The 872,730-nt window shown below is 38.0% G+C and overlaps 33 protein-coding genes, 4 long non-coding RNA genes and 1 other non-coding gene across 115 annotated transcripts; 20 read left to right on the top strand and 18 right to left on the bottom strand.

The window, feature by feature from the left end:
• Window positions 1-13,950: 13,950 nt before the first annotated feature.
• Window positions 13,951-41,239, top strand: Iswi (nucleosome-remodeling ATPase imitation SWI). 6 transcript variants are annotated; one of them, XM_087355392.1, is made up of 27 exons: window positions 13,951-14,039; window positions 16,035-16,169; window positions 20,873-20,935; window positions 21,578-21,741; window positions 22,472-22,604; window positions 22,697-22,803; window positions 23,390-23,531; window positions 24,000-24,287; window positions 24,866-24,934; window positions 25,374-25,483; window positions 25,607-25,772; window positions 25,941-26,081; window positions 26,516-26,710; window positions 27,066-27,198; window positions 27,795-27,943; window positions 28,051-28,163; window positions 28,750-28,876; window positions 29,272-29,385; window positions 29,696-29,821; window positions 30,167-30,418; window positions 30,730-30,890; window positions 31,510-35,289; window positions 35,740-35,864; window positions 36,106-36,209; window positions 37,310-37,467; window positions 37,860-37,996; window positions 40,791-41,239. In XM_087355392.1, exons 2-22 carry the CDS (start codon window positions 16,092-16,094, stop codon window positions 31,805-31,807), a joined length of 3,129 nt encoding a protein of 1,042 aa, XP_087211518.1. In that variant the 5' UTR covers window positions 13,951-14,039; window positions 16,035-16,091; the 3' UTR covers window positions 31,808-35,289; window positions 35,740-35,864; window positions 36,106-36,209; window positions 37,310-37,467; window positions 37,860-37,996; window positions 40,791-41,239. The 6 variants fall into 6 exon arrangements, with proteins under 6 accessions (XP_087211518.1, XP_087211521.1, XP_087211522.1 ...); XM_087355395.1 differs by lacking the exon at window positions 13,951-14,039 and having other exon boundaries at window positions 15,986-16,169; window positions 31,510-35,318; window positions 35,776-35,864; XM_087355396.1 differs by lacking the exon at window positions 13,951-14,039 and having other exon boundaries at window positions 15,986-16,169; window positions 31,510-35,318; window positions 35,796-35,864.
• Window positions 14,501-19,403, bottom strand: LOC110837584 (uncharacterized). Of its 2 annotated transcripts, none has more exons than XM_022079869.2 (6): window positions 19,266-19,403; window positions 18,898-18,966; window positions 18,164-18,346; window positions 17,494-17,575; window positions 17,036-17,139; window positions 14,501-15,987 (listed from the first exon to the last, which is right to left on the bottom strand). In XM_022079869.2, the coding sequence occupies exons 2-6, from the start codon at window positions 18,898-18,900 to the stop codon at window positions 15,898-15,900; spliced, it is 462 nt and encodes a 153-aa protein (XP_021935561.1). In that variant the 5' UTR covers window positions 18,901-18,966; window positions 19,266-19,403; the 3' UTR covers window positions 14,501-15,897. The 2 variants fall into 2 exon arrangements, with proteins under 2 accessions (XP_021935561.1, XP_021935560.1); XM_022079868.2 differs by having other exon boundaries at window positions 17,036-17,220.
• Window positions 41,240-56,662: 15,423 nt separating the features above from the next.
• LOC110829575 (sensory neuron membrane protein 2) lies at window positions 56,663-68,892 on the top strand. Of its 2 annotated transcripts, XM_087355582.1 has the most exons (9): window positions 56,663-56,873; window positions 59,506-59,663; window positions 62,376-62,520; window positions 63,516-63,779; window positions 64,875-65,086; window positions 65,514-65,701; window positions 66,133-66,251; window positions 67,235-67,360; window positions 67,660-68,892. In XM_087355582.1, the coding sequence occupies exons 1-9, from the start codon at window positions 56,754-56,756 to the stop codon at window positions 68,089-68,091; spliced, it is 1,764 nt and encodes a 587-aa protein (XP_087211708.1). In that variant the 5' UTR covers window positions 56,663-56,753; the 3' UTR covers window positions 68,092-68,892. The 2 variants fall into 2 exon arrangements, with proteins under 2 accessions (XP_087211708.1, XP_087211709.1); XM_087355583.1 differs by lacking the exons at window positions 56,663-56,873; window positions 59,506-59,663 and adding an exon at window positions 60,824-61,174.
• LOC147872824 (uncharacterized) lies at window positions 64,751-67,271 on the bottom strand. Its single transcript, XR_015537020.1, has 2 exons — window positions 67,145-67,271; window positions 64,751-65,175 (listed from the first exon to the last, which is right to left on the bottom strand). It is a non-coding gene; the product is annotated as an uncharacterized LOC147872824 (long non-coding RNA).
• Window positions 68,440-88,703, bottom strand: LOC110829585 (proton-coupled amino acid transporter-like protein acs). 3 transcript variants are annotated; one of them, XM_087355585.1, is made up of 10 exons: window positions 88,445-88,703; window positions 82,127-82,226; window positions 81,422-81,502; window positions 80,247-80,397; window positions 77,646-77,767; window positions 76,477-76,561; window positions 72,657-72,938; window positions 71,762-71,940; window positions 71,237-71,406; window positions 68,440-70,552 (listed from the first exon to the last, which is right to left on the bottom strand). In XM_087355585.1, the coding sequence occupies exons 2-10, from the start codon at window positions 82,198-82,200 to the stop codon at window positions 70,311-70,313; spliced, it is 1,386 nt and encodes a 461-aa protein (XP_087211711.1). In that variant the 5' UTR covers window positions 82,201-82,226; window positions 88,445-88,703; the 3' UTR covers window positions 68,440-70,310. The 3 variants fall into 3 exon arrangements, with proteins under 3 accessions (XP_087211711.1, XP_021919142.1, XP_021919141.1); XM_022063450.2 differs by lacking the exon at window positions 88,445-88,703 and adding an exon at window positions 87,073-88,378; XM_022063449.2 differs by lacking the exon at window positions 88,445-88,703 and adding an exon at window positions 86,089-88,378.
• On the bottom strand, window positions 88,277-88,356 carry TRNAL-UAG (transfer RNA leucine (anticodon UAG)). Its single transcript has one exon. It is a non-coding gene; the product is annotated as a tRNA-Leu (tRNA).
• A 1,792-nt stretch (window positions 88,704-90,495) lies between the features above and the next one.
• Window positions 90,496-119,577, top strand: ZnT49B (solute carrier family 30 member 9). 5 transcript variants are annotated; one of them, XM_087354973.1, is made up of 14 exons: window positions 90,496-90,514; window positions 92,385-92,504; window positions 93,524-93,904; window positions 94,432-94,621; window positions 94,782-94,864; window positions 96,089-96,112; window positions 97,020-97,143; window positions 97,326-97,464; window positions 97,799-97,954; window positions 98,061-98,172; window positions 98,286-98,496; window positions 98,860-99,052; window positions 100,432-100,545; window positions 101,279-104,816. In XM_087354973.1, the coding sequence occupies exons 2-14, from the start codon at window positions 92,411-92,413 to the stop codon at window positions 101,321-101,323; spliced, it is 1,866 nt and encodes a 621-aa protein (XP_087211099.1). In that variant the 5' UTR covers window positions 90,496-90,514; window positions 92,385-92,410; the 3' UTR covers window positions 101,324-104,816. The 5 variants fall into 5 exon arrangements, with proteins under 5 accessions (XP_087211099.1, XP_087211098.1, XP_087211095.1 ...); XM_087354972.1 differs by lacking the exon at window positions 90,496-90,514 and adding an exon at window positions 90,604-90,843; XM_087354969.1 differs by lacking the exon at window positions 90,496-90,514 and adding an exon at window positions 119,448-119,577 and having other exon boundaries at window positions 101,279-101,343.
• On the top strand, window positions 112,138-125,631 carry LOC110829583 (arylsulfatase B). Of its 2 annotated transcripts, none has more exons than XM_022063442.2 (10): window positions 112,138-112,388; window positions 119,448-119,579; window positions 119,799-119,958; window positions 120,368-120,594; window positions 121,091-121,340; window positions 122,039-122,196; window positions 122,779-122,927; window positions 123,296-123,438; window positions 123,794-124,085; window positions 125,463-125,631. In XM_022063442.2, the coding sequence occupies exons 1-10, from the start codon at window positions 112,371-112,373 to the stop codon at window positions 125,629-125,631; spliced, it is 1,698 nt and encodes a 565-aa protein (XP_021919134.2). In that variant the 5' UTR covers window positions 112,138-112,370. The 2 variants fall into 2 exon arrangements, with proteins under 2 accessions (XP_021919134.2, XP_021919137.2); XM_022063445.2 differs by lacking the exon at window positions 112,138-112,388 and adding an exon at window positions 117,708-118,111.
• A 3,728-nt stretch (window positions 125,632-129,359) lies between these two features.
• LOC147872825 (uncharacterized) lies at window positions 129,360-133,771 on the top strand. The gene has a single exon (XM_087354968.1). It carries the CDS (start codon window positions 129,360-129,362, stop codon window positions 132,936-132,938), a length of 3,579 nt encoding a protein of 1,192 aa, XP_087211094.1. The 3' UTR covers window positions 132,939-133,771.
• A 1,287-nt stretch (window positions 133,772-135,058) lies between these two features.
• Window positions 135,059-152,779, top strand: LOC110829584 (arylsulfatase B). 3 transcript variants are annotated; one of them, XM_087354975.1, is made up of 13 exons: window positions 135,059-135,149; window positions 138,586-138,687; window positions 139,028-139,187; window positions 139,556-139,779; window positions 140,066-140,327; window positions 141,136-141,299; window positions 142,089-142,371; window positions 142,643-144,695; window positions 145,141-145,606; window positions 146,443-146,638; window positions 147,005-147,154; window positions 150,362-150,478; window positions 152,349-152,779. In XM_087354975.1, exons 2-8 carry the CDS (start codon window positions 138,586-138,588, stop codon window positions 143,077-143,079), a joined length of 1,632 nt encoding a protein of 543 aa, XP_087211101.1. In that variant the 5' UTR covers window positions 135,059-135,149; the 3' UTR covers window positions 143,080-144,695; window positions 145,141-145,606; window positions 146,443-146,638; window positions 147,005-147,154; window positions 150,362-150,478; window positions 152,349-152,779. The 3 variants fall into 3 exon arrangements, with proteins under 3 accessions (XP_087211101.1, XP_021919139.2, XP_087211100.1); XM_022063447.2 differs by lacking the exon at window positions 135,059-135,149 and adding an exon at window positions 135,177-136,272; XM_087354974.1 differs by lacking the exon at window positions 135,059-135,149 and adding an exon at window positions 136,197-136,272 and having other exon boundaries at window positions 146,443-146,544.
• Window positions 150,822-179,924, bottom strand: LOC110829578 (glutamate receptor ionotropic, delta-2). Of its 23 annotated transcripts, none has more exons than XM_087354987.1 (13): window positions 179,763-179,923; window positions 173,305-173,630; window positions 172,798-173,014; window positions 171,880-172,094; window positions 171,021-171,166; window positions 168,429-168,546; window positions 167,705-167,854; window positions 165,731-165,757; window positions 164,258-164,381; window positions 163,216-163,312; window positions 152,887-153,009; window positions 152,360-152,481; window positions 150,822-151,266 (listed from the first exon to the last, which is right to left on the bottom strand). In XM_087354987.1, the coding sequence occupies exons 2-6, from the start codon at window positions 173,549-173,551 to the stop codon at window positions 168,505-168,507; spliced, it is 867 nt and encodes a 288-aa protein (XP_087211113.1). In that variant the 5' UTR covers window positions 173,552-173,630; window positions 179,763-179,923; the 3' UTR covers window positions 150,822-151,266; window positions 152,360-152,481; window positions 152,887-153,009; window positions 163,216-163,312; window positions 164,258-164,381; window positions 165,731-165,757; window positions 167,705-167,854; window positions 168,429-168,504. The 23 variants fall into 23 exon arrangements, 16 of the variants coding, with proteins under 16 accessions (XP_087211113.1, XP_087211115.1, XP_087211106.1 ...); XM_087354989.1 differs by having other exon boundaries at window positions 168,429-168,543; window positions 179,763-179,922; XM_087354980.1 differs by lacking the exon at window positions 168,429-168,546 and having other exon boundaries at window positions 164,258-164,378; window positions 179,763-179,922.
• A 2,976-nt stretch (window positions 179,925-182,900) lies between these two features.
• nej (CREB binding protein nejire) lies at window positions 182,901-232,927 on the bottom strand. 4 transcript variants are annotated; one of them, XM_022063453.2, is made up of 34 exons: window positions 232,377-232,927; window positions 231,422-231,541; window positions 220,103-220,413; window positions 218,924-219,178; window positions 216,942-217,343; window positions 216,043-216,244; window positions 215,260-215,555; window positions 214,471-214,666; window positions 212,959-213,195; window positions 212,116-212,321; window positions 211,594-211,736; window positions 211,097-211,214; window positions 210,960-211,014; window positions 210,148-210,375; window positions 209,781-209,992; window positions 209,083-209,322; window positions 208,122-208,664; window positions 207,543-207,774; window positions 206,835-206,978; window positions 206,223-206,512; window positions 203,635-203,792; window positions 200,564-200,644; window positions 199,652-199,786; window positions 199,329-199,544; window positions 198,529-198,789; window positions 196,380-196,545; window positions 195,868-196,041; window positions 194,029-194,262; window positions 193,109-193,339; window positions 191,613-191,732; window positions 190,630-190,836; window positions 189,711-190,043; window positions 189,091-189,269; window positions 182,901-187,274 (listed from the first exon to the last, which is right to left on the bottom strand). In XM_022063453.2, exons 1-34 carry the CDS (start codon window positions 232,456-232,458, stop codon window positions 185,912-185,914), a joined length of 8,370 nt encoding a protein of 2,789 aa, XP_021919145.1. In that variant the 5' UTR covers window positions 232,459-232,927; the 3' UTR covers window positions 182,901-185,911. The 4 variants fall into 4 exon arrangements, with proteins under 4 accessions (XP_021919145.1, XP_021919146.1, XP_021919144.1 ...); XM_022063454.2 differs by having other exon boundaries at window positions 189,798-190,043; window positions 200,564-200,674; XM_022063452.2 differs by having other exon boundaries at window positions 200,564-200,674.
• Window positions 232,928-234,664: 1,737 nt separating this feature from the next.
• Window positions 234,665-242,611, bottom strand: MSBP (membrane steroid binding protein). The gene is made up of 3 exons (XM_087354990.1): window positions 242,278-242,611; window positions 241,896-242,045; window positions 234,665-240,238 (listed from the first exon to the last, which is right to left on the bottom strand). The coding sequence occupies exons 1-3, from the start codon at window positions 242,582-242,584 to the stop codon at window positions 240,123-240,125; spliced, it is 573 nt and encodes a 190-aa protein (XP_087211116.1). The 5' UTR covers window positions 242,585-242,611; the 3' UTR covers window positions 234,665-240,122.
• A 1,851-nt stretch (window positions 242,612-244,462) lies between these two features.
• On the bottom strand, window positions 244,463-417,516 carry LOC110829565 (uncharacterized). Of its 5 annotated transcripts, XM_022063404.2 has the most exons (10): window positions 417,292-417,516; window positions 392,661-392,732; window positions 285,924-286,039; window positions 271,509-271,613; window positions 268,322-268,546; window positions 260,324-260,459; window positions 259,532-259,698; window positions 258,529-258,705; window positions 248,947-249,129; window positions 244,463-247,365 (listed from the first exon to the last, which is right to left on the bottom strand). In XM_022063404.2, the coding sequence occupies exons 3-10, from the start codon at window positions 286,029-286,031 to the stop codon at window positions 247,300-247,302; spliced, it is 1,167 nt and encodes a 388-aa protein (XP_021919096.1). In that variant the 5' UTR covers window positions 286,032-286,039; window positions 392,661-392,732; window positions 417,292-417,516; the 3' UTR covers window positions 244,463-247,299. The 5 variants fall into 5 exon arrangements, with proteins under 5 accessions (XP_021919096.1, XP_087211354.1, XP_021919095.1 ...); XM_087355228.1 differs by lacking the exons at window positions 392,661-392,732; window positions 417,292-417,516 and adding an exon at window positions 366,559-366,840; XM_022063403.2 differs by lacking the exons at window positions 392,661-392,732; window positions 417,292-417,516 and adding an exon at window positions 292,725-292,886.
• Window positions 309,382-351,857, top strand: LOC110829566 (uncharacterized). 4 transcript variants are annotated; one of them, XM_087354737.1, is made up of 14 exons: window positions 309,382-309,634; window positions 318,062-318,261; window positions 326,559-326,789; window positions 329,470-329,559; window positions 331,157-331,258; window positions 337,784-337,870; window positions 343,352-343,429; window positions 343,525-343,593; window positions 343,689-343,757; window positions 345,140-345,232; window positions 345,915-346,007; window positions 346,368-346,439; window positions 348,582-348,647; window positions 349,568-351,857. In XM_087354737.1, the coding sequence occupies exons 2-14, from the start codon at window positions 318,088-318,090 to the stop codon at window positions 349,643-349,645; spliced, it is 1,302 nt and encodes a 433-aa protein (XP_087210863.1). In that variant the 5' UTR covers window positions 309,382-309,634; window positions 318,062-318,087; the 3' UTR covers window positions 349,646-351,857. The 4 variants fall into 4 exon arrangements, with proteins under 4 accessions (XP_087210863.1, XP_087210864.1, XP_087210865.1 ...); XM_087354738.1 differs by lacking the exons at window positions 309,382-309,634; window positions 337,784-337,870 and adding an exon at window positions 311,095-311,187; XM_087354739.1 differs by lacking the exons at window positions 309,382-309,634; window positions 337,784-337,870; window positions 343,525-343,593; window positions 343,689-343,757 and adding exons at window positions 311,095-311,187; window positions 343,849-343,917.
• Window positions 337,909-341,922, top strand: LOC147872826 (uncharacterized). Of its 2 annotated transcripts, XR_015536756.1 has the most exons (4): window positions 337,909-338,098; window positions 338,233-339,752; window positions 339,862-339,948; window positions 340,058-341,922. It is a non-coding gene; the product is annotated as an uncharacterized LOC147872826 (long non-coding RNA). The 2 variants fall into 2 exon arrangements; XR_015536755.1 differs by having other exon boundaries at window positions 337,909-339,752.
• LOC110829568 (uncharacterized) lies at window positions 357,690-378,582 on the top strand. Of its 2 annotated transcripts, XM_087355229.1 has the most exons (7): window positions 357,690-357,857; window positions 357,987-358,071; window positions 367,769-367,902; window positions 369,955-370,089; window positions 370,366-370,491; window positions 376,595-376,738; window positions 377,229-378,582. In XM_087355229.1, the coding sequence occupies exons 3-7, from the start codon at window positions 367,783-367,785 to the stop codon at window positions 377,472-377,474; spliced, it is 771 nt and encodes a 256-aa protein (XP_087211355.1). In that variant the 5' UTR covers window positions 357,690-357,857; window positions 357,987-358,071; window positions 367,769-367,782; the 3' UTR covers window positions 377,475-378,582. The 2 variants fall into 2 exon arrangements, with proteins under 2 accessions (XP_087211355.1, XP_021919106.2); XM_022063414.2 differs by lacking the exons at window positions 357,690-357,857; window positions 357,987-358,071 and adding an exon at window positions 365,771-365,995.
• Window positions 378,824-390,066, top strand: LOC110829570 (uncharacterized). 2 transcript variants are annotated; one of them, XM_022063417.2, is made up of 7 exons: window positions 378,825-378,986; window positions 386,755-386,885; window positions 388,082-388,212; window positions 388,291-388,392; window positions 388,696-388,770; window positions 389,075-389,245; window positions 389,523-390,066. In XM_022063417.2, exons 2-7 carry the CDS (start codon window positions 386,831-386,833, stop codon window positions 389,604-389,606), a joined length of 618 nt encoding a protein of 205 aa, XP_021919109.1. In that variant the 5' UTR covers window positions 378,825-378,986; window positions 386,755-386,830; the 3' UTR covers window positions 389,607-390,066. The 2 variants fall into 2 exon arrangements, with proteins under 2 accessions (XP_087211356.1, XP_021919109.1); XM_087355230.1 differs by lacking the exon at window positions 386,755-386,885 and having other exon boundaries at window positions 378,824-378,986.
• On the top strand, window positions 390,204-399,028 carry LOC147872827 (uncharacterized). Its single transcript, XM_087355231.1, has 4 exons — window positions 390,204-392,006; window positions 394,324-394,424; window positions 395,547-395,642; window positions 398,220-399,028. The coding sequence occupies exons 1-4, from the start codon at window positions 391,832-391,834 to the stop codon at window positions 398,433-398,435; spliced, it is 588 nt and encodes a 195-aa protein (XP_087211357.1). The 5' UTR covers window positions 390,204-391,831; the 3' UTR covers window positions 398,436-399,028.
• Window positions 401,073-406,764, top strand: LOC110829569 (uncharacterized). The gene is made up of 5 exons (XM_087355234.1): window positions 401,073-401,255; window positions 401,392-401,709; window positions 404,077-404,116; window positions 404,997-405,142; window positions 406,425-406,764. The coding sequence occupies exons 1-5, from the start codon at window positions 401,172-401,174 to the stop codon at window positions 406,533-406,535; spliced, it is 699 nt and encodes a 232-aa protein (XP_087211360.1). The 5' UTR covers window positions 401,073-401,171; the 3' UTR covers window positions 406,536-406,764.
• LOC110829572 (uncharacterized) lies at window positions 406,911-412,476 on the top strand. 3 transcript variants are annotated; one of them, XM_022063420.2, is made up of 5 exons: window positions 406,911-407,718; window positions 408,819-408,951; window positions 410,241-410,373; window positions 410,647-410,787; window positions 411,893-412,476. In XM_022063420.2, exons 3-5 carry the CDS (start codon window positions 410,254-410,256, stop codon window positions 411,971-411,973), a joined length of 342 nt encoding a protein of 113 aa, XP_021919112.1. In that variant the 5' UTR covers window positions 406,911-407,718; window positions 408,819-408,951; window positions 410,241-410,253; the 3' UTR covers window positions 411,974-412,476. The 3 variants fall into 3 exon arrangements, with proteins under 3 accessions (XP_021919112.1, XP_021919115.1, XP_087211359.1); XM_022063423.2 differs by lacking the exon at window positions 408,819-408,951; XM_087355233.1 differs by lacking the exons at window positions 406,911-407,718; window positions 408,819-408,951 and adding an exon at window positions 409,173-409,994.
• LOC110829571 (uncharacterized) lies at window positions 413,587-418,678 on the top strand. Its single transcript, XM_022063418.2, has 5 exons — window positions 413,587-413,996; window positions 414,350-414,591; window positions 415,078-415,200; window positions 415,946-416,077; window positions 417,898-418,678. The coding sequence occupies exons 2-5, from the start codon at window positions 414,367-414,369 to the stop codon at window positions 417,979-417,981; spliced, it is 564 nt and encodes a 187-aa protein (XP_021919110.2). The 5' UTR covers window positions 413,587-413,996; window positions 414,350-414,366; the 3' UTR covers window positions 417,982-418,678.
• Window positions 418,679-419,018: 340 nt separating this feature from the next.
• Window positions 419,019-438,304, bottom strand: Tsp5D (Tetraspanin 5D). The gene is made up of 7 exons (XM_022063413.2): window positions 438,018-438,304; window positions 424,075-424,163; window positions 423,763-423,954; window positions 422,984-423,163; window positions 422,619-422,730; window positions 421,928-422,052; window positions 419,019-421,601 (listed from the first exon to the last, which is right to left on the bottom strand). The coding sequence occupies exons 2-7, from the start codon at window positions 424,135-424,137 to the stop codon at window positions 421,509-421,511; spliced, it is 765 nt and encodes a 254-aa protein (XP_021919105.1). The 5' UTR covers window positions 424,138-424,163; window positions 438,018-438,304; the 3' UTR covers window positions 419,019-421,508.
• A 915-nt stretch (window positions 438,305-439,219) lies between these two features.
• On the bottom strand, window positions 439,220-441,860 carry LOC110829581 (protein THEM6). The gene is made up of 3 exons (XM_022063439.2): window positions 441,655-441,860; window positions 440,512-440,726; window positions 439,220-440,178 (listed from the first exon to the last, which is right to left on the bottom strand). Exons 1-3 carry the CDS (start codon window positions 441,809-441,811, stop codon window positions 439,945-439,947), a joined length of 606 nt encoding a protein of 201 aa, XP_021919131.1. The 5' UTR covers window positions 441,812-441,860; the 3' UTR covers window positions 439,220-439,944.
• Window positions 441,861-445,826: 3,966 nt separating this feature from the next.
• Window positions 445,827-460,214, bottom strand: LOC110829576 (protein THEM6). The gene is made up of 3 exons (XM_022063425.2): window positions 460,055-460,214; window positions 452,512-452,726; window positions 445,827-450,500 (listed from the first exon to the last, which is right to left on the bottom strand). Exons 1-3 carry the CDS (start codon window positions 460,212-460,214, stop codon window positions 450,261-450,263), a joined length of 615 nt encoding a protein of 204 aa, XP_021919117.1. The 3' UTR covers window positions 445,827-450,260.
• A 123-nt stretch (window positions 460,215-460,337) lies between these two features.
• Window positions 460,338-480,739, bottom strand: gkt (tyrosyl-DNA phosphodiesterase glaikit). 3 transcript variants are annotated; one of them, XM_022063437.2, is made up of 11 exons: window positions 480,523-480,739; window positions 480,195-480,302; window positions 479,224-479,665; window positions 478,532-478,651; window positions 477,813-477,908; window positions 477,108-477,278; window positions 476,263-476,539; window positions 475,371-475,486; window positions 474,959-475,178; window positions 474,244-474,466; window positions 460,338-460,871 (listed from the first exon to the last, which is right to left on the bottom strand). In XM_022063437.2, exons 1-10 carry the CDS (start codon window positions 480,560-480,562, stop codon window positions 474,332-474,334), a joined length of 1,725 nt encoding a protein of 574 aa, XP_021919129.1. In that variant the 5' UTR covers window positions 480,563-480,739; the 3' UTR covers window positions 460,338-460,871; window positions 474,244-474,331. The 3 variants fall into 3 exon arrangements, with proteins under 3 accessions (XP_021919129.1, XP_021919130.1, XP_021919128.1); XM_022063438.2 differs by lacking the exon at window positions 460,338-460,871 and adding an exon at window positions 472,376-473,710 and having other exon boundaries at window positions 479,224-479,611; XM_022063436.2 differs by lacking the exon at window positions 460,338-460,871 and adding an exon at window positions 472,376-473,710.
• A 258-nt stretch (window positions 480,740-480,997) lies between these two features.
• Window positions 480,998-669,749, top strand: LOC110829563 (Transient receptor potential cation channel gamma). Of its 4 annotated transcripts, none has more exons than XM_087355596.1 (20): window positions 480,998-481,098; window positions 482,073-482,206; window positions 583,358-583,400; window positions 620,646-620,842; window positions 628,711-628,841; window positions 638,544-638,781; window positions 643,568-643,710; window positions 649,693-649,894; window positions 650,304-650,474; window positions 650,911-651,145; window positions 652,204-652,362; window positions 652,615-652,754; window positions 652,986-653,101; window positions 653,695-653,828; window positions 655,805-655,931; window positions 656,203-656,407; window positions 657,899-658,093; window positions 659,358-659,399; window positions 659,921-660,104; window positions 660,578-669,749. In XM_087355596.1, the coding sequence occupies exons 4-20, from the start codon at window positions 620,741-620,743 to the stop codon at window positions 661,684-661,686; spliced, it is 3,633 nt and encodes a 1,210-aa protein (XP_087211722.1). In that variant the 5' UTR covers window positions 480,998-481,098; window positions 482,073-482,206; window positions 583,358-583,400; window positions 620,646-620,740; the 3' UTR covers window positions 661,687-669,749. The 4 variants fall into 4 exon arrangements, with proteins under 4 accessions (XP_087211722.1, XP_021919086.1, XP_087211723.1 ...); XM_022063394.2 differs by having other exon boundaries at window positions 656,203-656,398; XM_087355597.1 differs by lacking the exons at window positions 480,998-481,098; window positions 482,073-482,206 and adding an exon at window positions 484,971-485,487.
• LOC147872828 (neuropeptide CCHamide-2 receptor-like) lies at window positions 509,050-515,837 on the bottom strand. Of its 2 annotated transcripts, none has more exons than XM_087354879.1 (2): window positions 515,705-515,837; window positions 509,050-511,420 (listed from the first exon to the last, which is right to left on the bottom strand). In XM_087354879.1, the coding sequence occupies exon 2, from the start codon at window positions 511,217-511,219 to the stop codon at window positions 509,906-509,908; it is 1,314 nt and encodes a 437-aa protein (XP_087211005.1). In that variant the 5' UTR covers window positions 511,220-511,420; window positions 515,705-515,837; the 3' UTR covers window positions 509,050-509,905. The 2 variants fall into 2 exon arrangements, with proteins under 2 accessions (XP_087211005.1, XP_021919093.2); XM_022063401.2 differs by lacking the exon at window positions 515,705-515,837 and adding an exon at window positions 512,285-514,253.
• On the bottom strand, window positions 514,393-517,636 carry LOC110829564 (uncharacterized). The gene is made up of 2 exons (XM_022063400.2): window positions 517,423-517,636; window positions 514,393-516,450 (listed from the first exon to the last, which is right to left on the bottom strand). Exons 1-2 carry the CDS (start codon window positions 517,456-517,458, stop codon window positions 514,771-514,773), a joined length of 1,716 nt encoding a protein of 571 aa, XP_021919092.2. The 5' UTR covers window positions 517,459-517,636; the 3' UTR covers window positions 514,393-514,770.
• Window positions 545,082-551,806, top strand: LOC147872829 (uncharacterized). Its single transcript, XR_015537021.1, has 3 exons — window positions 545,082-545,154; window positions 546,711-546,747; window positions 551,394-551,806. It is a non-coding gene; the product is annotated as an uncharacterized LOC147872829 (long non-coding RNA).
• Window positions 669,750-671,169: 1,420 nt separating the features above from the next.
• Window positions 671,170-677,437, top strand: LOC147872830 (uncharacterized). 4 transcript variants are annotated; one of them, XM_087355226.1, is made up of 5 exons: window positions 671,170-671,188; window positions 671,939-672,045; window positions 673,393-673,521; window positions 674,244-674,355; window positions 676,995-677,437. In XM_087355226.1, the coding sequence occupies exons 3-5, from the start codon at window positions 673,449-673,451 to the stop codon at window positions 677,116-677,118; spliced, it is 309 nt and encodes a 102-aa protein (XP_087211352.1). In that variant the 5' UTR covers window positions 671,170-671,188; window positions 671,939-672,045; window positions 673,393-673,448; the 3' UTR covers window positions 677,119-677,437. The 4 variants fall into 4 exon arrangements, with proteins under 4 accessions (XP_087211352.1, XP_087211353.1, XP_087211351.1 ...); XM_087355225.1 differs by lacking the exon at window positions 671,170-671,188 and adding an exon at window positions 671,279-671,436 and having other exon boundaries at window positions 671,898-672,045; XM_087355224.1 differs by lacking the exon at window positions 671,170-671,188 and adding an exon at window positions 671,279-671,436.
• Window positions 674,498-702,195, bottom strand: LOC110838101 (uncharacterized). Of its 3 annotated transcripts, none has more exons than XR_015536919.1 (6): window positions 701,931-702,187; window positions 688,859-688,982; window positions 687,911-688,007; window positions 686,911-686,981; window positions 677,545-677,667; window positions 674,498-674,942 (listed from the first exon to the last, which is right to left on the bottom strand). It is a non-coding gene; the product is annotated as an uncharacterized LOC110838101 (long non-coding RNA). The 3 variants fall into 3 exon arrangements; XR_015536918.1 differs by lacking the exon at window positions 674,498-674,942 and adding an exon at window positions 675,581-676,741 and having other exon boundaries at window positions 701,931-702,195; XR_015536917.1 differs by lacking the exon at window positions 674,498-674,942 and adding an exon at window positions 677,004-677,127 and having other exon boundaries at window positions 701,931-702,195.
• A 709-nt stretch (window positions 702,196-702,904) lies between these two features.
• LOC110838100 (uncharacterized) lies at window positions 702,905-767,701 on the bottom strand. 2 transcript variants are annotated; one of them, XM_087355223.1, is made up of 5 exons: window positions 767,410-767,701; window positions 760,569-760,947; window positions 712,515-712,617; window positions 706,793-707,122; window positions 702,905-705,330 (listed from the first exon to the last, which is right to left on the bottom strand). In XM_087355223.1, exons 2-5 carry the CDS (start codon window positions 760,681-760,683, stop codon window positions 705,057-705,059), a joined length of 822 nt encoding a protein of 273 aa, XP_087211349.1. In that variant the 5' UTR covers window positions 760,684-760,947; window positions 767,410-767,701; the 3' UTR covers window positions 702,905-705,056. The 2 variants fall into 2 exon arrangements, with proteins under 2 accessions (XP_087211349.1, XP_021936655.1); XM_022080963.2 differs by lacking the exon at window positions 767,410-767,701 and adding an exon at window positions 764,675-764,750.
• A 155-nt stretch (window positions 767,702-767,856) lies between these two features.
• On the top strand, window positions 767,857-779,499 carry KdelR (ER lumen protein-retaining receptor). Of its 3 annotated transcripts, none has more exons than XM_022080970.2 (6): window positions 767,857-768,037; window positions 768,396-768,585; window positions 769,222-769,291; window positions 770,371-770,623; window positions 772,082-772,162; window positions 777,715-779,499. In XM_022080970.2, the coding sequence occupies exons 1-5, from the start codon at window positions 767,947-767,949 to the stop codon at window positions 772,114-772,116; spliced, it is 639 nt and encodes a 212-aa protein (XP_021936662.1). In that variant the 5' UTR covers window positions 767,857-767,946; the 3' UTR covers window positions 772,117-772,162; window positions 777,715-779,499. The 3 variants fall into 3 exon arrangements, with proteins under 3 accessions (XP_021936662.1, XP_021936663.1, XP_021936661.1); XM_022080971.2 differs by lacking the exon at window positions 777,715-779,499 and adding an exon at window positions 772,341-776,197; XM_022080969.2 differs by lacking the exon at window positions 777,715-779,499 and having other exon boundaries at window positions 772,082-776,197.
• Window positions 775,874-779,407, bottom strand: PolG2 (DNA polymerase subunit gamma-2, mitochondrial). Its single transcript, XM_087355222.1, has 6 exons — window positions 779,176-779,407; window positions 778,278-778,513; window positions 777,635-777,808; window positions 776,998-777,184; window positions 776,655-776,878; window positions 775,874-776,312 (listed from the first exon to the last, which is right to left on the bottom strand). The coding sequence occupies exons 1-6, from the start codon at window positions 779,405-779,407 to the stop codon at window positions 776,253-776,255; spliced, it is 1,113 nt and encodes a 370-aa protein (XP_087211348.1). The 3' UTR covers window positions 775,874-776,252.
• GatC (glutamyl-tRNA(Gln) amidotransferase subunit C, mitochondrial) lies at window positions 779,315-781,629 on the bottom strand. Of its 5 annotated transcripts, none has more exons than XM_022080976.2 (3): window positions 781,485-781,629; window positions 780,129-780,452; window positions 779,315-779,665 (listed from the first exon to the last, which is right to left on the bottom strand). In XM_022080976.2, the coding sequence occupies exons 2-3, from the start codon at window positions 780,428-780,430 to the stop codon at window positions 779,497-779,499; spliced, it is 471 nt and encodes a 156-aa protein (XP_021936668.1). In that variant the 5' UTR covers window positions 780,431-780,452; window positions 781,485-781,629; the 3' UTR covers window positions 779,315-779,496. The 5 variants fall into 5 exon arrangements, with proteins under 5 accessions (XP_021936668.1, XP_021936665.1, XP_021936666.1 ...); XM_022080973.2 differs by lacking the exon at window positions 781,485-781,629 and adding an exon at window positions 781,258-781,335; XM_022080974.2 differs by lacking the exon at window positions 781,485-781,629 and adding an exon at window positions 781,186-781,262.
• Window positions 781,328-792,819, top strand: PGAP1 (GPI inositol-deacylase). Of its 2 annotated transcripts, none has more exons than XM_022080967.2 (15): window positions 781,328-781,508; window positions 781,852-782,005; window positions 782,087-782,310; window positions 782,522-782,806; window positions 783,640-783,813; window positions 784,549-784,808; window positions 785,002-785,146; window positions 786,059-786,324; window positions 786,756-786,875; window positions 787,812-788,030; window positions 788,453-788,650; window positions 788,987-789,149; window positions 789,827-790,332; window positions 790,860-790,961; window positions 791,142-792,819. In XM_022080967.2, the coding sequence occupies exons 1-15, from the start codon at window positions 781,371-781,373 to the stop codon at window positions 791,362-791,364; spliced, it is 3,177 nt and encodes a 1,058-aa protein (XP_021936659.2). In that variant the 5' UTR covers window positions 781,328-781,370; the 3' UTR covers window positions 791,365-792,819. The 2 variants fall into 2 exon arrangements, with proteins under 2 accessions (XP_021936659.2, XP_021936660.2); XM_022080968.2 differs by having other exon boundaries at window positions 781,366-781,501.
• Window positions 792,820-793,807: 988 nt separating this feature from the next.
• On the top strand, window positions 793,808-861,147 carry LOC110838099 (uncharacterized). Of its 6 annotated transcripts, none has more exons than XM_087355007.1 (22): window positions 793,808-794,225; window positions 811,673-811,791; window positions 824,332-824,355; window positions 825,049-825,322; window positions 825,881-825,954; window positions 826,151-826,366; window positions 827,546-827,679; window positions 828,128-828,212; window positions 829,149-829,244; window positions 830,168-830,340; window positions 830,946-839,796; window positions 841,866-841,928; window positions 843,261-843,455; window positions 844,212-844,229; window positions 844,773-844,947; window positions 845,069-845,209; window positions 845,904-853,869; window positions 854,223-854,376; window positions 854,605-854,826; window positions 857,520-857,660; window positions 858,397-858,508; window positions 860,699-861,147. In XM_087355007.1, the coding sequence occupies exons 1-17, from the start codon at window positions 794,135-794,137 to the stop codon at window positions 846,782-846,784; spliced, it is 11,610 nt and encodes a 3,869-aa protein (XP_087211133.1). In that variant the 5' UTR covers window positions 793,808-794,134; the 3' UTR covers window positions 846,785-853,869; window positions 854,223-854,376; window positions 854,605-854,826; window positions 857,520-857,660; window positions 858,397-858,508; window positions 860,699-861,147. The 6 variants fall into 6 exon arrangements, with proteins under 6 accessions (XP_087211133.1, XP_087211134.1, XP_087211135.1 ...); XM_087355008.1 differs by having other exon boundaries at window positions 845,904-853,857; XM_087355009.1 differs by lacking the exon at window positions 844,212-844,229.
• The last annotated feature ends 11,583 nt before the right edge of the window (window positions 861,148-872,730 follow it).

The raw sequence follows: 872,730 nt of genomic DNA on the forward strand, positions 1-872,730 counted from the left end.
CGATGGTTCTTGACGGCTATGGGAAAAGTGTGAGAATATGATAAAAGAAGTAAAATCATTCAATCAACCTTAGCCTGCCTCGCCTCTACCGTTGGAAAAATTCTCCATGTGAAAAAGACACATAGCACAGTTTCTTTTGCATTTCAACATAGACGTATGATACTAAACATTTTGTGCTCGCTAAGAAAGTCTTAAGTCCAACGAAATTCCTATTGATTCCAGCCCATTTTAGGGTTCATTAAATAAATAATGAATTTACACTAAAGTTATATTATGTATATGACTAGCTAGCTAAAGCTCCATCCCGCTCTTTCGCTTGTTTTTTATTAAAGAAACTATACTCAAATAAAGTAAGGGCTAGAAAATTAGGAGCATTTATGATAGGATGACTATTGTATCTCTTTTTCTCGTTTTTTGTGTGCATTGGGCACATATCTTTAAAATGCCTTCAGTTACACCTTCAGGCCCGAAGTTTTATATGTTGTATTTTTTTTATCGCAAGGAATTGGAAATTTTGAGCAATAAATTTTTCGTTACAGATTTTATAACGTTAGATTAGTCACACGGCACTGGTGTTTGTGCAGAAAGAGAGCTCTTACTCACTTTCTTCTTTGACTCCGATTGTAACATCGACTGAAAAAGAAGTTGCGTGGACTTGGTTGGTTGTTGCTCTGAGAATTCCCGAATGACTGTGACACTCCATGGAAATCTTTCGCCAGGTGCGCTTTGTGTTTTGAGAACGCTTTTAAATTGTTGTCAGGAGCTTTGCAGTTCGCTTTTATTGTGAAGTGGAGAAGCATGTTGGGATAGTCTTGTCATTCACAGACAACCAATAAGCAAAAGCAGCGAATAACACAGTCTCCTGCTGCGTGATTCGTATACAGTGATTCTGTACCATAAGAACCTCGAAGATTATAATTGAAATAACTGGCCTTTAGAGTCGGGATATGAAACACGGTCTCCTGATAAAAACCTAAACTCACAGGTAATTTTTTTAGGGATTTCTTGCACGAAGTAAATAAAATTAATGTATAGTAATGAGATCCTGGTTATTTAGCCACAATACTATTAAAAGGTTTCGATTACAATTTGGTTTTGATTGTTCTGCACTGAAAGTTGTGAATTATATTTAATGTTTAGGGCGATGAAGACGTCGCTTTCATTATGGAGGTAGCAATAATCTCTGAAACGCCGGTAAACTTCTACCAGACTGAACGTTATAACAGCTCAGAAGAAAGCCATCTTCGTATTTGCCGCCATGAGAATCTCAGATTTGTTGTTCATATTAATATAATATATCGCATTGCATGAAAGTCGAATTTTTTTTTCTGGGACGTTGCTGTGTACAATATAATAATTTTTTAACTGTTTGTTGATAGAATATTAGTACGTGACCTAAAATTCAGAGTTCATCAATATTTTTTTTATTTGTGGTATTTTTTGACATAAATAACATTTTAGGAAATACTGGGGCAAATCATCTCTGGCTATGTATCTGCAGTATACTCCGCTTTGCAACCATAATTTATACTGGTAATAAATGAGCATCAAGGCTAATCAGGTAAAATGTAAAATCGCAAATACTGAATTTATAAAGTGCGTGCAGGCTTCAAAATTGTTTCTTGTCATCAAGAACAAGATATAACTCCTTCTTCGTAATTTTCTTAGGAAGTTAGTGTGTCTATCCGCAATATAAACTAGAAAGAAGCTTACATTTAAAAATGTACGTCACACTTGACCGAGAAATTTAGCTTAGTTGTTTACTAACAAAGTTTATTGCATTCGTATTTGGACTGTTTTGTATTTAGAACAAATTTGAAATTTTAAAATTTAACTTTATTAATGCAATTTTAAAACAGAACTTTTAGAAACAAATTAATATTTAGTAAAACCTTTCTAAAATAGAACCAGACTTAAGGGAAAGATGTATTTATCGGAAGCATTTTCTGGTTCCATGAATACAGAGTGAAAATCTAATAAAGAGAAAGTGTTTAATGCGGAAACTGAAGAGGGGGACGTGATTCAACGCATAAAAGTCTATTCGACTATTTATTATTTTCCATTCATGAAAGTCTCTTCCGAATGGTTGTTCGTGGAATTTATTACGGAAGAAACACTTCTGCCATAGAAGGTAAACGACTGAGCTGAGCGCGTCGACATAACACGGTAACACTTTAACAGAATACACAGACGGTAAAATAGATCGGAATAAAAAGAGGAAAGATAACAAAGGATGGAGGAAGAAAGAAACAAAAGACAGAGGATGGGAAGAAATAAAAGTAAATGTATTCAAACAATGTTCACTATAGAGTAACGCTGTTGTGTGCGTATGTGGCACATTCTCTTAATTGTGATTTGAACTACGAAACAAAATTCAATTCACAGTCAGTTTATTCGTCTGTACAAAAGATAAATGATGACTGTGGAGAACGAAATGAGCATAAAAATTATAAAATTTAAAAAAAAAAAAAATTAGAAATTTTTGTGGTGTCTGACACCGGAAAAATATTAGGAAGTTGCTACTCATATAATTCTTTTAAGTACTACAGAATTCGGAATAAATGCCAAATTTCAGTCTTTTAACTCTTATATCACAAGAAAGAAAGTGTTCGATGTATATCTCCTGCGTTTCAGTTGTGTAAGTCTATGGTAAACGCGCTATATCCCCAGACATAAATAAAATTTGTGGCACGTATACCGTTCTTCACAAAAAATAAAAATCTAAACAGTATATTTGCCTCGAATTATAAATATATTGTGTCCCCGGTGAACATAATAACAGCGAACAAATGGACAGGACTGGATTCCAATGACAATACCATATAATCCAGCAGAGAGTACACTCAACTGCTCAGCCATATTTCTGTCCCATTTCTCGATTATTCTCGTTCCAGTGAGTCTCTTTGGCTGCAAATTGCACGCTTCACGTCCACTCGTACTAATAAGCTTACAAAAAGGACATGGCTTTCTTGGGAACAGCCTGACCAAAGTGGAGACCACGGGTCTATGAAAAATTACAATCCTCTGACTCTGTTTATTTGTACGTATGACATTTTTGAGGCACCGAAGACTGTAAGCAGTACTACAATTAATTATTATTAATAATTAGTCACTGTATTCTAATAATGGCGAAGTGGTAATCGTGATGTTTTATTTCTGGTCCCCTGACCTAAAACCCCATCTGTTAGCGTTTCTGAAAAACTCTGGTTTGTTACAGCTTGGAAGAGCTGCAAATCTCACTCCAGCAATCATTCTTCACCACATGAAAATCTTTTAGAGAAAATCCCAGCTTCCCCGAACAAAAGTCTTCATGTTCTTTAATGAACTTTCTTCTTGAAATTGTGTTCTATGTTATTGGTGTCTCTTACATTTTCCCTTCTACCTTTCTCCTTTCCCATCCCTAGCAGCTCAGTTTCAACAGATTGGACCCTAGGGATTGAGCTGAAATATCGACATTCACTATAAGACGGGGGTTGTTTTAACTACGGCATTTTGGGGTCTGAGGAAGAGACGGAAGACAGAAGACTGGGATAAATGAACTGGCACAGCAAAAGATCATACCGATACTAGGAGGCTCGGGTTGAGCCTGCCCTAGCAAACACTGTTTCCTCTAGCACGAAGTGAAGACCGCGATGCGAGTGAAGATTTCTCTCTTCTAAACCATTGCGCTGTGCAGCCTGGTGGATAATGACCAATGTTTAAGAAGTGCCCTATTCACTTTCATCATGGAGGCAGAAAGGTCATCTGAAACGTCGGTCAATATGTACGAGACTATTCCAGAAGACAGCTGGCTTCATGCTCGTCGCTGTAAGAACCTGGAATCTCACAAGGTATATTTTCGTTTTATCTTGGTACGACTGTAGAATTTTCAACTGTGACATCTTAATATGATTGTTAAAGAGAAAGATATCGTAAAACTGGTAGTTCCGTGGTGTCTGCCAGTAGCGTATATTTTTATAACAAATATTACGTCTCAATCTCAGATCGCTGCCCTCGCTTTAAGTTCTTAGTTAGTTAGTTGTACTTCAATGCATCGTGAAGCAAGAGACCGACATAGTCCATTCTTACACAAAATCTTTCATTTTCTATTCGTGAATCGAATAGCGAAACAGGTAGATTTCGTAATAACCTGACGTGAAAATCCACCCGGTCTTCGATTGGGCTCACAAAACACTTACACTGTATACGCTGTTTCCTTAGCAGTTTTGTACATAGCGGGAGCATTGTGCCTGCCGTAAAATGTGAATATCCTTTTAGAAGTTTGCCATCTGCCTTTATCGTTACACTTTCTCCATCAGAAACACGAAGGGCAGGAGAGGAGAGAGCAGGGCCAAGTTGTCCTTAAATGCAGGCCTGAAGTTACAGAAATGGTACTGAAACTTTTACCAGTGTTTCCCAAAACCTACAGACACCTTGAAGGATGCCATACGCTGACGTACAAATCGAAAAAATATTTTGTGAAACCTTATTTCACTGTTAAAAATAAAGCTTAGGAAACATTATGTCGGGCTGACAGAACGTCTTCTTGTGTTCAAGGACTATGAATCTCAGTTTCTGCGGCAGTCTTAGAATATAAATGTCTTGCAATTGCATTATCTTTTCAGCCAGGTCTGCCCAACTCTTCGTGAAAGTAATCTTATGTTTCCCGCATATTTCAGTATTTTTATCTAACTATTTAAGGGTCTCTAAATTTCTCATTTTTGCTTCTTTTCTTCTTCTTCTTCTTCTTCTTCTTCGTATGCTGCTGTGTTTCCTCAACTCATTATCGAATGTTACGCCTGGTTTCAATTTTCTTCTAGATACCTTTTGTACTGAAGTGTCTGTAATGCATATGTTCCCATCTTGTAATGAATGTTTGCCTCTTCCTATCCAAATATCCCTTCCCCCCTTCGGTCTTAATAGAATCTTAGATGCTTCGATTCAAGTACTTAAATGTTTAACAAATATAATGTGTTTTAAAAGTGAGTCATGCAATCGAATTGTCGTAATCTCGTGATAAAATACATAGGCCCCATTTATAAATAGTTGACAGCAGTAAAAGATAAAGTTTATTTATATTATTATTACTATTACACAAAATGATATTTCTTAAGTAGTAAGCAGATGAAACAGCATCTTTCTTAATCAATCTATAACGTGGATATCAGAGTATAAAGACTAAGGTAGACGATTAAGGGTCTTCGTGATGGAGATTGCCCACTCCTGCCCGCTTATCTAACTTCCAGTCACATGATCGTCACTTAGTTATTACGGAGAACAAACATGTCCTCAGTGAGGAGTTTCATTGGAGAGGATGGTTTTTTTTTTTTTTGGTGTCTGTGTGGAGGTCTGGTCACGGCGGAATTTATATAACTGCAGTTGGTATTATGAAGGATTCTATTTGTCACCGTCCCATCTTGAAGCACCTGTTCGTGTGTTCTGTAGAACGCGTTACACTGACATCACGTAAAGCCGCAGTTTTTATATAACTCGCCAATATGTAAAAAAAAAAAAAAAATTCTGGTACTAAACAACATCGTATTCTCCTGGGTAAAGTGGCCGAAGCGTGAGACTGAACTTTCATCCATATTACACAGAGGTTCCTTAAGGAAATTAGAACATGGTGATTAGCACAGGGATCATTTTTCCTCGCCCAATTTTCACAACTCCAAGGAGTAAACTCATTCTTACTAAACTGATATTCATAAGATAGTGTAGTTGCGTCATATTGTGACTTATTAAATTAAAATTAAATTATTTGGTTATTCCGTCAAATCACAATGTATTTAAAATAAGATAATTAAAATAATTATTATATTTATGATATTTTAATTATTTTAATTATCTTATTTTAAATACATTGTGATTTGACGGAATAACCAAATAATTTAATTTTAAACTGATATTCACTGAACTGTCCGATATTGGGCGCTGTTTTAAGTCTGTGAATCCTATCCACATCCTCCCACCATATTTATCGAACATCCAGTTTAATGTTATCTTCCTATCTGCGATTACGTGGCCTCTGCCCATAAGATTTTCTGACTAAATGTTTGTATGCATTTCTTATCTTCCCCATGCGTGCTGCATACCCAGCACATCTCATCCTTCCTTATCTGACTTTACCGCTACTTTATCTGATAGGAAATAAATCTGTCTGAGGTCCTACACAGTGAAACTAAGGCACGTTTCTGGCGTGCGAGTGTTGTCTCTGTTGATGGCTTTGATTAGGCAGCAAAAACGTTGCGGACGTGTGAGAGTCCAGGGTGGTGTGGAAAAATAAGGAAGGGGTTGAAGGCGATGCTAAGGGATTGAGACGTCTTATAGTGTAGTTTCGAGGTTGCAAACATTCAATGGCGGGGTTGTGATGTGTCGAATACTGCATCCGATCGTCCGAACACTGTGAGACTTTGCGTTATTTCTTTATACGATCACCGTGCAACTCATTTGGATGAGTTCCGAGACAAAAGTCACGACTTCAAGACCTGCTACTACTAAATTGCTCAGTTTATACTCGGTTTTTTCTCCCAGTAAATGTAAAAGAGCTTTAGTACGGATATTTGCATGTATTTCTTCACTGGATGTTGTAATGTTGAACTTTCGTTGCACACAGATTCTTCTTAAAATAATCTGTCGGGGCTGACGTAATTAATTTACTCATTTATTATGATAATCTTACGACTCTGTATTCCCACGAATGTACATTTCGCCCATAGCGCTGTATAGCGATCGCTTCATGCATTAAACGATTGCCAAGTATTGAAACAATGTAAGACATAGATCGCTTTTGAAGCACACTTTTCGGTTTTGATAATTTCCTAAAAAAAAGTAAATTTGTGCTAATATCGGTATAGCAAATATGGACTGAAAAAATAGCAAAAAAGAGCAAAATGACAAATATTTAATTGTCATTATTCCTTCATGAAGAAAATTTCCGGCATTCAATCGTACGCTTATCGATCTCTCGATCATTCTCGAACCTAAGTCGCAAGAGCATTCTTATGCAAACGAGAGCAATGCATTCATGACAAAGCATCAATCAGACGCCAACTGAGCCAATTGAATTACTAGCCCACTGACTGCATTAAAGGAGAGTGGGTCCTTGACAGTGCATGTGGACGATACATGACCCGTGGTACAGAACATCCACTGAAATGTGGCCTACTTTGTATTAGCACACGGTCAAACTAAAAACTCTGAACTGGATGGTATCATACCGCACATAAAAGCATACTGAACGCATTTCAAAAGAAGTGTACTCCACGAGGAGTAAGGCTGTTACAGCTTTCCACTTGTTAAATTCACCGCATCGAACGACAGAGAAGGACTCGTATAGCTCCACCCAGTTGGACAGTCCTGGATTAGTATATCAGCATTGCCAATCTTATTGGAAAGTTTCCTTTCGCCTCTGATGCTGAAATTCGGGGAACGGAGTGTGGTTCGTGGATGTTTGAGGATCAGTTTGGTTGCTGGCAAAGTTACTAGAACAGTCTGGCAGACGGCTTAAATAGAGGTTGGAAATACATGGGAACGAAAAACCATAAATCTGCGAACTTTCAATAAAGACTCGATGAGATGTAACCTTCTGTGTCAACAGTGTGTCGACAATATTCAAGCTAAAACTTTCCTCAGAAGGATATAAAGTGTCACAAAACAGAAAAATCATAAAGGAGAAAAGAAAATACAAAACAAAGCACAAAGTGTGGGAAAGAGGAGGGTGATAACGTTATGAGAACATGTGTGGAACACTGAAGGAAGTAAAAAAATTGAAATTAAACAAACGAAATGAAGAAATAAGAATTTAAAGATAAGAAAATATAAAGGAAAATTTTATTCTGCCAATAAACAAAGTAGACAGTGAATAAAGACAAAAATTAATTTGAAATAATAATTTATTTATTTATTATTGTGTAGTCTATTTAACGACGACATTAACACTTTAACCATCTCGTTTTAATATTTCCCGTTACTTCTCACGTTATTACACAATGCATGTATTTCCTAATTTGTGTAAAAAAAGGTTTGAGAATAATTTTTCTGAGGTTATACCCGTTACTTCGCCGACAGCTATAAGCTGAGATTTTGCGATTAGGCAGTTTGTTGAACATGGACCTCTGCCATTGTGACATGAGGCTGGCGGTTGCTCCTGGTTCCACAGGCAGAAATGGAGTTAAGGAATGCATTTAAATTGAGGTTTAACAGACATCACACTATCCATCAAGCTCCACCCCTCCGTCCCGTTCGTATCTGCATCGAGTTGCTCCCGAGAGAGAGAAGAGGTAAGGCGAGGAGTAAAAAGTTTTTCTTCCCAGGTCAACTAGAACAAGCCAGTGACGTTTCTTTCCTCCTTTTCTTGAAAGATGGCCCCAGAGATCAAAGAGAGAAAAAAGGGCGAGGAAATTGTGCAGAAACTTCGGAGCAGGTAAATGAGTAAGGGGTCGGACTCCTGCAACAAATTTGACCCTTTCTATGCTAAGTTTTCGGTGATAAAATATTTCCCTTGGTTTGTCTCGAAGCCAACGTAAAATGCCCACTGTTGAAAAGTCGCAAATTTGCTTTTAATTGTCTAGAGTCGGCATGGATCTCGCCAAAGACCAAAGAAATTTATATCAGGATGGCCAGTGCTTTTAAGCGAGATATCTCGTACGTGGCATGGAAAGGGTTAAGCGTTTAGTCTTCTGACTGTACAGATCGTGCATTTATGTGCATTATGCCTGCAATGTTCCGACTGTCTGAGGAACAAAGCGAATATTTACGTTCCTATAAAATGCGTAAGTCAAAGACGTCATTTACTCGAAATAAATGCTAAATGTTTGGGTTACTTTCCTGAACGAATATTTTAATAGTGGACTATGGCAGCTTCTGTTCAGGTCATTTAAGTATGACATGTAATATGACAGAAAAGAAGTTGGAGCATATAAATATGGCATTAAGTAACGAATTAATTGTATTTAAAACGTTTTTAAATATTGTAGATAATCAATAAAATATAAGGGAATAGTTTCAGGTTTATGCAAAGTAATATTTGTGGTCTGATTAGATTTGCAGCAATATCTGTAATAGCATGGCATCAATAGTAATGAGATAGCTGCTCGAAATCGCAAAATACGCATTTAAAAAATACGTGTACTCGATTTTAGATCATCGTTCAATTTTACATTATTTTAATGGCAAGTTTCAAGAACGTATCCAGACACTTTTGAAGGGAATCACAGAACCTGTAAGGTGAAATCAACTGTGATGTGTGTGTGTGTGTGGCCCACAAAGTCTAGTTTTTAGGACTCTGGTCCTCGTTTCTAACAACACACGAGTGGGCTACTCCGGCATTACAAACTAATTCTCTCTGTGGGACTTACACCTGAATTATGTTCCAAAGAATACTCCCTGCACGCGAAATAGTTAAGTCCGTTGTCAGGCCAGCCTGATATAACTTCTGCTTACAGTCACAACACTTTGTGAGCACGTGACACAAAAATACACGCAAGGCAGGGAAAACCTCCCCACAAAACCCTTTAAAAACCTTTATTTTTTCCCCCAAGCTACCGACAATCTGTTCTTATTCTTTGCAAGCTATACCCCTCTCACCCCTTCTGCCGTCCTGTCCCTTCTTTAACACGCCCCTCCACCCCAAGACTATATATACCTTTAACTTATCGTAGCTCCATACGGTACCCCTTTCCAACTCCCCCTCCCCCCACGAGGGAGAAGTCAAAGCACAGCGGTCTGCAGAAAATACATCAAGGAGACAGAACACACACAATCTAACCCCTTCTCCCCCATAAAACACCCCAGGGCTTTCCACTGCTAGGCGTGACACGTCACAAATAATCCCCTATGTGACTCTGTTAGGGGTGTATCTAGCCTAAGATAAAACTATTTTACGTGATACGAAATTTTGAGTTACTTACGTAGCGCTGCGGTTTAGAGACGAGACGGACTGCACGATGCAATCTGTGACGTGTTTCGTTTCCACGGACGGCACAGCACTTACGCGACCCGCCTCTCATCTGACCGCTCTATTTCAACCCAAAGGCCACTAACACACAGAAACCGCCGAATGACAGCTTCTGTAAATATCGTGCAAATGCAAAAGACGAAAGTTTGACACCCCTGATTTGCATTAGCAACGTCGCAAGTTCAATTACCAGCTCGGACGCCGGCTACACTGAGTCAGTGTTCGTGGTTTTTCTCAGTACCTCAATTCAAACTATGTGATCCTTATACTTCGTTCAAACATCGTCATCTACAGTCACAGTATTATGTCGATAGGCCTGTTTCTCGTGTGTTTTAATATGAAACAATACGAATTACGTATAACGCGGGTACTGAAGCTGTCCCCCGAAACCCGCGTTATATCGAGGTTCCACTGAAGTTTGAAACAATTCGCCCTACGGCCTTTCCTTTTCAGTTCTGATTTATAATACTTTATAGGGATCTCCAATAACGTCGCGAGAGATTGGAACTGAAAGCAGTGATCTACATCAGCTTCTGGTCTGCACTGACGATGGTAATTTATTAAGCGAAAGCAGAAACCATAGAAATTACGTTGTAAGGTGGTAACGAGATTGTCCTGGAAATAAAAGCAATAGAAACCTAATATTGTAAGAAGGCTGTCTGTCTCCTAGCTTCTTGCGCCGTGTAGTCTAGTAGAAGTTAGCCGACGTTTCAGAGGTCTATTGGATCTGAAGAAAAATACCGTATTACTTATAAGACGCGTATTTTTACCCCCTGGTAATGGATAAAAATTATGTGAAGGCGCAAGATTGATTCAGCTGGCATTGGATAGAGCTGGATAGTGAGTAGGATTTTGTGAGCATGATTATGAATATTTGGCTCCATTAAAGCAGGGAATTTCTTGATAAAAGTTATTTTTAGATACACCCTTTACCGTTGGGGTATTATTATTTCTATTACTATTAATGCTGTGGATGTATTAGACCTGGTGTTATTAGTGAAATTCATTATTTAATTGAATTTCACGTTCTTGATTAGGCAGTGTGAGAACTCACGGAGGATAGCAGTGATTCAGACAGTCAACCGAAGAAGCCGAAAATCCTCTCTACTCCTTGAGCCATGTCAGGACCGTTTCATATAACTAATCTAATAACTGCGTCTCGATCATCCAGCAGGGGGCGGCATGTAAGGCCTGGGACATCTTTTAGAATGCGTCAAACGTTTCTTAGAGTATCCCTGGAGTCACTCGCACGATTTATATACTGTGGGTTCAAAAGAAGTGTATGTACATATTTTCTGCGGTAGAGAAGAGGCATGATCCAAAGTTTCTATCAACTGCAAGGTTTGACCTTATGAAGCGACCAGCATTTTAAGTCAGCTCTTTTCACTGTAAAAATGGCATAAGTTAATTTAAAATCACAAGTATTACAGTTTTTCTCCTCAGATAATCGAACTAAAACCTTTTATCTAAATCTATAGAATAAAACAAAATACAAAAGCAAATATTGTACTATTTTTCTGTTTACTGAATAGATTGTTTTGATGATAACACAAATCTAGGTTTAAACACGGAAAGTACTGGGTTTGAATCTTGGCGGTCGGTTTCCGAGGCGGAAATATCATTCAAAACGTTGTGGCTTCATTAGTACCTAGACAACGGATTAAAGCCTAAAAACAATTAAATACGATTTGTCTGATCAAGTAATTGTCCATGAGTTTTAATGAACGCTTTGTGTTGCGAAATATATGTTTAATTTTTAAAGGCGAAGTTTTGTTTGAATAGCGTATAAAATGTGTTATGTCGGACAAGTACGAACCATAATTCTGACGATGAGACGCGTGGAAGGATAGACACTTCAGCCAATTGTGCTTTCGTTCATACAAAGAATGCGTAATATACGGGCGAAACGTTAAGCACGCTTCAGTGTTTATTTCTAAATTTTTTCCCCGCTTCATCACCGAGGCCAGTAGTCGGATTTGTTAACTTTGGAAACGAATAAGTACGTACGAACGAAAGGAATCCAATGTCTGGTAGATTCTCCTCCAGCTTAAGCAGCACATAGCAATGCAGATGTGAGCAGGGAAATGTCTTCCGAATGTGTCTCGCCGGAATAATATCCTGCTTAAAAGATAATTTATAGATAGAATAGTGAGCTGAGATTTCGAGCGTCTGTCTCTAGTCCTGGATTGCCGTTTTCGTCTCGTTCCTGACTTTATGCCTTGTATGTCCGCTGAAGATTACGTCTGGAAACAATGCTTCACATTCTTGCATTATAAACAGCAGAAATCTTGACATATTTTACAAATGAAAGATTCTCACTCTGCTTTGGGCGATATATTTATTATGCTAAGAAAAAAACCCGTTAGTTACTTGAGATTACCGATGCGATGTTGCGTATTTTATTCGACTTAATACTAGTTCATTATAGGTAGAAGTACATTGTTTCAGGTGTAAACCCATTGTTTTAAAGGTTTACATTATATAATAGTGCACAGAACAGCCATTCTCAGCGTGTGACAGACATATATTTATACGCAACAAATTTTTAAAAATGTATCGCGAGCATTTCCGAAATAAAATTTATTTTCCTCGTATAATTTTTATCTACCTGTCGCCAGGCTACAAGTGTCGGAATTTTAAAAAGATTCAGAACCCCTGGAATAATCAGATATATTTTTTGTCTCAATATTTCTATTAATATTCATCACACTAAACGAAAGTTTCATTATCTCAGTGGTCGCTGTATATTACGACTTGTTCCAGTCTTGTGTGATGAATAAATTAGTAACGTGTGATTTGAGCTTCATGCAATTTTATGCTGGCCCTCACGAGGCAGTTTCTGGACAGAGTAAATATAAAACTCGGTTTTGGGAATAATGTTCCGCAACTCACGTGGAAGCCTATACTATCTGTTATAGAATGTTCTCTTAAATCCATTTTATGGTGTTGATGGAACAAAATTGATCTCCACAGGAACGCAGCAGACTATCATAAAGTTTCCTTTGTCGGCTTTCCAGAACATCCCGCTGCAGGAAAATCAAACATGATGGCAACTTTGTATCTTTTCGCCCAGAAGAGGATATGTTGGATGCTGTAGCGTCATATATCTCTGTAGCGGCTTTTGAGCAGAAGGGAGCAATATGTCTCCACTCAGGTGTGTCACTAAATGTTACTTTCTTTCAAATAAATAGTTGCTGCTTCACTGCTTTTATTGCCTGACATTCCTAGTTGATTGAAGAATGCCTTACAATACCTCGGCGGGCTTAACCTTCTTCTACCACAGGCAACATACCGTAAGATGTCCAGATGCCTTAAACACGCATTTTGCAGGGTACCTATAGGGTGGAAGACTGTATGAAAAAGAAACTTAAACCAGCAACTTCCATCCTGCAATTGTTGTTCGTTTCCAAGTGTGAAATGTCGACCTTCCAGCGAACACACGTCCCCCGGAATTTCGAAATTGTTTCGTACAGGTCTCCTCTGCAAATTTTTAAAGAAATTCTTGGTTAAAAAACAGTTCCAAGGCCTCAGCTATTTCCTGAATTTACTGTGCTGTACCTTGATGTCTAAATCCGCCCCTAAATTGTCCTCTCTGCCCTTCGTAATTTGACATATCTTCCCAGACAAATCTATAGTCAAAGTCGCCTTTTCTTCATCATTTACTAATATATCAATCAACGGAATGATCACTATCTACGACATTCTTTCATTACGAAATGTTATCTTTTCGTGATACAAACAGTGGCCGTAAAGCAGCACCAACACAAACAATAGTCACTGTGGAAAAAATTTATAAAATACGTGATGGCAGCACGAACAAAGCCATATAATCATATATGTCAACATTTGACTGTTTTTCTATCGATCGTGTATGAATGAGAGAATATATCGATTCCTGAAGTCTTTGTATGATCTAAGTTCAAGAATATGTTAGTAGATGGAACCACATATTGATCGTATTGCAACGCTCTTGGCGGAGGGAAAGGAAACTTCAACTTTTATTTCCAGTGTTGTGGTAGTGTTTTACAGAATGGTACATATGCCTGTTATGAAGTTTATAATAAATTGTTTGTTGTTACAAGAAAAGTATCATTGGAATCAGAATGTAAGTATAATAAAAAGAAAATTGAAATTTTTTAGCAAATTAATCATTTTGTATGTCAGAATTGCATAGGCATGATAGTGACATACAAGAGCAATATTCTTGATAAATGAATTCAGAAAATGATTGTTAATCAATTTAGTGTCCTTTCTGCAACATTACGATAGTGTAATAATTATTCTGCCCATTATTTTTTATGGCTGCAAAATATAGTCTCCTAGTCCAAGGAACATCATCTTCATACAGTGCACCAGTTTCCACAACATGGCTCTGGAAAACAAGTCATGTTAATGTAACCATTACACCTATCGTGGAGAAAATGTCATTACTTTACCTTCTGGCAAAACAGCCATTGAGACATTGGAGTATAATAATCTCGAAAGTATTTTACAACTTCCTTTTTGACAGCCATATAACATGATTAGTGTCCCCTACAAAGAATACTGAAATAAGTCAAAATTACAAAAATTTTGCAATGTTTATTTACTTCATTCTGGTGACATCTGCATATATAATCAGGGAAAGCAATAATTACATTACAATTTCTTTCATTTTGAAACATACAGTGAAACTGACTAGAATTACAAATATTACATATTCAAATAAAAACATCATTTTACTCCAACTTGATGTTTTCAGTTCATGATCTGTGTGGAAAGAAAATCATTAAAAAGTTTTATAGGTAACTGACTGACAAACTTGTCACAAGGTTTCACAGCTTTTTGTCAAATTCGTCGTATATTAGTGAAGATGATCTGAAAGTGCTGTACTATAGAAAAGTGATCCAATGCGACACTTCTGAGGAACCATGGCATAAGAAATACATGTCATATGAAGAAAGAGTTTCATTTCATGATTTGTGTTAGGCCATGTTTATTTATAAGGCAAATATTTGATACAAACTGCTGCATAACTGAATATTTTTACATTTCAGTGTGGAGTATTAGCCTCATATACAAAGAAACGTGCATAGTCTTGACCCACTTTAGTATTGTAATGCTTTTTTATATATTTTTTTTAATTTTCAAGGCTGAGAAAACCTACAGACAATGCCATGAACAAATCCCATTATCGATACTTGTTCAGTACAGCAACAACGGAATTTGTTTCTCGATATGTATGCCTTTGTTGAGATATTTCTGCAAAAACAAATTTTTGTACATGCATGATGAAATGGGGCCACCATACACTTACATAACCACAATAACATCGAAGGAAATTTTTTCAAGTGCAAAAGGGGCATACAGGACTTCATAATTCTCAGAAGGTTCATAACAACGAATAATTCATTATAGGAAAAACTAAGTTGGACATCACCCATTGATGGTCTAGTGGTTAGTATAATAGTCTAGGACTCAAAATATCCTTGTCTGATCTTGATCATAGTCACTAATAACAAAAAAGAAAGGGGCACAGCCAACACCAAAAATTCCATGTGCATCAAGTATCTCAGACAATGGATAATGGTCAAATGGTATTCATACATAAAATGTTAATAGTACTTTCTTATTGATGAGAAGCAGAAACATGGAAGTTTATGTAAAAGTCTATAATATAGACAAATTTGTTATGATATAAACAAGCTATGATTACATTAGACCAGAAACTAAAGTTTTATGTACTGTAAATATTGTAGCAATATGTGCATACAAACATTTGAATATGGCACTGTGTGTAACAAAAATATATTCATTCTTCACTTCCACTTCAGCACAATAACTATGTTTTACATATTGAGACAAACCTGGTGTTTCTAGAAACAGCAATCTGAGGACTATTTAACCTATCTTGACAGACATGTCGGTATCCAACACATTTAAATAAATATGACAATGCAACACAAAAACACGGAATGATTAACTCAATATAGGCTTGTTTTCTTCATGATTCGAAGGAATTCTTCTTGGCTTATCTCACCATCTCCATCCCTGTCAGCTTCGTCAATCATTTCCTGGCAAAGAAAACTTGTTTGAGTATGCTTTGGTGCTTTCACTTCAGCACCACTGTATTACGAAAACCATCTGACAAGATATAAAGCTTGGTAGCATCACTCTGATGATGGAGTGGAACAAACAGCAACTACAGGAGAGAAGCAACTGGAGGTACAGGCATGGAGAAAGGAACGGACTAACAGTGAGTAGAAATTAATGTGCCTTCATTCCTTTTGCCCTGCTGCAAGATCACAAAAATTTTGAAGGTCATGTCTTGTCAGACATTCTACAGAGGAAGTTCCATCTTGTTTCAGAACCAGACTTAATATGTATGTAACTGTGTTCCTGAGTAGAAGTTGAGGTTGGTGAACATAAAGTCTGGTATAAGTTTACTTGGTAAACTTCTACCAGACTATATGAGTCCTGTCTACCAAGACATTAATTTTAACCCATATTCAAATTATACTCCTGATTCATATTTGAGAGGTCTCATGTTTGCGTCTTGGATGGAGACTGCCTATCCTGACAGATCTTTACATTTTTTCTCACACCCTGTAGACAAATGTGCAAAAAGTACTTTTTAATAGGCAATGACATCCTTCTTCTATATCCTCTCCAATTCATCACTTACAGTCACCCTAACACTATACAACTCAAAAACAAGTCCATCGCGTAGAAGTTTAATAGTTTCGATAATTCCCATACATGCTATGGAAAACAGAACAAGAGTGTAATCTAAGCAGAAACAATGGGAAATTAACCTTCGTATAACTAAAATTATATATGTAATACATGTTTAAAAAATTTGCGTCTTTTGTTAAGGTAATATTCTGTATAATGTAAAACATGCCAGCCTAATCATCATGTAGGTTTCAGTTCGGTAGCAATAACAAATGAAACACAGTAGCTAAGGGTGAAATGTTGTATGTAAGATTACAAACATTCTTACAAATTACATGTAAAATAATGTTTATAATTCAACAATTACAAACGTAATCACCATGTGAAACCAAGTGGTTACAGCCAACAAATTTAATGGAAAGCAGGACAGAAACATGACATACACACCTGCAGCTCTTCATCGGTTAGGGTCTCGCCCAACTCCTTTGCAACACGCTTCAGATTCTTGAAAGAGATCTTTCCTGTTTCATCATCATCAAATAATCTGAAAGCTTTAAGGATTTCTTCTTTACAGTCTTTCTCTGCCATTTTTACAGTCATTAGACCAAGAAATTCATCATAAGACAAAATACCTGAAAGCCGCATGTATGATTAAATAAACACAAAATGATTTGATACTATTCTCCCTTTTATACTCTTGAGGTTTCCCAAACAAAATTTTGTCAAGTATGCATGATACATGTGATCCATCTCATCTTGTCCATCTTAATGTATTTGCCCCATAAATATTAGGGTAAAAATATAAATTATGAAGCTCTTCAGAATGAAATGTTTTCCATCCTACTGTTATGTTGTCCTTCTTAGGTACAGCCACATTTAGAAGATATAACTTTATCCTTACTTACCTGTTCCTTCCCTGTCGACATCAGTAATTATCTTCTTAATCTCCTCCTTTCTTGGTTCAAATCCTAAAGCTCTCATCGCTACCTACAAGTATGAGAAAAATTCAATTACAGCTGATGAAATTCATACTAAAATAATCCAAACACTGGGAAACTATAAAGTTTAGTAACTTCATTCAGTAATCAGCTGTATGAAAAACTGCAAAATTTTCTGTATCACTCTACAAATTAGAAGAAGATTAATTTTTAAGCCATGTCACCCTTCTTTTTTTTTAGATCAATGGTGTAAACTGTTGGATAAATAAAGTATCACAAAAATGATAAGCAACACAGATATGACTCCACATACTGTGGGGGCACATTCATAATGAGTATGGCCAAAATGGATGTGATAACAGGTTGTGCCATACAACACAGAAAATGTATACAGCTCAATTATCCAGGGTCCTTCATGAGAAGCCTGGATCACTGTGTATACGTTGGACCAACACAAACCAAAATTAAATAAATTTTACCATGTCTGGTATAGACCCTAGTACCAAATTTTATTGCAATATGTTTAGCTGTTTAAGACATGAAACTTGTGGAATGATAGACAAACTCTGAAACAGAGTACAAACTGCCTAAACCCATATCTGAAATGATTTACACTGTTGATCTACTATTTCAATACCTTTAGTTCTTTTGTTTCTATTTTTCCAGTTCCTTCAGCATCAAACAAGTCAAATGCTTCCTTTATATCAGCTTTCTGTTCTTCTGTTAATTCAAACTTAGGACCAGATGATTTCTTCCTTGCTCCAGTCACTGCTGCAGCAGCCATAGTATTACCTGCAGTCTGTGTCCTGCACTGTGATGCCTGTGTAATATAAATAAGCATACTTCACATGTAATCCTAATCTTTAAGTCACATTATACCAACAATTCTATTTTCTCAATACAGTTGCTCAGAAGTAATCAGGTTTAAATAATTAACACGCTTTGTTCTAATTTCATTTGTTTTACCAAACAGAGAACAAATTTATGTTTCACACCTCAAAAATATAATTCTTTTCTAAGACTTTTAGAATTAAGGATACCTAAAGCAAGAACTATTTGCTAATGATAAGCCTCATCATATTCTAGTTTATTTTAGAAAAGTACATTACAGAGAACACAAATAATCCAATTTTATATCTGGATAACATCATTTTTAATTCATACAGCTCAGGCAATCCATTCAATTATAATTTCATTTTTTAAGCTTGTCTTAGTCCTTCAAATTGGGCTGTCATGTCGAACTACAAAGATTGCCTCCTCAAACTGAAACATGTCATGCAAATGGTATGCCTACTGAACAAAACTGCACACGTATAACAAAAGTATTTAAGTAAAAGATCAACACAACTGATAGCAAACTCTTGATCATACCATCGTCTACTAACAGATCCAGAATACGTAATGCTCAAGACTAATCTTCACCAGCACAAGGCACTAAACCTGAAATGAAAAGTAAAACTTTCCACACTCATACATAAATACATACACATTTTATTACATTCTATGGACCAATAAGTAATGATAAGTTACAAACAGATCTACCCATTACACATAGAAGATAAGTTATCACTTATTTGTAAACAACATAAATTCATTGACAGAGTAAAAGGAGTGTGTAAGTAAGCATCTTTTTAATGCTACATAAAACATAAATACTGAATTTAACTTCTGCAATTATTTTAACAAAAGTCACTCATATGTAATACTTCAGAACAGCAAATATAATTGATGTTCAGTACCTGCTTAATATTATTTAAAGGAACTTCCCTTCATGTCAAAATAAACAAATAAACAATTGGCAGTCGAAACTTGCTACTTTCATTTGTTTAGGTCCGTGTTCGTAGCCTTCAGAATTGCTCCATTGAACCAGATGCTACTGTGAGTATTTGTCATTGATTGTTGTTTATTGTCTCTGACAATAATGAAAAATTTTAGCCATCTGTTGGTGTGCAATAGAATTAATGCAATTTCTTGACCCGCCATATTTTGCGTGTATCGTTTTGTGTTGGGGAATAGGTTCGGGAGAGAATATTTTAAATTTGAAACGTGAACGAATTGTTTTGGAAGAAGATTTGTATTACGTTCTGGTATGTTAAAACCAGAAGACAGCATGGATACAGGTGACACAGGAGAAAATTCGGTAAGATTTAATGTAATTTGGAATAATGAATGTTGCTGGGTTAGAAAGCGTTTGCGGCACTACATTTCCAAGAACTGTCAGGAGTAACGATTGGGAAAGAATTCAAAGTATAAAGTATGTACTCTTGATTTTGGCATGATCGGAACTTTTTCGAAATGTAATTGTATGAAATCAAACCAACGAGTCGATCAGTAATCTAGAAAGAGGTACATTGTGATAGAAATGTTGCATGTTGGAGAGCTGCCTTTTATGTTTCATTTTGGTAATTTGTTGCATGTCATCATGAATCCCAAAATTATGTACCTTACGTAGGCAAGCCTAATTTAGATTTCGAATACAACGCAGAAAGTATGAGGAAACAAATTCCAGACATAGTCATTTTAAACCTAGTGCTTTCTTGCAGTTTGCAAGGTAGTGATAAACATCTTTTTGACATCATAAATTAATATTTTATATGAAACAATGAAGCTGTTTGAAGATGATTGTCTTCTGGGGTGTTGTACTGTGCAGTCTTGAAAGTCAGTTTCTTTGAGACTGCATAGCATCACATCTCAGAAGACAGTCATCTTCATACTGGCCACCATGAGAATCTGTAATTTCAGATCTACTTGTTTTGGTTGCGACTTTTACTGAACATTCTGTGTTTCATTGAGGCTGCTGAAAGAAGCCTCAAAGCTGGTGGGAATCACAGCACTTGGAAATTATGTCAACCAGCCCAGAACACTTATTGTTAGATAAGCTTACAGCAGAATGGCTAGACAAATGGAACAGGTCAACCTGTATAGTATCTTTCCATGACCTCAGTATAGTTAAAAATATTTTGCTATTGCATTTTTCCAAATAATAAATTCTGCTGTTTTTAATTTTTAGGTATGTTTGTGACTATCAAAACATTTTAGATGCTAGGATAAAAGTTTTACTTGGTTTGGTGTTCAGATCCCTGGAGATTTTTCATTACATTATGTATTGACATGTTTCTCTTATTAAGAGACTTAATTATACCACATTTTACTGTTATAGGTGCAGAAAAGTATTAGCATTGCCATATTTTTCTCACCTAAGATCATTTACTCTGTTGGAATTCTTTGTGCTTTATGAAGGTGCTTATTATTCAGCACAACATAAAATGACTTAGTAGACATTTTATTCCAAATAGAATTTTACCCTGTAATTTGTGTATTTTTTTTTTGTGGTTTTGTTTTCCAGAATGCTTCCTCAGCTGATACACTTTCATCCAGAGGCAAAACTGAAGACTATGAAACAAAAGTTGTGAGTAAAATAGTACTTTAAGGTTGGCTATTTATAAACCAGTTTAAATCTGTTATATGTTAGGCCAGCTCAGGTGGTCACCCATAAAGTACATGTATTCATATATTATCAAACAATGGGTACCTTTCTTGTAGAAATTATTTGCTGCTGTTTTAACTAATCATAGATGGTCTTTTCATATCAGTTTCTGACTGATATTGGCATCCCATGAGTGCATTTTCTTATGAACAATTAATTTTTGAAATTATAGGGGAAATACAGAAATTTGAGATGCAGTGCCTGTCTTCATATTCCATAACTGTACACGTTTGTATAGCAGCATGCACCTTTGCATCACTTTTGTGTTTTTTATTCTATGGAGGGAGGGGGTGCATGTAGTCTCTTTCTGCTCTTCTCTACAGTACTGCTGTTTCTTTTATTTATTAATTTGAGTTACAGGTAGTAAAACTGGGATTTGGAAAATTGTTAAAATCTGTTGGATCTTGACACAAATGATTTTAAATTAAATTCTTGAAATATATAGTCATGTTTGTTTTGGATAGGTGATTTTTGAAGAAGTATATAAGATTATATTGTTTTGTTTCTTGTTCTGAAATGGATTTTGAAAAAATGAAAATTTTGGTGTGCATTGATTTTGTACAGGAAACAGACCGCAGTAAGCGGTTTGATTACCTTCTTAAACAGACAGAAATCTTCACACATTTTATGTCCAATAATCAGCGAGACAAACCACCAACAAGTCCTCTAAAGGTGAAACCAGGCAGACCAAGGAAGAATCCAGACCAACCAAGAGGAGACCCTGGAGAGTAAGTGATATGGTCTGAAAATGAAACATCTTTTTTTTACATGAGATTTTTAGATCTCATAGTAGCGACAATGTTTATGTTGGTCAGCTGGGTTGTAACACTGAGTGAATTTTTAGGTAGTTCCCAACATTTCAGAGAAACACAATGTCTTCTTCTACAGGGCTTCATTGAGAACAATTATTGCAGTGTTTTTTGTTTTTGTTTTTATCAGTTAGTGTATATTATTGTCTGATATATATTGTTGCAGAATTTCTCAAAGTTAATTTTCCTTCTTCTCCTTTGAACTGTCTTTCAATTTTATCAATACTGTCAGTGCTAAACCATCTTATCAGTAACGTAACATTGTTAAATAACTAGTTTCGTATTAGTCTGAAAGTTTTGATGTAGGTGTGGAATTAAACTGATGCATAACGGATATTTTTATTTATCTGTAATTTGAAGAGAAACACATTATTTCAGAAACTGGCTCTGCTTTTATCATCAGGTAAAGACTGTAAGACCTAATCAGTTTGGTCCATTGAAAGAAACTGATGTAGGTATTGAGATTAGCTTTTCCCAATGGATTCACCTGATTAAGTCTTACAGTTTTACCTGATGATAGAAGTAAAGCCAGCTACCAAAACTTAGGTTTATCAGAATTTTTAGATAATATATGCCCATTATGCATCAATTTAGTTTGATGTTGTTTTCATTTCTATTTGAAACAACAGTATGGATTATTCTCTTGCAGTCATCGTCATCGAAAGACAGAACAGGAAGAAGATGAGGAATTGTTGGCAGAAACAAATTCTAGTAGAAGAACTATCATCAGCTTTGATCAGTCTCCACATTATGTAAAAAATGGTGAAATGAGAGATTACCAGGTAAGTGTGTGAAAGGTTTCTGTCTTATGTACAAGTAAGTCCCAAAATAATATTTGAAACTCAGTGTTTTATAATCCTTTCTTCTTTCTTAGGTACGGGGTCTCAACTGGATGATTTCATTATATGAAAATGGCATCAATGGAATTCTCGCTGATGAGATGGGTCTTGGTAAAACTCTGCAGACAATATCACTGCTTGGGTAAGATTCAAAACTTTATTGTGTTCCATTGTACTTTGTAACAGCAGTTATATCTTTCGGCATATATATATGTACTGATCAAAATTATTTACGCCAATTAATTATCTTTATTACAGAAACACTGGTCAGATTGAAATGTTTTCTTTGATCGAGTGTTGTCTTTATTTTTCTCAAAGGATATCAAATGTCAGCCAGATAGTGGTTCAATCCACTCTCATTCATACATCTTTGTGGTCAAATTATTTTGGTTTCTTATTATTAAAGCAAAACTTCAAACGTTTCATCCAAATGAGTTAAATTGATTTTCATTGCCATTTTATTGGAGAAACATCACATTACAGCCCATGGTGAGGAAGCAAATGGAGAATTTTACTTCTAGAATTAAAATTGATAAGATAACATATTCTGTTTTTAATGTTACATGCACTCGCTTCTGGATGGCCACTAAATTTAATGCATGGAGAACTTGGTTGTTGCTGTCAAGCAGTAAAATATAATAATTAATAAAATAACTACCAAAATTGTAAATGATTTTGAACCACGTAGAATATGTAGTGGGCTTCACCAAGTGACATTTCATCCGCAGGTATATGAAACATTACCGGAACATTCCAGGACCTCATATTGTGATTGTTCCAAAGTCCACACTTGCCAACTGGATGAATGAGTTCATGAAATGGGTTCCTTCTTTACGTGCAGTGTGCCTTATTGGTGACCAAGAGGCTAGGGTGAGAATATTTTGTTGAAAAAATCTTACAAAATGTAGGTTAAGTATTTCTGAAAAGATTGTATTATTTTTAAGTATGCAAAATATGTATCATAAAATGTATGTAAGTTATATATTTTTTTCTTTATTTTGTGTTGTGTGAACCAATATTAAAGTTAACCCACTTTTCTGTAGTTTAAGAGTTTACGTACAAACATATTTTTCTCTCCTGAGGTTTATTTGTTGTACAGTGCTCACCAATTGGCTTTTTGAAAATATTGTAAGAGGATTCTGTGCCCCATGCAAATGTTCCTATAAATTAATTACTGACTAACTGCAGACTTGGGTGGGATGTGTTAACCAATCTCAGTATGATACATCTGGTTATATTTTCATCATCTTCACTTTGGCAAATGTTAGTATTTTACAAGAGAAATTATACTGATATCTCGAAGTGTGGAACTTGAAGTGCTTTTATTCTCTTCACCAGAATATTTTCATAAGGGAAACACTCATGCCTGGTGAATGGGATGTGTGCGTGACTTCGTATGAAATGGTGATCAAGGAGAAAGGAGTGTTTAAGAAGTTTAACTGGCGTTATATGGTCATCGATGAGGCCCACCGTATCAAGAATGAGAAGTCAAAACTCTCTGAGATTGTTCGTGAGTTCAAAACAACAAACCGCCTTCTCCTGACAGGAACTCCTCTGCAGAATAACCTACATGAACTTTGGTCTCTCCTCAACTTTCTTTTGCCTGAGGTCTTCACCTCATCAGATGTGAGTATTTATAGACTGTAACCTTGCACCGTAGAAAGGAAGATGTTTTGAAACTTCGATCAAAGCCTTGGACAGACGGACCTAACAGAGGACTGAATGTAAGAGGAGAATTGAGGAGGCCACGGACCGAATACGGACCGGAGAGCCATAGAAGAAGAACCATATTTAGGTGTTAATGTATATCAGTTCTTTTGCTTCATACACTTTCCTGACAGCTGTGCTGTATTATAATTATAAATAAAACATTTGTTGATTAGGAGTAATTTGAATAGAAATTTTTTATTTATCGTGAATGAAGTTAAGTTGGTAGTAATGTGGGAATAAATGTGGTTGAGTGACTTTATTATTAACTTACCTTGTATTGCATACATGTTTCACTTTTTTAAGTGTTTACGCGATATATTAGTAGTAAGAATAAAGTTAAAGTAAAGATTTCATTTGAATATCACTGAATATTTGTGTACCTCATTACAATTCATAATGATGATTGTATGATATTTATATCATAAGATTTCTTTATTTGTACATTTTTACACATTTGTATGTTCAATTTCTTATTGATGTTATTGTTTTAACAGGATTTTGATGCATGGTTCAACACTAATAATTTCCTTGGTGATGCTACGTTAGTTGAAAGACTTCATGCTGTAAGTAACATTAAGAGTAATGTTGAAAGCTTGTTTGGGCTGGCAACTGTATTTTGATGACAGTATTGGTGATATTTTGTTTAATATATTTAAACAAGTACATGTGTGTATTACTCCAGGTGTTTTTCAGACCTCATCATAATGAGCAAAAACTCCTTTACTACACAATTAATACTTCATATGAATGAGAAATGACATACATACCTCAGATATTTCAGTCACATTAGAAGTTTCCATTTTAAATCAGATGATATCTGAGGCTAAAAAATTGTAGGTTTCTTGTTTCTATTAATTACATTTTTTCTGGCTTAAAATCGGTTTTGTATTGTATTTAATAGTAATGTATTTTGTGGTCTATCTACAAGAAACTACCTGAAATGAAGCTGAAATAAATACATTTGTTATAGATAGGAATGCTAATTGTTTCTGGTTTCTTTAGGTTTTACGCCCATTCTTGCTGCGTCGATTAAAATCTGAAGTTGAAAAAAGGTTAAAACCAAAGAAAGAACTGAAGATTTATGTTGGCCTTAGTAAAATGCAAAGAGAATGGTGAGTAGATCTTGTTATTATTTCCCGTTTTAGGATACGTGTGTATTTATGTGTGCTTGCATTCAAGGGATGAGTTAATGAATATATGAATGTTAAAATTTGAAGGGCTGTTTTCATGTGAAGGTATACGAAGGTCCTGATGAAGGATATTGATATTGTGAATGGCGCTGGAAAGATTGAGAAAATGCGACTGCAGAACATTCTCATGCAGCTTCGAAAGTGCTCCAATCACCCTTATCTCTTTGACGGTGCCGAGCCCGGTCCTCCGTACACTACAGATGAACATCTTGTGAGTAAAAAGTTTTAATTTTAAGTTAACATCTTCTTTTATGTAATGTTGAACAGGAATGTTACAACTTATTGCATGTGTGGAATGTGGACTAAAATTATTTCCCGAATATGACAGAGATTCATAGACTGTCAGCCTGACATAGGCGGTTATTAATGTATTTTCTAGGTGTACAACTGTGGGAAAATGGTTATACTGGATAAACTGCTCCCACGATTACAAGAACAGGATTCAAGAGTGCTCATCTTCAGCCAGATGACAAGGATGCTTGATATTCTGGAGGATTACTGCCATTGGAGATTATACAGTGTGAGTGCAGCATTCCGACATTTTGTGTTTCACAATTGAATTCTAGGATGCACCAGCTAAGATCAAGTGAAATTGCACAACGGCATACTTACTTGGCTGCATCGTGGCACAAGAAACAAGCAGTTTGAAACACACTCATAGTCACATTAAACCAAAGTTGTTTAGCTGAATTATTTAGGAAATGGTTGCTTCATTTTCTGTGTGTTGACATATAACTTGCACGTATTTTTGGCCAACAGTCAGGTTTCTGTACATGGACCTAGTACTCCGGTTTTGTGTCTGCGTGCATTTGTTATTACGTGATCAGTTCTTATGTTGTATTTATGTTACCTTCTTCATTTGGAAGCAAACATGATTTTTTACTGGCTTCATAAAATATTCAAGATGTTGAACATATCTTTAGCACTACTAATTAACTGATTAACATTCTTCAGTATTGTCGACTGGATGGACAGACACCTCATGAGGACCGTCAGAGACAGATCAATGAATTCAATGCGCCAGGCAGTGAGAAATTCATCTTTATGCTGTCGACGAGAGCTGGTGGTCTTGGTATTAACCTTGCCACAGCAGATGTTGTCATCATATATGACTCTGATTGGAATCCACAGATGGATCTGCAGGCTATGGTATGTAATGCCCATTTCACTGGCTGTCATCATAATCATAGTAAATGTTTTGGGAGATGTTTGTACTCTCATCAGGGTTTTTCTTTCTTTTTTATTATTATTATTTTATATATGATTAGCCCCCAGACTCCTTCGAATCCTAAATTTGTATGCCAACCAGTAGATTACTGAGATGGCTTTGTACTCATATTTTATGGCTTTTATCTTGTGGTTAGCAGGTAAGTTTTCAGCACTGCCACAAAATATTTTGCCTGCCTGATAGTATTCATGTGGTGGTCGTGGTGGTGCTGAGGGAGCCAGTAAGTAAGCAAACCCGTTGTTCTGTAGAAATGCCATTTTGACTTCACTGTAACAGGATCGAGCTCATCGTATTGGACAGCAGAAGCAGGTGAAGGTCTTTCGTCTGATCACAGAGAACACTGTTGAAGAAAAGATTGTTGAAAGAGCAGAGGTGAAACTGAGACTAGACAAGCTTGTGATCCAGCAAGGTACTGAATTTTTGGGATCTTTTTACACGCATGTTCTCTTACATTTTGATGTATTTCTAAGGAAAATTACTTGCCATGGAAAATTTTACTGTCTGCTTGATCTATATGTGTGTTTAACACTTTCTCAAAAATCCTGTATACACATTATACTGGGTTAATTTATAAAAAAAGTTAGTATTTAATTTTCATTTAAATACTAATAAACTTTAGTTCTTTGCATGCTGTAACAGATTTTTAACAAACCCTAAAATTGCAATTTTTTGGCAAAGTAAAACATCAGTCATTACATCCAAGTCCTTTAATCCCACTTATAATTTTTTTATTATTCTTGTGTTTGTTTGTTTATATGTTCTTATAGTGCAGCACAGTGTCTTGTCTTTGTCTACAACAAATGTAATGGGAAATGAATTGTACAGTGAAACACATTTTTACTTGTGTTGTTTATGATATAATGCAACTTCATGTTGAATATGTTTTCTTTATGGCCTCACAGTTTTGTAAGATTGTAGGAAGTTCCTCTTTGAACTTTGCTGGCTGCCTTCACAGTTGTTAATGCAATAAACAACATACAAACTCAAAAGAATCTGTTTGTACAGGTCGTCTTGTGGACAACAAGCAGAATCAACTGAATAAGGATGAGATGCTGAACATGATACGATATGGAGCAAACCAAGTGTTTGCTTCTAAAGATTCAGCCATAACTGATGAAGACATTGATACCATCCTCCAGAAAGGAGAATCAAAAGTAAGAGTGCTGTTATTACATGATAAATTCAGGATTAGTATGGTGTACTGTCTGCGGAAATACGTGTGATGTTTGATTGTAACAGGATGTTTTGTTTTACTCTGTAGACAGAGGAAATGAGACAGAAGTTGGCAACTATGGGAGAATCTACACTCAGAAATTTTACACTGGATGCACCAGGCACGGACTCCGTATACCAGTTTGAAGGAGAAGATTATCGGTAAGGTATTTGCTGTAAGATTAGGCACGGTCACTGTGCAGTATTTTGATTTGTGTCAGGCTGTCTGCGGGAAGAGTGAGTCAGGGACTGCAGGTTGCATCATGACATTGGACTGAATATTATGTTTAAGAGGTTAGCACTCTTTTTCCATATTTGAGGAGACTGGGTTTTGATTCTCTGCCCTTAAGGTGACTATCCTGACTGATGGTTTTAATTATCTCCTTCATTCCCTATTTTATCACTCACACTCATCTTATCATTTGATGCTGTCTAACATTTGCAGTTGAGAAAGCATGATTAACTAGACGAAGATAAGAACCACAGATTCTGAACTAATATATGGGTCGCCAGACTCGTGAGTTGACGTCCCTGTTTGGTCATCATGAGATATTTAATTTGGGAGGTATTTCCCTTAGTGTACTGAGACTGCTGAATTGTATTTTGGCCTTGAGACATGTCATGAATTGTACAGAAACAATTCATAAACTGTTCTGGTCAGATGAAAAAGTGTGGTGTACCATGGAAGTAGAGTTTTATGAATTCCATGTGATTTTATATATTTATTTTCCATGCTTAATGTTTTCAGAGAGAAGCAGAAAGTACTTGGTATTGGCAGCTGGATTGAGCCTCCCAAACGAGAACGGAAAGCCAACTATGCTGTGGATGCTTATTTCCGTGAGGCTCTGCGGGTTTCAGAACCAAAAGCACCAAAGGTAACTGTGAGAACTTTTCCTGTGTTCGTTAAGTGGAGATGACTATGTTAAGCTGGTACGTGTTTACTATTTAAATTCCATGGTTACCAAGCTTTCAGCAGTGTTCTTCAGTATTTCATCTGACAAAAGTCAGGTCATGGTGAAAGTACCATAAATGTAATACTATATATGCATTTACTAATTTGTTGACTTTTAAATCTGAGTATTTTTTCCCCCCTTTTGTGTGTGGTTTTATCCTGCAGTACATTGATGTATGTAGTTCTCTTCTGAGATTTTTACAATCACATTGTGCAGTAGTTGTAGTAGTTTATTTCATGATCATTATTAATTTGTTTGTATCTTCTGAGGTATTTGTATTGATTTGTTTAATCAGAGGTGTTATTTCTATTTTTTAGGCTCCTCGACCACCCAAGCAACCAATCGTTCAAGATTTTCAGTTCTTCCCACCCCGGCTATTTGAGCTGTTGGATCAGGAAATCTACTACTTTCGGAAAACAGTCGGTTATAAGGTTTGTGTGTTTTTCTTTTAGTACGGTGAATAGTGCGTTAGAGAAGAAGGAATTGCAAACTGCCCATATTCCAATTATTTATGTGTTTCACTGAATGATGGCTTGGATTTTGATTTATTTTGTATTTAATAAAATAATAATTCCTAGCATAATGCAATGTGATGTCAGTAGCGTGATTAGCTTTGCAGAAATTAATTTGTATCTGCAATAAATTAACATTGAGTACAATGAGGTATATGAAGTTGCTAAGAACATATTTTGAAAATATTTGTACTGCATTGGAGTATTTAATGGAATTCACTTTCTTCAGGTTCCTAAGAATCCAGAGCTTGGTTCTGATGCATCAAGAATTCAGAAGGAAGAACAGCGCAAAATAGACGATGCCCAGCCGCTCACAGAAGATGAAGTGGTGGAGAAAGAAAAGTTGCTTACACAGGTAAAAGTGTTTTAAGTGAGTTAATTTTAATGACCTGCAGATCAGCTTGACTTCGCAGTTTACATCCAGGCAAAAGCATAAATGTTACCTCCTGTACCATTGGATAGGCTTCAGAGTCTGCCCCTTCTGGAGATCAAACTCTAGTCATCCAGCCTGTAGTCAGACATTATACTGATTGGGCTATCCTGGCTCTAGTACTCACACATGGATTATTGAATACCTGCAGACTGCTGCTGTATTAAATTTTATTGTAATAAAATTTCTGACTTTTGTTTTGTTTTTATTTTATTTCTTGGAGAAGACTTAATATGTCTGTTTTCCTCCATCTCCTGTTTGTTTTACTAGGGTTTCACAAACTGGACGAAGCGTGATTTCAATCAGTTCATCAAAGCCAATGAGAAGTATGGAAGAGACGACATTGACAACATTGCTAAGGATGTGGAAGGAAAGACACCAGATGAAGTCATGCAGTACAGTTCTGTGTTCTGGGAACGGTGTCATGAACTGCAAGACATTGACCGCATCATGGCACAGATAGACAGAGGAGAGACCAAGATTCAGCGACGAGCCAGTATCAAAAAGGCACTGGATGCCAAGGTAAGGAAAATGCTCCTGTTACTTATTTAAGTCCCTTCTAACGTTCTCCCAATCTGAAAATTATGCCATTTGAGATATCTTCCAGTTTAGAACTTCTAAAACTTCCTGTCATCAACATTAACATGTTTGCATTACAAATCTTTTAAACCATGAAACTGATTCTCATGAGATAGTGACAGATTGTTCTGACACTTCTATTATAAAACTAAATTGTGTGATAAGTGCACTATACTTTATCTTGTGAGGACTAAAGTTTTTCTTTCTTAACTTTGAGCCATAGAGGTCTTATTGCACTTGTTATTGGCTTGCAGATGGCACGGTATCGTGCCCCATTTCACCAGCTACGAATAGCATATGGCACAAACAAAGGCAAGAATTATACAGAGGAAGAGGACAGGTTCCTTGTTTGTATGTTACATAAATTGGGATTTGATAAAGAAAATGTTTATGAAGAGCTGCGTGCTGCAGTGAGGTAAGACTTAATAATCGTGTTATTTTGGCAATGATATTGATAAAGTAGGTCTCCGTTAACAGTGACCATAGAAGTAGAAAGAGATCTAAGTTTTCTTTTAATTAACACATTCTTATGAATAGTTTCTTCATTCTGTAGCCAACAGGAAAGTATCACATGCTTGCTATGCACTGTGCAGATTTTAAACATTTTAGTTTATTAATTTCTTGGTAGATGTCTTTTTCTGACAGATCTTTTGATAGCTGACATTTCAGGATGCTTCAACAAGGAAATAAATATCTCACCAATTTGAACAGGAATGTTTAAAGAGATGACATTTTCTTTACCTTTTTGAACATTACATGACTAAGGGCAGGTTTCTGGTTGTAAAGAAGAGTGGCTTACAAGATAAAGGTCTCTTCAAGTGCTATTAGATGAATTGCAAGATGTGCACTGAACATTTGAACAAAGTCTACCAGATAGATTGCTTAATGCAGGCTGCAACAAAGAGTAATTTAGCAGTGTTAGAACCTTCAAAGTAGGAAAATTGTACATTCCTGGTTCAAAGAATTCTAGATGTATGTTTTAAGGCCATAAAGTTGATACTGTTTCCTTATATAGCTATTTATGTACACTACAGGAATGCTCCTCAGTTCCGTTTTGATTGGTTTATTAAGTCACGGACGGCAATGGAGCTACAGCGTCGGTGCAATACACTTATCACACTTATAGAGCGAGAAAACCAAGAACTCGAGGAGAAGGAAAGAGCCGAGAAAAAGAAACGTGGCCCCAGAGGAAGTAGTGGGGCAGGGGGAATTCCTAATGTGGGTTCAGGGACTGGAGGTGGCAGTAAAGGCTCACAAAAACGCAAAAATGAAAACATTCCAACACCCGATACCAAGGCCGCCAGAAAAAAGAAAAAGACAAATGAGAAGTGAAGTGATCAAAGTGGCTGGGCCACAAGACTGTGGGGTATGTGGGCCCTACAGGAGTACAAGAACTGCAGCTTGCAGGATTTTATAATGTGTCTGTTCAGTGGAAAGAATGCATCTCTCAATGATTTGTCTAGTGTGTGCAGTTGTCCATATTTATATTCAGACTCTTGTGTAATTTCTTCTGACAGTTTAGTGCTTCTGATTTTTATTTACTGTTCATTGGCATCAGTAGATCTGTATCACATTGAAACACAAGTGAAATGTCTGTGAGCAGATATACTAGTAATCCTTCACTTGATAAAACACAAGTGATTGTTTATAAATTTATATTGTTAAGACATGACATTCAGAATGAAATTTCTGCAGAACATTTTGAAATGTTAATTTTTATGTTGTCTTCTTAGTGTCTAGTAATATGGGTAATTCATAAATGTAATGATTTTTGTTGTAAATTAGAATTCAAAATTTGTCATGTAATTCCTGATGTTATATGTTTTTGAGTATTATTGATTGTCTTGAAAAGAACACACAAATTATTGTTGTATGAAAATTTATACATTGTACAGTGTACTTCAATCATAGAATGAGCAGCACAATAACTTCTCAGTTTTTCTGTCATAAAAATTTTATATTATCTCTTGAAAGGTGTTCTTGTACTTTGAGCTGTTTTAAATGTCAGCATATTCTGTGACTTATGACTGTGAGGGTTTCTGAATTATTTTAAAAATGGTGTTTTGCATTTCTGATGATCACTTTTTCAGCAAATCTTGATGACAGGAATTATCTAGACATAGCCATTATGAAAACTAATGCTTTGCTGCTTTGTATAGGCACAGACATAAGAAGCAATTAGAAATGATTTGGATGTAAAAAATATTTCCCTTTTTGTAAAATCATATCAGAAATTTACTAATTTTTATATTTTGGAACTCTGGCATCGAATCCAAAATGTGTACCCTATTCTAATAGTAGAGAGTCTACTGATCTTCCTCATTTATGCCTCAGTAGAACAGTATTATAATGTTGTTTCTTAATGTAAAACTTTGTCATTTCAGGATAAGCAGCATTGAATGTTGAAGGTTTTCTGTTTCCCTGAAGGTTTTGTGTATGATAGGTTTCCTCCAAAATTTTGGTAACCATGTATGAGACTTCTTTTGCATAATAACCCAGATGACCTCCAAGACGCCTCCAATTTCATGCATTTGTAGATTGGCCCATGCTACACATGGTTTTGGATGTTTGTACAACTCAAAAGAACAGTAGTTCAAAATAATTGTATGAAAAGCTTTGAAGTAGGTTATTATGCTGTAACACTGTTATTCTTTGAGACTTACAGTTTTAAGAAATGAGAGTTTAGTTGTACAGCTTCTTCTGTACTAAGCATCAGTGTGGAATTTCTTTTGTGTACCATGTTTTGTTAAACAAGAAGTCACGCATTTGAGAACCCTGTACTTCACTGTTCTATTTAAGTTATATTCTTTGCATTTACTGAATATATTTAATGTACTGTACTAGAAAACTCTTCTTAGTTGACAATAGCTATGTTAGGAATGGGATGTATGTATGTGGTATTGTGTAGAGAACAAATTTTTCTAGCTACTTAATAATATTATAAAGACATTCACATTGGTGTGAGAATTTTATTGTGCTGTTTGTCTTGTGATTCTCTATAGCAGTGGTATTCAAACTTTTTTTGTTTGCGTACCCCCAGATATAATTTCTCTTCTACTTTGTACCCCCAAAGTTGTTGGTGTATAATTCAAGTTATACATAGTATATAATCTACACCTAAAATACATTAAATAAATTACATTTCTGATTATTCAGTGTTCATCATAAAATAATATATATATATATATTTAAAAAAAAATTCACATACCCCAGGTTGAATACCACTGCTCTAGAGGTTTGTAACACTGGTTGATTTCTTGCATCACAGTTATGTTGGACATTGTCTGAGGTATATTATATAATCCAAATGCCATGTGCACTTTCTCCTGAAGTTTTTGCATAAAAACTGGGTGCAGTCACATTCAGGACTTTGATTTGGGTAGCACAAAGTGCTGCTTATAATATGATATCATGTTTGGGTGATTTCATTTGATCTCTGAATGTTATTTTCACTTTTCTGTTAAAAGCAAAAATGAAGTGTTCATGTTATTTGGATGTTGTTTTTCTGGGTTGTAATGCTTTGTGGACTGTAGATAGATACCAGTGTTGTAGGAACATACAGCCTTCACCTTCAGTCAGAGTATGGAAGCCTCATATTCCTCTAAAACATTGGTCATTTTTCAAAACCTACAAATCCGCATGGCATAACAGTCCAAAAGAACAAAATTTTTACTGCTTTGGGAACCTCAACTCTTATTCAGATATATGATATGTTTCAGGAGTTGGCTTTAAGTGGTGATGTGTTCTTGTGTTAGTTTTCATTTTCAGCATGTGGTAATGATTGGGATTTAACCCACACCCTTCTGACTACTAAATTTATATGCTTAATATTAGACAGCTGTTCCAGGTTCAGTCAAGACAGTGTGTTAAAAATAAAATCAATGTATGATTATAATATCCAAACACCTGAAGATAGTAGTGGAGCAAACTCCGGAAATGGCATGTGTATGAATGTAGATGTATCCTGGTTTTTAAAAAGTTTAAACAAAACATATATGTGTAATAAGTCACTAATATACGTATTGAGATTTAGTTACTACAGTATCCCATTTCTTCTTATAGACAGTGGAGGTGCAGATTGAGTTTGGTTTTGATTTATTTGGTATTTTTTGCAATAAGTGCATGAAATTAACACTTAATGAGAAAGGGGTGTTTAACTATCCCCTTAACTACTAAAAACAATTTGGTTTAAATATTGTATAGGGGATTGACATGTGATTTTAGTTTTCTTTCATTTTTGTGTAAAAGTGTTTGCAAGAAGTTAATATCAAATTTTAGAATGGTTCTAGTAATTTGAATACAAGTTCGCAGTTTCAAAATGGCGCTCGCATTGGGGAAGCAACCCAAAAATGGTAACTAATGAACATTCCTGTGGAAATGTAAATTAAACTTAGCGCCGTGCATATTGTACTGTCACATGAATTTGTAAACAACGACGACAAGTTGTGTAATTAATAGCTCAGTCATTAAGAAGGATAATTACTCTTCAACCGTAAGAAATCGCCCCTACAACATGGCTCTCAACATTGTAAACATTGCCTATGCCATGAATAACTTTTAAGTCCTTACTCCGAGTAAAATTGCGTTTGTGTATAACAATTTCTATTACACGTTTGTCCATCAGATGGTAATCCAGCGACAAGAGAGCTTCCTCAAAATATTACCTAAGCATTTCATCCCGGACTCTCGCAGAAATTACTGGACGGGATGTTGGCTATAATGACGTCAGGACCATAACGCAAGAGTAATACGTGCACAGGAAGTGGGTACTGTTCAGTACTGTAAGGAAGTCTGCTACATGTGGCTGGAATCTGGTAAGTTGACCGTCGAGATTAAATTCTAGGTACGATTTGCTTCATCTTTTACAAATTATTTATCGTGTGATAAATTATTGGTATAATAAGACCACAAAAACTAATAACATTCGTATCCTATTCGTGGCCAATGCACGATACTGCGTAGTTTAGTAGTTCGAGATTTCTTTCCTCAAACAGTAGTAGTCTAATTATAGTGATGTACATACGAGTTTAGCCAGTAAAGTATTATCTTTATGTTTCTCAAGAAATTGTAGTTACCATAAAGCATAGTGTTCCGGTGAACTTCGAATTCACAGAACAGATGGATTATAAATAGCAGCACGTAACAAATTCAAAATGGAGGTGGTGTAGATGTATAAAATTACAATAGAAAAATTAATGTTGCTAGTTACCATTGTGCTTTATGAGCAAAAGTTGTGAAAATATTTTACTTATTGTGCACACTAGATTGTGTAGAGCTTCATCCTCTCTTCCCTTATGCAGCTCCATGGTCATGTTCACAGAGGGTTTCGTGGGTGTGCAGTTCTGCCCCTTTCAGAAAAGGAGAGGTTGCAGTGTCTGAAAACAAACAGGTAACTAAGTATTAAATAAATACAATTTTGTTTTGTTTGAAGTAAAAAATGTAGAATTTTACTTTATGGTAACAGTTAAGCCTGTGGCTTATTAAATTGATACAGAATACCTTATATTCTAAATTTGTTGGAGACTCCCCCTTCTTCCTTCACAATGTACTTATATGAAAACATTATCGAGGCAAAAGTATCTTAATAAGATGTACGGACCTCATTGGAGTTACCTATTTTCATTTTTCAGGACCTTAGTACTCTTTCACAGGTGGATGACACTGATGCCATGGATCCAGAAGAGCCAGCTGAACTTGAGAAGAAATGAAGCCGTTTGATTCCAGAACAGGGAAAGTAAGTTTTGCCTGACTTTATTAACACTGACATTGTTTTCAGAACACAATGAAAATATGTTTGTGGTAGATGTTAGTGTTGTACATCTTCCTACATATTTGTGTGCTTGTGTCATTTCATGACTGCTGCCAGCACATCCTGATATTTTATTTTTCCATGACAACAATAAAAGTAAAATTTAGATTATAAGAGGTATAAAATGCTATTACTGTACACACGTGCACTCTGTCTAGTTAAGCACGTTGAGGTTGGTCCTTATACTGGAATGATTGAGGCCAAGTGCTGTCAGTAAATATTGCGGAAATTATTTGACAGAATTCAACTTTTAACTTCCTTTGTCACAATTCAAACTACAATAGGCATTCACAAATGTACTGTTACGTCAGGTACGTGGGGTCTCACTTGGACAGGATGCATTTTTTTAAAACTTTGTACTTACTGAAAAGAAAATTGTTGAAATAGGGGCAAAGATAAAACATTCTCCATGGCATTTACTGAGATGTCTCACAATGCTCTTTCATACCAGGTAATTAATGATTTATCAGGCACATAATCATTTACAGTAGGCATCAAGGGCTGATGTTCACAGGCCTTGTAGCAACCAACCGTATCACTCCTGCTGCCTTCCCCCTCACAGACACTTGCCAAATGCCAAGCTCCCAGATTTGTGCCAGTAGCCATGTACAGGAGACGCCAATTTCAAAATCTTCAACAGCAAAAGTAACGAGACTGCCAAAATATAAGCGATATAAGTGTAAATTTTCTTACATTCTAAGGTTGGTGCCTTTATTGTTGCTCTTGCAGAGCAATTCTAGGCTCATGTGTGGATTGATTTATTGCTGAGCTCAGAGGTGGGCAGTTCACTGGGTGGCAGTCACTGTAGTTCCTTCATAAAAAAACTTCCCTTGGGATTTGAAATCAATTGATTCCAAGTAAAAGTTAATTAGCATAATTATTTGAGACTGATCATTATATACCACAGTCCTTACCATATCTGCACATCTCCATCTTACATTTTTGAACTGCTGTTAGCTATTTAAATATCTTTGTTTTCCTGTTATGATATTGCTCCTAATCTTGTTTTCCCATTTACTTTTCAGGGCGAACAGGAGTGTAGTTGGGAAATACATCACATGGGATGAGTTTCATGGTGTTTGGTTCCTTGGTGTCAAAATAGCAGTTCTGTTCGCTATGCAGATCAGAGTGGAAGAGAGGCTGGATGGAGTGACAGATCATATGATGACACAACATGAAGAAGGTAGGATGATGATGGGAATTGCTGGAGAAACTTCAGCATTTCACAGTAACTCATCATAACAGTTGCTTGTCATTTTAATATGAAGTTAAAGAAAGATGGAATTTCACTGCACTTAAAAGTATGTTATTAAAACGATATAAGAATCACATCAGGGAATTGCCATTTCAATAAAATTATATACAAATTAACCAGTTGAAAGAGCATGTCATTCCCTCCCAAGTAGGCTTAAATCAGGTCTTGCAACTTTCATGGAACCAAAGATTTGGTAATTTTGAAGTAGACTGTCATGCAGATTTTTTGGTGAATTACATTATTACAAAAAACAGGTGAACTTGTTTGGTTCTGTAACAGTTTATTAAGTACAATGGAATCTGATACACATTTGTCTGCAGGCCCTAGGATCACTGGTTCGTCTGTAAGCAGTGGACGTGTTATTGAAGCCGAGTGCAGACCCTGCTCTTTGCCATCTGGAGACAGGAGATTTGTGTCAGCTGTGCACTTTTGTACTGCTGCTGAGGATCTTACCAAGGTAACTAGACTTCTAACGTCATATCTACGAGGTCTGTCCAAAAAGTATCCGACCTTGGGCCAGGAAAACAAAGTTCTGTATCTGGGGGGTTACAATACCTAATCCCCTTCAAAGTAGGCCCCTTATGACTCCACACACTTAGCCCAGCGGTCCTTCCATCGCTGGAAGCAATTCTGGAAGGCTTGTTTTGGAATGGTGTGCAGCTGCGCTGTCGCGTTCTGTATGATGTCCTCACGGCGGTCAAAACGGGAGCCTTTTAGCGGTGTCTTCATTCTCGGGAACAGCCAGAAATCACAAGGAGCCATGTCAGGAGAGTAGGGAGCCTGGCGAACCTGCGGAATGCCGTGCTTGGCCAGGAAACCCTGGATCAGGTGTGATGAATGAGCTGGAGCGTTGTCATGATTCAGCTGCCAGTTGCGTGCGTCCCACAGCTCTGGTCTCTTGCGCCGAACTGCATCTCACAAAGATGACGGCAGGACTTCTTGGTAGTACTCTTGATTGACAGTTTGGCCTAGTGGTGCATACTCATGATGCACAACACCCCGGTAATCGAAAAAAACAGTCAGTATCCCCTTCACATTGCTCCAAACCTGTCGTGCTTTTTTGGGCCTCAGGGATGTTGGATGCTTCCATTGTGACGACTGGACCTTGGTTTCCGGGTCATATCCATACACCCACGACTCGTCACCAGTGATCACAGTCTTCAGGAACTTAGGATCCCTGTCGGTGCACTCCAGCATGCCCTGCGCGACTTCAAGGCGGAGTTGTTGCTGCTCCGGCGAAAGCAGCTTGGGCACAAATTTTGCCGCCACTCTTTGCATGCCCAAATCCTCAGTTAAAATCGTGTTTATGGAACCTCTGCTGATCCCAACCTCATCAGCAATTTCCCGGATGGTCCTCTATGATCAATGTCCGCACTCTGTCAATGACATCAGCATTTCGGTTCGTTGACGGTCTCCCGGAACGCTGGTCGCTGTCCGCCAACATGCGGTCGTCTGTAAAGCAGTTGAACCACTCTTTAATTTGAGTGACCCCCATTGCATCATCTCCGAAATCCTGCTGAATTTTGTGGATTGTTTCTGCTTGGGTATCCCCAAGTTTCTGACAAAACTTGATGCAGTATCGCTGCTCCAAGCGTTCCGTCATCTTGAGCTAAACGTGAATGCGACGAATACGTGTTGCACCACTTCGCTATCTGGCAAGGACAGACGCATCCGGTGGTGCTACGAGGAAGCAAAAAATCACGCATGCACATGAAAGTCCCTTCTACCACTACGCTCAGTTTCCCCACCCTTTCGCCATTACTTACTGCAGAAAAAAATAAGGTCGGATACTTTTTGGACAGACGTAAAAGCTCTTTAAAGTCAGGTAAGGTTATGATTTTTTTATGTGGGCTACAAGCCTCAGGATCTACATATTATTTGCTAAAAAAAAAGAAGTCAGTGTGCCACCATTGAAGTACATAATAAACTCTTCTAATATCTATAAGCAGTGACAAGATGTGCACAATTATGTCATACAAAATAGCATTTGGATGTAAAACAACAAATGAGCTGTACATTGACTTTCTGTTTCTGATTTGGCTTCTTCTGTGTCTTTGTTTTGGACCACTCATCAACAGCTTTTGCAGGATAAAATTGCGTCATTGCCTTTCATTATCTCAGCATTTTGATACAAATTAGGCCAATGGGAAAGAAGACGCACAAATCTTAAAACTGCATGCCGCATTAATTTCCTTGAGCCCTTTGTCTTTGAATGTTCCCTTCTATGTCTGCAACTTCTGTTCGCCACAAAAAGCAAACCTTGATCCATCTGTCACTTATTCCATGGAGCTAGGTCCTTGAGAAGCCACCAATAGTCGGTCACTCGGCAACTCCAAAAATTCCCAACATTTCACAGAACCAAAAGATTTATTACCGTGTAGGATTTGACATTTTCATGCTGGTGAGTCTGAAGATGGCTGTCTTCTGGGTTGTTGGTAGAAGTGTACCAACGATTCAGAGGTCCTTGCTGCATCTGTCATCAGGGTGATGAGTAAGGCACACGTTTGGAAGTCAATGAAGAGCCTTGGCACAACCAGTGCTGACTGGAGTCAGAAATGTGAGGGCCTGGGAACTAACAGGAGCAGGGCATGCCACACCTTGGCCAGCAGGAAGGAAAGGGGCACGAGAGGGAGAGGTCTGAGAAAGCAGCACCAGCGCCACATCCGGCTGGACCAGCTGGATAAATCCGCTGTGGCCGAAACATCCCATACAGCATTGCCAGTCTTGCCCAGGCCAATAAGCCACTACCCTGCCCTTTTCAGGGCACATCACATCGACTCACCTCTCATATGTCAGTTCATCCTATGGCAGGAACCTGAGGAGCCCTTATGACAGCCCCCCATGTCCCTCACATTTCTTGTGGACAAGGTGTCGCATGTCCCCAGCTCCTATTCCTTCCCAATCCCCACTGCCAGTCTCCTATAACTAAGTTTTTCCATTACACTGACGATGGAGAGGACCTCTGAAGCATTGGCAAACTTCAACCAGACTACAGGAGCTACAACGCAGAAGACAGCCATCTTCAGACTCACCACAGTGAAAACCACAAATTGTACTTGGTGCACACTTGGCTACCCTGCTAGCGCTACTCGATATATATAAAAATGTTTATCTATTACTCTCTACCCTAAGTCATCCACGTGTTCATTCCTACTACAATAGTAATATTTCCATCAGAAGTACAACCACAGCCCGCTACAGACTGTACTGCATCGAAGATGAAAATGCTATTTATATATTTCTTTTTCTAGGACTGCCATAACTGATACTGGAGAAGAAACTCTGTGTCATCTGTGCAGGGAGAAGTTCTGCGTTACGCACTACACGGACGGTCTCAAGTTCTGACCAACAACTCCATCACTCGGGCTGCATTAGCGAGTTTCTCTGAAGCCAACATTAGCATCATCGTCAAGTGGAAACATCCAGAACACTTAATACATGCTGTATAATTATGTTAATGTTGGTACCATTGTCTGTAATCCATTGTATTACTTGCTCTCGAGTACAGTGTTTTTGAATGTTCTCCCCTTTTACCTGGTGACGGAAATAGTTTCCAAAACGTCTTGTTCGAGAGAAACAATAATAATAATAATGTCTGTTGTAATACCAGTCATATACATTGAGACTGCAGTGATGGAAACATGATGCCTTGTAGTTGTATGCTTACGAAATAATAAAGAATATATACAATGATACAGAATATGAAGTGTTGTTGATGAACCACCTGAAGTACTTCCTTCATCCCTCTGAAGTATAGCTGTGGCAAGTAGAGTAGGACTAGTAGCTGGGGGAGAGGACGATACTCACAATTCATCAGGAAGTTCCGAATGTTTACTACCAGTTGTGGCCTCAGTAGCCAAGAGAGCTAAGGCATGGACTGCTGAGAGCTGAAGTTCAGGGCTTCTATCAGGAAGATCGGCAGTTCAAAACCTATGGGATCCAAGAAAAATTTTAAAGTCCAAGAACAACTTCGCAATATATCAGGAAGTTCCGAAATTATATCTCTTAAGAAACAGCGGCGGCCTAGGGGATAAGACAGCGGACTACAAGACAGCAGACTACTACCATCCTGAAGATCAGCAGTTCAAAACCAACCTCTACCACAATTGAAAAAAAAATATTTTTTTGCTGCCACACCCATGATTTTTACTAGCACACCCACAATTTTCATTCTCCACCAGGTATTTTTACTAGCCTGCTAATAATTTTAATATAAAATATTTTATTAGCACAGCAGGAATTTTATTTATAAAATTTTTATTAGCGCAGCAAGAAATATTAGTTCCCAGAACTGCCACCAGATGGCACTATTTTTATTAGCGAGCTAATAATTTATTTATAAAATTTTTATTAGCACAGCAGCAATTTCTAGTTCCTGAAACCACCACCAGATGGCAATACTATCCATAAATATATTAGCAACTCCAAATAGTTCCAATGGTTGCCGCTAGATGGTAATATCATTTATAAGGCACTAGGTATACAAAACAACAAAGTTTATAAAAATAATTTTAATAGCAGAGCCAGAATTTTCAGTACACAGAAACTCCACCAGATGGCAACACTACTTACAATCACGAACTCATAGTAGTTCTAACAGTTGCTGCTAGATGGTACTAAAAACAGCAGTTGTCTTAGCACAGGAATTTAGTTCCAAGGGACGCCGCCAGTTGGCAATACTATTCACAAGACGGGGATACTTTTAGTAGTTCAGATTGGCAAGATTGAGATGGAAACAGTTACATTAACATGAACTCGTAACAAATTATGACAACTTAATAGTTCCGAAAAACACCGCAATACAGCGTTACTAGCAAAACAGGACCGCCTAATTCCCAATACCCCGAACGTATGGAAATACTAATAATGAATCAAGAAATTAATTTAACCTAGAAACAAGAGATTGAAACAATTACTCCCAGACATTAAAGCAGATATTCAAAGAAATACGACTAACTATTGTTATTAAGTTAAATTCGAAACGTATTACTGGACAAACAATTGTTCCCACAAACTCAAAGTAAATATTTTTTGTAGAAAAATACTATTCTGATACTTGGAATTTTGGCATCTGTAGCAATATTCACTTTAACAAGAAACCAATACTGCTTGCAAAATATTTACATTTGGGGGGATGAAAAGAAAATATACACCCTGAAGACTGTGGAAGTTGGGTGAGGATGTGGGTTGGATTTATAAGTTTTATTGACAGCTGTGTATATAGACCTGAATGTGGTATTCTTACAGCAGCGTACACTGGCCTCCAAATAAGAATTTCACATACCACAATAGTGATTTTTACATCTCTAATACTACAAAGACAATTACCATCATTAATTACACAACAGCAACACAATGTGGAAATACAATTGGCTGTTTTCTGTAACTTTTGTAGCCACTTCGCAAATATTGGAACATTCTTATTTTCTTTTTGTTAGCATTCCTGTTATTTGATGTAGCACCTCAAACACATTTAAAATCTTGAGGCCGGATGGCAACTGCATTACCCACGTGCTTCAACAGCCAGTAACTCATTATATATTTCATTTTCATACAATTCTTACTTTTAACAGGGATGACTACTTATTAAACTGCATTAACAAGCTAATCTTTGTACTGGTGAAGACTGGTTTTTTCTCCACAGTTTTGAATTCTGAAATACTATTTAGACAATTTTCATCTTCAATGGGTTAATGTCCTAAAATTTGTCCCTTTATTTCCATGTTGGGAAATGTTTTGGTACAATTATACCATCCTCAGGCCAACCTTTACGTGTTATTCAAAACAGAAGTCAAAAGAGAATTAATTAAAAGGTACCCAGGGTTATTACTGAAATAGATGTTACACAGTGGTATAATTACAAGTAATGTAAGTTTAAAATAAAGTCAAATGGGACCTGTTACATGGAATTCCTACAATCATGAGAGATATGTTTAGGTTACATAGCGCAGGTTGAGATCATTTATATACATATTTCACATAAAATGCCCTAGTTAATTACTATCCAGTACACATTAAAATACACCGTATGTAAATTATTAACCAGTTCGTTTTTTCTTCAAATAATTTGGTAAGAACAGAAAGAGACCCAATTTTCTGAGCACTATGAAAATGTGAAACATTAAATGTCATTGCACTGTAACCTATATCTTGTAGTTTAGTGTATGTTACATGCTTTTTACCAAATTAAAAATAAGATTTAATGCTGATGCATACTTCCACTAATTATGATGAAAACTTTGAAAGGGGCGAGGCAATAACTGCACAAATTACAAAACTTTATAAGTCGCTCCTCTTAAAACTTAAGAATTGTCAGTCAGAACCTTGACATTCCAAGCCCACAACCACCCATACACAGTGCAACATTCCAGAAGGCAGCCATCATGCCATTCACAGAACCCAGAACTCAAAAAGGACCACCTTTGCACAGGTGGATATAGGGGTTTATCTTCCACAAGTTCCAAACACATACAATAGCCAACCATATTCAATAAACAAATTCTAATGTTCAACAGACAAAATACCTCACAATAAGCCCCATTTCAGTTAACAGTAATACAGGTGAAGTTGTTGTGAGTCATTAATTAAGCAGAACAAGCGTTATATCTGAAAGTGTCTTCACACGTTCTTAACCTTGGCACAAGATGGAGGTGAGTACCTTCAAGCCCTGTAGCTTTACACCAGAGGAAAAAAACCTAGAATCCACTGAAAAGGTTGGTTTGCCTCACAGCCACTTTTGAGGTTGCTGAGAAGAGAGAAATCCTGTCCCCCTGGGACTCAAATAGCAGTCAGCATCAGTACCCTAGTCACTATAATGGCTGAGCTATCCTGGATCATGCCAGATCATCTTCAAAACCAGAATAAAATTTATTCTTGCATCATACAATGAAACTTGTCTGTGAAGTATCTGCCTGTTAGGACAATTCTAAGTTAATATTTGGCAGGGGCACAAAATAAATTAAATAAAGAAACTGAACCAGCAAGACACCGTGAAGGCAGTTTTCCTAAATGGAATTCAACACTTTTTACACATCTGTAGCAGATGGGGTGAGATACTCTCCACAAACAAGTGAGCAAGATCTCTTAAAAGTTCACTCAAGAAGAACTTTAAGTTGGTACTGTAGAATTTTGATCATGATGAAGTTTGCAGGAGGAAGAACTCCAGGCTGAGTTAATTATCGCTCCAGATCCAAAATCAAAACCTATTTAACGATTCACCTGAACATCTCACACTGCACAAATCCTTTCCATGTACTGCCTCCATTTGGTTTGATATTCTTGTGGCTTCTTACATAAACTCTGAATCAATTTCCTGTGACATATTATGAAATTCAAAACATCTGCTGTATATCCACTCAGAAACTACAATCACCATAATTCTTAAGTTACTTTTCCTCTGTCAAGAATCTGCATCATTACTGGAGTCCACCACTCTACATAACCCTTGTCTGACCAAAGATTCCTTCTACGCATCAATTTCCTCGCATATATACCTCTTGAAGTCCATTCCGTTTCTTGTTTCCCTTTCTTCTTTGTCATGGCACTTTTCAATCGGAGTGCTCCTGCTTCTGTACCTTCAGCTCCCAGCGTGTCCTCACTGTTCAGAATATATTGCAGCACATCCTCTTCAGTAAATCTACTCCGACAGGGAACACATCTGAATCTCTTAATCAGCTTCATCAGCCTATAGGAATTTCATATGGACAATCTTTCGTAAGCCGTGTCCGGCATTAGCACACCTACAGGAAAATATGCAGAAAACAACTTTCTCGCATCTCAAAATTCCATCTTTTCCCCATTTGTTTTAATCACGCTGTTTCCTTCTTATTCCTTCCAACTCTTATCAATCAGATCATCTGAAATTTTATCCCAATCAATTTTGCAACATGAACAGACGATGTTACCTTTCATATTAGGTGTATATATGGTTTCCAACACACACTTCACATTGCACATTAATCACACCATACATGATTTCTCCAAGTCCCATCAGTTTCTCACAAACATCCACCAATCGATCTATCCTTATCCAATTACTTCCCAAATACGTTACTTTTACTTAGTTGGTTTCTCAACTCTACACAAACTGTACTTCAATTGGATCTGCCGTCTTCATTCATTTCACTCTACACAGGACAGAATTTGTCAGCGCAGCTTGCAAGTTCCTCTTCATACTTTCTATCCACACCTCTCCCCACTTCCTTCAGATTAACACGACGCTACAACACAAAAGGCAGCCATCTTCCTATCTCAAATGTTTCACTTCTTTTCTTAAATTTCAATCATGCCTTCTGAGACTTTTCTTAATCTTAATTTTCATCAATTCACTGCTTCCTTCACTGAACCGCTTTCTTACAGCTTCAAACATTTTTATTCTTTACTTCTACAATTATGCTGTTACAAACATTAAGCTTTCACACAATTTATGATTTGAACCAACTTGCAGCCACTGTTCCTTTGTTACACATGCAACAGCCTTCCTCAAGCCACTCACAATTTCAGACACTCAGGTATGAACACATTACAGACCACTTTACACTAAAACAAACTGTACCTGCACTAAATAAATTTAAAACCACTTTGTTCCTCCCTTCTTTACCTGAAGCATCATGAACACATGACAACAAAGAGAACTGCAAGGTACTTTGCAGATGATTAATAATACAAATCATATTTTGTTATTGCAGAACAACACATCAGTATTTCTTGTCCACTCACAATTATTTTTAAGGAAAATGTGCATGATGTGCATCAGCTACTACAGTGAATATATTGCCATAACATGAAAGACATGTTTTTCTGAAAAGTTTGCATTATTTAGACCTACTGCCACACCGAGCAGATCCTTCTGTATCTTATAATGTGGCAACCATCAGTGACCTTCCCAAAACTCAACCTGTGGCAGCTTCCCCAGCAAGTCCAGATTAACTCAGAATACTACCACGTCTTTCTCCAAGGGCAACCACTCACCTCCACCTAATGTTCATGTTAAGAACATGCCAAGTTTTACCTTTTGCCCCCAAATTCAGTTCTGCAATTGGATCAGCATGAGGCAGTAAACTGTGTAAGAACACCACATACCAAATGTCACAATGTAAACTTAACATTATCTCCATCCTTCATGTGCGCTGATATCACTCCTTGATATCTTCTTCACAGAGCTTCCATCCTACCTTTCGATGTTTTAACAAATTCAGTTCCAGTTGTACACGGCGAACTGCTGGCTCTTCTAAGCTGCTATAAAGTACTATTTCTAAACACTACTACTTTGTTCCTTTCAAAAATAGTTACTAATTCTTGAATTGCCAGGACTCAAGAGCAAACTGTTAATAAAGCAGCAAATTTTATGATACTAGAGACCTTACACCTTATACTGCTAAATAAAACAAAATTTGACTCTAAGCATCAGAAAAAGACGGACTTTAGCGTTTTGGTTATTCACCTGGGAAGACCTGTTCTGGAGAGGCAAATTACAATTCAAGGCATGAGGAAGAGCATGACACATTTCTGACAACAGAATGCAAGACTGCAGTAGCAACTACTTTCCATTTCTAATTATTATTTTTCTTAATTAAGCTTAAGGTTGCTTTCGTAACTTCTATACGACTTCTGTTTTGGTGCAACATCTTGACAGATGTGTAACTTTCAAGTGCAATGGTAATTTTAATTAATGTAAAATATATGAGCATTGAACTAGTTTAAATAAACACACGAAACAGTAAAACTTCAATTTTACATTCACTCACTGGTCTTCATCATATGGTAATGATTCCAGAATAATGATGTTTAATTTCTAGTAATTTCCTGAATTCTCAGTCACATTCAGATTTTCTTACTAAGTGATCGATTTTTTGATTTAAAACTGTCACTGCCACTATGTATGTTCAGTGAGTACTGTATTGTAGGGGTGGAGAAACACAGTGGTGGAACTCTTGGCTCAAGCAAATAAGAGCAAGTCCATCAAGCAGTAGCTTCACATGCCACGCACAAAAATAAACTGTTAAGTGGCAGAATCCTTAAACTTTTTTCTTTTTCCAAGCAAGCATCCATCACCTCAGCAATTATGAGAAATGAAAATCATCGAGCTGGTTTTCAGCTGTAGTTGTTATAACTGGTTACTCCAAGTGTTTCATGTAACAGTATGTCAGAGCCAGTAAGACAGCCCATAGCAAAGAGATACATTTGGTCATAAAATGTACCACTGTAGAAAAATGTATGTGAATATGAGGATGTCAGAACAGGTCTATTAGCCTCTTTCAATTTTGTGTTTCACAAGTTGTGATGTCTCCTTCAGCAGAACCTTCATGAACACAGGCATTGATTGTGTTGTGACACAATCGCTGATCACAAAGTCAATTCTTGGATCCATTTCACAACAATGCAGCTGCAATTACAATTGATTACTTTTCTTTACAGCACCACTGAAAATATCTGTCCTTTCAGCTTTCCATTTCTATCTTTGAGCTTATCTCTCCGTCACACACAATCACTATGCAGCATTGAACATGCTACTGTGTGCCTGCTGTGCCGCACCACTAATAGGAACACAAGGATTCTGTCTCTTGCAGTCTACAGTATTCCACTGCTTCTACTGGCTTGGAACCAGTTTCGCTAACACAACAACACTCCCTCACCACTACTTCAACGCACTGTCCACTCTGACACTCTTAACTCTTCTTATCATGTACTACACCAATCCTCACTGGATCACGATCACACCAAGACAACACTATATCACGCTACCAAACCAACACTGCTCCTCGTTGCATAAAGGAAGCAGAACGCACTATATCCTTCAAGAAGGAAACGTTTCAGAACCAACCATTCTTACTAGAAAGTATGAGCAATTACATGCATGCCCGACTGTTCAGCCATAGCATAAACATGAGCACAGAATGTGGGAGGCAGTGAGAGGTATGGGTGACAATATAATTGACAGCGACTTCACAACTATCCCTGATGACAGACTGTGAGATTGCCCCCACAATATTGGAATTTTATTTAAAATAAAATGTATTGTCTACTCAGATATCCAAAATGGTTACTTGTGACATGACAATTGGACACCTTGGCCATTCTCTATGTTCTTATAAATTTGTTATTGGATCACAAAATAAATTTCAGTACCTTTTATTATTTAATCCCAGCAACAACAAAAATCCAGTCTAAGATATAAGGTCTCTTTTACCGACTTCAAACATATATGCCAAAATTTGCTGCTTTGTTTGGAACCTAAGTTCATCTGTTAAGACATAAACAAAAGCAAAACTGAGTTCATGTGTTTGTGCCAGCCAAAAACAAAATAGTCACTGAACACTTACCCCCCACACCCTGTTCCCTATGACTTCTCATTTTCAAAGGCCAAAAAAATATTCAAAAGATTCAGCAAAATGTGCAGGAGGTTCATAACAACATTACAAACCAGAAGCTTCAGACATGCTTCCAAGGATGAGAAATCACTGGACCCATTGCATTAACTCCCAAGGGAAAGAACTTTGAAGTTAACACGAAACAAATTTTTACCATTCACATAAATTTTTGTTTTAAATACATTCTCCTAACTCTTTGATACCATCTCATACATTTGATTATGTTCAAATTCCTAATTTTTACTTTCTGTATATGTAAGAAAACTTTGTTCTGGCTAAATAGTTTTAACATACTTTAATGTTGTTGGCACACACTAACATGAAAGAAAGAAATCAACCAGATTCTTACTGGAATATTTTTGCTACAATTTAACATAAAACTCAAATATGAACCAAGAACCTAAATATAACTAAGAATATTTAATTCATACACATCAAAATATATTGCAAAAACAAAGCAAATAGATTTTTCTGTAGCAAAAGCAAACTGCAATACACATTCATAAACCCAGCCATTTTATGTACATTGTGCACTGACTCCTAGACAATTCTGACAGGCAATAAAATCATCACAACTGATTCTACTCATATTCATGCAAAAAATTCTGGGAATTTTAAGGTCAATGATTGAACAGCAGAATTTGGAAATTTTAACCTCTTCAGAACACGATCCCAATACATAATTAAAGTATGTCATGGATAGGACACTGCTCAAGTATGACCTGTTTGTGGTAGACCATCTCAAGCCTAACTTTTGTCTCCTATGAACTTGATGTTGGATATTCACATACTCATCTTATTGCACACAGATGCAACATATCCCAGAAGTCTTATAATCCAACATTGCACTGTTTTCATTAAAATAATAACAGTCAAATTCAAAGGGGCAAAGAGCTTCCTGACATTACTAAGAAATTTCTGATAGTTTACCAACCTAGTGTTCCATGTGGTTCTCGAAAAAAATTCTCTACGCAGTTCTTGTCTCATCTACTTTTATAAAGTTAAGCATAAAATGTATCACACTTTGAAAATTCAAGGTAATCTGCTTTTGTCCATGATGGTGAGTTATCTAACTGCAAAGGTTACAAAAGGTGAGAACCCACTGCTTCTGCTTAAAGAAGGAATTACAATAATAAATATACAATGAAATCCAAAACTCCATGGTCAGAGCCCCTCTTCAATAGCTGAAAGTTATTCACATGATAAAAGTTTTTGTTATGGAATCTTAAGATTAATTATCATGATCACAAAGATGTATTAAATTCCACATGCCTAGTCCTGCAAGTGGACCATCCCAAAGTTTTGTATCCAAAATGCACTATGTATCTCTTGCCTGCCCAAGCATGGACCATATCCCAGCCGTCTTCCATCTTCAGTTAATAAATGTGTAACTTTTTAACTAATACAACATTATTCAGATCAGACACTGAACCTTGAGAAAATAAAGTTAACAAAATAAATTAGGCTCCAAAAAGCTGTTCAGCTTGTAAAATAACCAACATAATTCCAATTGGCATATTTATGTAAAATGTGTATTGCAGATGTGAAATTTGCCAGGAGTTTTCAATTACTTTTAGCCGATATTCACACAAAGTATCAGAATTTCATTTTTTACAGAGGCAACATAATGAGGCGGATATAATAGAACGTTGCCTTAAATAAACAATATGGGGAATTGGAAATGGACACTGATACTAGTAATAATTATAGAGAAGTAAAAAGAATTCTCAATGGAAAACTTACCCACACAGAAATATAACTTACTTTTGCACATGTACCTTAAAATCACTGTGCTTACAGAAAACTGCATGACTAAGCTAACAAGGAGTCAATCTTCCTAACAAGTGAATCACATTCACAATGAGTTAATAGTATTGTGCTCAATACAGGGTCCATCTTTACTTTTCCTTTAAGAATTGAACTATGTTAAGTTATTAAAATATGCACGAACAAAACAACTCTCTTCTTTCTTACATAATCAGAACCATAGAGAACTGAAGAGAACAGAAACCATATTTAAAGCCAGCGAAAGTACTTACTTGTCTCAGAACACAACACAGCAGTTGACGTGACCAACTGGTATTTCAACAAAATCTGGTAACTGCTACATCTGACAAAGTAACAATTATGAAGTGTTCTTCCTATTTTAATTTTGAACATGATACATTTGAAAAATTTAAATGTTTAAATTGTCCCTGGCTCTGAACAACTAAAATGTTTTTAATTTTAACCCGGTGTGTTAACTATATATTTTTTTAGACTGTTGCTTTTTCACGCTTTATTATTGGTTGTATTAATACTGAACAGCAGGTTTTGGCTAAAATTACTCATCTTCAGGTTTTATTAATAGCACATAGGACACTGCATATTTTAAAAGCAATTAAGAACTAATTTAAGATAAGCCAATAAAGTTTTTAAACTGTTATTGGCAAAGTAATATTCAATGGCAAATTTTTTTAGAACCAAATGCAAACGCAAACATAAAATATGCCGAAAAGTTCCCATGAAATCATCCTACTAGATCATGCAAGGAAACTGCAAAATGCCGATTTAGAGAAGTGTCAGCATTTAAATATCTGGAGGAATCACACAGACAACTTACATGAAGGAAAATTAATTGAAAACTGTAATTTTGTCCACTCAGGTTATGTACCTAATACAACAAATACAGTAAATCGCAAGAATCCTTATATTTCTGAATCACTGTTCTTATTGAGGGGAAACGCGCAAACTGAAAGAATTTACAGAAGATTGGATCCCAAATAAGTGAAAATTGAAGAAATTATGACAATGAAATTTTCTCCAGCCATCATGGCAGTTTCTTCAAGGGGAGTAGCATAAGGTCAAACATGTAACCTGGATGGGTAAGAAAACAAAGAAACATGAATAATTTTTGCAGGGAAACCTTTTTAAAAGCACTCACTTCAGAGGCAACAGATATGAATGACGTACGTACATGATGTGACGTGGCTAATAAGTTGTTAATGTTAGCACCGTTAAACCTAGTTAGCTGACTTATGTGGTAGGTTTCAGTTCTCAAGCTTACCTCCTAAATGCTGTGGTGTTGAAAAGTAAGTTCTTCAAATGATCATGGTGTAGCTTGGAAATTGACTGGTGCATCTAGCTCAGCATAGTTGCAGATCCTGTAAATAATTGCAGCACCGACTTATGACAATATGGCATGACACTTTTTTGTTGGTATAATAAATGGACCTAATTCTCTGGTTTCCTACTTTTACTGTTAACAAAAGCTAAGCCCTTGAAGAGATGTTTCTATTGTATGTGATGCTGATGTCTGTACAGTCCAAACATAATGAGAGGTTTCTGAAATGTACCCATTCCTGCATGTTGTACCAACACCATACTAAACTAATGTTAAGATTTTTATATATCAAAGAAATAACTCAAAATATATAAAAGCAAGCTACTTTACTGAAACTGAATTTTAGCATGATACATCACATTTAAATTTTGGCTACTTGCCATCTGCCTATGTGTCCCTTAACAAACTTGATAGTAATGCCATGCTAGTAGCAACAAGTATTTTATTTCCTTACCTTCTGCAACTGAATTGCAGTAAACCAGAAGCACCTGAGAACATTTCTATGTTTTTCCAATGGAGTGCACATATTTTACAAATGTGTTAACATTACACATACTTCAAAGATCTATACCACACATTACAGCCAAATTCAATGTTGCAATGCTAAGTGCATTACAGATAAAAGTTTCCAGAAACACTCTCCTGCAATGTTATTCACCACACTAGAAACCTTTGTCATATATGGATCATGGTTCTTAATAATTTTAATTTGTCACATCTAAAATTCCGGGCAATAAACTGTTTCTAAACATCTATACAGTTTACTTATGATGATGTAAAGTAAGCTTTATATTAGAATGATATGAACCAAAACTGACATCCCCAACAACCTACAATACAGAACCCCTGTACAGAATTTCACAGAAAACTGTGTATTTTCAGATATGAAACACAAAGATGGACATAAGCAGCCTTACCATCATGCAATATTTTGTTCACTTTGTATGAAGAACATATGAACTAGATAGTACTGAACATCACATAATTCAGCAAACAAACTACATACCTGAAAATGCTCAGTGATTCATTTTGTAGCCATGCTGATGTGTTCACTCGTATTCAAACCACTGTGTACTGCTGCTGTATTTGTGCTGAAAAGCACTTCAGGCCAAGATATGTTCTGCTGCAATTCAACAAATTACAGTATTCTAACACAATTGAAAATGCAGCTTCCATGCAGTACTTCTGTACAGTTGCTGGCTATTATGGACTGGTATTTGACGTCTGCAGAGCAACACTACGAAGCATAAAAGTATGAATGCGAAGTTTGTAGAAAATAAAGGAATGTTTTGACATAAAATTTCTGTGAATAACAACTTCAAAATTGTCTTTATGCACACCTACTTTGATTACTTATAAAAACAAATATATCTCAATTCCACCATTATCCACAACTACTGACTACTGGCACATTAACCATACGTATATTTGATTCAACAGATCTGATCCTCAGGCAGGAACCTCAAGCATATTTTCCTGTGATTCATATTAAGACACAATGAGCTGTGCCCTCCCATACCTTACAGCCATGATTTCATTATGGTCTTCTATGAAGAAGTGATCAATCTCCCTAGATAAACTGAGCAGTTTTTATATATCAATAGGACTTGAAACCTCAAATTCCACTTCTCTTTAAAATCAACACAAGTTTACAAATAAATATTTTTGTCACAACCATAATTCATTATGTTATTAATATTTTTACATGCAATACTTTTTAAATGTTTTTTAGGTTCAGATTGTTACATATTTACCCACCATTTCACACTCAAAACAAAAATGGAAATACACAAAACTTGTTGGATATTCAAGTTAAAGAAAAAAATTAACTGCTATAAAGTAAACTAAGCCAAGTTAAAGGAATATCATGGGCAGGATCACAGAATAACCTGGTCATTAATTTTAGAACACCTTATTATGGAAATCTACCACAAACAATATCATACCATGGTTGTTGGCAAATGGGATTAAAATTATCAGTTATACTAACATTTTTGGTCTTCAGAACACCATCTATAAAAAAAAAGCATGTTTGTTTCATGTGATGGTGAGGATGACATTAAGGCAGTTGGTTTTGTAACAGCTACAATACATATTATTCAGACACGTTTTATAATCTGAGCCCCATATAAACAACATATTTAAAATAGTTATGTTTAGGCTTTAAATGCTTGTCACCTACAGGCAACAAAATATATAATTAATTCTTCCCTTTTCTCTTCCCCTTATATGCAGTAATACAAAACCTCCTTTAACCTATATTTTTTGTCTCCTACAGCACAACATGTTTCTGTACAAGTACTAAACATACTTTCAACAAACCAACATAAACCTAGAAGCCTCTTAATTGCAAACACTTATGGGCTAATTTCTCTAAAGTTCTCCTGGAAATGGTTTCATTATTTTTCTTATAAAGGTAAAATATTGTTGGGCACTAGCTGAAATGCCAGGAAGTTGTGTAGAAGGCTGGTATTTTAGGTGTCACTGTGGACCTTACCAATTCTGAACACATCACCATCCAAGATCTCTCTTTTCATCCAATTTGCACAAACTGAAAGGAACTTTTGGCACCCACAATGCAAAATTGGATTTTATAATTATAACATAAGCTTTGACCACTGTAATACAGATATGGTGAAGAAAATTCAATGTTAGACTCACTAGGCATTCATATCCATTCATTGCAGTCTGAAGGTAACAAGATGTCACATATATTTGTTCTTAAATTTCATGCCTATTTTTCACGGTTTATTTAATGGCACTGTACATACCTCAGGCTGAAACGTCAAATTATAGCATGATAAATAAATTGTAAAGAATATGGAAGGTTGCAGTCACGGCCTAATTTACGATAATATCCTGCCGCCTGTCTTACAATATGAAACCAGCCATGTATTTACAGCTTGACATGTGGTGATCTCGTTATCAGTCAACATCGGTTGAACAAGTTGTCTCGAGTAGATGAATAGTAATTTTCAAGTAAAAATTAAACACCACAAGCCTAATTAAACATTTTCAGGCACAACGGTTATTTAAATAACACAAGATTATTCAATGACAAATCACACATTCAGCAACGTGGTCAATCAACATAATCTAATGAAGAAAATTTTCTAAGGCCAAAAGTAGTTGCTAATAATACCTGTTTATGGACATCAACCTTTTCCAATAATATTCTATACGTTGTATAGTTACTGATAGAAAAAACACCAAAAAACACAATAACTTCTCCATCCCCGTACTGACGGCAACCTGCTACGCCATGACAATTACCAGATTCCACAGATAAAATTCATAGGTAATCTTCCTGCCTGTCAGCGGAATCTCTTTTAATCTGTGATCCACACCCTCAGCCAAAGGTAAACAACATGGAAGAGAAATATTAACCATTGAAAGAAATCGATTTTATACTAAGTTCGATTCGGTACGTATGAGAAAACTGACGTTCAAAATAGTATGTGCATACCTCCTCAGCTTTGATAATATCCGGATATAAGGTCGCCATTTTCAGGTGTCGTTACAATGGCGACGGTGCTGGTAATAAATAACATTTATGGCGAATGATGTAACATAATAATCAATTTTTCTGCTAAATTGGATGGGGAAACAAAAACAAATTTAGATGAGGATTGATTGACAGAAAATAATTCGATCTGCTGTTAAATAAAAACAAAAGTTTGCTTTTGAATTCAATGAGAAACAACACTATTTTTATTTATAATAAATGATTGTCTTAACGGCTGAATCAAATTCATGTTAGGTTCAATCTCGTAAAATGATAAAATTTATCCAAAATAACATGTTATAACATGCACACATCCTCAGCATTTCTGTGCACTTTACGATGGCAACTATGTTCGGTTAAAATTTTATTTGAAGATTATGGTGATGATTTGCTATCAAAAATAATTAGCATTTTCTTCAGAATTGCCATTACAAAAGGAAACTAGTGGGCTGATCTCTTCAGGTGCACTCTCGCTAGGAGCACAGTTTTCTCGGGACAAATTTGGTAGAAATATTGTCTCATTAACACTCCCACCATAGCAAATTTTATGTTAAATAGATTCTTAGCGTTTATTCCACTCGCATGTCTGTGAAACTTCTACAGTTTAGAAGACCACATTTTCCTTTCGTAATTTATTAAAGCTTTATTTGCACAGAGCGCTTAAAGGATGCCGTGTCTCAGCGTCGATATTTAGAACTGTCATTAATTATAACTGTAGCAATTTACTTGTCATCGTATCTATTCAACACAACCGTCACTTTGCACGCAACTGCACTAGGCCACATGGAATAATATTGACCTTATGTAGCATCTCAAATTTCCACGGCGAGCTGCGTGTTGATCTGTGTTATGCCGTGAAGTATTTTGGCTTGTGTGCCAACGTTTCAGAGAACCCTACTACCTCCATTATCGGGGCTGAGCATTGATCTTCCGGTCGTGTATTGAGATAACTTACTTTGTGGCAATATTCATGAATTTTAAATGAGCATCGACACCACGTGATTCCGGAAGTTGATATTGATGATCCATGATAACTAAATAGCTGGTCTGCATTCATTTTGTTGACTGTTCGTGCCAGAAAGGAAGTTCTTTAAAAAAAAAAGTATAATTCGCCAGCAAAAACTTCGTTGTAGCAACCACGAGGCGTCGTCACGGAAACGTCTGTTCTGCTGGCGCAGAGCGCGGTTCTTTTGATGGCAGTTGTTGAGTGGCACAGTCAGAGGACGGTTCAAGCAGAATGAAGCACAATATCAACGTAATAGTCGGTACGGGGCTCTCGGGATTTATAGTACTCGCAGCAGCCATTGCTCTCGGGTGGTACGGATTCCCTGCATTAATCGCACATGAGATAAAACACGTGAGTATAAACCTGGAAACAAAAAAAGATCTGGGAAGAATTTGATTCCATCGTCCCTGCAAATTTTCTCTGACTCCACGGAGCACAGTCCTTCTTGGAAAGCTAATTAGTACGTTCAGGTAGTTAATAACCCCCCCCCGCCCCGCCCCTGCCCCCCCCCCCCGCCACTCCTTTCGTGAATGAAGAATTTTTATGCCCATACAAAACAACAGGTTAAATTATGGTTTAGACGTTATATTTCAATCTTCGTGTTTTTAAATCGCAGTTAGAAACACGAAATATACCCGAGACGGTAAGCACTACAGAAATTTAATCTACTCTTAATTTTCTCTTTAATACAATCCTAACTTGTTACTGTGTTGAGGCTAGCAGAAACTATAAATTAATGGCTATAAAATTTATGGATAATTTAAAACTCTTAGGCACTAGAGATTTCCATCACGTTAAATTTGTTTATGTAAGTTTACAACGCGCTCCCATAAAAAGATTTTACATGCTCGACTCCATTGCATCGTTAGTTAACGTTATCATACTGAAAGATAAATATTATATATTCTGGATTTCTGGAGATCGTTATATTTTTATTTTACATAATTTAAAAATTTCAAAGACAACAAGGCCAATAACGACCATGTACTTCGTGCACGAGTAGTTCAGAGTAAAATCCACGTATTTTTGGAAGTATTTTAGAAAACCACAAAAAATCTTAAACAAACTGTATGTGCTCCAGATCGTATACGGAATGTGTTCTCACCAATGTAAAAGACACATTATCTCTGAAATAACCTGCTCAGTGACTTGCTCAAAATATGATGTTGATTGGAACGTGGACGGAAGACTACAGGTCTAATCCATTGCAAAGCACGTGGCCTATTTTCCAAAATCGTTCTTTATTTTGAATATCTCATTGGTTCCGATATCCATTTATTGCAGTTTTATTATAGCGTAGGTAACAGCGCTACAGATGTTTCACTGCACAATCAGAAAACATTCTCCATCATATTTTGCTTAATACTCGACTACATTGAAAAGATTTTCATATAATCTAAAAAAAAAATTCAATCTTGTTACACGTGCCTAATTTTAGTACGATAAAGAGTTTTTGAGGAAATTCGATAGTAAAGTATGAGTCATACTGAAATGTTATAAATCAAAATTAAAATTTCCCAAACATCTTTTAACTCAGACCCCCATAATACATAATTTAATTTAAATCCAATAAGAGATCAGAGAGATATGATCTCCCACCTTGCGTTTATTTAATTGAATTCGTGCTAAAAGACAGTAAAAATTGCATGATGAGACTGCAGTGAGAAGCTAGTCACCGAGCACGAAAGATATTTGTGCACAAACAAAGGATGAGATGACATGTGAACTGATAGCATTAATCTTTTTACCGACACAAAATATAGAACAATGTGTTTGTTATACGGATATCACATGTCATATCGTGGCCGGAACTTGACATAAATACGTATCAGATCGTTCATAAATTGTTCGTTTCTTTTTTACTATTACGTGACTTTTAGAAGGACAGAGAGTAAAAATAATTTTGCAGTGTAACTTCAAGGTTGGGCTAAGCATGTTGAGCGCATGACACAGGGGCAGTCAGTACAGTGACTAGGGCATGGCACAACGCCCCTAACGGGTGCCAGGGGACTGTTTTCTAGGGGTTATGGCGGGCAAAGAGTGAAGCTCACAATCCATGTCAAGATTGAGATGTGATATGTTCCTCCTCCCTCCATGCGTATTGCTGGCACGCCGCTTAATAAGTACGATGGATAATTTTATGTCTATTAAAATATTTTTTATTTTTTTTATTACTGACAGTCATCGGTATTGAACCATAAGTCCTCATAATACGACATTTGTAAGCTAATAACCACATCGACCCTCGACATCTGCCACACACATCAAAGACAATACAGACAGTAAACAGGTCAGTGTCATGACAACCGATCCACTACAGACGGACGTAGGGACATTTAATGACACGTATGAGATCTGAAGTTTTCCCGGACTGTAACACCGTGTGAACTTGTAGGTAGATACCAACGTTTGGGAAGATCATTCTGCCTTAATCTTCGGACTTCAAACTTGAATACGGAGACAATATGTTTCTCCGAGTCGTTGGTATCGACTTCATCGACTAGAAAAACAAAGTGTATATTAAATGTACGTCAGACGGAAGGCCAACTCTAAAATAATAACATTTTAACCACGTCCGAAAACAAGCTAAATGCAGCACCGCCGAGCTTGTATTTGATCAATAGCTTATGGAGTGGTATATGCCAAGAGGTTAAAGGTTTCTACTCATAACAATTACTGTTAAGCGTAGGCGTAGGATAAATGTATTGTCTCATCACATACTGAACACTGTTTCTCAATAGAACTGTTTACCGGACAAAAGCCACGCCGAACTTACGTATGCAATCAAGAAATTTCTTTCATTTACTCAGAAGGTTTGTCATCTCAATGGATAATCACATCGTAACAAATGAAACGTACATTTGTTTTCGTGACTGTCTCTAAATTTGGTACCCCGTCCTCCACTCGTATATCAGTCTGTCCTTTCGCAGTTGAATTTGAAGAATATCGACGATGTTCGTAATAATTGCCTGATTTCCTGCAGGGCGTGCTTTTGGTAAATGGCACAGAAGCTTATGAAAGATGGCGGAAGTTTCCCCTGGCGATACAGTTCAAGGTGTACGTATTCAATGTGACAAATCCTGAGGAAGTGCAGAACGGAGCCAACCCAGTCGTCCAGGAGGTCGGACCCTACGTGTATGAGTATGTAGACCTAGCAAGGTTCATTTAAAGAAGAAGAAGAAGAATGGGCAAGACCTCTATTCTTTCTTTTACGCACGGCGTCTGTCTGCTGTCTAGATATATGAAAATAAAAAAAACTAGATGACAGAACGATAGAAGGAGAAGGGGCTTTGACAACCCTTTCGATGGCTCATGTTTAATATGAATTATGATTTTACTGGTGCCAATCTGAAAGAAAGACTGCGCAACTGATTAGACGAGAGTATGGCAGCGCTAATGAATCGGTCTCATTGTTTTTTTCTGGGTATTTCACCTTTACATGGTCTCTAGAAAAATTAATATCAAGTTTGGTGCAAATTAGTATACCAGTTCTGGAGCTCTAAGCGAAGAAACACACGAACTTACAATTTTAACTTAATGTGTGAAGTTATGTAGGCGAATTTCAGCTTTAAAGGGCTAATTTCGAAAGCTACAAAAGTTTAATATGTTTTAATGTGTTGCATAGAAGTGGATGTTCATATCAGATCATGCACGAGTGATCAAATACATCCACAAACATTATCCCATAAGGCACAGAATCCCCTAATACCAAATGATCACTAACAAACAAACCAAGCTACCACCAGTTGCTTGTTATGAAGACAAAAATTAGTCTGTAAGACTTGAGGTTCTCACAGCGGTGAGTATGAAGATATCCGTCTTCTGGGTTATTGCGCTGTGTAGTCTGGTCGATGTTAACCAACGTTCCAGAGGTCATACTGCCTCCGTCATCAGGGCGATGAATTCATCGCCCTGATGACGGAGGCAGTATGACCTCTGAAACGTTGGTTAACATCGACCAGACTACACAGCGCAATAACCCAAAAGACGGATATCTTCAAAAATTAGTCTATTTGTGCTCATAGCCTATTCGAACTAAGAACCACAGGAAGTTATAGAGCACCAGGTTTGTTCTGTCTCTTTGTGTTACCTGCAGAGAAATACTCAGATTTACAGTAACACAGCAAATACTAACCTTCAATCATAATGAGTGCAGGAAATTCATTGTAATCATGACAAAGGTAAACTAGAATGAAACCCACCCCATTGTGAATGCCCCAGTTGCTAATTTAAAAATCCATGCGGAAAATAAATTTTATTACAAAAAAAAATAAAGCTTTAGATGTCTATCTATCAGCAGTTGCAGTGTATTTTTCTTTTAATTATAGTCAATTCTTAAATGCGTTGAATGAAAACGTCCATATACTAATTACGTAAAATAGTTACTCTCTAACGCAGTGGTCTAACCAACCAATTAACAAAGCCAAATTTTCTTTTCTCTGGACAAATAAGATTTGGACACCAAATAATACGCAAAACAACACGACGTTTAATGATACAAGAAACCACGCGATCAAAAATACGTACTTTTATAAGTACAATTATTATTACTCAAGTGCGATGTTTGACACTGCATTTCATCGACCAGTTTTTCAAATTTGGGAGTGTAGGATGATGTTGCTGCTCGCAAACAATCGTCAAGATGGACATTAGTAAGTATAGATCTGTGTTTTGATTTTATAATGTTCATGGTTGAACGGCCTTCATTATTCAGTATAACCTCTTTCCGTATCAACGCGGGCACCCAAAAAAAGCCTTGGCGGGCGTCATGGCGCCCGCCAAGTGTCACATTAGATTCTTTCGTGTTTTTAGTCTAATTTACTTACCTCAGAATTTGCACGTGTAATTCTCCTTTAACAACATTTTTAAAAAATTAAAAATATAAAAATATACTCGATTTTCAATTTTCCTTTTTATTTATTTATTTTCTGTTGTCGCAGCTTGAGCACGAATCGATTCAGAATTAATTCTGACACAACATACGCCTTAACACTCAACACAGTTTCTAGATTCTACATGGAAATAATAAGTTACCATTTAAATAAAAAAACTAATTCCTGTCCGTTATCTACCCAGCATTCTTAATCACATTCCAATCAAATTCTGCTATTTATATGTGACGTTATTAAATGATACTGGACCCAAGTAAGTGTTATCAGATATTTGGTTAGGTTCAGCTTTGCTGTTTGACGTTAGCGTCAGTCGCTAAAGCCTGTTGCCTCAATCAATAGAACAAATTTTGTATGTTTATATTCTGTCCTCTTCGTAGATTCGTGAGCACTAGGGATTTACACGTGGTCACGACACACAATTATTGACGTTTTCTTCACAACAGCGTGCACAAATTATATCACGTAACGGTACCAAACAAATTCAAGATATGGACGGAATCGAACACAAAAAATAAAACTGATTCCATGTTTTATGCTTGATGAATTCATTGTTACTCACTGCCTTATTTTACTGCCCCTCCCCTCCAGCAACCACCCACTTAGAGAAATTTGCCGTATTTTACTGACTTTAGTAATAGTTACCTTGATTACAAAATTAAATTAACTGTAAGCCTAGCGGTTATTTCAAACTTTTCATAATTTGAAACAAGTTCTCTCGAAATAAGTGCACTAGAGAATACATACTTTAAAAATTATTTGCTTTCCAATTTGCGTTTTTCTGTGGTGTTTCGTTTATTGATGACGGAAAATTAAAATTATTGTCTTGTTCTCTTCTTTAAGTAGGACTGAGGAAGATAAATATTCTAAACTGAATGGTAGCAAGCATTTTCCAAATTTAATATCATCCTTAAATATTGAAAAATGTAGGCTGATAAATTAATATTTTATTTTAATATTTCAGTCAGTACCGAGAGAAGTTCAACATTACGGACGAAGGTGACTATACTTTATCGTACGTGCAAAACTCGACATTTTATTTCAACAAGGACAAGTCGGGAAATCTCTCAGAAGATGACGTAGTTACTGTACTGAACACAATGATTATGGTAAGCTGCAAATATTAGATTATTCCTCAGGCGAGAAACATTATTAGAAAAATAAATTAATATTTACATTTTATATCTGATGCTACGTGTTAACCATCTAATAAAATTTACTGAAGAGATATTTAGAATATTATGATAATATTTCGTCTGAATTATTTGTATTCTGACAAACACTTCACTGATCACATCTCACTCTCCTCCGTTACTGGTTGAGTGGTCGATTGACTGATTGACAAATGGGGTAAAAGAAAACTCCACTAAACATCTTACACGTGACCGTCAGCAAATGCAAATACACTGCATAAAATTAGAGTTTATTTAATTAAGTATTTGACTGTTTAATTAATTGACAAATTAATAAGAAACTTCTGAGGTACAGAGCATTTATTTAGCTTTCTGAGGCAGACTGGTACCTGTATGTACCATCTAATTTAACATTCAACAACTTTGCATTTTGTTTTTATGGTGCAATCATGGATTCCATATGATTCTCAAAATAAACAGCAGTTATTTCCCTAAATAGCTTTAGCCAATCAATCTTTGCAATGGGGGCACGACCAATTTGTTTGGTCTAAAAAGGGAATGTTTAAATATTATTTATATGAGCTTCATAATTCAGAAGGGTCGAATGTTAATACTGAGTTACTCAGACTGTCAAGAAATTCAACGCATATTTTTTAAGATACTTGATTTTGTTCAACACTTTATAAATATTTATTGAAGTACTTGTTTCGGTCGCATGCGGTCATCTTCAGGTTCGATGTGTCTACGTGGTCTTTAAACGTCTTTGCAATTATTTTTCTGCTGTAATTTATAGACTTTTTGTCTAATTGCCCATTTATGGTTTCATTTGCTGGAATTGGATTTGTGTTCCTCGTCAGATTTAGTCTAACACAATTTATAAAACCAAACAAAATTAATTGAATTTTGCAAATTGTCATATGTTACATGGGATTTGAGAAGAAAAATGTTTTCAGACGTTTTTTATCTTTTAGGGGACGGCGCTGAATGTGAGAAGAAATTTTGGTCCCGACCTTTCAATGGATCCTTTCCTGAAAGAAATATCTCCTGTGTCAGAGAGTATATTTCTGACAGCCACTGTGAGGAAACTGTTTTGGGACGGCGTGACTGTCATAAACTGTACAGGAGATAAGCTTTCATCTGATGCAGAAATGATCTGCGGTGTCCTGACGCCCCATCTGCCGGTTGTGGTGTCAGAGCACGAACCCGGAATCTTCAAGATGGCATATTTTAGACATGTGAGTTTAGTATAACTTAATTTCAACAGCAAATAGAAATACGAGTGAAATAACAGCTTTTATACAAAACTACTTAACATATAACTGATTGGAACAATTTCAGAAACAACCTGATTCATCGTCTCCATAACTGGTTCTATGAAATTGTTATTCTTGGAAAGTTGATAGTAGATTAGACGATCAATAAATTTCCCGTATTTTATAGGATTAGAAAATTTATTACTGTTGGTTTGCATAACCCAGTCACTGAACTTTATCCTGAAACATATAAATCCTGGCCACATCCTTATACTCTTTATATTTCCGATCCGATTTAATATTATGCCCCCACCTACCCCCAGTTCTTCAAAATTCTGTGTTTGGTAAGGTTTACCAACTTAAATTGTGTATATTTGTTACAGTAACTACCTTGCATTCTACATTCCCAACCCATATCATCCCTTTTCATTTGATCGCCCTAATAATAATTGGTGAACAGTGCTGAAGCTCCTCATTACGAAATTTTCTCTATCTTTGTAACTTAAACTTTCTTAGTTACAAATATTCTTGTCAGATCCCTGTTCTCAAATTCCCTTCGTCCGTGTTCTTCCTTTAGGGCGAGAGACCAAGTTTCACACCCAAACAAGACAACGGATAAAATTATAGTCCTGTATGTTTTCACTTGTAGATTCCTAGACAGAATTCTAAAAGACAAAATATTCTGAACTGACTGGTAACGAGTGTTCCCAGAAGTTAATCTGCTTATAAAATACTTTGTTTGTGAATGAAATTTTGATTTGTTGCCTTAGTTCCTAAACATTTAACATTCTTCAGCATTTTGAGTTATTTTTTATGTCTGTAGAGGTTACTGTGCTTATTAAGACTTCGTTCTACGATCTGGCTACGAGACTTGAACGTAGCAAGAGTCTAAGAGTAGAGATTTTGTGTTCTCTCATTTAGGAAGTTTCACCCATTTCAACGATTTCTTGGTGTACTATTAAATCGTGAAATTTTAAAATACGAGGTTAATTTAATTTAGAGATATTGGTATAAGCAAGAAATAACCTAAGACATTTATTTTAACAATGTTTGTGTTTGTTGGTCGTCGATTTGCAGAAGAACGCCTCGAGCAATGGTAGGATCCGAGTCAACACCGGAATTTCAGACAGCAGAGCCCTGGCCAGGATAGAAGAATGGAATGGACAGCCTAATTTGATGACTTGGTCTGGCGAGTACTGCAATTCTATCAACGGAACTGATTCAACCATATTCCCTCCCTTCTGGTCACCCAAGGACACGGTTGCCATCTTTGAGGTTGAATTATGCAGGTATACTGTGTCACTCTTGAACTAAAACTGCTAGGACGACCTGATCAAGAAGGATGAGATGGTTATAACAAACAGCACACATCTGAATTCTGAAAAAATAAATATAAAATTTTAGAGACAAAATCTGAAGTTAGAAGGGACAGTTTTAAGTGAAAGAAATAATAATATAAAAATGGATCGTGGTGAGGTTTGGTTTAAATTAGATTGATTTGACTAAAATGATTAGATATTTGACAAAATACAGTACTTTTCAAATGCCAGATTTAATATAATTCAATCTGGGATATGAATAATACTTAACGAGAGACCTGATGTTGGCACTGTGCGTCCAATTCAAGCTTTTCTTATATAGAACGTATAAAAAGTCCTAAAAACTGTCGTTCTGTTGTACACCCGTTACATATTTGAGAATTTGTTTTATCTTTAGGTCTCTGTATGCCGAATTTGACTCCGAACTGACATGGAAGGGTGTACCAGTTTTTCGCTACATAGGAATTTTACACAACTTTGAAGACGCACAAGATTTTCCGCCAAACATTTGTTTCTGCGAACAAACTAACGACGAACCACCCATCTGTCTTAAGTCGGGAGTTCTTGACCTCTACAGCTGTCTAGGTAAGGTGTGTGTGCGCGCGTGTAGTTGTAGACTTGCATGTGATGTAGTTTTTCTTTGACGAAATGTTTTTTTTATAAATGTCTGTTGAATTAGATTTCATCTTCATGCAACTAAAGTGCGTTCTTCGTAAATCTGTAACAAACCTTTGACTTCATAAAATGCGAATAATTTATTGTCTGGATGAGCTACTATTATCTTCTCAAGAACCTCTCCGCCTTATATTAAAGTGTATATTATAATATATTGGACAGATATATACAAAAATTAAATTTGCCGAATAATTTTTAGTACAGACACAAATACTAAATTCCTTCCAAATCTATCCAATAATTTCTGGAAGATGGATAGAACTATGAACTCTCCACTGCTCAGTCACTTTGTTTACTTCATGAAATGAACACTGAGTGACACTAAACCACTCTGACCCTAGGTGTGTCCATGATTATGTCGTTGCCTCATTTTTACAACGCTTCCCCGGACTACCACATGTACGTCCAGGGTTTGAATCCAGACAAGAAGAAACACGAGACCGTAATCGATATTGAACCAGTAAGTACAGCTACATTAATCTTTTGAAACTGGAGCTCGTTTAAATAATATTTAAGTACTCAGTTTTACCACAAAGAAAACATAACACTACCATTGCAGAAATCAGCTGGTTATCGCTGTATAAATAAAAAATCTCTGTATACAGCGAGAATCGTATGATATACATAGATACAAAATGAAAAGCTTAATGTTAAAGCAGGTGGTACATGTAGTTACCATTTTGGTACATAAGGATAAAGCAGTCCGGGCTGTCTTATGCAATGATGCAGAACGCCTGCCAATCTCATTTGCGTGTTTGAAAATTTGCAGAATAAGCAAGGCTCTAGAAATCATATGACAGCTTGCATAGAAACACTTTTTTGTGCATGAGTGAGTCCATTAGACAAATGAGTTCTGTTTATCGATTAGTCCAGACAATGCAGTTGTTCCCAGTGGGGTCAGTTAAAGGGTTTCAGGCTATGAATAGGTATCATTAGCGATTTTTTCCTGTCGAGAATTATAATTAATTTTGAAACTATATTTTATGTAGGAAAAGGTAGATCCTCTTAAGTGAGAGATCGGCCCATCACAACAAATTTAAGAACATAGAATAAAACGAAGGCGTATAACCGAATCTCGAAGGAAAAGTAAATTTGTTGGTAGTTGGCTACTGGGCTGTGACGTCATAGTGGGCACCAACGCTTCGGATAAGTATTTTGCCTTTACCTTCAGGGCTACAGAGAGAACATCAAATCTAGTATGGGAAATAAATTGTCATTAAAGTTACAAACCTGAAAACTGATTGTAATCTGCTTTAAAACCCAGGGAATTTACCCCACTTTTAACCATTTGACAGAAGACTGGATATGACCCAGACCGGAGATGGATGTAGTAGAGACGAGAAAAATACATACCTTTTCTGGATATAGAATCAGTATCATCAAACTGCATTTTCCGATGAGTAGAATTCTATTATCCTGCTGATGCTACCTTACAATCTTCAGGAAACCGGAATTCCTCTCCGAGGCTTCAAGAGGCTACAAATGAACATGTTTCTTACGAGAATGGATAGTCTAAAAGCGCTTAATAACGTGTCCGAGGGACTCTTCCCCGTGTTATGGATCGAGGAGGTAAGTTAGCCGTCTGAAGAACGAAAGTCATGCAGAGAAAGGCATGAAGGATAGCAAGAGAGTAAAAGCAAAGAGAAAACTGTGGTGGAGAAATGAGAGACATTTTATCATCTTACCTCAAAATACACATGTACCCGCATATCATTCAAAATTCCGTGGAATACATTTCTAACCTGTCAACCAAATACTATTCTGATCACTAACAAATATCGTACTCCTATTTACGTAATAATATTTTTAGACCTGAACCTTATACGTGAAATATAATAAACACTAACCTAACTTTGTTTCCCATTCAGGGAGCTGAACTCGATGACAGGAATTTAGCAAAAGTTCAGAGACTCTACACAGTAATTCGCATCTTCGCAGTCCTCAAGTGGCTCCTTATTGCTGCTGGAGTTCTGCTGTTATGTGTTTCCGTTTATTTTTATGTATTCAAAAGAAACAGTGACACCAAAATAACGCACATGGGAGATAAAAATGAGGTTGTGTTCGCTTATGACAATAAGACTTACGTGCACGAACCTGAAGTTAAAAATGACGCATTGTCAATGACAGCTATAAGTGACATAATCCGTAATGAACAAATTAGCATAAAAAAGAGGAAAAGTGACAGATTTCCTGGGAGATTAAACTCAGGGCCTGAACCTAATAAAACAAATGAAAATGTTGGTCTTGGTGTATCCAGAGACGTAAACAGCAGATTGACACTCAGTAATGTGTTCATGTGACTTCGTTGTACTTCATCGCATTTCAGGAAACTTCTGGAATTCTCGGTCTCAGAAACGACGCATTGTCAGTGCTATTGCTAACTTAATTTGTTTGTCGGAATGTCTTCAAGATAGCAGCATTGTGCAGTCAAAACACTGAAATTTCAAGAGCCACTTGTTGTGAATGATTTCGTATTAAATCTCCTCGGACACACAAACGCTGTCAGCTGTGTTTGCCCTCAGATTATGTCGTCAATATTTTTTAAAACGTCCGGAGTTGTTTACAGACTTTTTAACAAGGTCGATATTGATTTTAACTTTCTTCCTGTATCTGTATTTTAGAGGTAATAAGAAAGTAAAAAGTAAATATTTGCGTAATTATTGGAATATTTATTGTAAACTATAACTTTCCAAAATTATTATCTATAAATCATTTAAATAATTTAACAGATATTTATAATTTTGCGTGAATAACAGTCAATTGTAACACACACGTGGTACACATTTTTAAATTTTACGAAACGCTTGCTTCTTTCTTATTTTATTTCATGCATAATATATATATATATATATATATATATATATATATATATACGTGTTGATCTCTAGATCGTAACATTTAATAAAATACTTAACAAAGTCTAAATGTATATTTTAATAATATGTATTGAAAAATCCCGTATAAAATTATCAACTATTTTACATGTTTAATACAAGTACTATAACAACATATATACAATCGATATGTCTTAGAGCAACTAATATATATGTATAAATAAAATGTAAGCAAAATAAATACAATTGTGGTGCCTCCAAAATTAAGACACTAGGATTATTTAGTAAAATATTATAAAAACATAAAATTTGCAGTGATATGAGGCCTAATATTTAAAATTAATTGGAAACTTCAGCCAACTTCCATAAATAGTAGGCCTTATTTCATACGCATGCGTGTAATGGAACTAAAATTAAGGCAAATTTTTACTGTAAACCCGTTTTAATTTTCTCCATAATCATCGTCCTGATTGTGAAGGCAGTAAGTACTTCTGCGACTTCGATCAATTTGTACCAAATACACTGCGCAAAATCCTAGAAGACAGCTGTCCTTTTCTTCGGATTACTTGGAAGTATTAATGGAATTTAATTCCACTGTTCATTACAGTCACAACGATCAGTTCTTTTAAGTACTTCGCTAGACGTTTTCACTGAAAACTTGCTTAAATATAAAGGGCAGTTAATTTTTTGGAAGCCATCTGTAGGGAAGATCTCGTACTTATATTTACAGAAATAGTATAAGGTTTCAAAAGTTGAGGTTATGTAATGTGCTTAAAAGTATTCCACTTTTACACTAAACACAAATTTCTAACAGTGTTTGACTTATTACATAAACAAATCCAAAGTGTATAATAATGATAAAATATAAAGTTACACTATTCATGGACGCTCATTTTATGGGAATAATTAGTATTATGGAATTTTCTTAAGCCAAATTTGTGATAATATAAACGTACTTACCTACACCTATTCAGATAACTTCAAAATGACTAGATAAACCTACATGCTACATAGTAAGGAAACCAGGGAAGTTAATATCGAATTTAGAGTGACGTGTTTCGTTAGCTGCGTTGAAATTGTTACAATACAATCTGTATATGGTAAAATCTTGGGCGCTAAGTACTTCGTCATCTGACTCCAAATCGTTTACACACATGTATTAAATCTGAAAGATTCTGTCCGGATTGTAGATAGTACAACTTTAAATATTTTAAATATTATTTTTTCCTGTTAATATAAGGCTTACCCTAAAAATGTACTTCGAGAAAAATTATACAGTAAATTGATTTCGGTTTATAATATCGAAGGAATTAATGCTGTCATTTGTTCCAGTATAAAATTAAATTAGGTATATATTTTAGAAGTGAAAACAATTATCTGAAGTCCATATGAAAATTAGGAAAAGCAGGCCGACTCATAGTGTATTAATTGGTGCGTAATTCATATAATATAAAATAGGCTTTTATAATTTGTCTTTTCGAACTAATTATGCACCAGAATCACAGCTTCAGCGATTACTAAACCATCCCAAACCGGAATGTTTTTGATGAAACCCTGACATAATAAAATACGACATATTGGAATTCCTTTCATTAACATGTCATTCGACTATTACAAATTATAGCCAATCATACTCAGCTACAAGTTTTAAACTTTAGCAGAAATCAGCTAAAATAATAGCGATATCATTCGCTCTTAGAATACTCGTGTATTATTTCCAGGATGCTTGCATAACTACCAGTAATTAGGGCCAACATTGCGAACACTATGATAATAAGGTTTTTCCAAAGACGCCAGCCCAGCCCCGTCTCCCAGTAGGTTACCGTTTCTATGACTGCAGGACAGAAGAGTCCCAGGGTAGAAAAACAAATTGCCCCGACCAAAGAGATGATGGGCCCCAAGTTTGGTACTGCAACTGCGATAGCAACTGAAATCAAGCAAGACTTGGTGTCAACACACTCAACAAATTCATCATGGGTGGTCTAAACACATGTTATCGTAATTTTAAAGTTAAAAATAATTAAGTATATACATTAATATGGTGGGTACAGTTTTCGTACTTAAGAGAGGGATTTACAGATTAGTTGAGAAAATTGAACGAGAGACTTTATAATTTACACTCCTCACCTACCGTGATGAAATCAGTGAGCATAGAAAAATGCTTTCAAGATTTTGGTCTTAAAATACAGGATACTACCTAGGATAAATAGTCATAGATGAGAGAAAAATACAGAGATAAAATATATCTTTAAAGCAGGATGTGAAATTGTGGACAGAATTCATTTGCCTCGGTAAAGGGCCTAAATCTGAGCTTCGGTAAATGGTGTTGGATTTTCAGGTTCTACAAAATAAATTAAATTCTTGATCAGTTAAGTTAATATCAGGTTTTTAAAGGAAAATGTAGTTTATTATGATTCAAAGTTCTTTATCATTCTTCACTCTAAATCAGTATTTTCGCTAGGTCCACGCAATGTCTTGTGGGCTAAACCCTCAAAATTCCAGAAAGACCAAATGTTCTCTCTCTTTCACTACAATGTGCGAACGTGAAACTCAGAACAAGTACTGAAACGAGTACTAAGAATGCTGTAATCAATATTTATATGGTTCTTACCCGTACATATTATAGTACCAATACGAAAAGCAGTCTGTGCAATATTTTCGTATCCTTTGGGAATCCTTTGCTCAATGTCTGGCCATGCAATGGATGTGGGTATGTAAAACTGGAGTCCGTAGGAAAACAAGATGGCTACGGCGTAGAGTACCTTCACCACCTGAGCTGGACTGCAACATACATTTTTTACAAACGTTTAAGAATGAGCCTACAATCTGAATATGTATATATATATATATATATATATATATTCGATTTTGGGGTTCTGGGCTGTAACGCCTCGTGGACCTATAGACAGATCTTAAACCCCGAAGATTAATTCAGTACGTTTCTCCTAAATGTTGGTACCTATATACAATTCCACACGATGTTACAGACCAGAGACATTTTCATCGCCGTAATATCCTAAAACCTCTAAATTCTTTTCACCGAAGACCTATAAAACCAGTGTCTCTATTTTAATTCATGTTCCCTTGTACATAGGCTTTATCGCTCTTTCCCTTCACTGCATTATTATCCACTCACATATCTGAATCCGGCAAGTTCAGAGTGATGCTTCCTTCCACAGCGTCTCCGTATTTGAGGTACCCGAACAAGCCGATAACACCATACAGCAGTACCACGATGAACATGGCGATATTGAGAATTCCTACCTTGCCGATAAAATGTCTAGGATTCTTCATGGAATTCTCCAGGGGCATTACCTGTAACAAGCAATGTGTATGCCTGTTTGTTGTGTTTCCTTCATGAGTTGCTTCGTAGGACATTTAGTGTCGATATTTCAACTAATAACATTATAAAGTATTAAATATACAGAACAAATGGTTTTCAATGGTGAGATGGAAAAGATGAAGACAGTAGTGGCCAATTTCAAGGTAATATTTCGGTAGCACCTGGGGTAAACGAGGGAAGGAAAGAAAATCATTAGTCAGCACAGCCGGTAACCTATCACGGATTCGAACCGGCTGCCTCCCGAATGCATGCCTAGAACATCACCATCCTGAACCATGTCGTATAGACACATCACATTTCGTAACGAAATCTGCTAAACTCTCTCTAGTTCATTTACGACAGTAAAAAATATGCCAAATCATTATCATCATCTGATAATTGTTAAAATTTAAGCCGGATTAGTGACTTAGAGACCAAAAATTATTTTCACAACTGCCTTACTTCTCGACGTATCCTACAGGACTATTTATTATTTTTATCTATCCATCCAATCACACCTGTTTATCGATTCATCTTTTCATTTTCTGTCTATAGATCGATTTATCCATAATTCTATCTATGGACCTGTATATACACAAACCAGCTGCATGATCTCACGTGTCTCAGGTTTCTATAATTATCTACGAAATCTTAAAATCTTAAATTCCAGAATTTGGCTCAGCGCACTGAAATTCTTCCGAGCACTCACCACCCCGATGCCCTCCATGGCGAAGATGACAGTAGCGAAGAACAGAGGCAACTGTTCTGCACGGGCAATGTAATTTTTGTCTTCGACGTCCAACGTGCCGTTGAAAACGTAGTAGAGCGTGATGCTGAAGCTGACGAGTATGAAAACATTCGCAATTGCTGAAAACGGAACCAAGTACTTGAGGTCCCTGATCAGGCCGAGGGGAATCAGGAACACGAGGAGCATGGGGATGTACACTCGAACATCCAGCGGGTCCTTGTAGTCCATATAGTAGTCACCCACCTGCTCGGACGTAGAAACACTAATTCACCAAACGTGTACAGTGCAGGATTTTATAATCAAAAGTAAAAGTACAATTGTATCCCGTAAGAGTTCTTTGCTGTGTTAAATAACCTACTGACCTCAATTTTCACACCACATATATCCCTTTGGGTACGAAATGTCACCCTTTTTATTTTGTTCACAATATCCCGAACACAATTTGTAGATCAAAATAAATGATATATTTTATTTCATGTAACATGCAGTCTAATGAATGAATCAGAGACAACCTCCAAAACTCTGAATTATTAAGTCTGCGCTAAACACAACTGATGGCCGAGGAAGACTTCATTGTATTCAGTCATCTTGAAAGCTTGAAAACCTAAAACCTTTTTTTTTTGAAAATAGATAACGTTTTATTCCAGGTTCAATTGAAGAAAGAATTGAATTAAATTAGTTCTACGTCTCTTGTTGACTTCGTATTTGTAAAGAAGTTTCGGGGATAAAAAGTGCGGATAGACAGACAGACAGACAGACAAGAATCATCAATTTAATTCCACGTACATTTTGCGAAAAACGAATGAAAATTCTATGAAACACGAGGTAAGAAAGCAAAGCTACTGACAGCATTATAACTTTTCCTGTCAGGAAAGAATTCCTTTCCTGGCATTCTCTTTTATTTCCTTTACACCTTCATTGCTAATCCATGAAAAATTTTATTCAGTCTCAAGAAACGTCTCATTACGTATTCAATACTGACTTCCCAGGCGCCATGCCATTGAGCTACTATAATACATTCAGATTGTTATTCCCACGTATTTCATATAATAGGCAGAAAATTGATAGATGTTTTAGAACAAAACCGCCTTCTACCACAAAGGCCTGTTCTGGACAAATGGGAGAGAGGCCATTTTGTGTTTACACCTGGCACTTGTCGATACAGCGGTTTATAATGTATCAGTGGCGAATAACGCAATTACCTTATGACGTAAGAGGATTATTTAGGGGTTTTAAAACTAGGAACACAATAATTTATTTAGTTGGCTGAAGAAACTATGCAGTTGAATAAGAACGAGCAGTTGTTTCCATGTACCTGTTCAATGTCTCGGACTTTATAAGTGAAAGTTCAAAAAGTTTAATGACCTTTTCTTGGGTTATTGTCTTGATCTTCAATAAAACCCCAATTTTTCGAAAGATAACACTAAGGCATCTTCTCGAGAACTATTTTAGTGAGCTGTATAAGTGTTCGTGTGGCCCTTAAATGATTTAGTTGCAAAATTCAAAATATTTAGGCAGTAACTGACCGAGATGTCAAACTCAATACCGGCATCACGCCGCTGAATATCTCCCATCCTCGTTCTTCTTAACTTTTTATGCTAACGATAAGAACACAGCTCTCGTACGAACTTATGAGGTGGTAACAATACCAGAAATATTTAATGTAGGATGTGAAGTTTAGTATGGGAACGGGAAATTTTTGAAAGTGTTCTTTTAGGGAATTACTCTAAGAAAAATTCAAAATAACATAAAAGATGTTTTATGCGAGAATATAATTTAAGAACCGTTTAAACTTCACCATTTAAATGTTTGCTATTACTCGTTGCAACCATCTACTAATCTCAAGAGTGGCGTTGAAGCATCTTTTGGGGCCTTAAAATTATCTGTAATAAAAACAAGCCATTCTAATAAGATAAAATTCTCCCTGGTGCTTAATTAAGCACACGCCATGAAGACGCATTCTTAACCGTGGTATTGGAAGTGAGCGGTCAGCTTCACGGCCTGGCCGCTTTAGCCCACAAGTTTCTATTCATGCGTTATTTTCAAAATTATTAATAAACTACGTACTATTTGCTGAAAGTTGGAGCGACTGAAACAATGTGAACAGTTTTACAAGTACTAACTGGTACTAATGGTTTTATTGTCATTTCTTAACTGTGAAGCCCATTGTTCGCTCATTATGGATCCAGACTTACGTCATAATTCGTCGTTTTCGAATAGAGTTCAACGCATCGCCGACCATGAAGTTAAGAAAGAATCTTCTGGGCATTAACAATATATTATGGAAGGAAATTTTATTTGCAGACCAATAGCCTATTTACTGTCATTTATTTCAAAATAGGTTATTCTGTTTCCCCGTATTGTACCCAAAAACTGAGAGTCACACAAACTAATTTTGTACACTTTTGTATGGGTGTAAAACTTGGTAACATATTCTGACGGAATAACGTAGATCGATGGTGATTGCCAACAAGGTGCTCGCGATATTATTCAGACAAAACGACAGAATACGTAAGAAATTGTAAAAAAAATATGTAATGGATGTCTTCGTAATTTGTATTTTTTACCAGATATTTTTTCGGACAAAGCAAAGATGGGATATTAAAAGGGGTCCTATTTAAAGGAAGCTACGAGGATGTGGACTCCATTATCTGGCTCTGGTCCAGTGAATACGGTAGTAATGAACCTTTGTGTTCCATAAATTATAGGAGTCGCGCCCTCGATGAATTGCGTCACGTGTTTCAGATTATACCGCAAGAGGACGAAGGTAAAAACGCCGACAATTGCAGGTGGGCAACAACTGAAGAGGAATCCTTGTTTGGGTCAGGGTCAACCTTGTAGTCACTCGGTCAAGGTGAGCCTCGTGTGAGGTGGATCTTCACGAGTTATCGTGCTCCGATATGGAGGAATGTTTATCGCGTGCAGAAGGTTCTGTACTCCAGTTTGGAATTTACTAGTGGCTTCAATTTCAGAACACATATTTTTTATGCCCTGTGGATATCGGTTTAATTATTTAATTTTCTTTCTTACAGACAAACCCCGTTCTGTTATACTTCCGTATTAATTTTTACTGTTGAAAATCCGAAGCTTTAAACGAGACTAAACCATATAAATGCTATATTTGTCGCATATATTCTAAAAAAAATAATATTAAAAAATGAAATTTCCCAATAAACATATCTGTAAAACATTATTTCCAACAGCAGGTTAGCACGTTATATTTTTCAAAAAGCTAAACATAACCCATATAGATAAAATTTAGTATTTAAGGTCAACATTAACAGCTCTTAAGTGTAATTTTGATTCTTATAGGTTTAATACTCCACACACTATGACATTAGTGGTAATATGTCTAAAAAAAATATTCGGCTATTGTTAAGGTAACGTAGGATATAAAATAAAAACATGGCGGCAGTGCACAGCACATATCGATATTGAATTTTGAGATCAATGTTGATAGATAATGAACAACTGGAATCAGGTATATGAAATTGGGTACATCAATAGATCATAGACATGTCTAACAGGTCTACGTAAAATATTTTCATCATCCATTATTAACACGTTCAAAACGATAAACTTTGCGGTTGTATGTGTCAAATTTAACTTACTATGAACACGTAAAAATAGGATTTATGCACGGATATGGATCACTAAATTTATATTTTTTAAAACATTTACAGTGGATATTTTTTGTACATAAAAGAATTTTAAGGCAAATTTGCTGTTGAAATTAATCCATAAAACCTGGAAAATCTTTTTCTTAACAGACGTAGCTCACCTGTTTAATAGAGGATGCTACGAACACGACGTATACACAGAGGGCGCTGTAGTACGTCGCTAATAGAGCCCCGTTCACGAACTTCCTAAAAGACAAACAATTAACATACACACTTGCATTCTGATACCTGTTCCTGACAAACTACACAAAAATTCTATAAAGATAGTTTGTACGTAATAAATAAACAACCTTTATTTTTGTTATCTGCGTTATATAAAACCCAATTTTCTCGTGTCTGAAGGATAATTAGGAATGATAGCAAGGGAGTATATCAGTTCTTATAGGAAGGTATTTAAGTTGGTCGGACCTTGCAGAGAACGTTGATATTCCTAAGCGTTTTTCTGCTGTAACTGCATGTTTTGAGCGACATTTTAACCTATAAATAGGATGTCCCTCACACAGTAGATAATGGCTAACAAAATTGCAGTGTAATACATTTCAGTTCTTAAAATTTATAACATTCCCCCATTCACTCAGTTATCCCCTCGAATTTCAGATCCAATGGACTGAATATAATGCCAATGTCAATAGGCTACTTCTAAGGAAAGGAAAAACGTTCTAATAAGTTCATAATCGTATGCCAGTATTTAATTATGGTCATCTATTTGCGAGTATCAAGTGGAAGGTAAAATTTTGACTTGAAAATAATATCACTCAGAATTATGTGTTTAATCATATTTCTCTGTATTCCTGCCGGTACACTGTATTTATAATTTTAAATTTCAGTCCTTTACGCGTAGAATTTGACATTTGACGTAACAATATCAAAGCACTGAAACACGATTAAGAAGTAAAGGAATAACATCGTATATCCTGTATTTTTCCACGGTATCTGCACGCGTTCCATTTCAGTTGAAGCAGATAACATTGCAGCTAATATAGCAGGGAACCACGCTTCAGCGCTTGTCCTACTTATTGCCTAGACCTTGGTAATTCCATTAAAAATTGCCACCTATAGGGAGGGGGGGGGGGGGGTCTGTTCACAGCTTAATTTCCGGTTCGGATGTAATTTTTCATGGTTTCTGTCTCATATTTAGGAAATAGCTGTTATTGCCTCACTAAATCGGACTAATAGCTTTGGGGTGTGTTCTTCCGTGGGATTCGATAATATTCTTGAGGACCTGGGCCGTACACGTGTAAAGCTAAGTGTTACAAGGAGAAGTGTTTACCTTCCAGCTGTACTGAACTTCTGTAATCCTGGAGGACCACTCATGAAGGCTGCCTCTGCTGTTTCTGAGAATCCCAAAGATGGAACTTTTTGTCTCCTGCACAAATCCTGTGACGACTGAACCTTTAACGTGCAAATCAGAAAGAAAAACATTCAATTTCACGCCATTTTAAACTCTGTTATTTCTGTTGTAAGCACAGGAATGTTTATGTTCATGGACACTTCATGTAAGCTTCTAGAGGGAAATGACGTAATGGGCTATTCTTGTAACTGATATGCATGTTTCCTTTTTGCACATCGGCGTAATGCGGAAATGTATGTAACGGAACACATTTATCAAACGGTTCAGTATTAAAAACTGTTTTCGTGTCTGGGCCTATATATTTCAGAAGTAAATTTAGTGATTTTTTTAGTCTTCTCTAAGACGAAACTACTTATGTATCAGGGAATGAAAAATTAAGTGATTTTTGAAGATGGCTGTCTACTGGGTTGTTTCACCGTGCAAACTGATAGAAGTTTACGGACGTTGCAGAGCACCTTGCTGCCTACATCTTCGCTCTGATGATGGAAGTAGCGAGGACCTCTGAAACGTCGATAAACTTCTACCAGTCTACACGGCTCAACAAACCAGAAGACAGCCTTCTTCAAACTCACAGCCGCGAGAACCTTAAATCCTATTAAGTGATTTTATTCTTCCATAGCAACTCTAGGGAGCTCTTGTTAAAAATCACTGTTTCTTGGTTTGTACGAACGTAACAAGTACATTTATGGATTTCGTATGATTCTCAGGGTAAATAGCTATTATTTGATCTTTGTAAGAGACAATTTCTTTTTGTGGTATGGACCGAATTATTTAATATTATTTAGACGAGCTTTGTTCTAAATTACGCATTTTACAGGACATTAATAATAAAATAAAATTCGTGCTTCAGAGGAATAAGGCAGTGATTTTTGATATTGCGGCTATTGGTGGGCTAAAATTAAAATCATAATATTTTTCTACACTTATGTTAGGCTGTTTAAATTTGTATCAATCAGTTCGGAAGCATATGTAAAAATAAACCTTGAATACTGGAAATAGTTCTTGTCTGGGCGGTTTATGTACGTTTTAAAACATGTTTACTATAGGCTACTAAACATTCTCCAGTCTCCGTCGACAACTTGCAAATGATCTTTGAACATCAAGCGATTCCGTAAATCTTTTCAACAGACTATCAAATATTCGTGGCACTAAAACTTACCAAACAAAAAAATACAGAATGAAAAATAAGGAGACAGGAAGGAAAAATATGTAAATAAGGAATGGGGAAAAGATCACAAAGTCTCAAGTGTGTGGTTCAATAAGCAGTTCGTGCAGAGAATTTGTAAACAATTTCAATGTCCTAACGTCCTCGCAGGGTACTGAATTAGCTGGTTATCAGCGCCTAATTCACACATTTATATTCATCAGGATCTCCCGTTGGTACGTGCTCCAGTCGTTGTCACATCCACAACGAGTTCCTGCAGGCGGTACGTCCGCCTGACGGCCATTCAGACTATGACCTGTACTTTGCGTATTCTGGTAGAGTAATCTGATGATGGAGGCAGTACGATCTTCTGAAACGTCGGCTAATATCTAACAGACCACAGCCTCGTCGCCGTGAAAACCCGAAATTTTATCTTTCCTCTTTGCGTCTCGAAGTGAAACTTCTGAGAATTTCAAACTTTATTTTCTACTATCGTCCAAAGGTGAGATCAGTCTGAATGGCCATGTATTCCCATCGATTGATATTGTTTTATTTGAATAATTGCAAACAAAGAATTTTAATTACTGGAAATCATTACTTCTGTGGGTTTACCGGCAATTTGTAACATCTGTTCAGTCGTCCTCAACGGCGGGCCACCCTGATCGGGCAACATAAATTTCTGTTCTCGCACTCAGCAGATTGAGAACCGATTTCGAGACGTGCTGGCTGGACAAACACGGATTATGCAGACTATGGAAATTCTAAATTGTGAATCCAGTAACGTGAATCAAATCCTATTATAATTCTCAGTTGTCGGGAAAAAATAATATATTTACGTAAATTCCAAGAACTCAGTTGACTATACTGGCAAAGCTAAGCGTAAAAAGCGTAAGGTTTATTAACAAGGAAACACATCAAGTCAATTTGTTAATATGAAGATTCATATAAATCTTAATATTTCCAATTTTAACACTCAGCTTGTTCCCTTCCAAGTGACCTTTTCCTAAGGGAAAATCCATTTCGTTTCCCTACATCGAATCTATAGTCGTTCTATAGAAGCTAACAGTCGCTTAGCCAATAAAAATATTCCCCATTTTTCTGGAACCCGACACTGATCGTTTACTGAGGCAGATAAATCCAGTACACACTCTTCCAGCCTATTTATTGACAAACTGCATAAATATTTTCACATATTATTTATATAATAATATATTCGTTACTTACAATCATTAAGTTTAAACACAAATTTATATAGGAGGAGATGTTTCTGACTTCCGTGAAACATTTAATGGACCTAATATTTATGGGTTAGATACATTAAGCGAGTTATCTTGTACGTAGCACGGAGAGGGTTAGCTCCAAGATGAGCTACTTACCAGAATGTACACGCAGTGGGTACAGATGAGTCCAACTATTGCGGTCCCCAAGGATCCGAAAATCACTCCACCGTTTTTGAAGGCCAATGGCATAGCCAAGACACCCGTTCCTAAACTACTCTTGAGCAAATGAACCATGGTCCCCATGTCCCTGTAACAGTAGCGACAAGGAGTTTAAGAAAAAATAGTCACTCATACATTTGTTATAATTTTATTGTCGTATTCTCCCACAGACATAATGCTCACTTAATTTCTCTCTAAATATACACGAAAGAATTTACGTTTATTATAATGGAACATACAGCTCTTTTATCCAACTTTAATAAGCTGATAGTTATTCAGTAGTTATATGAAATTTTGAACATATTTTGTATGTGTAATGTGTAAAATGTGTTATTCTTAAAGTAATGTTTCATAACACATGAAGACTAGTGCATAGTTAACTTGCACGAAGAGATAAAACATTGTTTGTTCTTTGTTAGATATATGTCTAAGAAGCGATTAATAAGGGAACTTGTACTTTAATCATTTGAAGCTCACATTATGAGGCAAAGAGTTAGAATAGTAGGAAAAGTACGTTCAAAGATAAAATCATGGAGGTAAAGTGAAACTTTATTTAGGCTTAAGAAAGAAGAAGGTACCCAGGCTTTTCTCGCTTGTCCTCCTGATGGGGTAGTATCAAAGCAAAGATATTATTGGGGTGATGAGTGGTAGCCTTGGTCAGATCGAGTTTACTTTCTTTTAAATCAAGAAGAGGGAATTACGTAAAAGTGCGGAAGAAAAGAGAACACTATTAAAAATGAATAAGATGCACATTATTTCTGGAGATGAAACGGGCATTTTATTGTTAGAAGTTCCCAGGCTATTCCCGATTTTATTATATGTTTAGATTTAGTGCGAAGTTGTCATGTTAAGTAGTAGAAGTTTGAGACAGAGACATATGAATTATTATCTTTTATAAATAAATTTTAAAAATACAATTTAGAAATTTAAGTAATTTAGTTTCCTTCACAACAAATGCTTTAATATAGTTTAGGCGATGCGTAATGTGTAATGCAACTGCGGTTTAATCGAGTCTTTGTTTTAAATACGCAATTAAACTGAAAAGCGTAATATAAAATTCTGTATGGGAGGCAAATGTATATGAATCCGTGATTATGGAAAATTTTACTTACGAAGTGGGATGTTCAACATTGCGATGTTCGAATGGATTGTATTCATCGCCATTAACACTTTTCTTATCTGTCAGTTGAGCTCTGAAATATAAAAATCTAAATTGTAATATAACATCCAAGTAAGTCTTATGTTTTATTTTGTATTTATTATAACAAAATTTAGAGACTATTTAATTACTGGTTTCGATAAAATGAGCTACTGTGCAATAATTTAATTTATTTTTAAATGCCATAAAATTTGTGCGAAAATTATATTAAATGTTCATTAAAACCTTTAAATACTATTTAGGAATTAATTTGTCTGGTGTGCTTACAATTGTCATTGTTCAAAATCACTGGAAATTTATTCGTGTTCCAGAATATGTTAATATGAATTTCCAGCGGAATACGGTGTATATATTTATGAGTTAATTTGTTACGCAAACCTACATTCACATGCCAAAATTTGTAGTAAATTTGTTTAATTGGTTAGTAAAAAATTTTATTTGGTTTGTAAATAAATCTATACAAAATATATGTATAGAAGTAATGAAGAAACCAAAATCATAGCTAACAAATATTTCCATAATGTGTCAAATTTGAAAAGTCCGATAAGATGTTACTTGATGCGCGTTACAAAATCAAAAGAATTATTACAGAACAATTATGTGCAGATATTTGTTTTTAATATTTAGGATCAGTTTTCTATAATAACATTATACTCACGTGGAAGACATGTTAAGGGTCTCCATGTTTATCACAGACAGACTTTCTTTTGATGAGGCCATCTTGGTGTTCATGATGACAGATTTCTATCTTAATTTATCTGAAAATACAAAAAAGTATTGACACGTACAAACACAATTGTGCCGCATTCATGCTGAAAATTATTTATTGTTGAGGTGTTGATATACACTGTTATACATGATGTTTCGAATTATTTGCTAACATTAAGCTCACAAGTCAGCCGGTGGTTAAAAATGTGCAATATTTTATTTATATATCAGTCTGTGACATAGGTTACGCTTAAACAGATACTTCTGCATATTGAGGGCGGTTATAAAAGTGTTACATATGATAACATTTAACAGGTTTTCGTTCTTTCATAAGCATCTATAAGTAAAAGTACTCAATCACGGCTTGTTAGAACCAAGGTGCTTATCAGTCATAGAGGGAGCTTCTGTAACACTTTGCTTCTAACATGGACCGTAATTGAATTCTTCTGCGTGTACTTACACACTCGCTTGTGTACTTAGAAGAAATGAAAGTCTGTTCAGTGTCATCATGTATAATACTCTGATAAAGAACAATGAACACCCAGATTTAACTGGTTAAGAGTACCCTTCGCCATAGCCTAAAATATACATAAAACAATGCGTGTTTTTAACCACTGATTAAAAATAATACGTATTCAGTCTTTGCTACTCCCATCTTGGTCCCATAAAAATTCCTGAGACCTGCAATAAAAATTTTAGGCTTCAGGAATTTTATGCCTATATAGTATTCGGGCTTGGTACATAGTTTACAGAGCCCTAACCCAGACAATGGATGATGTTGAACAAAACTATAGTCTAACCACTGGCACAAACCTTAAGAAATTTAATCCAACATAACTTTTTATGTGCTTTCTTTCAGTACTTTCACTTCACTGAATATTATCATTATCTTTGACCATTTGAATCATGATAATCGTCTAAATAATTTTTCAGAATTCAGTCCTTACATCAGCACAAACAGAACACTTCACCATTACAAAGATCAACTGATTAACGCTATTTAATGAAGTAATCGTTTTTTTTTTCTAAAAAAATTATAAGAAACCCATGAACATGAGTTGTGGGAAAAATAAAGTAATCAGATGTTAAAGATGTGACCACTGATGACGTCTAAATGAAAGTGTTAAAGGTCGACCTGTTCTGTTTAATCGTCAACATGGCTTTCCTAATAATTGTTACTTTTGGTGCCGGAAATGCTTCCAAAATCGTTAATAGGCGATACAGAGGAGCAGAGTCTTTAGTGGCCAATTCAAAGCACTTACCTGCAATCCGTGCGTAGATACTACAAAAACCACGAAAAGTCAGAATTTCAAATAGCCCATTTGAGAATCGAAATAGTTACCCCCCCCCCCCCCCCAAATATAAAGCTACGACCCAAAATACAGTTTTCTTTGTACTTACCGCCGTGAAAGAAGTTTTAAAGATACTGATTTGAAATAAAGAGAGACGAATTTCTCTCACATGAGTATTCAAACAAAGGGAATTTCTATTGTCACAATATCTGAAACACGTAGTTTGCTTGCATTTGAAGTAAATCAGGTCAAGTGGAACGTATTTTGAACGGAATAGACTTTCACAACGAAGAAATATACCGTGGTTACCCGATAACCCTATTGTTTAATAACTATTTTATCTGTGTTTACACTTGTTTGTTCAAAGAAATCGATCACGGACTCAGATTATCGCAATGACCGGGAGAGGCAACATCTCTTGTATCCAGTTAATCAAAGTGCAATACTCATCTCCAGAGATTACGAATTGTGGTCATTATCATATATATATTCATTCTTATACTTTTCTGTGCAGGTGGTATTAATATTATCAGGGGCTAGGCCTAACCTCTTCAGTTCTTATCATTTACGAGGAAAATTGTTAAACGATAAAATAAACTTAAATGATTCAGGCTGTGATTTACTTAAAGCAAAGTTCAGCAAAAGACGTTTGAATCTGGTTTATTGTTATCCCGTCTGGCTCTTTCCACCTCAAAACTATACGACATTCGTAATATATACAATTGAGTTAAAACCTTTAAATCTTAGTGGTAACAAAATGTGCTTGAATTTCGGTTTCATGTAACTCCCAGAAGAAACAGCGATTAGACCTAATTAACCACTTGATCTTATTATAAATAGAGACGTATTACGCCTTGTAAGATTTCAATTTCTCATGGCGGCAAGTATGAAAATTATAATCTTCTGGAATATTGCACTGATAGCGCTCATCGCCCTGATGATGTAGGCAGCAAGGACCTTCACAATATTTAAAAATTCATACATTAACTAAAATAACACACAACCCATATCATTACAAAGATAAATCAGTTTTTGCCGTTTAGAGAAATAATAGATGTTTACTTCGAGACTCAAGAAAATACAAATAAATTTTGTAGGACAAACGCAAAATTATTTATTGCTGGAGCAGTTGTTTCATATAATTCTTTTCAGACTTTAAAAGTTTGATGCAACATAGAATTGTTAATTATTACATCACAAATAAACACGTAATTAATAACATATAATTGATTACATTTTTAAACTATTGTCTATACAGAACATTGTGAGGTAGGTGGAGTTCCGGCCCTCTGAAGCTCTTCAGAAAATTTTAAGAACCACGAGTCTTAGATGTGCTCAGTAATTCTGGGCTCGAAGTCAGAGTTTCATTGATTCAGGAATGAAATGAGACGATGAGTAAATGTCAGTGCAGACAAATGAATGGCCTTATTGCGTACTCGCGAAGAACAAAAGCCAATCGAGTGCACGGGACCTACTTGACAAAACAAAAGCGTATTGTTTCCACTAGGTAAGTAAATACATTTAACACAAGCCGATTTTCATATAATTTCCATTGTTTTTCGACATGGGAAATTACTTTGATTCACACAACAGAAATTACTTCAAATACCCTTATCCGAATTCTATACCAGTGCATCAGAATTCGAAGGACGCAAAAGATGACTACATAGAATTGATTGATTCCTATTATTTAACGACGCTATTTCAGCTAAAAATGTTGAATGTAGAATATTAGATTATCATGCTCTGAGTATATACGTAAATTATGTTGTCATATGGAAATAACATTTATAACGAAAATTCAAAGTGCTTGTGAATTTAACCTACGTGTTCGATATCTTATCTGTTACGAGTAGAACCATACTACAGTAGCCACATCCGAGTCATTTTTAGTGAAGCATGCCATTAGAATTTCAAATAAGGAAGGAAATACCAAACCTTAAATGCTGCTGTTATTCGTATATTTATGGCAACGATTGCTTGAACAGGATATTCCTGTTATATCGTGTTTACGTGTATTTTCATGCCCCGTCGAGTTCCTGTTTCCTAAACATTTATTACGAAGTAATTTGTGCACAGTCAAGTTAAGAATTAGAAATGCTGCACAACCAGAAATATTTAAAAAAACAACAGCGGTCCTAAGTTCGAAGCTCATATAAATAATTTAGATACTTAGTTCCTATCTGAAAGACGACACAACACTTCACCACTACAAAGATCAGATTCTTAATGCTGTTTAAAAAAAATTATTGCTCTTTATTCCACAAATTATCGAAACCATTGCATAAATACTGTAGAACTATGAATTCGTAGAAACATGCTGTCTCCTTCTTCAGGGCGTTACATCGTCATTCTTACCGCCGTGAGAACTTCAGATGTCATGTATCTCATATGGGAAAGAATTAAATGTAACCAACATTTTTAAGAGGACTTCTGGAGATTAAATGAAAACTTAAAATCTGCTGTACAAAGTTAAATAAAGTAGTGGAAAACAAACAAAAATATAACTTTTTTGGTTTTTGTGGTTAATTTTAGCGACTCTGTTATTACGTCAGACTGTATGGCATCGACATGGCTTTTCCCTTTGAACTTTGTTAATAACTTTGTATTTTACGCTTACCTGTAATTTTGCAGGATAAGATTTTAAGAGGAATGTATATGCAAAACCACTGATGAAAATCACTTCTCTTATATTTTCAACTTGAACTGTTTCATAAACACCGCACCACTGCCGCCTGCTCCGACTTTGAGGCACGACCGACTTTTAATCTGACCAAATCTACACTCGCTTTGCTATTGTTCCATGACAGAGATATTCAAGGTACAACGTTTGGTGCCGTTCGGTGGGGGATTCGCACTCCGGGAAATACGTGGGGGGAGGGGGGGGGCTAACCTCTAACCGGATTCACAGTCGACATTGGTCATAAAACCTCACGTCCGTGCACCTTTATCGGAAGCCCTTGCCCTCACTCATTCCTGTCAGTTAATTGATAAGCAAAACGAGGTTTCAAACATAATTTGTCACTGCTTACGAACTAAGGTGAGTCACAAAATGTAGGGGATTCGTTCTAGAAGATTTTTGTGGTGATAGCCTGTTAGGTTTACAACACTTTATAACTGTGGTATTCATTTTGGACTAATGGTTGATTATAGGTTATAGATTATATTTTATATTGTTACTAAAAGGTTAACGTCATCTCCACCTTAAAATCGAAAAAGGGTATCCACTCAGAGAACCTCTTATTTAGCCTAGCGTTAGGGATACTTGTATAAACTAAACATAATTCTTCTCCATGAGCCTGAAAAAGGAAAATGTTGGCAGAGTCTTTTAGGTTTCACTAGAGAATATTTTTACTTAGGGTAGAGACGATTTAACATTCCACATATTCCTCGCTGCTGCATGAGTCCTGCTTAATTCTAGTTCTCTTGCGTGTTACATAAACTTTACGTATGTAAAATTTACATTTTCTATTTTTTTAATACAATTTCCTTGTTCTACGAGTAAACAAATACTATCGTATTGTTGTCATGTCCCTGTGTGTGCATATGTGGGTCTGTTCCTTATAACTTACAACACTTGTCATATAAATCACCTTACGCGTACCTTTGTATTCTCCACGTGTTAACATGGCTGCCATTTACAATAGATCTGTGACTGTTTTTCAGTTTAATCTGTATGATGATATTCTGTAGCTTTCTCGGTTTTTCCAGATTAATCATGGTTTCTTTTCTGAACTCTGGACAATGCACAGAATCTCGCATTGGGGCCCAGTAGATTATAAAACAAATTTTGCAGCAGATGTTTAAAAGAGTATATTTTATTGTGAATAGAAATTTGTCGTGAGTGGAAAACACTATATGATTTTCATAACTTTGATTTCCTGGGCAAAACAGTGGAGTATTTCTTAAATATGATAAATTTTCCTAACATCAAGACGAAGTGAATCTGTACAGCTGTGTTGTTGTTTTAAATTTTATAAAAAAATATCTTAACGAAAAATATATAACTTAATTTTCAGACCCGTGTTACTACGGAAAATTTTGTGACCCCACATCAACTAACTGTAGTGTCGCTCTCACCCCAAAAGCTCTCACGGCCGTCATATTGGTAACTTATCGATGATGAAAGGAAATTAAAGTATAAATTTGGGTGACCTCTGTGACCTCATGATACTAATTCATTGGACAAACAAATCTTCTTTTGTTAATAACAGAAATGGATAAATATGCTAATGATTTAAATTCATTGCTATCCTCACAGTACACGTTACACGGAAGAACTTTGAGAAACGTAATGGAAAAAATTCTTGCCATAGTCTTGTTTACTAAAACACATAACAAACAAATTCAATAAATATTTTGCATCCTTATTGTGTAATGCTACCGACGTTTTAGAATTAGGGCATCTAAGTCAATCCCTACATATATAACGGAAGATTAGGAAATATTTAGATGTAGATGAATATTAGTTTCACGCTACGGATGACTTTACCTCTTTCCTTTCGTTAAAGAAGACAGCTCTAAAATTCGACATGCGCACCTCAGTGCGGCCGACGGGATAAACGCCATTACTGAAAATTATTTCTTCCTTTAAATAAACATTTAACTAAATTTTGTCTCATCTATGCCAATCTGTTTAAATAGAGCTACAAAAGTAACTCGAACTAACATTTGCTTTACAAGCTTCTTGTCGCATTTTACAAATTAAGTTTTAAATGTCTATAATTCTCAGAAAAAATATTGTAAATTAAATTTAACTTAATCGGTCACTTACATAAGAAGCATAATTATTTGATGTAAAAAGAAAGTGGCAGCGGTGGGATTCGAACCCACGCCCTTTCGGACTGGTGCCTAAAACCAGCGCCTTAGACCGCTCGGCCACGCTACCGGTGGAAGATTCGGTTTGTTTTAGGATATTGTTAACGAACAATTACCTTTGTAAATATATACGTATATATTGATCGGAGTGCACTTACCTTTCACGTGTGTTTTTATCATCACTTTTGTAAATTTGTAGCAGATACAAATACATAGTTTTAAAGCTTAATTTATATTTCCGTTTTAACAAAACATATATTTCAAATGCAGTCTTCGTAATCATTCATACTTCACTGACCTTAATGTCTTTTTCAGTTGATACCTGTTACATTTTATTGTTATTCAGCAATAATAAATTTAATCTAAATCCGTTATTTAGATTCGACTATAAATTTCACGAACTAATCGAAAAGATGTCATCATTTTCAATTCGTTTTTTTTTTTATAATCACGCAAATAAGAACGGTTACAACATTCAACTGACCGATGCACCTGGACAGTCTATCATATCTAGTAATAATACTTACCAGTTTATTGGTAGGGACTGAAATGTTAGGTTTATATCTCATTTGATGTTTCTCAGTAATTAATCTTGAAGTTCCTCATAAGATTGATTACATTTAATATATCGTTATCTCTGGTGCCATTATTTTTTGTAAACACGTGAAATCGACGGTGTACATGGAGGCAGTTACCTGTCTCCCACCTCCCTAGCCCGTTACAATTTTATTCGTTTTAGAGTGGCAATAATGATTGATTTGTAACTTTATTGTTTATGTAACACATATTGTTATCAGGGTTGCGTTTCCAAAAAAATAAAAGAACTGGGGAAATTTGTCACGCTGTATAGTGTTGAAAGCAATGAGCACGAGTACTGATACGAAGCCCTTCTCTTTATGACATTCAATCTTTAGAGTAAGAAATACCTCACGATATGACGGTTATGCAACAAATACAGAGGTTACTTGAACTTTAAATACAGATTGGAGAATAGTTCTAACCTGATAACGTTTCACAGCAAATATTTAGTTACTGCTGTGAAGTTAATCAGACACGTGTTTAAATTTTAGTGACCGGGAATTACCAGGAAATTGTTACTCAAATTTAGATTCGCCCCTTTTTCACACAAAAAAACAATAATATGATGCGAATGTATTAATTATATTGAACTCGCCCAGAACAAAAATTAGTGGTTTCTTTTGCATACACGGAATTATTACAACAAAATAGCTGGTACAAATTTATTTGAATATGATACAATTACACCGGAGCACTGTTGCAGTTTTTAAGAAGACAATTATTGTAGATACAAGTTAAATTACACTACAGCGCAATGGCTTCGAAGTTCGAAAAACAGCGCTTGAACTTTGGCTAACGTCTCCTTTTTTGACGTAAATACGTCTATACGGAAGGGTCATTCGGCAAAAACAGCGTTACGAAGATGTGTAAGATCCATAGCAACAATGTGTAAATATGCTCAAATTTAATATATACTCCTGCGTGCATAACAATGCAAGAAAAGAAGGATTCGAATTTCTAACACACGCCTGCAACATTATTGGCTGAGCATGCCGTAAAGCTATTTTCTCATTTACTATGCATGCTGTATAATTGCCTGAATAAACCGTATTGCAATCCACTCCTTTGCCTAAGAAACTAATTGTTATGTCATCTGTTTATTCGGCATTGTTATGTTTCATTAACACCGTCAACAATCCACTTTCGTTACTGCGGAAAGAGCTGAGCTGTGAATCGCTTGTAGAAGAAGTGTGTCTTAGAGTAGATAATATTGTGCTGTTAAAAACGTTTTAGAATATCACAAGTACTTATCTTATATAAGAATAATTAAGAAATCTGTGATACTGCCCTCCACTCTCTCCATTTTAGTTTTGATTAAATTTATCATTGCCGGTGGACATCGTAGTCTCTCACTATTGAACAAAGTTTGAGGTAAGAGATAAAGGCACATCGCACTTCACGCTACTGCTGCGTCAGATTCACCGGAAGCGTGGTTCCACTGTCAATTTTTTTTATTGCAGACATTTTAATTTTTGCCGGCAGATGACACAACATGGTTATGTGGATTATGCCATCTGTGGTATGTTACTGTTACTATTTTGCACGGGATATTGTAGAGTGAAGTGAAATTTTGGAGATTGTGTATATTATCGGTTTTTTGAAATTCTGTTATTATAGTTGACAAGTGAAGTGTTATTGAACGCAATCAGGTAGGTGAATTTTCTCAATTTTTTTATTGTGGTCATTTTAATTTCTGCCGACAGATGACACAACATGGTTATATGGATTATGCCATCTATGGTATGTTACTGTTACTATTTAGCACGGGATGGTGTAGAGTGTGGTGAAAATTTGGATATTATGTTTATTGTCATTTCTTCAATGTTCTGATATTACATTCGACAATTGAAGTGTTATTGAACTCAATAAGATAGGCGGATTTATGATTTTTAAGTATTACGATCATGACTTGAAATGTCATAGCTGTTTCTAGATTTCAACAGCTACCCACAACGTTCTTATTAATTTTAATTAAAGAGTAAGTATTTGTTATAAAAGCTATTGTGAGTGTATTAATTTTATAAAAAAATATTAACAATATGTTACATTTTTCACATGATTATTTGTTACTGAAGATATACAAATGCAGGTGCACAATGGTTAACAGAATAAGTTCAGTGGTTAAGTTACATAATGTTCCTAATTTGTATGTAATGACTGGGTGATTAGTGTAGTTGTATTCACCATATTATTTTTTACACATTTGGGACTGGTTCACAGGCACTGAAGTTGAGCAGGCAGATGTGTTTGATACATATTCAAGAATTCTTAAGTCTTGTAAATATTTATGATTGCTCTGTATAATATAGTACTCTTGCAAGAAATGTGTAGGTGGCAGTTACAACTATGTTTTTTATTCGTTTTTGTATTCATTATTGTATTTGTATTGTGTCATGTCCCACATCCTTGTCTTTGTGCTATTTAGGGTCTGTATAATGTAAAATGTTTTATTTGATCAGTTATACAGCCTTCAGTTGATCTTGCTACAAATAGTATTAAATCTTAGAATTCTCTGATTTTGATTCAGACTGAGAAAACTACATGACAGATTACATTATTTCAGTCTATTGTGTGCTTAATGTTTACAAGCCATATAACACTTCATCTGCTTGAAATTATATGGTTGAAACCAAATTATCAAAAAGCCTTAGTTTCTGTCTCTTTTTATCTTCAAGGATATTACATTCATTTTGTATATCATATAGGTTTTTAATTTTAATATTTTACAATGTTGTATTTACTGTTGAGGTTATGTTGCACTGAATCAGATATGTTAATATTATTATGTCAGTCTGATTGTTGAATCAGGAAGGACATATGAGGAAACTGCTGTGGCTTACCTTATAATACTACCCAGATATATTGTTTGGATGATATGAGAAAAACATGCCAATTGTATAGATTACAAGTTTCAAATCAGAGAAAACAGAATGGTTATAAATTATGAATGGGAAAATATGTGGAAGAAAATAGCTTTGATTTAAACTAAATATTACCCTTGCATTTGACTGTCAGGAACACAAGGCTTGTGAGTATAGCACCAGTAGTATGTTCATGATTCAAAGTTAATAAGGGTCACCCACATAAAATTTAGACAGAATACTACAAGGAAATATGAACAGATAGCCAATCATGCATGTGAACCAGACAGATACAGTGTGATCTATAGGACATTTTTAATTTTGTCTATCTGTGTAAGAGAATGTTTAGTTTTAGATGTGAACAAAGGCAGCATATCAGCGCCATTGTATGCTTACAGCTGTTTGGACTCAAATAGTTGGAAATTATAACTTTGGGCTCGGCATTGGTACATGTCTTATCGGAAAAGTAGATGGCTTTAAAATACAGGAAGATACTGTATTTTTCATTTTATAGGACATGCTTTATTTTTCTTTAAAGTTGCCCTGAAGGTCTTTCTTATAGGTTTGTTTCCTAAACTGTTATTTGTCTTACAGACTGGAAAATATGGTAATTATTTGAATGAATAACTAAACTATAATAGAGTTTTCTTCACTATAGGTCAGTTCCCTCAGCCCTGTGCTGTGATGTTGCCTAGGTCATACATGCTGATCAAGTTACTGTACCAGAATGCAGCTAAACAGTCCATGTCTCACATATGTGTTATTCGAGTGGGATCTGGTCAGTATGATTAAGAAATCCAAATTGCTAACATATGTGGTTACTACTGCCTTAAAGGCTGTTAAGGTCTGGAGATTTTCCTATGATTCTTCTGTAGTATGGAAATTTTACATGCATAAATTTTATTTAAATATAACCAGGTCTTCAGAGATTTCCTTTAAATTTAGGAGTCACCTCCAAAAACTAGGAGCCACAATATATATGTATATAATATGCAGAAAATTCAGGAGCTATAATGAAAATTTTGGGCACCATGATGACATGATACTTTGGGATTTGTTTAGGACTAGGTATAACCGCAAACATTTTCTTTACTTTACTTTACTTTGGTATTATATTGTCTGGTAGGAACATAAATATGGACATAAATTATTAACACATTGGCTGGAAAAGATGTTATGTAATTGGCTCCAGACTTTCTAAAATCTTTGCTTTGTACAAGAAACAAAAGAAGTTGTATGATAGACTGTGGAAAATAAGGATTATAAAACCTTCTTCTGAGAGCTAAATAATTTTAATATAATGCAGTGATTTTACCACGGGAGGTTATTATGGCTGGAGTGCCGCTTTGAAGACCAAAACTGAGATGTAGATATAATGTTAAAATTTATCTTAGGGAATTGGGGAATTGATTATAATGATGTAGATTGTACTCATCTTATTTGGAATATGGCCAACATTGATCCCTTGTACTACCAGTTTTGGACCTTTGGGTTGTAGTGAAAATGACTTTGTTTGGTTCATATAGGTTACATTTAGTCCAAGATTCTTAGGATTCATTTCATGGCAGAAATATTGGAAATGCTCTCACAACTTTATTGTTTGGAGCCCTTTACAAGATTAAAAGACATATCTATATATAGTATGGACTTAATTTTTAAGAAAATTCTTGGACTTACATAGACCACTAACAAAATAAATTGCATTACAAGACAGATTAGGCTTACTGGAAAAATGTTTTTTATTATTTTGTTCCATTTGGACAGTTTTTTTATATTACTGTCACTGTTCTATTACAGGGTGTTCAAAACGACAGCTATGTGGTTTAGTACGACACATCAATGAAAGCAGTTTGATGGTTGAAAGACATGATGGCCTATGTTATGACCATCAGTCCTACCTGCGGGCAAAGATTGTCATGTGGTCACGATTACTTAGCACAGATAATATTAAACCACCAGCTGATAAAGTGGCACAGATTGTGGAAGATGAGAAAAGTGAAAGAAAATGGATAGAAAAGAAGTCTTTAGATGTTGGAACTGAAGTGTCTTCTGTGGAAAAGAAACCAGTAACTGATAAGGAATCAGCACAAGTTGTAGTCATTGAGAAGAAAAGCCTCATGACACCGGCAGAGCAGCAAAGTGCAAAAACCAACATGCTGAAGGAAGTAGTCAGTAAAGGTACCATTATACCAGTATAGACAAGTGAGATAGAACTAACCAATTACTAAAGATTTAGTGGCCACTGTCATTGAAAGTTTAGTTGCCATTAAAATTTTTTTTAGGTGCCATAAGTTATTAACCAAAACCTGCTACACTTGGCAGTACAGCAAGCTGATTCATTCTCATCTTGTTTGTGAATTTATGATGGCTGCCTAAATTATGAAATCTTTCACACTACAACAACAAAAAATGTATATTGTTGAATTTTGCTATGTGCAGTTGGCATTTAAATGCTACTGTCTTTAGGGCAGAAGTCCTGAAGGTGGAGATGTTACTGTCCATCCAAAATGGTGGTATCTACCTAACATAGTCATTTTTATTGCCATGAGAACCTCAAATTTCTAGGCACTGTTTGAAGATAAAGTTTGGATGCAAAATATTTGATATCCTCATATTCTTTGTAATAATTTTATCACTGATATTCTAGATTATGTGATATCTGAATGCATCATTGTTTTTCTTTCACGATCTTTTCATAATGCCAGGCAAGAAGCGTGTTCGAGTGGACCTTACTGCTTCTTCAATGGAACGCAATTTCATCACACCTCTCAGGGCAATGACAGACTTTCTCCTGAAACCCAGCGACCTAGAAGGACTTCGTAAAACTAAAAGACGATCGCCCTATGAGAATGAGCCACCTATAACAGTGTATTGGAGGAAAGATGTTGAATCGAAGTAAGTAATTCTACAGTTAATTATAAAAAGTCTTTATAACTAACAAAACAGCCAGTAATCAGCTGATTGAACAATAAGACAAAACTGCTCTTGTATTAATTTAAGTTTTGAAGGTAAATATTTTGTTGCTGAAAAGTACTACCTCTGCATTTGTTCTCAGGGCTATAGAGGTGTGGGGATCTCATGAAAAGTTGCTGAATGAACTCCACATCAGTGATGCCAGGAGGAAAACTTACCAACAAAGTGAGTGATTAATTACTCCCCTGTATTGAAACTTTGCATTATATGATTTGAAGTTTTTGTGGCGACATAACTCGATAAAATCTTCTCAGGTGATCAGCTGCATCAAATGGTTAAAAGACGAAACCGACGTTCCAGGGACCATCTCTGTCCCCATCTGAAACGTCACTTTCGTCTTTTACCATTTGACGTGGCTGATCGCCCAATAAGGTTTTATTAAACTTTGCTCTGTTCTATCAGAATTTTAAGTAGTTTGCAAGAGTTTTTAGGATATTTGAATATAAAATATGTCCGTAAGGATCTGAAAATAAATTTGATCGCAACTTGTTTGTCTAATTATATATGTTTAGAAGTAATTTATGAACATTTATTCTAGTTAATTACATACTTCTTTCTGCCATTACATGGGACATGTGAGTGAGCCTTTCGAGGTGTTCTTTGTACTCAGCTGTAAGAAACATGCTGCCATTTTGTTGCCATATAATAACTCAAGAATGGCTTTTCATATCTTCGTGACATTTGGTATGGCAGTTATGCCAATAGAGACTAGTTTAAACATATTCTTAAATTTCCTATAATTTTGATTGTACATGGAATATTTTTTTGCCAGTAAATTTTATTTGTTTTGCAATTTTTTTATATTTTTTTCAGTTGAGTTGCTGATTTGTGTTTTCTTGTGTTTCATATTTTTGTGTTATATGTGTATTTCACACTTTCCAATATTGTAAATAATATGAGAATGTTTCAATCTATTTATGTATCTGTGAACAACAATAACAAGCAGAAATGAACTTTATGATGAAAGTAGAAGGATGTGTTCTGGAAATTTCTGTTATAATTCAGTTCATAAACTTTTCTTTTTCTTAACTGCTTTCCAAAAAAATGTAAGATCAGAATATCAACATCATCAACTACTACTATTGACCTTTATTAGTCTTGAAGAGTGCATTTAAGTAGTGAGTGACAAGCCCACTGCCTCTGCATAATTTCTTGTCAATCCAGATCACCTAATGTTAGGACAGTAAAATCCAGAAGTCTGTGATGGGCTGGACCTTTAGCTTGGATGGGGGAGACAATGAATTCACACAGAATTTTGATTGTGGATATATTATTTTATTATTTGAATAGTAAGATACTCTATATTACACCATCTGTATTTACCAGCATCCACTTTGCTGTAGTGGGTTGTATAGTATTTCTTTTTTTTTCTCTCTCTTGTGTCCACAGTTGAACCAGGAAATAAGGAGAATGGTATGTTGTTTCTTAGTCCATTTAATGATCCTTTATGAAATGCATAGGTTATTATAATGGGTGAATCATTGTGAATGCTGAAGTAGAATGCTAATGAAGGAAAGTCATTGCCTATTTTAAGATACTATCCATGAATTTTCATGCATTGACTGAGTAAAACCACAGACAACCCAAGCCAAATATGAAACAGGAGTGCTAACAACTCAGTCACAACTTAATTTGGCTTGAGTCATGAGATATTTGGCACCACTGCATTGCTTTCACATTCGTATAATAATGCTTCTGTTGTAATTGATTTGAGAGATTGATTTCAAGATAATGTCTTAATCGTACATGAGAATTTTTGATATTTTTGTAATAATAATAATAATAGTAATAACCATAATAAATGTGACATGAGTGCATATAAATAAAGTTTTATTATTTTCTGGCAATGTTGAGTCAAGATGTAATTAGGACAATTTGATTTGATTTGTCATTGTAGTCATCTTCATTTCTTTTCCATGTCGTTGACCTCTAAGGGGGCTAAGCTCATATGTGCACACTATTTCTGTCATGCCTCAATGGAGTGTTCTGCCATCTAGCAAAATGTTTTTCAACTCAGTAGCCCTGCTCTAAATCGCAGTGTGAGCGGATTTGGATGGCGGGGAGAAATAGCTCCCTATGGATGAAGTGGCCAGAACATGAAACTCCATTGTTATCCATCAAGTGCCAAGTTCTACAATGCATCGAGTCTTACCTTCTGTATTCCTTGTTCATAGCATAAATTATGTTAAATCACGTTTTATGCATTTAAAAATATGTACAAGGAATTTTTTTGTTCTGTACCTTCACTTTATTTAGAAGAACAAGGCATTGTGTCATGTTAATTATCGATCTAATATTGATATTTTTTTCCACAAAACAGATGTATTTACAGTGAAGAGACGGTTGAGAGATTTTAGACGAGAGCAAGGGTACAGAGCAGATCTCTCAGCAGAGTCTGGTCTTCTGGGAGCATCAGGAAGAGTTGTGCTGACTGCCATTGCAATGTAAATTCATGCTTTTTAGAATGACTATATTAATTTTGTTTTAAATTGTAAACCCTGTGAAAAACTTCTCTGCATATATTGAATCAAAATTACTCCAGTTTTTCACATTTATTAATAGAGATTAAGGATGCTTTTAAATACTTGTTTGTTTATGTATAAAGTTTGATTTGTGTTATTTGCAGTAATGGAAGCAATTTCCTGTTCAAGCTATTTGCCTGGTTGTATACAGGATCACACAGTATGTTTGCTGAGAGTATACATTCACTTGCTGACACCATAAATCAACTGATTCTAGCGTATGGCATACATAAATCTGTTCAGGTAAGTTATTATTTAATAATATGTAAAGTTTATAAAAGAAAATGCGCAGTATTATTAGAGCAGAATATCAGTACCACTAAATATTAGTTTTGATATTTGGTATGGTATTTTGACTTTCAGTGAAGAGGTACTTGGTTCAAACATGGCCTGGTTATTGGCTATCCTGCCTGATAGTTTTCTACATGAACATCTTGAAATAGTCCATGATCAGCTCTTTTCAGATCATTACCTGTATACCATTCATGATTGAAACTGCCATTATTTTGAGATTGTATTTATGTATTCTTTCAAATTTCCTTGTTTAAAGTTTATTTTCTGTTATGTATAATTGCAGCAAGCTGACCCGGACCATCCATATGGCTACAGTAACATGAAGTACGTGGCATCCCTTATTTCAGGTGTAGGGATTTTCTGTGTTGGAACTGGGCTGTCTATCTACCATGGTGTGACAGGTCTTCTCAGTCCCATGCCAACAGAATCATTTTACTGGGTAATACTTCTGGGTGCAGAGTTTCATAGCACTGATCTGATGATTTGCTGAAATCTATTAGGATTAGAATGAAATGTCATAGTGTGTAAAATATGTCTCATTTCAGGCATTCTTTATTTTGGGAGGATCATTGGTTTCTGAAGGAGCAACTCTCCTGGTGGCTGTGAACTCAATCCGGAAAGGAGCACGGCAAAACAAGATGACTTTCACAGAATATGGTATATTGCTAGAAGTAGTATATCTCTGTATGAGTCTTTGTAAAATATATAAGCTACAAATAAGAATTCATCTTTGGCTCGTGTTGAGTCATTACGGTTTTTCCTGGTTTCAGTTCTACGAGGCCAGGACCCTAGTGTGAATGTAGTGCTGATGGAAGACCTGGCTGCAGTGATAGGTGTTGGCGTGGCAGGAGTTTGTATGGGCCTAACAGTGCATTATGGAAGTGCGATTCCTGATGCAATAGGTTCAGTGTTGGTGGGAGGCATTCTGGGTGGTGTTGCCTCTTTTCTAATTTATACAAATGTTGCAGCTCTTGTTGGCAGGTGAGATGGATATTAGAGTATGAGTTTGAATGTTTTGAAGGTCTTTAATAACTAGGCAGCTGACCCATAGGTTTCTGGTAAAACACTGCATTCTGTTTTCAAGTATTACAGACAACTTTTGGTTCACTATATGTAGCTGATAGATGGTTCTGTTTTCGGTGCATTTTTGTGTGTATAGTAGGAGTGGTGCAGGAAATTTTTTAAACATGTGTACATAGTAGTTGAGCTGTACCCAGGAGAGCATCCATGCTTCACACACAAATAATGTAATCTTGCATGTGAAAAGGTTAAATATACATCAGATAGTGCATGGTGTCAAACATAACTGCAGTGTAGTATATGGCTTTATGCTTTACTGTGCAGGTCCATTCCACAAGAGAGGCTTGATAACATCAACTCACAGCTAGAATCTGATGTGATGATTCGAGCAATCCACGATGTTAAGGGTATTGACATGGGGAACTCACTTGTGCGGTATAAAGCTGAACTGGACTTTGATGGTCGAGAACTCAGCAGAAGCTACCTTGATAAGCAGGATTTGAATATACTTCTGGAGGTAGGAACTCATGTTTCTTGATGTGTGATGTTTGAACTACTTCATCATATTTAAATCTTATACCTACTGTTCAGTCCTGTACTGTACCTAATGCAATAGAATATTGTGGAATTAAATGTGTACTGCCATGCTTAACGCCTTGAAGCTGAAGCTTATCGGAATAACATTTAAAATTCAAGTTCTTACCACAAAGAAAACTGCACTTCACCATTACAAAGATCTTCTTTAATGTCACTGTTTATTGTGTGAATCATACAGAACTCTTATATACACTGTGGGTAAAATCTGTAGTTGCCAATTAAAGCAAGTGGTTTATTTAATTACCATTGGGCTTTAAAGGGTCGATATAGTAAGATTTAGTGTACAAAGGAAATTAAAATTAACAGGTCAGGGTGCAGTGAATTTAAATTATATTGTAAAGGGTTAAAATATGCAAGTTACATAGACAGAATTTCAGTGCAAGAATTCTTTGAAATACTGATTACCATTTTTCATGCTAGTTTTTATGTAAGTTATATTTCTGTAGTAATGTATATCTTTGTTTTCAAAAAGTTGTGAGTAATGAGTTTTAAATGTTGACATGTTGTAGGACGTGTTTTTTTTCACCGGTCTTCTCAAAATCAATGAGGTCTGGACCTTAAGGGGTAAATTATCTCATATGGAAAAATGTAAAAGTCTTATTGGTATGAATAATGAAGTTTAAATAACCTTCATTTCTCTTCGCAACTTGAAGAGTTCAGGTTTACGAGGGTCACTCCAAAAGTAATGCTCCGCATTTTAATAAAAACTTTTTACTCCACAGCTTTGAATTTTTTTCAAAGTTTATAGGGTTATGTTCTTCCCGCTTCTTTTCGTGTTTAGTTCAATCACTTCCCGCTAGTGGCGGTTATACCATACATTCAAAATGGCGGCTGTACTTGAAATCAGTTAGAAGTAACGTGCTGAAATTGAATTCTTGGTTTGTGAGAACGAGAAAGTGGGAAACTTCCAAAAGCGATTACAGAAGGTGTATGGGGATGATGCTGTCGATCGCAGCACAGTTGGTCGTTGGGCTAAGCGATTGTCTGGTAAAAGTGGACATCCCGATATCCAAGACTTACTGTGCAGTGCTTGGGGAATGCAGGCCCTGTGTTTTACAAGGCGGGTATACAAGCTCTTTTTCGGAGGTGGAAAAAAACAGTTGATAGTGGAGGTAATTGTGTGGAAAAATAGGATTTATCTCCTAAAGGATGTACCTATAAAATGTATAAATAGCAATGCTGTAGAATAAATGTTGATTTCTTACAAAAATGTGGGGCATTGCTTTTGGAGTGACTCATATGTAATTTTTACTGCCATGAAAATCTCATGTTTTATGTGGCGCGTCTTATATATTACAGGAAGTACAGAAAATGAAAAACATTGATGAATTGGAGGCCTTCATGTTGAAACATGGGGAGAACATTGTGGACATGATGGGAGCAGAGATTGACAGGATTGAAATGAAGCTTCGAGTAAGTAAACTAATTCCCAGGGGAACCCAAACATTTATCATAACATTACTGAAGCTAGCATTGACTCTTATCTTTATTTTTGCTTTCCTGTTTGCATTACAGCAAGCTTTATATATTAGTGGGATTTTATATTGTTCTCTCATGTCTGTGGTGTTATGCATTGTGATACCATCTAGTCTTATGTAGGGTTGGACATTTAAGATTGAGATTATACATTTATCTGAAACGTTGATAACCACCTTCAAGACCACAATAATCGATGTCTTTGCTGCCATGACAAACTCAAATCTCAGACATATTTTTCTCCTGTGTTTGCTTTTGCTTTTCAAATGACTTGTTTTTACAAAATTTATTTTCTGATATTTTGTAATAATTTCTTATTTTCTCCATATCCATCTCACCTTAACATCTTTGGTTTATTTGTCATAACAGTGCTACATGAAATGTATAGATATATACGTTTCTCATAATATTTTTTGTTTTCCAAGTAGTTAATTTCTCTTGAACATAACAGCTTTTCCTATTTTCTGTTTTAAATATTTTTTTTCTTCGCCCACAGTTCATGCTTATGTGGGGTCTAGTAATTTTGTACTACATTTTCATTGGTTGACTTGTACAAATGATAAATAGTGTAGTGGACTGAATGTTGAAAATCATTGCTATAGAGTCACAAATTGTTAATCTTTTGTGCATATATCACATTATATGATGTTTTTTATTTGTTACATTGCAGAAAAATCACCCAGAAATCCGTCATTGTGACTTAGAAATCTTGTAACAAAAGCTGTGGCGGTCATTGTAAGTACATGGAGCAGTTTATATTTTTGTTACTTATATATATTATTTATTATTTTCAATACATTTATTCCATAGATTGTAATATTTATGTAACTGCTGCCATTTTTATGCCAGGGTTGTCAACCTGTATAACTAGTACATGTGACAGTTTGTCAAACTCTTTATAATTTCTGCATTTTCTGCAGCTATGAATATAAGTAATAATGCAACAGTATTCTGTGTATTAAATTTGTGTCAGTCAGGTAGAGGGGGGCTTAGATCAAAGAGTAGACAAATTCTCTAGTACTTTCTCATATAGCAGAAACTCAAGCACTTTTAAAGCTGAAATATAAGGAAACTAAGGTCATTACATTATTAAAATACAGGGATATATGAATAGTTTAAATATCAAACTGTTCATGAACATTTATAAGTTTGTTTTAAGTTTAAAGTCTAAAGGAAAAATATGTTCCTGGTCTACAGACACACATGAAAATCTTTTCTCTGGCCAAATACATGTTAATGAATGTTAATAACAAATATCCTGTTCCAGTTTAGTCAGCTTTGGCCACCACATTATTAGATTTAGGTAAAACTTGTTTGAATCATGTTCAGTCACATCGAATGATTTGCACTTCTTCCTCTAAATATTTGTCGTCTCTGTTGTGGCAGGGTTATGTGGCACACACTTGAAGACTATAAAAATTCTATTGCTTCTAAAAAGTGCAGAAGTATATTAATGTAACTATGGTCTGATTTATATACCATTTGCAAATCATAGAGTCAACGTTTTAACTTCCATAATTTATAGAACAGCATTTTTCTACCTTTTTTTTCTACCCATATGTTCATATGTTATACAGTAACCTTTCTTGTAAACCTTAGCTACTTACTCTATGGAGCAGAATCCTCCTTGTGAAGCTGACAGTCACTCAGCTGGTCAAGAAGTATCCTGATTATTATGGAATCTGAAGGTTTGTTACCATTCAGATTATGGTCTTGTGGGTTGTGACCATGTAATGTAAGTGTTACCAGTGTTCATTGCCAGACACTTTCCTGAGCCAGTTAATTCCAACCCACATCCACTTTAATATTGTCCTCTCATCTTTGTCTCCAAAGTGGTATTTTTCTCTTCTCTTCAGGTTTTCCATCGAAACATTCTATACATTTTTCATCTTCCCATGTATTCTACATGTCCCACCAATGTAATTTCCGTATAATTCACAAAAGTAAAGTTAATTAGAAATGTGGTAACAGTTACTAATGTTTCAGAAGAACTTACTGTTTCTTCCTTTAGGGTTGAAGTCACAGAAAGGTAGTGCAGAGGATTTGTGTAGGAATGTAACAGATTTTCATGAATTTTGATTGGTCTAGAACAGAGGTTCTAAGATCTTGGTACATGTTGTGTTGCTTACATGCTTTTCTGTAAAATTGGTAAAGAATAGGTACCTGAAAAGATGTCTTGTTTATGTCAGCATTTGGCAGACTGTTGTTCAGCTTAGTGAAGAACAATCAAGGACACTCGAGCAAAATTAGTGTCGGATATCTCTTACTTTGTTAAACGGAATTATTGAGTAATATATGAACTTATTTTTCTAGTAAGTTAGTTGCATATTAATAAATTGCCATTTCTCTTCACTTACCGTATAACCAAGGAGTCAGTAAGAAATGTTGAATGTGGCTGGAATAGGTTGAGAACTCTTGGTCAGGAATAAAAGAGTTTTTACCATTTCAGTATGTTGTGATATGCAGAATGCTCCCAAAGGCATAAAAATCTGTTGCTAAAATAATTAAGAAATTTACAGTAGCAGCATTAATACATGAAGTTCAGCATTACCTTTTCCCACATTTTCATGGTTATTTAAAAAATCTTAAAACATACTGTTTGCTCACTCCTTGCCATGACCACATATTGACATCTACCTTTCTTGGAAGATAACATTGGTTCTATACCTGTTGTAGTCTTGAATTGGTAGTGTGAAAGGAAGGGCATCAGAAGACTGTCTTTTATTTAACTTAGAATTTGAGCCTGTCATAAATAGTGACTTGGAAGACCTGGTTGGGCATGATATGTGTAGTGCCTGGTATAGTATTTTATTCTGTGGTGCTGAAAATGGAGGCTGAAATTATCAGTTGATAAGCAGTATTGAGAAACCACAAGGTTTGCAGATTAAGAAACAGGGGAAACAGAAATGTGGAATACTGGACAATGTCACTGTGATTTCTTTTTATCTCCCATAAAAGCACTGGACTATTGTTTCTCATAAAGTTCTAATATGTTTCTAGACTTTTAACAATAGTCATAATGTTATCTTGTTCTGCATTGTTTTGTTATCTCATCAGTCTGTGCTGTTCATTTATTAAACTGTTGTTTCCTCTGTATTTTTATATTTATTTTTGTTATAAACTGATTTTTTGAAATATTAATCTTTTATCTTAATATTTTATTAGTGTTTCATTCTGTCATCTGTTACTATTCTGTAAAATGTTGTTAATCTGTTAAATTATTCCATGAGCTGAAGAACATAACAAAACATGAAGAACAAATGTGAACATAGTTTATGCACACATAAATACAATACAAACTTTGTATTTATCCTTGACATTTTTGGTGTTCTGTTTGATCAGTCATATGCAAGGAACAACATATGAGTCTATTCTGTTTTTATGTCTGTCTGTTACATTTTACATCTGAAATTGTGCTGCCATCTATTAGTGGTCCTACAAATTACGTGTTCTACCAGAAAATAACTTGGGAAGGACTGATCAGATATTCATAAAATTTGGTATGGGGGTTATGCCATTAGAGATAAGTCCAGGCTTCTGTTTCTTAAGCACCATTTTGCTTGGTGTTGTTCCTCTTATAATCATGAACAAGTTTGTCACCAGTAGTAGAAAGCATTTGGTGGTTTTAGCTGCAGATGGTGGTGCTGTTTAGAGCTGTCTTGGTTTATGTTTTCTGTTTGTGACAACATTACAGTGAAACAAAAGCAAGGGGAAAGTGAGTGCTGATTGATTTACAAAAGTATTCTGGTCCCATTTGTCGCTATTAGAAGTAGGCAGTTTGTATTTTACTTCAGAACAATATTTAGTGAAAGAAAAAATTCTGACTTATCATTCAAACTAATAAATTTTATTTTCTGTGAATTTAAGACTTATGAGGAGGAATTGTCTTGAGTAAATCCAGTGATATATATCAAAATTGTTTACATGATCTACTTCACATTTTGAATGGCATATTTGTCTAAATGTTGTCTTGTGGTTTACGTTTTTAACTTTCATATGTTTATAAAATTGCTAAAGTAAAAAAATATGCAAGAGACTGATCTTCACAACATGTTGTAGTATTGTTGGTTTCTGTGTTTACTGTGTAATGTTCATTTTGTATAGCAAATTGTTGACAGAACAAAGATTCTTATCCCTTTAGACCTTTCCAATAATCCAGACGTCTTATTATTATTCTAAATTAAAGTATAAAATATTTTATTTTCTCATCATGTGACTTCCTTAAAGTCCCTTTGTACCCGTGTTGTCAAAGAGAATTTCACTTCTGCAGCCCTTCCTCTTGGCTCCTTACTCATTTTGTGTGATGAAACTGTCTCCATTAAGTGATAAAAATTAATTTGTTATAACTGCAGTAAGTCAAACTATTACAATAATAAATCAATTTGTTATGGTTTTTGGCAGCTGAAGATAACAAATCAGCAAATATTTAATTCATGTTGAAGGTCATTTACAAAGACATTTACTGATCTGAAGATCATGGTCATGAATATGTGCATAAGTTTGAAAACTGTTTACAGAATTTGGCAAGGCCAAGCATGCCGTGTCATCACTCCTTATAGGAATGGAAACAAAAGTGCCTGGTTGTGTAATATAACCATATAACTTTGGTTAACCTGCAGTTGAGTGTATTGTGGCCACTATATCTTGTAATTAGCACAAGCGACGACCTATAAATTATTTACGTTGTGTTTAATTTTAAAGAAGTATATGCAAAATTTTCCACAAAACCTGAATTAAAGATATCACTAGGGAGTCCTAGAAGTAGCTGGGAGGATAATATTAAATTGGCTTTTAAGAAATAATCTGTGAAGGTGTGGACTGCTTTTAACTGGCTCAGGATGGGTTGAGTAGTGGATTTTGTGTACACAATAATGAACACTGGGGAAGATGTAATGTCTTAACAGCTCAGTGATTATCAGCTTACAGAGAAGAGATGTTTCATGGAGTTTGTAAGTATTACATTTTTCATCTACTAAGATTAAAATATTTCAGCACAAGAATGTTTCATGCAATTACTGTAGTTGTATTATAGGATCACTGCTGCGAGTGGCCAGTATGAATATAACTGAAATGCTATTATGATTTCTGGCAAGGGTAGAATTTTTCTCTTTTGCCACTGCATTCCGCTGGCACCCAAAGTGCACAATATAGATTGTATAACCGGACAAGCAGATCCTTGTATTTCTTCCCGAAGTGACTAATCTTACCAATAATCTACGCATATCAAAATATATGAACACTGATAGCACAATTCTAAAGGGTTCTGACGACGGTAGTTCACATTTACAATTATTTATTGTCAGGACTTTTTCCACCGTCTGTTTTTAAAAATTCACGACGTTTCGGAGGCTGGTTCTGGTCGTGAATTTTTAAAAACACGATGGATAAAGACCTGACAATAAATAATTATAACTGATAGCACAGAATATAAAATAAGCAAACTATTAACACTATAAAAAAGACACTAGTGCTATACACGTGTTTCAACCTCAAGAGGTCATCAGTGGCATGACCTCTTAAGGTTGAAACGCGTATGGCACTAGCGTCTTTTTTATAGTGTTAATAGTTTGCTTATTTTATATTACACTTTGACCAATGTATAGAAGGGTCACGGGTCCCCACATCCGGTCTGCAGACAGAAGGTGAGGGAAGAATCCATTGCCCCCGTTGGGGTTCGAACCTCTATCGTCCAGTCGGCGTATTCAGTTTACGTTGAGCAACATTTGATCGACTCGTATTAAAGTTACTTATTTCGGACATTGACAATTTTTAAATTTATGTGATTCTTAGCTAATTTTGGATGATTTTACGAAAATTTTTGAATAATTTTTTTAATTTTGCATGAGTTATGCGGATTTTGGAAATTTTTTAAGTATATGAAACCCGTTAATCATTTTGTAGGAGGGTCGCGATTCTCGAGAGAAAGCTGAAAATATTTTGATTTTTTTTAATCAATAAAATTTTGGTTTCTCGTTGCTTTTCGACGGGCATTGCTGTTTAAATATTATACAGATGGGTTTCATGTTTGAAAAGGCTAATTAAGAAATAATTATTCAGCTGAAGAGCAGCGAGGCATGGGTATGTTTTGGTTCCTGCCAGAAAAACTAGCTACCGGGACGAAGTGAAGTTGCACATTGCCAGTATCGGCTGGCCTGACAGGTGACATTTTAACATTGCTTCTGCCCTGCCCTGATCCACCAGTTTGCTCGCTGCATGTCGCATTCTTGCACATTGCGCTGTGTTTTACACGCCGGAATCCGGCAAGACTGTGTGTGGTCATTGACATAAATTGCTTGGACGTCATACATAGTTTTAAACAAAATAAATAAAAGATAACAATTCTGAAGAGGACCCAGAGTAACTGGAACTCTTCTCTGATGTTACGGTATTGGCATTCCATCATTCATGTCACAGACATCGGACCGAAAACGTTCACGGGTTTAAGAAACGTACTAATTAATTTATCCTTTCCTTGCTGGAGTGCGCCAGTCACAGTTGCCGAGAGGTCTGAGGCCTGGGCCTCGTGCACCTGGACACTGGGACCGTGGTTTCGAATCCCATTTAGGGCATCTGCGATAGGGTTTGTCTGCATCTTTCCGTGTCGTCCTGTCCTGTGTACAGGTAGAAGCCTTGCAACAGGCTGATAACTCGTCCAAGGAGGCCACCACCTCCAAAAGAGGCCCCTATACTCCACGTAGGAGCAAGAAGGGTGTAAAGAAGAAGAATAATGCTGATTTTTTTTCATGAAGTACGCGGAGTAGATACATAATTGAGATGTCGTATTTATCCGTGTATCGGAATGTTTAATAATCTAAAATACTGAAAGGATTTTGATCAGGCCCTAAATTTGGTTTTGTTGTAGAACGTATGATAGAGCTGAGAAATGCTGCCCCTATAAAGTTTTAGTATTCATCTCGGTCCAGTGGTGGGCTTATGTGACAATTTTATAAACTTATAGTTTCCGTAAAATGTGTGTAATTTTTTAAACAATTAAGAGACTTACCTTCAGGAAAAAGGTTTTGCACCTGTGAGTTGTAATTAGTTTGTGTTTGGGGGAGGGGGGGAGGTCTGCAATAAATGAATCGGGTATATTTAGTTATGATTTGTATCTGCCCAATTACTTGAAGAACCTTTCATTGTAAAAACGATAAATGGCGTAATATATTGACACCACCAGAATAAACACATTTGTTTTAAACATTAAGTATGGTGGATGTATAACGATATCCGTGAACAAATAATTTATAATTATGTAGTGTGACTTTCTTTTAAAAAAATATATTATTAAAATAGAAATTAAAGTTGTCCATGGTGCGTGATTAAGCATCACAACAAGTATTGTGGAGTGGAAATATTTCCACACATTCTTATCGTCCGCACTAGATGAAGCTGTTTACCTTTAGGTCTCAGTCGCTCAACTCCGAAGAAGGATCCCGGTACCTGTTGGATAGGAGGCTGTGTGGGTTAAAGCGGATATTGTACCAAAATGCAAGGCCGACGAGTTATGCACAATAACGAACAACATATTTGTAAGATATGTGGACTTTATGGTAGCATTTCTTTCTGATCTCGTGTTGACATACGAACTTGAGCCTCGTTTTTGCCATATTATTATTAAGTGTTCTGTCTTACGACAGGTCCATTGCTCTGCCCAAAAAGAGCTCTCCAGTTGTCCCTATTCTCGGCTTCTCGCTTTAATTCCTGGAACGTCATCTTCTTTCCTTGTTTAAGGTCGTCGGTTAGCTGTATCAGTCTTCTTCCCAGTCCTCGCTTTCCTTCAACCTGGCCTTCGATGATATCACTCAGTAACCCATTCCTTCTCATAATATGTCCCAGCCAGTTAGCTTTCCTTCATGTAATCGCCTGCAGAATGCTTCTTTGCTCGTTGACTCTCCTCAATACTTCTTCGTTGGTCACTCGATCCGTCCACCTGATCTTCTCTATTCTTCTCCAACACCACATTTCAAAACTCTCCAGGTATTTCTGTTCCTTCTTCCTGAGTGTCCAAGTCTCTGCTCCATACGTAACACTTCACTAGTTTCTTCTTCATCTCCAAGCCCAACTTGCTAGTGAGAAGTATCCTCTTCTTGGTTTTTGCCATATACTGCTATTTTCGTTATTCTCGAACTTTCTCTCCTTAAGTTTGTGTTCATAAGTGAAAGTCAGTCTACAATGGTAGGGCAGGTACAAAATGAGATACACGTAGAATTTACATATTTCCTGTTCGTTTCCTCCTCCGCCCGTCTTGTGTCCGCCGTACTGGAAGCTGGGTGGGCTCCAGAGCTGATCTGGACGTGACGAGAAAACACTCTTCCCTCTGAACGCAACTGAAACAACCAACCAAATTCCCTGATAGCAATTTAGCACTGCATTCTTTTTATTATGTGCATACGTGCTTGAGTCATAAGCAGTGCACAGGTCTTGTTTCGTCTATCTCTTGACGTTGTACAATCAGTCTGCCGGATCTCTAATACTTGTTTTCACTTCAAATTGATACATAACTGCACCGTCAATCAATCAACATTGACACGCCATGTTGTCCCTAGGTCAGTGGTTACTTACGTCGCGGAAACTATCCGAGTAATCCCGTTTTGGCTATCTTCGATGTACTGTCTTGACGTATACTAAATATCATTAATTATAATGGACTATCCACATAATAGAATAATTAATTCTTGTACAGTTTAATAAGTAGGCTCATTGCTTTCTTAGACTGACGAGAAACCGCCATTTTTAATGCTTTAATTAAAACAAAATAAAAAATTATAAGTGAGCTGACATTATCGTATGTTAATGATATATATATTTACCTAAATTAATTATTTTGTACCTTGGCTTATTATGTTTTACAGTGCTTATTTAAATGACCCTAGAAGATTAAAATAAACATATTATTATTGACGTCCATGTCTTGGTTTTATTCAGACACAACGTTTCAGAAACTACTATATCTATCTTCAGGTGAGGTGAGGGGGAGAGAGGATTTATACTCAGCTGGGCTCCTTTAAAGGAGCTTTTATATACCTGAAGACGGAAACAGATTCAATTTCCGAAACGTGTCCGAATAAATCCAAGACGATGGATAATGCACATAGTAACATATCGTCTTCGGAAAGCTTTAGATTTAGGAAATAGTTTAGAGTTAATTACGTTTACCACTGACATGTGTTCAAGAATATAAACCCCATTTTGGCATTGATTCTGTGGAGAAAACATTTTGATTACGGGGTATTTTCTAGGAACGTACCTACCGCGAGTAAGTCATGGTACAGCTGTAGGCTACGTTCACACAGACAAGCCCTTTCTGAACGGTATTTCATCTTTCTTTGCGTACGTACTTGCATAGATTCACGTTTTGGACATATAAATCTTCAAAAGGAAACGTTATTTGATGAGAGTAATTACGTCTAATTGGCTGTTTTAATTACTTGTAATTGCAGTGAAATGCTTGCTACATCGCATTTTTTGAAGTCCATTACATTTGTTCGTACGGGCAGCAATTAATCCGTAGCAAATAAAATAAAAATGTATTTACCTGTCACGAACCTCTCCCTAGTTTTTAGTGATAATGTATTATACATTCACAGTTTCCATTTGTCCTTTTGTTTAACTTAAACTACGATATTCAGATTCGGATGAGTACAACGGTACTGCAAAGTAATTTGTTTTTCAATATTGATCAATATTTAACGGTCGAACAGATACGACCAGCACATTTTAGGTAAATTTAATGAATATATTAAATTATCCTATAGTTTGTTTCTATTTTATATTAGAAATGAGAACGAATTACAAATTAAATTAGTCTACACGTAATACACAGTGTTGTGAACACGATAATTTATGCAGAATGCTTATAATTGAAGTAACTCTGAGTTTTAATGACGCAACCATAAATAATAGTAGGTTGCGACCCGCATGTTGCAAAACAAGGGTCGGCGGTCTCTGTGGTGTAGTTTCAGTTTGGACTATTTAGCCTACTTTTCGATGTAAGGAAGACGTAGAAATGTAGCTTAATCTTTCATTGATTTCCGACAACATTATTACGTGGTAATGAGGGGTTACTTCTCTTTTTCATTCGTTTATCTCTGTTTCGGAAAATTTCTCTCTTGTTGTGAGGTCTCTGTAGATGACATTAGACATTGTATTTAAGTAGCACGCCATGAAGACGTATGGGGATTTAAGGTAGGCTGTCCATGTGTGACTTTTCCCGCGGCAGTGAAGATTTGGTATTCTTGGTTTTGACGCCGTGTAGTCTCGTAGAGGTCCTTGCATCGTTCTGATGATGGAGGTAGCAATGACCTCTGAAACATCGATAAACGTCTATGAGTCTACACGGTGCTAGAACCCAGAAGGAAGCTGTCGTCGTATTGTTTGTGGTTGTGCTGAAAATGCAGATTGGGCGATGATAAGATTGGAATATTTATTTATATATATTTATTTAGTGTTCTGTCTGACGACAGGTCCATATGAACAGGATCCTTCCATCCTTTTCTCGGACTGGGACCTGTTCATATACGTTCTTGGCAGATGATCCAGAAGTGGTTTGCCATTGTCTTCTTCTGTGTGTGAATGGAGTAATTGTTGGGATGCCACGGAGAAACCGGGGAATCCCCCGGAGGAAAACTCCGTGTTGCCTAGACCACGGCCTTGCCCAACACAAGTTATAAATTCGGGCATAGAGGAGTAAAACGAATTAAATAAGGCTGTAGAAGTTGGAACCCGTTTTCTTGTTTCATATAGTCTACACGACGTTTAGGTAGTTGTCTCTGTTCCCGTTTTTCTCATGACTGATTAGTATTATAGACCGTACTGATACGTAACCACTTCCTTCAACATATTTAGCTTTCGAGAACACGCAACTTTAATAATACGCCACAAATTTATTTTTAAATGAGACAAGTCATTTGTAACGTCCTTTCTTTTTTTGGCATGTGAACACAAATTTGGGGTGTGTACGGAGCGACTCGGTAACCTTTCCGTCATATTGTGCCTTACTGCTGTCCCAAATTGGTGAGTAGTCTTGCCAGGTTATGTTACGTTTATATTTTACGACGAGAGTAGAAAGCTGAACGCACTGGAGTACAAGTATTTCCCAAATGCATGCTTTGCGATTTTGCACACTTAATTTACAGCAAAGTTTGTTGCTAAATTTACTACACTGCAATACGCTAGAAATGTTTTTTTTTATTTTATTTCATCAAGTACGCACTGTAAAGCTTTCTTCATTTTATTATTTCGGTTTTATCGAACATCATTGGCCAAGTGTTATGGTTCCTTTGCGGTACGGACTGAATGTTTAAATATTATTTAGACGATCTTTGGCTTCCGAGGTGAAATGTCATGCGAATCATAATTTTTGAATGCTCGTAAATACTTTAATTCTTCAGTAGAATGATGTAGCAGTTTCTGCAGTGGAATTAATCAAAGATGCGGACGTTTCTGCAGTGGAGCAGTATGTTCGTTTCGGTATCGCACGTCCCCTCCCTAGTGACAGATAGGAGAGTGCAGATATATATATATGCATTTGTATCAGAGGAGAGTCGGACTCAGTTCGGCATTGAAGCCTGTCCTGACTCTTAAGTGTGTCATAGTCATTCACTTTCATAAGCCAGTGTTTACAATCGGCTTCCTAGTCACTGGTGCTGGAGAACTTCGAATGCTTGTACACAATTTTCTGAACACGCTATAATATTTATTTTGTTTTAACCTTTTTTATTTCGGAAGTAGTATTCGGCACATGTTATATTCTGAGTGTCTAGATGTCTCCTACGCTACAGGTAAGTTGCTGATAAAGAAACGTTTCTCCTTGTTTCGATTTGTGTTAGTTTTAACTTTATTTGGAAAACTCAAGACAAACTCTTTATGATTTGTATACTTATTCACAGTATCTAGAATTTGACAGATGATCCAAATTAATTATTTCAGTTTTAAAGACACTTGATAATGAACGGAATAAAAATCCCAGGCCAGCTCAATTTTCATAATAGTTTACTACTGCAACCTGATCTATAATGCGTGTTCCAAAACGTTATTAGAATCTTTAGGACTTTATTTTCATCAATAAATCCGACCTGGATCACAGGTTGTCAAATTAGGGTAATTTATACCTGTTTCTGAGACAATCGGCAACTCTTCATTATGTATTTATGGGTTTCGTATTATTTTGACTGTAAACAGCGTTAACCATTAGATCCTTGTAATGGTGAAGCGTTGTTTTTCTTTGCGGTACGGACTGAATTATTATTCTTCCCCAAGTATTCTCATCTCTTGAAGTGGTATACCGACTAAAGTTTACATGCAATTCACATCTCTCCGTGTACGGATTATGAAACTGTTCATTATGTAATTTTCCTTCCATATTTTCGTTACTTCTCGTGTAATAAGTTCAAAGTTATTTATTTTTTACGTAACTCATAACGATATTTCTGATTAATATTGTTTCAGTGAAGTGGAAGAGTGATAAACAATAGCTCTAAATTGTTAATAAATACAGTCTCAGCACAGAGTTTCGATATTCCCCGCTTGACAATTTAGCTGCAGCAGGAATTCAGTTGTCTTGGAGCGCTTGCCATTTGCATGATACAGCACTTCAGCGCATTCCTGAAAAACTGCCTGTGTCGCCTGTAACCTGGTTCTATAAACGTTAATTGTTTGACACAATTACAGCGCCCAGCCAGTCTGAATATGTTACGATACTTCAACGGCTCAGGTATATAAAATGATTTTGCTGACTTTTTTGTCAAACTTCATCACGTTTGGTCACGCATTGTAAATCGTCACGTTTCGACACTTATGGTCATCCATTGTCACGACCTCAAAGCAGATCACGCCTTCACACGCTAGGGCACGCTCGGTCACGTAAGGCTCAGTTTATTTTTCCTAATTTGGAATATGTTAGATGAAGTTACGAAGGGTTAGGTTAGGTCAGGATAGGCAGGGTTATGATATATTGGGATAGGTTGGGTTAGGTTAGGGTAGGTTGGGTTAATTTGTTAGGTCAGGTAACGTTTTGAAAATCATTGCGACGTCTCGACACTTATGGCCCCATCTCGTCATGCTATGTCACGCATGATCACGCTTTGTAAATCTTCGTCACGTTTCGACACTTATGGTCATCAATCTCACGACCTCATAGCAGATCACACCTAGTCACGCTTTATCACGTTTGGTCACGCTTTGTAAATCTTCGTCACTTTTCGAGAAATATGGTGATCATTTGTAAAAGCAGGTCACGCTTTGTCACGCTTGAGCACGCGTTGTAAATATTCGTCACGTTTCGACACTTCTGGCCTCATCTTGTCACGCCGTTACATTACCTCACGCTTTGACACACTTCAAATCTTCTTTTGTATTTTAGCACTTATGGTGACCTCTCGTCACGTCTCGTATAGCAGGTCACGCCTAGTCACGCTTGGTCACGAAGACTAATCACAGCCAATTAACAGCTGTGTAGAAGAAGAATATTAGCCTTACCTCCAGAGGAGGACCGAATAGCGAAAGTTTTCGTCGGCAGTTCTATCCAGTGCAGCGAGACTTATTTGTATTTGCACTTGGCCTTGTTCCTGTCGACTCTTGACACAGATTGCTTATGAAACTGTCGATTTGACCTCCGCTCATGGAGAGAAGTCGACAAGACTTGATCAATCTGTGTCAACACTTAGATATCGTATCATGGTTGCAGTCACTTCGGTGGGCTTTTAAGAATGTACAAATGATTAGCCCCGCCTATCTGTGGCTACCGCGTAAGGTTTACGTAAAATCGAATTGCTTGTACAGCATTATTACTGAATATGGGACATCCTGAACACTCTTAGGTTAAATAAAATACGTATAATCAATATCTGTTTAAACTTCTTGTATATTATTAAATATGATCTTAGGTAAGCTCAGGATACGGTTTAATGGCGAGATTTTGTGGACACGGTAATGAACCTTCTGATTTGCATGTAATTGGGATTTTCTTGACAAGCTACGTCACTATGAGCTTCTCAAGACGGATTCTTCTCCATGTAATTCTTATTATATTTATGAATTTTTCTTGCGAGTCGCTTGTTTTCAAAATCAGTTCTGTTTAATGACAGTTTTCATGAACGTGTTAGTCGGTCTTGTTCATATGGTTTTCAGCCATGGATTGTTATAATATAATGAATGAGACATGATGTTCTGCAATTATACAGTACCTTACAGGCTATATTACGCACATGTTTCGAGGTTAAAAGGTTTTAAATACGTCTTCCAGCTTTCTTCCTGCGTCTTTAAACTGCAGCTGTTTTCGTCTCCTGCACTGAGTTATTCGCTGGTAACAATCTTGGTTTAGGGATCTGGACTTCGATCTCGCTACGAAGTTATTTCTATTGTGATTTTCATGAGATCATCTTCCGAAAATAGACAAAATGAACTAAAGGAATTTGTTACTTCAAGGCCAGATGCTTAAATTACAAGAATACTGCGGTTCTTTGTTGGCTTGCTTGATGAAATCGTACGGCCATTCGTTTCCGTGAAAATTCTGAACATTCTGAAAAAAATAAAATGGTTTGGGACGAATTGGAGAATAATACTTCTGGAAAAAAAAAATACTCCAACTGTTCATTATTTGCAAAGCTGATCACACTACAGATATCCGGCCATCGTGACTGAAGTTTTCGTATTTTTTTCTCAGACCCTTGAGGCAAATGCTTGGATAGTACCTCAAGTTAGGCCACGACCACTTCCTTCCATATCCTTTCCAATTCATTAGTCAATAATGATCCTGCTATGTGAGGTCATATTGGCTGTGCAAAAGACAAACCATGAACAGACGATTGATATTACACTGCATTTTCTTGATTATGGCTTCTCGGCGCGTTGGAGCAGTTCCCAGGCTGTATTACGTTCTGCAGTGGTCACAAAACCAACATTGAGAGAGGCACGTGTTTAATTATGAGCTAGTGTAAGATAAGGCACTGCAGAACGTACTCATAAAATGTGCGCCTTGTTTAAGGACGCCCGTGTCAACCTTCATATAACATCAGGATATTGTGAACTGAGGAGAATGTTACTCGTTATCGGTGCCACACTTAATCCGTTGAACGATAAAAACTCTTCGCATTTCGCGAGCATATCTCATGAGAGAATCTGGAATTCAGAATTTCCAACATTCTTCGCAGTTGGCGTCGATTGCACCGGAACTCTTTGTTCGTCCGTCTGTCCAATGTTCCTGGGGGACGCGTGCGTGTCCGTCGGGAGCCTAATTGATTTCCTGAGCCACAACTTACAAAATCTTCCTGGTCGGTTCTTCAGCTCTCTCTCTCTCTCTCAATTCGTTGTCGTTCGCGACATAAATTGGTTATGACCGAATCATTTGGAAATGTCTCTTGGAACATGGCTGACTTCTCTCTCGTTCCCTTTATTAAAGATTAATTACGTCACCGCCCGGTTCACAGAGCCAAGGATGTTTCTAGCGAGTCCACTTGGTCTTCACACGTGCAAGTGTGTGTCTGCGGGGGTGAGGCACGGATTTCAGCGCCTTAAGTCTGGGGTCACGGACAGACAGGGTCCTAAAAAGAGCAATAAGGAAATGGCATACCAGCAGACGGGTGCACAGACGTTGACCTTTGGCAACAAACAAACGAATACCGGAAAACGTGAATTAAGTCACGCGTATGTTTTTCCTTGTCTCACTTCCTGTATTTTCTCTTTTTCTCTCTCTCCCTCCCTCTCTCGTTTGTCCTTTAAAGTGACGGATTACGGGTTAGGCTACCAGGGCTCGATTCCCGGAAGGAAGCCTCCGCGTCCAGCCCGGCTCTAGGGCCCAGCCTCTTGTCCAAACGGCATCGAGGGTCCTGTACCTGGATGTAAACCGACCGAGACGCGAGACTCATCCCTCACCTCCATCTAATGCCGAGGTCAAGAAGGAGAGGACCAGTGCCTCCACTACCGCGTGCGTCTACATGGCTTGCTGTCAATGCAACGTTTACCATTCTTGCGCCTTTGAGGAGAGATGACCTTCGCGAATTTCCGTGCTGCCAGTCTGCATAGGAAACGGGCTCCTCCTTGACTCTGAACAGCCTCTCGGTCCATTCAGTTCCTGCTCCCGCACTCACCCGAATACAGCCGCGGACTGAAAAGTCTGTCTGGAAGATCAAAACCCGTGGAAGGAACAATTTCATTACTGATGCCTCGTTGTGAGATCATTATATATTCTTAACAGAGTGCAAGAAGTGAACGCATAATTGGGAGGTGCTGTATCAGAGTGTCCGCAAATCACTTTATGGCGAATATAATTTTGGTTTGTAGGTATCGATCTGATGTAAGATTACGTATTTTACATAAAAGCCAAAGTATGAATTTTTATGATTGGCTTATTCCTTTATGACGACAATTCAGAATCGTAATGGTTAAACACATAGAAATTGGCGTAGTAAAAAGTTATAAATATGTATATAAAGTTTACACCAAGCTTTATCGTGTGTTGTAAATGCCCCGCATACTTCACTCATTTTCCCGATGATGAAGGCAGCAAGCACCTCTGAAACGTCAGCCATTATTTACCAGACTACAGGGCGCAAAACTTACGAATTCTCTGTGAAAGAATGAAGATGGTCGTCTTATAGCATGTTACACTTTGTAATACTGAAAGATTACCCTTGAAGATGGAGGCATTAAGCTCCTCTGAAACGTTGGTCAGTAACGAACAGACTATATGATGTTGTGTCCAAGAAGACAGTCATGTTCAGACTAGTCGCCGTGAGAACCTGAAAACGAACTCTGTTTGGAAAAGGTACTTTCAACGTTCACATTTGAAAAAATACCAATAGCGTTTTTATACGGCGAATTTACGCAGCGATAATCAATTCCAGAGGAAATTAAAGAAATGTCTCACCAAATTGTATAATTTTAGCCTTAAGATATAAATTGAAGCATATGAGAAAAATTATGCCATATGTTCTGATTGATTGATCATTTGTGCACAGTTGTTAGGAAGCTGTACTGTAAGGAATTGGCCAGTTTTTTGTTCTTATTCTTATTCTTCCCAGTCCACAGTCCACTGCAGTACCGACTCTGCGTATTTATTTCTTATAGACCGGATTTAAAAGTGACATCATGATTGAAATAAGTGAAGGTCGGAATCAGACGTGAAGATGGTCTCTGCACAGGATGCAACAGAAGCTTCGTCTTGTACTTTTGTAAACTGTTAATGTACTCGGAGCAAATATTTTATGTGTTGTGCTTCCGCTATACGGACTGAATGTTCCGGCAACAAAATGTCAGTGAGAGTATTTGGGCCTGAGAGCGTGGAAGCAACTGGAGCATGGAAAGATTTACAAAAGCAGAACATTCCATAATTTGTAATCTTCCCTTAATTTTGTTCGGGTGATGAAACATGATGAGATGGACGGGACATGTGGCGTGCTTAAGTTAAACGAGAAATACGTGCCTATTTTGTTTGAGAAATAGGGTGTGAAAGTGTTGATTCGTTACGTCTGTCTCTGGAATCAAACTGTGGACTTTTGTGAAGATGGTAATGAACCTGTGAGTTTTGTAACAAGGAATTAATATTTACTTTTCCAGAAAATTCTGTTCCACGGAGTTAGTTAATTGGATAGTTAGTGAATAAGTTAATAGATGTTTTAACAGCATGTTTATATTTTTAAACATTTGGTTCGAAAAATTACAGGATAATTCCGACTGGCCAAATTAGCATCTAAGGTATAATTTTTTCGTCGTGTATTTTACTCCAGTGTGGAAGTAAAAATGCGATGGGTAAAGACTTAAAGTACTAGCAATAATGCATAAAAATTAACAGAGTAGAATATTTTTATGTTGAACAACTTGCGGACCACCTGTTGATAAACACGTATGAGACGTTTCGACTCACCGTAGAGGTTAATTAATTCTTCTCTTGGAAATTAATCGGAACTCCAGATGTCCTTGACAGTTTGAACATGTGACGTGCTTGAAGTGATACCGCTTTCAATCAATCAGGTCTGTCAATCACTGCCTTAATCTAAATTTGCTGCTAATGGCATTATTAATATGTTGAACAATACACTTAAGATACTAGGAATGATAAAATAAAATTTGACTTGCCACATATTTGAACTGGCAGACTGTACACAGAGTGGGCCATAAGTTCTTAAAAGTTTTATTTAAAAATTGCAGTGAATGGCAAAAATATGTTACTGCTAGTTTTTATTTTTAGATAAACGTAACGTTTGCCATACTGAGACTAGATTTCTATAGCGCAAGCATTTAGAGCGTCACGTGACAAGAATTTAAAATTATGTTTATTTTGTTGCAGGAGTTTTGGCCTGTCTGTTGTAAACATTGTGTAGGCCTGTATAATGTACATCCTTTATATTTTATAAAGAAAGAAAAATGGCTATCCTGACAGACTTTTCATATCTTCTCAGCATTTATGGCCATTGACCCACTCTATTTAAAGTCTTAAATTGAAAAGTGTTGCTAAATATCGTATAAATATGTCTAACCCCGCTAAGCCCTTAAAGCTTACAAATGACATGTGCCATGTTCTTTAACATTCAGCAATTCTGCATTTTTACCTATTCTTTAAAGTTCATTGCAATCCTCCGATAAGAAAATTCGCTGTTTAAGGCGTATATAGGTTCAAATTTCGCTCAGCAAATGAACGAGAAGTAAGAAAAACAAATTTTGTTAAGGAAACCCGACGGGAAGATACCATATGTGAGATCTAGACGTAGCTGATGGGAAATATCAAAGATGGAAGTAGAATAATGGTAATGAAACGTATGTTACGGTTATTAATTTTAAGGCGTCTTGGTAGGTCTCGGTGTTGACGTTTGAACCTATCTAAATGCACGTTCTTTGTATTACAGCTACTGAAGATGGAGTTCTGGCTGGCAGTGACTGTGGTGTTCATCATTGAAGGTTGGCAGCAGTGTAATGGTTTCAGGTCAACTCACCAACACCATCGGCCACACATTGTGTTCATCATGGCAGATGACTTGGTAATGTACCAAAATTCAAAGGTTTTTTGTTCAGGGAAAACTTATTTATGGTAATATTATCTTTTGATTTTCTTACTTAGTTCGTGTACCACTCAACATTGGCTCGCGTACCATCAGTGGTACGAGTACCATAGGTTGATAAACGCCGCTCTATAAGGGTTGTACATCATGGCGTTACTTGGCAAGTTTTATGTTAATTCCTACTAATTGTGTCATCAGGGTTGGAATGATATTGGATTCCACGGATCAAACCAGATTCCGACACCAAATATCGATGCCTTGGCATACAGTGGTATAATTTTGAACCAGTATTACGTGACGGCCATATGCACACCATCACGCAGTGCACTTATGACTGGAAAACATCCTGTACACACTGGTATGGAAGCATTGTATTTCAGAATGGAAACACTCTGCAGAATCCATTAGTAATGAAAATGGTTCATAGATTTTAACCTAATAAATAATAATAAAATACTGTAAATAGATTATTCCTTTTAGAAAGTTAAGCAACAGAAGTCAGTTTATTACAGAATTAACAAATCTTAAGGAAACTTTCATAAAATATTTTTATTCCTTGTGTTTTATGGTAAAAGGTGTCAGTATGCAAACTGTTGCATAATGCCCTAAAAATAATTGATTATAATTGTTGTTGCTGCTTTATTGTTTATAGAATCTGCATTTAATGCAGTTCCCTGCAGTGCTTAATGTAAGGATTAAAAGAATCAATCAAATACAGAGACTCATAAACAAAGAAGGACCCGTAACAAAGTCGTTCGATGTTATAGGTATGCAACACACAGTGCTGTTTGGGGCAGAACCTCGTGGACTTCCGTTGACGGAGAAGCTTCTACCAGAGTACTTAAAGGAGCTGGGGTACGCAACACACATTGTTGGCAAGTGGCACCTTGGTTCTTATCGCAAGGAATTTACACCAACTTACAGAGGTTTTGATTCCCACCTCGGATACTGGACTGGCCACCATGACTATAATGACCACACAGCGGTTGAATCAGTGAGTTCATGAGAGCAGGTTACCTCTGTTGCATTACCTCAACCTTTATCAGCCATATGTGCCTGCTTAATGTGGTCCAACTGTCAATGTGTCACATTAGCAAACCATTAAACCATTAACGCCAAAGTTGATGTCTGGCCAGCAATAAATCCCCTGTTTAATTCATAACATGATCTTACCCATGGTTATTCATAGGTTGTTTGTAAAACAGCCTGACTTATGCCAGTTTCATCCCATTAACATCGCACTCCCTTTTATCTCGATATCTTTGAAGTAGAAATACTTATTTTAAATTACTTCTTTTGTTTCATAAATTTTACAGTTCACTTAATATTGTTAGGATAATTAAATCAAGGGAGATAAAATGGCTGGGACATGTAACTTCAATATGGATATGAGAAACCTATACAAAATTTTAGTTACAATGCTGAAAGTAAAGAGACTGCTTGGGAGACATAAGTGTAGATGGTATCTACAGCATCAATTTTTCTTTCAGCCTTACTGGGGTCTGGATATGAGGCGAGGATTGGAGCCTGCGTGGGATCTGCATGGACAGTACTCAACCGACATCTTCACTAAGGAAGCTGTGAGGCTAATCAGAACACACAATACATCAAAACCTCTTTTCCTGTACCTGGCTCATGCGGCAGTGCATTCGGGGAACCCGTACAACCCACTACCTGCACCCGATGAAGTTGTGGCAAAGTTCAGTGCAATTACAGACTATAATCGACGAAGATTTGCAGGTATTATTAACGTGAAAAAAAACTACGTTAACCCTGGGACTATGCAATGTTCTCCAGCCTTATGTTACTTCCTGACCTTCTAGTTTATCAATTTTTTCCTAAACTTTGGTCTCAAACAACTTTAATCTCTGAAGATGGCTGTTTTCTGGGTTGTAACACTGTGTAGTCTGGTAGAAATTTATCAATGTTTCAGAATTTCTTGCTTCCTCTGAGACATTCATAAAAATCTACCTGATTACACAGTTTTACAACCCAGAAGACAGCCATCTTCAGAATCACTGCCACGAAAATGTCAAATCTAACCTCAATCTCTGGTATTTTCTTAGAGTGAGAGACAAGATTTTATATCCATGTGAAATAGCAGGTAAAGTTCTAGTTTTCTATGTGTTAGTCTCTAGGTTTTTAGATAATATATCATTAGTCTGTTATTGTTGCCATTTGTCTTTAAAAATTGTACATTAACTTATTTTCTTCAGAACATTAATTTCTTCCATGCCATCATGGTTGTGAAAAGAAAGAGAAATGTACATTCTTAGTTTGCACTGTTACAAGTTAAATTGTCACAAAACTTTAATTACAGTGTAATTCTTAAGGGGATGAAATCATGTTTAATTTATTCTAACCTATAATGCAAGCGTACATACCAAATAATTTAGTCTGTGCATGGAACCCACTTTCTGCTCTCACTTGGCTTGCAGGTGTGTTACACAAGCTCGATGAATCCGTGGGAAAAGTAGTGGGCGCTCTGCACGAAGCTGGCATGTTACAAAACTGCGTTATAGTCTTCACAACTGACAATGGTGGACCAGCAGCTGGGTTCAACATTAATGCAGCATCAAACTGGCCACTGCGTGGTGTAAGTTCCTGCAAGAATTAAAACAAATTTGTCCCTGCTCTGCTTTATTCTGTTGAAACAGCCGTCAGTACCGATTGAAGAGGAGGATGAATAGCCCTTAGAAGTAGTCTCAAGTCTGTGGCAAAAATAAAACTTCCTTCCCCTTCCAAGAATTATTCAGCCCATAGAAAATCACTGGCACAGCTCTTATTGCAAGAAATGATAATATTAAAATTACATCATGCATAAAATGTGTATCGTGAGGCTGTAGGGTATCTGTTTGGGATCTTTAACTTTTTAGACAAACAGAGGTCTGTATTAGTATTTTGGAGGTACCTGGTTTGAATCTTGGTGGCTAATTCATTTAAGTTCTGTGCATTTTCTCATTACGATAATTTCCAGAAAGAGACGATGACTAATCTTTCAGTTTTTTTTAAATCTTTCTGTATTTACATCATTTGTCTCATTAATTATTTTTAAAAGAAAGCCAGGCAGTAAAACTAATATTAACGTGGGGCCTTCCAAATTCAAGCTGATGATTGCTGTTACATGAGTAGCAAATATGAGACGAGGCATGAAGCATTTATGTCTGTGTGCTGCCAGGTAAAAAACACCTTGTGGGAAGGAGGTGTACGAGGCGCTGGACTGCTGTGGAGCCCTCTGATAGCTCGCCCTGGACGGGTCTCCACCCAGCTGTTTCATATCACAGACTGGCTGCCCACACTGTACGCTGCTGCTGGCGGAGATGTTGGGTAAATCGCATACCGCCGTGTGTTAACATTATCAGTTTATGAGAAAGGGCACTAGTATGACGTACTGTCGCAGATACCAGGCAAATGCCCTGGTCACGTCGAACCATCAGCAGTGGTATTTTCAACTTTTCCCTTTGTCACTGTATTCAAAGTGGCATAAGAGTCATTCATATACGTCGGCTTCTAGCAAGTTGACGTCTCATGGTAAACCGTGACAGATAGAGATGGAATGGGGCAGTTATACAAGAGAGAACAGTGATTTAGCAGACACATACTTTGATAGGATACAGAAGATTGGCTGGGCTTTGTCATAAGATGATCCATCATAGAGGGAGTAACACCTTATTATTTTATATCTACTTTTTCAGATACCTTGGAGAAATAGATGGCATAAATGCGTGGAGAGCTCTGTCAGAAGACTTGCCTTCAAATAGAACTTCAGTGTTGCACAATATTGATGACATTTATGGCAACGCAGCACTCACAATGGGAGACTGGAAGATTGTTAAAGGTGTGTGACATATTATGAAAGCGTTTGATGAAAACACAGTGAACGCTTGTGAAGTTATCTGTGTGTGTGTTATACACCAGCACATGTTTTATATGTTGCTCTTTTTCTAGAATATTATTACTAGTATGTAGATATAACAAAGGACGATTTTAAATCTTCTAACGAAACATGCAAATTTTATATATCAGAGCAACGTACAACTAATTTTCTTTTTTAGAATCTGATAGTTTTTACCATCAGAAACAACATATGCTGGTTACAAAATCTAATGACAAAAATCCATGTAATAACAAATAAATTCATGTTTGAACAAGTTTCATAAGAGATTTTTAATTATGTTTGTGTATGATGACAGGGTCAACATACAGTGGAGCGTGGGATGGATGGTACGGTCCATCAGGCCGAGGAGAGTCACTGGTATATGAACCGTACCAGGTGATGATCAGTCAAGCTGGTCGAGCTCTGGCCAGGGCTGGGACAACGCTTACGCCATCCATCATTCAAACCCTGCGAAATCAGGCTGAAGTGATCTGTGATTCTGCGTCTCTGTACACACATGCAGGAAGAAATGGATGCAAGCCCCTGACAGCGCCATGCCTCTTTAACATCAGGAATGATCCATGTGAACAGACTAATCTGGCTGACGTGTAAGTAAAGCGGTTCTTAGTCAGTCAGCAGCATAATATCATCATCATCATCATCCTTTCCCGTATTAGGCCACGAGGCCTGTTACAGTCTTGTATTTTCCATCCATCTCTTCTGAGGTTGGCCGAGAGTTCTTTTCCCAGCAGGGTGGTATTTCAAAATTGCCTTTGGGAATCTGCTTTTGGTCATTCTATTCACATGATTTGTCCAATTTTGTCGATATCGCCAAACGTAGTTCATTACAGGTTCCATCTGAAGTTCTGTCATAATGTCCTCATTTCTCACGTGGTCAAGTTTGGTGCATCCCGCAGTTCTTCTCACGAATCTCGTTTCGCAAGCTGTTATTCTGCTAATATCCTGTTTTTTTATAAAGTCCAAGCTTCGCTTCCATATGAGAGGACAGGTCTCGCGAGAATGTCGTAGAGGCGTAAGCAGGTATGTTTCTGGACATGTGAGGGCTCGAAGACATTATTGATAATACCCATTGTTTTCGTGTATTTATTAATTTTTTGTGAAATATCCCTTTCGTCACAGCGTAATATATTTCTTACAAAAACCCGTAACATATAAAGCATCTTCACTAACAGATCAGTTGGTGATGAAGGACTTGTGTGGCCATGTTTTATCTGTGTGGGTGTTCACTCTTACTGGTTCAGTCCCTCTGACGTCACGTACTTCGGTTATTGATGCTGATTAACATTGTATTGAAATATTGTTACTAAAGATTCTTTATAAACATTTCTTCTTTCATTATAATTATATTTCCAAAGGGACGTGTTCTTTTTTACGGTTCTGAAACAAGGTTATCTGGCCCTATGGGAAGAACGTGCATTGAGGGTGCCGGGTGTTGGGGACAGTATTTCAACAACAGAGATGATGGAGAAAATTACACAGTGAGGAGCTTCGGCGAGGATAATAAAGTTGAGAAATTTAGCATCAGTTGGGAAATAAGTAATGCATACATAATTTTGGTTTGAAAATTTTAAGACAAGGTGCTATTTTATAAGCTAATGTAACCTACCCCTGACTAAAAGATGCTTTCTGATGGTGGGTTTTTGTGAACATAGTAATGATGATTTTATTTCAGGATTGCAGGGAATTTCCGTGCCAGTTGAACAGCTGTTGACTTTCCAAGGAAGACCGTTTGCGGTGTAATTATTTTGTTAAAGGAACGGTGACTCTGTGTCCTTCATTTTTGTAAGGAGATGTTTCTGAGCTCTTATTTAGATGTGGCACCTGTTAATTATGGCGAAACTGAGTGGTCGTCGTCGTATCTCAGCTGCTTCGCCTCAGTGAAAAATTCCTCAATTTCTAATATGGATTTAATTACTTTCTGCGCGCAGATGCTTTCTAACCGATCCCTATTACATTCCGTTCAGGTATCCAGAAATCCTCCAGCTCCTGGAAATGTCAATAAACGAGATCAACGCTACAGTTGTCCCTCCAAGTAACCTCGCGTGGGATCCACGCGCTGATCCACGCTTCTGGGACCACACGTGGACGAATTTTGGTGATTACAGCATTTTGAATAATGCTGTAAGTCGGTGATCAGCATCCTCAAGCCTACGTCCAGTTCCTGGTACGTATACATAATGTAGACTGGCGTTAACATTTGTGTGCCTGCGAATAGAGCCAGATGATCGCTATGACAAAAGTTGGTCATTAAATTTTATTAATCCTTTCCTCTACCATTCTTCCTTGGTCTGCAAGGTCACTTAATTTAATTTGTGACATTGACCTCATTAGCGACGGTGGACGCTATCTGAGATTACGACACTTTACTGTATCGAGTGCAGTAAAGGATAGCAGATCTGGAATGTGTTTACGTCAACACAAGATGAGGCGTTTATCGAAAACGAATTGCCTTTTCTTTCCAGAATGGAGAGGTCAGTTGGGTAATGCAATTTGGTTAATTTTGTTTTTCAGCAAGTGAGGTCTCTGTTGAATCATTTCATAGGCGCTTTTACTTTCGCTCGTCAAATCTGGCAACTGTGATCCTGTTTGTTGGTTAGTTTTGCCATTTTCATGCTGGTCTTTATTTGAAGGCCTTCGGTGGTGACATAAAATTTCTGTTGCTCGAAAGCTGAAACGCTGAAAGATTTTCCTTGCACTACGTCTACTTTGGCCAGTTCATGACGGAGGTATCTCGTGTGGTATGGAAAGGGGGAACAGCGCTCCTCAGTGATGTATGAATGGTCAGAATTCGGAGGAATGTACGAAACTGTTTTCACAAGAAATAAGTAAGATTAGAGAAATGTATTTTCTTACTTCTACTTTCAGATGTGAAAGTTGTAGATTCTTTGTACAGTGAGGTTTTTCTATGAAAATTGTTAACATTTTATTTTAATCTAGCGTAAAGTATTGGTTATTTTGAACTGATAACGCCTCAAATCAAATTATCTTGACATATAAGATTCTAGTGAATGTTCTGTGTACATTCATCAGTCGGAATCTGAAGACTTTCCGAGTAACATGCCTTGGAGACGAAGCTTCATTCTCCAGTTGCTTTATGCTCAGTGAGAGAGCCTCGTACTGGAAACTGGTTAGACCTGAGCCAGTATGAATCTTGAACCAAAGATGAAAGTTTATTCCCCTGCCCAGAATTTATCTCCATTTCTCCATCCTCTAGCCAATTGTTCTACTGGGAGAAGAGCCTCGTTTAAGAATATCAAAGGCGATCAAATATCGTGTTTAACAGTCATGCTACTTATTCGGAAGGTCCCGAGTTTGAATCTCAGCCCAGACACGGGTTACTGTGACAGTTTTTCGTGGTCTTCCTCAGTACTGCCAACACCTCGAATTGTGTTCAGCATCCTTTCCAATCCATTATTAATTGATCATCGTTAACCGTTGTTAATTAAAGTATAAATAAAAACGTCACGTGGTTTATCCTGCCGGTTATCCATCAAGGTCTGACCAGGCCAAGTGTTGCTTAACTTTCGTGATTGGGCACGGATGATATCGACGTCATCTCATGATTATTCATTATTTGCTGTGTTTTATTAGTATAAGAGGGGACGTGACAGAGCAGCTCTAAGAATCAACGCAAATCATCAATTAGTGTGTACTTTATTAGGTACAAACAGGACACATCCCGCTCCAAAATGCCGCTGCACTGCAGTTCAATTCATTTCAAGAGTGAAGCCATTTTATTCACCGAGTGATTTAGTTTCATGATTGAGCCTTGCAATATTTAACAATGTTCTTTCAGCTACACGACATAAGTAACATATGATGAGTCGTTAGATTGAAGTAGGCGTTCTTGACCTAACTGCTAATTCGCTATTCGACGCAGACTGAGGAAAACAACGAAACTTCTCAGTCAAGACAGACTCTACAGTAATATAGCCGGGATGCAAACCGGTGCCTCCTGAATACAAGTCTGTTGTGTGTTACAGATGCACCGATGTGCACTGTAATAGCCTACAAGCGACTCTCGTTATACGCGATGGTTGCATTCCTGCGAATCGCCGCGTGTATCGAAAACATTCCCTTGGATTTTCTTTCGTGTGATGCACCATTAGACGCCCAAATTTGTAGTACCCGGTGACAGTCATAGTCTTGCAGAATTATTGGTTAATATTTATAATTCTGCTTTCATAACATGTATAAATTAGCTGATAAAAATAAACAATCGATATATCGATACTCGTACTGTGTACTTATCGTAAATGGATATGGCAACCTCGTAGAATTGTATGCGACAATTTCTCGATTGCGAGCGGAAGTGGCGTTCGAACTTCCGGGCGTGCTATATCCTTGTTCTGTTGCTGTTGCACTAAATCGTGTAGAAACGTCTGGGAATGAGCCAGCACCGCTCATTATAATCGCAGTAGGTAACGTTCTGTGAATTTTCGCACTGGGATATGTCTGCGAAGAAATCGTTTCTGTTAAATTTCTCATAACGGTGAGTACCAGCAGGACATTGTTACCCGCTTTTTAAATTTGGTTACAGATTGTGGACTTTTGGGTTGTGACAGCGTGTAGTCTTGTACACCCTATAATCTAAACATGGGGGCAGTAGGTTCCTCCGAAAAGTTGGTAATCACGTGTAAATACAATATTGTATCACAACCCTGAAGACCACGATCTGAACTCTTACCTCCGTGGAACTCCCGAAACTCATTCATGTCGCAAATATTTTTTTTTTTTGCCGTCATTTCAAAATGAGTAAATTGCGAAACTTCCAGATATTTTTGACGTTATTTCGAAATGAACGCATCATCTGAGTGTACACTTTGTGTTATTAACCTTGAGCGGTAAATTCACTGACATTTTGCCCCGAAGTTAAAACGAGTTAAACGTGAAGCCGGCTATTAACGTCAGTCAGGTTGGTGACGTTAGGAATGGGTGGAGGTTTACCTACACCCTCCGTAAGAATTTCCATGACATTGCTTGCTTTAAGAGGTGACGTTATCTTCCACTTTAACTCACTAACTAAATGTCTAACGGTTTAAATCTATTTGGTCAGGACTCTTCTGAAATCGTGAGGTCCATCACCACGTTGAGGGCTCGCCTTTTGAATCCTGTTTCCATATTTATACTCGGCGGTAAATACTGTTAACGGTAAAATGTTTACCAATTCTAAACTTAAAGCTGTACAATTTTTGTGCTATTATTTCGAAGGAATGTATTGGCGAAGTATATAATTATATCGTGTATTATTTATATTTGAGAGACACAGGATACATCCTTTATGGGACACCAGTTGTATTGTATGGGGTTCAGAATTGATGTGACCGGAATTTTAACCTCTGCATTCACTGTCGCTGCGAAAATGAGTTTTTATGTGGGAGTGCCAGGCTTAAAAACCCCTTAAGTATCTATTTATAAATAGTTGTTGCTTTCGTTTAAGTGCATAAGGTGGAAACAGAGAATATTACAGACAGTTGCATTCGCCTATACTTAAAACTTCATAGATAGACGCATTTCCATACTGACCGCACCAGAACGACAGGTTTCTTAAACCACGTTGCGTTTTTACAAGAAAGAAGATATGGCGAGCGTATGACGCCATATTTTCATACAATGCTACATGTTGAGGCTAGGATACACAATTCAGTGATGCATTTCTGTGCATAATTTTCTCTAATTTAAATTCATACTTCGTTAAATTTGAACAATTTAAATATTAGAGCAATGCGCTCCTTTCGAAGCACTTTCTCTTTTTGTGCTGTAGTTATTTTAAAAAAACAGGCTTCTTAACACAAATCTTACTTGATGTCTTTAGACAGCTTGTATCTGTTGTATTCTGTTTGCCAGACGATAAACTCATCATGGTCCCCCCATCAAAACACGTGAGAATATCCATAAACGACGCACCTCATTCTGAACAAGATGACAGTAGCGTTAAACGAATAAGTCTCCTGTCAAATTCATCGCGGAAAAGGAAGGATGGCCCCTGCACACCGGAGGCAGTGCCCCTGTCTGTGTTCGCTGAAGATCCTCTGCTGTGGCCAGATGCTGAGACAAGGAGTGAGGCATCGTTCGGATGCACATCTCTGCATATAGCGGCAACTGAAGGAAACGATGACACCGTCAAAGCTCTGCTAATGAGTGCCAGGACTGACGTCAATGCTGTTGATGGTGATGGCTGGGCGAGTCTGCACATGGCTGTAAGATGTGGACATTTACACGTTGTCCGAACGCTCATAGCTGATCTCAGGGTGAATGTCAACGCTGGAGGCGGATACATAGGATGTACACCTTTACATCTGGCAGCAATGGGAGGTCATCACGAGGTCCTCAAGATTCTTCTGGCACACAGCAGGATCAATGTTAATACAATGGATAAAAATGGAAGTACGGCTTTGCATATTTTAACAAAGGAATCCTGTAAACGACATGGAGTTGATAAAAGGTACCTGCATTGTATAATATCACTGATGGAGAAGTCGGACCTGAAAGTGAACAAACCTGATATGTATGGACACACAGCTCTTAGCCACGCCGTAAAAAACGGCAGTAAAGAAACAGTTCGGACCATCTTGCAGCATCATGGGAGACATCGTTTGAATCTGGATACATCAGGTGCTGATGAGATGAAAACTGTTCGTGAAACCATCTCCGCGCTTTTCCCAGAGTTTAAGACAATTCTGCCTCCACCTTTACTGGAAGACCTAAACTCGCCAAATCCTCAGACTCGGCTACTTGCGGCAATCCAGCATGGCTGTCTGGATATTTTTCATGATATCTTGCAAAAGACCTCAGTGAACATAGAATATTGGTACGATGAGCCATACTATTGCACTTGTTTGGAACTTGCCTGCACTCTAGAGGGAAGACATAGGTTTGTTCAGATCTTGGTCGATGCTGGTGCCAATGTGAACACAGTGAATCCGGTCTCAGACGTACCGCTACTCCATATGGCCGCCAAAAGAGGTAATATGGAACAATTGAACGTGCTGTTGAATACAGAGCGTATGGATCTGAATATCAAAGACTGTTGCCAGAGGACAGTACTACACTGCCTTGCACGTCTCAACGTTCCGAATCAAGAGGAAGTTCAGGGACTTCAGCAGACCTTGATGCTGATGTTAGAGGGCGATTTTTCAACCTGCAGGATGATCGATTTGGATGCGATGGACGAATGGGGCAACACGGCTCTGCACGTGGCGGCGCGGTACGGAAGCAGCGATGTGGTGGACATTTTGTTGAGGAACGGTGCGGATATCAATGTAATGGATGGTTCTGGGGAAACAGCACTGCACATTGCGGCCAGAGATGGGAATCAAGACACGGTAGTCGTGCTAATGAAACACGGAGCCGACTTGATGTTTACGAAGTTCAGAAACCCACCGTTGTCACAGATCGATAGGGTCACATTGAGAAGATTCTTTGACGAGTGTTTGGAGACAAATGACAAAACCCCGCAGCACCAGGACTTCAGACTGACTTTTAATTACAATTTTCTGGCACCGAAAAACAACTGTAGGGACAAGAAACAGGACGTTGAGATGCCTTTACTGTTGTATATGAGCCAAGATAAACGGTTACGCCACATGTTGAAGCACCCTGTGATCACCAGCTTTCTGTACCTCAAGTGGAATTATGCGCGTTCTTTCTTCTACATAAATCTTTTGTTCTACATTATTTTCCTGTGTTTCCTAACGACGCACGTAATTTTAACTGACTACTCTGAACGAAAAAGCTGTGATAAAAAAGAGAGTACATGTAAAGACAATCAGACGGCAGATGTTACGTATAATCTCTCTCGGAGCAATGTGATCCCTTGTACAGAGATCTGTACCAGTGTCTCAGAGTGCGTTAACAAAACAAGACCGAACGAACTAGAAAATGATCAAGTAAATTGGAATCCAGCAACAGAAATAGGAATCTTCGAGAATGCCACTGTCTATCCTGGCATAAATGGCGAAGAAAATGATACAACGCCAAGCAACGCATCAGCGATTGATAACTCCACCGACAACTCAGTGGGAACGGAATCTGCAGACAAAACAGGAGGACGTCTTCGGCCTCAGCCCGGAACTGGAACACAGTCAAAGAATGTTGAGGAAACAACTTTGGAACTGGGGATCAGATTGGGACTTACGGTTTTGGTTACCATTTTTGCACTGCGAGAGCTCATGCAATTTCTGTCTGTCACAAAGCAATACCTGCGGAGAACCAGTACCCTGTTACGCGTCGCTATTATCATTCTGACCGTCGTACTGTGCGTGAGGCAGTTTGACAGAGTGGTGAAACATCACTGTGCCTCAATCGCGGTTCTGCTCTCCTGGTTTGAGTTCCTCTTACGGATCGGTTGCATTCCCGACTGCTCCGTCCTGATGCAGATGCTGCAGACCGTGTCCCTCACGTTCGTCAAGTTCATGTCGTTTTACTCGCCTCTGATCATTGCGTTCAGCCTCTGCGTGTACACAATGTTGCGCAGATCGTGCGCCCAACTTTTCTATCAGAATGTTTGGATGACAATCATGAAATCAATGCTGATGTTGAACGGTGAATACGAAGCGTCCGCCATGGAATTTGATTTGCTTCCAGTGACAAGCCACGTGATCCTGGTACTCTTCATATTGCTGATAGGTGTTATTTTGCTGAACTTGTTGAGCGGACTGGCCGTAAGCGATACGCAGGCCATCAAGAACGACGCTGAAACACTGAGTCTGATTGCAAGGGTGCGTCTGATCTCCAACATCGAGAATCTGGTGTGTGGAGCTTTTCACAGCAAGTGGATATTTCCTAGATTTATCACAATTTTAACACCGAATTTGTGTTCGGTCTTCAGGTGTTTTCCAGATAAACAAGTACACGTCTTTCCGAACAGAACAAAGGGTAATATCTATTTGGACGAAAATGAACCAAGGATGAACACTGCCATGCCCAGGAACATCGTGAACGGTGCACTGAAGCAGATCTCCAAAAGAAATGCATCGCCGTCTAGGGGAAATGAAAATGTTCAAGGAACAGTTCTTCGAGGCTGGGGTGGTGAGAATGGGTTTCTGGTTTCGAAGATAATGAAGGATCTGTATGAACAGCAAGAAATGTTAACAGCCAAAGTAAGAGAACTGAAGGAATTGTACGATTATAAGATGGCCCGAGTGGAAAAGGAATTTAATATCGCTGTGGCTGGAGTCGTCAGCGAGGTCGGAGTGAAGTTCGACTTGCTAAGTGCAAGTCAGGAAAAGATTGGGAAGGAACTCGCTGACGAAAGGGCATATGCGCGCGGACTTCTGTGTGGGAGTCAGAACATCGTGCAGGAGGAAATGCTGAAACAGTCCAACCAGATACTTCAACTGGAACGAAAGTTCTCACTTTTGGAAGAAACAGTAAAACACACCGGGGACACCGTGGATCAGATATTTTCATTTTTAGTCTCACAGCAAAGGAAAACGTGAATTGTCTCTCGGCGATGTAACTAAGGCATTAATTTGACATCTAGGTGTTACTGTTGTGTCTAGTGATTATAATTAAGCATATTTTTGACCTTTTGTTTCAAATATATAGATGGTCAGGTCAAAACTTCGATTACGTGAACCCAAATAATTTTGAACGTGAAACTGATATCCTCCATCTAGTGACGAGCTTTAGAACTTGCGGAAATGTACCTGCACGACTCTATACGCCCTCAGGACCCATTTTTTAACGCAGGGACATACGTATTTACCTTTATATTTTACTTTCCCGTGATATTCACTTGCTATCTCTCAAAGTTTAACAAATTGTTATATTTTCATTCGTTGCCGGTACATTGTTGTACTTGAATACACATTTTTGTGATTTTAATTATCGACTGACAAATTCTAAATGCCGTGTTCTTTCAAGTATGCATATGTGTGCAGACAATATTACGAAAGATCTAATCAGGGACGGGGAGTTCATGAAAACAGCGTTAGCCGTGTTAGCCGTGCTAACATTTCGAAAACGTAAAATTAAAAAAGTTTTCTGTCTTACTTCGGTGGTTCAGTGGCACTCCATAGCACTGGAACACAGTAGAACCGATCAGACAATGTAGTAAAACTACGTAGGTCTGTGTTATGAAGGTACGCAACAATTGCAATGTATAATTTTGACATTATTGCAAAATATTGTATGTAATCAGAATATAAACCTACTCATAGAAAGTGTACAAACAAATGCACATACCTGTTAAAAGAATACATTTCATGCAACATTGTAAGTTTGTACACTGACATGGTTTGTAAATTAAATAATTAACTTCACAGTGTAAGGTCTTCCGCGAATGCTCAACCGATCTGTCTATATTTATGGAACCTTTATTTTCCGAAAACTCCGCTGGACCCTATCCTAAGCCACTTGAATCTCATCCACGCTTTCACACCCCATTTCTATCAGATTCATTTTAATATTATGCTCCCTTCCAAGTGGCCATTTCTCTTGAAGTGTTTCAACCAAACTTTTGTATACATTAATAAGTCACCATGCGTGCTACATGTCTCACCCATTCGTCGAAACGTCGAACGCACGTGGTGTTTAATTTTTTGAAACGCGGAAATACGTTACCTATGCAGCGTAGTAATTTTTATAATCTTTTTAGTTTAACCGGAATTCTTGTACAGGAAGGTAAAAAAGTCACTCTCTGCGTCCAACATCTTTTTTACCACTGTGTAGTTATTGTGTTAGAGGAATATAACTTTTATAAAGAACGTATGCAGCTGTTCAGCAAATAGTGCTGGGCCACATTTGTGTACACAACTGTTCATCAGGGTTGGAGTTAATGACGGTCTCGTTGCTAGGCTCATATAATCTTACGTGTGATGTAATTTGTGAAAGCCATTTTAAGCAAAAATTGATCTATCAAGGGGAGAACTTTGTTATTGAGAAGCTGAAATTAAATAGTACGTTGCGCCGTGTAATCTGATAGTTTCCCCACATTTCAGAGCTGTCATGATAATGGAGACAGTAAGCGCCTCTGAAACGTCGGTCATCTTCGTCATGAGAACCTTATGAAGTAGAATTTTGTTGGCCAGTGCCGGGCGTACAATGGACTAAATGTGAAAAACGCAAATGTTTTGTAAACTGTGGTTTCGTTCGTTATACAGCGTTAAATAATCATTATCGTAACTGCGTGGTGGTTAGAGCCTGATGGTCCCTTTTCTGTGTTAACACCCACCGTTAAATCAAATTGTTTGTCTGTTGTAACCAAGTGGCATGTATGTAAAGCAGAGTACAGTCATTGTCGTTTTCTGTTGGAAAATGCTTTCAAATGTCTCGCCTCCTTTTAAGTCTGGTAACAAGTTCCCTAACAAATAACTCATTTCTTTCAGGAAAACCATATATTCTTAGCAGAAATATTTATGAAACTGAGGTTATGATGCGCTGGGTAGACTAACCTTTGATTTATAACGTAGAACAATTTACATTGCTAACAGTTACATAATTTTGTCCGTATCTGTATCTCCCAACCCAGCCCCTAATTTTGCATGGCAGCTGATGGTCAGGGCTTCCTATATTTTGCTTTCATGGGTCATCCGCGTAATTGTATCACTCCTTGCAGAATGTGGCTTCACTGTAAACTGCATGTGTCAGTGTGGCCTGGCAAAGAGCGTGAGATGCACTGCACTCCATCCGGACACTGATGACGCAAGGTAATACTGATTTTCTTTTGAGTGGGTTATGTCGTAGCGGGAGTCTTGTGGATGGTTTCGGATGTTAATGTCGCCTCTATATTCAGGGATAAAATAAAAATTAGGCGTCGCCTCTGAACAGAGATTAGGCAAGATGTCCGAAATGTGTGGTACTCACTGTGATGAGGTTATGGTATTCTAGGCAGTGACGGCGTGTAATGTAGTAGGTGGCTGCCAACATTTGAATGTTTGACTTTTTCAATCATGTACCGCCATATGCGCTAGTTAGATGTCCCAAATATTAAAATTCACTTATTAATACACTCGGTAGATTATGTAGCACAGTGATTCTATTTTGGTTATTAGACGTGAAAGCAGAATTGTCTAACCCATTTTCCACTTACATCTGTTCGCCTTGGTCGTGCCAAAGAGTCCGACCGTTTCCGAGGCTTGGTATAATTTTTCGTAACAAGACAGTTTCTTACCCAAGCTGGAGGGCCACCCCTCGTCGGCTGTCCGCGACTGCTTATTCGATATATTCGCAGCTAACCTGGATAAGTGGAGGCTGTTCCTCCATCCGCAACCTGAGGACGCTCCTTGCCGTGGTGACAGAAACCCACCAAACATGGTTTGCGTGCACTTTATTAGAATTATACTCTGCCTTCTTCAGTAGCATTAGAAACGAGGTTCCTGGTTTTATTCAGTAAACAGTAGGTTCAAGGTTTCTTTATTTAAGAACCTCCTTCATATCTACCATTTTCCAAATCACCAAAGATCAATGTATACGGTTCGTGAAACAATATTTTTGCAAGTTGTTGTGTGTGGGTGTGCACTAGGGTAGAAGGCTGTAACTTGTTCTTTTTGGTTTTGATGCCGAGAAGGGAGGCGCCAAGGTTTCGAAGCAAAGCAGCATTGATCACCCTCGCAGGTTGCAACATAAGCGGTCCCAATACTTTCTGGCCTCGCAGACAGCGTTTTTCCTTGATACTGTTAGTTCTGGGGGCGTGTCTAACAAATCAGCTGTTGAGTGTGTCAGATCAGCAGATAACGCTCTTTTTTTTAGAGCAGACGTGGAGCTGTGCGATTTTATAGGCTACCACGCTGTAGTGATTATCTACGGATGCTGTGCGAAGGGAAGTTGAAGGTAACTAATGTTCTTTTATTGCTTGCTTGGTCGTGGTTTTCTTCTCCCAAATGGCGCAGAAGTGTTTCAAAGAGATCTCTCTACTTTCTTTCTTTCTTCCAGCGTGTTCTGAATGCCCTTTTCACAAGTTTCCATCTGCATGCGATGTTTGCATAGACTTAATCAAATTCACTAATTGAGGGATGTCTTACCCGTACCATATGTCATTTTCCGAGCCTTTTGAATCAGATAAATCTATATACGGGGGTCTACACTGGCAGTTTTACCTCAGGAAATACATAAATTGTACTGCGTCCCTCGTGAGTATTGAAGTACATAGATACAGCATTCCTAGCATGAGTGCCTAAATAAAAACACGGACACCGCATTCCAAGTAAAAATGGCACGAGAAACACAACATTCCTAGTCAGAGTGATTCGATAAGCTGCATTTCTTATTATTCAGTCTCTGCATAAACGCATATACACGCCACACATCATAGCTTAGTGCCCCGAGAAAAATGTGAAGGAAAACGTTTTTAGTTAGTTGTGTGTCTCCGGTTTAATAGTGATTCTACATTCTTTCCCACAAAATCAAGACACTACGAAGTAGTAACGGTCTGTGACAAAAACGAAATACATACACATGCAGAACGTACGTGTGTGTATGTATTTCTTCTAAATATAAGATGGCTGGCTACCTTCTGGGCTGTTGCGCCGTGTGACAATACAGAAAATGGCGATTTTGTATCCAGGTATTAGGACAGTGGAGGAGGTTTAAACCGTACTAGAATGCACCAATGTAGAGTATTAATGTAGTAACCGTGGATTGCATAGTGCTGTACTCTGATGGTAGAAGCTAGACGAGCAGCAGCTATTGTAGTAACCATGGACTGTTCAGTACTGCACTCTAATGACGTTCTCATGAACTGTTAAACTTTTGGTGGCTAATCAATAAAATCTCCAGCTTATGTAATGCAACTTCCGGTTGCTGGACTGCGGCTATGAAAAATTTGATGTTCAAAATGAAATTACTTTTACGCACATACGTCCTCCACATTACTAGTATCCGGATACAAGGGAGCCTTGTTCCGATCCAACATGATGGCGAACTTATGGAAGTGTTCTATATAAATAGCAGGAATAAAAAAACGAGTAATTAATTTTTGGATGACTTACTTAATGGAATACAAATAAATTGAAAGAAAGCATTTTTCGACATATTTATTACAAGAAGAATGATTCATTGAAAATGACAGGTCAACGAATTTCTCGTTTTTTTCCTCGAAATATTTGCACTAGGAATGTGATGTCTAAATATGGTGGTGGCACTCGTCGTGTGTTTTTAAATGTGGTATCATTAAAATAGGTTATGGTTGTAGTAACTGGTTCAAGATAATTTCCCAGTTTCGTGGTTATCAGAGAGGATTCATCTTGTTGAAACTATCGTATTCTATAATCGGATGTAATAAAATTCATATGATACGCATTTCCTTGACCCTAAATCCCAAATCTTGTTTTATGCTCGTCATGCTCTGAAAACCGAAGGGGAAATAAAAGTTAGAAAAACAACATTATAAATTTGTCGTCCCGTTGTTGCATATTTCATTTCCTAAACAGGATTTTTATTAAGTTTGATATTCTGAGATTTATGGTAAAAGTTGTTGAGAACATATATCGTTGATTTTCTCAAGAAAGGCTCGCCGTATTAGATATCTCATTGAGATCTACAACTTTTATTTGAAACATTTTATATGTGATACGTATATATTTAACGAAATACAAAGGAAGTTAATTTCTTGTGCGTGTGAGTTGTTTGTAGTGAGATTGGCCTTGTGGCTGTGGGTTTGTGTTTCAGTGACACCAAGGCCAGTTAGTCTAGGTATGCGAGGTCACATGCGAGTCTAAAAAATGAGTGTCCAAAGTAGAACACATTTTCATTCTTATTATTATCAGTAATGGTAAGGGACATTTTATACGTAGGTATATCTCAAGATATTCGACGCGCAAAACTAAAGGAGTATATAGGTCCTAATATATTTTGCATTAGCGGAAATAAATGTACATTCTCTTCATCATGACTTTGCGCCAATAGTACGTATATCATAATTTAATTAAGAGCAGATAATTATTTCTGATATCTGCATCACGCACGCAGAAAATATTCTCTTATCAGTGTGAAGACACGTGATTCAATTGGACTGTTTACTCGTGTAGCGAAAATGACCCAGTTGAAATTGTTGGAATACTCCCCAGTATCTGGTTGACAGGCAGGAGTTGTAGCCTACAGCTCGTGAACTCAATATTTGCTTGATTTCTCATTTCTGATCCGCAGATGGGCAAGAATGTGTTCATGACTATTTTAAGGGTTGTTTTCGTGTTGCCGGTTGTCAACGCTGCCAGACCACACATCATTTTCATTCTCGCTGACGATATGGTGAGTTCTGCTTTCATTAGTAAATGACCGTGGCTTCGTTTTGACGGATCTATCTGAAATATTTGCGTAGGATAACTGACGTTTAGTAGAGTGTTTCAGAATCACACGAATTTCAAAGTACGATCCAGACTCGTATTAATTGTAAAATTCACCAGTGCCTTGGAAGATGTCAATGTAGAATATTTACTTCTATTCTCTCTCTCTCTCTCTCTTTCTGTGTGTTTATTTGCCTGTTTCTCCATTTCTTCATTTCCTTTTCTCATTTCTTATCGCTCTCTTCCTTTTTTTCGTACTTCCTGGACGACGTGATCTCGCTTTCAACTTTAAATTCCCTGTCCAGGGCTGGAACGACTTTAGTTTCCACGGTTCAGACGAGATCCAGACGCCAAACATCGACGCACTGGCTTACAGCGGCGTCATCCTGAACCAGCACTACACGCAGCCCATCTGCACCCCAACCAGATCCGCGCTGATGACCGGCAGATATCCGTCCAATATTGGTATACAGTGCAAACCTGCCCTGTGATATTCAGGTTTAAAGTGAACGAATTCGCCCCAGGATCTCGTCTCGTGGCGAATAAACTGTAGTGAACTAATTGGCTTTATGAAAAGGTCCAAATATTTCCCTTCGACATGACTCGTTTTCTTTTCACAAAATAAACAGTTCTTAGGAACGAACGGATATGACGTCACACAGATTTCAATTATTTAGCGCAGAATAGTAATCGCTTCATGCATTAAACGGTGGCGAAGCAATGAATTAGCGATTGGCAAAGATGGTTTTGTACTATAAAACCTGTTATCGTCGCCTAGCTGTCAGGTCAGGATTTTTTAACTTGTCGTCTCCAGGAAGACGCTTCTGTTCCAGGGATGCAGGGCTCGCCGTTGAGTGCAGGCGAACCCCGGGCTCTGCCTCGGGGCAAAATCCTACCTCAGTACTTCAAAGACCTGGGCTACACGACTCGGATAGTCGGCAAGTGGCACCTTGGTTACTACAAGAAGGAGTTCACGCCCACACATCGTGGGTTCGACTCCTTTCTCGGGTATTTAAACGGATTTACAAGCTACTATGATCACATCAACCAAGAAAGTGTGAGTAAAATTCCCCCATTTTCTAATATGCAGTACTTATGTTAACGAGACTGAAAAATAATCATAATTCGAAGTAGGTTTCAACACGGAATTTTGCGGATGTGATTGTGAACAGGAAATTGGTCCATCCCGTCGGAAGCAGCGTTCTTGATCAGCAACGTTCTGTTACACACTTTAAAACGTGGTCGGGATGCGAATATTAAAATGTAAGCCATGAGAAACAGCTCTTGAAGATGTCGTCGTCACTTTGAAGAGATAAACGAAGTGATCAGGTTATTTTCTCTAGGCTCCTGGCGTCGTAATGGAGGGTCTGGATTTCCGCCGGAACTCGTCAGCAGCGTGGGATCTCTCTGGCCGGTACGCCACAGACATATTCACGGAAGAGGCGGCACGGATTATCCGGGAGCACAACCCCTCCATCCCCCTGTTCCTGTACTTGGCCCACCTTGCGAGCCACGCAGGCAACGCAGGGAAGTTGCTGGAGGCACCCCAGGAATCCGTTGACATGTTCAGCCACATCGTGGAACCGAACCGGAGGACATACGCCGGTGGGTGTAAAATAAGACCTGCTTATGACGGAATTCCAAGCGACATGAACATGTTCCCGGCTTAACACGGGTACTTCTAAATGAAGGAAGCTCGGAAAGTGCAATTCGTACCGGAATTCACAGGGATTCCCCTCCAATCACTTCCGCACGTAGATCTTCATCTTGCTGCTGTCCTGTCTTCGACAGAAACTGAATTTGAGGACGAATTTTAAGAAAACTCGCCCATTACCAAATTTAAAGAAAAGTCGTTTAGCTGTTCTCAACTTGTCACGCGCGGAAAGACGGACAGACAGACATGACGAAGCTAACAGGAACACTTTGTAACTTTCGGCTGTGAAACAGTCTAAAAGTTTTCGCTGTGAATATTCCTGTGCGTCTTGGTCGAAATCTGAACTAATGTTTCAGAATGTTTTATAATTTTTCTATCTTTATTCTTTTCTTTTTTTATTTCTTTCTTTCTATTTTACCTTTTCCTTCCCTTCCCTCTTTCTTCCTTCTTCTGTCAGTCACTTTATTTCTCTCTTTCACTTTGGGGTCTTGTGTATTACGCACTTACGATACAATTCGATGAAATGTGCCTCGGACCCAGTGTTCGGCGCAACACAAAAGTTGCCTCACCAAAAAGTTCGTACGAAACCGAACATGGCCATAAATATACATCGTACATCGACATAAGAATGCAGTAACCATGTGAAAAACTGTAGATGATGAAAAATGAGAGTTTAATTTTCGTAACTTCTGGTGGGAACACGCAGTTTCGCGGCACGTCCGAAAAATTCCCATAGCCTCCGTCTTCGGTGTTTTTCAGCGATGGTTTCGAAGCTCGACGAGTCAGTGGGCAGAATTGTGGGGGCGCTGTGGACCAAAGGGATGCTGGAGAATTCCATTATAGTCTTCACGTCAGACAACGGAGCGCCGTCGGTGGATGTGGTCGGGTACCAGAACTGGGGGTCGAATTACCCTCTGAGAGGGGTGAGTGTGCCTCGTATTGGCCCCATTATTCTTCATGTTATACCGCCCACTGAAATTATAGGGCAGTACCGCGTAGTGGATTTAAATAGAAATCTCCATCTGCTTTCTTTTCAAGCCATTCGTCTGTTTCTGACTTTTTCTATTTAATTCGTCCTTCAATTTACTTTGTCTGTTTTTCTTTCTTCCTTCCTTCGTTCTCTCTCCCTCTTTCTTGCCCTCTTTTATTATTTCGTCTTTTCCAGCTTTCACCTTTTGTATTGCTCCCTGTTTCTCCTGGATTTTCCACTATAATTTTTGATTTACCTTGCAACTAAATGTCCTGCTTGTTATTAGATTGATTTGTCATTTTTTTTGGCGGTAATTATTTTCCATACAAAAACGTACATCTGCTGTCCGCGATTTTAAATCCTCGCAAAAATTAAGATTACCTGCAGCTTTATCTCTGCTTCTCTTATAGGCTTATACGGGGTGTTTGAAACGCTTATATGCAGTAAGAAACAAAAGATTTTCATTCCCTTTTCGTGTTCCTTTTCACACAACTCCGCTTTGCATAAAACGTCATGTCAACAGTAAATAGACATATTTCCCTACTACCAACCTAGACAACAAAATAAGTGCGTCGCGTATTATCTGCGTGTTGTAGACATTCAAGTGCGTGTCGGATACAGATTCTTTGAACACTCTGTATGGCGTGGGTTTAGACACAGGGACAACTTTAGCTTTTATTCCCTTATATAGCCCTGTTAATGTAACGAAACAGAACGATTCATAAATCCTTTCTAATCGCAGCTGAAGACGACTCAGTGGGAGGGCGGCATTAGAACCCCGGCCGTGGTCTGGAGCCCCGTCTTGGGGCGCCGAGTGTCTGATCAGCTGATGCACGTCACTGACTGGTTGCCCACGCTCATCTCAGCAGCCGGGGGGACTCTGCAAGGCGTTCCTCTAGATGGAGTGGACCAGTGGAGCGCCCTGTTAGAAGATACGGTTTCGCCGAGAACTGAGGTGCTTCTTCAGTACGACGAGGTGAAGGGCTTGTACGCGGCGAGGAGGGAAGACTGGAAGATAACAAATGGTATGACGTAGTTCACATGTTGGCAAACAAGAAGGGTTCCGAAGAGCCCGGTTCCACTTCAGTTCCCTCCCTTGTTTCAGTAATCTTTCAGCTAATATTCTTCGCGTTTATTATCAGTAAAATTGTGCTGTATGCCAACGTTTCGGGGTGACGTACTGCCTCCATCATCAAGGCCGAAGGCAGATAATGTAGTTTTAACAAAGCCTTTCTTATGAACCCCGTTTTGAAATCTGTATTAATTGCATTCTAGCGATAAAACTTCGTTTACCAGGTTCGAACTATGGTGGTGAAGCAGATGATTACTATGGCCACAGCGGGACAGACTTCGCTAATCCACCCTACAACCTAACAGCTGTGGCGCACAGCGTTGCCGGGGAAGCAATAGCTAGCCTCCTACCCTCTGCCATCCCCGACGAGGAAGAAATGCTGCTAATGAGGGCTGAATCTACCGTGACCTGCGCACTACAAGCCGATCGAACGCCTTGTAAGCCGTCGACAACCCCGAACCCTTGCCTCTTTGACGTGGCTGTGGACCCTTGTGAGACGAATAATTTAGCTCTTAGACACCCGGAAGTGCTGCAGGAGATGCTGGATTTGGTGTCTAAATATAAAGCTACTTTGATTCATCAACTGAACAAGCCTGTAGATGTGAACGGTTCAGACCCGAGGAAATTCAACAATACGTGGAGTCCGTGGGTTGATTCATAAGACTCCAACATTTGAATTAAGTTTCCTTCAGCCTGTAACCACTTGCCAGGTAATGATATGACTTGGGACCTGAAAACAATACATTCTTTGTAATTTAATAAAATATTCGTTAATTCTGTTGAATATCTGTGACGGTTATGTTTGAAACTTTGGCATGAGAATCTTTTTCCTCTCCAGTTCTGTCTGAAACACAGGACAGACACGACTCGTCATTATATGCACTTCCTGCGAAGGCCACCTCAGACAACGGTCCAGAATAACCGCGAAGTCAAGTGATTGATTGTCTCGGAAGAAACAGTTAAGCGATTTACGTAAATGTGTTCCGCCACCTACAAGCGTTGCGTTCTGCACAAACAATTTATTTGTGTATGCCTGGAATACGTCTGTATGAATTTCCGTGTTCGTAGGAAATAAAAATCGTTCGCAAAGTACACACGACTGGAGGCCGCCAGCCAAATGACCTCTACGCTCAACATTGCTAATTAAAAAGAATTACAAGGCAAATGAGACCATGGGATAGCATTCCTAACTCTGGGCTCAGTGTGCAGTTCGGCATTAAAGTGTTTAATAAAATTAGTGAAACCATTAACGACAGATTGTCAAGTTCATTAGGACATCTTGGGCGCTGAGCCGTGACTATGTACGAACTGCCCTACGTAATTTCGTTGTCCTGTCGACCAATAACCATCAAGGATTTCACCGTTTTGTGCTAGTATCAAGAGTTAACTCCAAAATCCAGAAGAAAGGTGAAGTTACAAATCAATAATGGGTCAATCACAGAATTTCTAACCGCATATTTAAATTGTGAAACAATGTTGAACGGATGGGGAAGAATCTCCTCGGAAAGAGAGTTATGCATTCTCAGGAGATTACAAGATTGGAAAGGTGTTCTCTTTGAAACTTTCTGACATTTAAAAGGTGTTTTCTCACTCAGAATTACATACGTCATAATTGAATTATGTGATTTCAGGTTAGTGGCGCGTAAACATTTATTCTCGCACTCATGTGAAGCCAAGTCATTGTTGCTCAAGAACTGATTTTCATTTACAATTACTCAGCAAGCATAAATGTTTTCTCGAGTTGCATCGCGGACGGCATTGTTTTAGCCCCAAAAATAATTTAATAAATTTGACTCAACTGTACAAAGGTTGGGCTACTCGGTAAAATTAACGAGCCATCTGAGTACTCCCACACAGGCCAAGACTTCAGAGATTAGATCTAGATAAATTATTGGCCGCTGTAACATTTGTATTGATGAAGTTTGGAGGCCTTCGGCAATCAAAAGACTAAATTGCTAAATATCTCTCGTGGTGAGTTGAGGAAATGAAGTTTCTGTCTTTTCTATCTGTTGTTGTGTGTTCCATTTTGAAAATGTGGACTAGTATCCAGTTATTATATGCACCGAGGAGGTATGAACGTTGATAAATAGTCTTGGAACATAATTTTCTCATACATTTGGAATCGATTAGCCGGAAACCAAGCCAGCCAATCACAGTGCAGCACTACTGACGTCGACAATTGAATGCCAAAACTACCGTTAGAGGGCAGTGACGTCGTGTAGGTTGGCTGAAACGCAGTTTTACTTTTACTAGACAATATGGCATTGCAACCACGAGGTGAGTCGTCGTTATCATGTAATTTTGTATGGACGGGTAACTTATAAGTAACAGCACTTTAGGTATTGCATTGCAAGTTGAAAAAAATTTCTCTAGAAATATTAAGTGATGATGGAAATACGTAATTAGAATTTCAATATGGTGGCCATTCTGGTACTTTGGGTATTCTAATAAAATTTCAAAAAGAATGAAATATAAGTAATTTAGAAACAAAGTTATAATACGAACATTGCTTTTGTTTAAGGTTACCTGTATCGGCAGGCTGTTTTGGATCAAACTCGATACATTATTAAATTAACTTGCGTATAACTACGACAAAATTTGTAACCGTGGAGATAAGATGCCAGTATAGGATTATACCTGTGTAACGAAATACATTTTTAATGCTAATATCTAATGGACTATAATGATGTTTGTGTTAATTTGTATTTATTGTGTCCACTAGATTGTATGGAGCATCACCTACACTTCTCCTGTACATCTCCATCATCATGTTCCCAGAGGCAGTACTTGGGAGAAACGTTGGTTTCATGGGTGCGGAGTTTTGCCTCTGCCCCACATGAAATAAGGAACTGAAGTAACAAAGTATTGGACAAATACTTAACCCTTCGCAGTCTCTGTCGGACTGAGTCCGACATTTAAATATCTGAGTTCTGGTCCGATGTGGGACTGAGTCCACCACGTATTTTACGAATTCTTTACGTGGTATGGAGTCAAACAGTGTCAGCATATCACTCAAGCCTTCTTCTTTGCACTAGTTCTATCCTAGTTTTCCTGGTAAGACTATGTACCTTATAACAGTGAATGGCGGCAGGAGAAAAAAGTCATTTTATTCTGACACATGTCCAAAGAAGCCAGGACTCCACATCAGTTGTTTTGCCATACATCATATAGTGAAGGAATACCATCGGGTGTGTAGCTGTCATATTTACTTAGAATAGAAGTATTTTATATCTGATAAAGTTATAAAACAAATATCTCATCTTCCTAAGAGGAAATTATATTTGTTTAATTATTTTTGACGCATAGAGAAATCCACCACTGATGTGCATATTATTTCGTCTTATCAAGCATTCTTTGTGTGTAGTGATTTTATCATTTACACTTCGCGTTCTGTTTCACTTTCCTGGTGTTGATCTTTGTCTTGAATTTTCGAACACAATCAGCGCGAAAGGAAGCACAGCTCTGAGAATATGAAATCCAATGCTTATACATCGTATATCTGCATGCAATGAGAGATGTTTAGACATCGCCCAAATCATATCTACCGACTTGGACTCACTGCATTCTCTACCGAAAGACAGGAAGCAGAAAGGCACCACTTATTAAACATTTTACTAGCGACAGTAGTACAGTCCATGAAAAATATTTCACATGGTCATTATTCAAACAAGAGGAACTGAGATCCTCTCAGTACATATTTTTACCATATTTATTAAAGTGTCTTCTGTTTTATGCAAGTTAAAAAGAAAATCAAAACAGTAGTTGAATGTGTACAGCTTGGTGGCATTTAAATGGACTAGCAGAGAGCCGTAGTGGTATTTAAGATGGACTGCAAAGGGTTTAGTTCGATAATATTTTACTTTGAAGAAAACTATTTTAAACAATTTTGATCCCTTTTGACCATTCTCATGGAACAAGTTTACTGTATGGTAATTAGGAGCATTTGCCTTTTTTTCATGCATCCACTTGATCTCGTGTACTAAAAATATAACAAACCTATTGTATTGCTTTAATTTCACTTCAGGACCTGGGTTATAATTTGGAGGTGCATGGACTTAAAAAGAAGAAATGTAGCTGTTCAAATAGAGAACATCCTAATGATGGAGGCAGCAGTGGCCTCTGAAATGTTAGTAAACTTGTACCAGGCTACAAATTGCACATCACTACAACCCAGAAACCAGCCATCTTTCTACTCACTACCATGAGAACAAATTGTGAATGTAAGTTTTGGGTGCCCTTTTAGTACTATGGCATTGTTCCTCTTGCAGAGCAATTATAGGCTCATGTCTGGATTAATTGCTGAGCTCAAAGATAGGCAGAAATTCTGAAGTGTGCAAGTCTGTAGGAAGATGCTATAGTTCTTATATTAGAAAAAAACACCTCAGCATTTGAAATTAATATATTTCAAGTAAAAGTTAACATATTTCTGTGAGACTTAGCACTGAATACCACAGTCCTTACCATATCTGCACATCTCCATCTTACATTTTTGAACTTTTCTATTTTAATTTCTATATTTTCCTGTGCTAATTTTACTTATTTTCAGTTTGCAATTTCCTAATCTCGTTTTCCCATTTGCTCTTCAGGACAAACGGATGCAATTGGGAAATACGTCATGTGGGACGAGTTTCGTGGTATTTGGTTTCTCGGCATCAAAGTAGCAGTTCTGTTGGCTATGCAGATCAAAGTGGAGGAAAAGATGGAAGGAATGATAGATCATATGACACATGAAGAAGGTAGGATGATGATGGGAATTGCTGGAGAAATAAAACTTCAGCATTTGCATTTCAGGAAATGTGACATTTATATCTTGAAGCATAACCAAAGCTGGATATTGTCAAGATAGCCATCTAATGGCAACATTATCCAACACAAGGATAAAGTTTGAAATATGAGGGTCGCTCATTAAATAATGCCCCACATTTTTTTTCTCAGCCAATAATGAAGATAGAAAAGTGTACTTTTACATGCTTGAGATTTGATGTTTCCCACGTTCGTGTACGGAGTTTCAAATTATTCCAACCGATGGCGGAGCTGTAGTGAACTTAAAATGGCGTCTGTGAACGACTCTCGTTACAAGCAACGAGTTGTAATTGAATTCTTTGTTGCTGAAAAAGAAACTGTGGTGAACATTCATAAACGTTTGTGTGCTGTGTATGGAAGCTGTGCAGTCGATAGGAGCACCATTGGTCGCTGCGCTAAGAGAGTTAAAGCTTCAGGAAGTGAAGAAACCGAGCTCCGTGATCTGCTGCGCTCTGGACGTCCTGCCACAGCCACCACTCCAGACATGTTGAACCGCGCGGATGCCATTATTCGTGAGGATCGGCGCATCACAACTCGACAATTGGCCCAACAGCTTTTAGTCAGCATTGGAAGTGTGATTGCAATTATCCGGGCTCTCGCATATTCGAAGGTGTGCGCAAGATGGGTTCCACGAAGTCTCACAGCAGACCACAGGATTCAAAGGAAAACAGTTTCTTCTGAATTGTTGGAGCATTTTGATGCTGAGGGAGAGGTCTTTCTGTCCCGGATCATTACAAGTCACAAAACCTGGAAACACCTCTTTGAGCCAGAGACAAAAAGGCAGTCAATGGAGTGGCATCATCCTCAATCACCGAGAAAGAAGAAATTCAAGACAACTCCCTCTGCCGGAAAAGTCATGATGACTGTCTTTTGGGACAGTGATGGGGTCATTCTTGTGGATGTGATGCCAAGAGGTGCGACCATCAATTCAGACGCGTACATCAGGACCCTGAAAACCCTCCAGAAGCGTTTCCGACGAGTTCGGCCTCACAAGCATCCTGCAGAAATTTTGCTCCTGCATGACAATGCACGCCCTCACACAAGTCTGAGAACCCAGGAAGAAATCACCAAATTGGGTTGGACGGTGCTGCCCCATCGACCCTCCGACTTCCATCCCTTTGGGCCACTGAAAGATGCTATCCGCGGAACAAGGTTTGAAATAACGAGAGCGTGATTCAAGCAGTGAGGACATGGCTATGTGCACAGGACAAGAGCTGGTACCGGCAAGGCATGCACTTTTTCCACGCTGGCGTAAAACCGTACAAGTTGATGGGGACTATGTGGAAAAATAGTATGTGTAAAGGAAACATTGATTTATATTGTCACTAAATTTGAGCCATCTTGAATAAATATATTCTGAGGAAAAAATTTGGGGCATTATTTAATGAGTGACCCTCGTAAAATATACAGGAAACAAATTTAGGGCACTTGTGGAACATCTAGTGGGTTAGGTTAGGTCAAAGTTAAAATGCATACTTCTGATGATGATTCCTTAACATTATCCATGCCACCTAGCAAATACCAAGAATCACTAGTTAATATTGACATAGATGGTTAGTATCTGCACCCCACAGAACCCATGAAATGGAGTAGGACAACTCGCACAACAGTTCATCATACCAGTTGCAGAACATTTCCCAAGAATGGAATAAATCACATTGTTAACAATTGCTTGTCAGTTTTACATGAAGTTAAAGTTTGCTGCAATTTCAGCGCACTCAAAAATTTGTTACTAAAACGATACAAGTATCATATTAGGTAATTACCATATGAGCAAAATTACATGCACTTATATTGCAGCCAGACATAAATACACAGAATTTACAGATACATAGTTACATTCGATATTTCTAAAGAAAAGGCCTTAGCAAGATAGAATTTTCCTGCTGCGTAACTTGTTATTGAGTGAAGTCTGTATCTGACTTATTTAGTGGTTAGGTCTCTTCTTTAGAAGGCTGTTCAATAACCAAAATAACATTACAGGTAGCCCTTGATTTACGCTGGGGATGTGTTCCTGGACGAACCGGCGTAAATTGAAACTCTTTTTATAATGTAAATCAATGGGAAGTCAATGACATGCGTTCCCAGCACCCAAACTTTGACGAGTAATATTATGGCATTACATTTAAAGCCCTGAAATAATGTAAATAAAATAAAGGGAATTTAAAAAATATATTTTATACACTTAACAATCGGCAATTCGTTGGTCCCCGCCATTGACTGCGATTCTTTCATGTGATTGATGTGTAGTCATCTCTGCCGTTATGCGATAGTTGCATTCATGTAAGACGCCGACCTATAGAAAATCGCGTAGTAAAAATAACCCCGGTACCTCCTCAGAGATTAAATTAATCCTTTGAAAGTTGCTGGTATTATAATATCATGCATGTTACAACTGTGAAGTGCAAGAACTCAACTGAAATGAGATATTCTTTTAAAAGACCTTGTACTTTTCCAATGATCACATAATGTACTGTATTACATTTTTTGGAATAATGTTTTTAAAGGAAAAATTATTTAATTTTGAAGGTAACTCCATTATACAGTTTAAAGTGTGATATGGTAATTTTGAAGTAGACTTGTCATACAGATTTTTTGGTAAATTTCATTACAAAACATGGATCATAATTTTTTCAGGTGAACTTGTCTGGTTCTCTGGAAATTTGGCCCTGGTGGTCAAATTGTATACAGTAGGGCCCCGCTTTTCAATTGCGTGCATATGCCCCACGCGCTCAATAGCTGAGTCAGAAGTGTGTCCGGAGCCATTTTCTCGTCGCTCATTCAGTCTGTTTACAGCTACTACTGATATTCATTTTACTTTCATATCGTTCTTTAGGCCTTTTGTGCACTTACTATATTATAGTATAAACATCTTATTAGGCTTTGATATGCAATTGCAATTGAAAAAAGGAAGAAGAAAAAAACGCTTTTCGGTGGGGGTCTGGTCCTTAACGTGCCGTATATGCGGTGCCCTACTGTACTGTATTCAGTGGGCAAGGAATAACCCATCTCCTCAGCACTCTCCCCTTTTATTTGGGAGATACATCATAAATATACTTATCACATGTTGTAGCTGTATCTGATGAAGTATAACGGTGTATTAAGTGGTACATTGGAATCTGATATGCTTTTGTCTGCAGGCCCTAAGATTGCTGGTTCCTCTGTAAGCAGTAGACGTGTTATTGAGGTGCAGACCCTCCAGTGAAGGATCTGTGGGAGGTCTGCAGTTGCCTACTACTACTGAGGATCTTACCAAGGTAAATCCAAAAGCTCCAAAAGAAAGGTAACAGGTCACTGCAGGTTCTGATTTTTTTTATGTGGGCTACAAGCGTCAGGATGAAGATTTCTGTCTTCTGGGTTGTTGCACTGTGTAGTCTGGTCGATGTTAACCAACATTTCAGAGGTATACTGCCTCCGTCATCAGGGCGATGAATCATCACAGTATGACCTCTGAAATGTTGGTTAACATCGACCAGACTACACAGTGCAACAACCCAGAAGACAGAAATCTTCATACTCACCGCTGTGAAAACCTCAAATCTTACAAGCCTTAGGATCTACGTGTTAATTGCTAACAAAAAGAATTCAATGTACCACCAATGAAGTAGATAAATTAACTCTTTTAATTAGCTATAAGCAGTGACAAGACATGTGCACAATTATGTCATACAAAATAACATTCAGATGTAAAACAACAAATGAGCTATACATTGACTTCCTGTTTCTGATTTGGCTTCTTCTGTGTCTTGTAGTTTTGGACCACTCACCAACAGCTTTTGTAGGATAAAATTGCGTCATTGCCTTTCATTATCTCAGCATTTTGATCCAAAATAGGCCATTGGGAAAGGAGAGACATTCATCTCACAAGTGCATGCCAAGTAAATTTCCTTGGGCCCTTTGTCTCTTAATTTCCTCTTCTGTGCCAGTTAGGGCTAGCCTATTGAGAAGACTTCTGCCACTAATCTGTACCAAATATTTGTATTCCTTCTTTCTAATGCAGTTGTACAGAAATCTGCTTCATCTCCCAGCTGTTGACACATTAAAACTGCAAGAAAGAAAAACATTTGTTATAGGTGATAAATGCGTGTGTGAATCATTTGTCAAGTCTGCATCTTCTGTTTGCCACACAAAGCAAACCTTGATCCATCTGTCACTTATTCCATGGAGCTAGGTCCTTGAGAAGCCACCAATAGTCGGTCACTCAGCAACTCCAAAAATTTCCAACATTTCACAGAACCCAAAGATTTATTACCGTGTAGGATTTGACATTTTCATGCTGGTGAGTCTGAAGATGGCTGTCTTCTGGGTTGTTAGTAGAATTGTACTAACGTTCAGAGGTCCCTGCTGCCCTTGTCATCAGAGTGATGAGTAAGGCACACATTTGGAAGTCAATGAAGAGCCTTGGCATAACCAGTGCTGACTGGAGACAGAAATGTGAGGGCCTGGGAACTAACAGGAGCAGGGCATGCCACACCTTGGCCAGCAGGAAGGAAAGGGGCACGAGACGGAGAGGTCTGAGAAAGCGGCACCAGCGCCACATCCGGCTGGACCAGCTGGATAAATCCGCTGTGGCCGAAACATCCCATACAGCATTGCCAGTCTTGCCCAGGCCAATAAGCCACTACCCTGCCCTTTTCAGGGCACATCACATCGACTCACCTCTCATATGTCAGTTGATCCTATGGCAGGAACCTGAGGAGCCCCTTATGAGAGCCCCACGTCCCTCACCTTTCTTGTGGACAAGGTGTCGCATGTCCCCAGCTCCTATTCGTTCCCAATCCCCACTGCCAGTCTCCTATAACTAAGTTTTTCCATTACCCTGACGATGGAGAGGATTTCTGAAGCATTGGCAAACTTCAACCAGACTACAGGAGCTACAACGCAGAAGAGAGCTATCTTCAGACTCACCACAGTGAAAACCACAAATTGTACTTGGTGCACACTTGGCTACCCTGCTAGCGCTACTCGATATATATAAAAATGTTTATCTATTACCCTCTACCCTAAGTCATCCACGTGTTCATTCCTACTACAATAGTAATATTTCCATCAGAAGTACAACCACAGCCCGCTACAGACTGTACTGCATCGAAGATGAAAATGCTATTTATATATTTCTTTTTCTAGGACTGCCATACCTGATACTGGAGAAGAAACTCGGTGTCATCTGTGCAGGGAGAAGTTCTGCGTTACGCACTACACGGACGGTCTCGAGTTCCGACCACCATCTCCATCACTCGGGCTGCATTAGCGAGTTTCTCTGAAGCCAACATTAGCATCATCGTCAAGTGGAAACCTCCAGAACACTTATTACATGCTGTATAATTATGTTAATGTTGGTACCATTGTCTGTAATCCATTGTATTAGTTGCTCGCGAGTACAGTGTTTTTGAATGTTCTCCCCTTTTACCTGGCGACGGAAATAGTTTCCAAAACAATAATAATAATAATGTCTGTTGTAATACCAGTCATATACATTGAGAGTGCAGTGATGGAAACATGATGCCTTGTAGTTGTATGCTTACGAAATAATAAAGAATATATAGAATGATACAGAATATGAAGTGTTGTTGATGAACCACCTGAAGTACTTCCTTCATCCCTCTGAAGTATAGCTGTGGCAAGTAGAGTAGGACTAGTAGCTGGGGGAGAGGACGATACTCACAATTCATCAGGAAGTTCCGAATGTTTACTACCAGTTGTGGCCTCAGTAGCCAAGAGAGCTAAGGCATGGACTGCTGAGAGCTGAAGCTCAGGGCTTCTATCGGGAAGATCGGCAGTTCAAAACCTATGGGATCCAAGAAAAATTTTAAAGTCCAAGAACAACTTTGCAATATATCAGGAAGTTCCGAAATTATATCTCTTAAGAAACAGCGGCGGCCTAGGGGATAAGACAGCAGACTACAAGACAGCAGACTACTACCATCCTGAAGATCAGCAGTTCAAAACCAACCTCTACCACAACAATTGAAAAAAAATATTTTTTTTGCTGCCACACCCATGATTTTTACTAGCACACCCACAATTTTCATTCTCCACCAGGTATTTTTACTAGCCTGCTAATAATTTTAATATAAAATATTTTATTAGCACAGCAGGAATTTTATTTACAAAATTTTTATTAGCACAGCAAGAAATATTAGTTCCCAGAACTGCCACCAGGTGGCACTATTTTTATTAGCGAGCTATTATTTTATTTATAAAATTTTTATTAGCACAGCAGCAATTTCTAGTTCCTGAAACCACCACCAGATGGCAATACTATCCATAAATATATTAGTAACACCAAATAGTTCCAATGGTTGCCGCTAGATGGTAAAACGCATCTCAAGAACAGCAATTCTCAATTCGCTGAACTGCTATCAGATGGCGGTATCATTTATAAGGCACTAGGTATACAAAACAACAAATTTTATAAAAAAGAATTTTATTAGCACAGCCGGAACTTTCAGTCCACAGAAACTCCACCAGATGGCAACACTACTTACAATCACGAACTCATAGAAGTTCTAACAGTTGCTGCTGCTAGATGGTACTAAAAACAGCATTTTCCTAGCACAGGAATTTACAGTTCCCAGGGACGCCGCCAGTTGGCAATACTATTCACAAGACCGGGATACTTTTTAACTAGTTCCTATTGGCAATATTGAGATGGAAACAAATACATTAACATGAACTCGTAACAAATTATGACAACTTAATAGTTCCGAAAAACACCGCAATACAGCGTTACTAGCAAAACAGGACCGCCTAATTCCCAATACCCCGAAATGTGGGAATACTACATAATGAATCAAAAAATTAATTTAACCTAGAAACAAAAGATGGAGAGAATTACTCCCCGACATTAAAGCAGATATTCAAAGAAATACGACTAACCATTGTTATTAAGTTAAATTCGAAACGCATTACTGGACAAACAATTGTTCCCACAAACTCAAAGTAAATATTTTTTTGTAGAAAAATACTATTCTGATACTTGGAATTTTGGCATCTGTAGCAATATTCATTTTAACAAGAAACCAATACAGCTTGCAAAATATTTACATTTGGGGGATGAAAAGAAAATATACACCCTGAAGACTGTGGAAGTTGGGTGAGGATGTGGGTTGGATTTATAACTTTTATTGAGAGCTGTGTATATAGAACAATGTGGTATTCTTACAGCAGCGTACACTGGCCTCCAAATAAGAATTTCACATACCACAATAGTGATTTTTACATCTCTAATACTACAAAGACAATTACCATCATTAATTACACAACAGCAACACAATGTGGAAATACAAAACAATTAAGCGACGACTTAGTTGGCTGTTTTCTGTAACTTTTGTAGCCACTTCGCAAATATTGGAACATTCTTATTTTCTTTTTGTTAGCATTCCTGTTATTTGATGTAGCACCTCAAACACATTTAAAATCTTGAGGCCGGATGGCAACTGCATTACCCACGTGCTTCAACAGCCAGTAACTCATCATATATTTCATTGTCATACAATTCTTACTTTTAACAGGGATAACTACTTTATTAAACTGCATTAACAAGCTAAACTTTGTACTGGTGAAGACTTGTTTTTTTCTCCACAGTTTTGAATTCTGAAATAGTATTTAGACAATTTTTATCTTCAATGGGTTAATGTCCTAAAATTTGTCCCTTTATTTCCATGTTGGCAAATGTTTTGGTACAATTATACCATCCTCAGGCCAACCTTTACGTGTTATTCAAAACAGAAGTCAAAAGAGAATTAATTAAGAGGTACCTAGGGTTATTACTGAAATAGATGTTACACAGTGGTATAATTACAAGTAATGTAAGTTTAAAATAAAGTCAAATGGGACCTGTTACATGGAATTCCTACAATCACGAGAAATGTGTTTCGGTTACATAGCGTAGGTTGAGATCATTTATATGCATATTTCACATAAAATGCCCTAGTTAATTAATATTCAGTGCACATTAAAATACACTGTATGTAAATTTTTAGCCAGTTCGTTTTTTCTTCAAATAATTTGGTAAGAACAGAAAGAGACCCAATTTTCTGAGCACTATGAAAATCTGAAACATTAAATGTCATTGCACTGTAACCTATATCTTCTAGTTTAGTGTATGTTACATACTTTTTACCAAATTAAAAATAAGATTTAATGCTGTTGCATACTTCCACTAATTATGATGAAAACTTTGAAAGGGGCAAGGCAATAACTGCACAAATTATAAAACTTTGTAAGTCGCTTCTCTTAAAACTTATGAATTGTCAGTCAGAACCTTGACATTCCAAGCCCACAACCACCCATACACAGTGCAACATTCCAGAAGGCAGCCATCATGCCATTCACAGAACCCAGAAATCAAAAAGGACCACCTTTGCACAGGTGGATATAGGGGTTTTATCTTCCACAAGTTCCTTACACATACAATAGCCAACCATATTCAATAAACAAATTCTAATGTTCAACAGACAAAATACCTCACAATAAGCCCCATTTCAGTTAACAGTAATACAGGTGAAGTTGTTGTGGGTCATTAATTAAGCAGAGCAAGCGTTGTGTCTGAAAGTGTCTTCACACGTTCTTAACCTTGGCACAAGATGGAGGTGAGTACCTTCAAGCCCTGTAGCTTTACACCAGAGGAAAAAACCCTAGAATCCACTGAAAATGTTGGTTTGCCTCACAGCCACTTATGATGTTGCAGAGAAGAGAGAAATCCTGTCCCCCTGGGACTCAAATAGCAGTCAGCGTCAGTACCCTAGTCACTATAATGGCTGAGCTATCCTGGATCATGCAGATAATCTTCAAAACCAAAATAAAATTTATTCTTGCATCATACAATGAAACTTGTCTGTGAAGTATCTGCCTGTTAGGATAATTCTAAGTTCACTCAAGAAGAACTTTAAGTTGGTACTGTAGAATTTTGATCATGATAAGGTTTGCAGGAGGAAGAACTCCAGGCTGAGTTAATTATTGCCCCAGATCCAAAATCAAAACCTATCTAACGATTCACCTGAACACCTCACACTGCACAAATCCTTTCCATGTACTCCCTCCATTTGGTTTGGTATTCTTGTGGCTCCTTACATCAACTCTGAATCAATTTCCTGTGACATATTATGAAATTCAAAACATCTGCTGTATATCCACTCGGAAACTACAATCACCATAGTTCTTAAGTTACTTTTCCTCTGTCAAGAATCTGCATCATTACTGGAGTCCACCACTCTACATAACCCTTGTCTGACCAGAGACTCCTACGAATCAATTTCCTCGCATATATACCTCTTGAAGTCCATTCCGTTTTCTCGTTTCCCTTTCTTCTTTGTCATGGCACTTTTCAATCGGAGTGCTCCTGCTTCTGTACCTTCAGCTCCCAGTGTGTCCTCACTGTTCAGAATATATTGCAGCAGATCCTCTTCAGTAAATCTACTCCGACAGAGAACACATCTGAATCTCTTAATCCGCTTCATCAGCCTATAGGAATTTCATATGGACAATCTTTCGTAAGCCGTGTCCGGCATTAGCACACCTACAGGAAAATATGCAGAAAACAACTTTCTCGCATCTCAAAATTCCATCTTTTCCCCATTTGTTTTAATCACGCTGTTTCCTTCCTAATACTTCCAACTCTTATCAATCTTCTCAACTCTACACAAACTGTACTTCAATTGGATCTGCTGTCTTCATTCATTTCACTCTACACAGGACAGAATTTGTCAGCGCAGCTTTCAAGTTCCTCTTCATACTTTCTATCCACACCTCTCCCCACTTCCTTCAGATTAACACGACGCTACAACACAAAAGGCAGCCATCTTCCTATCTCAAATGTTTCACTTCTTTTCTTAAATTTCAATCATGCCTTCTGAGACTTTTCTTAATCTTGATATTCATCAATTCACTGCTTCCTTCACTGAACCGCTTTCTTACAGCTTCAAACATTTTTATTCTTTATTTCTACAATTATGCTGTTACAAACATTAAGCTTTCACACAATTTATGATTTGAACCAACTTGCAGCCACTGTTCCTTTGTTACACATGCAACAGCCTTCCTCAAGCCACTCACAATTTCAGACTCAGGTATGAACACATCACAGACCACTTTACACTAAAACAAACTGTACCTGCACTAAATAAATTTAAAACCAGTTTGTTCCTCCCTTCTTTACCTGAAGCATCATGAACACATGACAACAAAGAGAGCTGCAAGGTACTTTGCAGATGATTAATAATACAAATCATATTTTGTTATTGCGGAACAACACATCTGTATTTCTTGTCCACTCACAATTATTTTTAAGGAAAATGTGCACGATGTGCATCAGCTACTACAGTCACTATATTGCCATAACATGAAAGACATGTTCTTCTGAAAAGTTTGCATTATTTAGACCTACTGCCACACTGAGCAGATCCTTCTGTATCTTATAATGTGGCAACCATCAGTGACCCTTCCCAAAACTCAACCAAAATTCAGCCTGTGGCAGCTTCCCCAGCAAGTCCAGATTAACTCACAATACTACCGCCTCTTTCTCCAAGGGCAACCACTCACCTCCATCTAATGTTCATGTTAAGAATGTGCAAAGTTTTACCTTTTGCCCCCAAATTCAGTTCTGCAATTGGATCAGCATAAGGCAGTAAACTGGGTAAGAACACCACATACCAAATGTTACAATGTAAACTTAACATTATCTCCATCCTTCATGTGCGCTGATATCACTCCTTGACATCTTCTTCACAGAGCTTCCATCTTACCTTTCGATGTTTTAACAACAGTTCCAGTTGTACACGGTGAAGTGCTGGCTCTTCTAAGCTGCTATAAAGTACTATTTCTAAACACTACTACTTTGTTCCTTTCAAAAATAGTTACTAATTCTTGAATTGCCAGGACACAAGTGCAAACTGTTAAAAAAACAGCAAATTTTATGATACTAGAGACCTTACACCTCATACTGCTAAATAAAACAAAATTTGACTCAAAGCATCAGAAAATGTCGGACTTTAGCGTTTTGGTTATTCACCTGGGAAGACCTGTTCTGGAGAGGCAATTTACAATTCAAGGCATGAGGAAGAGCATGACACATTTCTGACAACAGAATGCAAGACTGCACTAGCAACAACTTTCCATTTCTAATTATTTTTCTTAATTATGCTTAAGGTTGCTTTCGTAACTTCTATACGACTTCTGTTTTGGTGCAACATCTTGACAGATGTGTATCCTTCAAGTCCAATGGTAATTTTAATTAATGTAAAATATGTGAGTATTGAACTAATTTAAACACATAAAACAGTAAAACTTCAATTTTACAATCACTCACTTGTCTCCATCATACGGCAAAATTTCCACAATGGAGTTTAATTTGTAGTCATTTCCTGAATTCTCAGCCGTACACTGAAGATTTTCATACTAAGTGATTGACTTTTTGGTTAAAAACTCTCACTGCCACTATGTACGTATGTTCAGTGAGTGCAGTACGGTGGTGGAACTCTTGGCTCAAGCAAATAAGAGCAAGTCCATCAAGCAGTAGCTTCACATGCCACGCACAAAAATAAAACTGTTTCAGTGGCAGAATCCTCAAACTTCTTTCTTTTTCCAACAAGCATCCATCACCTCAACAATTATGAGAAGTGGAAACCATCGAGCTGGTTTTCAGCTGTAGTTGTATTAGAACCGGTCACTCCAAGTGTTTCATGTAAGAGTATGTCACAGCCAGTAAGAGAACCCATGGCGAAGAGATACATTTGGTCATAAAATGTACCACTGTAGAAAAATGTATGTGAATATGAGGATGTCAGAACAGGTCTATTAGCCTCTTTCAATCTTGTGTTTCACAAGTTGTGATGTCTCCTTCAGCAGAACCTTCACAAACACAGGAATTGTGTTGTGACACAATCGCTGATCACAAAGTGGGTTCTTGGATCCATTTCACAACAATGCAGCTGCAATTACAATCAATTACTTTTCTTTACAGCACCACTGAAAATATCTATCCTTTCAGCTTTCCATTTCTATCTTTGAGCTTATCTCTCCGTCACACACAATCACTATGCAGCATTGAACACGCTACTGTGTGCCTGCTGTGCCGCACCACTCATAGGAACACAAGGATTCTTCTGTCTCTTGCCGTCTACAGTATTCCACCACTTACCCACTGATTCTACTGGCTTGAAAACAGTTTCACTACCTCACGAACACTGCCTCCCCACTACTTTAACGCACTGTCCACTCTGACACTCCTAACTCTTCTTATCATGTACTACACCAATCCTCACTGGATCACAATCACACCAAGACAACACTATATCACGCTACCAAACCAACATTGCTCCTCGTTGCATAAAGGAAGCAGAACGCACTATATCCTTCAAGAAGGAAACGTTCCAGAACCAACCATTCTTACTAGAAAGTATGAGCAATTACATGCATGCCCAACCGTTCAGCCATAGTGTAAACATAAGAATGGAATGTGAGAGACAGTGAGAGGTATGGGTGACAATATAATTGACAGCGACTTCACAACTATCCCTGATGACAGACTGTGAGATTGACCCCACAATATTGGAATTTTATTTAAAATAAAATGTATTGTCTACTCAGATATCCAAAATGGTTACTTGTGACATGACAATTGGACACCTTGGCCATTCTCTATGTTCTTATAAATTTGTTATTGGATCACAAAATAAATTTCAGTACCTTTTATTATTTAATCCCAGCAACAACAAAAATCCAGTCTAAGATATAAGGTCTCTTTTACGGACTTCAAACATATATGCCAAAATTTGCTGCTTTGTTTGGAACCTAAGTTCATCTGTTAAGACATAAACAAAAGCAAAACTGAGTTCATGTGTTTGTGCCAGCCAACAACAAAACAGTCAGTCACTGAACACTTACCCCCCACACCCTGTTCCCTATGACTTCTCATTTTCAAAGGCCAAAAAAATATTCAAAAGATTCAGCAAAATGTGCAGGAGGTTCATAACAACATTACAAACCAGAAGCTTCAGACATGCTTCCAAGGATGACAAATCACTGGACCCATTACATTAACTCCCAAGGGAAAGAACTTTGAAGTTAACACGAAACAAATTTTTACCATTCACATAAATTTTTGTTTTAAATACATTCTCCTAACTCCTTGATACCATCTCATACATTTGATTATGTTCAAATTCCTAATTTTTACTTTCTGTATATGTAAGAAAACTTTGTTCTGGCTAAATAGTTTTAACATACTTTAATGTTGTTGGCACACACTAACATGAAAGAAAGAAAGAAATCAACCAGATTCTTACTGGAATATTTTTGCTACAATTTAACATAAAACTCAAATATGAACCAAGAACCTAAATATAACTAAGAATATTTAATTCATACACATCAAAATATATTGCAAAAACAAAGCAAATAGATTTTTCTGTAGCAAAAGCAAACTGCAATACACATTCATAAACCCAGCCATTTTATGTACATTGTGCACTGACTCCTAGACAATTCTGACAGGCAATAAAATCATCACAACTGATTCTACTCATATTCATGCAAACAATTCTGGGAATTTTAAGGTCAATGATTCAACAGCAGAATGTGGAAATTTTAACCTCTTCAGAACACGATCCCAATACATAATTAAAGTATGTCATGGATAGGACACTGCTCAAGTATGACCTGTTTGTGGTAGACCATCTCAAGCCTAACTTTTGTCTCCTATGAACTTGATGTTGGATATTCACATACTCATCTTACTGCACACAGATGCAACATAACCCAGAAGTCTTATAATCCAACATGGAACTGTTTTCATTAAAATAATAACAGTCAAATTCAAAGGGGCAAAGAGCTTCCTGACATTACTAAGAAATTTCTGATAGTTTACCAACCTAGTGTTCCAAGTGGTTCTCCAAACAAAATTCTCTACGCAGTTCTTGTCTCATCTACTTTTATAAAGTTAAGCATAAAATGTATCACACTTTGAAAATTCAAGGTAATCTGCTTTTGTCCATGATGGTCAGTTATCTAACTGCAAAGGTTACAAAAGGTGAGAACCCACTGCTTCTGCTTAAAGAAGGAATTACAATAATAAATATACAATGAAATCCAAAACTCCATGGTCAGAGCCCCTCTTCAATAGCTGAAAGTTATTCACATGATAAAAGTTTTTGTTATAGAATCTTAAGATTAATTATCATGATCACAAAGATGTATTAAATTCCACATGCCTAGTCCTGCAAGTGGCCCATCCCAAAGTTTTGTATCCAAAATGCACTATGTATCTCTTGCCTGCCCAAGCATGGACCATATCCCAGCCGTCTTCCATCTTCAGTTAATAAATGTGTAACTTTTTAATTTATACAACATTATTCAGATCAGACACTGAACCTTGAGAAATTAAAGTTAACAAAATAAATTAGGCTCCAAAAAGCTGTTCAGCTTGTAAAATAACCAACATAATTCCAATTGGCATATTTATGTAAAATGTGTATTGCAGATGTGAAATTTGCCAGGAGTTTTCAATTACTTTTAGCCGATATTCACACAAAGTATCAGAATTTCATTTTTTACAGAGACAACATAATGAGGCTGATATAATAGAACGTTGCCTTAAATAAACAATATGGGGAATGGGAAATGGACACTGATACTAGTAATAATTATAGAGAAGTAAAAAGAATTCTCAATGGAAAACTTACCCACACAGAAATATAACTTACTTTTGCACATGTACCTTAAAATCACTGTGCTTACAGAAAACTGCATGACTAAGCCAACAAGGAGTCAATCTTCCTAACAAGTGAATCACATTCACAACAATGAGTTAATAGTATTGTGCTCAATACAGGGTCCATCTTTACTTTTCCTTTAAGAATTGAACTATGTTAAGTTATTAAAATATGCACGAACAAAACAACTCTCAGAGTTTCTTACATAATCAGAACCATAGAGAACTGAACAGAACAGAAAAAATATTTAAAGCCAGCGAAAGTACTTACTTGTCTCAGAACACAACACAGCAGTTGACGTGACCAACTGGTATTTCAACAAAATCTGGTAACTGCTACATCTGATAAAGTAACAATTATGAAGTGTTCTTCCTATTTTAATTTTGAACATGATACATTTGAAAAATTGAAATGTTTAAATTGTCCCTGGCTCTGAACAACTAAAATGTTTTTAATTTTAACCTGGTGTGTTAACTATATATTTTTTTGGACTGTTGCTTTTTCACGCTTTATTATTGGTTGTATTAATACTGAACAGCAGGTTTTGGCTAAAATTACTCATCTTCAGGTTTTATTAATAGCACATAGGACACTGCATATTTTAAAAGCAATTAAGAAGTAATTTAAGATAAGCCAATAAAGTTTTTAAACTGTTATTGGCAGACAAACTAATATTCAATGGCAAATTTTTTTAGAACCAAATGCAAACGCAAACATAAAATTTGCCGAAAAGTTCCCATGAAATCATCCTACTAGATCTTGCAAGGAAACTGCAAAATGCCAATTTAGAGAAGTGTCAGAATTTAAATATCTGGAGGAATCACACAGACAACTTACATGAAGGAAAATTAATTGAAAACTGTAATTTTGTCCACTCAGGTTATGTACCTAATACAACAAATACAGTAAATCGCAAGAATCCTTATATTTCTGAATCACTGTTCTTATTGAGAGGAAAGGTGCAAACTGAAAGAATTTACGGAAGATTGGATCCCAAATAAGTGAAAATTGAAGAAATTATGACAATGAAATTTTCTCCAGCCGCCATGGCAGTTTCTTCAAGGGTAGTATTATAAGGTCAAACATGTAACCTGGATGGGTAAGAAAACAAAGAAACATGAATAATTTTTGCAGGGAAACCTTTTTAAAAGCACTCACTTCAGAGGCAACAGATATGAATGATGTACATACATGATGTGACATGGCTAATAAGGTTTTAAACTGTTAGCACTGTTAAACCTAGTTAGCTGACTTATGTGGTAGGTTTCAGTTCTCAAGCTTACCTCCTAAATGCAGTGGTGTTGAAAAGTAAGTTCTTCAAATGATCATGGTGTAGCTTGCAAATTGACTGGTGCATCTAGCTCAGCATAGTTGCAGATCCTGTAAATAATTGCAGCACCGACTTATGACAATATGGCATGACACTTTTTTGTTGGTATAATAAATGGACCTAATTCTCTGGTTTCCTACTTTTACTGTTAACAAAAGCTAAGCCCTTGAAGAGATGTTTCTATTATATGTGATGCTGATGTCTGTACAGTCCAAACATAATGAGAGGTTTCTGAAATGTACCCATTCCTGCATGTTGTACCAACACCATACTAAACTAATGTTAAGATGTTTATATATCAAAGAAATAACTCAAAATATATAAAAGCAAGATAAGTCAATGCAAGGCCCTGCCTTCTGCTACTTTACTGAAACTGAATTTTAGCATGATACATCACATTTAAATTTTGGCTACTTGCCAGCTGCCTATGTGTCCCTTAACAAACTTGATAGTAATGCCATGCTAGTAGCAACAAGTATTTTATTTCCTTACCTTCTGCAACTGAATTGCAGTAAACCAGAAGCACCTGAGAACATTTCTATGTTTTTCCAATGGAGTGCACATATTTTACAAATGTGTCAACATTACACACACCTCAAAGATCTATACCACACATTACAGCCAAATTCAATGTTGCATTACAGATAAAAGTTTCCAGAAACACTCTCCTGCATTGTTATTCACCACACTAGAAACATGCATCATATATGGATCATGGTTCTTAATAATTTTAATTTGTCACATCTAAAATTCCGGCCAATAAACTGTTTCTAAACATCTATACAGTTTACTTATGATGATGTAAAGTAAGCTTTATATTAGAATGATATGAACCAAAACTGACATCCCCAACAACCTTCAATACAGAACCCTAGTACTGAATGTCATGGAAATTTGAGTGATTTTAAACACAAAACATACAGACTGATAAATGCAGCATCACCATCATGCACGTATTTTGTTCGCTTTGAATGAGAAGCGTCAAAAATACATACCTCCATTCAAAAAGCTTTTTGATTATGTAATGCTGCCATTTCGTTTATTCTCTCATGTATTCCAACCACTGTGTATTGCTGCTGCCATCATGCCAAAGACCACTTCAGGAGAAGATATGTTCTGCTGCAATTCAACAAATTACAGTACTCTAACACAATTCAAAATGAGGCCTTCATGCATTACATCTGTGCAGCTGCTGGCTATTATGGACTGGTATTTGATGTCTGCAGAGCAACATTCTGAAGCATCTAAGCACAGACAATGTTTAGCTTTTATACATCTTGGTATGATTTAAAACTTTGAATTCCACTTCTTTCAGCTCATTACATATTCACCCACAAGGTTAAACTAGAGACAAAATGGAAACAATAAAAACTTTTTAGATATCCAAGAATAGTTAAAAAGTAAAATGAATATAACAGCAAGATTAACCAAGTAAACTATAATCTAGCATTCCTCATTATGGAAATTTATCTTACGAAGTATCATGCCATGGATGTTGGTTAATGCAATAAAAGTATTGGTTATACCACAATTTTTTGGCCTTGTAAGCACCAATGAAAAAAACATGTATCCTGTGAAAGTGAAGATGACATGGGGATAGGAGGTTCTGCAACAGCAACAAATCACATTATATATATATATATATATACACACATTTTTATTAATGTCAGCCCCACATAAACAACAAGCATATTTAAAATGGTAGTGTCTAGACTTCATATACTTGCTGTGTCATGTCAACTCTCCTGTATTTCAAAAACTCTTCCTTCCTCTGTATTCTTGTGCTTTAAAAGATCATATTCCCCTTGCATGCAATAATACAAATTCTGAAGATTTCTGTCTTCTAGGTTGTTGCGCTGTGTAGTCTGGTCGATGCTAACCAACATTTCAGAGGTCATACTGCCTCAACACCCTGATGACAGAGGCAGTATGACCTCTGAAACGTTGGTTAACATGACCAGACTACACAGCGCAACAACCCAGAAGACAGAAATCTTCATACTCACCGCTGTGAAAACCTCAAATCTTACAATACAAATCCTCTTTTAACCCGTCTCATCTCCACCAGCATGGCACGCTACCATAAAATTAAACACATTCTCAACGATCAACACGAACTTGGAAGCCTCTAACGATAAACTCATTTGGTTGAATCGCTTGCCTGTCCTGATAAAGGTGAATTGTTGCTAGCCACAATCACATAATGTAGGCTGATAAAGTAGGAGAGTAGGTGGATAGTATTTTAAATGTCAATCAGTACCTCATGCAACTATTTCTCAACACACCACCACCTGAAATTCTCCCTCACACCAAGCACATTCAATGCATATACTGAAAGGAATGTTTAGTATCTACCGATGTAAAATTGGATTTTAATAATTATAAAATTAGCTTTAAACACTTTGTATCGGGATTTTTACTGCATCTAATACACAGATACTGTCAAGAAGATTCATCATTAAACTCACCGAAAAACCCATTTCCATTCAATGTAGCTTGAAGGCAAATGCAAGATACCATATTTAGATATTTTTGAACAAAACATATTGTTAACTCAATAAGACAGAACATTAGTACTATCATTCCCGAGTCACAATTGCCTTACCTAATATACGTGATCGAGCAGAATGTCTTGAAATGCTACACATCAGACTAGTTCACTTAAGCTAACTTTAGTCACGCGGGCACAGCCACTCTCACTACTAAATGTTTCAAATTATTTATTCATGGCTTTATTCATGACACTGTCCGTACCTGACTAAATCAGCAAATTATATAGTAATTAATAAACTGGAAAGGATATGGCAGGAAGACGTAATGGCAAACATCCATGCATTTGCCTGGCGGAGCAAACGAAACCATCTTGTCCAAGAGCTCGAAAACTGGTGGCCTTGTATCAGCTAACATCGTTTGAACAACATGTTATCTCTAGTTAATAAATAATAATTTCACTTAAATAGCATAACACTAATTAATAATTTTCACGAAATAGAGCAATTTACACAGCAGAAACTTATTCAATGAACAATCGCACATTAAGCAACGTGACCTTGCAACACACGACGCAGGCAATTCTTGAAGGTCTAAACTAACTACTTAAAATACTATTTTTGGACACCAATCATTCCCAAACAATAAAGACTTGAATTACATATTTACCGATTGAAAAGCACGAAGAAAATATCAATTGATTACGTCCAATACTTCGTCAATCGGCGACTCCATACTCCTCAACCACTTAGCACAAACCACCTGACGACAACGTCATTCACAAGCACAGAGAATCACGTCGTAAGCCTAATACGTTACTCTGTACTCCGTGCCATCTGCCACTTGTATAAAATCCACAGATTATAGAGAGGTGACGTAACAGGAGTACACGTTACACGACGTTACGAACAACCAACCCTAAATACCTAACACCATAGATATGACTAATGAAACAAATACATTCTATACAAATTTTAAATAGTTGTTTAATAAATGTAATATTCTCCCACTAACCGGCGAATTATTGTTTTCATTACTAGCGTAGATGTCCGTCTTCTGGGTTGTTGCGACCTGCAGTCTGGTAGAAGTTTACCGACAATTTTGAGGAAAGCAGACAAGCAATGTTTACTAGAATTTAAAGCAAAAAGGCATTTCAAGCGGGGGGACTGGTTGAAAAGAATATAGCCAAAGGTTGGGCTGAATAAGAATTGGCCAATTTCCTTGCGTAATTGCCAAATGGGAGCATAAAATTCAGTCCCATCCCATATTTTGAGGACAACTGCTGCCAAATTGCCATACCCTCGACTGAAAGATTATAACTTTGGCCTCTGATGTGCACTTGAAAAATCATTTAAGGTCACTCAGGCAAAGATAGAGTGTGTGTGTGTGTGTGTGGGGGGGGGGGGTTGTTTACCATTTTTAAATACCTAAAAATTGGGCATCAAGCACTAAATTCATGCACATTTAGGTCATTGTTTACATTTCCTTCTGTAACTTCAAATTGTGCATTAAGCTCTAAAATGATACAACTCACTCGACTCCACCCCTTGTTACTGACTGACCAACACAGAAACTATGTAAACCTCTGAAGTTTTTAGAGAGAGAGAGAGAGAGAGAGAGAGAGAGAGAAAGAATGAAACCAGATTTTGCACAACCTACTCATTTTCAAACTTAACAAGAAAGCACCCAGCACTATTGTTGTGGCCCATCTGGTTATAAATACAAACAGTAAGACCTGTACTACTTTGGAATATATTTCTAAAAGCTTTATATATGTAAGTGCAGATCACTTCCACAAAAGCTCCAATTCTCAACGACATCCAACAGATTGTAGGTCTATATAATTCTTCATGTTTTACTGAAAGATTTATAATGAACAATAACTCTTTAGAAACACCTTATCCAGGATTAACAACTGATTTTAGGTCTTGCTAAGCTAAGTTAGATCATACCTCTGTTTCGATGTCCAAGGTCTAGTAATCCTGCATACAGATGTGATGTCAATACCAGGCCCTCTGAGTGTCCTGCTTCTGACGCTGTAACCCCTTTGTTCAGTGAATAGCCTCTTTCTTGATTCTTGGATAAGACTTGAGTATCAACCTCTGGACACAAAATATTCTTTTATTAAACTTTTAATATGCAATTCATAAAATGTTTATGACTATAATTAAACTTGGTCTTATAGAAAATAATTAACCAATTAACTTTAGTATGTGAGTCAAGGGTTCTGTACTCTTATGCTGCATGCAAACCTGCTGATATGTGCTATGAGGCCAGTGCACATCTTTTGTAATTCTGTCATCTTGTATGACTACCAAGTTAGGTCAATGGTATCAGAAAACACACACTGTTAATGCCTTAAGTATTTGTCAGTACTTATGGCTGAGAACAATTTTTCAGTTTAATGAAGAAAAATCAAGAAATACGATACATCTTACTTATGAACACTTGGCAGAATGCATTCATATCACAACAGAAATTCAACCTGATAGCTACTGAAAGCCTAACTATTTTGAATATTGTAAATGAACCTATTCAAACGGTATACTTTTTATGTGTATGAAGAGTCTGGACTTGAGTAAGTACCGTGTCACTACACACTGTGTGTCAATAAAACATCAGTGTATAAATTCAGAATCAAAGCCAAAGAAAAAGTACCCTTACAAATGTAATTACCTATTGACTTTCCCAAGTCACTGCAATAGCATTCCTCATTTTGTACCATTCTGCCAGACCAAGTGCCATCGCTTCCTCATACACATGAAGGATATTTGGTGCCTCTACTGGAAGGCTGCTATGAATGATTACAGCATCAGTTATTGCAGTTTCTCAGTTTCATGTCATATGGTCTGATAAAAGGGTGACTCATATCAATAGTATATGCAAAATATTAACCTCACTACATATCAGAAGGGTACATACAGAGGCATCCAGTTATTCAACAGGTTTGTAACAGCCACTGTAATTTCTTATAAAAACATAAAAGCCAACTTAGTAGAATAATTTACCTTAACTGAAAATTCTGAATTATAGTATATATCTATGAAGATGACAGTTCCTTGATATAATTACCTTGCTCTATAACTTAATGTCCATATCCAAATATAACAACCAATTATGTATTTGAATTATTTTTTGTGTTATGTATACAAGACATTCTTTTATTTGTTCTCCACCCTAGTCTTATGTTGAACAAAGAATCTATGTGATGTAAATGAACTGTAACTATAATCCTTTCCTGAAAGTTACTGACAAGTAAAACCCCTTAAAAATTGGCTGACTTGGGACATGTGTTATCTGCAAATTTTTTATACGGTGGATTCTGGGACACATCAGGACTAGAACACTTTGGCCCAATTACGCGAAGTTCCACGCAAAGAGTTAAAAAGGTTTGTTCTTTCAGATTTGTCCCAAATAAAAGATTGCCCCGATTAACCAGTGGCCCAATTAACCAGAATCAACTGTACTAGTGGAAAACGCATATTAAAATTCAATAGGGGATGTTTTATTTCATATTTTCATCCCTTACTCCCTTCCAGCCCTTGATCCCTTTCTTACCTTCATGTACTTTAGATATGCTTCTGAAAAGTTGTCTAATGGTAGTAACACTTATAAAATAGAACACTCTACAATCTAGCATCATTACCAAGAGCATGGCCAGTCATAAACAGTAACCTATTTATTATTTCACAGATTCTGTAAGTGAGAATTAAACAGAGTATGGTAATTTCACATCACACAAGAAACACATTAATAAATATTATTATACTATTGAAATCATAGTTCTTACTTTAACACCCATTATCTACGTAAATATTATTTTAACATGTTTGGGGGGGGGGGGGGGAAAGATGAAAGAACATGTCTCCTAACCTTCCTAGTCTACCTACTAAACCACAACAATCTTCTGAAGAATAAATTAGGATGGGGCGAGGGTGTTGATTTTGCTTCAACACAGGAACTTGATAAAGTTTCCTTTGTTCGGGTTTCATCAGAAGAATCATCAATTGTCTTGTAGATCTACTACATTAGCACTTGTTGCATATTTATGAGAGGTTATAAGTGAAGCTTCAGACATTTTCTAGTACAGACTAACACAAAGATCAAAAGATGGTAATCCATGAGACAGCTTCTCCACTAAACAGTTGGAAAACCTGAAGAGAACAGAAAACTTTGGAGATGTAGGAATAAATGGAAGAACAAAATTAACTTACTCCGTGAATCAGAGGTCTTCTTGGAGAGCTACACCTTTTATGTAATCAGAAGATTTATTATTATGTTTCTGAAAGCCTACCACGAGTTACTATCCTGAGCCTGATAAATAATATCTAAGTTCCATTTCAGTATTATCTCCCATGTATGCGTTTCTCCCAAGCGGTCTCTTGCATGCAAGACATACATTGACCACCTTTGTATGCAGTATTCCTGTAACATGTCAGGCCTTACCAATCATTTCTTCGGGAAACCTACAAATTTTTAAACTAGAGACACTTTCTCAGGACCAACTTCGATCAGAGGTAGCATAAAATGGAACTCAGTTTTATTATGTGTTCTGTACACTAAATACATGAAGCAGGAAAACGGGGAGGCGAGTTCATGAACCAAACCTCCTAACAGACTCACAGCTTTACTTACTACCGAGGTCTAGAAAGCATATGAGAGTAATTCTTTTAGACAGTGTCAACTGTCGGGGAGGGGGGTCTTATTTTTTCCAGAGGCTGGGTAAATCTCAGTCTTCAGGTGGTGAAAAGAGTATGTACTCTGTGTGGCCTGTTACATAAAGCAAAGTCATATGATAAATATTTAGTGACATGCATGGCTAAAAAAATATCTTCGGACACTCTGCAATATGAGATCTGTAGTGTGATAAGCTCTTTGCAACAACACATTTGATTCCACAACAAATAAACATTAAGACTTGCAAAATACCAAAAAATTACTTTTGAGAATATGTGAATTAATTTAAATACTATTAAGCTACAGTTGTTTCATTTAACTCGTTCTTACACTCTGCACACAAGCATTTATTCTGCTCAGAAGCTATTAATTTTTGCCATAAGTAAATTCAGCAACGAACGCTATGAATCCCAAAACTTCTCCTAGAACCAGCAAGAAAAATACTCCCTGGAGTTGATCAAGATTTAGTTTTGTGGGGCCTAAATTTCCAACTGGGATTCGACTTGTAGATATCTGCAGCTGTAATCTCTCAGACATGTAGCGACGGATTACATCACCCTCCCAGTAAAGTGGCAATCCTGCATCACGTACCCGGGATACCAGAGTCCTAAAGTGGCGCATATATGGTGAGCCCTTTCGCAGCAAGATGTACAGGTGGCTCCAGTACAGAGTCCCTCGCATGATGCGGCGATGCTTCACTGTGCCCCCATTTATATGTGGCTCTGTTGTGAAATGACCTGTAATCCAGTTCAAAGATGTGTTAATACAATACAGTCCGGTTAAAAAACAACATAGAATCACATTCTAATAATATCTTTATAGCAAAAGAAATAACTTTTAATTTTAATAATAAGCTTAGAAAAGTGTACTCTGGAGTACAATGACATTTAAAAGATGTTCATCACATGCCATTGTTGCACTAATGTTCTCCAAGGTCACTGTTGGGCAACAGTGTGTCCAAATAATTACCTTAGATAATTCTTGAACTAATGATGCAACCAAAATAGTGAACATACAGGGGTGTCTAAGGCAAGGGAGAAGTGGTCTGTGGGGTAAAGCCCCTGGAGCAACAATACTTGGGAGCCAGGTCCCAATAAAGCTAGCATCTTGGAAAAGGGCCTGGGTAGTAATCCTGGTTGGAGAAGGCATTGGGGGTATTACCTGGCAGTGCCTTTTTGAGGGCTTAGTTCCCAAAAGTGGTCTAGCCTCAATGTGTAGCAAACCTCCTCCTATAGGGGCAGTTCAGATAATCCTTGGGACTTGGAAGTTCTGACATGGAAAGGTAGAGGCAAAGGGATGTTAAAAACGATGAAAGCAAAGCAAAGCCAAGGAGGAATGCCACTGATGGCAAAACATCAAAGTAACTCATCCTGGAGGGGAAAAAGACCCACAAGGACAAGTAGAGGTCCAACTCATGCACAAATTCACAGCCTCCTCCCAGATACTTCACCTCCTTGCAGTCTCTCTATTCCAAATGCCAAATCTCCACTCCTCTGGCCAATCTCATTCATCTGCTCATTTGTCAAACAACGGAAATTCTCAGTGATTGTCTGCAGGTTTGGATTATCATCTTCTTCAATGGACCAAATCCAAGCAACGTGGTTTCCAGCCCAGATAACATCTCGGTTGGCAAGGTCTTCTATCGTTTCAATTGGAGGTTCATATCTGCAGAATAAGAGATTCATGCAAGCAATGTATCATGATTTTAGGCTTTTCTACGCATACTGGTTTAGATATGCTTCCAGTAAAAGTGATAAAAATTCGGCAAGAAGGAAGTTCAGAACGTCCTTTCTCCTAAGTTACTGAACATCACAGCTGAGTGGTTAACACTCCTGCTTCGTATTCAGGGGGTCTCCGGTTCAAATTTCAACCTGGTGACTGGCTGGTTGAAATTTGGTCAGTTAATGCAGGAATCGAATAATCAAGGATCGGTCAACAGAGATTTTACTGTACAAATAAAAAATAATTAATTCTCCCCAGTTAATGCAGTACAATCAGTAAAACCACTGATTTAAAAGAAGCTCAAAACATGCTTTAAAGTTTTCTCAAGTGACAGCTCAATGTACCAAAATGCTTCTATGTAACATAGGTCTCATTACAATATTCAACTTTTACTTGAAATATGTTTGAAATGGTGTATATTTTTAACCAAATAAAAAAATAGATATCTGTAATGCCTATAGTGTGACTGGCTTAGAAACAACAGATTTTTACACCAACAAGTCCACAACAAAACCAATGAGGTAAGCAAAATCACAAAAAACACACTTAGAAAACCTAATGTATTGTCCCAAAGTGACAACAGGCTTTAAACTGCATAATAAAAGCAAATAGAGTTGAGAATCCCAGTTACAAAACAGGCCTATACCTCGGTGATGACAACACAGATGCAAGACCTGCATTGTAGGTGTCAGAGATAACCTCCCCCAGAAACTGGAACCAAGCAACAAAATGTCGAGCCGGAACATGTCGAGGAACGTTGGAATTCCATGAGAATGTGGGAGCCTGGTTCACTAACATGGCATAGGTGCGTAGTGCAGTGTAGTCCATCTTGGAGAATGGGTTCACTTTGTCTTGTGAATTGCCTGAAACATATATTAAGCAGAAGTTAAAACATTAGGTACTGAAAGTGAATGAGCTGTAACAAGCTGAACTAGGAAGTTTTACTGACCCCTTGAAGGTATGTGGTATGAAAACATCAGTTTGATAATGCAATTTATCCTTTCCACAAAATAACAGAAAGCAGTAGTGCAGCTATAACTAAAAAAAATGTAATGGTATCTATTAGGTCCCAGTAAATACACACATGTAAAATGTGCCATAAGAGGACACCCCACCTTTCGCTACATCTAATTTCCTATTGCAGGTAACTCACCAAGATACTTGTCAACAAATCTCTGTAGATTATACAGAATGTATGTGGACCCCACAAGACATGCGCCGACTGCTCCCCACATTGTACTAGAAAAGGGCGCCAGGGGCACCATCCAACCAGGCAGTAATTTAGGTTGTGGTGTCACCATGGTCACAGAACTGCGCATGTGCGATGCAGGAAAGTCCACCACTTTGAAACTACTGGGCCATGCATAGAAAGCTGAGAAGCCAATATCTGCCTGGTCCATCGCAACGAAGCCTAGCACTCCATTTCCAGTACCATTGTCAAAGGCATCACCCCAGTAGTTTTCAGGATCTGACGTTACCCTAAAACCAGACACGTTACTTTGTTTTCTGTAGGTAATGTAGTTTAGAGGTTAGAATGTTTTAGCAGTTTCCTTTACCACCTCCAGGTGTGTGGTTGTCATTGTACCAACATACTTATCTGATATTAACAGCAGCAGAAATGGATCTTAGAACAATGATGCAAAAATGTGGACAAACTCCTTTCGTTGGCTTTGTGAACAAAGTAATGAACCTTTGTGGTCTATAAAAGCAGACTATATAGTGATTGTGTTCGCAAAAGTCTTTTACAAAGATCATGTACTATTTACTGAACCTGTTGAATACCAAACTTGTTAACTACTATTCGCCCATCGAAATAACATCGTTGAAAAAATTACTACATTTGCGAAGAGATTGAAATACAGATGGCACATGATAACACAAGATCATATCTCTCCAACGCAACGGGCGAAACTGGAAAATTTTCAAAGAGACACCTCTATCGAATTGGCTAAATTTTAAATGCAGAAAAATCTCGATATCTCGACTTGCCTGAATGTTGAGTTGATGTATCGCAAAAACTCTCGAACAACTCGAAACTCGATGCCGTCGTACAGTGGCGGATTTGCATACAAATCTAAAATTACAAACGGTGGGTAATACCACGTAACCAGGGTCAGCTCCTTTCCCTTCACGTCCCTTGTTTTATCAGGGAACAGATCTAAAGATCTCAAGAACTTCCCAGTGCATTCGCCACTATTTGGTAACCACACATCAATAAGTACGTTCTTTGAAGTTTCGGAACCTACGAATCTGTGTGTTCGAAGTTCAATCTTAAATTTAGAAGTAACGGTTCCTACAATTATCGAGGAATTACTTTCCGTGCATTCTCTTTGAGTTGAATTATTTCTGCCTTCAAGATTATATTTTTTAATACCAATATTCTTAAAACTTTTAAACCGGTGATTGGTGTTAATTCCATCTCGTTTGTTTTTATTCTGTAGTACAATTCTGGCAACAACTAGATCTGGCATGTAATTCATCTCTTTCATTGTGAAAATATCGTCTGCATTCATGTCTGGAATGTCATAAATAGTAGATCCTTGTAGAATTGGCAGGTATAAATACTGTCTATTTGCCCTGAACATCGCTCTACGCGATGCTCTTGCAAAGCAATGAATGACAGGTTTTGGGTTAGAGACTTGAATTACATACGCTGGACAACCTGCATTTAAAGATTCTATTAGAAGTCTCTCAAATGCCAACGTCCCATCACTCAGGGAGGCATAATCCAAAGTGTCACTTTCTTCCAATTTTAAAATCGAATCATTTCTTCCAATTTGAATATGAAATCTGAGCAATGACTTTGGGATATAATCTATAACATCCGAATTTATCTCTGTGATTACTCCAACGCATGCAGCACCGCCGAAATTATTTAATATTATATTGTGTGTCATTTCTCCAACTGAGCTGATTAAAACGTCCTGATGAATTCCAGGTTCGGACGTTACAGCCAGCCATTGCAAGGAGATAGAAATAATTCTCACTAGCTCCCAAAACATTCTGACCCAAGAGTGTGCCATATTTCTGACTGACAAGGGAAGCGACTGCTAAAAACAGAGCAGGCCTAAAGCAAGGTTGAACCATGCTATTAGGCCTTTATAAATATTAATATCAATATTTATTCTGTTTAAACTTGAGGTAAGAGATGCATGATCAAAGACGTATTCTCTTTCATAATTTAACATTTCGTCTTACACAAGTATAGTCAGGTTAAAATTTCAGATGGAAGAGCTTGCATTGAATTTGGAGGCATTTGGTTCGGTTCTTACCCAAGTGGCCAGCTATCCCGACTGGGTTCTTTGCATAGCTTTCCCAAAAAAAATACGACAGTATTTTCACAGGGCTCTTTACAGTAATAAGTATGTAAACTATCCTGTTCATGATGACCGTTCAAAATTACGAACGATATAATGCTGTAGTTTAACTCTGCCAAAGTAAGAAGAATTAGGAAAGATAATTTGTGATTGCCAACTGAAAGAAATTTCAACCCCAACATCCCCCCCCCTCCCACCCCGGAGATACGCTGGACAGAAACAGAATGTACGTTTAGAATGAGAATAAGCAATTATTTTTATTCGGATAAGACTATTTCCGAACAACTTCAGGCCAAAGAATCGCTTGAAAAAACGTTCTATAGCTGAATAAAATTGTGAATAAGCTACCAGTTATACACAGTAACCAATTATATTTCTTCAACAGAATATCAGAATATATAAAATTTAATTAACAATAATTGGGATATGATGGGGGCCTGTCCTAAAATCTGACTGGTACAGACCTGTTGAAGTCGTTATGAGGCTCGTTAAATCAAATCTGGTTTACTTAAAACCTTTCACTTCTATCAAAATCTCGATTATCTTTCGTGGATTCAATACTTTATGCTACAAGAAAATAATAGAAAATTTGACAAAGAGCTACATAATATTGTGACATCGTTGCGGGCAGAATACTTTTCGCGGTCCGTAAAATGCCCACCTCTGAAATAGCCGAAGTCACCACGGTCCTAACATTTATTGGGAACCTCTCTTTAATTAATAAATTACATGCCTTTTAATGTCTGTAGGAAGATATTTCTTCCCGGTCAATACCGAAACGCTTCTTAATCAATAATGAATACTGTGCATGGCCTTTTGTTTCATTTTGTGTCCACATTAAGCACATCAACTGTTTAATGTTGACAAGAGGATTATAATGACGTAAACTTTCGTGTAACAATGCGATGACAAAGGGCAGAATAAACAAATACAATATTCATTACTCAACCGTACTGAATTACAAAAGTTCAACATACATAAGAGTGCTTAAATCACCAAATTTATAAGTAAGAGATCATGTTCTCACGGCGGCTAGTATGAAAATGGATTTCTGCAGAGATGTACCGTACAGTCTGGAATAAGTCTACCGACGTTTCACAGGTGCTGCACCTCTGAAATGCCGGTGAACTCCGCCAGACTGACCACACGGCACAATAACGCAGATGATAGATTGAAGGTTGTGGTGGTAATTTGTTGCACTCTCCGACCGCCTTTGCCCCGTTGCCGATTAGGTACGAAGCTGGGTGTATATCAAAGTCTATCTGAAGTTGATGGCAAAAAGAAAAAAGCCAAAAACCGAACCTCGACCGCAGAACGTTCAATCTAAGGGGGAGAGGGAAAAGTAGTTTGTGCATGTATAATACGAGTATCATCTTACGAAATTTTGCATTTTTAATCGATCCAAAAAATCCAATAGAGACGTCACTCTAACATGCACCCCAAGTCACGAAATTCACCGTGAAGTACAGCGGCGCATAATAAATGCTACTACTTCCTTAGGAATGCAAATTGATCATTTGTTTAACTTTCCTGTTGTAGGATTAAGTACATAGGAAACCACAGGTGGACATAAACCTAGAGGAAGGACATCATTATTATACGTGCCGAATCAACTACAAATTTAGGATCAATAACGCTGACGATTTAACCCTCTGCAGAACGACATTCATCGTGCTTAAAATGTGTGTTCCTACTCCAGAGAAAACATGACGAAGAACAACTGGTTAATACAGTTTATGGAGATGATAGGTGTTTATTATGAGAGTCATACTAAACCCATAAATACACTCTGTGGGTTTATTGCAGGCCAGGCAGCAAGCACCTCTGAAACGTCGGTATACTTCAATTAGACTACACGGCGCTACAATTATCTTTATTTGTGTACATCTCATTCGCCCATACCGAGTCTATCTTTATCCTTCCAGTAGTTTCCATTACTGGGGTAGTTTCGGAGATAAAACATGTGTATACCCAGATACTTTGAAATCAGACACACACTTTATTCTTTTTGGGCAAAGTAGGAATCATATCTGGTGGTAACTTGTTCCGGATATAGATTATATTTGCAACCAATTCTCGATTCTGCCACTCAGTCGATTGAAGCGCGATTATTCTGTTTCGTCGTGTATCCGGCATCAGTGAAATATCGTGAGAGTAGGCCTATAACCTAACAAAGTTATTGTACATACATCAGTGTGAACATAATAAAATTACTGCCTAACAGTGCTTTGTTTAGAATTTTAATATGTTTCGCATTCAGGCACAGCCGGATAGAATTGACCCTGCTGAAGAGAGAAAGAAAGCGAGGGATAATGTATTAGCAAATGTAGCCACATTTGCACTACTCATTGCACTTATTAGATCAGGTATGTAATCAGTTCACATATACATTCGTACATTACAAGTCTGAAAACTATACATTTGAAAAACCAGCCACTTTTCTATTGCCAATGTTCCTTGAAGATGAACATATTTAACGTTCCTAGTTTTTGGACGAAATGTTTGGCTTGTGGGATCGAGGTTTTCAGGTTATGGTGGAACTCTGATGCAGTTTTCCGTTTCTTTGTTTCAGTTCCCTATGCACTGCGGCAGTTCCAGTAATGAAACAGTTCATGCTTTTGTTAAAAGCAATCAGCAACTACATGCAGCAGAATCCTTGAAAACTTCATATTTTATTGTGAATGACTATAAATAGCATCTTATACATGTAACAAAATATTGTAATGCCACACCAAATAAAATAGTTGTGGAAAAACTCCTCTTATTTCTATATGTTCTTAGTGGAAACTTGTACCCAATTTGTAGTACCTATTTTTGCCAAATACAATTCAGCATACTTCCCTGGTTTGGGCACATATATTGCAATATCTGTTAGCCCATTCACATTACATGTTTCACCACCATAGTCACAAATATGTTATGTAAGATTGAAAACTTTAAAACAGAAATTAACTAATATTCTGTCATCTGAGGAAAAATAATTGCCCATCTTCAACCAATGTATGTTATATTTTTGTCCAACTCATCTCTGGGAATGAGGAGGTTGAAATTCCCTCCAGGTATAAACTAGAAATTAACATGTCTAATTCTTACAAAAACAGTTACATTACGGCATTACATTGTGCTGTACTGAATGACCACAAGAGAGGATATATATGGGTAATTTTTCTGGAAAAGTTCTTCAGCAACCAGGTTTTTGTATGTTGAGACTAGGCTATTTATGAGAAACTTTATAGTTAAATCTGAGCTTCAAATCAAGTTGCTTTAGTGAAAAGATACAGACCAAAATTAAATTCACTACTGTAGATGCTGAATACCAAATTTAATTAAAATCTGTGAAGTACATTCAGAGATGAGAGAAAAATAATGGATAGGCACAACTTCCTGTGTATATACAATTGTGGTGGAGAAAATCTCTTAAACTGCAGCCACATGGAAGATTAAGAACAAGCTGGCAGGTTAGTATTAACACATGTTATGGAAATAGATTGTAATGTTAGGAGGCAGGAGCTAGCTCAGGATTGTGTCTAATGAGCTTTGATGTCAGTGGTGATGAACATTCAGGTTCTGATAACAGTGGATATCTTTTATAAGCTCAAGTCCTAGTTTAGCCAGAAACCAAGAAAGGGGTTAATTGCTGAAAACAGAGGGAACAACAGAAACAAGACACTGAAATTTGATAAAAAAATTATAACCTTTATACAGAGGCCTACAAGAGTTTCCAGAGATATATATATATATATAAACACGTAGTGAGTAGATCAAAAAAGGTGTTTTAGACAAAAATCTGTCTGTATAATGAATATTTACGTTCTCTTTTGATATATTTAAATATTATTCTCACAGCTTTGCCCTAGCCTTGCGGCCACTTTCCACGTTTGGAAACCAAAATTCTAAATTAATTTTCCGATACACACTGGTGTACCACATGCCCTGATAACTGAAGATTTTTAAGAAAATGACTAAGAGTAACAGTATGAACCACAAAGTTCCTCAATATGAATTTCCTCCTTCACATTCATCAGTTTTGAGAATTGTTTTCAAATGTTATTTGCAATTTTTTCTTCCTTTGAAGCAATATAATATATATTGCAACCACACAAGTGATGGGGAAACAATTACTATATCTTAATGTTTTGGAAAAGGCAACGAACTGATTAATAATAATTCCCTAAATTTATCAAGAACTACATATTTGTTGTTATCATTCCCATGCATTCGATTCTGACATGTAGCATTTACAAAAGTAATCTTTTAGCATGTTAAAGAATTTTCTCATTCTTATTATACTCACCTTTTGAGTTAAATTGATATCACTAACACATATATCTCATTTCAATGGTACTTTTATAATACCCGTAACGAACCGAAAATACAAACATCTTGCAATATATGTCTGAACAATACTACAAATCCGCTGTTCACAGAATCGCCAACATAAACGCGACACAAGTTAACAAATCGATTACTTTTCTTCTTTCTAAGGGAATTAAATTGATTACAAAGCACAGATGTTTAATCCATGACAATCTTCACGATATCCAAAAACAACTTGAAATGAGGCCTTTTACGCTTTAGCGTGAAAAGATATCCAAATCACCGTAAATGTGTCAATTCTTAACTTAAAATTCGGTATAAAGGGCTGTAAAACAAACATGGAAGTTACCAATCACTTAGAAAAGTACATTTACCCATATATGTTTAACCGAGAACCATTAAATCTTAAGTGATCTGACATAATGCAGATCTGTATATATATATATATATATATATATATATATATATAACTATAACGAACAATTTATTTCCTCCAAATACAAAATCCAATCTGTTTCACCTCCTGCTGAAAAAAAAAGTATAAATTAATATTTCAAACAACTGAACTCCAACACACACTAACATTATCACTAGGTATCATTTTACTGCATTTCACATCAACAAAATAATAAATCCACTTTAAAGTGCTTCCCTCTCTTCATCTCATAGCAATTGGCTAAACCATGCATGTTCTTGTTTTAAGCCTTATATACCCTTCTTGGTATCAGATGTACATATGAGGATACCGATAAAACCATTTTTTAAATGCAAGAGTCTTTATCTAGAATAAAAACTTTTCAATAATTTAAAAAAAACCATGGAGATGGGTCTAACTTATTTCAAATTTTAGGCATTTCAAATGAAAACCTGCACTGAAAACCACCTATATCAGTTTCATGTTTTCTGCAACAGCAGCAGAACATCCTAAGTTATCGGTATAGGGCACATATACCAAATTTTATTCTGCAAATTGTTTACTATGGCATGTTTCAAGGGCCACTTTACTTAGTAAATCTTCCAAGATTTTAATAAAACTTGTTATATTGCATACAACAGTGTATATGAAAAGTCACAGTAATGTATGACCTGAAACTTGCACTGGGATGACATAGCAGACAATACTGGCAGATAGTGGTTAACTCCAGTGACTTTTGGAATGCTATGTATTATATTAACATTACCATTTGTAAATTGCATTCTCTTTGATTAATTTAAAGGGTCACAATACTTAAAGGAACAAAATGTTGTAGCAGCATTGCTGTTGCAGGAATACTGTGAAGCCTGAACTAAAAACAGCGACTATGATGGATGACTTTAGCTGAATATGGAGCATTCCCAGAATGATGACTGGTTGAGGTAAAACAAAGCACATGAAGGAAAACCTCATCAGTGATATTTTGTTGTTCGCAAATTTCACACTGGCTGCCCTGGAATCAAACCTTGGCCTAGACAGCAACAAACAACCTACAGTAGAGTCTCTACATACTATACATAACATCATTTAAAACTCACGAAATTTGCAGCATGTGTGTCAGGAGCGTGTCCTTTAATCTTTCATGGCAGGCCCAAGTAATGGTTAATATATCCACTTGAGATTCCTACATATCACTAATGCAACATTAGAAATGTACACCTCTTACAATCAAATGGAAATCATGCTTGTGCCTCTCAAATACAGAACAGATGTGATGCCAAACTCTTTCCAGATTTTGCCTGCAGGAACAGGAATGCCAATTCCACCTATGTACTCTTTAGAGAGACTGCGAAACTGTACGTGTGACTGTTAATGTGTGAACTATATTTAATATAAAATCTGTAGGTACATTTATCATCCATCTCCATACAGAACACATGCCTAACTCTAATGGTCCCTTAGTTATCGCCATCAAACTGAGAGCTAAATTTAGATCTCACATGATTGGCATCATGTTACCATATATGAAGAGTGTGAGACAGTCTTTACATATGGTACATACAAATTACAATTTATTTAAAATCTATAACCACACAAATATAAAAACCCTACTTTAAGTACCACTAGTGTCACTCCCACCTCTTTAGTTAGTATAGCTGCAATGTTGGTATTACAGATGACAGGAAATTTAACATAAACAAAGGTGGTGTGGCCTCTAGTGACATTATGTTCATACCAGATTTTGCAAAAATTTGTTAACTGACACAAGCCAATATTTTTTGAAGGTTAAGGGCAGGGAAGGGGGGAAAAAAGCAGTAATTATGAAATTTATGTTTAAAACATAAGAGGACGTAGACAGACACTCTGATTTTTAAGTAATGTTACTTTCTTCCTGTTTACACTTCCAGGTTGCAATTTTCTCTTCCTTCCCATTATCCCATTTAGAATATGAGCTCTACCTCCTCTCCAAGAGATAGAAGTTTGGTGGCTGAATGATTAGACAAGTCACAAGTTGGATGGACTCACATAAACAAGTACTTGAATATTTACCTAAAGTTTCATCAGATGCAGTTTTCATAACTACCAAGGTTAACATTCCACTTTTATGCATTTTTGCACAAAGTGCATACAACTAATCCATGGTGGGGACTGTCTATTCACATGTTTCAGCTCTAAAACTACTTGATGGATTTCAATGAAATTTGGTTAACATCTATATTACACATTAATCAAACAGAACTTAAGGGCATACAATTTGGGATACTTTTAACATGTTTATGTGAATATTTAATTAAATACAAGCAAAAATAATGTCAGCTTTTTGTTGCGTGTTATTACTGTGATTTAGAACAGTGGTTTTGTATTTATAAAAACTTGTTTTGCAGTGAATGAACACCAGGCAACAAGACACACAAAATTAAAAAGAATGGGTTAAATCTTTCCACTCTTGTTACCTCTAACAGTACCAATAGTTTACAGAGATAGTGGACAACAGATTACTAACAGAAAGCAATGGTCACAGACTATGTGCAGGAACTATCCTTGAAACATGGACAGGGCCACCTGAATGCTTGTGCATTGATATTAACCTTATCAACTTTCTTGGCTGTGGGTGTTTAGGGTTGGGTTTCAGGTACAGGTATCAGCTATTTTCAAACCATTAGGAAGAATTATTCTCACTCAAAAGAGGTTGCACACTCCTAATAACAAAACGTATTTAATGATGGACTTCTGTTACAGTCACTCACCTGGAACATAAGAATGAGATTTTCAACAAGAATTCTCAAAATCAACTACGAGGTATCTTATTTCTTGAAGATTTATTATAAAATCATCAAATGCTCTTTGACCGTAAACCTACAGAAGACAGCAATCATATATGTAAATTATTTGCAATTTATGTTTTTACAATTTGGACTTGTCCACTTTGCCACAGATTTGTTAAATTAATACCATGTTCAAGATGTAGCAGAGTGACCTAGCCCAACTCACATGGACTCCCCCTTTGTCCTTTAAAAAATCTGAAAATGTGTGCAATCATTTCTTTAAATGATCTTTCACTTAAGATACATTTTATCTTTCTGCAATTATGTACAAACTGAAGTTTGGTGTGCTGAATTTTTGTTGTTTTTTCTTTTTGTTTGGTCAACACTTTACAACTGTACATTGAGCGCTTCAAATAATGGCTTAGTAATATTATACTCCATTAATACTAAAACACTAATCATGCTAACTTTTATGGTTTCATAATAAATAAAAGAAACATACTTTTACTGTAGGTATTGCACAGGTGGGTCAAAGACATTGGGAATTAAAAAAAAATTAAATAATATAAAACAAAAATACTCCTTATTTTGCATGTACACATATGGCACTTTCAAAACTAAAATAGGGGCAGATTTTGACAAGAGGTGGAATGTAAATGCTCATTTTGTTATTTAAATATATATAAAAATGAAATGGAGGGTACTGGGGACAAAATATAACAAAATCTGCCACCTGTTTTAATTTTACACCCAACTGTTTCATTCATAATGAGTAAAACACCAACAAATAACTATTAGCATTTTATAGTTCTGTTAGTGCCCAATGCAACTGCTAAGAGCTGGTACAGTGTAACTTGGGGCGCAAAGGAACATCACTCCCTACACAGCACCCGGTTGCTCTTTAATAAATAATGAGGTTTATTAATACAAACATAAAAAATATTACTCATCACAGTTGTCACAAACATTTAACAATTCAATGTACACAACCGTAACTAATTATTTGCACATTTACATGGTTCAAACCATGATAATTTTCACGTCTGCATTCCAAGTTACACCTTACAAGTGACACAGTGCACTCAACGGCAACAGTATGGGTGCCAGTGTGTTTGGTTCATGCACGGTGCTCGCTGGTTGTCATTTGAATGAAACATCTGCTTCATTTCCAGAATGCACATTTTTCCAATTGAAAACGTCAAAATGATCTTTTGTCCCAATAAAACCACCTGCCATACATCACAACCTTGCCCCACTGAGAAAACAAAAGAGTATGAAAAGAGTAATATTCATCTCATCAGCTTCATAAAAAAGTTTACAAGTACTTGAGATCTTTCTTATATAATATTGATTAATTAGGTTATATTAATTTATACAAGAAACCAGAAAGTGCTAGGCAGATTATTTCAATTTTATGATGCTGAAAAACCATCACTGATTATTTTGTTTGTATACATATTTTCTTCATTTTCTAGTGGCTTGTGTCATTTACTCATAGAAAAGGGAGAAAACTTATTTCTAAATCATCATGATTACAGTACATTGCCAAACTTGACGTTCCTTTCAGCACTTGCTAACACATTCTTATTACATGGGAAAGATGATGGAGAGGGAAGAAAAGGTTTGATTAAAAATTTAATCGTGGGCTGAATCAATGTCACTGGTGGTCATTTAAAAAAATCGCTGAAGTTACCTACATGTGATCATTTACGTCACTCACATGAGTATGGGTTGTCAGCCTTGGTAAAATTAAAAACAAGTTTATAATACCATGGATAAGGGGGCTGGGAGGAGGGGAAAAGTCTATATCCTACAATACAAGTTTGAACTTCCAAAGCTATTTATCAACTAACTATACAAATGTTTGTGTTTCTTCTTCAAATTACGATAAATGTAAACAAGGTGTACCTTTAAAGAAAAGAGCACACTGAGTTTATAAGAAATATTTTCATGTTGCATTTCATTAAGTTTGTAATGCTAACAATGATTGGTTCTATCATCTGTTAAGCAATGAATATTACTTCATTTGAAGATATTTATTTAAATGTTTTCCACTGAACGAACGTTCATTTCGCTTAGTCTCGTCTGGAGTAGCATTTTGTAAAATAAAATTAACAAATATTATGTCAACTGATGCACCACTAATATTTCTTGGTTTCCATATGAACATATTTTGCTTTATTTTTAGTTTAGTTCATTTTAAATTAAAGATGTTCACCACTACTTTGCACAAAGTCTGCACAAAAAACACAGCCTTGCTAAGCCAAATACTTGGATTGTTGTTGAACAGCTTGTCTTCCCTTAATACTACACTCTTGTCAGTTCTCCCCTGTCCCACCCTTCCCAGAAGTGGCACTTTTTACATGTTAAGTGGTACTGGCATCATTTGCACATTTATTTACACAAAACAGGTAGTGACACAGTAGCAGTAATACAAGTAACATTAGCAGTTGTCATCGTAACGGTGAGAGTAATAACAGAAAAATGTGAGTGATAGCAGTGGTAGTGGCGGTGATGTGGATAATGGTGACAAAGATGGTATGCCACTGTCACAACAGAAGAAGAGAAGAAAAGATTTCGGCAGTGTAAGTCCTCTCAATCAACATGGTTATCTACTCAACCACAAACCTGTCTCCTCCACACCACTTCAAATATATCAACATTCAACACACGAGATAAAGAGATCCAGGAGGGAAATTTTCATAAATGGATAAGAAATGAAGTCAACTTTACAATTTTCCTTGAACACAATATTTAGAAGTATGTTTCTATACCACACACAATTTGTACAGAGACTTCCCCTCTCTCCATCTCTTAATACTTTCATATTCAATGACATGCCTCAATTTCCATCACTGCACAAAACTGCAATGAGGAAACTAGGTACAGCATTATTCACATAAAAATCCCCATAATTTAAGTACTTAGATACACACACTTCCACTACTACAATTGTTCCACAAATTTTGAAAGCTTGTCCTGAGGAGTCATTGGGGGCAAATCATTGGGATCATTTCCCCCCTGTGTGGGTCCTTGACCACTTGATCCTGCTGAGCCCGGAGGGGCACCTGCAGGGGAGGGGTGGTGAGGCATACCTGCCCCTGCCCCATGTTGCTGTCCAGCACCAGCCCCTGACAACTGAGAGAGCATCATCTCACTGCTACCTCCCAGATCAGGTGGATGGTGTGCAGGTGAATGTGTAGGGGTCACATGTGGGGGGGGAGGATGGTGGTGTGGGGACGGAACGGGTCCTGCACCACCACGCGGGGAAGGTACGGGTTGGTTGCGTGGCGAGGGAACGGGCCGGGGCGACGGATTGGGCTGAGGTGACCGAATTGGAGGGGGGGATCTCACAGCCTGCATTAACTGCTGTTGCTGCTGAACAGAAATGCCAGTGGCTGAGCCTGTTCCAGGTGGTGGGCCCATCATCATTGTTCCTGCACCTGTCCCCTGCGGTGATGGGACAGGTGGTGGCGTGGGTTTTAGTCCAGGTTGCTGCTGCTGCAACACTTGCTGTGCTACCACTGTACCCGGTTGTTGCACATACTGCGTAGGCTCAAAACTAACATTTGGGTAACTGACAAGATGCCCTTGCTGCTGCTGCCTGCTTGTTGGAAGCCTCTGCTGCTGAACATACGGTGGAGCGGGCGGCTGTTGGAATGGACCTGCCTGTTGTTGCTGTTGTTGTTGTTGCTGCTGCTGCTGCCGCTGCTGCATGCTAAGAAGCTGCTGCTTGTACCATTGTTGATGTGGCATCATCTGCTGGCCCTGTTGTGGCAGCACAGTACCCTGCTGCTGCTGCTGACTCAGCATGGCCTGCATCTGCATGCGACCTTGCTGCTGCTGCTGCTGTTGCAGCTGTTGTTGCTGAGGGGACATCATGTGCTGCAGTTGCTGCTGATGTCCACTACCAGCCTGGCCTTGCTGCTGACCAGCCTGCTGTTGCTGGTTCTGGTACACCTGACGTTGCTTGATAAATGCAGCCATGAGCTGAGGATTGCTTTTCAGAATTTGAAGAATCTGCTGCTGTTGTTCAGGTGAATTGGGGGATTTGAGCGTCTGCAGGAGTTGCTGAAGTGCCTGTTTGTGCAGGGCAGGTCCCGCAGTACCAGGCATGCTGCCACCACTGGTTGGAGGTGGGCGAATACTGATGGGAGGGATCGGTCCACTGATGTGACTACCTGTTAACATACTTGACTGGGTGGGCTGAAGGTGTGGCGGTTGTGGCGGCTGCTGAGGTTGCTGCTGCACTGCTTGGGGTGTGGTCTGACGCAAGCCTGGGTTCTGTAGTGTCGCATTTGGAACATACCTACAGCCAAGACAGTGTCTCTTTGAATCTTGCAAATTCAATACAAACTCCTTTTTCACCCAAATGGTAACACACTGAACACATTCTAGAATTTGTTTTATATATTAGACCCCTGAACCAAAATTCAAGTCTCTCTCAGATTAAAAATACCCTATCATTGTATGGACCATATTGAGATGCAATTATGGCGGCAGATTCATCCATCTTGTGTATCCTTTTAAAATACGAGTTGAAAGATTACACCAACATACTGCTTATCTACCTTTGTCCTGATAGACCAGATATGTAACAGCAAGATCATGTGGTGGGACATATAGTTCTGAATGTGAGTAAAACAATGTAATTACATGCATGCACACCTTAATTTAGTTGTCTGACCCTAGAAATGACAAGTGTGGCTAATTATTCTGAAAATGCAACTGCCAATTTTGTGAAGTTCAGTAAGACAATTTATTTCTGAGAGGATACCGTTGTTATAAATGACAGATGGCCTCACACAAAAACATTAATTAAGTATAAATATGCAACAACTGGCAGATTTATAAAAATATTTCAGCTGTCACACTCAAATAAAATGTAAGGAACTTTGAACTGGTTGTGAAATTGTTTACATATCTTGAATGTGTTTATAACTTCAATGCAGACAGGCACTGTTATATTAGTTCTAGAGACAGAAGAAATTATTTTCCAGGTTATACTGTACAATTTCCTAACCAATACCTTATAGTTTGTGCAAAGGTTATGCATCGAGACTAAAAAATACACAAATATATTTTACAAAATAAAAACACTTGCCATTATAGGATATCAGATTAGTGTTCTCAGTAATGTAAGCAAAATTATTAATTAACTTAGTACCAGGGCTGTGGAGTCAGTACTAAAATCTCTGACTCCGGCTCCTTCATAAAAGCTCAATATGTACTGATAATGGTAAACCTACTACAATGGTACCATACGACATTTCATCACCACCACATGAATCATCAGGCTACTTTTTAGACTTATAACCTATATTTAAATATAAGTCTAATGGTTATTGCAGAAATCGGTTGGTTTGTAGACAGTTTATATTCTTAAGGTACCGGAGCCAAAGTTACAAAGCATTATTCGCACACCATGTGGCTCAACGTGTCATTGAATCTCCCTAAGCTTGAGGCTGACATGGTAGCGAAAGCATTAAAATAGTATTTTCTTAAGATTCTATATCGAGGTCAGAGTCGGTACATTTTTACCGACTCCAACTCCACTTAAAATTGCTTCTGACTCCGCAGCCCTGCTCAGTACTGGATATTTTCTCCAAGAGAGTCAATGTCTCAATTTTAGAAAAGACTGTATATACTCAACATGCCATCAACTCTACCAAAAAAAGTAATACCAATGATATACATATCTACATAAATTACACAAATTGACAAGACTTAAGAATATCATGACCCATACTCAGTATGTAAAATTAAATCTTGATATTTATTTCTGAAAACTAAATTTCTAAAAACCTCAGAATTATGACAGAATCTAATATATATCTCCTTCTTGGTCTTCTGGGTAGAATGTCCCTAAGAGCTTTCATCACCAAAGTTGTGTCAGCATTTCCTTTCTCTTCAGATTTACATATCTGGTACACTGCAACCTTCTCAATTCCACTATCCTAATAGCAGTATGCAATCTGAATACATAAGAAAATTTATTGTTATACACTATCCTAAATAGCTTACTTACCTTTCTTGGGCCTGAATAGTTTTTGAAAGTATTTTGAAAATCAAGGTCAGGAGATAATGTTATTACAAAAACACACTTCTACATAAAATGCACATACCTCCATTGGTCGATGGTGGGAATTAAATGTGCATTTGATGGGCCAATGGGACCTATTGGTGGTCGCTGCATCTGTGGGGGTGGCATCACCTGAGGCTGTCCTCCAATTGCACCCAGAGGAGTCACCTTGCCAGGATAACCAGTGTGAGGAGCTTGCTGACGGGCTGCTTCCTCCTGTACCTGTTAAGTAATGAAAACACCAGTTAGCATTAACACAAAATGTGTAAGAAGCTTTAATTGAATGACTTCCAGAAAGAAACCACAGACTTGATGTCATAATCTGCACAAGTCACAAAAAGGAAATAAATACAAAAGGAGAAATGGAAAACATTATGTAATCAACATTCAGCAAGATGCCAGAAGCTTAGTCCTCAGCACAGCAAAGCAAAAGCAAAGGTAAAACTTCATGTATGTTTGCACTCTATAGGACACAGAAAGTGGAACATGTACTGTTATGTTCATACTCCATTTACTACCCTGGTGTTGAATGCACTGATACATTCATACTTGTCACAGGGGTAATAAAACAGCTTTCAAAATGAAAAATGAGTCCAGAAATTAAAAATGGATAAAAAATCCTTGCCACCAAGTTTAATTCTGTGACAAGTACTCTTAACTAACCTGCTTAACAACTTGCAGCACGTTGGCAGGTGGTGTCTGTGTGCCAGGCTTGCTGCCGGCAGGTTGGTGGGGGGTCTGGAGACTCACCATGTTGCCTGCACCTGGTTGACCACTCATTACACCAGTCTGGCCCACTGCCCCGCCTGCCAAGACACTTCCTGGTCCTCCTGTACTCGAGTTGCCTGGCAGAGCACCAGATGGCACAGTGGACCGGGTGTTCATTACTGCCATGCGGCGCCTTAACAGCTGAGCCTGCTGTAACCTCTGCTGCAGTTGCTGCTGTTTCAGTTTATGTTTGATGTTCAAGCAGAATGGCACAGGACATTTTGTTTCCTGCAGTCACACAAAATCAAATTCGTAAATTTGAGACACCTTTTCATTAGTGAAATGGAGTATGTTGTAAAACATCCAAACCTTCTTTTATCATTTTTATGAACAATTTCTCTACAAGTCAAGTTATTATGATTAATTGTTAATGTAGACTTTAAATCACTAGAATAATTTTTGCATTGTTCATGGGATATAGGAAAAGCAGAAATTATTTGAACGATTTTGGTTTCAAAAACTGTCAACATCTCATTTTGTGTACATGGCATGAGATATAAGGTTCAAATAGCAGCGATGTCAGCGGTGCAACACTATGTGGAATTTAGGTAAATACCAACATTTTGGAGGAACATACTGCAGTATCTTTGGTAAATTCCTTTGAAAATTTGTATCTGTCTACAAGCCCACATAGCGTTACAACCGAGAAGATCAATATCATCATTTCATATTATCTGTGATTTAAATTTGATTTGTAGTAGAGGTATACTGATTAGTCTGTTTGACACTATTAGTCACCTGGGAAAGAGTAAAGATTGAAATGTAAAAGACAGTGGGGTCTTTTTGTTGGTTTTCTCAAAATCTAAACACTTACCTGGCAATGCTTCGCATGGTAACAACATAGGGCTATGAGTTGTTTGCAGATTGGGCAACCTCCATTAGTTTTCCGTTTGCAGATCTTAGTATGTTGAACCACACGTTTCATTTTCTGGCAACTTGGTAAGCGACAATTAGCATCACGACACTGACAAGCATGCACCAGGGACTGTATACAACGCTGAATTGACAGCTTTCTTGCTTCCTACAAACCCAAAATTAAAATCTATTAATACATTTTGAACCACTTAATCCTCCTACAGAAAAAAAAAGCAGTTTAGATGAAGTGTTACACAACTAAGTGAAGAAATTAATTATAAAATTAAGGTAAAATGCTACAAAGATATATAAAATAATGTCTCACAACAGTTATTTACAGAGTAACAGGAAACCACTTTGAAAGAAACAAAGGCAAAAACTAGAACACAACTATAATGAATATAAGATTGAATAAAACAGAATCCCAACCAACACCACAGAAGTAACAAATAATCATTTTGGGAGATGAAAACCTGATGGAAAGCGGAAGTGGAACATGAAGTCACCAACATACTAATGGAACATGCTACTAAACAGCGACAAGTGTGACTTTTCTGTATAAACCACAATTAAATGTAAATTGTAAATGTTAAAGAGTTGGTGGTGGTGGTGGTGATCAGAACTTACAAATGTGGTGAACTAAACTGATTACTTAAAATTATTCACTAACTAGACTTTTTCCATTGTCCTTCTTTAAAAGGACAAATCATGTTTCGGAAACTGGCTTTATTTCCGTCTTCAGGTGGGAGGTACCTACTCAGTTGGGTCCATCACTGGATGATGAAAAAAATCCAGATAGTGAATAATTTTAAGTGCAATCCACCATCATCAGAACCCTTTAGAATTGAATAAACTGGTTACTTTCTATAAATACATTTTCAATCATAATAATACTTTAAAGCACTCCTAAAAATGCTGTCATAAAGACTGAATGATACAAACCTGAGGATTAGCCTGTTTCTGATCTGATGGTGATGAACCATCATCCAAATCCAGTCCCAGTTTCTCCATTTTATGTGGATGACCATCCTTTTCATAGCATTGTACACAGAGATCAAAGTCCTGTAAAAAACAGAGATATACATATATACTGGAACACCTCTGATGAAAATCTCTAACCCTGCAAGTTCTAAAATGCATTTCAACTTAGAACTAGGATAAGAAAAACTGAATAAAAATAACTGCTAAGGGAAACACAACAATAATCCATTTTGGAACATATTTAAACATTAGACCTCTTGGTCAAATACTTCCATATTCAAAGTAGTATGAAAACGATTACAATCCTTTCTTTTCTGTTTCTGTTTCTGTAGGGGTTGGGGTGATGATGGGGGGTGGGAGTGGCAGGAACTACTGAAGATTGGAAACTATTACAGACTTCAACTACTGTACAATTTAAATTCAACATTTCCTTTCAAATTATATGATTTGTTTCTAGTTTACTTCATGACACTCCAATATCTGCTGATGTTAAAATGTGCAAAATGGGGGAATCATTGTAAATGTGGGAAGTAATGATAATGAGGTCTTCACGAAAGTACTATCCTAGCATGTGTTTGGACTGAGGTAAACCATGAACACCTGTTAGGATAACTAACCACAGAGCCAAGAACCGGACCCTCTCTCTTCCAACTTGCAATGCTGTGTGGGCTTTAGGCAACACACACACACTTAAAAGGTTTCCAAGAGTACGACATTCAAAATTACCTGGCCCCAAAAGTTTACCACATGGCTAATGAATGCTTAACGTTTCCCACGTAAAAAGATTTCCCACACAAGAACCCCATTTTAATTTTATAGAACATTTCACACAATATCTTTTGCAACTTCCCCTTCCAGATGATAACTTGGTAACCCATTTATTAGACTTTCCAGTGACTGGCACTCAGGCACACCTTAAAAACAACAAAACCTAAGGAGTTATCCATCCATCTTTAATTCTGATAAAGGCCTTTTCCATTTTGGTAATTTCTGTTCTATTAAGATATTTTTCCACAAAAGAAGTTTGAATTGCTTGGTCTCCTGATAATCTTGAAAACAATTCCACTGTACAAGTATGGGCACAGTCCAGTCAGTGACAGTATTCAATACATATGATATGAGAATCATAACTAATAAATAACAATTTACTAAGACTGTGAAAACATTCATGTTGTCTTCCTTCCTCCTAGACAAACCTGTTGCAGAGCCAACTTCTTCACATACCAGTAAATTGCAGTATTACCTTTAAGGGTATTTAAAATTTAAAGATTCATCTTGGTGCATTCAACTCAGTCCACTGTGTTCATCTTTGTTCCTCATTTTCAAAACATAAATGAAACTTTCACATATTCAAACAACAGTCATTATTAATTAAACAATGAAACAAATATGTGCATATAGATTAGTAATGAATGGTAAACTGGTGTAAGTTTTAAACAATTTACACAAATACTTACATCACAGACTGTGCAGTGGTACCGTGTCTCCACATGACCCTTACAGTTGTTACAGGTGTAGACGAACCTGTCCTGCCCTTGGTTATGGAGTTCATACAGCATTGACATGGACGAAAATTTGGCTCTTCTCAGTGACGAGAATTCATAGTGACGTTCACGTGCCATGGTTAAGAATGCATCACGTCCATCCATCAGATCACAATTGATGAATGGATCTGGATCCTGAATTGGCTGGGGGGAAAAACATAATCCACAAAACTGTGACATACACAAACTTCAATGTCTTTCATGTTTGATCATAATTTCATGTGTTACTTCAGATGAGATACTATCAGATTATGCTTTTCTCTTTTATACATTTTTAAATCTAAAAGTAAAAGTGTATTGTCCCTAATAGTAAGTTTGAAAATCTGCAAGTAAAACAAAATTGTTAATACTTTTGAGACAAAGCAACCCAACTTATGTTATGCCTATAAGAACTTCTGATAGTAATATAGAAAGAAAAGAAAAAAAGCCGTATTATGGAAACTTCTTGTACGAAGTTATTTGAATTAGAAAGCACCTATTGGCCTTCTTATTGTGGTCATATGCTGTACACATACACAATTCAGATAGAAGACCAAGCTTTTCTTTCAAATTTTCATTTTTTATTTCAATGTGGCAGATTGGGGGGGGGGATATCCTATGTTCACAAACAGTCAAAAAGATGGAAAATTAAACTGAACAGTTTCTGGGAAAACATCTGGCAAAATCTGATATACAAGACTCACACATCCATAGGGTTTCATATCAATATCAAAATAGTATTTCAAAAGTCTAATTGCATAAATTTCACTGTCAAATATTTTCACAAATTTTTGGGACTGTTAAGTGGTATCAATATCAAAATATTTCTGTGTGCCCAAGAATATGGTACTCACCGCTAAGCTGGCTGCCGACTGTGCCGAGTGTAGCCTTATTACAAAAAATACTTCTTTGTGCTTCTCCATTGTGGCAAAAATCTTTGCCGAGAGATCATTGCCTGTCTGAGGGGTGTTGGACTTTTTACTATTTTTTCGCTGATTGGCTTTTGACTTGTTGGACTTTTTTGCTTTTTTCTGGCCCTTCTTTTTACCATCAGGTCCTGATTCACTTTCTTCTTGAAGTGAGAAGATCTGGGGAGAAAAAAATCAATTTTATCAGTTTAAAATTAATATACAATTAAAATCTCCTGATGTTTGGCGACAGCCAATGACATAAGTTAACACAGTGTTGCCAGCACATGCATGCTCAAAGCAGCAATCAAAGATAATATTTGGAGAGACAGAGACACACACACATGTCTGCATCCTAACAGAGAAACATAATGAACAAGCATAAAGCAGATTAATCAAACATACTTTTACTATACCTGAAGCCTAACATTTCAGTATTCTTAGTGCAGAAGAAACCAAGCCCTAATATTAAATTTTTTCTGACTAAAAAAGTCTTGTTTCTTTCATAGTTTTTAAATTCACCTGTCATAAAATTGAAACATGGTTCAACATACATCTTTCTCAAAATAATCTAGACTGGTTGCTCTCTTTGAAATGCGATGATCTTTCTCAGTGCCATGAAAACAACAGGACTGTTCAACATCTTTGCCTCCCTGCATGTTCAAGAAGCACTCGTACTCACTCCACAAGCTTCAGCTGTTAGGTCTTGACACTTTTGTTTGTTATTCAGACATATTTTTTTAAAGAAATTATATACAATGAATACCATTTTATCAGCCTGGCTACAGATAACACTGTACATGTCACCATCAGCACCACCAGTGCTTCCACCTGGCTTAATGAAAGATGCCTCAATTAAATAAACTAAAACCTTCACACAAATACCACCGTGCATTTCTCAAACTACTGGAATATGACACTGCTTTTAATCTGTAATGTAGATACATCATGTGGTAAGTTATGAAACACATAATTATCTTAAAAAAGAATTTAAATACAGTGAAACTAACTGATGCAAACACAAACTGCTTGGGCCAGGAAACAAGGGAGTTGCACCTGCAAATTCAGAAAGCCTCTATGCATTTGCCTGACACCAATGTTTTATTTGAATCACTGATGTTCTGTCTGAGCATATGTGATATTTACATCTGCAATTCACAGTGGCCAGCCAGACATCTCTTAACTGAGCAACACTGCACAAATTTGAATGGCCAGCTCACTAAAACTGAACGTCCCTCAAATGTCAGGGGATTTGAATCCCATAATAATGGTCCATTATGAGAAAATATCTCTTCTTTCCCCAAAATTTAGGATGTTCAGCAGTTTGTTCTCACAGGTGTCCTTCTGGAACTGGGAAGAATGGGATCACCATTGAAAGTGGCCAGAGTTTTGTCTATTATTGAAAATAAAATTCACAGAATTACTAATGGTGGATTTAACAAATTTATCAGTATAATTTATAACCATCTCCTACTTTAATAATTTAAACACATCCTTACAATGGTGTTCCTCTGATATATAACATACAATATTCTGCACTATTCTACAAGTATATGCAATGTTCTGCACGTCACTCACACTTATGCCTAGTTAATAACTAATACTAACAGGTCTCCTAATTATACAACCAGTCACTTTTACTTGCCTTCACACAAAGGACTACCATATTGCCAAATATAATGCACACTTTCCTTCCTCCAAATACCTCCTATATAAATAACCTGACCTAACATAACTACAACAACTAGTGATACCAAGAGGATAGTGAAAAGATGCTGAACTCACATTGGCTGCAGCAGCTGCTGCCTCAGCTGCCTCTGCCTGTTTCCTCTTTTCTTCTTCCTCCTGGTCCAATTCCTTGATGCTTTCTTCAAGAACATTGGGCCAAAAGTCTCCTTCAAAATATGGAAGTTCTGCTGCAGAGCTTAGCTTATCCTCCACTGCTTGTTTGAGGATATCCTGACAACCAATACACGATCACTTCAATGTTGTATTTCATTAAAATACACCAATTTACATGCTTATAAAAATATGTAATTCAGAGTTGTATAATAATTTACTTTTTTTAAGAATGCAACACAAATTTTGATGTTTATGGCATCTTTGCCTAAAGTGTACAAAATGAAGGAATTAATGGAAAGTTCACGTTTGTCTATATGCTCCATCTCCATATCTAGTCGGATGAATTTAATTTTGACTTGTGCCCGTCCAGTATAACCTTAACACAACACAAAAATACAAAAAACTGAACAAATGTGCCAGCAATATAACTGTAAAAAGATCTTGTGATTTCATACCTTATAGTCAAGAACTATCCTCTCAATGATGCCTTTGTCCAGCATCTTTTTGTACCATTCCTGTAACCGTTTAGGCTTAGGAATCTTCTGCTCGGCAGGGTGACAGTGGAAGATATAGTCATCTCCTTCTGAGGGGGGACACGCCCAGATGTGTGCCATCGTATACCTGCAGTTAAGAGAACAAACAATCATACATACAGGTCTGTTGAAAATGTATCGGACCTTAATTTTTCTTCCCCGCCCGCAGAGAGCGTCAGTCGCTGGCAGTCAGCCTGTGAGTGAGTGTAGTGAACGCCCGTCGGATTTTCATTTACCGCGAAATGATGGAATGACTTCAGCAGCGGTATTGCATCAAATTTTGCCAAAAGCTTGGCGATACCCAAGTGGTGAAAACCATTCAGAAGATTCAGCAGGCTTTCGGCGACGATGCCATGAGCATCACACGAATTAAGGAGAGGTATAACCGCTTCAAAGATGGCCGCACGTTGGTGGAGAGCGAACCACGTTCTGGTAGGCCCTCAACAAGCTGAAATGATGAGGTCATTGACCAAGTGCAGACTTTGGTCATGCAGGACCGTCGTGTCACCGTCCGAGAACTTGCGGACAAGGTGGGGATAAGCATTGGTTCGGTACATTCCATTTTGAGCGAGGATTTGGACATGTGGAGAGTGTCCGCAAAATTCGTGCCGAAGCTGCTAACGATGGAGCAGAAGCAACTCCATCTGGAAGTCTCGCAGGACATGCTGGACTGCGCAAACGGCGACCCCGAGTTTCTAAACACCGTGATCACCGGTGATGAGTCATGGGTTTACAGGTACGACCCGGAAACCAAGGTGCAGTCGTCACAGTGGAGACATTCATCATCCCCGAGGCCAAAAAAAGCATGGCTGGTGTGCAGCAACGTCAAAGTCATGTTCACCGTTTTCTTTGTCTCCTGTGGACTGGTGCATCACGAGTATGCACCACAAGGCCAAAACATTACCAAAGAGTACTACCTGGAGGTCATCTGTCGCCTTCGTGATGCTGTGAGGCGCAAACAACTGGACCTGTGGGCAGCTCCATCACGACAACGCACCCACCCATTCTTCGCATCTGATTCAGGCTTTCTTGGCCAAACACAACATTCCTCTGGTTCGTCAGGCTCCCTACTCTCCCGACATGGCTCCTTGTGATTTTTGGCTGTTCCCCAAGCTGAAAACGCCGCTGAAAGGGACCCGATTTGAGTCACGAGAAGACATTATGCGGAACGCGACGGCCCAGCTGTACTCCATTCCCAACGAGGCCTTTCAGAAATGCTTCCAACAATGGCAGGACTGCTGGGAGAAGTGTGTGCAGTCCCAAGGAGAGTACTTTGAAGGGGATTAGTGTTTCAGACCTCCAGGTGAGTAATTGTATTTTTCCCGGCCAAAGGTCCGATACTTTTTGAACAGACCTCGTACATTAACCTATTAATAGTGCAGGCAAATTAGGTGAACAAGGCAGAAAGCTTGGTTGAATGAGAAAGACTAAAAAAAAAGTTTTTGAAACAAATCCCCAAATCAATTCACAATGCAGTACAATATGAATGGGGGTTAATTTCTAGTAAGAGTGAAAAATTGTCTCTTTGTCATCATTCTTGTGGCTTACTCATTCCTCTATGTAATGGGCAATAGAGGAGGACCTTCCCACAGCTTACATAATTGGAACATGAAGCTGACTAATCACCTTCATCTTGTACTGAGATCTAGAATGCATACAACTTTATCACCACATCCTATATTTGCCCTAAAAGCATTAGACATTATTACATTTACTTACCAATATGTGACTACCTAGTTCTTTGTCAATAAAACTGACTATAATTCTACTGTCATCAATTTATTACACACAGGGTGAATACACGTAAAAGAAAATTAATTTCATGGTGCCAAGGTCTTGACAAGCTCACAGTAGCTCACTCATCTTATCTGCTTTACGAGAAATCTGCAGGTTAATTATTTTGTTCACATGAGCATGTTGGTGGACCATATTCTGATAAAAATATAAATTCTGTATAGAAACAACAACAATAATAATGTGTCTCAATTATTCGGAACTTCACTATTTACACCTGAATCAAGACTTTCAAATAAGCCAAAGTAGAAAGGGAACCAAAATGAATGACACTTACCCTAGCTGTTTAACATAGTCAAGATAACCCAGAAGAATCTCATGGTAGACAGCAGTACGAAACTGTCGAGGGCGGAAGAAGTGCACCGAGTCCAGATAGGCTATATACACGCGGCGAGTGTTTGGACAAGGACACTCTGACCCATATTCTTGAACATGCATGCCAAAAAAACACACATCTGTGCCATCAACCTCCTCAAATGCGAAGAGTGCCTTTGCTCGATACGGAAACTGCTCTGGCAGATCACCAGGCTCCACAAACCTAGCAAAAGAACATGAAACAATTTAACAACACAATTTTACAGTCCCACAGACACTGTATATGTATATTATAGAGTACAGCCCAACATGAATTATCATAAAAGATGACAGAGTACACATGTACTATCTCTAAATTTCTGATAAAAGTACATGCAATCTGTATCCAAATAAGGATATATTGGCCATCAAAATCGCATGTCAAATTATTAATTTAAAGGCACATGGAAAACTTCCACCTGGGTTGTTTTTGAGATCCATTTAAACTAATATTCTAGCATAATGAAAAATGTTGTTGGCAGCTATTAGGTTTATTTTCAAACAATTTTAAAAGGAAGTAATATGCTGATAAATTCATTTAAAACATATTAATTTGCTGGTACAGTAAACTTTATTGAAAATACCCAAGACTGTTATAACATTGAAATTCACATGAGAACATGCTGAAATAAAGAAAAAAGGGAGTGGGGGAATTCTTTCCTGCACTTCAATTCCAATTAACATACTGGTTTAGAAATGTTTCCAAGCCCCATACTCTCCTACCTGTTTCTCATACCAGGCTTCACCTCAACAATCTTGTCAGAGCTGGCAACAACTCGAATTGCCACCTCACCAGCACCTGCCTCTTTTTTCTTGAGAAAATTATTGACTCGTGTTTCAATGTATGTCCCAAGTTTTGTTATAGGCAACCGTTTTGCATTGAATTTGTTCTCTTTTCTCTTCGCACCTCTCTTCTTTAAGCAGTTATCACACACAAATCTGTGACGAAACAATTACAACCAATTAAAAAATTAAAGAATAACTATTTTTCAGAAAAATACAAGGAATAATATAATGACTTCACCCATCTTGGTTTCTTTACTCACCCCTGAGGCCAGATAGATTCCATGTGAAGAACACATATCTGATGAAGTTTCCTTCCACAATCTTGACACTCCACAAATGGTTCCAATTCAAGATGATCATTTTTCATCTCCTTAAACTGGTCCTTCTTTATTGCTCTGTATGATTGAATCCAGAACATACATTAACACAAATTGACCAGCAGAGATAAAAAATCAAGGAGGGTGAAAAGGGCAGGACTTATATTGAAAATAAAAAATTAATTTTAAATTTTTGTCTGGAAATCTCAAGGGAAGATGTAATGTGTGAGATTTAGGCAGGCATGGATAGCTGAATTTCAAAATATCTTCAAAATACATGGCTGAAGGTAGATTTAACTAACAAAGGGTATGTTCCATCCACCTCCTATCTCATAAATTTTCCCTTAGATCCATTTTCTTATCCACTTATATATAACAGAACATGTTAATTAGGATTTTATGCCACATTACTCTAGCACATCTCATGTTCTTTATCTGTAGAGTAATTACTTTTAAATTATAGACTTGTGTCAGCAAAAAATGAATGTCCTGGCTCCTAAAGCATGCAAAACAAAACAAGAAAATATTTCCAAAATCTGTGTACTCCATTGGGGTACAACTTACTTTTGATGGATGCAAGCAAACTCTTAAGCAAATGCTAACAAAAAGAGACACACACTCCTTAACTTCTTTGCCACTCTTTCTGATCACTTATTTTAATACAAAACTGGCTGCTTTTGTATTGTGAACCAATGGGAACATAATGTGTGTCCAAGGAAACTGAATCAAATGGAAGTAGATTCTGACCTGGCATCCCTATAAAGTCACCGCTTTCCATTCACATACAAAACCTTTTCTGCTGGGCAGCACACAATACCAACAATACTGCCAGTATTTCTTAATAAAGATACTTACGTCTGTGGCTGTGTGGGATCATCCCCAAGTGTGACCGTGTCCCCTGGGATGTCATTGAAGCATTTCTGACAGAAGGTATATCTGTCGGAGAGAAGGCCCAGTATCTTTAGGCTGCAATTATCGGCATTTCCAATCCCCAAATCACCAGGAAGCCAAGGTTTGAGGGGCAGCCACAATCACAAAACACAACCAGTGCACCAGGCAAGCACAGGGGAGGAAACGAGTGCAGCAGAAAATGTGTAAAAACAAAAACAAGAGACAGAAAAATGAAAAGGTGAGAGGGATGGAAAGAAATTACAAAAGCAATGTAAATCAAGCAAGCAAGCAAACATGAACAATTTGTTTACAGGAATAAATTAGTACCAGGTGGTTATCATAGTTAAAACATGTATCAGTGCTGCTAACAGTCTCTTTTGAAACAACTTTCCATCATATAATAAATTCTTTTTGGGCTACCATCTGTGTCTGGTGGTTGAAAGGCGGAAAAACCAATGTTTCAAGAAACGTCTTCATCCTCATCCTCAGTGTCATTTTGGTACACTGGGGACGAGGGCAAAGATGGTTCTTGAAAAGTTCATTTTTTGCTTTTCAATCACCAGACGTGGCTTGACAGCCTGAGAAGAATTTATTATACTTAGATGCTCTGAAAGCTCCAGGTCATACAACTTTCCATCAACCCTTCCTATGCTACAAATAAGACTTTAATTTACAAATAGGTCTGCCTTTTGTTCATACATGACAACTAAGCTGTTACATTAAAATCACACAAGTTGGCAGGTAACATGCGACACTGCACCGACTGGCACAAGTAACAACTGGACCAATCAGCGCCTACCAAACTTGGCTATTTGGTATACTTTGCTTCACCCCCCCCCCCTCCCCAACTAAGAAGCAAAGCCACAGTGCTGAAAAGAATGGCCAGCAAGGAGGAAAACTAACACAAATAAACAATGATAGAAATAATAGAAATTATGACTGACACAATCATAAATAGACTGCACAATAATTTTAAAATTACTCTGCATAATATTGAAAGAAGGCATCCTTGTAACACTGTAATTTATCTACATGATAAGTGTCACCTACCGTCTTGTTTCAAACCAACCTCCATGGTCTTTTATCAACAATTACATTTTAGATATTGTGATTACATACACAGACATTTCTGCTAAATAAAATTCAGCATGAAAAGGGTTAACAGAACAGCAGCCAATTAAATAGTCAGTACTCCAGCTCAATTTATCAAAAGCAAATTGGAAAACAAAATTTTAGCACACTGACAAAATACACAGAAAAGCATTTATATGAGTCATCATATTTTCATTTAAAGAATGAAAAAACATATGTACATGAACTGTGTACTTTTCAAAACACATACCAAAGGACAGTGTGTAAATAGTCACATACATGACAAATTCACAAAAAACAGGCTGTCTTTACTGCTCAAAACTTTTTCAAGCAATTCTCCTACTGCCAGCAAACAAAATTGGTAGGAGGGAACAATTTTACAGAACAGAAAATGAAGGTAAAGACAATGGTAGTTCTGGTCACTTTAGGTGTAAAGATAAAGTTAATCTAGAAGACTAATACAATAAATAACATGGTAAATATATATCTGAGAATCTTTAGTGACCATGCAACTCAATTTACAATAAAACACTCATTTAAAGACTGAGATGTACAGCGAATTACAACAGACATTAAACATATGTTGGATTCAAGCAGTAGTAGCATCTTGTAATCAGAAGTTTGGAATTCTCCACCCAATTAGGCACAATACTTTCATGTCTTTATCACTTATCTCCCCCTGTCCCCCAAAAATTCTTTTTGACTTATAGAAATAATTTGAAGAGAGACTATCAACTGCTGCAGTTCTGACTACTTTACTGACCCTATATTAGATCAGTGTAACATCTGCTATTACACAGGAATTGGCTAGCAGGTGTACAAGCAGTTAAAACTACCAGACTGCTGGAAAAGAGAAAGTCCTAACATGCATGTGTGAAAGGACAGGAAAACTGCCCAGTGTTTCCACCAGTCAAAAAATATAAGGCTATTATTCTGATAACAAAACTAGGAATCTTATTTTCCAGACACAAGTGGTTAAACATGATAATGTATAAGGAATGCAAAGTTTATGCATGGAAAAATAAAGTGTTATGCTGGGTTATAAAGCAGGTTCAGAAACATCAGTAATTTAAACTATGTAAATAAAAGCAGTCCTGCAAACTTCTAAGGAATGACATAATTATATTTATAACAAATTTAAAGCAATTAACATATCATGTTGACATTCAAATTCAAATTACTGCCTATATTAACTTTTATCATCCATTGCAATACAGGCAAGTCTCGGTTTACGAACAAGTTTTGTTCCAAGACGTTTGTTATACATTTTTGTTCGCTATGTGTATTTTGCATTCCTGAGGTTTTACGATAAGTATCGTATATGTTAGCAGCCATTTTAAAGCATTAAAACCATGTACTAAACATCGAATGGTCTATACAATACGTTTTATTATAATGTATGTATGCGTTATGCGAGAAAACATTCTACGTAGCATGCAAACCAAAACTTTTTTACTGGCTAGATTAGTTTTATTAACCAAGAACAGTTTAGTATAATTATCATACAATAATTTTCTGATAATTATTGTAATAAATACATTTTTTAAAGTTTATTTATTTAAATCTTACAATTATGTTCACTACATGTTTGGCATTTCATTTTATATGGAACTCTATTTATAGGCGCCTTTAAGAAATTTTTAATGAATTGTGACGTTCGTTATAGCGAATGTTTGTAAATCGAACGTTCGTAAACTGAGAGTTGCCTGTATATCAAATGCATGACTAAATTGGCCATGCTGAACTTAAAGTCTGGGCAGCAGCCCCATAATACAGGGATTTAAATCCCCTATTCATGTACAATAAAAGATTAATGTTTTAACAATCACATGAATGTAGTGATTTACAAAGATTTTGATGTTTTATAATGTGTGTGTGTGTCATAACAAGTAAAAGAAGACAACTAAACCTAAGTCCATGCCTAACCTAGAAACAAGACTAACCTGTTCTGGAAACTGTAGTACTTGGCATCTCGTGGAATGGTGCACAACTGTTTCCCATAGCAACACAACACCTGAGGATTGAATGTGTACTTGCGGCCACAACAATAGCCTAATGACTGCATCACTGGGTCAATCTCCTGCTCAAAGACTTCTGACAGCTATCCATGTAAAGAAAATGGTAACACATTACAAAATAGCAACACAAACAACACTGTATTTTCCTGCCTATGACAGTATGGCAACTACAAAATAGTATTTTATAAACAAACAATATGCCCCAACTCAATTTATTAGAATGAACCTACTCCCAACTCACTTTGCTAACCAACCTCCTGCAAAAACATTTCTGAACACATCTTGATATTTATTTTTACAAGGTTCTCAAATCATTTTCTGCCATTCTGTACTTTGTATACCAACTGCAACAAGACCAAACCATCACACATAAACGAATGCAAGCATATAACAGAGAAAGATTCTGTGTAGTTCTACAATGTAAACGATATGAGGAACTCCATGGTGTAGAAACATTCAGACCATTATAATTTTGTTCTACGACAGAAATGGGGGTATTGCAAGACATAAAACTGTTGAAGCTTCCTGTCACTACAGAGTAAGAGCACTTTTCAAGATGAAGATAATGCCATTGGTGACCTACAGACTAGAGCTTACATGGTAGCACCTAACAGAAAGAAATGTGGCCACCCAAGACGCAGTCAAGACAAAATATTTAAAGAAAACATTGCAGACATTCAGGATCATACTCTCAAGAGTGGTGTATGTATTAGTACAGGCACCATTCTTTACAGAAGATCTACAGTACTAACTCTGCTGCTGTCCACTGCTGCCTTGGAGAAATTATACCAGTGCAGAATAAAATAAGTCATATAGAGTGCATTATATGTAATGAATGTGATAATAAACAGAACACTACTAATTGCAACATGTAGTGACCCATTTGGCTGTACACAAATTCCATCATAAAACCTGTAGATAGAATAAGTTCCATACACCAAGAAGAACCTGTGTTTGCGAGATATAAGGGAAAAGTTGCAATCAATATTACATTGCGTAGTATCATTTATATTCAAAATTGATTTGATCAAGGATTCCTCAAAAGTAGCCTGCCATATAAAAAATTACAAAATGTCTGTCAAGACATATAACTTCTGCCTGGAAATATTTTGCATGTAGTATATATTTAAGAAGTCGGTCTCGGTGGACTAGTGGTTAGCGTGTAACCACTAAACCCAAGGATCGCGGGTTCAAACCTGACAGAGGTCAATGGATTTTTAAGGGTGATAAAAATTGGTATCACAACTTCCTTCGGAGAGGAAGTAAAGCTGGCGGTCCCATGTCGTAGATCTACGGCATGTAAAGGAACCTTAAGAGCATGATAACAAGATGTTTCATAAGCAAAATTCAGCGGCCATTTCTCACCCAAGTCTCTCCTGATTCACTGCTAGATGGCTCTGGCAGTTAAATCAGGATTGAGTAGAAAATGTGCAGAGTCAGTGGGCTGGTCACGCACTACTCACAAACACACACTTCAAAGACTAGGAAACCTCCGAATAGGAAGCGGCGGAAAACCAACAAACGTACTGTAGAGCCAAGGAACAACAACAACAACAACAATATATTTAAGAAGACAGACATGAAGTCAAAATATCACCAAATTTACTATTGATGCATTTCCCATACAAAAGCCCATTAGATTAAAGAAAAATGATGTGCTTGTGAAACTATAATTTTTCACTTTTTGTACAGGATGTTATTTCATACGAAAAGCTTTTACTGAACAGTTTATAAGTATTCAAGGTGATGTAGCTTTTAAGGGCAGACACGTGAAGAAATACAACGTTTAATACCTACAAAATCAAAATCCATGATAATGTCACTCATTGTATGTTCAAATAGAAACTGGATGCAATTAAAATGTAAATCTGAAAACAGTAGTGAATAAAATATTTGTAATGCCTCCAGGAAATATGAGACCGAAATAAACATGTTATATAAATTTGAACACACAAAAGTGTTATGAACTGTGCATATTGGTTGAATAAATAATTTTCCAAGATAAAAATATAACATCATATTTAACTAAAAGGTTAAAATTAAAATAATCATATACAATTTCATTCCCACTGAAAATGCACTTGCCACATTTTTTGTAATTTTAAATTCACTGTCACCACTGTTTACAGACAATTACCTGCTGAGGAATAGGTCATTTCTTTGTTGAATCACACAGTGAATTTAGGTACTTCCCTCTCCTGAAAGCACATTCAATGGGTTTGATGCCTTCACGCAGTATAACCATACCTCAACAAATATTATCCTAAAAATGCAGACATGAAATCAAGAACTGTAGGTAATTGTATAGAAACACCACAGACTGTGTATATATTTTCTATTCCTACAGGTTAACACTGATAAATTCATTTAAATATTTCAAACATCATCTGTAAGGGAAGGTGACATATGTTACTAGTTACTGAAGAATACAAAGCTGGAATTTTATATGGATAAATAAAAAGCACAAAGGCAACTTTCATAATATCTTATAATAAAACACCTGCTTAACTTACCTTGGTACAGTATCTATACACTCGTGAGGTTTTGCGGTTGTACAGCCAAGCATTATCGAACATAAGCCAAACATCATCAACATACTCCCACGGATCTGAATACTGGCCTGTATCCAGTTTCCGCTTCACAGTTGAAAGATCCATTGCTTTTTTCACAATGTCAAAATAATCTGGAATACCAAGTGCCTGTGGATCAACAGGCTGTCGAAAAGGAAGAGACTCTGGATCCTGACGATATAATTTTTCTAGCGTTGGCATCAAAGCTTGCCGCAGCTCATCTGGTTTGAACACTGTCAACAATCAGAGAAAGTCCACAGCTCATTTCGTACAAGGTAACAGGAATTATGTTCTGTACTGCATTCTAAAATATGAAGCACACTTCAATGCTCTCCCCAGTACCTCTGGCAACAAAGTCAGAGTACACACAGATTAATCTCTTAACAAGATTGTCAGAATTTTTTCATGCCGAGTACATGTATTCTAACAGAATTTCTGAGTCAATTTTTGAATACTTATATGAAAACTGCATACAACATAGTTTAAATTTTCATACTCCTTGACTCTGTTTACTGTTGATACTGTTCTGAGACTACTTCACTATACGAAACTTACAGCACTTTTTCTTTTTATCACCACCTGCAGCAGATTGAATAGGTTCAGGAATTGGAGGTTTTATGTCTGCACTAGTACTGACACCTTCACCTATACTAGACGTTGACATAGGTGTCATAGGCTCTTCCTTTATGGCTGTTTCCTCTGCAAGAGACGAAGTGTATATTTAAGATCAATTAAAATTTTATACAAAAATAGTAATAAAAATATCACTTTGAGCAAAAGTGAAAGTGATGATAAGTACAGTTCACTTTTATAATCAATTACAAACTCCTTTCTATGATAATGCTCAGTGGTAAATAAGTTGTCATACGAGATGAACATGATTTTGTTTACACCAGATAACGTGTTAAATTTAAAATGCTACAAAGATTAGTTAATAAGCTTTATACATTTACTAAATTATCAAAATATTGGTGCAATGTCACTAAAATCCCTTTTAGTTTACATAAAAAAGACAATGAACATTTTGAAGTTGGTAATAATAAAAAATGTGGGAATAATGGAGGGAAGTAGTACACACACAGTTTATTGAGTTACAATTTCTTCAGCATTTTTATGCACGGTAAAATTTTGTCATAATATTGGCTATAACAAGAGGCTTGTTGTTAAAACAGCTTTTTAAATGCATGAACTTTTTACTTTCCTTATTTTTTGTGGTCTGTCAACACAGCATTCCTGTTTGTGAAGAGATATCTGGAAACTCACCCTTTATTGTGGCCGAGTTCTCGGAGGTGGTGCTGCCCTCATCCATGGGCTCAGTCTTAGGTTCTGTCTTGATTGAGTCAGAGGCATTCATGCCCTTCCCACCACTTTCACGATGATTCATCTCCAGACTGCAGTCACTATGCTGTGCTTTCATTTCCATCTTTATGCTGTCTTCTGGTTCAACCTTTATATCTAATTTACCCTTCGTCGAAGGTGGTGGACTATCGTCATCCTAAAAATCAAAAGAGGCTTTCAGGAAAGGTCACATCATCTTCAATCAATTGTCTCTAATAACTTAAGCAGCCAGAATTACACACACACACAAAAATAAAATAAAAAAAACACATTGAACAAAAACCCCAGACCCCTACAGCAAGCAGGCTTTGGTATAAAAAAGTAAGAGTTTGAATTCTCATGGCAGCAAAGACATAGATACTGATCATTTGGATTGAAACACCACATGGACTTGTAGGAAGAAACCAATGTTTTGGATGAACATACTACTTCCAACTTCAGGGCACCAACTCAAATTTCACTATTTTTCTTTCACACTGAGACGACTAAGCGGAAACAACATGCCTGATTACGAGCTGCTGCATTGATGGCTGCCATCTGGCTCGACATGCTGGACGAGTTACTCCTCACCAGACTGGCTCGTTCTGCACTGGACATGCCCTTGCCCAAACTTGCGAGATGTTGATGATTCATGGTGGCAGCTACTACTGTTGAGGTTGAATTGGATGCTGCTGACACCAGATTGCTCTGCATAGATGACTGCTGCTGCGTTGCAACAGTTGTCCCAGGTACTGAAGCTGCTGGTTTTTGTAGTAAACTTGAAGGAACTAGTGTTGGTGTTGTAACAGATATTGTGGCAGAATTGGGTTGAGGGAGGCTACCATTTGTTACATTTGTTGAAGGAGAAGGTCCACATGTTGTTGATACAGAGACAGATGTTGGAACTTGGGAAGAGAGTGATGAGTTAATTTGCACGTCAGAAGTAGACGTAGCACAGGAAGTGGGTGTGGATGCTGGGGGAGGAAGAGGAACTCTATTACCGGCAACTGTTGCTGAAGCTGAAGTAGGAGGAAACTGATTCTGAAGACCAAATGGTGATGCAGCAGACTGAGACAAACAGAAGAGAAAAACAATGTTGGCATCATACTTTAATGAGAATTCACTTGCTGCCTCCAGACAGAATTTAGAACAGCACTAGTGATTAAAACCTCTAAATAAAATCAAAACACAATTTGCTTCCTTCTGCCATTACAAAAATGGATGATTATATCTCTACAGTACAGGGAGGTCCATCAGTAATTGTACAAAAAGTTCTTTAATTAAAAATATCATTCATCCGCCATTCTACCACTGTTCCCTAATCACTCATGTATCACCCATGGGACGGGACAATGAACCCATCAGCTGCCACAGTTCAAAAGAGTCATAATTTTGTCCCTTTGTAACACAAACAATAAATGCAATTTTAATTCAAAAGCTTTATTTATGAAGCCAACACATTTACCCCTTGGCAGATGGCACATACCTGTGTCTGTACAGCATTTGAGTTAGCAGCTGCCGCAGCAACCGCAAGGCGAGCTTTGATCACATCCGGGAACTGGTGCTGCTGCTGCTGACTAGGAGCGGCCGGACTGCTTGGGACCCCACCAGCACTAGCGCCACCAGATCCTGCAGTGCCTACACCATTGTTGGCTGCATACTGACTAGCAGCTGCCACATTAGTTGCAGCCGTGGCAGATGCCATCGTCATGTTCGGTGGTGGACCCTGAGGATCAACCATGCTCATTATGAAGCATCAACAAATTCCCATTTCATGTCCATGCCAAATGGTTTCAGAATAAAGAAATGCTAAAGAAATAATTCACAGATCAATAGTAATCCTTAGCACCTTTCCCAATATTTTCTCCTTTTGTTACCTTCAATTTCTGTGTTTACTTTAATGTAGATGGTACGCCATATTTACCCAATTATAAGAGATCAATACACAACTTAAAGGCAAAATAATCCAATTATTTGCATACATAAAATTCTTAGATGTAGTTATTCAACTAATAATTTCCTTTACATCCCACATCTACATCATGATTTCTTTAGGACCACAGAATGCTTTTCTAGTGATAATAATTAAAAAAAAAAACTAAAGCGAACAATGTTGAGAAGTTTGATAATCAGAAATAAACTGCATATACACAACAAGGTTAGCTTTCTCAAAACTACACGTACTTGAGACAGTGGCTGACCAAAAGCTGACAGTCCTGGACCAGACACTGTCACCATGCTACCTGGAGGGCCTTGAGTTGTACCAGAGGTACTGTTTGGACTGGGCCCAGGTGGACCCACCACTAAATGCTGCTGTTGTGGCTGCTGCTGACCCGGTTGAGAAAACTGCATGCGATTTTGCTGTGGACCGAGGCCAGGAAGCACATGGCTCATACCTGAGAAGAATATTAGAACTTCAAATACCTTTCATATTTATGTTTTGTTTTATAAGTGTCATACTTTTAGGAAGTACATGGCACAAATTTAGGCTTTTTTAGGTAAATTCACCAATTACATTAAGTTTTATTATTTGAATAACAATTTCACTGACCTGGTGAGTGGCCAGGAAGGCCTGATTGAGGTGTTGCCTGCATATTTGGTGGCACTGTCCCAACAGTGCGAGTGGGAACAGAACCAGGAACACCAGATCGCATCTGCGGTGGCTGCTGCTGAACTTGCTGCTGCTGCTGCTGTAGTTGTTGCTGTTGTTGCTGTTGCTGTTGTTGTTGTTGTTGTTGCTGCTGCTGCTGCTGTTCTTTGCGCTTCTGCCTTTTTTCCTCTACAAGCAAAATAAAATCTTGTTTTAATTCACAAGGTACATTTCTTGCAAAGAAACTTCAACTTTAATGAATATGGAAACATGGAATTCATTATCAGCACCTGTATCCACAGTGTAATATTGATGTAATATGGTTACATGATATACTGAAAACTGTGGATGAGGTGTAAATACTGGAAACAAAGATCCCAAAACACAAGATTTGTAAGTTAAGATATGTAAATCACTTGCAGCAAGAAACGGCAGCATTTGTTTCTATAATTATTATAACACTGCCATTCATGATACAATTCTGCATGTGTGGATGTTATGATGAATGGTTCCTGGTGAGCACACTATGACTTTTATCTAACCATTAAGCCTGGAAGCATACTGTGCACCACACACACACCATTTTGAGAACACATTGCTTTTAGTTACAGAAAAATATTTAAAAATCACATCACATGTTTCAGAACTTCCTTCTTTCTGAGGTTATAAGAAACTACTGGAATAAAGCACAAAACTTTATGACTTCAAAATTATGGGTGCATCAAAGTTAGACATAGTTTAGAGGCAGAGAACACACAAATTCTTAAACTTACCCAGTTCTTTCTGGATTTTGTAAATCTTCTCTGCTAGTAAGTGGTAGTATTCAGACTGAAAAATAAGCAGGAATCAGATGAGTACCAATAAATAATAAGAAACATTAGTGAAGTAAAAGACAGAAACATGAACATACCCTTGAATTTGCCATTTCATACATATCCCCTTCCACTTTGCGAGCATACGCAACAAGATTGTGCATTCTCTTGTCGAGCATTGCTTGTGGATCTGGTGTTGGGAAGATTGCCTGAACCCTGAAAACAGAAAGTATTATGTCAGATACCCGCTGAAAAACAATGTCCAAACTACAGTATGTAAGTCACACACACACTTTTTTTGTTGTGAAATGAACAGAAAAATAAACCAAATTAAAGTATATTTCACATGTCTGAAAATTGACACTCATGAAATATCTTGTCACCAAAATTGACAGACACAATAACTAGAGACAAAATACAAATGTCTGAAGCAAATGGCAGAATTCTGCTTGTAAAAAGCCCGTACACAGCACCTAACATTTACAAATATTGCAGAAAAGACATAATCTGAAAAGCACTGCAACTTAAGCTGAAATATTATCAAGAATTAAGCACCTTGTTATGCACAAAGAGTTTAATCAGACCGTTAACTTACAGCTTATGTACAAGATGATTACGAAGGTCTGGAGTAACAGACTGGTGCCATTCCTTTGTTCCCTGAACTGGGGTGGCTGTGACCTGGCCAGGTTGTAGTCCTCCCGGAAGCTGCAGACTAGTCAACCGGTTATCCATACCTAACTAAATATGTACAAAGACAGATACACAAAAAATTATAACTTCAATCATGGTCTTATTTCTCACATCTAAATTTAAATTAAACCTGCAGAAATGTGAAAAACAACAGGAATAAATTTCCATTAATACTGAGAACTGTCATGTAAGCCTAGTTCCAGCAGGTATGCTAAAAGTGTACACCATATATTTTATTTTACTTTATTATTTGTGCTGCAGTGTCATGGAAAGCAGATACTTATTTTATTTAATTGATATTCTGATTTAAAGGTTCCATGCTTAAATCTGACTAGACTTTACTTGCAAATATATACTTTGGAAGAGTAGAAAGTTAAATGTTCTTTGAGGGTTTTAAAACTGGGATTGTACTGCAGCAACTACTCACACTGCCACCCTGTGGGTCACTTGACAGGCCGAATATTTGGGAAACTGTTTGCTGGATGTTAGCAGCTGCTTGCGCTGCAGATGATGCTGGTCCCTGCTGTCCTGGGGGTTGACTGGGATTTGCTCCAGGATCACTCCCGAGGGGTAAAGACACATTGGGGGGCACCTGCTGCTGTGAGCCTGCTGGAACCTGTGTCTGAGGCTGACCTGTTAACAGCCAGCAATTGACTGTGAGTAAAGAATACAATAAAGCCACTCTTTAATGGGGATATTAATATTGTTTGCGCACAAGAAACTTGTGGCAAACAAAAGCAGCAGATTTATTCATCTCTTTTCTCAGATAATTTTAAATGGTGTGTTTTAATAGTAATGTCACATTTGTATGATCCAAGGAGATATTTAGTTTGGAAACAGTGGTCATACAAAGGGTCAAAAAAGAAAGCATGGCAGTTAAAAGGCAAATTCAGTCATTTATTACAGTTCTTCATAAATGAGGATCTAGGCTGAGTAGAATCTACATTTTATGTTGTACTTCTGTAACAGTTAAGCTTATTTTCATCACATATTTTACTTTCACATTGAAGTAGAAAGCACAATGAAAATACTATACCATCCATTCAAATTTTAATCTACAATCTACTGAATAAAAATGTAGAACATTTTAGGAGGGGGTCAAGAAACTCTGATCTATAACACATGCCTACTCACCTGTACTGCCAGCTGCAGTACAAAACCACATCTGAATATATATATTAGATGCAGCTTATGAAACAGGTTTTTAGGGTAACAGTTGAAGTGTGAAATTTCATCAGGAGTGGAGTGAGGACTATATGTCTGTGCCTACCTTGTGGGTGCGGAGGTGGAAGAACTCTCACACTACCTCCTGGACCCGCAGTCGAGTTCGGGGGGAGTGGACCAACAGCTATTCCTGTCAAGCGATGAGGGCGACTAACCCCACCACTTGCTGGGGGCAACAGTCCTGGGGCCCCTGGGTTAGGAGATGGAATTCCAAGGGCTTCATATGCTCGCCTCATGTCTGAGGGAGAAGGATTCGGTTGGCTGTTTGGTGCTTGACTTGGCACTGTAATGACACCACAGACAAAGTCCCAGCTACAGAAAACAGTACCAGATATGAATGCATGCATCTGGTGCTTTTAACTATTCCAGATTTAGTAACTTACATTTATTCAATTAATTCAATCACATCAATCATACACCCTCCTTTCGTAGTGAAATAAAGCAAAATTGTAATTATTCTAGTCATTTTTATTAAACTGAATTATTATTCTTGAGTGCAGTTTGTCATATATGTATCACAGCCTTGTAACAGATGCCGACTTGATATCAGTTATAAATTCTTCTCTTCTTCATGCCTGCACATACACACAACACAATGCTACATAACCAGGCCCATACACAACTAGATTCTCAAAGTATTAAGCTTCTGCACAGCAACTAGTCTTTTACAGGTCCTGTAGCTATTTGAAAGAGCCCCCTCCTGAGTCTAGCTGAGTTTGTTTAGGTCCATGCTGGGGCCATTCTAGAAATGAGTGCATGGCACGTGGTGATGCCCTGAGCACTGCACACACCTCCACATTCCAATTGCTGCAGAGGTAGGAATCACATGGCTCACTAGGCTGCTGCAGCTACCTCATTGTGACACTACATATTTTTAATAGCTAATGCACATATTCAGTAATTTTACATTTAGTGAATTTTACTGCAACAAACTGTTAAGTTCTTATGTCGTTTCTAAACATGTTACACAATATAGCTGCTTTATAGGTGGTATCAAACAAAATTAGTTCACTGCTATGCTGCATTTTCTCAAGCATGTTTCAAAGAAGGCATGGAAAGTAGACAAACAAACTGGAAGCTTCTGCACCATCCACAACACTGGACACTCATTGGTCACTAACATCCTCAGAATTTCTGGAAGGTTAGCAAATCCAAAATTTGCGTAAGTGTAGAAGATAAAAACAATTACCAAAAAGTAATCAACAGGCTTGTCACGCGCCATAGTTGCGCGGTCTGAGGCATCATACTTCAGACCGGCAATACGGAATGCGCGCTGGTTCGAGTCTCGGGGGAGAAGAAATTTTCTCGTGAGCTTTCGACCGGTGCCAACCCAGCATCGTGAGGAAATTGGGGAGCTACAATAAGTAGCGTAATCTGGTCAGGAAAGCTAGCAATGGCTGGGGGTTCGTCGTGCTGACCACACGTCACACTATACCTGGTTGGATGATCGTTCACCTGTGCTTAGGCTTGTGAACGTGAGACCAGCAGTCAAGCTAGTCGGCTTTGGCTCTCTAGAGCTGTTACGCCAAGGATTTAATTTTTTAATCAACAGGCTTACCATTGGGGTTATTACGGTTCTTGTCAGCTTGCTTGAGTGGCAGACAAACAGGACAGTCTGTTCGTGTGCAGTGTTTCCAATGTGAGATGATCTGTCGAGACGAGGAACAGTGTGGAACTGAGCATGACTTGCCTGCTTGACATGTTGTCATATGGTTTAAAACATTTTTCATTGTTTTACAATGTGGCAGTGTACACTGAAACAAGAATAAAAGGCAATAGTAAAACCCTGTGCATCGACACCATTAAGAATTACATACTGTGCTGCAACACAAAGAAAGTTGACCAGAAATTTAAGATCTAGATTAAATTTTCTTAGTTACTGTTGGAAAGAGGGAAAGACCATTCCCCGTGGAACTACAGCCACTTAATGACCCACCTTGTCACACTGCTCAAATAGAGGGAGGATTTATTTATATTCACCTTACCTGCATCTATACATTTTTCTTAGCATTAGCCTTGTATTTCTCGGATTTTTAGAAAAATGCACTGAGAATAAAGTATTTCCTTGCTCCTGATCAATAAGAACTCAAAATCTGTCAAATATTTTCCCACAAATGATTAGGTACAAATTTCAAATTATTTTTAATTAACTCATGTACATTCATGGATATTCAAAATTCAATCAAGATATCATACACATCACATGTATTTTTTAAACAAACTTTTGTACATCTTACATAAGTAATTAATTAATGATGACCCATCACAAATACAAACTACAGCTAAGTTCTCGCTATAAAAGCGTTTGAAGGTTGCATGGTGAAAATTTACACACAATTATACACACCTGCCATACTTCTCCATTGGACTGACTTTCCCTGCGCTGACACTTATGTGCATGCAGAAGAAGAACCAGTTGCTGCTGGATCAGCTTCCGCTTTTCAGGGTCTGCAGTTGATGTGGCAGTTGTAGGAGCCCCACCCTGTGCTCCTCCTGGGGTTCCCCCTTGAGTTGCTGCCTGGGGGCCAGGCTGACCACCACTTGGTGCACCTGACTGTGGCTGAGCAGGGGAAGGTGCTGGAGGGGTGGCTTGTTGAGCCATCCCACCCTCATTTCCACCCACTCCAACAACTGATGAGCCTCCTAACATAACAGGAATGCCACAGTGCAATCAAACAGTAACAAAAGTGGCATCTTTTAACCTATTCTCCTTAAGTTGAAATAAGAAATGAGATCACAGTGCAAATTCAGTGTAACGAATCTATCTAGCAACTTTATAACCAATTATTCAATTTTCATGTAACTTCATATGTATGTTACTTGAGATTTAACAAACCTCTATACTTTTGACGGAAGGGTCATTCAACAAAAAAGTGAAAGGAAAACGTGGAACGAAAATGTGTAAGATCCGTATCAACAAATCGACAACTCAAAACCATAATCACTACTTATCCCCTAAACAATTCCAGGATTACATCTTCTATGAGTTCACAACTTGATTGCTGTAATTATTTCTCCTCAACTAACACATACCTATATAGATTCACATCTGAGAAATTTTCAGCTATTATATTAATCACAAGTAAGTTCCATTTAGTTTAACTGTAAAATTATTAACATTCATACTTACCTAAAGTTCCTGCAGCAGCACCAAACCTCGTTTGCTGTAAAGAAGCCATACTTCCAACTCCTCTTTGCTGTGGAGCAACCACTGCTGCCCCAACATTAACCCCCTGCGGTCCACCTGAGCCTCCACCAGGAGGCACGCAGCTATATGGACTGCCAGCACTCATGGTTTGACCCATTTGGCTTACAGATGTCATGTTAGGTGCCTGAAGGGATGATTTACTTTCATTAAGACAGTTAACAAACAAAATTGTAGGGTGGGATATTATGTTTGCAGACAGATCAGATCAGATCAGGAATTACATGCATTATCTGGCCACAACAAAGACCACTCATATTGTACAAGTTTGAAATATTAAACTAATCATATAGGTGGTTCTCAATTTGTGAAGCACAGAGAGTTGCAAGAGAAGTATAAATACAGCAATTAACTGCTACCAAAATTAAACTAACTGTTCCAGAAAATATCACTACACATGAATCACTTCAGTCACATTAGCATAGTACACAAGGTTTACACTTTTTCCTCTTTAAGTGAAGAAAATTTCATGATAACTCTTGACAACATTTACTGTATGCTTAAATGAAGCAAAATCTAAAAATGAGAAATGTTAATTGGTAATTCCACTCACTGTAAGTACAAATTATGTACTAACATATCATCCAGTTTTCACATCTGAAAATGTAAACTATGAAAACAAAAATTCTTTAGAGATAGAACTTCCACATGCAGCATGTCATTATGATGTCATAAACCAATGAGTCAATGAAGTTCCTGGAACTTATCAACCATAATTTAGTTTCACTACATTTCAAAAGTAATTTAACTGCAAATGTTAACATTCATACAACACACCATTATTTACCCATCTCTGCCAGGTTAACAGCATAATGTTTACGCACCTGCATGCGCTGTCCCACATTGATGCCCACAGTATGAACTTGATGCGGTAACTGGCCCCGGGCAACCAGATGTCCTTGCTGCTGCTGCTGCTGTTGCTGAAGTGCCACGGCTGCGACAACCGCTGCACGAGTTGCCAAGGGTCCATTTGGCATACCTTGTTGTGCCACACTATGCTGCACTGAATGATGCATGCCACCACCTCCACCCGGAGCATTTCCCCCCAATAAATTTGGAACTGATGTGAGGGGTTGCTTGTTAACTAGGCTACCTCCTCCTACCATACCCCCACCACCTCCAATTTGATTCATGGGGCTACTCGTCATGACCATCCCTCCATTGCTTGCTAGGCTGCTCATGGCCACTGTTGAATTACTAATACTAGCCATACTCACTGTGCTAACCTGTAAGCAAAAACAAACTGTGTTTCAGATTAACTCTCAGAGTATATGTTAGGATTCATGTACACCAATTCATTTAACACACTACACATGAAGGTTGCTCATCAACAGGTAATTTGTTGAAGATTTTGGTCTTCTGGGTTGTTGCGCTGTGTATTCATCACCCTGATGACGGAGGCAGTATGACCTCTGAAACATTGGTTAACATCGAACAGACTACACAGGCGCAACAACCCAGAAGACAGATATCTTCAGACTCACCGCTGTGAAAACCTCAAATCTTACAGGTAATTTGTTAACAAAAACGAATTTCCTGTCAATTTAATCCAATAAAGAGTTACTTGAGAAAATACAAGTAAACCTCGATTTACACCGGGGATGCGTTCCTGGATGAACAAGCGTAAATTGAAACTATTTTTATAATGTGAAGTCAATGACATGCATTTCCGGCACCCAAACATTGACGACTTAAGTTCCTAAAAAATTGACTTTGCCTTATCCGTGATAGCAATTTCAGTCAAGGGAATGTTTTTTCAATACATATCATCCACCCACAGCAACAGTAATTTTTCTATTTTTTCTAAAAGTTTACTTCTGCTATTACTCACTTGCGTTGCACTTACTCTCGTAGCCTGTTGCATTGACTGTTTTATTTTATATTAATTTTTCATTATGGTAGTCACAGTGGAAGGAGGCAACTTCATACTTCTGCACACATTACGACGGGTATCACCACCATCTATTTTACGAATTATGTCCATCTTATCAATCTTATCTTATCTTATCAATAGACCTACGCAACTCTTTAGAAATACATTCACTTCTCTTACCAGACATGGTGGCTCTTCTACAATTTATAAATATAAAACAGTTGGTACTGCAGAATAGCGGTCAAACAACACAAACACGTTTAGCACACAGTTTTCAGCACATTCAATGTGTCAACAAGAAGCAAACTGAACGCATTTTTCCTTACAGACTTATCAGGCTGAACGCAAATGACTCAACGTGAAGAGTGACCAATGCTCTCGTGACTGTTGTGCAATGTTGGCGGATTTTTAGGAGATTATCTCGCAACTACTTATCAATGAGTGCAGAGGTGACTATTTATAATCTGTATTCAAAATCAGCAATATAAGAATTACGATTTAGTATATGAATCAGTACGAGAAACATTGTTAAATGTTATAAACAATAGTAATTTTTTTCTTTCCACTTTTAGACTTGCTGGTTTCAAAAGCGGTGTTATTCTGAATCGGCGCAAATAAGGGAGTGCAAATTTGTAGTATAGATATAGTAATTAGAACAAAAGGATAATTACTAATTCAGACAGACACACAGTACAAAGAACACAACAAATGAAAATGAATTATTAAGAACAAGATATCAGGAGATAAAACAATGACTAATACTCTGAATACAGTTCAGTAACACAGAGAGCAATTACCCACATTTTGATAACACTGCTATTATGTGGAAATGATACTGCCTTGTGATGGTGTTCAGAGGCAAATACATATCCCATTTTTAACGTCAACTCTCAAAGTGAGTGAAATAAATAATACTACTACTAAAAGTCTTACCATAGATGACTGCAATCCAACTCCCTGGACACTGTTGGGAATTGATGACATGGTCATGGTACCACTGGCAACAGCTGGATTATTGGCTAAAGAGCTTGCAATACTACTTGGAAGAAGGTTCCCAACCAGTGAATCACCCACAACAACCCCACTTTTGCTCACAGAAACATTTGGTGGCGACTGCAAACTTGGACTTTTGTTTCCTAACCCTCCAGCTGCCAATACCAAAGAATTTGTAACCAGATTCTTATTTCCCTGCAAACAAAGCATACACAAATTAATTATTCCTGAAAAAATAAAAGGTAAGCTAAACCATTAATTATAACACACGATACCACACTACATGTGCTTTATTTGGGCTTTCTAAAACAGCCTACCATCGCTTCCAGAATCATTCTTACATTGACTGTCTTACCTTCAAAGAGGCATCAGTTCAAGTTGGCATTTTCCAAAATTCACCATTTTATCAATTAATTATCTCAACTTTTAAGAGGATTCAGAAGTCGCACACATCCATATCTTTAAGTATATGTAATAATGTATGTTATAGCAATTTTCCATCCAATAAGAGGCTGAGAATGAAGACAATTATGACAAAAAGAGAGGGCCCAGAGTATAATGTGGGATCTAAACCATGTGACAGAGGCATCAGCAGCCAGAACATGTTGCAAGTTCACAAGGAATGGATTTGTATAGCCAAGATTGTGAATTAAATTACAACATTCACATATAATTCAGAATTGATTTTTTGTATGCAAATACATTTAACAAAACAGTATGTTCTACAATGCTGCATATGGTGCTACTGTATGTTCTGTTTCCCTGCTAAAACACAGTATGTCATAGGCACATGTCCCAGCTGCCAATTCTAGTTAAAAACATTATAATGGCCGATACAGCTCAGACGAACATTGCTGCCAAGTCTACCACTGTGTCTTGTATAATCCTACATACAGCGCCTAGCATTACTCAAATTGAATTCTCCAATATGACACACATTTGGTTTGTTACAAATAGAACAGAAACCTCCTCCCCTGCTGTCCAACATTCAAGGGCCAGTTTGGAAAATATACCTGAATACAGTTTACAATGATGGACAATGTCCAAAATATTATAATCATCTTTATAATAACATCCTATCGTCAAAAGCATTCAGGACAGAAGCTAAATGCACATTACCTGCTGCTGCATGAGATGGTGTGATAGCTGCTGCTGCGTTACATGCTGTTGCTGCTGCTGTCGCTGTTGATCAGGTTGCTGCGACTGCTGTTGGTCCACGGCTCCATTTTGAAGACCCGGTCCTCCCGCACCAGGCTGTTGTTGTTGCTGACTTTGCGGTGGCTGCCCTGGACCCGGCCCAGGTCCCGGTCCCGTTGCAGGTGGCTTGCTACTCGCTGTCGGTTCCACGGCACTCCCCCACGACCCCGATGTCATCAGTTCATCCGGAAGATCATTCTCCAAGTCAAACATGTCCATATTGGTAAACTGGTCTGAATCAACAAAAACACATGCAATTATCAACATGAAAAGAATTTAATTTTCATATGTTACCTCAAACAAACTCAAACACACAAAAAATGACACAAATAATGCTTAACCAGCCATGGTAAGTGTATTTCGGAAGCAATGAACACAACAGACATATAAGAACCTACAAATGCTAGATCTATGTAATACTTCTGATTACAAGAACATTTAATACTTGGAACTCCTAATAAAAAATCTTGCCTAACCCAACTTAAATAAGTGAAAAACAACCCAAAAATATGATCTAAGAATGAGCATCTAACAAAAATTTCAATTCAATTAGAAAACAATTTTGAAAATACCAAATTACTGAAACAATACAACAGTTTTGAATAATTACAATGTTTTTTTAAATGACAAAAAACTATTTTCTTGAGCAGAGATAAAATGTGGCAACTTCACTCACCATGGAACTCAACCCCTCCCTCTGAAATTCTCAGAAATGAACTACACAACCGATTTCAACAATTCAAATGTAATTTTAAAACTTGCATTCATATGATATTTCACGATACATCAAATACCAATGGCCAAACCTCAACATTGGCACCAGAAATTATCAAATTCTGTTTGGAAACAAAGTCAAGTAGGATGAAGTACAATTACACTTCTATATACTGCTCACACATCTGGTAACATTCACTCAATGCTTATACATTTCCCATTCATTTCAATAAATTTTTATTTTTATTAAAATTTTCTACCAATGAAGATGGTCACGTTATGACGACCGTAATCAAGCACAACAGTTGCCCACAGGCTGGTTTTCTATTCTGCCTAATTCATATACATTAATAAACTGATGCTCAAACTTTTCTTTTGTTTGTAGCACATGTAACTTTCATATTTTGATTCTTCTCATGAATTATTCTAGCATACAACAGACTGAGAACGCAGAGATGTCAATAAGTTTTACCTTCCACCCTCAAAACGACAAGTGGTAGCGAACACACTGGTGATGTTCCTTTCTAATTATACTTTTTAACATGCATGCTGCTGTCTGTTAAATAAGAAATATGGGAATGTCCAATGACTACTTATCCTTCAATGAAAATATTAAGCTCACACTTCACACTGAAGTAACTTCTTACAGATGATAAAGATCTCTGAACAGATACCGACACACACGAAAAGGTTACTTTTACACAAGTAAAATAGTATAATTTGAATGACTTCATTCCACTGATTAACATACTTACAAAGTGTAAAATTAACCCAAATTTTGTCAAATTCTCACAGCATACTGGGCATCGCTGTATATTAATTTATTGTACAATTCATACAAGACATTAGTTTTTCAGCACTTTTGCTTGTTACTTAATTTTTAAAAAACAAACCAAATATTCTTTCATAACCAGTAGCCAAAAGGAATACAGAAAATCTACCAGAACATATATCAGTATCACGCCTACTGTTAACTACAAAGGACATTCTGGTTTTTATTAATATCAGAAGCATGCAATTTTTTTACAATTCCTGTTGAATCCTATGGCATCCCACCTTTTTACACAAATAATGGGACACCAGGTGCATGCACTCTTTTAAACTGAATGCCTTCTCATTATTTTTATTACAAATACAGCCCATGGTATTCATGCAATGTTTTCAAACTCTCTGCTAGTTGAACAGACTTATCATAATTGTGACATAACAAAACAGCCTTCCTTCCTTAGCTGAGGCTAGAACTATTCTCCAAATAAAATAAAGAATATACATATAAATAAAAAACAGATAAGCATCCAAAGTCAAAAAACTAGCTTGATATCATATGATGTTTATATGAATCTCCACCAACATGTCTGTAAACACATAAAGTGGAACAGAAACAACTTTGCCAACAATGGCATGAAAGTATAGGATCTGAGTGGCAAGGACAAAAGCGCAAATGGAATAGCTATAGATAGTGGAACAATCAATAGCATAGTAATCCCCACCATAGCATCAAAAGTCACTGTCTAGTATTGTAGGTAAAACACAAGCCCCCAAAGCACGGGGCTTTATAATCCTCTATTCTCATATCGTAATGGTTAACGTAACAGCTAGTATATTAACTGCAGTTGCTGGATCCATGATCAGACTTCCGAAGTGTTTGGGGTATTTAGGTATCAGATTTTTGGACATAATTTTGTCTCCATCCTCCCTTTGTGGACAAACCTCCATCATAATAGTGTCATAATTAGGTTAGAAATAAATTAATTTGGAACTATCCATAGCAAAATTATCAGAGTTCAACAAATAAAACTGAGTTCTACACATGCACATGCCAAATAACAAAAAGTAAAGGATGAATCTTGAAAAAGACAAGTGTGGCATGACTTTTAGCAAACTTCCAATATACAGTAAAAAGTTACCTAACAAGTTCTATGACTCCAAAAATGATCCATCACTGCAGTTGCTAACTGGTTCCCTGGCCCAAACACATGAAATATTGCACTCCCAAATGCAATCACCTCCCCATAACCAATAAAAAAAGTTCTAATACAATTTTATGCTCAGGACTAAAAATGTGAGTCTTTGAATTTTGAACAGCCAATCAAAATCATGAATATATATCTTAGGAATGAATTTACCAGATTACTATAAAACATAACTGTCATAATGAATTTCAAGAGATTATTACTCCAAGACAGCACTAACGTAAATCAAGCCCACACAGTGATCTTGTTTTAATGTAATACTTCAAAATAAAATGTTCCTTTATATTTACCCCCTGCTTCAACCATAACAGCCACCCAACAAAAACCTTTCTAACTTTCCTGCGAGTACTTTCATATATATAAATCACATACTTGCGGCTCATCTTCTTAGTTTGGAATAATAAAACTGTGTGCTGGCGCACCTAATTCACAATGAGAACACACATTCTTGCTACACAGCACAAATCAAAGCTGATTCACAATACCACAATCATTGGAATTCAAAGTTTTTACCTTGTTATTGTGCACATTTCTTGAACCCTCCACACAGAAAAGACATCTTATACTACACAATTTGCAGATCCTCTATGGTTTCCTGCTTCTAATTGGTACTTGGCTTTGACTAACCAATTATGAGACATGGACAGCATGACTTTAGACATCTCTTCTTGTTCTGCATTTCTTACTTCAATATCACTTTAAAAGCACTCTAGCTATGATCATCTTCTTGCACTATTTACCACTACTCACTATTTCAAATGCATCATCATCATCACCACATTATCCCTCCAATCTTCTCAATTCATCAGTCCTTATAACACCACAGATTCTTCCAACCCCTCTTCAATGCTAAAATTCCTCTTCTGTTCTTCTGGTACTCTTGTTCTAGCCACTTTTCAATATTCAATTTGCATGTTCTCTTTGTATAAGCTGCATATAGGGAAAGTTATATCCACCTGTCCACACATTTTCCCTGTAAAAACTTTCAATGGATTCTGATGAAATTTGATACTGAGTGTCTGAACTACAAGTTGTCAGATATTTTTATGTTAGTCCAGTCTAATATAAAACCTAATTTACATGAAGCTGGAAATAAACTTTCTGTTTTTATCAATAGTAGTTCCTTTGATCTCATTAGACTCACAACTACTCAATTATTTATCAATATAGAGAATAGTCAACAAAACACGAAAAAAGTTTCGACTATATGCAAGATGGTATTACTAAGTAGGATTTCAGGTTTTCGTGAGAGTCTGAAGACGGCCGTTTCATCACCCTGATTATGGAGGCATCAAGGACCTCTGAAACGTCAGTAAACTTCTACCAGACTATATGGCGTAACAATCCAGAAGATAGCCATCTTCTGGTACTACTAAATTAGTATCTGCAGTAAAGAGGTATCAAGGTAAATGAGGAATGAGAAATCACATAAATTCAATTGGAAAATATGTGTACACAAGAGCAACAATTCTTTCCATCTGCAATCTACCCTGATTGAATCTCAATTCTACCCAATTATTTATTAAGGTTAACACTTCATCTGGTTGGCAGCCACAATGATATGCTGTAAGTTTAGTAGTATTTCTCTTGGGGCTTACATTGGTAAGGAACTACTGAACAGAATCACTTCGTAACACACAAAATTGTCACTAGTGTCACGATCATAATGAAATCTGCAGAACCATTAATGACATGTTAAATTATGAAGCATATTTTAAGAAACACTACCATAAGAAAACAAGTATGTTAGGTGGTCTAGTGTAACTCAACTGTATGTAGTAGCCAAAAGTGAATGTAACTAAGCCACTATCTCATAAGCCAAAATACAAGTAGTGCCATTCTGTCAGAACACAACAATAAATTCAGGGACTGATAACGCCTTACATTATGAGTTCCGGAAAAAAATCAGAACTGGCTCACCACAGCATTTGCTACCATGATGTCACTGTGTGTAAAGAAATAAATAAAATTTCTGTGTAAGATTTGAGGTTTTCACAGCGGTGAGTATGGAGATTTCTGTCTTCTGGGTTGTTGCACTGTGTAGTCTGGTCGATGTCAACCAACGTTTCAGAGGTCATACTGCCTCCGTCATCGCCCAATGATGGAGGCAGCATGGCCTCTGAAATGTTGGTTAACATCGACCAGACTACACAGCGCAACAACCCAGAAGAGAGAAATCTTCAAATAAAATTTCTACTTACAGGAAGTCATAAAAGATGACTAAGAAATGCATACAACATTTTGGTTAGATTTATGAATTAATGGCACATAAGATCATCAGGGCATGGATGGAACCACCACAATTATATTCAACAATACAAATCCAGCAAATATTTCTGAAGTAAACAGAACTCTAGTGTTTTCTTATATGAGGTTAACATTTTTCATGATAAAAGAACTTCTGGATTGTATTACACCATAATCAAAACCCTTATCTATTTTTGTCCATAATGGAAAACACATGCATGGCACTGTAGAATTAACATTTACTTTCCAGTCTGATTTTTTTTGAATCAGTCAATAAGCACATGAAATTTAGTGTACTGAAGAGTATGAAGCATACATAAACAAATTATGTATCAACATTTCTGTGTCCTAAACAGCACAAACCACCATTTTCTTCTTACGTATGTCATTTTTCCACTTACGGACTAACTTGCATTGTCCATTGTCAAAATTATAAGTAATATTTGCAGATTACAAAACTTATTCATTTCTTGACTGTTAAGAAGTCTAAAGAAATAAAGCTTAAACCTATTTATTCATTTAAAATTCACCCAAGCATTAATACAGTATTCCTGATACAAATATTCTTATATGTTCCACTGGTATTTACTACCATTATGCGAGATGTGCAAGAATACTTTTTGTGCACCTCATTGCTAGAATCATTCTATCCCAAATTAAAAAACTGTAAGATATATAAACAAGAGAACCAAGGCAAAACAGACCAACAGGCTGTATTATGCGGTTAGAGATTCTCTTCTGAAAGAGTACTTGCCCAAGGCATGAAGCGACAAATTTGCCTCATAATTCTGGTATTATATTTAACAAAGCCATGTTAAGGTTAACAATTGCACTCATTATTCGATAGCATCCTCACTCTAATCAACTTCCTTGTTGATGGATTCCAAAATAAAAATGTGAAATTTACATTACACACAAAGTAAGTCCCACAAAAATACATTTTACAACAGACACTTTTCATAAGATTAAAAATGTTTACAATGTGACAAATGAGCCAATTCAGTACATGGCCTGCCTGCCTTCCTTGAATTCTGAAGGATGAGATGGAAACATCAGACCACCTTTTCTTATGCCCATTTTCTGCTTCAGTTGAATGTGAAACCCAAGGCTTTTCTGTTAAAACATCATCAATTTACAGGAATTACTGAATGTTATGACTGGTTTAACCAGTGAATGAACACAGGCAATCTGCAATGTTTTACAGGTTTGTGATGGGGTATTACTGCAAACCCCTTCCTCCAAATATGTGCTGAATTATGTTTTATAAAAATAATCAAAACATGCTAAATTTTATTACACGTGTCATATTATAATAGCCGTCTCAGTGGCCGCACAGTCTGAGGCGTGGGCCATGTGCCACTTGGTCACTGGGTTCGAATCCCACTCAAGGCATGGATGGTCATCCGCGTTTTTCTGTGTTGTGCTGTCCTGTGTACAGGTAGAGGCCTTGCAAATGGGCTGATCCCTCATCCAAGGAGTCCTACCAAATGTCTATAGATCAAAGCCAACGAAAAAGTTGGGACCTGCAGTGCTCAGGCACTTGAAGAACAGGTCGTCAAAGTATCAAAAGTAAGTATCATATTCTAATATATAATACTGGACATGCAATATGTCTTCAAAGATATCTTTTGCTACAGTGCGTAATTTCTTTGAGCCCAATGTGCTTTATAACTGCAAGATTGCTAATTATTCAAATGTGATACCAAGTTTTTACAGCTGTGAAGTACAACTGTTATTGTGAATATAAGGTTACTGAACACTATTATGTAGAAAGAAAGATTATAGGCATATTAAAATTAACCCCATGGATACAGTACATGACATTGTGGACTGGACTAAACATAATATACTTTTAACATTCCTTTTTTTTTAAATTCTACACTTGCTCCCAATATTTGGAGGTAGCACCATATGTTAAAAACTGCCAGGCAGAAATAATTTTCTCTCGAAACAAGTACATCTCACTGCACTGTCAGCATACCAAACAACAATTTGGTATCTTGCACATCACTGAATGAATTAAGTTTTTTCAAACTCATTATGCTGGGGGTTCACATGACAATATTATACCAATCTTCAATAGTGAAAAAAATGTAGGTAAAATCAAGATCACCCTCTTGCACTGCTTGGAGAAACCAGCTGATGAGACGTCATCTTCTTGGTGTTCATGTACCACTTCTGCACTAAAGGGACATTACTGCAGTCACTTTGCTGCTCTGTATGTTGATGAAATTCAGAAGTACACCTACTGAGGAAGAAATTTCATATATAAAGTTGGTAAAGTATGCAAACCTGTCCTAATTTTGTTTAATCTCTGCTCCCAAGAAACCTTAAAACCACTTTATGCTTGAGAGAGAATTTCCAGGCCAAACCTTTTGAAAAATTAATACCCTACGAGCTATAAAGGTACTTACACACCATAATAATTTTACACTTATAATTGACTCAGTGCAATATACCAAATTCGCACAACATTCTTCATGTTCCACACATATAAGAACCTTAACACAATAAGGCACATCATTAGACACATAATGGCTCATCTTGTAAACTGTCAGAGGTTGTGCAATCATGAGCCCAACTGTAACCAGGGGCTATAGTTAAAAAAGTGACATTTGTAACAAATGACATTCACACATTCATCGGTTACTGCACTGCCATCATCAATGTTAAAATATCACTTCACCCACAGGAATAACACAGAAGTAGTATGTAATTTAAAAAAACACTGAATTCATCTGGTGGGGAAAAAATAAAACTTATGTATGTCACTCGCAACATCACACATTCAGATCATCTTGATAACTTGCAAAACTGGGTCCCTAAATTCACTTTCCATTAGGTGCAGATATGAAGGAAGCGTGGTCCATGACCTGAATTCAATTATGTACAACAAATCCATGTGATATGCATGGAAGTAGACTGTCTTCTCTTGCAGAACGTAGGTCTTCATAAAACACATTCAGTAATACGTATGGAGTTGAATAAAACACAACCACTAAAAAAGTTCAATAATGTCAGTCACCACAGATGCAAATAAACTGACCACATAAAATGCTGAAAAGCAATCCTTTAATGATCCCCACCAATCTAAATGTATTTGCATGAAAAAAAAACTGGTTTCATTTCAAACCGCATAAAAGTATGATTTATCTGTAAAAAGAAAAATCCCTTATGCATTCATCATCAATTGAATATCTGGTGTTCCAAGACTAACTTCATACATAACTACACAGTTTGTCTAATCATATACAACATGTAGGAATACAGCAACGAGTAATATATTTCACAAATATCAATAACTGCAGGGTGTTAAAAAAACCACAGCAAACCTAAACATAACATTACAATGCAAGCAACAAGAAAAGGCATGGAATGGAATATAATTTTCAAAGAGAATATGGTTTTTTCTGCATTGTATTATATATGAGAGAAAAGGCTTATGCTACAGTATTCTGTGATACGTGCAGCAACTTACCAGATACTCCAATAAAGAACTGTAAATATTGTTTGAATGGCATATTATCAACAAAAGTAACACTGAACTCCAACAAAATAGTGATGACACGAAACACAGTATTACTTTTCAACTACATACAATTAAATTTACGTTACAAGTAGGAAAAATCACAACACTTCTTGTGTGTGTGTGCGCACGCATGTGTATCAGTAAACTAACATGGAAGGTTTGGAGGCTTGTTATAGTAAATAAATATGTATGATTTATGCAGTTATTTAGATACTGTAACAACTACTAAGTTCTTCACTGCTTATATTTGTAATAAAAATGGTCCTGAATCTGCAATGTTTAATGGTGAAGTTCTGAAATCAATATTAAGTGTTCCCAATCTCTAATTTAACCAAAATATTCGAACTTATTGTCATTACTCAAATCAATAATATATGCCAATTACAAATATAGACGGTACAAACCACAAAAAGGAGAATGTTTTACCACAACATACTCAGACAGGCAAGATTTTGGTGAAGTATCCAATATAAACAACAAACACAAAGAGCAGTAGTGCACATATTCAAAAATCTGATGAATTCTGTATTAACAATTTAAGAATTCACAATTATTAATGCTGATCATCAAATGCCAACAACCACACTGTATGATGTATAAAGTGAAGCAGACTGAAGTTGATGAAAGACTCTCAGGTTACGAGATGCGTCAGGTGGCTAAATGGTGGCGCGGCTCGTAACCCAAGTCTCTTTCATCAACCACACTGTATGATTACATAATAATGTTGTCATCAAAGTTCTGCAGTACTCAAATGCAAACTAACAAAACTTATAATTATTACATGAAAATCATATGTAACCAGCATCATATGCAGGATTTGAACCTGACAGAAAATAAACACACAGAATATAAACCAGCTTGTCACAACTGTCTAATTTATGATGAAAAAACACAATTACATTTTGAGTATCCATATCATGGCAAATAAAGTAAACACTGAGCATTTTCAAAACAGAAATGGATATAACATAACCTCACAATATTAATTCATATTATATTTAATTACACATATCATATTAAATTAGTTGAATAAGAAATTTATGGAGGATTGGTATCACACAACTGTGCCATTTGTCAAATTCAAAGCGTACATTATGAAGTAAAAATACATAACATGCCTCCCCAGGTAATATTCTTCTAGTACATGGACACAGCAACAAATGAAGCTGGCAGTACCAAAAACCTGCCAGCAGCTGTCAACCATACTTTTCCATATTAACTTTAAGTAGTCTACCATAGCTGGCCTAACCTGAAGGTAGTTATACTATTGTCCAGTTGCATGCTACCATTTTCAGGACAACTTTTAGGTGCTGCGAATACCACTTTCATTTCTATACCTCTGTATATAAGAATTTAACCTCCCACCCTGTGGCTTTGTAAAATTAGAAGTGTCCATTACCAAATTAAAATAAACAGTAACCCTTCCCAACACCAAAATTATTAAAAAATCTGAAGTATTCCATTACTATTAGTGTTAGAGAAGTACTTTTTTATTTTGATACTAATATGGATCGGCAACAAGTGCTCTGTCAAAAATGTCAAAATATTGTCTTTATAAATACAAGTATAATGTAAGCAGCAAAAAGAATGAACACTTTATACATACCCAAACTAACAAAAACTATATTCTGAGACAATCAATAAATTAAAAATACAAAATCTGGGCACATAACACTACTAGACCTTACTGATAATTATAACCATGTTGGTATCATAAAGGCAAGAATATTTCAGTTACTCAATAATAAATCAGATTTTATAGTTCCAGGGCCAAATTTTACTTGAATCAGCAAACCAAAAATTGAGAAAACTCTCATCAAATTAAAGATCCTACAGGAGGAAACCAAAACATTAATGTCATTATATAAACTATGTATGAGTCTGAAATTAACTGTCAATACAACTGCCATTTAAAAAACTAAAATGAAGGCCCTGTTAATGTGTCAGAAATAAGAAAAAAAGCCTAACTTTGTTTAAAGAGCCACAAAGCAGGAAATGCAATAATAAAACATTAAATTATGAACATTAATTATAAACCAAAATACTATTTATATAAAATAAGCAGAAATATATACCGTGCTCATCTAACTGAAGCCATCAGACCAGCGTAAATAGTACAAAAATTAAAATGCACTCGAAAACTGAGCATGCTGTACTATTCTATGTGCCAAGAAAATGTTCAAATAACAAATGAATGAATCAGTTATTATGTAGCCTCTCTCTCTCAGAATTTGTTGAATAAAAACTGGATAGGTTATGTTAAGATGCAACAATCTGTTTTAATGTACAGTATGCATAAGGAATCATCTACGAAGCTAACAGCAGTGTATCAACAGTAAAGATGATCTCTTGACAACTGGTTCTAACCATTTGTAATGTTGCCCAATTGCAAAAAAAATCATGAATTTGAAATTATCAATTACATCCTAATGGATAATACTAAAATATTAAAAATAAACACTGATGCTAAGAAAACTAGACAACATGCAAGTGTCAAAGAAGATCATCCTGCCTGGTTGCTAACAGAGTTAGCAATGTTTGTTTCTGTTATGTTACTTCAATATTGTTTCCAGTCCCTTAAAATTCCAACCAATATACACCAACCTTAAGCAAACCTTCCCTTTCTAACAAACAGCAACTTATTGTCAGTTTTCTATATAAATTATGTTACAAAAACTAAAGTCAACCCAATTTTAAAGAACCGGCAACAATATCAAATAACAGCCCAATGGATTTTAGGAGTACAGGGAATGGTGTTGGGGAATAAATCAGATTTACTTCTCTTCTGTGGGTTCCATTGTTGTTGGAGTTGGAGTAGTTGTTGCTGTTTGCCCCCTCCACCATTGTTCCCCAGAGTTGGAGCCAAGTCGAAGTGCATCATTAAAGGCGCCATCGGCACTGTGGAGTGGATGGTAGGTCACAGAATATTATGAGAAAACAGCAAAAAGAAACAAAATGTACTATCCACTGTCTGGCTGATCTGACATATTCTTAAATTAACCTCCCTTAAAATCATTAACAAACAACCTCAAGTAATTGGGAGGTTTAATCACCTGTTGATTAAATGGGATGAATCACAGATGTTTTGGTCAGGTGGGCAATAAAGATGCAAGTCTTTCGAACAATCTTTAACTCAAAATACAGACTACTGAGAAGGCGGTGTAGCACAAACCACCAATTGAAGTTCAAAAGCACTGTAATAAGGGCCAGTTAAAGCAATTCATGCAAGGTTCATGCTAAAGTGCAACAGCCACTCTAACTTTGCTTTTATAAAACACGAAATGGTAAATAAACACACTTTTAACAGCAAGGTTAAGAGTGGCCATGCTTACAATACCCTCATGCTATTACAAAGTTATTCATGGAGTGAATCTATGTGTGAAAACATGCCAAAAGAAACACACACTGTTAAGCAACCATATCAATCACTACAAGTAACCATTGAAACAAAAATTAACTAATTCTAATCAACATGCTAGTCCAATTATCTTACAACCTTCTTAATATAAATTTGACACAAACTCCTTTTCTACTGGACTTTTGTAATGACTTTTAGCATTACAAGATGAAACACTTTATTTACAAAACAACTTGCTAGTCGTTTTAAATGCACTTGGCCATAATGTCAAATATTACAAGGAACGCCTTCCTTTGTACCTATATCGGCTGATAAATTCGTGCAAGGTATATTTTTTACGCACAGTGCTCTAAGTAAAATGCTAAACTAACATACCTGAGGAATCCGAGGTTCCTTGGAATGGATCAGTCATTTTCTGCCGCTTGCTTGGCGGCCCATCGACGAGATGATCGGCCATATCTCCCTGTTTACCAAGCCGTGCCTACTAGCCTACTCAGTATCGTATTTAACAGAATTCGAAACGGCCACACATGGCTCATTAAAAACTTGACCACATAATGGATCCTTGATTATTACTGTGCCAATAGTTCGATGTTTAATCCATCCTTCAAGGCACATATTAATTATCCACAGTCAACGACGGGGCTTAATGAAGCCACAAACTGGCGGATGAGCCTACACAGTACCTCTCTCCATCTTCCGACGGAACTCACACAATGATCCAAAAGTAAATCACCCACAATTTTTCATTTTAAGACGTTTCTTCAACACACTTTGACCAAGCGGGATTACACAAAACACATGAAGTCACTAATAAGACGAAAAAGTGCCCATTAGCTGAAATAAAATAACGGTAATTTCAAGAATAAATTCCAAATTTCCCCACAGTCTCTGTTAGTCAAAATGGCGGCTGTTGATGAAAAGTTTTTCTACGCTTGTCAGAAAATTTCCGACTATTAATGAGCATTCGAAGCTTCTATTGGATAAGGAGTATCACGTGATAGCATAAATGTCTGTTATTGGTTAAACCGATTCACGACGACTATTCGTGACGTCATATCTATAACCGAAGATAGCCGAAGTATAATTGCTCTTTGCGGAGGGGTAGTGAGAATATCGGGAATGTAATGCATACATAACACAAAGCATCCCGAGTGTGAAGCAGAACATTTAACACAAAGTGAAGGAAACCTGCGAGTATCTTGAACGTTTTTAGTTTAGTCCGTAATTATGACGGTATGCGTGACTTTCTGACACGCGTTCTTCTCTCAATGCTGCATAAAGTACTTGGAAGACAAAATGAAGATATATCATAGACATCTCAAACAGTGATACAGGTCACACTTGTCACCAGAAGTCAACATACACATACATACCTAACACACCCTATTCGTAGTTCGTTTCCGATTGTGTTATCTCAAATGTATCGTGATTGTGGTCGATTTTGTGCTCATGTGAAAAGTGGAATCGAATTAAACCATTAGTCTTTCTTGTATAAGTATACCCATTCATGAGTGTCATAACCGACACTCGCTACTCAAATATGATGGTATAAACACATGCAAGACATCGGAGAGAGTTGGGTAGCTTATGGGGAAAACAGGTGCACTATATACCAAGTTGCTGTCTTGAACTATCAGAATCAAAACATAGCATTGTGTAATGTGACGTATAGATTGTTTATGTTATTCCTGCTGAAAAGGCGGGAGAGCATTGGCCGTAAACGACTGACAACACTGTCGCATCGTGCACTGATATCACGTGGTTCCACCAGTCTGGTTGCGCGCGAAGTGTGAGCAAGGTCAGGGACGATAGTCGGCGTTCCAGGCAGACGTGAAACGATATCTCTGGTAGCGTTGATCTGCTTCCGTTCGCACGCACAACCCAACAGCTATCGGGGTTGTATCAATGTAAACAAAATGGTGGCAATGATTTAAAGGAGCGCAGTGATCGATGCACTTCCGCTCCGCGTTATATAATCGTAGGTTATCTATAATCACGGAAGAGTAGCAGAGAATGTAACATCGGAAGACATGCAGATATTGAATGACCTTGAGGACCCCCCCCCCCCAACAATTTTAAATTACTTCTTCGCTTAATTCTTAAGCATTTTTTAAACGTTAATGAAGCGAATTACGATGGTTAATTAGTCAATGTCAGTATTGACACTGCCTCTTTATAAATAACTCGCGCACTCGTGAGACAAACATGATCAGTCATTAAATGTCTTTTCATGAAAAATTGTTTCCTACTGTATTGGTAATATAATCGCCTAAAGACACCAGTATAGAATTTGCAGTTGTTTTACCTATTAATACAGTTACATTTTTGTGATTTCCAATAATTATGTCATGGCATTTTATCTTGGTCCCTGGCCTTTAAACTGCACCTTTATAATAGTCCTTAAGATTCATCCAAAAAGAATGGTCATTTATGGATGTAAAGGAGCTAAAAATATTTTAATTATCCATCTGCTTTAAACTGCTGTCAATTCAAACCAATCCACATCCTCAAAACCTATTTTTCAAATATCCATTGTACTGTTATCCTCTTACACCCATCTCTAACAAAAACTGGCCAGGCCAGTGATAATCGTGTCCAAAGTTTCCATCAGTCTTCGAGTCAATGCTAGGGCAGAAGCTCGAAATAGAAACATCATTAAATAAAAGTGAAGCAAGAACAACCTTGTATTTCAAGCAGTCGCAAACAACCACATGACAATCAAAACTTGTCAATGTTTTCCCCATCATATTCCCTGCAGTTACTTTTGTACAAAACACTGTGGGGTTACTTCACCTTCCAAATATTTGTTGTGGTATAAGGATAAAAGTTAAACTTTTAACACAGATTCAAACAATCACTATACTATTGTTTTACTGTTTGCAAAAAAAATCCAACACCAAATAAAATGGTTATATAATGATAATATATAATTATAATCAGAATAAGTGCCATGATAAGTAAACAGGCTACTTGTTAATGTGATAATATGAATCACAACTCCCACACATAAATGTCTTCAAAACTTAAGCTTGTTATTTTCACATATACATATTAAAAGAAGTTGACCTCATGCACATACACAAAAACTCTATATCTTCATTGGTCCAGATATGTGATACAACTTCACATAAAAATACACTCTTAAATTGGAGTGTAAATTCAGTCTTAAACACTGAATGCAGCTGCAAACATGCTGTCACAATTATATCCAACTTTACAATCACCAGTCTTACTCAGTTGTCCACCAAACACACAAAATAATCAATTGTAACATTAAAATATTCAACAGATAAGTACATACACTGCTATTAAACAGAATCCTACAAATTAAAATGTAAGCAGTTACAATTTCCAGGTTTAAAAAATGTATGTTACTGAATAGAAGTAGCATACTAACATGCTTGACGTGTAAGATACAAAGCAAAGATATCAAAGTGCTAAGTATATGCAGGTAAAGGAATCCAGTTCGGTATGACCTACATCTCTATAATTAAGAGGTGCTGTCTTCAGAGCATGTTGTGTTGCTACATATAACACCCAGAAAAGTCCTACAGTTAATCTTTATCATACCAAAATTTGGGAATTGAAACCCCTACACTATGGGGCTCAAAGCCAGACTTAAACTCCAGGGATGATTGTTTAGTGGTATGCTTGTACAATGCAGGCCAGCTGGATTGTGCGTATGCTGTGGACACATGGCTGATAAAGGTTGATGGTACAAGAACGAGAAACTTAACTGGCGACTTCTTACATTCTTAACACTTCAATTTATATACACACCATTAGCACTTACTACACGAATCAGTTCTCATATCACAACATACAAAAATGTTACTGTAGTACTTATATATATATATATAAAGCAATGTTAGGGGCCAAATACCTTACAGATGGCAGTAAAACTTAACACAAACAGTGGCACTATATGGAGACAAGTGAGGAGCTCTTATACCCATTGAAAGAATGTTGTACATACTACAGAGAATGTTGAATATGGCTGTCATCTGGGTTGTTGTGTCGTGTAGTCTGGTAGAAGTTTACCGACATTTCAGAGGTCCTTGCTGCCTCCACGATCAAGTACTCATCGCCCTGATGATAGAGGCAGCAAAGACCTCTGAAATGTCGGTAAACTTCTTCCAGACTACACAGCGCAATAACCCAGAAGACAGCCATCTTCAGACATACCACCGTGAAAACCTCAAATCTTACACAGTGCTGAATGTTATGAAGAGAACTTCCAATTCACTGCCCACTTTAGTAACTGAGGTGTCAAGGCTCAGTGCATTCAGGAAGTGTTTGTTATACAATGTGCACTTTATCACACAATCAAGACTTACACCTCCACTGTTAAAGAATGAGGTAAAATTTCATAGAGGTAAACTTCACACATTTTAGACCTCAGCAGTAGATTGAGCGTAAGCAATCAGCATCATATTCTGATATTCTGGCCACATTTTTATCAACAAAACCACTCAGTATCCACTGGATTAGAGAAATGGTAAGGTCCAAACCATGTCTAAAAATTTCTTTACCTGGAATCCAACCCTGACCTTCCAGTTCCATATATACAGTCACTTTACTGACAGAACTAACCTGGCCCATTAAAATACCAAAAGTGGTACATAATTTATGAACAAAGAGACGTGATTTACAGGGATACTCATTCAATTGTGTGAGAACAGAATACCTATTGAGACTTTCAGGTTGAATGCTAAACTGAAAATTGGGTTTCAAAGTAAAGGCCAGAATATGCAGATTATACACACTTCTTCAACATCCACAGTGAAGACATGACGAGCGTCAAGAAAATACTAAAAAATAGGTCATATAGTCTGATACTGAACTGGATACTTCCCTTCTTATTTGTGAAAATTGGATTAAAATGTTAAATAAGGAAACCATATTTGCATGGACAAAGGGTAATTTTGATTGATTAACATACACTTTTCATACACAGTTTCTCCTGTACTTTCATTTCAGTTCAGATGGCCTTATACCAATTTGCATCATTACTAACAATTCCTGGCCCAAATGGAATGTAAAAGTTGAAGTCATTCAATGTTTAATCTATCATCAGAGAGACAAACAATAAACTCAAATTTTTTGACAAACCGTTATATAATATGGTATAGAGGTAAACCAGCCATTTATGAATGCATCTGTATGTTTGTCACTTTGTTCTCACATCTTTATGCCAACTTTACAAACTTCTTTCTGAGAAGTACGACAACAGAATCAAATATTATTCCTTATATACTGATCAGCAGTCACTATATGGAGACAGCTACTAATTACAAATCTCAGTGTATTAAAGTGACCTGTTTTATTAGAAGATATTTAGAAGTCAGAGATCTTCATGCATCTTAACAAACAAAAAAATGTGTTTTACTGAAGGTGAAGTGCTGTGGTCTCCTTAAAGCTCCTCCAAGAACATCAGCCACAGCCACAGCCACATTCAGTACACCTAATATTAGGGATGTGTTACTTTTAACAGACTACAAACAAATGACACAAACATGTGTCCTAAAACATACTGGGTTCTAATAAATAAAAAAAAAATGTTTTAACAATGGATAACAACTGTTGGATCAACTGAGCTCTTGCAGATACCACACAGTGTACCATGCAGATGGAATGTAAAGGCAAAAATACTGAAGTTAAAGTGCCAGGGAAGAAGACTGAAAAATGATTGGTGGCAGACTGAATTACTTGCAGACAGTGATTCTTTTACAGATGTAATAACTGCGATAATAATGAGAGTGAATCACAAGCTAATAGTATTAGAGAGAATGCTTTAGTTAGTAGCAAATGATCTCCTGTTTATAAACCATCTAGTTACATTTTAGTAACATTAATAACAAACTGGTGATTGTGTAAGCTTAAATAGTTAAAAATTGTCCCTAAATATTTTTACACCCATCTTTAAATCATTCAGGTATGTGGAATTTGTTTAAGACTATTTTTTTTCAGTAAAGAGATTTTCATCTTAAAGTGTTAGAAGATACATGAAGATTATTAGCATACATTCATAGACAGAATTTAAATATACACCTCTTACCCTTCAGATTCAAGAATTTCAATGGCAGTTTTATGCTTCCTGCCATGTACATGGACAGCTATAAGAATTTTCCATAGCCAGAAAAATTATTTGTAACTCATTATTGTAATTATTTGGTTAAAGGTGGCAAGTACACTGCAGTACAGCTGTTGTGAAAGAATGTCATCTCTTTTAGCTCAATGAACATATACCACCTATGGTCTGGTAGTTTTGGTTCATAGCAGATTTTTGTATGTGATTTACATCAGCACCATTAACATCTACTGTTCGTCATTACAAAATAATCAATTTTTAATAATTTTTCTTGTTTTACTTCATTGCAATTCTGTATATGAAGAAAATTAAGAGGGACAGTAAAGAAGAAAGTCTTACAAAGCCATAGAAAAGGTGAGGAAATAAAATGTATGTGTACAGTACAACTGAAGTTTACCGGGTATAAGAAATACTCGAGATAATTTTCTCTTACATCCACACAAAGCAGTCCTTTTACTGCTGTAATATCTTTACCAGACATGCAATATTTTAACGCATTTTCCTGAGACATTTAAAGAGTACCATAAATTTAGGTTGGAGTTTTCAGATATAGTAATACTCTATAAAACAATCCTGTATGTGAAAAGACTCACTAGATCTAAGTTTCTCAGAGTCTACAGAAGAAAGCTCTGGGATTTTAAGAGCTCAATGAACCAATTCCAAGCATATACTACAAAATCTGTAAAGTCATACAGCTGACATAAAGCAGAAAAATCAAGTAATTTACTGATCCAGAAAACCAGCTACCCAGACTGAAAGGATAATATGATCTTAATTTTTCACCACAACAGACTGATTCATCTCAATACTATGTACAGTTCACAATATCCTCAAACAATAAGGCATTTCCATGCAAATCATGATTATGTTAGAAGGCTTTATTTAACAAATCTAGGTATTTTGCCAAAAGTATCACAGTATACTGATAGCGTCATATAATATATATCTGGGGTTCTGAGTTACTCAAGACATTTTATATGGATCAACTTCACGCCTGAAATATACAAAATGGTGAAAATATGAATGATAAACAGAATGCTGTATCAGCCATGTCCTAATCTGAATTCGAACTTGGAACACAATAACTATGTAGGCTTTCGTGACAGATTTTTACACCTTTGTTTTTGGAAGGTGTTATTTCATTGTATATTGATATTTCTGTGCAGTGTAAACAGAACAAAATTTGTATAAGAAACCTATTGCTCTCTCTCCCTACACCATTTCCCCCATGAAAGAAAAGTCACTCAAGTTATGCAACAACCATGTCAACAAATGTGTACTTTCAACAAATATCTTACAACTTAAACATTTTAAGCTTAATTTTACTGAAAATTTCAGAGTTCAGTATGTTTTCTGTCCATATCACTTGTATCATACAAATTCTTAAATGCAGTATACATATGATTCATACACAACAATATCTTGAAACAACAGATGTAACCAGATTAACATTTTAACTCAATTTCAAAACACATTATATGGAGGATAAATGAAACTACAATAAGTGAAGCTGGAACATAATTTCTACAAATCAGACTATTCTACCAAAAAGATCTAGAGGTCCTCCCCCCTTGCAAAAATATTAAAAACTGATTGTAATGTACTGAACATTTTCCTTAGATTTTTCTCCTCTGCTACAATGATAATACATGTATTTCATTTAGAAAGTAGGAGATATATTTAATATTTTGAACAAAATGTTATGGGCTGCAAACCTGTACAAAACCATATTGTTGTCATTATTATTGTATGTATGCTTAAAAAATTACAACTAGCCCTTGCCTTTTAAACCTGATAGCAGATTTCAGTAGTTGTCAGCATAAAGTGAAGAGTCCCACAGACAATAAAAATAGTGACATCACAATACCACACACAGAATTGGTTTTATACCAATATAAGAGACAATTAAGGGCCCATGACTTATAGCTTTAGATGATCTGGCAAAACAAATAACTGCTGCCAAATCAACAAGGTATAGTGAAGCCCCTCCCTTTCTGCTCGGTGACTGGTCTTGTGGCCTACAAATTTCACTCATTTTTGGACTTTTCTGCAGATTCCTGCTGACTCCCTTCTTCTTCCTCATCAGAGTAGTTAGTCGGTTCTTCGCCAGGTTTCAGAAGCCGGCCAACATAATCATATCTCTCTGGAAAAAAAAAACACGAACTGTTGAAGCTGAGGCACGTTCAAAAGGGGAGGTTGGAATCGGCCTCATACTGTTATTTCTACAGCTACAGCTCTAAATGCTATTACATAACTGAAGACATAAAAAAATTATATTTATTGATTTTCAGTTTCCTTTAAACATGTGCGAGAAACAATCTGTGACTGTGCAGTCTGTTGTTGTGCCTATGTGATATTGCAATATCTCCAATAATTAATCTCTTCTACTATTATAAGTCATTATCTTTTAACACACAATAAGTTTTAAGAAACTTAAAGAATCGCATGAATCCGTTTTGTCCTGCTTTCAAACAATATATGACATGGGCCTCAGTCTGGTTCTATTATTTAGGATATTGCAATATTAGTGCTTGTCTATATGTGTAGCAAGTGTGAAGGCCAAATGTTGATAATTAAATTGGCATGTGTGATTTAAGCTTGTGTGTGTCATGGGTTATTAAAAGACATCATGAGTTATAGGTTACTTAACAACACTACATTGAACACAGCAACTATCTACCTAGTGTTGAATGAGATTAGGAAAGATTATGTATGAAACACCTACAAATTCTGCTGTATAGGTAAAATGCAAAACTCTAAGTAAATGTGTTCAACATAAAACACTGGAGGAGAAGATCATGCCTCTCCTTTCCCTTCTGATGGCTTTGCCAGTAAGAGAAGTTCTAATCATATTGGCACAACTGGAACAGATTGCTGCAAGGATAAACCATTCTGACCTATGAACACAACCAACTAAATCTGTTTTAATTTGAGGTTACAGGACATAAAAAGAGTTTTGGATAAATATCATAAAATACATTGACTTTATAATACAGCAACATAATTCAATTTAGCATATGTTTTAAATTGCTGAGTCAATCATGTGATCAAATCCTACTTAGGTTAGAATGTTTTACTAATTGCACTTGTAGATTTTACAATTATTATTACTGACAATATTCATATTGATGGTACTAACATTTTCTTCTTCAGAAGAACATATTACCTAAGTTCACATTCTATGTATATTAACTATATTGGCCATAAACTCAAGTCTCTCAGTGTTGTTACCTTTGTTACTACTAAGGCTCAATACATAATTTATAAGAATGCTTATGACTGATCTGTATATCATATTTCAGGTACCCAGCTGCTAAGGTTCATTGGCTGACATCACACCAAATAAAAACATGAATTTCATAATTTTGTTATTTTAGATTCTTAACAGAAATTGCCTATTTTTCAAAGATGCTTTATCACATATGATTTGAGTATTCTACATTAAATGAAGCTAGTGTAGCTCCCACCTTACAAGTCTAACTTTATACTAATTAGTTTCTAATAATTGTAAAATATTAAGAAGTATGAGGTTAGGGTAGCCTCTAATGGCATGTTGCTCCAATAACACTTAGATTATTAAAATTTAACTATGTATTAAATAATAACACTTATTTTACATTAGCTATAAAACACAAGCAGACTTCAATCCAACACCTGAAAGGGTATCCATTGTACTGTAATCATACTACCTACATACTTTCATAAACCTTGTATCTTACCCATATCATAACTTAAAAGTAGCTAGTCATGACAAACAAAACATAAAAACATGACATCCATAAAGGTTTTCTGTCCTTCACCTTTGAACTGCATTTCCCATTCCCGAACTGAGTCCATTTCCATAGTATTCAGATCACTCAAATCATCGTACTCATCCTTTGAACTCATAACTGAAAATGTCGCCAAACCGCGTGATGCGTCATGTCCACCAAATGCTGAGTATGGGCCCCCTGAATTTTAAAAGAACAAAAATAAAATAATGCACTTGATAATTTATAAACATCTAAATATAACATGTTATGCTTCTGAACCCTAGCGACAGCATGAAAACCGAAACATCCAAATTCACAACTGGCAGAGATGTTTTCCCTTGTAAATATATTAAAAAAAATTAATATCAGAATAAATTAAATCAAAATCAGAGTACACTATCTGTTAAATGTTTTCTCCACTTTATAATACCTGGACCATAATATCGTTTCCCTTTCGTAACATCGAAAACATTCCCATTGACAGCAACAAGAATTCTGCCGTCCGGTCCAGTACCATCGTATTTTCTCAGTTCTTCCACAGTAAAATCCTTCCTCAACTTTGGAAGTGCCGGTTCTGCTGGCACAGGCTCAGGCACCTTCTGTCGACTCTTCACAATCTTATATACCAATAATGTAATTACGCCGACAAGTGCAATATTAACAGGACTTCTGATTATTTCCAAAATTAAGTTTGAAAACAAACCACTACTTTCAGACGGCAAACCACTATCAGCCATCTTGATAACTTTTACGTCGTCATGCTCTCAGACCTGTGGAACTCTGGGTAGATAAATTATAGATGGCGCTGAAACCAATAAAAAAAATATGGTCTAAATATAAATGACCATGAGAAATGCGGAGGACTTTCGATTAACATAGATTTTGAGGTTATCGTTCCCACCCAAAACCTTTTAGCAATGAATGCATTGAAAATTGTTATTTCAACTAGTTTTGTTCCTAGTAACGAATAGGCATTACTTTTCTAGACACTCTGCTTACTTTCATGCCCCATGTCCCTTTGCTCATTGCTATGAATCATAAAACTTGTTATTGACTATCCTGTGATGCATAATTATAGTCTTCTGTTAAATTCAGTGTAATTAAATAATTAACAACATTTGTAGGTTATTTCTGACTTATTCTATCCCTTTGAATTTTTAAATTTTTTATAGGTAATGGATAGCTGGCCCATTGACTCAACATCCATTAGGAACCAGACCATTCTGCATTCGGTTTCCAGATCACAGGATCCATGAAGTCCTTAACAAATATTGCACCCCATTAAGTAATCCCCTAATTCCCAGCTTCCGAATACTATTGACTTGTTCCATACTTTTGTATCCTAGCAATCATAGTGTATGTGCTTGAATCTGAGCAACTAGCATAGAAAAGTGCCAACATGCAAAAGTATTATAGGTGTTTCATAAGCAGGATAAATTGTTCCCCTTTCACCTTTATGCACATGGGTCTTATACTGATTTTACGTCTGTTGCTGCAAAAACCCACGACTGTACATTACTGTTATTATAAATGGTATGGTACATTTTTTGCTTCACTATAAACTGTTGCTGTTTGTTAAGGGATGTAAAAGTAATTTCATTACAAAATACCATACACATCTTTTAGGACCTTTATCACTGGTTTGTCTCATGAGCTGTAGTTATTCTACTTATAAGTTGAGATTAATTTCTTAATTTGTTACTGCTTTCACATTTAATTCTGTAAAATAGATTTCTTATTAATTATCTCTTCAACCAAACTAGATTTTAGGAACAAGCCGATGAAAGTAATATCTAACACAATTGTGATTTATTAATTAAGTTTAGGCCTACATGGTAATATTATTTGTTTCTAATTTTACACACTGACAACAAGAATCCTTCAGAAGATTTCTGTCTTCTGGGTTGTTGCGCTGTTTAGACTGGTTGATGTTAACCAACATTTCAGATGTCATACTGCCTCCGTCATCAGGGCGATGAATGCCCTGATGACGGAGGCAGTTGGTTAACATCGACCAGTCTACACAGCGCAACAACCCAGATGACAGAAATCTTCATAATCACCGCTGTGAAAACCTCAAATCTTACAAGGATCCTTCAATCTTCAATTTCAATTTATATTTTCAAAAAAATTGCCTATTGTGGAAATAAAGATACAATTCCATTGTCATCAAGTAAAATGCAGAATTTCTGCTAATTTAACTATGTACTTTATAAGACATAACTCCTTAATACAAAAATCCACCACTATAGCTTACAGAAGTCTACATAGTGCTGGAAACTTTGTTACACAGTGTACAAACTACTAGGAAACCAAAGTGCTACATTTACTTAAATCTAAAATCTATCTATTTTTTCAATCATTTTAGTCATAAAATTTAAGTCATCTTTGAATTTCTATAATTATCTACCTTATTCAAGAGAAAATATGGTTGTGTTACAGAAACAGTTTTGTACTAAGTAAAAACCGTACTAACTAAAAGCTACCTGGTGTTATTCTTCATCATAAAAAGATTCTATATCATGATTCAGTTACAAAAGATTTGTGATTAAGAGAAGGTGTTTTAAATTACTTTAAAAGGAATAGAAATGAATATGGAAAGATAGAAACTGTACAATATTTTACACATTTATTCAATTTTAAAATGCAGTTTTACAATACAGCGGATATTAATCTTAACTGTTAGAAAGCACTACTACATAAGATGCATCATAAAATGGAATAAAAAGTGTAGATCTGTGTGTTATTAACATAGATGTGAACATGGTGATAGATATACAAATTACTTATGTATAAAGTGAAAATATCACGGCGACTGAAGTTGATGAAAGACTCTCAGGTTACGAGCCACATCAGGTGGCTGAATGGTAAATAAACCATATCTTCTCCCAGTTTCGAGAGTAATCTCTGCTCTCATCGTCAGGGCTGCTGCATAATAAATCTGGTCCTTTGTAGCGTGCTTGCGATGGGAACTGTTCTTAACCGAAGAGTCTTTCATAATTCAAATTACTTGTTTACTAATGTAATAATTTTAGGTGGTACTTAAAGTTTACATCAAAGCTACATCTAACCCATAAAAATAGTTAGGAAAAATGAGTTATAAATACAGATGTAATTCATGATGTACTTGGACAACAGATTGCATATAACAAAACCTGATTAATTAATCACAAATTTTGTGGAATATGTAATGAAAGAATTTTTACATGCTTAGTGTGGATTAATGTAGTCACAGATTGCATTGTTCTCTTCAACAGAATTATATTTTCATATCAATTTTTTGTGCTTCTATGGTTCTTCACTAATATCATGTCACTTTGAAGAAGAATGTTGCAAATTTTTCTTACAAGGTTAATAACCTAAAGAGGAGAGAAAAGCTTGTGAGACTTGGGCATAGATAGAATAATTAAAAATAGATCTCAGATAAGTAGGATGAGAAAGAATGGACTGGACTTAACTTGCTCAAAATAGGGTCCATGGTGAATTTTTCTGTAACCATGATAACAAATATTTGGGTTTCTTAAAAGGTGAGAATTTCTTGATCAGGTAGAAAAATTAATAATCTTCAGTAATGACAACAGACATAAAGTACATCTGTATTTGTATTTGTTGGTTTTTTTATTAAAATTAAAGCCTTTTTGAAGAGCATTACAGCATAACAGAGTTCACAGTAATAATGGATATGCAATTGTGTTTTAATTGTAATATTCTTCTGTCTATATATAACAACTTCCATGCTAAATATTACATTTATAAAAGACCTACACTCAGCTTAATGGAAGGAAAACTGGTTTTCTTTCTTTAGGATCTGAACTAAATTTTGATACTACATGCTATACACATATACCAGTGGTAAAAAGAAAATCACTGTCATTTCTACATAAAAAAATTTGTAGCTTCTCAATGGTATAAGTCATATTTTAATGTAGGAATATACTAACAGAAAAAATTCAACATGGCAAGCTTTAAATATATTTTACTTTGCATTTATAATGAGTCTTCATGAAGACAGTAAATATTAGAATTTTCTCTTTTTAAAATGTTCACAACTATGATAATTCTAGAAGAATATGAAAGAGAACTGGCTACAGGATGTTATAAATACCCTGTTTTGTCAGCCACACATCAATATGAAGGATCATCACTCATTCTATTGTTTGCAACATGTTCAAACTGCAATAACAACATGAAGGTAATGGATGGACTTTTGAAAGATAATTATAAAAATACTCTCAGAATTTGAAATAATTAATGTTGCTCTATCTTTAGCAACAAGTAATAAAATTCTAGAGATTGCTATAAAATGATAATGAGAGAATGATACAATATGGTATCTTACTTTTGAATATATGTTTATCAAGATAAACCAATTTAATGCCTGCTATGTGCAGTGTATGAAATGTAGACATTATAGTAACAATAATAAATTTTTATGTTTTAATATCTGAATAAATGTTTGTTATATGAGGATGATAATCCAGTGGCAGACATTTTATTCCTGACTTTACCATGAACAAAATAAGTGTCAAAAAAGTTTGAGCAAATGTTCTCATTGAATGGTTTAAAACACCATTTATCTTACACCCATCATTGTAAATCTAACACATGATATTATATCAAAAAATGTTTGCCTAGTATAAGTAAAACAGATCTGTCCCAATTTCTTTGGATCTCTGACCTATTATTGCTTAAGTACATTCAAACATGTTGCTGTGTAAGAAACATTCAAAAAGTTCCTGGGCCATCACTACTAAGTCTCCATCTTCAAGCATCAATGAAATTCATGTATGTATTCTAAATAGAAATATTCATGCTGAGAAGCCAATAATAATATAAACAGTTACATAAATGTCATGGAAGGATTTTATACTATCACATAAGGAACTTTTTGAACTCTTACACAATTTGAGTTATTAATTAATTCATTTACAGCACATTTACATTTATAAACAATTTTTTTCAGAATTAATTCTTCTTTTATTAAAAGTTCCAATTCACAATTCTGTTTATGAAAACAAATTCGGAGATTTCCTAGTTATGAAATTTTTTCAAAGCTACAAAGGACTAGCAGCTTTATCCATATGGGAGCACTGGTAAAATATGGTTTATTTTATAACCTATTCCAGCATTTGCAGTCTAGGATATATAAGCCCTACAATATTGCACACATTCAAGACATTACATATTCTGTTTTATATCTTTGTTAAGACATATTTTCCATACTGAACAGACCTTTAAATTAAAGGAATGCAGTGTGAACAGTTACACTAACTATTAATACAAATATGTAACTTTTACACATTGCATCAATGCGATGAGTTCCAGTTAAATATTTACAATATAGTAATGGCCACATTTTTTTAATTGTGAAAAATTAATCATCAGAATATTTATTTTGTCACAACAAAGGAATGGCTACGTGTGATGTGTGGAATTGCACTTTCAACCAGCATTAGATGATAGCTGTGATGAGCCTGGCTTTAAAGTTGACTATCCTTTCACTGGTCTGAGCCAGGCGCTGAAATACAAAGAACATTTGTCTAATTGTTTAATAGTTTTCTTACCTGGAATGCAGTATAATTTAACTCTGTGTAATCCTGTCTGAAAAGAATGCAGTACAAATATTTTAACTTCGCCAGGAGACACAAAGATTATGACCTTAACATCTTCAAAGTCAAAAGTCATTTATGATTTTAGTAATTATTTGTAGATCTCTGGCAATTATTAATTCATTACATTGCAGTTGTGTTTGGATACTGTCTATTGTCTCAGATATATTTAATGTGCATGATGTTTCTGTTCTTGGTTCTACTCCCGTCTTAAGGTGAGTTGTGATTATACTGACAATTTTTTATTGTTAGTATGTTTCTTGTCAAAGTCAATGAAAAGTTGGGACCCGCAGTGCTCAGGCACTTCAAGAACAGGTCGTCAAAGTATCGAAGTAAGTTTCACCAGTAATAGATGAAAATGAGAATAGAGCCAACTCCCAAAATTCATTGCATACTACACACTGAATACTATCTAACTCAGTATACATTTCACTTGACAGTATGGCTATGACCTTAAAATGATTAAATAGCATATAAATACTCTATATTAAAGAATGTTTAAAATTCTGTTACAGAGTTTTGAAAACAAAACTCTTTAATCATTTGAAAGTTTTTGTGTCCTTTATACTATATTGCCCTGCTCAGGAGGATGAGATTCAGCTGTTTTACCATAAACATCCTTAAGAGTAATAACCAATTTGAAATTTCACATAAATTCATTATTGACACTTAATCTCCTTTTGGGTGCTGGCACCACAGAAGTTTACTTGTTGCTGATGTTTCAATGGACTGTACTGCCTGTATCATCAGGGCTGAAATGAGGAGGGTTGGGAAACAGCTGGTTTATATCAGAATAAGGTCACAGGAATTGGCCAGTCAGAACCAGGATGACAATTAGAGAGTGGAGCTGCATCTGGGCCAATGGGAAAGAGCCCTTTCTATGGGTTAAGGAAGGCTGAGACAGGAGATGTCACCCTCTGTGGACTAACAGTTAGGATGCTTTTCACTGGACCCAAGGTTTGCAGGTTCAAACCTGGCCGAGGTTGATAGATTTTTAAGGGTGATAAAAATCAGTAGCACAACTTGCTTTGGAGAAGAAGTAAAGCCGGCAGTCCCATGTCGATTTACGTCATGTAAAAGAACCTTACTATCAGGAACGAGATGTTTTGTAAGAAAAATTCAGCAGCCATTTCTCACCCAAGTCTCTCCTGATTCACTACTAGATGGCTTGAGTAGAAATTTTGCAGAGGCAGTGGGCTTGTCACTCACTACTCATAAATGCACACTTCAAAAACAAAGAAACCTTCCACATGGGAGAAGGCCAAGGCTCAGCTTCAAGCTGTTGCGTCATAGAGCCAGTCAGTCAGAGAGAAGAGAGAAAAACAGTACATACTAGCCCTTTTAGGGAACCAACAGGAAGGTATGGACAATTGGTATGGTATGTGTTGAGACTCACGTGGTTGGGGATTTGTAAAGATGAGAAGGAAGGACAGACAAGTTATGTAGTTTAAGCAGCTGTCAGATGTAAAGGTTGAGTTCTCAGCACTCACCAAGATTAGGTCCTGCACCAAATTAGCAATGCCTCTGTTGGCAATAATGAACAACCTGGTGATAGGACCTGGGATTCCTGCCTGGTAACCATCATCCTTCTCTACTTGTCCTCCTCCACCTGCTGACACTTCAGCTGGCTTGCCATCATTACTTGAGTCAGTGTTGCCGCTTCCAGCTACCAACTGCATCACAACAAGGAAATGTATAAAATGTACATAAACCCAGAGTTTTTTATACAGTGAGATTTTTTCCAAGCACCCCAGAACAGCTACCATAAATATTTATGCCTGAAAACTTTTTATGGAGGTGCCTAGAATGCGTGCTGTAGTTAGGGCAACTTTAATTTAATGCATTTAGGCTGAAAGTTTGCTGGTTCAGACAGCAGTCTGAATCTCTATGGTCCATGTGATGGGGTACCTTAAAGGTTCAAGAATTAACAAGGATGCTAAAAAATAATCTCACTGTACCTACTTGAGACACACAACATAGTTCTGGTTATGGATGTATCTCACACTCATTACAGAATTCCGTCATTAATAAATCTAGTTATGAACTGTAGCTTCAGTTTTATCCTCCTTGGTAGGGATAATCTTATTTGCATAAAGTGCATAAAACGTGTGCATGATGGGTAAGTTGTGTGTCTAACTGTCAGCACATTTGGAATGGAGATTTAGATTGAATTTAGTATTAGGAGGATATACACCAAATGCCTTCAGATGAATATGGTTTTGGACAAACCTGAAGCTTAATTCACACAAAGCTAAAAACAAACTTTATAATTTTTCTCAAAAATGGTTGATTATGTGAGAAATTGGTAGGTGATATGAAATATAGAGCTCATTAACATCTACATCTCTTATTTAAAAGATTTTTTTAGACAATATATATTTAATGAAATGCAATGAAAAATGTATCCATCCCTCACTACTACACAGTAATTTCTAAATCTTACATAACTTGCACACATCTTTCTTGTGTTTTGTGAAGAAAGTACCTAAACTTTGATATGTATAATATGCTAAAAATTAAGTTTCTATTCTGAAGTACTGAAGAGAGAAATCAGGTATCCTCAAGTATCTAATATTCATCAAGTTACAGTATTTCCTTTTCTCAGCCAGACTCAATTATGACATACAGACACTCTTTAGCTTACCAGGTCTCCATAAATGTCATTTAGTTAAAATAAATTAGCAAAGACAAGATGCTTACAAAATATAACTTGCAGAAATAACAATAAATTTGTTTCCTGAATGTTTTGGTGATCACAACATAAATGTTTGTTGTATTAAATTTTGCATTAAAGCCTGGAAGAGAAAGAGTTTCATGGATCATGGATACAGAATCCTTCAAAATAATACAAGTAATTTTATTTGCTTGTAAATACAATTTATTTCCTAATTTTTTGAATGTGTCATGTGTAATAAATCAGGTACCTTATCTTGATATGCCCTTTTAGCTGCTAATGTTTTAAACAATTTGTTTTTAGTTACACCTTCTCTCCCCTCAAATGCCTGAATGGCATGTAGTGGGACAGCTTTACTTTATTAAAATATGTTATAAAAACATCTCTGCAAAATAAGGAATGAACTGGTCATTGAGACTCTACTATTTCATATCTCACTCAGGCATGTTAAGGAAATATTCTCATGCATGTACTACAGTGAATTAAATATACTATTTCTACAGTTACAAATGACTGTTCTTTTGTGCATACTGTTGCACTTTCAGTGTTTATTTTCACTGTAATAAACAAGGTTAAAAACTTCCAAAATTAAGTATGCTGGGCCAGTACTTCTACTAATTCTATCTACAAACTCCAAATTTTCATTATGATAGCTAGCACCATGCAGTTTGGTAGATACTGACTGGTGTTATAGACAAGTCAGAGCCATGGCTGAACCAAGGGTAGAAGGGAGAACCTGAGTGAGGAGAACCAATGGGAGGAAAGGGAGACCTCAGTAAGACTGTATGGAAGAATTAAAGACAATCTCATCTGGAACAGTCAATATCTACCAGACTCTATAGTGTTGCATTCCTGAATACAGCTATCATCATACATGTTGCTGCTAAAACCTCAGATCTCCAATTTATATGTTATTAATTTGGAAGTTAGTATTTTCCTTGGTACAGTTATATGAAAGACTATAAATGAAACATTTGAACGCTGAATACAATAGTAGTCAAACCAGTGGATGGTTATCAGACTTTACTAAGATTCATAGCTGTAACTCAGTTCCTTTTTAAAATTTAATTCCATGCAAGAACTATTACACTACAGACAAATGTTATCAGACACAAGTTGTGTCATCCATCCTGCATCTTTAAATACAGAAATTATTACATCTACATTGCCTTTGTGTACTTCTCATTGCTCTTACAATTTACACTTCATTACATAAAACACTACTTGTCAATTGATACAGGATATAAAGTGCCTTGGTTATTTTCCGTGCTAGTTTTGTTTCAGTTCAGCAATCAGATGAGATTATTACAACAATCAATGTAATTAGTATAGTGCATGGAACACTCAGTGAGCATCGCCTCCATTCTTTCTGTATGAATTGGATTGTTTGTAACTCTATCAACAGGTATTGATATCAGCTTATTTAAGACTGACATGGTTTATCACCTGAAAATACTTCACTTTAAATAAATGTTTCCTTACCTGTTTACTGAACAGCTCTGTCTCAGTATAACCTGGGTTATTGTTCTTAATAATTTATAGTTTAATAAGTGTAAAAAATGTATTTCACTATTTTGTCACTACATGGTGGTAATATAACAACAAAGTTCTTCTATGAACCGGTTACGCATGCAACTGCTAATCAGATGTTATAAGAAATGTGTTTAAAAGCAGTTTAAAAATAATGTAAACTATAGGAAATAGTAATTTTTAGATGATGACTGTCTTTTGCGATATTGTTCTGTGCAGTCTCATAGATGTTTATTGACATTTCAGAGATGCTTGCTGCCTCTATCATTACGGTTATGTGTTACATACTAGTGCAATAGTATGTTTTAGGAAATTCAAACCCTTTTCCTAACCATCTGTATCAATTGACAATGTAATACAAAGATATATTTTTTTTTCTGCCACCCATATGTAATAGCTTTGAAGCAGTTCAAATCATCATACAATGCTTATAAAATGGAGATAAAGATATAAAAATTTATTATAATAAACCATTACCAATGACTTCCAAAGCAAACACATACCTTTCTTTCTGCATACTCAGGCATATTCTAGAGATTAGATACAAAACAAGCAAAACATTTATGACAAGTTTTCTTTAGGCCTTGTGTATTTGTTGAGCTAGAACATGAGATGTAAAAAGAAATTTTAAACATAGTTATACATTTCTGGACAGTGACAATTTATTGTCATTATAGTTTTCAGTATTACCAATGAAAGCCTTGTCTTTGTATCCATATATCTGCTCTGACTGCTGCTGCTGAAGCCTCTGCTTAGGCCTACACTGGGTTTGTTTATTGTTTAAATAATCTCAGTCTTAGGAGTGAAAATTTTCATGACATTAAACTTTTGAGTGGTAAGATATGAGAACTAAATCATATTCCATGTAATCTTGTAATGCTAATAGTAATAACTTCCACATCAGTAACTAGATTTTCTAATTGCACAAATACCTATTTTGCTTAAAGGGACCTCACATACACCTAGGAGTTACAGAATCTGTGTAAGTGTTAACATTTAAATTTATAGGACAGGATTCTTCTACTAAAAACATTGCATAAGATTTGTTGGGGGGGGGGAGGTGGGAGATAAAGACAGACCTAACCACAAACTCACTGTAGACCTCTCTGAAAAACCACAGTGATGGAATACAGTGTTATATTACTATGCTTTCAATATAAGATTTTATATATGCAAAGAAACAGTAGTTCCATTAAAAATGTCAGTAAAATGCAATAATAAAACTTCTAAATATAAAGAATAATCACTTCATAGTCCAGTTAAAACCTACACATTCTTGAATTTCCTGAAGAAATGAGTAATTTATCACAAAATAAGCAGCTTTATAGTGCAAAATGGCAGTACATTGTAAATGTTTTAATATTCTACTAAATTATATCTTAATAAAAATATTTGATATAGACTTTTATCGCACATATACATTTATATCTTTCTAAGATTTATAAAAAGAATAACTGTTGCCTTGCTTAATATTTAAAATGATAAATCTGTAATGAAGCTGTTTGTTTTATAATTCAGACATATCTACAAACAGAATAAATATTTATTTGTTAGATAATGTTCTACTAGCATTAAATAAAAAAAATTATATTATTTCAAGGTGACAACAAGCAAGACTCATCAGTATTTAAAGTTATTGAAAGTTAAACAACTACCATATCTAATTTAAGTGTTTAATTGAAATTTTTTTACACCACAGAGATTTGCATTCAAAATTCCTGGAGTTAATACTTGTATGTGAATATGACATTCTAACATTAATGTATTATAGTAGAACATATTTTATTATTTATGAGGGAAAAATTTATGAAATGTACATAGTTAAGTCACCATAAATCATTTCAGTCTCATACGTAAGTTGGTTTCCTGAATCAGAAAATCTGAATGGCAACAGTATGTTCAATATGAATCAGCTCAGAGCAATGAGTTTGATTGCAATGTGTACTTTTATACCACATATACATTACTAAGATTGATCATGGTGTCAATCAGTTGTCCTAACTGAGATAATTTATTGTGTATCTACATTATAAGATGAGCAAATATAGCTAAGGCGATTGGCTATGGGTTGAATAACCAGAGTTCAGTTTCTGGTAAGTGCAGGGCCTTTCTCTTCACCACTTCATATGGAACAGCTCTTGAGCCTACTAAGCTTCCTAACCAGTGAAAGAGTAACAACGGCTATTTCCTTGGGGAGGAAAGACCATGCACTCCAAACTTCAGCACTAATAGAAAGTTAGTGGTAATCTTCATACTCCACTTGCTTTAACCCTGGAGAGAAAGCTGGCTGTACTCATTAGAGAGAAGATCTGACGAGCCTCAGGGCCAGTTTGAATACAGAGAAAAAATTCCTGCTTTTCTTGAAAACTGAACCCCAAATATTCAGCTTCTAGCCAATCACTTTACTGACTAAGATCATCTAGCTAATGAATGAGCAATGTACTGGTATATTTTTGGGTTATCATTAAGAGGACAAGAAACTATATAAAAATTAATGTTGCTCTTAAATAATTTTAAAAGTAATTATCTGAAAGCTTCTGTACATATCATCTCACAAATTAATTGCAGTATTTAGAGTGGTTTAGTTTCTGTTAGCTTTCTTTAATGCTTATACAACATACAAGCATTTTGACTTACTTTTGCTTGCTAAAATCAAATTTAGAAAGAGTATACAGTCATATGTTACAGTTCAGAGTATATAAGCGTGGAGTACCTCAGTCCGTACATCTCATTTTAAACTACTGTAGTGTTCAAAACATACCAAACAGATAAAAGAACCACTTCAACAAGTAATAAATATGTTACAGCTGCTTTAGAAGTAATTTAAAGTATGTGGTAAAATATGCTTTAAAGGTCCACAGACATACAAGTTAAGATTTGTAATGAACATGTTATTCATACATATAACTCTAGTCAAAATGAGAATACAAGTTTTTTCAAACATACTTTCTAACAATTTGAGCATGACTGCAATCCTCAGAACTCGAATTTTAAGACAAACTGGAACTTGAGAACAAGATGACCAATTTGCATTTATAAAAAAGAAAAGTGTCACAAGTAGAGAATACTTATCAGTCATATCACATGGCAGAAATATTTCAACATATCAACAGTATCTTATATATTTGTGTCTTCTCTTGGCCTATGTCACAGAAGTGTATGTCTGAAAGATGTCGGGGAAAATCTTATTGAGAGTCATAGATTTAGAGATTTGTTAGATTTAGGAACAGATAAATCAAAGCAGCTGTATTTTATCAAGGAAATGCAATGCAATACAATCAAATTTATTCAGAAACTGTAATATAATGTATTTTGTGAAATGCTGACTATCGAATTCCAATGCATTGCTTTCAAAATAAAAACAGCTTTTGAATAAATGAAAAATTAAGTTCAAGAAAGAAATGAAAGCAGACAGTTAACAGTTTATAGTGCATTGTATTGAAGGCATGAGAAATATTTTATTTTATTAAAACTATAGAGCATGCAGACACTTAAATTTTCAGTAAATAGTGATACAGGCAACTGATTACCTATACAGTATTAATGTTCTGGGATTATATAATGATCAGTTATGTATTTATGGGATTTTTATGAATTAAGCATTATAATAGAAATTAGTATGTCAAATTACAGACCATCATGCAATTTCTACCATTACATCATGCATAAAAATTCAAATTCCTTCTTCCATCAGCCTTTCTCAGGCTGTCAAGCTCCTATGTTACTGTTTCCAATGCAAAGTTAAATTAATAAGTATTCCAACAAAGCAACAGAAACAGATAAGTATTTCTGCATTTAATGTTTCTAAATGTTATGGGATTTATTATTACAGTCAATGAGGTTTCCTGAAGTATATTTACATCTACAGAGAGGATTTTGGTTGATATAACCTGAAATCACTCTGTAATCAGAAACTTAACCAGGATGGAAGTGTAATCTGGGCAATTGTACACCTAGATGATGGGATAACTGCTACTGGCAGCCATTACAGAAGTCTATAAAATTTTGACTATGGTAATTTAGGGACTAGAAATATGAAGTAATTAACAAGTTAAACAGGGTTTTCAAATTTCTTACATCTGTGAGGAAGTGTTTTAGTCTCTCTAATGCATATCCTGTAAACTATTATATATAAAACTACATCTCTCTCTTATCTGGCTGTAAATCACATTCAGATGATAATGGACAGAAAGGGCTAACAAGAAATTATTATACTGTAAAAAACAGGCAAACTAACTCCATGGAGCAAAGTCCTTCTTGAGAAGCTACTATTACACTCATCTAGTTAATAAGTTATCCACATTTCATGAATCCTGAAGGTTTATTACTGTGTCCAAAAGAGCCCACTCTACCCTGAGCCAGATGAATCCAGTCCATACACCCAAACCTGATTTTACTATGATCAATTTTAATTATTATCCTCCCATCTATGTCAAAGTCTTCAGAGTGGTCTCCTTCTTCAGGCTGTCCAACTAAAATTTTGTACATATGCCTTGAGGTCTCCTGGAGCGGATATTCAAAGGAAGAACAAATTCACAACTAAAAACATTAATGCTAGTAACAGCTGTCATACAACTAAATAAGTGCCATCAAAATAGAAATCAAACCTGCTGCAGAAGGATATATGAGCTGATAAAGTGTTTATCTCCAAATGAATTATTTGCTTCTTCAGATGAAGTGTCAAGCATTTGAAGTTAGACTTAATAAGAAAATGATAATGTTAAGGGTAATAATGGATCATGAATTGGTGTTGATGATCTATATCTTACCCAGAAGAACTTGGGATAACCATAAAATAGTACAGAAGATAAATTATCATTACAGACAAGTTCAAAATAGAAGTAGAAACCATTGTTTTGTTATTTGCTGAAATTAAAGATGAAGAAAGAAGCAAATATGAAAACAGATAAAATTAAAAGCTCTGTATGGAGACAGATGGGAAGATGTGGAACATTTTCTGCTTTCACATAATGTCTTTATGTGCACCATGAATATTCTTTTTTAGGCACTATAGAGATTTCCACTTTATTGGAATTCTGCTTGTTTTCATTTTAATGAGATAATGTTTGAGTTATTTAGTATGTTTATAGCGTGTTAAATTCGGCTCAGAGAATGTGTATAGAAAATTAATTGCTTCTTATAAGTTAGACAGACTGAATATTCAATATATTCTGAATACAAACCAAACAATATGTAATTAGCTATTCTAAGATCTCATGCATTTACTATAATTTTGATTTATTTATACCAATTTCAATTGGGAGTTTTGTAATAAATACCTTTAATCCTTTATGCCATAAATTAAGGAACTACTGTTTTCATTTTCAAAGCTGGAAATAGGTCAAAATAAATCTCATTGTTATATAACAGTATATAAATATTATCAGGCTACACAGAAGCAGTGCATGTTATGAGTGGTGAATCTAAGTACTATTAAAATATAAAGGTAGATAATGAGTAAAATAGGAATATCTGTATGACTGTCCTTATCTGACTTCATATTCTTGCTAAAGAGAAATGCTTAATGTTTATTTGTTTTATTGTTAAATAAAATACATTTTCATTGGTTAGGTACTGAACTTGCTAGTACATCCTATACATCCAAATTGTGTGTTTGTATATTAAAATACTTTCATTAATAATTTGCATGAATGACACTTATTTTCCTTCTTATTTGTTCCATTTGTTATTTGCCATATATATCTTGATCAAAATGTACACTTTTATAGAATTTTCATTGTACAATCTTAGATACGTATATATGATGATGCATTAAGAGACAGCCAGTCTGAGAGAGATGATTAATCTAGTAGCTACATGTACAAGTGGAAACACAGGATATGCAAGTTAAGGTTAATTTAAGAAAATAGCTATGGAGCAGAAGTCAGATCATGCACCTTCCCTCAAGCAAGCATGTTACAATTCTGGAAGAAATGGGTATGCAACAATCTATATTTGGGATTATGTTCAGAATAATAGAATAATAATTCACAGCCAGCTTGTCTGTCTCATATAAAAAGATCTGTACTCATTATTTCTAACCATATGTCTGTCTTCTGGGATGTTGCACTGTGTAGTCTGGTAGACCAATGTCTTAGAGGTGTTTACTATGTCCATCATCAAGGCAATGAGTAAATCATGCATGGAGAAATTGGGTTAGGTATAGGAGCAGTTTTAACAAGCCAGAAGCTTAGTCAGGCCAATTAATGAGGGGGAGAACAGGAAGAGGAGGAGGATTGGAGTTAAGACAGAGCAATGGAGCTAGTGGGAGAAGGGAAAGAAAGGGGACCAGCCTGGCCAAAGTGGGGAGAGAGCTAAAAATATGGAAGAAGACAGAAATACAATATGTGGAATGAGGATACAAAATAAATAAACCTTCTACAACAATTGACTGTCCCTGGAATAAATTAATTTGGAGGTCTGTGAGATATGTAAAATATCTACAAACAAATTTGGAAGAAAAAAAATCACAAATTTGATTATAGCTTTCCATGCCTTTTAATTAATTTTCAAAAGCATTTGCTTGGAGTCTTAAGAATTTAATTTACATGATAAGTGACTGAAGTGGAAATCAAAAGTGTGGAAGAAGGTATCTTTTCCCTTTGCTTTAATACTGGCTGAAGATTATTTGTTAATTTGAGTCAGTATATATGAAAGTAAGGTGGAAGACCCCTGAATGTGGAAATAAATGCACATTGCTAAGCCTTGTGTACAGGTTCAGAAGATACTTTACCAGTTAAATTGCTGAAGGTAATAAAAGGCAGTACAGAGTTAATTTCACTGCTCCCAGGATGCATGCACAGAAGCAGAGTAAAGTTACAAGTTATAGACTAGCAGTTGGGCTGAGGCCTGTGAGTGTGGTTATTACCGCACGGGTTGTCCCATTGCCTTTGTTGGTAGTCATTGTAGTAGTCTGATTGGTTGATGTCCTGGTTGTCGATTTTCTTGTAGATACACCTAGGCCAAGCCCTAGATCCAGGCTTTCTGTGCCCGCCACAACTCGGTATACTGTGCCTGCTGTACGAGCCACCCTGTTTGCTGTTTGCTAAGCGAGTCACAATCATCAGAATAATCAGTGTCTGCAGTGTCCTTCATTGCTACACCCAAATGGGAAGTCGAAATAAATATGCAGATCGTCATATCCAAGTGAGGAACTCATAACTTAAAATGCTAGATATAACCAGTATTTAGTACAAGATTAATTATTTCATCAATATTAAACCATCTACTGATGAATAATGCAATTCTCATAGAAGCATAATCAAACTTTGGAGGAAGAATTTACACACATAAATGTAGGAAAAAATATGTTTCAAAAGTCTATAGCTGGCTGTTCAAAAGATCTGTGATCTTTTCTTGTGGACAAGGAGAGTAACAGTAATATATATGGCATTACCTTTGTACCTTCATGTATGTTCTTATGACACAGGATATCTATGTAATTCTGTGCTGTGTTCATTACCCACAACAAATAGCATACTATCTGACTCTGTGTACATGAAATATTTGTGCAAGTTTAATTCAGAGAAGTTCACATACATTTTCAAGTGTACTGTATTATTTAATAAATTAACTGTTTTACCTTTCTTCCAGTGATGTTTCAGTCATCAGAGTAGCAAAAGATCACTTGAACAGTCAGACTTTCCACAGCTGTCAAACTATATCAAAGGGATAAATGTAAAAACTGTTTCCAGACTCCAATTTATGTAGTGAAGATCTTGCAGAACTTTTTACAGATCCATTGGTTAGACTTGTTAAGTGATATTTATAAAAATATCAGTGTTAAGACATGCTGAGAAATCACTGTGAAGACCAATAAATTATAAGGCCACACCTAAGTGTAAGTTAGTTTTTCTTAATCAGATACTCACCCTAATAATGTCAAAAAGGAAGTTTCCTGAGCCACCACCAGAACCACTGTCACTACTGCTACTGCTGCTGCTGCTTGAGTCAGCACCAAAGCCAAAATTCAGAAACCTCTTGTTGCGTTGATCTTCCTCTGTTCCTTCATCTGCTACATCTGCAGGATTGCCATTTCCTAGGACAGGAGTAAACACTTGATCATTTAACAATGCTTTTGTAACTGCATTGGTTATTCAATATCTAACAGTAGCATAATGCTGAATTCTGAACCTTAAAATATTATTCCATTGTCTGCCTGAAGGTACTAAGGAAAACAAGGATGATGGAAAAAGTCCAGATAGTGAATAATTTTAAGTGTAATCCACCATTGTCAGAACCCTTCTCTAATTATTTTGTAAAATTTCCTACTCTAGAGATTTGCTTTGTAATTCAATCTTCGATTTTTTCATTTGATGAAACATTGTCATTCAAACAGGAACAAGTTTTTAGCATTCTTTAAAAAGTAATTATTACACTTAATATCTTGCACATCTGTTTTAATATGACTACACTTTCATACTAATTGCTTTATAAATGTCAGTTTTCTAAATCTGTACACAAAGCAGAGTATGCATCTTTATTTTAGATTGCGGTCTTATGTGTTGTTATGCTATTCAGAATCATTTTTGAATACCAGCATTTTGAAGAAACAGGCTGCCTCCAAAGTGCTGGTCTATAACGAGGGGACTTCAAGGAGTAACAACCCAGAGGATCACAATCTAAAGTTATAGAATAATAAACACCTTAAATACTATAATTACCTCCACTTGCTGCGTCCTCTTGGTCATTGTAGACCTGCTCTGCTGGTTGCATTGGATCTGCATATTGCACTCGGACTTCATTCAGCTGTGACTCAGCTCCTGTGACCTGGTTTTCTGTCTCAGGATTCACTTCTGACTATTTGACGCAGAACATGCAAAAATTCATATTAGTCACTGAACACATATGAACAAACAGAAAAATATTATTTGAAAATATTACAAATTTTTTTAAAAAAAATGCAAACAAATGAGATATGAAGTTTTCATGGGAGTTAGTATTCAGATTGGTGTCTTCTGGATGTAGACTTGTAGCTGTTTGTCACTGTTTCAGGTAAACATACTGCCTGATGATAAAGTCAGTATATTACTCTAAAACAACTGTAACCATATACAAGACTATGTGGTATCAATCCAGAAGACCACAGTTTGGAAATATATTAAGGCAACTGTTTCAATATTGTTGGAATACTCACCATGTATATTAAATTACTTAATATATGGAAATATAAACCAGACATATTTTAATATACTACTTCATAAACTTAAATACAAATACAAAATGTTGTGACGTAATGGATGGCAGGTTCAGATCTTTGTTCAGTGATCAGCTGCCCCAACAGAAATTTTGTATGTTTCTTCAGGTCCTTCAGCCAAATGTCTGAGTAGTTTCTTAAAACTGGTCATAAATGTCTCACCCCATGTTTTTTCCAATTATTCATTAGTGTCCTTTTATAGGCAATTATAAAAACCAAGATGCAAACATGATCACCAGTTTATCACTGGATTACAGGACATACATGATACATATTTATCTGTAAATCATCATAAGTAATGCTTGACAAATAACAAAACTCAGCATTAACATGATACATTATATAAACATGTTTTACAACTGGTAGCAACTCATTTTTCATAATAATTATCAATACAGTTATGATTAACATGTTTCTTTTAATTTTGCCATATGTGTCATCATGAAACTACAATTTACGATTTCTTTTATAGTAGCAAGAAAAGGTAACTTGTGTACATCTACAGTGGCAGATCCAGACATTTAACACACTCAGGATAGCAATGAATAACAAATTAAAAAAAAACATGGGATGAGGAATTTCTGACCAGTCTTAAAGTACTATCCCAAGATTTACCCGAAGAACCCAAAGAAATATATACAATATTTGTCAGAGCAGGTAGCCTCAGGATAAATATTTGAATCTAGGAACGCATGAATTCAAATTATTATTCTTGTTTGGGGACACCAGCCACTTCTGCTCTGAAAACCTGGTATTTAACAGAATTGGTAAGAGACTGCTTTATGTATATTAATTTTTCCTTGAGGTTTTAATTTATATTTTAATGTGTGTATGGGTGTGTAACAATTTTGTCATTCAAGGATCCAGAATCATTAGTTACAGTTATATTTTTGAATAAGTAGTGTCCAAAAGAACAGAAGGATATATTTGCCTCTGTATCCATTTAGTGAAGTCCTCAAGTTTATGGCATTATCATATTTCTTTATTTGCTTTTACTTGGAAGTGGTCATCTGTCTCACCTTGTCTGAAAATCTATTATGATTTCTTTCATACTATACACCCTCTTAAGTTATCGAGATTTTTGTTTACCAGTTAAGTGTTGATGCAACAATTAAAAAAATAATTAGCAACTGGTGTTTCAATGACTAACATTATTTTATAACTATTTAAATAAAAGTTAATTGGAACAATACAAGGCAAGTACAAAGTTTACCTGGTTTACAAAAATCTTGATGACTTGTACTTAACTGAAGATAATAAATATTCACATGTTACTTTATGAAACTATTGCCTTATACTTAATTTTAAAATAAGGAGTCAACATTGAAGACAATATTGTCATATAAACACAAATACAGCATGTGAATAATATTAATAATAATTTTGTTTGAAATTTTTTGACATGGTGAATATTTAGGAATGTCACAAGAAGAAATTATGCAGCCATTAAATTATTAAAATATTTACACAGAAACAATTTTGTTTGTTGCATTAAATGTTACTGTAATTATTTGAATGATGTTTATTATGTGTTATGAACAAAACTTGCAAGAACTGAAAAGTAAAATTCTTAGGTTGGTTTGTTTATATTGTCAGTAGTTCAAGTTGTGACTTCCAGGCAATATTATTTATAATGGGTTGCCTAATTAAGGACTTGGGTTCATCGCTGAAATCATACTATTCTCTCTGCTGAAAAATTAAAGTTATCTTTTTAATATGTGTGTATATTATAAACCCATATATTGGCTGTACTTCTTTGTACCTGATTTCTGCATAACATTACTTCACTAGTTTTTCCCCTTCTTTTAAAAATGTTACTGACATTTATAATGCATAGTTAGGAATTTCATAATTTGTACTGTTCACCAAATATTGTTAGGATGATAAAGTCAAGGAGGATTAGATGGGTGGGGCATGCAGTGCATATGGGGGGGGGGGGGGGGGAGAAAGAAATGCACTTTTTTTGGAATTCCAGAAAGGAAGAGACCATTTGGCATTTGAAAGAACTAGGCATAGATGGGAGGATAATATTTAAATGGATCTTAGAGAAATACAGTTTGCAGGCGTGGGTTAGACTTATCTGCCTCAAGAAAGGGATCAGTGGTGGGATGTTGGGAACATGTAATGAACCTTCATGTTCAATGAGAAACAAGGGAATTATAAGAGTAGATGAGTGTACTATTAGCTCCTGAAGAAGACTTTGCTCCATGGAGTTAGTTTAGCATTCCAGGGTAAATGCAAAAGTAATTCATTCAACTGAAATACTTTATCAAATTCTATTTGCTATAACTATAGTAATTATCCAAATCATATCTAAATCTGTTAAAGCATAGTAATGTAAAGTTCATGCTTAATTCTCAAAAATGGTTGCCCATATAACAATGCAGATAATATTACAAAATCAAAAAGATTAGTCAAGACAAACAGAACACAAGGCACCCACAACTACTTTTCTCAGTCTTTAGAAACAGCATATTCAGGTCTTTAAGAAGAGAAGATTTGTTTTCATCCAACAGGTAGAGAAAGAAAAACAACAAAGCACGCATAACTGATGACTTACAATACAAACAGGAAGAGGAATTTTCCATAACTGTCACTTGTATGGAATAACATCAATGTGGAAGAAATTAATAATCAAGCAGATGAATGATGACTGAGTAACTGCTTCCCATATCTGTCAATCATATGGGATGAAATTAATGTAGGTATCTCTGTATGAGTTCAGGGCCATGATAACAATAATCCATGCTTTTCTTTCTTGCAGCGACAAAGAGATGTAAATGGTACAAGCATTAGAGATGACTTCTTACATGTCAATGCATTTCAAGTGCCTGTAGTTAATACAGGATTTGTTTATTTTTTGTGTGTAAAATGTAAATGTGGATAATAATGTATGGATGTTGACTATTATTAATGATATGGAAAATACCCAGAGTTTATTAGTTTTCAAATTTACCATTACCAAATATTTTGCATGCTGATAAGAAGAATGAATGCAGACTTATAAATTACATTAATGTAATATGTATGGTGCATGGCAAATATTCATTATTTTGGTAAGCATGTACATTAATTTCAGCATGCAACTGAAGATGCATATTTTACAAATGATTGGATGAATGGAAAGCACCAAAAAATGTAATTTCAAGGAAGCTATGGCCACACTGCACAATTCTGTGCTGTGTGAATTTGAAGACTTCTGAAAAAATAAGGTAAATTTCAGTATCATATACAATACCTTATTTTGGAGAGTGTTATAAAATTGTGTAAATAAATTAACTGGAATAACTTCTCTGTTCAGAGAACATGTTCACTGGTAATACACGTACAATGTGATCATAGCTTTAAAGTTAGTTTCTGTGCTTCAGGATTATACAAAATACTGAAGTACTGTAAATCATTATATCCTAAATGCTAGTTTATGAACGACTGAAAGGTTGCTGCCTAATTTGTGCTGGGACAAAAATTCTAATTGGTGCTACATTTATATCACCAATTCTGGAAAAATTACCATTCTGCAATCTAAAAATTATTTTTTATTTCCTTTCAGCAGTAAAACAGTGAGGGTTGGACACAATCGTCCATCTGCACAGAGGTTTCATTATATAAGTAAACTAAAATTGTCTATCAAAATTTATGCCCTCACTCACAATTTTTAATCGTTAACTGCGTTCTTTTTGATTTTAAAACTACCATACAGATATTATTATATTTTAAATACACATGTTTACATTTACTAATAACAAGAACAACAACACATATTAAAAACAAAATGTATTCCGGAAATAGCTGCTGCACTATGTACCTCAGGCGCAAGGTTTGTCTCGGGTACATAGAAGTAAATACCCTATAAAATGGTGAATTGATGGAATAATAACAAAATTTGTATGTGATTATTTTTACTGCACAATGCAAGACAAAAACTACTTTTGTTTTATCAGTCCATAAATCAGAACATTTTGGAAACCATTGATAAGTGAAGCCCTTGTTAAATGTACATAAATATGCACCACTCCAAGAAACAGAATATTATGCCTTAAGAAAAATTATGGTGTGCTATGATAACAGAGTGCACATTTTGTACTAAATTCTAATTTTATATATTTTACACTAATTACACATGAGTATGCTGACAAAAGATCAGTAACTAGTTTTGTTAATCTACAAAATACAATGAACATCACATCAGGAAGGAACTGAAAGCAATAACACTTTTTATAAATTGTAGAATGAGAGCATTGTACCATATAAGTACAGTTTTAATAATTTTTTATTAAGGCTTAATCTTTCTAGCTGAAAAACTAACCACAAAATGTTGTGCTACAATTTATTGTGACACTGACCAAATTAAATTGAACAAATTATTTTTAAAAACTCTTCATCGAAACAGGTTAAATACACTTTATGACCTTACAGTTCTCAATGGACAATTGATTCTTGGTTTATATAATATGCTTTTTCAATTTTTTTGGTTATGGAGTGATAATTGCAGATTGATTTATAAAGATGAATTGGAAAGAATGTGGAAGTAAACAGATGTGGCTTGTTATGCAGTCAACTTCAAAGTTTAATAAAACCAAAGGACCTAAAATGCAAATTCTACTTTTTTAAATAAATTCTTCAGCTAATTCCTGACTCCCCAAAAATTACACATCATCTTTATACAGTTCCACTTGAAAACCAAAGCACCAAGAGGAGATACAGAACACATAATTTACAAGGGATAAAGGATCATACAGAATGCTGGGAAACAAGATACACTGAAGCCATTTAAACCATTTCCTAACAGAGAGCTATACAATTTAAAAGTACTATATTTTAACAACACTATTTATACCTCTAACAATACCACCAAAAGATGAGTCAGAACCCACAGGGAAGGTTTCAGCTAGTCTTTGTATTTGCCTTGTTTTTCCAATTTAAATATAGAAATGCCACAGTATATTCCATGAAGCGTATACACAAAAGCCTCCCTCTTTACAAAATAATGTCAGTACCAGGACTAGGATTTTTTCAATCTAAGAGAAGGTGCTTAATTTGTAAATCTAATAATTATTTTCTACCACGTTACCAATCAGAAATCTTTTTGAACTGGAAACTGAAAAACATATGGCTAAGTTCAAAATTTGAATAAAAAAAGAGAGTTAAAAATTTAGCTTTTAAATTGACTAATTCATTAATAAAAACCAATAAAAATTTAGGAGTAACATGCCATGATTTTTAGGTCTTAATAGGCAACCCTTTTTGAACTGCACATTATATTTTCTTTTTCAGAAAATTAGATTGTATTCACCTTTATGAAAATCAAATATCTGTGATCTAAATATATGTTATCTTCAACAAATTGAAATTCTAAACAGAGTTAATGTAAATTAATAATTTCTGACCGAATAAAAAATAAAATTAAACACAAATATCATTAAGCATCTCACTTCCCATGCTTTGCCCTTGTCCTGACTCTGAGTAAGATAGATTCTAAATATTTCAGCCATTTACAAAAAGGCACTAAATAAGAGGAACTACACTAACATGCATCTACCTTAATGACCATCTTAATATTATAAGGATATTAATAATGTTTGTATGTGTGAGTTGTTCATTAAAATAGTCCATTTGTGGCTTGGTAGACTCTGAAATATCTCACAAGCAGAGGAAACTTATGTCAAGTATTCAAGTCAGTGAAATTTGAGGTTCTCACAGTGAGTATGAAGATTCCTGTCTTTTCAGTCATTGTGCTGTGTAGTCTGAAAGGAGTTTACTGACATTTCAGAGGCGGCAGCACCTATGAAATGTCAATAAACTTCTACCAGGCTACATGGCGTGACCCAGAAGACAGCCATCTTTTTTGACTCAGGTTTGCACATATAAGTAATAACTGAATTATCAGATATGTTAATACGCTGTCTTTTATTTTGCATTGAAATCGCAGTGCATGATGCGAGTATTAAAGTTATTCCCCAGTGCAATAAAAACCACAATCTGTAAATATCCCAACATTAAATACTGATAATAGACAATCATCTGGATGTGTGTGTAACGTGTTGCAACCTTTTTTTACTGCACTGTACTTTGGTACTAGATGGTCAGTTCACATAGATGTCTTTATAATTTTATATTTCATTTTATTAAGTGTAGTAATATCCATTTGAATTTGCTTCTTTATAGTGCACTTGGTATGGATAAGAATTAACTTAAGTACTTAAGGCAAAATAAAAATCATAAAGTGAAAGCCCATCACATGGATAATGACAGTAAATGGTTCTTGCAACATATTCTTATGACTCGAGAGATGTTGAAGTTTATTTAAAGTATTATGAGAAACATTATATAATGGTAACTTAAAACTAATATGTAAAGAATTCCAAGCCACAAATGTTACAAATGCAGAATGATTCAACCAAAATGTCTAGAAATAATACTGTAAGAAAAATATTGCTCTATAGGTATGTTAATTTTATTTAATTTGTTTATCCTGTAAATCCAAAAATGAAAATAAGTAATATTTTACATTCAAGATACAATATTCTCGTTTGCACGTCATTTGAAAAGACTTTCAAGTCATATTCTCTAATAAACAGAGATAGAGCACCTGTAGGAAATCTTAAAATGAGAATTCTTTTTTTGTATTAGGCATTATGTTTAATGTAATTTTTATCTTGAGTTTCTTATATTAAGAATATTCAGAGTTGATGTTGATGTTTCATTTGTCACTGTAATTCACTTAATTACATGAGAAATATGTTGTTGAATCAGTCTGCTGAGTGTTCATCAACTATCAGTTGTGAATGTTGGTACATTATGTTCATGAGTTGTGTGTGTGCATGCACATATACACACACATGCACATGAATAAGCAAATTTCTGTAGAATGTTGAGAAGAAAGTTGATCAGAGAAAGGAAGCAAGAACCAGTTGTTTAGAATGACTTTTCATTTTGAAAGCTAAATTTGAGGTTTTGCTTTAGAATTTCAGAACAATAAATTTTGATATTTCATGGAGAAAATTTGACACTGAGACAGTTATGCTGGGACCACAGTTACAATAGTAAATGGGGATTTAATTATATTAAAACACCGAAAGAACTCTATAATTCAATTTATCAAAACTATATTTCAATTACTGATTGCATAAAAACAGTATTTATGGTCCAAGATCATATTTTCTTACATAATGCAGTGTAGTAACATCTTTTCTAGTGCGATCTTTGGCAATAAGATTTATAATTTCAAATTATGTAATTACACTACAAACAGATTTTTAATTTGTCCCCATTTCTCATCAGAAAGGGCTGCCAGACAATAAGATTTTACAATAAAATTTCTTTGCAACAACATGTACCCAGCACTGGCAGATGAGAATACAATCTGTTTTTACAAAATTCTTCCTCAGTATTCTAAGACTGCTTCAGAATGTTTATGAGTGAGTGTGTGTCCTTCAGATGAATATTTAATATTTGTATCTTTTACCGCAGCCATCTCAGTGTTATCTTCCTCTTCCTCATCGTCTGGACTTGGAGGAAATGTTGGCAGTACGACGCTTACACTTGGGCCGCTGCCTCCACCGGAGGAAGAGGAGGAGTCACCACCCCCTCCTCCTCCTCCCCCACCTCCAAGGAGCCCACCTTGGAGCACCAGACGTCCAATTACACGGAACAAGAACCTTGTGATATTTTGTACTATATCATCAACTGTCTAGAAGAAACAGGTGGTCCACATAGCTTGTTAGAACATTAAATAATGTTTCTGTTAACAAGGATGACTGGAAAATAACAACTGACAAGAAGACAAAAATCAACCGAATTTATTACTGACTAATTAAAATGTCACATTATCTGTGATGAACACAAATCAAATTAAAGGATTATTGAATATTTGGAAGACTTTTTCATATTAAAACCTATTATGGTTTTCACACCTTGTCAATATTATTAACAATTCATTACCAGAACTGACACCACAGAGATATTAGGCCATTATGCAATAAATAAAGCTGGTACAGCTCAGAAAAGGAACTGACTGGCTACGTGCTGTAAGACTGAGGTTCACTTTCTGGTAGGAGCAGTACCTCACTTTGATATTCAGATTGTCTGTAATTATAATTCAGTGAATACTGGGTAATACTTCTTTGGAGGTAAGTAGCCGGAGCATAACGCTGACCACTCATTTCCATTTAGTGCTGAGGTCTAGAATGCATGGAGTTTTACCTCCACACTCCCTATTCTTCATTATACAGTAAAGTTTTGGCACAAATGTAATTTAACCTTTTTTAACTGGTAAGCATCTTCAATAAATTGCTATTCAGGTTAAAGTAAGAAAGCAGCGAATGTTACTACATGAATTTTGCTTCATATACCAGCAAACTGAGTAAAATACCGCAAGCTGGGAGGGGTGGAGAAAAAAAGATTTGTCAAATTATTGAAAAGAGCAGCTGCTGTTCATCTTTAGAAACATTTTTACTGGATGGATGTATCATTTTTATTATGATAAAGATGAGGCACAATTTAAAATAAAAATATTATTTTGTATTATGCATATAATTTATTGATATTTATTACTAGAAAGTTTAGATCATGAGAACTTCATTTTATTTCTGTGAGTTGGACGAAATCTGTGTGGTTTGTTATGCTACCAACAATTTTTTTCTCTTTTCTGCGATGTCTTATTATTTTTAATCTAGTTTGTCTTTTATGCTACTTTATAGACACTGGTTTTCAGATGAAAGACTGTGAATGCAAATCAACTTACTACAGATAAAGGAACACACATGGTTGAGAAAGCTCAGCCAGATTTTAGCAACATGTCTACTGAGAATAGTTATTAAACAGAAGAAACTAGGTTAAAAAGTACATGTTAGCATCGCTTCATACAAATTGCTATGAGAGACATCTACTGTTACGTGGTGTTTAGACGATGAGCTATGGAATTATTTTCAGCTTACAATTTGGGAAGGCGTAAAGCCTTATGATGAAATGGAGGCTGTTGAACAAGAGAAATTACAAGAAACTGAAAGGAAAACATGAATCTTGACTCTCTTGAAGCTGAAGATCCTAATACTGGAAGAATAAATAAAACACACTTAAACATCACAATAATTCTGATAACAATGCCAGATCTGTTGGCATAATAATATTTAATTGAACTCATAAATTATAGCAAATAGAGGATTAAATGCTGTTAATATAGACGTAGGCTTCTAGAGCCAATATTCAAGATAATGTGCTCATTTTGCTACAATAATAAATAGACAGACTATGCTGACACACTGACAAAACTACGCTAGTGGCCTGTCTAAAATAATCCAGTTTTTCTATATTTCTCAGTGAACTGAAGTACATAAAGTAGTTTGGTGCCTATTATATTGCAACTTCTGGGAAGTTTATGGCATTCTTAAAGTATGAAATGCGGATCATGTAGTTGCAAAAGCATTTTTAAACGAGCTATTTATTGTTAAGTATGTCCTGCAGTTTCTTATTGCTTTCAGATATCTGTTTTAGGGGTTTTGTTTTATAAGTGGGGCACTTTTTGCCTCTTTTCTTCACAGACACAACTTTCACCGTTCTATATGCCTGAAGCACTGAGAAATAATTGACAACTTAATATTGCATAAGAGACTATCCAGTTAAGTACATAACTTGAACTAGCTAAAACTAATTTCTACCAACTGCTCAGTAGATGTGTAATGCAGGATCTAAGCTAGTCAAAAAATTCCCTGCTCTCATAAGACACAAAGATTGAAAATAATGATCACCAAATTTGTCATTCATTAAAAACATTTTTTTTCTGAAGTCCACTTTCAAATTTTCTGTTGCCTGTTCTGCAAATGATCATAAACTTTAAACTAAATTAATATATTAATTTCATCCCATACTTCATTCTAATTCATTACTGGGTACAGACGCTGTTATAAGTGAAACTGCTCTTTTCTTTTCCAGTCTCTGAACTTCAAAACTGCTGTATGTCTGTCTCTCTCTGAAGGCAAAACTTTTGTGGCAGCTTAATGTGAAAATACTTACATATTTTACATAGCATTTTATTTTTCGTTCAAGTTTAAGTATGTCACACATCTACAGATCTGCTGGTGCAATATAATGTGAAAATGCTAGTAACTGTTAAGATTCTATTTTATTAACTAATGATGTGAATATATTGTTACAAATTCCGGAAAAATATTATGTTAAGAAATACTTATACTAATTTCAAAATATGCTCATCTGAAAGTAATACTGTATATTTAGCAGAACAGTTTGAAAAAAAAAATTAAAGTCTTAGTAATTAACCCATAGTTGCATTACCTAATTTACTGCGTCCTAATGCTATGAGACAAGTCCATTTCAAATCCCTTTTTACACTACATTTTAGAATATTAGTCATGGCAAGAGAGATTTAATGTTTTTACCATCTACTACTAGAAGTGATGTGTGTAATATAAAGCTTACTAAAGGTTAAATTGTTATTCCAAAATGAAATGTTGCTCTAAAGTTGTCAAATTCTTATAAAATGTAAAATGTTTTTATTTAAATAGGTGAAGGGGCAGTATGAGAATGTTAATTTATATCTGGTTTAACTGAAGATTATGTATTGACTGCCAATCTAAATAAGCATTACTTTCTTAATGAAGCACGCTTCGGTATATAAGTGATCTGGATGCACTAACCTTAGATAACGTAGGGAAGAGTTGCCTCAGGAAACCAATTGTTCTCTTGTCTCTTGCACTAGTATCATGCCTAGGATTTCCTAGATCTAGCGTCACTAGTGTCTCCTGAAACAAATACATCCCAGAATAGTATTTGAAAATATTTTAATAAAGTCTTCAGAGCAAAATGCTGAATGAATTTTTCATGTTCAGACCACTGCAACATTTTGTTTTATTTCGTTCAAAAATCCTGTTTCTATAAAATCATTACAAAACTGTACAAAAGTTTTATCAACACGTTGTAATATTTCTTTTCTTTTCTTTCTTTCTTTCTTTCTTTCTTTCTTTCTTTCTTCTTTTTTTTTTTTAATATTTGTAGTGCTCGATTCTTTTACAGGTTTGTCCCGTCTCACTAAGTTATTAGCTTTTACTTCCGGCGCAGTGAAAGGTGGAGTCATCTAACCAGAATCTAAGCGACAAAAAGAGACAAATTCTAACAACAAATAACATTCATTGCCCATTTGTACTTGTGAAACTAAAGACGACACAGGCAGCTTTTCGTGGTTTTTATCTGTTCCAGAACATTTTTGAGACAGATTCTTAACCCTTTCAATGCTGAAATTTTAGTCAGAAATGCATTATTTTTGTTTTATATGTACAAAACTAAGAAATTTAATGGTTGTCCTGATATTTAAATGGGCTTCCTCTGAATCTCCAGCGAATTCTTCCAAATCCTCATCTACTCACTGTTATCGTCTCCCATTTCATTTTATGACAAGCTGAAGCAGTGTCTTAAAATAAAGGAAGAATCAATGCAGGGCCATAGTTAAATTACTTTACACGTTACTGAATTATGATATAAATAACCGTGTTATTGAGATAAAGTTCGTTCCATCTTCGCAAAAGGGCAGTTTTACATTTCTGGTTCTAATGCATGTGGAATTTGATGAAACAAGTAAACAATTTATTATAAAAAGGGACGAAGAAATACAAAGTCTGTGCGTATTTGTTAGCATGACGAAACTCGTTTGATCATGATGGATCAAAAAACAACTTCGATTCGTGTTTTTGCCTGTGTTTGAATGAGTGCATATAATTACTCGATGTCTTTATAGTTACAAGAAGTAAGATGTTATTTCGATTCTTATTTAATGAACACATTTGCCTTAAATCACCGATTCGTGCTTTAAAATGTCAGCCACTCACGTGGCTTCGAAATACTTAATAAAAAAGGAAAACCTAGCATCTGGATATCCACTGAGTGTACCAGGTGATATTGAAGAATTATGAAAATTATTTATTTTCAGTGTAATTTATACTGATTACTATGAATATTTATATTCCTAATAAGAGACATTACACTTTATTTATTGGGTTTGAAAACGGACTTACAGTCACACTATTAGCATGTGCATTATGTGACATATAAACCACTTTCTCTTTCACCTTCTACTTTCACTACGTTACGTCTTTGCGGGAAAGAAATGATAACTCGGGTTATATATTGTGACAAATAACTGATCGCGTCCAGAAATTAAGATTCACGCAGAACTACAATTCTATAAGCCAAACGCTTTTAAGCTAATGATGTTGCGTCTACTGGGACCTTTCTATCTGTAAGATCAATTACGACTGCAGTTTTGGTTTAACTAGGAATTATTTTAAGATTTAGCATTAAAGTATCGATACAGGAAAACTGCGGGGGTGGATTGGTTAGCGAAGTTTAATAAATATAAATAAGGCTTAAATTCATATATCGTATTTTAAACTTGTTCCACCTATCCTCTTGGGTTACTTTAATGCAGTTACAATTTAAAATGTATTACTATTATGTCGTAATAGGACGCTACCATTTCTTTTAACATTCTTCCTAATTTATCATTAACATCCTCGCAAGCGAAAATGTATCCGTAAATATACAGGAAAATAAATAATTTATAATTAACGATTCCTTGGGGACGTAAGACGCACGACAAGTCTATCTAATTATCTTCTGAATTAATGTCAGCTTGCACTTCCCAAGGTGAACCTGTTTGTACAAAGGGAACTGTGGTGATATAATTACGGACAGAAACACTCGCTTTGTCTTCTGCTGTAAGGCAGATATCACTACACTTATGTTATTCCAGTCTTTTTATATACATAATGTAAATTTGAGTTCGATTTAAATTATTTAATTTGTCTGTAGGTGCAAATAACCACTTCAGTGATAACCAGTTAACGTTTAGGCAGGCGGGGACTGAGACCATGTCATCAAGTTAACACTCTAAGAGAATGGTCTGTGCGGTCTACATTGAGTAGGACAATGGAAGGCACCTATCCGAAGGAACAGAACTTAAAATAGCAATTAGAGTGAAAATTTTAAATTCTTTAATTAATTTAATAAGTACAATGACGCGTGGGCCTTGTGCCGCTTGGACACTGGGACCGTGGGTTCGAATCCCATTTAGGGCATCTGCGACAGGGTTTGTCTGCGTCTTTCTGTGTTGTGCTGTCCTGTGTACAGGTAGAGGCCTTGCGACGGGCCGATCCCTCGTCCAAGGAGTCCTACCAAAAATGTCTATAGATCACGCAAACCTCCAAAAAAAGAAAAGAGAGGAAAAAGTAGGCCCCACCAAAGCGGGAAAAGTCTAAAGAATAATAAGAATAAGCGTAAGTACAATGGCATCAACAGTTTCTATGACGATCGTGGTGATAACTCCAACGGGCAGACCTGAAGATCGGCTACAATGTACATAAAAGCAGTCATCTTGAGCAGTAACTCAATTACAGTAGTACCAATACAACTGACAGTCGAGGATGTGCACACGGAAGACTTTCACCTCCGTTATTGTTATTATTATTATTATTATTATCGTAATTTGGCCAAGACAATAACTCGGTTTGCAGAATTACGTGAACAATATTGCGTCCATAGTAACAGGACAGTGCTCTGGCTTCGCTGCGAAACAGAAACTAAGGACAGTGACAGAGAAAAAAATTTGAAGTACCGGAACTCACTATTTCGGGGAAAAAATTGTGTGCGTTCTTTGCACAAAGAATAAGCACGTAGGAAATATCTTGTATATTCCTCTATATCTGTCAACATGTTTCTTCTTCCAAACCGACGGATTTTGATTAAATTTGGGATAGGTAGTCTATACTAAAAGTTACAGGGTAAAATCAATGTTAATCCTTATCCTTGGGTTTTCGCTACTGGAATTCAATGCAAGTCTTCGTCACTTGGGAATGAGGCAAAGTTGTACATTGAAATTCATTTTCGTTCGATTAAATCGGCTCAGTAGGCTGAGACCACAACATCAATGCTGGAAACGAAGTTCTTATATTACATAAAAGTTACTGATATTGCAGAAAACTGATCTATGTAACTCTTTACGTTACACAATTTTCATTTGAAGACATCCATCGCGAAAATTTGAGTTCTGTATTAGCTGCGTGATTAGTTTTTTGTACCCGCAATAAATGAAAATCAAAGCCAATGAATAATTCAGTTCAGCGAATAACGCATTTGGATGCAAGTCACAGAATACGCCTTTTTTTTTTTAAAGAACTCACTTATAATATTGATGTTTGTAGTTGAGTCATAGGGCTGATAGACACTCAGCTCGGTAAGTGGCTTCGAGTACTGACTGTTGTTGCGTTTTAACAACAGAGATTACAAATAACCACGGAAATGTACAAACGCAAGACGATTTCTTTAAACAAAAAGCAGAATGGGAAGGTTAAGATTGACCTTCATGACTGCAGTTAAAGCAATGATTAAATATGAAATTGTTGCGACGATTATAAAAAAATCTTTATATTCTTTCGTCATTTAAATTTCTCTCATTCTACATAAGAAATGGCTTCCACTCAAGTTGAACGACCTTTAGTTTGAACATGGAAGCAATGTAAATGCTTTTACACGGTAATTAATGAAAAAAAAACTTCCTTCACCAGTGAAAGCCTCAATGAAGAGTACGCTGTTTTAACCAACTACAGAATTAGTGTCTTTTCGGTTAAAAACTGCCATTGCAACAGCAAATTCTCTTGCGTGAACGCACGACGGTTACAACAGTTTGTTCAGAACGGGAGCATTCAGAAAGCGTCCCAAACCATGCAAGAGTATTTTCATTTTCCATTTTTATACCGGCTTCCGGCTTCTCTTTTTCGTTTCTGTACAACAGTGAACGTGCAGACGATTTATATTTCGTGTAAGATTTACTTAAGTTCATTGAGTAATCGTAATTGTTTGCAGAAATTATCTCAGATCGGCAAAGCTTGTGGTCTGATTTCGATGGTCCACACTTAACACGCGTTGTTATTTTACTAGGGATTTCCTCAGAATCAGTGAGCTTTATTTACATATTATATAAGACACAATGTGTCTATAATGTTTAATAAAAGATAATTTTTTGCCATATAAAGTAGCCCAAGAATTGTATTTAGCCCTAAGATAAACTGAAATAAATTAAAACTAGTTTCTTGTAATCAGTATTTTATTTTTATTTGTAGTGTTCTGTCTGAGGACAGGTCCATATGAACAGGATCCTTCCATCCTTTTCTCGGACTGGGACCTGTTCATATACGTTCTTGGCAGATGATCCAGAAGTGGTTTGCCATTGCCTTCTTCTGTGTGTGAATGGAGTAATTGTTGGGATGCCACGGAGAAACCGGGTAAGTAGCCCCCGGAGGAAAACTCCGTGTTGCCTAGACCACGGCCTTGCCCAACACAAGTTATAAATTCGGGCACCGCCGGGAATCGAACCCGAGACCCCAGGATTACAAGGCCAGCGTTCTAACCGCTAGACCACCGTGGCGGTATGTAATCAGTAAGCAGTACATAATTTTATAAAACATCAAAAATAGCAAATAAAGCTCAGCATAGAAATAGATATGTACAAAATTAGATTTACAAATTACTGAATTATATGTGGATACGGAGAATAGATGTAATTTTTGTACTGTTCCTGAGTACGGAGCCAAGACCCGCTCCTTTAAACGATAATTGAATAACATTCTAAGCTAAACTAAACAAGGTCATGGAAATCCGATCATGTACCACTTTCCATTCACAGATCGTTATCCTAGCGCATTGCACGGGGCACGAACTTCTTTGAAAATCTGACAGGTTTCACAGAAAGAAATCCCAGTATTTTTAGAATCTGAACGTTCATTACCGTGTTCAAAAATACTCGTCACTGCATTCTATCTTGATCCCTTCAGGCTTTGAGACTAAAATTTTGCAGTTATTTTTCATATCTCCATGCTACATACACCGACCATCTTATCCTACTCGATTTCATGACACTAATAACAATGGCTGACAAGTACAAATTGCGAGGCTTCTCATTATGTTGTTCTTAACATTCAAATATTACTCCCCGTTTCTTAATTCCTCGAACAATCAATCTTCCATGTAATTTTTCTTTGCACAAACTGTACTAGGTAAACACGTGTCGTATATGTACGTATCTTTTATCCTCGAAAATTTGTAATGGATTATGATTAAACTTGGTACTGGGCTCTTACTTTAAAAGTGGCGTGTAGAGTGTATTTTTTCTTTGTGCCGGAACAATATAACCCCTACTTTACATAAAGGAGAAACAAACACAGATTTTTTTAAAAATTGGTTCATCATACAATGGACATATTCACAACATTCATCTGAATCATTTTGAAATGGGTAACGCATAATGAAACAGAACATCAGCGTGTTTAGCTTTGCAGTAATAGATTTCAATCAGCTAAACATTAAAATCAAGAATATATACTTTAAAAATAATCCAACTTTCCTGAAGTACAATTCTTTTCACCTACATTATTTTAGACGTATTTCAAGTTTCACTTTGCTGTTCTTACAATTCCCATAAACGCTGTCTATTCTCAGCGACCCTTGGAGACACACGAAATTCCTTGATTCGACAGGTAATTGTTCGCTTGTGGTCAGTGAAAGTGCGTGTTTGTTGTTTTCTGAAGTCTACGTGAGCTATATTTAATACACTTAAAAGAATTGTTTTGCCAAGGTATGTTCGTTCGGCTAATACTTTCATATTGAAATGTTTACCAAGATTTTGTAACTTAAGAAGGGGCTTCTACACATATTCTTTGATTATCGGCGAAGAATAAAGTATTTGGGGATTATTTTCTATTCAACTTCATGATTTTCATGATACAAACAATCTGCTTTAGGCAAGAGCTATTTAAGAATATCAAAAGAAAGTTAATTCCAATTGTTTGTAATTGTTGCTTCGAAAGAATGGAAGTTACCATGGACACCATACAGAAAAGAAAAGGATTTTTTCCTAACAAAACTCGACATATATTAATTATTAAATGCAGGCTTATCTGCAGGTTCAACTTCTTTCACATTTCCGGAAACATTGCGCGTTTGTGTTAACCATTCCACCAGACAGAATTTCACGTATTGGCGAGTGTTAACTTGTGTGCGTGGACCCACTGACTAACTCCGAGATGTGGTCAAATGTGGCCTAGATTTCACTTCTTTTATACGACTACAGTCTGGATTCAATCAGATAGAAAACAACATCATAATTCTTCGGAACACGAATTCTTTGCTCTCGTGAATGAAACCGCGCCCAGCATGCATTTCGGTCTGAGTTTCGTTTAACTCTCTCGACGTTTCAACATTGTTGAAAGCAAACATCGCCTCTGGACGAAATCCGGAAACACTACAGTCCAGTTTACTCTGTCACAACCGCGTGTATTTAAGAACACTGGATTTGCGAAACATCATCTTAAAATGGACAGAGAATATTACGTAACAAAGTTCTTAATGATTTGTACCTTTCGCCAAATATTATTAGGGTCATTAAATAAAAGGGAAATGTGATGAACGGGATATGGAAAAACTTCAAGGGAAGAGATATTTAATTAATTATCTATGTTGAAAAATATAGAAATTATCAGATTTCAGAATGGGTTTTTCTGTGTTTTACCTATAAGTTTGTGTATATATTATGGATCTATTCTAGTCATAAAGGAATAAAACCCCATCTAGTAGCTGAGGAATCATAAATTATTTGCAATAACAAAAACCTACATTTCAAATACTGCATGTAGTTTGGCACAAAAATAAGAAAATTTCAAATACGAAAGGTAATAAAAGTTAAAACCTCAGACTTCTAAAAAAAAAAAAGTATGTATGCAACGTAGGATGTTAACGAAAGTTAAATATTTCATCTGATACGCCAAATCGAAAGGCACTGGACATTCGCACAGGTTTAATTAACAGATCACAAACTTGGTTTAGAGCCAAGTGAAGTGAATTACGCTTACTTACGTACATTGTGACTTCACAAGAGAAGTTAAGAGAGAAAGCCAATTGAAGATCAGCATTTATTTACTTTAACCAACGTGTGTGTTGCACTTAGCATCTATTATCATAATGAGAGATGACTTAATTTAACTCATTATTGTAGTCTTCCTTGAAAGTTAATAGTTGCTCACGCGGTAAGAAATTGTCCGTTTTTCGAAACCCAACCTTCAACAACGCGCCCAAAGGAGCCAGCCGTTGGACACTAACCTGCGATACTTAAATCCAATCGAAAACCCCAGCCTCCAGTTATGTAAAATCAGTTTCAATATTATCTTTCCATCTATGACTAGGTCTCACGAGATGCACCTTTCTTTCAGATTTCCCAAAATGATTTTGTACGTATTTCTCACTTATACTACGAGTGCTACCCGTCCTTCTAACCACATTATTCATAATTTAATCATCTTAATAATATTTCAGGTAGGACGACATTATTAAAATGGATCTTTGAGAAATAGGACGTAAAAATATGGGCAGGATTCATATGGTTCAGGATAGGGTGCTCTTGTTAACACGGTATTGAACTTTAGAATTGTATAACACGCGTGGGATTTTTTATTAGATAAGCTTTTTGTTAGCTTCTGTTAGGATTCTGCTCCATGCAGTTAATAAGTGAGGAGTACAACATATGAAGGTCTTTAATATGTGCTTCTCTCACCCTCCACCCCCCAGCTACATTTTATGGGGCCAAATATTCGTTCCGAATAAGAACAACTGCTGTGAGAAATTTTTTGTACAGTGACACCTACAAGATGAACGATCGAAACAATAGATTAATATCTGCAATAACCTAACACCAAGGCGAACTAGATACGAAAAATCGCAAAAAAAAGAACGCCCTTGAAAATTACGCGGACTGGCCTTCTGACTGCCATTCTGGAAATAAGAAAACTGAAGATGGCTGACTGTCTTCTAGGTTGTAGCGCCGTGCAGACTGGTAGAAATTTACCGAAGTTTCAGACGTGCATACTTTATCTATCATCACGCCAATTACCCCGGCGATGGAGGCACTAAGATCCTCTGAAGCGTCGGTAAACGTCTAGCAGTCTGCAAAGCACATCTCAGAAGACAGCAATCTACACTTTTATCGCCGTGGAAACCATAAATCTCACTATGAAAACTGAAATTAAACCAAGTAACACTGGAGTCACCCCTGATATGCAGAACTGCCACTCACTGGTTCATTAAGTTGCCTCCATCTCTGTTCTAAACTCTGAAAAATAGGACGACAATTACGTTCATCTGGCTCAACTACGTAGCCTAGTAACATATCAAAATCTAACCTGCATTTAAGATTACGGTAAATCAATTATTTTTTGCTGGGGATTCTCTTAAAATAAAGTGCACTAAAATAAATAAACTTCTTATTTATCACGATAATCTTACGAATATACGAAAATATCACCAATGACAAATTTTCTATTTTTTTTACTCCCGTGACGCGGAACGGTGACCGCTTTTTTATACATTTAACAGTTGCCAGGCAACGAAACGAAGGTGTACATAGACCGCTTTTGCAGGGAAACAGGTCATGGTCTCTAAGTAACCAGACCAGATGAAACGGAGGGGAAAACAGATAACATTTTACGAAAGGATTTGTAAGTGATGCACGTACGCTTTGAGGTAAAACTGACCTCAAATCTTAATTAACATTTTGGTAGCGAAGTGAACGTTTCCAAAATAATAATATGCTCAGAACATGAATTTCTAAAATGTCTACTGTCATGACTCCACCAATAAATTTTAATATAGAGATCAAAGTCTCAACTATCTTAAATATTAAATTACATAATATCGCATGTGTCAGTACTGAGATAACCAATCAACGCGTATTTCACACACAGTTCTCTGGAGAGTTAAGGGACTATATTTCTGGAGCCCGACAACAAATAAATATTAAATTACGAGTATTTTAGTGAGTCTTTGGGCTGTTCGTTAATGTGCTCGTGTCGATGACAACTAACAGCAAGACTGTCTTCTATTGTCTTTGAGGCTGAGGAAGTACAGTGCAATGAACACCGCGTGCAGTGAGTGTAAATTTTGCTACTCTGTAAGCGATTGAATTTAATTTATATTCAGATCATTTTCACAGTTCAGTTGAATTGTCAATGCCCTTGACATTGAAAGCAAGACCCGGTTTTGTTCTGGAAAGAGATAAACTGGACGCTCATCCAACCCTGTCAGTTGCTATCCGGTCTGTTAGCCTTGGCACTGTGGCATGAAGATTTGATTTAACGAATCAAATCAGTTTGGTCTGTCTGTTCTCTGAATCTTGTATTTACCTTCAGAAACAATTTGGAATAAAATGCTGTAAGATTTTTCACACCCACACACAGGACGTCATTCAGCTGGGGATATTCAGCCATTTAAAGCCCACTTGGTCACTGCGACCGTGGGTTCGAATCCCATTCAAGCCACGGATGTTTGTCCGCGTTTTTCTGTGTTGTGCTGTCCTGTGTACAGGTAGAGGCCTTGCGAAGGGCCGATCCCTCGTCCAAGGAGTCCTACCAAAAATGTCTATAGATCAAAGCCAACGAAAAGTTGGGACCCGCAGTGCTCAGGCACTTGAAGAACGGGTCGTTTCAGTATTCAGTAATACTGGAACAGAGAGCGCAGTGCTTCATTAAAAGAAAAGATAAATTTATTGCAAAAGACTTAACCTAACTGTTTTGTAATAGAGCGATCCCAATTTCGATGCAGTTCATGAACAGTCGTCAAACAAACCTAAACCAAGTGTCAAAAAGTTATCAGTTCTAATGGCCTTAAAGACAGATCCTGTTTGAGCACAGGGCATGCCAATTCCAAGCTCAGATTCTCAGAATTAAGTTAATTATAAGACTTTATTTTTTCTGTTTTCTCCTCCTTATTCTTGTACATTTCTTCCCTCTCACCATCCCAATTCTTTACTTTATCCTCCTATATCCACACTTTTTTCATCTTCTGCTCCTTTTAGCGTGATAACATTTAAAGTAACTTCGTTGCGTTCAGTCCCTCGGGTCCCATCGTGGGATGAGATTTCTTGATTGTCAGTTCTCAAGGAGAACTCTACAATGTTTAGTTAATTAGTCATAAATCTGCATGTTTGAACGCAAATGAAATCACGTCATACTCATTTCATGATGGGAGACGCACAATGTCATGGCTAGCTGATTGTATGTTTAAGGTCTGAGAGGGTTAATACTGCAAAGTAGACACTTGACAATAACACGAAACCAACATATTTGCACAGGTGAGGAGTTCTAGCAGGACACTGATAATCGATTCCGGCAAAGGAGACGAAGGTCTACTAAAAATGATTTATGCTTTTTCATACATCTTACGACACATCCATACCGTGAGGTAATAAAAATTTCCTTACTCGAGAAGCTTTAAATTTACTGGGATCCTGTTCATATGGACCTGTCGTCAGACAGAACACTAAATAAATAATAAAAAATATCTTTTTGTATGGACATGTGTGTACAATAATAATAATAAGCATTAGTAACTGGTAAAAGAACACGTTAATGTAATAAATCACTGGCGAAAGTAATAGAATTTTAAAAACTCAAGTGCATTCCACGCCTGAGCTACATGACCAGCCCATCTTTTCCTCGTACATTACACAACCCTACAGCATTACAATACATAATCTGGAAAAAATTCTGATTAAAGTAATATGTAATCTGCTCCTATTAAACACTCTAAATATTAAAATATATCAGTCTAAGAAAATTTCTGTCTTGCGCAGTAGCTGTTCTATTAGAATCTTAAAAAAAAGACAGAAGCGTCTTATTAAAATGAGATTTGAGCTTACGTCGGCTCTGAAGATGGATACGACATGTTCCTCCGAAACAGTACCTACATAGAATTCTACACAGCGTTATTACCCAGAAGACCAAAGTCGCCATTTTAGTCATTTGCGCTTAGAGATTCTGATCTACAATTCAGACTTTATTTAGAGTTTGTCTGCAGTTCGACTCCAGGACCGGCCATGTGAACAGAGCATGAAATTGCGGTGACAGGGACGAGCGGGTCTGCCTACCGCGACAGTAATACCGTCACCCTTTGTGGGTGCAATCTATTTTGCAACGTGTAATTAACCGCACAAGCATGAAGTGTTTTTGTACCTTCAGTTTCTGATCTTTTTAGAGACAAATACAAAACATTCACCATTGGTGCGTTATGCCTCATTGCAGGGGTTTTCAACCCGCAGTCCGCGAACGCCATGCAACTCTCTTGTGTGTATGTGTGGGCTGCTTACATTATCGTGATACTGCGACACTCTGTATGATAAAATACTGCGGTAACCTCTTTAATATCATTTTTTTGTTTTAGTCAAGAACGTTACATATTTGTTGCCTTGGCAAAACACTAAGGAGGCCTGTCTTGCAGTGCATTCGAGGGAGGCCGGAGCCGCTGATAGTGGCAAACAATATCTTCGCCACCAAACAGGTAAGTGAAATTATATTAGAATGTATCCCTTCTGCGTGTTTCTATCCGTTCTGTGTATCTGGTCACTACTAGGAGACGACGAGCCTATAAGACACACGAAGAAGTTCGCTGTGAAAATGGGACGCGGATGCAATCAAGCTCTGAATCGTGTCCAGTGGCCGGCTCTGGAGGTAACCATGTTGAACTTCGGCTATTGCTTTACACGAAGTTAAAATTCTTCTCATATCGACAAAACGCTGCAATCTCTTACAACACGAAGCTAATCTGAATAATGTTCGACAATTTAGTCTACGACAAAGAAAACAAACCCGTCACCATTATGAAGGTCAGATAGTTAATATCGTTTAAGGAAATAATCTCTGTTTATTCTGACAATAATACCAAACTCTTAGGTACACTGTGTGGGTAACATGCAAAGCTATCGAATGTTAGAGTAGTGGTACTTATAGTTACCACTGTGCCTCACAGAGTTGAGATCTGTTAACGAACAGGTCGGTGTTGTAATAACGGTCTAGACATGTTTTCATCAGGTAACGGCTTCAAACCTCGGCTAGGTTATCGACTATAATACCTGAGCATCTTCGTGGTTTTCCTTAGTCTGTCCAGCCTAGTGCAGAGATACTGCGCTAAAAATTAAACACGATAGACGCCTTACACATTCTTATCTACTCGCCATAAGAGAACTCCCATATTTAATCAAAATTCTTTCAGTAGTGTCGGAGATACAAAATATACTGACAGGAAGATACGAAATCATTTATTTTATACATTTCTGTCGAAGGGCGCTTAAAAGTGTATGCGGTCACTAACTCAAGACAGATGTTCATCTCACAACGCTCAATAACGAAAGAAAGGGAAAGAGGAGTCTTTCAGATTGCAACTTTCACGAGTTCATCGGACAGGCAGAAGTGTCTTCAGAAGCAGGCCGTGTTCCTCTCTCGGAAACTGCTGAGGAAGCATCTCACTACAGCAACAATCTGCAAGAATTATTTGTTGAACAATATCTGACAATGAAATAAACAGTTCATTCAGTTTTGTCACACCCATTTGTTACCTTCGCGTTTTCTTCAAGAGCTTGCGTTGGTGTGCGTAGATCTTGCACGGCAAAAGAACACGACATCTTTGTCAGGAATTCCTACGAACTTAGTCTTTCTTGTTACAGGGTTTCTACAAGTGCACCCGATCTGGTAAAGGTTACATATTTCCCCAGCTAAATTTATTCACATCGGCACATACAAAGTGCTTTTCTTTACTTTTATGAAAAAACTAATTCTACATAAGATTTAAAGTTTTCACGGCTGTGAGTCTGAAGATGGGGATTTTCTGGCTTGTTCCGCCGTGTCGTCTGATAGATGCTTCCGACGTTTCAGAGGTGCTTGCTACCTCCAGCATCTGGGCGATCGATACCGAAACGACCTTTCCTCCTACACTGCGCTCATAACCGCACATCAAATACACGCATTTTAATATTATTATTATAGGGATCAGTTACGAGTCGTAGTGCAATGAGCAAAACGCCACTGTTCTCACACACCATAGGCTTCGTAATGCACCCTGGTGCTAATAGCACGATGATGTGGAACTTTGGTGTGCTGAGAGGGAAAGGCAAGTCGATATACTGGCTGAAGAAAGTTGCAAAGCTTAGTGGCTCAGTGAAAGTCGCCTCTCAAATCCTGTGATTCCACTGACCGTGTGCTAAAGATTGTAGAAACAATAAAGATGTATGTTTTGTTAAATGTTGGTGCTAAAGTCTGAACCGTATCTTGATTCCTACAAAGAAATGTACGATTCCCCTGTCACGAAGCCCGGGTTTTCTTTATTTTTCTAATCTCGTCTTAGTTCCTGTAAGAAAATTCTGTGTAATATCTTAAAAGTAAAGGTCGCTACTAATATTATCATGACCCGTACACCTTCTTTATTCATGCCGCAACAAGCCTGCAGCAAAACGATAGGTAACACTTTTAATTACTTCCGGTTTTAAAAATTGTTCTCTTCGTTTTGATGCACTGAAACTCGTAAATATTTTATTCTTAATTGAATAAAAATTTACTTGGATATTATCCATCGTCTAGTAATGAAACGTAAAAAACGTAAAACGACGTTTCGGAGCTAATCCCTATCTCCGGAGATAGGGATTAGCTCTATCTAGTGGGCCCAACTGAGTAGGAACCTGAAGACGGAGATAGAGCCTCATCTCCGAAACGTCGTTTTACGTTTTTTACGTTTCATTACTAGACGATGGATAATATCCAAGTAAATTTTTATTCAATTGACTCTTCACCATCGTCAAGAAGTTTTAGATTTGATTTTATTCTTAATTTAGCAAAGATACAGTAACAGCAATTATTTTGTGAGATCAAATGCGATGCGAAGTAGTTTCATAAAAATTAATCAAGTGGGAATGAGGGATTAATTTCCTCCAGAAAATCGAATTTTGGACTTTCTATAATTGTGAAACCAAACCGCGATTATTTCCTTAAAAGACGTTAACCAGTTGATATTTGTAATGGTTATGCGTTGTTTTTTCTTTGCGGTACGGACCGAATTTTTAAACACTACTAAGGTGAAATGAGGTGCTTCATAATTGGTCATCGTCTTCAAATATTAAGGAAGATGCCCCTACATTGCTCACGGCTGGAGCTACGCCCGCATTCGAACCGATAACCACACCAAAGCTGTCCTACCTGTTCTTCTTGGGGCTGCTGATCTTGCAAGGCTGCTGATGGCTCCAACGGCAGAGATGCTGCGAGATGCGTCGCTATACACAGGACACACAAGAACGAGGTCCGCATCTTAAGGGCTGAAACAAAACAACCAGTTGTTAGAGAGGCAGGATTCAATTCACTGCAAACAAAATATCGCGTTCCCAGATGAGAATTCTGGTTCTCATGGCGATACGCACAAAGTTGGCTTACTGCTTCTATCATCAGGATAAGCTGATGTTGGAGGCAGTAGGCTCCTCTAAAAAACATCGGTCGGTATCAGCTAGACTACACGGCCGAACGTACCAAAAGACAGCTGTATTAATACATTCCCAGACGCTTGTGTTTTTAACCGAAACTACGGTAATACTGGGCTTGATCAAAAATGTGCTGTTGAAAAACTAATCGCACTACATTCATCATATTGCACCGAGTCATAAATTACTTTTCCTTGTATTTCGTTAAACATTTTCTATATCGAAAATTATTTAAGTTAAATCCCGTAGATCTTAATTAGTTCTGTATTTCATATGACGTATCATTTGTTAGTAGCAATGGGCGACTTTTCATAAATCAGGTAATTAATAGTTTTCTTTAGAATTACAAATGGTTACCTAGTTTGTGTAATACATTATAACAGAACTCAATTACCTTACTCCATATTTCTAACAAGTCGCCTTTCATGATTACTTCACCATTTGTTATTTATGCTGATGACACATCGTAGTTTAATAAACTAGAATATGCTTTGCACTATTTTTAAAACGAATATCTGCATGTGCGATTACACAAATGCCCGAGCTTTCCAAAGTGCAGTCCTTATAAATCACGTATGTTTGCAAAACGGAGAATGAACCTCACTTATTAAATGCAACCATCACGAACGTTGAGATATTTTAGCGAAGTTCCCATCGGGTGAGATAACACTGCACAAACTGCTTCAAGTCTGGAGATAATTTTCACAGATCACGCATGGAATTGCACCCTGAGCACAATCTCATAATATCCCCACAGCACTAGTAATGTAAAAAGAGGAATGACAGAGAGGGTGGGCTTGGCAGCTGCCCCGGGCGTAGAAAGGGAAGGAGGTGCACAGATAACAGCCACAAAATGTCCTGAAGGAAGACTGACCGAGTTTTAAACTACGTACTGCAGAGAGTGGTTTGCGAACCCCAAGTGGCCCGTGAGCTTTCCTTAGTGCTCCACAGAACAATACGTTTTTAATTGAGAAGATACCTAGAAAGTAGTACGGACATGTCAAAATACGTACGGAATTAAGAAAAATTTTCATATTTAGAATACATAAAATACCGAAGTGGTCTGCCAAGAACCCTCAGAAAATTTCAAATGGTCCAGGAAGTGAAGTTTGGAAACCACGCCAACTTCTCGGTGCAAATTTACCTTTGGAACTGGGAACTGGAGTGAAGCTGGGTTTTTCCAGATGCGGACCAAGGTAATAAATATCACCCACAGTAAGAACTACGTTGTCTGATGAAGTAGCTTTGACTGAGTGACCAGCACTTGAGCCTGCCAGACGTGGGTTGCATAATCCCAGCCAGTGTTGTACAACTGATCCGGCGTGGAAGGAATTACCAAATATCAATAAGCTTTCCTTTGCTATTCCTGTCTGTTGTTATCTTCATGAAGCCACTGTTGTCGATCACAGAATATCGGAAACAGCTGACTCTGAAGACGCCAGGAAAACACTTGGAAGGTCACAAAGTTTGCTAAAGGGGATAACTTTTAACATTGGTTGATTTTAATTAAGTCTGGGAATAGGAAAGAGGTTTATACCAAAACCACGAGGGTGGCAAGAATAAATTCAGAAAATGATTCTATTATCCAGTCCAAAAACATATAACCTCATATTAGGTGATAGGATGTGGGCTGGATTCATGTGGCTGAGAATGCGGTAGTAAGCCTCCTAGTTCCGTCAAAGGCGGGAAATATCTTTACGAGGTTAGCGACTATGAAGGTCGCATATCCTTCCATGTGTGTGCCGCCACTGAAAACTTAACAGTCGCATTAATGAAAGTATTATTGGAAGTTTAGAATCACTGGAGCATAACTGTTGCGAAAACAGAGTAGTTTTCTGTATAAAATCAGTGGGCTCGGATTGAGAGAGGGAGAAAGTTAGTCAGTGACACCATATGAAAGGCACCTATCCAAACACTCTCGGCAACTACAACCAATAACAAACGATTTGCGAAGTGATTGCAACTTTCTCAGTTCGTATTCTTGAAGAACTGCATTTTATCATCTTCACGACCTGCAAATGGAGACGGTAGGTAGGCTACGTAAAACTTAGAAAATTACCAAATTAGAAGCGACTACAATTGCTGTAAGCAAATGGCACGGCGACTCAAACCCAGCCGTGACATTTGCAACGGATTACAAAACGGACAGTTCAGAAGACACAGGGACTCGATTCGGGATTCGGACACGACCTTTCTCTTCAATACAACGTCCAGATCGGCTCTGGTCCATTCGTATTTTACGACGGTTATGAAATTAATGTTTTGTACAGTATGAAGTATTCCTACGTATTGTTTGATCAAAAAGCCCCGAAAACTATTTATATTACACGAAAAGACGCCTGTCTCATTTTACTTATCTTTCTCACTAACTGGACTCACGAGACCTGTTAAATATTTTGGCTCGAAAACCTGAAAGAAAAGAGCCACTTTGCAGACCTAGACGTTGATGGATCTTAAACATGGAGATGAAGCTGGGAATATATTTACCGGATGAGGGACTATCGACTTTACAAAAAGAGTGCTCCATGGAGTTATTGTTTCTCTTTGTATTCGGTTAAGAACGCAGTCTCTTGCAGGCACAGTACGAACTTTTGGATCACATAAAAGACGAAAAATTTCTTTACCAGCTGAAATCGATGTCAGCTTCGCAAAAAGGAATCTGGTCAGTGCAGCTGGTTAGCTTGGGTAAAAACAAAGGATTCAACAGGCTTCTTCACCTTGGTCACGGAAAGTCAACTAACCATGGTTTTTGCGATAGTCAAAACCGGTTTAATAATCCTTGACGCAAAAAGAAAGGTTTTACAATTTTATGACGCTGTTGTGACTAAACGTTTTCTATTTTGTTGCTTTTGTACGTATTAGGCCCTTTCGAAATAAATGCTAAGGTTCAAGGCTTGATTACTCCAGCATGTAACAACCACTTGGTACTCGGAACAGGCCCGGGTGAGAGCTTTTGCATTCTGATGGCGAATCTCAACAAAGTTACTTAATCTCAGTCCATTGTGATGCTACGACATCGTTGCAGCTGACGTGTTGACACCGTTTTGCTGCTTTTTGCTATCATGCTTTACGACACGAATGTCGATAAAATTTTATGTTTAAAACAAGTACCAAAATTCTTAATAATTCCCTAAGCACAAAGCCTGAACCCTTTGAAAGACGATCATTAATGTACTACACTGCAATTAACTTCGTACATTGTCTATTGTTCGGAAGATAAAATCAAAGAAAGTGAGATGAGCGGAACATGTAGCATGCAATTAGATACGAGAAATGTATTACAAACTTTCGGTTGGAAATCCTTAAAGGAAGAGTCACTTGGAAGTCCCAGGAGTAGGTGAGATATTAAAATGAATCTTAGTAGAATAGGGTTTGGATCGTGGATTGGATTGATCTGGCTCAGGATTTGGACTAGTGGCAGGTTTTCTGTGACCACTGTAATGAACCTTCGGGTTCCATAAAAGACGAGGGATTTTTTGACTGAATGAGCGTACTGTTAGCTTCTCAAGAGCTCTGTTCCATGGACCATGGAGTTAGTTGATTGTATGTAAACTACAATATGTGTAATATAAATGGTATTTTGGGGATTGGATCTTCAAGTATTTTCTTCTAATTAAATAGATGTTTTGCCAATGAAGGTCAATCATTCGATGTAAAAGTTTTCCTATTAATTTGAAGAGACAAAATCTATGAAGCTCGGGAAAATTTAAGTGAAACTGTTATAAATTTCGTCTTCATGTAATTTAATATGTAAGAATAGTATACTTTTTTTAAAAAAGGAGTGTCTGTCCGGTTGATTTCCCAACGCCCAACTACTTAAGTGGGTCACAAACTTTAGAACAAATTATAGCCGTCTGATTCAAAACAATATTTTACCAACTGAATTACTCACAACAACCTGTAATTACTCGATGATTTTTAGTTGACTTTACTGTAAATAATTGTGTAAAGAAACCACGTAATCGTGTACATCACCGGTACCGCAATATTTTGTTTGTATTCAGACTGATTTTCCAAACAAAAGTGTCGCAGGAAGCGCATGAGTGCCTAACCTTTCCTTCAGTAAAAGTTGAACCAATAAACCAGTAGGTTGACGTATCAATATCGATTTATTCGTAAGTAGCCGAATTCGAGTATCGACCGCTTTAGCAGATGCCGATCAATAGGTTTACTCAACCAATCTAGTACTTTAAAATATGCTACGTTCATCTTCCTCCAAAACCCTATTTTTACAACATTCAGGATCATCTTATTTTGCACCAATTTTAAAACTTACATTCACTTACAGAAATTTACTACGTAACTTCTAAATAATTTGTGTCGCAGTTGAAAGTAATAAGACAGAAACATGAAATTTAGACCTAAATTTAGAATTACGACAAAGTACGTGATCTTCCAGCACGACACTTTGTTGAAACGTTATCAATTATCAGATCAAATTTCCTGCTTTTAAGAAACCAGGAGGTTCATTGACGTGTTCACAACAGCCTGTCATCGGACGCTGTCCTCTGTCGGTTAAATCCAGTACCCATCTTACAAACTGTTCTTTAAATACATATTTTATATCACAATATATTACACACACGTCTCACAAGCGAAGGCCTCCAGACCAAAATTTTACACGCAGTTCTCATTTCCCCCAATAAAAACTACGTGCCCCGCTTATCTCTTAATTTAGACTAATAGATGTTATGAAATAACAGACATTGCCCTTACGTAATGTCGGGGCCCCTATCCTCAGTTATGTCTAAAAATTCTGTGAAAATATTTTAAAAATATCTTCGTGAGTAACTGGTCTAAAGCCGCACCTTTATAAAAACCGGCGAGGCGCACATGCTTTAATCCTTTATAGCAATTTGGTAACTATATTTACCACCAGTATTAACATACGTCAATTTTGCTGTTTGCTCAAAGAGTGTGTTTATGGGTTTCGTACGATTATCAGAAAAACAGTTGTTATTTCCTCAAGCTGCATGATGTAGTTGATCAGAGAAGCGTTGTGCTTTTGCTGAGGTCGAGACTGAATTTTTAGATATTATTCTCAAGAGCTTCATGCCTCAAAGTGTTTACCACTCAAAATAAGAGGTGATAACATTAATTCACAAAATACACGCACTGGGCTTCCTCGTTTTTACTGGTCAGGTGTCGAACGAGGGGTACACTGCAGCGTGCTAAACTGGTCAGTAAATCACAATACCTTCGACTAACGTATCATAGGAATGCTTTTAAGTATCGTCAGATGCAACAGACATGCATTGTGAAACGTATTCGCCTTTTACTTAAATTATGACCCAGGTAGGCAAGTAGTCTTCGTGTGATTCGAAAAATTCGTAATAAACGCATGATAGGCAGTCGTGTCTGCCTAAATGTTTAGTCCATGAAAATTTATTTAACCGCGGAAAATGGTGCAATGGCATCTTCACAGCCATGAGAATCTCATGCAGTGTCCATTAGCTTTCAAAGAATTGGTTTTTGCCATCAACAAGAATTTGATATTTGCAACACCAAGGACAACGAATTAAGAAAAATGTAGAGATGCATTTGGAAGCAGCGTGTTCTAAAGAACTTGTTTGTTGTGGGGTCATCGTGGAAACAGATATAAATATCTTGGTGAAACAACAGACTCCAAACGAGTTGTCCAAACTCTCTGCAACTGATCATATGTACGTTATATCCTGCACACTACCGCATATAAAAACATGAAATTAGCCATAAAACATCATACATTCATGAGTCGTAGGATCGAACATTGATTCTAGCAAGCTACATTATGTAGCACACGTTACTGAGTGCTTATAGCTCTGGATATTAAAACTGGTACCCGCTGCTCCTCGGAAAACAAGAATGCCAGTTTCTCCGGCAGCAAAATCAATTAGAACCGTTCACTTCCAGTTACAACCACTCCATCAACATGGAGCCAGTACTAGCTCTTAAGTGCAACAACGAAACGTCCACAGACATTTCCCCGAGCTGTAGTGGTTGGTACTCCTGCCTTATATTCGGGAAGACTCTTGTTCGAGTCTCGAGTCCAGAAAGTGCCTAGTCTGAATAATACTTATCGTGGTTTTCTCAGTTTCTCAAGACAAACTTTGGGTCATTAAATTAAAAAGAGACCACAACTGCATCCTTGAAGGTCCTTAGATACTCACTATTCATTATCACTATTCCATCGAAGTTATATATAGCCTGTGCTGTTGAAAAATCATTAGATAATTGAACATCTGATAATGAGTCCTGCTGTCAATCAGTAAATCTGTTTGTTAGTTACTGGGAAGCACTGACAGAATCCTAATAGGATCATTTTTTTATGTTCACTCATTGAATCCAGGTAATGAGAGCGTAATCAAACAGATCGTGGCCGTCTCCTTTCAGAGTCCTAAATTTCAAAGCGTGTAATCGCAATTACCACCGCCATTTGGCGACATTGAACAATGTCATTTCAAGAAGTTATCACTCTTGGTCGTCCACGACACGCGCCACTGGATGATATCGCCGTACATTTCGCAAGAGACAAGTTTGTACTTACAAGTAGGAGCGGCAGCGGAACTGTTGCGATTGGCACACGATCACGAATGAGGCGCGGAATGTAATGAAGAAGTCGGCAGAGTCGAACAAGGCTTTTAACTGAAAGGGGAACCGCAGTAAAAACACTTGCAACGCCGATGTAGCATACCGTGTAAGTGAGAGACCAAGACGGTGAGAGTGACACCGGGGCAGGGGCCGGGTAGGGGAATGGTAATAGGGGAGGGAGAAGTGAGAGTGAAAGGATGAAATTGAGGAAAGTGCCGGAGAGAAATGATAACACTCGCTGTCTCTTAATATGGGACATCGACTGCTCCGGAATGGATCTGGCTGCTGTGATGAATTTCTGTTTGCCAGAGTGTAAAGTTCACGGTTTCTTATAACTCTGGAAAAAAATAAATAAATAAAAAAATTCCGATCATTATTACCAATCGAAATTGATACTCCAATTAAAGAACTTAAGATTTCATATCGCTACTGCCAATCTAACTTACCTCACTTATTAAATACCTAAGCGAATTTAAATTTCTGTCTCTTTAGATATTCCCAAAATCGGAAAAGAATAATACAGATTATAGTTAAGGACATTACACGCTTAAATACATGCAGATTGTTGAGGAAACAACAAGACATTTCAGACAACTTTATTTATTTATTGAATAAAAATTTACTTGGATATTATCCATCGTCTAGTAATAAAACGTAAAACGACCTGAAGACGGAGATAGAGCCTCATCTCCGAAACGTCGTTTTACGTTTTATTACTAGACGATGGATAATATCCAAGTAAATTTTTATTCAATTGACTCTTCACCATCGTCAAGAAGTTTTAGATTTGATTTATTTATTTATACTTTATTTAAAGACGCTTTTTCAGTAGGTCGGACTATACAGTGTCGAATGAGAGGTTGATAGTGTATAATCAATTTGAAAGGACGTGGAAGATTACTATACCGGAATTTGCCCGGAGGGACTGACGTAAAACACGAAGAACCTCAGTCAGGATAGCCGGTCTCTGGTCCGAGATTTGACCCCGGGCCTCCCGAATACAAAGCAACGTTGTAGGAACAAGAGAACCAACATCGTGGCTAAGTATCAACTCATAGGCTTATTCACAAATTATTTTCACCGCCATCACAATAATCGAAATTTTAATTTTCTTCTCTTGTTGTAATTTGCTGTTGTTCTCCTGTGTCTCATCCTCATTCTTATTGTTACTCTTCCATGCCTCCTTCTCCCCCTCCCATCTATTTTCTCCTCATCCTCTGTCATATTCCTCTTCCTTGTACGTTCTCATGCTCCTAGTAACTGTGTTAAAAGAGGAAGGATGGGAGGATAAAAAAGAATGAAGGAAAGAATAAGGGGTAGAGCAAGAAGGGAGAAGAGTGGAGAGGAAGTAGGAGAAAAATCTGTAAACTAACATTTATAACGCACAAACTGCTCCTTCGATCGAGGACGACTGAAGAAGAGGCAACGAGCAAGGAAATATCTGACATTCTTCAGGAGACAAGAGGAGGTCCACGCTTGACTTCTTTTTCGGAGATTTCCTAATTCCTGACCTTCAAATTCCGAGGTAGTTCCTTGAAATAGGCCAAAACAGCATCCTCATAAAAAGCCTGCGAACTCATGACCTCAGAGAATTGAAACACGAGAAATATCTGGTCAATTGGAGCAGGGCAAGTTCTTGATCTCAAGTCTAATGCTGAGTAGTGAATATTACACAACTACTAGGTAATTCATAATTTTTTAATGGTAATAAATGTTTTAAGCGCTCTCATGTCACTGGCATATTGCTATAACATTCCTGGCGACCTCGAAAGACTAGGTCATCAGACAACCACTACGAACAGAGAACTACAGAACAAAAATGAAGAATCCCGTAGACGTTCAAAACAGTCGAATTACTTGTGCGTAAAAGTTGTGCTGACTGTTTGCGTTGCACTTCATGATAGATCATAAAAAGTGGTCGATTTTATTTTTCTTTCAGCCCAAAAGATTCACACAATATTAAGTTTGAAATGTTGTGTTAGTTACACGAATTGTTTGCACTATTTAAATTTTAATAACAACTTCGTCTTCTATTCCGGCATTCAAGTCCTCAAATGACTAACACCATTTCAATTATGAACACAGATCTGGTAGTAGCAAAGATTAAACAATTACAACCAGCGAACCATCACTTTAATTTCCAGACAAATGTTCTTTATTAACATAAGGGTTAATTAAAACGAAATTAATTAAAATCTACCAAGGAATCTAAATCGTCGAAATAATAAACTTCAAGCATCAGAACAAAATCGAGGCTTCCATGACACTGAACAACTCGTTACAAATAAACAAACAAACAAACAATTTGAGCGTTTTCCGGATTCCGTAACAAAAGGAATCTGAAGTGCAACTGAAAACTCTATTGTAAACTAAAATGCAATTACATAATTATATCCTGGGACATTAATTCCACTCTGAATACCACAGAATGAGATGAACTTGTTGAAGTGGAAGAACTGCGAGGTCACGGAGAAAAGGGACGTCTATAAAAGACAGAAGAGGAGAGCAGAGAAAGGAGACAGGAGAGGGGAGAGGAGAGGCCTGGTTCAGAGGTGGGGCGTTGCAATTAAACAATTTTATGTTACACTAGCTATGGTTAAGATGAAAAGAAATATGGAGATGCCTGTTTTCTGGGTTGTAGCGCCGTTTAGACAATGGGAATTTACCGACGAAATATTTACCCGTGACAATAATCGAGTATTTCATTGCCAGCATCAATGATGTAAACACTGGAACGTAGGTTGTATCCGGGAAGTCGAGACAAGAGGCTGAGGAGAAAAGCGAAGTGAAACAGACGCCGAGAAGAACAAGAATTGTGGTGGGTAAATGAAAAATAAAGTAACACTTCGAATATAACTTGCATGAAGTCTCATTGTAGCACCACTGCCACTGGGTATAAACGCATTTGTAGTTAATAATAAATAATAATATTTTACGGTAAATTCGGATACCAAGCAACAATAAAAATACCTAACTTCACGAAAAAAAGTTCTTCTTAAAGAAAAATTTGCTCAGGTATTCCGTCCCTTTATCAAACTCCAAGCCTCGTTAAAGTGTTTGCAAGATCCTACCATTGGTTCGTCATCCTGAGCCAGATGAATCCAGGCCACACTTGCTTTATTAAAAACCCGTCTTAATAAAACTCTCCCGTCTTCTAGACGTTCCCTTCCCATCACATTTTCTAAATAAAATGCTATATGCATTTCTCGGCTCTCCCATTCGCACCTGGGATAGTTTTACCCTTGTCTCCACCGAAATACTTAGAGAGACAGAGGTGTACAATTAAAATCCTCAGGAGTGTCAGTACGTGGGATTAGACGAGACAAATTCCGAATCTCAAGAATACGAAATCCAGGTGCTAGCTCCTGTATCGAGACAGTTTTTACTTCAACAGCAAATAACATATCATAATTTTTAGGAGGCGCTTTGGAAGCATTTATTATGTCAATGAACTGACAATTACTACTGGCATACATGAGGCTGAAGATCTAATTGATTAGCTCAGAGGTGTGAGAAAAGAAAGTACGAAGCAGAGAACAGCATCAGTTACTGCAGACACAGGGATACCTCGATTTACGCGGTAACTGCGTCCCTGTGAAACTTCACTTAATTCGAATTTCTGTTTCACATTTAGTATTAAAACAGAATGGGGAGTAACTGGCTGTTAGTTTGTTTGTCTATGAATTTGTTGGCTAGTTTGTTAGTAAATATGTTTACTACATTGTTCCTTAGTGGGGGTTGTTAATTATTTTCTGCTTAATTTATAGTTAGTTTGTTGATTACGTTTTAGCTTTTGGTTGCTAGTTAGTTACTGACTTAGTTTAGATTCGGGTAGGTTAGGTTTTATTAGGTTAGGTTTGGTTTGAATTGGTTTGGTTACATTTTGTTGTGTTTTTTATATTTGGTTTGGTTAATTAAGTTTAAATTAGGTTTGTTTGTGTCTGTAGTTATGGTTTCATGTACATGTTAAGAGTTGTTTTGCATGGCTTTGAAATGTCACTCATTGTGAGGACAGGCTCGGCATGCGTTGTAACAACCTGCAAACGATGTGCTCTAAGAAACATCTGACTGTAGATGAAATATTTAACAAATAGTGAGGTCACGATGTGCTGACATTCCTGACATAGCTGAGTTGAGACAGAAAATACGCAGAGAATTTTGTTAGGAAATGCTACTAGCATACTAACACTTTCAAGGCCAATAATATTACGGTGGATCATCATTTGGTTTGTATTTGAAGTGTTTGAGTATTTTGTATTATCGCAGGCTTTCATGGGAACGGTTTTAAATCTTCGAGTTATGTTTTTTTACAAATCTCTCACCTGTTACGAGGATGATATTTGAAATTTTATTCTATAAAACAACATCAGTGTCATCACTGCTTCATGATGAAAATATTTAAAATTTCACCTGGCCCGTTGACTGACTTCATTGCATGTCAACTATGTAAGCAGAGTACCTGTAATTTAAAATTTTCTGTCCTACTCTCATCTGGACAAGTTTCTGGGTCTTATGACAAGAATCTGCTTCAGGGTAGCATGAGTAACATTTCCTGTATCGCATTACTATCATCTTTTTGATGCGCGATGGCAGAGTCTTTTGTCTGCTGAATTTCACGCACTGCAGTTCATAACAATGAGAGGAAATAGACTGACATGGAAACCACTCCTCCAAATGTCCATCGGGATACCCCAGTTATGAAAGTGAATGGTTGCATGAACAGACCTCATTTTTGCCTAAGAATATGGGATTGAAAATAATCGAAGCACATAATTGTTGCTTAACAGAAGTACATCGTAAGAAGCGTCAAGGTGTTCGGGTTCGCTCTTAAACACGTGTTTTGTGTATGACCAAACGCTATAATTGCAAAACAGTGTAGAATGAAGTAACAGAATCGGCTCTGAGGTTTGTGATTATAAACGGTCTGATGAAACTAAAATCCGCGTGAGTATTTGCCGTTAGTAATTCTGTATTTATCAAGGATAATCGAAACATAATTTAACTTTTATGGCCCATCACGATCAAAACCGAAATGTTGACCAGCCCTTCGCGTCTATGCGGTTAAAGTAACTGTCTGTCTGTCAATAATTTACTACTATTTAAGGGCCATCTGTTCTGATTCATTGTATCTGCATGGCCTTCTCTCATTTTGAAACTGAATTACAGACCATACGCCGTCTGCGCCAAAATATTCAAGCCCATGTTTTACTCTCATAAACCACAAGTAAATTTAAATATGTAAGACTTGAGGTTCTCACAGCAGTGAGTATGAAGATATCCGTCTTCTGGGTTATTGCGCTGTGTAGTCTGGTCGATGTTAACCAACGTTTCAGAGGTCATACTGCCTCCGTCATCGCCCTGATGACAGAGGCAGTATGACCTCTGAAACGTTGGTTAACATCGACCAGACTACACAGCGCAACAACCCAGAAGACAGAAATCTTCATACTCTGATGACGGAGGCAGTATGACTTCTGAAACGTTGGTTAACGTCGACCAGACTACACAGCGCAACAACCCAGAAGACAGAAATCTTCATACTCTGATGACGGAGGCAGTATGACTTCTGAAACGTTGGTTAACGTCGACCAGACTACACAGCGCAACAACCCAGAAGACAGAAATCTTCATACTCTGATGACGGAGGCAGTATGACTTCTGAAACGTTGGTTAACATCGACCAGACTACACAGCGCAACAACCCAGAAGACGGAAATCTTCAAGTTTAAATATGTCCCGGAAATTATTTTACTCCATCATTCTGCAAAACACATTCATAAATGCCTTTATTTTATTTTATTAATTAAACTTCATGGCAAAACAAGTATAACATTTGGGAAAATGTGTTTATATTCTGTATTCTGCAATATTCATTTCCGAAGTTGTTTCTATACTGACGCATTAAACTTGGGCGTGTTCGTCGAACGAATGTATATGATCATGGGTTTTCCAGCCAATAGGTTCTTCAACATTGTTTACCACCAAATTTCCGTGTATCTAAAGACAATACGAATTGAAACAACAAGTATGAATACAATTCCTGGAACTGTTATAATCAGTAAAATGTTAATGTAAGTGGAATCGTTGGTGGCATCACAGTGGTGTTCGCAAAAAAACACAAACATAGCTGAATGCATCGCCCTATTCCGAAGGCCATATCATTCAGATTAAATTGTAATCAACTGTCTGATCTATATATTTGTGAAAGCGTGATCATACAACATTTGTAAGCATGTCATGGAAACCTTACTTTGTGTCAAGAGCACTTTTATAAAGCTCTTAATTTAGCAAAATAAAGAAAATCTCCAGCGTAATTACGAGGAATGGCGATAAATGATGTCGTTTGTCTAGCAGTGTTGTGACGTAAACTTTCAAGTCTGCAAGGTGAAGCACAAACAGAGAAATGTAACAAACGATAACCGAGGGACAGTAAAAGAAACTTTGAGGAAACTATAAATTTACCTCAGACTTGATGGTAACACTGAAATTTTATAAACTTGGTTTTGCGTGGTTGTGAAATGTGGTCTCTTTCCTTGGTAGAAGGATATAAATTCATATAAATTAGAATCAAGGTGTCTGTAATTATTTAAACCTAATGAGGGTGAAATATAGCAGGGATTTTGCAACACTACACAACACAGGTCGCTTGGTATTCTTTTGACAGGAATTGGCTAGACATGTAGTTTGAATAACATACCAGACACTAATAAGAAGTCTACTAAGGTGAAATCTTTGAAAATTATCACTTTGAAGGCTAACAAAGAGATAAATATTTACATTAAGATGGAACTTCACGAAATAGGTTGTGAAGATGGGAGTTTGATAAAACTGGCTAATGTCGCGTAAAGTGGCTCGATTTGGAATTGTAACTTGTATCTGTGGGTTCTACTGGCGAAACGCTACTCCCGTACTAATTTTCCACGCTAAAAATCATCGTGGATTTAAGAAAACAAAATACTGTAGGCAAAGTACAAGAATGATAGTAAATTTGATAACGAAAATCCACTTGTCTACAGAAGATGATTCAGTAAAAAGTATGAATGTGGCGCAAACTTATCAGACTTTGTATCATTGAACGTACACGTACAAAGAAAACGTCAAAAAAGAAATCAACCCGGAAATCCTGAGTCGTGTGTTACTCCATGTTGACCCACCCTGCAGCAAAACGTCACATAGCCAATGTCGTTTGTTTTATTGCTAGGGCGGAATCTACTTTCTGGACCGACGGCAATAAGCCAGCTGGTCATTGACGTGATCGGAAAATAAGATAAAATGAATCGATTGCTCTGTCATCAGCATTATTTTTGATGCAAATAGTTTCGACGGAACAGTTGCCAGCTTAACGAGGAGGTTATTTTTGAATGTTCAAAGTCTTCTTTAATGCACAAAACTACTACTCGGACCTCTGTGAAATTCTTATATGGGTCCATACCAAAATAAGTTGAGAAATATACTTCAAATCCATGTTGGCATCGAGTTCTCAGACTCCTAGTGTTCCCAAGAACGGCTCACAGCACGAACATTTAGCACGCGGCACAAAATAAGACCTTTTTTCATAATTGATGGAACGAAGAACAATGCGGACATTAAAATTCCTACGTCACTGATTTGCTTCATCAGCGTAGGAGTTGTACACTAATCTACGTTAAGAACATTTAGAGCTCAATTGAATAAAAATTTACTTGGATATTATCCATCGTCTAGTAAATATAAAACGTAAAACGACGTTTCGGAGATGGGACTCTATCTCCGTCTTCAGGTTCCTACACAGTTGGGCCCACTAGATAGAGCTAATCCCTATCTCCGGAGATAAAGTCCCATCTCCGAAACGTCGTTTTACGTTTTATATTTACTAGACGATGGAAAATATCCAAGTAAATTTTTATTCAATTGACTCTTCACCATCGTCAAGAAGTTTTAGATTTGATTTAGAGCTCAAGTTGAATCACATGAAATAAATTTATCTGCATCAGAAAGAGTCATGAAACAATTAACCCGAGATAAAATGTTTAAGGTAAGAGATGTGCGCAATGCTTTTTAAAAAGGAAAAAGACTAAATTTGGTTGTTCGTGTCCTACGACTATGCAAACGTGTAGGTAGATAACAACGTTTCGGAGGTCGTATCAGACCTGAAGATGGAGGCATTGTGTTCTTCCGAAACGTTGGTGTCTAACAACAAGTCCACACTGAGTAACAACCCAGAATACAAACATCGACAACTTCACAGCTATTAAAGCCTCAAATTTAATAAAAATGCTGAATGTTTAAAAATATTCAAATACGTAAATGAAGAAATTAAGCGATGCAGATATTAGTCAGACACAAAAAGAGGAAGAAGTGGCAGGTTAAAGATTAGGAAGGCTAGAAAGAAGAGAAATGAACAGGAAATAGAAGAGAAAGAAAGAAAAAAAGAAAGAAAAATATGTCAGGAAAGAGCAAAGGAAATCAGTGACGTAACGATGCTTCTGCTTCACCCGGAAGCTTCAACCGAAACGTCTGAGGAGTTGTGTGTATTGTTTTCATCGAAGCAGATGATAAGAAGACGAGCGGCTTTCGAGGTAAGGCGATCATCAGATCGGAACGCATTAGAGCGAACTGTCGTCATTTGAATGAGTATCTTCCAAATCTCCACGTTATGTGACGCAACGTTTCTGCTCGTTCAATTGGTGCCGCCTACTTTCGGTTTCAATACGGTCACAGATCAATTCCAGTCCCACACAAACAGAGGCAGCGTGACTTTGAGTTTCCACGCCGATAATTCCCGAAAGCACTAGGTTCGAATGTCGACCGATTTACGCACTGTTTCAACCGAGTCCTTTCGTACTTTAATTTTCGCCATGCATCAAGGACAAATTCGGAATGGTAAGCTACAATCATCCATGACCACCTCCTTCAAAATCCTTGCCCACTCACCACTCATAACTGTCTGTCTTATCTTCACGTCTGAAACAGCAATTGGTCATCAGTAAAGTTATTTCTCGTAATGTTGGAAATAATTCTTGGTGCAACTGATTTATGTGATTTTAAATACATTGTCACATCCCTAAGAATGCTAAAAACTATCAATATCGTTTTTGGACCATATTGCAATGCTCTGAAAATTCTTAATATTTGGGAGTGCCAATGAAAGAAAGCCAAAATTTCTCAAATTATGAATACTGGGAAATTTTAAAACTTTTGTGTTTTTTGAGAATAGCAAAGCAACCGTTGAAATGTGCCAACTTTAAAGAGGCCCCTAAAGTTCTCGTAAGACGATCGGCAAAATTCGTTTCAGCAGCCTAAATGTGAATGTGCTCGTCTCTCTTTGCTCCACAACAGATTATGTACATACGAGAACTTTCTACAGCAGAACGGAGGATGCTGTCTTTTGTGGAGTACCTACCTGCAGTTGATGACAATTTAATAAGTACCACACGACAAATAACTCCGCCTTATTTTCTCTAAGATGACTGACAAGCAAGAAGCCAGAAGTACAAATTTCCTTTCTCTTATTTTTATTTTACGTTTATATTAATACCCCTCTTGATTTAATCACGGAAGTAAACGAATTCCCCTTCCGACGAAACTGGTCCACTTCTACAAAGCAGGGTTAAGAAAGTGAAGTTGTCTTGCTACAAATAATGTCTCTCTAGCGTGATAGATCATCAAACCTGCTCATGACTTTTAAATAATTTAAGTGACTGACTGACTGACTGACTATCTAGCTGGCTGTCTGCCTGCCCGACTGACTGACTGGCTAGCTTCGTGGTGCATAGTATTCATTTAAAAAAAAAATGTATCAGGCTGGTATAAAAATCTATTTTAAGGTACCCAAATTATCGTTAAATTGTCCCGCCAATAGACTCTCTATCCCGAGCCAGCTGAATCCATTACGCACCCCCACACTCTATACCTCGAAGTCTCGTTTCTACATGATCTGCCAATCTGGTGGAGTCTGTCTCCCGAACAGGCTCTTCGCTTGTGCTTTTCTGATAAAAGCACAAGCGAGCTTTTATACAATTCGCCCGTGTTACTTTCTTAACAAAGTTTTGATAAATAGTAAAAACAACAGCGATGTTACTCAGGACAACATGAACAGGGAATTGACTCAGGGACATTTAAGAGTAAATTATTACTTCTCTCACCATAAAATATTAATAAATTGTAACTTTCAGTGAGAATATTATCATGTTAGCATCCCCAAATAATTGTTGCAGACTCCTACACGTGTTGGAGAAGTCTCCTCTCTCTTAGGGCGTTGGAAATGCTATTAAATAATGTAGCTTCGAAAATGTGTTCAAATCAGAAATTGGTGGACAGAAGACGCATTTGGGGATCAATAACAATATTATGAAAATCGTCCTCCTGAACACTAATAAATGGAAAATTACGAATACCCACGTGACCAGGGATTAAAGTTAATCAACAAGATAATTAAAAGTGCGTATCAGATTAATACACGGTGTATCACGATGAAATAAATTCTTAAATATATATACATCGAGAGAATCTGCCGATGAGAAACGCATTGCAGAGCTACCAAGGCCGACTCCGTCTGTTTCGAGTTGCGGTTTGGAACTTGCTTAACAGATGTCAGAACTTCACATAGCCTGTAGCTTCTTCCTCTGTTACTCAATATAGGCTTAATTACAAAAATGCATAGTTTCAAAAACGTATCGCATTTTGGGGTCATATTTATTGCAATAAAGATGGCGAAGTCACGGTTGCATTTAAATGGAAAAAAACTATTTTCAGTCAGTTACGACAGCCTTGTCGCCGTCTCATTCAAGAGTGGGTCAAACCCGCATGCTTTTTTTATCTGTGCATAATTAAGTGTACAAGTAAGTTGATAAACGTGAAAGTTGTGGATAATTGGCTGCGATAGATAAGTAGATAATCAGACGGGTGGATAAATTCTAATGAAAAACGACGGACACTTAGTTATATGGACAGACCGACACGCGGGTGGATGAGTGGCCATGTTAGTAGTTGATTGGGTGGCCGGGGCAGGTACATAAGACAGGTGCATTGGCCAGTTGATACATTTATTTTCATTTCGCGACGCTGTTTCAACTGGACAGACAATTTGTTTTAAGGTATTTTCTCAGAATTTGAAATGTAGGGACTGAAAATCACGAAGATCCTCAGTCAATATACCTGTTCTCTGAATCGAGAGTCGAGCCTCGTATCTCTGGACTACGAACCAGATAGGTAGACATTTGAATGTGAGATAATATAATACCTGAACGAACAAAAATACTAAATCCATGAAGATCAGCTAGTCAAGTAGAAATCCCCACCTTTTATGGGAGCCGAATATTTATTATCGACTTCACAACAGCCCACCACTGGTCACTAGGCAGATAAATTAATTGACTTGAACCTAATATCTGGAAAAGAGTACACTATGTGGAGCTCCCCATTATGCTGGGGTACAAATATTCGGATAAAGCTACTTAAACCCATCAACATATTTTTACATACAGGTGGATATTCATGTTAACACAATGTTACTTAACGTACATGTAACACCTTGAACAAATAAAACGTAAGATCACTTAGCACGCAAATGCCTCTGCTCGCACGCATGTCTGTGTTGTAACACTGCTGTTGGGCAAGAAAGGTCAAGACGCCGCCCTTCTCTTCGGCTACACTTCTCCTGCCTTGACGCACAGCCGTAGGTCAGTTCCTGCAATTATTACTCACACGCGATTGCCAACAGTCAGCGGAAATATAATGGAAACTTAGCAAGCAACAATCACCTGCTCTTTCCGTGCTACTCACGAGATATCTCGAACAGAAACAACGGTCTGCATTTATTTGGTGCCTGAGGAAAAGAGCGAGAATTAAGGGCTAATCCAGCGTTGAACAAGTTGAAGTGAACTGTGGTTTCAGAGGTACTTGCTGATTCTGGCCCTGATTAAGGGACAACAATCATCTCTGAAACGTCGGTAAACTTGTACCAGACTACGCGGCACAACAACCCAGAGGACAGCCATCTTCTTGGTTATTTCAGTTTGTCGTGGTTTCCTCTTACGTAGTAACAAAAGAACTACACATTAACTTATAGCTTTTTGAGTGTTTGAAACCCCTTCACAAACCACGCAGCTGTGAGACGACATGAGACATTTCGACACATCTGTCGTCTCTGTTTACTAAACGCACTTAAAATTGGGAAATGCATTATATCGAGTAAAACTGTTGTAACAGTTGCTACAAGTGTACTCCATCGTTTAACTACGTGCTTGTAACGAGAGCCCTGTAACCGATCGCTGGGTAGAATGAGCAGTGGTCCAAATGACCTTACCACTTTCAAAAACTTTTTCCATTATCTGACGCTAACGGTCATCTTTAACTTTGGATGTATTACGCAGCTGAGTAAACACACGAATTCTGGACTCTTCCCTTAAAACTAAATTTATGCAGACAGTGATGAATGTGTTTGTGAATGTTCAGATTTTATAACGTCACCGTCTTATTCCAACCTCCAGTCACCATTCTTCTCTGTCCATCCACTGTCCTTCCTCCACTCGTCTCTCTACCATTGCATCCTGGATTCCCTACATCCATCTAACTATTGGTATTCCTATTTCCCGGTGACATTTACTCAATCAATGTGGTTGGTCCGTCTGTTGTCTTCCATTTCTTGAAAAGTGTCCATAGTCGACTATATTAATTATTTTGTTTTTATGTCATCAAAAATAGAATTCCGAAAAAAAATGTATTTCCGTTATCAGTTTTGCAATTGTTTTATTTTTTAAATTGCATAATTCTGAACCGAATAATATGCCTTTTTTATTATTTACTTGTAAATATTTAGTTTTCCTTACAGCTATTTTATTCCTTACTTATGACCATTTATTGTCGAAATTGCGTATCGTCCCAAATTGATTGACTTTAATTCCTGAATCATATTTTTAGCTTATTAAATACCAATATTTTATGGTCTTGGGCACGTATTTTGGGCTGAAGAACATCCACTTAAGGGAAAATACCAGGAAGTTAAGGATTAATGTGGCTATTAAAGAAATAGGATACTGGGGTGGGGATCGGATTTAACTGGTTTCAAACAGAATCCAGAAACGGATTTCTGTGAGGATATAAATTAAACTTGGGGCTCCATAAAGACGCGAAATTTATTGACCAACTCAGCGATTATCAGCTTCTCAAGGAGGACTCTGCTCGATTAAGTTAGTTAAGCGGTGTGATATGCGTAACGCAATTGAGCTTGCAATAAACAAACGTTAAGGCCAGTGAGATACTGAAAGTCACTAAGAGCGCAGTTAGATTAGGAGGTTCATATTCTTAAGCTAGCTGTGCTATTACTTTAATAATAAAATAGTGTAAAACTGGATGTAATCATAAAGTACAGCAGAAACTCTGGTCTTCTTGAGAGTTAATATTAGATCACAGTGTAAATTAGATTAATGTTATATTATGTAGTGTAAAAGGACATAAGTGAAGCAATCAGATTATTCAAATCGTTACGACATTTTAATGCTGGAACTGACTTTAATCGTACAAAAACATTCATCCACCAACCTTTTAAACTAGTCTAAATGGATAAACTACTATTACACGAAACCACTCGCAGATGGAGCAAAAGTTTAAATAAATAATGTCAATTGGTAGTTGGTACATTGCTAAACAATCCTCTCTAATTACACAATGTAGAAAAGCTCAAGGGTCCTGGCGTCATTAATTATTTGAGTACTGTAATTGACATAGTTCTGAAATATAATAAATGAGGCTAAGGTAATGAGCCCAAATTTTACAAACCACATCATTCACCAGATGTGGTGCAACATACCTTCGAAATGACGTACAAGATAAATTAAAAGCGTTTTGATTTTCTGTCATAAACTACGTATTCAGTATATTATTTACAAATACACAAACCCTCTGATATATTAGAACACGAAGACCCGATGTCATCATTGTCAAAGCCAGCCATTGGACAAGATTCTGAAAAAGTTCCATCCGCCTTATAAAATCACAATCTTATATCCACTTTAATGCCTTTCTATCACCTTCCTAATCTTTCAAGTGGTCGCTTTCTAACATATTTTCTTAAGTTTTCTTTTTATTATGCATTTTTTGGTCATCCTCGTGTTAACTACATGTCCAGCCCATCCAACTTGCATAATTTTTATGCCAAGTTGACATCAAGCCCCATAGATAAGCGTCGAAATTCCTAGTCATGTACCCTCATAAGCTGCATGTTTTATATCCAAATGCATGGCCAATCAGAAAATAAGCTAAATTTTAAATTGAATATACTTTTATAAACCTAACTTTTTAAAAAGCCTCGTGGAAACTGTATGTTCCAGTTGCTTTAACGATGACTATGTGTATCACGAGTACATAAGAAATTCTAAAGATAGAATAAATTTGGTGTTAATTACTACAGTAGACTTGAGACCACGTTTATTCTAATATAGCAACGTGAAACGTATTCCGTATATGGCATCTGGGGTTTTCCCTGGCTGTAAGCACGAAGATGGATATCTCCTGGGTGTGATCGCTCCAATGATTGATACAGCAAGGACCTCTGAAACGTTGGTAAAATTCTATCAGACTACACGGCGCTTCAACCCGGACGACAGGCATCTCTATTCAGTATCAGAACTACGGTCATTCAAGACCATGTGCAGTCGACGTTGAACCTTGTCAGCTGCTCTGCTTAGAGTGTCAGCAGTGATTATGACAAAAACAGACGTAGTTCCAGTTTATTAACGTCATGTGGATTTTTACTGCAAAATGTAATCCGTATTTCTTATAACTCGTAAGTAAAAGCAGTAGGTGACGTCGGAAGGATATAGTGGCCAAGACCATCCGCAGCCAATTTGGTGTATTTATTTATAACCCAGTACAATTAAACATACCTGCTATCATTACGTTGCTTGACAGCCTTTCATCAGGAAATTTATTTGGTAACATATAAACAAGGTGGTCTTCTAGGGTGTGCCAAAAAATAACACCCACAGTTAAAACAACATCGTAAAATAGCTCAAGATTTGATAGGCACGTGCAGAAGTCGAATCTAATAGCTGAAGTATAGAAGGACAGACAGACAGCTCAAACACCAATTAAAAATAAACTGTTATGAGAATGATAAAAAGCAGCCCTTGGGGAGAATTCGAAGGGGCGACTAGCCTTCGCGCCAGGAGGTTGGGTTGTAACACCGATCTGACACTCGTTGCTTAACGTCTCGGTGTGGAAATCTGCATTAAACGTGCCATGAACTGGCAGTTGTTAGCACCGACCACGAGGCCCTTTTGACGACATAGAACATTCACTTACGCAACCCGCAGTTCATGAAACTGCCAGCCTGTATGCTTGTCCGCTCTGTCCCACGGAAACAAACGCAAAGACGGAATTTCAGAACCCAAAGTTATAGGACGATATAATATTGACATTTAAACCTGTTTCCGTATACAACTTCAGCCAGGACAACTTGTTCTATGGCCGGAATTAAAACAGTTGACCTGAACATTAAATCACGAGAGAATAACTGAATATAAAGCGGATTGTGTTCGTTGTTCTGAAGGCCCGGAATGAGGGACCAGAGTAAAACCTGGGATTTGCAAACTGTACGATCATCTGATTTTCCATTGTAAATATATGGAACGGAATTGTTATTCAGAAGCTGATATTCTCTAAGCTGGTCAGTAAGTTTATTTCAGTTTATAGAACTCGAAGGTCGATTGCTGTCTCCACAGAGGAAAACCATTGGTCTCTATCCTGAACCACCAAAATTAAGCCACAGACATCAGATTTGGAATTTAGGAATCGGAAGACAACAGTGACCTCAATAAACCCATACATACGTTACATACATCAATATTTTATACGATGTGCCATTCATGACAAAATCGATAACGTTCGATATAATTTTCGGATAAGGCGGGAGCGATACTGGACCAACATATATAAAAATTTTAATTAAAAAAAAAACTTTTAGTGCGGATACCATCTGAATACCACGGTGGTCTGGCGGTTAGAACGCTGGCCTTGTAATCCTGGGGTTTTGGGTTCGATTCCCGGCGGTGCCCGAATTTATAACTTGTGTTGGGCAAGGCCGTGGTCTAGGCAACACGGAGTTTTCCTCCGTGGCATCCCAACAATTACTCCATTCACACACAGAAGAAGGCAATGGCAAACCACTTCTGGATCATCTGCCAAGAACGTATATGAACAGGTCCCAGTCCGAGAAAAGGATGGAATGATCCTGTTCATATGGACCTGTCGTCAGACACAACACTACAAATAAAAAAAAATAACCATCTGAATCCTTTCACTAACTTAGGAGATGAAGAAACGCAGGAAAGTTCCCGCGTGTTCTGGGTTACTTCTGCGCACTTAATAATGCTAGTCACGTCGAGATCATACTCTTTAATTACACTTACTGGTTTCAGATCATGGTGACATGCAAATATTTTACAAGGTGCTATACCAACGGCTTTACTTGATGATGATCGGTTTAGTGGCAGGAAGCAAGATGTACGCAACCTGTCACTGCATTAATACTACGCAATTACCCATAATTCACAAGCAAAAGTGTTTCTTACAGACCTTCAGAATAATATAAAGTCACACACTCGCAAAAATTATGTTTCAGTAAATAAGTCGTGAGTGAGTAGAGTGTTCATATCTGTCAAGTCGTTTCATTTGTCTTCCTCCAAAGCGATTCAGTGCGTGTATATCCTACTCGATCTTGGCACTACGGTTCGGTTGAAGCCTTGGTTTCATCTATTGATACTGTACATGTTTCATAAATCCTCATTACTGTAAAGGGCACGCAGAAACATCTCTTGAAGGCTACTCCAACCTGTACGTTGTCCGGACCCTGTTCACAGGGTCTAAAAGAAGACTCAGCAATAGCAGGTACATACAGTACTTGTCCTCTTTGCATTGTAGCCTTTTCGAGGGCGAGGAGCGGCGACTGGCAGGAAGCATTCTCAAAATCGAATACGACATCAACTTCGTGAATAAAATTTCGAATCTTTCCCTACCGTTACCAAATAATTTGAACGTTGCCACAAAGTCGAATAATCTACGTTACTGAATAAAAATTTACTTGGATATTATCCATCGTCTAACGTTTTATTACTAGATGATGGATAATATCCAAGGAAATTTTTATTCAATTGACTCTTCACCATCGTCAAGAAGTTTTAGATTTGATAATCTACGTTACGATGATTGCACAGAACCAGAAGCTTGGGTATCATGCGGGCAACGAGATTTCAAGTTCTCACGGCGACGACTTTGAAGATGTCTAAACCAAGGTTATTTCTTTTCACATTGTCTCGAGCGAATGTCGTTCTGTGAAACTATCCCCGTCTTGACTTTAATTAATCAGCCAATTATCTTTGCTTCCATCAGCTAAGTCAGTGGACGATAAAAAGATAAGATTTTAATTTCTCCAAGTAATTATTATCATAATTATCGTCATCAAATATACTCGCATCTTTTCCAACTGACCTCTTCCAATCAGGTTTCCCGACTACACTTTTATGCGTATTTCTCAGTTCCCACACGCATGTTACGGGTCATTCTCTTGTCATCGTCTTCTATTTTAATCATAATAGCAAAATATGGTAATTGTTACCTAATTATAAATCCTCTAATTTTGTTACTTTAATTACCCTGGTTCTTCTTATTCCCTTGGTTCGAAGTTTCGACCATGTAGGACTACAGACAGTCTGACCTACTGACGACGTAGATAAATTAACCATAAACAAATATGTAGTTTAAATGCGTCATGTTTGTGCTTAATTCAGTAGTATATTTATTTATTTCCGTCAGTACACATACTTAGTTGTTAAAATTGGTGTTATTAAAGCTAAAACTTTAAAATTTGGCGCTTATCATCGCTATTACGATGTTACAATTTTAGCGCACATTATTTTATTTCACAACATGTTGAAGATGATGTAGTTTGCATTGAAACATGTTGTGAAATAAAATAATGTGCGCTAAAATTGTAACATCGTAATAGCGATGATAAGCTCCAAATTTTAAAGTTTTAGCTTTAATAACACCAATTTTAACAACTAAGTTTGTGTACTGACGACGTAGATAAATTAACCATAAACAAATAGTTCCAAATTCTTTTCAGAATTTTTTTCTGACATCCCAGTCAATGTCAAGCAATTTAAGTGGGCTAAAAATAAATGTAAAATATAAGAAAAAAATAAATTTTGACAGAAACGGAGATCGATATTGATCACGCCAGGTTACCTCAGGTACCGTGATTCCCCACTTTGGTGGTCCAGTCCCCCCCCCCCCCCCCATTTCCCAGTCACTCTCACTGCAACTTATTGGCCATGCTGTGGAGTGGACAGGTTTCATACAGTCGCTGTCTATCTCGCTCGTGGCACTGTGCGAACTCTCTGCCAGAATTCCAGTGAGACATCACAGCAGCTTAAACTGAGGTACGAGAAAATATCACAATCAACTTGCAGCTGGGTGACAGATACATTGAGATTATGAGTGTTCACACTAGCTCAGAAAAGGAACGTCGTCGAAATAGTATTTGATTTCGTTTATCATTCAACAAATTTGCACTAAGAGTTAGTACTGTTGTAACTACCTGATTGCTCAAAAAGTAACATTATAATTTTAATTACCTTGTTGAATTTGTTTAATTTAAAATTATTCAACCAATTTAATTCGTAGTGTGAGTATATGGCGCAAACGTAACAGTGGTTAAAAGGTGTAACTTAGTCATAAACCCAGCTGTTAAAACAAATCAAATATAACTTTACTTTTAGAGAACATATTTTTGGGCCAAAAAATGGTCAAGACAGTCATTTGTAATGTTAATTCTCTTAAGACAGCTAATAATGCAATGGTTTATGTTCGTGACTGCTTTTTCAACAAATATTTTGTATACATTTCTGGGCATGCATGTAAGAAATGAGGAAAAATACAATTTTTATCGGAAAACCTCCAACAAAAGAGCACTTGAGAGAACATGACACAGATGGAAAGATAATGTTAGAACACATCTTGATGAAAGAAGATGTATAAATGTAGAACACCTATATGAGACCTTATTTTGGTCTTCTCTGTCGTATCACCATGTAGCCTTGAAGGTGCTTACCGACGTTTCGGAGGAATATGCTTTATCCGTATTCTACCATGAGGATAAAGACATAAGTTACTTCGAAATGTCGGTGACAACCTGCGTGAATACACGACGCCACGATCCATAAGATGAAAATGTAAATTCACACTGCCTTAAAGAGCTCAAATCTACGATACATTGAAGTGTTTCCAGATATGGCTCAATGGCGGATTTTTTGTCAATGTGACGAAACTTCAGATTTTATAAATGAAACGAGTTTTTTAACCGGCTGCTATGTGTCAGCTTTCCAAGTAATATCCTGTATTACTGGGGCAGTTAACAAATATATTCGGCTTATATTTCAATGAAAATGAACTATACTGCTCTGTGTTTGCTTGCCAATGTTTGTTTGTAGGTACGAGATATGTAAATGAAATGCACGTTCAACTCCGAATTTAAATTTTTTCGTGAATTGTATTATAGCCATAACATGTCCTAAACGGTGTGTAAAATTTGGTAAATACGGCGATGAATGTCTTCTGGGTTGTAATGCCGTGCATTCTGAGTTAAGTTTACTGACGTTTCAGAGGAGTTTGCTGTTTCCATAAACAGAGCCATACGTCTGAAACGTCGGTTAGCATCTGCCAGAATACACGGCTCTATATCCCAGAAGATAGCCGTATTCATACTCGCTGCAGCTAAAACCTGAAACCTTAAAAGGTAAATTTTATTTTAGATAGAAGACTGTCGATCAAATTAATAAAATTTTTCATGTTTTATGTTATTATTTATCTGTCAAACTCAACTCTTCCGGATAAAAATATCAGTAGTGAATATTCTACATTAAAGTTAGCATTTAATTTCCGTCATACGTTCCCTGTAAGGGTCAGAAATTGTGTCAATGCGAGATTAAGTAGCGGGTGGAACAAGTTACGTCGAAACAAGTGGCTGTCTTAACAATCGAAAGATCATTCATGTAAAGTTTATATTCGTTACCCTCCAAAAAATAATCATTGTCATAATTTCGATAATCATGTGCGACAAATGACTTCTTAAATTTTAACTAAAATCTGTTCAACTGGACTTCCAAATAAGACCAATTCACGTGTGCCATACTGCACTTCAAGAAATCAGTAATTGGTCCTTATTTTATCTCGCTGTTTGTAAATTTATTTATTTTCCAAGCATTTCTTGTGTAGCTCAGTATCCTAGTATAAATCCGGAGACAGAGACTTTCTTGCTGCGAGAGAGAGGCTTTTATCGATTTCACTGCCAATTGAGAGTGTAAAACTATGCAAAAAGAATGCTTACAAAACGACGGTTCGCGTAACGACGCTTTCTCAACTGCATAGATTTACAGTAAACAACATAAGGACGACTATTATTATATTATTTAGTGTTCTGTCTGACGACAGGTCCATTTGAACAGGATCCTTCCATCCTTTTCTCGGACTGGGACCTGTTCATATACGTTCTTAGCAGATGATCCAGAAGTGGTTTGCCATTGCCTTCTTCTGTGTGTGAATGGAGTAATTGTTGGGATGCCACGGAGGAAAACTCCGTGTTACCTAGCGGGCGAAGATGTCGACGTTTGTCTTCTGCGTTGAAACGGCGTGCTAAGTACCAATATTTCTGAGGAACACGATGCCACCATCTTCTGGGCAGCGTGTTCCTCTAAAACGTTAATATCTACCTGTAAATCTACACAGAGTTACAACAACACTGAAAACCAACAACCATAAAAAAGTATGAATTCATATTGCTGAAGGGTTTTAAGAACCCTGGACGTTACAACACCTTCATTGGGGAATCTCTTAGTTAATACATGCATTAAGTCATCCTTACAGTGATCAAACAAATTATACGCCAGGAGCTATTTGTTTGCGTCGATGATTTCCAACGGAGAATGTTGAAACTTGTTTGGACACACTAGTAAGATAGTCAGAGTAGGTCGACTGCTTTTTGTTACACATCTAAATGGATCCAGCACGATACTTTGCCCGAGGCAGCTAATATTGTATTTTGTAATATCAAGAATTAAAATTAAAATTTATTCGTATGGAATTGGACACCATACGCCAAAACACTGCTTATATTTTAAAAATGTACACACACAATCAAATTATAATATATTTATAAAGATAATTTAGGAAATTCTCGGCAGCAGTAAATATATTTCTCTGCACCACGACGTCATGACTGGTTCTGGGGCCCACCCGTTCTGCTACCGCGAGCTCTTTTCCGCTCGATCGAAGCGGTTGACTGTCTGAGAGACCACAATTTAATGAAGTGCCCGCCACAAATCTACACACTACACCCGATAACAACGCATTAAATATCACTGTAATCGAATATTCTAATATCCGCGTCTGTTTTACTTTTGAAGTATCAAGAGTTCTTTGGTGTTACCCAGATAATCATCATTTATCACAGACGATGGGGTGTGCGATAGACCTGACAAAGCAGCACATTACCACACACTTAAACCCCGCGCGAACGAGCGGTTTGGGCCGCAGCGGTTTTTCTGCCGCATTGATGAAACGCACTGTTTCAGTAGGAAGCGAGTGCACGTGCGGTAGTTTTACCGCTGCGGTTTTTCTGCCGCAACATGCTTCACTTTCGATGCGGTGCCGTGGCCGCACAGCGGCTGGCGGCTGCAATGGAACGGAAGGAACCCTACGTATGGACAGAAGTCTCTGAAGCTCTACTGTCGAACTCGAGCAAACTTGACAAAAAAATAAAAGTATCTGAATAATTTCTTCGGAAACATAGGCAGGTCCTCATATAACTTTTAAACTTTGGCGTTCAACAATCTTACAAGTGGACGGAACCAAATTTTATTTCTACGCCTTAGCAAAAACCGCACGCAGCGACAGTCTCAACAAAATCCATAACTCGAGTTATCGGCCTAGAGCACAGGCCAATTATCTCAATAAAACCCAGCTCACAACTGGAAAGAAAACGCAGACAATGCGTTTATTTCACCGTTCGTGTGCACAGGCAACAATATTCTTCATTTTCCTAAGATCGCGATGGCGTTTATCTCTTAAGGGCACGAGGCTCTCCGTCCGAGCACGAAATTCCAGTGAACTTTATCAGGGGTGGCCAAATGAGTGCCACAATTCGTTACTGTTTTATCTAACGGACCTTGCACAAGTCATTCCATTAGTCGATCAGGTGGCCATTCGGTCGGGTAGGCAGGTTATCAGTAACTGAAGAAAGCAAATCTGTGAGTCACAAAATCACTGAGAAAACAGATTGTCAGCTGTTCGGTCGGCCATTTTATTAAACAAAGGGACAACACCGCAGTCACACGCGTATGCCTTACTTTATTAATGCAGCCGACCCAAATGCCAGCTTAGTTCGATCGTAACATATCTCTCTTCTGTTTAAAAATAAAATTCATCTGGAAAACGGTCTAATGTCTGTATGTTTCCGTTTCCACCTTTACCTCCAAGAAAACAGTTTCCATGTGTAAGAATGTAAGTCAAGAACTACACACTGATGGAATTCTGCTTCTGAATCGATAATACAAATTAGCTCTTGAAAGCGTTATCATAGCAACGGTTATAATAATTTAAGTAAAACATATACATGTATTCATAAACACTTTCCCACAAGCTCTTAAATCCCTTCAATTTGTTACCATTACGACTAGTAAAATAATATGTACTTAAAAGATATACGGCCACAATCAGTCTTCTATTAATATAATAATTCTGACACACAATTATCCACTCAAGGCTCGGTAGGTTTATGTAAATTTAATCATAAGAAAAGCCTAAGTTTACCTTAAGCTGCACGCAGAATGTAAATGTTGGATATCCCTGAGGATCAGAGAAAGTTCAGTGGACCTCTGCATCTGCTAACGGTAATGAAAGTTGCTCCGACATGGTCATAAATAAATACACTTCTCTTTCGTTGTGCTAACACCCGGCGCCAAATTCTTAAAGAAAGGGTAAGCTAATCTGCCTCAAGCTGTACTCGATGGTAAGAAAAGACCAGCATGCCGTATTACAGCGGCCTACCCATTGTAGTGTTCATGTAAAATGCAGTGTATTAGAGGCACACACAAATCCACGTTTCAGTTAGCTAGGACACGAAGACAAGAGCTAATCTGTATATTAAATCTTCAAAAATATTCTACAATTTCAGCCAAATTTGGTGTCGATACCTACAATAAAACTGCCAGGTGAAATTAATTTAGGCTTTATATCGGTCGTGTAAAGTTAGTAGCCACGAGCTGATGCAAATAGAGAATAGTGCTTGCAGCTCGTATTTATGGATTTCTTGTGCGTCTTAGTGTAAACAGTGATTTTTTGTTAAACAGCGTTAACCAGTTGATTTTGTAATGGTGAAGAGTTGTATTTTATTTGCGGTACGGACTGAATTCTTAAACATTATTTAGACGAGCTTTCGATTCAAAGGGTTAGATATAATTCAAGAAGTAGGTTGATAATACAAAATGTTTTCGATACACGAAATGCAAATACGTACTACGATTCCAAATACTGATAGCTTTGTAGTGATTAGATTTTCAATAATGAACAATAATTAATTAACATCAAAGTTAGCATCAAAAAGAGTACGCCTGAAAAAAGGTATTTGTTCGAGTCTCCTCTGTTCTTAATTATATGACAATATAAGAAGCATTTCACGCTTCCTAACGTTGAATCCGGCTTTGTTAGTTAACAACGGGGACATTTTTTATTCAGCAAAAACAACGGAGATCAGACACGTAAGTTTAAAATCCAAGCCGTCGAATTTAGTCCAGACTGTTCACTAATATTCAAGGGTGTAATTTACAGTTTTTCGTGAAACACATCTTTACTGGACAAAGCAGGCCACATCATTCACATACATTACAAGATTTATGGCTAATGAATTCAGCATTATTTAACATCAACTGTACTTATCCCTTTCTCGACGTTAAACAAACTAAAAAAACAATTAACACTTAAGTGGCGTTTTCGATTGTGACACAAACACACATGCAATAATATATAAGTAATAAAACAAAAAGTATCTGATGGTAAACAAAAGCCTCTATGTAAAACCTACTAGCTGTAAAGATGAAGGTATTTTACAACTTTCTTACGACACTAATTGTGAGTAATGACGAAATACTGACAATTTTCAGGCCATATTGAGCAGATATCAAATTAATGCAGGAGGGTACTGGGTGTGCGATTTTTATGGTCGTAATATAAATTAACAACTCTTTTCTAAAACCAGTCTTAAACATTTATGATCTCAAAACTTTCCTTGATCAGACAAATTTACTTCCAATAAACTATTTCCAAAACCTCCATTTTCATACCATCCTCATTTCTGTGCTTTGATATCCCAAGAGGCGTACTGACGCGAGATGTTCATAAACCCTTCCTCGAGTTTCTCACCAGTCCTTATTTCTGTCCGTCCGCATGTTTTCCCCGAAACTATCAAATTACTGCACAGTGCGGCCGACGTTGTTTTAAATAAGAAAACAGCATGAAATGTGCCTTAAATCTGATCTTTTACTCAGCGAGGACGAAGACATCAGAAATGCAAGCCACATCGAAAGTGATGAAATAAATGCGTGAAATTAAGGCAGAAATACCAAACTCCGGGCCCCATAAAGATCGAAAATTTAATTTAATGAAAGACTAATGGCTTCTCGAGCTCTCTACTCCATTCAGTTAGAGAATGCAGTCAAGATTTTTATGAATTTCGTGGAACACAAATTTCTGAAACCGAAATCTGAAAATTCCTGGAGTTTTACCACTTCTACTAATATTACTACTACTACAATAAGAACAGTAACACATATTAAAAACAAAATGTATTTAAGAGATAGCTCCTGCACTGTGTACCTCAGGGGCAAGGTTTGTGTTGGGTACACAGAAGTAAATACCCTATGAAGTGGTGAATAGTTGAAATAGTAATAACAAAAACAACGTGACGAAACTTAAAAATTCAAATTCTGTAAAATTACCAAAAGGAGCTGATAATACAAGAATTACGTTACGAATAATATGAAGACAATATCGTGTATATATCCGACCCCACATTAGAAAAGCCTTAAATCCTTTGCGTCTCAGAAGTGTTGCGACGATAGTCACTAAGGGGACAGATGTCTGGTGGGGTGGGGTGGGGTGGGGTGGGGTGGGGTGGGGTGGGGAGTGTGGGTGCGTCCCACTTCCTGGCGACCCAGCCTGAAGGTCGCGCGCCCGTGCTAACGCGCTGGTCTCTGCCTGTAGGTAGTGCGGTCAAGACTCTCAATACAATGAGGCTTCTGACTACTGCACTTGTCGCCTCCCTCATGGCGTGCGCCGCGAGCCTTCCCGTGCCTCGCCAGGAGCAGCTGGTGACACGGGTGGAGCCTCAGGGACCAGTACCATCCTTGGAGACCACCGCTGTCAGGGGCTTACCACCCAAAGTTAAACAAGTCTTCGTCAAGGTAAGCACAACCCCGAAATAAGGATTTCTCTGTCAGACCTCTTTTTGTCTTAGCATACCTAACTTAATGTAGCACAATTATTTAGAAGCTGATAGTCGCGGCGACAGTCAAGAAACTACCCGCCTTTTAAGATACACAATGATTCGTTACCATGGCTACAACTGGCCGCCACTGGATTCCACCCTAAGCCAGGTGAATCCCTCATAACTTATTTCCTTATGATCCAAATTAATATTATCTTATCTACAACTTGATTGCCCAAGCAGTCTCTTATTTTCAGGTAATCAGTTTAAAATTATGTAATTATTTCTCATCTCGCCGCGTGTGCTATATGCCCAGGTCACCTACCCCTTTTTCGATTCAGTCTTCCTAACAATAGTTGAAAAGCACAAATTATGAGGTGCCTCATTCTGCATATTTTTTCAACCTGTTACTTTCTCTCTGTTAAGCCCAAACTTTATCCTCCAAATTCTGTCCTCAAACTGCCTCATCTATGCTTAGTTCAACTGACCAATTTTCACGCCCTTAAGAACTACATTTTAAATTATAATTTTGTGTGTCAGCAGAAATGACTTTGCTGCTGACACATAAAAAATATTCTGACTTTTCGATTAGTTTATGGCAGGCAATTGAGATAATAAATTTTCTAATGGCATCCATAACAAGGCGGTACTTTTTATTTGGCTGGACAAAGAGGGCTACATGCATAAGCAGGTTGAAACTTGAAAAAATTCTCAGAATTCTGCTTGAAGAGACTGAAGAAAACGAATAAAAACGTTTGTAGCTTCGAAACTGACGACGAATTGTCATCCCTCTGCGTATGATGCATCACGCGGTGCAAAGTGAAAGTCCGCACATAATGTAGGAGTCCGGCCGTTAATCGTCTCTTGCACCTCTAGATGGTCATTGGAAGGGGAGCGATATAATTCTCAGGAATTCGCTTTCTCTCCTTCATTTGTCGTGCAGCCCTGTCAAATCACGTAACGAAAAGCGCGTTTACATTCAACTACACATTACCCCATTAGCGCCTTAGTTCGGTTACTGAAGAAAGCTACGTAATGCGAAAACGCGTCAACAAGAGACTGCTGCTCCTTAGAGGAAAACACAGATGAATTAATCAAATTTCCCTTCAGACTGTTTCGGATTCAATAGTAGTATGAAACAATTCCTTCGTACACTTTGTACTAGCCTACTGTTTGGATAGACGTACATCCCGCGACAAGGCCGCAAACAGGCTTTATTAACTGTTTTTATTCCACGGAAGGATTAAACCAATTCCGATTACCGGAAACATTAGTCGTTGAACTTCATCACCATTTGAGTAAGGAGCAGTTGCGTCACATCTTGTCCTGTTGGCGTATAGTGCATATACATCCTTAACTCAGAGGCGTCTTCGAGATGCCACCAAGGTCAACAGGCGACAGTTAACCTACTGGGTTATGAGCACAATGGTTAAAGGTAGTAATCGGTTTGCATTACGACGCTGTATCAATTGAAATTTTAAGTAAATTATATACGGTTTGGTGATTATGAATACTAAATAGATCAGATATGAAAGACAACAAAGAATAACTTATCAGTTTGAAGCGGAAGCTAGTCTGAATAGTATTTAAGAATTCAGACCGTACCGCAAAGAAAACTCCTATCAGACAACACGGCACTACGATCCAGAAGACAGCCATCTTCTTCAAAGTACTTAGCCACTCTCCGCCCACAAGTCATTCAATAGTTTCACACATACAAATAGGAATTTCCTGACCAGAAGATCATAAAAACCGAATAATAATTGCAAACGTCATAGAAGGCCCTGCAATGAATTGCAAAGTATTAGAATGTGCAGCTGACGCTATGAATCACCAGGAGGTCGTGCACAGTGTTAACAAAATACGGTCTTTTTTTAGAAACCGCTGTTCTTCCGACGTCCTCACGTGTGATGTGTTTCCTGGTCTGACCGTAGTTGGCGCTTCTGAGTCTGTAATTTCACCTTTACTACATGAATACAAACTTCAAGTAGTGCAACAGCTAATAAATGGCCTCTTCTATTGAAACAAAGCTCACTTCGGATCAATATTTTATACAGAATGGTCCAGAATACCAAAATCGTAAAAAAAAAATACAAAGCATCTCCTGAAGGACCACAAAAATACGATATTAACACACGATTCCAAAACTCAGGATCACACGTGGTTGTATTATTGACTTTAGGCGGAGAAAAATTAACTAATTTTCAGCAATTAATATTCATGTCACAGGTAGGAAAGACACCCATCTTTAAGAAATTATGGTTCATTGCCGCGTTTACAAGAACTTGCCATTGAAATTTTAACTTGAGCTATTTGAATCCAGTTCACATCCTCCGTCCCTTGTCGATCCTTCGTTTTATTTTTTTTTTTGCTATTGTTACTGAGCGACTGCTCAATAATTATACTTTAACATAACATAACATACACAACTTAATAAAATGCGATGTTAATTTTAGTGTTTAAAACCTATTGTTTTAAGGGCTGAAAATAAAGGTTAAACATAATTATAAATACGAGAGCGCAATTTCTTTCATACAAAAACGCTGTTTTTAGTGAGTGTAAGTACCAGTAATACGAAACATTCGAACGACAGCAAAGAAACTGTCACGAGGTCGAGCGGTGACGACAGATGAGCTGGGAGATGCGTGTCCTCCGGGTATCGAGAACCTTCCCAGGATTTTCACATGCTGAATGACGGCGTTCTACTACCGTGCCGGTTGGATTAACACGGACTATGTCAGCATCGCCATATTAATGCGATATCTGACCGTGAAATGTTGCGAAAACTCCAGATGGTGACATTGATATAACTGAAATTACCCAACACTTTGCGATATACTGAGCTTAAAAAATATGGATTTTGAAATTAAGTGAAAGTAATAATCTCGTAGGCACCGGACGCTCATGTAATTAACCCTGATCTGTAACCATTTCATGCCATAGGCTTGATGCAAAGAATTTACACTATGAGGCGTGGTCTTCGTGTATCGCAGACGAATCCATCGAAATAAGACACTACCATTCGATCACGTATGGATCTTACATTGTATATTCAGTGGCATAAGAATGATAGCACACAGCGTATAAAATGAACGCAAAATAGTTGTAAATAATAGTCCGTCAAAGTGCTTCATCTCCAAAACGACAAACGTTTTTCCATTGAAACTTGTTTCTTGAGTTTTGCTCTAGAAGAAGTGACGCAAATTACATATCTCGATTCATAATTGATCGATGTTAAGTCTCATATCCCACTTGTCTGCATTAACTACTTCCTCCTCCGTACCAAATTGAAATCATACTTCGGTATAATCTGACAGAGGCAAAGTATCTGTGAATGGTACAAAGATTTAAATAATAAAATTACATTTATTCGCGAAAAATTATTCCATTTTTAAGTAAATTAAACGTAAAGAATTTGATTACGTTAATTTCTTGCATGAAATACAAACGTTGCCTTCAAAGTGACCAATGAGTACAATACTGACGGAGTACATCTGGACTATCAAGTCATACATCAGTTCTGCTTTCACCACTCAGATGGCATGCGGCCTTCAGACTGTTGTATTTTGCCCTCCATAAACATTCCGCTCAACTTTCCATAAAATAGGTGAGCACCTACGTGCCCGAATAACTTTAAGAAAACCATTCCTTTATATTATACTTGAACCAGGAATTATTCATGTCAAATGCTTTGTAAATTCATGATAAATATATAACTGCAAACTATAATAATGTATATGATGTAAAGCTTTCACGGCGGCTTTAATTAGTAAAGTCTTCTCGGGCTATCAGCCGTGTTAGTTGGTAATTACCACGGCTGATAGCCCGAGAAGACTTTATTAATATAATAATGTATTTAACAGATTGGTATCGCAGTAACGCCATTGTCTTCTGGAGGCTTATAACGTCATTTTGCGTGCCTTGGCTAAGTGTTAGTAGCATTGATTGGCTTTGCGTGACTTCTGATGCCTCTATCTGTGTCTTATGACGGACAGTCCAGAAGAAAACTTCATATATGAACTCTCTACTTACGCGATTCTTTGCCTATGATAGCTTTCTTCTCTTCGTAATGACATTATTTTATACGTACTATGTAACACCTGCTACTGATACAGCGTCTTTGAACGGCCCAATAACCAACACACTTTTTAGAAAGCAAAGGTAAAAAACTCAAAAAGCAAGAGCGTTGTCATTTAGTAGACTGAAAGATGAAACGCCTGGCTTTGGCGGCAACTTCTCCGGCTTCTGTGTGTTGCGTGTAGCATCGTTGGAGCTGTTAGGTGCAAATAAATCTAAAATCATAACAACAGTATTAAGGAATGTCGCATTTTAAAAATATTTGTGATCGACGTTGTCATTATCTATTTATTGAATGTAAAATATAAACTAATAACTTCATGAAAATGAACCTTGTTTTGTTTATTTAATGATGTTTTTCGTGAACCGACACGACCAAGAGGCTGGTTCCTATGAGCACTAACGAATTCTCATTTTCTGTGAAGATGGAAAGCAACTGAAACTGATTATCATAAAACACCTGCACCCAGGGAGTTATTTACCTGCCTATATATATATATATATATATATATATATATATGGATTTAATTGTGACTCACATATGGCTCCACTATCTATTTTAATGTACATTTTATTTATTCTGAATCAAGATAGTTCAGTCATGAAAAGTGACTAGGTGCGGAGTATGTGATTTGATTCCCGGGACGGACAGAAATCTGTCTCCTCAAACGCTACAATCCAGCCCTGACACTCACGTCACGAGGTCTGGGTTTTCTTTTTGCTCGGGTCAAAGAGGCCGAAATATAAAGTTGATCACTCCCATAATCTAGCGCCGATATGTAGAATGCATGAGACATTTTCGTGGTACTTGCCACAAGGGCAGCATTTTACTTCTCTTTACCTTTGTCTATGGGCTCTTGACCGAAAATACAGTTTTTAAACTCTGCTTGAATTATAACCTTGGACTTGTGTACTGAAGTGAATTTCCACAACAGTCAGTTCTAAGTTTTTCGTTCTTTCCACTAACGTCATTAAGGGTTATGGCGTCCGGTGTCATCAACTCATCTGTTACTTCATCGACAAGGCTGTGGTATAAATGACATTTTAAATTAGAGGTAATGAAACAAGAAAGGCACTGAACATGTGGAGTTGAGAAAGCGAAAGTGGGCGGGATTGTGTGTTTGTGTGTCAGAACGAGTTACACAAGGCGAGTGGGACGGTCGCTGCACCGCAAAACCACTGACGATGCTCCTGACAACACGGCATCCGTCTTTGAGACGCTTATGCATTCACTCCTGCTACGTATTCGGAAGGTGCTCAGTTCGAGTCTCGGTTATCAGATTTGCAGTCTTTACGTATTCGTATCCAACACTGAACACAGAGGACGGGCCAGCGTTCACACGTGAAAAGTCTATTAACCTTATCCTGGTTGGTCAGTTTTCTTCCTAAGTCCCATCAGGAAAACGCAGAGATAGTATCTTAAGCTAGGACACTACTGATCCCTTCCCAGAGTTTGATACAGTTACAGAAAAGTGGTCGATTTTAAGGCTATTTAACGGCGTTTATTCAGCTGCGCAGATTGTAAAAAGTTCAGTGAGTGGGTAATTATATATGTTCGAAGGGCGTGGACTTGTTTAAAATACGTCACGACCGTTCACTCTGTCATTCATTCGTCACTCATAATCATTGTCATTGAACCGTATTTAACATATGCATTGTTTACAGCGTCTTTAAATTACCTATCAGTTATGAATCGTTCGTATTGTCGAGAAATCCCCTCTGTGAGACGATCATATTTTTCCGCATTAATGGGATTTTCAGGGCGATACAATGGAATGCCAAGCAGGTTGAGGCAGGTGTGCTGACAACGCTCTGAAGTTAATTCGGTAGATACCAGGTTTGAATCTCAGTCGGGCTACCGCGGAGGCCTGTAACGCATTGCCACACAGAAAACAATGCAGAGAGAAAACTAGTAAAAGTTGTACTATGTACTTTTTATTGATTCATAGAAATCTTACTTCTGACTGAATGACGGCATAAAAAGTTCGATGATACTCGGCCGGCGTAAAAGCACGGTACCGACGGCAATTTGCAACGCAGACATTTTCTCTTACGTTCTTTGTTTCTTTTTAACTTAGCACAAATTTTACTCGTCGTAAATGAAAGTGACCAAACAGCAGTCATTCTATAGACCACGGGTTCCTAAACCTTGGGTCGCGACCCGAAATTAGGTTGCAAGGACTTTCTGATGGGTCGCGAAAGTTAAAGCACATACAGCATTGTTAATTTAGTCAAGCATATATTGCCGATAAATTTTTCAGTTTATTTTTGTATTTGTAAATGTACCTCACCGCCACGGTGGTGTAGCGGTTAGAACGCTGGCCTTGTAATCCTGGGGTCTCGGGTTCGACTCCCGGCGGTGCCCGAATTTATAACTTGTGTTGGGCAAGGCCGTGGTCTAGGCAACACGGAGTTTTCCTCCAGGGGCTTCCCCGGTTTCTCCGTGGCATCCCAACAATTACTCCATTCACACACAGAAGAAGGCAATGGCAAACCACTTCTGGATCATCTGCCAAGAACGTATATGAACAGGTCCCAGTCCGAGAAAAGGATGGAAGGATCCTGTTCATATGGACCTGTCGTCAGACAGAACACTAAATAATAATAATAAATGTACCTCTATTCAAACAGAAATTAATTAAATACAATATCAGTGAATTAAAAAAAATTCAAAATGTATAATTTGACCCTAATTGGGTCATCAGGAGGAATAATGCTGGGTCGCGAACAAAAAAGTTTTGGATTAAATCCTCCAGTTCCAGAGTCAGTGATGACGGTTCCATAACACAGATGCCAAAAGCGGAAGCTCAAGGAACCGTGTTCTGCATGCTTAACAGTTTAAAGCCTGGTGGCAAAGTTCCACAACAATAAGTAAGTCTGCATGTTTTATTCATGTGCCTGGTTGACTCTCGGTGTAAACAGCGATTACGTCCTTAAACAGCGTTAAGAAATTGATCTTCATAATGATAAAGAGTTGTGTTTTCTTCGCGGTACGGACTGAATTCTTAAATATAATTTAGGTGATCTTCGACTTCAAAGAGTTAATAACTTGTGCAGGAAATATATCTATTAGCCCAGTGTTCAGGCCGACATGTTTTGACAAGTCACGGTCGCGTGTTTTATGTTTATAACTTTGTTTTACATAACAGCATTCACTGTGAATGAATGAATTAATGACCTGTCACTTTGCCGTCTGTAAAGATGTCTGTCGTTGGCCGTGAATTACGAAAAGGTAGGAGTGAAACACACTGGCTGTTCAGTAATGTGACAGCAGAAACCATAAAAGATTTCAGAATTAAAAACTGACATCAGCGACGTAATAACTATATTTAAAGCTACTTTATATCGTAATTCATATTTAAGTACTTTATTTTTTGTTCGATTATCGTCCCACCTACTTCGCAAACAGACTTACAATTCGTTTCTACAGGTGTAAAATGTGGTCCATTGCTTCGACATAATATAAATTGCAAGTGTTTTAAAACAAAGTGTTCTGGACATTATTAAACAATTAATATATTACGCGGTGATTTCTACAGATTATTGTTAGATCAAACCCCCTCTCTGCCGTGCAACAGGCCGATCCCTCATCTAAGAAAACCTACGAAATTTCAGAAAGGAATAACAACTTCAGAAGCTAATTGGAACAGGCCATAACGCCTAATTCGTAAACAACTGAAAAAGATCTTAGCTCTGCCTTCCACGTCTATTACCCTGACTCGCCTAAAAATTACAATTACGTTTTCACTTTGTCGTCTTATGATTGTTTCCTGATGACGGGAGTGGAAAGGTCTTCAGAAATACAGATTACCACCTACAAGCATTGCAGGTGTCACAAACCGCAAGACCATTTACTGAATTATCGCTGTCCAGAAAATCTTAAATATTCCGTAATTTTGGTTTAAAACATCTCTGTAACACACAATTCCATGTTCGTGGATGGAGACGATATCCAAGAAAGGGGAAAAAAAAGCGAACATATTTAACAAGGAATCGCTGACAACCGAAAAAGGGTGGTCTCCGCATCTTCGAAGTTGAACGGGAACCAGTAAACCTCCACAGCAAAGAGTAGCTTGTTACCCAATCTTCGTGGGCACTTCTGAACACGGTTATAAATAGGCTTTCGGTTTCCGTACAAGGCGGAATTTTGACCAGCTAAGTGACTATGAGGGTTCCTACGAAGGTCATTTGTTTCAGCAACTGGAGGCGGACATGGAGCGCGCCGCCCGGGTGGGAGCAGAAGCGCAGGCTATCCGACTGGAGCAGAAGTTTGAGGACGAGATCCTTACGAGGACGGTGAAGAAGCTGTCGTCTCACCGCGGAGACAGGGCGAAACAGACGGAGGACCTACGAGAGCTGCAGGACATGATGCGCCGAGATAAGAGAGCCGTCGAGGTCCTGAGTAGCTTGCTGAGCAGCAGCAGTGGGGTGAGTAACCCGGGTCATCGGCCGAACTCAGTTTGCGACTGAATCACACCGCCGCGACGGAATAGCTTACGACGCCAGCTTTCATCCAGATGCGTCTTTCTATACGATAAAGCTAATTCTTAATTACACAATTCAGTTTAACATTTCTGTACATAATTTCCATTAGCAATGGTCCGAGCCACGTTAATTTTTCCAGATGTCAACAGCTGTAAGTTTCGCATCCCTGCCATGTCTGTAACTGATAACATTTTTAATATTTCGCGCTGACGCCATGTTGTTCTATATAGTGGAAACAACCTTAACAATAGTTTAAATTTTCTTTAAGTCTATCTACGCCAAAATTGAGGTCTGTGTATAAAGAGGTTCTATTGCCTTATACGATCGGTGGATATCATCATCGAAGCTGTTGGGTCATTAAATTACCTTTTCCGATCTTAATCTTCTCAAATAATATTTAAAGGCCTTCTCGGGCTCTTAATCCACGTGGTTGGTAAATTTCTAATACTCTGAGAAGTCAAGCGGTCAACACGTTAAAACAATTTGGTAGGAAAACTTGAAAGAAACAGAATACTTGGGAGACTTAGTGGTAGAAGAGAGGATAATGTTGAGCAAGATCTTTTGAAAATATGATGCGAGGATTTTAAGTGAACTGAGCTGAGTATCAAGGATGTGGCTGGTTCTTGCAAACAAGGTAAAAAATATTCGGACGTCATAAACGATCCAAGAGTCGTTGAATATATGACCCTCTATTGAAAAGGAAAACACTACTGACGGATAAGCAATAGCTGCTCAAGAAACCTCTTCAGATAGGCCAGACTTTGTACATATTTGAACAAGACTGGGTCCGGTTGCATCAGTCTGCCTCAAGTGTGCAATTAACTTGAGACTCAGTCACGGAGTTGGTTTCAAACGCTGCAAGGGATCAAAGTTTCGGATACAGTTACCAAGGCAACAAAGTTCAGGGACAATGTCTCTTCACGCTCAAGTGCTTCGGAATGACAAAGCTGTAAGTTATGAAGATGCACCGAGTTTCACAAACGTCACTAATGACACGTTCACTGCTGAAGATAACTTTTATCCGGTGTTATAAGCAGCCGACGTTAAACAAGCGCGCTAGAAAATGTCGGTTCTAAATAAGATTCTGATATCGACACTCGTTAAATAATTGAGGCTAGTGACGTAACATAGTCCAGTGCAGATACATTTATACACTGTACAGTTTTAGAAATATTTCTTGGGCGATGGTTTATACAGAAGTAACATTTACTTACTTATTTATTATTAAAAAATATATATTAAAATTAGCCGTCAATCACAATATAATATGATTAAAAGTTTAAAATATCATTTTACGTTCCCTATAAGAAAAAATGAAAACCTAAAAAACATTAATAAATCAGTAAAAAATCAGTAATCCAGTGAATAGTTTATATACATAACACCTGATAATGGCTATATATAGCCGAAACATGTCGTGTATGTTCCACATGTAAATCGAGTACTCGATAGGGAACGTAAAATGATATTTTAAACTTTTAATCATATTATATTGTGATTGACGGCTAATTTTAATATATATTTTTTAATACTATTTAAATCACAATATGACGCATCTACAATATCTTATTTATATTTATATTTATATTACTTTCGTTTTATCATATTTAAATATTAGCCTATTTATTTTTTGAAGAAAGAGAATTTCATGTTACAAGAAAAAATGCATTTTCAGAGACAGAACAGAATTTGATTCAACCTGTTACCTCGATTAATATAGGTAAGGCATTTGCACATGAGGGTAAGATCGAACCAGTGCACACAACACGGCCTATATTTCTTACTACAGTGCGAACTGGTGAGAACCGAATTGAAGACAATATAAAGCAAACTGATTCGTGTTGGTGTAAAATAGGAAGTACATTTGTATTCTGGCTGTCTGACCTAATGTAGTGTGTATATGATTGCAGAGTTTCACCGTGGCCTATAATAGTAAAAAAAACTGTGGTGATGTAATCGCATGGCACTCACCACAATCACCGCTCACTTGCACAGTAGTTAGCTATCCGTGCATTTAGTGACGAATGCGCTTAAATGCACGGTAATGGAGCTTTGAATCTGAGCTTCCTGCATAATTATTACCAGAATATTCACTTGCCACTTGTACATATTTTTCACAACACTTTGGTAATTTGTACATAGTAGATAGTCAAAAACAAATAACGTTGTCTAGCTTACTGTTGCTAACTTGAATAAGACTATCTTGTGTTAAGCTCCAAATTGAAGAAATACGTTTTGTTTTTGAGTTTAGTTCCATCTTTGACAAAAATCCCTTTTTATAATTAGTGACCTTCAAAAAATTCTCTCTCCGTAATTATACAAAACATTTCCGCACTGAACATTATAAATCACTTTATCATGTATTATATTAAAAGACTAGGAAAATTAAATGTTCATGTAAATGTTATTTTGATTGTACATAAGTATTCAATTACATTTTATCCCATAATTAAATAAATATAAATTTTCTAATGCGGAATGCGATTTCAATACATTAATTTAGATAAAAACTGGACGCTTAATGCAAAGTAATTCAGGGTAGAAACACGCAATTGAGAAGTAATCTGTGGCAATAAGGGAAGCAAGGACTGAAGGGCTCAGCTGTGGTGCTGGTATTATTTAGGGAGACAATGGTAGTGGAGACGGTGAGGACGGCGGTGGCGGTTCCAACGTCCTCGGACTGGTCTCCGGACTCCTGGGATCTTCGAGTGGCGTGAGTAATTTTTCGCAAAGTGACTGACTCACCATCATTCATCCAAAGCCTGAGATTGTATTAAACTCTGATTTTGCCACAGTTTCCACATTTGAAAGAAATGATGTTCCTATGGTCATGTCAAATTACACGCAAGACGTCTTTAACTGCTATACACGAAAAATCCCTATATAAATTAGCAAACTTGCATGACTTGAAATAAATTAAATGTTAAGAACAAAGAGAAAATTCACACATAATTGACTGAATACGTCAAATAACCATAGTGGAAGTTAATCTAAATAATAACCAAACCCAGACAAACACAGGGCGTGTATGTACTATAATAAGTAAAAAAATAATCAGTATCTATTCTGAGTAAGAAACAAAACTCATCTTGGGCAAAATTACGAGCTATTAAAAGTCAAAGGAGGCGGTTCATATGTTCATCGCTACCCTGGGAAAAGTAAACGCCATTAGTTAATTATTTTTTCCGATTGAATTACGAAAAAAAATATTAAATTTGAGATGCATTTGTCCCTGGCTTAATGAAAATGATTTGATGTTCACGCTTGACTCAGTCCTATTGACCTGAAAGCAAGAGAGTTTTTCCATAACTATTATTATCATTACCGTCAAGACCCGATAATGTTTATTAAAACACGTCTGTGCATTGAAAGATCGTTAATGCAGTCTCCAGGCTACTGATTAACACAGCTCCATTTCCATTCTAAAGTTAATGTACAATAAGTAACATTCTAAAAAAGTTTGTTTTGTTAGAATTGAGAACCATATACGTGATTTACATCGCCAATGTAAGAAACCGCCCCTGGGTACGAACAGGAGTCCGTTCAATCTTCATGTTACCTTCTTGGTCTTCTAGCAGGTTTCCCCACTCAAATTCTTTACGTATTTCTTTCCCATACTAACTGTTATACGTGTCCAGCGCATCCTGACGCAGCATCAAATGCAACAAATTTGTAAGTACAGTCTCGCACAAACCTTCCCTTGAGTGCTTCTGGCAATGGGACTATATTTATTAACTTTTTGGATTTCAGCCATCGTCTATTTAAAAATTTTAAATTGCTTTAAAATCACAACGTTTCGGAGAGTAGATCTTCCTTCTTCGTCATCCAAATATTCCGAAACTGTGAACCTCGATCTACGGGATCCCACAGGGTATATGGCTGTTTTTGAGGATGATGACGAAGGAAGACTCATCCCTCAGAAAGTTTTGATTTTAACAGGAGACAGAAGTCCAAAATAAATAAATCAGTAATGTTCATATACGTCTACTTTGTCCTGACCATTTAGACAGGTTTCGAATCCTGCACTTTATGCTTTAAAAACATTTATTTTGACTTACATTTGGAGTTCTCACGGCAGGGAAAACGAAGATGGCTGTCTTTTGGGTTGTTGTGCCGCGTGCAATGGTAGTTTACTGACGTTTCAGAGGTGTTCTCCGCCTCCATCATCAGGGTGAACAACCCACAAGACAGCCATCTTTGTGTTCCCTGCCGCCAGAGCCTCAAATCCTGTGTGAATTTAGCATTTGCTTTCCAAGCTGCCCTTTCTTATGTTGCTCTGTTCAGTCAGCATTTTAATATTATGATAACAGGGCGGCAGCGGCGGGGACGACACGAGCGGGAGTGGAGGAGGGGGTGGCGGTTCCAATGTGGTTAGTCTCATCGGATCGCTAGTAGGTGGCAGCAGCAATGGGGTGAGTACGAGTCCGCAAGCTACAAACTCTCTCGTCCTTTGCTTCATAATTCCCCTCAGACCCAGGTCATCAGGTAGATCAAAGTAGTGCAGTCATCACTGTATGAACAATGCAATAGTAATGGAGGAGACACCCTCCTATCCAATGGGTAAAGTGGTCCTTTTCCGGGGGTAAAGAGCGGCCGGGGCGTGATGCTGACCACCCACTCTCATCCAGTGCCAAGGTCAAGAATGAATAGGAGCTATACGTCCTCTCCCCTAAGCGCCTACATGGCGTGTAATGGTACAGTTTTATTTATTTAGATGGCTGTCTTCTGAGTTGTAGCGCCGTTTAGTCAGGTAGAAGCTTACCGACGTTTCAGAGATCCTTGCTGCCTCCATCATCAGGGCGCTACAACCCAGAAGACAGCCAGCCATCTTCGGACTCACCGCCGCGAGTACCTCAAATCCTACTCCCTTCCCCTTCCTACACCTCTTCATTTTCCTTCTCCTCCGATCCGTTATTTTTATTACATTTTCTTTTTCCGTTCATCTTCTTCATTATTCTCTCCCTTCCTCTTTCTTACCCGAACAACTGTGTTGCTTTAAGTTAAAGACATTTGTCTGTGTGTGCATGTTTTCAGTGCAATGATATTTTTATCTACGCAGAATTGCATTTTTATTGAATATTATGTCGATATTTCAAATGAAACTCGATAATAAATCCGAAGTCCGTGGATCAAGCACGCTCAGATAGAGGAAATCAACTGGATCGGCTACGCGCAGCTTACGGTTGCCATCGTGTCACATCAGCGTATGCGGGGACACTGGAACAAGCGACGTGTTACCTGCTAGGTCGCAGAACAAATGAAAGAACGACGCATTTATTTGCAACCTTGCGAGCTGCGGCTTACACAATTAAAACTAAATGAAAGCTGCTTATCACAGTCACTTAAATAAACAACGCCCTACGAAACTGCGGTGCTCAACTCCTAGAAGAGATCGTGCAGATTAGTGACATGGTAAGAAAACTGGTCTGTCGAGGAAAAGTGGAGAGAAAAATACAGACTGTTTCATCTGTTGCCTCTTCAGGCGCCTCTACGTGAATGTGATAACCCTGCTAGCATAAATACCATATAACCCTTTGCTACGATTATGTAAGGAGAAAAATCACGAGAAAATTTCCGGACATCACGAGTATACATTTACATAAAGAGTTGATATCAACTGAATGCAACCAAATATTCTTAGGCGACTGGGCCTGTGACAACGCGATTAATATCCGACTTTTATGAACTGTATTTGCTCCACCGTCAGAATTGATATTAAGTCCAATTTTATACGACCGGTCACCTGAAAAGACTTAATTGAATTATGAATATATTTCATAAATCGTGTATTTTAGTATCCTAATGATGATACTACAAATAATCGCGTTGGAGTTGGATGATTTTCACATTTCAGAACATTATCACTGCCTGCCATGTAAATGTACAGATATTTGGTATAAATACTGCTACAACTAACAAGTTATCTTATGAACATTTAGCACTGGTTACATTACCAGGTCTTTATTAACATCTGTTTCTGGCATGATAATATTTCATCTACGAGACACTAACCCCGGACTTTGGGCATTTAGGGTAGTGGTGGCGGCGGGGGTGGAAGTGGTGGATCCGATATACTCAGTCTGCTGGGACCCCTTTCAGGAAGTCTTAGTGGGGTGAGTTGATTTCTTAAATACTTATGTCAACATATGTATTTGTCTACAACGTTAAGTTACGCGCAGTATTTTCTACTAACACTGTAAATACTGGAACTCAGGGCGGCGGCGGAGGGGGTGGATCCGATATCCTCAGTCTACTTGGTCCCCTTTCAGCAACCCTCAGCGGGGTAAGTACCAGAACTGTCCAGAGTGAGGGAGCTATCATCTCCCTCATATTTAAAGCAATTAACACTTCTGGAATATTAATATTAAATACGATGTGTCAATTTCCACAAAAGCAGTAACAACTTCCTTCTTACACATTAAAGCACTTAGAACATTTTTAGCCGATTAACGACAAAAATAATCCAGGCAGTAAAAATCTAACGAAGAAAAAGCAGCTCACAACGAGTTTATGACAGAAAAGAGGTAAACTAGTTTAACACATCTACTGCCACATTTGGTAAAACATTTCAAATTATTTAAATGTATAAATTCGTATGTGAAATGTTTGATCTTGTCGGTGTTGATCTTCTGGGTTGTAACATCGCGTGGACTTGTAGGCAGAGGGACTAATGTTTCGGAGGAACACCTTGCCTGTGGAGACTTCAGCCCTGAAGATGAAGGCAGTGTGTTCCGCCTAAATGTTAGTATCTACCCAGAAGATCAGCACCAACGTCGTCACCGCAGCGAGAATGCAACATTATTTTTTTTAAAAAAAAATATATCTGAAGAATGCACTTTTAGTCTACTAGCTTTTAAAACAAGAGATTAGCGCATTTTTGTTACGATGTATTAACCATTTTAAGTTGATAGATCTTATACTAACACTGGAACTTTAGGGTGGAGGCGGTGGAGGTGGGTCCAATATCTTCAATCTGATTGGTCCTCTTCTGGGAAGTCTTAGCGGGGTAAGTTATGCGTTACCCTTCTCATTCCTTTATCTGTCGTAGAAATAACAGACAATTCTATTGTACTAACATCTATAAATGTGAAACTTTAGGGTGGAGGAGGGGGTTCCGACATTATCAGCCTTCTTGGACCCCTTTCTGGAAGTCTCAGTGGGGTAAGTTTGTATTTTTACGCATCGACTTTTTTATCATAAGGTTTACTTTAATTGGGCGTATTATAGGTGCCTGAGAAGTACAACAAATTTCCAGAGGTCATGATAATGCTCACGGGAGAACACCAACTAGTTGCTTTGTTACGCGATCTTAGTTCGAAGTGAATGCATCACGGCGAGTCCGTGATTGTCCGTGGATTTGTCTGTTCATTCTCCGAAACTACTGAACAGAATTTCGAGACGTTTCATAATGGTGACCTACGTTAAAAATATTTGCTCGAAATTCATTAAACTACATTTCCATCCAATATATCTCTTATCAGATATAAAGTTCATATCTCAGAAACAGCTTAACTCTCACATAACGAATTATACTTATTATTAAGATCTGCAACTTCTGTCTTAAATATTTTTCAGCACTATATTTATTGGCTCACGCGGAAATACACTTTCTAGCTTTGAAATGCGATGTGTATAAAGCGGTTAACTTTATTTTAAGATAATTAAATTTGTAAGAAATTAACATAAGAGCTAATCGTTTCACTTCTAAAAAATCCATCTTCATGTTATCCTCCGTTGTCTTTCCGGTTTCCCGCTTTCCAAACGGTTTCCCCATCAGAATTCTATAAGCACTTTACGTCTCCTGTTCGAAATTCCTGGCACTAACAAAAAACTCATAGCACTGAATGTGTTGAAAAACTTGTTGGTAATACTAACTTGTGGGGCTGCAGGGTGGTGGAGGAGGGGGTGGTTCCGATATACTCAGCCTCTTGGGACCCCTTTCTGGAGCGTTAAGTGGGGTAAGTGTAACGTATCTGTAAGGACTTGTTTGAGAGATGATTAATGGCTAGACTATAACGAAAGATAAACTCTGAACTTATACCAACTCTGCAGGGCGGTGGAGGGGGTGGATCTGATATTCTTAGCCTACTTGGACCACTCTCAGGAAGTCTTAGTGGGGTGAGTACTTAGGTTTTAAAATTTCTCGCAATACTAATAATATTCTTTAAAATGAAATTAATAACATTTTTCATACAAAATGCAGGGCGGTGGAGGGGGTGGATCTGATATTCTTAGCCTACTTGGACCACTCTCAGGAAGTCTTAGTGGGGTGAGTACTTAGATTTTCAAATTTCTCGCAATACTAATAATATTCTTTAAAATGAAATTAATAACATTTTTCATACAAAATGCAGGGCGGTGGAGGGGGTGGATCTGACATTCTTAGCCTACTTGGACCACTCTCGAGAAGTCTTAGTGGGGTAAGAAAATATTATATATTTGTATGAAATACTAAGGTTAACTTTGTTAAGGTCAGCCAACTAAATTTATATATACAAAACTTGTAGGGTGGTGGTGAAGGGGGCGGATCTGATATTCTCAGCCTCCTTGGACCACTCTCAGGAGGCCTCAGCGGGGTAAGTTCCTAACTCATATGAGCTACTGTGTTAGAACTGCATTTTGTGTAAGAAATTTCCCTGATATTCAGAGTTACTACAAATCAAGTAGTCTATTTGGAATGGAAATTATATGGCAACATCCTATAAAATTGATTTAAATATGGTACAATATAAATGACTACGTTAAATAATATTATTAATACTTATGTTCTATGCCACTTAAATTGAGAAGGGTGGAGACTGGATTGCGTAGAGCCGCTAACGAACACGATTTCCTCTCATTCATGGACGACGAAAGCTAACTATTTTCTAAAGACGGTAAAGTCAATATTTGTTCTTATAATTTGCCAGCTCCCTGCTACCTCTCTGGGCCTTTGAAATCGAGCTGTTTTCCTGTACAATCGCTATACGTACATGCAAACGTTCGTAAGAACGAAACTTGCGTAATACTAAAACGCCTAATTTGGGGTATAATGTACAAACACATCTACTAATATGCGCATCAGAGCCATATTATCCGAATAGTCACAGTTGGTTCTGTGCCTAGGGCCCACGAAGAAAATTATTCACCTTATTTTGTGTGTGATAAAACCTGTAACAAAGATTGCTATCCGAAAAAATTTACTCAAGAAAATGTTGATAACCAGTCTACCCATAAAAATCTCTACACCCATAAGGATGCAACCACCAAAGGGCCTGCGGAACAAGAACCTTAATCCATCCCTAATGTCCATAATCTGTATCTTATGTTTAAATGCCACAGTAGCTTCAAATGTTATAACTTTTTTCTCTTAATTCATCTTTATAAACCTTAATACGGACTTCTCTGCTTCACATTTGGCATGAACTAACAGTTTCTGTTTGTTACTAACTACCGTGTCTGCAGGGTGGAGGAGAAGGTGGAGGCTCAGACATTGGGGCCCTTTTGGGAAATTTGGGCCCTCTTATTGGCGGTCTCAGCGGGGTAAGTTCTCTCTCATTAAATTATTGTGGTTGTTGACTATGTAAGAAATAAAGTTTCAATACAGCTTACGTGTGTGAAGGTGTTGCTACGTTACACAAAAACCTCTTTCGAATTCAACTCGATATACCGGCTATCCTCTTCATTGTGTTCAGGTCAATGTCAGGAAGAATACTCAAATAGGCCACGACCCCCTAATTCTATATTTTTGAGTAATTAAACATTAGATCTCATTGGACGATGGGATCTCAATGCCTGTCTGCATAGAAATGCTATATATATATATATATATATATATAAACATATGCATGAACATCTACGTACACATTCCCTGTACACATAAACACAAGAACATACGATACGTAGTGTAACAAATGGAGTGATTTCGTGTCTTTCATCGAATTGGTGGTCATTCACTGGGCACTGGCTTTCAGCCTTCACTGGCTGCTCCGCACGAGTTAATCGGAAATTTTGCAGTGAATGCAGTGTCTTAAAGTAGGCCACTGCAACTTTCAATATCTCATTTACACGCTGGCTTCCGTATTGTTAAGAGACCAAACAATGAATCGAATTACGTAATGAGGAGCTTGTGTACAATACGTGGCGCTTAACAAACACAAAAACAAAGTTTTCCTGAGCAGTTTCTTGGAAGGGCAACTTTTGAAAAACAGACGCGCAGACGCAATGATAATATTGAAACAACTCTTAGGGAGATTACCTAGTACTCTTAGAAACGTGAAATCTGAGAGGCTGCTATAGGCTGGAAATTACGCTAACATCGGTGGAGACAATAAATATGTACAGAATATTAATAAGGAAATTGTTGGGAAAAATAAACTTGGAGGACACAGAAGGATACCGAGGGATGGAGTGGGCATGCGATTTAAGATTGGGTGTGACGATGCGAAATGAACGTGACAGGCTGAATCCGGTATCAGCGTTAAAAGAAAACTGTGACGGTTCTCAATTGGTGGCTTCACAACAAGGAACATTTTGAATACTAGAATATTGTAACGAATACTCGGGAAAGATCGCACAGGCGTAGGAATTTCAGCATTAGAACCCAGTCACTTATAAACCCACGCAGATACAAAACAAAAACAGAATTAAGAATGAATTCTTCCTTCCCGCGGTACCGACATTTCCGATTTCCTACTAACCACTCGTCGTCTTAGGGAGGTGGTGAAGATGGTGAGGGTGGCGGATCCGACCTGGGGGCGCTTTTGGGAAATCTGGGGCCTCTTATTGGAAGTCTCAGTGGGGTAAGTAGTTATACGCAAAATATTTCTTGATATCACTACTAGGGAACTCGGCTTTGTTTCAAATATAAATTATGCTTAACAACCCTAGTAGGTGCGAATTAATTTTCAATCGAATACATAACTCAACGAACCTGTATCACCACTGTATGTACGTAGGGCGGCGATGATGATGGTGAAGGCGGTGGATCAGATATTGGAGCCCTCTTGGGTAATATTGGCCCCCTGCTTGGAGGTCTCAGTGGGGTAAGTATCCTTTACAAATTTCGCCGCATGAATGTATTTAGCTTTTATTGTATTCTGCAAATGAAACATCCGCGGTAATAAATTCGACTTCTGTTTCATTAAGTAACCATTGCTACTGCTGCTATTAACATTATCTTTATTTAGGGTGATGATGATGGTGAGGGTGGCGGTTCTGATATAGGGGCCCTTTTGGGCAATCTGGGCCCACTTATTGGAGGCCTCAGCGGGGTAAGTAATTTTATCTAAATAATATTTTTGTCACACTGCGTCAAATTTAACCGCCAATACTAACACAGTAAATTTAGGTATTTCTGTGCATAAACTGATGTAACTGTCTTGTTAATGACGCTGTGGCTATACAGGGTGGTGATGATGAAGACGGTGAGGGTGGAGGGTCAGACATAGGAGCCCTTCTGGGCAATTTGGGCCCACTTATCGGGGGCCTCAGTGGGGTAAGTTACTTACTCGTATATTATATATACCCTTAGAGTCAGTGTTCACTTGCAAATAAACCAACATTTTATATGACCTTCGTTTAAAAAAGGCACGACTCCACGTTAATAAACTAACGCGCTGTGGCTATACAGGGTGGTGATGATGAAGACGGTGAAGGTGGGGGATCGGACATTGGAGCCCTTTTGGGCAATCTGGGCCCTCTTATTGGCGGTCTCAGTGGGGTAAGTGTTTCTCAAAATTAAATAGGCGTGTGTTGTGTAAAATACAAATAAATTTTACTGGTTTACAACGCAGTAAATTTAAAAATTCCCTATTTTCGTTTCTCCATTCTACCCTGAGTGACATTCTGTGTGCATAGTCTGTTAATTATAAATTATTTTACGATTTTTTAAAAACATTTCATAGAAAACCATAATATACTACAGAATTAATAACAAAATAATAATGTGGATTATTAGAGTCAGTTTATCTCAAATGTATCAACATATCAACTAACTTCTAAAAAATAGTCCCATTTTGTTATTATTGTTATTATTATTTATTCCATTTTTCTAATATTCCTCTTCGTTGTCAGAATTAATGAATAGTCAGTCCGTTGGTTTCAATGACAGTTATTTACCTATTGTCTGCATGTTGTACTAACCACTGTGGCCATGTAGGGCGATGGTGAAGACGGTGAGGGGGGTGGATCCGACATAGGAGCCCTTCTGGGCAATTTGGGCCCTCTTATTGGCGGTCTCAGTGGGGTAAGTAGTGAATGTCTAAGCATAACATAATCGATATTCTTGGAAAGACTGTACACAATACACACTAACAGGACTCTTTTCAAATTAACACTGTATGAATACAGGGCGGTGATGATGAAGACGGTGAAGGTGGGGGATCGGACATTGGAGCCCTTTTGGGCAATCTGGGCCCACTTATTGGCGGTCTCAGTGGGGTAAGTAAGCTGTAAGACCATTCATAAAAATGTTACTGGATTTTAACGTAAAACAAACTGATGCGTAGTTATAATGAATTCTTTGTAAATTATTTTCCAGGATTTAATGTGCCCTCGAATTTAAGCACTTTACTGCACTGGCATGAATTTGTTTCATCTTGTCCTGAGAAAATACATTCAATGACTTTAACCTTTTTCCCGTAACACCACAGATTTTGATCATGCGAAAGTATAATGTGCAAGAACTTTCGTATAGTGAGGTACCTAGAGAAGACAATTCGCATTATATTGGGGTAAATTCTAAATAAACTAACTGCTATGTTAAATTATATTAACAAATTACGAGTCAGCTATAAAACTAACAGCTTCTTCCTGCTACTGACTCTTTCGAATGCTTAGGGTGGCGATGAAGATGGTGAAGGTGGTGGATCTGACATTGGGGCCCTTTTGGGTAACTTGGGTCCTCTTATCGGTAGTCTTAGTGGGGTAAGTCTAAACTAATTTTATTCGTAACAATGTAAATACAAAATTAAATGAAATGTTATGCACACAAATTAAGAGAATTTTTCTATAACTAACAAATTCGGCTATACAGGGTGGTGATGAAGATGGCGAAGGTGGTGGATCTGACATTGGGGCCCTTTTGGGTAACTTGGGTCCTCTTATCGGTAGTCTCAGTGGGGTAAGTCTAAAATAATTTTATTCGTAACAATGTAAATACAAAATTGAATGAAATGTTATGCACACAAATTAAGAGAATTTTTCTATAACTAACAAATTCGGCTATACAGGGTGGTGATGAAGATGGCGAAGGTGGTGGATCTGACATTGGGGCCCTTTTGGGTAACTTGGGTCCTCTTATCGGTAGTCTTAGTGGGGTAAGTCTAAACTAATTTTATTCGTAACAATGTAAATACAAAATTGAATGAAATGTTATGCACACAAATTAAGAGAATTTTTCTATAACTAACAAATTCGGCTATACAGGGTGGTGATGAAGATGGCGAAGGTGGTGGATCTGACATTGGGGCCCTTTTGGGTAACTTGGGTCCTCTTATCGGTAGTCTCAGTGGAGTAAGTCTAAACTAATTTTATTCGTAACAATGTAAATACAAAATTGAATGAAATGTTATGCACACAAATTAAGAGAATTTTTCTATAACTAACAAATTCGGCTATACAGGGTGGTGATGAAGATGGCGAAGGTGGTGGATCTGACATTGGGGCCCTTTTGGGTAACTTGGGTCCTCTTATCGGTAGTCTTAGTGGGGTAAGTCTAAACTAATTTTATTCGTAACAATGTAAATACAAAATTGAATAAAATGTTATGCACACAAATTAAGAGAATTTTTCTATAACTAACAAATTCGGCTATACAGGGTGGTGATGAAGACGGCGAAGGTGGTGGATCTGACATTGGGGCCCTTTTGAGTAATCTAGGCCCCCTTATTGGGAGCCTCAGTGGGGTAAGTGTATATTATAGGGATCAGTCTTAAATTTAAGACAGTTCATAAATAAATTACAGGAAAAAATACACTGGCATTTATGAAGTAATTTTCCTGTTTAGAATTTACATAAGAAAGACAATACACAATAAAATTATTCATATCATTAATACACAATGTCTTAATTAAAAATATCCTTGCCGGTTACCTTATATAAATATACTCATTAGTCTATCACTTTATCAAATTACATCACCATTTATATGCCGTTTTTGGGACAAGTTCTTCGAATAACAATTTCTATGTGCATTATTGTTCGTTCACACTGATGATGGAGTGGACGTAAACTCATGCAGCACTGGTTCATATTTGCCACTAGGCGGCGAAGTTTGTAACAAGAGCAAGCCGCTATGTTCCTGTGCTCATATCAGAATAACAGGCTGGCAAGAAATCAGTAAAGGAATATATCACTAAAATTTCCACTTTGCTGCAACATCGTCTCATTATGAACTAGGTTTCAACGTGTTGTAACCATGACTTAAACTTCTTCATATACATTTCACAGTCTAAGTGAACGAATTATGAAATCCACATTTGTTAACCGTCATATTCGCCTGCAGCTTATATTGACTTGTGTGGCGTATGGTGGTACAATTGATTACCTTAACCCTATTTCATAAGCTAAACTGCTTTTAATGTACGGCTGAACGAGTCTGTTATAAGTGGAGGCTTTTATATCTTTACGGATTTTTGAACAAAAATAATAAAAGAGAGCATATGAAGGTGACTATCTTCTAAGTGTTACACCGTGTAGTCTTGTAAATGTTACCAAAATTTCAGAGGTGTTTGCTACCTCCATCCCCAGGGCGAGCATGAGAAAGAACCTCTAAACGTCTATTAGACTACACGTAATAACATAACAGAAGACCGTCATACAAGATCGTATTAATTTCTTATATGTGACTAACACTGAAAACATTTATGTCAGTGACCTTCTTCCAAAGGGCGGTAGTTCCCTGAAGTTTAAAGAGCGTTTTTTTTTAAAAAAAGTTTGCCGTTTTTAAGTGTCTTAATACTCCACATGTAATGGGCGCTGCATGATAATCTAACATCTGACCATACTAACAACAACACAGGGTGGTGGAGATGGCGGATCCGACATAGGGGCCCTTTTGAGCAACCTTGGACCTCTCATTGGCAGTCTCAGTGGGGTAAGTTCAAAACCATCAGCGAGAAATTAACAAAACGCGGGCGTTTGGAATAATATTTTCCTTCTGTGTACACTAGGCGAGAGACTTTCTTTTCAGACAAGTAACAGACCTCACAACCTATTCGCTGTCCAAGATGTAAGTATGAGATCTAAGATTTTGGCAGTGGTGAAGGTGTTGATGTTCTTCCGGTGGCGAGGCCGCGTGGTTTTGTAGGCGGCTGACAAAGTTCCTCCGAAATAATGTAAACACCTACAGGACCATCATCGACAAGAACTAAGTATTGTTGGAAACAGTACAAAGAGATACAAAAATGAAGATATCCGTCTTCTGGGTTATTGCGCTGTGTAGTCTGGTCGATGTTAACCAACGTTTCAGAGGTCATACTGCCTCCATCATCAGGGCGATGACGGAGGCTGTATGACCTCTGAAACGTTGGTTAACATCGACCAGACTACACAGCGCAATAACCCATAAGACGGATATCTTCATACTCACCGCTGTGAGAACCTCAAGTCTTACAGATACAAAAATATTTAGCAGTATCCGCAACGCTTTGCTAAAGAGATTAGCTGAACCTTCTGCGTAGTTCCGATAAACACTTCCGTATACCTCGTAAACTCGCATTGGTAGTGACAGACGTATAACAAGAGATGTCGCTACAAACACTTTCCTTTCCTCTTCGATGTTTTACCGTCACATTCGCTGTCATGTCTGAAGAAAAGAAATCTTCATGGTAAACGTTGTACTGGTTGTATTATGACGAAGAGGTAATGTTCTAGACTTGTATTTGAAAAGTTTGTACTTCGAATGTGTAACGAGGTACCCCGGATGTTGACTGAAGGTCTAAGCGTCTTGAAGCGAATTTCAGGACACCATGTTGAATCTGACCAAGACCATTCACAATCATCTGCCCATGTCATTCGAAGTTTTAAATAAGGTCATAGAATAAGCTACGAATCTGCCCACGGGAACAATTTTACGTAACCCATGCAGTGACCTGCTTTTATCCGAGAGATCCTGAGGTCGAATCCCAAACCGATTACCGCATATCCTGACTTTCAGTCAGTTCTCTCCTCATCTCTATGAAAATGGCTGAATATCTTTACACGCAATATAGATGTAATATAACCTATGTAGATAAACCATCATCGTTAAACCTAAAATGAATTACGACTCTTAATTTGTTTTAGAAGTTAACGGAACACGGCGTTAAACCCGATTACTCATTGTCTGAGAGATATATATGTACAATTTTATTAACCTTCTTCCAATTCTGGAGCTTGCATCGTGCGAATGCATATTTTACTTCACACTAGAGGAAGTACCCGTTCTTCGCCCGAGATTACCCTAAAATTATCTGCGCCAATTACAAAATCCCGACACCTGGGCCACTTACACTTGCGCCACTAACAGCGCTGTTTACCCACAGGGTGGCGGAGACGGCGAAGGGGGCGGAGGCTCGAACATTCTTAGTCTGCTTGGACCGCTGTCAGGAAGCCTCAGTGGGGTAAGTGTCACTTCCTCTTTTATATTAACAACAGCTTCATAATTCACTGGCGACTCAGCTAACACTAACACTAACACTCTTCATACTAACCACAGGGTGGTGGAGAAGGCGGTGGATCTGATATTCTTAGTCTGCTTGGACCCCTCTCAGCAAGCCTCAGTGGGGTAAGTGTCACTTCCTCATTTATATTAACAATAGTTTCATAATTCACTGGCGACTCAGTTAACACTAACACTAACACTCTTCATACTAACCACAGGGTGGTGGAGAAGGCGGTGGATCTGATATTCTTAGTCTGCTTGGACCCCTCTCAGCAAGCCTCAGTGGGGTAAGCTGCGCCTTGATTGTCAAACGCCAATTGCTTTCTTGGTCTGTGTACTGCAGTTAAACACTAATTTACTTGCACAAAAAATCTACAGGGTGGCGGTGGCGAAGGTGGATCCGATATTCTCAGTCTCATTGGGCCGCTCTCAGGAAGTCTCAGTGGGGTGAGTTTACTTTAAGCGGAACAGCTCATTTGAAAATTTTGTAACAGGTGTAGAGTTATGTAAAACACTTTGCATGATTTACCCTTCAAAAGGTTATCACACTGATGAGAAATACTGTTTACTCCACGATTAAGAGCACTGACCTATTAAAGCACCGAGTCCCTATACAGGCCTCTAAGTCCCGGTAAACATTAAGCAAATTTGTCCCTGCGCCTAAGCACCACACTTGGAGGAATGGTGATAATGTTCCAATCATTCTTAATAAGGAAAAAAATGGAGACGATGGAGCACATACACTGAACATTATAATCTAAGGCTTCTTTAATAACACTTAATTTCCTTAAAATTACTAACTAACTTGCTATCTAATAAGTAAGAGCCTCATCATACACCCACTAATATGGAGCAGGGAGGCGGTGGTGGCCAAGGGGGTGGAGGATCGGATATCCTGAGCCTGTTGGGGCCCCTCTCAGCAAGCCTCAGCGGGGTAAGTCCAACCGTGAACAATCTGCATCTAATTAGCTGCTACAAAAATACGTTGTGTTTAAAATGTAACTAACATTGCATGGATGTCAATCATAACAATGTGGGCAGGGTGGCGGTGGAGGAACTGGTCCAGCTGGAGGCGGATTTCCAGGGGGAAAGCCCGATTTTCTGAGGCTCTTCTTAGGACCCCTGTCAGCGTGTCTTAGTCCAGTAAGTATTAACATTCGGAAACAAATGCCCAGAAAATCAAAATAAAAAATAAAAAATTACTACAAACTTAATTGAAACTGAAGCTGTGGATGAAATTGTCATTCACGTCTTTTGAGATAATTATTATATTGCTATTTGCCTGTTTTTATTTTAATATTATTTGTGTATCAATGTTATGACGACGTTTACGCCACCAAATAAATGGAAATTTTGATATTCCACTTGAACCCTCAGTATTAATCACGTACTTCATATGCCAGTTTATTCCTGCAATCCAAACAAAACGTTACGCCGTCGTGTTAGATGTGAGGCTTTTGTTGTCGTGGAACTGAACTTATGGAGTAGATCCTACAGTTCTCATCAGGCTTTGAATGGCTTTGAATTTTCCGCCAGTTCGGTTCGCTTGCAGTTAATGCAAGTCGGACTGAAAGGAACTCCAATGTCCCAATTCCACCCTGTTCGTGTCATGATTCAAGAATCACATAGCAGCTTAATAACAAGTAATGTTGTTTGGGGGGCTCCACAGGGAATCAGTGGCGGTGGAGGTGACAGTCAAGACGGCGGCGGTGGATCCAACATCCTTAGCCTCGTATCCGGATTGCTTGGGAGCAGCAGTGGGGTAAGTGCAAACACGTGCCGAGGGGAAAAATGTCGTCGCTATTTGATCTCTGCGCTTTTCTCCTTTCTTTTGTCTTCACTAATTTATATCTAATACCTCTACCGGCCTAAAAACCCTGTCCGTCGTGTTTCCATACTTTTTCCATTGTTCTGTAGGTTTAAACCAGGGGTGGCCAACCCGCGGGCCGCATGTGGCCCGCCTTGAACATTTTTCCGGCCCGCGAGATTCATCACACTTTTACAAAATATATTTATTTTATAATGAATAATAGTAAACACAATAATAATAACTCATTATGTTTCAATTTTTCACTTCAAAAAATGTCTATAATTTTATATGTGGCCCGCGGAGTTATGATGCATTTCCAAAGTGGCCCGAAAGATCATTTGGGTTGGCCACCCCTGGTTTAAACTGTAACTGGGTCGTGTTGTCTTCGTCATCCGTCTTAATGATCTTTCTAATTATTCTTACATTTATAAACAATTATTTTGATACTTAAGATGACAGCCTTTATTGTAGTCTTGTAGAAGTGGTCCAACGATTCGGAGGTGCGTACCGCCTTCATTATCAGTTCGATGATGATGGAAGCAGTTTGAACCTATGAAAGTTGGTCAACTTCTATGAGAGTACACGGCGTCGCCTTGAGAACCTGAAACCTCACCACCGCAATAATGTGCCACAGAGCAGCAGCGGCGGTGACAGTCAAGATGGCGGCGGCGGTGGTGGATCCAACGTCCTTAGCCTGGTATCCGGATTGCTTGGGAGCAGCAGTGGGGTAAGTGACAGAGTTCAGTCTGAAGGGCTGAGCTAGTCTAAACATTATTTAAAATTCCATTCTAAGATTCCGATCTGCTGCTGGAATCTTTTAAGGTACAGTGGTAACTAAATGTACCATATGACTTAACAATAAATAATAATTTGTATGAATCTCAGGTTTAACAGCGGTTACGGCCCTAAATCGACTGATCTTTGTAATGAAGGCGCGAAGTGTTTTCTTTGCGGTACGGACTGAAATTTCAAATCTTAGCTAGATGTGCTTCGGGCTTGAAAGGGTTAATTAAAGGGGGTTTACTGCTCCTGTGGTTCACAAGATGAAACATCCGAGTGAACACACAACAATCTGTCACATTTCCAGGGTGCAGGTAACGCTGCTGGTGGCGGGGGAGGTGGTACGGGAGGCAGCAAGGATCCTCTGCAAGGTGGAACGGTGAGTACGAGAACTGGTACAACGTCCTTTGTCAGACCACCATTAAGACTGAGTTAAAACTGAACTGTGTGAAGAAGCTGAGAGTCGCTCATCTATTCAAAAATAGTAATGAATAAGGCGGCAAATTCCATCAGCAAAAATCTAAGAAAATTATCCCAAAATGCATTTCATTCTAAGACACGAAAATTCGAAAAATATAAGCTAGGGTGTAGAACAACCTAGCCGAGAGTCAAATCAGGTACCTCTCAGGTACAAGCCTTCAGTTTTACCGCAACAATCTACCTGTCAGGAATATGTGATCGGCTTAAAACTCTAATAACTTTTTTCCTGGTGGGACGTCAAAGAAAAACTCAAACAATCACTTTCACATGGCTGACAACATTCCGACGAACAATACATGAGCTGTGACTGGCCGAGTACAGTTAAACGTGTAGGCAATTTACCGGTTGCTTACATGGAAATCGAAAGTGAGTTTCTAGTGTTACTGAACAAACTCGTTCGACTGAGTGTGCCCACTGACTGTGACAGAAGGTAAGAACATGTTTACAACGACTCGAAAGCAGTAAATATTTTTTCACAAAAACTTTCCTTGTAATTTTGTGTATCTCAATGGCCAGTACGTGCCCTGACTGCAGATAAAGTTCGAACTTCACGGAGCAGAGACCTTCTCGAGTCACTCAGCTGATCAAATCATTTTTGCTGCTTATGGGATCTTGAATTTAATTATCACGTTAACGACGAACCGCCGCCGAAACGTCGACGCCCTTAGCCAAATAAATCCAATCCTCATCCTCAAACGCCCCCTTTCTTTAAAATTCACATTCACTGGGTACTTTCGCCCCCTTAAAGCCAAGGTCAATGAAGCGGGCTGTTCCGTTCAGTTTTCTAATCAAAATTTCATGTGGATCTGTCATCTGCCCACGCACTCTGCATGCTCCTCAAATGTAATTTATCGCGACCTGACCTGGTTAAGAGCACAGGTTACGAAGCTCGTCAAGCAGGTGTCTACATCCCCCTGTCCATTCCGTTGCCTTAGCTTCACAAATTAATCCTCGGCAATTTGTATTCAAACTTCTTCGACATGTTTTATAACATCTCATCACATCAGATGTCACAGAATGGAATCTGAATTTACTTTCCCCTACATTTTGTAAAATTGTCATTCAACTGATGATTTTTTCACGTAAAATTAACTTAACAAGATCTTGAGTTCTCGGGGACAAAGCAGCAGGGAAGTAAATCTGAGGTTAAGAATGTGTGGAGCTATACCTCCACTCCCCAAAATGTCTGCGTGGCGTGATGCTTGGTTAAACAGCTGGGTGAAATTTACTGTTATTAGTGCGTTGTATGATTAACTATTTTTGAGAACTCTGACGAAGTTAAAATTTGACTTAATGTAAATTCAGTGTTATGACTGGCCGGTAACGGACGAAATGTAATTCGTCGAAAATAATTTTAGTGGTGATAGCGTAGGAGGAATCTAAATTGGAGTAAGCGCGTATTTAAGGAGACAAACACTCAGAAAAAAACGACTGAACCAACCCAGCACGAAATCTCGCAATTGTGTGTTCAAATAATGCGTATTACACGCACCACATGCTGCATGCATCACGAAATCTGAAGACGAAAGGCGTTGGTTGACTGAACCTGCTTTCCAGCGGACAAATTGCGATTGTCAACAGTTACGTCACTAGTGTGGGTACAAATTTATAACTGAACTACAGTGCACCAGCAATACCTGCACCTGAGAAGGGTAGGCCTATATCGTGAAGGCAAAGTCGCCTCTATACACCACGAGATGCAGGCGTATAAGGGTGCGTGGAGATTATCTCCACGCATTCCCGAACTCGATTTTTTGTTGAGGTGCATGAACTGCTTCACAGAGAGGAGAAACAGATTAAGTAGGACTTGAGGCTGACTGGACCAGACGTTGAGGAGGGCGGGATCTTGCCAATGTAAGAAATCGGACTTCGATTGTCAATTGAATAGAAAACCATTTGACTGAATGAACTGATCCAGCTCAAATATGAATTGCATTTTTTTGAAGATGAAATTTGCAGTATATTAGAAAGGTAATGGCACGAAGCCGGACAGCAAACCATAGGGATAATATTAAAGTGACTACGTATTGTCTTATTTCAGTATGACGATCTCATTGGAAAAGGCCCATTCAGCTCCGTCACCAACGGTTTGTCCAGGCTACTAATGGTAAGATCAGAGGTTTTTACGTCTGACGAAAATCTTATGTTCTTCTGGGTTATGACGCAAGGACGGTGGCTAATTTCGAAAACTCTGCAATGTTGACTGGTGATGTAAGCTAAACAGTACTGCACATGCAGTCTCTCCCCTACCATTTCTTCTCCCCTTTTCAATCATAGTACATCGTAAACTTTCACGAGCGTCCTCCGACGATATCTGAAATCCCTTGTCAGATAGGATATACAAACATTCCGGTGGAACATACCGCCTCCATTTTCCCACTTGAAGATGGAGGCGACATGTTCCTCGAAAACATTGATTACTACCTACAAGACATGACATCGTAAATCAGAAAATAATAACCCAAAACTTATGGTAATTTATTCACTCTAATAAATAGATACGCTTGTCGGATCTCTGATGTGTTATTAATTAAAGTTAATGCTACTAAGTCGTATATAAACCGACAAACAATACATAGCAAAAATTTCTTAAACATATTTTGGCTATCAGCCTTACCAATTCAAACAAAGTTTGAAATTCCATCCGTCCATTTGTTTTGTGTTCAGTGACAAAAAATGTCTTTGCACGCTAGCATAAGCACATTTCTTGTTGGCTTTTGTTGAATAAGAACCTTCTTTTGCTAACACTGTTCATTTGCATTCTCTTCGCTTTTGGCAACGTTCATTAAAAGGCGTTTATAAGAAGGTATCTCCCTGGATACGAATAGAACCAAACATCTGCCCAACAAACGATTCTGTCACTTAATATATTCCAACTTCCGCCTCATAAAAATATTTTCATTGCTTCCTAAATTTAAAATCTGAACACATAACGTACACTTAGTTTAATATGAATATTACATCGGATGCATAAACATTAAATTTTGTACTGTTTTATTGTAATAAATTCTGTCTTTTCTTTTCTAGTTCAAATTCACCATATTCAGAACTGTATTCTCACTTTTAACTTCAATTCTCACGTCATCTTCGTCAACTGGCTCCTAACATCCGGACGAAACTTAACACCGCACCTCAAGAAGTATTCCGAATTAGCTGCCATTAAGCGGAGTTTTTTCAAGAATGTTGGAGCTAAACACCAGTACTTGACGGAAGGATTTGAAACACCGCAGGATAGATTATCTGAATTACAACTCTGTAGTGGATTCGAGAAGTGGTTACAATTGCTATGGCAATGACAAGCTAAACTGTAGCTTTAAAGTAGTGTCTGTGAGTAATAAATATTTGTACTTCAAAGTAAACGTATAAAATAAGAGGTTTTAAAATACTTAATTCAAAATATTAATATTACAATTTCTTAATTATACGACTGTCACTTTCAAATATAGTTAATTTATACAAAAATACACTAAACATAAATTCCAGAATATAACATACAAAAAATATGTTAGTTCATGTAAATACACGCTAAATATAAAAGTAATGGAAATGCATTTGTTAAATGCTAAAAATGTTATTTGAACTGTGTCAATCACAAACAGGATTACATACCAATTATTTATTTTTAATCCGTCTGATCACAATATAATTTTATTTAAAATTTCTTATAATTAAGATAATAAAATATCATTCATGTTCCTTATCGATTGATCGATTTACATTTCGGAACATTTACATTTACATTTGTAAATAAAAATTTAAATTTAAATTTAACATTTAAATAAAATTATATTGTGATCAGACGGATTAAAAATAAATAATTGATATAATATTCACAATATGACGCAATTACACTATCTTAGGATTACATACGTTAAACCCATAATATTATGGAACAAATCATAAACTAATTTTACGTTAAAGGAGACAACTTAGCGATAGAAGAAAACATTATTAGAGGCGCATTGCCTGGCTCAAAAGAAATTTGTGCAAATTGAATTTTAAAGTGATTTCAGTACTATTACATCACAATGTGAACAACACAATCAATTCACAATTTACATCCGGCACTTCAAACATATTTTGGTCACCAACAGAGAATTAGAAATCTGCAGTCTCTTTTTATGACTCACTAGAAGATTAGTATCAGCCCAATTATCAACTCGAAACCAGTCCCATAATTTAAACGATTAATATTAACATTTCTATAAAGCTAATATAATGGTTATTTATCTTATGAGTTCTGACGCAATAGCAGTTGCACATTCTGTATTACTTCTCACAGACACTTCAAATAATCGTTTCCTGCCACGCCACCAAACCGTCAAGCTGATCAATGCGAATTGTCACCAACAAATTTTTATTTCCTGAAAATTACGAAAGCGTAACCATGACACCGAATTTAATTCTGCATTTATATGAATATAAATTACTGCACATGTTAATAAACAGAAAATTTAAGCGAACATTGCGGAAAATTAAAGACTTCCTCTTTACCTAGATGTGGTACCGACAGATATAATTTATACGCTTTCTCTATATGACATACTTCATAATGTAAGATACATGTAACACCACTCTCTACTTAATAAATATCAAATACAATTAAAATCCATGTGATTGATCTGACGATTGAACTGTGAAGATGAGCGAATATTTCCGATCGGAAGTCGTTTATCACAGTTCTAAGTTCACACACTTCGCTGCAACATCGGTATTTAAGGGTATGCTACGAAATTATGTTGCTAAAACTTTCCCTTTTGATAAGACGGGCGCACACTGTAACAAACTTTTAGTCGACACTAAAGATTTTACTGCACATAATTTAGTAAATGGTTGATTTGAAAGTGTAATTTTTATAAAGATGGATGTGTTCTGGGATTTTGCACAGCGTAGTGTGATAAATACTAATCCTGATAATGACGGCGGTATGTTTCTCTGAAACGTCCGCCAAAATCTACCAAACCACACTGCACAACATCCCAAAACACAACCATATTTATATTTGTCGTCGTGAAAACCAAAAAATTTCACAACATTATTTAAACTTTAATATTGCTACTGAATAATATTATTGTACCGAAATTCTGTTCACATTTGTCGTGTTCAATTATAGGGAACGTACATTTTATATCTTTTATAAAATAATTTTGCTGTTCTATGCATACAATTAGTGCTGGAAATAGACAAGAGAATATAATGTAATTTTTTTCCGGTGGTCATTTACTGTATTGCTCAATAAAATTAATATTTTATAAATACTGTATATTTCGAAAAAAGTTACTGTAAATAAAATACAGACTTATTCTTGTAGAAAAAAGGTGTTTTTCTTTCAGCCTTACGTACGATTTCTGCCTTACCGGAACAATAAAAGACTTCGTAGCATTTTCCATTAACTAACTAACTAACTAGATGGCTTACTGAACACGAAGGTTCATCACCGAATTAACCAAAGCCATCCAACGGTCCCTGTCCTGGGCCACCAACATCCAATCTCCTTCAACCCCTATCTCCCATAGATCCCGCCTGAGATTATCCTCCCATCTACGTCTAGGTCTCCCCAGCGGTCTCTTCCCTTCAGGTTTCCCAACCAGTACCCGGTGCACACCTCTTGTCCCATCCATGCTCGCTACATGTCCCGCCCATCTCACTCTTCTCGACTTAATCACCCTCACAATACTGGGGGAGCAGTACAGATTTTTAAGCTCGTCATTGTGCAGTTTTCTCCACGCCCCATCGTCTTCCCTCTTAGGCCCAAATATCCTCCTCAACACCCGATTCTCAAACACCTGCAATCTGTGTTCCTCCCTCTGAGTGAGAGACCATTTTCCATTAGAGCATTAAAAAGGCCAAGTCATATATTTTGTTTGTAAGTATCCATAATAACTCATAATTTCATTATCAACCCACTCCGAGGCTCTCATTAGCAGTACAGTTTAGATACGATTTGAAGTTTTCAGAACTGCTGTCGTTAATAAAATCCTCTCGGGCTATCAGATTAGAATAGTACCTATTAGTAAAAAAAATAACTTAGATATGCAGAAGTGGGAAGGCGAGACAGAATAAAAGAGAAATGAAGACAACAGAACAGAAGAGAGTAGAAGGAAAGATAGGAGAAAAAGAAAGAGGGTAGGAAAAGAGAAAATATCAGAAGAGTTGAAAGGAAAAGATAGTACAGAGAAGGGTAGAGAGTGGAAAGACGAAGAGAGGTGAAGAGAATACAAGCGAAGAGGAGGATAAGGAAATGAGCAGTGAAGGAATTAGAAGAATAAAAGAGAAGGGGAAGAAAAGAAAGACGAGAAAAGAGAAGTAGAGAGAGAAGAAAAGAAGAGAGTACATGAGAGAAAATTAACGAGATGATAATATAAAAGACAAGAGGATAAGAGAGAGGGAAAGTGAAAAATGAAGAACAGAGATACCAAAAGAGGATAGGACAGGTGAAAAGAAGTGAACAGAGGAAAAGAGAGGTACCCATTTGTGATTATTGCCTCTCCAGATCGCGTAATGCGATTGGCGCGGCGACGCTCTTCATCCGTTTAGCGACGTCGTCCGGGCCTTCCGGAGGGTCGCCAGTACTTAATTTGGTCTGGTCGGACGTCGTCGCGACGAATGGATTCGCATCAATCGGCGTCGGAAGTCGCTTGTCTCATGGATGGAACCTGGAGCTCACTTCCGGAAAAATACGTTATCCCGTGAAAGCGTCCAGATGGACGCATCGCGACAATCGGCAACCTTTTCCCTATTTCGCCAGCATTGACGCCCCTTCCCGCAACTGCGCATAAACTGTCTTGTACCGGCGTTGGTGCGGGCCTTTCACGCGTTTCGTGAACTGCGCCTAGACGCGCAGCGTCTCTCTTTCAGCTGCGCATTAAATTTCTTGGCGACGATCATCGGTTTTGTACGGCGTCTCTTCGAAACATAGCTACGAAAAGCGTCGCGACGGTTTGCCAGCATACGGCATTGAAACGTCACAGAAAATATATATCCCTACTATAAAACAGATCAATCGGGTAAAATACTTTAGTGTAATCGTTTCACTTATCAGTATCAGAACTTCACCGCTGAAGTGTGAGCCATCTCAAGCGTTCATGAAAGTGGATGCAATATGTTGTTTCGAAACGTTGGTAAATATCTACAAGACAACACTTTATTTTATTAAAATATGGATATTCTACTATTCTTCTTGAAAATTATTGTTCATTTTGCTTTGTAATTATTAACTTTTCACATTTTTCATACAGTGTAACTTCTGCATAGTAGAGCTTAAATGAGAAAGATTAAAATGATATTAAAATTCATATTGTAACACATGACATTTAAATATATAAACTTCCGTATGAAAAAAAATTATAACACGCTTATAAGTTCCGTAAGATGAAACACTATATGCTGTCTTTAAGCATGAAATCAAGAAATCGTTATATGTCGCCATATTTAGATAACACACTGTACATAAGATTGCCCTGTGTTGAAAGTAAATATTTTAAAATAGCAGGAAGCCTTTTCGTCACTTTGTTGTTGTTGTTGTGTCCAGACTTTTTCATGGCGCTGGAACGCACATCTCACTTTCAACTCTCAATTACGCAATGTGTAAATATCAGCACCAACTCGTCCCCAATAATTTATGGTTCAACTCAACGTTACTTACTTACGCATGTGCTTATATAAGATCGTTCCCTCCATAAAAGAACCTTTTTAAATGTCAGACAAAATGCATACTGGCAGAGAAAAAGATAATTCTTATAACAGTAAATTCCAGCATCAATATTAATTAAATAAAACAACGCCTTTAAACCATAGTGATAACTAATATAAGTGTCAAAGTACTTTACAAGCTGTTAAGCGATGCCGTCCGTCTTTCCGGGATTACAAGCAGAATTTAATACATCGAAATTTGCACTAATTTTACACCTTTAACATAATTAATTTTTCGATACTAAGAACAAAGTTTGATGTTTCAAAACGTTAATGAAAATCCTGTTTTTCTTCCTTTCCTCTACTAGCATTTGCGGCGTGTCACCAACTGAAATCATTTGTCATGGATACCACACACTCAAAATATGTTCTTAAACAAAATACAGTAGCGAAACAATTAAAAACGCGCCATGCTGCCGATTTAGACTTAACACAGGGCAGAGGAAAATAATTTCACCTGCACAGGCCAACCTGTCAAAAACGATAAACCACACCCTAAAATAAACAAAGCAATAAATCTGAAATGTTTTTGGTCCCAAAAAGAGTAATAATGTGAGTAAAATGTTATGCGTATTCTACAACAATTCCTATTTTAAAAAAAACAACGGCTTAAACCTGTCGACGTGATAATATTTTTCATTTGCTGATTTTATGCGGAAAGACTTGAGGACAGATGGAAGAATATATTCACAGATAGAGCCAGATAGGTCTATTGCAGACAGACAGACGGACATACAGATGGATGGATTAGACAGGCATATGCAAAAGAAAGTGCAATATACATGCTTACGTTGTTGTGAAAACCCGAGTTCCCTTAATACGATGACAAACCAGGAGAAAAAAATTGAGTACCGCTAACAATCACCAACTACTTTGCCTGTTTTCTCTGACGCCAGTTTTTTTTGTTCTATGTGAATAATTACCAGTCTTCGCGGCAACCACCTCTTGCGTCATCAGTTGGTCTAAACACAGGTGATGCTTCTTGTGTATAATTGCACAATGCACAGTACAACAATCTGCCAATTGCTTATTACATGCGAAATTGATTTCACTAAATTTATGCACAGATAATTGTTAAGCAGTGTTTTTATCTGTGCGTCTAACTGGGACACGACACAATACACCAGGTTTTTCATATGTTAGATCATGTAATCTTGTATTCAAGATACTCTTGCGCAAAACTGGTAATCTTTTATTCATAAACTGTCCCAAAATTATGTGAATAAGACTGTAGGTTAACAACCCTAATTGAGGCACCACGTACAAAATAACGGAACAAAATGCTATACATCTATGTCCTGTTCATCTCACATTCGTTCATAAGACTGAAATTTTCTGAACTAAATGATAAAATCTAAGTCCTCCGCTTTTGCGTAAAGAATGCAGTAATATATTAAGTCTCTCCTCTATAAAACGCTCGTTGTGCATTCTATCTTAAAATTTTAAAAAATTTCCTTAAGAGTCAGGCAGGGCAGGATACCGGCCTCCGGGTCGATATTCAATAATAGCTTCCCAAATACAAAGCTGGAGAATTATCGACGTTCAGTAAGAATAGAAAGTTCAAAATGCGATGCTTCAAAGAGAATTTTGGGGTCGGCACAGGCAGTTAACTGCATAATTCGTAAAGTCAACACGTCCGTGTTGGTGTAACAGTTTGTTCACCCCTAGTACAGACGGAGAAAGTGAACGGAGAGATGAGCTAGGAGCTAGTGGAGTGGGCAAACCCTCAGAAAGGTAAGGGCCCTTCATCGGTAGACTTCCCGCGCGCTCAATGTCCTCTGCGCGTTCGGGATAACCGACCGACGGACGCTAATCGCACTGACCGGGTATCTACGGTGTAGCATGATTGAAAGCTCGATCAAGTTCTTGCTCTCTTCCAGTTACAATTATTAAACAGCACTGTGGTAATTATACATACCAGGTGTTTTAATATTAAATATCTCCGTATTTCACGCACAGAGTGTGTATACAGGGGTTTCGTATGATTCTCAGAATAAAAAGCGATTTCTCTCTTGTGTTAACCAATTGATCTTTGTAATGGTGAAGAGCTTTGAATTCTCTTTGAGGTACGGACTAAACTTATAAACATTATTTAAACCCACTGACGTTTGAAGCACAATGCTTTGAGATTCAAATGTTTAAGGTATTTCGTCTTGTTGGCGAACACCGCTGGTGGTTTGTATCTTAGGTTTCGTCTCTGCGATTCGGTTTTATATCTCGACAGTAGAAGGATCGCGTATCAAATGACGCAATGGGATACACCGCTTCTGACTTATTTGTTCTCTTTGCCTGTGATTGTGATTTTCAACATGCAACGGCACATGGCGCAACGATTCGCCCACGGAGCCATTCGCTTCTTTCAAAACAGGAAGAGTGAGTGACCCACGTGATATTCTTTACGTCTGTACGCACACGCACGGCTATTCTCCTATACCCCCGGTACAAAATGTTACCAGAATCCGTTAAGTAATATCGGCGATCACAAATATGGGAAGACGCGACATTATGCTTTCGAAATTACCAAGAAGGCTAAAAACATTAAGGAAAAACATTACATACTTCCTAAGAGCAACTAAGAAGATATTTACCAGCTCATAAACATTTAGTTGGACATTCTTGATTAACTGAACGCCATAGCAGTGACAAATTCTGTCTTACTCTTCATACGAGGCGCGTCCACAAAGTAAGTTTCCCACTCGTCCCACAGCTAGCAAACCTTATATTGCGCGAAGCGACTGTGCTTACGTGATAGAGCAATGACGTAGCATGGCGCATGCACTAACGGTACTTCCCGCGTTCTCACAGTAGCATCGTTGCAGCTGTTGAAGATGGAGGTTCTTATTCCAGCTCCCGCCGACTGTGAAGTGCGGTCAGTGATAACGCTAGGCCGCACACGGCTCGACGGACAGCAGGTCTCCTGCAGGAGTTCAGCTGGGAGGTGTTTAATCATTCACCCTACAGCCCGGACCTCGCTCCCAGTGATTTCCATCTTTTCCTACACCTCAAGAAATTCCTGTCCGGTCAGCGTCAGCGTTTTGAGAATGACAGAGAGGCGGAGATGGTTGTCACACAGTGGTTCCAATCCCAGGCGGCAGACTTCTACGACACAGGTATTCAAAAGTTGGTCCCACGGTATGACCAATGTCTCAATTCCGGTGGCGAATATGTTGAAAAATAGCTGGACACTTGCTGTATCTGTTGCAATAAATATTTCCATGAAATTGTGTTTTGTTTCTGTAAACGGCCCCAGGGAAACTTACTTTGTGGACGAGCCTCGTATTTCCGACGGGCGAAGCTTTCATGTTGAGGAACGGAGAAGCGATTTCGTAATCGCTCGAGGAAACCTCCAATAACAATAAAAAGTATGAGTACCACATTATGGTTCTTGGAGAGAGAGTGAGTGACTGAGTTCAGTCAGATGGTGGGAAGGTTTGGAAGAAGTGGGAGAAATTTAGTGGGAGACAGTTGGATAAGAGAAGTGGGAGACCGCAAAGTAGTAAGTTCACCTTGGCAACATAAAGAAATGGCCGATATACAGCGACAATGTCGAAAGAACGGCATATTTCATTTGTTTACTTGAGATTACCACTTCAGAACGTCTAATTTAGCTTCTCATCACTCTTAGGTACGACAGTGCTTAACTTTCGCGCCGCGAGATACAAAGCGCTTGAAAACGCCATCCACTTGCTGCTGAACTATATCCTTCATACACGATACTAATTCATCGGTATTTTTGTTTTACGGGTGCTTTCAGCGAAAGCCGTGTGCGTCTGTGAATAAAGTGTTCTTGTGTGTTAGTCCAGTGACGTCAGTAAAAGTTGAAGTGACGAAGTGAAAATGTAAGTACTCATTGCTTAGTATAGTTATAATGCTTCTATTAACTCAGTTAAAATTACGTTCTAATATGCCTTTTTATATGCCAAATTAATGTGCATGAAATGTGTCCAGTTACGAAATCACATGACAAATATATTAGGACAATTTAACTTTGATATCTGCAATAGGCTAATATATTTACCAGGATAATGTCTTATCTATTCTCTGAGCTACATGTTGCATAACATCATATTACGATAAATCTAACACGTGGAAAGCTTCAGTTAAAACAGTCTACAGTAGTGTGTATAACTACACGTGTAGACAGTCATAGACACATGTTAACTCTCGACATACATTACCTACTTAATTTCGAAGTGTTACTACAGTAAGGAAATTCTAAAGGTTTGCAAGTCCCTTCAACTCCTTCTATTTAAAAATATGAGCTCATAAAACAGAAACTGTACATGACTTAACTTAAAACACAAGTTCATGAATTAACAGTATTTCTCACAAAGTAACTTACTTCAAGGTTAACATGACAGACGTAAAATCTGTGAGAAAATTAACCACATTTGTATACGGTTTTCTGTAATATTTAACAGTGTAAATAGAAGGAAATAATTACTGTTGTATGTTTATGGCTTGAAACAGCTAATTAAATTAAATAAATTTTAAACAAACGCGACGTTAAGACGAGAAAAATGACTGAATCAGCATCAGAGGTAGGCGAAAACATGTCTATGGTCACGAATTAAATACTCGTGCGTCATTGCCTCTCCACCTTGAGCACACAACGAGAGGAAAGTTGTCTGGGAAAGTGATAATTAGCTGGGATGTTTATAGGGATAAAGTGATTACAAGAGATGGTAAAATCACATGCAATTCTCCGCAGCGAAATAAAATAGCCGGATCTGAAGTTATCACACTGACTGCTGTTGAAGAAGGGACAGGTCTTTCGTACCTTTCAGAATTAATCAACTGTTAACCCCCCCACCCCCACCCCACCCCACCCCGACATTCAACAGAACGAAAATGTATAACAAATTTTATTCCTATTTTTAAAAAAGCTTTTGAAAAAAGTCCGAGTATAAATCTACCCTTGCACAATCAGTAAAAATCCTGAAACAATCCTTTTTACACGAGCTCGGTCATTTAACATGGTTCAATTAACAATTAAGCAAAGCAAATATTGTTTTTAAATCGGGAAGTAATTCGTCACACGCAAATAACATTATTAAAAGGCTATTTCCACTGTTTGAAAAGATGTCATCTCTGCTATAACGCACTGACTGCATCGTTCAACCTTGCAGTAGCACGCACCGGAGATTATTTCTTCATATTTCAAGACATAACAGGAGCAAACCCCCCGGCCCCAAGTGTTAACTGTAAACGGCGACGTTAAGGCCTTATAAGGGAAATTTCCAAATGACCCAACCTAATCATGTGTTCATTTACTTGAGGGGAATTCGACCTTGTACATAATGAAACCAGAGTAATAAACCTAGGTACTTATAATAATTATAAGACCTACTTCATGTACCAAGGCATAAGAGAGAAAAAATTACATTTTTTTCGAATTTGTTCTACATATTACTTATCTGCCTTGACACTTGCAAATTCTGCCAGACATTTTCACAACCAATTTGTGACAAGAGCAGCCGAGATTTAAAAGATACCACGGCCGACTCCTCTCAAATCAACTAATTAACTTATTGCACAGAGCAAAGTCCTTCTTGAAAAACTAACAGTCACTCAGCTTGTTAAGAAATCCTCCACTCTTCATGGATCCCGAAATTTCATTACTGTGTTTAAAAGAGCCCACACCACATATCCTTAATCTGAGTTCTACAAATCCAGTCCACACTATTTCCTTAATATTACTTTAATATCATATTTCCATCTACGCCTAGGTCTTCTAAGTGGTCTCTTCCCTTCAAAATGTAAAATCCCTCGTTTCCTGCATTACCATGAACAGAACGCCAATTAAGTGCCTACAGGAAAAATGTTTCTTTGTGCCACTGACAGTCACCTGTCACTCTCAGCCTGTGATTCTGAAGTGTACCGTAGAGAAATCACGTGAAAGTGCAGTTGCGATCGGGCGTGACATGGCTGCGACGTTCTTGAGAACCCTACCAGCGCACCTTGATTTCCTGATCAACATTATAATGTGTATTATTAACATAATCATCTTCCACGTCACGAGGGAAAGAAAGAGTACGCGACACACACGTATTTTGCAGATATGTTCGTTGACATCTGGACACCAATACTGACGGTCTGCATTGGATTTATCTGAACCAGGGTACGGACCTATGGAGGGTTCTTTTGAGAGGGGTAATAAGACTTCGAGTTCACGAAATATGGGAAATTCTTTGACAAGCTGAGCGACTTTCGGCTTCTACAAGGACTTTGCACTATGGATAATTTTAAACCTGACTGTTAAATACAATCTCTGATTTCGCACCCTAATTCTTTAATATTTAGAAAAAAAGATATACAACATTTCTAGTCATTAATAACATGGCTACATATTACCAAACAGATCTACTGAAATGTTACCAATTATTAGACAGCGTAGTAAATGTAACGGTAGACCTTGTACATTCGCTCGAAGCATTTTTGTTTCCGTTCAGACTGAGAGCTTTACAGACATTGCCTCTGTTAAGTTCCATCACGAAACAAAGCGTCTACAAACTTTACTTTCGCTTTCACAAACATAAATCAAAGGGACGCTTCTCTGGAGGCGAAGTGTTAGAAGCAGTTCTGTCGCCTGACCTTGAAAGAGATTTCTCCGTGCAGACGATCAGGAGAAAGGCGAACAATAACCATCCAACCAACTTTTAGTTGCGAACGGGTTTAAAATTCAGGACCATTGTCAACAGATACTGAAAGTTAAGGCTTCACATGCTAACACATGCCAGCTGATACTAAAGAGTATATTCAAAAACAATTATGTCTGAGTTAGTCTCGTTAAGAATGGTGATTTATGTTTGATTTTTCTTGTTTCTGATGACATTTCGAGAGAGCGGAGGCTGCAGATGAAACGAAACCAGAGCTGTACGGAAGAAGTGCAACACATTTGTTTATTTGAGAGAAATCTCCAGCTGTAATTGTAACAACAGTTGGTGTTACTTCTGATTTGAACATTCTCACTTGAGCATATTTAAAAAGATTTAAGGCAGACGTTTACACACGTCGTACGATATAAAGGCGTATGTACAGTGGAGGTCAATCTCCACACATTCTTTAGCATTAAACTGAGATATTAGCTGCACAGTCCAGTCACTTTCCAGTACCAATTGTAATAATAATATGACAAAGTAAGGAGGGAAGTGGTCGTGGTCTACCTCAACATTTCAAGGAAACAACGTGAAAATATCCTCAGGTAGAGTAGTCGGCTTCCGGGCCGAATACTGAACCCGGGATATCCCGATAAGAAGCAGGCGTGCCAAACGCTCAACTTCAAAATTTTGGTTCGAAGATCTGAAATTACTGGGCGTCATCGCTTCGAAGTTAACTTTTTATCTGCGGAAGTACGTCAAGTCGAATGTGCGTTTCTATTTGCTCATCCCAAACAAGACACGCCAGAGTTGGTTAACGGAATTGAGGTGGAAATGCGACAAGGTACTTCATTAGACAACACTTTGTTTTGCTAATTGAATCTGTTAGCGAGGAGAGCTTCCGTCCTCTGAGTTACATAACGCTTGTGTTACGGATGAAGGTAACCTAACTGGAAACCAAGGAAACTTACCTTGCTCGTAGGAGGTACTAGAGCGTGGGAATTGTTCTCAGGTGGCCATGACAGACGTTTGTTGATAAATATTTGTATATAAACAAATTTTGAGGGGTGTAGGTACACGCAGTTTAATTTGGAGTTTTTATCTGCAGTAAATGAATTTTAAGACTGATAAGAGAGCCGAATAGTGAGGGAGTAATTTGAAAATCTGTGTTAATAAAACTGAAACCATAGCCTCCTAACAAGAATTACCAAGATATAGCAATCAGTTAAAATGTTAGATAAACCAATAGAATTACAAAAAATTACAGAACATTTAATTTAAGAAGGCGAAGGACCTGATTCGTAAACTGTCAGGTTTTTTGACTGACATTGCGTAAGCTGATTACCTTGTTCTTCCTGTCTTAAGCCCAGGATCATTGAGCACTGAAAAAGCATCCTAAAAATTAAGACCTGGCACACGTTGTCGTATTTTTGTGCTGAAATATTTACCGCTGAGGGCAGTGTTGTTCTAGCTCCGTTTGTCATGGATGGAAAAATTAATTTCCACTTACTTGTCCGGAAAATTCACTGTACACGGCAATCGCTTATTCGGAGTAAAAATAAAACACTACCGGACGTGTTTCAAGGCTGACACCCTTAGTAATTTTATATGTAAATTTAATCAGAGATTGTCCAAGTTCATTAAAAGAGGTTTCTACATGAAGCGGATGGGTTTAAATCTTAAGTAATAAGGTTATTAATGTACCTATTAATTCGTACGTAAAACATTGATTGGGTAGTTTATAGTATCAATATTCATGAAAAATTAAACTTTAAAATACATCTGAATTTTATCTTACTGACATAATATAACTCTACGAGAAATTTAAATACGTGAATGCATAATATAATGACCTATTTTGTTAAGTACAATATAGAAAATAACACAAAGTAAAACTTAATAATTTTCACTCTAAACTTAGTGTTGTTAAGGTGGATAAATAAAGGATATTAAGATTGATGGGACATGTAGCACGGAGGGTGGAAACAGTTACACAGCAGTAAAGCTAAGATAGCGGTAATTGCTTCACCTCTTCATAAACGACAAATGTAATTCCCTTCCTGACTAATTCCACGTTTCATGCGTGGCGTCTGAGCACCTGCTGTCTTCCATCATCCAGTTACTCTGTCATCACAAGTGGTTTAAAGTGGACAGGAAGCAACGAACAGATTCGTTCAGGTCGTGAGTTTGACATAAGACTTACGTAACATTTGCGTTAACTGTCACAGAATTGTAACAGCACATGCAACAATAACTGATGACTCTCGTCTGTTCTACGACGGCACATGATGTAACTCATCTCGTCACAACTAAAACGTTGCTAGGTTCTGTCTTCAGCAAACTTCGCCAACTTTTCAAGAATCATCTTCGTCCTCGTCCTCGTGGTACTCAAGATGGTTCTCGAAACGTCGGCGTTTTCTTTACTAAACCACCTGACATGACTAGTAACACGAGAAGAATTAATTATATTAGTTTAGAATAATCACCTATGGCGTAAAGTCCAGCCCCAATTTTATTTAAATCCTTACAGATATCAAGTTAATAAATGCGGACAAATGGACGTTACAACTCGTGAGTTACCGGTTGTGAGAAATCGAAATGCGATATTTTGTATTAATTCTAAGAAATTAAGGTATACGCTTTTAATAGCGCAACGTTCTCAATATATTTCAAGAAAGTCCGTCCAGCCATTCCCCGAGCTATGAGATGTCTACCGACGGACTTACCAGTAAAGATATTGGGCCAGGTAAGTGATGCTCAGAAAAACATGGCTAATGGCGTTCCCTATGTAACACCTCATAACGTGTTCTTCGCCTACGTGAAGCGTAAGGAAAGATCTAACATCTGAGAAAAATAACAAGAATTTTGCACGCCCTAATTATCGGAGATTAGTCTGAAACGACCCCGGTACCCACTGCATAGGCGGCTAGGTGGGCCCCCAAAGCCTGTCTGGAAGCAGCGGCTAGAGGGAAAGTCCTCTGACCCTGTCGGCGACTCTAAGTTATGTTAATTAATCATGTATCACGAACAACATTTCGATCCAAAATGTATTCACAATTTGATGTTTGTTTCTGTGTAACAGAATGTGGGCGTTAATATAAAAGTGCTAAGTTGAAAATTCGAAAAAGTCACGGCGATAAATTTCAAAATTTACTGATTTCAAATAACCCATGACAGAGACCAAGTTTATTACATTTCAAGAAATAAAATAATTTCATTTTCTGGATGATTACACTAGAAGCAAACTGAAATATACATTTTCTACAGATTTAGATTAATTTAAAGGCACGTTTCATAATTAAACAATACAGCCAGAAGGTTTGTACAAAAAATTCAGCAATTTTAATTATATACATATTTATTACGATTAATTACCCTAACTCAGAAAAGTTTACGTGGAAATACGATAAAATATGACCTGCAGTTGAAATATTCTACAGTGCTAAATGACCATAATATTCCCTTAATTTATGCCTTTCCGTGAGAAATAGGAGAAAATTCACTTTCATTGTAGAATCATGCTTTATACAAAGGAAAAGGATTTTTTATTTTCTATACATTCTCAGTTTTTTCTGGTGAACCCAAATCGACCTACATGAATTTGGAACTTTGTTAAAAAGACGTAGAACTATTAGCTTATTTGGAACCATTTAGCGTTATTGCATTACAGCTGGAGACAATAACAGGCGAACTTATGAAATTGTGAGGTAGAAACAAAGCTGTTGCTACTTAATACTGTTTCCTAAAGTGAGGTACAGTAATATATCATCAGAAAATACGCATCCTTGATCGTTAAATGTTTTAGAACGTGAAATAACAACATATCGGCTGCAGAAATCAATATTTAGGTTAACTATTGAAGTTAGGTATGTGTAACTTCGTGCCTACAAATTCTGTTCATTAGGTTATGCCGTCAAACTGAACGCTAAGAAGATTTTCATGCTGTCTTCATGATATGTTACGTTCTACAACTTAACACAGGTTGCATAATTTATAGTCAATGAACTATTACCATACATCATTTTTGAGCCCTGCATATTAGATGGTTCTTGCACCTCAAAATGCCCTCGCGTCCATCTGTTGCCTGTGTATCGTACTTGTAAATTTGGAAATATTCCGGCATGTGACATTCTGGAAATGGTTTATGTTGTGAAATTGTAGAAAGGAGCCATGCCAAAGCGGGTGTTCCGTTAGGATATCTGAGTTGAAGAGAAAGGCACATGTCGTAACTGTGTCTTTCGGAGCTTCAATCTTTGCCACACGACCACATGTAACGCCCTTAAGAGACTCCCAGCTACTCCTCGTGCTTGTTTTTTATCCTGCAAGTACGTACCAGATTCGTTCATATGAAAGTTTGTGACAATGGTAAATTAATGTCACCACCGTCCTACAGGTGATTAACCTGAAGGTTTGGTGGGCCTAGTCGAAAGGTTCTGTATTCAATCTGACTAATGTCGAAAATCGAATCACTACGAAAGCATAACTCAGAATTTCAACACCGCTAATACCAAATATCAAAATTTAATTTGACAGAACCTTGAGCCAGCTTCGTCCACCGCCGACGTTCACAACCTATCTACCTAATAAATATTTCTGTGTTATTCTCCCATGTCGTCAGATTTACATGCAAGTTGTATGTCACTGTAGTTACAATCGATAGAAATGCAACTTATTCTTGCATAACAATCATGTTGCGGTGCAAAAAGTGTACAAGTGAAACAAACAGAAATTATTGGATAATTTTACAATATAACACGCATATACCTGTTTAACAAGTTTCACCACTTATGTCAGTCCCTCTTTATTATCGTCCGTCAAGTTCCCTTTCTCCGCTGTGCTACTCTTCGCCGTTCATCAACCCCTCTACCACTGTCTCTCCCTTCCAACCACTATATGCGTGAGTAACCGGTAGACGCTTGCTTTTGAATCTCCTTGACCCATTACAGCATCATTCGTTAGTAAAGTCGCAGTCAGATACGAATTACAAAAACAATTGCTATCTACCGAACTAACGAAAAGCTCGGTTCATATTAAGTGCTGTGGTGCTAGGAGGAACAACCGCGCGTATGTGTGACCTACATAAGAACTTGTTCAAATAAGAGCTGAGCCAGTTGAAGTCAGAACCGGCGAAGTGACGGAAGGGAGAACCATATTGTCTTCATAGGTCTGCATTTTTATTTCTGAGGTTTTGTTAAGAAAAAACTGTATACATATTAACGATATCACATAAATCTCGTTTTGTGTACCTGAAGACTTTTATAGTACCAAGTGTGAAAAAAAAGATATCAGGTTACAGACCGTGTATTAAAAGATACTACAAATATCCATCTTACACGAATAATGTGCAGTGTTTTAATTGAGAACCTAAATGTTCACAAATACTTTATTGACATTTAAGTCAATTTTGTAACAATTAATATAAATTAATCAAGGCAAGGCGTTTAACGTCTACACAAAAGTGCACGTATTTGAAATCAATAATTTATTAACCCCAGAAAGTGTTCTATAGTTAATTATGTTCTAACACATCAGGCTTAACATAATTAAAATTTTAAATTTTATGCGCGTTTTTAATCATCTGGTGTCTTAGTATTCGGGCGTTAACATTATTTTATAACTTTTCTACTTATTGTAATATGTATTAACTGTAAAACAAGTGTTAAACTACAATTAGTTAATTTTTTACAAAAAAGTGGAAGTACTTTAACTTGTATATTACATACTTACTTATTACTTATGAGTGTGTAAATTGTGGCACTATTCTTAATACACAGTAAGCCTGTACTAAAATCGAAAGTTTCCGCAATTTGGAAGTACTTTGTTCCGTTAGGATTTGAGGTTCTCGCGGCAGTGAATACGAAGATGGCTGTCTTCTGGGTTGTAGCGCCGCGTAGTCTGGTAGAAGTTCACCGATGGAGATTCATCGTCCTGATAATGGAGGTAGTAAGTACCCCAGAAACATTGGTAAAATTCTAAAAGACTAGACAGTGTTACAACCCAGAAGACAGCTATCTCCAAACTCACAATTCGTTCAACTTGTGTCTGAATCACAACTTCACCTTGGTTCTCCTAAACCGGAAATGCGAAACTTACAGAAAGTTGTCAGTATGTTCTGAAGGTGAAACGTAATGCGCATAAGTCTGATCATAAAACACATGAGGTCGCGTGGATGAGTCGTTTAAAACGCGTCTGTTGTTTCCTGCACTTAAGTCACGGTTACTTAACAGGCTCACAAACATTTGCTGTAATCCAAATCTACTTAGTTTCAGTCTTTACTGGCTTATTATTTTTTGTACGTAGCTTTAGCTGCTATTTCTGAAGTACTAACTTACTTTTTAAGCGGCATATTCATTTGTTTTTGTAAACATTCTAATCACTGCTTTCATATTTATCATAATCCAGATATAATTAAAATAAAAAGTTTAATTTTTACATTCTGAACATCAACTGTAATTAATCTTGTAAATACAAGTTTCATACGATCCTCTCAACAAACAAAACGCTTCCTAAATACACTACGTAGATACTTTCTCCATCTCAACTCAGCCATCAGCGATCATTCGGCCATATTACTGCAATGATCACTAGAAGGCTTACTGGAATTGACTCTGTCGTACAACTAAATGTCTTCTGGCAAGAGTGAAAGGAAATTAACGCGAACATTGCATAATAAAATTGGAACAATTACTTATTTGTCATAAATAAAGACACGATGGAGATGTAATCCCTGCAGGTCCTCTGATTCGCATATATAATAGTTGAACGTTTCAACGGATATCGATGAAATTTGGTATTAAGCGTCTGATCGTATATGGAAGATGTGCGAGGGCAGCGCTACTCCAAAGCGGAGTACACACAGCTTACAACTCCGGATTAAACGTTGCTTCGCCGTGTTTCTGTACGAATGAATAAATATCATGCGTTTCCTTTGTTTCAGAGGCTGACTTAACAATGCAACTTATTACTCTGTGCTTTTGCGCGGCGATTAGCGCCCTCTTCGCTCTGACATCTTTGGCGGATGCTCAGCAAATAGTTCTTGTATCAGATGCTGATATCAATGCAGTTCAACAGGTAAGCGTGGCATAACTAGAGCAGGCTGGCTGGGACAGATGATAAGGACCAATCAAATAACGTCAGATTTCATCGTTACATTAAAAATGAAGTTCACACAATCCTGACAGTTTAAAGCGAACCTCGGACTCAACAAGAAGGCTAACCCTTTTCCCTACCCAAATTAGATCAACTGTTCCAGCGACTGACTGCTACTTTCATTGGGGGGCCTTGGACCCTTGAAAAATGGCGTCGAAAAGAAGTGGGGAGGGGAGGAAGGGCCCTGAAGGGATCTTTAAATTGGCTCCAGATTTAGAAATATGTAATTACGCCTGTCATTCTAATATAATTTAAGGTAAATAAAGGTAAGTGTAAAATTAGAATAATATGACTGAGAGTGTGTAATTATCTGTATTTATTCGTTCTTTTAAAATGCACTTAATAGAGTCAGGAGTAACAACAACAACAAAATTATCATTTGTCGTTGCTGCTGTGGGCTTATGTTATTTTGAAAAATTATGCAGACTAATTAAAATCAAAACAGTTTTGCAACCTACATAAAATTACTTGATAATTTAAAGTTTGGAAAAGTGACCATAAAATTAAGGGAATCTTTTAACGTATCCTACACTCTCATTTAGTGTATTACTCCGAGTTACCAGAACTGAAATTTTGTGAGAAGCTGAAAAACAGAATTAGTTTCGGAAGATATTTATCGAATAAGCTAAATTATTAAAAATACAGTCCCTTGTTCTTATATAAGGATGTTAACTGAAACTACTTGAAAACAATATGAAAAGAAACAGATTTCAACTTCAGAGAGTTGAGATAACGTTTTCAATTGGAAAAAGAACTACGTAATAATAAATTTTGTAGTTTATGTTCCTATAGTACTTATTGCAATTAATTTGGGGAGGTTACGTTAGGATCTTCACGCATCTCATTTGATGCAAAGAAGAAACGGTTTGCACAAAAAATGTTTTGTGAACTTAATGGCTATTTGAATTCCATAAAATCAGGGTTTGTTACGTTTGTTAACTAACAGAGAATGCACATGTCAGGAAACACCTTACGCCGTTAAATGGGGTGGTTAGTTAACAACGGATGGCCAAGTCCAGTGATTGATTTGTCCTAATTCTAAGGTGAAACCAGCTGCTTTCAGTTTCCCTTTCTAAACCTAATCAGATAACCGTTATTTTTACTCGACTCTTATGTAATGGTATCTTCAGGCTACAGAACGAAAGCACGTAATGAAGTAACGTTATGGCGGAATATTACAGACAACCCATCAGACAGCATGTGACTCGTGTATCCGGATATTCCAGTTTCGATTTCAACAAAGTACGCTCCGCCTGCTTTTTGTTCCATGCTCGTTTCATGTATGTAAATCACATCTACACTTCAGGTTTTAGACTATGTTAAATTCTGTTCATGTCATGCCTGCTACGTGCCCTCCCCATCTCATCCTCCTTAATTTAATAATCCTGACAATAACAGATGGAGTACCGACACATACAGGTTGTCCCAAAAAAAAAAGATGGATATACACACACACACACATTCAACGAATAAAATACAGACATTTTAATAAACTAAACCATTACATACGTAAGCACTGGCACTTAATGAATTAGCGAATCCAAAGTGCGTGCTCAGAATGACCAGATGACAGCTGTGCGCAACTGACTGACAAGTTTAATATTACTTATTACGATGAGATTAAGTCTTTTTGGGACAACCTGTACTATGATGCTCATCGTTATGAAAGCATAATTTTCTTAGTCCTTTTGTGTCTTACCATTTCGTATGCAAAAATTGTATAACGAAATTTGTTACATAAACAAGGACGGAATAATAAAAATTTAAAGATGATACAAGGAAATTGAGCAAACGCAAGGAGATAGAGAAAAAATTACAAGCGGTGCATAAAATGAGTTATGAGTGGAAGAAAAAGTAATTTTTATCAGACGAGAGGACAAGAAGCCAGAAATTAATGGAAGTAAAATTACATCTTAATAAGGGTTTCACAGTCGTGGGCCATTTTAAGTGGCCATCACAGCGAATTTGTTTTAGGGTGCGCTGAGCTCCAGTGAAGTTTTCGGGCCGGTTCTGAAGGGAAGAGCTGAGCGCCAGAAGAGGAAGATTCTGGAGCCCATCGTGGAGGCCAGCTTCGGAGTTAAGTCCGTACTCCTCAACATCATCTTCGGGGTAACGTTAATACTATTAAGTCTGACGATACAACACGCGGGCCACACAGTACAAGAGTCTATATTATAGTGAATTTCACAATTCATTGCAGGTATAAATGTGCTGTCCTGAGCCACGCAGGCGCGTGTAGTGTTCATTTCGCTGCAAGATCCATTTGTATACTGACAGAGATCTTATTAAATGAACGTGATTTTATTCGAATTGAAGAACCGAAATGCCAAATACGTTACAAAGAAAGGTATCTTGAAAGATTTCGCTACTTGTATTTTTGTACAGAAAGTGAATCAGCTGATCGACTACAAGACGAGACTGGTCGATCAACTCGACAGGAAGAACATCGAGCTGAACAAGGCCGTCGGACTTTATGGAGAGAAACCCTGTGATACACCAAGCCAAACAACGGTAAGGTTCTCTTCATCATCAAAGGCGGGTCAGGCCTCACGTGATACCCATTGCACGAATTGTCTGTTTATCAGCATGGTTGAGCTCGGAAAATATTAGACGTATTTCGATCAAATTCAGTAACGGTGGGTTTTCTGCCAGAATGTCCGCTTAAACTCGCAATTCATTACCCTCTGCGTTTATCGAAGTGACTTATCCTAAGAAACCATCAACCTCCTTACGTGCATTTTTATATTATTTATGGATCTGAAATGTTTTAACTGATGTATCTGAACTAATGGTTCATGTAGCAATTTAAAAATTACTTTTCGGTGGATATGGTTTGATATTATTTTTTTTACATTTCTAGGCCTCGGGCGCATTCCAAGGCTATGTGTATTGAAGAGTATCACAAGAAACGTCTTCCGGTTGCAATGTTTCAGTATTAACAAAATTACGAGGAAAGTCGTTTTAATAAGTTATCGATTACATTACAAAGATTAACGAATTTGAAAATGTTACGCTATTGCACATTGGTTTACTTGATACAAAGTCGTACGTTATATGCATATCCAATTGTCCAAACAAAGCACAGAATAATCTTAACAAATCGGTTTTGACAGCAACAGAAATTTAAAAAACGGGAATTAATATTTATGTACTCAAAAAATACAAACATTATTACTTATTTGTCCGAACACAATATCCAATTTTCTCCAAATGCCTCCCAGAAACGTGAAATACGCTCAAGCACACTCAAATTGACGTGTAAAATAACCAATGAAACATTTCCAAAACACAGTCATATTTAATACGTTGAAAATTGATGGAATATTGTGCTTGTGTCAAAGACCGAATTACAACAGCTCTGTTAACACTTTAGACTTTTGATATGTATGTGAACAAATGAGGAGTGCCGGGAGAAGAAAGAAAATTATAATAACAGAGTGACAGAACCCCAATCATCTTTTTATAAAAGTTATTTCGAATTAAGAAACGTGTGTGCCATTTATGAGCCCAACTTGCAGCCACAAAAACTCGATGACACTTGAGAACACAAAAAAGAATGGCAAACTGAAATATACTGGAACGAAATTCTTGAATTTAATTAGTTCTCGTATTTTGTGGTTCAAGCGTTACTTCACCATTCCCAACACCAACTAAGTCAGAAGCCCTTGGTGACCAGGGAAGTGAACCTAGACAGCTTATCCATCTATTATAAAAATAAAAAACTTTATAACATTTTACATGGTAAACCAAAATGTTGCCTCATTATTCCCTGATGATAAAGATGGAAGTTTCCGGACAGTCGGACTGTGTCGAAGTGGCTAATCGTCCGAGAAATTTCGATTATATTTCGTCGCCGTGAACACTGCAGATGATATATGAACTATTGCACGTAACTCTACTGCAATATTCTACTTTGTACCACTCTCTTTTCAGGGGCTAAACTATCGATTCTAGTACTAGAATGTGCTGTCCATTATGCCATGCTGGATGCATCCCATCAACATCATCATTATTATTATCATCGTCTATCTAAACTCACACTCATCAATAATTATGTAGCGTTCTTGCACTCATCTGAACCCTAAGCCACTGCATGCGACTTTTAATCCAGTGCCTTATTGACATCTTTGCCGGGAGAACAGGCTCAACATGTTCTCAGAGAAGCAGATGTGGTAATAGTTGCCACACTGGATTACTTTCTGGTTTCAGCAATACCAATTATAAACAGAGCTTATACAAGTTAGCGGACGAATGAAGGGCGTGTAATTATTTATTTGTAACATATATATGATATATTTACGTATACACTCCGTGACCACATGTAAAGGAAATTTGAATGTTGTGAGACTTTTGTAGAATATATTTTTCTTTTCATATTGTGATCTTATGGAAAGTATTATAGCATCGTGCAGTCCTAAAGGTGGTTACCAACGTTTGAGGAACACACTGCCTCCAGTTTCAATGTAGAAGTTCCTCCGAACGGTACTCACTTATAGAACTACAAAATGTCACAAAGTAAATCAGAACCTGAACTCTCATTAGAGGCAAAACTTCGAAAGTCGTGTACATAGTTTCTCCCTTTGAAGAACGCAACGTTTCAGAAATTAACGTAAGTTTCTAAATATTAATTCGACCATATTAGTTCTGTAGTATACATAATTTTCTCAGTTTCATTAACTGAAAAACTATATTATTTGTCATAGTATGTGTACAATCACTATGTTTGTATGAATTCAAATAATGCAGGATATTACTTAAAATGTTTTAATGTATTCATTGAACTGAATTGTAGGTGTCATGTATAGACTGATTATAAATTAATGTAAATATAAACTATAGTACATATCTATCCAATACATGTAACTTAACCACACTCAATTTGTAATATCTCTTAACATCCTCAAGCATACTTAAATGAGTGATAAAATTTTAATACTAATACTAATAAACATTTCTAGAACAGATGTTGTTATCGTTATTTAAGTGGCATATACCGATTTACTATCGGGCACATATAAGAATATTTACAGACTGTGTGTAACATTAAAAAATAGAGAAAAAAGACTTAATTCCAGTGTGATAAAGTAAAGTAAAGTTTGTCCCACTATACGCCATGTAGGCGTTTGGGGTGAGTGGAGGTACAGCTCCTCTCTTCCTTGACCTCGGCACTAGATGGGAGTGAGTGGTCAGCATCACTCCCCGGCCGGCTTTACCCCCGGGAAAAGATCCCGGTACCCATTGGATAGGAGGCTGGGTGGGCCCCAGAGCCGATCTGGACGCAGAGGCTAGAGGAAAAATCCTCTGCCCCCGTCGGGGATCGAACCCCGGTCGTCCAGCCCGTAGCCAGTCACTATACCGACTAAGCTATTGTGATAGGGAATCAAATAAAATAACGAATTACATTAATTAAATTTAAAACTTTTCGTTTCGAACAGAGAAATATTGGCGTGATGGTCGATGAATGAATAAATAAGCAAATACTAGAAATTAATACAAAATTTTTGATAACATAAGATAGTTACTGTTACTCTAAAGTGAAAGAATTTTATAAATACAGAACCACGAAAGAACTGAATTTAAATGTTCAGTATTAAAATATTTAAAAATTACCGTCAATCACAATAAAATTAAAAATTAAAAGATTAAAATATCATATTATGTTCCCTTTACATATGGAACTTACACAACATGTTTCGGCTATATATAGCCATCATCTGGTGTTTTGTATATAAACTTTTCACTGAATTACTTTTAAGGATTTTCCTTATGATGTTTTGTCCTTTATGTTGATTCACCATTCGTTGTAGTACCAGTTATTGTAGTATTCCAGGTCACTAATTTTGTATTTCTTATTGATGTCGAAGTTCAGTATATGGACTGTAAAATAAATATAAGGATTACGATATTACTTCTTTGGTAAGTTCATATAATTTATTTCAACTAATTATTTTGTTTTCTATATTCATTTTTCATTAATATATGAATATTTATTTCACAGTCCATATACTAAACTTCGACATCAATAAGAAATACAAAATTAGTGACCTGGAATACTACAATAACTGGTACTACAACGAATGGTGAATCAACATAAAGGACAAAACATCATAAGGAAAATCCTTAAAAGTAATTCAGTGAAAAGTTTATATACAAAACACCAGATGATGGCTATATATAGCCGAAACATGTTGTGTAATTTCCATATGTAAAGGGAACATAATATGATATTTTAATCTTTTAATTTTTAATTTTATTGTGATTGACGGTAATTTTTAAATATTTTAATACTATTAATTCACAATATGACGCATCTACAATACCTTTTAAATGTTCAGATTAACAAACTCCGTACATGCTTCACACAAAGAAACCATTAATTAAAGACAAGATGAACAGGATTAAATCCGAACATTTAATTTCCTTCAATTTTCTTCCTTTCGTGTGAAAGAAACAATTCAGTCAGGAATTTTTGCTGAATTATCAACTCTGCAGTAAGAACTGTATGTCTTGCACTTCCTATATTGATCACTGTAATAACAAACGCATAAGATAACTAACAAGGTTTTTTCGTAGTTAAGGGATGTGACAATATATAGCGTGGTAGGTTTATGACTGAGAAATCAGAACGAGTGAAGCAAGAAGATGTCCTGACATATCTTAAGTTTCTGTCTACTCGTTTACCTGGACGGACTGAGAATCAGCCGGAAAGACCTGTAAGAAAAACCGGTTGTCACCCGGGATTCAAAATCAGTATCTATACCACGAGTTTTAGAGGTCACACAACTTTGAAAAACATACTAGCCGAGTATCTATGATAATTAGTTCACTTAGTATTTAAATTAATTCGTGCGTTATGTGATTAAAATACTCCAGACTGGCCACCTGTTCTGGTTATCTGCCAAACTCAAAAATTAGAATTTTCTTCAGAAGCTAAAAGCATCTCAGATGTTCAAGAAATGTACTGTCCGAAGTTTCATTACTGCCTTTGTTACAGTCAGCCACTGGACCCTGCCTTGAGCCAGTTAAATGCAGTCCCCATTCTCCAACCCTGTTTCTTTATAATTAATCTCAATATTATTGTTCCATCTACTCCTAAGTCTTCCAAGTTGTTTGTACAACACATATTGGTTTATGACCATTGGCCAAAAAAGATTCTGCAACGACAATTCGTTTAAAAATGTAATAAAAGAAGCCAATGACAGAGACCCTCAAAACATGTCATTTACATTCTCATTGTGAGATCTGCAAAATTTTATACAGAAAAAAAAATTTCTTTGCCACAACTGCATCTCCACCGATTCTAGTCTCCTATTTTACCCGCGCCGGGAGTAATTTAGCCTGAATGAGAACCTGGTCACACACACACACACACACCCCCCCCCCCCCCATCCAGCACAGAAGTCAAGAATGTGTTTTCGTGTTTCACTTCAGTTCAACCATCCCCCGCTCCTCACGGTGTGTTGCAAACACAAAGGGGCAACTCCAGTTTATACCATTACGGATCCTTTAAAATCGTAAAAGGCCTCAGTAATTGTAAAACTGTGTCACGTCTTTGGAGCGTGGGTCTGGTGAAACCTCAGTGGGCGAGGTTGCGCGTTACGCAAAGAATACAAGTTTTATATCATGTTGGCATACATGTCCTCATGACACATGCAAACTGATGCAAGTTACATATATTTGAAATAACTACAAACACAAATCATTTCGCCATTTGCCATGAAGTAATCCCATCAAGTGTCTCAGATACGAAAGTTTCAAAGTGTTTCAAAACGAATCTATGTCTCAAAGCTGTTTAGAATGTGATTCGACTTAAGTCTGAAAATCAGGATAGCTGAAAAGTTGGGCAGTTCTTCATTAATTAACTATTAATTAACTACATTGAGCAGGGTCATATTTGAGAAGCTGACGGGTCTTCAGTCATCAAATTCACGGCCCCTTACGGAACCCTTACGTTCATTACGATTGCAAAGACAGACATGACATCAGCACCAACAAATATACGTTGTTATTATTGCTTTAAGATTATATGAACTGTATCAAAGAATCCTATGATATATTTCATTTTAATATCGTTTTATCTGTTGAATATTTTAGTACCGTTTATATAAGGTTACAGGCATAGAGTTCAATTTTATCTATACAAACAATAGCGCCCCTTGAAGATGGGCCGATTATGGACCGAAAATTGTAGTGGAACACGAATGAAAATAAATAGAATGACTGAAAAAAAGGTTTGTGTATGGATCCAAGTTATTGTTTTATTACCGCGTTCATTAAGACTAAGCCAATGAATTCCATCCCACAAAAAGGCACTGGCTTCTTCATGATCTCCTTTAACAACATCTTCACATTTGCGCGTTGAATCCCAGAATTAATTTCTTCCTTTCAGATTTTTTGCGTATGTCTTTCGCATTCCTGCCAGGAGTTACTGGTTCGAATCCATTTTGTAGATATTGCGATGGAGCAAATAGGCCTGTCTAAGAGACCAAAGAAAATTTCACACCAGCTGACCCCTAAATCCAGCCCAAAACTTCATAAGGCTGTCATATTCCTCTGTACTCCATTTTGTAACAGCCTCAGTCTATAGTGTTATAACAATTACGTTTGTTATCAGGTAAAGCCGGCCGGATCCACGACGACGGAGGAAATTGCGGATGTTGGCAACAGACGCGTGAATCTGGAACTGCCCAACGAGCTTATCGGTTCTTCCTTCTCACTTGTTACCAGAATATCAAAAATCATCAGTGACGTCATCCTAGTAAGTACAAAACATACTGACATAAAAACATACTGCCCAGTGGAACGCTCTAAGTGTTCAGTTAATGGTAAGAGGTGGTTTAAACTGAGATTCACGCCTGTAGGCAAACAAGTGTTACTTCTGATGAAGATGTTTATCTCAAATAGAAGATGAAAGTGCACTGACGGCGAATTTGTTTCTCGACAAATGCAAATTCGTGCCATCACAAAATCTGAAATTATCATTCATACCAATTATAATAAAGTTTGACCAGAACACGCGACACCTGACCAACAAGGAGTAAAATTCCAAGGCTGGTCATACTGTCTTAAGAAACATTGGCCTGAGTCATTCTTCGGATCGGTGGCCTCTCGACTCCAACCACCAATTTCCCTCTGGCTAATTCTAACTGCCCTTACAAAATTTCAGTCATTAATTTTTTATAAAACTAAAGGCACTGTTGAGAGACTCCTTTAGGAGTTATTTAATGGCATTGTCCGTCCCGTTCCAGAACACGGCAGCAAGAACGCAGAGGCTTGTCGAGGCAGTGAAACCGACCTTTGGGAAAGTACTGGGCATTAAGACATCGACGAGGAAGCCACCGACAGGAGCCAAAAGTAGTGCCATCAGCAGCAGCTACAGCAGCAGTAGTAGCAGTAGTAGTAGTACAAGAAACGGTAGAGGCAATGCACATGTGACGTACTTGGCGAATTCACATCCTTCGGTATCACAGAATTTAATCGAATTGGGAAGCTAACACGAGAAAGAACAATCCGTATTGTGTTAGTCTCCATAGTTATGGATTTATATAGTTCCTTACTCTGAATTTTGTGCCGTAACTGTGTTTCAGTTCATACCTAAAACACAACGTTATCATATACACCGTAATGTTCACCCAGTCCAACACAGTAACACAATGGTAAAAATGTAAGAAATTATAAATGAGTCTGGATGTCGCAAGCAGAAGTGTTTTGTAAATTTGAACGCCTTACGAGTGGTGATGAAATTATTTCAGTTTAAGAACTGTAACACAAGCTTAAACTGGTACAGAAATACAAGCACCACATTATCCAAAATTTAATCTTAATCCAAATTTTTTTTAAGTATTAAATGAAAAATTTTACTGGGTATTTTCTAAAATAAACCATATAACTGCCTACTTACATTAAAACTTTCTGTGATGCATTTTTACTACATCATAAATTTAAACCAAACAAATTATAATCAATTTCTTTTAAAAAACAACTGAAAATTTAAAGACATATTCTTGCGGATTGTAACGCCGTGTGGTTTTTGAAGGTACGTATCAACGTTACTAAGGGACGTACTGCCTCAACTCTTAGGACTGAAGCTGAAGGCAGTAATATTACTCTAAAATTTGGTATTGACCTACAAATCTACACGGCGTTAATACTCAGAGATCCAGTAACACCATTTTCCCCACTGTGAGAACTCAAAATTTGATAGTTTCCAACAGACAACAAGAATAAGTTGATAGTTTACAGTTTTGATGCGTCATTTTTGTGTTTATAATTCACTGGAATACGATCTATAGTTCAATTATGGTAAATATGAATACACTTGTAAATACATATGGTGCTCGTAAGAAAAGCATAAGGTACGTATTAAGAATTGTGTTTAAGTTCTTATTACACACCACTTACATAACTGATTACAAGGACCATTCTTTTTTTTAATTTCAAACAAATGTACAGAATCGGGTGCTCAGAAATACTAATGGTTAAAAACAATTGAGCTTACAACTACACTGCAAAATAAAAAAAGGTGTGTCAAAGATCAATCTGTGGGCTGTAACTTTGTATCTATACCGTATTTATAACATAAAGTGAAATATGTGCCATATATACATTTAGTGTTCTGTTCTCACTACATTTCCTTACATATCAGTTCCGTGATTACGTTCATACTCTGCAATTCAAGTTGTGTTTTTTAACTGTGCAAATCAAAATTACAACCATTGTAAACATCTATTACATATGCCATGCAAAATGATCAACCAATCACAGGAAGGAAAGGCTTAATTGCATCACATGAGCGTGATTACAGCGGCCTGACGTCACGGCGCTGAGTCTCAGTCAAGTGTATCACCAAGGCGATCACCAGAAGTGATGTTAGTTTCGCTAAAGTCGCACATATGACAGAAGAGAGATACATTCTGCATGGGTAACTTTTTATGTATTCTTGTCGTGTGGTTATTTTGAGTCACCGGGTGCAGGGGTGTTATTCAGTCATGACTGGAAATGTCAAGGTAAGTTTTGATTCTGAAATACATTATTTCAGTTGAATTTCAGAAACCAAAAGTTTTAAGGTATGAAACTTTTATCTTGCAGATCCACGCCAAACACATTTTAAAAAATAAAATATAAAACACTATATGATAATAATGATCATTTTGACCTGGGTCTGACGCCATGTGGACTCGTAGGCAGGTCCCAACGATTTAGACAAGCACTGGTATTTAAAAAAGAGCCCACACGACGTTACAACTCAGAATAAGAAATTCATCAAATTATATGAATTTTGGAGGCAGCATGGAGACAGATTACAAGATGGCAGAACCCCTAAAATTAAACGTACAAACGCTCTCAGAAAAAAATAAAACAAGAAACGGAGAGTCAAACTTTACAAATCTAGCTTGAAAGAATCCGGTATTTATGAAGAAATACGAAGAAATAGTTTTTGACTACAATAATTATTTTCGTAAAATATCCTTGTATTTGTGGGGTTGGGCCCATCTGAACTTTTTATTCCTTCTAACATTTTACCAATTTTCTGTACGACGTAATACGTCAGGAACAAACATTTATTCAATCTGCAATACAAATACACGCGCGCTGTTTGACTTTCAGTCGTGCAAAGCGAGCTGGGATATTATTTGGATTTTATATACTGAAGAATCTTGAGAGCAAACAAACATTAAGTGAAAGGCAAACGTTAAAAACAAAAATCCATGTCAGGGTGGTCAAACCTTCCAGTGGGCTGTTCGAACCGGAGAACGTATCCTTCCCAACCCCTCCACTTGCAATTATAATAATAAAACATTAAACATCATTTAAAATTAAGTAAGAATTAATTATCCAATGACAGTCTACAGCCATCTTGCGGCAGGAGAATTAATTTTTCATGATCAATATCGATACGGCAATATATTAAATAAAAAAAGAGTTGGGACATGTAGCACGCACACAGACTTCACAGAGATCACCCCGAAGACCTAGGAAATCAGCTTCTATGTCCGATAAAACACATGGAACTCATTGACCCCAAAGACCTTGCAGCATTCAGACGCAGAAGGACGCGCTGTCTGCTAGAAGCGTCCACGGACATCTCTAGCAAAATAACTCGCCATGAAGAGGGAACAAGTGTTATGTGTCTCTATAAGCTGTGTTGAGCCTCGGATTAGCCTGATGACAGGTTAAATTATAGTGTTTGGAGTTAATCGCATATTCCGCTAACATGTTGTCTTCCTGAGTCACTCAATGTGATTGACGGTCAAATTCAGAATATATGAAGGCAAGAGTGGCACTTCGAACGACTTTCAAAGTTGGAGGATTCGGCTGTACTAATTCGAGACCTCACTATTGGTTAACACGCGGTAACACGACGTACACCAGATTCAAAGGTGATTTGCACACCAATCTATTATTAATATCGGCAATAGAAGAATGTTTAAAGTGTCTTGTGCTCCCATTATTAAAGAAAGCGAAAAACCAATGTTTTTATTCTTCAGAAGGCCCCTCCCCCCCCCACACACACACACACACTCGATGTTTCAGGTAAGGCAACTGTAAGAAAATTGGTCCAAATATAACTGAGAGCAAAACCGAACTTGACAAAGCTCCCTGCGTTATCAAACCTGAGCGGCCTCTGAAAGATCTGTACTTTGGGTGCGTCAACTCTCCCGAGTCCGCGCACTGTAGTTCAGGAAGGAGTCGGAAGGAAGCAAAGTGAAAGTGATCAGCAAGAGGGAGAGTAATTGCGCGTACCTGGGGGTTCCCAACTTGCCGGCGCTTACGTCATCCAAGTATCCCAACGTCTCAAGAATGTCCGATTTACATTTGTCATCAGCATCCGGTTCAGAAATAAGCAGGGTCACCGGCTTTAATCTCTGATTGGTTTCGATATTTTCCTAAAACTTGGTCTTTCGCGTTAAAGATAAGACAGACTGAGGGTGCACGCGCAGAGGATGCTGGGGAGAGTATTTGGACCAAAGACAGATGACGCGACAGGAACTTGGATTGCCATATTCCCCACCAAATATAAGGGGGTCTAATCATGTAGCAACCTTGGGGGGAGACGAAAAATACTTACAGAATTTTGAATGGAAAACCTTACAACAGGAAGAACTACGCGTAGAATAGAAGGCAGTATTACAACGAACTGGATTCATGCGGCTAAGGATAGGGTCAATTGGCGGGATTTTGTGAACAGGGTAATGAACCTTTTAGTTCTACAAGAAGAACGGAGTTTATTGACTAGGTGAGAGGCTGTTACAAGCTTCTGAGAAAGGATTATACTCCATGGAGTTAGACAATCGTGTTTGGTTTACGAAACCATCAGTTAACACTTAGTTTCGTCCTCCTTCTTACTAGGATCAGAAGGATTTATGATGGTATTTCGATTGAGCAGCTGCTGGCAGCTTCAGTAGAAACTGGGCTGAGAAATTTGGTTCACAGTTTTCTCTCCGTGCGGTATCGATCACGAACTCCGACATTAAAATTCAGGAAGCAGATCACAGCGAAAATACAATCCTGAATACAAATCGGACGCATAACTTTGAGTAAAGAGAAAGAGCTACAGACTACGTGGATTTGATTTCGTGTCCAATTTTCGTAAAAGAACAGAGGCACAATATTGCCGGGGCCTGTCTCTTCAAGCGGGCAATACTTTTTTTTGTAGTTTTTAGAACATATGTTTTGGATACCCCTGTTTTCGTTTTTATTTTCTCATGGAGGAAAACTCAATTTTCCGAATGTATCCTCTCCGGGGGAAATACCTTTTTGTGTTTCCCCTGTCACTACGCTGCGACGTTGTCCAAAATTTTTGGTGCATTGTAACAGGCATTCCCCTTATTTATGAATATGCATTACGTCGCTTATAAACTTAATATTAAGGCAGGAGGAGAGCAACTGATCGCGATGAAGAAATACACTGCAATTTTTCCTTTAATTTTGTGGCACTCGTTGCCATTTGTAATTCAGGAGTGCACCGCGTATAAGCGGGGAAACTACGCGTACGTACGATCATTCCTAATAAAGGGCGCGTAAGAACGACGCACGTCACGTGGTGAAATTCTTGGATTGGACGTGTTAGACGGTAGAGGAAAGCTGCTTTAGAACTGGCTTTGTCGGTCGCAAGCCTCACACGAATGAATGGGTCAAGAACCCGGATTCTCTTATATTGTGCGTGTATGATCACTTAGGTCTCAGAAAACACCCCAGGCAGAGCAAAGAACAGGTTCATTACACGTTAAGAGTAATTTTAAATCAGTAAACTTATCAGCCCCATTTCTTTATTGGCTGAAATTCCTACAACCTTGTAACCTCTACGAACTCCACTTTCTCAGTTTGTCAAGAATTTTTTTAAATTAAAATTAATTTTAATTTAATAAGTCACAATATGACGCAACTACACTATCTTAAGAATTTTTTTATTAAACATGAATTTTTATGGCCATGCGAGGTTTCAAGTTCCTACGACGGCGAATATGAATATGGCTGTCTTGTGGGAAGTTGCGCGGTACAGTCTAGTAGTAATTTTCTATGGCGCAACATCCCAAGTCAGTATTTTATACCAGTAAAATTCTATCCACGCCTTAACATCCTATATTTCCTAGGTCAATTTTAATATTATCAGCCCATCTATATCCACGACCCCAGATGATCTGTTTCCTTAATCTTTTAGTACAAAAATTCGGCATTCGTCTCCTATTTGCCTTATGTCCCGATCTGTTACCCTTCTTTATTTAAACACATCCCTCCACATCTTAGATTTCTAATCACTGTAATGTAACAGTGGAAACATTTAATGTTAGTTCAAGGATTGGGCGTGAAAGTTTACGGTGGTTTCCTCGAGGTGTCTCTACAGTCGACAGTTGTATAACAATCTTGCTGTCCAATCGGAAGCTTTTTACATCCGAGTTCATAGCAGACGACATATCGTTAATGAAACAAATCAAAGCGGAAGGAAACTTGTCTTCAGAAGTGCTCAATATACAAGGATTAACTAGTTCGTTATCGGTTTGCGTGAACTGAGCGTAAAATTAATGGGATTTTTGGACATGTTTGTTAGGTAAATGGTCTGTTAGTGATTCTGACAAAGTGTGACGTGTTAAAAGTAAAACTGAGGAAGACGGAAAACCAAGTTATATTAGATAAATGAAGTGAAGCTTGTAGCAGGAAGAATCTGCAGCAAAATGAACTGAACATCAGTGGAGTGATAATGAAGCGAGATGCGTGGCGCAGTGACTCACGACAAGCGTGACAAGCAGTTCGCGAGGGGCGAAACATTGACCTAGCCGGCAGATGAATGTGAGTAGGAACAATACGAAGTATTTTATCGCAACAACGGCATCTTAAGCGGTACGCAGTGTTACGTCATAATGGATCCCTTATTTCATAGAGCAAATGCATGTAGGGATAAATGTGGTCCAAAAATAGGGACTGGATTTAAATGGATCTCCATAGGGTGCAAAGACAAGAAATTCTGATTGTTTGGGTCTCAGTCTCTCCATAGCGCACGCATCTTCGACCCTCAATCGGAGATCAGCTCTGCGGTTCTGAGCCACATTGCCTTTTATGACTTTCGCTCTGAAATTCTACTTTCATAAAAGCTTAAACCGCATGTCAACCTACTTTGAGTCCAAGCTTGGCGGTAAACATTCCTGTTTTCGTATTCGGCAGAACGTGTGTTTGATTCTCGATCAATACCCCGGTTATCCTGACGTTTTCCCTTGAAGCAAATTACGCAATGGAGCATGAAAATAGGCCACGGTCGATTTCTCCCACATCCTTCCCACTTCACTATTTGTAACTAGGCGAAATTTCATGCCCTCAAGGCGGCGAGTTTCAAGATTACTTTTCTGGGATGAGGCGCCACGCAGTCTCATAAAAATTTACCGACGTTTCAGAAGTGCATACTACGTCCAACATCAGAGTTCTGACGTTATGATTAGTCGCTATAAGATGAGCAGCTACGAAAAAGTCATCAAATAAACCAATAAACAAAATAAAGCCCCCCCCCCCCCCCCGTTTTGAGTCAGAGGACCTAGATTCTTTGAACGAGAGTTTTCTGTCTAAGGCGTGACGCTTATGTAACCGACCAGTGAAAGTGTTTCCAGTTACCAGGAATTTGTAACTCCAACAAGAAGAAGCAAACAGTTCGGCCGGACATTCTTTGGCTCCAAACAAGTGAACCTAAAGACCCATTACGGTTACCCCTGACCCACTTTTACCCAATCACGTCACTTCATTAGAAAGGCCTCTCGTACCACCACTGTTTTTGTCGATATCATGTGATAGTAAAGTTAATTGGTACTTTGCTTGCATTAACTTAGTTTCAAATTCCTCCGCTGAGGTGTGTTCATGCGCTAATAGTCATCGACACTTAGAAAGGGTAGAATTGCATTTCCAAAAACATTAAAAACGCTTTTTGAGTAATTCATTGCGCCAAATGACCTTGCCATTCTGGACCGAGTGGCATTGTGGCAGACGACAATAGGAAGTACCAACCGTAGTGCAATTAGAAGAGGATTGGGTGTGGAGGAAACTGCATAATGATGAGCTTAAAAATCTGTACTCCTCGCCCAGTATTGTCAGGTCGAGAAGAATGAGATGGGCGGGACATGTGGCACGCATGGATAGGACAAGAGTTGTGCACCGGTGATTGGTCGGGAAACCTGAAGGGAAGAGACTGCTGGGGAGACCTAGACGTAGATGGGAGGATAATATCAGGCAAGATCTGTACGAGATAGGAGTTGAAGACGATTTGATATTGCTGGCCCAGGACAGGGGCCGGTGGAGGGCTTTGGTTAGTTCGGTGATGAACCTTCGGGTTCCCCAAGCCATCAAGTTAGTTAGTCAGTTCAGTTTGTACGTGGTTATGCAATATTTTCGTTGCCTTTAGAGTTAGAAATCCTCAGTCACTAGATAGAACGCCTGATTCTGCATGATAATGTAAGTGGAGTTTCAATACCCGATATTTGCTATGCTTTAATGACATCTTTTGTCCTCAACGATGCAGGGAAATGTCAACATTCACTAACATAAAGACGACACTAAACATAAAACTGCGGTTCTAAACCAATGGTGCGCAAACTGCACGACCTTGTGAAAGGAACCACATTTGTAAGCCTTTATCACGAAAAGAAAAAAATGATACGAGGTTTCTCCAATAGCCTGACGCTTTACCATTTAGTAGACTTATTGAAACGCAACCAACTTAACACCCAGAGAGTGTTTTCTGTGTCTGAGTAAAAATCATTGTTTTCAAATTGAAAACATATGAAGCCTCTGTTGAAGTGACGGCTGATAAGAAACATTCGTTTATCCCTTTAAGACTCATCTAATCAGAGACAAGAATATTTTATTCAGACATGGCTTTGAGAACAATAGATTTTACAACGATATTATTAAAAAACTTCTCCTGTTCTCCGTAACACATCGTAACATTCTTTTTTCTTGTTCCTCTCATTATCTTCTTCTTATACTGTTTCGTCTGCTCCTTTCTCTCATTCTCAATTTCTGTTTCCCCTTATTTCTCCTTTTCTCTTCTTCCTATAAATTCTAAATTTTTTCTTATTCTTCCTTCTCTGTCTCTTTCCTCTTTCCTCTCGCTCGCTGTTTTCTTCCCATATCTGCGGTAAACCCAACACTAACACTTACCACGTGACTAGACGTTAAGACACGCATACAGGCTGCAGTGTCAAGACGAACGCAGCACGTATCTGCTTGCATTTTATCCCCACTTTCTAGAAATTACCCCAGACTGTGAGTATATGCGCTTTGTTCCTTCCTTGTTCAAACACTTAGTAACAAAACGCCTCTGCCACCATATTTCTTCATTGCGAGTGTCAACAGTCGCCTATTAGAGATAGTGGCAGATTGTTTGCTTGGCCTGGTTGCGTGTAATACCACTTGGGATGTTGACGCAAGTCGCTTGAAGATGGCACCAATGAAAGCTGCAAGGAACTGACACCTCCTTCAGTTTCTCCGGCTCACATCACATTCTCACGTACAGACTGTTTATTACCTGGTAATTGATGACGTATTTTTTATATCATCTAAAGGTTGAACGCATGTGACATTTTGCAAAATGACAGCTTTCATAAGACGCATGTTCCTACCTTTTCTTGTCTACGTCCATGAGATGGAAATTAATCTGGGCGGTGCCCAGATAAGTTACCTTTTACCCGGACCTGTGACAACCATAGTGCAAGTATTACCTCTGTTACGTGCTTTTAAATGTCTCTGTACAACATAATGCATTCGGGCAATTCTTTCAAGTAAGAGTTCTTACACTTTCATTGGATCCCAGTTTCCTTAACTTCCTTCAAATCCCTTCATTCTATAATTTACTACTTTCAAATCATCGCTATCCAGTAAATTGGTGGTTTAGCTGTTCATATTCCCCAATCCCGTTTATACACCAAACTAGTAGGAAAATATGGCACGACCGTTTCCTTCCACACCACTTCCAGTCATTCGCAAATTGCCCAAACATTCGACGTAATATATTTCTAGCTCTTGCCAAAATAGTTACGAGTATTTAAACCATACTGAAACGAAGTTTATGATGATGAATATTTATCCAATAACAGCGTATTCACTGTCTACTCGGCAACCTTATAATTCGAGTAGATTTCCGTCTGATGGTGATTCCTAAGTTCTAAGCCGGATGACCTGTTTAAACAACTTAAATTTATGAACGACAGTCGATAATCTGTCACACTTAGAGTCTTAAGTAACTCACTGTCCTTAAGACGAAAGATGAAAACCTTCAGTTTTTTACGTACTCAGCGTTGCGGCACAGTGCAACTAACATCCAGCAGAGGCCGAGGTTCACTGCAATAGATACACGGACCAGTGAAGGTACATGTGCGTGCGTGCGGTGTCAAAGGAGTGGAAGATATCACCATTCAGACTGAGAGGCAAGTAACTTCCATTTTAGATAATCGAATCTGAACCGAGCAGAGAGAAGAGTTTTGGTGTACCTACGACACGTGGAAATAATATTTTATTTACACTTTACGTTACATATTGCATCGATTACAAAGGTTATTTAGCCTTTAATAAGAATAGCGAAGGTTGCTGAAGCGAAAAGAGAGACCACAGTCAAATTATTATTCCGGCATTCCACTGCACAGACTGCGGAAAACCACGGTCAGTAATACCAGTAAAATTGGTGGCATATATTAAATAAAGCGTTACCTTTGTAAGAACCGGCTTAATAATTTCGGTGTATCCGGCAAGTCAGGAGAATGGGAGTGAAGAAACATTCGTTAATTAGCGAGCATTACGTTCACATCTCTTGGGCCTACTTGTTTTGCATTGACAAACAACACAAGGCTTCATAAACTACAGTCAGACTTCTGCAGTGCCTCCGAATATTTAAACCTCACAAGAACAAGGAAGCCTCAGCTGGGAAGGGTAATTGCTTGGCAGTGGTCTGCATTTAGTTCTGTCCTGCACTAACATTAGTGTTGTGATCGGTCACAGTGAGGGACGTTGATACACGAATTGAGGGTGAAAGCAAGAAGTAAAAGTGAAGTTTTTTCCTTTGTAATTAACTAAGCACTGGGCCTAGCAGACGTAGGGCGAAATGGAGGTATAGATGCACACACTCTTAGTCACGTCTGAGAAAAAGTGATGAGGATAACGAAATTCGGGACTAAAGAAGAAAAGTAGGAGGACAAGGAACTTTAAAAAGTGCACTCTTCAATATAATAAGATTAGGCTCACAAAATAAAGTATGACTAAATTCGTAGGACACAAAACACGCATGAGGAGTTAATAAATGCATACAAAATTCTATTCGGAAAACAGGAAGTAGAAACAGAACTTGGTAGACATAGGTGTTGATGGGAAGATAATATTACAACGTATCTTAAAGAATTATGGTATAAGGTTGTGGACTGAATTTATGTGGTTCATGGCAGGGTGCGGTAACAGGCTGTCGTGAACGCGGTCATAAAACTTCGCGTCTCATAAAGGCGCGTAATTTCTAGGCCAGCAGAGCTACTATCATTTTCTCAAGCATTGCGAAGCTGCTGATTAATCTTTTTAGCCATAAACAAAGCGAGGTACATTTGCAACACATCAGCTGTAGCTCCAGAACATTTTTTAGGTGGACCTGAGGATCAGATGAAGCCAGATCGGAACTTTACTCTCAACTCAGTTGCTGCCGTGGCGACGCTATTCTGTTTAATGACGTCTCCAGTAGAAGTCACTGCTATCTCATCAGACAACTCACAGACGGTTTGTATATGAAGCCACTGTGTTTATTCCTCTGCTACCCCAATTCAGGGTTTCATTACTGTTTTTATTGTATTTCAGACACTGAAAATGCATGACCAGAAGCCGACGTTCAGATTTCGACGGCAGACAAGTCACAAAAATCGCGGATTTGTTTCGCTACTTTCAGATTATATCTCGGAGGTAAATATTGACACCCCTGTCCAAAAAAGACACTTATACACAATAATATTCATTACTTTGAAGTAATTTAATTACTTTATATACATATTTTGCTACCTTTTTCCTTATTTTATATGAGCCTCATTGACGCTGTAAATATTTCGTATATTTAATGTTACAAAACTCTCTTTAAACTGAGGATAATTGCACACATGCTGTTTCTTTCGTAAGTACTAAACCTCCTTCCATATACACAGCGATACTAATTTCTTAAGAAAACGTTTTAATTTCAAGCCCATGATTATGAATTTGTTTGTGTTTCAGACACGGAACGAAACGACGAGAGCTTTCAACGAAATCTCAGACCTCGTCTCAAAACAGATATTACCAGTGCAGCAGGTATAGTAAAACGAGAGGCACAAGGTCCAGGTACCTGTCCTAAAATTTGTCCTGTGCCTATTTTCAAATGATATTTCTAGTAATCCCGATATTTTAAATTATTGTATAGTGAGGAATTTTAAAATTTCGAACAGGATCTTAAAATGAGAACCAGCAGATCCAAAGCCGATCGACTAATGTAACAATTTTTTCATAAAGTGTGCCTCAAAATATATCATTTTTAATAAACTTTTGGTTTCAGATGCATGCCAAAAAATTACTTCTGTACTCAAATATCCCCAGACTAAACCTGTGTGTTTCACAGGGCATTCAACTGAACTACACCGTACCGGAATCCAGCAGAGAGCTTCTTGAAAATGCCACGACCACGAAAGTGCCGTTCGTCCTGACACAGCAAGAGTTCCTACGAATCTTGAGACGCAACCTGCGAGGGTTGGCGCGGCTCTTCAACATGGAGTCGCGCAGGGCCATAGAGGTGAGGCTGATTCTTATGTAAATTCGAATTTGCTTCGTTTGCAAGTCTTACAACGTCGATACAGACAGGAAGGTGATATTTTAAGTTTCTCGGAGCGATGATAATAAAGATTACTGTTTTCTGTGATGCTGTGCCGTGTACTCTGATATAATTTTACCGACAATTCAAAGGTGCTTAGTGCCTCCATCATCAGGAAGGATCATCTGCCAATAATACGGTTGAAAGTGTACCGCAGACACGTATATGCATTTCTTACTGTACCTCAATATGATTCCAGGACTCCAACAACAACGTCCGTGTTCTACGGAAAGAGATAGTGGATGCGGTAAGGCCGTACGTGGTAACCAACTCTACAACATAAACAGCCTGGGACATGAGCTTCTCTGCACGACTGCACCGTTGAAGCAGTTGCCTACGTCGCAGGGAACGCGTAAACGATAAATAAAAATGGTGAACCTAAGAGGAACACATGTTACGTTTAACACAACTGTATTTAGGGTAGTTCTTAACTCTAGTAATCTAGTGAAGTGTTGGTACATGAAGTACGAACTTGTCTTTGACTCGCAATGACGGAAGTTCAACCGGCATTACAGAGAAGAACTACGATACCACTCTAGGAGATCATATTTGAAACTACAAAGCAGAGGCTGACATAAAACTACGACGGATATGTTACTATACCTGTTCATTATATCACGATTACAACAAAGTTCTGACTATTCTAAAAAGCTCAAGTTATTACACGTCAAATTGTCAGTCAACACTAATGTATTAATTATAATATTAACGGAACATCCATTAAATTCACAAATTTGAATTAATTTATTGTCCACTGCATATAATATTTTATCTATCCTGAAAAAAAACAAATGATTGTGTGATATTCATAATAATAGTGCCACCCAGCAGATGTAATAACAGGAATAATTACAGATTAGACCATTCTTACACGCACAATACGCTTGGGCTGTACCACCGAGGTTCGCTTTCTGGCATGGTCAATTTTATCTTCGACTACCATGCCCAGACCGGTTCTCTGACTCATACGCCTATCTAACGAGTAAGAAAGCAATTTTTCTAGTGAAATAGTGACCCAAGTTTTGGGAAATCTGTCCTGAGATTCCGATGTAAGTGTTTTTAACTTGTGTCAAATATGAGGTTCGCCCGGTGGTAGAGTTTTCTATTTTAACCTTATGGGTTGCGACGTGGTCTTGCAGCATTTCGGAGGAACACATCGCCTTCATCTTTAAGGTTTAAGTAACTTCTACCCTGAAGTTCCAGTAGTCACGACCCTTAATACTATGTGAGAAAGTTTTTAGTCAGGATTACCCCAAAATCAGGCGTATAACCAGGAATTAACATCTGGATTCAGTGCTGTGAAGGCTTGTAATGGAACTAATTTGGTCTCACAAAGTTACTATCTGTTTCAGGTATAGAGCAGGAAAATAACACGCGACTCCAGACATTATGCGACCCACACAGCATTCAGCTTAAAGAACGCAATAAGGCGTAAGAAGGTTCGAGCTTGGCTAAAGTGAAAGTGTACGCAAGCGAGCAGAGTTTGTGTATACAGAAGTGAAATTTAAATTGTAACTTATTCCCGTTCTGGGTAAACGCACTGAGCTAGGTGGGAGAACCTGAAATTAGTTTTCTATCTTCACAACAAAACAAAAGCTAAATCAATATTCTAGTTGAAAAAGTAGTAATATTTCTTATATATTAGGTAAGTACTAAGTTCAAGTCTCGGACAAGAAACCAGCTAATCTTAGATTTATCACGGTTTTACACAGTCATTCCAGCGAATTTCGGGAGGATATTCTAAAATAGGCGACGACAACTTCCCACTAAAATTTTTCCAGTTCACCATTCATAATATTAAAATTCATTATATGCTGCATGAATTTGAAAATTATGTAGCGTCGTTAAATAACCTATTCATAGATAATGAAAGACACCATAAATAATGATAATAACTTGTAGATATCTTTATTTTTCTTCTGTATATCTTAAAGATATTCAAAATGATTCTTTCTTATGACGAGTTTTAAATTTCGTCTAAATCTATTGCACGAAAACCTTTCTACACTCCATTTCCCTTTCTTCCTGACTAACTGTTGCTAGGAGACCACAAATGATTCAGGGATAAAGCGACCTATATCCACTTCTGTTCTGTTGCTAAGGCAACCATAGATGTTTCATACAGAAAATGGCCTATCTGGTACCAACGAGGTGTTGCGCGGTAAATAAAAAACATATGCGCTTCTATATCCTTTGGCTTATAGAACCTGAATTTGATGACAAAATCAGTTCAATATTGTTTTGAAATCTCACTGGCTTTTTTTTTCTTCAAAAATACACATAGAAACTTAATTTAACACACACAAATAGAGCAGAAATTAATTTTCTTTCTCGCAGGCGATGTGCACATGATTTACTGTCACAAATACATTATTACAGCAACAAAACAGTTTAATATTCAGTTTAACCAGAGATTAAAATCGAAAATCATATTGCGTTCATTTTATCAAATATCATATAAAGTGACTGTACTTTGATGGAGAAAGGAGTTGCTGATTGGTGGGCGTCATGACTACGTCACGCGTGTCAAACAATACAGTGGGAGGTTCAAATGATACTTCCTCGAAGGAATCGGGCGATATATTCAACTCAAGTGGGTTCAGTTTAAATACGATCGAAGAGAAGAAAAGAGCTTTCTTCTTGTTGGAGATATATCCGAGATACATCTTCATTGCAACAACAGGTAGGCCTCGCATGGGGAGACTTTAGATCCAAGTGTGACAACGTCTCAAATCTTAATAAGTAATTATTATAAATTACGCAATTTACAGCATATTACAATCTAACTATAACAGAAAAATTTCGAACTTATGCAAAATATATTTATATCGATTCCATGACTGTAATAATAAAAGATCAATCTAATTAATTTAACACAATTTATTTTAAATACAACTCGGGTGACACAACCTTTCGCTAGATGTCTTTAAAATCACTTAATAAAGCTTCACTGTAATACATTGTTTACATTTAGCCCGATTTATGAATTTACGCAAAGGAGCAATCAATTGTATACGTCATTGCATTTGCGCATACGTAATTATTACTATCCAACTCGTGTTCAAAAAACGTAGATATTGACTAAATTACCTTTTAACGTTTTATACTCTGAAAATGATTAATAAAAACAATTATATCCTACGATGCAAAACCGGACCTGTGCATTTTAGGTTAAGTTTGATTCCACTAATAACATGAAATTCCCAATAAACATTATATACAGTTGCGATATTTGACGTTATGTTACGTATAAGAACGCCAGCAATAATTGTCCTTAACTACACATTTATCTTAGCATCTCCTGCAAGAGGTCTACAGAGATTAATTCTGTACTTACATTAAAGATGTTAGGTGACAAACTGTCATTGAAATCATCTGCCTTTGAAGACGTCCTGTCGAAGTAGACATCCTGCAAAGAAGGAAAATATTTTCAACAAACAGTGGATTTGACACTTACTACTAGTTTCATAATTTAGCTCTTAGGCGTTCTTGGATTCTTGTCTTGTGAATAACGAATTGGAAAGCATGTGAAAGGAAACTGTCGTGGCCTAATTTAAGTTTCTGTCCTTGCATTTACCTAAAGTAACTGAGAAAAATCCCAGAACATCTTAGTCAGGATAACTGAAATCCATAACCTAGCAGAGATTTGAATCTGAGACCACCAGAATACTAGTCAGGAGTGCTAACAACTCGATAGCCACATCTAGGCCCATATATGTAGGTTAAAAATATAAGTCTCTCACAATGCGTGGTCTTAAGTACAAAAACTATTACTGTGTCAGAATTGGCAGTCGCAGGCTTTCTGAGCGTCAAGCAACTGAAAAGTCGGGCACTAATTTCGTTTCTGTTACTGGTAAAATATTACATATAAGTAATAAGTTCTTGTTAGACGTGATAAATGCACTTACTGTATAAAATATTTTTGCCATCGCTTGTTATTCTGATACGTTGAATGACACGTACTTTTCACTAAAATACGCCATGACATTCCTATTCAAAATCCTTCATAATTGTTAATGGTCGTATTAGTACATGTCGACCTCCTCAGTTAAATCGCAGTCGAAATCTCATATTCAATTCAAGGGCTTAACGTCTTTGCCTCACGTCTCCTGTATTTTAATGCGGTTCTACTAGAAACGTTGACAGTAAGTCACGAGATGAAATGGCAAGAACCGCGTCTTGAGATTGACTCAGCAAAGTAATTTAAGATCACATAAAACAAAGCGAACACAAGTTTCGCCATAATTAATTACTTTTAAGGATTATGCAATCCACAAAATGTTTGTAACTGTCCGTGTTTCAAAATGTCGTTTCTGTCTCTTACGTAACAACTTTCTTACTTGATATGGTCGCGAAAAACAAGTTACCCGTACCAGCCCTAAGAACCGGTCCTCCAGAAAACAGGTATAATCCATAGGCCTAAGAGAACGTCTGCTTTGTTGGTCCTGTAACTTCTAGTTTTAACCTTTCTTCAAGTTTCACTCGTACGTTGAACAGATTATAGCTAAAATCCCTCACGCACCTTCACATGCCTTAACTACCTTTCGAAGTCGGCTCTTCGAAAAGTCATTCACCTCGTTTGAACCCCCGTCTAAAACACTTGAAATTTGTAACATCCGAATATTCCTTGTCTGGGGGATCTTCCAAGGAGAGCTAATAAAAACGGGCGAACCCCCATCGGAATCAAATTCAGATTCATTCCAAATTCGAGTTAAGACGCCGGATGACAGAGCCGACAACATGACGCCTGATTGCGGCTGTGAGACAAACCCGCCAAGCCAGCGTGTCGAAAAAGTTGCCTGAAGCACAAGGCTGAGTGTAATACACCTAGTACCTTGTTTTAATTCGCGCCCTCACCCACGGCACTATTTTTTTTTTTTGAACTCCAACTAACGTTGGAGAGAAAAGGGCAGTTGTTAAATGACCTACAGCTGAACTATCAACAAATTTCATAAAATTATATCGAATAGGCAAAGCAGTTTTTATGATCGTGGTTACAGATATGGAGAAACTTTTTGCGGTGCTGTCCATGTACACGGTACTTGGAGCCGTGATGTGTGCTCCGCTACCTGGGATCGAACCAAGTCCGTCAGTGGGAGAGGTGAGTGAACGGATATTTGTACATTTTATGCTGCTGTACAGTTACATAACGCGTTCAAGAATATCAAGGAAACGGTAATATAGCTCCGCCTAATCACCGAGACACGACGCACTTACACGAAGCATCGAGATACGGCGCATTAACTCAAAAATTGGTATTGAAGTTCAACGTTCCTATACATAACATTAATTAGAAATGTCGACTGGCAAAGTCTTTTAAAAAATCGCTGTTTATTTCGATAATCATAAGAAATACATAATATACATTCTATGAGGCAAATACAGAAGAAGGTTGTAAGTAAAGTTACTATTGGGCCTTAAATGCTTAACCGCTGGCATCATATTTCTCGAAAAATCCCACGAAACCCACTGGATAAGAGGTAGAGTGGACCCTAAAACCGTTCTTAATAATTTTAGCATTTGTTACTGTTACTACAATAAATCAATTTACGAGCGCTAAGATCAACTTAACTTAATTCAATAGCAGCACAAAAAAGACTACAGTGAGTCAGATGGCAAACGTTTAGAAGAAAACGTGGAAGTGTTATATTAGAAGTAAATGGAGATTCCTAGCTTATTCGTGGATGTTATCGATATATATTATCAGCGGCGTATAGCAGGACCACGCGGAAATGATTCTAAAAGATGAGTAGCTCAGGATTTGGAAGGAAACAATCATGAACTGTTTACAACAAATAACCCGACATTCGTCAAGACAGACTCGGAAAAACTACGAAAGGTTTTAATGAAAGATGATAACCTGTTGGAAACCTAGCCTGGCACTTTCATTTTAGTGATACCTATATCCAAACTTGCCCTCGCTTAAATGACGATTTCTCAACTTCATGGGTTTCAGAATCAAGATTGTGTAATAAATGTAAGTAATGACTCGAAAAAACATATTCTAGCATTTGCCTGGAGTGGCTAAGGAAACTAACAAACGTCTCAATCTATGTAGCCCTTTGCTGGACTGTGATTCTACCCTGGGATCTCCCAAATGCTGAAGAGATAATTAGTCGTTTCTCCAAAAGATGTCCGGAGAAATCACTGTACTTATTTAAAATTATAAAAAAAAATTCCATTTACGGCCATCTCTGTATAACCATCATCCTGTGATCTCTAGTTACAGTCGATTTTGCCTGTTCTTGACCGTATTTTGCATCGGTCAGCTCGGCAACTCAACCCTAACAGACAGCAAGTGATCGACAACGTCTTCCAGGTAAGTTTCTGGTCTTTTAGACATGATGTAAAACCCTGCATTTTAGTGTTATAAATTCTCAGCTAAAGACATTCAAGGAAATGCACGGGTTTTTTTAAAATAGAAATTCGAGCGAAAGGATCAGTGCTCAGTATTAGCAACAGGTAAGATAATAATTTTAAATTTAATTTTGAGAAGCAGTATGTGAATGTATTAAACTTGCTCACGACAGTGTTCTGTGGATAAATTATTTCGTGAATATATAGTGATGTACATTCGAGTTTATAAAGGAACTGAATTTCTTGAAGGACTCTGCTCCATAGATCTGTCAGTAGGGAAGACTTGAGACGGAGCCATTTTAATTTATTTCAAATGACGCCTCTGGGTTAATGTAACTACGCACAGTGTCACCTCTCTAGCCTGATTGGTATCAAACATCTCCTCAGTTTGCCACTTCACTCCACATATAAATAATAAAGTAATCTGGAACTGTAAACATGGCCGAACCGGGTCAATAACCTCGGACAAGATCCCAAGCTCTTCAGGAAGTGCCCACCAGACCAAGAGACAAAAATACACACGAGTGACTCTCGTTCGATGTGTGTCAAGGTGAGAGGCGTGTTTATAAATAGGCCTATGTTTTGTTGACCTAGATTTTAAAAGTACAGATAAAGAGTTGTTAAACTTTTAGGACCTGATACCGAGTTTAATATTCCTTGTCGACTCACGGACCACCGGTTTATAAATTAGATACATTAAAACTTAGCGGAAATACATTAAATATTATTATTAATTCAGACGGATTATTATATTACTCAACGATATTTAAAAAAATTGTGGTTTGTTATTCTCATTTTTGACTTTAGTACGGGTAATTATATTTAAGCGAAAAATATTTTCTTTATGGAGAATGATACAATCGTGTGGGTAGATCGTGGGTTTACTCAGGCTATCCCAACCAACTGCTGAACTAAGTCGTACAGATCTGTGAACCTTAACAATATTTTCTCTCGCTTATGTTTAAGTTTTACTGTGTTATAATTACATAAGGTCTGTTGACAGTTAATTATGGACCCGAGCAGAACCTCAAGAGAAAAGAGATCACCGGGACCTGCAATATGGAAACTGCTTGGCCTCAGACGTCCTCGGCCTGTCGACAGAACCGTGGAAGCTTTGATTTTGAGTGTCCTAAAATTTATTATATCGCCATACGCCTCAATATGGCAGACACTCTTCCAAATCGCCAACGAAGTGCTGAATTCCGTAGGAGGTTATCCAAACACTTATCGCCCAATTACAAATCCATTCATACTCAACCAACAACCAACTGCAAGTTTCCTCGGTAGCTACCAGACTTACCCCGCGAATAACTACCTCGATGCAATAAGTTTTGGACTGAAATTGCATCAGAACGTATTGTAATTGTAGTCGCAGCGTGTTTTAAGTTTGCGAAGCTAACACTTTAGGGCGATATTCAGTTCAGCGGATATTTAATCAGTGGACAACAAAGGAAATGCATATACTCGTAGGTATGACTGGACGCAGATACTGTATGAGAAAAAGTGACGTATCAAAGAATGGATTATTCTCAGTGGTGCAATGAAACGGGTATAATTAGTTCGAACGATATTAAATTTGACACATATAAATTCAGACGTTTCACCAATGGATACTACTAAGAAAGTTACAATTTTTGGACTATTTTGTTCATGAGCTCAGCGATGGAGGATATTTTGTCTCTGGCATTCAATAACTTGAGGATCTCAGAGTTCACACTGAGGTACGTTAACATTAACATGATACAAGATACAATACCTCAAAGATTAAGGTTTATGAAGTCTACCTTCATGGAGTGGTGAACTTTCTAAGTCCTAAGCATGCTTTTAGTACTACTTCTTTTGTTTCATATGTACCACTTCTTCGGCTGTGCGGGAAGGTTATGCACACACGCCAGTCCTCCTCTGTCTTTCAGCACAAACAGCACCTCTTCCTATTTCTGTCATGTAAATATTATCCGTCAAACAACTGCCACGTCTCTGTCACGAACAATTTGCTCGGTCCAGTAAAGTTTCATGCACGATTCCAAAAAAAGATTAATGTGCTCACATCGACAACAGGAACTGAAATTGTTGCGCTTACATTATCGTGTATTGTGTACAAAATACGCATGCATTCATCGACTTAATTTTTATTACGACTTGATACAGCCTCATTTCGCAAAACATTGATCAGGAAATGGAAATTCCGTTGTTGTCGTTTCAGAGTTCCACGCACTTTATTCTTATTCTATCCTTACCGGAAGGACGAGCCGGCAAACTCCGGGAACCTAACCTAACAAAATGATACCTATTCTCCCCCCAAATTCCTCTTAATTCTCCCCAAGTATTCTCTTTGTTCTGTTGCCCTTCCTTACTCGCTCACTCACAGGCAGACAACAACCCAGATCATCGTCACCTTCTCAACCTTGAGAACCTCAGATAGAATAAAAACAGGAAATGTCTACGCAATTAACGCCTATACGGAACCTTCAGATCACATACCAGATACGCACAATGCCAATTTTGTACTGCCACCTGTTCGCTTGGTCTTTTGTTACAGATTCCAATTGCAACACTCACGGCAGTCAGTAGCCTGTTGCAGAGCACAAGGCCAATCTTCCCGAGTGCCACAAACAACCAAGGGCAGACGGCTGCCCCTGCCACTGCCCCTGCCTCAGTGTTTGCCGGACACGGGGCATTTCACAGACGACAAACCCTTGCCGCAAGAGTGGCACAAGTTAATCCAGCAGCCGACGGATCAAGTTTCAAGATCTGAAACCTTGTAGATGTTTCAAAATGTAAATGACGTTCGAGTCTGTGAAATGTTTGTTCTGGTATTTAGCTAATTAGCAAATCCCTGCGAACACAGAAAGAGTTTTATATTCTACTTCAATTGCCAATTATGGTAACGTGTTACAAGTTTTAGCCTTAGGACTGTCAAATATTGCAATGAATCATTTTATTCGCTGTTCGTGCTAATTTTCTCGACCTTCGGAACAACCAATAATTCTAGTTCTGTACTGAATTTCCATACTGATACCAAAAAATTCGGAATTGTGCGTCAACTTTAGCTTCTAATGTGGATTTAAAATTAAAACCTGATATAACTGACAGAATTCTCGTAAAGTGTTGAGAGGAAGGGAGTCGAATTGTTAAAAAAAAAATGTAGTGATATGAAAAACTGACAGCAAGGAAATTGTGGAACAGTCCAAGTGTACTTAAGACCTCTTTTATTACAACTTCAATTGTAAAGGAAAGCAATTGCTCGTGATGCGACGCAGTGTGACTAAACACAACGTCAGATTCAGATACGGGTTTTGGTGATAAAGTCTGTTAAACCCTGGGGAATAATAATAAACTTTTATTAACTGAATTTGTTTGCGATTTATTACATAAACCTTTCGGTTTCTTTGCACGGCAGCATATATTCGTGAAACATAAGAAAAGATACATTCTCCAAAAAAAATTATAAAACATATGTAGGGGTTGGCGCATATGTCCAATGTAATTTAATGTCCAAAGTCCAGCAAACTAAAACACCAAAAGAATGAAAAATTATAAAAACTGGAAAAAAAAACAGGAGTTAACAGGAATCCAAATACGAGATATATCAAGACTAGACTGGCTGATGGGATTGGCTAGTAAAGCCATATATGCAGAAACCTTGTATTTTGTGTAGATGATATTGGGTTCAGTTAGTATGACCCTGGCTCCACTCCAACAGACATGATGATTTTCCTCGTGCGCATGTTGGGCCAATCTGGATTTTTCCAGCAGGCCCTGTCTAAGGTTATACTTAAGTTCCTTGATGCGCGCCTCCAGATGTCTGCTTGTTTCGCCAATGTACCATTTACCACATTCACAAGGGATCCCGTACACACACTGCCTTATCTGTTTCTCGTCTCTGCCAGGTCTCGTTGACATCAACATACCACGAAGTGTGCGAGGAGTTTTGAAACTGGTACTGATATTGCAGTGGTTCACAATTCTCCGAAATCTTTCAGATATTCCTCTGCCGTAGGGCATAACCACTGTACCTTGAGATGTTCTGTCAGAAGATGGCCGGATGTTTCTCTCGGGCTTGATAATAGACTCGGTGAAATGTTGCGGTTATCCATTGCTCGCCAGATCCTGTTTTATATTCTTGATTTCTCTATCGAAGTTGTTTGTTCTTGACACATAACTTTATTTAGTATTTTACGGTGGATAATATCCAAAAAAACAGTTTACTTCAACAGAGCACGACCGTCACAAACTTCTAGAATTGACCTATCGTCTAAACTGATAAAAGCCACCAAAAGTCTAAAATCAGACCAGGTGCTTTCTCATGCACTCAGATAAATGGAACACAGCAGATCCACTTTTGTGACAAGTCTGACATTCGACAAACCGCGCTTCCGTTATATTCTGGACTGTATCTTTCTGTTTCAAAAATTTAAACAAAATAAACACGGTCATGTGTGGTGCAACGTGCCAATGCTATGATTTAAAAGACTTCCATAATATAAAACTGCGTTGGACAGGTTTAAACTTTTCAGAAGATTTCAAACACGTTCATCTGTATGAGATGCAAATAAGAAAAATAAATCAAACAAACCTTCGGCTATATTGCATATGTTGACCTTCAATCCACAGGAAACTCCCAGTCATTAGCTGATTACTGTCACTAACCAATACGCCAAGCCACTGAATTACTGACAATATAATACAAGAAATTTCAAAATCGCAACTAGAGGCACTAATATGCACTTCCTTAAGAACTGTGTTCATCTGCCTTATTTCCCCAAATACAATGTACATATTTGCTCCTATCAAAAGGAACGAAGAATATAAATAGTTCTCCAAACAAACTTTTTCTGGTTTCCCACAATCTCCTTCAAATCGGTATGATACTTTCAATCTACCCATGATCGTCTCCTTCCACATCCTGATCATACACTATCACTTTATGAAATCCTCAGTCGTTTAAAAGCTTATAATTACCTAGCATGTCATACTCTAATTAAGAAAGCCGAATATTCAATGCCTTACACAAAACGCCTATCACTGTACGCTATTCCGCACCATTTTAATATAATATAGACTTTTACAGCAAATGCCTAAAAAATTCGCTTTAATATTACAATCCAATTTGCATCCAGTTTTGCCAGTTCTCATTTCCTCCTTCTATGCTACTGACATGTTCGCATTAAAGAACAAAAATCAAACAACACCTTATGCAATTTTCTCCATCATGCTGTTACTTCCGGTCTATCAGTCGATTAATCGATACAAGAAAGTGAAATCTGTGATCCGACTTCATTGACAACTTTTATGTGATATCGACATTTCAAGTAGATTTTTTCCCTCGTTAAGCATTACGTCAAAACTAGAGAGAGAGAAACGTGGAAGTTAGTAAGCGAAGACTTGGCCTTGGAACAGGCCGCAGTTGCACCTCGAGGTAGCGGCTTCTGTTGGCGACCGTTCCGCCATCAGTCCAACTGTGAATCTCCTACAGTTTACATCACAAGACATGGCGCGGTCCATTCTGATTGCTCTTCTGTACGGGTTCACTGTCTGCAGTGCTGCTCCACGGAAAGTAGTGGAGTTAAACGATGTGAGTATTAAACCCTTCTTTGGTCCTGGATGAATATCTCAAATTTTACATTGTACGTACTTCCTTAAAAAAATTCAATACCCAGATGAAACTTAAGTGCATCGAGCAAAAATAGTTCCCAACTCTCATCTTTCAGATTCCCAAAGTGCAACTGTCAGGCGATGGGGTATCCACATCTTTCGGTGGTTACCACGCCAGTGCGGGGTTAGGAGGAAGTCTGGACGGAGGCCCTGCTGGGGGGCTGTTTGCCGAGGCAGGTACCCCAGACGGTACTGGTGCTTCTGCCGGTCTGGGAGGTTCAGTGGGCTCTAGAGGCGTTCACTTTAGCCAGGCTGGCTTCGGGGACGGAACCGCATCGGAAAGCGATTCCTTTTCGTCGTCTTCAGCTGGGGCCGGCAATCACGTGTCCCGTCCAAACAAAAGACCGGCCGAATTCTACGACAATATATTCAACGTAAGTACTCCAGGATTAGGGCAGGCTACGCGTGTTATTACCGCTGAATCGAAATTAAATTTCCTTTCACTCTCATGTATTAATTGTACTGTATTTAGTTTAATGAACGGCTGGTGGCCCGAGAAGATTCCAGTTTATAAAACGCCATTTAATGAAGAGAAAATTAATCGAACTATCATTCACATAGCTGTGAATAACTCTTAAATTATCATATTCCTATATTCGACACACATGACTAATTCTAGACGTGTCTACATGTTTAAATGTGCTATAAAAATTAGATTATTATACTATTAATTCTGTGCAAAATTTGAGATAAAGATATGGTTAACGGTACTCAGAAATCCCGCTGCTTTCTCACGCGTTCGACAATCGGACAAATTTTAAAAACATTTTTACACAGCAAACTTACGGCTTCAGTAGTCTGCTCCAACGTACTTAATAATCTGTTCGTATTCGCACGTCAGACCGTATCTCAGCCAATTATTATTCAGATCACATCAACGCAGACAAAAAAAAATATATACTGCGCAGTTCGAGAAGGCATCTTACTACATTTCACTATGAAGGACGCTCACGAGAATTTAAATTTACATTTTCTGTTCAGGTGCAATGCGTAACGATAGAAGATGACAACGCAATTATGAGTTCACTCGTTCCAATAACAATTTACAGTGTAAACTTTCTCAGCTTTACCCAGCACACCTTGGATATTCGCACTGAGCTAATTCTATAAAATATGGAGAATGTCAACCAGATTGGCGACTATCAGCCTCCGTGGAGCTGTTTGTCAGTATCGAGGTGAAGCGAAATGTGTGATGACAGAAAATGATTAATGCTCCGTTTGTAAGCACAGAAGCGACCAAGCAAGTACTTAGAGCCGTATTTCTCAGACAGTCCAATGCTTTGCATCCGGGTATTTGTGGGTCGGTCCCCTGGATTAAATGTCGGCGCATTTGCTCGCAGCTGGTTATTCACATGTTTTTCTTCATTCATTGCCATAATTCGAGTTAGAAAGTTATAATGACAAAGCAGATATTCGTAATGGATGAAGCCTGTATTTATGGTTATGTCAAGGATGTGTTTTCTATTTCATTTCGAAACGTCTTTGTATCAGAACACCGAACTACGTACCATACCAAAGCGCGCTTTATAGAATACGAACCAAGCTGCCTACTTCCTAATCAATCCTGAAACACAAGAAATCTGACATAAAATAAACAAGTCTATCAGCTAAGCCAATAGAAATAGTTAACAACTTTGGTAATTTGTAATTGGTAAACTTAACCTCACATTTTAACAGTCGCCTTTCCGTACTTAATTATCGGGTTCGATTCCCGGCGGTGCCCGAATTTATAACTTGTGTTGGGCAAGGTCGAGATCTAAGCAACACGGAGTTTTCCTCCGTGGCATCCCAACAATTACTCTATTCACACACAGAAGAAGGCAATGGCAAACCACTTCTGGATCATCTGCCAAGAACGTATATGAACAGGTCCCAGTCCGAGAAGAGAAAAGGATGGAAGGATCCTGTTCCTATGGACCTGTCGTCAGACAGAACACTAAATAAAAAATATAACGGTGCATAAGCGGTTTTGAGTTCATTCACCAGATCGTTAAGTCCTACAGAGAAGTGGTAAACATCAAAATGTCAGTGAGAGAAGAGCGAAGGTATAAAATTGCGAAATATGTTGGAAGTGTTGTAGATAAATTCAGTGGTCTATTTGTACTGATGAAACCGGACAGGAAAGCTGTCAGGAGCAAGAGAGGGTAAAGGTTCAAAAGTTCACTCGGTATCGGCAACTCAGGAGATCAAATCATCTTCACCGCTGTGATAACCTCAGACCTCAAAAATTATTTTTAAAAGCTGTCATTACATAATTTTCCTCATTCTCCCCTCCTTATCACTTTGTTCTGAAACACTTTCACTTTGCGTTCCTCTTTAAAACTCAGAGATTAAATTTCACGTCGTTATAAAGCAGAAAGAATTATGTAGTTTTAAAATAAATTTAATCTGTATTTCTTTCACGCATGAGCAAAAGTGAACGCTGGTCGCATTTGGTGTGACTTCAAAAAACACGTGCCACTCTTGATCGATCGGAACGGACATTGGGATCGTTGGTTCGAATTTCTCTCAGGAAATGTCTGTGTCTGCGTTATTTTGCGATTTTCTTCTACGGTATAAGATATAAGCTTTCCGATTTCCCGATCCCAGCCAGAGGGGCCCTATCAAATGTCTACAAGCATTCGTGCTTTCAGGGACGGATGCAGTGTCGCTGTACTCGTATAACCAGAAATAACTTCCGTTACTTAAGAGTCACCACATTATTTAACGTTTCTATAGCAACGCCACTTTGCGTGTTTCAGATTCCCATCTCAGTGCTGCAGGCGGTCAATCAGCTGTTAGGTAAGTCATGAAACAGTCGACGCCATAATTTAAAGTCTTGTAAAATTTATAACGAATTATGAGGGACCTGTTAATAAATTTTGATTCATCATATTATTGTGGATTATCGGCATATAAGCAAAAAATAACACTGGAAAAACATAATCCTCAAGGGAGAACGGGCACAGATTTTACCATAATTATTCTTAACAATTTTGCAATTAAATTTTAAATTTGGATTTAAATATACCACACCATAATTGTGCTTGTTCCATCTGTGATTAATTTTTAAGAAGATTTTTTAAATTTTCTTTATACAACAACCAACAGAGGTACGGAGGAAGTTACACAAGAAACACAATTTTTTCTATTTACTTAAAGCTGTTATCGTGATTAAATCAAGGACGATTAGATGGTGATGTATGGAAACAAGAAATACAGACGAATTTTTGAAAGCAAAAATTATAATAAAAGATATAATCTGGAGACGTCAGCTTCAATGTGAGGGAAATATTAACATTTATTCAGAGAAAAATTGTCTGTTGTAGATTGGAGTAAATTGGGTCAGGGCAGGACACAATAAGGAAGACTATGAAACAGCCAACTGAGGTCTCTTACCCTGGAAAATAATTTTAAATTCGATATCACGTAAGGCCTGGGGCTGTAGTTTCTTCACCCCTCTAATACGTACGTTTCTGAGAAGGACGACGCAATAAAATTACAGTCAGCCTCCAATCCAGTGGGTACTGGGTTCTGTTTCCAGAGAGTAAACTGACTACAATGCCAACCGCTCAAAGGGTCCAGAATAAACGAAGTTTTGCGCTTAGGCACGGATATAAATTTCCTTGAAGTCTCCAGAGTCATCATTTCAGAAACTGACTCAATTCTTGGCTAACTGCAGGTGGTGCACCAGCGAATGGCGGCTCCAAGGCGGTACACACTCGTGCCAGCGCCATATCAAGCTCGGCGTCCAGTGCTCATACAGCGGGAGAAGGAAATGGCTCGGCGGATTCACCACGGAGGACATTTTTCGATGACGTATTCAATGTAATTTCCTCCATCTTTCTCCTTTTCTCCTTTGGCAGTAATTCTTTCTTAAATTCAACATTTATTTTCCTCCTGTTTTCATTATTTTTCTTCTATCGTTCTGAACTTCTTTCCTTATTTACTCACCCCCTTCATCGCTTCATTTTGTCCTTCCAGCTTTAAATGGATTCTCCTTCTCTCAGTTTTTCCTTTTTCTTTTGTTTCTTTTCTTATCTCTTCCTTGTCCCTCGTTCTCTGTTTCCTTATTTCGTCTCCCTCTTACCTTCCTATATTCTCTACACAGTTAGTGTTCCATGAATTTCATTAACAAGTCTGTACTTTAGCATACTTACCAGGTTATGCATACAGAAACAGCACTGATAGTCAGTTAACACTTGCAGTTACAGAGATAAAACACTTTACGTAAAGTGACAGAGGACTTGTGTTGTGACGTCATCAGCATCTGATCCTGAAGAGAGCTTTGTTTAGTTTAATGGAATCTGAATCTGAAGAGCTAGTCAATACAGCAAAATCACTGTTTAACTACCTGAACAGGAAACATGGCAAATTTCTAAACGTCATAAATATTAATTATTTCGAGTATTTTACATACAAACAACCAAAGTCAATAACAAAAGTTATTTTGAAGGTCATGTTTATATATATATATATATATATATATATATATATATACCGCGAAATTTTCAAACTTCATAATGATCAAAAGCAATCTCATGAGAAAAAAGTTTCCTTCCTTCAAACATTATTTCTACCATCAACAGTTATGTAACTACACATCAGCTTCTAACAAACTGAACTCTGATTCACGTCTTTCGTCGCTGTGCATATGAGTTTTGTGATGCCGCCTGTGTATTATTATAGCGATTAGTAACGTGGCAAGATTTTTAAAAATGCCTTACGTCCGACGAGGTTTGGGATTTCCACCGTGATGAGTAAACAGATGACTCTTTTCTGAGATCTACCACTGTTTAGTCTGGTAAATATTGACTAACGTGTCGCCGAAATGTACTGCCTCCATCATCAGGGTGATATTTATCAACTACCTTGATAATGGAGGCAGTGACATCAGTCTGAAGGAGACAGTGTGCTACTCTGAAACGTCCTTCAGTATCTACCGGACAACCCAGAACAAATCCCAGAAGACAGCCATTTTCACATCATCTCCGAATTTTATGTTGTAATTCTTTGCCAAATGTTGATAACTACTTTAGCCGGTAAAGAAATAATTATAATAGTTATTTACCTACAGTACGAAAATTTACCTTCGTTTGTTTTGTTCCAGATTCCGATTTCGGCACTGAAATCGGTGAATGAACTTCTGAACAGCAAGAACCATGGCGGAACGGAAACCCGCAAGACTCTAAAGCGTAGAAGGGCGTCTTCGCTAAATTAATTATTCCAAGGCGAACTTCAGTTGTGAAGCGAGGAAGGCGGGATTATTAAGTGAATCCGTGAATTACACTTTGAAAATCAAGGGGGCCGATAGTTTTAGCAAATTACGGGTAAATGTATTTTGGTATATAACAGTGTTTCCTTTCGAAATTTTACTATAAGAACTGTTATAACCAAAAATTTGTATAAATGGTATAACAACATTATCAATAAACTTACATGGAAATTCTCGTCTTTTGTTATCCACTCTCGAAATAAGAGGTATTCATTCAAAAAACATTTATTCTCGCATAGAAATAAGCCTCGTCGCTGTGTAAATTGCGCCCAGTGCGAGCCGCCATATACACGCGATGTGGCGAAATTCTACAAAAAAAAATATCAGCAATAAAGGCAGAAGAATCTAGGTCCATAAAAGACTACAAAAAATCTGTTATTTATGTAAGAAACTTTGAGTGTCATAACCACAACCGAGGAAATTCAAAAGGTTAGCGTCAAACTGAAAGAGCGTATAGATGGACTCAGAGAGAACAACTTTCGAATAGGAATCCACGTCCTCCGAAGTTATCCTGAGTCAGTCGAGGCCATTGAAAGTAGTTAAGTCTGATAACATACCGCTCAAATAATCGTACTTTGCTATTCTCCTACTAGCTTAATTTTGAATCACACGTGTCCCGTCAGATTCTACAGAGGCCCCTGGGCTGTGATTATTTCACAAGACAGCCTCCATTTTCACGGCGACTAGGCCCTCTAAAATGTCGGTAAGCTTCTACCAGACCACACGGCGCTACAACCCAGAAGACAGCCATCCTCCACTGTTCCCCGCTGGACAAAGAACTGATAACAGCTGTTTGGCATTTTATTTTCACAGAATCAGTTAGCTTTTAGGACGTATGCTTGAATCAACCGGCGGTGTTGAAATATCGGAGTCTATACTACGCACTCTATTCTACCAAGTGAGCTACTATAAGCTTCTCAGGAGGGTCACTTGTCAATGAAGTTTTTACGGCCACTGATTTAACTTTTTCTTTGTACGTTGGTGAAACCAGAATACAAAGCGTTTGGTTTCCACTCGTTGCCTAGAAGTAGGTTGTGGCAGTAGTTTCTTTTCCTCCAGTGAACTGAAGTGCAGTCAGAATCAGCTTGCCGATACTAAGAGACGCGAGTCGCCCACAAACTCCCCACAGGTACGTTCACTCAAACATTTGTTTCGTGTTCATTCATCGAAAAACCCATGTAGTTTTTTTTATTAACTTGCACTGTAGAGGGTCGCATGGTCAAAGTACTAATTTGATTTTCGAAATTTTTCTAGCTTTGATCCTGACAAATACACAATTCATAAAGAAAATAAGACCGATACTACGTATGTCAGTGGGCATATAATTACAGCCAATACTATCAAGACTTGAGTAGATACAATTCCCGAAATGTCATGTTTATTAATATAATTTTATAATCATACACAATTGCGGTGTAGAAACTCAATCACTGTCACAAGCCTTTAGATGTTAATCAGGAAATTTTGGTATCGTATAAATCGAGAAAGATTTGTGTAAAATGTGTAAAAAATAAATCATTTGGAGTTGAAGAGATAGGAAGGATAGCAGAATAGCAGCGCCAAAGAAAACATTGTGGAACTGAAGCTCAAATAATTAACTACTTAGACATTCGGTTCGTACCTCAAAGAAAACAAAAACCATCACCAATACTAATATAGATTTGTTAATGCTGTTTAGGGAAATAATCGCTGATATCCTGAGAACCAAAACACGTAAACACAATATCTCTTCAAAATGCTTAGAATTGCTATTTGTACAGGCAGGTGGTAATTACCTCTGAGCTTAAAATGATTAATAACGCAATTATATTTTAGGGCTACAACGGTGTACCCTTTTATATGAATCCGTGTCATGGAACCAGGTATGAGATAGCATGTTATGTAACCTGAATTACCAGCAGAAAATTATGGGGAAACAAAGCAGGAAGAGACAACAAACGCTTGAATGAGACCACTTACTACGTCACAGTTCCTAGAACCAAAATACTTTCATAATAATACGTTATATTAATAGAATTGACTTTGAGCTACTTATATTATAAATGATTGTACATATCCGCTATTTCAGTGTTCCTCAACCTGTCGTTAGCGTAAGTGACAGGTCGCGACTTAATTTGTTCTTGCCTGCAAATTTTAGTTAACATTACATTACAGGCTAAAAGTCCAATATTTAACACCTGGAAGAGTTACTATTTTACAATTGATGAACATTTTTCCATTTCATTTTAGCAACTGCTGGGCTGTTACATTTATTACCCTGGTCCGTTACACCGCTCAATGTGACCGGCAGTGTCTCAAGACGACTTGGAATTAACAGAAGTGTAACCAACCCTAGAACCTTAGAAGACTCATATTTCTACAAGTAATTTCATACAATATTTTATTTTCCGTCTATAGACAAACTTAAAATAATGTTGTTTAAAATTACTTAAAATTATAACATTCTCAGTAGATACTGCATCTTGTTACAAAAAATGTAACAAGATGCAGATGTTATAATTTTAAACAACATTATTTTAAGTTTGTGTATAGACGGAAAATAAAATATTGTATCAATAAAACACAAACATGACGCAATTAAGATATAAAGTAATTTCATATAACTTCGTGGGTGATGAGATCTCTCAGATTCTACTATTATATTAAGACGTTAATTGGCTATGTATTATAAATATACTAATATAATTACTCATAGTAAAGCAAGGCTAAATTCCAGGCAGTTCAGGATTAGAAAAATTACATTTTCACTGGCAGACCTATTATCAAGCCCCAAAGTTGTTCAAAATAAAAATTTCATGTTTTTTTAACGAATTATCTCGTTCGTGTCATTGAAAGTGTTAAACTGCTATTCTTATCTCAATACAATTCACTGCAGACACACACATAAATAACAAGTGAAAATATTCCAAACTGATTGGATATGGTAATTACTAAAGTACGCTATAATTAGTTATCAAGTACAGCTGTGCTTTATAGTGTAATCTGGCAGCTTTCTCGGTGTCTGATATTAGTGAGACTTGAAGTGAAAGTTTTATTCGCCGAGTGATATAACAGTCTCTGGCAACTATTAAAACGATCACATTCATAAAAAAGAACGGCAACTTTGCTGCTGCTTTTTCTTATACGGTGCATTTGAAAGTTCATTTAATGCAGTCGTCTGGCGTCCTTTTACTGGTTTCAGCGACTTTTACGAACTTTCAGATCTCCTCGTGATACTTTCATTAGTGCATTAGACTAGTCCGTCTCTTATGAAGCCTTAGACCTTAACAACCTCACAGTGTCCTCACATTTTCATTGCTGCTATGCGATAAAATCTACAATCCTTCAATTTGCCTGGACATTCGCAACTAATGGGGCAGATACCACCATATAAAGAGGCTATTTCTTGTGTTAAATCAAAACCTAGTTGACAACAATATAAAGCAACAGATGTTTTCATGTGTCCCATAAATTATTCGAACTGCAACCAACATTGTCCTAATGTGTAACATGTTAGTTTTATTGTAATTTAAAGTTATTTTCTAACACCAGATTGTCAAATAGTCTACTGATAACTTCTTCATCTGTATTTAAAAACATAGCATCGATGATGAATTTAATTCATTTATTAAGTAGGTTATAAATTAAATCCAAATTCATTGTTGTGAACAGTTTCCACGTCACAATGTCACGAATGAGAGAAGTATCAGCGATCCTGGTGGTGGTAATCGCATTGTTGACATCTGTAGCAGGATCACCACAACCCGAAGAAACAAAGAATGAAATCGACAACCCAACACCAAAGGTGGGAGGAAATCCCGTATACAGGTATTTTAAAATTTCTAACTTGAAATACTTGTTTTATACATACATCCAAATTCTCCCATACTATTTCCTAAAGATCCATCTTAAAGGTTTCCTGCCAACAATCCCTAGGTCTTTCGAGAGGTCTCTTTCCTTCAAGCTCTACACTCATTTCTCACCTCCACTTAGCGTGCTACATGCACCACTCATCTCTTCCTTCTCCATTTGATCACCGTGATATTCTTTGAGTTCAAATTATGTTATGTAATTACAGAAATCAGAGGCCATTGCACAGAAAACCGTGTCACAGACCGTGACGTCATCATCACCAACTGACAAGGTGCACATTACACGAGCACCACCAATACCGACTCCTTCCAGCGGCTTCTCCAAATTCATTAACGATATCTTCCAGGTAATTTACTTGTCTGTAGTAGAAACCCTTGGTTGAACACACCTGATACCAAATTCCTGCTACTAAATAAATTACGTAGTGTGGGGCGTAGAAATACAGCTCCATCCATTACGACAATGAAAAGCACATAATTTAGAGCTGTGGAGTACAAAGCAGCAACTGCCATCTGTTAACCGTTCGAAGATACATCACGGTCTGAAGCATGTTTTGTAACTCTGTAACACTCAGACGGCTGATTCTTTTTTTATTCAATTTGACGTACGTTCCAACGGGAAGCAGTACATTTCTTTTCCAGGTTTGTTTTTTACTACACTTTTCATTGGCCTTGATGTTAATTAATGTAGACACCAACTCACTGTTGCAAAGTTAACACCACACATTCTACAGTGCAGTCAGATATTACGTCGTCTTTTTTCAGTTAAATATTGAACATGCAGATATTTATATTAAAATTTGATTTTAATCAGAAACATAATGATCTGTGTAGGTTTATATGCGTGTACAAAATACATTCAAATCGTTCTTCATACTTCGTCAGCACGTATTCAGAGAGTTTATTTCATTTATTTGTGGCTTATTTAACGACACTGTCAGCAACTTAAGTACACATGCGTCGAATGATATGTTTACTGAATTTTAAGGGACATGTCAGAAGGCGGTCGTGGCCTAATTAATTTATTATCCTTGAATTTTCCTGAGGGACTTAGGTCGCGGGGCTGAGAAGAAATTCGGTACTTCCCTAATACGAAGCAAAATTGTTGTTAACAGAACAATTTAACGGATTATGATATCAATATTTTACGAACGTGTAATAAATTACAAAGAAATAATGAGATTAAAAATGGATGCTCTGAATAAAAACACAAATTTAGCATCGTTTTATAGCGCCATATTTATAAATTATCTTTCATCATCCATTACATCGCGGGGGTGGTACAAAATCTCAGGCACGATACGTAGAAAAATTCTGTCTACGTACAGATGTGAACAAGTCATGCTCCCCTGATCACATATTCCGCTACCTTACAATAAAACCGAAGCAGCAACAACGGAACCCCCTTAATGAGCAGTCCAAATCCCTGAAATGGTACTTCATGTGTTTCAGATTCCAATATCAGTTCTTAAGGCCGTCAGTAATTTCCTCAGCAACAGTTTTGGAAACGGCCAACTTCAGCGGAAATCTTAAAGCACTACTTTGAACCAAACCAAAACGGAAGGAAGCTCAACGCAAGGACCAAAAACGCTCAAACACAGGGGCCGTCGGCCCTAAAATATCCATCGTGCAACTCTCATAATGTGCTTCCGTTACTATTAACGGGATCTTGCCTAAAGGGTTTGTAACATCGCTGACAACATTTAGAACTGGACATTACGTTCGAAGGTGTATTTTCTGAAATGTTTAGAGAAAGAATTTGTAAACGTTTTTACGTTTAAAATAAGATCAATGTGTGATTCATTTCTAAATAAAATGCAACAGTGTTGAGTTTCATACACAGCCTCGCTTCCAGCCTTCGTGGCTTGTATTAATTTAAAAGTGAAATTCAGTAGAAATGGAACAGTCCTCAAAAATCTATAAAAGTGCACAAGATTCAACTCCGGGAACTGATAGGTTAAGCAAAACTGTAAATTAAAGAATTATACTATCCGTGTATATTCAATAAACTATGCTTTATGTAACAAGAGCAATAATTTCAGTTTTTGAGTGGCGGTCATATCATTATGTCACTAAGCTCCACGCAACAGAATCAAATCGATATGATAAAAAAATAATTTATTATATTTATGGGTTAGAGTTTGGAGGGGCACAAATACTTTTTCGATAAAAATAAGTGATGCTTAAAATACTGCATTGTTTTATTTTAATTCAGCAACAATTTATTTTAAACGTTCTACAAATGGATGAAAATTTGTCATTCCACTACTTTCCGGGTCTACATCTACTTAATTCAGAGCAGACACTACCCAAATGAATGCATTAGCTAAACTAATACATGATATTAAAGTGATGTCGTCTTTGTGACTCATCATAAGTAATACAAAGAGAATATTAAAAAATTGTGGAAGACACAATATCATTTTTAGGGTAAAGCATGGAGGAATCATAATACCCTTCGATGACGGACGGACGGACGGACGGAGAAGCTTGTCCATGGTAAGTATGGGAAAGTTTACCAAAGTCAGTGAAGCAGGTCGCTTTCTAAAAACCAAGTAAGTGATGCAAATAAGTGGTCCATAATCAGGCCTGCACGCTTGCTACTTAGTGCGCCAGTACCTGATAAAACCCACCGATATTTATAAAACAACTTAATACGGTAACATCTGTTAATTAGCGACATCGAAAGCGTTGTCCAGCTTAACTCCGTCCTGCTATGTGGCTTAAAACAGATATCAATACGACTGAAATGTCCGTCTTTTAGTAACTCATGCTACGATATCTTATTTCGAATCTGCTTCCATCATTCGGCCATTTGCCTCATTATTAACAGGACAAGAAGCCGGCTCTCTAAACAATTACAAATTTCAAACAATGGCGCTTGGCTCAGCTTCACTTATATTTAGGAAAATCCGTAGCTCAAGCCAACATAGACTTCTTTGACTCCTGATGTAACTGGAGACAAATACCGAGCTAGTAACTTTTAAAAGTTTTCGTGGCTGCAATTTTACCTTCCACAATCATCCTAGCATATACAGTGAGCAGGTAAAGGTTTTACAGGAGGTCATCGTCTGTGTCCAACACTGGATTGAAGTTGCAGGAAAAATCACGAAAGTCTCAGTATGAATGTCCGTGAATACAGATTACCTGTATCCAATTACATAGGAAACAGTAATCGTGGAACCGCCTATAGGGATATTTGAATCGTAATATTGTCAGCACTGGAATACGCACGAAGAATGTGACTGATACGAAGGTTACGAAATACTGAGCTGTAACTGGGCTACTCGATTGATTACAATGCAATACAGAGCACGATGGAAGAAAACTAGGTTGTAATCGCAGTGTGCCTTGTGACACTTTCCTCACACCACGCTGTGTTTACACTTTTCTTCTCGCTAATGCGCCTACTTTCACAAGCCGCGCGCTGTGGTGGGGCTCTTACTTGCCTGCCTGCTTAAAAGAAACCAGACAACCGCAACTTTACTGTCGTGCTGAAAGTCACAAACTCCTTGACGGCGGATGAAGGACCAGGGAGAAAAGGGCATCCTCATGTGTGAGTACGGATTTTAATTTTCATTCATCTGCGGACAGTCAATATTAGGACGAGTGTCATATCTCCTGAACATTTCTACTAAAATAATCCAGATTGTAGTCATTTACAGAAAAATCGTGAAGTCGATGTTGTTATCCTGAGTTGTAAAGGGACATATCAACGTTTCGGTTGAACATACTGCCTCCATCTTAAGGACGAGATCCGTATCTACCTACTTGTCTAAATCGCGTTACAACCCACGTGGCTAACACGCATTTTATACACTGGTTTTATGGATCAGTCTTCGCACTTTCATTGTACAACGCGAATAAAACGAACGTCTCGTAACTATTCTCCGGTACGTTTTATTGCAGGAGTAAATGGTATTAAGATGTTGCACAGGAGCACATCTGCGCTGTATCTAGTCTACCTCTCAGCTCTGGCGGTAGGATTCCCGATTTCAAACTCCTCTCACAACACGAAAGATTCCACGAGGACTGAACTGCTTGACGCCGGACAGAATGAGAGGACAGTCACTACAGAATCCATAACTTCGACGACTGCTGACAGCCCCGGAAATAACATCAAAGGAAGTTACAGCGAACCGTCTGCAGCGGTAGGTGCATTAGCTCGAGGCAGGTACGAAATCTCCCAGCCAGTCCATTGTCCTTGAAACTGAAAACTCAACTACCACCTGGAGCCGAGATTAAGAATGCGTGGAGCTCTAGCTCATTTCCATTCCATTTCATAAAATATGGATACATTGTTCTTATTTATTACATTCTTGAAATTGTAATACAATGTAGTATAAAAACTGCACGTGTTATAATAGAAATGGTTGTTACTTAAATTATCCAACTGAGTCTTAATAGATCAAATTTATTGAAACAAATTATTGCCATGTTTAGGACAATAAAATATGCACATATTGTCATGAATTCCCTTCTTCTTAATATCCGTGACTGTTTATTTTGCAGTGTAGTTAGTACTTAGAGAAATACAAGGAAAAATATTTTCTGACTGCCCTAAAACCAAAACAGATTAAAGAAGTTTTGAAAATTGTTTATTCAGTTTAAGGACACTAGGAACTCTTTTCTTTCAGCTTACATCACCAGACAAGAGTTCTGAACCAGTGGTAGATTCAGGGGACAGGACAAGAGTTGAATATGGACAAAACATGGCGTCTCTGAACTACTTCCAGACTCTACTTCTGAGTATGTTGCAGGTAAGATTATTTTTATTCTATTATGTACCCATTCACGGGTTTAGCGTCATCGAATTCTCTACAAACGTCGTTTAACGGCGGGTAAGATTGTATCATTCGACGCTGTATACAGTTTGATCTAATGACATCGCCGTTAAACAGCAAATGGAACTAATACTTCCCGGATACAAGTCCAAGGTATTACCGTTTTATCTACCTCCAGAAACGAGGATGCTTATGAACGGTGAATGACAAAGCATTTACCCAGAATTCACCAGGATATCTGAAACCTTAGTAAGGATAGGCAATGCCGATTACCTCCAGAATATAAATCATACGAGCTACAGGAAAAAGTTAAGTAAGAAATGTCGAGAAAATGCACCGTGAAACATGGATAAATATCTGAGATTCAAAGATCTAATATGAAGTACAACCCGTGAAAAACAAAGGCGACGCTGGAGTACAGCTCAACGTAATCTTAACCTTGTCTCGGAATCTAAAGACACGAAAACACGGCGTCAGAACCAAATTTATTTTGTGTCGGTGAGTAAATTACGAGAACAAAGATAAAATAGCCCAAGATCTAACCTGGTCTCGAATCCCTACAAAGATGTCGGGTTTAGGGATAATTCTTTCCTGTGATATTCCAAGATACGTAGAACTATGAGAATCTTACGGTCAATGAAGACTGATAGAGAATTTAAGCATTTAAAACCCTGAGAATGTTTGGATAAAAATAACAAAACCATTGCATTGACACGTACAGCCCAAGCCAATCGTGGACACGATTCGAGAGGAAGACAAATATGGCAATGACGGAGAACAGCTGGGTCAGGTGGGGCGCAGCATCGTGGGAGGAGTGGAAAAAGTGACCAACTTCCTCAGCTCTGCTGTTGATGTAAGCATTGCTCCTTATAACATTAAACTTTACTTTAAAATGGTTCTGATTATAGACAGTTCGTTAAGTTATAATTATTCAAGTTTAAGTGTAACATTAATTAAAATCCTAATTCAAAAATATTTGTAAATTTGTTCAAAACATTCTGTAATGGTCACTGTGACATACCGCAGTGAATGGATATGTTTCATTAGAGGAGTCTAACAGGGAAAGCTTACAGTCAGATACACTGTTTGCAATTTTGGACTGGTTTCTTTGTTTAAGGACTTGCTGAACTGTCATAATAAATGAAGTCTATTCTCCAATAGAGTTTAATATTAGAGACAAATTTCTATCACATCTGTAAAATGTTTGCTAGCAATTCTACTTCATCCGATAATATTGTTAACAGAGGGCAATGACAAGGTAGGAGATATATTTCCTGCGCTTTGCAGTTAATAGAATTGAGATTAATCTGACCATAAAATGCTCCCTTGGACTTCTTACTGACAAAATTATAGTAAAATATTAGACCATTATTTAAACAGATTATTTAGTTTTAGCCAGGGCTGTGAAGTCGGTACTAAAAACCTCCGACTCCAACTCCTTCATAGAAGCTCAATATGTATTAATAATGGTAAACCTACTAAAATGGTAAATGGTACCACAGGAGATTTCATCACCACCACGTTAATCGTCAGCCAACTTTTTAGACTTATAACCTATATTTAAATATACGTCTAATGGTTATTGCAGAGATCGGTTGATTTGTAGACAGTTTGTATTCTTAAGTTACCAGAGCCAAAGTTACAAAGAATTATTCCCACACCTTGTGGCTCAACGCGTCATTGAATCTCCCTAAGCGAGTGGCCGCCGGCGGTTCACACGGTAGCGGAAGTGTTCTTAAACTTTTATATCAAGGTCGGAGTAGGAATCGATACATTTTTACCGACTCCGACTCCACAGCCCTGGTTTTAGCCACAAAATAGCCTTATTTAAAGATTATTATGACATAATTAAAGATATGATCTATATAAATATTCCCCTTTAAGCTACTTCAGTCAGGCATTATTCACTGTCTTAGTTTATAAATAAAACAAGATTAAGATTACAATAAAGCCATTAATCTAACAACGCTGGAATACCTGCGTGCAAAACACACAAGCGAAACTAAACGTACATGGCATGCCATTACAATCTGTAATAATAAATAATTTATCTGTAGCTCCACTTACTTGGCAGAGGCGTGAATGTAATGTTTTTAGATGAATCATCATTTTTGACAAATCCTTGAAACACTGTCTCCCACGTCTTCAGAAGAATTATTATACCCAATCACAACGGTATTGATATTCTATGTCTCACTGTTATATATAAACTTTTCACGCCCTAGTGATGGTCAGTTTCTACAAGATTACACGGCGCGATAACCATCTTCACTGTCTACGCTTTCCGCACAAAAGAACCGCGCCGCTACATACCAATGGCATTCTGGGTCACAGTTTGGCTTCCCAGGGCGGGCAATAGAGTCCAGCGAAACTTCCCAACTTCACGTTACAAATTTACCTTTTAATTCCTTTTGCCACCGCCACAGTGCGAGTCGCTACAATACAGGCTGTAGCTTATACAAATATCTAAAATTATATATATACATTTATGTAAATAGGTTTCCAGACCATACATAGCACAACTTACAACTAGGAGGTATATGGCTTCTTTGTTAGGTCTTCTATCCCCTGAACAAGTTGTACAATGACTGGTCTGTAACTATTTAATGTTTAAATTAAATACTTGTATTTCTTGTCAGATATCCTTTGTAATAATTGTATTCTTGCTTCTAGTTACCATATGACATATTGAAGAGCTTTACAAGGAAGGCAACAGAAAAACTGAACAACATAGGATCAAAGATTGTTGGTCTTTGAAAGACACATTGTCTTTTCATGAAGTCTGTTAAATTTGGCAATACATGTTCATAAAGAATGTTTTAGAATGAATTCCAGAAATATAAAATATAAATGTAACACACAAACAAGAATATGTATGTGTGAAACTATATGGGTCCTTCCCATACATAATGTAAATAAATGTTTACCCCTTGTCCTAAGATTGTATCCAACTTACAGAAAAAGTTAAAGACCAAACTTCGACATATCATTCTGTCTAAGTGGTATTTTTCAGGTACGATCAAACCTATCATCACTTACAAATGTTTAAGAAATCATGTAATGTGTCATCTAAAATAGGATATACTGAATAATATAACATAATGTTGTAGAGCTTACATAACCAAAAACATTTAACATACAATGTCAGAATCTGTATCAGAAAAGGGTAAATCAAACCAATTTTTTTTGTTTTAAGGCAGTTTTTTTATGCACTCAATTCCACACTGTAATGTTTCACATTAAAGTGTTTATAATTTGAAGGTAGTTTCTATAAAAATATTTTCACGTTGATAAGAATGTACAGTCTGTTATGCAAGAAAGTGAACATAATTTTTCCTACCATCATACAAAACAATAGAAGTCTAGTATGCCCTAGTTACTGGGCATGCTTTGTCTAGCCAAATACATAAAAATAATTTCTGTGATTAAATATGCCATAAAATTATTTACAAAATGTGTGGTTTTTTCTTTCAACTTCTCGCATTATTCTTCCTATAACCTCTTTTTCCCCATCGTCATCCTCCATTACACTTGCACTTATTGAAGATAAACACTTGAGACACATACACGTGCATAGTACACCAGAAAGGTGACATGGTTAAATGTTGGTGGTCCAGGTGTAGAATCTAACTAGCACTTCATGATGTGAATGTGAATTTCTTCAAATGACTATAATAAAAATTAATGTGAGGTCATTAATGAGTCAATTAATAAAAGCTAGACAATAAAAAAATGAGTATATAATCACAATATTTTCATTATTTACATATACATTCAGTGAATAACTAATGAAATTATAGAATGTGATATGTTTATTTAAATCTGACATTGATAAAATCATTACATGGTATCACATATTTTATTAAGCCAATTACATATTTTTATGTATGTTGTACTTGTTAGATATAAGTTAACAAATTAATAACAACAAATCCCAACACCATTATCAATAACACAATATGAAGGTTATGTTTCTAAATAAATAAATAAACATAACCATGTAATAACCAAATACATATTGCATGAAATTAAAGCATTAATATACATTTATTTCAGGATTTAATGTGAATAAAATTATGAACAACAGAAGTATTTTTAGAAGAACACAGCTACTGAAACGAATGACAATTTCAGACATTCACAACACACTATAAGAATTTTCAGCAAGGTTGTAATTTGAACAATAAATATATTTGAAAACTATTTTGAGTTCTCTAAAAATCCTGAGGATGCCAAGTTTTCACTTATTTCCCTACCTGTAAAGACTAATAAATAATAAATATATTTTGGAATGTTAAATGCTCTTGGATTAATCACACAGGAACTGATCATGCCAGTTGTAACATTAATTAAATGTTTGTCTTTTTATAACAGTCTTGTAAAATGACAGATATGAGTTTCAAGAGATTAAGGAGATGTGGAAAACAAGATGTTCTGTGCAGATATTAAACCTATAACAAGATCCCATTAAGAATTAAACATATATCTTACTGACAGAACACAATTTAAATTTTCATTTCCTCTGTTCTGTTAAAGAGTTACTTTTATAGGAGATGTACAGAATTTCAAACTTACTGTGGAGCAACTATATCAAATTTATTTTACATAAAATTAAGCATAAGACAAACGTAAATTATGTGTATCAACTTTTTAACCAAACTCACATTTTTAAACATAAGACTAATACTAGTATATCATAGTTTTTCTTTCTTTTATATTGTATGTCACTTCTTTATTGTGGTATTTCCATTTGTATTTTTGTACACTTACTTGGTCCACAACCTCGTTAAAGGGGATTCATAGAATGCATATAATCTAATGTAACCTAACCTAACATAACCTAAAAAAGATGCATCATGTTACCATTTTATTGCTTTGCATTAAAACACTTCCTAAAGTTTAATTTTTAAATAATTAGACAAACTTGAACACTTGTAAACACATGCAATGGAATAATGTTCCTTTATAATATATTCACTTTTCAACATGATATAAGATATCTCATACCTCCTGTCATATAATTTTGTATAGATAAGTTTATATAAAATAATTCATCGTTCTAACTATGAACTACTAAACTGATAAAAATATTTGATTTTTAAGCTTTGATCCATTCCTTTATTTAAGACCCCAGTGGTAGATTTATTTGGAGGCAAAGGTGGCAAATGTCATATGAGCCCCATTGATTCCAAATCTCTTTCAAAAATATACTACTCCTGTTAATTCTAACTGTAGTCACAGTTTAGATATATTCTTTTGTATACTCCATTTTAAATAATTACATTATTTATTTATTAGGTTTCTATTGTACTTTATAAAAGTTGCACAATTATAATGATGATGATGATAATGAAGGTTCTGTGCAAGCCAGAACTAACATGCTTTGAATAAAAGGCAAGTTTTATTGATAATGGTCCATTTTGTTTTTCAGACCTTGCTCTTTAAATCCTCCAATACGAAGCACTACCAACTGCAAGTCTTGATTAAGAAAAATATTATTCCCATTAGCAGCACACAGAATATCAAGGTATAGATGATTTTGTTCCAAACATTAAGAAGCGTGTCTCTATATTACCATAACTGAAGACAATAAGATAGTCTCTCAACTTGATGGAGCCTCAGTTCCCTACGTTGACACTCATAGTGACTAGCGCTTCACAAGTTGGTGGGTGAACTGGAATGTGAGAGCACCTCAACCAATTCTGCCAGACTTTTACTTACAAAGACCATTTCAAAGAAGTTGATTGAGTGTGAAAATCAACAGTGTGGACCAACTGAAGCACAGGAGCAGAAAGACTGACTGCCGAGTCTCTAAATAAAATTCTCTCACTTGCACGTGGCAAGAATTAGAATATCGATGACAGACGTGCACAAGAACAAATGGCCTCACACTGAACTTTATTAGCAACAGGTGTAAATTTTCATGTTTCATCCACGTCTCTGCCGCAATTGCTACAATACATCAATGATTTAAGACTGCACCATAGTTTTAAGAACACATTGTAAATATGCCTACTTATTTCCTTGTATTAACAGAGACTAGGTGATAATTACTGTTACTCTAGAAAACTCCTAAGATCTAAGCATTTGTAATGCAGGAAAGTCGTCATAATAACAAGACATTTTTCAAATTCATGTTCATGGCTTCATTTAACACTTTCACCTCCGTCTCTGGAAATCTTGCATTCACAGTCAAGCCTTTCCATTAATGCACTTTCGGTTGTTTAAGGATTCCCTCACAAGGGCTGGCAACGACGGTGGTACTCGTCGCCTTCCCGCAATAGTCATGTGGCTGGATCATACGACTTGTAGGTGTGAGAAGTTCGCTTGTGTCGGACGGTGCAGAAAAGGAGCATCGACGAGATAAGCCCAAATAGCTGAAATTAAAAGTGATTGTAACTTGGATCATATTCAAAAAGAATTTATAAGTTCAAATTCTACTTGAAATTTGTTGGATAACAGAAAATATATAACTGCAACATAAATGTCTTGTGACGATAGCAAAAAAAGGGTACACCAACGATGCAGCTTGAGTGTAATATATGTGATATCGCTTAGCCTCTACTGAATGTTAAAAACAAACACACAAGAGGGAGGCCATGTGACTAAGTATAATGAATTCTTCTCAGGCTGCCAGGCTTGGATCCTTTTTAATTTCTTGTACATTTCAAAGCACCGTAATTCATAGACGTAAACTGCTTACTTGAATGAATGCGACAACAAGCCCGACAATGCCCACAATGTGCAGTCTCTCCACGAACCACATCTGTACCTGCTCTGCGCAGCCAGTGGTGTACCACATATCTTGGTTCCCTTCATATCCACAGGCTGCAAATAAAGTAAAGTTTCAGTATTCAGAACCAATGGAAATGCGTCGCTTGGGAATTACATCAGTCGCAAATTGCACTTGGTTTGTAATCTGCACTTGATATTTTATGTAATCCTTACATTAGTATTTTAAATGAGCATATAATTTGAAGCGCACATTCATGTGCTAGTTTGTCCACTGTTTCATCTCTGAAACTTTTCGGCGACGATGGTTAATTACATTTATATATTTTTAATATTATTCGTAACAGTCAAATCTGAATCTGGAACTCTTTGAATGCTGAACTTGTACTTCAACCACTAGATCTCCTCATGAGTATCATTCGAACTACTGCCATAATATTTAAAATAAAAGCAGTAGAAATACCTGTCAGTATAACAACAATCTCTTGTCAAATACAAGAATATACAAGCAGAATCAACTCCCATAATGCATACATTAAATGTATCTAAAACAATGTACAAAGGACTACATAACTATGATGTATTGCATCAATCTCAGACTTTAAGGGAACCACAAATATGGATGTTTCCAAAGAAACTCGACGTCTGGCACCGTAATTCACCTGTGTCATTTGCAAACTCTGACAGGCAGCACGAAGCTGGGACATTCCTCTTTCCTGGCCAAGCATCAATGAGGTACCAGTCCTCGTAGTTTGTTACTCCGCAACAGTGGAACTGGAAATAAAATTTACATTTCAGTAGATTTGTAGTTACTAAATAAAATATTAAAATATTCCCTTACTATTGCAATAAAAATAATAATATTAGTGATAATATTCAAACCACATAGCAAGGGTTTAAACCCACAAATTTGTAACCAAAAGTTGGATGAATGGCGACCTAAAGACAAAAACCATTACACTCAGCATCAAAGATACATAAATATTTTCTTCAGTCATGAAACCAACAGATATGAATCAAATACTACCTCTTTATGAATATGGTTCCAGATGTTCTCAAGGCTATTGGACTCAGAGGTATTGTAGTGCAATTTTATTCCTTCAGTTAATTCCTCTTTCAGAGTACCGCCGAGGTTCTCACGGAATACAAACGCAAGAGTTGCAAACAGGAACTCCACAACAAACATGAAAATGACGAGGCTGAAGTACTGAAATTAAAGCGAGATTTAGTAGTAATTAACTCACTCATTGCACTCATTAATTTCACGGTGCAGGATATTTCTTGAAACTTCGATAATTATTCAGTTGACTGAAAAAACCTCCTGCTTTTAAAAACCAACTTAAGAAACTTACGGCAGAATGTTATTTTGACACGCAAAACTTCTAAAACAATCTTTTAATGCCATGTTTAGGTCACAAATTAATATGTATTTCTATAAGAGTCTCTAGTACCATATTTCAATAATAAATTATGTAAAGCCACTAGAATAGTGTGAAATTTATAATTAATATCGTTTGTTAGTGAACCTGATTCCTCTACTCTAACAACAAGTTTTAAATTTATACATGCATCCACCCATAAGTTCAAATTATTTTATAAGTCTTCTTGAAATCTCGTTATAATTTCTTGCATATAATGTTCATATTTTCCCTCTCCAAATGACTTCCCAGAAACCGAAAGGTCATAATTTTCAAACATTATTATATTGGTGTACTAACATCTACGTTGTAACAAGGATAAACTTCCGATTAAGAAGTATGACTAAAATTTATCCCTTAATATAAAAATATGAAGGAAACTACTCACAGTGACGAGCATACATCTGCTCTGGAACCAGGAACCACAGCATCCAAAGAATGCCACAATAAAAATAATAACGCCTACCGCAATGCAGAGGCTGTCGGCACTTATCATGCTGTATTTGGGGAGCAACTGGGTGTATCCCGCGTATGAGAGTCGAAGCCAGATACCTACGCCCAGGATACCACAGCCACACAGCTGTAAGGAAACAACAAAGGATCTGGTGCACAATTCCTGTTTCTACATTATATGAATTTTCAAATTTGGACGTACATAGAATAGACTACCTCCTGAATCGAAAAGAAAATTTTCACTTACCCACATGAGGACATTCAGCGTGCAGAATATGTGTCTCACACATGTGTAGCCACTGCGCCCCATCGTGGCCGATTCCAATTTAACGCAACCTGGAAAACGCAAAAGACGAATCAGTAGTCTGGTCACTTCACGGATGTGTAACGCTTCCTTCCATATCCTTTCCAATTTGTTTCTCATTAATCGTCCTATGGTACAATGTTATACAGTCTAAGGTCCTGGCAGCGTCTTTAAATAAATCACAAATACAAGAATAAATATTCCACAATTCGGTCCAGGGAAGCAAATTCCAAATAAATCTTTATATATTTACATTAATAACGATTTTTATTAAAAAAGTAGTTTAAATGCAGATATTAATTAAAATGGATAATATTGGAGTAGAACAGGTACTTGAATAATTAGGAAATTTAATTCTCCAAGTAGAAGACAGAATTGCGACAACTCCCAGCAGACCAACTTTCTTCAAGAGGATGTAATCACCTCAGATTTTCGCATCTTTTAAGACTTAGTGACGCTTACAGAAGAGAAATGCATACAGGGTTTCGGTGGGCAAACCAGAAGGAAAGAACCACTAGCAAGACCTAGACGTAGGTGGGAGAATAATATGAAAATGGATCTTGGAGAAACAGGATGGGGTGATATGGACTGGATTCATCTGGCTCAGGGTATGGACCAGTGGCGGGATCTTGTGAACACGGCAATGAACCTTCGGTTTCCTCAAAATGTTGGGAACTTCTTGAGTGACTGAGCGAACGTCCAACTCCATGGAGTAAGTGAGGCAAATCTTGAAGAAAAGCACGTAATGCAGAATTCTGTGCGTAGAGGCCACCGGGCCTCGAATTACGTCATGTGGGCGCAGCTGAGGGTGTCGTGTGTCCGTGACCCCCGGTACATGTGCATTGTGTCACTCATGCACCGCACAGAACTCGATAAAGCAAGTGCCAACACTCTCACAGAGGAAAGGAGAGACCTCTGGCTGGAGGTGCGGGAACAGTCTTTGAATTCTGTTCCTGAGAGGCTTAAATGAATAACTATTTATTTTATTTAGTGTTCTGTCTGACGACAGGTCCATATGAACAGGATCCTTCCATCCTTTTCTCGGACTGGGACCTGTTCATATACGTTCTTGGCAGATGATCCAGAAGTGGTTTGCCATTGCCTTCTTCTGTGTGTGAATGGAGTAATTGTTGGGATGCCACGGAGAAACCGGGAAAGCCCCCGGAGGAAACCTCTGTGTCGCCTAGACCACGGCCTTGCCCAACACAAGTTATAAATTCAACATAATAACATCCAGTTTTAATGGTTGCAGTCGCTTTTTAAGAAGACTGGAAAAATTTCTTCCAAATGCGTCCGCTATAATTGTTCGTACCTCCCTGGTTTAATGTTCATTTATTGCACATATGAAACTATTATTGCAGAGCTAATTGCACTACAGACACACGAGGGCGATGACCATAAGAAGAAGTACCATCTTTTGAAGTAAAAATGGCGGACATAATAGCTACCGCTAACTGCCACTCCCGGTGGTAAACAATGACAACACAGGTAAGCTACGTTCCACTTGGTTACGTAGGCATACACTGATAGCACAGTTAACATGCAATAAATCACTACACGTGACTCCAATGTAGCGATAAACTGCGCTCACGGGATGTTCCAAAAATGGACAAGGAACGCCAACACGCAGAAAACTAGTATCTAAATCCATATGTTTTAATTTGACGATGCTTTCCCAAGTGCATGGCCGCAGAAAAATGAAAACGATGAATTCGTTAGGAAGTCACTCGAAACGATCGTGGCCAATTTTATGACATGATTCCATAATTTTGTACGGACAGATGAAGCCACAAATAACTTTAATTAACGAATCCATCCTCTGTACAAAGAGTCAAACCGAGGGCCTCCCAAAAATAAAGTATTGTGACGTCCGGTTAACGCAAACTTTCCATTGCGTTTCACTTCATGGAGATGTATAGACGGCGTGGAGATGGATTCCCATGCATTCTAGACCTTGGCACCATAGTTCTATGGGGACTACGCTTTGTCTTCAGGTAAATAGTTATTGGCACCCTTTCAGATTGAAGCAGGGCGGGCCCCAGAGCAGATCATCTTACTGGAATCGAACCCCAGTATTTCTGTTCATAAACAGCCAGTCCCTTGGTTGGGTTAGAATATCCCGGCTTGTAGTACCACATAGAGCACAGTCCTAATTGCGAAAGCTAATAGTCGTTCAAATACTAAAGAAATACCCTGGCTTTTACGCAATCAGAAGGTTTAATATAGTGTAAAGAAAATCCCGCCACCAGCCCAAACCTGAGCCACATGAATCCATTTCGCACCTATTTTCCTATAAATCCATTTTAATATTATCCTAACATCTACGCCTAGGTCTTCCGAATGGTCTCTTTACCAACAAATGCTGTGACTGAGGAATATCGCTTCCTTTCAAGTTCATGATTTACAATTCACTTATGTAGGCCTGACACCTGTAGCTGAAAAAGTGTCATTAAGTGAAATAACAAACAAACTTACGAACAGATCTGCTCTATCTGCAAAGGCAGTTAATACAGAACGCGACTGATATGGGCCCTGAGCGCATTTCCACGACCGCTTTCCAGTTTTGGCTCGGGTGGTTATTAGAAATCTCGGGCTCGAGGTCTGTACATGAGAGTGGGCACACCACGCAGGATGTCTGCCAACCCATATATAAAACCAGAAGTACGTGGGAGACACAGACACACCTGCAGAGGTAAGTCGCCTTCATTAATGTCTACCCGACAAAACCAACCCTCTGCAATATTCACGTTGCATTATCTTCATTCAGGATCTCCAGACTGGAGTTAACTCGCGGGAGAGGGTACAATGTTCCAAAAAGGACTAATTCTTCACATTCGGCAAGAACAATTTTCAAAATGGTGTAATCTGCACTTTACGAAACTCAAGTAAGTTCATTTGCGTCGATTTTCTGGGTTATGACGCGTGCAGGATTGTAGATGGTTAACTAACATTTCAGAGGAAAATATCGCCCACATACCCTGAAGAGAGAGGCGATACGTTCCTCAGAAACGTTGGTAACCACCTGCAAGATTACACGGCGTCACAACCCAGAATACCACAATCCACAGCTTCACCGCCGTGAGAACCTTAAACCAGAATAAAAATATTTACGACAACGGAACATACATGTAATGCGGGAAGTTTCGCAGCTGTAGAAATAAAAGTATGCCCTACAATGAGGTCAACAATGAATGCAAACTGGCGAAGAACACGTCTGGATGATGGTCGTATTATTATACCTGCTCCGTTATGGGTATCAGTGACGGAAGGAAAGGAATTTGAGATCCTACTTAACGTGAAATAATTTCGCAACTAATTGGCCGATGGCGTCACTTGGTTTTACGAACGTGTGTTGTAACAGAAGTACATTTTGCATACCGTGGGCCCCGCTCAGCCTTGACAAACCCAGGACTTGGAATAGTCGTGATGCAAACACGTTATTGCATGGAAATGCATTCCTTGTACAAGTTGAAAATTCAACTGCATATTATGCATTTTTTGCGTAAAGTGATTTTGTCTCTCTCTCTCTCTCCAGCAGCATGTTTCGTCTTTGAAGTCTCAAAAAATTCTTCATTTTGATTCGTATCCTTTCAATACGATTCTTACTCTACTTTTCTGTCTTACAAAATGACCAGCATATAACATAAAATACGGACGTTTCTGAGGCTGCTTACACTTCCGTCTTAAACTGACCAGTGTGGATGAAAACCCACATTATATTCGTCACCCTGGCAGAGCTAGTCTCGGCCTTGGAATGTCACTGAAGACGGAAGTAAAACTAACTTCCGAAACGTCGTTGTATTAAAGAAACCACACGATGGAGAAAGTTAAACACATTAATTATACAGCACTTCACTTAAATTGATGAACCTATTGTTTAACATCTGTTATTAATGGATTATAACATATTAGGGCACGAAATATTTTGTAGATAATCTTTCGGCAAAATAATGTCCTATGTTATAAGAGAATAAGACCACATTATGTGAGTGGGAGTGAAGTGGGTAAATATTGCACATTTTGTGTACAGCAGCAAGAACTTCAAGCAGGAAGTCTGTATATGAAATATAATTGAACTTATTAAGTACATTAATTGCAACATCACTGTAAACTCTCTGTAACAAATACGTGGCGCTGTTTAATTAACACACTGTTTGTCGCGTGTCACTCGTCTCATTTGGTAAACAAAGGCGCAGCTGTTGCGTAAGCTGTTTGCGTTGTATAAAAATACTTTATTTTAGAAACAAAAAGAGATGCTATTTCTCAGCCTCGAGTACCATAACTGTCCCTGAATATACGTATTCCGCATTGCATATTTTGTCCCAGTTTCCTTCAGAATAACATTTCAAAGATCTCTTCGTGAAAGCTTGCAGACTTTGTAACTGCGATCAGTTCGACCTTGTATTCAGATATCGAATTAACATTCAATACTTAAAAATCTAGTATTCTGATCGTTATGACTAACTATTATTAATATACATCTTGCACTGTATTATTGTCAGTGCTTTTAAGGCTTTGACCGGGATGTTCTTTGTTAAATCTTATGTGGTACCGCCTGATTCGACTTCTATTGGTTAAGTGAAGTGTTTTCTTCGCGGTACGGTCTGGATTCGTAAATATTATGAAGACGAGCTTCGGCTTCAAAGGGTTAACCAGCTGATTTTCGTAATGGTGAGGTGTAGTGTTTTCTTCGCGGTACGGACTGAATTCATAAATAATATTCAGACGATCTTCGGCTTCAAAGGGTTAACGGAGGCGTGATTTTCTGAAAGACTATCATTACCTTCTCCGTACCTGGGAGTCCCTTAATTCGTAATGTTTACAATCTTGTGATAGAACGGTACTCATCTGACTGAGGTGCACACTTTTAGGTTAGCAGCTGGTCAAGATATTCCATTTTGTACAACCCAAAGGTTACTTATCAAGTCCACGTTTCTCTAAATACTATCCCTCCAAACTCCTGCTTCTACCAAGTGGTTCCTTCTGTTGATTTCGATACCTTTTTATGGCTGTACATTTATTTTCAGGAGCATTAAATCGCGTAACAGGGTTGGCAGCCTTGGGTCGCAGCCTGAAGGTAAGATCGAGATCAAAGAGGCACTGGATCCGTCAAGGTTGCTGACCTCTAGGGCATCGCCTGTCTGCTGGAGGGGCAGACACTCCATCTCCTCAGCTTCTCAACCGTAAACTCGGTCAAACTCGACCGCGACGAACGTGCGGGGTCACGAGGTTAAGATACGTTAAAAGCATAGAAGACTTTGGTCGGGAAGGAAAGATAACATTAATGGTGGGGCCAAGTCCTAGATGGGCAAATAACATCCATACAGACGTTAGAACACACAGCATGCGAAGGGGCGAGGTGGATTGAACTGGCTGAGGACAGAGGTCAATTATATGACCAGTTGAGCTACTATCAGCTTTTCAAGAAAGTCTGTGTGCTGTGAAGAAATGAAGTAGTTGTTCTGGAATGTTTATTTTTTTATGCACCTGGCAAATTACAGTTAGACAGGATTTGTTTATTGCACAAGGAAAATATTGATAAAGTTCTGAGAATGCCTCGAGACTAGGACATGCAAACAGAACTTTTAACTCCTTCACATTCACTACAGCAAATCCCACACTTCATCACGACAAATTCATTAGCAAATAAATTAAAACATGCCCAACAGACATTGCCAAATTTAACATATAAGGAGTCACAAAACTTAATTTTCCTTCGACAACAGAAATTATCCGTCACCACAGGAATATACAAACAAAAGGGAAAAAAACAGCTTGCTGATGGAAATCACTTATAAGAAACACAACACCACTTATTGTGAGACCATCTGTTACCTAGGCACTGTAACCCAGGTAAGAGCTCTTCAAATCAGTTTTAAGCGAACCGAGAAAGACGACAAAATTGATTCATCACGAAAGATAAAGGCATTTTCAGGAAACAGCGAACAAGAGTGAAAGTGCGCCAGAAAACGTGCCAACTAACGTCATTACAAAGCTAAAGAGGAAAATGATTTCATAGTTACAATGCAAAGAATCGCTAAGGATTAGTGGATCAAGTACGTCGAGTTTCCGGTGATTACCAGCAGTTGTTCCCAAACTCTTTGCTTGAGGCTGGCGGCCCCGAGGTGGCCCAGACTCAACGCGATTCGATTCAACTTGTTTACCCTTTGAACTGCGAACATCAACTGAACTATACTTAAAACTTCAGTCCGTACCTCAAAGAAAACAGCATTTCACCACTAAAAAGATAAATTGGTCGATGCAGTTTAAGAAAATAATCGCTGTTTATTCATACAAATATAATCTTTCGGCAAAATGCAGAGTTGCTGAATGTTACAGCAATCGACAAATATATTTAACGCTGTTCTTTAAGACGTTAAACCATTGGCATCGCGGGTTTGAATCCTGTTCAGTCACAAGATTTTTTTTGTTTTTGTTTTTCTGTATCGATCTATGACCAGTCGAACATGAAGTTCGTTTCTTGTTCAGACTACAGTTTATAATTGTAAATTAAAAAGTTATTTAGAACAGACCTTCCCGTTACTTGTCCTTCGTCTGGGTTCTTAGAAGAATTTGCATTCTTCTTTGCAAATACCAAGACGCAGGTGACTTTATATTAAAATGCTTTATTACCAGCTTACTGGTAAGAAATGCTCTAATTATTTTAATAAAAACCACAAAAGATGGTAGCAGAACCGAAGATTCAACGCCGATTAAGATCGTCGTCCGATATTAGACCCAAAAGCAGTTGCATTCCCCACACACGTTCAAAACGTCTCAGCAAAATCCATCTTAATGTTATCATTCAATTTCCTTCTCGGTCTTCAAAGTGACCGCTCTCTAACGGATATCACTTTCCTCGTCTCCGTCGTCCAAGCTACATGCCCAGCCCATCACAGTCTCTTATACGTCATTATTCCTTGTGGGACCTTATGCGACCTCGGTCATTACAGACGAGAATGGGACCTGAGACCTTAAAAAAGGGCGCAGGAGAGCGAACACCAGCGGATGGCGCTTAGGATGAACTAATGACACTGGTCCCAAGACGCGCGGTGTGAACAAAAGATCTCTTCGGCTGAGAAACACACAGACCAATAATAAATAGGATGTAGGAGAAAGCGCGAATGTGGTCCTTTACTTAGTGTCACCTCACTGTCTTCGCTGACACACTAAGTGTAGTGTCGCTTTAAACAGCTCGTTTGTTTCGGCCCGTTGCGCAGTTTTACTATCAACTCGATTCAGTCTACATAACGAGAAAATTGTTCCTGCCCCCCCCCCCCCCCCCCCCGGGTGATGGGTTTTAACATCTTCGTGAGAAAATTGTGTTTTTCAATCAAGTACACTTGTCACGCTAATGAATTATTTGAGAATTTTAACGTCATACTGGCGCTGGATACGAAATTCGCGTGGTTCATATCAAGTATCCTGGTTCAGGTTCTGTCAGTCTACTTTAAATTACGCCACGACCGCTTCCTTCTAGATCCATTCCAATTCACTGTTAACTAACCTTCGTAGGCCTACCTTTCGACGCCTCCTCGTGAGCTACTTACAGCATCCTTTATTAGACCAAAAATAAACACTTCCACCCCACGTGATTATATCATGTACTTTGCGATAAGATCTCCTACAAACTAGAACGGGATTATTCTGTATTCAGAGGGACATCGTGGCGACTAGGCGAGTAGACCCTAGGGACGGAAATTATTCCGCCACATCCGGCATGTAGGTAGACATAACTGTTCACCCTTGGGCAACTCTGCATGGGTGCAGATAAGCCACAGCGATGAAAGAGTTAATCGGCCCTGTCAGGAATCAAACCCTAACATCGTGGTATAAAATACCGACTGGCATTCCTCCCAGAAGGATGCATATTCTTGCAGATGCAACAAACTGGGTCACGACGACTAGTTTACGACACTGATCTTCCATTAGCTAACCACCGTTACCTGGAGGTCGTCCTCGGATCACGCTGCCAGGTTCAGGCTTTCAGAACTTCGAAAATATTTAGGCGAACGTCTTCGTGTTGGGATGCGGGAGAATCTTCAGCCCCTGGTTAAATGAATTACTTTTTGCGACTGCATGAAAATCAACGTATTTCAGTTTCCCACATCCTACTGCTCCAGTTTCCGTGTTTCTGCTCACAGAGTCGACGATTTAGAAACTGTGCTTCATGGTTCTACACACGTCTGTCTGCGAACACCATGTTGACCAATTCGCAGAATGTAAACACCGAATAAACCTATTTATTATTTATTTAACGACACTGTTATTAGCTCGCATGTTTCAATGTGGTAAATATTTAAAGAAATCACAAGGAAAAATAATAGTTTTCGTTAGATGTTGTACCATTTATAAGAATAGATTTGTATCTCCCAGAAATGCGTGTCACAGCCAATGAAACACGCAGAATTGTAAAGAAACACATTTCGAAAAATGCGTGTCACTCCCCATTAGTAAAACTTTTCATTAATGTCGATCTTGGAAAAGTGAAAATATGGCAAATTCTAACTGGGGCCACATCCACTGGGTAAACCCTTATCGCGGGTCACTGGCCCCAGGACGATAAGGAAGTCCTTCCATTTTGAGACGGGAATTCGAGGGAAAGTGGTCGTGTGTTCGCATAACGGTATCTGGGAAGGTCTTCAACCCGTGACACATAATGTATGCACACCACGGCGATTCTGTTAACAACAGGTGTATCAACTTTACAGGCCCAAAGTTAAGAAGACCGTGACGTAACTCTGTACCCTTGTTGACATTAATCCGCTGTTCCATCTCTCTGTAGTCTACACCTTCAACTGTTGTCAGAAAATAAAGAAAAAATAAACTAATTACATGAAGCAGAATTCTTCTAGAGAATCTAACAGTCGCTCAGCTAGTCAATAAATTCCATTATTTTTATGGAACCCAAAGTTTTTCACTAATACCCGTCTATTTCCCTAAGATCCACCTTAATGTTATCCGTTCATCTACGCTTGGGCTTTTTTAAGCGGTCTCTTTCATTCAGGGTTTCCAACCAAAATTTTGCACACATTTCTCATCGCCCCATTCATGCTACATGCCACCTCAACGCCATCCTCCTTGATTTGATCAAAGTAATTTCTTGGACAAATGACACGTCTTTGAAGGTGGGGAAGAGAAATATGTTCCCACCAGGGATTGAACCTCGGTCATCCATTACGTAGCAAGCCACTCTATTGTATTCTCCGAACTGTCATTGGCCCAATCTACTCATCACACGACCCCACCCCGGGAAATGGGGCGGGGGCGTGGGGGGGGGGGCATTGCAGCAAATTGCGGTAGTAATTTAAAGAGCCAATTGCCATGTCACAGAGGAAATCCGCGGTTTGTGCCCGCGGTGCACTAAACTTTCCCAGGACTTCAGCCACCGATAGAAAAACTGTTAGTCAATCCAAGGACCGCGAGCAGACGCTGGACGAATGCAGTTATCAGAAATAAGGATTCGTGAGTGGATCGGCTGTGTCTCTGCAAAACGTGCTGAAAGACGAAGGACAATAAAAGCATACGAAGGAGGAGAGAAGAATTAAGAGGAAAGAAAGGAAAGGAAATACAGGGATCACAAATAAAGACAAAAAGGCAAGGAACAGAAAAAATTGCCTATAGAAGTAAAAACAAAAGAAAGGGAAAAAAGTAAGAAATTAAAAGTGAGAAAGAAGGGCGATAGTCTCGAAAGTTGCAACAAACAAACAAACAAACAAACAAGGAAACAAACTGCTCGTAGGCTACAGTACTGAGCACTGACTTTAGTCTCGTCGAAAAACTTAAAAGTCCGTCGTTCGTGTGTGTGCAGTATCACAACGTGTGATTTTTGTAATATTTCTATTAGTTATGCAGATTTATGCATAGTTTTACAGATTTAAAATATTTTTCACCTCGACTGTGCGTCCTGTTTTATGAGCACAATAACATACAGGAATCCTTGCATAATATTCAATTTTCTTTTGGACAACGAAGAACAAATGGCGAATTACCTATTCCACTGCGAAAGGAGCTCTGAAGAAACGCAGTTGCTACAGGCACCATACAGTACAGGACAAGAAAAATGAAACAAGAAAGCGACAGGAGACGAGGACTTCACTCAACTTCCTCCGTTCACATTCACCCAACAGAACACGTACTCGTAAAATAACCGTTACTCGACTTAACGACTCCGTCGACTTGTGTGTCTATCGACGAAATGCGTTCCAACTCACGAAGTCTTAACACAAAAGCTCACAGGTCCCATGGACTTTAAAGTTCACTTCACAGATAAAAGAAAAGGCCTTGCAATATATGGGAGAAGTAAAGTGAATTTTGCATTCAGACGGAATTTGTACGTAGACCCACTGTCCCGTAATGCGTCAGGAAATTTGTGGAGTGACGAACAAAAATCAAGGGTTTTGTAGACCAGCATCCAAAGGCGAACGATTAATTATAGAGGCCTATTTACCACGGGGGGGGGGGGGGGTTTCCCCTTGTTCCTAATGTTCTGCGAATGTGGAAACATGGAACAATACAGATCATCGAGATAACATTAAGTAAATAAAGTGTGAAAAAAACAACTGCTTAAGAAGCTAAGTTCAGATCTCGACTCGAATTCGGGAACTATATCGGTGTAAGTCTTGAGCCCTGAAGATAGAGGCAGTAGTCTCCAACTTTCTCTGGCGATTTCATACAATTCCCAAAATTCTGAGTAGGGCGCATGAGGACAGACAGGGGTCTGTTGTAAATAACGTGACACTCCTCTCATGTAAGTGTCTGAAAAAATCTTTCGGACGCGCCTTGCACTTACGCGTCTGAAGCCCAGCCACCCTTTGGGTATCATTTACCCATTCCGTCTCGTAATCACTTCCTACTTGCTGAATGAGTTCGCGATAAATTATGTACAAATACGTTTTAAAAATATTGGGCACTGACACAGCGAGACGCTTCACCAAATGCTGACAAGCAGGTCGAAATTTAGACAGGAAGCCTCTTGAGGTAATAATATTAAAAAATTTCTAAAAATATAACGTGAGAGCACTGATTGGATTTATCTGGCTCAGGCCAGGGTTCAGCGGTGAACTCTTGTGAAGACGACAATGAACCTTCGAGTTCCATAAAAGGTGGGCAACATCTTGACTAGCTTAAAGACTATCAGCTTCTGAAGAAGGAGTCTGTGCCATGGAGTTGAATGTTGATACATTTTCACATACACAGGCCTTACACAAGACTTAACAAATAATTAATTATATTTTACGTAGTCGGCAAGCGATAAATGCCAGCTATTGATCCAGACAGCACCCGAAAGGAAATAATCCAATGACGGAACTCTTGTCACAAACTGAGATTTCAGGTTCTCACGGCGGCCAGTATAAAGAAGATTGTTTTTTTTTAATATTGTGCCTTGTAGCCCTGATGATGGTAGCAGCAAGCACCTCTGAAACTTCTGTAAATTTGTACCAGACTACACGGCGCAACAAACCAGAAGAGTCATCATCTTTGTTTTCAGAAACTTTTAGAATCGCTTCAAAAGAAAATCCACGCCAAAAGACCAGATGCAAAATTCGGTTGCCTTTTTCCTGAACATCGCCGTTTCTGCTGGCGCTGAAGCCGAAATGTTGACTCTGGTAGGTGACCACACCGTTTCTGGGTTACAGCTCGAACGTGTTAACTGCCAATGTCACCGTCCTACTTTGAGGAGAAAGAACCGAGACAAACCGGTGGGCGCTGATTCGCATGCAGACCATCTTCCGAAGAACTGCTAGAAAGTTTTGAAATTCATAAAATGTGAGGGGATTGAAGCACTTAGACTGAATTCATTACAACATACTTCAGAATTCGTAAGAGATTTAAAGACGCCATTGCAACTGTAGGAGAGGGGAAACAACATGGCCACCTCCTTTCCTTTCCTTCTTATCCTCTTTTCTTGTTTCTACCTTTGTTTCTTTTCTCAGCAATTCATTCTTCGTTTTCTTTCTTTCAAGTATGGGGAACTCGATTCTGTTTCAAAAGACGTATCATCAAACGCTGCAGATCTTGTGGTTTGAAAATCCTTCACGTGCAGTGAGAGGTACACGTGCCTCTAATTGAAAAGGCCAGAGACTTGATATCGAAAGAGATGTCAGGGGCAGATAACGCTGGAGCCAAAGTCTCTTTGTTACTTTGCTCACGCGACGGACAACGTGGGGCTGAGACTCACGGACTACCTGCGTCTCCAGGAGGGCGAAATAAATCAAATTAGTTCCTGGTGAAGAACAGAGCAAACAAACATCTTCCTTCCACCACCAACCCCTTCACCTTGATAACGATAGACTTAGTAATAAGTCGTCCCTGTGTCTAAGCACCACAAAATGAAGACGCAGAGGTGGATTTGAGGAAATTGTGGATAATGACAAAGTATACGGAGCAGAATCCTTTTGTGAAGCTAACGTGACGCTCAAATAATGAAGAAATTCCTCGCGTTTTATGGAACCAGAAGATTCATCGCCGTGTTCACGACAGCCCAGCGTCGATCTCTATCCTGAGTCAGATCAATCCAATCCACACCCTCCCAAACCCATTTCTCTAAGACGAATTTTAATATTATCATCCCATGTGCGCCCAGGTTTTCCGAGTGGTCTCTTACTTTCAGCTGTCCCAATCAAAAATTTGTAAGTACGTCTGATCTCCTCCATGCGCTCTACATATCTGGCCCATCTCATCCTTATTCATTTGATTATTCTAATAATATGAGGTACAAATTATTAATCTCCTCAACATGCAATCTTCCTCATCTTCCTGTAATTTCCTCTCAGGTACAAAATTCTCCTCAGAACTCGACTTTCAAACAACCACAAACGAGGTGATATTTCAGGTTCTCACGGCGGTGAGTATAGAGATGATCTGGAACCCTGATGATGGAGGCAGAAAGCACCTCTGAGTGCAGCATCCCAGAAGAGAATCGTCTTTGCCCTCAGTCTGCGTTCTTGGTCGACAATGACAGGCGTGGTTTCACGAGCGTACACAAGTTCCGTGTAGGCATATTTTAATCTTCGAGTTAAAAGTGGGTAATGAACGTGAATAATGGTACAGCGTTGTGTGCGTGGCCTTGATGACGTGACTGCAGTTCATACTTCCCCACATCCAAATCCCTTTTTATAAATGATATATTGTGTGAAGTCCCTTACAAAGTACCACTTCGAGGTCACTTGGCCACCGTTCTCTTGTGCGCCTCACGTCTCGACTCCATACGTGACACGACCCATTTCTAAAATTCCCGTTTCTTAATTTTTTACGATACTTTCAAATGTCGAGATCACACAGCTTCTAATGGATCGGGAATATAGCCGTGAATAGCGGATAGGTCTCGGTGGAGACCGTCGTGGCCTATTTCAAGGTACTATACCACCCCACATAGAGGACAACAGGTACCATCGTAATCAGGTTGGAATTTAAAACCAATACCTCCAAAAATCAAATCCAGAGATTGACCATTCACTTTTAAACAAATGAACAGATGAATGTAAGGATATTAAAATCAAGTACGATGAGACAAGCAAGCAGCGCGTTGGGGAGAGATAAGAAATACGTATAAAATTTTGGCTGAGAAACCTGACGAGACCACGCGACCTAAGCGTAAACGGGAAGATGTTATTAAAAAGAATCGTGGGGAAACAGAGTTGAGGATGTGGAGTAGATTCATTTCATTCAGGATAAGGCTCAGTGGCGGGCACGATAATGACCCTTGGGGTCCCATAAAAGACTGGAAATTTCTTGCTTACTTGCGTTTATTATCAACTTCTCAAAACAAAAATATGTTCTTCACCCGCGTTAGAAGAAACCTCTCACAACCATGTAAAACACGACGGACAAAATTGCCATATTATTAACTTAGATTTTAGAGTATTCAAAATGCCACCATTTACCTGTTGAAGACGATGCAGTTGCTCCTGATTTCGTATCCCCCTCAGATCAGTCGCTGCTGTACTTCCTTCTCAGACACCCATGTATTTGACCGACCTTGTACTCGTCTCCTCCTCTCGTTCCAACCACTGAGACTTTCCTTAAGAACCTCCTTCTGGGATAATCACAACATTCCACCAGACGCAACTCAAACTAGCCGCTGTTTATTTCCAGTTGCCGATGATACGTGCTCGGCGGCTTGCATGGAAATATTAACTGGAAACTTTCAAAGGCTGCGGCAAGCCTCTATTTCTTTTACCGCTCTATCCCCCTTCCGTATTCGCCTTGTGGTGACGGTTTCAAAAGTACATACATCTGCCATCTGTTAGCTACATATTAAACCAAGAGGAAGTCGGAAGGAAAATCGATTATCGTACTGGATTAGCACCCTCGATTGCTGTCGACTTATCGTTGCGGCAAGCCTCTATTTCTTTTACCGCTCTACCCCCCCAGACGTATTCGCCTCGTGGTGACGGATTTAAAAGTACATACATCTGCCATCTGTTAGCTACATATTAAACCAAAAGGAAGTCGGAAGGAAAATCGATTATCGTACTGGATTAGCACCCTCGATTGCTGTCGACTTATCGATGCGGCAAACCTCTATTTCTTTTACCGCTCTACCCCCCCCAGACGTATTCGCCTCGTGGTGACGGATTTAAAAGTACATACATCTGCCATCTGTTAGCTACATATTAAACCAAGAGGAAGTCGGAAGGAAAATCGATTATCGTACTGGACTAGCACCCTCGATTGCTGTCGACTTATCGTGGGGCAAAATTTGAATTGAATATTAAATGAGAACTGAAATTCGCCCGTCTCTCACATTCCATTCAAACCACGTTCTTATCTTTATTATATTTCTTCAATAATTTGGCCCCTGAGCTGTTCCCATCACATGCTTCTTTAATTTATAATAATTATAAATTATTGTATACTGTCCAATGGTTTATTCTTGCAAAGCAGTAGAAAGGTGTACTGCACATGGTGTACACAAATTTTCCAAATATTTTATTTTTTTATCTGTTACCTTTGCCCTCGAATTCTTTGATCTATTGATGTCCTTCACCTTACCTCAGGGTCTTATACCCAACTGACTGCTTTCATTACATCAAACAAGATATTCAAAAGAATAACAGGAATGCAGTAGAAATAACTTCTCACGGAAAAGGAATGGAACATATAATGTGAGATAAAACTTACATATTTTTGTTCAGGTGCAACATATTGCAGAGAATAAACAGCCATTATTTCTCCAAGCAGCATCAGCCAATCGATCTTTGTAGGATACCAATTGATGTGACTTACTCTACTGAACAGAAACGGCTTCAGTGGTTTTCGAACTAGACTTAATGTATTTCCATAATACAGAGACCAGATACTTTGCCTTCAAAAATCTCACACAGACTTTATTAGTTTTAAAGCCAATTAAATCACATCCTTATTTGTGGAGGTGTGGACAGGGTCAAACAGTGGGCTGTTGTCAACACAGTAATGAGCCTTCAAATTCCATAGAAGGCGTGGAGTATCTTGACCAATGAGGCGACTATAAACTTCTCAAGGAAGACCCTACTACTTGAATTAGTTAACTCAAACAGGAAACATTCTTCTATAAACTGTTAATCACATCTGGTCTCTTAGCTTAAGCTTCATAAAAGGATTCTGGGTTAATTTTTTTTTTTAAAGTAACAGTTCTTTTAAATTTTAAATAAACGTCTGTCATCTGTTAATAAGAGATGAAGGGAGAAGAAGAGGTTTCACCAGAACATTGAATATTTTGATTCTACAGAAATATAATTTCAACATGAGACATATCACATGTGGGCAGACGTGCATTTTTCAACTATTACATGTATAAGTGCCTAAATATTAAAACAAAATGGAGAAGTTCTAGTCACATTTCCTGAGCTTGGCACTCGATATGTCAATGCTCTTTAGCCAGTGATCAAGTTCCTCTGGGATGTCCGGTCTCTTGACGTCACTTCCAGCGAGCTTGGCCATCAGATCATTGACGTTGACGCCGACTATATTCTGCTTGCTGAGTGCCACTGCACGTACAAATCCGTCAGACAGTGTCACGAAGTGCTGCTCTAGGTAAATGGCTTTGTCATCCCAATATACAAGCTGCAAGACAAGGAAATGCGTCATAGATCACGTGGAAGAACATTTTCAAAGCTAGAACAGATATTTCTCACTTGCAGACAATATTCTGTCTCTGCTTTGAATATAATTTATTTAGAAGTGCCAGTCAATTGCCTTTCGGACATCAGAAAATTTGAATTACCATGGAAACAGGACATGATATGTGGGTGAATCTTTTCCAGTTACTTTAACTCTCTTAAGTCATCAGGAATTTGTCTGCCCACAGAGTGGGGAACCAAATTTCACGCCAAAATAATCCAATTGCTGTACAGTACAGAAGGAAAAGAATAATTTATGTGTGAGTCTTCTTAGTACCTTAGTGTGCACCTTGTAGAGGCTGAAGATGGGAATGGTCCTTCTGTGGCGTATGTTGGAGGCGCCCTGCAAAGCGTTGCCCCTCATCTTGGCCACCTCGCGGTACAGACCAGACCGGTCGTAGAAAAGAAACCGAGCGAAGTCCAGCTCTCGCAAGTACCTCGCGTTGTTCATGTGTCTCAGAAATATGTCAACATCCTGCGTTGTACAGAAACCTGTAAACAGCGAACCAAAGCTGATAGCTTCTTATCATGGGAATTTCTGAACGAAGGACAGTCCTTGAGAAGGTAATAGCCATTAAACTTATAAAGAAAATCCTGGCATTTTATAGAACCCGAAGTTTCATTACCGTGTTCACGACAGCCCGTCGCTTACCACTTATCTGAGCCAGCTGAATCCAGTCCACTTCCTGAAAACAGCGATTATTTCCTTTAACAGCATTAATCAGCTGATCTTTGTGATGGAGAAACGTCGATTTTCTTTTTTCTGTACTGACTCTGCGTTTAAATTTTTTTTTGAGATTAATTTCTGCTTCGAATAATTAATTACCTTAAAACCCTGTTTGCTATTGATTCTGAGATGCGTAGGAAACCCGTAAGTAGAATCTTCGAGCAAGGCGGACTTTGAACATGGACGGTATGCATAATTACTGCTGACTCAAAATGGAGACAAGAACGGGATAAGAGAGCGACAGGCGATTTTCACACTTTGCTGTTTTTTAATGGGCCATAAATTTTCTGAATTGGACTGAAAGACTGAGCTACAGGTCGACTGAAAGAGTGGATAGATTATTATGACACTTGAGGATCTCACCACGGTGATATCGTCTTCAGGCAAGTACCATCTCGCTAACGGACTGGTTAACCAACTCATGAACTGATTGTCCAAATAATTGTTTCACATTAATCTCTAATTTAACTATATAATATTTCTCATACTGGATACTCCTGCTACGATGCATTCTATTACTATTAGTCTATTTATTAATCATAATGGCAATAATAATGAAAATTATACCGATAATTATATTGTTAAGGGTAATAATAATGATACAAATGCTAACAGTGGTGACAATGAAACTAATTATGAAATCAATGACACTGTTCCTGTTCGAGGAGCAACCTCTCTGTGGCCTCTGCTCACCGTATATGGTGCTCCCTTCAAGGACTTTTATCTTCTTCTGGAAGAGTCTCCCAAAGCCGATGGTGAAGGCGATCCTGAGGAAGTAGTTGACATCGAACAATGCGTACAGAAGGGCGACGCCGGTCGCTATTGCAATGCAAGAGCAGCAGAGAAACATGTTTGCAGCTCAGGCGACGCGGGCACATTGAGGTGCAGCGATCAGTCACCGTTACTTCGACACCATTAACAAGTTGACCTTGAAACTGAACGGGTTTCAACTCTATCTGCCAGCGAAACACAGTACTGCCTGTCGTTGTGTACCGGCGTGAAACTACGTCTCTCGGTTCTGATGAAGGAACCTAAAATTCAAGACATTGTAGATGTGAAGAACTGGAGTGGATTCATCTGGTACAGGATAGCGATTAGTGGCGGGCTCTTGTGAGCACGACAATGAACCAGTCGTTTCCATAAAAAGTGAAGTATTATTGACTAGCTGAGCGACTACAAGCATCTCAAAAAGTGCTTTGCTCCATGCAGTTAAAAGAATATTTGGACCAGAGAAGAAGGAAGTATTTGCAAAATGGAGAAAATCATATGATGATTTTTACAAACCGTACTCCTCACCTGACACTGTTAGAGTCATAGGCTTAATCAGGGAGGATGAGATGGGGGTGACAGGTAGCGTGCACGTGGAAAGTGAGAATGCGTACATTTTGGACGGCAAACCTCAAAGAGACGCGTATTGCTTTTTGCAGATGCGAGAATCTTATGGGAATAGAATGTGGTGTTAGGGAATGGACAAAACTGGCTCAAGATACGTTCTGAAAAGTACTGGGTGTTGGAGTTTCACAAGACTTAACAGAGAACCCTACGCCATGGAGTTACAAATATCGAATCACGTAATGTGTGGTAATTATATGTAAGAATCTATCGACTGAATCCCTTCAAAAGAAGGCTGGGGTATAATCTCTTAAATAGGCTACAAGTACGCGAGATTTCAGGCCTTCTGGCAGTGAAGATGGCGATGGTCTTGCAGGTTTAGACTCGTTGCTAGATGCCAAAAATGAGAAGAATATCAGCCCATATCCACTTCCTTTCAAACACATTTACTGAATCATTTGACCGTGTATAACATATGCAGTTGAAGAAGCGTCTTTGAATATGCTAATAAGAAGAGATAAGGCGCTATTTTAAGTTGGTTTAGTCATGGTTCTTTTAATGTAACAAGGTATGGCCTTAACACTTGGTAATCAGCTGTAAGACGTAGGCCTCTAGTAGACTGGTGACAACGAACTTCCAGGAAGTCCACGGAAAACGTCCAGTCATGCAAAATAAGCAGTCGTCCCCAGCGACCCACTTGATATGCTAGCAAGACTATCCACCATTGTACCTGACTCTAAATCTCATGCTTACCTCTGGGTTAAATTTATTTTCGTGTAGTGCACTCTGCAACAGATGAAGTACTTATGCTGCTACTATGACTCGATGCCCAGAGTCTCGTTTGTAAGGTTTAATTTTGCATGAGATTACTCGTATCATTGGTATCAACATCGTAAGTTCGATTGGAGGAAGAAGTTTGAAGACGAGGTCATCATGGTCTAAGTAGCAGGGGAGATGAGAAATGCACACAACATTTTTGTCGAAAAGCCTGAAGGGCATAGACCACTCGCTGACATAGTCGTAAATGGGAGGATAATATTAAAACGGATCTTATGGATTCATGTAGCGGGATCTTCTGAACACATTAATGAACCTTCCGGTTCCGTAAAAGAAGGGGGGGGGTTTCTTGGTCAGCTGAGTGACTATCAGCTTTTCACTGGCTGATCACCGTGGGGTTAGTTACGTTTTGGATACTCGCTAGGTAGGAACGTGTGAGTGGATAAAAAGAGAACACGATTGTTCCGACCTGACTTCAGAAATAGCCTTGCCTTGGCCAATGATTAAGGCAGGGAATCTTAAATAAGTTACACCGCAAACAGAATATATAATATTTCTACAATAATTTATTTACCGTCTTTACACAAACTTAAAAATGTTGTTAAAATTACTTAAAATTATAACATTTTTTCATTAGATACTAGATCTTGTTACATTTTACATTGACGACATGTTTCGATGTTATCTCATCATCATCAGGTCTATCAATTAAAATCTGTTGCACTTCTTGCTCTGCGTATATTGATTTGTTTTATTTGTTTGATTTTTTAAGTCTCTTCCATTAAATTTGAAGGCTGTACCCGGATGCTTTAAATCGGGTTGTATGTGATGTGTTGTGTCCGAGTTGCAATCTACTGGCCCGTAATATCGGACACAACACATCACATACAACCCGATTTAAAGCATCCGGGCACAGCCTTCAAATTTAATGGAAGAGACTTAAAAAATCAAACAAATAAAACAAATCAATATACGCAGAGCAAGAAGTGCAACAGATTTTAATTGATAGACCTGATGATGATGAGATAACATCGAAACATGTCGTCAATGTAAAATGTAACAAGATCTAGTATCTAATGAAAAAATGTTATAATTTTAAGTAATTTTAACAACATTTTTAAGTTTGTGTAACGACGGTAAATAAATTATTGTATTAATAAACACAAACATGACGCAATTAAGATATAAATTATATAATATTTGTTTAGCATTCAATAGACTGTGTATGAACGCCGAAATTTCCCACAGTCCTGTGGGAAAATACCAGCGTAACATTATATCAAGAGGAAGCATTAGACAAAATAAATCAACAAGTAAACAGTCTGCAAGCTTTGTTCCTTGAAGGTCAGGAGTTCCGAAAAGAACCTGTGACGTCTGCTTACTCCTAGCAAGATAAACAACAACTATAAATAAAAAAATGATTTTTGAATGCAGTCACCCAGTCGACTGTCAGATTTCAATTTCCTGGCCTAAGCCTTGACAGAATAAACACGTTTTATACGAAATCTGTATGCATGGTGGTTGTCTCCACGGGAAGTTTCATTTGCCTCGCTGAAACGTTTCATAAGATTTTGCGATCAAACCGAATGAAAAATATGCTATAGAGATTAAAACACTATCCCGGAAAGCGTTTGTAAGAAATGAAATGAAATATATTTTTAACCAGTCTCTCCCAAAACTTACGTCGTATATGCACGCAGGAATAGATACGACAAAATACGGAGATAAACAAATATATATATATATATATATATATATATATATATATATATATATATTGAATCTTGTCCGTCTAGTCACAATAAATTCTTATTAAATATTAAAATATTACAATAATTAACATTTAAAATATTTAAAATATTAAATGATGTTCTTTATCGAAATATTCGATTTACATTAGACAATCATTTTTCATGTTTCACGACATGTTTCAGTTCCTAAAATAACCATCCTCAGGTGTATATAATTATATAAAGCTTCAAAACGATAAATAATTCAAATACAATTTTCATACATTATGCCAGCGTACATTTTTTATCAGATTTTTACCAGATATTAAACGATGTTCTTTTTCAGATTTTTATTCCATTTTTAATAACACACTCGATGTTGTTCTGTATATATACATCATGCTCAATGAGATTCAATATATACTTATTATATCACAATATGACGCAATTTTACCATCTTAGAAATAAATATATAAGAAACAGGTTACCAAGAATCTGCTAATACCACATCTAAATCTACTTTGAACGAGATTGTATTCTATAACTTCATTTTCTGTCTCTCAGTGTCCATGTCTTTGCAGTCCTCTTCACGCAAGTCTGCAGGTCCTCATGCAAATACGTAACACAAAATTAAACTGTCAGGTTGCACCCTATAGACATGGCAGAAAGTTGCTAATATATTAAGTACGCTGTAGCGGACGGCAGACAAGGGGTGGTCTTCTAGCATCCGAGCTAACAAATTCTCACAGTAAAATAGAGAATATTACATTGTGTTACAAAGGGCCTTATTGGGTACTTGTACACACTGTAATAAATCATATTCCACAAAAGGTGGATAATTTCACGACCTAAGCGACTAGTAGCTTCTCAAGAAGTACTTTGCTCAATGACGTTACTTTTATCTATCACGGTTCTTGTAAAGTTCGTTGTTCTTCAACTGAATTCCAGCTCAGAATTCATTATTTAGATAATTAATAGGATTTTAGGGGCAGGAATATTGAGGGTGATTAATGTATAGAATGTATCTGTAGAATTAATAACATTTTATTTGACATTTCAGTACCTCCTAAGATATAAGATTCTGGGGAACATTTGTGAAGGAACTACGACCTTTTCCGTAAAAGTGGTCAGTCAATTCCTGTTTGAAACTGTACATAAACCAGGATATGTGGGTACGTTCTTCGATGCGAAATCATGTAACGTCTCGGAAGAAATTCACGAGTCTACAAGCGAGATAGTTGATACTGCACTGAGATAAAACTGTGAAATTTAATATGGACTATACAAGATGAAAGCTCCTTAGTGGAATAAATACTCGCTTATCTTTCATATTAACATCGTTATAGAAGTGAATTTCCTTGACGATCTGTACGATGAAATGTTTGGTTTTTACGAAGTGTATAAAGACACAAAGTGATGCAGGTCTCTTCAATATATTTAACAAACAACGAGCACCACTTTTGTCTTTACTAAAAGTACGTCTACTGACATTCAGTGTCTATATCACGCCGTTAAGCTGATGCGCTACGTTAGATCCTTAAAATTCAACAACAACACGAGGAATGTGATTCTAATCCTTACAAACCCTGAGCACACAATTGTGGGGCAGAATGTGGCACCTGCTTAAGCTACGTGAGAATAAGAGTTAGTGTTCACCTCTGATACGAGATTACATCAGAGTTTGGAAAGAAAGGAACAGGACGAGAGAGAAAATGAGAGTGTAGAAAGAGGAGTAGTAAGAAAACAACTAAAAAGGAGAATAAAAGGAACTAGAAATAGTAATGTAGAAATAAATATAAACAAAAGTACATGGCCACTGGCGGCTCTTATAAATCTAATAATAAAATAAAACAGTAACGGTGTCTTAACAGGCCGTTCGCACGTGATGCACTGCGAACTGATTAGGATTTTTGAGAACTGTACAAGCACAGAACAACATATCAAAGTGCATACATGAATTATTATAAATCAAGGATGGCCAATACATTGTGAATGGTTATACGATATCGTATCACATAAGAATCCTTTCGGATATTACTAAGTACATTTGTGCAACACAGCATTTGAAATTTGACAGACGCTGTTCCTACACATTTCTCTATCTAAACTAAATTTACAATTGATACAGGCTATGTCGATTTACGAGCTACGTCAAACAACAGACATCAATAATTTGTAACCCTTCCCACGCTACGCACGAGGTATCCCAATCAAATAAATTGGACATTTTTGTCTAAGCCAAATATTTTACGAGATCAGCGAAAGATACCTCTCCAATTATCTATCAACCTGAGCTACCTGTGGTTTTTCAACAATAGAATTTATGCGTTACTGGAAAGATAAGCTACTAACAGAGTGTGATTTCCTTCGCCATAAATTTGGCATGGACAGGGTTAAAACAGTTTCAGGATCACAGAATTATACAAACAATTCTTTTGTGTAGGATTTGAGGTTTCCACAGCCGCGAGTCAGAAGATGGCCGTCTTCTGGGTCGCTGCGCCGTATAGTCTGGTAGAAGTTCACTGACGTTTCAGAGGTCCTTGCTGCCTCCATCTTCAGCGCGATCATGATGGAGGAAGCAAAGGTCTCTGAAACGTCTGTAAAATTATACCAGACTACACGGCGCAGCGACCCAGAAGACGGCCATCTTCGATTCTTTTGTGATTTACGCGGCTTCTAGTATAAATTCTATTTATACAAATATTGTCATTTTAAATTCTACAGCCTCCAAAAAACCAAAAAAACCCTACACAACTAGGATACAATTACAATTTTTACTACATCACAAGTGCCAGAAATATCTTTGGCCCCGAGTCCATGAATTATGACATTTTCTTGTCAATTCTTGACATATTTAGGACTCGAAGGACTAGTCCGATCACCACGATAAATACGTAAGTACACAAGCATATTTCTCACTGTGATACTACAATTATGTAAAGTTTGTGCACACAAAGTTTTGATATGAAACTTTCTGATTCCAGTAGATCCCTTATCACAACGTACACAGTTACATTTCAAATTAACGTACAGCAACTCTGGTTTGTACACAAAACATGAAGACATTTGGCATCTTTCTGCTACTTTTGAGGGCCTTTTAGGCGTCAGATACAAATGGACGCATTTCAGCTTCAGCTGCTGGAAGATTTTTCAATACGCAGATAATCTGTCTTCCTCTAACAGTTGACTGTTACTCAGCTGTTCAAGACATTACCTGCTTTTATGCAATTCGATGATTCATCAGCACGTCCATTAAATCTCACCACTGAGCCCTAATTATTATGAGAAATATGAAAGAACTGAGGAACTGCATGCATGCCATAATAATTCTGGTACACGATATGACCCTTGACTTTTGAAAACAGCGCCAGTGACATCAGAGTCATGCATGGTCAACGACCTTTGTCTGGCTGCGTGATAACATCACCAAGGATTCCTCTCCTCAGGTGACATTTAATGAAATGAAATTCCGCATGAAACGACTCACGGCCCTCTACTACAATAAATACAATTCACATGTAATTAATGTTATAATCCTACGATATTTATATCCAAGATATTAACATATCACTTATTGTATTCACTGTATATCACATTTCACAGACAACCGTCTTAAAAGCCCAAATCAGCACCAGTGAACCTGCAGTAATTACAGTGTCAAAATAAATAAAAAAAAATATATCTCCAATACTCTCATCATAAGTAGCGATACATTTAACATAACAAAAATTCATAGATACATTCTAACATCTTTATTATTGACAATAAAACTAGACTATCCAGCACCAGAGTGGTCTCTTATGGCCTTTCACGTCTAACGACATCACCAGCAGAAAGTCAAATTTTCAGTTACTTTTCTCAAAAACAAGCCTGCAATGTTTCTCATATAAATTACATTAAAAGCTATTCGCAGTTTACATGTTAAAAATTGCTGACAATAATGGGTTCTATTTTTGCGTTATCAGAGCTCCTGATCTCTGTCTTAATATTTGCAGTTAATTCACCCGAAAGTTTGGAAAAACTGACTCGGTTTTTCTGTCCTGTTGTAACAAAATAAACTTTGGGCTCATAGAGAACTGCTAATGCTGTTTACAAGCAGAAAAATACTCAGATCCAATATTTCAACATTGTTGCTATAAGAGAAATTGTATATTGTTAACAATGGACAAAATTTAGCAAAAATTAACCCTGAAGTTCCTTTTTTAGAATAATACCACTTAAAATAATGCGAGCATACGTCTTGTCATCCCTCATGTGTTTAGCAACAATATTATGTGTACGATTATTCCATAATGAAAACGTTATCAGGTAAAATCCATTCTTCAGTCCGCTGATACTCCGTACAATTCTATCTTATGATGTAACAAGTAACGCTCATTACAGGTTTAACTTTCCACGACCTTAAATTATAACAATACTAATAACATGTAGTCCAAAGTCTTTGGAATAATGTGACTTCAATAACAATTATTTACGTTTTAACAATGTTTTATGTGACAAATTTTAATTAATATATAAATTGATAACACGCTGGTCAGTCATTGCGAATACTTCTTATTTATAAACACATTTCTCAAAAAAAAAAAGGGAAACTTCTCCTACGTCAGATGTTCTTGGCCTTTTAAGACGCAGGGACAAATTTACTATTCTTTGTCGCCTTGCGGGCTGACAAATTACAATTAAATAAATGTTATTGAAACTTTGTCATTTTATTACAGACGCTACTAAATTTACTACCACAAACAGGTTCACATAATAGTTGATAATTTTCTTTAAGAAATTCTTTCATTTATAATTTTTATTACTCGTTCAGCTCAAACTACATCTTTAATTTTGGCAGTAACTGTTTTTCTTACAAAATGGTGGATAACTTTTGTTTTAGTACTGTCTATTACGCGTTAACCTTATTAAAGATGATAGAAAGGCAATAATACTAGTTTGTTGAACCGAATTCGTTTGTTACTGACCACAGTTTAGTTTTGCGTCTTTGGTCCAGTGCGTAATCCATAATCCATGTGGTATCAAAATGTTTTTTTTCCTTCTACCATTAAAAAGTTAATCACCAGTAACAAATAACTGCATAAAAATATATAAAAGACACAAAGAACTAAGAATCTGGTATAAACTTAGGTCTAAACATCAGAGAACATGGAAGTAATACATAGAAATGGAATAATGACGAAATTTTTTAAACGTGGCTGAAACACAGACAAAGAAAGCATAATTTTCCTTCCGCAAAGGAATATTTCAAATGACCTGTGTTCTGGCTCTCCTATCAAATGTTGCAAACAGAAAATTAAATATAAAATTCCTTTTAAAATAGCATAACGTTGAAATGGCAATGAAAGTAACATTAACATTTTATAAGTCCACGGGTAACTTGGTGACAGCGACGAAATCAGTTTGGCCCTCTGCATAGACCACAGATTTGGGATCCATGGGCAGGGCCTTCTCCTTTCGTCAGCAACCATTCCGAAGATTTGCACTGGAGATCTCGTTGCACTCAATCCATTTTGCGACTTCCAGAGGTATTTCTGGCTTCTGAGCACCTCCTTCCAGGCCTAGAAACTCTTTCATGATCTCTTCTGCGTTACAGGATATTACGCGTTGCTGGCAAATGACGATCGCCCTTACAAAGTCATCCTTTGGGGTGATAAACCTGTGCTCCATATACAGCGCCTTGCTATCCCAGTAGATAATCTGAAACAGTGAATATACTGAAGGCACGTGCCACCAAACCGTGGAACAATATCAAACCACACTTACATTACTTAAATGTAATGAATAAATCACATTTAAAAGAAAGAAACGAAATGTGAGGGGACTCAAACCCCGGTCATCTAAATTGTTGTCTACCCGCCAAACTGACTGGGTCACCAGGCTCTTGATTATTTTACTGTGCCAGTCAACTTTATACACTATGGCACGATGCACGGTGCATGAAAAGGAATTAGAACTTTGCACGATAAACTTGGTTGCTAAGCAACGCACATCCTGACATCCTGATCAAGGTATTGTTTCTACACGTGCCTTAAAATATCCTGGAGGTCGAATATAACAAAGGCTACATCCTACCTTTCATCTTCCATCCAAGCAAACACTTTAAAAAAATTACTTTCTTTATAAACACTTGGAGAGGAAATTGGAAACTGAAAAACCTCATTCTCTGAACATTAATTTTATTTGAGTTTCCTTCTTTACACAAGCAACTCGATAAATTAGCAGAAAACGTAATTTAATAAAAGCACTGCAGTAAAAATGAATGAAATGTAAAAGATAAAGTAGGAGGAATGGAAATAAAAAGCAATCAGAATAGTGGGGGGGGGGGGGTTTAGAAGAAAGTAGGAAGGACGAAAGAAATGGAAAGAAACAAGCTAAAATGAAAGCAGATGGAAAACAGAATACACTGAATCTAATTCAGGTAGTAAGAAATTAAGTTTACTGAGGTACATTTTAGTATTCCGAAGTTTCAATACGCAGAACAAGTCCTTGATAGTTTGCTTCTTACTTTTTCGGGGTTACAAATCAGCAGAGAGCAACTTTTAAAACAAGTAAATCCTGTCTGGGCTTCACGTGATACATCTTAACAAAAAAAAAAAAAATTGTTTGGCAGGACTGATGAAAACCACGCCATAATTTTTTTTTTTCAAATCGAGAAAGAAAACCTGTTTTGGTTGCAAGCCGACGTCGCCTCCAAACAAGTAACGTAGATCTTGTTAAGCCAGTACAAGCCCCAATAATAACCTGTTTAGATAAAACGCATTACAAGTATGTCGGAGAAGTTGCGGCGACTGCAAGGCGTTTAGAGTTCCTGAAATCTTAAGAAGAGTTTGAATAGGGATTTAAAGCAGAAGCTCAGTAATCAGATTAACTAAGTAAGAAAGTGAATAATTACATATCATTAACTGCTTCAGCAATTAACTAATTTAACAAACATATAACACAGGTACCTAACTAAATAACTAACTGCATTTCACAATTCTATTTATTTATTTATTTAGTGTTCTGTCTGACGACAGGTCCATATGAACAGGATCCTTCCATCCTTTTCTCGGACTGGGACCTGTTCATATACGTTCTTGGCAGATGATCCAGAAGTGGTTTGCCATTGCCTTCTTCTGTGTGTGAATGGAGTAATTGTTGGGATGCCACGGAGAAACCGGGAAAGCCCCCGGAGGAAAACTCCGTGTTGCCTAGACCACGGCCTTGCCCAACACAAGTTATAAATTCGGGCACCACCGGGAATCGAACCCGAGACCCCAGGATTACAAGGCCAAAGTTCTAACCGCTAGACCACCGTGCGGTTTCACAATTCTATCAATTTTAATAATAAATCAAATAACTAAACATTTATTAACGAACAAATTAAATTAATTTCGTAACTCACTAGTACAGGTAGAATTCTATTTATATACACCCGTCTTACCCTGAAACTAAGATTGTTTAGTCATTTCACACTCCCATAATTTAATAAGTTCCCCACTAAAAGTTTGCTGAAACGTGCACATAACCCCCTTTAATATTAAGCTTAAATTAACCGCAGAATACAGGATCTGGCGACAAAATGTTTAAATTTGAAGGTAACTACATCCATACTTCATTGCTTTTGTGTCGTGAAAAAGTTGACAGGGCTACATTTATACAGATCAAGATGCTTGTGTCATTCTTACAGTAAAGTTACTAGGTTTTATTTGACAGTCGTTCTGTTTACCTTTGACGTAATTTTGAAAACAGAAAACGGCCGAATGAAGCGACGGTATCGAATGGTACATGCGCCCTGGACCACAGCACCGCCTTTCTGCCTGATTGTCTTGTACAGACCAGTTCGCTCGTAGAAATCTACTCTAGCAAAATCGAGTTCTCGGAGGTATCGAGCGTTGTTCATGTGGTAGATGAGCGTGTCCAGGTCTGTAGTGATGCACACACCTGCAACCACAAGAAAAAAGATTAACTTACGAGTCGGGGCAAGATTTGGGCCCTAGCATTGGTGAAATAATAATATTTCGCCGGATCAAATGTCTGAATCAGCCAAGAGAAAAACACATTACAGAGCGAAGCAGAAACTCATGACGACTGCTATGCTTTAATCCTACCAGAGACTGTTGGATCTCGATCCGACATTTGTGGAAAACACAACGATTCAAACACCAAGGCCAGTCGGGACAGATGAGAACTGCATGGAACTAAAAGATTCAGTCGGATTTTAAATTTCCGCTGAATTTTGTTCTGGGTTCAGTCTTAAGGTGACAGGGGAGACTCGAAGGCTCCCACCGGATCAATAGCCGACCGACGACATCAGAACAGACGCGCCGACGCCTGGATCGCGTTACTGTACGGCGTCACCTCGTACCTTGCACAATTATCCGGCATGTCGATAGCCGTCAACCACCGCAGAGATCCTGAATTTCGACGCTTGGCTACAAAAGAATGGCACAACAGACACGCGGCGGTCTGTGTGGTGGGGCCGAGGCTTCGGTGCTCGAGTTCATGATGTAAAGTTATCGACAATGTTCGTCTAGGATGAGACGTCGTGCAGACCTGTGGGTTCAACTTTCATCTCAGCGGCTATGACCTTTGAAGTCCAAATTTTATTACCGTAGCGGAGAGGCGGGTAACTTGGCGTGTTACAGATTTTTATTGAATTTCAATCAAATACTGGTAACTAGTTGTCACGCTGTTAAGTAATTTCAAGAATAGTTCCAAGAACACGTACTATCTGTTAATAATGTCAGTCATGACACTTCATGGTAGAATCTAAATTGCAATGTTCATATTAATATGAGAATAGCGTTTAAGATAAACACAGAGGTGTGACGTGTTATAATAAAGAGTTGCCAGATGTTACCAGTTTCACGCAACAGAGCAGATGTTCCACAAGACTTAGATTGATGTGTAAGAAGATAACACGCGGACAATTCGAGTGTCCGTTATCACGTAAATATCACGTGGGTTACTGCAGTAAAAAAAGGAACACAACGAGAGAGAAAGGGTAGTACAACATGTACTTAAAATACGTGACACTGTTTTCAAATGTTCATTATCTAAGGTACATTAAATACACACGGTGTTTCGGGAGTTGAATATACACTCGTATTAATGTGAATCCAATACACATTTTCAGACACTAAAATCCACTTTAATCTTATCCTCCAATCTACTTCTACGTATTCCTAGTGTCTTCCTTTAAATTCTTTCCAGAACAATGTTTAAAATACATTTTCTAATTTCCACACAACTACGGGCTGGACGACCGGGGTTCGATCCCCGACTGGGGCAGAGGATTTTTCCTCTAGCCTCTGCGTCCAGACCGGCTCTGGGGCCCACCCAGCCTCCTCTACAATGGGTACCGGGGGTCCTTTCCCGGGGGTAAAGCCGGCCGGGGCGTGATGCTAACCACTCACCCCCATCTAGTGCCGAGGTCAAGGAAGAGAGGAGCTATACCTCCACTCCCCCCAAACGCCTACATGGCGTATAGTGGGACAAACTTTACTTTACTTTACACAACACTGTACGTCCCTCCATGTCGCAGTTTGCGAGGTTTTATCAAGTCCCCTACCTCACTTCATTCCACTTGAGTCCAAACTTTCCCCTCAGTACCCCGTTCTCAAACACCCTCAATACATATTCTTCCCTTAACGTGAAAGACCAGGTTTCAAACTCATACAAAACAACAAGTTAAATTATAGTTCTGCACATTCTACTCTTTACGTGGTTAAACAAGATACTGGAGAAAAATTAGACTCTGAACGTCGTTAAATAAACCAATAAAAAAATGTAAGACTTGAGGTTCTCACAGCGGTGAGTATGAAGATTTCCGTCTTCTGGGTTGTTGCGCCGTGTAGTCTGGTCGATGTTTACCAACGTTTCAGAGGTCATACTGCCTCCGTCATCAGGGCGATGAATATTCATCAACCCAGAAGACGGAAATCTTCAATTAAAAATGCATGAAACTGAATGAACTGGGCCTTGGTGTGTGACACGTTCCAGACACTGAACCAGAGCAACAGGCTAATGTGAACTTGTAACACTTCCAGGTTAGTCGGCTTTCAGTTACCTAAGCAAAGTGAAAGTGCCACTAGCAAAGGATTCTCCTTCCTCATTACAGAACTTCCTGTAACCAAATTCGGTTTCCTTCAAGAACAAGATTTTAATTCAAGGTGAAACGCGTACGTACTTACCGACAGATCAACCTAAACACAAGGCGATCGTCGAGGTGGAATTCCTAAGACCAACACAAGGAACAACGTGGGCAGACAACTGAAAGGCGATGAACACTAAAACGAGCTGGTAACAATAATATTCCTAAAACACCGACGAAACGATGCAGGAGATCCAAAGATGAAACACAAAGAACGAATGGATGGATACGGAATTCAAGAGTCGCCGTGGACCGATCAAGGAGAAGGTCAACTTTCTCATGGCAAACCACTTACTACGAGACTGGGCGTTGAGAAGGTGTTCGAGAGTCGGAAGAAGGAAAAGGCCACCTAGCATAAATGGCTTAAAGGCTGGGTCATCTTTCACGAAGCGGATTCCACGAAAAGTTGAAAGTGATTCAAGTGGTTCACTTTGTAAAGAAATGTCCTTACATGTAACCCCAAGATTCACTTCCGTGCTTACAATTACCCCTACACTCAGCCATACAAGTCCAGTCCACAAATACATGGTTTTTAAAGATCCATTTTAATATTATCCTCCCAATAAGGTGTAAGCCAGCTTCGTTTCGTGAAGTTATTTAAACGCATTAATGAGGAAAAGGTATTATTGAAACAAACGAGCTTAAGTAAAGGACTGCAATGTAACTTGGACAACAGACAGTCATAGATTTTTGCTTAGAAAATAAAATAAAAAATATCTTGGCGCGAGATGGAACCTGTGGAGGACAGGAAAAAAAAAGGAACCAGTCTTCCTACTGACAGTGCGACATAAATTTGGCTACAAGCTATTCGAGTAGTTGTATAAAAAACATTATTTTTACAGTCGAAATCCGAAGGTTTCTGAGTAGGGGGCCCGACAGATGGACTTCCCGTCCTCTTCGTCACCTTTCCATCTGAAGGCAAAAGCAGAACTCAGCTTTCGAAACTCTGTAACCTTATAATGCAGAAGTCGAAGACAGTACGTTACGAAATATCCCAATTCCTGCTTAATTGTTTACACTATTTCAGCGGCATTCTTAGAGTGCAAACTTGTTAACGATCCTGTACCACATGGCCGTCGTAGGAACACGCCTGTTGGCAAACACAGTGACGCAACTCGCAACCAGACGACCTTGACCCCCGCATTAACACCAATTGAATCAATGTCAGTAACACCACGGCGCAGAGCCTTTCTTTAAGAGCTTATAGTTACTCTGTGAAGATTGGGACTGGTTTCCTCTGGATCGCATGCAGACAAGTGGCTGGCTCTCGAGACTACGGCAATGAACTCCAGGTTTCAGGACGGAGAATTATTTGAACAGCTGAGCGACCACTAGCTTCTCAAGAAGGTAGTTCAGTGTACAGGCAAGGGTAATGGTGGGAATAAGGACCACGGTAGGAGGATAATACGTGTTAGGCGTGGAAGTGCAGGTTACAGGTTTATTACACCGTCCCCTTTACAGGAGGTTGGCGACATATTGTGAACAGGATCCTTCCACCCTTTTCTCGGACTGGGACCTGTTCATATACGTTTTTAGGCAGGTGATACAGAGGTGGTTTGCCATTGCCTACAGCTTACTTTTATTTATTTGTAGTGTTCTGTCTGACGACAGGTCCATATATTATGAACAGGATCCTTCCAACCTCTTCAGGTTGTCAGGGACCTGCTCATACATATATACATTCTTGGCAGAGATGATCAGAAGTGGTTTGCCATTGCCTTCTTCTGTGTGTGAATGGAGTAATTGTTGGGATGCCACGGAGGAAAACTCCGTGTTGCCTAGACCACGGCCTTACCCAACACAAGTTATAAATTTGAGCACCACCGGGAATTGAACCCGGGACCCCAAGCTTACAAGGCTAGTGTTCTGACCACTAGACTACCGTGTCGGTACAGCTTACTTACAGTGTCATAAAAGCATTTCGTAGGCAACACCGCTGCCGGTGGAACGAATAAAACAAATCCGAGGTCATGAAACGAAATCTATCAGGAAAATAATAAAATAAGATCATGCGATGCTTTGATCATGTGGCAGTTTTTTTCACAAGAGGCGAACGACATCCAAAACTTGTTTTTTTAGACGGTTCAGCTGACGTATCGCTTCCCGTTGAAATGCAAGTCAAAAAAAGAAAGAAAAAATTCAAAATATTTATAAGTGATTCCAGTTTCTGGATGCACTCTTATGGAAATGAGCCTAGATGGGAGCCCAAGGTTCTTAAACATGCAGATAATTCTATCAAAATCAGCCCAAAGGTTTCCGAATCAGTAGGATTTGAGGTTTTCACGGCTGTGAGTACGAATAGATCCACGTAGTCTGATAGAAGTTTACCGACGTTTCAGGTGTCACTGCTGCCTCCATCGTCAGGGCGATAAAAATCACTTTTGTTATAATGATCTAGAAATATTTAGGGCATTTTGCGAACGCTTATTTGACACAAAACGTGCGTTACATTTTTCTGCACAACTTTTATTCCATACACTTCTCCCTCTGATAAAATATTTAACGATTTATTTTCGATATGGGCGCAAAAACGCCCACGAGGCTCTGCCTGTAAAATATCCATCAATGTTATCCGATACTAATCAAAATTGGAACGAGTCGACAAATTTCAGAAAAAACTTCTGTTACGTGGTTCTCGACTTGCTTGTTAAATGTGTGAAGAAGTACTTCAGAGAGAGTTTGTATCATTCCGCAGTCCCGTGTTGGAGGCATACAGAAACAGAAAAAGTTGCGTTGTCACTACGTATATACAAATAGTAATGACAATGTACGTATCTCATGAGCGGAGTGATAACTAGCTCATAGCTGTTTAGTCACTTATTACACGTGTGTCAACGATTCACTATTACAGACACAGGTGAAATCCCTGATATCGTAGTCCAATTCTGCTAACCTTGGACAAAGAAAAAATATTATGTGTTACTTTTTTTAAATAATACGCTCTTGATTTTTAGGACATTAATTTTATCATGGTCAGCAACTTTTTAGCCTTCTGGCACAGATCGTGTGTGTAACAACCGGGCTTGAACCTATGCAGAAGAAATGTAGTTCAAATGTCGATAAAAAAACCAAGTGATCTCTGTTTCATTTTAAAGAACCGACAACAGCTCAACCAGCAAAGTTCTAAACAGCCACTGTTCCATTACTGCAGGGTCAGAGGACATTTCTTTGTCACCACATCCATCTTTTGAGTCCATTTCCATGGTCGGTAAAAGGAAGTGAACATACACGAGTCGACGTTTCTTCCCCGAATTTATTCAACGGATTTGTATTAAATTTGGTATTGAAATCTATATTAAACACTGTTAAAAGAATTTAATTTTAGTTCGCACGACCAAATATACAGGGTGAGTCAGAGGTATGTTTACAAACTTCGTGTGCGTGTTCCATAATCAAAAATAAGAAAAAAAATGTTCCTATGAACATGGGGTCGCAAATGCCACGAGAACCTCAAATCGTACCGGAAACCTTTTAGAATTTCGTAGATGAAACTTATACAACCTGTCCTATACACGCGCATTTTGTGTGGAAAACGCACATGAGAAGGGCTAAGCAACTTGGAAGAGAGACTGAATAGGAACAATGAAAGTACGATGGTAATGGTACAGATCGAGTTGATGCGCCTTCAGATTTCACAGGGGGCTGTAGCAAAAATTGAGACTGCATCTCAGGTACGACGTAACCAAATGACGCAAACGACAGGGACTTGGAGGGCAGTGACGAGCATCAGTAACGAGAGAAAACAGAGCCAACAAGCCAGCTGTTAGGGCATACTGCTTCACGATTACATTTAGTGGCATGCATTTACATAACTGCGACGTTCCGAAACAAAGTACCGAGGAGAATATTTCGATTCAAGAGTGGGAAACACATTTCCACTTCACTAACTTAAAATACAGAACAGCTGTGATATTTGCAAGGTACCTAATTTACTTGCATTTTAAAAATTCAAATGTACTGAAACTGGGACAATTTTAGAATCGAGTCAAGCTGATACTGCCCCAGCAGCTATGCTTAACCACGCACTGTAGCAACAGTAGATTGGAATGAGAGTGGCTTATCATAAAACGTACTGTTTGAAACCCACTCTTGTGCCTTGTATTGATCACAGGACCATCAGAACGCGGAATGGATTTATACGCCGATATGGGTTGCGTCCATTGCACACGACGGGGAAAACCAATTTCTCACTTCACTGTAACGACATCTGACTTTTTATGACATCCTTCGAAACCAAAGCTCGTGTAAATAATATTTAAGAATTCAGTGCGTACCGCAAAGTAAACACGACACTTCACCACTAAAAAAATAAATTGGTTAAGGCTATTTAAAGAAATAATAGCTGTTTACAAAGAGAATCATACGAAGTCCATGTTGAAGCAGGAGGAACATATATTGTGTGGTTTCTTATCAAACACAATATTTCGGAAACTTGACGTTTCTATTTAATTTGACCCCTAAGAAGAAACTGGGCTCGATACCTGCATATGAACGCCACTTGTCTCACCAGGAAACTGAAGAAAGTATCTTTTCTTGGTTGTAAACATCGTTTACAAGGCAATATAAAATTCGTATGTACAATGGCGTATTACCCTCACTGGAAATGAAAGCCTTCTGGGAAATTTCGAATAGTAGTCTCATAGAAGTTTACCGACGTTTCAGAGGTGCATGCTGCTTCCATCATCATCATCATCATCATCAGGGCGCCTGATGGTGTCGGCAAACTTCTACCAGACTACGCGGCCTTATAACCCTGAAGAGTCATCGAAGGCAAAACAAATGCGTTGTCTCCATGTTTGGTAACTTGCGATATTTTAAGAAAAAGTATTAATGTGTTCATACAACCTATTGACGTTCATTACATTTCTTGTTACAGACAATTAAGAATAGATTTTACACTACAAATCTGTCTTTGCACACGGCATGCACAAAGCCATAAAATAATAAGAGTGATCTGAGGTAAAAATTCAAGCTCTCCTAATCTCGGCAGTGGACGTAGGCGAGATATTTTAATTCAAAAGGCCACCCCCATTGTTTGGCGATACATCAATTCCAAGCAACTAACTGTTAGCCGATAGATTGTGTCTACTTAAAAGTCCAAACAAAATCAACTTACCATAGACGTATGTATCGTCCAGGATCTTGATCTTTGTCTTGAAGAACTTGGCGATGATGACGGCAAGGCACATTCGCATGAAGTAGTGAATTTCGAGGAAGAGATGGATAGCCACCAAGCACACCAAGATGCCCCCAACAATATAGCACACCAACATCATGTTGCACCGCTGGAACTACAACTGACACTTTGTTTACCGAGTTCTGGTTAAGTTCTGATTTGGAGTCCTCACTGTCTTTGCTACTCCAAAACAGTCAACTCAATCATTGCCGCTTCTCATACTCATTAATACGAAAACACATTGCAAAATTTACATCAAACAGGCTCCTGCCATCATGATTTTCCTTTAGTGAATGCCCTTCATGAACATAGAAACATTTTTGGAATATCGAACACGAAGAAACTGCTGTTACAATTCAAGATATCAGTTTATTCTTTTACGTAGCACCTTCGTATTTTAAGGTCGCACAGCTATCGTCGTCGTTTTAAATGCAAGTGACAAATCCAATTTCTTTCGCAAGTTGTAACAGAGCGCAGAAATCAAACTCAGCTAAAACATGTCCATAAAAAGAGCGTCGTTTGTCTCAGCTTTCACGAACGTCCTGAACCAGTACTACGAGGACTGAGAACCACACAAAACCGATTCACAGAAAATTCGTTTTACGTCTGTTGTTTTTTCCAAAGTTCGTCCGAATGAATTCTGTGTGACGAACGGTTAATTAAAATCAAGGACTTCCTGCCAATTGATCCTTCCACAGTTCGATAAAACCATGTGGTATCCAACGCAGCGAAAAATGTTGCCTCAAGACTGATGAATCTGAAAAAAGAAACATTTTAAACATAAGAATTAATTGCTAAATCTACTGTCTTTAAAGATTATACCCACAGTACCAAATCATTTACGTTATTTTTTCCCAAGTTAAGATTATTTAAACAAAAGTCCTAGTTTGTCTGGACAATATACTGTTTCTGTCGTAAAACGAAATGACCATTCACTTCAAACCGCCAAAACTCCTGGAAGAAAATACCATTTAAAAAAGAAACGTTGTATGCGAGATATGTCGTTCGTAGCACAGAAATGACTGAACCAGCAAAGAAATCCAGCAGCGCTTATGTTCAGAGGTGTTTCTTTTCCTTGTTACTTTCTGAGATGCGAATGGATTTTATCAGATAAAAGGGACGATCTTAGTGGATCACTGTCACTGTAACATGGGGCGGCTTTATATGCAATTGGCAACAGATATGAAAGTAAAAATTGTCCCTGCGCCTAAGCACCATGCTACGAAGGCGTGAATGCAAAACTCCAAAAATGCTTAACCTCGTTACTGGGCTTAAATCGAGGTGAAATTTTAGCTTCACGCTCAGAGACAAAGAAGAAACAGATAAGAGATAGGAGGAGAATGAAAAGGAAAAGCGAAGAAACTGAGAAGGAAAGGTAAGTAAAATAAAAGGAACAGAACAAGAAGTTGCTTACTGAAACTAAGGCACACACCACAAGGCGGGGGTTCACAACGACTCAGCACTTCCTTTGTCATGACTCAAGCGACTGATGAAATGCGCATTTGCTTTTGAGGGGCTCCTGACACCAAATCACCTATTGCTGACGCAAGTAGTGAGGCAGAGGCCGTGCTCTTTCACCATGGTTTACGTCAGAAACGACTACACTCAACAAATTTGGCAGTGGGAAGAAGAAGGCTGTCTTCTGGGTTGTAACCCTGATGATGGAGGCAGCAAGGACTCTGAAATGCTGGTAGACTTCTACCACACTACACGTCGCTACGACCTAGAAGAAAACCATCTTCAGAATCACTGTCGTGAAAACCTCAATCCCTACTGAATTTGTTAATGGGTTTATAACGAAAATTACCGTGGAAAAAATCATTTAACTTCGTACCGGTCAAAATTTTGCGCTGTTCTATATGAAGATCGAATTAAATTTTACTTTCTCAAAAGGAGCTCATCGTAAAATAAATGGCACGTTTCATAAAATACAGACGTATTTGAGATTTACAAACTTTATTTCATTCTTGGATATCGTTTCTACAAAAAAATGCCGAATCATAAGCGAAGTCAATTTGAATGCCGTTCTAAATATTTGCATCCTCGAGAGACGGTAAAATAGTTAGCAGGCCTAGCGCTGAACAGAATAAGCCTCTGCCCTGAAGAAGGCTTTATGTTCATCCGAAATGTTAGTAACTGCAAATATGACTACACGGCATCACAACCCAAAGGCCGAGAGATATTTTTATTACCGTGATAACACCACCTTTCAAATAAACCCTCCACTCCTTTATTATAATTAGTCTTTAATCTGCAGCGTCCTCAGATAGTAATCACTTCTGACGCAAGAAGATGATGGTATTGACAAGTGATACTGAAGGATTAGCATAACCTTGCTGATTCGTGATTGGGCAACTATCCAGAATGTGAATAATGTAACAGGTATTAACACGCCATTAAATATGTTTATATGAACAACAGTTCGAAAAATTAAAAGAAAATGCATAATAAAGGACAGTAATTACTACGGTCACTCTGGTATTATGTTTGATGCAACAAGGCTACATCATTTATTCGAAAAAAAAGACATTTCAATGTTTTTTTCCCTGAAACACGTTTATAAACGTCATTTATCCACAAAGAAAAATCCAGTTGCAATGAGTTACACAACTAATCGTCTTGTATTGCTAAGACTAGTTCAGATGGATCGTTTGAAATGTTACTTTGTTCATTTCGACCAGTAAATAATGAACAGGAAAGGATGTGAAAGGAAAAAGATCACGGACCAATTTAAGGTACAATCCCGTAATTTACCTGAAGGAACTGGGGGATTCCACAAAATATCTCGGGGCCGAGATTTCAACCAGGGTCCTCCAGAAAATGAGGCAGTAGTGCCAACTACTCGACTGCGATGCTCCAAAAAATTATGTTATAAAATACATTTGGGAAATAAGATGCAAACTGGAGAGGGAAGCCTCTGTGGCTGTCACCTGGGTTTTTGGGCCGTGTGGTCTGGTAGTGCTTTATCGACGTTTCAGAGGTGCTGGCTGCCTCCACCGTCACTGCGAGCATCAGCAGCCACATACGAAATGTCGATAAACGTCTACCAAACTACACAGCGCCTCGAGAACTTGAAATCTCACCTCAGTGGATCTTCAGAAAATCGTTTCTGAGAGTACGAGGTAGATGAACAGGGCCAACAAGCACCGACGGTGAGTCCGGTAGTGACGTAGACAGAAAGATGGGTCTAAAGCAAATACAAATTTCCGCGGAAAGACCAGGCTGAGTGGACTTACCGATTCCTATAGCTGCAAGGACGAATAAAACCGGTGTCATCTAGTAATTATTATTTCTTACCGCGTTTCCAAAAGAAACACCTGAAATCTCCTCCAAACAGAACCAAATGAAAGACGAGATTAGCTGGACACGTAGCACGGGTGGCGGAGACGAGAAACAAGCACATACAAAATTTTAGTTAGAAAACCTGACGGAGAGTGATCACATGGAAGGCCTATAAGTACACAGGAGGATAATATTAAAATAGGTCTCTACGAAATAAAGAAAATATGCAAGCCCGGTTAGGACAGGGACCAGTGGCGGTTTCTCGTGAACACGGAAATAAACCTTCGGATTCCATACAGAAAAAAAAGACGAGATGAGAAACTACTAGCTTTTCAAGAACGGCTCCGCACTGCGGAATTAAAAATATTCCAAAACCACGTTTTCTTTGATCGCTCATGTTCGCCCGTCCGTCCGCTACAAGCAGCTCCCAAAGTACTGGACCGATTTCGACAAAACTTGAAATGAGGAGAGACTAGCCGAAACAAATAGGCTTAAAGAATCTTGGTAAGCGTAACAAGGAAAACCGTGAAGAAGAAGGACGGCTAATAACAAAATAAAGGCTATCTTAGGAAGACAACGTGGTGACGGAAAGTTCGTAAAATGGATTCAAGAATTGGTAAAATTCGGTGTTGACAACTGAATGACTGGAAAAGCAGTTTTTTTTTTTACAAATTCCTTGATCATTCTAAATTCACGATTATCCGATTTGCGTTACTTAGCAACGAAATCGATTGAAATGCATACCGAATACTTGCTTTCACAGTCAGGACACACAACTGCGAGTTGTGCAAGAGTTCTTGCTGGTCTGTGCACCGACTCCAAGTCCTTCACTTTCTACAAAACTTGGCATCTCAGTTAAGTCTCTGTTAGGACCCAGTTCTAACGGAACGAATCCCAAAGGCAAAATCACGGCCTGAAGTGTCTCCTGTATATCTCAGGGTGTTATTCGAACGGCTTATCTCCTACAATCTTTATTGTTAATCTTATCATTATCTTCCATCCTGACCTCAAGTGCTTACACACTTGTAACTGCCCTGACCTAATCGTCCAGTGATTGAAATTAGCTCATTCTGACAAACCGCACGCAGGAGACGCCCCTTCCTTTCACAATACTTGAAGAGGAGGACATGACGTGTAATTTTGACACCAGATGATGGACAAGGTACAAAACTCCTACAGCTCAGATCGTATTACGTAGTCGTCGTCATCATCATCAAAACCCTTCAGAACAGACCTAATTATGCACTGCCAAGGCACTGCAGTCATTGGAGAGCCTACCGAACGACTCGTCATGTGTTACCATGACACCGCCTCAATTAGGCCTACAGGTGTTATAAGACCAGATACGATAAAGATTTTGGCCTACTCAAATTTCCTATCCAAGCATTCATCAGCAGAGACTGAGGAGAAACATGAACATTTTCAAACAGTAGAACTGTAGCTAGTATAGGATTTGAAGGTTTTTACAGTGATGTGATGTAATGATAGCTTCTGGCTGTAGGCCACCGTTTCGGAGGAATCAAATGCTTATATCTTCAAGGTTGAATGCTGCGATAGCATAATTTAAAAAACATCATTCATAGCCTCACTGCTACTGACACGATACAACTTAAGAGAACAAGCGAGATTAAGTGCCAGAGGAATCAGCCACAATCACAATCAAACTAAACGAATGACAACAATTTTCTTTTGGTCTTCTGAAAGTTTCAAGACTTTATAAAGTAAATCCGATAACAGCTTACTGTGCCCAGTAATAACCAGAATTTTTGTAAATTTCCTCAAGTTTTAGGGCTAATAAATAGTTTTGCTGTGCTAGTCGGTTTCCCTATCTAAAGAGGCCAGACAGACAGACAAATATTGTACAAATCCTTCACTTGCTGTGTCATGCGGATATTCCTGTGCACTAATCTTCTGAAATTTGCTGAGTACTCTATGACGCAAGACACTGTTAGCTTAATTTATTACCACATGAGCTCCCGAGCTAAATAAATATTCGTGTGCCTTCACCAGACTCCAAGACGAAATAGTCGTATAAAGCAGCCACCAAATCCTTCAGAAATGAGGAAAAGATAAAATATTTTGTAACGACAGTAATAAGCCAAAATACATCAAGAGTAAGTTAAATATCACAAATGCTTGCTACCAGGCAGGTAAAACTATTTTGTCCTCCTGGCTGCAATCTCGGATTTCGTAAGATTTCAGGTTCTGAAGGCGGCTATTATAAAGATCACAGCCTCCTGGAATATTCGCGTCGAGTAGTATGGTAGAAGTTGGCCGACGTTTTGGAGGTCCTAACTGCCTCCATCACTGATGACACATGGAGCAAACCGCCACTGACTGAGAAATCTGAGAAGACCAAGGAGGAAAAGGGAGGCTGGAGAAAGCTGAGTAATAAGGAGCTTCAAAATCTGTAGAATTTTTTAACAGTTGTCAGGATGGTAAACACAAAGAGGTTGAGATGGGCGGGGCAGGTAGCATGAATGGCAAAGATGAAAATCGAACAATTGAAGAAGAGACCACTGAATCAGTTCGCTCGGCGACTGAGTCCTAGTCGATTTTATTCAGTCGTAGCAGCTGACACTCGTAAGAGAGACCATCAACTCTGACGTCACTTGGGGGCAACGGATCGAATAGTCCCTAATGCAGAGTCCTCTATTAAAGATACCCTGCAGACTGAGACACTCCCTGCGTTTATATTTAAAAAAAAAACAATTCTGCTCGCAAACGCCCGCCACTCGACACTACTCCAAGCTACTTGACACAAATTCAATCCTTAACATCCAATTTTTAAATAAATGTTAATATCAGTCCTACACCTGCGCCTATAATTTATTCCAAGATGTTTAAGATTTATAAGATTGCCTCGGAGGTTTTGCTTCTGCGAATTCGTAAGCCGAATTTACACATCCGCATACTTTGCTAAAAGATTTACAGCAGGTCCAGACAACGGGCCGCCCCTTTGTCGCGTGTTATCAGTTTTTTGCCACTGGCGTTCTCACTTCACACGTGAGAATCCTCCTACAAACTACCACTTTTCTTGACTAATTATCGTTATAGCAACGCTAATTTTAGTCGCATCAAGAAAAAGGTTCATTGGCTTCATAAGGCGTCCACACATTAAGAGGTTTATTGAGCCAGGAAAACCCGTTCTCTAATAAAACGAGGCTAATTTTAACACAGTAATCTGCACTCCGCACTTGCAATAGGCAAGCACTTGTTTCCAGACTAAGTTCCTATGAATGGAATAACGGCACATTCAAATAGGCCACGATCATCACCATGACCATACCCTCCTTTCATTTGACTATAAGTGATCTCCCAGAAAAATACACACATTCAATAAATACATCTAAACAATCTTAACTATTACAAACATAAGTATTGGCACTTAATACATTTGCGAATCTAGTGTAGGTCTTCGAAATGAACACCGTCAGCTTCCTGGCACAGTCGATAACAAGGCTATTATGCCGTATCGTAATGTGTATACATCTTTTTTGGGACACTCTGTATGTAAAACTCTTTCAGTCCCAAGCTTGAGGCTTCATTTCCGACCTGACACTTGGGGAATGAATCAAACAATTAATCAGTCGCCAGGGATATAATACGCGTATAAATTACTTCAGTTTCCAAGTCTCTCTTAGGCACGGGAATACGTCAGCAATCAATCACGTGTTTCAACACAAATACATTAGTAGTATGTCATAATAAGCATTTCAACACGTCACTGGCCTCGATTTGAATCAAGTCACAATAGGCATCTTGTTATTTTTTATACTTCCAGTAATGCACTGAATCTGCTTTTACGACTGGTTCACAAATTGTGATAAACTCGCATAATGACTCGATATTCACCCTCCTCAGTGTTATTTAAATTCAAATCCATGATAAAATTATACGAGCAGTGTTAAAAGTAGTTTCCTTACAGCAAAAGAGTGACGCTGTATTCCTGAATTAATGCATATAAGGAGAACGTAGCAAAGTATTTCCTAGGTAATGTCGTACCTTCAGTCCCATAAAAATTAATATGAATCTTCATACAAAATAAATGTAATAACATAAAATTAACCTTCCTGAAGCCATCCAATAACCACTCAACAGCCACTACTGTGATACGTACGTGTTAAAATGTCAACTTACCAGACAACAAAGTTGAAGAAAGCTGTCAACGAATTCGACGTAATGCAAATCGTCATAAAATAAACACTGACCACGCCAACTTTACTGACATTAACACCAGAACACACGGCGGATTACTCAAATTAGTACACTTTCTACGAGAGCCATTTAGAAGTCTCGATTTCTGTGTCGATACTGCATGTCAGAAAACCGGATTCGTAAAACCTGCGGATCTTCAGATGGATACGGATCTTGTGGTCGACCTGTACCTGAAAACAGATCCTCTGGTCCCTCGACCACAACCGCAGGTTTTCTGGTCCGTACTGACAAAGGATAGCTGAGGAGAAGGCTCTCAGCATCGTCCTTCGGGCGACCTCACCGCAATGTGGACAGGCCACACAAGACCAAGTCGATAAGCAGGATCAATCTTATGCGACATGCGCAGTGTAACGCCTTGTAGGCCAGTGTTACCCAAAGCTAGCTGGCTTGGATTTGGGAGGTACTCGGTTCGAATCTCTACGGAATTACTCACAACTCGTAGTTTTCTGCTTCTCGAGATGAATGCCGGCTTCAGACCAAGTTAATAAATAATTCAGTTCGTCACTCGTCTGCAAAGTCACGCGCTGATCGCCCTGATGATGAACAACCCCAAATCCTACCTATTATATCCGCAGTTCAAAAGCGCCGGAGATTCAAGACAGAAAGACCAACTCAAAGCGCTAAATACATACATAACAAACATGCCGCATTTAATACCGACTTAAGTCGAGGTTGTTTTGATGAAAGAAACATTAGCACGTGGAAATGAACACAACTTCATGAATACGTGTGATGCCCTACGGGCTATAGAATTTTTATTTTTAATGCAGCCTTGCTGACATGCATATTCAATTCCGTCACTCTTTTACAATTAGATTATTTAATATTTTATTGGTTTCCATACAGACACGGAAATAGGCAAGTCAAATATGGTATAAGTATCACGTGACATTACACACAGGCGTGGCCAAGGACAATGAACATAGGAAACATCAATATTAAATAAACGTTTAGGAAAACTTGGTTGTGTCAAGGAAGAGAACGACGTTAAGTTAAAAGAAGAAATTTAAACTCCAACAACCTCAGAATTTATAACCGTTTCCGAACAATGAGACAAAAGCTCTCAAGAGCCTATTCCATTGATCCTACTTAATTACTTCGTCAAACCTAAACATAAATCTCCAACATTCATACTTTAAGCCCGTTAAGAGCTTTTGGTGAATATTAATATTTATATTTTTATTTAGTGTTCTGTCTGGCGACAGGTCCATATGAACAGGATCCTTCCATCCTTTTCTCGGACTGGGACCTGTTCATATACGTTCTTGGCAGATGATCCAGAAGTGGTTTGCCATTGCCTTCTTCTGTGTGTGAATGGAGTAATTGTTAGGATGCCACGGAGAAACCGGGGAAGCCCCCGGAGGAAAACTCCGTGTTGCCTAGACCACGGCCTTGCCCAACACAAGTTATGAATTCGGGCACCGCCGGGAATCAAACCCGAGACCCCAGGATTACAAGGCCAGCGTTCTAACCACTAGACCACCGTGGCTCGAATATTAATATACTATAGATAAACAACATTCTTAATGTAAAACAATTATTTAACGCCATATTCATAAGTTTACATAACCTATTTTTACTAAGACGTTAAAATGTTATTTAAATTTGAAAAATATCCGCTGAGGAACGTAACTCCTACTTTTGACAATGAATCTACGGAAAAAAATTCCCAACTTACGCGACGATTTCTAAGAGCGAAACAAAAAATGCATAAACCTGCGTTTCACAATCTGGACCCCGGAGGAATGAAGTACGCGGGGAATTTACAATATTACATAACCAGGAGCTGCGTGAATTGTACAAGTCACCTAGCACAATGAGGATAGTGAAATCTAGGAGGCTCCGATGGGCTGGACATGCAGCGCGCATGGGGGGAGGGGAAGGTAAGGGTTGCATACAGAATTTTGTTAGGAAATCCTTCTGGAAAACGATCACTGAGCAGACCAAGAAGGAGATGGAAGAATACTATCAAGATGGATCTCAGGGAGTTCGGCCGTAAAGATGGTAAATGGATGGAGTTGGCTCAGGATCGTGTCCTGTGGCGGGCTTTGGTGTTGGACCTACGGGTTCTGCTACACAGCATGGCTAAATGTAAGTAATCCCGAAGACGCAAATGTAAGAATAGACCACGAAATATATCTGATGACGCTGTTAATGTATTAAAATGTCCAGTAGCATCTGCACGAGATGACACGTGTCCAAGAGTACGGAGCTTCTTTCTTGGGAACTACAAACCACATCACGAATTACAATGACCAACGAAAAGTTTTCAACAACAAAGATTAGCATGTAGCTCACACCTTTGTACGTCCTTCCAGCAATGTGCGTATCAACACAGAAAATATACGCTACGCTGTATTAGATGCCCTCAAGCTGTCATATTGGTCTGCTGCAAATACGATAAAGTGAGGTCATAAAATGTACAAGAGAGGACAACAAATACTGGCAAGCCACACCCCTCTAGGACAAGGCACACAACGTTGAATTCACACTCCCGAACTGAGGTGCAGGATAATCTCCAAAACTACCGAATACACGCAGATGAAGACTGACATTGCCAAGTCTGCACAAAATGTTACGAGCGGTTTTCATCCTGGTTTGTATCGCTTCAATGTAACCCCCATTTTACATTAAAGTGAAATAAAACTTTGTAAAATTTTCTCAAAACCGAGTACTACAATAAAATGGACATATTGCACAATACAAATTTCATTACGGCACACAACGTTCATACGAAAAAACTCTGGTGTGGTAAATTTGTACCAAAACACAATCAAACATAATTTATGTCTCTGTAGTGGCCTTAATCTGCACTCTGGCCAAAATTTCAACAATGAAACTATGTCTGAAATAACGTCAATGATATATGAAAATAATGGACAAGTTCCGAAAATAATTTACAACTCATCAGAGCAGAATCCTTGAGAAGCTGACAGTACGCTCGGCTTGTCCGCCACTGATCCCCACCCTGAGCCAAATAAATCGCAGACATTACTACCAACAAGTACTTTATATTTAACGACATATAAACAGAAGTAACCTCTGATTACAGTGCGAGTGGCTGCGAACAATGGACTTGTATCTACAACAAATAAACATGAAGGCGAATCACAATGTGACCTTAAAGTTGGAGTATATCTTAATTTCTTTTTAAAGTCTGTCAACAGGAAGGCATTTTCGGGCAGTGACTCCATTCGTCGAGCAAGGTTGCACAATATTTTAACCTAATTCATGTTTGCATGTGTAAATTATTTTAGTGTCCTTGTGTTACTATACGCAAAAAGCCTTTCCGGAGTCAAGGTCAACTGGCGGGGCTAGGCCATAGTTATTTCCGCGATACATTCATACGGACCGGACTATTTCTGTAATGGCGTATTTTCTACTAAAATCAAACACGCTAAAACTATGCCATAAAACTGCATCATTACTCCGACGGACCCAAGAAGTTCGCAAAATCAGCGAGCACCCACGGAGCATTATTCATTTTCGTAAACAGTTAACAATGTAGCCTTGCTTCCTGACAGGAGACAGGACCACAGAGAACTCCACAGTTCCACAACAATTAACCTTATGCACGTCTCCGACTCACGACTTCCCTTCCAACGGACAACAAATGACAGACCAAGTGCGCTAGGTTTGGATGATTAAACAATTAATTACACCACAGAAAAATGATAATGCGTACGTAATTTGATCAATCTACTCTTTGTCCCGTCTTCTTGTTCGGATTTTCCAGTTGAGTATCTCAACTCTCTTTATACATTTGTTTAAGAACGTTTCCGCCAGAGACTGACGCACACTTGTCCAAACAACCCTGACTATGCGCTTATGAATTCAAACAAATGAAACAAAAACCGCCTTCGTTGCGTCTTCCATTGCAGGGCATTGTTTCATTTCCCAGACACCCACTCTAAAAGCCATTTACAGTCAACAGCGTTCTCTCTCTCAAGGGGACTGCAATTGTAAATAACTCACAACTAGTACGTGGTTCGCCAAACGTATTGATGAGCAAAGGTTTCCAAGGTGACAACGTGCGTTGTCTGGGTTATGCCAGAGACGTTAAATGACGCTGAGACAGCTAAAAATAAGATCGGCTTGCAAAAACATTATGACCACATCACGCACCAACCGCCCAAATCGTATTCGGCAATCTTACGGATTCAGCTACCCCAGAACTTATCTGAGATGCAGGAAGGAAGGAAACAGGAAATCCATAACAAATTTTTGTTGGAAACTTTCAACAGAATAATCTATTTGGAAGACATAGAGGGCGAAGGTAACGTTACAAATATGTGATGACACTAAAACACGAAGGTGTTTTGGGGTGCAGAGGTATGGCTCCATACATTCTAAACTTCAGCATCAGGTGGAGGTGAGTGGGCCCCAGAGCAAGGTTGTATGAGATGGCAAAGAGAAGAATTCTGCCCCTACTGGGAACTGAATCCTGGCCATCCAGCCCATGACTGACTTTACTGGCCTGGTTCATAGGTCTGACTGAGATGATAATATTAAAATGGATCTTAAAGAAGACACATAGGTTATGCAGATGTGAACTTGGATGCACTGGTTCAGGATAGGGTTTTGTGAATAAGATGACACAAATTCAGATTTTGTAAAATCAGGTAATTTCTTAATAAAATGAACAAACATCACTCTGGAGGTCAAAGGAACAGCAACATGTATATATGAAGGTGATGTTCTAGTGGTTTTCCTCAGTCTCTCCAAGTGACTGGTGGGACAGTATCTTAAATCAGCTGTGACCACTGTTTTCAGTCCTTTATTTTTCAACATTTGTGATCTCACAAACAACCTTGGTAACTGAACCAGCATTTTTAAACACGTGGCAGTGTACAACTACAGACATATCAGGAAAAACCTTGTACTGTGCGCATTATCACGCTTTAAATTTGAGAAAAGGAAAACCGAGTGAACAGATTTTGTAAAAATCTGCAGACCGTTCTTCTGGAAAAAGTAATCAAAAAACTAAAACAAGAATTCACAAGAGTTTAAAATGAAGATGAAATGAACATGTAAACGCATTATTCGAACAAAAAACAACGGTAAAGTTATTTTCATACAAAAGCAACCGCACATATCACAAAACACATCTTCCAGCAGTTCCTATGACATCAAACACACATCACTGTCATGAACTCACCGTCGCAATGATGCGTCCTCACGTGTGTCAGGTTTCCAAAAATATTTAAGTCACTGTCAGCATTTTATTCTCTGCTGCTTCATGGAATGACCTCTTACACTCACAAAATACCATAAAATATCAGAGTTCCATTATTTTGCGTCTAGATGGCATGTAAGAGACGAATATTGAAATTAATCTAAAGCCAGGCTACATTCTTACGAGACGAAACACTTAAACAAGTTCTAATGGTGTTTGACGAAGCTACGGCAGCGTCAGCTGCAGCCGGTAAAGTTGAAGACATTACTATATACAGGAAGAGATGAGGACGACCGTTCAGATGGAATCGGCGAGGATGACAGGCGGCTAAGGACAGCACAGAATTATAAACCTGCGTGGTGGAGAATAAGAGGAAGACGACTGAAAGATGGTAACAGGCACAGGCACAAGGTCAGCTAATCCTTCAAGTCACAAAGAGGAGGAGGACGGTTAAAACTACTTGCATTTCCAACGGACTTTGTCCTCAACCATACGACACACTGCCATCGCTGGAAAACCTCAAGGTAGAAGTATTTGGCAACATAAGAAAATGTTTGATGTAATCGTACAGAAACCAAACAATGACGGCAAAATAACGTCATCACTGCGTACACATAACTGACACGACGTTGACACCATGACACAGGGTCTACGTGGTTTTGGCACAAATGGAAATGACCGTTTAGAATCGGACATCTTCTCTTCTCTGTCTGTGGGCTGGAAGACCAGGCTTTGATTCTTAGCAAAAACAGGAATTTTTCTCTCTGCCACAACGTCCAGGCCAGCTCTTGTTCCGGCCAATTTCCTATTTAACAGCTACAGCGGCCTCTTTCTCCAGGAATAAAGATACATATAAAACATACCAAGGGGTTGTATTGTCTTTAAGCAGTGGGCAAAGATGATAAAGGTAGCAAGCACCTCTGAAACAGCGGGAAATTTATGCCAGATTACACAACGCAACTACTCAGAAGACAGCCACCTACGTCTTCTAAAATACATGAAGTTACGAGCTTTCCTTATAATTGCATGACTTAAAACTGCTACCAGGCACAAAAAAGGTAAATCACAGTAAAAAATAATTAACTGTAAAGTAATTTGATTATATTTGTATGACTTAAAAGGTTAGCGTCAAACTGAAGGTGCGTATAGAGGACTCAGAGAGAACAACTTTCGAATAGGAATCCATGTCCTCCGAAGTCATCCTGAGTCAGTCTAGGCCACTGAAAGTATGGAAGTCCGATAAAATACCGCTGAAATAATTTGGTTTGTAAGATTGCTAATGTAATTCTTGTGCATTAATAAAAAACAAAATTAAGCTAGTAGGAGAATAGCAAAGTATGATTATTCTCTCAGAGTCCCTCTATATGCTCCTTCAGTTTGGCCCTAACCTTTGAATCACCCTGTATAACTATTTTATGGTTATTAGGAAATATATTTTCTAATTGCTGGTTACCTCATTTTGTAATGTGCTCCCTCAGGAATCAGGATGATGCCTCTGCAGCCCCGGGAAGCAGGTTTTGCTGAATTGTCGTCTGAAGACATTAATACAAATATTCGCTGACCCAAGGCTTGTCATCGGCATCATACGCTGACAGCGGTAAGTCCCATGGCAATGGGAATGACGGCTTGTTTGCCGTCACCCTTTCTCCTTCTAGGGCAAACACCTCTTCATTTACCTGGAATATCAAATTAACTCTCATGTGCCACATATATGGGGAAATAGAGTTAAAGTTCTTCCTAAATACTGTGCTTTGTAGATGTATTGGGCAACTAAATACAAATATGAAAAATCTAAAATTATTGTTGTCACTTTGGTATTCCCTCTGCCCCTGTCATTCACGATCTGAGCTTTGACTTTAAATTTTGGATTCTATAAAAGCAGGAAATTTCTCAACCAACTGAGGAACTATCAACTTTTATATAAGACCTTGTTCTATGGAATTCTTAAGTTAGTTTTACATCATCAGGATTTTCACACGTCTCTTAAACTATCTTATTAAAATATAAGCGTCCGTGAACTAGGTCATGAGAATATGTTCACAAGACAGTTTCTCCATTCTCACATTAATTAAATCAGTACAAACATAATTTGATGTAAAGTAAAATAAAAGAGTGATTATGAACTTTCTTTACACTATCACGTAAACTCTAGTTCACGATAAACTTACCAATAGCTTCGGCACAAACAGTACTCCAGCCTCATACGACATAATGTACAGCGCTGAACCTTTTCCCTTAGGCTCTTGTAATTTGCCCCACGCAGCTTTAGACAGGTTGGCACTTGTCAGATGGAACCATGCAAGATAACGGCCACAGGTAGAGACCCGCGCGTAAGTCTTGATGTGGGGAATTGCCTTTGAACGATGTCGTTTGTCACTCTTCCATTCACTGTTACAGACGTAATAACATCAGTACAAGAGCTGGAATGTATGGTACAATATGGACATTACCATGCAATTGGGACATGAGAAATGCATACAAAATTTTGATCAGGAAATCTCAAGGAAGAGACTACCAGAAAGAACCAAGTGCAGAGGGGAGGATAATAAATGTTACGAAACTTGACCAATGAGTACTTACAACAGGAACTTTGTAAACCAAGTCTGCTTTTCATGTGTTCGCCCTGAGTATGGCAAACATTGACCTCCAAGTAAATCGTCATGACTGTTCTTCACATTCCGAAAGCTCGGATAAATCTGTAAGTTTCAATAGAGAATTCTGATGCACAGTAATACAAACGCTGAAACTCCACAATTCTACACACAACACAGTACTTCGTAATGTAGTATACGCTACAACAAGTAAGGTATGAACAGTTCAAAATTTTGAACTCCCACGTCTTTAATGTGTTTTCAGTAGCGGCAAACTTTACAGTCCAAACAAAAGTGCTGGCTCCCTGGATTACTATAAAAAATACATTCTAAATGGATTTTCAATCAATTTAATATCAGAGACCATTACTAAAGTTTACTGACAAATGTAATTTTGGTCCATAATCGCAATGGCAATTTTCACTTTGGATAAAATCTCAAATTTAGTCTCAGAATTATTTATTTTCTATTTATCTCAGTCAGTATAGCGACTAAGCTGCAGGTGGATTACTGGAGTTCATTTCCTCCATTCCTATGAGAAAACTTTTATTTTTGCCACAACATCCAGACTGCCTCTGGGGCCCACCCAGTCTCCTGTAAAACGGGGTTCTAGGTTCTTTTCTAGGGGGTAAAGTGGCTGGGATGTGAAGCTAACCACTTGCCTCCACCTACTGCCAAGCGCCAAGGGCAACTTCACATACTCTGACAAATGCTTCTATTGATACTGCCTAATACTCTCCCCGTCTTGTAATAAAACATCCACGTGGAGATAATTTGTAGCGATCTTCCAACTATTATTGAGAGGAAGAAGCTTTCAGCATCTATGCACAAATGGGGACAGACTTAAAGAATTCAAAATGTCTGTTACCAAAATCACTTACCACTCTGAACTGTGGCGGAGGTTGTAGCATGTCCCCAGGTCGCATCATCCTCTGCGACATACTGCCGCGTAGCTCCCCACACATCCAAGAGTCAGGGTTGGTCCCCAGTGTTCCAATAGATGAACACTGTGCAACGACTGGCCAGTTCTCTCTGCTCGGAGACAGAAGGGAGGGAATCTCGACATGTTTCTTCAGCAGATGACCAAGACGTCGATGCCCCCACTTTTCACTCTCAGGCCCTCGATGAGAGCCAGGAACAGATGCCACAAAAAAGACCCTTTAACACAACGAGTCTTACAGAAACTCAGTTTTTAAAACTATTGTAGTAGATGTACGAAACTATGACAAAGTTTAAGTAATCACAAAAAGGCACAAATACGATGGGAGTGTCTGCTGAAAAGAAAGACATTAGAGGAGGTATGAAACATGAATCACAATGTTGATGTCATTTGTTCTACGTAACCTAGATCCCAAACATTAGTCATATAAACTTAACTAGTAATGTCTTCATGGGTTGGATCGGAAACTTTCAAGTTTACGCTATCTAAGAAAGAAAAGAAACTACTCTGTGCATTATCTACATACAGTCGTGGTATAAGTGGTGGAGGGTTGTTAACTCCACATTTTTGAGAAAATTCTATAGCATATATCTTTTGAGTTCCATCTGCATGCAAAAACACTAACATATGTTTTCTTAATATAAAAAATTGCACAAAACAAAAACATGAACTGTATAATAATGTTCATATTGCACTAAATCATATTTGTCCCATTTTTTAATCTTAATATAATAACATACTAAACTAACCTGTCAAAAGGTAGGCAACTTTCATATTTCTACATACCTGATGGCTGAGAAATCAGTTTTTCGTAACCGAGACATCCACTCTTGCAATGCAGGTAACTCATAAAAAGCCATGTAGCGCAGCAGATCAGCCTTAAATTCCGTGGGAGATTCCCCAGCCTTGGTATCAGAATTGGGGGGGAGCTGTGGACATAATGGACTTACCCAGACCCTGTAACATTTCATTGTAAGAAGTTAATTACTATACACACTCCATCTTATTTACAATACTCCAGACAAGGGAAATTTTTCCAAATTAAAAGCAGACATATTATAACATTTTTCATGAACATGTATTTTGTATAACGTTTCTTTTCAAGGATAAGCCATGTCATTTATCAAAGACATTCCATATCATAAACTACTACAGTCAAAAATCTCCAGGGTAAATAAATGTCTGTGGGATGATAGGAGAGCCCTTAGAAAGATCTGGTAGCTAAGGTTCGGCAGGAAGAGAGTGGTCAATTCCCACTGAGTAGAAACTCACTCCTGATGAACACTCTGTTTTCAAGAAACGTCATCAGTGTGCAAGAGATTGTGCAAAAATTATTGTTTTTATATTTCAATCATTTTGTATTAGACAGCATATAGAATATAGCAGTTTGTTAACTGAATAAAAATAATCATTTCATAAATTTATTTTCCTGCATCACGCACCTTCCGAAATGTTAATTAAAACACGAGTATTAAGTGATAACGAACTTACCCTTGTGTGCGATTGTACCAATCTGATGATATAAGATTGGCAGTACTAACAACAACTCGCAAACTGTTATCTTTATAATAGAAGACAGACATTTTTCTGAAAAAAGAAAAACAACAACATAATAATAGGGCAAAAACCACCTAGTTTGTAAAAGAATAAAAAAACTGATTTGTATTTACAAGGCTAGGGATGAAAACAAATTTAAAAAACCATAAATCAGTGACATGTTTTACAAACAGGTACGACAAAGTATCTTCTGTGATATTTAAGGTTCTTATATCAGTGACTGTCTTCTTGGATGCTGCACCATGTACTCTGGTAAAAACTGAAGGAAATTTTGGAGGAGCAGACTGCCTCCATCATCAGTGTCTTATAATGGAGACAGTGACAATTTGGAACTGTGGTGCCCCTTGACACTCACATATTCACAGACTACTGATACAAGAATATTCTAATGTCTGTGTTCAGAATCAAATATCAATTTCTTCAAAAACATTTCAATATGTGCAGTTTAGAAACTGGCTTGTATATTTTGTGTGCTCCATCCCAATACCAGTGAAAAAAAATGTCTCCAGAAATTTCTTGACAAGCCACATGTCAATATGTCTGCAAGACACCATGTATGTATAATGGTAAAAACGAAATAACCGTTGTTATTGATGATGTATAGTTACTGAATTATTACGCTAGAACATTTCAAGTTTCAATGATGTACTAACGTGTGATGATGACCGAAGGCTGAAGGTTTTATTTTCTTGGCTGTAATGTTTTGAGGGAGTGACTTTGGATTTTTCAACATATCATCTTCTTCTCCATACAGGATAAATAGTGGTTTTGACCTGTTAGATGCAGAAAAAACACAATTACTTAACAACTGGAATTTACTAGCAGTGATTTATGAGACTGACTGAAAAGCCATCACACATAAAAAATCTGACAACTTATGTTGCCAACTTTTTTAACCTCTAACACAAGAGAATAGGATATTTAAATAACCATATTGCTGAGGTGCTGGCCAAATTTTAACTTTGGCATGTGTGTTGTTTAACGACAATAGTCTACTACTGAGACACATGACCGGTTGGATGATGCATAAGCTGTGGTGCATGGCTAATAAAAGTTAAAATCTTTAATGTATATGATGAAACTAGAAAGATCTCTATATTATGAAATAAATTAGTGATCAGCTTCTGCATTATGAAATAAATTAGTGATCAGCTTCTGCATCTAAATTCCACTAGTACAGATTAATTAATGCTAAATTTGTCAGATATAACCTAATAGATTTTCAAAATGGCATGTATGTTAACTGTTAACATATTAAAAGTACAATATCCATGAATATGCACCAGTTTAATGACATATCTTAGTCAAAAACCATTAGACTACAGGTTATACATGTTAAACTTACTCATGTCCATATACTTTATACATTTCCAATAACCAATCCAGTTCAACCATGAAATTGATCTGCAAAGATGAATCCAAGTCCCCCATTGTAGGGTCCAAGAGCTCATGAAATCTAATAGACAGCACCTCATTATGAGTCGGGGGTGAATCACGTACTGCAGTAAGGAAGAAGTTGTAAGGGCTAGCCTTGGCCAATCTAAAAGCAAAGCCTTTCCTCATGTCTGAACCTTGGTTAACACTCTGGTTCCCCACTGATACTGGTCTGTCATCTTCAGTATTCTGTTTCTGACTTTCAGCATTCTGAACATCCTTTTCTGCAGTAAATCCTTGATCACGATATATCTGTAGTTGGTCCAAAATTATGCTTGTGTCTATCTTTGCCTTGTAACCTGAGGGTAGAATCAAATCTTTACCAACCTCCTGTAGAGAATAAAGTCTTTCCACTGAAACAAAAACAGGATTTTATTCTAAAGTAATCCATAAAGGAACACATTTCTATTGAACCAGTGATAAATGGGCTATCTGATCTTGATGCACAACTTCTAGTCATATAAAATATAGAATAAATCTCCAATTATCATAATTACAGAAAATAAATAAACTTATAAGTGATATAAGGAATTCATAACACATCTAAGTAATCAAAACTGGGATTTAGTATTAAACAGCCATGATGTAGCAACTCATTTAAATACATTTTTCTTAACACTTATAGAAAGAATGAACAATGACACTACAACCATAACCAAAGAAGACACAACAATGTACCTTACTCAAGAAATCCCTAAAATCTTTCCAGATATAAATGTTATGCAAACAGCAAATTAAATTAAAAGTAAAATAAATTCTCTCAAAACAAATAATTCATGTGGTTATGATGTGAGTAGAAACTACACCTCCTCTTTCCCCACAAGACTCCATGGCATGCAGCAAGACAGCTACACTTTTATGCGGAATGTATCTTTAACTTACAATGTGGATGTAAATATTCTGAGAAGTGTAATGGATTTCGACGATAGCAGTTCTCTCCATAGCCACAACATGTCTTGGGTTTCTTCCTCTCTGATGGCCCACTGTCAACTGTTAATATACAAAATTAATGCACACATTTAACTTTAAACGAAAATTTCAAGAACATAACATTGAAAAAGGAAAAGGGATGACACTATATTTTGACTAAATAAAAATTAATTTTTAATATTTACACAGATGCCAAACTTTGTATACAGTGGAGACAATTCCGCCTTTAGCTGTTTCTCCCGGAAAAAATGTATTAAGATCCTGAACAACATAACCTCACCTCTAACACGACGCCTTGCGACCGAATTCGAGAAAGCCATTCTTGAATTAAGAAAGTAATACAGTTTTTGACCACATACTATAGACTAATACTGCAAAAACTGTTCAAACTCGTTTAACACTTCTGGTACTACAAATATAATTATTTATGTTAAAAATAAAGATCGCGAACATACGTCGACCATAACGAGTAACAGAACAATCGACCACGTACATGTCGATACAAAAACAATGTAGAAGCGTACGGATATAGTCATCATTTTGTATATTTCGTTGTCAACAACCAGTACTTAGATATGAATTTGTTGACAGTACGTTATAAATACATATACAGATCATTTATAGAAATATTCAAAAAAATTTAACCCAGTAACTTGAGTTATGTCGCAATTATTATTAAACAAATGGAGGAAAGATGCTATTTTGGTTCAGTAGTAATTGTAGTTTCTATATTACACTAAAGATGGCAGAGTAGTTCATATTTTAGTGTTGTTCGCAGTATTTTGTGGCTGTTTCTGATGTTGGTGAAATTTGTGAATATAGCAAAAAAGACAATCCCTTTTTAGTTAATTTCATGGTAAGTGTGTAATTTTTAGGGTAAGATGAAACAACCCATGCAGATGTGTCTAAACATAAGATGCCTGGCTTCTGGGTTACTGCTCCGTGTAGAGTTATAGAAGTTTACAAACGTTACAGAGGTTCTTACTGCCTCCATCATCAAGGCGATGAGTCTGCAGTATAGTAAGCTTTTACCAGACTACACGGCGCAACAACTCAGACGACAGCCATCTTCGGACTCACCGCCGTAAAAACCTCAACTGCTACTTATGTGTAAACATAAAACACTTTTATTTCAGGTCTGTAGTCTTATGCGATTTTGGAATATGCGGTAAAGTCATTCTACCACGGAAACACAGCACGATTCTTTTATATGACATTTTATGAATAGGGCATATTTTAAACACTGTTGAAAACACGTAATATGGTGGGGATAGGATACGTGCTTTATAAGCCAATAATGAAAATTAAATAAATTGTTCGTGGTTCAGAATACATTGACAAGTGATAGAGGTTAGAATTATTGGGAAAAGCACTCGGATTCCTTATCTACCACAGTCAGTAATATATATATTTTTAGTGATGGGTTTGGAGGGGAGAGTAAACCGTCGTGAACAGGGTAGTTACTTTATGAGAAATGACGACCTTGAACCTCTTTCGATACATTGTCAGACGCATGAAAGCGTAACGTAAAACAAAAACTTACACCTTGCTGAGGTGGCAGTGTAAATTGAATGCTAAATTAAATTCAATATGATCTCTGAAAGAAACTTCATAAAATTTTTCGTAATTCGTTGAGAAAAGCACTGATGATTGATAGAGGACATTTTGATTGATCGTGTTAGGCCTAGAAGGAAGCAGAAGCAGTTAATTTTAATTTATTATCCAACATTTGACTAACTGGCTGAGGAATTAAAATATAGATAATAATACCAACAATGATAATGGTAATTCACAAAAGGTAGGTCAACCCATGTACTGTAATGCTTTCAGATGGATTATCTCCTGCCTTTTGGATTACCAGCTCAGCCTAATGACAAATTGGAACAACTTTTTCGTGGACAACAAATGTCCTTGGAGGAGGATGGTGGCGGCTGACCGATTGTGACGAGAGATGGATTAATAAGGTAAGAAGGTGACTTACTGAGAATATTGGACTTTTATAATGACTAGCTAATTCTGAAGGCCAAAGTAGGGCATTATCCAGCCATCCTAACAACCGACATCCCTCCTACATTTATTTTAAGGTACTATTCCACCCCCTTCTCTCTCTCTCTCCCAAGCGATGGTTTTCCAAGAGGTTTTATTGCCGAACTTCTGCATACATTACCTTTCTCTTGAATGTGAATCACATGTTCAGTCCATTGTAATTGCCCTCATTTGAATGTCCTGACAGTCCTAGGTACCTGTCTAACCATGAAGTTCCTCCTTATGTAATTTCCTAAATTTACAAATAAGGACTCAAAGTCAGACAAGAGAGGAGAAGAAGGACCCAATTTATTTTGCTGAAGTAAGTCATTGTACTCTTGGATGCGGAGTGGAAATCCGCATTATGGATTTCTCTAATGCGTATGAACATTGGACCACCAAGGATGTAGGTAATTGGGAGGATATGGAACAAATTCAAAAGTGAGGGGCGGATAAAAAATTTCAAAGTTTCTGAGTTGCTTTCTGTAACATCAGAGTTAACAATTGATCTCACGAAAGATAAGTAGTGCCAGATATTCCATTGGTTTTGAATAGTTTAAAACTGCATTGAATTGTGTTAAAGCTGGATTACAAGTAATGCAACTGCAATTTTTTCTTCATTGCTTATCGAACCTGGAAATTGACCAACAGTGAGATTCATATTTTCCATGGCCTTCGCTTTTAAGCAGCTGCACGTCCTTACTTTCTAAAGGTTAACGTAGATACGAACAAAGAAACAAAAGTGACAGGATCTTGACGATACAAAGACAAATCGTCGCTAGCTTCACGCTTCGCTTGTGTCTCCAATGACGCGATATATTTTCTTCACTGCGCCTAATGATGGATCTAGAGACATCTCTATCTAAGAAAGAAAGCATCATTTATCACGGACTTAAGGACTCTGCTCTGGATGCAGCTGCAAAGTGACACTGAATGGTGTACCTCAGGGCTGTTCTACATGTCTAGATTCTCTAGAGAGGAAATGTTTGCTGTGTGGTCACAAGCTTTCGGTCTTTAAAACTGATCGTGCGTGCTTGTTTTGAATTCAGGCAGGATAATTTCCCTGTTTTTCTTTTCTATTTTTTTAAAGCTTTATCTAGGTTTTAACGAGTGTCTCAGACGATCTGTTGCATTGAATTAATTAATCACCACTTTCGATTTGTATTCTGGATTTCCTTCGTCCTGAAGGCCGGCTGTCATGACTAAGGTTTCTTTTAGTTTTCCCCTGTTCCTCCTGACAAATGAAGGAACAGCGTTTTAAAATATGCCACGACCGCTTCGTTCCACATCATTTCTGAGTCATCATTCAAATATTTGATGTTTTATAACCTCACAGGGTTGTGAATATGTCCGGTCTCAGGCCAATCGTAAGTTGTCATCGTCGATTTCGATTCTGTCCTGTCTATTTATATTTGTCCCATGTTTTCGTGTGCATGATCCTTATGCAGGGTTCCGTACAGGGTGTATCGAAGTAATTGCGTCGAAATAGGCGGCGTAAGCAATGCTAGAAAATATGCAAGGAAGAATAAGAACAACAATTAATGAAAAATTTAGCATCATCAGATTTTATTGCAGCTCGAGGATTTCATTGAAGAGGGACACAGGACTAGAAGTTAGGCCTTGTATTTTAATATTTGCCAAAATCAGAAATCAGACGTTTCTACCTTGACTGGATCTGGTATGCAGACCTAACAATGCTAGAGGAACTTCGCTTCATGTTCATGACAGTTTAAGTAATCGATTTGCAGTTTTCAAACAGTTGGCATTGTCAGTTACCACGGGAACGCACAAATAAAGCGATGTTTAACAAACTATTCACATGAAAGGTTAATAATTCATAGCAATTTCTAACTGTATCGTTTTGAATTAAAGAGGGCGGTTCGTATGTAGGCAGATGTGCCGGATACAGATGTCGGAGAAGTAGTCTAACAGAACGGCGTTGCACTCATTTGACGATAGAAATGTCCTGGGAAATTATATTTGGTCTGTGACCACAGATGAGTAGCACAGTCAAAGAAACGAGAATTCTCCTTTCCTGTAATGAGATGCGTGGTCATCGTGTTGTGACGCCGCATATGTGTTTAACAACAGTATGGAGGAACGTATATCTTCCACCTTTAGGGTATATGCGCCCCCGAACCGTTAGAAACAACTTACCATAACACGTATTCACAACTCAGAAGACGGCAGTCGATATTTTACCTCAGATCTCACATTGTTCTTTATAAATCGAGCTCTGCATGTGGGGTATTAGTCGATTAGAAGGCTTCTTTCTGTCTTCACAGGACAAGCAATGCAGCGTTCTGTGAGAAATTCTAACTCATGAACTGAATAGAGAGGTATTCATGATTTTGAACATCTCAACTACAGCACGTAGTATTATAATTGGTTCTTCCTGGTATTTCCCCAGTCACTAATTACTGCCTTCAGGTGGACCACGAGAAAATCACGATTCATAACGTCCTTAAGTATTTGAAGGATTTTAATCCGTGCTGTCCATAGCTCGTTACTAGGTAATTCATAAATCAATCAAACGGAAAGAGTAATTTTACTATCTTATCAGCTGATATGATGGTTCTTGATGCTCGGATGTGTGACAGATGTGAGAATTTGGAGGGAGTGAGAGGGGCTCATGGATGGGATGGAGGAGAAATAGACGCCGGCGTCGAGACGCATGTGTTCATCTCGTCAGAAGCGAACAGGGTGATGCTGTGAAAGGACCGCTAGACGCTCGTCGTTTATTTTATACGCGTTGCCATCGTGTTAATTTGCTATTTGTTTTAATTTTCGCTGTAGAGTTTACCAGACAACTGCTAAGTGAAGTGGCGTTGCTTTCAAGATTTCTCTATTTTCGAATTTATCTTGCGCATTTTTCTTTATTTTTTTATTTTTTGTTATGACTTCGGAAAGGGGAGATAGTTTCATTACCGCGTGTTATGATCTGTCATCAGTATATTAAGTACAGATCAGTTGGGTTTTCAATTCCAGCCGCGTTGCATTTATACATTTAAAGAACTCCGCTTGACGTGTGTTAGCCTATTTTTAGTGCATAAGTGTAATTAGTGGGAAGACACTTCAGTTTCTAAGTGTGTTTGACATTTCATCATCAGTGACATAAATTTTGTTTTCTAATCGATACTTCTAAATAAACTGCTCCTCTCTGGAGTCACTGAGAAGAAAATCGAGATCTATCGCTGCCAGAAAATGCAGGAAGGTCAAGGTAAGTGAAGAAAGAATGCGTCGGACATTCTTTATTTCCAGCTTGTCAGCTGAGAGAAATGCCGTACAAAAGTGTTTCCTTAGCAACTGTTTGTGTCGCCCAGAATGTATTTACAAATACATTAAAATATATAACGTCGATAGCGTTCTTTGTGTAAAATTCACGCACTGGACGAAAATGTATGTCTGTCAGAATGTTTTTGTTTTTTTCTGAAAATACTGAAGGGATTTTGATTAAATTTTGTACTGGGTAGTCACATTAGATGTTATTAGACGAATTTAAGTTCGATTCGTGTAAGTTTAAATAAAAACTTTGTTTTTCCACACTTATTTGGCGTTGGAATCGATGTTATCGATGTTGTAAATAACGCTCCAACATAAAAAGTATGTACTTGACATCAGATATAGAGGCCATTAAACTAGTATACAGGTTTTGTTTGTAAAATGTTTCGATGAGGTGAAATTTTAACCAAATACAAGGGCTTATAATTAATGACTCTACCGAGTGCCTGCAGCTTCAGAGCAATAGATTTGTGTGAGCAACAGATGAATATCAAGGCCAGTTAATATTACGAAGTCGTATTAACACACTTGGAAATAGATTTCTACTCCACTGGATTCCATCTTTTTACTTCTAACTAAAGGTGAAGACTTACTTTAGCTTGTTTGTAACATCTTCGTGTGGTTTGGTTGGAATTCCTGAAAGGAAGAAACCACTCTGTAGACGTAATCGTAGATAGGAGAATAATATTAAAATGGAACTTTGTATAACTATCAATGGTAATCAGTAAGAACTTCATTATTTGGGCTTGAACAATCGATGAGATACCTGGCTTGAAGGAGAGTTAAAAGTTAACAAATATTTGGAAAGGAAATTTGTGCCTCTGTGCTGTTAGTGCATGAGATAAGGGAATGCTGTAGGTACATATCAATTACAAAAAGATAAGATAAAATTACGAATTTATTAAATACAGGGTGTCAATACAATAGGATCACCCTTTTTAATGAAAATATCTTACATGTGATTTTATCTCGCAACAAATTGAGTTTATAACTAATTATTAATTTAAATTGATGTGAATGTGCTGATACGTAATTGGGTCGTATGGCTGTTGAGTCAGCACGTTAAAATATAGAATTGAATTCAGTTAATGGAATAAAATTGGGAGCCTATATAACCAATTTCATCTTATTAGATTAAAATGCTGTTGGCGCATTCAAAACCACTTATCTTCTGTACCACATAATCTGAGATTAATATTCGCCTTTGGTGAAGAATTGTTGGACACAGAATACAGCTCTTGGCTTTGGAACTTTGTCTCAACAAAGATTTTATTCCTTGCACTGAAAGTGAAATTGTTTCAAATGTGAAGGAATCTGCAGAGTTTTAATTTTTTTCTTTCTGAGTTTCAACAGTTTATTGATGTTTCAGACTGTGCCCACGATAAAGGAAGCTGTTGCTGTTTCCAATTGTTAAATGGGACGCTGTTTACTAAGAAATGTTTTCTTATGTAGTGCACCGTATATTGACAGTAGCATTTCTAAATGGCATTTTAGCAACCCCTTGGTGTACCGTCCATAACAGGCGTCTTTCTAGATTTGTGCGCGTAACTTGAATCGATTTCCACGATGTACAAATTAACATACTTTTCTTCTGTTACTAATGTAGGTCGTGTGTTAATATGACGATTATAATTACATAAATAAGAATTATTTGTAATGAACCCTGCACATATATATGAGGAAAAGCTTAGTGTTTGGAAGAATCTTGTCCCCAACCGGTGAACATGTAAAAATGCTGGAAGAAATGAAATAAATGTATACCTACTCGGTGATTTTGAAAAAAAATATGACCATTTGTATATGTGAGCTGTTTATTTGGACCGACGTATAAATTGAATCGAATGGTGTTTCCTCTCAGTGTTGTTTGTTAGACATGGAAGAATTTTAGATGGAAATGTATTCTCTGCCACCGCGGTGATGCAATTGGAGTTCTCTCAAAAATCAAGTTGACATGAAATGTCGGAAAACTTAATTTGCTACATAAAACATACGGAAATGTAATAAAAAAAAGAATATGGAGTATTTCTAGAAGCCTTCATTTTAAGTGAAATGGCAGCTGAGAGTAAAATGTTGGCGACGGAAATGGAAATGTGATTTTCTTTGTTTGTTTGCTTCTTGTGTATCGTTCTTCATATTTATAAGTGCTTAAAATCTGGCCATGTTTCTCTTTGGTCCCAGAACTGTTTCCATCTATCCGCTTATTGAATTGACCTGTACCGACTAAAAGAAAACGTGCTGCTGGGAATCAAAATGGGATTACGCTCTTCAGAGGCTTTCGACAAGTTTGCATTTGCCATCGAGTCGAAAACGAAATTAAACGAAGACGTAAAGAAATTAGTAAGTGGCAAAGACAACGTAAAGAGATCTAACCCTTTGAAGCACGACTCGTATTTAAATTTAAGGTTTACATGCGTCATGTTTGTGTTTTTTGATTAAAATATATGATAAAATTCAGGCCAATACACAAAACTTTATTAAGATGTTAAAATTTAAAATTTAAATGTTAAAATTTTAAATTTTAAATTTGCGCCATTCATTACTATAAGGATGTTACAATAGAGCGCTTTCATTCACTTCACAACATGTTTCGATGTAATACATCATCTTCAGGTGTTGTTTTTTAAAACTATTTTATATTATAATGCATGTCTTTCAGTATATGTGAAGATGATGTATTACATCGAAACATGTTGTGAAGTGAATGAAAGCGCTCTATTGTAACATCCTTATAGTAATGAATGGCGCAAATTTAAAATTTAAAATTTTAACATTTAAATTTTAAATTTTAACATCTTAATAAAGTTTTGTGTATTGACCTGAATTTTATCATATATTTTAATCGTATTTAAATATTGTGTAAAATTTCAGTCCGTACCGCAAAGAAAACACAACGTTTCACCATTACAAAGATCAATGCTGTTTAAGGAAATAATCGTTGTTTATTGTGAGATTCGTACGGGCTTCATAAAAACACGCTCTGTGGACAAAGTCTCGCGACTGCTTAAGAGAATATATGGACCGAGACAAAATAATGGAGATAATTACGTAAATTGTTCTCTTCGTGCTTCAGAGTTAAAGTAAAAAGTAGCTGCTGCAATAGACACGCCACGATGCACTTGGCGTTGCGAATGAATTTTTGTAGCGGAGACAGGGAGAGAGAGTGCAACAGACAGGTGACGGGGAAAAGGACAAATTTCACGTGTTTTATGGAAATTGGTCGAAATGTTTTTGTTTTGAGTCTACTTACTCGTGCGTTTTAAACGAACGTTTCATTACATTTTTTTTTGCTTTTAGGCATCCATTTCATAGATTGGGTACAGTGATGCTACTAAATTTGCCTTTGAATATTTACACTCCAGTAATGAATGGTGTTCAGAAGGGAGGCTTAAAAATTACATATTTGGGAGCGAGTCATGTAGTTTTCGATGTTGGCAGTATATAGTGACACACTCTGACTCGTAAATAATTTTTCTACACAATCGCCATGAGAACTGAGACACTTATCATACCGTGAAATGGGCTTGTCTATCCTCTGACCATAAAAATCGGCCTCCTTCTCGTTCAACAAGCGTTTTACTACTTTTTCACATCGTTGTCTGATCTGACCTCTCAGATGTTGCTTCAGTGCTGGAAACATAAAGCAACTTTCATGATGCGTTTAAGTACAAAGAGAGGCTAATATCATGTTGGACCGATTACTTAATGACGCCTTTTTTAACTTTAAGAGGTCATATAGCATCAAATAACTAGATGAAACTAAAGTGTGAGTTGAAAGGATTAGTTAGACATGGGATAATTTTGATCTAAGTAGGATTTGAGGTCTTCGCGGCCGTGAGTCTGAAGATGGCTCTCTTCTGGGTTGCTGCAACGTGTAGTCTGGCAGAAGTTTACCGACGTTTCAGAGGTCCTTGCTGCCACCATCATCAGGGCAATCGCAACAACCCAGAAGACATCCATCTTCTGATTACGACCTATTTTAAAATAAAAATTAGAAGCTTCTCTGTCGAGTGGATGGAAGTACTGATTCATTTGGGAGAAGTTCCTGGTTCGAATGTTGGTCTCTATACCGCATATCTGTTTTCCGTTCGGAAACTTTCATTTTAATATCTTGCTGCTGTCTACGTCGCCCAACGTGTCAGTTTGCCTCAGTTTTTCGAACTGAAATGTTGTATGTTTGCTACATGTTCACGTTGTCTCAACCACGTTGATTCTTTTACCCTAACAGTGGTTATGTGTACGAATTATGAAGCCCGTAATTATGTTATTTTGTCCGTCCTCCAGCTACTTCCTCTCTTGCTAAAGGAACTTTCGGTCCGTAAAATCCAGTGGTCATTTCATGCGCGTTCTGGTCCTACCGCTCCAACTTGTAGTGGTTCTTTTTGAGGCGCGCTCTCTCGAGGAACAGTGACTCATGCTGAAGAACACATGAATGGACGTATGAGTCACCGCCGAAATATGTGAACGATCAGTGGTTGTACGAAGTTTTACGTGGCGCTGGTTCCTGTGTGCGGTTTTGATTGCGTGTGATGAATGAGTCCATTCACTCTGCCAGTTTGAAAGTTTCCCCGTTGAGTGTTCAGAGCTTATTTTAATGCCCCGCCGCAAGGATGTCCGTGCATAACGAGAATGTACAAACTGCGTCATTATTCAATGCCCGTACATTAATTTATAACCTCAATACACGCCATTTAATGTAATCAGTTCTTGGCAGATACTTTGTAGGGTATTTCAAAAGTTAAAGTAATCGTTTAGTCTGTTGTCAAGATTTTGAACAGCTTCGTAAACAGGACATTTGTGTTTGTTAATGTACGGCGAAAATGTATTTCAAGGGAGTTTGCCGTGCTGTGATTTTTTATGCGAGGAAAAACAATATAAAAGCAGAGGCAGCACAAGGCATGCAGACTTCAAGACACGATTTTGTCCAAATTAGGGATGATACAATGGGAGTGATTGAGGAGATGCAATTACGGGCGATGTATCGGCTAGGGGTGAGAGCGGAAGCTGTACATTGCGTTCGCTGATAAATTTGAATGCAACTTTTACTTCCCGGCCCCATGCTGGAACTGAATTAATCGCTGCCAAGCCCTACAAGGTTTTCCAGGTACCAGTCCAGTATGGCCCCATAAGAGCAAAGAAATTTACTGCAATTTCTGCCGGGAGTCGGGGAGTAATCGTTCATAATGATATCAGTAAAGGAGATGTACACGAAGAGATTCATATATGTACTCCTCCGTTAACATCATTGGGATGTTTAAATCAAGAATGATTGGCGCAGTATGTAGAACACATGGTAAACGTAAGAAATGGATGACAATTGTAGCAGAAAATCAACCAAAGTAGACAACTTGGGTGACGTATGCATACATGGAAGATAATATTAAAAGGCTGTAACGAAAACGGATTGTGACTGTGTTAACTAGATTCAACCGTCTCAGGATAAACCCCATTTGTGAACTATTTTAACCGCGGTTATGAATATTCTGATGCTGTAAGAGCGGGAAATTTCTTGTTCGCTTGAGCGACTGTCAACTGTCAAAGCAAGAACCCTTACCAGAGAATTCGTAAATAATTTGCATGCATTTCTCTGTTATTTTGTTTCGTTTTTATCGGTAGTATATTAACACTTTAAGGCCCAGTTGCAGTTATCGTGTATGTACCTCGTGGTTTGATAATAACTGCATTTTTCACACACAGATTGCATTGAACTCCGATTATTTTCTTAAACAGCGTCAACTAATTGATCTTTATAATGGTGGTGTTGCGTTACGGACTGAATTTTTAAACACTGCTTAGACGAGCTTCGGCTTCAAAGGTTTTGCCACCCTTCTGCACCCACAGCCGGTTACTTGAGAGTTGCTACAAGGCTGTAAGTCACACTTCAGTTTCTCGGTTTGTTTGTTTATTTTTCTTGCTGTGTTTCACCACGCTGCACTCAGACCGTCCTCATGTCGGTGGCTGTTGACGTACAAGTCACTTTGGCGATTGCCTTGCTCAACGGGAACGCGGGACAATCTGCAAGTTGAAGAATCCAGCAGCTCGTAGTATTTGAACAATGCATTACTTTGCCCTGTTGTTCGCTCCAACACACAGCACATTTATTTCTTAGTCTTTGTATGTTAAAGGACTGCATGTCCTTTGTTTCTCTACTCTTCGTCCCGAACAGTCATCGTTTTCTCTTTTCATTTTGGTTTCCGTCCACTCTGAAAGTCTGAAGTGAAGAGACCACTCGGCAGACCTACAAATAGACGGACACTTCGTATTAAAATGTGTCTTGCCGAAATAGAATGGGAGATTGTGGCCTGGGTTCGTGTCAGTCATGGGCACTTGAGCACGCGGTAATAAACCTTCAAGTTTCATAAAAGGCGAAGAATTTATTAATTAGTTGAGCGACTGTCAGTTTATCAAGGACCCTGCTACATGTGGCTAGTTTCATCCTGGCATGGGTGTATTTTTTTCAGCTATAAATCAGAATTCAGAAATTTTAATGTGTGAAAACTCATGAACTATTCGCTTGCAATGTCTGAAGGCTTCTACACATCAAGGACGCTCATATTAGAGACCATTTTATTATCGATATATCTCGTTAAGAGCAGGCAACTTAATGATATGAATTGAATTGAGTCATGAGTAGGCCTATAGGATTTTGAAGACGTGTTAAATCAGTATATTAGGACCAGTATTAAGCGTTACTTGTTTTATTGAAATTTGATAATGCTTATCCGTTGCGGGAAGCATCACATAATCGATTAACTATGATATTTCTTGTGAAGTAGGATACGTTTTGCCTCATGGATCGTGGAAGTTTATTGAATTTTTTGATTTTGGGGGTTCACTTCGATTTGGAATGAATGTGTTATAGTGAAGAATTTTTTTTTTTTTTTTTTTTTTTTTTTTTAAGAAACGTTGTTTCTGCGCTCTGTAGGACTGACAAATGAACTTTCTTACACCAATTCGTTTTATTGCACGTTCAGTACTGGGTTTAAGAAACGCTGCAGGTAATCAGAAACTACGAAGTTATCATGTCAACGTTTGCCCAGGCTGACCTAATTTTGTTTCTGTGACGACAGCTTTCTTTATGTCTTTTATTCTGTGTTTATTTCGTTCTGTTTTCACCCTTTCTTTGTGTATGTTTTTTTCTTTTCGTGTTTTTTTTTGCTTAATTCTTTTTTGTTTTTTCTTCAACCTGTGGTGTAGTGTCATGGCAGAGGTCACACTGAATCTGCCAAATAAATGCTTATAAATATTTTGACGTAGTGAAAAACAGTATGAAGTAATAAAGGTCTAGTGTACAGAGTTTATGTAGCTAAGTCTTTGTTCCCCCTTCATAACATATAAAACTGTTCTAAATGGAGCCATGGAACTTGGGTGTCATAAAGAACATATTTCCGAGTTGTGGCTGTAAATAAAGGTCCTTAATGACACTGTTGTCCTTATCGTGATCCGTCCAGACTGCTGACGCAGAACCCTCGTCGTTCGTCGGACACCCCTGCACCCCATCAGAATGGGGGGCTAATTTGATTTTTATTGTCTTTTTGATCGGAAGAGAAATAGCCCGATGTCGACATTAATGGATGCCACGTGTAAGTTTAAAACGCGCTGTACGAAAGTGAGATAAATAAAATATCGCATGCGACTAGTGCAATAAAAGAATGAAACTACTTAAATTAAACTGTTGAAGTCAATTGTATAACAATTATAAACCTGTTCGCAGAAACCGGGGGGGGGGGGGGGCATCCGTCTGTAACATCTCGGCACGCGTGCGTCCATATGTGTTTCTCTGTCCTTCTGATAATTTTCGAAAATTCTACTCAGACGTATCAGTGTTAAGTGCATTTTGCCTCAGCTAAATTAAGTTCATTAATTCGCTGTGAAATTAAGACGTAAACTAAAGAAACAGTTTTCATTCTCTGTTTCAGTGATCGTTAATGATCGAGTGTTTATTTTTCGACGCTGTATGAAACACAGCGAGCATTTATGTGAAATGACAGGACTACCGAGTAGCTGAAGGGGTTAACAGTGCCTGCTGTGGCCATTTTTAATGAACTGTCCCATAATTGCCTGGAGAGGCTAAGGACCTCAGGACATCCGGTGTCCTGACCTTTATCCGAATAGCGTACCTCCCAAATACATTGTAACTGCCGCTCGGGATTCATGACCGTCTGTAGTGGGATATAATCTGAAGAGTTCATGTGTTGTGTTCGGCGGAATTACGCACGTGTTTATTAAGAAATTCAGCGTTTGTTACGTGCCCAGAGGTTTTATAACTGTCACTTCAGAAAAGCCCTCAGCCAGTAGTATCCTGTCCTTACGCTCACCTTACTCATGTAAGATAAATTTTAATATTATCTCCCATTTAAGAGTCCGGTATTCTTCGTTTGGTGCTCAAGAAATTCGCCGGTATTTACTTACTGAAAAGCGGTATTAGAAAAGTCCTCACAAAGAAAGTTTATTGATTCTTTAAAAATACAAATATGATTATAAAATTTGGTCATGCATTTAAGGCTGAAGTGCTGATTATAATACGCCGCGCAAGAGAAACATTCACACAGATTTTGGTTGGAATACTTGAACGGATGAATACGCGAAAGAAATGCCAATGTTAAAATTAGTCTCAAAGAAATATGGCAGGATGGTGTGGACTGTATTCACTTGGTGTCGGATCGGGGTTTTGTGAATGCTGTAATGAAACTTCGGGTTCCATAAAAATTTATTTATAGTTAATTTAATGACGTCAATAGCTCAGGTTTTACAGCTTTAGATGATGGGATAATTAATGAATAATGAATTATTGATGTGGAAGGAAACTGTCTTGGCATAATTTAAGGTACTGTTCCAGGATTTGTCTGGAGAGACTGAGGAACACCACTAAAAACCTTAGAATAGTCGGTCTCCGAGCCGAGGGTTGAACCAGCAGGAGTGCCAACTATTTGGCTATCGAAGGGGGAAATTTCTTCAGCAGCTGAGAGGTTATTGGCTCCTCAACAAGGAGGCTGCTCCTTATAGTTACTTAGTACTATAAATCACAAGTCTGGTTTGTTCTTTGTACAGAGTGAGTTTATCACCGAAGAAGTGACTGTCCATTCAGATGTTCTGTATGCATGCTTGGACGGGTTGTAGAAACAGTATGGCATTTGCACACGCGCGTGTGGGAGGAATTGTGTTGAAATACAGGAAAAGTATTTCAGATGCAAGGTGTACAATTTTCACACTCTGTGAATTGATCTGCAACTGTGATTTTCGATGCGGTGAGGAGAGGGTGGGGGGGGGGGGGGATAGCAGAGAGTAGGAACTGTTGAAGCCGGTGAGTAAAATGCTCACATGTTAAGTGCTTGCGGCAGAACTATTGTATTATTAACGTGAGAATTGGATATGTGATGTAGCTAGAGTTCCACTGAAGGTAAGCCGTATATTCTCAATAAACTAACTATATCTGCGTGGTTTGAAAGGTCATTGCTCTATAGTCCTGTTACGAATAAAATAAAGTGTACTCCACTTTAGAGTACAGCGTCTGTATATTTTACAGATGCATTGTTTGTGATTTTTCATACGTCATCGACCTTCGATGTTCATTATTCCACAAAGATTTATTATTATGAAGGTAATCGTGTCACAGGTACCAAACCCTGTCTGGAGTCAGATATTATTTTTATTTCTTGTAATTAATTCAATACACACTTTACTGGAAGAAAGAAACACTTTAAATAAAAGTTGCAGGTCGTCTTTATTTTGCATCATATTGATTTCGTTCCGTTTTATGACTTTTTTTTTTTAGAAAATTGGCAACGTTAATTTGATCGCCATATAAAGTAGAAATTCATTGGATCTATAATAAAAAAAATAGATTCATCTGATAAACTCTTGTTTACACTATCAAAACTGTACCAAATCTTAACGAAATCTGTCCCGTGCTTTCGGAAATATACAGACAGACTGTAGTGACCTCCACGTAATAATATAATTCTGAGACAGTACCTTAAAATGTCACGACCTCTTCCTTTTATGCAGTTCTGAATTCATCATTCTACGTCTTGACGTAGCTTAACTGGAGTAGCTGGAAAGGCGTCTTTAAATAACGCAATACACAATCTGTTATCCTCGTACCAATCCGTAGATCACCGTCCTCCCACTGCAGGTGAGAAATCTTCGTCAAAATGCACCAAGAACTAGACAAGTTACGTAAAAGAAACCTGGCTTGTGACTACGTGAGCTTCTCGAACCTAGGCACGCAAAACTGTGCTGATGTTAGAAGCGTAGCAAACACCTTTTCTCAAACTTTGGCTAATTGCTGCCGGGGAGCTAATACTTTACATCCTATATTACGAAACCCTACCTTAGTGATTGAGGTTACATGTGGCATGAAATCGATATTTGTAGCAACCCCCCCCCCCTCCCCCCCCCCCCCCCAAATTTCAGAGCCTGGGCAAAATTATTATTCAGGACATTAACTCTTTAAAGCCCAGTAGCAACTGCGTGTCCTACCTTGGTCAACAATTAGTAACTCATCATTTTGTATTTATGTGCTTCATACGATTTCACTGTAAACAGCGATTATTTCCTTAAACAGCGTTAACCATTTCATCCCTGTAATGTGAAGTGCTGTGTTTTCTTTGCGTACGGACTGAACTCTGAACTATTATTTAGACGAGTTTCAGCTCCTGGGTTCCATTAAAAGGCGGGTAATTTATTGACAAACCGAGCGACTATCAGCTTGTCAAGAACGTTATGTGCCATATAGTGCCGAATGATTAGATGTGTTGTGAATGGTCAAGGGAATGGATCTACTTGAAGGACGTAGCAGTTGCATTTCCTGGAGGGACTGAGGAAAATGACGAAAATCTAATTAAAATAGCTGATATCGGGCCTACGTTGAACACGGGACGTCTCGATGGAGCAGGGATGCCAAGTAGTAAAATGGTAACAGGAAAGAGGAGATGAAGATGGAATGTAGAATAAATAGGAAAAATAATCGAAACATTTTTTCCATCTCCAAGTTGTTATCGTTCTCAAAGCGTGTGCTTGTCTGTGATTATTTCGGTCTGTACCATCTCAGAGTACGCTTCAACAGTGTTCAATTGAGACAAGGATTTGAAACTTACGTGTGGTTTAGGGACCTCGTTCTTAAAGCTACTATTACATTGGAAGTAGAGACGTACTGGAAACAGAGTGCATAATAACTGCCTGAGTCACTGAGTCAGTGACTCACCTATTAAGAAGCTAATTACTTACTCTTCTCGCGCAAGGTTAGAATTTACTAGGTCTTAATCCAGACTGCGTGCACAGCGTTTGGACTATAATCATATCACGTATTTAACACTTTGAAGCCTAAAGCCAATCTGAATTTTATTTAAGAATTCAGTCCGTACCGCAAAGAAAACACAGCACTTCACCATTGCAGAGTTAAAATATTTAATGATGTTTCAAGAAGTAATTTGTTTCATTGTGAGAATTATATTGAATAATTAAATGCTCTGTATTGCTAAAATGCGATGTTACAGAATGTTAAGATATGTGCTACTTATATAAACCACAAAACTTTATATGTTTAACAAAATACAAAAATAAAACCCCCGAATGTGCATGCGATTAACCTGCAATGAATGAACATCAAGACCAATGCGATTTAAAAAATAGCAAATAACCCGTTTGGGAAATATGATCTCAAGTGCACCTTTCCAATCTTCTTGTTTTAATCTTTCATTTCAGGACGAAGTTGAAATGGTAATTATTGTTCTGTTTTTGCACAGACAGAATTCCGCGGCCCCGTGTGCTGTTGTCATGGTTACACGGTGTGAGAATATAGTGCTTTCCCTTGTTTGTTATCACGTTCGAGCGATTTAATCATCAGCCTCTGGCCGGTTGTTGAAAATTCATTTCAGCATTGCAGTTATAATTACTTTATTTCTGTTTACAATTCGCTGCGGTGTGCCTAATACAAATAGATGCTACGTGCGTGTTTATGATTAATTTAAGAATATATTAAATTGTTAAGTTCGAGAAATTGTTTTTTGCCCTTGATTTAAGAATCTTTCCTTGTTGTGTTTCAAGCGTAATTATTTAAATATACAGAACTATAATTTACCTTTGTTTTATGGGCTTGAAACTTGTTCTGTCAAAGAGGGCAGAATGTACCATGATTTTAGTGCTGAGCGAAATATTTGGGCGTTAGGGAAAGCAAGCACCGCCTCGAACCCGATACGTTCATTGTTTTGTCGGTTAAGTGATAAACTTTACAGTGTAATTGTGCAAAGTAATTCTACTGAATTCTGAAGAAAACATCGTCAAGGAAACGGGCATCTGTTCTGCCATCAGACTGTTCTGTTACGTATCCATAGCAACGGGTCTTTATCAGTTTTCATATTCCAATAAGAATTAAGTGTGTTTTGAGTGCAATGTCTTGAATTCCTCAACTCACCTAAAACTTTCTTCTGTCCTATGGACGATAGTGGTCCTTTCGATCCATGTTTCCGAACTGAGTTTCACTATTGTATGAAATTCTTTGTCCGAGTACACAAAGTCTCCAATAAATGTCGTTATTACATTTTCGCTGTTGCTAAAGCAACGTTCAGGTTTCTCCTTATTTGCCGTCTATTAGATCGTAAATGGAGAATATTGTAATTTTGGAGAACTGTCTTACATTGAAGCTTGCTGTAGACCCGCGACTGTCAGTTATAAAAGATCACTATTTTTTTTTTTTTTGAATTTTTGGTGGTATTTTTAAGCGTGTGATTATCATATTTTCACTTGGATACTCATCGAGCAATGAATGAAAAATTGTCATGGCAACGTTCTTCTGTTGAGGGCCAATTTGGAGGAATGTAATGTGACATTACTATTAAGTAGGTGCACGAATTTTCTTTCCTGTAAAATCCATGAGGCCACTTTAGTTCCGTAGAGGTTATATGGACATTTTTACGGTTGCACAGTGATTTAATGAATGTCTGTGAACAAGTCAGCTCCATTTATGGATTTCCAGTCCTCACACTCGTGCTCTGTTATTTCATATCTCTGGTATCATTAACGTATTACGTAAATGGAGAAGATAGTATCCATGGAACGCTCCACCTATGGCGCCGATCTGACATATATTTGCTGAATAATGTCCACCTCATCCTGGGCCTTACTTGTATCCCAATTACCACGACAAATAGCATTGAAGTCCACAGTGAAGCTAGGAAAACTTATGAATCAAATCAGACCTGTTTATAGCTTGTAGGTTCTTTCCGGTAATTATAACTTTTTGTGTAATTTCATTAGAGCTGTTGCTATGTACTCAATAATAATGTCGCATTACAAATGAAGGAACATGGGTTGAGGGCGTTTTAGGACAAAGCTGAAGGGAATATTTGGACCTAAGAGGGAGGTAGTAACACGAGGTTGGGTTTGAGGTTTTCACGACGGCGAGTATGAAGATCGCTGCCTTCTGGGTTGTAGCTCCGTCTACTCTGGTAGAATTTTACCAGCATTTTCAGAGGCACTTGATGCCTCCAGCTTCAGGGCGGTATCTTCTACCAGACTAAACGGCGCTACAATCCAGAGGTTAAGAAAAACGCATACCCCACGTGTCTTCGAAAATACCCGAATTTGCTCGTTTAGAAATGAACAGTGGTCGTGTGCATTTGCCTCCCGTCTCAGTGTAGTTATCGTGATCTTGTGCAACTGTCTCTAGAAAGACAATAAACGCGTCTTAAGGTCGAGTTCTCAAGTTTCTCGTATCTCGCGGCAAAACTCACTAACCATCGTGTACACATAAAGCGTCGTTCTTATTGTGAAGTGTGTTTGTAGTGAAGCAGTGCAGAGACGCCAAAGAATGTAGCTTAATTGTTTTGAGATTCTAGATATACCAGTCAGATTTATGATGACAAAGCCGTCTTTAAGGAGAATATCTCGTATACTTTACATCAGAAGGCAAATTCACATTCTCACATGTTAAAGGCACATTTTAATATTATACATCCATCTACTTAGCTTAGAAGAAAGTGAGATTTGTAGTTTTCTAATCTTTCGGGATGAAGCACCGTGTAGTGTAGTAGATATTTATAGACGTTCCAGAGGAACTTACTGTCTCCATGATCGGGGTTTTTGTAGGCATTCAGCTCCTCTGAAATTTCGTACAGTATTCACCAAATGACATGGCGCGGTTTTAGAGATGTAACCGAGGATTCGTACGTTCGTATGTCAGCTCCAATTTTGGTACTAATTTTTGATGGATTTCCAGCGCTGGCCACATTTAGAGCTCCAGAGATTTCAGACCACTGACTTTAGCTTGTGGTTTGAATCTGTGTAAATCTTTTTTATTTGTACTTAAACATATGCAAGTGGGAATTTGACTAATATTTCTTGAGAATTTATATTTCTTGACAGTGAAGGAGAACGCAACGTGTGATCAAGGACTTGCTTGCGTGTGTTTCCCGGAAATGTTTATAAGTCAATGAATGCTTAATAACTGTTACTTGATTCGGTTGGGACTTTTCTGCCTTGTAACAGTCACATTTCGTTACTTGTTTCATGTTTTTGCAAAAGGGACTTACGTCAGATCAGACTTTCTTTGTTTTTAGGTTATTTAATGACGTTGTTTTATTCGCATAAGATCCACATAGTGGAATGTTCTGGGCAGAGAATTTGTTAATCCAAGGGCGGTACTTCGATTTCAGAAAATATGCAGCGTTACATGACGAAATGCGATGGCTGACTTAATCCTGGTGTTTAAATGGCACTGTTTCAACTGCAGAGGGTTTATAGCGTGAAAGAAGATTAAATAACTGAGTGGTTCCTTGTGCGATGAACCAGTTATTGCCGTCGTAAATTCAGTAGCCTGCTATGAAATTAACTTCAGTGCCCTATCGCCAAAAACTTGTTTTTTTCAGTGTTTGGAATAATTTCTTTTGTATTTCTTTTTAGGTCACCGCGTCTGCTATAGGGCATTCATCGTTTCGTGATATAATAAGTTTTGATGTATGTCACTTGCGGTCGTATTGGCAAACATTTGTTCTTCGCTAACATTTTTCCGTTATGGCGTATTTCTTTATGAGGTTATTTGGATTCTAAAGTGTTCATGACTTTTACATACATATCTTTGTGTGGTTATATGTAGTCATTTGCTTACTTTTTAATGCATACCGTACTGGGAAAAGTATCCGCACTATGAATACATACCGCTTGGTATTTAGAACTGTTTCGATTGAAACATGCCTACTTGCTCGTCAGTCTTGTTGCAAGAATGATGCGCTGTCAGGTTCTTACGTCTATTCTGAATAATAGATCAACAGAGCAGTACAGTAGCAAAGCTAGATGTAATTAAACTGAAGTCAGAAAGGTTTGCACCGTTTTTCGATATCTGATGCTTTCATTCAACAGAAAGTGACAGCGATTGATAATGTCTATTTTTGTATATTTCGAATACAAGAAATGGCCGGTTTCGTGTACAGTCGTATATTTTCGTGATGTAACTTCAGTTCTTTATGTAAGAACGTGCGATTGAATTTAGTTTGAGCCCAGGCATCAGGAGTTCTTATTTGAGAGGGACGGCTAAGAAGGCGGTCATAGACAGACATTTTCTTAGCAATCATCAGATTTCGATACCAGAATAACAAAGTCGCGTTTGATTTTTCATATTATGCGACTGTCGAAACTCAACTACTTTTTAACTTTATTAGAATTATAGAAATGCGTTGTTTGAAAATCTGGAAGAGAGAGCGCCACGAAATGGATTTCTATTGTGTCATAAAACCACTGTATTACGTATCGAAAGTCACAGGTGTTGCTCAGTTTTCATACATTCAGACGAACTTAAAGTCTCTTAATGGAAAAGTTTTGAAAATTAATGACCTAAAACCTTCTGGTATGTTATGGACACTTTTTGTATTTCTTGTTCTAGCGTCAGGCTTAGTTTCCGTGATGATGTGGAATTTTTTATACGACTATACAAACTATTCATTTAACGTCATTATAACGGACACTTTCTCGATATTATTACTTTACGGATCAAGTTTTTCATGTCTTATCATCGTTGGAATAGTGCACAGGAAAGATATTATTCAGATCCTGAAGAAATTTTCGTTGTTGGACACAGTATTGTTAAGAAACCATAGGCAACGTCGTTACAAGAAGGAAAATAATTTTATTATCGTGGAATTATCTGTGTGTGTTGTGGTGCTGTTTTTATCATACGGTTACCACGTCTCATCATGGGCTACGGGAATTGCTATAATACCTTTCGCGTCAAAAGATTTAGCACATTTTGCAGGAACCATTATTCTGACGCAATATGTGGATGTGGTTTTGCTGCTTCGGAGTCGTTTTAAGAAATTAAATGAAGAACTTTTACTGCAGTGTGCTGATAGTGAAAATAACTTATGCAGACTTGAAGTACGAGATACTTACCAGCGATGCAATAGAATTGCGTTTCTTGAAGATTTTTCAGCTTTATCCCCATGGAAACAGGATTGTAAAGTGGAGTGTTATAAGTCGTCATCGAAATGTAAATTGCTACCGCCTGGGAGTCACAGGCGTGACAGAGAAGTCATCAGACAGTTCAGAGTGTTGCACAGTGAATTGATGGATATCTGCGACCTCGTGAATTCCTGTTATGGTTTCTCAATTCTCCTATTATTTGCCTATTATTTCACATCCTTGTTATCTTCTGTCTTTTACGTAATGCAGAAGGTAGTGTCCTTGGATATTACTAGCGAAACTGACCCAGATGTGATCCGCGGGTTGGTGTCCTCCTCATTTTGGGCGCTAGTATACTTTCTGAAGGTTGTAGTCACCACAGTAGTTTGCACCGAAGCTAGTGCTGCCGCCAGAAATACCGGCAGAATAGTGCACAGTATACTTTTACAGGACGTTTCACAGAACGTGATAACAGAGCTGAAACTCTTTTCTTTGCAGTTGCTAGGCAACAGTTCTGAGCTCTTCACAGCATTCAAGTTCTTTGAAATAAATTTAACGTTTCTTTATAATTTCGTAGGAAGTACTGCCATGTACTTAATAATTCTCATCCAGCTAAAATAATACATCCAGTAGCCTGTGCTCAAAGAATTTTCTTCTTAGTTTATCACTTGAGTACATTTTGTACCTTTTATGTATTCCGTATTGTAGGACGCATGTATCTATATTTTATTCCGCGAGTTTAAATACAGAACATAAAAACTCTTCTTATTCTTATTTCTTATCCTCATCCTCTAAGATTTGGTTCCTTGAAGCCCGCTTCGTGATTCAGAATATTTATTGGTATCTATATCTGCCTGCCACGGTGGTCTAGCGGTTAGAACGCTGGCTTTGTAATCCTGGGGGTCTCGGGTTCGATTCCCGGCGGTGCCCGAATTTATAACTTGTGTTGGGCAAGGCCGTGGTCTAGGCAACACGGAGTTTTCCTCCGGGGGCTTCTTCCCCGGTTTCTCCGTGGCATCCCAACAATTACTCCATTCACACACAGAAGAAGGCAATGGCAAACCACTTCTGGATCATCTGCCAAGAACGTATATGAACAGGTCCCAGTCCGAGAAAAGGATGGAAGGATCCTGTTCATATGGACCTGTCGTCAGACAGAACACTACAAATAAAAAATAAATCTATATCTATTACCATATATATTTTCCCTCTCATTCTGTGTTTATGTCTTATTGCATTTTCATAGTGAAAAATGTGCCTCTAGTTTGCAGTTTCACGTATCTTCATTGTGTGACCTGTCTTTCAAAGGATATGCTTAAGAAATTTTCTTTTTGCAGAGTCAGTGAGTCTTGAAGCTGTCATAATAAGACAAAGATATACTTCAAAGGAAAAATGCGGATTGTAATAAGATTCTTTCATCTAAACGTATCATCTTCCCTGTTATTTATGATATATTATTATCTGTGTTTTATTTCACGACAATTCTGTCATTCGTGTATGCACTTCGTGGCATGTTAGATACGATTTTGAATGTTGAAATTACTTAGATTTATATATTATGTTTTATTAAACAAAAGCGTTAAGCGATTAATTCTAAGGCTTCTTCACAGCCCTGTTCATGCTACATACGCTAAGATGTATAGCATTGAGTGACCACGAATCTCGTACATAAGTTACACTGGATAATTACACTTCAAGAATGGGGAGATCTAATTAATTACTAATTAGAAAATATATTTTCTTTAAAAATATTACAAAGCAGCATTTAAATATAAAAACGCTATTTATCTTTTCTTAATTAAAAAAATATAATGCGATCGGTCTAGCACTGTGCAGTCAATCAGACATATTTTTCTTAAACCTTCTTAAAATTCTCAGCACCTAACAAATGTATCGAATGGAAGCTGTATATCTAATTAAATTTTGATTATTTTACAAACAACAATTTCGTAAGATATGCCGGCGCCATTGTAAAAATATATAAAATTTTATTTGCCCTTCGTGCGAAGTAGAAATCGAAAATAAATTATTATAGAATGGACACCTAAAATTTCAAATTGTAGCAAAATTCATTTAGTAGCTTCGGAGATGAAACATGAGGACCGAACAGGTGATGGACTGTCATACGGAGGCATTACCTCCCCATTATGCTTTCACTAAGTTTCAATTCACGAGTTCACGCGGACTTTTTCAAGAATGTCGGTAGATCGGGGTGTGCAATACATGCCTTCCATGTACATAAGATGTTGGTAACATTGCTGTAGGATACATTTCAAGACTGCGCTGTGACGTAAATCCGTATTAATAACTGCTGTTCGCTCAGAGTCTAGAAGCTTATCTGTGCTCTCTTTTTTTTCCCTTGAACTGCGGAGCTGTTAATTAGCGAAAGGCTTACAGATTGTATCTGTTGTGGTCTAGATATACTTAATTTGCGTAGCTGTATTTTGGGGTAATGAATTGAAGATTAATGGCACTGCTAAAAGGTTTTATTTTCATATTTATATTCTGCGTCTTATAATTATAGCCTATTACATCGTTTTCACTAAATAAAAAGGAAAAAGGTATACCAGCATCAACATTTTAAATATAGATTATGGTATTCTGTGTTATTGCGCTGTATGTAAGTTTGGCTGCATGCCACATCAGACATGGAGGAAGTATTTTCCTCCGATATATTCAACAACCCAGAAGGCCAGCGTTTGCATTCACATTGCCTTGAAGACATCAAATGCCACCTAGCGTTTCAAATAAAGAAGGAAATATATTGAAAGCAATGGCGTACAATCTGAAATATTACTTACTTTGTACTTACTCACTTACTTCACGGAGCCGAGTCCTTCCCGAAAAGCTAACAGTCGATCAGTCACTCAAGAAATTCCCAACTTTTTTTAAGGAACATGAAGGTTCATTGCCGTGCTCACAAGAGCCCGCCACTTGTCCCTACCCTGAGCCAGATGAATCCAGATCATATCACCCCGTCTATTTCTCTAAGGTCGATATTAATATTATCCTCCCACTTACGTCTAGGTCTTCCTAGTGAACTCTTTCCTTCTGGTTTCCTCACCAAAACTCTGTATGTATTCTTCTTTCCCACGCGGGCTACTTCTCCTGCCCGTCTTATCTTTCTTGACTTGTTGAGTCTAACAGTCGGAAGAACAATAATTTTATAGTAACTGAGGGTGAATCACGTCACAATTGGAATGACGATTCACCGAGTGTCTGCGTCCTTTCTTGCTGAACTTAAGCGGTGTTTGATTTTTAATGATTTGATTCTGATTTGTGCAGTTTCAATATTTTAAGTTATTTGGATCAAGGATTATTACTATAAACCGCAAATTTGATTGAATAACAAATACATACGCAGTTTTTATAGGAAAATCTCGTGAGTGCCAATAATATAAAAGGTTACTTCATTAACTTCTAACTGTTTGCATAGGTTACATTGATGAATTACATGACATTCGCTTTCACAAATTCTTCCATTATGTGATAAATCTATACGGTGGAGTAATTTTTGATTCATACATATTTCATTGAAATGACGGCTGGGACAACTTCTACATGACAAATTCACTCGTAATGATACTTGTGCCGTGTCACATCTAGCAGTGACAAAGCAGTTTTCTCCCTTCCCACTAAGACAGTGTGTCTGGCAACAGCACAGAGCCAAGTAATTCATTACATATACTGAAATTAACATTTTTGCATTTTCGAGTTTCCTTAAACTACTTTGCTCACTCTCTGACATGATTAATGAGTATGTATTCATTCACCCATCGTCATTAATGATAATTACATCGATGCAACTACCATTAATAATATCACAAATACCTTTTTTATGTTCTGTTCTGTATTTATTTTAATGCTCGTAATTTAATTAACCCGTTGAAGCCCAGTGGTAACTATGCCCCACCTCTTTTTATGTATTTCGTATAATTCTCACTCTAAACAGCCATTATTTCCTTAAACGGCATTAACCAGCTGATGTTTGTAATGGTGGAGAGTGGTGTTTTCTTTGCGGTGCGGTCTGAATTCCTAAATACTATTTAGACGAGCTTCGGCTACAGAGGGCTTAAAATACGTAGTCGCAAAGCAGTGCTCATACTGTTGTAGTATTACACGTGCTACGCTCGATGGCAATACGGAAAAATTCAGAATTTATGGTAACACTAAAGTGCAGTGTCGAGCTTTAATGGTTGGAAACTTCCGGCCACATGTTTGCTTATAGGAACCACAAGACGTGACATGATTACAAGCTAAGCGTCCGCCGAATACTTTATTCATAATTTTGAATTTAATTTTTATATTTACTTTTAGTATAACCTATGTATTGTATGTGATGCTTATGGTTAAAAAACAATATTTTGAACATTTTGTTGTTGTAGAGAAGCTAATAGTAGCCTCATATAACTAAGAAATTTCTATCTTTTATGAAACCTAAATGTTTATTAAGTTATTCGCAGGGGCCCACCATCGGTGTCTATCATATTTTGAGAAATTTACTTATTTGAACGAGCTTAGTGTAAAATTTATTTTGGTGCAGAACTCATTAAATTCCATCCACAGGGAAAGCGTACCCCACAAACTTGAATTATTTCTCGAGAGCAGATGCTACACCGGAATACGCTATCTACTTCCGTTTATGCGTGAGAGTTGCTATGAAACGCCTTAAAGTAGCCTGACACATTAATACGCGGTGCAGTAATGAGCTCTGGCAGCCATTTATGTGGACCCACACTGAGCTTAGGTTCGCAGTCACTAATGAGAGTCGACCAGGAAATGGCATCGTTCCAACTTTGCTGCACTTAAATAATATTAGATGGACTATTTACTTCCGTATAGAGATTTCTCACTTGCCTCCAACATGAGACGGAAATTTCAAATTGTTTTGTGACCCCTGACATGACAATGTAAACGGTGCATTTCCTTTGTCTTCAAGCAACAAGATGTGGCTGAAATATTTTTCTTATCTTTGATTCCAGTTTGAATACTGGAGCAGAAAATTATATTCAGTTTTTGCTGGAATACTTTTTGCGGTGTGATGGGCTGGGCCTGGTGGAATTATTTCATTTTGTTTGGAGCAGAGAGTTGTTTGTGTTTGCCACTGTTGTTTCATTACGCCTGGATCATGACAGCTTGCAACGCAGCGGGACGAGAAAGTAATCGCAATTGCGAACTGTTACTAATATTAAACGCTTCAAGTACTTCCCTTCTGAAGCAGAAATTTTTAAAAGTGAGGGTCCGAATTGTGTGCGATATACGGACCACGTCTGCACAGATTGCAACAGTGGCGTGTGCTGGAATACTTGTCTAAAGCGAACTCGCATTTTAAACAGAGTGGAAGTGCATAGAAATAAACTTGGGACCTGCCGTGGATTCTCCATTAACCGATAGTCTCTTATCTTTATACCAGGATTTATAGTTTATTTTTAATGGGTTAACCCAGTTATAGTGATTGTAATAATCACACTTCGTCAGACTCTTTTATTTTGTTTGTCTACCTGGACTGACGTTCTACTGTACCTGGGATTGCTGGCTGCCAACGTGTTTATTTCCATCGGTCAAAGGAGCCCGGAGAAGATAAATGTCTGTCTTACACCAGTTGCAGTTATTTAATACGGTTAGCATTTCCCCCGCCCTTAAGCACCAGGTTTTGAAGACGTGTGGCGAAATTGATATTGATTTATGAATTTTTAACCGCGGGCACCAGGCAGTTATAGCGGCGGGATGTATGTTCCGGTCGCTTTGTCTGCAGGACAAGTGTCACCAGTACCGTCTGACCAGCAGACCGGGTTGATTCCAGGAACGACCTGGTTACTGTATCGAAGAGAAAAGTCCCTGCATCTGCAGTCCTTATAATCCATTATTCAGCGAGCCACTTTACTGACTATTAATTATAGCCGTCAGTCTATGTTTTCAGGACGGATAGTTATAGCCCTTCACCATAGAAACGAATGGGGTGGGTACAGATCTTCGCAGTACAGCATCCATTTGTGCTCTCTAACAATGTGATTGTGAGCCAAGGCCTGATAAAATGGCGCAAGCACACTGAAAAAAAAAACACGAATCTCTCGTATTGGACTAAATCGCCATGCGCCATTTAAAATTCTGCGTTTTATCTCACTTCTACACTGCCGAATCTGCGAGGCCATTGATGGATCCTGCCGAAGCAATTACACCTCTAGAAGTCCTCATTTCGAAAATCCGCTCGCAGCTTGTAGTGTGACGGCACGCGCAGTTAGTGCTGGTTTAAACACGGCACATAAAGATGCGCTTATGAACGGTGTTGCCGTGTCAATTCAAGACTTCTGAGTCCACTTTTGAATATTCTGTATTTAGGAGGTCCTGGGTTAACGTATCTTCCATCGAAGCGTATATCCTCACCTACGTAGTCCTACACCAGCTTAGGAATACTGCGATCACATTTAAGTGTGCCAAGATGCGTTTAAGCAGAAATCTTTCTGCCATGTGTCAGAGTGGGGTGGGGGTAGGAATTCGGGCTCAGTGAAAGGCTGTTAATACGGATTCTGCTGCATTGAACTACCTAACCCCCAGTAATATGAAATACAATAACCAATGAATGTATAAGTTCAGAGACTATACACTACTTAGCACATTTCCATTCTTATTGGCAGAGACACGCTTTACGTTTCTTCCTTCGATGCTGGGAGTAGTACTGCATTAGTGCAGGCCCGTGCACTGGGCACTAGTAAGCCAGACTTCTCTCCCTTTAGAGTTAGAAACGCAACCGAAATAACGAGGTGCAATTTTTATGGGTCTCCTTATCAATCCAAGTCAGGCTACACGGCTCAGCGCACCCCGTGACGTCATAATCCCTTGGAACATTGAATCATCACAACTTACCACCTCTGAATAGAACCCACAACTTTCTGTCCGTTTCTGCACAATTCCTTTGGAACTGTTAAACTCGGATGTATTGGCTTGCGTTGGAATAATTATGTAATTTACAAAATTTTCGTATCCGTGCTTGGAATCGTGATTCAGTAACATCCGGTCTTATTGCCAGAATAGTGTGTATTAACGTGCAGTTGCAGTGTTTACACTAATTACGTATTTAAGGGATCGATGCGAAATGAATTGAGTCCTGTCCTTCAGTATATTCGTTTATATTTTTTGTTGGTCTGTCTTTATCAGTTTTTCGTGTATTGATATAATTCGGTGTTCATATTTAAATACATTTCTGTGGTGTATGATATAACTTTTGTTATCACAGTAATAACCATACTGTGATAACTATCACAGTGTAATATATAGCCTATTAATAGTACAATGTTTATGACTGTGTATGTTTTACATAAATAGTTATAATCGTTGTTACGGTAACGCTATTAACTGATTTTTTCCCTTATGATTTGCATTGCTAACCATAAAACCACTGTCTCCTACGTCTGGCTAACAATTGTCTAAACGTACAGTGTTTTATATCAAATCTAAAACTTCTTGATGATGGTGAAGAGTCAATTGAATAAAAATTTTCTTGGATTGGTCCGGAGATAGGGATTAGCTCTATCTAGTGGGCCCAACTGTGTAGGAACCTGAAGACGGGGATAGAGTCCCATCTCCGAAACGTCGTTTTTACGTTTTATATTTACTAGACGATGGATAATATCCAAGAAAATTTTTATTCAATTGACTACAGTGTTTTAGCTTATATCTCTTGACGGTTATAGTTATTACACGTGGAAGTTTAATAATTTTTGTAGAGATAATAATGGGAAAAAAAACTACAAAACATTCTGAATAATTTATAGTTGGGAAGAAGACAGTGATCATTATTGTCTGTCGAGTTCACACGGCGTTAGGTCCTCGAAGGACGAGCCTCTACAAGTTCGCCGCATTGAGAGCCTCATATCTCGTTACGCGTCTGTTTGTTTGGAGCCTCAGAGGGGATCTAACTTTATTACATTCCACTACGTTAGGCGTCTATAGGGTTGACATTTTAATTACTAACCTCTAGGTGTGTAATCAGTGTAACAGCATCTGAATATGTATCTCTTGAACAGTTTCCTGAATGTGCGACTTGTTATATAAAGTGACAATGGATTGAGGAAAGCGTTTGAGAAAAACAGGTGATAGATGACACTGGGAATATATCTCGGCAGACTCTCTCCGTGCGAAATCATAACGAGCACCCAGACAAGGAATGGGCTGTGCGTAAACCAGAACGTAGCTGAGAGACCGATTATGACGGCTGAGCTCCTGTGCCGCGCGCGTACGAGGGCCGTCGTCTGACTGCTGATCCCGGGCATGTCCCTTGCACTCCGATGCAACTTTGCTGCAATTCGAGCGTTCAGAACCGTGACGCAGAGTGGCAGGACGAACGCCGCCACGAGGAATGTCACGATTACGATGCAGATGCGCGACCTCTCCCTCCGGTCATCAGAAGCTGTAGCCATTAGGAATCCTAGCCCCAGGGTGATCCCTAGGGCGGCTCCCCACACTCCCATGATGCAGAGAGCTGTGTTAAAACGGCTGGGACTTTGTGTCTGCGGAGTGAAATCGCGGAGAGATTTTGAAATGACGAAACACCGCTGGGCGCTTATAGCCAGAGTTGAGAAGGCACTTACGAAGATGAGCACAGTTTGGCTTGCCATTAAAGCAAACAACTTCATGACAAATATATTTCTCTTGTTATGATAATTGTATAAGGCATATTTAATAGGTAATACGACGGTAAGTCCAAGCATGTCACTTACAGCAATGTTGATCAGCATCGCGTTGTTTGTTGTTCTTACTTCCCTGTGCCGAAAAAATATGAAAAGCAGTGTGCCGTCCAATAAGAGACCTAGACAGAGTATGGACACTGTTATGACTGGTTCTATGAAACGTATGAAAAGGTATGTTGATTTTAGTCTTGAAATTGTCTGAAGTAACTGTGAATAAACTTCTTCAAGAATCACTGTGCAGTCTGGCGAAAGGCACTCGCATGTCAGATGAGAACTGCATGATATATTTTGTGTCCTCTGAAATATGTGATGTACTGAACGGTTTTGGACTGCCAGAAATTCTTTATAAAAGTTAGAAGAATCAATAATTTCTTTCAATTGCTCATTGAATGTTTCAAGATCAATATTATAACCATATTCACTGCCAACCAAATAGACCAATAATGCTGTGTAATTTTTATCAGTGAAACTTGGAGCTTTGATAATTTGATCACTTCTGAATTCTCTCCAACACATTTTCATCCACTCTGTAATCCAGTACCAAGACTTCAGAGTACTGTCTGGGCTAAATTGTTCCTGAGTGGCTAACTGCATGTGATTTGGATCTTCCTTTGAGGAGTCGCTGATGGAAGAATCGTTTTGTTTTATTCTTGAACATTTGCTCAGTGTTTTCACGAAAGTTTCTTCTTGTGAATCCAGCTTCAGTGTTTTTCTGTGGAGCGTAGGATGGTCTTGCAGTAACCCGGAACCGTCGTTCTGTTGCGTAAGAGCAAACCACGTTACCACCAGACACAACTGTGGAAAGTAGAGATCGGCTTTACAGTAATTATTTATTTTATGTAATAATTTATTTTCCTTCAGAATTTGTGAAAGGAATAAATAATTATAAATCCACGCTGATAGAAAATAAGTATGACTATTGAAACTAGTGATTGCGTAAGAACATGGTATCTGCTTTAACCCTAAATTCTGAATAGCAGTATTAACGACAACATGAAATGTTAATAATTAAAGGTGACGGATATTTTGTTATTAATTGTGTAAACTTGATGATGGAAAGTGAATTTAAGTGTCTCAAGACAGGGACCAGTAGTGGGCTCCTGTGAACACTGTAATGAAACTTCAGATTCCATAATATGCGGATAATTTCTTGACTGATTGATCAATACGGTAGTTATTTACAATAATTCTTCCGCATCAGCTTTGTGTGACAAAGTCGCTTCATTAAGGCTACGTTTTTCAATCTGACCACTCGCCCCCTATCTAATGCCGAGGTTAAGAGTCAGTAGGAGCTATGTCACCTCTCCCCCTCCCCCAAGCGCCTATATGGCGTGTAGCGCCACAGCTTAACTCTATTTTACTTTACATTTTACGTGTTTCAGTTTTTATGTCACAAACTTTAAGTATTCTTAGTTGTCCGTTAAATGCAGTGTTTACAATTTATAATTTTAAAAACTGTATCTTAAGAGGGCCTCAAATAGATCTTATAAACACGGAAACCTGTTGCGTTGACGAAGCAGATTTCTTGCACAAAGTTGATGGAGACGAATTATTGTAAATAATTTGCCGCGTACAACACAACGGAATGCTTTAACGTGAAAGGGCGATTGTAGGCTTGTCAAGAAGGATTTTGTGCAATGGAATTAATGCAGAACTTACCAAAAGATTGCACTGGATGCTGGGATAGTCAGCCATTCTGTTATCCACGTCTCCGTTTAGAGGAAAATTCTGGCACTAAGAGACGCAGTTCACAAACTGCACTACAGAACGCCTGGGTGTATAAATTGTTCACACGCTTAAGATTTGATTATATTCTTGCATTGTTTCGTCGGCTAGGATACGATGTGAAGTAAAAGGAAGGCAGGCTGCAGCCTCTACTTTTCACTATCGATATTCTGGAAGTGGTTAACCATGTATCCTTCTGTGAGTTTGAAAGAAATTCCATAAATGTGTATTCAAGTAGGGAATCCACATTTGTACTTGGTAATACAAAGTACTTAGACGAAACGCTAATGGAAAATTTAGACTAAATTTGATTCTGTTGGTCAAATATTACAGTTGTATGACCAGTCTTGACGTGTGTCGGTTCAGTATGAGAAATAGGGTTGGACGGCTGTGGATTTTAATTTATCTGTCTCGAAATAGGGACAGATGACCGACGTTTCTGAACACTGCAGTGAACCTTTTGGTTCAGTAAAAGGTGGGGAATTTCGTGATTAGTTGAGCGGAAGGATTTTTCTCCATCGAATTAGTCGGTTTAGTATATAAAACCTTGTGACTGCCCTGAGGCCTTAAATAAGCCACAGTTCCATAAGACGTTGAGTCTTATTGTTCTTGTTGTGCCTTATGTTTTGTTCTGTCTCATTGTTCTGTTGTTTCTTATTGTTTTTGTTGTCTTATGTTTTGTTGTGTCTTATTGTTTTTGTTGTGTCTTATGTCTTTTTGTCTTACTGTTTTGTTGTGTCTCATTGTTCTGTTGTTTCTTATTGTTTTTGTTGTCTTATGTTTTTTTTTGTGTTATTGTTTTGTTCTGTCTCATTGTTCTGTTGTTTCTTATTGTTTTTGTTGTCTTATGTTTTGTTGTGTCTTATTGTAGGACCACTGCCACCGGGTAAAAACCCATTTGCAGTCAAATAAATAATAAAAATAATAATAATAAGAAAGTCAGCCGACAAAGCGTAGAGAAATAAACCAAGGGGCAACGGAAAGAAACCAAACACTGTACCGTGTGATGGAAAAACTAATGCGTGAAAAGTCTCAGTAAGGATAGCAGAATCCCAGACTTTCAGAATTCGAAGCTGAATTGCTGACTACTTAGTGCGATTTTCTACGCCTCTCCTTATTGATCAGCTGGAGCCATTCCAGAAGGAAGGGACAAGACGGACAGGAAGGAAGGAGGGAGGTGCGCTGTGGAGAAACGTACATGAGATAGCTGGGCGAGTTGATAAAGAAACAGGAAAACGCGGTTTCCTTCATTGAGCGTTTGGAGGTTGCAGTGTTCGCTGGTTAGAGGTTAAACTTCTTTCATGTTCACTCCGATGTGGACCAAACGCGATCTTTGTAAATATAACACATTTAATAATGAAGTTGACTGTCTCATGGGTTGTTGTGCCGTGTAGTCTGGTAGAGTTTACCGACGTTTCAGAGATGCTTGCTGCTTCCTTCATCAGCGGAACTGAATTCGTATTAGACATTGTTGAAATGTTCTCTGTTTCAGATTTAAAATGCCCCGAAGTGATGTTACCGACGTTGTTGATTTAACGATTCACACCTGTTTTCCTGAGTATGAATCTCAGCGCAGAGATATGCATTCTCTATTGAATTATATCGTGGATTTCCTCAGTTAGTCCAGAGGAATGCTTAGGAATAACTTTAAAAAGTATTGTTGCCTCCTTTCTAATTTATCTTCCACTATAATTTTACCACTGGGTAGTTGACAAGGCGTTGTTAAATAAACAATTATGATAAGAACACTTGAGGCTTCGAAAGATAATTATTCTTTAATCCAAGATTTTTCTTATGTAACAGTCCATAATTTTTATTAAGATACGATTCTCCTTCATTGTGTATCGCTCGCCTCTTACCAGACAGATCCGTTTCAAAGTACGTCTGAGGCTCCGAAGTTCAATTTGTCACTGATAGGATGTGTCTTTGTGTCGTTCTTCATTTAAACCCTGGTTTTAAATCTAATGCCTTCACGTTTATGGTTTTCTTTTAGAATAAAAGTTGTTTTTTATGTTTTGAATATATACCAATGAGCTATTGAATGTAGTTGTGAAATAAATTTATTTCTAGACACACACAAAAATGTATGGATACATAATATGTTTTTACACCAACATATATGCACTCCGATTATCATGGTGGAGCATTTTGTACTCCTGATTTGTATTAGCTAGGCTCCGGGTTCGTTTTTGCTCGGCGTCAGGACTATTCTAATAGGTATTCCGTGCTTTTCCTTAATTCCTCGACGCAACTGTCGGGATGATACCCTAAATTAGGCCACTGTCACTTCCTTCCACATCTTATCAAATACATCCTGTAATCAGCCTACCATACATCGCTATGTACGGGTTAACTTGAAGAAGCATCGATAAATAAACACTTCGTGCACGCATACACACTTACATATATTGGAATAATAATCAAGCTGGATGCTGTGTCTCGGTCAACATTACATCCTGCTGTTTGTACCGACATCTGAACACGTGTGTACGCAAGAGTTTTCTGAACCTGTAGCTTGTTCTGTACAGTGCTACCGTGTTAACACACGTGTAAGAAAAATACACGTAACAAAACACTATCTCAACATATGAATAATTAATATTGACCAGTCTCAGAATAAAACCACAAAGTCCTTCCAGCAGCAACCAGATAAATAGCGGAACGTGTGTTATCCAGAACGCCCTGCTCAGTTCGACAATTGCGCTAGAGTTGATTATATTCTCTTGTTCTGTGGGCACAAGACCCTTCTCAGTATAAAGTTTGAACCTGTTCATTACCAGAGGGAGTATAAGAGTGTACAATATTATGTATACTATAGGTGCGCAAAGATTGCCAATTTTCGGATGATTATTGAACACGTAGGTGAATGCAGCGACACCAAAAGCCAGCACCCATACACCGAGAACACACAGAACACTTTGCCAAAACACGAACCGAGGCCACCGAGATTCCGCAGTATTAAAAGCTTTGGTCACTTGGAAATTATGCTGGGCTCTTAGAATCAGAAGTGATATTCCGTTGACTGAAATCAGCGCAGTCTGGACGATTAGAAAGAAACCATTAGTTGAAAATTCTTCATGTGGAATAACAGACGAATAGTAGAAGTGTATATATTGCAGTGGTATATATACAACAAGGATCAGAATCCCGTTCACTGCTATGTTCATCACCATTGCGTCACATTCTGTGGTTGTATTCGTGTACTTAGTGCATATGATAAGTATTAAACCGTTCAGTATCAGACCTGTTACAATAAAAATAACCCTGATCATAGGGTCTATGTAATATCCAAATATTAGGTACGTTCTCAGAAGAACATTGTATTGTGACAGAATTGAAAATTGTTCCTCGTACCTTACAATGTCCTGTCGGGAGAAACACGTGCAGAATCTTCTTTGGGCACAAAATACTGTGTTTTTAGTTTCCTGGTCCATATTTTGGATTACTTCCCTGGATGTTGCATAATACGATTGATGGTCTTTCAGAATCTGTATAAATTCTTCGTAATGATGCTGGACAGTCCTCAGATCATGTAAATGAGAATATTTTGATATATTATTAATAAAATCGCGTAAGAAATAGCCGTTTTCTCTCACAGTTGTGCTTATTAAATATGGCGCAATTGCTTTCCTCTTGGTTTTGAATTCGCCAAGGCATTTTTCCACGTCTCTGTCTTTCGAAGTAAAACCAACATGTGTATTTGTGACGTTCCATATAATGAACGCTGATGTGTCATTCAGCATGAGTTGCGTCCACGATATGTTGATATTTTCGTTTTCACTTGTTTCAAGCCCAGCGTCTCTTCTGAAAACTCTGGCAGTTTCTGCACTTTTGTTACGTAACCTAATCACACGTCCTTCAGCGGTGAGAGAATTTTGTAGCAATTTGTACTCGTAAGTTGGTGTGTTATTGTAATTATTATAAGGATCATCGTAATTTTGAGACCCAGAAAGTGATTTATTAGGAAGCAGACGTCGAGAAGTGCCATGTTTCTGACGTTCTGTGAAGTTAGTTTCTGAAATGTTGTAGTCACGGCTGCTGATGGCAGGTACGAATAGAGTTGGTGTCACTTCATTGACACCAACTACAATGAAGCTCGTCTGTGAAAGAATAATTAAAATATTTAGTAATAATTTTTAATTGCATTCTTTGTGAAATTGCCATCCTGATTGGTATTAATGTTGATGCATTGCAACGAATATGTTTTGGAAACAATCAGTCTACAGATATTATTTGAAACAAAGCAAAAATTATACGTATTTGTAATTTGTTTGATATTGACTACGTAGTGAATATATAAATAAAATTTGTAGTTCTTAATAAGGTCTGTATTTTATGGAACACGTAAAGTAGACCTCCAAATTACAAAGCTTTCACTGTGAAAACGTATTCGTTCTTCTGTTACGTCATGTGTTGTTGTTGACATTATTATTATTTAAAAGAAGACCTAAAGTGGTAAGCTTTATCTCAAGCCTCTTAATGGTCTTTGCGGAAGTTCTGACGAAATATCGTATTTAGAGGTGAACATCTGTATCTCATTCACGAATTTCTGTTTTAAATTAAAATTGAGTTAATACTAAGATCAAGAGGGCTGTGGCTGATAATATTTTTGGTATTTTCTTCGCTTTTTCCGTTAAGAAGACAATTTTATTGTCTACGGTGTGTTTTATACTTTTGTTTGTAACTTAAAAGCTTTGTTTTAATGTATATTATTATACCACAAGCGTCAGTAAGTTTTCTTAACAAAAGAAAATTAATAAATCGGAGATTTTTTGTGAATATGGCTGTCTTTTGAGTTGCTTAGCCGTGTATCTGGTGGAAGTTTACCGACGTTTCAGAGGTGCTTATTGCCTCCATCATGTCCTGAAACATCAGTAAACATCTATCGAACTTCACGGTGCAGTATCCCAGGAGACTCTTATGTTCATATTCTGCACCGTGAGAACTTGGAATCTCACAAAAATGCCTGTGCCAAAATGTCGACTGTTAGTCCTTGATGCCTTAAAAAAGTAACGCGTTATAACAACTAAATGACATTAACAGACACTGTATTAATTATGCAGTTAACATACCAGGAAGCAAAAGGCAGCGGCGAGAGTCATCGTCATTACGTCGTAAGCGATGTTGATTTTTCGCAGGAGATTTTCAGCCGTCCATCGTCAGACGAAAATGACACTGTCTCTGGTAGAGTAGAATCTAACACATTTACTGGTGTACTCTGAAATGTAGATCAGATCACATATGCACGCTGACGTCATGTTTTGGTGGTGGGATCTCGAGTTATCACGGCCAGTGACCTTCCTCTGGGCCATACGCGTTCCAAGAACAAGACGCAGTGAAACGTCGGAGTCGGTAATGGAAACATATGACTGGTGGGGGAAAAAACTATTACGACATTGAATCGCTGTAATTGAATAAAAATATGTAACATTCGAACAGCAGTTATATTTGTTTATTTTGACAATATTTAGAAACAGTAAAAACAAACTCTGAGATACGGGGAAATTAAATAATATTCCCGTCTGGAGCAACATATATTTCCCAATTAGATCTTTGTATGTGTTGATTGTCGCGATGTCCATGTATTGTGCCTATATGTCAGTTATTGCTGTTTCACATATGTTGTATCGCATGAAGACAAATTATTTCTCCTTACAACTCGTTTACTGTAAAGGTCCCGACAGTGGTGAGGATCTCCAAGACTACAACGGCGTCACAGCCGATAAAAACGCAGTCCACTCTTTTACGCCAAACAATACAAATCTGTTCACGAGGACAAGCTGTGACGTTGTGTTGAAACTTTATGTGAAACGAGTGTCGTGCAAGATCGATATGAATTTAAATTAAATTCCGAGAGAATTGTGGACTGTCAACACCAAATTTAATCGAAATCTGTTTGGTAGATCCGGAAATGAATCATGCTGTCTTGCTGTGTACCTCCATAATCACTGCATGTTCACTTGTTGAGCTTCTAGGAAAGAACATACAGAAATCACTAGCAGATTTATTGCACTTAAGACATGTGTGGATTTCAGCGCACGTTTAGTGTTATCTTGCCTTATTGACGGCTTTCTGTTTATGGTTCAGAGACTGATAAAATTTCCGTAAGCGACTCACGATCTTCGACCTTCGTATAAGATGCTGGGTGTAGTCATACATAAATTTTATTAAGAGCGGAAGTGACTGTCTTGAACGCGACAGAGTTCTTTATGTAGAAATAACACGTAGTACGTTTTAATTAATTCACGAAATTAGTTCTGTTTGACAACGGAAGAAGAGTTAATAAGAGGCAAGAACTGAAATTATAACGTGAAATGAAGAAACACAGATAATATAGTGCAAGCACAGTAAATACAACGGATAGCAAGAAAACAGTGTCCAAGCGTGTAATACAAGGCACAGAACATTCGGACATTAGAAGAAGCTGAACATTATTATTATTATTAAGAATTATTAGGAATGAAAATATTTTATTAAGAGTGAAACATTTGAGCGTTGCAACTAGGTGCATTCTGACCACTCGACTCACAATTTACACAATGTTATTTACGATGATTATAGCAGTTCCAAAATTAGGACACCCCCATTATTCAAACTTCCAGCTAAGAGCATTTCATGTTAATTTACTAAATTATATATGAAATTTGAGGTTGTCGGAGTAGTAACGCCGTGTGAATTTTCAGGTAGATATCAGCATTTCCGAGGAACATACTGTCTCCAACTTCAGGGCTGAAGATGGTGACAGTATGCTTTTTTCAGAAACGTTGGTATCTACCTACAAGTTCACACGCACAACGTCACAACCCAGAACGTCCTGTAATTTGTTTTGACAACGACAAAGGACGTTGCACAGATTGGAGTGTGATCGGAAGGGGTTACGAGTCGGTCATTATTTACTGAAGTGTAGACATGAATGCCGTGAAGACCATTACTTTCAGACAACACCCTCGAACTGGTGTGTGAAGTGCTGGAACAGCTGAGTTGCTTGTAACACTTGCAAGTTTGAAGCATAAAGTCTCTTTATTTCTTCATAATATTTCAGATATCATTTTATTGTCATATTGATATATTTTATTCTAGATACATTTTTGTTAGTCCACATTCTCTGTCTTCAATATTAATGCAGAAATAATATATCAACTTGAGACGATATATGTTGTACACGTAATTTGGTCAAATATTCAAGTTGCTAACAATAACTATCAGTAGTCTGTACCATTAATATCGTTTCGTAAACAATAATCCTTTAACATAAACTGTGATGAGTTAATAAATTGAATCAGACCAATTAACATATCTGCAGTTTCGTGTTGACGTGCAAAGGTCCTACGATTTGATCTCTAATTTGTTCTTTATCTTTTTTGTATAAACACCTGAACAAATATTTATTTTAAAAAAATCTGAACCATTCACTTCTGATGTAAAGTGCAATTGGATTAACAATGATTTTGCAGGCATAAAGAAATTATGATACGACGTAAATGAACAAAATTGTCGACGTTCTTAAGTGCATTTCAAACGAAAATAATTACTAAAATAAATCCTGGGATATAACTGACGATGTATGGTACAGCCATTGACATTATAACCCTTGAACTTCTGTACTTTGTAAGAAGCAAAGCTGCTTGACTTCCTTCCCCAAGGATGTCTTGAACACTCTTGTTTCAACAGACGGGAAGTTAGTACATTGAATCCAGTCATGCAAATAGGAACTCCCAGAATCAGGATCAAGAAATCGATAAATGTAATACACATTTTGCTTTTAAGGTCACCGTTCAACAATGAAATAAACAAGGTTGTCATAACACCCAGAGCAGCTCTCCACGCTCCGATAATATAAAGAATATTCCGAGTGTGTGTGGATATTCTACCTCTTGATGAGTTCTGGAGAGTTCTAGAAAGTGCTGAATATCGCTCTGCGTTGAGACACATAACGGAAAGTTCCGCTGCATGAATCGGGAATCGAAATATTCAGAATACCATCTCAGTTTTTTTACTTGGTGATATAAATGACGTAAAGACTCCTATAATACTCATTATATTTGTAGATTTTATGTTAAAAATCGTAATATTTTGTGGTGTGGGTACCTCTTTCTCTAGTGCTGATATAATTATTAGAGTAAGGTTCAAAACCAGCCCGAAAATGAATATTACAATATGAAGAAACAGAGAAAGAGTTTGTATTGCGCCATTAAATTCTCTATTTACGAGTACCACGTGACTGTTATTCTTATCATGTGTTGTGTCTTAGAAATAGTCTTCATTCTGATGAAGAGTTGTGTTTGTAACAAACATATTATTTTCATTAGCAACTAAGTTTGCAACAAGAATGTGTAAATGTTTAAAGTCTAGCTTTTCGATGCCATATTCAAGCACGACCTTTTCTATAGGCAATGTCATATTTCTTCCGGCAGTGACCAAATGCTGTGTGATTCTGCCCTCTGTTTCTGGAAACCATGTCATGTCCGTCGTACAAGGAAGTCTGACTGTCACATTCACTTTGTAGACGTGAGCTGCTGTCTTACAACCTTCGCAGACACGTAACCCTTATGTCGTTGTTCCTGCGGTGTGTTTTAAAGTGTTGACGTCTTTCAAAGGTAATCTCTTCATCTTTGTTCAGTTTCACAACAGGATGTGGAAGCTTGCCGGAGAAAAACAGTTACAGACATACCTCGTTTTATTGCGCTTCGCAGGTATTGCGTTTTTTTTTACAAATTGAAGTTTTGTGGCATCCCTGCGTCGAGGCGCCATTTTTCCAACAGCGTGTGCTCACTTCGTGTCTCTGTGTCACATTTAGGTATTTCTCGCAATGTTCTCGCATTGTTTTCTTAAACATAATGCTATTACACACTTAATAGACTACAGTATAGTGAAAACATAACTTTTATATGCACTGGAAAACCAAAAAAAATCGTGTGACTCGCTTTATTGCGGTGGTCTGGAACCGAACCCGCAATATCTCCGTGGTGTGATGCAAAGAAAATAATAGTTCACTTTAACCTGAAGTTTAAACATCGTGGGTCTGCAGATTAACCGATAATTTGGAGTAATGTAATATTTCTCGTGAAATAGCTAATACTGATATCAAAACAAATTTCTACGCTGTGCTTCAAAATAATGACTGAATGAACAGAGACTTACAGCCAGTGCTGTTACTCACACGACTGGCCACAATAATGCTGAATGCATAGAAATCCATCTTGTAGACAGAAACGAAGTCTGTTAATGCGAAACAGCGGGTGTTTATGTTTGTGGACACGCTACTCGGGACTCCTTGCTGTGAACAACTGCTGTGACGTTTCAACAGATGAATTTCTTATATTAAACACACATCAGTATGCAATATTCGTATGCTGCTGAGTAGGAGTTTTCATCTTGTTACCTTGTCCCCAGGGTTTATACCACGTAAAAGGAACAGACCTTGTTTTTCAGACACACAAGTTTCCATTTTTCTCCATGCAAATTGTTCTGAATGCAGACATCCACTGTACCTTGGGTTTTTGAAAGACGTATTTGACGCTATGACCGATGAGCTCTGATTAAGGCGAAAATGGGAAGATGAAATTAAAATGGATCTTGAGTCATGTTTCAGGTCGTGGGCTTGATTCATTTTGCTCAGAATATTGTTTAGTGGCGGTCTCTTGTGATCACGGTAATGCACCTTTGAATGTTATGAACGACTGGAAATGTCTTTGACTATTGAGCAACTGCAACCCTTTTCCACGCGGTTAGTGCACGTGTGTGTATTAGTACGCGTTCTTTTCTTAGAGTGCACGAAGTGAACACGTATAACGAATATCCTGTCCGCCTCTACCTTTTACATAAACTACTCAACATGTTTTTGTATTGGGTTTCATACTGTTAATGAGCGAATTTTATTTTATTTTATTTTCCTCCAAATTAAAGCAGAAATTTATCGGTATTCTAAAAAAAGCACTCGACCTACGAGAAATTGACGTATAAAATGAATGCGATGCATATTTAACGAAGTTCAAAGTTATATAAGTTCTGATTGCATATGTATTTTTTGAGTTGTCATGATACTAGTTATATGTAATAGTCTTGCACGAAGTCTTGGATTATGTAAATTTGTAAAGTTCAGGTTTGCATGATTTTACTCGTGATTGCATCTTTCCTCTGTTCTTAATTCACAATCTATGGTTTGGATGTGTCAAACTGTACAATCCGTGAGGTGTTTTAACTGCCCCAGTATCACGTAGTGTTCGACGAATCATAGTTCTCGAAGAACAGAGTCACAAAAGATTAGGCAAATAATTGAAATTTTGTCGGCCACGTCTCTTCTTCAGTATGTCCGGCGGATGTCAATTCCATCTCCATGGTAACAAGCTTCCGACTACTCTTGCGTCTACAGCAGTTGGAAAAACAGTGAATTCTTGAATCCTTAGGGATTTGGGCGGGAGGTCAGTGCATCGCGAAGGATGTACCTACACGTAACAGCACAACGGAGACCAATGGAGACAAGCATTTATGCCGCCAGTGGGATTCGAATCCGTGATCTCGGTAGCCCAAAAGAACTTTAAGCCCTTTGGGTCATATGACCGCTGAGAACGACTGCATTGAAGTGTGTAAACCGAACTGTTTATATTTGGTGTATCCAAAAATGCAAATATAAAATTTATTCTACACCCTTTCTATGTATGTTTTGCGTTACTTCTTGTGAATTTCATCCCAGCATCTCTGCTTCTGGTTCTGTTGTACATATTTCACCGCCTTATTAACTCCTCATTATGGAAGATCGGTTGGTATTAGAAAAACAAGTAGAACAATCCGCTGTCTTAATATCATTAACTTTCGTTTGTCCTTCTTAGATTCAAACTAGAATTGGCTTCTTCTTGAAGAACGGCGTGTGGCATCTTCCTTTTCCCCGTTTCCTTCCGTTTCTTCATCTCACTTTCCTTCATCTGATTTGCTCATGGTTTGTCTTCGTTTCCGTATTTTCCTTGTGCTTCGCTTTCTTGTCTATTTCTTTTCTCCCCACTGTTTTCATTTCTTCATTTTATCGTCAGTCCCCTCGTCTTTTTCTCCTCTTGTGTTTTTCCTTGTTTTCTTATTTTTCACTTTCTCTTCCGTCTGCTTCTTGTACGTTTACTATTTTCTTCTTATTTGCAAATCGCCGTGCATTTCGCTCAGACGAAGTTATGTTGAGGCCCGATCGGGCACTCAAGCGGGCCCAAATTTATCTTGGGTTTCAAACGCCCATCGACCCAGCCACGCAGATGATTCTGGTAATTTAACGACCGTCAGTACTCTGACACTGTGTTAGAATTCAACATCGTAGTGGGTAGGCTCATTGAGGGTGATTGATTGATTGATTGTAACCTTATCATACGCTCTGCTGAGATGTAACCACGCCATCTTGTGGTTAGACGCTAGTATCAATTTTGGTCTTGATTAAATGATTAATGATGTATAAATTGCATTAATATTACCTACAGACTAAAACTCTAACACTTCCTCTTCTGGTTGAATTACTATCTTGTACAATTTTAAAGTTCGCCTGCATAAAGGATCGTGACCTGCGATATTTGAACAGGTCCTTAAGGAAACTTTAGCAATCAAAATAATCCGCGGTGTACCGTACTCCTGTAGGGCCCAACTAAAATATAATTGCATGGAGCAGACTTCTCTATGAGAAACTGATAGCCCGTCAGCTAGTCAAAGAGTTTCTCGCCTTTTACAAAATCGGATGATTTATTACTGTGCTTACAGGAGCCAACCATCATTCCCTCTCTCAAGCCACAATAATCAATTCCAGACGGAGTCTGTTTTCTTAAGATCTATTTTTATATTTTCCTTCCATCTACGTCTAGGTCTACCAATTAATCTCTTCCCCTTATATGACATTTGCTACTACATGCCCCATCAAACTAATCCGCCTTGATTTAAATATTTTTTGGCCTAATAGTATTTTGTGAAGAGTACAAATTATGGACCTCCTCATTGTGAAATTGTCTCCATTCTCCTGTCACTTTGTCCTTCTTTAGGTCAAAATATTTTTCTTAACATTCCACACTCTACTTGTTATAACCATTTTAATATTATGTTTCCATCTTGGAAATGATTTGTTTCTTTGAGGTGTATTAAATGAAGTTACATGTATCATGCACAAATGCTACACGTCACATTCACAGAAATGCTTACATACTTCTGCTCTCTTTTCAGGTATGTTTCAAATATTGTACGTGCACACCAGGGAATCTGCTTATTTCCCTAGCCACTGCGAACAGTAGGTGAGCCTTATCTGCTTCATTATTTCAGTTGTACGGCTGAGAACTTCGTAGAACAAAATTTTGTTAAACGTAGTACGTGAATTTCGAACTGATGACGTTTAATGAAGTAGTGGCTTAGGCCACTAGATCTTCATCGCCCGTATAAGTCTTAGATAAATTCTATGTGAGATATTAGAATTTAACTTTCTAATTATAGTTCTGATGGCGGGCTTTTGCGAACACGGTGTCTATTATTCAGTTTACATAAAAGCGGTGAAGTTAACTACTAGCGACGTAACTATAAAGCTTCGCTAGTTTGCTCAGATAATGGGCAATGTTTCAATTAATTACTTTGAAAGATTGCTCGCGTTTTAGTAGGATTAGGGGTTCTCACGGCGGTGAGTACGAAGATGGCTGTCTTCTGGGTTGTAGGGTCGTGTAGTGTGGTAGAAGTTAACTGACGTTTCAGAAGGTGTTGCTACCTCATCGCCCTAATGATAGAGGCAGCTATTTGTCTGTATGGATTGGAAGTGTATCGGCTATGTGTAACCTGTGCTGTAAGAATTACTTGTCATGCAAGGCACATCTCCCTCATGGAACTACGTGCCATACAAAGCCTCCATCTGGATAGTAATTACACCTTATCTAACACAGCAATATGAGTGCTAGGAATTACAGTAGTGTTGGATTTTCAGATACGAAATGAGTGCTTAGTTGCAAGCCGTTTTAACATAAAAGTTTACAAGCCAGAGAGACAACTACGCATCCAGTCCGTCATTTGTTTCTGTTGCCATGTTGGCGTCAGGGTCGACTGCCGTCGTAAAGTCCCAGTTCCGTCAACAAACCACCGATTCACGCATTACACATGACCTAAACAGCGCTAGGCGTGGCTCCGAAATCAAATCGATAGTTTCTCCATTGCTCGAAGAGGAAAATTCTTGAGTGCTATTTTGTAATAGTATCAGTCGTGTTCAATAGCAGTGAAAACGCCTGTTATGATCTTTGTTTGCCCCTCTCTAAGTCTGATTATGCGAATTTAAGAGTTTTTTTTTAAATTTGTAATTGACTGCTCTTGAAAATTTCTGAGCCAATTTTATAATCTGGACAAAAACTGCAATATAAAATTTAAGTCCACGGGAACCCGCAAGGCGTCAGCACTAAATTATCGTGCTCAAAAATTTGAGAAGTGACGAATCGTGAGTTACTAGCATTGGTTATTCCAGACTGCTTCAGCGCTGTACGATTCTCTAATAACAGCGGTGTTTGAGAAGTAATTGCATGATGTAATCGCCCATCCGTTCCTCGTCGCTCGTTCTCGGGGCGTGAAGGCGCCTGGAAACTGCCGTGAAGATGACTGGAACTTTGCGTTCATGCTGTGGCCCTGGTAAATGGACCCTGAGTTGCAAGAGTAGTTCTACTTGCTCTAAAATTGAAATGCTCCTTACAGTCTCGGCATTATTCAAACAATGTACAGCTCTAAATGATATACCCGTTTCCTACGAGAAACTTCAAAATAAACATGATGTTACGCTCAAATGAATTATAGGCCTGATCACTTGTTTAACTGCGTAAGTGTTGTTAAGATGGCATCACTGTAAAGCACACAGTTTGTTCAGGAAACTGCAGAAAAAATATACAAAGCCTCTCTCGATTAAACCAAAGTTTTACTCCGCATATTTATAGTTGGCTCTTTTCAAGAAAGGTCACTGTGTTTAAGAACAGAGAAGATTGTTGTCGTGGTAACGCCCTAGACTTATATTCAGGTGGCATTCGGTTCGAATCTTTCCCGGGTTACCTCCTATCCTGAGTTCATCAGCCTCTCCATTCTTCATTCCAAATCCAAACGAACTCATCGATTATGGTCGTTGCCCGACCACATTCGACATTAGATGATTTGAAATAAAATTGTCGCTTCTATGAAGTTATGTTTTCTGAAAACTAGTATTTTCCTTAGTGTGTAAGATCGCCCTGTAATCTGAATTTACTTTTTTGTTTTTTAAATAATTGTGCTATGAAGAGCACAGCATGTAAAATAGTTTAAGATAGGCCACGGCCGCTTGATTCCAGATTGTAACCTACTATATATTCATGATAGTCTTCCCATCTCATCCCACGTTGCATCTGTTTGCTACTGCAACAGTTTTATTAAAGAGGATTGCAATCTGTCGATCTGAAATGTATTTGAAGATTATAATTAAAATTCTCGCTCAGTTCACTTTATAGAGATTTGGAAAAAATCATTCACTTTATTACAAGCAAAATTTAGTTAATTAACAGCAAATGCAATTAGGTGGAAAACGCGGAAAATGGACTGTGAGTTTTGGAAGTACACTCTTTAACCTCGAATATGGAGGAAACAGAGTGTATTGCTGTGGATAAGGGTCACCATTCTATCACTAATTAAAGTACATACAAACTAAGCACCATATGCGGTTCAACATTATACAAATGTAAACTAGATTTCAGCTCTTTGTTCACTTATGGGATTCGTTATGATCTCTGCAGGGACATGGAAATGTGCTATATATACACATGCTTGTATGTGTGGGTAGCATCGTATGGTAAGCAAGCCGAAACAGTCATGAAAATTATGCGCGTATGTTTCGATTCGTGAGAAGTATCACGCATGAGTTCAAAATGTGTACAAACCCGTGAGTGCAAATCTGCTGTGTACGGTTGGAAAACCGAGACGAAAAATCGTTCATACAAAATTTGCAGTATATCGTATTTTCCCAAATTTACCGCAGTAATGGTCTCTATATCCCCCTCCCCACAAAAACCTCCCGAAAAATATACTGTTTATTTCAGTTAGTCCTTAACATATAATATAGTAACTAGCAGAGCTTGACAGAAAGCGAAGAATATTTGTGGAAGAAATTTGTATGTATTCAAATATCAAATTTAAATATCCACAAATATTTTACGCGATCACAACAACCTAGAAGCATCTTCAAGTAACATTTTTGCGTAGATGTTATGCATATAACACGTTTCCTCTCAAGCGGATATTTGGCGAAATACGCCCGAAGGCATATTTTTTCTCTTAATTAATATGGGTATAACAAGAATAAGAGAGAATTACACTTATAATATGCAATTTTCGGACTAGAATCTGTTGTTGGGCTCAGATTATAAAGATCAAGTAGTTCTTACGTAAAATGGTGTTGGTAACGAACCAGACTAACGTAACGTCCCAAATCTTTTAGCCTTCTTTAGAGTAGGTCTGCTATACCGCGTTTTATAGAAATCGGTCAGGAGGTTTGTTTGATCCTACATGTAAGACGGCCCGAATGAAGCTGATGGTTGTGTTTTGTAATTCGTTTTCCGACGCGCATATAAAAATCATGAAATGTTGTGGGCAGTATACTATTCCCAACAGAAACTAACACTCTTTTCTCTATTAAATTTATAGCCATCAAATCACCGGAACTGCGGAAAAGCTTTTACGACGCGTTTCAATTACGTTTTGCGAGAGAAAAAAAACGTGCTTCAAATTGTGCATGTGGCTTCTAAAACTTTTGTACAGGATGTTTTTAGCAGCGCTTATAGAACTTTTATGATTCATGGGCCGCTGTAAGAGTAGTAGATTTCTGCTTTCCCTTCGCACCCGGGACCACCCGACGCCGGGCATCGGTGGCAACAAATGGCGTCACGGCCACACTACACTCTTAGTTTCGGTTTGACCGGTACAGCAATTTTCCGGTTTTGCGCTCCAAATATCTTCTTTAGAATTTTATTCTTAAATACGGCCTATTGCATTACCTAAACAGTAAATAAAAGAAGAGATTGTGATTTTTTTTTTAAAAAAATCGGTATTTTGGTAGGAACCGGGAAGGTGAAAGTTTCTGAGTTGATAGTTTATAGTTTAGATGCGTCATGTTTGTGTTTTCAAGTGATACATATATTTATTCTTCAAGTCTGTACACAAAACATTTTAATATTGATGTTTAAAATTAAAATTGATATAAATAATTCGCGCTATTCATCGTTTTTCTCGATGTTACAATTTGCGCTATATATTACAACATGTTTCGATGTCTCAGCATCAGCATCATCTTCAGGTTTATTTTTTAAAACTATTCAATATTTTTTAATGCACGCTTTTCGGTAATTGTAGATTGTATTTACGTATGAATAATATTAATAATATTAATTATATTGTTGATAATTTTACAGAAATAATGAACAAAATAATATAAACACGCCACATAATATGCAAAGAATCAGAAGATAAAAGGAACATCCACAACTACAACCTACAATCTACAATTACCGAAAAGCGTGCATTAAAAAATATTGAATAGTTTTAAAAAATAAACCTGAAGATGATGCTGAGACATCGAAACATGTTGTAATATATAGCGCAAATTGTAACATCGAGAAAAACGATGAATAGCGCGAATTATTTATATCAATTTTAATTTTAAACATCAATATTAAAATGTTTTGTGTATAGACTTGAAGAATAAATATATGTATCAATTTCTGAGTTGAATTGTAACAAGTATTCCCATAACTTAACCCACTATGAATATGACTGAGAATATCCCATCTGACTTATAACGTCACGAAACTTTTGTCGTTGTACCCCACAGCTGACTAAGTGTCGCTTTGAGTTACCAGCCAAAACAGACTCTTTTTTTAGCGTTGTTAAACACACAACAGCTTACACGAGTCTCTGTTTATTGGGTGGGAAGGAAATTTAATTACGCTGCGTTTGCCCTCAAATTTATTGGTTTAAACGTGCTTATTTGCTTGCTGGCAAGTGTTCTTCATAGCGGTTTTTAATACAATATATTTATTTTTTCCTTCTGATTGTTTTAGTAGGTCATATGTTGCTAAAGTCACGTTTTATCTCGCCCCTGAATATTTATGTAATTTTATGCTTAAATTACAGGAGGAAAAGTAAAAGGCTAGAAGTAAGACAAATATTCAACTTGGAGAGTTTACGTTCTTTCAGTGCTGAAAAAATACTCTTCTGTGTTAAAAGTCTGCGTTTGGACTTTACTATATTTGACGTGTTAGTTCAGTGCTGCAACAAGTTGTGACATTTTATACGTGTGTCATGAGGAAGTATATAATAATACATTCCGTATAATACGATGACATTGTTTAGAGTTATTCATAAGATGATAGAGTTGCGTCATATTGTGAAAATATATATTTAATTAATTAATCTTGTCCGTCTGATCACAATTTAAAATTTAAAATTAAGATAATTAAAATACCATGTGATGCTCCTTATCGAAACATTCAATTTACATTTGGAAAGTGATGTTCCAAATGTGAATCGAATGTTTCGATAAGGAGCATCACATGGTATTTTAACTATCTTAATTTTAAATTTTAAATTGTGATTAGACGGACAAGATTAATTAATTAAATTGTTTAGAGTGCAAATCGATCATAGACAAAGGATAAATATAAAGATTTTGATTCGTAAGGCATTTTATGAAATTCCTGGACACCTCTAGAATGCAATTACTAATCCAGGCCATGTATTTTCTTCCTTCGCCAAAAGTAATTTCTTACGTTGTTCCTCATTACAACAGCTAATAACACTAGTAGCTGTTTTAATTATCGAAATACCAGGACGAATGTTTGGAGAATGCAGAAACTCTGCTGGGTCACCAGTGTATGGTTTCTTTAAATTTCCTGCAAAAAGAATTAGAATCTGAAATCTCTGCTGCTGATTTGATCCTCTGGGGAGTCTGAATTTATTTGGATGACTTTACAATTTATTTTTATTATCGCAGTTGGTCTAGCGGTTAGAACGCTGGCCTTGTAATCCTGGGGTCTCGGGTTCGATTCCCGGCGGTGCCCGAATTTATAACTTGTGTTGGGCAAGGCCGTGGTCTAGGCAACACGGAGTTTTCCTCCGGGGGCTTCCTCGGTTTCTCCGTGGCATCCCAACAATTACTCCATTCACACACAGAAGAAGGCAATGGCAAACCACTTCTGGATCATCTGCCAAGAACGTATATGAACAGGTCCCAGTCCGAGAAAAGGATGGAAGGATCCTGTTCATATGGACCTGTCGTCAGACAGAACACTAAATAAAAATAATCGCAGTTATTCTAAAATACAAGCCCGGAAAGTGTGTTCGTTACCTGAATACGCATAGCAACCTCATGCGTTCTTTGCAGCGTTCATTTAGAGGTATTAAATCTGCCTTTTTCCCGCTTTGGCCACCAGATCGCAGCACCGGAATGTCCACCTCATTATTTTGCTCATCCGTCATTCTGTTATCACCGCACGTAGAATATAAAAAATTACGATTTTGAGGTCATGCAGAGAAGAACAACCTCCACTTCAAATTTCATTGAAATCCGTCCGATGGTTTTTGAGTTTTATCGACTGGACAGACGGACGGATAAACATGGCCGGCGTTCTCGCTATGCACCTCGTACAAAGAACGCATAAAAGGCAAATCATTTGTTATGTGCACATGGATTATAGAAAATGTTGTATGCAAACCTGCTTGTTGGCAGAATATTACGGTAAATAAGCTGTTTTGGGGGATTTAATTTGCTTTCCCAAGAGGTCGAATGTGCAGTGGAACGAGGACCATCAAAATTCGTGTTCAGTATTTAAATTAGGGTTAATGCAATAGGGCACTTGAGACTAGCATATGGAGTCTTGTATTCAACGCCCAGATGTATCCAATGCATTAATTTTTTATAAATGTAATTCGTAGTGTTACGAGTATTTACATGTTCTTTGGACAAATTACATAAATGAGCCCGTAATGGGAAACTAGGTTTCTGTCAGTATACCTACCGTGCGTCAAAATTTTCATCTCTGATAATTATGGAATTTAGATTAAATTTGGTACCGTTGGTCTACATTAACATTCATTTAAAGAGTTTTATTTTGGTTATCAGTGTTCAAATATAAACTCTCCTTTACATGAAACTCACACGAAACTTCTCAGAAAAGTTGCCAATGACAAAATATGTCTTGAGATCCTTGTAACGCATAAATCTTTAAATTCGAGGATCTTCTGGGTTGCAACGTCGTGTGGCCTTGTAGGTTAATACCGTTTCGGAGGAACATAGTGCTTCCATCTTCAGGGCTGATATTAATGTTTAACGGAATACAAGGTGGGTCATTTTGTATCCTAGATAATCTGATTAGCTTCACAACAACAACACCTTGCATCGAAATTAAACTGTATTTCATTTATTTTCCTTTCTGTTGTTGAAGAAAACTTTTCACGCCATTGCGTTGGGAGATAATTTAAGTAGCCTATACTAAAGAATGTGTAAAATTGCTACTCTAAATTGTGGTCAACCATTAATTTGTTGATTTTTTTTGCTTTTTCGTGAGGTGTTATCACAGGACCCCTCTGAAAACCGCTACCATATTGATCCGTCACTAGAATTCTGGCAGGATATATTAAAGTTATGTTCTCTTAATGGCTTCACAAACCCATGCTACTGATAAGCAGGTAATTTGTGTTCCGGGGTCACTCTGTGCCCTTACTAGTGGTTTGTGTAAGCCCTTTGTGATTACCCATCTTCCAAATCGATATGGACCACGAGGGCGCATGTGCATTACAAAACTGGAAATGCAGATTGTTTTCAGAACAGCTTCTATTGTTACGCAAACCCGCGATGAACGAAATCTGTTTGTACACTAGGGTTTAAATAATGGTCGTAATTTAAAACACAATTTCATTGTTTGGGAATACAAACTAGTTCATATTGTTCAGTGACAACTATTCTACTGAATTCGTTGTTTATACATCTGCTTGTTTTAGAGGAATGAGACACAGATTAATAGGTTAAAAGAACAGAAATCCTTCACCAACCGTGTATTTCAAGTGTTCGCGCTATTTCATCTGTATCTAGCTTCGCCAACCGCGATATTTGTTTTATGTAGTCGCGGGGATTAAAACCCCCCATTATCTAAAAAAAAAAAATTACCTTTCCTAAATCTTTTGAAGCCAAATCCCATCTAAACAACGCGTATAAATTCAGTTCCTTCCGCAAAGAAAACACAACACATCTGCATTATTAAGCTCAGTTCTTAAACGCTGTGTAAGGAAATATTTGTTGTTTATTGTGAGAATAATACTCTGTGCGCAAATCTTGAAGTGTCATGATTGTTAAAGCAGGCGGTACACGTAGTATCCCTGGAATTTAAAGGGATAATTTGTGTGCGCTCCGGGGGCGTCACGTCGGCCCTACATTCTGATCGGTGACGGGTGGGGGTTATGACGGATGCGAAGAAAATGAAGTCTCGCGAGGGGCTGTGCCGTCTAGACGAAGGTGGCTGATGCTAGGGGTGCCAACAACCGCGGGAAAGATTACCTGACGCTGCGAAACTTCAGGTGGACTTGTGCTCTAAAGTTTCCTCCGATAGAGGGTGAATTTCCATAATTTAAATTGCTGATTTATAATCAAGAGAGATGAAACGGGCAGGACATATATTAATAGTACGCGTCAGGGAAGTGATACAACGTTTCGATTGAATAGTCTCAAGGAAAGAGACCCATTTTAGTGCTAAGAGATGGCACTACTGCTTTTCATTTTAAATTCAAATGTCGGCTTCTTCTCTTGATTCCACCATTTACCACCCTCCCTTAGATGTGGCCAAAATTTTCTTGGATTAATCCCTATGTTATATAACGACTCTTTTCCATCTGCATTGGTTATATAGAGTTGAAAAATTGATTGTGAAAGATGACTTGATTAGATATGGAGGGATGGCACAGTGGCGTTGCTTGAACAGACGTTGAGGATCTGTTAGGCTAATGCGCCTTCCTGGACGCCCGGGCTACCGAATACAAAGTGGAAATGATAATCACTTCACCATTTCTAGTCAGTTGGCCAACTTTCTGTGCGCTTGGTACAAAGATTGTTCGTAGCAGCATTTAGGGGTCTGAGTGAAGGAAAACCGAGGGCTTGACTTGACTAGTAGTGTACAAGTTGCTAGCCTCTGGATCCAGATTAGGGAGCCGAAACTTTCTGCTCGAACAGGAGAGAACACGACCCGTAAAGAGTTTGCGGTCTTTCCCTCGGGCTGATTTAAAAGTAAAATCGTTGTGCAAACTTCTGAGTACAATTTTGTAGCTTTGCAGCTCTTCTGGCTACTCCGGTCGGACATTTGTCTGACAGAATTTTTCTGTGTAACCCTTAAAATCCCACCAAATGCTTTAACAGTCACTGAATCTGCGTTTTTATGTCTGAATTTTGTATGATTTCTGGTGTAGACAGCGATTATTTTCGTGAACAGTATTAATCAATTAATTTTTGTTATGGTGAAGTGTTGTGTTTTCTGCCCGAAAATAAGGTAATTTTCGTTTTAAGATGGCTGTCTTCTGGGTTGTTTCGCCGCGTAGTCTGGTAGAAGTTTACCGGCGTTACAGATGAGTACTCCACCCTGATGATGGAGACAACAGAATGTATATTATCGTATTTTGATAGGAAGACACGTGTGTCCTGTGTTGCTCCTGGTATGTTTTCTTTTGCTCGTAATATTTACCTTGCTTTTTCTTTTTACGGTTTCCTTCACATTTGCATGAGCTCAGTTGGTGCAGAGACTAGCATTAACGAAATTAATTTAGTAAACTGTAGATTGTAACGAAACCTATGCCCAGGTTTTAATAAAAGTACATTCAGATATTGCTCACTTTTTTTATGAGTAGTCTACTTGTTGTGTTGTCTCGTTCGCTTTTAGCTTTCTTTTTTCAAAGTTCTTTAACGCAATTAATTTGTATGCGTTGCGGAGTTTGAGGCCGTTTTCACATCGCAACATCTCACTTGTACCAGACAAATTAATAACGCGAAGGGCGTCCTCTAATGTTAGTGCCTGAAGGAAAGGAAAAATTTTAATTTTGTAAGTCTTCTCGGTATCGTAGCTTTTGAAATGAAGTGGAGAAAATATTAATTCAAAACGCAGCCAAATTAACAATCGATTAAAATCTCCCCAAAGCGTGTGAAGTTGAGATTTCAATTTATGAATATAGAGAAATATTCTGATGTCTGACGAAGCACGTGTATTGATTTCACAAAATCAAAATCGCTCTTTCGGGGCTTCGCTCCATCAAGAGGACTCTGCCCCTTCGTGTGGGCAAACGTTTTAGAGCACACTCCAATGGTGTGAAGTTCATACCAGATATCGTCCAAGCCCGTCCATCGGTTCTCGAGTTGAATCGGGAGAGCAGACAGGCATTACCAGACCTATATGCGTTTATTTCAAGCATGATGTGCAAAGAACGCATAATAGTATTCAAAGTTTTGCGTCTTGCCTACAGAAGAAAACAGCGCGTGTGTCCATTATAAAAAAGTATTTGGTTAACGCTGTTTAGGGAAATAATCGCTGATTGTTCAGGGAATCATATGAAACACATAAAAACAACGCGGGAGAAATTCAGAGTTGGTGTGACCCTCCTATATATATTGGTTAACGGATCTCATATGTTTAAGAAATTTCCAAAATTCGCATAATTCATATAAAATTAAAAATCTTCGTGAATTTTCATTATTAAAAAAAAATTTAAAAATTCAAACATTTTTTAAAAATTTTAATGACCGAAACACGAAGTCTTCATACGACTAGATCAGAAGTAGCTGAGTCGGCATAGTGGCCGACTGGATGGTAGAGGTTCGAACCCCGACGCGATCAGTGGATTCCTCCCTCAGTCTCTGTTTGCAGACCAGTTCTGGGGACCCGAATTTCATAGAAAGTGTACATATACCTGCCGCTGTTTCTTAATCTCTTGAAGGCAAGTGGGAACTGTATGTTCCACCTGCTTTAAGAATGAATAACTGCATATCGTATTTATGGGTCTTCTGTGATTTTCAGTGTAAACAGCGACTGCGTTTTCAACATCTCACTGCGGTGGGTCTGAAGATGGCTGTATTCTAGGTTGCAGCGCCGAGTAGTCTGGTATAAGTTTACTGACGTTTCATAGGCGCTTGATTGATTACCTTGGTGATGGAGGCAGCAAGCACCTCTGAAACTTTGGCCAGCTTATGCCAGACTACACGGAGCAACAACCCAGAATACAAAAGTCTTTAAACACTTAATTTCTTTAAACATAATTAACAGATTGATTTTCGTAATGATAATGTGTTTTCTTTGAGGCAAGGGCTGAATTATTAAATATAATTTCGACGAGCTTCGGCTTCAAAGGGTTAAAGGTTTAATCGGATAGGGGCTCAGTAACTAATAGCTTCATTCAGGAAGGTGGCGGGATCTGCTCCCTGGACAGTGTTTATGAGGTGTGCGCATCCTTCCGTTGTCATAATCCCATTTCGGGCTGAGCCGAGTATGTGTGGGAGATTCGGGATAATCTGTACACGCAGCAAATTCTGTTTGAGGTAGAGGCGTAGCAATGTTTGAACTTCGGAAGGAGATAACACGTGATTTGACAGCACTCCGCCCTCAGCTCCATCATTCTCAAGTACAGTGCCTTGTATACGGAGTGTTCCATGAACATAATACAATAGAACGCCGATTATCCGGGGCCTAATAATCCATGGTCTCACACACTGACTGTAATGTGTAATTGTATTTTGTATTCGCAACATTGCCTGCTGACTAATCGCCTCCACGTTATGTAAATTTATATGTACAAGAAAGTGTAAATTCCTATTTTACTTACATGGATGATGATAAGTCTAATAGAATAGGATTTGCGTTAACCGCGATTCTCGAATATCCTCGTCTCTTCTACCCTAAATTATCACGGATAATCAGCGATCTACTGTACTGACTATACCTAATTCAATAAATCTATGACAGAAAATATAGCACGAAGAATAGTTGATCCTCTAACGGACTTTATGCCTGAAACAAAACGTACATGCATTAGGGAAATAAAAATCCAAGAAAATGTAAACACTTCAACTTCTCCCACAAGCGTTTGACATTGCAGTACGAACGTTTGCTCTGCATAACAAATAAATGAGCCAGCTGTTCCTTTACCATCGCCCACAGTAGTCGACCTGTGAACACCCTCAACGAACACATTCCTTTTTATCTGTGTTCTTTAACAATTCAAATTTCAATTGTGCTAAAAGTCTGATGTGGTCGGAATAATTTACGTAGAATTAAAACGCTGACTACCCACGCCCAGCGAGACGAAAGTGTACAGAGCTGTCACGCAAAATCTGATTTCAGTGTTCCTCCAACTTTGTCTGTAGACGACATTTGAATTCTTCTAAAGTTAATTGAATAAAAATTTACTTGGATATTATCCATCGTCTAGTAATAAAACGTAAAAAACGTAAAACGACGTTTCGGAGATAGGGATTAGCTCTATCTAGTGGGCCCAACTGAGTAGGAACCTGAAGATGGAGATAGAGCCCCATCTCCGAAACGTCGTTTTACGTTTTTTACGTTTTATTACTAGACGATGGATAATATCCAAGTAAATTTTTATTCAATTGACTCTTCACCATCGTCAAGAAGTTTTAGATTTGATATCTTCTAAAGTTGACGCGTTAAAGTTAGAACGTTTTTCTATGAAGAGTAAGTAGGCCAGATAAGTGAGATTGCAGGTTCTCACGGTGGCGAATATGAAGATGGCTGTCTTTTGGGTTGTTGCGTCTTATGGTTTTGTAGAAGTTTACTCATCGCCCTGATGACTGAAGCTGAAATAACATCCGAAACATCTATAAATTTATTCCAGACTACACCGCGCAACATCCCAGAAGACAGCCATCTTCTAAGACCACTGAGTTTACGTATCATTGGTAGATATGTGTTATAACAATAACTATGCCGGTAACCTAGCCGGGATTTGAAGCTGGTCTCTCGAGAACACAATTCTGTTATCGTGTATTGTCTCATCTTCGTACTTGGTTTCTGTGGTCGTGAACATGGGTCAGGAGCCAGTGTGTTCATTTTACCAACTTCTGTTAGAATACCACACAGTAATGCTTTGGGAATTTGAAGATGTGAAGCTTCACAAAGCGTTCTGCAAGAAAGACTTGCCGGGATTTTAGTTTATTTGGATTTTACGAAAGTTTTCATTTTTTTTTTTTTTTTTTTTTTTTCCATAGCTGAGACAGCACAGAGCAAGAGATGAAGCCGCCGTTTGTCTCTGTCTCTCTCTCTTATCCCTACTTATATTATCTTCCCTCTCACTCATTTCATCCCCATTTGCTTTGCCTGCCTGATTACACTCTCATTATTTGAATGGGCCTCAGAACCTAAATTTGTTACTCCCCGCAATTCTCCTGCCCTTTGCAGGTTATATTTTTCCTGTAGCATTATTACAATATTTTACACACGAACTGCGTCTGGACACTACCGGGTGTTTACACGAACAGATTATCATCTGACCTGCACTAAGTTACCGTGTAGGATGCGATGAAGTACACTCATTTGTTGTTACACATAAAAATATTGTAACCTCCATCCCAATATCAAAAGAAATTTCCTCCACCTCGTTTTGTTTGCTGTCTCCTAGCAACGTGCCCCTGGTCTCCTTGTCAGATCGCAACGGAACGTGCAGAAAATTGATTTTTTTTTGGTTTTATGTTCTCTTTTGTGCGTCAAAAACGACACTTTTATTTGAAGTAAAATGGAGTTACGGCTTCATGTTGCCTTGAATCGAACGAATGTTTTATTGTTTGTAATTTTCATTTAAGATTTCAATAGCGCACACAAGTTTGCGAGAAAGGGCTGCTCGAAGGATATTATTGGTTTAAAACGCATTTGATTATGGATGTATGGAAGTAAAATCGTAAGAAACCCCCTTTCATAACACGTGTGCCAATCGGGTTTAGAAGTGCGTAACTTTGCTTTTGTTTTGTTTCTTTTAGAAAAGTGTAAAAGCATTTGCGTTTTACTACAAAATCAGAATACGTTTTAAAGAGCGCCGAAGCAATTTGCCACAATTACTATTATTACTTTCTCATATTCATACATGTTTTTATGCCCGAGTATGTGAATATTAATGTCATTCTAACGGAAGGCAAACCTAAGCGATCATTCATCGTTCTGATGATGGATACGACTAGGATTTCTGAAACTTTGGTAAACGTGTACCAGAATACAGGGGTTACAGCCCAGAAGGCAGCCATCGTCGGACTCACCGCCATAAAACAATCAAATCCTAAATAAGGACGCTGTTATTCACAAAATCCAATTCCCCCTAGAGGGTTGGATTTGGGTGGGGGGGGGGGTTTATGCTATTTGAGGAACTTTCTTCCTCACATCCACTGCGATTATGAACTTTTAAATGCAGAATGGCGATATTATTTTCAGCGAGCTGTGTTTATTTGTTGTTGGTAAATGCCTTTCAGAAGCGTTTGGTGTGTGTCCATAGATAATTCGTATTCTGTGGATCTAAACCTTAGAGGGCCGACATTTATTAGATCGGCTGTTTAAATAAGCCGCTGAAACTGATGCACTGTTTTTTACATATCCGTCATTTGGAATTTGCTTTGTGCAATTGGTACTCGTGGTTGGTTCGAAAAACTGAACCAGCAGGGGCGGGAATTATAACTGAGTCACTTCAGACCACATCAGTTTAAATACCTATAAAATTATAAGTTTAAATCGAGATTAAAAACAATTAAACAGCTATTCATTGACACCTCCTGTATGTCTGGCAACAGGCACTGAAAGGATGGAGTATCGTGCCAAAAGAACAGGACACGGCTTTATGAAACGTGTTTCGTTATTTACAGCTTCTATATCAACTCTAGGATCTATTTATTGTAGGATGAGTGGGCCGCTGTTATGCGCGCTGACGTCAAAACATGTATCAAGATATTGTGGTGACCTTTTTCAGATACTGTCATAAAATTTACAGTTTTCTTTTGTAAATAGCAGGTGATGTTTGAATCAAGAATGCGCTCGGAGTTCAGGCAGGTCTCTTTTAACTATGGTTAGCGGAATTGAAAGGAGAATTATGCATATGGCATGTAGATCTGTGTTTCAAAAAATCTCGTGATATATCTTCGACATCACAGTTCTTTCCGTCTGCCAGGATTTCTCATACGATACAAATTGAATCCGCCGAAAGGTATAGTCGTTGCAGATGTAACACAGACCAGTAAATGTGCTTGTGGAACATGGTAAAGGAGTGTATGATTTATGATAATTATACTCGACCTTCAGACCACTGCAAGTCACGTTATATATAGATTTACATAAAAATTCTGAATTCCTGATCTCCGTCAGGATGGTAAACAAACGGAACAGACCCGAGTTAAACCAGATCACACGGCAGACATCCGTTTATATTGTAAACGCCAGAGAAGCGAAGTGAACACGGCGGTAGGACGGGACCAGTTTTAGGAACTTAGGAAACTGTGGATGATTTAAGGTGCAGTAAATTGCGGGAGGCATTAAGATGTCCATTAAGGTGTCACTGAGGTTATAGTTCTGCTCGTACTTCGTACATAGACCATAACGCTCATACAAGTATATTAGCCGCTGTAATGCCCACTAGTTCGGTAATAAGAAGCCAGTTTATGGCGCCGGACGCCATTTTGTTCTAAGTTTGGAGAGAAGCTGTTTGAATAAATATCAGTTAGAAACAAACTACAATAGATGTTGAGAGTATAAGAAGAACGGAAGTTAAAATCATAATGCGAGCGTTGTGTGTTTTAATTCTTATAACTCGCATTCTGTCTTCGTCATTTTAAACTTATATTTGCTTTTGGTCCACCTTTAAAGTTTCTTGCTGAAGCGTTGGTTGTGAATGTGTTATTGTGTTTCTTTACGTTGTCCAACGTTTAATATTTTGAACATAACGCGTTTGTTAAAGTAAATGTTTCGTCCTCAGTCGGAAAAAGTGGAAAGGAGCTACCCAGTCGTATTTGTTAGAAGCAGCTAATCTGCCTGGAATTGAATCCCTGTTGTCCAGCCCGTTGCCTGGTATCTGAAGTATTCCAGCTTCTTGAATAATAATATGTATCCCGGAAATAGCTGCTGCACTATGTATCTTAGGGACAAGGTCTGTCTTGGGTACATGGAAGTACATACCCTATAAAGTGGTGGATATATGGAATAATAATAATAATAATCCCAATAGTTATAGGAGCGACAGGAACTGTCTCCAGGTCACTCAGGAAATATTTGGCCAACATTCCGGGCGAACACGACATCGGGGAACTGCAGAAGACCGCCATTTTGGGAACTTCATACATCATCCGAAAGACGCTTTCATAAAATAAAATTATATAATAAATGTGGCACTTGTTAAAAACAATATGGATCCCGGAAATAGCTGCTGCCCTATGTACCTTAGGGACAAGGTCTGTCTCGGGTACATGGAAGTACATGCCCCATAAAGTGGTGAAGAGATGGGATAATAATAATATCTTGAAATGCAAGGACCTTCTCATTGAAATACGGAGAATGTCGAAATTGGAAGCACAAATAATATAAATAATTATAGGAGGAACTGTAACTGTCTCGAAATCACTTAGAAAATATTTGGCCAATATCCCGGGCGAGCAGAATATCGGGGAACTGCAGAAATCTGCCATTGAAAGTGTCGGCTTGTGGAAAACATTGAGGAACAGTAGCCTAGACTGTAAATGCATTGAAGTGACGTTTCGGGGTATCTGATGAAAGCTTGACCTCCTTTGTGCCACTCAGGTGTCTTGCATGAATCCTGGCGAATGGGGTAATGTGGGAATTCTTAAGGTCGTTGTCTCGCTGTTAAGGTAGCTCGTAGCATCACAAGGCAGGACCTTAATTAAACGTGCAGGACACTTGCTTTGCCGAAACTTCTGCACGACTCGTCCGTCTTGCTTTATTTAATTGTTGTGACGTCCTGTTGCCAGGAAACCAACCGGAGACAAGGCCACTGTCGAGATGTTTCCACTTTGCACTTGGGCAAATTGAATGAAACGCATTTAACCCTCTTAACCCGCGGTTTATTTTTTCACTCTCATTTTAACATTCTTAGGAAAACAACATTTATACATTCTTTATCCCTTATACGCTGTTTATTCTGCAAAGTTTGCACATTCTGACATCGGCATTTACGGAATATTGTACCCTACGCCAAAGCCCAGAAGAGTGACATCAATTTTATTGATCATTACCAATTTATGATTCTTTAAATAAGGAAAATAATGGAACCCTACAGAATAGTACAGGCAGAATTTACCTTGATTTTATTGCTGAGAGCACTACTATTAAGTTTTTCTGACATGCAGATGAATGAATTCCCTAAACTGCCCAATTATTAATTATTAGTTCTCAATAGTTTCACTGTTTGAAGTAAGGTAGACCATATTACACGTTCTGCTCAGAACGGAGTGCGTCGCGCGAAGAACATGGGTGGAGATGTGACTTTATGGGTGTTATGAATATGACCTACATTAAGGTTAGTGAATATTTCCCATCAGCATTTAAAAAAAATCTTAAAACCTTCTTTGCGTGTTAACCAAATCCACGTATTCGTTCAGCATATAATTTCGTTAATGCACGCATTTGTGAAATTAAAAAAAAAAGCTCGCTTTTCAATTATCAGGACACAATGCTTTGTTTCGTGTGTAGGAGGAGGAGGCCACTTTTGTGCCGCTTATGGTACAAGTGCCAGTGGTTCACCACTTTAAATTTAAATTAACGACAGTATCTTAACACTCAGTGAAGCGAACGACGAGGCTTTTAGCACAAATGCGTAATGTAAGAATTACATACATTTTGTTAGTAGGGAAACCTCGATGCAAATGACCATTTAGAAGAACTAGATTAGATGAGAGGATAATATTAAAGTGGGTATTAGTAAACTGTGGCGGGCGCTTGTGAACACTGTAATGAACCTCGGTGTTCCGTTAAAGGTGGGACGTTTCTTGCCTAGCTAAAGTAGAATGTGAGGTTATGCAGTGAATTCAGCAGAGATTTAGTTTTCGCTAATGTCAGAATTAGAACAAGTCAGTATCCAGAGTATATGAGATGGTTTTTAGATAGATGAGTAATGAGAATGATGGGATGCAGCTGGCTCACAGTCGTGTCCAGTGTAAGTCTGCGTTCAGCGCCGGAGCTTCAGTGTTAATTTAATGTTACTAATCCAACCACAGAGGCTTCAGTAAGGCGAGTGGAAAATAAATAAAGGTGTGTTCATCCACGTTTTCTTTAACGAACTGTGTGTGTGTTTCTAATGTAACGTCTCGATTCTCTCAGGATCGATCTGCTACAGTTCTGTTCTCAGGAAAAAATGCAATCATTGTAACGTTGTGTGATGAATGTCATGTCGTATTGGCATTCGCTGTTGACACGCCCACATATAAATATATATAGAGGTCACGTGTCAGTGAATGCTGACCGCAATAGGACTGCGAAGGATAAAACTACGAAAAGACAATTTCTGTTAGAATTCTCCTTTTTCACATTCAGAGATGATACGCAAGATACGAGTTGTGAGGACAGAGAAATGGAGAAAATAAGAAAGGCGATATTGGTGTCGGAGATTTTTATATGTGCCATATATCACGGATGGGACGTGATAATTCAGTTAATAAAGCGACTGGCTGAATTGCCTGAACTCGATTCCCGGCAGACTCTCCTGTTTCCCCATACAAGCAACTTTAGTAAAATAGTATCCGAGTGCTACTATATAAAACCACTAATCCAACGTAATTGGCCACTGGATATGCTCGTATTACGACGGAAACATCGTTAACCATTTAAAGCCCAGTGGTAACTTTATGTACCACTTGTTGTTTTTGTGTGATTCTCACTGTAAATAGCTATTATTTACTTAAACAACATTAACCATTTATATTTGTAATGGTGAAGTGTTATCTTCTTTTCGGTACGGATTGAGTTCTTAAATACAGAGCCTCCAAAAAGGATGTATATACACAACCAAATAAATAAAGACATTTTAATAAAAAAAGGCCATTGCATCGTATGTCAGCATTGGCACTTTGTGAAATAGCGAGGCTTCATGTAAGTGTTCAAAATGACCACCGTTTGCTTTGTAGCATAGTTGGCAGCAGTGAGAACCTGACTGACAAGCGGTCACCAAAATTTCTGCTCTGTATACATATTTTTTTGGACATCCTGTATACGTCTGTTTTAACATAATCCTACATCTGTATAGTGATCAAAACCAAAAGAAATTAATAATTAACTCATTTTAAATATAACCGTCTTTAGTAAAACTCTCACCTCTCGTCAAATCTGTTGCTAAATAATCTCTGCACTGCATACAACGTCGTTAAATAACTTGGTGCAGAACCAAGAGGAATGAAGAGCTCGTTATATGAAACAGTGGGTGGCTGTCGCGGTTTATGAAATCGGTTTCTCGGTTTCTGTTCCATTAGGTTTGTGGTTCCTCGCCACTTGGTGCCTCTAGCCCACCCTCACGTACTCACATTCATGCTTCAGTGATGCTGTTCCATAATGTGTTTGCATTGGTCAGTGCTTATTTGTTTTAAGGTTATCACGTATTCAGAACGAGGGACATTTAACAGATGAACATTGTATTTCACAAGAGGCAGGATTTATTTATTTTACATCTGAATATATTTTGAAATCACAAATGCGAGAGAAGCTCATTTTATATTCAACATATCGTTCGCACTTAATCCGACCCATTATTTAAACACAGAAACTCATACATATTTCATTAGAATTTCATTAAAAATTCACGGGCGACATTTAGTTGTGAGCTTGGCCCTTTGTATGAAGTGGTCGTCCTATTTACCACATTCTTTAACGTTCTTGTATGAACATATTCCCCGCAAGAGTTTCATCATGTTCCTGTAATTAACAGCAAGTTATTTCCTAAACATGATATTAAAATGCACTTTTGAACGGCAGTGCACTTGTTTTCTTGGAGGTAGGAAGTGAATTTTAAACGATGTCTTAACGAGGTTTGCTTTTAACCCTTTGAAGCATGAAGTTCATATAAATACTTCTTAAGGACTCAGTTCTACTTAAAAAATGAACACAACGCACCTCTATTGCAAAGATCAGTTGTTTGATGGTGTTCAGCGATATAATTACTTTTTATTTTGAGAATCTTGCGAAACACATTAATATACTCTGTGAATAAGGTGCAGAGTTATGGAATATTTAAGCAGGTGAAACTTGTATTTACCATTGTGCTGAAGAGCTAACTAATTAAATTATTTGTTTTCTTAGGAAAAGAAGATTAAATTTATTGTTTATCACATTTTTTAGCATATTTATTACAAATGTGCAAGATAGAAAACAAACACGAATTTGTGACTCTAAATACCCTGGTGAGGAATTGTCCGATGTGTGGGCATAGGCTTATGTGCTACTTGTAAATACTGCAGTTTGCTTTTGCCTATAGCACGAACAAATTCCACTGTTCATCAGATTATTAGTTGTGGATCTAGTGCATTACAAGGCGCAGGAGGAAAGGTGAACAAAGTTTATACAGGTAACTCAAAGTTCCGTTTCCAACTTTAAAGAAAAAATACATTATTACTTTGGCTAGAGTAGAATCAAGTTTCTACAGAACCTGCCCCTGGGGGGAGGAGAGGGGGGGGGGTGAAGGGAAGTGAGAGAGAGACCTTTCTGGCACAGTTTCGTTTAAACTTCCTTTGTAATCCGTACGAGGGGCAACGGACTGGAATACAAATGACATCTGAACTTTAAATTCGGTTCTATGAAGTAAGAATTTCTTAACATTACTTTTAATATTAAGACAACTTCATTTTTATTTTATGTTTTAAAGAATTACTAAAGTTATGTGCTTGTGAAAGATTCAATTTCTGAACCGAGATACAATGTTAATTTATGCCCTTCGTGGGTAAATTGTTTATGTTATGTAAATGAAGTACGATCAGACGGGAGTTGCACGCAGGAGAGATACATAGAAAATTTTCCTTTGAAACCTTGAAGGGAATATGTCAGACCTGAGCATAGATTGGAGGATAATACTAAAATGTATCTTAAGAAACAGGGTGTGAGGCTGTGGAATGATTTCGTGTGGCTCAGGTTAGGTTCAAGCTACAGGCTCCTGTGTATACGGTAATGTACCTGGGGGTTCGATAAAATGCGGAAAGTTTGTTGACTAGCTGAGCGACTGTTAACTTCTTAAGAAGATTCTGTACCATGGAGTTGCTTAGTTAACCATGTTATGACTTATTCAATATCTTTACAAAGTTAAATGATTTTCATTCATACGAAACTTACACTGTGAGCAAAGATATATTAAATGCTTTATAAAGCAGATTGCACGTATAGTTACCAATAAGCTTTAAATGATTTACTTAGAGGAAATGTGTGGACAGATTGGATGAAGACATATACGCGTCCTTCAGTCTTACTGATTTAATGGACTAGTCCTAAAAGGACAGCTAGCAGCGGACATAAGACTTAAGATGTTACGTTTCAGAGGATGCCAAATGTTTCGTGAGTGTACACTTTAAGAATTTTCGTAAAGACTTCAGACACATCAGGCATGTCTCGAAGTTGTCACAGCCACGTTTGTTTAGTTGTCATTTGTGACGTCACAGCAGAACATCAATCACAGGAGGAACACGAGAAGGCTGGTAATTAGCGGATTAGTAGTCCCAATTTGCTGAAGGGTTCGAGAGTATGAAACTATGGTAGCAGTTGGCAGAACTACTCAGAAATGAACCCAAATGTCCAGCAGCTCCAACAGTGTTTAGTACAGCCATAGAATGGCTTTGTAATTAAAAGTAAAACCAAGTATATTGACGAAAAATCAGATTCTGGCATTCACATTTTGTTTTATTACTCAGCTATTAATCTCACGACACAGAACTAGCATTTGTGTCCTCTTATATTTTATTAATTCTGCATTAACTTGAAAGAGTTTGAAATGAAACATGTATATATTAATTATAACTGTTTTTGTTATCACATGCTATTGTACGCTATTTCATTTGTGGGGAAATTTATAACATTTTATTTTAGCATCAAACATAAAGAAACAAATATATTTTGCGAGTACGAACCATATTGAAATATCCCCGAGAGTTTTATCTGTAGATCCCCAGTACAAACTACAATTTAAATAATTTCTGTTGTTTCGGAGATTATACATGTGGACGGACACACACGTTGCCCACAATACGTTCATTTTATGCACTTCATTCACATCACGCATGATAACACATTTCGATAGAAATTATGCAATTCTGTGTTGGCAACATTGCTCACATTTTTGTATTCTGATAAATTGCTTCTGTTGATTTCAGGTAAGAGAAAAATTCAGTTTTGGGCCTGGCTGTTTGCGTGAGTACCTTCATCTGTTATGTGAGATATATTACCATTGCATCTGTTAACTTGTAGCATTGATTCGCCTAAACCTGAGTAAGATATTACTGGATGCTGTTCAACGAGGATTTCATTGAGAAGCAAGATTTAGCGTGTAAAAATAACTCTGCTATCTGTCAGCCATTTCGTAAAAAATATCTTATTTGTTTATATAAATCCGAATCTGTATTTGTTCGATAAGTTATTTTCGTTGATTGATAATCCTTCGGACTCCGTACCCGGAATATAATTTTAAATTTTCCAATATTTTCCTCATCCTGCGTTATACATAATTCAATATACGTTTTCTGTAAGACGAACTATAAAAATTGAACGAGTATTTGAACTCTAAGAATAAATTGTAGAAATATGATTTTTATAGCGAATGTTTGGTACTGAAATATTATTACATTCTGTAGATCTGTGTGGTAATTTTATCTTTCGCAGTTTAATTGTATGATTTAGTAATTGGACGTAGTTCTGTTTGTGATACTCACAATTACTCTATTGACATAATGAAGAAGTCCAATATGTTTTAGTCCCTGAACGGCATTGAGTGTTCATATTTGTTTTATGGTTTAAATAATTAATAACTAAATAAATTAACATAAATGTAATAGACATGACTAGAATATAATTCGAATGGGTAATTACCATTGATTGGATAAGCCCATTAAATCTGGCACGAAACTTTGGGGAGATTCATATGAACTGGGCGTAATTTTCATGATAGCTTACATAAACCATTTGAATTGTCTACTATCATGTCCTGATAAAGAGCTAATATTTTCTCTGTTTCCAAGTGCCATAGCGTAAAGACACATACGTTCTTAACCTCGCCATCAGATGGAGGATGAAATGGATGTTATTTCAGCACGTAAATCGGTTACACCTTACTGCTGCATTGTCTTAAAATAAACATTTTTTCTATAACAGTGTCTTCTCTTTGCGTCTAAGCACGAAAACATGAAATGTCAATCCCTTGATAATGGGTGGGTGAGTGTGTCTGTTCAGATTTGTCCTTTTGTCTGTCTGGATTCTATGCACATTGTTACGAACTTTGCCACTTCGGTCTTCATTACCAGTAGCTGTTAGTTTGTCAATAATGTCTGTGGTTTAGCACTAACATTGCAATCTGTGTGTACAGTCTCATCACTATAATTACAGAGAACTGTTTTCCGTATGTAGTGGATCATTGGTAGAGTTCTGTATAGGATTCAGTATCGTCGTGAGTTCTTTGTCACCATTAAAATCATTATTTTGAACCGCAAAAGATGAAGTTCATTCCGACTTCAAATTGAGGAAGTCATATCAAATAACGACTTGTGTCGTGGCGTCTCTTGCTTTTGTAAGACGATGGAAGTGGATTATATGAAAACTGTGAAGTTGCCAAGGATATACAAAATACAGACTGATGAAACGAGAAGAAGAATGGATGGTGAAGAGACAATAATAGATGGAGTAGAAATGGTGTGTAGACTGCGAATAAACGAAGAAGATGGCCCCAAGAAGAGTGGACCCCACCAGGCAAGCAGAAAAATGGGTGACCAAGAAAACCGGGAATAAGGAATTCTACACATTTCGAAACTTGTCGATATCAAATCTTCCGATCGACATGTTGTTTTATGTTCTATAAAAAATTACGCTGCTCATACTTCGAAGATCCTTTGTCATCAGAGATGGTAGTGATCTTCCTCCTCAGACTTCATCACCGGGCCACCATGTTGGTATTATATATTATGTGACATTAAAAAGCTCAGAAATTTGTTGGTCTGTAGTGCCATGATGTTCATATTAAGTTTCACAAAATCCGTAAAACTGGGTCAGAGTGGAAGATTTCTGTCTTCTGGGTTGTTGCGCTGTGTAGTCTGGTCGATGTTTACCAACGTTTCAGAGGTCATACTGCCTCCGTCATCAGAGTATGAAGATTTCTGTCTTCTGGGTTGTTGCGCTGCGTCTCGTAGATGTTTACCGACGTTTCAGAGGTCATACTGCCTCCGTCATCAGAGTATGAAGATTTCTGTCTTCTGGGTTGTTGCGCTGCGTCTCGTAGATGTTTACCAACGTTTCAGAGGTCATACTGCCTCCGTCATCAGAGTATGAAGATTTCTGTCTTCTGGGTTGTTGCGCTGCGTCTCGTAGATGTTTACCAACGTTTCAGAGGTCATACTGCCTCCGTCATCAGAGTATGAAGATTTCCGTCTTCTGGGTTGTTGCGCTGCGTCTCGTAGATGTTTACCGACGTTTCAGAGGTCATACTGCCTCCGTCATCAGAGTATGAAGATTTCTGTCTTCTGGGTTGTTGCGCTGTGTAGTCTGGTCGATGTTTACCAACGTTTCTGAGGTCATACTGCCTCCGTCATCAGGGCGATGAAGATTTCTGTCTTCTGGGTTGTTGCGCTGTGTAGTCTGGTCGATGTTTACCAACGTTTCTGAGGTCATACTGCCTCCGTCATCAGGGCGATGAAGATTTCTGTCTTCTGGGTTGTTGCGCTGTGTAGTCTGGTCGATGTTTACCAACGTTTCAGAGGTCATAATGCCTCCGTCATCATGGCTATTAACCCTTTGAAGCCGAAGATCGTCTAAATATTATTTATGAATTCAGTCCGTACCGCGAAGAAAACACTTCACTTAACCATTAGAAGTCGAATCAGGCGGTACCACATAAGATTTAACAAAAGAACATCCCGGTCAAAGCCTTAATGAGGGAATTACACACGGATGTCGTGTCATAAAGGTACCTTTTCATAGCAAAGTAGCCTAAAATTGAGCTAACTATGTGTATTTATAATATTCCAGAAGGATTCGCGATCCGTAGCCAGTCTCGCATTATACAGAATATTATGCGTCCTGCAGTAAAACTGCGGAATACGAAATTACGAGTCCGATGTGAGTCACTTCTAGAGTCGTTTGTTTGAACGGGATGAGTCGAGTCAAACTAAGGTTAATTTAAACGTCAATCTATGCTAATATGGTTGAAGTTCCCCGTAACAAAGGGGCACACGAACATACGCGTACACCATGTATTGTGCCACAATGCAGAGCGCATGCCCTGTTAGCTGTTCAGTAGTTCAAGCCCGGAGCGGCCCATAATGTCACCAAGTCGTCTTTTTCTCATTGTTTTTCCTCCATTTTAGGCTAGTTCGCATCCCTGCGAAGGGCCTATTAAATTAGCGTTGTCAGTCCGTCTGTACGCACGTAACAACGCATGAACGGCTGAATGGATTTTCTTTGGAATGTGGCTGTCTTCTATGTTGTTGCGCCCTGTAGTCTAGTAGGATTTTAGCGACGTTTCAGAGGTACTTGCTGCCTCCATCATCAGATCGGCAAGTCTTCGCCCAGATGATGGAGGCAGAAAGCACCTCTGAAACGTAGGTAAAATCATACCAGACTACAGGGCGCAACAACAGAGAAAACTGCCATCTTCGTACTCGCAGAGCTCAGCAAGAAGACAAAATTGCACTAGAGATCCGAACAATTTTTTTCCTGATGGTAATACCGCATTTGTTTCAAAGAGCTTATTTTTATTGTCCCACTTTCAATTAATTTCTTATAACATTCTATAAATTTTAGATCCTTTGTTTCTTTTATGGCTCGGGATAAAACTGAGTTAGACAGACATTTTGGGCGTTTTATAGACGACAATAAAACTTAACGTACGAGTACAATGCGTTGGATTTGGGAGCAATTACAGCGGTTTGTACATAGGCCCCAATGTTTAAGTTGTGTATTTAATTTAGACTTTAATATTTATTTAAGTCGTTTTGCTAATGATATGCCGTAAGTAAACACTTTCTGTTATTTAAGCTACACGCTTACTTGTCCACGAAAATAACGGATTGACAGTTAGTTGTTTAACGAATCTGTATCTGCCATTTAATTTATGTACGTCGAAGAGGAAATAATTTAGAAGAGTCATTTGTCTGAAAGGACTGAGGAAACCCAGGAAGAGTAATGTATGGAGCTTTGTGACAGTACGTTATATGTGTTGAGAGTCGTCTTGTGTTTTGCTTTGTGTTGTCTTTTGGTAGAATTCCAACGTTTCGGATGAACGTACTACATCCATCTTCAGGGCTGGAGTGGCGGGCGCTGGAAGTGGATACTTTGTACTTTTTACCATATTCACAACAGTCAACCACCGCCCCCATTCCTGATCCAGACGAATCCAATCCACAACTTTCCTCACGATTTCTTAAAGAGTAATTTTAATATTATCCCATCTACGCCTAGGTCTTTTCAGTGGTCGCTTATCTTCACGCTCTTCAACCAAAATTTTGTGTGCATTTCTCGTCTCTCCCGTACATACTACACGCCCTGTTCATATCACCCCCTTTATTTTGATCTTCCTAATTGTATTTGATGACGAGTACAAATTGTGGATGTTAATTTTCTCCATTATTTTGCCACTTTGTCCTTCTTACGTTCAAATATATCTACACCCTGTTAATAAGAGCAGTTCACGTTGTAAATTAAATGAAGGCAGAATGGAATTTTAGATGAAGACGTGAGAATCAAATTTCCTTAGCATGACGACAGAAATTGTGTCACTTATAAAATTTGAGAATGAAGAAGATCCGAAAACCGCGTAATAAAGTGGTAATAATTTGCTTTATGTGTGTTACCAGGACTTAACCATTTGTCTCCGACTAAAGACAGGGGAATAAAGTAATAAGCTGCGACAGATCAGACCGTCGTCTTTCTCAGCGAATTGTCTAACTTTAGACTAACTTGGATCTGCCTAGAGACACCTTTTCCTCGCATGTCTGCAGCACTCGACACGAAAACTCGAAAACTTAGCTGCCAGCTTTACTTACAGTTAGAAGAACATGCGAAGTGTCACCATCAAGGTTACACACCATATTTGAACATTCGATATTCTTCCGATACACTTGCTCTTGGATCGTCCTGATGAAGGAGGCAGCAGACTTCTCCGAAACGTCGGGATCTTCTGTCAGACTTCATGACGAGATGATGCATTAAATGTATAATACTACAATGCTTATTGCCAATTAAATATATTAATAAACATTTATTTCTTCAAACGCATTTTATTCGTGAATTTTAAAGAATATTTTTTGAAGGAAGGAAATGGATATTGTAGAACACGATTACGGGGAAGTGACGTGGATAATGCCAAAACCAACGGCTTTAGTCAGTTAGGTCGTCTAAAATGTAGCTTCGCTGTTATTTCTTGTCAAGTCTAGCTTTATTAATACAACTTCTAATCGCATTAAGCTGTTGTGCTGTTGTCGTTTGTGTGTTGTAGCCCAGAGTAAGCTCTGTCTTACTTTGAGTGAGTGACTTTGTGTCCAGGAGAGCACATTAAGGGCTTCCCTGGACACAAGGGGCTTCATGCACCATTTATGAGGACTATCTTTATAGCACATCGTTAATATCATGTCCCACTGAGCTCATTCTCCCGGCATCTACATTGTCTCTTCTCCAGCCCATCCCTGCTCGTTTGTCCAGTCACTACTCATTACAGTCTTAGGTTCAAACCCACCCAATACATGAGTTGAAATTAAATTTTCCCTTGTACACAATATATTTCTGAGCAATTAACTAACCAAATAAACTAATTAACTAACTAACTAACCAACCATTCAACCAACTTTAAGGAGAAGTGTCATTCGTGACAAACTTAAAGTCGCTAAGTTAATCAAGAAATTGTTTGCTTTTTATTGAAACTAAAGATTCATTTGAATGTTCACGGCAGCTCGCCACTGCTTTCCGTTCTGAACAAATTACTCCAGTCTACACCCTACCATTTAATTTCTTAAGATAAATTGCAATATTATCATTCCTTCTATTCCTAGGTCTTGCAAGTGGTCTCTTCCCTTCGGGTTTTTTTACTAAATCTTTGTCTCAGGTGTGTTAAATATTTCTCCCGTCGTTTTGAATTGATCATCCTAAACTCTTCTAAATTGTATTCGTAACAAACATTACAAAGATTATGTAATTGTAATTGACGTGTGAAGAAAAATATATATTGCGTACACAAATAACTTAGTAATAATGAGTCGTCGTCATAGCGAAGTGTGTTCTAGGGAGCCATAACTTTTATATTTCGGTAAAAGCTGTACTCAGCTTCTGGTGACACGTAATAAAACACTTTGAATTATTCTGAATGCACGCCAATACAGCCTGAAGGAAAATTAGAAAACTCATTTCTTACGTATTGCTGTTGAGACTTCAATTAGAGTGAATTATTAATTCACAAAATGAACTGTGTGTTCAAGACAGGCAGGGTGCTGAAGTATTCCAACTCCTGAGGAAGCATCGCCTTTGTGAGACACCCATTGAACATTCAACAACGTTAAACTTAATGGAACATAATATTTAAAAGTTATTAGAGAACGTAACTACTATGGCATTATTCTCCCGTTGATCAAATTCACCCGGTGACTGTTAATAGAGACCACGGTACCAAATTTTACCTAAATCCAAAGAAATAATTTCAGATATGAAACATATGGGCAAACGAGATACGCAGTCTTGCGTTGATGAGGCAATTTTATTTATTTTGCGTGTAACTTTAACATGTTTAGTGAGGAATTAGTGAAATGGCAGGTGCAACGTCATAGCACCTTACCGGGGAGCAAAAAGACAAAGAACTTCACCACTTGAGCTGAAGCACTTCATTATACGCGATGAAGCAACGTCATCAGATATGAGGGTTTTCGAACTTAAAAACTGCCACGTCGAGATTTCAGTTCAGCTGAGATGAAACCAACTGCGACTTATATTTATTTCCCGAAGTTCTCCTTCCACGTGTTTGTCCAAGGACTTGTGTAAAGACAATTACCATGTAATTATTTGTGAATACGGCAATAAACCCTCGGGTTTCATAAAAGGCGGGATATTTCCTGAACAGCTGTGCGAATATTAGCTTCTCAGAGAGGTCTTTGGTTTATGAATGTTGTTATTACCTGAATGCATTGAAAAGAATTCTTTTTGAGAAGCTAATATACGCTCAGATACTCAAAAATTCCCCGCCTGGAACCAGAAGATTTATCACCGTGTTTACATGAGGCCGTCATCGGTCCCTATCCGATCCACACCCTACCCATATCCTTAAGATTTTTTTTGTATTATCCTCTCATCTAAACCTATGTGTTTCTTAGAAATTTGCCGACGTTTCAGAGGTTCTTGCTGCCTCCATCAACAACTCCCTGATGATGGATCGCCCATTTACTTTAACACTCAGAAACTCTGCGTCTTGCCTACAGAGTGTATTCTAGGTCTCGTATGATGCTCTGAATAAACATCGATGATTTCCTTAAATAGCATTAACCAGCTGATCTTTGTAATATAGACGCGTTGTGTTTTCTCTGCGGTACGGACTGAGCAATTCGATATTATGTAGACGAGCTTCATGCTTCAAAGGGTTAATTGGTTTTGTTTATAGTTTTCCGTCAACCTTTTGTCTTCGCGCTGTTGTGAATGACGTCCTCACACCTGAGGCGTCGGGTATCCGCTGCTTGCGTCCTCGTTGCCTCGGTAACTAATATGCCTGACGCATCCGAAGGGAACACATCGCCTCCCGTCATGAGAGATCTCGGCCACTTCTCATCAAGCAATTCAGTTAATTACTCTGTTATTGACTCCTTAACCAGACGGGGCGTGGACTAGACTGTGCAGCTCTCTGATGAAATGGCGTACGCGATAAGACGGTCATATTCATGCTCTGCGCAGCCGGAACTTGAAATCTCACGGGGTACTACGAAACACGTTGATTTGAGGAAGTAATTACGAGCTGGACGGCCGAGTAACAGCAGGAATTTCCGTCTGCTGCGTCACATCCAGACCGACTCCGGGGACAACCTCCGTGGTACTCGAAGTATGCGTGAAGCTGATTACCGAGGCCCGTTTAAAACCGAGGTTAAGACAGGTGATGTTTACTTCCCCTCCCTCCATACGCCTCAAGGCCTGCTGCTTCGTCAGAAAAGCGCCTTTAGGTTAAGTTAAGGAAAAGATGTTCTGCTGAAGCCTTGCTTGTGCTGGTAGATCTCTGAACTTGAAATAGCGTCAACAAATATTTCATTAAACATCATGAAGACAAAAGAAGGCCATTATTCCATTGGAATGCGAGCCACCTTATAAACAAGTCTTCGTGACGTCTAAGCTTACTTCTAAACTACAAGACTGACGTTTCCTTTTCGGAAATCTGTAAGAATTCCAAGTGTCAGACGGCACGAAGCATTACTCGCTAGAAAATAAATGCCTCTCTGTTCTTACCAACGGTTTAATTGGTTTATCTGTCACTGGAAGATGCTCTACTAAGATAAATAAATTGACTTCATTTTTTCGTTCAAAATAAACTGAATAATGTTTACACTCGAATTAAAGAAACGTCAGCGTATTTCAGGGTCACAAAACCTATTTCAGTGGTTCTCGAATTCAACCAAAATGATTCTCAAACATGGCCACCATATATTTCCACATTAAAAATCTGCAGACTGATAAGCATAATGAATTAACCTTCTGAAATCGAAGCTCATCTAAATAATATTTAAGAATTCAGTCCGGACTGCAAATAAAACACATTTTATGATTACAAAATAAATTGGTTAACGCTGTTAAAGGATATAATCGCTGTTTATAGTGGAAATTGTACGAAAATCATAAATACAGAATGAAAAGTTGCTCTTTGTTAAAGCAGAGGGTGTATGTAGTTGCTGCTGGGCTTTAAATGATCAATTATGTTTTGTAAAACACAAGCGGTTGTTGATTCCCTGGCTGCTTGGATACGAATTAATTTTAAGTGGGAGCGATGCTTGTTTTTCTGATGATGGAAAATTGAAATATATTGTAGTTTAGGTTTGTTTTCTTTTAAAAAAAACTCGCCACTGCTTGTATTTCATTTATAATCACACGTCCTCTTCAGCCATTAAAAAAATCTAATGAAACGAAATTTTACATGAAATGGTTGGAGCAAATGCCATGCTCATGAACAATAAAATTTTCTGAACTTTATCTATCCTTTTTACGTTCTTCTGACGTAATCGTGCATATGATTTATGCTTTTAACTTCGAGTTTTATGCCTCATATCTTTCCCGTTGCTGTGATCTGGATTATGTCCTGGATCTTGTTAACAATCAATTTCGACTGCAGCTTCTGAGCGCCTTGTCCTTCTGTTACTATCGTAACATCGCTGCATTTTAAGAATTTATTTTATTTTCATAATCTTCGTTTTTCTGTAAGGGTAAATATAAAAGGCGTATCTGGCTTTATTAAGCACCACAACATGTAGAAGAATGAGGAAGTGAAGGTAAAGCTCCATCCATTCTTATCTTGTTATTGGATTGATATGAGTTTGCTTCATGCTCCTGCCAATTTATTCCCCAATGTTTAATAAAAGACAGCGATTTTTTTGAGAATCTGAGCGAGTATGATTAATCTTTTAAAAATGGATTCTGCCATTAGAATTATTTATAGACGTATTATATCCATGCATATAATATTACAAATATTAGTATTACAGGTTATGTATGTTACATGTTAAATTTAAATTAGCTCACTTTCTGCTCAGAGAATCTTGATATGTGGGAAGTCATTCATAAAATTATTTTGTAGACGAAACCAAGAATCATGCAATGAAGTTAGATTGCTGTAGTTATGAAATTGAAAATCAGAGAGCATTTCCGTCGCCGAATTTAGAATTCGCTATTAACGTGGCATAATGGGAATTTTTCTGAGAGTTGGTGTCTTTGATTTCTCAGTTTGGATATTTTCGCTTTCCCTTTAATTAAAATTGGTCGTTTTTTAAATGTAAACAACGTGGCTGCGAAATTTGATTTGCGTCTTCGTAGGTTACAATATTATGCTGCAGCCACTAGTACTGTTTGCGCGTCGCCGTGGCGACAAGAGACGCATTTAGTCGTCACTGCTTGCAATAGTGACACAAACGGCCGGCCTAATTCCTCATTAGGCGAAATAATTTGACGTAACTTGCAAGTCTAGGACACGAAACGCTTCGGACACGCGTTACAGCGGGTTTTGGGAGCTACACAACCAAATCGAAACATTCTTGTGCTTTCTTGGTTTCAAACCTCCTCGTTAATGCTCTTATAATGATTATGGAAATGATGATGCGGTGTAGCCTGTGGCATTGGCTTCACGTTTGCGTATAGAAACGCTGTACCAACCGTCAAGACCATGCATAGTGATGTATGTGGCAGGGACGCCCCTTCCCCCCCCTGACTTTGTAATTGCGTTTAAGGGACCACGCACAAGAGCGTGTTAAATGTAATTACTACTCCAGGGACCTAAGGCGTACATATGCTGGTTATAACACAGCTCGAATTCAATCAAACGTTTGATAATTTTTGAATAGTTGTTGGATTCAGTTGCCGATGGCCCTGCTTGAACTCATCAGTCCTGATTGTCTGGTGGGCAATTGACCCTGAGGCCAGTGTCACCTGACATATGTACACGCGAAATTCCACATATGCCTGGTCACAGTATACGTGTAGTTATACTCGTAAATGTACCAAGCACGAATGTGTAGCTCTGACATTCTGGATCTGTGTTAGGTAGGTACCGTTGGTCACGTTATCTGCAGTCTTCAGTAATATTTCAATGGTTTTCTTCAGTCTCTCCTGGCGAGTGAAATTTAAGACTGGGTTCGGAATTTTTACGCGTAGAGTCTTTTGTGTTTCGACGCTCAATTACGTATGCAATTTAAAGAACACCGTAATATAACCAAAGTGTCAACGACTAAACTGATCTGTATTATGTGTGCTTATGTATGCCACCATATATGCATGTTTGTACATGTGTTACCAAAGCTAAGTGGATCCTTTGTTACCTCTGCATGTCACGTCCTGAGTTCGCGGACGTAGGGGAAGACCTCCATGTGCTGGGGGTAGCTGTGAATGTGTTGAACAAGCAGATGGAGACAATCGACAGGCGGTTGTAATCCAGCATGTTATGCTGGCCAAAGCACACCGCAGCTTAAATGCGCTTTGTTCATTGAACTGGTGCATTGGCGTCGAAAATGGGAGGGTAGATCAAACGTTTACATCTCAAGCCCGAGTTCATGTAAGAAATTGAATATTCAGTCTATATCGCAAAGAAAACACAATAACTTACTATTACAAATCTTTCAGTTAATGATTCTTAGGGAAATAGTCTTTGTTTATAATTAGAATCTTACGAAGCACGTAAGTATATTGTGTGGGTTGAATGTAGAGGCATTGAATATTAAACCGTGTGGTACTAAAAGGTTACCACACGTTCTAAATGTTTTTTTTTAGCTAAATCTTAATAATAGTTAATTAATAAGTGACGTTAAACCGAAAGATGAGGGAAATAATAAAAAGGTGAAAATAATTTTAAGTCACGGAAAGAAGTCATATGCTAAAGGGACTTTGGAATTATAGTGTGTATGGGAGAAAGAATGTTGGATTATTAATAAGATGGACGGACTAAGACTTTGCTGGAGACGGTAAAGGCCATTGGCCCAAACACATTACTTTTGTGACGACGATTACGAAGTTATGGCTTGAAGAAGAAATGTAAGTCAAATATGTGGGATAAAGAAAAAACTCAATAAGATCCATTGCTCTGTGTTCATCGCTGTCCGTGTTTGTATTCTCGTCACTGAATACATTCTGGAACAAGATGACGAAACGAATGAATTCAGAATGTGAAGGCTTTCGAGTCGCGTCATGTTCTGATAGAGTGCCATCCACCTCATCGGTTTCCCCGAGTCTGAAAGGACGAAGGTGGTAGAAAGAGAGAAGCACAAAGCCGCTGTATATAACCCATTGGCTTGTCGGCTCGTTCTGATTATTCAGTTCTCGTTCTGTAGCTGTGAATTAGAGCTTTGCTGAAGCCTCGTGACACAGAGCAACGATTTCTACAATACTTCGCTACGTGCGAGCGATGCATGGCGGTTTTTTGTTCCAGGACTGATTTTGGAATGGGATTGACCTCAAGACGCGGTCCATAATAAGCTAACAAGGAGAATAAACTTATACGACTTGGAGCTATTACGGCGACTGAAATCCATAGGATATTCTCGGACACGAGGCCGTGTCAGTTTTAGACAGAAGCCCAGTGTTTCGGAGATCTTCTTCGCCTACATCGTCACGAGAATGATGGGGTCCGAAACGTCGAGCTTATTTTCAGTCCTGCTCAAGAGAATTTTGTGAATAATGAAAGGTTTCCATGGGGCTTTAGCGTTCATTGGAAGGAGTATAAAACATAATGGACCAGTTGAAGCGCATTTGTAACTACATTTACCATCTGCTTTGCATCTAAGATCTTTGTGTTTCGCCCACGGTGTATTTATGGGTTTTGCATGATTCTTACACCAAGCATGGAATATTTCCACAAACAGCATTGACCATCCGATCTTTGCTATGGAGACTGGTTGTGTTTTCTTTTCAGTAAGAATCATTTTCCTAACATTTAGATGAACTTTGTGCTGCGAAAAATTAAAAGTTTCAAATGTTATAATTTCTATAGTTGTTCGCTGTATTTCTAAAATAGGCATTAAATTATGGATTTTACTTTCCAAGTATTCAACACATGGGCATTATAAGGCATACCTTGAGGGTTACAATTTCTTGGGTTACATTATTTTCAGCAACGCGTTGTATTCCGGAATCCTTTACAGTTGGGACCAGTTTGCAGTCGAAAGAACATTCGAACCTTATTTTTTCAGGAAAATAAGCCGACCTTACCTTATCCTTGAAGAAATCAGTACACAAGAGGAAGGTCGTATTCAAACAGTGGTCCGAAGTTCTTAACACTAATTTGCAAACACACGGTGGCGACTTGTACTATATATCTGTTTTCACGAACGTTCCCGAAGAGTTATAATAAATGTTAACGTTGAGATAACCTGAGCGCAGGCGTTTGTTTACTGTTGCGAAATAATTGGATCACCATGGAAACGAATATGAATTGGCGTAGTGTATCTATCACTACACGCGTCAATTAGTTGAAAGCACCCGAGGAAATGTTACTCTCTGTGATTATGAGCCTCCGCTCATAAATATTCAACAATTTTCCATTGATAGTAGTGTAAAATGGGGTAAACCCAATGCCAGTTCTTTGGAACAAATTATTCTCTTATAGCAATATATATTGGCTATTATCAAAAGTCTATTGGTGGCTACGTAATTAACTAACAGGCGAGGTGTAAAGTAGCGGCCTTGTGGCCAATACTTTACTTAGTATTGCGGAGACCCGGCTTTGAATCCCTGAGGTCTTTCTTGCTCTATTGATTATTTCATTACGCAGTTTCTCATTTGTCCTTAAATTACCTCTTTATTCGGATAAGTAAAGCAAACAAATAACTCATCGTAAAATTCAGGGACTTACTTAAAGTACTCAAATGTAACTCCGATTTCTACATGACGAAACAATGACGACAGCTCGTACGAACCGAAAAGGTCTCAATTTCGTGTTACAACTCCCCGGTGTTAATGAGTCGTATATCTAAAATCCTCTCTTAATTTAATACGAATTTCGACTTTGCACCCACATGTTTCATCTACGAAAATGTTGGAACAGATTTCAATAGAACTTTATACATTGATGTCTACATTAAAGTTTGTCAGGTGAAATTAATTTGTTTTGTATTGATACATTACAACCCCTAATTTAAACCATGTTTTAACTTAATTATTTCCCACAAAACCGGCTTGTATTACAAACAACGCTCTTTCATATCGCAACATAGGCCTAACTTAATAATTCCATTAAATTCTACACCTTTCGAAAAAAAATATGTTTAAAACTTTTAACACAAAAACAATTTCTGACTGCGTATTGTGATGTCTGTAATGCGAATATATGCAAAATAATGGATATGTATCTGCAATAAATTATCATCACGGCAGTTCTTACACGTAAAATCTCAAAGAATATGTTTTGAAAACGTGGGTTTTCCGGGTTGTAGTACACCTTACCGTTTGTTTTGTGTGTTTTCTTTATCTACGAATGCATTCATGCCTCTCGTAACACACGTGTTTGTCCTAGAGGCTCTGTTATCTTTACTCGTCGGTAAATGAAACTTTTCGGAATACTGTTTTTCACAGCCTCCACTATCCGATAACTTTGTTCGTTTGTGCATACGAGCGTTCGCTCGCTTGTGGATCTGTTAAGTCACTGGGACGAGATATGAAACTATTTCGTGGAACCGAAATGGACATGTGTCTCTTCCAATGCGTGCCTGTTTCGTTCTGCATTGGTTTTGTAGGCTTTTGTTCTCGGCATGAACGTAAACAATTGAAAGCAGCAACATTTCAAGAGTGTAGGTTCCATTAACAATCAGTTCATGTTAATCTCAATGTAATACCGTATTAATGGTGTATAGATTACATTTAGTATGTAATACGTTGGAAACTCTACTTCAAAATAGTGAATTATAAATAAAGAAATAAGCAGGCAAACCTGAGCGGAAATTCAGGACTCCTACTAAAGATCTCAGAGTATGCTAAATGTATTACAGTTACTTAACTAAGCGCCTTACCATGAAGGCGAGGGGGGAAGTGGAGGCACACCTCCACATATACTTACCCTGTGCACAAGATGGAAGGGAGCGGTCAGCTTCATCGCCACGGCCGCCGGTCTTCCAGGAAGTCTATCGAGACATCTGATTCCGGAATTTAAAAGAATACGTCTAAAATGAATTAGGCTATGTGCAGATTTTGCTAAAAAATCTGCTCCTCTCCAAGTCCGTTCCTTGAAACAACACTCTGTTTTTATTACTGTGAAAACAGGCTTCAGTGCGGGTCTAAAAGCCCTTGCAGCGGTGCGTGCTTTGGTTTGGTATTACAACCACCGAAATTAAACAACGTTGTCTTCTGCAAAGGAAGTTCTTGGAAACATTGACTCGGTAAAAACTTCTTTTTAATGAACGAGGTAGAATTATGTAACTGGATAATATGACCAAGCATTTGGTGAACATTTTCTCCGATAGTATGATATCGGTTTTGGTGTCTCTGTGAAGGCAATGCAGTCGCTGTTTCATGGTACCAGGCTGTGAGAGCGTAGTGGGACATGGAAGGAAACCTCCATGAGTTTATAATATCTGCAGTTGATTATTTTGACGTAAGAGGTCAACTTCACGTTCCGTTGTCTTAAACCCCGGAGAACGAGCTCCCAGTACCCTTTGGATAGGTGACTGGTTTTCGAGGTGGTGGCTGTCAGATTCTGCCCCTGACGAGAAACGATCCCCAGTCTGCTAGTCGTTGAACTTAAAAAGTTCATAGTGTTTTATGGAAGCCGATGTGTTCACACGGGCCCGCCATAGGACCCTATCCTGAGTCTGTAATCCATTCCACCCCTAATATGTTCGATCCTTTTAATATTGTCCTTGATTTTTATGAGGTTTCAGATTCGCTTAAGTTGTTTTCTCGCTTCATATATCCATATAAGAACTTTTGTCTTCATTTCTCAACTTTCTCCAACAACAAAGCTTAGTTTATGCGTCATTTAGGCCTATGCTTAAGTTAATAAGTAATTCGTGTCTTCTGTTTTTATGGTAGGTTGATTGGACGAGTTTTGAATGAGTTGGAGTAAATTGTCGCAGCCTTATCTAACATTTGTATAGAGGGAATGGTGACAGACCACAAAAGGTCTCAGTCAGAATTCGAACCCGAGATATCCAGAATACGAATCAGTACTAACCAGTCTTTACACGTAAGATTTGAGGTTTTCTCAGCGGTGAGTATGAAGATTTCTGTCTTCTGGGTTGTTGCCCTGATGACGGAGGCAGTATGACCTCTGAAACGTTGGTTAACATCGACCAGACTACACAGCGCAACAACCCAGAAGACAGAAATCTTCATACTCTGATGACGGAGGCAGTATGACCTCTGAAACGTTGGTAAACATCGACCAGACTACGCAGCGTAACAACCCAGAAGACAGAAATCTTCATACTCATCGCCCTGATGATGGAGGCAGTATGACCTCTGAAACGTTGGTAAACATCGACCAGACTACACAGCACAACAACCCAGAAGACAGAAATCTTCATACTCTGATGACGGAGGCAGTATGACCTCTGAAACGTTGGTAAACATCGACCAGACTACACAGCGTAACAACCCAGAAGACAGAAATCTTCATACTCATCGCCCTGATGATGGAGGCAGTATGACCTCTGAAACGTTGGTAAACATCGACCAGACTACACAGCACAACAACCCAGAAGACAGAAATCTTCATACTCTGATGACTGAGGCAGTATGACCTCTGAAACGTTGGTAAACATCGACCAGACTACACAGCGTAACAACCCAGAAGACAGAAATCTTCATACTCATCGCCCTGATGATGGAGGCAGTATGACCTCTGAAACGTTGGTAAACATCGACCAGACTACACAGCGCAACAACCCAGAAGACATAATCTTCAGTCTTTACACGAATTTCAGTTTCTTAATAACTGTGAAATCAGCGTGGTTAATGATACGTTCGCTGGGTTTAAACAGTTAGTTTGCGGTATATGTTTGTAGGAAAGAGAGTAGTATTGTGCCGTACGTTACAAATTATAACGTAAGACGTCGAGCTTAATCGGTCGTTAAGACAGTGTGGTTTAACTCAATTTGAAGTCCCATAAGTGAGTGCTCTGACTGGAATTATCGCATCTCCTCAGGATATTACCAATGCCTCACGTAATAGGGGACTTCATTAATATGCTCAGCGGTCACTGGTCGTCCGATGATCACGAAGTTAACACGTACCAGAACTGTAAGCTTCAGTGTACAGTGCTTGGAATCCAGCCAGTCTAATAGAATAAACACATTATGTATGTTTCAACACTGTATAAAGCCCGCCTTTGTATTAACTGTTGCTACAGCACAAGAGGGGCGCGAATACATCGTTTTTGCGCTGTAGAATTGATTATTGTCGCCTAGTTAACCATACTACATAGGCTAACACTGGACAAAGGGATCCAAACTAACGCCGTACGAGTTAAAAGACTGGTCCTGGATTTCTCTGAAGTTGCAACAGTTTCTGTAGAGCGAAAGTGTTGGCATCGCATTTTGCTCTAGTCCTTTGTCGTTAGATATTATATCGTAATGCGTTGAGTTTATAATAATTTTCGTTATTATAAAGCCTAGAGCATGTTCTTAAGCAAGACGAAGTTGTTCGAAGCTAGTGGTGCCAGACCCCACAGTAATACAACCCCAGTTTTAGAGCCAATTTTCTGGGTTCTCCTGCTATAAGCATGCATGTTCGTACGGTGAAGCTGTTTCTGTCTGTACCTAGACACTGCACCCTGAAGGTATCTACGGATCTTGGAGGTAAAGCTGCTTGCATTTTGGGCCCTGGGTTTAGTTGGAGGTGAATTGTAAATTCCCAATCCGACCTCCTCCACATCGAAAAATCTTTCGTACATTTAGTCCCATGGTCTCTGAGAAATCGTCTTGTCTGATGAGAGTTTGTTGGTGAAATATGGCGTATTCATTCATGTCATATTCCTGACTCCTAGGCGATGTCTTCTGTCCTCGGAGAACCGGGTTCAGTCGAGAGTGATTTTGTGTGAGATTCTTGGTGAACGAAGTTGCACCGAAGTAGGTTTTCCTCCGCGTTCCTCGGTTTTCCTCTGGTAATAATCACTCCACCATTACTGCATGCTCATCTGTCACTCCCAGTGAAGTGTGTGACTGCCCTAGCAAAGCAGCATCGCGAGATAGGGCACTCGCCTGTGATCCGGTACTTGTCTGATCTCCCGAGGTCGCGAAGAAATACCGAACCGCATATTTGACCAGTAAATTAAGTTTATATACCCCTGACTCCGACAGCTTCCTTTGCATCTTGCATGCCCCTGTGTGTTGTGTATATATACACACACGGGCATGTGTGTGGTTCTGCCAAACATTCACGTAACCCAGATACGTGTTCTCTCGATAACATGGTAACAAATTTTTAAGTTTTGTTGCATAGTATAAAGCCTCGAAATATATTTGGCAGTCTTATATTTAACGACTCTGTATCAATTATTGCCTTTATCGCATTGACGAGACATGTGTTCGTGATACATCAGGTCATTTCTATGACGTCAACGCTTTCGAAATAAACTTCTCCCTTCCAGATACCTGTCGAATTACTTTGGCGCAAGAATGGATATATAGTTCATGTCTTATAAGATGTTACCTAAATACTTGCCTGTATGAACTGAGGAAAGCCACGATATTTCCGAGTAAGAAATTCGTGTATCATGTTGTACATTGATCTAGCTCAATAGGATATTTGAACACGGTTAGAAAGTTTTGTCCTTATCGTCTTGATTTATTTTATCTTAGAAAATCAATTCCGTCGTCTTTATAATTTAAAAGCATATGTCGCTTTCAGTAGTGTAAATTACACTTAAAATAGGTTTGTTTAAAATGAAAATTGCTTAAATGCCTTAGATATGAAGGTGACATTTATTAAGATTGTAGGAGAGGTTTAATTTCACTAACGTTACATGTAGAGTGAACTAAGAATATCATTTCTAAATAAGATTGTAATTTAAAGGGTTTGTTTATCGCCAAGTTATGTCCCTGCCAGTTGCCTTTATATTTGAGTTAATCAGCCAAAAAAATTTTGTACTTACACAATACAGTCTAAACATGACAGCACAGAATATAAAGTATTTGTTTCTTAGGATTTTATTAGCTGTGAAAAAAGTTACAGTGGAACCACGGTTCCGGAAAATTTGACGTAAATACGTCTATACGGAAAGGAAGTTTATATATTGGCTTTATTCCAAATATTTGCTTTATACATGCTTTACAATTGTGTAAAGTTTGATTAAGACATTGCTTATTTAACTTGAATAAGTTACGCTTAAGATGGGTCTGTGGTAGATGAATGTAATGTAAAGTAATGTATTTTAATGTAATGTAAGGTAAGGTAATGTTTTATAGGTAACAACATGACCTTTCCTTATAGACATATTTACGTCAAAAAAATGTTAGTGAAAACTAATGGCAAATTTACCTAGGCATGTAAAATCTGCTATATACATAAATATATAATAAACTTACACATATGAGTACTTAAAATTTTTTGTAAGTTTTTATATATGTCTCGCATTCAAGACCCGAATCTGAAACAAATTTGTTATAACTTCTGCAGTTTCCGAGAACTATAGGTGAAACCGCTTGAAGCATGAAACGTACGAAATTAATCAAAGGGAATTTTATTTTAAAGAGAACCAGGAGGCAGCCTGAAAGTGGGGCAATGAGAGTTGATGAAAATACAAAGCGAGATTCAAGGAAAACAGGCCAAAGTGGAATTCTGTGTACTTTCACAGCGGAAGAGGGAACATGACACAAATCGCTTTTAGTGGATCTTACTACAGGTCTAGTTGCAGTGATCATTTGCTACGAAAATATGGACGCCTTGGATTTCTGTGGTGGCTGTGTTCATTCGCTGATAAGCTGAGATGTGTAGCGGATGTTTTTAGCATAGAACAAATCTGTGAAGGCGAATTCCAATAGATGCTCTATGTGGCGCGTAATCATTGTGCGCTACAACGCTTGAACGCACTATATCATACACATGTTATTTGTAGTGTTCTGTCTGACGACAGGTCCATATGAACGGGATCCTTCCATCCTTTTCTCTTCTCGGACTGGGACCTGTTCATATACGTTCTTGGCAGATGATCCAGAAGTGGTTTGCCATTGCCTTCTTCTGTGTGTGAATGGAGTAATTGTTGGGATGCCACGGAGAAACCGGGGAAGAAGCCCCCGGAGGAAAACTCCGTGTTGCCTAGACCACGGCCTTGCCCAACACAAGTTATAAATTCGGGCACCGCCGGGAATCGAACCCGAGACCCCCAGATTTACAAGGCCAGCGTTCCAACCGCTAGACCACCGTGGCAGGTTCATACACATGTAGTTCATTGAAATTCCATTTGCGTATTTGACTGAAATAAATGTAGTTGCTCGTTAAGAATGAGGAGATAGCAGTAAGTGACCGCTTTCCGACGATCCGACTTTTACGTTGGTTTCCACATTGACCCAATAAGTGAGGTGTGCGTCTATTTCATGCCAGTTTTCCCTCCTTTTTTTTTATTTTTATTTTTATTTAGGTTTCAACATGTGTTTAAAATGTTTACATTTTTATTACACACACAGGCTCGAAAAATGATATGTTCCGTTTTAAATCGGAATCCACTTTACGACGTAAACCGTGTTGTAAACTTTTGACTTAAAGAATGGCGGAAAATTAATGTCTCTTTCTCCAGTCGAAATAACAAAAAACGCTAGGTCCAAGGTTTGACTTTAATTAAAGAGATGGTGAAGTGGGGGTAGCGTGAAAACAGGAGACAAGAAGATAGACCGAGGAAGATGGACGGCGACATGGGGGTAGTAGAAGGAAGTGAGGGTTGGGGGTGTGAGAGAGAGAGAGGGAATCAAGAACTCTAGGCTGCGAGCCATAGGGACAAATGCCAGCAGCGTCCGTATATTCATTCATTGTAGCCACTGGTTCATGACTTCCAATGAAATATCTAATTTCTGCCATTTAATTGCTTCCTCGGAGAATTCTGTCCAAGTGTCTATGGAATTAATTTTGAAAAGTGGGGCTGTTGTAGATTTATTTGTGTAATTTCTAGTACAGTGTGCTTTTTTACCTTTTACTTACAAAATTAGATTACTTCGTAGAGGGAGTAATCTCATTGTCTTAGCATTTGAATCTTAAATAAATATAATGAGAGTTATGGAGCACGATCATCCGGCTGAGGAGAGTCAGTGGCGGTTTCTTGTGGAGACAGATCTGAACTCTTGGGTTACATATAATGCAGTTGATTTCTTAATTGACAAAGCGATTATCAGCTTCCCATCATGTCTACTAGATGGAGTTAGTTATATAGTAGCAATGCAAATCAAATTCTTAATTGTCTGATCGTAATTTTAACTAAAATCGATAATAGTTTGTGTGCAAAACAATGAAAAATGTGATATAAATGGAATTCAAGTATAATTTAATGACCTAGATTTACTTAGGACTTGTAAAAAAATTCCCTCTCTTTCTTTACCTCACATGTTAACTGAGAGGTAATTTTTGTTGTTTTGTGCCATGAGATAGGAAATTTTGGTTTCAGCACGTTGGTAAACACGACACGTACTGTACATGTTCTGTGTTTAAATTCACTTTGCCGGATTTGCCCGACAGTGACGTGGCAACTATAGATGTTCTGCCTCACTCTGATGAAATGTGCTTGTCAGTTCAGACAAGAAGAACTCAACGGAACGCACTTTTTGACGTTTTATAAACGACGGGAAAGTGTTGGAAATTTTACCACTACAGTGTTATGAACGGGATTTCTAGCTTAAGGATACCAGTAAATTCTGCTCTGAATAACATTGATGTTTACGAATGTCAATGGAAACAAATGAGAACGTTTCTTTCCTGTCAGTTTGATCTGTGACGCTTCTTCGGTGATAGTTATATGTACGTTACAATGGAATCTGCGTTCAAACAAGCAAAATAATAGTTTATACTAAAAAATACATTGTTAAGGTTAATAAACTACATAAAATACGCGAACTTTAATTGTATTGGTGGTCAAATAAAAGACTTTATCGAAAAAGTTTGCAAACAAACACACAAAAAATTAAAGTCGAGGCCGAAGAATATTAAGTACCTCTCTGGAGTTCAAGGACACGACTGCGTACTCTTGCACTGAGTGCCTGTTCAAAATACTACGTTAAACTAAATCAATTTAAGACAGAAAAATTAGAAAGTAGGATTTAAGGTTCTCACGCCGGCGAGTCTGATGATGGCTGTCTTCTGGGTTGCTGCTTCGTGCAGTCTGGTAGAAGTTGGCCGACGCTCTATAAGTCCCTGCTGCTTCCATCATGAAGAAAAAAAATTACAGATATTTGGAACTACTTCCAAAATGTCTAAGGAAGATACGAAAGAACAGTGTATACCATACAATGCTATCTGCCAGCACCAATGGAAATAAAGTTGTCTGAGCAGCGGAGGTCTCCGTAGTGTAAAGCTAGAGACACGATTGTATCACTTCAAAATATTTGGTTGCTTGGTTACCCGTTAAACGCAGCCACCACGTCAACAGGTGGGCAACGACCCAACTCCGTTCTTCTACATGCCTATTCGTCTCACAGAAGTCTACATTCCTCACATTCCTCGTCCTGTGATGCAAGAATGTGTATACGGGCATGCGGCTCTTAATCTATAATTTCAGATTAATGCGTTGTAAATCTGCCTCTAATGAAGGAAAAAAGGCACTTTGACATGACTGGTTTTTGGGGTTATTTAACGTCGCCCTTTCAACTGCAGAAGTTAATTTTGAATGACATAGGGAGCTTCTGTCCAAATGGTTGTGTATAACCCGGTACATGCGCAGTGCAACTATATTAATCGGCACGATATCACCGCGGCATATTTATTTAACGTTATTGTTTCATCTTCTGGATAGTTTCTGGTTCGTATCTCTACACCGAGACACGCTATCCTGACTGATGCATATCGTGATTTTTCTCAGTTTTGGACTCAGCCTTTGAGATAAGGATCGGAAATAAAACAGGCATTGACCTCTTCCTCCAATGTGTGTGTCAATCCAATTTGTCGACGACACGTAACGCTCTGTAGCTGATAAAGCGTCGTTAAACAGAAAAATAAGCGCTGCAATTATTGTTTCTCTAGTACGTGATAGATGAATGCAGTGAAAATCAGGATTTGTGAGGAAGTTTCTTGTTGTGGTCAGTGTCTCCACAAAGTCAGTTCAGAAATGTAATGGGAGCCGAGGTAAATATTGCTGTAATTATCTCTGATCAATTCTACGAACGAGGAAAGTGGAACAGGGAAAATGCCATGGGTACCAGTTCGATTAAAGAAATTAGTTTCCTCCCGGCATATAAACTGGTGGAGTTGCAGAATTTTCTAGCATCGTTAAAACCTAAGCGTTACAGTTTTCTTTAAAGTTTACTGCTGTGTCCCTCGTCCTAGAAGGTGTTGCATTTTTTATCACCGTGGCAAAACGCAGTTTTTTGCATGTGGAATGTTTTGTATGATCTGCAAGTGTGGGACTGAGTATATGTAAATAAATTATTTTTCCGTTTAGAATGCCGTGTTTCATGGCGTCTTGGCACGTACCATAAGCTACGTATCTTGGCCCATAGACCGCCTGTCGTAACTGGGATATTTCATGGTTTTAGTCAGTCCCTCCAGGCAAGTTTCGAATACAACCGTTTCCTCTCAGTGGCCACAAATCTCCATCAAAAATATTTGTAACCTCGTATAATAAGGCTGAGTATCTTTCGGTTCAAGAATCCACTAGTGCATAAGAAACCGTCTGCCATTGCCCTAGTTTAAAAATTTAATCCATTACTTCGGCTGTTTGTCGACACATCGTTCCAAAAGAATAAGAAGTAGAGAACGCCACGTAATAACCATGGAGACATTTTGTACCACACAAAACAAAAGAGCAGAGACCGTGTATCCTGGTGACTACACACTGAAGCACTTTTATTGGCGTTTAACGAGCTGGAAGGCTGGAAATTTGATTGAAAACGGGTTTCAACGCGGTGGCCAATTGGAATGGCATCCGGTCTCCCGGGCAGTGGACTGTTTGCGATGAAGCAGGTCAGCGTTACAGTTAATGGAGGTCAAAAAGTTTGCTTACATGCAAAGACATTTGACGTATTTCTTACGTCAATTTTTGTACCCTTAAGATTCATAAGATAGTATAATTGCGTCATATTGTGAATCAAATATTAAATTAATTATTCGGTTTTGTCCGTCTAATCACAATTATATTTAAAATTTACAAATAAGATAATTAAAATATCATTTTATGTTCCACATCGAATAATCGATTTACATTTGGAACATTTTTACAACATGTTTCGGTTTAATCGAACCATCTTCAGGTGTAAAATTATATCAACAAACTTAAAACTCAATTACAATTTCTGTTGTGTAGCATTTTGGTGATGTTCATATCCAGATTATTTTCACATATTGGAGCGAATGTATTGTTTTGAAGTGAAATGCTTTTGATGTTCTACATCGGCCTGCAAAGCAAATGATTCAAAGAAACACTAATGAATATGTGAGAATATAGAAAACAAAATGAAATAATAATTATATAATTGGAAAATAAAATTAAACATACCAAAGATGAGAGTGTGCTCCAATATGTGAAAATAATATGGATATGAACATCACCAATATGCTACACAACAGAAATTGTAATTGAGTTTTAAGTTTGTTGATATAATTTTACACCTGAAGATGGTTCGATGAAACCGAAACATGTTGTAAAAATGTTCCAAATGTAAATAGATTATTCGATGTGGAACATAAAATGATATTTTAATTATCTTATTTGTAAATTTTAAATATAATTGTGATTAGACGGACAAAACCGAATAATTAACCCTTAAGATTACCTTTGAACTTTCACTCAACAGCCTTGGTCGATTTTCGGCTGCGCTGACTTCGAGCTCTTGGGGTTTAAATCAGATTATACAAGTTAATTATGGAGCATATCCTTAAAATAAGCCACGACCGCCTCCTTACAAAGCCGTGGCAACCAACTATTCATTGTTAGCTTCTACTTTTATTTCATGATATAATAAAATCAACGTCGCTAAGAAACATGTGACGCTCTCTTAAACATGTAATTTTAATGTGTAACTTTTATAATAAAAGCACTAGAGTTCAGAAAATAATAAGAAAGTTAATCAGTTTGTAATGTAAACTTAGGGCATAATAAAATGCGCCCCCTGAAAATGGCCTTACAGACTGAAACAGACAGTGCTACTTGGTGTAGATAATATAAATTATACGTGATGAGAGAGCTGTCTTCTGGGTTGCAGCGCCGTGTAGCCTGGTCGTGGAATTGCAAATATTCATAATGTGATACCCTGAAATAATAAAGACAAGAGTTTGACAAATGACAAAATAAATTGTAGTGTGTGGATGAAATCGGGAAGTTCTCACGAGAGTAAATGTAGTAGCGCTTACTGGAGGATCAGCCACGTCGATACGGAATAAAAATCCGACGTTTCGGAAACTATATATGCCTCCATTATCAGAAAGTGGAGTTAAAATCTTATGGTTCAAAGGCCGTCTTTTTGCCTTCATTACTATAGGCAAGTGTATGTACTTTGTGTTTCAGTCACCACGTTAATCCTACTTAACTTTAAAGAAATGTTTCTGGATTCGTGTGTTTAAAAGTGTGTTAATCGTTTTAAATGGTTTAAATTAAAATAATGCGGAACCTTAGTTCTTTAATCATGTGAAATACGTCTCTACGGTGTAATTCAGTTCCATAACTTTTTATAATTATCTTCTTAGACGGGGCATGACTCCTTAGAACTCACTTTTCGCCTTGCTGTGACTTACTTTGAAAACAAATTACTGTTGTTACTTCTTTCAAGTCTGGCGCCATTATTTGTTCAGAGTTTCAATTTGCTAGTTTATCTGTGTTCGTTTTAAGCGGAAGAACGTTAAGACGAAGAACTGTTTAATGCTGTTGTTGATAAATAAAGTTAGTAGGAAGAGGAAATGTTAGATGGATGTTCTCGGATGGGAAGGCAGTGCTCGAAAGAAGTTGAAAGGTCAAGGAAGGAGTTTGCTTCCAGGAAATGTGCGAGGGAAGAGTCTGAGTGTGATAATGGAAGCCTGTTACCTACTCAAAGTCTTACTGAGACACATCTGTCCCGAGTGTCATTAAGGAGAAACGAGAATTGAAAGGTGCTTTCCAAATGCCCTTTTTACTGTTCCATTCATGTTATTGATGTTGATGTCTCTTTTGTTATTGTAAGGTTAATTATCGCTCTATGATATTTAATACTTTGAGAAGACCGAATATATGTTCCCTCGTTCTTAATTAAATGTTCGTCATGTCGAAAAATGGTGCAAATAAGATTTGTAGGCCATGACGAGGTGTTTGTTTTATGTTATTTCCAATTGAATATGATTATCAGTTTTTGAGAAGAGTTGTGACATTCGATTACTCAAAATCAGCTCAAACTGACTCACGAAACACGCAGCTCGTATTGGTAAATCGATGCATTTATAAATTTTAATCTAGAAATAACTATGACAGATCTCTACTTAAGAAACCGATGTGCCAATTTTATGGTGGTCTTAAAGTGGATATGACGTGAGAAAGGAGCAAGGTAAATTTATACTGAATTGGCTCCTGAAGGAGTGAAAGGACAAGCTTTTCTTGCTAGGGTAATGAGACTTTTGTTTCTCTAGTAACAGGTAAATTCCTTTAAAGCGTGCTGTTTACTCAGTCTGCTAGAGTTGATCCGTGTGTCGAGGGGTCAGTCTGTTACTCTGATTATCCTGCCAGGCTTACAATCTGTCAGTGTCCTATCTGTCTGTCGGTATATATTTAACGACGGACTAGTAACACCTAAAATCGCAAGCTTTGTAAAAGTGTAGTAATGTTTTCATGAAGAAAGTCATTTCCGGCTGTAGTATTGCAGGCATAGGTTTAAGGATTACAAACAACAGACAACAGAACAAAGACGCGCTGAGCCATTGTCACATCACTCAATTTACAGGGATCTGCAAGAAGGGAGGGAAATCGTCGTACATTAGCGGGCGAATAGTGGAGCCCTGCAAGTAGCTAAGAATCGATAGACGAGCCACAGCCTCCCGGCTCCAGGCCTCCCGCCCCACACCACGCCACGCCCAGGCAACCACACGTCAACCTAAGAGCGCGGTCCCTCAACGCCTGTCATGTTGTGTTGAGAAATCTGGGAGTATGTTATCTCTGATGAAGTAAGATGGGACGCTGATCTGCCTGCATGTTTCATCTCCGAAACCACTGAAAGGATTTCGATTAAATTCGAAATTGTGTTCTTGTCAGAAAATGATGAGAAATTTTAGGGTTTGCTCTTATCTGTGTAATAGAACCCTCACTTTATATGGTGTTCATATGACCTTTAATTTAATTTAATTCGGCTTTCAAAATCATAGTAATTATTTAAATTTTAAATATCTATTGGCTGCTTATCTCCTTCAATACAACACAATTCCAACATGATTTTTAACCAAGTATGTTCGTTAAATTTGGGGGGACAAAAATAAACAACAAAATATTTATAAGGTATATTTATTTACCCCGTGATATAATACTTTCTGTTGGCTGTTAGAATTTATTTAGGACTTAAGACTGTGATATAAGGCCTACTGGTATCAGAAATTCTAATACCGTAGGCGTGTGCACAATGTTCATGGATAGGAATAAATTTTAAACTTGAATATAAGATAAATATTAAGTACTTCATGCCTCGCCGGATGTGTGCAGGCTGCAAACGGTCCAGTACGTGCAACCAACAAAAGATGATCAACAACAGTTACATGCAAGGCACTGCCCCTTTGATGGCTTTTGTAGACGATATAGCGAAGGATAACTAGCTCCGGAGTGTGAGCAAAGGAACCGCGTTGTAACTCAAATTGATTCTGCATATTAACGACTTGTTGCCATGGCTACGTTGGTGCGTTGTGTGAAACAATAATCAGCAAAGAGTGCGACTAGTACTGATGGCAATAATTTTTGAAATAATTAGCAGATTTGTATGAAAGTCGATGTGCCCCATCGTTTTGTTGTTTTGTGTTATCGGTAAGATCATCATGGCAGCCGTGAAAAATGCTGAAGTTTAAGTACACGATCAGAAGTGTAAGGTCCTGAAATTTGGTGTGGTTATAGATCTTTGAGACGACTTCAACTTCTGTTTTGATAATATGTTTGTACAGGGAGATACGACGGCCGAACTAGAATACATCCCAAGTTTGATTGCCATTACTAATGATGAATTAGAGCTTGATTTATTTATGTTTATACTCAGTTTGTATGGAACTTCTTTCATATGATGTTATGAATATGCCGACGTCACGAAATATTGAAGTTATGCGTATTTGCAATGTTTACTGTTGTAACTATACTCAGTAGGACATATAGTTATTAATCTGTACTTTCCCGTTTTTGTAATCTGTTCTCATAGACCTGTATATTGAATTGGGCCCGTTTCAAATATGGAATGGAAGACGCAGAACTTGTTATCATCAGCATTTTCTTCCAGCGCTCGCGAATATGTAAAACTGGAGTCAAGTCGAAACACCAAGACTACAATCCGATTTGATCACGTACCGGGAACATGTATAAAGTGTGTGGTTCAAGGTCAGCGTGTTTCTGCTGAGAAGTAATCTCTCCCCCTACAGAAGACCACGTCGTATTTTACGAAAAACTTGTTTCCAGGAAAAGTCACTCAGTGCATTAGGACTACGAGGATATTCCCCAGGGAACAAACCAGCGGAAAAGTTTTCAACATGCAAATAAAGTTATTTGTGGAAATACGGCGCTCTTAGGGGGGGGGAAGGGAACTGCATCCTGCCAAGTAAACTTGGAAACAATATAAGGATATGGATGTCCTGAAAGTAGCCTCATATTGCTTCAAGCGCTTACTGAGGTATTCGGGTATAACTCGTTTTGCAAGTCAGACTTCAAACGTCTCCGTCGTTAAGTAGGAACTGCAGAGATTTCTTCAAGAACAGAGCACTGGAAAATAAAACCGACCAAGGTGGAAACAAATAAAACAAGAAACACATAAAACTTCTGACATAAGATATTGAAAACGATAAGGAAACAGGAAAGAGGACGAGGAATGCGGAAACGAAGGGAAGAGAAATACAGAAATACAAAGACAGCAAAAAAAGGACGGGTGGTGACATCATTACTGGGCATTCTCATACATGGCACATGCGTTTGGTCGGGAATTGCCCAGGTAATTATTATTATTTAGTGTTCTGTCTGAGGACAGGTCCATATGAACAGGATCCTTCCATCCTTTTCTCTGACTGGGACCTGTTCATATACGTTCTTGGCTGATGATCCAGAAGTGGTTTGCCATTGCCTTCTTCTGTGTGTGAATGGAGTAAGTGTTGGGATGCCACGGAGGAAAACTCCGTGTTGCCTAGACCACGGCCTTGCCCAACACAAGTTATAAATTCGGGCACCGCCGGAAATCGAACCCGAGATCCCAGGATTACAAGGCCAGCGTTCTAACCGCTGGACCACCTCATCTTATTATTATTTAGTGTTCTGTGTGACGACAGGTCCATATGAACAGGATCCTTCCATCCTTTTCTCGGACTGGGACCTGTTCATATACGTTCTTGGCAGATGATCCAGAAGTGGTTTGCCATTGCCTTCTTCTGTGTGTGAATGGGATGCCACGGAGAAACCGGGGAAGCCCCCGGAGGAAACCTCCGTGTTGCCTAGACCACGGCCTTGCCCAACACAAGTTATAAATTCGGGCACCGCCGGGAATCGAACCCGAGACCCCAGGATTACAAGGCCAGCGTTCTAACTGCTAGACCACCGTAGCTATTAAGTGTTCTGTCTGACGACAGGTCTATATGAACAGGATCCTTCCATCCTTTTCTCGGACTGGGACCTGTTCATAAACGTTCTTGGCAGATGATCCAGAAGTGGTTTGCCATTGCCTTCTTCTGTGTGTGAATGGAGTAATTGTTGGGATGCCACGGAGAAACCGGGGAAGCCCCCGGAGGAAAACTCCGTGTTGCCTAGACCACGGCCTTGCCCAACACAAGTTATAAATTCGGGCACCGCCGGGAATCGAACCCGAGACCCCCAGGATTACAAGGCCAACGTTCTAACCGCTAGACCAGAGGTTTCCTACCCAATCACTTGCACCCTCAGTGAAAATCCCCAATTTTAGATTTAATGATTATCACATCATCCGGCCAGACGGACGGATAAACATGGCAAAACTGATAGGCGCATTTTTGCAACTTTCAGTTTCGAATACCCATAAAAACTGGATGGAGTCGAATATTGGCTAGAATAAACGTGGCGAGTGACAACACGCGGGTCTCTCTCTCGAGAGCCGAGGGAAATTTCACGGTTTGCGAAGGACATACAGAGTAAAGCGGAAATTGAAAAAGGAGTTGACATCTCGGCAGTCGCATATTCGTTTTGTGGACCGAGGAAAATGTATCAGCCGCTAAGAAACTTTACGTTAAACCATAAAACTCTCTTGTCAAGTTTATACATTGTTCAAACTGAGTATATGAAAACTGAAATAAGATTTGAAAGATTCGCTCTTTGGAGTACACCAAATTCCAAACGTGTTCTTTACGCCAAATCACTGTCAAACACATCAGTGGGGTAACCAAGGGATTAACAAATGTAACGATAGTAGCAAGTGTGAAAATGGTATCGAAACTTATTGTTGCAAGGCAGTGGTGCAAGCTGATTGCTGTAACATCGTGAAGAAAGACGCATGCATGAGAACTTACGGTCCATTGCAGACAGTGCATCTTACAAGATCGTTATTGGGTGAACGAAGAACACTGTCTTTTTCATTTAATCTAAGAATAAACTTTCCTTCTTGAAGCTGCCGGTAGTATGTTCCAGAAAATTACGCATTTGTTTTAAAATTAATCAGCGTTAAATTAACACCTAAAATTCGGACATACGTCAAATAGCATAACATAACAGTCTGTTATATTTATAGGTCACCTCGCTATCTCTAAATCTGCAATTGTGAAAGCGACATACGATATAAAATTTAAAATCCGTAAGGACGAAATTAATAAACTGGCAATGGTAATGACAAATTCGGCACAATATTTGCTGGTGTTATCAATCCGAAGCAAGAAGCTCGTCTGAATACTGTCTAGTATGTAATGGTTCGGTCCCTACCGCGAAGAAAACACGACACTTTAACTTTACAAATATCTGTTGGTTGATGATTTTTAGATAAATATTCCCTTTTTACACTGAGTCCGTCTGCCCTTCGGAAAAGGGATTATTACGTACGTCTTCCGCTTCCTCTCTTGTTCCTTTCATTCTTTAAGCTTCCACGGACGCTGGCATTGCTCCCCGCAGAGTAGCAACTTGGAGATGAGAAATCTACGAGCAGACAAGGAACGTAGTGGGGAGTAGGTGAATTCCGGAATAATCCCCCGACTGTCAAGGCGTCGGCAGAGGATGAAAAATGTATAAATAACCTACCGTTCTCCGGGGAACATTAATTTTCCGTTAACAACTCCCTTTCACCTTTCCTTTTTATGATACAGCTGTGATTTTCTTACGTCTTCCCATTTATGATGTATTATTTAAGAAAGCATCGCATTACGTTGACAATTTAACATGCGTGGATTAAAGTATTATGAACATCACAAAGACTGAGCTTAGCATTCTTCAAAGTCTCATCCAGCGAGTTATTTTAGCTGTAACAGAGTGAGTTGTACTCAGCAGGTAACCTGTTAGAATCTCCTGCTACATTTTCTTCTGTTCTCACTGTTTTACGCGGTTTTCCTTATTTATCCAGTCAATTCAAATATTCAGTCAAATATGCTGAAATACGCTAGAAAGTTAGTAGAGCCTGTTTATCCTCCAACTGCATTTAAGATATTTTCCCCAGCTCACACGGCAAAGGGCTATAACTTCTGCAATTGAAAATCTCCGTTAAATAGGCAAACTTCTATATCAGATTTTAGGATCTAACGGCATTGAAGAATCAATGTTTTTTTTTTCAAACATCATGTGAAATTATGCATAGACAGACCTTCAAAGTTTTTTTGAAGGGAATGACGTCTCCTTGTTCCGACCTGAAGATGGAGGCTGTTTGCCCGAAAAAGTTGGTAGGTTTGTCTACCTGCACGACCACACAGCGTTACTACCCAGAAAACGTATATGGACAAGCAACTTTTACTTTTACTTTTTTGTTATTTTATTTTTCTTTCATTTTTTCTCCGCCTGTCTTTTTATCTTAATTTCTCATTTTTCCTTATTTCTCACACCGTTTACAGGAGACAGGGTGACATCTAAGAAGTTTCTCTTTCTAACCATGGAGTGAAACTTAATTCATTACTTGGGAACAAACCCTAGAGACACTGGTTCAACTGCACGTTTTATAAGTAAAGGACGAAAGAAATATTTGCCTTTCTGTTTTATGAGTGACAAATCACATTGAATATTACGTATTAAAATATATAAATATTTAAAAATAACCGTCAATCACAATAAAATTAAAAGATTAAAAGATTAAAATATCATATTATGTTCCCTATCGAGTACTCGATTTACATATGGAACTTACACAACATGTTTCGGCTAAATGTAGCCATCTTCTGGTGTATTATATATAAACTTTTTACTGAATTACTTTTTACGATTTTAATGATTTTTAATGATTTTTCTTCTGATGTTTTGTCCTTTATATTGATTCACCATTCGTTGTAGTACCATTTGTTGTGGTATCCCAGGTCGCAAATATGTTAATTAACATATTTGCGACCTGAATTACTTTTTACGATTTTAATGATTTTTAATGATTTTTCTTCTGATGTTTTGTCCTTTATATTGATTCACCATTCGTTGTAGTACCATTTGTTGTGGTATCCCAGGTCGCAAATATGTTAATTAACAACAAATGGTACTACAACGAATGGTGAATCAATATAAAGGACAAAACATCAGAAGAAAAATCATTAAAAATCATTAAAATCGTAAAAAGTAATTCAGTAAAAAGTTTATATATAATACACCAGAAGATGGCTACATTTAGCCGAAACATGTTGTGTAAGTTCCATATGTAAATCGAGTACTCGATAGGGAACATAATATGATATTTTAATCTTTTAATTTTATTGTGATTGACGGTTATTTTTAAATATTTATATATTTTAATACTATTAATTCACAATATGACGCACCTACAATACCTTATGAATATTACGTACTTGATCTCAGGATCGGAGTTTATGTACAGCCTTAGAATGGGATGAGAAGATAAACTTGACCGGATTTCGGGCACATTTTCGAGTTTCTATACACTTATTCACCAGGATGTATTAACAAAACCACGAAAACTCCGATTAAACATGGCCTTCACTCCAAGATTCGAAACCCGTACCGTCAAAAACGATTCCAGAGTGTTACGGCCACACCATTTATCTCCGTGAATTACGAACTGATACGGATTTTAAAGGAGTCTCTCGTGACCTTCTGCAAGGTACTGTACAGTAGTTTCCCTGGTTAGACTGAGGAAAAAGACGAAATTCGTATTCAGTACACTTGGTAACACATCCGAAGATTGAATCGAGTACCTCCCTGTTACTTTCCTAAAGAATTCCTGCAACATTTCGCTTTCTGCGTGATAAATTCTGCCAAACTGAAAATGTAGTCATTTGAGCCAAGTTCGATTACCATTATTAACTAGCCCGAGAAAGTTCTTCAGCTCAATATTAGAGCGGATTATCGTAATTGCCAAAACAATCCCGATCGATAATCGAATCCTTTAATCGAAAGGACGACTTTTGGGGCAGGAACGCAGAGAAATTTGTTCTGAAGCAAGATCAATATTTAAGTAGCCTACCCTTTTACTTTAACATAGCCCCTGGGTTTTATGCAAAGTAGTTTGCTACTGCCTGTTGGGTTGCCTAACAACGTAGGCAGAGGGGAAAAAATAATCCACCCAACTCTGCTTATTTCTTGCTTCTTCGTACATGAAGTTTGTCATCTCTCTCCCTGTCTCTACAAGCTGCTTTAGGGTGTAAATTTATTCCTTGTCATAAAATTAAAGTCACTGTCTTGTATGGATGTTAGAGAAAATGATGCCAGCTAAAGAAATTTTTAGCCATAAATTACATTGAAAATTATGGGCAATTTAATTGATAAAATAGGTTGTATACAACAGTGCATTAAAAATAAGGTCACTGCCACGTCGTAACCAATTCATGTTCCACTAATATAAGTAAACCAAGAATAGGTAAGAATAAGGTTTAAATGCGTCATGTTTGTGTTTTATAATCAAAATATATAATATAATTCAGGTCTATACACGAACTTTATTTACAGATGTTAAAATTTTAAAATTTAAAATTTGCGCTATTCATTCGTTATAACGATGTTACAATACTGCGCCTTCATTTACTACATGTTTCGATGCTTACTTTTACAAATATAGAACAATATTCGAAACTTATTTACATATAGATAAATAACTCCTATGTTTATTAATTTTATTTACAGAATAATGAAAAACAAACATAAGATACATAAAATAAGAAGATCAACAGAGCACATACTATAATAATGAACAAAACGGATGAATAAATTGAAAGACTTGCATTGTAATATAAAGTAGTTTTAAAGAAAAAACCTGAAGACGATGCTTCGCATCGAAACATGTAGTAAATGAAGGCGCAGTATTGTAACATCGTTGTAACGATGAATAGCGCAAATTTTAAATTTTAAAATTTTAACATCTGTAAATAAAGTTTGTGTATAGACCTGAATTATATTATATATTTTGAATAGGTAATAAGTTGTATTAGACACACATAATCCGGCCTCAGAAACAACGAAGTGTTCACACCCTTGACCGGCCTTGCTGCAGTTGTCTTTGTGCGATCCGCCCTTTGACAGGCAGCGCAACACAAATGTAATTTGCGCAGGGCGGCAGCAGAATAACGACTTCTCGTCAGTAATCTCGTCCCCAGCCGTGCTTTTATTGCTCTCCGATACTGTAATTTATTTCGCGCTCTCAAATGCAGAGGGCTGCCAACTTCACACTTTGTATGGTCACTTGATTGCAGTGAGGCCTCACAACGTACGTGGAGCACTGCCGTTCTAGAGAAGCTCGTAACACGCTCGGCTAGTCAAGAAATTCCCCTCCAGTTCATGGAATCCGAAGGTTCGATGCCGTATTCACAAGAAGTTGCCACTGTTTCGTATACTGAGCAACATGAGCCTAGTTCACACCACCCCACCGTTTTTCTTTAGCAGTTTTTTTAATATTATATTCCCATCAACGTTATATCTTCTATACGTGTTTTCCGATTGAAATGTATGAATTTTTATACGTCCCATGCGCTCTCCATGCATCGCCCATCCCATCTTCCTTGATTTGCTCGTTCTGATAATATCTGGTGAAGGGTTTAAATCAGGGGTGACCAACCCGCGGGCCGCATGTGGGCCGCCTTGAACATTTTTCCGGCCCGCGAGATTCATCACACTTTTACAAAATATATTTATTTTATAATGAATAATAGTAAACACAATAATAATAACTCATTATGTTTCAATTTTTCACTCCAAAAAAATGTCTATAATTTTATATGTGGCCCGCGGAGTTATGATGCATTTCCAAAGTGGCCCGAAAGATCATTTGGGTTGGCCACCCCTGGTTTAAATTATGACGTTCCTCATTACGCGGTTCTTTTAATTCGTTGGTTTCTTCCATCTTTTCAGGTATGAATATTCTTCTCGACACCGTGGTCGAAGGCAATGTCTGTGTATGTTTAATTAATGTGCGATAGCATATTTTACGAACATTAGAATTTTGTGCCATAGAATTCAGCTCATTTCTACATCCTCTACACACACACATGTATCGAGGTTTATGTCTGTTCAGCCGTGCGTAGGAAACTGTGGGATTAGGCATCTTTCTTAAATATAATTTTCAGTTTTATTTCAGTATATAATCTTTGCAGCTGACAACGTGTCGATAAACAAACAAAAATCATGTAATGTACAGAATATAGTGCGCTACACCAACCTTCCTTGTGAAAGGAACATGCCTAGTTGTTTTTCTCGTGAAGTTGGCATCACTCGTATGTTGAAGTGAAATTCAATATTGCCAGCCGTCACAATCAGTCGTCATAAATGAAACGGCTTAAACCTAACAAAATTAATGTCGTATCCGCGCGAAGCAAACATTCTCCAATTCAAATATCACAACGTTTTACGACAGCATCGTTAGAATGTTTCGGTGTTTTACGAGTGGTATGAAATTTGAAATACGTCAATATTGACAGTCTTATTACGTGATATTTACACTTTAACGTAAGTGAAGGACACCTTATGGTCCCATCCATATATATGTCTGTCTGTCGCATCTTTTATCACACTAGGGCAGAACGCTCCTTTCGGAGCTCCTCGGAGGGGCTGGTCAAGTTTTTAAAAAGCAACCAACCCCTTCGGGGGGGGGGGGGCTGGTTGCGTTTTAAAATCTTGCGTAAGAAACTAAACTAAACCCCCCGAATGGAGGGTTAAAACACTTGACCAACCCCTCCTTCGGGGGGGTTGGTTGCATTTTAAAATCTTGAGTAAGACACTAGAATGTATTTTAATGACCCGTGATAGCTCAGTCAGTATAGTGACTAGCTACGGGCTGGACGACTGGGGTTCGATCATCGACGGGGGCAGAGGATTTTTCCTCTAGCCTCTGCGTCCAGACCGGCTCTGGAGCCCACCCAGCCTCCTCTACAATGGGTACCGGGGTCCTTTCCCGGGGGTAAAGCCGGCCGGGGCGTGATGCTGACCACTTACCCCCATCTAGTGCCGAGGTCAAGGAAGAGAGGATCTATACCTCCTCTCACCCCAAACGCCTACATGGCGTGTAGTGGGACAAACTTTACTTTTTAGAATGTATTTTAAGTTGGTGATCCAGCGAAAGATGATTTTTCTTATGTCGTGCATAAATATGTCTAGACACAATTAAAATGTGAGACATTCTTACCCTGATTATATTTTGACTGTCTCTGATTTAGAGAAAGTGGGCAAAACTGATATTTTTCTTTTGTTTTTTATTTTTTGCAGTTCTCAGAATGGACGGATCATGACAGAGGTATCACCGACATAAGTGAGTACAATGCATTTATCTTCTTTGTTTCGCAACGTAAATGTAAAGAAATTAGTTAGTCTCAGCTCTGCATTTAAGCCTTGGCCTACATAGACCTTGTTACTTTATCAACTCTGCTACTGCTTCAGAATTATTGCAGCAATTGTTTTTTTTTATTATGTTGTTGGGTGTGAAACTTGGTCTTTCGCATGAAGCGATGAACATAGTTTACAGTTTTGTGGTGGTTTTCTGGGATATTTTATCCCGTCGTCCTTTTACTGTTTACCTATGTTTCGGAGGGATATAACGCTTCCTTCTTCGTGGCTGAAGCTAGGAGGTTTATGATTTGGGTGGTTCATACATGTTTAAGAGGAGAATGAAGCCGGGGTTTTTGAGGAAGGGTGTTTGAAAACAAAATGCTCGATGTCCTAAGGAAAATAAGGGTGGGGGAAATTACATTTTGAAGATTTTCATAATTTGTACTCTTTGCTATATGTTATTAGGGTAATCAGATACAGGGGAATGAATTGGGCGTGTCATGTAGCACGCATGGGAAAGATGTGAAACGCTTATATAAATTTAGTCGGAAAATCAGGAGGGAAGATACCACTTTGAAAAACCTAGACACGGATGGGAAGAGACTGTAGTCATCTGTAGTTTGTTACAGATGGTAGTTTCTGTGGGAACTGTCTGTACTTTTTCTAGCTAATTGAGTGTTATTCATCAATTTTGTGAGAAACGTATAGCCCATGATTCATAATTTAGAAGAGAAAGTTTACATCGAATTAGAAAATAATTGAATCATTAAAATTCTCAGCAAGATTACATAGCGCATAAGCCTAGGACTGTGTGAAATGAATTCTGTTTTACGTGACTCTGGCTTCAAACTGCGTGCTGGCAGTTTGTAACGAACTGAATTAATTTGTTGTTCAGCTGTTTCTTAGTCCGCTAGAATATTCCGTAACGTCTGTTACATCATTCTTACTACCACAGTATAGACCATTAAATTATTTAAGAAGAATGTGTTGTTTTAATGAGAATATCAAACTTTGCAACAAGTTCTTCCTTGCTTACAAGATTCTGCTTAGTGTGTCTGGATATTCTCTCTTTTCTTTCCCTTCGTGTCTGAATAACAAGCGCCCTTTTCCTCATAATTATCTTCCACTCTGGCTCCAAACCGCCCTGCAAATTTACCTCAGCGCTGCCTCATCTTGGAAGAAACCACATTCAACTTCTCTTGCCGTTATGGCGTTTCGTGTGTAGACGTAAATCGTCAAGGTGTGGAAAAGCAAAGACTGACATCAGTCTGTCTTCACATTTCAACACAACGCCATGCCCCTCCATTGCTTTCGGCTCTAATTTATTCGCATGTCCTCGAGGCTTGTCTGTATCCTCTATACCCACAGGTAGGTAAATTAATTGAAAAATTCATGTAACGAGAGATCGCGTAAATCAGAGCGCTTTTCTTCCGTAGACTCAACATCAAAAATTAAGGTTCCGTTCCTAAGTGGATAATTTTAGCAATAAATTTGCTAATTCTGGTATTTTTGCATATTTATAGGTAACTGGTTCTTGTATTATTTGACAGCGTTTGTTATCCGTCAGGTCCATGTTAATGTAACTGCGAATGTTGGGTTTGGTATCAATTATGAGTTGAAAATAATGAGAATATATCAGTCCGTAGCCAAAATCGAAGCCAGAACCGTGAAAGAAACTTGCCAGGATTTTCTAAACAATTAACAGCGGGCGTAGAATTTTACAACACACATGAATTTTTTTTAAAACCCACTCAAGCCAATGCCAAACTTTCATTCGGAAAACCGTAAATCAGGTAATATTTTTAATTTTGAGGATGTTTGAATACATTGGTAATATTTAGCCCTTCTTGTCCTTTCGATCGGCGACAAAAGTGACCGCATTACCTTGCGTCAATTTAAAGCGTTTTTAAACAGCTTTCATCGCGTCTCTCGTAAGCGATTACAACACACTGATGGCTCAGGTTGGGTGGTAATTTGTCTCATAAATAAGGAACATGAAGAATCAGCATCTTCCGCCTGACAGCAAGAAGACTGGTCCGTGTAGACATGGTGTGTCCTGATACATGACGGCGCGGAAGTTTGAAAGGGACCATCAATCACGTGACGGCCCTAATTAAAGTGTCTTCAGGTCTGTTGCATAATTGTTTCTGTGGCGTAGAGCAAAAGCCAGTGCCCTCGATTTTTGTGCACCTGATATGAAAGTTGACATCAGTAGCTTATGCCATTATCAGGACATTCATTACCTTCTTCCTGCTGTTCCACTTAATTTTTATGGTATTTCGTTCACTTGTATCCTGTATCGAGAACCACGTCATGCAAATGTATAGTGGAATGTATTCTCTACTGCAGCACTGTATGGAGATGAGTGGTCAGCTTCGCTCTCCGTCCGCCTTGCCCCTAGACAGAGAGTCCTCCGTAATATTTTATAGGAAGTTGGTGGGCCCCAAATCCTGATTGGATGCTGTGATGCAATGAAAAATCTGTTACTGTGATGAGAATTGAAAGAATTTATTGCCCGTAATCTGTGTGTGTCTTTATAAACCTGTTCCGTGTTTAGTGCAAAGTTAACTTCGTTTCCTGTTTTTCTCCTTCTTGGTTGATGCTGATTTACAGATTTTTTCTCGCTTGTCTTCTGGGAATTTCTGTGGGTGTTCTATTTACCGCCTTCCTTGTAAAGTGATTTAACAAATAGGCCTACACTCAGACCACCTCTAATATAATGGAAAATGTCAGAATAACATCCTCACATAGTAACTGTAAGGCATCATGTATAACAGTGCTGTGTATTTATATAATGGCTACGTTCAGGTATTCAAGAAATTTCCCACATTCTGTGGAATCCACACTTTCATTACCCTTTTCACAAGAGTCCACTATCCGTCCATATCCTGACCCTGATGAATATAATCTACTCCACACCCATTTTAATATTATCCTCACGTCTACGTCTAGGTACATTTAGCAGGGACGTTGAGTGAAACAAAAGAGACGGAAAATGGGGATGAGGAAGAAATAATACTGCTCCCTTTTATTCCTCCCCCCTCCCTTATTCTTTCGTTCGATAGAACTCTGGAAGGCTTCCGTTCCGGTTGATGAACATGAGTTTGCTTCTAACTTCCGGGGAATAAAATATTCGTTTGCTAGAATAAAAGTACGATATGAAAGATAATAGGGGATTGATTTTTCTTTATGTTCGAGGTTTTCAGTTGCTTCTCGTTCAGTAGTTTCGGATTCTGACGCTGCGAGCAATGCATAACGCTCTATCAGTTGCAGAATCGTTACATCTGTTGGAATACGCGATAAAAAAACAGCAAGGTACATAATTAAATACAATGGAACATGAGAAATTGCTGTGTTGTTCTATAGACTCGAACCCTAGATTCTGATATATTAAATCTAGTGGACAGTAAAACTGGATGTGATAAATCTGATTTACCCAGTCAGTCCTTCCTGAAACAGCTTTTGTATTCCTCGCATAAACCTGTTCAACATTCGGGATTTAAACACAGGTTTGTTTCCTGTCTGAAATTAGAACCTTGTAGAATTACGAACTATCAACACCAGTCAGCATTATCAGTTTCCCTATGGGCTTAACACCCCAGTCATATTAAAAGGGAAGTTTAAATTGGCTGTAACGCGTCAAACATAAGCCTGGCTTGCTTTGTAAATTTCGGCTTGAAATCGGTTACCCAGACTGGCATTGTTCTCGTCAGCACGTCCAGGAACACGGTACAGTGAAATAAATCACGATCGCATCACTGTTTCGTTTCTATACCGAGTAGGTTACCGAAACGATAACGTTCTAGACATTTGTGGGATATATCCGCTTTGAATTATGAATCAGGTAGCGCCAGTATTGATTCAGTTTACCGTTTTCCTCAGTCTTTCCAGGCGAATGCAGATACACTGTCGTCAGACAGACAACGAATGCATCTTTCTGTCAGTGTACTTTGATATTTATTTTATTTAGTGTTCTGTCTGACGACAGGTCCATATGAACAAGATCCTTCCATTCTTTTCTCGGACTGGGACCTGTTCATATACGTTCTTGGCAGATGATCCAGAAGTGGTTTGCCATTGCCTTCTTCTGTGTGTGAATGGAGTAATTGTTGGGATGCCACGGAGAAACCGGGGAAGCCCCCGGAGGAAAACTCCGTGTTGCCTAGACCACGGCCTTGCCCAACACAAGTTATAAATTCGAACTTGAGACCCCAGGATTACAAGGCCAGCGTTCTAACCGCTAGACCACCTCATCTTATTATTATTTAGTGTTCTGTGTGACGACAGGTCCATATGAACAGGATCCTTCCATCCTTTTCTCGGACTGGGACCTGTTCACATACGTTCTTGGCAGATGATCCAGAAGTGGTTTGCCATTGCCTTCTTCTGTGTGTGAATGGAGTAATTGTTGGGATGCCACGGAGGAAAACTCCGTGTTGCCTAGACCACGGCCTTGCCCAACACAAGTTATAAATTCGGGCACCACCGGGAATCGAACCCGAGACCCCCCAGGGTTACAAGGCCAGCGTTCTAACCGCTAGACTTTGATATCAGAACTTAAAGTTTTTTAACATAGCTAATGACGAAGTTTGTCATTGAAAACTGTAGGAACAGTACTGAGCCTGCACTGGAACAAAAATATATTTTAATGATAAACTCGTTCACTGTTCCGTCTCAATATAAGATGAGCTTGTCGGGACGGAATTTTTCCGAAGGTCATCGCATAAAGTTTAATTCGTTCTAAAATTCGTACAAAAGATTCTGAGATGAAACGGGAGAGGTGTCGGTCAGATGGACACGACACCGCTATTACGCGTTCCTTTTATTTTCTTCGTGCTTAAGACGCACTATTGAGATGCTAAATGTTGAATTTAGGTTATCCACAATAAAGGAACGAATCTTATATCGCAAAGGAACTTTTGTATGATGAATGAATGATGAGTTTCCTTTTCAGAATTCTAAATAACATAAAAGATGGATGTTTCTGTTTTTTTGAAATCTCCCCAGCATCTTACAGAAATAAGAAAAGAATAGGTTAATTTGGATTGCGTGCAGTGTATTTCACTCCAGACAGCATTTTGAATTATTTATCAATGCGCAGTCCAAGTATTGTACTTTTTTAAATGTTATATCAGCTGTTGGCTTGTGCAGTCGATATTTTGCTTAAAGAATATGATTCTCTGAGAGTTCTGTTTAAAAGAACTTCGACAAAATATTTACAATCTTATGCATTGGATTATTTATTGTGCTAGCCTTGATCGAACAATGTACGATGAGATGGGAACATTTAATATCTTTGACCGAACGAGTGTGAAGGAAGAGTGGGGTTGTTTATTACAGGAGCGCACGTTTTTCCCCAAATATGTTCTTTCCTATTTTTATATTCTTTGTTATCGATGCACATACATAGCTGATCACGCTGCAGATGTGTCACTGCGCAGTTTCTGAAACATTGTTATTAGCATCTCAATAATAATTTCCATAAGTGACAATATTTTGTGTCATTAAAATTTCTGAAATGGAGAAGCAGAAGGTAGTTAGTTATAAATGTTGCAGTTCATAAACTTTTAAAGGACCTAACCCGTAATGATGTTTGCGAACATTTAATTATTGTCTGTACACAACACGTTCTAATTTTTCAAGCCCACTAACTGCGTATTGTTTTGAATCTTTCTAAAGCATAGTCAAAATCGACCGCCGTGTTAATATTTTTTTGTTTATTTACAGTTTCTACTTTTATTCACGCTGAGTTACAACCGTTGTCAATCTGAATGGAATTTATAAAAATTCGATTACACATGACGCAATTGAGATACGAATTATAAAAATTCATTTATCATTTTACTTCTTTTGAAAAAAAAAACTTTGTTCTTTAAGTACACTAATTAATGAACACATCAATTCCCCAGATACCATTATCATGTGTACCAACAAGAGAAATTTTAAAAACCGAGAGGAAATCTTAGTTTGTTTTAGTACGTGCTTATGGCGTTAATTTTTTCTCACGGTTTTCTGACTTTTCACAGAAAGATTTTAAACAACATTTCCCACTACACACAAATTTAAAAAAATAAAATACGACTGATCCCAAATGGTTCCCTGGTGCATTTTCCGCTCCTTTTTACAAGTCTACAAACTAATTACTGCTATCGTCCCAGTGGGGTCCCACGGTGTTATGATATTTAAATGCAGTTGCGAAAAATAATTGCAGTGACTTTTACACCGATCATAGTGTGAATATCGTTGCCAAAAAAAAAACTGTATTGATCGCTCAAGCATTCACTGGGTTTCAATACGATTATAGGTCAAGCTGTTACCGCCTGTCTGTAGGGCTGTGATCAAAGGAACTAATTTCATATAACGGGTCGGTTGCCAGCCGCTGATTAAATACTTCAACTAATGGTTGCAGTCATTTTCGGCGTCCAGTGGGCAGGGAGAAGGGACAGATAAACATTTGCATTTACTTTATATTTTTTTAAAATTACGAACGTTTTCAAATACACGGGATCAAAAGGAGCGAAGTTAGAGGGAGATTTACGATATTTCGTAACGACTGTTCAGTTATTTGTATGGACCACTTAGTGTTGTCATGGTAACGAAATCAAAGGGGCTAGATTGAACGTGTGGCTAGAACGGGGAGTGTAATAATGCATTCAGAAATTCGGCTAGGAAGACAATTTGGAAAAGGTTACTTCCAGGAACGATATGGAGATGATATTATAGGTTCTTTGGTGAATGTTAGGAGAAAAGCAAGTGGTAGGAGCTAAGAATATGTGGTAATGTGATGAATGAGATGGGCGAGACTTGTAGCGCGCATGGAAAAGGGAGATACGTATAAAACTTTGGTTAGAAAACCCTAGGAGGGGATTATTTTAAAATGGAATTTTAAGTACATTGGGTTTGAGGGTGTGGATTGGATTTGTCTCTGGATAAATACTGGCGGCGGAAATGAACCATCGGATTACATAAAAGTGTGGGAATTTCTTGACTGTCTGAGCGTAATATTCACTTCTCAGGAGGAACTATGTTTCGTGGAATTGCGACAATTTCTAATATAAGCGTATAAACAAAGGTAATGCAGAGTGTTTAAGACTGATTTTAATTAAACATGTGCTTGGCAGTTTAAGAAAAGAACGCCCTGAACTAAGAAAGTTATTTTATGTCGGTACAAACGTACCTAATATCTATACGGAATTTTATATCGATTGATATCCCTAGTAACAAGATTGTCAGCCAAAGCGGTAATGATATGGTTGCACTTTGTGCCGTGTCAATCCAATCACAGACGTCGTTTCGAGTGTTGGCACTACTGAAGTGGTGACACAGTCTGACACGAATTCTGTACAGTTGTAATTACCTTCAATTGGATGTGCTTCACGTTAGACTGTGAGGGTCTGCCCAGACCATATCTGTATCAGACGCCACTAACAGTCAAATGGTCGTGTTCTAATGTTTGGCCACGTAAGAATGCGAAGGAAAACATTGCAGTCTTGCGCTTGTTCTGTTACGAACTAGGTGTATACAATTGAAGCCTTTTAAGATTAGAAGGTCTTCCAGATCAAAATTATCTGAAATGCCGTTTATCAGCATCTGAAAATAAATGTAACACTTACGATCTCAGTCACTGATGCTGTGTTATGAACTAAACATATGTTAATTTTCTGCACAGAGATTTTTCTGTGTTCCTTCTTTTTTGAGGAGGGCGAGAGTGTTTCTTACATGCCAATTGTGATATCATTCTGTGCATGTGTTTCCGTTTGGTGGCATTCTGTTTACAGATCTTCATTTCCGTGAAATTGGTCCTCTCGAACTGACATCTAGCCTCATGAGGACGAAGTAACGTTAACTAGGGTAGACACCTCAATTTCACACCACACGTAACACTCCCGTTAATTCAACGAGAAGTCTTTAGTTTTTCGCCATGATATGGCGCAGTTATAGGCACTGTAGTCCCGAAGTGCGTCGTTCACGTACGCGTTTACAACCCCGTGGATATATGTCCCGCTGTTCCACGAAGAACATAAGAATGTTTCTCGATGCAGCCAGAGTAAATAAACTTCGTTCACTCTCCTGATATTTTTCGTATTTATTAACTGTTTTATGGATTTAAATTCAGTTTGGCTTTCAATTTTATATCTTGAATGATATAAGAGTGTGTTAGCCTAATGGCTAAATACTTTTAAATACAAAGAAAGTAGGATTAACAAAGAAATAATGCATTCTAGGTTCCAGAAAATTCTCCAGGTCTCTTAAGTCGAGTAAAAATCGATAACATCATCAAAAACTGTAGTACCGCCACACAAAATCAGATTAATTAATGATTCGATTTAATTATGGAACTAATATTAGAATTCGTAATAAGGAAACCGTTGGTAATAAACAGCGCTTACTTTTATTAGAGTAGTGAAATCTTGTAAGTTTTTTTCGTTCTGGGAACGAGACCCATGGCCTACATACGAACGTTTTACTGGCAGAAGCATTTACGAGTTGAGTCCGCGAAATAGCCATGAACAGTCGACTTCATTTCAATATTGGGCATTCAGTCCTGTGTATTGCTGGCGAGCATTGAATTCTGTTTCAAATAGCTGTAATATTATACAACTCGGTTTTAATCGTTTTTAATTTCACCATCTGGTGCACTTACTGTTAAGGTAATTTAATTAAAATTTTTCTGTAAAAGTGCACAAATAAGCATCTCTTTTATACGGTCTGCACATAATCTCAAGGATGACGATGGCTTCCTTCTGGGTTGTCGCGCCGTGTAGACTGGTAGAAGTTTACAGACGTTTCTTCGGGGGTGATTGCTGCCTCCATCATCAGGACGATCATTCATGGTTCTGATGACGGAAGCAGTAGCTACCACTGAAACGTCGGTAGACTTCTTCCACACTACACGGCGCGACAACCCGGAAGACAGTCATCTTCATATTGTGTAATTTGGCGACACCTACAAGAGATGTCTCGTTTTGTTGTTATCTTGTGTAGTCTCCACTGAGTCTACACTGGCTACAGTGTAGTCTACAAACGCTGAAATAGTTCTAAACCGAAGGGGTGAACCATTATTCTGATCTAGCGGAAGTTCGCCTTACCATGGAAACAATCAAGAACTTTCCTACTTACCCTCTTGTCAATATTGAACGCGCCCAGTTTCGTTTGTCTGAAGTTAATGGTTACAACTGTTTAGTCAACCGTCCATCCGACGTTTCATTCAGCTTCGCTTAAAACAAACTCGTGACGTCATGGTCTTCAATCTCATAGCCAAGTGGTCTTGTCTGTAGTAGTTGTTACTTTATTTTCGACTTTTATTGCGTTCCTCTAATATGTTCCTGGACATTCTGGCTGTTTCTCTTACTACCTATCTGTTGGCGTGCGTTATAAGATTGACTTAACCCGATTTACGCCGTCGTTGCTTTAAAGCTGAGTAACACATCGAAGCGTAAACAAGAGATTTTTTTCTCCATAGACTCAGCATCAACGAGTGTTTTAATTTCCAGTTGCCAATTACTTTCATTGTTGAAGTTTGTGATTGTGAAGTAACATTGCTATATCGTAGAGAAACGTTTAAACAAATAACTAACTCCGACGGGTATTGTCCTTCTTGAAGAGCTGATAGTCACTCACCTACTCAAAAATTTTGTTTTATTTCTATTATGGACCCGGAAAATTTATCACCGTGTCCCTAAAGCCCACCACTAGACCTCGGTCTAATGCCCCTCATCCATGTAGTCCCTGCTTTAGTTCTGCAAGTGATCTCTTATCTCGAGACATTCCGACTAAAATTTAGTGTGTATTTACTGTCCCCTGCCCTGGAGTGCCACCCAACACACCGTGATGTCCGGTATGTAATATGCCTCCCCCCTCCCCCCCAAAAAAATACACATTCAATGAATGAAATAAAGATATTTTAATAAGGTAGTATATTTGCGTCATATTGTGAATTAGGTTAATATTTTAATATTTTCCGTCAAATCACAAATTTAATAATTGTAAATGATTGTAATTCGAGTTTTAAATTTACCAATCTAATTTATACCTGAGGACGGTTAAATATAACCGAAACATGTCGTAAGAGACGTTCCAATTTGTAAATCGATCATTCGATGCGGAACGTGAAATGATATTTTAAATATTTTATTATCTTATTAAAATTGTGATTTGACGGAAAATATTAAAATATATTTTAATAAATTAAACCATTAGATACGTCAGCATTGGCACCTGATGATTTGGCTAATCTAGAGTACATAGTAAATGCAGACTACACTGGGCTCCTCTCGTAAACGTAACACACGGAGATGGATAACAAAGTTAATATTAAATATTATAATTTGCATACATGTTTTTGGGACTCCTGTATTAGGCGGTATTTGCGATACGCACATTTGTACACGACCTTGAGCTTAGTCTGCATGTGACAATGATTCAAGTTGTAACCTGCTCTTCATCATATGTCCTCCCCTGCATGAGAAGGACTACAGGGTGCCTGAAAAGTGATTCAAGCTTTTTAATCTTTTTCTGCGTTGATTTGCTATAAATTCAGACTCACAGATAATTCCAAACTAGAACAATGTGAGATTTTGCGTTCTCACGGCTGTGAAGATATCGGTGTTATTCTGGGTTGTTACCTCGTGTCAACATGTAGGTAAATTTTAATGTTTCGGAGAGACATGTCTCCATCTTCAGGGCTGAAGGTAATGTTAGTGATATCCCACATCATTCATTACTCACTTTATAATTTTTCTTTCGGGTCTCATTTACCCTAACACCGTGGTAGCAGAACGCAGCAGTTCAACGCTACGAAAACTTTTTCCGAGATATTTCCCCGCCAAAATTCTATACGCGGTTTTTGTCTCGCTGATAATATCAACATGACCAACCAATCACAGCATATCAGGTTTGAATATTCAAACAGTGCCGTGTGTCCTGTTTTATGACGTTTCTTCTTGTGACATCTTACATTTCGGGCTTAACTCTGTGCTTTGTTTCGTTGAAACACGTTTCTTTGCAGTTTGTTTCCAAATACCTGCGATGTACGTTCACATTGTCGTTAAATAAATAGATTACGTCTCTGTGATCTCAACGGAATGCGACGCCACCATGTCCGATATTGCCGTTTCTGAGTTCCGACGAGACAACACAATTTTGCGTTGCAACATTGTCTATCTGTCTGTCTCAGTTCCCAAGTGGCCGCTAGTCCGACAAGGCTGTAGCGCTTTCTCCGAAGTAGGGTTCGGTACCCAAGGGGCCGATGAGCTTAACGCCGCTCTGGACCGGAGCTCAAGTTACCTCTGCGGTGTAACGTCGTTCCTGTAAGGCTTCAGATTGCAGTGCTGTAGATGATCACAGGGCAAACACAAACAAGGTTAACTCTGGGGATATTTAGTTTTATTTTGGTTTGCTTGTATTAAGTTGTTAGACATGTCCTTGTTTCTGGAGATACAATAAAAATATAAATTTTATTATTTTCATTTCTGTTCACATTTAAGTTGTTATTAAAAAAAAAGAATACAAAACTGTCTCAGTAACGAACTTTGGTCTTGCAACACTCAGATAAAGAATAATCTCCTTTTGCCCAGTAATCGTGTAATTGTAATGTACTAAAGTAACATAAGGAATTTGGACATAATATTTCAAGGATTAATAATGTCCATTTAACAAAGGATTCAATCAGGATGATCAAGTGGGCCTATATATTCACTGTTTCTGAAACTTTTTTTTTAAAACAGCGTGATTTCGTTATGATATAAAATCCATAGACTTCTGAATGCGGATAGGCTGCATATTTTGCCATTCAGAATGTTTGGACAGATGTTATGTGAATTTTTCTGTGTGGCGTCCTTGATTCGAAGCTCTAATGGCTTATTTGTCAAAAGGAAAATGTGGAGTCGGGCTCTAAGGACAATATTTTAATTCTGGAAGTCATATACAATACCCGAACTTTTATGTATGTATGTTTTTATATTCATCCATAAAGCTGAATACCAGTTTTGAATTATTTATATTTCTGCCATGGAGTCGTTGCTTCAAAGAAAGTTAAATATTCAGACATGGTGAAACGGAAATAAACCAGCAGATTTGTTTGTATGAAGCCTTACGACAAGGTCAAAAGAGATAGTCTGCCTTTATGCCCTGTTTTAACTATGTTCTGTTTCGGATTTCCTGAGAAATTTTCTGTAAGTTTCTGGGAATTTTCTTGCTCGTTTGTAAGCGTTGATTCTTATAGCATGCACCTGAGACTGGTATTGATATTGGGTGGTGTTTCTATTGTACCTCTAATGGAAGTTCGACCTGGTCACACACACAAACGTTTAAATTATCAGAAATATTCCCTTCCTTTAAACAAATGTAATATGGATTCCGAATCGCAAATACGAAATTATCTTTCGTATGTTCCTTCCTGCATTTCTTTTGTTTATTTTTTCCGTCACTCCTCCAATCTTTTGTTTATTCATTTAATTTTTGCCTTTATTCTTTTTCCATTTCTTGTGTGTTTCTCTTTTGTTATAATAACTCAGCTGTTCTACGTTCACTATTGCTTGGAGTGACTAAGAAAGACCACGATGAACAGTGTGGATAGGTGGTATTTGAGGTTCTCACGGCGGCGAACATGAAGATGGCCGTCTTCTGGGTTGTAACATCGTGTCCTGATGACGGAGGTAGCAAGTACCTCCGAAACCGGACTACACGACTTACAACTCAGAATACAGTCATCTTCAGCGTAGATAGGCTCCGTCCCTGCCGGGAATCAAACAGGATAACTCCAGAATGACAGTCCAATGCGGTTACCGCTGAGGTAAATCGACTGCCCATAAGTGTGGGGTATCTCGGAGTTATCCTAACAGGATGTTCGGTGTCCTTCGTTTGCCCGAAGCCTGCGACCGACGGAATTCGAGCAAAAATGCGAACATCTGGGTAGGTGTAAACCTTGCCGCGGGTTATAAATTGCAGATGCGAACTCCGCTCCAGTTGGTACTGACAGCAGATGGCAGATGAACTGCAGCCAGAGTCCCCTGTCAGGATCAAAGGAAACTTACTACAGTTCCTCCTTTAAAAATTATATGAGCTGCAATACTTGTCGGAACGCAGCTGTGCTGTCAACGAGACTTCGCCAGTGCAGATGGCTTGATTCTTAGGTTATTTATTGACTGTATTTCAACCAGACAGTTTATATAAATTTGGATAAGGTGGGAAGATTATTCTGAATTCTGAATTCAGGCTTATTTGAATATATCATACATTCGCCCGGAAAGACTGGGTAAAACCAAGTAACATTTCTGCCATTGTAGGCGGCAGTCTCGTCACGATCCCGGGTACAATTCAAAGAGTCATGCCACCACCATCTGTCTGAGATGAGTTCTATATTTTCCTTCCGTCTCCTTCTAGATCTTGCAAGTGGCTAATTTCATTACGATTTTCCACTCCAAAATTCTGTTAATATCTTTTGTCTCCGTTTAGGCGAATAAATCGTGCCCATCGTAATTAACTTGTTTCTTCTGTGCTAATAGTGGTATAACTCACTGAAGATGCTATATGTGTTTATTCGACCTGAAACGTCTTCTGTTTAACGAATTTGCTATGCCCTTGTTCTGGATGTCACGTGACATCCCACTGAGTCTTAAACTGTAGTTCTGTGCTTCGCTGTTAACAGTATATTCATAGCTTCATATCATTACGTCGTTTCATCTTCGTTTGAAAGTTCACACCAGTACAAATAGTATGCAGATGTTCACGTGAATGTTTGCACACAGAACTGTGCTTCTATTTGAATTAAGCCGAACAAAGTGTTGTATACTGAGGAACGGTTTCCAAAATAATAAGGCCAACCACTCCAGCAGGATTTGTGCTTTATGCAGCCTGGAAGTTGTTGCCCCCCCCCCCTTGCACTCGAATAATTGTCTTCAGGCAAAATATAACTGAAAGTACGACACTTGAACACTTTGCAATCTACAAACGAGATATATCGTTTTGCACCCGTTAGTTCTCTATATAGCTTTGTTCTGTGACAGCTGTGTAAGTAAGTGTGCCCTGCTACCTCTTAGCATTCAAGTCAACTATTTACAGTGTCCTGAAAACTGAATTAGTTACTATAGAAACACAAAACAAATTCAGTTCTGCTACAAATCTCAGTAAGAGAAGAGGGTTAAATTACGTCCCTAGTTGTTTGCCTTTTGATGTATTCACTCGAATTAAGAAAACTACTTTAAATCTTCCTTTGTTAAATTAATTATTCTGTACTAGATTTAGACGTATTTTTGAAATAAAGGTCGAAAGATACTCTGAAAAACTTGAATCGGGAAACATTTTTCTCACTGATTACTGATTAATTAGTTCAGATTATTATTATCATCATCATTATCACATTTGACTTATTTATGTACTTGAGTATAATTTATTGTAAACACGCCTCAAAGCTGCATAAATTACTACATAATTTTACCGCACATACAAGTCTTAATATTTCTCTTCTGAAGAGAGACAAGCCAAGTTTCTATTGTAATAGGGGAAAGACGTTTTTTGTGACACAAAATCGATTTCATAAGACATCGTAGTAGGTAGCTTTGTTATAAATGTCTTTCAGTTTTCTTAAAGGAACGGAGTATTCGACAGAATGGCTTGTCTTGTCTTTTCTTTTCCGTCGGAAAACCATTTTGGATCTTTAAGTCCACTTTCCTTGTTTAAAAACGGAAGATTAACGCAGGACATCGTCAGGGTATCAGTGTCTCGAAATGACTTCCGAATCAGTCATCGACGTGGTATGAACATATTGCCACCGTCCTCCAGTTCAGCTTTGTATTTATTAATTCCCTATAATTAATAACACCATCTTGTCTGTTACGCGAACTTCTGAAGTGCGTCGTGAAATGTGGTTTAGTAATATATCTTCGAAAAATGAAGGCTTCGGATTTTTCTAAATTTCCTGTGTTGTTTAGTTTATTATAAACAACTTTAATTTTCCTTTCCGATATTTCTTTAAGCTCTGTCTGAATCATTCGTTAGTATGATGACAGTTAATTGAAACTTCGACTTCCATAAACGTTAGAGGGATTCTTGACCAGCTACACGACTGTCAGCTTCCAAAGCAGGACTCTACTGTACGCAGTTACTAGCCGGCATTATGCACTTCGAGCTGCTGTACAGTTTGGTGTGTTTTGAAAGAGTCTGAGAGATTTGTAGCCGGTAATTTGTATGAACTCTCCAGTGTGCGTGCGTGCGTGCGTGTGTGTGTGGTCCTCTGAACGTACAATTTGTATGTCATATGTACCATATTTCTCGCTCTTGAAATTACAACTGAATGTTTTACTACTGCTGTGGGTGTTTATTACGCGCCGCACATAAAAACTGTCGTAAGTTATTCAGTTCAGTGTTTTTGAAAATTTTCCACGTGAGGGAACACTAAAATGAAATTCAGTACCTTACTGCCCATTAGCATATGTTGGCTGCTTTAGTCAAGATGTGTGTATGTACGTATTTATGCAGAATGCAGTGTGTATAAAGTATATTTGTGTTCTTAATGTATTCTCTTCTTTTATTTATTTATTTCTGCTTTCTTTCCTACTTTCTCCTTCCCTTCACTCTCCTCCTCTTATCACTTTCTCCTTTTCCGATTTTTTTCTCTATTTTAATTCACCCCTTCGTGTTTTTTCATATATTTTTCGTCTCCCCCGTCCATCTTTGTTTACTTTCCCCCTCGGTTCCGTAGTTTCTTTCAGTTTTGGTTGTCATAATCGGCATTTCAAAGTAGGAACTGCCTTTTATCCACGCTGGGCCCGGTGTTTCATGGGACGAAGCCGTCGTGATCGTTGATCTCGGCCACACAGTTCCGTTTCACACGCTGGCGTTTTTAAAGCATTCAGAACACCAGTGAGTGACTTTCCCATCCACCTTGCAATGGGTCCACCTCAGGAGCCTGCGAACTTAATTGTTTTCTGCCCGCCTAAAGCTCTTATTTGTGTCTCCATTAAATTGAATTCATTACGTCACTGTTTCCATTTGCTTTTGGGACTATGCAGTTTGTCTGCGCTACTCTAATGCCGCGGCGCTAAACGAGACAGGGTTCTGTCGTATAGAACTCGTACTACTTTCCTTTGAAAACGTTTCCCATGTTTTTGTATATTCTAAGAGTGCCTCCTGGAATTTTAAATGGAATGTATAAAAGGCTCTACGCGTATAAATATTAAATAACTTCAGGGTAGTTACATAGAATGCCTCAAGGTTATTAAGGTAGTCATAATTAATTAGAACTGTAAGGTAGCTCCGAATCTGACGCATGTGATAGTTCTGCTCTCCACAGATTACACTTAAATCTGTTTCTACTTTGTCAACATTTTTTTAGTTGGTTCCCTGTTCGTTTGTGTCTCTGGTTTGTAACGAAGTTCAGGTTTGGGAATATAATTTGAAATCTGCCATTATCCACTGTGTTCAGGTACATTAAAAGTTTTTACCTGTAATATTTATTTTTTCATACACCAATTAAATATTCAGTTTCTTCTGCATATCTTTATCTTATAATTCACTTAGACACAAAATCAAATCAAGCATTTAGCTTTGTGGAAAATTATCTCTCAATGTTACATACGTACCGTCGTGTTAATGTTGAGTGCTGCAATTTAAAGACATTGCTCATAGTGGCTTCAACGGCCTTCAGCCACCAGTCAGAGATGATAGGTACAACACACACAGAATTCCACCTGTCCTTCAGAACAGAATTACTTTCGTAAACCAACCTAACAGCTTGCATGCTGTGAACAAGGTAACGCGATTAAAGAAGCGGGCTGCTTCTCTCTCCTAACATGCTATGTGCTTTGTAGTGTCAAACGAAATACATATTCTAGCATTCAAGCAAAATATTTTTGTGGTCTAATAAAAAAAATTGTAACCTTCCGCCTAGTTTTATACTTTAAAAAAGTGTTTGTTTCTAAATTTAATTTATTAAGAAATTATTACAATTAGATGATAATTAAGAACATATTTCTACCTTGTTTCGCTGCTTTCTTTTACAACCATATTTTTGGTCAAGACTCGCCAATAATCTGTTCTACATTAGCCATTTTAGATCCCATAACGTGAGCTTTATGAGTGACGTGGCCTACTCCGGCTACATTGACGAAGACGCAGAAGACGCACTATAGTTCCCATTACAGTAGGCCATGTTGAAGAACACTGTGCTGCATTAGTGGGAGGTGTCTACTTTCAGCTGACCTAAGATCAGAGCTGCTGAGATGGACTTCGCAAACTTTTGTGGCTCCATTTAGGTTAAAGAAACACAACTTCTATTTTTATGCCTGGATAACTTTAAAATTTTATCGGTAATCGATCTATCTTAGTCGATAGGCATAAACGTGGTAAAAATACAACACTATCACAAATACAACTATTATACCCGGGTCTTGAACAAGGCATGGCCATAACCATCACTGGTCAAAATCTATTCACACAGTAAAACTCAAATCTTTGACAAGAATGGTATTATCACATTTAATTACTCGTATGAAAGGTACAATTATTGCCATCTGGAACAGGGGCAGAAGCTTAAGCTCAAATGTAGTTATTCCTGTGCACGCCATGAAGACGCAGCTGCAGTAGGCCTGTTGACGGCTGCTCTGACAGCTTTTTAATTATTTTTCATTACTTTTCCTGTATAAATACAGCTAAACGACCTACTCTTTTCCAGTTCTTACCTTCTCACAATTCATAATCTTTCTTTCATAAAATTCTCAAGGTCATATGTTTTAACGCTTATTTCTGCCAAACCGTAAATTCCTGATTCACCATACTCATGCCAAAATGAGGTCACGTATAGGTCAAGGTCATTCCGAAGTCACGTCAAAATCGGCCCAATAGTTTGTCAGATACAGTTCTTTAAAATTCTCAAGGTCATATCTTTTCACGCTTATTTCTACCAAATCGTAAATACCTGGTTGACCATACTCATGTCAAAATGAGGTGACGTAAAGGTCAAGGTCATATGGAAGTCACGACAAAATCGGCCCACTAGTTTCCCAGTTACAGGTCTTTATAATTCTCAAGGTCATATCTTTTCACGCTTATTTCCCCCAAACCGTAAATACCTGGTTGACTATACTTATGTCAAAATGAGGTCATGGATAGGTCAAGGTCATGTCAAGACCACGACAAGATCACGCAAACTGTTTGAGAATAAGAGGTCTCAGACATTTCAAGGTCATTCGAAGTACTATTTTCTCACGCATATACGTAGAGAACTGTATGAATCTTAGTGACATTGCACACATCATTTAGAGGTCATGGGTATTGAAACAGCGTTTTTAAGTACTGTAAAATTAACTATATCACTAAAATAAGGTAGTCATGTTCGTATCCTTTTGTGGTCTGAAGGTGGAAACGGTATGTTCCTCAGAAATGTTGGTATCTGCTTGCGTGTTCACGCGGCTTTACAACCCATAAGACCAAAGATGGCTCGTCTTCTGGGTTGTAGCGCCGTGTAGTCTGGTAGGACATCACCAACGTTTCGGAGGCCCTTGCTGCCCCCATTATTAAGGCGATGAGTCTAACCAAGACCAACATTGACCTCTTAGCCGCCATGAGAACGTCAACCTCACTCAGACAAGGAGAACGGCAGTCTGCGATAGTAACTGTTATTTCCTGTTTGCGGTGAGAGAGCGGACTCGCTGTTCTGAGCTGCTCAAGTATCGGCGTCTGTAATCCGTCTGTACGTTACGACGCATCCACTTGAAGGAACTTGTGTTTCTTTAAGTGCGCGATTCGTAGTGGCGAAAAATATATTTTTAGAGATGATATCCTAAGGCAAACCGCAGAGTGGTTTTGATACTGGCAAGCTGAACAGGGCTGCACAAAGTTTTCTCGATGCGGGTACCCAGATAATTTCTGTAGGTGATTGAAGCTTGAATCCAATATACCTGAAAGCCGTAACATTTAGTTGAGCAGACGATAATTGCTGGAGGGGAACAAAATGTACCCGTACCATAAACCTGAAAAACCATCAGTACTCACGTGACCCAGTTGCTGGATCCAGTTCTGAGCTAATTCAATCCATTTTAAGCCTTCATAGACAACCAACTTTGGGGACTGAGCATTTTGGTATAGAGGTAACTTTATGCTTGTACTAGGAATGTCCGAGTCGTAATCTTGACCGGGCTGTCTGGTTTCCTGACGCTGTTCCATAGTTTTCATACCCCAGGCCATTGCGAGGAAGGTAGAGCATGATCTGTTCTAACAAATCCTTATCTGTTCACCATACCTGCTCATTATATTCAACACAGTATCACGTAGTAGGATTTGACATTTCTACGGTGGTGAGTCCGAAGAGGATAGGACCGGTGAATTGGTGGAACTCGAGAGGAATTGATTGCGGTATATTTTAAAATACTACGCACTTATTGGCGTGTAATGACTGCGGAAACCTACTAAAATCGTTTAGATAACTTAAACGCAATTGAAACCCGGGATATTCAAAATACGAAGCAGATACGTTAACCTAATCTAACCTCAGTTTCCAGCTCATTTAATTAAATTCATGTTACTTTGTGCCTGGTTCTCCCTCATATGGAGCAGGAAGACGAGGGCTGTGGGTTTTGGTACGTACACAGGAATGCAATGTGAACGCCGTGTGTGAACATGGACTTGTTTGTAAAGAACTGAAGGTGTAGGCGCCTGTGAGGTGACAGTTCGCGGATTTCCAGCTCCGAGTTATGCAAATAACATGACAACTAGGACCGTAACTGTGGTTACAGCTGAACTCAGCGCGATGAAACGCTATCAGTAACTTGACATTGATGACTGGGAGGGAAGTGAAGGGGAAGGGGGTGATAATTATTGCCTGTAGGGATAATTAACAGCGGATTGCTCCAGGCGACACATCACTCCTTCAGAGTACTTCGAATTGTCTTTTTTTAGTAATAATAATAATAATAATCAATCTTTAATCGTGTAGCTGAATTTAAATAAGTTTATTTATTTTAGAAAGGAGTACTCGCGTTTGACCTCTGATACAGGCTTATATCGCAAAGAACCTTATTTCCAGAGCAGCTGCCTCATGTCATAGAATAATACTTAACAAATTTAGTTTTGTCCATAATGAGAATCTGATGGTTGCTCAGCTTGTCAAGAAATTGCCTGCTTTTATAGAACCCAAAGGTCCGTTATCATGTATGAAAGAGCTAGCCACTAGATCATTTCCTGAGCCAGTTTAATCCAGTATGTATCTTCACATATTATTTCTTTAATGCAGATTTCAACGTTATTGTGTCACCTGCATGTACGTCCACCAAATGCTCTCTTCCCTACAGCTTCTACTAAAATTATGTATGCCGTTTATATCCCGCCCATGCGTGCTACATACCTCGCTTATTTCATCTCTATTCTTCCCAGGAATATTTGTTGAAGAGCTCAAATTGTGGAGCGTTTTATTATACAGTATAATTTACCCCGTTCCCTTGTTATGTCAACTTCCTAGGTCCAAATATTTTCCCCCAAGACTCCTTTACGGGCACCCTCAACGCATATTCTTCCTTCGACACTAAACATGCTCTGCAGTTGATATGGAATATTTTAGCTTATAGCCCAACCATTTCTCATTTCTCTCCGTCCCATGTCGTGTGGATGCAAAGAACGTGACGTCAGTGACAAAATAGAAGCGAATTCCGTGCGCGTTTCCTCTGTACTCGTTACGCCGTTCGGGACGCGTTTTCTTTATAGAACGTGCTGTGCATTACTACAGTGGAACGTAGTTCCTCTATATAGAACACTTCGCCATGTTTAAAACTTCAGAACAGTGGTCACTTTGTTGCGGTTTCAGACAGCTGAGAGCATTCCCCAAGTTGGAAGCAGTCCGGACAGCGGACACAGTTTTAGATTGTCTCACACACACACTGCCTAATCTCTCTGTCTTGTCTGCTTTCTTTCGTAAGGGCATTTAATAATTTTATATCAAAAGGGGATACCCCAAAGTGCCAAATATTTTTTATGGTTATTAAATTGGCAAACGTATTGGCTCGATGTTGTGGTATAGTAGATGGATATATCAATGTCCTTGTTCAGGTAACAAGACTAAATAATTTAACAGTGGGCCTGCACACAGAACTGGATATTTAAACATTTTTTGTCGCGTGTATAAAAAATATGATATTTCCGATCAGCTCGTATGTAATTACGATCTACAAATGTTATTTGAAACAAAAGTTAAGTTCTGGCCCTGTGCATTGTTCTGTCTGTCATGTGATTAGCTTTGCAATAGTAAAGGTTTCTTGATTTGTAGTTTATTCCATTACATTTCATCAACTGAATTGTGAATGTAACGTCGAAAGAGTAGCGATACGCCGGTCTCTGCTTTATGTCGCAACGCAAGATGCGCTCTTCAAATGTTTCTGCCACAAAGTAATTTGTCAGTGAATTTCCAGTGTCCGATGTGCGTCAGTAGCGACGTCAGCGACACGCGTGGTCGTGGGTTCAATACCTGTAAGGTCAATTAATCCCAAATACACCCACGTCACCCTTGTCTGCCCGGCGCCTCTCTCTAAGACTGCCCCCCACCCCCCCTGGAGAGACGAATCGATGGCCTGGCGACACCATGTCCTGTCAGGGAGAATGGCAGAAGTCGCGATGCCACGTAATAATTTTCGTGCCTCTGTAAAGAATGGCCATTGGTGTCCATTTGTGGCGGATGTAACTACTTTATAAAAGCCACTTCTTTGGGGTCTTATTGTCCAGTTTAGAGGAGATATTTAGCAGAAATGTAATGATAACTCCTATTCGGAGTTCGCGTATATTCCTTTTTTTTTTTGCGAGGTGTTTGAGGACGGGATACTGACGAGAATATTTATAGTTATCAGGCAAGTAATATTAGACTTCTTACTTTAAGGATGTAAATTAATTGTTGTTCTGTGGGTAAAAATATATAAATACACAATAGAGAGTTCTTTATCTTAAATATTTTTGATGTAATTTACTGTTTTAAAGTAATTTCTGAAAGAATGAAACCCTTGCATTCAGACCTATACTCCTTGCATTCCCAATGGAACATGCAGCACGACTTTAAAGATGTCCCACACTATGTGAGAACGTCCCTGGAAGCTCCCCAGTGTCTGGATATTAGATCTGGGAATTTTCGGGTCTACAAGAAATTTCGTGAGAGAGGACTGGAAAATGTTGTATGGTGAGGAATAGTGTACGGTATAACCTTTGCCTAATACTGTTAGGCTGTTTAAATGTAGAAAATTGAGATTGACGGAGCATGTAGCACGTATATGTTTTAGAAACAAACGGAGCTTAAGTTTTATTACATTATAGCACTTGTATAAAAAGCCTCAATTTTACTCACTACCTATCTGCCCTGAGGATGGAGGTGTTACGTTTCTGTGATCACGTTTAATATTACCCATAAGTTCCATTGCTTTAAAAGGAAACAGCTGTGTAGTTACTCAGATTACGTCTTGCTGGACGGAACACAGTTTAACACTTCATAGCTTGCTGAGAACATAAATTAGTTAGCGGTTCATGTAGGGGAGGTGCTGTGGCCCGAAAATCGATCAGCAGACGGCAAGACAAATAAGAGCTAAAGAGTAGACAGGAAGATGGATGATCTAGGTTTTCTAGATACAGAAATGCCTTGGGAGGCTGTTAGGTCAATCGGCTGAATAGAAGGGGAAAGGTCATATAAGGAAGCATAAATAATAGAGACGTACTTGTGTCATGACTTATAGGAAGGCACTTCACACTGTCATGTCCGTATGGTGTTAATTTTTTGTTTTTGTTTTTCATGAGTGATTTTGTCTTTTTAGCACTAGTCAGAATGTTTTTTCTGTCTTAAACAATGTTATCACGGTGAAGTTAGAGCTAAATGTTATCGTATTTTCCACGTTCCAAGAGTGGAGTAATCCATTACAGAATTTGCTACTGTACGTTTTTCTTGAGTTCATCCAGATGGGAAATCTAAATACCAGCGACAGCCTCTCCAGCATCACGTGGATATTCAACGTGATCCAGACAAGGTTGTAAAAATCTATCTTCGTCTCTGCGTGCAATCCGGTGGCTCTGCTACCGCTTCGTGTCCGTGAGGTTCCTGGCTTCATTCTCGGCTCGGTAGTCGGATATCCTGACCGAGATTATTGTTTGTTTTCTTCAGTCCCTCCAGACAATCCAGTCTTTAGAATTCATAATTCTTAGTCGCCTTGTCACTTGACATAAAGTAACTTTTGCCATTGATCATTAATTACTACAATAAATTTTCAACTTACTCCTTGTAGCGGAGTCTTTGTCAGTAACTTAGAACTTACTCGGCTGGTAAAGAAATTCCCCGTGTTTTATGTAACGGGGAAGTTTACTATTGTAGCAACAGTAATCCGCTACTGTTGTTCCTTATAATGATTCAACTGAATCCAAACCACGCCATGCTGCTTCAAGCTGAATTTTTATTTTATCTTCTCGTCTGCATCTTGGTCTCTAGAATAATCTCTTCCCCATAGGTTTCAAAACCAAAATTTTATATGCATTTCTTATCTCTTCCATGTCATCTGCATGTCCTCTTCCTCTCGTAATCCTTCAATTTTTTGACTTAATAATAATTTTTGAAAAAATATGTGTCCAGTAGATGAACACCCGAAGCAATGAGATGAAAGATATTAAAGCACGCGTTTGGAAAACGTGAAACATATTTTTGTGATTTTCTGATTATAACACATATTTCTGTTCTTCTATGGATATGGTACCAAAATGCAATAGGGCTATGATAGTAATAAGTAAAAGAAGATGTGGGAAATTTCCTTCTCATTTTATCCCACTGTTGTTTAGTAATGAGAGAATGAACACGCTACCACATCACGGCGATAGCTGTACATTGGCTTACCAAATTCCGGAAGAGCATTTCAAACATGGAAAATAAACTAATATTGAGTGTCTTCCTTGTTTTGCCCACTTCTGCATGTGGTAAAGGCATATCATTGGTAATCCGCAATTGTCTCGTAACGGTTCGCCGCGATTGGACGGCAACTTCTCCGACTCTGGTGTTAAGCGTGTAGTCTAATGAATGTTCTGCAGGCGGATTAAGAATCCGAGCGCTGAGCTATAATGATCGGTGGAATTAACGTCGAGTTCCCGGTGTCTGGACGGGTTGGTGGATATCTAACGCTTGAGGAGTTTTGTTACGCATGCGTACAAAATCGTTAGATACAAGCTGTAATCAGTTTTAAAGCACGAGTTAAAATCTACAAAGTGTCTCAAGAAGATGTATGCACTCATTCAATGAAAGAATTAAAGGCATTTTAATAAATTAAACCATTACACACGTGAGCATTGATTGGCACGAAATGGTATAGCGAATCCAAAGTACGTGTTCAAAATGACCACCGCCTTTGTCTTCCATAAACGGAACGCACGGGGATCGTCAACAAGTCATCGACGTTGGTCTTATGGGTTGTGGCTTGAGGTGGGCGTGTAGGTGGATGGAAGGAATTTGGAGGAATATAATTGAAGTGATCATTATTTTTTTGAGAACTTTTATAGCGTTCATTTGTTTACCGTTCTATGAAAAGCGGAAACGTTTTAATTACCATTGCGACTATCAGTTTTACATTAAGGCCTCTGCTCCATGCAGTCCAAGTTTTTTTTTGTGCTGACTACACCCATTCAAATCAACATTTGACATTTCGTATAAACTGTTAATGCGAAAGGTAATCTTGATTTCTTCATAGTCTCTGAAGTTAAAAATTTGTACAGATTGTCTTAGAGAAGCGAACTTGCCATTCTGGAAGCAGCGCATAGAAACCTGTCTAAAACACGTGAGTAATATGGTCGTAACTTTGTAAATTATCATAAATCCACTATTACATCTGATAACCCTCGCTGTTTCTTTGATGTACAGTGGAATTTCAGTCTGACACTGTTTACAGTGTTTCGAGGTTTTTGTGACTTATATGAAAGTTGTCGGCTGTCACTTGTTTCTGACTGTGAGCTCGTGTTCCATTGTTTGGTGCTGCCATGACACCGGCTGAGGTCTATGGTGAGATCGTTAAATTTATCTGCAAAAGTGTCTAACCCCGGCTAGAGTACTGAGAACTTCTTTGTTCGAAGTAAGTGATTTCTATATCAGCTGTATGCGGTCCTCAGAAGTTAGTGACAAGCGTAAAACCATTCTTCTTAGACAGCGAAGGTTTAAACAGCTTCGTTGACTGTTGTTACCTTCTCGGTGTTGTTCTGGGATGTAACTCCGTGCGACTTGCAGGTGGATACCAACGTCTCTGAGAAACCTACTTTCTCCATCTTCAGGGCTGAAGATATTAATAGCATATTTCCTTAACATCTGCCGACTTAAACTATGCATGTCAGTATGAACTATAACTGAATTTATTCAGCACGGAAAGGATTTAACAATACCCATCACAACCTTGCGTCTGAGATATTTCAGCGTCGTTGCCATGGTTTTCCATCTCTCAGAAACAAAAGAATTCTATCTTTCGCGCCCGTACCGAGTGTAACTTCACTCGTACGTCTCCTTTTATTTTAGCTAATTCCTGCCCGAGACCCATTTTGCGTCCTTGTGTATCCCATTTGTAATTGCAGGTAGAATGGGTGCGTGGCCGTAAAGACCACTTTGGCTAATTTTGCAGTAAAAATGTTAAATTTATTGCCGTTCAGTTTAGAGTTATTGGAGATTTTCGCTTCGCTGCCTTCTTCCTCCATAGAATTTCCTTCGAGGTACATTTAAAGCTGAATTCGGTAAATATAAAATTCTTTAACTGTGTTTCCTATGCTTACACTTACACACATATTAGAATATAATAAAGGACGATTTGATAGGTGGGACATGTAGTGCTCTTGGAAAAGATGAGAATTGTGTACGAAGTTTTGGTTAAAAATACTGGAGAGAAGAGCAAACTCAGAAGACCTAGACATAGATGGTAGGACAATATTATTTGGATGTTAGGGAAATAAAAGGCCGAGATTTTGATTTCGTTGGATAATTGAGCTTACTGGTATCTTCTCGAAAAGGACTGTGTTCCATATAGTTAGCTTATATTCCAATACTGACTTGATAATACCCCAGTGCATTTCATTTGTCCTTGTGCAGAATTTTTAAATCAGAATATTTATTGCGGATGAAGAAGACTTTTCTTCAGTTATAGTTGTTCATAAAGATGACTCCGGATGGCTTAACCTCAGTGACCAATGCATACAGCCTCTTGAAGTAAAAGCTGCCGAAAGCCATCCATACAAGAGCACTTGGTGGTAAACAGAAGCAATATTAAATAAAAATAAAGAGTACTTTAGTTAAGATTGATAAAACGAATATTTGTATATGAAAAAGTCTTCTTGAGGTCTTATAGTGCTGGATGATGCAGACTTTTGTATGCTGTTTCTACTGTAGTGATCTTCCGGGTTTATCCGTCCCTGAACCATGGAACCATGACATGAGAAATGGTGCGGTCGCCATAACGCTGATGTTAACTGGGACAGGGAACAAATAGCCCACTTCCTCTGTATGAAATTGATCCCACAAATGAACACCTGATCCGTAGCTCCCGGCCTCATTAAGGCCGTGACGGATGTTGTTTCATTTATTTGAATTGAATTGCTCCACCACTTGCTGGTATCCTTCACTACATGCTGCACCTTTCAGTACGAACGACAAAGAAGCGACGGAATAGTCGATTCAAAATCGACGGCTCATAATGGAAAAGTTTCCCGTCACATGAATAACTGTTGTGAATAAGTATGAATTCGGATATGCCTGTCATATGGATTATTACGCCGTGTAGTCTGAGAGGCATTTGCTGTTAAGAACCCGTAAAACGTAGGTAACCTTCTACCAGACTGCACCCAGAAGACAGCCATCTTTATTCTCACCACCGTGAAAACCTGACATCTTGCTAGGGTGATTTATACCGAACATTTTTCGTAGTTTAATTACTTTTATTTATTTATTTGTAGTGTTCTGTCTGACGACAGGTCCATATGAACAGGATCCTTCCATCCTTTTCTCGGACTGGGACCTGTTCATATACGTTCTCGGCAGATGATCCAGAAGTGGTTTGCCATTGCCTTCTTCTGTGTGTGAATGGAGTAATTGTTGGGATGCCACGGAGAAACCGGGGAAGCCCCCGGAGGAAAACTCCGTGTTGCCTAGACCACGGCCTTGCCCAACACAAGTTATAAATTCGGGCACCGCGGGGAATCGAACCCGAGACCCCAGGATTACAAGGCCAGCGTTCTAATCTAGACCACCGTGGCTTGTTTTAATTACTTATGCTACAAAATGTCATATAATAAGTAAGCTAAGATATCGATGAAATGCAAATTTAAATATGAATTGAAAGAGAATTAAATTAGCAAATGAGAATGAAAAATATTCCACTTATGGCAAGGTTAATATGGAAAAGAAGAAGAATATTAAGGAGACGATAGAAGAACGGGTTTATATTTTGTTCTGGCGTGAAAATGTTTCATGACAACGTAGCGTAGCTTATGCCGGTTGTGCATTGAATGAAGCACGATGTTTGCTGTTCAGTGACGTAAGACAGAGCTCGGTGTTCGCTGGAAAAGCTGACAGTCGGACATAACAGACTTCGCTATCATCTCTGTGAATGGTTGCGTCAAACAAAGCATTCGATTAACTGCATCTGTTTCACTTGCCACAGTACATAAAGACGGAATTGGTCATTCGCAGGACTTGTTAATCAAGCGCCTTCCTCCAAGGAGAGTTTAATTGTATTTTGTGATGGCAGCGCTGTTAATGCTGATTAGAGTGATCGCTGGGATGAAGAAATATGATAATGGGCTCACACATTACACAAGAACGTGTGGTAAAATCCGGAGCCATCATCTGCGTTGGTCCGGTTCAACTCGAAAGATGTTACCATCTCCAGAAGCTAAAGTTGGCAAATATGTAAAATAGAGAAATACTAAATGTTTGCCCGTGAAATGAGAAATAGAGCAGATGTATGGGAACAGAATGTGCACAATTCCGATACTTATTTTTATAATCGACTGAAATAATACGAAAAAATCTCCTTAGTAACATCAACATTTCGAATAATATCTGCGGTCAGCTTGAAAAATCAGTGATGGTAGCATCTGCTCAGTATCCTGAAAAGTATTGAATGGCAATATCACATTACAGTAAAGTTATATAAAATTTTATTTCATCTAAAGGAAAATGTATACGTTTCATACACAGTGTAGTGTGATCATCTTTACAACAAATGGACATCAAAGCCAATTATCTTTACAAAATACCAAGGAGTCCTCGTAAACTTTCATTCGAATAATGTGTTTCGTTTCATAACATAGTCTTCGTAGTGTCAAATGCTTCCGAAAATACTCCTTCATTTTTAATTACTGTTGGTAAGAAGAAACAAATTATTAACCGAATCTGTAATTCTAATAATCATTCTTCTTGCAGCTTTAATATATAAATCGGCTATTTTCTGAAAATGAGGATATTCCTTGCAGCATTGACATTGTTACGCACTCGGAAGACGGCGATAATAGCCCAGTTAAGTGAACTATCCCTGTTTTTACCTGGAGTGACCGAGGAAAATAAAGATCTATGCCGAAGACGACTGTCTTCAAGGATGTTGCACCGTGTGATCTGTTATGATTTTAAGAGACTTTCAGAGGTTCTTCCTGCCAGATTAAGGAGTTAAGCTCTCCTGAAACTTCTGTGAACATCCACCAGACTACGTAGAAGCATCACTGACGTCTTCATACTTGTCGCCATGAGATTCTTAAATCTCACAAAGAACTGCTTCTTTCAGCGCACGTGGTAACTCCGCTGAAGTTTAAACTGGGTCCCACTGGAATACAAATCAGGGGCTTCTGCTCGGTTTAAGATTTAAGCAAATCTTACTCAGAGTTTGCCCAATAAATTTGGTGCTAGGGTGTGGCCTGGATTCAGCTGGCTGAGGATGGAGATCAGTGTCGGGCTGTTGGGAATATGGTGATGTTCATTTTGGTCCCATAAAAGGCTAGGAATTTCTTAGCTATCTGGGTGACTATCAGCTTCCCAAGGGCTTAGCTCCTTGCTTCAAGATCACTTTTGTCTAAAACTGAAAATAACGTCGTGACATGTGTTTGATTTATGTGTTTTTGTGAGTAAATGTGTGTGTGTGCATATTACTTTCAATTTACTGACGAAATAGATAAATACGCAGTGGAATTTTACGTGCTACATGTTTGTAGTTATACACACTTTGAATTATGTGTGAGCTGAAAAACACAGACATTCGTACGGAGTGGTCTTTTGACGCAAAGTTTATGAAATATTTTAAAGCAGTTTTTCGTTTAGATTTTCATCGGCTCCACAGAACGTTTTTCTCAGTTGATTCTTAAATCAGACTGCGATTACCCTCGACTTTCACTGTGCAAGGCTCTTCGCTATAAAGCTAGCTGGAGATGTGTTTGCTGACCGGGGTCTAATGTAAGCTGACCCAACTCAATAGGTTCTCTGTCTGTTTAAATAAGGTAACTATATGGACCTATTGATGCGATAGATCGATGGTCTTGTAGAGATGAAGATGAGAGGGCAGAGTTCACGATGACAGCTAAGTGGTCTAGCAGTAATGGACTCCTGGTGACCTCACACTGTCTAATCTCAGGACTCGGTACTAATTCTTTTAAGAAATGCGTAAAAATACATATAATTTACATTAGACAGTTTCGAATTGAGGTGAAAGAAGTAAGTAAATATTTAATTTGTAAATGGAAGAATAAACTAATGAGCTCACTCCATTAAGCGAAGTCTATTTTGGTAATCTGTTAGTCGCTTATGTAATTAAGAGATTTCCCTCATTTTGTTTAACCTGGTTGTTCATTGCCGTGTTCACAAGAGAGATATTCGCCATCCTCATTTCTCTCTTTGGTCCAGACATTCTCCTCATCACTTCCCTTTCTCTCAACATCGATCTTCAAAAGAATTCCTTTAGCTGCAGAGAAAATTTGTTGACGCACTTGAGCAAAGTGGGTAATGAGGGACTCCAAAAACGTGCTCTTTGATACGAACCAAAGGGATTCAGATGTGCAAGGAGACCGTCCACATTGCGGCTGGGAATTATGACAGGCTTGAGGCTGATTCTTGTCGCGCAGAAGAAGGAGACTGTCCGTGCGTTAAACTTGCGAAAGTAAGAAAGGAGTGTACGTAAAATCGTAGATGGAATTGAATATGTACTTTCAAACTCTGGGCATCTTAACATAGTAGATCTTCTGGTAGACGTAATGGCCTAAGTCTACTGTAGAAAAGCGCTTCTGTATGTGTCAGTGAGGAAAATTCTGCCTCTCTCGCCTTCCGGAATTTTGCGTTGCTTAGTTGTTAAAGAAATTCCTAGCGTTTTATGAAACCCGATTGCTCATTGACGTATTTACAAGAACTCCTCACTGATCCCTATCCTAAGCCACATGAACCCAGTCCTCGCCCTGATAACTTATTTTATCCTCGCATCTGGTATATCTTCCCTTTAGGTTGTCCGAAGTTAAAGTAATCTAGAAATCACCTAGATTATGCAGTCTTAAGGAACACGATGGTAGAGGCTGCATGAGGCTCTGAATTGGATCTAGTCCAGTTCGTGTTACCGACAGAGACAGGGCGGGAACCGTAGTTTATCTGATGAGTTAGGTCGGTCGCACACTGAATTGTCTGCATATTGATAAGATTAGGACATGGAACAGGGGCGGGGCGTAGCGCCTTTAATACGGGTAAGAACCGCCTCTTCGCTGAACGAGATAAGGGTCCTCATTTCGAGTCGCTCACGTCAAATGGAATGAGCCTTCCAAACATTTACGGCAGCTTGCTTAAAATGAGCGCATAATGGGGACGTCATATTTGTCCTTCGTGTTTTTCTTGTTATTTCTTAGTTCCCCTTTATTTTTTATTTTTCTTTATTTACACTTTCGTTAGGATGAATAATGACTTGAGGATTTTCTCGAGTGGAGAATACTTGCTTTCCAAAGCGTTTCTTAGGATTCTGTGTGATTGTGTTGTTCATACTTTGCAACGAGAAGAATACGAAATCTTGCCTCTGTTTTCAAAGATGCGTACCATATTGAAATTAACATTTTATGTGCAGATTTTATATACATATCATGTGCTATATTTAGATGAACGGCTTTCGAGAAAATCCACAAAGTTTATTATAAAGCGTAGGTTATATTCGATGATACGGCTCGAAATTATAATTTTCCTACACGTTCAGACACGTAAGACAAGGTTTAGCTGAAAAATGTTTAGTAGTTTCGGAGATGAAACGTGTTAGCTGTCGTGCAGACAACTGTGATCTACCCATTATGCGTTCATTTTACGTGCTTCTTTTCGTTTGCTGGTCCGAACAACTGTGAGCGCCAACAACCTTCACAGCCCTACACACTTCCACATTCCTGTCTGCGTTATTTCTCTTCTTTCTTGTGTGTGATACTTTTCTACCATTTGAAAGGGATTCTCAGAACTGCTGACGGAAATCCATGCTAATTCGTAGACATGACAGTTTTCGTAGCTTTTCTTACTTTATTCATATTTGTACTGAAAAATATTACTCCTGCTTTATATGTACATTTATCATGTCTTCCTTTCTGAATGTTTTATGAAACTTTGAAGAATTTGTACATACGACATTAAACATTCCTTGAGTTCTTCGTCTCTGCGAGGATACTTTGAGCAAATCGCATTATAGTAATGCTTCTTGTAGCTTTGGAGAAACAGCCCATCCCCGTCGCCAATAAAGAGATTATGAATGTAAGTGACAGGAATTTCAAAAGCTTCTACTCTGTGATGTAATGCATGGTGGGTAAGGAAGATTAGTTTTCTAAGTGTATAACCTGGCCTTATTAAATTCTTACGCCTAATGACAATATTCTAATTGATATAATTATTCACCACTGAAATGTCAACACGAAAAGTTCCTAGCAGCTGTCGGTGATATTTTTAGAAAGTAAAACAAGTGGAAATTCTTAAGTCGGTGAAGTGCATACATTTTTATGAATGCTCCGTGGTTACGTATTTGTCCTTGATGTTAATTTACATCACATACACATTTGCGTCTATTGCAAAAAATTCATACTACATATGAATCGAAAATTCTGAAGAAATCGTTTGGGAGACCTAGTCGTATATTGAACAATATTATTAAAATGTTTCTCAGATGGTGTGGGCTGGATTCAGGGCTCAGGGTGGGATCCAGTGGAGGGCTCATATGAAGACGGTAATAAACTTTCGGCTTCTATAAATAGCGGGAAGTATCTTGATTATTTGAAAGACTATCAGTTTCTCAGGGAGAACTCTATTATGTGGATTTAATTACTTGCAAATTTATTGCATCAAAGCTAAATTACACTACAGATTTCTTGCGAAAGAAAAATTACGTTTTGAAAAAAACCGAACTCTAACCCGTGAACATTTAAGAGCATTTCAACGACAACTCTTGTATAAACGCAGAACGCGAGAGCGTTTGGTACGTAAACGCACAAAGTTCAGAGTGCCTGAACTCTCAGCAGCGGTGTCGTATGAGAAGTGTAATTGCTCAGATTTTCTGCCGAGCACAGTAGATAGCATTGCGGTGCTTCTATATGCGTGTCACGTGTATCCAATTCAGCACAGAATCGGCTACAGGCAGTTCCTCTTATCCGGGATTCTGTTGAAAGTGGCTGTTCTGAAAGGAGCAGAATTCAGCTGAGTTTGTGTGGTTTGAATATGGAAGTACGAGACTCAAAGCGCGTTCACTACTCTTACTTTTGTCACCTTTGTACACACACACACACACACACACACACATCTTTTTGCTATTGCTCATTTTGTCTTTTTCAGATATCTTTCGCCCTCCCATTTTTATTATCCTTTTTATTTATTCTCTTGATTCTTTATTTGTTCTACCAACGCTTTATCAACTAAATACGTTATGTAACGTCGATTGGACGAATGATTTGTGAATTATGAATTAGAAAGTATGTGGTCGTGACCTGTTTTAAGGACGTTTGCTACCACAATATTTGTCTGGAGTAACTGGCGAGAACCACGACTCAAAATAGCTGTTAACCGGCCGAAGGTTGGAACGTGGACCTCCCGAACACGATAGACTACGAATCACTCGCAAGGGAAATGCTTATAAAATTTTAGCCTGGTATCTTGAAACACTGCGATATCTTTTGAGATGGATTGGAAGATAATATTAAAATGGATGCTACTGAAAGAGTGTGTGACGGGGTGGACTTGTATTCTCCTGCATCAGGATAGTGGCCAAAGGCGAGTTTTTGTGAACATGGAGGCTGCAAGCATCTCTGAAACGTCGTATATTTCTACCTGACTACACATCGCAACAACCCAGAAGACAGTGATCTTCATACTTTCCTCCGTAAGAACCTGAAATCTCAACATTCAGTTCGTATGGTTCCAAATTTCGCAATGTCTTAATTATATGAGCAATTATAAATTTTTGTATAAAGACCTCGTGCATTGGGGCTCGCTTTACAAAAGAAGGTGAATACATAAGGAATCTATGGATGTTTAACGATCCTATTCGTCAACTGTGATCAGAATGTTAGTGGATAATGCTATTTATCGCCGGATGCGCAGCCAATACGTTTTGTAAACGTCGCGGTCTGGGCAAGATGCCATGACTCTAGAGTTAGTTCCGCTCCAAGAACGCTATCTCTTTGTCGCGAGCTGATGGTCCTGTTCCAGCGGAGTTCCTTTTCCGGATAAATTGTTCGCAGTAAACCAGCAGTGTTCAAAAGCTTGGGATCATATCTGTTAATCGGCTGCCATTTTAGAAAGAATTGCCCACACGTGGTATCGGCTGTCACTTGCATAGATTCTGCTTGTTATTTGTTTCTTCTTCTTCTTCTTTTTCTGTACTTTTATTCTTTATTCCCTTCTATAAGGTGTCTTCTTCGTAGAAGATACAATTAACTTCCATGGCCTGAATCATGGCTTCTGCAGAGGAGCGCTGGTTTAATGCTTTCAAATAAATCTCTTTATGAAGATTTCTGTCTTCTGGGTTATTGCGCTGTGTAGTCTGGTCGATGTTAACCAACGTTTCAGAGGTCATACTGCCTCCGTCATCAGGGCGATGAATATGCCAATAGGGTGTGAGGTGCTGGGTTTATAGGCCGGGACGTGAAAGGTGTAGCCTGCCCCGAGCCAATGGGAGCAGGTATGGGAGTGGACCAATGGTAGCACGTGGGCGAGGGTGGGAGAGGGAGAGAAAGTAGAGAGAGAAAGGTGAGTGTAGTTGTATGGATAAAGGCCCTGAAAGGGGCCGAGTTACTGGTCTGGTTGGTTCTGGCGGCGCACTCTTGCTCGTTCTCTTTATTGTCACTGCTGTGTGAAATTGATCAATTGCGTCACTTCGTGAAGATGCTGATCATTCTAGAAGAATAGCGAGGATACGTGAAATGCCATTTGTCAGGGGAAATCCGAAGTATTCTAAGAGAATAATCTTTTTCAGTGCAACTTAAGCAACCACACATTTCAAATGAACTAAGCAAGGTTTGAATATGGCCTTCCCGGGCGAAGGGCCTTGTGTGTAACTGACTAAGCTATACTGGGAACGACCCGTTCTTCAAGTGCCAGAGCACTGCGGGTCCCAACTTTTCATTGGCTTTGATCTATAGACATTCGGTAGGACTCCTTGGACGAGGGATCGGCCCGTCGCAAGGCCTCTACCTGTACACAGGACAGCACAACACAGAAAATCCCGGACAAACATCCGTGGCTTGAGTGGGATTCGAAACCACGGTCCCAGCGACGAAGCGGCACGGGGCCACTGCGGACCTGGCTAAGCTGTTACATGTCTAAACTCGTATTGAGTCGTTAAATAGCTGCGCTTAACACAGAAAATTTTCTCACCCTCAGGTATCCTTCTGAATCCTTAACCCTTTAATATGTGTACCACGTGCTTAACATTCAGTACCTCTGCATTTTGTCAATAGGGAATATTTGTGGAGTTTTATGATTCGCCGGATAAGCAAGGAGTTACCTTAAACAGAATAACCCGATTGATTTTTGTAATGAACACGAGTTTCTTTTTTAAGATAGGAATTGATTTCATAAATAACTTATTGTTTAGGTTACCTTCACGCTTCAAAGGATCACAATAAATATAATGTTTTTCTTCCTTCTCCTTCCTTGTATAAAGTGTTAGAAAAATATTCTCTCATGCTCCCTTTTCAATTTTGAGGTTTAACCGTCCTTAGGCTATTTGTTCCCAACCATAAACCCTGACACCCCGTATCACGATAGTTAGTTGTTTGGAACGTCACAGCACGGCTGCCATAAAATCCATCTCATGGTCGTCGGTATTCTTAAATCCGCTCTGAGGCGATACATTTCAAGAATTTTATCCAGTTCAGTGAAGTTTGATTCGATAAACGTCTTATCTGTATGTAGAAGCGAGACACCGTACTAAAATCGAGGCTTTCGTGAAGAAGGTAACCGTTACTATCGGTTCAAACTTAGGATTATCATAACGTAACGTAATAACACTCAGATTTTACAATAACATTTGCTCTGTTTGTGAAACCTCATACTGTTACGGTTATGGTTTACGTGTCTCAAAGGAAGAGGCCGTTACGATGTCCTGCAGGCCGAGGGAGTGTGTTATCGTAATAAATCTTTTGGAAAAATACGGCATTTTCTTACGACAAGCATTCCGTACTTGAATTTCGTAGTAAACCTCCATTCCAGCAGCGCCACGTGGATTGTAACTTCGGCGTCTATTACGATCTTCTGGGTTGTGACGTCATGTGGCTTTGCAGGTTGTTACGAACATTTCAGAGGGTAATCGGACTGTGAAGATAGAGGCGACATGTTCCTTCGGAAAACTTACAACCACCTGCAAGAAAACTCAGCGGCACAACCTAGAGGACAACGATCGACCATGGGAGACTCGAATGTCGAATAACTTCGACAGTTAAATTACTTTTATTTCTCTGCAGAAGTCAGCAGCCAGTGGTAGTGGTTTCTTACATTTGATTTTGGAATGTAACGAAATACTTTCTTGCAGCCTGACAAATTTCCAGGGATTCGATGAAGAAGAGAAGAACTTGTTTCTCGTCGAATTTGTTTCGTACTGTTTCAAGATTGTAGCGAAAGTCACATTCTGAGTGAGAAACAGTGATCTGAAGTAAAGTTTATTAAGTTCTAAATAAGATTTTGGTGTGTGAAAGCTCAAAATTCGTGTGTTTTGAGTCATCAGTTTTGTTTGCTTGTTCAGCTGCCGTATTTCAAGAGACTTGCACTTCTTTGCTGTACATATCGGTATCTTCTTCAACTGTTTGTCGTTCATAACAGTCCCTTTGGATTCGTACAGTAATTTAGTTGAAATGTATGCAGTAAAATTAGGTAGTTACTCTTGAACCTATAGGCCTCTCTGTTTATTAATCCTAGTGAATTAGTTCCACGAGAGTACATCCTTTCTTGAAGCTTATAATCCCTCAGTTACTCCATAAATTCCCCGCCATTCATGGGATCCGAAGGTTCATTACCGTGTTCACAAAAGGCCGCCACTGTAACCTATCCTGCTCCAGATCATTTCAGTTCGCTCCTCACGACCCATTTCTTTTTAAGATCAATATTATTATTACCCCCCCCCCCCCTCAAATATTCCCTTATTGGGGGTTTTCATCTAAAATTTTGTGTGAATTTCTCAGACACCCTCAGTCTGTGATTTTCCTAAGTGTAAGAGATCAGGTTTCACACCTATACAAACACCACACGTGAACCACAGTCTGTTTCCTTGACAACAGAAGCCGTGTTATTCATTCATTTACAGATTACTTAACGCTATTTATCCGGAACACGATTTAGAACCCACTAAAAGTTTTACATTTTAACTCTTTCAAAAGAAAATACAATAAACTTAATGTCTGAATGGAATGAACAAAAAATCTTTCGAAGATTTCTGTCTTCTGGGTTATAGCTCCCTGATAATGGAGTCAGCAAGGACCTCTGAAACGTTGGTAAACTTTTAACAGACTACACGGCGCTATAACCCAAAAGACAGCCATCATCTGACTCACCGCCGTTATAACCTCATATCCTAAATACTAAAAAAGCTTTTATTTGAAAAACAAAAATGTTATGTAGTAAATTCAAGGAGAGAAAAAAGCGATAACTACGAAATGCTTTAATTAATATTTTTTTCAAAGAACTCATAAATAAATAAGGTTAAGTAAGAGATAAGTGTGTTCATTAATTTACTTCTGAAAACTGCGAACGTCGTCTCATAGCTTCAGTATCTGTTTCTCTCTCTTTCAGGGAGTGCCGAAGAAGATGACCTTGAGGAACCAGTGTCTCTGACGTCACCAGAACCACCTTCAACAGTTCCTCGCAAAGGATCAAAGGGCTCAAACATGAGTGATAATTACGACGTCGAGAACCAGGGACGGCCTCAGCCACCCCCGACAGTCACGACGTCCCTCATAGAGAAGCCTGACATTGACAAGAAGGTCAAGGTGAGTCTTGTTTGGTTAACTGAAATGTTGCGGGGTTGATTCATGAGCTCTTTCGCGGCGATGGACAGAGAGTGTGAGATCAGATGCAAAGGTAATTACGGTAAGTGGATTTATCTGCCTGTCAGTGGAAACATGCCGGGGTACACACAGACTGCTGTGCTCTTCGAGGATTATGAGAATTTGTCTACCTTTATCTGAAGCGTCTGTCACGTAATTTTTACATCTTTTCTTAGTGAGTTTTTTATTGTTTTTCCTCAGTGTCTTAACAATCATTTTAATCGGCCACGACTGCTTCCTTCCACATTCTTCCTAAATATATGTAAAGAATTCTGCTTTCGCTGCCGTGTCGTCCATTTGCGAGAGACTCGTCTTAACCATTTATATTTTGCTTGCGTTTGCATTGTGTTGATGATGAGTGATTTTGGAATACCACGTAATTTTTCTGGCTTTTGTGAAGATGGTAATGAACCTACTGGATCCATTTAAGTGGGAAATTTCTTGACTAGCTGATCGACCGTCATAGTTACAAGTAATGTCCTTCTGCATGATGTTTAGTGTGTTTGAGAACCTGAAGAAAACTGAGTTGGACTCTGACGCCGAACACAAATATTACCAGATTTGTGGATAATTCGGCATGAGAGTAAAGCACTTTGCGGATAACTGTAATCTGTCTGGCATCCCGGAAATGTATTTGTCTGAGTTCGTCAGAATCTGCCCTTCCCCTTGTATCTGTATATAATGTTTTGAACAAAAACAAAATTTCACACGCGTACTTTCCCGTGATATGATGTGGTCCATACTCAGCACCGGAAACATTCTCGGCTTTATTCCGATTCGAACAGCCCGTGAAGAATTGGCGCTGATTGTCATTTGTTATCGCGACTCGTTTTCATGGCAACAACAGAGCCGGTGAAAGAGAACTTCAGAATATGGGTCACGCGTGACATTCTGATGAAAATTAGTATTTACGGCGGTAGAAGTTGCTTGCAAAAACTTGTTTTAAAATTTTAATTTTCACGGGACCATGTTCCCACGTACAGTTTAATTACGGTATATGTTACTTTGTTATCACTGACCATGTTGATATTTCCATTGTCTACTGAAGTGAATATTCCATCCATATAAGATACAAGTCTTCGTTTGTTTAATTACAATTTATTAGACTGTGCGGCTGGCGCCCTTTCATTCGCGCATTAGAACGGTGAAATGTTCCTTTGCTTTTGTAGTTCTTTCCCTCTACCTGCAGTCCATCAGAACAAATTACATCGTGCTATTTGCAATTAATGTGTTAAAGGGTAGAGAGAAAGAAAACTACTTGGAAGACCCAGGTGTGGATGGAAGGATAATATTAAAATTCTTACTTTGGGAAATAGGATTTGGGGGTGAGGACTGCATTTGCATAACCCAGAATAGGAACCGTTGGCAGGATTTTTTTTTTGCAAACAGAGATAAGTAATTGGTTACAATTTATGTTAAAGCTGAGTCCAATATTTCATTTAGATTAATTTATAGCTAAGCGGTGCCAATCAGACTTTTTTTTAAAAAACAATTATAACGTACGTAATATTAAAAATACAGGATCCTATTTTGAATCCTTATAATTTTATTATCTCGATCTCATAAGCTGTCTGATGCTTCTTTACGAATTAAAACACAATTAGCTGGTTTCTAATTTACATAAATAAATATATTTAACCTCTTGATTTATTAAATAAGCAGTTCTTTAAGGTGTCATCGGCAATTATAGCGCGGGAAATTAATGACAAAGAGCGTAGGATAATGAAGTGTACTCAGTCAATAACAGGCTTCTCTCTCAGCTTGCATGGCCTCCTATGTTTCCCAAGATTAAAAGGACGAGCGAGAATGGCAAAATATGTTATAATTAATTCGTTTTTATGTCTGCCACGCTGGAAAATTTTAGGTTAATTTTTATGCTCTTTGTGCACACAGCATAGGAGAATACTCTATTCGACTCTTAATTAATAATGTTGGTCGTACACAGAAATTCAAATGAATTCGATGCAAGATTTATGTATAAATCTGAGCGCCTGATTGTATAGAGATTTTCACTGAATTTCTGCTCTCAGAGCATTGCATATATTTCTCGTTTGTCGCCTTTAAAGTTTCTTCTACTAAGAATTTGTAAAGATGTCAGAATTAATTAATTTATTGTGTTTTGCCAAGATCGTTGTTTATTGTAACTTTCTAAAAAAAACTTTATGCGTTTATTTTAATTTTGGTGTTGGAATTAACTGCTTTACCCCATGTTTAGTTTATCTACTGTTTGGAGATCTGAATTTTCTTGGATAGAAGGCCAAATATTCAAAGCATTATACACGTATAAACTCTCACGGCGGCTATTGTGTAGATGGAAATAATAAATGCAATGTAGTTAAAAAAAAGTAATTTATTTGTTCATATACGTTAAATACAAATTAATATTTTTTGTCTAAACGTTTTTTTAATTTCATGCAAGATACGCTGATAGGCGAAGTCGTGCAGATTACATCTTAAATGTTTCCTAATGACGTATTAGAAACACTTTCATATTCTGTTTAGTGTCTGGCTGCGGGGCTGATGACTGGGGTTCTATTCCGAACAGGGGCAGAGTCAAGGATTATTCTCTTCTCTAGAATCGTGTCGGAGTGCGCGGATCCTTACCTCCACTCCCCCACTCGTTTTCATTTCTTAACCAAGTGTTTAAATTACTTTTGTTAAATATGGAATATGTTTATTCCGTGAAGGATTACACTTTCCAGGCTTGTTCTTTATTTTTCATCGTTACCGAGTAAGTTTATAGACTCCTGTTGGTTTGGAACTGTGTTCAGTGGCACTAGGTTCGAACCTAGACATAGTTATTATGTATCCTGACTCAAGTTTGTCGGCCTGTCGTTTTTCTTTAGATAATTCCTTAGCAGTACTTGGTTTCATAACGAATTATATAGTGATCTATTTCTCGGCTTATTTTCTCGAGCTACACGTACAGCCCATCGCAAAATTTCTTCTTTGTTCATTTGCCTAATGTTATATGTGTATGAGAATAATATTATTTAAAATGATATTTGAACAAGCTGACGTCAGTGTGGCCGTGGTTCAGCACAGGATGGCGTACCAATTGTTTATGCCATCTCTATAAACGAGCTCTGCCATTACATCCATGCATCTTCTTTAATTTGGCTGTCATTTTGACGCCCTGTGTCTAGCGCCGTAATTAGTAGTGTGTCAAGGCTTCTACATGTTCTCTAACATACGCGCTCCCATGAGACTTCGAGACAGCAGAGAAATAAATGTCGACAAACCCCAGGCTTCATGCCCATGAATAATCGTGGCATTCTCTCCTGCATCTTCTTCTTCTTCTTTGTTAATTTACGACGCGTGTTATTTGTACTCGTCTCTGGAAGAAGATGATTCAGTAAACAGCAGGAGATTTTACGCGGTGTCAATATGACTTCTTATACCGCGTTTGTCCCTGTCATATGTTTGATTCCATCTTCCCTGTTTTTGTCGGGATACTGCTAACTTGTTATGTTTAAAAATATACATTTATAGAAGAGATACACAGATTAAAACTCGTCTGTTTCTGTTTTCAATTTTTCTAATCGTGTCTACTTAACGAACAGTCTGCGTTTCCGTTAACATTTGCCTTAGGCGTAAATATAAGGATAATATTAAAACGTTAATAACAGCACCCGCCAAAAGAAGGATGGGGGTTAATACCCTCCGTATTCTTTGGACGTACATTTACTTTGGTATGGACGCAGTGGTGAAAGTCAACATTCCTAGCCCTTAAGAAGGCAATGGCAAACCACTTCTGGATCATCTGCCAAGAACGTATATGAACAGGTCCCAGTCCGAGAAAAGGATGGAAGGATCCTGTTCATATGGACCTGTCGTCAGACAGAACACTAAATAAATAATAAGATGAGGTGGTCTAGCGGTTAGAACGCTGGCCTTGTAATCTTGGGGTCTCGGGTTTGATTCCCCGCGGTGCCCGAATTTATAACTTGTGTTGGGCAAGGCCGTGGTCTAGGAAACACGGAGTTTTCCTCCGGGGGCTTCCCCGGTTTCTCCGTGGCATCCCAACAATTACTCCATTCGCACACAGAAGAAGGCAATGGCAAACCACTTCTGGATCATCTGCCAAGAACGTATATGAACAGGTCCCAGTCCGAGAAAAGGATGGAAGGATCCTGTTCATATGGACCTGTCGTCAGACAGAACACTAAATAATAATAATAATAAGAGTATTTAATCTCGGCCATCTAGCCCTGGGATGGTCACTTTACTCCTTGTCATATTCTGTATCATAATATTAAAGTGTATCTAATGAAATTATATTTAATTAATGTTAACTGCATTCCTGCACCAAAATATTGTCTGTGGGGCTTGTGGAGAATATTCTAAAATTCATTTTACTCTTTAAAGCATTTGGTTGATATGTACCAGTATGGTCATTGTGCGTTTATGGAATTCGTACGATTCTTAGAATAAGCCATGATTATTTTCCTACACGGGCGAAGTATTGTAATAGCTACGCTTTGTGTTTTCTGTGACGTGGAAAATGTATTTTTAAATACAGCTTCACTATTGGAAGGATAACAACTAAATTAGAATATAGAATGTTACGTTCCAAGAAGTGATTCATCCATTCATTTATCTAAACAATATGAATAATGTTACGAGGCAGTTGAGCTGTTTTGGCACAGCTTGAATGTTGGCGTCGTGGAAGACAACAAGTGTTCTGTCAGTTTTATTGATCTTGGTGTATTTATCCATGTTTTAGCAAGTTCTGGGTGTTGTATTAAATTTTTATATTGAATAAAACATGTCGACCCACTACTATAATATGTCGTGATCTTTGCTTTGCCGTTCATTGGAAACCGAATGAAATAGATTCTGTGATGCCTGATCGGATTGACTTTTTATTATTTCTGAAGTCGTCCGTAATCCGGGAGTGCTATTCGGTCACATGCTCACGAATCAGTCAATAGAATTGTTCTCTTGCCAATTAAATTTAATCCAGATGTCAGTTTCGCGGGCCGACTGTTCTGTAATCTAGTAGAAATCGTTTCAATCTCTGCTTCTTTCACCACGTGATTCCTATTTTTTAAAATATATTAATGTCGAGAGATAACTGAAGATCTTTGTATGTGGGCTAGAGCTACCTACACTGTATCTTCTACTAAATAATATTCTGTCCGTGAACAGTTGCTATAAGCCATATAACTATTTCATAAACATTAACGTACAAATAAACATATAGGTCACAAGTTATGTATTAGTTGATTAATATATTTCTTTCTCATTATTTATTTTAATTTTGTGTATTTACTTATGTTTACTTGTTTATATGGCAGTTTATTTATTTTCTCAGTCCCTCCCAATTAAATTCCGCCACGGTGGTCTAGCGGTTAGAACGCTGGCCTTGTAATCCTGGGGTCTCGGGTTCGATTCCCGGCGGTGCCCGAATTTATAACTTGTGTTGGGCAAGGCCGTGGTCTAGGCAATACGGAGTTTTCCTCCGGGGGCTTCCCCGGTTTCTCCGTGGCATCCCAACAATTACTCCATTCACACACAGAAGAAGGCAATGGCAAACCACTTCTGGATAATCTGCCAAGAACGTATATGAACAGGTCCCAGTCCGAGAAAAGGATGGAAGGATCCTGTTCATATGGACCTGTCGTCAGACAGAACACTAAATAATAATAATAATATCACCTTACGTCAGGCTACGACTCTTCCTTCCATATCCTGTCCAATTAATTATTCATTAATTGTCCTAATCATTCGACGCTGTATAGTCTGAGTTCTTGTCAGCGTCGTTAAGCAAACCTCAAATAAAATTGTTTCTTCTGTCTTCTGTGTTTTCATTTTTTTAACATTTAAATTGACAGACGCCGTGGTACACTTTGATTTCTTACATTACGTCTGGGAGTCATGTCAGCCATAGGACTTCCCTGCGCATCTCGATAGTCTGTAGTATCGATTTATTCCAAAAGGATGAATGCATCCTTCATTGTTCACGGGATTTTTCTTTAGTGCGCTTCCCGTCTGCACCTCAATCAACTTGATTTTCTATGGTGCTTAAAGTTGTCAGTCAGGAGTACCGTGTGTTTCAACATTCATAGGTAGCCTATGAAGGACTGTGACATATTTGTGCACTGAGCAGAAATAAGATGTTTTATTGAGGAAAGGCTGATCTTCTGATAATAATATTCGAGTACGTTCAGTTTTGTTCGACTTTACTATTGGCTAATAATGCAATGGGATAACTGTCTCGTTTTTTTATATTTATAAAATGACTAAGAAAAATAAAACACTACTCAGAAAGCATTCCCACTGTTGCTACTCCTATATATCGTTCAGTTAGCGGGAAAAAAATTTTGTACGCGGAAATTTTCATTTATACGTACGAGTATATTTCGGGGAGACTCGTCTTTTTCACGTGTGATTTGTCTGTTAGCGCAGGCGCATACGTTACCTAAAACGAAAATTCTCTTGTCTGTTTATATAAAAATTCAAAACTCGCGAGTCCGTCAAGATTAAATTTGAAAGGGGGGGGGGGTGTCGCTGTCCACATTTGTGGCACTCATGAGGGTCATTCGTGTCTCTTAGTCGGGATACAAAATTATATATCGGCTCACTTGAAGATTATTTTTTCAAGTGTCATCCAGACATTTCCTTGACTATTAGAGGTCTGAACTCATTATCAATTTTCGTACTAGCAATAGACAGGCGTTAGCATATCAATCGAGAAGTGAGTTCAGACAAGATTTGTATTGTCATGTGCAAAATTAGGACGGCAAGTAATGAACATTATTTTCTGTTTTGATAATTAATTCCTGTAGAAAATTCTTCTCGGTATTATGACCTAGTTTCTGAGGACAGTTTCAGAGCTGAGCTAACCTTCCTCGGGGAATGCCTTGCTTCTCACTTTCTAGATAAAAAACAGAATGCAGAGGATGTAAAGGAGCATGGGAGATAAGAGAATATCTAAATTAATCAGATTTAAATGTGTCCAATCAGAAACGAATTTTTAAAGTGGACTCTTCAGAATGGGGCCCTCCATGCTGTCTTTCCATAAAATTCTGTTTCGACTTTCTGTGACCAAATCACTTGTTTTAATACTTGTTAGTGAGGGAAAGTTATGAAATGTGCTGTTGGCATAACAATTCCGACGTGTCTGTCAAAGTGTTGACCTTTGCGCAGAAAAGCAAGCTGCTTTTCACGAAAAATGCCCATTATTGTTGTCGCATTTTAACCAAAAAATTAAATGTGTCGAAAGATTTTTAGTAACGCTGGTCCGTACCAAATTTCATGAAAATTTGTTCTCGAATTGTCTCGTGCATACAAACAGAATGACGGATGGAGCAGTTTCGAGTGTTTAGTGTGGGTCTATGACGTATTCTGAACTTACAGCAAACGCCGATCATATCTGACAAAATCTGTAATTATATTAACATTATATTGCAATTATTTTGGACATTGTCCACTATCTCAGGTATATTTGGTATGTGTGACGTTTCGGGAATTATAATTTTAAAATTTCTGCGATAAATGCGCAGATGCTCATGTAAACAGCCAATGGTTACGATACGCGTGCCACGTAGGCTGTGCTGTTAGTATAGCCACAGAACAACAGAGTGTACCAGTTGTTATAAGCTGTTACTATGGCAACACACCAATAGAGCGTGGTAGCTGCTTTTCTCTGTTGATTTCTATTCTGTCCGAAGGTTAGTGTTAATTATTGTCAGTAGTGATTTAAAATCAGACTTCAAAGGAAGGTGTGGACTGCAAAACCTCTGGTGTTTAATGTCCTTGGTTATTGTTGATACTGTTAGTTATAATTGTTACTTTGCTCTTCACAGAGGCATAGCATCCACGGAATGATGGAGGAGGAGAACGTTATCCGTCCTCATCAAGAGATGGCACAACTGTCGCTGGACGAAAAGAAATTCCTCCTTGCGGTCGAGCGTGGTGACGTTGCTTCCACGAGGCGGTAAGTTCCATTATGGCACTTCCTGACACAGAACAACGACCAGACATTTTGGTCGTCAGAGACCATTTGGGTGACCTAGGCGCGTATGGAAATATAATATTAAAATGGATCTTCGAAAAGTGATTATGAGGATACATAGTGCCCGTAACAGTCTTTTGTGAAGACGGGACTGAAGTTGCTGATTCCATTAAAGGTGGGAAATTTCTTGAGTTGCGGAGCGACTGTCAGCTTCTTAATAAACATTGTACTCCATGAAGTGAGTTACATATCGAAGTGTGCCATTGCTGACACGCCATTGAAAAGAATGCGTCATCAATTACATGTGATATTGAAACAATTATTAAGGCTCCATGTATGCTGCGAAGTCTGTTTGTATCCGGCTGAGGGCAATTAGCTCTGATTCACTAAATTTACCAGTGAACTAGTTCTAATCAACACATTATGTGCGTTGTCATAGCAACAAGTGCAGTACAGGTAGATACGGTTTGCAGTTGATTTCCTTTGTAGGTGTTCTTTCCGCTTTACCGTGAGCGAGGAACATCTTACGACCCCGTCCATGTCTGTCTGTTTGTATGTTGCGTCTTCATCATTTCACCTTGTGCATTTAAATTCCGTTTTATTATTATTATTATTATCGCATCTACTCACAGATCTTCCAATTGGTCTCTTTCCACGAGGTTTTTAGACTACATTTAAATAGGCCATGTGTGTGTTCTGCGTCTCTCAAATCAATCAGAACATTTGCAAAATGCCTGTCTTTCCGTTTATGAATTAAGTTCTGCCAGGCGATTGTGTTTGTTATTAATATGATGATCCTGGTATCACAGAATTTGTGTGGGAGTGATTATGTTCAGCGAGATTGCATAATGTTAAAACGTGGATGAGAAGAAAGCGGGCTGATTCCTGTACGTTTTATAGAGACCAGTTACGTCACGTGTTAGCCACGCGTTCATTAACATGTTATTACGCGTGTTGGAGCGTAGGTAACACGTCTTGCGAACATCTGCTTCATTCTGGTACTGAAACATTGAGTACGCTGTAAAATTAAACAGCGCAGACAATTTCTTCGCCGAGACTGGACTTCTGTACGCTACATCGAGCAGATTGGCATAGCGGTAACACTCCTGATGGTAGCCGAATTGAATCTTTAAAATATAATAACGTTTAATTCCATTGCCTTGATAGCGATTTTTGATCGCAGCCAGACGATGCATTGGCCTTCAGTATGGCCACAATTTGTTAACTCGGCGTTTACACAAAAATGTGTCTGGCGAATTTAAATCGGACCCGCATCGATTTATGGTTAACTCTTTCTTGTTTTGCACTGAACCTTTCTTAAGAATATCTGTGTCCTGCTAGCAGTTTGGTAAGTAACTTCGAATAATGATCTCATTAAGACGAATGTGAAGTAAAATAATTTCTGATCGTATGCAGTACATCTGTAGTGATAAATAAATTTATGTTACAGCAAATGGATACAAACGCGCGATGGCGTAAGCAGAATATAAAATAACGCGTTTGTAAAGCATTTCACTCAGTTGCATTACATCTTCCCAGTCTTGTCATTATAAAACAGGTTACAAGATGTAAATACTGAATACGGACGATATTTATTCTTCAAGAAGCTTTAATTATTTCCGGACTCTTTACTTCGAGTTTGTTGCAGATTGTCGACCTCCTCCTTGTATACCCTGCGTGTCGTTCACCCTTTCCTGCTGCACTGCTTTTCCGTAGGCTTTCGACAAAAACTTTTATTTCGGTAGTTGGGTTCCCCGCACCAGCCTCATTACGTCAGATTTTAACAGTGTCCGAATTATTTATCTTCCACTGAACCGAATGTCGTTATCTGCACTATTATTGTTAAGTGTTCTGTCTTACGACAGGTCCATTGCTCTGCCCAAAAAGAGCTCTCCAGTTGTCCCTATTCTCGGCTTCTCGCTTTAATTCCTGGAACGTCATCTTCTTTCCTTGTTTAAGGTCGTCGGTTAGCTGTATCAGTCTTCTTCCTAGTCCTCTCTTTCCTTCAACCTGGCCTTCGGTGATATCACTCATTAACCCATTCCTTCTCATAATATGTCCCAGCCAGTTAGCTTTCCTTCGTGTAATCGCCTGCAGAATGTTTCTTTGCTCGTTGACTCTCCTCAATACTTCTTCGTTGGTCACTCGATCCGTCCACCTGATCTTCTCTATTCTTCTCCAACACCCAGACGTGAACAAATGTCAGCCGTCTCGTAGCGGTGATTGCGTGTGTCGGGCTGCCTACATGCAGGCGCTGCGTGTCTGAAGTACCAATGAGAGCTCTTCTCGCTTTTACCACGCAAAGTCAGTAATTCGGTTTCTTGTTCTTTTCATAAGTGATCTGTAATCATCATCAGTTTCATGGGATGGGCTAAATAGCCTGTTACGGCTCGCATCAGAGACCATCTCTTTCTGGGTCTCCCAGCTTTAATTCTTCCTCTCGGTTTATATTCATTTGCTATTTTTGAAATCCGTCGGCCTTCGAGATTTGCTCTGTATCTGCGGGCCTGATCACAAGGCATCGCCACAGCTGTAGATAATGGGTTAGTTGTGTGATGCCACGTCCTTTCGTTTGTTGAAAGTAAAAATAATGAGTGTGTGGGATGTGGAAGGGGCAGAGGGGACAGGGAGAATGAAACAACGGAGGAGCATTATACCGTAACGGAATAAGATGAATAACAAGTGAGGCGAGGAGCTAAGAAATTTTATTGATGAAATTCCGTGTGATATGGAGTGAAAGTTTTGGAAGAAAGAATCTTGATATTTCTATGAGAAACAGGGGCAAGTCAACCAAGAAAATTGTAATTGACGTTACAAAGAGGTTTTTATTAAATTTAATTAAACATAAAGTTTTATCTTTTTTTTTCTCCAGTAAGATTTGGCGCTGCGGAGACCGTTCTGAAGTTAAGAAGTTACATTAATCTTCTCACGTACTTCTATTTCTACTTCTTCCTATGCCTCGTCTTGATCTTCCTTCATCTGCATATTTAATTTTAGAGGCCGTTGACATTTAGTCTTTGAAGATTTGGCCAAAATCGGAGGATAATATTAAAATTGGTCACTGATAAACAGGCTCTAGGAATGAGAGTTTTATTCATCTAACTCAGGGCGGGGTTTATTGGCTTTATTATGCGATATCAGGTGGTGTCTTGACCTGTTGAGTAACTATCAGTTTTTCAAAGAAGACCTTTACTATGGAGCAAAGTAATTAGAATGACGTTAAGGTCGCTGGAAAGCCCGTTTCCTTGAGCGCTTTTTGGGTACCATTCTAGAGATGTGAATGCAGTATAGCCACGTAGGGCGGAGCCTTTGTCTGTTGTCTGCAGGTAGGTGCTGTGCAGTGCATACGACGCAAAGTACGAGTGTGGGCGCCAGCATTCCTGCCCTACGTTCCATTGTCACGTTATTTGTATGCTAATATTGCCGTTCATGGCTCGTCAAGGGAGAGCAATATTTGCCACCCTTGAACTTCATCTCACGTTCTCGGGCAGACACAGGTCTGTGAACCAAAAGGCTAGAAGTGGTCGTTTGTGTTGTGATACTGCGTAGGAACCTGCTACCTTAAAATTCAGGTTAGAAATAATGAAAGGCGAAAACCAATTACTTTGCTTTCATTATTTATAATGAATTGAAAAAGATGTGAAAGGAAGCGATCGTGGCTTATTTTAGGTCCTATCCTGTAATTTCCCTGGAGGGACTGAGGTATACCACGAAAACCCCGAGTGAGGATAGCTGGAACCCCCGAATACGAAGTAGGAGTGTTAACCGTTCGACCACGTACTCCAGAAGATGTAAATATTAGAAACATTCTGTATTCTTCGGTGGCATCGCAAATCCAATAGCGTGAGTGTGTGAGAGAGAGGGCGGTGTGATCCTAATTAGTCTAGCTCTTCAAATCGAAAGGGACGTTCATGAGAATTACAAATTAATTAGTACGCAAGCACTGGGCTTCTCGTTAATCTGAAACGCGTGGGTAAATATTGACAGAGCAAATGTCTATTGTCCTTCATTCTTTTCGCCAATTCGCGAGAAGTCGACTTGTTTACGTAACTCGTACAAGTTCCCCCAAAGCTTTTGGATGTCTTCCTTCTGTATCCCTTTTTATCTGCACATCCTGTCGAAAGTCTAACGTCCAATTCCGTTTCTTTTGAAGCCATTGCTCCCAAATGTTCCTACGAGTTCGTTCCTCAGTAATTAGATCCTTGAATCTGGTTCTTCATTTTCCTCGCTTAAACGACTTCCGCCTAAGAATAAAAACATTGCAATATTAAATGTTCTTTCTCTGGCTTACATCAAACAAGTCAGGAAATGTATGCATTGCGTAACAATTCTTCCGCATTTCTCAGATGCTGTTGACTTTGTGAGTGGCCGGGAATTCTCCGCCCACTCAGGTCTTCACGTAAAGTGTGCGTTATTTTTGCCCGATTTCGACCAAATATGATATACGCCGACAAATTTGAGTAAAAGTCCTCTACCATCAGGGCGATCATGGCGCTGATGATGGAGGCAGTAAGCTCCTCTGAAACTTCTGTTAACTTGGTTGAATTTGAGGTTCTCACGGCTGCGAGTATGAAGATGGCTGTCCTCTGAGTTGTTGATCTGTGTAGCCTGGTAGAGAAATTTACCAACGTTTAAGAGATTGCTGCTGCCTCCATCATCGGGGCAGCTTCTGCCAGACTGCATGGTGCAACATCCCAGAAGACAGTTATGTGCGTACTCGCCGCCGTGAGAACCTGAAATATCACGAAGTGGCGTAAGGAGGGCCAGGGTGAGGCTGAAGCCACGTGTTTCAAAGGGCGGACTGATGGCGTTGCAGCAAAATCTTTCTGTCCGAGGCACTTAAGACCCTGGCACTGTCAATGTCTTAACAAAAAGACCCTTAACAAAAGGTGAAAGAGTGATTTTCCGTGTGAAAGGAAAGTCACTTCACTTCAGCTGTGCCCTTAGCCTAGTTTCTGTTCTTCGGTGCTTTCATCTCCGAAACAATTTACTGTACCCCTTTGTTGGCAAGTAGTTTGGACAAATTAGACACTTCGTGTGCTTCATTAAGTCAGTTCTAGGTCGCTATTTCATTACGTGAAACACGCGTGCACTGGAAGTTTTAATTGCACTTGTAAGTACCTTTTTTTAAGAAAAGGAGCGGGTCTTCACACCTCGTATGTCCTTTCTGTTTCTTCTTTAGTTATCATGAATTACGTCCCTCAGCATCTTCCAAATCAGACATTTGTACCTGAGGCGGTGGATCCCTAGACATTTGGTAGGGCCCCTTGGAAGGGGATCAGCCTGACAAAAGCCTCTAACTACGCAAAGAAGATTAATAAAACATGGATTTGCGTCCATGCTACTGACCAAAATTGTACAATCGCCGATTATTATTAGAGGGATGGCATACTAAAAGACATGCATACGAAGTGACGGTCAAGAAATCGTACTAGAGATGCCTTGGGTTATGTAAAGCCCCTATATGACGTCGAAAGTAAGGGTTCTTCTGAATGATGAGTTGGGATGGATTTGGAAGTATTTTCCCCAGGGGCTTTATTGAAACCACGAGATCTTCCGCCAATATAAGTACCACTTGCTCTAACATGCAGTAAACTGGATACACCGATTATGGCCGTTCCAGCAAACTTCTGGTGACTCGCTCCGAGGTTCAAATTCACATAGTTCAGTAGCCAAAAACGCTGGAACGCAGTATAACTCTGTATTTTGCTCACATATGATATATTTATGGGTTTCGTAGAATAAGTGGCGATTATTTTCATAAACAACACCCATTGATCTCTATGTTGGAGACATGTTGCCCTTTCGTAGAGATAGTAAGTTGAATAATATTTACGCCCTTATATCTTACTCCTATAAGATACATTTTAATATTATCCTCCCATCGACGATTACGTCTTCCAAATAGTCTTTTCTATTCGGGTTGCTACTAAATATCCTTAAAACACTTCTCATCTTCCCACATGATCCACCCATAACATCCTCATACATTTGATAATCCTAATAATATTTAGTGATCGGTACGAAGTATGAAGCTCCTCATTGTGCAATGTTCTCTGTCCTCCAGCTACTTCCGCCTCGTTAGTCGTAATATTTTCCTCCGCACCCCGTTATCAATCACTCTCAGTCTATTTTCTTTGCTAAAAAGAGGTGACTGCATTTGACACCGTGCAAAACAAGTACAAAATTATGGTTTGCGTTCTTTATTAACAGACGGGAAGACAGATTCTCCCAGTTTAGTATTCTCTTAATTTGTCATTAATGTAGGTCTGATTTTAATTTGTGATTGCCATTCTCAAATATTTGAACTATGAAAATAATCCTAAGTGGTGCCTTCAAACTGCGTCTAATTCGGCCAAGTTTCGTGTCCGTCGACGTCCCTATAACGAATGCAGGCTACTCCAGACAAGTGTGTAAGGTGAAACCCACACATCTAATCATAAATCACACGCCCGGAAATCACAAACGTCCGAAATGACTGCAAGTCAGCAAACTTCCCTCTGTAACAGTCCGTATGTTGGTGCACGCGAAGCGAGCTGTGATGTTTGCTGACGGGAGACATCAACAGGTCTGACCAGTGGCGTGTTCATTTTTGGCTGACGTATAATTCGAACCCATGTCACCCAGCGAATTTTAAAATCACCATCTTCGTTCGTGAATCTGTTCACGAATGCCCAAGCTCTGAGGGCGCCAATGTATCTATCTAGTACACAGAATTTTGTGGTCGCTTAGTAACGCTTTTTATGGAGTTAATCATTCCGTCTTTCACCACGTGCCTTTCTTTATTTCTTATCATCATGGTTCAAAATAATTCAGCAGCTCAGCCAGTATACTGAGTACTTCAGAACTTGGGACCAGGTTTTTATTTTTGGACGCCATGTCCAGATCGACTGTGGGGTCCACCCAGCCGTGTGCCCTTGGGTATCAGAATCCCTTGCTTTTTGTGTGAAGTCAATTACTTACCTTCATCTATCGCTGCGTTCCAGAATACTTGGCCAGGGATTGAAAATTCTGGTCGCCTGGTCGTCAGTAGCGACCAGAAATTTTCGGCTGATGGCTGATTTCCCACTCAACGTTCAAGAGTTGGCCAGTGGATATGCAATCTCGTTAAATACACATTGTTCTCATGCAGAACATGTAACTAACTCCATGCAATAGAGTCCTTTCTTCAAAAGCTAAATTTTTGTTTAGCTAGTCAAGGAATTGCTTGGCTTTCAGTTAGACCAATAGGTCCATTGCCTTGTTCACAGAAACCCGCCACTGCACCATGTCCTCGCCATATGAACCCAGTCCACACGCCCACAGTCCCTTGTGTCCAATCTCTCAAGTGATCTGTTCCCCTCCCGCCCGAAATGTTATGTAAATTTCTCATGTGCCCTACGAGAGTCGCATGCCCCTTCCTGTTATGCAGCACAAACACTTGCTGAGACACTATTCATCGCTTGCATTAAACGAGTTGACATCTCTTTTATGCAATTTGATTAAAATGAAGGCTAAGTCTCTTGAATTTGATGTATAAAATCTTTATTCTAAAGATAATTATGGAAGGAATCTCCTTACTCTCTACTCTGCGTGTGAAGATTTTTGTCCGTAAGGTTAATAGAATTTGCACAAAATACTGAACATTTATTTGTGAAAGTGCAGACACGCGTTGGTTATTGTTTTAGTGGTTGATATGTAATTTATTAAAACCTTCTAATTCCAAAGTCTGGCGTCCAAAGCGTGCAAGTGAAATAAAGCATCGTCTTGGACGTTTTCCAAAGCATGAACGTTTAATGACAGCTGTGAGGCTCCAGAGTTAACAGCGGGAAATGAGTCGTGTTGGTGATTGTCGGGTGGTGAACAGTTTCAGCATCCATAACGCCAGCCCCATATAAATATGTGACGATAGCAGTCAGGCAACTGACATTGAATCTCGCATACGCACCTGCTGTAAGTAGTAGACTAAATTTTATTGTAAGGGTAGCATATGTGTGTTGATGGTTGATGCTCCAGTAGGGGTAGAATTTATCGTGGGATAATCAGCCTTCCTGTCAGACAAAGACACAACCTGTATTATTAAGTTGGCTATCTTCTGGGTTGTAGTGCCGTGTACTCTGGTATAAATTTACCGACGTTACAGAAGTACTTTCTGCTTCCATCATCAGGGCGATAAAAGATTCCTTACGATGGAATCGCTATAACGCAGAATACAGAACTGTCCACCGTGAGAACCTCGAATTTCCTGCAGTTGGTAATCGAACCGAGGAGGAGAGAGTTATAATCATTAAACCAGTTTTCGGTTTGCGTTCTCAGACACGCACAGATTATTGTGGCTAGCCTGAAATAACCTAAATAATTTCAAGGACCGTCCATTCCAACCGGACAGCAACTTAACTATGTCTTTCACGTGAAATGTTTCGATTTTTTTAAGCCTACCCTCTTCGCATTGCTCTTGTCTGCTGTTCCTGATTTTGTTGGGATCGCATCCATGTGCATCACGGAGTCATAAATATGCCTTAAGTTCTGTTTGCACAGGAAATGGTTCAAAGTCCACAGATAAATGTTGTGTTTTTTATGTTTACCTTAGTTCTCCTTAGATGTTTGTAATTTCCGTGAGGTAAATTTTTCTAATGTTCTTAGTTTATGAGGGAAAGCTGTAGTAATGGAAGCACTATATTTTAATGTAGACGTTTTCAGATTTTCCTCGAGTAATTTATCTCTCAACTTGAGAAAATACAGGTAAAATATTGTTTTGGGTGCGTTAAAACATTCCGAACTGAATGTGGAGATTTATGCTCTTTCAAGTATTCGTCGTTCGAATAAATTTGTACACGACAGTTAGCGGCCTACAGATTTGATCAAAATCGACATAATTAATTTGAAACAGTTTTCAGTGAAACTGATTTCTGACCCTGTGAAGTACTTCCTTCACAGATTTTCCTCAGTCTCTTGGTGAAATTCTTGAAGAGAGCTTAAAATTGGGCTCTCACCTCTTCTTCCACACCGTTCACAATCGTCATCCGATTAGATTGATCTGTGTAGTTAATAAAGCGTCGTTAAATATACTAAGAATCTCTCAATATGGAGCAGATTGAAGAAAGTAGGCGAGACTTCGTGTTCTCTTTAGTGAAGAAACTGTTACGTCCTTGACTTTGAATGTTTATATTGGGGCGTCAGAGTTTCTTTGGTTACCCCTGAACTAAAAAGTTGGTACAGTAAGTTGTATCATTGTCCATGTTGTAATGAGGATTCATGAAACTGTAATAAGCTCGCTGCTTTTGGAATGTCCGATTTTATAATTGTACTTTATTATAGATTCTTGTATGTCTTCTTAATTAGTGGGGGCAATATCAACAATTACTGAATACATGATTTGCCTTCCTATTGCCTCAGTTGGAAATGTATAATCAACTTGGCCTAATAATGTTTCAAAACATGTGTAGTCAAATTTTTAACAGACATCATAAACAATGTTTTTCATATTAAAAGTACAGCGTTACTTACCTCACCTCTTCAGTAATCACCAGCGGACATTTCATAACTTTCGCCCTGATGATAGAGGCAGCGTGTACCTCTGAAGCGTCGGTGGACTTCTACCAGACTGTACGTCGCAACGTAGCAGAAGACAAGTCAAATTGATGCTCGCCGCCGCCATGAGGACCTCAGGTCCTAATCAGGCTGTTATTCTAATTGTCCTTGCAGGATGCTGCAGCGCGCCCAGGACACGGAGTACATCAACATCAACTGCGTCGACCCGCTGGGCCGGTCGGCGCTCCTCATGGCCATCGACAACGAGAACCTGGAGATGGTGGAGCTCCTCATCGAGCACAAGGTGGAGACGAAGGACGCTCTGCTGCACGCCATATCGGAGGAATTCGTGGAAGCCGTGGAGGTGCTCCTGGACCACGAGGAGACCTTGCACCGAGAAGGGGAACCCCATGTGAGTTCACCCGCTCAGAGAATAATAATAAATTATGACGGAAAGAAAAGAATGCTCTCGGGGAAGTTAAAATTGTTTTATTTCATTATGTAGCACATCACTATAAACTTAATTGGTGTCTGGAGGAACTTATGACCTCCGTCTTCAAGATAAAAAGTTCCTTTAAAACAGTGGTAACCTTTTACTATACTACACGGTGTCACAATTCACATTCTCACCATTGTGGAAACCTCGTACGTGTATCTGCTTAGTGAAGCTTATTTTAAGCACCCAGGAATACTGAAAAGGGAAGCACATACTCTTGTGAAACTGCTGTTCGTGGTATTTGCGGTGCTGGATTGCTTATTGCACTGGATTACAGTGCCCCCTTTTGAAAATAACTCTTATTCCTGTGTTCCAGCTTCTGAATAATGCATTTTATGGAACTGCCGTGAATACAGGCAACTTCTCCGACAGGTCAAATGCGCGGGTGGTCTAAACAATATATTGCAGGCGTAACGTCCACTAGCCTCTACTGCCGTGTTCATCTCCATTCGGGCATATTCGTTTTAATGTTTTCCCACTGTGCTTTTCCAGTGTCTGAGCTCTTTTATATACGACCGTAAATTCCTAAATGACTGGGAGGAAGGCCGGTAAATTTGGGTGTGTTATAGGAATAGGCGAGGACCATTTTTTTTCTAAATAGATTCTTGTCTATCAGATGTCTAGTACGCAAAATTTAAAAGTCTTAGGAAGTAAAATAATGTAAAATATTATTTTTTTATATTATGAACAGCTTTATAAATGTATTTGTTAAGACCAGCTATATAAATGAAAATGGAACTATATCAAATTACACATCCATTTTCCTTCAAAAGCCGTTTAAGCTGATGTCTAGGTTATTATTAATACGGTTCATGCTACAGACTAGATACATAATTTGTAAACTGGTATTTTCCTTCAATATCTACTGTGAGTGGTATTGTTACTGAAGGCAAATCTGATTTCTCATCAAGTCATAAGGAAGACTGTGGCATTATCAAGAACCCATTATCACACAAAGTTGTAGGAACTGGCTGTTTGTGCTGCCATCTGAAATTTTGGCAATATTGATGATTTTCGAATTGATAAAACATGACACATGAATGGTCCACGCTGTCACGTAAAGATTTTGTATTTAAAAAATCTCTTTTATCTGATTTAATTTGGAAAGGTGTCTCAAATTTTTCGGACGTAGGTACTTGTAAGAACTGCTTAGTGACGATGCAAGCGTTGCTGGCGATAAGTTATGACGTCCCACGTGATTGGCCTATTTCTGCAGAGGATGTAAAGTTGTTTTATTTTCTGATAACAGGTGGCGTTACATACACACAAATATAAGCGCGCACATGTTTTCTGAGCGTATGGCGTCACGGATAGATTTCGACCAGCACTTACTTCGCGATAAAGTTTAAAGCGAACTTTAGACGGAGTTCGAAAATGTGGGGTTAAAACCCTGTATTCCTTTTGAATCCAGACACGGAACTTCACACAATAGCTGTTTACGTGATGTAGCTGTTTATGATTCTGTAGTCAGTAAATCAGTAATATAATGCAAAAAAAAGCGATCTGATATAATTGTTGTATTTTTACTAATAAAATTATTAGTTATTTTATGTGGAGTTCAGAATTTCGTAAATAATTTATTAAAGTTGTCGGCTTATTGTGAACTAGGTTTTCTACTTCGTCAGATATTTCGCCTGTGTTTGTGTGATTTAAATAAGGAATATATAATATAGAAGGCCAAGATAGATCATCAGTGTGTGCTACGTATACAGTACCATCGTTTCAGAGGTCCTTGGTGCCTGCATTATCAGGGCGTTGAGGCTTCTGATGGTGGAGGCAGCAAGTACCTCTGAAACGTCGATAAAATTCTGCAAGACTACACGACGCAACAACCCAAAAGACAGCCATCTGTATGACTGTTTTGCTCAAATGTCCAAGATCCCTAAGCGAAACAATCTGTAGCACAATTAGCAGTCTTATTATCCCAGACGGCGCTCCCCGCTCTCAGGGAGATTAACGAATCCTCCCACCTCTTGACTCATTGCATCTCCAGGCAACGAAACGTAGTAGAACAATTTCGCCGATTCTGTGATTAATAAAGCTGCGATACACGTGCTCCGAAGGAACACATAGACTGCAGTTACCATGGCTACAGCACAATTTCTTTATTCCTTTTTATAGCAGACCATTAAAGTATTTTACGCATATTTTGTTGACAGTAAGAAGTTATATTGTAAATAAATGTCTCTTCTCGGGTGATATTTTAAGCACAGAATGGAAAGAAATTATACTAACAAAAAGCACGAAATAACCCAAGTAGACTTTCTTATGAACTCCGTGTTTTTCCGTCTTGTTTCCGCGTGTAATAGTTTACGTCTGATGGACACAAATTGACATGCATTTTGACGGAACCGAAATGATCTCTATGAAGAGCAGAGTCCGTCTGTATAAGCTGATAGTTGCTCAACTAGTCAATAAATGTCCTATCTTTGTCGAACTCCAGGGTTCATGACCGTCTCATAAGACGCTGGACTCTACGTATTCTGAGCCAGATGAATCCAGTCTGCACTTTCACAATCTACATATTTTTTTAATATCAATTTTAATATTATCATCCCATCTACGCCTTGGTCTTTCAAGAGCTTTCTCCCTTTATATTTTCAGAATTAAAGTTTGTGTATCTAGCGGTTAGAACGCTGGCCATGTAATCCTGGGGTCTCGGGTTCGATTCCCGGCGGTGCCCGAATTTATAACTTGTGTTGGGCAAGGCCGTGGTCTAGGCAACACGGAGTTTTCCTCCGGGGGCTTCCCCGGTTTCTCCGTGGCATCCCAACAATTACTCCATTCACACACAGAAGAAGGCAATGGCAAACCACTTCTCGATCATCTGCCAAGAACGTATATGAACAGGTCCCAGTCCGAGAAAAGGGTGGAAGGATCCTGTTCATATGGACCTGTCGTCAGACAGAACACTACAAATAAAATAAAAGGTTTCTTGTCGCTCACGCATTCTACATGCCCCTCCTATCTCATCCTCCTTGAAGCCCTCGGTCTGCGTGCTGTTGCTTATCAGAAGTGCATTTCTATAGGGCGGATTTTAGCGCAGAGGCTGACACTGGGGTCGTAAAGCGTTTTACTGCGGTCTGCTTGTTTGGCGTCTGATCAAAAGGACCAGTGAGTGAGAAAGCAGAGTGCCATTAACTAACAGTGCCTGAAGTACCTCCCCCCCCCCCCCACACACACACACACATCACATAAACAAGTGAACGCTATTGCTTTTAAACATATGTCTTATACAAACAGTGGCGGACTGGTTTCAGCTGCTGCAGGAAGACGTGCCGTGGAGTTTATATGTGATGCTGTTCAACGGAGTCAGTACGTTAGTTCAGTATGTTCATTGAAACCGTGTTGCGAAATATGAAATATGCGCTGTTATTGTCTCTCTGCCAAAATATTATAGTATCGAAATAACTGAATGCATTTTGATGAAATTTGGTTTTGGGTGCTGTGAGTCTAAACCGACTTTGCATGAATATCAAATCAGGCTTTGTAAGGTGGCATTTCAGGTTCTCACGGCGACGGCTGTCTTCTGGTAGACATTGGCCGACGTTTCAGGGGAACTTACTGCCTCCATCATCGCGCTGATTAAGACATTCCACACTCTTTAAAGAACCCGAAGTGTTGTTACCGGGTTACCAAAAAGCAGCCACCAGTCCCTATACTGAAGAAATATTTACTTCTGCCTTCAGTCTTATTTGCGTACGATCTTTTTTAATGTGGTCTCTTTTCCAACCAAAATTTTAGACGAGTTTCTCATTCTCCCAATATGCTACATGCCTCCCCCATCTCATCTTTGATCTGATCATCGCGGTAATATTTCAAGTTCAGTGAGTCGCGCGAAATGGCAGAGAACACATTTGGGAAACAGTCTCTGTGTGCGAGAATCTGTGGTAGGTCCGCTTTCAATTAACGGAATTAATAAGCATGAGATGAAATGTCGGCGTCAAAGCTGCTCTTCCCGTGAACAATACCCGCGGACCGACGTTCTCACCCTTCGCTTGATTGTCTCATCGGCGACGTTCTTAACTTTCACGTCTGGCGTCTGCTACAAACGGCTTCTGGGAACATTGCTTTCTCTTTCATTTTAATTAACGATTAAATGCAACTCCGTTTATAAGCCGTGGGCCGATTGATTAGATTTCGACTTTAAGGCGTTATGATAAAAATTAAAACCTTTAATGAATCCGTATTAGTTAGCTAGCCTCAGGGTGTTCCTAAAGTTGTGTTACTCTGTTGATAAGGACCTAGAATTTCTGAGCTACAGACCAGAGTCTCTCGTAACTGGCAATCAAATCTGTCCTTTTGCCGGCCAACCTAGAATGTGTATAGGGGGAATGGAGGTAAACCTTCGCTTATTCTTTATCACGATACTGGATGGAATTTAGTGGTAAGTCACGCTTTGGCTTTTTGTGAGCATGTGTGCGCACTTTCGGCTGCAGCTGGGAATTTCTCGACCTTCAGGATGTCACCTTTTCAAGAAACACCCTGAAGTATCATGTTAGTTATTTTTAGTACTTTTTTCATTGATATACTTCGTATGATTCTTGCTGTAAACAGCTATTATTTTACTAAACAGCGTTAACCAGTTGATCTTTGTAATGGTGGAGTGCTGTGTTTTCTTTGCGGTACGGGCTGAATTATTAAATAATATTTTGACGATCTTTGGTTTCCAGAACGCAAATCTGTGGTATTTGTGTTTCAGAGTTGGGAAGCCCTGCCTCCAGACACCGCAACATTTACCCCTGACATCACACCACTCATTCTGGCGGCCCATCGTGACAACTACGAGATTATAAAGATCCTACTGGACCGCGGTGCAACTCTGCCAATGCCCCACGACGTCAGGTAGGAGAAATGCAGGCTTTTTCAGAAACCTTTGCCAGTCGCGGATTTCAGTTATCCGCGGTTCAGTCTTCCTTCAGGCTTCTCAAACAACATTTTGTACACATTTCTCATCTACCCCGTGTGTGCTACATGCCCCGCCACCCTCAATCTCTTTGATTTTGTCGTCTTGATAATATTTAATGAAGAGTACAAAACATGAACCCCGTCACAAAGCAGTTTCTTCCGGCCATGTGTTACTTAATCCTACTTAAGGTCTGTATTATAGTTTATTTATTCAAATACTTCTGCGAGCTGTAGAAATGGCAATGAATGATAACCCAGAACTTGATTTCAAAGAAAGAAATTAATAAAATACTAATTTTGAGCTCTGGCCGCTTTTTGAGACAGAATAACGGAGAAAGTAGTTCTTCCCGGTATTTATTCAAGCACTTCCGGTGTGCAACAGCCGTCTGTTTCAAGACACCCGCTCGTATTGGCGGCTTCAAGAACGTAATTTAAGTCTATCGGCTGACATCTGGTTCAGAGGTCTTCGCAAGTCTGGAGCTTTCTCATGGCGCGCGAGACGCTCTGCTGCTGGTACTGGTCAGACGTACACGATTCAATACGAACCTAAATTAAATTGTTTAGAGGCTCAGTACGAGATTTAGTCGAAATATGCCCAACAAGTCGTATGAAACAGACGGCGTTATTTTTATGTGTCTGGTATAAACAATGTAAAAACTGGTAAAATGCATCCAATCGTGACACCAATTGAAAGACGCTGAAAAACTTTTTACACGTTTTATCCCGTCTGATGACGAGTCTTTTCGTTTGACTTGACCGCATTTAGTCCCAGCGGCGACGCTGAGTTGGGGCTTTGTGCACTTCGCTAGAGTCGGAAACAAAGGCGGCCAATCCAATTCCTCGTCTTCAGAATGTCGACGATTCGCAGAATCTGTCATCTGTGTATCCGGTCTCACATTGCCATGAACAGAAACCACTCGTCAATTACAATTGTCTCCACTCAGGGCTGTCCAGTCTTTCCACCATTCGGGCTTCTTAATTCCCTAGAACTGATAGTTGCTTTGTTGTTAAAGACATTTTGCGCCTTTTATAGAATCCGAAGATTTGTTACCGTGTTCACAAGAGCCCTCTACCGGTTCGATCCAGAGCCAGATGAATCCACTCCATACAGTCGCATCATATTTAATATCCTTTTTAATATTGTCCTCCTGGCTGTGCCTCTGTCTCTGAAGTAGTCTCTTCAGGTTTTCTGACTAATATTTTCAATGAATTTCTCATCTACCTTGCATGCTACATGCCCGTTCAACGTATCCTCCTTCAATGGATATTTCATATTATGAAACTTCTTGTTATGAAATGCCCTAAAACGACTGTTTTTCTTTCCCTTTTGCCCGAATATTCTCCTTCCCCCCCCCCCCCTCCAATTTGTGTTCGTCCTTTAAAGCAAGAAACCAAGTTTCGCACCCGTACAAAACAAGAAATTACGTCATTTATCAACCACATCACTGTTTAAGCCGTTGATGTGTTCCGGCTGAAGGATCCTTTTGTCTGACGTCTCTGGCGTCTTATACGCGTCCATTGAAATTAACAGATCAGCTACGAGATTAGGAATTAGCTTTTAAAGCTTTCTCTCAGGATATTCTAGCATTTTTCGATAGTTTCAATAGACGTGCTTAAGTAAATACTAAATGAAGTAATCACATTGATTTGTTGCAATGAGATGTCTGTGTGTTGCGGTTACCTTCAAAATCGTATTTCCATCTGCAATACGTAAACATCAAGGCCAATGAAGCATGCAGAACGGCGAGGAATGTATTTGGGAAACTCTTTGTTGGCACAATGGGGACTCAGGCCGTTCATAGAATGCGTGGTTGCGACTGTGGGAACCGAGGTTATTGTTACCTCCGATTACATTAACGCACCATTGACCGTGGGTCCCAGTGTTGCATTTGTTATTGCTTTCGAGTAAGAGCGATCTATGTCCAGAATTTGTTTGAGCTGTGGTTATCAACAAAGCACCTACTGACGTGATGTGGCGTGAAGAACAGCTTTTGAATTTCAATGTATCTACTCCAAAAAGTTTAAGTTTCCAGTCTCTCTTATTTATTGTCTGACGTGACCTCTGAGGACATTATTTCCACCCCTGTGTGGAAACCCCCCTCCCACCCCGTTTATCGATTAGTGATTGACATGTCCTTAGTCTGGCGACGAACAATATCGACGCGGGTTTGAGGTTCGTTTTTCCCTGTAATTGACTTTTGCCCGGGGCAAATTTGCTCTCAGTCTTCAGGAACACACACGTGTCTAATAGATGTCGCCTCCTGTCGCTGCAAATGCGATGAGACTAGTAGGCACTCGGCAGGTCCGTGATTATGTGTTCTTCCCGGGCAGAGTGTAATTCAGAAAACAAATTACTTAAATATTTATGTATTTCAATGTAGTTTATAGTTTCGATTTTTAAAACCCATACATATTTTACTTGAATTGTTGAAAGATGGCAGAAGTGTCTCATTTGCGTACATTAAAAATTCAGATTTTGTTCAGTGCAGAAACTGACTTTTTTTCATAATGAGTTTTATCCTTCACAGCACATAAAAATTTGAACACACGAACCATCGAATGAAGTAAGGACTTAAGAATGACACTTCCATCTTTGTTGTTGCATGGCTCTGTCGGCAGATCCTCGTTAAGTGTAAACGGCTAGAACAATTCAAATGTAAGTGGCATTCTGAAATCCTTCACACATCTACAAAATACAGGCCTCTAAACATGTGTTTTTTATGTTGCTACTCTACAGACTTATGTTTTAGGGAGTTTTAATTACTTTCATATCTCGGAAAATGTAAAGGAAAATACTGCATTTATCGTTGGATATTTCCGTTTTGGACCGCCACGGTGGTCTAGCGGTTAGAACGCTGGCCTTGTAATCCTGGAGGTCTCGGGTTCGATTCCCGGCGGTGCCCGAATTTATAACTTGTGTTGGGCAAGGCCGTGGTCTAGGCAACACGGAGTTTTCCTCCTGGGGCTTCCCCGGTTTCTCCGTGGCATCCCAACAATTACTCCATTCACACACAGAAGAAGGCAATGGCAAACCACTTCTGGATCATCTGCCGAGAACGTATATGAACAGGTCCCAGTCCGAGAAAAGGATGGAAGGATCCTGTTCATATGGACCTGTCGTCAGACAGAACACTAAATAAATATAAAATTTTTAATGGAAGTTTGAATTACGTAAATAATTTCTTTAGAAATATTTATATCATACTGCATTCTTGTGTTACTGAAATAATAATAATATAATACGTAGTCTTTCCGCTCAGTCTTTTTCCTCTCTATTACTTCGGTCTCAGGTTCGTATCTTTACGGCGTGGACTTTCATCATCCTTTCTCTGCGTTACCACCTTTAATGCCCGTAAGACCCATTGCGTTGTCTCGCTAATGCTTTAGAACAGAAAAGTTTATCGAGCCAATGATGGCAGTTGTACGAAAGGAGCTTTTAATATGTTGTCTGTCTTAGAGTAGGGGTTTAGAATGCATTCTGAAGGAGAAATTTGTGGTTCTCGAGGTGGCAAGAATATCTACGAAGTAGTCTGGTAGATATTGACTCACATGGCAGATGAGATACTGCCTCCATCATTAGGGTAATGATATTTACCAGATTACACTACAGCGCTACATCCCAGAAAGACAGCCATCTTCGAGGTGAAAGAGTTCAGTGGCGCTGTCAGAACACGGTTAATTAAGAGCCGCAATGTTTAATAGCCTCTAGCGTAAGGCAGAATGTGGTGACACGTAACCTGATGACTGGAATTTGTTTTGCAGAAGGTAGATTAACGACGCTTTTATGTGGTAATTACATTATTTTAGTGTCACACATAAAATAGTTTAATGTTTAAACTTTCCCGGCTTCCGATGTTCCAGTTAGAGAAACGTGGTTAGAAGAAGCAAAGTTATTACGGTTACTGAGATGGTGTAGAGTGATGGAGGATAACCACGGAAAATATCAGTCAGGATAGTCGTTAACTTGTTCTAGGATTGAATCCATACGTAGCTCTTAAGAGGCGTTTGTGTAGGATATAGAACAAGAACATGGTAGCCACTTGAAATCTCTAATTACACTTCGATTTGGAGGCAATAACTAATGAACCTTTAGAGCTAAACGTGTGGAGATAGTGGTAAAACACGTCAGTAAATTGGGTGTGAAATTTTGTGTATATGCTGAGAATTGTAAAAATTCCGACAGTGCGAATTTTTAAGGGTTTGTCGAAATCTGCCCTAGTAGAAATTGTGCAGGGAAATGGGTCGCTAACTTGCGTCATTATTAATCCAATTCGTGGCAGCTTCACCAGAACTCCTTGTTTAACTTTCATCTCACGAACGACCCGTGAAATATCTCTTCTCCTGCAACAGTGGCTCAGAGTCGCGACCGAACTTTGTCGTTGTCTCTGCGAGGTTTCGTCGAATGGGTGAATAATGCGGTCGTGGGATGTGTCTGCCGCCTTTACAGATGACGCTACTTGCGAGAAACTGATCCAAAGGCAACTGCACGATAAATCACGCTGATCGCGGCGATCAGTTTTCGATATTGATTTCTGGTGATGACACATAGGGGACTGGTTTTCGATGACTCCATATTTATCACTTGTGATGCTTCTGAGTCAGACAGAAGCGGATTCTGTCTTCACCCAAGCAGGTAATTAAACGTCGTGCTAGATACCTCAAAATATTAAGGCGTGATAGTTTTAGTTATATTTTGACTTTGTTGTTATTATTATTCGGTCTCTAAAATAAATGCACGAAACAGAAGCTTTTAAAGGACGTTTCGTGTATCTGCGCACGTGTTTTACCTCCAATTACTTTCGGTGTTGTGTGTCGACATGAAAGATTTTTACGTTTAATCTCAGTTCCAAAATATTTCTGAAGTGATATAAGGTTGGAGGCTGGGGTGGGTAGGACACATAGAATGCATAGCATAAACGAAGGTTACTTATAGAATTTTTGTCGCAAAACTTGAACGAAGGAGACGACTTTAGAGGTAGGCGTAGATGGGAAAATAATAGTAAAGAAATTGTGTGTGAGGGTGTGGATTGGATTCAAGTGTTCATATTTCTCGACAAACTTTAAACCCTATTTGTATAGCGATTGTGTTTCTCCCTTGTGTATATGACGAAGTTTTGACACATTATCAATTAGAATGTTGCCATAGATCATAAAAAGTCTTAAACTGCAGCCGGTCTTTTTGCTGCAAAGTAGTTGAACTCGTGACCCCGCTGACCTTCTGGCAGTCTGCAGTCATTTCTCATCGCTGACTGCAGTCAGTTCCCTCACCTATCAAATATTCAAGCTGCAGGCACAGGAGATACACGCGTAGCGCAACAGATGTGACGCGTTCGTCGGAATTTGACCTCTGTCCTTTGGGAATGGCAGAATTCCTCCGCAGAAACGCACGTAGGTGTTCATGTAGAGTGGCCGTTATTGTTGGATGATGTCAACCAAAATGTCAGCGTGTCCAGAGTTTTATTAAAACCCCCCAATATAAAATTTCATGGAAATCCGTTCAGCAATTTTCGAATTTTACGTGCGTGCAGATGGACGGGTGGACGGAGCTGTTTCAGTAGGCGCTCCGTGTGGACTAAGTGGATGCATCCACACATCGCGGCATATTGGTTTTCTCTTCCGTTTCAGTTAGGGGGTTCACTTCATTCAAACCTTGGTTCGGATACTGGGATATTTGTGATGTTGCTCCATCCCTCCAGGCAAATTCCGGGACGAGGTAAAGTTGAAGTTGTTCCTGGTACTTACGTAAGCACCAAGCCGTGTAGATGTATGGCGAAGTGGAGGTACAGCTTCACGCACTTTTACCCTCGCAGGGACAGTATCGCAAAACACGTCTTGTCATGTCGCTCCACGTTCCTTCCAGTTCGTCATTTACATTCGCCATATTATTCTACGCTTAATCTCTCGTCTTTTGTTTCGCAGGTGCGGATGTGACGAGTGTGTGACGTCACGGCAGGAGGACTCCCTGAGGCATTCCCGCTCGAGGATCAACGCGTACCGCGCCCTCGCGAGCCCCTCCCTCATCGCCCTGTCCTCCAAGGACCCCATCCTCACGGCCTTTGAACTTTCGTGGGAGCTGAGACGGCTGAGTTTCATGGAACACGAGTTCAAGTGCGAATATCAGGTGCGTCGCTTAAACAAGTGCAGTTGATGAGGCGTTGATAAATAAATTGTGGATAAGAACCATGTCGTTCACGTATACAGGAGACGTTGAGGTATAAATCCAATTTGATGGTGGATGGAAATGTGTGTCAAGATGGCTGCCTTCTGGATTGTAGAGGCGTGTAGTGTCGTAGAAGTTTACCGACGTTTCAGAGGTCCTTGCTGCCTTCATCATCATGGCCCTGAACTTCTACCAGAAGGAAATTGAACCTTAGGTCTGCTTTGTGTGGGGAGTAATTAATTCATCCAACCGTGACTAAATTGAAACCAATTAAAGGAATCCATTATCCACATTACTAGTAATAGTTTGGAGGTGACGCTGCAAAGGTAGATATGAAGGTTAATTTAAAAATGAGATTGCATCTGTGCAGGAACTCAGGAAGCAATGTCAGGACTTTGCAACTGCGCTTCTGGACCACACCAGGAGCTCCTACGAGCTAGAAGTTCTCCTAAACCACGACCCCACAGGACCAGCCTTTGAGCACGGGGAGCGGATGCACCTCAATCGCCTCAAACTGGCCATAAAGTTGAGGCAGAAGAAGGTAAGTTGCTCTGATTTCTATAACAAGAGTATGCCTTGTGTATGTCCGACGACATGCCTCGTGTCTGTAAATACTTCGATTGAATTTGGGACATCCTGCGAATTGGTCCCACTTCGTTTACTAGTTTGTTATTACGAGAGTCAGGATACTCGTTAAAGATTATAGCACTAATTAATGGAATAGAACAGCACCACTGAGAGTGACAATACGTCAGAACGAAGATAATATTAAAATAGAAGTTGGATTTCTACGACGAAAGAGGAAATGAAGAGAGGCAACGAAAGAGTGCGAATCTTATCTTTAGCAGATAGAAGTATGAACTGTAATCCGACTTTTGCGTACTTTACGGTATGAACCTACGTGGTATAAAAGGAGGTAGGACACATTTTGAAAGTCCAGAAACTGTTTAAGTATCGTGTTTTTCGTCTGCCTGCAGTTTGTGGCACACCCAAATGTCCAGCAGCTTCTGGCGTCCATCTGGTATGAGGGACTGCCGGGCTTCCGGCGAAAGAACATGGTGCTGCAGGCCCTGGAGATTGTGCGCATCGGGATCGCCTTTCCTGCCTTCTCCGCCATGTACATCGCCGCGCCTCACTCCAAGTTCGGCCAGACACTGCGGAAACCCTTCATAAAGTTCATCTGCCACTCAGCCTCTTACTTCACCTTCCTTTGTAAGTACCCGTGCACATGGGCACAGCAGCGGTCAGCTCTGCGCTCTTGTTTATTTATCCTTTGACTAAGAGGCTGGTCAGGACTGAGGACCCATTTTGCTATCTCATTAAAACATTGTATGCTTCCAGCACAAACCTTTCCAAGTTCCGATCAAAACTCCATCTGATATCCTCCCACATTCTCCTGTTCATCTAAATGACCTCTTTAAGTGAGTGGCCAGGTTTCACACCCATACAGAACAGCAAGTAAAAGCATAATTTTATATATTTTAATCTTTACATTTTTAGACAATTAACTAATTAGCTTAGAATGTTATTGACATGGAACAGAGTAAAATTTATTTCTGTTTCTTACGTCATCAACCTCATACTAATTTACTTTGAAAAATCCATAAAGACAGCCATGAAATTCATTGTTCTAGACTGCGGTACAGTCAGTTGCTGGTGCAAGTATTATCAGAGCTTTGTCCCAGTTTGCCACATGGAGTTGTGGGTACTCGGCAAAGCACGAGAAAGCAATGCGCCCAGACCTCTTTTATGACCTGGTTGTGGATTCGAGAGAGTAACCTAGCAACGACTGCCAGCCTCTTTGAAATCCATTTTCCAACCCAACATTGCACTTCCAGATGAATAATTCAAACCTGATATGAATATTTCATGTCTGAAATACGGAATTAAATGGTTTCAGAAAAGCCGATAACTCGCGCTTCACTCAGATGGTGATTGATAGCTGGCCCTGTAATTTGTGAACGTGCCTTGTATTGGCTTGGTGATAAAGCTCAGAGCTAATTTGAATAACACTTTGAGCATAAGATCCCAGGTTCAACTCTCAACCCAGAGACCAGCTGTGTTGACCGAGGTGTTCGCTGTTTTCTTCAGTCTCTCCAAACAACTGTGAGAACCTGATATCTCACAAACTGCAAGTAGTGATGTAAATGAAACGTTTTACCAGAGAAGGATGAAGTAAGATGGTAAGAACGGTTTTGCATAACATGTGACTTCATTCCTGGTCTCGACTTATGGTATTTTTGATCGCATAATTGTGCCCTCTGTCACAGTCCTGCTGATCCTGGCATCGCAACGGATAGAGTCTGTGATCGGCGACTGGTTTGGTGACGAGGACCACCGCCATCACCCCCCAGGGCCGATCGACGTGAGCACCAAACGGGGAGCACCGCCGTCCATCGTCGAATGTTTCATACTAGCCTGGGTTTGCGGTCAGTAGCAGAAATTCTGGACGAGTATGTGGATAGATAAATTGATTGATGAATTATTAGATCAGTGAATTCATGGATTGATCAATACACTGCTTGGGTATGTCAGCACCAAAATGTTATTTAAAATTTATTGTGGCCATGACAGGTGTCGTCTTATCCATACGACAGAATAAAATGTGTGTGTTATTCAGAGCCCTGCAGGCCTGTCTTGTTGATACCGTACAGTTGACAGGCCTGCTTTGTTGCCTTCAGGGCTGATCTGGAGCGAGGTGAAGCAGCTCTGGGATGTGGGGTTAGAGGAATATGCTAACGACATGTGGAACGTGATTGACTTCGTTACAAATTCACTGTACGTGGCCACAGTGGCTCTCAGAGTGGTCGCTTATCACCAGGTGAGGCCCAAGCTTGATATTTTTTGCATGTAACTGTTACGCGTACAAGGCTCTTGTTATCACATTCACAGAGGCCGACATTATTATCACGTGCAACTAACGCAGTAGATCTCAGTTGTTGCCGCAACTGAAGGCTTCCAACCCGCGTAAGCCCGATGCCAGAACATTTTATTGTTTATCCGTAGCAACACATATCATTCTCATGGTGATTGTGGCTATAAATGTGCTCAGGTTCAGAAGGAGATGGCCGCCAAGTTGCAGATGAACGAGCTTCCCCGTGAGGACTGGGATACATGGGACCCTATGCTCATATCTGAGGGCCTCTTCTCTGCTGCCAATATATTCAGGTAAGAATATTACAGAATTTTATTTTTAAAACTGTTACATAGTTTCTTGTGTTTGTGCTCAGAAGACGATGTCTAGCTCGCACAATGCTTCACGACACTCGTCACTGTACACTGAGAGCGCCTGATAAAATTTGAATGCACGGTGCGTCTTGTAAAGGAAACACCTGTTTGACCAAGAGTGACCACGTCAGCCAGAGATTATTCACATCAATTTTTTACAATATAATTAATGCCAAAATCCGCAAAGAGTGCCAGTTTCTGTGTCTGTGCCTAAACCAACGGAGGAAATGTGAAACATCGTAATGGTGAAATACATTAGAAAACAGAGCAGTTTCTTTGTGAGATTTGTGTCAGGTTTACATAATGCAAAGTTGAAGGACGTTTACAAGAAAAATTCCTAAGAATGTCTTATTCTTTGTTAAAAATTACTGTATTGTTTTGCTCTTTTATAATGATGTCTGCTGTTGTCTTGCTATTTGGTAACAATGTAATTTTGTTGCTGTTTTATAATAATGTCTGTCATTGTGTTTATGTTTGGGTGCAATGTCTGTCATTGTGTTCACAGTTACATAACAATATTTGATCTGTTATAGCTCACTGAAACTAGTTTACATATTCTCTGTAAATCCTTACTTGGGTCCCCTTCAAGTTTCTCTCAGCCGCATGGTTCTGGACATCATGAAATTCTTCTTCCTCTACGTTCTAGTTCTTTTCGCCTTCTCCTGCGGTACGTACATATCTTCTGTGACAAATGCAAAATTGTAAAATATTTATGAGATTAGCAGGTGTGTTATTTAATGTTAGTGTTAATTTATTTCACATGTGTATTGTCGCAAAGTAATCACACTGCAGTCATAAATTGTTTCCCTTATATTTTATTAAGTAAAGTTAAACCTCAATGCATCGTTTTTGACAGGGGAGATAAATAAAAACGATGAATACCGGAAAGCATTAATAATGAGAAAAAATTAAAATAGTGCATTTTTTCTCTTTTGCATACACAAAATAATACACATAAAACCTGTTTCAAAGTTAATTATTTTTGCCCGAAAAAGTCTTTAATGGATAACTTTGCGTTTTAGGCGATACAGAGCCCTTTCCATGTTCAAAACGTTTTCCTCATCACCTTCAAAAATATTGTGCGCATAAAAAGAACGAATTCACTTTTTCACCAATGCGGCATGTGCTTCGGCAAAACTCGGCACAGCTTCGGGCTTGTATTCGTCGTCTTCCCCCTCCTTGCCGTCCCCCACCCCCTGTCAGGATCGACACACGACTCATCGATGGTGTCGATCATGCATGTGGCAAGATCGTTGTGCGTCTTTCGATATTAATTTATCTCTAAAACGATCATTTTAAATTCTAAAAACGTCGCGTAAATTTCGTTATAATTTCTCAGAAACGATCAGTGTGGGAAAATTGTGGGCCAGGACTAAGAATTTTGAACGATTGATGCGTTAAAACGACAGTTCGAAGAACGATAGAAGCGAGAAAATGGAACATTATTTTATATGGGACGTGTCAGGGACCGAACAAAACAGACGTTGCATCCGGGAAAACGATAGTTCGGGGAACGATGGATAGAGGTTTCACTATTCAGCATGGTAAAACATGTTCCAATAGAAAACTATAGATCTTAATAAGATTTACATTTTATGTACTGGACTTCCTTTTAATTTGTTTACCCATTGCACTAGCTTAAAACCAGTTAGACCTGCATTCTGAAATATCAAGCGGTACCAGTATTTTGAACGCTGAAACAATTAAATGTTGTGAAAGTTGATTTCTGAAATGAGAAGTTATTAGGTCCACACCAAACCTCCAAAAGTGAGGACCATCCATTGTAGGCTGTCTATGGCTCGCTCAGTATCTGGAAGTTATTTCCTCATCCACAATATGAAACTGCCCTATGCTATGGTGATAAATACCTGATTTAAATGTTGGCAGGGTGAACAGGTATCAGAATTTATATACAAGATTTTCTGTCTTTCCAGGTGAATACTGGAATAGTACCTTGAAATAGGTTATGTTTTCTCTCCAGTCTGTTCATATTCTCTGTGCATAAGCATCCACTCATCATTTGACACTAAATTATCCCTGCAGCTGATGCTTCTTTGTTAAACAAACTTAAAATTTGTTTCCCTGCCTATGCATCACACCATAATCCATTATCATTATAATAAAATAAATATTAATGATGTGGGTATTTATTTTACCTGTCATTTTGTGGATATAAAACTTGGTCTCTTACGTTAGCGATTGAGAGTGTTTGAGAACAGAGTGCCTGGGAAAATATTTGGACCAAAAAGGGATCCACCAAATATTATTAGGGTGATCAAATGAAGGAATATGAGTGGGAGGGGCATGTAGCATGCACAGGGGAAATGATAAATGCATTCAGAATTTTTGTTGGATAAGTGAAGGTAACACATCACTCAAAAGACCTGAGTGTTGATGGGAGGATAATATTAAAATGGTGTGGAGCTGATTCACCTAGCTCAGGATAAGGACTGGTGATGGGCTTTTGTGAGCATGGTAATGGTTCTTTGTCTTAGAAAAGACAAGATATTTCTTGACTACTTGAATGCTTGTTAGCTTTTCAAAAAGACTGTGCTCCATGGACTAGGTTTTGTTATTTGTTAGTGGATTTGTAATGATGTTATCATTATCACTGATACCATTGATTATTACTTTTTATTTCAGGTCTGAACCAGCTCCTTTGGTACTATGCAGACATGGAGAAACAGCGCTGCCCAAATGCAACAACTACCTTTGATCCAAAGAATCCTAGTGACCCTGATGCTTGTGTGGTGTGGAGAAGATTTGCAAAGTAAGCAAAAATTGTAAATGACTGTCATATGTCACGTGAATATATATATACCAGTTACTTTCAGCGTGACAAGGGTCACTTGTGAGTTTTGGCATTCCATCTATAAATTTAATGTACAGTTTTCACGAAAGTCTAAACCATTGAACAGTTCGGTTGCTGTTCATTGCTTTAGTCTCTGATACAGGATCTTTCTTTATTCAGCTGTTCAAAATCTTCCCTGTGTATTCTGTATTTATTTAATTATTCTTTCAATAGTGCTTTCTGCTTACAGTCTGTTTGAGACGACTCAAACACTGTTCTGGGCCGTATTTGGGCTTATCGATTTGGATAACTTTGAGCTGGCCGGCATCAAGAGTTTTACCCGGTTCTGGGGCATGCTAATGTTTGGAACGTACTCTGTCATCAATATTGTTGTCCTTCTGAACCTTCTCATCGCCATGATGAACCACTCCTATCAGCTCATTTCCGTAAGTTCTGTAAGTCTGGAAAAGTGACATCGGTTCAACTTCCCATTCTTAGTGCTTGTTGGTGTCTTTTGATGTACTCCAGCCTGTGATGACTTCTGTTGGTTTATTAACCTGTGTGTCTTGTTGAATTTCATCACTTTTATCAACTCAGTTCTGTAAGTTGTTTATATTATTCCTATTTAGTTTTATATTTTGACAATATTTCTGCCAACTTCAAGTCCAAACTGAGGTCCTGAAGGTCTATTAAAGTGCAAGCTCTTGCATATTGTTGGAAGAAGTTTCTGTCTGCTTGTGATACTTTTTTTAAAGTTTTTGAAAGAGTGAATTTGTCTTGGAAAAGTCTAGCAAATGCACATTTAATGATAACTAAGTTACTTTTAGTATCAGATAATTTGAAATCATTAAATTACTACCAAAATAATGTGCAAAGTATTGAAGTTTATTTTCTAATGATGTACATTACATTGTAAATTATGTTCAATGAATTATAATAAACTCGACATGTTTATTAATATTCTAACCAATATGAACGTATTAAATATCAGAATGAAGGAAACAGAATCAGTTGATGTTGGTGGCCATATTGTTAAGTGATTTGATGATACTTCCCAATTCCATGCAGCAGTCTTGGAGACATCTTTATATTTATTTTAAGTCAATAATAAATAAATTTATGAATACTGTTGATCATTGATTATCTGTGCATCAAGTTTTTGATATTACAACATATCTTAATGAAAAAAAATGTGTATTTTTAGTAAATTATTATAAATATTTATTTTTAATTATACTCCTGAACAAAAATTTGTGAATTGACATTGTTAAAAACAATATAATTACTTATATTACATTTAAATAATTTAGTACTTGGTATCTTTAATGTTTCATTAGCTTAACAAATCAGTAATCTGAACAAGGAATGTTGCCTGTTGTTTCAGACAGTTATATAACTGAGGACAACAAAATATTGTTTGGAAATCACAGAATATGGGAAGTGTCATCAACTGTTGATAGTATGATGTCTGTGTCACAGTAATTTGATTTACGTGGTCCATGTCTGTTTGTCACAGAATTGTGCCTCTTACTATACAATGCCACACTCTTACAAACCTCTTGTAGAATATTACACTCCATTTTTAAAAACTCAGACTAACAAGTTAGGCGTGTGAGCACTCTGTAAACCTCAAGGTACAGCAGACTCCAGCTTAAGTAACATAAATGGGACCAATTTGTAGGACACTTAATTGAAAGTCTGGTTATTCTGGTTAATGATAATGTGAAATCAGTTTACAGTAAAATCAAGATATGGCATGGTATCAGTAAGTTAGTTGACTGTGTTTCATTCTTCAGAGTCTAAACATTATTCTATTCTTTATTGTAAAAAGTTTTCCTTTAGTTAAAATGTAACTCATTTGCCGTATTTATAAAGTTAAAATTCATGCCAGTTATCATTACAGTTGATTTAACATCCCTGTGACAATCTTAATTATTTTTCCACAGGAAAGAGCAGATGTTGAATGGAAGTTTGCACGGAGTAAGCTATGGATCAGCTATTTTGAAGAGGGCGGCAGTGTCCCACCTCCGTTCAACATAATTCCAACCCCCAAAAGTGTTTGGTACTTCATTCAGTGGTTACACCGAAAATTGTGTGGTCATTCCAGAGCAGCTAAGAAAGAACATATGCGAACTATACGGGTTAGTTTATGTCATAATTGGTGGAGAAAAATACATAATTTAGGTGCTACTACAAATTTGCAATTTATTACAATTTGGTAAACTAATGGATTAATTAAATCAAGAATATCAACAAGCTAGAACTCTGATGCTGTTCTAGAAATTAAATTTGTGATTCGATAACCTAACCAACAGTCTGACATCTTTATATATACTGAGTATTTTTGAATATTAAGTAATTAATTGAACATTGTGCTTGCAATTAAGATTTCACAGATTTAAATTAATGAGACTGCATGTTTATCAGCTATTTGTATTAACTCTTCAAGAGATATATTATTTTAATATGATATTTTATAAACAGAGAAATCTGTGCATTAATAATATCATTGATAAAATCTGCAGGTTTCATCTGGTCATCAAATATGCCTGCTGTTTTATTCAATTAGGGTTACTGGTTTAGAGTGGTAGAAAAATAAAATATGGTAATGCAGGTACCATCAGGTATTTTAATAGCATAGTTGGTTGAATCTCTGCAATATAATGTATTTTTTATTTGTTCTTTTGATCACTGTGCACTGAAATTAAATTCTATATATGATAATTAAAATACTTAATATAGTGTAACAAACCAATGCATTGTGTCAACTGTGGTCATTAATTGGGACTTCACTTCTGCCCTGAAACTTTCTGATCTCACAGGAAATATTTTCACTAATCTGATAATTATTCTAAGTGTTTTTTTAATGATCATTTTGACAAATGAATAAGTTCATTCTATTCAATTTGCTTGATATTTTTTTAGGAAATCCACTGGAAAAACAAATGCATTAACGTATGATTTTATGAATGTTGAGTTAAAGAATTTTCACAGTGACAGTTAATTATTACCTTTTTGCTACAACGAAAGTGCACCAAGTGACACAGACTTCAGGGCCTGAGCCTTTGGCTGCTACCACTGATTGACTCATCTAATTCTCTTAGGCAATTTTGCTGCCCCCCCCCCCCCCCCATCATTTTTTATTTTTAATTTTCCCTTTTGTATTGAATGTCAGTTTTAATTTGTACTGTTACATTCATATTAAGTGGTCCAGCTGGCTGTGTGTGTAATCAGGATGTAGCTAAATTGTTAAACCTTTGAATTAAATTCTGGTCAGCATCTCCATAGTGCTGGTATTACCTTATTCTCACTGTCGTAATACATACATGCATACAGTTATTTGGCTAATGCTTGCTGTTTCTGCCCTTTTCATTTTTGGCCATATCTGGCTTGTGGACTCTGTAGCGGAAGGTGAAACAGGCAAGTGAGAGGGACTTCCGTTACCAGGTGAGTCTAAGCAAATTTTGGGGTGGCAGTGCATGTTTCCAAAACATAGTTTTCATTTGTTACAGATGCAGACCTTTTGTGGTAAAGTTCTTTACAGGGATTCAGAAATGTTATCTCCTTGTACTTTAACAAAAATATTTACCACACCAAGAAATGCTAAAAATAATATTCATATATTTCAATGAGTTATAGTGTGCTTAACGCTGTTTTTAAAAATGAAGTGCATTGTGTTTCCTGTGTATAGTGGCTTCTTAGTGCCTCCCAGTTCAAGACATGGATCCCTTTTCTATATCTGTCAAACAATGCAGAAAGCTTATTGCTTAAGTTATTATAGCATAAGTAATAAAGACTTGTTTTCAGAGTGTGTCATGTTGAAACTTGGGCTTAATGGCTTTCCTTACTCAGGTTGTACCTTTCTAACAATTCATGATCATCTTCAAATTCTGTTTGATGCTGTATAGCCTTTGTAGTTGAAAACCTAAGAATTAAAAAGTCAGTCCATTTTGTGTTTGTGTTGCTAGAGTATCATGCGAAACTTGGTTCGACGGTATGTGACCGTTGAGCAGCGCAAGGCAGAGGGTGAAGGGGTCACAGAAGATGATGTCAATGAGATTAAACAAGATATCTCGGCATTTCGTTGTGAACTTATTGAAATTCTCAAGAACTCTGGCATGAACACCTCCACAGCAACTGGCACAGGAACAGGTAATGCTTCTGGAACTGTGGATGTTATCAGTCTAATTCTTTCCTCTTTCCATGCTTTATCTCATTTTAACCACAAAGGCTTTATTTTATTTTATCAGTCCCATGCTATATTTTTTGTAATCCATGTAAGTAGCTTGCAAGGGCAGGGGTGAAGTTTGTTGTGGAGTGTTGAGAAATAAATGTGAAGTATGAAGTCTGAACTCAGGATATTGGGGAAGATGCTCAAGCAGAAATGCTGCAACAAAAATTGGTATTGACAAAGTTAACAACAGGATTCCTTTGAGAGCATCACATCCCCTGCCAACTGTGTTTCTGTACTTAATTCTTTTCACAAGACATTCAGAGGAAATGCTTTTTAAAGTTTCCTACTTATCCCTGGTTTACAATCACTGGCTCATCTGGTCAGTAAGTATTCGAAGATTTCTTACACTTACTTTTGACTGGAGAAATTTAAAATCTGCACTGATTAACAGGAGCTGGAGGAAAGAAGAACCGTCAGAAAGAGCGACGCCTGATGAAGGGCTTCAACATTGCACCAGCACCGTCGGGTACAAGCCAACTGCCAACTGTAGCTGAGTTTATGGCCAATTTGCAACAGCATCATGAGCATCATGTGTCCACCACACATCATCTTCATGATATCTTTGGTTCTACAACATCTGCCATATTTGGCAGCAGTGTCGGGGCAGGCTCCACACCAAAGAAGTCTCATCACCATCACCATCCCAACAACAACAACTCCTCCACTGGTGGTGGAGGGAATGGAGACCATCATACTCACCGTGGAGGCTTTGGACGACTTCCAAGGCTTCATATCAAGAGATCGTCTTCCCACAAACGCCGCTGGGGAACACTGATTGAGGCTGCAAAGTCAGGACGTGTTAGTAGGTTGATAGGCAGGAGTCGATCAGAAGATTCCGTGTGCAATAGTCATTGCAGGAATAATCACAACATGCACTGCAGCAATCACAGCCACAGCAACAGTCCTGCATCCGATGACATCACAGAATCACCATCTGATTCTAATCCAAGCTTGGCAGAAACTGTTACTCACAGTAGCATAGGGAGTAGCGCACTAGCAGCACTTAGAAAAAGGCGTAAGAAATTCTCAGCATCTAGAAATATAATGGCAAACAGTGGGAGCAATCCAATAGCTCCACAGGTATGTTGTGTCATAAAGGGAGGCAAAAAACAGCTTCAGCGAGCGTCCAGTGTTCCTACAAGAGCATCAGAAGTTGTCACGTTAATATCTCATTGCCATGAACAGACACAGTCCCAGCAACACTCAGTAGAATTAAGCACAGGTCAGAATGAGACTCTTACGCCGTCCACAACTGAGGAAAGTGTAGTTACGTATTCAGCAGGTGTTGGGGGTGGTGTAAGTTTGGGGTCTTCTTCCAGAGAGCCACTTTTAGCTTCAAGCAGTATGAATCCTGCTAATCATAACACACTATCACAGTGTTCTACACAGCAGCAGCAGGACTTGCAGAATAAATCACATAATGGATCCGTTGTAGTTTTGCCAAACTTGCCAGGAATTCAACCTGTAAGTGGGCATAATATGTCAGCAGGCTGGCTGTGAAATGTGAATGTCTGGGTAAGTGGCATCCTTATGTAAACATTACACAGGAAAGGCAAGACCATCCAGTACAAATCATATTCGACAGCTTGGAAATGGTCCATGAGAACTAAGCTAAAGTGAGCAAATTGCAAGTGAAGTATACATTTTAAAATTATTTTGAATTAACTGATTGTCCTACAATGAAAACAGTGACTTTAATTTTTGATTTCTTAAGTACTGATTATAGGCTGAGTCTGTAATTCTATCACTGTTGAAGTAATAAAGAAATTCATCTTAAATGTTTCATAAACTATGATGCACAGTTAATGCAGCAGCTTTGTAGATTCAAAGTTTCATCACCAAGCCTGGTTGTTAACCTTTACTGACCATGTGTCATGATTTATGAATGGTCCAGCTGGCAGTCTCACAGTACAAGGGTTTAAACTGTCTGGCCTAGTAAAATAAAGGTTAAGAACAGGACAGACATGATATTAAGATATTCCCATAGCAGTGAGATCTTGTGTTCTACAGATCCATGTTTTGGGGCTTCCAAAGCCAATATGCCCTTCATGAAATGTTTTTCTTCTTAGAATCTCAGTGTATGGTGGGGCCTTTTGGCCTTTGTTGGTCACACATAAAAGCATCAGGGATCACTTATGAACTTAGAATACAAATTTTCTTAGTTTATGTTTCAATTCATGCTAATGTAACTTGTGTATGGCAGTTATTTTCACCAAAATAAGTTTTTAAATTTGTATACTTCATTTGTGGAAACTTAATGTACTATCCTGAGCAGCACTTCTCTGTGAAAGTGTGTTACGCACACTTAACCATTCCTTATTTATTTCTCATATGCATGTTATATTCAGTGTGACTTGCAGTCATATCTTTCATCTGATTTGTACAGAAAAGTCCTAAGATGAAGAGTAGTGAACACACTGTACAGACAGTATGTTAGCAACATGTGTGCACTCTGAGCATGTGTACTTTCCTTGTTTACATATGGGTGATAGAGTAACAGTATTTTGTATTTATTTATTTTATTCAGAATTTACAAAATATATCCGCAGCATTTTCCTGGAGATATCCATCGTTTCTTTTGTTTATTTAACAGTCTGCTTCAGAACAGTCTTGCATATACTGAGGAATGAAATTGTATTCTGCATCTATTCTGGTGAATGTGATTCTTCAGGGCCAAGATGGTCAAATATTAATGGAGTTACCTAGTTCATCACATAGAAATTTGTTTATTATCTGTCAACTCACGTAATTTAATTAGTGCAAATTCATCATCAATCAACAGTGTGTTGTGAGTGTTAAAAATTATCTACCACTACTGTGCCATCACTGATGTAACCTTGTCTCAAACTTAACAGATTCATTATCATTGATTGTGGTCTTCTGGGCTGTGGTGCCATGTGGTCTTGTAGACAGTTGTCGATGTTCCGGAAGACAATAGTCAACATCTTCACCGCTGTCAGGACCTCAAAGCTACCATAATATATCTATACCATGGTATTACTGAAAACTAGCCAAGACATGATCCAGTGTACTTCAATTTTATACTGTAGTATAGTACTCATACATTCGATTTTCCACATCAAAAGACCTCCTGGAGTATTAGTTAGGAAAAATTAAAAGAAAAATAATTGAGTTGTTTTCAGTTGCTTCCAAAACTTGCATGAAAGCAACCGAGCATGAAAACAGATCCAGTCTTTTGTAGTTATGCAGTTATTTTTATAGTGTCAGATGATAGTTGAAAATGATTAAGAATTGAGGAGGAGGCGGCTATCTTACTTCGGTACTTTCCGAGAGAAATTTAGGAAACCACATTAAATCTCAGTTCGGTTAGTTGATCTTAGTATTTGTCTTAAATTCTGAATGTCAAGTTCTGTCTGTGATGTGGAGACATCTGATATTGTCCCTAAAATTTTACATGTAAATAACAAAAGTATTAACAATATGCTTATTTTTTGTATGCATAAATGCATATTTAGTGAGATTTTATATGACTCGTTTACATTTATTTATTAGATTTCTATCAGAGATAAGCTGGAAAAATTATTTTCCACTGAATGAACCCTCCAAATTTCTGTGGTTACTGGTTAGTAGGCATCATAGTTTTATGAGTGTGTCAATTCCAGAGGTTAGGTACTGCTTTGTCACTTCATCATTCTTTATAATTATATTGACACTTCTCTGTTTCATATTTCTGGCATTGGATGATCTTAAACAGCTTCTGTTGTGTTTTGTGGCCTTAAATTTGTATTCTTTTAAATTCATGTTTCTTTTGTTACCTCCACACCCCCTTTCCATTCACAGTGTTTCTTGGGCATGGGTTAGTAGTTTCATCAGTGTCACATTACAAACTAGCAAACTGGGTGGATCACCGAGAAGTACTAGTCTGGAGCAATGTTTCCAGTACAACACTCAAGGCAGGCATCATAACACCACTTCATTCTTAATTTGTGAACACCAATTAACCCTCTGAAGCACAAAGTTCATCAAAAGAACATGTGAGAATCCAGTCCCTACCTCAAAGAAAACACACTTCACTGTTACAAAGATCAACTGGAAATAGGGAAATAATCACTATTTATTCCGAGAATAATATGAAGCCTGTCGTACACTCTGTGGGCATGCAGGATTACTCATTGTTAAAGCAAGTGGTACATATAGTTACCACTGGGCTTAAAGGGTTAACAGTGAGGACCATAATGAGATTCTTTCTTTGTGGAATTTATAGAATATATTATGTCATTGCTTATTAGTATAAAGTGTTTTAGTAGCCTAACTGTAATAACTGAGAGTTGGATTTATATATAATTCTTGAGGTTAGTAGCAGTGGTTCTGGTTCAGTCCTAACCATTAGCACTAATACAAAGTATGAAAACAATAAAAATATCTTTCAGTGTGATGATAATTGATCAACTGAAGGAGGGTAGAACCTGTCTCCAATATGTTGTGTGTATTACATAGACCTCTACAGAACAAAGTTCAGAATTATTTAGTGCAAAGAATCATTGTCATACATGTTTAGATAATTAGTGAGAAGCTGCTTTTCCAGAACTGCAAACAGAAGAACTATTATTTTCTACCTAATAGAAAATTTGCTGTACTTAATTAATTTTCCAGTCACTATAATAAATAAGACCATGCATTTCATTAATTGTATATTTTGAATATGAGAATTTCTAAACACGTATTCCATCTGAATCAGACAGTAGGAGTGAGGGAGGACAGAACTGGATGCAAAGTAAAATACTGATTCACATTATAAAACAAAGGGGAATAAAACGCTTCTCAGATGGATGCCAAGAAATTTATATAGGATGATATTTATTATTAAAAATATTTGAAGTGAGAATAACATGTATTGACCATTCCAGCATATTAGGAAAATGTTTTTCCTGACAATTATATAAAGTTAGTACATTTAGTTAGATATAATATGCAGTATTTGAAAGAAGCAAGAGTCAGGAAAAGACAGGAGTTAGCAAGACATATGTCTGGAAGTGATTCGTTCAATCTTCAAAGTGGATGGATGATACAGTAAAATTGTGTGTGTTTGTAGACTACATCCCTGTAGCACCCTTGGACACTGAGAACCTAATCATAATATAGGATGAGCTTTTCTATGTCCTGTTCATACAATTCTTGTCTTGATCTTTGATCTATCATTTTACTGTTGTTTCCATGGCACCACCTTTGGCTTCCGCTGTGTAGCTTCATCTGTTTATAGTGATGAGGCAACATCTAGGAGTCCCATGTTTATAACTGGTGCCTCCAGCATCTTGATGATATTCTGATTACTTGTTGCCCAACACTCAGTGAATAGTTGTCTGGTGAACATTTTGTATTTACTTAGCTTATTTCAGAAAACATGAAACTATTTCATAAATGCTGTAATATCTGGCTTTAGATAAATCTAAGGGAAACTTTAAATTTTTCAAATTAAGACAGGTTCCTTTTAACAGAACAATGTACTTCTAGATAAGAATTACTGCACATTATGTATCCCATTTATGACTGAAATTATAAAAGAGATATTCTTGCTAAACTACACTGTTACTGAGCTGTACACATTTTTATTGGTTAGTGTACATTCTTTCTTTCTCATACTCCTCATCCACTTTGTTCCATTTAAATGTGCTTCATATATAATGTTAGCACTCAAAATTAATATTTTCCCATTTGTGACAGAATAAATCACAGAACGGTTCTCTTGAAAGAGGCTGTTTTCTTTTAACTTCTTGACTTACATGTTAAAAGCTTCCATTTGTTGGAGGCTATTTTATGTTATTATTCATTCTTTGTTCTTGTGATCAGAGAAATGTTATGATAAATGGAGGTTTCTGTTTAATTCATGTTTCAATTTAGACAGGTTTTATTATGTAATTCTTTATGTAGAATGGTGTTTTAAATGGCACAGAAGTAAGTTTGTTTGCATATCTGTTGCTCTATTATATTCATCTTGATAGAAAAAGAATATTTCTTTTCTGTGTATATAAATCCAACACCCTCAGAAATTATAGTGATGCGGAAGAGTATAAAATGCACCTAGAATATGGCTGCATTCTTCCCAACTTAAGAACCTCAAATCCTACACAATATGCACCTAATAGCAAACTGATAAGTTATAATGACATGCATAATTTGTTTACTCAGTTATTAAATTTTTGTTGTATAAGGTGAAGGTAGAAATTATAACTTTGACATTGAGACTTCATAAAGATCACAAAACTAAGAACCATTCAGTAGTGATAATTTGTTTACATAGTTAAGAGTCACTGAAATTTTAAAAACTTGCCTAATAAATAACAATAAATCATTAAAAAGCTCTTGTGGAAATTATAATTGTGTTATGAAATGAATACATTCCTACATTTTTGGAAATATTAACAACTATATTGACCTTGGTCTTGTCTTACTTTTTGCTTGTAAACACTTGTTGGTGATAATGACAATTTTTATAAGTATTAATAGTAACTGTATTGGGAATTGAGGTGCACAGGGATATTTTAATTGCCCTGTATATTGTATGATGTTAACCTGTGTGATTTATTGAAGTCAAAATTATAATTCTCTATCTTTACTATGTACTATACCTGTGAGGCTCATTTATGGTCATCCTCTCCATAAGTTACTGTCTGTTAAAAGATTACTTCATATAAAACAGTGGGACTGTAATGATTTGATAAAATATACAAAGTTGTTGTTATTTTTTTAAAGAAAAATTCTGTGCCATGGTTGAATGAAACAATGTGGCCAACCATTATCTATGCATTTATTTCATTCACTCTGTGGAAGAACAAATAAAAATAATTCTTTCTACAACAGTCTCAGCCAATGTGTTGTAGTTGGCAGCCCTACAGTTTTATTTTAGTTTTCATGATAAAGTGCTATATGGGCTTTAAAATCATTATATGAGAATAATTAATGGATTATTATGTTAATAGTTTTTGTGTGTCTATTTTTTATAAGTAGGGCAGTCAAAAATGAAGTGATTATATGTCACAGAATGAGTTGTTTCGTGTACAGGTAAGATAATTGACAACCTTCATTCAGTAAAAGTGGAAAGGAAGATCATAGTCTTTTAAATGTTGTGCTTGAATGGTTGTTTTGAATTGGTTATATTCTTAAATGGTGGTTATATAAAGCAATATTGATTTGTGTTTGACATTTTTTGAACATTTTTATTGTCATTTTTCTAATAAGTGACCATTTTCTCTGGGGGGTACAAACTTTTCTTACAGTTAATATTTAATAAGTAACGACAAAACTATTTGTAATAGTATTTACTGTTAAACTGACCTCCAGCTCGCAAGAGCTTTTCATACAATATTATTTTACATTAGTCTGCAAACATTACATTTAAATGTATACTGTTGCAATGCTTATTTTTATATAACAAGGAAATGTATATAAGCCACTATCAGATGTTTTATGTGAAAATGTGATATTGCATTACAGATGTTGTAGTAGACTTACTCCCTTATTGAGCTATGTGATGGTGTGTAGTAGAAATGGTTGAACTCTTGACAATGACTGCTATAAACAAATTTTTGTGTAAGATTAAGAAACTACCAACAAATATTTTCCCCTGACCAAAACACAAATATAACCTACACTGTATCTTTCAGCTAAACATGATATAGACAGAAGAGATTAGAAGGTAGATATGTATGTAGTTTTATGTATAATTTGACTAAGTTGATATTTAGATAGGTCCAGTAGTTGCTAAATCCAAGAATGGATTTTAACATGCAGTTGTTGCCAGTAGAATGTACTGTTTTAGTCTTATAAATTCCCATAATGTAAGAATGAAGAAGAAAAAACAAACTGTTAAATAAATAGAGGTCATATTTATAGATGGTAGGGGACCACATCATTGAAATGATTTCTTCATAAATCACAGTTGCTAATTAATAATGAAATTATAACTTTAATATTATATCAACAAAATTATTATGGCCGGTTTGGTTTGTTTCTTTAGCTTTTGTGGTCATAGCTCAAGATGGCATTTGCTATATAAATACTCAATGAATTTAGCAAAACTGGGTTCCAGAAACCTAATTTAGCCATCTGGCTCTTGGGCCCATCCAGCCTCCTATCTAATGGGTACTGGGGGCCCTTTCCCTGGAGAGTAAAAGTGGATGGGTTTTGAATCTGATCACTCTCCTCCATTTAATGTCAAGGTTAAGAAAGTGTTGAGCTGTACCTCCATGGCCTGAATTATTCATTCATGACTGTTCAGAAGTATGTTCTGTGACAGTTCCGCCCCACAGTTTTCAGATTCATAGTCACACCACATTGTTTCTCTTTTTCCATGCTGTACTTTAAAAAATGTCTCATTCATCCTGTCTTTTGAGTTCTGGTAGCTCCAGCATTATTTTTTTCTTCCTCCCAGGTCTTCAGCCATATTTCTGTGTGCACCACCAAATAGGTTAAGGTAGTGTTGACTGGCTTTCCATAGTTTTTCTCAGTTTCTCCAAGCAAATATTAGTATAATACCTCAAACAGCCCAAAGCTGTGAACTTCCAAAATCTTTTTGAGTTACCTCAGTATGCAGTTTATGCATGTATGTATTCACACACATTTACATATGTACATATATATACACACACAAAAAAAACTGGTCATATGATACCTTTGTCAGTAAGGACTTGAAATGAGAGTGAGACAGAGACTGAAAGATAAAGACAGCATCCACTAATTGTCATACTGTTTGTTCATGTGACAAACCACTGGACTACTGAGCTTGTTTGTTAGGCCTAGGGTAATGTTTTCAGAACAGAGTTTTTATGCCTTGCCACTTGCACAGCCGTTGATATAGTTCACCCATGCAGATCTCATGTTCTTATTGTGCAAACATAACTCTACAATAATGCATTATTACTTTAAAGCCGGCCACTGACCAACGTTTTAGTGTGACACCAGGATGAAAACACTGAGAAACATTTCACTGTAGTACAATATTAATTTTACAAATAATATAGTATTGTCACAAAATAATTTGGTCTTAACTGAGTTTAATATTTTAGGATGCACTAGAGATAATTGTTTGTGGAATTTCTCAGACAGTGACATTTACATTGAAATGTGTATTGAATAACTATAGCTATTTATTTTACAGAGTTAGTATATGTGTTTTGCCTCACAGAGTATGGATAATTCAGTGTCTATTTTCAAGGTATGTGTGGTACCCTTGGCTCTACTTGTATTATTAATTGGCAACCATGAATTCAGAATGATAAGACCATTTCAACAATTTGATGAGTAAGTGTATTGTGCATTTGTAAATAACATAGCATATACTTCTACATACTCATGTACACATCAAGAGGCCTTATTGTATACTACAGTTGTACTACTATTATTATATGCTGCCTGAAGAAAGTTATTTGTACAGAATTCATCCGAATTGATGTTTCCTGTCCATCCTCACAAACGCTAAACACCTTCTGTGGAGTTCCATAATGCATTTTGTCCATATTCAATAATGACTGCCATGTTAACATGTCATCATTTTCAAGAGTCCAGATTATATTTCAGTTGTGTCCAAAATAAATCATTCACACTGATGTCTCATTTTATGAAAGGGGTGTATGCTTGTATGTTATGCGAAAAGTAATCTCTTATTAATTCAGGGACTCAGATCTACATGAGCCAGTATAACTGACTCAGTAAAGTGAGGTTTTCACAGCAGTCAAAATTATGATGATACCAATATTTCAGGGAAATCTACTGTCTGTCTCCACCATTGGGACTGACTGGCTAAGGTCAGGATGTTTGGGGTGAAGGTGATTTCACAAAGGGGTGTATCTATATATTTTGGAAATTTACCTGTTAGTAGATGCATCTTGTTCTTGGTAATGTCTCCATTTTCAAATTAATTTCTTTGCTATTAGCAGATTAATTTATTGAAACTGTCTATTTGGATTGCTGCCACTTCCACCAGTAACCCCAAAGTAACAACCAGAGTCAATAGAGGTGGTTTCTTACCTGAGGAAGTTCCATTTTTTAGTGCATGCGTCACTGCAGAATGTTTTACAACTGAATATTCCAGGGAATTATCTTTATAGCCAGAAATAAAATGGTATGGTGCTGTATCACACTTGATTAAAATACTTAATGGCACATTTGTATAGCCACACATGTCAGCAGGTAGCATGGGCTGGCCTTTACTAGGGTATTCTCTTTGAAATTACATAAGGAACTTCTGTTACCAGGCTTGCATGGGAACAACGTGAAGGTGCTGATATATAGAAGGGTGCTTTCAGTAAATTTCTACCAAATTACACATTGCTACAACCCATAAGACACCTATCTGCATACTTGCCACTGTGAGAACCTCAAATCCTTCATTAGTCATTGTTGTCTGCTGGTATTCTTATGTACTATGAATTGTGTGCACATTGATAAAATCTTGACTGTGTGGCATAATTGGGTCAGGGATTTCAATGAAAATTGGATCAAGGGAAAGCAGACGCAAAATAAAGATACACCTATTTTCCCCTTTTCTTGTGTTAGACTTCCGCTCTCATTATTAACCAACATTATAACTGTAATATAATTGTATTAAACTTTACCAAGCCCAGCAGCCAAGGAGTTATAATTATATGTTCCTAATGTGTAGGTACATGGCTCAAACTGGAAAGTAAAGGAGTCAATTTTATTCAAGTAAACATTTAACAAGTTATCATGAATGCCTACAGATTTAATATTTCCATTCCATTGTATTTCATAGTATTGTATGAGTTGTAAGAAAAGTAATTACTAAAAAAAATTATATCATCAATCATATCAATAGCTTACAACTGAATTAAATTGACTAATCAATTGGTTATGATTTATATCAAATATAAAAGTAATTTAAACATAGAATTTTTAAAATATTAATATAATTAGTGCTGCCACTAACTAACTGATTCAGGAACTACATTGCCTTTCAATAGAATGCATTGGTCATTAACATGGGCGACATTTTTGAAAATTCGGACTAGTTATGAACATTGAGTAGGTTTGTATAAACTAACACGTTATTTTGAACATTAGTTTTCTCATAAAATACAGAATCGATTCAAACAGAAATCGAACAGTTAGTGACATCCAATCACGGTGAAGCACTACAGGTGTGTCTTTCGTCAGAGGCCGGAAGTAATTTGTGCAGAGAAGGTGGAGGAACTGGTAGTAGAAGACTGTAAGACAATATGGCTTTGCGATTCGAAGATCAGCAATTATCATCGTTCTGTATTTTGCAGATAAAGTGTATGTACCAACACTTGTATCGTATTTTGTCAAAATATTTTCTCGAGAAATATTTAGGGACGATGGAAATCCACTAACTAGAATTTCAAAGTGGTGGCCATCTTGGTATATTAGGTATTCTAATAAGAATTTCAAAATGAAGGAAATTACCTAATTTAGAAATAAAATTACAACAGGAACATTGCTTTTGTTTAAGGCTACGTGTATTGACATGCTCTATTAGACGTAACTAAGTAATTACAGAAGTATATTAATTTGGATATAACTACGCCTGAATTTGGGAGACACGTGTGGAAACATGTTGTCAGTATAGGCGTATACCTATGTAAAGATCGTTCCTGAGGTACCTAGTGGACTATAATAATGCTTGTATTTATGTTAATTCTTAATTATTGAGCACACTAGACTGCATGGCTCTTCGTCTGCAGTTTCCGTGTACAACTCAATGGTCATGTTTGTAGAGGCTCAAGTACTTGAGACACTTCTTTTCATGCGTTTGCAGTTTTGCCTCTCGCTCTCGGGAAAGAAGAGAAGTTGCGGCGCTACATGCCACAAGACAGCCATCTTTCTATTCACCACCATGAGAACCTCAACTCGTCTGAACAGAATGTACGTTTTGGCTGCTCATTTTAGTATTATGGCATTGTTCCTCTTGCAAAGTAATTCTAGGCTTATAAGTCAAAGTGAGACTGGGCTCAGGAGACACCAACAGCGTTGAGATAGGTAGAGGTGTAAGACAGGGATCCTGCTTATCACCAGTTCTTTTTAACCTGTACGGGGAATGGCTTGCCAAGGAAGCTCTGGAGGGAACAGGAGACTTCAAAATTGGAGGAAGAGTGATAAAGACTGTAAAGTATGCAGACGACTTAGTAGTATTGGCGAAGGAAGAGGAGGAATTACAGAACATGATGGACAAGTTAGTGGAAACAGGTAGAGAGTATGGAATGGAAATCAACATTGAAAAATCAAAGGTAATGAGGATAGCACCGAGAGCAGAACCATTGAACATTGTAATTGGAAACCAACAGATGGAGAATGTGGAGCATTTCAAGTACTTGGGAAGCATGGTCACGACGGACGCCCTATGCACCAAGGAAGTAAAAGCAAGGATAGCCATGGCCAAGGCAGCTTTCATCAAGAAGAGGATACTTCTCACTAGCAAGTTGGGCTTGGAGATGAAGAAGAAACTAGTGAAGTGTTACGTATGGAGTGTCGCGCTGTATGGAGCAGAGACTTGGACACTCAGGAAGAAGGAACAGAAATACCTGGAGAGTTTTGAAATGTGGTGTTGGAGAAGAATAGAGAAGATCAGGTGGACGGATCGAGTGACCAACGAAGAAGTATTGAGGAGAGTCAACGAGCAAAGAAGCATTCTGCAGGCGATTACATGAAGGAAAGCTAACTGGCTGGGACATATTATGAGAAGGAATGGGTTACTGAGTGATATCATCGAAGGCCAGGTTGAAGGAAAGCGAGGACTGGGAAGAAGACTGATACAGCTAACCGACGACCTTAAACAAGGAAAGAAGATGACATTCCAGGAATTAAAGCGAGAAGCCGAGAATAGGGACAACTGGAGAGCTCTTTTTGGGCAGAGCAATGGACCTGTCGTAAGACAGAACACTTAATAATAATAATAATAATCTGGACTGCTGAGCTCAAAGATAGGCAGTTCTCTGGATGGCAATCAGGAAGTTCTAGAAGTGTGCAAGTCTGTAGGAAGATGCTGTAGTTCTTAGAAAAAAAAACCCTCAGCATTTGAAGTTAATATATTTCAAGTAACAGTTAATTAACATAATTATGTGAGACTGGTCGCTGAATATCACAGTCCTTATCATATCTGCACATATTTCTTACATTTTTGAACAACTGTTATCTATTTCAATGTCCATATTTTTCTGTTCTAATTTTACTTATTTTCAGTTTGCTGTTTACTAATCTTGTTTTTCCATTTAGTCTTCAGGACAAACAGACATGCAGTTGGGAAATAGAACAGCACGTGGGATGACTTCATGATGTTTGGTTTCTCGGCTACCCACATCATGGAAGGAGTGATAGATCATATGATGACACATCATGAAGAAGGTGGGATGATGATGATGGGAATTGTATCTTGTAGCATTGACTAATACTAGATATTGTCAAGATTAGCCAGCAAATGACAATATTATCCAACACAAGGATAAAATTTGAAATAACACATTCTGCAAACAAACTTAGGGCACTTCTGGAAAATCTAGTGGGTTGGGTTAGGTCAAAAATAAAGTGCATACTTTCGATGATGATTCCTTAACATTTTCCATGCCACCTAGCTGGTGTCAAGAGTAACTAGTTAATGTTGACATAGCCAGATTTTGGTCTCTAGTCATTTCACATAGATGGATGAATATGTGTACCCCACAGAACCCATGAATTGGAGGATACACAATAATTCATCATAACATTGCAGAACATTTTCCAGGAATGGAATAAATCACATTGTTATCAATTGCTTGTCATTTTTACATGAAGTTAAAAAAGATGGAATTTCACTGCACTTAAAAGTAGGTTATTAAAACGATATAAGAATCACATCAGGGAATTGCCATTTGAATAAAATTACATACAAATTAACCAGTTGAAAGAGCATGTCATTCCCTCCCGAGTAGGCTTAAATCAGGTCTTTCATGGAACCAAAGATTTGGTAATTTTGAAGTAGACTGTCATGCAGATTTTTTGGTGAATTACATTACAAAAAACAGGTGAACTTGTTTGGTTCTGTAACAGTTTATTAAGTACAATGGAATCTGATACACATTTGTCTGCAGGCCCTAGGATCACTGGTTCGTCTGTAAGCAGTGGACGTGCTCTTTGCCATCTGGAGAAGAGAGATTTGTGTCAGCTGTACACTTTCTTGCTGCTCCTGAGGATCTTACCAAGGTAACTGGACTTCTAATGTCATGTCTAAATGCTCTTAAATGTCAGGTAACAGGCCAGTACAGGTTATGATTTGTTTGTGGGTTAGTAGCCTCTGGGATATATAATGTTAATTGCTAACAAAAATAATTCAGTGTACCACCAATGAAGTAGATAAATTAATTCTTTTAATTAGCTATAAGCAGTGACAAGACATGTGCACATTTATATCATACAAAATAACATTCAGATGTAAAACAACAAATGAGCTCTACATTGACTTCATGTTTCTGATTTGGCTTCTTCTGTGTCTTGTAGTTTTGGACCACTCACCAACAGCTTTTGTAGGATAAAATTGCGTCATTGCCTTTCATTATCTCAGCATTTTGATCCAAAATAGGCCATTGGGAAAGGAGAGACATTCATCTCACAAGTGCATGCCAAGTAAATTTCCTTGGGCCCTTTGTCTCTTAATTTCCTCTTCTGTGCCAGTTAGGGCTAGCCTATTGAGAAGACTTCTGCCACTAATTTGTACCAAATATTTGTATTCCTTCTTTCTAATGCAGTTGTACAGAAATCTGCTTCATCTCCCAGCTGTTGACACATTAAAACTGCAACAAAGAAAAACATTTGTTATAGGTGATAAATGTGCGTGTGACTCATTTGTTAAGTCTGCATCTTCTGTTTGCCACACAAAGGAAATCTTGATCCATCTGTCACTTATTCCATGGAGCTAGGTCCTTGAGAAGCCACCAATAGTCGGTCACTCAGCAACTCCAAAAATTTCCAACATTTCACAGAACCCAAAGATTTATTACTGTGTAGGATTTGACATTTTCATGCTGGTGAGTCTGAAGATGGCTGTCTTCTGGGTTGTTGGTAGAAGTGTACTAACGATTCAGAGGTCTCTGCTGCCTTTGTCATCAGGGTGATGAGTAAGGCACACAATTGGAAGTCAATGAAGAGCCTTGGCATGACCAGTGCCGAATGGAGTCAGAAATGTGAGGGCCTGGGAACTAACACGAGCAGGGCATGCCACACCTTGGCCAGCAGGATGGAAAGGGACTTGAGAGGGAGAGGTCTGAGAAAGCGGCACCAGCGCCACATCCGGCAGGACCAGCCAGATAAATCTGCTGTGGCCAAAACATCCCATACAGCATTGCCAGTAAGCCACTACCCTGCCCTTTTCAGGGCACATCACATCGACTCACCTCTCATATGTCAGTTGATCCTATGGCAGGAACCTGAGGGGCCCCCCCCCCCCAATGTCCCCAGCTCCTATTGGGTCCCAATCCCACTGCCAGTCTCCTATAACTACGTGTTTCCACACGTGTTGCTTACCCACCACCCTGACGATGGAGAGGACCTCTGAAATATTGGCAGAGAGCCTTGGCATAACCAGTGCAGACTGGAGTCAGAAATGTGAGGGCCTTGGAACTAACAGGAGCAGGGCATGCCACACCTTGGCCAGCAGGAAGGAAAGACGCACGAGAGGGAGAGGTCTGAGAAAGCGGCACCAGCGCCACATCCAGCTGGACCAGCCAGATAAATCTGCTGTGGCTGAAACATCCCATACAGCATTGCCAGTAAGCCACTACCCTGCCCTTTTCAGGGCACATCACATCGACTCACCTCTCATATGTCAGTTGATCCTATGGCAGGAACCTGAGGAGCCCTTATGAGAGCCCCCCCAATGTCCCCAGCTCCTATTGGTTCCCAATCCCACTGCCAGTCTCCTATAACTAAGTTTTTCCACACGTATTGCTTACCCACCACCCTGACGATGGAGAGGACCTCTGAAATATTGGAAAAGAGCCTTGGCATAAGCAGTGCAGACTGGAGTCAGAAATGTGAGGGCCTGGGAACTAACAGGAGCAGGGCATGCCACACCTTGGCCAGCAGGAAGGAAAGGGGCACGAGACGGAGAGGTCTGAGAAAGCGCCACATCCGGCTGGACCAGCCAGATAAATCCGCTGTGGCCGAAACATCCCATACAGCATTGCCAGTAAGCCACTACCCTGCCCTTTTCAGGGCACATCACATCCACTCACCTCTCATATGTCAGTTGATTCTATGGCAGGAACCTGAGGAGCCCTTATGAGAGCCCCCCATGTCCCCAGCTCCTATTCGTTCCCAATCCCCACTGCCAGTCTCCTATAACTAAGTTTTTCCATTACCCTGACGATGGAGAGGACCTCTGAAGCATTGGCAAACTTCAACCAGACTACAGGAGCTACAACAAAGAAGACAGCCATCTTCAGACTCACCACAGTGAAAACCACAAATTATACTTGGTGCACACTTGGCTACCCTGCCAGCGCTACTCGATATATATAAAAATGTTTATCTATTACCCTGACGATGGAGAGGACCTCTGAAGCATTGGCAAACTTCAACCAGACTACAGGAGCTACAACAAAGAAGACAGCCATCTTCAGACTCGCCACAGTGAAAACCACAAATTGTACTTGGTGCACACTTGGCTACCCTGCCAGCGCTACTCAATATATATAAAAATGTTTATCTATTACCCACTACCCTAAGTCATCCAAGTGTTCATTCCTACTACAATAGTAATATTTCCATCAGAAGTACAACCACAGCCCGCTACAGACTGTACTGCATCGAAGATGAAAATGCTATTTATATATTTCTTTTTCTAGGACCACCATAACTGATACTGGAGAAGAAACTCGGTGCCATCTGTGCAGGGAGAAGTTCTACGTTGCGCACTACAGGGACGGTCTCGAGTTCAGACCACCATCTCCATCACTCGGGCTGCATTAGCGAGTTTCTCTGAAGCCAACATTAGCATCGTCAAGTGGAAACCTCCAGAACACTTATTACATGCTGTATAATTATGTTAATGTTGGTACCATTGTCTGTAATCCATTGTATTAGTTGCTCGCGAGTACAGTGTTTTTGAATGTTCTCCCCTTTTACCTGGCGACGGAAATAGTTTCCAAAACGTCTTGTTCGAGAGAAACAATAATAATAATGTCTGTTGTAAGACCAGTCATATACATTGAGAGTGCAGTGATGGAAACATGATGCCTTGTAGTTGTATGCTTACGAAATAATAAAGAATATATAGAATGATACAGAATATGAAGTGTTGTTGATGAACCACCTGAAGTACTTCCTTCATCCCTCTAAAGTATAGCTGTGGCAAGTAGAGTAGGACTAGTAGCTGGGGGAGAGGATGATACTCACAATTCATCAGGAAGTTCCGAATGTTTACTACCAGTTGTGGCCTCAGTAGCCAAGAGCACTAAGGCATGGACTGCTGAGAGCTGAAGCTCAGGGCTTCTATCGGGAAGATCGGCAGTTCAAAACCTATGGGATCCAAGAAAAATTTTAAAGTCCAAGAACAACTTCGCAATATATCAGGAAGTTCCGAAATTATATCTCTTAAGAAACAGCGGCGGCCTAGGGGATAAGACAGCGGACTACAAGACAGCAGACTACTACCATCCTGAAGATCAGCAGTTCAAAACCAACCTCTACCACAATTGAAAAAAATATTTTTTTTGCTGCCACACCCATAATTTTTACTAGCACACCCACAATTTTCATTCTCCACATTTTTACTAGCCTGCTAATAATTTTAATATAAAATATTTTATTAGCACAGCAGGAATTTTATTTATAAAATTTTTACTAGCGCAGCAAGAAAAATTAGTTCCCAGAACTGCCACCAGATGGCACTATTTTTATTAGCGAGCTAATATTTTATTTATAAAATTTTTATTAGCGCAGCAAGAAATATTAGTTCCCAGAACTGCCACCAGATGGCACAATTTTTATTAGCGAGCTAATTTTATTTATAAAATTTTTATTAGCACAGCAGCAATTTCTAGTTCCTGAAACCACCACCAGATGGCAATATCATTTATAAGGCACTACATATACAAAACAACAAGGTTTATAAAAAGAATTTTATTAGCACAGCCGGAATTTAGAGTTCACAGAAACTTCACCAGATGGCAACACTACTTACATTCACGAACTCCAAGTAGTTCTAGCAGTTGCTACTAGATGGTACTACAAAACAACTGTTTTCTTAGCACAAGAATTAAAAGTTCCCAGAGACGCCGCCAGTAGGCAATACTATTCACAAGACGGGGATACTTTAAATAGTTCAGATTGTCAAGATTGGGATGGAAACAGTTACATTAACATAAACAAATTATGACAACTTAATAGTTCCGAAAAACACCGCAATACAGCGTTACTAGCAAAACAGGGCCGCCTAATTCCCTATACCCCAAACATACGGGAATACTGCATAATAAATCAAGAAATTAATTTAACCTAGAAACAATAGGAGACAATTACTCCCCAGACATTAAAGCAGATATTCAAAGAAATACGACTAACCATTGTTAAGTTAAATTCGAAACGCATTACTGGACAAACAATTGTTCCCACAAACTCAAAGTAAATATTTTTTGTAGAAAAATACTATTCTGATACTTGGAATTTTGGCATCTGTAGAAATATTCATTTTAACAAAGAAAACAATACTGCTTGCAAAATATTTACATTAGGGGGGATAAAAAGAAAATATACACCCTGAAGACTGTGGAAGTTGGGTGAGGATGTGGGTTGGATTTATAACCTTTATTGAGAGCTGTGTATATAGAACTGAATGTGGTATTCTTACAGCAGCGTACACTGGCCTCCAAATAAGAATTTCACATACCACAATAGTGATTTTTACATCTCTAATACTACAAAGACAATTACCATCATTAATTACACAACAGCAACACAATGTGGAAATACAAAACAATTAAGCAACCACTGAGATAGCTGTTTTCTGTAACTTTTGTAGCCACTTCACAAATTTTGGAACATTCTTATTTTCTTTTTGTTAGCATTCCTGTTATTTGATGTAGCACCTCAAACACATTTAAAACCTTGAGGCCGTATGGCAACTGCATTACCCACGTGCTTCAACAGCCAGTAACTTATTATATATTTTATTTTCATACAATTCTTACTTTTACCAGGGATGACTATTGTATTAAACTGCATTAACAAGCTAATCTTTGTACTGGTGAAGACTTGTTTTTCTCTCTCCACACTTTTGAATTCTGAAATACTATTTAGACAATTTTTAATCTTCAATGGGTTAATGTCCTAAAATTTGTCCCTTTATTTCCATGTTGGCAAATGTTTTGGTACAATTATACCATCCTCAGGCCAACCTTTACGTTTTATTCAAAACAGAAGTCAAAAGAGAATTAATTAAGAGGTACCTAGGGTTATTACTGAAATAGATGTTACACAGTGGTATAATTACAAGTAATGTAAGTTTAAAATAAAGTCAAATGGGACCCGTTACATGGAATTCCTACAATCACGAGAAATATGTTTAGGTTACATAGCGCAGGTTGAGATCATTTATATACATATTTCACATAAAATGCCCTAGTTAATTACTATTCAGTACACATTAAAATACACTGTATGTACATTTTTAGCCAGTTCATTTTTTCTTCAAATAATTTGGTAAGAACAGAAAGAGACCCAATTTTCTGAGCACTATGAAAATCTGAAAAATTAAATGTCATTGCACTGTAACCTATATCTTGTAGTTTAGTGTATGTTACATGCTTTTTACCAAATTAAAAATAAGATTTAATGCTGTTGCATACTTCCACTAATTATGATGAAAACTTTGAAAGGTACGAGGCAATAACTGCACAAATTATAAAACTTTGTAAGTCGCTTCTCTTAAAACTTATGAATTGTCAGTAAGAACCTTGACATTCCAAGCCAACAAACAACCCCTACACAGTGGAACATTCCAGAAGGCAGCCACCATGCCATTCACAGAACCCAGAACTCAAAAAGGACCACCTTTGCACAGGCGGATATAGGGGTTTTATCTTCCACAAGTTCCAAACACATACAATAGCCAACCATATTCAATAAACAAATTCTAATGTTCAACAGACAAAATACCTCATAATAAGCCCCATTTCAGTTAACAGTAATACAGGTGAAGTTGTGAGTCATTAATTAAGCAGAACAAGCGTTATGTCTGAAAGTGACTTCACACGTTCTTAACCTTGGCACAAGATGGAGGTGAGTACCTTCAAGCCCTGTAGCTTTACACCAGAGGAAAAAACCCTAGAATCCACTGAAAATGTTGGTTTGCCTCACAGCCACTTTTGATGTTGCAGAGAAGAGAGAAATCCTGTCCCCCTGGGACTCAAATAGCAGTCAGCGTCAGTACCCTAGTCACTATAATGGCTGAGCTATCCTGGATCATGCAGATCATCTTCAAAACCAGAATAAAATTTATTCTTGCATCATACAATGAAACTTGTCTGTGAAGTATCTGCCTGTTAGGACAATTCTAAGTTCACTCAAGAAGAACTTTAAGTTGGTACTGTAGAATTTTGATCATGATGAGGTTTGCAGGAGGAAGAACTCCAGGCTGAGTTAATTATTGCCCCAGATCCAAAATCAAAACCTATCTAACGATTCACCTGAACACCTCATACTGCACAAATCCTTTCCATGTACTGCCTCCATTTGGTTTGATATTCTTGTGGCTCCTTACATCAACTCTGAATCAATTTCCTGTGACATATTATGATATTCAAAACATCTGCTGTATATCCACTTGGAAACTACAATCACCATAGTTCTTAAGTTACTTTTCCTCTGTCAAGAATCTGCATCATTATTGGAGTCCACCACTCTACATAACCCTTGTCTGACCAAAGATTCCTTCTACGCATCAATTTCCTCGCATATATACCTCTTGAAGTCCATTCCGTTTTCTCGTTCCACTTTCTTCTTTGTCATGGCACTTTTCAATCGGAGTGCTCCTGCTTCTGTACCTTCAGCTCCCAGTGTGTCCTCACTGTTCAGAATATATTGCAGCAGATCCTCTTCAGTAAATCTACTCCGACAGGGAACACATCTGAATCTCTTAATCCGCTTCATCAGCCTATAGGAATTTCATATGGACAATCTTTCGTAAGCCGTGTCCGGCATTAGCACACCTACAGGAAAATATGCAGAAAACAACTTTCTCGCATTTCAAAATTCCATCTTTTCCCCATTTGTTTTAATCACGCTGTTTCCTTCCTAATACTTCCAACTCTTATCAATCAGATCATCTAAAATTTTATCCCAATCAATTTTGCAACATGAACAGACGATGTTACCTTTCATATTAGGTGTATATATGGTTTCCAACACACACTTCACATTGCACATTAATCACACCATATATGATTTCTCCAAGTCCCATCAGTTTCTCACAAACATCCACCAATCGATCTATCCTTATCCAATTACTTCCCAAATACGTTACTTTTACTTAGTTGGTTTCTCAACTCTACACAAACTGTACTTCAATTGGATCTGCTGTCTTCATTCATTTCACTCTACACTGGACAGAATTTGTCAGCGCAGCTTTCAAGTTCCTTTTCATACTTTCTATCCACATCTCTCCCCCCTTCCTTCAGATTAACACGACGCTACAACACAAAAGGGAGCCATCTTCCTATCTCAAATGTTTCACTTCTTTTCTTAAATTTCAATCATGCCTTCTGAGACTTTTCTTAATCTTGATTTTCATCAATTCACTGCTTCCTTCACTGAACCGCTTTCTTACAGCTTCAAACATTTTTATTCTTTACTTCTACAATTATGCTGTTACAAACATTAAGCTTTCACACAATTTGTGATTTGAACCAGCTTGCAGCCACTGTTCCTTTGTTACACATGCAACAGCCTTCCTCAAGCCACTCACAATTTCAGACACTCAGGTATGAACACATCACAGACCACTTTACACTAAAATAAACTGCATCTGTATTTCTTGTCCACTCACAATTATTTTTAAGGAAAATGTGCACGATGTGCATCAGCTATTACAGTCACTATATTGCCATAACATGAAAGACATGTTCTTCTGAAAAGTTTGCATTATTTAGACCTACTGCCACACTGAGCAGATCCTTCTGTATCTTATAATGTGGCAACCATCAGTGACCCATCCCAAAACTCAACCAAAATTCAGCCTGTGGCAGCTTCCCCAGCAAGTCCAGATTAACTCACAATACTACCGCCTCTTTCTCCAAGGGCAACCACTCACCTCCACCTAATGTTCATGTTAAGAACGAAAGAAAGAAAGTTTTACCTTTTGCCCCCAAATTCAGTTCTGCAATTGGATCAGCATGAGGCAGTAAACTGTGTAAGAACACCACATACTAAATGTTACAATGTAAACGTAACATTATCTCCATCCTTCATGTGCGCTGATATCACTCCTTGATATCTTCTTCACAGAGCTTCCATCCTACCTTTCGATGTTTCAACAAATTCAGTTCCAGTTGTACACGGCGAACTGCTGGCTCTTCTAAGCTGCTAGAAAGTACTATTTCTAAACACTACTACTTTGTTCCTTTCAAAAATAGTTACTAATTCTTGAATTTTCAGGACTCAAGAGCAAACTGTTAATAAAGCAGCAAATTTTATGATACTAGAGACCTTACACCTTATACTGCTAAATAAAACAAAACTTGACTCTAAGCATCAGAAAAAGACGGACTTTAGCGTTTTGGTTATTCACCTGGGAAGACCTGTTCTGGAGAGGCAAATTACAATTCAAGGCAGCATGAGGAAGAGCATGACACATTTCTGACAACAGAATGCAAGACTGCAGTAGCAACTACTTTCCACTTCTAATTATTTTTCTTAATCATGCTTAAGGTTGCTTTTGTAACTTGTATATGATTTCTGTTTTGGTGCAACATCTTGACAGATGTATATCCTTCAAGTCCAATGGTAATTTTAATTAATGTAAAATATGTGAGTATTGAACTAATTTAAACACATAAAACAGTAAAACTTCAATTTTACAATCACTCACTTGTTTCCATCATACGGCAAAATTTTCACAATGAAGTTTAATTTGTAGTCATTTCCTGAGTTATCAGCCATACATTGAAGATTTTCATACTAAGTGATTGACTTTTTGGTTAAAAACTCTCACTGCCACTATGTACGTATGTTCAGTGAGTGCAGTACGGTGGTGGAACTCTTGGCTCAAGCAAATAAGAGCAATTCCATGAAGCAGTAGCTTCACAAGCCACGCAAAAAAATAAGACTGTTTCAGTGGCAGAATCCTCAAACTTCTTTCTTTTTCCAACAAGCATCCATCACCTCAGCAATTATGTGAAATGAAAACCATCGAGCTGGTTTTCAGCTGTAGTTGTTATAACTGGTTACTCCAAGTGTTTCATGTAAGAGTATGTCACAGCCAGTAAGAGAACCCATGGCGAAGAGATACATTTGGTCATAAAATGTACCACTGTAGAAAAATGTATGTGAATATGAGGATGTCAGAACAGGTCTATTAGCCTCTTTCAATCTTGTGTTTCACAAGTTGTGATGTCTCCTTCAGCAGAACCTTCACAAACACAGGAATTGTGTTGTGACACAATCGCTGATCACAAAGTGGGTTCTTGGATCCATTTCACAACAATGCAGCTGCAATTACAATTGATTACTTTTCTTTACAGCATCAGAAAATACTCCTACAGCACCACTGAAAATATCTGTCCTTTCAGCTTTCCATTTCTATCTTTGAGCTTATCTCTCCGTCACACACAATCACTATGCAGCATTGAACATGCTACTGTGTGCCTGCTGTGCCGCACCACTAATAGGAACACAAGGATTCTCTCTCTTGCAGTCTACAGTATTCCACTGCTTCTGCTGGCTTGGAACCAGTTTCGCTAACACAAGAACACTCCCTCACCACTACTTTAACGCACTGTCCACTCTGACACTCTTAACTCTTCTTATCATGTACTACACCAATCCTCACTGGATCACAATCACGATCACACCAACACAACACTATATCACGCTACCAAAACAACACTGACCCTCGTTGCATAAAGGAAGCAGAACGCACTATATTCTTAAAAAATGAACCCATTCCAGCACCAACAGTTGTTAATATAAGGTATGAGCAATTACATGCATGCCCGACTGTTCAGCCATAGCGTAAACATGAGCACAGAATGTGGGAGGCAGTGAGAGGTATGGGTGACAATATAATTGACAGCGACTTCACAACTATCCCTGATGACAGACTGTGAGATTGCCCCCACAATATTGGAATTTTATTTAAAATAAAATGTATTGTCTACTCAGATATCCAAAATGGTTACTTGTGACATGACAATTGGACACCTTGGCCAATCTCTATGTTCTTATAAATTTGTTATTGAATCACAAAATAAATTTCAGTACCTTTTATTATTTAATCCCAGCAACAACAAAAATCCAGTCTAAGATATAAGGTCTCTTTTACCGACTTCAAACATATATGCCAAAATTTGCTGCTTTGTTTGGAACCTAAGTTCACCTGTTAAGACATAAACAAAAGCAAAACTGAGTTCATGTGTTTGTGCCAGCCAACAACAAAATAGTCAGTCACTGAACACTTACCCCCCACACCCTGTTCCCTATGACTTCTCATTTTCAAAGGTCAAAAAAATATTCAAAAGATTCAGCAAAATGTGCAGGAGGTTCATAACAACATTACAAATCAGAAGCTTCAGACATGCTTCCAAGGATGACAAAACCAATGGATCCAATGCATTAATTCCCAAGGGAAAGAACTTTGAAGTTAACACAAAACAAATTCTTACCATTTACATACATTTTTGTTTTAAATACATTCTCCTAACTCTTTGATACCATCTCATACATTTGGTTATGTTCAAATTCCTAATTTTTACTTTCTTTCTGTATATGTAAGAAAACTTTGTTCTGGCTAAATAGTTTTAACATACTTTAATGTTGTTGGCACACACTAACATGAATGAAAGAAATCAACCAGATTCTTACTGGAATATTTTTCCTACAATTTAACATAAAACTCAAATATGAACCAAGAACCTACATATAACTAAGAATATTTAATTCATACACATCAAAAGATATTGCAAAAACAAAGCAAATAGATTTTTCTGTAGCAAAAGCATACTGCAATACACATTCATAAACCCAGCCATTTTATGTAAATTGTGCACTGACTCCTAGACAATTCTGACAGGCAATAAAATCATCACAACTGATTCTACTCATATTCATGCAAACAATTCTGGGAATTTTAAGGTCAATGATTGAACAGCAGAATGTGGAAATTTTAACCTCTTCAAAACACGATCCCAATACATAATTAAAGTATGTCATGGATAGGACACTGCTCAAGTATGGCCTGTTTGTGGTAGACCATCTCAAGCCTAACTTTTGTCTCCTATGAACTTGATGTTGGATATTCACATACTCATCTTATTGCACACAGATGCAACATATCCCAGAAGTCTTATAATCCAACATGGCACTGTTTTCATTAAAATAATAATAGTCAAATTCAAAGGGGCGAAGAGCTTCCTGACATTACTAAGAAATTTCTGATAGTTTACCAACCTAGTGTTCCAAGTGGTTCTCCAAACAAAATTCTCTACGCAGTTCTTGTCTCATCTACTTTTATAAAGTTAAGCATAAAATGTATCACACTTTGAAAATTCAAGGTAATCTGCTTTTGTCCATGATGGTGAGTTATCTAACTGCAAAGGTTACAAAAGGTGAGAACCCACTGCTTCTGCTTAAAGAAGGAATTACAATAATAAATATACAATGAAATCCAAAACTCCATGATCAGAGCCCCTCTTCAATAGCTGAAAGTTATTCACATGATAAAAGTTTTTGTTATGGAATCTTAAGATTAATTATCATGATCACAAAGATGTATTAAATTCCACATGCCTAGTCCTGCAAGTGGACCATCCCAAAGTTTTGTATCCAAAATGCACTATGCATCTCTTGCCTGCCCAAGCATGGACCATATCCAAGCCGTCTTCCATCTTCAGTTAATAAATGTGTAACTTTTTAACTAATACAACATTATTCAGATCAGACACTGAACCTTGAGAAAATAAAGTTAACAGAATAAATTAGGCTCCAAAAAGCTGTTCAGCTTGTAAAATAACCAACATAATTCCAATTGGCATATTTATGTAAAATGTGTATTGCAGATGTGAAATTTGCCAGGAGTTTTCAATTACTTTTAGCCGATATTCACACAAAGTATCAGAATTTCATTTTTTACAGAGACAACATAATGAGGCTGATATAATAGAACGTTGCCTTAAATAAACAATATGGGGAATTGGAAATGGACACTGATACTAGTAATAATTATAGAGAAGTAAAAAGAATTCTCAATGGAAAACTTACCCACACAGAAATATAACTTACTTTTGCACATGTACCTTAAAATCACTGTGCTTACAGAAAACTGCATGACTAAGCTAACAAGGAGTCGCTCTTCCTAACAAGTGAATCACATTCACAACAATGAGTTAATAGTATTGTGCTCAATACAGGGTCCATCTTTACTTTTCCTTTAAGAATTGAACTATGTTAAGTTATTAAAATATGCATGAACAAAACAACTCCTTACATAATCAGAACCATAGAGAACTGAAGAGAACAGAAACCATATTTAAAGCCAGCGAAAGTACTTACTTGTCTCAGAACACAACACAGCAGTTGACGTGACCAACTGGTATTTCAACAAAATCTGGTAACTGCTACATCTGATAAAGTAACAATTATGAAGTGTTTACCTTCCTATTTTAATTTTGAACATGATACATTTGAAAAATTGGAATGTTTAAATTGTTCCTGGCTCTGAACAACTAAAATGTTTTTAATTTTAACCCGGTGTGTTAACTGCATATTTTTTTATACTGTTGCTTTTTCACGCTTTATTATTGGTTGTATTAATACTGAACAGCAGGTTTTGGCTAAAATTACTCATCTTCAGGTTTGATTAATAGCACATAGGACACTGCATATTTTAAAAGCAAATAATAACTAATTTAAGATAAGCCAATAAAGTTTTTAAACTGTTATTGGCAGACAAAGTAATATTCAATGGCAATTTTTTTTAGAACCAAAGGCAAACATAAATTCTGCCCAACAGTTCATATGAAATTATCCTACAAGATCATGCAAGGAAACTGCAAAATGCCAATTTAGAAAAGTGTCAGAATTTAAATATCTGGAGGAATCACGCAGACAACTTACATGAAGGAAAATTGTCAACTGAAAACTGCAATTTTATGTACCTAATACAACAAAGACAGTAAAAAGCAAGAATCCTTATATTTCTGAATCACTGTTCTTATTGAGGGGAAATGCGCAAACTGAAAGAATTTACAGAAGATTGGATCCCAAATAAGTGAAAATTGAAGAAATTATGACAATGAAATTTTCTCCAGCCATCATGGCAGTTTCTTCAAGGGGAGTAGCATAAGGTCAAACATGTAACCTGGATGGGTAAGAAAACAAAGAAACATGAATAATTTTTGCAGGGAAACCTTTTTAAAAGCACTCACTTCAGAGGCAACAGATATGAATGACGTACATACATGATGTGACATGGCTAATAAGGTTTTAAACTGTTAGCACTGTTAAACCTAGTTAGCTGACTTATGTGGTAGGTTTCAGTTCTCAAGCTTACCTCCTAAATGCATTGGTGTTGTAAAGTAAGTTCTTCAAATGATCATGGTGTAGCTTGCAAATTGACTGGTGCATCTAGCTCAGCATAGTTGCAGATCCTGTAAATAATTGCAGCACCGACTTATGACAATATGGCATGACACTTTTTTGTTGGTATAATAAATGGACCTAATTCTCTGGTTTCCTACTTTTACTGTTAACAAAAGCTAAGCCCTTGAAGAGATGTTTCTATTATATGTGATGCTGATGGCTGTACAGTCCAAACATAATGAGAGGTTTCTGAAACGTACCCATTCCTGCATGTTGTACCAACACCATACTAAACTAATGTTAAGATTTTTATATATCAAAGAAATAACTCAAAATATATAAAAGCAAGATAAGTCAATGCAAGGCCCTGCCTTCTGCTACTTTACTGAAACTGAATTTTAGCATGATACATCACATTTAAATTTTGGCTACTTGCCATCTGCCTATGTGTCCCTTAACAAACTTGATAGTAATGCCATGCTAGTAGCAACAAGTATTTTATTTCCTTACCTTCTGCAACTGAATTGCATTAAACCAGAAGCACCTTAGAACATTTTTATGTTTTTCCAATGGAGCGCAGATATTTTACAAATGTGTTAACATTACACACACCTCAAAGATTTATACCACACATTACAGCCAAATTTAATGTTGCAATGCTAAGTGCATTACAGATAAAAGTTTCCAGAAACACTTGCCTGCATTGTTATTCACCACACTAGAAACATGCATCATATATGGACTGTAGTTTAGCCCCAGTACTGAATTTCACAGAAATCTAAGAATTTTAAACATAAAACATACACACTGATAAATGCAGCATCACTAAAAATGCATGTATTTTGTTCACATTGTGTGAGGAAAGTAAAAAATACATACCACTGAACATTAAATTAGAATTTAGTGCAAAAATACATACCTCCATTCAAAAAGCTTTTTGATTATGTACTGCTGCCATTTCGTTTATTCACTCATGTATTCCAACCACTGTGTATTGCTACTGCCATCATGCCAAAGACCACTTCAGGAGAAGATATGTTCTGCTGCAATTCAACAAATTACAGTATTCTAACACAATTCAAAATGAGGCCTTCATGCATTACATTTGTGCAGCTGCTGGTTGTTATGGACTGGTATTTGATGTCTGCAGAGCAACATTCTGAAGCATCTAAGCACAGACAATGTTTAGCTTTTATACATCTTGGTATGATTTAAAACTTTGAATTCCACTTCTTTCAGCTCATTACATATTCACCCACAAGGTTAAACTAGAGACAAAATGGAAACAATAAAAACTTTTTAGATATCCAACAATAGTTAAAAAGTAAAATGAATATCACAGCAGGATTAACCAAGTAAACTATAATCTAGCATTCCTCATTATGGAAATTTATCATGCCATGGATGTTGGTTAATGCAATAAAAGTATTGGTTATACAACAATTTTTTGGTCTTGTAAGCACCAATGAAAAAAGCATGTATCCTGTGAAAGTGAAGATGACATTATAAAATGGTAATTTCTAGACTTCATATACTTGTTGTGTCAAGTCAACTCTCCTGTATTTCAAAAACTCTTCCTTCCTCTGCATTCTTGTGCTGTAAAAGATCATCTTTCCCTTGCATGCAATATTACAAATCCTCTTTTAACCCATCTCATCTCCACCAGGATGGCATGCTACTATAAAATTAAAGACATTTTCAACGATCAACAAGAACTTGGAAGCCTCTAACGATAAACTCATTTGGTTGAATCGCTTTGAAGTCCTGATAAAGGTGAATTGTTGCTAGCCACAATCACATAACATAAGTCAATAAAGCAGTAGTTGAGTAGGTGACTAGTATTTTAAATGTCAATCAGTACCTCATGGAACTATTTCTCAACACACCACCTGAAATTCTCCCTCACACCATCTAAAATTGGATTTTATAAGCTTAGAACACTTTGTATCAGGATTTGTACTGCATCTAATACCTAGATACTGTCGGGAAGATTCATCATTAAAATCACCGAACACTCATGTCCATTCATTGCTGCTTGAAGGCAACTGCAAGATACCACACTTAAATATTTTTGAACAAAACATCTTGACAAAGTCAGTAAGACAGGACATTAGTACTATCATTCCCGAGCCACAAACTGCCTCACCTAATATATGTGATCGGGCAGAATGTCTTGAAATGCTACACATCAGACTACTACTACTTCCCTTTAGCCAACACACACATGGGCACAGCCATACACTCATTACCAAATGTTTCAAATTATTTATTCATGACGCTGCCCGTACCTCAGACCAAAACATAAAATTATAAAAGTGATTAATAAAATGGAAAAGATGTGGAAGAAAGAATGGTATAATGCCAATATCCTTGCATTTGCCTGGCCGAACAAACGAAACCAGCGTGTCCTAGAGCTCGAAAACTGGTGATCTGGTTATCCGCAAACATCGGTTGAACCACAAGTTATATCGAGTTGATCAACAACAATTTTAAATAATAAATTTGAAGAGCATAAGACCTACGATTCATTTGAAACGCAGATGGTAATTTAAACAGCATAAGACAATTCTATAACAATCTCAAACATGTCCAACATAAACGAATGTAAAAAATGTATACGGTTATAAGTAACTTTTTATAATACCTATTAATGGACATGGTTCAACCACAAATTTAATATCTACCTATGGGGAAAAAAAGGACCAAGAAAAACACAGTAGCCTTCCTCTACACACTCACCAACGCCATCGTAGAATGACGTACTACTTAGCAGAGGACACAATAACATACTTCAACGAAAACCACAGATAAACCTACCTACCTGACAGGATAATGTTTTCCTGTGATCAGTACCCTCTGCCATACTTTTTCTTCCAAAAGCACAGAGTATCATATCAGAGAGGAAATAAAAGTACAATGTAGGAAGCAACAAACCATAGCGGAATTCGAAAGTTAGAAAATAAAAAGAAAGGGATAACACAAGACCAAATTACGAATTATGCACTCAAATAATATTACAAATGCCCATGAATGAGACTCAACTTTTTTTCCCCAATTACAGTGCACAAAATTATGTTCTTACAGCAGAAAATATTTATAGTTTTTGATTGTTTTCAGATATGAATAACACCACACCTGCAGCTGTCAGTTACCATTAATTATAAAAATGTTTCAAAGATAAAAGCAAAATAATTCACTTTCTGGAAAAGTTGAGATTTTTAATTTAACAGATTTCTCTCTCATGGTTACTAGAAAGGCATTTTGACAATTTTAATATTTTTCAGTTTTGTTTTCATTACATATTTTTATCATGTTATATTTCACAGAAACATCCTACAGACTACATGGTTGTTATAAACAGAGAGGTATAAAATCTTAACTAGTCACTTGACAGTTGACAGGCGGAAGTGAACAGTAGTTAGGAAGTGAAACACAGAACGGAAGAGTTCTCAAAAATCGGGTGGAGGAAGTGAAATTAATGGCAGTTAAGAACGGAAGTTGTGGAAGGGAACAGATTTATGGATGTAGCTGTGTCTTGTGGGAGGTTGTCTCACCTCACCTGATTGCACAGTGCAACATCCTACCAGACAGCCAAAATGATAATTGTTTGGTCTTGTTATGCAGACCTATTTTGAAAAGTTCATCAGATGATGGACAAAGCCTAAAAGCCCAACAATCCAGCTTCTTTTGCAAAATGTAAAATACGTAAATCTGTAAACTAAACCATTCATGAAAGCTACCAGTACAATTCTGGCTGTGATTCACTACCATCTATACTTGGGTGCCAAGAACCCATGACTTGGGATAAGGAATATAAAGAAGTTATTCAGGTTTCAACACAACAGCAAAACCATGCAACCTACCAGAAGTAGATGGAACTATAGGCTAAACAAATTTCATGTGTGCCGTGAGGACGAGGACAAAGATGGGCCTCGAAATGCTAGCGTTTTCTCCATCAAACCCCCTTCCATGGTTGGTAGCCTGAGAATTCATTATACTAGGTTCAGATCATATAAATTTCATGTGATATGCAGAAATTATTAATTATTTCTTACTATCCTCTCATGAAAAGTCCCGCGCCGTAGCCGCGCGGTCTGAGGCGTCATGCTTTGGACCGGCGATAAGGAATGCGCGCTGGTTCGAGTCTCGGGGAAAGAAATTTATCATGAGATTTTCGACCAGTGTATGGGACCGGTGCCAACCCAGCATCGTGAGGAAATTGGGGAGCTACGATTAGTAGCGTAATCTGGTCAGGAAAGCCAGCAATGGCTGGGGGTTCGTCGTGCTGACCACACGTCACCCTATATCTGGTTGGATGATCGTTCACCTCTGCTTAGGCATGTGAACGTGAGGCCAGCAGTCAAGCTAGTCGGCTTTGGCTCTCAGAGGGCTGTTACGCCACGGATTTAATTTAATTTAATTTAATCCTCTCATGAAACATCTTCATCATGGCTGGCCAGAGAGAAAACCTAAAATCCAGAATTAAATTAGTTAGCCCTGTGAGATGGTCACCAAATCTTCTGCTCCTTTCTGTTTACTTAAAGTCAGAAATATATTTTTTCCATATCAGATGAACACAAGGAGCTATTTCAGATATCTGGCTGACCGTACAGAAAGACGCAAGATCTACGAAATAAAAATGAAGGTCCGATACATTTTGAACAGACCTCGTATAGATCTCCACGTTTGTAACAAGCTGTTTATTCTGATGATAATTATTTTCTGTTAAAAACTGCAATCTTAGTCACTTAAAATATTTTTTAAGAAATGGATGCTAACCAGTAGAGTGTTCGGATCTGAAGCTTGTTGCCTTATGTGTCATTCTTATGACAGGCTCAGCGATGCGCGAATGTTTTGAAACACGAGAGGCTGTGGACCGGTGATAATTTAAACATGAAGACAAATAGAAGAAGTTGGCAGACGATGATACCAAATGACGCATGTTTTCATTTTACGTCCGACCTGTTATTTGGGGACTGCCTCCAGCACGAGGTTTCATCTGACTAGGAATGTTCATGGACTGGTTCTATGTACGCGGGAAAATAAATGCCTGTAACATGTTATCAGTAGTCTGTATTTATATATTGCTGACGCATCTGTAAGCTGGCTTCATGACACTCAATTTGAAGGCCATCGTATAGCACTTAGCTACATAAACTAAGGTTACGTTTCAAACGGGACTTGACGTAAAAAATAAACTAAAATATCTGTACATATTTCGTAAGACGTTGAAAAATTGTTAAACTGGAAACAGTACTTAAGAAAATTGAAAGAATATTTGAAAAAGATAAGTTTTTTTGAACATCCCGAAATACGTCATTGTTGAGTGTGAGGAACTGTGGGTAAACAGAATGCATGCTGTGAAATGTACGGATGATGATGCATTCTTGGTTGCTCTCCACATAACTCGCTGGATGAACTTCTGACGCCTGAAATTTATCGCAGACTCGTGGGTCTCTGGACGGCAGCATCCAATACCCGACACGTACAGACAAGTAATGAAGGCGGTATACATTTTCGTGTAACAACTAAACCATGCGAGTATTTTGGTAAATTCAGCATTACTGGCAACAAGCTATTCCGCTAATTCCCAACATCATACGGTCACAGGACATGTGTGAATACTGATAATTTAGGGAATCAAAAGGCATGAATGACAGATAGCACGTGATTTTCATTACAATCGTTTTACATGTTGAAAACGTACTAGTGGGAGATAAACACATTAGCCTCATTCGAAAAAAATTAATCTAAAATCTTTTTCATTTTACATTAAAAATAAATCATTGTATCCAACATCCTTCTCTCAAGGTTAAGTCCACAAGTAGATTAAATAATTGGGGATCACCAGTGTGGGTTAGACGTAATAGGTGAACTATTTACAATATGTTTTCTATTCGTCAGATTCTATAGATAAAATAGGAGGACAATGACACAGCACATCGAATATTCATAGACTTCAAGCAAGAATATGATTTAGTTATAAGGGAAGTACTGTACAATATTCTCATTGAGTTCGGCATACCCATGAAACCAGTTAGGCTTATTAAAATGCGTTTCAATGAAACCTATAATAAAGTCCGCATACGTAAATATCAGACACGTTTCCTAATCAAAATGGTCTAAAACAAGCAGATGTTTTATCACCGATGCTTTTCAACTTAGAACCCACCTAACATCGATCATTTATATCACGTATCAACTGACTCGAAGTCTGCCACTAACAAGCGACATACAGTTCAAACAACAAGCCCGAAGTTGCAAATTCGTCCAATCCCCAGGACAAAGATGATTACACAGCCCCACGCATTCTTAACATCGGAACCAAATGCAATTGAGCTGATTTCACGCTCCAGCCACCTTATCTCCCAGTAAAGATCCACCAGGAACTACTGGGTAAGAGACTAGGTGTTCCTCGAAGTCTGACATGGCTATGAGATAGCGAACGGGAAAACCCTTCCGGGGTTTGGAACCCTGGCCGTCCATCTACCAGACTACATGGCGCAACAACTCAGAAGACATCCATCGTCTTAAAATAGTATGTCGGAAAGTTAAACTGTCTATTGGTCAGAGGAACGAATTGACGAGAGTAAACTAGAATTCGTGGAAACTCCCAAAGGTACAATGAGGAACAAACAAAGAAAAAGGCGTGTTACGGGGCAGTGAACAATAGGAAGACTGGCAGGTACTGTAACTGGGCATTTCATGTGGGAAAAAGTCTGCTTCAAACACAAGTCCCAAGTAAACATTTCACACTAGCGCACAAAGCACAAAAACAAACAAACAACAAACGATAGACAAAGACGACGAGAATACACAAAAGAAAGAAATAAACAAAAACGAAACATCTAGCGAGAAGCCAAGCACTGAACAATTCATCTTGCTTTTGAGGTATATCTCTGGAAGAGAGAAATGTGCGGTGATTTGTTGGCAGCACTGAGGTAATAGCACACTGCACACGAGCCTGTATTCATATGTAATATAAAAAGTAGTATCGAAAAAAGTTTACGATTTTATCTGTTAATAAAAAATGCAAAAAAAGACAGACATATAAAGCAAGTGAAGGGAAGAAAGAGAATGATATAAAAGGAAGACAGGATAGGAAGGAAAAGGACAGAAGACCAAGTGGACGTGCTCCCCCTTATTCTGATGTCCATACACGTAAAATTTCTGCAAGAGAAAAATTTCATCATTGCAATTGTCGCATTCTGTTCCCCGTACCACCGCGGCAACTTCTCGGACTTCCTTGTGTAACGCGTAAGTCTAGAGGCAGGCGTTTCACGGAATGATTCAGTTTTGTGCGGTAGTAAGACATCGTTGACAGCCGTTTCCATGACGATACATTTATAGTTTGTGTGCAGACGAAAATGTCTAACACAAATTACTGGAATGAAGTGTGAATGCTCTGAAATGGAGTTAGACTTCTCACTGGACACCCCTACTTTCATTTCGACGTTCATGAATACGAAATAAGGACAGGCCGTGAGAGTTATGATGTCGTGTGAAACTGTAGGCAAACACAAACATGTAGTAATGCTGGTTTTTTCTTCCCTTAAACCGCATTAAGGAACTGATCTTTGTAGGCCTCACGGTGACGCGTTGTGTTTCCTTTGAGTTAGCAACTGAATATTCATTTAGGAATGCTAGTCGCCATGACATCATCAGACGTACGTCTATTCTGTCTGTCTCGTTTATCACATGTACAGACCGTCCACCTCGCCTGTCTATAAGAGAATCGAAATTGCCATTCGCTAACGCAAATTTACTGGCAATGACAAAGCGAAAACACCAGAAGTATTATGCTATGCGTACATTTTCTAACTTGTTATTTTCAAAAAATGAATGAAGTCCGCGAAAAGTAGGAGTTATACTGGACCTACTGGACGTAACATTAAATTTGCGAGACGTTTTGTGCAGACCCCACCCCCCCACCCCGTTAGGCATTAATTTTATTCACCTTGTACAAGGAGGGAAGGTTAACTGACACCTTGGAATAACGGCCGGCAGTTACGTTCCTTCGCTGCATATACGATGGCAGCCAGGGGAACACACGAGGATCTCTGGGTTCAGTCCCACCCGCGGGTTTCAACCCAGACTGATGCTCGGTGGTTTCCGTGCGTCTCTACGTGCCGCCGGGCACAGTAATGCAAACGGACGCGTTCTGCTCAGTGCAGAATCCTTTGCACTATTGATTTCAAGAGCTGTTGGGTATTTGCGTGGCCAAGCTTTTCCATCCTCGTTTCCGAATTTCAGGAGGGGAGGGAGTCTGCCTCTCATACAGGTATACACTTATGACGCCACTAGTCCAAGGAAACACGACTGAAAGCGGTAAAGATGTAAAGATTCTGAAAGGTCGCTGTTGTTTAACACCACTGAACACATCGAAAACAGCAGACTAACTCTGACCGCATCTCTAGTTCTGCCTCCTCCACCCTTCGGGTCACACAAAGTTACCGGCGCTGACCAAGGTCTTACAGGTTATGTAGCCTGTGAACGGATAATCTTGCCCAAATCACTGCCAATGAGCTTTGGAGCAAATAAGATACTGGTCGACATATCTGTAATCACTGGCGTAAGAGCCAGACCTCTTTGGGTTTCAGCCCAAATCTGTCACTAAATACGTGAAATATGTTCACATCAATGCAAATACGCCAGTTCTAAATTCAGAATACAATCAAGACAATAATATTGTGTAGGATTTAAGGTTTTCACGGCGGGAAGTCTGAATATTGCCGTCTTCTGGGTTGTTGCGCCGTGTAGTCTGGTAGATGTCCACAATATTGTGGTACACCATCAGAACGTCTGAGGACTTTCAAACAAAAACTGATCAATTATCGGTGTTAATTTATTATGCATACACAAGCCATATTCTGTGTTTAACTGCGACAACAGAGATCTTACAGGTCAATCTTGAAAATTAAACTTTAGTAACTAGTTACTGTAGACAAAATATGACAAAAGAAGGAGTATTTTTGTCAGAATGACAGGAAAACAACAGGAATAGGAAATTTAAATAGGTCTACATTACGTAATATGACTGTAGGTATATAACGCCTTGGTTAATTTACTATGTACGCTTTTACAGAGTACACGAGAAAATAAAGAGATTTTGAACCGAATAGAAGGAAATATTTGCGAATTTCATATTTTTAATTTAATCATTTTGCATTTCCACAACACGTTCATACCCACTAAGAAGCCTGACACAAAAAGAGAGATGTGCGGAGAACTGCGGTCCGAAGCCATGATAATAAGTGTACTCAGACAGATGTCTCTACAGACGTCAAGCCACAAGGAACAAAGACTTTCATAACATCGTCATGCCACATCTGTTGTGCGAGAGAAGTCAAAGCTTTTCACTCTCTGAAGTATACTGTAGCCTACTAAGAGCAGACAAAGAAACAAAAGAATGCAATACTGCTTTTAGAAAATTCTACAGCGTTATAAATGACTGAGGTCTTTTAAAACAAAGATATATTAACGACGGTCTATTTAAAATAGCGTGTGCCCGAACAATACTTGATGTTGATTAACAAATGTGTTTGTGAATAATGACGTCTTTATAAAATGAAGTTCCTCGACGTGTGAGGATTTAAAAGCGGGACGCAACATTTAAATACAGGTAGGACTCGGTTTACGCCGCTTCTCTTTTGCGCCTCTCATAGATCACGATTGGAGGGGGTGATGATTCTTCACTGTGCCCGACTTCCTAGACGAAGATGGCAATAAAACTTACATTGTAATAACACTATAATACTAAATGATAAACTACGGCCTACAATTTAATTAATTAAACAAAAAACTGGATGATGTAGAAGTTGGTGACATAAATTAGCTCCTTGAGAGTCATGGTGAAGATCTTTCAACGGAAGGTTTAGAAGAGCTAGCTGAACAACTGTCCAAAGAAGACACAGAGGAAAGCGAAGCTGACTCTGCAATGCCGGTTAGGACACTAACAGTGAAATCACTGCTCTTATTGATAAGGGATGTGAGATCTTGTGTACGAACGACGCCAACTGGGAGCGGAACTCAACCGTTAAGAGTGGAATTGATACAGTTCTACAGCCATACTATAATTTATTATTAGAAAAAAAGAAAACCAAACAGACGTATATTCTATCGTTTTTAAAGCAGTAAATTTTCTTTCTTTTTCTTAAACATTATACAATTTTCAATACGTAAATTTCATAAAATAAAACATTTTTCAAGTATTTTGTGTTGATTAATGAAAATCTTGGAACGGAACCTAATGTATTTACATATGTTCCCATTATATTTTTGCTTCAATTTACGCCGCTTCATTTTGCGCCGGAAATCTCATGAACCTAACCCCGGCGTAAACCGAGTCCTACCTGTAGTTTCATCTCATGCGATGCATATGACCTCTGAAGTGGAAACATCGCCTTAAATGACTTAAGAATCAAACTTGGTAAGAGTGATAAAGCTTCATAAACTGCTGCCCGGCTGCCTCAGAAATTATTGGTGTAAAATACGCAAACATGTGTCAAACTCATGATAACCAATTATCAAGAATACTTCAGAGTTTGAAACGCCTGTGGCACTGTGTGTAGACTTCACGCTGTGGAGACGTGCCGGAGAAGTTGCCGCATAAGCACGGCGTTTCTTAGAATGAGTTACGTGGAGGCAAACAGCAGAACATCAGAATCCATGTTCGTCCTTCCGTTTTCCTTTCTGCCTGCATTAATTACGAGCTACATAATTAAGTGTGGGTTGAATTTCTATGGCATTTGGTACTTCCGCACGCACCTGCAATCTGTCGAGTCCTTACAAAGTTTTAATTAATTGTCTCACACAACGAAGCAATCTGCGGTCGTCATCGCCCGTCATGTGGCGTGTAGAAAACCTTTTGAATTTTAGTGTACTCCGAAGAGCACTCCTTTCCCAACTTGTTAATTTATAGGTCACTGAAACATACGGGGGTACTTCCAGATCTAGTTACTACAAATATGAAAAAAAAAGTAAATATTTGGAAAGACGTCTCTTTAATACCCATCTTCAATTAAGGTAGACGCAACTTCAATTATATCTGGCACATTTAATAAATCAGAAATTCCGTTCAGATTATAAAGCTAGTGAGTAAATAACGAGCAGTTATAAGTAAGGCATAAACATGAATTCCACCGGGAAAGCGCCGTTATTAGCACTGGACCTACGTCAACTTTACGGTATATAAACTTCAGCTCTGAACTGCATTAACAGAGAAAAAAAATCGAAGCGTTCATGTTCACTTTTTACTGCTCTTAAAACGTGAGACATGGCTAATTACTCGACAGCCAATCCTGTCTTACGTCTGTCGTAATTTAAAGCCAAACAAACTCGAATTAAAATTTACAAAATAAACTTCATGAAATTTTGTACTAACAACAAAACTTTTGTTAATTTGTACACATGTTGTGATGATAAAACAATTGAAGAAGTACAAACAACAAAAGTTCTTGACATACAAATTGACAGTAACTTAAAACTGAAAAATAAATATTGAACATAACGAACCTAAAATAAGTTCAGGATGTTTTGCTATACGGACATTAGAGCCAATCATGAAAATACAAACTTTAGAAGTAGTCTGCTTCCGTTACACTGTGTCATACAAAATAATAATCTGGGGAAATTCAACAGACAGCAAGAAAGTATTTTACACCAGAACCAAAATTATTAGAATAATGGCAGACACTAATGGAAGAGCCTCATGTAGGGAATTGTTTAAGAAGTTCAATATTCTCCCACTACAAGGCAAATTCTTATTTTCATGATCATCATTTGTTTTGGACAACAGAGAATGTTCAAACAAATTCTGTTGTACACAATACAAATACAAGAAGTAGACATAACCTTCATGTGCCAAATGCTAACCTCAGCAATATCAAAAAGGAGTTTACTACATTTGAATAAAATTATTCAATAATCTTCCTCCTACAATGAAGAGGTTAAATCATGAAATAAACTTGTTTAACCCAGCCCAAAAATAGTATCTCTTACCTCACTCATTCTACAAAGTTAAAGAATTCACTTTAAACAATAATTTTCAGTTACAAATACAGGTAATAATAGTGATGATTCCTTGACATAATTACTTGGCCGTAATATTGTATTATATCAGATACGCCTGTAAATAGCTGTTAATAGTTTCTATTTAATTGTGTTGTATTTGTATTACAACAAATTCTACATCCTTGACTTAGGCCTATGAAGGATCTACGGAACGTAAATAAATTCTATTCCATTCTACAGACAGTAAAACATACTTCAACATAAGCAGTGAGAAGGGTTGGTCTGTCAAGGAACTGTCAAGAAAGGGCCAGTCGTAAGTCTGCAGTCATGAGCTCCAAGACTGTGGGAACATGCAACTTTAAAGACACAACTGTTTAGCTGAAGAAGAGTTAGGAATTATGCAACAAGCAGATCTGATAAGCCATTCGCTAAAGTGCTTTATTAGTCTTGCATGGTACTATAAATTCCTTAACACTCAGTGACCTGGCATCATCTACCACCAGGCTTCCATTAAAATTTATATTTTATTTGTGCTTACCAAATCAAACATAAACAAGTGTAAATTTAAAAAATAAAAGGAATGCTTGCTACCACCGTCTTCCAGTCTACCATTTAACAAGACTGGATAATTGTACTGCTTGGAGTACAGTGAAACTCCAATGACATTCTTCATACCATATCACGGTCAATGTCATCAAACAACAACCAAGAGAATAAAAATGCAACAATGCTTTCAAAGCCAACAAAGCCATCCAAAGCGCATCTGTGACATTTTTCAGCACATTATTAAAACTCACTGTTGCAATAATATGATCTGAGGTTACTGTTGATGTACCGAAGAATGCCACAGATATGCAGACATAGATGGTACATACGAATGCCTAAATCGTAAGGAGTAACATACAGAAAATTATAATTTCACTTGTGAAACTTATACTCTCATATTAAATGTGTGAACATAGACTGAGGATGTTTGAGAACAGGGTGGTGTTGAGAATATCTGGAGCTAAGAGGAAGCAAGTAATAGGAGAATTGAAGAGCATAACAAGACACATCACAATTCTGGCTCTTCAGCAAACATTATTCGGTGATCAATTAAAGAATAATGGGATGAAAGATGTATGTAACATGCATGGAAGAGATGAGAAATACACACAAAGATTTGAAAGAAGAACATGAAGGAAGAAAATTATTTGCTATTTGGAAGATCTAAATGCAGACAGGAGGTCAATATTAAACACAATCTTGATAATACAGGGCAGGTAGGGTTGGAACTGGATACATCTTGCTCAGGGCAGGGACAAGTGTTGGGCTCTTGTAAACACAACAATGAAACTTCGGACTGCATGAAAAAGCGCAGAAATGACTAATCTATGTGAATGACCATAGTCTTATCTATAGAGACTTTACTACATGAATTTGTTTAATCTAACAGGTGTTCAATTCCTGGCAGATAAAGATTTATCTAATCGTAAAATTAAAATGTTGAGAGCTTAATTGGACGGTCCTAAACACGGTCACCGAAGACGAGAAGGCAGGCATATACACCATAACCCATAAATTTGTAAGGGACAATACTAGCATGTCGATGCCTGACCAAACCATTGTGTAAACCAATGTTTACTGAAAGAAATTAAAGAAATCAAACTTATTCTGTACAAACTCAACCATTTTGTAATTCATTGTTAGTGAAGAATTTTAAAGAGAAAAGAGGCATAGATAATTTGAATACTTGAACGATCCCTCTAGCTTATTGGGTAATAGCAAACAGCAGCAATACCGGCAAATCACTGGTAGTGGGGACCGCATTGTAACCACAGGTGGCTTTAATTTATAATCGAAATAACTGCTTATTAAGTATATAAGAAATATATTTATATTACTTGCTGGCATGACTTTAAACACAACTGTATATGTTCTAAATTAGATGACAGTATATGCAGACACGTGCAAACTGATGTAACAAGCACCACACTTACCTCGTTCTTGAATTCTTCTCTACCAAATCCACACGGTGTGGAATGTATATGTCATTAACATAAATCACACGTAGTCATAATGTTTTAAGAAACTTAAAATAAGCAATAATATATAAACCAATTACAAAAATCTTCACTCTGCCACCACACCCACAGACTAGTCCGCCATTCGAAGCCGAACGTTTACGAAAGATCACGAAGTTCTTCGTGGAAGGGCACAATCGAATGACATGTACAACCGATTATCGAAAAAATCGATATTGGAATGTAACAATCGAATGAATCATTCGATTCTTTTTAAAAAAAATAATCTAATGGCGGTAATCGAACCACAGCATTTGGATTGTTTCCCAACTACAGCGTCCGAATAACAACCATCGAATGGATGGTGGTGATCTTTAACTTTCACGCCGTATCCAATTACGATAATATTTCGTAATAAAATCCTCTCTGTCCATCAGCTGTGTCAAATTGTTAAAACTCGCCGATGTTTCAGGGCGTCTGATGTGATATCACACACCCTGATGATGGAGACAATGAGTGTCCCTGAATAGTCGAAACGTCGGCAAGTTTCAACCTTCTGACATTTCTGATGGCCTGAGAGGATCTTGTTAAAATCTAACTACAAGTTATTTATGGAATTCAATCCGATCAGTTTTTGGAATCGCCTCATTTTTATACGTTCCAAAATCCTTATTTCCTTCTGTAGTCTATTTGATATGGCCAATGTGAAAGATATAGGACGAAGACGTCATAATCGTTATGTTTATAAAGATAATTTTAGCACGACATAATTTTCTCTGCATTTCACAAGACAATGAAAGGCGACAGAACTCACAAACTTCTTCGGCGGCTTCATTGTGCTGACAATCAAAGTCTTTTAATTGGCTAATTTGAGCAGGTTGTTAGGAACGTTTAAATAAATATTTTATGCACTTAATAGGCCTATACATAGAAATGCATTTAAAAAGCTGTATGCAGAACATTGTTTAATTTCACCCTGTATCGTGAGATTTGGATACACTTTTAATGTTATATGTAAATATATGGGAATTTTTTAAAGTTGTAGTAAAACTATCTGAAATGAGTTTAATAAACTGGCCAAACCATAATACAGATTAATAATTACATAGAAACTGGAAATGATACACATATTACAGCACAGATTTCATGGACCGGAAGTACAAGCACCGGAAAGGGTCGTAAATATGACATTTGTCGTTTCTGTAGAAAGAACTTCACGTTGAAAACGGTTACGTGACATCTCCATCTGAGACTGAGGCCATTTTTATCTGGAGTAAAATATTATCGTTATAAACGTTACTTATTTAAATAACATGCCTTTGAATTCTAAAATAAACACAATACATCAAATATAATACAATATTTACAACAGATATGGGTTCGCCGAATGTAAAACGTTAATCTAGCACTTAATTAAAACACCAGTATAGCTGCAAGTCTAGAAATTCTGTAGAAGTAACTTGGAGCAGTTTTCTTATTGTATCACAGTCTCATGATAGAAAAATACCAATTCACCACAACACGGATTGATTGCTATTTTGTAACTTACACTTGAAGACATCAAATAACTTCGTCCTACTATGTATCCAACATATTATTGTTATTATTATTATTAGTAGTAGTAGTAGTAGTATAATAGACTGAATGTACAATAACAATTATTCCAAAAATACTTTTCTTCAACTAAAAAAATCTAATAAATAATTCTTGCCTAATATCACACATTATATTGGGAAAGGAAAAATAAAATATTCCGAAAAAATTTTAATTTCTAGGAAAATTTAAAAAATGTAAACGCAAGAATAATGTATTAGGCTCTCTGGGTATATAAAATTACCAATTCTGACGTGTGATAGCTTTCTGTGGGTTTGTAATCTTTACACAGGCCTAAAGTTTATTTTATCGTTGATTCTGGTAAAATATTGACGTAGGTAAGCTGTAAACAATCAAAGTGAGATGTGCAGTGATATAAATATTCCTATTCATTTCTCTTAACTACAGCATCAAAAAACAGCAGTAAGTTGTGTTAAATCTCGAGCTTCCTGTATTATTAAAATATATAAACTTCCTACACAGTATTATTCGTTTTAATACAAATAAAAGAGGACGTTTCGGAAACTGAACTATTTCTCCGTTGTCAGGTAAAACCTACTCAGTTGGACACAGATAGGGCTAGCCCCTATCGCCGGACGATTACAGTCAAATACCAATTAAGCAATGTTTTAAATGTAAGACTTGAGGTTCTCACAGCGGTGAGTATGAAGATTTCTGTCTTCTGGGTTATTGCACTGTGTAGTCTGGTCGATGTTAACCAACGTTTCAGAGGTCATACTGCCTCCGTCATTCATCGCCCTGATGACGGAGGCGGTATGACCTCTGAAACGTTGGTTAACATCGACCAGACTACACAGCGCAACAACCCAGAAGACAGATATCTTCATACTCATCGCCCTGATGATGGAGGAAGTATGACCTCTGAAACGTTGGTTAACATCGACCAGACTACACAGCGCAACAACCCAGAAGACAGAAATCTTCAATGTTTTAAATGTCTGCTTACAGTAACCAGGAACTGCTCCAGAACGCTCTTACTGGTTGAACACACACTCGGCTACGCAAATCAGGAAACTTACGCTCAGATGATAGTGGCGGTGATCCTAGAACTTTACCCAAATGATCTGACCAAGACATGAAAGGATGCTGAAGTTTCTTTGGTTGATGTCCGTACTCTTATACTTTCAATAATCACAAAAAAAACCAACTTTAGTGTTAAATTACATGAACGTGGGAGTTAATGGTTTTAGGAACAAGTTTTATTTCTGCCTGTTACGAACACGATAATTTCCGAAGGCTGGAAGACCGATTCCCGTTTAAAGTAATCTGTTCTTAGACCCATTGCATCCATAAAAATAATTATTTTATCAATACCTTGCCTCTGTCTGAATTTTAGAACTTACAAGTTTTTCTATTATCTTTTTCTTAAATAAAATCCACAATTCTCTTAACACGTCTTAGTAGAATTGTCTGCACTCCAAATACCTCGTACGATTTGTGGCATCTCGCGGGTCTACACTCTTACAATCCAAGCGCGGACTTTTGTTGTCAGCCCACGAATAGAAGGTCCTCCATGGAGAAGGATGTGTGTAGACTGTTACTCTTTGCGAGGAGGTTTTCTTGCGAGTGATTCCTGGCCACATGCAGACTGTGGAGTGAAATCATGGAGGCCGTTCTGTCGAAACTGCTCGGCAGTGAATTAACGTATTCCTGAACGCTGTTGTATGACGACGGTTCTCGGCGTATGCTGGGACGATCCGACGACATTTTCTCGTCGCTGATGTCGTATTCTTCGTTCTCAGCCAGAGCGACGGAGTCAAGCCTGCCAAATTATACAACAGAAAACCTTCGCTCAGAATTAATATGGCTGTAGACAAACGTAAAATAATTTCTGATCTTTATTATAGTTCTGGAGTTATAATTGGGATAATTTATAAGATATTGTAGATGCGTCATATTGTGATTTATATAGTATTAAAAATATATTAAAATTTGCCGTCAATCACAATATAATATTATTAAAAGATTAAAATATCATTTTTAAAGGACAAGAACATCATAAGAAAAATGAAGACTAAAAATCATTAAAAATCAGTAAAAAATCAGTAATTCAGTGAAAAGTTTTAATACATAACACCTGATGATGGCTATATATAGCCGAAACATGTCGTGTATGTTCCACATGTAAATCGAGTACTCGATAGGGAACGTAAAATGATATTTTAATCTTTTAATAATATTATATTGTGAATGACGGCAAATTTTAATATATTTTTAATGGGATAATTTAGTCTGTAGCGTGCTCTGTTCAGATATGATAGGTTAAGTTGTAACAAGAGTCTGAATGATTAGGATTTCCTTGCCAAAGCGGATTCCCGTGCAAACGCCTCTTCAAAATCAGCGTTTCGTTCCTGAATGAGCAAATCGGCATTATTTACAACAGGGCATGCACCTGTGCACTGGATCTGAAACTCCTCCACAACCGAAAAATATTCATGATTCATTTAACAACACTGCTCCAACCACACGAGTAATGTAGCATCGAATTCTAAGACGGTTTGTGAATGTTGGATTATAAGGTGGCCTACTTTCAGGTATTTGTTGGAAATTGCTTGAAAAGACTAGAAGCAATCAGTTAAGGTAGCCGGATTCTGGGTCGAGATTAGAATTTGGGACCTCCAAGATGTAAGGCAGGAATGTCAACAAATATCTGTGCAATTTACCATTGCCTCCACTGAGTCATTCATAGGCTTACTTTAGCGAATTTTGTCTGAATCCTTTGCAGTACGTGACTGAGTCAGGGTGGACAAGAGTTTAAATGTGTACTCCAATGGAGAGCACAAGCTTTTCAAATGTGCTCATTGCATATATACACACACACTCCATTAAATTTTACGCAACAGAAGAAGTCAGACTATACAGAGTTAACAATTATAATTCCACGTGTCTAGTTGAATATTTACTAAATCGAAAAATGTTTCAAATGAAAGTCGTACATTTTAACATAATCTATAATCTAGATCAGAAACAACTTTTGGTAAAATCATCCGTTGTTATCTGTTTCTAAACCTTGTTTAGAGCTACATATAAAGTGGGCCCAGGGGTAAGCAAATACTAGGTCAACATTGACAGAATTTAATTTTTATAATTACCAGATACTAAATCTGATTAAAATCTGTGCAGTAGTTTCGGAGGCAACGCATGTCGACGGACAGATATTGTCTACTAGCAGACCTAACCATCAAGCTTTATCGTAAGCACAGTTAGTGTTTCTGAGCGCTTACCCGCTGAGCTTGCCGCCGGCACGGTTGCATACGTGGACGAGTGTCATGACGACGAAGATAAAGGCGAAGTTGACGGCGCAGGTTACTGCGATGATAAGCAGCACCTGATTTGTGCTGTAACACATGTCGTGGTCGGTAAGTCGCCTCGAGAGAGGCGACGTCGGGTTCCTCTCGGCCGGGGAGCTGGTCGTCGTGGCGCTGAGGTTCACAGGCGGTTCCAGTTTCCAGCGGTGTTTCCCGTGGTGTCGCACAGGATGATCCCCTTTATTGTCTCCATCATGTCGTATCGACTTCAAACTTCTCTTCTTCACATTGACACTGAAACCGGTGCTAACACAACAGAAAGATTCTCTGAGGGAACATTGCAAGAGTCAATGCGTAGCGTCATAAATTGTAATCAGTCGGCGATCAAAATAAAATAGATTGGGTTGTGTGCAACATAAATTGCGCGTGGTGGAAATGTCAGAGGCATACAAAACTTCAAACGATTTGAAGCTTTTACGTCTACTGACTTAAGCGATGTCTTCTCGAGCGATCAGTCTTGTAAGTATGGACTGAGTTTCCAATGTTTGGGGGATGGACCAACTCCGTTATAAACACAGACCACTCCGTTAATAGCTGGGAATATAAATCTAACTGATATTTTATAAAACAAATTTGAAAGTAATGAATGAGTCAGCGCGTTCTGACGGAACAACCCATACCAACAGCCCACATTAAATAAGAACCAACCAAGATCAAATTTCAGTCTTGCTAACAAGTGCTACAGTGTTATAGTTGTCTTCCATTCAGGCTTTCTGGCTCAGTTTTGTGTGTGACGAAGTCTTCTTGGACGATCAACTGTGTAACTAAAATATGTAATTAGTGGCCAATCTCTGTTTTCTTCTGTCATCCGAATCAGACATGTCTCTCTCCATCATTAACCCACGTTCTCCCATAAGGAAGAGAAACCAAGTTTCACACCCAAACACACTACAATCTCAGGCGTGTACGTCGCACAATTACCATGTCCAGGCTTTTAATACGTTCGTTTTAGGTGTGCAAGAGACAAAGGAGTTTTATCTGTGGCGTTGCGCTGATACTGTGACATTTGTTCTTCTATCAGAGTGTGACAACTGACGTCACGAGGGCTCAGAACAGGCCTAATGATAACACAGACGTAATAGGTGTATTGTGACGCCATCTGACAGGCAAGTGGCTTAATGAAGTTAGCACAACACGGATGCATAGTGGGCAGGTCGCGTCACGTGTTTTAACTCCGAAATTACAGAACGGACTTCGGTAAAACCACGCACTAGTTTATGCATACCAAATGTTGGCATAAATGCAATATTGGTTCGTATCAGTCCAATAAAATGCACTGCTCCTTCAAATTTACATTAATAATATAAATCTTAAACATACGACTCATAGCACATTGAACTGAGGGCAGCGTTTATTAGGACGTAGGCCTACAACTTGTATTTCAAACATTTTTCGGCAATATTTAAACAGTCAGTTGCTACAAAACGAGTCTCCATTACAAGGATCAACTACATAATGTTTTTTAAAAAATATATACTCGTTCGTTCTGAGAATCACATGAAACCCATAATGTAAATGCAGAGTTTATGAATGTTAGAGTAGTTGGTACACAGAGGTACCGCTGTGTTTTAAAGTGTTGAGACCTAAGCGTATACTACTCGTATATTTAACACGAAAGGAATTAAGGACCTACTGCGTGGTGTCTGCATCGACCGAGCAACTCCTGTATGCAATTTTCAAACAACACCAGCACGCCAGCATGTTCGACGGGAGAACATGTTTTAACAATATAACCTTAATAAGACGCTAAAAGAACAGGTATTCAAGACATAACCTTGCAATAAACAGCAAAATATTTAAATTTCATTACTGACAGTGATAAGGGTCTTTTGTTCGCCTTGCATAAATAAACGAGATTTTTATTAAGTTTTTATTTAATTGGCTAAGAGCGAGATAGAGAAAATTACATAAAGGGGAGATTCATAATTTGTAACCTTTAAGTAACAGACTTAATGTCATTGTATTTAATTCAAGTCAAGCGAGATGGGCGGAACATGTACCATCCATGGCGGAGATTAGAACAGCGCGTATTCTGAAAGTCTAAAAGGAACAGAGCCTTCGGAGACCAAGACGTAAATGGACATACAATATTGAAACTTACCTTCGTATTATTTGGATGGGATAAAACTGGCTAACAGGACAGAGTTGAATGAAGAACTTTTCCCTTTTTTTGAGCAAGGTTTTGATCTTTCGGGTTAAATTCAAGCGGAGACAATACATTTTCGAGAAATACCCTGGCCCTGCACTATGAAGTTAGGTAGTTTCCATTTCTGTGAGTCACAGGGAAAACAGACCGGAACAAACACAAATATAAGAGATCCTGTCTGGAAAGAGTTCGCGTTTCTTTACAGTGCAAATAAATTAAGTCTGTTACTTCTTATTCCAACGCTGGGGGGGGGGGGGGGGGGAGAGACTCCCCGTTCCTAGACATATTTAATTTCCTGAAAATAACAGCATGCAAGGGAGTTGTATCCTAGATAAAGGGCGCTCGTACTGTAAGTGTAAATACGGTACAACGGCTGGCTGGGGCCTCCTTCGTGACAAATATGTGGACTACTTTGTCTTAACACCCAAAGTTAACCTTAAGAATATTAAATTCTCAGGGAGTTATAACTAGTCTCACTTAACTGCCGTGCGCATGTATTCATCAAAATCTGCCCTAAAGCTTAAAGGCCTATTTGGTTTGTTGCAAGAAGACGACGCCTATTACGTATTTCCTATTGATTTATAAAACACCGCAATGATGCAAACTAACTTATAAATTAAGAATAAACCGTTGCCAATTCGAGTATCTTGATCCTTGTAGTTTTCAGCGTTTTTCCTGTCTCGGAGCAGTCTAATACAAACACGATTTTATTTATTTACGTTCCAGCATATGCTAATTCTCGGTCTAAAAGCTCCATTTCATGTAAATCTTCTCGCGTCATCCTGCAAAGAGAGAAATTTACGTCTGGGAGCTTCATATTTCAGCTAATTGCTTTTCATTCACTCCAGACATGCTGCTCTGTCCTGTACTTTATTTAAAAGAGAACAAACTTTAAATTTGAATGATCTTAAACGTTTAATCCTGGTTTAATTTAACGACACTTCTTTAACTACGTATCTTCAATGATAGGATACTTGTGAATTATGATAGGGAAATAATGTGGAAGGAAAACCTCATAGCCTTCTTAAAGGTACAATTTATATATTTTGATATTAGCTTGGAGGAACATCCGAAGACCACAAGAGACCTCAGACAGGATAGCCGGCCTCCGGATCGAAATTCGAACCAGGGACCTCTAGAGTCTAATCATCAAGAATGCTTACCACTCAAACATGATATTCGGTCAGTTTCTTACTTTATAAACTAAAGGCGATCAGAACTTATGATAGGGGCAGCAAACACCTCTGAAACGTCGACAAACCACACGGTGCTACAACCCAGAAGACAGACATCTTCAAACTCGCCGCCGTAAAACCTCCATTCATGCTTAATTTAGGTGTTTGTCACAGAAAGATATCGCAATGCGCTGTTCCAAGTATCGTGCAGTACTTGCTGTAAGTTGCTGCAGATAGGTTATTTGACTTCTGTTTCGATATAAAACATCCCAGCTGCTTTAATCTCATTAATTTAAACGAATTAACCATAACATAAAATTTAATTTCCCGCTAAAAGAAACTCGGAAATTAAAAACGACACAAAGCAACGCGACCTCGCGAAGACGATTCCAATTACAAAGTGTACTCAGTTTCACGAACAAGGCGCGATGCTGCGTCGCTGCAGACATGCAAAACTGAAAATAGAGGCAGTATGTTCCTCCGTAACCTGTACCACTATCTACAGCTCTAGCTACATTTCCCCTGGCAAAATATTCAAAAATAGGCTGAAAAGTCTTGTGGCGAGACAAGGCACCTGAAGTAGAGAAAAGTTTCAGTGCTGCTGTCTTATGCAGGTGTTCGGCCTGATGTATCATTGTCAGGCGCACTTCACATGATGGATGGCACCGCCATTCAACCCCGCCAGCCTCAGCTGAGAGGCCATCGTTAAACTTCGGGCCCTAGTCTGTATGAAGAGGAGCGTGTCAGTGCGGGCAGCCTATAGTAACTTGAAACGGGGGTTCTAAAGCCGAGCAGGCAGATTTGTATGGGAAACCCTCGGCACTCTCTTGACCTTACAAAGTAGGGACACGACCCTAACTCCAATTACGCCTGCTTCAACAAGTTATCCTTCAGAGACCAGGCCATCAGGAAGAGGATCACGTTATATTATCCTGACTGACAGCTTACGGGCAGACCCGTACAGTAACAAAATCAACTGACATCATTCAGTTACTTTCCTTTCGTTTACCTTTTTCCTCTTTTCAATTTAGCGGTTTTTCCTTCTTCCTCTCAGTCCTCTTTTGATTATCTTCGTGGTTTTTATTCTGAGAATCATAAAAACCCCTTAAATAAATTCTGCGGGGGAAAAAAGCAAAGTTGTTGAATGTCATAATAGGTGGTACAAAAGTTTGCAGTTCTCCCTGTGTTATGAAGAGTTAAAGTTTCCTACAGCTAAGCCACAGAGACCTGCTCTTAAATACTAGGACATCCGTTTTAAATTACGCATAAATACAATATTAAACCTCTTAGTCCAACAGACGTACTCAGCGTAGACCAGGCCTTCTCACTATATGTTAGTGAACATCTGAAGAAAGGATAAAATCTTAAAAACAGTATGAGTGTGTTATCGCCTTCGGTGGTCTAGTAGTTGCGTGCTTGCCACTATATCCAAGGTTTGTGGGTTCAAACCCGCCGAGGTCGATGGAATTTTTAAGGGTGATAAAAATCCGTAGCACACCAGCAAGGTATGCAACTCACAAGACATGGAAGGGACAATTGACAGGGACTAAGGAAGTAACAGTTGAAATCTGCACGGGGAATAAATACGATCAGCATCACAAATTTGAGTTAAAACCGAACGTTTCCCACACCCGCTGTCTCAACCGCCCTGACTGTCTGGGAATATCACATATCCTTCTGCTGTGATTGGCTGCGATTCCTCAATATCATCACCTGTCTTCAGTTGAAAGTGACGTCATTCTTCTTGATTCGTCCGCAAACACCTGAACCTATGTAATTAGTTGACGAGAAGGTGTGGGAGTCCCGTAGTAAGATCGTTGCAATGGATCGGCTGTTGAAATTCTGGGCACAGCATTACCAAGATGGATGCTTGTGAGCTAAAATAATTTATTTTTAACGATAATTTCGTGATATGACACAAGAGTTTTCTACCATCAAGCCGCGAAAGTGTAAATAATTGGATCACATGAACAAGAAACGTAATAATGTTGCTAGAAGCTCAGCACACGCGTTTAATTCCTCGTACTTTGTCTGTTCCAGTCACGAGTCCGAGCCTTGGGGAGAGGCAATATGGCTGAAGTGTCACTCACAAATTCAGCCCGTTCCGCAGAGTAACACAGCGCGTCTTCATTACTAATACCAGGGCAATGTCCTTTAAGGAAACGATTGCTATTTATTGTGAGAATCAGTTGCAAGCCTGAACTGTAGCCATGTTGATATGCCTCAACACTTGTTAACAAAACCTGTACTTGCGGTCTCTCTCCTTATTTGAGTGGCCTTTCCAGAACTTACCGACGTCGTCGGACTTTCCTCCTACCTTTCAGCGTCGCTGCTGCCGTTGTGGTGACGCCACCTCGTGGTCCAGCTCGCAATCTGCCTTCCCAGCGCCTGGAACAGGTTCCTGTTCTCTATCTCCGGCTCTGGAACACAGGGACAAGAAGGTCTATAAGTAACGGTGAGTGGCTGGGTAGTTAGCACGCCTACTTCCTATTCGTAAAGTCGCGGATTTAAATCTGGGACCAGAGACCGTCCGACCTGACTGAAGTGTTACGTATTTTTCCTCCGTCCCTCCAGGAAATCCGAGACAGTATTCTGCCTCAATAGCGGCTACGTACGATTTCTTTCCAGTTAGTTTGCCTATGCATTTCTCAATCATTCTATTATTCTACGCTGACAGAGAAGAAGAATGAGCAACAATTATAGTCCACAGGTCACTGTCAGACTCACTGATTTCATTTACCAATAGGCTGTCCTTCTCTTGTCAATAGCCCACAGGTCCTTTAGGCCTATACATAGGCAACAAATCGTACACACATTAGTAGGCTAAGTTCTGACTCCTGATAAATTTATTTCGTTCATCCAACTGACAGTCAATAAATTCATACCAGAGGGGCCAGTGTGTTTAAACTAGATGACCCGTGCTTAGCATGGAAAGGTTTCAACGACTTAACACGTCGTGTTCAAAATACAGGCCTACGGAAATTCTGTACTGTGACATGAACCACCGAACATTCTAACAACATGCCTGACCCGCATGAAAGCCATCTAGATGACATCAGCGCCACTACAAAACGATTAGCTGAACCATCGCGCGAAATAAAAAGTGAAATTTTATTACCCTATTTCCCGAAACAAACGCACAACTTACCACCCTCGTCGTGGTAATTACATCAAACCCCCATGTGTCAATTCTAGTAGAACCGTCAGCTTAATGAGGCCATTGCCTCTAATTGCTTTGTCAAATGTTAACATGGAGCACGAATACGAGGGGTGCCCAAGAACTACCCGGAAGAATTTCAAAGCAATAACTGTCTGTAATGCTTGACTGTTTTCCCAGGTTACCTGAACACTGCGCTTCAGACAGGCTTACAAGAGTTGATTAACGAAAAAGTCTCAGTCTACGTCACAGGTGGTCTCCTTCAGGCTCAATATCAAGGCAGAATATTTACACCTTATCTTAGGCCTGCATCTCACGCCTAATTAACACAGCAAAAGCTTTTTGTCTCCAAACGTGTCTTCATCAAGACGAAATTTTCAGACATCATTTTAGAGTATCAAATCTAAAACTTCTTGACGATGGTGAAGAGTCAATTGAATAAAAATTTTCTTGGATATTATCCATCGTCTAGTAAATATAAAACGTAAAACGACGTTTCGGAGATGGGACTCTATCTCCGTCTTCAGGTTCCTACACGGTTGGGCCCACTAGATAGGTCCGGAGATAGGGATTAGCTCTATCTAATGGGCCCAACTGTGTAGGAACCTGAATACGGAGATAGAGTCCCATCTCCGAAACGTCGTTTTACGTTTTATATTTACTAGACGATGGATAATATCCAAGAAAATTTTTATTCAATCATTTTAGAGGCTTAGGATGAAGTTCCCGACACAAGATTTTAAAGACCAATTACATTTTAATTCAATTCAATTCATTTATAATGATAATAATAACTAACTAACTAACTAGATGGCTTACCGAACCCGAAGGTTCATCACCGAATTAACCAAAGCCCTCCACCGGACCCTGTCCTGGGCCAACAAAATCCAGTTTCCTTCAACTCCTATCTCCCATAGATCCCGACTGAGATTATCCTCCCATCTACGTCTAGGTCTCCCCAGCGGTCTCTTCCCTTCAGGTTTCCCAACCAGTACCCGGTGCACACCTCTTGTCCCATCCATGCGCGCTACATGTCCCGCCCATAATAATATTAATAGTAACGTAACTGTTTATATAGAAAGAGTTTGAAGTTGCAAACTTAGGTTATTCCTACTAGCATGTGACGTCGCATTACAGAAATCAGAAGGTTTGTGTTTTATTCAGGCAGATCTTTTGTCCTTCGCAAGGGAAACGTCACAGCGACTGCTGCTCGGCTGCGTCTCTTATCCCAAGTAAAGTATAAATCCACCTCCACACTGGATTTGCGACTAAAGTGAGTTCCATTATCTGGGCTGGCCACATGGTTATTAATCATGGCTACCACATCCACGGTGTGAGAAGAGATTCTGGTCTCAGAAAACATAAAATTTTAAACAATCCGCCTTTAAAACTTTCTTCCTTATGTTCATCGTCAGACGCCTTAAAATAGAACCATTCTTATAGGCAAGAAGCTGCCTCGTTTGGGCGTAGATAAGAGTCACACTGCCTCTCACCGGGCCCGTTATTCATCTAAAGTACGCAAGTTCCTAAGTAATTTATAATGTAAACTGTAACCGCGAAACTTCTCTAGCCATGTTAGCCTGACAGCCTACATTTTCATTCCTTATTGCCTATTTTACTTCACTCGGTAATTGTTTATAAAATGTCATACTATGATAAAAACGGTTATTTAAAAAGTTGATACTGTATTAAGGAGCAATGTTTTTGTAATGGCGTATATATAACAAATATTGACTACGCTGAGACAAGTGGAGCCTTCTTCTCATCCGGAAACAGAATTTTGAACACGACAGACAGCTGAAGTTTACTGCGGTTTCGCCTGTCACGTTTCTGCTGACAGATTTGCGAGTCGTATTTCCAAAATTACAAATCTATGGGGGGGGGGGGGGGGAAATATAATTTGAAATACAAGAAAAATCTATATCAAATCTAAAACTTCTTGACGATGGTGAAGAGTCAATTGAATAAAAATTTACTTGGATATTATCCATCGTCTAGTAATAAAACGTTCGGAGGCACACGGACTTTGAAAACAACGACTGTAACCTCTGATTTCAGCCGAAATATACCGATATGGCAAGTGTGAAGAGTGTTTGTTGCTCAGAGCTGAAAGCCGCTCTGTAACTCCTAGCGCTTCGCAAAGCCATAATGTTATTCGATACCCTTTGATGTGTGAATAAATATCGGACAACAATTTTGCCTTTCTCTTCGGTTCCGTCCATTGAGGAGGTGCGGTGTAGACTACTCTACACTTGCACAGTCTACAAACACTATCAGCGCTATCACATTACTCAAAGGGGAGACCTCCTCATTGTATGAAAATATGTACCTAAATTACATGGCAAAGAATACGTAGCACCTGAAATAAGTATCCTGCCTCGCCAAGTTTTGCAAACTTTAATTCAAATATATTTGCTGTACTGTCATTTAAGTCTTCAGAAGTCATATTAAAAAACACTTGAAACGAGAATGTCTGTCTTATTTTCTGCCATAAGTTAGCCAAAAATAAATTCCAGAGGACGTCGTATTCTAAGCAGCATCTACGTCGAAGGAAAAGGAAAGACAAGAATTTTAATTACGATATCTTAACCGAGAATGGAAAAATATTATAGGCCTAATGCATGAAGCAGTATTAAGAAATGCTTCTCATTGTATCTCAGTCCGTCAGAACAAGTACAGATTACCCATCGAGGCTTCTGATGTGGGATAACCAAGCAAAATGGTCTTTGTAAGACTTGAGGTTCTCACAGCGGTGAGTATGAAGATTTCCGTCTTCTGGGTTGTTGCGCTGTGTAGTCTGGTCGATGTTAACCAACTTTTCAGAGGTCATACTGCCTCCATCATCAGGGCGATGAGTATGAAGATTTCTGTCTTCTGGGTTGTTGCGCTGTGTAGTCTGGTCGATGTTAACCAACGTTTCAGAGGTCATACTGCCTCCATCATCAGAGCGATGAGTATGAAGATTTCTGTCTTCTGGGTTGTTGCGCTGTGTAGTCTGGTCGATGTTAACCAACGTTTCAGAGGTCATACTGCCTCCATTATCAGAGCGATGAGTATGAAGATTTCTGTCTTCGCCCTGATGACGGAGGCAGTATGACCTCTGAAACGTTGGTTAATATCGACCAGACTACACAGCGCAACAACCCAGAAGACGGAAATCTTCAAAATGGTCCTTATTCGCACCTTATTGTAAGAGACTCATCACTCATCGGGCAAGTTAGAAATTCGATCGAAAATCCCGAAGCAAAGAGGCTACTTCTGAGATCAAGTTGTAGACGGGGAGGTATATCGCATAGACATATCTTAAATAGGATCCAGTGTGCACACGGTAATGTAGCTTAGTGTTCTATGAGAGGCGGTGACGTTTGGACCGGTTTATCCACTTCCAGCTTCTCGCGGAAGAACCTGCTTAACGAGTTACTCAGACCCACACATTTCTAACGATCAGTGCCGATGGTGAATTATATTCTGAAGCATGTTTCAGTGCACAGTCAAACTTTCGGTTCACACTGTGCCGATGTTTGAAGTGTAATATTGGCGAATGGCACGACGAGAATTCTCGCACGGTGAAACTACTAGATTTTCAAATAACTTGTACGGCTTATTGGAGCGAGGTGATAGTCCATTTCACATCCAGTCTTCTATTTCCGAAGCCAGAGAACGTTAAATTACCATCCACGAATAAGGAATCACTCTTCGCGAACATTTTCCCGGAAATTCCGTGAATAAACGTTATTGGTAGAAGGAAGGCGAGTCTCAAGAAACATTCGTTCTTGTTCATCGACTTAACTTCGTTTTATGCAGAGTTCCAAAAGGACAATCAGCTTTAAACAGCAAACTTCTAGGCCTCTAGACACAAAAGAGTAGCTGCTAATAACTATATTGAAAAAGCAGTGAAAAGCCGACAAGGGGTGGTCCTCCAACTTTACAAATCATCACCTTAAAACGTTCTACCGTTTTATGAAATATACAATGGATATCTGACTTCGGAGGGCTAGTTAGAACGCAGCTGAGCAACAATCAGCTTCAAGAATGACCCTGTTCCATGAAATATACTTTAATTGCAATCGACTGACCATCTGAAACAGCAAACAAACTTTAAATTGTCACATCACTTTGCTACCTACTCTGTTGTAATCATCACATCAATACACGCCACCGACAGACCAGAACCCATTAAAACCCAATAAAGTCAGTTCCAACACGCGCCTTTTCTGTCGGTGCTACACGCCGACAGTAATCGCTGTCTGCGTGACCCGCCTGGGCTGCGTCGGTTCAGAAACTCTTTTTGTGTTCACTGCTCGATACAATTCACCACTGCGCACGCACACAGCAACGTTTAGGCTGCATTCTGGAATATCGTTCTTACCACCAGATACATCAATCAATCTGGCTTTAACGGTTAAAACACTGGAGATTAATCACTTAAACGACACTTCTTTATGCCGATAAGATAAATTTGTTGAGTGATAATACAATAAATAAAGCAGAAACTCCTCTGCAGGCCATCTAAGAAACTGGTCTTATTTTCCCTATAATTTGAGAAAGTTAAAACATGCGTCATGGAACAAGAAAGAAATAAAATTGGGGTTCATGGCCAAATTAATAGAATACGAAGAAAAATTAATCGAATGAACACTTATCATTATTATTATTATTATTGCATTTTGCTGTTGATGCAGCTCATTAACATAAAGAACTGAATTCGAAAATCTATCATCCTACTTATTTACAGACACACTAAGACAATGGGCCTTTATCCTTCAGTTGTGTAACTTTTTATTTTACAACGATGGAATAACGTAATAATGCCCACAAATGTCAAAAACAATGGTTAGGAATATGTTTATATCTAATTAGGATGAAATAAGCAGGCAATTCAGGACATTACATTTCCTAACGAGCAACTTTGTGTTTTACGTCTACGAGTCTGAAATTATTGTTAGGATCGTGAAAGAGAAATTACGATCGGCTGGGAATGTAGTACGGGAGGGACAGACTAGAAACGAATAAATAATTCAATTTCGGAAACATTTTGGAAAACTGCTATTTGCATAACGATAACAGTCACCTGAGATGACATTTTGGTGGTAGGTTGTCAGGAAAAGCGGGCTCACAATCGTAGTGATTAATTATGCAGAGATCCCAACATAGTTATTTGTAGTGTTCTGTCTGACGACAGGTCCATATGAACAGGATCCTTCCATCCTTTTCTCGGACTGGGACCTGTTCATATACGTTCTTGGCAGATGATCCAGAAGTGGCTTGCCATTGCCTTCTTCTGTGTGTGAATGGAGTAATTGTTGGGATGCCACGGAGAAACCGGGGAAGCCCCCGGAGGAAAACTCCACGGCCTTGCCCAACACAAGTTATAAATTCGGGCACCGCCGGGAATCGAACCCGAGACCCCAGGATTACAAGGCCAGCGTTCCAACCGCTAGACCACCGTGGCCATCATTCATTCATTTATTTATTTATTTATTTATTTAGTGTTCTGTCTGACGACAGGTCCATATGAACAGGATCCTTCCATCCTTTTCTCGGACTGGGACCTGTTCATATACGTTCTTGGCAGATGATCCAGAAGTGGTTTGCCATTGCCTTCTTCTGTGTGTGAATGGAGTAATTGTTGGGATGCCACGGAGAAACCGGGGAAGCCCCCGGAGGAAAACTCCGTGATGCCTAGACCACGGCCTTGCCCAACACAAGTTATAAATCTGAGCACCACCGGGAATTAAACCCGGGACCCCAGGATTACAAGGCTAGCGTTCTGACCGCTAGACCACCGTCGGTCATCCCCAACATAGTATAAAGCATAAATACTATTGCACTTTATACTCTCATAGCAAGAGTCCCTTAAGAAATTCGGAGCAAGTAGGTACAAAGGAGAACTTCTAGTAGACCTGCAGAACAGTTGTAACAATTACGGGCCGCTGGAGAAGGATTCTGAAGCTTATTCCTTGTAATGAAACCTCAGAATCCCTGGTTTAATGGTCACAATGTAATAACTATCTGACATTAGATGTGATTTGTTACAGGCAGCCATTATGCATTTCCAAAGCTGAGAATGCGACCAGTAACATGCAGATTATGTTAACGTATGTTCCAGGAACAATTCTGTAGAAGACAATTATCTCTTCAAGATCAAGGAGTTAGGAACGTCGTCTGCTGAGAATATTTTCGCCGCATGCACACGATAGCGTTCCGTAATGTTTGAGTACTTGTCGCTTCACATTAGAAGCTGGGACACAGACGGGCCTCTGAAATGTAATGGGGACTGTCTGCATAATTTACCATCTCTCAAGTAATTTCTACGCATAGGAGAGATAACAAATAATAAAAAAAAATTGCCGGAAAACCTTGAGGAAGTAGACCACATGACAAACCTAGGAGTAGATGGGAGGATAATATTAAAATGCATATTACGAAAATAGTGTATAAGATTGTAAACCAGGTTCATCTGGTGTCCATCTTAAGAAAAAAAAGAAATTTTGTGTGTGTGTGTTTTATGTATATTATTACAGGCTATTATCATTATTCTACTACAAAAAGACTTAATTTATTTAGGAACTACAAGCACAGTTTGAATTTAATTATGGAGTGACCTGGTCTTGTGAAGACGGTAGTGAAACTTCCTGTTCCATAACACGCGGAGCATTCCTTGAGCAGCTTTGCGACTGTTAGCTTGTCAAGAAAGACTGTTACACGGAGTCAGTGCAGTAGTTTTGCTTTTGACTCGCTGCGGGGAGCACTCAGCAAAGCATCCACGTAATGCGAGTCACAAGACAAGGACCCACCGCGTGTGGAGAGAATACATTAGCACATTCATAACAACGTTTTCATCTCATTCGACTCTACGTATCATTTAAAGAATAAACCAAAGGCTCTCGTCACAGGATGTCAGCCAATCATTTCTTTATAATACGATCACCCTGTAGCTACACATCGGGATCCTTGAAGGCTTTAAATGCTGAAATCCACGCTCAAAGTTGCGTTCTGCTTTTGGTGAAATCGGAGGATCTGCATAACCGTAACAGACGCTCTGTGGACTTAGAGCTCAAATTGTTTTTATGTTTAGAAGACATGCGCCTGTAACGCAAGGCTTGGGGAGATGCGAAGGATAATACAAAGCTAACAAGTTCTACGCCGTGTCGGAATGGAAATGGCGTGTTGCTACACATTGCAACCTAATACTTCATTCATTTAAAAAATAATTACTCTTCGCGGCGTTTTAACCATAAGCTATTTTAAGCTCTAGTCTTCTCTATCCCATGGAGGAAATTAGTGTAGAGATTTAATACGGAATTTATTCGAAAAGATTTTAAACAGTTTCGAAGACGAAATACATTTCAGCCCCCACATCCATCCGCTTTATCACTTTGTCAAGCAGACGCAGAGAAAAACATTTGAATACGCGAGGGAGAAAATTGAGTCTGAGGGCTTTCATAATTTGTACATTTTACCGAACGGTTAACAAAGTAGAAAGGATAAGACGGATGGGACATGTAGCGCGCATGGTAAAATTCAGAAATACATAAAAATGTTTTCTGAGAAACCCATTAAAATTGGATTTGGAATTCACAGACTAAGCTGTGCGTGGATTGGAATCGAAGGGCTCACAACAAGGACCAGAGGCGAGTTTCTGTGAACGCGGTAATGAACATAAAAGTATAGATTCTTTGACCAGCCAATTCCCTTCTAGCTACTCAAGAAGAGCTTTGTTCCTTGGAGTTGTCAGTCAAAGGGACGCTCCAAGCGCAGACAGCCTTGCTCTCAGCGGTTGGCCGACCTCAAAACCGCAGGCAATAATAGCGGAGCCTGTACCCTGAAATATCTTAATGTAACGTCGTGAGCATCAAAGACATCCCGCCGTCCAAGGCGTCTCCTTTCAACGGTCGACGCAGCCAACCTGCAGCTGTTCATCTCGGCGTCTCACATAGGCTGTTGCAGCGGTACTCGGTTCGAATCCCGGCTAATTTATTGATTGATTGTCCTAATTCTTAAGTAGTGTACATTTATACACAAAGTCTGCTTCTTAATAACCCCGAATTTCTGCGATCCACAGCTCATTTGCATTTAATCCTGTAATCCACTAATTTTACGTTACTATCTCACTATACAGTAGCCCACATGACTTATTTATACAAGCGTAATTCCATTCTCTCCTACCCTCGACTTAAAACATATCTTACTAATTCCATTTCCCGCCATTTTGCATGCTGCGCCATCTGTGACTACTATTTATTCACTCAAAATCTGCATTTCAATAAGAAGTAAAGTCATGTCTCGACACACCGATTGTAAACTCAGAATAATATACAGGTTAATTAAAATTTGAATTTAATGAAACTGAACGACCTGACCAAACTTCCCCGACCAGTGGTTGGCAATATCGCTTCGTACTTGGGGGGGCCCAAATTCAAATAAAAACTCAGATACTAACATTCATATCGTGTTTACATGGTAGCATATAAGCATATTTCGCTATTCATCCTACATCTGAAAGCTGTATTCAGATGAAAATCTCCATCATATATTACAGGAACTAATTAATCAAAACTATATTAAATTAGACCCAAAAGTGAATTTAGTGCAACCTAACGAGATGACGTAACGCGCATGCGTTATACTGTTTTGTTAAACCGCCGTATTAACGTTGTGTGGACGCGATGTTAACAATTCCATTCACTTCATTTGCAAAGTTCCGATGGCTGAAAGCTGCTACGTTAATTCCATCGGAATGCAGGTTCAGGGCAATCAATTTATTCAAATGAAGCTTGACTCTGCGAACGGCCGACATAAGTGAACGCGTTTTATGCAACATGGAACTCCCCCCCCCCCACCCAGCCAGAATGTCACACCGCATTTCAAACAGACTGGGCGGTACTGGGTTCGAATCTCAGTAGAATACAATTTATCCTGACTCTTCTCTGACTCTGGAACGAATGTCTGAATAATACTTTTAAATACCCCACGACCCACACTCCAAATAGCTAACTACTCACAATTCATGATACATTTTCCATGTCATTTGACGGCATAAAATATGTGCAACGCGAAGGCTGCGGTAACAGACTTGAACACTATGGAGGGGCAAAATTCAAACCTAATAACATTATTATTATTATTATTATTATTATTATTTAGTGTTCTGTCTGACGACAGGTCCATATGAACAGGATCCTTCCATCCTTTTCTCGGACTGGGACCTGTTCATATACGTTCTTGGCAGATGATCCAGAAGTGGTTTGCCATTGCCTTCTTCTGTGTGTGAATGGAGTAATTGTTGGGATGCCACGGAGAAACCGAGGAAGCCCCCGGAGGAAAACTCCGTGTTGCCTAGACCACGGCCTTGCCCAACACAAGTTATAAATTCGAACCCGAGACCCCAGGATTACAAGGCCAGCGTTCTAACCGCTAGACCACCGTGGCGGTCAATAACATTATAGCAGTCTCAAATATTCCTCATCTTATAAGTTCCAAACTTGCATTCAAGTATGCTCCCATATTCTGAAACGAGGCTTTGACGACCGAATCATGCATTGCATCTGCTGAGAAAAATCGATGTTTCATTCCAGAAGACCGAATCTTGGTGGTGCAACTACCATTTCGTGCAAACTTTTATGTTTAGTTCGTTTAATTTTAGTTTGCGAGCGTTCTTCACTCGGTTTGAGCACATCGATCGGCGTTCTGTGGCATGTGTGGTCTTGCATGTGCCTGACAGCGTTTTGAAGGAATGCATCGCTCCGTCTTCGTGTGAAGCAGACTGAACACCAAATTGAAGCTTCGTCGACAAGAATTCTGTAGATTTCCAATACAAAATTTCATCGAAAGCCGCCAGGTAGTTTCAGTAATTCAGACAGACATGCGCTCGGTTTATGCAAAGTACGCATAGAAGCTAAAGTTGTATTACAGTAATACGTCTTTTGGGCCGAAATGCATACAGCCCTGTGAAGTTGGTCTGAAACAAATCAACTTGAAAGAAAGAGGATATATTCTGATCCTGGGTCGTGCGTGTTCTGAATGTATCTGTCTCAATCTCACTTCGTGTCACGAGATAAAGAGAGACAAATGAATCGCACTGCCCGTAATTGGAATAGCTTCAAAGAGATTGTGCACGTGTCCTGTTTAAGTGAAAGCAACACAGATCAGCACTTTGAGTTGCCTCTGCCGGTAGCGACCTCATTAACCAAAACACATTGCAAAGTCTCATCTCGCCGCACTCAAGGGATGCATACACAGACCTGAGTCTCAGACCAAGGAATCACGAAATGAGGGAACCACCGTTGAATTTATTGAATCGCTGATAACACACAGCGAAGTGTGATTTAAGGTTCTCACGGTGGCTAGTATAAAGGCGACTGCCCTCTGGATTGCAGGTATAAGTTCACCGACGTTTCAAAGGTGCCTTTTGCCTCCTTCATCAGGGCGCCCTCATCATTTTAGTCCTTTTGATGGAGGCAGCAATTACTTCTGAAACGTCGGTATAAACTTCTACCAGGCTACACGGCGCAACAACCCAGAAGACAGCCATCTAACACAGCGAGTTTTTTTTAGCGAAAGCGGCCTCGTACTCCCCTCACGTCAAGTCGATTTTCTTCTGCTGCGATAATGAGCTGTTCGTACGTACGTGAGTAGATTTCACTTCAGAACCCACTGAACGGATTTACGCCTAAATGTGCGAACTGCAGTAAGAGTAGTAGGGAGAATCTAATCCTAATACTGACCCGTAGATTATTTAATGACACGTTTTCTACTGTACAGGTTACAGGTCCTATGGCTTAGAACGGCTGATTGATCGCCAACTCTCGCCATTCTCTTGGCGTATCTTTCCTACTTCCGATAAGTGACGTTGCTGGTCACCCATTGAATGCATCTGACTTAGTATAATATTTAAACATTCAGCACGTACGTCAAAGAGAACACATTCCACGAACATTACAAAAATCTATCGGTTTACGCTGCTTAAGGAAATAAACGCTGTTCTCTTTGAAAATCATATCCAACCCATAAATAGCCTTTGTGCTTCATAAATGTTGACTGACAGAGCAGGCGAGGCATACTGTTACCACTAGGCTATACAAGATTAAAAATTCTTGGTCCTGCTTAACGTTCTAAAACGCATAATATAATAAAAGGACACGAAAACAAAGTAAGAGAATAACTGAAATATGAGAGAGGAGGAAATGAAACAGATACAGAGAGAGATAAAAAGAGGAACGGGTATGGCACAGTCTGTGTTTGCCGCGGCAAAGATTTGTCTGTGTGACTGTAAATTCTCGAAAGCTCGCGATATCTCGTCAAATCGTAACAGCTGTCCGTCCCGTGATAATTTCACCGTCGACAGAAATCAGTTCTGATGCGCGACGTAGCGTCTGTTAGCGTATCGCCAGCAGAGAGCCGTGGAACACATTTCGGAATCAGTGTATTGACTCATTGCACACAAAGAGTTGCGCCTGAATTCAATTATACACACACACATATGCAGGCCTGCCAACTTAATCCATTACTCATTTTTCCTAACGTCATGTACCGGTATAGGACTGTTCATTTGAATAAAATTTTTTTTTTACATTTCCGTTCCCCCCGCTGGTGTGCGCCCAGAAATGTTTTAGTTATGGAAATTATCACGTTACGTTTTGATACAAAACTTTGGTCAGTGGCGGTTAGTGGTCAGAAGAGTCAGCTTCATAAAGATTCTGGGGACAAGCATGTTATTTTAAAATAGGTCATAATATTAGTTCTACGTCATTTTCAATTCATTAGTCGCCATTATCCTGACAGTCGACAACACGTAACAAATGCAGAAGAAAATTCGTCTTCACTGTAACAAGGTGCTTTGCGGCCTCCATCCTCAGGACGATGATGCTCTGATGGTGAAGGTAGCAAGCACCTCTGAAACGTCAGCAAACATCTACCACACTAGACGGCGCACCACCCCAGAAGACTGCCATCTTAATTTCGAATTCAGACTGGAGAATCTCAAGACAGGTGACCACGTGCAGATAACAGCGAAATGTAGTCAAAAGTCTGGCGCTTGCGAACACGGCAATGAACCATGAGGTTCGATAAAGCAGATGATTTCCTGAGCTGCCGAGCAATTATAAACTTTTCAAGAAAGGTCCTGCACCACTGAGTTAGTTGGTTAACGTAGGTTACGTTAAGTCGTCTGTAGCTCTGAACGAAGACTTCCAGAAACTTGTCGCGAACAACAAATTCAGCTGATAAACCCTGATGAAGCAAAAGTCCTGCCTTATTCATCTTTGGCAAGGCACACAATATCCCATCACCTATCACGCCACATCCACGCCATTAGCTTCAGAGTTTCTGGCGGAAGGTGTCTGTTGGAGGCGGGAGACACAATGCAAATCCAGTCAGCTGCGAGATGCTTCACTTGCCGCCTTCAAACTCACACACACACTGCCTAATCTCTGACATTAAACGGGAGGTACCAGGCACGACGCATAACATCAAGCGTCTGTAGCCTTAATTCCTTCCTACGACATACCCCATTATTTCAAAGGACAGTCTGATACTGAGCGACAATATTATATCTGAATTAGGGAACTGGCACAATTGAAAACACTGCTTACGGTTTTGAAATTGCCTTGTGGGCATTAGTTTCGTCAATTAGAAAAGTGTTAATTTACTTCCTACACTGGCCTAGAAAACGACATAATTATTTGCGAACATCGTGTTTATTACAAGGCTAAGAATTGAACAAGTTAAGAGATATTGTAGGTGCGTCATATTGTGATTTATTTAAATAGTATTAAAAATATATTAAAATTGGCCGTCAATCACAATATAAGATAATTAAAAGATTAAAACATCATTTTACGTTCCGTATCGAGTACTCGATTTACATGTGGAACATTTTACGACATGTTTCGGCTATATATAGCCATCATCAGGTGTTATGTTATAAACTTTTTAACTGAATTACTGATTTTTACTGATTTTTAATGATTTTTAGTTTTCATTTTTCTTATCATATTATCACGGATGAAGATACAATATGAAGGACGTGAACATGATAAGAAAAATGAAAACTAAAAATCATTAAAAATCAGTAAAAATCAGTAATTCAGTAAAAACGTTTATAATATAACACCTGATGATGGTTATATAGCCGAAACATGTCGTAAAATGTTCCACATGTAAATCGAGTACTCGATACGGAACGTAAAATGATGTTTTAATCTTTTAATTATCTTATATTGTGATTGACGGCCAATTTTAATATATTTTTAATACTATTTAAAGTTAAGAGAATTGTTTAAAAAGTAGGAAATATATACAGCAACTACTTTAAACGCCTCTTCACTTTCAAACGATTACGCGAGAACTATTAAAATTACTTACGCCTATTCCACGTTCACTTAAATAACAGATGAATTAATAGAGGCGCGTGTGTTATAGCATACTGGTTAATATTACGTAAATAAATGAGTAAAATAGGCATTAGTTTTATTAATTTCTATGTTTAATTTTAAATAGAAACAATCACCTGATGTTCGGGAGCAGCGAAGCTCTTCAGATGAGAGTAATTAGTGAACTGCGAAGTCAGGCGTTACAAATTTGTCATGACGGGAGCTCATCCCTTGTTTACAGGACTTTGTGAAACGTTTCGTGTTTAACTGTAACCACAGCGACCGTGGTGCCTTTTGCAAATTTACCGAGGTTTGTTCATTACTGCGTCAGCATGAGTCCGCCAAGTAAAATTAAACTCTTCTATGTTCCTATTACTAGGAATGTATGTTTGGAGATTGATAGATAACATTTTGAATTGTTATATTTAATAATAATAATTTACATGGCTATATTAGTATTTAATATTTACTTGTGAATTACAAGTATTGATACTGACAACACCCCCCCCCCCCCCCCCCCCGGCACCCGGCGATCAGCAAAATGCCAGGGTGCTTTTGTGAGGTTGATCTTCATGCACAAAGCGCTGCATTCTGGTACAAATCGTGTGCTGGTTCTGTCACTGACTTTGCAATTCACAAACTTCATTTGACACGTCTGTCGCCCCTCAAATATGACTGACGGGGTAAATTAACTTGAGGATTAAGAGTGTCAGCCGATACAAAAAAATATTAAACAAAAAAAGGCCAAATAAAGCAATCTGCACATCACTGCTTCACAAAATTTCTCTCTTTTGATTACGATACTTATTCAAGTTTAAAAATTTATGTAAGACTTGAGGTTCTCACAGCGGTGAGTATGAAGATTTCTGTCTTCTGGGTTGTTGCGCTGTGTAGTCTGGTCGATGTTTACCAACGTTTCAGAGGTCATACTGCCTCCGTCATCAGGGCGATGAGTATGAAGATTTCTGTCTTCTGGGTTGTTGCGCTGTGTAGTCTGGTCGATGTTAACCAACGTTTCGGAGGTCATACTGCCTCCGTCATCAGGGCGATGAGTATGAAGATTTCTGTCTTCTGGGTTGTTGCGCTGTGTAGTCTGGTCGATGTTTACCAACGTTTCAGAGGTCATACTGCCTCCATCATCAGGGCCTTGATAACGGAGGCAGTATGACCTCTGAAACGTTGGTTAGCATCGACTAGACTAAACAGCGCAACAACCCAGAAGACGGAAATCTTAAAAATTTATGTTTACATTTTGCATTATTTCAGGATCAATTGTCGTTAGAATTAATGTTGTTAAAAGACTTTATTAGTATTTCAGCACTTATACCCACGTGATTCAAAACACGCCTAAATGTGGATATTTTTACCTCATGGATTAATAACCTATCGTAAATAGGATTTATAGTCATGTGGATATTGTCCATTGCCTTAAATATCTTTAATGAAACCTAGAGCCTTTCAGTACTGAACTATCTTATTACACCGTTTTCCTTATGCTTAGTACAGTAGAAAAGGCGTAATTTTAACAAGGCAGTTGGGGTTCAATGTTGACAGCTGCCACTAACACAGAAAATTAAAACAATAAATACTATGCATGTACAGTGACAACTAATAGCCTGAAGATGTAAGTAGATACAGCACCCGAAACGTCGTGAACATTACATATACCACAGTCAATGAATACGTCCAAAAATAGCGGTGAACCTTTACAGTTAACTTGAGACTAGGCAGTTCACTGTTTTTCTATGAGGTTCTTTGAAAATGACTCAAAAACTAAACGAAAAAATAAAAACAACAAATTCCTCATCACTGCTTCATAAATCGCGGCATCTGCGATTGCCCTTACATTCTTCTCTAGTTTTAAAATGTTGATTGAAAGAAAACAGGTGTAAGAAAAGAATAAATTTACTGGAGGGCTGACTTCATCCCCATTCTTCTGACAGAACCACCCCTAGTTCTACGTGGTTGTGACGTCCCGAGGGAACAAGTATGGGGTCGAAACAAGACGAGCCGTCTATAAGCGAGGTCTTTGCTCCTGTACTAGCTGCAGCCTGAAATACCGTCTTTTCGAATTGGCCATTGGCACGCAACTTAGACTTTAGAAGATTTTACAAATTATCGGCGATAATTTTGGGTTACATATATTTTAATAGTTGTTTTCTTACGAACGTGATTTAAGAAGTGGTTCTCTCTTGAGTAATGGTAAAGGTGCAACTACGTCAACACTTCATGAGTTTTAATTCGTTCGTTAACCTACCCAATACTGGGCTGCATCATATTAAGGCCAGAGCCTGGGGATCTACGCCCGACTGGTCCTATGTTTAACTGTTGTCTGATTTCGTTGCAAGAGATTGCTGATACGCTACCACTGATTTTTCAGGTCCACGATTTTGAACTTTAATGAAGGGACGTCACTGTGGTAATCGATATCACGTGACCCGCATTCAGATGCTGATGGATGTGTGATGTCAACTTAACCACTGAACTTTGGCGCTTATCTGCCAAACTCACTGCAAGCCCTGACCGTACATGAGCCCTTCCTTAAATACCGCACCACGAGCTGACCGCGGCGTGTAACACCCTCCTGCCGCACTTCACCGCCAATCCCTATGTCTTCCCCCCATTTATCGTCATCTGCTTACTTACTCATTCATTAGTTAATCTACGCATTAATAACTTTCCTTTTGTTCATTAAGTTATTTTCTCATTAACTGCATCCTTGTTTATTTATTTCATTTCGTCATAATTTATTTCAGTCTTTCTGGTTTTCTCTTCCTTTCCTTCTTTCTTCGTCATTTCCTTCCTTCCTCGTTTCTTTCTGTTTCCTCTGTAAATTACACCAAACCTCGCACACACCACAAACGCCTGGATTCTGCATCGCTGCATAGTGATCTGTTTAATAAAACCCTCCCAACATTCGAATCACACACCAAAAATCCTCACTTAAAAGCAAGACGTAAGGTTTCTGAATTCTGTGACAAATTAAGAGCCTGAGGACGTGAATTTAAGGACACTTTGTGAAGATACATTTCAGAACATAATTAAGTTATGTTAAGTGCTTTTTGAACGTCCTCTGCAGGAAAGCAGACGCACTAGACTCGATGGTCGCTTTTCCAGTCTTCAGAGCCACTTGTCTGCGTGTTATGTACGGCGTAATTTACATGCAAATATCAAATAAAAATTATAATATTCATCTTTGCACCCTAAGGCACTGAAATCAAATTCAACAGCCGAGTGGGCGACATTTCCTGTAGATGGGCTGTTCTAACAAAACCTCACGCCCTAATATACTAAGTTGTCCAAACACATCGACAGACAGGTCGATTAAGTAGAAAAATAAGATAAATTTGTGAAACAAATGTCGAAACTTACGTTACACTTGCCCTCGTACGTATGTCAGCCTGTAAGCCTTGTGTTGGAAGGAAATAGAAGTGTAAATGGAGGATTTCTAAGGATATGGAATAAAACGATAGTGGCCTATTTCAAAAAACTATCCGAGCAACTGAGAAAATCCATAAATAACTTCGTTCAGTACAACTGACTTCCAGGCCTAAAATTGAAGAAGACACATCTTGAATACGAAGGACGATTACACTAGTAAATCACGGGGTTGGATCTGCTGTGTTTATACGTACAATTATTCACAGCAGGACAACTAAGTAACATATATAAGCTAATTAGAATCTTAATAACATATCCTGTGGAACAGTTTCAGCATGTCTCGTCTAACTTCTCTGGTATGAAAGTAAATAAACTCTACGTAATTTTGTAAAGAGTGTTGTACGAGTACAAAGCCAGCTTTCGTACTTGAGTATATCAGTTATTTAAAATTTTGTAATGTTTAACGTGAAACGTCATATGTTATTATACGCCAACAAACAATGCATCGAAATTAAATATATAATTCACGTCTACATACATGAGGCTCTAGCCTGTGTAACAGCAAAGCCACTCTCAATGTCAAAACATTCAGTTACAACCAGACCTCTTTGTCTGGAGACTTAATTTGTTGCGTTTTCCGTTGTGCACATCATCACATTGTGAATACGCACTTTTCTTCAACAGCCTGAACGTATGTTACACGGCGAACTGCTCTCGTGTACGAAACACACGCAAAACCCAAATCGAACTGTTCAATTTTTGTTTTCACTGAATGTTACGCGAATTTCTTCAACTTCGCTTGTAAAATACCGCGGAAATTGAACCATGCGACGATCCTTACTAATAGTCCAGTGTCTGTCTTTAAGAAGACGAGAATAATCCAGCTAGACAAGAATACCATGGTTTTATAAAACTCAAATGTTCATTACCGTGCTCACAGAAACCCGCCATCAGCCCCTATCCTGAGCTACATTAATCCAATCCACACCCCAAACCTTAAAACCATGCGATCCGTTTTTTATATTATCCTCCATCTAAGCCTATATCTTCCGAGTGGTCTACTTTTTTCAGGTTTTGTAGTCAAAATTTTATACGCATTTCCCATGTCCCTGTTAGGCGTTACATAGATAGTCTCTGTCTTGAAACAAGACAATCGCTAACGAGACATTTAAGATACTCAAAATTACATCACACAAGGGTTTTTCAGTCACTCCAGGGCCACGTTATTATTCCGAATAGATGGGTTCTTACTAGAACATGTCAGTTTACGATGAACGTGGACCCTCGTTCAAAATTACTTAACAAAGACACAGCAGTTAATGGATCTTTATACAACATATTCATTTTAACCTCAATATAATTAACCTTCAACTGAAATAAACATAGCACACTGCAAACTTCTCCTATTTTTGTTTTAAAAGTTTAATGCTGGTAAAATGTTGCGTTATCTCAGTGACGATGAAACATCTTATTACCAACGCGACAGAAGCGTGAGATAAGCACCACTGATTGGTTGGTACTCCTGGTCAGTGTACAGTCCAACACAGCGACCTAACCTCATTTTCCAAAAGAGACCACCAATTGCACACCCCCCACCGCCACACACACCGGTCGCTGATTAAAGCCTTACATGTGTGACGCGGACTAAATTGAAGACTGGGTCGTTGAAGACCTGGATGACAAGAAGGAAGTATAAGGAGGACGGAGAAAAATGTAATGAAGAGCTTCATAAGAAGAGAGCACTTGGCAGACCTCGACGTAGATGGTTCGAATCAAACTGAAATGGATCTCAAAAGAAATATTGTGTCAGGCTATGCACTGGATTCAACTGGCTCAGGATAGGATCCCCTTTTCTGGTTCTTATGAGCACAGTAATGAACATTCGGGTTCCATTGAAGACCGTGAATTTCTTGACAACCTGCACGCCCGTATTTTAGTAAGGGCTCTGCTCCATGGGGTAGATTAGTTAACTAAAGAAACAGTCAGAGTAATTACCTATTCAAAAGAGATCACTAACTCGGTTGACGACTGGGGTCTTTGCCCCTTCGTGAAGGCAGACAAAAGCGTTGTGATTCGGAATAAGGTAAGGTGTAGTTCATAACAAGAATAATATAAAACCTGGTCTTTGATTAAATAATGTCGCTATAAAAATGTTCATCACCTTCAAATTGCATTCAATTAGCTCCTCTAGTTTCAGAGATAATAAAGGGGTTTAACGATGGAACACTTTCTTTTCGTTTGGTATTTATCTGTGATTCTCCTCATACCTTTCCTCCCTCTTCCTTGGAGCCTCATGTTCTCATCAGCACGATATAATAAGTCTTCTCTGCGTTTAATCCTCTTATGTTACTTGTTCATAGACGGATATCCCACTGCTTAATCTAGGCCACATGGCAGGTCTGGATAAAATGAAAGCTGGTACCTCGGGAATTCAATCTCGGTCCCGCAAATGACTACGGAACGACTATGAATACACCAACTGTGGATGCTCTACTACGCTAATCATATGATGCAGTGTACAGCAGATGTTTAATATACGACATTCTGTCGTTACACGACCAGAAGTTCTGCCAACATTGTAATAACAAGCTTAAAGACGTTTTAGCAGCGCCATCAGAAACTGCGGGAAGGAACAGTACTTTGTCTCCCTCAGACTTAAATCTTCTCCGTGTTTCTATGCTACTTGCGAATTTGAGTTTAACCTGAAAGCATAGAAAGCTTTCCCGACGTAGACACGTAGGTAATAAAAGTTAAAAGTTGTAGCACAAGTATTTTTGCGTTCTTAATTGGCACTGATCTTATTAAAACTACTTGACACTTAAAATTCTAACAGCGATGAAGATTACTGTGATCTTCCGGGTTGTGATACCACGTAGTCTCGAAGTGGTCATTAGTTTTTCGGAGAACCGAACGATAAATTTTGTTGATTAATCTGTCAGAACCAAATAAAACCCTAAAGCAGACCATGTGGACGAAACAGTGAGTTGCTGAATGTTAAAGCAGATGATCCACACCATTCATTATCACTGTTCCATAGAGGGACAGAACAGGAATCGTGTCAAAACGTCATAAGTCTCCAATCGCCTGTCAGCACTCCACCCTTAAGCAGAGCAACTCACAGTGTAAAATTAAGTTACCAATCACTGCGTAAGTTTTTACCTTCTTAAACACCAAAATTTTAACACGTGATTATTCTTATTTTCTGTATGACGTGTACAGATTAAGATGGCTGTCTTCTGGGTTGTAGCGCCGTGTGGTCTGGTAGAAGTCTACCAAAGTTTCAGTGGTCCTTGCCGCTTCTATTATCAGGGCTATGAGCCGCCCTGATGATGGAGACCAGACTACACGGCGCTACAACCCAGAAGTCAGCCATCGTCGGATACACCGAAAACCTCAAATCCTGCATATGTGCAGATGTCCGCCGAGGAGACCAACTGGAACTGAGTCCCGAGGGAGTGACATTATGTTTACTGATGTTGACATTGCCCTGAACCACGACACAGCCACGGGGCCTGGCATTTCAATATCGCCATATCAACAATATACCTCATCGACCGCAAAGTCCTTTCACGTACAGCGCGTTTAATACTCTGCATTGCTTTTACTTGTTGTTCTGTGCAGGTATGACACATGGTCTCTCGATCTTTGGAGGGAAGTGCATAGACTGAAGATGATCGTACGTACTCTGTAGAATATCTGGACACAAGGAGAATAAGAAATACAAGGATGGAGAAAATTACACAGAGACGAGCTTGTTAATTTGTATTATTCAGTTAATATTTTTAGTAAGATTAAACAAGTGAGGTTGAAATGGGAGGGTCATGTTTCATGAGATAACAATAACAATTTTGATCGAAAATCATCATGGAATGTGATAACTTGGGAGAAATGGACGTACAGGAGATAGCCCTTCCAGAATTGAAAGGAGTTGGCAGAGGAAACTTGCAGGATTTTGCAACACGCGGTTCCTTCAGGACAAAGGATTTCTTGACCGGCTCAGTAATCATTTTGTTCCAGAATTATGCGCCATGAAGACAGATGTTTCTATTCCCACATTACGGATCGATTTTCTCTCGTTCCATACTGGGTTTATCGCAGATACACGTGAAACTGGGCTCGTTTCAGAGAGGCAAATATAATCCCGTGCTGCTTCCAACATACGCGATCAAGCTGTTACATAAGAAAAGAATATCTGTATGTCTGCATTTGTCTGCGTGATTTTCTCGGTTATGAGTCGCATGGTTACCAACGTTTGAGGGGAACTGATAACGTCACATGGCCTCACAAGCCAGAAGACCACAATCCACAATTTTAGTGCCATGGAAAACCTCGAGACTCTTCTGTAATTATGTCGCGCTATTAAGCCGCCGCGAAGTCACATACCCGTTCGTTTTTAACCTCCGCTCTCGCTAATGTGGGCGATCAGCTCTCGCCAAGGGCCTGTGTCTAAATGCATTAACATTTTATAAATAAATCATTTTGGACGTGAGTCGATTTCTCTCTCAGTCAATAAAATTGAACTGAGATCATCAGTGCATCCATTCGCTCTGAGTCGTTTATTGGTGATATAGGCCTACACTAATGGTCTTCGTAAGCGGCGGGGCGTAGGAGGGAAATATGAAGTCCTCTTGCAACTGTGAAGTCTGAGGCTTAATTACGTAAGTTTCAATTCTAAAGTAAGAGTACTGTCATATTACCATGTGCAGAGCGCAGAAAACTGATTAGAAACAAATATTGCATCTGCCCCATATTTAACAGTTCTATCGAGAACATTTAACGTTAAGATTTTTTGACATCTCAAACGAGAAATGTCTTTATGAAGCTTAGACTGTGAATGAGTGGATTTTATCAAGCGGATTGCAGAGATAAGATATATTCCATCTCATCAAATACAGATACGTGCTTCTACCAAATATTCGTAAGTTATCGATGATATCGAAAATAAATTTTAACATAGGTCTTTTTGAAAGCTTCGCTGCATTACACTTTGATGTTTCGACGTGTCTCATGGAATAAGAAAACAATAAGGATTGGAGGGGGGGGGACACTGACAGCGTGAAAGGGGCGAAAAGAGAAAAGGGAAGGAGGTACTGGAATGAGAAAGAGAAAGATTGAGTGAGGGATCGGCTTGGATAAGGACAAAATTCAATGCCGTATTCTCTATTCAGTGCTATACTACGTTTCCTGCAGTTAGCTTTTCTGAATGCGGTCTCAAATGCACATACATCAGAGTTATGCACTGCCCTACATTTACAGAATAACGCAGACCTGTCTTTTTCATTGGCAGTCTTTGAGAACAGGATGCAGGGGAGAATATTTGTGTCCAGGAAATAAGGACTAACAGGAAGACGTAAACAACTGCATACTGAAGAACTCCGTAATTTGTGTTCTTCGCAAAGTATTATTGCGGTGATCAAAGAACGGAGGATGAGATCGATGGGGCATGTCAACACAAATGTGAAGACGAGATATGCGAAGAGAATTTCGGTCAGGAAACCTGAATGGGCAACAGCGGTTACGAGACTATGAATATATGGGAGGATAATACTAAAATGTATCATAAAGGCAGAGGTTTCAGAGTGGGTTTTTTTTTTATTTGTAGTGTTCTGTCTGACGACAGGTTCATATATTATGAACAGGATTATTCCAACCTCTTCAGGTTGTCAGGGACCTGCTCATATACATTCTTGGCAGAGATGATCAGAAGTGGTTTGCCATTGCCTTCTTCTGTGTGTGAGTGGAGTAATTGTTGGGATGCCACGGAGAAACCGGGGAAGCCCCCGGAGGAAAACTCCGTGATGCCTAGACCACGGCCTTGAACAACACAAGTTATAAATTTGAGCACCACCGGGAATTGAACCCGGGACCCCAGGCTTACAAGGCTAGTGTTCTGACCGCTAGACCACCGTGGTCACAGTGGGTACTGGATGCAAATGAGGAACGATGGTGAACACTTGTGAAGACGGGCTCCATAAAAGTAGGTCATTTCTTGACTTGAGCGATTATTAGAGAATGCAAGGATATTATTAATAATTGCTCTCTGCTGCTGAGATAACACATTTCTCTCAAGTTTGTTATTGTTATAAGCAAGGTTTATTTCTCAGACCTTGCAGTGCCATTGGTACAGAAATAGATGTTCCGTCTCTTACCATTTCTTGAATTCAATGGCTCTAATCGTGTATCCTGCCGCTGCGAGGTAAGAAGTTAACTTCCGTATGAATGGAGTAATCGATTCACTGCATCTAAGATCAGAGACCAGTCTTGATGAAATAGGATATATGGCGCCAGCCTAAAATAGGCCTCATGTCTTTGCTGCAGTTGCCATGAATAGAAAGGAATTAAAATAAATTATTCAGTGCAAGATAACCGAAAACATTTCAAGAGCGAGAAGTTTGAATCACCGTGTAACAAATATTTTCCGAAAGCGTGATTTGCGACGCTGACTACCTAATGATATTTTCATTTACTGCACGTACGAAACTGATCAGAATTCAACTACCAGACTGAACAACGCTTGTATTTAGTTAACATCAGAATTACAATTGCGTCAGAACTGGCCAGAGAATGCTGGCAGAGAAACGCACAATTTTGCCTTTTTTCTCTACTAAATGATCACGATACAAAAAAAGTTTTAATAAAATACATATTTACGTCACATACGGCTACCAGCTCTCTGGATGGGGCACTTTGTTTCCAGAAATTCGACAAGCTTCATTCTGAAATTTATTAGACAGCTTTAAACCGGAATAAATTTTTCCAACTTCGTTCTGCAGCTTCAGAGATGAAACGTGCGGACGGACAGGTTCTTCAGGCAAACGCCGCATAAGAACTGTGATCTCTTTTACTATCGTAACAAGAATTATGCAACTAATCCAAAACAGGCCTGCAACATGTATTCAAAATAACCCAAATATTTTTCCGATGTGTGATTGGTGATTTCTTCAGAGTGTTTGTACTCCCCCGAGGACAGCTTGAAGTTCAGATTTTGTGTTCGGAAGAATTATTAAACGCAGTTTCCCTTATGAAGCGAATTGGTACGAAAATAGTAATAGCATCGAAATAAAGGTGCACAAAGTTATTATTTATTTATTTAGTGTTCTGTCTGACGACAGGTCCATATGAACAGGATCCTTCCATCCTTTTCTCGGACTGGGACCTGTTCATATACGTTCTTGGCAGATGATCCAGAAGTGGTTTGCCATTGCCTTCTTCTGTGTGTGAATGGAGTAATTGTTGGGATGCCACGGAGGAAAACTCCGTGTTGCCTAGACCACGGCCTTGCCCAACACAAGTTATAAATCTGAGCACCACCGGGAATTGAACCCGAAACCCCAGGATTACAAGGCCAGCGTTCTGACCGCTAGACCACCTCATCTTATTATTATTTAGTGTTCTGTCTGACGACAGGTCCATATGAACAGGATCCTTCCATCCTTTTCTCGGACTGGGACCTGTTCATATTCGTTCTTGGCAGATGATCCAGAAGTGGTTTGCCATTGCCTTCTTCTGTGTGTGAATGGAGTAATTGTTGGGATGCCACGGAGGAAAACTCCGTGTTGCCTAGATCTCGACCTTGCCCAACACAAGTTATAAATTCGGGCACCGCCGGGAATCGAACCCGAGACCCCAGGATTACAAGGCCAGCGTTCTGACCGCTAGACCACCTCATCTTATTATTATTTAGTGTTCTGTCTGACGACAGGTCCATATGAACAGGATCCTTCCATCCTTTTCTCGGACTGGGACCTGTTCATATTCGTTCTTGGCAGACGATCCAGAAGTGGTTTGCCATTATACGAATATAATTAACAATGATCTCGTGCTTTAAGACGTAACCCAGATGGGAAATGCCAGTATTTGAATCCATCCGCAGACTCCAGAGTGTTTTTCAGCTACTATTAGATCTCTGTCTGAGACACGGTCTATGATTCTGTACATGACGGGGAAAAAGAGAATGATGGGAAGGCAGAGATGAAAATCACTTCCACGAGGGCTGATTGAAGCTGAAAGGAACAGAAATACGCTGCTGCAACGGAAACAGAGATCACTTTATAGCAGAAGTACAAAAATACAAAACCGCTATCAAACTGCATGATGCAGAAAATAAATCTCGGTGGATAGGCCTACGTGATCACGAAGAAATTGTTTTGGATTGGAACGGAACTGAAATAACAGCGAGCGAAAATTGTCTTCATGAACGAAATCGATTTTCTTTGTGACTTAAAACACCCATAATGGACATTTTTCAAAAGCGTATTACGTTAAATTCAGTCGTCTACTGCTAGGTTTGTGATGTGTGTGACTAATCAGGCACACACATGCACAGCCACTCCATGTTACGAGGCCCTCATTTAAAAGTTTAAAGTTGTTCAGATGTCGAACAGAGATTTAATATCTACTTCAAATAGTGTGTACATAAACATTGACGAAGACGTTAAGGTTTTAATGGGCTATATAAAATGTTTACTTTCATCAGTTTGCAACATTTCTAAGGCAGCGAAGAATTTATTTCTATCAGGCTGATTGAACCCCAGAAAATATATTTTACTGCAGCTAAGGAATATAAAAACACTGTTTGAGAGACACTCTTCTGGCTGATATTGACATACTGGACCAGCGCACACAAAGGAGAAGAGGAAGAAGAAGACTCGTTCGCCTGGATTTTTATCTTTGGGCGATAGACTTTTTAAGCTGCAGTGAAAAGCACAGCACAGCATCTGAAAGCTCACTTTCACTCTTATTAGAGATTTGTACTTGATATTTTACAGGTCTATATAAAAAAAGCTCTCTCTGTCTCTGGTTTGGTTGCTGGGCGAGCATAACAGGTTCACAGCGGAAAAGGTCTCTATGTCCACAGATTATTTTTTCGTTGTCAGGAAATTCATAAGCGACGTACATCCAACGTCTATTAGTTCCTTGGCAGACTTTCACTGCAGAAACGGATAATCATACAGCGCTATGACCGTAAATAAGAAAATTGTCATCAAGGAGATTTTTGTATTTATTAGTAAGACTCGCAAAACGTAAGCAGTTTCAATATTTTGGTGAGGTTTATTTTAAGAAATTATTTTAATTGAATTCACTGACGCAGAAGGCTTGAAATCAGGTCACACAGTTTCAGAACCAATGCAGTGCTGAAAGCATGCAGAATCTACCGCAGAAGAAAACTGACTTCTTCAAGTCGGAAGACCAAACGTGTGCTTGTCTGTTAATGAAAAAGTTTGTGGAGCAATCTGTTACCATCTGCCGCGTAAATTAGTTGTTGTTAAGTGTTTGTTATCGATTTTGTTGAAATCGACCGGTGTCGCCAGCCGGTCCGGTAAACATCACCACCTAATAAATACTCTCTTCTTCAGGGGTGTACACACCTGAACCAGAATAACGCGGCGTCAAGGTTTCAATCTTACTAGTGTAATTTTCTCCATTCAGTTATTCTTTAATTTACTTAATTACCACGCTGTTCAAACATAAGATGTATACACACAAGGTAATATTCAGTATTATAATGTGTGTACTTCATTTTGGGACACCTTATTTATTTATTTTTATAAAATGTTACGCCTACATTTTAAAAATAAAATACAAGAAGATGACTGTGTCAAGGAATGTTACACCTTGTAGTCCCGTAGATAAAGGCTGACATCATCACACTGATAACGACGATGATGATAGATTCTCTGAAACGTCGGTCAGCATCTGCCGTGTTAACGGTGAAACATCCCAGAAGACAACCATCTTCATACCCGACGTCGTGAGAACCTCACGTCTCACCTAACTAAAACACAGTTTAAATGAAAGTAATCGCAAGAGATTTTTGATTTGTAAATTTTAGTTCTGAGACTTGACATCTGTCTGTAGATTCTACTTGAGATGTGCTCATCCATTGGTTTAGGAAATGTAAATTAAATTCACAGCTTTTTGGTTTTATACTGGTGCTCCTCTAAGAGAGTATTATCGAGCTGAGCTCTGTGGCCCTCTTGAAGGAGCCTTATATATCCTTTTTTAAAAATATTTTCTATAAGCCTTTTTTAGGGACTAATTTACACTTCATAACAATTTTTGACAATAACACATCACGAAGGCCTACCAAGGTATCAGATTATCGGGAAAACACCATACGACATTTAGAAAATTGTACTGTAATTTTCAGTTCAGTTAGAAAAATTGTTACAAAAAAAACCACATTAATAAGAATACATTGCGATGGCATTCCTCAGGTTGGCGATGTAGCTCGCAAATGCCCGCCTGCTACGTTCTTTTAGAAATGCGTGTTATCCTCCTGGATAACTCAGAGCAAGAATAGAACTTGATTAAATAATATCAGGCAGAGGCGAGATTCTTGCTCAGGGCAACTGAGCGTGTGTTTGTTGAGATGAACAGAAAGAAGGAAGTATTGCATTGTATGAAGAGACGTAACGGAAGTTGTATGACGACTTTCGCGTTTGGAATGAGACTGGAGTGGATTTGTTGATAAGTCCCAAGCTAAAAAAATTTATACCGCAAAGAGCACTTATTAGTGAATACTGAACAAAGCTAATATGGTAGATTCCTACTGAGCTGAAAAGATGACATATTTGGATCGCATGTCCGGTAACTGATTAGAACCGCCCTAAGACTACACATCTTTACTCACATCCCAACATTTCCCAATCACCCCCGGAGGGACGGATTCCAAGAACAGAGTAAGCCAGATGACCATGTTTTAACCAACGAAGAGGCGAAATTAACCGTGTATAAGGAGACAAGGCACACCTTTAGAAGAGAAAATAACACGGGCAAAAGAAGCTAAAAACAAGTTTCCATAAGAAGCAACATTTCGGTAAAGGAAATATACCTAAACATACATCAGATTTCATTAAAAAATAAATTTAAGCACACAGCAAATATGTTCTGGGTACGACTGAATAATAACTTAATAAAAATTCTATAAAGATGGGCAGTAATCAGGACAAGATTCCAAATGAGCTCCTCCAGAAACCAAGTCAAGTACATTGGCGCTAAACCAATCTGCCAGATCGAAGACAAATAGACTATTTGTATAGTGGTCCAGGGGGAGATTATTATGACGACTCATAATAAACTTTTATCCGCACTGGAATCCAATTGTCTATAAAAAGTTGCGCTGTTCACTACGGCAGTCATAAAAGCAGACTTTCTTCTATGAGACGCGGTAAGTCCCGTATTGTCTGTAACTTCAGTTTGGAGCGCACGTTTTATCAAAATTCCCAAAACTACTGCACCGCACAGACAGAGATTATTTTTATTTTACTTCATAAAATATTCAACTCATAATAAGTATTTAAAATAAACGTTTTAGAACTTAAAATATCTACAATTTTATAAGATGTACCAAGGTTTTGGTACTACAAGCTGCTGGTTTAGAAAATCTATAAAATTTCAGTAACACTCATATTGATAGACTTTGACCTTTAAATTCTCCGTTGATTTCAACGGGTCGTTGCTCACAATATTGAAATCCTCTGAGCTGCGCTGTAGATTCTTCGAGCTTTGGAAGTCAGCTGCTTTTGACGAGGACATTTTAAATCGCCCCCTTTAACAAACTTCTCGCGGTTACAGTCTGCATAATTATCACGCGTGTAACAAATGCAGACGCATCAGAGAGATAAATTTAGCTTCCACGAAGCACCTGCCTGACTCTTGCCTCCCGTGGCGATACCTACGACAGTCAGTGGGTAGTGCAGATATAAAAGCTACACATGGGCATTGACACAGAGTTTCATGCCACGGGGGCAAAGCACTGCCATACTGCAGCACCAGGTACTACCACGTCTGCTACGTTTTACAAAATTAAATACAACAAATATGGCAAAGTATTGCCATTTCGTATTTCTTTGCGTCTCCTTTGTATTTTTGTTTGAACGCTGGTGGCATAAATAGACCCTAATATTACTGAGGTAATAGAGCATGTATACTTTGTTGGTTATAAATACGCTGAAAATTTTTCTTTAAATATATATATATATATTGTGTTGGGCAAGGCCGTGGTCTAGGCAACACGGAGTTTTCCTCCGTGGCATCCCAACAATTACTCCATTCACACACAGAAGAAGGCAATGGCAAACCACTTCTGGATCATCTGCCAAGAACGTATATGAACAGGTCCCAGTCCGAGAAAAGGATGGAAGGATTCTGTTCATATGGACCTGGCGTCAGACAGAACACTAAATAAAATAAATATGATATAATAATTTTTAAACTGAATATTGTAGATATTATTAGGGCTACATAGCCTATGTTTTGTATTATGCAAGCAATACATTGAGAGAAAGAGCTTAATTTGATTTCCATACGCTGTAGGCATTATATTAAACACATACGAACAAAAATTAAGCTAGTCCGGAAAACATTGTTTAGATTTCTAGTATCAAATTTAATCGGAGCCCGTCCAGTAGTTTCGGAAACGATGTCCCTACGCAGTGTTCACTTTTTTGCTTTAAGCAGAGAATGCATTCAGACTCAACAGGCGATAAAATGTGTTTTTTTACACTTGGCGTTCAGCGTAATGACATCCGGATACAAGTGAGCGGTCCACTCGCACTGATGAAGAGGAAACGAGTGCAGGGAGAAGATAAAGGACCGGATGGGTGAAAGACAGACGACGAGTATGATAAGGAGAAGTAGAAAAATTATGAAAGAGGAGAAATAAAAATATTGTTTTTACGTTGCCCATGAGCATATTTTGTTCAAAGTACCACTCTGCAAAAACTGACGTCTCCCTGACGAGTCGGATCTGAAAGGACTGCGTCCCTTTGTTTCAGTTTCACGATCCGCTTCTCCCAGTGATTAATACGTCGTCAGCGAAACTGGTTCAGGCGCACAGCTGCACACCGAACACTGTAAAGTGGCCCGCATGAAACTCAGTTTGTGTGCCGAAACGTCACTGGAGCCTTCGGAGGAGAATGGGGACACTGAATCAAAGTTTATAGAATGTAGAATTATTCTTACTTTTCGGTCTGAACGAATTTACTTCGTCTAATTGGATCGGGCGGTCATTTTATACTTCAGCTATAACTCTTACAATGTCCACGCGGTTCTTCTGAACCTGTTAGTTGCTCAGCTGGCCAATAAATGTCCTAAATGTTTCTACAAGGAACGACCACTGTTCCATATCCTGAGCTCCCCCCCCCCCCCCCCCCAACATTCTTCAGTCCGCTTCTGCAAGATCTTTTTTAATATTAGTCCTCTATGTAAGCTGATCTTTTCGCTTCAGGTTCTCACTAAATCGCGACGCCTCAAGGAATTTATTTTATCAAATGAAATTCGTCCTAATACGAGCCTTAAAATTAAGTTGGTAGACTTGTGTGCTGGAGGCAAATTCACATTCTCCTGGTCATTTCTCTCTCCTAGTTCTAAAATAACCACTTGGAATGGTTTGCATGTTTCAACCAAACATGGAATGTGAGCCACGCCACAGATTTAGCGAACGCGCTCTCGTAAAAAGCACAGGTCCAGAAGAATGACAGAAATCCGGCAAGGGAATGCAGTTAGCTACTCAAATTAATTTAAGAGAGAACAAAATATTATGGACGTCCTTAATTAAAAAATTATACATGGAATGCTTAAATATAGGCCTAATTGTAAAAAATTGCAAGCGTAGAAGAGCAGCTGTCTGCATCTGGTCCCGAAATATCTAAACCCACGGAGCTGAGTTCTTGAGAAGTTTAGAGTAGATCGGTTAGTTAAAAATTCCTGCCTTTATAAAACCCTATAGTAAATTACCGTATTTACAACAGCCCACCACTGGTCCCTGTCCTAACCCAGATTGATTTACTCCACATCCTCGAACCTCATTTTTTAAGATTCATTTTAATATTATACTCCCGTTTACGCTTAAGGGTTCAAGTTCTCTTAATAAAATGCTATATTGATCGTCCTAATATTGTCTGGTGAAAAGTACTCTCCTATTAGTGTACCCAGTCACGTCTAATTATTCCCAAAACGCCCTGTTCTCAAACACCCTCAACATCCCCTCCCACAATAAAAAAAAATCAGTTTTTATTTTCATGTAAATTAGATAAAATTATAGATCTATATATTTTAATATTTGCATTTCAAAATGGAAAGACAAATGTTTCTCATCTGAATGATAGCAAAATTCTTATTAGGTAAACTGAACAAAGTAATAACTATTACAAACTTTTTATTACGACTGTAATGTTTGTTTGCTCTTTCAACGCGGTGTGGGGTTTCCTTCTTGACAACACAAACAGTTGGAGCTCCGTGTGGGGCATTTTGAGTGGAGAAAAATCACAAAAGCAGCCACAAATCCTGCGTAGTAACAAACTCTATGTGAAATATTTTTCCTTTCGTTGGAAATTACAAACGTTGTGACAATGTGAATATTTGAGGTTATGTCTGGCAAATCTATCATACACCAAATCTGCAATAACCGCAGTTATGCATACCAATTGCATCACAGAATTGTAAGTATTATTATCAATTTATAATCTCCGCTAATCTGAAACCGTGGAAACGAATTTGGCGTCGTAAGTTCTTCACATCGCTTCTGCGAAGTTCCAAAATGGAATGGACCCCAATCTTTTTTAAGTTTTCCCACAAAACAATAAGAGCAAACTTTCATAAAGCCATATTCTTATTCTCACAAACTACATAAGAAGCACGAATCTCGGAAATATATCCTCTCCGGCGTATAAAGCATTCATAAGTCATACCACATACTAGAAATGGTGTTCCTGTAAAAGTGTTCATATTATTTTCTACTTCGTCGTTCGATCAAAGCGAAATTAAATCACTTTCGTAATTAATGCAGCATTCAAGAGCGACAAAGGCCATTAGAACGCTGATCCCGTCCATGGATGCAGATTTGTAACACCAGTACCAAGTCGGCCATTAATTTTGCAGATTTCAGTAATAAATGAGCATCGGCATTCGTGCTGGAACTTTCAACGACTCAGCAAAACGAATTAACTAACGATTTCGTGATATCAGTCACATGGCAAAATCTGTTAATTAGTCCATCTGCTCGCGCCAAGTGAATCGTGTGGCCTGCGCTTCAGGGGTTTGATGCAACTATAATTAATGTTGCCAGATGTGTCCGATGTGCTCTCCGTCTCTTTGAGATGCGTACTAGGGTCACTGAAGAAAGAGATGACGTATATGTAAAATTTTATATCCCAGACTACCGAATAAACGGTCCTGTAATCTGAAAACATGACATGATTCCTCATTTTCCTCTCTCTTCAAGCAAAATTTCGGATGGCTCTGTACTTCCAAATTTTATACTGAGTATTTCTCATACAGCCCTGTGAATTTTAATTAACTGCCAGTTTCAAAATTCTGTATTTCACCATAAATTAACCATAAAATCAAAATTCCGCTGTTGAAATCTCAAGCTGCTACTTCTTGCCGCTCTAACATCTATATCTTCATATTATTTTACTTTAAAGACGAGTGAGCGAAGCCTCAGAGCCTTCTCACGAAGTGATGTTCTATTTTCTACCAAAATCAAGTGTCCCTCACTTCTACCGAAGACTCTCTTCCCACCTACTCTTCTACCGTCTCAATAACTAACTAGATGGCTTACGGAACCCGAAGGTTCATCACCGAATTAACCAAAGCCCTCCACCGGCCCCTGTCCTGGGCCAACAAAATCCAGTCTCCTTCAACTCCTATCTCCCACAGATCCCGCCTGAGATAATCCTCCCATCTACGTCTAGGTCTCCCCAGAGGTCTCTTCCCCTCAGGCTTCCCAAATAGTGGACCCAACCAACCAGACGGCTTACCGAACCCGAAGGTTCATCACCGAATTAACCAAAGCCCTCCACCGGACCCTGTCCTGGGCCAACAAAATCCAGTCTCCTTCAACTCCTATCTCCCACAGATCCCGCCTGAGATAATCCTCCCATCTACGTCTAGGTCTCCCCAGAGGTATCTTCCCCTCAGGCTTCCCAAATAGTGGACCCAACCAACCAGATGCCTTACGGAACCCGAAGGTTCATCACCGAATTAACCAAAGCCCTCCACCGGACCCTGTCCTGGGCCAACAAAATCCAGTCTCCTTCAACTCCTATCTCCCATAGATCCCGCCTGACATTATCCTCCCATCTACGTCTAGGTCTCCCCAGCGTTCTCTTCCCCTCAGGCTTCCCAACCAATACCCGGTGCACAACTCTTGTCCCATCCATGCGTGCCACATGCCCTGCCCATCTCATTCTTCTCGACTAAATCACCCTGATAATATTGGGGGAGGAGAATACATTTTTTAAGCTCACCATTAGGATTAAAGAAGCCGTCACAATGAAATACATAACACAAAGAAACAGTCGAACACAGTGACTCGGAATATAGTGGGCTTAAAGCTGCGCTGACGAGTTTGGCTTTTATCGAAAGCTAATCAATATGAGTTTTTATTTAACAACGCACTGCCGGCTATGGGCGTTATAGAGAGTAAAGTTGCAGAATAATTGTGAATGATGACTTCCACAGGAAGTAGCATACAAGAAACACTTTAGAGCCATAGGGATGGATGGAAGGATTTATTGAAACTGATCTTAAAAACAGATCGTAATGGTGTGGACAGAATTCGTCTTCCTCGAGGTCCAGTAGGGAATGGACCTTTAACTCAAAAAATGGGTCCAACTTCATTGTGTTTGCATTCTTAACTTCTTGGGTCAACAAATTTTCCTTTAAACACGACATCGAACTGTTAATTTAACTACGTTCTATTACGCCAGGCATCTGGAATCGTCAACTGCGATAAGTGAATTTCACTTATACACATCTGCAGCAGACAGAAATGTATATGCAAATGACCAGCTTAATAGCAGCTGTCATGAAACAACATTCTCGATGTCAGCAGTTCTGTTGAAATGATTAACGTTTATGAGAGACCTGCAGGTTTGGCGTCCGTCTCGTCAAGCTTTGTTGAAGCCGAACGTGAACTTGTAGCACAGTTTCAACACGACAGTCATCTGTCCGTCATAATGAAATGTAATATAAACATGTTTAACCCATTTATGAAGACGTGACGAACATGTTTGCATTTACGCAGCAGAAGAATTCCTGATAGACGTATTTATGAGAAACCAATTTTCCATAAGAGGGCTAAACTACCAGAGGATAAAGAGTTGTGGGCATGTATTCATACAAAATATTATTTTGTGTTGTAATACGGTGTTGTATTATGTTATGGTAACATTTTAAAAATCATCACATCTATCACTCTCCATCATCACCACGTCGTCGACCGCCATATTGTCCTTTCACGTTAAAGTTATAACTACAACGACGTAAATAAAGAAGCAATACGTACGCATTTTTCAACCGTCCCAAACCAAAAACCAATAAAAGAAAAAAATAACTTTAGGCGACTTACAATTCTTTTGGAGGTAATAAAGAAAACCTTGGCGTCTCTTGAATACGAAGATTGAATACTAAGCTATTCACTGCACTGCGGCATAATGAAAAACAGAAAACATTGTATAATAAAATCACTTTCATATACCGTGAAAAACGAGGTTAGCTGAACAGTAACGTCCATCAGAGGTGTTGAGAACTTTGCTTGTTTATCTTTCGAGAATGGAGAGGATTAAGGGGTACTAGAAGACGAAAAATTTTACCCGCCGTTGTAAAATTTATGGATTCTCCAACGCTCTCTAGATTTACCGAAGGAAATATTTCTTCACGCCAAAGTTGGTCCACATGCAGGAACGAAGGTAATCTATCTAAAGCTCTTATATTGAAACTGCTGTGATGATCCGACCGGAGTGTTTACGCCCGTGGGGGGGGGGGGGGGGGGGGGCGCACGACTTTGAAATATGAATGACTCTATGGATGAAAATCCCTCTTGAGAAGCTAATAGACGGTCAGATAGCCAAGAAATTCCCTGCCTTTATTATAGAGTTCACAAGAGCCCACCACTAACTCTGTCCACTCCACACCCTCAACAACAGGTGCAGCGGATGCTCTTCAGAATAGTATCTGTGACGTAATGTACGTTATCTACAGTCAATTTATTAAACCTCAAATAAATATTCAAGTGTCAGAGTTGAAATGGCAACCATGCATCACTGTCATGGCTTTTGTTTGCGCCAAGTCCCAATGCTCGGTTACATTTAATGGCTCATAGGCTGATACCAAGGCAGTTGGCATGGCAATACATTCTACACATCCTCCGCCATTATCAGTCTCTTTTGTTTCCAGTAATTACTGAAGCCGCTGTATGGTCTCGCGGGTTGCAATTTGTAACATCGGAATCCTTGTCTTTGTGTGTGTCCTTCTTTTCCCCTTCTCCTTATTATCGTGAGGGTAAACTCGACAAAATTGGCTAGCTTTAATCCTCTTTGAACTAGACTTGAAACTTACTGAGATATCTGTATCTTTGAGGATAAGGAATACATAAACATGTAAGACTTGAGGTTCTCACAGCGGTGAGTATGAAGATATCCGTCTTCTGGGTTATTGCGTTGTGTAGTCTCGCCCACGTGCTACCATTGGTCCACTCCCATACCTGCTCCCATTGGCTCGGGGCAGGCTACACCTTTCACTTCCCGACCTATAAATCCAGCTCCTCACACCCTATTGGCATATTCATCGCCCTGATGACGGAGGCAGTATGACCTCTGAAACGTTGGTTAACATCGACCAGACTACACAGCGCAATAACCCAGAAGACGGATATCCTCAATACATAAACAGTCTACAGGATTTATAAAATATACCATTCAGACGACCAAGAATGAGTAGGAGCTATACTACCTCTCCCCCCCAAGCGCCTACATGGTGCATAGTGGGACAACTTTACTTTACCCTTCAGACGAGAGAAACTGAGTTATCAAAGAGACATCAACAAAATTGATATTTTCTGTATGTGAGCGTGTGGATGAGGCAGTTCGTTCGCCTTTTTCCAAATTAAGACTGTCAATTATAGCTTTTTGAACTTAATCTGTTTAGGACCGAATGAATTTCGTCGCCACTAACTATTGTGGTAGTTAATATGTAAATGAATTGAGAGCTCAAAAGAGAAGACTGGGTGATTGTTTGGTTGTTTGTATCTTACTGACGTTGTCATTTGAATTATAACTTACACAGCGTCGTATCATGTGAAATGATGCTGAATGATGGGTACATAAAGCATTGAAACAAATCCAGACTTATTTGACGACCAATCAGCACCAATGAAGAGATAAAAACAAAACAAAACAAAATTCATCAGTTGAGATGATGTCGTGATGACCTCATGCATGCTACAAGCCCCAAACATACAACTCTCCTCGTTTTGATCAGCTGAGAAGCACACAAATTATAAAGTTCCTCGTTATGTAATTTTCTCTCACTTCCTGTCACATGCTTCTCTTAGGTTCAAGTATTTTACATGGGGCGCTCCTTCGCTTTAACACTGGCCATTGGGAGAAACGCATAAGAGTTGTCCCTTCTATTCCACTTTGCTAATTAAATTCCAGATAGGTCAGTGTCCAGTAGGGCTAAAATATCAATAACACTTCCACCATTATTCCAGCTTGTTTATACAAGAAACACCGACTCGCCCATTCACAATATCACACGCCATTGCAGATAAATAAAGGCTGTGTAATGCTTTTAGAAATCTGAGTATTTCTCTCGTTAATAAATGTATGAGTTAATTCTTTATTATTATTACTATTATATTTTATGGGTTATTTACGAATATCACCTCAATTTTTTTAGATTACAACAAGGCAGTTCGACAAATTTAAAGCATAGATAAACAGATATAACAACAAATAGGAAAGTAAGAGGCAGTTTTCATTATTTTTGCGATTATAGTTCGATTAACAAAGTGGTCCCCAACCTTTTTGTGCCCACGGGCACATTTGAGAGTTTATGAGATAATTGCGGGCACCAACCAATTAACAAAGCCAAATTTTCTTTTCTCTGGACAAATAAGATTTGGACACCAAATAATACGCAAAACAACACGACGTTTAATGATACAAGAAACCACGCGATCAAAAATACGTAGTTTTATAAGTACAATTATTATTACTCAAGTGTGATGTTTGGCACTGCATTTCATCGGCCAGTTTTTCAAATTTGGGAGTGTAGGATGATGTAGCTGCTCGCAAACAATCGTCAAGATGGGCATTAGTAAGTCGAGATCTGTGCTTTGATTTTATAATGTTCATGGTTGAACGGCCTTCATTATTCAGTATAACCTCTTTCCGTATCAACGCGGGCACCCAAAAAAAGCCTTGGCGGGCTTCATGTCGCCCGCGGGCACCGCGTTGGGGACCACTGGATTAACACACCAGCTTTGAATTTTTGAGGTCCTGAGATCGAACCTCGGTCCTGTCATGCAGCGTAGTCTGCAAGTTAGGGGTTATACGTGCCACAACGAAAGTAAATTACTTTGTTTAGAAAATCAATTAGAGCAGTCAAGTAACCTTTCCTACGAGTCCACAAAAAGGCAAATTGTTTTTAACATTTTCCTACTCTAACCTCTGGCTCTACATGAAAGAGTTTTGTAAACCCTTACTGAATGTCTGTCTTAAGACTGATAGGCCTAATTCTGTAATTCAAACACCACATTTCCGTGTAATCGAACTTTAGACGATTAATCGACTGTCAGGCGTTACTTGTCACTAGCAGAAGCTCCGGATGGTGCGGGACGTGGGCAGGAAACAGAAGAGCGTCGCGTCGCCTCACGCCTCAGCGAGCAACAAAAATTACAGCATTCCACAGGCGTAACGACCGTACAGCAGCGCCGTGTTTATTTCTACAAGGTAATAACTCCCAGATCCTTTACTCGATTATAAAAATTTTTAAAGCGAAAATACCATGCGATATCCTCTACAACAACACAGTTATAATGACAATTTAATGAGATTTATTTAAACCAGTGATCTCGAAACTTTACGGTTCGCTTGACGAAAATATAATTAAGTATTTTTAGAATCTTCAAAAACTGTTGTCATGACGTATGCTTTCTAACTCGCTAGTATGTGATCTCTGACATCTGATAATTTAAATAAAATAGACTGTGAGATTTCAGCAATCGTACTAACTAACTAGGAGGAACTAACAGCACCCACGACAAATCTCAGTTACCTTAACTGGCCTATGGCTCTATGTTTGTTCCCCTGACCTCCTAAACATAAAGGAGTGCCAACCGACCACATGACCGCGACTTCGAGTGAGTAACCGTAATGACAACGCTACAACGAATTGGACAGAAATGGCTGGCCTTGTAATCCTGGGGGGTCTCGGGTTCGATTCCCGGCTGTGCCCGAATTTATAACTTGTGTTGGGCAAGGCCGTGGTCTAGGCAACACGGAGTTTTCCTCCGGGGGCTTCCCCGGTTTCTCCGTGGCATCCCAACAATTACTCCATTCACACACAGAAGAAGGCAATGGCAAACCACTTCTGGATCATCTGCCAAGAACGTATATGAACAGGTCCCAGTCCGAGAAAAGGATGGAAGGATCCTGTTCATATGGACCTGTCGTCAGACAGAACACTAAATAATAATAATAATAATAATAGGAACACACACACACACGTAGGCGTAAAAATGCACACTGTTTCTTTACCGTCACTTTTCAACCAATGAAAATGTAGCTTATAAAATACATTGTTCTACTACCAGTAGATTTGTTCACACGTCACACCAGTGAACAATAAATTCATATGAGCCTCAGGTGAAGACTTCTTGAGGATGTTACTCGTACATGGACGCTGCTCGTGCTAATTGATGCTTGAGCTCTGCAACACAAGGGGTCGTCATGGTAACGACTCTGACTCTCGAATATAAGTAACAGTCAATAATGAAGAGAGCGCCACCGCGGTGTAAGCACCCAGATCAGGGCTGCACATTCATGTGTCTTCATCAGAACACAAAGGCTGCAATTTGGGAGTAAGAAAATCGGGACATTTAAGATTTTCACGGCTGCGAAGCCTTCGAAATTGCATCTGCCTACAATTTCGCATGTCACTACAACCCACAAGACCAATATCGACAAATACTTAATCATTTCCGTGAAGCACGCAACAGACAGTCTAACTTTGTGGTACTTGAATTCGAAGGCTCAACACGAGTGATACCAAAATCAGACATTTAACAAGATCCTGAACCAGTTCCACTAACAACCTGTTTCCTTAATATTGATCTTAAAGTCATCATCACATCTCATTCTTGATCTCCCATACAAGTATCTTCCAAGATCGGCACTCTCCTTTACTCTCCCTAAAAAAGACCCATATGCAGACCTGCTAAACAATACTGTGACTTTTTATATATGGCGACGTTTTACACTATACAGTATCCTAATTTCCCCCCTAAAATTTATCCCTCTTAGACCCTGACATCTATCCTATATTCTGTCCACATGTTGTCTCCAATTGAGGGCTTAAAATTGAATGTAATTAATTACTCTAGTTCATTTTCTAATAAACATTATACTTTTTTAAAGAAATTTCATTAAAACTCATAGCACCAAAATTACCCTATCTCCTGCAGAGTCGCTTTGTGATAACTGATCACACAATTTATGATCTATGAAAAACAACATTGTAATCCCTCGAAGCCGAAGCTCGTCTAGATATTATACAATAATCAAGTTCGTACCGCAGAGAAAACACAATGCTTCACAATTACAAAGATCAACTCGTTAATGTTGTTTTAAAGAATAATCGTTGTTTACAGTCAGAATCACATAAAACTGGTAAATACAAAATGAATAATTGTTTATCGTCGAAGCATTGGGATTCAAGGGGTGAAACTCACAGCACCAAAATTTACCACCCTCCATCCGTTCATCCTCAGTGGCTTTATTGTATCTGTACAGAGAGCAGCCGGTTGGCATTCACAAACTAGAAACTTCATTAGGCATGACTCTACTTGTCTCCTACAGAGTACTTGACACTGACACTCATTAGCCGTCATATCTGCAGAGTTTGATGAAGAAAGATCTCTCAGCTCCTGTTAATTAATTCTCTGCGCTGCGCTTACAACTTCCTGGGAGAACACCAGCTTGGGGTTAGAACTGACCTTCAGCATTAATTTGTATGCAGTGCACTGAAGATTATGCCCTTCCATCTACCAGAATGATTTGTATTTTAGAAAATATTGTACGGATTTCGACAGGACTTGGTACAGGTTTATTTCACTAAAAGTTCTCTTGTAAACTTAGTTCTCGTTTGTATCGATCAATGGAAAATCAAATCAAACTTTGAAGATATTATTAAAAGTAGATTATCATAAAGGAACTCGGAAAGTGGCGTTAGATTCAACATCTGTAACTTTTATTTCAAACGTATTTTAATATTGTGAATAATTAACAAAATATACCTAAAACAGGTATAAATCGTGGTTCTAATAAATATGTAATTTGGGTTACAATTTACAGATTTCTGTTTGCAATAACTTAGTATTAATTTCAAAGTGGCTTACAGAATACAAATAAATGGTATATAAACATGTGTACTCCATTTTTCCACTCTTGTTCAGTCCCACTAAGTCCACCAATAGACACAATCCTGAGTCACTTCCGTCCACCTTCCATTCTCACAATCCATTTTCCTAAGACATATCTTAAGATCAACCTCCAGCATACAACTGCTGATTTCAAAGAGGCCAACACGTTCTTTGACTTGGTACCGGACTCATCACAGCTTCATGTACTTCATACCTGGTGCCCCGCATAAATCACGAAGTCTTGAACTGCCCACATACGTCATTCCTCTAAGTTTAAATTATGTTCTCAATCCCTTCATTACAAACATTTGTGGAGTATGAAGACATCTGATGAGCTTCTGCCTTCATCATCAGTATATTTTGTTTCTAATTGTTTGGTAAAGCAAACGGGGGAGGGGGAGATCATACTTTAAACTTAATAACAGACAATTGTCCAGAACATCACGGACTTCTGTCCTTCGTTACTGCTATTCAGAGACGGCATATTCACATTTAAATTACTTACTGTCAGAAACTGCATCACGGTTGTGTTGCAGATTTGGTCTTTATGACAGTTGGATTGTTTAAATTTTCTCTGCATGGATTTTAAAAAGAATTGAACATAACGAATGAAATGTTAAAAATTATCTAACACACAGCTCCCATGCCCATAAAATTTCCTCTTGTTCTTCTCACTTAATCTAAGTCGCATTCTTCACACGCGCTTAAGTATCCAGCTTAGTCCACAGTACAGAGACAAGTCTTCATCGACACTACTTACAAAGGCTCTTTGTTAGAAGAGACTTTAATGACGTCGCTCTAACTGGAAGTAAATAAAGACGACGTGTTTTAATTCGAAGTTCTTCTTCACTTAACTTATAGAAATTTTGACATCAATGCTCCTACACTCTAGGGATTAATTTTCGTCTAATCTTGTAGTAGGACATGAAAACGCTGTCTAGCTCAGATATGGAGGAAGGAGGGAGGCTTCAGACTCACTAAGACCACGGCGCCTGCTGTTTCCCGCACCACGAACATTCAATAATGACTGAAGAACGACTTGCTCCATCGTCGTTATTAATTCAGGCTTTTCAACTACAAACGTTCTACAGTGTCAAGAGATTATGAATGATTAGTTGAAAAGGGAGTTAAAGAATGCTGTCGAGGTCCTTTTAAGAATGTGTCCTAGCATTTACTTAGAGGGACTGAGGAAAACTATGAAAATTTATAATAAGTAAATAAATAAATAAAATGAATAAATAATAAATTCAAACCCAGATCCTAAACTTGTGGTCTAAAGAATTTTGGACCAAAGTAAGTTCAAACAATATGGCCTTTTGTATAGTAACTTCTTATTGTCGTCTTTTAGACTTACAAAGCTACGTCATTTGCTCCTGAACATCTCCTGACTTATAAACATACAAACTTCTGTCTCTCAGTTGTGTTCAGAAAACATAGTAATTTAAACAGATCCATTAAACAACCAAAAAGTCACTCAGCCTTAGATTTAATTCATAATATCATATCGAGAATTCGATACAGAAATCTAAAACTGCATACACAGTGAATATGAAGCGTGTTACTAACTAATTCCACGTGAAGTACGCTCATCTTATTTATTTTTTTTTATTTAGTGTTCTGTCTGACGACAGGTCCATATGAACAGGATCCTTCCATCCTTTTCTCGGACTGGGACCTGTTCATATACGTTCTTGGCAGATGATCCAGAAGTGGTTTGCCATTGCCTTCTTCTGTGTGTGAATGGAGTAATTGTTGGGATGCCACGGAGAAACCGGGGAAGCCCCCGGAGGAAAACTCCGTGTTGCCCAGACCACGGCCTTGCCCAACACAAGTTATAAATTCGGGCACCGCCGGGAATCGAACCCGAGACCCCAGGATTACAAGATCAGCGTTCTAACAGCTAGACACGCTCATCTTACTTTTGAAAATTTCTCCATGAAATTTAGGCTACTTGAAATTACAGAAAGTGAAAATGTTCATGCATTGAGGGACACCTGACTTCCCGGGTAAAACACTTGTTACAGGATTCAAAATCACACTCCTCTGAATCAGAGACCTCGAACAGAAAACACATCAGCAGGGCATTGTGCATAGTATTGCATATAGTTCTCTTTGATCTACTGTAATGCGGGGAAATCATGCGAAATGAAGACTACAAATTCACCAGACAGTTGTATCAAACCTCGCTAATTTAGCATGCAGAAACACTTGATTGAAGTAATCTCTTGTTTACCAGGCGTAAAGGGTTTGAGCCTCTTCCTGCCAACAGAGACAAGCAAACCGGAACTCACTGTCTCATAGGTCACACTGCAAGTCGCTGGTGTTTTTTTTTTATGTTTCCGTGTGCCATTTCCACGATAATGGGACATCGCGTACACGTGTACAGGATACGAAAGAACGGATTTTTGTTAAACCTTGTACTAGCATTCTACATTAGACGCCAAGCAAATTAATTAATTATGGTCAGTGTCTGGCTAATATGGCCCCTACTGAAACCCAGACGTACGACAGAATAGTCCACCTCGCTCCTTCCTTATGAACAATTCATAACACCCCAACCTTCGACCTTCACCTCCGTCAGACTGGCTTTACATAAGGTCGCTGCCTACCGCCCTAAGCGTCTCGGTGATTCTGTACTGTATCGAGGGACAGACGCTGAAGAACGCTGCTGTTGTGTGCGTGAATCGCTTTTAATTTCGCAAGAGCGAAACATCTGATGTAGCATTTGCGATGCGCTTGACCTGGTCGCCTCTAGTGATGCCGTTTCATCCCTACTCCATTGCTTTTTTAACACCTTCATCCCAAAGGAGACTCGCGACGTTCTTCTCCGAAAATGATCAGAGGGGTTTAGCAGAATTTAAACGCGCAATCCTGACTAACTGACAATCCGTTGTCTGGATCTAGTGGTTTTTTCAAAAAGACATAAATGTTAATGCGTAGTTGAAATGTCGTTTGTCACTCCACACGTTTCATCTCCGACACTATCCGTTAAATTTCTATGAAACCTCTTATTTCGGGAGTCAGGGTTCTATTCCAATTTAGAACAAGTGCAATTGTGTATGTAAAAGTCAAGTAAAACCGACTCCAGATTCAGATTAGTTCATTTTTTTTAACACTTTGAGAACATCTGTCAGATTTGATGATACATCGCACAAATTGTTATTAACATATATTTTAATTTTGCTATTTAATATCAATAAATACGTGCAGTAACTCAGATAACTGATAGACAGTCATTTAACAATTTCAGAATTACAGACAGTGTCTCAATAGTCCCTCAGGCCTACCGTTATTCCAAAATTTCCCCATCCTGCCTCAGAATAAAACTGTTCACTCATACGGATTATTTCCTGGAAGAACATTGTTCTCGTTCCCTTTTAAAATGACGTTTCTGAACGATTTTATCCCGCTTCTCTGTTACTAACTGAAATCCAATGCCGAAAGTTCATGGATTGACCTGCTGTCCGTTCATTTGTGTAACGCGATCTGAACTTCAATTATTTAAAACTTAGCAATGCAACACAACAGCATAATTATTACAGAGGATGAATTCGCCCCGCATTACACAGGATACTTGTTGTACTCGGTTGTCAAAGAGCTCGTATTCCGCGATTAAAACCACCTGTAAAAGATCTGTCAGAGATTTTTCATGTTCAATCTAATTAATTACTAATTAAGAAAGAATATGATGATGTAATGGACGCGTCCTGAGATGCTAATATTTCTACCAATAAATCTACAAGGCATCAAAACCTAGAAAATCATCATCGTTACCGCCGTGAAAACCTCAAATCTCACAAGTAATTAAGAAGTTTACAATTTAATATCATAACTGAAACGTCGGATAATACGATGATTGAAGATCACTGTCTTCAGGGATGTTGCGCAATGTAGTATGGTAGAAGTTTAACGACGTTTCAGACGTATTTGCTGCCTCCGTCATCAAGGAGAAGATGGAGGTAGCAAGCATCTGTTAAAACGTCGGTAGAATTCTACCAGACTACACGGCGCAACATCCCAGATGACAGCGATCTTCTTACTCGGCGCCGTAAGAACCTGAAATCTCACCTTTATTGGGTCTAGTTTAACGCGAAAGGAATATACCACTGCTGAGCTGCAGTACGCACTCTCTCTGCTAATACTCGATTGGTGATCGGAAGCTCCAGATAATCGAATAAGCTTAAGCAGACACTGCTAGTCTCTCGGATAGCTTGAATCAAGTTCATTAAGTAACGGGCTACACCGTACAAAGCTGAACCTGCATGGGTAATCAGATTTCAGCCTCTTCTCAGTGGAGCAAATGACAATCCATACAATTACTGTTCAGCCACTATACACATCAGACTCTGGGACCAGGTAGAGTCCGGCCTCAGAGGCAGACGGGTAGGGACCTACCAATAACGTGAGCGGTAAATTATGGTGGGCAGACAGAAATGAGTAACAAAATTAAAACCTAACAAACATACGAGGCGCGTCCACAAAGTAAGTTTCCCACTCGTCCCACAGCTAGCAAACCTTATATTGCGCGAAGCGACTGTGCGTACGTGATAGAGCAATGACGTAGCATGGCGCATGCACTAACGGTACTTCCCGCGTTCTCACAGTAGCATCGTTGCAGCTGTTGAAGATGGAGGTTCTTATTCCAGCTCCCGCCGACTGTGAAGTGCGGTCAGTGATAACGCTAGGCCGCACACGGCTCGACGGACAGCAAGTCTCCTGCAGGAGTTCAGCTGGGAGGTGTTTAATCATTCACCCTACAGCCCGGACCTCGCTCCCAGTGATTTCCATATTTTCCTACACCTCAAGAAATTCCTGTCCGGTCAGCGTCAGCGTTTTGAGAATGACAGAGAGGCGGAGATGGTTGTCACACAGTGGTTCCAATCCCAGGCGGCAGACTTCTACGACACAGGTATTCAAAAGTTGGTCCCACGGTATGACAAATGTCTCAATTCCGATGACGAATATGTTGAAAAATAGCTGGACACTTGCTGTATCTGTTGCAATAAATATTTCCATGAAATTGTGTTTTGTTTCTGTAAACGGCCCCAGGGAAACTTACTTTGTGGACGAGCCTCGTATTTTGAAAAAGGCATTATTTTATATTTTTCAAGTGAAATTAATTTGTTATAAATAAAAATCCATCACTGCAGAGAAAGTCACGCAGTCATAAAACCTTTTTCTCTTTTTTTTCTATTCTAATTAAATATGAGCCACTTAAGGAATATTTTATATGGGCCTGACAGCTATTGATCTTATCGAGTTCGGTAATTTAAATAAAATATCAATATCTTGATTTATACGATTGGTCGTTGGGGACAGGCATATCGGAAGACTGAACTACAACTAAATTCCTATTATTATCTGTGACCTAAATGCGTTTTCAGCCATAAGAAAGTCTCCTTTCGTTTATGGAAATATAACTCCTTGAATCAAACAGAAAGCAATAATTATGTTTTAATTTGAACTGCTAATCCTATTTCAGCCTAGTAAGTCCGTGATTAAACAGACACATAAACACAAAAGGTAAAAAGAACTACTCTATTTATCATTGGAATCAACGTGACAGAAAGATCACATGGACCAGCAATGTAGAGGGACGATCGACTCTTAACTGCCTTTTTTTTTTTTGTAGTGTTCTGTCTGACGACAGGTCCATATGAACAGGATCCTTCCATCCTTTTCTCGGACTGGGACCTGTTCATATACGTTCTTGGCAGATGATCCAGAAGTGGTTTGCCATTGCCTTCTTCTGTGTGTGAATGGAGTAATTGTTGGGATGCCACGGAGAAACCGGGGAAGAAGCCCCCGGAGGAAAACTCCGTGTTGCCTAGACCACGGCCTTGCCCAACACAAGTTATAAATTCGGGCACCGCCGGGAATCGAACCCGAGACCCCAGGATTACAAGGCCAGCGTTCTAACCGCTAGACCACCGTATTGAAAGGAAATGTGTAGCTACGTTTATAAGCCGCGTAATGTGAATCGCAGTTACTTGTGCACGAGAAAAGTCATTTAAAATTTGATTTTCTTTTGCGAGCGTGTTTTTTTCTTTTTTACCGATGTTCCTCTTCCCTGAAGACGGAGAAAACACGCATCTCGCGCAGTTTCCCTCTATCGCCTACCGTCTGTGCCCAGGTAGAGAGGAATATCGGGGCTAGATGCTGCCGACAGTTCGCCCGCCACGTCTGATAACTAAGAGAGTCAATCTCATGTCCCGGCGTCCACTCCTAGTAGAAAGAAGGCGAGGTCAGTTCTTGTCTAAACAGCGACTGGCGGAAATTTCTCTCAAGACCCTCAAAACGGCCAGAATATGTGAAGATTCCGAAGTACAGGATACGAGCGGGACACTCCTGACTAGTGTCCTCTATCGACAACATTGGAATTAATTCCAGAGGCGTTAATTGTTTAACATTACCACACGAAAATCTGTCAAAAATGTGAGATGTACATATGTTCCATGTCGTTTATATTCTATATTCAAATACCGGCCTATTTAAATATTTTTAAGTTCCGAGTTCTTGCGTTATGATGCTGCTCCAGCTGAACAAGTTATAGGGCCGTAGCGTCACATGAGATAGAAAGGTAACAATGAATAGCGAATGGATTGTTCTAATGATTAGGAAGTCAATTGTTTCGGTTTATTTTTTGGTATAATTTCATCATTTACCCAGACAGAGACAGCGATTTTATTATTAAATTATGTAACGAAGCTGTTTCAACTACAAAGACTACACGGTGTCGAAAAAGACAGAAAAGCGATCACTAATTCTGAGTATTTGGAACGATACTGCCTTGGTATACTTCAAGGTGGGTTTACTATTAATGCATAGAGAGATTAAAGTTTTATTTTTATGTTATTTAACACCGCTGTTTCAGTTCTAGAAATATTATATTGTCGAATGAGATTGCAAGGTTGTCATGAAGGGTAAGGATTTGAATCGTGGCTTTTACAATGGGCTACAGTCACAGCATTTACCTGTGTGTGCCTATCTGAAGTTCAAAATAGTGCGCCGTTATTGAAGGTCTCCTACCTTTAATCTTCCTGTTCTTCGCCTCCACATTGAGCAACGCGATGAGGATGACACTGACACCCGCTGCGCCGACGAACAGAAGCACGACCTGACTCGGAGTCTCAAAGCGGGTCATGGCGATGACACAGCTGGTGGGTGTCCCTTAGGGCTTAACTGCAGACCACCAGGTACCTGTCCAGTTTCCTCACTGCCTGCCTGCAGACACACAGGAATGCGTCTTCGTCCTGGCACTCACTTCACTCACTGACGTCACCAGACGTCAGTCCTGTTCTTGCTACCCAACAGATCTACTGAATGTGGTATTGAACTCAAAACCAGAGGGCCACAGTCCCTCCTCCACGGACTCTGCTCAAGGACTCGCCCGCCCTCAAACGCCAACCTGTAACGAAAAAAGGCGTCGTCGCTCATTGCATTTCCCACCTGACAATTAAAGGGAGGCGTATCTGCCTCCAGGGAAATTTTACTTATTACACGTTAAAAGTATTATTCATTTGTGTAAAGACTGCGTGACGAATTAATGTACAAAACAGCTCGCGGGTCATCACATGCTTAAAAATTGTGATAAAACCCAAAATTTCGGAGACATTTTTTCCATCATGACGACTTCGATTCTGATGATGGAGACAGAGTAGATTTTCGAAACGTCGATTTTTAACTCAGATTTGACGTTGCTGACCTAAATCTTAGTGGAGGGAGCTAGTAACAAATTTTGCAGTTCAGTAGTTCCAGACAAACAGACAAGACCTCTGAATGATGATTTAATTATAAGCACATTTGAGCATAAATAACGCCTACATAGATTCATTAAACATTATTTCTGTTTCAGATTCTTTTCTCGTGGCGATGAAAATGTCGATATCGGTCTTCTGGGCTGTGGACTTGCAGGTAGATACCGACGTTTCCTACATCTTCGCTTTTCGTTTTCACGGTTTTCCAGATTAATCCAGTGCTTGGTTTCAAACTAAGAAGGACTTTTCATGACAAACATTACACGCTAGAACAAAACTCTGGGCCTTTCGTGTGACTGCACTCTGACATTCTCTTCAGCCACTGGAGCGGGCTGTCAAACAATTTATGCTGGACTGGCCCTAACTACAGGACGTCTGTTATTCCTGTCGAGCCCAACGTAAACAACCGGGTTGTTTGCTCACGTTTATTGGTAACATTCTCATATGGTTACTCCCCGGGGAAAATCACGTACCGAGGAAAAACTTAGACGTTTGTACAGTAAAATCTTCAATTTCATGCGTGTGTGTCCGAGTGTACAAGACTGGAAATTAGTGCAACAAAAGTGTAAATTCAAGGAGATTGGTTTTCATTTGTGTATTATAGACCACAAACATTTCCGGTAAATAAAGGTGTTTATTTAATCCAGATTCCGTTTTAGACGGCTTTTACTACAGCAAATAACAAGAAAGCAACAGCTCTCATTCTTTCCATTCCTATAATTCTCTCCTCTAATTCAGTCGGTAGCTAACTCGATCTCGTTTCCATTCCTGAGTCTTATGAGAGTACCCGGGATTGCGCCAGTTTCTGTCCGTATCGTATAAACTCCCGAACAAAACTTCCTGCAATATCGATTTTCGCCTCATTAATCATTACAGAGCTCGATAATTTTTATCTGTTCTTATCGCTGCCGCTTAAAACTACGAGCAACAACGTCTTTCAGTTATCATTAGGCCTATACCTTTTCTCTAACATTAACATAAATCTGTGATTTTAACACTTCAAAGTCCAGTAGTAACTTTATATACCACGTGCTTTATATCAAATAACTGCATTTTCCCCACAGATTGCAATTATGGGTTTCGTATGATTCTCGTAATAAACAACAACTGCTTCCTCAAACAGCATTAAGCAGTTGATCTTTGTAATGGCGAAGTACTATTTTCTTCCCGGTACAAAATAAATTCTGAAATATTACTTAGACAAGCTTCGGCTTCAAAAAGCCAAGTAAGGTCTATTTATAGACGTCATCCTGTCGAATTTAGTAGACTAATTTTAAATTTTAAATTAAACCTGTATGTACTTTATACCGGTATATGTGTGTATACATAGGGACTACCTATGCATGTACGATGAGAAGGGTCCTTCCTGAGAAGCTAACAGTCTCTCATCAGTCATAAAATTCCCCGCCTCTTCCGGAAACCGATGGTTCATTAAGCGGATCCACCTTTAGATTTTAAAAATTTTGAGTTAAATACCTTAACTCTACGTTCATATGAAATTGAAAAATATTATTTTAATACTGCGCCCATCTCACAGCCCTAAAGGCGAGGCCAGTCACATGAATCAGTACGGAAAAGACACACGTCTACATAATAATATAAGATGCATGTAGAATATGATAACACACACCAGTAAGTACGTACAATTACACATGACACGACCTTCCCACAGGTTCACAGAGAACTAAAATTCATTTTTCACAACGCTTACTTGGATTTATTTAAGGGCGCTGTGAGTAGCTCTGTCTATATAACGTCGAATGCTATTAAGATTAATGACAATTAAAATACAAAGAGCATGGAAGGAAGCTGTCATTGCCTAAAGTACTGCCCAGTAATTTCCGTATGAGATTGAGAGGAAAATGACTAAAAAATCTCAGGATAGCAGGTGTGTGGACCGAGATCTGAAAGCGGGATCTCCGAAATAAATAAAGAACACGAATGAAAGAAACAAAAGAGAAATGTTACGTAAGTAAACTTAAGTAACAAAATGTTATAAAACACACACGCAAAAAGTACAATATGTCGACTGTAATACTACTAAATCAAATATTCTGGTTCTTCTATAATTTGGTGATAACAAAATATACAACTGTATTTTGAATATTGTAGCTTTCTACTTCGTAACTGTGTTATAATTATGTGTGTCACAAATGCAAACAATAACTGCAGAAAATTCTGTAAGTACACCTATAGACTCAGTTAAAGAAATGCATGGAAAGTGTAGACTTAACTTTCGACATCATTTGTACAGTAGGCATCCTTGATTATTGTCGCTTAATTAAGGGCAGAGACATACTCGGCTTTCTAAAAAAAAAATACATAATTTTTGAAAAATAAGTTAATAAATTTATGTCTTCGTCTACTGGCGTAAAAGTAATTTCTCGTTATGGAATATTGTGATACATTGTAAAAGAAATATTTCAGCATTCAAATGATCTTCCCGTTTCGGATCTTTTTACAGATTCTTATAGTTGCATATATTATATTAAACTTCGTATTGTTGATAGCAGGTTGTATGAGTACATACCTCTTCGAAATAAGAAATTTTCTGATGTAATTAACATAACTCCATTCACAGACCCACCGATAAAGACACGCAATGAAACATCATAAAAATCACTTGTGATATTATTTCAGAGTCGGTGTAAAGAAATAGCGGCTGAAACTGCCACATGTTCGTTCGACAAGAAGACGAGCGCAACTGTTGACATTTCGTTACTTTCGTCCAGCCTTATTCCCGCTGAAAACCAGCGCATGCGTAATTGTGTCTTTGCCATTTGCACAGCGCACTGTTATAGAATGCATTAATTAAACTACTCTTAAAGACATCTTCACGTTTAAAAGTACGATGTTGTCTGTTATATATTACAAGAGCTGTTATTTATGAGATTTCAAGTTTTCAAGGCGGCGAGTATGAAGACGGGCCCTGATGATAGAGGCAGCAAGCATATCTGAAACGTCGGTAAACTTCTACGAAAACCCACGGCGCAACATTTCAGAAGACAGTCATCTTTATCTCTTACTTTAGTCGATAGTTTCGTCAATATCGAAAATAAAACAATCTATATTCGTTTTTTACAATCGAATGGTAAATGTAAAAAATATATCAAATATTCTTACGTCTTGTCTGGCTTCATACGTAAATCAGTGGCCAATCCCATTATAGAAAAGAGTTCATGCTGAGATGAAATATTATTAGATCCCTGCTACAATCACACCACACTGTTAAGATATTTGAATAATACTTCCAATAACAACAATATAAATAAGACACCATATCCATCTATATGATTTTATATTCTAGAATAAAGTGAAACATTTGTTACCATGAATGTTTGTATGTGTAATATGTGTCTGTGTAACACATGTACATACCATATGAGAATTCCATTTTGTGAGTCACTGATAAGATAGTCACCACCACATTTCTTTCTTTCTTACTCTAAACTTAGAAAACTGCATCCACACAGTTAGGATACTTTCGGTTGATGTCGCCACTGTGTTGAACTTCATTCTGATTGACGTCTCGGAAATCGAATAAGTCAATAATCGATAGTATGTTCGATAAGTTCCACGGAATATTGTATATCGAATTTACTCTACGTTTCACATCTGTGACCATAATATATGTTCAACAGTGAAAGATATACTGCGCCTGAACGAAGAGGTGTTACATAATACTGCACCAAGTACTGAGGTTATTCGGTATCTAACTAGATAACTTAGGAAACCCCAAGTTCATCACCGAATTAACCAAAGCTCTCCACTGGTCCCTGCCCTGGGCCACCAAATTCAATTGCCTTCAACTCCTAATTCCCATAGATTATGCTTGATATTATCCTCCCATCCACCTCTAGGTCTCCCCTGCGGTCTCTTCCTTTCAGGTTTCCCGGCCAATACCCAGTGCTCACCTCTTGACCCATTCATGTGCCCACATACCCAGACCACCTCATTCTTCTTGACTTAATTGCTCATCATTATGCAGGTTTCTCCGTATCCCATCCTCTTCTCTCCTAGGCCAAAATATCCTCCTTATTACCCTATTCTGAAACAACTTCAGTCTATGTTCCTCCCTGTGAATAAGAGACCATGTTTCACATCCATACGAAACAACAGACGAGTTATTCAGTATCAGTCATCCATAAACACAAGACAATATTCAAATAAATGGGTAAAGAAAGGGAACTCTCAGTTAAACCTGTAACTGGCTACAGTGAAAGTGCATGAGGTGCTAATATGATTGTTTATGGGTCAAAAGCCATCCTGTTACATGCCAATGTTGGCACTTAGTGGAGAGGAGGTGTAGCTCCTACTCATTTTTGACCTCAACACTAGAAGGGGGTGTGTTGTCAGCAGCATGCTTTACCCCCAGGAAAGGACCCCAGTACTCATTGGATGGGCCCCAGAGGCAGTATGGATGAAGAGGCTGGAAGATAATCCTCTACCTCTGTCAGGGATTGAGCCCCGATAGCCCAGCCCATAGCTAGTCACTATACTGACTCAGCCATGCTGGCTCACATTTATGGGGTAGTGGTTTATATAATGGAAAAAAGAGCAACTTAACATTCATGAAACTCAGACACCACTGATAGTATTCTATAAGGTCTTCAGGAATTTGTTACAGGTAAAAATATTCAGTTCATAGACTGGCACCAGTATGTCACAATTTTGATCTATTTTTATCAGTACACTATATCCTATTTCTTAATAAATTTTGTCCTCCTTCTTAACTGTATTTATTTGGAATCACAACCACTTATGATATGTGTCAGTGAGATTATTTTCTAATGTAAACCACCCTAATTTGTATTTCCTTCATCCTACTTGCTGTCATAACTTGCAGTACAATATCCTAACAGTATGTTGGTGTAAGATTAATGTAAATTTCCTGGTTATTATCCATTGTCACCTCATCCCCTACAAGCCACTTTTCAGTAACATGGAAACTTCTTTCAATACCTCATTAACCATGCAGGTTACAACATTGACAATAACATAACCTAGCTTCATTGACCACAAATCTTTGTGGAAAAGCAAAATTTTAAAACTGGCTAATGACATTGAGTGAACTTCTTCCACAAAGTGTACCTTCAAACATCCCCATAATATATTGGCACTTTAATTTGTTAATGGTTCCTATAATTTGTGCAGTATTTACTTGATTGACTCAGTCATGCAGAATGGCTCAAAGCCATGTAAAGTTTAGAAATATAACTGATATGCATGGGTTTAGATGAATAAAAGTTTTTACCCCTAGGCCTGATATAGGAAAGAGGGGAATTACACATCTTCTGGTTTTACATGAAAAATATTTTAAGACATTTTTGGTATTCCTTTATATAAATCTGATGTTGGCTAAAAAAAATATTTCCCCTTTAATATCGGTGGCAAGTTCATGGCCTGGGTATTGCGGTTGGAGTTGGTCACTTACAGACCCAAAGTCTCAAGATCCTTACTTTATGAGTTAGTGAATCCGGAATAATATGAAAATACTATTCATTTTGCAGCTTACCTGCAAAACTAATAACAGAATCTGCATTAGGCAAAATTTTGAAGTATAAAATCAATTTGGTTCAACATGTTGATAGAATGCAAAGAACTAAACTTGCCAGACTATTAAAAATGTATAAAAAATGTGGATTCAGAAACCAAAGATTACATTTAAACAGGATGATTGTGGCCAGATCTGTTGAACAAGTAGCCTAACTTTTTGACTGCTGGATGATGATGATGATGATGATTTTATTGAACTTGTTAGAATAGAATAGAATTTATTTAAATTCCATACATCCTTCATAGGCCTAAGTCAAGGATGTAGAACAGGTCGTAGCACAAATACAATACTTGTTTCTATTACAGATATAAATTACACAGTTATTACAGTAATTTAAGTCAATTACAGTATTAGTGCAAAAATAATTATACAAGAAAGCATGGCGTGGAATACAAAGGTTATATTGCCTTGAGGCAGTGATCCCCAACGCGGTGCCCGCGGGCGCCCCGCCAAGGCTTTTTTGGGTGCCCGCGTTGATACGGAAAGAGGTTATACTGAATAATGAAGGCCGTTCAACCATGAACATTATAAAATCAAAGCACAGATCTATACTTACTAATGTCCATCTTGACGATTGTTTGCGAGCAGCAACATCATCCTACACTCACAACTTTGAAAAACTGGCCGATGAAATGCAGTGCCAAACATCGCACTTGAGTAATAATAATTGTACTTATAAAAGTACGTATTTTTGATCGCGTGGTTTCTTGTATCATTAAACGTCGTGTTGTTTTGCGTATTATTTGGTGTCCAAATCTTATTTGTCCAGAGAAAAGAAAATTTGGCTTTGTTAATTGGTTGGTGCCCGCCACGATTGTATAAACTCTCAAATGTGCCCGTAGGCACAAAGAGGTTGGGCACCACTGCCTTGAGGTTTCACTTTTAAATTTGCCGCTTGCATGAATCGATTATCAACGAGTAATATTTCCCTTCTGCAACTCTTACAAATTGTGACATCTCGTGGCGTGTTGTGTTTTCATGGCCTTCATCATTTTATCAAACGATAAGTTTTTCATATCTTATGTGCTGCCATCTGCGGACAAAGCCACGTCATTGTTGAGGGTGTTGTGAACGCTGTTAATTTACTTTGAAAATGAATATATTTCGACTTCTTGGGGATTTATCCCACCTTTTGGCTATCGTAGTTCTATTACTGAAAATATGGAAAACAAGGTCATGTGCAGGTAATATCAGTTTGGTATTTATACAGCACAAATGTCTGCTGTATTGTAGCCGGTAATTGTAGATTTTGGCTATTGTATACGTTACACCCCACTTTAAATGAACACTGATAAATATATGTAGTTGGTGAATGAAAATATGATTAAAATTAATTTTTTGTTGTGTCGTAATTGAGGGTAATGTATTGTACAGTTTCAAATTATTGTTTAGGTCTTAAAATTTAGGGTCACTGACACAAAATTGTAACCTTTGAGTACTGGGCCATGTTACAAACTTGCCTTTAGATTGAATTTCATGTCCTTGTATGTTTGTTACTTAAGCCTTTGTCGTATTCGTGTTTCAAACTGTGTTTGTTTGCAGGTATATCAGGAAAATCACAAATACTTTTTGCACTGGTTTATACAACACGGTACCTGGATCTTCTCACATCATTTGTTTCAGCATACAACACAGTTATGAAAGTCATATTCGTTGGTGCATCTTATGCTACTATTTATTTGATGTACCTCAAATTCAAGGCAACTTATGATCAGAATCATGACACATTTCGGTAAGGAAAAACCGAAATCTTACTTTAAAGTTTATGTGAATGTTTTATTAAAGAGAACATCATATTTCTTGATTTAAATAGAGTGATTGGGAAGATATGCACCAAGAAATGCTTATTAGGTTTGAATAAAACTAGTGGAAAGTCTCTCCTACTTTTGTACAAAAAATACAATTACAATGTGAATTCTTATTCATACACATCTAATATAGCCATACAACAAGGAATTCTCCAAAAGAAAGTTTACCTAACCTAATTTAACATACCAAGCTTAAAAATTGGAGGATCACTTGTTTGGTGTAAAACCACTCCTTGGAGCATACAGGTTGGTGGCCCATGTATGCAGTTATCTGCTACTTTTTATTCATCCTCTTAATGTAAGTTGGTAGGTGGTAAAAATGATTGTTATGGCTTTTTGGCAGTTTTATGACCGTGAGAGATAATTTTTTTTCTCACACAGTGATGGTGTGAAAATTACATTTTTTTTTGTCCAAACATTGGGTGTGTATGTATGTGTGTGTGTGTGTGTGAATGAATATGGTGCAACATTTTGTATGTGTGATATGACTATGACAGCTTTGTGTGAAAGCAAGACAGTATGTATGTATTTTATGGTAATATGCAGTGTTTTGCTTTTAGGATTGAGTTTTTGATTATTCCAGCTGTGGCACTGGCTCTTCTCATCAATCATGAGTTCACAGTTCTGGAGGTGAGGTCTAAATGTACATGTACTTGTGGTACAGAAATATTAGCAGGAGATAAGAGTACAGAGGATGCACACTGGTCATAGACTTGGTAGCAGTGAAAATTCTCTTCATAATGATTTTTATGGGGTCATGTAATGAAATTGTTACCAGTCTATGGGAAATTAAATTTTTACCCAAAGTATTTGATTACATGTTGTGTGTGGTTGTTTTACTCCACATCTGTCTTCACAATATATGTAATGCAGTGAAGAGACTATAGCTTAATGTGAACTGTGGCTTCTCATATTTCAACAATACAGGCTTCAACTAATATGAAGACTTTGTTTTGATCGTTGCCTGAAAATTTCTGCATCTACTTTAAATCCTTTACAAAAGAATCAGTTGCTGTTCATGGGCATGGATTTGTTGTAACCAACACTAAAAATTATCATATTGAAAATTAAGTTCACTCAGCAACTTAAGGCTAAGATTTTCACAAATTCAGAACTGTAGTAATATACTAGATAATTTCTTTTAAGTAACTATAATACAAACCAAGCAAAAAATGTGCCATGGACCAACGTGCCTTTTTCATGACCTCTAATTTTTGTACACCATTGTCAGTATGGATTGTTAAAAAAAAATTTATGGAGAATTTGTAATTATTTTTAAGATATTTTGAAATTTAAAGGTTTATATTGTTAATGGTAGTATCCTTACGCATGTTTATTGTCTAGCTTTCTGCAGCAAGATCTTGTTGAATATTTATTATAGAAAAATGGTTCTTTAACCATTTTTCACATTTTGTATAGTTTGGACAGTTTTTTGATTGTGCATTGGTTCAACCCAGGAACTTCTAAAGTTAAGGAAGTGTAAGTGTCCATGAAACAGATTTTTCTCTTGCACATTTTGCAGTGTGGTTATAAGGCAATGGGACTTAAAACATTTGATGCACAAAAGAACGGATTTCATTCCTTTTACTTACTGCATCAGAATCGTTGCAAGTTGCATCTAACAGTCCAGAAAGATGTAGAACTCAGAGTTGCTAGGATACATCTCTGATATGTTATCTATACTTTCTGATATGCATTTAATATTGCAGGTGTTATGGACATTCAGTATCTACCTTGAATCAGTGGCTATCCTGCCTCAGCTGTTTCTAGTGTCAAAGACTGGTGAGGCAGAGAGTATCACATCACATTATCTGTTTGCTCTTGGCACATATCGTGCCCTGTATCTTCTCAACTGGATCTACCGTTACTACTTTGAGAATCATTATGACCTCATCGCCATTGTAGCTGGAGTTGTGCAAACTGTTCTTTACTGTGATTTCTTTTACCTTTACATTACTAAAGGTGAGTTTTGTGTGAACTTATCCTATCATCAAATGTCTCAGTGTGAAAGTTACCCTAACACACATGAAACACCCCCCCCCAACAAGTGCTCTCTATGTCAGTATGGCAAATCTGCACATTGTGTTTCACTGGCTCACATTTTGTTGTTCTGTTGATATGATGGGGCAGTACTATGTCTCTGGAACTGTGACTCCTAATGGGCTTATTGTTCATCCCCTAGATCAGCGTTTCTCAACCTATGATACATGTACCACTGGTGGTACGCGAGCTAATGTTGAGTGGTGTGCGAACTAAGTAAGAAAATAAAAAGATAATATTAACATAAATAAATTGTCCTGAACTCATTTAGTTAGTGGTACATTTGGTGTGTTAAATTAAAATTAGTGGTACACCAGTGAAAAGGGGTGAGAACTTCTGCCCTAGATAATACAAGTGAATGTGAAGCATAGTTCCAGTTCCTCCTGCTAAATATGTAGTTAATACCACAAACCTTTCCATCTCTCCACATTCACATCATACTGTTTCTTATTTGGTGCTGTACACTTCTGCATTGGCTAGAAAATGGTTATCTCCTCTGACTTTGCAGTAAGTAGGCGGGGGAAGCTCCACACATTCTTAATTTTGGTACTTAATGGATGTGAATTTTCAGTTTCATACACTGCCTTTTCCATGCATAGGCAGTGTACAGTGCTAATGGACAGGAGTACAAATTGATCATATACATTCTGAAAATGACAGTGAATTGTAAAATTCTCACTGCACATAGTTAAAACAAAATCACAGACGTCCAATCCATAGTAGTTTTCTTCACTGACTGAGCTACTGCAGCAGTTATTTGAATTCCTAAAATAATTAAAGATATATGGAAATATCAACCATGTGGTCAGTAAATGTGTTTGAATGTACCTTCCTAGATATAGGTATTTTTCCTGTTTTGACAAATTTGGAATCAAAAAGGTGGGTGAATTTTTGATTGGTGAGAGGCAGAGCTATTAGATTGCTTCCACTTAACTTGTAATGCTAAGAATATATCAAGACCAATTGCTGCCTCCATCATCAAGGTGATGAGTTATTGCCTTGTTGATGGAGGCAGCAAGGACCTATAAAATGTTATTTAACTTCTACCACACTACACACTGCTACAACCCGTAAGACAGCCATCTTCATACTTGCCACTATGAAAACCTCATATCCTACTAATTTTTTTATACACATTTTATTACTTTTATAGCATTATTTATGTAAATATATTTATTCCAGTTAGATTTTCTTCCCTAACACTACATTTCACTGTCTTCAAGTGGGTAGCTTGGCAATTTACTGTACTTTCAAATAGAAGTGTACAGTATCAGTAACAAAGCCTGGATGATGCTGATTTCTCACTATGTGGCAGTTGTTGCTGTGGCACAGCTGTCATGTGTCCACTCGTATTATCATTGCATTTTTATAATGTTTCAGTTCTGAAAGGAAAGAAGCTTCAGCTACCAGCTTAAATCCAGTGTAACACTGGGTACAGTGTGAGCTGTGGGTTCAGATGAAGTAAGTGCTTCAGTAACTGTATGACGGAAAGTGAGTGTGGAAGAAGGCTTCATGTGTGTTTTGTATGATTCTCTGAACTTTTTTTTTGTGCTCAACTTCCAAACCATCTTCATGTAATAATGTTTTGTTTTTAATTTAATATATTTACTCAAGTACCACACTATTCTTTCTTTTTTAGTTTTCCAAACTGGGATGTGATAGAGACCTGACAACATTTGCAAAGCAAAGTCGATTTGTTACATTCTGTACAGAAATGACGATTATCAGGTCTATGGCCTTTTGCTTTGCATATACAATTCTTTTGTTTTAAGGAGGGATTATTGGTCTGCATTTGTTTACAATTGAATAATTTTGAAATGTTGGCTCTGAAATCAAACACTTAAAAATGTGATGTAAATACTTGTTAATTTAAATTAGTCTTAATCATGTATGTACTGTCTCAAGAAGGAAAAATATTTGGGTTCAGCAACTGAAACTCAATACTCACATGTCAGAACTTAATTTTTTTGGGTGTCTGTCTTGTCTAGGAATGTAAGGAATTTTTTATTACTTGAAGTATCGGCAAGTGTATGTGTTTTTAATTTACTGCTGATGTCTTCTTGCTTTTGGATTGTAATACCTAAAGATTCTTGAGAGAGTTTAATGAATTAAATATGAAGGGGATAGAATGAAGCTGATGCCATAACATTCAACTGTAAATGTGGGAGTCTTAAGTGCTATTCCATTGTACTTATAGTGTGTTCAGGCTTGTAAAACACATAAGAGTACTGCCTGCATCTGAACACTTTGTAATATTTTGTCCTTTAGTTTCTGCACTTGGGGGATAGGCTTTATAAAATGTTGAAGGTTTTCCATTGCTTAAGCAGATATTTCAGATGCCATCTTCAGGATTGATGTCTTTGGCACCTTAGGAAGTATTCAACAGATTTTACAGTGGAGAACGAGTTGAAGGCAAAAGACATGATTGAATTGTGAACTCCCTTCTGGATAGTATCCCACCTCAGTGTTCCTCCACCACCTTCCACCTATCTCTGCCTTATCATTATAAGGGCTTCCTAATCCACCTCTCCACCAAAGACATTCACCCTGAAAGTTTGCTGAAGCATTTTAAAACCTTCAGCATTCAACATGGCTTATCCCCAAAAGTGGGAGTTATTCATTACGCAATACTGTAATGCTTTATAAAATGTAATTACAGTTACTAGTCACCCTTCCTTCTCTGACTAAGCTTCCAAAAGTGGGAAGAATTATCACATGGGGAATGTGAGGTATTGGAGTAAATATACTTTGATTGGTACTCTTCAGGTGTGATACCACATAACGACAGTTTGAACTATGGTATCTGGACACTTTGCTCACAAAAATCAATTCAATGTTTGCATTTTAATATGAGCATTTATCATTCTCAGACCAATGAAAGAAAAGGTTCTGTAAAACTCTAATATAAAAATCTTTAAAAGAGTTTGATTTGAAAGTTTAGCAACATGATATAATTTATAAATTAAAACTGTATGCTGTTATTTACATTGTTGTAAAATGCATGAAATAAATAGTCATACTTTTACATAATTTGTACAGCAGTCATTCCTCATTGATTTGTTAAAATCTTTTAAATTTTACCAGCTATAGCTTTATTTTTGTTTAATATAAGGAACAGAAACAGTTTGAATAAAGATTAATTTAGCATTTGGGATTTTTGTGGGTCATTTTATGTGTTGTAGTTGGGAGCTGCATGTGCACATGAAGTTTCGCTAGGTAGTAGTGCTGTGTTACTTGCTTGTAAAGTGGTTTCTGTGTAGAAATTATGATTCTTGCCTTTTACTTGAGTATTTCAAATCAGGAATTGTGTAGTTTAAAACTAATGCATAATTAGTACAGATACAGTAACTGATATAAAGATACACAGTTGTTCTTAGTTTCTAAGCAATGACTTGTGTATTTATTCATTCAACAATTGGGGTTTAATATTCTGTAAAGAAAATGTTTATGAGACTTTAAAACTAATTTTGTGTACAAAGTTTACCTGTTGTAAATTGCATCTACTGGTAAGTCCCTTACCTCCCCTGTGTCCTCAAAGATGTTAGTAAATGCATTAAATCTTTTTGAATTAGCATCATTTAAAAATATGATAACATCTTACCTTCATAAGCTTTCATCATGTTTGAAGTCCTGACAACGAATTTTAAGTGTAATCTACCGCCGTCAAAACCCTTTAGAAATGAAGTATGTATTTCTGTTATGTATAGTGATTATTTCATATGACAACTTATAGGTTAGGGGTTGAACTACTGCATCAGAATTTTCCCTCTTATTAATCTGATATGTCATGTCATATACCTGAATGGCAAGTGACTTAAGTAGTTGATACAAACAGTATGTCTAAACTTGTTGGCATGAGTATTCCATACACATATGAGTACCATGTTTACACAAAGGAAGAAATTTTTCCACCCAAATTTTACTCTGCCATAAATATGTTTGCTTGCAGTATCCAGAGTCATCATATTTCCTAAAAACAGAACATCATATGGAGGTGAAGCAGGATAACATGAAACTGACCACTCACCTCCCCTATTGAGGTTACAATTATGTGAACCTTTATCCCACTCTTCCATGTCTTCATGGCATAATGCTTAAACACAGGGATATCTACTTACTTTAGCCAAATTAATAAAAACCTTTATTGCCCATGTGGTTGTGGCTTGGTACACAGTCAGCTGGCTTTGTGTCAGAAGCATGTTGCTAAACCATTTCACCCCAGAGTTTAGTCTGGTTGGCAGTCCCATAGTACAAGTGTTAAAATCCCCTGTTCTTGGATGGTAAAGGTTAATGGCAACAGGACCTTGTTACATGTGACTTTCATCATTCATCAGACATTTTGCATGGACTGTTCCAGTGTGATATTACTTTTAATGCTATAATCTTATATAAAGATGTTACGTCATTTAAAATTTGGCTATGTGTTGTTTACAAATTTACTGAGGGATGAGAAAAAGAACCATTAAGGCAAAAATATTATGTGTGTGTGTGTGTATGGTTTAGCTTTCAATCTGTGAACTTCACTAGTATGATGACAAGTAGTGTGAAGTGGGCATCATTTTCATTTCCTCTTACAATTAAATATTTATTTTAGTCAGCCATTATTATATTATATGTGTGCTGATAAGTTGTAGCAACATGTGATAAATGTAATTTTTTATATATCAAAGTACTTCACTGCTTGCATCTTAAGGGTACAAATGAGGATTATCACACCTGGATAGGTGAGTTGTGTACAGTGAAAGGAATAACCTTCGACAGATAAAATGAAACAATTAGGGTTCTGATTAGTAAAAAGCAAATCAGTTTTTATACTTTCTCTGCTTAATTATTTGCACTGATCTACTGCTGAATATAATTTATAACCACTGAAAGAGAAACAAGCAATGTAAGGTAAAAACTAAAAAAAAAACATTTTGTAAATTTTAAGCTTTTTTAAACTAATATTTCAATATTTAAAACAATTAATTGGAAGAGAATGAAAATAAAAACAAATTCTTATTTGAAATCATGAATAAGGAGCTCTGTTGTAGTATCCTTGCTGATCCCTAATCAAGAATGCCAAAATATTTAAGTAAAAATGCAAAGAGTCATTGAAGGTGTAGAGGACTAAAATCTTAAGAAGTATGTAAGGGCAGGCCAGTAACTGAGCATACAGCCACAGTCAATGTCTCTTCTTCCATTTCTGTATGTAATTTCAAACTACAAGAGAGTTCTTACACAGGACACAATCCCAAATGCATTTATGTAACAAAAGAAAAGGTGAACTTCAATTACATATTACATCTTGTTGTGTGCCTCCTGTAGTATTTAGATAGTTATGTATCATCACTGCTTAATAAAAAATTCATGTCATAATGAGACTGTGAGTCTCTTATGACCTAATACATGTTATGTATAAAATGAAAAAAGGTATGATATTGAAATAAACCTGTGTCATTATTTTCATTGAAACAATGCAAAATGTTTAGTTAATAAATCATTTTTGTAATTCTATGAGGTCTTGTGTTTTCATGTTTCTTTTGTCTAAAAGTACAGCTATGTTCAGAAGTCAGTAATTTTTCAGCAGCTTCTCAATGTATGTTGTCAAGTCAGTCACATGAACTTGTTCCTGCAAATGAAGATTGAAGCAGCGTTAGTGACTACTTGATACAGTAAAAACACATCCAATCAGTATCTCATAATTCAGATTATATAATTTGAAGTTGGTAACATTCTCCTATTAGAAGATATAAATTTTTTTTCCAGTGTGAATAATTTCAAATTGTATTAGTGTGCAACTTCTTGAAGTTATTGTTTAACACTGTGATAAGACCTCATTAAAAATCTGAGGTAACTGTGATTAAGTGCAATGAAGTTCTTTAAGATGATCAGTTGTGTCAATGTGGAGTAAAATGACTTTTCAGAGATTCTCTGCCTACATACAAGACTTTTTCAAGCTACCAAGACTCACCTTTAGGGTAGTGTCTCGGCTTCGCAGGCCAACAATTCCATTCTTGAGAGAAGTATCATTGAGTACAGCAGTGTAGGGAATGCCTAGCTCATCATTGCGAGCAAACTGAGATTCTAGTGACTTTCTGGCTACATCAGGTAACAACAGAGTTGAAATTCCCACATTTCGAAGCTGCTTGGTCAGGTACAGGGACAACTGACCAAGTTCCTCTCCTACTGATGCAGCTGTAAATACATCATTTAATCAACACATACAACACCACCATTTGTTTCAGTTACTGTCACCCTGAAAGTTTAATCCATTTAACAGAAGTCCCATTCTACAGTGTTACATGAATACATACTAGAGGGAGAAGCACAAAAGCTTGTTTTGTATGGAGCCAACTTGCGGTGGAACCTCAACATCTGGCGAGGTAACCCCAAGAATAATGGCTCATCATACGCATCACAAAGAAATATTAACACACTGCTCTCGAGACTTGCAGTGCTCTCAATCACATGGGGCATCACTTTTTTCCGCCCATCTCTTGCCTGGAATGAAAGATAAATGTAGCAACTGTGTACAAATAAAATTCTGTAAACTTAATGGCTAACTCCTTGTTATTGGTTGTCCCTACATATGGCAATTGGCTGAAACATGTAGGGCATGAAGGTCATGAATAAATAATAATTACACATGAATTATGCATGCACATAGGTTGTATCTAATGCTAAATAAAATTCTTAACACCTGACACTATGGTATGGACTACATAGGATTTAAAATACAGTTTAAATGACTGGCAATGGAGAAGGTCATAAATATATGTAAACAAAAAAACTAAATTGCCAGACAGATATCAGTAATTCAACTTCAAGCTGAGTTGGAAGTGGTATGAGTGTTCCTCATGCTCTAGCATGAGGGAAGTACATCTTAAGAAACCATTCATATCTGTCATAAATAGTGGTTACTTAAAAGATCTCTTGAACAGTGCAGTGTACCTCAAATAATTCTTTTTCAGTGCTTTCAATATTCTCAAATAGTCTGACTCCTGAATAACACACTGTTTCCACTGTTTCAGAGCCCCATGGGAACTCAGCCTTAATCTCCACTAGTTGACCATCTGGACCACTCTGGATATCAGTAAGAAAAAATCTTCCAGGAGAAGCAGAGAACTGAAATCAGTCAGAAGAAATACTTCATCATGCACACAGATATCTTCATGTCAGTGATGATGAAGATGGCTGTCTTCTGCAATGTATTCACCAGTCAGAGGAACTTACTGCCTCCCCAACATTTCTGCCTGCACCTCGCTCATCACACTAGTTGCGGGGGTAGGAAACACCTTTGAATGTTGGTCACTATTTACCAGGCTACATGGTACAACATCCCAGGAGCCAGCCATCTTCAGATGTTTTTATGTTTATGTTATGTCTATGCTCCTATGTCCCACACATTTGCCATTAAGAAGATGAAAATTAAATGTACAGGATTGAAAACATATTGGCTATCAACTGAGAATAGCAGTAAAATTCAACTCCCAAAACACTGGATATTAAACATGTGGTATAATAAATCACCCATAAACCTGTACTGCATACAAAGTGCAATTCTATGCTAGTAGAAATGTCTTGATTCTGTTACCTTTCTCCACCACATTTTCCTCTGACGCTGCCACTGGTAGAAGCGCTGCATGGCATTCCCTGGCCGAGCAAATATGCATGACCACAGCACTGTGTGTTTCTGAGGCTGGAAGTATCTTGTTTCTTCTTGTGTCATGTTACTCAATAAGTCCCTGACCTCTAGTCTAGTCTCAGAAATTCCAAATGGCAGCTGTGAATTACTGAGTTTCTTCACATATTCGAAAGGTTCTCTCAAATCTAAAACACAACATTTTACTATATTCTGGATTAGGCCTCTGCCTATATGCCCTTCATAATTTTTGCACCCAGTAAAATAAACGAATATAAGGTATATAAAAATCCTGAAATTGAAAGTGAAAGAGAGTAGATGAGTTATTTAAAACACATTTTCCAAATGCATTTTTGCAATTCCACATACATCACTGGCCTTGATGCTCATTTATTGCCAACATAAATTAATATTTAATAATGTATCATTCTACACTTAATGCTTTGTAGTCATACCAATTTTTCTTTGCAGTTGTAGATCTTAAGACATTTATGTTTTATGTCATGTCAGTTTTCTGTAAGATGAGTCATTTTTATAAAAATGATATCAGCTTCATACATAGTATGGGTTATTCTGGGCTGATCCAAGCCAAAATTAAATGTGACTGGCATCTTTAAGTATAGACTGCAATAAAAGATTTCATCGATATCTGGTGAGTGGTTAAGGAGATGAAACATAGAGGTGAAGTAATGGACAAGGAGATGAACACAAGTCTTCTTATTTTGTGTTCATTTTATTATGAAGAAAAGCGGTATCTGAGATAATTAAAAGGGAAAAAGAACAACCCAGCTATTTCCATTAATATTTATCTATACCTTTATTATCTTCAAGTGTATAGAAAAAATATTACCTTTGATAATATTCCTTGTGAAACCATGAGAGTGATATGGGAATATATTTTCATCTGTGTTCATAACCATGCTCAGCAGCCATTCTTGGCAAATATTGTTCTTCAGAAGCTCACCAGCAAAACCAAACTTGAAATACTCAACAAAGTTATTGGAATCCTTACTGATCACAACAGGCCACAAAAAACACTGTCTCTCACACAGCTGTAAAACCTTATGAAGTGAACTTGACATTTCAAAAACATAATTAATGTCACTAACAATGTGTATTTGTTATGTATAACTAGTTGCAGTTATATAAATATAGAGCAAATCTGGAAATATTATTTCTGTTTACTACTTTTATTGTCGTTTAGTAAAGAATCTCGAGGAATGAGTGGAATGTTCCCTTGAGGGGCTACAAAATATTCTTCTTCTGTGACAGCAGCATTTGACATCACTTCTTTGCGACAATTGCCTTCTGTAACTATGTCATCACGAAGATAAAGTGTTCTAAAACAAAAACAAGAACACAAAACTTACTGATACAGCAATATGCACTATAAGGCACTGGTAATTTTGTAATCAGTTTCATAAATATTATTCATCAATTTTTAATTAAACCACTTATCATAATGTTGACTGAGTCTAGAGAACCAAAATTCAACTGCAATTTGAAGTACTAATTATGAAGTAAAAATATTACAGTATATTATACCGATTAAGTACATTTTGTCTTCTCTTTTGCACTACTGCTGCTCCCTGAGAACATATTTCCTTCCCACAATATCTTGTTTTGCTGAGGAAGGTCAAAAGAGGACTAGTATAACAAGTCATTTTCCTACAAAATCATTCAGTGTCAACCCAGAAGACCACCATCAACACATCATGCCAATAACACTTACATATAATTGTAATTTGCCATAGACCCAGTTCTGGTTACTCTCCTGTTAATAACCATCATGAAAATACTGACCTATCCTCAAGAACAGATATCATGGGTTCCACACCAGATGTATCAATCCCACGAATCAGATCTGCAAATTTTATAGCATCTTCCAAACGTTCTATTCCTCTTTTATTAGCAAAGTCCACCAGTGATAATCGTTCCAGAAGTTCAATAGTTTCTTGATTTATCTTTGTTTGAGGAGGGAGGTTATTCTCATCTGTTAGTTTCACAACTGGAATAGGAGGAATTTTTGAGTTCAATAACCTTGCATTTCCTTGCAGACACCAAAATTTAATTAATGTTGTGTTATGTTTCAGTAGCCTGTTCATGTCAGCTGGGGTCACAGTATATCTAAAATGAAAAGTAATACAACTGTATGAGATTATATACACATTCACACAATATCTATAATTACCAGGTGAGGCACAATGGGAAAATTGTCACATAAGAAGCTTCCCCCCATACTTTCTTGTGCTAAAATATGTGAAGAATGTGAAAGGATTTAAAAGAAATAGTGCAGAATCATAAATGCAAGCTAATCATCCCCAAGAAGCAGTCAGGAAAGACCAGAAGCCTCAAAAATTACATATTAGCTGATAGACAATCCAAATTGAATTACTTACAAATATTCATTACTTCTTATATATGCTTATTCTGGATAATGTATCCCAGTAACGCTTGTTATGTGTATATTTTTTCGAAAATAGCTTTACAATGTGTAATTATTTTTTGAAAAGTTATTCATGAATACAAATGTGGTATAGGCCTATTCAAGTTTATAGGGGTAGCTTACTTGTTAATAAATAATATTACATTTAATAATAGGCATAATGTTTATAAGATAATTCTGAAACTGTTCTGTCAACAAGAATGACACATGAAAACATCGTGGAATGCAAACGACATATGCCACAAGTTCATGGGTCAGGGGATCAGCCACTACATAGCCTTAACCCTATTTACTTTTGGGGGGTATACGACACGTAATTTTTAATATTTTATGCATGCCAATTTACGTTTTACTACGTCAGTATAATATAAATGTAAAATGTAAAATGTAACAGCATTATTCAGAAAATATAACCTCTGTGTTTTCAGTTAATATTTATTAGTGCTTCATAACCTCGTATATTTACATCGTGAACATGTTGCTTACCGGCTTTTGTTTCAGGTATATCCACAGCTAATACCAACATATCTATGCCATAAGTTACAAAGCATTCGTAAATGTCATCTGAAAACGAGTGAACAGCACTGTTATAATAAAACATGGCAGCCGTAGGTGCTTTTGTTGTCTTTTCTGGCATTATTTTTGTTCTTTTTATATTAGGACTTCACAATTTTTTGACAGGCTACGAAGAAAATGGATGTGAAATGACTTACATGTTCGAATATCCTCAGTACGTTGTAAGTTTCTATACGTATGCAAATTAATTACGCACTGTGGTTAGTTGATTCCACTCTACGATAAGTGAGGTTAAACTCGTCTGCGTTATAGAAGTGAGGTTACGTAAGAAAAAATTAATACAGAAATCCTAATGTACATGAAAAATTGTGGATTGATATTAGCATATAATATTCTCACAAGACTTTGAAACTTTCATGGCGACTAGACTCAATTAATTACCCATAATTTCCCTGATAATGGCGGCAGATAAGGTCTCCGAAATGTTGGGCTCTTGTCCGTAACTGATACGGCTCGTTGCCTGAGAGGATTTTATTGAAGAAACTTAATTTGTTCTTTACACAGCGGATTTCACTGCCAGCTGATGTAACTCGAAGATACAATCGTTATGGGCTATATGCATATGGTGAAGGACAGAAGACAGAGAAACTACGGCTAATGAAATTCAGCGGTATTCCAGTTTTGTTCATTCCTGGAAACAGTGGATCACATAAACAAGGTAAACATTATTCTCTATCAGATCACTTGTATTATTTTAATGTGGAAGCCGTACATAAAATTTACCGTTTTCTTTTTATAGTACGTTCACTGGCATCTGTGAGTCTTCGGAAGACATTGAATTCTCATACACCTTTCCACTTTGATTATTTCTCGGTGGACTTGAATGAGGAGTATTCAGCATTATTTGGTGGTGTTCTCAAGGACCAAAGAGATTTTGTTCACCATTGCCTTCACAGAATACTGGAACTATATCAAAACAATGAAAATAAACCCACTTCTGTTATACTTATTGGGCATTCTATGGTTTGTAAATTAACTGAACTGTCACTCTTACATGACACTTTTTTTCTATACAAATGTTATGCCTTAGATGAATATAAGTTATGTATGGTTGATAAAGTGCATGCTACTTACTGTTGTTAATTGCTGTGTTATTATTACAGTATACATTACATGTATGTATGTAAACTGTACAGTATTTAAATTTCACTTGGATATCTGTTTGTGTTTGCAGGGTGGAATGGTTGCAAAGGGCTTATTTTTGGAACCCAATTTTGAAAAGAGTCTGGTTCATGTAATTATCACTCTAGTAACTCCACACAAAAGCCCTGTGCTTGCACTTGACTCATTCATAGCAAGATATTATGACAGTGTCAATACATATTGGAAAGCTAATAGAAGAGCAGACAGAGAAGCAAACCTTAGTCATGTGACATTTGCAAGTATTGGAGGAGGTCATAGGGATATTCTAGTCAGATCTGGATTGACTCAGACTGGAGAAGCTGATGTTAATGTTGTGGTAGGTTAGGGTACATTATTCAACTGACATTACTAAAATTAGCACATAACCAAGTAGAAAGTTTGTAGCAGGAAGTGGTTATGTCCTAATTTGAGATATTATCTTGGCATTTACCTGGAGGAATTAAGATAATTTTACAATACTTTAATCAGTATAGTCAGTCTGAAAACTGAGCTTTCACCAGAGGACCTTACAAGAATGAAGGAGGAAAGGTCCTACCTCAAACATGTCATTAGGTGTATGAGACATGCCTTGTTTGACTCACATCTAAGACAGTGTCTCTTCTTTTTTGTGGATTTTCTATTCCTATCAAGAATAATTCAAGGTATCTCTCATATACACAGTACCGGATGTCATAAAGTGAGAATTCCAATCAAGCTTTTGGTCATTAATATAAAAGGAAAACACACAAGAGAGAGACCAATATCAAGAAAGGAAAAATAGGTTAGGATAGATTTCACACAGGGAAGGAATGCCATAGGAAGAAACAGGCTGAATAGTTCTGGGAAGATGGAGATAGCTGGAGCAGCTTGGTTGTCAGATGACCTGCTTAAAATGGAATCATCTGTGGAAAGTAAATGAGGTTCAGTGCAATTTGTTGTATTAGATTAATGTTCATGACTGTATAATATTCAAAAACTTAGTTTATGTATGTGAAGTTATAACAGTGTTTAATTTTTCTCACTGAATTTGTGAGGTTTACTAAGGTTTTTGTAATGAGAGTTCACTGTGAAAAATGGATGGTCCTCATTCTTGGTGTTTTATTGTGTAGGATATAGATGAAAGCTGGAAAAAGATGTGAGCTGAATGACTGGTTTTATTGTCCCTTATAGAGCACTGCAGTGCCCACTGTGTGGTTTTCAACAGATCACCTTTGCAGTGTGTGGTGCAAGGAACTGGTGCTTGTGATTGTTAGATCACTGTTTGATATTGTGAACCTCACCACAAAACAGGTGTCAACAAATGTGCAGGAACGCAACTTAGTCTTCCACTACCATATGTTACAGGTACTAAGGCATAATTCCGTACCCTTAAAACAGTCAACAGGAACACTGTGAAATATTTCCACTTGAAACTAAATTACAAATGGTGGAATTCCTTCTTAAGAAGTAATAACTGTGCTGGTCAATAAATGCTATGCCCTTTAATGGAACCAGAAGGTTTCTTCACTTTGTGGTTTTCAACAAAAATGTTGTATGCATTTCTCATCTCTCTCATGCTGCTTGACCTGCCATCTCCTTTTTCATGATTTGATCACCTTAATAATGTTTGGAGAAGAGTCTTTATGAAGTCAGTTTATAATTTGTTATTATCTGTATAGAAGAGCCGGGATAACTCAGTCAGTATAATGACTAGCTACGGGCTGGATGACTGGGGTTCGATCCCCGACAGGGCAGAGGATTTCTCCTCTAGCCTCTGTGTCCAGACCGGCTCTGAGGCCCACCCCAAATGACCTACATGGCGTGTAGCAGGACAGCTTTACTTTTTTTTTATCTGTGTAGAGATGGAAGCATTTAAAGAAAGCATATCTCAGCTGCTTTCTAAAATGTCTTGATGTATGTCCTTGTCAGCAACTACTTTGCTTTTACAGGTCAATTTTTTTATGCAGCTCATTTGAACTTTTTATTTTAAGATAATGTGAAGAATAAATATATTATTTGGATCGGTCCATTGTCAATTGTAATTTACTTGTTTTCAGAGCTCAAAAAGGTTTAACATCTTTTATGTTTTGGCTTATTTAGAGAACAGCAGGAAAACGTTTCTCCACTGCATTCCATCCTCATAATGTATACTTTGACCAAAATGTGGTCTGGAAGGAGAATTTACAGCGTCAGTTCACATTTCATGAACCAAATGGAGTTCTTACTGAAACACACATTATGATCCGATTGCTTGATGATCCAAAGCATGAAATGTTGGCAGTGGAAGCTGTCAATATTGATGACAAGGATTGGGTTTTTGCATGTGTTGCTAATGCTTTTCATAATGAAGTTAGGATGTGGTGAGTATTAAATATGTTACAAGTGAAAGAGGAATTTTTAAATGTAATCATTCATTTTGCAAGACAGAAACACAGTTTAAAGTAATGTAAGGCAGGTCCTAATTTATTTTAGTATGAAAAAAAGTCAAGAAACATTGTGGATATGTGTTTATAGATTTGGTCCATTTGCTTATTTTTATGTTTCTATATTCAGTCACAATGGAATCAATTTGTCCAATGAGACAAAATTTTTGCCATCACACCATTTGAAGAGGAAGTTTGTCTACCTAAGTCTATCAGCCTTGAAACGTAAATCATTTACGCATGTCATTATACGAGTGAAACCAACCAGAGAAATGGTGAGTGCTCAACACCTCTGCTTCAGTCTTTATTGGCTGTGTGTCATGGCTTAAGTGTAGGTTAGCTGGTCTTGCATCTTGTATGCTGAACTGGTAAATTCTGGCCAGCAGCCCATACTGTGGGGATTTAAATCCTATGTTGCAATAGGATAAAGGTGAATTATTATCCATTACTTTTCACCATCCAGTCATCAGCCTCATTAGCTGCATAGGGCCAATACAAATTATTTTGAGTCATGCCAGATCTTACTTAGAAACAAAAGGGGAACACAGTAATATATTAACTGTAAAAACTCATGATAACAGGTTAATTGTTCTTGAGATATCTCAAAAACAAGTGAGAAGTTAATGAAACATCGAAGCCATATCTAACACTATGGAACGGAGTCCTTCTTGGGAAGCTGATGAATCACGAAGCTAGTCAGAGAATTCTTTTCCCATCAGTTTATCATCATGTTCACTAAAGTCCACTGCTGGACCATATCTTGAGCCAGAAAAGTTCACTGTACATCCTCTCATCCTGTCTCTCTAAGATTCATTTTAATGTTTCCCTTCCATGTTGTCTAGGTCTCTGAAGTTGTTTCTTCCATTCAGGTTTTGTGATTAACATTTTGTCTGTGTTCTTCATTTATGTCATGTCTGCTACATGCCCTTCTCATCTCATCATCCTTGATTTAATAATTTTTCACAAAAAACAAATTGAGTGGTATCACATTAATTCTTTCACCTGAATCAGTAATCCTGATTCTTAGGAAGGGTGTGGTCATTATGCCATTCACATTTTTATTTAGTTTTCTCATGCTCCTTATATGACAGTTGCTTATGATGATATACACATATTTTCATGCCCTAAATGTACCTAGTACTGTGATTTGTTCTTTACTTAATACTTGTTAATACATTTTTTACAAGGTTCAGTTTAATGTTGACATCCATTCCTCAAGTCGTCACATAGCTGTTTCTCTGCCAAAGTGGGTGTCATTCATGTCGAAGTCTGTAGTGCTGGACTTGACATATGACCATGCTGTGTATTATGAGCTTACGCTGCCAGGGTTTGAGCAAACCTGGCAAGCATACCTGCTTCATGTCAATCCCCAGGAGTGTCAGAAAACTCCACACCACTCAGTGGCAACAATGAGGGTGCCCTGGAGTAGGGAAGATGTACATGTTCATATCACGTGAGTGTTACATGTTTTCAGTAGTAAACTTCAAGGTATAAATATCATATGACCTAGTATAATGTAGGCCAAAATATAAAGCAGTGATAAATATTTACTAGTACAATAAATAAATCTTATAATATAAAATTACATCTATAGGAATTGGTCAAAGTATGAACCATCACATTAAAGGCATACTCCAAATCATTATTTATGTTTTATAACATGATATTTTCATGTAGGTTGTGGAATGTGGAAAAGTGCTTTCTTTTTAGAGAGCGTCTGGCAGTATGATCATCTGAAATGTTGGTGTGTGCTTGAAAGTCCATACAGCATTATGACTCAGAAGACCAAACGTGGACATCTTCACTACTGTGAGAACCTCAAATCTCATAGTTGTCAGCTTGTTTGTATATCATTTTCATGAGTGTTACTTTTCTGTTTCACAGAGAAAGTGTTCATAAACCACTACGCTTAAAACTTCAGACTCTGAAACCTGCATCATACAATTCAAGCGACTCTGTTAAAGTCACTTTGGTTTTGGATCCCAAGTGTAAATACTCTGTTAGGTAAGACATATCTCTTGATATGACTCTGAGCCTCAGTGGTTGTCATATTTAAAACATTGGATAACTGGTAATTGATGAAGCAATTGCTTTCTAAAGGTGGCTGTGTTTTGGGATGTAGCATTGTGTTGTATTGTACATACTAATTGTGTTTCAGAGGTGCTTACTGACTTAGGGCAGTTCATCAACATGATAATGGAGGCGGTAAGCTCTTCTGAAACATCAGTCAGAATGTAGCAAAGTACATGTGTTACATCCCAGAAGATAGCCACCTACATGCTTGCCACCATGAGAACCCCAAATCTCACTTATTTTCTTACTTTCTTATTGCAGTAATTATTTTTAAATAAAATATTTTAAATGTCTTTAGTAGTAATATGTTTCATTGAAGTATTCAACTATAATTTGAGTTCAGGTTACCATTTAAGATCTTGTGTTATTAAATATTTGGAAATTACCAATTTAAATAAAATAGACCCACTTCTGTTGAAGTAGTGAGTAAATTAAAACATTTCAGTTAAAAAGAATTCCTGCCCTGTCATATACTGTTACAATCATAATCATGAGATAAACAGTCATAATACATTTGTTTGTTATCAGTATTTGAAACATTGACAGAACCTTTTTATTGTGGCTAATAATTCTAATTAAATTTCAGTACAGTCAATGTTTATTGAATAGTGTGTATTATAATGAAATGTCATTGTAGGTGACATTCTATACAGTGACCTGTCTTTAAACTTGACTGTTTATGATACATTTCTGAGAAGAAAGGTTTCTCAATTTTTCTTTACTTTTGTTTAATAAGAATTATAATCATTGTCATATACACCAAAGAATGCTTACAATCTGGTTTCAAGAATTTATTTATTCACTGGGGGACAATTTTATTTATAAAGTACTGTTAATATGTTTGAATTTTTGGTGCCAACATTTCAGAATTCAGAGTGGAATGCTGGACAGTTTGGGGCAGCTGGCTCGGTTTTACAGTCCAATGCTGTTATCGCACCTGGTTGCCATATTGCTGCTTACTCTGCGTGAACAGCTGCGCACCATGATGGAAACTGGACAGTGCATTATGTTTCACACAGCACTAGATGCTGGGGCAAAGCCATATTACATTCTTCCAGCTGTGAAGATTGGAGCACGTGTGTTAGGGTATGTGCTGAGAAATGAAAAGATTATAAAAGCTTTATGCACATCAGGACACAGTAATGCTATTGAATGATTCAGCAATGTGATTCCAGCCTCTGTTTGTTAAAAACCGAGTGCTGTTTGAATATGAACTGAAATGTTTATTGTTATTGATGTCTCCATTGGTTGGGATTAAAGAAATACTATCCTGCAGGGATCGGACAAGTGTGTATATATAGAGAGTACCTTGAGAAAATTGCCTAATATGTAACATGTAAGGTGATGACTTGCTATAATCAAATTTCAACAGCTGTATATGAATTGTATGCATTGGAAAATGAGAGTCTGACAGCATTGGTCAGATTTGGTTATGGCAGATTTAGTAGTATGCTCGTTGGTGTAGTTGGTTGACTTCTGTGAGATAAAGCTTGTTGTATGCTTCACAGGTGGAGTGTGTTTATGAAGCTAATGCATCCACTACTACCACTACCTGACCTCATAGTTCTGCAGGACCAGAACCTGGATTTTCTGCTTCTCTCTCTTTATCTCTATGTTGTGGCATATGGGGCAGCATACTTTCTTGGTTTGTGTTGCTGGCTTGCCATTGTTTTCAGTGGCCACACTGCACACAAGATGGCTCTTAGGTAAACCTTTGAACAACACAATAATATGATGGTTACATCCATATCTGAGGTTTGTAAACTCATGATTTTTTAAAATCCAATTCCAACTTCAACTAAAATCTCAAACTTTGAACAGAATTCTTTTATCCAAGCATCATATGGGGAATCCTTGACTGTTTGATGTCACTGGTACCATTTGCAAAGGTTACATCCTGGTCAGTGCACCAGAATTGTTATGTCATGCACACATTTCCTGACTTGTTTGTTTTAAATGTTTTATAATATTATTGTGTCAAAGATGTGGGCAGGGTTTTCACAACCACCACAACTTTTATAACATGGCAGTTAATTTCACAGGTTCCTGGCCAGGTCTCTGACAGGAACATTGACCTTGTCAGAATGGGCCATGGCAGGGCTGTCAAAGTTACCTGCAGCTGTGGCCGCATTCCTCATAGCTCTTACATGTAGCACATGCGGTGCTCTCAGCCTGTGTGTTGGTGCTGCTTTCTTCTTCCTCAAGGTATTCTGCTGCTGTTGTTTTCCATAGTATAGCATCACCTACAACATTGTCAGCTACAAATGTATTTTGTTATTTCTTTAATGATGCTGTCAGTAGCTCAAACTATAGTGTTAAATGATAGAATGATTAATGAATTGGGAAGGATGTGGAGAGAAGTGTTTATGCACTAATTTGAGGTTCTGTCCCAGTATTTGCTTGAAGAGACTGATGAAAACCAGTCTGTCAGGGTAGCTAGATTTTGAGGTGCCAACCACTTGGTCGCAATGTTCAGTATCAGCTGAATATGAAGGTCCATACTTGGTTTAAAAATAATTTTTATTTGTTTACAAACAGTCCTCTGAGGACCTCCGGAATGTCAGTAAACTTATACCAGACTACATGGCACAACAACCCAGAAGATAGCCATCTTCAGGGTATACAGTCACTTTCACATCACATCCAACTCATGATTCACAGTCATTATAGAATTCAGCACTATGTAACTTATGCAGTTGAAGAAATATTGTTAAATAACACAAAAACTGAGCAATCATTCAGAGCTTTATGAGGTCAAATTTCAGAATTTATGTATCATGTAATGGATTTTTAAAACATAGTTGTCAACAGTGTTTTAAAAATCCACTACACTGGGGTCTGTAATGTAACAGTTGATTATTGAACATAACTGCTGATTTCAGCTTTGCAGAATTTATGAAGACTACTTGGAAGATTTATTTAAATGTTCACTAAAGCTGGTACTGGGAATGCAAAAGAAGAACGAAGCTTCCGAGAAGCCACAGAGTTCAACAGTTGGTGATGATGATCATAATAACAGTAAGAAGGATGCCATTGTTACAAGTTCAACAGAAAGCAATGTAGTTGATGATAAAAATAGGAACAATGCACAGACAGAGACAGAAACCCAGCATGATGTCTTACCTGATACTGATGTTCAAGAAAAAGCTGATACATGTCAGACTGATGGAACTATAGAGAGTTCGTCAAGTGTTGAAGAGGACTCTGGCAAGGAATGTGAAGAGCCTGCAACTAAGACTTCTTCTGATGTTAAAGTAGAATTACAATCCAGTGAGAACTCTGAGTATTCCTTCTCAGAGCTTCATTTCAGTTTCACTGCATTCCTTTTGTGGCTATCAGTCACACTGCAAAATGTTCCCTGTGTTCTTGTCTGGGCACATAACTACAGGTGAGTGTATGCAAGAAAATGGGGTTTGATCCTGTTATAACTGTACATTTAATAATATATGTCTTCTTAGTTGTAGCAACGTATTTTGGAAAGAAACTTTCCGTGTTGTTCTGTGTTGTCTGTATGGTTAATTAAGCATTGCATCATGAAGATCTATAAGAGAGTAAAGATACAACTCCAGATATTTTTAATCTTGGCACTAGATGAATTTGAGAGCTCAGTTTTATGCCTGAGGCAAGAGCCAGAAACTGCTGGGCGGGCCTCAGAACCAATGTGGGCATGGTGAGGAAGAGAAAAGATAGTTGCTTTGCCAGAAATTAAACTCCAGTCATCTGTCCTGTAGCCTAGTCACTATGCTGACAGAGCACAAGTGTTTTCTAGGATAACATGGTGCTATAACCAAAAAGAATTTATAATTTCTTACTTACACCTGTTGTACTTTTAACTTATATATAATAACATAGAATTGAAGCATTTCTATAATTGAATTATATTGCAGATGTTATGAATATATCATATTTCTCCAGGTTCAATGTGAAATTGGAGCCAGATCCATCATTTGAAACATCCCTCATTTTGTGTTTCTGTTTTGGCATCCTGTGGCAAGGAAAGTTTCCAAGACCTAACATGTGAGTAACTCAGACTGCAGAAAGTCTCCTTATCTCATCAGAGAAGATACATTTTGTTTTATGTATTTACTTCTTATATCCTATGGTAGTAGTAATGATCCTTGTCTCTCAGTTCAGCCAAATGTATCTCTTATGTTTTTCCTAGAATTTGTTGTTAGTTATGTTTTGCTTTTTTTTCAGGAAATATTATCGGTGGGTGATGCACTCTCTGTACATTCTAGCAATCTTAACACTTATATATGCCCCACTTTCTCTTCATAATCTTGGCCCAATTGTAGCCACAGCTTTTGTAGTCATCACACTACATCAAGTATTTGCTGGACTGGTAGTAACTTCTACAGCTGAGGATAATCCATTAGTGGAAAACCAGTTGCCTTCTTCCACCACTACTGAACAAGAGTAAACTGTTTATATTTTGAATATGACAGAAAACAATCTAGTCTTTTACAGATGCAGTTATTGAATATGACCTTAGATTGAATTGAGCTTAGCAGTTCATCTAAACTTAACCATGTGCTGTTGTCAAAATTTTGTTCATCTCTCTGTCTTGTCATGACATGAATGTGAAATTGTTAATGGTTAGTAATTAAAATGAGAGTAGAGCATAAGGATTTTAATGACATGTAGGATTTGAGGTTCTCTCAGCTGTGAGTAAGATGATAGATGTCTTCTGGGTTGTAGTGCCATGTAGTCTGATAGAAGTTTACCATCATTTCAGAGGGCCTTGTTGCCTCAATTATCAGGAACTCTGAAACATTAGTAAACTTATACCAAACAACTTGGCACTACAATCCAGAAGACAGCCATCTCTGAGTGACATATGCTTTATGATTATGTATGAAAGAGGGCATATCTGTTCTGTAAGAAAAATATTTATATTTAGTGAGAAGAAGCATTTAACAGAGCTAGGTTAAATATAGTAAATTAAAGGTTGCAAAAAAAAAAAATTAGTATTAAACGTGACTGAAGTTTTATATACAAAATACATGATTACTGGGAAAGTCTGTTAAAATAGTTGCACAAGATATTTGCAGATTTAAACTTCATATGTTTGAAAATACCTCAAATAAATATGAATTTATTTAAAATTGTGAAGTTTAACTTTTAAAATGAAACTTTTGTGTCTGAAAACACAACAAAACTGTCAGAACATTCTGAAGAGGAATGATGTACTGATTATGGTCAACTGTGTTCATATAAGGCCCATGTAATTTTCTGGAAATTACATTTCATTAGTTTTAGTTTAGATTAATTTTAACAGGTATGATCTTTGACATAACCATTCATATTTTAATTCTCTCAGACCTACTTAATTGTATTGTAACTATTACTGCATTTATTTAGCGGTGGTTTATTGTGTTACACCTGGTTGGTGTAAGAAATGCGCAGTTGTAATGCATTTGCTTCTTAGTCAAAAATTAGTATTCTTTATTCTAAGAGATAGATGGAGAGACAATGTACACATCACACAAAACATTGTCTGCATAAAGTGAGTTGCTTTATTTGTTTTGTACAAAAAAGTTTTGTGATTGAAAAAAAGCTAAGGACAGGTGGTACTTGGAAGTATGTTTGACTGTGATTCTTAAAATGAACATGTGTGTATAGTGATTAGTTCCTTTTTTTCCCCCTTTTTAATTTTGTGAATTGCACTTTCATTATTTCATCCTACAAAAGGAGAAGTTTGTAATTTTTTTATTAAAACATCTTTACTACATTCATTCATGACATGTGTATAGTGATTAGTTCCTTTTATTTTATTTTTTTCGTTTTTAATTTTGTTAATTGTATTATTTCATTACTTCATCCTACAAAAGGAGAATTATGTAAATTTCTTATTAAAACATCTCTAGTACCTTCATTCATGACATTCTTGTATTTATTGTTTCTTTTAAACCAAATGTTGCAGTTGAGGGGCCAGCATTCCTGTGTCATATACACTGGTCTCAAATTAAATTCTTGTACCAAAAGGCAGCTATCTTAATTGAGTGTTTTTTGGTTTCCTCAGTCCCTTCAGAGATTGCTGGAACATTACCAGTAATCAGTTCACTGGCATATTACATGATATTGACTACTGTAACATTCCTTTATAGAATTCATTTTATTTCTGTGTTCATTCAATAATTTCAGAGCTATAAAATTAGCTAATGCCATTGGAACAGGGCAAGTCACTCAAATTTCAACATAAGCCAATTATACTAATGCTGTGGAATTAAGGAATAGTGGAGAATATTTATAAATAGTTAGATGTGAATGTGAATAACTTAGTAAGATAAAAGTAGACATGGGGAATGGAAGGATAGGTTTCTAGTTATAAGAACAAAGTCTGTGTAGCAAGAGGATAGTGCAATTAGAGACAGTTATTTTAGGCTGTGGTCTACAAAAACTGTACGAGGCTGGTAGTAGGATCTGAGGTTCTCATGGTGGAAAGTGTGAGATGTATGCAGATGACTGTCTTCTGGTTTGAAGAGCGTGATGATGGAGGCAGCAAGTACTGTTAAAAGTCTGTATAAGCATTTACCGGATTACATGGTGCTACAAAAAATTAGACAGCCGTCTTCAGTAGTTTACTTTTCCATGGTGGTTGTCTTGTGACACCATATGAGGTTGTATATATTACCAACGTCATGGAAGAACATACCGCTTCCATCTTCAGGATTGAAGTTTACCCATATTTTAAAATCTGCACCATGCCTGAACCCAGATCTAGTTAACCTATTTACCAACAGAGCTACCGCTGCCATAGCGACTACTACCCCACAGAAATTTGCATTAATAGTTAAACTCTTGGCCGTAAGTGGCACTACGAAGATTTTACTTCAAATATTGTCCAGCAGAAGGAGCCTGAGTTTTATATTTTTCAAGATGGCAATATACGGAAACGTTGACGTTTGTATGCGTGTCCGATTTACGTAATTATTCCTTTGTAGTTGTCGTAAATTGAGTGACTTTAAGATGGAAAGTGTGTAATTTTCTGTGTGGGATTACCAAATGTGTTTGATCTTTCAGTGACACTGATGAGCTTTCAGAGCACAATCGATGAAATTTTACAAGCAGTGTTCGTTAATACAGTTTCTTACCTTATTCAGGTGATACTTCATTTCAGCACAAATTTACTGTAATGAATTCGCAAGCTAGTGAAATATCTTGAAACGTCTCAATCTGCATCCAGGATTATGGAAACCGTCTGTCATTTCGTTCGATTATACTTGGGATTATTATTTCTCAAGTTATGCGGAGGTTTTCCCATCGATTTGGACTCAGCTGGTGAGTCATACTGTAATGTTGCCTGTTTTTATCGCATATCACTTTATCAAGTTTATGTCAGCCAAGGCGAGAATAATAACAAACTTTAAACATTGTTTCTATATCGCACCAAATGCAGTCTCGTGTGTTTGTGAAGTCTCACCGTACACCAAAGCAAAACTATTTTTTTTATAATTATTTAGGATGTCTGAATTATATGTACAGTAATTCGTTTAAATTCTGTGGTTAATAGTACGAATGCTTTTCGGATGCAATCCCGCGAACGTAATAGTGATATGGTCAATCCGTCATGATTTTTCAGTTTTGGAAATGTGTATAAAATTCGAAAAATTTACTTTAGGCGTATTTTAACAATTTTATGATTAATTGCATTTAGTTAGATGGTCTTTTGCGTCATGGCTAATACATTTGAATGAAATCGAAATTCTGAGAGGTCAGACACATAAGGTAAATTACATTTGTTTATATTTGGTATAATAACAGCAAATAAATTTCAGATTCAGTAACGTTGTGGGTGATCGCCGTATTGTAAAGTTGTTTCAAAGTTCGCACGGTTACCAGGGGGGGAAAACAAAAACAAAAAAACTATTTCGCGCAACAGCTCGTTTATGTCACTTTACATAGATACCCACTGAGAAAAGTTGACATGGAGAATTCTCCCCGTACTATGCATTATTTAATATCAAGAAGCTGCTAACAGCTTAAATACATTGAATAACACTGCACTCTTTCGCTGTACCGTGGTTTCCTGTGTCTGTAGTAACCGAACTGTCTTTTGTTTGACGACAAATAATGGGGGGTGGATAAAATATATATATAAAAATGTGTGTGAAATTGCAGAGCACACATTTAAAAAATAAGTTTATTCCAAATTCGAGAATTCTATTCCACTTTTGCATAATTTTTGCTTAATCAGAAGCTAATTAAGTTGATGCAGTGTCATGGACCACATCCACAGTCTCTTAGGCAGATTAGTATTCTGTTAAAAGCATAAAGACATCTATCTCATGCACAGTCACCCAGTCATATGTTGGTTGTTCAACTTGAATGAATGCATCTGAACCAATTAGTGAGTAATCTTGTTGAATGAGTTATAATGGCTGCCAAGCTGTAAGGTGGCCTTGGTCTGTTCCCAGTTACCATCCCATTGATGCCAGTAGTGGGAGTTTGGTTTAATTTTTTGTCTGCTGTGAGGTATCATGTTATGCTGTATGTAAATGTAACAGGTCCCTTGATCATTACAACTTTGCAAAGCCATTTTCACTCCTGCCTTTACATATCTTCCACCATTTTTTGTATTTGTCTCCAGTCTGTTCCTGTCCAGATCCATCATTGTCCACATCTGCTTCATGTTTAGAATTTCCCTAGTTCCAGTCTCAGCCTAGCCCATGAATGTTTTGTACCCATATCATTTTTATTATATCATTCATGCTCATCAGTTCTACAGTTGCAAATTATTAAATAAATATGGAATAAATCAATCTAGATTTTTGTAACTGAATGAGATGACTTGATGTTCATGTATCAGAGCATTACATTGTTTCAGTCCCACTTTTGGAGCCAAATGTCCCTGATTTTTCTTTGTGATTTTCTTTTGTCATTAAAGACAAGTACAAGGGTAGTACCTTGAAGTAGGCTATGGAAACTTCCAGTGGAAGCTGGATAGCTCAGTCATTATAGTGACTAGGCAGGCTGGACAACAGGTGGAGTTTGATTTCTTGCAGGGATGAATTTTTCTCTTTGCTGCTGTGTCCAGACTGACTCCAGCTTCAATCCAGTGGGTAGAGAGTAGTAAGGTTCTTTCTTTGGAAGCGAAGAGAGCTAGGGTGAAGCTGTTTGCCTCATGTAGTGCTGAGATTAGGAACATGAAGTAATACTTTCATTCTGCCATATGTCAGCATGGTATGGTGCTTAGTTAAGCACTAGGGACAACAACACCTTTACCTCTGGTTTCCTTTGCTGTATGAATTGCATGAATTGGAAGCATGATTTTATATGATGATTTGGAAAAGATGTGAAAGTAAATGGCTGTGGCTTGTTTATGTTAACTAATCTAGAATTTGTCCACAGGGACTGAGCAGAACTCAGTCCTCTAGCCAGTTTCTTAACCAAGATTTGAAGATGTGAATTTATGAATATGAATGAGCAGTGTGATAGTGTAGATACATGCATATGATAGGCAACTTCCAAGTTCTCTTAATGCATTAGTGAGAACTACTTTGGCTTACAAGGGCACACTTTTGGCTGAGAGGCAAAGCTTGTTTGGGTTTTATAAGGTTTCACCTGCTCTTGTTTTGAAGTTGGCATGAACAACTCACATTTACAAGTTTATTTATGTCTGTGACAGCCTTTTTTTAGCATTTACACTCCACACATCTTATGTAGAATAGGTATGTGGTAATAAATTTATACCATTGTTATGATTGAAGGAAAGATCTAATGTGATATTTAGATGTTTGTACAACAATTTTGTTTCATTCTGCATAAGTTCCACTTTCATGGTTTTACATAGTTGTTCCTAGTGACTGCTTTGAATTCTAGTGTATGAAATCTGAAACGATGGATATGAATTTATAATTAAGAGATTTCTTTGCAAGCAAATATTTTTTATAAGACTTTATACAGTCAGAATGATTCTGCAATAATGCTAATTTTTGCTGAGTGCATGTAGAGAAACTTTAGAACAATACTCCAGAAAATACTGTGTGCAACGGCATTATAATTCCCATGATCCATTCCACCCTGATGTTTTTTTTAAAGTCTCTATGATCAGCTTTGACCGTCATGACCCCATTAGGGTTTTCTTGCGAAAGTACTATGGTGGTTTTACCTTGCCTTCCATGGCCAGTCTTTTTTATCCTCCAGACTGGAAGAAGTGATCTATAGACATTCAGTAGGACTCCTTGGATGAGGGATCAGCCCGTCGCAAGGCACAGGACAGCACAGCACAGAAAAATGTGGACAAACATCCATGGCTTGAGTGGGATTCGAACCCACGGTCCCAGCGATCAAGCGGCACAAGGCCCACGCCTCAGACCGCGCGGCCACTGCGGACCCCGATCCTTTTTTCCATATTACCAATTTAATTCTGTAATGATAATCTGCGAAAATTCATTGTATCCAATCACTGATATCATCACTAGAGCCAAAAATGCTCTTCACAGTCTTAGAACATGATCCAGAAGGATTGTGATCCTAAGCCAGAGGTTTCAGTAGTGTAAGGCTACATTCATACCATTAAAGCCATGAAATAGAACATTTAGACAGGCCTGCATGTATGGAAAATTGACATGTTCGTGGTTTGAAGCCCCTGCCTTTTATGCAAAATACAGGTAATTAATAAAAATAATTGGAATGACTTGATGTCAGTCGATATGAATGAACCATCGATGGAATATCTTGATCCTTGAAATGCTGTTGACCACTCGTAGTGTTAGTCTGCAAAACATGTTTTTTGTCCTATATTATGAGTAGTACTTGCAGTGCTAACTGTAATCTAATGCAAAGTGTGTCATAGCAGTTTGTAATTTAAGATGCGGTTTGTATTCACTTTCATTTTGGTGTCAGTTTGTGGCATATGATTGTATGGTTGCAGGATCTTTTAACAGCTAAGAAGTTTTCAATGTAATGAGTAAGTATTTTATTTTAAACTAATTTTGAGATACAATAATTCACTTTTGAGCAATTAATGCAATGTTATCTTTGAGTAAGGGATGTGTGTATCATACAGACCCATATAATTCTACTCTTATTACTCATACTCACATATTTAAAGGCATTTTAATCGGTACATGCATTGTAGTTTGAGTTTATACACTTTTGTATTGGACTGTACATCTTTAAACAAAATGAGTTGATTGTCAACTGGGATGGAAGAAGTAAGATTTCCATATTTGGCCAAAGCTTCTAAAATGTTGTTAGGTATGCAGCATGGATTTTCCAAGCAGGTTTTGACTGACTACATTCTTAATTGGTGACTACACCTCACTCACATCTGTCTGATTTCAGCAAACATATGAGTAAAAATACATGAGACGTACTGAGTGGGATGAAGATATCTAATTTTAATTAGGGTGTTTTCCGTGTAGGTCTAATATGGATGCGTATAAATATTCGTGACGTAAAGTAATTTATAGATTGTGGCCTTCTGGTTTGTAACGCTGTTTAGTCTTGTGGGTGGATATCGCGGTTTTGGAGGGGCGTATCTCTTCTACGTTACCCCGTAGAGTTGGTAACCATCTATAAGACTACACGGCTTAGAACTCAGAATACCACTTAATCAATATTTCTACAGCTGTGACGCTTAAAATTTCATTAAGTAATGCGTTTCATCGTTTTCATCCTTAAAAGGTTGAATTGATTTTCCTCGTATCTTCCTCCGTGCTTCCAGATGAATATATCCAGCGAAATCGTGTAGCAGTAACACACTGGACCCGTATTTGGGAACTACCCAATTCGAATCTCGGCTTGGTTACCGGATATTTTGATAATGTTATCTTATGTTTTTACCCAGCATTGCCAGGTGGATTGAAATATAAATTTAAATAACAGTTGGAAAAAATAATTATGTATATTTTAACGCTGTGTATACTTACAAAATGTGCGATAACATGTATTTTTCTTTATGTAAACATGTATTTTGATTTGAAGTAAGTGTTATTTTGGACTGGAATTTAATTCGCCCGAATAACTTTCAGTATAAAGCGTGAATAGAAAATTTTCATCGAAATTCGTTCCATAATTTCGTAGGTGACCCCACGCACGCGGAAGAACGGGCGGACACGATCTAATTATGCATTTATTATGTTTTCTGTACTTTGTGCAAAGCACGCCCGGGTAGTTTCAGTCAGAAGGTTACGCGAGAGAGTGAATGTAATGTCGCGTCAGTAGACGTACCATTCTGTTTCCTTACGTGAACCCATTTGGCATCACAGTAAGAAACGAGATATCAGCTTTCTTTAAGCAATGTTACAAGTTTATATAAACCTCTGGGTTTATTATTTAACGGTTTTATGGTCACGAGGAATAAGAACAGTGAAAATTGTACTCTGTGAGAAGTGGAATGTTTGTTGTATACTTATTTATGTTTAAAATATATAATAAAATTCAGGTCAATACACAAAACTTTATTTGGATGTTAAAATTTAAATGTTAAAATTTTAAATGTTAACATTTAAATTTTAAATTTTAACATCCAAATAAAGTTTTGTGTATTAACCTGAATTTTATTATATATTTTAATCAAAAACACAAACATGACGCATGTAAACCTTAAACTTATTTATGTTGTTTGCAAGCTGTTGGCGGTGGATGGAATTCCATATTTAGATAGAAATACTAATAATTAGCTGTGTCATTTGCATTATCTTCTAAATCACTGCGCGGATTTGATAGAATTTGCTGCCGAGGATTTGCACCGAAAGTCAGTTTTGTAGTTAATAAAATGTCGTTACATAACCAAAGAATCGATACTCAGTCATCGACGGGTGGTGCTTAGCTCGAGGACTGGGTTCACAGTCTTCACCGTAAGGTTATCACGGCGGTGAAGATGTCGGTGTTGGTGTTCTGGGTTGTAACGCCGTGTGGACTTGCTGGTAGATGTTAGCATTTCGGAGGGACCAACTGCCTCCATCTTCAAGTCTCTCACCAAAACGTTGTATCTACCTACAATTCCACACTCCACACGATCAAAATGGGAAGCTTCGCAACGTTTTGGTGGCCTTTTAACTCAGCTGTGGGGCTGTTTAATTCTGTCACATATCTGCACCGTCCACGAAATTATCGCGCTAGGCACGAGAAGTTGAAATTCCTGAGAAATAGCCACATGGATTCCATCGCCGTGACGTAGTTGAGGATAAGTATCAGAAAAAAGAAGAAGAAGAAGAATACCTCCTTTCATTCCGAGCAGAATGAATGGCCTTCAGCGGAAGAGAATTGCATAACGCAAAGTGGATTCAGGACTCAAATGTAATTTACACTCGAAGATTAAATTCAGCTTCTCCACGACCGACAGGAGAGAAGTGTCTAATGAGGACTCCGCGGGTTCTTTCATTTACTTTCTGCTGGTGATACATCGAGAAGTACGATTTAGTTGAGGTGATGAGGAACAATATTTTAGTCGAAAGCCCCGCAAAATTCTAGTGTGTGTGCAGATGTGCGATGGTTTCAGTTGTGTGATCTGAGGTTCTCACGTCCGTGAATACGAATATGGCTGTCTTTTGGGTTGTAGGAACCTGAAAATTAAAGTATACAAAACAACAATAATCTTGCCTGTTGTTTTGTATGGGTGCGAAACATGGTCTCTCACTCAGAGGGAGGAACACAGATTGCAGGTGTTTGAGAATCGGGTGTTGAGGAGGATATTTGGGCCTAAGAGGGAAGACGATGGGACATGGAGAAAACTGCACAATGACGAGCTTAAAAATCTGTACTGCTCCCCCAGTATTGTGAGGGTGATTAAGTCGAGAAGAGTGAGATGGGCGGGACATGTAGCGAGCATGGATGGGACAAGAGGTGTGCACCGGGTACTGGTTGGGAAACCTGAAGGGAAGAGACCGCTGGGGAGACCTAGACGTAGATAGGAGGATAATCTCAGGCGGGATCTATGGGAGATAGGAGTTGAAGGAAACTGGATTTTGTTGGCCCAGGACAGGGTCCGGTGGAGGGCTTTGGTTAATTCGGTGATGAACCTTCGGGTTCGGTAAGCCATCTAGTTAGTTAGTTAGTTAGTTTGGGTTGTAGTGCCGTCTAGCTTAGTAGAAATGTACCCAGCTTTTCAGTGGTGCCTGCTGCCTGCATCATCATTAGGGCTCCTGATGATGATAAACTTCTACCAGGCGCTTCATAGTTTCACTTGTTTTCGGAGCAGGCGGGCGGGCCTTTTGTAAAAACGCTAATGAATGTGTGGGTTACCAGGGAATTACTTATCCAGCTGAGCACGAGTTTCCAATAAAGACCTTTTGCCATGGAGTTTGGATCATGTTATTCACGTAAGTTTGATACAGACCTGGTAATAACCTAACGTCGCGGCCGAGTGGTCCCATTTTCAAATCTCGGACTGGAGACCGGTTATCCTGGCACTGTTCTTGGTTTTCCTCAGTCCCTGCAGGTAAATGTCTGGGTAATACCACGACTGCTTTCTTCCGTATCCTCTCCAATTCATTATCTGATGCTATGTAGTCTGAGGTACTGACAGCGTCATTAAATAACGACAAATAAATATAACCCGATGATAGGATTGACCCAGTTTGAAGCAGGAACATAGCAATCGTGTAGGAAATATTTTCATCTCAGTTATCAACAATTCTCATTACTGCTTTTTAATTCTGAAAGTATGCCTGTATTTTCATGGCGACTCGCACAAAGCCCACGTGGTTTTGACTCCAGTGATTTGGCGGGAGACATTCGTTCTCAAAAACACGATAGGGACCAGCGGATGGCTGTATTTAACACGGCAATGAACCTTCCGGTTCTATAAAATGCTGATTTTCTCTACTAGCTTCTGAGCAAGTGCTCTGCTCCGCGCAGTTAGCTGGTTGTTAACCTTTGTACGGATTCATTTCTATACTCAGCAGTTATGTACAAAATGTTAGCAGCACATCTTTGAAAATACTTGACGACGTCACAATGACGTTATTGTGTTCTGGGCGACGGAAACATGGAATGACATCAGAGTGTTTCACAACTTACGAGAACCGACTTTTTCGCAACCGATTTTGTGCTGTTTCGTCTCGGTTATAATGAGGACCGTTGAAGGTTATTTTAGAAACGCTTTTCATTGCGGTGAACTGTGGTAATTAAGCAAGGTAGCTGGATACGGGTTAGATTCCCGGCAGGAAATTGAAAATGTTTGTTTTGCCATACGTCGGAATTGATCCGAGGTCCAAGAGCTGACATTATTATCGCTGTTTCGGAGTCTTGAAATTTGGGATGGCTGTAGATCTTCGAAAAACATACGCTTTTTCGTTTTGGTACTTTTTGTGTACAATATAAATAATATGGCGACCATGTGAAACCTGTAATTTGTCACTGATGTGACGAAATCCATGGAATAGGGTATTTCCTGACAATTTCGTAGATCTCTGGACCATTCTTTTCAACTCGCAGGCCGCAAAGCTATAAACTATGACGGTTTACTGAGCGAGCAGCTTGTTGCAAGTGATACTAAATTACGCTAAGTATTGAAAACAGGTTTAAATTACTCAGTAATGTTCTTTAACAGATTTACCCTACAAGCTTTCTTTATTAAGCTGAACATTTGCTCTCAGCGGTAGTTACTGCCAAATACTGACGCCGTTAACAAAGCCGGTTTTCTGATACCGGTATCAGGCAAGGGTGTCTTATCATACAGGACGACCCAATTTTACAAGAATGTATGCGGGCCGCACAAAACACATCGGCCGGCCGCTGGTTGAGAACTACTGGTATCTTCTGATCTGTGCGTGGGTCTCCCAGTTTAGATTTTTAGAGCGGAGACGGGAAGATAACAGACTGTAGCCTAAATATCCCGAATTTTATTATCTCTTCTGTTGATGTGTTGAACTTCACCATGTAGCGTTTGTTGTGGTCTTGTCCTTGCCACATTATGATTTATGGATTTAGTAGAATTTCTTGTAATGTGACTTTTTCCCTTTGTTCTGATGACAGAACACGAATGAACCGCAGTGCCTCTGCTCTTGATTAGATTCGAAATCCTGCACTCCAAAGTAGATGTCGTTTCTATTTTCAGTGTCACTGCGTTCGATTCAGTCTGAAACATTTTCAACGAAATAAGTAGGTCACAGAAGGGTTTTTTTTTTCGGAGCTCTTCCGTATGATTCAAAGTGAAGCTGAAAAATTTTCCGTTCTTGTCACGCAAGACCAAAGGGAGACGTCTCTGATTTAACCCTTGCAGTAGAAAGCGACGTAAATGATGGATACGTCGAGGTTAGTTTAAATATTTACTGGCTACTTTTTATATTTGGAATTGTGATTCATCCAAGTTGATTCTAACTGCAACGATAAGATAACAATAATTTGATGACAAGGATAATGGAGACAATTACATGATGAGAAGCTTCGTAATTTATAATGGCCACTATTCGCCAGTCATGAATAAAGTAGAAAGAGACTGACAGATGTATCTTGCATGGGTGAGATGTAATAGGGCGTTCGTATTTTTCCTCAGTCAGTATCGACAATTTCCGAGGATATTACCTCAAGATGTAGGCCCGCTACATCGTTGTCTGTTCATCACTTCCTCCCGATTTTCCTGTTCTACTTTATAATTTAACTCTCTGAAGCAGAATACTTGTTGAGAATTGAATAAAATTTTTCTTGGATATTATCCATCGTCTAGTAAATATAAAACGTAAAAAACTACGTTTCGGAGATGGGACTCTATCTCCGTCTTCAGGTTCCTACTCAGTTGGGCCCACTAGATCAGGGGTGGCTAACCCGCGGCCCGCCTTGAACATTTTTCCGGCCCGCGAGATTCATCACACTTTTACAAAATATATTTATTTTATAATGGCCAAAGTAGTGAAAACCAATGTATTAAAAAAATACATTATTTGTGCATCCATATATTCAAAAATTATCTGTCGAAATTATGAGAAAAAATTGATTTTAAAATAATATTTTTCACTCCAAAAAAATGTCTGTAGTGTATCTAAATCTAATATGGGGATATATAATTTTATATGTGGCCCGCGGAGTTATGATGCATTTCCAAAGTGGCCCGAAAGATCATTTGGGTTGGCCACCCCTGCACTAGATAGAGCTAATCCCTATCTCCGGAGACGATGGATAATATCCAAGAAAAATTTTATTCAATTGACTCTTCACCATCGTCAAGAAGTTTTAGATTTGATATACTTGTTGAGAAGCTGATAGTCGCTCAGATTTTAAAGAAATTTTGGCCTTTAAAGAACCAGAATTCTTCGTTATCGTGATCACAGCATCCCCCGATTGAACCCTATCGAGAGCCACATGAATCGGGGTGTAATCGGTTCGCGAATTCTGATGTTAGCAGGGTAGAGTGGGGATAATGCAGTTTTTTGTCCTTACTAAGACGAGGCTAAATGTCACTCCTTAAGAATTAGTTCATACTGTTAGAGGAAGTATGACTATGGATTCTCCTTTTGTTCCGCGCATAATAACTGGGAGTGAAGTAGTTCTAACTGACACTTCAGGTGTGATTCCTGGTTAGGGCTACTCAAGGAACAGCCTTGCCGGCCGGAAGTGATAAGTCAAGATATCATACCGTGTCGCTTGAAGATTGGCTCTTTCACTTGTGCTGATGAGCTGACTGGAAAGATGTCTGGCGTTTCTGCTTCGCGGCCTAGGCCTGTGACAGGCCTACCAGAAGTGAGGTTCATGGCTGGAAGCTTCGGCGGCTTAGTAACTGTGTCCTGGTATTGCAGACCGGATGTCGTGCTTGGTGGTTTAATGGCATGCTCGGTGAAAGTCGGTGTGTTAGTAAAACCTCCTTATCACTGTATTCCAAGGAACCCGAATGGTTTTCCATTTTATGTAAACATGCAGGCCTGTTTGTGCTTAAAATATTACAGAATTCCATACTGTACCTCATTTATTATGTAACTTGTTTATGCTCGGAATCACAAGTCAGAAATGCAAACGTTTGCTGGATTGTTACTGATTATTACACATTTTATTTTCCGCTTTTTATTTATCCCTTCTCGGATTTTTTAATGAATTTCATAGCAGAACGAAATTGTTTAGCCGTTTAAGTGTCAGCCGATATTCGAGCATTTCGCTTTTCGTTTTGTGTTACATTCCGTTTCCGCGTTACGTAGTTTCCGTTACTGAATGCGCTTGTGCGTCTGTTTTTGTCCTGTTTTCAAAGGACTAGATAACATTTTCTTCCAAAACCAGTTTCTGCTGTAGACAGGTTTTACAGCATCCAGAATACGCCATAACCGAACTCCCCCCTTCCCCCAGTACCCCCTACTAACATGTCTAGGGTATGAAGTTGGATGTCAGAGGTACTTGATGGTGTCATAATCAGGACGATAAGGGCATTTGCAATCAGAAGATAAGTTAGTGAGATGCACGTGGCTATTCGTGTTGGCTGTCGCTAATAGCCAGTGAAATTGAATCTATCTTAAGTTGATATAATTGCGTCATATTGTGAATTAAAATTTAATTATTCGTGTTTTTTTCCGTCTAATCACAATTGTATATAAATAAAATTTATACATAAGATATTAAAATATCATTTACATATTTGGTACATCTTCAGGTGTAAAGTTAACTTTACACCTGAAGATGGTTCAATGTAACCGAAACATATAGTAAAAAGATGTACCAAATATGTAAATGATATTTTAATATCTTATGTATAAATTTTATTTATATACAATTGTGATTAGACGGGAAAAAACACGAATAATTTAATCTATCTTATATGCACCAAGTATTCAGTTATTACTTATGCGTGTTAGTTAATGTCTTAATGGCATGTGTCATATGATGTTTTAATTACAACCACGCGTGACACAATATAAAGTTTCTTAATCATAATCTCCATTCATACGACGATAAACTAACAGATAATTTTATGCGGGATTTGAGAGGCTGATAACACAATAGATACTTCCAATATATTTATCTGTTTTTATTTATTTTTGATCCAACAAGTTTACTGATGTCAACGGAATTAAATATTTCTGGTTGAACTTTGATCCATTTTTCCACCCTTCTTTCCATATCTGACTCCTATTTCAGATGATTTATCGACGCTAGTTCTTCGATACGTTGATAGGTCTGCGTATTCAACGAATGATATTGCCGATGGACACCCGGAACGCACGTCAACAGTTGTCCGCCCTTCCTTAAATTTGTCAACACACTCGTCAGATTTCTTCTACATCATGTAGTCGTCACCATACTTAGTTGTCATTCTTCTGTACATTTCGTGGAGCAGCCGTTTTAAACGCCGCAATGTCGCTACTAAAATCGCAAATAAAAATTAGCGGGGTGTAACAATTTTCATTGATATGTACATTACTTTTGCAGTAAAATACAGGCATATTTACTTCTTTGCTTTCTAGTAGTTGCGACGTTCATATGTATGTATGTCTCACATCTTACATTCATGTCAAGGTTGAATGTTATTTTTAAACTTGGAGTTGTATGGTTCAAACTGACGATTGATAAGACCGACCAGGGTCAATTGTAAATTTAGGCACATAGTGCTGATAGTATTAGAAGACGAGAAGGAACTGAAATTGTATGGAACAAATCAGTTTCTGGGATTTGCTAAGTCAATTGAAGGAAACAGTGGACGGTGTGGGCTGAACTAATTTGGTGCAGGATAGCGACTGGTAGCGGGCTCTTGTAAATACGGTAATGCACCTCTAGGTTATGTAAAGCTAACAGGCACTTAATACTGCTCCGAAAAGCAGCAAAATTGCGCTTAGGTAATCCCTCAACCCTTCTGAAGCAAAGGTATGACGCCTTAGCAAAATATGTTTAGACTACACGCATAACAACTATGGTGGAGAAGATGCCGAACTGTAAGGCATTAATGGTTTAGTGTACGGTTTGGGAAACTGGTTTAGAAAAAACAGATGAATTATTTTCTTCAGTGATGTACCCTCCAGTAGGATTTTTATTTCTGTGCTCATATCACAAACCAACGCCGAATGCTGGCATGTTTTATCTTGGAAACTACTCGACGAATTTTAATGAAATTTTATTTTCAGAGTCCAATATAACCACTGATTAACACGAAACTGGGAAATATTTTCTGGTGTATGACGTAAGGCTAGATTGAAGAAGTCTTTGTCTGTCTGTAATTTTACTGTGCTTTTTACCTGCCATTTCCTTCTCACAGGAAATTGTTCAGAAAATGTGAAATGGACTTCGTTGTATCACGACAGTTTTTTTTACTAGTGACACATTATAATACCTTTTTTGACATCCTCTGATTAATTGCTTCGCTATGTACTTCCCACTACAAGGCGCTTGAGAAAGTCGATCCGTGGTGACGTCACAAGTTATGCTTGGAGGTGCGAGTAGACGCCCCTCCCCACTTCTGAAGTGGACAATACAGGGCGGTTGCAAATAAGGTCATTCATTCTATCTGGCAACTGTCTCCTCAGCCTGTTGAAGTGAAACAGTGCAGCAAAGTTGGAGGCGCGGTGTAAGCGCATATTGGAATTATCGTGTATGTCTGTCTGTCCTGCTGGACTTTTAAACTGTGGAGTCACTGGATGAATTTTGGAAAATTTGACATGGACTTTATGCCATTGGAGGCTCCACAGAACTTGAATATGTTATTTCTTGCAACCAGTGTTCCCAACAAGGCAAACGCACGAATTTATGAGGTGGGAGCAGCACTAGCGACACCGTGGTCAAGAAATGGTGTATTTCGTAGATGCTCGAAAAATACGCAGCTTTTGTTTCGGAAATTATTTGTACTATATAAAACAACAGCCACGGTGGTCTAGCGGTTAGAACGCTGGCTTTGTAATCCTGGGGTCTCGGGTTCGATTCCCGGCGGTGCCCAAATTTATAACTTGTGTTGGGCAAGGCCGTGGTCTAGGCAACACGGAGTTTTCCTCCGGGGGCTTCCCCGGTTTCTCCGTGGCATCCCAACAATTACTCCATTCACACACAGAAGAAGGCAATGGCAAACCACTTCTGGATCATCTGCCAAGAACGTATATGAACAGGTCCCAGTCCGAGAAAAGAATGGAAGGATCCTGTTCATATGGACCTGTCGTCAGACAGAACACTAAATAAAAATATAAATAAATAAATATAAAACAACATGGCAGCTTAACGCACCAGAGAAATGTTTTGACTGGGCCAGAATTCGATCACGTGACCGCTTCTATAACTTATAAAGACGCTAATTACGCATGATTTGTGAAGTTAGAAATTAAAGTTAGTTCAGAGCAATCTCGACATATTACCTATGTATTGAATGGTTTGTGACATCAGCAATCGGTTTCCGACAAACTAATCAGTACAGAAGAAAGCAAGTCTTTGTATTTGTAACTCATTGTTAGCTGTGGAACCTTGAAACACTCAACACCATGGCGGGAGCTTGTTCGTGAGCATTCGATTCCCATTCGTTTTGTAGCTCACTTAATGTATTTAAAGCATGCTGATTCATTCTCAACAGATAATTGTACCTGGATATTGCGAAAATCCGCGGTCATTATTCACTACCTGACATGTTTGATATACACGACGTTTCGGCCGTTGCTTCCGCTCCGTTTTCAGCCAATTGATTGTCATTGTACTGATGGTCTAGTGCCTAGCAGTTTATAAGTTTTTGTGGTTTCCTAGGTTATCACGCCTTGTTGTAGGTACTTTCCAACATTTCGGAGGCGTCACGTAACTCCGAAGCGGTGGTAGGTACCTACTACCATGAAGACAGAGGCAGTGTGTACCCAGGACAAGTTTGTAACCACCTACAAAGACTACAACGGCGTCATAATATTATTTATTTATTTTTATTTAGTGTTCTGTGTGACGACAGGTCCATATGAACAGGATATACGTTCTTGGCAGATGATCCAGAAGTGGTTTGCCATTGCCTTCTTCTGTGTGTGAATGGAGTAATTGTTGGGATGCCACGGAGAAACCGGGGAAGCCCCCGGAGGAAAACTCCGTGTTGCCTAGACCACGGCCTTGCCCAACACAAGTTATAAATTCGGGCACCGCCGGAAATCGAACCCGAGACCCCAGTATTACAAGGCCAGCGATCTAACCGCTAGACCACCGTGGCGTTGGCGTCGTAATACAGAATATAATCTAAAATATACGTAAATGCCGGTCTGTGTTAGTGCAACGACAGCCTTCAGACGAGAGTAGAGCCGGAATTGCCGACAGCTGGAAACTCGGTTCTTCGCTACGCCCCAAACGACGGTGCCTCGTGCAGGAAAACGTGGATACCAGTAATCCTGCAAGTTAAAATGATCCGGTGGGAGTTAAACGACGCCTGCTCCTGTAATTGATGAGAGAAGATGATGAAATGCCGGCGGCAGCTGTTATCGCGAAGGTTGTGATTTACATAGCGCAAGGGCGTCGTCCCCTTGAAGTGCTTTACGGCTCATCAGCTGGTTGAATATGTAACGTGTGAATGGGAAAGGAATACGGGGGGGGGGGGGGGGGGTTAAGAAATAAGAGTGACATAGAGGAAGCTCAAAGAATAAAGTACTGAGGGAAAGGAAAAGAAAATTTAAAGCCAATAAAAGCTATGGCGATGAAAATATTACTGCTCTGATGATGGAGGCACTGAGCTCCTTTAAAACGCCAGTCCACCAGACTACGCTGCGCAACGTCGTAGAATGTAGCCATCTTAATGCTCATTGTCTCACCAGATATTTTTAATTTAAAATTTATTTTGAGTTGAGTTCTCTTGTACAAAATGTGTGTGTTGAGAAATATTGGTTTGTCCGTCAGTATGTAATGAGACCTTTGTCGTGTCAATTATCGGTTGGTTAATGCCATTCAAAGGAAATAATCACGTTTGTTTTGGTTATTACACGAACCTCATAATACTAGAGGATGGGTGTCGTCTGGTTTGTAGCTCCGTGTAGTCTTGGTAGATGTTTACCAAGTTCATTCATCGCCATGATGATGGAGGTAGCAGGAACCTCAAAAACGTTGGTAAAATTTGCCGTACTTCATGGCGCTACAACCCAGAGGATAACCATCCTCATACTCGCCGCCGTCAGAACCTCAATTCCTATTCATAACACGCTGGGAAGGAAACATTATGTATGGGATGTAAGGAAGTTAGGTGTGGATTGGATTCCTCCATCTCACGATGAAGACCATTGACAGGCTTTTGTGAACACGGTATTGAATTTTCGGGTTCCATGAAATGTAGGTAATTTCTTGGCTAACTTCAAAGAAGGATTGCGTTCCTTTCTGTGAGATGTTCAAATTTGCAGCCAGAGACTCCAATTTGAACACTGACGATTATTTCCACTGACGTGAAAGCGGCCCTCGGTTTTACGTTTCTACACGTGGTAATTGGGTCGCTCATAAAACGTATTGATGAGTGAGTAGCTTGAATTGAAGACGCTTTGTGAGAGGTGGGATGCCTGCGTCCCGCGGCCCTGGTCATTAACCCTACGCTACTGGCAGCCTGTCAATACACACTGGCCTCACGGAAGCCCGGTTCACAACCGCACGTACAGCAGCACACTGATCTGTCGCACTAGTAGGTACGTACCAGAGTTCTGGAGAAACATACTGCCTCCATATTTGAAGCTGAAGATGTAGGACGAGATTGACAGACCGTGTAGATAGAATGGGAAAGTCATATCGCTGAGGATAAAGCCCATAGGGTTAAGAGTTTGGCCAAAGAGACGCTGGGAAGAGGACATTGGGGCTCGCAAGGCAATAAATCGTCTAATATTTGAATAGAAGGGGTTTCTGTCGAAGTAATTTGTTCTTACCGTGATTGCGATTGAATCAGCGAATTTTTTAAATAGGCGGGGCCTGCTGAAATTGCGTGATAAAAATTGCTTCTTGTAGATACCAAGCAGAAGTGTAATTTCACTGCATTGAGTTCTCTGGACGTGGAGGGCGGGCTCAGTTGTGGCATTCGTCAGTGTAGTGCTGTTGGTAATTACATTTGATTTTCTTCCAACCGCGTGCCTTACTTTCTTGTGACAGATTTCTCTACGTTGACACTGTTCTGATTTATAATATTAATAGTAAGCACGAACTGCATTTGTGCCTTGCTCCCGTAGGTAATTATGAGCGTAACGACACAGTTTCTTAATAGTCATTATTATCTCAAGTCATATTGCAGCTACGAGATCAGATTATCTGCAAACTGCTCTGGATTTTCTTACTCCGACAGTTACATTAGTACTTTGCCCGATGGTGCGAAACTTTGATGTTAGTTCGTATCCGACATGTGTAGTCTGAATCTATACTAGTGTAGACTATACACATATTAATTTCTTTCTCTCTCTCTCTAGCTTAACCACATTGAGCTGATGTAGAAGATCTCGTTTTGACTTTGCCGTACAGACTTGATAGTGACTGAACTCAGACCAACGATTCCAGCACAACATTCGTTCTTATGTCTTTAAAATATTTGTTTGCAGAAAGTCACATGGTCGCTAAATTGCATCGTCTTACACACTTCTGAAAGTGAGCAGGAACGCGCTTAATTTTTTGCCCGCGTTACTAAAATGCCTCTCGTGTTTGTACAAGTTCATGAAGTGACTACATTCGAGTCTATACTGAATGTTTTCGGATGAATTTAATTTTGGTCTGTATCGGTCTGCAGCCTTTTGCCACCTAAAGAGATTGAGGACAACCATGAAATTATATCCGTGCCTAGTAGCCCGACCGAGGTTTGAACTACGTGCATCCCTGCATGAAGGACCGATATTTCGATTCCCGGTAGGGTCAGAGATTTTCCTCTTTGTCACCGCTGTGTCAGATCGGCTTGTTATGTGTTGCAGGCGCGGAGAACGTGACAGTATGGACAACTCTTACGCCGTTCATAGCAGTGGCCTTCCTCGTCACGTCGGTGGTCCTGCTGGTGGGATGCGTCTGTTGCCGTCAGAATAAGGGCTTCCAGGTAAGAGCCGTGGAATAACGCTGTCTTTGTGTAACCGCATTTTTATGGAAGAGATTTACTATCAGACACCAATGCCTGCTGCTGGGGCGTGACACTGACCGCTCACCCCCCATGGCATGTAGCGGGACTGCCTTACTTTACTTACCCGCAAACAAGTAACAGTAAACCTCTTCCTCTGTAATTGTTATGTTAAGCAGACTACAATGGCTGTTACGCAGAGGCATCCGCAAAGTTTTTACTTTTCAGCAGATATGAATTGGAATTTCAAATATTGATTTGAAGACCATTTCCGGGTCGTTTCGGGCAGGAAACCGGAGTGACAACCACGTCATGGCTATAATGTGGCATAGCACAATGCAGATTAACAAATGACGAGGTAAAATATTTATTTATGACTCTGGTACCAAAACAACTAACGAGCTGCCTGGTAATTATGCGTCCTGAATGTGGCGTCTGTCCAGTGGACCGGAGAGCATTATCCGCGTTGCTACAACTGATTCCCCTCAAGGTCCACCTTACTCCTCAGTATCCCAACTGAAATTTTAAGGACCTCCCCCACCCTTCTGCAGTGTTGCATACTTATCTATGTTTCCTTCTTATATGCTACATGTCCAACCACTGCGACTTGTAGAATGACATCTCCACATTAAGAAAGGCTTCGTTACTTCCAGAGTCTGTTTTGTTATAATCGCAAACTTGTCGTAGGTTACAAGAGTACGATCTTGGTTTGGGTGCAGTGAAAACAATACCTTTAGACTGTAATGGAGATTTTTCTTGACGGTCACAGTCTGTATGTGGGTTATGGAAAAGAAAAGAGGGAATCGATGTTATCTTTACCCTGAGACTAGCCACGTACCGGGTCACTGATGAAGCCCTTAACTTTGGACCGCGGTACATTTCCCCGAAACACTGGTAACCACATACAAAATTACACGGCACTACAACCCGGATGACCGCTGACTTCATCGAGTAAACTTTCAGACTGCGTTCTAACCTCAACGTAAATTTATCAAAATATTGTTAAGAAACAGTAAATACCAGCGTAGTGATTCATTGTCACTGGCCCAACTCTGTTGTAACCCGCGCCACAAAACGGTCACTAGCCCCAATGTTAGATGTTCTGCAGTGGTCCAGCACTGCCAGTGCCTCAGTGAACACCGAGATGACGTCAGTCGACGGCCTGACCAACGGAACGGACTGTAACGGTGATCCTGACCTGCACTTTTCGGTCCGCTGGACAACAGTTACGGGCAGGCCTGCTCCTCCAATTGTTGGTTTCCTTGGGAACGCTCTCTGTTGCCGAAATTTATCTGATAAAGCGACAGCGTTTTTTTTTTGTGAACCCAGTAAATGTTGAAATTAGTTGTAAAACTTATTTCGGGCTGTTGTATAGAGTGTTGTAATTTATAGCACAGTGCCCTGATGAGGGTAGCAGTGATCTCTGAAACGTCGGTAAACTTCTACCAAAGCACAAAGCACTCCAACCCAGAAGACACCCATCTTCGCACTCACCGCAGTGAGAACATCAAATACTATACTAACAAAAGTGTACTATAGGTTGTTTGTGCAGGTTTGAACTTCGAAACTGTGCAACAAAATTGGATGAATTTTTGTGTTAGGAGATCTGTGTTATATTTTCGAGGTGAGTGTAAACTGTACTAAGCATAAAGCTTGCGTGGAACTTGTCCACTTTCTCAAAAATGGCTCTTCTTACGAAAGTTTTTAAATGGCTTAAAGTAAATATCCTTTATAAGATATTGTAGGTGCGTCATATTGTGATTTTATTTAAAAATAGTATTAAAATATATTAAAATTGTCCGTCAATCACAATAAAGTAATATAAGATAATTAGATGGTTAAAATATTATCTTTTGTTCCGTATCGAGTACTCGATACGGAACAAAAGATAATATTTTAACCATCTAATTATCTTATATTACTTTATTGTGATTGACGGACAATTTTAATATATTTTAATACTATTTTTAAATATCCTTCTAGATTATATAACTTCTATTCTAATGTTTTTCGATATGGTGAATATTTAACGAAAGTAAAGTGAAAAAATTAACAGATTCCGACTGAGAAGTGTAACTAACTAACTAACTAGATGGCTTACCGAACCCGAAGGTTCATCACCGAATTAACCAAAGCCCTCCACCGGACCCTGTCCTGGGCCAACAAAATCCAGTTTCCTTCAACTCCTATCTCCCATAGATCCCGCCTGAGATTATCCTCCCATCTACGTCTAGGTCTCCCCAGCGGTCTCTTCCCTTCAGGTTTCCCAACCAGTACCCGGTGCACACCTCTTGTCCCATCCATGCGCGCTACATGTCCCGCCCATCTCACTCTTCTCGACTTAATCACCCTCACAATACTGGGGGAGCAGTACAGATTTTTAAGCTCGTCATTGTGCAGTTTTCTCCACGCCCCATCGTCTTCCCTCTTAGGCCCAAATATCCTCCTCAACACCCGATTCTCAAACACCTGCAATCTGTGTTCCTCCCTCTGAGTGAGAGACCATGTTTCGCACCCATACAAAACAACAGGCAAGATTATTGTTTTGTATACTTTAATTTTCAGGTTCTTAGAAATCAGACGGGAAGACAAAATATTTTGGACTGAGAAGTAGCAAGCATTTCCGGAATTTAGTCTCCTCCTAACTTCCTCACAAGTATCATTTTGATTTGTTATTGTTGTTCCCAAATATTTGAACTTTGTAACCCTTTCAAAGGATTTATTAGCTACCCTAAGATAATTTTGCCCGCCTGTCTTCTGATGACGAGATACTAACATGTACTTAGTTTTTTCTGAATTTACTTCCAGCCCCACTTGTCTACCAGCCTCTAGTAAAACTTCTGCGTTCCTCTTTATTGTATTTATATCGTCCCCCAATAAATTAACATCATCAGCATATGCCAATAGCTGATGTGTCCCGTTCAATTGCAAACCCTCCTGCCTACCTTGGACCTTCCTGATGGCGTATTCTAGCGCAAAGTTAAAGAGCAAGGGAGACAAAGCATCTCCTTGTTTTAGACCGTTCTTGATGAGGAATGTCTCAGATACATATTTACCTACTCGAATTTTGCTGCAGGTTTCATTTAAGCACATTTTTATTAAACCCACTAGCTTCTTTGGTATACCAAATTCAATAAGAATATTATATAGCACTTCTCTCTTCACAGAGTCATAGGCTTTTTTGAAATCTATAAATAACTGATGTACAGTCCCACCGAACTCCCATTTTTTCTCTAGTATCTGACGAATGCAAAAGATCTGATCAATCGTTGATCTGTTTCGTCTGAACCCACACTGATGATCCCCAATAGTTTCATTCGCATATGGGGTTAATCTTGCCAAAAGAATGTTGGATAGAATTTTGTATGAGGTTGATAGCAGCGATATTCCTCGGTAATTACCACACTCAGTCTTGTCCCCCTTCTTATAAATAGGAATAATTATGGATTCCTTCCATTGATGTGGCATCTCTTCCTTATCCCAAATTAACTGAATAAGCTTATGGATCCTCATATGCAACCCTTTGCCACCTGCTTTAATTAATTCGGCCGGAATCTGATCAATTCCTGGAGATTTATAACTTTTCAACTTCCCAATGGCTAGTTCCACTTCATCTAAGCTAGGTTCTGGCACCAACAGTTCAGCTGTATGCATTTTAATCTGTCTAATATCACCAGTATTATGAACATTTAAGAGCTCGCTAAAGAAATTTTTCCACCTATTCACAATTTTTATTGGATCTGCAAGCAAATTGCCACTATCATCCTTTACCAAATTGGTCTGGGGTTGATATCCTTTCTTAAAGTTATTAATGCCTCTGTACAGGTCTCTGATGTTTTTTTCCTTATTATTTGTCTCAAGTTCAGCAATTTTGCCCTTCAGGTATTCCCTTTTCTTAGTCCTAAAGGTTCTACTAGCCTCACGTCTCACGTTACATAGATTATCCGCATTTGTTTTGTTTGGGTTCTGCAACCATTGAAATTTTGTTTGCTTCCTTCGATCTATTAATTTGGAACATTCTTCATCAAACCACGGTTTATTTTGCTTTCTCCTGTAGTATCCTAGTTTCTCTTTGGCTGAAATTTTGATGCAGTTTCTGACATTTTCCCACTCCCTGTTGATGTCCACACTTTCATTATCCTCATTTGTCTCTAAAATTTGAAACCTATTCGAAATTTCAACTTGATATTGTTCCTTTGCCTCTCCCTCACTTAATTTTTTCAAATCAAATCTTTCTGTGTCAAAATTTTGTTTAGTTCGTCTACTTACTGAAAGCCGCTCCCTCACTTTTGCTACCACCAGATAATGATCAGTGTCGCAATCTGCTCCTCTGAATGATCTCACATCAATTACATTTGTCTGCCTTCTCTTATCTACTAAAACATGATCTATTTGATTGTGTGTTCTGCCATCTGGGGAAGTCCAAGTGTATTTATGAACATCACGGTGTGGAAATTTTGTACTTTTTACAATTAAATCTTTTGACGTAGCGAAGGTCACTGCTCTGACGCCATTATCATTACTAAGTGCATGGAGACTCTCGCTGCCTATTGTGGGTTTGAAGACATCCTCCCTCCCAATTTTTGCATTGAAATCTCCTAGCAGAATTTTCATGTGATACTTGCCAAATGTATCAAATACTGATTCCAATTCTTCATAAAAGCTATCCTTGATATCATCGCTTTTGTCTTCAGTTGGGGCATGAACATTAAGGACAATGATGTCGCACCAACGTCCTTCCAAAATTACGTAAGACAACCCTGAGAAGTGTAAATTAATGTAAATAACAATGAGGTATGCAGAATGGCAGATATCTTGTTTGTAAACGTTTAAATCTCATTTCCATTGTTTCCTGTGCAGTATACGCGCTGCAAATGCAATAATGTCATTTTCATGTTGTCCGCGAAACTTTCAGGTCAGTTGGGTTGCGGCGCGTTCAGGCGCATCGTACAACGCTCCGCGCTGTGAAGATAAGATTATGCGTGCTAGTCACGGAAAAGGAAAGCAATTGACATGACGTGAACCAGAAAGACCCACACGCTGTCAGTCTGCATTATGAGCGTGTCGAAAGTCACTTACCTTGTTTCTTTTATGTGTTTTAAAAATGCTCATTGCTTTCGCATTCAGGGGCTCGTGTTAAGTTACCAGATTTGCTGAATCATCGATACCAAGTCCTCTACTGTACAGCTGTTACACAGTTCATCCATTTATTATTTGTGTATCGTTGGTGCTGGGGCAAAGGGCTGTATGTCCAAAAATTATAACCGAAATATGATTGCTACTTTACGGCCTTTTATCATATTACCCCTCATTTCAGCCATATGTTTTCATGTGGATTGTATAATAATTTATATTAATTTTTATAAATCAGTAAACTTTATTTGTGAGACTTCCGAATTTTTTTTTCGTTTCCCGAACTTTTAAGATTTAATAAGTTTACCCTGGTTAATATTAAAATGTATCCTAAGAGATAGTGTGTGAGGACTGGATTCATCTGACTCATGATAGTTCTTGATATTCTTGTGAAGTCGGTAATGAACCTTCGGATTTCAAAAAGATCCTGGAATTTATTGACTGGCTGAGCTACAATTGCATTATCAGGGACACCGCACCATATCTGAGAGTTGGCGTGGCTTTTAGAACACCTGAAAGTTTGCGAAGCCGAGCGGGATTTTGCCAACTTGTTCCAGCCTTTATAAAGGTGATGTATGAAGGTCGGGACGGATACGCCCACCGTTCTGAAACAGGTTGTAGTCACGCCTCTATAATGGGATGTGCTACAGGCTGACTAAAATATTGTTACCAGAGTTTATTGCACTGCTGGAATGAATGTTCATCAGTCTAAAATAAATCTGCTGGTTTTCAAAATTGTTTCGAAATTTTAAAAATTTCGGAAGTTTTTGATGCTTGGAGATAATATTTGAATTTTGGCATTTTTTTTCAATTTAAAAGCGACAATACCCAATGGATAGGAGGCTGTGTGAACCACAGATTGCCTCTAGAAACAGGCTGGATGAAAAGCCCTCTACCCTTGCCCAGAATTGATCATCAAAAGTCCAGTCCCCATAATCACTATACTGAATGAGGTAACCGGAATCGACACATATGATGTTTAATAATTTTGCATTTTCAAAAATTTCGAAAAATTTTAACTGTGATTTTCGTCTAATTTTGGAAATTCTTACAATTTCGAAAAGTTTTGAAAATTTTTTAATTTTTTTTTGAGTTCGGATTTTGAAAACGTTTTAAGTTCAAGAGATTTTTAGGTAACATTGGAAACTTTTATAAGTATATGTAAATTATTGGATTTTATTTTATTTTACACTTCAGTTCGGCTGGAGCCAATTGTATAGCGCATTAAATTGTTAAAGGTATTAATATATTCACATAAATAATTATTGATTCAGTCGTGACACCTGTATTAGCATATGATGAAATTTTTGCGCGATTCATTACGTAGGAAGCCGCAACTATTTCGGATACACATATTCACTATCTGTTTTTCGCCATAACAATTCTTCCACAAACATGTTATAAATTTAAATGTGTCAGGATATATTTGGGCACATATAGGCAGTACTTAGGAATTATGAACAAACACCTGTGTGCTATATTACGTTATGATAAATTACTTTGGTGGTGGTAGTCGACGATTTCAGTTCCTCCACCTCGCGACTTTGACGTCGTGTTGTGACGTAATATGGTATGAATTTCATGAAGTTAACTGCGGCATGACATTCGCACAAAATTGCAATATTTTCCGACCATCCATTGTCTATTTGTGAAATTCGTGCGCAGGACGCTATTTTTCAGTGATGAGAATACCCCGATTTGGGTGGATTAGGTTGGGTTAGGTTAGTGGGGCATCCGCGCAGAAGGTGTAGTGTAGTGACGTCGTATAACTTGTCCACGTTAGGGTACCGTCCGATCGTTATTGAAAATAACACATATTACAGAAAAATTTAATCTTTCTGACACTTCCATACGTATTTGTTGTATGGATTTTACATTGGTTACTTGTAGACCTCGTAGTAGCACTTGTCACACTGCGCAAAATGGTGGTTTGCGCATTTATGTAGTCGAATAATATATTTCTCGGCACATAGAAGAAATTATTAAAATGTTTGATGTACTTTTATTTTAAACTTGTTGCAGACATTACAACGATCCCATTCTTCATCATTTAAGTAAATACATGTATAAAAGAAGTGTACACATTTGCAGCAGATGTAAGTCAAGGATGTCTACAGTTGGCTTATGTGTCCCTAATACAAGGTAACGTCTTTCCTTGGTACTCATGGCTAATGGAATTTCATTTACCGTAATCTAAAGATAAGTCTTGACGAAACACTTACACGGAAATCGAACCGTAATTGTAAATGTTCACTAGACTCCATTTTGCCTACGTCACTGAAAATACTTCGTGCACTCAGGCTGACTGTACGAAGCATACATTATTTTCCGATGAAACGCAGTTAATTAATGTTGGCAATGTTCCCGAAAAACACTGTACTTTGAGCACCATTTTCCGTTATTATGTTGCTAAAAAAAAATTCAAGATTTCCAAGCGAAATTCGATTGCACCGTACACTCACGAACGTAAGACAAGTGTGTAAGAAAATCAGTACCGACAGACTTTCACCTGCAGCCCTCGACATTGATCGCGCGAATTTTATAACTATTATAATATACAAATATACATTTCGTTGCGGTCGGACGTCGTCAGCTTTGATTCATGTGTCCTTCCGTTATAATACGTCTATGTGCAAGCTCTGCATATCTATGTACCTACATTATCGATATATTTCTTAAAATGTTTTGAAAATATAAGGTCGAAAAGATTTCTCGATGATTTTTATCGTAGTGGCAAAACTTCGGGGAAGTACACCGTTGACCATCAGTCAGTTCTCGCCTTCACCCCGAGTTAAGTTCGCGTTTGTCTATTAACTATTTCTTCAGGTGAGTGTGTTCTTGAAATAGATCGCTGTTGGCCTAGCTGGCTGGGCTGTGATGAGTCAGCAGGCCTTGTTGGTGTTAATAGTGCAATTAGGACGGATCCGACTCACACACAGTAGGAACGCGCAACGTGTTTTTAGGTCATGCAGACATTCTTCATTAGTTCGTGGATACTAATTACTTTTGTCATGGGATACACTCTGTCAGGAAAAGCAACCTCCCTATTTTCTCGATCTTGAAAACACTGTGGATTGGATTGTATACCTTTGATTTTCGTGTTAGGTATATAAACATATTTGTGTGGGATGTTAATATCACTACTTGTCTGTTTAGTCTTCGTTTAACACATTAAAGGGCAGTTGAAACTGTATATACCGGCTGCTATAATTGTCAGGATCACTGCATTTTGTATTTATGGGTTTTGCGTAATTGTCAGTGTACGCAGGCATTATTTGCTCAAACAGTGTTAGCCAGTTTATGTATGTAGTGTAGTGTTTTCTTTGAGGTTCTCACAGCGGTGAGTATGAAGATTTCCGTCTTCTGGATTGTTGCGCTGTGTAGTCTGGTCGATGTTTACCAACGTTTCGGAGGTCATACTGCCTCCGTCATCAGGGCGATCGCCCTGATGACGGAAGCAGTATGACCTCCGAAACATTGGTAAACATCGACCAGACTACACAGCGCAACAACCCAGAAGACAGAAATCTTCATCGCCCTGATGATGGAGGCAGTATGACCTCTGAAATGTTGGTTAACATCGACCAGACTACACAGCGCAACAACCCAGAAGACGGAAATCTTGATAAGTGTAGTGTTTTCTTTGAGGTACGGACGGAATTCAGAAATATTATTTGGAATAGCTTCGGTTTGAAAGGGTCAGCTGACTTTTCATTCGTGTGCGAACTTCCTTATTGAATTTTGTTTTTTTATCAGCACATTAAAGTATTGTCGCGTGCGTTTAGTATACGGCCCCATTTATGACATAATAAATTCTACGAATTATAACTTTGAACAAAAGTATTTAAAAATAAAACTCAAATATCCATGTTTTCCCACTTACTTTCTATATCAACGAAAAAGCCTCTTCCGTTTGTTAGAGATTGTTTTACTTTTGTTTTAACTCAGTGTTATAAGGACCATATAAATCTTTGTTTTAGTAAATGCTCGTTTAAACCAGTTTCACTGTATTGTTAAGCCGCTTGTGTGAATCGTTACCATATTGTTATCGTTTATGCAACTGTTTATGATGCATAACCTCCGATCGACGAATGATAGCGAAATTCTTTTAATGTCAGAGTTAACAGAAACTTAACTTCACGCAGCCCCACAGTCGTCTGTTTTTGTCCCGTGGAATGCTTGATACGCGGAAGCACGGAAAGACAAGAAGTGAGCGGAGGCCAACGGCCGTCTCGCTGTCAGTGATGGAAACAAACGTTTGACGGTATTAATGGCATCGCACTTCGTCTGTTAACACGATTCCCAAAGGAACCACAATGATGTCCAAATTGATCATCGTCTTTTTTCAGGTGTATCTTAAGTTACGTGGGATGACAGCATTATTATGAATGGTGAATTGGGAAGAATTTATATGAGTAAATTCATACTTCACTTTAAGCTCGAATGGTTAGCAACCCTGGTTAGTATTCGACAGGTGCCTAGTTCGAGTCTCTGCTCGGAGGCCGGCTACTATGATTAAGGTTGTTATTTTCCTCACACTTTTTAGCTGAATGATGTTAGTAGCCCTGGCCTTAGCCCACATAGGTCACGACCACTTCCTTTCGAAGCCTTTGTCGTCGGTCACAATCTTCGCTCTGATGTACGCTGTACAACTCGGCGTCTCTCGGTGTGCTGTGGATGTGTGTCGTAACATTTTACATTCAGATTCATTTTTATGTACACAGTCTTAGTTTGCAGAGTGTAACAGTAGGAGTTACATGTCTTGTTTACCCCTGTTCGGTCTTCTCCTCAGTCTGTTTTGTTGCTGCCAAGACGTTTTTATACTGATTTATATCTGGTACATGAGCGATTTTCCAGGACAATCCTTTCGTAATATTAATGTTTTATGTTATTATAGTTTTTTAATAATTCAGAAATACTGCTAATCAGTTACATTGTACTAGAAAATTGCTGGAGAAATTCCAGAGAAGTTCAGTAGTCATGTAGATGTCCTGTAGAAGAGTTTGAGAAATCGTGGAGAAGTCCTGGAGAGGTTTTCTGGAGGTTCTTAGGCGTTGATGGGTTTGATCGAATGCGGTTCTGTTATGTTACATTCGGAAATGTTGGTTTCTATGTTTTCTATTACATTAAAATATTTTCCTCGTCCTGACACACGCCCTTTGTATTTCCTTAGAAATCTTATACCAATACGAACAGAAGACAGAATATGTAGACCTGCATTTGTATATTTTAATCTTTGTTTTTAGTTTATTTTAATACACAATTTGGTTGTATTTGTCTTATTGTCTCAGATGAGATTGAAAGTTGATCATGAATGGTGAGTACATTCAAATTGGAAAGGAGGCCATCTTGGTAGGTTTGAAGTACTCTCCCTGAAAATCTGTCAGGATAGCCTCCAGTCCAGCCGATATTCAAACATGAATCCTTAACACCCTTTGATCGGGGTTCATTTCCCTGCGTAAAAGTAATGTTTTAATCCAGTGCAACGAAACGGAAAATAACTATCGATATCAAGTGGATCTGGAATTTTTCTGTTCATGTAACTGCATGGAGCAAGTCCTTGAGAAGCTTATAGTCGTTCAGCTAGTCAATATTTCCCCGCCTAGTGCTGGAATCAGAAGGTTCAAACTGTGTTCACGACAAGCTGCTGTCTCTTCTGTTCATCACCGCCACCAAAATTGCTCTGGTCTGGGGTTTCCTTCTGTTCGTAATGGAAGTAAAAGCAGTTCTTTAATCGAACCAGTGAGCAAATTAAGCGAGTTACTTTTGATAACCACTTGTTTTTCTTATCACTGCATCACAGACGGGAATGATATGTAATCAAGTCGACGTGACGTATCAGATTTTGCAGCTATTGATTAATCCTTCAAAGAGTTATTATCACAACTTTTCATATTAAAATTAATATGGAACAAGCAGATGTGTTGTATCTATGTATTCTAGCTTTTTCTATTATTTGATGAATATTGTCCTGAAAATAACATAGTCTCAACAAGTGTGCACAGCGTAAAATGATTTATCTACAAGTTTTGCTGAAAGATTTTTTTAAAGTGGATTTCTTAATTAAACGTGGGCTGTAAAAGCGTAGTAGACTGAATGTCCGAAGTCTGATTGTCATACTTAAGCAGGGAGATAACTTGGGTAATGTCATGGCAGTTGGTATGAAGAAAGCGAAGATATGGTTGTGATTCCACGCTAAGATACTATCCAAGAACTTGACAGAGAGTACAGAAGGAAGCCAAGAATGAAGTAGGTATTTTTCAGTAGCAACCGAGATCTGAATCAGATACCTCACAGATACAAATCATACTTATCATTTGGAGTTGAGGCAGGGATGTCAGAATGAGCAATGCCCCATCTCTAATATTTTTTTTCCAGTTGCACTTATTTCTTTATTTTATAAATTGGATTTCTTGCTTTGGTGAACAAGACACAAAGTAGTTTGATGATAGTTCATACATCAGGCGGACTGATTGATTAATTCATGGATATGTTACATAATTTTTGCATGTGTGTGGGTGGTTTTTCACTTGATGGCGGGGTTATATATGTGTATGCATCAGTGTTGTGGTTTGAATTCTGAAGAGGTCAGCAGGTGAAATAGATTCGTGAACTCTGAGTGCACATTTCCTAATTCATCGTTCAGGTATATTTATTTCTTCTCAAGACCCCACGCCCCTTGATGGCATTGCCTTTTCATCTGTAACACATACTTTACTTCAGGAAAAATGGATCATTTTTGGCCTTGGCTAGACAACTATTTTATCATTGGTAATTTTGCACACGATATCTGATCAGAATTCAGTATTTATTTTATGACAGCCATTTCAGTTTTTTTTATTTAATCACCCAAACAATATTATTTAAAGTAAAAAGTAAAAAAGCTGTTCCACTGCAAGCCATGTAGGTGCTTGGAGGGAGAGGAAGTACAGCTCCTACTCATTCTTGACCTCGGCACTAGATGGGGGTGAGTAGTCAGCGTCACGCCCCGGCCGCAGTTTACCCCCGGGAAAGGACCTCGGTACCGATTGGATAGGAGGCTGGGTGGGCCCCAGAGCCTGCCTGGACGCAGAGGCTAGAGGAAAAATCCTCTGCCCCCCCGTCAGGGATCGAACCCCAGTCATCCAGTCCGTAGCCAGTCACTATGCTGACTGAGCTACGCATCTTCTCATTATATATTTTTTCTTGGGTTTCATCTGAGTTAGATGGTGGATACAAGAAATATGATGTATGGCAGTGTGTTTGTATACCATAATCACTCAGTACCTGGCTAATACAGTGCAGATAACAGAGTTCCATGTGAAGCAGACATGGTGTTGCAATGCTTAATTTCTGATATACTTTGAAATTGTGTTGTTTATATTGTCTGTACTTTTTTCTTTTTACAAGCTGAAGGAAAGGAAAATAATCAAGGTATGTATTGTGGAAAGAGTTTACACAGACTGTTTCTAGAATTAGAGCTTGGCTGTGTCCCAGACTGCACTGACATATGTCTACATTATAAATTCCATAATCACACACATTTAGAAACACTCTCTTGTGCATGGCTTCAGACTGCATTTTTGTGTGTGTGTTTGTACCAAACTTAGTAAAATGACAGCAATGTATAAACAGCTGGTGATAATGTAGAATGTTACAGTGAAGTCTCACATAGAAACTTGTTTCTTTATGCTCAGGAATTTATAGATCACTATAATTTTACAGAGAATTTTTTATGCATCCTGTTATACACTTATTGAAAGATGAAGTGAGGATACAACATTCCTGACTAAACTGACTTGTGATTCATATTGGCTCAGTTTATGTTGGACAGTGTCCATTGCCTGATGTAGGTTTAGTGGGTTGGAATCACTAAAGTCTACAAGTGTGTGTAATACTGGTAATTTTATGTGTATTATGAAAGTGTGTAGATCCGAATTCACGTGGAGATATAAAGTTATAGAGATAAAAAAAAGTCTTCAGTTTATGCATTTGTTGCTATGTGTACAGTATCCATGGTAACAGTCCAGAATAAGCACTTAGACTTCACCATTGTCACAGACATTTAAATTATCCATGACGTGATAGTGGGGGGACCGTCATGTTGTGATGTTGCATTGCTTTCAGGAGTTCACAGACAGTACATCAAGTCACAGCCTGTCTGGAGCAGGAGGGTATGTGAATTCTGCAGCGTCCACCACTGAGTTCACAATATTCCCTCCAGTACACACAGCTTCCGCCGCTACTTCTTCATCCAACCAGCTGTCAGTTCCTGGAGACAGATCCTCTGTCGTGCGGTTTGAGCCTCTTCCAGACATCCGCCACTCGCAGCCTCATAGTAGACGCCCCGCAGCGTTCAACAATGCGGTCACCCACGGACTGTCCTCACGGGACTGGTTTCGTGAGTTCTGTTCACATGTCATTAATGATTGCTAATGATGGTCAGTGGCAAGTAGAATGTATTAAGAACACTTGATATGGTTTTGATGCATTTGAAGTTTGGTTGATTGATTCTTAGTTTCTTTAATATTTGTATTCATTTCCTTTGTGTTGTATTAAGTATTTAGTGATTTATTACAGCTGTTAGATGCAACTGATCTTTTATGTTTACGAGCCCTACATATTTTAGTCTTCTAAAGATCATTCTTATGTTAATTGATTTCCAAGTTTCGTGAATGGAAAATGCTGTATACCAAGGTGATATAAGGAGAACATAATCCTGCCTTTCACCTAGGCTTAGCAGAATTTCTCTCGTAAGACTTGAGGTTCTCACAGCGGTGAGTATGAAGATTTCTGTCTTCTGGGTTATTGCGCTGTGTAGTCTGGTCGATGACCTCTGAAACGTTGGTTAACATCGACCAGACTACACAGCGCAATAACCCAGAAGACAGAAATCTTCAGAATTTCTCTCAGTTTAATTCACATTTTGATCTTAAACAATCTTTGTTGGAATTTACAGAAGAACCTCATGTCAACTTCCCAAGACAACAGCTGAAATACCTGCGTGAGTTGGGTCATGGCTGGTTTGGAAGAGTAAGTAACCATTGATATTTACTTTGATCTACAGCTAAGACTATTGTGATCTTTTAAGCTTGCTGCACAGTTGAGTGTCATTAATCCAAGGACCACATTAAATCGAGTGATGGAAGTTGTGCTTCAAAGTTACAGCTGTTTTCTAGTGGATGTCATGACGTTGGACTGCGTTGAATTGTGTGTCTGTGTCTTTCAGGTGGTCGAAGGGGAAGCCCAAGGCATTGTTCCTGAACAGAAAACCAGTAAAGTGGTGGTGAAGATCCTTCATGAAGATGCAACAACAACTGACCAGATGTATTTCTTGCATGAAGCGAAGCCATACCGGGAACTGGACCATCCAAACATTCTTAAACTGCTAGGCCGTTGCTTGGAAACAGATCCATTCCTAGTTTTACTAGAGGCATGCCCCAGTGTAAGTTTCTTTTCTTTATATACAGGTAGCCCTCGATTTACGCCGGGGATGCGTTCCTAGACGAACCGGCGTAAACGGAATCGGCGTAAATTGAAACTCTTTTATATTGTAAATCAATGGGATGTCAATGACATGCGTTCCCAGCATCCAAACTTTGACGAGTAATATAATGGCATTACATGTAAAGCTCTGAAATAACGTAAATAAAATAAAGGGAATTTAAAAAATATATTTTATACACTTACAATCGGCAATTCTTTGGTCCCGCGATTAACTGCGATTCTTTCATGTGATTGATGTGTACAGTCATCTCTGCTGTTATGTGATAGTTGCATTCATGTAAGACGCCGACCTACAGAAAATCGCGTAGTAAAAATAACCCCGGTACCTCCGCAGAGATTAGTCCTTTGAAAGTTTAAAGTGCCAGGAATGAAATTGCATAAGAGCAAACTCGCATATGCAAAAGTTTGCATTTCACAAACAGCTTTTACCGATTCATCGATCTCATTGGAGCAAATTCGCGTTAACGAAACTTACGTAATTGCAGAGATGACTGTATTTATAATTTTTATTCAAAATCGGCGATGTAAGAATTACGATTTATGAGATACATTGTAAAACGTTATAAATAATAGTAAAATAATATTTTTTTCAATTTTTGACTTGCTGGTTTCAAAATCGGCGTTATTCTGAATCGGCGCAAATTGAACCGACGCAAATCGAGGGTTACCTGTACTCATGTATTTTGCTTCCTTCTGCATTATAAAATAAAGTGAAGCTCTTATAATTCATATTTCCATATTGTGATCAGTTTTAGTGGGGAATACTTGAGCCTGTCATGCTCCATACACTAGAAACTCCTGTGTAAGTTATCATTCCTGCCTTTAATGTGCAAAAGTCTTTATGTTTTATTTAATATCTTCTGGTAGCATTTGTTGGATAGTTAACAGAAGATGTCCAGCAAGTGACCTGGAAAATCATAAGTGCATGCTGAAAGATGCATAATTTCACAGATTTATTTTCTTCAGCAGAGTATGCTTTCAGTTTACATTTTCACAAACCTTTATCATCCAAATGCTCCCATTTTCTTTTTCTCATTGAGATTTACAGTATGAAGACTAGAAGAAACTAAGACAGAAATTGCGGACAAGGTGGATGATTCCATGATTTTGTTGACAGGGTGACCTCAAGACTTTCCTTTCGCAGAATACTGCCACAGCGGAGGCTCTGAACCAGCAGGGAATCACTTTACAGATGTGTTGCAACATTTCATCAGGCTTGCTGCATATGCACAGGAATGGATTTGTACATACGTAAGCTCTAATGTAATGTGACACTAACTGGAATAAGTATCCTGTGCTTAGGTTGAAGTTTTGCTGATTTGTGAATATTTAAACTTACTGAAATTAATCTTGTTGCCATTTTAGTTTCTTTATTTCCTGTTTGTCAGTTTTTTAAATTAAGTTGGTGGCTTGTGAAGATAGCTATGGGATATGTGCCATTCCAGGTGAATTCATCTGCTTTGGTGCTTGTGAAGTTTCAAGAAATGAAATACGTTTTATCTTTAGGATAACAGATGAGACATAGCTGTACAGCGGAATGGTAGTGATTTTGAGATGTTTAATTTGAAATCATGGAATTAATGTTGTGTAGATAAATTTATGTATGTGGTATAACAGTGGGTCATAGTTTCAGTTTATGGCTTAATATGGTATATTATGTTATGGTCTTTGCTCAGTGTTCTTCCTTGTGTCCCAACAGAGATCTGGCCGCCCGCAACTGCCTTGTAACACCAGATTTATCAGTCAAAATTGGTGACTATGGAACTAGCATTGAAACATTTAAGGTGAGTAATCTTTTATATTTTGCAGTAATGAATTGAAAACCTCATTCTTATGTTCACAAAAGCAAATGAATTTTGGAATCCGATAATACTGTGAATCTACAATGTTCAAATTTGATTGTTGTACTGAATTTTTAAAGGTGTCATTTGTCATTGGTACATCATATTTTATAATTAATGGCTACATTTCGTTGCTTCACCGCATGAGTGTTCTCTCTGCTGTATGTTGTGTTTTGTGTGTTACAGTATTTTCTTTTCTTGCATAAAGTTAATTTATATTTTTTATTTCTAAAGTTACTGAATGGATTATGATGGTGTTTGTGATTTGGGGGATGCCTACACTAAAAGCTGTTGGGTAATTTTAATTTTGGTTTGTTTCAGTCTGTTGCAACTTGTGGTATTTAAGATTCTCGTGGGAGTGGGGATGTCAGTTTTGGTCTTTGGAGCTGTGATGCCATGTAGTCTTCTGGTAGCTATCAACATTTAAGAGGAACATTGGTTTCTACCTACAAGTCCACATGGTGTTACAACCCAGAAGACCATTCTGTATAGAAAAAGTAATATGCTGTCATGCATAACTTGTTGAACTGTAACATGTGAAGGGAATAAATGACATTAACAAAACAGGATACAGTGAGACTTGAGGTTCTCACAGCGGTGAGTATGAAGATATCCGTCTTCTGGGTTATTGCGCTGTGTAGTCTGGTCGATTTTAACCAACGTTTCAGAGGTCATACTGGTCCGACGGAGGCAGTATGACCTCTGAAACGTTGGTTAACATCGACCAGACTACACAGCGCAATAACCCAGAAGACGGATATCTTCAGGATACAGTGAGTTTAAGTAGCAGAGCATTATAATCAAAAGAACGTGTATGCATGCAAAGTTAACTTGTTTAGGACTTCCAGTTTACATAACAAATAACTGTATTGCTTGCAGGAAGATTACTACTGTGCTGGTGAAGTGGCACTACCAATCCGGTGGTGTGCACCAGAGACACTGCACTGCACAGAAACCACTATCGAAACAAAAGAGGTATCTGAAACTTTCATGGTGACTAAGTGTAATGAATTTTTCTTGGGCTACCAGCCATGTCAGGTGGTTGGAAAGCTTGTTGATTTCAGTACCCTGTGGACAAGAATGAAGATGGTTCTTGGAATGTTGATGTTTTTGCCTTTCAGTCACCTGACACAGTTGGTATCTGAAGAAGAATTCATTTCAAAGAGGTATAGTCACTCTGCTTCACAGTGTCTATCATAAACCTTATCTTCATTCATAATTATTTTATAAAAATGTTATGAAATCATCATCATTTGTTGGAAGTTCTCCAGTTGTATCCACTCTTTCTGCACTGTTTTCTATATATTTTCCTCACCCAATTGATCTGCCATATGCTTGGTCTCCCCACTTGGTGTTTATTTGCCATCAACATTTTTATACTCTTGTGTAATATATTTTCATGCCCGTGAATTTGTAATTTAATCAAATTTTCTGGCAGTATTTCTGCTTTCCTCATACATCACCATGGTACCATGCAATCACTACTTGAATTATCGCTAGATTTTACTGCTGCTCACTGTAGGACAATCAGTTAATTAGTGGTGGAGATTTTCACTTCTGTGGTCAATCAGATTGTTCTTGACCATAATGGGAACTGATAGGGATTTAAAAGCTTTTACTCAAGATTTCTCAAAGACAAAAGATGAACATGAAACAACATTCTAACACAAGAAAATTAAACTGAAATAATATTTAGTAAGAGATCTTATGTTCAAGCAAATTGGATGGTAGACATATAACTCTTCAAGAAATGTGAGATTTCTCATGACTGGGTGCACAGTCTGATAAACCCCTTGCAGCAGTTGAGAAGGATGGGAATGAAAAATTGTGGATGATTGGGAATGACAAGTTGTCAGGAATGTTATTGAAGGCCTCAAACTTTCTTGTGTTTTTTGCAGGTGACAGCCAGTGCAAATGTTTGGAGCCTGGGCGTAGTGCTCTGGGAAGTCTGCGAATTTGGGAAGTTGCCATATTCAGATCTGAGTGATGATGAGGTCATAGTGAAAGTGCTGGGGGAGGGCACCCTGCATCTCAAGCCACCATCCTTGTCATGTCCCCAGGGACAGAACCTGTATGTAACAGACTGCACACTTTTGTTTTCCTGTTTCATTTTTATATTGCCAAGCTTGAAACTTAATGGGAAGAAGAACTTGACTTCATATTGAAAACTCAAGGTTAAGTCCTTTTTCCTATTAATGTATTTTCTCTTAGAAATAAAACTCTCAAACTGTTCTGTCTATCAACTCTGCTTACTTCCAGTTTTAAGTGAGAGTTGCAGAACTGTCTCAGATACACATCTATATATTCCTCAAACCCAATTTGGCAGAAAAATCTATGATGGAGACAAAACTTCTTGGTTTCAATCACAGAATTGTTTTGTGAATGATGATATGAAGTTGATTCTGTATGGATGAAGAATGTAGTTTTATATAATTTATGTTAGCTAGGAAATAGAAAGATTACAATCTGATAAAATTATAGTCAGTCAAGCCTGCCTATATTTATTTTAAACTGTAGTTACATTTTTTTTTGATATAGGGCTGTTGTAATAGTTGAACACAAAACTGGTTATAATTAGTGTCACTGATTTAGAGTTTAAAATATATTATAGGAATGTAAAGAGACAATAAGGTACAATGTGGATTAGCATTATGTAGAGGCTTATGCTTATTCTAGGTACCTGCTTATGAAACTCTGTTGGAGTTGCATGCCGGAGCGGCCACCATTGCTACAAGTTCACTCAATGCTGAATCACCTTTACGTGAGCCAAGAACAGAACGGCAAGGATGGTGATAGCTCAAGCCTAAAAACAGATGAAGATTTTGAGCACCGATGGGAGATGTTCAAACCGAATTCTATTCCAAAAACTGATAATCATATAATTTCACCTGAGAAGATTCCCATTGTGCAGTCTCCAACTCAGTCTCCAGGGGAAACAAGTACCAGAATCCTTCCAGATGATGACACAGTTGCACAACTGGAAGAAGGCCACACACTCCAGAGCAAAGCGTTAGTATTACCCCCAGCTGAATTTGAAAGTGATATTACATCACGAGACTCAGGAAACCTGGTCATGGATGGAATCAGCATGACTCCTCTCACAACATCACCCCAACCATCATTAGCAAGCAGTTTTGGAGGTGAGTTCTTTATACCAACTCTTCAGCAAAGTCATAAGTCACCAAGTCTCCAAAACCTACGTGGGTCCATAGATGATCTCAGTGAATGCACCGTTGAGGTCACAGATGCTACAGATTGGCAGAAAGAGGATGAACTGGATCGTGTTTCAGATAGTATGGAGAGAAAAGAGAATGCAGGGGAAGTATTGAATGAGGAGGGCAGAGAAAAGGAGGTGAAAGAAATTGTTTCACTGGAACCAGACTTTGATTCTTGGTTGAAAGGTGTGGAAACAACCAATGAAGAAGATGCAAAGTTTGTTCGCAAAATATCTGAGGCAATTCGAGATCTGGATAATGCTTTAGCACTGGAAAAGACGTCGTCATCTTCATCCGAAGCTTCTAGTAAATGTGATTCCCATCAGAGTCCTGCGAGAGGCGCAACTGCTGAACAGAATGTGGTTCTGGACTTTAGACTTGGTCGTGCAGATTCTGGTGTGTCATCAGATGATAAGGAGATGATGTTTCAACCAGACAGTCTTCAAGATGACAGTTTGTTGGATAATGTTAAGTCAACATATTTGGAATATAGGGCAACAGATTCTGGGACTGACACTGAAGATGAGATATGGAGGAGACGGATTGAACAAGGAGAGTTCTCTGAAAAGGTGAAGGAGAAGTCTAAATCAGTTGCAGATCTGATGGTTTTAACCCACATTGAGTGCAGTGATGGCAGTGATTCAGAACCTCCATCTCTAACCTGGTGTTTTGAGCGGAGTTCTGACGGCCGAGGATCCTTCAGTACTAGAGTGAGGCCAGGTTCATTGGGTAAAAATGTTCCTACTACATTTAGCAGTGAGAGTAATGTCCACGGAGCTGTTCTGGATGAGGAATTCAAAGCCACGCTAAAGAAACAGAGGCAGTATATCAGAACGTCAAAGTCTGGGTCTGATCCAAATTCTTCACTACAGAGGTTTGATGAAGCAAAGACCTCAGATGTGCAGTCTTCTAATCATAACAGTAGCAGGAATTTTTTAGTCATTGATGCCTCGGAAGAAACTAATAAACAGGATTGTGTGACTGAGATAATAGCAATTAATGGGGAAACCTCAGTGAATGAAGTAGCATTATTGTGTCCCAGCATAGCTGGTCCTGTATTGCATAGTGATGTGATAGCTAATACAGCAGTTGTGTATGACAAAGTAGAGAGCAAGATTGATGTTAATGTTGAAAACTGTGTGTCAAGTTACAGTCAAGTGCCTGAGGAAGATTATATGTTTAATTCAATGTTGGCATCTAGTTGCCAGGACAAGAAACGTGATGTAGTAATTAGTGAAGCAAATGACATGTTGGGAGCAGACACTGGTTGTGCTGCAAAGTTAGGTGCTATTCCTCATGAAGAAACTTCAAAAAGTATTAATGACAATGTGCCTCAAAAACATGTGATAGAATCCACATTAAATAATATATTTATGTTGAAAACTGAAGCATTGCCACATCAGAATGTGACCTACCAAAATTTGTTTAGCTGTGAGCCACACAATGTTTCTAGCATTAGTTTATTTGCTACGTGTGATGATTTTGAGGACAGTTTTGATACAAGCACAGGTGTGAGAACTGAAGATGAATATTTCAAAGGTGAATATAAAGAATCAAATTCATCTCCTCTGTTCACAAGTGCACCTCATCATCCTCATAGGAAAGTAAGAGTTACTGATTCTTTGCATCCTGACATATGTGATTTTTCAGATGCTATTGACACATTTCCAGTCGTGTCTGATGTGGTTTCAACATTCTCTCCAAGCAAGACATTGAATTCTGAAACCAGTTTCCAACGTGTAGATAGTTCATACATTGACTGTGACCATGTGTCAACTTCCGACACACTGTCAGATTCATTCCATTTTTCCCCTGTGAACATTTCTGATGTGCAGGAGAATGTCAGCTTTACCAAGCAAAGCCTGCAAGTACTGAATTCTCCTTGTGAGCCGCAAATGATATTTAATTCCCTTAATACTGCTGACATACCTCTAGCTTCAAGCAAAAATACAGTACCTGCCTTTAGTTTAAAGGATAACAAACAAGGAAGTATGGTGCAGACTACAGTTTCAGATTTTATTCCGTCAGTAGTTCTTGGGCCATGTGAAGACTACACATTAGATTATTTTAAGGGACTGAAAACAACATCTGGTGAGAACACGTCATTGAACTGTGAAGACATATCATTACATTTAGGGAACAACACTTTTACAGATGAAAAAGTGGAAAAACCTGTTTCAGGTGATAAACAAAAACCATTACTTGTAGATTACTGCATTGACTCGTGGGACAAACATCTTTCTGCTGCCTTCCTAGAACATGAAGTGAAGGCTAATTTCTTTGATGACATCAGCTTTAAATCTGGAACAGACAACTTGACTGATGAAGATAAACCAGTGAACCACAGGCTTACCAGTACCTCAAATAACAGCTTAGAGCCAGCCCTGTTAAATCATGAAACAAAAGAAATTAATTCTACGTTTGAAAATGGAATGAGAAATACCCCTGCTCTTCTGGAAGATCCTGAAAGTAATGAAAATTTGGATCACTTACATGTATCATCAAAACATGAAAAACTGGTCAGGAAAACAAATGTTACAAAAACTGAAGACAGTGTTCATGATGCAGATATAATCCTTAGCTTCTTGGAAGATGTGGGTAAATCAACAACTGAAGAAGAAATTTTTAATTCTTGCCATCCGAGATGTTCAGTGAATTTTGAGCATGACCTTGATAATATTGTAGTGAATGTTACAAATTTTGTAGAAGATTCTCAAGTCAATGAAAGCCATGATCAAACATCTACACATTTAAAGCATGAGAATGCAGACACTAATGCCTCAGTTTCAAAAGTTGAAGAAAGCATAGACAGTGATAGTGATGTAACATGCAGCATTGTAGAAGACATAAATGTGTGTGTTGCTACTCATATCAGTTCAAGTACTGAACCCAATGGGCAGGAATGCAAGATGGAAGGTACTGCAGTAGGCAACAAGAGTGTACTTACTCCTGATAATTTTCCACTTATTGAAGAAAAGTTGAAAACATCTGGACTCTCTATTCCAAGTCTGAATTTCATTAGCGCTACTCCAGTCCCATCTGGAAGAAACACACCAGAAATGTTAACAGAGTGCACAATGGAAGTATCAAATGATGGAACTGAAACTATGGTTAACTGTGTGCAACCTATTGAAGAAGTATTTGCCAGTTTGATTGAAACTGAAGAAGAGGATTTGGTATTTAGTTCAAAGGAAAGAATGGTTGAAGAAAATGAACAAGAAATTAAAATCCCTCTCGCCTCACAAGGAGCATGTGAAATTTCAGTGAACCTAACACCAGATGAAAAAGTAAGTCTTGAAAATTTGTCTAGTGAAATTACTTCAGTTAGTAAACTAGGTTTTGATACTTACAGCTCTGCTTCAGAGACTGACCATTCAGTGTTAATTGTCACAAGACCATTAGAAAACAAGACCAGTACTGAGGAATGTGGAGTAGAATTTTCTTGCTCAAATGTGTTGCTTTGTGCACCAAAGAATTCAGAAAATAAAGGTGAGACACCAGAACTTTGTGAAATAGAATGTGAAGAGCAAAGCAAGCCCAGTGGTGTTATACCTTTAGGATCTCCTGATCTTAGAAACACTGCACAGTGTGAACTGGAAGTCACATTAAATACAGGTTTGAAGAGTATGGAGGCAGTGCTTAATACTGTCAGTTCCAATCCATTAGGCTGTCACACTCTGATTCTGAAATGTGAAACAGGTTCATGTACACTCCCTGACCTGCAAAACACTATAGTCACAAAAGCAGAGGTCTGTGAAGAAGTAAATAAGCCAACTGTTGATACAAAAAATGCTTCACATGTTGGCCAACAAACCAAAGTGCCTTTCCAAAATGCAACAAGCAAAGAACTATCTTCCATTGAAGAACATTGCCTATCCCTTCATAAACAGGATGTACTGATAGCATCAAATTCACTTACTCTGGAAAGTGAGAAAAGCAGTGCAGGCTCAAGTTTAAATGATCTTACTCATGAAGAAAATAGTATCATACCAACAGACTTGATACACAAACAAATTCCTATCATTGACACAGACCTTTTGAAGTGGGGCCCTGAAGAAAGCAAGTGTTGTGAGCAAGCAAGTGAAGAAGACCTGGAACACATTCCAGACATAGTCAGGGATGTTCACAAATTGCACTTTGAAGAGAATTCCATGTTGAAAGTTTCTTACTTTGAACAGGTTACTGCAGAAACTCCCAACTTTGCTGGTCACATTTCAGTGCCAGATTCTGAGGAACACAACACAAATTTTAACTCAGATTTGACTGATAGTTTTCGAACAACAGAAACAACACACACAAAATCTCCTGAATTTGCTGAAGACATTTTAAATGTAGAAGAGAATAATGAAAACTGTAGTTCAGAGATGTCAGCTTATGAGCAGATATATGTTCGGCCAATAGAAATTAAGCATCCTGATTTTGTCACAGATGTTCTGGAATTATATGCAAAGGAAATCAAAGAAAGCTGTGACTCAGGTGGCATCAGTTGTGAAAAAGTATACATGGTACCAGTTGAAATTAAGAATGTTCAGTCTCCTGATCTTACTATAAATGTAGAGAAGAGGAATGAAAGTTCTAAGTTTTCCAGTTACAAACAAATGTCCTTTGACCCACAGAAGCAATTCAGGATTTTTAATCCTGGCCAAGACATAGCAGAAACTAAAGAGATGTGTAACTCACATCTTAAAAATTGTGAACAAGCATCTGTGGAAGTTTTGGATTTAGTTCATATGCCACTGTCTCAAATTTTCAGTGACAAAGAGGAAAAGGTGGTTGGCGCTGATGATTCATGGAAGCAGAACCAATTTGACAGCAACAGTCGAGTACTAATGGAAGATTTTTTGCTTGGAGAAAGGTTAGCAAGTGGACTGACTACATCAGGACTTGATATAAAGGCAGAGGAAAACTTTGATGCAACTGGTGAGGTGGAAGATGATGGTGAAGACTTTGGGTTGGACGCAGTGAAACACTTGACACCAGATGATGAACGCAGTAGTGATTCTGGTTTCAGAGACAAGGGAAGTTTGAGTGAGAGCTGTGAGGAAGTGTGTGATGAAAAGTACAACCTTGAGGATATTGAGGCAGAGTTGGAGGACACTTTTAATAGGGGCAACTTCAACTATGTTGATGAGCATGACAATGAAGAAGAACAGAATGAGAGAGCACTTGAAGACCAACAGGGAAAGTTGTCAGCCAAAAGTTCTGATGATTCACCATTCATCTACATTGAGGAACCTGGCAATGGAAACCAGAATCATAGGACTATGGAAGACATAGAGAGAAAGCTGCCAGTCAGGAGCTGTGTTGATAAAGTATACAACATAGAAGATCTTGATTGTTGTGATATTGTGCATAATGAAAATAGCACTGATAAAACATTTGAAGCAGTGGGTGGTAAATTAACAAAGGTTATAGACATGTTGGAAAGTGTAGAAAAAGATCAGGCAGGAGGTCAGTTTGCTGGAGAAGTTACAGAATCAGTAATCAAAGATCAGCTGAAGAATGAATCTCTAGATTCAGGTGATTCAGATATGAAGAGATCACCTGAGTTGATCAGAATTCAGTGTGATATAGATAATCATGATGATACTTCAACAGGATTTCACCAGCCTGAACTTTTGAGTGTGGCTGGTGATTATAAAGAACCCATTTTGCTAGTAAAATTACAAGAAGATATAGAGACCAATATTATAAAAAATTATACTTCTGTCAACAAAATAAACCAGTTACTTGAGTCAGGGAGAGAATCTCAGAATTCAGAAATGTTGAATTTGGACAGTGACACAAGACAATGGCAGATCATAATGGATTCAAATGTGATTGAACATGTGTCTGATGAGAACAAACAAAACAGATATCCTGTAACTGTTCCTGCAAGTGATTCCAGGCCAGTTTCTTTAACTAACGTTATTCCAGATATAAATTTGACCACAGAAATTCATGTTCCTGATAAACATTTTTCAAACCATGAAGTCAAACATGATGCAATTTTATCATCCATCTCACCAGATGATAAGGTAGTTTCACAGATGGATGGTTACTGTCTAAGAAGTACACAAAAATCTGGATTAAATGCATACCAAACATTCTCTTTTGGTGAAACATGTGCAAATGAAGATGCATGTGAGGTCGGTGACAAACCTGAATCTGCAAGTAGAGAGCTACAGCACTCAGAGTTGGTACAAAGGCACACAACGGGATGGTATTTGCATCCCCCTCTGGAAAACGGTAACTATGAAGACAGTAAGGGAGATCTTGTAAACCTTGAAGAATGCCCCAGTGTAACAGATTCAGGCCCATGTAGCTCAAAGTATGAGGAAAGTAATAATGGTGACAACAGCTATGTGTCATTTAGTCTAGACGAGGAATTTGTGACAGCAATCAGAAATGAGCTGCGTGATAAATTGCCTTGCACACGTCAACAGAGTCAGGAAGAGGAGGACTCGGAAGAAGATGAGATCTTAGATCCAGATGATGACTTGCCCCAAGAAGAGAGAACAGATATCATGATACATTACAACACATACTCAGCACCTCTGTCTCCAATTTTAGAGGAACATGAAAGTGGGAGTTCAGTAACAACTACAGTCAGTGATCATTACTCTTCATTAGCATTATCAAACCAGAGAGATGCTCCAGTATCAGGTTCTGACTCAGAGCCTTTGAGTCCTGTCTTTGTGTTGGATCCAAGAGATGGTGATAGTAGAGCACAGTATGAAATAAATGCTAAGAAGTTTGAACAGGAGATTCGAGAAGCCCTTGAAAACTGCAGTTTGAATAGTGAAGGTAGTGAAGATATAAGCAGCCCTTCCAATAAAGTTCATAATGAAAGCAGTGTGCTACTTGAGGATCTGGAACAACAGCCATCAGTAGACACACAGGGATTGTCATTGAATGTGACTGTAAATGAGAACATTGTTGTAGTCCATGGCACCCACCAGCATCCTAATGGTGATGATCTTCTAGTAGTGAACACTGAGACCAATGAAGCTACTTTGTTAGAGAGCCTGACACCCAAGTCACACTTAGCATTTGTGAATAATAGAAGAACACTTCAGGAGGGCAAGTCAATTGATGGACTGTCTGGCACACCTAACTTTTTTGGTGAAAATGAAGTGATTGTTGGTGTGAATTCAGATACATTTGTTATTGATAGAAGTAGATTAATTGGTACCTTTGAAGTGGATTCAAAATTGGGTGCAGGAAAAGAAATGTCATCTGATGATGAAGTGTACACACCAGACAGCATATCTGAGCATGTGACTGGTACTCCATCCGAATCCACTCTTCAGTCTCCTGATACTGAAAACTTATCAGACTTTTTTCTAACGCCATCTGAAAAGTCACCTGCTGTAAGTGAATGTCCACTTGGACCACAGAATTCCAGTGTGTTCAATTCATACCTTCTGCATTCCTTATCAAAGAATCATGATAACCAAATTTTTGAAAAGGTGCAGGAAATCTCTTTAGGAGTAGCCAACAATGAGGCAGCAGAAATAATATCTGAGCTTGAAAATAGTGGCATATTTAATAACAATAATAATGATGCAAACAAAGAAACTTGTGCAGCAGTGTTACCATTGTGTGAGAAAGTATCAATACAAGAGCTGCCCAGCTCTAGGACTTCATCTGTGAATGATAACAATGAAGTGCTGTCAGTAGAGGACAGTTCAGAATCCTCAGAATTAACTAAGAAAGACTCTGATGATGATAAAAACAACCCTGCAAGGCTGTCTGCAGTTGATCGATTGGACTATTTAACATCACCAAATCTAGATGTGTTCTCTATGAAGATAAAGGAATCAACAGAGAATTCTGAAGAGGAGGAAAACTCTATGAATGGTAACAGCTGCAACAGGAGACTGTTCCTAAATGACACTTTAGATCTTCTGAAGAGACGAAAAGATTCTCGACAGAATGACAGTGACCTATATCAAGAAGATGAAGAAAGAGACTGGAGTCTCCCAAACCTTGAAGCATCTATTCTCAGCACGAAGGCACCGATGCCATCGCCAGAAGAGGAATCATGGAAGCAGATCCCATCAATGCTGGCATTCTCAGATTTGAATGAAGTGATGTCTCGGTGTGGTAACAAGCAACAGGCATTTGACACTATCTCTTTCAATGGTCCATCACAGTGTGTGTCTTATAGTGGTCAGACAGAGGTGGATGATGGTGATCTGATGTCCACATCTTTCAGCATCAAGGGTGATCCTGGTGATCCAGAATGCTACACTCCAGACTGGGAAAGTGATTCTGATGAGACTAATGAAGAAGATAATTCTTCTTCAAGTGGTGAATTCATATGGAAGGTACGTACATGGGGTATGTAAATTACAAGTTTGTAGGGAATGAAATGTACACATGGTTCGGTACCACATTGTGAGACAGGAAACATGAGGGTCTGGAGGTAAGACCATCGGTTCTTACTGCTTGTGTCATGGCACCTTACATCTTGATCTTTTGCACCTTGCATTTGAATTATTGAGTTTTTAAAATATGAAATTATAGTACTTGTTATCTAACTGTAAAAAGTAATAGTTTAAAAAATCAATTAATAATCCCCAAAATTAATACTCTCTACACAGCATATATTATGCAAATTAATTTGGGTTTTATGTGTTTTTAATGTTTTCAGTTTCACCGCAATATCATAGTTAACCCTGCACTACAGACTACCATCATAATAATTTCAGAAATGTGTGTCTTACTGTTATGAATATACAAAATTTATAAATAAGTTATGATCAGATGTTTTACCAGTCCATCATCATGTTTCATTTTGTGAAATGCTAAACAGATTTCATAAAGTATAGCATTTGGGTCCATACCTGTCAGGTTAATTTAATTTTGTTAAATACCAGTCCATTATAGCCCCTGCTTTACTTAAAGCCCAAATTTAACCAGTATTTTTCATTAATTGTTCACCCAACAATAAATTAATACATGACTTTAAATGTACTAGCATATGCTATTAAGATGTATTTACTATTTGAAACCTGTTTGATATAGAGAATATTTACAGAATATAAGGAAAATAGTTTTTGACTCTGTGCTGTGTGATATCTGTGCAACAGTAGATATTATATGCAGCAAATGAACATAAAGACGGATGTGGTATGCAAAATTCTAGAGAATGCTCTTGGAAAGTATGTGTACCACATTAGAGCACACTTTTCAAATGCTGTGTGAGTTCACAATTCAATTTAGCCATTCTCCAGAGAAATTTGAACTTTTTTTCCTCCCCCTCTTCCCCTGTTTGTCTTACTGCTTTGGTACATCCTGTTCCTTTTTTCATCTATTCTGTGTACAACTGTAGTTGGCATCCAAGTGGAAAAACTGTGTTGCTTTTGTTTGTGCTCCCTTGTATTGTTATATTCAATGTTTCTTTATTTAAGGTTTTATCCTCATTTAAAGATCCATTTCACTGACCTCCAAGTCAGTAATTTTGGTTTTAAATGTCTTCTATTTTTCTCAGTTCACTGTTCTTATTCATTATCCCATACTGAAACATTAAGTGAGGATTCCAATGTAGTGTGTTTTCATATTTCTGTGGGAGTAATTATTGTGTGTTGGTTACCTTGTACATAATTTTGTGTCTTGTAAAACCGTAAAGTTTATATTTAGTTTGCATTGTGTATAATATTATTTTTAATATGCATATCCATAGAACATAGAATGAAGAAAACTATATTTCTGCTTGTAGAATATGTAGAAATTTTTTGTTTTTGTTACTCTTTGGATGTAACTCATAACTCATCATTCCTATAAAGCAGTAAAAGACAGTCATCAGTGTGAGAAAAATAAGGGAATGTGGAACATGTGATGATTAAATAATAGGGCTGATTCTATTAAAAGTATATTGTCACCAATGTTCAGTGAGTGTTTACCTTGTCACTTTGTACATTATGCCTGACATGCCACCAGCAAACACTGGTGATAATAACTGAAAGAACGCCTTTACTACTGGCATTACATTGCTCTGATTGTCATTAGTTGATTCAAATTGAGTCCCATCCAGGCAATGTTTAGTTTCTGGGATGTGAAGAGTCACATAGGACCAAATCAAATGAGTATGATGGATGTTTTAACACTAGTATTTTACTTTTTGTCCAAAATTACTTTATTGAGAGTGCTTTGTGGAAAGATGTATTGTCATGATGCAGAATCCTCTTGCCTGGAAAAATTTTTTTCCATTATCTGGAACAAATGGGGCTCAAACTGATTTAGTTAGAAGAGGTACCATTATGTTAGGAATGAATGATACATTATCCTACAGCTGCCATCTGTCTGCATTTGCCCATCTGTTTCTGTGCTGTGTGTTTCTCATCTGTCCTTCTCTTGGTTTCACTTTGTCTGTCTGTGTGCTGGTGGCGGGTAGGAGGGAGACAGGGAGTCCTCAGTGAAGGCTATTGATATTTCTGCCACTTCCAACACCAGCAAGGTGAGTGCACTTTTGACACAAAGTTGCATGCCTTGATCTGAGACACCCTTTACAACCCGTACACTTGTTTAGGTGTATTTTGAAAAACAACATGGAAAAATCATTTATTGCTTTGGTCATGTATGTCTGTTTGTCATTCTACAAGTTACAGAGAACTCTCATGATATGAAAGGGTTTTATATATGACATAATAATTATACCATTATTGATTTATTTGTGTGTGTTGTTCCACATGTATTGATCCCCACTGTTTGAAAGTTTACAGACATAATCATTGCCATGTTGCAATTTTTAATACAAATAAACATGTTCAAACTATGTAGATATGGTCCATGATTTATCTCCATGCCAAAATCCAAGATCAAAAGATGTACAAAGTTTAACTGTTCTTATAGTTGTGCCCCCCCCCCCCCCCCCCCCCCCCAAGTTCATGAGGTGTACTTATTGTTGAATTCTGCATTTTGTTTTCTATGTTTTTTCTTGTATACATGTTCTGTTTTTGTTTGAATGTTCACACTTTCAGTTCTTTAATTACTATATTATTTCCTTAGCAAGATATTTTAAGTGACTGGATTTAACTGGTGCATGATATCATGCTCATGAAGTTTGTGCAGCCTCCCAATTTGTAGAAGGTGAGAAGTGTGAGTCATCTTGGTGTGAAGTGGCAAATTTTAGTCATCTTCAGACCTTTTTGAGTTACGTTGTTGTTTAGTGTGTAACCTGTAAATCTGTTTGCTTTTTATTATATGTAAGTCATGTACAGGGAGATTTACAGAAGAACTTTTTTGAGATTTTACCACAGGAAAAGATATTTTTAAGGTTATTTGTCTTCAGAATTATTCATAACAGGAAAACACTTTGCACGTTCAGATCTTCAGTAACATATCTGACTTCTGTTAAAGAGTTACCTACTTCACATCTCAGCTGGAACAGTTGAATAGATTTTCCATATTATCTTATGGCAAATGACAGTTGCATCAGTTAGTCCATCTTACTCTTCAGGGTCATCCCTATAACCTCATTTCAAATTGCAAAATGTGCATAAGTGATACAGCATTGTAAATAGTCTGTGAATGAAATTAATGCCTATACGGTTAGTGGTTAGAAAAAAGAGAAGACTGTTCTTTCTCACATTATTTTTGTAATTTAGGCTCTTTAATTCAAGTCCTTTTTAATCATGGTTAATTCTTAATACTTTGCCAGTATTTTTAAACACTCTAAACAAGTAACATTGCCCATACTTTTTATTACATTATCACAGCTGAGCGCAGACATGTTTCTTTCTAGAAAGGAGGCACTGTATAAAAGCAATTTATATTGGGTGTATTGCAGCCATATGAGGGTTTATCTGACTTCCCGATGGAGGTAATTGCTGAAGAGGAGGAAGATGAAGAAGAAGAAGATGATGATGATGATGATGCTGATGGTAGCAGTAGCTCTGGTAGTGGCACCGAATTTGTTCCTTCAGCATGGAATAGTGAAGCAACACCCAATCGTTCAGCACTGCGCAGCCCAGATAAGAAGTCTGTGAGTCTCCAGATTCTTTTATTTTGTAGTGTACATAATTGGGAGATTCTTGTAATTGTAAATGTCACTGTAATATACTTATATTGTAAATTTCTGTGAATATTATAAAAGTAAACTGCCTTGTAACAGCTCAGCTTATTAAGTGACTGGCTGTGGGCTGGATGACCATGGTTTGATTCCTGGCAGAGCTAGGTGTTTTCTTTTTGCTATCTGAATAGACTAGCACTGGGGCATACCCAGCCTCATTCTAGTGGACATCAGGGTTCTTTTGCTGCAGATGAAATAACCAGAGCTTTATGCTCGCAACTTGGGAACAGGAAACCTTACCTGAATCTGTTTTATATATAACATGGGATGTATAAAGTCAAAATGTTAATATAAACATACTTCATAAATCCATTGAAATTGTGGCAAAGTTAGAGTATTTGATAGTAACAGTAACTAATCACCTGTAGTACTACTTCAGTGAGAACCTCAGATATCAAGATCAACTTAACAGACAAATTTTGGGCCAGTTGAATTCACCCTGTTAATTTTTGTGTGCATTGCTCTTCTCCCTAATTCATACTATAAGTTCTGCCTATTTTTGGATTAATCCTCCTTAACAGTATTAGATGAATACAAATTACAGTTATGCAACATTGTTAAATAAAACAAACAGGTTAATGTTGCAACAAGTATGATCTGTTTTAGAAACATAAACTTGTCTGACTTGTTCATATTGATTGTTTATGATTTGTGCACGCTTTCCACCAGGAGGAAGATGACATCAATGTAAGTACCAAGTCATATGTGTAGACTACACAGTTGATTAAAAATAATTAAAAAGTTTAGTTTAAAGCCACCACATTTAAAATTTCAAACATGAATGTTTGAAATTCCTGCAGTATTCATGTGTGTGGTTGAGTTTATGCTTCATGTTAAACATGAATTTATATTGTTTTACTGTGCATTTTTTATTTATTTGTTGTTTATTTAGTAACTGTCTAATAGTTCTGATTATGTAGCATCAAACGATAGGATTACTAGTGAATAGTGAATTGGATAGGATGTATAAGGAAGTGATCATGGCCTCATTTAATGTACTACGAGCGTGTTCTGGCATTTGTCTGGAGGGAATAAACAAAACAGGGAATCTCAATCATGATATATGGTCTGTAGGCAGAGATTTGAAACCAGGACCTCTTGCATATGGAACAGGAATGCTAACCACTCAGCTGTAACATTTATTTTGAGTTTTGCATTCCTATTAATTGTTATAGGTGAATTGGCAATTTGGAATGCTGTATAATTGGCGTCCTTTTCCTTTTCTTGCAGGATCACAAGAAGAATGTGTCATTCAAGAAGCAGAAGTACCACTCTGTGTATGAGTATCCTCGCGAGACAAGTGATTCAGACAGCGAGGGATTTGACTCCCCAACACGCCGACATTGGAACAGTCTGATGTTGCAGTCAACACAACAGCCACAGGTGGACTACTCCAGCTTTGCAGGTCTGTGACTGTAGCCCAGAATTCGCTTACAAAACAGGAGTTTTTAGGCATATTGTTAATTGTTGTGCAATGTTTCTCTGTGACATGTGTAAGCAAATGAGATGTATTGGCTGTTGCACAGACTGGGAGATGCTGGATGGGGATGTTCTGCCAGAGGGAAGTGTTCCTGACATGGATATAGATCAAGACATCCCAGAGAACACTACACAGCAGCAGCTGGACATCTACAAGCTAAGCAGTGTTGACTATGACTTTACTAATGGTCAGTTCTAACATAATTTATAATTACTTTCTTATGAAGATAAATTTTAGGTGTGTTTTGCAACGGTACATGATCTTTTGTTTTTGTCTCTCTTCTCCTCATCAATCTCTTTCTTTTCCTCCTCCTACTCTTCTTCCCTTGCCTCATCAGCTTCTTCTTCCTCCTTAATTTCCTTGTCTTCCTCTCTCTTCTAATCAAGTGTCAACAGATGTTTGCTCAGTCCACTAGTCACACAAAAAGAGAAACAGTTATGAACAGTTGTTAACACACAGCTGTTTATAACTGACCTGCACAGTGGAGAGGTAAGCCACTACTATTGGCAGTTTGTGTTATCTTCTACATGTCAGAACATTCAAAATGAAAAGAAAGAGCAAGTTATTCATGTAATGATATATAAAGGCAACCAGTAAATTGTATTTTACTCAAATCTTTTTCTTACATTCAAATGTTCAAACACATCAATATAAGTGAGATTTCAGTTTGTTGAGCCCTACTTCTCTCCCTTTTTCATCATCCTCGTCTTTCTCAGCTCCTACTTCTTCCTTTACTTCCTTCTCCTTTGCATTATTTCTTCTCATTTTCCTTGGAAAAACAAGGTGCTGCATTTCCCAGGTGTACTGTGTCAACAACTTAGTATACAGAGCTCTGCTATTTCTCCTCTTTATTACGATACTTGTGATGTTTACCTCTGCAGGAATGGTATCAGAAGATGGTGAATTTTACATCAGCAGTTCTGCCCGTCCATTCCAGTTCCCAGGTGGGAGCAATGATGTGTTAACCAGTAGCGGAAGTCAGTTTTTTCCTGGTCAGCTATATCACGTGGGTAGTGAATACAAACCATCTGAAATCACAGTGGATTTTGTGACACCTGACGTTGACATCGTTAATATCACTGTGGCTGACAAGCTCTCTGCTCTGGAAACTGGTGTAGATTCTTATAATGATGAAGTTGACACAAGTCCTTCAAGTATGTCTAGGTTTTCTGTCAGTTTTAATGATCAGTTGACTAACCATAAGTCAGAGAGTATCAAAGGAATTGTGTGGGAAGATGAAATTGACTCTTCTGAATCTGGAGTAAATGGAACATCCAGCAACAGATCATCAGCATCTTCAGATGTTGGAGAGAAGGCATCTTTGGAATCCACAAAACTACAGGAATTACCTTTTACTGACCTATTGGAGTTAGCAAATGCATCTGATCCCACTAGCAGCATAGTGTTAAGTGTGTCTGTTACAAATGAAATGCTTTCAGGTGCAAAGTCTGTGTCTGGTTGTGTAATAACAGATAAAGACTGTGAAACAGTGTTGCAGTCACCATCATCACCTCTGTCTCCCTCAGGGTTAGGAGAACTGCGACATACAAGGGATCGCCTAAAGCTTGATTTGCCACTTTCCAGCACAGCATTTGTTTTGGACCCTCCAGCAGTTGGGAAGCGGAGGTCTGTGGAAACAGTAAAGGGTGAAGCATCCCTGTTGGACAGTGGAGAAGAAACAGAGGACAGTGGTATTGAGTCAAGCAATGGGGCAGTTACCAGGGAAGTGAAGTCTCCTACAAGGGACATCAGTATGACATAAAGTCTGCACTATTGTATATGTTGTGCGGCAATAAATAGCATAGGAATATCATTTGTATCAGATAGCAGAGCACGGAAATGTCCTCGGTATTGAATAATTTATGTAAGCGCATTGTTATGTAACTGTTTTTGCGGGATAAGATATGTTATGTTTGGTACCTACAAGACAAGGATTAATGCTGCCATTTCTTGCCCTATCACAGATTATTGCAAGATGTTGGAATTGGTTTGATCTGAGACAGATGCTACCATTCATGCCTGGCTACAGAATGGAACTGTTATGCAGAAAATCTGGGATCTCTGTGTTTTAACTTTCTCAGAAACACAAGTATGAAGATGAAAATCACAGTTTTGGCTTGAGTAGACACTACTCATTAATACCAACCATCTTCCTAAATTAACTGATTTTATCTTCACTGCTACTACAGTACACATTAATCCTCTTGGCCCCATTCAGACAGACTATAAGCTCAGATTTTGCACCATTATTTCACAGATTATTATTTTACTTTATTTTGTTTTGATGTCTGGAGTCTATGTATAAAAGGAATACTGTCCCTTTACATTATACACCCCTATATCAAGCATCAGTAAGTTAGTGAACTCACCAGCATGTGTCACTAGGAGACAGGAAGCAAACATTAACACTTTCATCTACTAAAAACAGGAGTGACAATTTATGTAAGAGTGTTTTTGAGTGTTAATGTCCAGACAGAGTTAAGTGGATGTTAGAGCAAGGAGATAATCTGATGTCTGAAATAATACAGATGCTATTGAGGGTAATAATACTAACGCGTATATCTTGATTGGTAGGTTTAAGTAACCAGTTTTGTTATCCTGAGAAGAAAAAGTTTTGTTGTGCATATTTTCATGATGATGTGCTCCCTTCACATTTCATTTCACCAGACACCTTCCATTGTTTCTTTCCACAGAGGCTTTTTAATACAGAAGATGAACTCAGGCTATAGTACTATATTTTGATCTACCTGTATGACATTTAAATTTTAATGATCCAGCTAGTGATCATTTTGACCAACAGAATCATAAAATGCATCCTTCATCTCTCTGTTGATCTGCCTTTAGCTTGTGAATAATTTCTTGTCCATATAAATGTAGTAACTTTTATGTTATAAACTAATAGTGTTCCTAAATATGTATTTTGTAAATAGTAGTCATTGTCAGTATGTTATTCCTAAAATATTGTCTACAGTTTAGTGCAAGAAAAGGAAGCTTATCAATTTGCTATATTTTTAGATATGTTAAATATTCAAAGCAAATGAAAGAATAGTTGCTGTGGTCACTGTTGGTGTTAGTTATATTATTTAGATTTAATATGCAGTTATTATTATGATCATACAGAACCCCTGGAAGTGGAAAGGTATGAACACTTTATAGTTCATAGTTGATGTTATGTTAATATTTATAAGCACAAATTTAAATATTTATAGTTGATTTTTATGTATTTTCTGTTATGTTACTGAATCATTATTGATAGAAACAGTATTGAAGTACATACAGATCAACATTTGCCTTTATATTTGTAAGTGATTCTCAGCTTTTGATCCATATTTACACACGGATGCTTTCTTTTCACTGAAGTACCCAACAGATGAAAATTTAAATTATTGTGTGTTAAAGAGAAAGTGATGGAACTAGTATGCCTGTTTTTCTCTAACCGCACAATTCTGATAATCAGAATCAGAGCTCACAAACTTTAACCCTGAAAATATGTGTTACTATCGGATGAAGCAAAGATGTTTTATGTTGATCATAAAATATGATTCTTAGAGGTTACTTGATGCACTGTTTGGGAAAAAGATGCATTGAATTATAGTTGTAGGATTATAAGTACTTAACTTTTTGATCTTATAGATGTTCTTATTTTAAATTTTTTTATATGAAGGATTAGAATCGTAGTCTTATCAAAAGTTATATGTTGAATCTTGCATATAATTAAACAGTTGGTTAAGTTAGGTTAGGTTAGTTCTTTGAATATGGCTATCTTCTTTGTTGTGGCACAGTGTAGTCTGGTAGAAGTTTACAAACATTTCAGAGTTCATCAAATCTAAAACTTCTTGACGATGGTGAAGAGTCAATTGAATAAAAATTTACTTTGATATTATCCATCTTCTAGTAATAAAACGTAAAACGACGTTTCGGAGATGGGGCTCTATCTCCGTCTTCAGGTTCCTACTCAGTTGGGCCCACTAGATAGAGCTAATCCCTATCTCCGGGATTAGCTCTATCTAGTGGGCCCAACTGAGTAGGAACCTGAAGACGGAGATAGAGCCTCATCTCCGAAACGTCGTTTTACGTTTTTTACGTTTTATTACTAGACGATGGATAATATCCAAGTAAATTTTTATTCAATTTCAGAGTTCCTTTCTCTGAAACGGTGGTAAACTTCTACCAGACTACACTCTGTTACAACCCAGAAGACAGCAGTCTTCAGACTCATCACTGTGAGAACCTTAAATCTTAGGTTAATTCTTTAATTACCAATTTCCTTTAGAGAATCATGTAAGTTGCACAGCTTTATATTTTTCATTTTTTAACATCCTAATGCAGCTATTTAATTTAATGTGTTTATTGCATGTACATTTACTAGTGTCATACACTGCAGTTCCAAATTGTTAACCTTTTCAGGTCCATATATTTTAACATAAAACATTCCACCAAGTTTAAAATTGTTTCATAGTCACTCCAACATTAGAGTATGGCATGATTATCCTAAGTTTCTGGTTGAGCCTTACAGAGAACTTTCCATAGAATCACCAATTCTGTCCATTAGTCTGTCTCCGTGTTACATGACCAGGGCATTCCAGACCTATCTTTTCTAGCTTCATATTACATGTTTATTATTCATTTAATACTGAATTAATTACAATTTTTCTTCACAGAATGAATTTATAATAATTTACTATTAAGTTGATCATTAATGATTATGTGGTTTTAGACTGATTAGAAACTTAGATTTTGTGTTTCAATCCCACTCAGTGCATGAATGTATGTATTTCATCTTCTTTATATTTTTGCCTTGTGTATATAGAGGACTTACAGTAGATTAATCTCCCATCCAAGGAGTCCTGCATAATGTCCAAAAAACTTATAATTTTAGAGTTAATTCCAAATCAGAATAATCCAGAGGACCTAATCTGTAAAAGCTGAAGAATATCAAGTTATTAAGTGATTAAAATATTAATTGGTGAACATGCTTGAGTTTTATATGTGAGAGTTAATTTGTTAGGTTTGTATGTTTACTGTATTAGCAAAGGGCATTACTGGTGACATCTGTAATAAGTATCTAAGGTTATGTATGAATTTAAAATATTGGTTATTAAGAACTAAAATGTTATTATTGGGGAGTACAGTAGTATGTGTGTGAGTATGTGGATTGGGCTGTGTATGTTGTTATTTGCGATGCACTCCTTGTTAATGAAGCCGTCCAATCGCAGGAGTTGGGACAAGTGGTAGGAGAGAGCTGGGTTAGTGTTGATGTTTCTTTAATAGTCAGGTTAGATACAGTATAATTATACTGAGTCATGACAAATTTTCCTCCAGATTATGTAGGATGCCTCAATGGAATGTACCTGATTATGTAGTGCTACATGTATTCTTTCTGTATATTTTTACTTTCACATTTTCACTTTCAACAGATATGGAGAAATTTTTTTTGGAAGTTGATAAATATTGTTGAGGCCAGTACAGTTTGAAAAATCTTGTGGCACAATATCAGACATTCAACATTTTGTATTAACAGAGTTAAGCAGAGACTATCAATGCACATGTGGAATATATCATACCACCTTACCCTGTTTTACGTGTTTCAAATCACTGACTTTGCCATTGTCAAAAGTGTTGGCAACAGAGATGTAGGCATTAAAATTCAAGAATGCTGATTTTAAAAAATAGGTTTGCTACCTAAAATTCAGGGAAAAATGTTAGTGACATTCCAGTTAATTCATTTCTTATATATCCAAAATATTAAGGACATTTGTGCAGAATATAGTCTATGAAAGGTTAAGTAAGAATAAAAATTACTAATTCTTAGCATCTTATTCTGCAAAGTGTTACTGTAGATGCATAATTTATCAACAGTCAGAATTTTAAGTTTAAACAATTGGCAGTGATAACCAGATAATCCCTGTACTCATGCTTCTGCTAGCTCTTTAATTTTATTGTGTTGTTTAAATATGATTGGAATTCAGTAGAAAAGGTAACAAAACATATTTTAATATACAGAAGTTGGTTACATTTTAATCTAAAGCATGTCAGTATTGTTAGGTATTTCCTGACTGTGCAATAGTTATTAGAAGATTTTAACTAATAATCAGTAAATCTGCCAACAATCAACATTCAGGTAATGCTTAGTCTTCTTTATTATGTTTGATTGGTTAAGTGGTCAAGAACATGAGTGCCTCAGGTTGTGATTGAATTCTTGTGGATTAGGAAAACTGTAGTGGGTGTTTAAATGAAACTTTGTGAATAAAATAGATTTTCCTTGCTTTGTGATTTATAAAGAAATGATAAGTATATGGTAATACTAACAGTAAGTGAATAGGATGTATAAGAATTATATCAAAGAGGCATTGTCACAAAATATCTCAATATTAATACAACATTTAAAGGAATTTTTTTTAAAGCAGTTGCACTGATCTTCCAGATCTCCTTTAAGGGGAAACAATAAAACAATATTAATGCTACAGTTCATAACTCTGAATTAGTGATTAAAATTGTGGTTATAACCACAACATGGCATCATTCCTACTTGTACATAAATGCATATTCGTCACGTACTTCTTATGTCATTAAAGTGAATATAAATTGTGAGATAACCAAGTTTCATTCTGGAATGGAAGGTGAATATATATATATATATATATATATATATATATATACACACACACACACACACACACACATACACATATACATATATACACACGCACATACAAACATTCACCTTAGCCATGATAATTTCCTTATACCACTTTCAAATTAGACTTTATTGTCATTTACTATGTGTATTTGTGTACTAATCATGGTTGTGGCTCCTGGGCATAGTGAAATACCAAAGAGGAATTTAATTTAATTTAGCAGTTTTCACTAAAACATTACTAAAATTTATCAAAATAAAAAGAAGTTCAGACAGATTAATGTATTTCCTTGTGAAAAAACAGTGGTTGTGGGAAAGAGTCTAAATTAGTTTTGTAACTGCTGTGTCATGGCTGCAGTTGATACAAATTTCCAGTAGAGTCCCTTTGTGATGTGATGGTTTTCTGTTACTTAACATGGTAAGGTAAAGAGAGCCACCTGTGAGTACAAGAATTTCACCCCTTCCCAAGTTGGTTTTTGACAAATCCATCTGTTGCAATAACAATTGTTACTGAAAATTCACAAACAATGAACTTCAACTTTAGGAGATAGCAGGACACATAGCTACAATGTATGTGGTAAACAGCAAATGAATCCAGATTACAAGGACCAATGTTTCCAAGAGAAATGTTTTTTTTTGTGGTTTGGGGATTGTTGAATTGTTGTTATGTGAGACAAACAACACAGAGGTCTTCAGTTGAAGTATCACTTCTGGGCAGGATGTTTTATTTTGTGCATATTTGTCCTTTTGCTAATAAGTGGACTATTATTTCTTTTTAATAACACATTTATCTTACCGAATTTAATTATTTTATTTTTCTGATTTGTATGCCTTATATATATTTTTAGTATGTAATGAGAGACATTATATACCTTTGTAAAGGTTCTTTAAAACATGCACAGAATAGATTTTTTCCAGAATGTAATTTTCTGCTTCTTATAATCCTTTCTCTGTTTATATGATGTGTTAGATTGTCACTGTTCAACACACAAACTTAATGAGCCATAAGGTAAGCAGCGAAAGGGTTACTGTGCATATAATTTGTATGGTGCAGTACATTGAACCTGGAGTCTTTTCCCCTTAGAGAAAGTAACTTGTGACCAATTGATGAGAGAGCCTGTTCTAACTGCGGAGGTGACCACAGTATTTGTGTACATATTGTAAAGAAATGTGATAGCAAGTCATGTGATTCAGGTTGCCTAATTTTATTTTATTCTTTTTTATGTACAAAATTTCCAGTAACATTCTTTGATGTTTGTAGTTCATTTTAAATGTACAGACGCAGAGTAGCATAAAATTATGTGATGGAAAGCGTCTTCTTTGATTGTGCTTGTTTCTTTCATCAGATCCATGTTGCAGAGTCCTTGAGAAGCTGATAGTATGCTTTGCTTGTTAAGAAACCCATATGTGTACTACCTTATCCACAAGAGCCTGCCATCAGTCCCTGTTCTCTCTGTTCAGAGCCAGATTAATCCAGCCCACATTCTACCACCTTATTTCCAAAATATCCATTCTAATATTATCCTACCATTTGTGCTCAAGTGGCTCTTTCCCTCAGGCTTGTCAAACAAGATTTTGTACACATTTCTTATATCCCCCAATGCCTGCTACATGCTGGTCTGAAGAAGGCTGCCTTTTAGATTGTGACTGACACCGTGGTCTGTTTGAAGTTAACCAACGTTTGAGAGGTACTTGCTGCCTCAACACTATATAATGACAACCAGTCACCCAAATATATGCATAGAGTCAATTCCTAAAGTATTTCATACATTGAATATGCCTCAAACAGTAGACAGTGTGCATCATAACGCTCTGTTCCTTGTGAATACTTCTAACCTTTCTCTCCCCATTACATATTTGTTTTAATCATCCTAACAATATCAGCTGATGAGTACCAATTATTAAGCTCCTCGTGCTTATTTATATTTTGCTATGTGATTATATCGGTTCTTTCCATAAGCTGCAAAGCATTTCATGAAAACAATGTTTTATCACCAGGAGATGAGTGAGACAGCAAGCATCTCTCTCTCTCTCTTGTAACATGTGCCCTGAAGCCTGGTAAATTTCCACCAATCACACGACGTTACAAAGCAGAAGACTGCCATTTTCATCTGACGTTACAACGGTGGAAGACTGCCATCTTTATCCGACGCTACGACGCAGAAGAGGACTATCCTGAACCTCGTAACTGTTCTCAAGTAATTTTGTGTGTACGTATAGAATATAAATACCAGTTTATTTAGATATTGTATTACAAGTTGTAAAACAATATCCAGCAAAGTGTAAATGATCATGGTTGTACTCTTCACGAAGATTGCAAAGTGGTATACATTTAGGTAATCTAATAGAATTTCAAAATTAGAGAAAGTGATTAATTTAGAAATAAAATCAACAGATAGATTGATTGTGTTTAGGGTTGCCTCTTATGGAGCTAAGCTGCCTATATTGGCTTATACTCATGTAATGAAATATTGGGTGTAAATGGTTAGCAATGAACCTTATGGGCTGTAATAATGAAAATGCATTTAACATAATTTTAATTCTTGTTTATTGTGCACCCCAGACCCAGTGGAACTACATCTACACATCACTTGTTCATCCCCATGGTCATGTTTGCAGAGGAAGGGCTTCTTAGGAGACACCTTGTTTCATGGGTGTGCAGTTAAACTTCCTCCTTTCAGGAAAGAAGAGAAGTTGCAGTGTTTGAAAACAAACAGGTAAACTGAAATAGCAAGGTGTTAATGAAATACTTTACTTAGTTTGATCGTGTTATTACTTGGAAGGAAAAGGTTTTAAATAATTTTGTTCTCCTTTGATGCTTGTCATGGAACAAGTTTACTTTATGGTGGTTAGGAACCTGTGACCTTTTATTGTGCATCCATTTCATATCACGTACCGAAAATATAACAAACCCATTGCAGTGATGTACTTTAATTTCACTTCAGGACCTGTGCTGTAATTTGGAGGTGGATGGACACTGGTGCCATGGATGTAGAAGAGCCAACTCATGCAAAGAAATGTAACTGTTCAGATAGAGAACATCATTATGATGGAGGCAACAGTGACCTTGAAATGTTGGTACTTTTACCAGACTGCATATTGGTGCAACCCAGAAGAAGCCATCTTTCTTCTCACCACAATGAAAACCTGGAATCATCTAACTGAATGTATGTTTGGCTGCCATTTTTACATTACATTTTGCACAGCAATTCTAGGCCCATATCTGGATTAATTGCTGAACTCATAGGTAGGCAGTTCTCTGGATGGCAATCAGGAAGTTCTAGAAGTCTGCAAGTCTGTAAGAAGATGCTGTAGTTGTTCCATTAGAAAAACTCACCTCAGCATTTGAAGTTAATATATTTTAAGTTAAAGTTAATTATGCCTTTGAACCCCTGAGGTTTCGTGTCGTAACCACAGTTTAGAATATCAAAGTATCACTGCCCTGTGGTATTTTTGGGAGACGCCCGTGGTACATAGTGCTGCCATCATGTATCCACCAATGGTACTCGGTTTTTAGCCATGTGAATAAGGAAGCATTGACGCTACAGAGTTAGTTGTGTTGGAACTTCTAAGTGTTTGATTTTGTGTTGCTACTATTTGGAATAATTAGGTGAGTGTTTTGTAATAATATCAATGGTTATATTGTTATTAATAAAATTATGTATTATTATCATTGGTTTGGATGCAAAATTCCTTGCAATATTGACAGTTATGTTTGGTTTCAAATTGTAACCAGTGGGTATACTGAGCATTTTAATTATGTTTGCTGCAGAATATCATGGCATCAGGAAGATTTCTGAAAGGGGGAAACTGACTCACAAATTAATGATGGAGGTATTTGATGAAATTCCTAGTGAACCAGAATCGTGCACTTCAGATGCCAATAGTGAAACAAAAGATGTCATTACAGATATGTTGCCTGTGCCACAAAATATAATTGCATCTTCAGCACACTCAGTTTTAGATCTTAGCAGTCCCGTGCCACTGAACACAGCTCCCAGCAGCATTCCTATATAATATGCTTCTGACAGTGACAGTGAAGATGATGTGCCACTAGCGAACAGGTTTGCCATTTTCTGGCAGAAACATGTTATGCCATCGGAAGTGAGGGATTTTAGTGAAAAATTTGGGGCAAATATATCAGACACTTGTGAATCTCCTATTGATGTGTTTCATTGTCTGTTTACAGATGACATAAATAATCTAGTGTTTCAAACAAATCTGTATGGTGGTGGCCTACAATTTCAACCAACAGATGATAAAGAAATGAAAAAATTGATTGCTATCAATATCCTTATGGGAATTAAAAAATTGCCAAGCTATAAAGACTGTTGGTCATCTGACAAAATGATTAGAGACACTTTCATAGTTTCAGTAATGAGCAGAAATCGTTTTGAATGGTTCCTTGACAATTTACATGTGAATGACAATAATGCTCAGCCACCAAGAAATGACCAGAATTATGACAAACTCTATAAGATCTGTCCCTTGTTAGAAATGTTGTCCAAGACATTCAAGGACTGCTTCAAACCATCAAAAGTCAAGTCAATCGAATCAATGATTCGATTCAAGGGGCGCTCCAGTCTCCGCCACTTGATACCTCAGAAACCCATAAAGATGGTGTATAAGGTATGGGTACGAGCAAATGACAGTGGATGTGTATCTGAATTTCAGATATATACTGGAAAAATAGGCCAGACAACAGAAAACAATTTGGGAGCTAGAGTGGTTCAGGTTCTAACAAAACATCTTGAAAGAAAAAACCATGTTTATTTTGACAATTCACATCTGTACCACTCACAGGACAAGGGAATTTATGCCTGTGGCACAGTGAAGAAACAAAGAGTAGGGATGCCAAAAGATTTCAAGAATGAGAGACACATGAAAAGAGGCAAATCTGATGTTTGGAGCAGCAGCTGTGGCATTACTGCAATGCTGTGGAAAGACAAAAGGCATTCTGTTTCTGTCAAACTTTCATGATCCACAAGATGTTAACACTGTGGCAAGAAAGAATAAAGATGGGACCTCTGAGAACATTTCATGTCCAGAAATTGTGAAACAATACAATGCAAACATGAGATTTGTGGACAAAGCTGACATGCTGAAGTCTCTGTATGAAATAGACAGAAAGAGTCAAAAGTGGTGGTTGCGGATCTTCTGGCAAATCCTTGATGTGTGAATTGTCAGTGCCTTCATTCTATACAAGGAAAGGAGTCCAGAAGCAAGAACACCGACATTAAAGAAATTTGCATGTCTGTTGCCAGTGGACTCATTGGATCCTCATGAAGTCCATCAAGGAAGAGGAAAGTACGTGCATCTCAAAATAGGTTCAAGACACGTTGCTCCCAAGAAAAGGTACAATAAGGCGGAACACATGCCAGTGAGGAGCACATCTTGCCGATGTGCACAATGCAGCACTGCCATTGCTCCACATCATACGAAATGGTCACGCAAAATTTGTGGTGTAGGACTCTGTTTGAATGGAAGCAAGAACTGTTTTAATGAATATCATGGAAAGTAACGGACACTGACCAACTTTCCCAATGGTTTTGTGGTGTAACCAGGGTTTTTTTGTAGATTTGGAATTGTAGAAAATTGTATGTTTCGTTATGTTGATTTTGTATGAAAAGTAATAATAATTGAGAATAAATAACATTAGATTTTGAAAAATTAATTACTTGGGGCTCAAAGGGTTGACATAATTATGTGAGACTGGTCGCTGAATTTCACAGTCCTTATCATATCTGCACATATTTCTTACATTTTTGAACAACTGTTATCTATTTCAATGTCTATATTTTTCTGTTCTAATATTACTTATTTTCAGTTTTCTGTTTACTAATCTTGTTTTTCCATTTAGTCTTCAGGACAAACAGACATGCAGTTGGGAAATAGAACAGCACGTGGGATGACTTCATGATGTTTGGTTTCTCGGCTACCCACGTCATGGAGGAGAAGATGGAAGGAGTGATAGATCATATGATGACACATCATGAAGAAGGTGGGATGATGATGGGAATTGTATCTTGTAGCATTGACTAATACTAGATATTGTCAAGATTAGCCAGCAAATGACAATATTATCCAACACAAGGATAAAATTTGAAATAACACATTCAGCAAACAAATTTAGGGCACTTCTGGAAAATCTAGTGGGTTGGGTTAGGTCAAAAATAAAGTGCATACTTTCAATGATGATTCCTTAACATTTTCCATGCCACCTAGCTGGTGTCAAGAGTAACTAGTTAATGTTGACATAGCCAGATTTTGGTCTCTAGTCATTTAACATAGATGGATGAATATGTGTACCCCACAGATACCATGAATTGGAGGACAACTTGCACAATAATTCATCATAGCAGTTTCAGAACATTTTCCAGGATTGGAATAAATCATATTGTTAACAATTGCTTATCAGTTTTACATGAAGTTAAAAAAGGTGGAATTTCACTGCACTTAAAAGTATGTTATTAAAACGATATAAAAATCACATCAGGGAATTGCCATTTGAATAAAATTACATACAAATTAACCAGTTGAAAGAGCATGTCATTCCCTCCCAAGTAGGCTTAAATTAGGTCTTCTAACTTTCATGGAACCAAAGATTTGGTAATTTTTGAAGTAGACTGTCATGCAGATTTTTTGGTGAATTACATTATTACAAAAAACAGGTGAACTTGTTTGGTTCTGTAACAGTTTATTAAGTACAATGGAATCTGATACACATTTGTCTGCAGGCCCTAGGATCACTGGTTCGTCTGTAAGCAGTGGACGTGCTCTTTGCCATGTGGAGAAGAGAGATTTGTGTCAGCTGTACACTTTCTTGCTGCTCCTGAGGATCTTACCAAGGTAACTGGACTTCTAATGTCATGTCTAAATGCTCTTAAATGTCAGGTAACAGGCCAGTACAGGTTATGATTTGTTTGTGGGTTAGTAGCCTCTGGGATATATAATGTTAATTGCTAACAAAAATAATTCAGTGTACCACCAATGAAGTAGATAAATTAATTCTTTTAATTAGCTATAAGCAGTGACAAGATGTGCACAATTATGTCATACAAAATAACATTCAGATGTAAAACAACAAATGAGCTATACATTGACTTCCTATTTCTGATTTGGCTTCTTCTGTGTCTTGTAGTTTTGGACCACTCACCAACAGCCTTTGCAGGATAAAATTGCGTCATTGCCTTTCATTATCTCAGCATTTTGATCCAAAATAGGCCAATGGGAAAGGAGAGACATGCATCTCACAAGTGCATGCCAAGTAAATTTCCTCTTCTGTGCCAGTTAGGGCTAGCCTATTGAGAAGACTTCTGCCACTAATTTGTACCAAATATTTGTATTCCTTCTTTCTAATGCAGTTGTACAGAAATCTGCTTCATCTCCCAGCTGTTGACACATTAAAACTGAAAGAAAGAAAAAACATTTGTTATAGGTGATAAATGTGCGTGTGACTCATTTGTTAATTCTGCATCTTCTGTTTGCCACACAAAGGAAATCTTGATCCATCTGTCACTTATTCCATGGAGCTAGGTCCTTGAGAAGCCAACAATAGTCGGTCACTCAGCAACTCCAAAAATTTCCAACATTTCACAGAACCCAAAGATTTATTACTGTGTAGGATTTGACATTTTCATGCTGGTGAGTCTGAAGATGGCTGTCTTCTGGGTTGTTGGTAGAAGTGTACTAACGATTCAGAGGTCCCTGCTGCCTTTGTCATCAGGGTGATGAGTAAGGCACACATTTGGAAGTCAATGAAGAGCCTTGGCATAACCAGTGCTGACTGAAGACATAAATGTGAGGGCCTTGGAACTAACAGGAGCAGGGCATGCCACACCTTGGCCAGCAGGAAGGAAAGACGCACGAGAGGGAGAGGTCTGAGAAAGCGGCACCAGCGCCACATCCGGCTGGACCAGCCAGATAAATCTGCTGTGGCTGAAACATCCCATACAGCATTGCCAGTAAGCCACTACCCTGCCCTTTTCAGGGCACATCACATCGACTCACCTCTCATATGTCAGTTGATCCTATGGCAGGAGCCTGAGGAGCCCTTATGAGAGCTCCCCCCCATGTCCCCAGCTCCTATTGGTTCCCAATCCCACTGCCAGTCTCCTATAACTAAGTGTTTCCACACGTGTTGCTTACCCACCACCCTGACGATGGAGAGGACCTCTGAAATATTGGCAAAGAGCCTTGGCATAACCAGTGCCGACTGGAGTCAGAAATGTGAGGGCCTGGGAACTAACAGGAGCAGGGCATGCCACACCTTGGCCAGCAGGAAGGAAAGTGACATGAGAGGGAGAGGTCTGAGAAAGCAGCACCAGTGCCACATCCGGCTGGACCAGCCAGATAAATCCGCTGTGGCCGAAACATCCCATACAGCATTGCCAGTAAGCCATTATCCTGCCCTTTTCAGGGCACACCACATCCACTCACCTCCCATATGTCAGTTGATAATATGGCAGGAACCTGAGGAGCCCCCCATGTCCCCAGCTCCTATTCGTTCCCAATCCCCACTGCCAGTCTCCTATAACTAAGTTTTTCCATTACCCTGACGATGGAGAGGACCTCTGAAGCATTGGCAAACTTCAACCAGACTACAGGAGCTACAACAAAGAAGACAGCCATCTTCAGACTCACCACAGTGAAAACCACACATTGTACTTGGTGCACACTTGGCTACCCTGCCAGCGCTACTCGATATATATAAAAATGTTTATCTATTACCCTGAGGATGGAGAGGACCTCTGAAGCATTGGCAAACTTCAACCAGACTACAGGAGCTACAACCCAGAAGACAGCCATCTTCAGACTCGCCACAATGAAAACCACAAATTGTACTTGGTGCACACTTGGCTACCCTGCCAGCGCTACTCGATATATATAAAAATGTTTATCTATTACCCTCTACCCTAAGTCATCCACGTGTTCATTCCTACTACAATAGTAATATTTCCATCAGAAGTACAACCACAGCCCGCTACAGACTGTACTGCATCGAAGATGAAAATGCTATTTATATATTTCTTTTTCTAGGACTGCCATAACTGATTCTGGAGAAGAAACTCGGTGTCATCTGTGCAGGGAGAAGTTCTGCGTTACGCACTACACGGAAGGTCTCAAGTTCTGACCACCATCTGCATCACTCGGGCTGCATTAGCGAGTTTCTCTGAAGCCAACATTAGCATCATCGTCAAGTGGAAACCTCCAGAACACTTATTACATGCTGTATAATTATGTTAATGTTGGTACCATTGTCTGTAATCCATTGTATTAGTTGCTCGCGAGTACAGTGTTTTTGAATGTTCTCCCCTTTTACTTGGCGACGGAAATAGTTTCCAAAACGTCTTGTTCGAGAGAAACAATAATAATAATAATGTTGGTTGTAATACCAGTCATATACATTGAGAGTGCAGTGATGGAAACATGATGCCTTGTAGTTGTATGCTTATGAAATAATAAAGAATATATAGAATGATACAGAATATGAAGTGTTGTTGATGAACCACCTGAAGTACTTCCTTCATCCCTCTGAAGTATAGCTGTGGCAAGTAGAGTAGGACTAGTAGCTGGGGGAGAGGATGATACTCACAATTCATCAGGAAGTTCTGAATGTTTACTACCAGTTGTGGCCTCAGTAGCCAAGAGCGCTAAGGCATGGACTGCTGAGAGCTGAAGCTCAGGGCTTCTATCAGGAAGATCGGCAGTTCAAAACCTATGGGATCCAAGAAAAATTTTAAAGTCCAAGAACAACTTCGCAATATATCAGGAAGTTCCGAAATTATATCTCTTAAGAAACAGCGGCGGCCTAGGGGATAAGACAGCGGACTACAAGACAGCAGACTACTACCATCCTGAAGATCAGCAGTTCAAAACCAACCTCTACCACAATTGAAATAAAATATTTTTTTTTGCTGCCACACCCATGATTTTTACTAGCACACCCACAATTTTCATTCTCCACATTTTTACTAGCCTGCTAATAATTTTAATATAAAATATTTTATTAGCACAGCAGGAATTTTATTTATAAAATTTTTATTAGCGCAGCAAGAAATATTAGTTCCCAGAACTGCCACCAGATGGCACTATTTTTATTAGCGAGCTAAAATTTTATTTATAAAATTTTTATTAGCGCAGCAAGAAATATTAGTTCCCAGAACTGCCACCAGATGGCACTATTTTGATTAGCGAGCTAATATTTTATTTATAAAATTTTTATTAGCACAGCAGCAATTTCTAGTTCCTGAAACCACCACCAGATGGCAATATCATTTATAAGGCACTACGTATACAAAACAACACAGTTTATAAAAAGAATTTTATTAGCACAGCCCGAATTTAGAGTTTACAGAAACTTCACCAGATGGCAACACTACTTACATTCACGAACTCCAAGTAGTTCTAGCAGTTGCTACTAGATGGAACTACAAAACAACTGTTTTCTTAGCACAAGAATTAATAGCTCCCAGGGATGCCGCCAGTTGGCAATACTATTCACAAGACGGGGATACTTGAAATAGTTCAGATTGATAAAATTGAGATAGAAACAATTACATTAACATAAATTCGTAACAAGTTATGACAACTTATAGTTCCGAAAAACACCGCAATACAGCGTTACTAGCAAAACAGGGCCGCCTAATTCCCAATACCCCGAACATATGGAAATACTACATAATGAATCAAGAAATTAATTTAACCTACAAACAAAAGATGGAGACAATTACTCCCCAGAAATTAAAGCAGATATTCAAAGAAATACGACTAACCATTGTTATCAAGTTAAATTCGAAACGCATTAAGTAAATATTTTTTGTAGAAAAATACTATTCTGATACTTGGAATTTTGGCATCTGTAGCAATACTCATTTTAACAAGAAACCAATACAGCTTGCAAAATATTTACTTTTGGGGGGATGAAAAGAAAATATACACCCTGAAGACTGTGGAAGTTGGGTGAGGATGTGGGTTGGATTTATAACCTTTATTTAGAACTGTGTAAATAGAACTGAATGTGGTATTCTTACAGCAGCATACACTGGCCTCCAAATAAGAATTTCACATACCACAATAGTGATTTTTACATCACTAATACTACAAAGACAATTACCATAATTAATTACACAACAGAAACACAATGTGGAAATACAAAACAATTAAGCAACCACTGAGATAGCTGTTTTCTGTAACTTTTGTTGCCACTTCACAAATTTTGGAACATTCTTATTTTCTTTTTGTTAGCATTCCTGTTATTTGATGTAGCACCTCAAACACATTTAAAACCTTGAGGCCGTATGGCAACTGCATTACCCACGTGCTTCAACAGCCAGTAACTTATTATATATTTTATTTTCATACAATTCTTACTTTTACCAGGGATGACTATTGTATTAAACTGCATTAACAAGCTAATCTTTGTACTGGTGAAGACTTGTTTTTCTCTCTCCACACTTTTGAATTCTGAAATACTATTTAGACAATTTTTATCTTCAATGGGTTAATGTCCTAAAATTTGTCCCTTTATTTCCATGTTGGCAAATGTTTTGGTACAATTATACCATCCTCAGGCCAACCTTTACGTTTTATTCAAAACAGAAGTCAAAAGAGAATTAATTAAGAGGTACCTAGGGTTATTACTGAAATAGATGTTACACAGTGGTATAATTACAAGTAATGTAAGTTTAAAATAAAGTCAAATGGGACCTGTTACATGGAATTCCTACAATCACGAGAAATATGTTTAGGTTACATAGCGCAGGTTGAGATCATTTATATACATATTTCACATAAAATGCCCTAGTTAATTACTATTCAGTACACATTAAAATACACTGTATGTAAATTTTTAGCCAGTTCATTTTTTCTTCAAATAATTTGGTAAGAACAGAAAGAGACCCAATTTTCTGAGCACTATGAAAATCTGAAAAATTAAATGTCATTGCACTGTAACCTATATCTTGTAGTTTAGTGTATGTTACATGCTTTTTACCAAATTAAAAATAAGATTTAATGCTGTTGCATACTTCCACTAATTATGATGAAAACTTTGAAAGGTACGAGGCAATAACTGCACAAATTATAAAACTTTGTAAGTCGCTTCTCTTAAAACTTATGAATTGTCAGTCAGAACCTTGACATTCCAAGCCCACAACCACCCATACACAGTGCAACATTCCAGAAGGCAGCCATCATGCCATTCACAGAACCCAGAACTCAAAAAGGACCACCTTTGCACAGGTGGATATAGGGGTTTTATCTTCCACAAGTTCCATACACATACAATAGCCAACCATATTCAATAAACAAATTCTAATGTTCAACAGACAAAATACCTCACAATAAGCCCCATTTCAGTTAACAGTAATACAGGTGAAGTTGTGAGTCATTAATTAAGCAGAACAAGCGTTATGTCTGAAAGTGTCTTCACACGTTCTTAACCTTGGCACTAGATGGAGGTGAGTACCTTCAAGCCCTGTAGCTTTACAACAGAAGACAAAACCCTAGAATCCACTGAAAATGTTGGTGGGCCTCACAGCCACTTTTGATGTTGCTGAGAAGAGAGAAATCCTGTCCCCCTGGGACTCAAATAGCAGTCAGCATCAGTACCCTAGTCACTATAATGGCTGAGCTATCCTGGATCATGCAGATCATCTTCAAAACCAGAATAAAATTTATTCTTGCATCATACAATGAAACTTGTCTGTGAAGTATCTGCCTGTTAGGACAATTCTAAGTTCACTCAAGAAGAACTTTAAGTTGGTACTGTAGAATTTTGATCATGATGAGGTTTGCAGGAGGAAGAACTCCAGGCTGAGTTAATTATTGCCCCGGATCCAAAATCAAAACCTATCTAACGATTCACCTGAACACCTCACACTGCACAAATCCTTTCCATGTACTGCCTCCATTTGGTTTGATATTCTTGTGGCTCCTTACAAAAACTCTGAATCAATTTCCTGTGACATATTATGGTATTCAAAACATCTGCTGTATATCCACTCAGAAACTACAATCACCATAGTTCTTAAGTTACTTTTCCTCTGTCAAGAATCTGCATCATTACTGGAGTCCACCACTCTACATAACCCTTGTCTGACCAAAGATTCCTTCTACGCATCAACTTCCTCGCATATATACCTCTTGAAGTCCATTCCGTTTCTTGTTCCCCTTTCTTCGTCATGGCACTTTTCAATCGGAGTGCTCCTGCTTCTGTACCATAAGCTCCCATTGTGTCCTCACTGTTCAGAATATATTGCAGCAGATCCTCTTCAGTAAATCTACTCCCACAGGGAACACGTCCGAATCTCTTAATCCGCTTCATCAGCCTATAGGAATTTCATATGGACAATATTTCGTAAGCCGTGTCCGGCATTAGCACACCTACAGGAAAATATGCAGAAAACAACTTTCTCGCATCTCAAAATTCCATCTTTTCCCCTTTTGTTTTAATCACGCTGTTTCCTTCCTAATACTTCCAACTCTTTATCAATCTTCTCAACTCTACACAAACTGTACTTCAATTGGATCTGCTGTCTTCATTCATTTCACTCTACACAGGACAGAATTTGTCAGTGCAGCTTTCAAGTTCCTCTTCATACTTTCTATCCACACCTCTCCCCACTTCCTTCAGATTAACACGACGCTACAACACAAAAGGCAGCCATCTTCCTATCTCAAATATTTCACTTCTTTTCTTAAATTTCAATCATGCCTTCTGAGACTTTTCTTAATCTTGATTTTCATCAATTCACCGCTTTCTTACAGCTTCAAACATTTTTATTCTTTATTTCTACAATTATGCTGTTACAAACATTAAGCTTTCACACAATTTATGATTTGAACCAGCTTGCAGGCACTGTTCCTTTGTTACACATGCAACAGCCTTCCTCAAGCCACTCACAATTTCAGACACTCGGGTATGAACACATCACAGACCACTTTACACTAAAACAAACTGTACCTGCACTAAATACATTTAAAACCAGTTTGTTCCACCCTTCTTTATCTGAAGCATCATGAACACATGACAACGAAGAGAGCTGCAAGGTACTTTGCAGATGATTAATACGAGTGTCGCTCATTAAGTAATGCCCCACATTTTTTTCCTCAGAACATATTTATTCAAGATGGCTCAAATTTAGTGACAATATAAATCAATGTTTCCTTTACACATACTATTTTTCCACATAGTCCCCATCAACTTGTACGGTTTTACGCCAGCGTGGAACAAGTGCATGCATGCCTTGCCGGTACCAGCTCTTGTCCTGTGCACGTAGCCATGTCCTCACTGCTTGAATCACGCTCTCGTCATCTTCAAATCTTGTTCCGCGGATAGCATCTTTAAGTGGCCCAAAGAGATGGAAGTCGGAGGGTGCCAGATCTGGACTGTAGGGTGGATGGGGTAGCACCGTCCAACCCAATTTGGTGATTTCTTCCCGGGTTCTCAGACTTGTGTGAGGGCGTGCATTGTCGTGCAGGAGCAAAATTTCTGCTGGATGCTTGTGAGGCCGAACTCGTCGAAAACGCTTCTTGAGGGTTTTCAGGGTCCTGATGTACGCGTCTGAATTGATGGTCGCACCTCTTGGCATCACATCCACAAGAATGACCCCATCACTGTCCCAAAAGACAGTCATCATGACTTTTCCGGCGGAGGGAGTTGTCTTGAATTTCTTCTTTCTCGGTGATTGAGGATGATGCCACTCCATTGACTGCCTTTTTGTCTCTGGCTCAAAGTGGTGTATCCAGGTTTCGTCACCTGTAATGATCCGGGACAGAAAGACCTCTCCCTCAGCATCAAAACGCTCCAACAATTCAGAAGAAATCGTTTTCCTTTGAATCCTGTGGTCTGCTGTGAGACTTCGTGGAACCCATCTTGCGCACACCTTCGAATATGCGAGAGCCTGGATAATTGCAATCACACTTCCATTGCTGACTGAAAGCTGTTGGGCCAATTGTCGAGTTGTGATGCGCCGATCCTCACGAATAATGGCATCCGCGCGGTTCAACATGTCTGGAGTGGTGGCTGTGGCAGGACGCCCAGAGCGCGGCAGATCACGGAGCTCGGTTTCTTCACTTCCTGAAGCTTTAACTCTCTTAGCCCTGCGACCAACGGTGCTCCTATCGACTGCACAGCTTCCATACACAGCACACAAACGTTTATGAATGTTCACCACCGTTTCTTTTTCAGCAACAAGGAATTCAATTACAGCTCGTTGCTTGTAACGAGAGTCGTTCACAGACGCCATTTTAACAGTTCACTACAGCTCCGCTATCGGTTGGAATCATTTGAAACTCCGTACACGAACGCGGGAAACATCAAATCTCAAGCATGTAAAAGTACACTTTTCTATCTTCATTATTGGCTGAGAAAAAAAATGTGGGGCATTACTTAATGAGCGACCCTCGTAATACAAATCATATTTTGTTATTGCGGAACAACACATCTGTATTTCTTGTCCACTCACAATTATTTTTAAGGAAAATGTGCACGATGTGCATCAGCTACTACAGTCAATATATTGCCATAACATGAAAGACATGTTCTTCTGAAAAGTTTGCATTATTTAGACCTACTGTCACACTGAGCAGATCCTTCTGTATCTTATAATGTGGCAACCATCAGTGACCCTTCCCAAAACTCAACCAAAATTCAGCCTGTGGCAGCTTCCCCAGCAAGTCCAGATTAACTCACAATACTACCGCCTCTTTCTCCAAAAGCAACCACTCACCTCCACCTAATGTTCATGTTAAGAACATGCCAAGTGTTACCTTTTGCCCCCAAATTCAGTTCTGCAATTGGATCAGCATGAGGCAGTAAACTGTGTAAGAACACCACATACCAAATGTTACAATGTAAACTTAACATTATCTCCATCCTTCATGTGCGCTGATATCACTCCTTGATATCTTCTTCAGAGCTTCCATCCTACCTTTCGATGTTTTAACAAATTCAGTTCCAGTTGTACACGGCAAACTGCTGGCTCTTCTAAGCTGCTAGAAAGTACTATTTCTAAACACTACTACTTTGTTACTTTCAAAGATAGTTACTAATTCTTGAATTTTCAGGACTCAAGAGCAAACTGTTAATAAAGCAGCAAATTTTATGATACAAGAGACCTTACACCTTATACTGCTAAATAAAACAAAATTTGACTCTAAGCATCAAAAAAAGACGGACTTTAGCGTGTTGGTTATTCACCTGGGAAGACCTGTTCTGGAGAGGCAAATTACAATTCAAGGCATGAGGAAGAGCATGACACATTTCTGACAACAGAATGCAAGACTGCAATAGCAACTACTTTCCACTTCTAATTATTTTTCTTAATTATGCTTAAGGTTGCTTTCTTAACTTCTATATGATTTCTGTTTTGGTGCAACATCTTGACAGATGTGTATCCTTCAAGTCCAATGGTAATTTTAATTAATGTAAAATATGTGAGTATTGAACTAATTTAAACACATAAAACAGTAAAACTTCAATTTTACAATCACTCACTTGTCTCCATCATATGGCAAATTTCCACAATGAAGTTTAATTTGTAGTCATTTCCTGAGTTATCAGCCATACATTGAAGATTTTCATACTAAGTGATTGACTTTTTGGTTAAAAACTCTCACTGCCACTATGTACGTATGTTCAGTGAGTGCAGTACGGTGGTGGAACTCTTGGCTCAAGCAAATAAGAGCAATTCCATGAAGCAGTAGCTTCACAAGCCACGCAAAAAAATAAGACTGTTTCAGTGGCAGAATCATCAAACTTCTTTCTTTTTCCAACAAGCATCCATCACCTCAACAATTATGAGAAGTGGAAGCCATCGAGCTGGTTTTCAGCTGTAGTTGTATTAGAACCGGTCACTCCAAGTGTTTCATGTAAGAGTATGTCACAGCCAGTAAGAGAACCCATGGCGAAGAGATACATTTGGTCATAAAATGTACCACTGTAGAAAAATGTATGTGAATATGAGGATGTCAGAACAGGTCTATTAGCCTCTTTCAATCTTGTGTTTCACAAGTTGTGATGTCTCCTTCAGCCGAACCTTCACAAACACAGGAATTGTGTTGTGACACAATCGCTGATCACAAAGTCAATTCTTGGATCCATTTCACAACAATGCAGCTGCAATTACAATCAATTACTTTTCTTTACAGCATCAGAAAATACTCCTACAGCACCACTGAAAATATCTGTCCTTTCAGCTTTCCATTTCTATCTTTGAGCTTATCTCTCCGTCACACACAATCACTATGCAGCATTGAACATGCTACTGTGTGCCTGCTGTGCCGCACCACTTATAGGAACACAAGGATTCTTCTGTCTCTTGCAGTCTACAGTACAGTAGGGCCCCGCTTTTCGGCGCTCCGCTTTATGGCGATCCGCTAATACGGCACTCAACAGCTGAGTCAGAGAAGAGCGTCCGGCGCCATTTTCTCGTCGCTGATTCAGTCTGTTTACAGCTTTTGTGCGCTCCGCGTCTCTCTGTATTTCTGGCAATTTTTCAGTTAAAACAAACTGTATATTTATATAATATTTTTGTGTTACTACAGTGTAATTACAATGGCGTCTAAGGGTAGTAGCGATAAAAAGAGGAGTCGTAAGCCTCTTACTTTAAATGCCAAGTTAGAGATGATTAAACTTCGTGAACAAGGCATGTCTATGGCTTCCGAACCATCACCAAAACGAATAAGATTCGTTGAAGAGTCAGATGATGAAGATGTGCCATCTCCTTCATCCTTCCTACTATAAGCATATCAATTTTCAAATTTATATTCACCAATCACTATAAGCTGAGGACAATGTGTGTATTACTGATATTCATTTAACTTTCATATCATTTTCTTAGGCCTAGCGCTATTGTGCACTTACTATATGATAGTGTAACATCTTATTAGGCTTTGATATGCATTTGCAAGCGAAATAAGGCAAATATCCGCTTTTCGGCGATTTTCGCTTTACGGCGGGGGTCAGGTCCTTAACCCGCCGTATAAGCGGTGCCCTACTGTATTCCACCATTTACCCACTGATTCTACTGGCTTGAATCCAGTTTCACTACCTCACAAACACTGTCCACTCCGACACTCCTAACTCTTCTTATCATGTACTACACCAATTCTCACTGGATCACGATCACACCAACACAACTCTATATCACGCTACCAAAACAACACAACTATTCCTGATGATGGATTGCGAGATAACCTCCACAATATTGGAATTTTGTTTAAAATAAAATGGCTCACTGTTACCATAAATAACAAAATAAATTTTGGAACCATACATTTGATCCCAATAGAAAATATAAATATCCAGTCTAGTCTAAGATACAAGGTCTCATTTACACATTCCAAATATTTATGCCAAAATTTGCTGCTTTGTTTGAAACTGGAGTTCAAAGTGACAGATATTTGCTATGTTAAATTATATGCAAGGTCTTTTGAATGTCAGTGTGTTATAATGTAATATGCCAACTCCATGCTTCGGAGCCCCTTTCAGTAGCAGAGTTATTCAGATGATAAAAGTTTTGTAATGGAACTTTAAGATCCATTAACACAAACATCAAACATCATATTAACCCTTCAGCGTGGAGTGCCGAACATCGCTCGTCATGACGTAGTCATCCCATAGTGTGGAGTGCCGAGCACTGCTCGCATAATACGCGCTAAGACTTCTCCTTCTTCGTAGCGACTGACCTTGTATTTTATGTATTCTGGATCCAGTAGCCATGTAGAGAAAAATGCTGGCTATCGATTGATATATAACATGACTCTGACAGATCGATTTTACCAGTGTTTTTCGACTTTGAAATATAGATAGATTTTTGAACTCAACTGCATTCAGCCTCTGCTTTGTGGCTCTCTCTAGGGAAGACAAATGGGGTAATAATTTTAAGGTTTCGACGGCTGTGTAGGACACATTCCAACCTTTCTAACGGTATATGATGTCAACGACCTTAGTCAATGCATTCTCTGTTCTCCCCTTGGTAAGAACAGAATTCTATAGTACATATCTGCCGTCAGTCAGCCGTGAATATGGCTTCGAGTAGCAGGCGTTTTTTGTATCCTCAAGACATTGCTAGAAGTGTAGACGAACCTCTCACTGATTCCGAAAGTAGCGTGTTCGATTCAGATGATGAATCAAGTGTAATCGATGATTTACCTGTTCGTGAATTTCTTACATGTGACGAATCTGAAAATGAATACGACGGTGAACAAAGTGGGAGCAGTTTACCGAGTGTGGCACTTCCTACTGCTTTTACATGGGAGAACATGGACAACTATGTAGGGCAAAGAGAACAATTTGTCGGCAATTTTGGGCCTCAAAATGAAGTGAAAAGTGTGACTGAATCTGTGAATGTGTTCAAACTCTTTTTCACTCACGAGCTGATATCTCTAATCGTGCGTGAAACAAATCGCTATGCAGAGCAATGCATAAATTCCAGGAGCCTTCCTATACCATTTCGATCAAGGATGAGAGAATGGAAACCTCTCTCTGATGATGAAATGTACGTTGTTTTGGCACTTTTCATGTTGATAGGAATAGTCCAGAAGCCTACACTGAGGTCTTATTTTTCAAAAAATTCTCTTTTGGCAACACCTATCTTTGGCTGTTATTTCTATGGACAGATTTGAATCTGTCTGCAAATTTATTCACTTTACTAACAATGACAGCAAAGACACATACCAGGGCCCTCCAAAGCTTTTCAAAATATATCCTGTTATTTCCTATCTGAACAAAAAATTTCAAAATTTGTACATACCAGGTCAGAATATTTCAATAGATGAGTCACTGACTCTATGGAAAGGAAGACTGTCATTCAAGCAGTATATTCCACTAAAATCGTCAAAATTTGGGATCAAGACGTATGAGCTTTGCGAGTCCAATTCGGGATATTTGTGGTCTTTCATCATTTACACAGGAAAGGACACAGTTTTCACGTCATCATTGATATCAGAGGACACAAACAAAGCATCAGCCATTGTGTTATCTCTAGCGGAGCCATTATTGGGTAGGGGACATACATTGTGGATGGACAACTTCTACAATGCACCTGCACTAGCTCGGATACTGAAATCATTGAAGACTGACTGTGTTGGTACTCTCCGAATAAATAGGAAAGATGTTCCTCTAGCTGTCAAAGACAAGAAACTAAAGAAGGGGGAGCTAATAGCTCAACATTCCGGCCCTGTATCTGTCCTAAAGTGGAGCGACAAGAAGAATGTTACCATGATTTCAACATACCATGGTGATGATACACAAAAAGTGAAGACCAAGGGTGGGCAGGAAAGGGATAAGCCTGCGTCAGTCCTGGACTATAACAAAAACATGATAGGGGTTGATCTGAAAGATCAGCTCCTACAGAATTACCTTTTGGAAAGAAAGAAAATGACCAAGTGGTACATCAAAATGTTTATGAGGTTGCTAAATGCCACAATTCTAAATTCAATGGTAATCTGTAGGGCAAATTCACCGGGAATAAAACTTGACCACTTGAAATACAGAGTGGATCTAGTGCAGGCTCTCCTAGTTGAACATGGTGGTGGGGTAGAAAGGAAATGTGCCAGGGAGACACTCCACAGACAAGAATGTGCCCCGACTAATTGAAAGACATTTTCCGGAGAGAATTCCTCCAACAGAGAAGAAGTCACGGCCTACAAAGCGTTGTGTGGTGTGCTACAAGCAGGGCAAGAGAAAGGAGACAGTGTTTTGGTGTCCTGATTGTGAGGCTGGTCTCTGTGTTGATGGCTGTTTCAAGATATTCCACACAAAACTCAACTTTTAAGGTAAATTTTTTACCTTTCTATAAAGCATAGTGTGTTGTGAACATTTAGTTCAAAGTTTCACTAAAATTCATCAATTATTAGGGAAGTTGTGCCCATATAAGTAAAATGATGCACTTTCGGCTCAAAATTAAATCCCCAAGCAGAAACTCCTCCCACAGCACGGTATAGACTTGGGATTTAAAAGCTCCCACGCTGAAGGGTTAAAAGACAACCTATGCCTAGGCCTGCAAGTGACCCTACCAAAATACTGTACGTATCGTTATCTCTTGCCTACACAAGTATGGCTC

This window comes from Zootermopsis nevadensis, unplaced genomic scaffold, assembly GCF_977971745.1.
Source record: "Zootermopsis nevadensis isolate Lab colony 2312 unplaced genomic scaffold, Znev_1.0 Znev_ptg000024l, whole genome shotgun sequence".
Classification (NCBI taxonomy): Eukaryota; Metazoa; Arthropoda; class Insecta; order Blattodea; family Termopsidae; genus Zootermopsis; species Zootermopsis nevadensis.

What these genes read in the sequence shown, in the direction of transcription:
- Iswi (XM_087355392.1), top strand. Translation starts at nt 16,092, where the DNA reads ATGATGGAGTGGAACAAACAGCAACTACAGGAGAGAAGCAACTGGAGG. An exon ending in CAGAACCAAAAGCACCAAAG is followed by an intron (nt 28,877 to 29,271) that starts GTAACTGTGAGA and finishes TCTATTTTTTAG; the next exon opens with GCTCCTCGACCACCCAAGCA. An exon ending in AAGAAAAGTTGCTTACACAG is followed by an intron (nt 29,822 to 30,166) that starts GTAAAAGTGTTT and finishes TTGTTTTACTAG; the next exon opens with GGTTTCACAAACTGGACGAA.
- LOC110837584 (XM_022079868.2), bottom strand. An exon ending in TGTCGACAGGGAAGGAACAG is followed by an intron (nt 17,221 to 17,493) that starts GTAAGTAAGGAT and finishes TGCGGCTTTCAG; the next exon opens with GTATTTTGTCTTATGATGAA. An exon ending in TAACCGATGAAGAGCTGCAG is followed by an intron (nt 15,988 to 17,035) that starts GTGTGTATGTCA and finishes TTTCTTTGCCAG; the next exon opens with GAAATGATTGACGAAGCTGA.
- LOC110829575 (XM_087355582.1), top strand. Translation starts at nt 56,754, where the DNA reads ATGAAGCACAATATCAACGTAATAGTCGGTACGGGGCTCTCGGGATTT. An exon ending in TCGCACATGAGATAAAACAC is followed by an intron (nt 56,874 to 59,505) that starts GTGAGTATAAAC and finishes GATTTCCTGCAG; the next exon opens with GGCGTGCTTTTGGTAAATGG. An exon ending in TACTGAACACAATGATTATG is followed by an intron (nt 62,521 to 63,515) that starts GTAAGCTGCAAA and finishes TTTATCTTTTAG; the next exon opens with GGGACGGCGCTGAATGTGAG.
- LOC110829585 (XM_087355585.1), bottom strand. Translation starts at nt 82,200, where the DNA reads ATGAACACCAAGATGGCCTCATCAAAAGAAAGTCTGTCTGTGATAAAC. An exon ending in CCATGGAGGGCATCGGGGTG is followed by an intron (nt 71,941 to 72,656) that starts GTGAGTGCTCGG and finishes TGCTTGTTACAG; the next exon opens with GTAATGCCCCTGGAGAATTC. An exon ending in AACTTGCCGGATTCAGATAT is followed by an intron (nt 71,407 to 71,761) that starts GTGAGTGGATAA and finishes TGTATGTTGCAG; the next exon opens with TCCAGCTCAGGTGGTGAAGG.
- ZnT49B (XM_087354973.1), top strand. Translation starts at nt 92,411, where the DNA reads ATGTTGCCTAGGTCATACATGCTGATCAAGTTACTGTACCAGAATGCA. An exon ending in TGTTATTCGAGTGGGATCTG is followed by an intron (nt 92,505 to 93,523) that starts GTCAGTATGATT and finishes GTTCTATTACAG; the next exon opens with GGTGTTCAAAACGACAGCTA. An exon ending in GAAGGAAGTAGTCAGTAAAG is followed by an intron (nt 93,905 to 94,431) that starts GTACCATTATAC and finishes TCATAATGCCAG; the next exon opens with GCAAGAAGCGTGTTCGAGTG.
- LOC110829583 (XM_022063442.2), top strand. An exon ending in TCATCATGGCAGATGACTTG is followed by an intron (nt 119,580 to 119,798) that starts GTAATGTACCAA and finishes TTGTGTCATCAG; the next exon opens with GGTTGGAATGATATTGGATT. An exon ending in ACCACACAGCGGTTGAATCA is followed by an intron (nt 120,595 to 121,090) that starts GTGAGTTCATGA and finishes TTTTTCTTTCAG; the next exon opens with CCTTACTGGGGTCTGGATAT.
- LOC147872825 (XM_087354968.1), top strand. Translation starts at nt 129,360, where the DNA reads ATGGTCCCCCCATCAAAACACGTGAGAATATCCATAAACGACGCACCT.
- LOC110829584 (XM_022063447.2), top strand. Translation starts at nt 136,249, where the DNA reads ATGCTGTGCGAAGGGAAGTTGAAG. An exon ending in CAGATATCCGTCCAATATTG is followed by an intron (nt 139,188 to 139,555) that starts GTATACAGTGCA and finishes CTTCTGTTCCAG; the next exon opens with GGATGCAGGGCTCGCCGTTG. An exon ending in AGACTGGAAGATAACAAATG is followed by an intron (nt 142,372 to 142,642) that starts GTATGACGTAGT and finishes TTCGTTTACCAG; the next exon opens with GTTCGAACTATGGTGGTGAA.
- LOC110829578 (XM_087354976.1), bottom strand. Translation starts at nt 173,551, where the DNA reads ATGGACCAGGCAGATATTGGCTTCTCAGCTTTCTATGCATGGCCCAGT. An exon ending in TCTGTGTTGTCATCACCGAG is followed by an intron (nt 172,095 to 172,797) that starts GTATAGGCCTGT and finishes CTTATTCTGCAG; the next exon opens with ATATGAACCTCCAATTGAAA. An exon ending in AATAGAGAGACTGCAAGGAG is followed by an intron (nt 171,167 to 171,879) that starts GTGAAGTATCTG and finishes ACTGGATTACAG; the next exon opens with GTCATTTCACAACAGAGCCA.
- nej (XM_022063452.2), bottom strand. Translation starts at nt 232,458, where the DNA reads ATGGCCGATCATCTCGTCGATGGGCCGCCAAGCAAGCGGCAGAAAATG. An exon ending in ATGGAACCCACAGAAGAGAA is followed by an intron (nt 220,414 to 231,421) that starts GTAAATCTGATT and finishes TTGTTGATTCAG; the next exon opens with ACCAGTTTACCAATATGGAC. An exon ending in GATCCCACACAGCCACAGAC is followed by an intron (nt 199,787 to 200,563) that starts GTAAGTATCTTT and finishes TCAATCATACAG; the next exon opens with AGCAATAAAGAAGGACCAGT.
- MSBP (XM_087354990.1), bottom strand. Translation starts at nt 242,584, where the DNA reads ATGGCTGATAGTGGTTTGCCGTCTGAAAGTAGTGGTTTGTTTTCAAAC. An exon ending in GAAACGATATTATGGTCCAG is followed by an intron (nt 242,046 to 242,277) that starts GTATTATAAAGT and finishes TTTAAAATTCAG; the next exon opens with GGGGCCCATACTCAGCATTT. An exon ending in ATGGGAAATGCAGTTCAAAG is followed by an intron (nt 240,239 to 241,895) that starts GTGAAGGACAGA and finishes TTTTTTTTCCAG; the next exon opens with AGAGATATGATTATGTTGGC.
- LOC110829565 (XM_022063404.2), bottom strand. Translation starts at nt 286,031, where the DNA reads ATGCGGACCTCGTTCTTGTGTGTCCTGTGTATAGCGACGCATCTCGCA. An exon ending in AGCAGCCCCAAGAAGAACAG is followed by an intron (nt 271,614 to 285,923) that starts GTAGGACAGCTT and finishes TATTTGTTTCAG; the next exon opens with GAGACACTAGTGACGCTAGA. An exon ending in ATAACACTGAGATGGCTGCG is followed by an intron (nt 260,460 to 268,321) that starts GTAAAAGATACA and finishes TGCGTCAAATAG; the next exon opens with TCAGAAGTGAATCCTGAGAC.
- LOC110829566 (XM_087354737.1), top strand. Translation starts at nt 318,088, where the DNA reads ATGAGGCTTCTGACTACTGCACTTGTCGCCTCCCTCATGGCGTGCGCC. An exon ending in TCTCAGCAAGCCTCAGTGGG is followed by an intron (nt 343,594 to 343,688) that starts GTAAGTGTCACT and finishes TACTAACCACAG; the next exon opens with GGTGGTGGAGAAGGCGGTGG. An exon ending in TGCTTGGGAGCAGCAGTGGG is followed by an intron (nt 345,233 to 345,914) that starts GTAAGTGCAAAC and finishes AATGTGCCACAG; the next exon opens with AGCAGCAGCGGCGGTGACAG.
- LOC110829568 (XM_087355229.1), top strand. Translation starts at nt 367,783, where the DNA reads ATGCAACTTATTACTCTGTGCTTTTGCGCGGCGATTAGCGCCCTCTTC. An exon ending in ATATCAATGCAGTTCAACAG is followed by an intron (nt 367,903 to 369,954) that starts GTAAGCGTGGCA and finishes AATTTGTTTTAG; the next exon opens with GGTGCGCTGAGCTCCAGTGA. An exon ending in ATACACCAAGCCAAACAACG is followed by an intron (nt 370,492 to 376,594) that starts GTAAGGTTCTCT and finishes GTTTGTTATCAG; the next exon opens with GTAAAGCCGGCCGGATCCAC.
- LOC110829570 (XM_022063417.2), top strand. Translation starts at nt 386,831, where the DNA reads ATGTGCGTGCGTGCGGTGTCAAAGGAGTGGAAGATATCACCATTCAGA. An exon ending in AGATATTACCAGTGCAGCAG is followed by an intron (nt 388,771 to 389,074) that starts GTATAGTAAAAC and finishes TGTGTTTCACAG; the next exon opens with GGCATTCAACTGAACTACAC. An exon ending in AGTCGCGCAGGGCCATAGAG is followed by an intron (nt 389,246 to 389,522) that starts GTGAGGCTGATT and finishes ATATGATTCCAG; the next exon opens with GACTCCAACAACAACGTCCG.
- LOC147872827 (XM_087355231.1), top strand. Translation starts at nt 391,832, where the DNA reads ATGACTACGTCACGCGTGTCAAACAATACAGTGGGAGGTTCAAATGAT. An exon ending in CATCTTCATTGCAACAACAG is followed by an intron (nt 392,007 to 394,323) that starts GTAGGCCTCGCA and finishes TCGTGGTTACAG; the next exon opens with ATATGGAGAAACTTTTTGCG. An exon ending in TGATCGACAACGTCTTCCAG is followed by an intron (nt 395,643 to 398,219) that starts GTAAGTTTCTGG and finishes CTTTTGTTACAG; the next exon opens with ATTCCAATTGCAACACTCAC.
- LOC110829569 (XM_087355234.1), top strand. Translation starts at nt 401,172, where the DNA reads ATGGCGCGGTCCATTCTGATTGCTCTTCTGTACGGGTTCACTGTCTGC. An exon ending in TCTACGACAATATATTCAAC is followed by an intron (nt 401,710 to 404,076) that starts GTAAGTACTCCA and finishes TGCGTGTTTCAG; the next exon opens with ATTCCCATCTCAGTGCTGCA. An exon ending in GGCGGTCAATCAGCTGTTAG is followed by an intron (nt 404,117 to 404,996) that starts GTAAGTCATGAA and finishes GGCTAACTGCAG; the next exon opens with GTGGTGCACCAGCGAATGGC.
- LOC110829572 (XM_022063420.2), top strand. Translation starts at nt 410,254, where the DNA reads ATGTCACGAATGAGAGAAGTATCAGCGATCCTGGTGGTGGTAATCGCA. An exon ending in TCGACAACCCAACACCAAAG is followed by an intron (nt 410,374 to 410,646) that starts GTGGGAGGAAAT and finishes ATGTAATTACAG; the next exon opens with AAATCAGAGGCCATTGCACA. An exon ending in TCATTAACGATATCTTCCAG is followed by an intron (nt 410,788 to 411,892) that starts GTAATTTACTTG and finishes CATGTGTTTCAG; the next exon opens with ATTCCAATATCAGTTCTTAA.
- LOC110829571 (XM_022063418.2), top strand. Translation starts at nt 414,367, where the DNA reads ATGTTGCACAGGAGCACATCTGCGCTGTATCTAGTCTACCTCTCAGCT. An exon ending in ACAGCGAACCGTCTGCAGCG is followed by an intron (nt 414,592 to 415,077) that starts GTAGGTGCATTA and finishes CTTTTCTTTCAG; the next exon opens with CTTACATCACCAGACAAGAG. An exon ending in TCCTCAGCTCTGCTGTTGAT is followed by an intron (nt 416,078 to 417,897) that starts GTAAGCATTGCT and finishes TCTTGCTTCTAG; the next exon opens with TTACCATATGACATATTGAA.
- Tsp5D (XM_022063413.2), bottom strand. Translation starts at nt 424,137, where the DNA reads ATGGGGCGCAGTGGCTACACATGTGTGAGACACATATTCTGCACGCTG. An exon ending in GCAGATGTATGCTCGTCACT is followed by an intron (nt 423,164 to 423,762) that starts GTGAGTAGTTTC and finishes CTTTAATTTCAG; the next exon opens with TACTTCAGCCTCGTCATTTT. An exon ending in GGAACCATATTCATAAAGAG is followed by an intron (nt 422,731 to 422,983) that starts GTAGTATTTGAT and finishes TTTTATTTCCAG; the next exon opens with TTCCACTGTTGCGGAGTAAC.
- LOC110829581 (XM_022063439.2), bottom strand. Translation starts at nt 441,811, where the DNA reads ATGTTTCTCTGCTGCTCTTGCATTGCAATAGCGACCGGCGTCGCCCTT. An exon ending in TGAAGGGAGCACCATATACG is followed by an intron (nt 440,727 to 441,654) that starts GTGAGCAGAGGC and finishes CGCTGTTTACAG; the next exon opens with GTTTCTGTACAACGCAGGAT. An exon ending in TCTACAAGGTGCACACTAAG is followed by an intron (nt 440,179 to 440,511) that starts GTACTAAGAAGA and finishes CTTGTCTTGCAG; the next exon opens with CTTGTATATTGGGATGACAA.
- LOC110829576 (XM_022063425.2), bottom strand. Translation starts at nt 460,214, where the DNA reads ATGATGTTGGTGTGCTATATTGTTGGGGGCATCTTGGTGTGCTTGGTG. An exon ending in GGACGATACATACGTCTATG is followed by an intron (nt 452,727 to 460,054) that starts GTAAGTTGATTT and finishes TTGTGGTTGCAG; the next exon opens with GTGTGTGCATCACTACAGAC. An exon ending in TTTTCAAAATTACGTCAAAG is followed by an intron (nt 450,501 to 452,511) that starts GTAAACAGAACG and finishes TCACTGTTTCAG; the next exon opens with ATTATCTACTGGGATAGCAA.
- gkt (XM_022063437.2), bottom strand. Translation starts at nt 480,562, where the DNA reads ATGGCTTTCTCGAATTCGGTCGCAAGGCGTCGTGTTAGAG. An exon ending in TGGTTTACAAAGTTCCTGTT is followed by an intron (nt 475,179 to 475,370) that starts GTAAGTACTCAT and finishes CGTCTGTAACAG; the next exon opens with TGAATGGAAGAGTGACAAAC. An exon ending in TGTTTGTGCCGAAGCTATTG is followed by an intron (nt 474,467 to 474,958) that starts GTAAGTTTATCG and finishes TTGATATTCCAG; the next exon opens with GTAAATGAAGAGGTGTTTGC.
- LOC147872828 (XM_022063401.2), bottom strand. Translation starts at nt 512,320, where the DNA reads ATGGCTGACTATCCCAGCATCCAGTGCAATCTTTTG. An exon ending in GCATCCAGTGCAATCTTTTG is followed by an intron (nt 511,421 to 512,284) that starts GTAAGTTCTGCA and finishes TACTTTCCACAG; the next exon opens with TTGTGTCTGGTGGTAACGTG.
- LOC110829564 (XM_022063400.2), bottom strand. Translation starts at nt 517,458, where the DNA reads ATGACGATGACTCTCGCCGCTGCCTTTTGCTTCCTG. An exon ending in CCGCTGCCTTTTGCTTCCTG is followed by an intron (nt 516,451 to 517,422) that starts GTATGTTAACTG and finishes ATTCTTTCACAG; the next exon opens with ACGAGCTTCATTGTAGTTGG.
- LOC110829563 (XM_087355596.1), top strand. Translation starts at nt 620,741, where the DNA reads ATGAGTGATAATTACGACGTCGAGAACCAGGGACGGCCTCAGCCACCC. An exon ending in CTCTTACTTCACCTTCCTTT is followed by an intron (nt 651,146 to 652,203) that starts GTAAGTACCCGT and finishes CCTCTGTCACAG; the next exon opens with TCCTGCTGATCCTGGCATCG. An exon ending in AGAGGGACTTCCGTTACCAG is followed by an intron (nt 659,400 to 659,920) that starts GTGAGTCTAAGC and finishes TTGTGTTGCTAG; the next exon opens with AGTATCATGCGAAACTTGGT.
- LOC147872830 (XM_087355226.1), top strand. Translation starts at nt 673,449, where the DNA reads ATGATGTTTGGTTTCTCGGCTACCCACATCATGGAAGGAGTGATAGAT. An exon ending in GATGACACATCATGAAGAAG is followed by an intron (nt 673,522 to 674,243) that starts GTGGGATGATGA and finishes ATTTGTCTGCAG; the next exon opens with GCCCTAGGATCACTGGTTCG. An exon ending in CTCCTGAGGATCTTACCAAG is followed by an intron (nt 674,356 to 676,994) that starts GTAACTGGACTT and finishes TTCTTTTTCTAG; the next exon opens with GACCACCATAACTGATACTG.
- LOC110838100 (XM_087355223.1), bottom strand. Translation starts at nt 760,683, where the DNA reads ATGACCCGCTTTGAGACTCCGAGTCAGGTCGTGCTTCTGTTCGTCGGC. An exon ending in GGCAGCAGCGACGCTGAAAG is followed by an intron (nt 707,123 to 712,514) that starts GTAGGAGGAAAG and finishes CTGTTGTGTTAG; the next exon opens with CACCGGTTTCAGTGTCAATG. An exon ending in GCCGGCGGCAAGCTCAGCGG is followed by an intron (nt 705,331 to 706,792) that starts GTAAGCGCTCAG and finishes ATAATTTGGCAG; the next exon opens with GCTTGACTCCGTCGCTCTGG.
- KdelR (XM_022080970.2), top strand. Translation starts at nt 767,947, where the DNA reads ATGAATATATTTCGACTTCTTGGGGATTTATCCCACCTTTTGGCTATC. An exon ending in GAAAACAAGGTCATGTGCAG is followed by an intron (nt 768,038 to 768,395) that starts GTAATATCAGTT and finishes GTTTGTTTGCAG; the next exon opens with GTATATCAGGAAAATCACAA. An exon ending in TTACCTTTACATTACTAAAG is followed by an intron (nt 770,624 to 772,081) that starts GTGAGTTTTGTG and finishes ATAATGTTTCAG; the next exon opens with TTCTGAAAGGAAAGAAGCTT.
- PolG2 (XM_087355222.1), bottom strand. Translation starts at nt 779,407, where the DNA reads ATGTCAAGTTCACTTCATAAGGTTTTACAGCTGTGTGAGAGACAGTGT. An exon ending in CTTTTGTGCTTCTCCCTCTA is followed by an intron (nt 776,879 to 776,997) that starts GTATGTATTCAT and finishes ATGTATTTACAG; the next exon opens with CTGCATCAGTAGGAGAGGAA. An exon ending in GCCGAGACACTACCCTAAAG is followed by an intron (nt 776,313 to 776,654) that starts GTGAGTCTTGGT and finishes CTTCATTTGCAG; the next exon opens with GAACAAGTTCATGTGACTGA.
- GatC (XM_022080972.2), bottom strand. An exon ending in ATATCTGTTCTTGAGGATAG is followed by an intron (nt 779,666 to 780,128) that starts GTCAGTATTTTC and finishes TTTTTGTTTTAG; the next exon opens with AACACTTTATCTTCGTGATG.
- PGAP1 (XM_022080967.2), top strand. Translation starts at nt 781,371, where the DNA reads ATGGCAGCCGTAGGTGCTTTTGTTGTCTTTTCTGGCATTATTTTTGTT. An exon ending in GCACACAAGATGGCTCTTAG is followed by an intron (nt 788,651 to 788,986) that starts GTAAACCTTTGA and finishes TTAATTTCACAG; the next exon opens with GTTCCTGGCCAGGTCTCTGA. An exon ending in CTGCTTTCTTCTTCCTCAAG is followed by an intron (nt 789,150 to 789,826) that starts GTATTCTGCTGC and finishes TGCTGATTTCAG; the next exon opens with CTTTGCAGAATTTATGAAGA.
- LOC110838099 (XM_087355007.1), top strand. Translation starts at nt 794,135, where the DNA reads ATGGAAACCGTCTGTCATTTCGTTCGATTATACTTGGGATTATTATTT. An exon ending in GTCATGGCTGGTTTGGAAGA is followed by an intron (nt 825,955 to 826,150) that starts GTAAGTAACCAT and finishes TGTGTCTTTCAG; the next exon opens with GTGGTCGAAGGGGAAGCCCA. An exon ending in TGACTATGACTTTACTAATG is followed by an intron (nt 845,210 to 845,903) that starts GTCAGTTCTAAC and finishes TTACCTCTGCAG; the next exon opens with GAATGGTATCAGAAGATGGT.